The following is a 950,025-nucleotide window of genomic DNA, read 5'->3' on the forward strand; positions in this document are numbered from 1 at the left end:
TGGAGCATTCTCAATGAAAAGTTTAGATTAAAAAAAAAAAAATCAAGATGATTTTCTGATTTAATAGTTCCTTAAATATTTTTTAAACAGCTTTAAAAAACACTCAAAATGTTTTCGTGTGTGTTTGTTTGGGGGTTTTTTTTAATGGATAAATTGAATTCTGCTTCCCCAAATAATTTTATGTTTTTTAAATTTCCTCTTTGAAGATGTCTGGGCATTTTTCTAAAATGATTTCCACTGCCTCGAGTGATTTAGGGGTTAACAGGTTAATTAAATGTTGGAGCAACTTGCCGAGGTGTGAGCTGGCTTTCTGTTGCTTGGCTTTTGAAAATCAAGATGGGACATGGTGCAGGAATCCCTGAGCAGCCATCTCCTCACCTGGAGAAAGTGGAGGGGAGGTGGATTAGACAGGATTACTGCAGTGGGCACTCTGATCTCTGGGACATTCTCAGAGGAGATCCTGAGGTACCTATTAATTACCTGTCTCCTCCCCTGTACAGATTCCCCTCTTGGGTCAAGCCTCGGTATTGACGCTTGCAGACACAGCCCCGCGCCCATCCACTGTGTGCAGTGTGGCTGTCTTAATGTGCTGAGCGTGGCACCCTGTGGGAGGGGAATGCTGGCTACAGTGACATTGCTTTTGCCTTTGTGCTTTACATCCAAGGGTGTAGTGACAGTGGGTACCGTGGAGGTAGGAGACCTTTGCTGGTGCCAAACAGCTGCAGAGCATCCAATGCTTTTCTTAGTCCTCCCAGCAGCTGTAAAAACTGAGCAGGAGCTCAGCACCACTCCAGATCTGACCAACTGGGAATTTTCTCTGAACACATCCTACATAAAGACTGCAGAGTTAGCCGTAGCCTTCACGCAAGGAGGACCACACATCCTGTGATCTAGAGAAATTGGTGCTGTTTGGGGGTGGTCAAGGCCACACGCAGCCTCATAGCCAGCCCTCCATGCGTGCACACCTTCCATGCTCAAAGTTGAGATGGAGCAAAATCTTTTAATTTATTCCTGGATGTCAATGACTCAAATATGCCACATCTATCATTTTATCTCTTTAACTAAATGGATTAATTTTTTTGTCCTCTTCACAAGCTTAATTAGCAATCTGCAACACAAATTAAATCACTATCAACTAATTCCAACTATCCCTTTAGAGATAGCCATTAGCTAGCTAAATAATCTGGTTAGCATTGAAATGAGCCTGCATCCAACCCTGGAAACACCATCGTGATTTCACAAAGCTGCTTTTTTTTTTATTTCCTCCCTGCATGCTGGTAACACTTTGTCCTTCCTAATGAGGGCAGCAGTCACTTGGGCTTGGAGTGTGCTCATTTGCAGGCATTTAAGCAGGGTTTGGGAGTTTTTTCTTTGTTGCTGTGTTTTAGGAGACAGCTGATCTGTGGTGAGGGTTCCTGTCCTGACAAAGAAGGAACAGAAAAGGCAACTTGTCTTTTCCTGATTATGGACTAATTCAAGTGCAAGGTTCCTTTCATGCACCTGTAGGTAAACACAGGGATATCTAGTGTATCTACCTCTGTGGGCAAAGGCAACATCACACACATTAGTGTCCTGGCTTAAATACATGAACAAGCCTTCAGAAACTCTTGGGCACATTGAGAAAGCTGGATAAGCCTGTGATCCTTCAGGCAGACAGCCAGGGCCTTGGAGACTCCATCCCACTGTTTCTTCTTTGCCTTGTCTCTTCCATGGTCAGCACCATCAACAGAAGCTAGTAAAAGCGCAGTTCTCATCTGGCATCATTTTATAGGGCTTGGACATGGACAGGAAGGTCTGATAAGTTCTGGATCAGTTCTGGCCAAAGACCTTGCCAGACCTCTACAAGCTGGGAAACGGGAGAGTGCTGAGGGTTACCACTGAGGTATTTTTGTGCATGTCTGCTGAAGTTGTTTTCTGACAACTTCAGTCTTGTTGGTGTCTCTTAAGTGTGAAATGCAAGGCGATGATGACTTTCTTCCTCCTTCCTCCTCCAAATCCTCCTGGTTATGTGTTTGTCTCTGCTCTTGTTTACTGCAGTCAGAATGCAAGCTGTTTGGATATGGATGTTAAATGTATGTAGGTCATAATCTCCAGGGTCCTTATGCTCGCAATAATAGTAATAATCAGCAGTAAATTTTTGCTATGCTCCTCCTCCCCAATTCGCTTGGCTATTGCAAAAGGAATAGAAAGAGGAGGGGAATGGAGCTGAGGAATAGAAGTGGCCTTGACTATACAGCCTCGAATGTGAATTTATTGGTGCTCATGCTTTTGGAAAGGAGGATTCAGATTCATAAGGTTCTGCAGAGACAAAGCAAAACTGGTCAAAATGGTGTTGCTACTTTTTTGACAACACAAGAATCAATGGGGAAATGTCTTCCTGTAGATTCAGGAAGACAGCTTTACTACAACCAAGTATCAGGTTTCTTAACTATTTCCATGTCAATAATTTTACAGGCTGCTTTGGGTTTTGGAAGGAGTTAGATAGGAGCAGCATTTTCCTCTGGACACAGGAAGTGCAAATCCCTAGTCTGCTATAAATACTTTCTGACAAGGCATGCAGTTTTCAGTGGATGTTTTTGCTTCTTGCCTTGTATAGCTTGCATTTGATTGTTAAGGAGAAATAAAGGGAGAAGATGGCTGCTCATATTTCATAGTTGTGCTTAGGAGATGCCAAGGGGTCAAAGCCATTATGTCAGGTGTCCCCACTGGATTATATGAAGCACTGGATTTGGGTTTTCTTTTTCCTTTTCTTTCCTAGAATTTAAGTATGGAAATGTAATTTGGGTAGTAAATCCTCAAAGGTTTGTGTCTTTAAACAATCTGGTGTAGGGGAGAGCTGGTGGGGGTGGAGGATGGCAGAGATCAGGCAGGAAAGCATCCCCTTTCTTCTTTGTCTCCAGCCATAGCATTGCTGTGCCTGACCCTCTGCGGAGCTCTGTGAGCTGACTCATTCTCCTTTCTCATAAAGGCTTCTCTCTGTCTCCCTTTCTTTCCCTTTGGGGGGTAAATTGCATGTGAATTTTCAGTTGTGATCTTTATATCTCTGGCTGCTGTGCTGTGTGCATTAAGAGGTGGCAATGCTGGAGTTGAAGTCACCTGAGTTTGGAAAGGAAAGTGGAGACCAAACCAGCTGCTTGCTCCTCTTTAACTGCAGCCTTAGAGCTATCTGCAATCTCCAGGCAAACTGGTCAGAGCAGCTGGGTAGGGGATAAAAGCACAGGGCCTGCCTTTTCTTTGCAATAAGCCCAATGTCAAACCTTATTCGTAAATCCAAACGTATTTAAATGCAGTACCATAGTCTGTAGTAGACAGAGTATTTGAATAGCTCTTAGGGAATCCAGGTGGCTTTGAGAGAGCCTTTTCACTACTTTGTGCTTTGTTTTTTCTACCTTGACTGTGGGGCAAATAACACTGGTTCCTTTCACAGGTTTCCTAGAAACCTCAGGACAGAGGGCAAGGGAAGTGCTGTGTATGGTGCTGCTTTTGCACTCAAAGTCCTTTTCTTTTCCCCTGAACAGATGGGAAAAAAGAGCTCCTACCAAGTGATTGTATAAGGGACTAGAAATACAAACTAGTGAGAGAACTTAATCTGGGAATATACAGGAAGCAGAGTCCACTGCTAATTGTCTCTTCACATATTTAACTGAAAACACTATGCAGGAGATACCCTCCTCTTCACCTACCGCCACACTGAAATTTGATAATTCTTTTTTGCTCTCTGCTGTTTAACTCACAGCTGCTTCCTAACCTGTGCCAGTAACTCATTTATTTAAGGGTGTTCCCTTGTTTCACTACCTTCTTCTTCTTTACCAGTATCTTACCATTATTATCCATGGGAAGAGACTCCAGAGGGTATCTGGAAGACCTAGCTTGGACCAGGCTTTTAAAAATATAATCCAGAATTAGAGGGGAGGAAAAGATGGAAAAAATTATAGTGACCCACAGTTACTTAGTGAAAGCTAGGGCAGGCTCTGAAAAGCTGAGAATAGCTCTATCCAGGCAGGTGAACAGGCAAGGCAATGGCAGATGAAATTAAATGTTGACAAATGCAAGTTAATGTGCATTGGAAGGCATAATACAACCTACTCATACACATTGCTGCATTTTAAATTAACTGTAACCACTCAGGGAAAAGACCTAGAGGTTATTGTGAACAGCTCAATGAAAACATCTGTTAAATGAACAGAAGCAGTCAGTAAAGCAAACAAAACATTGGGCTGTACAAGGGAGATTTTATATTATCATTTGTATTATGATAATGTGTCAGGACACCGACAACTGCCCGACAGCTTTCTGTTGTGCCAGGCTCTGTGTGAGCAGAGAGTGAAAAGGCATCCGAGAGCCTTGGGCTGAAATTCACTCCAAGTGTCACCAAATACCAATCAACTCAGGATATTCCTTCCCCCAGCCAGCCTTGAACAGAGGCTTGCCATCGAGCAAGGGGAGTCTGGGACTGCAGCTGTTTGTGGGGTGTGGGTTTCCTGGGCAATATGATGTACAAATCTTCCTGGCACTGCATGCAGCACTCCAAAATGTACTGAAGGCAAAAAGCTCCTAGAGATTTGTCGGAGGATATGTGCTCAAAGTCCCAAGCTTAAGATCCTGGGGTAGGCTTGCAGTTAACATGCTTGTGTTAGGGCTTTCCTCTGTGGCCAAGGGAGGTGTTTAATCCCTTGGCATTTGACCCCTTGGTGCTTCTATTGCTGCCCTGACCTGTTCAGACACCTTTTCCTGTGACAGGGTATGAGCAAGGCTCAGCTTCTTTGGGTCTCCAGGTTCTTTCATCACAGATTCTTGGGGGTTTTTGTATCCCACAGATCCTTTTCCCAGAAGAGATTAATATGCATCTTCCTTCACTCCTTTCTCTACCCAAAGCATCATTGACAAAATTTCATGTAACCAGTGTGCCACGGACACAGTGCACAAGTTTATTGCTTTCCCAGCCACTGGTCAGTGTGGTGAATGATTTAGCGGGTCAGTATTGCTACCCTGTTAGAAATGACTGTAGCACAGGTTCAGGTGGCGTATTCATTATGTGCTCCAAGCAGCCATCGGTATGCAAACGGTACTGTGAGTTTAGTGCTTATCCTTAATAGCAAGCAAATTCAGTTATACCTGTTGTGCTCTGCCTCTGCTTATGTTTATTATAAAACATAGCTCTTGATTTGATGACTTTGTTTATGTTTGCCCCAAGCCATGTCCTAAGCTTAGTTTACTATTTTAAAATTAGCATATATTTTTATATATGTTATAAATATTTAACCCACTGACCAACACTAATATCAGCCCTCTAGCTTTTGCAATGTAAAGTAATTGCAATGTAAAGTAAACTGTACAGAGTGTGGAAGGATGTCTACATCAGTATTCTTCCTGTTCAAAACAGTCTTTCAGACTTGATACTGAAGGGATGAATAAAATCAAACTTACTGATTGTCATTTAGGCTGAATTTACTTTCTGCATTTGGAGGAAGGAACTCTATTAATCAGCTTCATTTCCTGGCTCACATGAAGAGTGCTCCTGTGTACCTCTCAGAAGCTCAGCGATAAATACATAAATATATATATATGCATGAGCATAAATATATAGATGTTAAAACAGCATTAAAATCTTTCTGTCATCTGCTCCATTACTCCTATGATAGGTGGAGAGATAAAAACCCTCAAGGTTAAATTTTTCAAATTTCATTTTCTCATTTCTTGCTAATTTCCAAATACCTGGACCCATAGAGAAACTGGGCTATTAAGATGTAGAATTAAATTAAAATTTCAGGCTTGTGTGGAAACAACAACCAGTGGAAATTTACTGAAAGGTTAAAGGAGAGGACAAGAGGCAAACTGGGAAAAATCCTTTTAAAGTCTAAGTATAGTATATGTTGCCTCCTGCACTTTAATGCACATAAATTAAGACAATAATTCTAGGAGCTGAAGGCTCTGGTTTAAGACTTGTGGTTTCTGGTGGCCCTTGAGTCTCTCTGTGGAACTGCAACTTCATTATGTACAGCTGAGGAGACATTATTCCTTACATTATCTACTGTGCTAACACAGTTACCACTGATGCTCTAGTGCTATTTGGATTCTCAAATGTAATGGGCAGATATGTACTGCAACCATTTATGTGGCTTTTCTGCCAATTTGCAACTGAAATTACTTTCTTTGTTGAGAAAAGTGTATTCACTGCATCTAATTCCTGCGCTTCTCTAGGTTAACTCAGCATTCCTGTTTGGATGGATGCTGTGGGCTGATCCAGTCATGGGTTGGGTGCCCATGAGCTATCTCCTGGGGGGGGGGGAGGGGGGGGGGAAGATGACATGGCTTTTTGTATAGGTAGTACACTGATGTTCAAGATAAATATGTTTGGTTTTTTTTTTTTTTTTACCTAGTATGTGGGGGGTTTTGTTAATTCTCTGAAGAATCTTTCCCCTTTTCCCTCGCCCTTCTTTTTGTGTACAAGATGAAAGTCTGAGTAGGAAGGAGACTGCATTTATTCCTCTTCTGAGGAGGCTTAAATGTACAGGTTAAACAAATAGGTTCTTGTACTTTCATTTAGGGGAAATTTTAGGTCAGAAAGAGGCCAGTGAGCTCATGTTAATTGAAAACAGTATCTCACATCTTTTGTAGCAGAAAATACCTACGTTTGGTCCTGGAATGCTGTAGAGCTCAGCAGAGTGTATCTTGATGGTTTTCAGAGAGATTTTGTTGCATAGTATTGGCCCCTCTTCCTCTTTGTTTTCAGCAGCTCATTTAGGTTAAGAGGACAGTTAATAGCGTGCTTCCCTGAAATTGTATTAAGCTGAGGTCAGTGCTTAGGGTATGTCACAGCAGCTGGAATGGGGTACAACATTTCAGATGGCAAGGTGGAGCTGTTCTGGAGCTCTTGGGGCATCAGCTCTCACCAAGGGGGAGGCCTGGGAGGTGGGGAGCTTGGAAGCCCTGGGAGGATAGTCTGGGGAGATTTGAGGCAGGCATAGCTGAGGTTCAAATCTGCAGCCTAATCCTGGTTATCCTCCTCTGGGGTAACCTGTGCTCAAGAACAGCAGGTGCTGGCTGTTCCAGAGACACTGTCCACCTTACAGGAGCCTCCTGGTTCCCATGTGGCTGCTCTGGGTGGAGATGGCTCCGGCTCTAACATTTTTCCTAAGATGTCAAGGGGCTTGAAATTTCTGCAAGACCCCAAGTCTGCCCAGATCCCAGGGACCTTAGAAGAAGAAGAAAAAAAGTAATGTAAAAAGCTAGTTGACTGGAGGGAGATGCAGAGTGGCTGATCTCTCTGATTTTTTTTTTTTTTTTTCCCCGTGCTTTGCATCTTGAAATGTTTGTTTGCTTTCCAAGACCCAGCTGTTGGAATCAGGGGATCACACAAGAACATCAGGTCTCCTCTCTTAAACAAACAAGTGCAGCAGACTTTTCTAGAGAAAAACATGAAAGTGCAAATCCCAGGGGCTAAAAAACCTCTGGAAGACAAAAGCTGCAACATTTATTAATTTGTTGAATAACCTGTTGGGGCCTGACTTGATTTTCAAATAAATGGAATTAGAATATCAATAGCAGAATGCCAGGTTCCTAAAATATTCAAAAGCAGCTTCCTTTTATGTAGTGCCTTTCATGAAAACTGCTTCATAAGGTGATTTGCAGTGCTAAATAATAAATAACAACACACATAGAAATTAACAGCTGTGGCCAAGGGAGGAAAAGATATATTTTCAGATGAGATGTAGAAAGAAATGGGGAGTCAATGAGGCAGAGAGATACAAGAGAGGTTGGATCTGGGTCAACTGTTTAGTTTTGACCTTGGTTATTATTAGTCATTGGAGATAAAATATAGCTAGTGCCTCTGGAGCGTTCTCAATGTACTTTGAATTGCAAGAACTGGGAAGTATGGAGGGAAATAAGAATCCAGCTGGATTCTGAGCTGGGAAGGGTAGATAGGGAAAGGTTTTACCATTGTAGAAGGTAGCTCGCACCAAGGCAGACTCCTCCTGGCTGTTCAGCCTCAGTATACACACATACAGATGCACAATAACTTCAAGAGATTTATGTTAATCCTTAAGCCAGAAAATTTTCCAAGAGCCACAGAAGACCAAACTAGTGATTAAGGCAGCTACAATTCACACGTGCAGATGTTCACCTTGAAGGAAAGGACCAGGAAATCTGTTTCCCACCCAGAGCTTGACTCTTGAGCATTTCCCATGTAGCAACAGCCATTTTCCTGGTTTCTTTTCTGCACTTGCTGCATTTGGTGCTGCGTGCCATTTCCTTAGCAATATATGTGTGCTTGTATGGAATTAAGTCCCTCTACTGAATTAATGCTTCTTACTGGGAGATTGGGCCAGCCCTTTGAAACCCCTTTCAGCCTCAGCACTAACCTTTTGGGCTTATGTGGGGCTAAAGAGTGATCCATAGCATGGGAGCCCTGGAGCAGGAAACAGCTTGAGTTTTCCTGGTGCTTAACTTGATATGTACAGTCAGCTGCAGTGGCTTTATAGCACTATAAGAGCAGCAGTTTCATGGAAAATTAAAATAAATTATGAATTGAAGCAGTAGTCACGTACGTGGTGAGCTCCAGAACCTTCACAAGGCAGCAGTTTTATCCTTTATTTCCCTGCCTGTGAATAGGGAATGTTAGCCATTCCCTACTCTGAGGGGTATTGGGACAGTATATTAAGAGATGGTGAGGCCTGTACCCATATAAGTGAGTAATTAAGGAAGTGCAGCTTTCCTCACTCTGTTAATTTTGGCCCGAGCTTCTGCTCTTCAGCCAAAGTTTGGGATATAAGGCAATCTGTGCAACCACCAGAAGCTTTGACAGAGCTCAGCCTCCAAACACGTGGCAGCAGTGGACCCAAGTGCGTACCCTGCATATTATGGATAGGATCTTCTTAACTTTACGTGTTTGTCTAAAGGTGAGGCATGTACCCTGAGCTGACTGAACCTAAACTGTAATCAGTGGAGAGTGCAGCAATCAGAACGTGATAAATCCCATTTAAGAGAGGGTGTAATAAGGGAAGTGGAAGTTAAGCAGCTGAAGCTAGGAAATAAAAGTGTGGCCTGTGTATGAGTGAGGAGTTGCAGATGTGTATGTTTTCTTTCTTTTGCAGGGAACCTCATTGTTTCACTATGGAAACCTCAAATACTCTTTATTTTGCCTTTGAATTCTGGGTTTCTTGGAATTCAAAACCCTAAGTGGGGATGTGAGTGAAACAATTCCTGAAAAAGTGCTGTAGGTTACAGAAGTATTCCAGAAATGGTCACCTTAAAGCAGAAATCATGTTGTGTTTGCTATAAGTGCTGTAAAATACAGATTTTCAATTTTGTTTTAAAAGAAAGTAATCTTATGAACCTGTCAGAATTCATACCTACCTCTGGCTGGTTACATCCTTGCAAAGTCCACTTCTGCTGTCATCTTTTGGAGGAAAACCTGGTGGACTTGTACCTTTCAGATGTTTTAGATTTGGCTTGGTTCTTTAGACAGGAACGCTCTGGCCATAAATGTCTTTGTTTCTCCTTTCCCTGAGGTGTTCACATTAGTGGGGCAGATTTTTTTATCTGGGACTGGGGTGACTGGCCAGCTGTCACAAGTGTAATCACAGTGGCTAACTGCCCTTTCTCTGCTAATCATGTGTTAACCCTTATGCATTAGGTGCTGTGAAAGACTCTGGGGTCTGCTTGACAAAGAGAATCAACATTTGTGAGTACACAGAATATGTGCGAATTAACATTTGTAAGCACAGAGAATGTGTAGAAATGAAACAAAATACCAAACCGAAATATTGGCCATAAATCTTCATCATACATTATCCTATTTTCTGAAGTTTATCCTGTTATCTACTTAGTGGGAGTATTATTCCATTTAAATGTGCTTCTTAGCGATTGCTTGCAGCATTTAAATCTTTAGATGCTTTCTGTACTTGAAGAATAGCTGTTTCTGTTCTAACACTGTGCTAATTCTCCACAGAAATTGTCCCTGTGGTTTATGGATAGGCCCATTCATTATGCCCCTTAGTAGTAAAGTATCAGGATGGCAAGACTACAGTCCCAGGTTTTATCACTTAGGTGCTGGCAGCAGGGAGTGCTTACAGAGCAGAGCCTGCTCTGTGGATCTGTTCCTCTCCTTGAGGGTGAAGAGGGGAGTGCTTAATCTCCACGGTGTCATTCCCTGTTCTAGAGGAGAAATATAAACCTTGTCTTATCCTTCCACAACTGGTAAGAAAGCAACAGGGATTCCTCTCTCCCAGCTAGTTACTGCCTGTAATGGCCAGGGACAGGCAAAATACCCCAGGACCCAAGCCTTGGTCATAGGAAGCAGCTCAAAAACCCACTAGAGAAAAGTTACAGTGGTCTTAGCATCCCGTGACACCTCAAACTCATGCTGACTCTCCTTCCTCTGAGGCTCAGACCCACAAGAGCCCTCCCTCAAGCCCAGGATGAGTATATCGTGAATGTCTCGCAGGATGTATTTCACACATGGGATACCATGGACCTGCTTATATCCTTGTGGAGGCTGGCTCATCTTAGCACAGTTCCCACTAGCACACTGGTCTGACTGCCTGTCAGCTCCCTCCAGTGGGTGCATAGTGTTTCTGTTGTCTTAGGTGATGTAACGTAGGTTTACTCCTGCAAATGAGGACACAGGATTCCTACAAAGGAATAAGTAGGTACCAATTCATACTGAATTCTGGCTGCATGCTTGGGTTGCAGTCCTGGATTCACCTTTAGCACATAGCGCCTTCTAGATACAACCTCTGGGATTTTTTGCTGACTTCAGGCTGGCATTGGCTGAAACCTGTACTCCATCTCTCATTGGGGAAATTGTGTGCAATTCTGGCTCTCAGTCTGAGACCCTTCCATGTGCAAAGTGGTTCTTGGACAAGCAGTCAACAGAATTGCCAAGTGAGTAGAAGCTGCTTGTAGGCAGAAGGGTTGTAGTATCAGGTCTCTGATAGCCCATTTTGTTGAAAACAAATGCTTTATTTTTGTTTTATATCTCCTTAAAAACGTGAGCACCTGTAAGACAGCACTCCTGAGCAAGCTAACAAAAACATGCTGCCTGAACCACAGTTCAGTGTGTAGGGTGGTGGGAAAAGGCTCCAGCAGGAAAGCGGTTTCATTATCAAATATCTGAAAACCTTTTATAGTTGTTTTAAGCAACGTCTGTTCTTGCCTTTCGGTGAAACAATTACCATGAAGCAGTCTGTTGCTGGGCTGGCTTTGAATTGTTCTGCCCAGTTGAGTGATCTGATTTGATGTAAAGCTTAGAGTTCTCAATCTTTATTTCCTTGCTCTGTCTCCTTTCTCATCACCAGGATCTTTGGATTTTCCCCCTGCCCTGCAGATCGCGTAATTCCCCATAAGGGGATTATACTTTAAGTGTGTTCACAACTATGTGTTTGCTCAGAGCAAGTGCCTCCTGCTATCACCAAATTGTGGAGTTTCACTCAAGTGGAACAAGTAATAATAGAAATATGCAGCTCTCGCTGCCTTTGTTTGGCTTCTTAGGTGGCAGGGAGCAAACTGCATGCCTTTCTCCTGCAAAATGGTTAACTAGGACAGGGGGCTTTGGGAGACAAGCTAGATGAGGATTTCATACAGCATCAAATGCAGATAAATAATCCTCTTTGGCCCTTTGAACTTGGTGCTGTTCCTGCAGCTGCTGGGGAGGGTGAGTGTTGGGATGGAGGGGATCTGATAGCTCTAATGGGACAGTCCTCACTGTGCCTGCCTGGTGTGTACTGAAGGCTGGGGACAAAGATATGAGCCTGGCACTGTGAAAAGGGATGGTTTCAGTGCTAGGCTGAAGAAGGTGGCACACAGTGTTTGATGAGTGGTGTCATGAGGGCTGGGGCTGTATCTGCCCTGCAGCAGGGCACGTAAAGGTGTAAGGCTTTGCTTCAACTGCAGAGTGGCTTCTGGTCTGAGGGAAAGAAGGGGCAGTGGAGTGGTTAGGACTCTCTGCTGGGCTGATTTTGTCCTCTCTTGGAGAATCATACTGTCTTCTGCTTCGCTTTCTGAGTGTAAAGATGAGATTGTTAGCATTTCTGCTACACACAGGACTGCGAGGATGAGCTCTCTAAAGAGCTCAGGAGCTGGCTTGAGCAGGCTTAGAAAAAGAAGTGGATGCACTCAAAGTCTTCTCTTAAGTTTGTGTGCATGAGGAGCACCTCTGTGTGAATCTCCTGTCCCCCCTGTCCCCAGCCCTGGGTTGTCCTTGCCTGGTTGATTTTCTGCTCCATGCAGGTGGATGGCCAATTTGACTAGTAAAGCAGAGCAGGAGCCACCCTGCCCAGCAGCTGCGGAGGGGCAGTTTTAGTGCGATGCTCTGTGAGACAATAAACATCATGTGAGGCATAAAGAACAGTAATTTGGCTGTTGTGCTCACTCGTTTTCTGAAGGAAAAAGACCCCTTTGGGGCACAGAAGGGAAGCACTTTCCTCTTCCTCTGTAGCCTGGGATGAGGAGAGGAGGAGGGAAAGATCCTCTCAGAGAAGGTGAAAAGCTGCGACTCCGATTTGCAGCCCCTACAAGTGGTGGTGGTGGTGGAGGGCGCTTGTTGGTAGCAAATGGGTGCCCAGTCCAGCCTCTACCTGAGAAAGTGACCCCTACCAGGAGGACAGAAACAGCCTCAGCAATGATATCTGTTTCAAAGGAAAACATAAATGACAAAATTGAGTGCAGTGGTGGTGTTCCTTTGAATTGCTATTTGATGCCCTTGGGCTCTAACAGGCTGACTGGGGTTGGGAGGGGAGAGAGGGCAGCTTGTGCAAGCTGTGTTCCAGTGATAGTGTTTTTTAATTTCTTCCTCTTCCGTGCCTGGTTTACACTTTAACATAGTTTAATTTTAAAGTGTCCTTCTTTTTTTCCTCTCCTTTTTAAAATTTTTTTTACAAGGTGAATGTCGAGCAGTAACGTAATGAAAAGGTGACAGGCACAGATCTTTTTTAATAACTCTTATGTTGTGTAGCTTAAATTGGTTTAACTATAGCTGAGCTGAATAATAAGCAGAAGTGAATTCATCTCATGAACCACGAATATTTTTAAGTCTCCTTTGGAAAGGGTTCAATAGCTCTGCCTCTCATTCCAAAAGAGTGGGACCATGGTTTGTCATACACTTTTGGTCACAGCGTGAGAGCTGGGAAGAGTGTCGGGGATGGGACACAACATTCTCAAGTTAAAGTGAGATGAGAAAGCAAGTCCATTCACCGCCAGGCAGCGCATGTTTCTTCTGTACTGCACTGCATGGAGCTGCACCAGCTCATATCAATGGGCAGTGGTGGATTTTAGAGGTGCTGAAGACCAAGGTGCTTTCCAGCCCTCTTCCACAACACCCATCATGTGAAGTTGTAGTATAATCGTGCATGAGGGAGACCCTGGGACAGCAGAGGGAGCTGAGAGGCAGGATTAAACTGGGCAGCTGCACGCACCCAGATGTGAACTACCAGGTGGAAATAAAAAGTAGAGGCTGCTCAGAGGTGCATTAGTGATGAGCACGAGTGAGGCTAGCGGGGGCTGAGGTCCCCTCAGAGGGGGGGAACGGTGTTGCAGATCCCAAATGGAGGAAGAGGGCCTGTGGAACGGAGGAGGGATGCTTGGAGGCTGTGAGAAGGCTGTGTCTTGTTTGACTGGCCCTAGTGCAGGCAAAAGAGGCTTCCAGAGCACAGAGGGGCTGCAGGCTGAGGGGAAAAAAGCTGTCAGTCCTTGGGTGAAAGCTGGAGAATGGTTTCAAATTAGTCAGTGGAGTACACACAAATCCCCTGTTACCTTACACATTTCAGGGTCTAGTGAAGACAAAAGCTCTTCCCATGTTCTGTCTCTAGGTGTTTCCTCTTTTCTTTTTTTCATCATGTTACTGATAATACCATTCATCTTTCTTTCTTTCTTTCTTTCTTGTTTTTTTCAGGTATGGCTTTGTTGTTTTTCTCAATTTTAGCCCTTTCTTCCAGATGTTTTGTATACATTTACTTCATTCTCTCTCTTTCTGTCATCATGACAGCAGCAACATGATGCTGTCAGCATCCTTCTGACCCTCTGCTACAAACAAAATAGGTATGAAACATCTTCTCTCGGGACCAGGAGAGGAAAGTGCGGTGTTGTGTGGGGCCGGTTACTGCACTGAAACACTCAAACTCTGCTCCATGGGCGCAGCTGCTGTGAGGCAGAGATCCCTGTGGTATGCTCCCTGTTAGTGATTTCCCAGTTTTTCAGGCTGGCATACAGAAAGGTTCCAGTGAACCCCAAATAAAAGCAGCCCCTGTGATAAAAAGTGTGATAAGGTTGCCCTATCAAGCACTTAAAATGCATCAAGTTAGGGACAGGTCTTTATTTCATCTCCGCTCTGCAGATGTTTTCTTGTACAACCCTTAATAACATGGTCACACATTACTTATTCTGCCTGCTACCTTGCTCAGTGCTTGCAATGAGAGCTGGTTAGAAATGTTCGTTGCACCAATTGCCATTGTAAAATATGGCTTGAATTAAAGTGGTATTTTTTTCTTGTAAAATTGTATTGATGTCCAAAAGGCCTTTAATACTGGAAGTGCATGCTTTTTAATGTTAATATTTTGCATTTGCTCCCTGGCTGTAGTGTTGATATTCTCGTGAATTGGGATGAATTTTACATTAAGCAGTTTGAAACAGAGGGTTGATCTAAAAATGAGACCTTTCATTTGACCCTGAGCAGTTTTTTCACCCTGAGCTCATTCAGAAAACAACTTCAGCATTGTGCCTTTCTCATTCTGTTTGGATTAAAAAGATGAAATGGTGACTTTTTTTATCCTTCAGAAACTCTGTCCTCTGAGCAGCTCTGCATTTTGGGTAGGGACAGATGATGCCCTGCACTGCACGTAAGAGGGGTGTTCTTGCAGGAATGGTGTGTGGGTGGTGGGGGCTGCAGGGTCAGGAAAGAACAGCCTCATGGAATAAAGTCATAAGCCAGGCTGGAAGATGGGAATCTCTAGCCATGCATCTTCTGTGATGCAGAGCGAGAAGCTGAAAATATCAGCAACTGCGTCCCTCATCTTCTGAATGCAGATTGTAGGGCTGATGTGTAGAAATGCAGATAACTTCAGTTGAAAACTTACAGGAGGTTTAACTTGGCGTATTGAAGTGAGTAAGATGCGAAATGCTCCGGAGTTCATCAGATGGATGATGCCTGGAGTATTGCAAAACTAGTGGTTAGATTTAGTAGCTTTAGCTTTTAATCTCCATGTGCCTCAGTTTCTCACTTTTATATATGATGTTGCTGAGAAATGAATTTACAAATAATATTATTTATATATAATGTGCTGAGAAATGAAAAATTTCTGAAATTTTCAGCTACATTGGTTAGAAAACTTGAGCCAGGTTCAAGAGGAAATGAGCAGTTTTCTGTTTGTTTGAGACAGGATTTGGATGTTGTGTACTAAATAATAATTAAGATCGTAAAAGTCTTGTAGTGAACAATTATCCATTCAGGGAACAAGGCAGGTGTTTGGGGGAAAAATAGGAGGCAATTGGGTAATTAGACTGTACCATAACATGTGAGCACAAGTGGGCCTAATAAAATTTGCACAGGCAATTTTAAATCTGGCATGGCCTACACTCTGAGCACCTGACTTGGAAACCTGAATAACTTCTCGACATCATTTTTGATGTAACACCACATTACCAATTACAAATATTCCTGTGCAAAATTACTCGGTGCTTTCTGGCTGAAGCTCAGGCACTATAAGAATCTGAGCTATAGAAGAAACAAACTAGAAAGATGGTTATTTGGTGGTAAGAGGGGAAATGCTGAATGGCTGGCTTGAGCAAGGGGAGAAGTGGTTATTGGATGTTTGTTAATCCACCCTTTTCCTTCAATTCAGTTCACTGAAAGTCCATCCCCGCAAGAAAAGAAACAGCCATGGGGGGATTATTTGCTGCTTTGCAAATAGATCACTCCTTCTGGCTGGTCAGACGGGCTGAGCAGGAGTCCTGACAGCATGCACAGTGACGATGAGGCTTTGCTTGCGCCCCTGGTACGGTGGAGCCAGTTACTGATCCCTACCGCAGTATTTGCAAAGTGGAGGGAAGGCAGCATGAGTCACGTTCCTGCTCCCAGGGTGTGGGGTGTGGGCAGCCTGTGCCACCCTCCCGTGGCTGCTGATGGCAGATGCCTCTATGTGCCCCTGCAGCAGGGACCATGCAGCTATAGACTGGCTCCCTTGCTGGGTGAAAATGTTTCATCTCAAATAAACACTCGTCTCATTATCTAGCTGTGCTAGCTTTGCACTATCTGGTTACTGCCTGGCTTGGAGACACCTGTTCTGTGTCCAAGCATTTTAGAGAATAAAAAACTATCCAAAGCTGTCAACAGACATAAAAAGGCTGCCTGTTTCCATGGGAATGTGCTCAGCTGAGCCCAGAATATAATGAGCTGCTTCCCGCGCCACAGAAACACTGGACGTTGCTGGCAGAGCTGGGGGAATTGTTCACCAGGCTAGTTTAGAGATGCAATTCCCTTAGGTGGCTGTCCTGTTTGAGTGGTGTTCAAAGAGGATGTCTGTGGGAGGACAGTGCTGTGTCTTGGCAGTGCCCGTGGAGAGGATGGACATGTGTTGCAGATGTCCTCGTGGCAGGAGTGGGGGGACAGGATGGTGGTGTGGGTGCCTGTGCTGGAGGAGCAGGGTGTGTGCACTGGCTGCCGCTGGGTTTCTCCCCACACTTGCTCCCTCTGGAGCTCGGCACTTTCAGCTTCTCAAAAGTGTTCTGTATCAGGGATGGAAATGTCAGGGATAAAACAACATCATGTGGGCTACTAAAAAATCATTCTGGGTAAGAATTTTTTAGCCATGGGTTCTACATCTCTTTTCAGTGAGGAAGCATTGGAAGAGTTGTGCTGTGACTTCAAATGTGCATCGTGTCTACGTTGAGTCTGCTGTGTCCACTGTTTCCTTCTGCTGCTGTAAGCTCTTTGGGGACAGAGGCAGGGGACACAGCTGAGGGCTCAGAAGGCCAGGTTGCATTGCATCCCTTGCTGGGGAGGTTTGTCTCTTCAACCCACACTCTAGTCATCTGCACTTTTCAGCTCTTGAAGACTTCAGATCAATTCATGACGTTTCAGCAAAGGTGAGAGACCTTATGCTAATGTGTCTACTGCCTTCTTAACATGCCTTCAAAGAAAGGATGTGCAGACCATACTGCAAGTGCAGAAATGACTAAGAGTCTGTTCCAGATCTTTATTAGAGGGCTGTGAGTTCTAACTCAAGGATGGAAAAGCTGAACTGACTGCAGTGGGCAACCTTTCAGTTAAAACTGCCTTGGTATCAGAAGGGGTTTTATGAAAAGCAGCTTATGTGATGGTGCTCAAAAGGGCTCTGTGGAGGTCCAGAAAATTTGAGACTTGAGCTAGGATAACTGGAGGAAAGAAGGAACAGGATCAACAGGCACCTGAATAAGTAGGATAGTATGTCCTTCAGAAGGGGCAGAAATCAAGCTTCACAAATCTCTTTAGAAATCTTTGAAGGCATCAGAGAGCATGTAGACAAGGTAAATCCAGTTGACGAAATCCACTTAGATTTCTGGAAGGCTTTTGATCAGTTTCCTCAATGAAGGAGCTTAAGGAAACTGAGCCACCATGGGCTAAGAGAAAAGGTCATCTGATGGATAACTGCTTAAGACAGGAACCAAAAGGCAGGAAGAGTCACTCACCTCTGTGAGAGAGGGAGGTCAGCAGTGGTGCTCTGCAGGGATCTGTGCCAGCAGCAGCCCTGTTCCGTGTATTCATAAATGATCTGGAAGGTGAGTCAAGGCTGAGTGTAAAGACTGATGATCATAGTGAGGGTAGTAAAAAAAGAAAGCCAACTTGTAAGGCGCAGTGACTTGGGTGATAAACAGCGGGTGAAATTCAATGCAGATAAATGAAGTGATACATATGGGGAAAGACAGTTGTCGCTTTACATACAAAGTGATGAGTTCTGAGCTGGGATCCCATTCCTCAGTGAGACTCAGGAGCTACTGTAAATTATTCTATGGAAATAGCATCACAGAGCCCAGCAACTGTCAGAAAGCAAGAGGGTTGGTGGGAAGGGATCAGAGAACAAAACAGACTGTAGCTAGAGCTCTGTATCTTGTTTGCTGAGTGCAGTTCTGTACCCTCATCTCAAAAATGACTTTTTGGACCTGGGAAAGGCACAGAGAGGAGCAGCAAGCATTAGCAACATGGGATGCACTTGAATGTGAGGAATGATTGAATGATTAAATAGACTAGGAACAAACCTATGGAACAGGTGACTGCAGGTCACTAGTCGTACAATACTAATATGAGTGAGAGGAGAGTTGGAACAAGTAGTTGTTGTTTGCTGTCTCTTCCAGCACAAGAATTGGGGGCCATCAAACAAAACTAGCAGATAGAATATTCAAATGAAAAGTGATACTTCTTCATGGAGCACATAATCAGGCTGCTTGTAGCTACCTCAAATGCTTCAAGTTCAAATAGCATTTGTATAAATTCATGGGGAAAATCCGTCAAGGAGTATCCACAAACCTCTTCTGGTGCCCAAATTGCTGGAGGCTCGGAGCAGGTGTTCAAGAAGTATTGGCACATTACCTTTCACAGGGTATCTTCAGGCTGGATGCTCAGGTTGATAGACCTCTCATATGATGCAATATAGCCATTCTTCTGTAAATGGAGGGGGGAAAAAAGGTTGAGACAAAAATGTTATTTTCACGTTGTTGGGTTTCCATTTCATACTGTGGTGTCTGATTGTTAACATAAAAATTTCACAAGCTCCAGATACCACTTTGCTGCTCTTCTTTTTTTTTTTTTTTTTATCTAGGAGTTCATGGCCCTTTAAAAGCTTAAGAAAACATGTTCCCCTCTCCATGAGGCTTCTGGTTTTCTTAAGTGAGATTAGACAATGTGTAAAGGCATCAGACCTTTCTGCAGAGAACAGAACAGTGAAGTGTCAAGCAGGAAAAGAAGGAAAACCACTCCTGGGAGCACTTGTCACTTCTGTCTGTTATTTCAGGTGTCTCAGGCTCCTGTCGTAGAGTTTCAGAGCAGTTTGTTCTGTTTATTTGATGTTCTAGACCAAAGGAAAAGGTCAACTGAGGAGATGATCATTTACATTGGATGGCCATGATCCCAGAGGAGGTGAAAAAGTACCGCTTGCTGCTGGTGACTGCATCTCCTAAGACCCATTCCCAGCCCAGAAGCTAGTTATCAGAGATGCATCTAGCCCAAAATAAAGGCAGCAGGAGCCAAAAGCCAGCTTAGTGCTCAAGCCTGTAACTGAAGTGCTGTAGGGATTATTCTACAGCTTCTACAGATTTTCATTAGGAGTATTTCTGCTTTAATGCCTGGGAGCCACTATTGTGCACTGCCACTTTCTTATGTTAGATGCTGTAGGAGAGTGAAAGCAAATAAGTCTAACTGTGGAATAAGTCATCATAATGTCAGAGATGTTAGGTAAGTATCCTGCTGATGGGATAGATGTGGTTAGCCCCAGGTCAGTAAGGTGTATGATCATACAACAGAGGACTGCTGTGTGCCTAATGCCAGGAAGGTGCTTCAGTACACTGAAGTCAGGCCCCAATAATTTACCCCTGTTCAAATCTCTGCAGCTGCCTGGCAGTGCTGGTGCTAGATCTTCTGCAAAGTTGGTGCCTCATCCTGGGGAGCCCTGAGGGCTGGCTGCGGTGGTAGAAATCTATGCACTGCACAGTGCAAGATGCTGGCCTGAAAGAGGAGTCTTATGGTAAGATCTGCTATCCTGGGCTGTTCTTTTTCAAAAGAAAAAACAACAACAATACAAAACAGAAAGAAAATTTAAATATAATAATGAAAAAACATGTAATAAAAAGTTAGTTTTGCAAGAGGCTGGCAGGGTTGGCGGAGTGTTCATTATATGCTGTACCAGTAAGTATATGAAATGTCAGTGTGAAGGGAATTCATTTCCCAGTAACAAGCATGACAGACTATTGAATTGAACGGAGAGGCTGTCTGTAGGCGGCAGGGTGGTGAAGCCCTCATCAAAATTTCACTTCGATGGAGTTTACTTGAAGAGTGTGTTCATTTTAGCTTTTAAAAGTCCAATTTTTTGCCTAAAGCAAAGACTCTGGTCAATGCTCTGTGCACAGATGTGCTGTTGAGTGGAGGTTCAGCGTTCATGGGATGGGGGTGCCCTGGGGACAACCCGGCTTCCCTGCTTGGCCACAGGGGGATCGTCCCTTTCTTTTGTCCTCTTTCATTTTCCTGTCATGTTTTGATTCTCCTGGGCTCAGAAATCCCACTGAGTATCTGTGCTCAGCTTTCAAGAACTTCATGCCTTCTGGTGTGACTTGGAAAACCTCTTATGGGCAAATCCTTTCCCTCCATGGGGCTCTGCAGGCTCTGCTGAATTCAACAGTAGCTGTGTACGGGAGAGAGGAATATCATCTTGCCACTGACATGCTGGGGGGCGGGGGGCACAGAACAGCTGAGACCATGAAGAGAGGGAAGGAGGGAACAAGCTGAACCACAGGGATGCGAGTTTAAAGGGAACTGGCGAGCAAGGACTAAATCTGGACTATGTATGGAGGCGTGGGTCTTGTCCAAAACCTACTCTGTAGGGTCAGGCTGGAGATGAGGCTTATGCGGGCTGTGGAGATCAGCCAACACAAAAGCAAATATACACACACATATAGCCTCTCAGTAGACAGCCCTGCCAAAGTGGAGTTGCACGCAGAGAGAAAAGTGTGATATGGCTTGTAATTAGGGGCTGCTCCACCCCAGAGCATAGTGCCTGCTGATGGGAGAATTGTGGGCAGGATGGCATACTTTGGGAGGCCGGGCTTGCTTGGCCAAGCATGAAGCTTTCACCAAACCACAGCATTCTAAAATCCAGAATAGAACTTGCTTTTGGTCTGCCTTAAAACCAGGCTGTAGTTTGCAGCAGCTCATCAAACTCAACTGTTTCTTCTGAGCCTCAAGAGAGGTGATGGTGGTGGGGACCTACCCCTGCAGGCATTGGCAGCAGATCGGAGCATGTTACTGCTGGAAAGCCTTTAGTTCAGCTAGAAATCCTGCGGAGTCCTCCCCCATAACAGTCGCTCTCTTCCTTGGACCCTGCCCTCTCAAATCCTCTACTGTCATTAAGTGCCACCCAACCTGCGGTGGCAGAGGTTTCCAAGCAGGGGCCTTCTAGAGTTGCATCTTTCCCATAGTTTTCTTTGTTAAAACCATTCTGGATCCCCATCATCCTGGTTTTCATTAGGGATGTACCTTTTTTCTCTCCTCCCAATGTCTTTTGGAAGAGCATGACCGCCCTGCTGGGCAACCTGCTTATCTGGGCATGAGCTGAGCTCAATATACAGCTGGACAGATGAAACTCAATGTTCTGTGTTACACAAGTCAGACCAAGGGGCTGTTGGGTCTGACACCATCTCAGACGGTGAATATATAGCTCCAGGATGAATGCTTTGCAAATGAGACTTGTATTAGGTTAAAAAAAAAAAAAAAAAAGGAACTGAGAGGTAGGAATATAAAGATGGAAGTCCTCCAAAAAAGATACATTTATTGCGCTGTGACTTAGACTTTGTCTATTTTTTTATTACTACAAGAGTCTGCTTAGTAATTGGTGCTGCCCTGTTATTGCAACAGAATTAATTGCACAGTGGCTATTACTAAGCACTGGGGATCTGCATCAGGCAGTGATGGACAAAACAGCTGAACATCTGTAACCTTCAGATCTGGACTGGTGTGGGAGTTCTTGGCCACGAAGCTCTTTCCTTGTGATTGAACAAGAAAATGGAAGACCTGAGAATTAAAGGCTGAAACAAATGGCAGTATTCAAACCTTACAATGTGATTTTTAAATTAATATCTGCATACCCTCTGGGCTATGTGCATAGGTGGTACTGGCTGTCTCATTCAGTGTTCATGCCAAAGGCTGGAGCACCTTCACTTTGCATTTAAGTCCTTTGATCTGTCACATGAGGCACACTGATTAAAAAATGGAGGGGGAAAAAAAAAAAATGAAAGAGTGCAGTGGGACCCAGGACTATGGAGGGTCAGCGAGTTTTCAGCCAGTGACATCTGTGCTGCAAATGTTTTGCTGCCAATGTGGCCTTTCTCCGTGGCTGGTGTCAGCAAATGACTCGGTCACGTAAGGTCTCTCCAAGGTGCAGAGCTCAGGTAGCAGGAGGCTCCCCTGCTCCCAAACACAGCTGGAAACAGATGCAGGAGTATTTGAAGCTAGATTTAATATGGATTTTGGAGAAAATAAAATGTACTCAGCTATTTGGACAGCTTAGTTACAGGCTGCAGTGGATTCTCCCAAACACAGCGTTGTCTTTCTAAAAGGCAGCTCTTGAATACAGGTGCTGAGGGAATTTTGGTTCAATTTCTGTTTAGACCCCTGTGTTTCGAACGTAGGAAGATAACATGGCAAGCTGTGGGGCTGCAGGTGATAAGTGCCTTGCAGGATCAGAGCTGCAAGGTGATGTTTGTTTTGGGCATTCCTCTCCTGTGAAATGGGAATCCAGCAGCCGTGCTGTGCTGAGCCGTAAGCCTGCCTGATGCAGTACAGCATCTCGCAGCTGTCATGGTGTGTGACTGTGATAGCTCAACTCTGCATGTGCTGTATTGATCTGGTTAGGGACACGAGCTGCCGCTCTGCATCTGCTCTGCTTCCAGGTCTGTGGTTGGTGGCTCTAGAGCCTGACTCTGGGTCTCCACGCCTGTGTCTTCTTGGCCTGTCCTTTATATTTCTTTTTCCTTTTGGGTAAATCAAATAGTATATTAGGAGTCATAATACATATTCAAATCCAACCTTACTCACAAGGCCCTCCCCTGTTTTCTCTGTATTTTATCCAGGGCTACATAATACCATAGTCTCAGCAGTTGGCAAGACTGAGGGTAAGGCAGCATCTCTGATTCACTTCCTAGGCAAAGGATGGCACGTTCATCTCCCAGTTTATTTACCTATTCCACCTCATAGACACCTTTCACAGCGCTTAATTGTTATTTCTTTTTCCTGAAGGAACCTAGTGTGTAAAGCTGGGTGGTGCTTTTAACCATTGCATTTTTGCATAGCACCATGGCTTCAAAAAGTCTCATACAGGCAGCGAGGAGCACAGCCCTGCCCATGCCTGACAGGTCTGTTAGTGTATACAAGTTATGCGTGAGTCGTGTAAACCACCATGACCTGACCCTGATGGAGCTGCCTTGCAGGGTTGCTTTGGGCATGGTAGCTGCCTGTACCCTTTTCCATGCCTGCACTGTCCTAGTGTGCGTTTCGGATAAATGCCTGTCTCTCTGGCATGACTTGTGAGGGAATAATCAGGGTATTAGCCTTGTACCCAATGGGCTCAGATTTCTTTTAATTATTTCAGTCTACCTAACAGCAGAAGTCTCTCATCAGACTGTTCTCCCCAGACCTGCAGCTGTCAGCAGCATTTTGGCTGTTTCTCTGAGTTGGGGCTGCTTCCCAGGCCCCCCCGTGTGCTTGCTTCAACTCCTCTGGCTGGACAGACTGCTCGCCGAGATGGGGGAGATGCTGCTCGGAGGAGGCCACCCACTTTGGACGCGTGACCCCGATGCTGCTAGAGGCAGGAGGAGTGCCTGCGATGTGTTAGGTTTTATAGATTTGTGTTATCTGGCACAGGGGCTGAGCAGCTCTGTGGGGGCCTGGCCAGACAGCCTGATCTGTAACAAATCAGGGGGCCATCAACTGCTTTGTTGTGTTTCTGGCTGAGGGACTGAGCAAGTTTCCTGCCTTTGCTCCTCTCCCGCTCCCAGATAGAAGCCGAAGCCTCGCGGCAAGGCTGCAGCATCAAGCACAAAGGCTTCAGGGTGCTTGCTGGGGAGAGGGTTTGGCTGAAGGAGGATGAAGGCTGCACCTCCCTTTTACTGCCTGCCCTCCCCACGCAGACTTTGTTCCAGGCAGGCACAGAGATCTGCTTCAGCTGGCTTTGGCCATGAGCAAAAATCACCCTGTGGCAGGGCACCTGGGGCCAGAGATGCTGTGCGCATGCACTTCTGGCAGGATAAAACAGTTCCTTGCAGACAAGTCTGTACACATGCACAGTATCTTTTCCAACAATATTTGTGATGTTTTTGTAGACATAAAAAAATTTGGGTCTAATTAGATCATTGAAACTGCTGGTGATGGGTGATTTGCAAATTCATCTTGTGGACTGCTGGCAGCTGCCTCAGTGATGAGTAGGAGCTGCTCCCATGGTCCAACAACCATGATCAAAGGATCATCTAAACCCCCAAAGCCATAGCAGGTATGTTTTAAATAATTTCTTCTATGGAAGAGAGCTGTTGTATTGTCCTTGTTTCGTGCTCCTGAAGTCTGGTGTTCCGGGGGTCCCTTTGTCATCTCTGGTGTGCTAGGCAGGTTTTGGGTATGCATTTAAACTCAGAGTCAGAGGCCAGTTGTTGAAAGTGGAGTGAGGACCTGGAGACCATGATATCTGCAGTGACTTGCTCACAGCAGACTGCAAGGACCCACACAATAATGCACGACAAAACTGAAACAAATTGAAACCATGACAGTTTCCTGTTCCATTGGAAGTAAAATCAAAGGGAAGCTGGTATCCCACTCTTTTCTATTGCCTTAGACCCTATTGCAACCTTCTTGAAGTGGGTATTTTAGGAATATGTGGTCAATTTTGCTTGTGCATTGAATATAAACAAAAATATAACCCTGTTACATAGCCAACATGAAGGGAAAACAAGATCCCAGACCTGGGGACGTTGATCTTGGGGGGCTTACAGGCTGAAGGTGATGACAGGCACTCTCCCTTTCTTTAGGGCTCGCTTGAGGAGCTCTTCTGCATTTTTACGGCTGTAACATGAAGAGGTTAAGAAGCATCTGGAGCTATTGTACCTCTGCTTCTCAAAAATGCAAATCCTAGGCTTGGTATTCACAGGCCTGCTCCAAACAGTCCTGAAGATCAAAGAAATAGTTGTGTAGATGCGGCATGGCTGTGATGCCTCCATCGTGATGAGAAAGTCAGCCTGTGGGCAGAGCTGAGGGAGCTGCTGGAGGTGCCTTGCAAAGCTAAGAACAGCCATACAACCAGGTCTCACATTCCAGAGCTCACAGTGTAGTCCAGGCTTTCCTACACTGCTCCCTTTGTGCTTACAGGGCTCCATGAGCCTCTCTCCTCGTTCAGTGTCACACAGCAGGGAGCTGGAGGGAGCATGGGGTGATCGCCCACTGCCAGCCTGGCATTCCCAGGGGTTAGGACTGCACATTCTTCCAGCTACAGTTTGTAGAGAAAACAACTCATGGAAATGTACTGCAAAGCTGATTCTGTGAACCAGGGATGCTTTTCCTTAAGGTACTCAGGGAGAAAGACATTCATGTTAAATGTAATGAGTTAATACAAATGACACGGATTAGATGTTTTGCCTTAGGATCAAAGAGTCAGTCGCTTTTGTCACGGAGCGGTGCTGCGTTAGGGCTTCACCTTAAGGAAGGAGATTCACCCAAGGGAAAGCATCACCAGTGTGCAGGAATTCATTTCTGTTGAGGGCTTGGTGGGGGGTGGTTGTAACATAAGGTAACATCTTGCTGTGCGATTGCTGCCACCAAAGCCCCCAAACATTTTCACATTTCTGTGAAATATTCAGAACCTTTGGAATAAAAATTTCTCCCAGGCTAAAACATTTAACCAAAAATATACTGGGAAAAACATGATTTCACCACACTTCTTACACGACCACATCACGATAGATAAGGAATGAGTTTTTCCATACCTAACACTCCTGCTACATGTCACTTTTTAGAGTTGAAACAAGGTTTACCTAAAGCTATAGAGGCATATGCTCTGCATACACTGCAGTCACTTTGCACACAGGAATATATGTTTGCAAATTGAAGACTAATCATTCCAGGTTTACCAGCTTCTCTCTTAGGAATACATAATGTAATAAAGCAGAGAAGAGTTACTTTGGATAGAGTAACTTTATCAGAAGTGCTCCTAGGGTACTCATCATGGGGTGATGTGACAGTAATGCCATGTGGAAATACTCTGCTGTCCTTCCCAGCAGAAATGAGGAGCTATGATACTGGGGCCTGTCACATCTTGACAGGACTCGTATAACATCTGGTGACAGTGTGGTAATTAACTTGCATGACCAGCGAGCACTAACGGCTTTGCCTGCACATGGTATGTAATAATGGGGATTAATTTGGGATACCATTTATTTATTTATTTATTGTGAATTGGAGCACCCTCGTGCAAGTCCCATGCCACTGTTGGGGGGAAATTGAGCTTTGTAGACCTGCCCTTTAATACTGGCTGCTTCACTGGCTCCCGTGCGGGTAGGAACTGGGCTAGCTAGAGCAACAGCATCTGAAATGGAGAGCTGCCCTTGAAAGACGGAGTTCTCTGCAGGGAGTGCAGCAGCGTGGTTGGGTTGAGTCTTTTTGGCTCTGGTGAAATGGCCAAGGGAGAAGATGCAGTGTGTTTTGTTCTGCCTGATGTATATTGAAAGCAAGATACACTGAGAAAAGATGGATCAGAGGTGGAGGACATGCTCGGAGGGAATTTAAAAGCTGCACTAAGGGAAGTGATTTGTGCAAAGGCCCAGGCAGCGATGTAGGTAACCAGTGGGAGGCACTGGATGGCCACATGCTTGGCTGGTGTCCCATGCCAGCCCCTGCGTGTGCCCTGGCAGCACTGGGTGCACTGTGCTGTGGACTCAGCACTGTGCTGGCTCTGCATCCTGCTGGTGCAGGATGGCCTAGGCTGGATGCAGCTGCACGGTTGTGGGGCTTTGATAGAGCTCTCGTTCAGTTTTACCTGTCCCCCACTTGTCCATGCAGTGTTGACTGTCACTGCTGTTCAACTTCTTCTTTTGCTATATCCTAAAGCCTGAAATAAACCAGTTCCTTATTAATTTGCTTTTTCTTCTTCTTGTGTTTCCATAGTTTAAAATTCCCAAATCTTTCTGCATATAAAAATTTCTCTACCACAGTGTTGCGTCAGTGGAGGTACATCCCCACGTTGCATATGTAGGGAAGAGGCATACGTGAAGCAGAAGTAGGTTTGGGCCATAGTTGTTGCTTTTCGAGATGACTTTCAGATAGACTTAAGTAAAGGTCGTGAAACATCCCAGTTTATCCCAGCTGAGATTCTGATCTCAAATGGCAGTAAGGAGGACTCTGCTAATGGCTCTATGTTTTTTATATATGTTGAAAGTTAAACCTCTGATGCCCATCAGACTCCTCTCTCTTCATCTCAGTTTACATTAGTGTTCTTCCATTGGAGTTACTCCCGTGCAGAATAGCTCAGGCCACTGTCCCTTGAGGGCAGGAGGAGCATCCTTCCTCATGATTTCCCCAAGCATCTGCATTTTGGAGAACAATTTTCTACTCTTTGCTTCTTCTCATGTTCCTTGCTGCTCCAGCATATCTTGGAGGAGGAGGAGAGAGCCTGCTGCTGGGAAATGTCCTGCTTCATCTCTTCCCTGCCAAGTCAAGGCTTTGCCAGTAAGGTGCATGTATATCCTCTTCACCCCTCCCAGTAAGCCACAGCATGTGGAAAGCTTCTGGTTGAGCAGTTCAGCAGCAGCTCGTATGTATGGCCTCATTCCCAGTCCATAATGGATTCTGCCTAATATATATTCTCCTTCTTTCTAATTAAGTGGTAACACCTTGGTGGCAGAGTGAGCCTGTAAAATAATAAAGGGTTTTGTACTTGGAGGCACGGGAAGGCAGGCCCTGGGGAGTGATCCTCCCCAAGATACAGAAATTATTGCAATTACAGAGCAATTGTATGGAAAGGAGAATGGAACAGCAGACTTTTCAGACACACTTTTCCAGCATTAATATTTTTAATTAAGGTTATTGGCAGTGAGTTATAACTTTGGCATAACAGACGGCACAACCTCCGCTGGCAAAGCGTGTGTGCTATACTGTCTTTTCCTGTGGTGGGTGAGAAAGTGCAAACGTGTTTCTGCAAATATTACCTTGGTCCTGTGCAAACCCTTTTTATCTACTGGTGTGGGGGCACTGCGGGAGCAATGCAGTTCTCTTGCAATTCAAGGACAATTTTATTAATGTCAGGTAATTCTGAGAGATCATCTTGGCTCCTGATAGCTGCTTTGGCTTCTGCTTTTACAAACGGGAAAGCTGGGATCCAGGAGATGTGGTGGGGGTGTCAGAGGATCAAAGGCATTTAATTTTTTCAAAACGTCACTCATTGTTGATTTTAATATCAATGTGTGTTAGGCACTTCTGGAGACTCTTTGCCCTCCACCACACCTTGGACATCTAGTAACACTTTTATGAGTTTAAGGATCTTTAAATATCAGGCAGTAAATGGTTTGCCCAAGGTCACATGGAAAGACAATGTTGGATCAAGGAGCCAAATCAAGGTCAATATACCCATTTATCATCCTCAACCCTTAGGGCAAAAAGTTCTGCTGTGAGGGATTTTTGTTGTTGTTGTTGTGGGTGTTTTGATGGTATTCAGCAACCATAAAGGGCTAACTCCCCACCTACTACCCTGCTTACTCCCCCAAGTTCTTCAGCTTGAAAATGTCGTGGTTAGGTTATTCTGCCAAAAACTCAGCCAAGACCCTGAAAGTGGGCAGTTGTTGCGAGGAGTTTGTTGACCAGCATGTGGGATTACTTCAGCTTCTGTGGGAAGGACATACGGCTATATGGTGGTTTGACTTTGAAGATGGGAAGGCAGCAGTAGCCAAGAAAACAAGTATTCATGTTACATTAATAAGAAGTGTCTAGTTTTTGGAGAATCTGCTGTTGCATGTCCGCATAACGAGGAAGTGAGAGTTATTGGGTACTTACAAAAATATCACATGTAGGGTTTGCAGTTCGGGTCAGCGGTCACAAGGTTTAAGGTTAACCTTTGCAACAGTGGCTGAGTGACCTCAGTTTTCTCAGCTGTGAAGTGGGGCTAGTAATGAGCGTCCTTATACAATGTCTTTTTGTCTGGAATTATAATCTAAAGCTGGCCAGGTATCCTTTGCCTTTGGTTACAAGAGCTGTGCTGTTTGACAGGCAGTGAAGCAAGATGCTTTGCCATGCCATGAGCAGGCTGGAGGCAAACCAGGAGCAGTACCTTTTTCAACACACTCCTTCAGTGTTTTAAATAGCTGGATGCAGCTCTCAGCATAGCTGGAAGAACATGAACATACTTACCTGGGCCATTTTTATTTTGTGGGCTGCAAGGCCAATAAGGTGAACCCGCCACAGTAGCTGTGACCCCAAGCAGGACATTTAACCTCTTTGCGTCTTTGTGTCTTTATCATTAAAATTGAGGAACAAGGTGTGACCTCAGGAGGGATTGTACGGATGTAGAAGTCGAAGAAGAGGTGAGAAGTCATGGAGATACAGAGGGACAGAGATCTTGAGTGCCTCTGAAGTCTGTGATAGGTCTTGCTGTTTACTGTAGGATATGGGGAAAGCGGGAGGTTTCCTCAAGGCATCCCAAAATGACATCCGAACAATGGCTGTGTTTGTGTCTTTAGCTATTTTGGAGTATTTCAGGGAATTTTCAGTAGGCAGTTTAGGTGCTGTCAGCACAAATGTGTGCAGTGTTACTAGAGTGATTGGGGGTTTCAAACCTCACTGGATTCAAGACTGCATTTTCTGGAGCTTAAATAAAGGTTAGCTCCACATGATGATGCCATATTTCAAAGTTAACAGCTTTTTTTCCACTTTGGAAAAACTTCACCTTCATCTTTGCAAAGCTGATGGGAAAAGTTTAGTCCAGACATTCCAAGTATATTTACTTGTAGAGTAGAAAGACGTGTAGGAAAGGTGAGATGAGAGGGGCAATTTCATGAGCTCTGCAACGTGTAATGGAAACTGTCCTGAATCACATGGACAGTAGCGATAGTTGAAACCCAGCATTTTGCAAGGCAGCCACAATTCGTGTGTCTGAGCCGCTGGATGTTGATATTATAAAGTAATATTCATTTTAATTATGTAGACAGCAGGCAACTCAGCCCATCTCTACTATTTTGCTTTCCCTTTGGACATAGATGCAATCCATCAACAAACAGTAGTTGTTTATTACGTTAATTCACAAACTATTTGTCAGGAATATACTCAGAGGATTTTATTAACAGTATAAATTCCCTAAGATTTCTTATTTTACTATGTCTATTAGTGTAGATGCTAATTTAATCATTTAGATTTCCCGTATGACCTGTCCTCAGACTTTTAAAGTAAAGTTCAAACCAGGTTTCCGTGCATGGTGGGACATTTTTCTCTTTAAGCATTATAGCACTTTCCCTAGAGTTCTGCAGGAGGGCTCTATATGGGATATTTGTGTATTGATCTCTTGAAAGGCCACAGGACATGGGTCATTTATGCCTTTGCTCAGAGCCCAGCAGCCTTGGCCCCCAAAGCCTTGCCTCCAGGCAGCCAAAAAGGTCTCCCCATCTTTCAGTGTGGCCACAGATGTTGTCAGGTCAGTCTTTTGTTGCCTCTGCTCCAGATTAATCCACTCACCTGCCAGGAAGGTGACCTCTCTCTTGGCTAGGTAATGTTCATCAGAGTTACTCTGCTGCCTCTTCCTTGGGCTTTGCTTTGTTCCTCCTTACAAGTTTGGAGTTTCAGGTAGAGGAGGAAAAAAAAAAGTAGATGCAGCTGCGCTGTATGTGCAGGTAAACTCCTTATCCACCGAGACACAGGCCCAAGAGAGGACAAAGCCAGCCTGCAAGCTTTGGGGATCAGGCAGTGCATGGGGCAAGGGAAGAAAAGCACTGATCTTGTCTCTTTGCCTTGGCAGGGCTCTGGTGCTGTGGAGCTGTGTGCTGCCTGGAGCGTGGGGCTGAGCGGCAGAGTGCATCTCACCAGAAGTAATTTCCAGGCGAAATTGCTGTAAAGAAAAAATTGACTTTTGACATAGGCTGATAAGCACTGATGTTTGTTTCCAAGAGTTTGTATTTTATGCAATTTAATACTTAACAATGACTGACAACAGTAGTGATGGTGAAAAACACTAAAAATGAGGAAACTGCAGTCATTTCAGTCAGCTGCAAGCTTCTCTCCTGGTGGGTTTTCTGCTGCCTGAACCCTATGATTTTCAGCATAAAGCCTGGTCTTTCATGTACCACCGGTTTTGCAAGCTGAGGCTTGCATCCCCAAATATCAAATTTCCAGTTGAATGTAAACCCAATAGTCTCCACAAGGGATGCACTGAATGTTGTCTAATCTTTAAAGGGAAAACATCTTTTCCCTCTATTATTATCTTTATGAATGGGGAAAATGAAATTAGTATTAACATAGGTTTTGTCCTTCTAAGAAACACCCTTTAATTGGGGTTCTTGCTGAAAGCCCTGTTTTGAAGGAAAGAAAGACTCAGTTAAGCTTGGCGTTTTTGCTCATCAATCATTTCTGTTCAGATCGATACTTCCGTTAGGACAAATATAACAAGGATTTGGAGGCAGAGGGCCAGAGGCAGGGTAGAAAGGAATAAACAACATCAGCCTCTGATTCTTCTTTACTGGTGGTTAACGTAGTATGGTCTAAAATAACTCACTCTGGGAGCCTTAGGACCTCTTTTCAGCGTCTTCAGCTTGGCATACCTTCTGCACGTTCCCTGCTCCTTGTCTTTCACAGCACGAGACCTGCTTGGTCTTCTCTCATCTGTCCTGCGAATGTGGCAATGGTGAGGTGGAATGGCACCCATTGCCCAAGCAGAGCTCACTGGGAGTGGCACAAGAGAGTGAGCAGGGTGCAAGAGGACAGGTGGGTTGAAACGTCCTCAGAGGAGTCACGAACGTTTTCAGTAGGGCTTCCTCCAAAACTGGAACTTGTCAGTGTCTGAAATGTCCTGTCCCAGGTGCTTGTTGATTTGCCAATGGGGTGGAGGATGCAGCCTGTATGTGGTGCACAGAAGCTTGGTATGAAGATATATCAGAATCCTCTAGCGTTTCTCCTGAAGAAGTTTTCTTAGAGGTAGGAGCTGGCCACATTGCATCAAAGTGTCTGGTTGAATGTGGTAGCTAGTGGTTCAGTTGCTTGTCTTTGCTTTGTTTCAGTACACTTCTCGATCATTACCGTGGCAGGTATTGACCCAGTCGCCCAGTTTCTACAGTCTCTTTATCCAAGGATCCTGAGTCAAAGTCTTTTCTCATGTCGTAGCTGAGCAATTTCAGTCTGGATTCTGTCTGACACCTGTATATAATCCTGTAACTACCAGTAGCTTGCAGAGTGGTTAGAAAGTGATGAAGTCCTGTAAAGTGTGTGTGTGGGGGGGGGTGTCAGCAAGAGTAAAAGCATCAATACTTCGTGCCAGCTATAGAGACCCATTTGTTTGTTCCCATCTTTATTCATCATCATTATTTATTAATTAACTTTGTTTGCCAAGCCAACAGTGTGAGCTCATGTCTGGACTCGAGTGCATCTATAATTAATTGCTAACTGTTGCTTTATGTTGTTGTGAGCAAAGAAGTGGTGAGTCTCAACAAAAAGCTTCTGGGAATTCAGAGATTATGTGCCCTGAGATTATCTGACTCCTCTTTGAGAGTGAGGAAGATCTGGAGTGAAATGTGTTGATTCATGTGCCTTTAAGAGAGATAAGTTTACACTACACCTTAAGAAACAAATGATCCTATGTCACCCTGTCAGAAATCTTCCTTAACAGCTCAGAGTCTACTTTAAATCAAATAAAGCTTTTCCTTTTAATGACAACTTACTTCCTCTGCTCTGCTGACCTTAGAATGAGAATCAAAGGGAAAAAAGATATCATACATAAAACAAAAAGAAAGAAAAACACAAAGAAGTGAATTGAATTCCACCTAAATGTCACCTTGCAAGTTGGGTTTTATTATTTTGATAGCAAGGCAATTTCGCTGACAAATCTGTTATCGGCTGCATGTTGTACAAAAGCAAAGGCAGGCATGTTATAGGTCCTTGAAAAGTCGTTTTTAAATAACACTGGTCTAAGTAGTGCGTTGGAGCACTTGTTAGGGAGTATGTATATAAATGCATTCAGAGCATACGGACGCACTGGAGAACACTGTACAGGGGGCATAAATCAATCCTGTTTAAGCTGTACTGTTCCCTGAAAAGTCTCAGCATTTGGATGCACCACAGCAGAGGAAGCGTGAGCTCCTCTGGGCAGGGGACAGAGAGGCAGCAGCCTCCTGTTCCCGATAAGAGGATTTTATGCTAAACTGCAGCAGGGTGCCCTTCCCTCCCTCTGAGATAGAGCAGCATGGTGAGAAATTTCCATCATTAACGTGAGATCAGGGGAGGGAAGGGGAAGCAGAAAAAACCTCAATCCTCTCCCACCCTTTCTAATTTTATTGCCCTCCTGTGCCTTAAGCCCTGTTACTGATTTATACATAAAGGTGCTTTTCTTCCCCCAGGATGCAGAAGTTGCATGAACACCTGCTGGTAATGGTAATACGGGTGCTTGTAGGTCTCTGCTTCTTGCATCAAGGGCAGTACAAGTGATGCGTCATAGTCGCGCTCTGTGCAGCCTCACCAATTCACATGGGCACCATCTTGCGCCTGTGTCTGGAATATTTTCAGCACAGAGACAGGAAGGTTTTTAACAACTGGGAGCGTAGGTGGGCACAGGTCAGGAGAGTTTGAACCTGAGCAAGCCAGCATGCACTAACTCAGCTTGTTTTTTTGGTAATTCACTTTCCTTTTACTGTCTGCCATGATAGTGATTTATATGCTGATCCTTCCCTTTTCCCATTCTTTGTAAGCTTTCTTCCATGCTTATGCTTTCTAATGCTAGTACAGATAGTGTACAGTACAGTTTCTGACTCTCTGGCTGAAAGAATTTAAAAATAGGCAGTTGAGCAAAAGTTTGTGCTCAAAGACCAAGAGTAAACCTTGAATTTCAGCAGTTTTATGTATTTGTCTTTTCTTCTTACTAAAAGAGACATTTTTTAAAAAGTCAACATGAAAAATCTAAATATATGGGGGTAATTACATGTTGTAATTGCATACTAAACAAATAACTAAGTTTAACTTTGTGTCTGCGCAGTCATGGGACCACATGGGCCATGACCTGTCTGCATGTGTGGAGTTCCAAGGAACCACATTGGGGTTTTTTTGGGGGGGGGGGGTAACTCCATATGTAGCTGCTTCACTGCAGTTTTTTGATCAACAGTTGTGAGTTTGATGTGCAAACCTGCAGCTGAAGCAAATGAGCTATTTAGGAGTCAAGCCCTTTACCACATGCTCCCAGGCTTAATTTAGTGCACATGCAATCCTGTAACTCTGTACTGTTATGTCTGATGCTTTCTTTCTCTATTGAGGAAGGAAAAGCAGTTGCACAAATGTTCTCGATACCCTCTGCAGAGGGCTCCATTCCTCCACAGCTTTGGGGCTGTAAATCAAATGGGAGCAGGGGAGAATTGCACCCACATCATTGGAGGCAGTGGCGGAACAGTAGTGCTGAGGCTTTGCGTTGAGCATCCAAGACAGTCCTGCATGCATAGCTGTGAACGTGTTCATTTTTTAGCTTCAACAAGGTCATTCACACTGCTAAGCATAATCCCAACACATTAGCAGGAGTGCTGTCCAATTCATTCTCACTCCATTAAGCAAAACGCTAGTCAGGTTTTCTTCCTCTCTCTTAGTTCTTTTTCTCCTAGTCATATATAGTGAGTCATCTCTCAGAAGCCCAGGTACCCATGAGCAGAACAGATCGTATTCTGCAGTGCTTGCAGCCTGGTTTCTGAGATGGTTGGAAAACCTGAGGCTTCAAGAGTGACACATTCTGGTGGGACTGGGAATCCCAATGTGTTAACTGGACTGTAAACTGGACATGCCTTTCCTTGAACTGCAGGATACAATGACATACCCTGGCCTCCGTACTGCTTGCTGGCTCGGGGATCTTCATCTACACTGCAGGCTTCAGCTTCAGAAAAGTCATTGACGTTCTAAATGTCTTCATTGTCAACATTTCATCTTTGTGGAGGAAGGTGGCAAGCTGATTTTTCTTTTGCCTCATCTGGGATTTGCATCAAACTTTCTACAGACCCATGCTTACATTTCAGACTTGCTTCCTGGTAAAAATGCAGTGCTGGGTTTTTGATAGCAACCTTTTCACTGAAACTGAAAGATTCTCTTTGGGTTTGTTTCGCTGACCTGATTTTGTGACAAAGCTCAAGAAGAGTCGTGCTGCCTCATCCTGCTAGGGTAGATGTCAGTTCTGCATAAGTTAGGCCAACTCGGGAGGTTTTCAGAAGGAAATATGCCCTGTCGATTAGATTGTAGAAAGTGTCAGCAGGAGAGGAGCGAACCAGTCTCCTTTGAGAGATCTCCTTTGGGGAGATGAGGTCCTTCTGTATAAGCCAGCAGTCCACGTGCTGCTTGTCCATTCAGATGTGCCTACAGCTGGGAGAACAGCCTGCTGTACCAGGAGACAAACTCCCCATCTTCTAGAGCTTCCTTCAGTTTTCTTCTGCCTCCCCAGCAGTGGCTGTCCCCAGTTCAGACCTCTTCTTAGAGATACACCTTATTTTCTTCATAGCTTTTAGACCAATAATCAGCTAATTTCCAGACCTATCGGTAGACTGGGACTGAGGAGACTCCTGCTTTAGTTCTGGTTATTCCTCCCACAGACTTTGTGACTCCAAATAAATAACTGAAGACTCCGCTTCAGTGTGTGTCTCTTCCCCTTTTCCCTCTTTGTCACTCCTCATTAGATTGCCAGTTGTTTAGGGACAAGCTTTCCTCTGTCCCTGCCTGCAGTTCTGCTCTCTGAGCTGCCCCTGAAGCCATGGCCATGGAGATACGCGCTAGTGAAGATGGTTTGAAAGAAACCTTGAAGCTGAAGTTGTCATCTTTCCTTGGTCTGCTAGGACCCATCAGGTACATGCCTCTCTCACCCTGTCCTGGGGAGAGCTGGTTCAGCCTGCAGACACCTTCTGCACGGTGCTCATGGTGACACGCTGTCTCGGTTCAAATCCCCAAGTTTAACTGAAGTCTTGGTAGAATAATGTGAGTCCATGGAAATCAATGGAGAAGAGCTGAAAACAATTGATTTGAATCAAAACACACTGCAATCAAATTTGGAGGGATTGAACTAATGGATCATAAGGTGGCTTGTGAATGGGTCTGATGAATTGAACTGAAAGGTCTTGCATCTTCATTACAGCTAACTGAAACTAGTATAAATGATGAATTTTCTAACAATGTTTAGTGTCTTTTTTCTGTACTGATAACTGGATTGCAAAACCAGCACTTGGGAATTAACCCATATATACAGTGCTGGGAGAGGCAATGGATGGAATTTGCTGGTCACAGGTTGCTCCGTGTATGTGGACAGGACAATAATTGGATTTTATAGCTATCCTTGCTGCTAACTCCTTTATTTTGCCCCACTTAGCACTCCCAGAATTAGCTATTTCTCCTGCCTTGTTATGGCAGAGTTTTGAGGTGGAGAGACACGTTTCCTGCCAGACTATCTGCATTCAGGCAGTATGCTGACCAAGGTGCATTTATTGTTGCATTTTTTATTTTGAGAACAGTGATTTGGAGCATCTCATCTTACTCCACCAAATCCTGGAAATTCTTTGTAATTTCCGTTATCCTAATGTAACTCTCCTCTATATCACAGAAACAGAAGGTGTGAATGATTCACTGGTTTTTATAAAATCTCATTTTTTGGTCAGACTGAACTTCCCATGCTATAAGGTATGATTTATTACTGCAGTGATTAAGGGACATTGTTGATATTTCTGAAAATTTTCTTTCAGAGCTGAAGGCTTGCCTACAAGTTAAAGGCAGTAGAAATATATGAATAACTGGGTGTGTAATGGAGCGTTTGCAATTTCCTATTAAGAAGACGCTCATATTTGTTTCATGCTCCTATGGACGGGTGTAGTGAATCAGGAACCAAGTTGTCTAACTGCACTTGTACTGTGGGAGCCCTGATGCAGACGTGAAAGGAAAATGTTTTCTCACAAACTTAGCACCTTGATTTGTCTTGTGACAGCCTTAAACTGATAGTCTCTGATCTTGTTAGTGTGCTTGCCTACTAACTTTCCTTCTGGTTGGACTCACCCTAGCATAGGGGCACATTGCCTGGGTTTAAATCCCTTCTCACCCCCTCTGGGGTGAGGAAGGAGCTGGCTGTGTTGCCTTCCTTGACTGGCCAGGGGTTTTAACCACTCAATGGTCATGTGGCAGCCCCAGATGTTTCCTGAAGTAGTGGGATCCTTCTCTGTTAGGTGCCTACTCCCAGGATCAGACCCCGGGCTCTGAGTGAAGCCACCTAACATCCAGCCCTTGATCAGCTCCCTTGTCTCCTGGGCAGGATGAGAAGCTCTGAACATCCAGTGTTGCCAGCTGGTTCATACTGGGAGACTTCACTCCCTGCAGGGCTTTTTTGGCTCGGCCCTTGCCTTTGGCAGGGTTCAACCTGGAATGCCTTTTCCAGAGCCTTCAATAGCAGATCAACCTTCCAGGCATTTTTGCCACAAAGGGGAAGATGAAAAAGCCCTTCGGGAAGCTGTCAGCACTCCTGCATCCCCAGTGTTTCTGTGCAAGGCAATGCTCTCTGTGCCCCCATGCAAGCCATAGTATAGCACATAGTTGTCTCTGGGTGGAAGGGTGGCAGGAGAAGAGGTGCACAGCAGCAATGAAGCAGTGCCTCCCCTAGTTAGAAGCAACGTGCTTATAGGCACTTCTGAACCTACCACTGTGTATCGTATGCAGATGGAGCTCCTTGGTTATGCCTGTCAGGTATAAGCGGGCAGCTGATTTTTTTTTTTTTTTCCAGCTTGCTTATCAGACCTAATAGAAAATGAAGTTTCTTCAGGTTGATGAGCAATGTGAATCTCTGTCTCTCTCCTTGTCTACCCACCTGAAAGATGCACTTAATAACCATTGATTGTCTGGGAGGAGAAAGAGTGTGGCTGTAAATGTACCTTTCCACCCCTACAAGGTGTCTGATTAAAGAGCAGAGGTAGCAGCAGATCGATGGGAATTGTAGGCAGAGGACTGATACAGTGGGTCCTGGTGGTTCTCATTAACACCCTGCTTGTGCACCTCAAATATAAAGGCCTGCTGTTACGTTTGCAGATGGCTCAAGACACAGATGCGTTTGCGCAGCATGGCAAGGGTCACTGGGAGGCTGAAGAGCGATTGAAAACTAGCAGGCCCAGTAGGAAAGATGTGGCTGATGTGCCAATGAATGCACAAGCCCCGGGAAGCAGCAGATTGATACTCTGGGACTTCAGCTTGAGTAGGGAGACTTACGGAAGCTTAGTTGCTTCCATGCATCATGGTCCAAGGTCCACCTTGCTTTTCAGAGGCATTTTCTTGATTACAAAGCACAGCTCTAGGCCATGTTTCTGAGATTCCGTTGATGTGATTCTTTAGCCCTCAGTCTAATCTAAAGACCACAAGGAGACCTGGTAATTGATTGCAAGAAGTGGTTGACCAAGCCCTCTTTGAGCCCAACAACACAAGCTGTGAAATTTGCTGCTGACACTATTGATTTTGTTTAGTCAAGACCAGAGGAGATTACTAGAAATGAGAGGGGTTTTGCAAATGAGGGCAAAAGAGAGTGAGATGAGGTCATGTTTTTGGAAGGCCTTTGGCTAAGGATGCAGGGTGTTGGGTCACCAAAGGATAATGAGGTTTAAGAACAGTCATCTTCTGAGCAGCATATTCCAGAGTCATCAGAAAGCACTCTAGGGTCCTTCTGAGAGTCTTTTGGGTGTCACCAGTCGTAGCTGCTCTCAGGAGTCAAACTGCTCCATTGTTGCCTTCCGTTTCTCCTTGGCCATACCTAAAAGGATACTGACTCTGTTTTTCCTCACATTCAGCAAAACTTTGAAATTGCAGCTCAGGATCACTTTTGGTTTAATAAAATTAGCAGGTGAAGCAAATGCTATGTTTGGGGTTTCTCTTGGTTCTTCTGTACCATGCTGCTTTACCACAGCCATATCTCTGCAGGGCACCAGTAAGCTTGCTGGCTTGAGCCTAAGTGTTCGCATAAAGGGTACAAAGTGGGGAAAAAAAAAGACCAACCAAAACCCCCAAAAAACCCAGAAAAAAATTTCCAGTGAGCTAAATAATTCAGGAAGTAGGTCTAAACCTAACCTAGTCTCTTAATTGATACCTAAATGTTTTGTTTTCCATTCTAACTCAAAAGTTAGGTTTAAATTAAAAAGTTCCTCCTGAATACGAGCAAAGTTCTTCATTCCAGATCAAAGTGGTTTTCTCTATTCCAAAGCAATCCTGGGCAGGCAAAAGTGACAAAGTGGTGCAGGTTTATCTCCCAAATTTTAAAAATAATTTTTCATTTCTTTGTGCAGTCAAGTGGCTGTTGAGGACACCAGAACATAACATTTTGGTGTTGTACAAGTGTTGTTCCATGAGTTACAAGGACAATCTGAGCCCCTACAGCTGCTCGCTAATCTCTAGGCATGAACTGTTCCCAGCTTCTCTCTTCCTTTAAATTGCTCTTCTCCCAGCTCTGCCCCAGGATGAGTCTTTAGGGATTCATACTGACTTCGATCAATGCTTTTTTGTTGTTGCACTTTGCAACAAACCTATGTTTGTAAGAAACCCAGATTTGACTTTGAAGTTGGGACTTGGGTCCTTTAAGTTGCTCTGATACCTTTGAAAATTGTATCTATCAACAGAGGGTGACAAATACTTGCAAAGGAATGTGCAAGGCAAGAAAAGAGAAAGTAAAAGAGACATTTCTGTTGCTTGGCACTGATAAATGTCCATCCTCAGGGTTTGTCACATTGCTCTATTTGAGAACTTTTGAGGCCACAGAGTCCAGCTCACCTGTTCCTTATAAAAAAAAAAAGAAAAATTCCTGGAGAAAATGGCCGCTATCCCAACCTGGGAGAATTTGTAGCAAAGAGACTAGCAGAAGTATATTTGCATAACAATTCAAATCAGTATCAATCACCTCCCAGAGCAGGCTGTCAGCTGCTCGTAAACATGTCCCCACTGTGACAGATTAGCTCATCTGTGAAGGAGTGCTCTGTCTGCAATCATGGACTGTCAGGACTAGCTCCAGGACAGCACATCCTTCAAAGGGCATCTCAGGGAAAGAAACACAAATTCTCCAGGGTCACTTCTCAAGCTTCTGAGGTCAGCGGAGTTGGCCTGAGCTCTTTCTGAGCTCTTGAACATCATGGTCCAAAGAGCTGGCTGTGGATTGCAATTTTTCTTTCCTCCTTTGAGTTCATGCTTTTGATCTTCAAGTTTTTTTCCTTTCACTCTTACTGTTTTTGAGAGTCCTTTCTAGCAGCTAGGGAAGATTTTCTCCATCAGCTCTAAATCCAATACCAAACTAGGTCCAGTTTACTTTGCAGATTGTAAATCCAAAATGAAAACTAAAGCTCATCCAGCTCAAGCCTCCTCTAGTAAGTGATATTACTTGAGCAGATAGTAGCCACACGATCATCCTGTGATTGGGAGAGCTCTCCTGCACCGAGCCAGATGCTTACAAATTCTGCCAGTGATTACCATAGTGAATACCACATTGAAAGTCTGTGAGCAAACTCGGAAGTATTTCCCAGCAGCTGCAATCTCTGCCTTACAAGACCCAACCTAGATTGGAGGGGGATCACAGCTGTTGCAGACATCTTTGAGAAATAAGCATATCTTGCCCTTTACAGACAGAAGTTTAGTACTTTTGGTGTCCAGGCGTCACAGCAATCACATGGTCAGATAATCAGGAGGGCTTTTGAATTGACTAAACTTGCACTAGCTGGAGAGAACGTCATGTTGGACTCACACCCAGGGTCAACAGTCAGGTTCAATGTTCAGCATTCAAGCTCCTGGCTCCATATTCTGATATCTCCTGGAGGGGCCATGTGATTTGAACAAGTACAGAAGCTCTGTGCAAGGACTGCCACTGATCCTCTGCAAACTCTGCTGGGAAGTCAGCCAAGCTTTTGTTTGGTGCACCTCATGGCTAAGCAGCTAGCACCAAGATTTGTCAGCTAGCTCAGCTCGCCCACAGGTTGGACCCATCAGCCAGTAGCTCTGCGGGTGTCTTAGGACTGTGGATCTCTGCCAAGCTGGAAAGAGCTTTCCTCTTTCCTCCAGAAGAGGTAATAGCATCATAACATGGGCCTGCAGGACACTCTTGGAGCAATGGCTCGTTGTCATTACGGCCACATACAGGGCAGGGTAGGGTGTTTGGTAGATGTGTGGCAAGACCTTGCCACAATACGTGTGCTTGTTTGAGGCTAATTTAATCAGAAATAATATAAAGCAGTCTCTTGTATATGAGTTACCAATTTTTACTTAGCCACCTGTAAAGCTTGTGAAATAAGTCATAAAATGTATTCAAATCACCAGAAATTTGTTAGACACCGAGAGCAGCATTCATTTCGCTGAACACCGCTCATCTCACTACAAGTTAAGCATCTGTCTTAAGCTAATTGTGTGGGTTACTTCTGTCATCAGTGATGGGAGACCTGTACTTCCAGATGCATCTGATCCCATCCTGAGTTAGATGAGCGCGAGCCAGCCTTACAGCCAAATCCCCGATTCAGGGAGCTGTGTAAGTGTACCTCATATGCATTTTTACTCATGGACACAGGTCCTTAACTACTTAAGGTAGTTCTATCTCTGTTTATTCATGCTAGTGAGTGGTGTCCAGAAAAATGGATTACTGTTCAACTTCATGTGTTGTATTGTCTTCTGTGTATCTCAGCAAGACCATGGCATATAGAAAAAAAAAAAAAAAAAGACACTTCAAAACCAGATTTACTGCAGAATGAATCTCTGTTATTTGGAAAGGGCCAATGTCAGTCATCTGGAGCAATGGCCAAGGGTCCGGATTACTCTTCCTTTTTCACATGTTCTCTAGCTCTCCATCATGCTAACGAACCCTATGGTGCACTTCACACCCTGCGGCACTCAGAGGAAGGTTTCTGCGGCCATGGGGCAATCCACAGTCGCGGCTTCGCTTTGTTAACAAGGACTTCTAAACTTAGCCCAATGCTTTGATACCTTTTTTCAGAGATTCTCTTTGCAGAGACTTGCGGTTGTGTTACTCTGTTAACCTCAGTGGGGCTGTGTCAGTTTGTGCCAGCAGAGGATGGAGAGGGCAGTGCTTAACCCTAAGCTCCTCTCACTCATCACTAACAATATTACTGCGTGGTAGAGGAAGGGAAACCTTGCATTTGTCAGTAATAACTGTGAAAGCTGAACCTGAGGATCCTTTTTTGTGCACATCCATCCTCCCTCCACTAATTGCTTGGCTCTGCAATACTGCTGTGGGCTATTGGGCTCTACACTTCAAAATTCACCCTGGGAAATTTGGCACAGAATAAAACACAGTGTTCAGGAGAACACTGCAATTGTTCAGAAAGCCCACAGGGGTTTCAACCCTGCCTTAGAATGTTTTTTTTTAGGGGTGAATTTTTTTCCTAGTAAATCACCAAGGAATATAACATTGAAGAATAGGTCTCTTTAAGCATCCCATTAATTTTTTTCATTTAGTTTGAGCTAAGCTAATATCATCTGCTTTTTTGACAAGTAAAATGGAAGCTGCAATGCAAAGTGTTCAGGGCAATACTGCTGCCTATCGAGTCCTTGAAATACATCTGCTTATTCATCTCTTTTGAAATTAGGAGGTAGCTCTTCCTCCATTGTAAAATATATTCAGTTTTGTTGATCTAGAGAGAAAAGGGGAAAAAAATCTTAAAGCACAGTTGATACTTTTCCTTATATATTCAAGATCAGCCCATAGACTACACTCACCTTCAGAACTACCATTTGACTTGCATCATATGGAGACCAAGAAATCTTTGACCAGATGCTAGCATATTACATTTTGATTTTTTTTAATACAAAGATTTTAGAAATAGTCGGGGGCCTTGTTTTGAAAAAAGTGTTAATGTTAAAACAGGTTGCTTCATTTTGGTACAGAACACAGCTTCAAAATATCAAGATTTTCTACACCTTCAGACAGCTCTCAGATGGGTATTCTATTAAAAGTCTATAACCATTGACCAAAATAACCATTATGCTTAAATCAGTAATCTCAAAATATTTCACACCACAGATCTTTATTATATAGCATGCTTAACCTGACTTAATGTATTATATGGCACCCATTAGCAGAATATATTAACTTTAAATGTTCGCCTTTCTACATTAATAATGCAATCATGAATTTATGCCAGACATTTTCTGTTCTAAATTGCATAAGAAAGAGAGATCTGAAAAAATACAAAAAACCTCATATGCATCTATTGACTAAGAAAAAATTTATTTTGTAATATTTTGTGTTAATCTAAGAGCTTGAAAACAAAATATTTGAGTTTGGAACAACTGACATGAAGACAAGCAAACCAACTGAACAGCAGTGTGTTGGTCAAGGTTAAGACTCTCTTATTGTAATGAAAGATATGTTCCTCTGAGCTTGCCATGGGCAATGTGTTTGTTCATTATATGGGAAGTGTAAGAAGCCTGGTATTGTTTCATTTGCTGGCTTTTAACTGCTTGTGCTTTTGAAAATGAGATGATAGGTAATTATAATATAATTGCTACTTAGCAATCTTTATTAGCCTTTGGCATGATGGCCTTTTTGTGTGATTTGGGAGGCTTTTAATATGGTGGCCTGAGCAAATTCTTTATAGTTAAGACAGGAACTATTTGGCATGCATTCTCAGCTGCTTGTCTGGTTGCAACTTCTAGACGGATTTGTTTTTCTGTGAAAGGAGGGAAAAGAAGGCAATATGAACAAGTGACAATCATCTGGTTGTAAATATCCAGTGTTGACATCAGATATCTTCTCAAAATCAGCTCACACAGTGAAAAAAAAATGCTCAAAATCACCAGCCAGTGTGTTGAATAATTTTCAACAGAAAGAAACCACAATTAGTTCATGCACATTCCAGGAGAGAAAGACTGATTTTGTCACACAAATAATTTCTTGTAAATTATTCAGTCCATCTTACTCCAGGTGCTACCAAGGCAGGAAGTTTTCCCTGGAAATTAATAACCAACTATGGGAATTAGGAAAAAATACACTTACCTGGTACCTCAGACATACAGCTGTTTATTCGAATATAAGTAAGGTCAAATGAAATAGTATCATCTGAGGACTAGACAGTAAGTCTGTTGCCTTCAGGTTGTTTCTTACTGATGCGTCCTTGGTTATACATATTTTTCTCTTATGCTGAAATTACTGTGTTCCAGTTTTTCCCCTCTGTGTATCTGTCCAGAAGTGGTGCCTGGGCAGGGCTGGCAGTGGGGTACAATATGTGAGGTGAAGGAATTAAGTAAATTAAGTGCTGCAATACCTTCAAGAGTTGAAGCTGCTCTCCCTTGCAGTACCACTCCCTGATCAGCACAGCCCATCACAGCCGAATGTGAGACTTGTCCCGGAGGGATTTCCCACCAGGACAGAGGCTGCTGGTGCTGGGACTCCCTTATTCAGCACAGCCCTTCCTAGGTGTTTATGCAGCACCGTTGTTCCAACACCCCAGTGCCACAGGAATGCTGACACACATTTTTGGTGTCTCAGCGTGCTGCATGCATTTGGCATTGCGTTGTGCCCATGATACATTTGCCATTCCTGAGCTGTCGCTGTGTCTTGCCTGTTTCCAAAGGGAGCTCTCTCGGGGTGGACCTGCCCTGCAGTGGGTTTGCACAGTGCCTCCTAACAGGGCTTTGGTCTTGTTTTGGTTCTCCAAGCACTGCCATGAAATAAATAAATCATGATCAAGGAGTAATAGGAGTGCTGAACGAAGAGGCAGCTAATAGACCAGCAGTCATTAGAGGTACACAGCTGGCACTAATACATCATCTCTGCCGGTGCTGGAGGAATTTGCATATCCAGATTAACAAGCTCCTGAAGCAACGATTGCTAGATAAGCTCTTGGCTCTGCCTGTCAGGCCCATCCCGGTGGACTGTGAACTCCTACAGTCGCCCAGGACCAGCTGCCTCTCCAGGGGCCAGTGTCTGTGGGATGTTGAACAAACCAGGTGAATCTGGTGGAGGTGGGTAAAGCAAATGCAAGACAGGGACCCTTTTCTTGCCCGCGCCAAACTCGTCCCCTTGAGATTGAAGACTGAGAGTCCCTCTGTGTCTGTGCATTTAAATTGGGTTTCTCCTTATCCGCACCCGTCACAGGAATGGAATAGCTGCAAGCAGGGCAGGTTTCACACACAGTGTGGGTCCCTCCCACCCGTTGGTGGGTGACCTTCCTTCTCATGGCCTGGAGCTGCAGTCCCCGGCCTGCTCAGCCCTTAGACCTGTCCTGCACCTCCAGCTTCCCTCCCCTACCTTCACCCTGACCTGGAAGCAGTGAGCTGAGGAGGACTGCTCTGGGAGCGATAAATCCCTACCCCGTCCTCTGAAAGCAGTCCTCAGAGAGGGAACCTGCAGGAGCTCAAGGGGACATTTTGCTGCACAGGGCTGCTCCCCGATGGAGCAAACTGTTTGAGACTGGAGCTGAGGGAGTTGCTGTCAGTTGGCTGTGCAGCAAGCTGCAGAGAGCTGCCTGTCAGAGCTGTGTCTTCGGAGAGAGCACGGATCTCCTTTCCCCTCCCTTCCTTGCCCTGTTGGGCAGCACTGGGACAAAAGGGGGCAGGGAGCAGGTGAGGATGCCATCCTGGCAGCCCCCACGCTCCCTCCTTCGAGCTTCTCAGAAGGGTGATAGGTGGTGTCGGTTGTGCTGGGAGTCTTGAGGCCCTTGTGGCAGTGTGGAAGCGATCCAGGCATCCGGAGGCGGCTTGACCGTTGCATGTGTCCCTGTGTCAGAGCCCCTGCAGTGATGCTGGGCTGGGGATGTGCTCAGAGCTTCTGCTCTGCTTCTCGTGCCCCAGCCAGCACACAGCAAATATCTGGAGAACAACCCTGGGATGTGGGTCAATACCAAATTCCTGGCAGCACTGATCCAGCAGGTAGGGAAGCTGAGGACTCATCCTGTGCCATGCCCATGGGGCTGGAAGTGGCCACCAGTCCCCACCATCTGGCTCTAGGCATGCCCAGCACAAGCCAGGTAGGGTGCATGGGAGCTTGGGGCTCTGTGCTAATTTTTCTATGCAGAAATACAAAAGCAGGAAAGAAATGCAGAGACAAGTCCCTCTCTTCTTGCGTTTCCAGCTCCGTGTAGTCCACTGACATTTGCGCATTAATGGGATGGCTGGAGTCAGTAACTCTGCTCCCAATGCCCCGACACCTTCTAGCAGCTCCACCCCCTACCACAGCTCTCTACTTTTATTTATCGGTCTCACCGGATATAACCTCTCCAACAGCATGGGAGAGACTTGAAAAATAATTGGACCAAGCGGGAAATACAGCCGTTGTCTTCCTAAATCTGCCCACGTCTCAGGGGAGCAGGGAGCAGGCATGAGCACCAGCTGAGAGATCTGGAGCTGCTGCTGGCAGCGGTGCAGGGACCCTGAGCCCATGTCGGCTGCAGCACTCGCAGTTGCACCCAGGGCACTCAGAAAATGGCTGCCACTGCGCAACAGCAGCTCCCTGACCTCAATTTTCTCAGTGGAGAAAAGAGCAGGTCAAGTGGAAAGTGCTTAAGGAGGAAATTTGTTTCCTTACAGACAGGGAGTCAGGAAGATAGGCGGCTATCGCGTGTACTGGAATAAGCCAAATTAATTTTGTACTGTGCGGTGAATCAAGGAGCTGGAGGGCAAGGCGGAGAAGAAAAGAGAAAGCGTGGCAGATAATGGACTTTGATGTTTTACTCGAACTCAACAAAACACCTGGCAAGAAGCAGGGATGCACTACAACTGCAGCTCAAAACGCTCCTAACCCAGGCAACTGCTTCCCTTTTGTTTTCTTTCTTTACAATCTAATCCCGAGCATTAACCGGAGTGGCTTATATTTCCAGTGTAATAAAAGGTGCATTGTGAAGGTGAGATGGAGACAAGAGACTTTAATAACTTCCTCTGCTTCCCCCAAAGGGCTTGTGCCACCCAGCTCTTGCACCACAAAACCCCCCAAGTGAGACCCCTGCGTGAAGGGGAGGGCTGGAGGGAAGAGGCAGCGGGTGTTGGGAGGGTGTGGCCCTCCAAAAGCAAGATTAGCGCCGCATCTTTCTGGCACACTTTTTGCAAACCACTATGTCTTCCTGCCGTTGCAACGGGGGCAGGAAGGTCTCTGAATTCTGAACACGGATATCCTGTTAAAAATGTTGCTGTTAACATCGTCTTCCTCTGCTACCTCATTTTCTCCCTCTCCATCATCTGTGTAAGCGTCTCTGCATCAGATTCAAATCCCTTGAACCAGGCTCAGCCTGAATTTTTCTTTTTTTTTTGTCTATAGATACCTGTCAAGCCTCTGCTTGCTCCTGTTCCCCAGTTTTGGGACAGGAACAGGCACAAGCTGTTCCGAGTCTTCCCATAAAAACAACTTTAAAGTCAGGCTGGAATAAAAGTGACAGCGCTCTTCTAATGCGAGCTTCTAAAAATATGTTACGTGGTTGATAATTGAACGTGAGATTAAAAGAAAGTTTTAAGCAGAAATAAGAGCTGCCTATTTCTGGCAAATTGCCATCTCACCCAGCCCCTTATGAAATGTCATTGCATATCAATATTGTCTGGCTGGAAAATTTAAATTTTGGTGAACTGGCAATCTCTGCCAAAAAAGCGTCTAGCTGGGTAGTTTTTGGCTTTCATTAGAGATGTCTCTGGGCTGTCTGGTACACTAGCATCTTCCCTGTTGTGGCTGTGGTCAGGTCCCAGAGCCCCTCCCTGCCCTTCTTGCATCTGGTGCAACCAGAGGCAGAACCCCACCATGCTGCTCCTGCACAGGTGCGGGAGAAGCACCCTGCTTGGGATCAGAGTGCGAACCTAAACCCAGCAAATCAAAGCGACATCTCTCCACCGACCCCCTCTGAAGTTGGAGGAGGGGGTTATTGCCTCTTTGACATAGATTTGTCCCCTATGCCGCTCATGAGCCCCAGACAAGGAGCTGCTGGGGCAGAATGCTAGTTAGGGATGTTTTCCATTGTTTCACCAGAAAAAGAACTTAGTGCTTCCTTTGTGTCTCTGCGCATGGCATTTTGTTTGTTGGAGGGTCAGCATGGACCTAGTTACAGGTAACGTTTAATAACTGATTTCCTAAGCAAGGACATGCTACCTTTTTTTTGATTGCTGAACCTAAGCATTCTGGGACGTTCATATAGATTTGTGGCTATATAGTAAGGGCTTTCAGGATACCTTTCCATCATTATTTACAGATCTGCAGATCAATAAAGTGTGTTACTCTGATAAAACTTATTTATTAACCCCAAACTGGTTTTATGCAATTTATCACCTCATTGTAATGTGTGGATATATCTGTTTGGTTGAAAATGGGAAGGGTAAGCTTATTAGCTTTAGCTTTCCTCACACAGCGGTGTTTTGCAGCCTACCAATAAAATGCAGTTCCACAGAATGATGTGGATTAGGTAATGTTGTGAATTTCCATTTTTCTGATAAAAAAAGGTGGTTTTTTTCTTTCCTTTCCCCAAGTTGCTGGTTTGAAAGTGACGAAATGCCAAATGTATTGTATGACAAGCTGGTCCCGGGACACATACTCCCCATAGTGAGCAGGGTCTGGTGTCACAAGGAGCCCTACAGAGGTGAGTGGGAGGAAGGGTGACAGTGTTTCCTCCATGAACTGCATGTGGGCAGTTCCCTTTGCACAGCTGTAGCTTTTTTAAACCTGCAAGGCGTATGTGGGTGTTACAGGACAGGACCTCACCTGCTGACTTTCTGGCCAAAGCAAGCCCTTTTCTCCCTGTCTTGTATTCTGTAGCTTTTAGGGTCTGGAGGCCAGGAGAGGGATTTCTCTAAATCATATAAGTAATAAGAAAGCAAAATCTTGATGAAAGGCAATGGCACTTATTCTCCTAAGTGTCTTTTGAATATGGATGTGTCCAGATCAAGCAGGCCAGAGCGAGCAGTGAAAGACGAACCTGTTTGAATTTTGCCCTGCCCTCGTGCAAGCTAAGTCCACTCCCCTTTTCTGTGCGACTTCAGTAATGATTTCGGAAGTGGCCGTAGCTCTGCATTCCACAACATAAATCCTCGGCAGGAGTTCATCCAGCTGAACCTTAAAGCTGACTGCTTCGCTTTATGGAGATCTCTCACATTTTTCATTGCCTTTGCATCAGACCTCATCGGTCCTGCTCTCCTGCCGGAATATGAAGTGCCATGAAAAACCGATCTCTTTGAAGCTGACATTAAATTATGGCAAATAAATATGTCGCTTCAACACAGTTTCAGCTGTCTGCGTTGTTCCAGTGCGATGTATGAAGATATTGTCCAAATAAGTAACTACCCATCTGACCTCCATTAATACCCATAAGCTTTTTGGAATAAAAGTAAATTGGCCTTTGCCTGTGGACTTCTTTTTCTTTCATGCAAAGGTTTGCTAGATCTTATTTTACCTCAGTGTGTATATCTGCTTAAATCCAATTCTATGCATTAAAAAAACTCCAGCACATTCCTAGTGCTATATCTGCTAAGGCCTCAAGTTCATTACAATAATGTGGCTGGATGTAAAAGTGAAGTGAAGGCAGCTTGCTGGGCCCTCGCTGCTGGACCACATGTTTTCGGATGGCAGTGTTCTCACTGACTGCAATGGGATCGGGAGTTCACCTGTCCTTTTTGTCTACTCATTTTCTGGACCAGTTTCTATCCTGTACGTTTTTATCCTGTTCAATCCTCCAAGGACTCTCAATCTGTTCTCCTGTTATGAGTGTGTAGTACTGTGCTTGTAAACACCTGCCTGTGGCCTTTTCCAAACAGCAGCACTTGGGCGCACAGGTATGAGTGCTAGAAACAGGAATGGGTGCCTGCTTGCGGATGCAGAGCTGAACATCTGTACACAGGGCCAGTTAATGAAAAAGGAAATGAATCTCTCGCCCTGGAAAGAAATGACTTGCAAAATCCTCTCTGCAGCTTTCTGTACTAGGTATGTGTGTGCATTATTCCCAAAGTTTCTGTCCATGGTGGAGCCAACACAACAGCCTCCTGCTAGTCACATAAGACTCATGGGTGATTTATTGAGGGAGTCTGGAGGTTTAGTAATTATTTAATTAATAAAGAAGAGGAGATGGTGTTGTCAGCTCACACTCTGAGCTGGCAATCCTGAGCAGAAAGAGAAGTTGTCCGAGCTAAATATGAAGTAGCTTTGAACCTCTCAAAGCTGTTGAAGCTGAAACATTAGCATCAATTGGCTAAAGTCTGATATTGGCTCCCTGCATGTATGAGCAAAAAAGGAGTTGGGGGATTACAATGAAGTGATTTTTGTTGTTTTGTTGATGCTTGATAGACAGATCAGCAATTAGCCAGGCAACTTCTACAGAGAGATGCGAGTACTTGTCCCATTGTGACAGCAGTGGGTCATACTCTGAAAGAGCAAAGTCTGGTGTTGGTATTTCATATTTGGTTAATGATGCATTTCCCTGTATCTGGGCATCTGACATGAGTACATTGTAACCAGACCTCTCATCTCACTAATGCTGTCTCTCTAAAGCTGCTGTTTTAGACCAGTTAGCTTTTGTCAAGCAGCCAGGTTGGCAAAAGGACTCAGGCGTGCACTTGTGATGCTCTGGCTCACCGCATCCTGAATTCACTGCCTGGTGCTGGGTGTGAATCTCAGTGCTAGTGTTGGTACCGATGTTCCTGGTATAGGAATTTATGTGCCTGGCACTTAGGGGTAACAGCTGGGATGCTCAGCACTGTGACTCCAAAGAAAACCAGAAAATGCCTGAAATGGGCTCTCCCACCTAAAACAGCAGCTCTGGGACCTGGGATTCAGAGACCAAACTGCCTTTGCCTCCTGTGGGTAAGGGCATATCATTTGCAGCCAGTCCTGATTGCTTCCCAGTCCTGACCCTGTCTTGGGACATGCCTTCCTAACCCCTGGATCCCACAGGCTTTCCTCCAACCAAGCTTCATTGGGCTGCGTAACTTCAGTACTCCCATACAAATCGGACCCCTTTGCAAAAAGACCGATGTCCCTCTTACTTTCCATGAAGGTACAGTCATCCACGGAGGCACAGCACATATTCCCTCTCCTCTACCCAGCTGGGCACAGTCCACTGTGCAGAGGTGGCCTTCTGTACCGTTCATAAACACCAGCGTGCGGATCAATGCCTCTTATAGTGCTATTGCATAGAACTGTGGTGCTATTGATTCTCTGTGCTTTACTTTCTCTTACAACCCCCGAAACATCTCCTTTTTGTCAGGCTCTTGTGAGCCATTCTCATGAGCCAACAGAATGGGCATTGTTATGATAAATCTTGCTGCATTTCCTTCACTGAAAGAAATTCTGCCCTTTTATCATTCATACAAGGTGTCTAAGCCATGCTGTTTTCTTGGTACCTTGTTTATCATCAAAATCCAAGAATTCTGCTCTAAAAAATAATTTACCTCCTTTGCCAGCATCCTTCCCATATAAACATGAGAGCAAGCGGAGACAGTAGCCAGGAATGCGTCTGGGAGCATATGGAAATTTGCTGGGACAAACGCAGTAGGACAAATAAGCATTATGCTTGTGCTAGCAATTAGTATAATCTTCCTTAAATCTTCTGTGCGGTAATGAGTATTAAGAAATGTGTCTTCTCAAGACTTTTTTTCTTTTCTAAAAAGGAAGCGGAACATTGTAATATTTATGCCTCCTGTTGAGCTCCTCACTGTTTTGCTTAGGATGAGGACTATTTTCCTATTTATGTGTTGTGTGCAAGTGCAGTGCGGGAATTTGGGCTCTGTGCCAGATCTCTGGAGTGACCTGGAGAGGAGGAAGAGGAGATTTTCAGAAGCAGTAATCATTGGTTTAAGTGGGATCCCACCAACGGCAGAGAGGTAAAAAGCCAGTCCAAATGCTTTTCTAAGTCTCTGTCCTTTCCTTGGTGTAGTGCCTGTTGCATTACAAAAGCCATACTCCTGTGGACAGCTCTTCAGAGAGGGAAGAAGCTATTGCCAACACCCCAACTAGGCGTCTCCATTCACTGCAAATCTGGCCTGTATTCCTTTGTCCCATTCATTTGCCCTGAGAAAACCATTGCTGCCAGCTTGGAGATTAGCGCTGAACAAAAGACATCTCTCTTTTTCTGGCCTTTGTTCCCTCTCCTACTCCATGTCTGTCTCGTCTAGTTAGGCTGCAAATTCATTGGAGCCAGTGTTTCTCTTAGGAGTACACAGCTTCTTACACCATGATGCTCCATGTTATTTGCTGCCTCCTAGCATGCTGTAACACAAGTAATAAATAATGTAGTCTGTTAGTTTTGTTATTCATCCACCAAATAACTTAGTTGCAAGAGAGCATTCAGAGAATTGAAGCTCAGGTGCCGGTGCATGGAGCAGCTATAAAGTCAAATGCTTAGTAAAAGCTCAGCACAGACATTGCCAGTGCAAACAATGAAATCTTCCAGGTGCTGTAGGTGATCCTTTTGTTTACACCCTGCTTTTCTTAAACCTTGTCTGGGAGGAAAGAAAAGCTGCTGTACATAAACACCCAGCAGAGCTGGGAGGGTTTGGGGGGTGCTCACCATTAGCGTGGGAAGGGGCTGTGGAGGACCAGTTGACGTGCCTTGGCCACGGGATGCAGGAGCAGCAGCGAAAGCAGCAGTTGTGCGTGGGCTCCTTTACAGCTGTCATTCTCGCACTGTATTTTATCCGAGCTCCGTTGTTATTGCAGGGAACGGAGCTGGGACTGCTCTCTTTGTTCTCGGAGGTTGGCGAGTGACGTACAACAGTCATTCCTGATGCGTGTCAGATGTATTTCTGTAACATAGAAATAAAGGACTGTGTTGTACTGAGACAGATTCTGTCGCCTAACTAGCCACCTTGCTTGTGACTGGCAAAAAGACAGAAGTTTTCTTCCCTGCAGACAGGTAGTACATTAATGTAAAGATAAGGTGGCCAGGCAGGCAGGCAGGCATGCGTATGATTTGCAGCTCCAGTTTGAAACCCCTACAGAGTGTAGTTCAGGCTTTATAAAATAAAAGCTAATAAGAATCATAACAATTTTGCTTTCTCTCTATAGCCTGCAGCAAGCCAGACGCAACATGGGAATTGAAGAATAAAGGCCATCAACTTCCCATGGCTCCCCTCCTACTACCTTCCTCCTCTTGCTCCAAATTGTTTTGAAAACATTGCTTCTCTCTTGCCTATTTCATTTTTGCAATGAAGTCATCAAACAAGATGACAGGGACTTTCGGAGACTGAAATCAATCAGCAAGTTTCTCTCTTGCTTTTTCTACTCAGGCAGGAAATAGGGGAATAAATTTTAAGAGTCCAAGGGAAGGGAAGTGGGCAATGGGTGGGATGGATCCAGTATGGGGAGGTGTAGGTAAACAGATGGAGCTTCTGGACTACGTCCAGCCCATCAAAAATAAATAAGTCCCTAGCATGTGTTTGTTCTGATGCAAGAAGTTTCAGCAAGTCACGATGGTTTTCTGTTGTCCGCCGGAAAATAAAAGAGACATTCTCAATGTATCCTGTCCCCTGCCACAGCGGTTTTTCTTGAAAGGGAGTTGTGGTTTCTCCAGAGGACTGCCCCCACCACCCCAGATGAATAGTCTACTTTCAGTACTAAAAATCACGTTCAAATTGTGCCAGGCTCAAACTCTGCTACTCACATCAGTGATTAAAGACCTCATATACTGTTCTGCGATGCTGATGGATTGGTGCCTGCGTAGCGCCTGGCTGGAGACCAGCTCCAGTGTGCCCAAGAAGATGGGGGATTGTCATCTGGGGGTACTTTTCTCTGGCCGCTTCTTCAGGGGGAGCCTGAATGATGAGCTTGGAGCAGACATGTAATTTATGGAAGTGACTGAAGGTAATGGAAAGAATTCATCCAGTGGGATGACCCCACTGCAATTTTGGGGGTTTAGGCAGACTAAAACTAATCATAGGGATTGTCTTAGCTCAGGCCATGGCTGCTTTAGGAATAGATTAGCCCTTCAGATTTACCGGGATACACAGCCAGCAATGGAGTGATGGCTGGGTAGTCGCATTTTGAACACACAGAGGTAGGAAAAGCCGTTGTCATTTTTTATGATGATTTTTATGCTGGCTTCTTCACTATTCCTCTCCACTGTTCAGCGGGGACAGGCCGTGCATGGGAAGCGTGGTCTCTGTAACTGCAGCCCTTTCCTCCAAAGGCAATCTGAATGCAGTCAGAGAGCATTAATTTGCTTGTACATTATACAGGGAAAGTGCTGACCCAGTAGCACAAAAAAAAAATCACTGTCAAACCAACAGGTTTTACCAGAAAACCATTAGGTTTCAGCAAAAATATTTGAGGTTTTGAATGAAAAGTTGACAGTTTGCCCCAAAATTACTCCTTCCTTTTACAGTGTTCACTTCATTGAGACCCTCTGTGTTCTTGTCTTCTTCTAAAAAACCCAAGCAAATGAGAGGCAAAAATGACAACACTGACCAAGCTCCCTCAGTACATTTCTCATTGGCATCTTATTTTAGGGAAGACTTACTTCAGCTTCACTTTACTAATGAGCATCAGTCAGGTTGGCAACTAAACCAGCTTTTCTTGTGAGTCTTTTAAGTCTTCCAAAATGAGAGTATTTATTAGGGACTCTTCTACAAGGTTTTCTTTCTTGCATGTAAAGATGTGCACTCATGGCCAAAACATTACCTCAAGTAGAACCAAATGCTGGCTCCATTTATTGTTATTTATAACATATGCCCACATAGGCAGACCAAGCCAGAGCATTCTCAGTACCAGAGACCTTAATTTGGTCTTCATTTGGGTAGGGGATGCAAAGGAGGCAGTCGTGGCATGCCCTGGTTGCATCAGAAGTCTGCATTGTCCTGCAGGCCTCCCTGAGCAATGCAGAAGTGCTTGAGGACGGGGCATGTCAAGTGGCAGGGGTTTGCTAACAGTTAGGGTCCTCTGAAAGGTACCACGGAGAAGCCATGAAGTGACAGGTTACTGGGGAGGGGGGGTAGTATTTCTGAAGATGGAGACTTGAAGGACACAGAGGCACCAGAAGCACATTTCCAGGGGCAGGTAGGCTGTTAAGGATGTCAGGTGAGCATCTTCAGCTTTTCCCCCTGGAGTCCAGCCATCACACAGTCTTAGCTTTTACATTATGTGCCTAGCCTTTGGGGTTGCTTGGCGACTTGAGTGGAGAGCAAAAGACATACTGCTATTTTGCTTGTTCCCTGGGGAGGCTGAGACAGCTGTGCCAAGGTCACAAGTTTCCCCGTGCATCACAAGATGTTTCACTCCACTTTGGATGGGAGATTTTTCCCGTGCATGAGCTGGAAGGGTCCCTTGGGATGAGAAGAGCTTGGGGTGTTCAGCCCTCCCAGCACTGCAGAGCAGCACCGGTGGGGGGTTAACTCCCAGTGTTGGTGCTGGTGGGACAAGGAGCACAGTGCTGTCTCCGCTTGATACCTGATGGCAGACGCCAGCTACAACAGACAGCATTAGGATGTGCTGATACCTTTTATGTGCAGCAGCGCCAGTACAGAGTACAAGTTTGGTGTTAATATGGAAATATGGATAAGAGCTTATGCTGTGACAATGATTTACTGCTTTGGTAACTACACCTGATAACACAAATTTATCTTGGTCTCTCCACTTCAATTATATTTTTTCTAATATGTGTTTTGAAATACAGATTCTCTTGGTCACATGAATTTATAGGAGCTACTGAGTGACTCGGAGAATTCAAATCAATACAGGAACATTTCTATGCATTATGCTCCAGTGTCTTCCCATGTATATTATACCTCGCCATATAATACATATTTTCGCACACTGTGTTAAAAAGTAAAAAGAGCAGGCAGGCTCAGGCAGCATTGATGGGATATGGCGGGCATCATTCCTAAATGACCTGCTGGAGTTTGGCAGTAGCAGCTGGATGTCTGCTCAGCATTTGCAATCTGGATGGGGGATATTTGCTCATGGCTCGACAGGGCTAAGATTGAGAGGGACAGTCCACAAGCTCTGCACTGCCTGCAGCACCTCTCTGGTAGAGATGCTGCGGCCGCGGGGTTCTGCTTCCCACTCTGCCAAGGGGGCTGGCAGCTGGCAGACCCTCAGGGAGCAAGACTAATACCTCCTCCCCTTGATATGGCTTGGAAGAGATTCAGCAAGGGAGCGTGCATCCATGTAAAATATATATTCTGCAAGTGTTTCTCTCCCTGTGTCTTAATCGCTGCTCCTGGAAGAAAGCACTAACGAAGTTGCTCCCTTACGGTGGAGGCAGAAACCTGAACATCAGCACTCTGCCTTACCAAAATAGGGGGCAAACCCACAGTGGGCTATTCATGCCTTTCTAATGATGTAACGGAGAAGCCAGGCTGGTCCCAAGCAGTGTTATAAGTAGCAGTTAATCTCTAATGAATATGTTAGGCAAGAAACCACACCAGGCAGCTGCAGCAACCAGAAATATGTTCCTGCCACACAGCAGTAACTGAGGTCACTTTTCAGTTTACTTGAAAACACAGCTTGTGGTGGTGGTTTGAATGCTGGACACGAGAAAGCAGATCTGACCCTTGAGTGGGAGCAAATGCCAGTGCTGCATTTGGTCCATAAATAAAAAAGTGTTGGAATTTTCCTAGGACAAGTCATTAGTCCACTTGCTTGCGCTTACCAGCTGATAGCTGCTATTATTCTTAGCCATTCTCCATATTTCCACAGAGAGAAATGGGTCTATTATTTTTTTGAGACTGCTGTTGCTCTCACAGTCCTGCTACTGCTTCTCTTCTCTGGCTGGGGAGCAGAGCAGCTCTCTCTAATGCTCCAGGTAGTGCAGGTACCGTGTAAGGGGAGGGTACGTGGGAGAAGATGTCAGGAAACGGCAGGGCTGGTTGTCTGGAACAAGATATCCCACTGCAGCTTCTGCTGAGGGGTGGACAGATGTCTTCTAGCAGATGCAATGCAGATCTTTTCTTCTCCAAACCCAAATGCATCTCCCTCAGTCTCTGGATCCCACATATTTGATCTGATGTCATGGCTCAGCACTGTTAAATAAAGACATTGCCAGTCTTCTATTAGTATCGTGATTTCTTTCTTCTGGGAGCTGTGCTGCCTCCTGGATGGGGCTGACAGAAGTCCTGCTGAGATGCTCAGGGACTCAGCATGAGTTTGCACGTTTTGCTTGTGCTAGCAGCAAGGACAGGGAAACTTCTGGGCACTTTTCATCAGTGGTGTGGTACAGAACATCCTAAGATGAGAAGTACCTTTTGGTCTTGAGCCTTCAAGGAATGATAATACAGAAAATGTGAACCAGATTCACCCAGTCTTTCTTGCACGTCCCGTTTGGGCCTGGAGCTGTTTTCTCGCCCTGAAGAGAATGTGACTAGTACTACCACAGTAGCACATCCCTACTTTTAAGATCAAACTTTGCACAACACTTCAAAATCCAGTCTTGTTTCAGCAGATCATTGTAGCTGCTCCTAGAGTCAGAAGGTGGACACCAGAAAGCGGGGATCTCCTACATTCACTGAGCTTCACATCATTGGATCTCCTCCAGGTGGGCTGCCTTCCAAGGGGTTTTGGAGCAATCAGCATTTAGAGAAATGTTGATTTATGAAAGAACTTGATTTTTTTTTTTTAAGTTTCTCGGCAAGTAGAGCTAAAGAGGGATCACCCATTTCTACAAAGGCCTAATATGTCTCTGGAATGACAGGTATTCTCAAAGATATTGGAGATTAAAAAGGCAATGCTCCCTGGGCAATATGATATTCAAAATTATGTTCAGAAGAGTTTCTGATGGACATTAGTAAGGAACATAGTGTAGTCATTTCCATTTCTGTAAAACTGAGAGTAAACGGGTTGTCCCCCTGGAGGAGAGGGAAGGCGGAGATCTACAAAAAGCTCTTTCAGTTGTTTTTTCCCGCCACCCCAGGAAAAATGGCCTAACAAGGTGTCATTATTGAAAAATTCGGTGTTTCTGCCTGAAAATTGTGCCTTTCCCTTATCCGTACACTTATCTTTCATATCTCTAATAGTTATCTGTATAGTAGTGGAAGTGATTCCTGTATAGAAAAAGATCTGTTAAGTGCATGGGAATATTTGGATGGATAGAGTTATATAAAAGGAAGACATCATCATCATTATTATTACTACTGCTGTTAGATACATCAGCCATCTATAAGTCATTCTGTAAAAATAACACTCTTTCCAAGTGTAAGTCAAGAGTCAAAAAAGATGTAAATTCTCAATGTTTGCTGGTGTTGCTAAGATGTGTTGCAGTGCTCAGTGAGTCATGGTTACACTCAGCTGAGCAGTGTAAATAAAGTATTTGCAAATGGTTGCCAATTCCAACTCAGGATTCAATCCAACCATGTCCGTGCAAATATTTTTTATTTGCACAAATGTACAGAGAGGAACTTTTGTTCTTGTAAGCATACAGAGTCTGGAAAGGCTGTCTGTGCTGGTGAGTGCCTTAGCATGCAGACAGAGCCAGCTGCAGGGTACTCTTTGTCCTTTTTGGATGGGAGCGCGGCTGCCTATAGGTAGTGAGGTGAAGGATGGTCTGCGTGTTGGTGCTGAGAGAGGAGAGGTCCTGGGCTGTAATTCCTACTCTAGGTATCGTTGCTTTGGTTTATGCCGTGGCTGTTTTATTAAATACTTGTTATCCAGTTTAGAAACAGAGTCTGAACTTTTTCTCATGAGCACTCCAACAACTAAGCGAGGGAGCTACACTCTCCCAATGTAGAAACTTTTCCTTCTCCCTCCTCTAAGTATCTTGGCTTTTTCACTGTATGCTCACCTAGCTTAAGCCAGAAGACTGACCTACGATCCCTCTCTTCTCCAGCACCTTCTTCCAAATAGCATAGGTGTTTGGGCATCCTCAGCAGAGGCAGAAGGCATAGCTCAGTCTGAGGAAGGCACTAAATCTGCATCTACCCTTTCCCCATGAAGAAGACAAGAATTGTTAATTGTGGGTCCTCTTCCTCTTCACTAGAGTTTGCGTAGAGAATTGCTTTGAGAGAGGTGAAGGGATGCAGGCAGGCATAGGCCAGAGGTGGCCATGGAGTTGGCCAGCCCCAAGGTCTTTTTGGACATGCCTGGGGTGCTCCTGGTCCCTAAACTCCACCCAAGTTCCTCTGAGGGTGTTTGCATGCCTGTGGGTAGGGGGAGAAAGAAGAAAGAGTCCCTTAATGAGTCAAGGCCAGTTTAATTGAAGTGTGAGCTGTGTGAAAATGGCCCTTTGGCTCCAGAAGTTGCTGGGGTGATTTTGAAGAAAACCACAGAGTGTGCTTCAGGTCTCACGTTGCAGGGAACGGTTTGTAGTGCTCACCCATCACACATGGGTGTTGTACCAGAAATGTGTTAAAGACTGTGCAGTATCTAGGCATGACTGCAATGGGAATTGTGTGGGTACCACAGGTAGAAAGAGCAATTTGAATATAAATCCCACCTGACAGCAAATAAATCTAGCTTATGTTCTTTCTTTTCCCCCTCAGTCAGGAAAAAGTCCTGGAATTGGTCTAACAAAATACAGCAGTCTTTATGGTGACAAAAAAAAAAACGGAAAAGGTTTAGGGTGAGATTTGGGGCAGATTTGGGAAAAAATGCTGCCTTATATTCTGCAAAAAATCCTTGAGACAACTTTAAACAGAGGTCAAGTTTCTAGATGTAATCATATTTTAAGGTTAGCATCTTCACAGCTCCAGCTCCCCATTTTGGTCAGCTCTTCAAGGGGAATGGCAGAGGGTGGGAGACACAACTTCACTAGCAACAGGTACAGTGTTGACAGGTTCCATTTTTAAGTGTTCATTTGTCCTTTACTTCGTCTCTACTTCTAGCACATAATAACATTATGGAGGGTAAGGGAGAGATGTGTTTATTTCTGTCTGTCTAAATTCTGTCCTCCAGGAATGGGAACAAGGCTCCATTTATCTTTCAGTGCAGTGATGGTAAAATAGAATTACTGGTTAATATATCAGGTTAAATTATTTTCCTTTAACGCTTTAGGAGAAGAACTGTGCCCACTATCAACCTGATGTGAAAACCCGTGTGTGAACAGCCTGTGCGCAGTCTTCAAAGTCGATCTGTTAACTTCATAAATGTCACAAAACTTTTTTTAATAGCTGGTTCATGCTTTTCTATTGGATGCTAGTGCCCACTGCTTAAGTCCCTACTCTGACGGATCAGACTTTCTGTATATGAACAAGTTTTCAGAACACAGGACAGAATAGGATTATGTGATGTGGCTGTAAGCAATGGCAAGTTCCTGCAACAGTAACTTGGTGCCCAGAGCTGTTTTGTAGGTTCAGCAGGAAACCTTCATTTACTTGTTTGCATGCCTTGTTTTTACCCTTCCTAGTTTTCTTCTCCCTTCTGAAAGCGCGTTGTCTTTTTCAACCAAACAGAAGTAGTTGAAGTAAATGTTTTCACTGCAGCAGTAGTTTTGCTGTTAAACAATTAGAAAGTGAAAACTTCCTGCCACTTCACATGTTTGTGTTTTGAAAACCAAGCTATTTTTTAGACAAACTGGAAAATATAACCACAAATAACCCCTAAAGAGTTTTGCTCTGTTTCAGTGAGCTAACTGAAATTGTCTTTGTCCGGTTATTTTCCTTTCCTCTTCAGAAATATGCTTCCCATTTCCCAGCCCCTTGTGTTTGTCCCCCTGTGCCACCCAGTGCACCCACCCACTCCAAAAGCCGGCAAGAGCTGCAAGAGGGGGAGCAGGGGAGTTTTGTGACTTGCACAGATGAAGGGATCAAAGATGTGTGCAAATACCATCCCCTGCTTGCTGCCAGAGTGGGTGCTCCGGCTTTGTGTGCCTGGATAAGGAGCCCCATGAACTCTCAGCCCCAGCCCACTAAACTCCACGTTTGACCTTGAAAAGTGAAGGCATTAATCCACAGCACCGCGCGGTCCATCGTGCTCCTAATCCTCTTGCTGATGAAGGACAATATTATCATGTTGGCAAAGTCAATGGTAATGGCTTACGACAGCCTCCCTCCCTGCGGCTGCTTCTGCATTAGATGAACTTTATCTACAGATTGCTGAACCGCCGGCAGAAAGAGAGGGGGGAAGGAAAGGATTTCTACCTGACACGTTAGACAGTAACCTGCTTCAGACATGGCCATGGGGAATATTAAAGAGCTCAGGGAATTAAAGGGTTCCATTTCCAACGGGCAGCTCCCCTGCACCCTGGTTTTGGAAGGCAGCCTGGAAAGGTGTGCTCGCTCCTGGGCTGGGTACCCGCCTCTCCACAGCGTCGCCGTGCCAACGAGCAGAGGGATTGAGCTGCTGCCATCGATTTCTCATTCTCCTCTGTACTACTTCTTCCCTCCGAAAAGTCACCTCCCCTGGAATTATAAATGACACCCCTTCATCCCCTGGGTAGCAGCTTTCCTTCCCGAGCTGCACTTTTTCCATTGGTTTGGAGGAGAGTAAAATGTGCAAATAGAAGATGAGAAAATGATGGAGAGCGAAAAGCCGGGAGGCACGGAAAGCCGGGCTGTGCTGCTCAGGGCCCAGACTGGACTGAGAGGTTTTGTTTCATCCTGTGCACTACTGAATTAGTTTTGGACTGAAGTAGAAGGACTTTGTGCAATATCCTGGGGTTGATGCTCCAGTGCACAGAGCTGCTTGGACCCTAATGGTGGTGCAGTAAGGGGTCCATGTATGAGGGCAGCCCATGGCACAGCTCAGCTACTCCTGATTCTGGGTTACCATGGGGGGGACTGGGTGAGGAATAGGATTTGAAGGTTGCAAAATATCTCATGGCTTTGGCATTTCCTCTGCATTGAATTACCAGGTCCTGCAAAAGCTTTCACATAAAACAAGAGGTGGAAAAGCACCTTGGGGAAACCCCCTGCCTACAGAAGTCATGGGGAGGCTCTAGTTGATGTGTTTAACTTGGAACCAGGGCTTGTATGCGAAGGAGGCCACATCAGTGCCTTATATCCCATCTCTAGGGTCAGGAGCTTTCTTCATCCTCCTCCCCCCTGCCCTCCCACACTTAATTGTGTGGAGAAGGCAGAAGAGCCCCAGTAGATGAGGTTGAGAGAAGTGACTGCATCTTCCCATGCTTCAGACAGTGATTCGGCGTGGATTGGAGTCTGGCTTTCACATTATCCCTCCACCGTTCCTTGGTCTGCCTCTCCCTCATCTTTGTGATCCGGGTTTTGGGAATCCTTCACATCGAAATCGAGTTTCTGTGTCAAATCTACATTTTCAGGCCAAAGCCAGAAAGTTAAAAAAATCTCTGCCTATGGGCTCTGCCTGGCCTGAGGTATCCACAACACCCACCGTCCCCCTGAGTGGCCCTGAGAAACTGCTTACTGCTCTGGGAAGGGGTCTTCAGTGATAGTTTCCACAGCTTTCCTGCACGCCAGCATGAAGCCTCCTCCTGCTCTATCTAGGGCTTTCAGGGCCAAATGAAGGGTCTCAGATGGGCCTTAGGGCTCTTATTCCCCAGCGCAGGGCACCGGGATGAATTTTCCTTCAGCTTGGTGCTTAACCACATGGTTAATTTAAAGCATGTGCTGCACTCTTACTGAAAGCCTGCTGGGGTTTAAGCATATGCTTAAAGTTAACTACAACTTTATGAGGCTGCAGACTCAGGAGGCTATCTCTGTTCATGGATATCCTTGTGTTTGCCAAGAACATTTGCTTGCGTAGACATTTACAGAAACACCCCAATACAGATAAGCCCAAGCAACTGCTTTCCTTCCAACAAATGTTCTCCCATAGTTATCCCCACAGTGTTGTTCCTGCAGCACTTACCCGGTCTCTTCCTCTGAGTACCGTGTGGCCCACCAGCCCTGGAGACCCTTGTTGGTCTTCCTCCAGCACCAGCATTTTTCCTTCCTTAAATATAGTTTCAGTAGGAATCAGTCTCTACATTGGCTTATGGCAGAGCACCCAGGCTGCAGTGAGCTCCTGGGGCAGGCAGCGCATGGCTTCCTCTCCATCCAAAGGCTGTCACTAGTAGCGGTGTTTCTGTATTTCCTTTCCTTTGCTTAGAAAGCAGTAAGTGAAGGGGAAGATCTGAAGTTTTCTCGCGTGATTGGGCAGCCTGTAATACACATTAAAGAAGGTCTGAGAGAGAAAACCAACTGCTGTGGGTTGATATCCTCGGCATTTTTGGAGCCTAGCTTTGTCAAACAGCCACAGAGCTTAGTGAAAGGAATAAAAAGATCTTCCTTGTCTCTCTCCATCTTTCTACTTCTTTAAATCAATCCCCTGCCCTTCCCACACATACTGGCAAAATGACCCTGCCTTTCACCTTTCCCATGAGCAGCAATCATTCTCCTTTGATTTTACCTCCAGCCTCTGGGCTACTCCACACTGTTGCCTGACCTTCAGCAGGCTGAGCAACGGGAAAGCGTCTGTGCCTGCTTGTCTCCAGGGTCAGTAGTAGAAACTGCCACAGAGCAACATGGAGCCGAGGGAGACTGAAAAAGCTGTTTGCACACCCCCCCGGGGGATGATAGTTGCCATTACCAGGCCAGATTGTTTCTAATTGCAATCCCAACAAAGTGATATGAGAAATAATGCTACAAACCACTGTGAAAGGGCCAGAAATACAGCAGACAGCAAGGTTGCTGCAGGAGCAGTTCATTCATTGCTGGGTGGAGGGGAACTCATGGAAAAAAAAGGCATGGGGTGGGGGAGAAACCAAGCTAGCGGCTGGGCTTTGTAAGCTTTGTGGATAATGGTTCCTTGCTTTTTCATAGCCTCCCTTCTTCAGCAGCATGTTTCAGGTTCCCTCCCTTGCATTTGGCTCCAGGACTTGCCCTCAATACCCAGAGCAAAGCAAGGCTAAACCCTAACCTCAGGGTCTTCGTCGCAGTAGTACAGGGATTTTTGTGCAATTCCTTTTGCCTGGAGTTTAATAGGTTGTTTTGCCACAAGGCTTGCATGAGCTTTGGACATTGCCATCCATGCTTCTGCTGGACTACATCCCGTGTCTTTGCTCAGGCAAGCTTCTTGGACTCCGTGGGAGTTATGCACTGTGGGTGTAGGGCAAGAAATCTTTCCTGGGGCATAAGACCCTGCCCTTGGCACTGAAGTGCTTAGACAGGCAGATGCCCATCTCAGAGATGTACCCAGGTGGAAGGGGTAGTGCATGCAGGTCATACTGACCCTCAGTGCTAGGCTTATGAACCTTGGTGTGACTCCTGTGACAGCAGGCCTTTGGAAGGGTTATATTAAGTGTTAGGAGAGGAGGCAAAGAAGGGAAATGGTTGGAAAGAGGAAAGGGAACTGCAGATTTGGGGGACTCTCTTTTACCTAAGACATCATATGGTTCAGTCAAGAAACAGGATTTTTTTCTTTGTTTTCCTCACTATCTCCTCAGAAGGGTAGGGCTGAGACAGCCCTGAGTGAGAACTTCAACTATTTTGAACTTTACAGGGTGTGACGAGAGAAAGAGTTGGCTTCATTTCCATGGCCTCACTGTCCTCCCAGCCACATATGCCTTCTGCAGTCTCAGCCAGCCCTGGTGAGACCAGTGCCTCCCAGTGCTGAGGTTCAGAAAGTCGCAGATTCAGCACTGGCCCCCTCTCCTCTTGCTGCAGATCATAACTTTTACAGGGGCAGGAATCCTCTGCTGATCACCCCAGCTCCTTTTAAGCAAAGCCCAGACCCTGGGCTGCAGAGGGACCACTCTACCCACCTCCCCAGCCCACAAAGTCGTGTAAAGTTTTGTGAGCTTTTCTCCCGTGCATTTGGCTGGGATTCTTGTCACTGTCCAGACACCCATTTATGAACAACAACAACAGAGAAAAGGTTGGTAAATCATCTCCGATTTGTTGGAAGGTAAATACCGTTCCCTCCATTGCCCCTGACAGCCCGCGACACAGCTGAATTCCCCCCAGGAGCACACTGTCATTAATCACCTTCAAAATGGATCGTTCCACCTCACAGTTTTTGCTGTGGTGTAAGGTTAGGCTGGAAGACTGCTTCCAATCCCACATGCTCCTCGTTTGGGGAAAATCCGACGCTGGAGGGGAGCCAGCGCTCACTTATCTGCCTTGCTTCCAGCTGCTGAGAAGAATGAAATGTTTTTCATTCAGTTGTTGGGCTGTGTTTTTCCTTTCCCCTTCACCTCCTTTTTTCTTTTTTTTCTTCCCCCCCCCCCCCCTTCTTTTAACGAATCTGAGAAGAGATGAGGGGGAATCCACTTATCGCTGGCTGCACAGGGCTCCAGTGCTGAGCCGCAGCAGGCGCCACGTGTGCGGGGCCCTGCTAGCACCATTATAGCTTTGGGATTATAAAATGGCAGTCTGCACACTGCTAATAAGAAAAGGAGGAGAGAGGATTATAATTTTTTTCTGAAAGGGGTATGGATTATCTGTGCCAATAAACATTGCTGCAACATGCCTGTGTTTTCTTACAATGGATTTGTTGGTAACATTTAAGTCTCCAGATGCAATTTGTGAGGTCGGGCTCTGAAAGCCTGCTGCAGTCAGTGGGAGGTTTTACACTGCCTTCCTTGGGCCCCAGAACAGGCCTTTGCTGACTACTTGTCCTCTCTCATTTTATTATTGATCTTGAAAAGCCTCTTTGTTAATTCACCTTTACTGAAAGCTGAATTTTGCCTCCTGCCTCAATCCCTCCCCACACCAGCCTCCTCCCCGGTAATGTGCCCAGTGTTCCCACAGCCCCAGCCATGTGCTTGCTTTTCTAACCAGGGTTCTGCCTTGCCACAGCATTGTCTTCCTCCCTGGAGCTGCCGAGAGAAATGAGCCCTGAAGCTTGAGGGGAAGCAGGTCCTGAAGGTTGTGTAGACCCCACTACCACTTACCTTCCACATCTTTAGTTAAAAACAGGTCATTTGCGCCAATTTTCTGTTAAGAGTGGTTGTAGCTAGAGGCGGTGGTGAGTCCTGAAAATAGCCAGTTTTGAGCATCAAGGAAGGGATTTATGTGGGATTTCCAGAGGTGTGTTGCAGACTTAGCCAGGCCTACATCCTTCCACTAGCTAAGGAGAGGGTATACCTCACAGGACTGTTGTCTTCCCTGGTGTGGAGCTGGGACTGGTCACACGGGGAGAGGATGAAGCTACATGCCTGGGGACTGGCTCAGGCAGAGGTGACTCCAGCTGGTGCAGTCAGGGACTGTCTGTGTGTCCTGGACAAACGAATTGCCTCAAGCATTGCCCTTCACCAGAAGTCACCAGCACCTGGAGCACTGACGCATGAGCACACATCTGTACAGCTAAAAGAGGGAGAGAGGTGCTCCAGAGGATGCTTCTAGGGCCCCTAGCCTATGGACCAGGCTCACGCAGTCCATCGCTAGCAGTATGTATCGTGGGAGGATGTGTTCTGCTCCTTCTTGCTTGTCTCTTACAAATGTTGAACATAAGGGACCTTTAGGAACCTCAGGTGTAGTCTTCTCAATACACCAAGCAGTGCCTTCAGTCCTGCAAGGTGCCTTGAGGTTTAGAAGACTCCAGCATCACCTGGCTGGAGATCAAGCCTTGCTCTGGTCTCCCACAAGAGATCTATAAAGCAGAGCTTAACATTGTTGGACTCTCTGACTTGGACTTCTAGTGGGCTTTGGACACCTAGCTCCTGTGATCTCCCCAAAACTCCTCTGAAATGATGGGCTATAGGGGCCCAAACCGCTTTAGAGGTGCCAGCTCCGTTAACCAGGGAGGAGCAAGGTGTCGCAGAGAGAGAGGAATGGCCAGGTTAACAACAAAGGCTTTGCTTGTGGAAGCAGTTAATCAGAACGATTACAATTAGCACCTAAAAGCCTCCGGACCCTGGGTGCTGGACTTTCCCTGTCATACGCCAGTGTCTTGCTGGCTCATTAGCTGCAACACCTAATTTTCAGCGCTGCTAAAAACAGCTGCCTCAGGAGGATCCCAGTGCTCGGGAGAGGAGACTGCCTTCTCCAGCAAGGTGCATCCCTCCTTAGCATTGCTTTCCCGAGGTGTATGTTAGCCTCATGGGTGGAAGCAGACGGCTGCTAATGGAACAGAGCCACTGACTTTTCTCCCCCATTTTTTATGCCACAGGCCGCCTCATTCCACCCTCCCAAGCTCCCTGCAGCTGTTTAAAACACTGTTCATCTTCTCAAAGTGCTTTTAATTGCTGCACCTCACCCAGCAGGCTCACAAAAGCAGATGGAAGGCTCAAAGGTCTCCTTTGCTGGAAAGTTAGGCTTTTTTAAATTTGGAAGACCTCAATATAATAAAATATTCCTCATTTTTCTAAGGTCAGGTTTAGCAGCTGGGCCTCGTGATCAAATGAGTGTCTTTTCCTCAGGATGTGTGCTTGCTGGAATCTCATTAATGTACGCTCATGCAACGTAAGTAGAAACTAAATAAGACAGAGAGTGGCTGTTTCACTTTTTCTCATCTATGGATCTAGTGAGAGGCAAGTGGACCTTGTGCCACTGCATTTTACCCTCTCTGCCTCACTAATCAAATTTATTCTTTCACTTGATGCCTACCCATCCTTCATATCCTTGCAAATCTCTGTTGATTTGGGCAGGATTCAGGGCAGAATGGTGTCTGGCGACTATATGAGGAGTCCTTTGTGCTTCTGACAGTATGGGTTTTCGCAGCTCTGGCTGTTTGAATCACTGTCGTCTTTTGTGAATGAGGCCAGCAGAGTGACCCCAGATTTCCATCCTGTTTAGTTGGAAGCAGAGTGCAGCTCTTGGTTTCTAAATTCATAAGTCACCATCAGGACATCCATTTTAATAGAGTTCAGGCTATGCACCCTTGAAGGAAATTGTTCTGCAGTAACCAGCTCATGTGTAACAGTTATGCCCAAAGTGAAAGCTTCTCATCGCAGTGTATGATTTGACTCCTCCCTGAGGTGATGACTTACTATTATTATTTATTATTTCTATGGTAGCATAAATGTACATGGCACTTCAGAGCAAGCACAGGACAATATCCCTGCTTTGAAGAGGTTACAACGTCCCTGCCCTTACTCCAGCCAAACTTGTGACATGATACAGATAAATAACTGGCATGCAGGGAAGGAGGAAAGAGTTGCCAGCAGAAATAATGTAGCCTCGGTCCCCGCTGCCTGTTCATGGATGAAATACCAGGCATTAACTCAAATGCAAACCGGGAAGTAACAGGGAGAAATAAGAAAATAAAGCTGCGTAGCACTGGGGAATCCACAGCCACGCAATATCTCCATGACCAGGAAAGACTATTAGAGCGATGCTTGGTGAGATACTGAATGAAGGAATGGTACATGCCCCTCTCCCCTTCAACCGTGGTGCTCGACACTGCCTGGCAGGGGACTGATATTTGTATGTCCCATATGGGAATCTCTGCCTCAAATGGCACACTGACTCCAGGCAATGTCATCATGTGCATACACAGTTCAAAGTTGGTAAACCCAAGACAGAAGCCCAGATGGAAGTGCAGCCCAGCCTGTAGTGTCTGCAGTGTCCTCTCTGGTATGGTCTGGGCCCTGGAGGAATTTCATCCAGAGGTTTTTTGCATGTGAATGTGTTTTACTCCAGGTACTTCAACTATTTGTGAGCACTTTCTACCTCTACTCCCCAGCTCTAGTTAGGAGAGATTCCTGATGGCTGTCTGCGCGTCTCCCATGGCATGTATTTGTATCCTTCCAGTAACGTATTCCTGTGAAAAGAGTATATTCCTGAATTAAAAACTGGGGACCAAACTCCTGGCTCAATCAAGTGATAAAGGTGGTACATTCGCAGCATTGCAGTACCCCAGAGCAGAATTTGGGAGCTTTTATTTATACTTACACTGGACTTAGTTGAACACCAGCACACATCTCCACTTTATGGGTTGGAGTCCAGAGCTTGAATGCACATGTTTCTCCCAATGACAGTCTTTCTCGGGCACCACCACCCATCTACCTTCCTGCCAGAGAACAGGCTTCCTAAGCCCATTCCCCAAATCTCTAGACAGCCTGTGGTCGCCCCCATTTTACACAAGCACAAGCATCTTTTGCAGTGCCGCTCCAGCAGCCGTGGGCAAATCTGGGAATGTGATGGAAACGAAGCCACCGCAAGAGGTTTTGCCATGCCCCATAGGCAGGTTCTTTCGTGCTGTGCAGCCTTTTCTGACTACGCTGCTTTCCTGTAAGCACACTCCTCCTGTATTTTCTGCAGCAGCTGGGCTGAGCAGAGCAACATTGCTTTGACACAAACATTTTTGCCAGGGAGTTCGTAATTGGCTGGCCTCCCTCACCTCCGAACCGGGACTTCTTGCCAAGTATGTGTTTCCCAGCAATGCACTTCCAACCCTGTCACCTGCAAACACAATTACTCCTTGCTTTCCATCAGCTTCATTAGTGATGGGGATGGAAAAGGACTGAAATGGAGCATGCTGCATTCACTGGGGGGGGCACATTGTTAGCAGGCAAAGGAAAAGGACATTTGCCAAACCAGCTCTGTCAAACTTAGTGCAGCTGTTCTTGGTGAAGCTCTCACTCTCTGATGCAAGTCAGCGAGGCATGAAGGCGGCTTCTGGGAGCTGAAGAAGGGACCTTATTAATATTGGTATATTAACCATACAGAGAACGTAGCTGTAACAGATCCACTGATGCTGTTGCCTCTGACTAGGACTCAACACCTTTCCTTCTCAGGGGTGGCAGAGGAGGTGCAGGTCAAGAGTGGCTCTTCAGGGACTTTAATAGGGAGGTTTTGATCTTTTTTCATGGTCTTTGACATTAGAGTTTGTTTTTGTGGGGAAAAGCAGGCTGGAAAGAAGCAGTCATTTAGTGCATCGCACAGCAGTCTTTGGTAAGCACAGGAGAGATGATTAAGGCTTTTGCCAATCACCACTTCGAGAACTTTACTTTCTTTTTGAATGTATTTCCTAGATTGAGGCGACCTCAAATTGTCTGCAGTACCTGTGACCTTCCCTGCTCCCTCCCTGCATGGTTAGGATGGTGGCTTTGTCATTCTGGGGATCAAGTTTGCTGTAGGGTTTTGACAAGTGCTTCTTCATGGCAGATGGTGTAGAAGTGGTGTAGATGGTCTGTGCTCTTGTGGAACTTGAAGGCTTTCACAGTCACTTGCCATGTTGTGGGCAGGCAGGGCCTTTCTTGAGAATCAGGCTGATCTCCTCCAGTCCATGTTCCTGGGAAAGACAAGTAGTTTGGGAGAGGTGAAGAAGGGAGGAGAGGAAGAGAAATCATATCCTATTCTGTGCAACCGTTTTCATGTTAGTAAGTTGGAACCCATTACTGAAAACACAGCAACAGCAGAACTCTCCTGCTAAAACCCAGAGGCCAACTCCAACATGGAAAGTCCGGTACCCTCTACTCCAGCAACTTGAAGTGCTGAAGGAACATGGTGGATATGGTTGAATAGTCCATTTCTAGTACCAAGTACTGTGGGTTTGGCAGACTGGTTTTAGGCAGCAGTGTGGCCAAGGGACTGACTTCAGCGTGTCACAGTAGGCAGTTGTAGCCTGTTCCTACCCATCCCTAGGAGCGATATTTAGCCTTTCACTTACTTTTCTTATACATTTTGGGGACTGCTACTTCCTAGCCTCCTGTGGCAAGGATTTGAGCTTTTCTGGCTGAGCTGTACTGTGAGAGCTAAGCCCAGGATCTGCTGGCTGGCTCTCAGTACTTTTCCCTTTAACAGGAGTTAACTGGGTTGCTTCCCCTGTGTCTGTGTCTCATGGGGATACCATGGCCTGTAGGGCTGCAGAGGTCTACCACGGTTCATGCACACACTCATTGCTTGTGGAAAGACCAGAAATGGAGGCACCTCTCACAAACACCACTTTTTTGAAAGCAGCAATAAAAAAATAAATGTATTTTAATCCAGTCTGGATTGGATTTTGTGATAACAGCAAATTTCATCACAGAGGACTAAATTTCTGCTGATTTTCAAGTACAGAGTGTAAAAGCCTCGTGTTCTTCCAAAACAGGCAACATTTTCCTGGCATCCATTGAAAATGCAGTGTCACCACTTTTGTTAATGTTATCAGCAACGAATTCGAGCCCAAAGCAGGCAGTAGGCACAGACAGTTTTTTCATGAGTCATTATAGTTTGGCAGGCTATGGACAAACGGAGGAGTGTTACGCGACCTTAATAGTAGAGAGTTTCCTGTAGTAACTGGCAGCCTGCTTTCGGCAAAAAGTATCATGCCACAGGGTTGAATCACCCCTCTGGCAGCAGAGGTGGTGTAAGGGGGCTGAGGAGGAAGTGGTGGGCACAGGGATCCCTCCCGTAGCGCTCACTCCTTTGGGCAGCCTCAGAGCACACGTCCAACGAGCCTGTGCTCTGAGGCATTTCTTTGGGGGTGGCTGGCAAAATGCACTTCCCACCTTCATGGGTGGAAACATGGAGGGATGGTGAGCTGCGTGGAAAGAAAGGAAGAGATGGTATTTGTCACACTGTCCTTTTCTTTCTGTTGTTGTCCTCCTACTCTTCTGCTCTAAGCTTTTGCTCTTGCTCTTGCTCTTGCTCAAAACTTCCTGTGGGACTGAAGGAGGGAGAGACCATACAGCTGCATGTTGACCTTCTAGCTGGAGCTGGGCACTTAACAACCAACTGTGAGCTCATATTTCATTTCCCCAAGAGCTCTGGGCAAGGCAGGCTGTTTCCAGCGAGTGATTTGCCCAGTGGATTTTGAATGCTGGCAGAATTCATTATTTTGCTAGTACATTTCATTATCCAGTTGTCTCTGTGTGTTCCCAACACCTTGCTATCTGAACAACTTCTGGTAGTGCCTTGAGCAATTCAACTAGTGTCTGCTCTGTGTGGTTTGTTTTCTCATCCAGTTCCCCAGGAGAAGTGAATGCAGGAGAGCTGAGGTAGGAAAAGATTGTTGGTTTGTTTTCCATTTATTTATTCATAGCTAGTGTCTACACAGCTTTGTGTTCATGTTAGAAAAAACACACTGAGGAAACGTTCCTCACAGTTGGAGCTGGCCTTCTTGGAGAGGCTCTTTTCCTGGATTCTGTTTTACGACACAGGCAGGCTTTCATCTACCTGCAGAGACCCCCATGGTGCCACAAAGCAAGGCTGTCCACACAGCCCTCACCTTGTCTTAGCCCAAGTCGGTGCCATGGAGTACCTTCAAAATAAGAGGCAAGACCTTGTCCTAATTTGCTTTTCTGTAGGGAGTCGGTGTAAAAACCAAGTGGCTGGTCATGGTGCCTTATGTTCCTGAGAGACTGTGGTCGAAGAGCTCAAATGTGACTGCAGAGTCTTTCAAGCATTTGTCTCTGCCAACAAACTTTTGCTTGAATCAACCTCATCCAGATGTTGCTCTTGGCCAAGCACTGGCCCATGTTGACAGCAGTCGTGTGGTGAAGCAGGAAGCCTCTTGCAGGCAGCTGGCGCTTGAATCCATCTTATCTGACCAGTTTGCCTTCAAGCTGCTTTTGGTGATGGAACAGGTCTGGAGGGAGAATGGGTCTTTGTGTGAATGTTGTGGGGGAAGCGCAGGTTCCTGTTGCGGCTTGGGTGTATCCCACCAGGAAGGCCTCCAAGCATTTCTCACATCCGCTGGATCCATGCCACCTTGCAGGCAAGAGAGCAGTACTGCACACTCTTTCATTATCAGCCAGTAGCATGGATGCAACATACTGCTTTCATTATCTTTATTTTTTAGCCTCTGTCTCCTTTTAGCACAACTGTTCCTATACAAGCTGTACACCATTAGCCAGGATCAAGTGGCCAGAGGTGGAGGAGAGAGATCTTTGCTGATCACACCAAGAGGCCTGTGAGAGACCAAACCTCTAGAGATTGTGAAGTAATTGTTCCCAGGTTTATTGCTGAGCCTTTGGTATTACAGGAAGCAGGACCTCTCTGAAACCTGGCCATCCTTCACATGTTCCCATCTTCCTGCTGTGTCCCAAGAGGTGTTTACTGAAAGCAGCCAGCTGGGATAGCTGTCCGTAAACAAGACCTCACTGCTCCTGAGTCATCCAGGTTTTTGCACAAACAGCAATGCCGGCATGGCCCCTTCATAATATTCATCCAAGACAGGAGAGCTCTTCCCACTGACTTTTCCAGGGGCTGGACCTCCCCACTGGCTGTCCTATGGGGCTCCCCAGAGTCACCCGCTTCTGCAGTAGTGCAGAATGCAGTTAGCAAGTAGGTTCTCATTACAGCCAGAATTACTCTTTTAGCCCTTTTTATCTTCCTCTATTATATTCCTCAATCCACCACATCCTCCACATGCACAGCCAACCGCTTTCATTCACATTCAGATTAGCTTCTTCCTCCACAACCTCCACTCTCCTTTCCACTGCTCAGAGCTTGGTCTGCAGAGAAAGGACGATTCAGAGGTTACACTGAAAGAACAGCAGCTCCTGGGATTTATATTCATCCCATGTCTAGAAGATCAGGCTGTAGAAGACTTCTCCACAGGTCCTGTGAGGAGCCACTTGAGAAGCTGAACCCTCAGCACCTCACCTCGCTTTAATCCTCCTTTTTAGTTCCCAGTGGATCTGATTAGGCTGACAAAGAAATGAAAGCCACCAAAGCACTTAATTGGAGAGTGCAGAGACTGGGCAAAATGAGACTGAAGAGGATGGAGTGAACAGTGTTTCTTTGTAAAGGTTTCCAAACTGCCCTCGTGGTAAGCAGAAGTGGCTTGTTACAGGGAAATAGGCAGAAGCCCCAGCAGTTACCTGCTGACATTTCATTAGTTTTAATTCCAGAGCATCAGCAAAACTGTTACCATCCAAACAGTTTCCTCAGGACCAGACTGAATGAGCTCTAGGTGGTACCTTGAGGTCAAAGACTCAAGGAAAGGTATATGGTCCACTGGGAAGTGGACTTTCAAAAGAGTCTTTGGCTCACAAGAAAATGTCCAGAAGCAGTGTGACCAAATCGATATGGTCATTGAACCTAATCTCCTCTGGTCCAAGTCCTCTTGTGCTTGCAGTAATCTTTCTACAAGTCGTAGAGTCAGTGTGGTCCCCATATGCTATATGAGTTGCAGATTTTTAATGATACTTACAGGTTGTGGTGGCCCACAGCAGAGGAATGTCATTTGTTGGGCACGCAGCAGCTTTGTGGTGCATCAGGGAGTCCAGGATGTGTTTCCAGGATTTCATCCAAAGCAGCAGTTTTCATTTTTGCTCTCAGTTGTAGACACTTCTCTAAAGACATGGAACATAACCAGGGACTGTAGACTCAGGCGTTAATTCAGACCCAGGGGAGGTAGATGAAACACTCTGTAAATGAAGACTAGCACAACAGAATGGATGCAGTAATCTGCCTGTCTCATACCATCCTCTCTCTCTGTGCTGGTATTTTGATGGAAAGGGTTATTGTTAGATCTCACTATGTAAATTATCAGTCTAAATATCCCCTGACTCACACCGCAAATGCTACTAAGGGAGTCAGTGTAGTGTCAGTATAAATTACGTCCCGTGCCAGATCCCCGAGAAATCACTGCAGGATCTGGTTGACCTTTACATAGAAGATGGATCCATCTCACCTACCTTTGGGCTTCTCAAAGTTTGACTTCCAGGCAAACCTGGTTTTCTGGGCTCCCATATTCAGAGATAGGCAGCTCCGAAAGATGGTCCTGCCCTTCCACAGAGGGGTCCTGAGCCCAATCTCTCTCCAATAACTGTAGAAGGAGGCTACAGCTCTCTCTTTGACAGCTGGGCTAGGTGAGATGGTTGCCACAAGGACTGTACAGCATGGACTGCTTCCCATTCTCTCTCCCTTTGTCCCTTCTTGGTCACGAGGATACATTATTTGTCTTGAGTACCTACTAATGTCTGAGCAGTGAATTAGTCCTATGTTAAGTATTATAACTGAAATCCTCACAGCTCAATGTGGAACATATGTCAGAATGGATTTTTTCTCTATTATTGCTACTGCCAAAATGAAATTAAATTAGTCCAGTATGTGAAAAGTCAGGAAGAAAGCCCTCCATGACACGGCAGGGATCTTGCATGATTCTTTCAGCTGAGCCAGCAGCAAGATGAAGCTGGGAAGGTCTCTGCTTCGTGACTGAAAGGACCTTGAGACCATGCTCCCCAGCCTGCCCTGGTTGCTCAAGGCTGATGCATTCCTTGGGATTGTGCTGAGCCAGCCGAAGTAGCTCTCACTGTGTAATAGAAAATACCTCACAAACACGCAATGTTTATATGGTGCCTGATTTTTACATCTCGAGAGCATGTTACAGACCCTAAGGAGGTCCTCTTCCAAGCCACAGCTGAGTTACTGCTTCACCAAAGGACATGTCTTGCTATCTCTGCTCTGGATTTTGCTGATAAAATGGTGGCATCTCCATGCTGTTGCTTTGCCTATACCAGAGAGATGAGGAGAGCAACAAATTGGGCATGCAAGTGATGAACTAATCCTGGGACTTGGATTTCCCAGCAGAGGGCTCAGCTCTGAGTCCCAGGAAATTAGAAGGATCCTTCCATTTACCACAGCTTGGAAACATGAAGGTGAGCATCTGTGCTCTGCTCAGCCATTCCCGCTGACCCTCTTGGCACTACGTGTGTCCCACAGCCTGGGGGTGACATGGACGAGCTCCAGCCAGCTCTTCCATCCTTCTTTTTGCACATCAAGGGAGGCAGCATGTCCTCCACCCACCTCTAGCTAGCTGCATCCAATACAGAGCCCTCTCCCCAAGCCATGTGAGCTCTTGGGCTCCAGAGGAGGAGGTTGCAGGTGTTTCAACTGTGTTGTCAGCCTTGAATGGCACACATCATTTTCCATCTCCAATGTAGCTTCTATTCATATTTGCACTGTGTGTGCCTCCTTGCTTGCTCTGAAAAGCCTTGTTTCTCCTTTTCTCCCTACTGCTCATGCCTCTGCCTGGTAAGCCACCAGTATTCCCCCTTCTCATCCTTCATCAGAGTCTTGCTCTGCACTCCTCGAGCATGTCTCTGGCACAGATAACCTTTTGGAGGTGCTGGCGAGGGGCAGTGGGGCTGGGTCCTGGGCCAGCTGTGATTCACAGGATGTGATGGGCCTGATGAGGCAGGCTGTTTGGCTCTGACTGATGGCTGAACAACCCACAGATCCATACATCCAGGCATGAGATAGCAGAGTGACTTTGACCTGGCTGATGCCCACTTGCAAATCAGCTGTGCTTCTGGAGTGGGGAGTTCCACACCTAAAACACCCACTCTCAAAATGCCAAGCTGTGTGGAGAGAGCCAAGCCTGCGGGTCATGACAATCATCAGTCTTCTGTAATCAGCAAGGCAAGCTGACTTATGAAGGAAGAGCAGAAGTGAAGCGTGGAGATGAATAAATGAGCCGACGAGCAGCTGTTGAAGCAATGCCTAGGGCCACATCCTCGCTAGGACAAGCCTTTGGAGCCCCACCTGGCTTGACCAACGGGTGAGCAGGTACTGAATCACACCTCGTGTGATGATCAAGGTGACAGTCCCCTGTCCCAGACTTCATTAGGGTCTGTAATGCAGAGGTTCCTCACACACTGCTTGCTCATCTGTCTGGTCAACACCAAATGATTGTCCTAATGTGAAACCTGCTCTTTCCCCTGCTGTTCAGTGCTCAATGGCTGGTAATTTCCCTGGCATGTAAAAGCTTTGGAAAATTAATGTAGAGCACAGGTTCACACCTTGTCACGAAGATGCAAAGTTTAATAAACTGTGGAGCCAAACTGTTGGCTCCTTTGCATTAATGCAGGCAAGCAGCTGGAAATAGCTCTACAGAAGAAACTCTCAACAGGATGCCAGAGTCAGAGCACCCAGAAATTCCCCAGCAGCTGCTTTGCTCAGCTGCTGAAGCAATTGCCTCTGGAAACAGGGACTGTATTGAACCAACCAAAGAGGAATAGTACCCCAGGCCAAAAAAGATAAAAGTGCATGTACAATCTTGCAGAGGTCTACGAAAACATTTTTTCACCCACCTTGCTTCAACCTCCTGCATCTGCAGAGATTTTAAAGATGAGCCTAGCCCATTTCAAGGTGTCACTGGAATATCCATCCCCCCTAGAGCTTTTCACAGCCCTATCAGTCTTCTGTACACCAGACTCCTTCAGATGGGTCTTTTGGTTTGGGTGTAATGTCATGTTTTGTGTCCCCTGCTTCAAGCAGCAGCTGTTGGAGCAGGGATCGTGTGGTGCAGAATCTTGGCTTTCACCAGGGGACATAGGGGTAAACCAGAACACCCAAATCACCGCTGAGCATATGTACATAGAAATAGATATTTACTGAAAGAGAGGGGAGATACTTTTTACCACTGAAGCTTTCCTGTGCCTCTCAGAGCAACCTGATTACTTTGCAGACCATGTCTTTTCCCAAAACTCAGACTGCTCCACTCGGGTCTGCTGAAAAGCATCTTAGTTTTCAGGTATTGATAGCTGGTAGAACCAAAGTAAAATAATCATGGGTTATCAGCCACTGCCTTTGCAGCACGAGGGGGCTCTCACTGAGTGCAAAGCCTGTTTCAGAGCAGTGTTTGTCACAGGGGAGCATGGCGTAGGCTTGCCTCAGTGCTACAGGGCTGGCTCTCTGGGGAAGGAGGGCAGATATATGGCATTCAGCCCCCACGCCTGTGGGCTGCAGAGCCTCGATTCTTATTCCTAGTATAGGATCCACCCACTGCCTTTAATGATTCATATCACTCACTTGTATCACTTAACCCATTCTTAAATCATGCACTTAAATAATTTTCAATCTGTTACTTAATCATATTTGCTATGCCTCCTTTCCATTAATGCTCCAGCTGGGAAGGGAACTAGTTCAAGAGCATGAACTAGGGAGAGTCATGCACTCTTCTAAGTGTTTTGCCTGTGGGATGGGAACAAATGTGTGGACGCTGGTTTCATAGCCTAGAATCGCTCTCTTGACTTGCTCTGGCAAAGCATATTAGCACCATTGTCTCTGCAGCTCCTCCTTCTTCTCTGGCTTTGTTCAGGGGGTCTCATAAGCTGCGTGCTGGTACACATGCTTCATTGCATGCCTAGCCACGAAGCTCAAGGTTTCATGTACTGAGCTAAGCACAGGAATGCTTTGGCTGCCTGTGGTTCTGGAGAAGGTCTTGTCCACAGGCAGTCTGGATGCTCTGGCACCAGAAAGCAAAAAAGAGGAACCCAGTCCGGTATTTTTTTAAAAAGTCACATTTTTTAAGCTTATCTTGTACATGCTTGGCACCTGAATTTCACTGTGGTATTTCACTGCCTGGCTTTGGCAATAATGGAAATATCTAAAAATTCAGATGCCAGCGGGATGTAAATCTTCTGTGGGAAATTTCTCAGTATTAGCGTTCCTCTGGGTTTCAGTGGTGTCTTCATGCTACCCACAGTCCAAGTACTGCAAAATGAGTCAATCTGGGTGTTTCACCAAGTGCAGAATGTACACAGGGCATACATAAGCTTCTTAAAAGAGGACCAGTGATCTCTGAAGGGATCAATTCATCTATGTTCAGCTTCACTGTGACAGTTCAAATGGTGGAAAAAATTATCCTCATCTGGAAGCAGCTTGAACATGCCTTATTTCGGGACTGAGCTGAAAAAGGCCCCATGAAGAATAGCTCCTGCAGGGGGAAGAGGAAGAGCCCAGATTAGTTACAACTGCCTAACCAGGAAGGGTTATAGCTGGTTTTTATGACTGATTATCATGCACAGCATGAGGGCTTACTGTGAGAGCTCACACGCTTCTCTCTTCCCAGCCATCCTTTGCGCTTGCAGGTTCTGGTGAAGCAGCTGGCTGCGTTGCCGGCTGTCTCGGCACACGTGTGGTAGGTCACGCTTACCAAGCACAGGTGCCAAATCCTGATTGCTCTGCAGGATTTGTTGCACCAGGAAAGATGTCTGGGTTTGACAGCAGCCGTAACACAGCCCGGCTCCCGCATGTGGCATGGGGAAAAGCAGCACGGGGCTTGCAGGAACAGCGTGGCAGGGCATGGGGGCACGGGTAATGTGCCTTCGCTGAGTGTGTGACATCCATCCCACACTGTAAGGGTTCTGTGCTGGCAAAATGGGCCCTCTGCAATCATTCATGATGCCAGGAACACGTGGGGAAGCTTGAGGAGAGAGTTTTCTGGGTTCTGGCATGCGTTATTTGGCTTTGTGGATTGTTTCTCTTGCTGCAGGCTTCAGCATTTTTTATAGGCATGAGCTTTTCCCCCTAACAGTGATGAAAAAAGATACCCTCCAACACTTGCTTCAAATTGGAGTAAGAAACATGGGATAGTCTGAAAAAATATTGATGTTTTGCAATTACTAGTAGACATCAAGAAGCTCCAAAAGGCAGAATAAATTAACATGGTGATTTTAAATACAGAGCCCATAACAAGGAGACAATTAAAACATTCCTTCTAAGTCATGCATACAACATCTGGACAAAGTGCAGGTGGAAGAGATCTATCTTGTAAAGGAGAAGAAAAAAAGAAAAAGAAAAGAAAACCCAGTGGCATATTTCTTTTAAAACCACTTCTTTCTTTGATATGTACAGTATGTTGGAAGAGAAGAGGGAGGCAAACACCCAGTTCCCACCAAGTTTCTGCAAAAACTGAGCACGCACATGCCTTTGAAAAGCCAGCAAAGACTTTTTGCATGGGGATCATGCGGCAGCAAGCCCAAGAGAGTACCTGTATTGCTGTCCCCCACCTGCCATCCCCCCAGCACCGCAGGCTAGCAGCACTGTTTGCACAAGCGCAGGAGCCATGTGCATCCACCTTCACTTGCCTTCCTGTGTCCTCAGAGGTGTGAAATCCAAAATGTGCACGCTGCTTCACTGGTGAGGTAGAGCTTAACATTTCAATCTCAGCTTCATGAGCGTGAGAAGCTGGAGGAGAAGCATGGTCATAAAAATACACAGCCATTTGTAGCATTTTAATAAAGGGAATGGATCTGGCTACGTCCCTCTTTAGCAGGCGACCATTCTCACTTTGCTGACGTGACCTTGGGAGCGTCATGCCTTGTGATGGGCTGGGTTGCCATGGAGACTGCTGGGATGGCATCGATAAACGCACAGTGAGGTTATGTGCAAACAGAATATAGGGGCCTTGGGAGTGTAAAAATTAAAATAAAGCAAAATGGGATTTGTATGAAAGTCAGAAAATTGATTAGGAAATACCTGCGTTCATCAGAACTGTGGTCTTCCTTGGTAGTTGGAGCTGGGATATTGCAAGAGGATACGTTATACTAACTGTGTTTCGAGAAGTGCTTTGTGCAGATGGTGGACCATGGTTGGGTTGGGGAAGGCCAACTCAGCTGGAGATTGGCTGGGTTTTTTTTTAAAAACTTACTAGAGCTGTTCACTGTTCTCTCCCATCATTCCTTCCCTTTGTCTCCACCTTTCTCTTTGGATAACAGTCTTTCCCATTTCCCTGCCAGTTGGCATTTTTTGCAGCTTCAGCATCCCTCACCTCTAAGGATGAGCCTTTCTGGCAGGCAATGCAAAACCACCCTCAAGCCCTTTTTTAAGAGGCAGAGGGCAGTCCTGGCATGCTCTCCAGAACTGTGGGCTACCAGCCTGTCTGCTTCAGGAAGAAGGGTGGTTATGAGTTTGTGGTGCCTGGCAGAGGTTTAGCAGCTCTGGCACAGAATTTCAGTGCAGGACTGGGAGCCCAGGTAGGGTATAGGTGGGTATGAAATCCCAGACCAGCCTTCCTCACAGGCCACGTTATTTATTTGTAAGGGTATACTGAGAGGTGGCCTTGCCATGTTCACACCCGCTCTTTACCGCATAATGTGCACAAAGTCTTGAATCTTTTATATGTTGCATCCTCTTTGTAGAAGGAAGGAAACAGCCTGAGCTGTTTTTTTGCCTCAAATGTCAAGTTGTTTGAAACAGGTGTGGTCCTGTTTCTGTACAGCCCCTTGCCCAAAGGTGATCTTGCTGAGGGCTGCTACCCATGATTGCATTAGAAACAATAAATAGGAATCAGCTTTGTCAGGGTTTGATCTTGGCAGCATCCCTGCATGGCATAGCCTCTCCTTTTCAGTGTCTACACTGAGCTGTGACAACAGCACAACACTGCTGCAGCACTCAGCTTTGATGCGAAGGCCAGCTCCTCTTGTCCAACGTGCTGCACGGCGTCAGAAGGGCTGCGAGTATTCAGACGTGCAGCTTGACTTCTTCCCAAGAGCTGGCAGGACAAAAATACTGACAATTTGCAACCTTTCATATTCCATTTTCATTGTGTGTAGTCACTGGCTGCCACAGCTAGGCACGAGTGTTTGCACTGCAGCGGGGTTTGAGGGTTACAAGCAGCGTCAGTGGGTCTATGCACTGAAAAGAGGCTTAGCTGGAAGAGACTGTGAAACAGAGGTGAATTTTATACCTTTTTTTTTTTCTGTACTTATGAAAAGCAAATGCACCATTTCTTCCTCCCCTTCCATCTCCCAGAACCAATATACAATTCTGACAAATCAGCCCTGAATGCAAATCCAATAAAGTTAGCATAATTGTCTTTGTTATGAGGAGCTGGAACAGGCTGCTCTGCATGAAAATCAAAATAATAAACCACTAAAACATAATGCAATTGGGTGATCATAAACCTGGCTAAGTGTCCACATGAAGGTGTGGGTGCGCAGTGCGGGGAGCTGTGCAAGGGGAGGTCCCTGGGGCTGAGCTGGGCAGCTCCAGGCGGCTTTTTTAAGCTTGCTGGTGATTTTTGAAAGAAAGCATGCAATGGAGGGAGGGGCAGATTATTTTCATGTATTAACGTTTAGCAGATGAAGAAGTAAAACTGAAGCATTTCATGATCACAAGAAACAACTGAGATCTTGCTCCTTTTTGCATTAATTGTGTCTGATTTTAAAAGATCGCAGAAATGAGCGCTGTAAAGAAAACAAATCGAAATACTCAAAATATTTTGCTTAGAAAACATTGACACAAAAAAAGCTCTTTTTTTTTTTTTTCCTTCAAGGAACTGTTCCAAAATAAACAATTCCGTTAACATGAATCTGAAAGATGAGATGTGAGCGAGCGCTAACAAACGTTTAGGTAGTAAAAGCATTCACTGCTTGTTCCTAAGCCCCAGCTCCCGGAGTCCTGAGAAGGCAGAATTGTAGCTTTTGTTAAAAAACATGCAAACACAAAAGCTGTGGCTTTCCTGATTATGGAAATCCAGAAAATGAAATAATCCTGCTGCGATGCTTGGGAGAGCTGAGCTTTTACCCCATGCAGTGGAGGTGGTGGCTGTGTGCCCTGGGGGGGTGCTGGGGGTCTCCTTCCTTCTCCCTCCCTGGGCTTTGCTCCCCTTCCTTTCCTCTGCAAAGAATCCTGCTTACATCCACGTTAGGAGAACACTCTCCAACTGCTCTGTAAATAATTGCTTTTAGCAGGTTTCCCCGTGCACCTTGGGGCCGTGAGGTGATGTGACCCGGGAATATTTCTCGCGCTTTCTCCTGCTTTTGCTAAGCTGGCGTCAGACCAGATCCCATGCGGGAGCAGCCCGAGCCTCCCGCCCTGCTTGCCCTGCTCCCAACCCCGCTGCAGGTAGCTGAGGAGCAGGGGCTGCATCCAGCCTGGGGAGCAACAGCTTCCCAAACATTGCGTTTAAAAGAGGCTCGGCTCCGGAAACTTTGAAAGCGGGGGAGCAGGACTTGGGGCGCTGAAGGAGCCCAGGAAGAGCAGTTTGCTTCCTTGGGAGAAATTGATTTTCAAAGCTATTGATGTTGCTTTTGAAATGCAGCCTGCTGTTCGCCGGCATTTAGATTACCTTTCTTTCTACACACCCGCCTTTGTTGTTTTAGGATCAAAGAAACGCTGCCCTGCTCCACTAAGAAATTGCCTCTCCCCTGCTATTCGGGGTATTTCCAGCCTTACGCACCACCCACGGGGGCTGAAGTACGGTTCAGCTCCTCGGGGAGAGGCTGCAAACCCTGTGGCATGTGCACCCGCAGGGCCCTGAGACGAAGATGGGCTTCAGCCCTGCTGTGGGCTGAGAATTGTATCTGTAAGAGAGGGTGTTGAGATGTCAATGGGGTGGTGGGACACCACAGCGGCCGCTCTGCCGCCCCATCTGATGGAGGGCTGGGGTTTGGGTTTTTCCCCTTCTTATACCCGAGTGGGGTTTGTTGGTCTCCTGTCGCCTGTTCTCCAATCTCCAGTGTTGCTTGGTGCCCAGCTGTCATATGGCGTGGCTTTGGGTGGCCCCATTGGGCTTCTGTGGCCCCACGAGCACTGGCAGAGCCCATTGCAGCTGCCTCTGTTCAGGATCAGGGTGGGCAGCAGTGCAGCCTTGCTTCTCGCAGCCGGCTCTGCTCTGCCTGAGCAGAAGGTATCAGGGGGGTTTGGCAAGCAAATCACGTCTGGAAATGACAGTATCGGCTCCTTTGGCTTTACATGGTTTCTTCTGCCTCCCCCCGCCAGTCTCCTGCTTCAACCTCTTGAAGAGGCTTTAGAGCTCATCTGTGCTATTGTGCAAAGGAAACCTAGAAAAGGTTAAACCAATCCAAATCGCTGAGTCTTTGAAATAAAATAAGAGTCCCTCCTAGCAGGAGATTCGCTGAACAAAAGGGCTTCAGCAGTCAGCTTGATTTCAGCAGCTTTTCCCAGAAGATTCAGAGGGGTGACCCCGCATCCCAATTCCTGCAGAAAGCAAGCTGAAACCCCCTTTAGATGAAGTGCGTCTTCCTAGAGAGTCTCTTTCTCTCCCTGCAGTCAGGCTCCCATCTTCTACCTGGATGAGGTGACTGATACCCTGGGCGAGCAGCTGGGGCTGGGGTGGTGCAGGGACCCCCCTGCTCGGCGCTCGGGCTGTCGGCCCAACGTGAGCTGAATCAACAGGGACCATTGGAGGCCCTGACTCATTCTGGGGCATTTCACCTGTGGAGATGCTATTTCATTGGCACGAGTGGCAAACCACAGGGCGGAAACTTCCGCTGGGTATAACGTGCCTCGTAGGTATGGATTGATGCTTTGTGCCTCTGTGCTGCAAGTGAATTTGTGCTCGCAGGTGCTTCTGCACAAGTGCTCCCTGTTCTGGTTGAAAATGTGCTCCCTGACAGTTTCTTCTCTTTCCTATTTACATAATTAAGAGACATTATGGAGCATTTGGCCTGCTTGTAGTATTTATATCATAAGCCTCGTGATATTTGTTTTTCTTAAATCTTCCCAGCGTGGTCCAGAAATCCCCCCTCCCAAGCCAGCCAAGCAATAGGTAATTTCATTTGCAAGCATTTTTAGCAAATGCCAAGGTCCAGAGCCTGAGCGTGCAATGGTGACGGACATTGTCAGAGGTGCTTTTCCACTTTGTGTAAATAATTGCACATCCTTTGGGACACAGAAGGTAGAAAATGAGGTAGAACGTAGCATCCCTGTGGTTGTGAACACCTATGGGAGACCTTGGCCTCTTGTGCTGTGCCACATATATCGCTGAGAGCTGGGGGAGTGGTGCGGAGTGATAATCCCCTTTATGAATCAATCCCTGAGTTGTCTGGGACAAGGACAGCATGAGGACCTTGATCACAGCCACAGGACCTGGCAGTGTTGCTGTCATAAAAAAAAAAAAAAAAAAAAGCTTTTAATCCTCTTAATTGGTTGCATTATTGATACTCTCTGGCGCTGGCAGGGAATGAGAAAATCTATAAACTGGTCTGGTTTGTCCAACCCAGCTTCTGCCTGAGACGGTGTTGTCATTCAGAGCAGAGAGAGGGGAAAGCACCCAGGCATTCACCAAAAAAGTCACCTGCCCTCTCCATCAGCCCTGCACTGGGAAGCTGGTCCCACTGGACCAGTTGCAATTTGTAGCACCCAGAAACCATTTACAGTGAAAGACATCAAGGGTCTAATGAGAGGAAGGACTTTTTTTTTTTGCTTTTGGAGGAGCCTAATTTTCTTCCCTAAACCTTTGCCAATGACAGACACTCTCATAAACCATTTTTATTGGATTTTTGAACAATTTAATTAGTGCCTCCATCCGTGATTGGTGCAGAGCAGTCTGTGGGGATAGTAAAACAGAAGTGGTGGCAGTGCTCTACGTGCATGGGATGGAGGGGGAGGACAGCTAATATGGAGAGAGCAGAAGGACTCGGGAGGAAAACAGAGCTTGGCCATACCTCCTCCAAGGGCTGAGAAGAAGCCAGGTGCATTGACATGTCCACCTGTCTCCTTCATGCATTCTTGAGGGGCTTTGCAGGGTGGGCACAGCCCTCAAAGGTACAGTCTCAGTTGGGCTCGCTCCTGGCTCGAAGTGGGGACTTTGTCTTTGCTCTGAAGCAAACCAAGACATTCTCCTGGCAGAGATGCTTGGCCTTGGGGCAGCATGAGCATATCCAAAAGACCAAGGAGCCTACCGCAAGTCCAGCCTTGTTCCCTCTTCACCCCTTGCCATGGCAAAGCTGCCTTGAACCACTATGGGCCAGACATAAATAGGAATGAAGCTCTTGTTTGTGGACACGTCGAGCAGGACCTACCCTGCTACCTCCTACACCATGTTTGAGGAGCATAGCTCAAGGTTCCCAAGCCCCATCTGGATGCTTTGAGACCAAGTTTCAGCAGTTGCGGTCACCATCCTAAATGGGAAGGCTGCACAGGGCAGACTTCAGCCCTGCTCAGCCCACACACGAACCCGCTTTTTCCCTCACAACCCACCACAGCGCAGACACGTTGGGACTGGATGGGCCAAGGGGAGGAACGTGCTGGCTCGTCATGGAGCTGCTACACAGAGCAGGCAGCAGCCGTCTCTCCGCAGCCCATGTGCTGCCAGTCATGGGCCTGACAGCTCTTTTTTAAAGTCGATTTTAGTTATTTGCAGGAGTACAGATACAAAGGGAATTGGGGTAGCTGCGCCATGCAGAGGCAATATGTTTATGAGCTTGAATTCCAATTAATACCCAGGGGCTGTCTGTTTTATATCAGTGCACAGCATTGGCATTCAGCTATTCTTTTATATGGATAAAGTACGTGCTGCATGATTCATTTAGGGCCCGCCGAGTCACACGGGTCCCTGTGTCCCAGCAGCAACATCTGGCTGGCGTCCTGCCACTCGGGCTGTGCCAAATTCAGGGGCTCCATGCACCCCCACCCAGCCGTGCTGCCCCGCACCATGCCGTGCCGGAGCCGTGCAGCGGAGCTGGCCCCAAAGCTGACTGATCACCAAATCCAAAAGCAGGAGATGAGAAGCAGGACAGGAAAGAAGAGGAGAAAACAAGAGGGTGAAGTCATGTATTAGGGAAGGGCTATTGGAGAGCAGCCAAGCTGAGTGCTTCCAGCCTGCTTCCTGACACAGGATTCGGAGGAATTCTTCAGTTTCGTGGCAGAAATAGGTGCCCTGCACCCCAAATCTTCCATTCCTCCCAGGGATGGGCCCGAGAATTAACTGTTCCCTGGAACAAAGCCTATTTTTCAACAAGACTTTGCTGAAAAACAGGTTTTGAGCAAGGAAAGGGGAAAAAGATTCTGGCTGGTCTGGAGCAAGGGAGGGAAGGGTTTGCTTATGGGAGGGTTGTATTTAATTTTATCCAGTTTATTAATACAGCTTCTATTCCAGGCATAGGGACAGGCCCCAGATCATTCTCACAGACCTGTTGCAATCCTGCACTTACAGATTTTCCTGCCTGGCTTTCAGGGAGTTCAGAATAACCCCTAAAAGGTTTCTTCCAAGCTCAAGTGAGTGTGAATCAGGCACTCAGCCCAGCTGGCTGGTGAATTCTGTCATGCTTTTCATGCTCCATCACACCTAAATCCCCCGCTGCAGTGCTTGGGGCAGATTTTCCTTGGATTCAGCCCTATATTTCTTTGGGAATGAGCTTTCTAGGAGAAGGCTCTCCTCCCTGCGCCTGGCTATGTGACATCTAATGCAGCACAGCTTCGCTGCCTTTGCTGCCAGCACAGACTGGAAACCCAGTGGCAGGCAACTGGGTGGCTTAGACCCAGCTGAAAAACCCTGGGTTAGCTCTGGGCTAATCTGAGCTGCTGGACTCAGCACATTTAAGAGTTGTCAGCTATTTTCAGAGGCAGATTCCGCCCTTCCCTCTTTCCATCCATTGTCTCTCAGCTCTCTTGACATGGCTAATGGATTGCAGACCTGTTCCCCCCGCATCCAGGCAGAGCCCCTGTGTTTTAACTGCATTGCTGTTTGCATTAGGTAGAGATTTTTCTAGGGAGCGCAGAAAGGTAATTTCCCCCTGTACAGTGGATTCGTGCTAAAGGAAGGGGGGAGAAGCACCAAACGCTTTCACTTTTATAGTAAAAAGTGGTGGAAATTACTCCATCGCAGCAAGTCTGTCCCTGTGGGTATCCTCTTTGATGTGCAAAGGAAAGGAATGTTTTAGCTGAACCCAACATTTTTAATTCTCTTGCTGATTTCGAAGCCCTCTTTAGCATGAGCTACCAAAGGATTGGAGATTACCCTGTAAAGGCAGTTTTGTTATTGTCTCTCTTAACCCCAGCTAGCCTTCAATTTCCTGCCATCATTTTTATTATGTCTTCTTTCTTCTGGGAATGAACAATGAGCTTTATTAGAAGAAAAGGTGAGAAATGTAATACGAAAAGCCCCTCCTGTATCATGCCAGAGGCAGACACCCCAGCTGGGTGAGCGATGCCATGTGAACGCAGCACCAGGCTCCTCCGAAACCCACTCATGCTCTCCCACCTGAAAGGAGCTGCAGGAGCTCTCCACTAGTGCAGCTTTCCTAATTCAAAAGATCTGATCAAAAGTTTTCCAATGTTCCTTTTAGTATTTCTGTAATAGATTTATGCCTACGACAGCTTTGGCAATTTGCTGAAATAGTGGTCCTTTTCCGAGCCAGGTTCGAGTCAGAACCTGACCAGAGTCAGGTCTGCTCCTTCTTTTTCAAGAGGAAAACGTTTTTCTTGTCATTGGCACAGAGGAGATGGGAAAAGCAGGAAAAACACGGGAGAAGGGAAGTTTCTCCTGCTTTTTTTTTTTTTTCTCCCACAGAAAGCAGTTTCTTTTTGCCCTTCCCATCAGTATAGAATATATTTGTTCAGTGAGAAACAAAGGAGAAACTGCCAAGGGAAATATCCTATTAAGTAAGCCCCCTACTCATTTATTTCTAAATTTTCCAGAAATACAATGAATGTCTCTTTCATTAAGCTGTAAGAATAAATTCAGGCCCTTAAAAGCCTTCCCTTGGTCCCCCCGCCCCGCATTGTTACAGGCTGTTGTGCTACTTCTGCATTTCCCACACAAAACTCTAACATTACAAGAATGTTTTTGATACCAGGACCAGGCAAATGTCTCTTTACAGCCTCAGAATACTAAAGATTTTTTTTTGCAGTGGAAATAGTCGGTAAGGTTTACAATTAAGCAACCAAATGCTGCCTAAATTTCAGTAGATATTTGCTTCTGACATTCAATATGTTGTTCACGCGCTGATTTTATGGTGCCACTAGTAAAGTAAAGAATCTTTATCCCTTATATTGAAGATTTCACTCCCTTTCCTTTGTAAGGGTAAGTCTTTATTTGCACGAAGATTGACTCTTGATGATACAGCTTGCTTACTCAGTGGATGGCTGTTTCAGATAATTGTTCTATTGCTATTAACACAAGTTCAAATGTTGTTTAATTGTGGGAATATACAGAACATTGTTGCTGATCAGGGTCATTTGGAAGCTGAGCTGAATGCTGATAGGGTTGTAAAGGCAGCATTTATGCAGAGAGCCTCGCTCTTTCTCTTAACATTTTATTTTTCATATCATTTGAAGATCTTAAAATAGTAGCTGTCTAGGTACGCTGAAGGGCTTAGCAAAGGAAGATCGACTGGCAGATATCATACAGTGCAAAAGCCTCGGCTGTAACGGAGCAGTGTTTTTGAAGTAATAATATAAGGTAAAACTAATGTGCGTTTCAAGATAAAGGATGTTCTTTGGGTTGTGGGTGTTCAAACAGAACACAACAACATTTCTATTCAGCACACTCTTTAATTCTCAGTTAAAATAGATCCCATATAATTGTAGCTTAATTCTGGTTGAAAACTCCCTGACAATTTTCAGTAGAAACCTGAGTTTTATCGGAGAAATGTTTTCACTTTCAGATCTGCTCTTCTTCAACATTTGGTTTGCTAAAATCATCCAGCAACAACAAAAAAACCCTCAACTGCTGTAAAATGCATCTGGAACCTGACAAACAGATTGGGGCTTGAGCCAGGAAAAAATCAGCAGCTTCCGTCAAATTTTTGTTTGCTTGAGGGCTTTAGGGGGAGGTGGCAGGTTTAATACAACAATTCATAGTTGCTGTTTGCAGGGTTTGGTTTTCCAACACGTAAGTCAACACCATCTCCTGAGAATTGGAACAAAGACAAAATAAATCTACTTTCATTTAAATTTTCAGCAGAATAACGCTGCCTTTTCCTCCCCCTTTCCCCTCTAAATACATGATCTAGTTCCACCTGAAGGAAACAGCCCTTCAATACAGTGCAGTCACCACCAGACTTGCTTCCAACACCAAGAAGCTATCCATGGCATTTTCCTGGCCTGGCTCAAAATGAGAGGGCTCAATGGAGATGATTTTGTTTCTCCTTTCACTTGATCTTCCCCTGCTTTCAAGTTTCTCACCAAAGCTCCTGGAGAGGACCTTTTTGCTGTGAAGGAGTAGCCCAAGCAAAAGCAGGAAGGTCCTGCCACCTCCTGGGTTAGTCTCAAGGGTGTGTAGAGTTACCATGAAGTAAAATGCTTTCCTCTTTTGGGACATGGTCTAGAAAGTCTGCATCTCATTTCCCAGGCTTAATATGCCAACCTAAACTTGGGCTAGTACATGACTGGGAACCTCCAAGCCATTGTGAAAAGAAACTGGATTCAGTGTGGCTCAGATGGCATTTGTTTAGCTGGTAAACAGTTTGCTCCAAAAAAGTTGCCCCAGTTTTCCCCTACTGGGAAAATCCATTTGGGTTTAGGGTCAGACCCATCTGCTTACTATTGAGTCTGGCCATGTTGCTGAAGTTTGTGTCTTGGTCCAGCATCCCTTTATAAGTTTGGAGGAAGGAAGGAGGTGCATGTACCTGAGCAGGCTGTATTTGCATGACCCGTTGAACAGGGGCAGCTCTGCCAGCGCTCAGACCATGGCATCACTCTGCCATGATGGGGACTAGCCTCATCCCATTGCATGGGGCTGAGGACCATGTGTACCCCCATACTTCCATACCCCCAGGCCCTCAGGGGGTATGAAGATACTGCTTCATCCATCCTCAAAATGGAGATTAACATTTTTAGAGCATAAAAAGCCTGGTTTGCAGGCTGACACTTCCCTTTAATTGCCTCTCCTCTCTCTGTGCTGCACAAGGATTCAGTGTTTCTCTTTAATTGTTTAGCTCCCTCACCCGTCACATCTCTGTGGAGATAAAGGGCTTCATAAGACACCATCCATCCAGAATGAACCCTTCCTGCAATGGCAGGTAGACAACCCCTACACAGCACAACCCAAAGTGCCTGGTTCCTATAGGACCTAACTCCATTTTGTGCCTCCCGTGGTCTTTGCCAACGTTTTGTTGCTCTTCTGTGGGTTGCAGTGCCGTAGCTAGGGCTGAGGTGCAGGCAGTCGGGAGGACCAGGAGTGCTCCCCGTTGTTGAGCGGGCAGTGGTGGGGAGTAACGGGGCTGTCATGGGGCCCCAGGCACCGATCAATGCTCATTCCCTGCTGGTCCCTGCAGTCACTGGCCCATGGCTGAAGTCAGAGGGTTGCGCTGCTGTGCAATGATTTGTAGGCTGTAATTGGCTTAATGCTTGGCTTACCCGTTTAGTATCGCTAAATGGTGTAATATCAGCCGCCTTCTACTTGCACCAGAAATAAAGCTCCACAGACATGGAAAACATTGCTGGAGTTCACACTGCAGTTTGCTCGCAAGCCTTGCATGGCGGTTTCCCATCTACTCGGAGGCTTTGAGCTGCAGGTAGATGGGCAGCACCTTTGGGCATCCCTCGGTCGTGGCATTGTCTATCCTGACTCCAGGGGAAAGGGGAGGGTTTGTCTGCTGCTCAGTCTGCCTCTTGCTCACCCCATAAATCAGCCCACTGAGGTGCCAGGGCGAGAGGACCTTCCCACCCCCACTGCCTCAGAAGAACACGGTGAAAGGGGAGGAAGACTGTGGAAAAGAACACGCATCTTCAAGACCCCTGCAAGCGTCACCCAACAGGCCAGTGCCTCCAGCAGCAGATGCATTGGGCTGATGGGATGCAGCACGGCACTTAATTCAGGGCTCTCTTGCCTTCTCCCCAGCCTCATCTACAATACTGATGGGCCAGACAGCAGCATAGCAGGAATGTGCATGTGCCTGGGCCAAGTCCTGGTCAGCCTGTCCTTGCCTCCAGCTAACACCAGCACAATTCCTCACTGGCTCTCGGAGGAGGCACTTGCCAAGCTTTCTTCCTCCCATCCCAGCTGTGTGCAGTGGGCGTTCTGCCTTTGGGCTCAGCTGGAGGAGGTCTTCATCTGGAGGGATGGGTGATTCTGGTGCACCCAAGTCACAAAGCTTACAGAGCTGATATTAAGAGGAGTCCTGGTCAGAGGTCCCAGGCTGCTGGAGCTAATGTCCTTTTGTGGGCTACATCAGAAGGTCTCCTTGCCTGTCTTGGCCGTCTTGATGGGTGTGGAGTAGCTGGTAGCAGGCAAGCAGGCAGGGGACCAGCAATGTAGCCATGGTGCTAGGGCCCTGGGTGTGCCTTCATTGCTCTGACCATCCTCAGCTGGGATCTCTACCCACACACCCTCTGCCAGTGGCCCAGCAGCTACATTTAAGCTCTGTTTTGCCTGGAGCCACTTCTGATGTGCCCAGCAGCTGAGCTGGGACATGCCAAGCTCGCAGGACTGGCACCCTGCCTGGGAACAGGGCCAGTGTCACCATGGGGCTGCCATGGAAGCCACTGGAGCTGGTGTCTGCAGCAGGAGCTTGTGCTGGTCTTGGATTTCCAACTACTGGTGAAAAATTTCAGATCTTGACCAGGGGAGGAGGGAAGGTGTCAGTTCTTGTCTTAGAAGCGTGTAAACAAGATTAAACCCCTGTGAATTGAGGAATGCTGATTGGGTTTATCTGCATGATGAAGGTAGGAACTTATTTCACAGTGCTAAGTGATACAGGTAATATTTCCAAAACAAAATCTCCAATTTGAAATCCAATTAGGGTTGCTAAGTAACAACATAGTTAACCAGCCAATATTTGCTAAACCCAGGTTTTTGCAAGCAAGGAAACAGCTTCAACAAATTGCACTAACAATATATAAATACATTAATATTAAACTAAAACAAAAATATATAGTTTACTGCAACACAAAACCTTTTAACACTTGACTGCTAGGATTTTCCTTGTGATCTGTGTGATTTCAGAAGCTGTTTTAGTGCTTTCCGCTTCCCTGGCTGGGGGGTCTGTACTTAAACTGCAGTATTGGTGGGACAGGGAAGGAATTTGTATATTTAGTTTACAAGGTACTATGTAACCTTATTGATGAGCATGTATCTTACGTGCCTGAATTGAGGGTCTGAAAAGTAATTTTGATGAAAAATAGTTGCTTGCGAATGCTCTTTAATTGTCAACTACTTCAGTATAACTGATCTCCCCCCAAAAGTTACTGCAAGTTTTACTAAAACAGGTTGTTTTTCAAGCCCATTCTCGGCAGACACATACATTGATCTAAAAATTCCCTGTTTGGCTCTGCTCAAAACACAGCTCTCTGAGGAGCTTCAATGGCTCTCCTACCTGCCCAGTCTCCTGCAGCACCGAGTGGTTCTTATGGTCTAGGCTTGCTTGGGACAGCTGCACACCCCATCAGGAGGTCCCAAAGTGGGACCAGTACTCTTGCTCCAAAACACCATGTGTCAACCTGCAGCATGAACCCAGAGTCTGCCAGGCAGTCCTCACCACCTCAAAGTCTGCCAGTCCCTGCAGCTGTATTGGCACAATGTAGAAACCTGGGGCTGAGCATCTTGATTTTTATTTTGACTCCAATTTTACTTTTTAAGCACTCTGCGGTCTTTCCTGTTTGGTAGGACTCCAGATTGGCCGAGGGATTTGGGTAGGATTTGTCAAAGGCTCTTCTCTGTTTCTGTTCCGATAGAAAAGCAGGATTTCTCCAGTAGAGCTGACCTGGGGCAGAGACTCCCTCTGCAATGAGGATACTTTCTTCTCTTGTTCAGTGGCTTTAGGAGTTAAACTTTGGTCTCTTCTGAGTGTTGGGGGTAAATGCTCCATAGGGGTCTGCACCACTGCTCCACACCCCTGCAGGTGTTGCAGCCCAGGTCCCCTGCCCAGCCGTGTCCAGCTCTACCATCCCATGATGAAAGGGAAATGCCATATGTCATGAGTAGCTGAACTCTCCCAGCACTAATAGTTTGCTGCAGAAGGCAGTGAGATCAGGATTTTCCTGGCTGACAAGGCTCCGAGATGCAGATAAGCTGTCCGCACATGGCTTGTGTGGATACTTCAATGGCTGAACCACGCTTGTAGCAATCGAAGATCCTTGTCATGCTGAAGAGGCCTCTTCTTGCTCCCTGCTTTGTTTTCCCCTGGCTGCTGCTTTAGCCTGACTGTGTAGGCTAGCAATCCTGTTGCATTTGTTAGGCTCCTTTGGGTCCCCATACAAGCGGAAGTCCAAGGCAATGGCCTGTGGTTGACGTGGGGCGCATGTTAAGGTGCCTTCTGCGGGGAAACCTGCTGCTTTGTTTTTGTGAATGTTCATCCCAGCAAATTGCTCTGTCTCTGTTCAAGGATTTTTGTAAATATATGGACTAGAAATGGCAGGAGCTGCAAACTAGCATTTTTTTTCACCAAGGAAAGATTATATTTCAAGACTTCCTCCTTTATATCAAAGGATAGCAGAAAATCTTTCTTAGATCCTATCTTGAAGCAGATGTCCAACTTTGTTAACAGCTTTCTCCTTATTTGTGCAGTTCTGTGTATTTGTTCTGTCTAGCGGCTCCTTAGCTTGAGGTAAGGCTTCCAAATTCCCTTTTTGAAAGGGCTTGCCAGCTCCAGCACTGAACCACGTGGAAAATGACCCTTCAGAGAAGTGGAGCACGAGACTGTGTGCTGTAGCTGGTGAGAGGAGGCTCCTGGTTTAGCTCACGCCTGCTGCAGTGGTTTCTTTGCAACCCTGAACAGCCCAGGGACTGACTGCCTGCCCAGCCTGTCTTCCCAGGAGAAGGGCTGAGGAAAGATGGGAACAGGTGCTTAAATGCATGGAAAGAACCAGCTGAAAAATTTCCAGTTCTCTCCCAGCATCCCTTCGATGGGAGTGTTGGGGAGAGAACCCCAACATTATGGTAGGGGCTGAGGATCATATTCTTCCCAATCCAAGTAGCTCCTCTGAAGTTTTGCAGAAACTCTGGGAAGTTGGGCAGATATGCCACTGGAAGAGCTCTGACCCCAAGGACTCCAGGCCGCTCAGTGATACTCCAGCTTCTCTAGCTCATTCCTGTAGCCAGCGGCTGCTTTCCAGCATCTGAAGCCTCTGGCCTTGGGCTACTTGTAGACTAATGTCATGGTTGTATAAGCTTCCAGAAGCTGAGCTGATGCTTGAAAACTTCTCTGCTAGCAAACTGACTTGACTCCTGACTGTCCCCATCACATTGACTCCATCCTTCAGTAAATTAAAGCATTTCTGTGCAAGGGAGTGGGAACAGTATGGACTATCCACCAGGCTGCTCAGACCCACAGCCGCGTCCTGCTACAGAGATGAGTATGGTTTGGTGCAGTGGAGGAGTGGAGCAGTGTCCTAGGAGACCCATGGTATTTGCACATGCAAAAACCAGTGCCCAAGTGTCACTGCTGGCCAGTTTGTTGCCATGACAAGTGTGCAGCTGGGACCCCAGAGACTAGAGCATCAGGCTCTTGCCCAAAGTCAGCAGCAATGTAAAGCATCGTGCCAACCAGCTGAGACTGGATATAACGGAAGTAATGAACAGTGCAGCTTCAAATTAAAATAAAGCTAATGGAAAGGGCAAAGACCTTAACTGTCACTCTGATGCATCTCAACAGAGTTGCTTATACTATGCTGAGCTCACCAACTCTGGGTAGCGTGACCCTTTGGGTTTGAGGCTGGTGTGCCATTCTAATGATGCATACCTACTCCTCCCAAGGGGAGCAAGGTGAAGGGCTTGAGGAATGAGGGCTCGAGGGCAGACACCTTTATTTAATACGCCATGACAATGCATAACTAAAGCTCTTTATCTCACCAGATTTTGCTGATAGGTGGCAGTTCTAGCATGGGTCTGATGAAGTCTGTCCCAGTCTTTCCAATGACACTACTTTAACTTTCATCCCCTTAGTGCTGCTTTCCTGTTGCTATTCTCATTTGGAGGTGAGTGCTTTGTCCCTTAAACAAGGAGACTAAGCTGGGAGACCTTACTAATACTGGTTCTTTTGCCCCCACTTGATAAGGATGATGAAATCTCTCCCAGCATTGTGGTATCCTGCCCCCACGCATAGCCACCTCCCCAGGGAGCTTTTCATCATGGGAGGGGGAGGGAAAACAAATAGAAATTTCCCATTTGGTTTCCTTGAAGGTCTTCTCCAAGCAGATCGGCAAAGTGGGGTATGAGGCCAGTCTTCTCTCCAGGTTACCTTTCAGCTGCAGCTTTGGTTTGAAAATGCATTTGGATAGCTAGGGAACGAGTATTTGTCAGGAGAGCACTTTTGAGGAGGAGGGCTTTGTGTCTTGGATGCCATAAAACAAATTCTGGGAGCTTTGTCTCACTCCTTGAAGAGGTTTTGTATCTAATTGAGAATTCAGCGAACACTCTTGTGGGTTGAGAAAACAGAACTTGGACCAACTGCATGTACAGGAGGATGACCAGGGTGGGAAGAAATCCATTAAGGACCCTAAGTGTGAAAACTGCTGGGTTGTGACCCTCAGGTATTTTCCTCCTCAGGTATTTTCCTCCTCAGAAATGCCTACTGCATTGCTGTGTCCTTCTCTCAAAGGGGAAAGGGGGAAAGTGCTAAATGTCCTTGTTAATTGTCCAGGTGGTTAAATCCTGGTACCACCCTGTCAGGTTTTCCGTGTAGTGACAGATGGAGGGCTCCCTGGTTCCCCTGGGTCTCACTGAACACCTTTTCCCTTCCAGAATGGAAAAAGGATGCAGCAAAAATCAGCCTTAATCTCGGTGAAATGCTTCACAATGAGCCTCACCCTTGAAAGTGAGAAGTAAGAAGACCTTAACCTCCATGGAATGTGGCATGGGGCCACAACAGCTGAGGCTGGGATCGCTGCAAGGGCTGGACTGGGACTTACTTGAGAAGCCGTGGGGTGGAGGGGCATAGCTTCTGCCCCACAGCTCAAAATGGGGAGCATGTTCTTTACAACAGGCATCCAGCTTGAGCACAAGCCGTTGCAGGTGGGCAGAGCTGGAGGCCAGATGTTGTGGTACCAAACCCGAGCATCACGCAAAGACTGAAGCCTGCAGGCACATCGTACCGTCTGCTATATGTGCATGATTGCCAGTTGTTTTTCAAGCAGAGGGGGAGTGTGTGTACAAACGATTATTGCAAGCTCCCAGGTGCGGTGGGAGGCCTGTACTTCTCTAGCTTCCAGCACAGACTAGACAGAAGCAGAAAATGCCTGTTTGAAGGAAAAATGGTGAAGCAGCATGGACAGACGTGCTGCATACAATATAGCTCTCCTGAAAGCTTTGTGCTACTGCCTCCCTTTGCAGCCCTCGCCCCTGTGCACCAGAAATTGCTGGGAAGGAGTTGCACATGCAGGGCTGAGTTGGTGCCTCTCAGGAGGCTCCATGTGCACCTCTGAGCCAGCATCGTTGACCCACTGTGTTCTGCCTCTGCTTTCAGCCCCTTGACCCAGAGCCTGGTCTTTGCAGCCGTTGTCTTGCTCCACGCTGCTGGGATGAGGGTGAGTGACTGCATGCTGCTCCTGAGGAATGTGTAGAGCTCATGGGTGCTGTCCTTGCACCCCTTCCAGCCCTTCAGCCAGACCAGCAGCCCCTTGCAGGGTGCTTGGCTGCCTCTGTCACTTGCTGGGCTTTGCCCTCCCCTTTCCTACATCTCGCTGAGACAGGAGGGGAATTAAAACTCTCAGACCTGGCAAGAGGCATCTCTGAGGCCTCAACGTAAATCGATCCGTCAGTAACCTGAGCAGAGGGGCATCTGCTGACTTGGGTGAAACAACCCGATGATAAATTGGATTAGAAAAACCGCTGGATATTGGTGCTTGGGGATGCAGGACAGCAGAGACTGTGTTAAGGGAGAAGTGGCATAACAAATGGCTCCCTCTCGGAGGCTTTGAAATGCTGCCTTTGCAGCATGTGCCATTGAGGTTTTACAGGGAGATGCAAGGTGTCTCTGCACTCTGGCCTTGCCCCGCAGACATTCCCAGTCCCACTGGGGGTACGGCCTCTGGCTGTACTGTGCGGGGACCCTACGCTTCGTACCACTTTCAGGAGTGCTGCTGATAAACTAGGCTGAGTACTGCAGAGGGTAAGGTGGAGGAGTGACATGTAGCAATAGCAGGTCTCCATGGTTAATAAGGGATTGTGAAAGCAGCCCAGGAAATCAGGCTGCGTGAAACGATTGCTCCATCTTGCCTGGAGGAAGAAGGGAGAGAAAAGGCTTCTGAAACCCTCTCTCTTCCATTAGTCCATCTTTCCCCAAAACCTGGTCTGCTGTGTCTGTCCACGTAGTAAGAACTGGGCAACCTGCAGGGAAAGTGGGGCAGTGCCTGACCTGTCAAAATGCTTATAGTAGTGCGTGGGAGGGAATTTTCTTACAAAGCAAGCCATGACAGCTTTGGAAATGTGGTCCAAGCGTCTTTGCAAGGTCTTCACTGATCCTCTGAGACATCTTCATGGTGGCTGTGCCCAAAACCTCACGTGGGAGGGAGGGTTGACTGGCTCAGAGCAAAAAGAGTTGGTGCAGGTGAAACAGCTCTGCTAGGAACTGTCTGAGTGAGGCAACAGGGAGAGGTACAGAGCAAGGCTGTGGGACAGCATGCAAGGGCTGCATCTATTACTGCTTAGAGCACGTCCTGAAGTCAACTCAGGAAACACTTTCTTGCAGCTCAGGTGTTTCCTGGAGGAGCAGCAGGATGACAATTCTGATTTTGGGCTTTAGCAACAGCCCCAATTTTGGCAAACTCTAGGTGCCAGCAAGGTAGCATCACATGGAGGGCAGAAACTGTGTGGTGCTCTTTGCTGGAGTGCTGCAGGACCATGCAAGAGACCTTGCTGGAGGTCATGGGCAGGCTCACACTTCTCTGAGAGGGGAGAGCTAAGGGGGAGGACTGAGTCATGCAACATTGCTTAAGCTGCTTCCGAAGTGCCTTAGAGTACAGCTTAAGGCAGTGAAGCTATCCTCACAGCAGGCTCGAGGAGGAATAACTGAGCAGAAGGCAGTCTTGCTGGGGTATGCCAGGCACCTGGGGCATGGCAAAGGGATGACCGTGGGCCCGTAGCAAGGTGAACTCACATCTTGCTGCTGCCCAGGATGAGGATGTGGGTAGGTGGAGAAGTCAGAAAGGATTAATACATGTCCTGGTGTGGGAAGAAGCCTTGCATATGTATTTCTAGTACAGTGGTTACTGCTGATGTTTGCATCAGCACTGCTTAGTTCTGGGGTGCTTCTGCTTCTGCACGGTGACCCAAAGGAACTGAGGATGGGATGCTCATCAGGAGACTCAATGCTCATCAGGAGACTCAATGGAGCATAAGTACCTCCTGCATGTGTAGTGCAGTGCTGCGAACCAATAGCTGCATGAATATTTAGCATCTGCTACTCTCTGCTCTGAAAGGATTTTCATGCTAGGTCCTCCTGCTTCTCTAGAGATTGTGTTATTCAGTTCTAGCAAGGATAAGGCTGTGTGTGGGTGAGGGCGGGGAGACAGCCGCTGTTGGGAATCGTGTGCCATTGGGATGTGCCTTTTAGAGGAGGATGGAGACAAATGGCATCACTAACAGCTTGTGTGACAGAGAAGCCAGGAAACCGAGGAACAGCTGGCGCCGGGCACACAGCACTGCTGAACGCATTTGGAAGGTATGGATCTATAGAGCTGTGTGGGTAATAAACCACGAAGCTGTCAACAGTTCCCCCACCCTTCCCAAAGCAGAGGAGAGAAGGAAATGGGTTCAACCCTTGCTCCTCCCAGAGGTGGGAAATGGATTCTGACATGGAGCTAAGGACCGTGAGCTCCTGCAGCATCGATCAGCTTGAACAGCTCAGTTGTAACGGTTGGTTTGAAATGAGATCTGGAACTGGAGGAATACAGAAAACATTGAAACCATGTTGAAAGCATGAAATGCCTGGGGAAATCTGAAGGAAACAGCGTAACATTTAAATGTGTAACTCTATCCAGAAAAGTTGATTAAAATGTCACTAACTCCTAGGAAGAAACAGGTCTCTATGCTGGCCCCTAATACTACAAGCTGATCTGAAAAGGTGTGGCTTGCAAAAAGGCACCTCCTGGAGAGACACGGTGAGTAACTGGGTTGTGAAGTGGCCTGAACAAGGCTCCAAGGAAGAATAACTGTGGTCCTTCCCTTGGCCCTGAGAACAAGAGGGCTGGTGTGTGCAGTCAGGCTAGCTCCTGTCCCCTGCCTGTCCCCAGCACGCTTTAGGTGTGTAGCTCTGCTCAGATCTCCCCATCTCCTGGGACCATCTGAACCCCATTGCTGTGCTCCAGCAAGCCTTTCCTACAGCACTTCTTTAACTGTGCAGAGGCTTTGTGAGCTTTCTGTGACTTGTTCATACTCAAATGAGTGTCTTATTACTTCCCACCGGCTCGGACTATACTTGGACTACGTCCACCTAGCAGATTCTTCACCCTCACCTACCTCCCCTGCCCTGGCTGTTCAGCTTGTGAGTTGAGGGTCATCAGGAAACTTGGTTGCGGATACAGGTTTATGGTATAAGTGCTTTCTGGCAAAGGTTCAAAGCAAAGGTCATTAAGATGCAAGACACTTTCTCCTGGAGATTGAGTTTGCTAATTAAAAATGCATTAATAAATCCAGTGTTTCGGTCATAGACATAGTGAAGGAGCAGTCAGGAGCTATTAAGCATAGTGAGGAGGCAGTACCAGATCAGCCAAAGTCTTGAGTGCTTGGTACACTTGGGGATGTCACGGTCCACTCGGTGGACTCGTGATGGTTCGTTTGCTACGATCTCGAAAGTGCGAAATTAAGATGACCAACACCAAAGGGGATAGCAATAATCACACAGTAAAACTTTATTGTATTGCCTATGAAGAGGCACGCAATAGAGATGGGTGAAAGAAAGGAGAAAAGTAAAGTAAAGTTCAGAGAGAGGAGAAAGAGAAGTTATAGCTACCACTGCTGATCTCAAGACGTCCTAATGGTCCCAGGTCCAGCTAATGCTGCGTCGTCAATCGTCGTGGTCCTTGGTGGGGAAGCTTCAAATTTCCGTTGTTCAGAAGTCATCTTTTATGCTTAGTAACACACCTTGCTCTACCTCTGTTAGTTTTAGTGAGCTGTCGGATATAAATCCATCCTCTGTTCCCCTGCCCACTGCTAAGGAACGGAGGTTCTAGTTTCCCTGCTGACTTTCCCCGTCACCCGTGCTCTCCACGGGGGGGGGGGGGCAGGCTGTGGGCATGACAGGAGAGATTTCTCTATTTGACCTTAAGTGCTGTGGGTGTTGTTTTGGACCATACCACTTTGATATCAGTTTACTCAGTTTATTAAGGGGTAAACCATCCATCACATCTCTGGGAACTCCCTTTTTAATTCCCAAGGCCCTCCCATTGTTGTCGAGTCAGGGGCTGTCTTCCTCCTCCCCCAGTTTTAGAGTAGGAGTAGTCAGCAACAGTGGCGGGGTCAGTGAGAGCGGTTACAGTTTTGCTAACAGACAGGGGTAGATTTTTAGCTCCCACTTGACGGATTCCTTTAGATTTCTCCTCCAAAGTTCTCACAGGACCGTATTTTCTGCTATAATCTGTCAATTCCTGTGCTACATCTCCCCATGTCCACATCCTTTTATGCTTTGAGTGGGAAAGAGACGAGCTATAATTGAGAGGTGAATCTGTGCCAACATCAATTTCATCTCTTTTGCCTTTAATAAAGCTCTCCAACTTTTCTACAGGGTCTAAAGATGCTATGGTCCTTTGGAGAACAATCCCGGTAGATTTGAGTGATTCTGGGAGTCCCCTTATCAAAGGAGTCATGATTTCAGGATTCACCGGCAACATCATTGGGGATTCACATCCGGGAACTAACTTCCTTTCATGTATCATCTGCAGGCAGGCTGCTTTGTGCACACTTTCTAGCAATTGATCAACTGTGCCTGTGATTGCTAGGGGATCTCCCCTGTCTAAGGGGTTCAGCCCTCCAGCCCAATAGGCAGCCCACTGGGTTAGGGACCATGGGGCACGTCTATCCCCTGTTGTTAAAAAGACACCGTGGCCCCAGTAACCAGTAGCTTCCCTTTCATTTAACTGAATTTGGTCCCCTCCAGTTAAAGATACACGCCACACATACTCTGTTTCGGATTCTTTGGGAAGGCGCCCATATTCTCTTTTCATTTTGGCCAATTCAGTGGGAGTGTATGGTATCTCTTTAGTTGTAATATGTGGGTCATTATCCTCATCATTTATATAAGCATATTCTGCTTTAATCAAAGGCCTCACTTGGGGGTTTTCCCTGAAGTGTCTCCTTGCTTCCTCTAGTTCCTCTTGGGGGTATACCTGACTTATTTGCCGAATACCTATCTTTTCCATCTTCATTTCTATCTCATTCAATGATTCAGCAGACTTTGAAAGTCCTTCTTTCAAGGCATCTTTTAGACAGCGATTTTCTTCCTCCTTTTCCTCTGCTTGCTGTTTGTACAAGCTAATTACTCTCTCTTTCTCTGCTACCTGCTCTTCCAGGTTGGAGGTTGTTTTCTGCAAAAGTTGTACCAAATTTTCAAGGGATTCTATGATTTGTTTTTCCTGGCTACGCTGCTGATAGCGGTCTTCAATTGCTGCGACCTGGATGGCTCCAAGAACTGCACAGATTATCGCTTTGCCTTTGCCTGACCGTGATCCAGCCTCATTGTGTATAGAAATCACTTGGTCTGTTACACTCTGTAAATTTGCCCAATTGTCTCGAGCCCACTCTTCCCCAGGTGGGGAGGGTCGAGCTCCATCCTTTGCCAAGAGTGCATAAAACGAGTCAAGATTTTTTACTGGTGGAGAGTTTTGATAACCATTCTTTTCAGTCATTTTTGCTGCAAAGGGCCAAACTCACTTCGGGGAGGTCAAACTTAGTTACACCACACACGCAACAACTGCTGCGTCGCCCTCCTCTTCCCCGAGTGGCTAAAGGGACTAAAATCTCACTTTGGGGAGTCAAAACTTAGTTGCTCACAAGTGCAGACTTTCTCTGCTTGTCCCTTCAACTTCCCCTGGTAGTCAACCTCATCTAATGGGGACAGTTCCCCCTTTTGCACTAAGAGATCCTTGCACTTGATTCTGATAGACAGAGCCCTCAATTCGAGTTTGGAGTGAAATACACTGAGGTGTGTGCGGGAATCCCGAATCGCCCCCATTGCTTTCTGGACACCTCTCACCCTTTCAGGTGTAGGGCCAGGTGCGGCTGGAACGAAACGTTCTTCCCCTGGTACAAACCACACAAAACCTGCACCCCTCTGCCTCTCAGGATCCTGTCTGTGACACCAGTTTAATGTCATGGTCCACTCGGTGGACTCGTGATGGTTCGTTTGCTACGATCTCGAAAGTGCGAAATTAAGGTGACCAACACCAAAGGGGATAGCAATAATCACACAGTAAAACTTTATTTTATTGCCTGTGAAGAGGCACGCGATAGTTAGAGATGGGTGAAAGAAAGGAGAAAAGTAAAGTAAAGTTCAGAGAGAGGAGAAAGAGAAGTTATAGCTACCACTGCTGATCTCAAGACGTCCTAATGGTCCCAGGTCTAGCTAATGCTGCGTCGTCGATCGTCGTGGTCCTTGGTGGGGAAGCTTCAAATTTCCGTTGTTCAGAAGTCATCTTTTATGCTTAGTAACACACCTTGCTCCACCTCTGCCTCAGGAGTCTCCGCCCTTCTTGACCGAGACTATCACGCAGGCGCAGGGTCAGTGTCCGAGGCGTGGTAAGTCTTGGAGGTGTGTTTTGGTATTATAATGAAGCAAAGTTCATCTAAAGTTCATGATTTCTTCATCGATGTTATGGTAACAGTTGCAATCCATCCTTTTTGACAGTAGCTATGCGGTTATCTCTAACGGAGCCTTGTACTGCGCGTTCCGTTCTTGGGATCGGCCACTGCGCTCCAAACAGGCCGTTGTCAGATAACGTACTGTTTGTGTTCCTGATGACGATGTTGAGACAATGCTGATTTTCTGACCGTACTGTTCATGTTCCTGATGACGATGTTGAGACAATGCTGATTTTCTGACTGACTCCTACAGGGGATCAGTGTGTCTGGGCCCTGCCTGAAAGAAATCACGGAGGTGCTTGTGGATGGGGCATGCAGGAGATCCCGGGCACTCAGTAGGAAAAGCACTGCTTGTCTGCAAGCCAGTGAGGGGATCATGGCTTGGATGAGAGTTGGGAAATGGCCTGATGTGCCCAGCAGTTGGAGTCTGTGACTTGCTACCCTGATAACCTTGCTGAAGCCAAAATGGCCCAGACTTAGTGTAGGTTCCTGGTAAGGGATGTGCTGCAAGTGCAGGTGGAGTATGGAGCTGCTCACAGGTGCTCCTCAGTACTGCATTGCCTCCTGCATGCTATCAAACGTGTGCTGTGTTCCTTCTTCCCATGTGTGAATTTTGGCATCACATCCTCACCTCATCCCTGAAAGGACTCGTTGAGTAACCGTACATCTAGGGCACCTTAGGGGAGCTGAGTGAGCCTGTGAAAGGTTAAGTGGTGTCACTGTCTCCTGGGTTAATGATGTCCCCAGATGATGCAGGCAGAACATTATTTACTGAGGACACCAAGCAGGCAATCTTTCTTTGGGAGAAAGTGATAAATCTTGTTACATCTCAGTGATCCCATCACTGTTACTTACGGCAGCAGCAGCATAGGGCTGTGCTTGTTCCAGGGGCAGGGTGGATGGATTTTGCTTTTGTTAAAGCAAAAGGACATGTTAATAAACCAAATTCTGTTTTTTGGTGGACCTTCTAGGGAACAAGCCTTGAGGAGGCTGACCACGGGGTGGTCATATCATCACTGGAGAGTGGTCAGCCAGACCAGCTGTGTGGTCAAGCTGCCTGGTAACATGGTACAAACTTCAAAGGAAGGACCCCACCCACAAGGACACATCTTTTTAGCTCACAGCCACCTTTTCTGCCTGCACTGGTAGCTCTTCTCGTGAAAAGTTTGCAGACTCTGGTTGGTAAGTCGACTCCACGGCTTTCCTGCCCGCTCCCAGTGAGTCTGGTGCTCTCTGCACCCATAAATTACAAGCCAATCCCACACCTTCTCAGTGTAAGCTTTGTTCTAATAAAGCATTTGTCAGGTTGAATTGCTACCAGAGCGATTTGCCAGCAACTAATGCTTTCCATTGAAACGGCCACATGCCAGGAGCAGAGGGTGTCTTATTTATGACAGCAGGCTGGCCTCTGACCTCTGCAGACCACATGCCACTGCAGAACTTGGCTGAGGATTGCTGGAGAACTGCACACAGTGTGCTGGGCTCCCTCGCATCTCCCTCTGTTTGTAAGGCTTCAGTTGCCAGCTGTGAAAGCCTCTGAGGTCAGTGGCTCATGTCACAGTGACTATGTGGAGCAGGAGAGTCTGAGCCCTGGCTCCAAACCACTCTAAAACTGACCCAGCCCCACTCCTGCAAACCTCCGGGTAATGGTGCAAGCCCTTACGGAGTTGGAAGTGGAAAGGAAAGAGGCCAAGGATGCAAAGACAAAAGCCATTCCTCTGCAGAAGCAAGGGGATTATTCACATGCTGGAAGGCAGCAACGTCATGGAGGAACATGCTTGGGCTTAACAGCTCCTGCTTGAGGCTCCTTTGACTTAGTGACAAGAGCAATCATGAAGCAGAGGCCAGGGATAAGGGGAAAATAAATGTACCATGATCCACATTTGTACAGAAGAGTCACACTGACAAACCAGAGCAGCTGTAAGCTCCATTTTCTTAAAAAATGTCGAGACTCTTCCCTCAGTCTCTCACCAACCTTCAGTTTCTACCCTTCATCCTTTGCTGGAAGATGTGACCTTATCCTCCTTGGGAAGAGTCTTCTTGGCGGGTCGGGAAAGGCATGTTTCTGTCTTGTCAACCTACTCAAGCACTTTAGAGGGGGAATGGCCATCGATAAATGGATTTTTCTTGGCTCAAGCCCTGCCCAGTTTAGTTCTTTGATAATTTAGTGTGCCATTTCCTGATGCGCTGCTAAAATGTATAGCATGCAGCTGGTGAGAGAGGAGCCAGATCTTGTCTGCGGAGATGGGGGTCATGTCCTGATGGAAGAAGGGATGTAGTGGCATGTCACTGAGTGCAACCTATGTGGTGTCCAGAGAGGATTGTTGTTAATTGAATTGAAGAAGACAAATGGCCATTAGCTCAGTCTCCAAAGGACAATAACTGTACTAATAATGAAGCTGAACTCCCTAATACTGATCTCTAGTATCTGTGAAGTTATGTAATTGATGGAATATCATTAAGTAAGAGGAAAATGTCCAAATATGGGGGCAGTGGGGGGTGGGGTAGTTTACAGAATTTGCTGAGATCTGATGCTTACAGCAAAACTTCAGTGCCAGCTTTTCTGAAGCACAGAGACCTCTGAGTCTCGTTTTTTATCCTCCTTCCCCTCTTTTTTTTTTTTAAGACAAAATTACATTCCAGGCAATGATTGCAGTGACATTAAGCTCAAGTGATCAAAACCTGTTTTGCTGCACCAATATCAGCTGTTGAAGGGACAAGTGCCTGTAATGAATGTTTGATATCTGCCCATCTTCCTTGATATGTATCCCAGGAGGAAGACAGGAGACAATCTGATCAACTCAACAATCCTCCTGGCATTTCCGTGGCCTCTGGAGCTGTATTTCTCAAAGAGCTTCAGGACATCTTTGCAGGGAGGGATCACACTTGATGCTGCTTTGACAAGCAGCCTTTGGCCCCGGTTATGGGGCAGAGGAGGTTTTTGTCAGAAAATGCCAATTTGTCATAATGGAACCTTTTTGCAGGTTCTGAAGAAAACTTAGGAAAAAAGCTTTCTATTATTAATGTTGGGCTGGAACTAGGGCAGCAAGCAAACCATGGCACCATCCTGCATGCTACCATTTGGCCACCAGTTCCAAGTCCCTCCAGACCAAGGAGGGCGAACTGGGTGCATCTTGGAGCTGTGGACTTGACACATGATGATGATAAATTGATGCATTGCTGGGTGACGATGTGATGAATTGCATTCATCACACCCTGCCGACAGCCCCACATGCCCTCTGCTTGTTGCACCGTGCGGTGTGGAGCGCTCTGATCCTCAGGAGTACCTCCTGACAGCTAAGAGCTGCAGAAGGGACTGTAGGTTGGTTAAAGGCACGCGGGCTCGAGAAAAAAGCCTTCCTCAGTCTGCAGGCAGTTGGTGGGGTGCACAGGTAAATTTGCTTCCCTGGAAGCAGAAATGTTGCTGGTATCCCAGAAACCTTTGCACAGTCTTCCATAACAATCACGGTCTCATAACTGCATGCTCTCCAATAACATCACCTAAGTGATTTCCCCATAGGCAATAAGGTTAAGTCATGGGAAACAATTTCTATTTTTAATAACATTTTTGCTAAATATCCTGTCCCTGACTTTCCCCAGAGGCTCAGAATCCATCTGCAATAAGGGGGCTTTAAAAGGGCTTTAATAATAAATATAATACCGCCATTCTTTTATGCTTGTAACTATTCATGCTTGAGTGAATTCCCTGATCTTTTTATAGGTCTGTTGAAATATATTGCGCAAGTCAAAGGCAGGCCTGTTTTTAAGCTTCTTGTGTTCCCCAGCTTTAATTCTTTTTATCTCTAGGTAACAGTCTGGATAATGTGGTCCTAGTGTTGTATTTATCCATGTACAATAGCAACCAAGCCCAGAGAGCAGCACGCAACCTTGTTGTACCCAGGGAGAGGAGAGTCCTGTTTTCCATGAGGGCCGTGACTACTCAGTGCTGCCTCTAGAAGACCATAAGAGCTCCCCTGTGAGTACTGCACTGAGCTACAGCACCTCTGAGAGACCTCACCAGTGTGACAGAGAAGAGAGAGCCCCTACCTTCAGTCTGCCTGATAGGCAGCCCCCCTTGATTTGGCAGGGAGGTTTAGAGCCATCAGAAATGCATTCTTACCCCATTAAAAAAATGCAAAATTCTTGTAAATATCTTTCCAGCCCAGCCCTGTATATGTCCTGGAAAGGAAAATGTTCCCTCCCCATTCCTTTTATTTACTCTTAGATTTCAAACTGCCTGGGTTCCTATGACTTTCTCCTGTGATATTCCTTTAGAGACTCCTCAAGAAGTAAACATCCCCTCTCTGAAGCTGTCAGGGCCCTATAGGCATTAATTGCCCTAGGCAGCCTCTACCTCTACCCATTGCTCCACCAGCTCCATTTAAGCTCAGGTCTGAGGCTTTAGGTCTGGCCTGAGCTATGCTGTAGGTGTGCCTGTATCAGCCCCTCCCCCATCATCTGCTGCTGCAGAACCTCTGTAGCTTCTTTCCTTGGGCTTTATTTTTTCCTCTGAGCTATTGCTTTCTCTCTCTGACCCCTTCCATCTCAGAGCTTCTACTGAACAGCCAGACTTGAGTTTCTGCCCTAGATGTGTCTTTGCTCAGCTTTTCCTTGTGAATGAGCTTTCATCTGCTGGAGCCAGTGAAGTCCTTGGCTGACTCAGTGGCAGAGCTGAGGGAGTTTGCCCTCTGAGCATGACAGGCAGAAAGATGGGAATTTCTGAACTAATTTGCTGTAAACAGTGATCCATAATAGGTCACTTCTCTCTTCAGCAGCTCAGCAATTAAATCCATCAGAGACATGAATGTAATTGGACTGCTGGCAATTAGCACTTGCAAGTGCTGGAGGAGTCCTGAGGGCCCTTCCAGTGATTTCCATTGTACTGCTTTGGATGTTTTTTTGTCTTTTGGCTGAGCTGTTTGAGCCCAGGAATCCCACTGCCTTGCCCAAGGGTACCGGAGCAGCCAAGGATTTGAGGTCTGTAAACTGAAAGGCCCTAGGTAAGGAGAAGACAGGGAGTACCCTCATGACGGTGAACCTTCATGCAGAGAGGGTGACTCCCACTTAGCCCTGGAGTTAAAGCAAAGGTAAGTGCTATAGAAATGCTTTTTCATTTTGAGAGAGACTAGTTGATGGTGGGTCAAAGGAGAGTCTGTTACTGGGGGTCTTGGTGGCTCTGCTGTGCCTTGGCTTCCCCCTGAAGGAGAAGGGGTCAGTTGGGAGTAAGGTGGGAACCCTTAGCTGCTGCCTGGCTCGTGTGAGGTATCAGAGTGAGGCTGGGGACTGCCTTATGGCAAGTATCTGGGCCATCCCTGCCTGCCCTCGTGATGGCAATTGCAATAGACAAGCTGCTGGAGGTTGGAGATGCAAAAATGACAGAAGTCACTAATGACTTTGTTGCATCCAAGCCAAAAACCAGCAATGTGGATGCCACCCGAGCAGTCACAGCGTGGGACTCTGATCAGGACCGGGTGGGAGACTGGTCTGTCCTCCCAGCAGGTAAGCACAGGTTTTGCTCGTGCCTTTGGTTTCATGACACCCAAAAAAGTAGAATTTCTCCCAGGTAAAAGAGAAAGAAGGAACTTATTAGAAAAAATACACTAGATTCCCAAGAGCTGGGATTAAACAAAGAAAAAATTTGATCTTGAATGAAAATGTTTCTAACCCTAGGTCAGAAAGCATGTAGGAGCTGTTTGAATTCAAACTATGGAGCAGAAACTTTGCCAAGATCAGCCTTTGCCTAAAGAGTTTGGATTGGGGCCAAACTTGGAGGCTTCCTGCCATCTTGCTTGGCACGTCTCTGGGGACAGCTTCGGAGTGCCTCACTGAGATTTTCAAGAGTGGCCAGTGATGATAGAGGGTCTGTTTGAGATGGCTCAAACCAGTCACCTTGAAAGTCAGGGACTTTCATGTCATTTCCAGTTGGACCATTAAGTATCGAAGCCCATAAAATCATTCATCCTCTTCTGCTGTGGCCTCTTCATTCAGCCTCCCCCTCTCCTTCATGATAAACTGTTTCATCCAATAGGGTTTGTCTGAGGTACTTTGAATTTCAGCCATATATATATTATTTTTATCTGTCCTGTTATTTTGCTTGGCTTTTGTACATCCAAGATCACTCTTTTTATCTGTAATTTTAACAGTGAGGATGTGAATTAGAGGATTTTTATTTCACTTGTGGGTTTCCATTCACTACTGTGTATTAAACCAAGCCTTGCTTGAACACAATAATAATAAATATCCTTTGTCTTCCCCATTATAATGTAGTGATCTGTTTGTATGAGAGAACAGTTCTGCAATATCATCACCCAAAGTCCCCAATATCTCTACTGTATCCCAGTTAATTATATGGTGCTGCTGTTTCATATGGACCCCAGTAGGATCATTTTGCTGCAGACATTTTTTCAGGAGGAAAGTAGATGCTATTAAGTTTAACAAACAATTTTTTTAAGGGATCAAACCCACCCAAATCTGGCTTTCTACAGAAGTCCCAGGATAAATCTGTGCTGCACATGTACATGCTGCTGTTGTCAGCACGAGTGGAGCTGGCAGAATTTAACCAGAGAAGTGCAAAACTTCTTGAGTTTTTTGTTTGGTTTTTTTTAACTGAAAAAGCTTACTTTCAGGTAGCAAAAGTGATTGTCATCAGTGGTGGACTGGTTTAGGGTCCTCTCTTTTCTCCACTGTCCTGCCAAAACCTTGCTAATACAATGGGTTTCACTGAAAAATAGGTTACAGTGTAGTAATGCAAGGAATAGAAAATGCTGTGGTTTTTAGTGGAAAAAACTTTGGAGGGGCCTTTCATTTTTGGCGGGAAATAAAGTATCACTTTTTGGAGGGGTGCAGTTGGAAAATCAAATAGTCGTGTATTTGTGCAGCTCTTATCATATGAAAGCTAAGCACATTTGGGGACCTTCTCCAGTGACACCATCTCTGGGGCGGCCTGCTGGTCCTTCACTGTAACTACATCTGCTGAGGTCCAGTTATCTAGTTCACATCATTTTTAGCCTCCTGCTTGTTCTTGTAATTGTCTATTCAGGACAGTGCCTTGGGTGTCTGCTCTTTGAAGACAATGTAAGTCAGCAGCAGCCCTGACTCCAAACAGGGCAGCTTGAAAGCTTGTGGCAGGAGGAAGGGAAAGAGGTTGGCATGGCTTAATCTCAAAGTTTTGCAAGTCAGGTGTGTTTATTCAGGTGTGGAGAAGCCCTTTCCACCTCTGTAGGAGTGGTGCTGAGAAGGGGACACTGCTGACTTCAGGTGTTGAGGGACGTGGGATGTACTTCGGACATGTTCTGGGAAACCATCTGCGAAGCAGCAGAAACGAAGCTTGGTATGACCTGACATAAACAGCAAGATCTTCCTGATCAGCCTGGTTTTAAAACTTGGTCCAGCTGAGTAGTAGTGATAATTACTGATCTTTTCTGTAGCTTTTGTGAAGAGTATTTCTGTTTAAATGCATGGTCTAACCTTCCTCTCAGGCAGAATAAATAACCGATAAATTATTCAAAGAAGCATTTAACATAGGTGGAAATTAACACTTGTGTTTGCAAGCAATCAGCTCCTGGGCAGGTTCGGCACTGGTCCAGCCGCAGGGTAGGATGGGGAGCAGCCAGGAGGTCCACAAGCCCTCAACTCAGCCAATGTGGGAAAAACCACTTTCTCCCCAGCAGCTCTTCTTCAGCACTTGCCCTCCAGGCCCACTCCCCGAAGCAGATGTAGGGGACGTGGGATGTTTCTTCCAAGGCTGGCAGGAAATCCCAATGCCTGGATGAAGCTGTGCAAGGGAGATGGAGAGAGAAGTAAAAGAGGCACTCGTGTTAGCTCATGATGAGAGGGGCTAAGACCGAAGCTTGGAGGAATCCCCATTGCTCTGAAAACAGAGGTATCTGCCAGCTCCAGTGGCTCTTGCTCCCTCTCATACGGGAAACAGCTCTCTGTTTGCAAAAGAAAAAGGCAGGTGAGAAACTAGATCCCACTGCACAGAAATCAGGATGAGGCAGAGGAGAAGATACTACAGCTGCACCCTGTGAGGCTGTCTTGCATCTGGTCATTAAAGGTGACTTTTATCCACTCATGTCACCATGACTAGGTGTAGCTGTGGGGTGTGGAGGCCTCCAGGGCTTTCTGGCAGCCCTTCAAAGCAACAACCCTAATGCTGTGCAAGCCCAGTGGAGCGTGTGCCCTTAGGCTGGTTTGTCAGAGGATGTGTGCCAGGAGATAAAAGAAGTATGTGAGCCACGCTTGAGCCCGCTGTAGCATTGATCTGCACATACTCATCCAAATTAGGGCAATGCTTGGAGATGAGCATGCAGTCAGGCAATCCCTTCTGCTGCTGGCTGATCTGGTTTGAGCAGTTACTGCCCTGACACTGGCTCCTCAGTGTCCTTAACCTTCCTGCTCCCCATCAGAAGTTGCTGTTGCTTTAATCCTGCTGGCACAATCGTGCTCCTTAACTCACTCCTGTTAGGTGAGTTAAAATGCATGCAAACATTGTTTGGTATGATGTCCTTTCATATTTAATCACTGCTGATAATTTTTTAAAATAACAAAAAACCAGTCTGTGGTTGCTAAATCACACTGGAGGCAGAGTTGTAAAGCAAGGAGGACTGAGGACAGGCTGGGGCAATATCTTCCCTCCTGCAGCTGGGGCAGTTTTCCTCATGGTGCCAAGGTTGCTTCTTGGAGGCTGTGCTTGAAGGACTCACTCCAGGTTGTCCTACGGTGCCCCGCAAGGCTGGGTATGGTGGTTGATTCACTCTGCTGGGGGCCAGGAGCGTGCTCCCTCACTCTCATCCACATCATATTTCTACAAGCAAGGTAGGGGATACTTAAGAAGAAAGTGTAGTGATGAGGCTGCAGCTGGGGAGGAGGTGTGGAAAATACACAATTCCAAATACAGCCTTTATTGCACACTGATTGGGAGGTTGGCAGTAAAACAGGGTCTGAGATCACCCAGTTAGCCTTAAAAACCATCTCAGGCAGCCCGTGCTTGGCACTGATCAGTATTAGAGTGAGCTGCAAAACTGAAGTCCATCATAAGTGAGAAAAATCTTGAGGGGAAAAATCTTTTCTTTAAAAAAAAAAAGAAAAAAGAAACAAAATACAGCTGTTCTTTTTTTCAGTCTGTCTCTAGCCCAAGGTCTTGCCGAGGGGGTGGAAAACCATTTCAAAAGCTGGAAGCAAAAGTGTTTCTTTCATCAAGGGTGGCAACAGAGCAGACTGAAAACTCTAAGCATATGTTTTGTTTGATATTAAAGCACTTCTTGGACAAAAATGACGTTACTGAGAGAATATGGATCGCTTCTGCTAATGAAGGAATGTTTGCCCCAGTAGGGAGAGGGTTCTCCGAGGGCTGCAGGACATGGGCACTGGGGGCTTGGACCTCCTGCGGTCCCCAGATCATCAGCTCAGGGCCCAAAGATGAGTGCCATGGGCGAAGAGGAAAAGCAATGGGAGCTGATCCTGGCTTTCCAAGCCTTGCTGGCCAGATCAGGACACCCATGGGAAAATGCGAGCAAAGAAGCGGACAAAGACCTGACAAACCTGGGCATCGTGCTCCTGCCTGCAGGGCCGCCCTACCACTGGTGCTAGGTTGTGTACAAGGGAGAACTTGATGCTTGTCTGTGGCCTCCTTTCCTTCTCGTTCCTTGGCCTCTCCGTCTTTGGACGGAAGGCAGTGGAGTGATATTTTGGGTCCTTGCTTGCAGCCATACCTGTGGCGGCCGCACACCCCATTGATCTGAACCCTGATACGTGGACACAACCACCCCGCTAGACTTTGGACCTGCCTTGTCATCATGCACTTGCTTGGTGACCTCAGCCCATCTTGTCTGCAGTGCTTCTTGTAGAAATTCCAGTTTCTGAGCTCATGTGTACAGGAGAGAGAGCCTTTGTTTTCATCTGCAACGCTTCTAGTCCATGTGGGCTGTTCGAAAATGCAAGAATGCATTGCCAAAATGCACCCTAATGGCACAAAAGAATCCCACGGCAAGTAGGATGCAGCATTCAATTATTATTTTAATCTCTTCTTTTTTTTAAGCTGCTTTCCTGGGGGAGCAGCGCTGCCGTTTCTTCCCTCGGCTTATCACACCAAGGTGCCTGCTTGTCTGTTTGCTCCAGTATGGCAGTTAGGTTTATTGAATTGCTCTCCACCATTTGGCTGCAGCATGGAGGACGTAAGAGCTTTCTGCAGGTATAACTTACTTCAAGGATAGCCCTGAACCCTGCAGCAAGAAAATCTGAGCTCCCTGCATAGGTACGGGTTGATTTCTGAGAAGCAACGGCCTGAGCAAGATTGCAGCTGTAATGCTGAGCTTGCTTTTCTCCCTGTTTCTGTCAGCCCTGATAGGTGTGCTGGGTGAATGGAGTATTTCTTCTTTAAAAGGTGTAGGCATTTAATGTGGCACCACTTCGACTTTTTGGGGGGAAAGCATCAGGACGCTTACTAGATTGGGCCAGGAAAATCATCCTGCCTGAAATTGCTAGGTAGTTCCTATAGTATTTTAGGAAATACTAACATGGGTTCTCGGAAGAGGCATTCCAAGGAGATGGAAATACTGAAATATTCCAGGAGTCCATTGTCAAACAAGTCACGAGGACTATGCCATGGAGAATATATTTTCTAAACTAAGCCAGATAACTCCAGAATAAAAAGTAGCTATTAATATTAAAATCAAGTGTTACCTGATGTTGTAGTCCCCACTGAATTCAAATGCTCTCAGAAAGCACAAAATTAAGAGGGATACTTATGGCAGCTAGAACAGGAAATGTCCCAGTTGGACCAAGTATGAAACCTGAGGAAAAAAATGTCCTGTTGGTGCTGTACCAAAGTCCAATAATTACAAACCATGGCTTTCTAAAGAAACAGGCATTTTCATAATACTGGAATGATTCTCTATATGAAGGAGAAGCCTTTCTTTTCAGAGAGACAATTTTCACTATTTTCGGATAAGAGAGGGGAGAAGATCTCAAAAAATGCTAATCATTAAAGTGAATTACATTTTTCATGACTCTCAGATTTTGTTCCCAAGGAAGATAGCATCCCCTAACCAGTGCTGCTCCCAGACCCTGTCCTGCTGACAATGCCAAGTAAGTGGTTTTCTTGCCCTCTGCCTCAGTTTCCCCTTGAGCAAACTTGAAGTAATGGAGACCAACTTAAACTGATGAAAGACGCGGAGGTGAAAGCAGGAGTACTTATTGTCAGCTATAAACTGAACAGTTGTTTGTTTTGTGCTAATCCACACGTAATAGAAAAGGTCAGTCTGATTGTAATAGTGAAATGCTATTTTTAGGCATAAAGATTATTATTAAAGTGGAAATGGAAAATAACCTGAAAAGAGGAATTGAAAACACAACACAAATGTTACCCATATTTCACTGAAAACAAGAAATTGCTTGAGTCTTGACAGCATCCTTCCTCCTACAAGGATGGATTTTTATAACAGTGCATTATTAATAGTCACATCAATGCATGACTCAGAGGAGAGACTATCTGGTAAACAGAGGCTGGTTGGGATATTGCCATATTACATTCACTTTATTTCTGTTGGGCCAAGTATTTCTACCAGTTTGGGATTTTTCTCTTTTCCTTGTCAATAAGGGTGTTTGAAATCATTTCCACAGAAAGGCCCATTTGTTCTCAGCACAAATGTTTGCAATAAGTCTACACTGTCCACAGAAACAAGATCCTTTCTCCTTCTCCACAAGTGACCATGTTAAGCCAAAAACACCTCACTGGAGATGGAAGGGTTGGATGTGATTTGGGAGGGTTTTGCTGTAGATCCGTATATTGCTGGTCTCCCCTGTGGGCTGAAATCTGAAGGGGCAGGTGCCAGAGCAGAAATGTCCGCCCTGAGATGCTTCTGCCTTTTGGGGAGATGTTCTGCTTTGGGGGATTCTCTTAAAATTGAAATGCTTCCAGAAAGCTTAAGTTAAACTGACATCTGTCTAGATTTTCTAGGGTAAACAAGCTGTCCTTGTGGAAGGAGCCAGCTCTTATCCATTCATGTCCTGGAAGCAAGGTGTTAGGACAGGCAGAAATGACCCTTATGCAGAAGATGCCAGATCCAGGCACTGGGTCCTGGCTCCCTCCGTTTGCTAAGCCATGACTCTGCCAAGAAGAGTAATACCACACTTTCTTTTCAGCTTGTTTATACTGAAGTGCGGGCTTGCCTCTAAATGTTGCCCAGTCCTTCCAATAGCACTCGGTACATATTTCTTTCAACACAGCCAGAGGCACAAGCTACTGGACGCACGGAGAAACAGGCTGCTGGAAATGTGATCTGTAGGTGGTTTGGAGAGGTGTTAATTTTGAGACAAAGATGCCCAAGTAAGTTTTGATGCCAGCATTACCGTGGAGCTCTTCTGCTGTTGAATAGCTCCTCTCATGCCTCTGTGCCCAGGGAGCCTTGCACTTACACAGGCAGGTGTAAAACCTTCCTTGGTGAACATGTTCAGGGGCTGTTTCTGCAGACACCTGCCACCAGCTGCAGTATTTCCTGCTGTAGGTAATGCTGCTGCCTTCTGACATGATTAATGGTGCTAAGCCCTGAGCTTGAGTAACAGCTGTTGCCAAGATCAGGCCTCCAAATTAGGTGCCAAATAGCAATGAGGCAGGGAAGCCCCCAAATCCAGGGAGGCCTGGAAACAGGGAGCTGGTTCTTGTTTCTCTGCCCCAGGCTGTAAATCCAGAAAAACTCTGTGCATGAGCACAGCCAGGCCAGGAGCAGGGGTTTTCATGGTAGATGCTCAGGACTCGTCAGCACCACAGCAGTTGCAGCCCACAGCAGCGTGGCTCCGAGCAAGGGACCAAATTCCTCCCTGGCACAGGCTGCCTCTGCTGCAGCATTTCCCAAGGGAGCTGCGGAGGTTGGCTGTGTGCAACCAAGGTGTTTGCCCAAAAAACCAGGTGTCGTTTCTGCTCCTGGATGTGAATACTGTAAGCTGTCATCTTGGCTTTCTCTTTTTTTTTATTATTTAAAAGACAGAGAACAAATAAGAGAAAATGAACTGCAAATAATGACTAACAGCACTTCCAGTCCAAATATTTGTTCACATAATCATGTGGAAACTTTGAAGACTTGTGAATGGTTCTGGCGCTGTTTATAATACAGCTTGGCCCAAAGACGGTCAAGATGCTCCGCTCCCAATGTCAGAAGAGCCCTGGTCACCGAAAGCTACGTTCAGGGCTTCTCGCCACTCCCCCATCCTTGGAAAAGTGGGGTAACAGATGGTGGAAACCAAAGATGTCATAGTGGATCTACTGTCTGGGAGCATCCCTTCTGAGAGGATGCTGCAGCCCTAGGAAGCCGTGTCCCCCTTGGACATGTTGGTCAACATCTCTTTGCTTTCAAACAGGGCTGCTTATAGAGGGTGTATTTATGTTTCCTAAGTTTGAGGCTGGGGCTTAAACCAACATTACCCAATCAATTCTTCTTTTTTTTTTTTTTTTCCCCTGGTTTGAACCCTTGGAAGCTGAACCTAATTTTCTTCAAGCCATGCAGCACTGACCAGAAAGGTTATGGTCACTTGGCTTCTCGAGCAAAATAATGTAAACTTTCTTATTTCATTGCAGGTTTAGTTGTTTTATAACCCAATGAAAGTATGGGAACTGTAGCCCATGGTGAGGGGAACTCCCTGATGGAGAGTGGCTTCCCAGTTCACTGAGCAGTGTTGCAGCTGGCTACATAACTTGGCATGAGACTTAGGTGAGTACCTAACTATTTGACCTCGGATTTCTTGAGAGCAAAGCAGCTAGCCGAGGTGTGGACCTTAACCTGGTGTTTTAAGCACTGTAATATACAAATTAAGCAAGTTCTTGTCTCTTGGCCATGCTGGCTGATATAATAATTATAAAAAAAGCTCCTGGAAATATAGAAATCTTGGTTTTCCCCATTGTCACATTCACTGATGCACTGGCATCCTTCTTGGCACTGTATTTACCTGTGAATGTGTAGATTGGCGTTTTTTTTCCTGTATCTGTGAACACTGGTCAGAAGCAATGCCTGAAAGAAGAGGATATGAAGGAGCCTTGTAGGGCAATGCTTTAGAAATCTTCAGAAGTGCCTCCTTGTCCTTCCTGGGTGTTCGTGGCATGTCAGGAAGTGCCTGGCTCTTCATCAGTAATGCTGCCATGGGCCAAAGGAGCAAGGCTGCACAAGGTCCTGATTGCAGATCCTGATGTAAGGTCCCTTAGAGTCTTTTCTCCTAGTTACAATAGTTTTTTGGGTTCAACTGAGAAATGTTAGCATTTATCCCGATACCACTAGTGACAGCAGGACTTCTGGAGCCAGTGTTAGGAGAACCTGTAGCCTTCCAGGTCCTGGTCAGCAGTACTGGTATCCTCCCAGCTTGGCTTTTGGCAGCTGGGTTCAGCAGAAGGCTTGTCCTACTCATGCTTAGTTGGTTCAGCAGCAGCACATGGTGTCAGTAGGTGGGGAGTGAACAAGTCTCCTACCACAGGCATGAATGAAGAGGAGCTTGGGCACAGAGCCGCCAAATGCCCTTCCCAAGGCTAATTCTGCACTTGCAAGAGAGCCAAGCCTGAAGTGCAAGGTTTTGGAGATCTTTTCGCTGAATATAATTAATGATTCCGCTTCTTGTAATTAAGGAGGTGCAATTGAGAGTGATACAAATAGCAAGGTAGCATTTGGCATTTACAGAAAAACATAGGCTGTGTGGTTTAGGATGTATTGTCATTAGTGGCCAGGCATTTCTTGGCCATTAAAATATCAAGAGATCCTTTACAGCACTGGGTGCTGTTGATTTGTGATCAAATCTAGCATGCAGGTAGCAGGTGGCATTTCTACAGTTCCTGCAGGGAATATATCCCAAAACGTCAAATTAGATTATTTGGCTCTTTCTGTTAGAGAAATATGTGTGAGAAAAGGAGTGGGGGAAGAGGAGGAAGGAGGGGGAGAATGTTTCCTCTATTTTAAAATTAATATTTTAGCTTACAAGTGTTAAGGTGTCTTGCAAAAATTAGGATGCGTTAAAAAACAGAGTAACAGGGAAATGTCATTTTCTCCTTGTTGCCACCATTTTCTCTTTGACTCCTGAACTTTTGTCCACCAGAGAACACACATCCTTTCTAGACAAAAATACTCAGAACTTGTGAAACTGTAGGAAGAATGTGTTTTTCCAAAATGTGCTTTTGGAATGAAAAATTCCTGACCCTTAATGCATTGCTCCCAAATTAATACTTTCTGAGAAAAAATTACATTGTGATTGTGACTAACCCTTATTTTTATTCCACCAGTATTTTTCCTCAAAAGATATTAAGCCTCTACCAGTCCTGACTTTGCAGGGGCCAAAAGTGCCTTCAAAAGCCTCCTCTATAGCATTATTGCCAAATCCACTTTTAAATGGAAGGGACGAGGAGTAATTCCCACCCACAAAAATGACTAACTCCACTAACTGGGTTCCTCGCTTAAGTAATTGTTATTGCGTTAATGCTGGTGATAGCCTTATGTTGGGGAAAGCTTTTTTTTTTTTTTGTTTCCTCCACCAGTCTTAAGAAATGATTATTCATTGCTGCTGGTACCTTGATACTTGGTCTCATCCCAACAGACAAGTGCAAGCAAGATACTGGTGTGCCGCTAGCCTGGCCTTTCTCCAGCATCCCTAGGAGGCATGTTGGTGTTTATATCTTCCTTACAACTATTGTGCTGTGAAACAGAGAATGGTTTATCTCTCATTTTAAAGGGGCTCACCCTATTATGGCCCTTGTACAGCATTTGCTAAATCTCTGATGACCGTTAATGAGATTTGTTCAGTATCAGAAGCTGAGCTGACAGATGGGCAAGGACAATGTGCTGGGTTTTGGCATGGCTGGCATTGGGGGAATAATTCTTGTGGGACCATTTCTGCTTGTTTGAGCATTTTCAGAGCATCTTTAGAAGTGCCAGCCTTTCCTCTGTCATATGTTTTTTTTCTTTGTAAATCCTGACTGAAGAAGGATTTCAGCTCAAACATAAAGCTTCCTTTGACCTGAGCAGCTCAGGGCAAATCTGGGATCAAACCCGTGAAGTGAAATGGGTTTACTACTATTATAAATTTAATCCAGAGCTTTTAGTAAAAATAACTAACTACCCTCCAAAATGATTCTGCTTGAAAGCAGAGTTGCCCAAGCTGAAGGTCTTAAAGACATGATAAACCTGAAAAATACTGGGGGGCTTGGACAACCAGGTCTCTCTCAGCTTGCTCTGGAGGTGGAAGTGATCCACCCAGCCTGGAAAAGTGCCATCAGCAAAGCAGTGATTTCTCAGAGGCTTGCACCTCCCCCTCCTTAAGGATGGAGGGAAGTTTCCAAAGGCTTCCCAAACTGCTCCAGGTAAAGCTTCCCATCCTCAAGACACCCCACTGCATCCCATAGGAGAATGAAACACGAGAGAAATCCAGAGGTGATGTTTGGCTTCCTGCTACCAAAACACCTTCACCTTTGGTCACCCTGGCACCAGAGGAGTTTTCTTTAACTGCTCAGCATCACCCCATTTCGTTTTGTTCTTGACAGCTGCCATTTGAATAATTTAATCCAGTGCCCTGCTCTACCATGCCTTGTAGATCATGGTGAGCGGTGTGTCACCCAGAACATGCTCCATTTGCTAGGGAGAGCCCAGGAGCGTGCTCATCCTGGCAAAGAGGGCTCACCACGAGCAAGCAGACAAACCGACAGGAGCCTAACAAACCATGGGGGTGCACTGCTCTCAGCAGCAAGGGGTCTGGCCGTGGGCCAGGTAGTCCCTCCCCTCGTCTCCTTCAGTCTTCTCATCCTCTCCTTTCCTCCCACCCTATGCCTTTTCATTCATCTCCTCTCTTCCATGGGCTAATTCACGCTTTTCCAGGTGCCTTTTATCACTGCCACTTTTTTTCCGCTCACCCTTGATCCGCAGCAAAGGAACGAGAGTGTCAATTGGTGGGGTCCGGGGAGGGGGGCTAGGGCGGCAGATGGTGGCGGCAGCGGGGCCGAGCCAGGGCTCATCCATCACCGCTGTGGGCAGAGCGCCTGGGCGGCAGCGGGGCCGCCACTGCCATTTACAGAAGGGCCGGCGTTCGAAGGGTTGAGCCGAAATGGGTAATTGTTGGCGGAGAGGAGGCATTTTTCACTGCTGACGAGGAGAAGGGGGACGGGGTTGGGTTGTGCTAATGCCACAGTGAAGGATGAATTCATCATGGTTTCTCCTTTTTTTTTTTTTTTTTTTTAATTTATCCTGCTGTGATCGACGCTGTAGTACCCTCAAATGCCAAGCAGCTGGTAAGTCTAAAACAGAAACCTTTCAACGAGACAAGCCACCAGGAAGCAGCCAGGCTGTGCTGAGACCCGTGCTGCTCTTGTCATTGTCATCCCCATCACTAAAGTCAAAGGGTCAAAAAATTTCTACCCCCCTTGCCCAGGGACTCTGGTTTGGGCTGTGGTGGTGGTGCAGCAGCGTTCATCTGCATTAGATCCATAAGGTGCCATCACCATGCAGACTGTGAAAAAAGGCACCCCAAAACATATTTCCAGCAGAGACAGACACCTGTACCAGGGCTTTGCTCCTGCTGGATCCCAGCTAAGAAACTCCCAGAGGCTTTGTGGCTTGGGGACCTCACACAGGTGACAGTCCCACAGGCAGAACCAAATTTGGCGGTGACACTGCTCTGAGGCTGCTCCGAGGCATTTTGCTGTTCACGCTAGCTTTTGGCTTCCTAGAGTTTGTTGTGGTTGTGTTTGGATGCCGCCCAGGGCTGTCAGTTAGTCAAGAATAACAGCAAAAATGTTTGCTGTGCACAGGCTCGTAGGCTGGATGTAAACTTAGAAGTGACCCCAATGTGAGGAGCAAAAAAAAGAGAAAATAATTATGGGAGGCAAAAAAAATCATCTGTTTCTCTCTATTTTTAGGTTTAGACATTTTCAGAATCCAGCCAGCTCTGAAGCTGATTTCTAAAATTATTCTGTCCCTTTTTAGGGAACTTTTTGCATTTTTTTCCCCCAATTTAAGTATTTACTGAAGTATTTTTAAAAGCGACAGCCTTGGCCAACTGAGCAAAACTACTTTGCCTATATTGAAGTTATCTCACATTTGTGTTTAGGAAACAGATGATAAATAAGAGCATTATAATGGGAATTGGCAGGACTATACAAGTCTATATGCAGCAAAATTTAATCCTAGGTTTCAGCTGTGATTTGAAAACAAACCCTAAATGCTGCTATCCTCCTCAAAATGCATCCCTGTTGGAAAGCGGTTTTCGGATGGTTTCAAGCAGGAATTTTCAAAGACTTTAATTCATTATACCCTTCTGCTCTGCTGCAAATCATTCACACAGCATGCAGGAGGATGGTCATTCATCTAACTTCAGCCATTCAAAATTGAGGTTTTAAGCCTAAATTTGCTGTCATGGTTCCCTTGTATTTCAAAGGGAGAGTGGCAGCAGCAGCACCCGTCTCTCCTATAACTACTTCAGTCAAGATGCTCCGTCTTCAGATGACTACATTCAGGGAAAAGCACATCTGCTGCCCAGTTTTTGCTATCCCTCCTCATGTTTTTAGAGTAATAGGTTAGGTTTTTCTTTGCTACCTGCCCTGTTGGTGCTCAGTTTACACTATCTGCTTGAAGACATTTTGGCCAATGCACGAAGTTCTCTTCCTTGCTGTAAACACCGATTTAGCAGTGCTTTGTTTTGACTTGCTGTATTAGAACTTTTGCTTTGCCCGAGCTGTAAGTTATTCATTATGCACAAGCTGCAGAGACAATTGTATTCGTTCCTCTTCCTTCTTGTGGAATATTTTGACATTTCCCTGTGTCTGTTGCAATTCAGTCCCGTCTTTAAATAAATATCTGGCTTTCCCATGGGAAGAGGTCCAGGAGCTGCTACCTGGGATGCATCTTTCCAGCTGTCTGAGTTTTCTTCATTGGCGTATTGAGCTGTGGAAACATTGAGGGGTTTGGGCGTGGGCAGGGGGCGGTGTTTGGTCTTAGGCAAAGAAGACCACACTAGATCAGAGTTCCAGCAGTTTGCACCCACCATCCTCTGTGTTTGGTTATCTTTTGGCCAAAGACTTTCAGTTTTCAGATCAAACAGACCAGTCACAATTTTCTAAAGGGTGGATGGGGGGAATCCTTGTGTTTTAATGAAACACTCTGCTAGCTAACAACTGGGGGAGGATTTTTCCAGCCATGAACAAAAGCAGTTCTTAGATTTGGAAAGAGGGAGTTTTTCTTGCTGTCCTCAGGATTGTGGTTTTGGTGTTTATGTGAATTTCTGACCATGGCTTCTACTGAATATGTCTTGTAGGAGGGGGCTGCGCTTTTCTTTCAGCCCAGGCTTTGACATTTCCTGGGTACCTGGAGGCATGTTTCAAGGCCCATTTGAAGTACAGAGCGGAGGTAAATGTCACTCTTAAAAACCACTATCCCATCCGGGAGATCTTGTGAAAGCTGACCCAGCTGCCAGGTGGGAAACCACTGATACTGTCTTCCCTTTCTGTATTTCCAGGCCAGGCATCCTACGGAGAACCAGAGCATCAACAGCAAAAGTCAATTTGTGTCAGACTGTGATTCTGTTGTAAAAAAAGCCAAATCATCCTTAAATGCTTCGAAAGCTGGAATACACCAGACATCCTGCAGAATGAGACACTGTAGCAGGTGGGTCTGTCTGCTAAGGGTGATGGTTACTGGTATGGGGGAAAAGTCCAAGGACAGGTCAAATTATCCCAGTTAGGAATACCCCAAAAGGACAGGTATCAAGGATCACCCAACTCAAGTAGGTTTTTTTGACAGCAGCTACCACATGCCAAGCACACTGGGATGTTTTGTTTTTAAATTTGCCTGCCTTTGGCCACATCTGAAATGCTGATGCTGCCCTGAGCCATGGCAATTCCCACTTCCCCGATAGCTTCTCACACCTTCTTGTCACCTAATCAGCCAGGCAATGGGTGTCCTCCCTGCCGCCCCCCCCCCCCCCCCCCCCCCCCCCCGCAGTACTGGTGGGATATTTTACAGCTTGCAACCTGAAGGATGAATCTATGCAGATGGGTTTTCGCTATGCTTTAAACATGAGTTAGACCTGCCTCAGCAGAACCACGTGTACATACCCCAGATTTGGAGCTGCCCATCCTATCATATCCATAGGAGAAATGAAGATATAAGTGGCTTTTCAGCAGGTAAGAAGACTGATAGTGGTTAGGAGCCCTGATGGTGCCATGTATTTTAGATGGCCTATTAAATACCTGATTTTTAACTAAAATTTCAGCTTAAGTGTGGACAGGTTATCATACAGCTGCCTGCTATAAAGGTCTTGAGGTTTCCCTGAAGCATCTGGCTGCAGGCAGAGATGGGGCCATGGGCTGGATGGACCCTCTGCCAGAGCATTGCCAGCACCCATGGGGAGCACAGACCAGGGCAGACTCCAGAAAACAGTTTGCTCCAAATTATGCTTATTGACAAACAACCGTGTTAGAAATTAATCTTGTTACTACCCAGATGTCAGCACTCCTTACATTTAAAAGAAAAATCTTTGCTCTCATTTTAATGTTATTTTTTTAGCCCTACTTGCCTGCAAACTTTTTATTAAAAAAAGGATTTGTTATTTTTCAGTGAGCACATATGGTTCACAGTAGCCAGATGCGCTGAGTGATGCTCTTGGAGCCAAGATAGGCATTTACAAGTGCACACACCCAAAAGCAAACCGTAGGGTGGATTAGCCCATGCTATTCCCATGCCCTTACCAGCCCACACGCAGCTCTCAGCCATGCTTAGTCACTCTTCAAGCTCCTGAGTGCTTGCCCAAGCTGTGCAACAAGGACACAGGCCAGCTTATGCGTTTTCTACCGTTCCCGTGCTGGGAAGGACCAGCTCTCTTGCGGCAATGTGCTGTAGACAGAGGGTCTCTGCGGCAGCTTGGCACTGCCCCGCTAGCTGGACGGAGGCGATGGACACCTCGTCCCTGCTGAGTTCTGCAGGCACGGGTATGGGAGAGAGGGCTGGTATTTCATGCTACCACCCAAATAACTTAACACAAGGCAGTAGGGAAGGCAAGGCTTCATGCTAAATTGAAAATGCTTATCCCAAGCCCTAGCTCCATAGTCCAGGACACACCTCCTGTGCTCCGCAGTGTCGGGGCACTCACAAACAGGGTCACTAATTGAGGGTGAACTTGTGCAACTGAGAATAACAGGTTGCTAATTTTTTTTTTTTTTAACTGGAAACTTATAAGCAACAGGTTCATGTTTCTTCTCACATATGCCTCACATATTTGCCTTTTGTTGTTTTGGCTAAAGCTATCCTCCCAGGACCCCACAAGCACACCGAGCAGCATATGGCCTTCTACTTGCTTCATTTCCAGCTCTCATTTTTTCCCACAGTAAACCAGGCTTTTTCAGGCAATACTAATCCCTTGTGCCTGTCACTGGTAGAGAAAAGCATTAATAACTGCAGTTATCCTGGAAATATCTGTCACCCACATTTGTTTTTCGTTTCCCTTTGGGTAATCATGCTCCAGATCTAATTACTGCAGAAATTTCTTTTGCTCCAACGAGCAGCATTTTGGGTTACCTCCCTGGCTGGTTGTAAGTTTTAACTCCGATGACGATGGGAGATCCGTATTGATTTACATCAGCCGAGGATCTGCTGCTTCACATCTTTATTCTGTGTGTGGCTTGGGGTTATAGAGATGGTGGTGATTGATGGCTTCAAAAAACCATGGGACTAAACTTGCACTAATGCAGGGCTGGATCTGAAGTCCAGTAAAGTCAGGGAGAGACTTCGGTTGGTCTGAGTGGGCTCGGGCCAAGTCGCTGGGAGAGCAAGGAAAAAGGAAGAAATGTTTTCATCCTCTCCGCCTCCTCAGCGCGCTCTGTTCCTGCGGGTTCTTGCTTCACGCAGGGAGCCAGAGCTGTCGTGATGATGGTGGCAGCTCTGGGGATGGTGCCACAGGGAGGCGGGGGGGTGGGTGTCTCCCACTGTCACACAAATCAGTGAGGACAGCATTTGGGAGCTACCGTCAGAAAGACAGAGTCTGAGCTGGATGGTTTTCCTCCTCTTTGGCTGACTCACATCTGTGAGGCAAAATGTCAGGGATGAGGTTTGTGAATGCGCAGAAGAGTGGATTGCCAATACCTGAGGGATGCAAATGCCAACTGACAGGCATTTTTCCTGCGTTTCCTCGAGTTTACATTCAGTTTTTTCTGGATCGGCAATGATACATGCATGAGGAGGCATCTCCTCCTCCGCCTGTGTGCAAAGAGGGACTGATAGCACTGTCCAGTGGGAGTGCCCTGGGCACCCTCAGGTCAGGTATAGCCAGCCACTGGGTGAACTGGTCAGACTGGGGAGAGAGAGGAGAGCTGTGAGGACAGTCAAACTGTAAAATAAACCTCTGTGTAATGCAGCACATGAGTTTGCCACTGAATAAAAGAGTGAAAAATAATCACCTGCGACCGAGGTTACTGGAGCTGGGGGAAGGGGAGCTCAGGCAGTGTGGGGACGTAGAGGGGACTGAGGGAGCGGAGCTGGGAAGGTGGCAGGGCAAGGGGTAGCACTGGTTTTTAAGTATAATTCACTCACGCAGCTGGGACCAAGGCAAGCCCAGCAGCAGACCAAATAGCCTGAGCTATGGCAAACACAGCACTGCATTTGGGATCTTAGGCACACGGGGCCATGGAAAAGACCATTGCACCATAATAACTGTAGGTTACGGTTCCTGATAGAAGCAAATGGTACAAGGAGTATGTATATGAACCGGTGCCTGAACAAAAGCACCTAATTACCCCGTGGAGAGCAAGATGGATAGCATCATGCAACCCTGGAAGTGATTCAGGGACAGGCCACTGACCCCTGGGATTGGGGCTATAAGTCTGAAACGAGCACTTAAAGGAATCATAAGTCAATGGATTTGGGATCTTTCCTGGCTTAGCTTTAGCAGCTGAGGCCGTGGGAGAGAATTGATGTTCAGGACAAAGCTTGCACAACCACTTCCACTTACAGAGAGGCAAAAAAAATTTGATACATTATCCACAAGAGGGAAGAGGAAAGTATTGAGTTTTGCTTGTTTTGCTCCCTAGCAGTATTCAGGATATGAATGGAGAGACAGGGGCTGTAAAAAAAAAAGGGCAAGGAAGGGGGAAACAGAAGAGAGACAAGATGTCTTTTCTTTTTTCCTTAATTAATCTTGGAAGGTGATGACAGTGTAGGATGAGGAATGGGAAGTAAATGCTCTGCTAGCAGCCTTTCATAAAGATCTCTGGGTTTGACAAATGAGCTCAAAGCCACAGGACTGGGAACAAGAGCTCTGCCAGTACATTAGAGATAATCCAGCGGTCAGAGGGAAGGAGCAAAGGGGTTGGGAGGGAAAAAAAAAAAAAGCCCTCAACCCCCTCCAGGAATGCCCTCAGCCTCCCGGCTTGCAATTACTCAGGTTCCTCAGGCTGCAGATTGAAACCCACCTGGTGCCTGCTTGGGACTTGTTTAAACATTTGCCTTTGCTTGGTGGCCTTGCTGCTTTTACATCTGTGCACGTGGCAGCAGCTTCCCTGCCCAGCTGAGCAGCGTTGTGCCCTGCTGAAGGCTCCGAAGGCTCCAGCCTGCCCATCCTTTGCTTTGGGGCAGGTATTTTTTAATTGGTGTTTTAGCAGCAGGACCAGTGGATCTGACCAAAATTTCAGTGGTCCGTCACTAGTGCTGGCAGTTGAGGATCCAGAATCTGTCTTGCTCCTGCTATGGATTTTTTTTTTTTCATTGCTTTGGACAAATCGCTTGATCTTTTTGTGCTTTTAGAGGTACCAATCCCAGCCTACATCAGAGAGGGATTGTGAGAGTAAATGTAGGAAAGGCTATGAATATATTAAGGGTGAACATCATAAATTCCAACATTTTGTGGGACAAAATAAGAAACAAGAAATAGAAGAATTAAACAGAGGGATGGGATGGGATGGGAAATTAGAATAGAATAGAATAAATAGAATAATTAAAAGGTCTTTTTAAAGCAATAAAAACCTACATTTGGGAGGGATTACTTTTAATTTGGTCATCATTGCTTTTCTGGAATTTTGATTCCAAGACAAGAACTGAATTTTGGCTTTTTGCTTGGAGTCTGATTATTCATCAGCAAACTGGGTCTGGGTCTGGCAATGGCCTCTGCAATTGCCCAAGAGTGGTTAGAGACACATAGAAGTTACTCCCCCAGGACAACGCAAACTATAAACTTTATTGCCCTATAAAGAGTAACCTGCAACATCAGTGGCTTTTCAGGGATCAATAAAATCAACGTTAACTAAATCGTCAGCAGTCACTATCCCTTCCCCCAACCTGCTCTGCTATTCAGTTCCAATTATGCTAAACTGGGACTCTGAATTTTGGGTGAAAGCCAAACTGTCAATCCCATCATCAGTTATGAACAATGTAAGCAACGTCTATCTAATCTGCAAATGACCAGCTAGTCTGAGAGGCTCCTATAATGATGCTAAAATAACCATTGGGTTGGTAATTATTCATGTCTGTAAAGAGGAAAAAAAAATCCCCTTTGGGAAATGTTGGTCCCAGCAGTTTGGAGGGCTTCAAAACCCAGTGTATCACATTCCCTCAAGGGTTAGTAGAAAGTGTAAGAAAAGGGGAAAAAAGGGAAAAATTTCAAGGTGGGGGGGATTTCAGGTATTTTTAGGGACACAAATAGGTGCCCTGTGACCCTGCAAGTGGCCAGGTAGGGTAGGGGCAAAGCTGGGGCACCCAGGGGCTTCTTGGCATCGGGTGTGAGATGATATGAGCAGTTTGAGCTCAGTGGAGAAGTACTACCTGAGATAAATCATTTTTCACCAGGGCATCTTCCTGTCAGCCAGTCCAAACACCTGAATATTCAAGTATAGGCAGCGAACAAACCCCTGCAGCGAAGCAACTGCCAGCACGGTCACAGATTTCAGTTTAACCAGGGCATCGCTTAATAGGTGTGAAAAGAGGCTGCGTGTAAAATGCAAACATCTATCGAGGAATGCCGAGCTTCGTTTAATGGAGGGGCGATGGCAAATTGTGCAGAAAAAACAAGTAAATAACATTTACTTGTAGGTGGTCTCGATGGCAAGGCGGTATTGTTTGTAAACCGAGCAGCGAGACAAGCCTGGGTGGAAGACGCTGCAGAGGATGCTCCTGCTCACTGTCATGGGAGCTGCCTGGCACAAGGGTTGGGCCAGGAGCACAACTTTCGGGGGTAATTTGGAGGAAAGCCCACAGTGCGAACCCATGGGTGAGCGCTGGCAATTTTCCTGGGGAGGGAGCATCCTCCAGAGACCTTGCACAGGTCAACAGGCTCTGTGGGAAAGAGAAGGTGAGCTTTTGGGAGGAAACACCCCACTTTTTCCCTGCTATCAGGGCATACTCTGCCACAGCATAAACCCTGTGTGAGCATTCAGGAAGAATTTCCTAAATTCATCATTTACCCTTGAATACATACCAAAGCCTGTCTGCTCTAATGCCTTTTCTCATCTCCAGCCAGCCATCATCAGCACAGGTAAGAATACCAACGATAAAAAATTAAAAGCTACAATAAACATTATTGATGCCATTCCTAACGAGACAGAGAAAGAGAAAGAGGGGATGCTGCAGTGATAAATATCGTCTGTCAGCGATAAATTACAGCCATCATTAGGTTGCTACAGTGCGGCCTGACAAATTATTTTGTGGAAGTACATGCTTAGCTGTGCCTTACACAGTCTCAGCTATTCCAAGACTGCACCTTAAAAAAAGATCAATTAAATTGATTCTGTATCAATCTGAGATGCACCACGTAGTGCTGGAATAGTGCTCAGCACTAGGTACCACTTTTGCCCCAGCTGAACTTCTTAGGTAGGATAAGGAACATCAGGGTAGGATAAGGAACATCAATGGGACTTTTTGCAGTGGCAATGGATGGGATTTAATGGGGTAAGGAAAGGGAAAGGCCCTTCTCCCTCATCTTTAGGTGATCTCATGGTTAAAAAAAGTGGGTTTGATGCATTCAGAGGGAACACACTGCAGGATGAGTCCACCTCTCCCTTGTCCCTGTGCACACATATACCACTGCAGCTTTAGCTTAGCTTCCAGCTCTCTCGTTGCTCTTGTATCCCATGCTCTGAGTTTCATCTAGCCTCAATCCAAAACACCTTGTCCCATGCCTGCAGGTGCCAGGTCTCTTGCATGGAGGAGCAACTCCTGCACTTCAGCATTGGCACTGCCAAAAACGGCCCCGGGATTGCCTCTGCCACACACCTCAATTTGCAGAACGGTGGAGAAAAGGGGAAGAAACCACGTTGCAGTGTGGTCTTTGCAAAAGCCATTCATCCCTGTGCTCTTACTAACAGGCATCAAATGAGATTCCTGCAGTAGGTGATTTGTTTTGTCCTTCTCCTGCCATCTCAGATTAATCTCTGCTCCTGAAGTAGTGGTGTCATTTCTTGGAGACATACGGCGGCAGGAATCACGGAGCCCCATAAATTAGAAACAATTCAGGATCCATCCGTCTTCCTTCCTGCTCTCCATCCCCACGCCTTTCTGCAGGGCAAGGGCAGGCCCCAAGGTACAGGCACAGCCACCTCTTTGTAGACTAGTAAATAAAAAAAAAAAGCCTCAGGATGGGAGAGGTTCAAACAAAAGAGGGATTCTTGTGGTCGAAAGCAATTTGCCTTCTGCTGTTTTCCTTCCTTTCGATTCATCGGAGGAGAGGGATCGTGGCTGTCGGTGAAATGCCACTTCCCAAGAGCGTCCCTGCTCTCCCAGTGCAGCCTCAAGAAGCAACACCAACATTTTAAAGGTTTACAGAATCCCGTATAAAAGTCATTCCGCCCGGGTATGCTAATCACTATATTTCTCTGGGGTTTGTTCAAATGAGAGCTGGGTTTGATTTTTCTTTTTCCTCCCCACTGGCAGGCTTTTTTGTTTAAAAAAAAAAAAAAAGCAAGTTTGGAGCAAGAAGAGTGGGTTTGCATCTTTCAAAACTCATTGCAACAGCTGGACTGAAAGCGCCGGGGCTTAAAAGGAGGGAGCAAGTGCAGGGCAACAGGATGTGTGCATGGGTGTAGGAATGGTATGGGAGCGGAGGAGCTCTGTGTGCATCTGGTACATTACTGTCCTGCATGCAGCAGTCTCAGACCTGTCCCCTCTGAGTCCATATAATGGTGATATATACACTAAGTGTATATATATATATATATATGTCTGTGTTTATATACACATACACAACGTACATATATATACACACACATATATAGATAGATAGATAGATTTTACCTAGGTAACAAAATGAAAGCTTGGAGGAGACAGGAACACCACTATTTATTATTTATGGAGCCCACATTGTGACAAGCAGTGTACAGGCGTAAAAGCAAGTGCTGTCTCTCCCCTAAGGAGTTTACAAGCTTGCTCAGACATAGACAAACTGGTTCAAGAGCCCGGAGGGCTGGAAAGAGCCGGCCAAGGCTGGAGGAAGGTAATGAGGCTTCGGCACTCCCCAAAATCCGTCCGTTTCCTAAGCACCCCGTTGGCGGTCATCAGCGTAATGTAGCATCAACTGTTGTGTTGCTCCATCATTCCCGGAGCTGCCAGATGCTGCTTAGGAAGGAGGTGTCATAGGACACCATGAGGGTGACAGGGACCTGGAGGAGGACATGTCCCTCCCCCGGGGTCATGGTCCTATCAAGAGCCATCACCTGCCCGTCCCCTTGCCCAAACCAGGCAGCCACCCCCTAGAAACAGAAGGAAAGGGCAGCTATTTATTTTGTATTAATTTTTAAAGATGACTTGTTTCGGATGAGTGCCTGTCTGTTTCTGTCTATTTGCCACTGCTGAGAAGATTCATTACTTTGATGGATTTGTGTAATTTTTTCAAGCGCTTCAGGTGACAAACAATAAAGCACACTTCACGCTCAGCTCCGGAGCTGCACTGAGGTGAGCGGCTGGGAGGAGAGCGGGGGATGGTATGGAGGGGACTTCTCCTGGGGAAAAATTATTCATCCCACAGTTTGGGCTGAGCCCCTCTCCAGCTGTCAGCACCAGGCAAAGCCCTGCAGGGCAGGGGGAATTTGGGGTATTTAGCGAAGGAGCTGCTGGGAAGGGCAAGGCCATGGGTGTGAGCAGACTGCTGAGGCTCCAAAATTCAGTCCTCCCCCCAGGGCCGCTCCATTCCTCCATTTCTTCAGCTGCAGTATAGCAAATAGGCACGAGCTACGGTGCCAGGAGAAAGGGTCAGGAGAGGGATGAGGGTGTCACAGGGAAGGTGGGGATATAGGGTATATACCGATGCCAGTGGCTTATGGACGCTGCTGTGTTTTTTCATAGGGGCTCTCAAGAGGGAAAGATTTCATCCCGAGCATTGCTCCTTGAGCAGATGATCATCTCTGCTGTAACTGCATGGGCTCCGAAGGAATAAATTATGCCAGACAGGCTCAATCACTGTTCGTGACAGAGGCACAAGATTTATGACTGCGAGGATCACAGATGCAGGAGTGCACCATGGCTTCGGAAACCTGTTATCTGCGATGATACTGGGCCCAGACAGCAGAAATGGCCCAGTCCCGTAGCAGCCACTCCAGGTGAATGGAGCGGGGACAGGGACAGGGAAGGGAGCCAAGGCTGTCCATGACAGTGAAACCAGGACAAGGTTGAGAGACAAGAATCAAGTCTGTGGGGCTCTGGCTGAGGTCACTTGAGTGGCATTTTTCTGTCTCAAATGTTTTGTGGTGCTCTGGAGAGGTGGAGGGGAAGGGACTGGGAAGTGGCTTCCCCTGTAGCAGAGCCAAGAGCAAGCACATTCCTTGTGCTCAGGCCGTGCCTGCAATTCTAGCTGCTATCTTTGGCTGGGCTTTTGAGGTAAAGGGGTTCGTATGATGAAAACAAGCTGTTCTAATGGCCAGAATACTCATCCAGCTTTGGCTTACACCTTCCCAATTCCCCACCCCTGTAACAAGACTTTCTATGTAATGTTGGAAAGTCCCTAAGCGCCATGACTCACAGGGCAGGAGGAATTGCACTGGGATGGCTAATGGCAAAGCAATCTCCTCGCAGAGCTGAGCTTGAACCACAGAGATTTACCCAAATTCTTCGGTACCCAAACACAACCCAAGAGCTCTGCCCGGCTGCCCACAAGCGCTTGGCCATTTGGGTGGCCTCTTGGGAGCTGTGGTCTTAGCTTTCCATGTGGCCAAGACAAGACAAAGATGGAGAGGTCACTGTCTCCCCAAAACCAGCCCACAGGGAGCAGAAGACAAGTGATGTGTGGCAGGAGGACACTGGCTGGAGGAGAAGACACCCCTAATGGCTCTGCAGAAGCAAAACCCACCCCACCTGATGGGCAAGGTACTGAGCTGCCACCTTCATGATAGAAAAGAGTCTGCATCTCCACCCAGGCTGTGTGTTGTGGTCTGAAAACAACCTTTCCTGTGCCATCTGCCAGGGTTAAGCAGACCTGGGGATCTGCATCCAGATCATGGCATGCAAAGAAGAGCATCACAGGCAGCAAAGTTGCTTGGGTCCAGAGCATCAGCAAGAAGATGTTTGGCCAATTCATACAAACAGGCAAGGGCAAAGTCGGGAAGCAGAGGTATTTGTTTGTTCCTCACCCTTCATGTAATAAAAAGCAATAACTAAGGCAAGTGGGAAGGAGAGGCACTAACAGCCTGGATTTATCCAGCTTTTGGAGAAAAATCTCTACTGCTGACCTCTAGATGAAAGTGTAGGTAACTGTTTTAGTTTTCTCAGAGGATAGCCTCAATTCTTGCACGAAAAAACTATTTCTAGTCTTTGGGGGAATGAGCAAGGCCTTGATCTATAGCTCTGGCTTCCAAAGAGCAAATGAAATGCTTTATCTTTTCATCCACATCCCGAAAGGACTAGCCATCATGAAAAATGGGAGCACCTCCCTCAAGGGGAGATTACCAGTGCAATTTCTCGTCTGAAACCCTGGCTTCTGGTTGATGCTGCCAGCACAGACACATGGTGCCCTAAACCTTCTCTTGCCTATGAGAGCCTTCTCCATCAAGCATGCAATGGGTGATGGAGAGAAGGAAAGGGAGGGAAGACCAAGGAGAGACAGAGATTTTGGGGGTGGGGGGAAGGAAAAGCAGAAAAGGAGGAGAAGGAGGAGGAGAAGGAGAAGGGTCTCCTCTGAGAGCGAAAAGCAGAGCAAGAGCCTTCTCTGCTTCTTACTCTGTTACATGTAACAAGGTAACATGTTTAGCCACTTGCAAAAATATCCTTGCTGCTCCCCAAAGGACTCCTGACTCTTCCAGCAGAAACTGAGAAAATGTGTCGGGAAACTTTTCACTAAGTAGCTGTGGGGTTTTGGCTTTTTTGACCTGCGGATGAAGTTTCTCTTTCCTCTAGGGCAAAAGGAGCCACACTCCAGGCTGGCCAAAGCAAATAATTTTTTGAGTATTCTTCTTTGGACAAAAGAAATGGAAGTGAAGCTAACAGTTTGAAAGAAATATCAAAATTAGCAACACCAAGCAGTTCAGTCTCTTTTCTTTTATCCCACTCTCTTTTGACCCCTCCAGCAGCACTGGTACGAAGTCCTAGTTTTTTTCCTCTGCCCTGCACACCCACTTGCTGGGCTGAAACCCGTCAGTGGAAGGTTGATTTCACACCACTTTATCCCCAGGAATAAAGAAAAGCAATGGTTGCATTGTGCCCAGTCCCCTTCATTTGAAGTGGGCTAGTCTGAAGAATCAACTCCTAAAATTCCTGGTTTATTGGTGAGTTACAGGGCACTGACTTTGCAGGACTTGAGCACACGCATGTGGGGATTGCTCAGGAAAGGGGTGTTTTCCTGAGTTGGGGCTGACACGTTTTGCACTTGAAGATTTCTGGGAAAGGAATAATGGATTTGCTAGAGTATTGTTATTATTTAAGCAACAAGAGTGAAAATGGAAAAGAAAGTCTGTTTACCAAAAATAACAATAGCAGATATTTGTCATCTCTGTCAGATATTCAGACCCATGCAATTTCATAGGTTTCATAAGCTCTCATTAATTTTCTTGTTTGGGAGGATTTGCTGTTTTAATGAAACCTATTTACACTAGTGACTGCTGGAAAATCATTCATTAGTGGACAAGAACTATTGATTATTTTCATCCAACTACTCAGCCATGTTCTAGCCAATTACTGTAACCAATAAATAAAGAAATATCAACCTTGCATTCCTTCCACTATCTCCACTAGAACTTTATTCCCCTGGATAACACGTGTCGTGCCAACCTTGGGGAAATGTTGTGCCAGAGAAACCTCTTTTAACATTTATGTCACATTGCCACCATCTGCAAGCTTCTGGAGAGCAGACTAAGTCCCGAGAAAGTGAAGACTTCTAGTTAGTGCTTTAGTGTATTTACTAAAGAAAGTATTTACTGGGCACACAGTGAGAATTATTGAAGAAATAGTGTGATGGCTGGTTCTTAAATTTATTATGTAAATATTTGGCCTGATTTGCAGAAGTCCTAAACTCTGGAGGGGGGATTCATCTCACTTGACTAAGTACGAAATCTGTTCACAGAGGTGGTGGTTCCCAAAACCAGACCAGCACTGCAGGCAGCTGCGGCCAGGGAAGGCTCAAGTTTGGGCTCGACGCCTCACTTTTTAAAAAAACAAACCTTAAGCAATTTAAATTTACCCGTGCATTTTGACTCGTGGCTTTGCTGGTACTCAGCCTGCTTAGTTGGAAAATGTTTTATTAAAATATTATATTATGATAGGAGCCATGGCTTTAAAACCTTGGCCATTCACATACATTTTAATGGGCTTGGGGGAAAAAAAAGAGATCTGTCTCCAGTTTTTTTGACAGACTTGTAATTAAAGAAGATTTTTCATAGAGAACATCTGTTTCTCTTGACAGATATATTCTTGTTGGGAGAAAAAGAAGTGCCTAAAAAAATAGTTTGTCAGTCTGAGCTTTTTATAGGTTTTCATCCAAGAATATTTATCTTGAGGCTTTTTTTTGACCAAAAAAAGTTGATATTTCCTGGAAGGAGAGCTATTCTGATCAAGGTTGAGTTTCAGCAAATGTTGCCAGGGCGGTGGCAGCCCCAGGTCTTTGCCGAGCTGCCTCTGCCTCCTCCACAGCCCCTAAAGTGGGAGAAAGGCAGCTCTCACCCTTCCCAGCTGCCATGACAACAAATCAAATAATTAATACATCAGAGAGTCAAAGATGAATGCCCGGCCGAAGGGGTCACACTCTCACATACACATGCATGCAAATGTGTGTGTATATATATATATATATAAAGGGGTTTTTTTCTATTTCTTTCCAAGCTGCGAGCACTGAAAGTTCCTCCTGAGTAATTTCCCAGTAGTCCTCGTTAATTCCTTAAGATTTTCCCCACCTCTTTTCAAAGCCTAAAGTTCAAAGACACAGAAAGGAGCTGCCTCAGCACTTTCTTTCCCCCACCCTTTTTTTTTAAGTTTTTCAGCAAAGTCCAATCAAGCCTATTAACTCCTTTCTTTTTTTCCCCTTCCTTGAGGGAAGATGGCCATGGGACTTGGCCAAGGCTGCCAGATGCAACCATCTGGAGAATTTCCCTCTCCTCACTGCTGCAGGAGATGCCCTGTTTCTTGGCAGCTGTGTCCACATGGATCTGCTAAACACCCATAAATCCTGTCCCTGCTCCTGGAGGGCTCCGAGCAGGGGCTGGCCACCCTGCCCTGCTCAGGAGGAGCAGGGCAAGCCAGGGCACAAGTCATTCTGCAGTGGGGTGAGCTCCCCGTGCCCCCCAGCATCTCCCAGTGTGTGCACACCCTGGTCCCAGGTCAGGCAACACAAGGAGACTTTGGGAGAAGTCCTGCAAGTAAACCTGCATCACATTTTAAGATGCCTCAACCAGTTATACACGCGTTTTCCTCCTTACGCCTGCTGTTTTCCTCGATTTTTCCCTTTCGGTATTACAAGAATAAAATTGAAGACCCTTGCTTGATTATAAAGCAGCACCCTGCCTGCAAGCTATGCACAGCACCATCGTTCCTGTGTAGGCATTTCAATCAACTGTGGGTGCAAAGTGCTTTGGAAAGTCTCAGCCTCTCCACAGAAGGCACAATAATTAATTGCAAGATCGTAAGCAATGATTTTCCGCCCCTCGGGGTGCGGATCTCTTGGTGTCTGAACGGCTTTCTTCACTATATCACCCTAAGCATTAATGCAAACTGCAGACAGTAATTATACCAGGCATTAAAGTTCTGTAATTGTATGTACTGTTCGCGTATTTATAATGCAACAGCAGTCTTGGAGCCGTTGCAGTACTTCTTGCTCTGCAGCACGGTGTGTCTCTGAAAAGGCAAAGGCAAGCCACATAAAACATAAAATAAAATCCAAATATATAAAGGTCAAGGTAGTAAATATAAAGATAAGCATTGTATCTCCTTAAATATTTATCATTAGTGACATTTTCATTATAGGAGGGTTGGGACTTACCAACTGTGTAGCAAATATGGGCATAGCAGGCCCCAAGTCTTGGCTTAAGGCTGTGAGGGCAGCGAAAAAAGGCTTTGAAATGGGATGAAAATACATTGAAAATGGGTATGGATTATAGGCATTGTTATGCCCCCTTTGAAGCAGCTTTAGGTTAGTAGGTAGTTCACTGAAGGTACACCCCACTCCCCAGGGTAACTCCTGGGGTGGCCCAGGGCATGCCGCTATCCTGAAGGAAATAGGGATTTGGTTTGGGGGATTGGGAATAACACTTCACCTGCCCCCTTGCCTGCTCACCACTCCCTTCATGCAGCAGGGACCTGACCTAAAAAAATAGAGTAAGAACCTGAAGGGCTTTTGTGTTTGACAGAACAAAGCCATGACTCTAACAAAGACATGCCAGGAGAGAAATGGGATTGAAAAGCCAGAATAAAAGCGGGTGATGTCCAATTCCATTTAAAATACCCCATGCACACCAAAAAAACCCCCACCTTAGATGTGAAGGGAAAAGATTCACCATGGAGAAAGACCCATCCTGGGAGCATATGACCACCCCCATGGAGCACCAGCAGATGTGCCCAAACAAACCCCATTTCAATGGCAAACACCACTGTACAATATAACATTAGCACCAGTGACAGAGACCTACCAGGCTGAGCTGAGAAAGTACCCCTCAAATAAGAAACACTCCTTTTTAGGATAGTTTTTGAGAAGGGTTGAATATTTTTAAACCCCTTGACTAAGTGCCGATTCATCAATGCATTAGAAACAGAACATTAATCTGTTCCTCCCGTCCGTGCCTTAATTGTAACATTTTCCTTTTAATGAGGTGAAGCAGGAAAATGGGAAGGTAATTGTGGCACTGCTGATGGAGGGTTTCCTTTATAATTTTAAAACTAACGATGACATGAGGCGTGTATTATTTCTCTTCAGCAAAGGGCTTTCTCCCCCAGAGGAGGTAGATTAGCAGGAAAAGAAGCGCTAACCCCATAGACGAGGTGGGTCTCCATCACCATCTGCCCTATTGGGGTGGGGAGGAGTGTCAGTGAATTCTGGAGAGAGCAGGGTACAGGGCAGACAGCTCCCACTGCTGCAATGCAAAAGCAGGTGAGTGTATATAAATGTATACATAGATACATATTCACCAGGCGTTCCTCTGACAGCACTCATGGGTTCCCTAGAATAAAGGCAGGCTCCACTGGCAAGGGACATGTATTTTGCGGCTCTTTTTCTGGACAGATCCCAAGTATTGATTGTCATAAACAGCAATGCACGCTCCTGGGTTTCCCTCTGGTCTCCTGTAAGCAGGAGGAGTGATGGAGACAGTAAAGCACTCGTACAGAGCTTATTTCCAAACCAGCTTTGAAGCCCTCAGGTCATTCTCCTCTGCGGTGACTCCTCTCAGCACTTTCTTCACCCACTGGTTCATGCTGTCCTGCAGCGTTGCCTTGGCCTCTCCTGTGTCCCACACGTCAAGTGGCTCCACTCCTTGCTTTGGGGTCCAGCACACCCTTCAATATTCTTCAGAGGAAAATCACAAGGACAGGTTTGGGCAACATTGCTCTATACAGTGGTGCTGGAAGCCATCAGCATTGTTTTATCTCCCACCTGCATGGCCTGAGCACCAGGACAGCTGTCCAGCAGCTTTCCGTTGGTGTCTCCTTCTCAAATGTCATCATCTTCATTTCTGCCCATGCCATGGTGCCCTGGACGGAGATCCAGCCTTTCCTACAGTCCATGCACAAGGCAGAAACCACAGTGAACTGCTTCTAGGACCAATTTTTTCTTCCTCCAAAGCTCTGCCAGCAGCAAGCAAGGCAGCAAGGGGCTAGCTCGGCTGCAGAACGTGCATTTTCATTCTCTTCTCTTCCTCTGTGCCTTTCTGCCTGGCTCTGACACCTCTGTCTTTTTGTCCTCCTCTCTGGGAGGCCTCTGTGGAGGAGTCACAGACTAATTGGTCTTCTGAGTGTTCAGACCCGTCCCTTTGAGCAGAAGCTATTAATGTTAGTTACTGCCATTGTGTGCAGCCCAGGAGGGAGTCCTGACCTTGTACAGCCTATTCTGCACCTACAGAGACATTCATGAGTGCAACCATTTCATCACCAGGATGCATAAATTGCATCGAGTTCAGCTTCCCAAACCACTGTCCCACAGGGAAAAGGGCATTTTGCCGTGTTGCCAAATTTAAGGACATCTCAAGCCAACACATCTGTGTGACAGGAAAGGGGGACCTTGTGGGCCACCCCCATCCACCACAGGCAGAGCTGGATGGTGCCCAAGGCTGGGAGGATTGAGGATGAGTCCAAGGTGTGCCCTATAACATGCATGTTGCAGCCACGTCCTTAATCCTTTGGCTAAAGGTGTGGAGGGAAGGAATGAACAAGGGGACATCTGAATGGAGAGACCCACAAGCCTGGATGTCATCAGGGTCCCCTCACTTCATCTTCTGCAGGAGCTTTTCTCTCTGATATGATTGTGGCAGGGATTAGCTTAGGCCAGAGTGGGGTGCAACAGGCAGCAGAGGTGTCCTCATCACACACTGACCAACCTACACCTCCAAAATACCACTGGTAAAAGGATTTTGTGCCTTCTGGCTCCGAGGGCCACAGTGCATTTGGGGCTGATTGGTAGCAGGAACTGTTGGTGATCCAAAGACCTGAGAAGTGACTGGTGCTTCCAGGTGTGTTGCTGAGATGTTCTCACCTTCCTGGGGCTCTGCATTGGCAGTGATAAGGGAAGAGCTAAATCTGCCTTGGAATGGGGTGGCACGCACAACTCTTGGGTCGCTTTCAGGCCTATTTTTCTCTAATTCATCTAATCACTTCTACACCATCACTACAGGATGGTCTAGCCTTCACCTACTGCAAGGCTGCCTCATTTTCTACCTGTTACCAGGTAAGCCAAGGTAGTCAGGTCTGGAAATTTGCCTCACACGTTTTGGGAACTTTATTCCTCAAAAATAAAAGTAAAATATTTTGGCCTAAAAACTTCAAATGTGATTTAGTACCTTGCCCGCAGCAAAGAGTGTTGCCCCCAGAGAGACTGGGGCATCTTCCATTATTAACAACAGGATCTGCGCATGCAATGAAGTCTGCATGGCAGATATATGCATCAGAAAGCACAGGTCAGGGCCTGACTCTGTAATTGTTATAATTATGCTGGGGCCCTGAGAACTGTTTCAAGCACTGTTGGTTTCCCTGTGTTGACTGCACTGGTGTGACATCTGTAGCGGTGACCTCCAGGAGTCAACCCAAGCAGAATTACTGAAGGCACGGGGGGGAAGTGTGCTGGGAAACCTGCTATAGGCACATCTGGGGAAGTTTTGTCTTGAAAAGGGATCAGAAGTCAAAATAGCAGAACACTGACAAATTATGAGGTCAGAAATTCATGGATTCAGAAAATTTGTTTCAGGTCTCTGCATATTCACAGGTCTACTGGAGCAGTGGCCCAAGGACAGACTGAAGACTTCAGCCCTCAGGTGTCCCCTGGAAGAGGAGGTGTCCCCGATTCAGCTGGGCTCTTGAGCAAGCACTGAGTTAATCACAAAGCCCTAGAAAAGGCTGCGGGAAGGCAGGCCACCAGGACATTTATGCAAAGGATGCATGGCCCTTCCTTCATGACACCTTGTCCAACCTCCCTGTAAAGCTGGCTGGTGGCAGAGACACCATGCCCTCCCCAGGCAGTCTTAGAGCATGAAGGGCAGAGAAATTTCCCAAAGACCCAGCCTACAGGATGACCCCTCATCCCCTTCCCTGTGCTGCCTTTCCTGGTGAACTGCTCTTCCTTGGTGCTGTCTTCATGCCCCCAACATCCCCATCACCCAAGCACTGAAGACCAGTGGCCCAGCCCGCCTGCTCTCTCCTGATTCATCTCTGCTTTCATGTCTTCCTCCTCATGCACCCCATGTTCCCGTTGTCTCCTCCAGCTGCTTTCCTTTCCCCACTTGGGGAAATGTTGAGATTTGGTGTACAGCAGCAGCTCTGCCTTCCCCATCTCCCCACCTCATCCCGTGGCCGTGGTCCCTCCATCCCCTTCTCTCCACAGCTTCATTCCTGGCTTTATTTTCAGCTCCACCTTCTCCTTCCTCCCTCTCAGTAAAATGTCTTAACAAGCTCAAACCTTACCTTGTATTAAATCAAAGTCTGAACAGTATGCAAGGGCTTGGGAAAACATGATTTAAATGGTGCCGTGCCCATTCACATCAGATTAATTCTATAGAGGTAATTTACTGCATATAGAAACTGGAAGGCAGAGGGCAGCTCATTAATGTCTAGGATTATTATTATTATTGTACTAAAAGAGAAGATCTTTTTCATTTTATTTCTATTCCTAGTGAATGCAAATTTATGATACAAATAAGAAAGCCCGCCTCTACCAGTCCTTATGGGTCATTATTGATTTCAGGAAGGGGAAAAAAAAAAAGGAAGAAAAACAGCAGAACAAGAATACACCGAGTCTAAAACCTCACAGAGGCAACAATTTAAAGGATTTCAAAGGCTGTTTTCATAAGCCTTTTGGGACTCAAATGTAGCATATTGATTAAACTGCGGAAGCAGCTAAAAGCAGCTTCAACATGGCTAATTAATACGGTGATGCCCCGATGCCCCTTCTACTTGTTTTACCAAGCTTCAGCCTGTCAAATCAATTAATATTCACAACCCCGATGAAAGCAGAAACTCTGTTTATCATCTGATAAACTGATCAATGTATTGACTCACTCAACATAATTAACTGACCTGTCCTGTGTGGTTGAATGTGGTGTCCTGCAGATGCTTTTGGGGTGACACAAGACAAGCAAACTCATAAAGACCCTTGTTTTGACTCTATAATCAAAACAACAGGGTTTCTGATTTGAGGCAGTGTTTGATGTTCAGCCTGTGTAGCTGGTTGTCTGTAGACCCTTGGACAACAACATTTCAAGGAGAAAGGTCTGTGATTATCCCCTGTATGAACGGAGCTGCCTGTGCTTGTAGGACACCCTGATGGCATTTAGGATGTGGTCTGCTGGGGTTCAAGGACAGCACCCCCTTCTCTGTGGAAAATCCCTTTACTTCTGACATTAAAGGCAAAATTTCACACTGGGATGCAATACCGTCTTTTGCGTTTGTTGGCTTCCACTCACCCTTTGTTGTAGACCATGACACGTGTTCTCCATTGTCCTGGGTTCAGCTGGGATAGAGTTAATTTTTACAGGAACCTGGGAGGTGGGGGGGGCATAGCCGGGGCAGCTGACCTGAACTAGCCAAGGAGCTATTCCATACCATGTGACATCATGCTCAGTATATAAATGGGGAGCGGGCCGGGGGCGGGGAGGTCTCTCGACTTTCGGTGGCGGAGCGTCGGGCTCCGGGTGGTGAGCAGTTGCACTGTGCATCACTCTTTTTGTATATTCTTTCATTAGTACCGTTGTTGTTGTTGTAACCTTTTTTTTGTGTTGTCCCAGTAAACTGCCCTTATCTCAACCCTCGAGGTTCCAGGTTTTTTTTTTTCCTTTTCTCTCCTCCGTCTCCTCCCTATCCCACCGGAGGGGGGCGGGAGGAGTGAGCGAGCGGCTGCGGGGTCCTTTGTTACCGGCTGGGCTGAAACCACGACAGTCCTTTTGGGCGCCCAACGTGGGGCAGGAAGGGTTGAGATAACGACAGATCTGGCCAGAGCGTGTTGAAACAAATTTGTCATACGCATTTCTTATATTAGATAAGTAGATGTTAGTCACAATGTTGATTCATTTGTTTACATGTTGGCGTTTTGTAAGTTCTTATATGCTCTATGTATTGCCTGTAGTTACATTTCTCACCTCTGGGAGAGTGATTGGGATTATCATTTTGCTGTACTGGGCAATGTCGACTTGTGAAATGATTACATCACTGGTCATGAGGTTAAGCTGGTATCTGTATGAGGCAGTGATATCATTTCCATACGTCGGGCACCTTCTATCGGATTTTATTGGTAATTACACTCAATCCATGGGGAAGTTAGGGGGGGATACTTCCCCCCATCCGTTCGCCTCCCTTCTCTCCTTCCGACTAATTACAACAGCTTTTGAGAATTTTGAATATCCTTGGGATGTGCAAGCCAGTGTGCTGTTAGTGCTATGCCTCCTGAATATGTTTCAGGTCTTGTTTAGGGCTACAAAAAGGCTCTTTTAAGAGTACCACCCAGAGATCTGCCCCAAAGCTGGATATTCATGGGTGGCACGGCATGTGGGAGGATATGGGCAGGTATCTAGAGAACTTCTCACCTCCAGTGGCTTGGAAGTTCACTCCCGAACAACTACAGAACCCTCATGAAGTGGTAGAATATTTGAAAGAAAAATGCAGTGGCTATTCCAAAGACGTACAAGTCACTGCACTGTGCTGGGCCCTGGCCAGTATCTACCAAACACTGCTTGATATTAGGCAGCACCCTCAGGGGGAAAAGGGGGAAAAGATGGAAAACAGGGCAACAGGCACCGTGGCTACCCCTACCCCGGCAACAGGCAGCGTGGCTACCCCAACCCCAGTGACAGATACTGCAGCTAAACCAGAGAACCAACCTGTGCCAGTATCAGTTGCCCCTGTACAGAAAAAGAAACACACAAAGAAATCAGTTCACTTAGTGAGAGATGAAGATGAACCAGGGTCATTGCGAGAACAGGAGGAAGAGGCAGAACCTGAAATAATTACCCGATCTCTATCCCTGAGTGAGTTGTGTGACATGCGGAAAGATTTTAGCCGCCACCCAGGTGAGCACATTGTTACCTGGCTGCTCCGATGCTGGGATAATGGGGCTAGTAGTGTGTAATTAGAGGGTAAGGAAGCCAAGCAGTTGGGATCTCTGTCTAGGGAAGGGGGCATCGACAAGGCGATTGGGAGAAAAACACAAGTCCTCAGCCTCTGGAGGTGACTTCTGTTAGGTGTAAAGGAAAGATACCCCTTCAAGGATGAAGTTACATGTCACCAAGGCAAGTGGACCACCATGGAGAGAGGTATCCAGTACCTGAGGGAATTAGCCATGCTGGAGGTGATTTATAATGATCCAGAAAATGCGCAGTCACCCACAGATCCAGATGAAGTCCAATGCACACAACCCATGTGGCGGAAGTTTCTACGAAGTGCACCACCAACCTATGCCAACTCATTGGCAGTAATGTCCTGGAAAGGAGGCTATGGACAAACGGTGGATGAATTGGCTGTCCAACTCCGGCAATATGAAGGAAGTCTCTCTTCCTCCCTACGGGCCTGTGTCTCGGCTGTAGAGGAATTGTCCTGAGAGTTCCAGCAATTCAAAGTGGATATGTCCTCCTCCCCACCTGTACAGGCCCGCATCGCAGCTATTGGGAGTAAGCACTCCTCTGCCCAAGAGAGAGGAGAGAGAAAGTACACAGGACGGGCTAACCTGTGGTTTTACCTGCGTGACCATGGAGAGGACATGAGGAAGTGGGATGGAAAACCTACCTCAGTCCTGGATGCACGGGTACGGGAGTTGCAAGAAAAAGCAACCAGAAAAGAGGATTCTTCTTGGAAAACTGCTGCTCCAGTTTCCCATGAGCAGTCCCCCAGACGCAGTAGATGGGCTGATCCCATTTCTGATCCTCTTGAAGGGACTTCTGATTCACGTGTGCAAAAAGTGAGTAACGGATATTCTAACCAGGATTAGAGGAGCCCTGCCTCCATCCAGGTGGAGGAGAGGGACAACTGAGTCTACTGGACAGTGTGGATTCGATGGCCTGGCACATCAGACCCACAGGAATATAAGGCTCTAGTAGACACTGGTGCACAATGCTCCCTAATGCCATCAAGTTATAAAGGGGCAGAACCCATCTGTATCTCTGGTGTGACAGGGGGATCCCAAGAGCTAACCGTATTGGAAGCTGAAATGAGTCTAACCGGGAATGAGTGGCATAAACACCCCATTGCAACTGGCCCAGAGGCCCCGTGCATCCTTGGTACAGATTATCTCAGGAGGGGGTATTTCAAGGACCCAAAAGTGTACCGTTGGGCCTGTGGTGTAGCTGCATTGGAGACGGAGGAGATTGAACAGCTGTCTACCCTGCCTGGTCTCTCTCAAGACCCTTCGGTTGTGGGGTTGCTGAGGGTTGAAGAACAACAGGTGCCAATTGCTACCACGACGGTGCACCGGCGGCAATATCGCACCAGCCAAGACTCCCTGATCCCCATCCATAAGCTGATTTGCCAACTGGAGAGCCAAGGAGTGATCAGCAAGACTCACTCACCCTTTAATAGTCCCATATGGCCCGTGCGGAAATCTAATGGGGAATGGAGACTAACAGTAGATTATCGTGGGCTGAATGAAGTCACGCCACCACTGAGCGCTGCTGTGCCAGATATGTTAGAGCTTCAATATGAACTGGAATCAAAGGCAGCTAAGTGGTATGCCACAATTGACATTGCTAATGCATTTTTCTCCATTCCTTTGGCAGCGGAGTGCAGGCCACAGTTTGCTTTCACTTGGAGGGGCGTCCAGTACACCTGGAATCGACTGCCCCAGGCAAGACGGGCGTTGTCAGATCCCTATGGATGTGATCAACAAAATAGCAGCTATGTCCCCACCGACTAATAAAAAGGAAACACAGGCTTTCTTAGGTGTTGTGGGCTTTTGGAGAATGCACATTCCAAATTACAGTAAAATTGTAAGTCCTCTCTACCAAGTGACCCGAAAGAAGAACGATTTTAAATGGGGGCCTGAGCAACGACAAGCCTTTGAACAAATTAAGCGGGAGATTGTTCATGCAGTAGCTCTTGGGCCAGTCCGGGCAGGACAAGATGTTAAAAATGTGCTCTATACTGCAGCTGGGGAGAATGGTCCTACCTGGAGCCTCTGGCAGAAAGCACCTGGGGAGACCCGAGGCCGACCCCTGGGGTTTTGGAGTCGGGGATACAGAGGATCCGAGGCTCACTATACTCCAACTGAAAAAGAGATATTGGCAGCATATGAAGGAGTTCGAGCTGCCTCAGAAGTGGTTGGTACTGAAACACAGCTTCTCTTAGCACCCCGACTGCCAGTGCTGGGCTGGATGTTCAAAGGGAAAGTCTCCTCTACACATCATGCAACTGATGCCACGTGGAGTAAGTGGGCCGCACTGATCACACAACGGGCTCGCATAGGAAACCCCAGTCGCCCAGGAATTGTGGAAGTGATCACGGACTGGCCAGAAGGCAAAGATTTTGGAATGTTGCCAGAGGAGGAGGTGACACGGGCTGAAGAGGCCCCACTGTATAATAAACTGCCAGAAAATGAGAGGCAATATGCCCTGTTCACTGATGGGTCCTGTCGCATTGTGGGAAAACATCGGAGGTGGAAGGCTGCTGTATGGAGTCCTACACGACAAGTTGCAGAAACTGCTGAAGGAGAAGGTGAATCGAGTCAGTTTGCAGAGGTGAAAGCCATCTAGCTAGCATTAGACATTGCTGAAAGAGAGAAGTGGCCAGTGCTCTATCTCTATACTGACTCATGGATGGTGGCAAATGCCCTGTGGGGGTGGCTACAGCAATGGAAGAAGAGCAACTGGCAGCGCAGAGGTAAACCCATCTGGGCGGCCGCACTGTGGCAAGATATTGCTGTTCGGATAGAGAAGCTAGTGGTAAAAGTATGTCACGTAGATGCTCATGTACCCAAGAGTCGGGCCACTGAAGAACATCAAAACAACCAGCAGGCAGATCAGGCCGCCAAGATTGAAGTGTCTCAGGTGGTCCTGGACTGGCAACATAGGGGTGAGCTATTTATGGCTCAGTGGGCCCATGATACCTCGGGCCATCAGGGAAGAGATGCAACATATAGATGGGCTCGTGATCGAGGGGTGGACTTGACCATGGACACTATCGCACAGGTTATCCATGAATGTGAAACGTGCTGCAATTAAGCAAGCCAAGCGGCTAAAACCCCTGTCGCATGGAGGGCGATGGCTGAAATATAAACAGGGGGAGGCCTGGCAGATTGACTATATCACACTCCCACGAACCCGCCAAGGCAAGTGCCATGTGCTTACAATGGTGGAAGCAACCACTGGATGGCTGGAAACATATCCTGTGTCCCACGCCACTGCCCAGAACACTATCCTGGGCCTTGAAGAGAAAGTTTTATGGTGACACGGCACCCCAGAAAGAATCGAGTTGGACAATGGGACTCACTTCCGAAACAACCTCATAGACACCTGGGCCAAAGAACATGGCATTGAGTGGGTATATCACATCCCTTATCACGCACCAGCCTCTGGAAAAATCGAACGATACAATGGACTGCTGAAGACTACATTGAGAGCAATGGGGGGTGGAACTTTCAAACATTGGGATACACATTTAACAAAAGCCACCTGGTTAGTTAATACTAGAGGATCCGCCAATTGGGCTGGCCCTGCCCAACCAAGACTTCCACATACTGTAGAAGGGGATAAAGTCCCTGTAGTGTGCATGAGGAGTATGTTAGGAAAGACAGTCTGGGTTAGTCCCCACTCAAGCAGAGACAAACCCATCCAAGGGGTTGTTTTTGCTCAGGGACCTGGGTACACCTGGTGGGTGATGCAGAAGGATGGGGAAGTTCAATGTGTACCTCAGGGAGATTTGATTTTGGGAGAGAATAGCCAGTGAATTAGGCTGTATGATATTTAACTGCTAAATAACCTGCCAATGTATGTCATTGTATCTATAGTGTCTATATGCCATATCAAGGGTATTACTGTAAGAATTACCCAAATGACTGAAGGATGGACTTTGAAATTGAGCCAAGTACAACAGTGATAGAACTTGAACTGGTGCCCAGCAATTTCCTCAAGATCGACCTCTTCGACCTGCAGGCCAAGGGTGTGGGTTGCACCAAATGTACCGGCCACAAGTTCCAGAGGCAGCATACAACAACCTAACACCTTACACCATCTCTCTTATCCTGAAGAACTGTTACAACAGATGGAGCCCCAAAGTCATGGACTAAATAAAATTGATGGACACATTGGAGGGATAGCCCATCAACTAAGGGAATACTATTTGTGTGGGTGTGGGTGTGTGTGGGGGGGTGCCCATATACATATACATATATATATATAAAAAAGACAAGGAAAGTGGTAGTAGTTGATTGGAAAATGTAAGATCTGGGCATGATGCAGATGGTATAGAATAAGGGGTGGATAATATCCTGGGTTCAGCTGGGATAGAGTTAATTTTTACAGGATTTACAATTTTTACAGGGTTCCGGGTGGTGAGCAGTTGCACTGTGCATCACTCTTTGTATATTCTTTCATTAGTACCGTTGTTGTTGTTGTAACCTTTTTTTTTGTGTTGTCCCAGTAAACTGCCCTTGTCTCAACCCTCGAGGTTCCAGGTTTTTTTTCTTTTCTCTCCTCCGTCTCCTCCCTATCCCACTGGAGGGGGGCAGGAGGAGTGAGCGAGCGGCTGCGTGGTCCTTTGTTACCGGCTGGGCTGAAACCACGACATCCATACATGCCTCATTTCCTCATCTACACAAGGAGAATAATTTTTCCACTTTTCCACCTGTTCAGTGGAGCTTGTAGCAGGTGCTGTCTCTCGCTGCACATCAGTTCAGAACTAGCTTAGTGCAGCCACAGCCGACATGGCCGGGACTGTAACATAATATTGTACAATAGGGCAAAATATTCTAAAATGGGACTTTTGGTCTCCCATGTCTCCTTGAACTGAAGATCAAACCTGGCTTCAGGTTCCTGTCTTCTGAAGTTCCTCATCTGAACCCACTCTGAAGAAGTCAGATGCCTCCATGAGACCTTCTGGAAGGTCTTTAAGGCAGTCCTATATTTATGCACACTTTCTTTTAGGACTAAGGATCCAGATTTACAGCCTTCTGGCTCATTGGAGAAGATGAATTACCAGGCAAAGGAGTGATACAAGGCAGGACCGTGCAGAGTGCATATCATCTGGATGCTGTGCTGACCAGGGTGACACCAGACGCAGTGGAGGAATATGTGCTGGCTGTGCTACAACATGTTTTGGGGAGTCTTTGGTAGGTCCCAGGGTGAGTTGGAGGTTCTGGATAACTTGTGACTTTCAAAAGTAAGGCTGGGAGGGATGCTGGTGCATGTGCATGTACTTTGCTTTGGATAAGGCATTGGCTTTGATTTAGAGCAAGTTTTTGGCACCCCCCAATAAACTGCCATGAGCTGTTTATTGAATTTTAATTCAGTGTGCCTCAAAAAAAAGCCAAGGGAAGAAAAAGGGGGAAAACGGTTGAATGAAATAATTTCAGCAACATCTGCTGCCTTTCTAATATATTTCACCAAAAGCCTATGGAGATCAAATATTTTCCTCTAATTAGAGCGCTTTCCTCGCAAGCAGCTCCCCTGTATGCAAAAATATATTGACACCTCCCTCACTACCCAGAAAGCCTCCTGGGACCCACGGCATTGCCAATGCAGATAGAGAAACACACATCTCTCTTTTAAGTTATCCTCGGTGCAAATACATAGCTTTCCCAGGAGGGAAAAAGTTGTTCACCACCTCTTTTCCTCCCTTCATCAGACCACGCTCTCTGATCCTCCGCTTGGTTTTCCTCAGCTGGAACAGTTGCTCCCTTGGCCAAAGAAGCCAGCGTGCCCCAAATGCCCAGTGATGGCTCTGCGGAGCGCTGCTGATCCATCCCTGATAGTCTGCAAGCCTTTGCTGTTTTGCTTCATTCATGACTATTGGGGAGAGCTGGTTCACGTTTGAAAAACCTTTTTCAGAAACCTGGTCTCTGTATTTTTGGTTGCACTGGCTGTACCCCACTGTTGTTATGGTAAATTACACTATGCCCATGATGCATTTACTAAGAAAACATGGTTTACCATGACCCTTTGTGAATACACATGCAGGTAGATAAAGCATCGTGAGTGCCTGAGATGTCCCACAGTGACTGAACTCTTCCACCTTCTTAGCAGTGACCTGCCTTGGGTACCAGCTGGGTGACTATTCTTTTCAAACTCCTGAAGATGCTCCAGATGCTCACAGATTTGTTAGGTCGTTTTCTGGGTCTAGCACTATACAGATCAAATTAGTTTCTTTATTGTAAAGCCTTTAAGGAATAAAAAGAGCAAGGTGAGACCTTCAGCCCAGAGGTTATGTTATTATGCTAAGGCATGCTCCTAGGTAGAGCTGGTCACCTTTCATGGACTATTTGGGTTGCTGGAAAATCAGTGTGAGAAGTTACTTGGGCATCTGCCATTTCTCCTAGCATCCTCCCAGCTGACCCTGCAAGCATCCTTCGGAGAGCAGGAGTGCTTCAAAACCCAGCCCTTGGCTGCTGCTGAAGAGGATTTCTACTATGTGCTGTGCTCCCAGGGAGAACAGGTTGGTGACATGGCAATGTCACCTTCGAGTGGCCAAATCCTGCCTCAAAACCATGAGGAGCTCCTTGGCCTGCCAGCAAGACCTGCAGGGTGGGCAGAACACTTTCAGAGCAGTTGCAAGGAAATCACCCTGGTCTCTGTACCCCAGTACATGGATACACTCAGGGGTGGCAAGCTTTACCCAGGAAGGGACTGGCTTCTCCCTCTCTGCTTCCCTCCCTTGGTTTTCCCACAATGAACCTTATGGGGAAAAAAAAAAAAAAAAAAGATTTATTGTGCTGTATCAGAGAAGAAAAAAACCCCAGTTTTTAGCCTTTGCGAAATAAATGTGTTGCAGGAGAGAGAAAGATCACTGTTTCTTTAGCCTCTGGGTTAAGACAACCAATTCAGATCTGATCCATGTGGAAATTTGCAGCCCATTCCCATGGACAGGGACAGCAGGGAAGAGCTCTGAAACCATCCCAATAGTCTGCGGATGATTTATGAGGCATGCTGTAAAGAGCAAAGGAAACCTGGGCTGTTAGCTCTGATATTTAGAGACGATAAACAACATGAAAGGGAGATTTTTTTTTTTAATGCCTCTACACAGATGCAAAAGAAGTAGTATGGGCTTAAATTAAGAATAGGAAAATATTAGCTTAATAGTAGGGGAAAACTTCCTGGCAGAGATGTCTGTTATGAACAGATCTATGCTACAAACTGACTTCCCAAAGGAAGGGCTCCAAACCCTATTGCCTCATCCACCCGAAGCTGGACGGGCATACATTGTGCATCAGAGTACCGCTCTGCTCCTCCAGCAGCAGATGGGTCGGCTGAGCAAAGTGCGTATCAATGATGTCCCACATTTTCCAAGCTCTCCCATGTAGCAGGAGCTACCGTGGACCTACCTGCTGCCTTGCAAGAGCAGGAGGCCTGGAAGGGTATAAATCCGTCATCCTCCTTTTCCCATGGGGAAAGAGAACATTTTCCTCTCTGATTTTTCTTGCCCATCCTTAGATGGACAGTGTTTTACCGATACCTATGTGGGCTGCAGCAGCAGTGGGACTGCACAAACCATTACTGTTTTGTCCTTTGCCTGCAATCACTACAATTAATTCCTAAAACACAGCAATTACTTAAAAAGGACAGCATATACAGCACAAGCCGCAGCTTGGCACAGCAGGATTCCAAACCCCAGGCATGCAAGGGGACCCTGAATCCAAGCAGCATGCAAACAGGAGTGACAGCCCCAAACCCGGGCAAACACAAAGCTGCCTTAATTACTGCTCCCGCTGCAGCCTGCTAATTTGCTGATAGCAATGTCTTCCAACACAGCCCCTGTGATCTACTTCATAATTGGGATACTCAGAACAAGCTGGGAGGACGAAGCCAAAAGGAGCTTTTTTTGCTTCCCCCACATTCTTCAGTAATCTTTAATCGCAGCATCTGCAAAGGTCAAGTGTATTCCTCATTAGCCTCCAGACCAGTGTCTTCATGAGAGTCTAGAGTCCTTGAGATCAAAGGGAAGAGGGAGGTATTGCATGAAGGAGATGGAAGACACATTAACAAGCCAAAAGCCATAGGATCTTCCCTGGGAAGTTGCTGGGCACATTTATTGGCAGCATGAGTCCTTCCCAGGGTGCAGGGACCAACCTGCTGGAAAAACATCCTGGTGGCCAACAGGACAACTGGGGAGGTTTACTGGGGGCCCAGATAGTGCCTGGGGAAGCCAGAGGGTATCCTGACATTGAGGTGACAGTTCAGATGAAACAATGGTTTTTGCAGTGAGAAATACCCTTTCCCAGAAGACTTGGTAAGAAATATTGCTTCTCCCTGTGCACTTTAAAAATTACCATCAACTTCAGTGTTGGTTAGAGAAAAACTAGCTGGTTACAAAAGAACATTTGTCAGTGAGATATTTTAAAATGCATTTGAGAATTATTCCTAACAAAGATGGATTAATAATTTTGCAGAAAAATTTAACAAAACCCAGAAAAGAATTTCCCCTTTTGCATTTGCATTTTGCATGTTTTCATGAAAACAGTTTCCTTTTGCAATATCCTCTCTGAACAGAGAAGTCTACAGCAATTCCTCGAAACTACCATTTGCTGAACCTTTCCTGGTGCTATCACCACTGCAGTTTCTGTCCATCCTTTGAGGAAAGCAATGTTTGAAGGGAGGAGGACACTCTTTCCAGCAGCACAGCACAGCAGAGTGTAGAGGCAGGATGGTACAGGGTCTGGATAACCCCACCATGAGGGTGTGGGATGCATAAGGTGATGTTTAAGATCCTTTCTACCTTATTTTATTTCCATGATCCTCTAAATATTCAAGTACCTAGCCCCCTTTCCAGGAGGCCACAGGTGTCTCAACTTACCAACACCCTATCTGAAGAGCAGAAGTAAGAATACTCCTCCTCTTCCACCTCAAAATGCTGCAAAGGCAGTAGGGCTGTGCAGCAGAGACAATCATGTCGTCTTTGACTGTCTGGGAGGCTGCACTGGCTATCTTTGAAAAACCAGCGATAAAAGCACATGTATAACCGGCAAATACACAACCTTATCCTCTTTGAGACTGAGCAAAGATGCCCAGCCTGCAGCTGCGTTGCTTGGGTCTGCCCACCATGCTGGTACCCCACACCGGGCAGGCAGGATTTCTCCATGTGGCAGAGGTTTATTTGGGGACCTGTTTCTAATTAATATGCACAGGTTTTGATTCTTCACTTGCCTGCTGTGACTTGCAAATCCCATCCATAAAAAATTCCCTGAATTTTAAATAAATCCAGGGCCCACTTTTGAGCTTGAAGCCGTACATTAGTCAGATTCATTTGCCTAGGAACATGAAAGTCCCTTCCTATTTATCTCCTCATTTGAACTACATAAATAGCTCACAGCAAAACCTCCTCGTCTTTCCACTATTCCAACAAATAGCAGCCTTTGAAAAAGAAAAATTAGTGGTGGGTAATTATTTTTGAGGCAGATACCAAAATGATAATTTCTTAAACAATTACTTTGAAATATTAACAATTGTTCCCTAAATTCCAATTTATTCCTGATATGAATTATAGTTTGTCAGATCTGTGCTTCTGAAACATTTGTTCCTTGAAAAGAACATAAAAAATGCCAGCGTAACCTTTTGCCTCCTCGCCCTCCAAGCAGAGTAAAATGCCTTCGCTCTTGTTTTATCAACACAAATAATTAAAACACAAGAGAATGTTTGGGATTTGTACAGTTGTTTTTGGCATCTTATTCATATTTATTTGATCTGTAAGATATCATTTTAATTAAAAGCTCACTCTCTCTTCCTCCCCCTGCTGCCCAGAGAATAAATTATTTATAATACCCTCGCTAGCAGGGGACGCTAGCAGCTAGACATGCTAGCAGCTAGACACCGCTTGTGATGCTGGATGCTGGGGGTGAACTATCCCCCCCAGGAGGGGACATAGGATGCCAGGCACTGCCATGGGCAGAGCTCTGCCTGCCTCAGCTGCTTTCTGCTGTTGGGAAGGGTAAAACCCCCGGGGTGACGGCTGGGTCCGTTCGACTGCCTTTTACAGGGGAACCCCTTGGCAGAGATTTCCCCCTTGAAATAAAAAGGTGTTTTCTTCTGTGTGAGGATTATAGTTGTTTAAAAATGTCTCTTTGTTGCTGCAGTTTGGGGCAGGGGGTGGGATTATTCACACATGGTCCCATAAACAGAAGGCAGCCCAAGAGGATTCAGCTTTGCCCCTGTGTGGTGTTTCATGTGATGCACGCAGGACCCCAGCCAGCAGCTGGGAAGTCTCTTGCTGAAGCACAGTTACTACAAAGACCTTTTCATTTCATTTTTTCTCTTCTCTCCCTTTGCTCCGCATCATACAACTTTACTCACTCCTCTTCTCTTCAGTGGGCTTTAGATGCAACTCAGTGCAGTGGGTTAAAAAAAAAAAAAAATCAGATTTTTTTTTTTTTTTTATTCCCTTTGAAGTCTGAGGGCTAAATCTAGAAAAGGAGACTTCCCACTGAATGCAATGCTTATCAGAGCCAGCCTAAAACCCCTTAGTTTAGCTGGAGTTTTCCCATGCATGGCTGGCTGATATATGCACTGGGTAAGGGCTAGCATCCTCTTTGGAAGCACTTTATTTAGAGGTAACAGCGTCCTCCAGTTCGCAGAGCAGAGTCTTCAGCACATACCAAGGGCCACATACCTCAATGTTACTGGGAAATATTGCCCCACTCCTAGGCTTCTCTGGGACTCCTGATGGTTAAAATGCAGCTCCCAATAGTAGGCATAAAAGTTGTATTTAAGTTAAATTATTCTTGATTAGTGCTAGTATTGATAAGAAGCTGCAGGTAAGCATTTGGGCTGGATCCCCATCCCTTTCTTCTCTACAGCTGGTTGGACAGCAACTCAATGGCCACTTAATGCCCTGGTCTCCATTCAGAAGGACTCTGATCTCTGTAAATGAGGTAAAAATTCCACCACAATATAGGCCACATAATTAAATAGTAGCACCTAGAATTATTTATGAGACTTTATAGCTATGCAAATTGAGCACTTGAAGCATTTTCATAAGTATTTATGAGTAACCATGAGAAGATCAACCCGAGCCGCCAGTTGAAAGCAAGGGTTGGGTTTTATCTAAAATTAGCCACCCTGCCTGTTGGTGAGCAGGCTTTTTTCCAGGTTAACAGCTGTCCTTACACTTTTGGGAGACCTGCTCTTTAGGTTTTATTTATTAACATGAGGAGTTAGAGGTTAAATGCTGCCAGGTTAATGCAGAGGAAGATGCTGTTAGGGACAGCATGGAAGAATGTGCCATTGTGTCTTTGCAATTCAAGCGCAAAGCCCAGCTGCAGACCTGGTAGCAAAGGTGGCCATGGACACATGCACATTCCTGGCCCGGGGGCTATGGAAGTTATGGGGACCATGGGGGTGTTATCAGGGTCATTGGGCACCTGTCAGGGGCTTGGGGAGCTCTTCTTACCCTGCAAAGGCAGCATCAGTTGGGGCAGAGCTGGCCCTTGCGTTTGGGACACTCACAAGATCTACTGGTGGTCCCTTGCACCATGCCTTGCGGCTCCAGGATGGTCACCTCCGTGATGTGGCTACCTTCTTCCAGAGTCCATGGGCTCCCAGTACAGAGGCTAACTGGAGAACAGGGTGCTTAAGGAAAGAAAAAAATAGAACAGGGTGCTTAAGGGAAAAAAGAATAGGAAAAAAAAAAAAAACCCACCAGGGTTAAATTAATGGGGTGCTGCAAGACAAACTTCAAACCCTGAGCAACATGAATCTCCAGTGGCAACCTCCCCCTTTCAAGCTGCCCACATAGGCCGAGAAGGGAAGCTTACGTGTGTTAGTGAGCTTTCATTGGTTCCCATTCTGAATCAAAGCCCACTGAATTAAAGAGGAGTCAAAACCAAATAAAATCCCTCTTGCAATGGTTCTGAAGCAATTCCTTTAGGAGATGCACACATACAATTAGGATGAGGACCAGAGGGGTCACACAGAAGATGCCTCTGCTCCCCGCATGATCTGGTTTTACATGTAATAAATACAGCAAGGCTGAGAAATACTCTCCCCATTCATCCCCAGAGCAGCCATCCGCCCCATGGGCATCAGCCCATCTCCCTCAGATACGGTACTTCATCACAGTGCCAAGCCCAGATGGGTGTTTCTCCTTGGAGAAACATCAGCGAGGAGAAGGAGAACTTTTTCCAGCTCGGTTTACATTTATTCTGTTTATTTTCCATGTTTTTTCATCTTCACCCAGTTCCTTTTTTTCCCTTTTTCCCTTTCTCACTGGCCCCAGTCTCCAGATATCTCCAAACTTTCACAAGGAAAGAAACTGCTTTCAAGTAGGAATAAAACAAACAAGGTCATTGGAAAAGATAAAAAATAATGAGTTCCTTTCTGTAGGACTCCTTGCTCGTCCCTCCCTCCCCCTCCCCCCTTTCATCTCACTCCAGAAAAAGAAAAATAAATCTTTACTAATCCCTTTGGAGCCCTGCCTCCAGATCCACCTGTGATGCATGTTGTAGCCATGCTGAAAATGGCAGTGTAGCCTCAGACTCCATGAAAATCAATTTATTGCCCATTCCCCAAAACCTCCTTCTTCCTCCTGTCCCAGACCCACCTCACCATGCAGAAGCATTGCAGCCTGTCTCTCTGGGTCAGGCTCAGACCAGTCAAGGGCCACTGATGTAATGTCTTCCCCTGTTTTATTTAATTTTTTTTAAAGTCCTAGGGATTCGGAAAGTGATAAAAGTCTCCGAGCTGGGTTTTAAATAGTTGATTAAAGAGCAGTCAGCAGAGAAGTAGGAGGAAGCTCTTGGGGAATGAAGATTATTTTGGCCAACCTGTGCTGCACGACTGCAGCGAGGTCAGCCCCCCCCCACCAGGGGCTCGTTCACACTCCCTTCTCCAGGGGCTTACACTGTCACGGGGCACTCACCAAAAAGATTCACAAAACCCATATTTTCTTCGTCAGAAGACAAATTTCTTCCTACATCCATGTGGGGAGAAAAAAAGTTTTAAAAGTTGAATTTTTTTGCTCTGCCACTTTTTAAAAAGGAATATTATTCTAGTTAATGTTCTGAAATGACATTTCAGTCTGAAATTGAATAAAACATTTCATTTGATCTAAAATTAATCGGGGTGGGGAGGAGAAGGGTTTATTTTGGTAGGGAAAAAAAATCAAAGGGTCTGTACTTTGCATTGATCCAAACCATTTCTTATTTGAATTTTTTTTGTGGAGGATTGGACAGCGAGCTGAGAAGTTTTTCATTTGTCCAGCTCTAATTGGAAGCCCTGAACCGATGAGTACTTTACATTTGCAAAATGCAAAGCATGAACAGTCCCAGTAGGAAGAGTTTGGCCCTGGTCTTGCATTCACTGTATTGGCTTCCCTGCTGATTTTAAGCCTGAGATGCTGGACATGTGGGGTGGGGAGGAAGTGATCAGATCAAAGAAAGGCCACGGCATGTCATCTTACCCTCTTCAAGATGCTGTAGAGGCTCCTCCTTCTCATCAGATTTCCTAAAAAAAAAAAATCAGTATGTCCACTTTAATCGCTAATGCCGCATCATGTTTAACCTCGTGTGTTAGTATTAGCAACAGAGTTTGGAAACACCTTTGGCTGAAATGTCCAGTCCAGCCTAGCTCAGTGGTCCTGGGGATATCTTCAGATGTGCTGATCCGCTGGAAAGATGAGATAGTTGGACATCCCCAGCTCTGGATTGATGCTGTGAGTGCTGGTCTCATGAAATACATTGTAACTAAAATAGGGTAAAAAAAGTCACTCACTGCAGATTTCAGCCTTCAGCAGCTCAGCCTTGATGGAGCAGTCATGGTGGCACCTGTGCCATCGCAGTGCATTTCTGTACCAAGGCACGCAGATCTACAGCATCCTCTGTGGTTTAGTCACTGTTTTGCCAACGCTGTCAGGCAAGCAGACTGCCAGGTCGGGGAGCCATCAAGCTAACAGCACAACCAGGCTTAGCTACGTCAGAAACTGGCCCAAGGTTGGATGCACCAGCCAAGCTAGAACCATCTTGGCTTCAGTTTTGATGGCTGGCCATGTCCAAAGGAGATGCCCTGCCCTGCAGGACCAGCAGCATGTCACATCTCCAGCTGGACACCAGGACACCCCTCTGTGACACCAACTGCCCAAGTCCTTGCACTGGTCTGGGCTGTAGCCCCAAACTCATCTGAGCCTGTCCAGACAGCAAAGGACCTTCAGACCCTCCTCTTCCTCCCTGACACCCCCAGTTCCAACATCAACATAAGTTCTGCAGCATCAGCCTGCTCTGGGGCTGGGGAAGGCAGATTGTCACCTTGTGTATCCAGGCAGCCCTGCCTGTACCCCTGCCCACAGTCCTGCCTAGCCAAGACCTCGCTTAGCTGCCTATCCCCCTGAGAGGACTGTTTGCTTCTCTGAGCCGAACAATATCCCCGTCAGGCTGCTGACATGGCCTGCGCTGAAAACCGCTGATGGAGTCCAGAGCTGATGAAATCAAAAAAGCTTTAAATGAAAATTGCTCTGAAGAGCACTGCAGAAAGGGAGGGAGGCAAGAGGAGGGCAGAGAGGAGCTCCACAGCTGTTTTCTTTCATGTCCTTTAAAGCTCCCGTTATGTTGGGGTTTTTTAATTAAAATGGTTTTTTTAGGAGGCTGCTGGGATTTACTGCTCCTTGTCCTTGACGGAGGTGAGGTGTGCAGAGAGCATCTAAAGGCTGGTGGAGTGATGGGGGAGGCAGAGCTGTGGTGCCAAGCCCCCCCACAGCCACGTGCGGATGGCGTGGGGTGAGACCAGCAGTGGGGCAGGATCCAACCCACCCCAGCCTTACATGCACAGGTGAAGGGGAGATGCAGGAAGAAAGCATCAGCCTGACATGGCTTCTGATCGAGACCCTTAGATAGGGCAGAAATAGCTCCCAGTCCCTGTGCTCGTGCCTCACTTATCTAAATGTGTTGCCCTCTACTAGCCCTGTGGCTTAAGGTTGTGGCTGGTGGAGGAGCAGCCCGGCTACATCTGCTTGTGGAAGCATAGATCTGCATAAAACTAATTCTTTCTCATAGTAAAATGTGCCCTGAAACCCTTGCCTTTGTAGAAACGCTGTGCTTTAATCCCAGCCAGCCTGAATTTTCTGCGTATTTGTAAAATAAATGATCTTTCTGTGCTTAGCCAAAGCAGTTATTAATGTTTTCACACCAGAAGAGACACGCATTGCAATTTCAGTACCTGCTAGTGATGAATAATGAACATGTAAAAAAAATTAAAAATATCAGCATCTGTTTATAGGACATCGGTAACTAGAAGGGAGGGTTAGAATCAACAGTTAAAACCACTGTTTGACCCATGCTTGGATTCAAACCTCCAAAAAAGCTTCTTGGTGAGACAGAAACCTTATCACAGTCCCCCTCCCTTCCTCCAGCTGTAGCACCCGATGGACGTGAGGGGATCTGATTGTGATAAGTGGGTAAATGATAGCAGCAAGATAAGCAGCGCTCCGCTCCACGCCAGGGCTTTGCACAATATCATGCTTCATTATAAAGGAACGCAAATACCCTGGCAGAATCCTAACCTAATGAAAGTCTTATTTTCCAGAGTAACAGTTCATTACTGGACTTGCTGTGCAGTCTAAACCCCTAAGGTGGAAAAAAAAAACCTATGCAGGGCTGCTGAATGCGTAGTGAAATCCTAGTAGGCTTGGACATTTGCAATTCTGCTACATCTCTCTTTGCAGGAGGGAAGATGCTGCTTGCTCTGAATCAAAGAGGTTTTTTAGGACTCTATGGGTGGTTTAGGATACGGATGCTGTCCATGCGCAGTGGCAAATGAAACACAAGCAACATTGCCCAGCCTGGTACTTACCCGAGAACCTCTCTCTGACGGTGCAAACAGGGGTGTCCGTAAGCAGATATCTGTGTGACCGGCAGTTTGGAAGCCTGAATTCAAACACATTTACAAACATGGCAAGATGAGCTGGGAGAGCTACAGAGCCCCAAGCACCTGACATCGCTACACCTACAACTCCTTGCAGGAACCTTGGCTTTGCAGGCTGCCCTTGAGGCAATGCCTGAGAGCAGGATGAGGGCTATGATTACAGGGGAGACTTTCCAAAGCCATGTATGAAATAAAAAGGGAGGACAAGCCTTCCCACGCAGCACGTAGAGTCACAGTCCTCCTGCTCCCCAGGACAGCCTTCACAGACTGCAGTCTGTGGACGACCTGCCAGGAGCCCGCAGAGACACGTCTGGTAAAACAAAGCTGCTCATCCTTGCTTCCAGCAGTAAAAGAAGGCAAAATATTGTCATCTGTGCCTTTTTCTTCCCTCACCTCTTCACAAATAGAGGGAAAAAATAGCAAGGCACCAACTGAGAGCCTGTCCTCTGCAAGGGCATGCTGGGATCCCCACGCTGGAAGAAGATGCACCTCCCAATGAAGCAATGCTTTCATCCTGGCCCAGCCGAGCACGAGCAACACAGTGGGAGCGTAACATGAGTCCAGCCCAAAACAATGGCTGCTTCCGCATCCAGCCCACCTCTGGGCTCTGCAAGCTGGTGTTAATCCAGGTGACTCAAGAGCAGATGTAAAACACATTCGCGCTCTCCTCCAAAAAAGAAGGGAAAAAAAAAAAAGAACAGGCAGTGGTGCAAAGCAACAGTAACAGATCAGGTGAATGGACAGAGAAAGTACTTTCCTATTTTCTACTCCAACCTTATGCAGGAGAATCTGCCCTCCATTTTGGTGGTGCAATAGCTACATTTTTCAGCCCACCCATAGGTAGCTCATTAATCTGTCTACATTATTTGGGAATGTAGGAGACAAAGTCCCAGTGGCTTTTGGTAAGACTACAGCTCTTCCATGGAAAATGTAAGGAAGGCTGCTTGCTCACCCAGGTCTGCAACACCGGGCAGGGCAACTTCTGGTGAGCACCAAAGGTCTGGACGTTGACTCTGAAGCCAAGGAGGGACATCAGAAAATGCAATCACGCTGTCAGCCAGAAAGCAGCAGTTACACTCTGTTTCTTCACTCCACTTTACAACCACCACCCATCTTCTTCAAATGCATCAGCTATTCCTGAGAGCTAGGGCTGTTTAAAAAATGAACACTCACTGTCAGAAATTTTGTGAAATTACAGTTATTTGTGCTTTTTCCAGGAGGGAAGAGGGCTTGTCTCTACTAACAGCACCAACTAAAAGTCACTAAAAGTATTTAGTCTAAAATTTGTCTATACTCTCTATTGTCAACAGGACGAAAAAACCTCCAGAGAACTACTGAACCCATCCGTCATGGCCACCCCTTTGGGATAGGACAAATCACCTTCTGGAAGAAACTCGCTTCTGCATGGACTACAGAGAGAGATAAAATGAGCATGCACCTAATTTTTACATGATTGGCGAGGTGAGAGGAATCCCAGCCCATATGTTTAAACACATTAGTTCTTCCTTCTTGACATCCTTCGCAATTATTAGTAGCGCCTCCTCCCAGCTTCTTTATCCAGAATATTATTGAACATGTCCATCACTGCAACAGGGAGTTTTGCTGTAAATAATAACAAGGAAGGAGTGTTCCTGTGTGAACTGGCATAGTCTCCGAGCCCTCCGAGCCCTTCCCCAGCACACTAGCATTTTTTCTTTTACACCTTCCTCCCCAAAGTCAGTCTCTGTAGGCTAAGCCCAAATGAAATGCAGTAATCCCCTTCTCCACAGCAACAGTCTGAGGTGACAAAGACATCCATGAACACATATTTACTGATATTACCATTAAACCAGCCCATCTTTCCTAGTCCTATCCGGCTATAACTGGGATCCTTCTCAATCATGGATATCAATGCCAGCTCCCAGCAGAGCTCAAAAGAGCAAGAAAACAAAAATTAAATCACTCCTGGCTTTCACTGAACAGGCTGAGGGCGACACGGTGATGGAGGAGGGAGATGCTTTACTATCTTTTAAAAACGGGGATCAATAAACCATAGGCACCGCAGGAAACAGAGCTCTGGTCCCCTAACCGAGGGTGCCCAGCTGGTGGGACCGCTTGTGGCACACACACATCAGGTCGGGATGGTGATGCCTGGTGGTTTATGAATCCTCAAAGGCCAAAGCATACCATATAAAAATAAAAAGCCAATGTTCTCATCTCCACCTCCACTGCAGGCTTGAGGGGTGAATGCAAGTGATGCTTCTGCTTCAGTTTCCCCTGGTACAAAATAGGACTAACTGCATCAAGCCACCTTCAGAAATCATACAGGGTTCTTTGGAGAAAAGGGAACCTAAAACTGGTTGGTCTATTTATAATATTTGCAGGTAATGGCATGCTAATACAATTCATTAACACTCAGACACTGCTCATTAGTGTCTTTTCACTCTTCTTTCGCAAGGCCCATATTTCTATCGTACCTATAATCTGTTTTATTAAGCAGTTTCTTAATAGAAAAGAGTATTATCTTCCATGCAGGTTTTTTATAAATCCCCTCGAATTTAATTAGGCCCCAAAAGGTTCAAGGAAGTTTGGGTATGTATCTAAACTTCAGAAAACTCACTTGTAACTCCACCACCAAAGCACTGAAGTTTTACTGATCACTGCTACGTGCTCCACGTTCTTCCTCCATGTGACATCAGACAATATAATTCTGGTTTTCAACATCGCAGCTATCCTGGGAAAGTAAAGGGCTTTTGTAATATCTCCCAATGGGTACAACTCCAGGACCGGCCTCTGCAAGGGTCTCTGCCCACCCTTGGAAAATAAGAACATCCATCTTCCATCCCTTGGAAAATGAGAACAACTGAGCAGGACTTTTAAAGCCCTTCCCAGTTGATTTTCTGCACTGAAATGTGACACCTCCCAGGCAATGGATTCTGCCCCTGGCCTCAGTTCTCCTTGCTGTTGGGATGCTGAGGCTGAACCCCAGGACTGCAGCAGCAGTTGGGGTCAACTTCAGCCAGGTTTGATTCAGCACTGGAGAAGGGAATGAACTAGAGCTCATTATTTAGTGCATCTTGCTTGGCATTCACAGCAAGAGCCTGGGCATCTCAAAGCCATCGGGGGAGAACTCAGCCTGGGACTGGCCTCACACCAGACTCCATATCCTCATCCGATCCCAACTCACAGACTGTGTGTAGCAGCAGCACCACGGGACCACTTTTCTGCTAGCAGAGTTTGCTAAAGAAACCATCCCAAACGTGAGCAGTGGTGAACCTGTAAGGACTCCAGTTGTGTCCCCGCCAGCCGGGATACACCCCCACCCAGGACCTGGCTCTTCACCAGTGGTCCCAGTGGTTATCCTTGCCAGGGGCAAACATCCTCAAGCTCTCTGATGCTACAGAGATACAACCCTATGCAACAGAGGCAACACACATTTCGAAGCCAAGCACTGTCGCCTTGTAACCCACAGCCTCTTTTCTAGCTGTCAGGCTTTCCTCCAGCAAGCAGGGTTTGCATTCCTCTGCAGCCTTGCCATCCCTTTCCTGCTGCTAAAACCTCCCCTCCCTGCCAGGTAGAGGATTTTTTGAGCTGCCATTCCTCCTCATTACCATAAAACAGTTAGCTACATATTGTTTTAGTTTATGCAGAAATTGCAATTTCATCTGTAGCTTTAAACAAATGGGAAAATGTTCTAAAACATGGGCTTTTATTGAATTAAATATTAACATAAATACAGAGCTGAATGCAGCACTGGATTATTAATTTTAATATTTAATCCAACAAGAAACCTTATGGTTGTTTTAGGGTGGTTTATTTTGTTTAATCCAGTTCTTTCCCATCAGCACAAAAATTAAGTTTTCTTAATGAAGGAAGGTGATCAGGAAAGTGTACTTTTGTTGTACAGAATATTAGGGGCTGGTGAGTGAGAGCATACAAATAATAAAATGAGAAAGCAATAACAATAACCCTGTGTTGGCATAGACAAGAATAAAAGGAACTTAATTAATACAATGCACAGCTTGGATGAATACGAGCTGGAGAGATTAAAGAAAGCAGGGGACCCTTAAGTGTTTATCATTCAGAGTGAAAACAGCACAGGTGGCTAACTTTGAGGAATACATTCTCAAACACAAGCTCACCTCACTGGGCAGTAACAGAAATGTTTAAGGAGACTCCTTCAGCCCAGGTCCACGCCCTCCAACTGGTGTGGCCGTCCCCGCCTCAGCACTGTGTCACGACACTGAAGGTGTCAGGCTTAGCGGGGACATCAGTAGACCTGCCTACGCCAGCTGTAGAGCCATCCTTTAAGATGACACTCCTGCTTCCAGCTCCATCTGGCACATCCGCCAGCTGCCAGGTCCAACAGCCCTGTGCCTTTGAGGGATGCGTGCTATGTGCTCTGGAGGATGGGTGCTGGGAGTGCTGGCAAAGAGAACTGGTTGGCCTTATTCATGGGAAGGGTAGCGCAGCATTTCTGTCTCTGGATTTGCCTGGGGTCTGACGTTTCTCAGCCATCCTGCTGGCTGCTGCTCCCCGATCAGACTGCAAGGGACAAGGTGGGGCAGGCTGCATGTCTGGATTTTAGTGATGACATTTTAAGTTGGAGGAAGGTAGAAAAAGAAAAGCAACCTGGGCAGGAAAATGCTTTGGAAAAAGTATTTTACAGCAGCTGCAGCTAAAGTAAACCAGTCTAGTGCCTTTTTTATTTACACCAGCTAGGGATTGGGTCCAGAAGCCTAGGAAGAGTCTCCCTTCCCCAAATGGAGCAGGATCCTTTCTTCTGCTTTTTTTTTTCATCCAGGCTTTAGACAAGCTCTTTTCTCTACCCTGATAACACAATAACCTGGGGCACTTGCATTTCCATAGGACGCATCATGGTGGGCAGAAAAAAGCCACCTTTTCTGGTATGTGATCTGTCTCTTGGGCTTTCTTTGGCTTCTTGGGCAATTGCTGCTTCTCACAGTAACTACAAGGTGGGAGGTGAAGTTCTTTCTTTGGAAAGTTGCTCTGTGATATGAGGTGGGCACGCAAAGAGAGAGAGAAAGAGAGGGGGAGCTGCTGAGGCTGGCAGAGGAGGACGAGAAGCAGTCAAGAGTGGAGGAGATGGAACAAGAGAGACCAAGCTGGAGGCGGGGGATGGCAAGGCTTCATTGGGATTCAGAGGCACCCAAGCGAAGGAGCAGACAGCAGCTGACTGCCAATGCTGAATAGCAACAAGCTTCCCCGAGCACTGGGCAGCTACCTGCAATTATTTTCAGGCAGTGCCATCCATCTGGAGCGAGGTTGGGAATGGCAGCACCTGGGGTGGCTTTTTGGACACCCCATGCCACCTCGCCCCACACACACACTTCTCCAGGAGAGCCCAAACCCTGCCTGCTATTTCCCCCATTGCTGAATGCACCCTACAATAGCAACCTCCCTAAAAGCCCCGGGGACCCCCAGCATCCAGCACCCACGAAGTCACAGACGTTGGCATTCGGCAGAGAGGGAGAAACCATGCAAAGGGCTGCCAGACAGATTGGGTCAGTGGGTGTAAGATGGCATGACCCCCTGAGGATTAACCCTGACTGACTAGCTGAACTGTGTCTCACGTTCCCAGCAAGGCAGTGAAGAGCCTGGAGAGGCTGATCAGCTTGCGATGGTGTGGCACAGGTATTTTTCTCCCCAGGTTGATGCCAAGCAGAGCTGCGCACAGGCTCAGCAGGCAGGGAGAGGAAAGATGGCCCATTCATGCCAATACATCCTTATGTTTCATTGTTTAAGCTCTTAAGCTATTTGAATTTGAGCTGTAAAACATTGAACTGATTAAAAAAAAATTTAAAAATCCCTCCTTAATCCAGAGAGGAGGGCTGGATGAATGTTTCGGCCAGCTGTGTCTTTGCTGCATGGAGGCAGCTTTCTCTATCAAAACTCGGCCATTTCCCAGGGCAATGGGAAGGGGACCCATCCCTTTCCCACAGCAGGAAAGCCAAAGCTGGGTTCTGCCAGGTCCCATGAGTCTCTTGCCCGGTGCCAGTGGCTAAAGGGGCAGAAAAGGCAGGAAGAATTGTTTCTGTGCTACCTGCTCCTTGCTAGAGAGGGGCCTGCAGTGCAATCCTTCGATGATACTGTAGCCTTCAGATTATTACCTGTCACTATAGAGCCAGCAAAACACAGTGACCTCCAGCATCTGACTGTTGGGGGACTGGAGGTGAAAGAGTGCCAATACAAAGACAGCAAAGCCTGCCTTGGAGACAGTGACATGGTGATTATTGCTGTTGCTTATAATCACACATAGTGATGGCACAGGAGAGCACCATGACCATAGGGAATCAATTGATCACCAGCCCCTCCTGGTCCAACAGAAAGCAACAAAGATAAATGTCCCTAAATGCCAAGGCAAGTCAACGATGAGTGTGTTTACATCTTGATCACAAACTGGACACCTGCATTAATGACGGTGTCTCTTGGCCCACTATTGGATCTCACACTGTGGAGGAAAATAACATAGTTATGGGCTGCCATGGCTGTCCTTATTTATAAGGTTTCAGGTTTTCATTTTCATGCATACACTGTTGCATACCATGGTGCACAACCAAGCCCTGGGGTGATGAGCGTGTGAGCAGCTCATGCCCACGCTCATCAGCCTGGCCCAAACCAGCCCTGTGGTTCTGTGCTGTCCTGGCATAGAAAGGTGTGAAAAATATGGCAATCATAGGTGGAAAATTGTGTCTGTGAAAGGGTGTGACTGCTTGGAGGACAGCTGGAGGAATGATGGCTGGCACAGCAGCTGCTTAAAGATGGAGCAAGCTTGGGAAGCAAAAGGAATCCAATTTTGCACAGCAGAATGGGCTGGCCCTGGACTGAGCATCGTTAACTGTTTAGCACTATGGAAAAATCTCACATATAAAGGTGGGAGCATCTTCTCCACAAAGCCAGAAAGAGCCAGGGCACCTGACCTGCTGGTGCACAAGGCAGCTTTGGTCTGGTACAAGACCAGGGTCTGTGCCTGGGAAGGAAAAGAGCTGGGACAATAAAACCTGTCTGAGTTTTTAACCAGGTTAGCCCAGATGTGAGCTCCATGCAAATACAGCTGTGCTGCTCCTGTGCTGGCACAGCTGCATGGGGCTGAGCTGAATCCCAGTGACTCACCTGAAGGTATATGCTAGCTCTCTGCCACTCCACCTTGCTCAGCATAGGCAACCCAGAAGGATGAATTTGTGACTAACTGTGCCTGGCACCTTGGCAGACCCCAGGCAACCTTGTGGAGCAGAGGGAATCTGCAAAATAACAAGAAGTATGAGCATATGAGGGATGGTCAGAGGTTTTTTGTTTTACAATGATGATTTATTTGGTTTGCACCTGGTTATAAATACTAATAAAACATGACTTTCAGCAGCATTTTTCACTTTCCTATTTTTTTCCAGGCAGAAGAAAAAAAACTGTGACAAAAATTCTCCGCTTCAGGAGAGACTTGCCTATCCCTGTCATTGCAAAAAGCCAGTTATGAGACTTTTTTGTTGAGATCTAGAAGTGACTTGAACAAGACTGCTGCTTGGGAGGGGAAGATAACATCACCATGACCACACTTCCTACACCTCAGCAAAAGGGAGAGAAAAAAGGTAACAGAGGACAGAAAATATTGGTAACCTGATGATGCCATAGAGATTTCTTGCAGGATGATGGATACAAGCAATTGCTAACCATGCTCACAGGAGCAAGAGAGCTCTGGCACAGATTTACCGCAGAGCATCCCTTGAGAGGGGCTTGCATGGACCACCAGGATGCAGCAGAGGAATGAATCCAACTAACCATGCCATCTCCCAGTAAAAGCCATAGCTGCTCCAGCACCTGCCGGCCCCTGCACTGTGTGCTACAGACACATGCCACCATAAGGCCACGTGTCACATGCAGTTTGCAGAAGTTATGGTGTGACAGAGGGCTAACACTGCAGAGCCATGGGAGGGAACAGGGACTGGATGCTCTGGCCAGGTTGGCTGGACAAGAGCTAAATTCTACCCTCCTCATAGACATATTTACATCCTATTTACCCTCCTCGCGTATTACCCTCCTCATATAAATTTTATTTACATTCAGATAATCCTTAAGGCAGGAAATTCCTGCTGGCTATGTCTTTACCCTTGTCTTATTTTCTTACAGACTCTCTACCTGTCATCCCTGTCTGTAGCTATTTCTTGTCCTGCTTTTGGCTTTTACCTGTCCCATTTCGCAGATGGAGAGAAGCCCTACCAGCGAGGCACTGGGAAACATGTACCTGGGAAGGAGTGATCCCACAGGCCATGTATGCTTGAAAAATGGTATGTGGGTGTGAGAGGCTTAAGCCCCACATATGCAGCAGTGTGTCTGGCTTAAGCCCTGAAAGTCTCCCCAGAGAGATCAGATGCCCAAGCTGCAGGTCTCCTTCATTAGCAGGGCTGGGAAGAATTTGCAAAGCCAGCTCAGCTCCGGCAGGGATGGACACTGCCTGCCCCAGGGCACTGTCAAGGCTGAGCCCTCAGAGAGCACATTGCAAAAGCTCAGGGCTAATGATGAAGCAGTGAGAACCATCAGGATCCCTGTCTTCCTTGCAGCCCTTTGCAGACAATAAACCAGCCATCAGTGTTGTGCACAGGCAGAGCAGCAGGTGTCAGGGGGGACGAGGAGGTGACTCGTCCCTACTCATTTCTTCGCAGCATCCCTCTGTGCTGCTCAAGGAGTGGGAGGCAGCTCCTGCGGGGTCCCAGAGGTGACAGGTTATGCACTTCTGAAGGCCACCGTTTGATGGTGATGCTCTTCTGAATCCTCAGCCCTTCCCTCCCCTCCAGCTGGTGGAAAGCAGTGTTGTTGCCCACCATTACAAGCACTGGGATGCTCTTTAACAAAACACAGTTCTCTCTAGGCATGCACACTTTTCTAGGACAAAGTGGTACCAATCATTCCCTTCCCCATGCCTCATTTTCTTCTTCCTTCAACTTACTTAAATCAGGGATGGGCTTGGAAAACTGAGTGCGACCCGTGGCCTCTAGCCTGCTACATTGAACAGGGTGCAAAGCAAGCGTAGGGCTGCATTTTTCTCTTTGCCTGTATGAGGGGGATGGGGGCTGCCAAGATGGCTTTGCACATGGTCGCAGAAGTAGGAAGCTCCAGCCAAAGAGCTTTCTCCTAAAATGCCCACCCAGTTCCAGGACACCCCTTTTCCCCGTCTCTTTTCATGGGTGCCATTACCTCGGCCGCTCTGAGGCTGCAGAGATGCCATTTACCACGAGAGGACACTATCCTACCTCCGACTTCGCCGGCACACAACGGCTGGGTAAAAATATCCATAATAATATTACAAGGACCGACTGGAACACACACATCGGAGGGGAGAGCAAGAAAGAAACAATATGTTTATCATCCTGCTATATCCAGCAAGAACGCTGCCCTGCCATTTATTTATGCAGCAAGTACCCCTTTAAATATACAAATCGCAGGAACATTAGGCTGTAATAGGCAGTCCAGGGATTAGTCTGAATATACTTCATTTGGTGATTTGTGAGTGCCTGCGTGTGAGAGGGTACGTATGTGTGCATGTGCGTGTGTGTGTTGGTTGACTTCAAAATGGAATAAACCACATTTAGCAGCTAGGTAGCTATGGAAACATAACCAAAATTGTTCTACCACCTTTCTGCTGCACTGCTTTCTGCAGCCCTGCAAATACTGTCAAGGGAGGACTGAATATTGTTTCTTATAAATAATAGAATGTAAAGAGCTACAGAAAGAATCATTAAATTAGGATCTTGAAGTGAGGATAGTCCAGGAAAAAAATGCCCAGTAGCTGTAATATTAGTTTTTGATGACTTAGCAATGATAAGGGACCTAATTTCATTCTTTTGTCTGTATTTTTGCAATTTACAGGAAGATGCAGGCCGAGGAAATACACAAATTTTGGTGCATGTACTTGTGGGGAGATAAGCATGTGTGTATACATATATAAATACATGTGCACAAACACACTCCAAACACTGTATGCACAAACAGAAATGTATCAACAGTATTTTGGTGTTTAAAAAGCAAAAAGGACTTCACCTCCTACCCAGCTTTATCTGCACATCACAGGCACAACCAGAAGCAATTCCAGTTCTGCAGCTCCACTCTGCCCCGGCCAGGCTCCCCAGTTTCTCTCCCGACCTACAGATTTGCCAATAATCCTGCCCATGGCCTTCCCAAAGCGCTGCCAATCTTACTGAGGTATTTAGAGGCTGAGAAGACTGGTTATATATCACAGCTGATTTTAAAGAGCCTTTAAAACTGGGAATTAAATTCTGGCCCACTGGACTCAACCAGAAAATGCTCAGTTATTTTCACTGGGGCCAGGATTTAATCCTCAGATGCACGGAGATTTTCCAGGGCTGAGCAGTCAGGGTGAGTCCATTTAAGTCTTTTGGGGCTGAAGTTTGTCACCCGCTGCAGCATGATGTATGAATGGCACCTTTCTGCTACCTGGCTTGCAACCCTCCCGAGCAGGAGGGGCTGACTGGGAACGGCCAGGACAAGGACAGGGGACAACATGGAGCTTGCTGTCCTACAGGCAAATGGCAGCAGGGGTCCCATCAGGTGTGCCACTTCTTACTCATCTATTTTTTGGGTGATGGCACAGTTAGCACTCCCAACCACCAAATACAGAGAGCCAAGGTTGGGGCCTCTGTACAGCACCAGCCCTGGCCAGAGCAGAGATCCATCCAGCTCCACGTCCACCTCCTCCAAGCCAACCAAGACTTTCTTCCTCTCGTTTGCTCCTTCAGTCCTCTTCAGATCAAAGTCTCCTGGTCACCTGAGGTCCTGCTGCTATGACAGGTACTCAGTAGCTTCCTTTCACATCTTTCCTTGTGCCTGACCTCCTGAGACATGGACACCAGAAATACACAGAGCATCCAAGCACCACAGGGTGCACTGTGGATAGATTTGGTCACATAATGACAGGCTCTGTTTTATCCTCCATTTCCTCCTCTGTATTGCCCTTGCCTTCATGATCACTGCTGACATTTCCAGAAATGTCCTGCAATGCCTCTACAATTTCCTTCCAGAGAGGTAATAGCTCATTTAGATGGTGCCACTGTATAGGTATAGCTACTGTTGATTTTTCTGCATGTGCAGTTCCCAACAACAAACCTCCTCTGCCATGTCATCATGTAGCCATCGGTACGCTGCAACCCTTCTGCACTTCTTCACAGTCAGCTTCTGTTGGCTCTGGCCTGAATAATGTTGCATCCTTGTAAATTTTGTTTTCTGTCTGCTCCGCTTTCTAGATCATTTATGGATAGGACAGCACAAGCCCCACCACAGATCCCTGGAGGACTTCACATGTAATCCCTGCCCACAGTGCAAAGGGATCGCTTTTTCTCAGACACCCTTGGAGAAGGCTGTTGGTTCGCAACAGCACCTCCACTCCTATCCCATGGCAACTGTTTTTGAAAGCCTTTTTGGAGGACTCGGAAAAGGAGCTCAGTGCCCCAAATGTACTGAGCTTATGCAAATACTGCTTTATGCCAGGACCATGAGCAATCAACCCCCTCCTTTTCATCTTGGTGCACATGCACACTTGCTTTCAGTCCCTCTTCTCCCTTCAAGCCTAGCAAAGGCACATCTTACCCTGCTCTGACATTCGGGTTCTGGTCCATTGGATAAAGTTCCCTAATGAACCAGCTCCTCACCCACCAGGCTTGCCTCCAGCAGCACTTGGGTTTCACACCCCACTGCAGCACAAGAGGAGGGCAGAAGTTTCTCCCACATCTGAACCACTGACCCTCCTGTGTGATCCACCAGACACCCGCTGGATGGGAACTTTTATCAGGACTGAGACTTGAGCTAGAAGGTAACTTGCTTGGGGCTTACCCAGGACTCAAAGAGCTTAGTAAGGTGCAGGAAGCCCACCATCCCTCAGCAGGGCAGCTGTGCTTGCAGTCAGCGTTCTCCAAGGGAGCCCAAGGAAGTAGATGCTGAAGGACACATTTGCTGTGGTTTAGTGTCTAAAGCAAGATTTTCCTCTGCAGACATTAACCTGTCTACATGTCAGACATCCAAAAAAATTCATCTCGAGTCCCACTACAATCTGTGGAGAGAGGTCAACCCATCTGGAGGCTGACCGAACTCTCCTTAGACAGGATGAGTGATCCTAGGAAGACCTGTCTTTCTCCACCAACCCCAGGAGAAGCCAGGCCAACTAGCTCAGCACAGGAACCAGGCTGAAGTGTCAGGAGAGAACCCACAGCCCATATAAATTGCAAAAAATCCCCCTAAGGAGCCACTTTCACACTTCAGATCTAGGTGTCAATCTGCACCATTGGATGCCTAAATATATTTTTGCACCCAGCCATCACTTGGGCTCTGGGCGTGAACCCACTTAGGCTGCTATGAGGACAGAAGAGCTGGCAGAGATTGTCCATCCTCCAGACCCATGCAACATGCTGGAGAACTTGGCTCCCACCAGGGCCTCTTAGAAGAGATGCCTTCTGCCAGGGAGGAAGGAGAATGGGTGATGAAGCAAATACCTTTGGCAAGCTTCACAGAGTTAGTGCTGCTGATTAGCAGCAACAGAGGGCTTCAGAGACAGCTGTGCTGCTCCATCCCCTCTGCCATTACCAAGCCAGCCTTGTGAGACAGCCCAATTAGGGATGAGGTCCTGCCCTTCTTCAGATACTGGATTTGCCAGGCACAGAAGAGGCAATGCCAACTTCTTCATCCTGCCTGATGGAGGGAGTGCTGCCCAGTCACATCACAACCCCATACTGTCATTCTGGATTCAGAGATTGGGAGCAGGTCCCTCTCCAGCCCAATGTGTTGTTGCTTTAACAATCAGAAGGATGGAAAAACAAAACCCTTTACTATCTATTGTTAAACTTTACTGTCTAATGTTTTAATAAACAGTCAAGTTCTTCCTCTGATCATTAAATCAGCAGTAAAGCAGGATGGAGACTGGTTTATGAGATTCTATCTGCATCACTAACATACAAATGTGAGGTCTTGGCAGCTGCAAACAGCTACTCCCAGTTGCATGGCTTCCTGCCCACTTCAAGAGCTGGATCTGCTGCTGGTTTGGAAGAGGTACAGCTCATCCCACCTCATGGGAGATGGGCAGAGAGTGAGACCTCTCAAGGGCCCTCCTTGCCCAATCCTTCACTGAACTCCACATCAGTGGAAAGAAGATAGTGCAGGTATGATGTTCTGCCCCCCAATAAGGATTAGGAAATCCTCCTGGAGATGGCGAATGGGGCACATCTTCTCAGAATGGTTTAGGACAGGCAAGCTGAGCAGTGCTGTTTACTCCTAGGTCTCTGGCAACTGAGTGGAAGCATCTAAATGGCATCAGTTGACCACATTTGGTGGTCAGAGGCAACTTTACAATTAGCCCATAGCTTCTGTTGTACCCATCATCACAGAGGCCAGGTGTTCATCAGGAGTCTCAAAGGAGCTGGATGATTTACTGGATGGGAACAAAACCACCTACAGGTATGGGCTTAAAAACAGAAATAATTAAAAACACAGGGTCTGGGGTGAGAGGGATGGGGCATATTACCATATAGCTGGGTGCAACCCCATGGTCACCCTGCAGCAGCAGATTCTGGCTCTGTGCTCTGCAGCACCAAAGCTGGGACGCTGCTCAGTGGGCTTGAGTGCCACAAAATTACACAACGTCTAAAGAAACATAAATGTTTTGTTATCTCTGGGATGATTTGTGTTTGCTTGAAAGCATTAACACCCTTTCATCTTTGTTTTTCCAGGAATCCCCAGCCTTCAGTCCAGCAGCTGTGAGCTGTGTGGACCTGAGCACAAGCAGACATGGTGGTCCATCACATACGCTCCATGTAGGACTAACTTCTAAACACCTTCCAAAAAGCTTATCTGCCACTTTTACTCTGAAAGTAATAATGATCATCCTACCACCCATCCCCAATGTAATTTTTAATAGCTCACAGTTGTTGCATCAACTTTGATTACTAGCAGCGAGGTTTTATCTCCTCAGGGATGGCTCTGTCAGCAATAGATACCAGGTTTCCTGCTTACCACCATTTGTGGGCTGTTCCAACCATTTGTCCAGTCATAAAATTATTAGCACGTTATCCCTGGGCAATGGCTTGTAATTTTCTCTTTTTATTACTCAATAAACAGTTTGGAAGCCAACCCACCAAGTGAGAATAGAAACTAACTTACTACTTACACATACATAACTGATGCCACAAAGAGAGACGGTGCAGGAACACAGAAAAGCCATCAACAAAAGAAAGGACAGGAGTCTATTTTGTAAGATTTTTTTTTTTGCAATAAAAGGCAAATGTGGTATAGGACATTTGCAGGGGAATGGGGGAAAGGAGACAAAGCCTTGAGAAGTCCTGCAGGAGAGGCTTGCTGGATTAAATTTCCTTGATAACAGTTCTAGCAGTGCATGCCCTGGTTTTCCATATCTCAGTCCCAAATGCCAATACTCCCAACTGAACATGCCTAGATGCCTGGAGAGCCTTAGAAAAGAAAAATACAGCAGTTAGATGACACAGTATAGCTATAGTCATTCCAACTATATTATAGCTATATATTTCCAGCTATAGCTAGGAGAAGAAGCTTTGATGGAAGAAGGAGATTGTTCTAAATGAAAAAGAAATGCAGTTTACAGAGAGCGAAAACTAGTCCTAAATCTAAGCCTAATTGAATTATAAATAGCCTGGATGCTTTCTTTCAATTCACAAGCTTGTTAAACTTCTAAATATATGTATATAAAATCTTACATTTTCTAAACACTTCTATTCAACTTTCTGTTTCAACGTGACATTTTCTATTTCAAAGTTGACCTATTTTGAGGAGTAAGAAAATTAGCTGAATTCCCCCAAATCAAAATGCTTCACTCTGGGTTGAATAAAATATTGGGAGGGTTTTTTTCTCCTTTCACTAAAGAAGTATACTCCTCACTGGGAGCTACCAGAACAGATTTTATTTATTCTTTTGAAGTCCAGTTCAGCTATGGAACAGAAAAAAACCCCTCTACACAATTTGCACAGCAATGATTTCCAGCCTATTTTCATGTTTTAAATTAAGCTATCTAATCTATCCCATGGATTTGGGATATAGGAATTTGAAGCGTAACTAGGGATTGATAAATTGAGTAATGGGTTTTGTCTATAACAAAGGTTTCTTGGGGCAATACCTCCCACAGAAGAACTGACTATAGCCTACTCTGTCCTATTGGACACAGATTTCTCTTGATACCCATCACTGCAATTTGTTGGCAGCTTTGGAAATAAAGGTGAGTGAAGAGTTTGTATTGCATGCCAGTCTGGCAGGCCAATCTCTGGATGAATTCGCTCACAGGCAAGTAACAGCTTTTAGGAGTAATTCTTCAAATATTTTGAACATTTCCCCTGCCAGTATTTGATTCAAGAGATTTTTAATTGACGCAAGCTACCTTACAATACAGCTGCCATTGTTGTGAGAGGAAATAAAAATCTCACAGTGGTCCTGAAAGCCAAAGATCTATATTAGAGCATCTGTGCAAGATTACATGTTTCAGTTTGTTGTTCTTGGAGAGGCATGTTAATAAAGGTGACTTAGGCTTTGCAAACAGTGGCAATACTTTTGGTACATGAGAGATGGTCCTCAATAGAGTTGGGAAAGGTTATCTCACTGGAAGGTCTGGGCAAGATGACATGGCAGGAGGTTTTCTTTCTGATGCAGGTTTTTTTGGTTTGGGGTTGGGGTTTTTTTTTTTTTGGAGCTATCCTGATGCCATTCTCCTACTCTGCAACAATGTTGGGCTAAAGAAAAAAAGTCCATTTGGATTACTATTTGCACATCTCAGAGACTTTGCTCCAGGCTGCCTGGAGGCTGTTGGACAACTCTGCGCCATCACCAGGTTTCCTTGACAATGCCTACAAGATTTTCTTTCTAAAGCCAGACTCTGAGGCACAGATCTCCTCTGCACACCAGCCCCTGCAACCCAGTCCTCATTTGAAGAGTCAGTAACCAGAATATGTGATGGAGTGAGATCTGTGTAGCTTTCTGATAGCATAGCATGGAGCTCAACTTTCCAAAACTTTTCACAAAAGGTTGTGTTGGGACTGCTCAGTGCAATCAGTGCATGAGCTGTTGATGTGGAACTCATGATTGCTTGCAGCAATCACGGGGTCTGAAAACGCAGCAGGATTCAAAGGAAGATCAGCCACTCACACAAGGTAACAAGGACATCTTAAAATGAGCAGCTATTGAATTGGGATTGGGAGCTAATTTATCCCAAGGGAAGGTTATTTGTTAACTGCCTCTTGAAGAATTTCTGATAGAGCTGACGGAAGGGTGACAATTCCTCTTCACAATAACCTCCAAGGATTATTCATCCTCCTCTGGAATGAAAACTAAAGCGTCTTGAAGGAGGGGGACAGGGACTACAGACAGCAGCACAGATGCTTCAGGTTCAAATCCCTGTTGCCTGAGCAAGACAGAGGTTTTCCAGCCCCACAGACCTGGGCTGACACCTCCCTGTTTGGGATATCCAAGGGTATTCCCCCCCAGCTCACTGCCACTCCCAATGGGCACCAGCCCCTCAAGGATGCTATATCATATCTGCAGCTACTGTACAGGTGCTCAGTACCTGTCACTGGTACCAACCACCACAGTTAGGTGTCTGCATTCCTACCCCAAAGTGTCTTCAGCCAAATAGTGGGCATTTGAGAGACAGAAAATCCTCTTATTCAGGCAAAGATGCTTATTCTGACTCCACCACCATTCATACCCCCCTTGTTTTGATAGGCAGCTGTCTAGCTGACTTGCTAGACCCTTGGCTGACCAATTCTCAAAGCCAGAAACATCACAAATACATCAGTCCTTATTTCTTTCCTTTAAATCTCCTGCAATATTTCCCAGTCCTTCTCGTAATATCTCTGTGAGATCATCAGCCTGAGACACCCATGGGCCCTGCTCACCTTCAGACACTTCAGTGGACACAGTGTATTTCCACATGGACACCATTTCACTATCTTGTGGAGAAAAGTTTCCTTTAAGCCATTCAGAGGCCTGAGGACATGGTAAAGTTGGTCAAATGGAGTAAGTCCCCTAAAAGATCAAGGACATGACGTTGAGATGGAGAGATTAAATTCGAACCACCAGTTCTGGGTGGCTCCAAAAAGTCAGAAGTCTGTGATTGAGAAGCAGAGTTATTTCTTCCTAGGAAGTCCGGTGGGTTACACTCCTCACCTAAACTACCAGCCCATTCAGACCCAGGCAGAGCTGAGCATCCTTTTTAATCAGTCCCCAAACGCCCTACAGGATGGAGACAGTTTAACCCCTTAAAATCTCAGGTGAGTGGACCACAGCCCTGCAGAAGGGAGGATGCCCTACATAGGCAATGCATCCTGGCATCGCCGCAGGAGGCATCGGGCCCTGGGGCTCCACTCCAGAGACAGTGACCAACTCCGAACGCAAGCAAAGACAAAAATGAGGCTCAGACAGAGCAGTAAAATAAATCAGTGACAGAATCTCAAAAAGAGACAAATGAAGTTGAAATTCATCCTTGTTTATTTTAATGTTTGGAATGTTTTTGAGGTGATTTATGCCCCCACTTCAATGTGTTTCTCTCTCTTTGTCTCTCTCTCTCTCTCCCCTCCTTTTTTTTTCCCTTTAAAAAAGAAACAAAAATATTTGGGAGTTAATTGGATTTCCAGGCTTTGCAGCCAGACACTGTAATTGATCTCTGAAGAGATGGATTTGTCGGTTAGCTGGGCATGAATTTGACAACAGGAGAGGGAAGGGAAGAAAAATTTCCCCCTGCACACAGAGCAAAAGGGTGTCACACTGGCAGAGCTGACGACCCAGGGCAAAGTCCACCCTTTTCCCTGACCTTGTCCCAGATTTCCAAGTTAGACAGCGCTTGTTACTTTGGGCCCCTTCAAGTCAGATGGCCAGGAGACCTGAGCTGACTGGGACAATCCCCTTGTTTAGAACTATGTCTCAGAGGAAATTTTTTGGCTTCTATTTTGTCCTGGCTTTCTGAAGCTACACATGGAAAAATGCCTGTTTGCCTTTCATCCATGACATGGGATACTCCTTGCTTTCCCATTCCCTCCTCTTTTTTGTCCTGTCTGTTATCTCCAAAGCGTGGATGCCTCAAGCAAGTCCCCCTGTAACTGCGGCTCCTGCCACCCCACGCATCCCCCTCAGTCAGCATTGCTCCTCACCCTAGCCCAACCGTCACCCCAAAACCCAAGTAACTCACCCCTACTCTCCCCAAAAGGCAGGTGCCATCTTAAATCTCCTTGAGTTTCTTGTTGCAGCAGACCAGTTCACACTGTGAGGTGAAGAGGCATTGAGCTGGGGGTACAAGGATGCACCCGACTGCCCATACCCATTTTGCCCAACCAGTTTCCCAGAGTCCCCACTAAGCCAAGTTCATGCTATTGGCAGCGGGCTGGTCAGCAGCACAACAAACCTGGACTATGCAATAGAGGTCTCTCCTCTGTTGTATGTAGCAAAGAAATTTATATTCTGGTCTCAGCTTAGCTACTGCAAGAGGCCTGATCCTGCTGTTCTGGACAGAGGTATACTGGAGGATGCTGTGCCTGAAGGTACCTCACTAAAACCTGTCACGGTCCCCTGCTCTCTGCTGCCCAGCTTCGCAGCAGATGGCAAGCAGCCGTTCCTGACAGACTGCAGTGTGCTCCGGCAGCACCCGTGGGGAATCCAGGCTCCCACAGATCTCTGCAGGTAAGCCTACTTGGGAATTTGGTGCAAAATGCACGTGGGAGCAAATTTCCAAGAGTCATCCCTGTGGTTTAGCATTACCTACCTCCAGAGTGGACAAGAAAGGCATTTCTGGGAGCGTGGCCACACAGTGCAGCCCAGTGCAGCACGGCAGAGCATCCTTCTCCCATCACAGAGGTACACTCATCCCTCCATCCCTGCGCACTCAAGCCCCAGGCTACCAAAAGACCTTGGTTATCTTGGAGAGTGCCACATCCCAGGGAAAAAGGTCTCTGCAAAATTTGTCTCTTCAGCACAAGACTCTTCTTGGCTCATTTCACTTTTTGCTGCACATTTATCTGAAATGCCAGTCCAGTGGACCACTGGTAGAGCTCGCAAGGAGCCAGAAAAAACCAACAGCCTTTCTGAGATGGATCCCCCTTTTCACCTTGCAGGTAACCCAAAGGAAGGTATCACATTCCCATACACCTGCCAACCTGCCTGGGAGATGAGGAATTGCAGTCCTTTTATCCGTTAGAGGCTGGTCTGAAAAGCCAAGCACAACCTGAGCCTGAGCTAGTTATGCCGTGCTGATGTTTTGCTGTTCAGAAGCAACCCTATAATAATTGACCCAGCATTTCTGTGCTGCTGACACCACCCTGGCACAGCCCTGCAGAAGGAAACATGGGGTTTGCACAATGCATAATTAAACTATGGAGCTAACTTCCACGGGAAGTTGTCGTGGCCAAGAATTTGTGACATTTCGGAGAGGAAGCAGGCATGTACACGGATAACAAGAATAGCTGGAGTTACAACAGCTAAATACCAACATCTCTGCTGAAAGTGATATTAATATTGCAGGCAACCTCCAGCTATTGGAGATGATGAGCAGATCTAACACGGTGCAGGTTTGCCTTCTGTTGCACCTCCCTTTGCAACATCCGCTTCTGGCTACCCCTCGGAGAGAATATGGAGTTATGTGGATCCCATCCAGTTCCTGCAGTTCCCCGTTTTCTAGTTTTGTTTCTAAAGCCTGTGTCAAAAATATTATGCAGTCTTATTTTGCTATTGTTTGCACTGGATATAAAACTCTGTGTAATGGGAGATTTCTGGAATTGCAAAGCAAGTTTATAGGCAGGAACACTGCTCTGTGCAGGTGTAAGATATCACTCATTACCGAGCATTACAGCTACTACAGACTGTAACAAGGAAGCAGCTCACAAATGGTCACACGAAGGAAAACATCTGTTACAAACTAGCAGGTACACAGATCATCTGCAAATTGCACAGCTTGTGCCTGATTTTCCCTTGCTTTGTTTAGCAACTTGCAGTGCTGCGACAAGGGAGGCAGCTGCTCGCAGAAGGGACCTCTGCGGCACAGAGCTGGAGATGATGGAGGCAAGGCAGAATCAGGCACAGCATCCCCCTGACCCTGTAGAAGATGTAGGCCATGCCACAGGCATTATTTAACTTGGGACCACTCCAGAAAGTCAGGTTATACTTTACAGCAGGCATAGTGCCCCTTCCCCTGCAGAGCCAGGTCTCTCCTGCCCCAGAGGTACCTGATTTTCCCTCTGCACAGGCTTCTCAGGCTGGCAGCATGCAGAGTCACCGTTTGCCTCCACCTCGCACACAAAAGATTTCCTGATCTCAGCTAGACCTTTACATCTGCTTTGTGTTAGATCAGGAAGCAGAAGGATTCTGTTTCCATTGGGCAGGATCTCTGGTTGATCTCCGGCCAGCCTTGGGACTCAACTGCAGTTCCCAACACCATATGCAATGGCTGGAAAGGAGGATCCTCCTGCACCTCTCCTGATCGCCCACGCCCTCTGCTCCCACCTGGGTAAAACGAGTCAAACATCTCAGATGCGGACCACAAGGCTGGCTGTGTCCAAAATCTCTCTGTCTGCTCAAGATCCAGGCCTCTGGAGTCCTTCTCAGCCTTGCACAAGCTCTGCTCCCATCCGTCAGGGAGTCAAGGGTACAATTTTGCCTCATTTTTTCTCTTTAAAAATTATTTAATGATATTTATATGCTCTTTCCTCCTTGACCAAAGCAAAGGGGGAAGGAGGAGGGGACCCATCCCTGGCCCTTCACTGCCATCATCTGCTTTGAGCTCCTGCTCCCTTCGGCTCTCCATCAGACACATCAACACCTTTGGCATGTGATTTATCATGTCAAGAAGAGTTCACCACTTCTGGCACCGAGCAACAAGACTTATTAAGTCCTGGACACACACCTTAGCAATCAATGGGAATTTTGACTGTGATTTCATTGAGAAAGGGATCAAACCTTTTAAAATCCCATTCCTCAAACACAGTGGTCTTGCGTGTTGCAGAAGCCCCACATAAATATTGGGTCTTCATAAGCATCAGTATGTGCTTTGGGTGGGCAAAGGGTCACTGTACAGAATCTGGTGAGACTGCATGTGAAGCGCTGTGCAATCCTTGTCACCCAAAATTGGGGTCAAGGATGATGAGCTCAGACTGGAACTGGCTCAGAGGAAGGCTATCTGGACCATCAGAGCAAAGGTGGCCTTTTTACAAGAGTCTGCTGCTACAAGAGCCTGACTTGTTAGTCTGAGGAAATGAAGGTAGAGAGGTGATAAAACTGTTCTCTCTCCATGTATCAGGAGGTTTAACATGAAGGAAGAGAAAGTGCTATTTAAGGTGAAAGGACAACATCAGCAAAAGGTCATAAATCACCCATGAATAAATGTAGGTGAGAAACTAGAATAAGGCTTCTTGCTGTCCAAACAATTAGGGGAAAAGCCAACGCAATATGAAGGGTTTTTTCAGCCTAGGAGAGAAACGAGATGCTTCATCGGCTGCAGTAGCAAACAGCAGGACTTGATGGCTCAGAGGTCCTGCCCCAACCTTGTTTTGGTTGATAAAGCAGCATTACCGCAGCCGTGCAGACTAAGGATGCCAGAGAGGCAAGGTGTGCTGGGAGAGACAACATACTTGTGCGTGGTCAGCTGATTTAACTGGAAAAAAATGTGACAAGTTTGAGGTTTGGGTCTGACAAAAAACGGTAAAACCCAAGGGAAATATAAATCAAAAGACTACGATAATGCACAGAAGCCAGCTAACCAGTCACCAAGCACTGTGGGAAGAGAGAGCAAAGCACGAGCAGCTCTCTGCTGATGAACTGGCTCTGGCCGTCCTGTAGCAGCCCACATGGAAATCCATATAGAAAATCATTAAACAATTACAACCTCCATCGGAAGAAGATCATCCTTTGAAGACATTTCCCCAGAAACCTCCGTTCACAGCTTTCAAATAACACCCTGCCTCATCAGAATAATTGCCAGGAGTAAATGCTTTGTAGATCAGCAAACACTAAGTAGAAGGAGAGGAAAGCAAAATGAGCCAAGGCAACCCCACAAGCTCTGCCTCCCTGCAAAGTCATGGGCCCCATACTGGGTTGTACCGAAATACCACCGTACCAAGAACCACATGGAGATGTCACTGGCCAAGCATCAACCCTCGCAAGCCCCAGTGACCTCCAGGGAAATGGTCTGTTTCCAGCGGAGAAAGGATTTTTTTCATAAAATAATCACTCTGTGCCAGCTCAGCGGTTTGCCAGAGGAAACGATCCACCTGGAAAAATTATCCAGACAAAAAAGTAAGGTCTAATACACTGGCTGATTTGACACACAATACTATCACACCCTACAGACAGAAGCTTCTCTTATTTTGAAGGTGCTTAAGCACCTGATTTCAGTTAGGCCTAAATACTTCTCGAAAATCTGGCCCTTCATGCAGAACCAAGATAATCTTTGAAGACACAGCAACTCAACCGGCTTTGCTAAAGCAATCTCACTGTTATTTTATTCAGTGTAAAAAAAGTTCCCAGGGATCACATTTCTACCAGAACTTGATAACAATTTATAACTATCACCTTAATCATTAAAAACAAACAATGGGAAAGGAAAAAAATCATTAAATTAATTCCCGATCTGGAATCCCAGAAGAGAAAATGAATTATTTTTCAAGACTGCAAGAATTAGGGTCCAATCTTCCAGATCGTGTAAAAACATGACTAGCAAGCGTATGCATACACTGCCAGACAGCATCTGAGGCGGCTGGAGGATGGGGGGGGGGGGTTGCATTGCTTTGAAGCTCTTGCTGTCATTCTCTACGGAGCCTGGCAACCACATTGTGATAGAGCGAGGCGACGTTCAAGGCAGGATGAGCCTTTTAAGCTTTCAGAGTTATTTCCGAAGGAGCATGGGCTGTGTCGAGCATTGCAGTTAGTGTGCTGGAGCTGTGCTGCTGTCAGTTCAGCCTGAGCAAAGAGAGCCAAGCCCTGCAGAAACACCGTGAGGACCTGGACCACAACCTGCCACCCCTGGGCTTCTGGGGAAAACACATTCCTCTTTCCTAGGGAGCTCTGACTGCTCTGCCTCACTGTGTTCCCATTAAAATTAGCATCCCTCCCACCCATTCGTGTTTCTGACAGCCGAGTGGGCTCCTGGTCCCTGACCAAACTCATAAATAAAGGCAGCAAGGCCTGTAGGAAACATTAGGAGCTTTTATTAGACCTGCTGATAGAGACAGAAACAAGGACACATCTTGGATTCAAACGCTGCTCTTGTCTCACGAGACTCCAAGCCCACACACTTGTCAGGCTTGGGCTTGATTTTTTTTGTTGGGTTTTTTTCCCCCATTTGGACTAATAAAGGTATTAACTATCCTGTAAAAGCCATAGTTCACCACAATTACACCATCACTAAAAATAAATGCCTGTGTTAAATGGAGAAAAAACAGTGCAGGGGCAGGAGGAGGAAGCATCTTTCAGTGTGGTACAGAGGAAGGCAGGGACAAGCCTGGTGATAGGATCCTGACCTAAACCCCAGCCCAAGGGCTTGCCAGCATGCACTTCATGTACTGCATGTAATTGAAGGTGATAATGGGAATGGATGGACTAAGGCATGACAGCCGGAGGGAGAAAACTTGCTCCCTAGCTAACTGCATGTATGCACAATGCTGGACCTAGATCATGTATGGTGAGGCGTGGAAAATTCAGGATTTTTTCCCACTTGGCTGAAGGAAGCATTCTTCTTCAACAGAGCAACTTGCTGAGTGGGCTGGTCCACCCAACAGAGGGCACTGATAGACTGACCACAGCACCAACCTCTCCTGGTCCCCCCCACCAGCACGGCCTTCTCCTCCCCTCGGCACCAGTGATGACCTTCCCACTATCAAGTTCTCCATCACAGTCCTGGCAGGGGTTGCCATGTCCCCACCCAACACAAATCAATGGGGCATCATCTCCGTGGGGCGAGAACAGGAAGGGAACGTCCCAGCACCGTGCCAAACTGACTTCCTCGCTGGTGCTGCTGTGACATGAGGGGGCGGTCGCAAGGAACACTGGTGGAAAAAAGTAGGGGGGGGGAGGAATGGGGCCCTTCACTTTTTCAGGCTGTTAACTGTAATTACCCTGGTTTCTGAGATGTAATTATCTCGCAATCTCAAAGCAAACACCCCAGAGGAAATTGCACCGTTAAAGACAGCATGGCATTAAAAATAAATTATGATAGTTCTGTCCACTATTGCTGCGGATCTGTCTGCATTTTCACTCTAAAAGCCCCGGCTTGGGGGAGCTGGAATCACCCAGCTGTGACTTTCCCTGCCAAACTGTCTGCCTAGACAGAGGATTGCACCCTGTCTCTCTTACAATGCAGAATTACAACCAACCATCCCCCTCCCCAGTCAGGAGACATTCAGCTTTGTGACAGCCCAATTACAACATTGCTGGACTTTGGGGGTGGGGAGGTTGTTTTGTTTGGGGTTTTTTCCCAGAGGAATTAAATTCTGTAGGCTACTTAATACAGCGCACGAACAAAGCGTGCTAGGTGTTTGGAAACAAGTCAGCTGCTAACAGATCACAATATTCCTTCCTCTTGCAGAAGGAGCTCCCGCGCCTCCTCTCCGCTGCCCTTTTTGTTGCTGCTTGAGTGACTTCCATAATTAGGACTGTGCTTTATCCCAAATTGCCATGCCAGGCACTCATCCTGGGAGGTGGAGAAACCCAGACAGTTCAAGAGCTGGAGTTAATGGGGAGCTGGATTTCCCCAGAGGCTCTGGCTCATCCTTTGCTTGGCTGCCACCTGCAGAGCTTTGCTCGGCTCCCACCTGCAGAGCTTTGCTCAGCCTCCAGCTCCATGGCCAGGCCACTGTTCTGAGATGCGTGGGTGAAGGAAGACAGAACTGGGAAGCAGGACTGAGCTCCTCACATGGCTATGGAGGCCACCAGGGAGGACTCAAAGCTTGCTGTTGGCTTACTTCTCATTTTAGACTCAGACATACACCTAAAGCTGGCAGAGCTATGCTGGATTAGATCAGCAGAGGACACCCCCCCCCAATGTCATCCCAAAGAGCCTTCCCTCATGGCACTCCTCTCCCATGGCAAGTCCCTTCACATAGGCAAAACTTCAGATCACAAGAAGGTGTGGGTGACCTTAATGGAGCACATGCCCCAATCAAGACATGCTGCGTCGTACAGAGAAGAACATGCCGGGAAGGAAGCAGTACCTTAATGGCTTTAAAAGCTGTAAGCGACACTCAAACACCTCCTTAACATCTGCAGAGAGATGGAATATGCCACCATCTCCAAATCATCACACTCATTACATAAAACACCACTTCATTCATTCTGCTGTAGATGAGGGACTCCCAGAAACACACTGAGCCCCTGGTAAGATGCTCTCTCTACAAGAGATGATCCGAAAAGACCACTACTGTACGTTTCATCAGAAATACAGCTCCCCTCAGGAGTCCTGCAAATGGGCTTCTCCAGAGCAGAGCCCTGCCCTATGTTGTGGGTAATTAGTGGGTGCTTCTGGAGAACAAGATACAACCTCCAGCAACACTAAGGCCCACTTAGTTAAAACTCTAATACTTCTTACAGTATGAATCAATCCCACTGTCTCTCCTCTCCACATATCTAGTCACTCACAGGATGCAAAGAACAAGTCTGGAGAGCCCATTAAAAGCCACTCGACTGGAAAATAGTTTCTGGCCTAATTCTAGCACTGGGGTCTTAGTCGGGGAGAGAAATCTGACAGCAAAAGCATGTCTGCGGGGAGGAGGAGGCAGAGCTGTTAACTACTTCACCAATCTAATGTATAGCACTCTCCAAGAGTAATTAATAATTAATATTCGTAGTCTGCTTAAATCTGTTGACTCTGTAAACCGCAGCCTCTCACTTTAAGGACTCTTGGCATGCTGAGACAAACTGAAGAACATCCCCCATGGAGAAACTCAGCATAAACAAGAGCAACGGCAACTCCCAGCTACTCAGCCCTAGTTTTAATCCCTCTGCTTCTCTTGTGCTCTTTATCTTGTTGAATTAAGCATAATTCCTTAGCAGTGTCTCTGACCAGTGGTGGCTGGAGAGTCCCATATGACAGGACCTCGGTGTCTGGTCACTGAAATGCTACTTCCAGTGCTTTAGTGGGAGCAGTAAGATCCTGGGTTGGCACAGGACACTGAAGTCACCAAGTCCAACCTCCTTCAGAGGGACTGCTCAGATGTTCCTGGGCCATGGGCCATGGGCTGCATGCCAGAGGACATGCAGGACAGCATTGGAGGGTCTCTAATACAGACAAATGCTGCCAATAAACGGTAGTCTTGTCTGCTTCCAAGCACTTGGGGTTATCAACCAAGGTAGATTATCAGATTTATAGATAGATTTATCCAATTCAGGAGTTGGGCTTATTGCATCAAAGATCAATTAGAGCTTTCTGAAGACTGAAATGCATCATCAGAGCATTGCAGCTCATTTTGTAGAAGCCCGGAGCCTACCACAACTCAGACTGCTGCCCTCTTTTGCAACAGCCAAGCGGTGAAGGACTTTTTGAGAAGGCTGAAGCTCTGCATGCTTCCTTCAGCAACAGCTGACCATATTGAGGTGATGATAAACTGGCCACCAGCCCTCCCTTGTTCTTCCAGAGTAAATGTTCAAGCACAGCTCCTTGCCTGCTTGCTCTTCACTAGCATCCCGACTCACTCTAAACCCTGCACTGCAGTGGGAGATCATAGCTATGCAAGGTAAATGTACAGAGCTGGATGGTTTAAAGTGAACACAGGCCTCTAGTTTGGCTCATGGAGATGCAGCATTGCAAGCTGTCAATGTAAACCTGCCCCTCTGTGAGCATATTGCTCAAGGCCCACTTCTCATGTGACCTCCAGATACCAGTGAACTAAAATGGCCCAAAGACAGCATAATAAAGTCAGAGCAATAGCACGGTCTTTCTCAGAAAAGGCTGCTCAGGCCCACATGAAAAGGCACATTTTTGGTCACAAAACTCCAGTTTGCTGCCTTCACTCTAACCAATCCTCCTTTCTGTGGTGCAGCCTATAATGAACTTAGCCCTCATTTAAAGCTGCAGATGTAATCCACAGTTTCCCTCTTTTCCCCACCTCCCAACATTGTCACGATCTTAATCTGAGTTTCAGCCACCAAAAGATGCCTGATGTCTACGCACCGTGGTCATGATATCTGTGGGATCAGGGTTCATATGAGTTAATAGCATAGGGCTGTATATCAACAGCATGCTGAAATCAAGCTATGAAGCTTGGTAACCCACTTTAGGTTACACACATTGAAAGGTGGAGAGGTGGAACAGGGCAGGACAGGTTTTCTTGATGGGAACCACAGCTCCGGAGGAACAAGATCTTCTCCTCCAAATGTCACAAACCAGAAGAACTTGAAGGCCTGGACGCAGAATTAGGCACCTTTGTGAATCTGGCCTATGGGATCACCTAAACTGTCCTAATTTTGGCTCTGTAGCATCATCTCTGGGGACAAGCTCACTTCCACAGAAATCACAGATCACCTTTTCTTTTGACTTTACTCAAGACTTGAAGAAGACCCTTAATAACTTTTAAATATCACACATTGGGATAATTCAATATACACACAGATGACTTGTTTTGTAGCAGATTTGGGTCATTCATTATATGTGTATATTACTACTTCTGCTGTATTCCAAGTTTGGGAGAACACAAAAAATTCCTTTTTCATTATAAGGAACATTATTCTATCATCTGCGTTACAAGTTGTATTTTATCATAGTTACAATTTAATCTGGTGATAGTCTTCTAAGATACAGGAAATAGTTTAACTCAGTAAGTCACATTTTATACCTTAGTTCCCATGTAAACTCTGAATTCCATTTAGTTACTTTAATCAGTATTCAACAAATACAATCCCACTGAAATTTGTTTTTCTTTCCAAAGTGTAATGGAAAAAGGCCTGCTTGCTAGCATTCAGATGTGAGCACACCTAAAAATACCTAATATCAGGAAACAATTATACATCTTCCCTTGAATTAATAATTTGCATTCAGAAAGGAGGAAAATATTCCCATAAATAATTTTTCCCTAGCTTCCTATAAAAAACAAGGACAACCAATGTGATTCTGTAGTTAAAAAGTACTGAGGATGTGGTTGTCCTGCAAAGGTGTAAAAGTAGGTTTTAAACACTGAGAAACCAAGCCTTGTGAGAATGAACCATGGGTGAATGTGGCAATTTTTGCACTGTGGTGCAAAAGATGGATATTTGGGGGAAAAAAAACCCAAACAAACCTTGCTTGTTACTTGCCTTTGTGTTTGTGCGTATTGTCTTTAAACTCCAAGCCAATAAGACCTTCCCTCTGGAGTCTCATAGTGAGATAGATACTTAACAGTCCTGGTTCCCCCAAGATTTCAAAAACTGAAGGAAAATGAAGAAATATCTTTTTTATTTCCTTTTTGCTAAAATGAGAAAAACAATCGTTTGGGTTTGAATGAAACCTATTACGCAACTTAAACAAAATGCTTCATTTGGCCACCAAGTGTCTGTAAACAGTTTGGTAAGATTTCAAGAAAAATGTATGCAAGAGTTGAAATATGAAGTTCAACATTTTCATTAGGACATGAAACAGAAGGCATCAAGCTAAAACAGGATTTTTTTGGGAGGGGTACAATTTCCCTCCCATATCCCTCCCCCTGAAATGAGGGAAATCTAAATGGATTTCCAAATGTTTCAGGGTTGCCAAATTTTGAGAAGGAGGCCACAGAAAAAAATACTCTTATTGAAAAATATAACCTACCCGACCTGTCTTTTTTTGTTTATCAAGGGAGACCCAGTGGGTCCAGAATCTCTTCTGGGGCTTCCAAATGCTGAGGAGATGGGTGCCACCATGCAGGCAATGGGACTGCACATCGCTGGACTCACCTGACAGCAGCTGAGGGCTTAATTCCAGCCTTTTCCCCTTCATCTGCGTAACTCCATCATCAGAGCAAAAGCATCTCTTCAAGTCCAAGCAACATGGACTTAAAGTGAGAGGTATCAGACTGTAGTGCCAGGAACAGACCTAAGACACAGCAAACACAGAAGGAGCATGGGGAAACGGCTGCTTTCTCTGATTTCTACTGATGTTGCCATTAGCAGCTTTTCCCTGAGCTCACTGCTGCTAATCTTGACGCCCACCAGCGCTCCCTCAAACCCATTTTTTTCCACGTAATGTCTGTTCCTCCTTCTCCCCCTTAGGTTCAGCCCTACTGAGAACAACAATATCCCCCTGTAAGAAAGATGGAGCAAGCAAGGTTGGAGAGCATGAGCCTCCTCCTGAAAGCAGTCCCACAGCCGGCAGCTCCGGACAACAACATTCATTTTGCTAATGACTGGAATAATGATGGCATTCTTGTTAGTAACTGTGGAGATAACAAGGCAAACACTAGTCATAATTATTGTAAAATGTGCAGAAGGCAATTTAGAATTATAAATGTTTTGAATTCAGAGAGCACACGCACACACAAAAGAGCCTGTCGTTAGCTGGATCTCTCCACCTGTGGTGTACAAGGGCCCTCCTGATTGCATTGTCTGGAGCAACATGTCATGTGGTGGTGCTCGAATTTAACAATGCCAGGTCCCCACCGCTCCACTGGGGTAAGCGGCACGTGCTGGGTCCTCTACTTGCAAGGGATTCTGCTGGCTTTCCAGCCAAAACAAAAAAATAAATGCTGACCCGAGCCCCCGAGAAGGGGAGGAAGAAGCTAATGCTCATGGGAAGGACAACCCCAGAGCTGGGGTGCTCCAATGTTTTTATGGGCTTGCATTGGCAGTGCTCTTCCCGTGCCTGCAGCTGCCTCATGCAGGTACCATCCCAATACCCCAGCAGGATGCATGCCCTCTGCCTGGCCATGCAGTAAGCTCTCAGGTTCAACAAGCCTGCTATTGAGTAGGGTTACCTCTTCGTGGTGGAAGAAAGCTGGTTCCCATGAATGGGTCAACCTTTGCTCTTACGTAAGGCATCATTTGAGGTGCGACGTGAATCATGGGCAGCAGTATGAGATGAGAAGCCAGGGAAGAGACCAAAGGGAGAAGAAGAAGGGTGGAGTAAGAAGGGGGGTCCAGAGGATGAGCGAAGGGGATGAGGAAAGCCAAGGAGAAGAAGAGGGCGCCTGGGAGACTCTCATTTAAAAAGCTGAAGGCTCCCTGCCAAAGCAAACAGTTGGACATGTAGGGCTCTACATGTCTCTGGTTAATTTTGACCATCTGGCACTTATTGACATTGCCTCCCTTTGTGTTTTCTACAATTAAGTGGTTTTGTATTCCTGCTTTCTCTCCCTCCTTTCTCCTCTCTCTCAGTTTGATGTGTAGCTTCTCTCCCACCTTTCATCTCATGCATCCCTGCGCTAACTGTTGAGCAAAGAACATGACTGCAGGGAATGAATCCCAGGAGGGTACCAGGGATGGGGAGCAAATGCCTGCATAAGGACAGCCATGGTCCATGGGCTCTGCCCGCCCTGCTACCCCTCGTCTTATGTACTTCACTTCCCTTGGCTCTCAATCTGGGAAAGTAACAGACTGAGAGGAAAGATGGAAAAAGAAATCAGAGCAGAAGTTATACGGGAGAACAGAAAAGCAGGGAGAAAAAAAACCTTTAAAAAGGTGCAATTGCAAAGTGATGACAGGCTGGTGGAAGGGAATTAGCAGAGAGGAGTTCTACGTTCACGTCCTCCTCTCCCTGAACTGCCGTGTGATTAGAAATAAGCCAAAAGAGCCATTTTGTAGAGAACTTTGGCATCAGCCGCTCTCCTGCAACAACGGCGAGAGACTGAAATAATCAACATTTTCTGCGGAACAGAAATGCAAACATTCAAATTCACATCTTAACTGACAGTTTCAGTCAAAATACATCACCCTGACGTTCTTCAATTAGAAAAGATTCACAGACTCATTTCACGGCATAGCCTGCAGTCCCAGGCCAGATTATACAGCCACATTGCCATAGCTTATATTTCCTATAAGTCAGCAAGAAAGCTCTGAGGCTCGTGATGCACTCCCAAGCCTATTGCAAGGAGGAGCTTCTGCAGTAGTTTTTCAGGAAGCCTGTCCCAGTGGAAAAAAAAAAAAAATGAAAGCAACACGACCACAAGGGTGGGGAGATGTTTCCTTTTCCCTGTTCAGCCTCTGAACACTTCAGAGCCAGAACATTATTCATTGCAAGACCCTACACACCAAATGCACGCCCCCGTCGCTCTGTATGCCGCTGCGATGCTCCTCATAGCCACGATGCTGGAAGGTTCATGTGCGCTCTGAGGACTGCAGGCAGAAGCTCAGCGGCTCTGCTGGCACAAATTAGTAGAGCTGAAACTTTAGATCAGTGACAGAGTCTGCCTCCTGGGAGCAGTATATTGCAATGCTGGTCCCTAAAGACCCTCCTTGCCATTAAGTGATTAATGAATTCATTAACACCTCTAAGAACACAGGAAATATGACACAGACGGCCTGCCTAGGCTTTGCAAAGTTGGTTGAGTTTTTTTTTTCTTTCCCTTTTAGGAACAGCAGAGGATAGTGACTAATTAAGCTATATGGTCCATGGCAGCACTACTACATTTATCCAGTGGGGATGAGCAGAGTGGTGAGATTCTCTGTCTCATGCTCTGACCAGCTTTTATTTGACCCATAACGAGATGCTAAAATAAGGGGTTTATTACTATTATAAACCTTTCATTTGAAAGGGAAAAAAAAAGACTTTTTACTGTAATGGCTTTAAATGACTTTCCCAGTGTTCCCAGTCCAGGGGTGGAATGGTCCCAGGGTAACTGGAGGTAACAGTCAGGGCAAGGAGAGGGGGAGGAATTGCACAATGGTCTCTTCAAGCCCTACAGAGAGCTTTAATTCTTGCCCTAAAGCCACGGTCACATGCTGAAGACCATTTACCAAATGTAACATAACCAACAGGCTAAACACTTGGGATAAAGTGTGAGCTGGGCTCAGTGTCTGACACCTGCATTAAATCAAGGCACAAGGTTACCTCCCACTGTACATCAGCAGGACACTCCTGGTGCTCCCATGGCTCCAGCCAAGCAGCTGACAAGAGGCAATCCTTCCCTGCTGCAGCAATGACAAGTGCCTCTCACTCCACGTGCGCCTTGGATGGATGTCCCAGGTCTGGCTTCCTGCTGAGCCTGCAATCTAACCCCACCGACCATAGATGAAGATGCCCCAGCAGCAGCCAGGTAGGGTTAGCTGCCTCACAGAAAGAGATACCCACATTACCCACTCTGAAGGGACAAATAGCTGCTACTTGCAGCTCATTTTCCTTCACTCATCTTGGGCTTGTTGGTACCTATGTCACATATTTGCTGTATTGTTGCAGAGAACATGGGATTCACCTCTACAGCCACCAACTACTGCATAAATTCCTTTCCATAACCCAAGTGGGACAACTGTCCTTTACCCCAAAATGGCACAGCAGCGTTGAGGCTGGCTTGTGCCTTGGCTTTCAGTGTCCTGTAAGACCTGCCTTGGGAACACAAGCTTGGGCTGCATCACAGTTCACTTCCAGCACAGGCTGAGGCTGCTTGTGAAGAGCCACGCCGGTCCAAGGGGACAAGAGATGCTCTGTACATAACACTTTGTACCTCTTGAAGATAAATGGAGGTGGCAAGGAGCCACCGTGTATTCCTGCTGTGGACAGGTATTGGGGCTTCAGGAAAGTTGAAATTGTGGAGAATCAGGCCCAAAAGACAACTCACTTTCAAAGACAGATAGTAAACTGGAGAGAGCTCAGAGAAAGCCACTACAAAGATTAAAGGGCAGGAGGTATTGATTTACATAGGAAGATCAAAAGAGCTATATTTGTATATAGTAGTTTAGCTAAGTGATGACTAAGTGTTTAAAGGGAAGAGTTTGAAGGACATAAACCAAGAGAGGGACCATTAGGGTGAGTGCAGTGAAGAGAGCTTAACGGGAGCAGTAGAGTGAAAGAAAAGGAGGGGAAAAGAGGGCGATCTCAGCTGCCTGCTTGCAGATATTTTTTGGCAGGGAGATGTCAACAGTCCCATTGATGCTGAGCCCCAAGCCACATTTAGCAAAGCAGTTTCCCAAGGCATTTCAAGCCCCATCCTGCACCTTGTTCACTGCAGCTCCACCGCCAGTGCAGCCCACGCCATGTCACAGCATCCAGGAGCATGTGGGAAGGTTCTTGATGGGACTCAGGGTACGATCACAGCCCACGCTGCACCCTTCAGCTTGGTGATACTGAGTTACCTCAAACTCTTAACTGTGGGAGCCCTGTCACTGCTCTAACTCACACAATACCCCAGACAGAAACAGAAACAAGGCAGCTATGTATCTCAAATTGACTTCTGAGGACTCCACTGTCCTGCTCCATCCACTCCAAGGCCTAAGGATCTCATCCCCAGTCTTTAAACTTATTTAAACATTATTGGAGATATTGCTTCTTATCTGGAAGTAGTGTTAGCAAAGCATTAACCCAAGTATGGCACAAAACCTAATCTGTCTGCGTGGTCCAGTGACATCCCAGCTTGCAGGGGACCTTCTGCTTGATTCTGCTCTCTCACACTGCTCTACCTTAACTGAGCTAGACAGGATTTGCAGGGCTAGGGCTGGGATCACAGCCAGAATACCCAAAGCTATTCTGTTCCTCGAGATAATTCAAACCCAGGTGAGAAAAAGTTAGTTAAAGCGACTTATTAAAAAGTCACCTACCCTTAGTCTCCCTCTGTGGGCTCAAGTTGACAGATGTCTCCCTGGTGCTTCCAAGATGAGCAGCATCCAGGAGAATTTCAGAGACTGGTACCTTGGAAATCCTCCATGGAGAAGAAGCCTGTGTGCATAGGACAGGCAAGAAACACGTTTTATCCCATCCTAGAGAGTCTGACAGTGAGCCCCAAGGCATGAGGGTGTGCAGGACTGGAGCTGGGGAGGACCTGGAGGTCAGATGTTTCATTAAGCAGCTGAATTTTTAAAGTTAACTCATAGTCTTATATCTGCTTACTCTGCTAAAGGTTGCAGCTGCCCGTTGTAGCAATGCGCAACCAACCATTTAAAGAAGGCATTTCCTACCCTGATGGAGAAGAGAAGGGAAAGATAAGCGAGACAAAGAGAATCTGATAAGAGAGCCTGATTGAATTGCTCTGCCATTGCCTGGGATATCCTGAAAACTTTATGGCCTCACTTCCTAGTCCAAAAACATCGACAAAAAGCTTTTGCTCTGGCATCAGCAGGGACTTCCAGGCAGCTTAGATCAATGCCAATGCTCTGGTCCCTGTCCACATCATTCGGCATTTTAGCCACCATTTGCTGGAGTGATACTCTTTGCTGGGAACATTTATAGACAGCAGAAAGAGAGGTCATGCAATAAGTAATGATGAGAACAGGGCAGGTTACAGAGTAGGCTAAACAAGATCAGATACAAGGGGCAGGATTCATGGCCCATTATAGAGCCACTAAATACATTTTTGTCACCCTATCCTATCAGGTGCCAACAGAGTCTACCCCTGATCAAGGGCCCCTTGATCTGTGTGACCAAGCATGGATTCAAGAGGATAAACATTCATACGTGGTTGAAGTGGATGACATAACATGCAGGCTGTATTGTTCAGCTATACGTGGTCCCTTGACCACAAGCTGCTCACCACCTAGGTGAGCCCATATATTACTGTGGAAAAATACATTCTGATGCAACCAAATGCAAGATAACACCTCTGGGAACCAGGAATGCAAATTACAGCTACTTACAATGTGAGAGATTACCTCAGAAAGCATTGACTGCAGTGAGGACTAAAGATGCTTTCCATGGAGTAAGTGAATATTCATCCAAGCAGGGACAGGAACCAGGCTTTGCCTGGCCATTTGCATTTGCTCCCTCTCTTACCCCCCGGTTTTGCCCCTCTTTTACCCACATTTACATGACTCCATAAGGAAAAAACAACCCCCTCCAACATTTTAAATAGAGGCTCAGAGAGCCCTTGTGTAGAGCATACAATAGCTCTGCATTTACAGAGCTTTTCCAGCAGCTGCGGGGACATCTCAGGCAGAAAATACAACTATCCCTTCTTCAGCAACCTTATGAGCCACTCAGAGGCAGGGGACATCAACACATCCCCTTCCAGGAGAGCTGTGGGGCTACGGGCAAGCGTGCCTGCTGAACCACAAGGTTAACATAGGATGCTGTAGGTTTGGGCTCAGCACCAGTTGCTTGATCCTGTGAAGGCACTGCCTCGGGGAATGGCCAAGCAGGACTCGGGGGTGACAACAAAGCTGCTGAAGATTCAACCATGTCCAACCAGCTTGTGCTACCAGCCTTCTCTCACCACCTGCTCTGCCACTGACTGTGCCCCAACCCTGGGTGTCCATGCAAGGAGGGGAGATACCGGAAAGCATTCAAATGGAGGCCAGACACATGGCTAAGAGCTGGAAAAACTCATAATTCTTGACTCATAACTTAGCTTGTTCAGTTTGTCAAAGAGTTGCTTAAGAAATCACAAGATGTCTAGACATCTCAAACATGGAGATATCCTGGGTTGCAGGGGACTACCCAGGCTTTTGACAACAACATGACAAGATTCAATGCCTGGAAGTTCAGGTCAGATAAATCCCAAAATACAGTGCAATTTCCCAGCAGGGAGGGAAACCGAACACGGGAGGACCTCTCAAGGGTGTGGATCCTCCTCGTTTGACATCGTTAGCCTAGCAGTAGATAACTTTTGAACAGCTAGGCTTTAATCCAGCTCCTGGGAGAAAATCCAAACCCTAGGCTTGGAGGGAGCAGGGCTGGATGGTGCAGGGCATACCTCCGTGCCCCTGCTCCCTTCCTTCTCCCCTCAGCCATGACAAGAACAGGAAATTCTGCATTATCTGCTGCTCAGCCTTCGAGCTCCTCATTAAGCCAGTAGCTGTAGTCCAATCTCATTCCCCAAGACCTCAGCTGGTTGCCTGCAGACATAAGGAAGAAATTCATTTATTTGTTTTCCTCTTCCAGGCTTGTTTGGCCAGACAGATGTTGCTTGCTATTTCTTTTTTTTTCTCACCTTCTTCTGAATCATCAGAGATTAGCTGCAGCTGGAGACACCATGCTGGAGGCACAGCCCAGGGTTTGCAGATGTGTCAAAAGTGGGGGTCACCTTTTTCTGCACCCTTTGGGATCAGTTAGTGCCACCTCACCCAGTTACCTGGACAGCATCTGCGGTAATGTGGGTCATAGACATGGAGGTTCAATGAAGTTTTGTTACGATGGTCAGTATGATATGCAGAGTTCATAACCCGTACATCGGATGTTCTAGTCTCTCAAGTGATACCACTATTCAGATCCTTGCAGGACTGCCTAGATAAACACATGTAAGAGTTTAAATTCAATCTCTCCCCTGTAAAACTCTTTGATGACTAAGCCCATTAGGGGAGGAGCAAATCTCTTCAAAACATCACAGCTGATCTCTGCTGACCTTATCAAAGTGCAGGATCAATACACTGACCCATTTGGAGTAGAAAACCTTAAGCAAAAGCCAACGAGAAGCAATTAAAGCAGAATTTCAAGAAGGGGGGGGTGGGTAGAAATACCCCCTGTTATGTCTCTATAGAGTGAAAAACAAATGAGCCAAAAGTAACCATGATACTTCAAATTATCATATACATAATTAGTATTTGATAAAGCAGGAAATAAAACATAACATCCATTCATCATGCTGACAGCTGCAAAACCATATTGCAAGGCTCTCAAGTGTTAGTGGGGAGTGTGCGTGTGCCTTAAGCATTGCAGGTACTAATCCACGCCGCCAGCTCAGGGAGCTGAATGTGCCGTGGACTCTGCGGGATGTTGGCAGCACATCCCAGGGACTGGTTCTGAGCATGCAAGGCATGATCATGTGCTCTTGACTGCCTGGATTCTAAGGATGGAGAGGCATCAGTAGAAGTCTTGGTAGCAGCTAACAAGCTTCCAGCGAGTCTGTGACTTCAGGTACACAGGGACCTTCAGGCATCCTAGAAAACTAAACCAACTTCCCTGACATCTGGAACCTGACCAACTCCACCATCTCAAGACTGCAGCAGTCCCTGTCATGGTTTTGAACCAGGCCAATTATCACCATTTTGAACAACGCCTTATTCCATCCTGGGAGATGGCAAGGCCATTTCAAATAGACAGCCTGCAGACAGACAGCCTACTTTGGAGGAGGACTACGGACAGGGGGCAAGGAACAGTCCTGGGTACCCAAATAGATGCAGCCAAATGGTTTATGGTCAGACACGACCCATTTCCTCCCTATAAACCATAAAGTAGCCGCTCCACCACCTAATGCCTGGGTCCTATGATTCTCCATAAGATAGAAAAGTATTTTCAGTTAAACTTGTTATTAACCTTCCCATTAAAAGGGCAATCAGCAGGGTAGAGGCCCTAGGGTGCAAAGAGGAGCTATGGTCCCCATGGAGGAGAGTTTAAAGGAGCAGATGACAGAGAAAACTCTAAACAAAATCAAAGAGAGGAGAATTAAAAGGTAAATAACTTGCAGGATGGGGGAGTCTGTCTACAGCAGCTCCCTCTACAGGGCTTTGCCCAAATGAGAGAGATTTTTTCTTCTCTTCATAGATATTTTTAAGGTTTACCTTTCCTCACAAGGGTGAACACGAGCCATTTGTGAACAACTCGGTGACAAAACAGGAAGAAATCAACTTCTGCCTCGCCTGACAAAAATAGCCAAGTGCCTGATGGCGAAGCCACATACCCGTCCTTGCTCTGCCTGGCTGGAAGAGAGCTGTGCCACAGCCTCCCACCAGATTGCTGACTTGGGATAGGTCCCTGTCCATCTGTCGAGACAGAATTATTCCACTTGAAAAACACTAAAAAAAAAATTCCCTGGAGTACTGCAACTGTCCCAGTTCCCACGTGAACTGTCTTACCGTTAACCGCAAGCTGCTTGGAGGAACGGGAAGGGCTCCGGTCCCAGCCCTTCCTCCTTCCCTCCCTTTTCATTTGCAGATAAAGCCACCACCTCTAATTTCATCAACTTTTTTTTCTGGCTGGCTCTTCATTAAACTCACCTTGTTAACCCAACGTAAGGCAGGATCCTCAGCTCTCTGGCTGACCACCTTTTTCTGGCAGAGAAAGAGCACTATGAACAATCTCTTTTGGAGGTTATCAAAAAAGCAATCAAAGAAAGTCTCTGCTGGCCTGGGAAATTTTCTATGCACTGGGAGTCTCATCAAACCAGGGGACAGAAAGCAATAGTAAATTTAACAGTGCCATCCATAGCAGACACAGATGGCTGCAGTTCCTAAATAAGCATTATATTAGTGCAAAGGAGAGAAAAAAAATTAAAGGAAGAAAGAAAAATATAACAGCTGTATCTTAAGCCTGGAGGCTGATGCTAAATCTACGTTTGTAGGTGCTTTCAGCACTGGCGATAAAAGTCAAGTGCTTCCACATTAAAGGGGCACTGCTGAGTGTTTTATGCACTGTCCTCAACCTGCTAATCATTTGGTGGGAACATCCTCCAGCTGTCCGGCACTCTGGGGCATACGCGGCAGAACAGGAGAAGATGGGGGCAGAGGGGGAAGCAGTGGGGAAAAGCATTAATATTTAAAGCAGTGGTTTGCACTGCTTTGAACGGAGTGTTCTGCTTAAAAAAAAAAAATATAAAAAAAAAATCAATAGCATGCAATGGCCTTCACTACATTGACAGAAAGATCATTTGCCTTCTCGATGCTGCTGTCAAGCTAAGACCACAGCTCAAACAATTTCCCCAGTGCACGTCCTGTAATTCTGCTGGGTGGACAAAAAGGAGGTAAAATAACTGGGGGCCTTGACTTGAAATCTTGACCCCTCCGAAGCAGAGGAGGCCACCGATGCCTTTCTCTGGCTCTGGAGGGAACCGGGAGCTCAGGCAGGGTCCAAGGAAAGCTCTGCTCTCAGCCTAATGCTGTTGGAGATTTTTCTCCATGATCTGGAATGGAAAATATGAGCTTGCTGCCAGCAAAGATCACAGTTGACACAAATATTGGAGGAGCAGTAAATGATGACATGAATGGGTTGGTTACAGTAGACAAGCTGTGTTGGCAGATAGACAGGCTAAAAGTGGCCTTTAAAATATCCACATGCCAGGCTGGGCCTGAGAAACAAAAGGTTATGGGTGCACTTTACAAGTGCAGGCAGTTTGAGGAGTCAACATGGGTCAACCTGGTCTCCACATTTGTGACCATGTCCAAGCCGCAGCAAATTCAGCCAAGGGCTCGAGAGAAGTGTTTTCCTGAGCAAGCATCTCTCCTGCGGAGGAGGGATGGGGAGTGCTGAGGAGCAGCCATTGCAGTGGTGCACGGGCAGCTCCCCAGCGATGCACCTGGTCTTCATAAACAGAGGCAACTTAAATCACTTAAGATCCCAAAACACTGAGCTCAAATGACACATGTGTGTTGACCTTTGGGGATGAAGTTTCTTGCAATCTCACACATCTGTTTTTCCTCTCCTCTGCTTTTTAAAAGCAACCAGTGAACTTTCATTCCTGCTAATGTTTCCATTAGTCTACGACAAAGTGCAAAATATCCCATCTCTGCTGTGTCAGAGCTGTGGTATCTTTTGCCTCTTGTTGACCTGGTCAACATTTTTTATCTCATTAATTTCTTTTTTTTTATTACACTGCATTATAACATTCATATCCTCTAAGATACTTCGGTGCTTCAGCAAGCCCTGGTTGCCCTTTGTGGCTACCCCATCACTCACAATTGAAGAATTATTATTTTCTTGCTATTGTATTCCCTCTCTGTCTATGAAGTAGCTACACTGGCTAATTAACAGCCTTTAGATTGCTCATAGAGTACAAGCCTTGAGCCTGAGGGGTGAAAAGGATGGCATTACACATGTGGGCAAGGTTTGGCTGCTCTTACCAGAGTTGCTTGGGGATTTTTGATCAGGACAACGTTGATTTCTTGCAAAAGAAACAACTCACCTGGGCATGTCAATACCAACACATTCTTGTTTCCAAATGAAAAAATGACCTGAGTGTTTTGATAACATCAAAACATCATGTTTCATTATTTTGAGGGCATAGAATACTTTGAATTTCAGTCTAAAAAAACTTTTCACTTAGAAGTTTCTCTATTCCAATTGCTTTTAAATGCCAAAATTGACTCAAAATATGTAAACAATTTTTTAATGGTGTCGTGGTTTAACCCCAGCCAGCAACTAAACACCACGCAGCCGCTCACTCACTCCCCCCCACCCAGTGGGATGGGGGAGAAAATCGGGAAAAGAAGCAAAACCCGTGGGTTGAGATAAGAACGGTTTAATAGAACAGAAAAGAAGAAACTAATAATGATAATGATAACACTAATAAAATGACAACAGCAATAATGAAAGGATTGGAATGTACAAATGATACGCAGTGCAATTGCTCACCACCCGCCGACCGACACCCAGCCAGTCCCCGAGCGGTGAATCCCTGCCCCCCCACTTCCCCGTTTCTGTACTGGATGGGACGTCACATGGTATGGAATACACCGTTGGCCAGTTTGGGTCAGGTGCCCTGGCTGTGTCCTGTGCCAACTTCTTGTGCCCCTCCAGCTTTCTCACTGGCTGGGCATGAGAAGCTGAAAAATCCTTGACATTAGTCTAAACACTACTGAGCAACAACTGAAAACATCAGTGTTATCAACATTCTTCGCTCTGAACTCAAAACATAGCACTGTACCAGCTACTAGGAAGACAGTTAACTCTATCCCAGCTGAAACCAGGACAAATGGTTTCACATGGATATTTTGGAACAAAAAAATATATTTAAATTAAACACCAGAATTTTGCCATGAAATGGAAAACACACTTCTTGCCTAGCTCTAGACATCAGCATAACACCTTGATGGGCTTTAATATGATTGAGACAACCCTCCCAGGCACGATGAAGAACTGGGCTAACACGGACTGCTGGAGGGCATGTAAAAATGTAGGCAAAGAGGCAGAAAGACAAGCTGAGAGAAATGCTGTAGGTCAGGGAAATGTGAATTTGTGATGCCAGGTGGGGTATCTACACACAGGCCAGCTTTCAGAGTGTTTGGGGATGTGAATGCAGAAGCTGCCAAAGAAGGACGTTTCAGAGCACTCATTTCAAGGGCATTGCACTGAATCATTTTAAATCCCATCAATTAGTGAAAAAAACCCAAATTGCCTTCCCTTCACTCTGAAGCAGACTCCCTGCTGTGCTAATGCAGAGTTGCACAGGGTGCTCTTGGTGGCATCAAGGAGAAGATCTGGAAGCATCATCTCCATCAGCCCAAGCTGCTCTGAACCTTGGTTGTCAGAGAAAGTGGATCAGTGCTGAGTAGATGGCTGGGATAAAAGGTATAGCCATGCTCTAAAGCACATTAATTGTTTCTTAATTACCCCATTAATCATGGTGACACCTTTGTCTGCATTCCCAGTAGCACACTTACAGTTAGCTGGGACCGTCACACTGCTTTGTATAAACTGAGCTCGTTTTACTGCCTCACTCCAGACCCTCCTGGGTCCTGAAGGGTGAAAAACAAACCCCCAAACCCGCACATCTTACTGAGCATCCCAATGGCATCATGGCAGGCCTGGACCCAGGGCAGGCAGGTCAGAAACATGTCCCCTCAATGGCAACGGGCAGGCCAAGAAAATGCAGATGACAGAGGACTTGTAGGACAATGATGGTCTGAAGTCCTCAAAGTTTGAGATTCAGGCTACAATTTGCAAAGCGCTGGCTTACGGAGCCCATCTAGGGCTTTGCTGCAGCTTCCCACAGGCAACTGCAAGTTCCCATTAAATCACAGAAAGCTGTAAACCAATCACCAGGGAAAATTTCTGTTCCATCACCGGTGCTTTTTCTTTATTTTATTATTTATAGCACTCTCTGATTTCCAGCAACTTTTTTATTGTAAAAAAAATTATTTTCTTTGTCTGAAAATTGATATAAAAAGAAATCCATCTCTCAGCCGTCATTTCTCTTAATGATGTTTACATCAGCAGATGGGGAAAAAATCACTTTTTAAACAGAATTTATTACCCGCTGACCCAAAGCTTTACCATACATCACTGTGGTTTCAGAAAGTTAGTTTCCACAGCAACATGATGTAACTCTCCAGCATGTCTGTGAGCTGCTGATGTTAACTCTTCCATTCCTAGCTGTATTTTTTGTGAGGGGGTATCTTGGCCACATGGCAGTCCCTAGGAGACCTTGAAGTTGGTTAGGTGGGAAAGCTCAGGCTGAGGAACCCTGTGCAAATAGGGCCATCTTTAAATTCCCTCATTTAATGAGACACCAAGTAACAGCTTCAAGCAAGAGGGAAAGCCTGCAGGTGTCCCAGGCAAAGGGAGCAGCTCTGTGCCCACCAGCCAGCTCCAGCTGGGCAGAGGTAGCACAGACAGAAGAAGGAGGCATCTGGAGATGCACTACCCATGCAGCATGCTAAAAGCAAGTTCATCAACACCCATAGCAGGAGCACCCAAACCTTGTAAGAGGTCCTCCTCCATGCCCGTCTTCTCAAGCACCAAGCCCAGGATGCCAAGAGAATCAGGGAGCAAAATGTAATACAGGCATTGGTGTACTTCAGGAAAAGGGAGGAGAGTCTAGGGGCTTAGTGAAGATGGACAAGCAGACACTACTTCACTTAAGACTTCAAAATAGGTGGTGAATTCTTCTGGGGTGAGGATCTTGTCTTGTGGTTCACCTCTTCACTGTGAAACTGTGGCTTGGTGTAGAAATATCCAGAGACCAGATACCTCCCTGGCTGCTAACTGATCACCTGTGCAAGCATCTCCAGAGCTCTCTCAATTAGACAGCAGAGAACAACAGATCATAGTGAATAAGCACAGAGCAATAAGCACCACCATCCCAAGGAAGGGAAGGGCTCAGGACAGCACAAGGCAACTCTCTACTCCTCCAAGGACTCGTGCTCCGAGACCAACTCCATGCTTTGGCCCCACAGAAACAGCCAAGCTTCAGATGCAGGTGGCTTTAGCAAAAAAGCTGGCTACTTAGCAATCAAGGTTCAGCTCCAATAGAGACAGTTGCACCTATCACTGCATTTATTGATTGCAGGGATGTTGATAAACAATTGATTTTTTTTTCTGCAAATGTCACCTGGAAGGAGTTTTATACTTCTCTCTACAGGGAGCAAGCAATAGCAAGACCCTTACAAACACAAAGAAAGCGAACTATCTTCTGCTAGGGCAGATAATTCCTGGTAGCAAGTGGCCAAGTAATAGAAATAAGTTGCTTCTACTGGGATTTGGGAGTCTACCATGGTGGGAGATGGGAAAAGCATTTAGTCAGTGCTTTGGCTCAGATATCAGAATATCACTTTGGCACCTTATCAAAGAAATCCAACATCTACAGCTCCTTGGCTTGAGCCAGATACAGAGCAATAACTGATCCACCTGATGAGAGATGTTAATCAGCTTTCAGTGCATGCCTGTGATAGATCATAGGCCAAGAGAATAAAGGCTGTTGGGACCACAAGAGGCATATGACAATCCACAGAGACACAAATTTTGCAGAGGAGAAAGCAGACCCACATAAGCCGAGTTCTGAGAACGCCATACATGGAGCTCTTGACAAAAAAAACCCCAAACAAACAGGTGTTTAGAGAGAACACAAGCAAACTGCAAGTTACCTGGCTCTAAGACTACCTGAAAATTGATGCCCTATATCACATTAGAAACCAGAGGACCATTTAGAGGACCATGTATCACCCTAACTTGAGAAAATTTTAAGTAGCATTCACAAGAGACAGCAAAACATGCAGGGCACCAATACACTGGAAACCAAACTGTACCAGCTCTGATCTCCCCAGAAATCCTTGGGTGTTGCAGAGCTCTGCTGGGAGAGTCCTCTAAGGAATTCCAAACATACTGTGTGATCTGGACATTTCTCTCTGGACATCAGCCCTGTGTGTGCTGTGCAACCACATGCTGACATAGCTACTGTCAGGGTCTACAGAGGTAGACCTTCTTCCTATACCAGGCTCAAAAAGCTCTCAAAAGATTGCTGCAGGAATTGTGCTGCCATCACCAGTTCAGTACTATGGACCACAGTCTTCCATCTGTTATACTGGTGTAAATCCAAAGAGACGCTCTTGCTTTGTACTGGGGTAAATGAGAGCAGACCTTCGCTTCGATGAGATGCAGAGGAGAAACATCCAAGAGAAAATGGTTTCCAGTGCTTAGGCTCCCATTTGTCTCCTGGAGTCAGACCCCTTCCCAGGCCAGCTGAGCCCTGCAGCATGACTCTGAGATGGGGACAGCAGGGAGCATGCTCGCCTCCACAGAAACACAACCACAGCCAGACTGGATTGAGCAGCTCCAGGGAGGAAAGCTTACCGCATTTGTTCCCTGCCATGCCACAGCCTTGCTTTTAACGGTGAGCATCCAGCCTTGGAGAACAAGGTCCTGGTGTTATTGAGCCTGAGAAGGTCTAAACCCACATCCCTGGCACTTATTTAGACAAAAACACATGCTCTGATTGATTTTTTCCTAAAAAAAATTCAAGCTTCCTTTTCTGCATTCTGTGTGGCAGCTCTTACACAAGTTAAAGTCTCCAGTAAAGCTACTCTGTGCTAATAGGCATTGGTTCTGCCAAAAAAGATACCAGCCACATTTTCAGAGGTATGAGCAGTACACTGATGGGGTTAGTATCATTATCAAAGATCAGATACAAGATTAGTATCATTATCAAAATCAGCCTACCAATGCCATTTCCTCCACTTATCTTAAAATCCTTGAGTCTATCAGAGGATGTTGACCTTTATATCAAAAAATGTCGAGCAGCCTATTTATTACAAAGTTTCAAATTAGATGACCTAGAAGGAGAAAGTGTTTCCAGAAGCAACTCCCACCCCCTTCAGCAGGGAGGTGGTCCACACACTGCAAAATGCACAGGCAGGTTGGAGCCCACGTGTCAGGAAGCCAGCTTCAGGCTTGTGCAAAATAGTCTGCTTGATTGAAGGAGATGTACTAATCGATCAGGCACTGCAGTCATGAGGTGCTGTACAATTCCTGCCGAGGACCGAGAGATACATCCATCATCACAGCTGGCTACACCAGGCAGGAGCAATGCGTGCAGCAGAGCTTTAAAACCTCAGCCTTTTTAACAATGCTGTCCCATGATACGAGATGAGGCTTGTGATTGAGCTTGCAATGGAGGAAGCCTCAGCAGCACCGCACTGTGTTGAGGACAGGATTGCGGGGCTGGGAAATGTGCTGTCCTGCCTTGTACCCTGTGCAAGAGCCACAGTCCTTCTGCTCAGGGACCCTGTGAGAGAAACCGCAATGGATGCAGGACTCTGGACTGGGATGTGGATGTGCATTCCCATGTCAAGGACAGTCCTTTCCCAAAGCTTCATATCCATTGCTTGGGTCAGGCTAAAGCTCATCTCCAGCTCCGACAGTAATTTGAGATAGTGAAAAATGAATCTGTTGGCAAGAGAAGACCAGGATACACAAACCATGACTGTGGCTCGAGCTCTAGTAGGTGAGCGGTAGGAATAACCCCATGCACACTCCCAGCCCTTTGACAGAAGGTATGCCAGTGTCCAGCCACCACAGTTTGGCAGGCATCTAGGCAGGATTTGCCTGTGATCATCTGTCCATCCTTAGACCCAGCATGCCTCATCCATTTCCAGCGACCCTGAGGTCCTCACAACTTACCCACGCTATCATGTAGCTGGGGCCACTTGAGATTTTGCCACTGATAATATGTGCCATGGGCTGCTCCTTCACAGCCTTTCTGCTGGATATTTTTGCTAGAGAGATCTGTCATTGAACTCAGCCCCAAAGTCCTGCACTGCTCATGCAAAACTCCCACTGGAGTCAAAAGGAACATAAAATAAAACCAGCTGCTCTTTGCTGTCACAGCCTAAGTGCATTAATGTCTTTTTATCTACATGGGGGCACTGCGGCCAACCCCTGTTTCCATGCAATTGGTGTTAATAAAATCTCTCTCTGCAGAAGTGACAAGGGAAAGATACACTTCAATTGGCATGTTTTATCTGAACTGAAATTTGAGTGCAAGTCTCGTGTTTCATAAAAACCTCTGTTGATAACTCTCATCCATGACCCTCCTCTGAGACCCGCTTTTGGGCTGATTATTCCTGAAGAAAACGCTTAGGAAACATCTATATAAGGCAGCCCCTAGCTTTGCCTTACAATCAACAACTCATCTTTGAAATAGTTATTGCAGCCAGTTTAGGTTATTTTCACTGCAAAATTAAAAGCAAAAATTGTCCAGAGACAAAGCATTACAAAGAGCATATGGGAAATAAGATACAGAATAGGTCTCGAGCCTTGGCCAAAAACTGGTTAGTTTAGATTTAGGTAAGAGTCCTTGGAGCTGAGAGGCAGTAAGGTGAAGCTAGACCTGAGGAAATTAAAACAGCTGTTACAGCCTCCTTTTCAATGAGCATAGGCAAAGGAGGACAGTAGCTATGGGCTGTAGCTGAGCACAGGTGTCCAACAGCTCCATGGGAGGAAGAAATGTTATTGCAATAGATGGGAAGGAAGAGGAGAACCAAGTGCACAGCTGAGCAAGAAACACACCTGGCTAGATCCCTGGATGCGGCAAAGGAGAGAAAGCTAGCAAGTATTTTTGGCTAGCTACAAAAGCGGGAGGTGGGAGGAACTTCTCCAAGGCATAAAGGGTTGGCTCGCCATGTGCCTGAGACATGCAGAAAGGCAGCAACATGGAAGGGAAGCAAAGGGATGCTGAAGAAGACCAGATTAGCAGCATCCTCTCATGATGCCATGGAAATTGAGCTGTATTCCCCTGCCATCCCAACACACACACAGATAAACGGACGCATCTGTGAACATGCTGGTAAGCTGGGGGTTATGCAGGCACTGCGGCTGTACCCCATGTGCCACCTTCTAGTTAAGCATGAAAGGCCAAGTGAAGTCCTCAAGCCATTTAGAAATTCTTCTGGAGGTATTTCACTGGAGCCTTGATGGCCTGAGAACTAAGGCAAGACATGGTCTCAGTACCTGTGTTCCCAATAGCTTCTCTGATCTCCCTAGCTATACCTACTGGCCCAACCTTTTCCTTTATCTACAAAATAACATCATCCTGCTTAGATTTTCCTCCGTGCTCTTGAAATTATGTTCATAGGCTGTTTTCTTCAGTTTCACACTACTTCTGCCTCTTCCCTGTAAATCACTTACTCTGTTTTAAATTGATATTAACCATTTCGCCAGAAGCTCCTTTTCTAAGCAAGCTGCTATTAAGAGCAACTGTATCTGTCCATACCAAATGAAAAGAAATTATGAATGTGCTTCATCAGTCAAGGCAGAAAAAGTGATGGCAATACGAAGAGACAGTAAATAAGCAAAGCATCCACAGAGTATTTCAAAAGTAAATCAAGTTACGGAAACAATTAAAGAAAATAGAGAATTTGTCTGCAATTACTAGTTATATTGTTTCTCCCATCCGTACAGTCAGTTATGAAGTGTCAAAATAAAGAACTGACTTGCATTTTTAAAGTTTCAACATTTCACCAGTAATAGCAGATTTTTTCCAGTTGGGAGAACAGGTGTAAATCTCCTTCGCTTCTTCCCCATTTAGCCAGCTCTGCTGAGAGGGAACTCAGCTGTAACAAGAACATTTGATTCAAAAATGGGGCAGAACTGAGGCTACAGTGGTTGAAACCCAGCCAGGACCTCCCCACCCATAGACCCAGCAGAGCTTTTTACAGGACGTGTTGACCAGAGAGCAAATAAACACACCCCTACAGCCCCCTCTGCTCAGTAAACCACAACTGAAAGAATTAATTTGCCATTTTCTTGGTGCATTTTCCATAAGTTTGAGTTGTAGCAGGTGAACCCCACTCTTCCCAGTCTATATTAAAGCAATGACAATAATGATTTCTTGGTCTATGCTATTCCAGCCCAATGAACAAACCATAGTATTGCCACCTTGGTATTGAAAAAGGCTAAAATATTGACTGGCACTGTCTAATTGATCGTGGAAGGCAAGTGATTATAGACTGGGAAAGAAGGTGGTGATTCATGTAAGTTTTACAATTAATCTAATTAATAATCCTAAATTAATTTATTGCTATCTCTCAATAAGTAAAAAGAAGTGTGACTGCTGCAGATCGAGACACAGCCCAGCAGCTCCAACAACGTCAAGGTGACAGCTTGAGCTTGTGAGTGTCACTGCTGTCCCAGGCACCGCTTCTGAATCCAAAACCTCTTCTGTGAGCATGGGGGAACGGAACAGCCCCTCTCAGAGATATTCCCCGACAACAAATGTACTTAAAGTCCTGATGTACCCAGACACCGGGGGGACATAAGCTGGGACAGAAGGACACGTCTCCCCTGCAAGGCACTGGAGTGTAGCAGCCCAGAGGGGTCTTGCCTTCAGTTGGGAGAATGCCCTTGTAATGCTCTCCTTCTTGTTAAAATCTTGTATGCTTTGAGCTGCCTGCAACCCTTTCCATCCTGACCAAGCCACTTTGGAAAGTCAAATCCTGTGGCAGAGATTCTCATAAGTAAAATAAATATAGATTTTGCCCTCAGTGTGGAGTTTTTGCAGGGTTCATCGGACTTCTCTATCTCTCCATAGACAGGCTGAATGAAATTTTTCAGGAAGCATTTGTTGCAGAACTGAGATGGAAACTCCTCATCCAGTCCAGCCTGCGGGAAGGGTCTGACTTCCCGCAGCACCCCGCAAGACCCCGATCCCTCACTCTGAGGATGGCCTGGGATTTTAAGGAGAAAGAATAAATTGAGTTTCTTTCACTTCATCCAGAATGAAAACAATGATTTGCACAAGTAGGAAACTGCCTCAAAGAGGAGCCCAACCCCAGATTCAGTTAAGACCTTCCTTAGCATCACAGCCCGCTGCTGCATCACAGCTGCTGCTCCCTGTCCTCGCTCCCACCCTCCTCTTTCCTACCTTGCTGCAATCTCCAGTCTCCCATGTGGTCACCTTGATCAGAGTCCCAGGAGGGGTAACACTGGGGTTCACATCGCTGCCTCATTATTCTAATCACCTCATTAGGCACCTCACATTTACTCCAGCATGAGCTCTGCGTGAGGACAGAGCAGGAGAGGCGAGGCAGCCTTTCTCGACATCAAGCTCACCGCCCTGAGGCAGGAGAGAGACAGCCCTTCTGGAGATGCTGCTGTGCATAGAGACCCTCTAAAAGGCAGAAAGAGAAGCCAAAAGTGGCTAAAAATCCGGGAGATTGGAGCAAATGATGCAGCACACTTGTTGGACACACTTGGCAATGCCAGGCTTTGCCTGGAGCTTCCCTATCAGAGGTTTCCTTCCTGCTAAAAGAAATGTGTCAAATTAGAGTAGGGAAGCATACACTGTTGCTGTCCTGCAAGAGCAGGGGAGACATTTTATGTATTTCCCTCTCAAAAGCCAGACAAAATGTCAGCAATTCCTAAAATTGGCAAAAACACACAAGAAAACAGTAGAGAAGAAATTTGATCCAAGGATTGTGGTGCTCCAGTCTGAACCAGGGCAAACTTCAGCCCATCTCAAAGTCCCTCACAGCAACTGGAGCTTTTAATTTAAAGAGAATATTTTAAACATCTCAGATTTGCTGCTTGTTTTGGTTTGTTTTAATCAAACGAGAAAATTAATTTTTAAAAATACTCCCTGCAAAAAGCAGGTTTTCAGTGGAAAGCTTCTGAAATGAAAAATTCCTTTGCAGGCTTCCTCTGAAGAGGAAAAGGCATTATATATTTTTCATTGAAATGGATGGTATCTGTCTTCTTTCATGATGAAAGAGAATGGTGCTTCTGGACAAATCCTGAGCTGGTGTGGAGGTGGCTTATAAGCTGCGCAGCTCCAGCCAGCAGCGAGGAAATGGAATGAGGAGCCCAAACAGGGCTACACCACTGCTTGCTTAACCCACTCAGACAGATGTAATGGAGTTTCACCCAAAGTGAGACTCAGAATAGAATCAAGAAAAACTCAGTTTTATCTTAAACTGGATTGCTGCGAGATCATTTCAGAGCTGGACTTGTATACTGTGTGTTTCTGCAAAGTCACGTGGAGTCATAGGAGTGGTAGTTTGGGATTGTCAGACTATGTTTTCCAGGATGCTCCCTTCCTCTGGCTGAGAGCATGACACCAGAGCACAGTGAAGATGATGTCACCCCAAAGAGGACAGCCCATGCCAAGGAACAGAGTATCTCCGTTACAGTTCCCCCAAACCAGTCCCGGCAGCAGCTTTCCAGTGTTGCATTTGCTCCTAACCTGCAGGCTGATGTTCATTTAAAGCAAAGAATTTGACTCAACTCAAAACAAAGCTCTTCAATTAGGATTTGCCCCAGTTGGTTTTTGGGCATTGGTTTGTTTGGGGTTTTTTAAAGTGTAAGCTAGAAATCAAGAATTACAGAAGTTGCTATGCCCATGTAACTAGCTCTGCAGTGGAAAATTCCCATCCAGCTTCGGACCCAAACTGAGAGCAGGTCCTGCACACAGGATTCACTTTGAAGATGCAAATAGTTCAACAAGGCCAAGTGCCGGGTCCTGCACTTCGGTCACGGCAACCCCATGCAGCGCTACAGGCTTGGGGAAGAGTGGCTGGAAAGCTGCCTGGCAGAAAAAGACCTGGGGGTGCTGGTTGACAGACGGCTGAATATGAGCCAGCAGTGTGCCCAGGTGGCCAAGAAGGCCAGTCGCATCCTAGCCTGTATCAGAAATAGTGTGGCCAGCAGGAACAGGGAGGTGGTTGTTCCCCTGTACTCGGCACTGGTGAGGCCGCACCTTGAGTACTGTGTTCAGTTTTGGGCCCCTCACTACAGGAAAGACATTGAGCTGCTAGAGTGTGCCCAGAGAAGGGCAACAAAGCTGGTGAGGGGCCTGGAGCACAAGTCTTATGAGGAGCGGCTGAGGGAGCTGGGGCTGTTTAGTCTGGAGAAAAGGAGGCTGAGGGGAGACCTTATAGCTCTCTACAACTACCTGAAGGGGGGTTGTAGCGAGGTGGGTGCTGGTCTCTTCTGTCAGGTGTCTGGAGATAGGATGAGAGGAAATGGCCTCAAGTTGCAGCAAGGGAGATTTAGGTTAGATATTAGGAAAAATTTTTTTACTGAGAGGGTTGTCAAACATTGGAATGGGCTGCCCAGGGAAGTGGTTGAGTCACCATCCCTGGAGGTATTCAAAAAGCGAGTGGACAGGGTACTCCAGGACATGGTTTAGGGGGCATAGTTAATGGTTGGACTCGATGATCTTGAAGGTCTTTTCCAACCGAAATGATTCTATGATTCTAAATGAATTTTCCTCCAAGTTATCAGGAAGCACTAATGAAATATCCTCTTCTGGAATAAAAAAACACCCTGCTAACTTCCAGCTAAAATCCCAGCATTAAAAAGGTTCATTAATGCAGGCAAGATTTGCCCTGCCAGACAAGAGCAGTGGTGCCCTACCAGTGCAGAGCGTTGTCTCTGGAAGTGCTTAATTCCATATGCTTCAGAGGACAGAAGAGAAAAAAAATAATTAAAAGGCTCTTAATGCATCTGGCCAATTAAATAAAGCTGTAAATGGTGAGCAAATAATTCCTTCCTGACCCCTGCAGCAATCAGCTGCTGACCTGAAGCATGAGAATTGATTAGCCTTATCTTACTGTAGCATGTATAACTAACTACAAATGTTATTATTGGCCATAAAATCATCCAGCCCTTTATGGAACCCATTGGTGGCATTTGGCTCCATGACCTCCTGAACCATGAACTTTGCTAGCTAGAAGAAACGCCCCCATGGTGGGAGAAGCCCTGCTCTGCTTCCCTGTGAAAGTGGGTCTGGGGGGGGAGATGGTTTCTGATGGTGGGGAGCACCGCCCCAGTTTGCCCCAGTCCAACCCTCAATAAATTTGATGATGTGCGAGGTAAAGTGCTCACAAGAGTAAGATAAGGCTTACAGCTCTGAGCTGCTGGTGTTATTCTTCACTGCTGATGGCTCGGCCTTTGCGCTGACATGGGGGCGAGGAGACCCCAGGCTTTGCCTCGCCTCCTCTCGCTCAGTTAATAACACGGCTGTCAGCACCAGGCTAAGTGAAACTCCTCACATTTTCCGTGGAGACAGCAAAGCCCGGGGTGGGATCTACCCTTGTCTTCCTCACCAGCAAAATCCTATCCTGTGATGCAGGTGCTCAGTCAGCATCTGCCCTGGAGCTGAGCCCCCCCAGCCAAATGTCGCTTGCAAAAGCTGGAGCATCACCTTCTGAGCTAATCAATAAGTAATTGCTGGCGCTCTCACAGCACAGAGTAGTCTCCATCTGTCATGCCTCTTTCCAGTTCCTCCCTCAACCTTTTTTGCTGGGCTAGATGCATGGGGAATCACGTTTGGTCTCCCAGAGGTTTGGGGAGCAAACTGCCAGGTGACATTAGGAATAGGGAACAACTTATCTCCTTTAAGAGCTGGAGCTCTACTAACTGGTGACCTGAGCTAGTGCTGACAGCACTGATAAGGCTGCATGGTACGTTCAGAAAAACTGGATAAACAGCAGCACTTGGTGATTTTGGTACCCAAAGGGTATGGAGGGTATCTCAGTAGCAATACTGGAGTTGTAGACCAAAATCTCCAGTCTCTGATGAGTTTTCCTCCAGTTCAACCTCTCGAGACCATCAGGGCACAGATATTTCCTATGTCCCAGACAAACCTAGAGCACACAGGAATTCGGAAAGGGATTGCTCTGTGGCATGACACAGAAACATCACACTTCAACCATCACTATAGCCCTGGAAGAATGAGAAACAGGGAGTTTTAAGAGTGCTACCGAAACTGATGATGCTCTGAGGACATAATTACATTTGCACTGCATTGACAAGCGAGTCTGAAAGAGGAACGATCAGCCCTGGCCACTCCAGGGCACCAGCAAAGCCCTGCCTTTAAAGCACAACAACGTGAGATGAAGTGCTGAAAAAATCGCGAGATGGTACAAACAATCAACGCACAGGTCTGATGCCTCTGGGGACCAATGGCAGCAGCCAAATAGAAGCGACCCACCCTGTTTGGGGCCCAGCATTAGAGACCGTGTTCAAGTGAGCGATCAGAGATTATCTGGAGGGATGCTGAGACACAGACAGGAAGAGATGTTAATTGCACCAGGCTTCCTCTCCCTCCCAGACTTTTCTAGAGGGCTGGCTGCAGACAGGAGATGCCCCATGCCAAGGGATATACCCCCTACCCACACTTCCTGATACCGGCATTACACCATCCCCTCAAGCAGCAGAGCCCTGCACTGCACTGCACTGCTTGCGTGCCTCTCGAAAGTTACTTGGGTACTGAGCTTCACCCCTCCTGTTCAGGAGAGCACATTCACATTCATAACCTCAACATAAAACATTTAAAAAAAATAAAAGGAAAAGAAACAGAGGCGAGAGAACGAAAAGAAAAGGCAGAAGGGGAAGGAGGACAAAAGGGAATGGGCAGCTGCATACTTCAGATCCAGACCTGCTTGAACTCAGCTCGCCTGGAAACTCATTTCTTTTGATGACAGCCCCAATTAGCGTGTGGCTGGCTGGAAACCCAGGCAGCAGGGAGCTGGTCTCTATGGAGAGCTGGAGAAGGAGGGAAGATTTCATTCACCTGCATGGCTGGCAAAAGCCTGATGTGCTTAAATCTTTTAGATAGCTGCCTGTGGTCATATTTAACACTGCCACATGACTAGAGCTGAGAAAGGTGGTGAGTATCTTGACTCGAGTCAGTGTGACTATGCAGCATCCCAGCAGGCTTCTGCTCTGGCTATTCCCTCATTGGCCTGCATCGCTTGGGTCCTGCTCAGAGAGAGGCACATGCCACGAGGTGCCATGAATTTGCAACAGAAGGCAGGACTCGCATGAGCCACATGCTTTTATGTGATTTCTCCAAGGACCTCCCTATGATGGCCATGGGCAAAGCATGGCACAAAGGTCAGACAGGCTGAGACTGATCGTCCAGAGCCTCACTCTTCTCCTTCACTTAAATAAAGGGAAGGAGGAGCAGAAATGGGGTTTGCCATCCGTTTTGACTATCAAAAGCCTGAAATAAAAAATGACCTGTATTTTGCTGGTTCCATGTCTCCTACCTAGTACCAAGTCTCCCCAGCTTCTGGGCAGGGACATGTCCCATCAGGGTCATGTGTTATGGGCAGATTGGAACTCTGCAATCTGGGTGGCAGGTGCCAGGAACAGAGAAGTGAGAAGGAAGTGGAATATAGAGAGAGCAAAGAGATGGCAGTTAAGAGAAAGGAAGGAAAATAAAGAGGTGAGTGGGCACAAAACCATCATGAGGCAGGGAGGGCTAACTGAATCCATTAGAGGAATGTCTTGCCAGCTGTTCCCTACCTTCACCCTGAGCTTTACAGGAGCTTTACAGCTAAGTCCAACAACAAATACCCACTGTACCAAAGAGATTATAAACGTTTAAACAAGCAAGAGGGAAGGAAGGCCTGAACAGAGAAACAAACAGCATCCCTCAGGGCTGAGCAGGGTGTTCCAGCTCCTGGATGCTGGTGGCTGCTGCACAGCCCATTGCTCAGCCCATCGTGGGAAGCACTACTGCTGGGCAGCCCAGACCACGGGTTCTCTCCTCTCTCAAGTTCGGATGTCAAGACTAGGATGATGTACCCTAATGCAGTATTTGATTAAAACTTTTAAATGACCTCCGCAAGCTCTAGATTTCAGCTTGTTTTAACCACACGTGGCTGCACTTGTGAAAGCTTTAACTTAGTGGTCACTGTGCTTGGGGTGAAAAGGAGCATAATTTTGGTTCACACACATATGCCCAGATGAATGCTTTATAGATACCTTTTGCTGCCTAAAAGAGATCCTTAAAAAGCCCAGTACACTCTCGTCTAGAAAACCAGAAGATTCAGTAATGAGGTGGCACTGAAAAACCCCTGAACAAGTCAAGACAACAAATGAGATGCTATGGTCAGAGTTAAATATCATAAATAACCTTAACTCTGCCTTCCATTTTCAAGCAAAAATCAAAACACAAGACAAGCCTACAAGTACACCAAGAGGTTTTCAGGAAGCATGCAGGCTTTGAAAAGCGGCACATGGATAACAGTACCATTGAACAAAACATAATGCATCTCCCTTATTAAATCTCTGCCTGCAAAATCCATTGTACAAAACATATGACTGGGCCTCCTTATTCAGTCTCCCCTCAGCTTAAATACATCAAATCAAGGCAAAGCTCCAGGACAGAGTTCAAATAAATTCAAGTGTTTCTGGAGTTTCCCAGCCAAGCAGCTTTGGGGATTCTGAATTATAAACCAAGTTAGGAATATTTCCTAGAGATTAAATAAAATGCTTTACTAGACTACTTAATAATATGCATCCTAAAAGAAAAAAAACCAAACAAATAAAAGGAAGAAGAGAAAAAAAAAAACAACTGCTGCATAAGCATGTAAAACTGGCTTGGATGAGTATGTTCAATTACTGTTAAAGTTCTGTTTATGTTTCTACATCTCCTCATCCTCACTGATGCCATGTGAGTGCAGATTGAGCGTCAAACAGCATGACTAACATCTGTCACACATGGTACCTTCTCTCGCATCCTCCTGTCCCAACCTCCTCTTACCACCTCTCTCCACACACAGAGGAGGAAAATTGTGCAATGTAGTGTTTTCTTTCAGTGGGATTTTGATTTAGGGGGTTATTCTTTTACCTTCTATTCTTCTAAACTGGTACTTCACTTAAAAGGGGGCAAGGTATCACACTCGTGTTTGAGGAAAAGCCAAAATGTAGCACTCTCATTCTGAACATGCAATTTTTGCACTATGCCACCTTCGGTTATTTTCTTCTTGTTCTTTCAGTAAATACCATAAAGGAATAAAAACATCTGAGGCTGAACAAAAGGGCTCCAGCCTAACACGTAACAACCCACTTTTTAGTAGAGTTGGGTGAGCCCTTGAAAAAATCTGATAGTCACTTGACTTAATACTGGAATCCACTAGAGTGCTTTTTTTGATCTACTTGTGCATGTTTCCAAGCAGGAAGGTGTAAATACAAACACAAGCACAAGAAAGCACTCACAGGCATTATCTGATGGCACTGTGAATCCTGGTCTAGTGCCCCTTGTATGGGATGCAAGGTACTGACCCAGTTCAGGCTCTTGCTCAAATCTGCTTAGACCATGTCATGGCAGGTTTTATGCCAGGTCGACTCCTTTTCCTTGGCCAACATAAGTCCTGTGTCATGAGATCTGGATAATTTAACAGAGGTGAAATAACATGCCAGCATCTGATCTGAATCAAATGCACATGACCGGGTTAATCAGAATTTCCCAGATTCTGAAACCACAGCTCCCAAAGCCAAATTCTCATGAGCCTTTATCCCTTGTACTTTGCTGAACTTCCAAGAGGTAAAGAGAATAAATGGCACATGACCTAGTCAGCCCATCTGAACTAAATTATCTGTGTACACATCAGATGTATTGAGCATTTTTAGTAGATTCCTCAGAGCAGACCCAGCTTGGTTTGCAGCTTGATCACTCATGTCTCCCGTTTCAAAGGGCAACGAATCTATACCAAGTCATTCTGGGTGCAGCTGAACTTACAAAGCAGCAGGCACTGCATCCAGATACTTTGGTTTCCTCTCTCCACAGTGAAGCTGCCATGTGGCCAGCATGCAGCAACCTTTTTTTTTTTTGTCTTTTTTTTTTTCATTAAAACTAATTGATTCTAAGCAGGAAGCACTTTTTAATTTCCTTTAGCATTAGAAATAATGTTAGCCGCCATAAATGAAATGAAAGACACCTCCCAAAATGCATTTTCAAATGTTCCCTAAATAGCAAATGACATTCAAATCGGATGCAGCCAGAATTGTAATTGGAAGCTGCAGAGAGTCCTCTTTCAGGATTCATAATAATTGCCGTTTTGCTAAAAAGGTTCATGTAATAAAAGCCTTTGCAAATAAGGGCCAGCTTCTCCAAAACATGCAGCTAATTCTGGTCACTCAAGCAACACAAAGTGCCCCCAAACTTTCTTTAGCAGCCAGATAAACTACATGAATAGTGTCACCGCATAGCTACAGTGGTGCAAAGCAGAAGGAATACAGCAGGGAAAGGTTCACAGGAAGACAAGTACGATATAAGGTCTGGAACGGCTTCTCTGTAAAGAACAGTCCAATGGGTTGGGATGCTTCACTCTAGAAAAGAGGCAGGTGAGGGATATTTAAAAAATCTTGAGTTCACTGGAGGAGTGGGTGAGGATTACTTGTTAACCATCTTGTCCAACCCAAGAACTAGGAGTTATCAGAGGAAAGTAATGAAACAGGTCCACAGCAAATGAAAGGAGATGGTCCGTCATGTAACAGGCAGTAGATGCTTGTGGGAAGATGGGGATGCAGAAAGTTTACAGGGTTTCAAGGCAAGGCCAGGCAAGTACTTAGAAGGGAGATCCAGCAAGGATTATTAGACAGACAAGTCTTATCAGACACAGAAAATATCCTTAGCTGAAAATAATTAGAGCCCAGGAGAGTACTCAAGGAAAATATCATAACTGCTTGCCTCTTCTTACTGTTCTCTAGGAAAGCAATTATGGCCAGTGGGTTTCTGCAGAGGTTTTTTTTTAGCAACCACCTTTATTGGGTCCTTCCTGCAGTGCCAGGTACCAACCTGACCAAGCTAACCCTCAACACTCTCCTGGAGAAGGGGACAGCTATGCAGAAAGACAAAAAAAAATGTTGAGAAACCAACTGATGTCAGGGGACAAGAAATGGAAAAAAGGCAGGTAGACTGAGATGAACACAGATGTATATGGTCATATAGGTTGCTCTTATGACTCTAATCCAGGTCTTTCTGACTTCAAGTGAGAGGGAGGAGAAGGCTGAGCTTCTGTATTTGGGCTGTTGTAGCTGAGATGGTGTTAGGAGAAGAGGAAGGTGAAGTTTACAGGGAAAGGTCATATCTTCAAGTAAGGCACTTGCTCAGGTGGGGAAAGCAGTCAGCCTTCTGGATATGCAAACACCCTGTATTGAGCCTGTGAAGAAATCTCAAGTGGCCCGTGTGCATCCGAAAGCTCACCTATTTTACTCTCACCCAACTATATCACACATGAACTAAAAAAAGATGCTACCTCTCCCTGCAAATCTTGACTCCCTGAGTCTCAGTAAGACAGATGATACCCAAATAAGAATCAATGACCAGATTGTGAGTAAGGAAAGATGTACCATGTAGCAAATGGATACTGAAAAGGGCAAGTTCCAGGGAGGACTAATGATTGAAAGGGGGGGGGGCAGGGTGCAGTGGAGCAGGGGAAGCCACGCTGCTCAGCTCTTCATGCCTTCAGGAAGTGAAGGTTTGGGAAGGAGAGCCATGTCCAGAGGACTTAGGCAGTTAGGAATTCAGATGCCAGTGACAATGCACTGGCACTACCAGAGTCCTCCTATCCCAGTGTTACGGGGTTTAGACAGCAGAAGCGACAGATCCAGGAACCAAGGAAGGAGGTAGCAAGTTAGAGAAACAGGGATGTTTTGCAAAGGTAGAGGCTCATGCTAGTAACAGACAGCTCAAGAAGGGATTGGAAAAAAACCCAAATCCACTCAACTCAAAGTCCCTGTCTAGCTCTCCTATAACATCAGACTAATCTTCTTCAATTATCGTCTCCTTCCAATCCACAATCCTGTGCCCAGCCACGCTGCCATCACACTAAGAAACCCATTCTTTCAGTCTTGTATCTCTATCAGGATGTGGGGGGAGACAATAAATACACCTTTTCCAACAGCAGCTGCACAGCTTGCACTAAACACAGGGTGCTTGGAGTAATGTTACCTCTGAGGAAATTATTAAAAGAATCAGACTAATTTTGTAATTCACACCTGGGCTGCAAATGTGAAAGAGTCTGCAATAATCTCTAATGAAATATTACATTGTTTAAAGAGTTCCCAGTGAAATTCGCCCTTAATTGATTTTTGATCTGTGAAAAAACACTGCGGAGAGAGAAGATATTAGTCATACTCCTGTTTTATCACTCCTGCGAGCATTTTCCTTCCTTTGTTTCCTTTGTCCCCAGAGAATCAACACGACACTGAAGAAAGCACCCTGGAAGATACTACAAAACTAATAAATAACACTAGGATGGGAATCCTGAACAGCACATCCTCTTAAATCATCTTGAAAAAGGTGAAGTAGTCTCCTAGGACAACTCAAAAATTAGAGAAAATGGGTTCGTAGCTAGCACTGTCCTGGGCAAGCCCCATGGACTAAGGTCTTCTCCGCTCCCAGGAACCTCCCCAATATGACCCAGACCAACCACTTGTGCGGATGCATGTTTCATCTTGTTCTCAGGATATCGCAGGGGAGCTTACACCAGAAATGAATGACATACAGCAACAGCCAAAAATATTGACTGCAAAATGCTGACAGAAAATTCATTACAGCATTAGCGTCCAGATCAGGATGTGCCAGGGCACGAGCAGCTGCTGAATCCAAGGAAGCAGGTCGGTATTAACTCCCAAGTTAATTCACTGAAAAGCTCTTCCAAAAACCAGCAGCAAACTGTCATAAAGCAAATGACCAAACAGTAAAATATGGCTAGAAGAGACAAGAGGAAATACTTCTATAAACATCACCAGAGACCAAAAAGAACTGCTGAAAGAGATGACCGTAAAACACTAGCCACTCAGTAAGATTTTAAATAACATTTACAGCAGCCAGAGCACCTGTTTCAGATTAACCAAAGTTAATAACAGAAAAAGAAAAAAAAAAAAAAAAACAACATAAGAAAATGATGTGCAAAGGTTTTCTTAAGAGCTGCTGTGAAAGACTTGCCAACCAAACAGGCACAGTAACACCTTCCATGGCGAACAAGTTGTGATGGGTGCAATAGCAGGTTGAAATCTGGGAGGCTGCTAAGTGAAGTGGAAATCCCTGGACATGCTGAACATCTTCAACAATAAAGCCTTCGATAAAAAAGAGAATATTTATTAAAGAATTAAGGGGAGAAGAAGAGTCCTCCAGAATTATGGAAAAACCAACTAGTGTCAAGTTAGTGAAAGAGAGACGACCCAACTGACTGCAGTAGAGGGTGAGGTGGTTTTCCCCCCTGTAAGTATGGACAGCAGGAATCTACACAGTCCCAAGCAGATTTAAAGCACCTTAAAAAATAAAGTTCTCTGGAAAACATGAAGCATTAGTAGCATTCAGCAAGTAGCCAATGTGAGATCCATCACCTAACAGGCTGCTGGAAAAAAGTGACCAAGGGCCTGGCTACAACTCTACTGTGCAGAGCACCATGAGCTGGGATGGTCACATAGGAGATCAAAGTCGTGGGACAATTCACTGACTATTTTTCCCATCTACCTTCACAGCTATTTCCCAGTCTGGCACCTGTTTCTTCTCCAAGTCCTCCATTCTGCACCCAAGGGAATTTGTCTCTCTATGACCTTTCCCAGTCTCTACCTGGCATAACATATTCTGGCATTGAGCAAAACCTAGACTCCTCTGCCCTGGAACCGTGAGGTCTGTGTACCTCCACTAAGACACTGAGCACCTTGGATTTCCACTTGTACCTCATCAGTTTAGATTTAGAGGTCTTCATCTTTTTAGATTAACTGTGTATCTCCTCCTCCCCGTGCAGCTAAATCCCAAGCATGTTTGCTCTGAGTCACCACCTGACATTGTCCCTGTGTTTGCCTGCTACCTTTCAGCCCACTGACTTGATTCACGTCTGTCAGAGATCAACAAAGCAAGGTGAAACCTTGGTGAAGCTGCAAAATAACAAGGGAAAAGCCCATTTAGCAAATTACTCATTAGGATGAAACTCACTCCATCCATACCCAGCTCAAATATTTAGCTTTGGGGGAACTGGACCAGAACAGCAGCTGTGGGGAAGTCAGATGAACCTTGGGTCCTTTTAGACTCAGCAGAAAAGGCTACTGCAAATCTTGCTTAACTTCTGACATTGTTTGTAGTGCTCCCCACTTACTGTCAGGGAGGTACCTGGACAGGCAGGATGGCTCAAGAACAACAGTCTGATCTGAACTGCAGCTTCTGAGATGGGAAGGGAGGCCCCAGCAAGGTATCCCACAGCTTTTTGCAGGGCATCCTGTGCAAGGCTAGAGCTGTAGCCTAACCAGAGCTCAGCCCCCCCACAAGCAGCCAGACCCTTCAGAGAGGAGCAGCTGCAGAGCCTGCTGCTGCACCCAAGACCCCCACACAAACTGCCTTCCAATTGGAATTGTAAGTAAATGTATCTGGACAGGGTAAAGTCAAGATTCCCTTGACACTGTCACACCCAAAATTTTAATATTGGCGTTCACTAGTTTAATTAATCTTTTTATTGATTTGATTAATTATATTTAGAGGTTTTTAATGAGTGATTTTAAAAGTACCCAAACTCCAATTTTACTGGGGATGGTGTAAGAAATTAAATACTTACAGCAATTTTTTTGTGTAGTTATACTAGTTAACCTTGGATACAGTCAAGCTCCAATGTAAGAGGATGGTTCACCTATGTAACATTACTACGTGCTAGCTGACACATGGTAACCATCCATGTGCTTACTCTCAGCCAACAATAAATGTGACACAAGTTGATTAAAAGGACATACCTCACAATTGCCATGCTCAGATCAGTTGCTGCTCAGTAACTTGTTTATGTGTCTAAACCTGGGATAACAGATAATGCATTTCCTTCAAATTTATATCACTATCATAAGAATTATAATATGGTTCTTATGGGAATGATCAGATCAGTTTTGCCTTTTGTAAAGCATGTATTGGCTTATACTCCCAGCAAGGGGTTCTGCATTTCAGCTACAGCTGGAGGACTTTTCCTAATCATTCAGTTAATATCTCTCTGTGAGAACTAGTGAAATTTCAACCTCAGATGTAGGGCTGGGGGAATCAGCCAGACGGGATTTGAACAACGTGGTTTCACCTGTGACCATGAATGTGATGCTTAGGTAGGACTCAACTGGGATCAGTCTTTTCTCTACAGGAGCGGACAGGCAGAAGCACTGAAGGGAAGCTCTGCCTGGAACCTGTCCATCTGAAGGGCTTTTCTTGTCCATACCAATCAGAGGAACTTCCTTCTGCATCTCTCCCTCGGTCACTTTGTCTAGACTATCACACTGAGCATCTGGGGCATTTCATAATCATCTCAAGAAGTGTGACCTTAAGTTCTGTGTTACAGAGTGACCTGCAAGATTGTCCAAGAAAAATGGGGGCTTGATTTTAAAAATACACAAACTTCTCCAGCTCAGAATTTCCTAGGCAGGCCCAAAACCATGAAATATTTTCTCACATCTGCCAAGAGCCACTCTATGTGAACTATATTTCTTCCACCTCAGCTTCTTGGGTATAATCATGCACAGTTAATTTTGAAAAATTCAACATGAGCAAAACCATTTCACCATTGTGAAACCATTGTGCAGCCCTTTGCCTTCTGGAAAATAATAAACAAGGAACCAGCTACACATAATAGACATTAGTGATATCCCTGGAAGATGACAGGTGCCAAGACAGTCTATACAGAAAGGACCTTCAGCCTGCTCTTTTGGAGCTAGTCACATCTGCAGATCCTGAAAAGCATCTTTTGTCAGGTGCCTGCCCTATCTCACAAGCACAGAAACTAATGCACAAGGACGTACAGTGATCTGAGCAAGGTCATGAAGCCCAGTGGCAAGGACACAACTGGGAGCGAGGCCTCCCAGATCCCAAGCCACTGCTCTATCCACTCGGCCTGGAGGTGGAGGCACTCGCTTTGCTGTTTAAGGCACAATTTAGTATACTTCTTACCTGATTCCTTTAAATATAATGGTCTAAGGTCTCAGTTTGATTTTTCTGCCTTGAAATCTGCTCCTTACTAATTCACATTCCTCTGTCTAGTTTTCCTTGTTCCTTGTACACTGTCATTTTTCTAACTGCAACGTATTCAACTACATCATCCCAGGCATTTTATTTGTGCGGTTCTGCTCTAACGGCTATCTTAGCTGTTTCAAATTATGCCTTGCTTTCAGTTTTGCTTGACTGTAAAAATGTCGTGTAAAAACGATCTACCCTCTGATGAAGGCTTTCAGACTTTCCATTTGAGGAACAGCATGCAGCTTTTTTGGGGGAGCAATGGGAGAAGGATCAATCCAGCTTTTGTTTTACAGATTGCTACAATAGATAGCTTCCCCATAGGAAATGTTACAGTACTATATTATGCTTATATAAAGGGTAATGACTAGGAACTTGGAGAACTCTACCCTTAGGAAGTGCCTGAAGAGTGAGAACAGTGGGTGTGAAGGAAGAAGAAAGCCTAAATGTCTTTCTGTCCTGACTTTCTCTTCTTTTATGTTTGGAGACTGAACTCGGTGCCAGAAGCCAGTCAGCTCCTGCAGGTACATGAAAGGGGAAAGGTATGAATGTGGCAAGAAAGAAAACCCAAACAAACAGGGGAAACTGCTAGTAGTAGGGCTGTAGCTCCAAACCCTGTCCCTGAGCGGGTGGCCTCGAAAGGGGTTGTGTTCAGCAATAGGACACTCTTTAGCTTGCTATGGGAAAACTAGGAAATCACAAGAGGGGCTGGATGAAGGAGAAAACAAAGCGACAGCAAGCACACTGCTGAGGTGCAGTGGGGAAAGGCTGCTTCATGTTGCGAGAGCCTCTGGTCACGTCAGCAGCAAGCTGAGAAAAAAAACACATAAAACCCTGGATAGGCTCCACAAAGCCATTTTTGACCCACATAAACCTCAAATGCAAAAGGTGTCGTCTCTGCCCTTGTAGACCTGATGCTAAATGTGCCTTCATGCTGCTAAACAGCATAACGAGCCCACCACAGGAAAAAAAAAAAAAACAAACCAAACCAAGAGGTACCTTTTGCTTTGTGTATAGTAGGCACAAAAGATGCAAAAGCCCAAAGGGGAGAACCAGAAAATGCCACCAAGATGCATGATCTGCTGAAGTCTGAAGTGCATGGGCCTGCAGTAGACAAAGCTGACTCAGACAACAGCTCAGGGAAAGCACGCAACCGTCTTGCACGAAAGCAAAGACACAACACACTGCAGAGGTAGAAACAAGATGCAGGCTGCTGGTCCAAGCCATGCAACGCACAGCTCTCTGGGCTGAATGAGAAGTTGCTGTTTGCCTAGTTTGCCCCTGATAAAAACACAGCCTGGGTCTAGAAGGATGGGTCTCCCTTCTCTTGTGCAGAGCCTTCAGTCATCTCAAAGGCCGAATCAAAGTTTTAACGGGGGCTTTCCCAATTCTGACGGTCACACCTGTCTGGATCACACCCATTCCCTAACCTAGTGTGTTTTCAGCTCCATGATGTCCAACTTTTGGGTCGCCTTTGAGAACAACTGAAATAAACAAAATTAAGTAAAAAGCAGCAGGAAATTCCCTGAATGGAGACTTGTATGAAATAACTGAGGAACAAGAAAACCCCTGTGCATTACACTAAACACTGTGTGCCTTACTAAAAGCAGCCTCATAAAGGGGCAAGAGGCTACTCGGACAATGCAGTATTGCACGTTTGCTCAGAACATGGACTGGAACAGCCTAAGGCTGAGTTTTATGAAACCAGTAGTTCACAAACAAGCAGGCAAAGAGATGGCAAAGCATAACATCAGTGAACATGCTGGACAGCAAAGACCTCCCCGATGCTCTGTGAGAAAGGAAACAAAGATGTAACAAAACACAGCCAAATTAAAACGACTCTACCAGTCAGGATGCCATGAGGACAATAGAAGTCATAAGCTGAAAGCCAAGGGAAACTACAGAGACTGAAATACTAAGCAGTACAGTCAGTGCAGAAGCTGCTACATGAGCCTAAAATACAACTTCATCCATGCTGCTGCGATGTAAAAGCTGCAGAAAATGAATATACAGCAGACACACATGCAACAAGAAACTGAAAGAGGGAGTAACCTCCACAGTCCCCATATCATCTTTGCAAGAGAAAGCATCAAATGGTATTTGAAGGAGTGGGATGGCTCTCAAGCACACTACAACCAGAACTGGGTGACAGGAGAGCAATATAGCAATACATTACGATAGCAATATATACCGGGAATGCACTGCATTAAAGGAAAACCATTATGAGATCAACAGACATTTCTAATCCAGAAATGTTCCCATCACAGGATAAGGTGCAAGGCAAAGGAGCCTAGCAAAAAAATAAAACATTTGCATGCCACTGAGAAAATTCACCACTGGTCAGAGAGCTCACATGCAAATGAAAGTGACTGAGGAAATACTAATTACATTGGCAAAAGCAAAAGGAGTCAGCAAACTCTAGCTCTGGAAGCAGAACACGCACAAAACACACGCTTCAGAGCCAGGGAAGCAGCAGCCTTGCCGTAATCTTGACACTAGCAGTCAGAGGTGCGGCGACAGGAAAGCTCCCTGGGATCCAGTCTGCAGGGGAAGATGTCCAGTGCCACCAGCAACTTGCACAAACGGTGCTCCAAGTGGTTAGGATCCTCTCTAATGCTGTGACACTACATGTTTGAACTCCCCACATGTGGTTTAAGATCTAGCATACAAGGACTAACTCCTTTCTGACTGCTGGAAACAGCCGGGAGGGAAGAGCTAAAACCAAGATGAAACAAATAGAGGATCATACACAAGTGATTTCCCGTCTTCAGGTTACAACCCCATCCCACAAAGCGAAAGCAGCACAGCTGACAACCAAAGATATTAGAGAGACTCAGAGATTATTAGGACTTGTGAATGATCTAATAAAACATCTTCCTAGTCCTGCTGTCCCCCAAAGGCAGTGCCTGGACAAACACACATTACAGCTGCATTAAGACAACACAGCTACTATATAAAACAAGCAGCTTTTTCAGAAGTGCCATGATGTGAATGAAGGTGAAATCAAACCACATGATGGCAGGGAATGGGGGCCTAAGTCATCCCTTATACAAAAGGAACAGCTAATACCTGCGGTCATAATAATCCCTGGAACGAGTCTGTCTTGCTGTAGAGCCCGCATACAAAAAGAGACGCAATATATATTCAAAGTCAGTAAGGCTTCAGGAAGGAAACCTCAAACCACTCCTGAGTGGTTTTTTTTAAAACCACAGTTTGCAGTCCAAAATATCTCCTGTGCCTCCCACTGAATCTGAAGTATTGGTGCGTTGCCACACACTGCCAAAAGGAGGGTTGTCTTCTCTCCCAGACCATTCTCCCAGCATCAGCTGGGGTGCTGAGATTGTCACTCCAAAATAAATTCAGAAAACTGCCCAAAGACATGAAAAGCATCAAAACAAGCTAGCCACTTTGCCAACTTCAAAGCCAGGCTTGGGTAGCCTCCAGAAGCTATCCAAGACCAAGCTTTCTTCTGCAGGAGCTCCCATCCATCATCCCATCAGGATGGGCAGACACCAGAGCCAGTGCCATGCTGCCTCCTTCACTGCTGGGCTGCAGAGAAAGGCTGAGCACAGAGCTTAGTGCTGGCAATGCAGGCACACCACCAGGGCCATGATACAGAGGCGCTGTCTGGATTAGGTCAGGGCCTTTCTGGAGTAGCTGGAAAGCCAGAGGTGCCACAAAGCTATGGCAGATAGTGCCAGAGGCTGCTGATCTTCTTCCTGCCCCCAAATCTACCTGCAGTGTTCTGAGATCTCCTTTTCTGCAGGTTAAGTTGAACAGGACTAGGGATGTCAGAGGTCTGGCAAGTGTCACACACACATAGAAATGCTGGTCAGAAAGCAGAGACAGACATATGTGAAACACATGCCTTCTTTGAGAGACCTTACAGCAAAGCAGGAAGGAGCCTGGCATCAAGAACAACACCTTATCGTTAACCTCTCCTCTTCAGCCTTCTGAAGAACATTCTGATAGGGCTGCAGGAGGCACTACAGAAAACACAGTGAAGCCATTTGGCAGTGGGTTAATGCCAACACACGCTCGTTCAGACAGCAGGCTCCAGTTTACTTGCTGTGCTTTTGTATCATTTACCTGGGAAAGGAAACAGAGCCAGATCGTTAGCACCAGGCCACAGTAACAGCAAGAGCAGAATCAGCAATTCAAATAGCTATGAATTAGCTAAAGAAAAGCTGCAGAAAAAGAACAAAGAAGCAAACCACTGCCGGATGGAGGAACACTCCTGCTTAGGCAATGCTAGAAGTCCACATCCAGCATCTCTCACTCCTGTGTGATTCCAGCTAGCAGCACTGGGAAGAGTAACAAGAGATAAAGACAACACATAGGTGAACACCACAGTCTGCCTGATGCTGGGAAAAACAACCCTTTTCCTTGGGACCAGCCACCCATGGGAAGCAAGCTTAGATTGAACACATAAATCCCTACTCCTGAAATAGCCCCAAACTACTTGTACATTCCCCTCCACAAACCTAAGACAAAAGAAATGAGTAGATGAAGTTGAAACACAGGTGATAAGAGACGAGCAGCGGGAAGGGAGGAAGGAGAACAGGTTGACGAGCCTCCCACAGATGCTGGCAGAGGCTCTCACCCTCATCACAGCTGACAGGTCTCATGTGAAGCAATTTCCTGCCACCATGGGAAAGATGCTCCTGCCCCAACATCACACCACCTGCAAGAGAGATGCTCTCGCTGCATTTTCAGGCAAATACCGCAGATGACAAGACACACACTGTGGAGTGCAACCAGAGCACCTCGCACAGATGGAGCACATGGGATTCAGACTGCTGCCTGCCATGCCCCAGGAAAGCAACAGTGCTGTGACAGATGGCAGAGGGCACTGGGGTAAACTGGGACAGCGGGGGGACCAGGAGACTGCCAAGTCTCCATATTTGAGGATCCTGAGAACAAGATGAGACCTGTCTGTCAGGGACAGTTAAGCAGCATTGCTCTGGTTGGGGTGGGAGACTAGCAAAAGCACCCCAGCCTGCATGGCAGAGCCTCACCTGAGATGGTGAGACTTTCCTTAGAGCCATGAAGGCAGCAGAGCTGTGACACCCAAGTGTAAGGTGCACCCACCTTCCCCCCAAGACCTTCCCAGCCATGCAGAGGAGCAAGACATGATGATGTGGGAGTTTCTGCCAGCTGTCGTGAGCCCAGCTGCTTGCAGGGAGCAGCAGCAGCAGGAACTGGGGAACGTCTCCATGCAGGGAGCTGCAGGTGCAAACAGGGAGGAAGAAACCCCATGACTGCTCCTATACCCCAGCTATGTCTGAACACAGGTGTACCTGTTTAGCAATGTAATTCAACATTTCAGACCCTGGGTTTCCACCACCAGGACTGGGACAGTGGTGGGGATGATTATTCCCATTTGGCAAGTGCTGACAGTGTGCTTGCTGAAGCCAGAGTTGCCTGAAGTCAATGAGAGAGGTGCTGCCTGCATGGGCTGGAGTGGTTATTGATTTGCTACATGACCTTGGCTAAGTCACTTACCCTCAGCATCCTCATGTGTATATTGGGAATTATGGGACTTGCAGAGTGCCACAAATTCATCAGAGGGAACTACTTAAGAGCCCTATTATGATTTAATGGGATTTCCCACTTCAAAATTACTCCTATGAGGATTGAAGCAGCTGGACTGGGATATTCATAACCCGACTCCTACTGTAAGTGCAGAGCTTTTTTTTGTTTTTAATGGCTTTCCCCCCTAAAAACACCCATGTAAATCTTATAGCTCAGGAGCACACTGTCTAAGCGTGTCCAGGTTCAAAGCTCTTTACAAACACTTATTTAAATCACTTTGGCCTCGTCAGCCATCCATGCTAACAAGCCCCTCTCCTTGCCCGATTCATACGGTTTCAAACATACGGAGTTTCACACCATGAGCTGTTGTGTTAAGATGCTCAGCTGGGTACTTGTGGTGTGAAGTCTGCTCAAATTAAGCTGCAACCTGTCACGTATTGGCTCCCTGGAAGAAATGAAAATCCAGAGGATCATCTTAAAAGCTAAAGGCAGTAACAATGCCCTGGTTCTCTCAGGAAGGCTGTGTCCAAGGTCCAGCTTCACCTGTGGTGCAAGTAAGTGTGATCCCACCGTCCATAGCAAGGTTTAAATCACTCATACTCACCACAGAACCCAGCCTGCCTCAGAGCTGCATGATGTGCCACCGCCCAACATAAAACAGGCATTGAAGTTTCCTAAGAACAACCAGCGCATCAATTTGCAAAGCAATTCAAGACACTTTGAGGATGAAGCAGGCTATGTGGTGAGAAGCTTAAAACAAAAGGCTTCTCTATGGTGGAGGCTTTCCTAGGCAAGCTAAGATAAAAATATACAGCATTTGTGCCTTAGTACAACTAGCACTTTATAAGGACACTCACAGACCAATACACACAGCTGCATCACTTCAAGACCATGGGACTAAATCTAAAGAGCTTTCTTGTGCTAACTTGCTCTTCCATGGGGAACTTAAACACTTCCAAGACTAAGGAATACCTACTTCTGCCCTGTCACACTCCCTTGCTCCTTCATCACCCACACAGTCACTTGGTATTTATTCTCTTCTATTTTATTTGGATTTCCTCTAAGCAGAGTCATTAATCTTCCCTACAGATGCATAGCTCTGACAGCAAGGGTCTTGACACCTCCAGTGCCAGTGAAGGACATTCTCATACTCTTCTCTCCCCCCCCCCCTTTTTAAAGAAACCCTTCATACCTCACCAGCCACACGGTTTTGATTAGAAGGTCATGTGAACTGGAGACAAGGGGTCTGTGGGGGAGGAAGGCAAGGGAAGAGGATGCAGCTCCCACAAGGAACTCCCAAAGTCCCACTGAAAAGGTCAGCATGCTTTTGAGTCATCTGCACTGCTCCCCGACACAAAAAAATATACTCAGCCCAGCAGAGAGATACTTGATAAAGAGTCTAATGAAGTGGAAAGAGTGTTGTAGGAAAAGAATAGTCCTCTCTCATCCTGACATCCCATGATGCTCCATCTAGTTGCTATGGAGACTTAAAAAGAGAAGGGGTTTTGTTGTCTTGAAGGGCCTTCTCCCTTCCCAGTAACCTTGACCTTTTCCAGGTTTGTGTGTTTGTGTGTGCATGTGTATGTATTTATAAAAAAGAGATAAGGAATTCCATTTCTTCTTATCTGGTCATGGCTCACTGGCTGGCACTGATGCATGTGGGGGGCCGTCAGCTTGTCTCAGCGTGTAGATTTGGAGAGGATAAGAGCAAGAAAATACAGAGGGGAGCAGTTAATTAAGGCTGTTACTGCAAAGGACATTGTTTGCTGAATAATGAATTCCATATGCTTCAGAAACACAAGTGCAATTAAAGGTGTGAGAGATGAAGGGCAGGAGAGGAGCAATGGGTCATATATTACCATAAAAAATGGCCCCACTGGCCCTCCAAAGCTAGGGGTTCAAACAAAAAAAAAAGCTACCATGTATCACAACCAGAGATTATTTCTCATAAACAAGGCAGAGGTGTTGCTGCCAGTTCCCACAGGTGAAGAAGGGTTACAGGTAGTTGACAGCCATTAGAGAGTGATGTGAGAGTCATTTAGACAGGTTGAAAGTAGTTTGCTTTACGTGATACCCAAAGCAAGATGAATATGGAGGTAAGCAGACAGGCTAATGCAGAATAATGCCGCATACAAGAAGTTCATGTTCATCCCTCCCCATTATCTGAAGAATCTATCTACTTTCCATTTTCATCCAGTCCTATAATCAAACTAACAGAGATGCTCAGAGATGGGGTTGTCACGAGGAGCCCACCATTTGCATCCTCCATTGTCCTTCACAATACCGGGCCCCCCCTCTATGTCCCACAGAGGCACCCTCCAACCTGCCTATCTCCCTCCCAACTGAGAGGGGGAAACCTGGTACTGGAGTTCGTGGATTCAGCTTGGGTCCCCTCCTGGCTCAAAGGCCACTACACATCCTGCTGCTTGCTCTCCATTTGAGAGCGTAAGTTTCTGTGTCCCACCATGTCATGGGAAAGAAAAGCAACAGAGGAAAAATGATAGAAAAACATATTATTTTGTGGGACAAAAGCCATAAAGCTTGGCTTAGAGAACTTTGGTATCAAGAATGGAATGAAGACATGAACTGTCCCCTGCCATAACCTCCACAACAGAAGAGAAAACCAGCCAATGGACTCTAGCTGAGAACAAAACCACCTCCTGGAGTAAGACCTGGATTTGAATGGAGTGTTGCACAACTACATCTTTAACAAATGATGATAATTCATGTCAGATAAGACAATCAGAATTTGACACCTTTTTGCACCTGGTTTGCTCAAGTTGTAGATTAATGAGAATCTGATGTCTAGGATGTTTTTGAACTCCTCTCAATTACCAGCAATAGAAGCACCTCAGGGTCAGATTTCTAAGTCCTTTAGGGATTTAGCCTCTCTGTCCCTAAGGACATCTCAGATAAGGTTTATGGCCACCACTAACCCTGTGTCTGTGCACTCCCTAAATTAACACAGCACTGACCCAAGCAAGATAAGGAATTAATTTAAATGAACTCCCTGGTAAGTAACCTTGGTAGCTGTCTGTTCTCCAGCCTCCAAGCCTGGGTAAGCTTTCTCAGATTCTGACTGACTTGAAGCAACTCTACTCCACTTGCTGGTCCTGACAGCTTGCCGTATCACCACTCCAAGTGAGAAGAGAGTACAGAAAAAAAATCATTAAAAATTTATTGAAAAATTTTTCTTTTAGCTGAGAGTGCTGTTGATATGATCGCCTTTTCATTTTCTGCAAGAGTATGTGTGCATATGTGTGTGCCTCTCCCCCTAAGCCATCTTTCAAGCTTATGATCTGAACAGTCACCTGGGCTTGTTTGTCCATTCCCAGCCTGCCAAACCATTTTCAGTAATAAGATCCATCTCCTCCTGCTCAAGGCCGCATTGTCTTCATATCCTTGGAGATCAGATGTCTGTTCTCCCTTTTATCACTTGAGCTGCACGTGTTTTGATTGTAAACACCCCAATAACACTCTTGTTAACCCCTCACAAGTGAAATAATAAAGGATAGATAACATGTCCAGACGCGATACTTATACTGTCATCCTATACTGAGATAACAAGGAGCAGACAGCCTATGAGTCTGTCTTACTCCGATAAAGATCTTGTCACCATAGATACAAAAGAGATAAACTTTCTAAAATAATATCCTTGTTCATGTCACTTTGCTCAAGTTGGATAATAGATAGTTCAATTTCTCTCCCTCCCCCCACCAAGTGTATTTATGGTTCCTACCATCGCCATCACCAGTGAAATAAGCCCTTGACATGTTACAAGATGGGAATTTACATTTCTCATCCAGGTGAGAGCAGCTGACATATCATCATGCAAGATCATGTTTTGGGTGCATCCAGTGAGAAAACGGCCATGATCCCCAGCACATTGCCTGGCAGACCAGAGAACACAACTAACACTTCTCGTAGAAACCCATCGCAGCCCAGACAAACACAAATTACCCGTACACACAGACCCACTGCATCTCCCTGTTCCCAAAAACCCACCCAGCATCAGTGTGGTCCATTGCAGCAGCAAAAGCAGGATGCCACTCACTGCAGCAGGTGCCAACATTCAGAGCCTGTCTTTATCCATGATAACTACAAGAGATGCTTGACATTTCTGTGTTGAAGCATTTCATAAATGAAAAATGGCTTTGCAATCAAAATGAATACGTGTGCAGAAAAATCTCCAATTGGGTTTAAAGTTGCCAGGCTTAGAAATTGGAAGCTGAGTGTTTCTCTAATAAAGTAAAATAAAACACAATAAAATTATAACAGTTATTCAAGAAATACATCTAGCAATTCAAAACTACTGTAACCCTTGGGAGCTGCTTTTTTTGTTTGTTTGGTTTTTAGGAAAGTACTTTTAAATACTTAATAAAGTATTTTGAAGAACAAAAATATCCAAAGGAAATGTTTCTAAATTGACATTTTCTCTAAAAAACCAAGATGAAGTACCTGTTTGTAGTCTAGCATATTTAGCTGTCTCACTGCAAATGGCAACAGCCAACACCAAAGCAGCTGACATTTAGTGGTGACTGGTCTGTATGGTATCCCCATTGTAGAAAATATAAGAATTTATTCTCCTCATGGTAAGCATTGACCCTGACTTTGCTTCACTGAATATTTACCTCTTGGGTCAATAAATCATCATGTTCATCTCAACAGAAGTCGGTATCTGCTTATTATTATATTAACCTTTACAAGGCTGATAACAGTTGTTTTTCCCCTATAATAAGATATTGCACAAATTGGATAACTAAGAAAGATTTCTTTGTGATAGTATTTTTTTGACTACCAGCATTTTGGCTCAATTTGAGGCATGTGAAACAGCACACATTTAATACACCACATGGAGCTGCCTTTCTCCTCTGGCTTTCAGAGCACAGATTAAAAGCCCTAGCAGAAGTCCTGGGACATCTGGAAGATACACATGCATGGTGCCCGTCTTCTGGCCAACATTATAGTATTGCTGCCTTATTCAGTTCTTGCAGGCAGCTGCATGCAGTCAAGCTTTCATCCTGGCCAGGTGTTAGCACGAGGCTTTACAAAAGCACGCATCACAAAGACAGGGAAACTCAGCCAAAATTTGGGAAGAAAACAGATATGTGAATTTGTGAGGAAGGATGGCTAGGCAGAAGGACAGATGGAAAGCATGAAGATGAAGGCAGAAGGAAAGAAGCCTGACACACAGGAAAAAAGTGAATCTTCATTATGGAGAGAAAAGGCCACGTGCTGAAGTTGAGCCCAGCCTCCATTCACCAGCACGCAGGAACAGTGGGGAAAAAGAAGCAGGAGATACCTGGTGAGGCAGTGCTTGTTCCCCTCCTGTCACCAGACTTCGTAGATTAAAGACAGCATGGCACTTCTTCAAAAGTGCCGAAGACAGTCTTGACATCCTGGCAAATCCATCCCTTCAATAAAAATAAATTACTTCCAAGGCTCCATGTGAGATATGGCTACACATATGGCTGGCACATTTTCCTACATATTGCCTGAACTGCCACTATCTACCTCACTGCTTTGTAAAGCACTTTGAGATACAGCTCCTTAGCTATTAAAGTTACAATATAAAATGTAATTCTCTTTTATATCTTAAGCTCAAAAGCTCCTTTAAATATGATATATACACTTCTTCACTGAAATCTAGATTTTAACTGTGCTTCTTTCACATGAAAGTGCTGCCCACAGATGCCATCCAGACTTCCTATATAGAGGAAAGTAAATACTGCCCATAGATTTATCATATGTTTCATTAGACTAGGCTAGACCAGGCTAGAATAGAATATGTATCATTAACCTGGTACTCCGAGCATTTCTGCCCAGTGAGGGGTGGTTGGCCTTGGGTAGATGCTGAGAGCAAGACAGGAGAGAGCTGAAGGGGAGGGGGAAAGTTCAAGCATTATGAAAAAGGCTGTACAAGAAGGATATTGGGACAGAGGGCAGAGCAGAGAAGAAACGATACGAAGTCATACCCATAATCCGTATAAAACACCACTGGAGTCTGCTGATTGACTATGGATCCAAATGTGGTCCCGAACATCCCTCTGTTTATAAAAACTCACTTCCAAAAGCTTCTGAGCTGCTGAACAAAACCAAAAAGTCCAGCCATGATATGTGATAAACAAGAAACAAGCCAGAGTAAACACTGCAGTGGGAACAAAGCCTGGGATAGCAAATACAGAGCCCCGAGGGACAGATAACATGGAAAACATGAGGAAAGCACGCTCTCGTGCATGGTATCAACACCTACGGCCAAGCAGAGGAGGAAGAGCTCCACCAGGTTTTCCAGCACCGTGGAGAACCAAGATGAGCTTTACAGCATGGCAGCAACCCCCTTGAAAGATGCTGGGCTTTTCACCTTCAAAATACAACAGAACTGCAATGTCAGGCACTTGGGCTAAATGGCTGGTGCCTGCCATAAAATCCAGGTTAATCCAGGCAGATGCTGAAGCCCTGTCAGCAAATGGCAGCTCCAGAGAAAAGCCAGCCAAGAAGTAACTGTTTCTCCTCTCCCATGCTAGGAAAAAGCCTGGCTTTGGAGACATCCCACTTCACCCAAGGTACCTGATTTCTCCAGCTGGGAAAACCCTTCCAGAGTAAAGTGTGTCTAGCTCCCTTCACCAGAGAAAGGCTGGGCTATAGCCAGGTCAGCTAACCTGACAACAACTTGTGCATCACCCACAGAGTGGAGAAGGCAGTGTCAGACACTATGAAAAACCATAGCTGGGGACAAGCTGCCACTACCTTGTGCCAGCCCAGACTTGCTCCTTGCAAAGATGCTGCTAGGTGTGCCCACGGACAGGAATGATGGCCACACAGGGGATGACGTCACTTTACCAGCTTCCAGCCTTTGAAATGCACCCATCCTACTTCCGAAGTCCCAAGCTGAACAACTCAGAGGATGATGGACACCTATGCTCAAGGGCATGTTTCATCATGATGATGCTTTACTGCAGACACAAGGATGAGTATCCCAAGCCTGCATCCCAGGGATAGGAGGCTTCCTTCTGTAATGGGAAGGCAACGCATGCTCTGTGGCACAAACACCGCTTGGGATGATGGGCTTACATCCAGTCCAAAAACTTTTGGCTTTTTTTGTCTTGTTTTTCATGTGATGGAATTGAAGGTTTTCCTGCTGTGCTCTGAAAAGGGCAGAAACAATAACCTTTGCAATTAGCACTTGGCAGAACAAGCTCCTGTCCACAATAAATTAATGGAACCAATTAGGGAGGAGGGAAAAATAATCAGATGCCATAAGGTAAATCCCATCTCTGCCAGTGTATGAGCAGAGGCCGTTCTGGAGCACGGTCACTCTGGGACATCCTGCTGGGTCCGAGGAGGGACAGGCAAAGGCTTCCTCCCAGTGCCTGAGCCTTGTCCCAGTCAAGGGAGGGGAGGAAAGTCAAAGCACACTTCTTCTTGAAACCTGTCATATGAAATTTATTGCCTTGCTCTCACCCCACTCATGGCAACCACACCCTAAAGGGGCTTGTCAAGGCATGGGGTGGTCACAGACTGGTTCTCTCAAGAAATGAAGCTCTCAGCTGGGAGATGATGGGTGGATAGCACTGTGCTATAACCTTTTCTCTTAGCTCTGTTTCCTCAAAGGCCTTCAATTCCTCCACATCACCTCTCATGTCTGTAGGACACAGAGGATCCCCATTTACCACTCCACCTGGACAGCCCATTCCCTGTGATTGGGACATTGAGGAGCAGCGCTGCCTGCCCCTGTCAAACCTCATTTGCTGCTTATGGCCAGGGAGGAGCAAGTTTACCCGATCAAGACAGAGCTGTAGCCAGTGCCACCTACTGAGACTAGAGACCACCAGGATGGGGACACATGCCATAAAAGCTTCTCACGGTTGAGCTGGCCTCAGGAGGTTACACAAGAGCAAAGATGGCCTGAAATAATAAGAACACTGATTTTTCAGCCCCTACCTAGTCAACATCCTCTGGCCCTTCATCCAACTGAAGTAGAAAACTGTATTTCAGCTTTAGAAACATACTTGATCCAGCATCCCATGAAAGATCACTCTGATGCTCGATTCAAATTGGCTTGGACATGAGAGATGGTGTGTGCTTCAGAAAGAGGGAAAGGAACCATAAACCAGGTAAAAGGATAAACAGACACTTGTCAAGATGGGGACATGTGCCTGGCGGGGTTTGGCAGAGATCACTGTTAGACCCGTCTTTTGTCACCCCTTCATTAATGAGCTGGACAAAGAAGAAAAGAGCAAATAATAGAATTGGCAGACTACGCTATATTAGGAGGTGTTGCCATCACCAGGGAAGGATAGGATCATAAAACAAATTAGGAGACAGGTGAGAAATCAGTGTAGAAAATAAAGAACCGCAGAGAAAAATGTCTGTCCAGACAGATTTACAGAGGGCATCAAAACCATTCAAGCAACCAGAAATTCTGCTCTGCAAAGGGTTTTGGTATTTCAGATTTGTAGGCGCTGTTAAACAAAACCCACAACTGAACCCAGAAGAAAGTGAGTGCCCATGGTTCCATGTGTCAGACAATTATTAACTATTAGCTAGCTTTTTCTCTGTCTGAAAAGGAAACTCTTAAAAAGTCAGAAGCTCGTGAACATTTTAGACAATGGAGACCCGAAGATCTGCCCCCATGGACATCCCCACAGTCACCCTTAGGTGAGAGACCCTGTGGGAATCCAGTCCCATTGCTCACTATCCAAAAAGCCTGGGGATGGGCAGTTGGTCTGATTTCATAGCCTCAGAGTACATCCAACTTTCACCTCCCAGGCTTTTTTTTTTCCCCTCAGCAGCCCTTCTCCCTTTAACACAAGTTATATAAACACCAACTCCCAGAACCAGTGCTGCAAGAAAATATTAATTCTCATAAAAGCACCTAGCATTCCTCTCCAGTCAGCAGCACAGGAAGCTCAAAGGAGCCAAGCAATGTATTCATGCACCCAGAAAAACTCAAAAATTCTTAAGCAGACTCTGTAACTGGATGCAAAAAAAGCACTGCAGGAGCAGGTCTATGAGCAGCTGATTGGAAGTGTTGTTTTTAAAGCCACACTTAAACTGTAACACTGTGGGGTGCATTGATAGTTCACTCAGGTACCTCCTGCAATTCATCTGGATGCGGACACAATAGAAAGAACAAGATTTAAATAAGACAGATACACACACAAACAGCCAACAGGAGTAGGAGGGCTGAAGAAATATACAGCTCTGGTATTTTAGTGTGTGTATATATATATATTTATTTTCTTTTAAGTATATATACAACATTAGATGGATATGGAGATGCTCAGAAATCTTTGAAGACGACATGATGAGCTCTCAGTGTGAAAGATCACCCTACCCAGAAATTTTTCCCATTCTTCCTTGCTTTCTCCTAGTGGATTAGAGAGACAGCACACTGGACTACAAATGAATACTCAGCCAGCGCTGGCTTTCTCCCAAGCCTTAAATTGTTTATAGCCCATTCGATCTCCACTTACAGCCTTGGATCTGCTAATCGAATTGCATCTTCTTTCTACAGTTGGACATTTTTCTCCTTTTAAACACCATCTTATCTAATCTGCACCATTTGCATGTTGTGAAGTCTATATATGGTACAGGAACCCAGTAAATCAGATTTAATACAGCAAAGAGCTCTTATCTAAAGCTCAGCATTTTTTTATTTAAGTATGTCTGCTCAAAGTAGGGATTTGTGAAAATTGATTGGGATCATGTTTTCTTCTCAAGATTTAGGGGAAAATGTGGTGCTGAAGTGTGGCTGAGGTGACATTTCTGTGTTTCTGCCACCATGTCTTCTTCTCCACTTCCCAACCCACAGAGTGGAGACGCTGCTGCAACCTTCTTCCTCACTGAGGTGGCAGACTGCCTGGGATATGCATGGTTTGTGTGATGACACATGGACAGCTCTGAACAAGAAGAGGGACCATAGCTCAGTCAGGATCTCTGGAATAGGTTTATAAGACACAACAGTGGCATGGTGAGAAACTCAGAAGAGCTCTGCACATCCCCAAGGACCCGAACAGTTAGTGCGGTGTGATGGGTACGGTACCAGAACAATGGCAAGTGGCATGATGGACCACTTAGGAGTACTTCGCTGCTCCTCACTTCTCAGCTGCCTTCTGCTGCACTCAGCCACTTTGATTTCCCAGGAGGCCAAAGACTGGCACACTGTCCTTTAGGTCACTGGAAAGGAGGGAGCCTTGCAGGCTGCTGCAACTCACTGTTTCCCAATTTATAAATATTTTTCTCCTTCTAATACTTGTTCATGCATCAGAGAACATCCCTTTTCCCCTCTGTGCAGCTACTGAGCACAAACCTCGGCTTTTAATTGCAAGATTAAAGATGCCATTAAAAAAAGAAACTCTTAGAGACTTCCTAACCAAAGGTTTTAGGACAGGACTGTGGTCCTACTTGCAAAGACCTACCACACAGACCCTTTTAACTTGGCATATCAAACTGGACACACATTTGCTCTCATTCTCCAGAGAGTCCTTCCTCCATGCCTGCAATTTCTCTTTGCATTTGATCTCTAATTTCCGTAGATCATAGCCACTGGTGCAGAGATGTAGGTGAAGTCTGCACATTGCTCTCCAGCCCACCTCTGAACCCTGCAGGAAAGCAACCATGTCACCTCAACTTCTTCTGCCAGCCCACTTCCCAGCTATGGTAGACATCAACTATGAGACAGAGGATTCAGAGGTGTTTTGTCCAATACTTACACAGCATCCTTTGAAAGAATCACCCAAAATTGTATCAAAAAGCAGATTTCTGCTGTTTAGTCCTGGCATGACTAGACCGGAGCCATCTTTTGTCCTAGACCTCATCCTGCAGGGCTTGCATTAGGAGTAGTGGCCCCGCAGCTTTTGCCTCTTGGACCTGCCCTGAACAGAGAATCCCAGCCACCCCCTGCCATACGTCTCTGAGTAGTTAGCAAATTAGAGTCAGGATGAGGCCAAATTACAGATCTGGGTCTGCTCGGTGTTATTTTACCCAAATCAACACACACAAAAAGGGGAAACACATCACACATATGACTTACCCACAGACTCATTCACTCCTCCCCTACCACTGCTAAAATAATGACATCCCAAAGACATCACAACCTTCTCCTGTTAGACCAGCTGAGTCCCACAATGGTAATGGACAGGTGTCCTCCTTCTCCTGGGAGAGCTGGTTCTGAGCTTCAATTAAAGCAGATTTCAATAGACTTGAAGCCAACAGGCTTCACAATTATTCCCTTTTTCTTTCTGTGTGTGTTTGGTCACTGAGTCTTGTTTCTCTCTGCAGGGGAGTCTGCTCACTAAACCTGCTTGCTTATTTAAAACTCAGCAGCCTCAGCCCACTCCCATTTTGCCACCTGAGACCAAAAACCTGGAGTCCCCGAGTCATTAAAAGCAAGATGCAATTAGCGCCAACACTGACTGGCTCACTCCCTCCTGTTCCGTGCCCATGTCTGAAGCTCCTTCCTTTGTGAGCTCTAATGCGTGTTTAATGTGCAACTTAATTATTTGATTACAATGGCGTAATTATGTAATTGTAATGTATTGTGCAAGTTGGCTGGAAGGAGACGGGAGACATTTGCTGAGTGACGTGTGATAAACAGAATAACAACAACATGAAGGAAACAGAATAAATCTAACGAGATGATAATTTGGAGGAATAGTTAAGAAAATGGGCACTTTTGAAAATGAAAAGTAGCTGGGTTTTTTTTTTTAATCTTTTTAATTAATTTATTCTTCCCTCCTGCCCCTTTCTGATCAGCAAGAAATTTCCTTCTCAGTGCCAAAGCGCTAGCGAGCACGGCTGTGCTGGAAGAGCATAGCCAGGCAGGCTGTCCTGTCCCTGCCACACTCCTCCAACTGTCGTGGCTCCTAGAAGGACAACTGAAGATGTGCACAAATTGTTCTGAGCTGGCCCTCAAAAAATGGTAGCACTGCGAACGCATACATGCTTTACTGGATTACAGGCATATAGGGGCAGCTCAACCGTGACCACATGCAAGCCAGCAAAGCTGAATAACCTCCCACTTGCCATCGAAATATGAGTAGATGCACAGAGCGGTTCATGGCAATTTATCGCAGAGCAGTAACTCAAGTACTGGATGAGCCCCTCTGGGCCATCTCAGGGTGACACGCTTGCTCTCCAGCATCTGGACTTTGGATCAGAACGCTCATGTCCATGGACTGAACCCAAAAATGAGAGGAAAAACACTGGAAGAATATGATCAAGGTAAGCAACAGACACAGGGGAGCTCATTGCAAGAATTGCAGACCACATCTTGGAAACAGATTTTGAGTCCAGCTTTGTGAGCTCTCTGGTTTCTCCTGCTTTCCTTCAAAAGACTTTAATGACTCCCTTTCCCCCAGCAGCAAGCACATTCTCAAGGAGACCACATCAATAAATAAGAGTACCAGGAGCCTAGACAACCAGTTCAGCCTACTCACCCAACTTCTGGTGAGCTACAGTCCACCTGCAACTCCCCAGGTTTATGTGGGAGACACAAGCTCATGGCGAATATTTTAGGGAGATCTCTGAACCTGTTTGTCATCAGTAATTAATTGATAGCTGGCAGAAGGCTTGTACCAGTAAAGCTTTTCCATAGCAAGGGTTTCTCCAGTCAGAGCTCAGCTCCTACAGCACTAGTAGGTAGACACAAGCCAACGCCAGAAGATATCTGTACCCATGACTCTTGGCAATTGCACACACAGCACACACGCTATCAGACTGTTTTACAGGTGACGCTTTTATATACAACTGGGGTTACATTCATGGCTTTTTCAGCCAAGTTTCTCTTTTACGAAACAGCCTTCCCAAGACAAACCTTGGTAAATGTGGGATTCTGACCCGTTTCAACACCAAGCTGCAGTCTGATCTTGTCAAAGCACAAACTCCAGAGCAAGTAATACTGAAATTGTTCTGATATTAGCAAAGCAAACAGAGGCAGTGGCAACCTACTGCCTATCTATCTGCCAGCTATCCAAATAAGATTAGCCAAGGAGCAAACTCCGTGATATGGAAGTGGTCCCTCAGTCAGCCAACGCGAGTAAAAACAAGCTCTTGTAGTGATGCCAGCCAGGGAGAGACGGTGAATGTGACCAAATAACTGTAGGTATATGCAGACTGAATTTGCCAAAAGTTGTATCACTAACTCCTATCTAAGACCTGATTTCAGCCCAAGGGGTCTATTTCTCCCTGGGGTCTTCTAGGTATGTTTACATCAGGGTTATCTGCATGCTATATACAACTGCAGTATAGTAAAGCTTCACGCCCCAGTTTGCCCATGGAAAGAGCTGCAGGAGCTACTGGGAGGCTCCATCCCTCCCCAGAGACACACATTTTGGAATGAGCCTCCTTTCTGAATCTGAATCAAATGCTACAACCCTCAAAAATTCTGCCATCTCCTAACTTGCAGTGAGACAATGAAATATTTTCTACTAAAATAAGAAGTCAGCACTCTGAGACAATACTTCAGGATAAAAATGTTTGTTTGGTGGAGTTTACTTTTCAAAGAATGTCATCTGAAGCCAGAATAAAAACATTTATGTTTTAAAATCAGAAAAAAAAATAATAAAGATTTGTATGGACTCTCAGCTTCCAAAGAAAAAAGAAAAAATTTTTTTTAAAAAGAGCAGTTAATGGAATCCTAACCGAGCAGATTTGGCACACCCCACACATTCCATTATGTTACTTTAGAATAAAAATGACAAGAAAACTTTCTGCACTGAAGATTTCTTGCTGTTTGGCTGACTACAAGGTAAAAGAGACTACAGACTGGCTTGTGCCATCAAGGATTACCAGAGCATCTCTCTCAAAAGTGATCAGGGCTAACAGCTTTAAAACCTAGGACTGATTCCTCTACCATTCCAGAAGAATTCATTAACATTTTGCTCCTGGACCAAAAAAGAGGTCTCCTCCTGCAGATCTGGGCAGCTGCTGGGCCCCCAGCAGCATCCATCACCCAGCATGTGAGGTCTAAAATTCCTCTCATTGCACCAGAGTATTTGTATGCATTTCTAAGTGTTTGAGAATTATTATGTTGCGCAAAGGCTTGTCTAACTCTTCAGGGAGGTCACACAGACATGTTATATATTCAACAGACGTGCAATAAACACAATTTAGCACCATCTACCCACCTCCAAATACTCTGGTTCTTGCTCGCAGGAAAAGAAAAACAAAACAAAATTTTAATAATGCATCAGCAAAGGTTTTGACTGTTATTAGATTTGCAGATTCGCTTGGGGTGGTGTGACATTCACTGCACATATATACACCCCAAGCAAGCCGCCATCCTGACAGCTACGGACAGATTGATGCGGAAGAGAAGAGCACAGCACTCAACAGGGGACAAGACTGAGTGTGACCTCCCCGCATGGATGATGCCAGGCTGAGGGCTGGAAGGTTGCCTGCAGCCTCACTGCTAAACCCCAGCCCATCCCCAATCTCCCATCACAGCTGCCGCCCATGCTGGCTGACACAAAGACAAAACTTGGGATGCATGGAGATTTAGAGACTTGCTTTTTCGAAGGAGCAAGCATCACGCTCATACACCAGCACGATTGCTTACTGTTTCCCTGCAGTGAGGGCTGTAGCCCTCTGTCAGGCATGAAAATCTGGATTAATGCTGCTAATTAAAAGGGACAGAGAACATGGTGGTTAGGACCAAACGTCTTCTCTTTAGTGGAGAAAATCCATACAGAATGTCCCAGTAATCTAATTAAGATCATGTAACACAATATGAACTGCAGTCTAAAAACTTGCATGTGAACACTTGGCATAGCTCTGTATCTCCAACATATGTCTTCACATCCTTCACAGTTGCCCAAAAACCACTAAAGTTGGCACAGGACCTGTCACAGGTTTTGGACCAGGCCTTTATCACACTGGCCATGAGCACTGCTGGAGGATCTGCAAGGCAAAGGGACTGAGATTCAATGCGTTAGTTTTAGCTGAAGAGTTAACGGACCTCAAGGCCAGGGAAGACCACTGAGATTATGGACTCTGATGCCCTGGGAACACAAGATAGCTAGTCTTTCCCAATAAGGCTGGTTGGGCTGGAGCAGGTATTTCAGAAAAAGCATCCAACATTGCGGAGGCTCCACTGTCTTTCTTGGGAAATGGTCCAAAACTTTACAGACGAAGCCCATAAAGAAAGTTCCTCCAGGACAATTAAACACAAAGTTACCACCTCTGGCTGAGGCGGCCTCCCTGACATTGATGCCAGAGCTAGAACAGGACACTACGAGAAGCACCACTGTACTTTTCCCATGTTTCCTCCAACTTTTCACTAAGTATCTGCCACTGTGCACTGCTTCCTAGTGTCAGAGAGGATATTGGACAGATGACTCCCTGCTCTCCTATCACCCTCTGACAGAAGTTGGGCTCTTGTTTCTGGGTTGGTTTTTCTATTGGTTTGCAGCTTAGACTAATGTGACCTCTGTTGTCAGGAAAAAACCCACCCCTCTCCTGCTTATAGACCCCAATCCAGCTGTCTTAGCCCATGCATGGCTATGAAACATTGGTCTTTCCATTTCTCTAGTAATGAAGAGGTTGCTTTCTGGTCCTGACCAGTTGCATCCCATCCTCTTCTCCCTCCTTCCCCACTGCTACATGAGCCACTTGGCCTCTCCTCTGCCCAACACACAGGTGAATAATTGAAAAAAAGATCCTGTTTCTTACAGACAACCAGCTTTCCATGTAAGCATTAAATATCAATTATACAAGAAGCCATGCAGTGCTTTAATTATAATCATGAAAAATCATCCCATTAATCAAGTTTCTAATCAGCTTATTTCTTGTAATAAGGTGGCAACTGTTATTTTATCGATTAACTCTTAACAAGCCACCTAGATAAATCAATTCTACATTTTTTGCATATATCCTGTTTTACAACAGGAAAAATTCTCCCTTTATCAGGGTCTTGTCTGAGTGCAAAATAAGCTCCTTGCTGCTTCTTTTTGGCAGTGCTGCTGCTTCCCTCTGGGCCTTGTTCATCGTGGCCAGAAAGCAGGCTCCTTGCTCTTGCACCCACCATCCCAGCCCAGGCTCCATGGAAAGGGCCCAGTCATCTTTCAAAGCTGTGATTTAGGAGGCTGGGTCCGCTTCAGATCAAAAAGAGCTGCAAAAATAAAGGGTGATACAAGAAACAGAGAACTCTGCCTTTTGAGAGGAGATGAAAAGTGCTCAGCTCGCTCAGTCTCGCAAAACAAAAGCCAAGAAGGGACATGGCTGTGGTCTAGAAATACATGGAGAACTGGAGAGGGAAAAAAGGGAGGAAGGAAACAAGGGTGAAAAAGAGCCATTTCAGTCAAAGAACAAATGAGAACAAAGCAGCTGTGAATTAATATAAGCTGGAATTTAGAAATACATGCTAAGAGGCTCAGAGCAGAAAGACTTTCTAACAGGCTTCCCTTGGGAGTCACTGGGCAAAACCTAAACAAGGTTTTTGCATAACTTGAGCTGCACATGGGAGAGGCATTATTACAAGGAATTTGCAATGGTTAGGCATGAACGCAGGGCTCCAAGGAGCCTGTCCTGTCTTCAGAGAGGGTTTTCTGGGATCCACATCCAGGCTAGACATGAAGCCACTTGATTAATTATTGTCTCTGCTGACTTCTCCCACCTACTGCTCAGTTCAACACCAATTATTCAGGATCAGCTCATAATAACCTATTGAAGAAGTACAGCTTTTCATTTGCATAAGCAGTTTCAGCCAACACAGTCTGCTGAGACAGAAAATATACACTGAATATTTAGCAAGTTTGACGGCATTTTAAAAGCATGTGATAGTACACAATTGATGATATCATGCGTTTCTCATGTTTCCTGAAGCTGAAGACTAATGCAGCCCAGAACTTGACCCAAAATTAATTGGAGCAGCGTTTAAAAAAAAAAAAACCAAACAAAAAAACGCAGAGGGTTTCTAGATTTAGATGCAACTCTCAGAGAACCCCATCTAGCAATATCAAAGTTTATACAGAACTGCAAAGCTATATCCAAAACCCTTGAGCAGGAATACATATTAGAGACAAGTATCTCACTCCTCCTCCCTGGAAAGGTGCAACAAGCTAGTAAGTTAAGGTCCAAATTTGGTTTGACCCACAAACCCACTGTTGGATCAAGCCACATATAATCCACTGCCTGCTATTCCAACCTGGCAGGTGGCTATGTTATAGCTTTAGGAGCTTGCCCAGGTTTTGGAGAGACCTGTTCCTTGCTGGGGTTGGCTACTGAGTACCCATGAACAGAGAGGTTTGCAGACCTATGCATTTTTTGCTGTTGTGACCTCTTGTCCCACAAAATGCTAAATATCCCTGCAGCTGGGGTGCACCAACATTGGCAGAGGCAAAAGTCCCTACATGCCCTTTCCTCTGTCCCAGTGCTCTTTTCTTGGCTTTTATTCCACACATGCTACAACTGCTTGAGCAATCGCTAGCCCATTAAAGGATGCTACACAGCGGCCTCGCTGGCCTCTAGGACAGCCAGCCAGCAGCACACATCTGGCTCAGAGCGATGTGGCATTACACAATGCCTTTTCAGCTCTCAAATCTCCCAACCCTATTTATTTCTTCCATGCATTTGGTGCTGCAGTAATACTACATATTACCCCAGCATTAGCAGTAACACCACGGACCAAAAGGGAGGCTACAGTTGCACAAATACCTGTTTGCCTCTGCTACTTTTCTACCAGGTGTTGGTCATCCCTCTCTCCCACTCTTGCTCCCATCTAACAGCTATGGCAAAAGCATTTACAGTGCAAGCAACAAATGGCAACGTGGCATGAACTTGTGCAGAAGACACCAGAGCTAGCATAGCAGCCGAGATGGGAAATTGCTGAGCATGCCACCTGGCATTGCTGTGCAAACAGACGGGAGGCCAGTGGAAAGGGTACGGGATGCAAACAGCCTCTGCTGCCTAAGGGACACCCTCACACCCATCCTGACTGCTTTGAGACCGATGTGTCAGACGTGTCTGACAAATCACACTTATGAAGGAGAGGCACCTGCACTGAACAGTTGCGTCTGACAGGCCTTGGGAAAATCCAGCCGGCAACAGATTTAACACCGGCGCTGACCCTGCTGGCAGCCTGCTCGGTGTTTTCTCAGGGTGCTGCGTGCTGGGGATGCTGGGCACTGAAGAGCTCTGCTTGCAGCAAAACCGAGATCAACAGTGGGCTGAGAAACACAACAAATCCCTGCCTGAGTCTCCAGCATCCTAGTCTGCTCCTGATATCCTCAGATCCACTCTCTCACCTCTGTGTGGATGCAGTCGGGTCAGGAAAAAGTTTTGCTCCGTGCTGTTTGGACCAATGCTGTCAGAAGGTGTCCTGGTTTTGGCTGGGATAGAGTTAATTTTCTTTCTAGTAGCCAGTATAGTGTTATGTTTTGGATTTAGTCCCAGAATAATGTTGATAACAGACTGATGTTTTCAGTTGTTGCTAAGTAGTGTTTAGACTAAGTCAAGGATTTTTCAGCTTCTCATGCTCAGCCAGCAATAAGGCTGGAGGGGCACAAGAAGTTGGGAGGGGACACACCCAGGACAGCTGAACCAAACTGGCCAAAGGGGTATGCCATACCATGTGACATCATATCTAGTATATACACTGGGGGGAGTGGGGCCGGGGGGACCACTGCTTGGGAACTAACTGGGCATTGGTTGGCAGGTGGTGAGCAATTGCATTGTGCATCACTTGTTTTGTATATTCCAATCCTTTTTTGTTATTATTGTCATATTATTATTATTGTCATATTATTATTATTGTCATATTCTTTTCTTCCTTTCAGTCGTAATAAACTGTTCTTATCTCATGAGTTTTACTTTTTTTTTTTTTCCTTTCCAAACTCTCTCTGCCATCCCACTGCGTGGGGGGGAAGTGAGTGAGTGGCTGCGTGGTGCTTAGGTGCGTTGCTGGCTGGGATTAAACCACGACAGAAGGCATGTTTACATTGAAAAAAGCATCTCGATACTAGTATGTGCCCAGGACAACAGCCCTGGCCTCTAATTTTGTTTTTAACGGTTATAAAATCAGAAATCTTTCCCTGCAAATACCTGTTAGTTTAGAGGGAACACGGACAGTAAATCTACACCTGCTTTTACTGAAGTCCTGCCATATGCTACAGAGCTTCCCCATGGACACACATGCCCACCTTGTGCACCCAACATCTTTCAACATACTTGCGTGCACTGGAAGGAAACCACAATACCATCCCAGAGCAAATTTTCCCCCCAAACAGTGCAAGTAGCTGAGTCTGTAAAGAATAATAAATGGCTCCCCTGTGCCATTTCCACTACCCGCCCTCCCTCGGGAAACCTTGTCCAGCCTTGGAAATGCTTTCACTTGTGTGGCCTGGGACAGCATCACCCAGCAGGGAACTAAACCGGGGGGGGGGGGGCAGGTCTGCAGGCAGGCGCTGGGGAGGACAATAGCAAGTGGGAGGGAAGAGGGCTGCGAAAGCTGCAAACTTTGCCAGGCACCGCTCAGAGCTGGATAAAGGGAGAGTAACGAGCTGGCTGGAAAGCATCAGCGCAGTGAGAGCCGTTTGATTTATTCTCTGCCGTGGCAATTATTTATTCATAAATAAAACAAAAAAAGGAACAAGACCGGATGCCTGCTCAGAGGTGGCATTTGTGGGAGGAAGGAAGGTACAAGGACCCCACCCAGGGAGGGCTGTCTGACACTTCTCCTTCCCCCACCCGCAATCATAACCTCCGATTTAATTATCTTAATGGGAACAGGGGAAAAAAAAACAGAGAAGGCAGCAGGGAGAGCAAGCACTGTTTTCCCAGTCGAAGGTTTCTCCCTGCCCAGCAGCAGTCTCACAGCAGTGAGTCCCTGGCTCACTGTCCCTGCTGCCCTGGATATCCCCCTGCTCCCCATCCCTTGGGAAAAAACCACATCCCGACGGTCCTGCTGTTCTCCCCCTACTAGCAGAAAGCCTGGCATGCTACTCAGCCCCACACTGCCACGGGGCTGATGGAGGGATGCTTCCCTCCGCATCCCCTTCACAGAGATGCTCCCCAGCCGCAACCAGCCATGCTGCCAAGGGGGACCCCACCAATGGGGATACTCTTGGTAAGGCTAGACTAGCAAGGACAGGCTTGCATGTCAAAGAATGAATGAAAATACCCAAGGAAACAAAGAGAGAACAATTAAATGAAACAGCTCACTACCACAGAGATCAATGCCATTGAATAATACATTTTCAGGCCAAGCCTTGTGGGTCTCGGAAACAGCCTGAACAAGCCAGGAAGAATTTGCGCAGATGTTCAGTACCAACGAACCCAAGCACGGCCTCCCAAACTGCCAGGTTTCGCGCCCGGATCTGAAGACAGCACGCTTTGGGGAGCGGGTATTTGCCTGCTGGCTCTTTCACACTCAGGAATCTCATTTTCCAGGATGTCAACGAGGCCACAAGGGCTAGAAATGTACATTTGCTTTTTAGTGACAGCTGAACTACATGAAATCTGGCTCTGGGGCTCTAGGAAAACACAGTAAATACCATTAAGACTTGCAATAAAACTACTCCGCTTAGCAACAGAAGGCTTTTCTTATCCACCACTCCTCCATGCTCTTTCACCTTCTCTCACTTATGCTCAGCAGCTTCATCTTTGCTACCAGGTGCCAGTGTTTGGAGCCCAGCCGTTGCTCCCAGCATCACGTATGCAAGCAGATCAGCCTTCTGTCTGGGAGAAGGAGAGAACAAGGTTCAACACAGCCCCAGCAGCCCGACCAGGGGCTTCCACACACAGCACGGGGCAGAGGAGCCCCTCACTGCAAGGTCTCCCAAACCATCTGGCACCACACAGCCGGGAAGAGGCTTCATCCCAAACCCGGATGATCCCCACTATGCATGAGCCTGGCTCCATGCTGCTATACAAATGGGTCTGTCAAGCATGAGTGCGTTTTTGCATTCTCAGAGGGGGAAAATGAAGAGGCGGGAGAGACCTCCTGGGTCAGCAAACCCAGGTCCTTGTTGCAGCAAGCGACACCTTGTGCAAGCCCATATGGATGCTAACTAAATGCCACCCCAGACTGTTGCACCAGCCACTCAGCACCTCCTTTATTTCAGCTGGAACAGCTGCCAGCAGCAAGGAAGAGGTTAACCCATCCCAGCAGCAACAGGGCAGTTAAAACCCATTCACCATCATGCTCTCCCACACCTTCCAGCCATGCTTGTGTTTTATCGATGCTGCCTCTGGCTCACCAGCTTTCCTAGCTCTAGCCATTACAAAGAGTGTGATTTAAAGATTGAGCATGTTTAAATATTAAATGGGGAAAATAAATAATAAATAGAATGAAAAATATTGTTTATGCCTAAATGGGGGCACCACTCGCAAAAACAAAAGAGGCAAGGAGACCCTGTCCCCGGGACTGTAAAACACCACAGCAAGCAAGGTACCAGCCTCACCTCCACTCTCTTGCCACAGAGTCCTCCACAGAACTTGTCAGCAATTAAAACAAGAAACATAGCATGTGATGAAAGAAGGGTTTTCTCTCCAAAACCATAGAGGTGTGCAAAGCCCTCACTCCTAAGCCCAAAAACTCCTCTCACCCAGGGCTTCCCCCTGGATCTGGTCTCTGTGCAAGGAGGAGCCAGGTAAGATGAGAGCCCCAGCTCTCCACCCACGGAAAGACAACCCACACCAGCTAGAGGAGCAGGAGCTTTGTTGCTGTGTCCTTAGGACAGCACTGGATGCCTTTGAGTCACAGAGGCTGTGACTACTAGGAAGCCTGGGAGACCTGAGGACATTCCTGAAAGCAGGCATACGAGTTACCAGGATCTCCTCTTCTTGGTCCTCTGGAAGCCCCCAGTCACAACATCTGTCACGCTTTAATCGCTGAAGAGGACAGTGAGAATGCCTCAATCCCAAACATCAGTCAGTCTCACACACATACGCAGTGAAACACAGTTTTCAGTCCATTTTGAAGCCTGGTAGAGAGATGGGAGCATGCAGCCCCTCCATGCCTAGAAGGATATCTCTCAAAAGCTCCTGCAAATGGCTCCACAAACTTCAGTGACAGCATAATTGCACATTATCTGCTACAACTTCACTTTGACAATTTAGGGGACAATAAAAAGAGCAAAGAGACTGTAATATTCATATTGACATTTCCCCAAAATGCCTCCTTTCCTGATAAAGCCGTTGTCTTATGAATATGGAAAACTTGCCTGAAGGCTTTGCTTAAATGCAGTGTGTTAGTATTTAATCAGAAGAGGTGGAGCAGTAGCGACCCCTGTACAACAATGGCCTGGCACTTTTTAGGATGTGCAAGATGTCTTCCATTTTCATGGACAATTCTGTTTACGATCTCTTCTCTAAAAGGGCTTATAAAAGATTCACTCTGCCTCAGTATTTGAAACAAGAGTTAGTCAGAAAACAGGATTTCATCTCCTATTCCTTCCCTATGGGAATTTCTAATGAAAACTATTTTTTGTCTAAACTTTTCCATAAGAAACAAAAAGAAATTTTTTTTTTCTTTCTTTCTTTGTTTAAGAAAAAAAAGTAAAAAGAAGTGAAAACTAAAATACTTCAGCCACAGCCCAACATATCGTGAATTGAAATGACTGCCAGAGTGCTTAAAGAGAGCTGCAACGGAAGAGCCAGAGTAGGGAAGCACTGTGGACTGAGTGCCGGCCTACCAAAAACGATGCATCTTTTTTGGTTGGGAAACCAGTTTCTGTGGCTTTCTGCAAGGTCAAGAATTTCAAAAGTTGTGCACCCAAAGACACGGACATCTCCTAGGAGCATAGAAGCTGGATTTTCTGAAGGTACATACTCGGCATCTTGTGAAATGCAAAACTGCTGACAACCAGTAACTTGAGTTGGAGGATGAGTAAATGCTTGGGCCAAACTTGGAGAAAAAGAACATGCCTTTTTTTTCTTTTTCCTCCAAGGCTGAGTTCCATGGAAGCCTGTGGGATTTTTGCCCCAGACTTCAGCAGAACCAGGACTTCACCTGTGTGGTTTCTCTTCGCAGTTCATCGATCTGTGTCCACGTCCATGATGGATACCTGGCACCACGGCTGCCAGGACTGATGTTCATAGCTATGAGGAGAATATTCGCCCTGACTCCCTCACTTAGCTCTTCGGACACAGATACTGGCAATCAATTGGTGTCCTTTAATGCTGCTGCAGAGAAGAGTCTGATTTTGACAGATTTATATTTAGATTTGCTTTCTTTTTCTTTTTGTTTTTTTTAAGGATCTCTGTTTACCTTCTGGATAGAGCTCCAAGTTCACCCACAGAGGCAACCATTGAACCATGGAAAACAACAAAAAGTAAAGGATGTGCTAAAAAAAATCCATAGTATCTGTAATACCTCAATTAATGGAGCATAAGTATTGAAGCCTGAAGTATCTTGAGAATCTAAGCCATCAATTCTGACAGCAGAAGGTTCCACTACTAGAGCTGGGGAAAAAAAAAAATCTTTGCCGTTCAGCTCATGAGCAGAGAATATCTCTCTACCTGAAAAGACAAAAAAAAAAAAAAAAAAAAAAGTTATGTAACAGTATTATTTTAAGTTCTGTTGAAATCTACAATTCTGGTTTTATGTCCTACCTTTCATTTTTCTACTGGCAAAGCTTTTTTTTCCCAATCCTATAAATATTCTGATTTTGCAATATGGCTGGAAAGGTTTAAAAGTAAAGTTTGTTCTGCTTTCACAGGCTGGCCAACTGACAGGGATTCAAGCATCTTGAGTATAAAAGGGGTAAGCAAACTTCTGGTCATGGTCCAAATTTCAGAGTAGGGCAAGAAAAATCTGTTCACAGATGACACCAGTGAACTAGAAAATACTTTCAAAGATGGTCAAACACTTACTCAAAGAGGCTGGGAAGGAGAATTATGTGAAATAGCTGCAGTTCAGGGACCATTTTGCTGTCAGGTGCTCTTTCACTCCAGTTTCTCCCTCTGAGAAGCAGCAGAAGAGACGGCATTCACATTTGGAAAGCTTTTTGTTTCTCCACCCACAAGTTCCACGGACAAGCCCCCTCCAGAAGCTGACTCCTTCCATTTGATGTCCTTCCAGGTCACCAGCCAATCTGTCACATCCCTGGTGTGACCTGGCTTTTTAGGGAGCCAGGAAGCAATGGGAAAGCGCTGCTTTAATACATGCAAACGGCCAATACAGCAAACCATGATCCTCAAGGCAGCATTGCTGCGAAGCAGCGACTGAAAGGCACAGCGGCTTCCTCGGCCACCGGAGATTTTTGTCCCTGTGATTTCATGCAGGAGGACGGGTTTTATTTTTCCCACGCACGAGAAGCGGTTCAGCAGGATACAGTGGGCGGCTTGCTCGCCAGCTCCAGAGACAAGACAAAAACAAATTCTCCTGAGAAAGGGCAACACATGTCACTGAGACCACAGAAATGCTATCAGCCCCCCAGCATTGCAAGCACTTGGCAAGATCACCCAAACCTGGCTGAGCCCCACCAGGTTCCCCACGGTTTGCACCTCCTGCTCTGAGCCACAACTTCAGCCCAGACAAGGATGTCTCTTGTCCTACGGCTGTGCTGGACCCAGAGGGACCTTTCCCCAGGTCTCGCTGTACTATTCCTCTTGAGGGAAAGTGAGGTCTTTGCAGGAGGCCCCAGAGCAGGGAGCGATTTTGCCTCTTCCCATGCTTGGCTGGATATCGGAACCATCCACCCAGGCACAAGGCACATGCTGGACCTGCCCAAGGCCCATACGTCAGAAACGGGAAGGACAGTCCAACCAACTTCACCATGGAAATTGTTACGATCTGCCTCCTGGGCACTAATCACGTACTCAGCCAGTACAAGCCCCAGGGCTCCCTGCAGACAACACCTGCTAGCCAAGGACAGGCTCCATTGCTTCATTGCAGAGACTTTCCATCTAGGTGAACAGAAAGGTTGCAACCAAACAACCAGCAGCAATTTACATCAGCAGATGTTTCTGCTATGATCCAGTCTTAATGCAATAATGGGCTCTGTGTCCTCTCTTGTAGGGAGCAATAACAGCAACTGACCCCTTGGCATCCCCCAAGGGACTTCATCTGGACCACCAACAATGCTAAATGCCTAGCACAGGGGGACAAATCCCTCATCCCGTCAGCACAGCCTCACGCTGGGGTGATGAGCACTTCCAGAGCAGTGCCAAGACCTCTCAGCACCAGCCAGGCATCCCATCCATCCCAGTTTTGCAGCAGCAGCGGGTTTCACCCAGCGAGGCTGCCTCCAGCTGAGCATGTCAGGAAGCACCTGGCCTCCAGCCACATGGGTTAACACTGTGTGACAGAGGATGAACTCACAAGCCTGAAGCATGGCTTCATTTTATTGCAATAAAGAAGAATCAAGTAATGACAAGCCAAGGGGTGAGCAATGGGGTAATGGGCGAACTGCCATAGAGCAAAGCGAAAGAAGACCCTCTCCTCCTGCTCTTTGCCTTCCTCCGCTCCCCAGCCGCTTGCGATTGCCTGTGGAAGTGCCAGACACTGCCAAGAAAGCTGTTGGACGAAGCTGTCACCGAAGGACTAATTCATAGGCACTTCACAATTTATGCTCAGCTTTTCAGCCGGGTTGCTTCCTCCAGCTGCAGCAATTAATGACCGCAACCCCCCTGCGCTCCCTGGCTCTCCCTGCTCTCTACCTGGCCAGCCAGAAAGAACCACTCCTTTGAACTCCTTGCATTATCAATACTGCATTAACAGCAGACACTTCTTTAATGTTGGCATAATCACCACTAAGGAATATTGCTAAGTATAGTGCATTTGCTTTTATAGCAAGGAAAAAATGGTCCTGCCTGCACGAACGCGTCCCCCCTGGACCTCCAGCACAGCTCTGCTCCAAGGGGAGGCCTGCAACAAGACAGGTGAAACTGAGGTTTGCCGGCAGGATGAAGTGGTGTCCCAGGGCAGCCGCAGCCCCAGGAAGGCATATGCAGCCATCTCTCTCAGACTCTTAGCTAAAATCAATTCATGCCTGGCTGCCCGGTGCTCTGCAGTGGGTGACCCATCGACTTAAATGAAGCAGTATTGGCAGTTCAGGAGGGCACAGCTTCTTTCGAGCACTCTGTCAAATTAACCATTAACGGCAAAGCTGACCTGGTTTTACGATTCCTCGGCCAAGCTGATTTTCATGGTACTGCAGGCTTGGCCCTATCAACATCCCAGGCACGCTCAGTTGACCGCTTACCCTAAATCAGAGCCATCTCCTGCCCCTCTCAAAAGCAGGGCCCTTTAGCAGAGCTAAAGGCATTCAAATATGTCACAAAGTAGTACATGCACAAACACGAGCACCAGCAGACTTCAGGGTAAAAATACAGTGCCGCCCTGCCCCCCCCGGCCCAAGATTGTTTTAGCTGGGATGCTTCTTGAACCAGAAATCACAGAAATAATTTGCCAGTGAGAAACACAGACCTTTAGGAGCATTCCGGGTATCCATCCTAATTCAATTTTCACAAAGAAGCAGAGTGTGCCAGGACAATCAGAAAAGCAATATGTTGTTTTCATTGGATTCCTCACAGCAGACCTAACCGAAGAACCACAAATGAAATATCCTCCCCCAAATCAAACTGAGCTTTTAGCAAAGCCCACCTCAACAACACAGATTAGTAAATATGCAGCTGGTTCATGCCAAAATCCCCAGATCCAAATTCCCTTAGACATGGGGGAGAATGGGATGAGAACCCACTTTGTAGCTGCTGTGACTCACACCAGTCTCTACAAATAGCCAAGCCAAGTGCACCAGACTTCAAAGGGTTTGAGAAAGGATTTGACCCTCTCTCTTCCCTATGATTTGTGCGTGTTTCCGATTTCACTCACGCTGTGGCATCTAGGGCACCCAACTGTATGAACAGGAAGCTGACGAGCTCGGACTATTGCTAATTTACTGTGATAATAATCACAGTAGACATGGCCTACCAAAGAGAAGAATGACAGAGAAACCAGCATCATCTGCCACGGACCCTGTGCGCAACTGTGATGGAGTCCTCTCCTCTTGCCTCGAGTGTTCCTCTCTAAATGGGATAACAGCACTGCTTGACTTCCATGGACCCTGGGAGGAAGGGGAAACACACTCAAGCCAGAGAGCTTCTCAGGCACTGTGATAATAGGAGCCAGGCAGACATACAAGAGTGAGAGGACTTTCACCCAAGAAGCGCATTAAATATAAAAGAGAAGTCACCGTGGATGTTAATATATAGCATCAGGATTTATTCCCCCCTCCTGTTCTCAGCATCATGTGACAACATTAATTAAATGTGTTTCTGACCCTGCTGCGCTTCTTTAAATATTTGCCATTCTCCACAAGCACTGTTTGGTTAATGAAATGAAATTAATGAGCTCATTAGATTGTGCCGTAATCTTTCAGATGCAAGCCTGGCACTCAGAATCACTATTCCCTTTCTCTGCTCTTGCGGTTTAACTCAACGCATTCAGCTCCAGAAGCAACAGCTGAACAGTGGAGTAATCAATTCATGGGGCAGTCAGGCACAAGAAGGGGAAGGAGGAAAGACCAAGGCCAACAAGACGCAGCTCGCTAACTTTCCCACGGGAGCTGATCCCGCAGAGCCTGTGACTCTGGGCGGGCACTGGCACATAGCTTCATTTGGCGGATGCTTCACCAAGGTGAAGATCAGCTAGAGGAGTCTGATGTAGCAGGACCCGAATCCATGGCTACATCCACTCTGATTTGTATGTGAAAGCCAAGAGACTTTGGAAAAGAAGAGCTCGGGTTTAAAACTTCCAGACATGCCTCTTAACAGCAGCCCCTGGGTCCAGCTGAAATAGAAGGGGTCTTATTCAAAACTAGTGGAGGCCACAGGGTTGTCCTCCCACCACTCAGACAGCTGTCATCTCTAAAACCCTTCCTAGAGCATCTTAGCAAGGGAAGCTCACGTGGCCTACATCCCTGTACCCAAGCAACTCCCCACAGTCACTTTGGTAATCACTCACCCTAATTCTCCCCCATGCTGATAGTACAACCCTCAGGCAACCAATCTTTCCCACATCTTCCTGCTGCCCGGAGCAGTACTCACAGCTTGGTGTCCACCAGTGAAATAACACCATGAGAGCAGCAAGCAAGGCTCTTTGCCTTCGGGCTGCACCGCCTCGCCAAGCGAGCACCATTTCCACCTTTTTTGAGCAGGAAGGATTCTCCCCAGAGCAGTGCTCAGTTTTTCTATTGTCTTGTGAAGCTTCATCAAAGAATTAACTCAGATCAAAGAGTCTCTACAGCAGCACAAAATCCTCTGATGGGGAGAAAAAGGAGGGGGGTGGGGTGGACAATAACATGAAAAACGCTTCAGTAAATCTCTTTCCAAGAAAGCAAATAGGTGTACTTCTGCATGCATATAAGCCTCACAGTTCAGAGATTGTGTTAGCTATGGTGACTCCTAATAGCACTAGAGGAATTCAGGGTAGGAAATGTATGCAAATCGAATTCTCTCTGCGGCTGTATTTGCCAACAGATTGGATCGCAAAGCCTTATCAAGCTCTCAGTCCCTGGGCTTTTGTAATTTACCTTTTAGCCCAGAAGTCACACCATGGTGAACTGGGCCTGCTGGGGAAAAACAAGGGGATGATGAGCACAAACGGGGGGAGTGAGAGGAAGGCATTCACACAGTGAGACGCTGAAAAATCTTAAGGTCAAAAAAAAGAAAAGAGATACCCCAATTCTCCACAAAAGCCTCAGGGAAAGCAATGCCACAGTCACTATTGTAGAGCACACGAAAATACCCCCATCTTTCCACTTGCAGGTGGCAGAACCGAAGCTGGAAAACCCATACTGGCTGTATTCCCATACTCATCCATTGCACCACCCCCCTGCACGCAAAAGATGATCTCAGAGGACTCTTGAACCATGCCCCCTCTGTGTCTTAAAGGATTATCACGTTAGCTCAAAAAAAGCCAGTGTCACCTCTATCCTCTTCCCCCAACTCTGAAAGCTGGTATCACAACAATCAAAATGCCAGGCTCTGAACTAAAATATCTTCAGGTTAGCCGGGTCTTTTACAACCCTGCCACGTCTGTGGTTCAAACGCCTAAAAACCCATTTGGTGAGGTTTGACTTTCCTCTCATTTAAAGGATTCGAACATCACTGCCTTTGGTGACTGATGATTAAAGCAGAGGGGAAAAGCACGGGTATCATTTAGCCGTGACCTTGGTGGGGGGGCTGCAAATAATACTGATTCATTGATGGCAGGGCCCCTGGCCAGAAAGTGGAGGAGCAGGTATCAAGGGCAGCAGGGAAAATAAATAAGGAGGCCAGGCTGACCGCTTGCCATCCACTCTGCCTGCAGAGGCGAGCTGTAGGCATCTCAGCAGGTAGGACTGCAGAGGGAGAGATCACTTTGGGCAGCCAGTACCACACAGAAGATGTACAGAGGAGGATGAGTGAACACCTGAGGGTGGCAGAGGTGGAGCATTACCACAACTCTTAAAATAGCAAGTGTATGCTGGATCACCAATGGGTTTTCCAGCAACAGTTGGTGCAAACTCAGCAGCGAAGACTCAACAGGCAGCACATGGACAGCTGTTAGTTTTGCTGAGCAAGGCCAGTGAGCTGGCATTTGCTGAGGAGTTACTTCAAAACGGAAAGCAAGTGAGCCATTCCATACTCAGGGCACTGCAAATGGCACCAGTCACCACATTCGTATATATAACCCTGTGTTTAGCAACTGAATCCTGCCTTCCATCTTCCTCTGGAGGCAGGCACAGTGCTACCTGCAAAAATTAGGTACCCACAAGCTCACAGAGCAAACTTTGCTCTTTGCAAACTGTGCAGCATACAAAGATACATGAGGCAGAGCATGGCAAAGTACCTCAGCAAGCTAGTTTATGTACGTGAAAGGATTCAAGGACATGAACCCATTCTCCACAAGCCAGCACCAGCCCTTACACTTTCCCCTAGCTTGGGATCCCTGCACTGTGCACACAGAGCAGCCATGACCCATGTCTTCGTTCTGGCTTAGCCCACACTCCGGCTGGCATAAGCAATGCTGCTTCCACAGTGTTGGTTTATTTAGAGTGGGTGAACAATCTTCAGTTTTATTTAAATTAAATCAAAACTCAAATTTTGGCTCAAATAGTCCAGCCTGTTTACATTCTAGTCAGAAATGCACAGATTCACATATATTCAGGATAACTTTACCCAGACTCAGGTTCCAGTTGGTGTGCAAGTGTGGAAGTAAAGGCTTCAACACAGGCTCTGCAAACCTGCCACACACAGCCCTGGCCCTCCCGAGAGCAGCCAGCCCCTGGCCCAGCACCCCTGTATCTTCAAGACAAGCACGTTATGTGCCAGCAGACACTTGTTCCAGCATCCAGCTGCTCCCAGCAGCAGGCATTTACCTGAGTGGCAATGCACTTCATGCCACTTTAACTCACACAAGACCAGCTCCTACAGCAAGAGCAAATAAATGCCCATGTTCCTGGGAGCATCTCTTGGCAGATGACTTTGCCCTCACACCTTCTCCTTAGTTTTTTCCTATGGGCATGTGCACATAGACAGGGACCTGCAGGGATGCATGGCAGCCTATGCAGAAGATGCCTTTGTGGCAGCTGCAAACGGAGCCAAAAGCCACGGGGCTGATTTGGTATACATTCCTGTAAATGCAACTGCATTTCCGAAGTGTATTTATATCTTATCTGTGCTGTTTACCCATATGTTCAATAAATCATTATTCATTATCTGATAAGGTGCTTGCACTGAATTTCTAAGCCAGGCTTACATTTAGCACAGAACAGGACATGCTGGGAATACAAATCGAAAAATAAATAGAGCAGCTGTCTCCAGCGAGGCTGCCCCGCTACCAGGGGACTCTGGTGACATCGCCAACCATGAGACCAAAGCCTGGGTCACTGGGCCTGCTGAGCTGGATACAACAGGCTTGTGTTATGCAGAACAGCCTCCTTTTTAGTTAATTACATGTCTGAGATCCCTTCCGATGATAGAAGTGACATTACAAAGCAAGCCATGTTTCCTCTCTTCTGCACTGCATTCATCTCTCCCCTGACCGGACCCTTGCAACAGCCAAGCAGAAACAGCCTCTGCTCTTCAGTATCCACAGGGCCCCCAGAAAAGCCTCAGCCTGGGAGCAAGGAGCAAAAAAGAGGGAGCTTAGGTCTGAGATCTGCAGCTTGAATAGACAGGAAAACTCTTATTTGTGCTGCCTGTGGCCCAGGCATAAAAACCAGAGGACGAGAATAATGCAAATCCAAAACCCTCTCTGACCCCGTCCTCTCCTTTTGCCTGTTCCACCATGAAATGGAGAGATGAGGAGCACCTAGAGATGATGCTCCATGGTGCATCCCAATGCCTTCTCTCTCCCCTTTGACACTCCCTCCAACACCAGGAACCAAAACTGGTTCCATTTAGGCTAGGCAGAGTCTTACCACGACTTTCAATACAGCCATGGTCTCTCTCACATCTCAGCTCCCAGTCCAAGGATTAGCTGTACTGGATGGATATTTCCATGGGGAATAGGGGGAGGAAGGTGGAGGGAAAAGGTAGGGAGTCAGGTTCAAGTCATGTGAAAACCAGCTACAGCACATCTTAAAAACAGGCTACAAGGAAGTGTGACATCCAATTTCTTGGGAAGGGGAGGCAGAACGGTAATTAAATTTTCTGATCTTGTTAGCCAATTTCTCCAATCACTGCCCCTGAACTGGAGAAGGGGAAGGGAGAGGGGAGACGCTTGCGTCAGCGACGCTTGTGAGGGAAATTAGGTTTTCACGGATTATTGGGTTAGTTCCACTTCTCCCACTTTTTAATTTATTTGTCTGTATGTGCTGCCAAGCTGAAAGGCCGAGAATTTTTCCCCCCTTTTTTTAATTAAAATCTGTAGTTTTGGAAGATGAAAACTTAGGAAGGGGGGGAAGACTGCAACAATACAACCATGTCAGCCAAAATCTGCTTCCCTCCCAAACTTCGTTAATCCCTCTTCAAAACAAGAGCCTAATAAGATCTCTCATTAGAACTCCAAATAGCCTCTGGATACTTTTACAGAAGAAAAAAATATCAATTAACTTTATTCTACATTAAAAAAACAACAGAATTTACTTACTGCTACTTGCAGGTTGGGGGTTTTTTTGTTGTTTGTTTTTCTTTTTTTAATTTTCCCTTAATGCTACAAAAGAAATTTAAGAATTGCTGCCTGTGCAACCCTCTGCCTCTGTTATTTCTCAAAAGACAGTAACACTGCCCCTCTTTCCAATTTCTTTCGAAATAGAAAGAGAAGACTAAAATGTGCATATCGGCAGCATTCAAGTAAATTATCTGTATGATTATTTCCAACTGCCTGGTGAGTGGTTTCCTAGGAACAATGCCAAGGGGCTATTTTGTTTAAGCTTTCTGAATTTTGGATAAAAGAGAAACTGAGTATAGTTCACATAGTGCCCGGACTTCCCCTATCATGAAAGCTTTAGGATGTATATATGGCTACACAGATCATCATGAGCTGGAGGATGCTTGCAAAGGTTTCTGGGAGGCCAACAAAGACTGGAAATAACAGCTTATGGAAAACAGAAGGCAGCATAGCTGCAGAATTAAAGAGCTGGGAAAAGTGCTGGTCACTCCATTCAACCGCATCCTGCAATAACCAAGAGTGCATATCAATAGCCTAAGGTTGGGATCAGGAGACTGCGTGATCATTTCACAGACCAGGGCAGTGACACCAATGGCCAAGCTCTCTGACCCGACCCATCTTGTAGATGGATGCTCTCCGAGTTATAGATGCGTCTTCCACTGCCTGGGGGACTTTAAGTCTAGATCAGAATAGCCTTCTTCAAGATCTGCCCTGGCCCTCTCCAGAGCTATTGGGACTGATGGCAGGAATCACTGCTGCTAGCACAGTTGCCCAGGTCAGCTGTATGGGATTTATTAACGTAATACTGGCCTTCTGTCTGTTAAGCCTGTGAAGTCTCCATAAAGGAAGACCCAAGACTTGTCACTGAGCACAGCACATAAGAGGCACCCATTCTTCAGGCTTACCCATGTTTCTGCAGCTTCCAGCTTTCCTCTAGACCCAAGAGATGCAATGAGCTTCATGGCACTGGACCATTTGCCCCTATACTGAACACAGGTAAAGGATAAACCCACAAGAGAACGATGCAGGGAGCAAAGGGACAGTGGAGGAGCTCAACTGGGCCAGAGCTTTGCAATCATTCAGCAATCCTGTGTACTTCTCTTAGCCAGTTTTTGATCTGTAGCTAACAGTAGCTTACTGCTCACCCTGCCACCTTAAATGGCCCTTGGGGAAGGGACCTTGCCAAAGACATTTGGAAAGCAGAGCTGGATTCTTTCTTTCCCCTTCACCCACTCAAAGAGCACTGTGCATCACATCCATCCGTCACGCTGCCCGTGCAGGATGCCCACGCCCATCTCACATTGACTGCTTTACAGGCAAATAATATTCATACTCGTGACCTTTTATAGAGAGGTACACAAGGACAAGAGTCCTCAGCTGAGATAGTAAAGAGGCCAAGCCAAGATCACACAAACCTTCTAACCAGCTAAGTACAAAGGCCCAGACTTATCCCACCCAAGCTCAGCTATATATGCGGAGAGTCTGGTCCATTCTTCATGGAGAATGGAGATGACCCACCTCTAGGCAGCAGCAGAGCATTCTACCTGTATAGCTGGCTGAAGGTAATTTCTTGAAAGTCTTTAAACAAAGCAAAACACACACAAAAAAAGCACCCAACTCTTCGTTCCCAATCAGTGCAAGCACACTGGCTGGAGCCCTGATTAAGATCCTCATCATGGACGAGTTCCGAGCTGACCCACCCTCATCAGGCTTTGCAGTTCAGAAAAAGCTAATTCTGATGGCAGTGAAGAGGGGCGGAATTTACTCTGATCTGCCATGACCCAGACTTCACAGCCATTCAAAAGGAACAGCAACAGCCATTAAAAACTTCACTTTATACACTGAAGAGGCTCATAAAGAGAGTGTGAATTCACGGAGCAGTGACTCAGAAAGCCTATTCCCTGGGTGTCCCACAGACTGCTATTGTCTGAAATGTGGAATAAGAGGGAGGTTCATATTTTACTTCAGACTTATTTCACTCTTCCCTTGTTTTCTCCACAGGCTGACTAAAGAGGAAGTGATTTATAAGGGGAAAACAAGGGGAAGCAGTTCTAATTAATTGGCCATAACCGTTACAGCTGTACCAGCATCCAGCAAAACATAGGGCAACAGTGCTGAGACAAAGATGCAGTACCACTGGAAGTTTCCCCAATAATCCCACTTCAAGACAGAATAAAATGAACTTTTTGCCCTCACAGATCTGGTAGGGACCCCTCATACAAGGCTCCTGGCACCTGATCTGTCCTTTTACACCCAGAGTCAGCAGGAGCGGGGAACTGAAGGGGGTCTCCCAGCTTGAACCTCTGCTTGCAGACTCTCCATTCCCTCTCCAGAGAGGGCTCAGAGTTCATTTTCATATCAGCTAAAGTTCAGGGTATAGGAGGGAATCTAGCTTAACAAATCTCAACTCCAAGCCCACGACTGAGAAGCTTAAACTAACTAAAGGCTAAGGCCCCTTGCTTCATCAGACCCTGCCATCTCACAGCTGGGAGGAGAACATGGGGCTTCCGGCACACTGCAGAGCCAGAGGAAAAGAGAAAGGCTCTTTCGTGTCCAGAAACAAATGTGTTTGTTCTGCTTTCAGCAACGTTATAGCCAGGAGAACGGGCCTCTGGGGAGCAATAGATCACACATTGCAGGTGCCTAGTTTTAGGAGGAGGAAACTCTCATTTTTCCTAACTGCATATGCCAGAAGTTCTGTGACTGAAGTTCATCTTGACCTCAGAGGGCTGGCCCGCTCTATGGGAGGAAACAGAAAGCCTAGGCATAATCAGAACAAGCTCATAATTAAAAGTGCTTCAGCCTTTATGAGTTCCCAGGTCGCATAGCTGCAGCGAGAGAAGTTTTCATTTTACTTCATTATGTATGGAGCAGTGCAGTGGTAATGAACAGCGTGGCATTTGCCAGAGGCTGCTGCTTGCAGTAAGAGGGCAGCCGACACCGGAGCAGATGCAAATGCAGTGTGCTGCACCCTGCTGTAACTCCTGGCATGAGGTTACCCCCCTGTGTGTCTCTGCAGGGGGATTTTTATGGGTAGGTGTGGGGAGGAGCTAACCAGGACAGCCTTTAATACTGAAGTAAGAGGGCAGGGGGTGGTAAGACATGTAAAATGCAAATAAGAACAGGCTTTCCCATTTACCCCTCTGAAGCATCCTGTCGTGAGACCCATAGAGGTGGCCCAGGAAGAAAGCCAGGCTCCTACCAGCTCTCCCACAGGAGCAGACACTGTAGCTTACTGAGTGTGATAAGCTCCAGCTTCTGCAACAAGTGAAAAAAAAAAAAAAGACACTAATATTTGTCCAGCACTTAGCTAGCGCTGAGCACTATTATTCTGTGCCATACGAGATTAACACAAACAGATTGCTTTGTGGACTCGCTACTTACTGACGTCCCTAGGCAGATATTCCTCTGCGTGCTTTGAAAAAGGTCTCAGGATGTGAACTTGCATTTAGCAGGCAGCCCAAGCTGCTCTGCGAGGCCCCTGTTTCCTCTCCACCTAGGATCCAGGCAAGCCACAGCCTTTCCCAAGGAGCCTGTCTGATCATCTTCTCCATTTGGGACCACGATAGCCTCAGGGCTTCATCTTTCAAACTCCCAGTGCAGCCTGACATCTTTGGGAGGTGGTGGACTCCTCTGCAAGCCACCTATCCCACTTCCAGCCAAGAGACTCTAGGAAGACAGGAGTTCCTGGGAGTTATTTATTTGCAGCTACAGGGAAGGGAAAGCAATTTCTGTGCTTTTTGGCAGTTTCTGCTATGCCAGTCAGAAAAGCAATAGCCACCCAAAAGAAAGAAGACCACTGTACCTGACTGGTGGGGTGGGACATTCCTGCAGGGAGGCAGGTGCAGAAGGATCTGTGGGGAAGAAAGTAGCTTCCTCCCAATGGAAGAACCCCAGGCAACTGCTGAGGACACTGGCACAACCACCAAAGCCTACATTGTGCCACCTTGAGAAAAGAGATTTCAAAACAGCTGGGAAAAACAAAACAAAACAAAAAAAATAGAGAGAGAAAAAGGAATAATTGCTGTTACCATTCAGGGACAGCCTGTGGCACCCTGTGCCCTGCAGACAGCCCCGCAAGAATGACTCCCGAGACATCATGTCATGGTTTAACCCCAGTCAGCAACAAAGCACCACGCAGCCGCTCACTCACTCCCCCCCCACCCAGTGGGATGGGGGAGAAAATCGGGGAAAAAAGAAGTGACACTCATGGGTTGAGATAAGAACAGTTTAATAGAACAGAAAAGAAGAAACTAATAATCATAATGATAACACTAATAAAATGACAACAGCAATAATGAAAGGATTGGAATGTACAAATGATGCGCAGTGCAATTGCTCACCACCCGCTGACCGACACCCAGCTAGTCCCCGAGCGGCGATTCCCCACCCCCACTCCCCAGTTCCTATACTAGATGGGACGTTCCATGGTATGGAATACCCTGTTGGCCACTTTGGGTCAGCTGCCCTGGCTGTGTCCTGTGCCAACTTCTTGTGCCCCTCCAGCTTTCTCGCTGGCTGGGCATGAGAAGCTGAAAAATCCTTGATTTTAGTCTAAACACTACTTAGCAACAACTGAAAACATCAGTGTTATCAACATTCTTCGCATACTGAACTCAAAACATAGCACCATACCAGCTACTAGGAAGACAGTTAACTCTATCCCAGCTGAAACCAGGACAATCACCATGGCACACAGGGACGGGGGACAAAGGGATGCTCAGGGGCAGACACCTGAGGGATGCTCAGGCAAGTGGCAGGATGGGGCTCTGTGCTGGTGTTAGGAAAATGGTGATTTATTTCAGAGCTAGAAGGAGACCAAGAACGGCATAAAATAAGCTGAAGGACATGTACTCCTCTCTCCTGCTAGGCTGAAGCAGCTCCAAATTGCCAGCTCGGGAGCAATGGGATAGAGACCTTGTCTAGGCAAGAGCAGTGGTGCATGCCGTTAAGCAGACATTAGACAAAGCCCACTGCTTTTGGATGTGGCAAAGAGGCCATGTTACAGACAGGTGCAGAGAAGAAAGTATTTAATCCTGTTTTCTGCAGAAAACTTAAATACAGTGCCCCTGTTGACCACTGTGGAGAAGAGTAGCTGGCCTATTACCAAACCCAAAGTATCCAGGTCATACGTCAAGCCCTCTAAAGCTATATGGAGGGACGAGGGCTGAACAGAAGTCAGGAATACCATGGCTTGCTGCTCCTCTGCTCCTGTAGCAGGATGGGGCAGCAACTGCTTCTGGGGGGCGAAGTGCCACCAGCCATCCACCCCTGGCCGGAGGCAGAGACTGTATTGCCAATCTGAAGACGTGAGGTCAAAGCTGACACCACCTCAGAGACTCAGAGAGGGCCAGAGATGGAGAGGACGTGCCAGGGAAGAGGACTGCTGAGGAACGTGCTAATGGCTGTGCTGTGCTCCTGTGTTTGTACAGCTGGTCCCAACATGCTGCTAAACCACTGCCACAGGGGAAGGCGAGACATTTTTGCATGGGATATTCATTCCCCATCTGTTGAGCTCCAAGCAGAGGTTTCAAACACTCAAGCGTACACTTGAGACAGCACCTGTGGAGGCCTCATCGCGTGTGTGGGGGAGGGAAGACAAATTCTGCCAAGATCTAGCTCTTGCTCCTCATAACAAACAATGCAATCAAGTCACATTGTGATGACTGCTAGTAAAGGAGGATGAGTGAGCCATGGCCGGCAGCGGAGCCAAGCACAATAAAATTATGCTCTCCCAAGCTATGAGTAGGCTTTGAACTCACAACCTTCACTGGGCAATGGTAACATTCACCCTGAAAGTTCCCACCACTTAGGCCCCCCACATGCCAGCCCTTGTAAGGCCCGAGTTTCAAACAAGCAAATCTCAACCCCAGTGCACGTCCCTTACACAGAGGGCAGGAAGAGTTTAGGTTCAAGACTCACGCAATGGGAATGCAGACCAGTGTCTTGCGTCGCATCCCTCTCTGCAGCTCAGCATGCAGGTCCCAAGACACACAACCCATCAACACAAGGGTCCTCTGGCACAGGGAAGCCCCCATCTCTTTCCAAAGAAAGCAGTTTTGGAGAGGACGTGAAGACTGCTGTCGTGCTAGAAGACAGCCTCGAGCTGTGAGGTGGTGGTACAAGGACATTTCAAGATGCGAAGGCTCCTGTTCCAAAGGCACTAGACAAGGATGCACCATGGTCCATTTGAATGTCCAGCTCTGTGCTCACACCAGACTGCTCTCAGAGCATCTCAGGAAGCCAGATGGGGTCAGCCACAGGTACACACACTCCTGAGAAGCAACTAGAAATCACACAAGGCTCTGCTAGGCCAAAACTGAACCATTGTGGCTCAGACTCCCACGAAAAAAAGGCTCAAGCATCAGACACGCCCTAGGCAGCTAAGCCCTTGACCTGCATACCCCTCACTCCAACAGAGCCTCTGCTAAACAGCATTATGACTGCTATTGTTGTTTACATGGTGCAAGTACCCATGAAAAGCCACCCTCATGGTAAACAATGGTCTGGCTCACATGGTATAAGTAAGAAAAAAGTGGTCCCAAGCTCAAGAAGCAGAAGAACAGGCAGCAAATAGATGGCAGACCTCCAGGACCTTGTATTGAAAGGAATCATCCTTTGCAACTCTTCATCAGCTCTTGCTGACTGCCCCTGCTGATTGAGCTGATCAGAGGACCCTGAAAGATTTGCACAATCAAATCTCACCAACTTCTCTTATTTTTCAAAAGGGCTTGGACATTTAATCAATTTTTTGATCCCCTATTTTTCAAGCATTTTCCCAAATTCCTGGCAGCTTTCTCTTCACACGAACTACCCCAACAGAAAGGTAAATTTTCATCTTCCACAAACCAAGCACAGCCCTGAGCAACCCTTTGTACAGGATTTCATAGGTAGCAAGCGTGTGTGTGAGGGTGGGGTTCTCCCAGTCTGATGCACATTCATAACTTTCTAAAACATCTTTTCAAGACCCGCTTATATCAACTCAGCTGTAGTTATCAAAATACACAACCCACAGGGCAAAACCAAGGAGAAATGCAACTAACTTTAATCGGCTAGGCAGCCAATGAGCACAAACAACAGACTTGTGTGAGGCAGCTTGTCTGGGGAATCATATATTATAGTCCACAGAGATTAGATACTCAAAACATGAATCCCAGAACCAGTTTATTCCCAACCTGTAAGGAGCAAATAGATCCCACCCTGTGCTCAATTTTCTGTTACATGCAGTACCATCAGTGCTGATAGTGTCTGCTAGTAGCATTATCCTGCAGCCTAACGCTGTTCCTAGTCAGACTCCTGTGTCTGCGATCATTGAGGAAATCATTGACCCCCAGGAAATCACTGGGGCTAAGAACAGTTCAGTTGGAAGGGACCTACAACAACCATCTAGTCCAACTCATGACCTCACCAATTCAGGGCTGACCAAAAGTTAAAGCATGTTAAGGGCATTGTCCAAATGCCTCTTGAACACTGACAAGATTGGGGCACCGACCACCTCTCTAGGAAGTTTGTTCCAATGTTTGACCACTCATATTCAAGTACCTGAATACCCTTTTTAAATGGTGGGGCCCAGAACTGCACACAGCACTCAAGGTGAGTCCGTACCAATGCTAAATACAGCAGGATAATCACCTCTTTTGATGGGCTGGTCATGCTTTGTTTGATGCACCCCATGATGGGGTTTGCCCTCTTGGCTGCCAGGGCACACTGCTGGTTCCTTTTGAGCCTGCTGTCAACCAGCAACCCCAGATCCCTTTCTGCAGGGCTGCTCTCCAGCCACTCCTCTCCCAGTTTATCCTTAGAACTGCAAGTTCTCTTGTCCCTCAAGATGGTTAACAGCACCTCCCTGTTTAGTATCATCAGCAAACTTACTAATGGTGCATCCAGATCATTGATAAAAATATTGAACAGAACTGGACAGGACTTTCCCTTTGTGAACGCATGTTGACTGTCCCTAATGATTGCATTGTCCTTTAAATGCCTTTCAATAGTGCCCAGTATGATCTCCATTTTTTTTTTTTTCCAGACACCAAGGTTGGACTAACAGGTCTGTAGTCTCCTGGGTCTTCCCTTATGCCGTTTTTGTAAACTGGAATAATGTTGGCTAGCTTCCAGTCAGCTGGGACCACCCCAGACTCCCAAGACCTTTGGTAGATGATTGAGAAGGGTCCTGCTATAACATCCACTAGCTCCTTCAGTACTCCTGAGATGAATCCCACCCACCCCTGTGGACTTATGGACATTCAACTGACCATAATTTGCCATTGTTTCTTGTCAGTGTTGGTCTTAATGCAGGTATTGATGCAAGGGGTTGGTTGATCTGACCTTGGTGAGAGTACTTGCACAGATTCCTCCTCTTCTATCTCATCAAGTCCTTTGTCTACCATTCCTAGAACATCATACCTGTTCTGTGAAGGTAGCTGAGAGGGCTAGGATGGGTTCCTCTTACAGCTGCATGCAGTAACTTGCTTCCACCCCTCCCTATCCCTCATAACACTGCCTTCATCCTGGCACAAAACAGGTGCTGGACCTACCTCAGCAGTGGCCATGCTCAGTTGGCTTGTGTGTATCGGAGATGGCAGAGCACAGCTCCATTGGTCGATCTCCTCCTCAGACTCTTGGATGATCCTCAGTCTGCCCACCTGCTCCAGGCAGAGCAGCTCATCTACCTGTGCACACAGGGAAAAGAGGATGGGCTTGCAGCACATGGCACTACTGCATTTTGCATGCTCACTGTTCAGTCCTGGTGGCAGCACACATGTCCCCATCCTGCACTACGATGTACAGAAGAAATGCTGATCCATGTTGCAATTTTTTTCCAGTAAAAGCTGGAAAACTTTCCTAAGCTGACATCAATTAGACAGTAGAACAATGTCCCTAATAAGGTGGTTTAGAGCACCATTGATAGACCCATTTTAAAAAAATGTGAAATATGGTAGGGAAGCTCATCCCTGGGGAAGCTCCATAGACTACAGTGGTCCCAGCAAGATATGGCCAGACATTGTGGACACTGACTGTTGTGAAGAGTGAAGCCCTGATTCTGCAAGGTGTCCTTAGAGCCCTATTACCTGTGATTAATAAGACATGATGCAAACACTTAGTTAAAACTGATTAGATCAATAGTACACCGTGAATCACTTCTATAGGTTTCCTATAATATTTATATATACTGCAGTTATCAGCAAGACTCTACTGTAAAATTGTCTGCCTTAAAATTTATTTGAAAAAGTACCTTTTATACTCTATTAAAAAAAGCAAACTGATTTTTTTATTCTCTCTTAGAGCTGAACTTACCGGGCAAAATCCCGGGGAACAGCATGTGGTTTTGCAAAACAAACATTTTGAGACCGTGCTGCCTGTTTTATCATCTCCTGGAACAGGAATGCCACCTCCATCGCTGTTCCCCCCCAGCCAATCACGCAAACTGCAAAAAAATGTTTCTGTTATCTGTGGCTTACTGTTGGTAGGATAGAAGCAGAAAGCAGGAGTGCAACAGAGATAGTGAGGGGTGGGAAAGCCAGCATGCTTGCACACTGCTTCGGTGATGACAAAAAAAATACCGTGGCAAAGATTTGCACTGGGTTTCAGGAACTCCTTCTGCGCTAAATCAAGGCAGAGAATTTACAGCAAATTAATGAAACTAATTTTCTGACTGGAATCATCATCTGTGAATTATCATGTCTTTACTCATTAAATAAATTATCTGTGCCTTCCAAGACATTAAGAACGCATCATAAATTACAGCCCTTCATAAATAATTTGGTTTTGCCTGGGTTTAAATATAGAGGGAGAATAAAGCGAGAGGAAGAAAAGAATGCAAGAGATGAGGGAAGCAAAGAGGCAAAAAAGAAAACACAAAGAGAAGAGAAGAGAGTAAAACAGAGAATTAAATGAGCAGAGAAAGAGAGAAAAAAACACATGGAAATGGAGACATAGGCTATGTCCAGCTCAGAAGAGAAGGAAATGAGGAAGGAAAAAGGAAGCAAGGGGATGAAAGATGACAGACAGGACAAGTACCACTGTGTAATCTTTCAGGTCCATGTTAATTGCAGCTTGGTGAATGTGGCAGGAAATGAACTGCTAATATCCAAATCCTCTCATGACTTTTATAAATTATTTCATTCCAGTTGAGCTTGTTTCATGTCAATGAGTACAAACAGTCTGTCCAACAGATATTTGAAAAGGGACACCAACGAGGGAAACGCACTTTGTCATGGAGTAGTGACAGTATTTGCTGAAAGGGGCCCCAGAATTTGTAAATGACAACAGAAAGGCAATGGCAAGGACTGAGGGTCAGGGAGAGACAGCTCCCCCACGGCTTACCTGTCAAACAGGAGCAAACCAACATCACTTGGACTTCTGCTGTGAGATCTCTGCTGCAGACTGTGCCAAAGCAGGCACAGCGGTCTTCTGATCTGATCCCTGCTCTGCCTCTAATCTGGTATGGCTCAAGTGCACACTGGGGAGAAATGCAGTATCTCTGCACAGATGAAGCCTCCTTGGGACAAGGAGGTGATACACCATGGTCCATCATCCAGCAGGATTTCTGACCAGATATCATCCAGGATACCAGTACCAAGCACTTAACAACTTAACGTTGATGTGTTGCTAAGAACAAGTACAACTTTTAAGACTTATTAGAGAGCCTGCCGCTCCAGGCAGAGGCTGCAAAACTACCAGCTAAACTAATGTCCATAAAGTGGCCAGAGCAGCTCCTTTCTCAGCCAGACCCTTGCCAGCTTCTGGAAGATGGGTTCCCACCTTAGTTCTAGTGCCAACAGGACAGACCCGAGCCAGCATCATCAGTTGCATCCCAGGCTTCCTGCCACAGTGCAAGAAATGAGCCTTATCCTGAGGAAAAGGGTTTGGTGCCTGTTTGCCTGTACATAGTGAGAGCCAGTCTGCACGGAGAGCCTTCCCACTGAGCAAGACCCTTGTCCTGAAAAGTATGAGCTCTAGTTTAGGGAGATTTCTGATGACAAGTGCCAAGTTGGATGAAGTTTAGCAGCCATGATGGTGATGAAGAGCAAGTCTCTTTCCCCCAGGATACAGCACAGCCACGTGACTTTTTACTGGCAGATGTGACCTCACTTTGAGATGGCCAAAAGTCACACAGTCAAACTAGAGTGGCGCGAAGCCCAAGCCAATATTTTGCTTCTTGGTGAAACTCATTAGCTCAGCACCACAGAACTGCAGCCACAATGACTTTCTTCTGACCAGCTCAGAGCACAGGCACACATCTGCCTTCAGAATCTTATGTGGCCATTCCCTTGCTAAGTCTCTCAAGCCAGCTGTGGTTTACACCCTTGCTTGATAACGCTGAGTTTCTTGTCCTCTACCCCAGGATTTGGCTGTGTCAGCGCCCACAGCCGGGCTCAGGGACAGGGCAGGGTCACAGCAGCTGGCCCACCTGTAGCCTCCCAGCTCACAGAAGGGTGTTTCTGCAGGAAGCTGGAGGCTGGCCAGTTCTGGGAGCTCTTGGAGAACGAACACAATGGCAGCTGTTTCCTATTTGGAAATGGAAGGGCTCTGATCTCAGCCCATGCGAGTCACTAGTCAGGACGAGAGGAATGTTTTCCCTCTTCTCCTTCCAAGTCAAAACCCAACCTAGGGTACGCGTAGGCCCAGAAAGTCTGCTCTGCTACCGTCAAAACCACTGCTTAACAGGTAACAGCAATACAAAGGCAACAACAAATGTGAAGCCACAGCAGGGTAGGTCCCAGAAAATCTAACATCAGTCCAAGCAAACAACTCTGGGAAACCCCTGGCTAGGTGATAGCATGCATGCCTTTATCATGGGACTTGGGTTTAATGAATGCATCTGAAGGTTTCTATTTTGAGAGTCCATCAGTTTTATCTGAAGGGCAGCTGCGTAAAGACAGACTGTGGTCCTTGGTGCAAAAGGACTTCCTTGCTGCAAACATAGGAGCCAATGCACAACATTTGTATAACTTTCACAGCACTAGCAAGCTGCCTGCTGACTCAAGCGTGCTTTTGCACTAACGTGCAGGTGCTGAACTCTGTGTGTCATATACAGGACATTCCCTAAACTTGAACCACTTTGGCACGACTCTTCCCACTGTTCAGATTTACCCAATTTGAGGCTAGAAATAGTTTCCCCAGCTAATTTCATCATTAGCACAGCAGCCTGCCAAGGTTCAAACAGCAGCGGCAGGGGCTGGTGCCAGGTTCACTGCCTCAAGTCCCTACTCGGGGACCCTGAACACTAAATCAAGCCATTTGGGTGTTCTACAAGTTCCTGAGTAATGCATCCAGGATACAGGAGGCAGGAGAGGAGGGAAAGAAGAACAACAGAAACATCCTCTAGCAGGAAAAAGGAGGGAACTTGGCTTCATCTCTTTTGGGGGAGTGACTTCCACCTGCCTCCCACAGCCCCTCCACCATGCCTGCTCGCACTGCTGAGCAGAGGGGCTTCTGCAGAGCTGAAGCTCACCTGCAGCACACCCATCTCTTCCCTGGTGTCCAGCCAGCCTTCCCCAGCAGAACGATGGTCATACAGCACTGCACAGACTCTTCTTGCGGGGGGGGGGGGGGGGGGGGGGGGGGGAACAACTTTCCTTTCTCTGCCCAGAACATCTGCGCCCAAGACTGTCTGCAACTGCTCACCACAGGCACAGGGTCACAGTATGCAGGCTTTTCGTACCTCTTTGTAACTGCACAATTCCCTCCCGCTTCCGTCTTGGCTGCTTCCAAAAGAAATGACTCGCAATACTGTGCAAGGTGCAATATAACCCAAGCCTGCCCTTTCCATCCCTGACACCAGCAAAGCACCTCCACTCCAGCTGCATTTCCCACAGGTGTCCAGCCCAAACTCTCCTTCCCCATGCTGCTCTGACGATCCTGCTGTCAGCTAGCCCTCAAGGGAGGTAACATTTCACATTTCACTGACTCCCATAGCTCACGACAGAGGCTGACTGGTAATGGAAAAGCCTTTCCCAGAACAGTCTCCAGCTGATTTCAGAAAGGGTCAGAAGCAGCCAGCCTGGATCCCACCACCTCCATGCAGCCAGCATCATCCCTGGGAATATTCATCTCCCTTTTCCTTGGGTAAAACACTCACTTGGTTCTGCTTTCTGTATACTGCCCAAGGACTCCGCAGATGCCTCTTCTTCCACCACCAGCTCAGACTATTTTGAAACCCAGTTCAAAAAAAGGGGGATTTTCCATCAGTTCCTGAAGTAACAAGTGAGTCCAGCCAAGTGTGAAGCAAGTTACTCTCCTCCTTCACAGCTTTTCACGCCATGTGTTTTGCGTCAAGGCCATGACAAGAGCTGGCCTCGGGGGACATTTGGAGGAGCCAGCTGCCACAGCCTTTTTTTGCCTGCAGCCTCACTGCACACGCCTCTGCCCCATCCCCAGGTCCCTTCCCTCGGTCTCGAGCCAGCGCACATCTGCCTCACAGCAGGCACACCATTCCTTCCTCCCCGATCCATGAGGATGGAGAGCCAGAGATTTATGTACTCCGCAATTTTTATGTGCTCTCAAGAAGGCTGTGGAGGGAAAACTTCGCCACTCACAAAAGCCTCCATCTGTGAGTTTATTTATCCATGCTGGGAAGGCTGTTTATTCTGTTTCTGGGTGGAAATTATACTGGGATCATGGCTTAATTGTATTGTTTGTTGAATTAATTGCTCTGTTTGATCGGCCTTTCTCCCATAATGCTTGGAAATGAGATGTTTTTGCTGCATGTGGGAACGGAGAGGGTTAAAGCTGTTTCTCCCTGGCAGATGAACACAGTCCAGCATGCAGTTAGCAAGAGGGGCTACTTTGGAGACAGCACGTGAGTTGCCCGATGCAAATATTGCTGCAGAAGAAGGTGTTCAGTGAGGTTATGCATCCTGGGGAAAGGGTATGGGCCAAAGGCAGAGAAACATATGGGTTGGTCTATTGTTACCTCTTCCAGCTGACGCCTGCTCAGCCAGCTCTCCTGAGATCGGTGTGCCCAAGAAAGGACCTGCCGCTGAGGCTCGCCCCCTCACTGACCAGCGGCCTGGGGTGGCCTGTGACCTCCTCTCCAGCAATGAGAATGAACATAATGGATTTTCCAGGTCACCTGGTGAATCATGGGATGCAGAGCAGACAAGAGCACAGCATTATTTTCATATTGGAACATTATTCCCCTCATTTTCATTCCCAGTTTTTTTTCTTTTCCCTTTTCTTTTCCGTTTTACATTTTGCCAGCAAACACCCAGCTCAGATGAACTCCTGCTCATTTCACACTCCTTTTTCCACTTTCACAATCACAGCACTCAACTTTTTAGGTTTCGCTCCTGCCTCTCCCACTTCCCGCACACACTTCCCTCTGCCTGCTGGCCTTTGAAGGAAACGCAGTAATGAGTAGCCGTGTCTGACATGGCATTTCCCGCACACATGATTTTTAATTTCCCTTCTTCCTCTCTGCAAAATGAAACCAGCATCAGGACTCCTAACACACTGGGGTCATCACCCTTCCACCAACCCTTACCTCAGACAGGACATCTCTCCACAAGCCATAACCATCTGTAGAGCCTTCTCTACCCAACACAAGAACCAAGCACTGAAGGTGATGATGTGGTCAACCAGATGACCATCCTCCCACCACATCGTCAACATCTCAAGATAGACAGCAGCCTGATTTCTCCCACTAACTAGACATCCCAGTAGAGTTCAGGAAGCATCTCAGGTTAGGAAGGTGAGATCCCTGGAGGACCAACCCTCTGGACCTGATCCTGCCCCTTCCCCTCCCCTCTGCAGGCTCTGGGAACCTCCCTTCCATGGCAGAGAGTGAGTTGCTGGAGACAGCAAGATGTTTCAATCAGCAGATCTCTCGTGTCTGAGTCAGACCCATTCCTTGCTGATAAGGAATGAATACTGTCTGTGTCTGTCCGGGTGCGTGTGTGTCTCTCTCTATTTCTCTTTTCTCCTTCATAAAGCTGTCAGACCAAAAATAACATATTAGTGGAAGAAAGGAATGTCAGGTGTAATATAATAACGTGATCAGGAGGCTGGGGGAGTGTGCGTGCCTGTCTGGCTGCCGTGCTGGAGTATCTCTGCAACAGTGATAAACGGCTATGGCTCAGGAATGCCTTTCACTCCTTCACACCCTTTTCTCCCACTGCCCCCCATCAGACATGGAAAATGGGATGATAAATAGGATGGAGTTCTTACTCAGCACCATTCTGCTCCCAAAAGCCACCTGTGTTTGACACTGCAGGCAGGTCACACATCCCCAGGCCAGAGACTGAGGAATATGACAGGAATGGCCAGATCACACCAGGCTGCAGGCTGGGCTACCCTGTGCCCCATTCATCCCCCAGATGAACAGAGAAAAGACACAATAAATTAGGCAAGCACCTCCCATGGCCTCCATCAGGCTGTGTTTTAAGGATTTACAAGGATAGAAAGAGCATCATGCACCTCCTTGTATTTAATTGACTACCTTCCATGGGCTAGTCTAATTCCTCTCTGAACCCAAATCCAAAGGCTTGCATTCAGCCCCGGTTCAGTTTCAGGAAGTGTGGTCCTGCACTAGGGAGTGAGGAACCACAGGAGAGACAGTGTCCACCACAGCTAGCTCAGGGCTACATGGAAGGAAGAGGATTTGGGGCACCCTTGTCCCAGGAGGGTGTCCTGCACTTCTCCCTTCTAACATGGCACATCCATCAGCAAGGGTACCAGTTGCTGCTGTCTCAGGGTCTTTGGAGGCTCTCTGCAAACTCTCAGACCAGCAAAGACCGATCCTAGTCTGCCACAGTGTGGTGTGTCCCACAGTTCTCTGCACAGTCCTCAAACCACCTCCAGGAGAGTGGACCCACTAGTGAAGTTTTCCCCATTGGGAAGGCATGAAATGGCAACAGCTTCACCCACAACCACAGCTCATCCCCAATGCTTGTGTTTGGCCAGCTGTGCTGTACAGCACAGGTCCTGCCAAACAGCGCCACCATCTTTATTTTGACCTGTTTCAAAGTCTTTGCAGAGGTCCACAAAGCTGTGTCTTTCAAGCCAGGCAGCAGCACAAGGCTGTACTGCCATTCTGGTCCCCACGTTCATCAGGCAAAGGACTCATGCACCTATTTGGACACACATGGGAAGATGTGATGGGTTAGTACCCTGCAAGAACAAACTTCCTTCCTTCAACAGCTTTACAAAACATTTTATTTCACCATTTTATTCCCCAGCCCAAAATAACATCTCCTATGTTGTAAACCCTTTGCACTAGATTTGACTGAAAATGTGGTTAGGACGAAGCACAACCAACTTTTTCAGGAGGACTTGGCATAGCATGGCCACAAGACCTGTCCACCGACACAGGGGCACAGCTATACTTAATGGTCTTGAAAATCCAGTCACAAGCATTGGCTGGAACAGGGTCTGGGACAAAACACGTGGTGGGGGTCACACCGCTGAGGCCAGCTCTACATTTGAAGGCCAGGAGGGCCTGATGTTTCTCTCTGGCCTATTTAACCAGCGCCTGGCAAAATACCCTCTATGGAAACCAATGACTTCTGGTGGAGCGTATCTTTTACATAGGTATCCAACACCTCCCGAATGATTTCCAGCAAGGGATAACTGATTGCATCTACTGGTAATCTGTTCCAGCATCTAGATACTTTTTCTGCAAAGGAAAAGAAAAAGAGGAAATACATAAAGAAGAAGAAAATCCATCTTGCTCCCACATAGGTCTCTTATCTTCAACTTGAACAGGTGGGTCCCATTCTGGCACCACCTAGTAAGGAGCCCTCAGGTATCAGGTTCTTCCCACATGCCTTCTACACTTCAGGAAACAACACTGCGTATTTCAGCACTTTCGAAAGAACCACCCCAGGGCACAACACTATCACATTTCACAGTAGTGCAGATTTTCCATCCCCAAGCTCTGCTTTGAACGATGACGTTAATTGAAATGGCTGCAGAAGTGCCAGGGCTGAGATCCAGCTCTGTGACCTGCTCTGAGTACAGGCTCCTACGTGGCTGGTGCAGGCCTGCTTGGCTCTCAGCCCACTGCAGAGATGTTCCTCTTTGCTATTAAATATTCTCCCTCCTGCCTGTTCCTTTCCATTTCCTCCACCCCACCACCACAAATCCAAGACCAGGGGAACTGACAGGCAGGAGCAGGCCCATGGCCATCTTGTCCAGTGTCCAGCTTGGGGACATGCCAGGCCGAAGTATAAGATTCCTACTGACAGCACATATGCAAATCAGGTCCCGTTCTGCAGTCTTTAATAGCCCCAAACTGATTTAACTCTTCAAACACAAAGAACAAAATCCCTTTCAAAACGTGTGCTACTGTTCCAAAAATTCTGGCTACTTTTGATATGCAAATATGAACCCAGCCTCCTTATAAAATTTGCCAAGTTCTTGATTTCATTTTCTTAATTTCATCCAGTAGCACTGTGTTGCACAGAAAGATGCAAAGTGTTTCCTTTAGCAGTTGCTAATTAATTCAACAACTGGTCCCTTCCGTTCTTTGTTTTCTATCCTACTCCTTTTCAACTGGTCAGTTGTCGGAGGCATCTAAGGTAGCCATGAAACATAACGAGGCAATAAAGTCACCATGATGATTCTTCAATTAGCTGTACAAGGATGCGCACCATCACAGAAAAACTGTTTCTTCTGCTAATGAGAACTAACGATCCCATACCTGGGGGATTCTGCACTCTGATCAAAAGAGTCCAATCAAAACCTCTGCAAATTTCTGATTAAACCAGACAAAGGAGGGGAGAAAGGCACCAAGTCACATGCTGAATAGATAATAAAATTCACTTCCACTTTTCCTTCCCAGAAAATGGTAAATCTAACAGGCATGACTAAGCAGCTACGAGGGAAGACATGAACAAATTTGTAAAGCAAAGGGGAGTTTAAAGTTCATCTCATTTTCCCTTCTGCAACATCGTCTGCAATCATATTATGATTTAAAGGCCACCTTTCCCCCAGTGGGAAGTGGGTGAGAAGGGTGTGATTCAATTTTGCATATCAAATATGATGGGAGAAGGAGAAAGGCCAGGAGGCACAAGCCGAACAGCCACATCCCTTTGGCACTGTTAAATGTGTGTTGTTTTTTCCAGTTCTTAGAGGTACAGGGGAAAAAAATAATAATGGCATGGTGGCATTTTCTAACTTCATATGTGGAAAGACCACACCTTTCACTACTGGGAACAAAGCCAGAACAAATCCTGATTCAACCAGTACCAACCTCATGAGACCCCAGTCTGCCTTGACAAAACCCCTGAAAACCAAATGACAATCCTGCCCTTTTCCAGAAGCTGTTGCCGTTCCCTGCTGCATTTCCAGCTCACCAGAAAACAGTCATGCTGCTGTTGGCTTACACCTTTCTCACTTGCCAGCAGGGTTGACCTCATCTCCATGTTACAGCATCCAGGGATGGCAGCTAGGCTGTTCCAATCTGAGGGAATAGGAAAGGATTATCCCAGAAGCTGTAGAAGAATGAAGCGAAGCAGCATGTACCACTGCCTAGGCATGCTCTGCCTGCCCTTCCTGGCCCCTGATTCCTTGGTAAATAACTTTTTTCCAGATAATGTCCAATTCCAAAGAAGGCTTCATGTCAGTGGATGGCCATGGTGGTATTGAACCACAGGAAGGGAAGCATAAATGGAAGAATGGATTTGTCTGCAGCGGGGGAAGACTTGGACAGCTGTCACCAGCCAGATATAGTAATGAAAGTGCCAGTGAAAGGTGTTCAAGAGCCAGCTGGCCTGCTTAAGAATGGTGCAGATCTGGATGCCAGGAGACCTGGACACTTCTCCCTCTTCTGCCACTGACCTTCTGCAAGTCCATAGGCAAGTCACTTTGCTTGGCTCCACTTCTCCCTCCCCTCCTGTGGTGGGTTTGTCTTACTAGCAGCATGGCCCAAGGCAAGGGATCTCTCCTCATGCCCAAGCACAGCCCAGGTTGTGCAGATGTGCAACGGTCAGAATCCCCAGTGCCCACCACCCTGCCGGGCTTTCCTCCAAGGGATGCTCTGAGAAGTCACCACTACCCCACCAAGAGGGCAATGCCAGCAGCCAAACATGGGAGAGAGCAGCTCATGCTCCCTGGCTCCACACACCTGTATCCCCCAGTTCAATAAAATGTCATAAAAGCAGAGAAATTTCACAATAAACACAAATAGATCAATAGCATTAGCGCTACTCTTAATAGCTGCCTCAGGCTTTTCATACTACACCTTCGAAAATGTCCAGTATTGAGTAATTAATGACCAAACCAAGTAATTACTTTCTTGATTTTTCTGAAAACTAGAATTCACCAAAAGGACTTTGAGCTTTACTGGCGCTACATAGCAAATTAATTCAGTAAGTGCTGATATTACAAGTCTGGGCTGCTTGTTAAAAAATAGCAATGCTGTAGAGTCTGTCTTTTCTTGCTGTCTGATGTAACCCTTTACATGCTTCTCCAGCTGCCTGCAAGAAAGCAACTCAACCCTCTATCACTCTGCACACCAACCTTCACAGATTTTTGCTACAGTGCTCTTAGGCCAGGTAGTAGGGAGGTAGCTTCTCTTAGGGGAGATGCCAGGACCTCAGCATTCCTGTGCCAGCAGCTCACAAACAGAGATTAAGGCAAATCCTATCTTATGCCTTTACCATCACAACAAACAAGTAGGAGTGGGAACAGGAGCATGTGGGCTTCTCTCAAGCCACACAAAAGCTGGAAGTGGGACCACAAAGACTGCCAGACACCTTTGAACTGCTTTGAACACATTCTTTTCCAGCAAGCAGGGCAGGACCCTTCCCATGCAATTAGCAACCCCAGCCTAACCCGGGGACTTTTAACCCTCGAGGAGTAGTAAGAGAGAAACCAAAGGGGATGACCAAATAGCAGTGAATAAGGAGCACAAGGGAGGCAAAGAGAGAAAGGAAGAGAGCAGAGATCCTGTCTGTGAAGACAAGAACCTCTGTCTTTCCAGCACACCACTCTCCTGGAGTAAAAAGATGGATGTATCTCCAGTTTCTTGCCACCTCTTCTATTCCATATGCTTGATTTCTGCTAAGAGTGACATCTCTGAAAACAGCCTGAGGTGTCACCTTAAGACTATCCATGGCTTGTCATCTGTGCCTACTAACCCACTCAAGAAAATCAGGACACAGACTTCTAGCAGCCATGGCACACCCTGTACACAGCTGAAAGTAACCTTCACAAGATACTTCTAACAAGTCCATTTTTAGTCTCTCATGTATTTACATGGCTTCAGCCACCACAGCCACCAACTAACCCAACACCATGGGAAGAATTGCATGTAGAGCTCTTCCACAGGCAGTGAACAGAGGCACAAAAACTCAGAGCTATGTTCAGACTGCCTGCCTGGGATGCTCACACAACATTAGGTATCCACTGCAGCATCTAAGAGGAAAAGGATGATGAGCAATTCAGGCCACCTGTTACCCATGGCTGCCAGACATACCCCAGAGAGAAACAAACACAAAACTACAGGACCTCAGGTGGGAGGAGGGATGTGAGTCCAGATCTTCCAAGACCCCAGCCTTCCTCACTTGGCCTGTCCTTGTCACTGCAAGGCATCTTGGACACCATATCAGAGGGCAAACTATCTAAATGATCCTAGGTTTCAATCATCTGCAGCATGAGATGCTAATGAGTGTTGCAATTGCGTGTGCTGGTGTATGTGCCCACATGAGAAAGAATACAAGTCAATAAGCAAATTACTAAAGTAATCCTTCCATCCCCACCAGTAATGAATTATTGTTTCCCTGCTTCCAAGAGCATGGCTGTAGCTTGGGAGCTTAACATTCAATCTGACATAGACCTCCAGCATGCAATTTTAATCCTGCTAAGCACAGTGACAGCTAACAACAAACCTCAAGCAGAGGAAGCACCGCATTTCTTTCCCATCTTTCCATTACCATATTTTTAATTGGCTGGGAATATCCTTTGCTTTTGTCAAAACATATTCTGCTAAACCACTGCTTCAGATTTGAATGGAGGAGCCAGGAACCATGAGAGAGAAGCCAAGAAAATCCCCCTGCAAATGAAGATTTCTGCCGGTGGAGGCACAGCAGGGAGGAGCGGGAGCAGTGTCTGCTCACCCCTGTTTGCATCACCAGCCACACCAGCAGTCCTCAGTACTGCAACTGCTTCCAAGGGTTAAATGCAGGGCAGGTGATAAAGAGGTGCCAACACAGGTGGATCTGCTGACTTGGTCAGAGGGAACTTGAGAGAGGAACAGAAAGTATTATGGTAGGAAGGGTATTAAAAGAAAATACGGTGGCAAGGGTCCAACTAGAAGTTCAGAGGCCAACAGTTGACTGAGACGGAGCTTAGAGCATGACGAACAAACAGCCAATGCTATGGAGAAATCAGTTTTAAGAGCATGAGAAGCAGAAGGGTCTGGAAGGGAGATCCTGTCAGAGGGAGCATGGCCACAGGAGGAGGAAGATGAGGAGGAAGCAAAGGGAAATAGAGTACAAATTATGCTCATGCATGCAAGTACCCAACATGAGTTAGATGCTTTTCCCTTGTTGCCTTGTTTCCCCTTTCCCCCCTCTCAAAAGAAAATGGGGTTTTGACAAAGCCTAAACTTTATGAAAATTCTTCCAATTATCTGTCGCTTGCTTTTTGTTTTAAAGAAAATGCTTCCCTTTTTGACCATGAGAAGGCGGCTAACCTCTTTCTTACTAAGTAAAACATTTTTCAGAAGGATCTGATGGAAAACAAACAAAGCCGAAGCTGCTGGAGAGGGGTGGGAGGCAGGTTTCTACCCAGTGCTGTCTTCCTCATGTCCTGAATCTCTCAGGCTGACTGCTCAGCATGTCCAGCAGAAAATGCAAATACTGCCCTGAGCAATCTCTTTTCATCCACCTTCACAGCTGAGGTCAATAAGGAAAAATCTACTCACTCTTGCAGGCAGGGAAGCTGGGGCAGGGCGAGAAGTTGTTTAAATACTCTCCAAGCTGTAAGCATACAGTGAATCCCACTGCAGTCAGTGAGACAAGAGACATATGGAAACCTCTCCCATGCCTAAGCATCCCGTTGTGTGCTTGCCCTTGGGATGGGGGCAAGGAGGAGATGTGCTCAGTCTAAACAGGCTCATTGCACTTTGGGAAGAGCCAGGACAGGAGGTCAGAGCTCCCCCACGTTCATCCCAGGATGGGATTGGGCCACATCTTGGTTTGGTTTCCATCCCCAATGCATCAACCAAAAAATACCATTTTCCTCCACAGAAGGCCCAGCACATCCCCCAGGGACAAGGGGGAAGTTACAGCTCCTAATTTGCTGCCTGCTCTGCTACAGACTCCTTGGTGCAGCGGAGGCTGTTAGATCAGGTCACAGCCACTGCTGCAAGGGGGCTAATTCATGAAAGCAAATCCTGACTTTATTCACACAGTTAAATGGGGGGAAAATGCACAGGGAAAGAACCTGACAGCACAAGTGGAAGGATTATCATCAAGCACAGGTTTCCAGAAGCTTCAGTGTATCAGCTTTAAGTCCAGAGAGGGTTGGCTTTGGTGTGTTGGAGTTGCCATTTTTTGTTCTTGCTTTGTTTAGTATAAAATGAGTTCTAAATAAACCAGCAATGTACAGGACGTGTACGAATCAAGCAACAGAGCCTGTTCCACAAAGGCGCTGAATGGCTCCGTCTCCTCGGGGATATGGCAAACAAGCTGCTTCACCAGCCTGCTCGATCAAGTTAATTTCTCTGCCCTTTTATTATGATGGGCAGCCCCTACGCTCATTTGCAGTATCATACAACAAGGGCTATACACAATAATCTGGGCTTGGAGAATACTCAATATCCCTACCCTGGAACTAGGCAGCCTTATGCAGCAATATGGGAAAGACCTCAGGATACGACCTGCAGTAAAGCAGAGTCCCCACTCCATGAGTCATACCCACAGTCTAGCATCTGCGGTGCACCAAAATATTCACGAGAGAGCTATGAAATATGGAGATAATTCTCCTAATGTCTCCAGCATTTATAAGCTGATTAGTGTTTCTTCTAATATAACTGGGCCAGGGACTAAAGTGGCACGAGACATCTGGCCCAGAATTTAAGTGCAGGTGTCAAAGGAGATGCTGCTAGCATAGAGACAAGGCTCCATCCTCCTCCCTCTTCTCTTGGCTATGACCCCAAGCCATCAGTAGACCCAGGGGCAGTATGTACACCAGAGACATGAATCCTGCCCCTGCAGATCAGGTCCTGGCCTCCTCCCGTGCTCGACACACAGAGTCCTGCTAAGACTATTTTGCATGAGGGCAAGTTGTATGGACAGAAATTTGAGCAGCTCCTGCGAAGCCGTGCAGGTGAGACCCTCCGTTTCCCTTGTAGGTGGAGGGCAGCCACGCAACAGAAGCTGCAGCACTGCCAACCTGACCACGTGGCATGTGCTAGGGTAAGTCACACCTTGCATGTGCCTGCTTGGGGACCAGGGAGTCTTTCCAAGCACCAGATCTATGCCTCTGGATGCAAGGAATGGCCATAGTTACAGAAGGGTTTGGGGATTTTTTGGCTTCAGATAAGGCCAGAGAGCTAGTAAGACAGCAAAACATGCAGGGCAAGAAACACAACCAAGCCCATTCATGGAAACTGCTGCAGAGCCACAGAGCACACCTCCACAACTGCAACACAGAGAAATAACAAAACTTCCCAGCACAGCACAGATGATACTTGCCATCAACTGACATTTTGTCCAGACAAGTTTCTTATCCAGATTGCAAGCCCCAGAATGAAAACAGGTAAGCCAGTATGTTACTGGACAGAAAAAGGCCAGATCTGCCTCTTTCCCTGGAATAAGGGAGATGACTTCATCAGCAGCTGCATTACAAAGTGGACAGCATTTGCCCTGCAGCAAAAAACTTAATACCCCCTCATTGGAACTGCAGACTTATCTTTGGAGGGTCTCTCTGTCCTGGAAATGTGTGTGGCTGAGGCTGGCAGCCATCCCACACCACACCTGCCCAAACATACATCTGCTCTGCATCAGAGCAGCACAGAGCTCCAACAGGTGGATTTGGTTTGGATCTCAGTGACTGCCTGGGGAGAATTTCCCCTTAAGGAGCCCCTCCTACCCCTCATGGAAAGCCAAGGCCATGGAGCTGACGGAGCTGGGGTGGGTGCACCTCTTGGGGTACCATTCATGGAACAACAAAATGTGAGCTTAGAGGACAAGAAGCTCATGTTCAAGGTTTCTGGTCAAGATTTTTTTTACTAAATCCTAGGCTCAGCTGCTAATGCTGAGAGTTCAGGCTCTTGGAAATTTAATCCCTCAGTTAAAGCTGAACACAGAGAAAAAGCAGCCAAATCCACTAACCTGAATTTTCAGAGTAGGGGAAGCAAAACCTTCCCACACCCCTAACTGGGCCATATCCTGATCCTGCAGAACTGGTGAGCACATCCTGCCCTGTTTTGGCCACCACCACCAAGGAGCCAGTCTGCCTACCCACCCAGAGGAAAGTCATTCCTGGCCATCCCCACCACCATCCCTGTCCTCTGACACAGCCAAGCCTCAAGCAACCAGGAGGTAGAGTCATGTAGGCACCCTGCTGCATTCAAGCACTTCCCACTCCGATGGGATCCTTCTGTGCATCTCATCACTAGCTGACAAAGTTAATGCAAGCCACTCGCTAGCACAAATGCCCAGCCTGTGATTGCATAAAGCTGTTACTTTTGGAGATGCCAATGAAAGCTCTATTATGGGTACAGCCGAATTGCTCTGCCACTCAGGAAGGTAGGTCAGAGAGCTCAGGGAAGCAGAGGGGTTAAAACTAGAGTGCAGACATTGCCCACAATCAAAGCAGCTATCATTTTCTCAGGCTTTTCTCCCTTGTATCCAGTGACAGGACACGTGAGAACAGTTCAAAGCTGTGCCAGGGGAGGTTTACACTGGACATGAGGAAGCATTTCTTTACTGAGAGGGTGGTCAGATGCTGGAACAGGCTTCCTGGAGAGGTGGTCAATGCCCCAAGCCTGTCAGTGTTTAAGCGGCATTTGGACAATGCCCTTAATAACATGCTTTAACTTTTGGTCAGCCCTGAAGTGGTCAGGCAATTGGACTAGATGTGATCATTGTAGGTCCCTTCTGACTGAAATATTCTGTTCTATTCTATGCAGCCACCACTGCTCCAGGGTAATGAGCATTGCCAGGGACGTTAGTACAAACCCAGAAGACAAACAGTCAGCAAGGTCGGCCAAGCAAAAACCAAGATGTTCCAGGTCTGGTTTAGTCCGAGTAAGTATCTGAGGTCTTAGTACCCACCTGGACCTTGCAGGGGAGTGTGCAGACAGAAGAGATGGTCCTCAGCACTCCATGTACACCAGGAGCTGGGGGTTTTGAATGGTACCTAGGTCTAGCTTGGCAAAGCTGCAACAAGTCTGAAAACCAAGCTAAAAGCATGGGCCAGAGATCAAGCCCAGCAAGTAGGTCATGGAGAGAAACACCCAGAGATACCATCCCATGGTTATCCCATGGACTTCCAAGGGAGTCCACCCCATGGTGTTCACTACCACATAAGGTGAACATACCCCAAATCATCAAGGTACAACTGGGTGAAAGCCAACTACTGAAAGACCCAAGGAACAAACACAAGAGGCAAGACCTGCATTTTCTAACCCACAGGTTTTCATTGTGGATTTTATTTAACTGTATTAGATATTTCTATACCTCACTCATTTCTATTATAAAAGGCTTCTACTGAGAGGCTTTAGGCATGAAATTTTTCTTGCACTGGACGACACTAGGTTGACAGCCCTAGAGAGAAATTCTCTGTCCACAGGAAGAGCAAAGGAAGCCCACTGCCAGCCTGACACACATCATTTTAGCCCTACTGTAGAGATCCAGGTCTCAGAGGAAAGAGATTGGTACCCATACAGAGTAAACATGACAAATGCTGCACATCAAATCTCTTACCCTACCTGCTCTGCTGCACCCACTCCAGCTGACCTCTGTCCTCTCTTGCTGTCACGTGTTCTTCCATCACTTCTCCATCTCTTTTTTTTTTTTTCCAAGCCTAAGCTACAGCTTCAGTTTTCTGCCTTCTGCAGCTCAAAGATTTGGCTCCTGACCCTACATCTTGCATCTCCAAACTACAGTCACCTCCTGTCTTGATCTCACCTTCCCAAGTCATTTGGGAACTAGTCTGTGCTCTGACAACAGCAATCTTGCATCATTTGCTTTCTTGAATCTATCATTGAGTTATTTCCCTGGATTTGCTCTTCTGGGAATCAAATTCCTTCTTCTCTTCCTTCTTGCTTCTCTCAACAACTATTCCAGGCTGGTTTTGAGACTGTGTCCACCCCTTCTGCTCTGCAGTCACAACATCCTCAAATCCCAGCAGTTAACCCTGAGGAGCCCTTTTCTGCTATCCAAGTCTAGCACCCTGTGAAGCCAGGGCAGCTATAAAATTGATTTCTATGGTCCCTACCTGCAAAATGAAGTGAGTCATATTTACCCATCTTGCTTTTAAGCACTTGGTCAAAGGCATCCTGTATATATAACTGATGGAGATGGGCAGCACCTGCCCAGAACCCAGTCCCCTCAGGCTTAAGTCACCATGGCCGTGAGACCCTGGAGCAATTACCTCCTCATTGCAGGTGCTGTGAGGAAGCCAGGAGATTGAGTTTGTATAAAACACCAGGAAGCAGTGCCCCATATGTTCCAATCTGTGCTCAAGTTTCAAAGGACCTGATTTGCTGTTTCACCACAAAGCCAATGCTTCCTTCCTAGCTGTAGCAGTTTCTACTTTCAGCTCAAGGTTCAATCCACCACACTATGATGACCAAGGTGGCAGCTACCACCACCATGTTGCAGCCAGCTAAAATGAAATAAACCTAGCAAACTGCTAATACAGATGCAGGGCTAGAATTCATAACTCTGTAGACTGAGACAGGCTCTCTTCCTTCCCCAAACTGCTGAATGCTAAATCTTTCCCTATCTGCCACGTCCATCATACAGACTGTGGGCTTCAGCAGCTAGAGATCTGTTTCCTATAAATTTTCTGCACAGTGCCTACAACACTTGTAGTCTCTCTAAAATAATGATTGGAGGGTGGATAGAGGATAACAAACAGTTCAGATGAACAGTTTATCTGATGAATTTAGCCTCTTCTCCTTTTTCTGCAATATCAGGTGGACAAATCCAATTTCCTCAAATGCATTTGTTGTGTGAGTTCTTTTGACAAATACTTCCCCAAACAATTGCCTCTACATTCACTTAGCAAATATTTAAAATATGAACTGTGCTGTTTAGTGAATCCCCTGGCATTGCACTAGTCCCTAGTGGAGTGGAAAAGTTAGTTTTTCCCCCAGTATTAGTTATTTCTGCATTTCAAATTAAATTTTTGCCAGTTCTCATCCTTTTGCTGATAACACCGGATGATTTGGTGGTGCTTATTAGGAAAGGAGCTGGTCAGTTGTCTTCTGATGAAATTGAATTTTGCTGGAAAGCAATAATCCATTGAAGCAGACACCTTTCATCAGAAACACCCCACAGCCAAATGACTTGGAGCAGCTGAAGCAAGGATGCCTGTGCAAATTCAGCTCTCAGAAATCCCTGCTTTTTTTTTCCCAGGCTATGGCTGTGCATTTGTGTCAGTCACCTGTCAGCTCCACATCTCCAGCCGAAAGCTGAGAAATTTTGGCCTGGTTGACCTTCTTTGAGCTGGGGAAGTCCTATGAGAAGCATGGGTCAGGAGAACATAAGGGATCCAGAATAATGGTGTCCTAGGCATTTTTTGCCCCATCAGGAGGCCAAGGGAGCTGGGTTTAGGGGGACTTAACAGCAGCTTTCCAGCACCTGCATAGGCATTATCAAGAAGATGGAGCCAGAGGTTTACCAGGAAGATGGAGATGGGGGACAACAGGTATAAACTGAAACAACCAGATATAAACAACTGGATATAACAACAGCCCCCATGAGGACAGTCAAACAGTGACACAGGCTGTGCAGTCTCCAGCCTTGGAGGATTTCAAACACTGGTCTGAACTCAAAACTAACCCTGCTTTGAGCAAGATGTTGGACTAAAGACTTTCTGAGTCCCTTCCCACCTGAATTATTCCAGTCTATGACCCTAGGAAACCCTTTACCAGTACAGATGAAGCTAACAAAAATGATGGTTACAGAGAGTGGGAGCAGAGTTCAAGGGATATAACGTCATACCTTGGCTAAAGTTTGTTTCTAGAATTGCCTGTTCATAGCAAAATTGGGGCGGGGCGGAAATCCGGTTTTGGTCCAAACTGGACCAAAACCAACATTTGAAGAAATGCTGGGAGACCAACATCTGCATTTCAGCAAACTCAGCCACAAAGATGCATCATTTCAGACCTAGGGAAAATCAGTTTCTGGGCCACATGATTACAAAGAAAAACTCAAGAGCCTTAAGAGTTCAACCACAACCAGAAGGCAAATAAAAAGAAATCACAATTCATTATTCATCAAAATCTTCTCCAATCTGTTTTAAGACCATGTTAGGATATTTTAGCGCTGCAGGTATCAATAGTGGTAAAAAAAACCCTGCAAATGTGACTTTGAAATTTGCTTTTCATGATTTTTTTTTTTTTTTTTTGCCAGTAAAAATCTCATTGCTTGAACATTCTTGGAAAGGTACCAGGGAAAGGTTGGGAATATTGCCCAAGCAAATTCACTTAAGAATTCAAACAAACACATCAGGACACAATTTTGCTTTTGTCACCCAGCTCTGGAGAAAAGATGAGCAGTTAGGAAGAGGGCAGTAAAGGAACAAATGCTTCATTAAACTTGTTTTCGGGCAGAAGAACAACAGGCAACCTATTGCTGGAAACAGCCTTTCCCATTCTTCAGTCAACCAAGAGCCTTTGAACGCAACATTGAGTTGGACAGCAGCTTGTCATATCCCTATTATTTATTTTGCAACTCGGAGGGATGCAGCCAGGACAACCCATCCTTCTAAGCTGCGTACCAATGCAGGAGAGGGAGAAATTTCACATTCTCACTCCACAAACTCCCACCCACTGCCAAGATCAGCAAACGACACACGAGCACACCAGGCAGGCAGGCAGACAAAAAGAATAAAACAGGCTTTCTGAGATACAGTGAATTCCTTCCTTGAGCACCAGAACATTTTTCTCATCCAAAAAAAAAAAAAAAGGAAAAAAAGGGACCAGGTGGCTCTGGCAGGGGATTTTTTTGGTTTTGTGTTGTTTTTTTAACCTTCAGCCCAACTGTGTCAAATGTTCGCAGGACTGGGTAAGGAGAGAGAGATGATGGTCGGGGTTTTAACTCATAGCTCTACAGCCAGGGCTCGCTTTTGGATGCAGGTCCAAATCCCTTCCTTGCCTCAAGGGGAGGTAAAACACCAGCAACCATGCTTCAAGAACCACAGAGGTTTTTCTATGCTGGGCTGTCCAGAAGCTTCCCTACAGAAAGTTGGGTTGTCAGCCAGGCATGGATCAGCACAATGCCTCCAGCAAGCACCCAGATCTTCAGCTGAGGGCTCCTCACCTCCAGGGAGATGTTCATTTGAAAACACCTCCCACCAGCCCATCTCTGGGTCTCACCAAGTTAAAAGAAATGGCACCTATAGTTCTGAGAAGAGATTTTTCCAATTCTCTGTCCCTGGGAAAGGTAGTTTTTATTAAGTGCCTCAGAGAAGTCATGCTTTTTTCAAAGGGGCTGCAATTGCTCCTGGATGTCCTCTAATCCCTGGCTCCATCTCTGACTCAGCCTGCTCTACAGAATACTCCTTAATGGACTGGCTCACTCCAGCGACATGCTTTATATCTCTTTAGCTCCATGAGCAGATGGAGTCAAGGGACAGCAGGATTTATATTTCTTGCTTGAGTTGCAGCTTGGCTAGGTGGAAATAAAAAACGAGAAAGAATGAGGAAATGGCATCATAACAGCATTTACCTCATGGGCTTTGGAACCTCTATTCTACCTGGGTAGTGTTTGCAGTTGTCAGTATTAATCCCATGCCTTCCTCCCCAGCTGAAGAGGAGGAGGCCCAGAGGGATGGTTCTCCTCCCTAGACCATCTGATGGATGGAAGGGAGCCTCCAGAAGCGTGGTGAAATACTCAGCTGGCAAAGTCTGTACATCAGTGCCGATTTATACCGGCAGATAATGTGGCCCAGACCATTTCCTTCAGGGCACACAAAGGAAAACCAGGAAATGCTTCTGACCTCTGAGGGCTTTAAAGGGAGAGAAAAGGAGGCAGAGGTATGAAAGCAAGCAGGGAGATTGACAAGGGCTCGGGAAAGAGCAGCACAATAGGCTCCTAAACTCCTTACCTTTCTCCATGTTTCATGCAATCAAAGGGGAAAAGGAAAACCGAGAGAGAGAGGGAATTACAAAGAACGTGAAAGCTTCCCAATTAATTAATTACCCCTTTTATTTTGTGAAAAGGAGGCTAGAAGTATCAATGTCTGCTCCACTTGGAAGGCAACCCTGGCGCTTGCTCCGAACACCCCCTCCCCACCCCGCCTGCGCACGGGGATAATTAATCCATTATGGGATGGATCATGCCGCGCCGCCGTAAAAAGAGAGATCTATTTCTCCTTCAGTTTTCCCCTCCTCCCCAAAGAGACATCTGAAACGTATCATGTAATAAATGTTTCTTGGATGCAAGGATAGGTATTGTTTTCTTGCTGTGGAAACAATCCTGCTGGTGGGGCCAGCCAGGAGGGAACTGGGCCGGATACTTCACTCGGCAGCTCTTACGATATCCTGTGTGGCAGGCCGGCCCTCCAAAGGACACATTTCATGATACTCCCTCTGAAAAGCAGCACTCAGAAGAGGGGAGGGTGAACTGGCTCTAACCGAAGGAGGCGAGTTCAGGCTGCTCCCCAGGATGTCTTGAGGGTCTTAGGTGGGCTCCCCCCTGCAAAGGCATCCACAGCACTACCCGGCACGCAATGGGACACCTCTGGGACCGGGGAGGTGGCCCAGAGTCTGTCACAACACACCCAATAGAACATCTCTGACCGAGCCTCTCCAATCCTGCATCCAGGCCAGCGCAAACAGCACAGCCCTCTCCACCACAGCCTGACAGTGCGTGGCCAAGGTTGAGAGCAGCGGCTTTGCACAACTCCGAGCAAAGACCAGCCTTTCTAGAGGCACCTCTCCTTCAGTTTGAGACTTTTCTCTGATCCAAAGGACCTAGAAATCAGCTGCAGTGGACTCAGTTTCCAGCTATAATAGACTTGATCACCCTCCAGCAAGTATCACAATTTTTTTCTATTCCTGGCCAGCTACGATCACTATCTGGGGTGAGATATTTTGCCCTTAACTTTTTCGCCCCCCCGCCTGCCTGCTACACTGCCACACACCCAGAAGGGCAGGAGCTCTCTTTTGTTGTGCTCAAATTGCACACAGCACAAAGCCTGCTTCATCAGGGTATGGATTTTCACATCCTCTCTAATTAAAAAAACCCACATGCCATGCTCTTCATGCCCCTTTCCTGGTATTTATGTGGAGCACAAGCAGCTGTTACATTAAAGGTTTCTCGAGGAGGATGGAGTAGGTTGTCTGTGGTGGTTTGGTACCCTCAAAGCATGGAAATTGCATGAGATCAGAGCTACCCAGCGTTGATCTCACCCCTGATCCCAGCATTCTATTTGCATCAGTTTATCAGAAACATTTCTTCCTTCTGCTGACATCCAAATATTCTTGGCATGAAGGAGCTGCTGACATTTATTCCTGAATTGCCACATTGCAGGACTTTTGGCTAACACTAGTGTTACATAGGAAGAGTGAAAGGACCTTGTTACTTGGTGAAGATGTGTCTTCTACAGTCTATCAGTCTAGATTAGACTTGGGTCACTTCCTCTATTCATTTCCCCAGATGATTTTTTTTTAAGGCTCTTTCAAAGAAACACTTGACCTCAGTACAATGTTCTTAACTGCAACCAGAACTGGCTGAAAAATGCTTAACTAATTGAAAGAAGTTTTCTTTTTCATTCCTTCCTCAAAACATTTCCAGGGTTTTTGGTCAGTACTTGGAACTGTGAACCACCCACCCTGCCCCAGGCTCCACCGTATGACAGCAAAAGCTTTCTCCACAGCGTCAGCAGCATTTTTAAAGCCTGCAAGTTGATCTTATGGCTGCAAAATGACTTCTCTGTCTATCAAAGACAGAGGGATGTCACAACACCTCTTTATGTTTTCACCAAGACATCTCTCATACCAACATCCAGGTCGTGGAGAACAGTTCCCTCTACCTCTCCATCAGCATGTGCTCTGAGCAGATCCCAAAGCTCTCTAAGAGCAGTTAGCACCATTAATCCTATCTCCTGCATGGGGAAACTGAGGCACAGGGTGGCACTAGCTCCCACAGCAGCAGAGATCTGCCACCTCTCAAGTCCCCATGAGGAGCTCTGCACACTAAACCATGACGGGGTGTCCTACCGCCTGCTACACATAAACCTCCACATCCACCTTTAGGCACGTGCCAGCCAGCCAGCCCCCACCCCAAGGCCATAATGCACTGCAGAGCCTGGCGAGACCAGCTGTTCCTCCACCCCATCGTCTCCTCTTGAGGCTCTCACTGGCTGATTCCTCCTCACCAGCATCTTTCTCCATGGCTGCCAGGAAGATGGCATATTTCATCTCAAACAAGAAGCAAAACAACCACCCACCCACCCAGGATGCCCAGGCTCTCTAGTAGAGTGGAGAGGTTTCCGCATTGCTCATTTTCTTCCCTGTTGAATTAACGCAAGCTAAACAATCTCTTCCCTGTGCATTTCTCTTCCAGGCAGCCCCACCCCTCCCCTTTCTTTCTTTTCCATTTCAACTACCTCAAGCAGAAGGCCCTTCGAGGCACTAGTGACTTCAAAGACACCAGGTCCAATGTGCGGCAAGTGATAAAAACCCACACAGCATGTGTTGGGCAAATTAATATCCCCTCCAGAGCCACCGGTTCCTCAGTCCCAGCAGCACTATAATGAGATGTTATACTGAAGGGGAGGGGGAACTCGATGCAGAAGAGGAGATGTATTTAATGTATGCAAATTGACTAGCATGCAAATTGCCGCTAAGTTAAAAATAACACATTGCATGAGGAGTCCGTCTTTTAAAACATTTGTTTATTCATTAAGGTAATATCTATCATCTGTCTCCTCTTTTCCTTCCACATTAAATACTCACTTAGGGAAAGTTTGTGCTTTGCAGATTTGGGGGGCAACTGTGATTTCCCACTGATATTGGCCACTGTGCAGCAACACCAGTTCCTTCCCCTTCCTTCCTTCCTGCTCATAGGCTGCAGGGATTAAAGTCACCTTTCCTCACAGGGGAGATGCTCAAAGAAAAGTGATGAACTTCAAGGACAAAAGCCATCACAGCCACACAGACCCACTCCTGATAGCTGGACCCTCCCCAGGGCTGGACCAGAGCATCTGTCCAGGCTGGGCTTGGCTCAGGGTAGCCAAATTGGATCAAAGGCACAATGCCAGCCTCAGCTTGTGAGAAATCACGGTGTAAACTCCTCCTCCCAGCCTGAGCTCTGCACGGCAGCCTTTCCTTCTGAAGGCTCGGCACAACTAATTAATATTAGAGACCTACTGGCGATGTTAAGCACTGGGATGGTTACTGACAGAGGCCAGTGCATCAGACTGATCCTGGCTGACTGATCTCATGGCAAATCCACTGCGCATCACACCTGGTGTTGCAAAGGAGCAACAGGGTCACCAAATGATAAGTGTAGTAAGGATGGTAGCTTGCCGTTTCAAGACAATGGTTGCATATTAAGTCCTACTGCTTGGAGAGGCATTTGGACACTAAAAGCACTTGCTTTGTCCAGCATTTTGATACTGAGGCCTTCTGTTTGCAGCAGGTTTAGGAATGATCCCAAATGGGAAGTATTTGTCTCCTACACATATCTAGAGTATTTCTTCATCCAACCTTGCTGGAGTATGTCAACATCTTGCAGTCTTTAGACATGCAATGCCTCGGGAGATGGGGGGGGGTATATTCATTGGACTCAAGCACAGAGACAGAAGGAGCCCTGGTGAGCCACAAAGGTCTTACACAGAGCTTATGGTGCAGAAGAGAACCAACAACTAGACAGAAGCTCCAGCCATTCCCAAGCAAGAGAACAATCCAGACAAAACTCTGCTTTAGCTGTAACAAATGGGCCAGGGTCAGAGCTGCCATGGCTGAACCGTTTCCAGGTCTCAGAGGACCATGTTCTAGGGTTTCTTTTTTTTTGATCTTTTATTATTACTCAGCCAAAGATTGACAAAGTTACAGTGTTAGTACAACCCTCCAGCACCTGCCAATAAGCAGGAGATTTATTACTTCACTAGTTAACTCTGTCCCTCTTGGGAACCTTTTTCTTTCATCCTGTGCATGGTAAGGGCTGTAAAAATCATATAGAGACTAAAAGGACTGTAACTACAGCAATTAGCATTACTTATTTTATTTCAGCTAGAATTCTAAATCCGCATATAAACAGATATTCACACTGCCAAGAACCAGGCTGATCATTCAAGGGGCAGCTAGGCAAAGAGGGAGGCTGTGCAGACATGCTGGAGCAGCAGGGCTGGGTTCACCTCTCCAAGCACTGCCTGCCAGGAGCAGGCTGCTCCTCCCCTGACCTACTGAGGGACAGACCTGTGCAGGGACAGTGATGGAAATCCATCCTCTTAGCAGTGAGGATAGATTTAAAGTGATTGGGTTAACCTGCATTAACCTCTGTGTGGACATGGTCAGTCCAGATTCAAGTGGCCATTGCTCAGTTTAATGTGAGCCACTTCAATTTGACCTAATTTGCTGAGTAAATAAGCCAAACCAAATAAAGGTTAATGACTGCGAACGAGTGTCTCCCCAGAGGAGAGTGATCCACTTGGAGCTTACCTATCAAGTCAACACAGATTAACAACAGCCCACTGGCAGATACCATCTCTCATCCCTCTGCCTGGAGCTCTGTCTCAGAAGAGCTACCATATCAGAAGAGCCCACCGAGTCCTGGGCAGGAACAAGACACTGAGTCAGCGAGTGACCCTTAATTTAGGCAGGAGCAAAGATCACAAGTTGGGTCAGCAAGAACACTTACCCCTGCTACACAACATCTTATTTCCAGGAGCTCTTACCTAAGCCAAGAAGTTTTACCCTGCCAAGAGATGGGAATGGAGCAGGACAGGGAGAAGATCTTCATATGGCCACTTCCCATGCACAGCAACACGCCAGAGCACCACACAGAGCAGCTCCCTCCTGCTGCCAGGCTACAGCAAAACTAGCTTCAGATGAAGGCAGTTGAAGTTCAAGACTTGTCAGGAAGACGCAGGTAATGCTGCAATGATGGAGACCACCATGCAACACCCAGTCTCCTTCACTGGGGAAGGCTGGAAGAGACAGGCTCTTCAACATTTGCACAGACGTGATGGTACAACAACAAACTCAGCTGGGATGTGGGTGACAGTAAATCAGCACCAAAACACAGGGCCACCAGGCCACAAAACAGGATTAACAGATTCATGGATGGTAGACTGAAAAAAAAAAAACCCAAACAACAAAAACCAAACCAAAACAAAACCTAGAGACTAGTGGGACAAAGCAGAGAAATACCTTCTAATACCCCTCTTCCAATGACTGCGGATGCTAGGCACCAGGGAAATGGATGGCAAGAGGAGCCAGACCCATGTGTTTTCTCCCCAGGGTACCTGCTGATGATGCACTGGTCCCAATGAACCACTGATTTGGCTCAGCAAGGCATTTCTTATGTCCCAAATGGTCCAGCTTGCAGGCTGCTCCTCCCCACACCACCCCATCCCCAAGCCTTCTGTCCCCCAGGCAGCGCATCCCCACTGCTGTGGCAGGCAGAGGGGTCTCACCCGCCTACTCAGAAGAGGATGGAGAATGGTACTTACGTGACGGCACCTGCTCTTTCAACTTCCCCTGAGCTCATCCAGGTCAGATCATGCACTCCCCAGGCAATACCCCTCTCCCTACCCTGTGCTCCTTCACCCCCAGTTTGTCATTTCCAGCGACATGCCCCCAGAGGTGACCGAGAGCTGGCAGCTATCTCTTTCTGTCACTGAGGTTTGAGGTGAATGATCCTGCCAGGTGGTGCATTTTGCAAAGGATGAATAGTGACTGAGCACAGCGTGGCCCTGAATCTCAATGAGCTGCCACCCTACCGCAAGGGTTCACCAGTGTTTTCCCAGTGTCAATCACAAGTAAAGAGATTATCCTTCCCTGCCTGAAGCACGTGGGCCACCTCCCTTTCCCATTCATGAAGCCCCAGCAGCTGCTGGTGAGAAAATGCAGAATAAGGAGGACGCTTGGATGTTGTGTGGCATTATACCTGCTCCCCTCACTGCATGCTTAGGTTGGAGGTACCTTCCTGAGTGTAGGAGCTTCTCCAGGAGCTCCAGGGCACAGCCTAATTCCATCACAGAACTCATCTAATCCCAAAGGCCATGTAACGCAGTTTGCTGTCTGGTATACCAAACTAGTTTGTTTAGCCAACAGCTACCAGCAAGAGCTGCTGTTGACCTGTTGTGTGAAGACCACTCGGAGTTGCTAAGCAATTTGCTTCCCCAGGAGCTCAGTGTCCTCTATCAGCTAAGCCCTGCTCTGATTCTTTGACCTAACACACAGCCAGCCGGCTATCCCAGGCCAAGGACAGACCAACCTCTCCGCTCTTAGATGAATATTCTTTTTTTTCCATTCACTAGTGCCAATGATTGCAGTAGGGGCTGCGATCTTGAGACTTAAAGGTTAGAGTGTGTTGGCTGTTGAATTTGAGCTCATCCCAAATTAGGTAGCAGTATCAGGAATCCCTACTTTCTCTGCAAGGTCTGTTCTCTGCTAGCATCGCTGAACAGTCTGGATATACTCCCCACCAAATGGTACAAACTGGAATGCTTCCTAATTAACTGCACAGGAGAAGATAAAAATTCCCTGCCCTCCCCAATCCCACAAAAGTCAGAGATGCAAAGAAAGCCACCGCGCAAGCCTGACACCAGGGCGGGGGAAACAGAGCAGCTATGGTGAAACACGTACTCACCAGCGCAACAATTTCAGCTTAATCATCTAGGGCACGTTAGGTGGCCATTTTCATAAGGTGGAGCACGCCCACAGGACCAAATAGCATGGCCTGAAAATTAGAAGCGTCACAGCTCGAAGCACAGGGATATGCTCTGCAAAACTCTAATTACACAATGCTGGGCAGCAGGCTGGATGGTCAAACAGCTGGCGGAGCAAACCCGGTCACCTCCAGGCCTGCTGTTACCTGACCTGGGCGCTTCAACCGCAACATCCTTTTCGAGACCCATTAATTCCCACCAAACACAGCAACTCTGAAGAATGGGAGAGAGGAAACAACGCAGCTTGCTAATGCCCATCACATAGCACAGCCCGAAGACTGTGCTGAGCTCTCCGCTGGCCCTGCGCCCAATTCTCCGCTGCTAGATTCAGTGAAGATCTTATTTTTGAAAGGATCTGCTACAGCCCGTGACCTTTCACTTGGGATCACGAAGGTCACATCTAAAGGAGACGCCAGGCTCCTTGCGGCTGTCATTTTTCCAGCTCCTTGCTGAAGCCCTTTCATCACAGCTGCTCTGGTTGCAGGAGTCGTTGCTCAGTTCAGCTCCCAGCTTTCCTTCCTGCTGTCCAAACGCGGCACGCCCACTATGATGGGGAAATCAAGGTACCGCAGTGGTAATGAATTATTGCTCACAAAAAGCGAATCGTGCCCCAAAGATCCAGGGTGAAGTGACCTCCATGAATATCTTCACACATGCTTCCTTTGAGGATTTGGTGTCTAAGCACCAAGGCTGCACAGTAAACCAGAGATTAATGCAGAGCAGAACAGAGTATTCCTAAGCAAGAATACAAAGCAGAACAAAGGCTACCTTGTCATGTCTTCAGTTCCTTTCCCATACTTTTATTTTATTTATTTAATTTATTTTAGGAAAAACTTCCTATGCCCAACTCCCAGCTTTCGACCCTGACTTTGCAAAACACAAGAATGCTATAGTAGCCTCCCTCCTTTGCAGGAAAACAAAGCTCCTGGGGAGCCAAGTCCCTGGCAGCCTTTCCAGGCAGCCAACACACCTTCCCTCATGCTGCTTCCAGAGGGTCTAGACAAGCAGAGTCACTCAGGAAATCTACCCTTTAATGCCAGTCATCTGCACCCAGGGAGTCGCACGGAGGTTTAGAGACCCCTGGGCACTGGTCATTCAGCAAACCCTGTTAACTACTTTGACCGTTAGCAGGAGCCAGGGAAGGCATTTTGGGATCACTGCTCCACCCAGATTCAAAATGCAGCCAGAGAAGCAGCACCGAGAGCAAGTGGAAAAGCAGAGCCGTGTGGTGGGGTTTCACATTGCATCTTAGCAGAAGGCAATTTATCCAAGTCCTTCTTGGCACAACATCCTCTGTGCCTTACTCTGCTTATTAAACGCTCTGAAGGCTGGTCAAAAGCAAGTTGCTACAGAATATTGTTTTCCTTTCAGAAAAACATTTTCAAGGTCTTCCCCTTGCATCCACACAGCACAGAATTACCTCCCAGAAGCCACTGGTAGACATTCAAATATACTGTGGTGAGCCATAGCAGAGAGCTACCACCACATTTTGGGGGCCAAGCAAAGAACCCATGCTAACAAGGGTAGGTTGACCAGTTGGTAAGTATGTGCTGCCCAACAACTTCATTTTATTGAGCTTCTCCCATCCACGTTTCACAACCAAGCACACTGCAGAGTATCTATGGCAAAGGTGTTTAATTAAGATAATATAGACTTTGAAGCTTTTTTATTTTTAATGGACAATGGGTACTACTTGCACTGGACAGGTTGTGGAAGGTGGAGCATCTCTGTTCCCTGCGAGGAGGCACCAGGGAGAGGCGACTCATACAGCAAGTGAATGCAGGAGGACTTGCAGCTGCAAGGCAGGCTTTGGGACAGCAGCTGTCTGCAGCACAGGTTAAGCACTGGCAAGATGATACACCAAGAGGAACACAGAAACACAAACGCACATGTGTCTCTTTTAAACTACAGCAAAGGGTAGAAAGCACTCTCATGAATGTCGATGACGGAGGAGCTTGCATGCCAATACAATGGTTGGTTCTGACCTACTGACATTTCTGCAGGCCTGCAATTCGTATGTGGGGACTGTCACTTTAAATTTGAATTGCCTGATTTTTCTATCACAACAGCCTGATATTTTTTGCTTGCGAAGAATAAATATTTACAAACCTTAACTCTCGCCAACAAAGGCATTCTGTTCCAGAATTTTCTTGGGGTTTTTGTTCTGTTTTTAAACAGTTTTAGAAATCATTGCCCAGCACTTTAATTTCTGTTATCAAAACAAGCAACACAGTAAAAAGATATACGAACAAGGGGACAGACCACAGAAGCTCACTGTTAATGTTCAAGGGTTTTTAGTGACACATTGGAAAATGGCTGAGAGCACTTGCAGAAAATGCAAAGGATAATAGCACAGTAACTCCAGACAAGGCCAGGTCACCAATCTGTTGGAAATACGCTTTCTTGGTAAACTAATGGGGGTTCAACAATTTCATGGAAGCAAATGTGAGGTTGTAAACAGATTAAAGAAAGAAAAAAAAAGATTCAAGACAAACACCCACTCAATGCAGCAGCACCTCTCCTCCAGCCAGAGAAGCTGACTCCACGCTACTCAAACATCTAGAGGGCTGCAAACAAAAACCAAGGCCAGGAAAGAAGCAACCAGCTCACCATTTAACAAGCGTTTGTCATCCCTAAGTACTTGACAACCCACATGTATGCAACATCATCTCCAAGTGCAATGCACTTCACTGGGATGTAGAGAAGGGTTTAGCGAGCCCCATTTGGGGCAGCAAGCAAAGATTAGGGTAGACATCTGACTAAACACAAGCTTCCAGCATCAAGCTGAGGGTAACCACACTTTCTCTGCCCAGTGGAGTATAAAGGGAGTTGTATTTCACATTGCTACCCAGTGCTGGCAAGAACATTATGTCCAGTTTTTGTATTCACACTTCCAAAAAGAAGTGTCAGAAACGGAGAGTTCAGATAATAGCTACAATAATAAATTAGGGTGTGAAAAACCAGCCTTAAGGTGAGAACCTTAAGGAGTTCAGTCAATTTAGTTTCCTAAGAAGAAGGTTAAAAAGCAACTTGACTCTGATCCATGCATTCCTACACAAAAATTTCTTATATTAGTGGCTCTTTAATCTTGCTAACTGCAATCCAACAGCCAGAGGGCTGAAGCTTGAAACATCCACAAACAGACCTTAGGTGAAAATTGTTGCCATATGGGTCAGTGAGATTTAGATGCCTTTCCAGAAGAGATGCTCCCACTCGATTACAAGGGGTTGTCCATGCAACCAAAATTCAGGGGTCACATCCTCCTGCCTGAGTTACGCTGAAGCCAAAGCAGCTCTCCCTGATTTCCCCAAAGCTCCATCCCTCACCCATCCCAGCTCCAGAGGTGATGGTGGAGGCCAGTTCAGGACCCTACACAGGTTGCACAAAGTAGGGCGAGAAGGTCACCCAGACCACACAGCTGCAGGAGTCTCTGCTTGCTGCATGTTTGTTGCAGGAACACAAGTGAGCAAGCAAGGACATGGGCATGGCTGAGCTGCTGTGGGACAGCAAAGGGAAAGCCAGAAGGGAAGGAGATCTCCAGCACGTTTGCATTACAGTCACTGCCAGAAGCGAGCAGCCAGAATGGGCAACCTGGCAGCTCCTGTGGACAGAGCGACAGAGAGACCAGGCTGGGAACAATGAGATAAATACTGGAGATAGATGATGCATTGCATACCCCACACACAATATATAGCTGCTTGACTCTATTAGGTAGATGGATGGCAGGGAATTTAAGAAGAGAAATAGATTTTTTTACTAAGCTAATTAGCTAAAAAGGCTTGTCTGGAAACACGGGCCCCACTGTGTCTGAAGTCTGCTGACACACGGCTCAGAGCAACATTCTTCTTCCCTGTTATTACTCTGCCTCCCAGAGCATCCCTCACAGGCACGTAAAGGGGGATGGTGATCCCTGCAGCAAACCACCAGCACCCAAGCCACCCAACAAGGTGCTTAAGTGACAGAGTAAATACACGTGTGTATGTGTGTGTATACATATATAGATGCTCACACTTGCATGTATATGCATGCATCTATGATACATACACAAACATACGTTACTTATAAATACATTATATACAGGTATATATTAGTATATAAAAAAATAAAAACCACGAGTTTGCAATCAAAACCAGCTTGCTGCTTCACATTAGCCTGCCCCTTAATTTAAAAGCAAAACAGGGGGTAATTGATGAAACAGAAAGGCTGTAGATTTGAGAGAAATAAAATAAAAATACGACTTGACCCAGCACAGTCACTTCTGGAATACACTACCCCAGGAAGTCATGGAGACGCACACCAGTGGAACAGACATTTTAAGGGACTGGATAATTTTATGAGCATTAATAACATTTGCAGCTATGCAAGCTAATAAATTGTTACAAGGGTAATCAAACTTCATGCTTCAATGTGTAAGTTGATCACCTGTGAGCACTGGGAAGGAATTTCCTCTCCGGTGCTGTTGCATGCACAAGTAAGTAGCCAGCTGCACCACGGGGGTGCTTTTTTTAAAAAAAAAATAAATAAAAAAATAAAATCAGTGTCACTGCTGCTGCCACTATGTCTTTGATTTGGTTTTCTCCTCCTGCAGTAGGCTGGTACCCACCAAAGAGACTAAGCTCACAACATCAGTGAGAATATTGCTGTCAACTTCCTAAGGTTTCCTGGTGCAGTTTGGGGACAACGTATCTGCCACAATCCGAAAAGAATATCACTTTAATCTTGGATGATTGTTCCTATATGCTGGCAGCAGGCTTACACCAAGCTTAACCTGTCGTTCCAGGACCACAGAACCCACATTTACTCTTTACTGCCTCTGAACTGCATGAGCTGCATTGGCCAGTGAAGCACTGGCTCTTCCATTAACGGTGCTCTGAGCCTCATCACGGAAGAACTCCAGGTATTACCAGGTAAACCTGGCAGCTTTTGAGCTACCTCTACCAATTCAGAACTACCCAATATGTTATTTATAACATCTGAGAAGCAACCTTGGTATTTCCAGTGCTTGCTAGTCTTGAAAGTTAATGCCTTCGTAATTAATGAACTGACAGAACATGCTGCAATCTGCTGCCACAGGCTTTGCAAAAAAAAACCATGACAGACTTTGCTCCTGTGCCTACCCTTCTGTTCGAGGGAATCCAGATACAGTTCAGCCAGCTTGGGAGGAGGCTGAAGGGAGGATGGGACATAGCAGAAGTGTCAAAATAATCCTTCCACTTAAAAATAACCACCACAGGGGTTTACAGATAGAAGTCCAAAGGGCTGAAGAGGACTACGGTGTGCTGTCAGGCACTTGGTGAGAAAACATGAAAGGCATGGTGATGCTAGCAATCAAGCAAGAAACCTGTTCCAGGAGCCTTCCCTCTCCAAAACAAAAGCAGTGGAGTATATTGGCAAAACATCTGCTCCGGGCTCTCCACCAGCTCGCCATGGTCAGACCACAACAGGGTCTGGTGTGCTCTCCTGTGAAGTATGGTCCTTCGGAACACAGGATTACAGCCCCCTGCTGTACCCCCCTCCAACCATCCATCATGGTTAAAAACCACACTTATCGCCATGGTAACCGAATATCAACCTGAATCATTCAGTAAATCCAAGCAGCCTATGCCCAGGACTGGCTTTGCTGCTTGTGTTCCACCTGCCCTTGGGAGCACCTTTTCTTAGGTCTAAGAGCCAGGGATCTTCCCTTTCCTCATCCTTTGTTGGAAGAGGCAAGACACACTTCCCTGGGACAGGAAGAAAAAACATCTTATCAGAATTAAGAGGTGCATCACTTATCACCTGAGGTCATCTTCATTCACGGATTCCTTATTTGAGCAGAAGGTATGTTCCGGTGAAAACCATGAAGATCCATCAACCAACCTGGCCATGCATGAGTCTTGGCCCATATTTCCTCTCCTTCCTATTTGTCTTTAGAGAACATCAGTTCAATATTCCTTTGGGAGAGAAGAGGCAAAGGATGCGAGGATTACATGCGTCAGTCACCCTTTCATCCCCTAACAATCATTCTCACCCTGATGGTGCCCTGCAGGCCACAAAACCCATATTTTTCTGAATACACAGCATGTGAGAACTACACTCACTGCCTTTCAAAGACCCTTCCATATTACGCTCTCTCCTCAGCAGCCCCAGCAGCTGGCCCAGAACACGATATGCCCCAAGAAAGCTGTAACTTCCCCCATCAGGACAGGAAAGCATTTTAAATCACAATTAGAAGAGCACTGTCATCAGGGACCAGAGCTGACACCACGTGTGATGTCACGCACATGAACTCCAGCACAGTGATTACAGCCATGGGCCTAGACAAATTTTAAAATTATAGGCAATAAAGTATGACATCATGATGACATCATGGAAGGAGAAATTTAATTCCCAGCTCAGAGGCTATCAGTTACTGTTTTATTCTAAAACCTGTCATTATCTGCGTGAGCAATAAGCAGAATCAATCATTTCCACGGGTCTTTATGGCCACCATAAATTCTCAACGAGCCCATCTGTTGGCTCCCATGATGCTCCCTCAACATCCCGGGGCTACAAAACCCACAAGCACATTTCAGGCGTAATCGCGGCAAATAAAAGAAATTCACGGCTGGTATAAGATCACACACATTTGGCTTTGGGGTATTCAGATACCTGTCAGCTCTGCACATGGTTTCCTTCACTGCCATGCTGACGCAGATGGGTACACCATAGACTAACCCTCTGACACTTGCATGACCTTTAGAAGTCATTTTAAAATCTGTTTTGACAAGCACTCTAAGACAGATGCTTCAAGGAGATCACCCGTTGCAGGCTGCCCATCTCACCCTCCCTCTACCAAGGCACATAACAATATATGTAATAAAGTATTATTTTCACATATATATAAAGCATGCAGCACAGCAGGTTACATCAGAGGCAGAGGTGAACGTGCTCTGCCAGTGAAGTTGAAGCAGGTGGAATATTTTGGGATGCTTTTCTGAGTAGATGATACCAATCTGGCTATTCTCACAAATATCGTCTGGCTCATGTGGTCTTACAGACAGTTAACTCGGTCTTCATTAGACCTCCAGCAGTGATAAGGGATGGATTTTTCATAAGATTCTTGATATAGAAGAGGTGCCCCTTGTCTCTGCCTCTTTTTTTTTTATTTTACCCGTTCCTGCAAAAAACAAAGCAGTGACACAACCCGATCAATATCTCCTAGAGTATCAAAGTATACCAGAGACCTCTTGACTGTGTTATTTCCAGTCATAAGCTAGGAAACCTCTCCATCGCAATGAACTGCCATTTCCAATTTCCTGACCTCCATAGTATTAGATTAGGCCAAACAGTCTTATCTTTACCAGATACCTTGGAAATACAGAAATATCCTTCTATTTGCTCCCACCCAGTTGCAAGATACAGTTCCCCACACATAATAAAATAACAGGACTGACTCATTTTCATCAATTGCAACTGCACTTGTCCTGCTAGCTGCTTACAGTTCTGGTGCAGAAAACTCATCACGTACAAAAGTGATGCCCCTATGTTATCGGTGTGATGGGGAAATGATTGCCAGCCACTTGGGACCTTCTAGACATCCCCGACTCATTCTCAAAATCCCTGGCCAGGATGTTCAATGGTGGTGCCTTTAAGGGAGTTCAGTTGATAGGCATCAAATGTGACATCAAGTTTGGACACATTTTTAGCTTTTTGTTGATGTACAGAATAACCTTGTTGATGCATAATCCCGTTATGGGTTTGTGTGGCGCATTTTTTTTTGGTAGCAGGGGAGGGCCCGCAGGGACAGCTCCTGTGAGAAGCTGCTCGAAGCTCCCCCGGCTCCAAGCCGGCGCCGCCTCTGGCCCAGGCCGAGCCCATCGGTGACGGCGGTAGCGCCTCTGGGACAGCAGATTTCAGAAGGGAAACCTGCAGGGAGTAGGGGGATTGGAATGTGAGAGGAACCCCTCTGCAGATACCGAGGTCGGTGAGGGAGGAGGGGGAGGAGGTGCGCCGGAGGAGGGGATGCCCCTGCAGCCCGTGGTGAGAGGGCAGGCTGCCCCCCCAGGCCGTGGAGGGGAGCGGGGGAGCGGAGGCCCCCGAAGATGGCCGTGACTCCATGGGCAAGCCCGCGCTGCAGCAGTCTGTGCCTGAAGATCGGCCCGCGGAAAGGACCCACGCCAGGGAAGTTCGTGAGGAACTGCAGCCCGCGGAAAGGACTCACGCTGGAGAAGTTCGTGGAGGACTGCCTCCCTTGGGAGGGACCCCCCGGTGGAGCAGGGCAGGAGCGAGGAGTCCTCCTCCTCCCCCTGAGGAGGAAGGAGCGGCAGAGAGCCGGTGTGGCGAGCGGGCCCCAACCCCCATCCCCTGTTGCCCTGCGCCGCCGGGGGGAGGAGGCGGAGAGAACCGGGAGTGGAGCTGAGGCGGGAAGGAGGGAGGGCTGGGGGGAAGGTGTGCTAAGGTCCGGGTGCGCTTCCCAGTGTCCTCGTTTTGATTTGATTGGTAGTGAATTAAATTGATTTTGCTTCTTCCCCAAGCTGAGCCTGTCTTTTGCCCGTGACCATAAGTGGCGAGTGATCCCTCCCAGTCCTTATCTCGACCCGCGAGCCTGCCTTTGTACTTTATCTTCATCCCACCGTGGCCGGGGGGGGGGGGGGGGGGGGGGGGCGGGGAAGGAGCGAGCGAGCGGCTGCGTGGTGCTTTGTTACCAGCTGAGCTTAAACCACGACATCCCTGAAAAAGAAAAAAAAAAATCAGTCATAGCTGGGCACAAAACATTCAACTTCTGCTAAGGGAAACCTCAGTCGCAGTCTCGGCTGGATCACAACTCAGTGCAGAGTTCACTTCATTTTCAAGATATGTTGTAAGATAGTCTTTACACAATTCATTACTTCTGCAGAAAGATCAAGGGTAACACTGGATTTTGGAGATGAAAGAAGTTTGCAAGTCACCTCTTTTCTCACAGGCAATGAATAACCCCAAGAACAAAGCAACCTCATTTAAGAAGGGCTGTTGGACAATTCACTTTTGAGGGAATTTGAGGGAGACTGTTGGTATTCAGGGAGGGCAAAGAGCTGCTAAAATTCCTCACGTAACAGCCCACTTCAATTCTCAGGACTTGCAGTCACAAAAATCACTATCATTTCAGATCTGCACCTCTGATTACTTGTAGGCTTTCTGGAAGTGCGACTTCGCACTAATATACAGCATTGAGAATTATTTTAAAAAGCCGGTGAGTTTTTCTTAACCCAGTTTCCACAGTCCTCATCAGTAACACATGAGTAACAGATAATTTTAGGCAACTTCTGAGACAGCAGCCTGCTTGCAACACTCACCATGCCCAACATGCCTAACACACTGTACAGCTACATGTATACCAACCAGCAGATATAAAAATGGGCAAAGGATTGACTATATTACCCAAAAAGTTGCTGTATAAATGTAGCTTGGAGTTAAACATTGAGAGCTTATACAACCATAGGGCTAGCAACTACTGAATTTGTTACTGCTTCAACTATTATGGCAGTCATTGAAATAAATCTCATTTATATGACATACAGTCATCTAAAAATGCATTTATTTTTTTTAGAAATTCTTCTAGGATGTCAATGTGCTACACATGTCTCTGTTTTGAGACCTCTACAGACTGGAGATCAGGCAAGATATACAAGCCTTTCAGCCTGCCAAGTTTCATACTTGTTAAGATTAAGCCTGAATTTTGAACATTTTCTATATGGTGCCTCCATGAATGAGATTAAGGAAGGCCTCTTGCCTTCCTTAATTCATTAAATGTCAGCTGAGCACATGCAACAGACACCTGCGCGATCGCTGCTGCCCCCTTTTGAAGCAGGGCAAGCGGCTCCCTGCCCGCTGCAGTAACCAAGCAAGCAGAATACGTGCAGGGAGCGGGTAAGACAAACTAAATTTCCTTCCCTGGCTGCAGGGATTCAAAACCACCTCTCACATGATCCTGCAGTGTTCCCTAAAGGCTGGGTTCATCACTGCTGTGCTCCAGGCACTAATTTTGTATATGCCTCTGTAGCTTACCTTCAGGATCTTTCTGTGGAGCCTGAACCAGAGCCCAGATGTTTCTCCTTGCTCTTCGGACATCCCCCCCTACCTGCCCTGGGGTACCCTGCATCCCCATCCTTTTAGCACACTGACAGAGTCACACCAAGCTAGAAGACAGGGTAGGCTGAGGAGTCTCTTAGTTGCTCTGGTCCAGGGATGCCAACCCAGATGCAAGGTCTGAGCAATAGGTTACTGATGTCAAAACTCACCAGCATCTCCCTCAAGAGGTCCTGCCTCCAAGGTCAGGGTGGTTGAATTCTTGAAAGACATGGTCCTAAGGCAACGGCTTCACCGCATCAGTCTTTCCTTAAATACTTAGGAAGGGGACATTATGGCAGATGCTGTAACTGGGACTCATCACATCTACCCACTGAGCAGCGAAGAAAACCACCTGTTATGTTCCTCCATTTAAGTATGACACTACCACAAATTACAGCTCAATTAGTCTCTCCTGGAATCCATCACACATCTCCATAAGAACAGAATCCCAGCTACTGCTCTATCCAGGCAAGTGGAGGCAGTAAATAGAAAAGTTTAATTGGGGAAGGGGGGAAATGCTATTTCCTGATGTTAAAAATATCTGACACTTCCAGGAAATAATGGTATAAATAGAAAATGAAACCATTCCTCCTCCAAAAATATTTCATAATTACATGTCATAAAAATAATTAGGTTATGGTGAATTACTACAAATGTTTACAACAAAATTGCCATGCAAAACATTATGGGTAATAACATGCTAATTGCTGTAGAAGCAAAAGCTGATTATGTTTCAGCAATATTAAAAGTTGCCAACTCCGCGCTTCTATCCAAGCTTCAATATCTCTCGGCGGTATCTAGGGACACAAGGAAAACTGGTGACGAGCAAAGGAGATGGCAGGTAGGCAGGCCCACACCCTGCTCTGCCAAGCACTTTCCTGGTTGAGCAGCAATTCCTAGAAAGCTCACGACAGATAATACTCACTCAGCCCTCACTCCCTGGGTACAACTTAGCGAAGACGGAACAACAGGAGCACCCAGCATAGGTTGCAGCATGGTCACCTCTCCATCTCCTGCGAGGAGATTCCCCTGGCTGGGGGCTGCCCAACCAGGTCAGAAGTAGCTGACCTAGCTCCCGCAGAGCCGGCTCCAATCCAGAGCAGTGCAGTCATTCCTGCGGTTGCTAGCTTTGAGCCAGTTCTATGCAGACACCATCAGAGCATCTGCTCTGCTCCATGCAGACAGCTCTGCCCAAAGGCAGGCAGGCAGCCAGCTTGTGGCCAGCATGGCAGCAAAGCCGACTTCCTAAGACCACGTAAACCTCGGCGACACCATGCCAGAGGGCAGTGCTGAGGTTGAGCTGATGTGGCATGCCAGTCCCAAGGTCCCTGCAGGGTGAATTACTCAGTCTCTACACCTCCTTCTCCAGCATGTCACGCTCCACCGATTAGCTGCTCAACTGCCTGACACATCCCAGCTCTCCCCGTTGCTTCAGGTTAGGGCACATTCCTCCTGCTCCAGCCGAGAGCTGCCACACCACCTGCCCAGGAAGGACCAGATCCCTGCCACAGCATGCACCAAAGGATGCTCTTAGTCCCTGGCTGATCCCAGGGCAACACACCCTCTGCTCTGTCCGCTCCTGTTTCTGCTGCCCAGCATTATGAGGTGTTCCTATTTTGAGGCAATCCCACAGTAGACTAAAGAGCAGAGGAGCGTGCACAGATCTGCATGATGAGCAACACTTTGTGCAGAAGTGCCCTCTGCTCGATGAAGCATGCCGGCTGTTTGCTCAGGTGCATGTCTGGAGCCTTTGGACTGACAGCAAGCCCACAGCACCCTGCCTACAACCTGAAGTGTTCACCCTCCTGCTTTTGGGAGGAGCAGATGTTGCCACAGGCTTGCTCCCAATAGCCACCACATGCCAAGGCTGAGAGGTTGACTGCTCCTTTTCTCAGATGCTCCTGTGCTGGCCACATCAGAGCAACCCCCTCAGTCACCAACAGGCAGCTTTAGGGTGGCCTCTGCCCATCAAGGGGTCTGGAGCTGCTTTTTCAGCCCACCATGCATTGCCTCTAAACTCCCACTCCACTGAGCTCCTGCCCTACAGGACCACAGGTCTCCAAGGGGGGAGCTACATCTGCTAGCAGGCTGTGACATGATTTCCAGCCGCTGCCTGAAGTTGCGTTTTTGCACTGCATAGATGTCCTTCTGGGAGCTGACCTGGCTGGAGCCCACATCTCCAACCTGCTGCTCAGCTAACTCACACGCCCAATGCTTTTCAGGGTGGACTCCCTGGATCCAAGATGTCTCAGAAGAATTGGGGTCTAAGTATTTCTAGAGCACGGGCAGAGGTCTTTCACGTATCCAAATAAATCTATCGGGTTCCTTATGGGCACGTTTGCTTGTCACCAGATGTGGCTAACTGCTGCCTCACAAAGAACACTAGGTAAAGTTTGGACGTATTAGTTGAAGGTGTGAATTTAAAGTGGATTACTTCAAAGTTAGCAAATTCCTACAGGGTGCTCTCGTTCAGAATTGAAGTGACATTAATTGGGTTTACCGAACTCATTTCCAAAGCAAATTACAATAAACCAGATTACATTTGAATGGGGGCATTCACATAGAAATTTAACACAGTTTAACTAATCCTCTTTAAGAGTAAATTTGGCTTAAACCGTCTAAGTGCCCCATATTCCAGTTTCTCCTGCAGGGGAGGTGCCAGTTTCCATCTTTGAAAACTTAATCATCTTTGTCCCCTTTTTTTTAGGTTGGAAATAAGGGGCTTACCAAAAGGCAGAAATTCCTCATCACCCTTTTACCAGTGCCTGGAGCCAAGGCAATCTTCAGACCATTACAGAGGAGAGATGACCTGAGTAAATGGTCCCAAAAGCAGGCAAAGCCTGTATCTTTCAAGGGGCTGTGGGCCAGCCTGACACCTGCCCCAAACCCTGCACGTCTCCACAGACCTCAGCAATGCCCCTTGCATTAACGCTGCTAAAGCATTCTGGTCTGCCAAGTTTGCAAATACTGAATGAAAGCAGCCGTGGAAATTTTTTTTTTTTTTTTTTTTTTAAAGCATCATTTCAGATGTTAATTCCAACTCTGGCTAATGAGAGGCTTTGCTGTGAATAGGCTCGGCAAGCAGCTCAAAGCCCGGCCTCTCCCTCCCGCTCAGCTTCGCGGTGTTAAAAGTGGTGTTTCACGGCACTGGAGCACTACCATCTGCTGTGCCCCGTTCATTATGCACCAAGTCACACTGGGCAGCTCCCGGCAGAAAGCAAAGACGGAGGTAAACTAGTATTCGAAAACAAAGGAGGGCTCTCTCCATCCTAATTAGCGGCAGGTTGCAGAGTGCAGCGGCAGAAGGCGAAGGTCACTTCCCACAAGGCTCTGCTCAGGATTCCAAAACACCCACTTAATTCAAGCGGCTCAGCGGGCAGAGTCAGACCGGAGCAATTATGCTCCCTGGATTTCCCTAAGGAAGGTTTTAACAATGCAACTCTTAGAAAAGAGACGACTGCAGGAGCTCTTTATTCTGCCACCTTGGAGCAGGAGGAAGCGCAGTCTACCCTGCTACTGACTCCGGGAACGGCTCTCTCTTTGTGCCCCTGCACTGGGAGGCAAGCTTGAAGGGTTGGGGTTTGGGTTTTTTTTTCCCCTTAAGAAATGAATAAGAGCAAATTTTAACATTTAAAAAACAAAGACCAAAAAATCCACAAGCATGAAGATCCTTTGTAGTGGGTCAAATTCCCTCTGAGCACTCCAGGTTTCCTTCCAGATGCTGCCAGTGAGATTTAACCTTTAAAGGAACCATCTAAGCATGAACTCTGGGAGCCTTCTTGGGAGAAGCAGCTCCTCTGCAGGGATACTCTGCCCAGCTCAGCCCAAGAATTCAGCTGTTCTGTTAAATGATTTACTGCACCCTGGCCACCTCACACAGACAGCTCTTCCAAAAGGTCAAAGCATTGTTTTTAACCTCAGTGGATATTTCCTCCTTGCACACACCCTGGGTGATGTTCGTCCACACCTATCCTCCCACTTGCACCTCTCACAGCTCCATGATGCAGTGACTTTCCCTTCAAAAGGAACTGCACAGCCTTTGACATCTTCTGCCGACAGCAGGAGCATTTTGCAGGGGCGCTGCATAGGAACCCAGCTTCCTTAATCCCTTCCAAAGGCTCCAGAAAGAGGAATTCATGGTAATTTTCAGTCAGAAGGAGAGACTGAGGGGTTTTTTTTACTATTATTATTTTTATTTCTTTATTTTTACCCCGATAAACAAGAGATGCAGACACCATCTGGATCCCTCCTCGTAGGCTTCCGATACAAAATGTTGTCCAGACCCCTCTTCACTGATCCAGATAACAGCAAGTGGTCACCATGGCACACTGTACAGGATCCACCCTAGTCTGTTCTTGGATGGGGAACTACTTCAGACAGCAGCTCTGCAGGAAGCAGAGTAGCCATCGGTTTAGTGCAGTTTTCTTTAAATCATTTGTAAAATACTTTTCAGAAGACAACCTGCAGCTCTTTCCCTCTGACACACTACATGCTGTTCAGCAATCATCTCCCAGCACCAAGGAGTCTAACAGATCTACTGCTTTCCAAGCCCGAGTCGCAGCTGACTTGTGCTGCATAAAGCCACCCTCTGCGTTGTATCAGCAACCCCAACAACCCAGGCAAAATCCTTTAGAGATGCAGTTCCCCCTTATTTCTTCTCCCAGCTACATCAACAGTAAGTAATACTCAGCACTGGCATTACAGAGGTTTCCAACTGTTTATAAGCAGCCCATAAAATAGCCAGCAGTGCTTGATAAGGCTCCAGTGTTTGTGCGTCATAGCTTTGCCTGCTGTTTCCAGCAAACAGAGCTGGTTGCATGTTTGCCCTGGCACAGAGCTAGGGACACCAGACTGATGGGCACATAGTATGGGTCTCAACTGCATGCCACTCCTATTTGGTCACAGGCTGTAAAACCTTCATCTATCCTGGCACATCTCTTGGCATCAGGTTGACTTTGCAGATCTGGGTGCTGGAGCTGAAAAGTGGATTTCTTCTTGCTCCGGAGATGTTTGCCAGGTCCCTTCTGAGAGTTTTAAGAGACAGTTTTAAGTGCAGGTTCAGCCAGGCCTGCCAGAAACAGTGATGGTCTGGGGGGGGGACACGACAGACTGGGCCACCAGGGATATATGGCTGTCCACCAAGCTGGTGACCCCATCATGCCTCCATCATTCATACTAAAATGCTGAAGCATCCCGTTTCCTCTCTGGCTGTACTCCCAGTCAGCCCTGGCCACAATGCTGGCCACTGCTCTGCTGATGGATCCCATCAAGATATCAGCTGCTGCCTCTTTTTCTGTTGCTCAAGTTTGCTCTGCAAACACTTACTAAGGGATAAAACCTACAGTCATGTGAAAGCAACACAGGCCACCAGCACCACTGCCGTACCACCCCAGCACACGGGGTAAACATGCCTTTAGCTTCCAGGTCTCTATCCATCCAGGTGGCAGTTAGGTATGGTCAAGCTATCGACACTCACAACAACCAAAACTGCAGCAAGGGCACCCACATGCTTGGATGTTTGCCTTTTCTCTGCGTTAAATGCAAACTCATAAAAGCAGTTAGTAACTCACAACCAGCAATTCAGCAGACAAAGTTAGCTCTCACCAGCCTTCTTTCTCCTGACACTCACTGCCTGCAGAGCCAGAGTGAAGAGCTGTTTACCTCTCCTCTCCTCCTCCTCCACTTCTCCAGAGCCTCTGTTCTGATGAAGTTTTAGCTGCTCCCTTTTTCTGTGCAGGGTGGTTCTTCACCCATTTTGTTCCCGGTCCCACGCATTGTTGGGAGATCACTCAAGAGACAAGAAGCTGCTCTGTTCACCAAACCTCCTCTAGGCATTTGGCAGGGCATCTGCTGAGCTCAACAGCCAGTCGCAACATAACTCACGCTGTTGTTCCTAAGAAGTACACCTCTCACACCTACCAGGCTTAAGGAGAGAGTGAAAATAGAGCAGTGCAGTCCAGCTCCCTCCCTTTGCACACTACCAGAGCCAGGGAAGGTCCCTGGTGAACTTCTTCCAAGGACAGAGGGTGCTAGCAGGAGATGAGTGCCAGCAACGAGCAACAAGTGCCGGAGCATCCCGGCACAGCATGGCTATGGCACCGAGCCAGCACCACTGCTCCTGGGGGTGGGATGCCTCCTGCTCCATGGGCACTGGGAACAACCCGGCACCGCAACCTGCGCTCCCTATGGAAAACACTCTGCCTGCAGACTCCAAACCCACAGGTGGGAGGAGATCCCTGTCTTCAGTGCTCTGCTGACCAACACACCTTCCACCCTGATGGATCCTCAGAAACGCCCCTTCCCCTCCACCCACTCCCCGCCTGCAGCAATTAAACCTTCGCTGCCTTGGCTGGGCAAGGTAAATGGTGTTTATAGGGATCACTTTCCTGCATGCCAAACATAAAGCAAAATGCCAATCGATATGGCTGCCTCACCTGATGGTTTTATTTCTCTTATCCCCCCCACCCCCACTTTTAATTTTGCTGTGTGCCAGAGCTCTTGGTGGGGCTTGCACCGTGGTGATAAACCAACAGATCCTCATTAACCTGCAGCCCATGGGCAAGAGCAAGAATTCACCTTTTCTCCCTCTCTTTCCCTTTTTTTTTTTTTTTAAAACTCTCCCTCTATCAATATTTGATGAGGGCAATTTCAAAGACTTGTTTAATATGATCTCCGCATAAGGAGTCCTTCGGAGTGTTTATCACATTTGAGGTATAATTACATTCAAATACTGAGACACAGTTGCCAGGGTTACAGCTGCTGGTGGTTCCTCCAGCTTTTGTGTATCTGGAGGTTCTCACCACCCCCCGTGCACACACACCCCACACACGCTCTCTGCTCCTTTTGCTGCTGGGGTAGGAGAGGAGGATGATGGGCAGGCTATGGACCAGCAGTGGCAGGGCAGGTCACACCGGGCATCTCCCAGCCTGAAGGAGAATTCAGCATCACCATGCAGGACGTATGGAGTGCAGGACTTTGATGCCACCCTGGGTGGGTTGGGAACGGGGTAGAGGGATTGCTGAGCAGAGGGTTGAACATTGCTAACAAAAATATTATAGTAAGAACCTCAATGGCTGTGGAAGCTCCATGGAAGGAGAGACAGCAACATCTTTCCTTCGTCCCTTGAATCCCAAGTAAAAATGAAATCTAAAGAGCAAAGACATGAATTGCCAGGGATAGAAAGTTGCATAATCCCAAGGGAGAGGTCCAAGAGGGGCCAGCACTGCTGTCATGCCAGCCTGGGACATCCTCACACTCTCAGCCTTCCCCGCCACAAAGGACGGGACAACCACACAGCCCTGCCACAAGCTCCTCAGCTCTAACCAGGCCAGGAGAAGCCTCCTGAGAAGCACCCGATGCCCAAGGACACCAGCTCTATGTGCACCAAGAGGAGGATGCAAACTCCGTCTAACGTGCCCTTGCAAGCATTCCTGGCATTAGCCTGGTTTAAAGCATATATATACCTTATGGGCTATCTGCTGGAGACCTGGGCTGGCATTACTGGCCATGCAGAAAGGGGAAGGGGCTGCCAGCCCAGGCTCCCTGCCTTCAGCTTAGCAGAAGCCCAGCTAGAGCAGGGTAATGTGCGGGAAGGCAGCTGTGACCACCGGAGCTGGGAGCAGCCCTAGCCCTGCTCTTAGCTAATGGTGTGGACCTCTTGAAATGCCCCCAAGACCCTACTGTACTAGAAGTTTTTAGCAAGCTGGAAAGAGAAATTAAAGCCTGAGCATTTCCACTGCAACACCATGTCCCCTTCCTGCTGCACCAGCTACTTGGAGATCTACAGGTCAACAGCAGTGCTTAACAGGGCATTAATAACAACCATCAGGAAACAGGCAACCCAAGGAAAAGCTGTTCTCCCCTCCTGCCCAAGCTCTGATGCTGAATGAAAGCTGCCCAGCCATATTTAACTCCCTTCACTGGCCTTAAGAAAGGCAGAAACTCAGCTCATACCTTGCATTTCCTGGAAAGTGTCGGTAAATGCTATTTTACCCATACAGCAAGGAACTGGAATTGAATTCCCTTTGTTCTAGTTCCAATTTTAAATAATATGAACCTTCGTACAATAGGCAGTGTTATCACTAATCCCCACAGCTGAGCCTGAAATAAGCTTACAAACCATGCGGCAGTCACTGTGGGAAGAACAATTATTCTAACAAAAGATGGGGGGGGGGAATAACCATGAGCTCCTTGGGTTATATGGAGGGTGAACACAATTGTTGTCAATTCACAATAAATAAAATTTAAAAAAACCCAAACCACAACTGCAGTGTGAAGGCCTGGTAAAATATTTACAAATATTTCAGTAATAGAAAAAGCTACCTGCTACAGTCAATAGGTTGTAAAACAAATTCAGATGGAAGCTATTGTTTACCCCTAAATCAGCTCTAATGCACTAGCAAATGTGATTATCAGCATTCTGTGGGGAATGGCAACATCAGCATTCATTACAGGTGTGCTCAGTAACAGCTTTTTTGGCCACGGGTTCATTCGTAATTATTAAAATGCATCTTGTTAGCCTGCAGTGAGCATGCAGCAAGTTCCAAATTTTTGGGCACTGGCATGCAGTACTTGCTTTAATTTATTATGTGTGGTTTATGTATTATTTTACTGTGTCAATGCCACAGTGCAAACGAGAAACCCCGTCTCAAAGGCACCAAATGGAATATAGCTTAAGCATTTTATGTCACCCATGCACTTGGAGTTGGCACATTCTTCATTCCTAGGAGAAACCTTTTACATCAAGGACAAACAACCAGAAAGCTGGCAGCCAGGGCAGCTATCCTCACTGTCAGGCATGGGAAAGGGACTAGCACAGCACCCAGGTGTACACCAAGGGAAAAGCAATAAGGAAGCCTTGTTATAGCCCTAAAGGCACAAACCAGACCACTGCTGGGCCACCCTGAGCGGTGGTGTTATCCAAAATAACAACAACAACAAATACAGAGAATTGATAGGAGAAAGAAGGAAAAAAAAAAAGAAAGTGAGAAGCCACAAATTAGTTTGCAGCATGAGATGTGAGAGATGGATACAACACACCTCATCTCACTTACCCAAGCAAAAAGCAAGAGCAAAACCACACAAGCAACCCTGAAACAACAGTGCCTAGGCTGGAGCCTGGAGCTTTTGAGGAGAGGAGCTCTCAATTGGACACAGCTGCCAGGGAAGCTTGGGTCTGGTGATTAAAGGGACCAGCACAGGGAGATAGCAGAGTCACCAGGATCTGAACACCTCACCCAAAACGCACGCTACCATTCTTAAAGCAGAGGGCCAGGTGGAGATCTGATCCTAAGTATTTTCAAATATCAGGGAGGGAGGATGAAGACATCAGGATGAAGGTCCAGAGTGGTGTAAAGAGCACTGCTCTGTGGTCTCACCTCAAAACACCTAGTACAAAGGACACCGCTTATCAGAGGAAAGAAATGAAAATGAGATGACCACCAAGCATGTCTGAGCATTCAAATTACAAGCAGGTCTTGTAAGGGACAGGATCTGACATTTAATACCTCTGTTTGTAAAGTGTTTGACATTCACGATAACAGGAGTGGCACAGATAGGCAGCGAGGCCTTCTGTCTTTCTGGGAAAGCATGTGCACCGCTAAAAACAGCCTGGCTTTCTCTCTTTGCTAGCTGGGTCCCTGGGAGACGCAAACACAGGGAGCTGCGGGCGTTAATGTGAGCACCTGCGGCATCTCTGGGACAGACTTGCCTTCGAACTCCTGAAAAAGTCAACTTATCCCCTTGTGCCTTAGCTTTCCTCCCCAGAAGATGGATCATCTATTCTTCTCGTGGGCTCTGCAGGACACATACCACAGTTGTGGAGCATGCAGCCCAAAAGAGCCAGGTTTTGATCTTATCTGGGGCTCCGAGGAGCCATTATAAGAAAAATAAAGTTCAGCACTCAATCCTCTCTTGGAAAGCTATGCATTACAGCAGACTGGATGGAAATAACTTATTTTAAAAGGTGCCTCACCTGACAGCAGCTCAGAAATTGAAGTGGCAGAGGGGGAAGGAAACAATTAGTAGTTAGTGTCTTAGGTAAGCCTATGCTCTGCAGAAGCTAGAGCCCTGGAAGTAGATTTAATGCAGGACTTGGCTTGGAGCAACGTAGTGTGGGCACCTTGGTCCCCAGCAAGGAGTCCCAAGTCCTGGGAGGTGGCCAGCCTGCCTGCTCCCCAAGGGAATCTCAGTTTGAAACACAAGGTGAACCTGGTGAGCAAAATAAACAGAGAATGGGAAGAAAGAAGGTGGAGTAACAGAGACCATCTGTCAGGTAGGTTGAGCATCACTAGTGCTAACCACTTCCCAACCCATCTGATCCCAAGATTTCCTACAGGATTTCAACCCCTGGCAGACACTGCCCTGTGAGCTGGCTTGTCCTTCCCCATCCCCTTCCCCCAGTACAACTTTCAATCCCACGTTGGCCTCCAGAGGCTGGGCTGACATGTGGCTGGAGAATGGTTTAGAAGAGCAGGTAAGTCTCAGGGGTGGTCCCCCAATGGTCCCAGGCTTTACAGGGACGGTCCCAGGCTTTACAGGGACAGTCCTGGCAAGGCTGGGCTTGGGAAGGCTGATGAGAAGACTAGTTAGTATTGGCACCCCATGTGAATAGAAACATATTGCTACCACGGTGTTAACATACTGCCCAGAAAGGAGGAAGGGCATGGGTGGTCACAGAGAAGGGAGCAGAGGCCAAGGTCTCCAGAGCACAGCACAGATCCCTGCTCTCTAGCCCATCCATCCAGCTGTATCTTCTCTTAATTACATTAAAATAACACTCTCCCACCTCATTTTTTATTATTAGAAATGAACAGATTTAAAGCTTTTCCCCTCAAATTATGGTTCACCTGAGTAGATAATTAAAAGACTATAAAGAAGATACATTTTTATGTGTAATTACGCCTACTTCTGCTGCTGTATCGGGGCTTCAAAAATATTTGCAAAACAACTCAAAACTTTTATTTTGTCAGTGCAATAATTGCTGCTTGTCATGGCTATCTGTACGGGTGTCTCTGCTCTAATGAGAGCAGCGTCTCACAGGCAGCTTTGCTGAGAGAGGGAAGGTGGGTGCTGGAGCTACAAAGCATCAGAGGCGCACTGCTGGCAGAACAGCTGTGCATGGCGTGACACTGAGACAGTTCAGCCGCAGGCTGGCCCAGAGCTCACCCAGAGCCCAGGCACTGGTGGGTACAGCTTCAGAAAGGTGAAGGATGTTTGTTTCCATTTTATGGGGAGATGGGAGGATGCTCAGACTCTTGCCCAGAACAGTACAAGGTTTGTTCCCCATCCTTCATGTTAGTGGGCACACACAGCTGGATCTCCTCCACACACTGCTGGATGTATCTGGTTTTGTTTGGCACACTGAAGGCTCAGTATAGAATCATAGAATGGGTTGGGTTGGAAAGGGACCTTTAAAGGTCATCTTGTTCAATCCCCCTGCAATGAGCAGGGACATCTGCAACTAGATCAGGTTGCTCAGAGCCCCGTCCAACTTGACCTTGAATGTTTCCAGGGATGGGGCACCTACAGCCTCTCTGGGCAATCTGTTCCAGTGTTTCACCACCCTCATCAAAGAAATTTCTTCCTTATATGTAGTGTGAATCTACCTTCTTTTAGCTTAAAACCATTACCCCTTGTCCTATCGCTATAGGCCCTACTAAAATGCTCAGTAATGCTGGTGAGGGACCCAGCTGCCATGTCCCTGGGCAGGCTCGTACCCCAGGCGCATGGGGAAGAGGGGTAAGTCACCCATCACGTGCAGGAGGCTCCTGCAGAGGAGCTGAATCTGTCCCTGTGTGTTGTGGTAGCACCCATACCTATGCGTAGTGGCAGAGATGCATTCATGTTCCTGACGAGAACAGGCTGGAAATGGGTGTTTGCTGCTTCTCAGGAGGCTTCCTCTGGTTCGGGGGATGCAGCATTGGCCACCTCTTCCTGCAGAGAAGGATCTCAGCTGCTGACACCTCAGTCCGGCTCAGCCCTGTGGAGGCCCTGGGCACCTGGCCCAGGCACCACCAGGCACCCTGGAGGCTGACACCCCCGCAGCACAGCCCAGCTGGGCTAATTAGTTTAGGCTCAGAGGTGACCTTGCCTGTCACTTGGGCTTATTAGCACAGCTCAGCACTGCACGAGCAAGGTTCGGCACTCCCAGCCCCAAGCTGGTTCCCAGCTATCGTAAGCATCACCCCTCGGTTAATAAATCCTCCCCAAGCTAAAAATGGTGCTGACCTGACACGTCCTGCTCCAGTACACACTGCTTCTCTCCACGCTCCTGGTCAAGTCAGCTGGGGCTTAGCAGGAGAGAAAAACTAAAAGAAAGGGGTCTAGCAGAGAGCCGAGCAGAGGGACATGCACAAGGAAGCAAACAAGAACCGAATGTGGCAAAAAGATGCTGACTCAGCACAGTGTGAGGCCACCTAACAAGCAAGGGAAAACGGATAGTTGGGAAAGGCAAGGAGCCTGGGGGCACCAGGAGTGCTGGAGGGCACAGCACCCAGGAAAGAGGTCCAATGGAGAAGCGAATAAGGTCTGTGGCCCCTGGTGCAATTCAGAAAGCAGAGAAGAGGGGAAGAAAACTTATCAAGGAATGCCACCAGCAGCAAATGCGAACAGGGACCAGGCAAGGATGGGATGCTCCTGCGCCCCAGGCAGTTCCCGGTGTGCCCATGGGCGAGCCCAGGGTCGCGGTTACAGCTATGGACAGACCTGAGCTTAATGCCTATGTTGGGGACAGCAGGTCCCAGGCAAATAACCCGTCCGGTTTCTCCCTGACTTGTCCTGGGGAAAAAATCCCATGGTGGTGGATGAAGCTGCCGAGATGGTTTTATGCTTCATCTGGTTACATTTGGTTTAAGAAATTGCTTGTGTGCACTGCCTGGTGGCCCTCACTGATCAACACAGGAGCTGCTTTAAGAACAGGCTCGGCCACCTCCCAGCAGAATCTCTAGCTGGACACACATTTGGGGAGCCACTATAGACCTGGTTGCCGTGCAAAGCTGCACCCTCTTCTGCAGCATTAAGGCAGATGGGCTTCCCCGAGTGCACATGCAGCAGTCCCCATGGTGGAGTCCCCACACGTGATATTGTACCCATCTGTTTGCAGAGCCAAGCAGTCAAATAAATGCTAAATACAGGAGGGAAGTTGGGTCCCCTGGGAGGAAGGTGCCGCTGGGATGAAGGCTGAGTGGGGACCACCAGCATGGGGGCCAGCACTGTGGTGGGCATCATCCGCCCTCCTGCTAGGACACCCAGAGCTGGCTGAGTGCTCACAGCCGCTGTAGGGTGCACTGAACACACCAGGTGCTGAACACGACCATGGCAAACCAGCACTTCTGGCCTCCCGGGGTGCCTACGTGGCTTTGAAGTCCCCGAATATATGCTCAAATTCGCTGTGTATAAAGAAGATAAAATACCCCATCTCCCTCATAAGGGTATCAGGAAATAAACTCATTAGCGTTTATAAAGAACTAAGAAACTCTGATCAGAGAGCCATGGAAAAAGCCCACGAAGGAAATGAATAATTCGGTGTGCAGAGCTGTGCTGGGAAGGCACACAGTAAATAATGCATGGGCTGCGCGTGGCGCCAGGAGCTAAAAGGCTCGGGAGCAGCTCCAGCACCACGTGCCGAGTGCAGCAGCAGTCCAGGGAGGGCAAAACACGCTCTCGGCTGGGGTAATGAATGACCACCTCGTAGCACTGGGATGTGAGGGGTCTTGAGCCAGGCAGCACAGGTATTTCGGGGTTTGGGGAAGCCCAGCTTTGCACTTTCCATGTTCCTCCGGTGCCAGCTGGCTGGGCAGTGGGCAGCAGCCTGTGCCAGGCAGCATACAGCAGCACACCAGGCCCCTCACTGAGCCCCCAGGCCCCTCCCTTTAGCCCTCCTGCTTGTGAGTAACCAGAAATAAGAGCTTGCCTGTGCTGCTCCTACAGGAGCTGGGCTGAAGCTAACCCCCTCCCCAACCCCACCTGCAGCTCTGCTTTGCCGTGAGGCCAGGCAGAGGGGGCTAACAAGGAGGCACCAGAATCCCCAGCAGGTCTGCAAGCAGCAGGGACAGTGCCCAAGGCAGGGGTGATGGCAGAGACAATATCCCACCCAGGTTAATGCCAGCAGTCTGGTGCACCTCATAGCAGAAAGCATTGCCTGCTCTTCCAGGGCCAGACAGGTGCGAGAGGTGCTGCCAAAGGACTGGTCCTGCAGGGAAGCTCCCCTCTCCTCTCCATCACTGATGGTGGGGCAGAGGAGCTCAGCTCTCAGTGGAGGAACAGCTCAAAGGTGTCTTCCCTCATGCCCAAATCACAGGGGTACACTCTTCGCCCAGTTAGCTTGGTGAGAGCACGTTACTGGGAGCTTCATGCAAAATGCCCAGAGACATCCTCTGCAGAGGACAGGTGTTGCAGGTCAAAGCTGTTGCTACTGATTTGCTCATTCCCTTGCTCATCATGCCCAGGGGCACCGGCACAGACAATGCTGTGGGCAATCCCGTCACAGAGATGCACAGATGTCCTCACACCAGAGTGTGAGCAGAAGCAATCACACCAAGGGGTTGCCCAACTGGCTCTGAAACAGGGCTGGGGGTTTTGGTTCCCAGCACTGGTTGTGACTCTGGGGGCAGCGAGGGAGTGGCCATGCAGGTTTAATCAGGGTGGTAACTGGAAACCAGCTAAAAGCAATTGAGAGGATGTAAATCCTACCCCATCCTGAGCACCTTGGGGTGCAGGAAGGATGCAGGCTATGCATGTGTGCAGCTGTGTGCACACACATGTTGGTGCATTCACATGCATGTTGTTCGGGAGGCATATGCAGTTTGACCTGATAAACAGAAACAAGCAATTTGGCTGGGGATAGAAGGTGGCTTTCTTGAGAGCATCCCCCAAAACCTCTCCCACAGGGCCTGGAGGAGATTTCAACACAGCAGCAGCCTCAGCCCTGCTCCATCTGAGCCCTCCTGGCTCCAGCACAGGCTCTCCAGCACCGCTGCCGCCTGCCTGGCTTCTCCTCCAGGAAAAACCCAGCACTTTTAATAGGTGATGAGGCATCTCCAATAATTCCAGCAGATGCTGCCATTTAATGCGGGTTGGCACGTAACTTTATAATCGGACCATGTTGCTCCAATTACAATTTAGCCTATAGTCCTCTTGGGCTTGTCTTTTATTTGTCTTTCATTGCCAAGCGCGGGAGGGAGGGGAGGTGGGAGAGAACTGGGGATGTGTGTGTCTCCGGCCCCCCCTCCTTCACTGCCATGTCTCTCTGCGCAGCGGGTAGCTTCTTGGTTCCTCTCTTCCCCTGGGTCAGGGCTGTCCTCAGGCCAGAGCTGTGCCCTGTGCCTTGTTTGCAGGGAGCAGCTTGCCCCTCAGCAACGGATTAAGAGGAAGTGGCTCCCACCACACTCCACAGGTGAACCCCGCACCCCCAGGGACAGCCCCTCATTGCACCCCAGAGAGCATCATGCCTCCCGGGGAGCCAGCCCAGCAGTGTTCCTCCTCTCTGCCCCGTGTTGAGAGCAGTCCCAGCTCAATTTTCTGCTTGCGGTGTGGTAAATCAGGAGTTACTCTACTTGATGGCGATTGAGTTAGGCTGGCATCAAGCTGGTGTGCCAGAGTATCAGGTATATTGAAATTTCTGGGAGCTGCTGCAGAGTAATTGAAGCCAACATGCTGCTTCCATTTTTCAAACCCGAGAGCCATGAAGGAAAGATTTTTCATTTTGAGAGTTAGTCTCTGTTCTGGCTGTGACAGCTGCCTGTATCTATATTCAAAGCTCAGGAAAAGTTTTTTGGACTCTGCGTGGCCTTGGTAAATGACATCTCATTCCAGCTGGGATGCAGGTGAAGCTGGTGACTGCTTAGCCTGTCGGGAAAAAAACCACCAGGGCCAGAGCCTACAGCTGTATAAACCCATATAGGCGAGGTGAGGCTCTACTGGGGACTGCTCTGTGCCAGGCAGCTGCCCGGTGAGGGCAGGACTGGCCCCAAGCCCTGTCCCAGCTGTACTCTGCTAAGCGGTTCCTGGCTCTGCTAGCAACCCCGTGCAGCTGCCCCAGCTCCCCGGCCATCCTTCAGAGCCCCATTAAGCCATCAAACTGTCAGCAGGGCTCCTCCAGACCCTATTAAAAGGCTATTCCCAGACAAGCTACTTTGGGAACGTTAAGCACTGGCTGTAAATATCTTTTGGTTACTTAACAGGAAAACCTCGGGGCAACCTGTGTAAGGGATATACCCTCTGTGCACCCCAAATCCCGGAGGATTCAAGAAACATGAATATCCATTTAAACCACACTGGTAGCCCATTAAATCAAGTATCTACTCAATTAAGGAAGCACAAACAACTTCAGCTCTGCCCTCCATCAGCTGCTGTCCATTTGCATCTTGCATGTCCAAAGACCTGCCAGGAGGCTGGATTTTATGGCAGAGGCGCTCTGGTTTCATTTGTCAGGATGGGCTTGGCAAAAAACAACCCTGAAACACCCAAAACCCCAGTTACTCTGAAATTGCCATTCTCCCCCTGTGTACAAAGTGTGAAGCAAACCTCACTGTGCGTATTTGAGCCCAGGGTAGTAGAGTCCTGCCTGCAGGGACCTGGAGCTGACACCGTGAGCGTGTGGAACTTGCTCGCTCAAAAAACCCTATAGCAAACCCCCCCAGCTCTTAATGACCCCAGAGACACAGCAAGAACTCAGAAAGATCTCTTGATAGCAGCTGTGAGAAAGCCCCACATCAGCAATACTCCTCATCTGAGAATTACAGGGCAGCAGAGACCTCAGGGACATGTCAGCCCCACCTATGGCCGAACCAGCATCTGCTTCCCTCCCTGGAAGATCACCCCAAAACCACAGGGCATGGGAAGCCCGTACCCCCCTCCTCAAAAGGTCTCCCAGTAGCAGCTCCTCTTTCTTAACCCCAAATACCTGGGTGGTGGTTGCATATTTCTAAATCTATCCATTTACAAAACTTTCCTGTTTTAGCCCTCATCGTCGGCTGGAGGATGTTCCCAATGCTGGCAGGGTCAGCTACCCTCAGGTAGCATCAGCTGGATGGGCTGTGTGGTCCCAGCTGGATAAAATGCCCGAGCATAGCCAATGCAAAAGGAAAAAACCATTTTCTTGCAATCATTTACAGTAATCCTTAAGGCAAGCAGGTTCAAGCTGAGCATCGGCCTTTTAACTGACAAGCTCCAGCAAGACTCAGGAAGCGAGGAGCCGCTGTGCTCCCCCAGCGCGGACAGCACTTTCATCCCAGTCAGCACTTCCAGCATGGCTTCCCCAAGCAATTGCACATGAGGGCTTTGAAACATATTTTGCAGAAAAACCTGTGCCAAGAAAATTCCTTCTCCTGGCTTTTTGCAGCAAGCAACTGCCGATAGGGATTGCCGAGAATAAAGTCACTTCATTTACAAACCGGAGAGCCAAATCTGATAGACATCAAAATTTGAGGTACGTCAAGGAGCGATGGAGTGCTGCCAGTTCCCCAAATGAATATTCATGGCAAATATTCACCCAGCTCTGAGCTGAAGAGAAACCGGCAGCAGAAAGGCTGCCCCTGGGAAGGGGAAGGAGAGGGATCAGGCTTATTTCATCATTTTTATTGAGTGCAATTTTCTCTTTAATACAATATTCTCTGAAAGTTACTGTTACAAACTCCGACAATTTCAACACAATCAACAAATTGGGGAAGGAGGTGGGGGATGGGGGGAGGAGGGCAAAAAAAATTACAAGGGGTGAAACCTTTTACAGACATCTCACTGGTTATGTACAGGACAGGGTACAGCCGGCTGGCACAGAGCACGCCGTGGCTCGGGGGGGGACGGGGCTCCCGGGGCGCTGCGGAGACCTCCCGGATCATCATCTTGTGGGTGGCAGGGGGGGAAACAGTCCCTGGGGACCAGTGTCAATCCCCTCTCTGGCGCTGCTGCCCAGCTGCGATGCTGGACTCAACACCCCTGCAAGGCAAGAGGGAGGGAAACAAGAAGAGGGTGAGAATAAGCATGTCCCATGCTCAGAGATGCAGCACCTCCCCAGAAACGCAGGCTGCTCCTTCGCAGCTGAGACCCACCGTGACACTGAGTCCCCCCCCACAGCCCCCTGCCCCGCAGCCGGTGGGGACTGCACCCAGCGAAACCCAAAGACTTCTTACAGCAGACACAGCCTCTCAAAAAAAAAAAAAAAAAAGCAGTGATTAATTAATATGCTGTCAGAAAAACGACAATTTCACTGAAAGCTCTCTAATTTTTCCTCAGGGGAAAAAAAGGAAGAGAAGAGATGCATTTCTTTGTGAAGCCGAGATGCTTCAGAGAGCGGAGGCTGAGACTTGATTTTGGGGGCGGGAAGGTTACCGTGTTCCCCAGCGGTGAAGATGCTTTTTTTCCCCCCCTCCCACTGCAATATGAGCACCCCCGGGTCTAAAGCAGGCACAAACAACCAGGCACCACGAAATCGCTTTTTCCAATGTAAAAAAAAAAAAAATACCCATTTTCTCCTCTGCCAGGGGGAAGCCAGAAGGTCTCCAAACCAGAAGAGCAACCCCAGGAGCACCTCCTTCTCACCCTGCAACCAAGATGTGCGGCACAGCAGCAAAATCCCATTATTTAGCCACTTTGGAGAGGCAAAGATGCTTTTAATATACAACTGCAACTTGGAAACATAAGGGTGCCACATTAAATAACAAAGCAATTGACCGCTGCATCCCTTTGCTGGGCCACTGATAACCGGGGCTCACTGGCATAATTCTTGCCGGGCGTCTCTGTGCCTCTCCAAACATACTGATGCTTTCAAAAAACAACTCCAGCTGTGTCTGACATTTCACTCCTATTAAAATCCATCATTCTCCTGAATGGAAATCATTTTTTTAGCAAACCCAGGTAAGTAATGAAACTTTTATTTAGTAATTAGTGTTTGGCAGAAAAGGGGGCATGGAAGAAAGGTTAAGAGAAATTGAGATTATCATAAAAAAAAACCAACCAAAAAGAGCTTCAGCTGGGGGAAAAGATACTGCTGTGTATTTCTTATGCACCGGGGTCCATTTTTGGTGCCGTACTTGGAGAATCAGTCTCACGGCTCCCATCAACATTAATGGAAGCAGAACAGCTAAACGGCTGGAAAAAAGCGACAACAGAAATACAAATAATGTTTTACAAGAGGCAGCAGATGCAGGGCACAGCAGATGATGCTGAACACGCTGCTGAGCTGGGCGGGTCCCCAGGGACTGGTGTAAATCAGGGTGGTTGCACCCAAGTTGGTGGGGCGATGGCAATTTATATCAGCTGTGGGTTCAGCCACATTAAAGCCGAAGCTGAGCAAGGGCTCCAGCCCTGGGTGCTGCTCCCGGCTCCACCATCACCTTTCCACTGCAGCCTTTCCCAGTTCATTTAGCCACAGCCGTCCAACCTGCCCGGCAGCAAGGGAGCCGGGGAAGGGTTTGGGGGTTTTTATTCCCGTGGGGAGCCTGCGCCTTCCCCCAGTATGGCAGCTGCTGGCTCAGATCTCCCACCACAGCTGCAGCCCTTCCCTTCGCCCTGGCAAAAATGATCGGGGACAGCTACGCATGATTTGGGCCAACCCCAAAGGATTGAGCCCAAAGGACCTGAGGGACAGGTCATGAGCAGCTGGGGGAAGAAGGCAGGCAGCGCAGTCGAGCATCCCCCAGGTACGCAGCCACTGAATCACCTCCCCGCCCCATCACACATCCTCCTCCCCGTGCTCTGGCATGGGAGCCCCTGCAAAGCGGCGTGACGCAGAGGGCTTTGATCTCAGCCTGTAGGTGTTGGTGTGACACAAATAGCAATAAAAAGGCCACGTTTGTGAGATGAGAAGGCAACCTGTAAGGGAAGGTGTTATCAGCATCAGCATGGCCATAGGGGAGCGAATGGCGTGGCTGGGATGTGGACAGCACGCTGGCCCCCGGGGCTTTCTCCCTTTCTGCTTTCATGGCAATAGGGCAGCTGGGGCAGAATTGCAAATACCCAAAACAATCAAAGGATGGACGGCATTGCACACCCAGCTGCTATTCCCAAGCACTGCTGCAGATAAGAGGAGCAGCAGGTGGGAGCGGGGCAGGGATGGAGGCATGTGTGGAGCTGTCCCCAGCTCTGGGAGCGCCCCAAAGCCATCGCTGTATCACTGACCACTCCTGCTAGCCCCGCGCAGGCACCGGCCCAGCTACGGCCCTCACCCAACCCTTTCACAAAGGGGAGTCGAACCTCACCACTGCTCCCCTGGGACATCGGGGCAGGAGCCTCCCGGAGCCCCGTCCCCATCTGGGCACCACCGGGGTTGGGTCACAGTGCTGCTGCCCAGGCACTAACCCCAGCCAGAAGACTGGACTCCCTGACCACCAGCAGCCTCTGGCTGTGGACACCTCCCCAAATATTTAGGCTGGGGAATCTGGAAAGAGTTCAGCCAAAGCGTGGTGTGGAAAAATAAACAAACAGATATGTGCACATTTCATGGCCGCCTGCCCGTGGAAGCCCCCACAAGGCTCAAGCCCACATTTCTGACATGAGGCTCACCTTGCTCCTTAGACAACACTTGGCATGGTCTGCACCTCCTGCCATCAGTCCCACTCGGCGCTAATTAGCATTGATAATTGCACTGATGGTGACCATAATTTTCCTGCCCTCTCTCCCCTACCTTTACGCAAGGGTTCAATTGCCTAATGAGACCCTTGAGGATAATCATCGAGAGAGGAGCAGGTTCACCCCCACTGTGATGTCAGCTCCTGGGCAATGTGCAGGGATGGGAGAGCAGAGAAGGGAAAGCCACAGCCTGGGCCAGTGGACAGGGAAAAAGCTGCCGAGCCTTGTTTACTTGGGGACACGGAGAAAAGTTCACTCCAATTAATTTTTTTAAGTGGATAGGCGTTAATCCCCCTACACTTATCTAGAATTAACACAGCCTTAAGTAGATTTTTGCCTAATCCACTTCCATGTCCGCCCCGAAAGGGCATGTCTGTTTCGGGAATGAGCAGAGTTCAGCTAATCCACTTAAAATTCATGCAGCTGGTTTGTTCAGATTAACCTCCTCCAGCATTTCCCTTCAGTGATGGGCCAGGAGACCTCAATGCCATCCCACCTCTGCCCCTGATGGGGCCACCTCGTCCATGGTCATCTCACCTAGCAACGCAGCTGGTTTGTCCTCCACTTGCTGTCCGTGCGTTAGGGTCTGCTGGAACCCGGTGATACCCCTAAAACAGCCACTACAGCAGAGCCACGCAGCGGGGGATGGACAGCCAAGGGCTTCACAGTGTTTTAAATGCCGATGGCCAGAGGAAGGAGAGCAGAAGCAGTGGAGATGCTCAAACACAGACGGGGAGGAGTGGGCAGCTACACCCAGGCTAGAGGGATGCTCGTGATGCTGCTCTGTGGAGGACAGCCAGCCAAAGCAGATGGCCCTGGGACACTGTCCCCAGAGTGCCAGCAGCTCTGACAACTCAGAAAGGCCCAGGTGAAGGGCACCATGGTCACCATAGACGGATGTATTCCATACCCCAGCACGAATCTGCTCCTCTGACATGAACCAAGAGACCAGATTTAATGCCATGGATGCTTACAGTCCCCAAAGGCATGTGCCTGGTTCCCATCTCGCATCTCCTCCCACCATACAAAGCAGAGGAGGCCCTCTCCTGATCGGAGCAGCCATGCCTGCTCCTCTTTCCACCACACCAGACCCTGGGATGGTAACACAGCCCATCAGGGTCCAATGACGGACACGAGCCAGCAGACCTCCCACAAGACACAGATGCAGAACCAAAGCCCGAGGGCATCAAAAATGGGATAGCACAACATGACAGCAGCTCTCACACCTCCCAGAGACAGGTTTTGGAAGACGTTGAGCTGAACGGGGACAGGCACAGACATTCCTCCATGGCAGGAGGGTTGGACCAGATGATCTTTAAAGGTCCCTTCCAACCCAAACCAATTCTACGAAAAACATAAGCTGGAACAGGAGCAACAGAGAAACCACTGACAGGGTGAAACAATTCGTCACAGGGGTCCCATCAGTGTGGCCTTCACCTCTCCTCCATTACCTCCATCATTGCTCGAGAAGTTTTTGGCTCTCCCGAAACTGAGAGGAGACTTATTGGGAACCGATGGAGAAGGTCTGCTTCAGGCTCTTTGAAAATAATCTGGAAGGCACCCAAGCGTAATTAGATCAGCATCCCTCCTGGCAGGATTCTTCATAGATGAGGCACCAAAGCAGATGATGACACAGGCATTAAATAATCCCCTGTGGCTCCTTGCGCAGTGAGGACATTACGGGAGCAGGAGACGCGCAGCACCTGGATGAGTGCACGAGCTGAATGTGAAACCCTGGCCCCAACCACTGATCTTTCCATCTGCAGTTTAACGAGGACGGGTGGCCTTGGAGCTACAGTACGTTTCTGAGAGCTTGAAAATCTGCCGCAGGGTCTGTAAATCCATTCCTCATCTTAGAAACTGATTGATCCTTTTTTTTTTTAAGTCAAATTCATTGTTTAAGAGTAACGATTTCCAAGTGAACACAGACTGGCTCAAATATATCAGCAGCTTTTATGGATCAGAGGCAAAGGCCTTAATTCAGACCCTAACAAACGCAAACATGTCTGTCCCCATCGCAAAACAATGGCGTTTGTGGCAGTGCAAAAAAAACCTTCATAGGTGATACCCGATGATTTATCCCAGGCTAGAGGCCAGCTGTGATACTCCCCTGGCTCCCACAGGGATGTCCTCAGCCAGCAGGCAGGGATGTGGACAGCTTTATTGACGAGACCTCTGCAAACCAACCCCGAAACAACCCTTCCCTCCCTCTCAATTAAACACCCAGGAGCAGCATCCTCCACACCAGTTCATGGGGAAGATGCCATTGCCCCACAGAGGAGCAGAGAGCAGAAGAGGAGATCCTGTGGGGCTCGGGCCAGCGTGTGGGAGCTCCTGGAGCAGAGACAGGGAAGGGGGACAGGTGGAATGACAGCCCTGTTTTCTGCTAGGGAAAGGAGCATTACAAGCACCAAAAGCTGACAGGCTCAGAAATAATGGTCTGAGCTCGCTCTTATTTAAAAACCAGCTGCCTGCTGTTTTCATCGCAAGCCCCGCTCTGACTTGCAGCAACATTTAAAATTAAATATACATAAGTGCTTTCAAAGAACTGTTAATTTGAAGGTCATTAAATGGCATAAAATACATTCCTTTTTTTTCTAGAAAGAGGCACGTAATAATGCTATTAATACATGCTCCTCTTCCATGTTCAAAAGCTTGCTCTCGCCTTGGATGTGCGGGTAGCTAAGTTCACCTTCGCTTGCAGCGGCACGACATCTCATTTTAATTACTGCTATTGAGAAAGCTGCTGCCTCCTCCATCGCGCATGGCGCAGCCCACCAGGGATGGGGTTGTATAAAAGATACGGCAAAGCCCAGGGGAAACAATGCAGTTGAATTACTAATGCCGATTTGGGGGGGGGGGATGAGGGGAGCAACACAGTGGGGCTGGCACCAGAGGATGCAGAAGGGAGGGGGCAATGTGAAGCCAACACCCAGTCCAGACATGACTATCTTGTCCACTGATTCTCACACTGAGACCTTGGGCCAAGCTCAGAGCAGAGGTTTTGTGGCAAAAAGTCCCTTTTTTGATGTAACGCTACATGCAAAAAAGACAAAGCCAACAGAGACACAAAAAAAAACCCCAACCCTAAAAAAGACACAAAAGGGCTCAGGTTTTTGCAGTTGCCATAGAAATGTAGAGAAGGAGCTGACAACTGCAAAGCACTTCTGTGAAAGGACGGGATCAGGGGTGAGCGTGAGGTGGGCTCACTTGAAGGCAGCCCGGGTGATCGGCCACATCCATGTGCCGCTGCTCAGTGCAGAAGTGGGATGTGGCCAGAGGAGCAAGGCACCGCAGCCGAGCTTCAGCTACAAGCAGTAGCCGGGGGCCAGGATCCACCCTGGCAGGGTCCACCAGCCAAGGGCACCTCCCAGCACTAGCACGTGGCAGATGAACCCACCAGGACCCTGTGTGATACATGAATCCCAGCCTGAAGAAAAGGTCTGTGGAGCTGGTTCGCTTTGATCAGAAATGCCGCCTTCTTCCTTTTATTCTGTGCAAACCAAAACTTTGGGGGGAAAAAATAATTGAGCCATCCCTTCCCCTTTGGGATCAAAGAATGGGACTCCAATGCCAACCACAGCACAGAACAGAAGGCGACATGAAATGGGAGCTTTCATTTTTAGACCACACTTAGTCGTTTTCTTTCTCGTCTTTTTTTTTTTTTTTCCACTGGTTCTTTGCCCACATTTGGCAGAGCTCCTCCACGTTGGCAAAGCATCCAACGGACCCAAATCTGCATCACTCCTTGGTCCACAAAGACATAGCAGTAGCTGTAAGGCAGAGCCTCCTGCCCCAGGTCCCACCACTGCCTGCAGCTCCCGCCCCATCCCCGCACAAGGCAAAGCCAGAGCATCTCAACCGCTTCTCCATGATGTTGCTGATGGAGGAGACTTCCTAAGTGACCCGGACAGTGCAGTCACACAGCTACGGCCAAGCACCCGGCAGTCTCCTGTTGACGCAGGGAAGTGAATGTTGGCAGCAAGCCTTGACTTAGACAGCACCTCTTCGATGGTGCCCTGCACCTCCTACCCCGGTGAGAGCCTCCTCTTTGGCATTTGATGAAGGAAAAGAAGGGCCAGTCCAAAGACACACAACCCTACTGTCATGGTCAGGCAGGTATAATGCTGTCACTCCTGGACAGAAAGGCTTTGCGGTTTGGAAAACTTATTTTTCTTGGAAGAGCGAGCTCTAAAGAAACAAAACAGTCTGACAGAAATCTTCTGAATTTTATGTTATTTTTTTCAATAAAAAGGAGTCGTAAAGGTGGAGTTTTGATATTTAGCCTGTGTCACTGTCATTCGTTTTTTTAAATGCCTTTAGCTTCCTTCTAATAAAAGAGAAATCATAAAAAAAAAACCCACAAAGGATCCTTCACCACTGGCGAATATCAATGTGGTGAGGCGGTGTATTAGTATGCACGGCGCCCACTCCATCTGCATGTTGTATTCGGTGTGACAACATCCTGGAATACAGATTTGGGCTGCGAGTATCCCGAGAGGTATTAGCGATCGTCTATCAGACAGGACGAGAAGCAGTCCCTGCTGTTGTAAACAAGGGGTGTTTTTCTCTGCCTCTTTCTCTGGGGGGAGTTCAGTGATTTGAAACAAGCTCATTCCTGCATCTTGTTAGTTCCTGTTTTTCAGCAGAGCAGCAGGTCATCTTCCTTAGACGATTAAAGAAATAAAATCGGAGGTGTAAAGAGCACCCCATCACCAGGGTCCTTCATCTGCTGGTGGTGTCAGCCACTATTCTCCTGAACCAAGCATGTGCTCCCCACAGGACACAGGGGGGTCCCCCCAGCCAGAGAGCACCTCGATGCCTCCAACATGGGGAACAATGCTCACACCCAGGACATGTGGACAGGTGCTGGCAGCAGGCAGAGGAAGGGCTTATCCCCTTGTGTTCAGTGGCAGCAAGCAAATCTGGCGAGGCATCTCCATGGCACAGATGAACATTGGGCAATCCGGTGGTGCAGACGGACATGGAGCAATCCCATGTGCAGATGGATGTGGGGCATCCCCATGGCAAGGACGGACAAGGGGAAAACCCATAACACAGGTGGACATGAGGGATCCTCATGGCACTGATGAACACGGAGCATCCCCATAGCACAGACAGATGCAGGCACCCCCACGGCAGGGACGGATGCGTGAGGAGGATCGAGGGTTTCTCATACACATATGAGCCACCGCGCCACCAAATTACAGCAGGGACTGGCAGCCCTCAAGGCACAGCTGGGCAGCCTGCCCATGCCGCTGCTCTCCCTGCCCCATGGGTGCTGCTTGCTGCCAGCACAGTGTCTGCAAGAGCGCAGTGATGGATCATCACAACTCACACACAACCGTCTAAGTAAAAGCCTTATTAAGAGTTCATTCGTTTTATAAACTCTCGGCGTGATCCACAGAGGGACATTAGATTGCCCCGTCTTACAATATTCTGTGTAAACACTGACATGCATCTAGTAATTTTAACTAGATCAATTTGCAAAGGAGACTAACGGTGGAACAAAAAAAAAAAAAAATCAAATTAAACACAGGGAAACATTCACTGGGAGAGGCTTTAAGGAAGTGAGCTGAAACACAGAGAGAAGGATGGACGGATGGACAAAGAGGTACATGAGACAAATGGACCTACCTCTGAAGCCATGAAACCTAAGTCTGTAATTCAATAACAAGATCCTTAGGTCTGCAAGAATGGGAAAAAAAGTCCTCCATAGCCATCTTCCGTGCATTGCCGAGGCTCTGGAGGCCTTAGCAGTCTGTTTCCCAGAGCATCTCTCCTTCTCCAGCAGTCACTGACCCAGTCACAATCACACAGCGGCTCCTCCAGTCCCATCCCATTCCCACTGTGCCAGCTGGCCCTTGGCATCCTCCTCGCCGCTTGCAGGATGCTGAGTGCTTGCTTTGCCGTCGGGTGCTTCCCTGCTACCTCCCACTCCCGGGGTCTGCGGGCACAATCCCCAGCCCCCCCTGGGCTGGGAACTGGCCGGCCACTGGCCACAGGGTCAGCGGTGATCTTCAGTTACGGATAAGCAGTGAGTCCACGGTAGGTTGACAACGTACACACGCGCACAAGCGCACACACACACGGGAACACCTCTTTCCATTTTCCAGGATGGATTTTTTTTTTTTTAATCCTTTTTTTTCCTTTTTGCAAAAAAAATGCAAGCAAAAGAGAAAAAAAAAAAACCCAAGGTTTTCTATTGAAGGTACATCTCTTCTTCAATATGAAGACATTAACTGGATTGAGTCGGATCCCCCATGCAGTGGTCAGCAAAGTCCTTTGGTAGTTGCCAGAGCGGCGCCCGGGTAGGACAGCAGGGAGCTGCAGAGACATCTGAGGACACTTCCACCCTGGTCCATGAGCAGAGAGGGAAGCGGGGTAAGCAGGGAGGGCCGGGGCAGGGAGGGAGGGCGAAAGAAGAAAAGAAAAGGAAGGTGGTTTCTCTGGATGTGACACTCCATCTCGTGCCTCTCCCTTCCCCAACAGCCCCTTCCTCCTTCTCAGTTTCGACCACTGCTCACTGGTGTTGGGATTGGAGTCTGGTCTCTAGGGTTTGGGTTTGCTTCCCCAACGTACATTGGTTTGTCTTCATTGTTTTTTGTGTTTGTTTTTTTGTTTTGTTTTGTTTTTTAAATATATGATTTGTACATATTTATATGTATTTATACGCTGTTCCCCATGACATTGGTAAGTGTGCTTCTGTTGGCGAGGAACGGAAGTCACCAGTTAGAGATGAGTCCTAGGAACACCCTTCGTCTGCAGTCACAGTCCCCAGGCAGCGGCGGCACCCCTCCAAACGGTGCTCCATGGCGCCCGTCAGTTTCTCCCCTCCCACCTCTGCCCTTCCGCTGCATGCCCTCCCCATCCCCTCCCTGTTGAACAAGGGACGTCATGCCATCGAGGTCGGAGACTGACTCATCTGTACTCGCATGGACTGGACACTGTTCAGAATCTTCTTCTGGTGCCCAGCCAAAGTCACCCCTATTCTCAGGAGGTCTCTGGAAGACAGACAGATGGAGGAATATCAATAGGCAGCTGAGGGTTGGTGTATCTGTTTTGCTGTGTCTAAGTGAGGTGAGGGATGTAAGCTCAGCTGGTCCATGCCTTTCAGCAGAAGAACAGGCACAGAGCCCAAGCGCAGCCCCATAAGCATCACTGGGGATGAGGTGGGACCGAGAGCAGGGAGACACCCCCACACTGACCCCCAGATAGTGAACACGGCCACCTCCAGACTCAGGGTGCTTCTGCTGACCGGTGTGATGGATGATTACACCCTTCCTTTGCAGGTGCCTTGAACTGACCTTCCCACCTCCCTGCAACCCCAACCCACCCTGGGCAGCACCCAGCTTTCGGGCAGCCCTGGTGCAACACCCAACTCACTCAGACGTCATCTGGGCAACAAGCTGCAGGGAGGTGAAGCCAGCAGTCAGGAAGCTGTCCCGATACTGGCTCATCTTCACGGCACTCAGCCAGTCGTCTACTGAGGTAAAGGCAGTGAAGTCGGGGATGGAGCGGTCGAGGAGGGGCTGAGAAGGCCTGCAACAGGACATACTGCTGGGGACAAGCCCAGCTGGTGCACAGACATGCTCCCCAATCCACCCCTCTGTGCCCTTGTGCTCCCCCCAGTACTGCCCTGCTCCCGGCACATGCCTGAGACAAGGAAGGCCATGAGGAAGGCCTGTCCCATGGGAATACCGCTCTGCCAAGCAGCACTTTGCAACCCCGCACATTGTAATCCAGTTGCGGGAGGCGCAGGGACAGAGGCACTGGCAGAGCAGACACTGCACCCATATGGTCACAGGCCATAAAGAATCAATAGCAAAGAATTATTGCTGTTGCTTGACTGAAAACTACATGTTCTTTGTCTGACTGTCAGGCAGAGTGAAGACAACCCCCCGCCCCTTCTGGCAAACGATTTATGAATTCCTCTCCCCCAGCAGCATGAGACACTCAGGGAGCCTTTGGTTTGGGATGCTGACATGAGAGCATTCCCTGCACGCCGGGAGACTCACACAGCGGTGATGGTAGCCACAGTTTTGAGGCTTGCCGGGTTGCGGATCATTTTATCAAGGGTGTTGACTATCTCAGTGAAGCGTGGGCGGGTGTTGCGGTCCTTCTGCCAGCAGTCCAGCATCAGCTGGTGCAGGGCGGCGGGACAGTCCATGGGTGGCGGGAGCCGGTAATCCTGCTCGATGGCATTGATGACCTGCAGGGCAGCAGGGGAGAAAGCAGCACGTGAAGACAAGGGACTCGGAGGTCTCAGATAGGTAAAACCGCAGCCACAGCAGAGGGTGAGCCACCCCTGCCACTCTGAGCCGAGCCAAGCTGCATGTGTGGGCAGAGGTGCTACAGGCAGTGCTGCCGCAGGCTGGGAAGGCAGCTGCCAGCCCATTTGATCATCAGCAAAGGGAGCAGGAGGAGATGCTCCTGGCTCCGATGGAGCTGGGGCTCTCGGAGGTTAATCTCCGCTCTGATGCTCCGCGCGCTGCAGTTCCTCCCGGCAGAGAGCTGCCACTCATTATCTCGGCAGATCGCATCAGAGTACAGCAGTCCAACTACCAAAGCTCCTTCCCTGCTTGTAAACCCTCTGAACATTTTCAAAGGCCCTGCAGCTTGCTGAAGTCCAATTACCAGCCCACCGGCTTTTCTTCCCAATTTCCCTCCTTGCATCCTCTCGCTCGCCAGCCTGTTTCATCTCCAAAACCAAGCACTGCCGAGGCCACGGGAAGGAGCAGATAGCCGTTCAGGCAGGGCTTTCCTTTGGGAATGAGCCCCCCCCCCACTCCCCAGAGCTGTGTGGACGAACCGCAGTGCTTACATCTTGGTTAGACATGTCCCAGTAGGGCCTCTCCCCAAACGACATCACCTCCCACATGACGATGCCGTAGCTCCAGACGTCGCTGGCCGAGGTGAACTTGCGGTAGGCGATGGCCTCCGGCGCTGTCCACCTGACAGGGATCTTCCCCCCCTATGGAAAAAGGGAGGAGCCCGGACACCCATGAGCCAGGTTCAGAGCCATCCCGCACACCCCTAGCCACTGGTCCCTGGGCACCCCGCTGAGGAGTGGGCAGGTGGTACCCAATGGGACGAGGAGGTAGGAGCCGAAAACACCTCCATGAATTTACCTTGTACATGCACAAAAGGGCTTAGCTAAACAAAACAAAAAGGTTTATTCAAGGGTTCATCCCACTCAGGTGTCACCCCTGAGTGACACCTCCCCACTCCAGCTGCCCTGCAGGACCCGGCATATCAGTGGCCTGTCCCCAGGTCCCTTCCCAGGAAGACATCAGGTGACAAGGACTACGCAGAACTGCGCTAGTGCTCATCTCAGGTAAGGAGCCACAGGCATCCCCATCCCCTGGCCTTCAATGGAAAAAATGTCTAACCTAAGAGCATCCTCTACGGCATCAACTGGGCTCCCACAACTGCTGGAAGGTCCTTCCAGCCCCACTTCTGGATTGGGAGGCAAAAAGCAAAGCATGTTTAAGCCCCAAAGGAGACTTGGAAAGCACTAGAACAGGAAAGTGCCTTTGGCAGAGCACTCCTCATTTCTCCTAAAAGCTCAAAATCAGGCTCGGTGTCTCAAGCCACCCCATCAAGCCAGGGCAGGTCCCAGCTCCTGCCAGGACAGGAAGGGCTGGAGGCCATGCCGAGCAGGCAGGGATGCTGTGGGGGGACAGCACGTACAGAGGGACTGCTACCTGGGCAAGCACTGCTGAAATAACAGCAAAAAAACCCAAGGGATGAAGGAAAACCACAGACATGCACAGTATTTACTCGGGGCAGAACTGCATTGTAAATCGTTCAGCGCAATTGTTTTCTGTAGTCTTTCCAATGAAGCATCAGCTGCTCTTGAAGGATGAATGGCAAAAAATTTGATTTGAATAACTACAAATGGAGAAATTAACTGCTAGGTTGTTTTTCCTGCCTTTTCCCCAGAGCTAAAAACCTGCTGTGGGAGGCAGAGTGATGTAATCGCAGGCACAGCATCACTTCCCAGCTGCCGGGGAGATCTATTATGGCCTATATTAAATAAAAACACAGATGAGATAATCTCTTTTATCTCTAAAGGTGGGGAAAGGCTACTTCATGCCTCATCCCAGCAGCTACTGCTGGGGTATTTGAACAAAAAATAAATGATGGGTGTCTGCTCAAAGGCCGCTGCCTGCAGGACGGGTGTGTGCAGGGAGCGGAGCGGAGCAGAGCAGGTCCATGATGGGGCGCGGGTGAAATGTTATCACAAACAGGGGAGGAAGAGCGAGGGGCTGCAGCTGGGCCAAAACACAAAGTCAGCCTTAAAGGCATATCCACGGGTTATCCATTTTGGAGGCTGGAGCCAGCCCCAGTGCCTGGGCACAGCTTGGCAGCCCAAGAAACTGCTTCTGCAGGAGTCAGTGCAGTGTTGTACTTCCACCCAGCACATGCTCTTTTAATTAATTGATTAGATGAGGCCAACAGGTTGCTCATCCCCTTCTCCTCTGATCATCCTTACCACCACCAAGGGTCTCACAAGCTTGCTGGCAGGAGGACTGCTGTGGTGAGGAGCTGGGGGTCCCCCAGGGTGGCGGGGAGCAAGGGGAAAGCAGGGCTGCCACTACCTACGAATGAATGAATTAAGGACGAGAAGGGTGGCTGGGGAACGGTGGAGCTCCCATTAGGCTTGTCTCTTTAACTAATGCCTGGAACAAGTCTCCGGCAGAGAAAGGCAGACCAGACCTGGAACGCTGGCGGAAGGGGAGTTAAAACACCATTGCTGTGCCATCGGGAGATGCTGTGATCTCCCTGCCTCCCCTTCTCATCTCTCCAGGGACTCCTCCGTGCACCTTCCCTCCACGGAGGAGAGGGAAGAGGAAACTGCCGAGAGCAGAAAGGTGCTTGGGGGAGGAGGGAGGCAGAAAACTCATAAAACGGAGGAAGAGAAAGGAGGGAAAAGAGGATGATGAGTGGGAGCCACAGCCAGGGTCTCTGGGCCACGAGCCTACGTGGTGGGAACCCTCCTGAGATGCTCCCATCCATGGTAGAAGCTCTGGGGTGTACATCCAGCACCATTCTCCCAGGTCCAGCTGGTAGTGGGTGCAGGGCAGGCACTGGGGATGCTGGGCAAGACCAAATCTTGCAAGAGGTACATACCAAGGAGCTGGTGTAGGTGGGGTCGGATGTATCATCCTGCAAGTAGCGTGAGAGGCCAAAGTCGGACACTTTGCACACCAGGTTGCTGTTGACCAGGATGTTCCTGGCAGCCAGATCTCGGTGCACATAATTCATCTCTGCAAGGTACTTCATCCCGGCAGCAATTCCTCTGAGCATCCCCACCAGCTGGATCACTGTGAACTGCCCATCGTTTTGCTGTGATCAGAAAGAGCAGGCACTGGGGTGAGCATGCAGACCCCACTGCGGGACCACAGCCACTCACCCCCAACCTTGGGAGGATGCTGTACCTCCCCAGAGGACTATCCAGCTGCCCTGCCCTGCCTGATTAAAGCAGAGGTACGCCAGCACCAAAATACATGTGTTTTGGGGGTTGTTTTGCTCCCAAGCTAAGGAAACAGGCTGGGATTTACAGGACAGGATGCCAACATCTCATTCCTGAATCCCACAGGTGAACAACAGCCCGCACGGCCCCACCTCGCCTTACCCGCAGGAACGAGTCCAGGGCCCCGTTCTCCATGAATTCTGTGATGATCATGACTGGTCGGCTTTTGGTCACCACCCCTTCTAGCCGAATGATGTTGGGGTGGTCAAACTGCCCCATGATGCTGGCCTCGCTCAGGAAATCCCGGCGCTGCTTCTCGGAGTAGCCAGCTTTGAGAGTTTTGATGGCCACGTAGATCTCCCGCTTGCCAGGCAACTTCAGGCGTCCTTTATACACTTCTCCAAACTCCCCTGCAAGTGCAAGAGCATCCACTACCACCTCCTCCTCCACATAAAACACTGCAAAGAGTAATGGTACCTTGAGCTGCTTGGTCTCCAAACCAACTGGCTGAGAAATGTCAGTCAGTTCACCCTTCAACAATGCTCTCTATAAATCCTACTCGCCTGTCCTCTTTAAAAGGGGCAATGTCTGCTGCTGAAGACATGTTTGGGCTTGCAACTTTCTCTAAGGTGACAGAGCCTAGCACCAACAGAAGCAGAGGCTGGGGCCACTCTTGCAAACCCCCGCAAGAAGGATTTGCAGAGCAAGAGCATCAACATTTAAGGACTACCTCAAATATAAGTTGTCGGCATTGGTAATCTCAGTTGCTTTTTTGCACATCACTTATCTTGGAATGGAAAATAATTGGGCTGTTTTCATTGCTGCCCTCTGATGTAAAATACAGAGAAAGTGTCCTCTCATTTTCAGCAGGAGAGCTTTTCCGTCGCCAAGGCAAAATTTGCCTGTGGAAGGATTACATTTAAGCCAGGTTTGCAGTCACTTTGCGTTGATGAGCAGCAAAGGGTGGCTGATACATTGCTGAACTTGATCCTGACCAAACTAGCTCATTGCTTCTTTGCAGCTTCCCCCCAGCTTCTCACTTTCTCTTCTATGAGTACAACACTGTTATTTAAAAATGGCAATAAAAGCAGCACAGATGACATACAGATACGTGCACGCATGTGTATATATACATATGTATGGGAATATGGCACAGACTAGAGCGAGATCTGGCTTTTTCTTGTTATCTCATGGAAAAGCCAAGTAGGAAATCCCAAGAGGCCCTGCAGTCACCCAGTGATTATGCTCATGGGGTCTTTCCCACCTCAGAGGACCTTTGAGAGCAGAAGCCAACCTCATGTCCACCCTAACCCATCACAAACCCAGGAAACCCTGATGTTTCGAGTCTTCCATGAGGGTTTCCCAGTGAACAACCACATGTGCACCCCCAGAAAATTGCTCCGGGTGGAAACTGCGTCTGGCCACGCAGGAGCAGCAGAGAGGGCAGGGAAGGATGGGCGGCAGGGGACCGCGAGACCCACCTGCTCCAATGACTTCTTCAATCTTCACAAAGGATACATCGATCTCCTTGGCAAACTCTCGGACCGCCTCGTTGGGGTCCTCATAAGTAAAGGGGTCGATGTAGATCTTCATCCCTGGAGACCCTTGTTGCAGGAAATACGCGAGCAACAGCAAAAGGGAGAGAAACCAAGAGCAGTTGTGCCATGGCCAAGAACTGGAGACCCCCATGTCCTCATGCCCTCCGTACATCCGTTAAGATGGCTGCTATCGCTGTGCTCACCTGCGCCGCCTCCATAGACCCTTATCATCCTCTTTGGTCCCCCCGCTCCATCTGACCCTCCTCTGCATCCCCTCCTCTCACTCTCTGCCCTCCGCTCCTCCGCTGTTATCCTTCCTCCTCCTCCTCCCTGGTGATGGGGAGCAGTTACAGACGTGAACTACAATTAGCTGGCTTTATGGTGAGGGCTTTACGAGGCTCCATGCATTAGTGAAGAAATATTTATTTACCCAAAAAGGCCTCTGATAGCTTTGTGGTGGCTACTAAACTGACAGAATGCAGCAATTATAATCAACAACCTGTATGGAGCCATCAAATAAGGCTTGGCCAGCCTCCGTGACAAGTGGAGGGCACAGAGGCAATGCATGGCAGCAGGATCTGGCCACGCTGCAGGGAGATGCAGCAAGTGGGCTCTTGCCCTTTTCAAATGGGGGAAGAAACCAAAACAGGCCCCCAAATTCCCCAAATGGGGTTGGCAGACAATGTGTTTGGATGCCCTGCGGCTTGCAGAGCTGCCGGGGGGCACGGCTGAGGGGCAGAGTGCGGCCACTGCCATCCCCAGGCTCAGCGGGGCACCGGCGTTATACCACAGTCCCCAAAGGGAACCCAGAACAAGCTGTTGTCCCCTGTGGGGGTTCAGCTTCCCATGCCATTTCTCACCCAAAAAGGGGACTTGGGATCGCATAGCAGCCCCTCAAGGTCATCTCTGGAGGAGACCAGGAGGGACATCACTGCCTGGTCCTCCTCCCCGAGGTACCTCTCCTTTAGAGTGATTAATAGCGTTTGATTACACTGTTAAGGACCTCGCCAAGGGCCACAGTCCCATTGTGCTGGCACTTCCCAGAGCCTTTCTAGAGCCGACGTGCAGACGAACGCACAGACCGCAGCATCGCCTCTGTGCACCTCCGCGCCGGGAATCTAAATCGGCTCCCGGTTGGTTTGCAAGTTTGCTGGCAAGTAATTCCGGAGGAGACGTGAAAGCCTCACAGGAGGGCACTGACGGTGCAAAACAGCCACTGAGGGAGAACTGCTTGCAGGGCACCCAGGACTCGGGAGGGACCAGGCAGGAGCATCCTCGTCCCCAAAAGGGGCATTTGGGGCAAAAGCTCTGCGCCTCGGAGGCGGGCAGGGAAGGCTGCGATGAAGCCATCTGTGCATCTCCCAGTTCATAAATCCCTTTACGGCTGTGTCTCATACACTTTAACTGCCCCATAAATTTTTTTACAAGAGCAGCTGATGCTCCAGCCAGGATTACAAAGGGATTTACAGGATCGTAACCGAGGCTGACTCACTGATCAAAATATTGAAGAAATAAAGGAGACAATAATGCCGAAGCTTCCTGCCCACTGTCAACTTGGGCTCGTTTTCAAACACCCTCTGATGTGCCCCAGGGTCTGCCCATAGGCTCAGTAAACACCAGGTTCAGCTCCCCCCTAATCTTTATCCCATCTGAATGAGCGGGATTAGGGCACCTAAACCCATTACTCATTTCTGCAAACCTCAGCCACTGGCTAATCATCACCATGCTGGCAAAAGCTGGGCGAAATGCCAGGTACCAGAGTGCAACATCAAAGGCAACCCGTGCTGAGCCTGCCTGCAAAGAGAGCTTTGCGCTCTTAAAATCGCCCCGATACTCCTAGAAACTGGATTAGGCCATTTATCACTACTGCAGATGATGGCAAAGTTTTTAACACTCTTCGAAAGTTGAAGCGCTCTGCACCGTGACCCAGACTCCAGTGTTAGATTCCTTCCGACATCATTTTTCCTTGGGAATCAATATCAGAGAAAAACCCTTGCCTGCTGAATTGCCGCTGCTTCAACAGGACGCTTTCTCTGTTTCTGCTATCTCAAAGCTCCTGGCAAAGCAGCAGCAGAGATAAAGCATGAGAAATTACAACCTGAGAGACCCCATCACACCCCAAAACCCACCCTGGGCAGTCCTTGCCAGCAGCAGGCAGCCAGCAATCCCTGGGTGGCTCCTGGGAGGGACAGCAGAGCCCCGCCAGGGAGGCTGAAATTGTCGTGCCGCTAAACACACAGGTGATTTGTTCCAGCGGATGCACTCGTTACTCCATTAGTTGCTCACCACAAATTTGCCACCTGTTTTGCTCCAGCATCTGCAATAACCAAGTGCCTGGAGGCTCGCTAACCTTGAAAGGGTTTTGCTGCACGTCCAGGAGCCCTGGCACCCCTGGCTTTCGGACACTGATCCTCGCATCGCCCAGCTTTAAAACTAAACACAGACACCCGCTTCACTGCTTTCCTACCTGGTTTGAGCACCCTGGGTTTTGGGGTGCTTGGGGCGAGCTAGGGCTGCACATGGGGTGGGGATTGTTTCAAAACAGGGAGAAAATAGGAAAAAAAAGCCTACCTGCAGCCCAACACAAGTTTAGCCATCAGGCATCAAATACATCTTCCCCCACTATCCACAGTACAGAAACACAAAGAAAAGAGGGAGGAAAAGCACAAGTCCATCGTATTTAAGTATCACCCAGTAGTGTTTGGAAAACAGTTTCTCGTTTGCTGGGAGGTTTACAGCCCCCCACAGCTCTGCCATCACATTGGGAGGGTTCGATATGAAGCTGAGAAGGTCAAAAGAGATTTAGTGTGCTGTTGTCGGCTTGGCTGGGCTCTCCCGGCTGCCTCCAAACCCTTTCTTTCGCTGTCAGCCCTCCCATTTTCTCTGCCAGGCTGATCGCTCCATCTCCATCTGTCCTCTCCACTCGCCCATCCTGTTCCCCTCTTCCTCGGCCATCCTTCACCCAGCCCTACATCCTGCTGCCATTCCTTTTCCCCAAGCAGGTGCTCAGGACCCAGGGATGGTTTCTTTGACAAGGCAGCAAAATGCACCTGGGAAGCATCTCTACGAGAGTGTAAATGGGATTTACGTCCCGCAGGGATGGGGTACGGAGCCCACGGGCACTGGGTGGCAACTCCTCACCCCCTGGAGCTGCTGCTTTGCTGCTTTACTATTTCCAGCAATCCCAATAGCCTGTTGGGTGCTTTACTGGGAGCTGGAGGAGCACCAGAGCACACGTTATACACAACAGACACCTCAAATTTATTCTGGTGTGCAGCTCCACCAACTGCAAAGGTGTCTTAGGAAAAGGCCCTTCAACCTCAGGCTCTCCTAGTCGTTTGCCAAGAGGATCATCAGCCCAAAGCCAGTTAAACCTTCCCAGTCACTGGCCACACATCCTTCCCAGAGCAGGGTGCAGGGCAAGCATCAGCCACATGGCCAGGACAGCAGCAATGCCAGCCACCAGCCCCCACTCCCCGGCCATGGGCCACACTCCCAAAATCCAGAGTCCCTTTAGCAGTAAGAGCAGCCCAGCACTGATCCTGGCCAGGGCAGAGCCTGTGGCAGGAGATCAGGAGCTCATCCCCCCTCCACACACTGTCTCTCTCCTTTCCTTCCTCCTTTGGGAGTCTTCACAGCATCCTCTCCTCATCCCCTGTCCCACTATATCCCCCCTGCCCCGTTCCCCTAAATCCATCCCCATCCCTCAAATCCTGCCTGTTGCTCCTCTTTTCCCACCCACAATGCTGCAGCACTGCAAAACCCCCACAGACACTGATACTCAGCTGTGGACATCTCTACTCCCACCCTACAGTCCTCTCCATCTGCCCCATGGGGCTTTCATCCCCCCACCATGCACAGCTGAAGGTGGAGGAGTGGGGCACACACTGGGTGCAGGTTTAGGAGTATTTTCCCTGCCCGCTTTTCCCCGCTCACCTCGCCCGGTGCTGTAGTGCTGTAATTTATCGCTGTACACTGCCTCCTTGCTGTAGGTGCGCTTCCTGGGAGAAGAGGGGAGAAAACAGCCAGGCCTGAGGAACCAGTGGCTGGTGATGGCCCCGAACCACTCCCCTGCCAGCAACACTTGGCAAGCGGTGGCAGCTCGGCGCTCTCTCCAGCTATGGGGGTCCCCGATCCCTCCCCTCCTAACCCAAATCTCTCACACCTATGTCTCACCACCTCCACCTTCCAGGGACACAGCATCCCACAGGGACCCACCTGCTGCAGACAATAGAAATGGCCACCAGCGAGACGATGAAGACCACCCCAGCCGCTGCGGACCCCGCGATCAAAGGCAGCTGCTCTCTCAGCTCCGACTTGTAGTCATCTGCAAGAGAAGAAGGATGGGGTGAATTCTCCCTTGCACGCTCATGGAGTAAGAGCAGCCTCCTGGGAAGGGGTCCCCTAATACCCTCTCTGACTCCGTGAGTGCTGCTCGCATGCAAAGGTGGTGGGACGAGGGGGATCCAGGCAGGTGATGAGCCAGTGCTGCGTTGCACAAGAAATGATTGTCATGCTCGGCTCACGTGTTTTGGGTTAAAAATAATAGAAGAGAAGATCCTAGGAATCAAGTCAAACCAACAGTGTGTGGGCCTAGTTTCCCAAAGAGATGAGGTTTAAAAGGTGGCTTTGTCCATGTCTCTGGGGTTTCTCTTCCTTCAATAAATTAAAACCTGTTGGTTGTTTTGACCAAATTTAACACACGGTATCACAGATACAAAGTTCCTACACACTCCAGGAAAGGAAGGAGAGAAGAGACCCTATTAATAACCAAACCAGCTGGGGAAGGCTGCATCAGGAGTTCACCAATATTAGATACCAGAGAGTCCACCATGCAACAGTTAACCTTGAGAGAGGCACCCAGAACCCGAGCACCTTCGCTGCAGGTCTGCTTGTAGGTTTTTAAATCTCCACAGGTGGCATCAGCCAACTCCTTTTGCAGAGCCACAGCAACGACAGCACCCCTTCCACACTGAGCATCCCTCAAACCCCCTTGCGTCCCCTTGGCCACCCCCTGCATCCTTCAGCAGCAGGCTGGGGTGAAAGCCGAGGTGGCACAGGGAGGACTGGACATGCCTGAGGAATCCCAAGAAAGCCACTTGCAATGTCCATGTGTCTTCCCCCATTTTCCCCTTCTCCTGCCCTGCCCCATTAGCAGTGTGGGTACCCGCAGTGGGCAGTATCCAGGAGACCCGACACTCCTGGGGGCTTCTGCAGCCCCCCAGAAACACCCCCCTCTCCAACTGTCACCAGTAAGGTCTGCCAGGCTGGGCCAGCAGCCACAAGCAAGGGTTAAAATAAAATTCACTCAAAAAGAAAGCATTTAGCACACTTTTATCTCTATTTTTCTACTCTGCTGTTAATTACTCGCAACTAGATTTATCTCTTGCACGCCGCTTAAATCCTGAGAAATTCTCATCTAACAATCAATTATTATTTAATAATCTACACTATCCATTCTTATTAAATTTCAATTAATTGCTTATTTGAGGCAGGATTTTTCTTCTCACTTCTCTAATTCTGAATATTCGAGGCATTGGGGAGGTTTATTACCATTTCCTTCCCTTGGTCACCCTGCATGGTTTTCCTCTTCCTGCCCTGGCTGGTATTCAACATGAGCGCAAGCACAGGGAGGCCCAGATTTAGGAGAGAAGGGAAGTTTTAGGAAAGGCAGCCAGTGGGGTTGGGACCCATGGGTGTCACCTAACCGGAGCAGAAATCGTGCTGGCAGAGGCAAGGAAGGGGGTCCTTGCAGGGACTTCAGCTCCCCCAGAGTCTGAAGGGGTAGGAGGGCCACAAAAGGAGCCTTGCTTCATTCACCGACTTCTGGATTTGTCCCAAAACTGGGATTAATGAAAAACCCTCCCATGAGTTATTCTCTAAAGGGATCTAGTGTTTGTGAGTGCAGGGAAAGGCTGGGGCCAGAAGAACGACAGCACAACTCTGTCAAGGAGGCCAGAAGAAGCCGTGAAGGTCATGAGCTGGCCCCTTTGACACACCACCTCAGGGTGGGAAATCAGCTTTCAGTGATGAGTCTGACCCTTCCTGCTTTGCCCTGATAGCTCAGATGCAGCTCTGAGCATCCCAGGAGAACATCCCTGGAGAGCATCCCAGAAGTTCTTCCTCCAGGGATCCACAACCCCCCACTCTTCCCCACCCTGCCGTGCAGGACTCACAGCCGATGGCAGGGGGGCTCTACCACCACGGTCAGAGGCAGGAAAGACAAAACCACAGCTTAAATAGCAGGGGAGAAAACAGAGCTAAGAGATTTAAAGCAGATTACTCCTCCAGCTGGCGATTAATAAGACACTGCTGTAAATCACCTGGCTTTTGCCACACTGCCCGCTGGGAGAAAGGTTTGTGGAGATATATTCGTTTAATCCAATTAGAGCCTGAAGCTGTCACTCGAAGCTGTCACCACCCCCTTCGCCTCCCTGCCTCCCCATCCTGAACTCACCATCCGTCAGCGTCTGGAAGCACATTTTCCCGCTGTACTTGCCGTAGCCGGCCACGGTGCGGGCTCGCACCTGTACCACATACACCATGCCGGGTCGCAGCCCCTCGATCCTGGCCGTGTTGGTCTGGCTGCGGGCCATGGAGGAGTTGTACTCGTTGTGGTCCTGCAGGCACAGTCAAGAGAGACGGTCAGCAGGCACGGGCACAGGGGACAGCAAGGGGGATGATCTGCCCTGCAGCCCACCCATCCCCATTGATGGCAGGGATGAGGTTTATCTGCAGGGGGATAAAGCGGTGGCCCTGGTTCTACTCCAGGAGGACAAGTGCCGGAGCCTGGGCAAGGTGGCTCGGACACTCCTGGTTGCCCTCAACCCCTGACATGGAAGATCCCACAGGAAGAGGACCCATGAGCTCTGTCTGGCCTCCAAGGAGCTGGGAAGGTCCCCACAGCATGTGCCTCCCAGGCAGCCCCCCTGGTCCCACCGTAGCAAAGAGCATGGAGCAGCAGGGGGAAACAGTAAGAGCATCCAGAGCAAAAACATTCATGTGCAGCAAATGAAAACACCATAACATGCCCTATGAGACCCCATTCAAGCAGGTTCAATGGCAACTTGCCTCTACTGAAAGCCCCAGCCCCTATGGTCCCTGCTCTGCTGGCAGGAGTTCTTCTGCCAAACCTTGGTGGAAACCTCATGCATCTCAAATCTCATTTTTTGCAACACTCCGCAGTGATTTACTGTAAAGGGCCTGCTGGTTAGATCATCTAATTTTTCACATTAGAGGAATTCATTAAAGCTGGCAAGATGCAGGAGGGATGGAACAGCTTGGGCTCGGCACGGTTCACCGCAAGGGTCGAGAGCGTGTCCCCTGTGGGGAAGGATGGCTGCCAGTCAAAGGACCCAGCAGGAGACAGTAACGTGGGAGACGGACAACCCTGATAACCTTCGCTGGTCCTCACCGTCCCCGTCCTTTCCTCCTGACGTTGTGCCCATGCTCCGGGTCCCTGCTTACCCTAGCAGATACCAGAGCCAAGGCAGCAACGGGCACTGATGTGTTGGAGAAAATGCTGCCACAGGGGAGGAATTAGAATTTGTAGCCACAACGTCACTCCCCTTCCCCTGGCTGCACATTGCTCCCACCCTCCAGAGCCAGCGCAGGCGACGAGGCACCCGTGCCACGGCCTGTCCCACCACCCGGACCTTCCCAACAAAGAGCCTGACTCAAAGCTTGTTGATGTTCCCCCTCTCCCAGCAAGCTCAGGACCTGAGCAGCCTCCTGGCAGTGCTGTACGAAGCTTCACATGCCCCCATCCCACCCTCCGTCGCAAGGTTTTGACCCAAGATTACCGCTGCCAGCCTGGAGCCCACGGTGCTGCTGACATCAGGCGTGCAGATACGGCTGACCTTCTCGTAGTAGCGGATCTCATAGTCCAGGATGATGCCATTGGGCTGCTCGGGCTGAGGCCAGGAGAGTGTGATGCTCCTCATCGTGGCACTCACCTGATGCATGATGGGGACAGTGGAGGGTGCTGCCGAGGAAGCAGGGAGGGAGGGAAAATCAATGGAAAGCAGTAGGATCGACGGCCCTAGGGAGGGGGAAAACCTCCTGGGCATGTGGAGCATCCTGAATCTCCCAAGCCTGCAGTGGTTCGCCCCATGGGACAAGCTCCCGCATTAGCAGTGGGAAGAGCAGCATCTCAGCAGCTTACATGGAGACAGAGCAGCAAGCTGGCGAGGGAATTCTAGTATTTAAACCAATTACACTTTTTAATTAGGGGCTTAGAAATCCTCAGTGTTCCTTCTCCCTGGGATTGCTTGCTCCAAGGATGTCTCCCTTGGCAGGGCAAAGACAGCAAAGCTCTCCCCAGCAGGGACAAACCAAGGCTCGATGATGGTCTCCAGCTCTGCTTGCCATCTTTTGCTGTAACAGCTTCTCTGGGGGAGCCAGGACCCAGCACTGCGGGAGCCTGTGCCATGGCTGCGACCCCATCTGCTGTCAGTAATAGGATGTAGGAGCAAAAATCTGCCCACCCTGAGGACGATGACAGGAAACCAGGGCAGGGACACCCCAGGCCAGCAAGGGGACCCCAGGGTCCTGGAGCCTGTAGCACAGCTTTGGCTCAGCTCTGTCCCAGAGGAGCTGCTGGGTCCACTCTTAGGGGCTCTCAGGGGATGCTTATCCTCAGTGCCCAAACATGCTTCTCCCAGGAGTTTTATTTCCAAAGCCCAAACACTTGCAGAATAGTCTCAAACCCTCCTTCAGCTCTTTGCCTGCCCTGGGGCCATAGCGCAAGGGTGCTCAAAAGGCAGCACCTCCAGCCCTGCAGCCCCCAAGACCTCCCAGGCAGCAAACCACAGGGGTCTCGGGCATCTTGTTGCAGCACCCCTGGAGAAAGCAAGATGCTTGGCCCTGGCCAAGCATGCAGTTGGCATCGGGGGCAAGCCCAGCGTGGTTCGTCCGACCCTCTTCCCTCTGTGCCATGCGCTTCTAATCAGTCCCGCCAACTATGTAACGCACCACGTTGCTCTACAAAGCGCCCCATAGTATTTCAGTTCATGCACCAGACAAGCTAAGTGAGCAGGTTTCCTAAAATAGCTGCCAGGCACATTGTCCTCACTGCTGCTGCTCCCTGCCCTGCTCTCCGCATGCACTGGAGCAAACCCAGGGCTGCTCTGTGCCTGCCAGGGAGCTGAGCATCCCTGGAGCCAAGCATCCCCAGAGCTGAGCACCCCTGGAGTTGAGCACCCCCAGAGTAAAGTATCCGTGGAGCTGAGCATCCTGGAGCTGAGCATCACTGGAGCCAAGCATCTCCAGCAGCAGCAACACTGCCCTTCCACCATCAAGGACACCGAGCCTCTAGATTAGCCAGGAGTCACTTTTCCAAAGGCTTTTTGCCCTCCAAGTTGTACTTGAAAGGGCCAGAGCCAGCCAATATGGCCCTGATCCTGCACTTAATGCTACTAAAAGCCTCCACGAAAGGTACCCCAGTCTCTCCGCACCCAAAGTGGCACTGGCATGACCTGCTCGCAGGGTCAGCTCCCTATCCAGCCTTCTCTGCCCTCCTCCTCCTCCTCGCCATGCCCAGAGTGCAGGCAGCGCTGGGCAGGGAAGATGCCTCCCCCGCATGGGTCTGGGGCAGAGCTGAGCTTGGCACAACCAGCTTGGGGCACGGGATCGTGCTGCAGAGGCAATCTTGGGGCAGCAGGAGCCCCGCTCCATGCGGCCGCACTGGGAGATGTCGATAGTTTGGCACCGCCTTTGTTTACCTGGCGTATTTAATCTTGTATTTTTTTTTAATCTCTCCACATCCGCTCCGAGAAGATGCTTGTGGGCTGAAATTAAACACTTAGCTTGATTGCTGTTTTGTTAATTGCTGCGTTCCCCGCCCCGTTAGCGCAGATAGCGGCATGCAGGCGGATGGGGCTGGGAGCAGCCCGTGGGGTGAGATGCACCAAGCAGCCCAGATCCGGCCCTGTGTGGGGGAAGCGGGTGGAAAAACCCACTGCAAAACCAAAGGGATTTTAGAGGGACAGCACCAATCCTGCCCTTGACACACCTGATGTGTTTCCATCAGGTTACCCTGCAGCCCATACTATGGCACTGGAAGCACTTCCATGTTAATATTCAGCCTTTGCAAGACAAACAGGGAGCACTGGGGTACGGACAGATGGCCGTGGGTGCCCTGGCTGTTCCCAGCTCGCAGGCAGCCCCAGAGTGGGAGATGAGCAAAGAAACACCCCAAAATCCCCCCCCCCCCCCCCCCCAAAAAAAAAAGGCCTGGAAACAAGAGGCAAGTTTGATTGCACATGGTTCAAGAGACAGCAATGCCAGCCAGGCACAAGCATACATTTGTATTCCCTGGAGCCAGGAGACTAAAATATTTACAACAGGTTTCTCTGTCGTGCTCTCCCAAGGGAGCGGGCTGGCGAAGGCTGCCTGCATTACACACTCGGCACAAAGCAGAAATTACCATCCCCTTTCTCTGCCCAAAGCAGATCGGTTTCCATCCCCTCTGCTCCCTGTGCTCTTCATTGCAGCCCAGGACCAGGTACCCCCTTGCCATCTGCACACCCACTCGGCCGGCATCCTGGCTTGGCCCAGAGCTGCTTGTTCAGTTCCTGATGCCTGATCGGGAACAGGGAGGGAAAGGGGCAGGGGAGCCTGGAAAAGGGGACAAGAGGAAAATGATGGGAGAGGGATGTGCCAGAGGAGACGGAGCCTGAACTCAGCCCTGGGATGCTGCTCCCTCCATGCTGTAATGCAGCCAGGCTGCATTTCAAGGCTGGATTCACCCCATGTCCCTGCTCCCACCTGGGAGAAGGGGGGAAATAGCAATGCCATTTCATCCCCAAGCAATCTAGAGGGGGATAAAAAGCAGGTATTGGTCCTCATCCCCTTCCCTCCCACAACCCAGCTCTCATTTGCCCAGGGTGTAGGCACATCCTCCACCTCCACCATTCCTCTCCCTCTCTCTTTTCCTGGCCTTTCTCCCCGCTTGCCGCCTTCCCCCTAGCCCACCCAGGGCTGGGTGCAGGTTTACCACAGCCATCACACACCACTTACACCCTGGGAGCTTTTTCTTTCGGACGTGGAGCTTCCTTCCACACACAGCTTGCAACTGGTAGGGTACGGCTAAAAAACCCCGGCGCTGCATCGTCTCAGAACTCACCGGCTTGGTTGGTGGTGATGTTGACGGAGACATGCTGTGGTGGGAAGGGGCTCTTGTTGGAAACCCCATTGACAGCCTGGATTTCAAAGGTGTAGGGCGTGTGCGCCCACAGGTTGCTGATGAAGACCCGGGTCTCTGTCAGCCCCAGCTGCCTGGGGACAAAGTCCACATTGTCATCACAGCGGGAGCAGGCGCGTCGGTCTGACTGGCACTTCTTGCAGACGATGTTGTAGGTGACATCATCCCGACCCCCCGTCTCTCGCGGCGGGTGCCACTCCAGGATGATGGACGTCTCATTGACAATGGAGATGACATTGCGGGGTCCGGAAGGGACGCCTGCAGGAAAGGAGAGCACTTGAGATGGGTCCTTGCCCAAAACATCACGCTCAGCTCTACTGGGGGCTCCAGCACGGAGAAGGACACACCACAACTCTGTCTGTTGGTCTACCCATCACCTCCTGTCTTGGGAGGGATTTGGTCTCCATGGCTTTGCCTAATTCAGGGTCAGGCTTTCCCTATCAGCAATGCCGGTCCCCATCTCCGACCACCCACACAGAGGGGTTTCACAGTTGAGGATGATGACTCCCATGCCACAAACTCACTTAGACTCCAAAAAAACCCTCATGCAGAGTGCACGCAGATCTATCTGCCAAGACGGATCCACTTTAATGATCAGGAGATGCCAAGATAGCTCCAGTGCTTGCGTGGAGAAGTACCTCAAACAGATTATCACATCGAGAGAAATGCCACTTAGCCAGCACCGCCAAGAAACAGAGGAGCAGTGGGTGAAAAGAGAGTCCAAAATGGGAAGTGGTTATTAACAGTTCAATATCTCACGTTCGGAGCCTGGGTATTTAACAGCATGGAGGAGAGCCGGCACTGCTCACTGGTTTGTAAGCAGCTTGGATGTTGGACGAGAGATCAAAATTGCATTGATCAAATCCACTGGGAGCCATCGCAAATGCTTCGGAGGACGGGAATTGAACACAGCTCCGATTGCAAGCGCTGCCAGAACGGGGCTGGAGTCCATAGGGAGCGATTCAGGAGGAATCCAGGTGGGACAGCATCATCAAGGCACAAACATATGTCTGCCCAGGTCTGGGGAAGGATTTAGGGTTAGCTTAGCTGGAATGGCTCCGCAGCCAAAACCAAAAAATCCAGCTGCTGGGTTACAATAAATAAGGAAAGTGATTAATTACTTGTGCTGGCTGGGCTCGGTGCTGCACTTCCGAGGAAGAAAAAGGACTTTGCCATGATGTGGGGAGTAATAAAAATGATGGAGGACTTGACCTGCGAGAAAAGGTTAAGAGAGCGAAGCACGCTTCGTCTTGGGGAAAACCATCCCAGGGGAGCCCTCCACATGTGTGCTGGGGAACATCGTTAGCGGCTGCAGATAAATTAGCCCCATTAGTGGCTGAGGATGGGATGGGCAGAGGTGGCTTCATCTGCACAGGGGTGACATGGCTGGTGGGATGGAGAGGTTGTTCTGCATGGAGGACCTCTGGCTGACACCCTGCTCCAGCCACTGCTGCCAGCCAGCCCAGGGGGGCTGTGGGTGGCCATCCCTGCCTAGGTCCCTGCCTGCGCTGCCATCTCCCCCCGCTCTCTTAATCGCGCCCAGGCAGGCACCGTGGGAGCCTCTCTGAGCCATTGCCACGGATACTGCGGGTGAAACTTCTGTTAAAATGCCTAGAGAAATGACAGCCTTAAAAAAAAAAAAAAATTAAAATAAAAAAATTCCCTTCCCTTTAATTCTTTTCCCCTTTAGCAGAGTAAACATGCATATTGGGGAGCAGTTGTCAGTGCAGCGTCCTTGCTGGAAAGCGCTTGCGTGGACTTGAGGCTTCCCCAAAATTCCAGTAGCACACAGAGGAGATGTCAAAGGAGGTTTATGGGGGGATGGGTAGGGGACACATCAGGGGCAGGAGCAGGTGTAAGGACACCAATTCCCTGGGGGGAGCCAGACTGGAGTACTCACAAAGGCTGGGGACAAGGATCAGTAAATAGCAAGTTACCCCCAGAAAGCTGCAACCTGTCTCAGGAACCTTAATCCCAATCCCCCTCTTCACACCTTAAGCAGACAGCATCTTTTCAAGCTTTTTTTCAAGAAAAAGGGAGAAAACCATCTTTCTTCCCCGGCCCAGCAGCAAACCACTGTCCCCCCAAATTCCTCCCCCTTTAATTGCAGCCCCTTCCCTCCTCTGCTAGGGGTACAGGGCAGGAACCACACCTTGCAGGCATCGCCATCAGGAAGGGCTCTGGTCCAGGGCAGCACCTGCAGCTCCACGATAATATTTACCCCTCTGACATAGAGAAACTTTGTCAGCAAACAGCTGGCACCTCAAATTAGAGCATTGTAAAATTAAGCATTGACGAGAAGAAATAAAAATCAGCAAATAGACTTTTTTATACTGTATTCCTATAGCGCAGCAATACTGTAAATCAGCTACGTAAAGAGACATAATAAAGATATATAGATTATCTGTGGTTGTGCTACCTGCTGACTACCTTCGGTCTGACAGCTCAAGTGATCCAGCAAAACATGCAAATCCTTTTCTCATTTCCAACAAGGCACTCCCCAGCACCAAGGGTCAGGAGCATCCTCATGCTAAAGCTCCCTGATGGGCTGATTCAAGGGCCTGGAGCATATCTGGGGGGGGGGGGGGGGGGGGGGGGGGGGGGGGGGGCAGATGAGTCTGAGACTCATGTTCCCAGCAGGCTGAAGAGCACAGCAGCTCGCTCTTCTCTCCTGGGCTCTTTTCTCACCAAAAGACAGGCTTGAGGCCACTGCTGCCATCCCAGGCGGCTCAAGCAGACAGCCGAGCAGTGATGCATCACACACAACGCCGTGCTGAATACCAATGCTTAGCGCACCCTTTCTCCCTATAAAAAAATACTCCATCTGCAAGACTATGAACAAGACAGCAACAACAGATAACTTTAAATTCTAATTTATCCTGAGGACTATCTCCCTGCCATCACCACCACTGCCAGGGTGAAGTATAAATGCAAAAGACTGCCAAAGAGGCAGGTTGTGGGGCCACCCCATCGCTCATTGTTTGGTGCGTGCCATGGCGGTGTCCCAGGAAAACAGAGCAAAGGGTGATGCGACATCATCTGCTTATGCTGGTGTAGCAGTGAAGGGATTCGTTGTCAGCGGGAGGAGCACATGAGGCAGTGCCATGTCATGTGAAGAGGGATGGGTATCCCCAGCCCTCCGCAAAGCTGAACCTTTGTGGTGGGTTGACTTCGGCTGGCTGCCAGACGCCCACCCAGCCACTCTCTTGCTCCCTTCCACAGCCGGACGGGAGGGAGAAAATAAGATGAAAACCTTTGTGGGTTGAAACTTTATCCCTGCCGCTGCCCCAGCAGCAGAGAGGAGTGAGACCCTGCAGCCCCCCCTGCCAGCCCTGATCTGTTGTTACTCACTGGTGCAGGCAGCTGCCGGTGGGTCGAAATCTGCCCGGTAGTAGCCATTGCGGCACGTGCAGATTGGCGAGGCCTCAGCGGTGGAGCGGCTGTTGGAGGGGCATGGTGCGCAGACCCCCGCACCCTGGCTGGCCTTGAACGTCCCTGCTGGGCAGGCTGCAAGAGAAAGGAGAGGAAAGTGGCTGGGTGCCGAACCATCCCAGGGAGGAGGCAAAAGCAGGTCCTGTCCTTGAAACAGGGCAGAAAGAAAAAGAAAAGAAAGAAATAAAAGAAAGAAGTCACAGAAAAGCTGCACATCTGCATCAGAGCTAAACGGGGGTAGCACCTTCCTATGAAGCTACGATGGCCATAATTTTCCATGCTGGCCATTAGTTATTTCTGGAGCCACCAGGAAAGCACTGAAATCACACAGCAATGGTACAATAATTAGCCAAGCAGAGCAAGGGGGCTGCAGTAGCTCCTTCGCTGCCCACTGCTCATACCCAGGCAGGGGGACGGCTGGGGGCTGCAGGAGCCCCTTCCCCAGCAGCTCCCATGGGGATGGGGACACGAACATGCAGGGGCAGGACAGCGTTCCCCTTCTGCTGACCCGAAAAGCCCCTTTCCACCACCCCAATGCCATGGCTCAGGTCTTGCATCTCTTTTTCCATGCAAAATTTGAATACTTAATTAAAAAGTTGATGTGACACCCATAACAGTGTCTTACAGGTCCATCCCATTAATCCCCTGCAGGCTGGGGCTGGGGCTAATAACCTTTCCAGCCTTCAGCCTCTGAGTTCATTCAAGCAGGAAATGGTAACTAATTCATAAGCGAGAAGATGCTCTAGTTACAGTGAGGCTTTAATCAGTGATGGGGGGAGGTTTCATTAATCAACCATCTCGCTGCTCTGCGGTTAGACGGTAAAGATGGAGTGACAAAGATGGGGTCCCTTGTCCCTGCGCCACCCCACCAGTCCTCACCAACTAGGCGCTGATGAACATACGCTCATCCATCCTTGACATCAAACAAAACCCTTGGGTGACCCCTACAAAACTTAAGGCTGCAGAAGGTAATATCTGTATTTTGGCACGTGTACTCGAGGGACCAGACCTTCATCCAGGTCCACCACCCAGCCGGGGGGAGATAGTTCATGGCCTCGCACATACAGTGGTCCCGCCTCCGTTTGGCTCCCAGCTCTGCCCCTGCGATGCTGTTCACCTCCAAGGCATGGCTCTGCAGAGAAACACCCTAAGTGTCTCATAAACACGGTGATGATTGAGATAATGGAAAGTGCCTCTTAGCCCCTGTCTGCTGCATCAGGATATGAGGCATCTCCTAGCAGCCATGAAGAGGAAATTAATAGGAGCAAGCAGGAGTAACCACTTTGATGCAATTTCCTTGGGAGATAGTGGACCATCTAATCTTTATTGGAGCCCTTTAACCTGTCATTCAAAACTCATGAAGGCCTCTTGCTCACACAGTCTTTCCAGCTATTAAAAGATGATAAAAAAGGATAAATCAAAACAATATTTTACAATTTTATTATTCAGGGGATTTTTTCCCCCGCCTGAGGCACACAACTGGCTGCAATGAACTGTCTCTTGCCAACAGCACTAACAGCTGAGTGGGGACGTGACATCCCAGAGGGACCAGCCACCATCTCACACTGCCCTTCCTCCTCCCCACCACAGGAGAACTGCCCAAGTCCTCCACATCCTACCACAGCCATCCCACACATATGGCCTCTTAGGGAAACACTTAGGGCCATAACCCACCACCTCATGCAGATAGGCAGCTAGACACACAGGGTCACCATGCACTGCAGGACACTGGGTGGGCATATGAGGGCTTGAGGGGAAACTTCAGGATGCCAGAGCAGAAGGCAGCCGGATGCAGACCCTTTCCTGAGCCATGCACACAGCCCTATGCCCTGTAACAGCACGAGGAAGCATGCAGTTACACCAGACACACAAGGCAGAAGACACGACCACATGTGGACACCAGACTTCGAGGTGGATCTCCATTTCTTCACCTCTCCCTTCCCACCAGCACCTCCCCGCAATGTCTCAGCAGCATTGTGCTCCCACCAGCAAGCTTTAGTATCCATGAGATGTGCAACGGGTGACTTGTGGGCTCTAGAGCTGGAGGACGTGTTGAGAAAAGTGCCTGAAACGGGCTGGGCTTTTTGGAGGAGCAGGAAGGAGAGGGGAGTGGTACCAGGGAACAGCCACCTGTATTTTGATGGAAGGGGACGGGAGAGGGAGGAAGGAAGACAAGAGGGTCACAGCACTATGAACACGCCTCGGTTTAAAGCATAGGGGCACATTGGTGGGTCGGTTGAAGGGGGTTGTGAATTTTTAATTACAATTAATCCAAGTGATGCTTTGTCAAAATACCTGAACAAAGTACACTCTGCAACCCAGTGTCCTCAGGTTTCTTTCATCGCTTTGCTTATCCGCAAATTCCTGTAATCTGCAGGCACGTGGGTCTTAATTGTTATTATTACCAATTAGCTTTTCTCTCCTGTAATTACACTGTGCTTGTCTAAAGTCTCCTGCAGTTTCAGGGGAGGCTGATGCCTTCTCCTTCCTCCCAAAGGAGCAGCCCTCTGCTCTCACTGTTGCATGCATCTCCCCTCTTTCTGAGGGAGCTGAACCATGAACCTCACGCTGAAGATGAAGCCAAAACCCCCAAACCCCTGCAATGCCACGGTGGGATTTATAGAGACCTGCGCAGCATGGGATCCATAACCCTTCAGATGGTAAACACGCAGTCCGAGTGCAAGGCTCGGATAGAGGGCTCAAGCCCAGGAGGGAGCAACAAATCACCCCACTAATGGGAAGCACAATATTTGCCTTGATTTAAGGGCTGCTGCAAGAAAGTTTCCCAGAGCTGGGAAGGTCTGGATCCACAACAGCACCTCGGACAAGTGTGGCATGAGGCTCTGCCTCATCTTTCCCTGTGGAAATGGGCTCCTTCTGCCGGTGCCCAGGCTGTGGCGCAACCTGCATCTCTTCAGCCTGGAGAATAATTAATTGATTGTTGATTATGTGGGCTGGATAAGATTAATGATGTGCTTAACTACCCATTTCCTCACGTTTAAGCACTAGGGGTGTGTTTGTAAATGATGAGGCACAAAACCCGGCCATGCTGCTCAGCAGCTTCAGCGCTTGCCGGGGCTGCCTGCTCAGCACTTAAACCCACCCCCATAACCCAAAGCTGCCTGCGGATCGGTTGTCCTGCCTGCACATCGGGGATGTCACGCATTCCGGGCAGCGAGGGCCAGGGGTTTGCAGGCAGGACCCCTTTTCCAGGGCTGACGCAGGCATTCGGGGGTGGGAGGAAGCATTGTTGGGGGACTGCTTAAACCCAGGCTTGCAGCGAGATGTCATCACTGGTGGTTTGAGGGGAAATAAAATATAGATGCAAGTCACTCTCGTGCCCAAGGGGTGATGGTAGGGGTGGCAGCTGATTTGCAGTGCCCCACCGGGCTGGATGCAGCTGGGCGACTCCCAGCCAGAGCTGCCCCTCTTACCCCCGCAAAGGCTTGAGGTGGGGATTCAGCCACATCCCACACGGGGTAAAACACCCCAGACCTGCATCCCCATCGCTGCCTCCCTCCTCACTCTGCAGCTTGCACAGGGCGGAATGAATTATTGAAGCAGTAGTAGCATGCAGCAGCATCACGAGGCTTTTTGCTGCTGAAAACTCTCCTGTCTTAACAGTATGTACCTTGTATCCTTATATTTGGGTGCCAGGGGTCCTAAAAAGAGCCGGAGGTAAGCAGGATCTCTCTGCTCATCCACCACTGCTTCTGCCCAAGGCAAGCCACTGTCAACAGACCAGACACGCTGTGGAAAGGGTGCAAGAGCAGGGGTATCCAAGCATTTCATTCTTCAAACTAAATCCTCTCGGTTAGCACCTGGAACTTGCACTTTTTAATTACTCTCTCAGGGAAGCTTTAGTCAAAAAAAAAAGAAGAAGAAAGAAAGAAAGAAAGAAAGAAAGAAAGAGAAAGAAAGAAAGAAAGAAAGAAAGAAAGAAAGAAAGAAAGAAAGAAAGAAAGAAAGAAAGGAGACATCTCCTCTATATTAACTTGCTCTAAAGCTCCCTGGAGACACAGAGTGGCATTTTTCCTTAGCAGGTTTTAAAATAGGAGCTTCTGCAAAGAGTTACAGACTTCAGCTCACGATTCAGCAAGCCCACCTCCTCCCCCCGACCCTCGCCGGCACCCCGCCGCAGCTCCCTTTGCTCGCAGCAAACCGACTCTGCACCATCTCATCGTTCCCATGTCCCTAATGTCCCCACTGGGACAGAGCTAACCATATTTGCCAGGTATTCCCAAATTCATGCTTGTTTTGGGTTCCTTTTTGGATCCAATGCCTTTGCAGGGCAAACCCAGTGTCTTTAAGCACACCTGTGGTCACCCTGGCACAGCAGATGATGAAAAGATGGGTTAGAAATAGCAGGACTGCCTGCAAAAGGTGATGCCCTCAAGCAAGCTGGAGGTGTGGAGAGGACTGCCATGTGCAAAGGCACTAAAAAGCCTGGATGATCCAGCCTTGCTCCAAAAAGACGTGTGGCTGGCACCTTCCAGCACCCCCAGGAGATAAGCAGTGGGGAAGGTGCACTGTTGGGTTTGAGGACGCCATGGGCCATGAACAAAGGAGGAACTGCGGCTCATTGCACTTACAGCCCTCTGGAAAAGGATTCAAGGCCATTTCCCTCCTTTCTGCAAATGACAATTTTTCATTAAGAAAAAACACTGGGTCTTAAAACTGACACTTTCTGCCGGAGGTTCACAATTTTTCGATGAAACCCAAAAAAACCAGAGAGGAGATGCTTGCTAGAAACCCCTTGTATGTTTTGCAGACACCTTCGACACAAAATGTATTTAACTTTAAGCATGCTAAAAAAAGAAAAAAAGGAAAAAAAAAGTGCCCATCCATTTTTCAGCCTTCAAATTGATTAGCCCCAGTTACAGGTATTTTAGTGGCAAGGCAGCTCTCCTTCCTGTCCTGCTGCTTCCACATGCAGCCTGCTGCATGCAGGCTAGGAAGCCCTCCTAGATGCTTTCAGCTGAAAGACACCATCCAGGCAAATAAACACCCACATGAAATTGCTTGCTATAGAAAAATGACATTTAGAGGATGTTGCGATTACAGGGGCAGGCACTCCAGCAGCCGGCACAGCTTTCCGGGGTGACTGCCGGCTCGGCTCTCGCTCGCCCTCAGGGGCAGGCAGCACTGGGGGGACCAGTGGCACTGCGTCCCCTGGGGACACACACACCGGGCTGCAGAGGCCCAACGCTGCCACAGGCTGTAACACAACCGATGCTTTTGGGTTTCGATCCCTCTGATGTGATGATGACACCATGGATGCAGGCTGCGGTTTGGGGGAAAAAACAGCAGAATCAGGCAAGCTGTCACCCACACACCCCCACTCCCCAGCGGGGGCTGCCATCTCACCATCTTCAAAGGGCAACGAGGGTGCTGCCTTCCCACCCCACTTTCATCTCCCTTGTTATCCTTCCCACAAACATCCAAGCAGGGAGTGGGCGCCCGTTGCCAGAGGTTTAATTGCATCCCCGACTTGATGCTCTCCCGTCATCCCTTCCCTCCTGCATCTATGTTGGGGAGGGGACTGGGGGGTTGTTTTGTGGTTTTTTTCCCCCATTTCTACTTTTTAATGATCCAATTCCCTTTTATATCAAGCCAAGTGCTTCTCCTGAGCACCTCAGCCCTGGCATAGCCACAGTGAGCTCCGCAGGCAGCCGGCAATGCTGGCGGGTGTCCTGCCGCGCCACCCTCCGCGAGGCATCCACAAATTAATCCAGAGAGGTTTCTGTATTCAGAACAATGCCATGCTCCAGTGAGGAGGGGTGGGAGGGTACCCATCGCAGGCATCCTGCCTTCCTGGCCGTGCCGAGAAGGGAGACAGGGATCAGACCTGGCCCTGAAACACCCTGTCAGCCACCAAATCTCCTTTCCTACATCCAGTCCTTGGGGCAGGGTGAGGAGCATGACCCAGACAGGGAAACACCAGAGTCCGAGCAACCCCAGCCCCAAAGCATCCTCGGACAGACAGATGGATGCTTGCTCCTGCAGGGAGGGAGCTCCACACAAGCCCCTGAGCAATGCCAGAAAACCCTGGCACCCTGGGGACAAGACAACCCAGCAGAGCCTTGTCCCAGGGAGGGATAAAACTTCATTTTGGTGCAAACTTCACCATTTTTGCAGCCAAACGCACAAACTCTCACAATTTTGGAACACCCAGAGCTGCTCCCACCTCAGGGCCAAGCGCTCACCCAACCTAATTACAAACAGCACCCACCCCATTGCATCGCATTTCCATATTTCAGCGCTGTATGGGCAGAAATTCATGAGATAAACATGAGCTTGCCAGCATCTGGGTTCACATCCTGTGGGCAACAGGCTGCATCTCTCCCCAATGCGTGGAAGAAAGAGGCCCCGGCTCCTCGTGATGCAACCGGTTAATTAAACCAGCCCTTCACCTCTGCAGGAATAGGTTTAGATCTGGCTTGGGACATACATAAATTAAAGTCAGCGGCTTCGGACCCTGGCCCACCATAGTTTATTTGTGAAGGAAAAGTAAAATTCAATGTGGTTTTTCCCTTCTCAGGTTTGGTTTTTTTTTTCTGCTCTTCTTCTCACGGCTGAGAAATTAATTGAAGCGGGGCAGGATTTCAAAGGTGCTTGCGGAGTAGGTAGCTGCACAAGGCCAGTTAGAGGCAACAGGGTGTGAGAGTGCATGCGTGTTCACCTCTCCTGAAAATCCCATCCCTCATCAACCAAGGATTTGCTCCCCTGGGGCAAACCGAGGTGCTTGCAGACCGAACCATGCGCACTTGGCTGCAAGCAAGACACAGCCGATGCTCGCCCAGAAGAAGTGTTTCTCTTCCAGGAAGGTGGGCTTGGGAAAATTAAGGGTCTCTGAATGCAGAAGAGCTTCAACACCAACAGTTTAGCTGGTATCATGACCCTAAATGAGTTTAAGCTTAGAGCAGGGCATGGAAGCAGCCGTTTTTGGCTCCCACATGCCCTGCTGCTCGCCACCTGCAGCACCCCTCTTCCCAATAGGTCCATGCTTGCCCATTTAATCACCACTCTGGGCTTGACTTTCTCTGTTTTTCGTGGTTGGAGGGATTTTGAAGGTCTAAAGACGAAACCTCTCCCAGATCCATTTCTTGGATGAGAAAGGGGAGAGCACACATGCCCTGGGCAGACGGTGCCACGGGGCTGCCAGCTCATGGCACAGCTCGTGGAGACCCCCCAGCCCATCTCCATTTCTCCCCAGTGTTTCAGCTCTTCCCCCTTGGGAATTAAAGCACCACTATGGAGAAGAGAAGAAAGGCATTACAGGGAAGGATGAGGCCGGTGCTCCCTTTCTGAGCACCCACTTTCAGTGATCAAATGCTAAATGATTTGATCAAACTCTAGACAACTCACCTGTGTACACAGGGAGGTTTACCATCCTAATGCTGCCCGAGTTTATTATTACGAGTCAACAAATGAAGGGGGGATGAAGTTCTTGGCAATGATTTGAGGCTATTTAACCTCCTTATACTCTTTAAAAATATATTTAGCAGCTGCAGTCTTCCATGGGCTCTTCCCTCTACTGGGGCTGTCAGCCCTGCAAGCAGGACAGGGTTGGGCTTGTCATCGCTGCCCCAAACCCTCACGGGCAGCAGAGCCGGGAGCTATCTGAATAGTAGCTGCAAATTAAATGCCACGGCACAGCTCTCCCTGGGGACGTGATATAAGGAAAGGGGAGATTGATTTACCAGCAAATAGACAGAGGTGTCCAACCCCCTACTCCTGGGCTTCCCCACCCCAACCAGCGCTAGATGATCATTTTATATCTCTGCTGTATGTTAAAACCAGAGCTAAGGGGTGGGGAGGAAGCCAAGAAATCCATCCTACACCAGCGATGAAAAACAATTTAAGGAAAGAAAGGGTGAGTGGGATGGGTGTGCTGCCAGGGAGCCGGAGGGCATCAGGAGCAGAGCGGCCAGGGGAAGCACTGGGACTCCAGCTGCAGGGTGGGAAAGATGAGGTCTGCCCAGGCAGAGGCTGCTCCCAGCACCCCCAGCCCCACCACTCTGTCCATTTTTAACAAACATGGTGGTTTATCACAGCCAGGTGCCCTGTCTTAATGACAGGCACAGCTGTAATCTGGATTTCAGGAAACGCTTACAACCTGGGGCACGCTTGGTTTTAATGAGGGTGATATACCTAAGGCTCAGCTTAAGGTGGCTGGTGCTACAAAGGCAAGCGATGCTCATGCGCCACCTTGGAGATGCTGATGTGCATCAGATTACACCAGTTCTGGTCAATTGGGCGAAGCACAAGCCAGAGAGAGGACCACCAGGAGCAGTCCCAGTGATTAGGTGCATCTCCAGCACTGCAATGTCACCTGCAATGAACCTCCCAATGAGTTTGGAGCAAACGACTGGGGAGAATCAAGATTCAGGCCAGGACTCATGTCCCAAAAATACAAGCCCCAGAAGATGCTCTGCTCCCCCCCAGGCATTGGGCTTGATACAGGAGTCACAGAGAAAGATTATTTCCCCTGTGAACTGCAGCAATGAGAGACTCCAGGAGTCAATGGACACGCACTGGAAGCCGTACGGAAGAGCTGATACTTTCATGTACCACTTAACCCAGCACATCGTGTTCACCCCTCAACACCTACGTGAGCTATTGAGCCACCTAATGAGCAGGAAAACGAGATACCACAAAACTTCATGGTGAATCTCAGAGAGTAGCTCTTCCCCCAGGTACAGAGGTGCTGGCAGGGGCTGTAGTTAGAAGCCCCCTGAAAACGATGCATCTTTGCTTTGCAACCAGCAGAGCCCCCCTGGGGATTTAGGGAACCATCCATGTCACTCCATAACTCCAGCCTCTCTTCTGACTCAGAAATCGAGGCAGCATCACCCCTGGGCTCCCCAAAGCACAACCCCCCCCCCCGGCTGGGAAGTAAACATCTCCCATTCCTAATAGGAACTAATTAAGCACCTTTTCCTCCTTTGCCAGCTCACACCATACAGTATCCCCTCAATCTAGAGAACATCAAGTGCTTATTAATTACATCTGAAGTGGTTCCTCATTAGTGCTGACACCACAAAGGATGAGTCACCCTGGGATGGGGTTGGGGGAGAGCTTCAGCCGCAGGGCCAGGCTCATGCTGCCAGCACTGGGATGCCAGCATGGGCAGGGACACGTGGACACACAGCTTCCTTGTGTCTGTGCCATGGCACTGGAGGACATCGTGCCTTGGGTTGCACTGGCGTGGTGGGATGCCCCATCATGGAGCAGGACCCCCCCATCCCAGCAGAGATGAACCCTGGGGGCTGCGGTTTGGCTGACTGCTTGAGGACCGTGCCCAGGGATGGATTTGGCATGGGAGGACGAATTCAGCAAGGGGAGGACATCCTGACCAAGGCACAACTGCTCTCCCACATCCCTCATCCACCACAAGAGCTCCTTCCATGGAATTAATTAGAAAAGTAATTAAGAGAGCTCCCCTATGAATATTTATAATGGAACGAGCCATAATTACCATTCCTTGGAGGAAAAGTGCCTTCCTACTCAGCCGCAGAGAGGAGAGGGGAAACGCAACACCAGCCAGGGGACCAGAGGCACCGTCTGCTCCTGCCTTCGCATGTACTTGCCCACACACAGCCCCTGGGAAACTGCCTCCATCATCCCCACGCAGGCCTGAGCAAAGCGCTCCCTTTCCACCCCTGGGGGTGGCATTTTTGGCAGCAAGCCGTATTTCCCACAGTCAGGTGCAATTTACTATTATTTCTGTATATGAGCATCACATACACATTTTGTATGATTTCTCTTGCTTTTAATAACACCTCCTTTCCCACCCTGAACAGTTAAATGGTGGCCACTGCCATTGACTTGCCCTGCTCCTGCCTAGTAGCTCTTATCAGCCCTAATCTCCTGGAGCCACAAAACGCCTAAAAAGCAATTTCTGAAAGTTTTACCCGTCTCCCTTCCACTTACTTCTTTTTCTCCATCCACACTCTCCCTCTCCGATCTATTCTTAAAATTTTACCTGCCCAAACAACTCACTTTCAAGCACCTTTTCCCAGTAAGCTGCTGGCCGAGTCCCCACCTCACTACCTTCATCCCAACTTTCCAACACCCCCAATGTAACAGCAAGGGAAAGCACAGGGGACCATGGAAATTTTGACTTTCCTTCCCAATTCCCGCACACAGTTGAGCTTGAAAACTCTTCCCAACCCCACTCCAGCTGGCAGCAGAGCCAGTCCCAGGAGCATCCCAACCCCTTGGCAGCTGAGCTCAGCTACCACTGGGTGCCACGACGGCCAACGGCATTCGCTACAAAGAAATATCTTGGAAAAAAATGTTTTCTTGTGGCACTTGGGCTCCACTACCAGATAGAAGTAGGAAGCAAGGAAACATGAAAAAGTGAAAATAACAGATGGGTTCCTCAGGCAGTGCATTGCTGCAGTGCTGGGGGCAGAAGAGAGGGGACCGCAAGGAAGACGAAACAGCTGGATCCCCTTCCATGTCCCTCACCCTTTGAGGTCCTCCTGCAGCATTGCATCCACCGATGGAAAATTTGGCCAGGGCCAAATTTCCACCCTCTCCTTCCTGTATGAGGCTGGCTTGCAAAAGATGCTTGGTCCCAAGGGCAGAGCAAGAGCAAAGGGAGGAGGTAGATATGATGTTCATCCCACAGTGGAAGTGCTGGTGTTTTAGAGACCCCATGCACCAGAGCCACCTCAGCAGCCACTGGGGCTGAGCAGAACAAACCAACTGAGACCCCAGCCTGCAAGGAGTTCAAAGGAGAATTCAAAGCAGACAACAGGTTATGGTAACTTAATGTAACTCAGCTCCAATCTAACTACCATCAGGTCATTGGTGGTTGCGAGTGTTGCTACATGGAGCAAGGAGCAGCTCAAAGCAGTTTCCAGGCTGAAGCACAAAGGTGGAAAGCTATGGTAGCTCATCCTTTCCAGCTCACTGACAAGCAAGATGTTCCAATGGCTCAATGTCCAAGTGGAAACCAGTAGCAAGTGGTGCCCCTCTGGGGTCCATACTGGGACCAGCACTATTCAGTATCTTCATCAACAACATAATAGGATTGAGTGCTCCCTCAGCAAGTTTGCAGATGACACCAAGCTGAGTGGTGCAGTTGATTCACTAGAGGGAAGGGATGCCATCCAGAGGGATCTTTACAGGCTTGAACAGTGGGCCCACATGAACCTCAAAGTTCAACAAGGGCAAGTGCAAGGTTCTGCACCTGGGTCGGGGCAACCCCCAATATCAGTACAGACTGGGGGATGAATGAATTGAGAGCAGCCCCGTGGAGAAAGACTTGGTGGACTGGTGCATAACGAACTGGACATGAGCTAGCAATGCGCGCTTGCAGCCCAGAAAGCCAAACGTATCCTGGGCTGCATCACAAGAAATGTGGCAAGGAGGTCGAGGGAGGGGATTCTGTCACTCTACTCTGCTCTTATGAGAGCCCACCTGGAGTACTGCATCCAGCTCTGGGGTCCTCAGTACAAGAAAGACATGGACCTGTTGGAGCAGGTCCAGAGAAGGGCCATGAAAACAGCCAGAGGACTGGAACACCTCTGGTATGGAGAAAGGCTGAGACAGTTGGGGTTGTTCAGCCTGGAGAAGAGAAGGCTCCGGGGAGACCTTATTGCAGCCTTTGAATATATAAAGGGGGCTTGTAAGAAAGATGGAGAGAGACTTTTTACCAAGGCCTGTAATGACAGGACAAGGGGAATGGTTTTAAACTGAAAGAGGGTAGGTTTAGGTTGGACATACAAAAGAACTTTTTTATGATGAGGGTGGTGAGACACTGGACCAAGTTGCCCAGAGAAGTTGTGGATGGCCAATCACTGGAAGTGCTCAAGGTCAAGTTGTTTGGGCCTTTCAGCAACCTGACCTAGTGAAAGACATCCCTGCCCACAGCAGGGGGGTTGGACAGGATGATCTTTGAAGGTCTCTTCCAGCCAAACCATTCCATGATTCTGTGATTCCCACACTGGCTCATCCCCATGCCACAGTGAGGAGGCAGGCAACCTGCTCAAAAGCTCGCAGCCAGGGAAAGGACCTTCTGCAAACAGCATGAACACACTAGCACTGTCCATGTTGGTGCCATCACCAGGGACAGGAGATATGCCCAAGCTGCGGGGTGGGACAACACCCGCTAACCCCACCTCTGAGCGCAGCCACCTTCTCCCTGCTGAAATCCCCACCCGTGTCCCACGCTAGTGGTAGCAACAAGCAGGCAAAAAAAAGCAGTCTCCTCCATCCTCAACATCTGTTACACATAAGTCAAAGCCACACAAGATTGCGGGGATTTACGGTATGTAGGCAGCTCTGGAAGCTTTTCTTAGCTGTGAAACATAATTTGCACCTTGGGCTCTCTAAGAACAACTTGTCCTAAATAATAATACTTGATTAAGAGCTCATGAGCAGATCGGATGTGGAGGCAGGAGGTCTGTGATAGCTCCAGGCCTCAGCCTGTCACCCTCATCCCAGCACCACCATCCCACTGTGAATGCCAGCCCTACTTGCCCAGCATGCTTAAACAGATGCCCGTAGCAGAACCAGGACATTTGGGATTAGCCAGAAGATGATGGTCCCCAGCAGCACCCAGACAGGCAAAGAACCTTTTTGCCATGCCCAGAACCATTTCAAGCTTTCAAACAGATTCCCCATTTTGCAACAGAGCAAAATCCACAAGCATCAAAGCAATCCCTGCTCCCAAGGAGAGCAACCAGCTCCCTCCATGTCACAGAGGGAACATGCATGCCGGCATGCATCAATCCATCCCAAAGCTATGTCCAGGGCAGGTTTATCTAGCAATTGGTTTTTAGCGCCTCAGTGACATCACACCTGTAGATAGGTACTATAATATAGTAAAAAATACAAAATGAAAAAAATCAGATCAAAATAAGTCAATATCAAGTCTCACCTCACAGGCAATTTACCTCCAGGCTGCAGACCCAGCGGAGGAATGCCAGTTGAGCTAGGGCGGAAATTCAATTCCTAATTCCCCTCGTATGTCAGTTTCCCAGGACGCCTCTGCTTTTACGGATGACTTTTAGACAGCAAAGCCCAGAAACCAGACCTGAAGTCAGAGCCCTCCACCTCTGGCATGGCACACAGCCCCATCCCCTGAGCTTTGCAACTCCCACCCAAAAGCAAGGAGACAGCAAAGCTCTGCCCACACCCACCAGAGCATCATCCTGGAGAGGCCCCGGGGGAGCAACAAGTCGAGGACAACGTTAGCCCAGGCATCATTCCCTGTTCAGAGATGCTGCCACTGGGAGCTCAACGATGCCCAGGCAGGATGTGGCCACACCAAAAGCACCGAGGTGACCAGCTCCTACCCCCAACCCACAGCTCTCTCCTTTCTAAAAACCATTTTCATATAAATATCATACAAGCAGGTGAGTCCTGGGCTTAACATGAAAATGAAGCAATGTGGTTCCATCCCATGCCATTAATTACATTTTCTTGGTTGCTGCTCACTGGGTGAGGCTCCCCTGGGAGCCCAGGGTGGGGGAACATCAATTCCCTCCTCATGTGGGTTTGCACATCTTAATTTGAGGTGCCCACAACTGAATATTTAGTCTGGTTTGATGCTCTGATAGACAAAGCGTGGATCATTTCTTGGCCGTGAGTCTGCTGCACCGGCTGAAGACGGATGGATTTTCCCATGGCTCCTCAGCCCTCCTCCAAAGCCTTGCTTAAGTGTGTGAGTGATGCTTTGATTTAATCACCATGCTCCTGCTCTCGACGCGTCCTCCGAGATACAAGACACCGGGTGTGACAAATGACCACTTTTAACACACTTGGAGCTAACACCCACGCCACCACTCCATTTGTCACTGTCCGGATGCAGAACAACCCGGGTAGCAGATGCAGAGGTTTGGAGAGGGTAGAAAATTAGAACCTCAGTAATCTGCACTGATTAGTTTTCTTTTTCCCTCACCCTGGTGGGCTCCATCCTTCCTCTGCACATACCCACAGTGCCCCAGGAGTCGGCTGGCAAGTCCAACCCATGCAAAACTCCTCCGACGGCCAGGGGAATGCAGGGTGAGGTGCAGCAGCGTGACTAGCTCCACCTAGTCCATGGCTTTTTCACGGCTTGCGTTTATGCAATGGGTCTTTCACTTATTAAAACATCATCAGTGAAGGCCTGTTTCCTAAAGCAGAGGTTGCAGGAGACCTGCAAAGCCTGACTGCAACCCCAGGGCATGGCTCCCAAACAACTAGCCAGCTGGTGTAAAAAAAAAAAAACCTCCTTTATTATTATTATTACTACTATTACTACTACCACCACCACCAGCCAGCTGGGGTAAAAAAAAAAAAATTTTTTTTTTTTTTTTTAATTATTATTACTAGCTATCTGGGAGAGATGCTGGCTCCTGAAGAGCTTGCCATGGGCTACGTGGTGCATTCCTGAACATGGGGCGAGATCCCCATCCCTTGCAAGTAAACAGCAGCAAAACGGCACCAGCTGAAGCCATTCCCAAAAAAGCTCTCGTGACTTAAAAAAGAGGAAAAAGTTATAGAAAGGCTTTAAAACTCCCCAGGCTGAGTCACGGGGTTTGCCAGGTGCCGGCAGTTTGCAAACAAGGGTGGGAACAATGTGGGTGCCGGATGCAGGCCGGATCCCGTGCTTCCTTGTGGCTCTCCCATTGTCCAGGAGAACAATCCCTGCTCCAGCCAGAGAGCACAGGGACTTCAGCAGTGGGGTGGGAGCCAGGTCTCCTGGGCTGGTGTAAGCAGATGAGGTTAGGAAAGCCGAGCGCGTTTTGCAGCCCTGCCGCCGCAGAGATGCTCATGGATCCATGCCCATGGATCCATGCCCATGGCAGCCCCTGCAAGCGCACACAGAGCTTTGCACCCCAATATCCCCAAAAAAGATGAGGTTCCCCCAGCACTTCAGCTACCACAGAAAGTTTCCTAGATGGACCATTAACAAGCCAAGGGCTTGGAAGCAGATTTATGCCCCCATTTGTAAACGAGCTCATGAAAAGGCCCTTGGGGAAAAAAAAAAAATTCAATGAGTGATTTTTCTTCCTCTTTTAAGACTGGAATCAATGCAACACTCAAAAGTTCTCATTGGGGTGGGGAATACATAAACAGCCCATGGTACAATTTGAGGAGGAAAAAAAAATGATATGCAGAAAAATAAAGCCATACATCACAGCTCAGGGGCTGTTCCCTAATCCCTCCGAGGCCATGTGTAGTGATGGTCTGGCTAGGGCAGCCCAGCCCTGTGATGCTCACCTGGCCTCTACTCACACCTTCCCTGGGACATTTTCCAGGTTTCTCCTTCATTTCTCCTTTGGAGGGGTCTGGATCGCAGGGATGACCCAGACCCCGCTCAGGATTTGGGGACAGAGCCAAAGAGTGGTGGCTGCGGTGCCTGAGCCCCCCTGCCGGCAGCATCCAGGACAGACAGTCCCCCATCCCTGCACCAGGGGAAAGAAAAGGGCCCGAATCCACCCGAGGAACATTTTGGCTAATAATGTCTAATTAAGACTTCCATTAAAACCCATCACACTCATTAGAAAAAAAAAATTAACAAGGTTTTCCTGGACATTTTCCTTGCAAAATTACTACGGAGGTTAATGGATGCCTTCATTAAGGCATAATTTAAGAAAAATCACACTTTTTTCTTTTTCTTTCATTTTTTTTGGAGGCGTGGTGATTCAAATGCTTCTCCTCTGCAGCACAGCCGTGGTAAAACTGGGCTGCCTGTTCCACCCAGCGGTGGAAGCAGGGAGATTGCTGCCAGGCAAAGGCAAAGCCCCTGCAACAAAGGGGAGCATCCATCCATCCCTCCAGCATCACCACTCGGATTCGGGAAGAGCTGGGAGAGCTGTCACTTCCCAGCGCAGCCCAGCCAGGGAGAGCAGCTTGGGCTGAGGCAGGATGGGAGAGGGGGCAGAAAACTTGATATTGTGCCAAAAAAACCCACCAAACCCAAACCACAACCTACCAAAAAAAGAGGAAAAGGCTCATTTTGAGCAGTCAGAGGTTTGTGGCTCGGCTAAACCTGGGATAAAACACCCCCTGGACGTCTCTGCTGCCGTTAGGGATGGAAGGTGCCCTGGCTGCATGCATGCCCTCACTTCGGTCTAAAAGCAGCTTTTTTGATGGTTAGTATCTAGCAGGTGCCCAAGCCCCTGAGCAGAGGCGCAGCAATGCACGGGAAGGAGGAGACCAGCCGCAGCCCCAGCATGCTGGCGACCCCGTCCCTGTGCCACTAAACAAGCTTTTTCAAGCTTTTCAAGGAGAAAAGCTTGAAATCCTGCTACCAAACCCATAGAGAAGAGAAACATCTTCCCCACAAAGCCACCTAAAACGTCATGAGCATCAGCCACAGAGACTCCCTTGCACATGAGCCTGCCAGTGCATCAAACATGTGTCCATGGGCGCAGATTGAGATGGAAAGGTTTTGAAACAAACTGGTTGACCCCATCCTGGTCCCCAGGAAAGAGCTTGAGGAAGCACTGACAGTTTTTAAGCCCAATTATTTAAGATTGCAGGTGGGGGGTCTCTGTGGGCACCCCAGCCCTCAACGCGCCTACCCTGCTCCAGGATGCTGCCAGCCCCGCCAGGTACCCTGGGACTGGGACAGGGCTAGGTGCCATCGCACCCCAGGGGACACCAGAGCACTCCCCTGCCAGCCACCCTCACCACCAGCTGGTGCAACACCCGCAGCCACCAAACCAGGGATGGGGAGAGGAATGCAATTCCCAAGCAAGCTGGGAAGCCGTGGCTCCGCTAAACCAAATCCAAGGGCAGATGGAAGGAGAGACGGGCAGGGCAAGCACTTTCTTTTTATCTCTTTGTTTTTCCCCTCTTGTTTTAGAGGTGTCCTGGTTTTGGCTGGGATAGAGTTAATTTTCTTTCTAGTAGCTGTTATAGTGTTATGTTTTGGATTTAGTCCGAGAATAATGTTGATAACACACTGATGCTTGCAGTTGTTGCTGAGTAGCATTTATACTAAGTCAAGGATTTTTCAGCTTCTCGTGCCCAGCCAGCAAGGCGGCTGGAGGGGCACAAGAAGTTGGAAGGGGACACAGCCAGGACAGCTGACCCGAACTGGCCAAAGGGGTATGCCACACATGTGACGTCATGCCCAGTATATAAACTGGGGGGGAGCTGGTAGGGGGGGGCATGCATTGCTGCTCAGGAACTAACTGGGCATCGGTCAGTAAGTGGTCAGCAATTGCATTGTGCATCACTTGTATATTCCAATCCTTTTATTATTATTATTATTATTACTGTCATACTATTGTTATTGTCATTTCATTATTATTGTCATTATTAGTTTCTTTCTTTCTGTTCTATTAAACTGTCTTTCTCTCGACCCACGAGTTTTACTTCCCCCCCCCCCCCCCGATTCTCTCCCCCATCCCACTGGGTGGGGGGAAGTGAGCAAGCGGCTGCGTGGTGCTTAGTTGCCAGCTGGGGTTAAACCACAACAAGAGGAGAAAGCATTCAAAAAGGGATCACTCATGGTTTGGACAAGCTGGAATAAGGTGCCAGAGAGGAAGCTGCAGGGAGGCAAAAGGCAGCAGGGTCAGCACAGAGGTTTGGAAAAGAGATGCTTCCCAGCCGTGGAAAAGTACATGGACCAGCAGCATGGAGGAAAAAAAGAAAAATAAAACCAGCCCAAAAAGCAAAAAAGGGCCTTTCTGCAGCCCCTGTGACGCTTGGCATGCTCACCCTGACCCAGGCATCAGGGTGGCTGGGCATGGAGCTGCAGCACCCTCAGAGAGGTGCACCCTAAGGCACGGGGGAACAGGGTCCTGTGTCCCCGTGACACAGCGAGGCAGCCCACAGTCTCCCTTGCTGCCATCTGCCCGTGGGACAAAACCAATATAACCTTCATCACCCAAGAAAGCCTCTCCTGGGTGCTCCAACACAGTACGGTGGCACAAGGATGGACCATGGCACAGGGAAAAGGCAGGCAAAGGCACAGCCGGAGAGACCAAAAAGACGCAGTTCTCAGCACAAGCAACAATTTGATTGGGAAAACTTGATGTCTCCCATATTTTAAGAGTTAGCAAATTATTCTGCTACTCATTACAAAATGTTCATAACTATTATTAAAATAAATAAATAAACCAAACACTTTATAAATCCTGCACTCTGCTGTTGTTTCCAGCCTTCTGTGATGGATAAATGGAGGAAATCAATAATTATTGCCAGAGCTGATCGGCAGGAGGAGAGGATAATGGAGGAACTGGCATGGGGCTGCCCACTCCTTGACATTCAACTGGTGGGACATTCTCCCCCAGCTACCCCTTTCCTAAATCTAGCCCTCCACACACAAGGCAGGAGGGAAGGACAAACAGAGAAAAGAGACAAAGAAACTAAAGGGATGAAGACAACTAAAATAAACCCACACACAGCTTTGGCAAAGGTTCAGCACAGCCCAGCTCATCGGTCAGCAGCTGAAGAAGGGCTGGGGGACCCGGATGTAGATGGGGTGCCTTGTGGAAAGCTGGGGATGCCTGGGAGCAAGGATACTCGAGGAGTGGCCTCTGCATCACGGGCATCGCAGCCCAGCTTTGTTCTTATTTTGCAGGTTGTTTTTTTTTTTTTTTATTTTGCGGGTTGGGGTTCTTTTTTTTTTTACTTTGCCACCCCTGCTAGCTCAGATTTCCAGCTGTTGCAAGCAAGCAGGTCGGGTTCATTATCCCAAGCCATGGCAGCTTGGAGGCTCCTGACCATGCTACAACAGGAATTTGCCAAGAGGGGAAAATCAAAAGCAAGACAAGCCCAGGAAGCAGCAGGACCACTCTCTTGCCCCTTCTCCCTGGGTTTATAAATACATAGGAAAAATTCAGCACAAAGCTGATTTAGATCCAGACTTTTTCCTTCACCAGCTTCTCCATGCAACTGAGTTATCGCCTGGTACTGGGAAGGTCAGACAGAAAGTCAGCGTGATTCCAGCGGACAAAAATACAGTGCCCCATCCTCAAAGTCAAAAGGGATAAAAGCTGAGAGACCCACAACTGCCATCATTCTAGTGAGGGGCTACCTTGCCATCATTAGGTTTTAGAGTCAAACACCAGCAGAGAAAGGGTTTAATAATCCTCCTCAAGGAGAACAAGCGAAATCCACCCAGCATACTCATCCAAGGTCTCAAACGATTTCCCTAGCCTCCCAGCAATCCCTGCTACCACTTTTCCTCCTACCTCCTCCCCAGCACAATGATGCATTGCACCTTGACCACGTAAGGAAGCCGTAAAGCAAGGCTGAGGGATGGGGCAGAACAAGACGAATGGATTTAATATCAACCCGAAAAAAGCGTGGGCTATCGCACCAAATGAATTATTCATTTTGAATTCAATAACAGCCTCCATTTCGCATTGACCCACAGCTCTCACAGGCACAAGGTGCCAAAGAGAATGGGGTAGCCACTCCCATCAGGCTTTCAGGCACAGCACACCATCACCCAGCTGGAGAGCAACGCGGCTTCACACCAGCTGGGAGGTCTGTAGTGCCAAACCCCAACCAGCCTGGGACAAAAACAAATAACAGGGCAGACTGATAAAGAAAATCTCCCTTCCTCCCACCCCCATCTTAGTGTCGTGGTGGCAATGACCCCCCCCGTCACTCTGACCCTAAAACACAACAATAACCTCTCTGGGACTTGAAATACCCCTGATGAAGACTGCGCTCTGCCTGTGCCTTTCGTGAGCGGCTAAGTGCTGATAAAAGCTGGAATTAATGAATCCCTGAGCGGCCCTGAGCTCTGCTGTCAGCACGAAACCGTTCCGGTCTAATGGCCCCATGATAGGCACAGCCTCTATCCCAGGGGGTGGGAAAGATGAGAGAGGGCTAGGGGAGCTAAACAATTCAACCCTGTTTTTTTCCCACCGCTGAGGAATTAAGCCCATTTGCTCAGCCTGAAAATACCGAGGGGTTTTGGGGGTTTTTTTGTTTTTTGTTTTTTTGTTTTTTCCCCTTGGTGACAATTCCCCCAGGCTCGTGAAGTGGCTCATCTCAGGTCGACGAAGGCTTCAAGCAGATGTCAGGAGCGTGTGCCTCCCAGGAGCTGGGGTGCAATCCTGGCAGCATCCCTGCGAGGCAAACCCAGCGGGTGAACAAGGCAGGGGAATATGATCCCTTCAAGAGCAAGAAGACAAATAGAAAACCAACAAATTATTATTTCTAAACCTTGCGATGTGCCACCTCCTGCCTGCCAACCTTTGGGAAGGGCAGTAGTGGGCTCAGGTCTTCCCTCGTGGTCTCCAAAGTCCACGGAGCTACAAGGAGGAGCTTGATGGCCAAAGGGTGCACACGAGCTACCAAGAAGAGTCGAACCCAAGGTCAGATTTTTACTCAAACACAGTTAATTGTCCAACAGTCCTAATGTAAGCCCTGGTTCAGGCTTTTAGGACTGGTTTTAGTGAACTTCCAGTAGAGGCTGGTGGGTTTATTAGGTTTGGGTTCTGCGCCAGTGTTGAGCAGGACGTTCAAACACACAGGTCCCACACACAATGCCAGCCTTTCGTCCGTCCTTCTGATGTGGGAACTGGGAAATACTCTCACAAGACCGGGAGAGGGAAGTTATTGGAGTTCTGCTCCAGAGACAGCTTCTTACCAGCACCCGACAGTGCCCACAGGATCATCAAAAAAGCATGGTCCCATCATCACGCATGTCCTTGGTGCCATTTAACCACCTTCTTGCTCTGCACCAACAGCGTATTTTGGTGCCTCTCAGGATCCCAAATGCTGCCGGTCGATCCGTAAAGGACATTTCTACTCCTTTAGACCTGCCAGGATCCTGTATTTTCTCAAGGAGCCTGAATGCAAAGCATGCTCCCCACACAAAAGCAATATTCTCATCAGGAGCTCTGCAGAGCCCACACTTGGGCAGTGCAAGGGGTTTCTCCTTTGGCATCAGCACTGCCATGGAATGGGAGCACAGCTGGAGACGGGTGCTGCAGCACAGAACACTCAGCAAACTCCCAATGCACAGGGGTCTGCTCAGTGCAGCTTTGATGGCATGAACACATCATGACCATTTGGGGTTTGCACAAGAAAAGGAAACAAAAAAAGCCACAGAGATTGGTCTAATACCCCCCCTGAGCAGGTTTGCTCCCATGCCTCTCATGTCCTGCTGTCCTCCATCCTCTGCCCTGCCCTAAATTATGAGCACTCAGTAGGTGCAACACGCTCCTCCTCGGGGGTTAGAAGCATTCAAGAACCCAACTTCTTCCACCACTCCAGCCAGCAGCAGATAGAAAAGTCAACACCACCCAAACCTGTGGCAGTTTTACATTATCATTGTTTTCCTACATTTGTGGCAAAATGACATTATTTCCCAATTCCAGTCTTTAGCTAAAATTAGTATTTTTTTTTCCATTATGAGAAAATGACATTTTGCCATAAAACCATGTGTGCTCTGTTTGTTTATTCAATAGCGGAGGAACATCTTGCCAGAAATGCTCCGGTTTGTGAAGAGCCCTCCCTCTAACGGAGCGCTTCGGCTCCTCACAGGAACAGACCATCTCCTACTGGGAACAAAACCACGGTCAGCATCAACTGCAAAACTTGAAGAAATCCACTGGCAATGCTGCTCAATGTGAAAGCAAGGCAAAAGCACACAGGTTCTAGTGGTCTCCCAGTTGTCAGAGCACTGGCATGGGAAGGCATCGCTGTCCCCACCTTGGCCAGGGAGGAAGGTGGTTTTTCACAGTGAAAAACTACACAAGCTCCCACATTTAAAGCAAATGAACAAACAAGTTTCTCCATAGCTTGAATCCCAGTTTTGCCATTTTCATATACCCGGAGTTACAGGTGAAGAAGAAACACTGTGGTGGCCACCCCAAGGAGCATCACAGCCAAGCTTGGTGCTACACGTGCTGCCACCTGCAACTCCTCCAATCACCCCCTCCAAAAACAACCCTAAAGCACTCTGACACCTGCCTTTGACCTTCTCCTTCTTCCCAACCCTTCCTTGACCTGGTGGTGCCCACCTTCTAGAAGCTATTTGGAAAGCACCAATGAAATGGGGTTAGCTTCTTATGCAAAAAGCCCTCTCTTCTTCCCTCCTTCCCAGCAGCATACAAAAACAATACCTTAACTTGGGAGTGGAGAAGGAATGGGCAGCAAGTAAAGCTAATAGAAAAGAAAAAAAAATCCTCCAACGGTATTTGGGAAATATTCATCAGAATGGCCAAAGGACATGAAAAGCAGCGAGCACTATTTCCATATTTACAACTGCGTGCTGCAGAGGACTCCAGCAGGCAGCAGCATGCTGGTGGTGTGGCTGGGGGAACCCAAAAAACCAGCAAAAAAATTCCAATTAATGCAGAGAATCAGAGCGGCTTCGCTGCAGTCAGGCCTGACAGCAGCTGCCCAGCTCCCCCAGCTTTGCTGGGGAAATAATGAGGCAGATGAAAGCAGCTCAGCGAGCAAGCACTGGCCTGCACAGCACTTTGAAGGCAGCAGATCACACAGGCGGCTTCTAGCAGGCTCGCGGCAGCAGCTGCACCAGCACCCGCATCCTCGCCACGCTGCTCACCGAGTTTGGCCACTGACTGGAGCGCACTGAGAAGCTGCACATTGACCACTGCTCCCAAATCCCTGCCTGGTCCCTGGAGCAAAACTGCTTCAGGGCAGGTAAATGGTGCAGAGCCAATTTCACAACAGACACTGCCCAAACCAGCTTGTTTGGGGACAAACATTTTGTTGAGCAAAGCTTAAAAACACTAAAAGCACCTTGTCACCCAAGGCCAACCTTACCTTTGCAAGCCACGTTGTTCTCCGGCTCATAACCAGCCTTGCATGTACAGCGGCCAATGGGGACCATCCACTCCCCATCCCCATTGCAGTACAGTTTGATGGGCACGTCCACCTCCTCGGCGTTGGGGATGCAGGTGCCACGGGCAGTCACTAGAGAGGTGCTCTCCGCGCCTGTCATCGTCTCCGGGAAGATGGCGAAGTTCTGCACCACACTGGGGCACTTCTTGAAGAAGACCCTGACGGACAGCAGAGACATACAAGCCCCGTAGTCCTGGAAAGCCAGGTAAAAGCCATTGCGGGTCAGGGGCCCGAAACTTCTCACTTCTGTGTTCACCTTCATCAACCTACCACCAAAGTCCACCTGGGAGAAGCTCTCGTCAGCAGCAATGGTGTCCACTTTGAGGTAGGGTGCCTCCGTCCAGAAGGCGGACTTCTTGGTGGCAATGACAGAGTCTGTCTCGTAGTAGTAGAGGTTGAAGGTCTCCTTGCAGGAGCCAGGGACATTGGGGAGGCTGCTGCAGTCCCGCACAGTGAAGCGCATCTCGGTGTAGATGCGGTGAGCTCCACGCCGGTTGATGAACGTGGTGAGGAGCCAGTTGTTCTGGTTGGGCTCGAAGACGTTGCACACCTGGTACGTTCGGATGGTGTTGAGGTTTTCGTCGTAGCCACTGACTTCTTCCCACTGCAGAAAGGAGAAGGGAAAAGTGATGAGAGGGAGGCAGAGGGACCGGCGGTGGCCCGTGAGCCACAGAGGTGCCACTCACCCTGCACAGGGCAGGGCAGGGCTGGAAGAAGAATCCCAAAGCCCCAAAGGGGACTAGGAACATGGTCGTGGACACACGGCATGATGCACGTGCAGAAACACCAACCAGGCAGCACCAGAAGAAATTCTCACCCTGTTGCCTCTGCATGCCTCTCCCCATTGCTCCCAGCTGAAGCTAAAACATCTTTTCCACGCAGGCAACAACCTTAGCTGCCCTGAGAAAATGTAAAAATGGGAAGAAAGATGGTCCAGATACCGAGGCGGGAGGGAAAGCAGCACACAAGGGGCTACAGCTTCACTAAAGCCCAAGCCAGCACGTGGGCTGGAGAGCGAGCCTGACCCCAGGCTCTCGGCATGACGGAATCATTTCCCCCAGCAAAGAAAACTAACTAAATAAAACATTACCGCCATGGAGAGAGAGAATATAGATTTGCAATTCGATTTATAGAAGGGCATTAATATAATCCAGGCTACAATTTCAATTAAGGGACAGCAGCAAACTGTGAATAGTCTATGATGGCATTAGAGTCCTACAGACAGATTTACAACCTCATAATCCATTCATTTTAACTAATCCATGTTTACAGTCTCCTCATAACAGCATTATTCATATGGCAATCTTTAAGCAGCACTGTGAATATCAGGCGTAATTTCCAGGAGTGATGCTACAGCAGTGCTCACGCCTGTTTGTGCTTACAGGGGTGGGGGGGCACAACAGCAGATGGGTGATGCCAACCTGCCCCATCACATTGAGTCTTCCCAAAGAGCTGATGCACCACGACCAACCCTGCAACCTTACAGATTTTGCCTTCTTCCATTTTCCATTAAAAAAACATGTTCCTCACCTGCTCCCCAAGCTTCCCCCTTGTAAACCACAGCCCTGATGTAAAAAAGCGCAGGTTTTAATTTTGTTTTCAAAGCAGGGTCCTCCACACGCTGCCAACAAGCGTAACAGAACATTTGCTCCCAGGTCCACCTACTCAGCTCCGCTAAGTTTAAGCAAAGATCACAGCTCAAGGTTGCACACTGCTGTTAAGCAACATTTACCAAACCAGCAATAAAACCTCACGCATCCATCCGAGCGCTCTCCCTTCCCATCCAATGCCACGAAAGCACTGCAAAAACCCCTCTCCACCCTGGACAAGACATGCAGATTCAATGCCCTTTCATTACCAGACACCTCTTCACACAAGAAAGCTGCAAGGTCCTCCCTGACCAAGGGGGTTGGCATTGTTTCCCATTCCCACCTGGGCTTTGCATTACAGCCCCGTCATCCAATTAACACCAGACAACCAGCTCTCTTCCAGCACTTGCCCACCAACCTAACACCGGCCCCACTGCTCTGCTGTCTTTGCTGCAGGAATCCTCCTCTTCATCCCACCCGCCAGCTCGTGGACCCCAACCGGGTGTGCAAGAGGGGACCTGACCCGCTATCATTTTATTCATAGTTCCCATCAGGGAGCCAGCTCTCTCACCAGCTCCTTCCACTGGGCATCCCCTGCACTTTGCTGCTTTTTTTGGGGGGCGTTGCAAACAAACCTGAAAACTAAGAGGCAAAACCTACCAGCAGACCCTGCTGCACTTCAGGCACCCAGCACACAGGGCTGCCCGCAGCTAGGAACGACACAAAATACCACTTGGAAAACCCTCATGAGGGCTTGGGGTTGGATCCTGATGCTCTCTTGGGCATCCCTTGGGTTGAGTGCTCCTGCCACTGGGCACTGAAAAGCAGCAGATCCCTGTGGCTAGTAAGACCCACGGTGCCAGTGGCTGCTGCCATCGATGTTCTAACAGCAACAAATGCATCATTTTGACGAGATCCCACTACATAATTCACAGGGAGCTGGGGATTAAGACAATGTTCTTCTCCATCTCCACTGAGATTTAAAGCACGTCCACCGGGGAGAGCAGAAGGATAGCCCACGTCCCGCCACAGCCAGTCCCCTGGGACCACAGCTCCTGCTGCCTGGCTGGCATCCATGCCCTGGCACTAATGTCAACAGCCCCCCTGAGCCCCAGGGCCCATCTGTGAGCCAGGGTGAATAGTCACTCCCAGACCTCAGCACACCATGGGGGATGCCACCACCCAAAAGGACTCAAAGCCATGGAGCCCTGGCGTCAGGAGAGGTGGGTCATGAAATCACTCTACCTCCAGCCCCAGGAGAGATGAGAGGAGCCTGGGAAAAGGAGCTGACACCCCAGCAGCAGCCAGGAGCCCCTCTCCCATCCTCCCATCTCCTCCCTCCTGCCTCAAGGAGCAGGAAGGTCCCTTTTATAGACAGCTGCTACTCTCCTCCCTCCGGTTTCTTTGCTTTCCTCTCTGGTTCCCCTCTTCTTCACTTGTTCCTACTGTGCCACTGTTTGCTGCTAAGCCCCAAAGCAAGGCTGCTAGCATACTCTCACTTTTTGGATGGGATGGGGAAGCTTTGTTTTTTTTAACCCAGCTTTCAGCAGTTCGGGCTGAAAAAGAAATAGCACAGCCCTAGGGTGGCTGCTTTAGGGAATTGAAGACTAAAAACAAGAAAAGACCAACTAAATTTGGGGTCTTCATTGACTGCAGCACAAGCAGAAATCCCCAAGTGTATCTTAGCATTTCTACACCAGGCTGCTTGGATGGGTCACGGTCTGCAAACCCTCCCTGGCACCCGCACTCCAGACAAGCCTCACCCAAATACTGGCCAGTACCGCTAGACAAGCCAAGAAGCAGCACAAATCTGCCCTCAAATATTTGTTGTGAACTATTAAACAGGACAAACCCCAAAACCCAGTGCTGTAAGCGGGCAGCTCATAGAGACTACTGCATGCCTGAAGCAAGAAGAAGACATTGCTTATTTTCAACTAGCATCCAACCTACTCCAAAAGGTGCCTTGGCTGGGACATGATGCCTACAGGGGGGTTCACTCCAGGAGTCCCAAATACACTTCAAGATGCTCTGTATCCACCCAGCAAAGTGCCTGGTGCTACTGAAAAAAGCCCAGTCCATGAGCAAGGGGACTTCACAAGGGAAGTCACACTCTCCCACACATGCTACAGACTAACTGTGTCTTTAAATAAGGGACTTGGTATTTTAAAATACTTTGTGGAAGATCTAACATACACTCCTGTAAAGGAGAAGAGACAGAGTATTAATGCTGGATCACCACATGGACAGGCTCAGGGCACCCTGTGACAGGTGACGCAGGGCCAGGGATCAGGAGCTGGGATCTGCGGAGGGATGCAGGGATGTGCATGGAGGGATGCAGGCTGGGGAGATGCTTCACTCTGCAGAGGGCAAGACTGCCATGCCTTACGACGCAAGCTCCCCACTTGCCTTACATGGCTTTCAGCAATAGCAGCTGCAGGCAACTATTTATATCCCATCTCCATTACCTGCATGTGGCCCCCCTGCATTTTGCCAGCAATTTATCTGGGCCCAGATTTTTTCCACAGCAATTCAGTGGCAAAGCCCCACATTTCAAGGGCCTCTGACGTGCCTGGAGAGGATTTCGTGCCCACTGCATGTGTGGTTCAGCTTTGGTGACAGTGTGCAATCTCACTTCTTTTGAGGACCTGGCCAAGCCAGTCACACCCTAACAAAGGCGCAGGCTGGCATCCTTTCCCCTTTGGTGCCATGTCCTGGAGGCCCCAGGGATGGACCTCACTGCTGTACTCATCCCTGCCTGACCAGCTGCCTGTCCCACCGTGATGTCCATCCATCAACTTGCATCCCCTCCCACTGCTGCTCCTCTCCTCCACGGCTCCGTCTCTCACTTTCTCTGCTCAGGGAATGTGAGTCAGGTTATTTTATGCTTCCATTCCTCAAAGACTCATATTATATAAAAAAGATGTTTTAAGTGCCTCAGGGTGTTTTGTTCCTCATTACTTCATAAAAGTGACATTAATAGCCAGGGAAGAGCACTGCTGAGTGCAATTATGGATGATGTTCCAGGTATGAAAGCTGTTTTGAGCCTGTTAATGTTTCCTAATTACAAGTCTTTTGGCACAGGGAGAAGGAAGGATTGAGCGGGGGCATGGAGAGCAGTGACGGGGCTGGCCCCTTCACCTGGCAGGAGGACAGGCAGGGGAGGAGAGAGCACAGGGATGGAGAAAAGCTCCGTCTTTGCCGAGACCCTGGGATTGGTTCAGGGAAGGGACACTCAGCCCTGGACCGGCTGCACAGCTCGGCACAGCGATGCCCTGGCCGCCCCATGCCAGCCCGATGGGGGATCGCTGCTCCCACTGTGCCTTCCCCGGCTCCCCACCAGCATTTTAAGACAAAGAGCATGAACCCCACAAGATCGCATAAGGATCAGCTGGGTGAGTGGCACTTACCCCCGAAGGAGGGTTGGCAGTCCAGCCCAGCTCGGCCGTCGCCGTCCGCGTATCCATCAAAGTTTCTGAGGAAACACAAGAAAAGGAAAGCAAACTAGTTACTCCCAAAGCTTTCGATAATGTTATGAGCACAGAGCCACAAAAAAACATTCACGTGCTTTCATGGAGCATGCATCTGACCCTTGGAGCTGCTAAGAAATAGAGCAGCAGGTGCCCTAATACATCTAATTAACTAAGGGCAGCTTCACTCCAGAGCAAACAGTGCAGGACAAGACTCTTTGCAAAGAGTCACGGCCTGAACACTGCCCACGCTGCCATCCCTGATCCTCCCAAGCCTAGAAAAGGAAAAGAGCGTTACCAACTAAAAAAAAAAATTAAAAATTAAGAAGGTTGCTGCATTTCATGGAGTCATTACATGCACCTACAAAAAGCCGTCTAAACCCAAGCAGCAAGTTTGCATTAACTCCCTGGAAGCAGCAAGAAGCTGGGGGAAAGTCTCCCACAGCAGGCAGAGCCCACTCTCTCCCCCAGCACCTCCGTACAGGCTTTTCGGTGGGTCCCATCCAACTCGCTCACAGCTACTTGCTTTGCTCTGCAACACTAGATGTCCCCTTTTATGCACTACATCTGTCTGGTGCCCTAAATTGTTGTTGCACACAGTTATTATTTGTCAGAGTGATTTCAAATACGCAAATAAAAATCACATTGTTGGAGTGGTGTTCTGCTGCTGGGAGTCTTTTGATGGAGAATTTGGTGGGAAATATTTAAAAGCTGTAATACAGCTGACATTTCCCTACTTTTATTCTTTAAAAAAAAAAAACAACAACAAAACACAACAAGAATAATAGTGAGAGCAACAACATATAGAAACAGATGGGAAAAATCCTCCAGGTTTTATTTATTTGTTTGGAGCAAGCAGACATGCAGATTAATTTCCTTGATTCCTGTGTCTCGACCAAATGGGAGGAGGAGATGCGCTGGCAGCGGCTGGCATAGCTGAGCATCCCCCATCCCTCCCATTTCCTCCATGGTCCCAGGTAGGCATGGCAGCTTTGCAGTGCCAGGAAAAGGGGTGCAACCAGAGAAATAGAGGTCAGAAAATAAAAATCAGCCCAGGAACATGAACTGCCCCCGGATTGCTGCTTTTAATCTCTCCACGCCCGCTCCAGCAATCACAAGTGGGAAACGAGACTCCTATTAATCTTCCCACCCCTCCCTTTGCCAGCTGTCCCAGGATGGGAAGCCGGAGAAGCGTGACCGGGATGTCCCCACCCTGCCACGAGTGATAAATGTTCCCTCTCCCAAAATTCCAGCCAGAGCTGCCAACCTGGCCTGGCTCCCGGAGAGGTGAGCAGGGGCCACAGAGAGCAAGGCACCCCCACACCAGAGATGGAGTGAAAAGGTGCTTGGGAGCTTGCAAAGCTTCTGCATCCCTAAGTGGTCCTGGGATGCTGCTGTGGCACTGCTGAGGGGGGCTTCAAAGCCCACAGCCTGCTGCACCCATGCTTTGCATGCCTGCGCTCACAGTGCCCTCAGAGAGGAAACGTTTCAGCCCCGGCCTGTGCAGGGAACAGAAAAGTGCGGTAGCCTTCATGCCACCACATCATGTCTCCACCTGCAGCTTCAGCCCCTTTCTGTTTGGCAGAAGCCAGCTAAAAACAACACATCCCACCTGCAACTCCTCCCTGGCCCCGAACGGGGCTGGGAGCTCGTGCTCCAGACCTCCAGAGAGTTTCTACTCCCACCGCCCTCTGCCTTCCCGCTGCCCCCAAGCTTTCCTTCCCTTGCAAACAGATCTGCACCTCGTTAAGCTGTCATTAATCCTTGCTACGGCCCTCCAAATAAGCAGGCAGATGTGCCTGTGCATAAATAGATGCAAAAGTGGAAGCAAAAGGCCATGCAAATGTCTCCCAGTCCCCACTCCCAGCATGGCTACGTGGGGAGGGATCCTCTGAAAGCCCCTAAAATGCTTGCTGTTTTACCCTGCAGCAAACGGAGTGTCCTTGTGCCACATGGGAAACTGAGGCAGCAGAGCCCGGGGTGACGCAGGGAGCGTGGCTGGGCTGGGACCCGGACCCAGCTAGCCCACCCTCTCTGGTGAATAAGGACACACTCAGTTCCAGGAAAGGCACTTCTTGCAAGGGTTTGTTCAGAAAGGATTTTCACTCCATCATCTCCCTTCCTGTTCCACGCACTTACAGCTTCCTTCTCCAGGCGCTTTTTTTCCAGTGGGGTGATGACAGAGGAATGTACTTTTGATAAAGTACAGCCTTGGTGCAGGACGGTAGCACGCAAGGACCAGCTCTGCTCCAAGGTGGCATCCACCAGGATCCCTCCTGGCAGCTCCCTCCCAAAATCTCACCCCTTCCCTCCCGTTCTGTTCCTTCCCAAAGGCTCCACATTTTGGAAAGAAAGCAGAAAGGCACAGCAGCAATGCCAGCACGGCACGCAGCAGCTCCTGAAGCAGGAGACTTCAGAATAACTAAATAAATAGAGAAATAAATGAATAAATGGAAAAGAACCACAGAGAAGCTTTTGCTTTGGAGGTTTCCGGAGTCCAAAGGGGACTGCGTGGCCTGTGGCCAGGGAGGTCGTGCTCGCAAAGTTTCCACTGCAGGGGCATAGCTTGCACTTCAACAGTTCCATGTTTCTAAAGCGATTTGCAAACCAAAGGAAAAAAGAGGGCTGAGAGCCACCACTAAAAGGCTGACCCTCTACAGACCATCTCCTGCTCAGATCCTACCCTGACTCCTGAGGACACTGCCATATACAGGAAGATCCATAACCTGGCAAAATAGTTTAGTTGGTTTTGGTTTTTTAATAAAATAAAATAAAGTGGTTAAATCCCCCCTTCCAGCTCAAATTCCTGCTGAGCTCACCCACACCCCATGACTGCAGAGGTACTTGGCACCAGAAGGACTCGACTGAGCAACTTCCCATTGACCTCTGCTATTTCCTCTTGGAGGAAATCTTGGATTTTACTTCATTTTCTGGATGTACAAGTGACACCGTGACCCCTGGGGAAACCCCGCAGGGATGTTTATGGCCAGGCAGCTCAGGGCTAAGGCTCTGCCAAGTGCCCTCCTTCAGCAAGGGGGTTGTGTGCAGATGCCCATGCCCCTCACCCCAAGATCCCACAGAGAAAGGGGGGACACCCAGCACTCGTCTCCATCTCTCAGCTGCAAAACACTGCTGCTGGTGGGGACGCACAGGGATTGCCCCCCCAGCCACCCATCACTTGGGAGTGGGCAAAGGAGGAACAGGCAGTAAAATCCCCTTGGTCTGCCTGCTAACGAGGGGATTACCAGGGACCAGTGCCTGAGCATCATTAATCAGCAGAGAAGCCACACAGACACCTCACACCTCTCCTCCTGCGCTCCTCTTGCCTGCCTTGTCCTGCTGCGAGGACCAGTCCTCGTTATTTGGCACTGGGTATTAATTAAACCCCCCCAGGGGTGTCAGCGCAGGGGTACATCATCTCCCCATGCCTTGTACAGCTAGCACAGCATCATTAGCCATGTCGGGTGAACCACGTGCCACTTGTCCACCTGCATTGGCCAGTCCCTGCACTTCCACCATGCCGGCAGACAGGCTCAATGCCCAACAGGCAAATGCAGGCAAGACGCTGCCCTCCCCTTGCCTGCTCAAGGTACCGCTCCTCCAGCAACTCCTTCCACACCTGACCACCCACATGTGGGCACAGCAGATGCCATGGGGATGCTCTGCCCAGGAGGGAGCTCAACATACTCGCTTGGAGAAGTCTTCGGGACCTGAGCCTCCACCGAAGGCAGCTGACCAGGCTGTAAGGGCTGAAGCCCTCATTAGGGTGAAGATGAGCTCCGCTATAGAGAGCTGAGCTCTCTTAGAGTGAAGAATCTTCAGCTGTATACAGTAGATTTTCTTTAATGGACACATTACTTTAAACTAAGCCTTCGCCATCTGTTCCAGTCCCTAATTATCAATACAAAAACAAACGTCTACTCACAGTTACAATCGTAACGAGTAAAGATGCCAGCAATTAGAATGCACCAGCATCCTCGCCGCTGAGCAGTGCATCCATCTGTGATGGCACTCACACGATCCAGGCAGGGAGGACTCAATGCCGTCCTGGGCTCCCCACATCCTCCCGGGCAAACCGGTGAGAGAAGTGGCCAGAGCCAATGCCTGCAGCAGGATAAGCTGCATCTCAGAGGAGCAAAGGGTAGGCTGGCATCATTCAAGCAGTGGGGGGAAAATAAGATATTTAGAGTGAGAGTAGCCAGGCATGGAGCACAACAGCGCAGAAGCCTTCATTTCACACCAGCTGATGCTGTCTTGCCAACAACCCTTCCCAACAGGATTTAAGCCTCTTCCAGGAAAACCCTCCTGAACCAGCCCGAAAAAAAGCTGAGCTTACTTCCTGAAACCCCCACTCTGAAACCCACATTTCAGACCTCCCCAGTGTGGAGGGGTCCTGCTAAGTCCCACCATGAGAAGGTGTGACTTCTCCCTGGCAGGGAGCAGGGTCTGGCTACAGGCAGAGAGAGATGGAGGTAAGGAGGCCAACCCAGCTTGATCACGTTTTGACATTGCCGTCTGGAAAGAAAGAGATACGATGACAAATTTTCTGCTCAGGGAGGCCACAAAGAAATTTCTATGAGTACTGCACTCAATAGATGCCTCAGGGACACGGTCCCTCTCCCAAAGCAAGAAGCAGCAGCTCTCGCTCCTGCAAGAAGATAACGGCAGGAACCAGCCTAAGGCACTCAAAAGCAAATGCTTGGGCATATGCAAAGAGATGCAGGCATGTCTAAGACGGCCAAGAGGAAAAAGATAGAAATTAAGCAAAATAAGGAGAGAGGAGGCTTGATAACAACAGATGGTAGAGGGAGATTTAGAAAGTATGCCAGCTGCTGGAAATAAGCCCCCTGAGATGCGTGGGGGGCAGAGACGTGTGTGTCAATAGCCGAACCTTCGGAGGGGGGGGGGGAGACGGGAGCAAGGGGCAGGGCGCACGTGGCCGTGAGGGGCTCGGGTCCAGAGGAACAGAGGATGCTCTGCAGGTGGGATCTTCGGAAACTCATCCTGATGTGCCCTCGCAGAACGCAAGGCAAGCCTGAGCAAGCGCCGATGGGGTCAGTACACGGTCCAGCCCCAGGGCACATCCCCTGGGCAGCCCCGGCCCCACGGCATGACTTTCTGAAGGGGAACAACAGCAAGGCTTTTTTCCCCATAAGCAATGCACTGTATTTTCCCCTCTATTTCATGCTCATAAATGCCAAGCTTTCTTTCTATCCCCTCTTTCTCTCCCAAGAGCTTCAGCAAAATCAGCCCAAGGCAAACGCACAGCTTGGGAAGCTTCTGTCCAAGTTTGGTGACATTACCAGCGAAAGGGAACAATAGAGAAACAGAGCCAAGACGCTGTATTACAAAGACTAGTGCTAAATAACATTAACTGCTATGATGCTGCGAGCTCTGCCTTCCTGCAGTTGTCGTGACTTCAGGCTGAGCCCAGACTGCATCATGGCTTTCATCACAGCTACCTATACGCTCACAGTTTGCATCACACCTCTTGATGTCAATGGAAAGGAAGACCCACAGGTGCCATGGGAATAATTTGAATTTAATTCTCACTATTTCCCATAGATGAAAGGGCTCAAGCACACACCAGGAGGTTGCCTGAGTAATTCCAGGTTGCTCTCCACGACCATGCTTCTGACCACAACATCCCACTGACATTGTCCAGATTCGCCCATGCAAGGTTTCAATATATCCTGAACTTTGGACTAAGCTGGGGAAAAGTAGGAACACAAGATCCATGCGGCTCTGCTGCAGGGACCAAGGCAGCAAGCTGCTGGGCACACATCCCACCCAAAAAGTCTCTTCTGCAGGACGACTCCCCATCTGGTTCCTGCTCCTAATTGGGAGGGAGCACCACTGCTCGCCCCTTGTGCTGTGAAGGAGCCAGCGACTGCGTGGCATGAATGCCATAACATCTCCCAGATGGTTTAATTATGGCACTGGAGAGGCAGGCAGGGTAAGAGCAGGATCAGCCTCTCCCCTTTGATAAGCACTGCTCTTCTTAATCGTTTCCTGAGAGCACCGGCTTCCAAAAGAGCCGCTTACAGTATCTATACGCTTTCAATCAAAAATATTACAGCAACAACTAATTACGTCCCATCATTCCCATGGCTCTCTGCCTTTAATGGTGCATTTTGCAGCTACAGAATGACGGTGAAACTGCTCTGGAAGTGCATAACGAGCTCTCCCCATCAATCTCCCGCGGGTTCATTATGAGGGATTACCTGCCAAATAACAAACTCAGTCAAGAACGGAGAGGATGCGCTAAACAACAACAAAACAAGTCAACATGAAACATTTTCTGCCTGCATTTTAAAGAAAACCACTGATGCTTTGGGGTCTGTATCAACCTCACGGGGGAGAGAAGCTGCCGTGCCTGCTCTGCAAAGACATCTCAGCTGTGACACCACCATCCACGGCCACCAGCCAGCATGAGAAGGTCTGCAGTGGCCAAAAAAACCCACTGCTTTTGGTTGGAAAGGGAAAGAATTTATATATATCAGCTGAGGACGAGCGTGCTGTGTCAATTTGTGATGGGATACATTAAGCTGCGGCCGCAGAGCACAGCCCTGGACCTCCTCTGGGATCTCCCGTCAATGGCATGGACTTCAGCACGCAATGAAGATGCATCACAGCAGGGCAGGCAATAACTTAATGAAGCTCAGATTTGGGGGTGTTTGCTCAGCAACTATATAACAACTTTATCAATAAACTGCTGCCTGCTGTGACTGCGGGATGAAACACTCTAATTACAAGCAGCAAACACTATCCATATCAGGATATAGTAAATTGAAATATGCTGGTTGATGTGCCTGAAAGCGCCCAGTAAAATACCTGCTTAAATTTTTGCAAGCGTACGTGCATACGCACACACACAGCAAACCCAGCATATCAGGCAAGAGAAAAGCACAAGACAAAAACCGGGCCGCTGAGCCCCACGCCTGATACAGGCTAAAAAAGTTCAGGAGGCGATGTAAAGTTTGGGCCATAAGGACCAAGTCCCATTTACCAACACTCAATTCCTCCCTCCGGACAACGCAGAGGAGACCCAGCCCCAGCATCTCCCCTCGGTTTTCATGCTCTGAAGGGGCTTGACCCAGCATGGTGTTAGACAAGCTCAGCCAGAGCCATACAATCCATTTATCATAATCCTACTGAGAGATACAGTAAATCAAAGAGACGAACTGCCTGCAAATAAATTAGAGGGGGGAGGGAGAGGGGGAGAGGAATAGAGAGGAAAAGAGAGAGAAGTGCAGAGGGAGAGATAAGAGAGAGGGAAGGAAATGACAGAGAATTACCAAAAAAAGCATGCATCGCAGGGGAAAAAAAAAGACAAAGGGGACCAATTCAAATACAAAGATGAGAGAGAGAAGATAGGGCTTTCAATGCCTTTTGTTTTCCAAATTGTAAAACCTAATTTAGAAAATTTGGGAACAAGTTTTAATCCATTGAGCTCAAACATCAGGTAAAATACCCTGGAATGGAAAGGTGATTGATCAGGATGTAACTAAAGGTATGGGAACTGTGCATGACGTCAATGGTATAGAATAAGGGGTGGATACTGTCCTGGTTTCAGCTGGGATAGAGTTAACTGTCTTCCTAGTAGCTGGTACAGTGCTATGTTTTGAGTTCAGTATGCGAAGAATGTTGATAACACTGATGTTTTCAGTTGTTGCTCAGTAGTGTTTAGACTAATGTCAAGGATTTTTCAGCTTCTCATGCCCAGCCAGTGAGAAAGCTGGAGGGGCACAAGAAGTTGGCACAGGACACAGCCAGGGCACCTGACCCAAACTGGCCAACGGTGTATTCCATACCATGGGACGTCCCATCCAGTATAGGAACGGGTAAGTGGGGGGCAGGGATTCGCCACTCGCGGACTGGCTGGGTGTCGGTCGGCGGGTGGTGAGCAATTGCACTGCGCATCATTTGTACATTCCAATCCTTTCATTATTGCTGTTGTCATTTTATTAGTGTTATCATTATCATTATTAGTTTCTTCTTTTCTGTTCTATTAAACCGTTCTTATCTCAACCCACGGGTTTTGCTTCTTTTCCCGATTTTCTCCCCCATCCCACTGGGTGGGGGGGAGTGAGTGAGCGGCTGCGTGGTGTTTAGTTGCTGGCTGGGGTTAAACCACGACACCCTGCTTTCCCTGCAGCTCTCCTTCCCCGCTGGATTTATTTTGCCTTACTCCAGGACAGCACTGCCTATGAGGAAAGCTCTAAAAATCAAAACATTTATCCTGCATTTCCCTACACACCATCACTTCTTTAAAGATTCAGGATGAGTCATTGTCTTGGACCACATTCTCTAGAAAATCTTTGCACTCACTACGAAAACATGCATCTCGTAGAGCCCTAAATCTAAAATGCCAGCCGTGCTGTCAAAGAGCCCTCACGACGAAAGATGCACCTGGCATCGTCCAGCTCCTATTTACTAGATCTTATTTTAAAATGTCAAAGGGATTCTGCATGAGCGACGAACATGACAGACTGCTCAAACAACAAGCAAGCACCACTGGGGGACTCGAGCTTAGCAAAAGGCATCCCTTCACCCATGCACACCTCCTCCCAACGCAGCCAAGTGCTTGGCATTTCCCCCAGACACTAAGATTTGGGAGAAAAGCCTCCCTTTTCACCCTGACAAACCCCCTGGCTGCCAACAGCCCAAGCCAGACTGCTTGGTTGAGCCAGAAACTGAATCCCCCCACCAAAGTTAGAGGATTGCAAAGAAAAATCCCACTCTGCACAAGCAAGCGTGGAGCAAGCGTGGGGTGAGCTGGCCAGCACGGCCCTGGCACAGAACAACCGCAGCCAGATTGATCCTGTATTTTTTAATGCAGCATCCGACACATACTAAAGCCTTCAAGGAGGCCAGCCAATTATTTTCAGAACCAAACAGCAGCAATGGCATTGCTGGTCCGAGGACGTGTCCTGAAGATCCCCCACTCATGTGCTGGGGGTCTCGCCAGGGAGAGGAGGGAAGGCAGGGGAGCAAGAGTGGAAACGCGCAGGGATGCTCTGGCTGCTACTGGAGGTGACGAGCTCAGACCCGGCCGCTGGAGCACAGCCATTGAGGGGAGGAGGTGGAAATATTGAACCTCAAATGGAAGAAACTGCAAAAGCTCGTCAGCAAGCAGCTCCCTGCACTGTCACCTCCCCTCCCAGCACCGGCCGCCGTGCCGAGCATCGTCTCTTCGGTTTTTGCACCATATGGAGTCAGCTCGCGAGTGCAAATGAGGCAAAGAGCGCAAGAGGCAAAGGGAAATAAATCTGTGCCACCACGGCAGCACGTGGGGCTGCCAGCGGCACAGGGAAGCCTCCGTCAGGACATGGCCGGGATGGGGGAAGGCTCTGCCTGCATCCCCTGGGGATGCCCTGGCGGAGAGCCTGGTCGCCTGCCCAGCCCTCCCCGTCATAAGGCTGCACACGTGGGAAAGGAGGTAAAGGGGATGTGGCAAAGCCAACAGGTCCATCAGAAAGGACAGAGCACCCTGTGAGCAGACCCTGCTGGGTTTTTTTTGCTCTGGCCCCACATCCAAATGCCACTTCCCAAAATGCCCTGCAAACCCATCCCTTGGCTCTCACAGCTTTGCCCGGGACTTACCTTTTTCTTCATTTCTTTTTGCACTTTCAGATTTAGTCAAAACAGCCAATGGCCAGGATCTGTAACTATCCCACATCCTCTCCCAAAAATTTTACTATCAATCTCAGCCATCTTTAGGTATGTATGCACGTGACAGCTGGTCCGTTGAGTAAACAACAAAATGTGTTTGCCAAGATTTCTAAACGCCCATTCATGCAAGTTGCCATACCAGCTCTGACGGGCCAGGAGGGCCGTGTTAAACCCTTGCCTTAATACACCAGTAGCTACCAGCAACTGCTCCTCCCCGCCTAGCAGGGCCAGCAATCGCCCCTTTCGACAATGCCCTTCAAGGGGGTGCACAGGGCGGACTTCAGGACCCTTCTTCACAAGCTTTTGGCAAACTGCTGCTTGCCTCCCCCAGCTCCTGCCTACTCAGAGGCAGTGCCAGGTCCTCCGTCCCACCACATCCCCTTACACAAGGGCCACTGGGATCCGTATTCTGGGAGAAGAGAAGAAAAACAAGAGCTGCTTTAAGTCGACCTTAAATTGTAAGGTTTTGCTCAGGACTGTGCTTATGCTGAGCTCTTCCTGCAACCTGCAGTGGCCAGCTGAGCTGCTGAGTGGCCACAGCCCCCGCCGGCCCTGGGAGGCAAGGAAGAGGAGGAGGAGGATGCTGGCAGGAGGTGCCGCTTGGCAGCCAGCCTGCCCAGCACACCCCTGCCTCCAGCCCTGGCGCCTGCGCGGGTGCAAGCTGGGAAAGGGCTCTAGCATGAGGACAGCCATCTGCGCACCGGGAGCCGTGCCAAGGAGAGTTCGGGGGATTATTTCCTCCCCCCCCTCACCAGGATGGTCTCCTTCCCGAGTGCACGGGTAGGGCTGACTGAACACATGGGCAACACCTCACCAAAAAACTTGGGCATGGGGTTGCAGGGAGGTAAGCAAAAGAAGTCCACCAGAGCCACCTCCGGCAGCTTGCCAGCCCTGTCTCCGGTTGAACCCCAGAGATGCCTATGATCCACCACGGGCAAGGGATGGTCCCAGCGTGACCGGCATGGCTCCATTTCACGCAACGCCAGCTCTGCTCATTTTTAAAGCAGCACCGCTTGATGATAAACTTCCCCCTAAGCTCATGTCCATACTCACCTCTACTCCTGATGACACTGACCCATCCTCCCTGATTGTGGTTTCCTTACTGAAATAAATCACTTTAAGTGTACATTGTTCTCTGGGTCTCATTACTGTTCATCGTCTTCTGTGCAACAGAGCTGTCACGTCCTCATAAACTCTGTCATCTGGGTGACACAGGAACAATTTGGGAGGGCAGGCAGGTGGGGAGAAAGCACCTGCAGCTCAGTGGGGTACCAGGAGCTCCCCATCCCTCTCCTCCGCAGTTTTCAGATGGTGGGCTCGCACCTTCAGCCCCACGCACCCCTCATGGCACAAAAGCTCAGGAGAACAAAAGCAAGAACGCGCAACACATGTGCAAGACAGGATCATTGCACACGAGTACCCAGAAGATGGAAGGATGGCAGGAGTGATGGCAGATGCACCTTGATGGCCAAGAGGGTCTTCCTTCAGCAAGGTATGTCCCTGCAGGGAAACCTCCTCCAGGAGATGGCAGAAACTCTCCTCCCCAGATTTAAAGCAGAAACACCTAAAGGAGGGAAAGAGGAAGAGCCGGGCACAGGGGCAGCAAGATGGTCACCAAACCTTCTCTGGCGTGGATCCTAGGCAGCGCCACATTCAACTCCTCATCACAGACGGGTGCTTCCAACTCCATGAGGTTACTCCACATTAATCCAGAACAGAAGATCACAATCACGCTGCATACAATAAATTAAAAGCTCTGTGCCAAAACCCTGCAAGGACTGCTCAGGCGATAGCAACGCAAAGGCATCGTTTGCCTGTCACATCACAACACTCAGAAAGTGAGAAAGGGAGCAATTAAGGCTGTTGCTAATCTTGTAGTGTCCACAAAGACAGGTCTGTTGTTTTTTTGTCGAGGAGAGAGTGTAAGTGCCACCAGCTTCCAGATGGCCGGCGGCCCCATGAGGGGCTGGGACCTGCCTGGTATGAAAGGCCAACCCAGCTGGAAAGGAAGGAGCTGCTCACCCATCGCCACACGACTGACGCCCGCATTCCTGCCCATCAGCACAGCTCCCTAGGAAAAGGAGCTGTTTCCCAATGTGATATTTGGGAGGGTGCAAAGGTTTGGGTTTGCCACCAAGCACACAACACCTACATACACCCTTGAGCGTGGCCATGGAGAAGACATATTGCTTTCATGCCTTCCATAAGGTCAACATTTGCGCTTGTTTCTCAAGCTCTCCATCTCCCCCATCCCATCACAACTTCATAGGAAAACACTCCTCACTGCCCCAATGACCACAGCAGGAGAAGGAGACCCCCGGAGATGCAGAAGGATAAGAACCCCAGAGATGCATGTGCACCAGGACATCCATCACTGCCAGGAAAGACACCCCAGGTGGTCCCACAGGCTTCGCTTGGCTCTCCCAGCATCCCACCCCACCCCAAAAACCCAACCAGCCTGCTGCAGCCCAGCCTGAAGACCCCACATCCCCCCCTCCTTGCCCAGGGTGCTTGCACACGTGTTCGCACACGCCAGCACAGAGCAAGGGGGGAAGCCGCGTTGCAGAAATAACACAGGCACACAAACAAAAGAGCACAAGCCATTAATCTGGGTGAACTGGAGGAAATGAAATCATTATGTCTGCAGCTACAACATCCCGAAGAACAAATTTCCTGCCTGGATAATAAATGGATTCTTTTGTTTCACATTGGCCCCAACCATGTGACTATCTTGGCCTATTCCTCATCCAAAACATCTTGCTGTATAAATACCCAGACGGGCTCAAATTTCAGCTGCTAAAAATATGTTTTAATTATAATAATATATTATAATAATAATAATAACAACAACAAAATCTAGATCTACAGGCTCCCCTTGCCTCCTAAACAACCTCTGAAGTCTTTCTAGCACACAGGCAAGCAAACAAAAAGTCCAGAAGTTGCCAATTACAGCTGAACAGCACAAATGCAATCTTTGAAAGAAAGATTGAGGCACCCAAAAGGCAGCCCCGGGTTAATGCCCACAATAAATAACCCCTGCCAGCAAAAGAAATGATGGGTGCATGAGCATTTTAAGCACCAACAGCCCAAAAGTACCTTATAAGTATCTCCAGGTGCCAGGACAGGGACAAAGCCACACGGTACACCGATGATGACTCCTGACCTCCAAACCTTGGGGCTGTGCAGGTTTTCTTCTGAGCCAGGATTTCTTCTCGTGGCTTTCTGATCCCTCACTACGGCTTGGGATTTATTCATTAGATGGATGGGGAATGCAAGTTCTGGCCTCCCCTGGCTTGGCGAGAGTATTTGTCAGCTGTAGGAACGGCTCTGGGGGTCTCAAGGGAAGCAGACCTCTAGGAAAGTTGCATGAATTATTGGTTTCAACCATTCCTTTAATGTGCAACTCCACCAGATCACTCAGTTAAAACCATTTTTCCATCTAACTATATATTTTGCTTCTGATTTCAGCTTCTTTTTGCTTGCCTTCCCAGCTTTACAAACACATAGCAAACACTGCAACAAGTTTCAAAACAAGACACGGTTTTGAATCCAAACATCAAAGCGCCTTGGTGCAAAAAGTCTAAATTTTTTGGATGTTAAAGAGAGATCTCCATGAATGGGAACAAGCTCAAAAATCCCCCCAAGCCAGCAGGCAGCTAGAGGCAGAAGTTTCAACCAAGCCCACTCTGCCTTACTCCAAATGAAAGGGAGTTACTCCTTGATGCAGCACAGGAAAAGACCAGCCCACTTTGGCCTCAGAAGTGGTCCCCCAGCTGCCTCCCCCTTTTATTTGGTTTTGGGGAAAGCGTCTTGGGCACAAACCCACCTGCAGCTCCCCCTCCTCGGCGAGGCAAACCCTGGGGAGGGTTCCTTCCTCCCATGCACAAGCATCGCCCCAGGTGAGCAGAGGACAGCAAGGAGGCTTCTTCCAGAGGTTTCCTCAGAAATGTTCATTTTTCACCCCAACATGGAACGAAGACGCATTGGAAAGGCCAAGATTTTTCACGGAATGTGAATTTTATTTCTCTCCAAAATATTAGCTCAGCAGAAAATATTAAAGGGGATTAACAAAAGCAACCCCCAAGCCAGCTGTTCAAAGCCCTGCTTTCAGCCCACCACCCCATGCTCAACCATAGGTCTTACTGACTCAGGGTTGTACTTGTTCTACATCACCCAGGAGATCCCAGAGCCAAACCTCTTCTCTTCAACTTCAAACATAAGCAGAGAAAACCCTTGTTTTGAAAGCCGGCTTGGTGCATCACGTGGGCAGAAGTTCAATTTCATTTTCTTTTGTGGGTCATCTTTAATTTCAATTATATTTTGGATGCTGGGGAAAGTGTCCAAGCATAGCTGCTGCCTCATTTCAATCCCTTATTGTTGCTGTTTCTTCAAGGAAGGGGAAAAAAAAAGAAAAAAAAAAAGTCCTTGGAAACTAAATATTTACACACTGACGTATGCTAATCCCAGCAGATCCAAGGGTGGGAAGCCTATTTAAAAAAAACCATCCCTAACTACTTTCCCATTTTAAAGGGAATAATCTGGCAATTAGCTAGAACACTTACCTGTGCATAGACAGGACAGGGGTCCGACAAACAATTTTTATACACTTCCTTCACATACAGTTGCTGACAGACAAGCAGCACAGAGAAGCCGGAGGCATGGGGGGCGGTCAGGGGGTCATTAAATGCCACCCTTGGGAGGCCACCCCTGGGATGGGGACAAAGACGGCTCAGGCAGCGGTATCTTGCTGGTCCCTTGAGTGCTCTGCAAGGAAACCTCCTTGCTGGGAAAATGGCAAAAGAGCCCCAAACACCTCAAAAGGCCATCGGTCACCTTGCAATGATGCCCCAGCAAGCGCCCAGGTCTCTCCCAGCAGTGCCACAAGCGGGGAAGCGCAGTGGGTTATTAGTGCAATACAGTGACTGATCAGGAGCATCTTTCAGTCCCTCTTTGCTGATGTATTAACAAAACTTATTCTCTTATCAGACAGTAATGTGGTTTCTGCTGGAAAAAAAATCTAAATAATCCAGACCAGGGGATGTATGTAAGGATTTCCAAGGTCCCCCCTGCCACAGCAAAGCAAATAGCAGTAATCTGGTAATTAGCAACAGCCGCTGTGTTGCTCAAGGAAAGGGCTGAAGCCTTCAGGATAGGTGAAAGTTTGATTATAAGACGCGCACGGCAGATCATTTAGAAAGATAAAACCGCATTCGCTCTGCCGCAGCCAGCTATTAAAAGTGGAGAATGTTATTTCAGGTAATAAAGAGCAAGACCTGAGGACCAGCCTGGGAATTCAAATTTACAACTTGTATCAAATTCATATGCTGTAAAACTTCACCTAGTTTATAAGTTTCTCGCCAACTTCATAAAACATGTTTTATTATTATTGTTTTCTGACTTTCCTGCCTTAATAAAATTCCTCTCCCAGCCTGTGTGGGTGTTGCATTATAAACATTTGCACTTTGATTCATTCAAGACTGAAGAAAGCTTTCAAGGTAACCTATTAGGAATACTTTAAATGTTTCAAAGACATCCCAGTTTCCCCTGAACGTCGCCAAGCTTTAAAGAAATAAATAGAAATGTGCCTTGCTGCAAACCACCTCCAAAAATCTGCTGGGCTGGTGACTCAAGAGATCACATTTGGGAGCGACCAAGTCGCATGCCAGCTCAGCAGGGTCCATCCCTGGCATGGGGTGAGAAGACACAGGGGAGTATTGGGGCACAGGCTAAGGCAGGCACCCACCCATCACTCCCCAAGCCCCCTCGGCAGGGAGCCCTGGGGATGCTGCCAAGTGGGTCCCACTGGTCAGAGGCAGCTGGGCCATTTTCTCACAAGTTAAGGACAGGACTGTGCAAAAGTAGGGGTTTCACCATCCCTGGTCAGCCCCAGCAAGCAAAGCCCAGCACTGGCACACAAAGGCAGAGCCAGAGGGTGCTCTAAGCAGCATCCTTCTCAAAGCAGTCCATTTTCTCCAGCCTCAGCCAAAGCCCATTGAAGTTAATGAGCCTCTTTTTATAGGTTTCGGCAGGCTTTTGAGCAAGCCTTTCAGTGCGGCAGACTCCCGCCTGTGCGCAGTGGTGCCAGCCGTTTCAGTAATAACCCACGCATGGCACGAAGAGAGATAATAAAAGTTGATTTTTAGAAAGATACCAAACACAATTAGCTTGTGACCTTACAGCTCCCACCAGCCTACATCCACGTCCTCTCTGGAAGGTCAGCTTCAGTATCTGTGGCTCAGGGGAGACATTGCCAGCCGAGGGCCAGAGCTTGGAAGGGCCCCTACCCAAGATGGGTCCAAAGAAAAAGGCCTTTAATTTGTGCCTTTAATTCCTGCACAGCTGATGCTTTTCTCCATTTCACTGAGCAAGAGTAAGGTTACCTGGTGTGATGCATGTGGCTCAAGATGCTGCACATCCCTCCCCAGAAAATGCAGCATAGAGCTGATCCTCCTACATTTTATTAAACCAAAAATTACCGCTTTACAGCTTCCTATCTGGTCCCAATAATGTCATTATATGTGACCCCACTGTGCCTCTGTTGAGAGCCTGACAGGCTCAAACGACTTAGACCCCCACCAGCAATTTCACCTCAAGGGGCAAAGCACAGACAGCCAAAGCCACACATCTCCAGGAGGTTCACCGACTTGTGTGAAGCTTCTGGACAGCTTCAGCCAAACCCCACAGGGTGGGGAGCAGCTCTGTGCATCTCGGGCTCACCCGCAGCCAGGTCACGCCTGTAATTTCCAGCACTCAATAAAGGATGCAGAGACCCAGCATTGGTGCTTTAAAAATAACTACAGCAGAAGCACAGTGATGGAGCGGCCACGTGGTGAGGGCATCTCTATGCTGCTTTGCACTGCGGGCAAACACCACGTATGGAGCAACCTCGCAGGCACCGCGGGTACACTATGCAAGGCAAAGGTCCTGAACTAGTCAAAAACATTGTAGGAAGTACTTCTGACAATACACCGGTGACCTTGAAAAGCCAAATTTTGTTCTTTTCAAACACATTTGTTTCAAACAAAAAGCAGAGCCGATGCCTCACGGAGCTCTCTGAGAGCATACCACTCCTGCTCTGTCCCTACATGTCTATCTCATTCCTTGGGCATTTGGAAGTATGGAGCTACAGGTGTTGGGTGAAAAAAAAAAAAAAAAAAATTAAAGTGCCCAGGCACCTACCCCCAGCTATTTCTTTGGGCCATGCCAGCCTGTCCCCAGCACATCAGGCTGTTCCCCTACCAGCTCCCCAAAGCCAGAGGACAGGGGGCTGCCCAGCAGGACCAGAGCAGACCTCCGCAGCTGGCCCCGTTCTGCTGCTGCCTCCCCAGGACAGCATTTCCTTTTCAACTCTTCTGCTGCGTTCCTGGTTTTCTCCGGGAAGATGTAATTCACACCCCTTCGCCTCTTCTGCAGTGATTTAATGTCTTTTGAGCAAAAAGCAATTATCCTCATATAAACAGGACCCTAGCGAGGATGATAATGAGTCGGCTCTGACCCTGCAGCTAAGGAAGCGGCTGAAGCAAGTGGAGGACTCTAGTAATCAAAGGCCCGTCCCCAGCCTCTGATTGCAAAAAAAGAAATTAAAAAAACCTCCATGAAACTTTAATCATTGCTGTTCCCTGCTCCATCCCTTCATCTGAAATGTATGTTTTAGCACCAGGAGAAAGGGGACCAACACCAGCCCTAGGTCCCTCCCACTTTGCCACCTGGGTGCATTTTGGGTGTTGTTTGCTGGCTCACCCACAGAACACCACAGCAGGGAGCAGGCACAGGGGGATTGATCTTGTGCTCAAAAGCAGACACAACAGCCCTGTTTTCCCAGGTTTGGGGGCTCAAGGAGAAGCACCCCCCCATCAGGAGTCAAGCCCAGAAGGCAACAGGAAGGCAACCTGCCCTGCCCCGGGACTGGCACACAGGGCAGGGCAAAAAAAGGTGTACCCCATGCCCTGCCCTGCAAACAGAAAGAAAATAGGAAAACAGAAGCAAAGACATGGACATGCAACAGGTCTTGGGCTTTGCAGGACTGGAGACGCTCTCCAGGAGATGGCAGAGCCAGAAGCAGAGAGCATCCAGTGCTACCAAACACTGGGGCAGTGGGCTGAGCTGCCCTTCCCCTCAAAAAAATAAATATATAGCCAGGCAAAGACACCAAAACCCAACCTCGTTCAAAGCAACCCAAAGAAGATGCTGGTTGGGTTTGAATAATCCAAAACTTGGTGCCCGGTTGCTGCTGGGATGCGGCACACAGGGTACCGGCGCATCAGAGAGGCAGGCAGGATGCAAGGACTTCTCAGGAGAAAATATCATGAAACAATCCTTTAAAGTTGTGACAAAGCCCCCATCTGGGATGGGGGGGAAACAGCCTAAAAGCGAGGATTTCCACAGGCTCTCACCTGTTCTCAGCCACCACCTTTACTCACTGCATAACAAATTAAAGCTTAATCAGCTTCGAACACCAGTAACACTGACTGGATGCCTCCCTGGATATTAAACATTTTTCTCACTACACTAACAAGCACATACCTGAGGCTTTAGTAATCCCTAATTACTTGGCATGGCTATTTCCACATTAAAAAAAAAAAAACCAAAAAAAACCCAACACCTTAATACTGTAAAAAAACCCCCAAGATAAACTTAATACTGTATTTTTTTCTCCCCCCTCCCCACATCTACAAAGACCTTGAAAGGACTCCACCTGCTTATTAAGGGGAACAACTGAAGAGAAAACAAGCCAATTAACACTCACGAACTAAAACTGCTCCTAACCCTCTCCTCTTCCAGGTGACCGCTTGCCATCGCCCTCCACCTGCCCCAAAAGTGGATGGCACGAAGATGCTGACCCTGAGGTTGCTCTGGGGGCTGCAGGGACCGGCTGCTCTCCGGCTCCTCTCCTCCCCCCTGGGAGCATCCCACCTGCCAGGTTTAGGTTGGAAGAAGTGAGGCCGAAGGAAAGTCATCTTTCTCAGCCGGGACTGGGCGCAGAGCCCCTTCCCCTTTGAACTGTTGCCTCTGTGATTTTTCACAGCAGGGCTCCCAGCAGGAACTTATTAAAGCCAGACCAAAGCATGTATGCTTTAATGGTAATTAGGTCACCCTGGGTTGTGGGCTTAGCAGGCAAAACTATAATTATTTAGAAACATCAAGTTTAAATGCCAAAGAGTCTTAATGGAGCTGAGCTAATTAACCAATTTCAACTGAGTAACTGATTAGCTTAAAAAAAAAAAAGAAAGAAAAATCAATGATCATAGACAACAACATTTTCTTTTAACAGGTTGTTTTCTTGCAGCAATTCTCAATTGCATAAAAGGAGACCAACAACCCCTGCTAACCTAATATTATTGTAATTAAATATTCAACAGAAAGCCTCTTCAATTATTCAAAAGACTGATAACACTTGTTTATAATTGGGGTGGTGGGAGAGGTTTCCAGAAGCAGGGATTTTGCACATCATTGGGCTCCGGTCGCAGATGCAAACCCACGTGGGCAGATGAGTTGCTGCATCGGCACGCAGTGCCAGCTCCAGCATGGCTCCGGCCACCGCTCCCATGCCTCCTGCAGAAACCGAACTCAGGGCAGACAGATGCTTTCCAGCCCAGACATGAGAAAACAGACCATATGGTCCACACGCTTTCTGGATTTTTGTTATTAGACCAAAAATTTAGGGGTCTAATGGCCAGTTTCCAGGTTTCACACCATTTTCCGATGGTAGTGCTATTCCCCCAGCAGAGAACTGGGAGGAAAAGCAGACCCTGGTGTATCATTATAATTCACTAAGCGGCATTACCGTAGGAAATTACAAATTAGCTTTTCAGCAAAGGATATGAGGATATTTAGATTAGCTATAGAGAAACTACAGAACCTTTCAGTACATTATCAAAGCTCTCATAGCTCCAACTTCCAGGGAAATTAAACAATAATAAATATTGAGCAGGGAAAGTTAATTTCCACTGAATGCGATTTAATAATTCAAAATTTATGAGAAATAAATAAATAAAAGCACAGACCCTTTAGCTCCTACAAACACACATCCCATTTTTCTCACCATTTCTCATGATGCGACTTTGTGGAAAATGGATGGTGATCATGAAAAAAAAAAAAAAACCAATCAAAAAATCAGCTGTGGCTGGGACTGACCACATTTACAGTACAGGAGGGAGCTCGTCCACATCTGGCACTTAGATGGAAAGCCACAGAGCTGATTTGGGCAAGAGTTTGTTCTCTTTCTCTCCAAGGGCTGTGTTGCCTCTACCTGTTACTGGGTGGTGTCTACATCAGCCCCGTGCCCGCTCCCTCCCCTGCACACTCCCAAGCAGCCTCTCAAGCTGCTCACTCTTGGAAAGATTGTATTTTTAGCCCCTAGAAGCTGGGCTGTGCAATAACCAGCTCAGTGTCCCGGGGCCACCCAAGGTCCCAGCTGTCTCCTGATGCTGCTCTGACATCGCTCCATCCCTTTCTGCACATTTCTGCTCCCACACCAACCTCCCATGAGAGGGAAAGCGAGGAGGGATGCTGGGTGCTCAGCCGGCAGAAGCACCCTGCATTCCCAGGTGGACCACGATGCATCCGAATGTCATCCAGATTCATGTTCATTTGCCATCCCCACCACCACTTTGCAAGATGGTGTCAGTCACCACTGGACTCAAATTCCCACCACATGTGTTATCTGCACCACTTCCATCACACCAGCTCCAGCAACCTCCGTAAGCAACACACACTCTGGCTTCCTAACATTACAACCGAGGCTATGCCTTTCCAAATTGCTACCCAGCAAATATCCAAGCTTAACATTTGCCTTGCGCAAGTATTCATGCATGCTACGCTTGATAGCTCCAATGTTTGCAGAAAGAGAACAAGGTCAAATTGAAATGCGCTTTCAAATTCTAATGAATATTTGGGGAAAACATTCCCTCCCCCAACCCCAACTATTTACTCAGCCTCACTGTGCTGTTAAACGACTGCTTATACTGACTGTGTCTGTTCAGAGGGAACAGAGTGCTGCAGCACCCTTCGGGCAACAGCATACAAGTTTGAGGCTCCTGCATGAAGCCATTTCCATGCCAGGGCATGATGAGCTCGTACCCACAGCTGAAAGAGGTGAAAAAAATCATCCTCAAGCTGGCTGGATCTCAGACAGAGTGGCGCAGCACACACCACAGGCGTTATAAGAGCAGCACTCAGTGAGCCTCAGCCTTGCTCCGAGCATCTCTTCCATCAGCCTTATCCCACGGCACGCCTGCTGCACCAGGGACCAGCGCCTCCAAGACTTTGCTGACCTGATTAGCATTGAGTTACCTGTTACCCAAGGTACTATTTTCCCCTTTTCACCAAATCTGAATATTTCTTTAGCTTGCAGAACCCATCTCTGCTAGACACATCTATTATTCAGCACTGTGGCCTGGATCCAGAGCCAGACGAACACATTCGGGCTACTTCATCAAAAAACAGTATTTTCTTCTGATTTTTAAGGCCAGTGGAAGGTTTTTGCTCTGTCCTGTCGTGTCAGGAACTGCACCAGGGATGGGCAAGAGGCCAGTTTGCAAACCCCCCTGGCAGCTCATGCCACAGCAGACGGCATCACTAAACACATGGAAGCACAGAGCAGCAGCCCGATTTCCACACAGAGATGGTGAGCAGAAAGAGCAGAAAAATAAATGTATTTATCACAGACCTCACCTTCGCCACGCCTGCCTTTCACAGAGCTCCTTCAGGGCCCTTATTTGCATTAACTGCTCCAAGACCATCTTCAGCATCAAATAAATACTAATAATGACAGCCCAACAGGCAGGCTTTCCATTTTCAGTGCTGCTTTTCAGATCTCTCCATCATCGCCAATGCTCATTTTCATCTCTAATAGGCTTCCTGAGCCAAGCCGCCAGAGCACTGTAAGTTATTCAACTTTCGGCTGCACTACATTCAGGGAAAGTGAAATTCAAAGCTTTAATTAAAGTGAAAAATAAATCAAGACTTTCACCTTAAGGAAGGAGACCCACATGAAATTGAGATGCAGGTGAAGTCGCCCACGAGATGGGTTCGAGCAGGGCTGCTGCTGATTCAGGGACAGCTGTACCACTGCATCTCTACCACAAGTTGAGCCGCATATATGCATCCCAGGGACAAAATCCCCCTTTTCAGGTTTTCCAGCACTTTGTCACACTGTGTGGCATGAGCCACCGAGGTCACCTGCAGCTTTGGGCCAGCCGGACCTTCGGAGACACTGGGACACTGCCTTTCCTTCACCTCCATCTCCAAGCCCAAAGCACGAGGGAAACGAGAAGGGAGGAGGAAGACTGAGGCAAGGCATGAGTCAGTGATACCAGCAATTAGTCAAAAAAAAAGCAACACAGGCATCTTGCAGTCTCAGGCCCCTTTTCCATGACTTGACAAAATGCTTTCCCTTCAGGCTGACAAGATCTGAGCTCACTCATCATGCCAGGAATAAGGTTTTTCCCCTTAGGGGTTTTTTTTTTTCCCAGATAGTTTGTGCAAAAAAACGTAAAAGTAAAGGGATGGCTGGATACTAGCACTTGCAAATTCCTGTGCAGGATACCGGCACTTGCAAATTCTCTCTTGAAAGACTTATTTCTAGCTTCTCCTTGAGAACTGCTCTGCTCCAGGTGAAGCAGCTGGGCCAAAGGTGGAAGCCCACGTGGTGATGGTGGTGGTGATGGGAAGAGCGGAGCGGCAGCCGCCAGCTCTCAGCCTGCTCAGTGCAGGCACCACTCCGGCGCCTGGCGGAAGCGGAGGAAGCCCAAAGGATGCCTGCAACAGATGTGTGCATCCCGAGCCAAAACAGGAGGAGAGACTGCGCCTGGGGCAGGCAGCACGCAAGGAGCAGCAGCCAGGGATGTCGCTCTTGAACCAAACCCCCATCCCTGGTCCTCTTCTGGGCTGCGGTTCCAAAGGCCAGGCAGGCAAGCGAGTGGATAAGCACGGGAAGCAAAACTAAGCCAGATCCATCAGCCCCAAGCAGGGCTTTCCACCTCCCTCCCCGTGCTTTGCTTATCATAATGCTGCAAGCAGCAATACAGGATACAGAGAGAAAAATCGCGTTTTTAAAAGGGCAGGCGCAAGGCAGGGAGATGATGGATAGGTAAGCAGGTAGGCAGATGAAACAGTGTATGTGGAAAAGCTGCACCAAAATGGACATCAGCCCCATCTGACCTACCAACACCTCCAACTCCGACAGCTCCTGAGTTAAAACGTATAATGCCGGCCCATTACCACCCTCTCTGTATGCTAAATGTGATTATATTTGGTTCAGCTAACACGAGAGAGAGCACACGAGCAGCTCCTGAGTGATTGCAGGGTGTGGGAGAGACGGCGTATTTGTTCCTGTCATCCTCTCACGTCCCTCTTCCTCTTCACAAGCCACAAAAAAATAAAAAATTACTATAAACATCCAGGTGTACAGCAGAAAATGGTTAGCTAAGCCACAGGACTTAGTAAAAACCAAGTAACCATAAGAAAACTCGGATAAGCGACTTTACTATCTCCAGGTTTGTGTGCCGCAGGCAATGATTTAGCAAGGTTTTATGGAGGATAGAGATGTTTGCAGGCAGCCCCAGCCCTGACCCTGGCTGCATCCTCCTCCCCTCCAACCGGGTCCAGACCTCCAAATGTCTCCCCCGCCATCCTGGAAAAAAGACTTTTTGTCTTGATGGCTGATTTGGGATGCAAGGAGCCATCCCTCTCTCAGCTGCTTCTGCAGCCCGTGGCAGAGCTCGGCTCCAGCAGTGGCTTTGCCTTGCTGTCGGAGAGAGCTGCTGGCAAAACTGGTCTCGCAGCCGCTCCAGAGCGAAAGCCAGACCCCAGGGTAAATCAGGCTCTAGGAGACGCTTCAGCTTGGTTAGAGAAACCCACATTTCAATCTAGCAAATTCAACCTCTGCACCAAGAGGATCCATAAGATTTAAATAAGCTCCACAAAAAGGTGTTTTCTTTATATGACCATGCCAGGAGACTGTCGCCTTAACTCCAAATCAGATTCAATTGCTCTGCCTCAGAAATTCCCTGTCCAAAATTTTCCCTTAAATCTGAGATCTCTCCCAGGATACTACTTTACTATCCAAGTAATTTCCTCAGCAGAGTAGAAATAACATCGCTCTTCAACAGGTTCAGTCCTGAGCAGGGATGCTGGCTCTGCCAGCCAAGCACGTGCTCCCAGGGGTGGCTCGGGGCAAGCTGGGGAAGACCCTGTGTGACACACAGACACGACACCCAGGAGTGCTCTCAGACAGGGGCTGAGCTGAGGTCTCCCAGCCAGCCGCGATTTCAGCAGTGCCTCAAGCAGCTGACGCTGCAAACGCCGGCTAGCGAACTGCCGCTAACAGGTCTTGCATTTTCATGTGCAGCTTCACGACTGAGCAAACACATGCCTGTTTGCATCATGCTTAGGGAAGGCATCAGCATTTCTACCTCAAGTTATTTCTACAGAGATGCAATGAGGGAGGAAGCCCAAGAAATAAGAAAAGCAAACGCCTGGGACAGCCAAAAGCCTTTGGAAAGCAGACGCTGCAGCAAGTGGGCCTGCCCACCACGATCCAGAGCAGGCACGCTTGTTGAGCGGGGGGCGACCGCGGCCGACACTGCTCCCACTCCATCGGAGACCAACACAGCAGCGTTTTGGCTCCTGAACTGGCTCTGTGCTGCCCGGAGCTGAGCTGCCGGTCTCCAGTCAGCTCCGGCAGCTTCCAGTTCAGCAGCAACTGCACTCACATCAGCTAAATCCCCCCAAGAAGGGGACAAGCCTCACACCAGCCGACAGCTCAGTCTGCCCACAAGACCCCATGCATCATCTTTCCGCAACCACACATTTCTTGCTGCCAACAAGAGAGGGGCCGCACCACATCCCCTGCTTGCAGCCACCGCTCGAGCACTGGGCAACCCCTGCCTCAAGCCCTTTCACCCATGTTGTACCGGGAAAAAAGGAGGCAGCGGCAAAATAAAGGGAAAAAAAATAATATATATAAGCAATACTTCCGAAAGCCATGCTGGCCACAGAGTAGTGATGCACCACCAAGACAAGCCTGGGGTGACCTGCTGGTCCTGCCAGGCCCACCGCCCAGAGGCTGGCTCTCGGCTGCGGGCACTGTCCCGGTGCCCAGCAAGTCCCACAACCACGCGGGTGACGGAGAAAAGACTTCAGCCCGACGGCATGCACCTTGCTGAAAGGACAGCCACGCATCACCTTGCTGCAAAGACAGCCATGCATCTGCCCCGTGGCTCCACCGACGAGCCAAGCGTCCCCTGACACAGCCTGACCCAAGGGAAGGAAACCCCCTGCCTGCGCCTCCTGGTGCATCCATCCTCCTCTTCCACAAAGCTCTCCTGAACTCCCACGGTCGTTGGGAGGTACGGGAGGAGGAAGATGGCCAGAGGCGGTCCTCCGCACAGCCACGGCCCCTGGGGGTGTCCCCCCACCGCGACCCCGGGCAGGGCTCTGCCGGGGAGGGGATCCAGAGGAGCCGCCCGTCCCACGCAGATCCGGACGGGTTTCCCGAGAGCTGGAACCCCCCCTGCCTCTTCCCGAGGCCACCCACGGGCCGTGGGCGAGCCCCGGGCTGCCAGCACCGCCTGCGGGCCGGTTCCCGCGGGCTGCGGGAGGATGGCTGGCACAACCGGCCGGTAACGTGGGGAGCTCCGCGCCCCCCGAAGCGGACGGGCGCCGTGCCGGGAGCCAGCCCCGTGCCGGTTTGCAGCGCCCGGTACGCTGCGCGGCGGGGGAGCCGGTTCCCCGGCCCGTCCCCGGTTGCAGACGCCGCGGGTGGCGCTCCCAGCCCACGCGTGCCGCGGTGGGCGCAGGGACCCACGGCTCAGCATCCCACCGTCCTCCCCCGTTCCGGTCCCGCCTCACCTTCCACGGCGGCCGCGGCGGCGGCCAGGCAGAGCAGCACCACCAGATCCGCAGCCATCGCCTCCCCGGGCCCCGCGCGTCGCTGCTCCGCAGGCGTCAGCCGCTACCGGCGGGCGGCCGTGAGCGGGCATGGGGGTGCGTCCGCGGGACGGGACGGGACGGGACGGGACGGGGCAGGGCGGGGCGGGCCGGGCCGGGCCGGGGCCGCGGGACGGGACCGCGCCGCCTCCCCGCGCCGCCCGGGTCACATCGCCGCCGCGAGTGGGGCGCGCGGCCACGCCGCCGCCGGCCCCCGCCGCCGCCCGGCCCCGCCCCCGCCCCCGCCCCGCCAATCCCCGCGACGCGCCCCGCCTCCGCCCCGCCCCCGCCCGCCGCGCGCTGCCGTCCGAAGGGGGACGGCGCCCCCTGGCGGCCCGCCGCCGCCCTCCCCCCACTTTTCCCCTCAGCGGCACCCCCGACGGGGCGGACGCCGAGCCGCAGCGCAGGGCCCCGAGGAGGGGGCGAGGGGGGCCGGCTGGCTCAGGCCGCCGCAATCCAATTCCCCTCTTTTGCCCCCAAAGAGGAAGCTGGAGCGAACAGGCTGCCCCACATCGAGGCGGTCCCCCCCCCCCCCCCAAATATGGCTGCTCCCACCTCAGGCTCAGAACACAGCGGCCACACAAGTCAACGCGGGAGTCTCCTCAGCCTCTTGCCTTCTCCCGGCACCCTCACCGTTTGCAGGGCATCACTCCAGGGCCCGAGGAGAGATGGGCACCTGGGAGCAGGGGAGCAGCAGGCTGCCCTCCCTCGCTCGGGAGACACCAGGGTCCCCAGCCCTCAGCATCCCTCTGCCACCAGCCCTGTCACTGGCCCAAGGCTCCTGCCTCCAAGGCCACCCGCACCCAGGGCAATGCCCACGAGCCTTTGGCAGCACGGGACGGCACCCCTGCGCAGCCGGGAGCGATTTATCCCCGTGGCCTCTGAAAGGAGCCCTCCAGAAAGAGACTCACCCCGTCCCTCCCATGGGATGCACCACGCCAAGCCGGCTCTCGTTGCCCTTCCCAGGGCTCAGCATCCCCCTTAGCTCCTCTCCCCAACCTGGCAGCTGCTTCACCTGGCACAAAGCTGACCCCATCCCTCCCTCCTCCCGGCTTCGTGCATCCCAGCACACACAGGAAGGGAAAAACAGTGAGGGCAAGGAAGGCAGTGAGGGCTCATTCAGGTCACGGTCGCCTGCCTGCAGGCAGGGCTCGTGTCTTCTACCACAGTGGGACCAGCAACCCCGCAGAGCACTGAGCACTGGGAAATCATGAGCTTTTCAGTGAAAGAGTGGGCAAAAAATAGTCAGCGGTGCCACAGGAACAAGAGTTTTCTTTTGTGGTTGTGCAAAATATATTTCAAGCAGCTCCTATTCAGCTGTGCAAATAACAGAAAAAATTGCCAAGAAGCTTCTGGCTAAGTTTTAAGGAAATTTGCTTTCATCTTGACAACCTTCTTCATTTCCTTCCCATCAATATCTCAGCAATCCAGTTTACTCACTCAGAGGATCACAGAAAGAAAACTGTGAAGTAAATGTCAGTATTATTTGCATCTTTATCCAGTCTGCCACAAAAGCAACACCATGTTATTTATCTGATCTAGCACAACTCAGTAACAGCTCAAGTATAGAATATTCATGATGTGCAAAGCAAAAAAATGTTAATCGTTTGAAAATACAAGAGGCGAAGAGCTGAGCCTGTGAGTTATCCAGAGAACTGCCTCAGTTTTGTTTTCTTTGTTCCCCAAATAATTGTTATCATCTGAAAAACTTGCATTCAGAAACTAACGTTTGACCAAAAAAAGCCTGACAATTTTTGTATAAGGAAAAAAAATAATGTATCAATATTCTTCTGATTTCTTTTCAGCTGGCCAAAGAGTTGGCTGCGCTGGGTAAAAGCCAGCTGTGTTTGTTCAAAAAGCTTTCTATTCTGTCAGCCTTGCTCCGAGTCTCTGAACACCAATGCTTCACTTCTCCTGGAGGAAGCGCCTCAGAAAAAGCCTCTTCACCACATTGCTGTCTGAAGGGTGGGTGCAGGAAGGTGGCAGCATCATGCCACAGGGCCACCCTTTCTTGCTCACCTGATGGGATCATGGTCACCAGCTGCCCCAGAGCAGTCACAGAGACCATGTCCACCAGCGTCCCCTTGGAGGAAGCACCAAGGACATTAAAGCCAGCTGGTTTTTTGGCGCATTTGGCTCCGTTTCCCCCTCTGAGCCAGCCATCAGTGGGAGGCCTCTCCCACAGCACACTATTCATCACCAGGTCCCCACCCCAGGACCAGGAGACCACCAGTGAGATGGGATCTAGCTTGCTTCTCCTCAGGACCTCACATCCCAGAGCTACCACTGGTTGCCAGCAGAGCAAAAGGCCCTGAACCTCAGGCAAAAAGAGCAGCACACCATGGCTCTCGGCCAGCACCCTCCAGAAGGCAAAACCACCCCTCCGGGCCACAAGTACACTCCAGTCCTGCCCACCAGGCACCCGTGCAGGAAGAGCATGGGGCAAAGACCTACAAAAAGCACTAACAGCCTCCGGGAAGGCTTTCGGCAGCTCTGTGCCCAGTGAGTACGGCTGGTCCCTCTGTTCCCACAGGACACAGCCGGCAGCGCATCGAGATGGCGGCAGTCAGCTGCCAGAATTAGCTCTGTCTTAATTAACAGCTTTGCCTTTGTTCTCTGACGATGCTTCAGGAGATGCCAAACCCTTTCTGGAGGATGAAGATCTGGGATCCCAGCAAAAGGAGTTGTCATATGCCACAGTACAAATCTCCTCCTCAAAAATCCCTTGAAACCACTTTCAGGATCAAAGGTGTCACAGCCTGTGACCGTCCCCATCCTCCCGCACCACACTGTACCTGCTGCGAAGAGACCAGCTGAAGCACAAAGACAAATCCAACCCAGCTGTCCCTGTGCATGTGGTGGCAACAATCATGCTGCAAAGGGTGCTCTGGGGGGGTCACCCCAAATCCTTTGAGCTGCAAAGCAGTAAGCCCAAGCCCTGGGAGCCTGACATCTCCTGCGACATTAGGTGCATCACCCAGAGGGTGACCAAGGCTCCTGTCCTGCACCAGAGCTACTGCCCAGCTCAGACCAGGGGGCTCACTAGGAAGGTGTCTTTGGTGGCAGGAGGTCCCTGGCAAGCCACTCACTAACATCGGAGCAGCTCAGAGCAGGCATAAATGTCAAACAAGCCTTCCCGTGCATCAGCCCCACAGAACAGAGGAGCTGGCAGAGGACACAGGAACTTCCCCTAGCCAGAATAAGCATGGACGCTAAAGCAGCCGTGACGCTCCCGGTTTATTTTCTAAGCCAAGGCCAGGCCTGCGGGGAGGGCAGGAAAATTTCTGCACAGTGCAGAAGCCATCCTCAGCAGTGCTCTCACATCCCTAATTCTGCCAAGGTAGCACAGGCTGCACCCAGCAGCTTGCCTGTGCATTAATTGCAGAGAAAAAGCATGCAACTACAGCATCCTCCCAGAAGTCAAAGCCTGAGGAGCTGATAAATCCCCTTCCCCTGAAGGAAAAGCAGATTCCTTCAATTTTCCAGCATTTCAAACTTGTCTAGTGTGCCACAGCATGCAAGCCAGGTGACACAGGTAAGCACGGGCAATGTTGGTGAGCAGCATCCAGTCCCTGCAGCACTGCTTGTGTAGTCAAACCCCCTCCTGAGAACTCCCCCCCTACAAATAAATGTAAAATGATGTAATAACATTAATTAGCACCAGTAAACACTCAGTGTATTCAGGGCACAACTCAGTCACTTGGCACAGTGCAGTCCAAACTGCTTATTGTACTCCCAGGAGAAATAACCTCAGGGACACTTTTAGACTTAAGACACCATAGGGAAACTAAATGAAGGGAGAGAAGTTACTCTCCTTTTCAGGCATTCACAGAAAATTCAGGTATCTTACCAGAGCAGAAGTAGAAGCTGTAGGACGGATGACTCCTTTGTCATGTGAACAATTTGAGGACTAAATTGAAGCAAGACGTGAAGAAAAAGTAGGTGAGATGAAGGTTAATTTGGCAACCGGAGTGAGAACAGAGGGAGCTAGTGTATGGAAGAGTCTATTAATTCCCTGGGCAAAAGAGAGATGCAGTTAGAGCCAGGACTCAGAGTAACTCCCCACACAGTAGCAAAAGATAAATTGCAAGTTCTTCTTGTGGAATATTCTGTTTATTAAGTACAGAAATAGGAGACAGTCAAGTGCCAAGCGCCTCGAGCCTCTTAGTGCCTGAGAACATATTAATCACTACACATGATTGAACAAAAGATGAGAGCGATATTAAGACAGGCTCTGGTGCGACGCCAGGCACCATATAACGCAATGGACCCGCAGCTTTCTCCACTCCGCACTGCCACCAGCTACAGAGGCAGGGAAGGCACCTGCTCCTCTAGCAATGGATGGCAGGACAAACTTTCTCTGCAGGACAAGGTAAAAACCAGTGAGTCTCCCCTTCGGAGCAAAAAAATTCACTTTGGTTTCATAGATGCTGCAAATTCTGCTTCATGGCTTTTCTCTTTAATTGGGTTTTTCAGGATGGTTGCAAGTCCCAATAGACATGCTGGCCTCAGGACAACACAAGCACAGATCAGGCATGTTACTTGCTCCCCATTTTCCTTTTGTCCAGTCTCTCCAGGTGGAAGGATCTCATTGTTCCCTTTGAAGGCAGAGGATTAACAAAGGCAAATGCAAAAGAGAAAAACAAAAACTCCTTGTCTGAGGATGGATGACTTTTTATCTGTTTCTAATCTGGGTTCAACTTTCATTTCTCTAGGACAAAAAAAATCTGAAGATTAAATTTTATGCCAAGGCAAGCTATAATAAGTGACAGAAACACTCTGTCTCTGGGTCTCTGCTGGCTCTGTGAAGTCAGAACATTCATGGTGAAGAAAGCGAAATATAGACAGACAAACACTTTCAATGGAGATTTAAAATAAAAGCTCTTCTCATGTTCCGAATGCAAAAGCTACAGAAAAACGTCTCTCCTCCAAGGAAATTTCATTATCTTGAAGCAAAATGCAATTTATCTTTGGAAGCTTTAAAAAAGCAGGGAGGGGAACCTGCCACAAGAGTTTCATTTTATCACAGCATTTGGCTTGTTGCAGTCTGAGCTGTGTTCCTACTTCTGGAAACAAACAAGAGATGCGAAGTTTTTAAGGTACAAATCTATCCAAAGCAGCAGGGAGGAGGGAGAATAGTCCAGCCCATGCCCATATCTGCTTCTTCAGGGTCCCTTTTGGACATTTTTCTACTGAAATCACCCATTAGAGTGCAAAAACCTGGCTGCAGCGCCTAGCTTGGATCGGGTTCCCATCTCATGCACAGAAAAAGTTCCTATTTTTCCTACTACCTCATGATTAATTTCCAGTTGTCACCTTGATCAATGGTCCCATGAACACTATCATAAGGGTAATATGAGGGTTTTTTCCCTTTCCTATCACTCACAGGGTAATTACATGGATGATTGCACTCAAGGGCAAGAGCATGTGTCCTGCACCCTTGCCCAGAGCACAACACACAAGCACACACACAGCACCTGGTACTGCTGTCTTCACTAGGGCAAAACAACATGATTTTTTTCCCCAGGTAAAGGGAACAAGACCAGGAATATTCAAACCTACAAACCCACATCCTAGACACATACAGAAGCAAGTGAATGTCACTGCAGGCACTGTAGCCTGCCTGCTGTATTTATCATCGATCTCACAGATGGATGGGTATGAAGGCCAGAAGGACCTGCTGCACCTCCCTAACCTGACTGCATAGACACTAAACCTCACCCGGCGAGTTTTGCCTTGATCATTTGACCATTTACAAGAGAAACCTGTATCTCGACAGAGTCTTTACAAAGCTAACCCTTTGTATATCCCAGGTACATGTTTAAACTGCCCCAGCAGTGCCCACGGGCTCCTCCAAACAGGGAGGACAGGCCCCACAGGGTGAGTTGACAACATTCAGGCTGCCCTTCCCGCAGCCCTGCCTGGGGGACCAGCTGCTGAGACCACAAGATGCCCCGGCCTGGCTCTTGTCGTGCACAACCTCCTGCTCGGACAGCCGGAGTCTATACTATCTTAACCATGCTGGCGATCTGCACGTCCCCAGGTCCGCTTCGTGACAGCAATGAGGAGGGGAGGAAGACCTCGTCTTGTTACTCTGACAGGCAGGAGAGGACACTTATCTTCAAGGGATGTGATAACTGCACAGTTCCCAGCTCCCATCCCTCTATGCCAGAGTTCACGATGCCCAGGTTCTTTACACAGCCACATTCAAGCACAATTCTTAAGGCAAGTAGCTGGAAGAGAAATGAAGCGAGTCTTTGTCAGGCTTGATTGGCAAGAGACATCAAGAACCCTGCAAGAGGGGATCTGAGGAAGTTTTGCATTTCAAACAGGGCAGGCAGGCAGAGGTTTACCCAGAGTAAAGAGGGAAGCAGCAAGGCTGCCGTTTCATCAGTTAACATCTGGCAGCTGCAAAGCTCAGAGATAATTCTGCCTCTGTCCTCCAGAGAGTTCAGATCTGGGAGGGGTGCCAGACACACAGCAACCAGGAGGGGATGAAATTCCTTCACAGAATCCAAAACAGGCAGTCAAATGTCACAATATTCTTCCTCCCTTTAAATAAGTGACTCTTTGATGCTGATTGAGCCTGTGGAATTTTTTTTTTCATCCAAGTGGAAGGGGGAGGAGAGCAGAGAGGGAGATACAGGTGGGGGAAGGGGAAACACAGACAACAGCTTTTTTGACCAAAATCACAGCTTTTTGATCAAAACCTGCAAAGACTTTTGATCAAAGTCTGCAAAGAAAGTTTTTAACTGTTACCTCTATTTCCATTTTAAAAAAAGCCAAGAGGGAGATAAAATTGTTTCCATTTACAAATACCAACATTTGGTTACAGAAAACCAATAGAAAAATCTGTGTTTGGATAAAAAGAATGCTAAGCCTGCTCTGATCTTTCAGCCAAAACTTGAAACTTATTCAGGGGTAATTCTGAAAATTAACAAGCATGTGCTATAACAGCTTGTGTAAGACCATCACTTGCGACCGGATTATTTCATTGTGGGCAAAAGGATAATCTCCACCTGAGTAGCATCCCATGCCCCCTGCCTCTCTGCCAGCTTTGCACTCAAGATGACTGCAGCCCAGCCTGGGAAGGTGACGGTCTTCACCAGGAAGGGGTAATAGAGCAACAAGGCAGTTTTTTTCAATTACGGAGGAAATTGTCCTAATGAAGTCTGAACACATATGCTGCCTCTCTGCAGGCATTTCTCCTGTATCTGTCACGAGGTTCATCCCAGACCCCTTTCCAGGTTGCACATCCCTGGCTCAAGGGCACAAGCCCTGGCAAGAGGCAGCTCAGCAGCATTTGCAGTGATTGTCAAGAAAAGCTCTGCATCCGTGCACAGATTACTGGGAAGGTCTGTCCCCACTCCTACAGTCTCAGCATACCCTGAGATCCCCAAGCCTGAGCAGCAGCTTCCAGATCCAGCCATGGGTGGGCCTGTGCAGAGACCCCTCAGACTGGAGAAGGGGCTCCTTGCTGGTACAAATTAGATGAGACACCTTGGGGAGCACCCGAGCAAGGAGAGCTCTCAGGGCTTCATCCAGATCAGCTGTCTCCTCTCCCCAGTTATTCATCAGTGAGCAGCAGTGTTAGGCTGAGTCCAGACACCCCATTTTGCCGCTGTCCGTGCTGCACCCCGAGTCCCCTCTGGCCATGCAGGTGACCGAGGTTTTTCTCCCACCAACCTCTGGAGGTCAGCAACCAGCAGCATTGGGGCTCTGCATTAGCAGCTGCCATTGGGGGCGGGGGAGGGAGGAAAAAAAAAACGAAAAACCACCAAACACGACCCAGGAAAGCAATGCAATGCGAGGAAGGACCTAGTGGTCTGGGCACAAGATGCTCCCTCCATACCATAGGTGACCCCAAATATTTGCAGGGGCCAGGCACACATCCCCCCTGCACTGCTCTCCTTTCCTTGCAGGCACACAGGAGTCCAGGACCTTCCTCATTAATAGGAAATGATTAATTTCTAAAGTCTGCTTTGCCCATTTAAAAGCTACAGGTCTCGTGCCAATTTGTCCACGAGTAAGTCCCATTTCTGGGAACAGGAATGAATCCGCGTTTCACTTTGCCAACCTCCAATGTCATTTTCTCATTTCGTATCTGAAGGACACGACAGCAAACCCCTTACAGCTAAATCATTACTGAATTTACAGAGGCTAGGAGTAGCTGGTAATGTAAAAAAAACCCTCTTGGTAAATTTATTACATAGAATCTGACATCGCCCTGCATAAATCTCAGTGTTCCTGGTAAATACAAAGATTTCCAGTAAATGAAAGACACCAACAAGAGCATAGGCAAGTGAACTGGAGGGTTACCTGGTATGGGGGGGAAGCAGGGCAGAGACCATATCCACCTGTTAGAAACCTCCAGCAAAACCCACTGTGCAGAGCAGGAAAGGGAAACATCTCTCTCACCTGCTCCAGATAGGTAAATACTGAAGGAGGAAGTGGGGGAAATCCTCCTGCTTTCCCTAGCCACACAGGAAAAGGCAGCAGCTCTGCAAGGACAAGGCTGACATCTCCTCCCAGGGACACGTTTCCTTGGGCATCAGCAGGAAAGCCACCGACCAGCATCCCTCAGAGCCACAGCTTGGCTGTGTGCTAGAAGATAAATATTAACCAAAAAGAAGGACTGCCCCCCAGATGGGGCTGTGACAGAGCATGAGGGCTCCTGGCTGGGCTACAACGTGCTCTCTGCTAGCTGCAAACAAGTTTTCCTGCCCACTGGGAAAGAGTTTTCATTGCTGGTTTTCATCCAGATCTCTAGGAAAGCAGAAGTCTTACTTTTGGGTGAGGATCATTAATCTCATTATTTTTAGATGACATTTCTAGGTGTGTTCTCAAAGCTCTGGGCTCATGGCAGAAGCACAAGCAAGAGGATGGGTCCATCATGCACTGATACAAGATCACTCCCCAAAACGAGTGGAAGCAGATGAAGGGTAACAAGTCTGGGATTGGGGAGATCAAAGAGGAGAAATGGAGGACATCTGGCAGAGGACAGCCAATGGGTCCCTCCTCTCCCCATCAAGGGAGGGCTGTGACACCCCAAAAGCTCACTGACAGTCAGCACAGGCTATGGGACATTGGGTCCATCATGCCACTGACACGCAGGTTCCTCTTTGCAAGCAAGCAGCTGCACTTACCTTCCACATCCAAAAAGGTCCTGTACCACAGCCTCCAGGACAGCTCAGTAACATAACTCAGTCTCAGGGTGGTAAGGCATGGATGCTTAGGTCAAGCCACTACTCTGGTGGAAGGAACAAACAGCCTCTACTTTGCCAGGGGGGGAAATAAGCACTTTTCCCCTCCACAGCCTCTGCCACAGTGCCACGAGTTAGCCCCAGCCAGCAGCAGGCCTGCCCTGCTCACGCTTAGCACCGTCCCTCTCTGAAGCACCCAAGATGGGACCTCAGTCTCTGCAGCAGCACACCAGCTCTTCCCTGGCCCGCACCATCTTTGCTGGGAAGCAACAAGGAAAACCTAATGTGGTACCTAAGGGGAGAGGGCAGGCATGATGGGTTTTCTCACAACCCCATCACCGTAAGGGATGTGATCAGAGCCATTAAGGCAAAGGCTCCTACTCCTCCCTTCAGGCATTTTTCATCCAGCGAAAGCCCTGTGTTATACAAGGCCACAATGTTATCAGACACCCAGATCTCCCAAATCAAGGGCAGCTTCCGCAAACACTCACTCACTGCAGGTGCTTCGCTCCTGCACACAATCTCCATCACATCTCTAGAGGTGCTTTGCAACACTGAGCACCACAGCAGCTAACCAGAACCTCCTGTAGTGCACCTGGGTCCTTATTTATCTCATGACCACATCTCAGCTGAGACTCATTTCTTTCTAACAGGACTCCTCTGCAGCTGGGCTGGAGTGCCCAGCTGGGGTGCAGCACACAGGCAGTGGGCTAAACCTCTCCCTGTGAACCCACCTTCAGCTCTTCCTCACCAGGTGACAGCTCTCAGAGACTGCCAGCTGCAGAGGAGCTCCTGGGCTGTCCAAACTGAGGAAGATGCTTCAAAAGCAGCAGGAAGGGAGATTGGGCTGGGCTAATAGGTCATGACATGTTCCCAACCCAAACTGTTCCACACTGTGAACGTGGCCAGGCAGCTACAGGGCTGCCACCAGCACTTTTGCTGCTCCCATCCAACAGCATCTCCTTAAAACCCAGCAACTTGCACTCACCCATAGTATTGCTCCCACTTTCTCTCCAGGAGCTTCAAGCATCTCCTGGCGACATCGTGCTATGCCCCCTTCTTCTCCCTGCCCTTTCATTTCTCTCATCAAAGTTCCTTTTCATCTCCCACCTCCTTGCTTTGGGGGGTTATTGTTCATATCTTAGCAGCCCACAGAGCCAAGCCGCTGCGCAGGCAAGTGCTCTGCACCCAGTGCAGAGGTGGGGAGCGGGTGCCAACATGGTGCTCTCCCAGAGGGGAGGAAACGCAGGCACCAGAGCAGCTCAAAGCCCCCCTGAGCTCCCCGCAAAACCTGCAAACAGAGTTGTAACTGTAACAGATTTACCTGGCGTGAGGTACTTATCTGTGTCTGTCAGACAAGCACAGACATAGAAAAAGGAAGACATATAGTAAAGTATGTTTTAGCACAGGCTCAAAACACAGCATTTAATTTGTGGGGAGTCTATACACCATGCTCAGGTCATGCCAGCACAGTGAAAAGCAGTGATCCTAAACACTAAAGGAAGTAACGGAGACGAAGATCCCCCAGGCTGGACAGGCAGACACAGCCAGAGGTGCAAATGCTATCTCCAGATTACAGGTGTGATGCTCCCACCATCAGGGTGTGGAGACAGTACAACACAAGAGCAAGACCTGGGAGAGGGAGAAGAGAGAACAGCTGGAGCAAAGTGACACTTTTCAGCCTCTTTGGCAACAGCGAAATCATCCCTTCGTTTCAGATTAGCTGATTTTTGTGTCTGGTTTTTTTCAAAGGTCAGAACATCTGTGCAGGTTTGTCTGTGTGTGTGTGCATGTGTGTTTGAAGCAAAATACCGACCCCTTTTGAGGCTCTTCAGTGTTACATTTAGTTCATTCCTTTCAACTCTCTCTAAATAATTTGGAAAAATCTTTAAAATCACTCACACTCAAAACCAAACTGTTCACTGAAACTTTTTTTTTAACCGTTTCATTGTTCCTTGTGCACAAGGGCATCGCCAGAAGCCCCCCAAACTTACGCCAGCCTTCCTCAGTCCTTGGCTGCCTGCCTCTGCCTTCTCAAGGAGACAGGAGGCTTTCAGCATGTGTGGTGTTTTCTGCAGAGTCGAGTATACTGAGGGCTGAGCCCAAGCCACCAGCAAAGCCCTGCTGTGCCATCCCAAGAGCAGTCCTCACAGCAGACAACCCACAACTGGAAAAAAAAAGATGAAGAACACGAGATGTGCTGGCTTGGAAGCACAAGAGGGGAGATGCTGTGCAGAGACATTTGTCTTTTCAGCTAGAAGTAAGCATGCCCTGCACTCAGCTCATAGCATGCCTACTTGCAGAGCATGCCCAAGCCCCATCAGTGGTGTAAAACATAGGCTTTGCCCCGCTTTGGCTGCTCCAGCCCACGTGGCTGGCAGCTGGAGGCTGCAGCATGCAGGCTAGACTGAACTGGGGGAGCTGGGACAAAAATATGCTTTTTCCCCATTGGCACTGAATGTTGACATTTTGCCAGAATCCAAGCCCCCGCAGTTGCTTGTAAATCATCCATCAATCACTATTCAAAAAGAAAAAACCCTTTGCTGTCCTTCACCACCAGTGAGCCAGGCCAATGTGTACCAGAGTGTGGGGATGGACACAATGCTGCTGCCTCAGGGCCAAGCAGCACCTCGAGGCTGACACACACCAGCCCTAACTGTACCTACAATTTTACAGACTTCATAAATATATGTATAAAATAATCTACTTATTTCTTAAAAAAAAAATCAACAAGTTGAGAACCACAGTACAACAGACAACCTTAGCTGTGAGCTGTTGATTTTTATATGATATATTATACCCAAATACGCCGATGCAATGAGTGGAACATACCAATTTGGGTAATTGGCGAGGGCCTGAGAGCATGCATGCACTGCTGATCTGGTTGCCTTAAAATGTATGTATATTTACAGTGCCAGCTTGTTTGCATTTCTGATGATCTGAAGCGCTGAGAAGGCAATCAGCTCCTCTAGTGCACGCAATCAGCTCTGCAGCGTTCTCTGCTCTGTTGTGGGTGAAGCTGCTAAGACTATAATTTTAAAGCTGACAAATGCCATTAAACTGTTAAATGGAGCAGGGGAAGGCTGCTGCTGAGACCAGGCACTGTAGCAGATGCTCCCTTCAGCCGGGAGGACACCCAGGCACCGTGGGGAGATGGAAGCAGTGAGACGCAATGCCAGGACCCAGGGCTGACTGACAGTCAGGATGAGACCATACTAATACTTTGAGGCTGGTATGGCTTTAAGCCTGACTGTTGGCTCAACTCTTCTTGCTGGATGTTAACATTCCCATTCCTCCACCTAAAATCCACTTGAGTAATCAACTGTAAAACTAATGACTCGGGCCCCAAATCAGCAAAGTACTTGAGCACATGCTGAAGTCCCATTGAAAGAAATTAGACCTAAGCAGACGATGTGCTCTGAGGGGAGGGGGCTTTACATAAAAAGTAGCAAGAAGGGGGTTCAAAATAGGTGTAATATTCTATGGAAGCAAACCATACCCACTTGAGATGCCTCCAAGCACCCTGCTCAGCATTCGCAGGGACCCGTCTGAAGCATGGGAAACATAAAGCCTTAGACCTGGCTTCATTTTGTTGGCAGCCAAACCTGAATAGGCTTCAGAGGATAGTCCTGGGACTCCTGGGCTGCTCCCAGGTCCTGCGCACCGCACACCCATGCTGCAAGAGCACCTCCTGGGGTGCCCTGAGCCAGCAGCTGGGGAGGGGATGAAGAGCGCAGCATCCATGGTCACCCCAGACAGGACCAGCACAACCAACATCTCTGCATGGTGCCACACTCAGGCACTGGGATCCCCCAGCTAGCTGCAGGCAGGCTCTGACCAGTGCCATTCCCTGCAATAAGATACACCACCGCTGAGAAACAGGCAGGCAGGATTACAGCCCGGGGACCCCAAAGAGAGCCCCCTCCTCACCAGCAGATCTCCCCTGGCTTTTCCAAGGACAAGTGCCTGGGCAGGACTGAATCTGCACATTCCCCCAGCCACACCATGGCCATGCTTGTGCTCCGACGATCCCCCTCGCACCTGCTTGCCAGCAGGTTTGCAGAAACCCAGCGTCTCGGCCCCCCCCAGCCACCTCCCAGTCACCCTCCGGAGTGACGGGAAGAGCAAAGATCAAGTTTCCCTGTCCACCAGAGAACAGGAATAGCGTTTGCTCCTGCCAAGGACAACACCTCGCTCTGGCAGGTTGCACAGGTAACCACCCAGCGCAGTTGAAATCTAGCTATAACTTGCCTTAAATACAGGATTTTACAGCCCCACATGGTGTTAACGCATATATATTGATATGCATATATATTGATAACCAACCTGATCAAAGGAGACAGTTTCCCTGAAAGTTTTCCAGCATCTGGATATCTTTATTATGGTGAATTATTTAGGTCAAAGCCCTAACTTGTGTAAACTGGCACAGCTCTGCTGAAATCAATATCCCTATGCCAGCTTCTGCTATTTGATGAGGTGGCCCAGGATCTCTGTATTGGTTTTACTGTCTTCTGCCATCATCTGCCCAGTTCCCGTTTCAGGGCCTCTTGCTGAAGTTTGGCTTCATAAAGAAATTCAACCGGGAGGCACATATTCAGGCTAAAACAAAGTGTAAATAGGGCTCAGAGAGAAAAGAAAAGAGAGCAGATGTGCTGAAGCAGGCGGTGCTTTGCTGGAGCCACTTGGTGCTGAGCCTCGTGCCCAGCCCTCTGCTAGCCACGGAGTGAAATCCTGAGCATCCCCCGGCTCTCGGGACCCAGTTCAGCTCAGAGATACAGGATAGTGGGGAAGCTTTTAGAAGTGATAACGAGGACTGAGCTACTTGTTGTGTAGGTTGAGCAGAGCTGGTACCTGGCTATAGCAGGACGTGGCTGAGAGAGCATGCAAGGGCAGCTCCTGCACTGCAGCACACTGGGAGGACTTCTGCCCTGCACCATCACAGCAGCTGCCTGGGCTCTACCCTTTCTTCCACGGATTAAAAAGCAAAATGCAACTCCATCCATTCAGCTAATCCACCCATAATTGCTCTAAGCAAACTGAGAGGCTGAACATTTAGTTAACAATTTTTAAAAGACACTATATTCTTTTATTTTTCAGCTCATTTTCATTATGTTTGCAGAGTCCTGGGTAGAAGATGAATGCTCCAAGCAAAAGAATGGACCAGAACAGCTTTACTTGTAACTGAGAAGTTCAGTCATGGTCACCATCTCGGGTAGGGTTTGCTTTCTTTCAGTCTCCCAGCACTTTGGAGATTACTCCTTGGTTTCCTTGAGATCCCTGGGTCTGACACTTGCCCTTAATCCCTAAAGAGGTGTCCAGCCCAGGGACCGAGCATGGGACCAACCTGAGACATGGTAGACCAAGAGGCATTCATGCTCTCCCACGTGCATGCAAGGTGAAAAGACATCTGCAAAAAAACAGGAAAAAAACCCTTTGTTACAATGGCCTCTTGCAGAAAGTCAAAAGCTAAGTCATAACAGACATCTTTTACAGAGGCAACTGCAGCCAGCAGGGTAAAAGAGAAGGCCGCGCTCAGACTCCGCAGTGGGACTGAACCAGTTTACGTGCTAATCCCAGTGCGAGCAACCAGAGCTGGCACCAGCCGGAGCCAGTTGTCTGACTTCAGCACTTGGCAGGGAGGGACGGATGAACAAAAATATGTAGTGCAGGCGCTGGCTGCCTGAAGCCATAGGTTGCTCGCTGTCAGCAAACGGAGCCAAACAGAAAAATAAATACAGAGAACATCTTGAATTTGGAGAGTGATTTTCATGCCACTGCAGGCTTCAGCAATACCCCTTCCTTGGTTTTTTAGTGCCTACAGCATGTTTTATGCTGTGGCCAAGAGCAGGGAGAAAGCTCCCGTCCCCTCCAGCTCACACGTGTCCATGCAATGCCTCGAAGCTCAGGGATATTTCAACATTTGCTATTTCTGGAAAAAAAAAAAAAAAAAAAGGCAAAACATAATCCTGAGGCCAGAGCAGAGGAGGAACAAGGGCAAAGAAGGGCTTTTGGCAGGAAAGCGCTGGAGGATGATGCTGTTGAAAGGGTTATATTCTAGGGGATGGTAGCCTGATGCTCCCGCGGGACAGCCAGTCCCGTCCCAATTGACAGCCTGGGACCCAAGTGTCCGTCCCCACGGATGCTTTTGGCAATGCCACCTGTACATGTGCAACATCATGATGCTACATGCCGCTGTGACAGGGCTGGCACCCGGCTGGCGGCGCAGAGGGCACTGAGGCAGCACAGGGAGGGAGGAAGGGATGTGAGGCAGTGTGCAGATCTAAATAAGGCCACAGAGGTAAGGGCAGGATCAATTTAAACAGTTAAAGTTTCATTTTAATGGATACTACAAGAGGGGAAACATTCCCAATGGCAAAGGGCAAAGCGTGCACTTTCTTTTTCTGGACAACAGGTTTTGCAGCCAGCCACCCTGAGGAAATGAAGCAGGTCTGCATCCACGCTCCCCTCCCTACCCCACAATTTTAGAACCTGTTGGTTAATTTTGGCCAGATTGGAGGGGGGGGAAGTCTCAGGGGACTTCTGCCCCTGTGCCTTCTAGGACATGGAGACAACCAGGTCGTGGACAGCCCTGCTAATGAACCCCACATAGGAGTCCATTTGTGCCCTCTAGCTAGTAGCTGCTCAGCACTTGTCCTTTGTGCCTGTATCTACTTCAGGTTCAAGGGAAAACCAAGTAGAAACAGCTAAATACTCATCCTGCTCCTCTTCCCAGCGATGCACCCAGGAAAGCCTCTCCCCCTTTCCCGCCCGAGACAGCTGGGCACCGGGCAGCACCAAGCCCAGGTCCCCTGCTCCCCCTCCACAGGCACAGCACACTCTTTTCCTTGGTCAGTATTTCAGTCTGCAGATCAAACATCTCAATTTCCAGCCAGCTTCTCTATAGCACACAGTTAGCTAGGCTGTATTTTCTCCCCAGTTCAACTTCCCTATTTTTTGGAGAAACATGGCACTACTATTAGCTCAAAAACATATAATAAACTTCCAGCAAAAAAAAAAATTAAAAATATTTCCACTGGTGCAGCTAAATGGCCAAACCCCAGCCAAGCTCATTGAGGGTACTTCTGATTTGTATTTCAAACTCTACTATTAAGCTTGTCCAGTTTGAACAGCCCGGATCTCCAAACACCTAGCAGGGGTCTACCCCACCTTCCCCCCAAAAATTCATTATCATTAGCATTTCTGAGACCACATCAGACACCTATCTGCTGGAAATAATCAAGTCAAAAGCTGGTGGTGCCTTGGCACACCGGACACCCCATCCAGCCCTAGTTTTATGAGTCTGTGCTTTGCATCGGGGAAACTCACTGCCACTTAAGCAGATTGGCTCAAGGAGAGCTAATTAAATAAGGCCAAGCAAATGAGTCATTGGAAATAACGGCTCTAGTAAGCCTCACATCTTTCCGTCCTTGTGCAGTGATCGTGAGCCAGTCCATTTTCTCAGGAGTTCGCTAGGGAAAACATAATATATCATTTTCCACACTACAACCTAACCCCAAACATTCCCAAGCATTTGCTGGCAAACAATGACACTGGGTGCATCTGCTCCAAAACCAGCAGGGAGAACTTTCCTCTTTCTAAAAGGACCTAGTTCAGAGGATAAAAGGGTTTTCTAACTCCTTCTAGGCTGGTAGGGGTCTGATATCACCCGTGGACTCCAGCATCCCACATTACCAGAGTGAGGAAGGTGCATGTACCCAAGGGGAGAGATGCCAGGTGAAGTCCCTGTGTATCACTAAGCAGAATCACAGCAACGTTTGCTTTATGGTTTGTTTTTTCCTGGTCTATTATGAATCTCATTTGGATTTGGGGCTGGAGGGGTCACAGCTTGGTCCAGCTCCTGTTGCAGTCCCACTGGCTCTCCCATGGCATGGGGGAATTAATAATTAAACATGGACCAGGTGAGGAGTAGTGGGGCTAGAAGGCAGCTGTAATATTTCCTTTTTAAAAGATCGGCAGGGCAGGAGCCAGAAGCTAAGTGGCAATTGATCTTACTTCTGCAGAACAGCATTTCAAACCAAATTATTAGGGATGAGCGGGTCATTGCCACTTACATTTCACATGGTTGATGGCAGGCCCCAACTGCCCCAGGGGCAGAAACAGCACAGCCTGCCTAGCAAAATGCCAAGAGAACAAACCACCCCACCAGCAGTATATTCGTGAGTGGAAGAGACCCTTCCCAGGCACCCAGACAGAGCTTCTGACCTGCCACGGTACCTCTCAGAAGACTTTGGCAAAAAACAGCTCTAAGCCTCTGAAATGCTCCCTCCACCATGACAGTGGATTTCCTTCAGCCTATGTTAGGCAGCCCCGGGGCTGGCTACTGGCATGAACTGCAACAGGTCTGCAAGCACCAGGGGGGCCTCAGATGACCGCTGAACCACAAAGCCCTCACTAATAATAATAATAATAACAACAACAACGATAATAAAAAAAAACTGGTGACTAAGCCCATCACCCTGGCTTCGGACACCGCCCCAGGGTAAGGGTGGGTGTGCTGCTACCAAAACTGACGGGTCTTCAGCCATTTAGTCCAGTGTATAGGATGCTCCTACCTCTCTGTATTTGGACACCAAGTGGAAACTCAGCTAGAAATCACCATGTTTTAAACCTGATGGATGAATCTGAGCCCAGGCATTGCCCTTTGTGCTTTTAACAGCCCAGCACCTCTCTGGGTGTCTGTGCACAAAGACAGACAATGTCATCTTCCTGCGGCTCTCTTAACTGCTTATCGACCCCAAAGAGCCTTCAAATGGATTTCTCTGGCTAGCTATCATCCTCCATAGCCTGGGAGATCCCCTCTATATTATAAAGTAGACATCTCAGTTATAGCTTTATTTACTGCGAATGAGCAATTAAACCATCCCAGTTCGATTTATGACCAGCACAGATAACTCCTCTTAACACAAGCCAAGGCCAGTTTAACTTTTGGATGCTTTCCTCTGGCCAGGTGCAAAAAAAACCAGCTTCATTTGTGCATTTTTTTAAGTCTTTAGCCCAAATTCAAACCTCATCTGTGATCAGTCTGGTACAAGCTAGGAAATTATTCTCCAGAAGTGCGTTTAATTGATTTCCACTGTGCTCATTGCAGTCACAAAGTCAGAGCTCAACTCATCTAGCTTTATTTTCTGAAAGCCACATCCTTAAGCTGGTATTTGGGACGTTGGTGCTTTCGGTAGGGATTTAAACATACAGCTCCATATTCAGGACAGCATGGCAAAGCCACCAGGCTAGAAGGTACATCATGAGAAAGGCACGGCCAGCCAAGCCCATGATGCTGCTCCACTTTACGGATGAGAAAGACACTGTCACGAGAGCAGGGCCACCTGGGCAGCCGGCTGGTGATGGGGGGACCCAGCCGAACGTCCAGCCAGCCTTGGCGGAGGGTCTGGAAGCCAGGACATCCCTCCCGGCCTCTTTCCGACACACTCTGGGGGTGCACCGTGACAGTGAACATCCCACCACACAAAGCCTCTTGCGGGTCTGAGCCTTAGCTACTATTCCAACACTTTTCAATGGATAATGTTCATACTTTATGGCTTTACAGAAAATCACCTAGATTGATACAGATCTGCACTTTATTAATTTTTCCAACTACCAGCAGTGAATTAATCCAGTTGGAGACTGATCTAATTTCTCAATAATGCCCAGATTTTCCACATTATCAAATTCATTTCTCATTACCCATTTGGGCAGGTGGAGTTTCGGTAGCTGGGTGGGTCACCTCGCTATTGCTGCATAATGCTCCTTCTAGACAGCCGAGCTGCCAAAAGCCCACTGAGAATATGCCCTGCTGACAGCTATCCTGTCTGGATGAGAGTCTGTGGTATTTAAAGAAAATCTCTTTTTAACTAACTTTATGTCTTGGCAGGACAGAGCATTAAGATTGGGGAAAGCAGGGGGAAGCGCTACCATTTCTGACTTAAGAAGCTGCTAAGTGGCACTGTTTTTTAAAACACATTGTAAGAGTTGCTGCCTTTGCTCTCAGAGCTGGTTTGTAGGGTCAGAAACAGGCGTAGTTTTGCATTTCTTCAGCTGAGCTCTTCTGCATTTGGACCAGCAGTGCATGCTGCCATGCCCATCATACCAGGATGCAACCTGCCTCATCTGCAGCATTGCCCACACCACCTGGGAGCCGTGGACACAGGAGCCCCTGCTAAAGAGCTCTTGTACCCAGCCAGCTCTCTTCTCCTGCTTATTAATTTGACATCCAGCTTCTGTTCTAGGCCTCATTTGTCCCCTGCTGTGAGATGCTTCCCTGGCTGATGGCCTGCAGACAGTTTCTGATGGCCCTACAAGAATGATGCTGCACCCACTCAGCTACTCACACGCTGACTACTGCCCGGCACAAATCAGAGCCACGCTGCAACTCAGGGGGAGCGATAAATGTCTCAAGATGCTGCTTTTTCTTAATCATACACTTAGAAAGGTTCTAAATAATACATAACTAAATAAAAATATCAACAATGACAGCCTGGCTATTTTTGAGCTAATCCTTACAAACAGAAATGAGCTACACTCTGCCCGCCAGCCCTGTTAAACTGATGTTGCCTCTTGTCTCTGTTGCCCGATTGAAGTGAGATTAATTTGGTTTTTAATCCTATCGGTGTTCCTGGAGCAGCAGTTCCAGGGTGTTTGCGTGGAGCACCCTGGTGATGACCCGAGAGTGCCTTAAAGGCAGCCACAGCCTACCTCGGTAAACACCTCCTCCCTGCACAATTGCAGGTGCCACCACCCAGCAAACCTGCTCTCCCTTTTGCTTTCCATTCCTGCACCCTCCCGGGGCCAGCCATGAAGAAGCAGGTAACCTGCCCCAGCTTGTTTCCCTGATGCCTCTCTGTGGTCTCCGGCACCTGCACGCATTGGCATTTCCTGATGCATTCACACATGTGTGTTCGGTCAAAAAAAAACCACCTCAACCTGTGCAAATTTTGTACCACACCTAGCCAGGTAAAGGGACCTGCTCCTTTGTGAGGTCATGTAAATGGTACTGCCAGTGACTCGAGCTCGCGGGTACAAAGATCAGCCCCAGCAGGAGTACACACTTCATCTCATTTCCTCCTTTTGCCACAACTCATCCTATTTACTCTAAGGAAAGCAAAGCTGCAACCTGTTTCACGGAGTCCCAGAAGCCCAGAGGTCTTGCTCGCATCCTCACCTGCATGGGAAACATCAGAAGCTTCTGCATCGGCTGGGCAAGGAGGTAATAACAAACCCTTCAGGCTCCTTGTGTGAAGAACCGATGCCGCCTTAGCAGCCACTGGTTTTTAGAAAATATTGCAGTACACAGCATGCTGTGAGCAGCATCAGCTCCCCAGAGAGGCAAGATGGGAGCACCGGGACAGGAGGTGTGTTAGTGTAGACTGGGAGCACTGGGACAGTCACCACAATCCTTTGGTGGTACGGCAGACTTATATGTTTATTTGGCTGTTTGCTCTAGGACATAACGAAAACAAGAGGGGAAAAAAATAAAGACCTATGCCCCTTATATTTTTTCCCCTTCTAGCACTTCGGACGATATCTGAATGTCAATTTAGCAACTTCCAGGCAGGACAGTAGCCTTGTTTTATTGTATGGTGACAAATTAATTTAGGAGAAAAAAAAACATTCAGCATTTGAAGTATAGTATTATTTCCTGCAGCATTAATTGGTGGCATCAGTACTGTGTAATTTGTTACTGGTGGCATATTTCTGTATGGCTTCATTTCCTTAAAAGCATGGGAATTAATTAGGTGTTTGTGGCAGTAAGGGGCTGGCAGGCACCAAGCATAATGTGGGCAATCACTGGAGAGGCTTCCTGGCTGCCTGTATGCATTAAAGGTTAGTGAACCACTGGTGTAAATACCACAGCTCCCCTGACTTATGGGGATTAATTTACTCTGAGGCAGATGTGTTTACACCAGCTGAGCACCTGCCCCTCTATATTTAAGCGCAGAACAAGAATTCACCTCATCTAAGTAATGCAAGGCAACATTTAATCATCGGTATTTGTTTCTAAGTAACTGAGTTACTGAGGATGCCTTTTCCCGACTAACTGACATTCCAAGTAATTTCTGCTGAAAAGGAAATCAGGCAGCACCCATCCCTGTGATGTCATTGGCCCATGATGTCACCAGCCCCGTGAATCACAGCCCTTCTGCTGACACCGTAATAGTATTTCACCTCCTTTTCTTTCATACGCTGAGTAACTCCGAGTGGGAAAACACCCATACGTCATAAGAGGAAACAGCACAAACAGCTTACAGGCTCGGTGTAAGCATCACATGCAGTTGCAGGGGAGAAGTGTCACCTCCATGTTCAGCGCCAGGGTGATGGAGCAGCCAGAGGCACAGCCCATGCCACCCGCTCCGTGGCAGGCTGGTGTGTGCTGGAGCCATTCCCAGGAAGGGGAAAGATGGGAGACTTTCATGACAGGGGACACCCACGCCCATCCCCGGTGCCTGTTTCAGCCCCACGGTGCTGCATCGCGGGCAGCCACGACAGAGCATCAGCATCCTGCCCACACGGGATGCCCGGAGCATGCCAGGGGCTGGAGAGCCGTGGCTTTCGGAGCAGGGGGTTGAGCTGTATTGGTGCTGTGAGATGGATGAGGCCAGGGAAGGAGGATAAGATGCTCCACGTGAAGCTTCATGCTTCACAAGTCAAAGAACATTGCAGGGCTGTAAACAAAGTAAGAACTGCAAAAAATTTCAATAATGCAATGATGGAGCTTGCTAACACCTACACGTACATACACACACATGTCCGTATGAAATGACTTAAAGGCAGAAAGCTCCCACCTGATGCCAGAGGTGCTGCACCACCAGCGGGCTGCCTGCCCTGGTTCCTTGGCGGAGGGCCGGGAGGCCACGCTGATGGGCACGGCCAGCACTACCACAGCTCTGACTGCCGCACCCCATACCCGGCGCCTCGCCGCCCTGCTGCATTTTGGGCTCCCCCACATTGTGCCAGCGCTGTGGCAGAATTAACGCTGCCAGTTTGTTAGTCTAGTTGGGAAATACGCTTGGGCCTTTTACTGGAAAAACAAAAAACGTTTCTGTGAGCCAAGATCCTACAGAATTACTGTATCTTGGGCCTTTATTGTAAAGCACGGTCAATACTTCTTTACGGGGTCAGAATTAAAACAGGCAACAGCTCTGGTATCACCAGCACAATGAGTTACAATGTTTCTTGATGACCCTATTATGATCTTTTATCATTTTAAGCAGCACAATATGCAATATAACCAGGGCAGGAGTTTTGCTGGAAGCTCATGAGCCTCTGCAGTGTGTGAGCATTGCTGGGGTCTGATAGCCCAAGGCACAGCTTGAGCACCAACAATTTCAACTCCTTTTTGACTTCTTCCTAGCAACACGTTGCCATAAAAGCTTATAAATCAAAATATAGTGTGTCCAGGGCTCCTCTGACCTAGCACTAAAATGGGTTACCCTAAGAAAACTTTCCCATGTTTTACAGTGGTTCAGAATGTATTCTGAAATTATGCATTTTATACATATGCATTATATATTTATATAAACTTGACCTTTTAAGAGCTGCCCTGTGCACTTTTTGAGCATTATATATAAACTGAATATGAAATATTTCAACCAACAGCTTCAAGATGATGTGTGGGTAAAATTCAGGGCTGGGGAAAGAAGAAAAGAGGCAGGCTCAAAAAAACAAGCGCTAAAGAGAAATGTGCCTCTAACCTCAGCTCTTCAGCAGGTTCATGAGATGCTTCACCCCCAGACCTCAGTCCTCACTCTCCAAGACACAGGCAGGAGCTCAGGTGACCTCTTTAAGGTCTGCTGAGATCCCTGAGGACAAACACTAGAGGTACAGTGGTGACTTTAGTTGCCAAAATCTTGAAAAACTAAACACTTTTTGGGCTGGTCAGCAAACAGCAGAACTGTTATAGGAATTAGGAAAAAATTCTCCAGTTTCATACTTCCTCGTGGGCCTCATATAAAAGGCCTTTCCTACAGGTACCTTCATAACTCTGTCATCAAACCTCCACTAAAGCAGATCCGAAACAACTTGAGTCTTCAAGTCATTGCTGATAACTAGTGGCAGTGAATTTCCCAATGCAGGGCTTGTGGTATTAACATTTAAAAAATCACGAGACCCTCAAATATCCTGACGCTAAGTTTCATGACCTTTAAGTCAACCAGATTCAGGTTTCTTTTTCTTTGACTCTTGCTGTGCTTTTGGGGTGGAAATAAAAGACCTTGTTAGGTTTAGGGAACATCACACGGAGCCACCTTCACCCATGTCTTCCCACATTTACATTTCTGGTCCCCTAAATTCAGTTATTGTAAGCACCAATTTATTTCTAAATAGTTCTTTTCAATGTTGACATATTTTGATAATCCTCATTTTTAAGCCAATTTGTGAAATATTTTAAAGCTTTGTTGAGATTAATCTCCCTTTGAAGCTCAGTCTGACCCAAACCAGCATTAAGCAGGTCCTGAAGTTTGTCCAAGTTGGCTCACAAAGAAAATCTCCTTCCACTGAGCTAGGAGCAGCCTTATGCATTTTACAAGTTACAAGCAAAGGAGACTATTAAGAATCAAAGACAGAATATCAGAAAATTCCCTGAAATGGAGGTCCCAAAGCACAGCCCCGCACTGCACCATGTCTCTGGGCGCACAATACCCGAGCAGTCCTTATTCAATCCTTTCACCACGTTTCTGCCTTTGATAATACATTCCCCCTGAAAAATCAAAACCAAGCTCAGAAAAAGCCTTGCATCAGACTGCATTAATTTTGTTGGCTGAAATCAAAATGTAGAGTCAGGTGCTTGACGGCTGCTCTATAGTACTGAGCAAAAGCCCTTCCCCGCTTTTCTTCTGCATTGCCAAGGTGTGTATTTTAGATAAAAGTCCCATTTCTGACCAAGGCACTCACTGTTGCTCCCGTAAGCTAGAGGACGGGGTCTGCTCCTGCTCTCCCCCATCTTTCTCACCATCACAACATGCCTCGTGGCTCCTGGCCTATGGCTTTACCTGTTGCCACGAGCAGGCAGGGACTCCCAACATCACTTTACTCCAGATTGCAAACGGGCACAGAAAACCATCAAAACCTGCTGCCCACGTTCGGCAGTCCCAACTTTCTGCCTCACTGGCTGCTGCTCTGCAAGCCTCTTGGCTGCTCCACACCGCACCAAGGCTGGATGGAGCTGAAGGTGCGGGGACGCTGGAAGCCAGCTCAGTATGATCCGGCACAGCTTAGCGACACCCAACCATCTCAGCCGGCTCGCTGTATTTGTACATACAGATAAATATACATAAGGCAGAGCTGAAAAGACAGAGTCAGCTCCTCTCTGAAGTCCTTCAGCTCCTGTTACCGCCAGATCCCCAGCGCTCTGCGGCATGCACGCTCTTTATAGCAGCCATCAGCCTGGCACAGCCCGGAGCAGATGGTCATAACGACTTGGCCCACGGCCGCTGTCAGCCCCCGGCTCCTTGCCTCACATGATGTTCGCCGTGCCACCTGGGCCTCCTGTGCACCTGTGGGGCTGGCCAGGACACCATGCAACCGGGGAGGGGGAGGTGGGCAAAGCTGGGGCAGTTGCTGGTGTGACCGTTAACGCTGAACGGTCCCAAAAATCGCTGGCTCGCAGTGCCCCGGCATGTCCATCTGCCATGGATAATACCGCTCCTGCTCGAGCATGAGCGATGGGCTCGGGGTAGCTGCGGGCAGAAGTCAGCAGGGAGAGACTCCCCGAGCAACGCTGAATGGCAGAGGGATCGCAGGACCTCAGGCAAACCCTCAAAAGTCTTGTTATCACCCAATAATTACCTGCTCTTGCTGGTCATTGCTGGTGCAGCTTCATCCTGCTGCAGCGGCTGCCCAGAGGTCCCAGGAAGCATCCGCTGCCACTGTTTGCCCCTAAGACAAGGGCACAAGGGGCAGAAAACAGCCCAGTGGAGCACGTGGCCAGGGCTGCAGGAGGAGCAAGGAGAGAGGTAGCAATAGCAGGGGCAAAAAGCACATCCTGCGCCTGGCCAGCCTCCCCCAAAGGGGTAAGGAGCCAGCAGGGAGCCTGGGCACGGCCACGACCCGTCATCTCCATCGGCTGGGGAGCCAGGTCTTGCAGCCTGGCTGCAGGGAGCCTTAGGCAGGAGAGAAGCCGTATGCAGAGATTAGCTATGTGCATCACTCCACAAATCAGAGGTTTTGCACCATCATCAGTAAACTGGGTGGGTTCTTTTTTGCCAAGAGCAATAACCACTTCAGGCAATTGCACGAGAGCCCCCATGGTACCAGCACAGCAGGGGCTTGGCGATGCATTGGGTAGGGAGTTATTGCAGCATTAATACAGCCGTGAGCACGTGAGAGCCTGAACAGGTCTCCTCCAAACTGTGCTCCGAGGAGCCCCGCTCAGTGAGAGGCCAGGCTGCACACGTCCATAAAGAGGAGAGGCTGCAGCACTCCAACTTCCTGGCACCCAGGGAATCTTCCCGGATCACGTTACGTTCATGTGTCCTTGGCTCATCTCTGTACAGTTGAAAAACACTGTAAGGGGAGCCAGTTAATTGAGACAGCTGGTCTTGCAGAGCAAAACCCAGGGAAACAGTTCCTTCCCATTATGCTTAATTGGAAACCTGTTGCTTTAACTAAACCAGTCTATTTGCACAGCCCTGCTTTCTGGAGATGCTCTCCGGCTTGCATTAGCCTGCCGGTCAGGATTAGAGGGGCCGTGCTGCCCGCCAAAGCTTCACATCGCTCCCACGCTGCTCTACAACACGGCCCTGAGGAGCAGCCAGTTCCCCACCATTTTGGTTCATCAAATTAACCTGAATCAAGGAAGGTATTAACGGTGACGGCTGGATGCTACCTCCAAGCTGACATGGAAGCAGGGGGATGAGGACAGTGGGGAGGCGGTGTTATTGCAATGACACTCAGTATTTACTCCGCTGGTGATGTATGTCATGACCTGTGCTGCGTTAGCATACAGCAGGAAAGGCTCCTGGTCCATGGCAGGGGGGGGATGTTCCTAGGCACTGCCATGATACAAATAAATAATGATAATAATACTCGGGGGTGGGGGGGTGTCTGTCATCTGACCCAGCGCTGATGGAAAGAGCAAAGAGCTGGCTGCCCACGTTCACCGCCAGCGATTTGAATCCGCTGACATTTGGCCACTGAGTGGGAAAGGCTGACAGTTGTTTTGCAGGGGAGCGGCTGCGGGCAGCTAGACAGCAGGCTTGCCAGTGACGGGGTGTGCTGCTGTGGTAAACCGGAGGTGTGCTGGCACCGGCACCCGCACAATGCCGGGCTTTACTGGTGCAAACCATTCATGAGCAGAAGAGCTCCAAACACCAAGTGCACCACACAGAGCCCTCACGTGCAACACCCAGGAGACCTTATCTTACCTTTTTTACAGACGCTTATTTAAGGAATACTTTTAGAGCCATGAATATGCTTTGTCTCTTCAGTAAAGTGTTTTCCCTCATTGAATGGGGACCGGTCCTCATTTCCTCAGCTCTGCAGGGGTGGTCACAGGGGTTGGGTCTTCTTTCGCTTAAATAATCCTAAAGCAGACAGGGACACAAATTAGGAGAGCAAGACATGCCCTCAGCCCAAAGGCACCGGCTCCTAATGCAGCCCTGAGCTGTGGGGCAGGGAGAGGGCAGAAGATGCTGCCACGAGCATGTCACCAGTGGCTCCCCCTTGAGATAAACCATGTGAAAGTAGCAAACCACAGACTTGATGGAGAAATACTCACTTCCAGGAGGGCAGCTTGGTCGCTCGAGAACTGCAGACTGATGGTTGTATTGTCCTTGCAGGCTCTGCTGGAGCTGTGGAACTGAAGATGAAGGCAAAGCTGATGACCTCAGTAAGTCAGTTGTGGGACCAGCACTAGCCATAGATTAGGTGGTGCTGGTGTTTAAAAACACAACCTGAAGTATAGCACGCTGGGATTCATGGAGGACACTGCCTTACTTCTTCTGCTTTTCCACTTTCTGGGGGTCTTGGGGAAAAAATAAAATAGCTTTCTTTGATCTTACCAAACAGGAGGAATAAACTCCAAGTGATGTTGTATTAGGATGTGACACACAAATTACCAGTGTCACCGCCCTGTTCCCTAATTTCCAGAGAACTAATAAATAGTACAAATGATTAAAAAAAGTATTTGATTTGGAAACGATGCTATGGTACCACAAAGCTTTGCTACTTGTGTTCCAGTACAATGTTGTAGCTCACTTCTGAGTTTGCTGTTCTTTTACCTCTCTAGAAGTATGCTGATATTTTACATGACGTAACAAAATATTTCTGGGGAAAAAAAAAAAAAAAATAAGATGACTACTCTTGCTAGCAATGAAGTGACTGATACTCCTTCCCACACAGTTTGGCTGCACCGAACCTAAGCATGTCTACTCTTGCCTTTGATCATGATATGTGTGCCTGGCTGGATTAACAGGGAAGGGAGGGTGGCTGGTAGTCACCAGCTCATCTTCCAAAGAACCAAATTACAGGCTTTGCTGAGCACAGTGGCTGTTTGAGCACTATGGTAAACCTGGGACTTCTCCGGGCAATCAGAAGGAACTGGCAGAAGAGAGAAGGCAAAGCAAAGCATCGTTCCTGGGGTAACGGTCCATGCACACTTCTCCTCCCCCGAAGCTCAGGCTTAGGAGGAGCCTGCAGGAATTGAACCCCTCATGTTTCCAATAGGAAAGCTGAGTGAACGGCACTGTCCTTGCAACTGTCTCAATGACACGAATAATGTGCTGCAGAGCTAAGGGGGACAAATGGTAAATCTCCAGCTAAGAACAATGATAATGAAAGTACAGAAGTGAAAATTCATTACCTGAGCCTGCTCAGGAGCTATCCTGAGGGACTCTCTTAGGCTTTCTGGGTTGCTTTAACCCTTTGGGTCTGGCTCTAATACTCAGGCCGAAGTGCTGTGCCACTGACTGTGCTTTCCTCCCCTTTTTTTCTATTTCTTCATCAAAACAACTTTCTCCTTCTCCAAACAAAGCACCGTGCATCTCACCAGACCTGCAGCGTCGTGCCATTCGTTGCCCAGCTTCCTGAAACTATGCAAGCAGAACGAAAAACATAATGTGATTTTTGCGCAGCTGCTCAAGGAAAGAGTCTAATAACATTTTCTCCTATTTCTAACAGCTCACGTGGAGGTGGGAGCAGTGACTGGACAAGACAGACAGCCCAGCTCCACAGGTGAGCTCATTCCCTCCTAAGTGGAGAAGTCTTTCCTGACTACTTTTTGGTCTCCTGGAGCAGAAGGGATCTATTTCAATGCTGCTAATGTTGCTTAGGATGCCCCAGCATCCTGCCAGGTCTCTGAAAAGTTAGAGGTGCCCATCAGGCATCTCCATGGCAACCCCAGGAAGCTCATTCCAGCCAGGCGCAGTGTCTGTGTCGGAGCGGCAGGCTGTTAGGTTCATCTTCTACCGCCTTTTGGAAGGGCAACGGGAACCAAGAGGGTGTCTGGTTCCTCTTGATGCACTACCAGGCTGCTGGGGAAGCAGCACACCAGCATGCCTTGGGGCCTCGACCTCAGGAACCAGCCAACCAGCTCTTCTAAGCTGGTAGCAAAATACCTGGCAAAGCGTGAAGGTTTGGCTGGTGCAAAAAATGATTCAGTGTTTTGGACTTCTCCCATGGCCAGGGTGAGTGGCAGCGAGCACAGGTAGCCCGTACTTGGTAGGTGTTGCATACTACAGCAAATGGCCCATGTCTCCGGCAAGCACCCCACAGTGGGGTGGCCAGGGAAGAGGACACCGCTACAGGCTGTGGTGTTGGCATTTTGGGTGGGAATGGCAGTAACACAGTCAGCCTGAGAGAAGATGTGGCCCTCAAGGAAGGCAGGAGATGCGGTAAAGGAGAATGCCATCAGTGCCAGCTTGATAGAACAAACCCATGCGTTTGCCTTCTGGGCCATGAATAGCATCGCTGCCTACAGTGTAATGCGCGGAAGAGGCAGCTCCAGGCAGCACTTACCTTCTGGTCCTTGGCTAAAAAAAAAATGAGTTTATGTGTGGAAGAAATAGTCCTGCCTCCCTATGGACACATTCTTCCTGCCAGCCAGCTTCACATGTTGCGAGGGACATAGCAGACCTCCTTCATGTCACTCCTTGTCCTGGGAACACACGGAATCAGCAGCACTCCTCATTCAAGGACCCCTATGTAGCAAAACCAGGCCTGACTCACCCTGAATTAAGTTTGTCCATCTCCTGTTGGCATCATCACACCTCATTCTGTCCTGACAAGCACCAGATTTGTCATTCAAGGGCACCTGAGATCACATTTTGGTAGATGTAGTTCAGAGAGGTACCCACTGAAACACCAGGGTTACTCCTCCAAACAGAGGTCTCACAGCGAATTCAAACTGTTCATCCCTTGCTACTGACACTGTGGTATGTCCCACCAGCAGCAAATATGCATAGACCATCTCAAAGACAAGAGATAGTTTCCTCAATAGCTTCTCCAAGTCATTGGCATACTTGCTTCTGTTGCCACTGTTGTGTCGTCAGCTCATCCAATAGGTCCGGTGTCCATGACCACCATGTAGAGCATCCAGCTCCTTCCACAGCATCCTGGTACCTTGGGTTAAGAAGAAATAACCCCAATGAGAACTTTTTCATGACCTTGCCTCCAAATGACCATTCAGGTCCTTTAGCTCCAGGTAAACGTAACCAGGGAGCATGCCCACATGCAGACAAAGTTCCCAAGGAAAAATCACGCCATTTTTATGGTGTCTCAGGAAGGAATGTTTAGGGGTTTAGTCCCCCCAGGGTCATTGTCACTCCAGAAAGGTCGATTACTACCATGTCTGCTTTCCCTCAAACACCACTACCCATACTGAGCTGCATGTATTTTTTCCAAACTTGCTTTCCATTTACATTTGTAGTTGCATTAGAAAACACCAGGTTGACTGGGCAGAGGAGATAACTCATTTGTCTGCTCGGTCAACAAGAAGAAGGGCTTCGCTCATCACTGCAGCAGAGAGATGTTGATAAAATACAAAAGACAACGCTTGGTCTAGCAAAGTACCTTCTGCATCTCCCAGGAAGTGACATGCTGCGTATTTAATTAGAAGGGGCAAGGCTCCCTCCTAAATAAACCAGAAATAGCCTTCCAGGGAAAAAATAAACCTGCCTGGGTGTTCTGAAGGACTCTTAGAAAGAACAGCTATACAATCTCCATCAGACTTGCACAGTCCAATACCCAGAATTTTGGAGCAGGCATATGTCGAGAAAGCCAGTCTGCTCAGGAGGGAGAGACCCCCTTCATATTTAATACTGGTGTAAGCAGATACAGTAGGTTTTCCACCCACCCACCCCGCATTTCTTCACCTATGTCTCTTAAAACATTTGTAACCGTACTACCCATCACAGATGCATTTTGCATCGTACATTAACCGAGCTTGTCTGAGGGCAATTTTATGGTAAGTGGTTAACAATAAAGCACGTCATCCAAGGGCATAGCTAATGCATAATTCAGGTTACTGGGACACCTTAACAAATGATCCCTAAACCCTCTGCAGGGTATCCAAAGGCTAACACAGACTGTCCCTAGAAAAGCTGAACGAGCCATTTTGAGCACTGGTCTCACAGTGGTTGAGAGAGGACAAAACCTCTTCCAGAGACCAGCAGAAGCCAGGAGAGCTCGCTGGCCTCCCAGGGGGAGGGGCTCCGTCGCACTTGCCGTCAGTACCTTCAAAGGACGAGTTATTTGAAGATTATAAAAGGATTAATGCCTTAATGACTGTGCGCAGCCCAGCCAGAACTGCTCGCCTCGTCTAGAAAGGCCAGCAACAAAACATAAGCCAAGCAGCACACTGAAGGTCAACAGATCCGTGCTCAGACAGACAAGGCAGCATAGCTCTCCAGCCCTGGCAACCTTTGGTGGCGAATGTCCTGCCAAGAGCCCCCCTCCCTCCCTCCAGCAGCCCTGCGAGCTGGGGACAGAGGCAGCCCTGCCTTCGGCTGCTGGTGCTGCAGGCAGAGCGGCATCCAGCTGCCACCGTGTGAGGGAAAGAAGAGCATCCTGCCAAAGCAACCCAAAGTAGCCAAGGACACAAGGCCACTCCTGCAGGTCTCTGCCACAGGGCATTAACGTTGGTGGTTTTCATTTTGAAGAAACCTTAGCAAAACATCTGCTGAATCTTCAGCTGCTGAAAGCTTGCTCTTCAAGGAACAAAAAGCAGCGATCATCATGGCAATGTCGTTTTTCACTGAAAAAAAGGGAAAGTAGCAGAAACCTGCAGAAATATTTGCGGTCCTCTCTGAGCACAGAGATGTGACACTCGCATTCCCTAAGCCACAGCTCCGCTCCTCACCCAGCTTCGTGCTCATCATACAGCTGCTTCCAGCATCTCTGTGCTGTGAGGTGCATGCTCCCCAGTGGAACAAGTGCTGTGCCATATCACTAGCCAGGGGCCAACCAGGCTTGGCGTTTATGGACCAGCAATCCCATCGAAGATGCATTACCTCCTGCCAGAGGCTCTCCTGCCTGGGGAGAGCTATTTCTCCAAGGCAGGTAGACTCCAGCTTCAAAGCATCCCCCTGCCGCGTCTCTTCCTGGGGGCTGCAGCATTCGATTCAGTTGTGAACCAACCCTCATTGTCTTCCTGCAATCTAAATACGTCCTGACCTCTCCTCACAGGACTATCCCAGCCATCTATTACCTTCCCAGTTGTGTGAATACCAGGAAACTGAATACACGGGTTTATAGTTCAGTGGAAAGTTCTGCTGCCGTCTTAAATCATAAAGCACAGCTGCTGACACAGCAGAAGCTGCAAAATGAACAGAGCATCTGAGCAATCTGTGGTTTGGAAGCCGCTGGGAGGAGAATAAGCGCAGCGTCTTGCAGCTCTGTTGGAGGGAGGAAGAAAGGACAGGCAGGCCAAAAGAGTAGATTAAAACTCATCAGAGTGCAATTGTAATACATTATACAACACGAATGAGTCCTGGCACTCCAAAGTGAACGTGCAATTGAGAGAGAAAATGGCAGCTGAGATTCAATGTCTACAAATGCAAAGTAATGCTGGGGAAAAAAAAATCAAAACTAACTCCAAATATATATGCACACGCACACAATAATGGGCTCTAAATGAGCTATTCTGAGTTGGGAGATGGATGTTGGGAGCCTTTGTGGATAGTTCTGTGAAAATACCCACTCGGTAGCAGGCAAACAAAGCAAAGCTAATGCTGGGACAGAACTTTAACAGGAAGGGCACGGAGAACAAGACAGAAATCATCGGTATGCCTGCACACAGAGCTGCATGTCTGGCCCTGGTCTCACATCTCAAAAGGGGTACGGTAGAGCTCACAATGGCACAGAGGAGGAGCAGCAGCAACAGGGAACAACTCCTGCACAAAGGTTCTACAGCTTGGAGGTGACTACCGCTAATGCCTTCATGGATGGCACAGGTGGAAGAAACAGGGATATTATTTGTCATCACAAGAACCAGTAAGCATCAAGTGAAAGGCCAAAGTGTTAAAACAATGAGTATTAGCCAATTACCAGAGGTGTCATCAAGGGCATGTTAGTTCCAAACTAAACTAAAGAGGCTGGGATTCATCTTTAGATGACATTGGCGTTGCCTCCGCTGGAGTTACATGCCCAGGCTTCCTCTCCAGAGAGTGGGGAAGACCTTGTACCACCAGCGTGTAAGCCATCTTCCCCAGGGTGGACAGCTAGAGCAGATCAGGAGAACATGCCCTGCACCTCTGCACCAAGGAGAAGGGCAGCCCTCGCACTTTTTCCAGGTGCAGGCATCTGCAACGGTCTTGGAAAAGCATTTGGGCACCCTCAACCACGGCCCTAGCAGGACCGAGCTCTCCAGCAGCCACCCTTCGGCGCAGTGGAGGCAGGGCATCTTCCCACCACACCTTCTGCTGGAGCTTTTATGGAACGTAGTGAAGGCAAAACACCTGCAGAAGAGTTAAAACGCTTTCTTGGGGAACGCAGCCTGCAATTTTCCTTTCTACCCAATGGGATTCAAATAACCTAATTCTTGCTCTACATTTGTACGGTCTCTCTGTCCCCCAGATCACTCCTGGAGAAATGACATCCATGTGGTAAATACATGTAATCATGCCACTGATAGCTTCTCTTGTTCTCTGGCCATTAATTCATCTCCCTGGGACTTAGGTGAACATTTTAAATCTCGCAGCAAATTCAAAGAGCTGCCTTTATTTTAAAATCAACACAGCAATAAAAGGCTTTCTCCTTTCCCTCCTCAAAATGTAAATTTTTTTAGCTTCAAAAATATCCTGGCACACAGACAGATGTTGCTGGTTGTGACCTTATCTCAGGCCAGTGACAGGCTTCCTATGCATGAGAAATCGCATGGCCATATAAACCTCTCAAACAAGGAGGGCTTGCTGCTGCAGCGGGCGGTAGCAGCACCCACCTAAAGCAAAGCCTTTGCCTTCGTGCTCGTGGCACTGTGGTAAAAACACAATCAGAAACCTTCCCTTTCCCCTCTCAAGGTATCCTTTTTTGGGAAAAAAGATAGAAGAAAAGAAAACACAAAGAGCCTTCCAAAAACAACTACCTTCTCCCCAATGATCATTGTTTCTAGGAAAGCAGAACCTTCCTGCAGATGCTTTCATTGTGAAACACATTTTGGCTGAAGGCAGCTGAGGCTATCGGAGGAAAGACAGCGGAGTGGTGCTCAGCCTACAGTACTGCTGCCTGCGGGCAGCTGGGCCAGAAGCAGCCAGCTCACCATGAAGAGAAATAAGACCCTACTAATTTTTACAGCCCGCCAGGAAGGAAAGCGCCAGCAGCAACCGAAGCAGCAACGGCCACGTGCTCAGCTGCAGAGGCTCCAGCTCAGAGCTGCCAGGGAAGAAATACACCGGCTTAACATCAGCTGGTGCCACCAAAACATTCGTTTGGGTGTCTGCACTGAGTTCAGCTCATGTGCTCAGTGTGACTTGGGTTGCACTGTTGAAACCTTCTTTTACGAATGTCCCCAGCCAGATTTTTTTTTTCCTTCTCCTTGCCACCGAGCCACCACCTTTCTGGAGCTGGAGAGGAATGAGGTTAAGAGCAGACCTGGAAGAGGAGCAAGCTGCTTTGCTGGAGGAGTGAGGCCAGGACATGCGTGGAAATCACTGTTGACAGGAGGCAGCAGCAGAGCGAAGTGGGTTGGTGGGGAAGATACATTGGCTGGAGCAGAGTTTGGTGCAAGACACCAGAATTCAGATTCAGCCGTGCCGATGAGTAGTTCAGGAGATCAAACTGTCCCACCCGGGAAGATGAGGGAGAAAGAGACCCGCAGGAACAAGGGCTGCACCTCAGACGAGTGGCAGGGGCAATGGGGAGGAAAGGGTGCTCCTCACCGGGTGGTGCAGGCAGGAGCAGGCAGGAGCGGCAGGGCTTGGTGACAGGTGAGAGGGGTTTGCTAAAGGCCAACAGGCAGATGGCAAAACTGTGATTAGAAAGTCACTCCAGCTATAAATCTCGGGGACCTGAACTGGAGACAGGCAAGCCCCAGATGGCTTGGAAAGTCTGCCTGGCGGAGCCCAGCGCGTCTCAGCATGCATCTGTCCCTCCCTCCCTCCTCCTCCTCAGGTTTAACTACCTCCAGCTAGCTCCTTACAGCCAGAGCTGAACCAGAGACCCCTGAACCTAAAACTGCTCCAATGCGTGAACTAAAGGGCAAAACCACTACCCGGACCCCAACAACAATATTATCCATCCCCAGCACAGGATTCTCACTGCGTTACTGGGGGTTACATGCAACGTCCCATCCCTGAAGCTCCCCTCTTGGCAGGGATGCTACAGGCACTGTCCAGAGGGTCACGGCAGGTGCACTAGCAAGGCAGGATGGAGGAAGGTTCCCCGCAGCCACATACGCTATTTCTGGATATGCTGAGGAATTGCTTAGGGCTGGATTTGCAGGCAAGCATGGGGGCATATGGGCTGTCTGTGCTTTGGAAGGGGCTCAGGAACAGAAAAGGGGCAGGAGAATGAGCGGGAACAGGATTTATATAGAGATCCACAGGGAAAACCCGTGTCTCCGAACATGAGTAACTTAACACTGGGCAGTAGTACCAGCTCCTGCTTGCAGATCCAGGACACCAACTTCCCCAGCTCGCAGCTAGAGGAACCCAGTGCTCTCACACTCCTGCCCAAAAAGCACTCGCGACACCCGCAAAAAGGCACCTTGCCGGTGCCAAGCTCCTGAGGCCCCCGCCCCCGCCAGCTGGTGCCTCCTGCACCCCCACAGCCCTTCCTAACACTGCCCGAGAGCCCTTCAGCCCACAGGTGCTATCGCTCCCCTGGGACCACCGGCCAAGCCAGCCAGGGCTGGCAGCGCGAGCGGGACGAGGGCCAGCGGTAAAATTAGAAAGCGTCTCCCTGCCAGCCCCTTCTCCGAGCTGCAGAGACCAGCTGAGCCAAGTTGCTAACCTGCACTGTAACCCTTCTTGTCCCCCATTTTGTAGGCTGGGACAGTTTCTAGAAAGCTGGGGATTTGCATGACTTTCCTTTTTTATTAGCAGTCTCCAGCTACCCCAAAGAGCCGGGCTCGCAGGCTGATGGGGGGAGAGGGAGGTTGATTTTTTTTTTTGGCTCCTTTGGGACAGTCTGGCTTGCACCCTGCAATTCCCTTCGCTACTGTCACTTTGCACGCCAAGCAGCCCTGCAAAGATTGATCCTCCCCGCCACAAATGGCTGCTCGTGCCCCATTTCTAGCCCCTTTCTCCCCACCGCAGTTGCTGCTCTCCTCTCCCCTCCTCCTGCAGCAGTTATTATTTATACTCCTAAGCATCCTTTAAGTTTCTGCTGAGGGAGAGGATCAAAAGAGAAAGCCTTTTAAGGATTTCTGCCAGCGCCAGGAAGCGAATCCCCCCCAGTCAACAGTGCTGCTGGGGGATTTGAGTCTAGATAAGTGCTTAAAGCCGAAAAGGGCAGAGAGAGGGGAGGGTGAGCCGGGGGCACGCTCTGAAACCAGACCCCCCCCCCCCCAGCTGAAACGCTGCTCCTTCCTCTGCTTTAGGAAACGGATCCCTCCTGTGATTTCCTTTCAAAGGTGACTTGTAACCTCTTCATTAGGGTCGGCTTTGGCAGAGCACTCATGGTGCAGTTGGCAGGGCCAGCCCGCTGGTGCTGCAGCCTAGGGGGGGAGCGAGCTTGCCTTTCCAAGGGTGGAAAACAAACACAGCAGCTCGCAGCAGCAGCAGCTTCACAGGAGAACTGACGCCCTGGCCATGCTCTGATGGGTACCATGGACTTTAAGACAGATCCCAGTGCAGTCACGATCAATTTGCTGCTTATTGTCCACCCTGAGGAGACAGCGAGCAAGCAGAAAGGGCAGAGAGAGAGGCAGACGGAAGGCAGCCGAAGTGCAGGTAACATCCCGCCTGCAGTTGGTGCGAGGGAGGGGAGGGCTGCAGGTGCTGCACCGGCTGCCCAGGAGATGGTGAAGCGAAGCAGCAGCTTTGGAGCAGGGTTTGGGCTTTTCCCCCCCTCTCTTTCTCCTCTTTTCCTTTGCAGACATGCTGCAAAACCTCAAACTTCAAACTCTTTTTGTAGAAACCCAGCATGCCTTTGCTGGTCCTCCTGGTGCAGGACAGCCCTTGCTTATGCAATGTTGCATGCTGCATGTTGCTCGGTGTCTGGCTCTGGTGCATGTAACCCAGGGTGCAGGAGGAGGTGACATATACACGGGTACTAATCTGAGGACCATGTTTGCTCTGCCCTGTGGTGGCTCTGAGATGCCTCCACAGGCTCTCTCGGCTGTGCAAGGGGAGCAGGGTGAGAGCTTAGCAGTTTCACCCCAGACCAGCGCCTACTACAACAGAGTACAGGGCAAAACTGTTTTGTTTGAAGCGTGTCTAGGCTTTGTCTCCAAGGATGACTACCCTGAGCCATTTATAGCTACAGTTTGGGACAGTCTCCCTGGCCCAGCTCCTATCCTTCAGGGGATCTTCCAAAAAGCTAAGGCTGTGCTCTGCAACTGTAAGGGGACCCTCCCTGCCGAAGTAAAAGGAGAAAAGGGAGTATTCCTGCTCTAAAGCCTTGCGGAAAAGCTAGATTTTCAGACAACTAGTTCCAGGCTAACAAGGATAGGCAAAGCTGACACAGAAGTTGTATTCATGCTTCATCTAACACAGCATCCAGCACCAACCCAAATACAAGCAAGCCCTATCGAAGCAACTTAGACCTGGACTATTACACTTTCTTCCTGGTATTTCATACTTTAGCAACAGTGGCTGCAACAAACGCTGCAGATGAGACAGGGAAGGTGGATCCCAATGACGACTCGTTTCAGCTGGAATGATGGGTTACATGAAAGGTTTTGGGGTGCTGGGCTTCCGGGCAGTGCCAGAACCTCACTACAGGAGGACAGCCTGCCAATCTCACGTTTATATTTTATAGGTTTGCAGGATGATGGAAATGGAAATAGCCAATCACAGCCACCTCAGGGGAGAGACCTTAACGGTATGTCATCTTCTCGCTCTACGGATAAACTAACCACAGTACACAAAACCCATTTGCAAGCTTTCAGCACCCAGCTGTGCCTCTCGAGCATGAACATGCTCAAAACAACCCATCCCTTTCCAGCACTTTGGGGGGCTTCAGTGGAGACACGTGGAGGGCCTCGGGCCATGTGCCATGGGAAGTGTCCCCTCCATGCTCTCCTCTGCCCCGTGGCCAGGATGCACATTGGTGGCACTATACAGCCCATGCACAACCATCTGCAGGGGATTCTCCTGCAAGCTGCCATGGAGCTCGGTCATATTTCAGGTGCACGGAGCTCTTACGTTTCACAGCCAGCTGATGGCAGGGGAAATTCAGTGCCCCAAATTGCTCAGGCTGCAGATAGACCTTCCAGAGACTTCCCCAGCACTCACACAGCTTAAGCAGGGTCTGGGGTGTGCAAGAAACCTTTGGGGTTTCAATCTGTCTACCCACCAGTCCTTTCTTCATCTCCCCCGCTCGGAGATTGCTGAGTGCAAGGCAGGTGTGATTGCTATCCAGGAATGATGTGGCTGCTAGTCTTGAATGTTCCCCTGCCAATTCCTCACCCCTCTGCCCTGAAACAGTTCAGAAGGAACATCTGAAGAGGTCACCCCTGGCTGCACGCAGCCAGGCTGCTGGACCGCAATGCAACAGGACAGAGCAGCTCCAGGGGAAGGGAATCAGACCATCTGACTTGCTTTCCCAGTAGTCTAAGCCTAATGTGATGTCTAGCAGAGAAAGGTGGGGGGCAAAGGTAAAGCAAGACAACAGGTAATTCTCATGGTACCAAACAGGTCCACAGGCCAAGCAATAGCAGCACACAAAAGCCATGGCTGTGCCCGGGACAATGCTCAATAGGAGCCCTGATCCAAGCCCCTTTGAAATCAGTGGTGGCTGGATGGCTCTCACAGACTGTGAGCGAGCAATATTTCATGGCAAGATACAACTTTGGGGTTTTTTTTTACAAATCTGGTGGTCTCAGACACCAGATGATAACAAAAGCCTCCACTCGGGAAGCAGATAAATACTTAACACTCTCTCTCTCACTCCTCCATCATGCTCAAGAGGGTCCGCAACCAGAGCTGCAGAGCACAAGTCAGAGCCTCCATTACGAGTGAGAGGACAGTGTCAATCATTTACCACGCCTAACTAATGGCAGGACTATTTAGTATGCAATATGGGAAACCTTCTGTTGCAGCTCTACCTTAGGCAGTTTAAATCCCTGTGGGGATTACTAAGGAATTCAGGTGCCAAGGGAGCAGGCAGAGCTTTCACTCCTCTGGCACCACAGGGGTTAATAAATTCCCCTTTAATCAGCCATGTTAGCATCTTGATGAAGCCTCTGACACCACAGAGCAGCTGGTGCTGCCGCAATATTTACAAACTGTATTACATAAGCCTCACCCCAACCCCACCAAGGCAAACAGGCTGCAGCCCCATGCCACGCCACAAAATCCCATCATTCACGGGCCTGATCCTTGTCACAGCCACGAGGTACGATTGGTAGCTGGCCTTCAGGACAAGCCGTGAAAAACCAGGTTCCTTGCGCTGGTCTCTGGTGGCTGGCAGGACAGTGATTCCATGACGCTTTGAAAAAGAGTGAGGGATCGCCCTGGCCAACGTCCACCCCGCCTCCAGCAAGGCTCGAGCATCCAAAGCCACGCGGGAGCTAGGGCTCAGTGTCACTTGGCATTTGCTGACCGCCCTGCTAACTGTCAGCACAGCCCGAGGGGAGCGGATTTGTGCTGCCTGCAATTCCCCAGGCACACCAGGTTCTCCACTGACCTCCCTCTGCCCCAGGGACCCCAGGGCCAGCCGGCATCACTGAGACAGTCAGGGGCTTCCAGAGCACAGAGGAGAGAGATGAAGATGAGGATGAGGTGCTGACAATCACACCAATGCTCCCACTCAGGGACCGCACGGCCTCCAAGCCCCCCCGTGCTGCCCTTCCCTCCCATCCACCTATCCAAACACGCACCCGCTGGTCCAAGCACCCTGACCTCCCACCCTGAGCAGCAGCACCCACTCCAGCCCTTCCCTAGGCTGGAGCAGCCTTCTGGAGTGGGGCCAGGCACCCCTGGACCATGAGCAATTGGGCTTCAAAGCTGGAGAACTGGCTCAGGCTTCTTGTGTCGTTACTTACTTCAATGCTGAGCAAAGGCACAGATTTAATCCACTTCCGTGCCGGGCACCTTTGCTTTCTTCAAGGCACTGAGATGTTTTTGATTTGTGCAACCAGGCCAGCGAGTCTCCAGGGAGTCCTGCAAGCAGACACAAGCCATTACTTCATACTCTAATGAAGGTAAGTGGCGACCCAAGGGATACTGTTTTTTTCAGAGCAGAGCTTCAGTGAGTTCCCGCTCAAGTTTTTTCTGTAATAAAATAACCTCAGAACACCCCAAAAGAGCAAAAAGCCCCACCTCGACAATTTTGTGATCTTGAGCATGAAGAATTAAAAATCCCAGGGGAGCCTGGAGAATCCTTGGGTCTTTCAGTGTGGATGCATGGAGGTGGGTCCTGGAGCACCTGGGTTTCCACCATCCCCTGACCACCAGGACATGGCATAGACGTAATTGGAAAGCATGGTAAGAACATACTCCTGCCAATGTCAGCTATTCCAGTGCTGATGGAACGGTGCAAGGGCTGGAAGAAATAATATTGGCAGAAGTTTAGCTTAAGACAGCTGGTTACAGAAGTCCTTTCATAGGGTGGATCCTCGCAAGGAGCCATCCCTGCACTAGAGCAGGGGCAGTGCTGGGCCAGCTGCACCCCAGAGCACTCGCTGGCCAAGGACTGGTCTGGCCACAGAGAAGGAAGAGAAGATCAAGTGTTTCTTTATGAAGGAAATCTTGATTAGGAATAGTAAAAAAAGTCATAAAAACATCAGTAACCATTTCATACCATTAGTTTTTAAAGCAATGAATGTAGCACTTTGAAAAATTTCTGTGGAATTACATTTTTTTCATTTGTTAAATGCCTTTTAAACTTACTGGAAGAAGGCATTCCTCGCCATTAAATTTGTTTCTTGAAAATGAAGATTTTTAATTTATGGGGAAAAACTGAGAAAGTAGAAGTTGGCAAGAAAACCCACAAAAACCCAAAGCTAAAAATAATATTGAGAAATAAAAAAGGGACGCCTGAAAATATAAAAATCTTGAGGAAATCATACCGTTTGCACAAAGTCATCCCTTTGAGAAACAACTTCATTTTACCTTTGAATTAACTGACAAAATACACCAGCCGGCTCTAATCTTGACACCTGGATATCTGCAATCATCCCAGAATTGGAGTCAAGCTCTACAATTTAAAAGAGGGGGTTTACAGTTTTACAGTTTTTCTTGCCTTCTGCCTTTGGGACTTAAAGGACATCGTCCCTTTCTGCACAATCACAGGAGATGCTTAACTTTTTCTAAAGTTAAATGCTGTAGAAAAACTTATTCTCTGATGAAAGTGCAGATTCTTACCTAATTAGCTGGTTCCAAGAGCTGCCTTTCAAGGAAAACCCCAAATGTCACAAGACTCTCGATAAAATTGTAGGAGGTAGCACGTGCAACTGGATGGCAGCCCCGAGGTGCATTAACATCTTGACTTTCAGACTCCAAACTAACCTCTGTCTGATCTGAAACGGGGAGCCCATGAGCATGCCGAGTTCCTCCAGGGAACCTCAGTGGTTGCAAAATCTTCTGAAATACTTGCCAAAAAAATGCAGTCTTTTCCAAAAAGTTCAGGTAATTCTTATAAGATACTCCCTAACTTTTTTCCTTGTACTTCTCTCTATGAAACTTTAAACACAAGACCCCCAGATTTCCATCTGAGGTTGTTCTGGAGCATCACGGCATGCAAAGCGCAAGTCCCACAGCATGCCTGGACTGCAGCCGGCTCTGCCAGGACGCTGCCTCTTACAGGCAATGGCCTTTGCCAAAACTTTTAATATCACAAGTCAAACCATTCTCATAGCTCTGAGCCTTTTTCTGTTTGATTCCAAGAAAAAAATCAATGAAAGAAATTGATTCTCTGCTTACTGTATCTCCATCAAGAGCTATTTAATACAGTGATAAACCATTTTTTTTAAGCCGCCACATAATCCTCGCTGAGGACTTCTGCTTTATTTATGAGCTGCTTTATCACCTGTTAGGCTATAATGGGCTGTCTTTTATTTTTTGAGAATTACAAATCACACCGGAGGTGACCGCAGGCTTTCTGACCATACAGTTTATCTTAAGGGTGCTTTGTTTTGCCTGGAAACCCAAGCGCTTTGGTACCTTCACAATCGCCAGAGCTGCCACTTCTTTTGCCAAAGTTAAGAATTGGCTTCAACAATGCCTTGGCAGGCAATCCTGCCCTTCTTCTCTGCGTCCTGGTTAGTTTTCCCTTTCTTAGGGAGTTTGTCATCATTTCTTGCAGGAACCCAAGTGACGGTGGAGATTCATCCCAAGGATACCACCCCACAACTCTTCAAGAAACTCTCCTTTGGAAAAGGTACAGCCCGGGCTTTAAAACCTGGCCAGGCGGGTCAAGGGTGGGACGGCGAAGGGGCCATGTCCTTCCCTTTGCAGAAATGGGGAGGGCAAGAAGCCCAGGAGCTCGAGGAGACGCTGCAGCCCTCGAGCCAGGGTAAGGGTTGTGGTGATTGCACTAAGCATGCTGGGGTTGTTGCAGGTCCCCGGAGGCTGCCCAGCCTGAGAGCTCAGGACAACAAAGGTGAGGCTCTGCTCTACCACGGTGCATGACTTCAAGCTAGCCCTCGCCCAGGAGGTTGCTCCCAGGAGGAGACAGGCTCCCTTCTCCCCATGGGGGCTCGAGGCTCTTGAGAGAATGCCAACCCCTCTGCCTGCTCTGCCTGCCAGGCAGATGCTGCTGGACCCTGCCCGCACCTGGGGCTTGAGGACCCTTCTGCTCCTGGGGCAGGGGGGAGGGTCCTCCTCCTCCAGCCCTGGGACAAGACAGGTGGTGACAGTCTGCGGGCTGCAGCATCCCCCGAAATCCTCCAGCTGCCACAGAGCTCTCTGCAGGGTTATCGTCTAACAGCTCTGGAGCTCAGCTCTCCCTTCTTCCATGCCTGGGGGGGGGGGGTTGGCCAGGTGGTGGGCAGGGGTTTGACATCCCCAGCCCTCAGGCTGGAACAAGAGATGCCTGACTGCTGGGGAATGCAGCCTCTGCAGAGCCACAGGATGGTGGGGAGGGGATGCAGAGTGCACCGCGGTCCAGGCGGCTTGCTTCATCCCTCTCCCCTTGGCACCCACACTCCACAGGGTGCTGACATCCATGTCCAAATGCAAGGGAACGGGCAAAGAAAAGCCTGAATTTCAGCTTTTTCCACCCAGTCTTGTTCCCCAGAATCACTTATTTCTGTCTGTCTTTTTTCTCCTGCCAACAACTGCTCGCCTCACACTCCCTTCTCCACTTTGCTAGGTTTCCAGAGGACTGAAGCCCCGTGGCCACCAGAAGGAAAAGACCTGCATGGTAACTATCAGCAGTCCCCTCACCCCACGCCAGTGGCATGGTGGGGCACAACACGCGGCAGCCCCAGATAGAAGCCCATCAAGTCCTAGAAACAGGGCTTGCCCTGCTGCAAGCCTAGACTGAAGTGCATGGACAAGGGATTTCATTTCTATTACCACAAGTAGCCTTCGGCTTCCCAACTCCCTGTTCATCGGGGCGGCAGATGGGGATGGCTTTGGGAACGTCACATGTGCCCGAGACCTTCCCAAGGCTCCACACCTGAGGAAGGCTACTCTGGAAACAGGCACGATGCACACTTCCTAACTGCGGATCCTGCATCTGCGGCTTTAACCTGACAAAGATGAAAAACTGATAACCAATCCTAAAAAAAAATCCCATTCCCAAAAGGCAAAAAGTAATTTTCAGAGCTGTAGAGGGTGGAAACCTTTAAACACGTAAATCTGCTTTATCTCTCTTTAGGTCAGCATAATAGCCCTTAACAGGGAAAACCGAGATAAACAAACAAGCCTGTTTAAGAAACAGATGCCATGTGCCTACACGCTGGTTTTGGCAGACAGGTGCCTGCCCGGCATGGGGATGCACCTGCATCCCACCTAGCAGGCTGCACCTTCACCGGGACGCAGGATGCAGGATGCCCCATGACCCCTCCCTGGGGCAGAGGTTTCCAAGAAAAGCAGGGCTCATGTGAAAAAAACACCTTTGCAAGTCAGGAATAGACCTTCTGGCCACATCCCCAGTGGGCTGGAGCTGGCAGCAAAGGGGCCAGACCCCCATTTGGGGAGATGGAGAGGGAGCAGGTGATGAGTATAGATTTCAGAAGCACTGCCGGCTTCTCAGCTAGGATAAGATGTTCTCAGAGCCTCTTGTGCATCCCACTCCCACCAGTACTTGCTGAGCAGGCAGCAGAGGGGTGTCCTGCTTGCTTAGCAAGGGTCACAAATAAAGCAGTACGCAACCAGCCAAAGCCTCTGTGCCCCCACACACAGCCCAAGGCAATTTACTTCTTGTCACCTCTCTCCAGGCAAACAGCAGCCCTACAGCACCATTCATTCACCTCTCCCAGCACTCAGTCACACAACAGCATTTTCACTTCGTGATCTCTTTTAAATCCTTTTTTCCAGAGAAATAACAATCCTACAGAGATAGCTAGAAGAATCTCTTTAGTCCTGAATGGCTTTGACAGCACATGACAGGGGGAGAGATTGCTGTAGAGCTCAATTTTCCTCTCACCAGCTCAGAAGAAAAGGGAGGACTGAGCAGACAGTGGTCCAGGGGAGACATCCACCTGATACGTCTGTGCACTGAGCTATAGCTGCATCACTCGGGTGGCTCACTGATGAGAGAGAACAGTGTCAGCTCATATGGAGACTGTTAAAAAATAAGTTATCTGATTAATTAGGGCAAGTTATTAACCCTTCGTTCACACCGAGTAGAACCAGGAGCCTACAGCCTGCAAAGATGCAGTGGGGTAGGCACACCAGTTGCAGTCCGACTGCTCCCCACGTTACATTTCTCATGTGCTTGAATTTGTGCAGAATCGTGGCCCTTTACCATGCAAAACAGTCATTGCTTTCAGCGAAACTACTGGAGAAATCCAGCTCTTTGTTGGGTTTTTTAAAAAAAATGTTTTTGCCAGGGCTTCCACAGTACAGATTTTCCCTGATACTTCTGCATTATATCTCATGCATCTCCATATAATATCCTGGGATTTTCTATGCTGTTATACAGTGCCAAAGACACAGGGGCACCTCCCACTCCAGCACTGCCCAAATTATATCAGACTAGACAGGATGGCTCCTGTTTTCCATGCAGCTGGCAGGGACCTTCTGCGAGTGCCCTCGTGTCCTCTGCTCCCTAAGCACCCGCTGATGGATGCCTCCGCGGGTCAGGCAGGAGCTCTGCAGTGTCCCCTCGTTCAAGCGTACAGCCAGGAAAAATACCCCCTCCCTATCTGAGACAATGACAACTCATTTCTTCCCAGTATATCCATGGGACAAATCCTCTTTGAAATCCATGCCAGTAGATCTGCAGCAATTTGAGAAGCTGGATGCCTACGCATTAAAAGTAAGTCTTGCTTTTGCCTCTGTCTTCCTCCCAGCTCCCCTGCGGGGACATTCCTTGAAACCTAGCTACCAGCACTAACACCAGCTTAGTCTGAGCTATCGGGCCAAGTGCCTCAAAATCTCCCAAATAAGTGAAAAACCATTTCCCTGCAAACATCAGCAACAGAGATCCCACTCTAGGAGGGAAACTATGACCAAAAATACTTGCTCAAAATGTGGAACTACCGCTTTGTATTTCTATTTTTAATGAAGCTCGAGTTAGAGCAGTCTCCTGGCAGGTGAAGCTAGCTTTAGAAGAGCAAGGCAGCGGGGAGGAAGGGAGATCTACCATAGCAATTTCTTCACCACGATCTTGCAATGCTTCCTCCTCACAAACAGGTAAACATCAAGAACAGCGTGGAGGAACTCGTTAAAGCCCTGCTTAAACAAGCCCAGACCGATCTGGAAAAAGTCCGAGCCATATGGATGTGGATATGCCATCACATAGGTAGGTTGAGATCTTCAATTGAGAAGATAAGGCTGTTGCTGTCACCCCTGTTACACTGCCATTGCAGTTTACTCTGTACACCTTGTGGGTTAGCTGCACATGGTGGGTAGGAGGAAGGCTTTCTGGATGTATTTATCCAGAAATGTATTCAGAGGTCATCTCAGCATCTCTGTTTCCACAGTCCCTCTCCTAGCACTGCCAGGCCCTACAAGGTTTCTGTGTAAATGATTCCTTTCCACATGATGAATCTCTAACTCCTACCTGACTCATTTGAAGGTGTAACCATACAAGTCTCTATCATCTAAGCAGCTGGAGCACGAAGCCAGGCTGCCAAGCACCGGCAGCTTGGTCGCCACATACAGAGCCATCCAACGCCACCAGAAGTTTCACCTCCACCACTGTCCTGAATGCCCGCAACCCCCATGCAGCCCTTCCCAGTGCACTCTGCATGCTGGTGCCTTTGCTCCAGGAGGTACCACCGGGAACCATCAAGCTGCCTTGCCCAGCTCGGTGTCATCACAGCCACTTCTGCAGCTCCTCTTTGGGCAGCAGACCACCCCTTGCAAGGAGCAGCCGGGACAGTGCAGCACTGAGCACAGCCCATCCGGGGTGAGGTGCCCTCTCGCCTCTGACAGTCTCTTGGCTGTTTTGCTGCCAGCTTTGCCCCTGTGTTTTGTGGATACATCCCATACTCCAGTTTCTAGCTGGTACCTAACTGCGTTCCTCCTGTTGACGTGTCCATCAGCCATGTCAGCACAGCACATCAGAGAGACCAGCTTTCATAAAACACACTGGCACCTGCACGATCACCGTTCCTGCCTGTACGTGCACCCTTTCAACCTTCACAAGAGCTGCAGTCACCCAGTTTCCCCTGCCCCTTCCTACCCAACCCCAAGCCAAGCAACACTGCAGTTTCAGAAATAACCAAGAGATGCAAAGAGGACAAAGAAGGAGGAGGAAGCAGCATTTGTAGCCTCTCCAATCTGGCACATCAGAAGGGACAAAAGACTTCTTGCCACCCCAAGCTCCTTGGTGGGGGGAAACTGGATGTGCAACATGATCGCATTTTGCAAGACATATGCAAAAGTGTTTCTTTCCCATTAACTCTTGGGGGGAAGAGGGGGAGAAGTGCAGCTATTCTTTCCCTCACCTCTTACACATCCTGACAGGCTCTGGTGCGGTGCAGTTCGCTGGCTGAACAGGCCAGCTGACCGAGAGCAGAAGAGCAATTTGGGAAGCACTGGCCTAATCCCACACCCACTGACATCAGCAGAGCTTGCCCAGCAACTGCACGGTTAGCATAGTTAGGTCAATCCCAAGCAGCTTTAATCTTGCCCTTAAATATGCAGACTGCTGATTTCACTGCATTTCCTGAAACCGAGCATTTGACTCATCCCAGTGCTGAGCTCCCGTTGGCTGCTGATCATTCAGTCTTTACACTATTAACTCATTTCTGCCTGCCACTGCCTGGGCCAGATCCTGCTTGGGACGGCCAGTCTGGTTTGAGTCGGTCCATTTACCTTAACACACATTCACGGGATGTCTCTGATCCCCGACAGGTATGCTGTGATCTCCCCACAAGAGTTTTTTTACACCATCTTAGCCCTGGTTCTCCTTCCTTCCTGCAGAGACTGACCCCTATTTACATGCATGGGAAATAAACACAGTGCTAGGAATTTAAATTGGCTCACAAAAATGCCATGTATCCATCCTGGAAGGGCATGGATAATATAAACTCCTTCCTTGTTTGGATTTTAAGTGAGAGCACTGCTCCCTGGATATCTCTTCCCACCCAATTCAACTCCCTGCCTGCAACGGACTGCTACCTCTGTGCAGCACTAAAAGAAATTATTTTAGCTATCATTTCTAGCATAAATACAGAGCCACATGGAGCCAGCTAGCTCTCCATACCTTTCAAAGTGCTCTGCAGTTTTGCTGGTGGCCCAGTGAAGAGCCCAGCTGGAAAAAGCCAGCCTTTCCCTACAGCCCCACCAGCCAACTCTGAGGCAGCCGTCGGCTGAGCCCCTTAGATAAAAGACAAGCAGTTGCAGCATTTCATCAAAGCACAAATACAGCGTGTTGCCAGCTTTTTTTCCTCTTCCACAGCATTAAAGGGAGGATGAATCAGCTGATGCAGCATTCCTTAGAGCTTTGTCAGAATAATATGTTCATATTTTAAGAAAGAGGTTATGGACATGACCAAGGTTGGTCGGTATTGAATTAACCTTCCCAGACCAGTTCCTCAAGCTCTGTCTGAAGGAACCCTGCTGTGCTGCTTTTCTGCATTCATTCAAACAAATTAAGATTTTCTACGCTTCCAGGTACTAATATGACTCACTTGCAACAAATCATTTCAGGTATTTCCCAACAAGCTACTTTCCAGGTATTTTTAATACAAATTGCTTGTAAAGAGTGCAAAAAGCTCAATGGTTTCCTTTGACAGTAACATGAGTCTGACTCCTTCACATGCAGAGCTTTCTGGTTTTTACTGGGCGCTCTTGAGATCATAGATCCCCCCGCATGAGGGCAGCCCCCGGGGAGGCCCACTTTCTCTAAAAAAGCAGAGTTTTCCTCCCATTTGGATTCAGCTGCTGAATCCCAGCCCAGGCTTAGAACAAACAGGGATGAGAGACAGACCTTGTCCCTCTCCCCCCACCAGCTGTCCACGACATCCTTGCGCAGCACGTGCCACGGCTCGTTTCTCTTTGCTCGCGCTCACAGAGATGAAAAGCAATCCAAGCGTTGCTCCTGCTGCCCGTCGACCCCATTGCCTCAGGCTTTTGGATGAACTTCTGTCTGTGTTCCTTCCCACAGAATACGACATAGTGGGCTACCATAACAAAAGCCAGCTGTCGAGCAAACCCATAGATGTGCTTCAGACGGGGAAGAGCATTTGTGAGGGATACGCTGGGCTCTTTGAACAAATGTGCAGGTAAATTAAGCTCAGAAACATTCAATGCCAGGGAGAGGTAACATTCATTGTCATCTCTGTGCCTATTCTGTCTGCCTTTGCATTGACTGATGTGACTTTAAGCAGGACGTGGAACTTTAGCTTTCAAACCATGCTGTGGAAAAACAGCAAGTCCTAGAAAGGTCAATTTTGCTTCCTCCTCCACCTCCTCCACCCTCCCCTCCCCAGCATAATTTGCTTTGTGCCATCTGCTGAGCTTCGCATTGCATTAACATAATGGCAGATGAAAACACAGAGCTAATTTGGTTAGAAGCAGCCAGGTTTTTCCTTTGAGTATCTGTATGTGAAGGTTAAAAGCATCGCAAGACTTAAACAAGGAGTGTTGTCTCCAACAGGCTCCCATGCAAGAGGTAGGCACGCTCCCAGAAGGTGCTTTCCCAAAACTTTCTGGAGATGCCCTCTCCCCTCCACTACAGAAGCACCACAGGGACACTGCCTCACACTTACCGCACCGTTTTCTGCGGTCAATCTCAAGGTGCATCACCATTGAGGCCAATACTGCAATTCCCATTTTATAGCTATGTCGGCATTTAATGACTAAAATCCATTCCCCTGCCTACAAAACCTTGTTGACTTCACTGGGGATTAGTTGCATAAATGAGTCAGATTTCCACCACAAAGCAGGACTTTACAATCACAAAGCCATTTCAGAGAAAAGGCAGCCCCTTCCTTGGCAGGGAGCAGAGGTGCCTTGCATATGAATGCAGCACAAATCCCTTCTCCCCCACGTTTCTCCAACCCAGGAAAGAAAGGAGTTGGCCTTGTGCAAGGCAACCCTCAAGCACCACAGCAAGGAGCAGCATCTCACCTCTCACAGCTGCATGCAATAGTTTGGTTTAGAGGAGTAGTGAAGGCAATGAAGGTGCCTGGCAAGTTTGGGACCAGCCCTATGTAGAAGGGTTGCCCAAGAGGAGAAAACTGGACCTGATGACACAGGGACACAAGATTGGAAGGGCTTCCTAGTGTCAGAAAGCAATGATGTACTTTCCTAAGAGTGCGGGCTTGCAAGGTGGCTCTCCCAGGGAGCACCTTCCATTTACAAGATAGCTTTGGAAAAAAATTAAAGACCAGTTATTAATTGGCATGTGTAAGTAACAATTGGCTTTCTACACCATCCAAAAAGATTTGGGAAGGTTTCCACCATGAAAAAAACAAAATCTACAGGGAGAAGGACAGATTAAAAAAAAAAAAAAATACTGTGCCAGATGTTAAAGTGGTGAATGCTTCCAACCAATAACATATCCTGCAATATTAGATCTTGCTTTCTAAAGAGTAAAATAAAGAAATAGGATGATGAAGTATGAATTTATAACTGCATCTTATGGAACAGTTATTAGCAGTTATAAGTGGGGGAAATTTGCATCTGTTCATTAAAAAGCATATGTTTAGTTCATTAAAAACATTAATCTTTCCAAGGATATCTTTTACTATTTAAAGGCTCTGTTGATTTACTCCTAATTTTTCAGTTCCAGGTTGATTATTCATTTTGTGATTCAAGAAACCTCCCAGTCATCCAGGCTATTACTTTTGTCAAATATTAGCTAAATGTTTAGCTCCTCTCCTGAAAAACTATAACCAAAGAGAACACCCCTTTCTTGCAAGGGGATCTCCTCATCCCTTCTTCTTGTGCACTGTTCAAGTCTTATGCTGAGTCTAAGCATAAAGGCAAGAGGCAAAGGGCAGTCGTCTTATATGAAGGTTTTTCAGAGCCAAGTTTGGGAGGAAAAAAAAGGTCTTTTAATGTGCCTTTTTTTCCTAGCTCCTGTTGAGGCAACTTTAACAACCAACCCAATTTGCCAGTCACCAGGAGTTCCCCCAAAGGTCCTGCTGAAGTCAACAGCTGACACGGATTGAGTCCTACTTGTCCCAGTGCCAGCAGAGAGAAGAGTTCCTGTTGCAGACACAACACTCTCACCTCCGACCACAGCTTTGGCAGCCAGACTTCTTCCCATTAGCTGAGATTCCTGTCACAGAGGAAAGGCGGGCACGGATAGCGGAAAGCTAGCCACAAAACATCAGTTTCCAAACATCAGGAATAATAGCAATGAATGTAAACACAGGCTTCTGACCAATATTTTAGCAGCATTTATCAAGAATTGGCTTCTCAGCTGACAACGAAACTTGAGGAGGTAGCATGGCCGAGTGAATCAGGGAGTGTAAATTCATGAATTCAATTTAGGGCAAAACCTAGCAGTCTGGACTTAGGGAGAAACTCGCTTACCAGAATTAACGATGAGGCAAAACAAGTATTTGCACTTAAGAGGTTTCAGCACGACTTTTGGGAGCAAAGCTGACCACACTCCAGATCAGTGGATCTGACCACTTAGCTGCTCCTTATTCATAACTAGTCTGCAAATAATCCAGGTTTCACATTCTCTTGCTTTTCCTGTTTTCTACAGTCAGTAGCTTTCCCTCTTTTCAGGCACAGGAGTGTACACCTACCTACCACAAGTATAAACCATTCTGTCTCCCTCTGGAGAAGCCAGGTTTGCTTCTTTTTTAGATGAAATCATCAAAGTCAACCTGAAATCAAAGGGAAGAAGGTGCCATTGAATTCCACTAGCACCTGTAGCAAGATCCAGATTATCTCCTACTCTTTTTGAAGCAGAAAAGCAGTTTAGCTTTTAACCTCCTTGCTGCACCAAGCAGATGTTGCCAACTGTTTCTTAATTCAGTTCTTCCAGTCCACCTTGTATTTAGGTCATCTTCTACCACCACATTGCCACTTCAAGCATTTCTGGAGATCTTCTCAATCTTCTCTCTGCGTGGTTAATTTAACTGTATAAAGTCATTTACACAAGAACAAAGACACAATCACTCTTTTCACCAGTACAGGATTGCTCTTTTAACAGGATGTTGTGGCCTGGTTTTTTGTCTGTCCATTATTAGAGAGACCACTGTTTAAATGCTCTGACCTTTCTTTTCGGAACTTTTAACACAGCCGAGCACAAACTTTTCCTGCTGCTTTGCTAACATTCACTGTAAGTGAGAGCACAGAGAGAACGAAGGGCAGAACTTGTCCATTAATGTTCTCTCTAAATATCCCAGCTAACAAGAGTATCTAGAGAAGCCTAGAAGGATTAGATGCCAATCCCCATTAAATTAGTAGGAATTTGGTACTTAGCTCCTGTTAGGCCCCTTTGAAACTTCTGGGATCAAGCCTTCCTTAAAGTTCCCGGGCCAGCGCCTAGTCTCAGTTACATCATGTAAATCCAAGCTCTCGCCAGTCTTGTCAGTGGAGTTGCTCCAGATTTACTGCCCACTTCCACATGAGAATTTGGCTCACAGGCGACTGCGGGCTGGCAAAGACTTTACAGACCACCTGTGACACCAGGTTTCTCAATGGCATTCCTTCCAGGCTTGCCACGTTCATTTTGAATACCTCGTGCGACAGGCAGTGCCTTGCTATTGCTGCGTAACAGCCCACACTAAACAAGAGCTGGCTTGCATGCTCCCTCCTCTTCTTTGCTAGCCATCTTTAGCAGGGATGGGGTACTGCCACGTTTCTCCTCTCTGTGTAACTTTGTCTTCTTTCTGCAGGCTACCCAATGTAAGCTCCCAGCTGGCTCTCAATCAGCCCTTTCCAGTTGTGATTTTATTTCTGATACTCTTTCTTAAAGACTTTAAGAAAGAATGTAAGAATTTAATTTGATACTCTTAAAGAAAACGTATCAAATAATTAAGTAACACAAAGATGTCCAGGTTTGAGTTTAGTAAGTCCGTATGAGAAACTGAAGTGACCACCTTCCCTTTAAACCAGCATCATCTCCGTGAAAAAAGCAGTCCTCCCTATAAGCACTACTGCACTGCCAATTACCAGCCAGTATCTGTTATCAGACCGCGACTTCTTAACAACCGTGCTAATTATCTTCCCCATAAATATCACTTTTCTTCTGAGTTAAACCCACATTATGCAGACAATCTTGCTCTTGAAGCATGCACAGTTTATTACTTAAGGTAGTTGTTCCATTTAACGTACTTTTCAATGAAGAAGAAAAATGTCAATACCATCCTACACAAAAGACAATCCTCTAAGTGAAGCAATCTTAGATTAATGCTGAAATAAGATGCCAATGTTAGAATCCATTGCTATCAACAGCAGAGAGCTTATTAACACAGTGCTTATTTAAATCTTATTTACACATCAACACAGGTATTCATTAGTTTTTTAAAAAGAGACTATTTAATCATTTGTACCCTGGGCAAGCACAAGCTCACTCTTTAAGGAAACTAAATCAGCATCCACAATCCCGTGAGGTCTAAGATATCTTAACTGGTGTCAAACACCAGGCTTACCATCACAGAGAGAACACAAGCATGAACAGACACACTTAACTCATAATTACATGGGCTAATTGTGGACAGCATCAAAGGGATTCCACTGAGTAACAAGACAGAGAGCAATTAAGCACACTTCAGCTTTGTCATCCTCCTCTAACAACATTGAATGGATGGTGCATCAGACAAAAAGAGAGGGAATATGCAAAAACTGGAAGAGAAAAGCCCCTTCCTCCAGTGGCACGCTCTCTCCAAGTCCCTGTGCAAAGACCACAAGAAAAAACAGGCCCTATCCAACACTGGGGGCATCATTGCCTTGGGTTACTCTTGCATGCCCACCCCATATGAAACCATTCACTAGTACAGCCCAGAAAAATAGTCTCTACGTGATGTCAGTGGTCAAAGGGGAGAACTTGCCTGTCTCTAGATGTGCTGACAGGCTGGTATGGGAAGGCAGTTAGCGGAAAGCTGTACAAAGTGCAGAGATCCCCCTGCCAAAAAAAAATACAGCACCCCAGCTAACAGCTAGCTTCCCAAAGAATTAAAAAATGCAATAACCTAGGCATTTAGCACAATAGTCTGTCACCAGGGTCAGAAGTTGGAGTTTTCAAAGAGAAGTATGCTTGCACACTCAGACATTTAAAACCCCTAACTCCCCTGGGACTCAACTGCAAGGAGGCACCTGAGGAGCTGATGGAGCTGGTCCACTTGACTACAGGACTGAAGTTCTGCAGACTTAGCTCCTCCTTTTGTCCTTCCACAAAAGTATGCTGACAGGTTTAAAACAGAAGCCTCCTGCTGCATCTTATTGTTTCCTTTTAGTATTGCAGGAATCCAGTGCATGAAGCTATCGGGATACTCCAAGGGGTATGGGTACAAGATGGGGCAGACCTTTACAGGGGACTCTGACCATGCCTGGAACGCCGTCTACCTTGATGGAAGGTGGCATTTGCTCGATAGCACCTGGGGAAGTGGTGCTGTCGATGATTCTTTCACCAAATTCACCTTCAGGTAAAGAACTATCCTCTATGTTAATACATAAACCTACCACAAAGGCAGAAGGAAAGCTGATGGGTTTGCCACACCAAACAGTGACAAATTCTAGGTCCCACAGCAAGACCCAAAGCCTTGAGCAAGGTTATCTGGGCTGCCTATACAAGGGATGGAGTACATACCTGTAGGAAGGTAGCAGCCCTGAGCAGCAAGCCATATAACTGCTAAATGTGAACTTGTTTTGCTTATCACATATCCAGTTTATGCAACACTACGTGGCACTTGATTCATAGCTTCTGGCTGCCTGAGAGAGGGTGCCTCCACACTTTCAAACAACAAGCAGCACCTCCCTCCTTCTTCAGGAGCCCATGGTTGCAGGGGGTAGTGCAAATACCCTGGTTTTATCCAAAAGCTCAGCATGTGCCCTGGAAATAGAAGACCAAAGCTCAGGTTCCTTCTCTGCCTGGAGAATTTCAAACCCACCGACCTCAGTTTCTCAGGAGTCCAAAACACTCTGACTTCCTCCTGCTGAAACTACCACCACTGTGCAGGGGAAGAATTAACTGTTTGTAATTACTCGTTTTCCTTTAATCTCTTCCTTTTTCTTCCAGGTACAATGAGTTTTATTTTCTGACTCACCCGGCTCTGTTCATTAACAATCACTTCCCAGATAACAGTAACTGGCAGCTTCTTAAACCAACCCTGACGCTGAAAGATTTTGAGAACAACATGCTGCACAACAGTAATTTTTACATGTTGGGCCTGCTGACCGCACACCCAGAGACAGCTGTCATCCAAACAGGTAACACCCCACAGAGGGGAAGCTGCAGAGCATCTTTCCTTATGCAACCCCGCATCCACCACACACTGTCATGCATGTAGTGCATTATATTTCCAGCTTCGTTCTGGCAAGCAGAGTGTACTCAAAGCTCTTGGGGGCAGAGGAGGTCTTTTTTCTTTCTTTTTTTCTGTCTTTTTTCTTTTTTTGTTCAAGCTGTGAAAAACTGTAGCAGCCCCTGGGTCTAAAAGAAAGCCTCAGTTAGCTGCTGAAGATGAGTTACTCTATCAGCCAGCATCAGCAGTGCAGAATTAGAAGTACTGCTATTATACATTAATAACTCTGGCTTGAAAATGAGATTAAAACCTTTTATGATGTTCCAAAACTTTGAATTACTGAACAACGCATAAACAGGCATTTCTTTATGCAATACTGAGCAACCTGCGTAAGTCCAGCAGCTCTTTTAACATAAAACTATTCAGGTAACACCACTGAACTACAGGGCCCACATTTAAGATCACCTTCCTCAGATTTTAAAAGAGCTGCAGGAATTTAACTAGATAACTAATTTATGAATGCCAAGAACAAACACAGAGTTAAAACTTAAAGGCAACAACATTTTAGGACTTAATTTTATCTTCAAGCTGTTTGGAAACAGGCTCATATGGAGGTAAATTATCTCATATCTATGTACTGGAGGGTTCCTGCACTTTTCTCTGAAGCTTCTTGGAATAGCTACTGGACTAGCCATCAGGTCTAATCACATCTAATTAAGCCCTTCTCGAGCACATGGGCTGAAGGTACTTTCAGTTATATTTCACACAGGCTTTCATATTCTGTAGGACCACACCTCCATTTCAGTGTGTATCAAAATAGGATAAATGCACATCTCCAAAACAAAGGCCACTCTTCACTTCATTCTTTTTGAGGGACACTGGTCTAAGCAGACAGCTGACAAGCTATGACCTGTCAATTGCAGCTCTTTATTTTACTATTACAGAAGCATCAATTTATTGGGACAGATTAGTCTTCCCAGAACAGGGTGTACATGCAAAAAATGTACTGAAACTCCTACGCAGTTTCTTTTCTTTTGTATTTCATAGTAAATGGAAAAGCCTCTGTATCAGTGGATTGCCGTTCTGCCACATTATTTACGTTTAAGCTGAAGGGAACAGATGAACACGGTTTAATGACTTTGAAAAAACACGGAATGAAGCTGGATATCTACCCACAGAAGACAGGGAGTCACAAGCTGCAGATCTTTGCCAAGCCCTCCAAAGCCTCAGAAGATGTCTACAACTGCGTGTTAGAGTATGTCGTAGAGTGCAAGTCTGTGGACAAGGCCATGCGTTTCCCAAAGGACCTGCATCAGCCTGTTGGACCAAGCTGGTTCACAGAGCGGCAAGGGTTCCTGAGGCCATCACACCCCGACCCCATCATTCACACCAACGATGGGCGCTGTTCTGTCACCTTCACCCTGGGCAAAGACATAAGCATCTTAGCCTCCCTGCACTCCGATAACAGCAGTCTGACAGAGGATATGAGAAGGCGGCACATCATGCAAATCCATCGTGGGAACCAAATTGAGTTGAAGATCCATCTCCCCCACGCAGGGAACTTTGTTCTGAAAATCTATGCGAAGAAGAAGTCAGATCCTGGCAATTACGACTACATCTTCAACTACCTCATCACTTGCCTGAACACTGAAGTGAAGTGGCCAGCTTTCCCTCAGAGTTACAGCAAGTGGGTGGAAGACTATGAAATACTGGAGCCGCTCTCTGGCTTGCTGCCAGTGAATCGCAACGTTCAGTTTAAACTCAAAATGCACGGGATAGCAAAGGTGCTAGTTCAAGCTGAGAACACTTACCCTCTCACCCAGAGCAGAGGCTACTGGGAGGGAACCTGCAACACTTCAGGATGCAGAGAGGTGTTTGTGATGGTGCACGAGAACGCTAACCACAGCTTTTACTCACACGTCCTGAAATACGAAGTTGAGACCCAGTAACATCCCCTCCTTTTTCTTTCACTCACCTGCATGAACCAACCTTTCCAACGTGCCCAAAACCAATACAGCTTTAGGAGATCACTCATTCTCTCGATCAAATCTGTTCTTTCAATGAATGCAGGACGACACTTGCAGGCTTTTGCAAGACCATGGGCTCAAAGAAGTTCAAAGAAGCAGAATATCCTGTTAAGAAGGGAGCAGCAGTGGAAGAAATTAAATGAAACCCTCACCGACATTTCAGTAATACTGTCCAGACAAATATTTTGAAGAAAACAACTGACTGTCAGGCCATAGGTCATTCTGTGCCAGCAGCGATTGCTGGTTTCAAAGTTATGGACCATAAGAAAAGTCTTACAATGGCTACTCCAAGAAGAATCCACTACACCCTGGTTTTGAGCAGCAATATTGGACACGAGGAACTTCAGGAAACTTACACTGAGTTTCTGTATATCTTTAGTCAAGTTGCAAAATACATCCTAGGAGAGAGAAGTATTAGGAAGAAGCTACAACATGAAGTTTTCTTGTGCACTTCATTGTCTTACAAATTTAAGTGATACTGCGAAATTACTTTTTACACTGACTCTTAAATACAATAAACAAAATAATTTTTACATTTTTATATTAGAGTATTTGAACTGTAAACATTTTTCTGCAATATTAGCATTGTAATCATATCTCAAGCATACAGGTGTTTCCATAACTAAAACTACAGTAAAATGGAGAATAAAGTTCTCAAAAATCACTCCTTACTCCCATTTGTCTGCGCAATACTGCAACTAAAAAACTTAAGGGGTTATGTGGAATAGCAGCCTGAGTAACATCATTATCATGTAAAAAACTATTTGGTGCTGTACTCCTAGAAAACCCCTACATGCACAAGGCAAAGGTGGTCTTCTATTGAATCTCACCACAAATACACATCATAAGGTCAAGCAACATTTTCATAAATGATTCAGATGTCCGTGTTAGCATGACCCGAGAGATATTATGTTTGAGCTTGAATTTAAAATAAACCTGTCATGTTTTTGCATTCTATTTCATTGACCAAACAATATGAATTCCTGTTCACAAAGCTGCTGTATTTTCCACACAAAATACGTGGGTTATTCCTACATTCTCCTCCTCCTCAGCGACTAGGTGGCAGAAGTTACACCCGATAGCGAAGGGCTGCCCATCTGCAGCAGGCTCACTGCCTCCAATCCCTCCTACATTACTCCCTCTACCCCAGCAACCAGGTTTGAGTCCTCATTTTTAGCAAGTTGAGTGAGTGTGCAGGGTACCTGGAGCTGTATTCAAGTAGCAGAAGTCTCAGTGAGGATCCAGGCTACCGCAGACATGAGTTGCAAGTATAAACACAACGCGTAAGCTAACGAAGTTTACTCTAGGATGTCAGGAGTACAGCAATGCTTTGGGGTCTTTCTGTACTCAGAGACAAGGAAGCTCCATACGTCACATAAAAGTAGGTTTTAAGTCCTCCCCAAAACAGGTAAGTGTCTTTGCCCTCAAACATTGGCAGCAGCAGCTCCTCCCTGCAGGAACACTAACAAGCCTTGTAGCCCAGCAGGCATCCGCTCCCTGGACAGCAACACATACTGAACAGTATGGATACAGATGCAAGAAAGACTCCGGGATTTTTTTGATTACCTAGGACCTTGAAGGTAAAAGCAAGCCTTGTCTGTAAGCACAGACAGCTCTGGATTACTCTGGTGCCTAGCAGAAGAATTCTTTTTTCTTAGATCCCATTTTTCAGATCAAGGAGGTCACATTTCAGTAGCTTTCATTTTACAGGTCAAGCAGATCCAGTCAAATATGTCACTTCTTACAACTGGAGGATAAGGGGGCATCCCAGAGAGCTCAGGAACTAAAGAAAACTACTATTTTCACATAAGGGGTCAAGGATACCAAACTACATACACCCTTAAATGCAACCTTCACTTACACGTATACAAACAGGCACAAGTAGCGGGCAGCCATGGTAAAGCCTCTCCACAGGGCAACACCAGTATGAATGCGGTCACTGCTTCTCATCTCAGAGACTCCATTTCACAAGGTTTCTCTCTAACCCCACATGCTCTATTTCCATCTCAAGATGGCGGGGGGTGGAAAATAATCCCAAGGGAGTAGAGAGGACAGTTTATACACTGTTGCCCCCTACCTAGCAAGGTCTCAGGGAGTGTTCCCTCCTCCCCCTACACAATACCAAAAAACCCAAGCACCTGCAATTATACACATGTATACAGGCCCAGACAGACTCATTTAACCCCTCAAAGTAAAGCATGACCCAAAGTACTGTCACATCCACAGAAGAACACGTGTAGCACACTAAGGACAGACACAACTGCAACAACTTCCCCCTTTCAAGATGCTAGGCTGGTACAAACAGAAGTACTGCAAATAAATTTCCACATTTTTGTTTCAAACTGAAAACAAACATCTGGCTCAGCCCTGCAAATGTGTAAGAAATTCTTTAGTGCTATTGAAGGCATGAGTTCAAAGACACAAAAAACCCCTCTTCTAGCTTCATTAATTATAAAGCTTCCAGAGCCAGGCGATTATTCCAAGGGATGTTTGACACTGCAAAGGCAGAGAAGAATGCCTGAGAAACCCTGCAGCCCCAGATAAAAAGCACGTCCAAAGTCTGTACTTGCTATGACATCTCTCTCCAGGATAAACAAGTCGTCTTCTCCTCCCTCATAAAAAAATGCACATTCTTCAGCACAGCCAAGACCCTAACACCAGGAGAACGTCTCTGGAATAGACTTCTCAGTTATCTCACGACTACCAGCTCTCCCATTTCAGTCAGAGCTCTCCCTTGGCAGGCCTTAGGACTGAACAGTTTTTGTAATCCCTACACCAACAAGAGGTGCAATTACTTAGCACTAAGAATTCAGATCACTCAGTTTTGCAAACATCTTGTTTCTCAGTGAAGGTAAATTAAGTATGTGTAGAACAAGATTTTATCTGTGGCAAGCCTATCTCTGCACTTCCATCTACTCACCAGCTAGCTTCCTCACCCACGGAATGAATATGGTTAGTATACAATCAGATGCTCTGGTATTTCCATGCTGGCTGTGAGAAAGGCACAAGCTTAAAAATGAGCAATGCAGTGAGAGCAGGAAACCGTTCAACTCATCATACTGCCTTGCTCAACCTCTGTCCTCCTCTCCTGTTGACCATGCACAGCAACTCCAGAAACAGCAGGCACATGAGTCTGTGGCACTGTGTATCTGCAAAGAGAGAAGGTGGGAAAGAGCACGTACACCAGCACAGAGAAGTAATTCAGCAGTTCCCCTGTTGCAAATTTTACTCTTTAGATCACTTTAGATCAAATTTTTACAGCCTACTCCATGAACGAAGCTGTTTATTACATGTATTAGAAATTGATAAAGACTGCAGGATTATAGCTGCTAATTGAACAAATAGATCATCTTCAGTTTCACTCTTCACTTCTGCCAACATGAACTGCCAAGTATCTCTAAAGGAAAGGGATATGGAAGCAAACATCGCTAATGAGCCAAAATGTCTTCTGAACTTCTGAAAACACTTGGTGCATGATGCAACACTCAGTAACTTACTTAACAGATCTTCAGGAAATATAATATGGTTTGTAAGGTATCACTTAGAAAACGGTATTGCTGTCACTGCTGAAGGCCACAAGGAATCCCTAAGAGTTCTGGCACACCACAATCTCAGTGGATCTATGGGTTCATCCAGGAAGAGGAAAAGTTTGTTCTATTTTGCTGTTCAGTTTTTGTCAAAATGCCCCATGACCAACAAGTCCTTACTTGAGATCTGGATAATTAAGGTGGATGCTCCAAAAATGCTTACCTGTGGACAGCTCTGAACAGGAACCGAGGCCAGTGCCGACTATGCGCAAAATGCATGACCATAGTTTATCCCCAGTTGTGGGCAGTTCTACACCTCATTACAAAGACGGCACAATGAGAATCCAGAATGGATTTGAAGGTTTTATCTTTGTTCAAAGAACTCCAGAAGAAAGCCAAAATAAAAGGACTTGTTGATTCAAGTGTCTTTGAACTCTGGAATGCAGAATTGCTTGACCAAGTGCAGTCCCATTTTATGGCATGATGAAGAGGCTGCAGTCTGCAGACAGGCACCACCTTTGCTGAACTCATCTGCCTGATCCGACGGTTGGGTTTTGCATGCATATGTTGCTTTTGAATTCCTGTTTCTTGACAGCATTAAGCTGCTCTAAGACAAGGTGAAGATGATGGAAAGGAACAGGAAACTTACAGACATGGACAAGGGATGTCTCCATCCCTAGGCTGTGAAGGCTCAGTCACAGAACTGCAGAGTGCCCCTGGAAGAAAGGCAAGTCCATAGGAAACAGGTTCTGTTCACTCATTGACAACTTACTTTCCTTGAGGAAGGACTGAATATATTCCTCAAAACAGGTCACAGATGTATTTTAATGCAGCAGTTCAACGTGACTGGACAATGTCCAAGACTGCCTAGATTCAAAACAGGCTGATACCAGCTCACATAGCAGCTGCAATAACACCTGCCGTACAGATGAATCTCACTTGTTTGTGGGTTCTCCTCCCATTCAATTTAATTTCCAGTTCCAACTACTCTCCCTTCTTTTGTAAAAGCTGTGACCACAATCAGAAGTCAGCCATTCATTACTCAGCTATTTTGCAGTACTTCAAGCAACGTGCAAGGCAAGATAAAGACAACAGATACTACAAAAACAGTAAAGGGCAGAAGCTGCAAGAACCAGTAAATATTAAGAAATTCCACTAAGGGGAAATTAGCTGGAGAAAATACAGGTAGCCTAAAGGAAAGAGGAATTATATTCCATGTTCCTTGAAGAACATAGCTACTCTGGGAGGGAAAGGATGGAAAAGGTGTTGATCAAAGTTCCTGATGAGCAGGCAAGATAAGCCACAAAAGATTTACTCTGTATATTTGTATGAACAAGAAATGAGGTGTTTTTCCATTCTGTTTTATTTCAATGCTTTTACATGTATAAAATATACTTTAAAAACTTTACATTAAAACTAGCAAATGGTTCGCTTCTAAGAAACACCATAATTTCTTTGTGAGCGAGTGCACAAACACATACCTCTGATGCAGCTTTCTGACCTACAGCAAACTGACTAAATTGTTTGTGGTGTAACACCCTCCATCAGATCAAACATGTTAGGGAGGAGTTTCCTTTCCTCAATTTCCATCCTGCTGATTCAGCTCAAAGTGGGAGAAACAGCCTCTCACTCAAGCTCCAATGGCAATTGGTTTATAGGCTCCTCCCCTGTCACAGTTTGGAACCCCGTGAATAAACCGGCATTCAAATTCAGTAAGAAACATTACTCCTGGTGTCCAAATTGTCTCACTATCTTTTCACTCTCTTTTTTCAGTTCCTCAATGTGAGCATTTAGGCACTCCAGGATGTGCTGGGATCTCAGTTCTTCTTCTTCCAGGTATCTTGCAGCTATCGATCCAACTGAAGCTGTAGGCAGCGGGCACTAAAGGGAAACAAAGGGATATTGGGTATTCTTTCATTGCAAGCTTCAGCCAGAAACACTACTGATCCTCAAACCACGCAACTAAATATGCTTCTAAAGGGCTCTTGTGTCATTTCTATCTTATTGGGCAGACTAAGCACTCAAGTCTCATGCTTGTATCATAGGTAAATGACCCTCCCAACAGTCTCCAACGAACAGTGAAAGCCTCCCAAGCCTCTGCCAAAACTGCAGGGAGTAAAATCAGTACCTCAGCACACATAACTTTTCCATTCCAGTAGCTCCCCTCTTTAAGGCACTGGGGGGCTACAGCTGAACAGAAATAAGCTCTACATGTGACTACATAACCGTTGCACTTCACAGGTGGAACCCTGACCCCAGAGGTATCAATAGGAATTGACTGTTTACTTAGGGGAACTGCAGTTTCACTTCAATTACCAGCCCCTCCACTTCAAATAATGAGAGGGAATGACATGGCATGTGCAATCATAGCATAACTCCAGAAAAGGCCACTACAAAATACCAAGGGCTTTGTCCTGGGTGTGTTAGTGCAGCCTCACACTTAAGGTCTACATCCTGCTCCTTGTCTTCATAAAAATGTCAGTGAGCAGTATCATCTCAGAATATGGGTTCCAGGGAAGAGAAAGAACTGCCAAGACTGGACTGGCACTGAAGATATCTCTGCTTTTTTATATACCTCCTCTTCTTCCCTGAAGTAATGGGTTCCTGGTACAATCCTACAGGGGAAGTACACACCAAACTCCCATCACAGCTCACTGAACACCACTTCAGATCAGCTAGCAATGGTTAATAAAATACCCCAGATTCTTTCCTTTACAGTCAAGAACTATTCCTGCTACTCACATCACTTACCCACAAGTTCTTAACTTACAAAAATAACATCGTAAACTAGGCTTAATTTACAAGTTGATGAAGAGAAGCTTCCTGCACAGGGGCTGGCAGGTGAATTAAAAAATTACTAAGGGACAGCTTTCCATTACAAAAAACTTGCCTCAATCTCTTGGCAAGAGAATGTAACTGGTTATTTCCAAATCCTGGAGTCTCATGGTTTTCTGCTCTTTTATCAACAGGCAGGAACAAAGGGAAGCAGAAAAAAGGCTGCAGATAACAAGCAAATCTCTCCCACCCCACTGTTGCCTACTGATGAGAATATTCCTCTCTTAATGTTAAAGGAACTGATTTAAAGACACTAGAGCCTAACCATGAGCAGGGAGTCCCAGTCAACACCAGGAAAAATACTTGCATTTCCTTAGAAACCTTATTTCTACCTTTCAGAACAAAAAGCAGCACATTCTTTTCTACTAAACATCAAGCCCTAGAGCTTCTCAGGCCCTGAAGTGGAACTGTTTGCACTTCAGTTCCAATCCTGCAATCTGAAGAGTTTCCATTTAGAATATTACGGTTCCCTAAGCTCCAAACATTTGTTTTCTGGACATGCCCACAAGCTACTTTAGTCTTGAAACAATCAAGATCTATTCTTGGTAGTAAACCTTGTCAAGATCTACAAACTTGACAAGCCTCCATTTATCTGTGTGTCAGCCTTAGAGACTCTTCTCTGGGCTCCCCACAAAATAAAAATAGCTGTTGTCACTTCTAACAACACACAACCAGAAGAGAAAAGAAGCAACACATCTGCAGCAAGGACCAGTACTCAAGGTTCTCCCCTCTCTGAACTACTACAGCCCTGTCTGGCCCAGGGTATGACAACTGCTCTCAGTGTCCCTCTTCCATTCCCCTCCCTGCTCAAGTCAGTCTACACCCTGGTCATTACAGTCAGTACTAGGATATATGGTCTTAAACACCAAAGGAAGAAGTGATTGAGTCTAAGTTTCCTGTATCTTGGGCAAGTCCTCCAGCAACTGAGCTGAGGTGAAAGTACAGAGAAGATGCCAACACTGCCCCCTACTAAACAGGTATGATCAGCGACTAGGAAAAATAATAGCCTCCCCTTGTGCAGTGAAGCACTGATTTCAGGTTTTCCCATCAGCTAGCATAAGTGGCTTTAAGTTCAGTGTGCAGTCCCATTCAGAGGGGTCAAACTCACCCTGTGCATTACAGTGAACATAGATGTGCAGCACCAGCTTTCAGATTCACCCAGAAAATGTACATTGAAATACTCAGCACTCTACATCCACTTTGAGCCTCCACCACCAACCCAAGCCAAAAGCTGAAGCAGAATTCTGAACTGACATAAGCAGGTCATGGTACACAATGATGTACAGCACCAGTGTGGAGAGACCCATGAGCTTCTGAAATTAGCTTAGCAATTATATCAAACACAAAGCCCTTCCCCAGAGAGTTCTGAAGAACAACCACATGGCTCCCATTGTCCAAGTATTAAGCATCCAGCAGTGTTTTTTTCCTCCCTGTTTAATGTTTGATATAAACCTACAGAATCATACACACCATGCAGCCAGATCATATGTTCAAAAATCTGGCTTTTGCCAGATGAGAACCCAGCTGTATCTTCAGCTGTTGAACAGCAACCAGCTTCTATACTGCTTACCAAAGGCACAGATTCTCTCTGATGATTTGAGATGGACTGCTTAGATGCTTCATCTGCAAAATCTTTGTTTCCATCCAGCACATGGAGCAAAGAATCCATTCCCAGCAAGGCACCCAAAGCAAGTGACTCCATGCAGTTCTTCTTGGTGGTCTGGGTGGGTAGCTCACCCGTCTCAGGGGTCACAGTTCCTATTTCAGCAGCCCCCCATCTCTGGGGCGCCCCTTGATGATGCTGAACAGTCCCATCAGGCTTGTGATATATTCTCTCTGCTTGTTCATCATGTTTGTGCTGTGCTTCCCAAGTTGTCCTGGAAGGCAGGTTTGGACACATAACTGTTTGACAGTTTGCCTCTTAGCAGCTGAACTTTAGCAAAAACTTTCGCAGAGATAACAAATAACATACAAGTTACTAATAGCCCTGGCAATCCAAACCAGCTCTTATTCCCATAGGACTTCCAGATGCACATCCCAGTCTCTAGGGAATTCTCTCACTCTTCTGCTATTGTAGATACCAAAAACTACAGTCTGCACATCCTAGTACTGCAAAAGAAAGGAGCACAGCCACCTGGGCCAAATCTAATCCCTTCACCAAAAAAAGCACATACTGCTTCTCAATCAAAGAAAAAGGCAAAGGCAGTCAAAAGACAGCCAAATACTAGCTGGCTTTGCAGAACGCAAACCAGCTGGGACTAAAAGCTATTGCACTACTTAAAGCATGAAGGCAGATTCCAAAACAGTCCTTGTGTTCTCCCATACTACTATGTGCTGGAGATAGATATTATACATAAAGCACATCATTAAAAACCCACACATCTCCACGCCTTCTGTTCTCCTTCATAATAAGGAAGCAACATCCTTGGGGTCAAGTAACACTCACCTGTACTGCACATCCCTGGCCTCAGGCTCTTCATCTTGCATCTGCTGAGCAGTGCCCTCGGGTTCATCCTGGCAGACCTGCCGAGTGAGCTCCAGTTTTGCTCTGGTCTCTGCTAGATCCTTCCGCAATTGCTGGTTCTCAGATTTTAATTTATTTAGTTCAACAGCATAGTCTTCACTGAGTGCTCTTAGGGTGACATCTTTTCCCTAATGGACAGAGAAGGGCTGAAGTCAAAACTTCTGATTTGCAAGACATCATAGTCAAATCCAGAGCAAAGGCTGGCAAGCTATTCCTTAAGGTGTACCCTCTAATCTCCATTTTGACTGGCAAAATTGTCAAGGCTTTCATAAGAGCAAATCAATTATATATTCCTTACTGTGTCTGCATCCAGACAAGCTGTGCCGATCTGCCTAGGAAAGGAAGTCTCTCTCACCACTGGATGCTTTTGAAAACAGGAAAATACAGATCAAGACTAGTTCAGATGTCTCTGCCTCTGGCCTCGGGATAATGAGGAGGACTACATGACCTCGAGTTCTCTTCCAGCTCTATATTCTAGGATTCCCTCATCTATCTCAGCTAAGATGCAAGCCTCTCAGCCAAAGCTGGGAACACTCAGATGGCACCCCCATAAACTGTCTATCTGAGCAACTCTCCAGGTATGAGTAGCAGGCTCTGCCAGATACTTCCTACAGGTGTGAAGAAATACATACCCCAGTAGCTTAGCCGTTGATGAGAAGTAACCACTCTCAGTGAGAAACTACCTTCCATGTGATCCACCAGCAAAGCTGCTTGCAAGAACACTTCTAGAACCCTTCACTCAACTTAGCAAAGGCCTATAGTAATAAGTATGAAAGGCCGTGCATACGCCTCCCCAGCTGTGATGACCCATACCCTTTAGAAACTTGCACTGGTAAAAGTCCTTTTTTTTTTTTTTTTTGAAACTCTAAACAACTTGCTTCTCCCCATCTTCTCCTTACTAGGCTAGGTGGATATAATTTCCATTGTTCTACTCCTGTGACATTCCCACTTTCTTTTTGCCAATTCTATTAAATTTAGATGCTTAATTCATTCTCATCACTGCTGTATCTAAGGACTTTCCAAAAAAACCTGGCCAAGATCCGTAGCTCCTGTGCCATGGGGCTGTGGCGCCTTTTTTTTTTTTTTCCTAAAAAACAAACAAAAAAACCCAAAAAGGTTTCTTGCTTTGCACTTTGCTATCAAGTTTTTGGTAAGTCAGGCAGGCAAAAGCCCACCAGGCACTTCAAGTAGAAAGTAATGGGCCTTAGGTCATTTCAGTCTCAAATCAGCTCTCCAGAAAGCTTTGTTTTTTCTCCATCTCACCAGCCACAAGCTTCTGTTCAACACTTTCCCAAGAATTTGGCACATTCGACAATCACCCCAAACTAGTATTAACTGCTGAGTATGCCCTTCCCACAGATCTGACATGATAAAAGCTCTGATGATATATTCCTGTTAGGTTTTCAGCTGTCTGAATCTAGTCCTTGCCCCTGTGAAGGGCCCACTCTGGTTTATGTGAGACAGAATTTGCAAACTAGCCATTCCTTCCTTCACGCAGGCACTAAAATGAACCACCTTCAAGGTATTATTCCTGCCAAGACTGCACCTCGTCCATGCAGGCTCCCCTCTTCTCCTCTGGATGAGGTGGCCTCACCTAGACTCAACAGTGCCACATCAGCAGGAGCCCACTACAGTGCCCCTTCCCAGTGTGTTGCCCCAAGCCATCCAGCCCATATTCCCAGGCTGCAACCTGCCTGTGGCGTGCAAGGGACAGCCCTGCCAAATGGCTCCTTACCAGGAGAGGAACATGCTCTCACCCCAGAAATTGCAAGGACCAGAGCAGTTACAGCAATGAGGCAGGTCAAAGGGACATCACAGATTTAGAATCAGAGGTTTGAGGTAAACTGGCATAAAATGGAAATGCAACAACATGTAGTAAAAAACACTGACCAGACCCCATGGAGAAGAAACTGAGATGACGGCTCTGTTTCTGCAGTTCTCCTCACTACTCTCTGACTGAACAAGATGCTCAGTATTTCTGCACCTTATTTCCTCACAAAATGCCCCTTTTGCTTGGGTTTTAAGTTCACTGAACTCTACCAAGCACTTTGAGAGGCCTGGGCAAAGACTATTACTGTTCCCAGGCAGGGGACAAACAATGCTAGCTGCTTCCCATCTCTGGTCCCTAATGTATACCTCTAGCATACCACACTCTGTTTTTTCCAGCATTTCTGAGAGATGACGGTTTTCCAGCCTCAAGGTTTCCAGCTGGACCAGAATTACCTGAGGAGACAGAGGCAAACAACAAGCTCAGAAAAAAGAACACAACACGTGCCCACAACACCCTACAAGCATTTTCCACCCTGAATTCAAGCACAAGTACAAAGCAAGTTTGGGGCCGTTAGTTGTGCAGGGACCCTATAGAGAAGACCATACAAATAACCATGCACAGTCATTTACTTTAGTTTTCAAAGATGTCATCATCCAGGCCTAGTTAGCATGAATGATCTCAAAGAATTCTGTGGGACTGTCAGTTACTGGTTTGAAAAGCAGCAGCAAAACAGATTCAATGAACACCATAAATTAGAAGATTTAATCAGAAGGGTCTCAAAGTCTTTGTTCAAATGCTGAAGAGAGAAGGAAACTATCAACATAGCTAAAACCTAGGATGGTATTCCAAGCCTTCAGATCCCTTAAAGAGACAGCATAAGAGTCTTCTGCCTTTTTTACCCTGTGCTCCACCGCTTTCCTCTCTGCTCTTTCAATCTCTGTTCTCAGCCGCTGTTCTAGGTCTGATGTGGAGCCACTTGCAGATGCAATTGTGATGTCCCGCTGGTGTAACTCTTGTGTCAACCTGGAGATTTCCCTTTTCATCCCTTCTATCTCACTGCTGTGAGTTTGTTCAGCTTGAATGAGCTGCTCTTTCAGCTGGAGGAAGATACGCACACACCACCCATGAGCTTTTAAAAGATGTTTCAGCAAAAAAGCAAAAGTATTGCACATGGTAACGTGAAATCTAAGTACTGGAAAACAAAAAGCTCTATGTAATAAGCCCTCTGTGCATGCTTGTCCTTCTTGATTGAAAACCACCTCATCCCAATCCTTTTCCACACCATGAACTGCCAACTGGGCCAAGACGTAAGTTACATGCTGCAGAGTACTTGAGAAGACCCATAATTGATCGAATCACAGTCTCTTTAGCTCACCATTCTATCTTTGTGGCCAACAGACACCCAAAAGTTTACCATCACTGGGCAAGCACAGTAACACTTTCATAATATAACCTTGCAATTTGCCACTCAGCCTTCCTGAGGCAGAGATGGCATCTTTAAATAGCTCTAGCCAGACTTTTCTTCCAGGAATTTGCCCTCAGTCTTTTGAATCAATATTAGCTTGTAGCAACTTAAGCTACCCATGGCAAACTTCCACAAGCTAGCTATGCACAGGGTAAAAATATACCTCTTTGTTTTCATAACTCCATTTGATGACCACTAGTCCCTGCATTATGAGAGAATAATTATTCCCTATTTACCTTCCACATGACAGGCATGATTTTATTTTTAGTATGTTCAATCTCATTTATCTCTTTTCCAGCATGGTAAGACCTATTCCATTCAGCTGTTCCTTGTGTAAAAAAAACACTCCATCCTTTTGGTCATCTTTTTCCATACCTTATCTTGTTCTATTCAATCCTTTTTGAGATGGCAGACCTGCACTGCATACAGTATTCTGGCAGGCACACTGTATATTTATTCAGTGACATAATAGAACAACAACATAGCATAATTTCTTCCCTAATATTCCATTCCATTAGCCAGAAATATTAACCACCCAAACTTCCAGGATTTTTCTGAGAATTACAAGCATTTTAGAAAATTGAACCAGAATCTCTGCCTAGCCATGTAAATACTATACATATGGTGATTTATCTCCATGTCACCTCAATGCCTCCCAAGTATATAAAATAGAAACAACCATAATAAATCTCTCTTTCCTCCCCAGCAGCCTGTAGAAGATTCATTTATTGTGTGGCTGTTTAAATGTGTAACCAAGCACGCATCTCTGGCAAGATCTGCACCTCTGTACATTCAGAATAAAGGATGAAAGATTTTCACAGAAGTGAGATTTTTCACTCAAGTCCAATAAGGTTTCTACTCTAACCAGGCTCCAGTGAAAGCTCTCACACTAACTGATCTAGACCATTATTAGAAGTCAAGCCTTTTGGAGGGCTTGCCTCCCTCAGGTGCACAGAGCACTAGGGCGAGGTCCTCGTGGCAGATAAGCTGCTCCATCTCTTCCAGCCCGAGTTCACGTCTAGGTATCAAGGCTGAAACAAACTCCCTTATTCACATATGGACTAGAACACATTTGAAGCCCTGTCTCGAGTGTGATAGGACATACTACAGCAAAGCCCATTCCCTCCCTGTTCTTCATCCTGTTGGGAGCCTGTATTAGGCTTAAACACAGCATTCCAGGCCTTATTTTCTTTGCATATTTGCCCCTCCAGGACTAATTCAAGTATCTCCACACTATAGAGAAGTATTGCATCACGTAGAGGTAGGCCTAAGAGATGCTCACAAAGTAAGCTGCATAGCTATGTACAGCAACCTGCAAACCTATCCTCTCAACTCCTCCTTTGTCAGATCTGCTCCTCACCCTTCAGCATATCGCTGCCTCCACAACACTCCTGGCCTTTGGTCCCATTTGGAGCTTTGCTAACTGTGCACTGCTGAGGCACATGACACACACAGGAACAGCTGACTCTACAAGTACCTTTCCCACTCTCCACGAACAAAGTGATATTACCTTTTTAATCTCTGCCTTTGACTCAGTATGGTGTTCTTCCATTGACTGCAGCTCTTTGATATTCTCATCCAGCTCTTCACTCAGCTGTACACACCTTGCATTTGAAGACACCAGGCTGGGTGCCAAATGTAAAACTACAGATTAGAATACCCCAAGGAGGAGGACATGGTCAGAGAAACTGATCTTCCAAGCAGTCTCCTATGTCTGTCATAACAGAAACCGGACTCTTAACCTAGAAGTTCCTTACCAATCCTTTGGTTTTGTTTACCAAAATCATTTCAAAAGAGATTGGGAAGCTGATCTAACAGATAATAACCATTTCTTGTTTGTTTCTTTACCATACTAAGACTACAAACTTCCCATGCAAACATTGGTCTGAAAACCACAAACTCAGAGAGGAAGACTTGTTTACAATTCTTATTTCACAGGAAGGTCTAGATCTGGTTCTTAGCAGCTGACTAACAAAGACTCCTTAACCTATTACAAATGAAGGTGCTAAGCCCAAGCAAGCTAAAACACTGAAAACACCCACAGTGTGCAGTGAAAAGTAGCCAACCAATTAGCAAAACAGTCTCGCTATTAAACCATAAAATGAATAGCATCTGATTTCTTTAGTCCTTTGATATTTAAAATAAGCCTACAAAAATCAGTGGGACTCGTTAACTTGATGAATACAATATATTAGATATTATATTATTATCCAAGTTTCATTGCACATCGAGGGGAAGAAAGCAGTCGGCTACCTGTTCTCAAGATGAGTCACCTCTGACTGTAAGTGCTGTTCCTTCTTCTGGGCAACATCCAGCTGCAGTAGTATATGCTCCAGCTCCAGCCCTGGAGAAGACAATTGTTTCTCTTGCAAATGTTCTTCCAAGGCCCTAAGCAGAAACATGAATTTTAATCTCAGCAGAGAAATGTCATGTCTGAGTTCACTAATACAGGGAACATAACCACCATTTTCTTGGAATTCTCTGAAAAATACACAAAACCCAACAGTAGGTGACACCTGTGTGCATTGTGAATAAGCAAACATACCAGCCGGATGACAGCCCCGTTTTGAGTTCAGACTGATTAAAAAAGACTATATCCTATTGTGATGTTGGCCTCCTTGATCCAGACAGTCTCTGCGGTTAGCAGACATCCAGCTTGCAAGAAACAGCGTGGCTGTTAGGTAACATACATCAAAACCTTTTGACACAGCCATCAAAACCCTATAGCTTTTGCATGTTGCCAGTGCAGACGGGGAAGGCCAAGATTATTTTGCCACATATGTAGTTACTTTACGAAGACCCTAATCTGACATCATTAAATAGGTAAGAACTTTCACCTATGTCAATAAGCACATTATCAAATCCTGAAAGGCCTCCACCACTAGACTGAAAATGCCTGGGGAAAAAGAAACTCAAAAGCCCTGCGCTGCCTCCAGAAACCTAGCTGAGTAGAATGCTGATCCCTTCCGCACTCTTCATTGAGTTATCAGTTGATTTCAAAAGCAATGCAATTTGTCAAATGCTGCAAGGAAGTGCAGCACTTGTGGGAAACTACAGTGTACCATTCTATATATCAACCAGTACAGATCCAGCTGTACGAAAATGCTTTTACTGTCCTCAGTGGGAGAACCTGGAATATAGAACTGGATTCAAGAGCATAAGTACCAGCGAGGCACAGATGCTACCTGTTGAGGAGTTCTTTTGTGTGAAGAGTTTCAGTCACCCTGGCCAGCTCTTTCTGTAACTGTTCCTGGTGCAGCTTGGAGCTGTCAATGAAATATTCCTGAGACTGCAAGGTGGCTCTGAGTTCCATCTTCTCATCCTGTAGCACCTGCACAGGAGGGAGAAGGAATGACGGTTGCAAGATGGACCAAATCAGTTTGCTATAATGCAATGAGAGGTTGATCAGACTTTTAAGGAACCCTTGGAAATCCTGCAGAGCATCATATGGGTACAAAGCCAGCTTTGAGGCTGTCCTGGTTTCAGCTGGGATAGAGTTAACTGTCTTCCTAGTAGCTGGTACAGTGCTATGTTTTGAGTTCAGTATGCGAAGAATGTTGATAACACTGATGTTTTCAGTTGTTGCTCAGTAGTGTTTAGACTAACGTCAAGGATTTTTCAGCTTCTCATGCCCAGCCAGCGAGAAAGCTGGAGGGGCACAAGAAGTTGGCACAGGACACAGCCAGGGCACCTGACCCAAACTGGCCAACGGTGTATTCCATACCATGGGACGTCCCATCTAGTATAGGAACTGGGAAGTGGGGGCGGGGAATCGCTGCTCGGGGACTGGCTGGGTGTCGGTCGGCAGGTGGTGAGCAATTGCACTGTGCATCATTTCTACATTCCAATCCTTTCATTATTACTGTTGTCATTTTATTAGTGTTATCATTATCATTATTAGTTTCTTCTTTTCTGTTCTATTAAACCGTTCTTATCTCAACCCACGGGTTTTGCTTCTTTTCCCGATTTTCTCCCCCATCCCACTGGGTGGGGGGGAGTGAGTGAGCGGCTGCGTGGTGTTTAGTTGCGGGCTGGGGTTAAACCACAACAGAGGCCAATCAGGAACTTTACAAACACTCTTTCTAGAGATGAGAGCTCTGGGATGAAAAGCCTTCCTGCTACCTCTCACAAGCGCTGCTTTATACTCAGTTTCCTAACAGTTCCTCCACTGACCTCTAACATTTTCTTGGATTGCCTTAATTCTTCCTGAACTCTTTGCTGATCTTCCAGGATCATCCGATTGTTTAGTGTCAGGTCGTCCACAATCATGTTAAGCCTCTCCACCTCCAACTCGTTGGCACAGATAGCATCATTGGCCCTCTCCAGCTTGCTGGTTAAGTGTTGGATTTCTGATCGGCTGGCCAGCTCCACCGACTCCAGAATCTGCTTCCGATTGGCAAGCTGAGTCTGCTAAGAGTAATTGGTTTGCATTAAAGCTAAATTATAGAAAACACTGTATATCAAAACTACATTCAAAACAACTACTGATTTCTTTGTGTAACAAGCCACATTCTCAAAGTAAGCAAAACTACCTTTCAGGGAATTAGGGAAAGTATTGTTGCAGGGTTACACGATGGGCAAAACTGAAGGCAAACAGAATTAAAAAAAAAATAAAAATGAGGGGGCCCTCTGACTCCAAAAGGGATTCAAAGAGAATCTGGGAAAAGCGGATCTCAAATCACTCAAGTTGTCCGAGTATGAACTGCCTAACAACAAAGCTGCTATTGTTGCAAAACAACTATTTTTTGCTCATTAACCTAAGGCTAGATCAGGAGAAATGGCAGCATGTAAGAGGGTTTGTAAATACCATACACAAGCTAGAGATTACCCAATCATTAATTTCACACCAGGATAGAAAGCAGCTCTTAGTGCACAATGAAAAAAAAACCATAACCACCAAACAGATCAAAAACCGAACTGGGTGTAACAGTCAATTATGTTTCACTTTATGCAGTAAATATCTGGTTCTAACAGCTTGTGAGAATGCTCACTTTGAATGTTTCATTGTCTTAATGGCTGACAAAAAAAGTTGTAAGGAACTTATGACTAGCAAACAATACATGCTCTATTATTTATAGGCACAATACTTTATTTCATAGCATTTCTTTCCATGCAGCTAGCTGGTGAAATTTAACAAGCCAGCTCTCATATAAGATTCTAAAGAATATTCACTTCATATATTCCCTTCTTGAATAGTACCTTACAATTTTTAAAGGCTGAAACAAAAATATTTGAGTAGTCTTTTACTTCCAATTTCTAAGAGTAGCAATTCCCACCAGCTTCAGAATCACCACATGCCTTGATTTATTGCCTGATACATAATGCCTCATAACTAAGAAAACTACAGGAACTGTGCATTTGGAAGACTGTGGTATAATTTTGATTATAGCCTTTTCATTATTTGAATAGTCGTGACAGAAAACATAATCCGGAGGGGCAAGAGTTTAAAGTACAGCCTTTCTCCACCCAAGAAACCGGACTACCAGACTACCTGAATATTTATTTCTGCATTAAGAAAACATTTAAGCTATCTCATATTTCCAGCCACAGAACATGCAGGACAGCACAGAATTCCAAGTTTCACCTGTTGACTTTAAAGGCTGCAGGTGTTACAGGAAGGTGCTCATCACTGGGTAAGAATGCCAGGCTTCCCTAAGCTGCACTGAAAGATATGAGGGGAAGCCAGCTGAAAGAAGAGAAAGGGGAAGTACTCCATGGTCACAGATCTCAGCTTGACCTTGTGCCAGAAAAACAACCAAGCATACAAAATGCATAGAAACATCCAAGGCAAAAATTTAGCATTTTCATGCTGGGCTTTGGATTCAGGCAATCTGTTCACAGTACCTCTGCACCTAAGTCATCTACACTGCTTAGGAAAAATCTCCCCAAATTCGTGTTTTTCTGCTGCACAGTGAGAAGAGTTCCTCTGCACTCCAGTATACCAGCCTGCACTCCAAAGACACATCTGTTTTCAGACAATTGAGCCATCAATGATACAAAGACAGCAGAGCAGCAAGACCTTCTGCTCAAGGACTCTCTCTGCATTTGTAGATCTACTAGTGTCAGCCTTTCACAAAGCCCCTGTCAGAGCCAGCTTCAATCCTGTCATCACAAACTTCCTCCTTGCAGGAGTTTCCACTCAAGAGCAACTCAGGAGCCCATTAAGTGTAAAGCCCCCAGCAAGAGCTTCTTATCAGAGTCTGCTGTGATTGTGTCAGTGTGACTTCACAGCTGTGCTCTAGGTCAATTCGTCTTACTCTGCTGCAGCACCACTAACTCACTGAATGATTAGCTTTTCAGGAACAGCAGCCCCACTACTTCTTGCCTTTAAGAGACTTTTAAAAAAGGGGGGGGGGGGCAGGGACAGGACTGAAAACTGGTGTTACTTCAGTACTTTGCAGAAGTATCTGTCATAGGGGAAGACTATTTTCCAACATCATCCTCTGGGCTGGACCCACAAGGTACATATATTTAGCTACTGGCAGGTACACAGCTTTGAACTAGATGACATGATGTAACAGCTATTGTAAAATGTCATATGCTGTGGTCTCTACTTCCTAAGAAAAGCTTCATCCTACTATCTTCTCTACTAATTGGATGGGTGGCAGGGAGAGCTGCATGAGGTTTATCTAACGTCTGTTGACAGACTCCAGATCTTTTTTCCCATACAGCACTCATACAAGTAAACCTTATTCCACTGGGACTTTAGAAGTCATTTCAATGGCAACCTAAACTGGATTCAAACCTGAGAGATTTCATTAATCTCTCCCTCTTCTCCCCTCCCTTCTCTCCCACCTGTTACCACAAACAAAACGAGAAACTTTCAGCACATATTAATTGTACCTGAATGAGCTCAGACTGTTCAGCCAAAGCCTTCCTCTGTGCTTCCAGTGATGCCACCTGCTGCTGGTAAAGCAAGCGCTGCTTCTCCCAGTCAAGTGATTTTTGACGAAACTCCTGCAAGGACAGCAGGGGTGGCTTGGAGCAGTACATCCATGCAGCTGACAAGAAGGCCCCCTTCTAGTTCATATCCATGTTTGCTTTCTCTCTCCACCATATCCTCATGCACCTTTCCCCACAGCAGGGAAACCATTAGCCAATCATTTGATGCACCAACTCAGCAGTATAAAACCCCTCACATAATGTGCTGCTTGTATTTCTTTCCTGCCTGAGTTAAAACGTCAGTGTCAATTATTGCTGTTTACAAATGTTAAGTGCTAACAGATTCATGGCTCGTTTCATGGATTTGCTGTCAGAGTCTTAACAATTCAGACTGGCTTTAGCTTCCAAACACGCTGCTATTGAAATGACTAAGATGACAAGTACGAACTACAGAATTTTAATGCTAATCTCTAGTCCAGGAATTGGATACTACATCAGTCAGATGTGTTTGTTAGACACATCTTCAGGGTACAGTAGAAGAAAATTGAGTGCGGTTGAGCTCAGCATAGCACAAAGATTAAAAGATGAGACAGGGTTGAGAAGAAGTTTGACATGTAGCTCCCTCTTCCTCAAAGAAGTGAGATGACAACCTCACCACACTGGAATTCATTCCATTCACATAATTAATTACTCTTCCAGCACCACCTTCTTTTTATTTAGTCTAAGAATAAGAACAGCAGCATACTTTATCCTGCATACTCAGATGCTCCAATGCAGGAAACTGCCTTTATTATACAAGCAGTTGAGAAGAGCTATACCTGGAGAGTAGATGGAGAGTACTTTTAAAGCAGGATTCATAGCCCACTTCCTAGTTGACTATTCAGTCACCAGTGAAGCCCAGAAAGTCACGTTAAAACATACAAACTCTGGTTGGCACTTGCTTTTTCACTACATACCTCCAGCTTCCTGGTCAGTCGGCTTATTTCAAACTGGTCGTCCCCTTGTCTCTTGTTAGCTTCTCCTCTAGCTTCTCTTAGTTGTTTCTTCTGCAGCTTCTCATAGCTCCTCCTCAGCCTGGACAACTGCAAGGAATACAGTGAACGAGACAACTTTGTTCAAGGCCACAAGGCAAGAATTAAACAGCACTTTGAAAGGCAGCACACAAAATGGCTTCAAACAAACAATTCCCCTAATCAAGGCCACACAGCTCGCAAGTGAAGACTTCTATTTGTATAATGAATCTAATATACCAACAGGATTGCAAAATACACCAAGCTGTGCAAGAGTAGCAAGATGCCACTGAAGTCATGACATCAGCAGCTCTAATTAGGCCTCTGTCTTACCACTATTAAAACATGACTAAAATATTGATAAGATGAACGTTTACATGTAGCTGTTAGTGCAGTAAGAACATGGTACCCCTCTGTCTACAGGTGGCTCCCAGCCACAGTAGTAGCAGGCAGTACCTGTGGTTGATCTCTTCAGAGAGGGAAACATCACACCACACATGGGGTGGGGGCTAGTTCTACACAGAGGTACAATTTCTTATGTGATTAAAATACACTCGTGAAGCTCAGGTGGGAACTGGAACTCTTCTGCTTAGTGGGAGAAGGAAGATTTGAGAATTGCCATTATACATAACACCAACACTACTTCATCTGTCATCTTCTGATTAGATACACTATGTATTTCACAATGAGTGGAGAATGCCAACAGAAAATATCATTCCTACGCCTACTGCTAGAATGCTAAAGTCATATCAGAAGCAGGAATGAGGAAAAAACTCTTGACATTTAAATGACCCTCTGTGCAAATAATCACTTGCAACTTGCATAGAATTTTCCATCTGATGAGCTCCCCCCAACTCAACTATTAAATAAAAATTTTCCAAGCAGCCACATGAATTTGAGAAGTCATCATTCCCATTTTACTGATGGAGAAAGCTAAGCCCATGGATGAACAGAAGGACTGTGAGAAGAAAAAACGTCTCAATCGAGACCTCATGCACTGGTCACAAAAGGTTCTCCAGAGCCCTGAGTCAGCAAACTACTTAGGCATGTTCAATGGGAATGGACAGGCGTACAGGCTTAGAGTTAATATACAAACATCTTTTGCCAAACACATCAGAAAATTACAAGTACAGGTTTATTCTTTCAACAACCTCAGTGAGTTAGACACTGTACCTGTAATTTTACTGGTAACAGTGGTAAACCGAGTCAGAAAGAATCTCCCCAAATGGTACTAAGAACAGAAGACTGAGGAATATTGGAGCTTAACGTCATCTACTTTAATACTGTGTGGGTAAAATACCAACACATTGCAATTTTGGCCACAACACACACACTGTATTTTAGCCTTAGCAATTTAAGCAGATCTGCCAATGCACCTCAGCTTTGCTCTGCAGCTTATCCACAATTCCAGTGGGAACATCTAGTGAAAGAAGACTGTTAGTCATACTGAATAGTAAGGTGTTTTAAATGAGGACAGATGCCTTCTGTCCTCAGAGCAGAGACTACTAAATTAATTTAACTTCTGGCTTACAGTGAGCATGAACTAGGCCCAACCCTCCAGAGAAAACAGGTCAATGCTCTACTAGCTGTTCATGCCATTTAACTCGCTGCTACTGACAAGCAAGTGGAGACAGGCGAAGAGTTAAGGCATAAACATGGAATGCTGTTATACCACCTGCAGGACATTCCACATGTACCACCTTGCAGTGAAGCAGCAGCTTTTTGAGATGAAAGCTCTGAAATTATTTTCAGAAAGTATTTTCTAAGTATACTTAGTTTTTATTAAGTGTATTAAGACTAATATGCCTTGAGAGAACAAAATCCTTACCAACAGAGTCAATGGAGGCAAAAAGAAGATGAGACCACATACCATTCTTGTTTCTTGATCTCATACGATCCAGGCCAGTTGCACCACCACCCTTTTTTAATTTCACAAAATGCTGAAAGAGCAAACTGCTGCTGCCTGTACCCATGGTAACTTCAGAATAAGCACTATGGTGACTAGCATGGGCGGACACAGGACATTTTTGCAGTAAACTTCTGCAGATGTCTAACACATGAAAACTGCAAGAATATATCTACTACACATTTCTACTCCAACAGTTTTCTGTTCATCACCAAGTTCCTCCAAAGTGAAAAAAACAGGCCTAATGAAGCATAAAAATACTACTTTGCCTACACTCAATGCTCTTTTTTGTAAGAACATAAACATTAAAAGAATGGGAAATTTTAAAAGTATGGCATTTAAACAAAACCAATGACACAAAGTATTTCACCTATCAGATCGTATGTCAACTGAGAACTAGCAACCAACCTTCTCTTTTTGCAACTCACCTCCTCTTGAAATTTCTTCAGCTGTTGTTCATATTCTTTAACCATGTCCTGTTTGGCTTTTTCAATGTCTTCTACCTGGTGACGCAACATGCCAACCTAAATGAAGAGTTAAAAAGCAAACAAATAAAACAATAGAAGTGGACTTTACTGTCAGTAGGTGCTAGGATTAGTTTTCATTTCATAAATATACATTATAGTAGGAGTGGTAAATGACTATTAAAAGATCCTAATTCTGTTAACAACTGCATGTTTCAATGGGGTCACTCACTACAAATCAGATTAAGTCTATGCCTAAATCTTTGGTAGGTTGGGGCCTGAACTGTTTCTGTTCCAGCCTCTTGTTTTGGGCCAGTTTCTGGCTTTCATTTTTGGGAATGAAGCTTACAGTTTGGCCTTGTGTCAAAAAGCTATTTCTATCTGGTATTTTCATCAAATTCTTCATAAACACACATTATGATGTCAGGCTATCTACCAAGAGAAAAGATGGCCATATCATTATCTTACTATAGTCAGGTGAAGCGGAGATTCCAAATACCACATGGAGATGAGAGGGACAAAGAAAGAAATGGGGCTTTGAAACTCATGGGGAAGATTTCCCTTGCATTGATTCAACTGCTCCTGTGACTCTTTTTTGTCTTCCCCCCCTCCATCTTTTTCCCACCCACAAACCAGAGTGGCCACCTTTCTAACTGCAGATGCGAAGGACAGCAAGCCAACAAATTAAAAGAAATTGCCACAGAAAATTCATGAGTAAACCAAAAGCATGAATATACTCCAGTAGTGACTTTAACCATAGTTTACAGTTCAGTTTTGAAATCAACGTTTGCTTTTGGTGGTAAAAAAATATTTCAAAAGTGCCTTGAGAAAATACAATTGATAATATAATGATAACCTATATGATAAAAATCACCGTTCTTGCAAATGAAAATCCTGTGGCATGACTCTAGATTTAATAACTCTGTAACAAAGACATTAATTCCAAAACTTGCCATGCAGACCAGTAGAAGCACCTGACCGTATTAACAAGAAACTACAGAGTTCTTAACCCACTGTTGCTACAACCTGTCCCATTTCTCTATTTTACTAGATTCCACACCAAATTACTAAAAGCCACAGCAGTACTTGGGTAATTTTGAGGCGTAGTATAGTTGTACAGGCACCCAAAAAACCCAACTGCTTGTGCAGTTATCAGCTGGCTTTCAACCCAAGAAGTCAAAGCAACTTCATCAGAGACCTGCCAAAACACAATTTGTAGCAAAGAGTCTGCTGAAAGATAGGACACAGCAGCTATAAATATAAGAACAAATTTTAAACATTTTCAGAAAATGTCAATGTGGCTAGACCTTAAGATATAGCCCCCCAGATTCCTGCTGGTGGATACATCAATTCATTTGCACAAGAGAAAGTTTATGGTCCACATCCTATGCAGAAACTTCACTTACTGATACTTCTCCACCGATACAGAAATTTGGTGCACTTCCCCCAGGTCTTTAATTAAAGGCTACAAAACCTGAGCTGCATGAAATAGCCCTTGGAGGATCTCCCAGCAATATCTTGGTGTAGTTTACACCACCAAATGTTTCTTCCACCAATGACTGCAGGCTGCAGGGCTGTTGATTACTGTTATAGCCAGATCCAGTGTCGCTGGGTTCTCTCTAGAAATTCTGACAATTCAATCTGTAGACTTCCACCAACCCTTAAGGAGTTGATCGCTTGACTTTGATGGAATTACAGATCAGGCACTTTGTTCCACCAGGCTCCTTTGTAAATTCTGCTCCTGATTTCCAACTATGAGACAGGCTCCTGTTTCACTTAGCACAACTATTTGCTAAAGGTAACCCCTCATTTCAGCTTAGCATTTAAAAATTTAAAAAAAAAAACAAAAAAAATCAAAACTGATGAAACAATAACCGAAACACATGTCCATGCAAAGTCAAACTCTGAAATTCAGGTTCAGCCTTTATATTGCATTGTGACATGTAAAACACACAGGTTGACATCAATCAGAAAACAGTATGAAGCTGAGGTACCTCCTTAGATTTTTCCTGCAGAGCAGCCCTGGCAGAGGCAAGTTCCTGCTCTCGAACACTCAGGCAAGCTTCTAAAGCCTGTGTCTGTGTTTCCCATTCAGATTTCTTGTGAGCCACCATAATGTCGATCTGCTTCATCAGCTCCTGCAGCTCAGCCTCACAGGAAGTCAAGAACCCACCGCTGGAAGGGAAAGAGCTTCAAGTTACAAAGCAGGCACTGTACCAACAAAGTCAGCAGAACGGACCAACACTGCACATGCAGTGCTTTGAACTCTATGCAAATTAGCTTGCAGAGAAATATACTTAATACTTACGTGTTTGTCCCACTCTCTAATGCAGTATCTCACAAGTGGTATGTTTGTATCACTGGGCAGAGATCTAAATTTGGCAATGACCAACGAAGAATACTTGTGAAATCTCGGTGAGAACAAATGACCTACACACTTTAAATGTAGGGGGTTTGTCTTCTATACAGAGAACTGTTACAAGCACCTACAAACACTTATGCCTTTGTCTCAGTACTATGCATTATCTATGTAAACCAGAGCATGTTTGATCCATATTTTGTATTTGCCTTAATTGCTCTCCAGGCAGAGGCATTTTATAACAAGTTTCAGTCAACAGAGAAATCTTACAGCCAAGCTATCAGCTCCTGAAAACAGAAGTTTATCAAAAATGCAGACAAACCCCTAAGCAGAGGGGGTTGGATGACAACATGATAATGAAGAATAGAACATTCGCAATCCATTGGGGAGAGCATGCTCCCTAGCGACGCTGCAATTTCTAATTTTGTGCAGTAATTATTGAAGCCAATTCAACTAACTCCTCTAAAACTTCACAAGCTGCTAAGCCAGGGACAATATTAAGGCTTGCAAGATACAGCCCTAGACGGCAGTGAACTCCATGATGATCTTTACCCCTTTAATTTGCTTGTCAGACAGGAAGCACTGAAAAGAAACGGAAATCAATAGGTTAAGGGATTGAAATTTTCCTGTTCCCCCAGGGCACATGCACACTTCACAACTTGGCAGTTTTTCTACAGGGAAAGAAATACTTCTTAAGGGAGCCAAAATCAGTTAAATTTGAAGTTCACCCTGTCCTGCAAGTTAACCAAATATTAGCTATTATGCAGAGCAAGAACATTTCCTTCATAGCATCTGCTAATATAAAGCTAAATCTAAACCTGATTTCTGCAACCAGTTCTCTGTAGAAGATACGGTATCAGTAAACTTGAGTCACACTCTCAAAGATCACTATGAAAATGGCATCAGTGACTTTTGCTTCACGCTTGTTTAACACATAAAACATTTTTTTCCATTATCGGCACTACAGTATCTCTCGGGGATCCAAAAGCCTAGATACTTCCACCTAAGAGATAGCATTAAGGATTCTTCAGAGATAAATGAGACTGTGCAGTTTCAACATGAGCAGGAAATAATCAGATGTTTTCAATAAAACAGATAACAAAGTCATGTTTCATTAACCTTGCAAGGCTGTTACAAAAAAAATACTTATTCACACCTTTAATTACAACTGCTCCTGATGTTAGACAGTAAGAAGGGTTTACAACAACAACAACAAAGAGGTAAGGTTTTCAGGAAGACATAAAACTAAATTTCTAACAATTAAGACTACAATATCTGACAAGAGATTATTGCAAAGCTAGCTCACCCAGTGACTTTACTTCTGCACCAGCTGAAGACCACTGCACACTGTATTTGTCCACCAGCATGTGCTAGTGGACAAACTCCAAAGCCCTTATTTAAGCAACAGAAGCTTTGTCTGATACCAGAGAATTTGATTCTGAATAAGAGGGAAGGTTAATATTTAAATGGTTTTGAATGACTGGTGTATACCGTTGCATACATACCTCCCCTGCCCATTTCTTTGCATTCCTTCCAGCAAAGCCTCCATCACCAAAACCTGGTGGTTTTAGCAGCTAGGAAAGTACACAAAAGCAGCAGTCACCCATGGTAATATATGAACAAGGCTACTTCTCCATCCAACTGCAGAGCAAGCTGAAGTCCACAGAGGAAAGAAGTTTAAAAAAATTACAATTAGCACACAGTTACAGGTGAGGAAAACAATGGTCAGCTTCATGAACTTACAAGCCAAATATCTGCCAAATAAAGGAAAACATGATTTTTCTACCAAAAAAAAAAAAGACCCAGTGCAACCATTCGGCACTATCAAATTGCGGTGATATAATCGTGTGATCTAGTAAGTGGAATAACTCAAAGAGCAGCAGTGGAGGCAAATCTGCACTTCAGCAAACGGGTAAACTCAACACACTGGGACCGGCAGATCTCCCATCTCCTGGGTGCATCAAACTGCGGAGGATCAGCAACACTCAGGCACTTCCAAACGGGCTAGCCTAAGATCCACCCCTGACAGGGGTATTTGTCTCTTCAGAGAAAAACCGTAAGCACCTTGTAGCAAGTAGCAGTAAGAATCTATCCATAAATTAGATCTCTTCCTAGTCTGTTACAGACTAGGTTAAAGAGACCACACGGTTTACGATTGCATTCAGGACACAATGCTAGTTCACATGGTTGCAAGAATTTTCTTTTAAGATAGCACTAACTCTTTAAAAATTCCTCTGCTGCCTTAAGCTATGAAAATAAGTTGCACACGTTTACAGTAGCAGTACATTGAGTTAAAAACAACACCCTCTAAGTCACGAACACATGTATGTATGCATACACATAGCAGTTTCACGTATTTGTGAAGCAAGAAAGGTTTACATGAAAGGCAAAAATGGGGAATAAAAAAAAAATTAACGTTACCATGGAACCACACCCAGAAAGGTAGAATTTATTTCAGTGGCTCCTCCATGAAACTGTGGCTCTCTAACAGAAATATGGTTAAACTCATCCTGAGGATACAAAATTATACTTCAGTTTCACTCTGTGGATGTATTCACACAATCTTCTGTTTCCAAAACATGTATGCACTTTCTCAAGTATTTAGAGATGGATCCTCACAACATCTTTCCTCAAAGATTAATATGGCATTATTAAGCAGTCAACAAAAGGGGGAGCGGGTCACGGAAGGTGAGACTTTCAGAAACACATACTCAGCTTTGCTCTCTTTCACTTCCATCAGAGCTTCTATCCTGCTCCTACAGCATTTTAAAACACCATCCAGAGATTAAAGCCTGTCCCTGGGAGCTGTATTTTAAACCACACACATACACAAAGTATGTATTTTGCTGAGGAAGGGAAAAAAAAAATTCCTATCCCTATGCCGATACAGTGTTTTGTCTCTTTTTGGTCCCGTCTGTGCTCAACAAAATTCAATCAGTATGCCAAACATCTTTGTTGTACTGCTGATGGCAGAGCTGCTGAGGAGAGTAGATGAGCAGATCGCCAGAGCTGCTGACAGCGCTCCAAGACAGTTCTCCAGGTGGCAATAGCAGACATTAGCCAGTAACAGCTCTTCTGTTTCATTCTAATCACACCTACACAGAATTGATTTTCAGCGGGTAGCAGAGAGATTTCATTGTCCACCACAGAGAACGTCTGCTAAAATTCAAAAAGAAAATCCAGAGAGCAATCCAGGTCCTTTATCAGCAGGTCCTTCCGTGAGAGGTTGGGATCAGTTCAACACTGAAAGCTCTAGTGCCATGAGGAGCCAGACAGTATCTACTGTTGCTTCTGATAGGCTTTAAGCAGGGCCCCCAAGGTAAGATGCCCGCATCTGCCAGCTTTGCATACTTGCCAGCTTACCTGGGTTTGGGGGAAAAGCCTTAAAATCAGACACCTCTAGCCAGTTTTATCCTACATCAGGCTTGTTGACTTAGTATTATATTTTGACATCTCAAGCTTGCAAGTCACTATGTGCAAGTTACAGGCATCTGAGTAAAGACCCACACAGATACCACAAAAAGAAACCGTCTCTGCCATTAACTACAGCTGAAACAACAAGAGCTGGCCTGTCACTTCTGAAATTGAAGAAAGAGGAAGTATTTGCAAAAAAAAAAAAAAAGGAGATAACACATTTAAAAATCAACAAGGTTTAGCATCCCAACTCAAGAAAGAATTGTTGCAGTAGAGGCAAGAGGAAGAAATTTGACAATATGCAGGAGGACTTAAGAATACTGCCCGTGAGGAAAGACTGGGATTATTTTACATTTAAAAAACACTGTAGGATGCAATTTTAAACTGCCGCTGGAAGTAAGCTTACAATGAACAGAAAAGCACAACCCACGTTGCAGCAAGCACTTCCCAGAAGTACCAATAAACAGGCGCTGGAAAAGCCATCTCCGGCTGTTCTATGGCCAGGCAGGAGCCCGCGGGGAACCAGCCCGAGCAGCTGCTGCTTCGCCGGGGCAAGAAGTGACCCGGGACGGGGTCCCCCTCAGCGTAAAGCCACCCGGCCTCTCCGGAAGGCGCACCCTCATCCTACGGTGTTTTAATTCCTCCTCACCGGGAGCCTCGACACCGAACGACCACTAACGATGTTCATACACACCCCGAAGGGAAGCGTATCGGCCCGCAGGCCGAGGCGCTGACCGCGGCCCCTTCCAGCCCTGCTCCCCGGGAAGAAGGCCTCCCTGCCTGGGGGGCTCCGGGCTCCCCGCACCGGCCCGGTTCGCTATTGGTCGGACCCCGCCGCTGAGGGACGACGGTCGGCGACCGTTCCTGACGGCGGAAGGCCAGCAGTGGGCTGGGCTGGGCTAGGCTAGACTAGACTAGGCCAGGCCAGGCCGGGCTCGGCTCGGCTCCCCGCAAACACCCCTGCCACCGGTCCGCCCGCCCACGCTCACGCTCACGCTCACGCTCACGCTCACGCTCACGCTCACTCCCCCCCCTCCCCGCCGCTGCCAACCTAACGGCGGAGCAAAGCCTGGGCCTCGGCGGCGGGTGAGCGCCGCGCCTGCGCGGGGACTGCGCCTGCGCACTGCCGGCGCCGAGGCTGCCTCCCGGAGATGGGATGGGTAGGGGGCCGCGTCGCCCGGCGTGAGGGAGGGGGGGGGAACATGGGCCACGGGGCTACAGTGGCCGGGAGGGGCGCCGGGAGGGGCAGGGAGCCGCACCGCCCCGGTTACCGGGGCTGGGATGCGCTTAGGCCTGTCCCCAGCGCCTAGCCGGGACCGCCTCGCCCGGCTGTCCCAATGCACCCCGCCTGTCCCCAGCCACCGCCCGGGGCCGCCGGAGCGCTCCACAGCTCCGGGTGTAAAGGCGAGGCCTGTTCAACGTGTAGCTCTGGAGCCAGGCATGGCGAGGTGGCTCCTGCACCCTCCCGACAGTCCCAAACCTGGTTTGGTTTTAAATAAATATGGGTAGTCTCCATCCCCGGCACGATCCGAGCCGCCTGCTGCTGGTTGCTGTGCTGCAGGAGTCACACAGGGGCGAGTGCTGAGGTGAGGTTTCTGGGAGGGCAGAGGAATAATCGAACGATCACAAGAAACCCCTGGAATGATGACAGTAGCTGAGGGTGGAGGACAGTCTTATTTTTTCTCCTGTTTCACCCGGTTCCTGGAATTCAGGTTTTGGCAGCATTTCGTGTGCCATTAAATCCTTTGTTCTGCCTCTTTCCCAGATTCACAAAGGATCAGAGACTGAAAGCGAGTAGGCAGCAAACAATAAGCAACGGTTCTGTGCAGAGTTGGAAGGGACGGGGGAGCTCTAGGTCCTCAAGCTCACTCAAAAAGAGACTTCTAAAGGTCAGTAGCTATAAACACATGTAAATCTCTATAATTAATAATAACAGGCCAGTTTTATATGTTCATCTCTGATGCATATCAATCTGCAATTCAGTCTGATAGTGTTCTTTTTAGATGAAGTAGTTCTCCTGTGGTTATAACTGCTTTTTGAGTGGATTAGAAAAATCAAGTTTTTCCATTAAAGTTTAAGCTTAACAGAAATTGGATCAAAACTGGAACAAGCCCATAGTCCAAACTCCAGCTACTTGGTTGGGGATGTGGACGTTAGAAATAGTATCTGCTTTGTGTCACAGATTTAGCTGTACTCGCCTGCTACAACGATGGACAGCGAAGTGCAAAGGGATGGCAGAATCCTGGATTTGATCGATGACGCATGGAGGGAGGATAAATTGCCATATGAGGATGTGGCTATCCCTCTGGTAGGTGAATTGCTACTTATCAATCTGAGTTAAGACTGGTGTGTTTATCACAGCCCCTTCCAAGACATGGCACAGAGAGTATTGCTTGCGGTGCAGCTAATTTGTACAAAAGGCTCCCAGGATGGATCTGACTCCCTCTTTTCTTGTCCTATATGCCAGTCATTCCTGTGTGTGTATGAGGATGTGTACGTTTCTCTCCCTCTTCCCCTGACCAGTTGCCAGACCTCCTCAGAACTGGAGTGCCCTTCCCGTTGCACAGTTCTGGGTTTGGCATCAGAGGAGTTTGGCATCCTTTCTCTCTGCTTCCCCTTCACGTTACTAGTGTGTGAAGTGGTTTCCCAGTTGGTTTGTAGAACAGAGAGGATCAGTCTCATGCTGACAGTTGCAGTCTTGGTTACATTTTATCTCCACTTTCTGAAATTCCATTAAAAGAAGCTGAAAATTTTTCAAACATCTTCCTAAGCAGTCTTTTCGAGATACAGTGTTGCTGTTGCCAGTTCCAGGATAGCAGTGAAGGAACTGGCATCTGCAGTAGGACTCTTGCTTGTAGCTCTGCATCCAACGCATGGCAGCTATCTTTTCATCCAGTGTACAAGGCCAGAGAGGTGCAGCTGGGGAAAAGCTACCTCTGACCCCACAAAGCCCAGAGCTGAAGCTTCAGATCTCCCACACTGATGCCTTTCCTTAGCTATTTTGAAACTGCCAGGGAAGTGAGAGGTATCTGAGGATTTTCCCTTTCCTTGTTCCCTCTGGTACACAAGGTTTACCCTGGCTAGCACTTGACAAAGCTGTTGTGCTAAGATTGTGGGGACTGACAGGCTGCTAGTTTCTTTTAGCACAGAGACATTTCCAAATTGCTAGTGACATTGCTAGGCTCAAGCTTTAGCCCTTACACCACTGTCTTTTCAGAGAGGGCAAGGAGCAGCTACACACCTCCAAAATCCATATACATGGCACACAAATTTTCCTGCCAAGATTTGGGCTTGAGGGAATGATCTTGCAGAACTATGATTCTCGGATATGACGGCCCAAAACCCCCTTTGCTTGGGACAACGTGTACTAGACAGGCTGAATATTATGAACTAGTTCTATTATGAACTAGTTGCTGACAGTTGCCTTTACCCTGGGTCCCAACATTACTGTTTCTTTTCTTATGGCCATCTCTTGAGCTACTTACAGTCACATACTGATGGCAGCCTCAGAGCAGGAAGCCTCATCAACTAACAATAGAAAGAAAGGCCTGGCTGTGGATATAAAGATCCCCAGGGCTGGACTGGCTCTGATCACATTGAAAAAACAGCACAAATTCACAGGAGACTTACTCAGTGGCATTGTAAAGTAGCAAACAAAATGGCTGTAAAGTATTTGAGGCTGTCCCGAGCATCTGATCGCTGCTCACTCAAGAGGTTCCTATGAACTCAAATGAGCTCTAATCATATGCTGTTTTCAAAACTGAAAAATTTTATTTAGCTTATACTGGGATTTCCAGAGATCTAGAACTCAGAATTCTTGCCCAAATGGTATCTGGCAGATAACACGCACTCTGTGTGACTGCACCAATACAGCAACACAGAGAACAAATAATACCAGGAAGGAAAATGAAATCTCAGTTAAACTGTACTTCCTCCTTACTGTGTCATGAGCTGTGCAACAGTACTGTGTTGCACCTGTCAGGGGTTTCCGACTTCTACTGTTGATATAGCCCAGCCACACCTGAGTCCAGCATGTAGAAAGAGGAAGGATTTCTCACCTGCCATGGGAAAGTAACATGTTACAGAACCAGTTGTCTTAATAACAGCTGTAATAAATGCAGTATCTGTATTCCTGGCAACAGCAGAAGAAACACATTGCAAACAAGCAATGGAATAATTGCATCGTACTATTATTTACTTATTTTGCTTTTGCTATATATTCTCCTTCTTCACTGTGTGTGCATTCTGAGCGTATAGCAAGGCCCCAGGGTCCTGGAAAAGCAATTTACCTTTCAGATTAAGCACCATATTCATGTTAAAAGTATATTGTTCGTAACTGGGCTTAGTAATATTTTTAAGTGGATCAGTATGTATGATATGTATTGTTCAGATGCACCCTCTGGTCTCGTTTGTGGGGTTTTGTATTTATCCATATGAAGTCTTAGTAACCTGCTCCTTTCAGGAAGCATATTATGTGTGGAATGCATTGTACCTCTGTTTTGTTCTCAGAATGAGCTTCCTGAACCAGAGCAAGACAATGGTGGCACAACTGAGTCTGTGAAAGAGCAAGAAATGAAGTGGACGGATTTGGCTCTCCAGTATCTCCATGAAAACGTTCCACCCACGGGAAACTAGTGAATCAGTGAGATTTCAGGCAGTGGATGCAAGAATGCAATATAAAAAATATTCTTCAGCTGACCATCACTGTCATAAGCGTCTCTAAGGAGGAAACAACGTTTCTGAAAAAGGCTCAGATTCAAACGATGGTTCTGCTCACAGTCACCAAACACAGTTTAAAATGCTTCTATAATGAGTGTGAAATAACAATGGCTATCTGACACCTCAGAGCTAATATCAGAATGTTTCTCTTATGTAAAATTATTTCATATCTTCTGTTAAGTTGTTCTTAAGTTGGTGCCAATTCTGATCTTAAATGTTTTCTACATGTGATAGAACAAGTAGTTTTTACTGTCTCAAGTTGTTACTGATTTCAAAGCTCACAATGGGATCACTTCTGACTCTCAAGGCTTATGTCCCAAGAGGTATTCCTGTGTATTCTGTGGTTAGAGTTCAGCATACAAAAAACAAATAGCCATAAGTCAGTTGTTACCATCTTTAACGAGTGTGTGGCTGAGGAAGGTTGTGTGGGACAGGTGTGAAAGATTGGTCAACAGGATTCAAGAGCTGGAAGTAATCTGTAAACACAGGCGGTTATTTGAACTCCTCATCTCAGGATTTGATGGTGGTGGTGGACAGCATTTCCAGTGCTGACATCCTGGGTATGTTTGCCAATATGCATACTGTAAACAGACAGTCTAATTTATGCTAAAATAGTGGTTACTCAAAATCATTGTCTTTAGAGGGAACACTGAGAGTTACAAGGAAGAGCCTGCCAGTTCCAGTGTACCACCTATTGAACTGATGGCCACTTGGATGAGCTGTCTCAGGTGGGAAATGGAAATCTGAGGAAAGTGATGGGGAAAAGAAACAAGTGGGTCTTGGCTTCAGGCAATAAATTGTTACCACTTTTTGTGCTGAGAAGAAAGGCAAGGCCCTCTTGATTTCTTTATCTCATTTTATCTCTGATTCTCAAATGTCTTTTGCAATAGGTAAAAGCCTTCTGTTCATCTTGCATGTTTCACTGTTGGACCGATTCCTTCGCACCATTGGCAGAACTTGCTAAGGAGAAAATATTTTGACAGAGTTTAGGATTACTGGTAGAGGTGAGAAAGGAACTGGAAGGAAAACAATGTTTTGAATGATTTTCTTTTGCCAGTGCATCAGAAAAAGCACTTCCCTGGAGCTTGCAGCTTCCAGACTTCACACAAGTTTTTTGGTGTCTTTTTCTCAATGTTTATCCTCTTCAAAATAACAAAAACAACTTTTGCCTGTGTGATTACCAAATGGAATCACAGTACAGCACATGTCCTGTGAGACTGCAATTGCTGAGCTGCATGAGATGGAGAGCTCACAGTAGTTGTGAAAAAATCGTGTGTTGCTGGGTGCGCGCCTCTGTCTGAGGTGTAATCCATGCCTGCAGCAGACAAGCAGCATGCACTTGTCTGAACAAGAAGGAGCTGCAGACAGCCAGCAGGCAGAGTTAAGGATTAACCCAAGAATTAGCAAAGTCAAAAAGCTTAATACGTACAGCATGAACCAAAGAAACAGCTATGCAACTGGGAACTGTAATAGTTCAGCTCCTCATTGGATCATCACCAGGGGGGGAAAAACAGAGCCTGTGCTTAATGAGGTGTTTCTGATCCTCCCCCTGTTCCCTTTCCCTGGCCTACGTTAGAAGAGTTTGCTAAGAAAACAATAGGCAAAGCTACCACACAGCTTCTATCCAGCAGCCACCCCTGCTCTCTCTTCCCCCCCCCCCCCCTTTACAAACTCCCCACCACCTTCATCTTTCCAATTTTTCCACTAGATATTCCAGCTCCGATTTCAGACTTCCTTTCGTGCCCCTGACAGTTGTCTTTGCATCTGCCATCTTCTTCCTCCCCTCCAGCAGGGAAAAAAAAGCCCTTCTTACTTGTATTAGAGCTGAATTCATGAGGTTCCAGCAGGTCTGCAAGAAAATGTGGTGGAGATGCCAGATGTACAACTGTCATCCAAGACAGCAGTTGCTTGGCAGCCCAATGGAGACCCCGATTGACTCAAACTGGTACCTTCCCTTTGTCATGACATAGTGCTGTGCATCCGCCTCCTGCCTGAGGTGACAGGGTCTTGTAGGTTAGAAGGGATGCTGGGCCACAGGGCTCAGAAAAGCCGGAGGGACATGGGAGAGTAGGGATCATCATGAATGCTACCAGCATAGGGCCCTGTGAAACCAAGTGCTGGCCCTGCCCAGATGCTTATCATACTTGCAGTGACACCTACGATCTTCACTGCCTTTTGACATTCTTTGGAAAAGACAAATAGACACACAATAATTTCCTCAGTTTCAACACGTTTAGTCAACTTGCTGCTTACAGCATGATACCAAACCATTTGTGTCTTTGATTAGTCATTCCCCAGGGCAAACTATATTTAAAATAAGGAAACCTGGTAGAATAGAAGGTGCCCCGCCTTTTTAAGAAGAAGCTTTAGTTGTATAACGAAAGACTAGTCTTCATTTCTTGGCTGGTAACTTCCTCCTTTCACCACACCTACTGTTACTGGCAGAAAAAAAGAGAGCAAACTTGTCAGAGACAGCAGACACATGCCAAAGAAATGGTAAAATCTTTTACCTGTAGAAGTTCCATGTGGAAGTCCATATGCTGAGGCTGTGTGTCATCTTCATCTACCTTTTGTATGGGGTGAAACCAGGTAAGAAATCAACCGTTTGTTTTGAATGTTTTTGTCAAATGTAACACACTTTCTGTGCTTTGCAGAAACATGAATATATCTACCCTCTGCATTATAAGTTACTGTGTAGGGTTTTTTGCTAGCATTATTTATCTTGCCAAAGCAAATTATACTGGTTACATGAATGTTGTCAGCTCTGAGTTCCAAATGTAAAACCAGAAGTCATTTTTATTATCTTTTCCTCACTTTGCAAACACTTCTCTTCTGTAAGTACTATCCATCGACACTGAAAATATCATTCGAAATCTTCAGAGAAGAATGATTTCTTTTCAGCAGTGTCTTATGTGACAGATGCGAAGGATGAATTACCATTTATGAACAATAAGCTTCATTTGATATCCTCACAGCCCTATCAAGAATCAAACTGTGTAAGAAAAAACAAATGTACTACCTTGTGTTAGCATACACATGGGAGCAAGTCAAGCTATAGCTCTCTGCTTTGTAGGAAAAACAAACAGGAATTTAAAAAAAAAACAAAAAAAAACCAAAAAAAACCCCAAACAGTATCCTTATAAATACTAACTTGTATTTCATCAGGTTCTCTGGGGTAATTGCAGGGTCACATTTTGCTTAGTTTGTTAAATATGCTGTAGGAAATGTAGTCAGAAGTGGAAAAATAGAATTGTCTGAAAAGGCACTGAGGAAACCCAGTGAGATACGGAAGACCAGTTTAAGAGGCAGAGGGCACACTCTGTGGAAAAGCAATGGAAATCTTCACTAATGCTACTGAGATTCGCTGTGTGGTAGTGAAGTGTGCTTAAAGCTGAAGATTCATTATTGATGCATAAGACCAGTCTGTTGTAACACACCGTAAAAAACCCAGGCAAGGTGACAGTGTTTTGAGTGTCAGTGAAACTGCAGACAGATACAGAAGCAGCAACACGCTTATCTGAGGTCCATGCAAGGTGTTGACTGGGTGAGCAGCCCCCTTCAGGGGCTCTGTGTGGCAATACAGTCTCCCAAGGACCACAGCTAGGACAACTACAAATCTGAACAAGTGACCACTGACCCACTGAAGTGAAAATCTGTTGGAACTTCACTTTGCAAGAGGACAGACTGGTGGAGTTAAAAAATTCAGCTACTATTCTATTCATGCAGACAGCCTCAGTGTCACAGCCCCAAAATGCCACTATTGCAAACCCTGCCTGTCCATAGGATGAACATCCAGGACAGAAGGAAGAAAAAGCCTCCAAACACTATGTCCAAGAAGGGAACGAGAGAGACCAGGGGAAGGCAGGAACATGGGTTTAACAGCTTGGTATGCCCCCTGCTACAGGTGCTGAGGTGTCAGAGCACCTTGCCTAGGAAACTAGTGTTTGCCATCCTATTTTACGTATCAGAAAGCTGAGCAGAGGGAGAAAAGTGAATTGCCTGAGCCTGTTCAGCAAGCTAATGCCCAAGACAGTGCTGGGAGTGAATTAATGGGACACTGGGTTAATTGCCACATTTATTCACCTTTCCTGGAGGGAAGTGGTCTGTTGGACACGGGTTAAGCACAGTGCCAGGGTGTAGGTTTCCACCTCACTTATTTGCTTGCAGACTTAATCTCAATAAGCCTCTTGCCCCATCAGAGAAATCGTGTTGGAGTTTCAAAGACACTTCCAGCCATTTGGGTAGGATTCACTGTGCTTATCAGAATGAAGAGCAAAGCCAGGATAACTGGCTGTCCTCATGTGTCAGCTTTTGTAACACACGGTGGATGAGTCTGGAATACATACCAGCCTGCCAGAAGAAAAGCTGGCAGGTTTCCCCCCACTATTAGCACTGCTCTGATTTTGTTATTCAAAATAGAACAAATCTAACAGACTTGGTGCAGATATAACAAGGCTTTTTAAACAGTTCCTGTGTTAGGTATTAGCAAATGCTGATCAGCTCTTTAAAAGCTCTTCTTTACCAGAACGTTTGGGCTGTTCTGGTGACAAACACAGTGCTCCTCTGGGCAAGTCTCAGCATGATGCAGGAGATATAGAAACAAATCAAGCAATCAATGCAATCTTCCACCATATAGAAGTAATTTTTGTCTGGCATTTCTGCCTGTATTACTACAGTTTCAGTGGCAGTAAAGATGATTAACAATACTATATAATACCATACAATAACTAAACCAATTTCTAGTTATTAGCAAAAAATAAATATAATTGTATTTTTTTTTATGTTGCAGTAGCACCTAGAGGGCAGTGGTTAAGTATCACTGTGTATGCTGGGGTATATCAGCAAAAAATGGTAACTTTCCTTTGAGATTTCCACATGAGCAGTGTCATAGGAGAACTCTTGCTGCTGTTTCTCTGGAGCATCTTGGCATGGTAACTGTGGTAAGAGCAAGCTGGTCAGGAGAGGGCCACCCAGGTCACCTTTACTCTTGCAAGCAGGGCCCAGAGTCACACTGCCCCTGGGAGCCCTGATTGAAGCATTACAGAGGCAGAACACCCTCAGTTCAAAGGCCACTGATTTCAACCAATGTTCATTGGGCCTGGCTGAGAGTTCATTTTCCACTGCTCCTGTTCCACTATTCATATTTTACCATAGGCTTTATACAGGAAGGACTCTGTGGATTTCAAATGTTAAAATTTATTTCTGAATTTATGGTAGCAATTTAAAATATCCAGTTGGACTTAACTGCAACATCCTTTTAGCCTATTAACTTTTATTTCTGGAGCTCCTGGGGCTTCTACAAAGTAATTAGCAGAACTATGGCAACTGAGCAGATTATTTTATGTGCTGGGCACATAGCATTTATATCACTCTCATGCTGCTGATTTCCATAGGAGGAGAAAAGAGAAAGTTGCTCATAGAAACTGAGAGTTTCATCATTTAGAAATTAAAATGCACAGAGTATTGGAGATTTGCTAGAGCACAATTAGATTACAGCTGCAGGTTTTCTAAACCCTTCTACCTACAGCACAGCCCTTTGAGCAACAAAGATCAGGAAGATGTCTCTAGCAACTGCAGCCTGAGCAATTATTGCAGCCCAGGGCGTATGTGTGAGAGACACTCTCTCCCACAACATTCTTCAATAAGATTAAGGGGATTTGGGGAAAAGGATTGTGAGCCAGGAAGAGGCTACAAAACCTGGGAGGGCCTTCATAAGCAGTGTCCGTCTGGAGACAGTTATTCCATTCCCTGCCAGTGCCCTGCTGGAGATTGTATTGGACTCTGAAAGCTCAGCTGGTGTTCTGCTGGAAAAGCAATGAACAAAGACAGGCTTTCAAATGGCAAAGACCATCCAATAAAGCAAAAGTTACATAGAATTCAGTTACTCTTCAGCTGTGTATAAAGCAATATCAGTAACATATCTCATGCAGTCAAATGGTCTCCCATTTCACAGTCTGAAATAGCATGCTGCATCTCCAAATACAAATGAAGCATTGAGCGGCTCCTCACAACAGCAAAATCCTCTGCAGCTTGTCAGCTCCAGACTGGAGTTACAAACAAACCACAAGGATGTCTCTTTACCCTAGAGCCTGTCCAGAGCTTCTGGGTGTGCTCTCAAACCAATACAGCAGCCATCCTAGTTGTCAGTCTTCGATACCTTCCTCACACTAGTGGGATTTTTGGAGAGAGTCCATGCCATCTCCCAGCTGCTGGTGGAACCAGGACTGTGCTGTTTCAGGGAATGCTGCTCTGAGAAGGTACACTTGCTGTCTTTGTTCCGACATGGCAAGAAATCCTAAGATTCAGGATAACTCCAGCCATGAACATGATGGAGAGGAAAGGAGCAGCCCTAGCTCAGACAGCTCACAGCGTGTGTTCCTGTGCCTGTGTAAGGCTGGCAGGTAGAAAAGGTCAAAGCAAATGCATTGGTGCTAACCTCAGGATTGCCACACTGTGCTATTTTCAGATCCTAGGGAGACATGCCCTGCGTTCACAGCTCTCAGCATTGGCAATGCTTTGATAGGGACAGACCTGAAAGTGAAGCTGCTGCTCTACACCAGACTGAATCCAAACTGTGCTGAAGAGCTCAATTCAACAGCCTCCAAGTATCTAGATGTGACCAAAAAAACTACATTCATCATCCATGGATACCGACTCACAGGCTCTACCCCAGTCTGGATCCCTGACTTGGTACATCTCCTGCTTTCTGTAGAAGACATGAATGTCATCCTTGTGGATTGGAACCAGGGAGCAACAACTCTCATCTACAGTAATGCTTCCAGAAACTGCAAGAAAGTTGCTGAGATTCTGAAGAAATTTATTGATGAAATGTTGGTAAGTTGAACGTTCACACTATGATATAAACATTAACGCACAGCATGTAAAGGGCACAAAGGAAGTGTTTTAAAACAGCAGGAGTCTGGGAAAAGAAACTCCTAAAAAGGAATACACTAATTTTTGGAAGTGCAGCTATAGTGCAGTGCCAAATTCTACCCTTGGACTTGGTATGATGGTATTTTGTTGCAATATTCAGTTTACACTCAAAGGCTCTACATTTCTGGATACAAAACTCTACAGATATGTTTTCCCATACATAGAAACTCTATTTCTACTTTCTGGATGTCCAAAAGTCAGCTTATGGAGATCAGCTACAGTTTGCAGCTCCTCTAAGCTGTTGCACAGGCACAGTCAATGATGACACTGGACCATTAGGATCATCGTGTCTGCTAATGCCTTGCAGTAACCCCATGTGGGGTAACTGGAGCTGTACTCATGGGGCCATGAATACTCACTCCTGTCCACACCTGTAGTTACTGCCCCAGGAAAGTACAACCATCGCCTGAACTGTTCTCATCGCAGCTCTCTCAGATATGGGCCTCAAACCTAAGTGCTGGTTGTACTGTGGGACTATCAAAGGGGGAATATTTACAAAGAGTGGAACACACCAAGGGAAAATGTGGGAAAAGTAGGGAGATGCATTTACATTCCTCCTCCTGATATTTTTTATGCCTTTGATGTGCCTAAAATCTGTGACCACAAGTCCTCTTAAATCTCAGGTTGATGGAGCATCGCTTGACTCCTTGCACATGATAGGAGTGAGCCTGGGAGCGCACATCTCTGGCTTTGTGGGACAGATGTTTGATGGTACACTTGGAAGAATCACAGGTAAGCCCTTCCTCCTGTCAGTCCTTTTTCTTCGAGGATAGCTGTTCATGATGAGCAGTGTGAGCTGCACACTACTAAAGTGATTCCATAAGTGTGGTTTTGCATTGCAGGTCTTGACCCAGCAGGCCCCTTGTACAGAGGAAAGCCGCCTAGTGAGAGGCTAGATCCTACAGATGCACAGTTTGTTGACGTCATTCATTCAGACACTGATGGTATGTGACATTTCTCCTCTTTACCATTATGAGGAAACCTAGAGACTGATGGGGAGCACAGGAAAGCAAGGGCTCTGGTAGGCAGCAGTGCTGGGGAAGATCCTTGCTCCTTCAGCCCAGGAGGACAGCAGCTTACTTCACTGGTGCTGTGAAGGGGTCGGTGGTCCTGTGTTGCCCATGCTGTCATCAGCACTCCCTTGGGAGCTGCTGTTTTATTTGCATTTCAAAACATGCTGCTGGTTTATAGCAATTAAAGCCTTGTGGCCCATGAAGTACAAGGACTTAGGCACTAGTGCAGGAGTGCCCTGTTGCTACCGCAGCACACAGTCCTGCCAGAGCAGTTCCACACTAACACTGCACTGTGGGGTCAGGCTGCCGCCCAGCACGCAGCATCTCAAAAGCTAGTCACACAGCTCAATGCCTTGCACAGCAGATCAGTTATCCCCAACCCTGTAGCTCCCTGCGTGACGCTTCCAGTCTTCATCCCACCTCCTGTGGGCTAAACCTTCCTCTGGGGCAAATCTGAAATCTCCCTCAGCCCTCTCCCTGGTGCACAGCACACCTTCACATCCACCAGCCAGGCCAGCAGTGTGATGCAAACCCTCCACCCTGCTCCCACTGGCATCCTACCTCTAGCACTTGGCTTTCCCACCTCATTGCTGCCTCTCGTCTTCTCCCAGACCCTCCAAGAACTCGGGACTTCAGCAGCACAGCAATACCCAGTCTTTCACATCCCTTTTCCTCTCCCACAGGCAGTGACACAAAAAGCCAAATTTTGTGCTGTCACACGCACAGACTTATTTTAGGTATTTGATACCATTGCTAAAATGACACAGCTGGGTCACAACCATTTGGCCTGCTGTCTAAATAGATGAATGACATTAATATTCCTGCACAGGCAGGCATCCTAGAGCTAAATAACTATTATTTTTTCCAGTTAGTTTCTTATGTTTCCTTCTTCTGCATTTTATGATGTAATATTCCCTCCCTTCACCTCTGATATTTTCTTTTGTCAGGACTAGGTTACACAGAAGCACTAGGCCACATAGACTTCTACCCCAATGGCGGAACCGACCAGCCTGGCTGTCCACTGACAATATTTTCTGGTAATTAATTCTGCCTTGAATTGCACAAACACTGACAAAATGTTTCCAATCAGAAAAGAGGAGAAGGCCAGAGAAACATCATGACTGCTTGGAAAAGACATGAAAACCATATTCTGGGAAAGCCATGAAAGCAATCTATTCCCAGCACCGATGTGGCACACTGACGTAACAGGAGTTTAAATGATGTGCACCAGGCAGACATATGAGTCAGGGGTGATCCTTCTGCTCTCTGTCACAAATGCAAATAGGATTAGTTTTCCGTGCAAAAAGTCATCAGGTAGATTTATGTCTTCATTTTGTGACTACGTTACGAAAACCTGTGGGATATTTTTTTTTTAATTACTTAGAACACACACAAAACCCCAAGGACTAGCAACGGCAAGAACCTGTTCAGAAAACAGGTTCAAGATGAATGTGGGGTAGGCAGTTATACTGAATCCAATGCGCCTTTCTTGGCAGTGACAGTCAATGCAGTCTGGCAGGTAAAGCCCTAGTCTTGAATGCAAGAAAGCTTTTTTCCTTTCCAGCCCAGCAGCCAAACTGGTTTTGTGAAAGCTGGGTGAAGAAGATACCTCACAGAAGGAAAGGCAGTAATGTGAACTCAGACCTTATCAGACCCAAGGGAATCTATGTAGGAAACCAGCCTGAAACAAATACCCATAGGAAATGAGGCTTCACTCATTTTGCTACCCATGCAACATGTCATTTTATTAGTTATGTCTTTCTAAAGAGTTTTTTTAAACAAAAATGGCAAAGCCATGTGCCAAAAAATGCAATATCCAGCTGTCAGGCCTGAGCTCAGAGAGAAAACACCTGAAATGGAGTAGGATCCATAGCTGGATCCTCTGGAACTGCAGCAACAATACAAACAAATATGTTTTTAAAACCAAAAAAGACAAGAAGTAAAGTAGACATAGGCAGAGCTGAGTGCACTCAAAGGGAGAGGCTTGTGCCCACTTACTGTTCTGCCACAGCCCAGTGCTCCCCAGTGCAATGTTGTCTTCAGGCTGGTCAGTGACTGTCCACTGGTGTGTCCTTTTTTACTAGTGCATTAATACTGTTTTCATGAAGCATGAGGATTGCTAACAATATATTTCTTCCCTATGTATGATTGAGGATTGCAGTATTTTAAATGTGACCACCAGAGGTCTGTTTTCCTGTTCATGTCATCCCTGAAACAGAACTGCAATATTACTGCATACCCGTGTGACTCCTACAGAAATTACAGGAATGGCAAATGTACCAGCTGCGAAACTTTTTGGCCTATGCCATGCCCCATTGTAGGTAAGGATCCAGGGAATGTAAATACATCCTGAATACACGTGTCTGACAGAGCTGCCCATCATTACTGTAACTTGGTGTGTGACAAATGTTTTGCTAAAGGACTAACACAACATGGTGCTTTGCAAAAGCACTTAAGTTATTTCCACTGAGGTTTTCGGGATCATCTCTCCTTGACTTCTGCAGAGCTACAAGCTTCTGCTGCAGGCAAAAGAGGCCTGAGAAATTTCCCTGCTCTTTGTACAGTCACATCATGTTGTGATCTAGAACAGAAATCCACATGTAAAGGATACAGAACTAGAAAAGCCAAAACAAGACTTGGGATCTTTATGCTAAAGTCACAGAAATGATGAATTAAAGTCCATTAGCTGTGCAGTTTGAGGGATAGGGGCACGTTCTTGCTAAAACAGAATCTCTTCTAAGAGATTTTCAGCACCACAAACCCCTCTTGATTCTAAAAGGAACAGCAGAGGGGTGAACAAAGGGTATTCTGCTTTTTTGTAACTGACTCACAGAGGTGTCCCAGCCTGGATGTGACAGCCCAGCTTCAGGCTGCCATTTCTGAAATTTTGATGCTTTGACACTTCCAGAAATGAACTTGCAAAGCTGAGCGTATGGTTTTCATTCTGCACTGCAGATGTGGAAAAAGATCAATCTTAAAATAAGTGCTGAACAGTAATCAGGCATATTTAGACACCCAGTTGGCTTTAGTTACACAAGTAGAATTAAGCCCTTGTATAAGTCTACAGAGTACAGGAACATGTGTCACAGTAACACCTTGCAGCTGGAAAGCAATATATTATCTCTTAAATACTTGCTTTGTTATTTTCAGCAATTTAGTTGCTTATATACCTATGCAGTAACTCTGTTTCATTTTCAAACTGTCATCTATAGGCTATTATGCCCCTAAGTGGAAAAGCTATTTAACACAACAGAGCCATCCAGTGACAAGGATGTTTTTTGATACAGCGGACAAAGAGCCATTTTGTAGTAAGTGACTAAGATTTCTGAGATGATTTTTCTTTGTGTATTGCCTCCTCCAGCAACAGCCAAGCAGAGATGGTTAGTTGCTATTGGCATCATAGCCAGCATTTTAGAAACAAAGCCAGCGGCTGCTGGATAGAATTGTGTCCATCTGCAGTCTTGCCATTACATTCCTTATCTGCAAACTTGCCTGGTGCTGTGAAAGCCAACTACTCGCTAGACACGTGCAAGAACAGGCTCACCTTGCTTACAGTGCTAGGAAATATGTTGAGAACATGCAAATGAAGCATAAAAGGGTAGTTCCTAAACTGTGTTTCAAAACAAGACACCACTCTTGTGCAAGTAAGAGGTGTGTGGGAATGATGAGAGTCAAAGATGTCCTCTGAGCTGAACAGGTAAAAAAGCTACCCTGGACAAAAGTGAAAGGCACAGGGAAAGGGCCCAGGCAAGGGGGAATCAGTGAAAAAACGTTTCACCCTCATGATCACCAACATACCAAGCCATGGGCAGGGATTATGGCCTGAGCTCCAGTGCTGGTCAGCAAGTGAATTCAGTGAGTTACAGATCAAAGAGCAGGAGGTTCTGCTCCTTGACAGAGAAGACAAATGAAAGATGCTGAGAACAGAAATGAAGGGGATCAGAGGTGGACAGGAGAAACAAAAGGCAATCTAAAATGAATGGTGAAAGGCGGTGTGCTGAAAGCTGTATAGAGAAACCATCTTGCATGCCACTTGTGTAACCCTTGCTCTAGTGCTTTCCCAGACATCTCTTAATATTTCTATTAGAAATCTCTGCAAAGGAAGATGGCAAGCAGGAAGGAGAAATAAATTTTAGAGTTAAATTGAACAGGTTGTGTCAGATGAGCAAATGGGAGAAAGATGCACTCCACCTGCAGCTCAGCTCCCAGACAGGCATACAGCTGGGCTGGAAAGCAGAGCGAGTATGCAGAGTCTAACCATGCTCGCTTTCTCTCTCACCTCAGTTTATCACTACTTTGTGGATATTATTACATGGAACAAAGACACCAGAAGAGGCACCTTCAGCATTGTATTAGCTGATGAAACTGGGAAGAAGGCAGAATCTAAAGTTAATCCGTAAGTCCTACCCATCTGATGATCTGTAAATGTTAGCAAATCACTTGGTACAACTGCATCTGGGAGGAGGCAAGATATCCTCCTCTAATTTCTCTGCTGATACTTGATAGCATACATGCCTTAGGGCTTTCCTGGTCCTATGCGATTTTCACAGACTCCCCCAGTGCACACCAGCTCACAGCCCAGCCCTTTGGTTTGGACCCTTCTCAGTCATTTTAAGGACCAAAGTGGACAATCTCAGTCAGCAGCATGGCTGTCCTAGGCTTCCACTAAAGCAGGAGGAAAAACATGTTTCCCCCTTTCCTTCCCGTTCCAGGGAGTGTTCCATTCTAGCTCCAGGTGCCCAAGACAGCTGGGACGAACCTGGGCCTGAATATGTAACATCCAAATCAATTCATTCCACTTGGAGAAGCAAATTAATGACTGGTGTTTATGTGGACATGCAAATTCCTGATTGATCTAAACACACTTCAGCCAAACAAGTCCTGCTCAACTAGTTTTCCCAAGTGTCTCTAACTGTGTATTCTCTCAGCCATGTCTGCTTGCACTGGAGCAATCTGCATAGCTCGCTGGGGCTGCACAACAGGACCACCCACTCTGCCGAGCGTGTTACAGCCCACCAGGCAGCACGCTTACACACACACACATCATGAACACCTTTGACAGGTTAAAACTTGTCCTATTTGTCAGGCCTCCTAAAACTTCTAAACAAGGCCAGTCATTTTGCATGTTGCAATGGGGATACACTTCCAGTCACATCTGCACTCTTCACCTTCATCAGGGAAACCTTAAACTATGGCCATACTACCAGCATTTTTGCAAGAAGCTCTGCTGCTTTTGCACCAAGATCGATGCAGTTTTCAGGCATATCTCAAAGTGGAACTGGCTATTCTGTCAAAAAGGACCAAGGTCAAACCCCAGTCCTGCAAGACTTCATGTCTTTAAGCCTGTGCTATTTTCCTATCCTGAGAAGCTGGATTACTCTTTTTTAATTCTGGTCAACACTGCATTGTTTCACAGATGCTTGTGCTGCATTTGCCAGAAAAGAACTACCAGAAATTTAATTAGGGGCATTAATACCCCCAAGGTAACAGTATTCCATTTGTAGAGCTACCTCAGCCATACAGCATTGTTACAAACAGATTTTTATATACAGCAACATATTCTGCAAACTCCATGGATGACTCAGTGTTCAGGTCTGCACAGACAGCCAAGTACAAACATCATTTAGGTCTAGTCCACTCAGGTTCAAAGCAGAATCACAGTAAGGATTCTGGTTTGGGACCAGAGCAAATGGCATCAGACCTCTGTGTCCCCACTCCCACCCCAAATAACTGAGTGCAAAAGTGGCTGAGCAGGTTCACACCTGGAGACCTGAATCCATACCCTTTTCCTGTAAATCAGAAACTACTCATAAGTTCAGTCCTCCTCCCCCAGCACTGTTTCTAATATTATACTGAATGTATTAAAAATGGTGCTATTCCCTTGGTGACTCTCTGACACCTTATCTGCTTTATCTTTAGAGAAACTGCAGCCTTTCGGCAGTACAACCAAATCACATTGCTAATTGGATTCGACCAGGATTTTGAAAATATAGAAAGAATTTCCTTGACATTTTCCACAGGATCTGTCATTGGCCCAAAATTCAAACTCAGGATTCTCCAAATGAGGTTCCGGTCACTTACAAATCCAGAAAGGTAAGCAGATGTTTACAAACCATTTCTATTGTTGCAGACTGGACAGAAGTAAACGAACCTCCCAGATTCCTGGCCTTGCTGAGTTTGTCCAGAAGAATTAGATCTATTTCACATTTAATAATTCTTGTACATGTAACTTGGGAATAAATTCCACCTTTAGTGCATGCACACAAATCCCATAGCTGAATACCTACTTGAAAACAGAGGTTGTCTTATTGTACTGAAAACACGTAAGTAGTGGTCTGACTCTGATGTGGTCTGACATTTTAACCTTTGGTCAGGAAAATGACCTTTGAGAAGCTGCCCAGGCCTGAACTCTGGGCTGAAGGTAAATGCAACTCTCAGGGAAACAGATGTCCAGCCCCAAATACACATGTTATATCCCAGTCAATTTCTATGTCCAGTCAAGCAGGGAGATTAATTTACTCCTAGAATTCCAGTAACTGGGAGCTGCTGGCCGCTATGCCCCAAAGCACTGACTACTGCCCACAACATCATGAGGTACCTACCAGGTCATTTGCTGATGAGATTTCTACAGCCGCTTCAGTCACCTTGTTACCCTCTGTCTGCTCTGCGGTCCTACCCTTAAGCTTCCCTGATTTCTAGGGCACCTTTGGAGGACAGGATCTCTGCCTGAGCTCAGCAAGTACAGAATCTCTTAGGTTGACCTTGTGTGCAAGGAGAGTATGTGGACATCAAGCCGTACCATGCTTTAAATTTGGGTTAAAACGAGGATTGCATATCATAGAGAACAGTGAAGCAAAAAAAGGACAGAGCTGCAGAACATGTTTCTTTGCATTTCATGAAGGTCTGCTACCCTTATCCTAGCCTTGGAATAAGGAAGAGATTGTGTATGTCTAATAAGCAATGTCCTTCTGCAGCTCCCCCTTGCTGACGCTCCCTTTCTCCTGTCCTACATCTCCACAGTCACTTCCAGCCCCAGATCCACATTCAGTCTTTTAAAAAGTAGATGAAAATGCCCAAATATTTCATCAGAGATTGACCACTCTCCCCTAGGAGGGGCTGCTACAGGCTGCAAGTACAGCTTGATGGTAATCAGTCGCTGCCATGGGGAGGGATGTCCTGCCCTCTCTCCTTCCCTGTTCCAGGGCTAATACTCATGTGTTCCCAGATGAAAGCCTAAGTATTTCCTCTGTTTTTCGGCTGGGCTAGCTCTAAGCCAGCTCAATGCCCGGTTCCAGCTCAGAGTGGCAACACAATCCCTAACGCTGACACCAGGGAATTGGCAGGAACACGAAGGTGAGCTGGAAGGACCACCCCATTCAGTGGACACCCAAGTGTAGACTGGCTTAAAGGGAACCACAAACTCAGGAGCCAATACCTCAGTTTGCTTGCTGGCTTTTGTGTTCTTTTTTCCGCAAGGAAAAGCAAAAGATAACGTAGAACAGAATGAAAATATACTCAAGGTATCCCTGACCTCGGTAAGGCTTAAAGTCAACCTCACTTTAGGTGGACTTCAAGCCAGTTGTCTTGAGAATGTGACTTATTTTACGTAAGCCTCCATCCAGCATGGTGGGAGATTTGACTGGGGGACAATACAAGAAAGGCCAATTTTTCACTTTTGGCTCGTATTGACTGCTTTTATGCAGACTGCAGCTGTGCAGATACGACCTTGTCCTGATGGAGAACACCAGAAAAACCTTCAAGCCCGTCCCGTGTTGGAGCAGGAGCTAAGACCCGAACGTGTCACTTCCGAACGTTATATCTGAAGGTGGCAGACATTTTCACAGCCGTATGGGGACTCACCTGAAAGTTCTTCAGCGCCTTCTGCAGAGACCAAGCGGCAGCGTGGTGGGGCCCTCTTGTCAGGCAAAGATTTATAAACGGGGCTGTAGAAGTGACCAAAAAAATGTCGGCGTTGTGTGTTTTTGAAGTACGCTTCTGAGGCGGAGCTGGCTTCGCGCCCCGGGACGAGGGAGCTCCCGCCGCTCCCTCAGGCGCGGAGCCCCCAGCGCCCGCCCCGCCCACAGCCCCGCCCCGCGCCTGCGCGTCCCGCTGCTCTCCCCCGGGGTAGGCCGGGGCGGGCCGGCCGGCGGCGGCAGCGGCGGGTCCCATCGCGGGATGTGGCGGCGGCTGGCCGGGCTGCTGTTCGTCTTCGCGGCCGCCACGGCCGCCCTCTGGCTGCTGTCGTCCCGGCTGAGCGCGGGGCAGGCGCGCAGGTGGGTGCGGGCGCGGGGGGGGGGTGGGGGGCGGAGGGGGGGCGGTGCGAAGGCGAGGCGGGCCGGTGCTCCGGATCTCCCCGTGTTCTTCCCCGCCCCAGGCCGCTGCGGTTCCCGTCGGACCTGGAGGAGCTGCGGGAGCTGGCCGAGGCGCTGCGGGACTACGAGCGGCAGCACCGGGGCGCGGCGCTGGCCCTCTTCTGTGCCGCCTACCTCTACAAGCAGAGCTTCGCCATCCCCGGCTCCAGCCTCCTGGTACGGCTGCCTGGCGGGAAGGCGGCGGCGGGGCCGGGGGGGAATGCAGGGCGGGAGCCGGTACGAAGCCCTCAGAGGGACCCTTTGCCCCCAGTCCCGGACCAGGCCCTGCCTGCTGGGGCAAGGTGCAAGGTCGGTGCCTTGCTGGGTGAGTCACAGCTCTGCAGGGACAGGAGACAGGTCTGCCCGATGCCCTCGAGAAGCCAGAGCGGCCGAGGCTAAAGGCAGCCAGGCTGAGGGGACACGCATGTCTCTGTGTGCATGTCCCCGGGCTCCCTCTCACTCGGTGTTGTGCCCTGGCAGAACGTTCTGGCTGGAGCACTGTTCGGGCCGTGGACCGGGCTGGTGCTGTGCTCAGCCCTAACATCTGTGGGAGCAACCTTCTGCTACCTGCTCTCTGGCACGTTCGGCAAGCAGTTTGTCGTCTACTACTTTCCTGATAAAGTGGCTCTGCTGCAAATAAAGGTAAGCAGCCATGGTTCTGCAGACGCCCAGAATGGCCCCTGGGCGAGGCTGCCTTTTGGGTTGACTTAGTAAGAAAATGAATATGCACAGGGGATGCATCAGGTCGGTTAAGGGCCGCCTCTGACACCATCTAGGAGAAGAATGCTCTCTTGGGAGCAAGGGTGTTTGCAAAGGGGGTGCATGGAAAATCCCAGATCCCAAGAAAAATCAGAAGTAAGATAATGGATCGATTGGGAAGCCCCTGTGCTCCAGACCTGCCTCCACCCATCCTGTGCTGCACTGTATGGCTGGAGGTGGCTCTGCTGGTGACTTCCCGATCTCTCATTCAGGTTAGATCCCATTTTCATCACTTGCATGGAAGGGGCTGGCTCACCATTAGGCTCCCGAACATACATACATAAAGCTGCCGGTTTTCATCAGTTCTGGACAGATGCTATGTTGCAGCACGTTAGAAGAAAACTTACGTTCACTTTAGTATCGTGGCCATTCAGAGGTTACTGCTGTCTGAACAGCAGAAATAATTTGGAACGTTTCTCTTGGCAGGTAGAAGAGAACAGGAGCTGCTTATTTTTCTTGTTGTTGTTCCTGAGGCTGTTCCCCATGACACCAAACTGGTTTCTGAATCTCTCAGCTCCCATTTTAAACATCCCTGTGTCCCAGTTCTTCTTTTCCGTTCTCATCGGTAAGGCCTGGGGAGGCTGTCTGAGGGGGCAGCATGACATTGCCTCTCTCCTTGTCACCAAGCCTTGGGTAGCATACTCAGCTGGGGAAGGTAGAGCGGCAGGGTCATAGCTGTGGCTCTGCCCCATTTAAATGTTTGCCTTTGTGCTGCCCTTTAATCGGAGGTCTTGGAGCATTCTGCAAATATGTGTGCGTTGCCAATGCAGTTTTGAATCACACCCCATTATTTCTGTTATGAACGCAGACCCCTGTGTCTGGCCTTGGGCAAGGACATGTTTGAGCTAATTTTACCTGGGGGGGATGCCAACAGGCTTTTTTTTTTTTCTCTGATTCTTCCAGGTCTTACACCGTATAATTTCATCTGTGTGCAGACAGGAGCCATTCTGTCACAAATCACCTCTTTGGATGCCATTTTCTCCTGGGACACGCTGCTCAAACTGCTTGCAATGGCTGTGGCAGCATTGATACCAGGGACCCTCATCAAGAAATACAGCAAGAAGCACTTGAAGCTGGATGAAGACAAGCATGCTCAGTTACTCAATGGCAAAAAGAGCTTGTGATGGCTCAGGTGCCCCAGATGTTGGGGGACTGCCTCATAAAAGCTGCAGGTCTCTCTTCCTGGGGGTTATATTCTGCATGCTCAGTGCTACCGTGGACCAAGGACAATTTCAGTTTTTAATCGTTGTTCTTCTTGTCTAAGAGGAGGTGTAAGGTTCTTATTTTCAATGAATGTTTAACTGTGCATGTATCTGCACGGAGAGCGCTATACAGGGGCTTTGTGAACACTTCAGTTAATTTGCCTGTCTCCTTTAAATCAGCCTGTGCCTCCAGTGTAGCTGAGGGTGTTGCCAGCCCACTGCAAATGTATTAGCAATGGAAAAAAAAAAAAATCAGGAGTATTAGCATCCTGTGAGGAAGGCAAATCAGAACCCCTTAGTTCCTCCCAGCTCTTGAACACGGGGGCCAAGCACCATGCTCCCTGTGGTCTCCTTACCAGCCCAAGTCACAGGCTTCCCTTGGGCTCCTGCACTTCCTACCAAGTCCAGCTTTGTGAGCCCAGCTAGTTTTGATGGTGTGACTGATGTGGCAGCAGACAGCTGCTGCTCTGAGAGTGAGGCAAGCTGCTTTTCTGGCCAGCCTCATCCCTTGGCACCACAGCATACGGTGCTGTGTTGAGCTACAACAGCAGCTATTTTTCACCACCACTCCAGCAGCAGCATTTCCCAGCTCTAGGCAGACCCTAACTCCCTCCTCCCCCTGCCCTCTCCAAACCCATACTTATTTAGCATTTTTGGCCTAAAATGATGAACCATGCACTTCTGTGCTGTTAGGCGCAGCAGTACAAGTACCAAGTTGAGAAAAAAGTAATGATGTTTCAGGATCCCTGCACCTTCTGTAGGAGAGCTTGCACAGCTGTAGAAGGCTCTTCCTCTGTCATTCAGATGTTAAGCATACCCTGCAGCAAAATCGTTCAGGATTTGGGGCCAGCTACAAGCTGCCTGTATGTATCATCCATATGTCAGAACACACAAGATTGCTTCTGAGGTCTGTCAGTGGCTGCTCATCCCACAAAGACTGGGGGGGGGGGGGGGGGGGGAAGGAGTGGCTGTCCCTGGCTGGCAGTGATTTGTCCTTGAGAAGCACCCTTAAACCTACACATTTGCTCATGTATAACTAGAAGGTTTCCAAATAAGCAGATAGGCTCTGTCCCAGTTGCTGCAGAACAGTAGCCCCCAGGGATGATACTATGCTCCTGGGTTTTTGGTATTTGCACTTCCTTGCTCTAGTCTCCATGAATTTGCCCTCCCCTCAGAGGACAAAGTAAACTTTCTGGCATGGAAGGGGGCAGATGGGAGACCCCAGAACACTCAGGAAGCTGACAGAGTGAATGTTCCATCTATTTTAGCACCTTCCCCACCAGCAGGGTTGGAACTGAGTGGGACAGCAAGGTTCCCAAGATGAGAAGTAACGGTTGCAGATCAATCCCCCACATCACATTGCAAAAATCACTCATTTGACAAGAGCAAAAGCCAACACTTAGGGACACCTGGGTGCTTGGTAGGCTACATGTGTCTGACCAAGCCTCTGCCCTGCTACTTGGAACTCGCAGTAGTTCCAGTTCAGCTGTGTTCAGAGACAGGTAACAACAAGCTGCTCGCTAACATCACATTAGTTATTAAAAGGCTTCATGACATTATCCCAAAGTACATGAGAAACCATTCCCAGATCACCAGACCAGCCTGAGAAGCATTGAAGTACACTGGCTTTTTATTCCATGCATTGTTTGCTTTGATAGTCATTCTTGTTTCCATCACTGTACACTGTTCAATACAAAAAAAAAAATCAAGTTTGTATCAGGAATCCACAGAGCAGGGAGGAAAGAGATGAACACTACTGGACAGGGCCAAGATGAAATGGTTACTTAACACGACAGTGGGAAAGGCAACATTCAGCTCTGGGAGAAAATCTAGGCTAGTGTTCAGGAGCTGTCAGCAGCCATGAGAACTGGATCAGGGTAGTTGGGATGCTGAAAAGGGAACCCACGGTTTACTTCTGTCCTGCAAATGCGGTGTTACTGTGAGGAGGAAGCAGGCCGATTTACGCTTCTCAGCCCCATACCCTGCTAGGAGAGAAAGTGCAAGGAACCTCAGCAGAGGCGCCCATACAGCAACGTGGAGGTCACATCTATGTGCAATTCTGGGTGGGTTTCACTACAGAAAATGCCTATATAACCCCCTGCAGAACTGACAGCAACTGTCCCAGGAACATGAGGGGCTGCTGAGCCACCCCTGCCCGCACACAGCCGAGGGCACGAGATGTGTGTGCAGGGGGAGGCTGGGATTACATCTCCATGGGTACAGGGTTACACGTTTAGGCAAGGGGGGGGAGACCCTAGTGGCAGTCCCAGAGAGATGCTGCATAGGAGGCAGCAGTTAGGAGGAGCAATGCTGGACTGTAACAGTGCAATGACCTGGGCATGTAAAGAAACTAGAGCTAAGTGTGGCAGCAGACAACCTGAAGGGTTCAGCTCTGTTTTTACAGGCTGCAGAATGGGTCAGCATGTCCCCAGGCAAGGATGGGGAAGAATCAGCACACACCCGGGACAGCTGGCCCAGAAGGGTCCCAAAATCCTACACATCAAAGCTTCTATGCTTCTCTGCAAGCCCAGAGGAGCTTCATCACGTGATGGAGGAGCTCTAAGCAAAGACCAGAGCTACCAAAACCCCTCTGGGATCTTTTTGTTAGGGACTGAATCATTGCAGACAGAAGTCCCTGCATGGAGATGCTGACAGGCCTGAGCCAGAAGCAACTCTGCTTTGGGCCTGTTGCTGCAGGGCTGCCCTAGGACACCAGTGCTGCCCACAGGCAGTGGGCACCGCAGGGCCGTGGACTGGGTTGACATCGCACGGCCTGCAGGCAGTGAACGGACCTGCCTGTGGGAGCTCAGGAAGCCTGCCAGATCTGAGTGGCAGAGTCTCTCCAGGGGCGTAAGGCCTGGCATCCTCTGCTGTGGGGGACATTTGATGGTAGTTCTCAACCTCTCTTCATGCAATAGTTTGGTCTTCCTCTTTGTGTGCATGTTACATGCACACAGTTCTCTACTGCTAAATTCCTGCACCACAGCCTCCAGCCCCCCTGAGTAACCATCTGCACCACCTCTTCCACACCAAAACCCCTCTCACACCACAATGGCAAAGCCATCTCTGGCCCTGCCACCTCCTCCTGCCACTGGCCGAGAGACAGAGAACATTTGGGAGGAGAAAAGAGGGATGGGAAGAGAGAAGAAACAAGAAACAAGCCAGGAAAGAGCTTCACTCCCCATGGCATTCTGCCTGCACCCAGAGCTGAGTACTGCTGCTGCAGGCAGGGGTGAGCTGGTCATTCCCTCTCCTCTCCAGCAGCCTGTTTGGTCCTGCACGGGTGATCCACCATGTGGATCCACTGCTGGCCACCTCTGATCTCATACCCACTGCCCGGAGCAATTGCCCTCCTCTCCGCTTGTCCTTTTGGATGCTCTTGCCAGGGGGTCTTGTGACAGTTCATCATCAATTCAAAAGCCACTTGCTCCCTGATCACCACTCCCCACCAGCTCAGGGGCTGCCAACTCTACCGGCAACAGGAGCAAATTGCAGCTTTGACCACAAGGAATATCACAGGGCCCAGGAGTCTGGCTGCATCCATCCCTCTCGGACCAACCTTGACACGTTCTCTGCCCTGGTATAACAGCATCCTTAGAAATCACAAGAGGCAGCAACTACTGACAGCCACTGAGACCAGCTCTGCTCCCATCCCCCCCAGCAACCAGGGAGAAGGTAACATCACACAAACAGATTACAATTGTGCTAGCGGTGAAGCCAACCTTCTGATCTACAGAAATTATAATAAATAATAAAACAACATCATAACTTAAGATCTGTGTGTAGTCCAGCTACAAAAATTTAAAAATACGGGATAATTTAACTCATACAATACTGCTCTCTGTATAAGTAAGACATTTTCCTTCATTTTGCCATGAGGCTATAAATTACCACAGTTAAATTCAAACCAATATTTTAACATAAAATGTAAACAAACAAAGCAACAGAAGTACCTGTCCATGGTCCATTCCTGCCGTTCATCTCAGGCTGGTGTGCCAGTCTGCAGAGCAGCACCCAGCAGTGCGGCCGTGCACCACGCACGCATGGCACAGTGGCGCCAGTCAGCACGCTAGGAAGGGCAGAGTGAAAGTTCTTGCAGGGGGACATCAACTAAGGGTGGGGGAAACGTGCTCTACCATTTTGTTCTCTTTAAATATTGATTTAAAAGAGTAGTGTTTGAAGGGAAGGCACTATGAGTTCTATCAGAAAACAAATTTTTGTCATCTGCCAATGCCTCGGCCTGTCACATACCAGTACTATCCTCACTTTCACCTGCAGTTTCAGCTTGAAGGAGAAACAGGGGCCTCAAGGTGCACCCAAGACACAGCTGTGCCACAGCCACCATCAAGATTCCCTGTGTGACCTGTTTTGCACAAAGCCTGACATGAAGGGCAGGCAGCTGTTAATGCTTTCAAGAATGTACAGTGAATAAGGAGACAGAGCAGGGGTGATGCTCTTATCTAGGCCAGTGATTCCCAGTCTTCCCCCTCAACACAGCTCTCTGCTGGTTATCGATGCTGTTGTAGGCGAGAGACTGCTTCTCCAAGTCCAGTACAAGCATCTCCAGTTTCCTCCCCAGAAGAGCGCTCAGGCTCTGCAGGATGTGCTTTCCACAGTTTGCAAGTTCTTGCTTTTCCAACACTGATTTGATTGATTTCTTTGACTGACTGAAACAGACAGGAGGTAAGAGGAGGAAGTAAACTGGGAAATGGCACACTGTATCTGAAAGAGGTTTCCCTGCTCAACTGGAGATCAACACTGCCAGAGTGAAGCAAGGACGGTGTTAAGAAGTGCTCTTATACCAATTCTCGAGAGGACGAGGTTAGAATACAATTGCAGGATCTCACAACAAAATGCTGATTAAAAAAAGAAACTAAAAATCCTTAAAATAAAACCCACTATTACATTCCTGGGGATGTATCAACTCAGAAGACCCTGGATGTTAGCACCTCGGTACCAATTTTCTCCAGGAACATGTCCACCTTCTGATTAAAAATGACCCAGCTGGTTATACTGAATACGCTTTGTTCACAGGTTACCCTATAAGAAGGTCTTTTTATGCTTCCTCACTTGATAAGACTGAGTGGTTTAGTTTGCTTGATCTGTTCTCCAATCTTCAGGGCCATGAGGCCTGGTCCCCTGTGAAAGCAGCAAGAGAATCCCCCTGCATTTGTACACAAAGCTGTCCAGGCAGGACTCCCAGGATGTTTCTCTGTAATGTGCTTGCTTTCTGAACTTTTTTTTTTTTTTTTTTTGCAACAAGTCTGTGTGTCTATAAATACAATCCACTCTTTACAGTAAAAAGTGTTAAAATGTCAAAAAAATAAATATCCATGTTACAGTAACTAGATTATTCAATAAAATACATCCCTGCCATTCTTGATTGAAATGCTCAAAGAGAATTAATTTCATTTGGACATTTTCCAGAGATTCAGGTTATTGCAAATCACTCCTGGGGTGGGAAGGAGAAGCATCTTCTCTTCCTGTAAAGTGTGATGAAGGGGAATGAAGTGGAATCTCAGGGAAATCAAAATGCCAGTATCAGGAAGCTTTGGGTGAGATCTGTATTACCAAGTAGCAGAGCTGCAGGGCTTATTGGTCCTGACCGTGGCATCAGAACACTCCCCTTCAGAAGAGTCACAGTCTGATTCTCCAAACTGTGCTGGGTTCTGCAAAGCAAAAGGAAAGGGGAAGATTTGAGCAACATTCCCGCACTGCAGATCAACCACACCATCCCAATCTGTAACAGCAGAGGCAAAGGTCACCACCAGCAGAGAAGGAGAGACTGGCAGCACACAGGAGATAGCAACAGCACAGAATCACCCTACCAAAGGTCACTTGTCTCCCCCCAACAAGGGGACAGCAGAAAAATATCTGGTCAGAGCACTACCAAACACAGACGGAGTTATGAGAAGATGGTGCAGCAGGCTCTGCCCTACCCCTCCCAAACACTTGAAACACAGTAAAGGGAAGAAAATCATTCTAGCTTTGTTAGCAAGGCTGCTGATGGATAAGTTTGAGGCAGACAGTTTATATCCATTCCATTTAATTATCTGCTTTATGTGCTGTTTTTTTATCCCACTTAATGCAACTGCAAACCTGATAGCCTCCCAATATCGCACTCATCTTGACCGGCAAATTATGTTCAGCTTTCTTTGTGCTACTTTCCCCTGTCTACTCCTCCGGCCAAGTATGAGAAAGACTGGGTATTTAAGCAGTTGCTTTGTTGTAGAACATCTACCACAGCATTTCCTAGGCAGTCATCCAACTTTCTGGCCCTCCGATTCCTTTCCATAACATTTATTTGGTTTTTTTTTAACTCAATAGAAGGAAGAGGGGATAACTAAACTTACAACTCACCTCACAGCTGTGTTCATCTGCACAAAGTTTGCCCAGAGACATCTGAGTCTTGACTCTCCGCACAGCACACTCTTTGTCTGAAAGCCCATCAGACTGGGTGGAGATTTCAATGGGGATCTCTGGAGTCTGGGACAACATGTCCTCCAGCTTCTCAGCCAGCTCATCTTCCAGCTTGGTGGCCAGCTCATCTGGGCTGTTCGAATGATCACTTGTGTTTCCCTCCTCTCCATCTGACACAGAGAAGTTCTCCGAGCTGAAGGTTGAGTAGGACTGGCAGCTACTAATGCAACGGTGAGGTCTGCAAAGCAGGAGAGTAGTTCAGCTTGTAACACAGTGCCTCCGATTGTAGAGGAAAAGCAATTTCCTGGGTGCTGTGTTCAGCTACTCTGCTACAACCGGCCTTGACAGACCCCACTCCTGGTGCCCACTCAGCCCTAGGTGAGCCTTTCCCCAGGAGCCCACTGCCAGCTAGAAAAGTTACAGCTTCTCAGTGGACAGGTTTCTGCGCACACTCTCATGGCACAGAGTAAGAATGAGCTGGTGAGCCAGCACAGCGTTACAGCTCAAACATACGGAACTCTGTTTCTGACAGGTAGCAAGGGTCAGCTTTCTTTTGAGACATACATCACAATCAAAATCCTCACATTAGCAGTGCAGTGAATGCAAAGTGACTGCTACATCCTTACACAGGTTCCCCCGGCAAACCTCTCATCTTCCTTTCTGAAGCATGCAATGCAGAGCAGATTTTTGCACCTGTACTTTCACCTGGCATCTTCAGCACAACAAGAACAGGGCTCACTCACTCTAACAGGCAGCCCAAGCTGCTCAGTCCTGTTCTCCCTAGCAGATACCACTCAGGCACAGCGCACGCAATACTGCCTGGTGGCTTCTCCTCACTGGGCTAAGGGCTTGACCCTTCCAAAAATGTCTTTGAGCAAAACAGGTCCTATCCCTAGAAAAAAAAATTTACATCAACTCTCCAGGAGCCTCTTCCCACCCTAAGAACACACCTTCAGCTGAGTCATAACTGATCTGCAAGGCTGGCAGCAAGAGCTCTGCAAAGTGTTGGGCTGCCTTTCACATCTTGGAGCTATAGAGATCTACCACCTTTTGAACAATTTAGTTCAAGATCTGCATCTATAAATTCATCTGTTCTTATTTGGTCTTGTCTGTTGTATGTTCATACTAGCTGACCTGCCCTGGAGCCTATTTTTCTTTAACAGTCCTTTTTCCCCAAAGAAAGGCTGTACTGTAGGGTTCAAGCTAATTCAACTGGGAAAATCCACACCACCTGGCAGTGATCCCAACAACCAGGCTAGACTTTAGGTATGTGCACTCAGAAAATAAGCTCACAGTTACTTGAATGTGGAAATCGCCTCATGCCAGGATTCAACAGTAATGGTACAAAATATCAGGTGGCTGAAGATGCCAGAAGACCCACAACAGGCCATCACATTGAATTCAGGAAAAGCAATTTGTTTTCTAAGTTAGTAAATCACAAAAGAAGCAACAATCACACAAGAACTGTATGAGTTTTCTAACTCATCTAGCCCAGCGTTCTGTCTCCAACCCTAGGCAGGAAGCAATAACCTGGGAAAAGTATGAGAACGGGGTGTGCTGCAGACAGAGCCTGCTTTCTCCTGGCATATCTTCCTGGTTTGTATCATTTAGGAGATCAGACTTCTGAGCTGAAGTTCAAACCTGGATAACAGTGCTTAACAGCCACTGATGGATCTACTCTCCATAAATTTAACAATTATGACTTGTTTACATTTTGATTTCCACAGCATACCTTGACAATGAGCTCCACATCTGAAAATGTTTTGGATGGAAAAAGCATTTCCTTTTGTTCATTTTAAATCCCCTGTTTGCTTCACTAGGTGTCCCTAACATTAATGAGATAAATCATTCCTTGTCTATTTTCTCCACATAACTCACAATTTCATGCATCTCCAGTATTGCTTCTCCTCCTGCTAGACAAAGATTTCTCATGGATTTAATTTCTTCTACAGAAACCATCTCTAACCATTCTTGTCACACTTCTCAGTACCTTTTCAAATTCTACCATGGTCTTTGAGCTGGGGCAATGAAGGTGGTGTTTAGGATTCCAGCTGCAGGTGTGCCGTGGATGTATACAACAGCAGAGAAGCTTTTATTTTCTTCTCTGCTCCTTTCCTAACAACCCTTAACCAATTTGTCCACTGGATCACTTCTGCACTTCAAGCAGCTGCTTTCACAAAGCTGCAGCACCAATGCCATGATCTCTTTCCTGAGCACAGGACCGTAAAGACTGCTATTACATATGCTTAGGTAGGAACACTCTCTCAAGTCTCTTACTTTACAGGCAACACTGCCAAATTTGATCTGCTGTGTTGCCACCTAGATCTTCAATCCTACTTGAATTCCACTACGAAGACGCTGGAGTCAGCCCCACTGCAGCAACAGTTAATAAACAGCATTTGAAAGAGTTCACAAAGGGTGCCAAATCCAGTAAGTCTGATTCTGGTGAAACAGATGCAGCAGCTTATTTTTATAGGCTGAATAATGTTATCAAGTGTGATCAAGTTGTGCTACAAACAACCTGCAGCAGAAAAGCTGTGCTGGAGATAACATCTCAAAACAGGCTGAAAACAGCGAGTGAACACAAGGGATCACTGAGGGCAGATGGGATGCACTGAATGAGATTCTGTTCTTTTGCCAGCACCTTCCACAGTTTCAGTGCTGGTGTGCAGCTGCTATGACAGTTCTCGTCCTGAGTTTTGTCCCACCAAAGACAGATTAGACTGAATTCACCTTTTACCTTTGTCTACGAGGAAATTCCACTTCGCTGTCTACTTCGCCCTCTTCCTCTTCTGAAGAGTCGTCACCGCTCTGACAGAAAACAAGGACAAGAATGGTGTCACATTTGTGAAAGAACAAACATCCAACTACATGGTTGCCCCTTGGTCCTCCAGGACAAAGTCACTGTGCCAACGGGCTGCAACAATCTAGACAAGAAAATAACCTGCGTACCAGTGAAAACTGAGTCAGACATCTTCTCATCAGCAGATTATTTCAGGAGGTGTTAATGCTGCCATTTCTGAATTTGGAGTGATTGACTTTGAAATACACTGGAGTACTTCAGCAGTCACTGAGTACATAACATTCTGGATTTTTACAGAAGCAAATCAAGTAATTAGTATCATACTGAAATCCACATAAATTATTGAGCTGATCTGGCACTCTTGGCTTTACGACTTCAACCCTCTTCTACATGAGCCCATCATAGAGCAGGATGGGGAACGACACAGCCTTTGCTGGTGGGTTTCACCAAGTAGCAAAACTTGAGTTTTGTTCCTTTCTCTACCTCAGTGAGCACAGAGCCTTTTATTCTCCTCCTCCCATCCAAATCCACCCCCTGCACTCTTGGTTTTTACAGCCACCTCCCATCCTATCCAACCTGCCAACCCCTCGTTCAGACTCAGCCTCTATCTCATCCCAGCCCCTTGTAATACGAGGTCCTCCTCCCTTCATTCTGGGCCCAAACCACACTCTTGGTCTGGTACTCATCCTCTTTTCTTTCACTTTTCCACCCAGGCCCAGTTTTCCTGCTCTTTGAACTCCGCTCAGACTGGTTCCTACTTCTCTCACCACCTGGATGGAAGCAGGAGGAGTAAAGAAGAACTGTTTCTGTACAACTGTGCCGTAACACCTTTTTGACTCTTGCAAAATCTTCACAAAATACATGAGAACTATGACTCTCAGTTAAGAGGGACAGTTTCTGGCAGGTGCAGCAAAAGGCATGTCCCCAAGACCATGGCAATTGTTGAATTTCTATTCTGAGGCGCAGCAGCACTACAGAGTCTCAATGAAACAGTTACATGATATTTAACCTCACCAAAAGAATGCATTTACCCCTTCCTTTGTTTTGAGAAAGGCTTGAAAACATTTTGAGACTGTTTCAACAACAAAAATTCAGTAGACCAAGTTTCAGCTCAAACGAAAACTGGCTAAATTGCACGCAACAGAACTAGGCCCTATCAAAACTACATTTGACAACCCTCATTATTAGCAGTGTGCTCCAGTATGCCTACAGTACCTCTCAATAAAATTGACTTTAAAAGTATGTCCAGATCACAGAGCAAAGTTCAGACAGGCATGATTTCTTTAAGATAAAGTTGTACATGTAACTCTACTGCTATGTGTGTGGGAAATATGACGTTGCTACTATCCTATATCCGGACACCAGCCTTTGCTACACAACTTCTTTTGGTGGAGAGGGAAAAGAGGAGCAAGCTTTGGGGGTTTTTTGTCCAGTCACTATGCTTTGTCCTTACCTTTTGAACGGGTCTTGCTTTGCAAGGTAGCACTGAGGAAGCCATGTGCTGGGGAGTGCCTAGGGCGGATGCTGACTTACAGCTGCTGAAGCCGCCTTCCTCCATCTTCTCAATGAACTGTGCATTTTCATATAGGGAAACAGATGTTGGTGATTGAGAATGGCTCATCCCTGTTTCAACAGATGACATCTGTACCTGACCACTGTCCTCTTCCCTGCACTGAAGACAAGAATTGTATGGATCTGTTTTGCAACACTCCCAATGATCAGCTTTGCTTTCTTTGCTCTCCAGATTCCTTCGGCAATCTGCTTCCATTGCAGCGGAGATGAGATCAGGGCTGGAACCAGACATCCGCCTTTGCGCATGGTTACTGAGAGGGCTCCGCAGCGCTGCTGCAGGGCCAAAGTACCTTAAGTTGTTTGCGCAGTTGGCAATATCTTGTCCATGGGCATGAAGCCGTGAGTGATGGCCATGGGGATGACTGTGGCCAGGTTGCTGCAGTAGGCCAGGATGATGAGAATGATTATGAGGTGGAGGTGCATCATCTTGCACTGGCTGGTTTTTCAAGATCCCTGCAAAATCATTGTAGCTGCCTTTGCTGTTCCCTCGGCGGTGGCGTGGCTTACTGCGGTAGCGGCTTTTGCCACTCAGTGTTGACATTTTGGGACTTCCTGAGACTGGTGAGCCATTGGATGCTGCTTCTGTGCTGGGTATTCCCTCTGACTTCAGTAGATCTGGCCTAAGAGACAGTCAGCGGAAGTTACACATTAAACCACAAACAAAGAAATGACATTGACTCAGAGCCAGGATGAAGAGGCAGCTGTAGCCATAAACACACTCTGCTTTCTAAAATCTACAGGCTTCCCTCCTCTTCAGCTGTTTGACTTCTGCATTTAGTTTCCTTTGATCCTCTCCACTCAATGTCCTTTCTGCTCAGCCCATCATGCTCTACACTCCTTACTTGCTGCTTTTTCCAATATCTGCCACATGCTCTTCTTTTTCTGCTCTTATTTTGATGTTCTGCTCCCAAAATAGCTCCCTCCTAAGACCTTGGTGTAGGGCATGTCTCTTACTATGTGCATATACAATGCTCAGCACAATAGGGTCCCAATCTGCTGATGGTTATCAGCCTGCTCATTTCAAAAGCACATGTAAATATTAATTCAGAAGTGATTATTCACTGTTAATTAGGACTCTCTAACTCCTGGAAATCCCAGAAAGGGAAAAATAAAATAGACAGCTCTTCGGGCGGGGGGGGGGGGGGGGCGGGGGAGAAAATCTCACTTTCTGAAAGTCATGCAGAAGAGAAATAGCTGAAAGGACATCATGCCCAATTTAATTCCTCAACAATGAATCCATCTTTCCTGCGGACTGGTTGATTTCCACAGTCCCTCACCCTGCTTATTACCATTCAAGTCAAAGATGATCTTTGCTTGGACACACATTAGATACCTCCTGTCAAAGCACCATCACCTGTGAAAAAAATCATATGGACCAAATGGTTCCAGAGAGCTGCTCAGTTAGAAGGGATAATTAAACAATTGTGGTTCTGAGGATCAGACCGGGCCCAAGAGTGAACACCCCTTTGGCTTAGCCCTGTGTTGTCATCAGACTCAAAGGGAAGTAAGCTGCCTCTCAATGAGGATTTACCACTGGTTCCTGGCACAGAACTAGGTTGTTACTTCTTACCTTTTAGTCTGGCTGCCTGGTTTATGGGAGACCCCTTTCCTCTTCATCAGCTTCTCCACTGTATTGGGGTGGATTATTGGTCTGACTGGGTGGCGTTTGTAAGTCCCAGGGTATTTCTTTTCCACTGCTTGTTCCCTCCTGAAACATTGGGGAAGAAAAAGAAAACCAGATGAGTTCTCTCTTTATCCAACTGCAGCTCCTGCTGGACAGAAACACAGCTCCACTGTGAGCACACTGCATGCCTGTTTCTCAGCTATGGCTGGGTGCAACACAACATGCCGTTCTGGGAAAGGACATAGTCATTTTCTAAATTCTCTCTGCAGAGATCAGGCAGTTGGAACAGGGCCCTGGTGCACAATCCAGAAACAGTACTGCTTTTCACTTTACAAAGGGGCCAAGGGATCCCAACACCAAATGGGAAAGGCGCCTTTCTCCCAGTCAGTCAACACTGGGTAAACATATGTGCACTAAGTGGTCTGTGGTAATCTACTCTTAAGGGGCCTCTCTCTGCTTGCCAGCTCTTTCTTTACCCTGGAAGTTTGTCAGGGGACACTAAATCTACAAGTACCACTATGCAGTTCAGAAATGAAGCACTGTTTTTTTTCCTCCTGTATGCATATTGCCACATGCATGGCATGCCATTATGCCCAGAGATACATACTTTATGAGCTCCTTCTCACGGACCTCCAGCTGCAGCATAATAGCGCTGAGCTCCATGTATAAGTTATTGGCTCGCTCCAGCTTCCTCTCATAGTGTTCACGGATATCCAATGCATGTCTGAAAAACAGAAGAGTCATTATTCCACAGTCTGATGTCCATGGACCAAGAGAGAAGAATAAGGCAAAAGTACAGGTGTTTTAGGAAAAGGCCTTCTAAAAGTCAAATTTGCCAGCTGTATTGCACTGAACCCCAGATGGAGCTAACCATGAATGACAATTAAGAGCCTGATACAGCAGAGAGTCATGATATAATTTAGAAAGCATTTAACAGTCTTCAAAGACTGGCAACGCTTCTCACTAGAGAAGCTGCAAATGCCTCACATGCAACCACAAGACCTTTGACCAAGCCCTGATCATCCTGTTTGCACAGAGAAGGGACTAAACCAGCTTCTAAAGAAACAGGGGAAGAAGTAATCTGTTTGTATTTCATAGAAAGCAGTATGTCCCTACAGCTATAGTATAGTTGCAGGAGACATCTTGAACCACAGCTGAAAGATGTGACCATCAAAAGCTTCCTAGGGCTAGGGAACACTCATCAACAACTACATCAAACTGGCTGAGCAAGGTTTCCTTTGGTTTCTCAGGTTTGACACAGAACTGCTACTTGCTGTTTTATGTTTCTCTGTCATAACTATATTTGCAAAAAAGAAGATAACACTTTTCTTTCTTAAATAAACATTCTGCTTTCATTTTTAAGTTGGTCTAATGTTCAAAATTAATTTCAGTGGGCTGATAGTGCATTCACGCCCAGTGGGCTGGGAGTGTGTTCACTTCTCTGGAAATAACTAATCCAACGAAAGTATCAGGGCAGAGAAAGCTCACAGCAAACTGCAAGGTGCCTTTTCCACTGAGATGGATGTACCTGCTTTAGCGCTGTTATCACAAACACCAAAACTCAGGCAGAAATATTCCCTGGTAAACACACAAGCCTTTACCCCTCTTGCCTAGAGCAAACAGTTCAGACTGCCCAAGAGCAGGGACAGTTTCCACTGTTTCTCTCTCTATAGCTTTCCCTCAGCCAAGCAGTGCTCAAGGCCTAGGGCATGCCTGTGGGAACTTCAGTTTCTGGACTCACAAGGAATTTAGGCTGCCCAAATTTATGCCAGCAGGAATACTGAGTCCTCAGTACAAGAGAAGCATGAAAACAGTCAGGGGCTGGAGCATATGCCCTGTGAAGAGAAGCTGAGGTAGCTGGGTTCATTTAGCTGGAAAAGAGAAGGCTAGCTGGGAAAAGTAAGCAGTAAACAGAAAAGACTGTCAACAGACCTCAGCTCTTCTCTTCGACGACGAATCAATTCTTCATCTAGCCGGTGGATACAAGTTCCTTCACTTTTAATTTTCTCAAAATGTTTCTTCACTTCTTCTCTCCATTCAGCCTAGAGAAGCAATTTACTTTCAGGTATTTACAAAGGATTGGGACACCTGGTTGCACCAAAGAAAAACTCTTGGGCAACATCTTTTGTGTCTGTAGAAAATTACAGGTTTGGGTTGAAAATGTGTTTCTGTTAGCTGAATTATTTTGGGTAACAACATTGCAGCATGTTTAGTTTCAGCATTTTCAAACCGTATTTCCAATTTTGTGCTCCAATTAGATCACTTAAAACATATCTGCATTTTCTAAAAAATATTTTTAAAAATTCCTAAAGCTCTTTTCATCCTAAGACAACATTTTCTTCCCTTTTAGTATTTAAAGTAAACAGAAAGACTTATGATTTGGAAACCTATATTCTTGACAATGATGACTGTCACTAGGGTGATACTAATTCTATTTGCCCCTTGAAGCCCTGCTTCTTGCAGCTTTAATAAACACACCCACTTCCTCACATACACCCCAACACTGTATAGATCCTCTGGAGGCAAGGTTTCATTCTCATTCCCTCCTTGGGAGCAGACAATAGCTCACTGGGTAGGGCTCAGAGGAATCTCTAAAAACATAATTTTAGATCTTCCCTGAAAGTCCCAGAGTCCCTTCACTGTCCTGTAACAGCTCTTTGTCCCACTGGCTGCCCTGCTCATCTTCACTATAAATGCAATGGTTCCACTCTCAGCAGTCTTGTGGTCTCCTGTACAACAGCACTGGGAGAATAGCTGGGAGCAGAACATCTGAAGTCAGTAGTCTCAGGGAGAAGTGAACTAGACAACATCGAGTTTCTGACTAAAGTTGGCAGATGTCTCAGTTTGTGAAAGCTTGGGTAAAAGATTTTAAAATACCCATTAGTTTGCTTCTCCCCAGGAATCAAACTGAAATCATGGATCTCATCTTTTGCTGCACTCAGTGCAGCCTCCGAAATCAGGTCCTTGGAGCTAACTCTAGTACTCATGGGCTACAGCCATTCTCCAGTTACCTGTGATTTGAAATAGGTTTCCTGAGGAGTAGCCAGCACATCAGCAGATGCAATATCCAGGTGCATCAGTGTCTGCCGGAAGGAGGGACGATTCCGGGGCTTGCTCTGCCTGGAGCAAAACAGACAAATACCCAAGCGTGAGATGAGGTCAATACTGCTAGCTTCTCCTGCCCTTCTGAAAGGGTTTCTCACTAGAACATATTCTCTGAATCGTGTAGCTGACAGATTAGAGCAAAGGAGCTTTTCTGATTTTCTCTTTTGCTGAATATGAGTTTATTGGGCTAGAGTTGTTTTGTATTCAGTTTTTTGTTTGCGATGATCTATTCTGAAGAAACAAAAAGAGATGAAAACCATTTAAAATAGGAAAATGTGATTACAAAGTGAAGGATAGTATACAAACTGACACTGTTCCTAACTTGTTTGTCAAGAAGAAACAGATCTCAGTTCATTATCCTATTTATTTCCAAGTTTTATAATGGGAATACTCAATCTAGTAGAAATGACAATTTACATTCAACAAAACAGGGAGTCTATAAACACCAAATGTATTCATGTTGCCATATAGTACATGCCTGAGCCTACACAGTATTGTAATGCACTGAACATCTCTAAGATCACATTCAAGTACAAAACCATTTGTATCTTTGAGAAACGAGACCAGCACTCGAGCTTCAGGACTGAATCCACCAGACTTGCTGAATGGATTCAGTGCTCAGGACAAGAAACAGCTTCTTCAGCCACCTCTCTCTTACAAACCACCTACTTCCACTAGGTGGAGATACAAGCGTATGTACTCGGTGTTCAGAGCTCCACACACTGCTTCCTGACTTGCGCAGCCCCGCGTAGAAGCACAGCCAGGCAGAGCACGTCTCAGCACAGATCACTGCAACAGCACGACCTGCTGCAGCTCAGGGTCAGGGGGGTAAAGAGCCACTTGAAAAGATCCATAGATGCTCTGGCCTGTTTTTGGCTTTCTGCCATTGAGAGGATGGCTGGTAAAACTCATGGAGTGGGAAAACGCTGGAAGACCACTTACATTCTGTGTCAAAATGCAATTACAAAGACAAACGCATTAATGCATAACCAAAGACAAAGAATTTCAACTCTAATTTGGCATGTGGAGGAAACTGAAAGCATTTTCCATACCTATACCTGTAAAATCCTGGTTTCACCCAGAAAGCTCCAATTTCTCTTTGTCCAGTTCAAAAGCCAGTCACTTACAAAGGGGTTTCAGAGTGAAAAATCGTTTCCTTTCACTCTGGAGCCAGCCTCAAAAAATTTTACACCTACTTTCCTTCCAGCTCCTTTTCTTTTCCCACAGAGCTACTTTTTATCACCTACTTGGCTACAACAAAGCAACCACCTCTGTGAAGGCTACTGAAGATGACTTTGATGCTGCCTGCTCCTGATTCACACTGGACAGGCAACTCACGGGTAACTGTCACCCTGCTAGGGCTCCTATCAAGCTCTACTCCACGACTTCTCTCCTGTTCAACTCCTTCCCCCTCACTAGCCCGTCTCAACAGTGTCTGCCTGCTCCCTCCCCTGCCCCATCCACCCAGCAAACCAGACAGGTCTCTTCCTACTTCCTCTAAGCTCCAAATGTCTTTCTGGGGCCCGAGCCTGCTGCCACAAGGAAGCAGAATCCAAAATGCTAAAACTTACCACTCTCGTGACAAGTGTGAGAGTATTTAAGAGCCCTCTGCTCTGGGCTCAACACTCCCAACCTGACTCTGGTTTTACTGGGAGTCTGGCAAGAGCTAGGAGCCAGCCCCTAGGTCTGTGCAGTTCAGGCTCTTACCAGGTCTGCTTCATGAGGATTTTGAAGCCATCTGGGCAGGTGGAAGGGACAGGAAGGTGCAGGCTGTTACTGCCCACTCCCCAAATGATGGCCGAAGAGTCCACGTCCTTGTAGGGAATCTCTCCTGTAAGCAGCTCCCACAAAACTACCCCAAATGACCTGATGAAGAAATAAACCAGGATAAAAGCTTCTGTGTGAATTCAATTTAACAGAAACATCTGGAGCTTGAAAAAACCAGTTTGGCAAAACAGGGAAATAGGCATGTCTGATCTGAAATCGCAAGTAGGTGCAACAGCGTTTATGTACTAGTTTTTAACCAAGAGTAGCTATTTCACACACCAGGTAACTCTTCCTCCTCTGCCCCAGCACTGGGCTGAACACCAAACCACACTGGTTTTCACTCACTCTTTCCTATTTCTTTGTGAGATTTTAAAAATCCTGAAAGTACACTTTCTGTATAGACTAAATCTTACTCCTGTGAAATGAGAAGGAAAGTTAGCTTTTCTGAGATAGACTTTTGACTGTTCTTATTGGTAAGAACATGTCATCTGCTACTGGACAGACAGAACTGGTGTCTTACAGAGACAACACAACAAAGGTTTTGTGGGTTTTTTTTACATTGCATTTAACTTTTTTTCCCCCTAGCCAAAAGCTCCCTCTGCTGTTATGTGTACTACTAGGTAAGAGTTTCATAGGTTTGAGAGTCAGCACTACAACTACTGCAACATAGAAATTAAGAAACAAACGCAACATGCCTAAGTGTCAGTATCAAAAGCACATGCAGTCTCATCTGATATTTCTTTTGTGCTGAAGAAAGGAAGGCTAAAGAAAAAATTAAGAGAACTCTGCCTGGAAAAGAACCTCCTATTACAAGAACTGAAAAATAAAGGTAAGAAAACTCACTTTGCTTTTCTTCCTTAATGAAATTATCAGTAAGGACCAAAACCTTAATTTATAACAGCAAACAGTTATTTGTTTTATTTACAATCTTCACCCAATAAAACACCAAAGAAACATCAAACCAGTCAATACAGAGGTAAACAAAATGCTGCTGAGAACCAACACCACCCTTACTGCACATTAACAACCAGGCTGCGATATGAGGTGAGGTACAACCATCTCAATTACAAACCCAGACGTATCACCTTACTTGCATGCCCCATCCCTCTGTGGGACACCAACCCTGCCAAGCTTGCTTGCAAGTCAAACCAGGTGAAAAGTGAGAAGCGTGGGTTTGGCTTGTACTAATATCAAGTTGCTTTTATTAAGTACAGAAGAACATCTAAGGGACAAACTGCCTGGGTCTGAACAACCATCAGTCAGGAAACAGAACTCCATGTAGAAAATGTTGCACTTTCAAAGCCCATTGGCTTCAAATCATGTGGGGGAAAAAAAAACCAAAAACCAAAACAAGCACAATTTGAATATTTTTTTCCCTCAAAAATTTTTTCCGTGGGCTGCAGGAAAGCAGGGATCCAGGTGGTTGGACAAACTAGCAGGAAACCCCATCTGGTTTCAGCTTTGTTATGATTAAGAACTGACAAGGGATTTTCAAGACTCCTGATAAGATTATAGATTATTTTTTTTTAAGCATGCTGTTAAAGATGAGAGAGAGCAGACATATAAGCAGCTTAGGAACTGTTCTCATTTGTTGCCAGCATTCATGAACACCGCTTTTACTCATATTGGGGGAGGAATGGATGTCAAGGAGGAGTTTGAGCAATCACCACTGCAGCGGACTCGAAAGAAACTTGCACCAAAGGTATCTCTAGGTTTGCACCAAAGAGCAACATCACTAAATCACTGAGTAAAGGAATAAAGCTGTGCCCATGCTCCTCAGCAGAGTTAGCAGTTGGTTTTTACTGGACATGATGCCCCACACAATATTCCTGAACCTAAGCCACTCTAAAGGACAGAAAGCTGAGAGTGGAAATCAGCACTATTCCTCCTCATGAACCTGTGATTCAAAGGGAGGAAGCACAGAAGACAAATGGTGAGTGTATTTTCTTTCCAAAACAACCCAAGAGTTTCTCCTAGAAGAGCTGGCTATGCTATGGCCTGCTACATCTACACGAAATGAACACGCAAAACACTGTGGGCACAAGAAGAGCTGTATACCACAGATTACAAGACTCTCCCTTTCCCTACAAGAAATCTTGACTTAAAGTTATGACCCAGCTCCAAGCTAAAACACCAGCAGCAGGCTGCTGTCTGCCTCATCTTGTACTCTGAACCACCCGTGGCTTTGACCTGCAGCTTCACGCTGCATAAGGGAGGTGACATCATTTGAAGCTGAAAAACCACAAGAAGGAAAATCCATCCTGGCTGTAAAGCAGGGAGAAGGGCATTTGTCCTGGCTACTGACATTTAATATGCAGAAATAACCAGGCAGAAACAGAGATGCAGTTCCCTTGAGAACCCTGAAACCTGTGGAGAGGCATCCCAAAGGAGCTCCAAGGCCAAGTCCTCTCTCAAGCATTTTTAATAGTACGGAGATCTGAACCTTTCCTTGTGTTCCTTTGGACACAGAGTACATTTCACATGGGATGGAAATGGGTGTTCAAAACTCTTACAATGTACCCTGGTTTCCTCCCTCTTGGATCCAGGCTTAGACTCACTGGACTGTAATCCTGTGGCTGTACACGTAACAGCCAAGCCCAGTGTGCAGAAAGCAAAAGGTGGTCAGACCCTTCAAGGCAGCAGACTAGGGACCTCCCTACAGCTCAAGTGTGGCCCTGAAGAGGGTAGAAAGCAAGTGAAAAATACCCTGGCTGCAGAAGTTGCTGAGGCAGCCCTGAGCACCAGGAGTGGAAGAAAGCTCTGGCCCAACTAATGACACAGGGAAGAAACGTTGCATTTGCTTACTGCAAGACACAAGATAGTCTGCACTGAGTCTCGTTAGGTACCTTCAGATCTCAACACCCAGCTTTTGCGCATGTATGTCATTTCTCTTTCCATTATAGCCCGTGGTTCAGTAACAAAGTTCAGGGCACTCGGCAGATGGAGAAAGGGATAGTCCACCACAGAGCAAACTATCCCCATGCTTAGGATGAGAAAAGAGTGCTGAATACGTAAAGTGCCGGGAAACCAAGTGGCTAAACAGAAGATGAAGATACTTAAACATTAATACTACTCACCAGATATCCACCTTTTCAGAGACGGGCTCATTGCGTATCACCTCTGGGGCCATCCAAGCCACAGTTCCCGCAAAAGACATTTTGGTACTTTTATCACTGAGTTCTTTAGATGTACCAAAATCTGAAATTTTTACTGCATCTGTATGTGTAACTAAAACGCTGGAGGAAAAAAAAAAAAAAAGAAATCAGCATTTTGCAATTTTTCTTGTACCACAACAGCCACTGGGAGTAAATCCCTTCTTAATCAACACGAGCAGTTGATGAGGCCATGCTGTTCACAATTGCAGTACAAGAAAAAAGATTATGCATTTTCACCAATGAAAGCACTCACTTTCTTTGGGGTGGTTGTGTTTTGTGCCTCAAATGCATTTCTAAATGCTGAAAGTCAAAAATCAATGTTGATAAAACTGCAAATTAACAAGTCACTGAAGATTCACTATATCTGGGGACGTTTCAAAATTTTAGTAAAGCTGTACCTTAAACTGCACTGTAAACCATCTAAAGGTATTATCTTAACACAGTCATGTCACAGGCTAAAGAAGTCATAAACATCTAGGGAATAACAATATAAGCAGCCAGATAGTTTTAGTCAGAAAGCAACAGAGCAATGAGAAAGATGCATTCCAGAAAACCAAAGAAATAACAAAAAAACAAATAAGAAAGCTAAAAAAGCAGAAGGCAACAGAATATCCCACTTTCAAAAAGGGCCAGACACCATCAAATCATTAGAAATACTTCCTTACTGCTATTTATCATGTAAGATACTGGTAAAATTTCCAGTCTTGTTAAATCGCAGCACAGGAGGGAGTGCCAACAAGTTTCATTAGTTTCACTCTCATTAGTTTTGAGTCAACATAGGAAAAAAAATAACGGGGCTTTTGACCTAACTTTAAACTATTCCTCAAGAAAAAAAAAAAGACAACCACAACTGGGGGATGTTTAAGTAACTAGAGACTCACTTTGGTGACTTGAGGTCTCGATGGATGATTTTGTGAAGGTGCAGATAATTCATCCCACTTGCAATCCCCGTGGACCAATCCACAAGCAGCCGAGGGGTGACTTTCCGCCCTGCTCGCAGGACTTCGTAGAGCTGTCCATGTGCACAGTACTCCATGATAATACAGTAGCATGGGGCTTGAGTGCAAACTCCCCTGTCAAAGAAAACACACAGCTAGTGAGGCTCAGTGGAGTAAAAGTCCCAGAGCAACTCTCAAAGGTGGCAATCAAGGGGCGGGAGAATAACCTGTTTACTCTGCATGGGCAAGCCTCTGCTAATACCACCTTACTGAACAGGAAGGGGAATGTTTCCTACATGCTTTGCACAGGAGGAACCTCACTGATACAGGGGTGGGTTTCCTTCAACTTCGACACCTGCAGATCTGTAGGGTTCACAGTACACATTTTGTGAGCCTGCATGCAAAGTGCAGCACTGGGTGGGAATGGCGTCCGTAGTTGTTTGGGTTTTTTTGGTTTTTTTTGTTGTTTTTTTTTTTCCCCACAAGAATGCGTGACAATTTGAGAGGAAGAATGACCACCCATTTTGTCCTACAGACAGCTTAGTTCCTGGATTTTAAAAACTTGGCCAGGGTACATAAGTGAATGGATCTTTCCTAGATAAAGGTATGTTTCTAACAAGTTTCACAACCTACTTGAATGCAATGATGTTAGGATGTTTGAGTTTCCGCAAGTGCTTGATATCTGTTTCGTTCTGATCTCTCACTTTCTTGATGGCCACCTCCTCCGCCCGGAATTTGCCCAGGAAGACAGCTCCCTGTGCACCGCTGCCTAGCCACTGCAGCTCCGAGATCTCCTCGAATGGGACCTCCCAGGTATCTAGGCACAGGCAAGCAAAGGGGATAACATAAAAGATCAAGACCACAAAAATGTTCTGCTATAAGATCACACCACGACAGCACCTGCCATCTGCCTTGCTAAATCTCAAGGTGGACTTTTCTGGAGGTAGTAGATGGCGCCTTCTCCTGGTACAGGCACACCTGAGGCACACACTGCACAAGCTCAGCCCCAGCATCCCTTTCATCCAGCTCCTCTCCCCAATTACAGTTGCCTCCAGCCTGTTCCTTCCCGTTCTCCCAGCTGCTTTTTCAACAGAGCTCACCACCACTGCTAACCACTCGAATAAGCCGCTTCAACTTCGCAGCTGCTTCACAGGTATATATTTAACATACCAGGGACACTGGATTGGCAATTTAGGGAGGTGGTCCTCTACTCCAAAACTGAACAATGATGGTATCTCTCATAAGGTACATGACCCCATTGACAAGCATAGATGAGAAGAAACATTTAACATTGACAACTGAAAAAAAAAACATTGAGGGTTTTTTCCCCCCTGAAACAGGGAAAAAATAGGAAATAAAAGGGAAAGTCAGAAGTGGCAGGTTGTAAAACACAGACCACCAAGTTACCCAACCCAAAGCACATTAACAACCACCAGTCACAGAAACAGGTCTTTCCCACGTCAATATTGTGTGTATCAGTGTCAAATAGGCAAAAAAATCTTAAGGGATTCCTCCTCTTAGGTACCCACATGCATCTTGTAGGGATACTGCCAGAGTGGTCCAGTAACACTGTATAAACTGTTTCAAGAGAGTTGTACCCATCAGAACAGAAAGCTTTGCTGTCTGTGAGTCACCATGAAATTACCTTAACATCCCACAAACAACAAGATAAATGGCAGGCAATAATTTATTTACTGTAACTCAATAAATATTTAAGTTTAGAGATTATTTAGCAGCAAAAACAACAAGTAACCCACTGATTTCTGAAATAAAAGGAAGTCACACCTGTACAGACCCCTATTTCAGATCACTACAAAGATGTGTCTTCTTGTTTCATCCAGTCTCCAAGCCATTGGGGTGTTCCCAGGGCTGCAACTGGGATTATGCAAAAGTGCCCATTTTAGATACTGTCATCACCGAAGGGAAACTTATATACCCAAACTGTCTCTGGACTGATCCTGATTCAAATCCTTCCGTCAAATCATTCCTGTGACAGTCAGACACTAGCTGGATGTCTCCTGCTGAATGAGTGCTCTCCAGGCACGGCCAAGGAAAGCCATCTCCCATCTGGAGCCAGACCCCAGTGCTCATTCTGCTCACTGAACTAGAAGAAAAACCATTGTTAATATACAGCAAAAACTTCCTTTGACTTGGCAGGGCAAAGTTCAATCCTCAGCACATGTTTCTTCACAGACACAAGTCTATTTCTCATACTGATATATCCACTTGCAACCTTATGTTATACAAAAATATTAGGACAGCGCATGCAGCTCTCAAGTGAAATGCATTATAATGAAGCATCCCCAGTAACCATGGATTTGCCACAGATAATCCCTATCCTCAGTTTTCAAGAATGCTATGACACTGTGAAGGTGATAGTGCCTACCAGCAAATGTGTCCTTTGGTATTGAAGCAAGAAATGCCTGTCCATGTAAGAACCTAACAGAAACTGATGCATGAAACATGCTGTGACCACTATCTTGACCACAGGACATTCAAGTATTTCAAAATAATGAGCGTTCTTCTTCACCAAACAACTCGAGCAATTTTTTGTCACAATAGTTATAATTGGTATTTAATTCTTTAGACATTTGGACATTAAAAGACAGTTCTTTAAATAAGGAAAATAAAAGAAAATAAGGAAATTCATAAATAAATTGAGAAGATCTGTATTTCTATTTAATTCACAAATGCATTGCTTCTGAACAAGGTGGCAAATACAGTTGATTTTTGCGTTTGTTGGTGAACAGTATTTTTACATGGGCAACATTGAAACTATTCCATTGTACTGAAAGAGCTGTTTCTTTACATGTGAGAAGACTGCCTTTCCTGTACAAGGCACGCAACATTGCCATTTCCCTGAAGCACATGAAGTTTGTGAACAGTAATGGGTAACTATATTGCTATCACCTAGGAGCCCTAATTTGCTCTTAATACTACCTATTAACCTCCACAATGGCAAAGGCAGAGAGAGACTGTAAACAAAGTAAGCAAAAGTTCATGTGCTTCCTCCTGCAAAGTCACCTCATGTTTATTTGGTAAGATATATCCTTTCCCATATCCCACTTGCACCCTGATCATCAAGGGCACAATTCAGGAAAGAGATTTCAGTGTAGCAACAATCAGTGAAACATCCCACATCTTTTGGAATTTCAGGAAGAGTCAAACCATATGTAACGTATAATGCAACAGTAAGACAAAAATAAAAAAAAAAAACCTTTCACTGTACAGGAGCATGTTAATACATTTTGAGACAGTCAGCATCAGCAATTCGTTTGGCTACCAAGCACTGAAAAGCTCCCCAAAGAAAGTGATGCTGGTGGAGAAACGCACTGGACTACATTCAGTTGAAAACCAGGATTTGTTAGCATTAGTGGGGCAAACCTGCATTTTCTACTACAACCCAAACCCACCAATTGAAAAATACATTTAAATTACCCTGTGTATGTGCTCCCTGTGGGTCCTGGGACCACCCTCAAGGACAACAGGCTGACAAGGGTCAGTATTACAAAGTTAGTCTTATCAGTTCTGCAGAGGGACAATGGGCAAGGCTGGAAAAGAGAGGACTCAACACACCACCAGCTGAATACAGCTTAAAGTTGGGACCATGCACATCATCTGGACAGCAGGTTATAAAGCTCTCCCCACTGCCTGTGCAGACCCATCCTCCACAGCCACAATACCTTGAAGCAAAGAACGGTGAATGACAGCTGCCCCAGCTACGGCACATCTACACAGCAGGTATAATGAAAAACACAGCATGCAAGAGGTGATGCTGAGATCTCTGTCATCTCAACCAACACCTTGAAACAGAAAAGAACTTGCATAAACCAGCTGCAAGAACTTGGGGGCATGGCTATGATGACTAACCATAGTTAAGTCAAAGTGCCTGTCCAGAAGAGTAACACCTCAGATGATCAGCAGGGTGGCTAGGAAACACATCTGGACACACTGATCAAGATTAGACTGTACTGTCAGCCTTGTTCAAAAAGTCCATTAACATTGCTTGGTTAAACACCCTTTGAGACTATCCAGACTTCAGGGCTTGCTACAGCTCTCCTAGCATTCCCCCTCCTCCAGCAGAAGAGAGATGAGGATATCTCCTACCAGGATGGAGCAGTTTTTATTCCAGACTCTTCTGGACCTAAAGAAACCTGTGGGATACTTCCCCTAAATAAATTAAAGTGTAATAGCAGCAGGAATTACGCAAAAGCTTGCGTTTCTAAGGTGATTAAGAACCATTTGAGTAGAATGATGGGAATCTGTTTCCCATGGGGAAGAAACGCAGGAGCAGCCCGAGCCATTGAGTCAATATATTTGAAGCAAATTTTTGCCGTTTGCCAGCGCTGGCTGCTTGCCAGCATTGGCATTATGACAAGAAACATCTCTGGTTTACAAAAAAAACCCAACACAAGCACACTTTGTAAAGCACCTTGCTCTCCGGGTTTACACAAAAATGCACACGATGACAGGAAACACGTAACTTGTGAAAGGGAAGGTGAAAGCAACTCCTGAAGACAGATTCTTAATCCAAAGGAAATGGCTTGGAAGTCTAATGAGTTTGTAGAAAACACAAACAAGTCTTACTATAAAGTGCTAGAGTCCCAACAATCCAAATTAAATGACTGGTAGATGCAAATTAAAGAACTAAGTACATCTCCCTGAAAGCACTCACCAACAGCCTTTAGAAATCAGGGTAAACAACTAGAAAAACATAGTCAGGAGTGATTCTATACGTCAAACCCAAAATTCTTAAGCCTCAGGTAATCAACTGGCAGCCACTGAGCCAACACACTCCGTGCAGAAATGACTACTCACCAAGCAGGTAGAGCATTTAACAGCAGCAATTGGCACTTAGTCAACCAGCAGACCACACTGCAGCAACTTTCAGCTGACCAAAGCTCTGCTCAGTGTGGGTCCTCAAGGGAAGCACAGAAACACACTCCTCTTGATGACCATCTCAGATGCTGAGAAGGACACTCAAGGAGTAATTTCAACAAGAAGATAACGTGGAATCATGTAAAAGTTGTTCTTATTTTCTCCCCCATTCACCAAGTCACGAGCCAAGCCTTTGCAGGCAATATGAACTCAAGTATGAGACATTTGCAAAGGGCATGACACCTGTTTATGTTTTACGACTTGCAACCACACCACAATGCCACCACCATGTCCTAGAGTTTGGGCCTGTAGGAGATCCAAAGCAGGCAAGCAGGGATGCCGGTGAGCAGCAAAAAGTACTGGGCAGCATCTACAGGCAACATTAAGTCCCCCGTGGCTGCAGGTCCAAACTGGACTCCTATGCCAGTTGCTGATTCAGCCCAACACAAAGGATTGCTCCTGGATCAGGCTTAAAGTAGTTGTTTCATCAAGAGGGGGGAAAAAAAATATAATCACCTGCACAGATCTATGGCACCAGCCCAAAGCTGTAAATAACCTCCCAGGGGAATGAAAGGCCACTGCAAGCCTCTCTTTACTGCTGGAAGGGCCAGAGACATTTCCTCAGCCTGTCTTCTCCAAATGCGTAACACCTGCACAAACACAACTCTTGCATCCTCTGCACTCTTGCTAAAAGACAGCAAAAATAAAAGCAATCACATACATCAGTTACTAAACTGCTGGCTTGTATGTAGCTGATGAAATGCACACAAAGAAGATTTTCTGGTGGCAAGAAGCAAGAATGAGACCATCTGGGAAACGGAACATGAATATTCTGACAAAATCCTCAAGTTTTAGCACAGAAGCAGTTTAAAAAGGTTTATCCTTGAATAATAGAAGCGTACTACTACCATCAGAGATCTGTCCAACTGATCAGCTCCAGAGGGAAAAAAAAAATTAAAAAAAAAAAAAAAAGAATCTTCTTTTCACTCTTGTTTATGATGGTGAAGACATTGAAGATGCAGCTAAACCACACAGGCCACATAGAGCATATCCCCATTAATCTTCCGCCTTACCACATCTGTAGTCATTTCAAAATTGCCCTTTTAGGAAGGGCCTCATGCCAACAGCAAACTGCAAAGCATCCATGAATCTATGGCTCTGAACGTGCTCATGACACTGAGAACAGCAAGATACTTCTGTGCGTACGAAGAGGAGCTCTATGTGCACCCTCCAAACACAACAATGCTCTCAGCTGCTCATTTTCATTAGTTAGCACTTCCATCTTTTTTATTAGTGACTTTCATACAAAAGAAAGTGTCCCCTGTGGACCATCAAAGCAAATACTTAACTGTGGTCTCCAATGCATCTGCTTTCCTAATTATATGCGAAATACGATCTCTTCGTCTCACAGGTAGCTTTTCTGAAGCTACACACCAAGCTTACAGGCACGTGCAAGCATGTGACAGCTCAGCAGCTCTCAGTGATGAGAGAAGTCTGATTTGGTGAGATAGCACTTGTATGGGATAGTCACAGATTTGCTGGAAGCAGCCGACGTAATTCTGCATCTGTGTCCTTTCCTTGGAAAGTTTCAGCTTCGCTTAAAAACATTGAGCATCCAAACCAAAGAAGCGTAACACAGACATACTGACACTATTCCTTCTTTGAATGTTATCCGACTGCTCTGAAGCTCATTTTCCTTCAAAAGGGAGGCTCCCCAGCCAGACACAGTCTCTTCCAAAACTTGCCACATCCAACTCCACATATTGAGCAATCACCCCAATAGTGTTAATTCCCCAAGGAATTTTCAGTCACCTTTTTTATTTATAGACTCAACCATGTGTGACATACTGAGTTTACAACATTGTCCTGGTTTCAGCTGGGATAGAGTTAACTGTCTTCCTAATAGCTGGTATGGTGCTATGTTTTGAGTTCAGTATGCGAAGAATGTTGATAACACTGATGTTTTCAGTTGTTGCTAAGTAATGTTTAATCTAAAGTCAAGGATTTTTCAGCTTCTGATGCCCAGCCAGTGAGAAAGCTGGAGGGGCACAAGAAGTTGGCACAGGACACAGCCAGGGCACCTGACCCAAACTGGCCAACGGTGTATTCCATACCATGGGACATCCCATCTAGTATAGGAACTGGGGAGTGGGGGCGGGGAATCGCCGCTCGGGGACTAGCTGGGTGTCGGTCGGCGGGTGGTGAGCAATTGCACTGCGCATCATTTGTACATTCCAATCCTTTCATTATTGCTGTTGTCATTTTATTAGTGTTATCATTATCATTATTAGTTTCTTCTTTTCTGTTCTATTAAACTGTTCTTATCTCAACCTGCAGGTTTTTCTTCTTTTTCCGATTTTCTCCCCCATCCCACTGGGTGGGGGGGAGTGAGTGAGTGGCTGCATGGTGCTTAGTTGCTGGCTGGGGTTAAACCACAACTAACATGCAGACAAAACTTAGAACCAACTTTGCCAAAGGATTTCAAAAACAAGTAAACTCTTGCTGAGCACACAGGTCTGATAGACAAGAGGCTGCTACTTAGGAGGCACCTGCCATTCTGCAATGCAGAGGTGGATTTCCCTGCTCAGAGTTATGAACTGGAAATGATTGACTCTAGGAAGAAGGAGTAAGTTTATTTCAAGGCAGATTCACCCAACATGTTATTAACAGCTCTGTTCCCTCACCTTAGGAACTTTTCCCCAATCCAACCCTGGGGTTTAGATATGAACCACTCAGATGGGTTTTCTGACCACATATCTTATAATTTGTTTATGCCAGAAAACCATTTGATTAATACTGAGTCATGATCATAGCAATACAGGAGACTTGTACCCCACGGTATAGTACATGGCCAGGCTGTTCCCATTTTCGATAAGCCTCAACCATTTCAGCTCCTTAATTCTAATGACAGATTGTTCTTTTCCCATCTGCCACTTCCCTCCCCCTGTGCTAGGGGAGAAATTAGACACCAAAGGCAGAGCATACTCTGCTCTTCAGCTTTCAGTAACCCCTAAAGATAGATGTACATGACTGACTGAGGCATTACTTATTCCCAAACTACATATTTTATGTATATATGTATTTATACTCACACACACACACACACTTATATATTTATACATGTAAATGAAAAAAGTATAAACATTAAAGGACATATTTGTGGAAAGATAAGTACTGAATGACATTTTGAAGAGTAAAATTACTCCTGAACAAAAAAAGACATAAAAGTTCATGTAATATGCCCATAGAGAAGCAATACTTCTGCTACTGGGTGGTCAACTGAAGACAGCCTTCACATACACATACAGGAGTAGAAATGCCTATGTCAATGTTCTTCATCTGGCCTGATGAAAATACCTATCCCTATGTTTTTCATCTGGCATGAAAACAACTGCAGAAATTAAGTAGTTGGTACAATCCCTGTCTTGAACACAACTCTTTCTGATCCTCACACAAATACTCGGTTCAGATTCAGACCTTGTCACAACAGTCCAAGGCATGGGTCAGAACAGGCAATTGTTTTTGACTCCATCACGAGCTGCCTTTGCTACAAACGATAGCTGTTGGCTGTACAGTGCAAGATTTCTCTTTGCAAACCCATAACAGGGCTGCATGAGACAAAAACAGTCACATGGAAAGCTAGGAAAAAGCCCTGGGTTGCTTTCCTCATCTTCACACATTCCCCCAGAAGCAACGAAGGTTTGCTTCCCTACTTACCTTGCTGTTGCAGTTTGTAGTCTGTGGAGTATGCCTTGCCTATGATATTCCACACAGGCCTCAGACAACCAAAAAGTCCCTCAAGAAACCCACCGCTCCCACTGCCTGATCTGTTGAACTGGACTTTAACATCATCAGCTCCACTGTTGGTCTCTCCATCCATAGCGTTCCTGTTGCCCTGAGGAATGGCTGTTTCAGACTCATCCTGCTCTCGCAGCTGCAGCACGCTGTTCTCAAATTGGTCCCTAGAGTCCTCGCTGATGCTGGTCAGCACTGCTGCAGTGACCGGGCTGCTCATGTTTTCGATGAGGTCTGCCTGCAGCAAGACCTTCTCACGCACATCCTCTATGAGCTCAGGGGACGGGTGGTTTCCAGCAGGTGCATGTTCATCATGTAACCTACTAAAGTCTTTATCTTCACAGAAAGCTTTGCTGATCGAGTTTGGAGAGGAAGACAAGCTCAGGCGCTCCTGAGTACTGGCCATGATGCCGTGAGTGTGCATCAAGGAGACGGTCCGAGTTGGTACTTAGAGAATTAGTACAACAGAATTCAGATGTGACACATGGACCCAGTACCTGAAATGAGAGGAAAAAGAACTTTCAAATTTTTATTTAAGTATTTTCACTACATACACTTTCACAGAAGCAAGCTGATAATTAACTAGACATTCCAGACAACTGCTGATACTTAGTAAATAATTACTGCCCTAGAAGAAGCAAATAAATTATTCCAACAGAAACTCCACTCACACAGTACTCTCAGTAACCTACTGCAGGAATTGCCCAGTAAACAAAAACCACAAATTTTAAACAAAAGCCTAAAGGTCAAAACCGTGAAAGATTCTTTGCAGCAAAGAAGTGTTTCTTCATGGTTACTATAGCATTTATCAGACTGAAGCTGACCCTCCCCAGGTGTTGCCCAGCTCAGGTATGGTTTGAGTCCAGTCACTGTTTCTGGGTCTGGCACAGCCCACAAGATCAGGATTCCTTGCAAACCCTTGAGACAAGTCATTAGAGAAACAAAGCACAGCAATACCAGGTACCTTGAGTCCACCACGAGATGGTTTGTAGCTGCTCCCTCAGAGCCCCACCTAGTTGTGACCATCCTGGTCCTTTAGTTTGATCCTTTCAAGTTCAAGGTAGCAAGATACGTTACATTCTCTAACCGCGTACATGTCACCCTCATAAACAACTTACAGAGCTTCACAGGAACTGTATACCCTCCGCTCTGATCCCCCTCCTTCCACAAAGAGCATCTCCTCCCACTGCTCTGCTTTCCCCCTGCATGAAGTTCCTGGTAGTCTACATATAAATTCAGATCTGATGACCCTTTTTAAAAGTCCCCCCTCTTGCTACATGCTCTACTGAAAGACATTTTTTCCACAATCTGGCATAGTGCCATCTTCCTACAGAGCCAGGCCGACAGCCAGGAGTCGCACTGCGATAGCTGCCCACTGCCGAAGCACTTTTCTGGGGTAGAGCCACTTCTGAAACAAGAGTCTCTAGCTTTGTGCCAGAAGTAATTAAGCACATTCAGCCTGCAACACAGAACAAAGTGAAATTTTAAATTTCATATGAAGTTGGGGGGGGCGGGGGGGGGGTGGGGTGGTGGAATGTCATTAATAGAAACTATTTTGTTAAAAAGTAAGATCAGTTACACTGGGTGCAAAGTCCCAGGCTCTGCAAACAGACACTGAAAGGAAGAAAGAGGTGGCCAGGTAGCACACAGCCAATCAAAAGGGAACAGCTCAGTCCCAGAACTTCTCAAGATGAGGTCATTACAGAGAAGAGAGATAAGACCTTCAGCCTGGTGTAGGAAAAGCTCATGCCCTGGGCTTCAGCCCTTCTCCAACAGCAGAAGCAGCAAATGGGAACAGCCAGGAGCCTGTTTTACCTTCCTGTACTTCCGCCTGATCACATGGCATATGCATAAAAGCTTTATTAGAAGAACATTATTTAGGTTGTAAACTTTGTTCTTTAAAAGAAAGCAAAATAGCAAGTGATGCAAAAATTGCAGCAAAGTCCATACTAGTAAAGAAGCTGAATTAGACTTGTACGGGAAGCTCAAGCATTGGTTATTCCTGACCTACCTGTGACCAGCCTTACAATGACTGATTCCCCAGCATGGGAAGCTGTAGGGTGACTGCAGTAGTATGGTTACTAGCCCTAGTAGTTGTTATATGATCACAGATTTCGTTGAAGATATAAAGAAGAAAAGGCAAAAGTTTCAAACCTGAACAGAATTTCAGAAAAATACCAAAACGACTCCAATTCAGCATACCTGGGCACTGCTGACCCTGCTCATTTCCAAAAGTCTGAGACACAAGTGATTCTTTAAACAAAAGCAAAATATGACCAGTATTCCTACAGAGGAATCTGCTTTTCATTAACACAGCAAATTAAGCAATGTAAATAAAACATCAGTCAGTTTCCCCTGCAAGAAACCCTAGAGTAAGAGCCAAAACAAGAATCTGAGGTAACAGTGTCCCAAAGTATCACAAATTTAAACAATGGGAAGCACATTAAGGATAAATCAGACTTGGAGGATAAAATTGTTTTGCTGCTACGTGACTCCCAGAGTACACTAATATAGTCTAGGATTTTGCTTTTACCTTTCTATGCAGTTTTCTGACTTCAGAATGCTTGATTGTGTAGATTTAACACAGCTTTTCCCGTACATATTTCATATTTTCCTAGTTTCTACATGGATTATCAGCATCATATGTGACTCCTCGCCCCATGCATTTCTCAGTATTGCCTGGCAAGTTAAGCCACTCTCTTCCATCCTGCTGCTGAAGTACCACAACATATATACATTATGCTGCTAATAGCTACTAGACCGCCCTGACCCTCAGTTCGCTTCTACTCAGATATTATTTGCCCTCAAGACACCTGCAGCCTCCCACCACGATTGGGCCTCAATACAGCAGACAGTGCAAGTGTACACAGAGAATCCCTTCTTTTTTGATCTCAATACAAAGATGAACTTCAGGCAAGCCGCATGCATTTTCTGTTCTGTATAGTAGGCTGATCACAGAATCACAAGCATATTGGCTGCAAAGGACCTCTGGAAGTTAGCAGGTTCAACCTCCCTCCTACCTGCAGCAGGGCTACCACAACACAGCTCAGCCATGGCTACAATAACCCAGCCAAGAACAAACCCCCAGATTCAAGGACATCAGGCCTGTCTTACCAGATCAAACTGCCTTCTCCAAGACTTAGATGTTTCAAATTAAAAAAAGCCTTTAAGCACAGTGCCCTACCATCTTATATGCTGCTGTATCTGCTTCATCGGGAGAGGAGGCATGCAAAAGTTACTAAATTATTTTCAAACTGGCACGATACAGCCTTATTCAGGTACTTACATAAGCAGCCTGATTTTTCAGAGGTGTAGTGAACTCACTGTTTTGAGAGCATGAGGCAGCATTTATTTCAAAACAACTTTGTATCAAGCCAACTTGAAGTGGTCAACATAGATTGGTGGGGGGTAGAAGGCAGTTTCTGCCACAATGCATCAATGCTGACTTGTTGGGGGAATGAATTTTTTTAATTATCTTATATTATAGTAAATTCTGCAATGTGCAACCTCTTGCTTTAGCAAAATTTAATTTAACACAGACAAATTAGGTTGTCTTTGACCTTGCCATCTCTTCAAACAAGGGACGAAGAGCATTTTTCAAGCTTTATCGTCATGCCTCCCCTACTCTTTTGGTCAAAGTACCAAAGATATGGCTGAGATTCTTCATGTTGAACTCTTCCCAATAAAAGAAATCTTAGTTTCATTCAAAGAAAAACATTTTCTTGAAAGTTTGAAGTTTCATTATATATAGACTGTTTGCCATTTGGGGGCTTACAATCTATATGTGCCTCCTTAACTTTTACAGTGAAGACCATAGTCAAGCAGTGTTCTGTTTCTGTCTTAGTGATGAAGACTGCTACAGCAGAAGCAAGTCAAAAGCTGAAAGCTCTGTGTGTGTAGGAGGATCATGTGTATATTTAAGATACTCAGATTTCACAAAGTGCTGCTGCAATAGCAGACTTTAAGAGAGACCCTCTGATTTGAACTATTTTGATGAGTTCATGCACTCCGCAGCTAACAAATTTATTTTACATCTATAAGGAAACTTGAAGCTCAGTGTAATTTTGTATGACCACGACTTCTTGTAAATTATTCCATTTCCAGGCAAAGCATTTTTCCAGGCAAAATCCCACCATACCCAGACAAAAGGATCACAAAGTGCACCTCTTCCAGGAAGAGTGAGACTGCACCTCAACATGTCAGACGGCCCGAACTGCAGTTTAAAACTATTAGAAAAGTGACAGTTCACCCGAATCAGCACCAGAGCAGGCGAATCAGTTATCACAAGGCACGCTCTCACATTGCCCAATACTGTGCCTGCTCCTGGAAACATCCGTCTAGTAAGTGTTCTCACACACACACACAGAGCAACCAAAGCGCGCGGCTGCCTATACAAGCCCAATATTTATGAGAGTGTCAAAGCAATGGTCAGGTTTGAAGACATGGTGGAGTTAAACAAATGCCTTGCATGGACCATAATGGAAGTTTCTCCTTTAAAGAACTGTGCTAAAAATAGAGTAGCAAATCACAATTCCAGATACTGCACACAAACAAAATGTTAGTATGCTGTAAAGGTTGCCTAAGTACAAAGCAGTCGCCACTCAGTTTCCTAACAGCACAAATGTCTAGTAATATTAAGTTAGTTTCCTTGAAGCACTATTTCCTATATTACCCAGTCAAGCATATTCTATGCTTGCACTTCCAATATACAAAGGAAATAAAAGCAACTGTCTGATGTGCGTTTAAGGGCTGAAGAAGAGCAGCTGGCAGAAACTAGCAGGCTGATACTTGGCAAATATCAAGGACAGAAGAGATTCCCATCCATATCACTACTTACATTCAAGCCCTGGAGTTCCCTTGCTTTCTCCTGGTACTCATTGTGATTTCCTTATGGCTACATTAGGTACAGCAAGGTAACTACACCTTTCTGCACTGATAACACGACTGCAATTTATATGCGTATCATCTCAAGACTAGTGCAATACTCCTGGCTTGGGACAATACTTTAAAATGTTCTAGAATGTAACAACAACGTAAAAAGCATGCTTATAAAGCAAGCATAGTTATCTTGCTACACATATCTTGCATATTTGAGTTCTCCCGCCCCTTGTGATTATCTCTCAGTTTCTACATGGAATTTTTACAACAGGTTGATACACAGTCCTCTCCCATCTCTTGACCTTCCACACTGTACAACTTCAGCACAGGAAAGTACTGAGAGTTGCCGCGTTGGCAAGTACCAGAGTTTTGGCTGCCACTTCTGACCTTTGGGGTTTGAAATCACATGATTTTATTACGCAGGATTCCAACAAAGTTTTTTTTTCCTGGTCTCCTGGTGAGGAAGGTGCTGTATGAGTGGATCAGATACTCCATTTATGCTGCACTTTTATGGTTTTACATTACTTGGAATATATGTTTGTGTTTTGCATGGTTGTTTTGAACACAAACTGTTAACAGAGAATGAGTTATACATCATCAAAATGCAACCTCTCTGTTTTCATGGGTTTTGTTTTGGGTTGGTTTGTTTTTTTTTTTTTTAAGTCACATTATGCAGAGAAAGGAACTGCAAACAAACATATCCTGAAGCTTCACCCAGAATTGCTCTGCCTGCCTTTCCCTTCTCCAGGGAAAAAAAAAACCCAACCAACCAAAAAAAAGCCAAAAAACCACCACACCTCTATTTTGTTAGGTTTTCAAAAAAGAAACTATGCTATTAAGCTAGCCCATATTAACTCAGTGCAGTCCATCCCATGTTATGGGCAAATCTAACTGTGGAATAGCCCAAGGCAAAAGCTTGGGGTTTTTTAAGCAATCAATCTCTTTCTCAAGATACACTGCTCCTTCAAGGAAGCATGTTTCTTCCACATCACAACATACATCCCATCTTACACCTGCATGAATGCTCAGCCACAATGCATACTTATTTTTAAATATTACAATTATGACATTGCCAAAACATAATTAATTCCTGATAAAACAGTTGAAAATTCTTCATCTGATCCACTTGAGATTTTCTGACTGTCACTGCAACAGCTCTGAACACATTTATGCATGTACCCTAACTTACTCTACAAGAAAACAGCAGATTCGTCTAGGAAAACTGAAGTGGTGTAACACTGGCGGTTTTGTGCTTTACCCTGTTCTTCCTGGTTGTCAGATAAATACTACACTACTTCTGTACCTCCTGCAGTAGTATATACTGGAACACATACTTTTAATTCCTTTCTCCAGTAAATATTTGGATGCCACTTCAACATTAAAACAACTAACTTTTGCATAAATCATCACCTGAGCTATGTGGTAGCAATTGCTTAGGGTTCACAACTATCATGATCATTCTAAAATGTTAAGAGAATGTTTTAACACAGCCATGGGCATTAAGCACGTGAGACCACAGACATGTAACTATGTTGTACGTAGCTATGTCCATATTATCACAACAGAAACTTGAACTCATGTGTCTGCTGATTTAAGTTAGCCTTTATTCAATATATTCAGTCTATCCTAAAACAGGGACATGTCATTTTTGGCAAAAGTGATTTTGCAGTTGTTATATACTTTTGTCTGTCACTGTATCTGTAAGAAAGAGAACTCCGTTTAGCTTTTTGGTCTGAAACCTTTCCGACAATGACAAAAATAGTATGGTATAAGAGCCAAGAAATATTCATAATGGCTGAATTCAAGCTCTGTGCATAGAGCCAGCTGGAGGTTTACTATGCACCTTATATATTCCAACTAAGCCTGTCAGAGTAGAAATAAGTGCCACCTAGACTACAGCATAAGAAGAAACCATACCACACCAGAATGACAGGTTCATCTATCCCCATTTCCTGTCTCCAAGGTTGTGCAGGCAGCGAAACCTCGCCAGTGCAATGCCAGCCAGTTCCCCATGATCTGCAGCTCACTGACTTTCTCCATCAGCAGCACACAGTGGTATTTTTCTATTCTATAGCCCACAAAGTATTTTTCCTGTGCAAATGCATCAAAGAATTTTTTTAACCAGAACACTTTGGCAACCACTAATCTGTCGCAAGGAGTTTTGTAGCTTAACTGTATGTTGCACAAGGTAACACCAACTATTCTTCACTTTGCATCTCTCATCTAATTCCTTTCTTCGAACAACCAGTTGTTCGCTGTTTCAGTGACACCTGAACCCTATTTATCTTCTTAATGCCAGCTGTGATTTTATGAACTATCTCATCCTCCACTCCAACACCTTTTTTCAAGTCTCAAAATTCCCCCTCTACCTTCTCATTCACCGTATGAAAGCTGCTCTGTATCTTTGATCACGTCTCTACATCTTTTCCATTTCTCCTACATCACCTTAGAGCTGGGGGAGTAAGACCATAGAGAGAATGCCCCATGTGGGCACACCACAGAAATGTACAAAGGCATAATGATCATTTTTGTTCTTTGCTCTTTCCTAACTATTCCTCTAATGCTATCCAGTGTCTAAGCACGCTTCAGGATGCTGAGCTAACTTCCATGGGTCTCTTACAACCTTAAGATCTCATTCTTGAGCAGTATAAGCTAGGTCAGAGCCTAATTCCTATATACAGGATGATTAGATACAATTTAATCTTCACAACACTAAATTTGACTGACATCATCCAAGTTCACAAAAGCCTTTCGGTACTCTCTGCAATTGGCTTACATGTTTATTATCCTGAACACCTTACTTCTGTAGTCTCACAGCCCAAATGCTCTTACTTCAGAATATTCCTAAATGGTCTGGATAAGGGAAGAAAAGGTAGAAAGAGTATGAGTAGTGCAATCTCTAAAGCAGAGTCGTATGACAACTCCTTTTAGAGAAAAATGTTTCAACATTACTGTCTATTTATCCCTACTCTTATTTCATATCATTTAACCAATCATTTGTCTACAAGATGGGCGTCCCTGTCATTTTATAGCTGTTTAGTTTCTTTAAGAGTCTCTGGTAAGTATTGTTGCCAAAATCCCAACAGATTTTATCAACCAGATCCCCTTTTCTGACATGCTCTTGACTGCTCCAGAGAAATTTAATAGATTCCCAAGGCATTACTTCACCTTAAAAGAACAGTGTTGACTCTTATCCCCACATGAAATTTGTGGATCTGCACTGGCTTTCAGCATAGGAATGAATTTCTACCTCCACAAACACTAGACAAATATTTAACTAGGAACTCCTTCAACATAAGGTCACAAATTTGTGGGGGGTGGAGAAGTGCCTGATTTGGAAAAAGAAACCAAGCATCCACTTCTTTTTTTGGCACAAGGAACAAAGAAAAAAAAAAATCACCTTTGTGAGCAAGGCAGACAAAGAGCCAATCCACCCTCCCCTGTATTCAGGGAGACCTCTTCAGCTGATTTCAATGAAAGAGAGATTGATTCCTGTTTCACCTGCTAGCCAACTTTGCAAAGCACAATTTGTGAAATAAGCAGCTTACATAACTGCATATTTTCAGCACTACATACATAAATGCTTCCTCTATCCTGTATAAGGTATTTTTGGATCTGCTAAAATGCTACTGTGTTCTTCCAGGGCTTTGCATTCTTCTGCTCAGAAATTGCATAATCTGATGCCATAGGAAATAAGTGATGTTGCATAATGATTCTTATATTCACTGCAGGATTTTGGTACTACACGTTTCTGTTGCAAAGCAGCCCTTCTCTGTGTTTCTGAATTGAGGTCCTCAGTTTTTGAAGAAAGGATAATCTATCAGTCACCTGCCTTTGGGGGGTAGGGATGGCAGTAACAAACCAAGAACCATCTTGTACCATACCATTACAAGAATTTCACTTCACAAAAATCAGTTTTAACTTTGTATGCCCATTTGCTACTTCTGTTTTCCCTCACTCTGGTTGTTTGCGTGTCTTGAGCTACGTGCATACGTTAAACACCAGAAGTTTCATATACAGTGTTCTGACATCTAATTGGCCACTGATACCCTCCATCACAGGCTCATCAATACTATTGTAAAACATTCAGCTGGTATAAAAGACAGACTAAACGCTGATTACCCTTTTATACTACTGAATTACTATTGGAATCTGTCTTAGACAAAAATCTAGAAATGACCTTAAGTTACACTCTTCTCTTTCATCTTTCCAGCTGTCTTCATAGTATGAAACAACTTTTAAAACCTGGTCACAGTCTTCAGGCTCTCCTCTACTCCTTCAGAATTCTGCACTTTTTTCTTACCTCATTAAAGATCCATGCTATATTACTAAGTAACAATAACAGATTAAAGGATTTAAATTCAAATATTTTACAACCACAAAAACCAGGAAAATCTCAAAGTTAAGTTCACAGATGCCTTACAGCCTCTTTGACATTGCCACATGAAGCCATTAAAATGTTCCAATACTACCAATGAACAGTATCTTGTAATATCCCCCACTTACAGAACTGAAACATCGTATTTTCCTCCAAGGAGTAGAGTTAAGATTAATTAATGTCTGAAATATCTTTGAGGACTAAGATCAATATCAAAGTGCTATTTTCAGGAATCCAGTGAATGAATCAAACTCTCACCTTAATTCGTGTGAGGCATCAGACTGCTCTCCGGTAAATTCACTCACACGCTTGTTCGTATTTTTGTAGTAGATACCAATTATTCAATATTTGCAAAGCACATTTGGCATGTAAAAGCTATACACACAAACTTCTCAGCACTAATAGCTTACATGCTTCATACCCAGTATCAAAGTAACTGAACAACTACTCATGAAAGTACAAAGACTACTGGGGTACATGTAGAGGCCAGAGGCAATGCTCTGGCCTCTATCAACACTACACTAGGTACCAGAATGTGTGCACTGGATGGGAAGGGGAAGTGGAAGGGGACACTTGAAATCCAGCTGGCAGATCTCTCAGATGAGTAATTACAGTAGTACTAAGTTGTATTTAGCAAGCACCATACAGGAGCAAAGAGGATTACTCCTCAACAGAGAAGCAAGCACAATGACTTGCTCAGGAGCCTCTATTAAGCCTGTATTACAGACACAGCGTAAGGGGTTAGAGCAACATCCCAGAGGTGTGATCCTATTCTTAGGCCACTAGAACTTTACGTGATGGTAACGCGATCAAGACAGCACACGCAACACACAGTCATGGACTGAAGAACTGTCGAAAAGCCTCCAGAGGCCTGACAGGACACGTGCCATCTAAAACCCTGCAGAGACCTTCCAAAGGAGCACTCAGCCCCTTGGTTCATCCCTACTAGATCACTTTTTGGCTATAGTTGATAAACGAACATTTGAGAATCTCCTCAGGTGCATAAGGATGGTGAAGGTAGATTTTCTGTGTTTCAGCAGAAAAGTCGCAGCTGTGCAGCTGCATTACTGATTTTGGTGTCCTCCAGAAGGTAGCAGAGTAACGGGCTGGGGACAGGAAAAGACAAACATCCTAGGAATGAAGAAAATGCCCACACAGAGAGACCTCCATTCCTCAAGCCCACTATGCTGGAAAAAGTCCAGCCTCCCACCCACACCCTGCCAGGTCTTTGTCCTTCCTTCCCTCACAGCACCTCTCATGCTGAGCTAGTGACTGCTCCAGAAGAAACAGCACAAACAATTACAGGTTCACCGGAGGATTATAAAACCAGTGTACTTTATGCAGAAAAATCTATTCTTCACCCTGACCTACACCCAACCGTTGCTAATGCGTTTGAACCCACTCCAACGACCAACTTCTCAGCTGAAGTTGTAAACAGAGAAAGAGGACAGAGGTCAAAATGCATGTTGAGTATTTATAGGGGTGGGAGTAAGGTACACACAGTGTTTCTGCTCCCGGCCCACCTCGGTATTTCTGCCGCAGCTGCCAACTTGCTATTCAATCCAAAGTACTATGTAGCTTAGGTGAAATATTTACTCCCCTCCTCCCTAAGACATGAGAGTGATTTGCTGAAATTTCACAAAAAGAGCAGCCTACAAAAGCCTAAGCCCCTACACGGGGCATATTTGCCAAGGAAGGATAAAAAAAAAGTCCCATAAGCTGGCCAGGGCTTGCTGAAGTGCCAAACTCCTGAAAGCTTCAGCCTCTTCTGAGGATGCAGAGGTAACATTTGCCTCAATTGACTCATTTTGATTCAGTTATGGCTGAGAAACTCACTGAAAGTTGTAAAAGCAGTAAGTCTGCTGCTGTCTTCCTCGAAACACAGGATCTCAGGTGAGAGCTTGGCTAAAATGTTCTATGCACGGCAAGGTTCAGGCGCCTTCCCCTGCTTACTCTGGCCCCCAGAACCTGAGCTGAAGAGGAACCTTCACTGATTTCAAATCTGTTCATGCAGTCAATGTCAGACTTCTTTTATTTTTATATATAAAAGCTTTACTTTAAAACTCTGCCATTTTGAGAAGTCCTACTATTTGAAATCCACTCCACACATCCTGACTGCAGAAAGCCTGGAGTGGGTACCAGATATGAACAACTCCAGTCTAATCAGTCACCATCTCACATTTGCTGTAAAAAAGTCATAAGAAAACAGGAAATACTATAAAACCTTTCTTATCCTGCCACTGCTTAGAGCAGAACCATATTTTAATAACTATTAATTGGGAAATGGCTTACCTATGAAGAGATTTTCAAATAAATCATTACTCAATTTTCTGATCCACTGGAGATAAGCTACTTATCAAATCTTTACAATAGGAGACAAAAGAGGAAGGTTAAAAATGTAACCAGAAAAAACCCCAAACCTTTTTAAACACAAGTTCATGTATAGCTGAGAAGCGGTAAGAGTCCCTACCATATATTCTGTGCTAGAAGTTATTTGCTAATTCCAGGCACAGGGGTCAAAATGAATGCCAGCTATAAATTTAACTATCATGCAGCAGGGGACAAAGAGAAATCTGAATGATAGGGCCATTCTAGATCAAAGAATCACACTGGAGGCCCAAAATACAGGAAACAAAACTGGTGTTAAAGCAAAACAAACCAACCAACCAACCCACTACATCAAAATCATGATTTATTTGTTTTTCACAGCCGAAGTCTGTTATAGAAACAGAGGTTCAAAGGGTTGTCTCTCTCTAGAAACAAAAACCCGCATACATTTGGGGACACAGCAAAAAGGATAGTAACAAAAACTTTTAAACCGATGACAACTTAACCTCCACATTCTAGGATATCCCAACATGTCTGTGGCTACACACACAGGAGTTACTGTGAAAAGTGCCCACATTTGTGAGTTAGACCAGCTGAATCTCATTTCACTCATCCATTTGGTTTTTATTTCAAATATTTTCATATTTTCTCCCTCAAAAGTATCGATCAAAATATGTTCCTTCAGTTTCTTCTATTGAACAGACTGCCTATTGGTAAAATCAGTATACCCAAACACACGGGCCTGATGTCATCTTTCTCCAGATCAACTTAAAATACCCAATTTTTCATTTATTTGAGAGACATGTGGCTTGATATGATTAAGCTATTGCAGTACCTAAACCACCCCCCAAAACAAAAATAAAGACAGCTCCACTCATTTCATTGGGAGAAAACATGACATCATGCCCCATTCAGGTAAGCAAGAATATGACAAATCTTGCCCCAGTGAACAGTATCGTTAATTGCAATGGTACTCCCAGCTTCCTCATCTATTAGGAAAATGAGGGGTAAAAATCATGTGTTCAGCACAACAGAGACAGCTCAAACTGCTATTTTCAATAATAAAGGAACAAATTCCTACCCGGCTGATAGAAAGAAAAACACATCTCTTCATCTCAAAAATAAAATTAAATTAGGTATTACTGTAACACAACAGAAGAATTGTTTGATTAGCCCACAAGGAAAAAAAAAATTACAATCGCCTAGAAGGCAAAAAAATACAATTCTGCTTCTTTATACTATCTCTAGTAATTCTTATGTCATTCCCTGTATATTGCATATAAATCCATTCTCCATTGCCATTCCCTTCCCCTTTAAAAGGGGGGCACAAGAAGATAACGTGCAAAATTGCAACTGAAAAATGTCTAGCACACCGACAAGCAAAAGGACAGGCCAGCTATCAGATTTATACGCAGTGATGGATAAATTAAGGTTCCACATTTCCTCTTCCCGTCTCTCAGCATCATTTTTTCAGCCCTTTCACATCACAAATGCAATATCCATCTGTCTTTCTGAAATAAATGGCGAAAGGGTAACACTGACCATTAAACATACACACAAACACACACGCTTCAAAAAAGGACATTTCCATCTGAATACTTACAAGGATTAAGATTTCCTATGTGATGCTCCATTTTCTTGTTTTAAAAAGATGGAAGGCAAAAAAAAAAAGGAAGTGTTGCAAAATAAAAGGAAATTCCACCCACACAATCCTGCAGCCTGCTGCAAAGAAGCACAGAAGCATGCTGACGTCACGGATTCATGAATGGATGTAAATCGGGCTGTTTCGAGATTCGACGGCGCTGGCTGGGGCTGCGCACCACGAGAGGGAGAGGGGAGCAGGGGGGTAGCCAATCCGCGTGGGCACCGCCGGCCACCTTCTGCCAGCAAAAATCTGGGCATCGAACAGCCCAAGCCCACCGCCGAAAGGCCAGCCTGCGGGGCTCCCCTGCCAGCTGGGAGGGCTGCACGCCTCTGTACTATGTCTGCAAGGCAGGGGAGAGGACACTGAAAACAATTTGTTAGTAACTGAAGTGAAGCTGTTGGGTAAAATGGCATCACTGCTGCCATTCCATGGAGAGTACCGGGCAAGGACATCCTCTAATGCCTTCGAGTCATTGCTCCAGCGAGTTTCTGCCCCTCCATACAGCTTGGATAACAACAGCATATCAAATAACAGCCATCTGTTATATGAATCAAATGTATTTAGTAATCAGAAAAGGAGTTTATCATCTCTCTGGCTTCTTTCAGGATTACAAACCTTGGGTATTATTATTAAAATAACTAAATATAAGCATGTACTGGAAGGAAGCTGCAGGGAGAACAATAGGAGGCTTGTATTTGATTAGTGATGCAAAAGCACCAACAAAATAAAAATAGGAGCACTAACAAAATCACACATTGAGCTCTCATCAAACATTCCCAACAGCGGGCAGACAAGCTCACAATGTCAGAAACATTCAGAAACAAAAATCAGAGCACGCATAGTTTCAAACTTGCAGCTACGTAACAAACGGTGGGCACAACATCCATGTATCACGGCCTACCAGCCCTTTTCATTTCATTTTCAGTTCCGTGCCAATGAATATACTTAATTCTGCATACCAGATGCAAGGACGCAGGGCATCACTTTGGACACCCAAATAGATGGCAATGTCCTGGTGAATGCACGCAAGAGCAGCTATGATTAACTTGGACCTGGACAGGGGAAGAGCACAAGTTTTGCCTTATTTTTGTATATTTGAAATATGAGGGAAGGAGTAGAGGGATAAGCATAGCCAAGAATTAAGGTCAAGGTTTGAAGGAAAACCTAGGCTGTAAACTACACAATTCCACCATCTCAGGGTTTACCAGAATTCATCAATTTGGTCTCTAAAACGCCTAAACAATCTGTAGCCTCCAAATTATTAAGGCCAGAGTTTCCATATTTTCACCACCACTTTTCCTAGCAAGGAGGACGCAACTATGCCAAAATAGGATGTCCCAAAACTTACTCTGGTGGAGCACATCTTAAGAATGTCTGAGAGAATCCCACCTTTCCTTATGGAAACTAGGTAACATCCCAAAATAAACCAGGGCTGGATGTAACAACAATGTGGATCTGGGTTTAGAAACCAAGGATTTTGTGCTACTTGATATCATGTGAGCCAGCACCACTGACACTAGCTTGTGGACAGAGAAGGGTGGGATGCAAAAGCCTTTCTGGAGGCTAATACAGCCACACCTACAGCACAAAACTTACATAAAAATGTACTTATATGAGGGGATAGGTAGGTTTCTGCATGTATTAAGACAGCAATTTGGTTTTTTATGCATCTTTGACATGGATCAAGGAACAGACAGCCAGGGCAGTACAGCCAGTTCTTCTCCAGTCCTGTTACGCCAAAAAACAGCGTTTGGGAGTCATTGGACTTCCACATCTGCTTCTCAGCACATCTTCATTTCTTACTTGTACCATAGCATATTATTAGATATTATCACTCCACCAAAGAGTTCCAATGATAGGAATGTATTAGTATGCTCTGAATTCAACAGCGGCCAAATAAATTGAGCTTTGATTTTGGACTCCAGTTTTTTAATTGATCTTTACAAAGCTGGCCAGAGAAAATTAAAATGAATGCAAATTTCTTGTTACCTACTTTCAAGATCAAAGAAAGCACAAGCTAACTTTTGCTGAAGAAATATCTATTCTTTAAGAGCTAAAAGTCACAAAACGCAAAGCATGAGATTTCTACTCAGACAATGCAACCGCTGCAGATTGAGCACTACTATACACAAGGAGAAGCAGGAGTGGAAGTATGGTGAGAGACATCTCTTCTTCAAAGGCATCATTTTGTGTCATGATTTCAAACCCCAGTTGCATTAGGTTACTTAGTACTCAGACCTGCTCTGACTCCCTGCCTTTCCTTCCCCTTCAGAGCCCAACACTCTGCTTTACAGCCAACATCACCACCATGGTACAAAACCAACAGCTTCCAAATTTCCCTGGCATTTTCTAAACAAACAAAAATGTTAATTGACTCTCTTACCCTAAAGAAAAAAGGGATAAATTCAGGAACTAGAAGGGGGAGCACAGTACCACATGCAAGAAGTAGAAGAAAAGGAGAAATACTGCTAAAGAATGAGAAAAGTCAGAATAAAAATAGAAAGGAAAATAATTTTCAGAGGTTTCCAAGGGTTAATTGCAGTGACATTTTAAAAAAACACCCAGCAGGGAAAATAAGTAGGAACAAAACCCCAGGAAGACTCCAGTAGAGGAAAAGGGCTTGCACATACAAATTAAGATCTTCTTCTCCATGGTGACTTGGTTCGGCATACCAACACTCAATTTCGTCTACATCTCAACAGCTCAGATGAAAATATTCAAACACAGAGGTCCTGAATTTAATGCAGGATAACTACCTTAACTCATTATGAAAAAGAAAAAACAATCATTGGCCTAAAATTGATGGCTGTTGCAAGATTATGTTGGTAGCCAAATAACAGCATTAGAAAACAGGATGGTTGCAACCAGTTACATATTTTAATAGTACACATTACATAGCTCTTTTGATGCATCAGTGGTGAGTAACTAAGTTGATCAATATTAGAAAAATAAATTATTTTCCTCCTCCTCAGACAAAAACACTGGTAAAAGCAGGGAACTCAGTGAAGTATCAGATGCCCAAACACGATTCTATAGATAAGTTTAGTTCAGTATTAATGTGAAAACAGAAAAAAAAAAAAAAGTACAAAGTAAAACAAGGGTGTAAGATAGTAAAAAAACAAAGTTCACAAGGGACCATACAAGTGCTAGGGAAAAGTTCATAGGTAGCAGGATTTCTGAAAGGATATATGAGTTACTAAGTAACTAGACTGCTAGGAGACATATGCAAAACTGGTGGTAATGGGTGCAAAAAGGAAAGTTAGAAGTATTTAAAAAATATCTGTTCCCCATATTTGAAAAAAATTAAGTACTTTCAAGCCAATTAGTAACTAATAGGAATGTTATACAGCATCTGCTAGGCATAACATTTCAAGTTGGCATATCACATTAATTTGAGCCCAGTCCTAAAATAATCATTTAATAAGTTCTCCAATCCTGTGACCTTCAATTTTAATAAATTGGAAAACTACTAAAACTGCAGAAGACTGAGAATAATAATATTATGCCAATATTCAAAAATAGCATACGTTTGCTATTTATAAGCCTTGGTAACTTGATGCTAATCTTGGGCAAAAATCCCAACACAACCTTTGATTGGAAAGGATGGTTCTGCTGCATCGGACCAAAGGCGCATTCATCCCAGCGTCCTGTCTCTAACGGTGGCCAATAAGAGACACACAGGGAAGTAGAAAATCAAAGCAAATGCCTAATACCTCTTGTGGCACATTCCACTAACAAAAGCAGAAAATTAGAAAAGAGATGAAAGTGACTCAAAGGCTAATTTCATAATTATACATCGATAAGGCTGTTCATAAATTTACTCGGCACACACTTGGAAGTACAAGAGGGACTCCACTGTGAAAACCTTCTACCTGGATGAATAAATAGGTGAAGTGAAACAGCAAATGATTCTCTAACAGGAGAAAGCCTAGATAAATGTTTGCATAGATAAGATGGCAGAGGGACATTTTATTGTCAGGTTCTAAAATCTGTGAAATCTTTGATCCACTCTTCCAACCCTATAGGGATACATTCCTCTTCCGAATGTCCTAATCTTCAGCAGTGGGGTGGGTGACTGGAAGGAAGGAAAAAAAAAAAACAAACACCCACACTCACACTTAAACCATCAGATCTTCAGGCTTTTAACCAGAATCTCCCCAGATCTGAGGCTCTGAGAAGTCCTCCCTGCAAAGGCAGATGAATGGGACTGCAATTTGACAGGACCAGCACCAAGAGCTAGGAGCTGAGAAGCGTGACCGAAGGAAAAAAAAGTCACTCAAAGAGGAAAAAGCCCAAAAGTGGGACATGTGCAATGCCATGAGAACAGGTGAGCTGCAATTTGAGTCAGGGGCCCTAATTACAAGTCCTGTTTTGAAAGAGAGTCTCTTTACAACAGGACAGCCACGGTGATTTCAGACCCTGTTCCTGCCTCGCTGCTTGTGTGGCAGCTGCTAAGCCACCACAGCCCAGAGCCTGTAGCTGGAAGATGAGTCCCACGCCGATTAAGGGGTTGCCCTTGGGGTAGGATAAAGCTAGGGTGTACATTTCGGTGACCAAGTTGGTGCTACGCAGGCAATATGGCTATCCCTGGAACAAGGCTCAGACCCTCTCAGATCAGAAACATCAGAGCTGCCTCTGCTCACAAAACAGCATCATTAGTGAGCCACAGTGAGACATTTAGGTCTGCTTAAACATGAAAGCAGAGAGCTGGAGATGGCTACAAACTCATAGATACGCAATACCCTTAGAGAAGCTACCCAAAAGCTAGTCAAACAAACTCACAAACACTTGTACCACCACAGTGCAGTCTTTACATGAAAAGTGCTACCAACTTCTGTTACCAAAGCGAGGCTTCTTACAGCAAAACCATCCTCCATGCAGTTGCCAGTTGTTTTTTTCACTGACTGCGCTCTGCAAGATACTATGGGTAGGAGTACATAAGACTATATGATGACTTCCCTTAACCTTGTATTGCCTTTAGCAACACTCCAGGAACTAAAAAAAAAAAAAAAAAAAAAAGACACTAAAGGCACAGAAAGACAATGACAAGACAAAATGCATTATGTCTTCCCCTGTTTAAGCCTGAGGCTGGTATGGATTCTTTTTTAAGGAGTTTCTGGGTGGTGTTCCCAGCAAGCCTACTCTTTCCAGATGAGTCCTGCCTTTCAGGCTCCTCACCACAATAAAAGTCTGTGTGTTTTAGGAGAAGGTATGCCACTACAACATTAAGAACATGCACTGATGAGGCTGGGGAAGTTCAAAAGACTACCTTTGCAGACTTTTGTCTTCCTGAAGTAAGACGGCCAAGCTCCTTAGACATAATGAGAAGCTCTGGAACTCCATCAGCAAAGAAAACGCTGCTACAGAAGAAATATTAGAGCCCATTTCCTTGCTGCTAAAAAGGCAGTTAATGCAGCAAGTGAACAACGGTCCTCCCAGATTTACAGTCGTGGTGGCCAGCTGACAGGAACCACAGAGGGGACACGTGAAGCAGAACGTGCACATAGACACCACCCTTGTGTCTGGGGAAGCTGCTAACTAAGGTCTTCCTCCTTGGGGGAACTCTCTGCTACCTGCAACTACATGGACTCAGGCCACATCCTTTCCCTTAGTCAGGGGTATGTGAGGGCACTTATGTTTATCTCTTTCCAAGCTGCCCATCTGTTTGTACAAAACCTGTAGGAATTTTGTTATCTTAAAACCTCCATCTCTAACATGCGGTTGAAATCAGACAATGGGTTGTAAAATTACCAAGGAGAGGATGAACAAACAGGAAGTCAGCCTAAATACAGATAGTCAGGAGTAGGGTAATACAACTAAAGAGATGAAAATGTGTTTATTTGCTGTTTTTTTCCTCCAGAAATCATTTGCAGAAACCCTTAGCAGAGGCCACGTGAGAAAAGCAGATCTATTTGTTCAGGGAAACAGTGACAAAATAATATTCCTCCCAGAGAACATGCCAAAATGAAGTCTTCCATAACAATAATTAACTCTAATAGAACTGCCAGCAGTGAGAAATTCTGCCAAAAAAAAAGTAAAAATAAGTATGTATAATTAGCAGTTATAAGGGACACTTTTAAAGCCAACTGAGCTACGGTCACCTTTCTTCCTCCAGGTTAGGAGCCTGCAAAAGAAATGAGACACCTGACAACGAAGCCTCAGTATTAGTGCCATGTGGAAAGAAAAGTCCTATAATTTACGTTATTCCCACAAAAAGGCACATTCCCACAAAAAGGCACGCATAAATGGGAAGCTATTGCAGGGAGGAATTAATGAAACTGGAGAAGTGATTAAAAAAAGTGGTACAATTCCCCAAGGTCAAGTTTTGTTCAGAGGAAAAAAGTCACCTGTACAAATATAGAAACAACTGCTGAGCAGCTGTTCTGTAGATAAGAATTTGGGATAGAGAGGATCACAGACTGAGCACAAATTATAAATATCAAGTTGTCACAAACAAGGCAACTTCTATCCATTGACAGAAGCACAAATACCCAAATTCCCAATCTACTCAGTTTTGATAAAGCCTTTGGCAAAGTCCATTTTTGGGTCAGGCTTGTCAAAAAAGAGAGAAACCATGTCAGAACTAAAAGAAAAGACAGTTAATAAGGTGAGCTACAAGGGATGAGTGAGCTAATTCATTGAGGTTGTTCAATCTGAACAGAGTAAAAAGTAAAGCTAAGATTGAGTTATGATATATTTCTATTAAACACAGAAACAGTTTCTGCAAAGAAAGAGGAAAGCTATATTCCACATCTATGGTGAGCAGAAAAAGCAATGGACTCAAACTGCAACAAGAAAAATTTACTTGGGCCATCAGAAGAACTTTTCTAAATGGTAAGCATACTGAAGCACCAAGCCAAGGAAGTTATATTGCTTCCTAAATTAGGAGGTAAAGGGGAAAAAAAAAAAAAAAAAAAAAAATCGCCTCACAAGAATTGTTCAGCAATAGTGATGATCCTTTTATACAAAGGGTCAAGATGATCTTCTGCAACCTTTCAGGCCTCTTCTATGAAGACACTGAAGTACTGAAAGCTTTGCAGCAAGACCAGAAGCTAAAAAATTAATCTGATATTTTGCAGTATGAGGTCTTGCCAAATAAAATCTTTCCATCCTTGTTACTGTTATACAACCTCTCTGAGGAATATTATTCAGATTTCTACCAAAAAAACCTATAAAAACTGCTGAAAGCCCATTAAGACAGCAGAATTCAAGGATTTATAAGTCAGAGACTGCCAGAATAAGGCACTATATTTAGTACTAACAGTTTTCTCTGTAGTACTGTGATAAAGTTCCTTCAAGAACAGTGATCAGCCCTATGTAAATATTCTCAAGACAAATAAAACCTGCTCAGCATCTTCCTCCCAGACTAGCATCAGTCATGAAGCTATTAGAAGCTTTTTCTTTAAAGCTTACTGCTTTTTTTTTTCTCCTCTCTCCCAAGAGACGACTTCTGTTCCCCCGCTGCTAAATGCAGACCCTGGAAGAGTCCTCTTGATCTGTCTGAGGTATCACGACACAGAATTACTCACTTCATGAAGAGTTATGACAACACTTTAAATAGTTACGATCATGATTAAGAGATTTTTGGTCCAGAATATTTGGATTGAGAACATTAAACTTGTCAGCGGTGGTGATTTTGATCCTTGTTTTCAAGCACAATGTTAGACAATGCAGTATGATGTTGAGGGCACCACAAAGCAGGACACTCTCAGGAGATGCTGTATGGCATACCAAATATTTGCTTTCTGAATTAAGTCATAGAGCTGACCTTAAGGGACAACCAAAAATTAAACAGCCTTCATCAAAAGGGCACATAAAAGTTAGCCAATGTCCTAATACTCCAACTCAATCAAACCATCAGCTTTGTATTTCACAGGGTTTTCCCATCCAGGGAAAATAAGCACCACGTTAGTAAATTCAAGTCATGGCTAAGAGAGGAAGAATGATAGCCATGTTCAAAAAACATGTCAGCTGAAGCATTAACCCTGGGACCTTCCAGGACAGCTCTTTCACAAGTGTTTTATAACCTATAGTCCTCCATAAGCAGAGTAAAAAAGGTGACTGTGCTTCCCTTCAAGCAGAGAGATGTGAGCCTGCTCAAACTCCAATTTACCCCTTATTTGTAAGGAAAGGTATACAGAAAGTGCTTGTATACTTTTCACAAAAGATATAATATACTGGAGGAAAAAAACATGACAGACTACATGATTAGAAGCTTGCCTGGTTCACTTGCTCTCCCATTACATGCCATCTGTAAATGTCATAGTCCCCCTTAGGAGCTGTACTTTCTATCCTTAACCCACCTCTATTACACTACTACTATGCATACAGCACTCCAATACAGAGTGCCTTGTCTATTAACTGAAAAAAATAAGATAAATAAGCAGCAGCAATGTTGATGAAGCAACTGATGAATTATTGTTGATGAAGCAAGGACCAGGTAGTTCATGCAACTAATTGAACCAGGTTCAAACCAAGGGAGAATTTAATTCTTTGGTAAAATACTTCACCTTAATTATAACTCGTAACAAAAGACAGCTAGAGTCTAAATATATGGATGCTCTGCCTCTACAGCACCCACCAGGCCGCATAGAACAGGTAAAAATTGACAGCTTTTATATTAAGAAATGAATCCCAAAATGTAGATCCACCTCACATCTTCCTGCAATCCCACTCAGAGGTGGCTCAGACACCTCCTAAAACTTACATATCCATAGCTTTCTCTGCATGAAGTATCTTCTCATGACAAAGATCATACAAACGTAAAGAAAATGTATAGAATAAAACCATTCTGTCTCCTTGAGTGAAGCAAGTTAAATGTTTTCTTGCATTATGCATATATCCGTTCACTAACTGAAGAAAACGTTAGATAATTTTACAGTTTAAGAGACAAGAATAAGTGATTGTTCAGCTAGCATCTATAAAGAAAACAAGAAACTATTTTTTTTAAATATTCCTCTAAACTTAATTCCCAAAAGATTACAGAATTTTTATACAATTTGCTCCTTTTCAGTTCTTCACGTATACATGATATACACAGGTTTGGTAACATACAAGTTTTACCATTTAATTTTTAATACATAAAATAAGTGTAGTTAAACTGAAAAACTGCATATATGACACAGATTCAACAGATGATATATTCTTAGGAACAGCAATATCCAAAACACATTAAGTATCATGCTAATATTGAAGGCAATATACATTACAAAAAAAATATCACAAGCTCACACAGATGCATTAGAAGATTAGAGAATATGAGACAAAGAAAGAAACCTCCTGCTATTTACATCACGTTTCAAAAAAGACAGCAGACCATAAAGATTCACTTTGAGGACAGAGGGGAAGAATAGTACACTTGAAGACCAAAACGCATCTTAAAGCTCCTAACCCTGTGTCCTAAGTGGTCTATCGTGTCAAAAGGTATTCTTACGTGGCTGGCTACTCCTCAGAAAATGAAACAGTAATTAGTCAATAGGATCAGCCTGTCTGAGGCTGGAGTCTTCAGTCAGAGCTCTTTGCCAAATACACAGAGACCTTTGCCTCACGGGGAGCCCCCCAAAGAAAAAAGCCAAGTTTTCTTAGAATATGAACTAGAATGCTTTCAGTAATGGAAACTTGGAAAGACCAGGTCAGTCAGACTAGAAATAGGAAGGGTTTATATATGACCCTCCCTGCCTGCTGTGCCTTGTTTCCAGGCTTCCATTTAGCCCTCAATGTCCAAATTGCAGCAAACTCTGCCATTTTTTGCAGGGCGCTGTCTGGTCCCTAGGGAAGTTTCTTACTTCTGAGGACTGTCTGCTTCTCAGTGTTACCTTAGTCTCCCTGCACGAGCTGCAGGGTCCTGGCTGCCTACTGCATCTCTCACTCCTTCCTCCTCCCCTGCCCTGCTCAGCCTCCCAAAGCTTCTCTTCCTGAGCTGAACCCGGCTGTTCCCAGACAGCAGTCACCTCCTCCGTGATGCAGGCTCTGTCTTCTCAAAGACAGGCAGCACAACTGTGAACAGAAGTACAAAACAAACAAATGCTGTCTACCACAGAAGTGCCAAGCTACTTTTTAATGAATCCCCCTTCACTATAACAAAATGGGCTGTGAGCTTGCTAAAGCAAGTCCCCGATCATGGCTGATACTGGCCAAAAGGAAGTACTGGAGGCAGGACACCAGAGATGCACAAGCTCTGTACTACCTATGGCAACAGACATCAGACACAGAACCAGCAACAAGTAAGCCAGCTAATCCAAGTATCTATGCAGAGCAGTTACCTCCAATAGTAAAGTTTGACACTACTTTAGACATTTGACATTATTTTAGAAACTATGGACAGCTGCTTGAAAACAAACAGATAGCTAAAAACATATAGCTCTTACATTATTGAACCTATAACCTGCTCAGATTTCAACATGAAGCACGACTCCCTGCATTTTCAGGAACTTTGCTGGTGTCTCTACTCCAGCTGCAACAGCCTCGATTCCTGTGAGGACACCTGCATTCTCTAGCCAATCACCCAAGTAAGTACAATGAAAAACTACTTATAACAATAGAAAAGTAACATATCAAAGTTATGCCCTCACAGAATCAATAAACCTGAATTAGTAGATCCAAATGCTTCCACAGAGTTCGAGTTATAGTTGAAAAATCTGAACACTGTAAGATTAACTTCAACTCAGTCTGTGCAAACAGCCCTTTGGCACTTGTACCTTCTGTTCACTCACATCTGAACTGGATCCCATTAGGTGTCCACAAGTGACCTACTGCAAGTGAGCAAGTTCAGCAGTGAAATGGCTATGGACACAACATAAAATGAGAAGGTAAACTTACCTCATTCCTACCATTGAAAGGAAAGCATACCTAAAATTTAAGGACAACTGTAGCAGTGACTGCATTATTGTTTCACATCTTCTCAAGTTTCTGACTAGTTACTACAGTTTAAACATCAACAACTGCTGATACCTGATCATTTTTCCAAATGCACTGAAAGCCCATGTCCTCTTGGCTTACTGCACATGTGCCTCCTCTTCAAGTCAGATAAATCAAGCTGCTCTCTGAAGTTGCATCATGAGTAATGTTTAGGACAGCCCAACACTGAATTCTTCTCTCTAGAAAGAAGAACAAGAAAACTCAGAATCCTGTTGAACAAAAATGTATTTAAATAAATGCTCCCAAGATCAATCCGAAACATCTCATTAGCACATTCTGATGTTATATGGCACATTTAAATGTAGCAGAAAACATCCAAAATTAAGTATGCACTTTCAAAAAGAAGCTGGGAGTAGAAAAAGACCTCAACACATTTAGTACATCCTTTCTTAGCACAGGCATAAACTCTATAATCCTTTTATGGTACAATTTTAATCTAAATCAAGCAGCTCCAGTAAAAGAGCTCAGAGCTTTCCCTATTACAAAATTACATCATTCAGGATTGGATTAGACTTTAAAATAGCATACTTCAAGATAATCTATTAATGATTTTTTACACTTAATTTCATACCTAAACTCCAAGTTATTTGTTTTCCTAATTTTAAGCAAATTTTAGGAAAAGCATAAGTTATTACAGTCCTCTTACATATATACAACTCATAATACCATTATTCCTTTTGCTATCAGAAACATGCAAGCAGAGAGACAACAAATACTGAGACTTCCAATCCTGAGCTTACTGCATCTTCTTCCCACCCCACAAAAATCTAAAAGGCTGCAAGATTTAGCCCAGTTCTTCATAAAAGTAATGATAATCAACATTTTGAAATTACAGAACTGGCTAATACTAGACTTTAATGCAAACACTAAACTAACTGGTCTTAAAAAGAAATTACCTCTACCTGCAAACATTGTTTTCCTTATATCCTTAATCATCACAAACACAACAAGGCTACTACAACACTGAAGAAGAGATTCAGTAATAGCAGCACAACTGTCTTGCCAGATTTAGGAGACTTCAGACAACAAAAGCTATATGGCCTTGCAAAAACATAGGCACCATCTGCCTCATGTTATGCACCACATGCAATTCAGCTGGTCTCAAGACAACTCAGGAAGTTCAGCATATTCCTAACTTTTTGCTGAAGTAGGAGCGTCACTTATTCCCCTCCCATATCAAAACTGCATACTTCAATTTAACTCAAGATTAACTTTCAGGTTTATTTTAAAAATTATGTAGGAAACACAATAATGAGATCTCTAATAACAATCCTTAGCAAGAAAGAAGGTGCCACCAGCACTTTTGTATAGAAGACAGCAATGACTATCAGTGGGAGCTGTTTATTTTCTAGGGGTCCCTCCCACAGAGCAATTCACACCATGCTCCTCACAACTTTTTCTGCTATACTCTTATTCTCGCACATTTAATTACTGGCAGTCACAAATTCTGAAAGAGTCACTACTTGAGAAAAACAGTTCAATTACAGAAGCTGAATAATTTCTACTGAAGATGCCTTAAAAATGACTGATCAAGGAGTAGCGAGAACAAGTTCTGCAAAACAAATTCCCAGCACCAATAGCTCAACACGGCACACATTTGCTGGTCTTTCACCAACAACACTGTAAGTCTTGTCACCACTGTCATTTCATTTTAGCACTGTATTAGTTCTCTCCTCCTCTAATTTGCCACAGAAACAGGAAAGGTAATTCCACATTCCCAATAAGAGAAAGCTTGTGAAGTCAAGGTTAGGCTATATTCAGAGGCTCTATTTAGGCAATAGAAAGGAGGATAATATAGCAATATTCTTGCACAATAAAGTACCAAATTGCAACCACTGATGCCCTGTAGCAGCTCTGTATTAACCATTTATTTACAGAATAATTTGCAGGTCAATCACCTTCTTGGAGGCAATACATCAATATTGGCAATGACAGACACAACTGTAGTAAATCTGTTCATCCATTTACACCCTTCCACCATCAGCAGCAGAAGGTAATTCTACCAGAGCATCAAACCCTCTTGCTGTGCTTTCACATTGTGTTATTTAAGCAAGTGGCAATGCTCCTCATGGAGGACTCCTCCCATCTTACTCAACAGTTTGCAGAGATACTACCTCAAGCTGAAATAACTGGTCATCAATACCAGCATTATTCTAGTAGGAGCTGGTGCCCAAGTAGTTTTACAAAAGCACCCAGTCAGCAACTCACTGGCACCAGTACAGCAGCCACACAGACATGTCCTGAGAGTGAGACAGGGACACAACACAAGAAAGAGTGAGATGTGGCATCCAAATTCCTTAGCAGTGTAGACATTTGACCACTCCAAAGAAGATGAACATGTATACACCTTGTCACAGATCATATCAAACACCTAGTAAAAAACCTTCTAGAAATAAGGAACATATGACATAAGTATATAATTTAATTCCTAATTAGCACACTGCTGAGAGCAATGTTTATTAAGCAGTTAATAACTCCTTCCAATAGAGGTAAGGAGGGATACTTCAATATTAAAAACAGAGCAAATATACATACATTTTAACAGGTTTATTAGACAAACTTTAGAGTTTATACTTTTTTATATATTAAAAATGTAAATATTTGCCTTTGTTTACAAGAAAATTACATGGTTTTATTAAATGAATGAGAAAAAGCGCCAAAAGCCAGTAATTACAATTTTTACCCCTGTTTTAAGACAGGAATGATGCATGTAAACACACCAAGGTTTATTTTCTTGCTTAAGAAAACAAACATTGTGAGTAGATACTACAGATGAAACAATGACACAGACTTGAGAGAATAAAAACACACAAAAAAAGGAAAGACTGTATTTGATTATAGTTTTAAACACATTTCACATATACAGAAAACAGCACATAAAATTGGAGGGATGTTCATAAAAAACATGAGACACTAATGCCCAAATTTGGCAGAATGCCATTGGAACAAATCATTGAATTTCACATGAAAAAATACAGCATTCTAAGGACAGATTTTAAAACATCATTTGATAACTGCTAGCAAAGGTAGGAATTGTCAGTACCCTGGACGAGAAGGGACTTCTGGGGCTGAAGGACTTTTACCACCAGATGGGTTTAGCTCTTCCTGCACTTCCATTTACCATCACCTTTTATAGTATTCTATTGGCTTTTAACACTTGCTTTCCAGATTCAACCTGAAAGATTTTATGATCTATAAGCCAATAAAGAAAACATCACGGTGTATTGCAGGTTTAAGCTCTTAAGAATGCATAAATGCACCTACCCACTTGGTAAAAACTGCTAATGTGAATAGAACAAATACAAAAACCAAACATATGTAATACAGAAATCATACAAACTGGAAACATACCTGCTGATTGGATTTTTTTCCTCTAACTTAATCATCATGAACCCAAGGAATTCTTTCAATCTAATATTTCTCATCCTAACAAAACACCAGCAGAATTCTGAGTATTTGGATTCAAACACTAACCCCTGCAGATGGATTTTGTTTAAATAAATGAACAAACAAAACATTATTTGCTTCAAAATTCTTCTACTTGTGGTGAAAGCCGAGCTGTACTGAAATCAATAGGGCTGTTAGCATTGTTTTCAACAGAGCTAGAATTTCATTTCCTGTGCCCAACTTAAGATCTCTTAAAGATTCTGCTAACCACTATAACACAGTTTTGCACTCTCACGATCACATATATAGTTCAAAATAAAATGTTTTGTGCAAAATAAATACTTACGGGGAAGGTTACATAAACAGCATGAAAGTAGCAGCTGTGAATGATTTCTTCAGAGAGTAAACTTTGTCCCCAGCCTGGTTGCTCTGCCTGGATTAATGCTGTTCCTGTACAATACCCCAGCCTTGAAGCCTTGGGAAGTTCCTATCCCAACTCAGCAAGGTGGGAGGGTTTGTTATTTTAAATGTTGGCTGATAACAGCTTATCAGCAAGTTTTCAAAGGTTAAACTCAACACATTTGCACGGCAAAAGTGCAAACAAAGCACAAGGAAAATGTTGAATTAGTGTTCCCTCTCCTGCTGTGGCACGTCCCTCCAGCAAGGGCCAGAACTCTCATACACCATGACCTGCAGTGCAGGCCAGCAAAGAAAGTTAAACTAAAACTCCTGTTCAGAGAAACCATAACTGAAAATATCTTTGGAAAACAGTGAGAAAGCAACAAAAGTTCTTTCTTTCAAAGGAGGAGCTTGCTTTGCCTGCTACATTCCCACTGTCTGCCACACAGGATGGAAAAGCTAACCCAAAATCTTTAAGTTTGGCCCTTAAATACAAGGCAATTTTATTACTGTTACCAAATTTATCACTGACACCACAGCTCCATGACAACTCACTGGAAAACAAAATAAAATCTTCAATTTAGGGCCTGCTATGATTTTTTATTTCTATCCCCAGCATGCTACTGAACCATAAAGGGCTGATGCAACTTTAAACCAGAAAAAAACCCCAGAGTTACAGACTCATTACTAATTCATCCTTGCTGAAGCTGCATACCAGCAGCTGCTACCTCTCTCAATTAACAGCAAATATCGAACAGTATTGTCATTTAACGGTGTTTACTGCCTGCTGCGCTGTCCACTGTCACATTTTCAAAGCATTCTGGCACAATTTAAAATATCAACATTGATAAACAGAGCTTAGTTTAACCCCTTATGTATCAGCAGACTTCAAAGCAGAAGTGCTTCACTCTTGTTACATTCATTAGGTGTTTGGCAATAGCTGAAGCCCAAAGATGCAAGGTGCCACCAAAACAGTACTTGTAATTCAGAGGCCCACAGGGTGCTTGGCTTCCACAGAGGTCTGAGCACAAGTGCGAAAAATTGTGGGAGTATCTCCAGAAGAGCAGCTCTCTTTATAAATGAATGCCAAAAAGATCAAACAAAAGAGGAGAACAAGGAGGAGAGACTGCACATTCAGCCTCTGTTGCTGAAGATTTTAAAACAAAAAGAAACAAAACAAATGGGGGAAAAAAAAAAGTCAAGATACAGCCATTCTGTGGGGAGATCAGACTGATGCTGTGATTCCTGATGACCCCATCTCTGCACAGGGAAGTCAAAAGAACCCACATTTGCAACTTGTGTTCCTACCCTCTAGTGTTTGCACAGCCATTGCAGCCTTTAGGACAGACTGGTTTTAAAGCAAATGATTATACAAACAATGCAATCAGAGCAAGCAACTGGAAACAATGCACTTCTCCCACGATGCCTCCGCAGGTACTTCAGTGGCCTACTTGCTCTGTGGTGTCAAGTTTGCTGGAAGCCACTTATATACAAACGACTGTACATATTTTATATTTCATTTACATGATGTGTTCCCAGCAAATCAGCAGGCAGTAGCATCTCAGAGGCTCTCCTATGAGCTTACTGCCAACTGGGCCAGGGCTAATGTGTAGACAGCAGCGACCTAGAGAAGAGAGGGAATGCTGAGCCAGCCGAATTAGACTGCAAGGTGCACACTGGCAATTTAGATACTATGTGAAATGATCAAGCAGCTTCTGTACAGAATTCATGACAGTAAAAGCTAGAATAACACCATTCAAGCTGGTATTGAAATTGAAAGAATCCACTTATTTCTGAGGTATTGGACCTTTGTACTATGCCTTCTGCAGAGGCAACTACGTTATAAGCAAGGGAGCTCCAAGGAACAATGCTCTGAAGTACATGTCAAACATGCAAGGTAATGGCTTTGCAAACTGGGCAGATAAAAGTAGTCTCAGGTTCTGTCCAGGGCTTTCTGAGCCTCTGCAAGAATACTCTTCTTGGCATAGGTCATTTGGCTGCAAGTCCCCTCATTTTCTCAGGTCCCCTCAATCTGTATTGTGTGCAACTCTAATATCCAGTCTGGTTTGTTAGGAGGGCTCATTCCCTCAAGGTTCCTCCACCATCTTTGTGCCGATAGCGTCTGAGGTCTTCAGATATATTAGGTGATATGACTAATACCTGCCATCTGTTCATTGCTACCTTCTCTCTCTCCTCTCCTGAAGAGGAGTCATCAGTGAAGTGTTTGTTCTACTTGATCTATTTTAAGAGCGTGGGCTTTTTAGCACCCGTGCAGCACTGTTTTAAACTAAGAATGTTAAACCAAAGAAGTAAACCATGCTCTTGCAGGGAAGATTGAGTATTTGCAACACCCCTTAGGTCCTGCAAAAGTCTCTGACTAGACTCAGAAACAACCCTTTCTTCTGCAAAAGTCATCTTCGCTCCCAGCGTGCCCAAGAAACAGAACCACTGCCCAAGTTTCACTCCAGGCTTCAGGCCACAGAAGAGCATGCAGATAAGATCCAGGCCTTTGAAGGTACCTGAATGCTCTCCGCAGGAACCAAGCCAGTCAACACAGCTTACAGCATCAGTAGGTAATATGCTGCAGCATTGTGTTACCTGGTTTGAGGAATAAGGAGCTCCTACTCAGTTACACCACCTCAGTACAGACCACTGAAAACAGAAAAAGTTACAAATAACCGAGGCCAGATCTCTGCCCATCAGACTGGGATGAAATCTTCCAACTCACAGGGAATATTAAGCATTACTTATACCAACAGCTGCTCCCCATAAGCTATGGTTAAGGAAAAGACAAACTGGACACACAAAGGAAAGATGGGCTGGAAGGGAGAGAGGCCAACGGAGGATAATTTCACTGTATTTCTTGCAGGACCTGTGTCAAAGTGCAAAGAAAAAAGTCATCACACTGTAGGAGGCTGAAAGACTTGGGGTGGAGCAGTGAGGAGTCTCTGACCCCGAAAATGTTTAATTTGAGTAAAGCAGCAGAGTCGTAGTAAGCATAGTGCTGCTGCTGCTGAACTGCACACTCCTGCTTTTATTTCTAAATGATACAAAGTGAAAACATATGTATAAAAATAAAACAGGAGAAAAACACCAGGGAGATTTTTATACCTGGCACTATGGATGCAGCATGCACAAGCCAGTAACCTACTCAGCTCTCTCCCTTCACTACTGCACAATGCAGCAGCACAAGGGCTAGCAACATATACAGAGCTCTGAAGTAGTCACCTCAATTTCACAGCTTTGACAGTTTGACACAGTGCTGGGGATAACATCACCAGAGAACACGAGCTATTGCACTGCACCTTAGAAAACAGCAAGTGCTACAAATCTTTGATTAAAGGCAGCATGTTGCCTTCTAAGGAAACTGTGAAACTGTAGAACCAGAGAATGAAGATGCATGTGGAAATACTGAAGAAAATCAATCCACAGAGCCCTGGGAGCAGAAAAGGGACCCACCTGGGACTGTTCGTCTTGCAACACCTTCCCTAAAAGAAGGGCTGATTTTCTCTGTGCCATTTCCCTTGCAAATAAAACCCATCAAAGTAAGGACCACCCCTTCCCCATCATTTCCTTGAGTTACTCCCATCCCACTCTAAACGGTAAGGTCAGACTGGTTAAATAAATTTGTGAGGGGAGAAAAGTTGGCTAATTAGTGTTTCTTCCTGCCTAAAATGCAAGAAGAGCCTAAAAAAGAAATGAATGCGTTCCATGACCCCTGTGAGATCTCCAACTCCATTTTTCTTCCCTTTCCTGCTCTTTACCTTCCCCAGACTGTCACCTGATCTCCATTATCTGCTTCTTTCCCCTCCACCTTCAGAGAGGAGCCTATTTCCCTTCCCTATTTATAGCTTTCTCATCTCAAACTTAATTCTTATTCCTGCTTCTATGTCCACTTGCTGAAATTCATGCAACTACTTCTTTCTCCTCTGCCATCTCCACTAGCATATCTACTCTTCTTCCCTGTCTCCAATCCTAAAGAGAAATGTGGCTTCACTAAAATCAAAGGTTCAGTTAAATCCAGATTTCAGCTCAGCAGCATAACTGTATTTTATTAGAATTATGTCACTTATTCCAAGCCAGCTATCCCCAAGTACTGAATGGACAAGCACCGAGTAAGAGCAGGAAAGCCCTTTGCTAAGCTTTCCTCACCCCCAGTACAAAAGCCTCGTATAGCTGAACACACTGGCAAGGTAGGAAATAGCAAATGACAAATGTTGCAGAGCCTATTGAAAACTGTCCAGCCTCTGGTGAACCTCCACACAACAAGTGCAGGTCATCAATGAGTATAGGTTTTCTCCTTTAAAAGTATGAACAGATTTAAAAACACATACACTAGTATTCTCATATTTTGCACTCTCCTCAAGGTTGGGAGTGTATTTTGGAAAGTGACCATGAGTTTCAGAAGCAGTTTGTTCCAACAAGTAGTTTTCTTCTCTCCTGAGGTAGTGAAAAAAATGAAGAAGAAACAGAAACCCACAGCACAGCCTCAATTAACCTACAAGGACACAACTAAATGTTGCAAATACACCCACTTCAGAAGCCTCTTTTTCACTGCAATTAGCTGCTGGCAACAAACTTTCAAAGACAAGACAGCACCTTCCGGTCTTCTACATACACCATACACCTCACATAGCAACGTATCACCATTGATAGAGCAGGACCTCAATTTTCACTGCTGGCTGCTTTGAATTTCCAGCTTCCCAAAAGCTGATGTCACATGGCATTTCTCCTTGCAAAACGGTGACCTTTGCAGGCCTCTGGAGAAAGCAGCCAAATCCAATACTAAAAAGATACAGATGACAACCAAAATCCTGTGGTGCCACGCTACTCAAATGACAGAAAACATTAAATATTGCAATCTCCTGTAACACAATCATGCAATTTTTTCTTATGAGAAATTCTATCTTACTCTGAATACAAGATGGATTATATTGAGTAAGCAAAACAGTTGTCCTGTATCTTATCAAACACTGGTTGATGACCTTGTCCTCATACAGAGGCTCTAGAAGGCAGAAGGCTCCAAGGAAGCAGTCCATGGACAGACTCCCAAAACACCTCCAGGAGACTCAGCCTTAGTCATACTTTGTGACATTCAACGACAGGGAGGATCTTTCCTTACTAGGACCAAGGCGACCATGGTTACTCCCCAGATCAGGACCCTCTGTCTCAGAAAAAAGCACAGATGCATGAAGTAGGTTGAGCCATAGCTATGCAAAACCTTCTGCAGTGTTCCTTGGGCAACATGTAAAGCTAACAGCCACCACCAGAGCTGTATTTTACATCTTATTTCTCAGTGAAGAGCCAAAAGGAAGCCTCCCTACATCTCCAGCTAACAGCAGCACCAGTAGCTCCATTCTTCCAGGACAGAATGGGCTGTAAATATTGGCTGAAAACATTTATTCCTGCTAGGGACTGGTAACTGTCTTTAATTATTGGCAGCAGTTGGGGGCCAGGGGAGTCTCTCCTGTGCCAAACAGCAGACAAAACAAACAAAAAAAATGACTGCACCTTCCATATACCACAATACCTGAACCTATGTAGCCCTGAAGGGGCCACTGTGTTTGTGCTTAGGCTGAAGAAAATAGGCTGAAAGCGAAAAAATATTTTAGAACAGCTATACTCAACTACTAAAGCTACTTACAAGCAAAATGACTGAAAAGGTGCTCTGTCCTTTATGTCACAGATTCAAGGGTGAGGAAATACCACTTAAGGCTATGTGACCAAAACATCAGAGGTGAATCAGAGGCCTGCAGACCTGCACAGGGACAGCAATCCTAGTCAAGTTTTTTCTATGTTTTAAAACACTGATAAAGTTCACTCCAAAAAAACAATCCCAGCTTTCTAGGAATGTATTTCTGACTGAGCACAGTTAATAAAATACCCACCAGGAACAGAAAATACAGGTTAAACCATGCTCTCTGTATGTGTGTGAAGTTCAGCCACATCAATATAGACTATCAGACATTTTTCCCTCATTTTCTTCAACCAGAAAGGGTTCAGGAGTTCGTTTAAGTTTTTCATAAGAAATTCTTCATACAAGCTGATAAATATAAGGCAATTTTTGGAAAAAAACTATTAAAGTTCTGTTGTGGGACATTTTTTCTACTCCTACCAGGTAAGCTGGGCTGCAAATCCTAAGGTCAAAGCTACATGCTGACATGCGATTTGTTGACTGTCCCCAGGAAGACCAAGAAAATAGTAAAAGGAGCATCCAGAAAGAAGGCCGAAAGACAACTCGGTACACCTTGTGAAGACTACACCAAGGTTTCCGACAGAGGAGATTTCTGGTTGGGATATAAATACAAAATAATCCTTGAGAAACCATCCTGTTCATCTGCTGAAGAACTGCTAGCCATTATATAGGAAGATGACAAGCTGAATTTATAACCTAGTAAACTTTAAGGCTGAAGAGATGGAGAGCAATAGCAGGTGGCCTTTAATACCAAGGTCTTTGCTACTGCAGCTTCAGTACATGTTCTCTTGCTCCAGGCAATCACTTGATCTCACATGATTCCCAGAAAGACCAAATTCTACTTCAGAGATTGAATGAAGCTCAGGAAACATTTTCTCTCAAAAAACATCTTGAAAACATGAAGCAATCAGAATGATGTGACTCTTTTCTCCAGCCCAAGTGTACAAGGTAACAAAGGTAATCACGATAAAGGCACAAAATAAGACTTTGACTGTAAATGGTTAGTGCCTAATACAGGTATGAATCTTCTAGGTTGCTCTTGTGAATATAATCATCTGAGACAACATGAAGGACAATTTTCTTTAGCACATTAGAAGAGCTTGCTGAGAAGAAAAGAACACTTAGTGCTCACTTCTGCCTCCCCTTTGGGTTTGCCTTGTATCTTCTGTGTAAGAAACAAGTTGATCAAACTTCTTGCTTCCCACATGCTTCATTCGGAGGCATTACAGAAATAGCCTTATTGCTCTGAATAGTTCAAGAGCAAATGAGCTGTACAGATAATGAATCTCAACTACACGGGACAAGACATATTTTAATCTGAGAACCACAGAAACTAACCTTGATGCTGAAAAATGTAGATCAGGGAGAGTGAGGGAGGGGACTGTATTGATACCCAAGTGTGAGAGCAGTTTCTCATGGTCCAGACAGATCATCAGTTCAGAATGAGGAAACACAGGCAGTGGAAGTCTGTTCCCTAGGCCCTGTAATATCTCCTGCAAGCCTAAACACACCGGTACATCTTCTTGTTCTGGTAAGAGCATGACACAGAAAATCCCTAAAATAAGCTAAGGGTAGGACAGAACAAGCAAATGAGTTGCTCAGGACTATTACATTCAAAACCCATTTGTCAAAGGGAATCACTGAGTGATGGAATGAGGCATGGTGGTTTCTGAAGATGGCAGATGGGTTCCTCATCCCTCTTTGCATGGATCCTGACACACCAACAGTCTGCACAGGTAGGAGACAAGAGTTAGCCATGAAGGTATTGCTACTGATTATCCATGAAGCCATGCCAGGATTTAGTCATTTTTTCAAATTCATAGCTTCAAATATCAGCCAGACTGCTGATGGGAGAATAAAGATACACCACTATAAGAAATTATTCCTGAAGATAAATCCTCAAGCACAATGCTGAGTTCCTTGCAAGGAGTTGAGCAGAGTATCTTTTCCTTTAGTGAAGAGCCCTATCATTCCTTCTAACAGGTAGTCTATTGATTGTTGACTTGGACTAGAAGGCTGACAGTCAAGAAGCATAATGGTCACTGGTCGTGGCTACTGAGCAAACAGCCTTCGCATATGCAGCCGCATGTGGGGCTGTTGTCTAATACCTGGCCTTCTACATTACATCCTTCCATTCCTTCCAGTTGTCTTGTTACACTCACACTTCAAAAAGAAACTAGAAATTCTGCTTACTGAGTACCTCCCAGTAAGTCGCTACAGGTTGTTGCAATAAGAAAGTTAAAGATACCTCTCACACAAGCCCACCTTTCAAGCTCCTGGTCCTTGAATATGCTGCTCAGAAATTTTACTTCTATTACAGTATCATAATCAAGTATCTCAAGACATGGCAGGAGAAAAAGATAATACCTTAGGAAAAGGAGGTGAGAAAGGTAGATTAAGAAGGACTTGATGTTACTCCTCCAAACATTTAAGTATCAGCTAGACAGTGAAAGGGGTTTATTACTAGAGTTTCTTAGCTTCTGTGCCTTCCCTGCTCCCAGCATCAGGGGAAGCAAAGCCACCAGATCATGGTTGGTCTCCTGTGTAGCCAGTGTAGTGCGATTCAGTGGTACTAGGTTGGACAAAAATGACTCATAATGGCTCAAGCATCAGGCTTGATAACAGAGAAGCCACCTTTCTTGACAAACGTGCAGGTCAAAGAAAATCACATATTACTTTGACCTGCACGTCCTACTGCAAACACTCATACAGTTTGCCTTTTTTTTTTTTTTTTAAAGCACCAGGAAGAGTGAAAATCATTCCCACTTACATGCTTTGGCAACATTAGCCTATTTTCTATTTTCATTCGTAACTCCTACTCAATTCTTCCATTCTAACTTCTGGTGCATGTGTACAATCCCCTCTCACTAGCAAGAGTGAGAGCTGACACTTCCCTCACCCTTTTTCCCCTCTTGTTGAAACCTTATTTCCACTGCTCTAATAGTTCTTGACTTAACTGGGACAAGGAAAATTATTCTGGGTTTCTCTGTCCTAGCAGTTAGACTATTCTGTATTAACCATCCAGAGTACTGAAAAAACCATACTGAAGCCCCAGGCAACCATTCTAACACTCCCTTAAATTCATGGTTTAATAAAATTGCCCATTTTTACTGGACATGTCTATAGCCATTTATACATGTACTTTCTTTTTGCATAAAAATCCTTCAGTGTTAATAAAATTCAGGAAATTCTCTTCACTGCTACACATAGCAAAGTTCATTTAATAGCATTCATTCCAATAGGTCCCAATAAGCTATATTTCTTAGGCAAGGACAGGTAGCCTGGGAGGAACAGAGAGACATCGTCTGAGCAGCCAGGGATCAGGTTAGGAAAGCTAAAGCCCTGATAGAATTAAATCTGGTCAGGGATGTCAAGGGCAACAAGAAAAGCTTCTATAGGTACATCAGTGGTAAAAGGAAGACTAGAGAAAATGTGGGCCCTCTCTGGAAGGAAATCGGAGACCTGATTAGCCAGGACATGGAGAAGGCTGAGGTACTCAATGACTTTTTTGCCTCAGTCTTCATCTGCAAGTGCTCCAGCCACACTGCCCAAGTCACAGAAGGCAAAGGCAGGGACCAGGAGAATGAAGAACTCCTCACTGTAGGAGAAGATCAGGTTCAAGACGATCTAAGGACCCTGAAGGTGCACAAGTCCATGGGACGTGATGAGATGCATCCGCGGGTCCTGAGGAACTGGCAGATGAAGTGGTTAAGCCACTACCAATCATATTTGAGAAGTCATGGCAGTCCAGGGAAGCTCCCACTGACTGGAAAGGGGGAAACATAACCCCCATTTTAAAAAGGGAAAAAAGGAAGACCTGGGGAACTACAGGCCAGTCAGTCTCACCTCTGTGCCCGTCAAGATCATGGAGCAGATCCTCCTGGAAACTATGCTAGGGCACATGGAAAATAAGGAGGTGATTGGTGACATCCAACACAGCTTCACTAAGGGCAAATCATGCCTCACAAATTTGGTGGCCTTCTAAGACAGGGTTATGGCATTGGTGGATAAGGGAGGAGCAACTGAGTCACCTACCTGGACTTGTACAAAGCGTTTGACACTGTCCCACACAACACCCTTGTCCCTAAATTGGAGAGACATGGATTTGACAGATGGACCACTCACTGGATAAGGAACTGGCTGGATGGTCGCACTCAAAGAGTTGGGGTCAACGGCTCGATATCCAAGTGGAGACCAGTGACAAGTGGCGTTCCTCGGGGGTTGGTATTGGGACTGGCGCTGTTTAACATCTTTGTCAGCGACATGGACAGTGGGATTGAGTGCAGCCTCAGCAAGTTTGCCGACAACACCAATCTGTGCGGTGCAGTCAACATGCTGGAGGGAAAGGATGCCATCCAGAAGGACCTTGACAGGCTTGAGAGGTGGGCCTGTGCGAACCTCATGAAGTTCAACAAGGCCAAGTGCAAGGTCCTGCACATGGGTCAGGGCAATCCCAAGCACAAATACAGGCTGGGTGATGAGTGGATTGAGAGCAGCCCTGAGGGAAGGACTAGGGGGTGTTGGTTGACGAGAATCTCAACATGACCTGACAATGTGCATTTGCAGCCCAGAAAGCCAACCATATCCTGGGCTGCATCAAAAGAAGCATAGCCAGCAGGTTGAGGGAGGTGATTCTCCCCCTCTACTCCGCTCTCATGAGACCCCACCTGGAGTACTGCGTTCAGCTCTGGGGCCCCCAACCTAAGAAGGACATGGACCTGTTGGACTGAGTCCAGAGGAGGGCCACAAAGATGATCACAGGGCTGGAGCACGTCTCCTATGAAGACAGGCTGAGAGAGTTGGGGTTGTTCAGCCTGGAGAAGAGAAGGCTCTGGGGAGACCTTATAGCAGCCTTCCAGTACCTAAAGGGGGCCTACAAGAAAGCCAGAGAGGGACTATTTACAAGGGTATGTAGTGATAGGACAAGGGGTAATGGCTTTAAACTGAAAGAAGGCAGCTTTAGACTACATGTAAGGAAGTTCTTCACTGTGAGGGTGATGAGGCACTGGAACAGGTTGCCCAGAGTAGTTGTGGATGCCCCATCCCTGGAAGTGTTCAAGGCCAGGTTGGATAGGGCTTTGAGCAACCTGATCTAGTGGAAGGTGTCCCTGCCCATGGCAGGGGGGTTGGAACTAGATGATCTATAAGGTTCCTTGCAACCCAAACCATTCCATGATTCCTTGATTCTAAGATGTTTTTTTCCCATCTTTTTAAGCAATATGGAGAAGCATTTATAATACTTAAGAACAGAAGTCTTAGTAAATATTACACACTAATAAAATGTAGAATTGTGCCTATTAGTTTAGGAATGCAGCTGAAAGACCTGACTTTCAAAAGCTGGCTACACTGCTGCTCCCTGGGCCTGTTTTAGTCTAGGCTAGCACATCCAGCTCCCCAGAAATGGAGGGGAAGAATTTTTAAGTAGGCAGGGTATACTCTTGTCAAACTCTGACCTTAACTTTGTATGATCCAATGCCCAATATCAATACCATTGCACCAACATTAATTTTTTTTTTAAGGGATGCAAAGTGTTTCTGTACAACTCCATTTTTCACACCAATCTAATTAAGAATTTGGTTCGACTCACCTATAGCAGTAGCACTTTTCAAACTACAATATATGTACCTCTGAAGATACGCATTTTTCTCAGAGTAAGCCAAAATTAAAACCTGCAGTGGCATACATCCTAACTCCATTACAAAGCCTTGCCATTTCTGGTGCAGAAACAACAAAGTGAAGTGTTCTTTTTATATACTGTGAGAAAGCAAACCCCTTGCATTTTTCAGATGGCACTTCCCATAACCTGTCAATCATTTTAAATGCAAGAGACAGCATGCTAGATAAATGTATCATAACTTTCTAGAAGAAAAGTGCATCCAGAAAAGCCTTTCCTTTGAGTCACATTACCTAAGTTTTGAAACTCTTCTATCAGGCAGAATCAGGGCTGGTTTCAATTTCCTGGAGTCTATACCTGAAACAACCAACCATGATTCATGTTCACCACTAAGTTATGCTGTACAGGTTCTCAGTGTACAATACTCCCCCATCCACAAGCAAGGAATTAAGCACCAGCTCATTCTGCTGTCTCCACTTTGCCCATGCTGACACTGGAAACAGAGAGCGCTGGCTGAAGGCTAATATCAGTACAGGGCAGAGCAAATAAAGATACCAGTATAATCACTTTTTAGATAAGTCAGCCAGTGCAAGCACATCGTGTCTAGAAAATATACAGCAGAGAAACAGGAATGTACCAAAGCATAAGCAGGAGTTCTGTTAGACCTGAAATTATACCGACTGAGAATACAATATCCTCTGCTACTGCTGCAACGTTCTGCCAAGCAAACATTAAGCTTTCCCCTTCTTAACTGCCATCTCAGGAGAAAACACAACCAATTTAAAAGCACACAGCTCAGTTCTTCAAATACAACTGAAAAATACAAGGTAGCAGCATACACGCTATCAGTTTTTGGGTGGTAAACTATGCATACTCAGTTTTTACTTCGTAAGTTACAGCTACAATGGACAATGCAAATGTACAATCCATTTGATGCTATCTGCATGTCTCCCAACTCCCCCACCATCAGGACAGGAACAGAATAAGACTTCTAGGTACTGCCAGCAGCAGGCTTCAGTTTGCATGCAGACCTGTGTCATGAACTAATGAAATAGTCCCCAGCACCGTGAGTTGTCATACTCACCGTCTCCTCTACAAGACCCCTTTGAGAGAACAAATTCACAGCCCTTACTGCAACAAAGTCCAGGTCAGGACAACTTAAACACAGAGGACTGGCAACTGAAGCTCTACCCAGCCTCCCTTGCCATTAACAAATACACAGTAAAACATACCGGTACATCCATTGGATCAGCAACTGGGTTTGGGTTTTGCGTGGGTTTTTTTGGCTTTTTTGGGGGGGGCAGGAGGTAATCTCAGCAGTATTGTGTCTAGTAGCGTTTACAGGAGACATCATTCCTCTCCACTTTCACAAAGAATTATGATCCTCACACAAAACAGTACGCAACTCTATTTGCAAAGGTATATACACAGTGTTAAAATTTGAAACCCCCCAGTTTATTGCAAGCCTTTTTTTGATCCATGTATGTATATCACAGGGGTATGCCCAAGACCCCAGTGCTCCTGATTTCAGATAGCCCTGTTCAGATTCGGCACAGCTGACTTTCTGGCAGTACAAGCATATTCTAGGTGAAGTGCAGTACAAAGCTCACCATAAGGTGTATGGTACTCACTCAGAGCCACTACCTCAAAACCTCTGTGATAGAGCACTTCAAAGATAGGAACAAAAACCTGAAACCAAGTAACGTGTTGGTAGATGAAATAGCAGCCGAGATTGCCTGCACTTGCCTTCACAGGCTGTGAATTTAATTGGAGCATACTGGAGTGCATTAATAACAATTTTAGAAAGACCAATATTGACTTATTTTTACAAAGCCTTTCTCTGCCCTCATCTTCACTGACTACACATGTCAGAGAAAGGTCAAAATAGCTTAATTTTCTTCTGCACTGAACAAAAAGGCATGAAGAACAGCCAGTAAATTCAGCTTATTTCATTTTCACTGTGGCTTAAGGAAGAACAGAAGGAATTTATTATCATCAAATTGACTCCAGCGTAACCTGGCTGCTTTTATCGAGGTTGCGTAAATTAAAAAGATAAAACCAGAGCTCCACTTTGCTTGATATTAAAAAGATGCATCTACTCAAAGACAGTGTTTAGATTTCAAGGAAACATAAATTGTGGTAACAGACATCAGAACACAAGAGTTGAGCACCTTTCCAAACACAGCTCTTTCAAAGTAACAGATAACGCAACACTCATGCACCAGAGAATGGAGACCAAGTCAAGTGTTAAATGAACTAAGTAAAAGTTTACCGTGGACCTTATCAGTAATACTAAGCTTCTCCTTTACTTGGGAGCATTGAGCAAATGGTATTTTAATAGAAATGTAATTCTCTTTCAAGATGGCAAGTGCAATGTGCTTGAGAAACAATATCTTCTTATGTGATAAGGCAACATTCAGACAAGTAATGTTACCTGGCAAATTTACAATTAATTGAATGCTGTACTTCTTTCACAGTAATCAGTATCTAACCATTACACTTGATCATAATGTAATCAAACATTTTTTTTAAATACACCCACACAATATTTAAATGTAGGAAAAATATACCATAAAAATAGAATTGTTTTACTCAGGAAGCTGGAAAAACCACCACAGGAATCTGAAGCGATACCTCCTTTTCCCCTCCAATGTGATTAAAGGTTTTTACAGTTTATTCCCTTAACTAAATGACAGCTTAACACGCTCTGCTTAGCAAAAATTATTTTCTTAATAGCAGATCTTAATAAAAGCAAAGCATGCAGTGGCTTTCAGTCTGGACACTTATTCTCTAACTAAACTGGGCTGCAGACTCCTCCTGGCACAGTAAGGTCCCAGATCAGGAATTCCTGAAGTTTTGTTCATGTAAAGTTAATTATAGTGCAGTGGCTGTGTAAAACAGCTCTAAGAAAAGCAAGCCGTAGGCTGATGTTGATAGTACAGCCTCCTTTGCCATTAAGTGAATCTTATCAATCCCCAGTGGTAATATTTCACATCCAGTTGAAGCAAAACAAATGATTCCCAACACAGCAAATGAAACATCAAAAAAAGCCTACATGCATGTAGCAACCAAGCTGTCAGATCCACCGCTGTACCATTGACAACAGCTATAAATTTAATGTGGGGATGAATCTGATGGGTCATCTTCTAGGAAACTCGGTGTGTCTCAGGCTGCTTACACTACTTGTACCACAACTGAGTTGCATCTATTGTGCTTTCAGTTCATAACATGAAACCCTCAAGATCTGCAGAAAAAAAGAGATAACCCCATGATTAGCTAGACTTCTTTAAGCACCTCTAGAGATGGCTGGAAGAGCTCCTCTTGGCAGAAGGGGATGAGGAATGCCCTGAAGACAGTATCAGTAAAAGCAATGGAGTATCTAAAAGTTTATGCAGTTCTCCACAGCTCTCATCTCTAGTGGCCTGCACAGGTCCCCCAGAATGGTCTCAGCCATCCAGCACTGGAAACATTCACTCTCCCAGAGAAAGTAAGAATGGCAACTGATTCTGGCTGGGCAGCATCATCCAGTTTGTGAGTCTTTGCCCAAGGTTTAAACTGTCCATATTTAGTCAAGATTCAGCTTAAATTGGTGGCAAATTTTTCTCCCAATGAGAGAAGAATTTAATCCAGAAACACTGAGGCATTTCCGAATCCCATAAGGCCACAAGTGATGATATATCAGGGACAGACAGGCAAGGAAGAGAAGTTAACAGGGACCCCCTACACATATCCAAGGTCTTACACTTAGGATAGGAGCCTGCTACAGTCTAATCCACATGAAAAATGGACACAAATCCAGAGCCTCAGCAAAACCCAGTGGTTATCCAATATCTGAATGCGTGCACACTGGAAGCCAGTCTTACAGTACCTGGGTGGGCCAGTGGATAACATGCCCTATTCCCTCTATAGCAGATCTTCCCAGTGAGCACAAACACTTGAAGTGCCCCGTCCCCCATGTAGCTGTAATCTGCTTCAAGGAGACAGCAACATATCATCGTTACTCAGCCACCCCCCGGCTGCAGCAGCTGCTAGAGAAGCACAGCTCACAGACCTCCAGTCCTAAAGCCCTACCTGCAGCAGCTAGCTGTCCTTAAAGGCAGTCAAGCAGGAATGAACTGCTGACGCCTCCTGCTCTAGTAACAGTTCTGAACGCAATGTGCTCTGGTGCTCCCATGGGAGGCCAGAGATGCACTTCCTCCGGTGCCCTGTCCTGCAGGAGGGATGCAATCAGAGCAGGCACCAGATCCAGCTTGCAGGCCATCTGGCAAACCACAATGCTGCCTCTGATCAAGAGGAGGCTCTGAGCCAAGAATCAGTACCAACTGTTTTACTGGAAACATCTCCAAATATTTTCCAGCCACTGTTGAAAATATATCCTCTAACAAGGCTGGAACAGAGGGGTGTCTCTACAGCTGCACACCGTGAGAAGACCCTGTGCTGACAAAATCTGCTTGGGTTGTGATGGCAGCTAAGAAATTAGCAAGTCAACAATAAGCAAGAAATAGGAGCAAGTACTCAGAGCAGACAGTTATCAGGAATACCAGCACTGCCTGATATTTACTTAAAGACTCATACAGAGGTAGATCCATCCATTTAGGCTAACTGACCAGTATGTGAACAGGTAATAGAAGAGCTTATGAAATCACTGGCAGCTCAGCTCTTCCTGACCTCAAAGAACAAAGAAGCCTTATAGCAGCAAAATACCCTCTTTTCACTCTCCCTCTTTCTTTACCCTGTTGCACAATCTTTCTCCCCACATTAAACTTGCACTTCGCACAAAATGTCAAAGTAGAAGAAAAAGAAGAGAGCAAAAGGAAGTTCATCCACATCAACAGAAAAGTACAGACTACACCAGAATAAATATTTCCAAGTGAGATTCCCTAACTTTCCAGATTTTGGGGGCAAAAGGGTTCATAGGTAACACCTTTACCGTCAAAACATCCTTCATCCACACATGAACAGCATGTAGTTTAAACTACAGACTTCTGCAATCACTCAAACATCACAAGAACTTTTTAATATTGGAGATTAATATACAGATAGTTATTTGTGCAGAATTCACAGACAGCACTTAAAATATCCTTCCCCCAAAAAAACAGCTGAAGATCATTATACAGATACATAACCATTTGCAGCCTCTTTACGTATAAGGAACACATAATGTAGAAGAAGATACTACAGCACTCCAAGATCTACCAGCATTTTTTGAATGTTTAGACTGCAAATACAGTACAGAAAAAAATTGTTATTTTTTCCATATACATGGAAAACACTCAACTTATGGCTCTTGCAACACATCCTACTTTTCCGTAGCATTAGATTAGCTTCCACATTATTAGGTAGAAAGTGTGAAACATCAATAGCAAGTTCCTATTTAAAGTCTTCCAGGAGTTCTCAGTGTCTGACTACATATAACAATAGAAATTCAAAATCCAGTTGTCCCAGCTCACACAAAAAGATATTCAGTTGTCCTCAGTTTGTACCTTTGAGCACTTCAATATTACTTTTCCCCACACATAGCTGTAAGGAACACCCAGGGCAACGCACTTAAAATTAATGAAAAATGACTCAGAAACAAAGCTGCTGATTCAGGAACATGGACCCAGTACTGCAAATCACTTTCGCACAGGACTTATTTTCCATACAAACTCCAGTGGCTCCAACATATATAAATTAAGTTACTCATACATTTTCCCAAAACATTCCACAGCTCATCCTATTGATTCTGAAGAGGACACATGCAAAACACAGGCAACTAGTCAATACAAGAGAACCTTTTAGAACTTGGTAACATCTTTTTGTTTGGAGGTTTCAGGTTTCCATCCTTCTATGCAGAATTGTGCAGAGTATACCAGAGACCAAATAGCACAACTGAAGGTGAACAGTATTTTCTCTCTCCAGCTACAAGTCTTTTCTTCCTCTAGTAGTAAGGGCCCCTGACACTGCATCCCCTTCTATCTCTGTCAAGTGCTACACTCATGACAAGCTCATCAGCACTACCAAATCTACAAATATTTAAGTAACTCACATGGATAATGAGACACAGCTTTAAATCTGCAAAAACACAGGAAAACCGAGTTCAGTGTAGGCTGAATTTCTATCAGGCCTTTTTCCTCACACCGAAAAGCATTTACACACAAGAGGCCTGTGACTCCAATGCTGAACATTTTAGAACAATTTCTGTGCAGACAGAATGACAATTGACAACCACTTAGACCTATTTTTCACGACTTACACTCCTCTATTAGCTTTGAGTTCATAGGCATTAGGTTGCTTATACCAAAAAATAGAAAAATTCATATAAAATCAATAAAAATCAATAAAGTAACCAACAGAAAAGCAAATTTATTAGCCTAATTAAAAATCAGAATTAATGCTGCTAAGCAGGCAAACCTAAGCTTACATAGGCTTACGGCTTCCTTTTATATGTTATTTATTAAAGTGACAGTAAAGTCTAAACCAAGATATTTTAAACATTAACTGTTTGTCTCAGAAATCCTGGTTTTACTTCAATGTTGAGTGCAGGTCTTAAGTGACATTTCCCATTTTGGTTTCTGTTATTAAAGGATTTTAAAACAATACTGTATGGTCACTGCCTATAGCCCTAAGGAGCTGAGTACACACATAACATAAAAGATATCACAAACTCTACAAAATATAATTCTGATTTAATTTCATTCAAGCATTATGTTCCTTACTTTGGGGAAATTAATTTACTATCTGTGATGGCAAGCACTCTTCTTCAGCTACTCTGAATGCTGATAATATCATTTGAGGTACAACTGGAACAGAACTTGAAAATGCCTTACCTAATTTAATACATTCACCAAACTAAACAAAAGTTTGTCTGACAAACTTAACTTTCTCATCCTGCAAATAAAACACCTGCATTTCCTCCACTCCCAAAAAAATACCCATGTTCCCAATGGTTTGCTTTTTTCACTAAGCACTCTAGCTTTTCCAAGAGCTTCCAAATTAATGACAATTAATTGGTATGATGGAAAATATTACCTACTTCCTATATATTTCTGCCAATGATAAAATACGTATTTTCACAAGCATGCCTCTATGGCCTGTGCCAGCCCAGAAAGGCAGTTGCACACTAAGCTGAAATGAGGCCAGATCTGTCCTTGGGAAGACTGATGGTCAAGGCCCAAGACACTGGGCAGCTCATCTGTCACATACAAAACCTACTCACCTTCAAGACATGTTAGTTTCCAGTAGAAAAATGTGAATAGGCTCATTTTGGAAGATGTAATGGTCCATCAGTTTTTGTCGTTAACTCGCTTTGCTCTTCCTCTCAGAACCTGGTATTCTGGAGACATAAAAAGAACTTCAATTTAAAATACAGCTCTCAGATAAAGATACCACGTTACATAAACATTACATTTCTTCCTGCTTTTTACCAGGCACACTGAAAGGTCATCTGAAACCAATCTGATGGGTCCAGTCACTGAATTACTATGTTGTCTTATCTCAAAGGCAGCAGTAAGGGCTTCTTTCTTTACCCTTGCAATCCTCACAGCTTACACATTTACTATCTACATTACAGTAGCATACTGAGAATTTATCCTAAAGATTGGCAATGGGGAAGTGACTTACTTAAAGTCATACTGGTGCCAGAACTGAGAATTACACTGCTATCAAAAGTCCCTTTTTGCCTTGTCTGCTACATTTTACATACTGACATATTTTACTGCACTTAGGTTTATCTCAAAAGCACGAACACTGAACTTTTCTGCTGAATTTTGCCAAGGTTCCCTTGATAATAGATTAGCTTCCTTAATCTCATTAGAGACACTTGGTTCCGACTGTGCAGCGCAATCAGGGCACTTCTTAGCCTGCTTGGGATTCTGAGGAGTTTGATATACATTTGGAAAATAAGGCTGAAAAGGCAAAGCAAAAGCACTGGGAATGTAAATGAGCAAATGCCACATTAGAAACAAATTCCCTGGGAGGCCCATTTTGCAGCCAAAATAATTAGATCACTAGCAAGAATCATCCCAAGTAGATAAACGGTGTGTTACAAGACTAACCAAGGTCATGTTCTCTCATATCCAGCTTTTTAAAAAGATTTCTCCCCTGAAAACTTAACCCTAGGGCTCCATCCAAATTAAGAATTCATTGTTGATGTACATCAGTACAAACCGAATCAAAGCATGCTATATCCTGTCAAGTGCTAACTGCCCAAGGAAAGGCCACATGCCTTCTAAGTGAGAGAAATCCGCATTTGAGAGCCACCTAGACCCTGTGACTGCTGCTGCTGGATGTTCAGAGATAACTGCCAACTCATTAAAATCCAACATTAAAAGTTTATTAAATATGCAAACATTAATGGAATTGACTAGCAGCTACTTAGGCAGACAAAATTTCAACACAGCATGTCCTGCGGTTCCTGTTATCAATATTCTGTCCTTTTGGAAGGGTCTGTGAAAGAGTCACAACACTACTCAAGGCAGTGAAACCCTCCATCTCTTTCGCATTACTCAGGTCACACTCTCAAGGTTCCCACTAGCCAGAAGTCTAGGAAAAAACACCTACTTCCCAATAATTACAGCTCAGCATATACTATCCATTTTCACTTTCACACTTGACTGCTTGAGATGCATAGTCTCCCCAAGATTTTTTTTCCCCTTTGGCCATATCTGCAGGGCAATTCCCACACCTCTCTGCAGGCTCACAGGTACAGAGGTTTTACATATATCCCAAACTCATAGTTCTTGTTGACTTGCTGCTGGAGTTTGAAAGAACTACAAAGAGAGAAGGAGTAGAGTGTCATACAGACAATACAGATTAAAGAAGACCAGCCACTTAAAAGCAACTCTCCTGTAACTTCAAGTAACTTTGCACACACACAACGTGTGTAGAGCTCTGCTTGGAGCTACTCTTTCGCAGCTACCTAAAAAGAAGCATTAGAGTTCTCCATGCAAACAGCAACCTCAGTACATTTTGCTCCACAAAATGCAGTTTCATTCCTGGCTGACTCTGCAAAGTCCCAGTGCTTGGTGAGTATCTCAACAAACCTCCAGGTTTTTGCTGTAGAGTGACATCAGACTTGGAAGTGTTCTTCACTAATATTATCAGCATAATCTGAGCTAGCCCGGGGGAAAGGAGGACAAGGAATATCTCTCATCACACAAAGCATAAACAAGCTCCTAAGAGTCTCTAATGCACCTCCAAGTGACTCTGGAAATAGCCTTGCTCTCTCAGTAGTAGCTTCAAAGAATGTCTGGAAGATTTAATCCTCTGATTATGGAGAAAAAAAAAGTCTTCTCTCAACACACAAGTATGGTATAAGACCTCTGCCTTGGAGGTATGAGGTTTCAGAAAAAAAGACTGAAATGAAATCTTAGGGAGCCACCTGGAAAAAGCATGACTTAGCAGGAAAGAAGAGAAATTAAGGAGTATGAAGTACTATGACCTCCAAAGAAAACACTGAACTCATTGAGCACAAAGAGGGGAAACTAGCCATTTGGCTGAGCAGGTTCTTTACTACCATCTTTCCTGGTACTGATGACAGTCTCGTACTGGACAAGAGCCGGCTGTTGTAAGTGTCAAGAACTACCCAGCACCCAGCCCATGTGATGCAACACAAGTCTGAAATTAGGGTTTTGTTTCGGTCCTGCAACCAGATGGGCTTCCCACAAAATAGGCAGAAGGTTCAAGGATGCCTTGGCCAGGAGGGAATCAACAAAACCACCCATCCATCATCTGATGCAACACAAGGCATCACATGTTGCAGAACCTTGAGTAGCAGCCAATTTGGGGTCAGACATACAATAGCCTCCCACTCCATGAATCAGGAAGCCTGGGCTTAGATTTAGATTTTTCAAAAGAGAACTGACAGTTTCTGTTAGAATGAAGGCAAAGAGATCGACTTCATGGTAATCCAGTTTCTGAAGAGGGCACTGTACAAATCTCACATTCAGAATCTGGCGAATGATCTTTGCTGCTTCAGTGTGTTCGGAACCACAGGAAAGCAGCCAGCTTGCCAGCAAGCTCAAGGTGCTGGTCCCAAGGTCCCAACTGTTCCCTGACAAAGCAAAGGAAAGCCTGTACAAAGCCTTTCATCTCTTAGGGACATCATGATGACTCTTTCTGTTGCAAGTTGAACATTCTGGCCCTAGACACAGGGAAAAAAAATGACCCTGCAAATATTCCCTATGGCTCTGAGGACTAGGAGGCTTCTATACAGGTATCTCCTCAGTTGACTGCCTACCTGGTCAGCTTACTGAGCTCCTGAACTTGACTGCACTGAGCAGCACCCATCAACAGTTTAGCTTATCTCTCCCCAGAGAGCTCTTGCCCCCAGGAACAGGCAATGGATGATTGAACACAAAAATACTTGTAGCTTACAGCCAGAACATTTGTTCAATCTTCTGCCCATCAGGCTGCAGGAGGTCTCTAATCATGAGAACACATCAAACCAGTTAACCAGCACCAGTATTTCCTCCCATTACAGACAGGCAAGTACATCGAAACTACGGGACACTGTAACTTGAGGAAGGTAAATAACCCATTAAAAGAGCGCTCTATTTGTAAGTGAAGCAGGAAGGTCAAAGCACTCTGTGTCAGCTATATGACATGCTAACCTTTACTTAGGAAGATATGAAGAGAGAGAAGTCCTCCTACCAACCCTATGACTAAAGCAATTTTTAAAAATTCTCATTCCCAAAGGGGTGTCCTAATGCCACCAAGCAACACCGCAAACTTTAGCATTCAGGTTGTTATAAGGAAAACCGGTAGAAAACAAATGATGTGAAGGAAAACTCAGAAATCAATTTGCTACCTGCTGAGGTCCATGGCACCATCAGCATGAGACCCCAGCACTATGTTTTCTCCACCTCCACCAACATTCAGGTGCTTGGCTGATCTGAAGCAAGCAGCAGCACAGGATACAACAGCACCAGTCTTCGAGGGGTACCCGAGTAGTCCAAAAATAGGGAGGGATATAATTGAGAGGAAACTTCATTGCCTTTAGCCCTAAGCCATCCTGCCACAGACCAAAGGCCAAAACTGTAGTGGCCGCAGCACCAGACACCAAATAAGACAGTGACAATGCAACCGGACAAGACAGGCTGGCACAGTGACCTGGAGCTGCAGATGTCAGGAGCATTGACCTTTATCTATGCATCGTAGGGCAAATCTGTTCATATAAGGTAGGAGCAGCCATAACTCGCAAGTCTCTGAAATGTGGACAAGGTGTTTCCTGGCAACAATAACAAACCAACGGAGTAAAATGAATATTTTCTCACCAACTTGCTGCTGGATGACCCCGCTAACACCCCTTTGCAGAAAACAGGATCGTCTCTGACAGAACCACCACCAACAGCTGATCCAGCACAGTGACACCAAAGCTGACATTGCTACACTCCCCTCTGCTCAGCTCTGAGGTTAGATAGGCTGACCACCTTCTCCCTGAGGGAACTCCAAAAATAGCATTCACTAACTCAACGAAGTCTACACCTGAATAAACCACGGGTAGAGGTATTTGTTCACAGCTCACAACACAGCAGTACGCTTACTCAGTAGATGGATGCAAGGAGAAATGTAGGCCACACATGCAGAGAAAAAGAGATATCCAGACTTCAGAGATATCATAGATCTCATTTTCAGAGTCAGAAAATTAATACCCATTAAAATAGCCTGCAAGTATGGGGGTACAGCTGCTCAATATGAGCCAGCTGGGCTAAGGAAAAACACGCTTCATCAGAAAGTTAAAAAGTTGAGGGTTTTTTCCCCACTAAATTGCCCGATGAATCATTAAAGAAAAATCTTTGTGATGTAACTATTCAGACTTACACAAAGAATACTCGTAATTAGCTCTCAAAGTAATCCTCTGACCGCCATCTGGAGTTTAACCTAAATCTTGATCTCAGTCACACCAAACATCCATGCATCTCTGAAACATACCTGAAAATGAATCAGACTACAACATTAAATTCACAAAGTGGAAAAAGTTGACAGGAATGCTAAAAGCCTGAACCACCTTTTATTCCACAGGCTCTTCACAGACAGCTCTATAAATGCACGTTCCAGAATATCCAGAGAGTGAGCAAGGAGCAATTCATGCCCATCACAGTTAGACAAACGTTTTCAAAATGAATTAGTAAAAAGGCAGGATTTATCAACCCAATCCTCCATCTAAAACAAATTGTTTCTTCTATCGAAACCTCAGTTTGTAGCAAAGTTGACAAGACATACCCAACCTTCTTCCAATAACACAGGAGAAAAATCTTCCTAGAACTAGATTCTAACAGTAAACCAGACCTCACCCACGTATAAACAGCTCAAAATATCTTACTATTAAAGGATGCAGAAATTCCTTCACCTAAAGCACCTTAGATGACTGACTGACTCTTTTTTTTTTTTTTTTTTTTTTTTGCTAACAACCTCCTGATTAGGTTGAAACTCCTATTCCCCACTGGCAAAAAAGAAAATCTAAGAAGCCTCCCACCTACAAAGCCTCTTAGCTTGAGAAAAATAAGTTTTCTTTAATACATGGCGCTCTGTTGCATGCTGAGCTCCCCACAGCAAAGCATTCAAGAATGATACACACCACATCACCAAGGAAAAAAATTTATCTCATCAGTTCCAGAGAAATTCTTCTATTTTCAATGCAGTTCAACAACCAGATTTTAGACCTTTGTAAGAAAGCCCACAACAGCAAGGAAAGAGGCATGGAACAGGCTGGAAATACTAAACCAGTTACACTTAGCTGATATTTGAAAGTGAATCTTTGCAAGAATGAGAAATGTTTATTTTTTCAAGTGATCACATGCATATAAAACACAAAGAGCCTTCTAAATTGGAAGGCGTGGTCCCAGAGATGAGACCTCCTGACAGCTGGCACACAGAATTTCTTCCAGCCAAAGGTATGTCTAAGTATAAGCAAGAGCAAGATTAGAAAGGACCACCAGACTTGGCACCAGCGATGAGACCCCAAATTCTAGTCATTTCACTACCTACAGAGAAACAGGGGACTGTCACCACCCCCAGGTACAAACTTAATTACCTACTCACATCATGCTGCAGCAACTACCAACACTGCGCATGAGTATTCTACAGGAAGGTTTATGCTTATGTAGTTAAAGACTACACTGCAAAAAACACTAACATTTTTTACATCCTTATTTCACACTTTCTTTAAATGGTATTTTAATTAATTTTTATCTTCAACAGAGACAAGAAAGAAACAGAGGAATTAAATCTACATTTAATCGGTTACAAGCATCACCAAGCTGAGCCTCATCTGTGATCACTAGCTGCTTCTCTGCATAGCTAGACTAGCTTCAGTTTGGTAGGGGGTAATTTTAAGTTGTCATTATCTTTGCCACAATACCTTTCTCCCAGATTCAGCTTTGGCAAGGGTTACACAAGACCAAAGTCCTATACAGCAAGTCAATATTTAACTTAAGCACTGTACTGTTAAGACCCGCCTAGAATATTTGATATAGTAACTTATTAAATCTTACACTATCTTTTCTAACAAAGAATAATATAAAGGGCAATTCACCTTCTTTATGAGAAGTTGTAAAGATAAATTCTACAAGGACAGCAGTTAGATTCAGCTTTAATAATTTTAATAAGGGACCTAAAAGGAAATGTTTCCATGAAAGAAGTTCTAAACAATATGATGTGTACACCGCAGAACAGGTTCAAGACAGGGGCAGGAGCCACAGTGCAAAAATCATTTAAAACTAAACCACACCAAGTTCTGGAAATTCAGCACTTTTTCAAAAAGTAGTATTTTAACACTGCAATGAAGCCATTAAACTATGTCACAAAGGCTTAAATAAAACTTTTGGACATTACAAGGAGAAGTATTTATTCTCTACTAAATATCTCAATAAAATCTATTATGTGCTGTACTAACATAGACTTCAAAATAACACAATAAACAAAAGACTGATTTTTTTTTTTCAGGCCAATTGTTCTTAGTCTTAGTGAAGCTAACCAAACTGTTCAGATGCCAAAAAAAATTCTTTGCATGCCCCTGATGTAAATAAAGTTTTGCTAATAGTCTCATCTTTTATCATCTTTTTGGACAGAGATCTTCCCGATGTCAGAAACAGCTGTTAAAATACAGTTCAGACTGCAACTGAGAGCAATTTTTTGTTTACTACATCTGTTTCAATTCTTTATCCACCTGTTTTTTGTGTCTAAATGCAATTTCTTTACTTACTGCTAGTACTCCCATCTTTACATTTAGCAAAACTGCTTTTGTTCTCTAAAACTGAACATGTGTTTTAGCAATGATTCCAGTGGAGTTATTGGTGATAATCACCACAGGTAAATTTCTAAAAATTCTCCAGTTCTTCATTTGTAACCCTCCACATGCACCAGTTTGGTCATCACCCAAAAGTAAACCTCTTCAGGAAACAAAATAAAAATATTTCTACTGTAAAAGAGTGGAAGGGGGGGCTAAGAATATCAGCTATATCATGAAATAAGGAGACAGACAGTATTGCACAGCTTTCATCTAAAAAAAATCAAAACAAAACCAAAATAAAACAAACAAACAAACCAACCAACCCAAACCACAAACACTAGGCCAGCTCACCTCTCCAGGGAAGTGCAGCCTCAGGGAACACTTTCACAAGCAGCTTAACTGATTTTGATCCATAACACTGCCTAAATGGGTGGACCTGCCTCTCCTTGTTAGATATACTAACATGAGCACAGACACACAGTCAGCTCCATCAGTTCATTTTCTGTATGGCGCTAATTACCGACTGGTTTGACAGATGAATCCAGCCAACCACACAGCCACTTATGCCTGCACACGAGAGGCCATGAAAATGGACAATCAGAGGGCTGGAAAAGAGGTGCAGAGGGCCACTCTTTTCAGCAGTAACAGCATGTTAAACCTGCTCTCTTGAAATTCCACACTTACTGATACATATAGTTACCATGAAAATGTAACTTCTCACATCCCAAATGCCTGCTTGGAGCAATCAGATCAGGAATCAAATACATCTCAGAGTGAATGCAGAAAGTATTTATTTTTTCACTCTGCTTTGAAGATGAGATCAGTATGTTAAAACCAGTCTACCTCTGAAGTAGTAAAACTAGAGGATGAAACAACTGCAAATGAAGTCACAACAAGGTCTTAGTAGTTTCCAGTAGCAAAACTCCCACAAAGCTCAAATGAGAAAGGAGGCTGACAGGTTCCTATCCATTTTCTCTAAAGGTTTTATTTTCACTGTACTATGCTTGCAAGTGTTACTTATATCCACCTCCATCCATTTAGCAAAAATAAGCTAGAGGTACTAGATTCTGCCCCAAGAACTGCTTCTCCCTATAAGGCGGCAAGATGCTGTCTTCCTTCACAGTTTTAAGTGCTGCACTTCTTACCAGTTATCACTTTGTTTCATTCTATCGGGCTAAGCCAAAGATAGTCTAACTGAAGCATCTGCTAAAGCCATCCCTTTCACTCTTCCAAACTTCTGCCAGATGAGAGAAGCATCAAATTTACTACACTTCCTTTTTTTTTTTACTGAACAGGGCACAAAACCATAGAAGCTTGTGCTGATTTTTTTTTTTTGTCAACAGCCTCTAGGACGTTTTGCTCAGACAGAATTACGGTAGACACGACAGTGTTAACTCGGTAATGATCTGCTTCAGATTCTGTCTGGAGATTTAGTTAAATGCTTCCTCCTTCCCGGGAAGAGGAGATAATACCCTGCGATTGTTCATCTGCCTCAAAATAGGCATTACCAACACCTGGCTTCGTTATAGGGCTGAGAAACTGCTAGCGACACGGATAACTGTAACTTCTTTTTTTAAATGTGTAGAACTCCTTTTTTTTTTTTTTTTTTCCTTCTTAAATATGCAAGCGTGGAAGCTACGCGCCTCAAAACAGGAGCGGACAAACCCTGGCTCGGCCCGTGCAAAGCAGAAGCGACAGCCGGGAGCAGCGGGACGCGCTCAGCAAGGCGGCGGGCGGCAGCTCGCAGCCCTACGCGCCCAGGGCTCACCCGGGAAGCACCGGTGGCCGTCCCGAGAGGAGAGGCGCCCAACGCTCTCGGACAGCGGCCGGGGGCTGAGGAGCCAGCCGCAGCCCCTCACCTCAGGGACGACCCCCGGTGTCCGCGCCGTCCCTCCCGCTGCCTGAGAGACAGGAGGACCCCAGCCCAGCCCGGCCCGGCCGGACCCGCCGCGTTACCTGGGCACCACGTCCGGCGCCGGCAGCACCGCCCCGCTCAGCACCGGCCTCGCCTCTCCCCCGTCACTTCCGGGGCCGCGCTCCTCTCCGCCGCCGGTAGGGGGGCGCGCAGGCGCAGCGGCGCGAGGGCGGTGGTTGGGCGTGGTCGGGGGGTGGTGCCCACGGGCGGGCGGCGGGAGGCCGTGAGGCGGTTGCTCGTGGCGGGCGGCGGTATCCCCGAAATACTTCGGTCGTTTCTGAGGGGCTCCCCGCGGGCCAGAGAGCGTGTGGGAATCCCAGCTGCCCCGGGCAGGCGGCGGAGAATCGGGACTCTCGGACAAGGGACAGGCCCCAGCCAGGCCTCTCCTCGGCCTCCAGAGCAGTCAGTTTGGTTACCTGCGTAGGCTGTCGTGGATAGCACTGCACCAGGTTTGTGGCTGAGTGCAATTAGGGCAGGCAAACCACCAAGTGGTTTTCTTGTCATCTGAGGTTTTCCCTGGTTTTGAAAACTTAGTGATACCAACCCCAATAGTCAGATAATTTTTCAGCCAGTTCTCTCAAAATACTAGGATGCAGCCTACGTGGCCAAACTGGATATTGAGGTGCCAAACTTCGACAGATGCTTTTAACATCATACTTCACTACTGGACAGAAAAGAGTTTCATTAGTGGTACGTCAATAAATCAACCAGCAATCTGGAATGGAGAGCAGAAACATTTATTGATTACGTACACCTTTTTATCATTATTGACAGTTTTACTATCTCCTTCAAGAAATGCCCCTCTACAATTACCGGTGTTGCTTTTATTCATTACAAGTATATGAACATTTACATCATACCTGTCTTCTGTATAAATTGCCTGGCATTCTTCATGTCTGATTCCTCAAGTTATTCCAGTGTGTTGCATTGTTTCATGGTGACGCTAATACAGCACAATAGCACCTTAAACCACATGTAGATGCTGTGAATAAGGGGACTGTAATCTTGCTCTTTAGTGGTTTTCTGTGATGCTTCCATTGTCTTTTGTAGTATCTTCATTTGCTCATAAGGACAGCCACATCGCTTTAGCACTAAGGGAATGCAATACTTTGAACATTAATGAAGCTTTCTGAAACCGTTTTGAATTTCCATTCACACTTCTATTTTCTGCCAGTCAGTCTTACATTGGGATAGCAAAGGGAGTAAATTAAGTGGGAAAGATGAACACTAATGTCCATACTACTGTTCATGGGGATGATAGCAAGCATCCTTTGTTTGCTCGCTTCACAGGGGGCTTTTTGCATTGCTTTTGGTGATATTGTCCACTGTAAACCAGCACATGTAGTATAAATAAAAAATAAATAAATAAATAAAAAGGCAGCAATACCTGTAAGACAGCACTAAGTGCTTATGTTTGCTCTCATTTTAAAAAATTCTGAAACACGTTCCCCACTTTTATTTCTCCCCTAGTGGAAGTCGTAACATTCACGTCACTCACTGTGATTTGCACGCTATGATTTGCAACGAGGGACTATCGTTGCATATCACTCTGCTCTCTTGCTGGTTTGTCATGTATCATCAATACAAGAGGAAGATCTCTCTGCTTGCACAAGCAATACCAAGGCTTGCCAGGAGGTGTTGCTTTGAAACCACACAAATATCGGAGCTTAAAAATCATGAAAGAGGCTTGGACTATTAAAAATAACTGACAGATACTTTGTTCTGGCGGGGAGAACTCAAGATCCTCCATTTGAAATGGTAATTTTTTGTTTAAGACAATTTAAATCTGAAATGCATAGAGTAGTAAAGAGAGAAATAAATGCTCAACAGGGGACCCACTCGATGGGAAATACTGTGGGTTTGTACATTGCTAACAAATATGTTACAGCAGCTTTATGTGTGCAAAACTGTCAAGTTTTGTCAATCTTGTCTTTGCAGATCTGGATGTTAAAAAAAAAATAGATATATATACACCTATATATATGTATAGATATTTTACAGACCTGATGCAGTAGGGATTTTTAGAGGGTTAACCTGGTTTCAAGAAGCCAAGGAGCAGAGTAGAGACTCAGTAAGACAAATAGTTGTCCTGCTCAGAGAGCTGTGTCACTGTGGTCTCCACAGCTGCACACATGCATTTTAAAAGAAAATGAGTTGTTTCTTTCTAAGGCGGAGTGCAATGTTGGATATGCAACTGTTCTCCAACTACAGCCCTGTTTTTAAGTACATATTAACAGCGACAAATTTAATTATGCCCAGCCTTGGTCTAGAAGACAGAACAGGAGGCAAAGTTTCCAAGACATTTAAAACCCTTTTTGCTAAAGGAAAAAATGCCTCTGAGGATACCCAGCAAGGAGGAAAAGTTTTTAAATATGGCTTTATCACATCAAGCTCAACCAACCTCCATTGCTAAAACAAACTGAGGCTCTTCAGCAGAAATTTAAACTCTGGAATAGGACGATAACTTCACAGCCCACAATATGCCTTGGTGTGTAGATGTAGTTACCACACTTACTCCAGCTGTGCCTTTCAAAGAGCTATACGTACCAGCCCTGAGGCGACGAACTCCAGCTCCCTGAGGCTCTGGAAGGCGGTTTTTGGAGACAGTTTAGAAAAGGACCTCACAGTTAGCAGAGGAGGTCACCTAAGGGTGTGTATAAACAAAGGAGCCTTTGAAAATTATTTTATGATCAGACGTTTACCAATATTGTTTTTTACCACAGATGAAGGTATTAGCCAGGATCAGAGAACAGTGTACCAGACAAACGATTATAAAGTTGAAGAGTTCAACAGCTCTTTTTACACCAAATAATTTTTTTAAAGCCAAAAAAGTTTTGAAAAAGGTGTAGCTGTAAAAGAGAAAGCAGAAAACAGTTGGTGAATTTAGCTGGCCCTCTGAACCATCGTTTCAACAGCAGGGTGTAATTCAGGCCTGATGTTTAGACCAGCTGCTGTCAAGAACAAATAAGTTTTCAGAGCTCCTACCCCTCTCAGCACTGTGACCATGGGATTTACCACAAAAACCTCAGATCAGATTGTACAAGACAACTAGTCAAACCTTCCATATTCCTCAGAGGTAGTTGCAGCAGAAATACTCTACTCCTACAGCTGGAACATCACTGCAGACCCTCCTTTTCAAACACCTCTGGGGTCAGAAACAGACTTGTGCAACTAGTCAAATAATCATTTTCCAGGAATTTTTGTTCTGTGTGAATACGTTTATAGCAAATCAAGCTGCCTCTGCTGAAGTACCTTGCATCAATGATTGTCGTGGTTTAACCCCAGCCAGCAACTAAGCACCATGCAGCCGCTCACTCACTTTCCCCCCCACGCAGTGGGATGGGGGAGAAAATTGGAAAAAGCAGTAAAACTCATGGGTTGAGATAAGAAAGGTTGAATAGAACAGAAAAGAAACTAATAATGATAATGATAACACTAATAAAATGACAACAGTAATAATAAAAGAATTGGAATATACAAATGATGCACAATGCAATTGCTCACCACCCACCAATCGACGCCCAGTTAGTCCCCAAGCGGAGATCCCCCACCTCCACTCCACCCAGTTTATATACTAGATGTGACGTCACATGGTATGGAATACCCCTTTGGCTAGTTTGGGTCAGCTGCCCTGGCTGTGTCCCCTCCCAACTTCTTGTGCCCCTCCAGCCTTCTTGCTGGCTGGGCATCAGAAGCTGAAAAATCCTTGACTTTAGACTAAACATTACTTAGCAACAACTGAAAACATCAGTGTTATCAACATTCTTCTCATACCTAACTCAAAAACATAGCACTGTACCAGCTACTAGGAAGACAGTTAACTCTATCCCAGCTAAAAGCAGGACAATGATATACTGGAATAAAAATTAACCCAAGTCTCCTATAAATAAAGCACTTGTTTGTATCATTCAGCACTTCCTGAACAAGGCTGATGATCGCAGGAGGTTGTAGAAGACTTGACAGACTCATGTTGTTCCAGCTCAGGAAGAAGCAGGATTCTTTTTCTTTTACCACACCACATTCTGAGTGGTTTGGAAGACAAAGCACAACATTCACATTCATTGAAATCTGTCCTTTGGTGAATATCCCTCCTTACTATTTCTAGTGATGGAGTCTCTAAGGATTTGATATTCCTGTTTTGAGAAGCCTTTTCTTTCTCTAGAACTGGAATGGGCACCAGGTATGTTTTCTGAGCATTATCCTCCACTATGTAGTCAAAAGACCAGTAATCAAAGGGGTGACAAAACTTAACAACCCCAGAGGAATGTCCACAATCTACTTCACTGCCTGCCTTGTCCTGTTGAAAGAAAGCCTTTCATTACTACTCCAACTTTCTTATGCAAAGTTAAGCCTCTACCATAATCATAGTTTACTTCTGAAATGGCATTGGCTGCCACAGACAAGTAAGAGTAGAGCTGTCCCCTAGCAGAGGATGAAGACATGAGCAATTTTAGATATGCAATTTTAGCTGTATTTCTCTTTGTATAGCAAGATATCTTTCCTTTTGGCAGGCCTTAGGGCTAGAGAAAGCTGCCACCATGTCTTGTGGTTTCATAGTCAACAGCTGTTTTTCATCAAAGTATAAACTGCCAGACAGTCTGCAGGGAAAAGCCCTGCTCCTCGCGGAACAGCCTTAGAAAGAGAAGTGCTGGAGACCTGTACAAGCTTTTGGTGAATTACTCAAAAGCTTACAGAAGGAAACTTGACCATCTTGTTTACATTTTGTCAAGGTTAAGTGCACCAACAGGCTCTGCAACCTCGATCCCCACCCATGGCTGCCTGTGCTGAAGATCAGCTCTGATATAGCAGAGCTGCATTGCCTCAGATCAGACTGCTGTGAGAACGGAAAAAACAGCAAGAAGCCTAATCTGGGGCCCATGCCCATGCACTCTTCCTCCATTGGTCTGGGAGTTGCATTTAAGCTCAGACCCTTGTGCTTGGTCCTTATACAACTCAGCACAGAACAAAGCTCTTGAAGACTTTAATTTCCTCTGCTGTGTACACTTAAATGCACTTCCTCTTCTCACTACCAAACTCTATTTATCTTTAAGGAAGAAAAAAAGGCAAACATAAAGCTTACAACAATAAACCTTAAACATTTACTGGAGCATTTCCATGACTCTGTAGAGCTTTCTTTTCCCGAGAACTGTTTTCTTCTGTGTTTATTCATGGTCAGAAGGGTCCTGTTTTGTTAGTTGTATTATTAAAGGACAAGTAAAATAGACCTGTAAATTATAAACAGAAAGTACAACTCAGAGTGATCTTTGGTTTCATTCTGGTCAATAAAAATACAACAGATCAGTTAGCCCTCTAAGGCGTAGTTTACACTGTTTTTATAAACTCCCAAAACACACTGTTTTACAAGCAAATTGCAGAGTATTATCCCTGGTTTGTTTTTTTTTTTCCTTACATTACTTAACAGTGACAGAAGAGCTGTAGTGATCTACCATAACAGCAATAACAATAAAGGCAGTTGCTATGAGCGAAGACTATATGTTTGTACAGACCTTTCTGTATGCATAAATCAAGTTCTAAAATTATTTATACCTGTTCCAGACCAGGGGAAGGAGCTGCAGCCTTTCTGCCCAGCGGCTGACTTGTAAAGTCCAAGAGGTATAAAGGAGAGATTGTAGAGCTATAAAAACATTTCAAGCAAAGCTAACTTTGCACAACAAACCAATTAGGATAAACTGCACCCCACAGATTAAACCAACACCCTACAACCCACAGGGAAAGTCAGGCCTCATTACACACCCATACCTGGGAGAACGTTGTGTGGTTGTTGGGAGGGTTTTTTGGGGAGTTACTGGGAGATTCACCCCAGTCTGGGGGTCGGCTCTGACAGGTCTCTTACGCACCACTGCGAGCAGATGTAAAAATTCATCAGTTCTTCAATGTACAGGAATTTTCCCTCTGAAGAACCTTTTCTTTCCCTTGAATTACACTATAGTGCAAAGGATACATTTTGTAATATTAGAAACTATTTTTTTTTCCTACCTTTTAGCTTTTCTTGCAAACTGATAATTTTCTAAGTAAGATTTTACAGTGTGGCAAAGCTTACCACATCCTCATTTCATTAGCTTCCCTGTATCAATTAAAACAATCGCATGGGCTTTAGCCTCTTGTGGAGTTTTAAGCAGGCCCAGCCCTCGTGACAAATGTTTTCCTTTTAAACACCAAGAGCATGTTGTGTACCACTAAGCCACAACAATGTTCACACACCCCCTTTCCAAAACACGGGTTACTGTTGATATCACTGCACTGAATTGAGGGGTTAGCTGTAAAATAACGCCCAAGGAGATCGAGGGTACACAACTTGACGGGAAGCGCGCCTTAAATGCTGCGATCCGGGGCAGCCCAGGCCGCAGGGTCGGAGACAACACCCGCGGTATGGGCGTCCCGCCGCGGCGGGGACGGCCGGGTCCCGGGCGGGGAGAGGGGCGGGCGCTCGACATGGCGCAGTACGCGAGGGGCGCCGCCGCCGTGGCCGTCATCCGCCTCCGCAACCCGCCGGTCAACGCGCTGAGGTAACGGCAGGCGCGGCCGGTTTCCCCCGCGGCCGCCCGCCATTTCCTGTAGCGGCAGCCCCTGCGGTCCCGCCGCTCCTCAGGGGGTGCGCCGGGAGGGGACTATGGGAGCTGCAGCGGCGGCAGGCTTCGTCCCTGCCGCTTGCCCTCCCTTGGTGAGCGGGGTGGGGGGATTTCCTTTCTTTTCACCTCATTCCCCCCCGCCCCCTCCCTCCTTGTGCGTGTGAGGCCTCTCCTGGTCCCAGGGTCCCAGCCCCGTGAGAGCCTCTGCCGAGGGACTTCTCCGAACACAGCACTCGGGTACCTGCAGCAGCCCGGACGACTCCCTCAGAGAGAGCTTAGATCTCCCTTTGCAAAAAAACATGCTGAACTTTTCTATGACTTCTGCTCTTTATTAGAATTTCTAGTGGGTTCTTTTTTGCAGGAGAGGTGTCAGGCTCATCGTTCTGTACTTGCTGTCATCTGCCATGGAAGCTGTTTAAAATCTTTGCATATTTCTCATCACCTTCCAGTCTTTAAGCATCAAGATGATGCTTCCAGAAAGAAATTGCACAGCAGCCGTAGCAGTTCAGCCATTTCTCCCTGAAGTTCCTTCAGAGCTTGTAGGTGAAAACCAGTTTTTCCTCTCAGATTTGCTGCTGCTTTAGTTGCCTGCCCCATAAGCTCCACAGTACTTGCTTGGCAAGTCCCTGCGCTATCCAAGTGAGCGCAGGGGTTAGGGCAAAGGGCTTTGTGGATAGGCATGGTTCAACAAGAGCTGGCATCAGGATTAAACCAAAGCCAGGGCTGTCAGAAGCGAAGGCAGTTCATTTGCCTTTTAAAAATGATTAAGGAATTGAACTCTAAATGCTGACCTTGGTCAAGAAAGGCCCCAAGGAATCTCAAACACAAGCCAGTGAAAAACAAACACCAATCTGTAGGAGCCTCTGAAATTTTAGCTTTTCCTGTGTTTTGAAAACGATGTACGTGCTTTTTGGCTTTACATAATTTGTTACAAGGTGTGTATTTTAGTTCCTTTGGTTCTGAGTAGCACGTAGTCCCTTTTTAAGCAGCTGTAGTTGAAGAGCTGTTCTGTAACTGTTCCTGTAGTGTGTATTCAGTGTATATTCACAGGCCAAAAAAAATCCACTGTAGTTATGCTTGACTTGTAAGCCAGAACGTTTGTTAAACAGAAGCTGAAAGAGACAAGTAAGAGCATGAATAGGAAATGCAACCTGCTGCCCTTCTGTAGCAAGCTACATTGCTTTGCAGTAACTGGCAATGCTCACTCTTTTGTTGCAACACGTTTAAAAGTAGAGTGAGATCATTTTCACATGCCCAGATAATTATCATGAAAAAACAAACTTGGAGTGACCTGATGAGATTAGATGAACTAGGCAGGCAGGACTCCCAGAACTGCAGGGTGCAGGACCTCCTGTGCTCAAGACCAGTCTAAGAAAACTTGCAGGCTGTGCCCACACTAAACTTTCCATCCTTCAGAGCTAAAGATACGTGCTTAAAGGAACCTTAATTCTGCCTCTTTTCAGAAGTCCTTGAGAAAACCCAAAGTTGCCTTCTGCCTTCGAACAGCAACTGCATGCACTTGTACAACAGCCTCTTCAGGAGAGACCCCTGCCTCTACTACCCTTTACTCTTTGCCCCTCAAGGGTAACAGATGGTGTGGTTGTGGTCCTGTCCCCCAGCCCCAGGATGGAGAAGGAAGAGCCTGGCAGACTATACATCCATTAAAAAAGCAGTTTCCATTGAGTGCTGTACCTTCACTCCCCCACACCTGTATTGTGCTGCCCACACTTTTCTGCTGACAGCCCCCCAGCACAAAGACCCCTAGGAGTACTTACTTCACTCATGTAGGCTCATTCCCTCGTGACAAGCTCCATAGCACAACATAAGATGGGACTGCTGTGATCCTGGCCATGGTTCCTCACAGCCACTGCTCTGCTAGCATTGGCACTCCTGTGACTGGCAGTGAGCCAGCTCAGGGTGCAAGTGTGACTGAACACCAGCCAGTTGGTTTGGGTTGGGTTTTCAGCCAGCCTAGCTCTCTGCATCAGCTCCTTCTGCAATTGCACAAGTAGAAGTATGTGAGGAAGAATGGGAACCTGCACAGCAAGGATTTAAATCAGTTAAGCTGCCATGAAACTATAATTTAAAATATGCCTGTGGTCTTTGATCACATGTCAGGGTAATACCCGTTTTAGAAGGGATCCATAATTATCTCATACTTGCCATCAGGTAGTTTTTAGCTGAGACCTGGCTATAGCTAGGAAAGGTAGAGCACACTGATCCTTGTGTGTTCTTTCTGCTTCTGCATACTTTATGTGCTGGACCATAGGGGAGCAGGTTTGCGATTACTGTTGGAAATGTTTGACTACGTAGGTGATAGCAGACGGTAAAAGTTACAGACAAGAGCCATCTCCTGCAATCCTAAAAATTTAATTTCACAGCAGGCACAGATGCTTTTAAAAAGGCTGGTGGGTTTTCCCCTGCTCTGCTCCAGCCTCACCCCTCTCTCCCCATTATATGTGGCACTTGGTGCCATTATCCCAGTTCCCAGGCCATCACCCTAGCCATTAGCAATTTAGAAGCCACTGGTGGGTAGGATTTTGCTTTCTCCTGTCTGACACGATGTGCTGCTGTGCAAGTACCTCCCAGGCAACACTTTCCTAAGGAATGTATGCTGACTTGTGAGTCTGGCAGCAAATTTGGCTCCCACACACAGACTCCCCTTCATGCTAATCTTTCTCTCCATCAGCAGAGGTGGCATGTACCAAATTTGATTTGTTTGGGATTTTTTTTCCTGGTTTGCAGAAGTTTAGTATTCAGAGATCTACATTTATGAGACTATGGCATAGAGAGAAGGGATTTAGATATGCAAAAAACTGGGAAGTTTTGGGGAACGGACAGACGAGACTTGCAAGAGAAAGGACCAGCCATACCTTATTAGCAGAGGCAGGCTTCTGGCACTGAAAATTAAGAAGGATGTGGAAGAGTATTTCAGCATTTAAGCTGACAAGTGCAGAAAAGTTCCAGGGATGATAGGGTAGGACGTGGGCTAGGGGAGTGTACATGTGGGATTATATAAAGTATAACAGCATAACAGTCAGGATTGGAAAAGGCTCTCCCTGGCTGCTAGGATTGTCCCTCTGACCCCTGATCAGCATAATGATCAGAAAATGTAAAGGAGATTGGAGAAGCTGCAACTTCAGATAGGTAGCGATGATGGGAGAGTCTGATTACCTGTGTTGGACTGGATCAGCACCTCATCAGGATGAGATGCAGGGAGAAAATGCTGGGATGCAGTAAGTGTCTGCTTCCTAAAACAACTGTTCTAAAACCCCACAGAAAGGATGCTGTTCTGGGTTTGGCCTTAATTTATGTGCATGACTCTGTTCAAGCTGTATTAGGTGCTGTGTGACAGCAACTAGTACACATCTGGATCTAACACTGAGGCAAGAGGGAGCAGACCAGGTAAATCCAGCACGTGAGTACTCAATTTCGAAGGGAATTATGTAAATACCCAGCAGTTAGTTCAAACAAAAGTGCTACAAACAGCTATCCAAAAGACAAGAAGCCTGCAACAAGGGTGGAGGCTGGATTGTTGTTGGTTGGGATTTGGGGTTTTTTAAGTTTATTAGAAGCCCAGGTAAACTGTTCAGCCAGCAAGTGATCTGGTAAAAGCCCTGCATGGCTTGATGAGAAAGCTAAGAAGACTAAGTGAAAAGTTTGATTTTTTTTTAAGAAGTGGAAAGCTTACTCAAAAGAGGAGAACAAGAAAGCCCATAAAACATGACAGGAGACATGAAATTAAGACTAAAAAAATGTAAAGAGTGGATCAAGGCATGCTAAAAAAACAATAGCAAAAAGTTCTTTAAATAAAAAATATAACCCAGGACAAGCTTACAGGATGCCAAGCTCAAAACTGGCAGTTACAGCTCAGGAAAGGGATCCTTACCTTTGATAGTTCTGTGAAATCATCAGCTCAATGTGCTGGGGCAGCCCCAAAAGCCCACAAAATACTGGGTACCATCAGGATTTATGTTGAGAACAGAGCAGAGGGCATCCCTTTTCTGCAACATAAAACATCTTAACTGTTGTGTGTAGTTCCGGATTTTGCATTTGCAGAAGGAGATAAGGATGATCCGAAAAGGGACAACCAAAATAATCTAAAGGATGGTGCACTGCGTAAGAAAGCAGACTGAAAAAGCTGAGTGTCATCCATTTGGAGAAGAAAAGGCTGTGGGAGAATAACGTCAAGGTTTACAAAATCATAAAGAAAGTAAATAAAGGCGTAACCCTTTACCAAATCCTGCAACAGTTGAACTAGGGGCATTTGATTAAACTAGTAAGAGATTGTTTTAAAACAGATAATACAGAGCTTGCTGCCACAGGAGTCTGTGGAGGCAGATGGATCAGCAGAATCAGAAAGGGATTAAGCAAATTCACAGACAGCAGGTGTATAAGGGATGCTAAAAAGAGTGTTTGTAGGCATACAGAGCAACATCCCCAATGCAGTGATTGTGGATGTTGGGGGAAGTGCAGGGGGAAAGGACCAGACCTGCATGTTTTCCATAAACAGCATTTTCTACTGTTGCATTTGAGTCTCACTTCTTTAAAGGTGACTAAGTAAATTTTCAGGATTCCCTTAAACTACTAAAAAAAAAAAAAAAAAAAAAAGTAGTTCACATTCACAAACCCTAGCTAAAACCTGAAATTGTTAAGGTGAATAATAAAACCTTGTTACAAATCCAGCACATCATCAGTGCAATAAGTTTTATGCAAAATAAAAATAACCTGGTGTGGTGACCTACAAGAATATTCTCTTACCCTGGTGCACACGTGTTCTTTAACAACACCCGTGGTGTGTTTCTGAAACCCATAACACTGAATCATCTTGGCAGAATCATTCTTGCAGTCCAAATAGTATATGTGGTAGAGCTGACTACATAGCATGGGATTAAGCATAGATTGGAATATACGGAATGAATTTTTGCATTGTTACTGTTAAATGAATGACACTGTCACAGTATTGAAATACTTATGCAAATTACGGTGACTTTCTGTTTCTTTAATCCTCTAGCTTTTTGAAGTTGTGGTACTCGAGTATTTTTATAGCTTTACTGTCATACATTTTACTACAATGCTTTCATTGAAAATTACATCTTTTAGTACCAGTTATAATATGTGAGTTACAAAGCAATGCAGCCTGTGTGTTGGACTGTAGCATATCCTGAAGCAAACATATTGCTCCATCTTAGGAGAGCAAGAAACTGCAAAAAGTCTGATGTTTCTTCCTTTTTGTCCCACAAAAAAATTCCCACTGGGAAAAAGTTGTATGGAGGGAAAATAAAAACTTATGCAAGTACAGGGTCAAGTTATTCTCTGGCAAAAATAGTTCTGTTGGGTTAATACAAGTCAGGTAGGTACTGAACCGCTATTTTGTGGCAGCCTTGATGACTAATTTTTCTTCTGGTAGGAGTATGTTGTTGTAAGTGCTAAGGGCTTGTAACTAATTTCCTACATAAAATCCTGAACCTTTCCATTTAATGCAGACAAACCTGTTATATGGGCATTTTGCATCTGCTGATCATGTGCCTGCAACAGACACAGAAATGCTTTGATTGTTTCTTGTCTGGTTCAGAGAGAATTGTGCCTTTTTTCTATACAATATTTTCAAATCAGTAATTTAACATTTGTTCAGAATCCTGGTACATATTTTTTCCCCCTTTTTGCAGCATGGTTTGTAAAATGTAATGACATTTCATAATGCTTTTCCCTTTAATCTTCCAGCCACTAGGTGAATTCAGTATTTCTGTGGCCTGGCTCTCCACTGATGCAAAAACAGACCTCTAAGAGCAGCAAGCATTGGGTACAGCCTGTGGGTCCTCCTCAAATAGCAGCAGCCACAGCACTCCATATTCCAAAGGGAGTGAGATAAAAACAATTTTTTAACATGTATTTTTTTCCCCACAGAATATGAAACCATTTATTAAAATTGGAAGGGCTTTCATATTCTGCTACATGGAACTATATGCACTGGAACGACCTTTACCGAGTCACCTAATAGTTTTTCTTTGTCATGGCCAAATTACTCTCATTTTAAGTTTCAGCTTTCAGAACCATTACTAACATCAGACTTCAGAGTTGTCTTTGATGTCTGGATGAGGCAATTGGTACATAACCAGCTGTTCTCTCTCCAGAAATAACACTTCTCAGTCTCTGGTTGTCACGTCTGAGGGCTCCCACTGATCATTCTGTGTAGCATGGCCTTATCCAGGCAGCAGCTGATCCTGGAGACCCCCCTAGACCGTCCCCTCAGCCAACAGCCCTGATTAACAGACTTTACTAATAGCTTCTTTAATTTTTTATTTTGAAGGAGGAATATGCAGGCTGGCAGGACTTCACACAGCTAGCTTACAGGAAACTTCTTGGGCTCCCCAGGTTTTCCTTTTCAGTCCATGGATTTCCACTTCAGTGCTGCAAACTGTTGCCTTATATAAATATGTGATTACCCACCCTGGACACACCTAGAAGCATTACACGAGTACAGCAACATATTTTTCATCTACTTTATGACAAGCGTCCTTTTTAAATGAAATGCCCTCAAATATATTGAAAAACATAAACAAACTGAGTATCCATCAGGCCTATCAGTTCTCTTTAATTCACACTCTCCACGGGGCATCAACAGAGCTCTGCTCCCTTTTCATCAGCCACCAAGCTTACATGTGAAGCTGGGCTTAGGGTTTGGAGAAGGTCTAGGAATGGAAGCTGTATTTATAAAGGACTGGGCGAGCATGTATGATACTTCTTTGAGTATTCCTCCAGCCTCCAACTGCTCGTGGCTCAGATTTTCTGAATGAGAGGTGTATCTACATATGTAGTATGTATAAACACATGCACACAGAAAAGTCTATCTCACGAACTATATATACACTTATATACTTACAAGTGTGTGTATATGAATATATTTTTGTATCTAAATTATATATACACACAATTTGTGTTAATATTTCTATTAATAAAGTCTTAGGTGTTAATGGTTCTATTTTTACCTACCATCTTTATTTCCACTGTCTTCTAAAACAGACTATACTCTCCACGTCCATCCATCCACACACATGTATATATAAATTAGCTTCTAAGCTTCAAATGTGAAGTGGACATACAGTCAAATCAGATTTTTTAAATATCTGATTTGTAAAAATACTATTTATACTTCTACTGTTCCATTTTGAAGTTCTTCATTAATTCTTTGCTGGCCACACTTACTGCTTGTGTGTGTGGAAATATGTTCAGATGAGACAAAAGATTACATTCTATGTAGTGGTTTAGGCCCAAATTCACTTTGACAGGATCCCACACAATTTTAAGTCTGGACCTATATACAGATCTTTGCAAGGTGAAAGCATTATAATCGTCAGCACAGCACCAAATCTATGTCAGGTGTTTGAAAGGTAACTTTTTATCCCTGGAGCTCCTTTTCCCTTTAAAAAAGTTCCTAGACTGTCAATGGTTTAGCATTAATTACTTTTAAATTATGCTAAACTGTTTTCCTGAAAACCTGAAAGTTTAATTCATAAAGACATTTTCAAAAGAACATTTCCCTGTGCTGCTTGCTTTGGAAACAGCAATGTCATAGCCAGAAGATGACTCTCCAGGAAGTGAATGACAGGTCAGCTCATAAGCTTGTTTGATTTTGGCGCTTGCCCTTGAAGTAAGAGGGACACTAACAAAATTATTCACCCAGAGAGGCTGTGGCAGAAGACAGGCCAGGGGAGAGACTTGCTTGGACATACTGCTCGTTTTCACTGGGATGCTTGGTATTTATAACACAGACCTCTTGGAAGGGTATGTAGTTGATTGTTACTCAGTTAATTTCTAATTTATTTCAGTTTAACAGTTCTCCAGGCATTGGAGGATGGACTGAAGAGAGCAGATGCAGATCCTTCAGTGAAAGCTGTTATGATTTGTGGCGAGAATGGGAAATTCAGTGCAGGTAAGATATTTTTCATCAAACACAGCCTGAGAAAAAGACGAAACACCCTCCACCCACCATGTCTGAAGATTCTCTGCCTCATAACACTGCTGATAACAGGACTGACAGTCCTGATTTGACTGGAAATAGCCACAAGACAGTGGCCTTTTTCTATTCTGTTGTGCCACAGTTGACATGGGGTACATGACAAGCTGGACTGTCCAGGCCAGAAATAAGCTGGTGTGTTCGTGCTGAAATGAGGGACAGCTGCTTATCTCCCTAATGTACTGGTGCCTCCTTACTCTCCATAGCTTTGTATAAAATCTCTGGACCATCAACTGATCCAGTGTATGGAACATACCTGGGGTGGGACAGTGGTGAATAACAGATCTTCTCTCCAGTTGTAGAAACCTGGGAAGCTAGGGAATTTTTGTGGAGCTCTACATTGCTTGTTAGTAGTAACTTGCACTTAACTATTCCAGAGTCAACTTTATTACACCAAGGATGTCTGCAAATTTCTGTAGTAACTGTATGATCGTTACAGTTACTATGTATTTTTGTACTTTACCCTTCCCTGAGCTCTCTGAATAGGTGCAAGGAGTCAGGGTTTCTTGAAGGTTGTCCCAAAAGGGGTTGATTCCTGTTAACCACTCTCCTACCAGCAGCATGCTCTGCAAGGACATCTGTGAGCAGCTATGTTCGATGGCACAGAGGGAAGGATCATTCCAATCACTGCCTTGCCCACTAATTCCTCTTAATCTGTGCTAACTCAGGAGCTGACATTCGAGGATTTTCTTCTCTGAAGAGACATGGTATTGCCTTGGGCCCCATCATCTCTCTCATAGAAAGGAGCGAGAAACCTGTGGTGGCTGCCATTGAAGGCATTGCCTTGGGAGGAGGCCTGGAGGTAGCACTTGGCTGTCACTATCGGATTGCACATGTGAAGGTAACACATGCTGCGAACTAGAGAGACTGGTGAAGGCATCAGGAGCCATGCACATATGGCCATGGACAGGGTGGGAGACTGCTCCTGAAGAGCAGTGGGACAGCATGCCTTTCTTGGGATCATCTGCCCAGAGGAGGTGGGCTTTATAGCTACGGGATACAAGTCTGTGTGCTCAGACATTCTTCACCTACACCACCACCCTTGACATGCTTGCATAAGTCCTATGAAATAACTAATTTCAAGTAATTTCTAAATATAAAATTAATTTGTAACTAGTAGAATAAGATGGCTGCATAGAAACTTCAGTAACTGCATGTTAATTTGCCCTAGGTCTCAGTAGTCATTACCTATATTCTGATGTAGATGGCTGTATCTTACTGTCTCATGCAGCGTGACTGTCACTTTTTTTCCCCCAGCCCTGTGAATTTTGCATTTCTTTCTGCTAGTGGCCTAGTTTCAATAAGTAGTTGAAACTCAGCTAGCATGGAGCATTTATGATTTGATTCCCCATGAGCTCTGGGTCCTCAAGGAGCACTCTGACCAAAAGACAGCTTTAAGAGTCTTTTAAGGAGTGATCAGGTTTTTTTTCTTGAATCCCCTCCTTCAAGATTCAGGAATGCTGAACTACCTTTTAGTGGCACCTGGTATGCTTATAGAGACTCTTCACTGATAGGGCCATCCCCTCACTTTTGCAGTGTGATTCACTGTTTCTCCATGACAGTGTGGATTGCTGTAACACCATAAAGAGGTATTCTACATCACCCTATATGCCACCTAAGGTGGGTGCTGTAAGAGGTGACTTCAAATCTCTTTAAGAGCTCAACGGGAAATGTGCAAAGTGATTTTTTTTTTTTTTTTTAAACAAGGCAACAAAATCTAAATAGATTTTTAAGAGAAGACAAGACCCCCTCTTCCTGCTGCCCCTGGCTTCTCTGCCATAACCCTATTAAACATCAAGTGCACCAAGAGCCATTTGAAGGAAAAACATTTGAAGAAAGATTAGGGAAGAGTCCAGAACCAATTTTCCTTTACTAAACTTCCAAGAGTTAGAGTAGGGAGGTAACAGTTAAGTCACAGAGTGCCCTCCAGCATTTGGTAACAACTGCTAGAAAGCATTAGTTTAGTCATGTGTCAATCTGGGGGATGCTGTTGGCCCCACAGCTCTCCTCCAGTGCTGTGCTACCACACACACATCCACTGAAAGTGATGTTTTTCCTGTGCATTCATACACAAGTTCTTGAAATGGTTGAGTGGGCTTTTGTCTTAAATGTCGTATGTGGCAAAAAGCAAGGATGAAGTTTCTGTGTAGAAGTTTTGAGACTTCCTAGAGGAGCAATGTGTGAACCAGGTCTGCTTCTCTTCCCTCTGTTCTGCTCAGTTTGTAATTATCATTCTTTGTAATCAGATTTGTTATTGAATTTGACTTCATTTTAGGCACGGATGGGTTTCCCAGAGGTCACCATTGGGTTACTTCCAGGTGCTGAAGGCACTCAGCGACTACCCAGACTGATTGGCATACCAGCTGCTCTGGATATAATCACTACAGGTAAAGTACTGTCCTTGGCCTTGCTCTGTATATAAGAATATGGCATTAATCATACCACCAGCTTGGTCTAAGAAACTTAAATTTCTTTTACCTCTGTAGCTGCTTGGGTTGAAATTCAGCTTGATTCCTCTAATGATGGGCTAAGAAAGGGACAAACATGCTTCTGAGGCATGTAGTTAGTAATGCATTTTATGTACCTGATAATGAATATGTCTCATATTTGAAGCCAGCTACGCACAAGTCATTCGGTCAGATGGAAAAGAATGAAATTGCCCATCATGCCCCACTGTAGTCACTTTATTTCTCTTCTTATCACAGGAAGACACATTCCAGCAACTGAATCACTGAAGCTGGGCTTGGTTGATGAAGTTGTGGAAGAAAACACAGTTGAGGCAGCAATTTGCTTGGCAAACAAAGTGATTGGTGAGGAAAAAAATGTAGCAATGCCAAGAAATAATTGGTGATGTTTCAGGGCTGAAGAGAGTCAGAACAAAGTCCCCCAGTTTGTTCCAATTTATATGCTCAATTCATTGAGTTTTGGCATCCATACAAGATAGAATTAATTGCAGAATTTGTTTTCTGCTGTCTGAAGTGAAAAATTCAGTTGCTGGAGAGCTGCAGAAATTCAGGCGAGGATTTGGAGAATAAATACATATCAAGTCCTCCTGCTTCTTATACATCCAAACTCACATGCTCCTCTAGGCTGCTGCACTCCACTGATTTGGGGGAGTATGTGCTCTTTCCATATATAGTTTTGGATCACAGCTGGTATTGCATGTATTCTGTTTGCACCATCAATAATGGCTGATGAAAAATAACTTTCTCCCTCTAGTGGAGGGGCTGGCACATCCTCGGCCCAACTTAATGATCCATGAGTCTGCATGTGACTCTATCCCTAATCCTTTAGCTTTAGTTGCCATGTAAGAAAATGGCCTGTGGAGGTGGGAGGGATATGGAGAAATTTCCCCCCTGCCTTAGAAATAACAAAATCAAATTCACTGGAGTTAACATAGGAAAAGGAACAGGAGCATCACCTTGAGAGAAAACAGGATATTTTTCCACTTGTAACCTCCTTGTACCTTTGGAAACAGACCACTGACTTCTATCAGGATTTCATCTGGATCTCTGTCACAATGAGATGCATGCAAGGAAGCAAAAAACCTCTTTCTGCTTCAATCATATGGCCTTATAGGCAATGCTTTTCCAAGCTGGGGTGCTGCTTTTGCTCCTGCAGTTCTCTTCACTACAAACAAGGCCCTTTCTTCTCTGTAGGAGCACTTCTCCTGTGCTAGAAGTTGAAGCAGCCTAAGCTTTGTCCTAGATGACAGTGCACCATGTTTTTAAAGATAGTTCAATGAATGGGCTATTCTTAAAGATCAGTGTCTTGTATACTTCCCTACAACTTGAGATTTACTAGATAGGTGCAAAAGGGTATTCTTTGGTTAGGTTTTCTGTAAGAGTTGCCCTTCCTTCTCACTGTATTCATCTTACAGTATTTTCGGGCTTCATTTTTAGAGCAGAATTGATGACATAAGCAATCCTCTTTTCTCTTTCCCTATATGTAATCAGACTATTTAAATACAATGCTTTAGAAAGAGACATGTGATGTACTTCACTATTGCTTCTAAGAAAAACAAAGATACTTTGGTTCACTGATTTTGTCTGTTTTGAATGAGAACTCTGTTTCTCCATCTGTTGGGAGAGCAGTGAAATATTACTACTCTTCTAGGCAAATTAACCCAACAGTGTTCCCTTTGATGTACCCTCTGGGCTTCTGAATGATGCCCTGCATAAGATCTATACCAGTATTGATGGCAGCAGCAGTGTATCATAAAATGAGTAATAGAACTGGCAAACCGGCAAGCATTCTGGATTTCAACAAACACTATGTGAAATTTAGATATTTGTATGCTTATTTCTTCTGTGACAGACATTGTGCAGTGGCTGATAGTTGTGAAAGTCAGCTTGACCTTAGAGGAGAAGCTCAGGAATTAATCGAGCACACTATTCCTCAGTGTCACTTGCTTTCTGGAAGTTATATCCACTACCACTACTGGCAAATTCCTCTCCTGTAGCTTCATCTTCATTGGAAATTGTCACTACCAGGAAAAATGAGAACTGTATAAGCATACAAGGATCCTAGCTGGATGTTCAGCAGGTAACCTGTCCCAGTCTTACTCATTATTAGTGGTAGATTTGCTATCTGTTTATTGCTGGCTTGAGTTACTCCAGTAAAAATTAGTAATGTCATTGAAGGTGTTTCACATCACACTATATACCAACTCCAACAGGACTTTAAAAATGCTTTCAGACTCTTTCCAACAGCTTTACTGGCATTTACAGTATGTGCTTTAACAGTGAAAATACTGGCAAGTCAGCTAATCTTTATTTCTTTCCTGCTTGGAAAAATTCTCATTAGACCTTGCAGAAGACCATGAAAAGTTTTGAGGCACCATTTAGCCTCAGGTTACCTGATAGTTTGAAAGAATGGTGTACCCAGAGTCCATATGTTCCTTTTGAGTCATTCCTGGCTTTGGCATTTGCCTAACATTAATATAATTCTCCTGCCATGCAAAGGCAAACCAGCACTTTTATTTCTCTACATCAAGCACTAACTCAGGGTGGCAGAAGAGATGACAGTCTTGCATAGCTGGTCTGGTCTTTGTTCACATTGCATTCCATTGTCAGTGAACATTTTTCAGATAATAAAAAGAGAGACAGATGCACAAAAAGATGCCATCACAGAAGTCCACTTTCTTTGTGTGGCATGCAGCATTTTGTTTCTGATGAGATTTTTTTTTTATTTTTAAAACATGAGGCTAACAACCGATGGCTTCTTACAGAGCAGTTTGGCTAAATAACTAGTTTTGTCACTGATGGAATTTCTGTTGCTAGGAAGGCTATACTGCAAGAACAGTCTCAAACAATCAGTTCAGGAATTATTTTCTTCTAAAGCTTTCTCAGCTCTGGAGCTGCAGTATCTCATGGCAAGAGATCATTCTCAATTGACTGGCCTTACTAAAGCAAGGGTCCTTGATTATTGTTTCAATATGCAGTTGACAGAGCTACCTTTATGGTAGGTATGTCAGGAAAGCATCTTCACCCATACATTTTTATGGATTATACCTAATGAAGAACACCTTCAAAAGGAGTTCTGAAACAGTCCTGAATAAGTGGTTGCAACAGTAATTATAAATTGCAGATAGGAAGCAAGCATATGTTCCTGGCCTTCTTCGGGCAAAAGAAAATATCTGCACTTTTGAAGGCATTTTTTTTAAAAGGAATAAACAGGAAGTAAATGCTTGGAGACAAGGAGAATATTCTTTCATTAAATGTGCTTGATAATCACCGCACTAATTCAAAGCTGCATTACATAATTTGTCCACCTGATGGCATCACAAAATTGAAAAATTGCTGTAATTGCTTGTGGCAGGCAGTAGCTTGCAGCTTATACTGCCCACCTCTTGCTGGCCTGCTGTAGTCTCCCTCAGCTGGAGAAAATAGCTGCTGATCCTCTGCACAGCAGACGACTTTGAAGCTTTCCCTTCATATATAATCATCCCTTGTTTTCTGACCACATCTGCTGATTGACCTTTATCATCTTCTCAGAGTACAAAAGTATCAATGGCTTGCACCAAAGAGCCAAGGAAAATCAGTTCAATTTAGACTAGCTTGGGCACCACAGGTATTAAACTCTGCATGGAAAGATGATTATGAGTTTCTGACTGTAAGACACTAGGAATAACTGTGGAGGAGCATGTGTTTCTTCTGAGTCTCATAAAACCCAAAGGAGTAACAGATACTGCTGTCAGGTAATTGCATGCTTTAAATGGAGACTGTTGGAGGAAGGCTTTCAGTTACAGTTGCAAGGGCCTTTAGCACATCATCTCTGGGAAGATGTAAAGTATAAAGACATTTTAATCTTTCTAGGGCTCATGATTCTGGCTGCCACCTTTGTTAGGCAGAAGGTCTAGCAAAGTGTCCCTTTGACACAACCAGACTTTGTGAAAGGTCTGACATAAACTGGACTTGTCTCTGGCAGGCCCGAGACCACTGCAAGCCTGAAGAGCAGGGGTCCAGTTTCTGCTTGCTTTCTCAGATATTCACAAGCAGTTCACTGCACCAGGAAGACTGTTAGGCTAGCCATGCCTCTTGCATGTGAAGTCCTGTAATATCCCAAGGGTTACAGATCTGGGATGCCTTTTTTTTTTTTTTTTTTTTGCTTTAAATAGCACAATATTTGATACTGCATGCTTACATGTTGCTTTTGCTGATAGAAATTTTATAGACTTGATCTGTCCTTTCTGCCACCTGGACTACAAACCCTAGTAAAACAAAGCAGGTATCTGTGCTAGCTCCTGTGCATGGATGACACTTTTCCCTGGGGCACTGATGTGTGATACTGTTCATCATGTTCCTGCTGCTTTGATTTCAGAAATCAAGCTACAGGTGTCCCACACTGATCTCTTCTTCCCAGGTTTGGATTCAGATAATTTTTTCCTGTTCATAAATATGCCCTTGATTCTTATTAGCATTGCAGAAGCAAAGATGCTGCATGGAGATGCTGTAGAAATACTTAGCAAAACCTATTTAGCTTACTGCTAAATAAGAGTTTTGTCACAGGGCCCTGAGGAGGGTTACTTTTCTTTTTCACTCTGAGGAACTGTCTCATGTCCCCCATCAGTGTTTGTGCTTACAAGTACTATTTGCTATCTGAAGACCAAGCTTAAAGGCTCCCAATAGTATTCCTTTTTTACCAGTCCTTTCCACATCAGAGATGTCATACAAAGTCCCTTGATCAGTCTTAAGTGGCCTTCCAGCCATCAGATCTGCTTTCTGGGACAAACCTGAGGTTTCCTCTTGTGATGAGAGGAAACCCACTATTTAAGTCCTAAGTAAAGGACTGTGGATAAAGAACATTTCTGCGTTAAAAACCCATACATTTAGGGGAGAAACAAAGGATTCCAAAATAAAGGAACATTATCCTGACTAAATCCTGCAATACTGGCAGATACAAACTATATTCACTGTCAATGTGTAAACATTATTTTTATGAACTCTGATTATAAGGGAAGCTACTTACACAGTGAGTGTTCACCTTTTTTTATTCTCTAAAAGGCTTAAGTAAAAAGCCTGAGCTCTGAAGACCATTATTTCAGGAAATCAGTATCTTAACTCATCCTGGAAACTCATATTTCTGTTTCTCTTAAACATTGCTCTGTCTCAGAGGAGGAGCTAGAGTCAGGACACGTTCTTTGAGCAACCATGATTGCAGTGCTGCCATTATTCCTGCTCTTCAGCATCCTGTGTACGATTTTCTGCTCCTGAGTCTTCTGCTGATACACTGGCACTTCCCTAACTCAGACAACAGGAAGAAAAAGGGAAGCTGGATGCAATATGCCACCTTTGAGGAAAGCATGGTCCTGTGGCAGAGCTCATATAAGAGCAGCTATGGCAATGAGACTATACCAGAGAGCTACTCAGCATAAGGTTCTCATTAGAGGGGGCCCACCTACTATCCTGCTTTGGTGGCAGTCCTGGGTGCTTCCAGGAACAGCACTGCAGCACTCAGTGCGGTAACATTGCCACACAGTTAACAATTTGGATGTGGCTATGACAACAAAAGGCTCTCTGTGAAAATGTTGGAATAGTAAGGGGATACATCCTGAATTACCGGTCTTGTTCCTACATGGTCTTTACTGAGGGAAGCTGCCTAAGTATGGACAGATCAGAGATCTCCTAGAAGGCACCAAGGTTTGTACTTCTGAAGAGGATGGAGAGGATTTTGGCAGCTGAAACGTAACTAACTTCTCTCAATTAAAATCCTTTCTAGGTATCACCATAGCAACCTCTGTCTGTAATGAGCCTCACGCATTTGTGTGGCTGCTTGATTCACCCCTTGCTGACACAGAAGCATGAACTCTCCCTTGTTATTCATTTGCTCCCCAACTCATGCTGCATGAGTTGTCCTCTTGGTTAGTCCCAAAGTGAATAGAGGGACTCCTGCTGTCAGGGAAGAATTGAAGTCACAGTATATTTCCCAGTCTCTCTTATAAATGCCTGGGTCAGGACCCTGGCTAGAATGCATCTGGCTAGGAAAGTCAATTGGGCACCGAGTACTAAACAATACCAGAGGAAAACTTTAGTACTGAAGCTTATAGAAAGAGCCATATAAATGTGGCAGCTGGGACTGTGGAGTAAGCGAACTGGAGAAGTCAAGGCACTCTGTGTAGCTGAGAAAAGCAAGGAGATAATTACTACTTTGAAATTGAAATCTTGCTTTTTTTGAAGTCTGAGAAGGGACTTGAAAAATTGTAATTGTCAGAGCAAACAGAAAGCTAAAGAGAAATGTCAGACACTGTAGTTCTAGACCCAGATCACTGTGCCATGCAAGCCCTAATGCAGTGAGCTTAGGAGGAAAAGAGGTAGACTGCATTCCCAGTCTATGTAGAAAGGGGTGAAAATATGTGGTCTTACAGATGTGGATGCTTTGTTCTGCAACTCCATTTTTCTACCCCCAGGCCAGCCACTGGGACTCCGCAGGCTCAGCCTGAAGCCAGTGCCAGAATTGCCCAACATGGAAGCATTTCTCAGTGAGGCTCTTGTGAAGGTGAAGAAACAGGGCCATGGATGCCTGGCTCCAGAGCTCTGCTTCCAGGCAGTCAAAGCCGCCACAGAGAAGCCCTTTGCAGTTGGAGTCCAGAAGGAGCGAGAGCTGTTTAACATCCTGCTGACTTCAGGCCAGGCCCAAGCACTGCAGTATGCTTTCTTTGCAGAAAGAGCTGTGCAGAAGTGGACAACACCCAGTGGAGCTTCATGGAAAAGTGCTTCCCCTCAGCCCATGTGCAAAGCAGCTGTGATAGGTAAGGGAATTAAAAAGCTGTTGTGGTTGCTGACTGCGCAGCTAACAGCAGAACTGAAGGGGAGTTGGATGAGTATAATCGGGCTTTACTCATGGCAGAAGGCTGAAGTGGGATTCCCTAGCAGTCACTTGCCAAAGTCACTGGTACCCATTACAGGCAAAGATACTCCACACCCATAGGTGACATGCAAGGAGGGAAGTTGTCACTGCATTGGTAAGCTCAGAAATTCAGATGGCAAGTCCCATCCCACTAGATTGTTACCTGATGCCACCTCTTTCTTTGGAAGAATAACTTCCTCACTTCAGACAGTTTCATCTGTGGACCATAAGCAGTCTGGTCCCTTTTAAATACTGTTATGTTGAGTCTGGCTTTGTTCCCTGTTATAAACAGGTTCACATGAAATTCTCCTCCTTCTGGTCTAGTCCTGTACTGCAAGTGCATGTGCACAGAGTCACTCAGGGATATATTAATACAAAAATGTTTTGACAGCTGTATTTTCAGAAGATTTCATCTCACTGGGATCTACTCCTGCCATTTTGTAGCCCAGCAAGATAATGCCTTCATTAATTTTTTAAAAGAGCAATTTAAATAAAATGGTTGATGTACTGCTGAGATTTTAAAAAATTATCTTTCAGCTCTGCCTATTGATAGTAGCACTCAAAAAATGGTTAGACAAGTAATGGAGCACTTGGAAAACATCCATTCTGTTTCAGAGAAAGCTCACCAGATCAGCACTGCTCTTTCCTGGGTACTTCTCAGGCCTTTTGTGCTCTTCAATATGAGCACTCTGAAAGCTCATTTCGGGCCACAGAAACACTTTTTTGGAAGTTCCTTTCTCTTCATTAGCTGCCATGCTATATTTTTAATGAAAATGGTTTTTACACATTGGTCCACAAACCTTGTGAGGAGGATCCATGACTGTTATAGCATTCAGGTAAAGAGGCGTGAATTATTGCCAAGTTTATCATGTGACTTGAAGAGCACAGTACTTTGGACATATGCAATCCCAGGCAGGTCAGTCCTGCAGCATGGGCTTTGGCAGGAAGGGCTCATGTTGGAAGTTTTGTAGGAGCAATCAGGTGAATGAATGGACATTCTTTGCTACATACCGATAAATCGTGCCAGAATAATACATTTGCAAAGTCCCGATCGCAATGACAGTTTAGCCAGAAGGGCTGTTTAGATCTGATCTGCTTATTTTGGCACTGTAACTGAGCTACAGGGAATTCAAAGGACAAATGCAATCTCTATTTAAAAGCTTCTAGTAGAAACATAATCTGTATCTTATTTCCAAACTGAACTGGCTAGGCTACGTCTCCCATCTGTTGGATTAAGTATTCGCATCTCATCTCCAGACAGGTTTCTGAATTCTCATCTGAAATTGCCCCAACCTCTACCCCCAAGTGTCAATGTTTTTGTAGCTGGTTACAGACAATGCTCAGGTTAACCCATACTTTTTGCAGACTAAATAAACTAAGTGTTTTGATACTTTTGCTGCAGAGCACAATGTGTCATCACACTCTGGTCATATTCATGACCCTGAAGTTCCCTTAATTTTTCAATGCTTCATAAAGTGCACATAGCTGAAGTGGGAACAGCATTCCAGGAGTAATTACACTAAGACTAGATACCAAGATGTTTCTTCCTTGCTCCTACTTAGTATGCTCAAGTTAACAGCCAACTTTCATATTAGCCATATTCAACACACCCTGTTAATTATCTACTGGCAGGGAGCAGCTGCACCCCAGGGATGGGGAGCCAATGGCAATAACACCTCCCAGGGGGACAGAACCACAGAATCTTTGAGGCTGGAAGGGACCTCTGAATATCATCTTGTCAACCCCCCTGCTCAAACAGGGCCATATCACTCTCGTACTGGGGAGCCCAGAACTGGACACAGTACTCCAGGTATGGTCTCACCAGTGCTAAGAAGAGGGCAAAGATCACCTCCCTCAACCTGCCAGCAAGACTCCTCCTAATGCAGCCCAGTATACCATTAGCCTTCTTTGCCACAAGGTCATATTGCTGCTCATAGTCAACTTGGTGTCCACCAGGACCCCCAGATCCTTTTTTGCAGCGCTGCTTTCCAGCCAGTCAGCCCCCAGTGTATACTAGTGCACAGGACTATTCCTGCCCAGATGCAGAACTTTGCACTTCCCCTTGCTAAACTTCATGAAGCTCCTATCAACCCATTTCTCCCTCTGGATGGCAGCACAATCCACTGCTGTATCAATTATTTACAGTACCTGAGCAAGGCAAGCAGGGCAGACCCAGAGATCATGGCCAGGATCTACTAGAAATACAGATGATCAAGCAAAGTTCATATGATGAACGCAGGTCCAAGGTAAAGTTAGGAAGCCAGTCTGCAGGTTGAAGTCTGGATCAACAATGTCCTTAGCCTGGCACAGCCACCATAAGACACCAGAACTCCTCCAGCATAGCTTAGGAAGAGACTAAAGGCCCAGGTCTGAGCTTAAATGGGGTTCCAAAGCCCATGGGCAGTGTGTGTGGGTGGAGGCTCCAGGTGTAGCACATCAGGGTCATTAAAGCTTATTAGTGTACTCAGGGCCTTGACACTTATCAAGACTCCTAATGCCTTTTCTTAATCACTGCTTCTATCAATACAGCCCCCATAGCCTACAATTATAACTTGCTTTGTTAGTGCTAGTTGTTCATGTTATACTTCATTTGATAGGTGATATCTCCTATTTTGGAGGTTATTGATCACCTCTTTTTAACTCTGAATCCCACACCATATTAAGTGTCACTGCTTTCCATCACTTCCTTCTGCCACCCCACTGTGCTTTTTCTCCTCCCTTTCAAGGTTTTCCTCCTGGTTTCCCTTTTGATATCAGTGAAATTGCAAGTCTGTTAGGGACAGTCATAGAATATGCCAACACAATTGTATTTTTTCTTTCAGGCTGCTGTAACAAAAAGTCATTCTCCAGGCAGTACCATGCTGTACAGTATCTCATAGTTCCACATTCTTGATCTTAAGTACATTCTTGCAGCACCAGAAATCAAAATCTTAGGGATGATTTCTGAGGGACTGACACCTTTTAAAATAGTGCTGCTCATCCATGTAAGTATTGAGTCTACCTAGGTGATCCAGGGTCTCTCTGTTTTCACTGCAGGGAGGAGGGCAGTCAGCATCCATTTTGGATGGTCAGAAATCATGCAGACACATTTTCCAATAGACAGTGCTGTGCTGTTTCACACACTAAAACCATGTTGCATTAGGCTGCTGCTTCTATCTTTTATCACTGCACAACGGGAAGGACCTGAGAAGATCACATTGACTTCCTCCTCCTTCATTACCTTTTTTGTAGGCACAGAGCACCTTTAGGGTATGGAAGCAGTGCCATGAATGCTAGGGGAGCCTTGATTTGTGGCTCCCCATCTGTCCAATATTAGCAGGAACTTGGAGGGAGCTGGCACATCACTTGCTGACCATGTCTTAATGTAGATTCAACAACAAGGATGATCTATCATTTTTGTGGGCATGCTTGATAGATAGCATTGCTGATGAACTGGCAACCATTCCTGTGTAGTGCTGGCTTCCCATTAGCTGTCTGTGTCTGCAGTTTGCTCGCTGAAAGACTGAGAAGCGGGTAACACCCAGCTATGTGGGATCCCTCCTGCTCTTGGCCTAGCTGTCCTTGACTATCTTCAGCCACATGCAATGTCACCTATTTCATTTGCTTCTGCTTGTTCTGAACTCTTGGCTCCCATTTCTTTCCACTTTCTCTGGTTCCTCATCACCCAGAAAAAGATTTCTTCTCTGTCCCTTCTGCAGTCTCACCATAGCTCCCTGCTTGCCTCGAGTATCACATTATTCTGCTTGAAATTAATACCCTGAAACAGAGAAGGAAGCAGCTCCAGTCTGCAGCAGTTCGCCACTGCCAATTGCTCATTGTTGTTTTTAACAGGAACACTGGAACAGTCTTTTAATATTTTTACCAATCTGTAAAGTATTATTTCCATTGCCTGGCATTTTAAAGTCCAAATATTCATTATCATTCAGAATATTTTCCTCTGATCTGTATTTCTCTAGTGTGTGTGACTGCTTTGTACATATTTTGAGTTCATTTGTTTTTAAATTTGTTTTTAAAGTCCTTCAATTAATTTTGCATGATTTTTCATATTCTAAGTAAGTACCTCATGTGACAGGTCAATAATTAACAGTCATTATTCACTCAGCTTGCCCAGCAAATGGATTTGTCATATCCATATTTGGCCTGAAATTACATGGGTTCAAGTATAGTTTTATTTATATGTCAAAGCTACATTTCACAACAAAAGACCAGAAGCAAGATGGCTAGACATTGTTCTTTTCCTGAAGCAGATTTCAGTCTTCTTTTGAAAGATGTACCTTGGGCATGGAAGATGGGAACACAGCCCTGAAAACTGTCCCCTGCGTGCAAGATAAGAATATAGGGGTTTTTTCATGGTTTGGGGGAAGTGAGAGCACTATTGAGGAAGACAACGGAACATACAGTAGAAATTCTGGAGTAGTTCCTAGCCATGTTTTGGTCTGTGGGATCTGAGCTGAGCATGTGCCATTTCCCTTTGTCTTTCTTCTACAGCCTTCTACACATGTAAGGCCCAATGATTCCCTGCCATTTTTTTCTGCTCTAATATATTCTTCCCCAAGATCACTCAGCTTTATAAAATTGAAAAGAGGAGTCCTCAGAAATGCTTCTTTCCCTGCTAGATAGCCAAATCTCTTCTTAGTTTTATAGCCCAATTTTAGAAAATATTTCCAGGGGAGTCATGCTGTGCAAGCTCTAATGTAACAAAACCCTTGGGGCTTTCATTACTCTCTCTGCCAGCTTCATTAAACATCATTTCATACAGGCCACTGAAGAGTTATGTAGTAAGTTGAGAGACAGCTTTTCTAGGTCAGAAACAAGCTTGGCAAGCTCATATCTTATCTATAAGCCTATTCCCGTGGCCTAGAAAGTGAACTACTACAAGCATGTATGCCTGTCTATCATGGGATGGCTAAAACGTAGATGGGAGTACTCATACTACATCTGGATGAAAGCAAACAGGGGAATTGGCTAACACCACTGCAGAACATCCCTTGAAAAGAAGGCTGGAGAACCTCTGCTCATGGAAGAGATTTTGATTTAGGAAGAAGCAGCATGTTCATATTGCAAGAGAACTGCTAAGATTTCAGTCATGAGACTGAAGCTGAGAGGAACAGGAGTTAATAAGGTCCAGGATGTGTGCATTATTTCTTTACTAGAGCTTGGGAATTCTAGGGAGAAACCCCAGGTCTTCACCCTGGAAATGAAGAGACTTCAAGAGGGAGCCATGTTGAACTGCAAACACTTTAACTTGATGTCAAAGGGGGCCTTAAAGATGGGACTGGGCTTGGTGGGTATGCATGAGGTGGTGAATTACCCTCCTGCACTGTCCAAGAAGAAAGCAGTTTGTGTAGCTCACCAAAGACAGGGAAAAAACTGTCTTTAACTGTACCTGCTACGACATCCAAGGCTCTGAGTACTGAGCACAGTAGGAGGAGCTATTTGTGTTTTTTCAGTCAGCAAACCATGGACACTGAAATACTAAGAACTGACTCATGTTATTATAGGGGGTTTTTTTCAAATTAGTTTTTAGTAGTACTTGATAATGAAGTAGCAAATCTAATTCCCTAGAAAGGAACTTCAGCATTTACTTGGGACTGTAATGGTTTATAAGCAGGCTGCCAGAAGTGATGTCTGTAAAAACTATTTTCTTGTGGCTAAGCAGGAAATGTTTTAAATGTCTTGTGTGTACGCAAGCTGAGGGAGGACAGAACTAAACCGAGGGTGTGTAGCTTGCAGGAAAAACATACTACCTTGTTTGACCTTGGTTGTTGGAACTTGTTTAAATGATGACATAATTTCAGCTCTTCTTTACAAAGCTGCTTTAGACAAATTTTTTAATCCCCTTGTTTCTGTTTATTTATTTGTTTAGCTGACTTTCATTTGTAAACCTGGGATTAAAAAAATCATTTTTACAGAATTATAACAAACCTGTACTTTGTCTAGTTGTTGCTTTATTTAGGATATTAATAATCCTCCCATTCAGATGCTTCGCACTTTTAAAGCTGGTAAAATTGTGCTGGCCTTCTCTTACTAGTTTGTATTAACTTAGTCTGAAAAGCCTCCATCATGGGAGAGCAGGATAAATAGCGTGGGTTGTGCATCATGGGAAAGTGTAAGCGTGCAGCTTCATTTAATGTAATAGAGGGCAGAGCTGGTGGAAGGGCTCAGAAGGAAGGAAGGGATCAAGCCAATAATCTCTACACTGGTATTCCTGCGGGTATGAGCTGGTAGTAGTGCATTTATGGATCTTGGAGTTAAAAATACAGCTTGAATGGATGCTCAGTTACAGGAATTCTGGACAAGCACTTTAACTGTGTAGTTGGACAAGGAAGACTGTGTCTTTGAGAATCTTCAGAGGTTAAGAATGGCCTGTGTTGGAGGACTTGGAGAGTTCCCAGTGGGCAAAGATGCCTGATATAAAGTGTGAACAGCAAGCAAAAGGCTACTGATGTTCCAGAGTGATTAAAAATGAGATAGAAGATGTTGAAATCTGGATTAAGAACACTGTTAGTTCCATCCCATTTGACCTGGCAATGAAAGACATACAACACTTTAGGGACAAAGTTTAGAGCAGGTCAGTGTCTGAGTCTTTACAGAAACAGCAGCTGAATTTTCTTTGCTTCAAAGATTATGCAATGAAACACAGAGGGAGAAGAGGAGGGAGACAAAGAGGAAGCTTGGAAGGAGGAGGGAGAAACCAGTTGTCTGAGTTTTTCTGGTGTCAAAATCTCCGGGTGGCGTGTATTTGCTTACACTAATATTCTGTGAGTGCCCGTAAAGGACCATCTCACAGGAACAGAGAGGCACTGATATCCTCAGGATGAAGCTTGCTTGTGGAACTGCCTGCTAGAAGTTGGTAACAGGGTTGAAGTTGAAACTCAGAACTCCTGTCTTTGATCCCCAGGTTCTAACTCTTAAATGATGCTGGTTTCCATAGGTATAAAACTTTGCAGGGAGGAGACACGAATCACATGGTCTGCGCACACTGGAGTGAATCCCACTGGTATTTTGTAAGCTTGAGAGGACATTAACTTGCCTTTATGCTACTGCTTTTCAAACATTTAGGCTCACTGAAAGAGAGAATTCACCTTCCTTTTTCCCAGTCTTCAATTCTTTTTTGTATCTGTGCACCACTAATTTTGGATAGGCTTCCACTTTTTGTCCTGGAGTTACAAGGGAAATTCTACTGTCAAGTGATTAAGTGTAACATTTTCTATTCATAGTCTCTGATTCTGTCTCACTTTTATCCCCAGGGCTGGGAACAATGGGCCGAGGCATTGTGACTTCTCTGGTTAAGGCCAACATACCTGTGGTAGCCCTGGAGCAGGATCTGGAGTATCTGAACATGGGAAGAAAAGCTGTGATGCTCCTTTTGGAACATGAGGCTATGAAAATGGAGCAGGGTACCCAAACCCTGGATTTCCATAACCCTGCACATCTCCACTTCACTGTGGACTTTGATCTGTTGTATGATGTAGATCTAGTCATTGAGGCTGTGTTTGAGAACATGGCACTAAAGAAGGAAATATTCCACAAGCTATCAAGAATCTGCAAACCAGGGGCCTTTCTGTGTACAAACACATCAGCCCTGAACATCGATGAAATAGCTTCTGCCACAAGCCGCCCACAGCAGGTCATTGGCACGCACTTCTTCTCCCCTGCTCATGTGATGAGGCTATTAGAAATAATCTATGGCCATAACACATCCCCCACCACCATTGCCACTGCTATGCAACTAGCCAAAGTGCTGAAAAAAGTTGGAGTAGTGGTAGGGAATTGTTTTGGGTTTGTTGGGAATCGGATGATGTTTCCATATGTACAACAGGCAGTTTTCCTTGTAGAGGAAGGAAGCAGACCAGAAGCAGTAGATCAGGTTCTTGAAGATTTTGGGTTTAAGATAGGACCTTTCCAAATGTCTGATCTTGCTGGGCTGGATGTGGGCTGGAGGTCTCGAAAGGGCCAGGGCCTCACTGGGGCCTCACTACCTCCAGGAACACCTGCCCGCCAACGTCATGGCCATCGCTACAGCCCACTGCCTGATCTTCTGTGTGAGAATGGCAGGTTTGGCCAGAAAACTGGAAAAGGCTGGTATCAGTATGAGAAGGCTGGGGGGAGGACAGCCAAGCCAGATCCATGGCTTCACAACTTTCTGTCCCAGTACAGAGACACCCATCACATCAACACCCGCTTTATAGACCAGGAGGAAATCCTGGAGCGGTGTTTGTTTTCCCTCATCAATGAAGGGTTTGACATCCTGGCTGAGGGAATAGCATCTGGCCCAGAACACCTGGATGTAATTTATATCAATGGCTATGGGTGGCCAAAGCACAGGGGTGGCCCCATGTTCTATGCTTCCACCATTGGGCTCCCTCACATTCTGGCTAAACTGCAGAAATACTCTGAGGCCCACCCTGATGTTCCCAGGCTACAGCCCAGTGTCCTTCTGAAAAAGCTGGTAGCTATGGGGAACCCTCCTCTCAAAGAGTGGATGTCCTACCTCAGCGGGCTGAGCAACAAGCTGTGATTTCGTTGATGCCTGCTATATACACTCAATGGAGGCTGATCTCATGAAACAGGTGCTGTAATTGCACTGTCATTTCCAATCAAAACCAAAGTGCTAAAGGCTCATAAACAATGTCATTGACCTTCCTGGACCTTTGCAGAGAATAACTTTGGCTGATGATTGATCTCAGTCCCCCTCTTGCTGCAGATAACCACTGCCATCAGCCACCCTTCCTTCTCAGCACCAGCCTCACCCACCTTCTTTGCACGTTGCTGTGTAAAGGCCTATCTCATTTTGCTCTGCCTTCAGGTCTTCACAGCTGTACATCCCTTCCAGTCTGTCTTTGTGGAAGGGAGGGAGCAGGATCCACAGCCCACATAGCAAATCATGGTGGGAGGCAAGAGAGAGATGGTCACAATTCACCCAAGACCCGCTGGATCTACCAGATCCTTCCTTAAATCTATTTCCCAGTTTGTTCAGGTCTTTCCTGTGCAGCCCACCTCCACTGCATTCCCTGGCTCTCCCAAAGACAGCCAGATGGAGCCTGCTCCCTTCCTGCTGCTGGGGGAGAGAGAGATGGCACAAGGGGCACAGCGCCTTTCAGAGGTCAAGTCAAATGAACTGGAGAGAGCAAGTTTGGGCACAGAGCACGGGGCAGGGCTGGCACCATCCCTCCTCCCTGCTGCAGAGGAGATTCTAATAAATGACAGAAAAGCCACAAATACATCAACCTGACTAACCTGCCCTGTGGTGTTGGCTCACGACTGGCCTTCTGCATTCAGACTCCATCCTCCATTATCATTATCCCCACCCGGCTTTGTCCAAGCAGAAACATCTTCTGGTATCTCTTAAGTGTAGGTATGTGTTGCCATCACTCCCCCTATCTTGCCTGCCTACAGCTACCAGGTCTTGGATCTCAGCATGCTCTAATTGACCAGATTGAAACATGGCCTGGCACTTACCGGGTTTTCACGTGGGCCGAGGGCACGCTGAGAAGTACACGGCTCAAGAACTGTGCAGGCAGGAACATTGCTGCAGGCAGGCAGGGAGGCGGCAGATCTCTAGCAGAGAGCAGAGCAGAGGGAGAGTGAGCCAAACTTGGTCCAGGCTTGGTGCTTTGGGACAAAGTCTCCCATATCTTATGTCTGGTGAATATATCTTCCAGTCTGGTGCAGGGAATAGGTTGGTCTGGGTTCCCTTCTCAGGGACATCAGCTGTCTAACTTTTGCATTTTATTTTAATAAAACTGCTTTGATTATCTAATGACAGATTATATGATATCACATTGGATAGTAGAAAAAAGAAAATGTGCTCGTTCTTTGTTTTTTCTCCATTGCTTCTCTGCATGGAGAATTAGATTATTTTCCTGTTTGTGGAGGAGTTTGTGTCTGAAAAGGCTACATGCTTCCTTTTTCCTAAATATGTCTTATTTTGCCCTTTATCTACCCCTGTCCTTCAGTGGGTGAGGGTGCAAAACTGAGGGTAGGAAACCCTTCAGAAGTCACAAGCCAACCCAACTGCCTGGTTCCAGGGAGGATTTTTCTCCAGGACCAGAGAAAGACCTAACTCTAGGCCCAGCAAACTGCTGCAGTTTCCCCTGAATCACTCGTGTGCCACAGCTGAGAGCAACCCAGCATTTCCTCAAAGGTGAAGCACTGCTTCCATATGAGCAGACTCTGCGTGACATGTTACACAAGAGCACTGGCTGGTGCTGGCGGCTGTCATATCATCCAGCAGGACAGCTCAGGACACGATGCACTGCCCGGGCTAACATCCCCTCTCCTGTGCCTCGTGCTGTGGTGTTCACCCATACTGGAGATGAGCTGGGAATGGGCTATTCCCCTTGCAGCAGGGAGCAGGCTGCGGAGAGGGCACGTGCTTCCTCTGTAGGAGAGATGCTGGTCTCAGGATATTGAGACCCAGCAGCTTCTACCCTGTGGCCAAAATGTCTCTCCTTCACCTGCAGCATTTTTGTGCTGGTGGATCTGATGTGCCCATTCCCCTTCTCATCTCCTCTCACGGAAGTTACTGAGAACAGAGGCTGTTCACACTAGTCATGTCTCTCCTGACAGAAGTTCATTTGTAAATTCATATCGACCAAAGCAGCACAGCATTGATCTGTCTGCTTTATGTCCCAGCCAGCCATCAGTGATATTGCTGTTGCTGAGAGGTTGCCTTCACAGCTCCGAGAGGGCAGGTGTGAGGCTCCCCACAGCTGGCAGGAGTGCGTGGGAGTCCCTGCCTCTCAACTGCTCTGTTCCCAGCAGGGCAAGAGCACACCAAAGGGCAACCGCAGATCCCTGGTCCTCAGCCCCACAGGGCAGCGGCCCGTGCTCAGCAGCCTGATTTGAAGCCCTTGGTGTCTGCTGACATGCAATGTAATCAGAAAGCACCAGCCCATTCTGTGAGCCTTTTTGGTAAGTTGTTACAATAACAGCCTTGCAAAGTCCCTGATCAGCTCAAATATGCAGTGATACCAGAAATATGCCCATGAGTGAAATGTTCCTTCATTTAACAGGGAGAGAACACAGCCCCGTGCAGAGGAGAACTTGATAACCACTTGGTACAAGATTAGTTTTCCCACCTGTCTTTTTAAAACAGCTAACTATTTTCACTCAGTGTGAAAATATCTGTTAAAAATGTTTTCCAGGTAAAACTGTCCCTACTGGCGAGGAATGTTGCCAACTCTGCTCACTTGTTGCAAGTCTGACCATTCTAAGCTATGTGAGTGTGAGCTGAGGTTGTACAGTTCTCCAGCGTGGTGAGGCCTTGGTGACACACATTGCAAGCTGGCCCTAGTCCATCCTTAATCTTTGGGCCCCGCTTCTACTTTCATGTGAGTGTCTGGCTGGAGATCTACGCTTTCTGCACAGTGGGGACGCTTGCTTTCAGTGCTGAGGATAGTTGGTTTCAGCCCTGTTGAGTACCCATGGTCTCTCGGATGCAGCTGCAGAATTGTTAGGTGTCTTTAATTAAGTCGGTGAACTCTGCCAGTGCAGCAGATGCCTCCATTAACTGCTCAGCCACAGGCATTTTGCAAAACAGTAAAGAATGGGAGTGCACCAAAGGAGAGAATTGCTTTAGCTTTGATCAGCGTCCCCTGCAGCACTGGGTCTTCAAAGGGAGGCAAAAAGCTCCCTCCCTTTTGGCGTGCTAAGAAAGCACTGTCCTGCAGTGCATGTCCGGATTGGACGGGGCGCTTGAGTCTTGTCAGCACCCGTTTCTGTAACCCATAGTTCACCTTCCTTCACTTCATTTCTTTTTAACAGAAAGTGATCTTACAGCCCAGGCTGGGTCTGAGAGCAGCTCTGGAGGTGAAACAGCAGTGGAGAGGGAGGGCTTCGTGCCAGCAGGTAGAAGAGGCAGTTCTCCTTGGGCCGGGGGGTCTCATGGGAGCTGAGCTGCATCCCCTGTTTGCTCTTGTTGGGCTCCAGGGAACAGGAGGAACGACAGGACAGTGTCAAAGAAACACCTGATTTTGCAGTCAGTTTCTCCTCTGCTTGCAAAGAGCTGAGCAAGGTCCTGAAGGTTTGCAGATTTCAGTGGGATTTCGGTAAAACAAAGGCAGGTAAGCCTTGAGGAGCGATTCAGGAAACTCACTTTCCAATGCATTTAACCCTGGAGGCATTTAAAATCAACAGGCCTGTGAAGCTCCCTCAGTCCTGATGACCAGTGCCTAGGAAGGCTCAAAGTCTCCTGCTCAGTGCATCTGGGCTCCCATGTCCTGCCCAGTTAGGCTGAGTTTGATAGGCCTTGTCCCTGAGGCATGGTGCAAACCTCCCTGCCCCCCTCCGCCAGCTCTGATTGCTTTTGTCCCAGAAATCAAAACCAGCCCCAGAAACGTCCCTTCAGCCTGGTGAAAAGCTCTCCCTCAAGCCGTGGGCAACCATCCTGTGAAAGGGAGAGGTTGTAGCCCCTGCTTGTACATCCCAGGACATGCAGGCATAAGCTGGGATGCAGTTGTGTGTGCCCAGGTCTCGCCTGGCACTGAGATGCTGCAGGAGGGAGTGAAAGACTCCCTGGGACCATGTAAGGGCAGGAAGGGCAGTAGCAGACCAGGTATACGCTGACTGCCCGTGTGCATTGCATTGAAAGGAGCTGGGTGTACCGTGGGTGAGTGTTCCAGCCCTCCCACTCTGGTGCCTGGCCCATCTGCTGAGGCAAAGCGCTTGTCCCCTCTCCTAGCAACGAGGGAGGGTTCGGTTCAGAAGGGACCAGCAGGACTGGTTTGTGCAGCCTCCATTGTAACACAGGCCAGAAGCTTCCCCCAACGAGCCCTGCACCACCCGGACAGTTAAACTCCATCCTCCAGCACCTTTGCTTTGGGGGGGGAGGGTGCTTTGGGTGCGCGGGTGGGGAGTATTGCATAAATGTGTACGGCAAATGGGTTTGGCAGCCTGACCAGGGGACAGGGCATTGCACGGGGTAGGAGTTGCTCACCTGTACATGGCTGTTTTGGTGGGTCTCAGCCTTGTGGTGCGAGCACTGGCTCAGCACCGGTGCAAGTGGTGAAATGTCCCAGGGCCAGCAGTGCTGCAGGGAGCTGGTCTGTGCTACAAGTCAGGGACGCTGGTCAGAGGTTGTTCAAAGTCTCAGTGCAACTCTCTGCTCTGCAGTTATGACCCACATCCTTTGTTTTTACCCATAAAGCACATAGCTGATCGCAGCGATACACCTGCAGCTTGGTTGTTCTTAAGCTTTTTTTGTTGGCAAGAAGCAAATGATTCTCTCAGCGCATCTTCAGGAGGGTGTACAGCATGGGGACACCTCTGGGATCTATCCCAAGGACAGACCCCAAAGGCACTGTCTGGGAATATTCTGGAGAACACGAAGTATTTTTTGTAAGTATGTTTTGACTATTTTTTGTAAGTATAAGTATTTTTCTACTACTTCTGACAAAGAGCTATTGGGTACTGTACAAAGGTAAGTGACTATGAAAATGACCGGTTTGATTTCTGTTCTAACAGAAAGCTGACTTCAACTCCCTTAGTACTGAGCAGAGGGCCAATAAAAACACAATTTACTTTCAAACATGACAGGGAAACAAGGCCACCACTACACTTAGGAAACCAAATAATGTAGCCACTGCTAAAGATAAATCCAAACTTTGATTTTGGCCTAAAGATACGATTGTTGGAAAATAACAATACACTTCCACGTCATTATTAACCAAAATTATATCTACTGATTATTTTACAAAATGAAAGACAAAGTTTATCAGCGTTTTTAAAATCACTGCATGATTAGAAAGAAATGGTTTTCCTGATTAGATGACCTGAGAATAAGTAGCATGAAGAATAAAACGTAAAACAAGAACTGCCTGTGCCACGGGCCACATGTGCAAGCAGTTCAGTCTCCTGATCCATTGAGTCTGGCACTGCAGGGATGATCTGTGTCCACCTGTCTCATAAAATAGCCAAGAGCCACACACTTGGAGGGCCCCAGATCACTTGTACCTGATCCTGTAATCGAGCCCTGCTCACCTCCTTCTCCCACACCCTGGATGCTGCCGTCTGGATGCGAGGGTGCCTGGATCCCATTTAACAAACCCGGCGGGGTGCAGAGAGGAGCTCCGCACGCCCTGTCATGGCAGGGGCGAGAGGGGGACGCTGTGGGGAGCTGGCTGGCCTGGGAATGCCTGGCACCGTGGCCCACTGGCCTTGCTCATCTCTGCTGGGAGCCAGGCTGGCTTAGCCAGGACTGGTCGCTGCTCATGCACGTGTGCTCCTGCCGCTACAAGATGCCTCTGAAAACCAGTTAAATCTCATAACGGGTCAAAATACACGGCAGGTGCCCTCGCGTGCACTCGCCGCCCGGCAGAGCTGGCGTTCCCCGCGTAACACAGCGGCATCGGGCAGCCCGAGGGGGTGACCTGACCTCCGGCCAGCCCGGCCTCGGCACGCCGCCATCGACCACCTTGCTCCCGGTGCGGCTTTGCCCTCGGCTTACCGCCGCACCCCCCGCTCTGCGCACCCCTGTCCCGGCCCCGGGCGGCCGGCGGGGGGACCAGGGCAGCGGGTGGTGCTGAAGGACGGGCGGGAGGGGCGGCAGCCCGCCGTCCCAGGGCGGGGCGGGGCGGGGAGGAGCCGGCGGGGCGGGCGGCCGGGCCCTGCCCGCGGCGCTGCCCCCCGCGGCGCTGGGCGGGCGGGCGTTCCCCGCTGCGGCTCGGCGCCTTCTCCTCCTCCTCCTCCTTCTTCTCCTCCTCCTTCTCCTCCTCCACCACCACCACCTCCTCCTCCTCCTCCTCCTCCTCCTCCTTCTCCTCCTCCCGGCCGCTGCGGCGCGGGGGCTGCGGGCGGAGCGGCGGCGCCATGAGCGGGGCGGCGGCGGCGAAGAGCGAGAAGCTGGATGAGGCTCAGGCGCTGGCCCGCAGCTGCGCGGGCCGACCCGACTTCCAGCCCTGCGACGGGCTCTCGCTCTGCGCCACCCACAGCCACGGCCGCTGCTTCCGCCTCCACTGGTGCTGCCACCTGGGATGGTGCCACTGTGAGTGAGCGAGCGCGCGGCCCCAACGGTCCTAACGGTCTCCGCGCGCCGCACTGCCCGCCGGCACCCCTCACCGCCCCGGCCCGTCCCGTCCGGGAGGAGCCCGACCCCCCCCCCCGCCCCGCCTCCCACCGGAGCTGTCCCCGCCGAGGCGGCTGGCGGCGGGGAGGCAGCGCGGGCGGCTTCGCGGGCGGCTTCGCGGCCGCGGTGGAGAGAACCCGGGGCCGAGCCTGCTGCGGTGGGACCCCAAACTTCGGGGCTGCTGCCGGAGGGGTGGCCGGGCGGGGCAGCGGCGCGGCTGCCGCGGCGGTGCGGGGGAGAGTTGCCTCGGGGCCTGGCGTCCGGACACCCCTCAGCTCAGAGCCGGGGGGCGGCCGAAGGGTGAGCTGCTTGTGGCGCTGGGTGCTGCCTTCGCACACCGCTGCTGCTGCATAGGGCTGTCTTTTTCACCGGAGGAGGCATTTGCCAGCTACTTCGTTCTCGGGTCTAATTCTTTTCTTCTTGCAGGCATACAGTTTAAAATCTTTTGAGTGGGGAAGGAACTGCTTTAGGATATATATATAGCAGATAGTCACTGTTTGAAAATCCAGTGTTGCTCCAACTCTGTTGAAAAGGCGCCCAATGACTTTAATATCTGTATTCAAGATACTGATGTGTATAATCATGGAGGCTGGGATTGAACTGTGGATGTCCAAACATAGTTTAATGAATAATTAATCACATACAGCGTTGAAGAGCAGCCTTTCAAACAGCATGTCAGTATGAGGTCGGGAAATGGTGATGGAGCTGTATACTTGGCTTGTGTTGCATTTTGGAGATCTTAAGGCCTGGGTGGTCGGGGTTAAAGTTGGACCCTTATGTGAGGGTTGCTTGGTGCTGCTGAGGATGTCCCTTGGCTCCTGACACCCTGTTCTCCTTTTCGGTCTGTCGCCATCTCTCCTCGTAATTTAATCTCCTACATGGGTTCCCTTTCACACACACTTCTTGCAAATTTTGCTTAATGGGGAAATGGGCCTGCCTAAAAAGCCAACTTTTATTTGGATGAGAGCTTCTATTTGAAATAAATACACATTCTAGGAATTTCACCTTGATTTGGGGTTCATTTGAAATCAGTTCAGAACAATGGGTTTTTTCTGTCTGTGCCCTGAAATGAGTACTGTGTGGTGGCACAACTGGCTATGTGAGAAGGTGCCATAGTCACCTGCTACACAGGGACAGGGATGTCTCATTGCCATTTCATCGATGACACAAAGGCCCTTGAGCTATGACCTAGATAATACTCTTCCAAAATTTCTCTGGTCTCAGTTATTTGTGGTTGCCATCAAGAGTGCTTATAAGCACTCTGGAATACAGGATCAGAGCTCAAAATGGTGTTTATAAACTGGAGATGTTGCCCAAAATCAGTTGGGGATGGTCCTGGGAAGGGGAAGTCAAATGCGGAGCTGGGAACACCTAGAGAAGTGACATTGCGGAGAAGGATCTGGGGATTAAGATGGATCACAAACTGAGTGTGCGTCAGCAGCAGGAGGCCTTTGTGGTAGGAAATCCAAAACCAGAGCCCGCGCCTTCACTTGGGGATGCATTAACAGGAGCATTGCAAGCGTGCAATTTAATTAGTCTCTTCAGCTCAGTAATGATGAAACCAGACTGATGGGCTTAGTTTTGAGCATTGCACTTTAAAAAGCTGTAGGAGAATTGGGGAGTTTCTGTAGGAGATCACAGTGATCAGCTTAGAAAATATGATTTACAAGGGGGTGCAAAAGCGAAGGGGTTGCTTGGGCTGTAAAAGATTGATGGAGGGAGGCGAGATGAGCTTTGCAAAGCGTAAGGGTAGCCTTGCAAAGAAAGCTGTGTTCTAGCCCTTCTCTACACAGACTTGGAAGATAACCAGTTATCACTTACCTGTGGCAAGGAAAGTTTAGGTTTGGATATTAGAAAACATTTTAACTAGGAAGAGGTATGAAGCAAGGGAACGGAGTACTTGAGAAGGTGAGGAATCATGGTCCTTGAAGGCCTTTAAGGAAGGCTTAGACTGGTGTCTCTTGGGAGTTACATGGAGCTTATTCCCTCTTGGAAGGACCACTTGAGATCCCATCCAGCCCTTAGCTTCCCTGTGGCAATCATAAGATTTAAAAATAATTATAGTTTTTGCAAGAAGTACAGACTTCCTTCTTAATTCCTCCTTTACAACTAAGGAAACTTTGATATACATTTGCCCCATGAAACTATGATTTTAAATGAAGGAAGTCACATACCTCTTTTTCTTGTTTAATCTTCTAAAAGCCATGAAGAAGTGCACTCCCTTCTTGCCCCCTTATATCCTAATGCAAATTTCAGAGCTAAGGATCTCTTTGTATCCTGCTCCTGCAGAATAACTTGAGTTGGACTTGAAAGGGGTAAGAATGAGGCCTATAATGGAAAATTGTATAGAGGTCAGAGATGTAATTAAACAGTGTTGGGAGTTATCTTCCATAAATGCAGTGCTGTAATACTGACTTGGGAATCCTCAGAGGGTTCTTGAAAGTGGTTTTCTGTGACTCTTAAGAGCTGTATTGGGGTACAGGAAGCTCTACATCAATTAAAATGGCCTTGGAAGTATTATTTTCCGTCAGTGTCCAAGGTCCTGGAGAATGTCAACTTGGTTAAAGTGCACTTACACTGAAAAATTACAAAAACTCGCCGCCACCACTACAATGAGTAGATTGTCTCCTCATGTGTATTCAGGATCAGATCTGCTTACTTCAGTGACAAAAGCAATTTAGCATCGCAGAGCCACTTGGCTATAGAAGTAATAATTGAGAAAGAACCTAGTCTGAATTCCCCAAAGCCATTTTTGTTGGCACGCTCCAAAGTGAGCAGTACTTTAAGCGCTCTCTTTACCTCCCATGTTTCTCTGTAAATGGCAATAATAGCTGGCAGGTGAGATCACAGAGACTGTTCAGTGTGTCCAGACAGCTCCGAGAACCTCAAGTATCTGTATGACTTGTGTGTCGAAGCCTGGGAGTTTATTTCGGGTCTTTTTCAGTCTGTTCTGGGCTTGTTGGGGAGCAGAGTTCCCTGTGAGATGGGAGGTCATTCTCTAATACGCCCCTGTGCCTGGGGAGCTCTGAACCCAACTAAAACCTTCGTAAGCAGGCACACACAAAATGTGCAGCACCGGTGGGCTTGGGGAGTCTGCAGATGGGAGGACTGGCAGGGTGCATTGGGTGTCATTGGAGATGCCTGGCTCTGTGGGCATCAGGGGTCCGGGAGAGCAGGCAGCACCTCATATCCTGCTGCAATAGATGTCTACTACACCCTTCCCCTGTGTGCTCCCGGACATCTGCACGCCTGCCGACTCCTGTCTCCACATGGAAGTGGGATGAGGGCTCAAGCCTTCAGAGTCCTCTTCGCTGTAGGGAAGAAGGTGTTGGCTAAGAAGTGTTTTGACTTCAGCCCCCGTGTTTGTCCTGTCACACGTTTCTCTTGCTTGCACTGCGCCCTTTCAGTCTATCCCTGCGTGCATTCCCCTTGCCAGGGTGACAGTCCCCTGTTCACCTTCCTCCCCTCCCCTCTGACAGCCTTGTGGGGTTTTGTTTATTAGATGCAGGTTGAGAGCCGTAAATTACTCAGATCTACTTTTTCCAGAGTCAGAGAAAACATGTGCCAGAGGCAGGTCTGCAGCAAGGTGCCTGCCTTCCTTTCCTCACCTCTAGATTTCTGCTGCGGCTCTGCTCTGCACTGATGCTGTCTGCGAGGCTGCTGGCTTTGTGGTGGTACCTGCGTCTGTAAGAAGGGATCAGATCCTTGGGGTTACATCTGTACTGACAGCAGGACTTTGACTGTGTTTTGCAAATTCTACTCCCCAAGAATTAGCTCACCAGAGAAAGCATCACACTTCATACAATTACAAGATTGGCTTCATCCCTGGACAACGCAAAAATAGGGTATTCTGTTGCAACTGTGTTCATTTTTTAATCTGAGTGTCTTGCATTATGTTAAACACCTTGCAAAACTCAGTATGTTATGTTGCAGTTATCAAAAATACGTTATGAATAATGGTTCCACAATACTCATTTCACAGCAGTTGTATCAATAGATAGTAATTGTGCTACCTTGTATTAGCCTTTCTGTGATTCCCCCCCCCCCGGTTCAGCATCAAAAAAGCAGGCTTTTAGTTACTTAAAGCCTCTTGCATATCTTATATTGAAAAATAAGTGCGACAAATAAATTTCAGTTCCACCACTTTTGCAAGATTCAGCTGTTTGGACCGTTTACAAACCAAGCATGGGTGAAAGCTGTGAGGTCTCCTTTGGGTGGTCAGAGAGGGAAAACCATTGCTACGCTCAGACATGAAAAGATTGTGGTGGCAGTGTAGGTTTTAAGAGATACAGATGCTCCTCTGCCCTTGCGTTTTGCTAAGTGGTGTATAACACTTGCAGGTGTGCCTTGAAATAGCTTCCTACTCTCTGGTGTGCATCACGTAATTATGGGACTGTTAGACCCTGAGTTTAGATCCAGACCTGCCAGTTTCTGTGTGAGGTCAGGAAGGCTTGGCAAGAAACCCAAGAAACTGTCATTCCTCGGCCAAAAGGAGAAAAGGGGTTTATATGATGGGTGGCATGCCACGAAGGGTGTGTGTTTTCTGGGTGGTTTGGGGGAGAAGGACTTCTCTGATTTTGGCCGTGCCAGCACATATTCTGAGGACACAGAATCAGAGTATATTTACATTTCTTGTTCATCTGCCTGCTGAACAGGGACACCAGGGTTTCTCTTCACTCCCAGAGCAAGCTCCGTTGCTTCCTCATCGTGTCTGTTTTACCGGCGTCTGCAGGTCCCCCAGAGCTGGACCAGCTAGTTGTAGTTTTGGGTCTGTGGTCGGCCTTTACTGTGTGCTTGGGCGGTGAGAGGCGATTATCCATCTCCCACAGCTGCTGCCAGGGAATGAAGCAAATCAGTACAGTCACTGCACCTGTGTGTACTCTAAGCAGATATTTGTTTATTACATTGTTCTCTACTTGAAATACCAGTGGTTTATTTAACATTTTTAAATAAAAACATTTGTTTTCTCCCCCACAAAACTGGTGAAAGCTCTCTGTCGAGGCCAGCCTTGATTATACCTCTTCCAGAGAAAAAGATGTGGTTGTGTGTGTCACATCGCATCTCCTACCTGTCCTCTGACAGTGTACACACCCTGGCCCCATGCACCAGGTGCTGGTATTTTCCCCTGCTACATAGTGATGTGTGCAGCATATAAGTAGCTCTGTGCACACAAGTAGCATTTCCGTGGTATCTCTCCCACCTCTCAAGTGACAAAAGCTATCAGCAGGGGCTCTGACAATCTTTGAAGCCCGTGTAATTATTCAGACCCGTCTGCCTGTGGGAACCATAAGCAGGGAATCAGCAAGGCAGCCTTTCTTTCCTGTAACAGACCAGTGGTAAGGTGAGCTAAAATGGTTATTGAAAGTATTCAAGTGTGCCGCAACACAGCTTGCGGGCCTCTAAAGAGGAGGTGTGTCTGCCTGCCTGCCAGCCAGCTTCTGTTGATCCCTCCATGTTAGAGTAGCAGTTACAGCCCCGGAGGGGATCCTAAAATAAGCCCTGGGGTGCTCTGCAGCATCGCATTCATTGTAGATCTCCAAAACCCTTGCTTTTGTTCTGGTGTGTTTTCTTTGTGTTGTTTTTTGGAGGCTGTGAAACTCTTTGTCACATCCAGGAGAGAGCAAAAGGGCAGTAGTGTACCAGTGCTCTACGTGTATCTCTGTCTGCAAAAGGTGTTGTAGACTGGAGCTTTCTGGAAGTAGCCAGCCTGGCACTAGTGATGGCAACTTCAATTTCCAGCAGTGGTGTTCCACAGGGCAAAACTACCTCCTGATGACCGAGTTGTTGGATAAACATGAAAAGGCAGTTGTAACATGCTTATAAATTCTCAGACTGAATATTTGGAGTAGCTCATACATTTTTCTTTGTGGAAAATTCTGTCTAAACGGGAATGGAGCAGTGGGGCTAGGAACTTTGAGACTGGGTGTTCTCTGAAAACACGGTTTGGTGGGAGGATAATTCCAAATCCTAGGAGAAATAGGCATTTTTTCATTTGCTTTTGCTGTGAAAAGGATTTGAACCTCCATCCAGTTTAACTCCGTGTACCTGGACAAAATGTTTGTGCACAAGCAAGGCATTATGCTGAGCAGCAGGCAAGAGCCACAGAAAGGTGGATTTTTCAGCTTGTAATGGGAAAAGACTTAATAAGGATTTGCCGCCTGTGGCTGTGCAAGTTCTTCACCTATATTTTGAAGAGCTATGATATTCTAGCTTCATTTCACTAAGCTGTACACAATGAGGGAAGGAATGTCAGCTTAATATATTCTGAAGTGTAACTCTGAAGGAAAACACTTATCTGCCAGTTTTTATGGGTGCACCATTCTGGACCTGGATTGCATTTTGTTGCTCTGGTTTTAGCTATAATTAGCAAATCACAGTATGAATGTACTATTGAAGCCATGTCTCAGAAAAGAACCCACATGTGTAGATTCATCATACCCTGTGGGAACATCAGCGCCTTTGAAAGAACCTGCTGGTATTCATTTTGAAATCCTTACTATAACGCAGTTATTTTTAGAGACATGCATGTTATTTTATTATTATCATTATTAACAAAACCCCTGATATCACTTAACAGGAATAGACCACAGGAAAATATTTGAATTCAAGTTACTTGTTAAAAGTACATCTTGTAGGACTAACTCTTCTATGCCTCATACAGGACTGAATAGAAATCACTGCACTTCTTTCTCTGAAAGTCCTGAGAAAAAGGGCCTTGTGTACCAAAACGCTTTCTGCCAGCCAAAACCTCTTTTTTGTCATGCATGACTGTGAGGCTGTGTTTTGTAATCTGTCTGTCCATCTGAGGAGTGTGATTCGCAAAGAATTAATGTCTGCTTGCCCAAAACGCAGTGATCTGCTGGTAAGAGCCTCAGAGTTGCACATAAATGACACCTCTCCTCTGTAGCTGCGTAAAGGGTTGACGTACTGTTTTCATGAAGCCTGAAATGAGGAGGCTGTTGATGTTCCCTACAGGAAGCGAGTACTTCTGAAGGGTTCATTAACATTGCCTCCTGTCAGCTTTTGTGGTGGATGTCTGTGAATTCAGGACATTCTAACAGCTCAGTGTTGAAGGCTGAGGCTCTGCTCCTGCTCAGAGGTCTTCGTTCTAGTAAAAGGCTTCAGGCATTTTTCTCGCTGCAGGGTAACAGCTCAAAGATAAAATTTGTACTGGAGTACAGTGCCTGTGGCAAGTGTGTGGCTTCCTTCCTGGACTCTGCAGGTGAGGAAGTCTGTTTGCCTGTTTGATTCTCTGAGTGTGCTTACTCCAAGTGCCTAAATGCAACAGTGTACGGCTGCAGAGCCTTCTAACACATTATCCTTACTCTTGGGGTTGGAGATGGATGTTTCATGTGTCTTAAACTGCAGCCCATGGTCATATCCTTGCATTGCCCTATGAGACAAACTAAGTCATGAGATTGTCATCCTCATGGTTTCCATCCTGCAGGTCTGCAGAGCTGACTGCGTGCTCAGGTTTGCTGGAAGCATTGAGGAGGGCTTTCAGGTACTTGGCACAGGACCTCAAACTTCCTGGCAGCACCAGTGTACTCATCAAGAGTATGTTTTGTTGCTGCTCATGTTGATGCAACCGCCAGAGCTGGGCTTGTAGAGAATGGACATCTTGGGGTGTTTTTATGTAATGGCTCTCAATTTAACCAATGCTGTCTTACACTTCATGACTCACTTCAAGCCCTGAACTTAGTTCTGCAAATTGATCAGGCTATACCAGAAATTCTTGTTTCTGTAAAGGACAAAAAGCAAAATGCTTTACTCGCAAATGTTCTAAGATGTTACAGAATGATAGCTGTGACAGTGTGGGCTTAGCTGTTGATGGATGGCACAAGCCTATACTAATGTAAAAAGCTGGTTGGCAGTAGATTGGATTCCAGGTAGTGCATATATATATATGTATCTCTCTCTCTCTCTGCATATAAATTAGTGTTATGGTTTTTATTCCAGCACCTTCATGAATTTATCTGTCCACAAGATACAGAGTATGTTTTTATAATGGTTTTGATTCTTCCACTTATCAATTTTTATGTAGTGACTGATCACAGAATTCAAGAAGTGCAGTTGGTGCAATTTAGAGATGTTTTTGCCAATAGTTGAGTATATTCACGTAGATGGAAGTCAAAAACCTACTGGGAAAGCAAAATCTGATTGCTTGGCAACTGGGCCTTGTTTTTAATATACCCATACTTTAATTTAGGCAATGTAATGGTTGGAATTTATGTATAACCTATGTTGTAAAACAATTTCAACAAGAGGCAGGCATTTGTATTCTTGTTCTTACTGGTGGCTGTGGAGCTTGAGAGCTCTTAAAACTGCTTGTTTTGCTTGTGTACTTGCACCCAGCCCTGAAATATTTTCCCTGCTGTGCCCAGCGAGAGCATGCTCTGCTGTCATCCCTCTCACTGCTTGACATGTGATGTTGATGCTGGAGCACACCTGCAGCCGTTTCAGGCAGGGTCCTTGGCTGCTTCATGCTTTCTGCTGTGCAGCTGCCTGTGTTGTTTGGATTTCAGTGCTTTGCTGATCCTGAGCCACATTCCAGGTGTTTGCACTCACTCACAAGTGCCACTTGTCCCTGGTGAAAGGCTTGGACACCATCAGGTGTGCCAGGGTGGACTGCTCAGCTCTTGCAGCCTTCCTGTAGTCCACCAGCATTAGCCCATCCATAGGCAGGGCAGGCAAAAGGAGGCGCACACCTTTGTTTTTCCTGCCTTGTGCCACTAGACCTCAGCATTCCCCAGCTGGTGCTCTGGGATCTTGGGCCTCTTGATGTGAAACCAAGGGCAACTGCCAGTGTTCGCTTACCCTGCCACAGCAGCAAGTGCCGAGTTTGCTCCCACCTGCGTTGTCCAGCTGCTCTGAGCTATTTGTCTGCAGTGGCACTGTGTGACATGATGGCCCACCTCCTCCGCCTCCAACTGTGGTACTTGGTCTTTTATTTTTTCATGCAGAGCATTGCTGGATCCCACGCCCCTCCAAGGGAAGGGTTGGCAACCATACGTGCACACATCAGCTCCACGTGGTGACGTATTTTGGGCGTATCAGGGAGAGCAGTCCTTGAAGTTCTGCTGAAATGGGTTCTGTAGAAGCTTGTAATAGAAATACGAAGCTTGGTTTCAATGAAGTGTGAACGGAAATGTGCGTAGATAGGCTCCAGAAGAAGCAATAGGACGAGGTTAAAAGAATGGCCTGTATTGATAATAAGGACGCTGTTCCCAGCAATGAAGTTGAAGAATGTGTTGTTTGTCAAGCCCAGAAGGCTCACGCTCTGGTAAGGCCACCACACAGATGACTTGTCAGCAGGAGACCCTGTACTCTGGCAACAGGAGGGGAGCTGCACAGGTACAGCACATCGCGTATGCCATTGTTTCTCCTGTCAGCCCACCAGGAAAACAGGCTGTAGCCATAAAGATATATCATCTATTCCAAGCTACAAAAAACAACCTCCTGCCTCAGCTGTCCATCCAGGCTGTCTCCTGTGGGTGCAGAGTGTGGGTCTTTCTTGCATGGTACAGTCCTTTAGAGAGGACTTTTCTTTCAAGAATCCATGAGTTGTTCTGCTTATTTGAGAATTCACAGGAAAACATTCCCATTGCATACAGTGGCTCATGGGTGCCCCCCTGCAGCACGTACTATGCACCTAGAAGAAGACTGTAACTTGTCTCTCTAGTGCCTGTGATTTCTCTATACCAGGAAATGCCTTCATTTTCTAGGTAGCTTCTGACACTGATCTGTGCTTATCCTTCTTTGTTACCATATCAGCACACTGACTGTCTGCATGAAAATGATAGGATGCTGAAGCTTGAGCAGATGGTGCACAGGGATGGTTTTGTAGAATAAATATTTAGCACTAAGCCATTTTTTGCTATTTTCTGTACTGAATGTAAAAAATATCTAGCATAACTTGGGAGATAAAATTTTTCAGGTAAATGTGCAAAGAGTGGCTGTTCTCCCCTTTGGGGGTGGCTTTGTAAAGGGGTGTTGGAAGGCAAATATCCTTGGGTTCAGACCTCGGGTGATGATGGCCAGCGCTTAGCTGCTGTGCTAATGGTAAGCTGTGATTGTGGAGGTACCTGTGGCTGCCTGCTATGCTTTCACACATGTGCTGTGGGGTGTATGTGTTCTCATAACCCAGCATAGGGCTGTGCCAGCGCTGGGGTTAGTAGTACCCATGATAAGTGTGACACTTCTCACAGGTACTGAAAGCAAAGAGCTCCTTTCAGAATGTACGTGTGGTGTGCATTGTTGTTCATTGCTTTTTGGGATGTCGATACTCTGTTCCTTTACAATGGTTAGTAAGCAAATATAGCCCCTTTATGAAGGTTTATGGCTGCATGAAACGTTTCTCAAGCCTTCAGGGTTGCTTTTTCTTTAAGTCTGGTAAATCCATGTAAGCAATGAGAGGAAAGAGCAGGGATGATAGAAGGAAGCTCCAGGGTGTGTTTGCATTTAAGAGGTACCTGCTCTTAAGCAGAAGTGCACAGAAAACCCTGAAAGACTTAGCTCACAGCATGTACCATCATGATCCTTTTTGTATTTAAAACAAATCCATACAAAAGGGCATTAAAATACAAATTTGATGAAGGAAAACTTTCTGATTCCCCCCCCCCTTCTTGGTTTCCAGTGAAAAGCTTATGGCTCATCAAGTCAAGGGCTGTCACAGCTGTCTCTCACTATACAGCAATGAGAGGGAACACCTCTCCTTCACATGAGAAGAGAACTGGCAACTGTACAAAATAGCTGCTGGGGGAGCCACTGCGGAAACATTGCTAGCCGGTTCTTTTCTGTGCTTTGAGGTCGGGAATGGGATGGATTTGCTAGTGCTCTGATGTAGGTGCTTCTGTGAGAAGGTGCTGTTTGTAATGATACGCTTCTGTTAGGTCAGAGCCTGCTAATGTTGCCTGGTGTATTTCCAGACTGCTAAGGTCCTGTTGCATGACTTCTTTTTCTTTTCTGGTGGTGGTGGAGTAACTGGTGTTCCTTTGCAGAGTTGGCTTGTGTCCTTGGAGTCCCTTTTATGAACACTTATTGTGCCTTCTAGCTGTGCCAGAAGTACTGGAAATGCGCAGGATGCTCTATTTGCATTCCTTGCACTGAAATTTGTTTGAACAATCTTGGTGCTTTTCCAAAGTTGTTTGGAAGAAGCAGAGGGTGAAAGTATCACTTGCATTAAGGTGCTGCATATCTTTATCTACAAGGCTCCTTCAACATTGACAAGCTTTTTAGTTATGCTTTGTTATAACCACCAACGGCACAGTTCAGCTCTACTTGAGCTTGTACTGTAAATCTGACAGTACCTCAGTGTCCTGAAATATTTTTCTTTTCCTCTGGTGGCTAATTCCATGTCTCGCATTCCCAACACAGCCCATGATGTTTTGCTAGATACGACATGATGGCTATTCGGTATGACACAAAGAAATGGAAGCTGGGTTAACAGTGGTTTTTTTACATGTGCCATCTGTAAACGTACTCCTGGTTTCTCCTTCCATTTGTTCTTGCCTCTCCGGAAAAGCTATTACTATGCTCTAAGCAAAGTGTAATTTGAAGCTATTATAGACCTTGGTAAATATTTATGGTTAGGGCAAGCTTTGCAAAGGTTTGTTCTTCCAAGCTGTGCATATGACTGGAGAGAGAAGGAAGGAGAAAGGCCAGAGGCAGTCATTTTGCTGTTGCAGCCTGCAGGGCTGGAAGGCAGCGTCCCCGTGTAGGTGCTCAGACCAGTAGCATGCTTTCAGATGACCCTTCTGCTCTGCTGAACGCTTCTAAAAAAAAGGTGCGGTGGGTACTTCAAGCAGGCTTAGGGTGCAGAGTGCCCTTCAATATACATCGCTAGATTGTGGGCAGCAAGCTTTGCTTTAGTCTGTAAAGGAGGAAAACCCTCCATCTGCCACAACTCTCTGCTTTGTCAGTGGTGAAACGATACCCAGTTCCTTCCCAGGCACAGGCTGGGGCCGACCGCAGGCCAGTCTGTTATGGCAGAGCTGTCTGCCACCTGTGCCACCCACCGCCCTGGGGATCTTGGAGAACCAAATTTGACAGTTTATATGTTGTCCTTGAGCTACTGTGCCAATCCAGGCAGCAACACACTACTCCAGCTTGTAGCTGTCATCACCTGTGAGAACTTCATTTAGACGTCAGAGGGGTGTGCATCCAGTCAGCTCTTCATAAAGAGAGACTTGTCTCTCCTGCCACACTGGTGAGATATGAAACAAGTCCCACTGGAAGAACACTTGGTAGTTTTCCATCTTTTGCTATGAAGAAAGCCAGTGCTTGAGAAGCTGATCTCCAAGGTTTTCTCATGCAGAGAGATGTGGAAGAGTTTCTGTGTTGTGAACTTTCCTTAGACTAATGCAGAATCCCTCCAAGCTAATACTGTCTCCTGTTACACATGCATTATGAATACTTGCTTTGCCTTCACTTCTTCAGAGCTGTGCAGTATTTAATTAGCATTTTTTTTTTTAAATGTTCTTCATAGTGGGACTGATTTCCTGCCCACGTAAGCTGATTTTTTTGGCAGGGTTGTGTGCGGCAATAGGAAAGCCTTGCATGGCTGGAGTGAGAATCCCAGCTGACTTTGCAACCAAAGATCACTGGTGCTGTTACAAAGGTGTAGGTTCAAGCGAAAACAAGTCACCAACACTTAAAGAGCAGCTCTGCTGTTAAACCACAGACACCAACTGCACGCACCCTTATTCAGTGGGAACACACAACTGCCTAAATGTCAGCCCATGCGCTTTGCCCTACGGTTGAGGTCACTGCTTCAGCCTCCCTGAATCATAGGTCACAGCCAAAGACACTGAAATCTCTGGTAAGATCAGAGCTGGTTCTTCTCCAGTGCACCTCAGCTAGGTGCTTTCACCACAAGCACTCAGGCGCCTGGGAGCAGTTCCTAAGCCGTACAGGTTAAATTGAGCCAGGTTATGGTTAAATAGTGTATGGTTAGCAGGTCTTCATTAACCCTGCTGATTTTTAGAGAGTAGATGAGCTGGCAGACTCCAGGGTGTAGAAATCTTTGTCCAAGCAGCTGCAGGGAAAAGAATACATATGAAAAAAGCTTTTATGTTGCAGTTAAAAGGTGTCTAAAGGTCTTGCATGCAAAGAAATACACACGGTATATATCACTGACTTAGACTTGTAAGATTCACAACTGAAGATCCACAGCAATCTTGTATTATTTTCTGAAGTGCACTGCAATTTGTGGTGGTGTTTGGTAGCAAAAAAATCCTTCAACATAGCATTTTGAGAGGGTAAAACTTGAGAATTTATTATGAGAAACCTCACTGCTGAAAGATGGATTAATTTTTTTTAATATGCCAAGCACGTTAATGAGTGTCAGAGGTAAACTAGAATGCTGGGACAAAGGGAAGTGGAGAATAAAATGTTTAAGTAGCACCTCTGCTTATTTCATGGTTAAGTTATTTTGTATTAGCCACGGAAATTGCTGCTGTGTCTGCTCAGTGAGGATGCATGCAGACTACTCAATTAGCAAAAAAATCAGAAAGAAATGACCTCGTGGCTTGCTTCTAAATGCTTGTATTTGTTTTTTTGTAAGCAGGAGACACTATAATACAGCTTCCAATCAACCAACCACATAGTTCTGGTAATCAATGCCACAAACACACTTTAGAGAGAGAGAGAGAGATTATATGAAAGTGTGCGCCTGCTTTGGGGGATAAAAAATTTTCCAAGTTGCATGAGGTTGCTGGAGATCTGCAGGTCATGATAAGAGCTCAGTGCTATGCTGGATTCTGCCTTAACTTGCTGGCAGGCGTCGCTGGAGGCATGGAGCTAAGGCTTTGGTGAACAGCATCCATCTGATTTGGCAATAAAAATCGTATTTCTGTGAATAGAGAAGCAGGGAGATGAGCACCACCCAGTACTCACCTCCTTGGACACATTTGGAATCATTGTTTTGCAGCTGAGTGTCGGCTTTAGTGTGTGCTATTTCTCTGGAGGATTTGGTTTTTAGGCTTTCACAAGGGTCAGTTGAATAATGAAGAAATAGAGAAACAATCAGTCCTTTTTAGTTGTACACAATCTACTGTCATGGTGTGACTGGGATCAGACAAAGAGGTGTAGCATTTATGGAGGGTAACGCTTTGCAAGCATGTAGCAGCAGAAAGTGTAGATAGTGGTGCAGGTTTTCCGTTATGACAAATAGTTAAGCGTAGCCTACATACCTACTTCTGAAGTCTCTCATTGTCTTGCATTTCATCATATCATCTGTTAGCATGTGGCTTTCATGAATAATTGAGACTTATCACAAAAATAATTTTGGCAGAGCCTAGTTTCACACGTTTCCTGGTAAACACCCAGGAGAGGAACAGGCTCTTGTTTCCCCTGAGTCCTTTTGCCATGGTGGTGGAACTGCAGAGCCAGAACTGTGGTGCTTCTCCATACAGCTATTACAGTGTTCAAGAACTTCCCAAACTTCTGCAAATGCAGCAAACTGCTATGCACAGAATTTGGAGTTTGATTTTTGGACATGTGTTCGGCACGTGCAGTGTTTTTCCTTCACTGAATTACCATCTTCTGTGTAGGCAGCAGTGGCAAGTGACCCAGGAAACAACTTGCAATGCCGTGTCTAGTCTGGCATCTGTATTTGTGCAAAACACTGTAATTTATAGTAGCATGCATCAGCGCAGCTCAATTGCAGAGTTCTTCAACTGACTTATTTGGAATAAATAGGCAATAAATTACGTGCTAGTGTATTAAAAGGAATTTATCAGAACAGGTGCTCAAAATACTATTTTATCATAGACTTTTGCCAGCTGTTTAAAGTCAGCAAAAAATATTGCTGTTTATTTCAGTGGGAGTTTGATCAGACCAAGATGTATTATAAGAGAACTTGGGGACTTGTGCTTTCGGGATAATTTTCTGTGAAGAAGACATCCCTGCCAATCCCACAAGCTGCAGGGGTGGGGGGGCAGCAATCTTATTCTTAAATTTCTGCATTTTTTCTTTTCATAGGATGCATCATGGCTGATGCATTTACACGTATTATGTAGGGTAAGTTGTAAGGAGTTGTAACTGAGGCTGGAACCACAGCTTGTCCATGATCCAGTCTGTGAGCACCAGCACCCCTTAAAGAGGGACCTGATCATCTTTTAAAACAGAAGTTTAATCTAAAGTAAACAAACTTGGCCCTAAAACTAGCTGAAACTTAAAAAACTTGTACCAGAATTCTAAAGAAATATAGAAATCAGTTAATGTAGAAAATTCTTGTTTTTCCATTGGGCAATTCTTGCTTTACCCTGGCCAAGCTTGTCCTTGGAACGTGAGGAAACAGTTTCAGCCACTGTAAGGTCACACAAATGGGGATCTGAAATCCTCTGTTAACAGAATAGTCACTGTTTTCTTCTACCCTGAAATTAGTGCCAGCAGGACAGTTTTGAAACATGCAGAGAATTACCACATGCTGCTGCAATGGTAAAACAACCAGCTGAGCTCCCAGGTAACACCTCATCTCCTCCTGCCACCACTTTTTTTTTTGGGGGGGGGGGGGGGGGGCGGGGGGAGTCAAACTGATGAATCAAAGGTTCATCATTCAATATCCATGCTGTAAGCTACGTTGGCTTAAATCCCCTGCTTTCTTCTCCCAACATCCCTCAGCCTTCTGCCAGCACGTGGTGGCTATTTTAAATGGAAAAATATAGTCCTGTTGTGCAGATACCTTTTTTCCTTGATCCTCTTAAAATCTTCACCAGGGCCTTCCTTGGACACTTCAACTAGAGGTGGCACAAAATTAAGTTCAGAAGTTTTTTTTCAGTAGTATGTTTTTTATCATTGGTTGCCAATGGAATGGAATAGGAGCCCACACAGAAGCACTCCAAATATATAAGTACAGCATTGTGGTTTCAGGCAAGGGTAGGCTGCATTTCAGTTTCTGTGAGCTGAATTTTATCAGACACTATTCCAACTAGCAGCATGCTAATCAGTCATCTGTGTTGCTTTGCAAGACAGTAGCATATTTAATGTTCACTAATTCTGAAGAAGGATTTCTGGAGAACAGCGGATGGCATGGCAGGAAGCCATGGGCGGCCACTGCTGTTAGAGCAGGTTGTGAAGGTAAGGTCTGCCTGCCTGCCCCAGAGAGCTTCCCAGAGAAGTCGTGACAGCAAGATTTGAAAAATGCCTGAGAGACCCCATCCCTCAGTGACTGCCAGAACTGAAATATCTGTGCTGTTGCTCCAAAGGGCATCAGAGGAGTAAGAGCTCTGCTCTGCCTGTGGTTGAAGTGTTTAGTTGTTTGATGCTAGCATTTAATTCTTCTGAGTCACAGCAAGTTTAGAAACTAGACCATAGTATGTTAGAAAGATGGCAAGTGGAGAGGAATGCTTTGTATTTTCTGCCATCCAGCCATAATCAAACAGGAGGGAAAAAAGCTTGGTTTATTTTCACTAAGCTTTTCCAGGAGCTCTGTTAACAATCATCATTCCACAGATTGTAGGAAAAAAGTGCTCGATGAGGTATTTGAGGGGAGCTGGTCAAATCTATTCACAAAATGTTCTTTTCCACTGCCCACCCACTGCCACCATCTCACTGCTCTCAGTCTGGCTCAGTTGGCTGTTCTCCCCCATGGCACGACAGGGGTGGGCTTTTCTCTTCAGCCTGTCTGGTGCTCACTCCTCTGAGCCCGCTTTCTGCATTTGCTGGCCTAGCAGTGTGCCTCTCCCACACCCCAGTGCTCCCCTGAGCTTTTCTTTCAGCTCTGTGCTCTTTGTGGGGTTTCCTCTGTTCTCCCTGTCCTTTCGGCAATGGGGGCTCAAAGTCCCGGCAGAGGAGCGCAGCCGACTTTCACACAAGCCATTCCTCTTCCAATACCAACAGCACAGCAGAGGTGGGAAAAGCCTTCCCCAGGGCTCGAGGTTTCCCCTGGTGATGTACTGGAGCTGGGCTGGCAAAGCACAGCCTGTGCGTGGGCCCTGGCTCATCCGGGCTGGCATAGCCAGCGAGCACCCCAGAGGCTGCTGCAGCCAAGAGTTGGGATCTCTCAGCCCGTCCCACTGCCAGTGCTTTCAACAGGCAGCTGGGGCACCGACTGCCACACTGGCTGGGAACTTGTTGCAGACAGAGCTCTTCCCACATCTGGGAAGGATTCCTAGGCTGAGGATGGGATTTTTTACTGGTGAGAGGCATGGCAGGGGGAGCAAGCCCTTCCTTGGGGAGAGGAAAGCCCTTCTCTCCTGCTGCTGTCACAGGCCACGCTCAGCCTCCCTGAGCAGAAACGCAATCACTGCTCCGATTTTCCAAAGGAATAAGTAATCTAGGGGAGAAAGGCTGCACCTACCTCTGAGCTGCAAACACAAAAACGTGTGGCAGATCTCATCACAGCACAGCCAGATGCATTAATGCAGGGAGACTTGAGTCGCTTTCTGTTCCTTACCTGGAGAGCTTCAAGCATCAAGAGAGTCCTTCAGTGCTTTGATACTTTTTCTGCCTTTGCAAAGCAGTGTTTGCAACTCGTGCATCAAAACTCTTCTGAGAGCCCCGCTACTTGCAAGTCTTCTAGAAACTTGTGCTTTCATAGTGTATGAACCCCTAGGGAGACATGAATCTTTCAGAGGCTTCATGCAAATAAAATGCAGCATTTTACAGTCTTAGGCATAGCCTAAGGTTTCTCAGTTTTTTCCTAACAAAGTACTGATTTTCTGCTCTTTTATTTATTTCTTTTAGTAAACATTTTCAGTTCACACTTGGTTCAGCTCTATATAACCAATATAATCCTATTTTCTTACTACTTAACCAGATAATCAAGATGTCAAAGGCATTTCTATGGCTTGGGGATTCCCTTATTTTCTGCCTTAAAATTCTAATTGCAGTCATGTATGAACCGCTGGTTTATAATACAGAAAAACACGATTTAGTCCCCAGAAAAAAAGAACATAGAAACACATGCAGGGAGACTCATTGTAATTTGGAATAATAATAATATAATAAAATTCAGGTCATTGTAGCAAAGATGTAAGCTAGAACTGCTCTGTGTTCAGTGGAAATAAAAGGCCTCTGAGCATCTTTTCTTTCCCCTAGAAACGGGCGCAGGCAGACTTGCTGTCTGTCCCACTTCATAGCTATGGAATTGTGCCCCTGGAGTTAATCTTCTAGAGTTAGTGACATCCTGCAGATATCTTTGAAGCAGGGGCAGGGAGGGGAGCAGGACTGGGGTAAGGAAGGTTATGCTTACCTACAGTAGTAAGCATCAGAGAATCCGTACGAGGAGAGGACTACCTTGAGACCATTGAAAACAGAGTGGCTGCTGACTGCAGGGAACCGTTGGTTATTATTAACAGCCAAGGGCAAGCATCATATGATCAGTTTGTTTCTAATTTAAAGATAACGATCTTTAAATGCTGCTTTTCTGTTTTTCCCCACAGGTAAATATGTCTATCAGCCCATGACACCCGTAGAGCAGCTTCCCAGCACCGAAATACCCGTTCGCCCTCGGGAGTCTACAAACACCATCCAGATCTCCGTTTCGCTCACCGAACACTTTTTGAAGTTTGCGCCCGTCTTCCAGCCCCCTCTGCCCCCTGACTCCCCACAGTTCTGCACAATTGCAGACCTCTTCATTGACAATTACCGCGTGAAATGCATCAACGGGAAGATGTGCTATGTACAGAGGCAGCCTCCCCCCGTGCCCCATAAGATAAAGCCCGAGGAAGTCCCTGTTCGCAATGCCTTAATCACAAAAGAGAGCAATACACCAAAAACAGATCACTGCTCATCCCCTTCCAGCTCCGAGGACTCCGGGATCAATGCGGTGGGGGTTCACTACATGGAGTCGTGTGACGAGGACACGGAGGGGGTGGCCGAGCTAAGTTCAGAAGAAGATTACAGCCCGGATAGCAGCTGGGAACCAGATGAATGCCCGCTCTTGTCACCCTCGCAGTGCGAAATGGAAGTGATTGAGACTATAGAAACCACTGTGTGATCCGACAAGTTGGTATGAGATCAGTCCAGTTCCCACTCAGTAATGTTGCTTTTGTAGTATTTATATTTTCTGTTTTTTCTGACAATCCCTTTTTTCCAGTGCACTTGATATTTCAGATTCCTCATGGGAGTGTGGTCACAGGACTTGCAGATTGGTGAACTAGCAGCAGCCTGAGCAATTTTAACATGTTCTCAGCTTGATCAGATCTCCCAAGTCTGCACGTAAGGTAGTGATAAATCTTAAGACTTTTATAGCTGAAATAGGCCTTTTTCTTGGTCTGGGTTACGTCATATACTACTTTTCATACAAGGATGTGCCACTCAAGATGTTTCCATCTGTCAGGATGTTTGCGGTGGGCCTTTAAAGCACAGAGGGTGAGCTGGTGCAGCACGCCTGTGAGCAGCAAAACCAAGTTGCCCTTACTCTTTCTCAAACAGCTACGCAAGGTGCGACGACAGGAGGCTCTTTCCGTCTCTGTCTGTCCTTGCGCATTGTCCATCCTTTTCTCTAGTGCTGGTGCGACCCTTCCCGAAGGCTGCTTACACCACGCTTCCAGCGGGGTTGGTTTGGCAGGCTAGAGAATGCACAAAGTGCCTCCAACTTTTCTCCGGGCTATGCACCAAGCATCTGCTGAGTTAGATCAGGCTCTGAAATCTCCTGAGAAGGCGACTGTTGCTCTGGAGAGGGATCAGTTGCCTGGATCCAGCTGGTCCCTTTTCTCTATATGGATCTCGGGAATGGGATCTGGCTTTTGCAGCTTGGCAGGAGGGGGAGCAGGCAGAGATGAAGCGCGGCTGTCTAACCAATACCATGCTAGACTGGGGTGTAAAAAATGATAGGCGAAGGAAGTGACTACCTCCAAACACACAAAATCCGCCCTTGGCTTTGCCTGCTGCTTTTCCTCCTGTGCTGTTTGGTGCCGGACATGTGCACTCAGGACCAAATGGCCTCAGGGCCTGCATTTGCCTGAAGAATAACAAAATTAAAAAAAAAAAAAAAAGTTTATCAGCCACACCACTGTGTCGGCAGAGCTTGGGGACAGCATGGAGGTGCCCATGGGAGGTGGCCCACGGGCTTGGTAGCACATGTTCTTGTTAAAATACAGCCTAAGGTCATTCTAGTGGAGAGAGGAAGCTTTGGCTCCCGCTCCTTTGCACCCAGTTCAAGAGCAGATTCTGAACAGGGTTTCCTCAAATAGCTTGTAAGAGTGAACTGTCTCACTAGTGGTTTGGTTTCAGCCCTGCTCAATGAAACAACGTCATTCTCAGATTTCAGTCAGCTTGAATCAGTTGGAGTCAGTAATAACTGTGTTTTCAACAGCATTACTGAATTTCATTGTGTATTTGCTGTTTATGTTTAAAAGTCATTGGTGAATATAAGGCTGTATAAATATGTACAGTTTAGTGATTGATACTAGATTATAGTCTGTGTTATAGGATGGCTCATCTCTCTCACTGTATCCTGACAAGGTATTACTAATTTTATACACTTTGTAATCAGTATCTTTAGAAAAAGTTTAGGCAACAGTGTGTGTATGTGCACATGCGCGTGTGCTAGGAGTTTACCATAAATGGTTATAAAGTAATACTGTACTTTTTAGACTAACACTTTCAGGCAAAAATAATAGGTTTTATAGTTTTGATGACTTACATAAAAAAGCGCGAAAGTGCTTGTTAAATGAGGAACTTGGGCCATTGCATGAACAGATACATTCTCACAAGGCACCTGAAAATACTGTTTTTCTGAGGGCATTTAAATGAAGGCCGTAGTAAAACTAAATAGGATTTATTTCTTTTTTAAGGGCAGGGTTGTCTTTCAAGGTTAACTAAGGTTTCTAACAACCTTTTAGTGTCTTTTGACCATTCAGACACATTCCATAGGTAGAAGGAAGCATTATGTATAAACCTACAGCATTTATTCATATTTAATCTTTCAATTGTAATCTGAGTGGAGAGCTGAAAAAGCTCACTCTTGTGCCTGGCCTGCCTGAGCTTTCTTCCCAGAGGTGGCTTCTCCTTCGCAGGAGGACGGGGTGGGCTGGCAGATACATCCTCCCGAGGGACTAGTGGCAGCCGCGGCTTTCCCGAGGCTAGGGTACTCCTCTCGCTGTGGGTGCCAAGCACAGCAAAGGTCATCAGGACCCTCTGACCTGGCACGAGCTTACCTTGTTTGCAAGCAAGCAGGAGCCACCTCTTCCTGCTGTTAGGGAGCACCGGCTGTGAGCATCAAGAAATTCAGTTGGGTGTTTATGACCAAGACTTACCATAAGATCCTGTGGTCTTGCAGGTTCGTATCACTGTCGTCAGGATACATTCTTTCTTAACTGTAAGTAATTAGCAATATTCACAAGCTGTGTCTCCTACCCAGGATTTGTTCAGATGTCTTAAGCACAAAAAGCTGCCTCTTCCTTCTGTTGTACCTGTAAAACGTCAGTGGAGCAGCCTGGTGTGGGACAGGGCTAGTTCTGGAAAGCGTTTCAGCAGTCAGCACGGTGGCAGGTTTCTCACTGTGCTCCATCACACACCCCAGTTCAGAAACACGCTCCTCACAGAAACGTGATTTCTTTGCACAAACACTGGCATAGACATGCTGTAAGAGACATGCCCTGGGCTCGTTGCTCCACTCTGCCAGGGAGAGGTGTGTATATTTCCTCTTAATAAACTACTAAACAACTGAAGTTCTGCTTGTCCTAACTAACTGTGTATGTTCCATACTAGTGAAACATTCTGATATTTCCAGCAAAGGAAGGGTCACTTACGGCTTCAGATGGTGGCACCTGAAACACGGACCCAGTGCTAGGCAAAGGAATGCAATAACCAGGTGGAGCGCACCAGGCCCAGCCCCACCTGGGTTTGGGCACCTGGTAAGTACTGGGGCTGGTGGGCAACCTCACAGCCCAGTTCCCACTTGCCTGTAAAAGAGCTGCCCCAGTCAGGGAGGACAGCGGGCAAAAGAGTTGCAAGCCCAGGCTGATGTCTGGCAGAATTCAGCTGTCTGTAGCCCCTTGACTTACCTCTGACCAGGTTTACATGTGGCTGCAGGCTGGAAACATCAGTCTGGGGCACCATTTTGTAGTTCTTAATGCCAGTGGGAAGGAGGTGAGCACACTGGGCATGCTGGGCCTCAGGGTGCGTGGTGCTGGCACTGCTCCCCAGCCAGGCGGGCTCTGCACAACACCTGGCACTTTCGTGTTCCTTGGAGGCAGCAGCACTGCCCCGTATTCCTGCCATTCAGTGCAAGCTCTGCATGGACCAGCCACTGGCTCTGTGCAGTAGTTCTGTGTGCATGGAGAGCAACACCTGCATGGTGCTGTGTTCTTCCTGGGAGCGTCAGGGACCCTGAGGGTATGGTACCCCAAAAGACCCAAGTGCTAGTGACAAAATGAACAGGGGGAAGAGACGAGATAATGATCACCAGACCAATAACACATGTCGTTAGGGCAGGATCTGGAGTGTGTTTCACAAGCCAGAGCTGACAGTATAGAAACACCACTGCTACTAGGTTGCAGCTGTGTGAGTAGAACAATAAAGGTGCCACTGGGAGGGGACACTGCCCAGTTTGGTACTGCAAAACAGTACCGTTGAGCTTAGTAGTGACAAACTTTTCTGACCATCAGCACCCATCACACTGATCCTCTCCCCCTTGCAGCACCCAAGGGCTTGCAGCACCTTTTTACACACACACACGCACACGCTCCCCCGACCCTCCCCCAACATAGGTACAACAAGGTGAGAGGGGAGGTTTGGTCTTCACCCGCAGTGACAAGATGCGTCTTTCTGTAGCAGAGTTCAGTGGCAACTGTACTAAGAAAACAGCAGCCAGCAGCACTGCCAGACCAGCAGCCCTCTTACATGCTCCCTGTGCACACAGCTCACGCAGGAAAGTTCAACCAAGGGCCTTTTTAATGGAAGTTCATAGGAACACACCATGCGCAGGTTAGTTTGCTCACACATGTATCATCTTCTGCATTCTTCAAGCCTTTTCGAGGTTCGCCTGTTCTGTGCCCTCAGACCCCACGGCTGCTGCCACGAGCCAGTGGGCCAGGCCTTGGCAGAATAACTGCTTTTACTAGTACCACAGTTAAAATTCGGGTATGGTACCCAGCCACAAAAACAACAGCACTGTGACACACAGGCTCTGGGCACAGGACAGGCTGCACTCCTCCAGTGGAGTGGAGCCGAGAGTTATTTGGCAAAGTTACCACCGCTGCCGTGAGCCTCCAGCTCAGTGCTGCGCAATGCTTCAGCACACTTAGTTTTGCCCTCAGAGTTCATGGCTTCTAGCCCAGCTGCCCCACGGCTGCTTTGGTTTAGTGAGAAGCAGCAGTAGAGCTGGGGAGATCACACACTGCTACAAACCCACCAGCATCCAGCAAGACTCAACACAGCACAGAGGGTTCTGGGAAAGGCAGCGGAGGTGGGGAAAGTCCAGTGTTGTGGTGGAAACGCTTCCCAGCACCAAGACCTGAAACCAACTGTGGCCTTGCCACAGCTGGAGGCAGGAGCACTAGTCTTCAGCCAGCGGAGGGGGGGCCAGATGGAGCTTGAAGTTCTCGTTCTGGAAGACACTGCTGGTGGCCGGGTCACCGTGGGAAATGCTGAGCAGCCCGTGCTTTTCACCACCGTGGCCACGAGACAGTTCTGTCAGGAGAGCTAGCTACAAGACAAAACCCAGACAGATCACTGTCCGGCAGCCTGGGCAGACTGCCTAGAAGCACTCGTGCAAGATGCAGAAAGACAAAGTGTTCATGGCGGGGCTCACCTTTTTCCTGCAGCAATTAGAAAAACCTTAACACATGTAAAGAACAGGGTATATATGGTATGTAGTGACCCTATAGAGCTCAGTGCAGGACAACAGTCCTGAACTAAACAACTTTCCAGGTGTCTTTAGGTTGTTTTAAAGTTACATAATTGAAAAACAATCCCAGAAAGAGCTGAAAGTGCCAACAACTGCAGCCAAAACAGGCAGGAGGCACAAGGAAAATGCAAGGGACAGAGGGAGGCTGCACTCTCCTTGGGACAACATGGGGGACACGAGGAGGGACACTTCTGTGCAATCACAGGAGCCACACGGTGTCTGGAGGGGAGGTTATTTGCAAATCTAAAAAGAACCCGAGAAACCTCACACCATAGACACTTTTCAGGCCCAGCCCCAAAGCCAGAGGCATTTCCATGGTTTCACTGCCAGCAAATTCCCCAGCTCTGTCAGAAGCAGCGTGGCTGCCTTGTGATGTGAAACAGCCAGCTTTATGCACAGTAAATTGCCAGTGCTAAACGAAACCCAAGAGAAAAGCCAAAGCCCACGCTGCCAGTGCCAATATCTGGTTTGACAACATGCAAAATATCCTTCACCAATTTAAAACCAAAAGGAAAACAGGTGGTACGTACTCTGGAGGTTCCTCGGTTGAGTTGGCAGAGTTGGTCAAAAGCTTGGATTTGCTGAGGATCCAACAGAGACTCTGAACTTGCCTGATAAAGAGAGTGAGAAGGTTACAGAGAAAACGCACAAGATGTCAAGTTCATATAACAGAAATTGATCCCTGCTCCTGTCCTTGGTTCTGGAGCAGCCAGTCTGTAGCCTCTTCGGGGAGGCTTTTTTAGCCATCTTTCCTCTGGCTTGAGAAACCACTGTGTGCACCTTTGTTTTGGAAAAAAAAAATTCTTGCACAAAGGACAGAGATACCCTTACATCCACAATGACTTATTGTTGGTGTCTGTAGCTGACGGCAGACAGACTTAACAGTAGTAAGTTAGAAGGGGGTGGGGGTGGGGGGGTGGGGAAAGGAGAGGCAGAAAAAGAGAGAAAGAAAAGGGATGGGAAAACTCCCCTGCAGCCAGCTGGGAAGAGAAGTAAAGGGTCTCTGTGGATGAGCAGCCTCTCCAGGGCTCTTCCCCAGGCAGCAGCAGCTCTCCCCAGTCCTTTCTCATCATCTCCTGATAGTGTCCCCCAGCCCCGCTCAGCCTCCCTACTGGGTCCCAGCACAGCACCAACTGCAGCATGCCGTGATCGGGCGCAGATTGTGCATGGCTGTTATGGGGAATGATTACTGTGCCAATGACTACTATATATTAATGATATCTCTCCTAAGGTCCATTTTTTCCCTAGTAGGATGTTACAGACTAAAAGCTAGGAAATGAGGGGGGAAAGGGGGGGGGGGGGGGAGGCAAGGCAACTCACACATCAGTGGCAGCCATGTCCCCTGAGAAACCAGACACAACAGACATCTCGGTACTGCCCAGTAGCGTCAGCCTTTGCTGGGTGCAAGGGTAAGTGTCACCCCAGCAGCGCCGGGGCAGTTACAGAGCTGTAGGTGAGAGCAAACAGAATTGCAAATAGAGGGACTGTAGCCTGCAACAAAAGCATTAACGCAAAGAGGGCTGCATATATACTCAAACTGCTTTAAAAGGCATCATTTACACATCCCAGGGAGAGATGACAGAGCATCACAGATTCTTGTAGGTTTGTTCCATTTTATCACATCACAATGTTTCTATTTTGAATGTTTCTGCTCATATTCCAAAGCAAAAGCATCATCAAGAAACTACAACAGGAGCCAGAGAGAACAGCCTCCCTCCTCATGAGCAGCAATCTGGCATCTGTTGTCTCTGGGAATCTATTTTTGAGGGAACATTCAATGTTCATTCTCAAATATTTTCCCCAAAATACATTTCCTAAGGGCTATTAACCCAAAATGCTACAGTCCTACCAGTGGGTACTGACTGAAGTTGCATTTACTTTAAACTCTCTTTGGCAATGGATCAAGCCCAACATGAAGAACTAGTATTGCTGCCTTCAAGAAGTGCCATCAACTGGAATTGAGGCTGAACTCCTGGCCCCACAGTGGCAGAGGGGGCTTCACTGTTCCTCTGGAGTCAGGCAGGGTCACCAGGAGTCAGAACCATTCCCAGTCACGCACAAGCGTGCTCCTCTCTGCACTTACAGGCTCCTACCAGCCGTGAGGCCCTTCTCCCAGGGCAGGCATTCTCCTTTGGGGATTGCTGCAGCGCATTTGCTGCCACACTCAGCTTGCTTTGTACTTCTCATGCTTTATGGTGTGTTTAAAGAGCATGTTCGAAAGCTCTGTGAAGATAACTCCCAGTCCTATTTGGGGAAATAAGCGCATACTACAGCAATGTGGTGCTGTGCGGGGCACAGCACGCTGGCTCCCAAGCTTCTCTGGAAGAACTTGCCGTCGGCTCTTCACAAGAGCCAGCAAGACTTGGCAAACGCCCTAGAAAGCACACTCCGATAATTATCCTAAGCCTGGGGTACGCTGCCGTCCAGGTTTAAGGTACAGCTTGTGGCTGCTGCTGCCTGGGGGAGCTGCAGTCTGCATGACAGCTCCGTCTCGTGGCCCCAGAGAAGCACGCTATGTCCTGGCAGAGCTAAGAGCCTCTTGGACAGGGCCCTTCTGAGGAGCCCTGCCCAAAGTGGATGACGAGCTGTGGTCCGTAGTGGGTTGGAGGGAAGATGCACTGAACCCGCCACAGGTTTCCTGAAGCCTGAATCATTCTGTTACTCTCCTGAAGCCACGTGCATCTTGCCTTTGAGATGTTTATCAGACAGTCTGAGAAGAGAGGAATGTCCCAAGTGCAGATAGCTTATGCTGGAAGCATGTGCTCCAACTCACTTCTTCCCGCTCCAAGATATGCTTTATATTGTAAATAACTATTTGCTAATCACCAATCAAGGAGCCAATCGTCCATACTCCCTACACACACAGCATAGGCTTTGAACCAGAGAGCCTATGACAGTGAGGGTCACGTATCTGGAGCTGGCAGGTTGTACAGGCGCTTCCAAGGGACATGCAGGTCATTCTCACTTGGAAAAAAACAACAAAAAGCAAGGAAAAACTGCCCTCCACAGTTGCTGTAGCCACAGGCATTCAAGAACAAGGAAAATGTGATATAATTGGCCTCCCCTCTTCTGCTATCTCTCTACCACGCGTATGTAACTATCAATCAGACTGTTCTCCAGGCTGATGAGCTGAAATATTGCAGGCAATTCTTTCTGTTGTCATGGAAACAACTGCTGTCAGGCCTTTTCCTTTTTTAACTGTGTCACTAAAGGCATGTTTTCCTTCAGGAGCTACAGGGAGGTTCTCAGAGTCCAGCATCAGCACTCAGGCATTAGCAGAATCCACTCGGTTCACTGGCTCACCCCGCAACACAGCTTCTGCCTCCAGTGCTACTGCAGGGCCAGCCCGCTCGTTATTGTCCAAGATCAGTATGAAGCGGTTCGGCACCTCCAAGCCATTTTCAGCGAAATCCTTATGCCCCTTCGGAAAGGCCTCAGACTAGATGCAGGACCCAAGAGACACAATTTATCCCCTTGAGGATCTGGGCCAGCATGGAGAAGAAAGGTTCCTTTTTGTTTTACAGTTCTCAGATCCCACCACTATAATGCTAATCTCCGTTGCACATTTTGCTTGCACATATTCCACCCACCTCCGGTAGTCACCACACAGCCCTCCTAAGCCTGCAATTATCTTTAATTTAACAGCTACAAAATCCATCATCAGCTAGTGCCTAAGCAAAGCAGATCATACAGCAGTTGTAAGCAGAGGCACTGTTAATAGTCACGTCAAGAGATCCATCTAAGTGCTGTCTCTCAGAGCCATACCTTCCACAAAAGATACTGCTACATCAATTAGAGCATCAGCACCACATTACCCCAGGGGGCTGCTCTGTAACACAGGGCAGATACAGCCAGAAGTCCTGGGGAAGGTTTCGGGATTCCTAGGAACAAAAGCAACACCCACCTCCCTCAGAGCCAAATCCACAGGCAATGGACACCAAGTCCACATTCTGCCATTCCTCCCCTGCAGCTCTTACTTCACCATGGCTCAAGTAGCCTTCCAAAAGGTACCCAAATTCAGTTTTGTAATGAAAACTGAGCCAATTAATGTAAAACTAAGTAGATCTACTTCTCTTCTGCGGGATAAGGACCTGCTGTTTTCATGGTAGTCCCAGGAATCTGGAACAATCAACCAAAAAGAAAGCAAGGCAGGCAGCTGCTCTGCCCAAAGTCACTAGAATGACACTAACATTACAAAATTGTTAATGAACTTCAGAAAACCTCAGGACATCCCTTGCAGAACAAAAGTATGCTGCTGCAGACCTCTGCAGAGCTACTGCAGAGCAATGCACCACTTCTACAGGACGGATGCAAACCAGCCGATCACTGTGGAGGTGGAAACAGAGTCTTGCAAGTCACTCTGGGCAATGCAGCAAGTGGGCAAACCTTTGCTGGGAGGAAGTCCCAGAGCCACGGTAGCTGCTCTACGGCAGCAGAACACGCTGCTTTGAGATCAGCCTCCACAGTGTTTTACCACTTACCTCTGCTAGCACACACAGGAGCAAAACCCCTGGCAGCAGGCCAGGCCCTGCCTGCTCCTGTTTGGATGCAGCAGCAGCCGGTACCACTGGGGCTGGCAGCAGCAGGCAAACCAGGACCTGTGGTCTGCAAGTAAACAGAAGCACCGACTCACCAAAGCCCATCACAGAGCAGCCTTCCCTCAGCACAGCTACAGCAGAAGCAATCTGTCACACAGGTCTGTGCTACAGCTCTGTCCTCTGATCTCTTCAGGAGCAGAATGGGAAAGGCAGATGTCTCTTATTTCCAGTTGAACTTAGCTGAACTTAAGGAGCAAACCTCTCAAGGCAAGGGAGAGGACAGGCTTATTTGTGCTCTGATAGACTTACTGCTGCTGCAACATGAGATACTGCAGTAACTGAGAGAGGAGGAAGGAGAACTGTCTGTATTAAATATCTAGAAACACATTGACATACCTCCATTCTCCCTCTGCTAGCTGGTCTGTTTAGCAGCTCGTGTTTACACCAGGCACTGTTGGAATATTCCCTTGGAGTTCCACTGATGCCTTCAGCCAAAGGAGCAATAATGCTGTTCAGGATTAATTAAACAAAACCCACATATCCTCACTGGACACTATGGCCCAGCAGATGAGATATTTATTTATAATGTAGCAGGCTTTGAGGGAAGCATGGCAGCACATGGATTAAACATTACATAAAGATGATGCACAACAGGCCTGTGCTCAGGCTCATCTCAGTTCAGTGCCTGAACCCAAGAGGACAGAAGCGTCATGCATGAAGGCAAGCGATTCATTTTCTAAGCATGAGCTAAGAGGCTGTTAAACAGCATCCCACAAGAGCCAACCACAGAACACTCAAGAGGTGCAGTGTTCTCTCAATAGCAGGAGTTTGGGGAGAGAAAAGGAAGGTAAAGACATGTAGAAAAAGGAAGAAGTCCTACTTGGTGCAAGAAGGATTAGTGAACCCTCCTGCTAGAGGCTTATTGATAACGTGACCCCAAACCTTACAGAAAACCCAAGCGGATGCCTCTGCTATCTGTCCCCTTTGTAGCTCCTGACACCCATGCAGAAATCTGTTACTGCTGTTTAGGAGGGAAGTTTATAATGTGCTTAAGAACAGCTCTGGTCCTGGGTGCTCAGCTGCAGCTGCCCAAGCCTGTCTATGCTCAATGCACATATAAACCAACAAAACATACTGTTTTTGTTGTGCAGCATGAGGGTAAAGGGAATGGGGGGGAAGGCAGGACATGGAAACTGCAGCTTTCCATTTAAGGGATTTGCAAGAGACAGATCCTCATCTGCCACCTGCATTTCTGAACCACCCTCCAGAACAGCCAGTGACGCCCTTGGCTACAGCAAACGCCACTGAACCAGCCGTAATTCCCTCCCATACCCTCCCATCTGGGGACTACAAACAACCAAAACCTCAGCTTCTATCTATTTTGCTCCCCTCCTTCAGAGGAACATCAGAAGAAAGGAGTCATCTGCACCCTTCTTAACCCTTTGGCCTTTTGGTTATTTCTCAGCTTGGAATGAGTACAAACCATGGAGGTGAGCAGCAATTGCCCCCCTCCAGCAGCAGCAGCAAGCACAACACCACAGGCAGAGGTTACTGACAGTGCAGTGTACTGACTCTCCAGCCTGCCCTGGGTCTGGAAAAGCAGCCTCTCCTAGCAGATGGGAAGTCACACGCTTTCTTTCTTGTCTGTGCTCCAAGGCAGATCTGCAAAGACAGACTGAAAGCTTGCAATTTCACAGCGAAGACGTGCGTAACAGGCTGTGCTGGTTCCTTGGAGGACGGATATATGGCTGTCAAGCATTGTGCTAAACTACACATAACTATTGGCAACAGTGACTGATGCAGTTTGTGGAATATCAACAGGTTGCAACAGCCCAGCATCTGTCACCATATTTAAATGAGTCTGTTCTACAGATCCTCCTACATATGAAATGTTTTATTAAAAGGGAAGAAATTTTCATCAAACCATAGGAATAGTTTCTTCGAAATTGAGATGTAAAGTAAAGCAAAAATTACCCACTGAAATTTTGCCATCTTTTCTCTTAACCAGAACACACCACTTCCCCAAGTGATCCTGGGAGCACAGGGTAGCCAGTCCAACTGGTCTTTGCTTTAGGCAGTTTGAAAGTCAGCTGTCTTTACTTCATGTTAGCCTCTCGCAGGTCCTAGAGTGCAAGACTTTGGATTGTAGGCAGTAAAAGGAAAACTTCTGCCAGGCTACAGATTGCTATATATGAAGGACAGGGGAAACAATTACAATTCAGTCTGATATTCTCAAAAATCCCCAACAAAACAAACTAACCCACCCCCCAGTATGAGAACTCCAAGAAAACAGTCAATTTTGATTTAAAAGCTGCTAAAGGATAATTTTGGGTTTGAAATTAGTCTTTTTAAATCTGTATTTTATTTTCAGTTTTAGCTTTGGTGCCACTCCTCCTCTACCTGCTAGTTAAGACTCCTGCACTCAGTTTTCTTCTGAATCACTTTTGTTTCCAATACATTACAAGAAATCTTACAACACAGATGTTCTGCTGATGAGAAGCCAATGGTACAAAGTGTCTCTAGTTCCTTCCTCACATGGATTTCCTACACGTTGTTGAAGAAGTTAAGGAATCTACCACCAAAGCCAACTCCAAAGCTAAAGGACCAGGCATTTTCTCAGTTAATACGTATGTGGGAATATTCTCTACCGTGGAGAATGCACAACCTTGTAACTGCTTGGTGTCATTTGGGGGGGAAGCGGGGGAATCACGCCTGGATATTTTCAAAGTTATAAAGCCCTTGGAAAATTTTAATGTTGCTGGGAGTCAAGCTAATAACTGACAGTCACCACTACACTGACAACAGTAAAATTGGCTCTGTCTACTGATTGATGGAGGTCATGTGACATTTGTCTAGCTCTAAAATAAGTATTGGTGAAAAAAAAAGTCCTAAACATTCATTCTTACCCGGTAGAAGGCACACAGACATGCTGCAGAGGGACATTTAACATCTCAGTTCAGCAATACCCTATGGTACCAACACCTCACAGGTGGAAGTTAGTCAAGAAGCTCCGGGTTGGATGGAAGGCTGTGTTGCAAAGAGAGACGCTGGTGGCAGGCTGCAGAACAGAGCTCAAAGGTAGAGTCTGACAAACTGGATTAACTATGGATCACATTCATTGTCCATCCTGGCGTGACTTGACAGGATTAAACTCCTGAATAAAACATATTTGCCATCTGGACAGCTCTAACAATGATGCCCTTAGAACTCAGGCACATTCTCAAACAGGGAATAACCAGAGCATGTCAGCTTAGGGGTTCATGGCATTTTCTGCAGAGCTTATAGCCCAAGAGCCAAGACTGTGTTCCTCTTCCTGATCCCTAGTATGTAGGCTGGCAGAATAAATGTAAAACACAAACTAGCTCACTGAAACAAGGCAAATTAGTTTTGGAGATCAATGACTAAGATATCAGGAGTATTTCACTTATGCATTTAGGCAGAAGCCCAGCTACTGTACTTTCACCTAATATGCCTCAGTTAACTTCAAACACCACAACGCAAAAAAGCACTGCAAGTTTTAAATTGGATTAAAAAACCACCACAAACACACAAGCTTTCATTTCTTTTAACACTCATTTATGGTATGATATAAGGTAAGGAGGACAGGAAATACGACCCGTTTAGACCCAGAAGATTACCCTTGGGAAGACAGCAGAGGTTAGGGGATAACACAGAAAGCACAAACTTTTGGTAGCAAAACCAGAGGAAAAGCCCCTTTGCACTTTTCTCGCTATTCTCCTTCGCTGGGGCAGAATGTCTCAAGCCTTCATCACAGCAAGGCTCCATTTAAATAAGTGCTATCACCAGATTCAATAACGGTTCAGTGCTGGCTTGTGGCATCTCTCCACCTCCCCCAATTTCAAGGCAATTGCTACAGAAGTCATGCATGCAAAGCTGGGACAGAGAAAACACTGTCTGTTGAGCTGTCGTTTCACATATAAATCTCAACAACATTGCAAAATTCAAACTGACAGTCTTTGTTTCAGCAGAGCAGAATTGGTACTATGAAATGCACTCCAGATGCTCAGTGGCATTTCTCAGTATGAATCTATTCCTAATTCAAGGCTTGCTAAGAAAATAAATACCTAAACTGAAGATTGCATTATGGGGAAAAACAAAACAAAAAACCCCCAACACATTAGATATTGCCAAGAGACGGACTAAGCTTTCAGGGTCTTCAAAGTGGTTGCAAAGAAATAGCCTCCCCACAGATCTATATGCAAAATGTCCCAGAAGCTTCGGAGCTGGCTCTCCGGAGTCTAGGGAAGGCAGGGCTGGAAGCACAACTGTGTTAGCATAACCTCCCTCTGGGATTTCCTGTTCATTGTTTGCAGAAACACCAGCTGTGGAAGCAAGAGCAGCTTGACAAACACAGACCTTTGCCCCGTGTCAGCAGAGTTGAGAGGGAACACAGAGAAGCCCTTCACCAGAGAACTGCAGCACCAAAAGGCTGAACAAACCTTTTGACAAAGAGAAATAAATCCCTTCTGTGCCTGGGGTGGCACCAGAGACCAGTGACCTCTGCTATCTTGGACCCAGGCTGAGGAGGACCCTTGGGAACACATGAATGTGACTCAGAGTGGGGGGGGGACCCCTACCAGTCTCCCCTTCAGTCCCCTTTGCTTGCCCACACCTCTCCTCTCCAGCATCGTGCATCATCCACCAGGCTACCGTAGAAAACGCACCTTTCAGACAGACCTCAATTCTGCACAGACCAGTGTCATGCCAAAACAAGCACGGGGAGCTTAGCTGTTTTCATGCTTAATTCTCTGCTTAAATTTACTTGAGGCTGCACAAGACCAAACCCTACCATACTGGCATGCACCAGCCTGCCTCCAGCAAGAGCTTCTGTGCTCCAGGTAACCCTCCTCATCCTTCTGCTTTTGGCTCCAGTGGAGCCAGGTAATAGGCACATCCATCTCCTCCGCTTCGCATTCCCAGCACTTAGCCCGCGAGAAGTAGTCTGTTCTGTAACTCAGACTATTGCCTGGCCAAATGAATCATTACCTCACAGGGTTAATTAACACTACTGAGCGGCAATTGTTAAGCAAACAAACTTCCTGGAAAAGCTAGAGATTTTACAGTCTTTTGCCAAGTCTAAATATATGCAGCTTTTTAAAGATCTGACTGTGCAACAGTTTAATCACATGCGAGCACAACAGTTAAATATTATAATTTAAATATATGAGGAACATCACAAACTTGGAGAGGATCTGGGACATCAGGAGGAAGAAGTGGGGGGGCCTGAAGCGGTGCTCGGGCTCTGATGAGGCAGAGCCAAGCTGTGCTGGGTCGGCTGTGTGGAGCAGGAAGCGATGGGCTTCTCTGCCAAGAGCACATGACAGACAGCAGGGAAGCATTCAGCACTCTCAGATGGTCTGGCATGGACATTTTCTAGCCAGCGCTAGATGATCCATGCTGTAACCCCTTTTCCTCCCCATCCGGTCTCTCCACGTCTCCCTTTAAGCCCAGAGTCCCAGCCAGCCCCTCACTTTTACAGACAGATCAGTTAAATAAAGGGAAGCATCTTCTCCCTGCACCAATCATTCCCATGTCATCTGGAGCATTTTCTGCTTCGTTCTACTACAGGGTACATCCAGACCGGTATTAAAGGGGAGACACAGGGGTTCTCTGACTGACTAGCCCATGAGAAATCCAGTGATAACCAAGCTGTAAGGTTCTGGAATGAAATGTCAGGCACTTTAATGATGAATGTAGTTTTAGTACTTAATTTTGCCTTTAGCTTTTAAAGTTAAACCGGGTCTGTCACACCCATTTGCACACATTCCTTTGGAGCAGAAGTGTAGAGGGTAAAATATGGGGCTGCTGAATGTGCCTAACTTTGGATCCAGTATCCATATTTTACTGTGGCAGGACAGTACACAAAATGACGAGCATTTGTAAGCAGACTGTTTGGACCACAAACAATTTACAATCTCCTGGGAAAGCTTTTCTTTCTGTCACCATATAAGAAACTAACACAATTTGATTGCAAAGACTGTGTAGCGCTCCATGCATTCCTCAGAGATTACTTTTCCCCCAAGTCTCCCTTCAAGCAGGAAGCTTTTTTTTTGTTAATACAGAAGCTGATGGAAGTTGACTAATGCTGTTAGCTATCTTTTGATCGGAATTGATTTGGCAGAAATTGAAATAATCTGCTAGAAGAAAACAAAAGTACTACTATAAAAACCTACTCCAAGATTGAATTACTTTGGTTTCAGAAGTGGAAAAACGTTGCTTTGCATGCATCTGTGCGGTGACAAATGCACAAAGTACCTTGAGGCATTTAGGAACAAAGGGTCATCAACGACCACCTTTGCCAGAACACGGGGCAGTGGAGTTCAGCTCCCCACGGTGCAATACCCCTAAAAGACATCCCAACAAGCTACCTGCCATTTTTGCTTACAATCCACAGTACCATGCCAGGGAAAAGACAGAAGAATGCATATTGAGACTGAACTTCTGTTTGAATTAGGGTTGGTGAAATTTCTTGCACACAAATACTGACAATAAATACAAACTAATTATCTGTTCTCTCACCCAAATCCAGCTGCATCAGTCTTGTTTACATGCAAGCTTCTTAAAACATTGTGCAAGCACTTAGCGAGTCAAACCAATTCCAGACCCTTTACCCAGAGCCAGGTTATCTGTTAAGAAGGTGGAACGGAGGCTCCATGATCCAGCCACAAGGATCATGCCAGCTTTTAATACAAGTTTTATGTAAAACACACCTAAAAATAGTTTGAAAGGAACTGTCCCCAATGGCCCATCCCAGGCTCTCACAAACAAGACAAAGCAGTGGATGCATCTAGCAGGCAATCAGCTGCAAGCATCCAGCTTCCCCTCACGCTGGCTAGCAGTTCCCAGACCTTCTGGATGAACACATTTCTATTACTTCCACAGCTCTGCATACCTACGCCAAAACAAAATGACATTCATACACGTGACTAGTTAGCTGCTGATACTGTTTGACAGTTACTAATTGTGGGCTTGTCTGGAAGCAAAGACAGACAGGAGAACAAAGTGACGAAGTCTATAAGCACTGCTTGAAGTTTACTTGAAGAGAAACTGCCTCGCAAACCTTACCTGTGCCAAGGATGCTCCACTTCCTTTTTTTAGCTCTGAGAAGTTCTGACTCAGTTTTCCTCCCTTGTTACTTGAGTTGCATTTATAGCACATCCACCTCATCAAGCCTTTAGTTACCGTCCCGCACTCTTTACTCAGCAGACACAGCGAATGGTACAAGTGGCCACAGCTGTAAAGACAAGAATTCTGCTGGGTGCTTGAATGCAGAGCAACACAGCCTGACAGCTCTACACTTTGGAGGGGAAATCACTGGGCAATGGAAAACAAGGCTTTTTATCTGTAAATACAGATCAGCAGTGTATACACTCCCTTCATACCTCCACACCACCCTGTAGTATTTCTAGACTTGCAAAAATAACAGTAGATGCCCATTTGCTGATACAGCTACAGTTCATAATACTAAGGTAATAATGACCTTAACTTATTTTACAGCCAGCTGGCCACAGACAGGAATACTGGAGATGCCAACAGAGTATGTAGTCAGGGCTGCAGTAGATCCAAAATGTACAAATACAGGCAAATGAACCCAGGGTGCTGCAATTGCACAAACCGCATTGCTGGGAGAGATGACAGATAAACTGACAGCTTACTGAACAGCTCTCGCAGAATTGTAAGGCAATTCTTTCCAGCCAAGACAGAGCTGGCTGCATGCAAAGACAGCTGGCTCAGGTGGGTTTGATTAGCCAGCCCTTTTACAGTGCAAGGGAGCAGGGATACATGCTCACAGGAATACATATGATTACTTGTGCAAGTCAAAGACCAGTAGCTTCCCCCCACCCCACCCCTTTTAAAACTACTAACGTAATCGCAGCTGTGATCCTACCCCTTAACTTTACCTGAAAACAATGATTTCATCAGCAGTTTCTTGCCGCCTTTTGTACTGCTGTAGACAAATGCAGCAGTAATCCTGCTTTGGAGTAAGCCCTCTAGTGACAGAAGCTCTTAGGTTACACAGGGACCAGTGGAGATCATGGTTTAAAAGATTCGTAGTTGTCTCTAAAAGGGTCTGTGTGGAAAACAATATACAGAATAACTAGGTCATTTTGTCATCTCCAGACTGCAGAAACTTCATACTGATCAATTCTTCATAACAAGCAGCTTAGCAGATTACTAAGAGCAAAACCAACCCAACAAAATTGCTTCTCTTTGTATGTTTTCTAGCCACTGCCCTCAAAATACTTATCCTTTCATCACATGTTAATGAAGGCAATAGCTTTTCACTCTTAAATAGATAAGTCCTTTATTGATTTTTGTCAAAGAGCATTAAAAGAGACATAGTAGGCTCATTTTTTCATCTTCCATACCAGACCCCCCTTTTTTCTCCTCTACCTGGTAAGCTACTGCTTACATCTCCCATTTTAGGAGAAATGTGCTGATAAAAATCAAAGCCCAAACAAACTATTGCAATTAAAATATGTAAAAACCACTGAATTTCTTCATCTGCTAGTTCTCCCCAAGTGAGATGTCCATTTCTGAAGAGCCAAAAGCAAAATACCCTTAGTTTTTAGCAGTCAGTGCTTCTTTCAGCAACAACAGGTATCAGGCATAGGTGCTCTGGTCCATGATCTACCGATATTCTGTAGCAGCAACTTGCAAAAGGCTGCAGAGGTTGCACCAGCGGTTCACATCTGGACTAGGCCAGATGTGACACACAGCCTGTACCAGACAACTGCCAGGCAATGACAGAGGACCTGTGCTGCTCAGAGCAGACCTTTACCAAAGAATCCAGAGATAATGGCTCTTTATGTTCAGCCCTCTACAGTAAAGCTATCTCCCATTTTATTTTTAAATTGGATGCTGCTGCATGGAGGCCTGAGCAGTAGCTAGGATGGTAGTACCATATGGTAGGCAGAACGAGGGAGGGTGTTTGGAGAAAGACTATGCATTCTGTTTGGGGAAAAGGAGTTTTAGAAAACTGTTGAAATTTGGAGACTGCCTGGGATTTGAGACTGGACAAAGGCAGGAGTGAGATAGAGGTGAAATCTCATTAGGTGACGAAGTACAGCATTACCATTGGGAAGTGGCAAAACAGCCTAATTTAAAGAGCTCTTATTCAAAACTGCATAAAAAGACAAAACATATTGGGTTTGTGCCTTTGAATCCCTAACTGCAGGATGAGTTGGAGAAAAAGCAGATGTTTATCCTTCCAGTACATTTAACATTTACATGGTGAACTACAGAGGTATTCACCATGTACCTGTCAGTCCCTTCACTTGCAATCTGTCTGTGAGCAATACAAACTCATTCCCCTTCCCCCAGTCACACAAATATAAATCACTTGCATGTCCATTTACTTTGTCCTGCAGAGAGAAATGACAAATGAGAGAGAGTAGTAGGCTAGATAGCTAAAAGTAATCCCTGCATACAGCAGTGGACAGGACAGAAATGCATGCAACTTACTTGTTCATAGTTAAAAGTGTCCAGCATTCCCAGGACAAGTCCTTGAATTTCTCCAAGTTTCCCTTTTCCATAAACTGGATCCTGCATGAAGACATGAAAAGCTGCAGCTGAATCACAGGATATGACCATTCTGGCTTTTTTTTTAATCTTTTTTTTTTCTCTCCAGATTGGCATTGCAAACAGAAGTTATGACTCCAGATTTAAAGATGCTGTACATGCACAAGGACAGCAGAATAATCCTATGCAGTGATGGGAAAATTGGTAATTAGCAAAACTGAGGAGATGACAACATCAATACTAATTATTGTGCTTGGGTCAAAAGACTTCAGATGTGACCTTGGAAACTTCATTCAGGAGATGTAAGAGCTGACTGGAGAATGCATTTGAGGAATATCAAAGAAAACAGCAGAAAACACCCTGTAGTGACACAGGACGTATCAACTCCATCTGTGCTGATCCTTAACACCAACTACTATGAGGTTCTGCTGGTCAGTGAGCCCTTGGGCTGCCTGCAGGGCTCCGGGCCCCACGCTGCCAGTGCGCACTCGCCTGGGTCAGAGGGTATTTTGCTCCTGAGTCTCTGTGCATCCACAGGTCACCCCCAAGCTCATTCAACACCCCCTCAGCTGTGGGTTAAAAGAGCACAGACCCAGTGGGCTGTGTAGCTGCGGAGCACTATGCAGGAATCCTGGGCAATCCTGGTCTCACATCCCAGATGACAGAACATCATCTAGGGAACAGGGGCCTGGGGCTCTTCTGTTGCTGCAGGGAAGACTTCCATGTGCCCTGAGCAGCTTTATTTCCGTGTCCCAGTAGCACAAGTGAAGGGTTGTGGTACAAGTCATTGCCCTGGTGCATCTCAACCACATTCCTTAGGCCTGCTCCAAACCAAACATCCCCTTCTCCTCCACAGCCACCGTGGCACCCTCTGAAGCATCGCTCAGTGCAGGACAGGAACCCTGGTCTAGGATGCATCACACTGTTCTGGGGCAAGCTTAGTGAGGAGCCCTTTGGGAGCTGCTCTCCTCTCAAACAGGCAGACATGGGCAAAGCACTAGAAGAGCGGAGAGACTTCTTCAACGACCTTCCGTCCTGCCAGGCCCTGTTGCACAAGAGGCTCACGGGCACACTGGAAAAACCTCTGCCAGGAAATACCTCTGCCCAACAACCAGCATGGTGAGAGTTTGCTGACAGCTCCTAGTGACCACAAACGCTAGCAGCCACCAGCACTAATGTCTCCTGAGCAGAACTGACCCTGAAAGATCTCTCCATGCAGTTGCAGAGGTGCCCTGTCCCTTACCAACATGCAACATGGCACCACTTCCAACACGCATGTGCCAGGAACACAACTTCCTCCTACTTGTCTTTACAGCAGCAAGATCAGACTAGAACGCAACACAGCAATGTTTCGCTAAAGATGCCCTGCAAGATGTTGGCTAATCAGCTGGGATCCACCCAGTCCTTGTCTTTAACATAAACAGGCAGCAAGGAAGAGGAGTCGGCTTAGTAGCAGGATCTACTACTGGCTACTGCAGTGGTGTGATCCATGCGGTGCAGCCCAGTTTCAGTTCTGCCTCTGTGGCCTGAACAGTCTGATCTGCAAAAGACCAAGGCTGTGCCCTCCCCACCCCAAACTGGCACCAGCAAGGCACACACATGCCTATAATCAGAACAAGTCTATTCAGGAACGCCTTAAAAGAGGATCAGGGGAAATCGTCTTTGTGTAACACACAAATCCTTGAGGCTGACAGACAGTCATTTAATTGGACCTGGAAAAAAGCATTTTGCCCCGCTGGGAGGCAGTGAAAAGATGCTGGGGGAAGCCTGCAGGAAGCTGAGAGAAGCTGACTGGTGGAATGGACAAGACATTGGCAAAAATAGATAGAAAAATAGACTGGCAAGATGTGAAAAGGAAACTAACCTAGAGAATAGAAAAATTACGGAGACACAGCGGAAACAGGAACAGAAGGAGCTGGATGAACAAGCTCTGCATAAAAGGAATGAGAAAAGGAACAGGAGCAAGGCTGATTCCATGCTGGGACTGAGAGCGAGGGAGAGAAAGGATAATCAAGAGTGAAAAAGCAAGTTGACAAAGACAACTAAAGTGGCATGGAAGTTACACTGCAAGATACCCAGAGAGATCACCAAAACAACTATAGAAAGCAAGTCAGGCAATTTTTGAACAACAGTCTTCAGAGGAAATGTGACAAGCAGAAACACCAGCGTCCAAGGCTAAATAAAAACAGCACTGAGTAATAGCACTTGAGTCAAAACCAGCTGTACATTTGGAATATACAGAAGGGCTCGACATGCTGCAGAGGCTACTTTTTTACTAGGTGAATAGTACAGCCTCAAACAACACAAAGTTTTCTTTCTGCATGCATAATTTAAAAGCAACAGCATAGAAAGTACACTACATTGAGTCACCATATGAATTATGGAGGGCAACAGGGAACTTGGGACTTCCAATGCAGCATGTACGTGATCCATAACATAGAGCAAGTTATTTTTGTATCCACCAGATACAAGTATATGGCCAAGGAAACTCAAACAGGTAACTCTCAAACTGTACAGATGCAACCATTTACATATAGCAACTCAAACTGCCCAAGCTGCAAGGAGAGGCTTTCAAAGCTTCTGGACAGAGATAGAGGAGGAAGAGGAGATACGAGGAGAGAGTAATAAAAGATCCACGTACAGCTTTGCAGGAGAGATATGTTGAGTCTGAGGGCCAATTTTCAGTTGGTTGTTTTTTTCTCAAATCACAATCTCTCAAAAAATGGCAGGTAGGAAGGGAATAGACTTTTCTCCAAAGGGGAACCATGGGGTCTAGCAAAGCCTTATACGAAGCCTGTGACTGAAGTACAAGTGAAGTTCATGCAAGTTTCCTGCCAGCAGCCATTGAAGACAGTGCTTCACAGGCCTGGGTTGCAGCTATCTACCTGCCTCGAGCATGAAATCCAGAGCTGTAATTTCGCATTTCCAGCAAGTTATAATGCTTTCTTCCAATTTGCTGGTTTCAGCCCCCACAAAATTTACAGTTGCAAAAGCCTTGTGGGATCATTTTTACGGAGGAATATGTTTCATTAATTCCACCTTATAAAATTTGTCTCAGTTTAGAATTTATGCACGCTCCAAATACACCGTACAGGATGGCACATTAATAACAGCAAGTTGCACGAAGCCAGAACAGATCACAGCTCCTGTTTCCAGGTTGGTATTTCCCTGGGGACACAGCAACGCTCAGCACAGTAAGGCAAAGCCAAACTCACTGCCCAGTGCTGCTACCAACTAACAGATCAGGAAAAGCTGGCAGGTATCCAGATGCAAGTCAGAGGTGCTCATGCAGCCTTTCAGCCAGTTCTGTCTCCTCCATTTCCAGTTTCTTCCCAGCTCCAGCACTCACAGAACTGTGCTAATAAACGCACTATGAAATCAGAAAATGCATTCATTTACAGCTTGTCCCATCTACAAAGGGACAGAGCAACTATTGTACATAAAACTAATACCAGCGTTGACCTTCAGGACCGGAAAGGAAAAAAACCAGGCAGGGCCCTAAGCAAGGATGGAAAAAATTCAAGCGAAGGCTTTTTGGATCTTTCTGCTTCCACTCTGTAACAGATTTTAGAGATTCCTTCCTTCCCCACTTTGGGGTTCCTACAGGTATTTTAATTTTAAATTTCTGGCTTCTCCAGTTCTCCATTGTGTGGGAGGCATCAGCTGCATCTACTTAAAAAACATTCATGAAGGATTACAGCTTTGTAAGGGAATTAACACTCAACCTTTCAGCCCTCTTCAGACAGCATTCACATCCTTAATGACACGGAGTTTTTCTTAGTGCTCAAGAGGATTCCTCTAGTATCTCTTCTAATACGGCTATTTCAGACTTCCTATTTAATAAATAACTTTACAACTTTATTAAGGATGAGCAAGAACATAAATATATTAATTGTTATTTTATATGACTTCAATTATATAAAATTGAGTCAATATGCTGTAATAGGCAGATGCCAGGAGCCTACCTGTGAAAGCTGTGGAGTCTTGCCATAGCCCTTTGCAAGATGCCCTTTAGCAAAGCGCTTTGGTTGCAAAATTAACATTTGCATAAGGTATAATTCATAAGCAGCTAAGCCCAGAAGAGGAAGAAAAACAGTCCACTAAAATTGGAACCCTCTAATTCCTTTTCAGAAAAGGCAAGATAATCTACCTCAGTTTTTTGATGTCATCCACCTTACAAAAATCCCTCTGTTCATTCCTGGACAGCTGTTCTACCTTCCAGACCTGCAGCTCCAGTGCATCTATGCTCTACCTCTGTTGGAACAGCTTTTGAGGGCATTTTCAGACAAGCACCACTTACAGTGCTAGGTTTCACAGAAATATTTTGAGGGCTTGCGAAAGGCTATATGTTCTCCAGGGCCCAGAAGAGCTGGTTGAAGAATTTACTTATGGTCATAGTTAAAGTGGCACGTGAATAACGCTTCGAACGAGGCCCTATGTACTGCTCAGAGCCAAGACAGAATGGTTTGGCACGAAGGTTTAGAATTTTACATGGCTTCAAAGAGCGACTACACAGCTTTGCAAAAGGAATACCCACCCAGGGCTAGCAAACTAGAGATCTGTCTGAGAAAGCTGTTGAGACAGAGTGTTCTGGGGAAACACCATGTATGTAGGCCTTGTTGTTATTCTTCCCCACAGGGCACTTAAATGGCATTCCCAGATAATCCAAGAAAGCAAATGACAGGTCACACTACACAGGGAGGCAAAAAACTCCAGTGCTCCCTGCTGTCTAACACAGGGGGAGTTTCTTTCCTGATCCCAAACATGGCAAGGGTTCAGAACCCCTGAACATTTGAGCTGGGCACCCAAAGACATGGCCACATGGTAAGACTTATCACCATTCCCAACATCATCTTCCCAGCTGAATTCAAAGCAACATTCTTCCAAGAGCCATGCTGCGCACCAAAACAAAACCCAAAGAAAATCTCCCACAGGCATCTAGTGCAAGCCCTGAAGCCATAGTTTAATATGACACAGCTACAAACACACAAGCCAAAGTGACCTGGAGCAATGCAGTCCCAGAAATAAAGCTTGGTGTGAACACAGTGTGAATGGAAATGTGCAATTTTTAAGCACAAGAACAAAGGGTTAAATAAATGGTCTGTCTTGGTAACAAAGGACACTGTTCCCATCTGCAAAGCCAAGGAGGGTGTCAAGCACTGAAGGCAGCAGACTGGTAAGAGCCCAGGACAGACAAGTTACAGTGGAAGACCCCATGTGCTAACAGGAGGAAGATGATAAGTTTGCAGAATATCATGCACCATTTTTCTGTTAGCCCAACAGGGGAGCAGACTACAGACGTGTATTTCAAACTTAGGTTTCAAACAAGAGAAAACAAAATGTGCAGCAATCTGGCCTATGATTTATGGAAGCTTAAGTGAGATTAAGAGGCAAAAATCCACCTTATAAAAGCCAGCAACTTCTAAAAGACATAAGTAAGCTGTCCAAACCTAAGCTGTCATCACCAGAAGACCCCAGAGATGCAGTGAGGGGCTGACGCCCTCTCCACTGCCCACAAATGATCCAGGTCAGATCACTCATTCCCATACATCTTAGGTGTTTGCAAATACATGAGTGCAAATGAGTGAATGAAATCTAGAAAAGAATGAGTGTTAAGAGGCAAAGTCAACTTATTTAGAGATCCTATAAATAAATACCACCTTCCCTTCCATAGGATCTTCTAATGAGTTTTACAACACTATTTTCCCTATACCTGTTTCTGAGCTACAAGGTGCCAATTACTACTCCTATTTTATGAAGTTCTGATACTAATGTTCTTTACCTGGAATTCAGTCCTTCCCTGAATGCATTTTAAGAAGTCATCTCTCCTCATTTTTTTGCTCTAGTTGTACAAAAATATTTGCTTTTTTAAATCTCGATTTTGTCAGAGTGAATTTGTAAGGCTGACCAGGGAAATAGAATGAACAGGAGCAATTTCCCCCTGCCTCCAAACCCAGTGACCAGAGTTGCACATGCGCTTTAAATAATGCGTTACACATTTCTGTCCCTAGTAAAAGCACTTCACCTGATGCACTGTGAGCATCCCATTATCCTTTGCAATAGTGCCATCACACCAACCATTTCACTGTACAAGTGACAAGTGCATTTCACTCATCTGTTGCCTCCAGGATGTGAATGCCAGCTTCTAGAAAAAGGTTTTTCTATTTCTGCTAAGAACAGAAATGAGATGAAATATTTGAAGACTGTAAACAAGAATTTCTACCCATCCCAAGGGAGAACAGGATCTTCCTCCACACCGCAATACCTCCCAGCTGTGTTATATTCACAGTGGTCAGTGGTTGCCTCTTACCCCATTCTGGTAATTCTCAACCCAGGAAAGCCTCCCTGTCAACCTCCCCACTTATTATTATACATTCACAAGTATTATTATATATTCACAGCTTCTGTATTATTTCCTGCCTACAGTAAACATCAAACAAAGCCCAATAGGAAACTATATCTAATGCCCCAGTTAAAACTAGATGAAATAAGTTATTGAAGAGCCATTAAGTTTGCTCAACACTTTCTACTTTTGATAAAACCACATTTCATTTGATCATGCTTTCTATCCACTCTTTTACAACATCTTTCACTGTCTTTAATTATGATTTTTTCCAAAATCCAAGATTGTGCATAATATTAAGATCAAACTAATAGGTTGCTAGACATGTGCGTTCACCCTGTGAAGCCTGTAAGCCCTTTTCTACATTTTCTTCTCTCATCTGGAATAGAAACCCTGAAGAGTAACTCAAGACTTTCTCAAGGCTTCCATCATTCCACTCCACAATGCAGACAATGTCTCTAATTAATTTTCTGCATTTGTCAAGTGCTGCTATTAAATCCCAACCTCATCCTCTGTCTGTTTTGCAAATTAACAAATCATATCTGCTTGTGATCATTCAACCCAAGATCCCGTTTTGAAATTAGCTCTTCTACAGGATGTTTGCTGCTCACTACAAACATCTCTAAAATAATACATTGCACCATCAATCAAAATGGTCCAGTCTTGATCTCTTTGCCCAAACCCTACAAACTTCATTTTAGTGATTTGACAACTCTCCATCCCAGAGCCTTAGCTAAATGGCTTTCAACAAGTTTTGAGAAATTCATAGTTGCTTTGCCCCCAAACCTGCTAAGTTTCAGTTCAAAGTAATTGCAACCTTTGAGATAATATTTTATTTGGTCTGCAGAAATTACCTCAATTATCTTCTCACAGGTCTATGTGTTCCCACATGTCTCCTCAGACCATCAAGTCTCCCAGGTCATTCTATCAGCTTTTCCGACTTATATCTCACCAACTGAACTTCTACTGAAATACTTTGAACCAAACAATTAGTGAACCTGATCTTTAACAACCTGCAAATTGCTCTTCCCAATAACTGAGTGGCACAGCTTGGTAAAAGCTTCTTCTCTTCAGAAACTCACCTGTAGAATTCTCTGCAGGATTGAAGGAAGAGCAATAAATGCAGCCATGTTGTTCAGCACTTGCATTGTCAAACTCTTCAAAGCTGAAATATCAAATATAAAAGCCACCAACAGTTCATTAGGATTCAAGGAGTAGAGAGAGATCAATCTTACAGATTAAGAGAGTTCTATTTCAGTTCATGTTTTCCAGTTTGAAAACAGCTTTTATATTTTTTTTCTTCTGCACACTTTGCACTAAGCACACACAGCTTTTTGTATCAGAAAGCATATTTAAAAGTTTTCAATATCACGATGCCTCTCCCTTCCCCTCCCACACCCTATTTATTTACCTACAGTAAATATTCACATTTTGAGACTTACTTTGTAGCACTGTCATTCACTTTTCCTACTGCTACCAAAAACCAATTTGGATGCCTTGTCCATGTTATAGTCCCACAGACTAAAACTTCCTAGCACTAACCTTTGCATGAAACTTGCTCCTAGATCCCCAGTTCCCCAAAGTAAGAGCCAATATTCAGATATGCAGGGACCCAGCAATTCAGCTTCTTTGTGGGGATAATTAGCTAGTTAGAGCAGTCTGGGAAGTATGCACATTAGGAATGAAAACAAAATAGTTATGCAGGATCCAAGTGTATTATCCTCTCATCACTTCTGGTATCACTTCAGATGATTACTTTTCTGCAGGCATTAGCTCCCAAAAATGGATAATCTAGAGAACATTCTGAATTTAGAGGAAAAGATGAGTTGAGGGAAGAAGTGATTTATATTTTTAGGTTACTGATCTCTGCAAGACTATCCCCAAGAGTCCAGATATAGGTAATGGTCACTGGAAAGAAATAAACAGAGGGAGAGTGGACAGCATGATCACCACCACACTTATTTGTAATATGTTGTGATCCTTAACCACGTACAACCACAATCACTGTGGAGCACAGGGCTGGAATAGACCAAAAGACATTATTCTGTCCCAAGACCACTGTACCTAAGCCCCTTTTTAACTAGTCTTAAGTCTCCCATAAAGGGAGGCTTTTCAAGATGTGCTGCTGACAACCACAACAGATTCAGGGCACTAGAACTGGAGTAGAGAATTTAGCTGGTGTATTCAAGTTCTACTGATTTTGTACACAATAGACAGGTGCAGGGATAAGCGTACAAAAAGGCTAGGCATGGAAGATGACAGTGTATTATGTCAGAAGTTCCCAAAGTGCACACTGCAACCTACTTAAAATCTAGAAAGCCTTTGTACACGCTGTGCACCTTGGCTTTTTCATAGACACCATACTCAATGGAACCAGCTTATGAGCAGAGGCTGTGGTAGGGTTCCTCTTCCACTCAGGACTAAAAAGAAATATCTGACAGCTGCAACCTACCAAACGCCCAAGCTGAGCTCAGTCCTACAGCCACTGCAGTTAGATCTACTGCAAGAGCAGCGAATTTAGGAAATAAGTAACAAAACTCCATTTCTTCTATTCATTCATTAGAGAAGGAGAGGCAGAACACAGATTTTGATTAATATTTGAGGTCACAAAGTCCAAAATACTTACATTCGGAGTATCGACGCTGTGAAGAACCAGATAATTTCTGTGGGGACATCATAGCCTCCAGCAGGGGAAACCAGAGGGCCTGAAATAATTGAATGCGAGGAAAAAAGGCAGTAAGAACACAGCAATACCAAAAATGAGCTGTGACCAATGTCAGAGTCCATTTCCAAAGACTCACTTCCACATTCTGAAGAACAACTACGTTTCTCATGACTGCAATGGAACAGAACTGAAACATGTTAAAATAACCTCAGAGCAAAGCACTTGGGGATCTGCTTTCAGTCCAGATTGCTCATATCTTAGATCAAGATACTATTTGATTGGGGTCTGAGCACAGAAGACCTTTGGCTCCTGTTGCTCCCTCTTCTCCCTTCTCATCTGTTTCTTTACGGAAATTGTGACAACAATCTACTTTTACTTCATTCAGTCCCCAACTACTTGACCATGTGAGATGCAAACTCTCTGGTGTAGAGACTGCTTACATAATGGGTAGCACAGTGAATGGAACCCAACTGGAAAGGGACATCTAAATTCTCCAGGCAGTATACAGGAGTTGTGAAAATTCACATAATATTGTACTGGGGAAGCTGGTCCTTCATTTGGTGACCAGAGTCAAATCTTACTTGGGCATCAACAAAACAATGCCAGCAGGTGGAACAGGACCCAGAGGGAGAGCAAACACTAACTCAAATCTATCCAATTAGGCAGGCAGGCCATAAGCACTCAGGGTGTGCACGCAGACACCTCTTCAATAAAACACAGCAGCTACCTGTTGCACAATAAAATCATTTAAAAGAAGAAACCAAGCAGGTCACCTCATACACTCGGCAGTGGTCAGAAGAAATTACAGAATTCTTGACTTCCAGACATGCCACCTCTTCAGACACAGGAACAGTGTTCTCAGTTTTGAGTTCAGTTACATAAGTCATGCATAATCTTAGGAGTCAAAATGCCTTTTGTGTCACTGACATCGGCAAAATGGAAATGCAACCTCAGTACAAGGAGACAGGCAAACCCAGTTCTCTCTGCAACAGCTCAAGCAAGCTGTATTGTCTCCACCTCTCAAAGACCAGGCTGACATTAAATTAAGGATTTGTGAACGTATTCAGAACAGCAATATTCTGCAGCCACAGTGACAGCAGCATCAGCTTTGTGCCAGTATGAAGTTGGCTCAAACCTTATCATGCCTTCTTTAGTGTCTGATTGACATCCAGCCAAAATTTCAACTGGAGATAAAACTGGGGGAAAGAATGTTGTCTCATCTGCTTCTCCACTACTGATACACACTTTATATCGTGCCTCACCTTTACAAGTGAGGATTTCTCTGTTGTGGGTCTAAAACCTGAACCACTGCAAAAGAACACAAGGCAGAGGAAAACAATGACTGCTTGAGACATAGCAGTATCCAATAAATGGGGAAAGGAAGAAGCACGTGAAGAGAAAGTTCTAGGAGATGCAGAGGCCTTTGTTGATTTTAGCAATACATTTTTTTATTACCTTACCTCTCGCTGTTGCTGGTCTAAATTGTGTGAATTTCTCTGGCAAAGGGCAATTGTTTTCATTAAGGTATCTTCAATGTTTTCTAGCAAGGGGAGTTCAGCTGAGCCTAAGTTTTTCAGGGAAAAAAACAAACTGCAGTTATAAAAACTATTAGATATATTAAGTCCCAATCATTCTGCAAAATAAAATCATGCTGTTCATCTAAAGTTTGTTCACTACAGTGAGCAACTAAATTATAAAGACAGGTCCTGATTTTTGGCACTTTTCCCAAATAGCACAATAAATTGATCATATAAAACTTTTCATGTAATTGAATAAGGAAGATCTTAGCTGTGGTTTAGGATACAATTAAGTAACAAATATGGGCACTGCATTTAATTAGGTGCCTGTGAGTCCTTGGGCTAGTCAACAGTGCACATGGTGCATATACTCATTTTCTGTAGGCAGAACATTCTTCTCTGAGAAGTTTGCTTCAAAAAAAGCTACTTCCAGACATCTCTCATAGCTGTTCATATATAATGCCTGCTAAAGCTCAGTAATGAGTTTGAATGGATTCTAACATAGAAAACATGTCTGGTAAGCCACTAAGAAAGAGTACCAGTCACAATCAAAACAGCTAACAGGGCTGCTGACCACACACACAAAAAAACCCATCCATCACAGCTTGTTCTAGATCTCTAGCAAGATCACAGTAACAGAGTAAGGAAGTGTCATCAGAATAACTACCTCAGCCATGTGAATATAAATTTTAAAAATGTCACCACAATACCTAGAAACCTGAAATAGGATCTCATTATGCCAGGTGTCAGGCATATGCACTTTACACTTCTGTGTTTATCTTTTTAATAAAGGAATTTAACTTGATAAGTCTTACTTTCATCATCTTGCGTAAGCATCAGCAACTTGCTCTGCAATCGCTGAAACAAAAGAGAGAACTCAGAACAGTAAACTTGCAGAATCTTGATAGAAATGTTTTTAAAAGGTATGGTTACAAAGGGTCATCCTCATTTTCTTCCCCAGTATGACTAACATAGCATAAATGACTTTCCAAATATAGAAAGGAAAACAGGAGCTGAAAGATGATTTTTGATTAAGAAAAACAAATTTCAGCATCTATTATCTACTAGATGTTTGAAGACATGCCAGAAAAATATACTGATCTGCTGAGTCTGCAGACAACTCAACATACTGTTATTTGACAGAAGGTAAATGCTTCCATGGATTTTAGTGGGAAACAAATTGAGAAGCAATGACAATATCATACCTTAACATAAGCCATCACGCTGATGGCATGTCGTGCCATGCTGGCATGGCAAAAATGCCACATTCAGGATTTCAGTGTACTGTACCTCAAGCATAACCAAAAAAGCACCATGGATATCTCCCTTCTTCTCCAGTAAATATGAAGAAGCTTCATGGAGCTGATGTTTCTGGGTTATCTGAGTTAAAATAAAAAAAAAAAAAGGTAAATGTCTATCTTAAGAAATCTGCCAGTGTTTGTTTACTCCACAAGACAATGACGACCAGATGGTCAGAAAGGATTGTGTCTCCATGTGTTCACAGGCATTTTACCCAGTCTGAGCAGCACTCCTACTTCCCCCCGCTACCGGCTATGTTGTGTTTATTTCTCAACTTGCAGTATTGCCAGCACCAGAATTAAAATCTTTAAAAAAATCTATAAATCAAGATCAAGGACAGATTATTGTTAAAATTTTCATAAAGGGAAGAAATAGTCGCTCTCCCAGCGCTAGTCAAATTTTGGCAGCGTTGCTTTCCAAAAACCCCAGGCCCATGATTTCATATACCTTCAACATATTAATCAACATTAACACAGCCAGTCTCTATTCTGCAGTTACTCTGTAGCTTCAGAGTACTAACAGCCTTTTTCTTATTAGCCCTGCGACTGATCTCAGAATCAGTATATTAAATATAGATACCCATGCTACAGGAGAGCAGTTTAGCAGCTCGAGGGGACAAACAGTGTTAGAAATGGATTGGAAGAGTATCCAGGAACTAATCCACAACCTAGGCTAAAGTACTTTTACAATACTTTAAAGAGGTAGCAGCTGATTTGAATGTTTCCCCTAGCCCCAGTCCTTATACATGTCTTTCCTACCTGGATGGTTTCTTCCAGTCTGCAGTATTCCAGAACTTTAAGTGTCTCCAAAACCTGGTCTGGACTGTACTGACACAGCAGGTCAACGAACTGCTCAGTGATGCCGGGTGGTAAGTGTATCAGGTCTTGGTTAATGCCTTCTCTGGAATAAAAAAGGCACAGGAGACTTAAGTCAAATTCTAGCCCAGAAGTTTGGCTGGGAAGAATAGTTTCTTATTCAATTGTGTGTTGTCTTTTATCCATAATACAGAAGTAAAAAATCTGGTTTTAAGAGAAAAATTATGTTGTTTCTACTAGTTACTGGTGCTGGAGTTCTGTTAAGTAGGCATTTCATTTGTTACACAACATATGCTACTGATGCCTCAGTATAAATTAGACTATCAAAGACCCCTGTGAAGAAAGATATCAGCACAGACACATCTTCAACAATTCTATGGCAAAGAGGCACAAAGAACTCACCTAATTTCTTCAGTGAAACCTTATGGTCTCTGATTGGTCTTTTTAGATGCTGCTTGTATCTTTTACTATAGATCTTCTCTGCATGTGTTTGAAGAAATATTTTGTTGCTTTTTGCTTATTGTTCCCGAAATTCTTCTTTGGCTTCCTTTATCACATTTTAATGTTTCATCTGCTAGAATATGATCCCTTTTATCTACCTCATTGTGATATGGACTCATGCTTCTTTTAGGGACACATCCCCATTTTTATTTAGTTCCTCTTCTTAGCCATAACAAAACTGGTGAATTAGGTTTTGCTCTTGCAGAGGCAATAACTGTGCACTTTATGGTCATTGGTAGAACAGATAGCCAAGTGTAAGGTTTTGAACAAGACGCTGCGTATTGTTCAGCCAAAGGCTGCATCCTCTCTCAAGGGTTTTGCAACCAGCTGCACTACAGAACCATATTCAGCTGGAACTAAAGACATCTGCCTTCATCTCCCAGCTAGGATCTGCTCAATCAACCCAGGTCTCCAACCTCTGCTGTGCTTCCTGCCCTTGTTATCTCCCTGACCTGTCACAAGCAACACTGCCATGATGGTCAAGGACTCAGCAGTGCAGACCTGACTCTGTTTTCTGGGTAGGGCTGTGGATAATGCTGCCTGGCCTGAGCCATTCAGGCGGCCAAACTAGGGCTTCCCTTCCGATTCTAGCCAAGGTAATTTCTCCAGGTGAAGCTCAGAGTCCAATTAAACTCATTTAATAAAGATGTCCCTGTAAAAAGGATTTCTCCAATTCCTTTTCAGCAGCAGCTTTCTGGCACTGCAGTGGCCATTCTCTAATCCCTTGGCTTATTATTAAGTAAACTCCTAATGTGGGGGAAACAGAGAACAGAATTGCGTGCAGTGCCCATGACTGTCCCTGTGTCCTGACTGTTTTCTACTGATTTTGTTTTTAGAAAGAGCAACATGAAGCAAGAGATTTCAAAGAGTTAGGAGGGAAAGGGTGATACTTTCTTAGAGACAGATACAGCATCTGCAGCCCTTCAAAATGAACAGCAGTTCACCACCACTGTAGGTTAAACTTCATGTGGCAGTTGTTAGGATTGATGCATCATGCAGAGAAACAGCAGAAGTTTATCCTGTCTAGGAAACAGGGCTCTCAAACCTGTCTGAAGCTCCTGCTAGGAAAGAAAACAGACCAAGGTATGTATTTAGTTTTGTTACCTTTCTGAAGAAAAATTCCTAATCAGGAGAAGATGCGTTGATGTGCAAACCCTACAGCCATGGGATGGAAAAGGTCTGATATATAATATGATCCTCTATTTCCTGGGGGCTACAAGAGCTAACAGGATTATTATCATCCAAGAAAGGCCAGGAGAACACTGTGCCCCCAGCAAGCCAAAAGAAGCTTACAGTGGTTACAATGTCAATCACTTGGTTATAAATTATATTTGCCCAGAAATGAAAGCCTCATGCAGGTACTAATCACAGTATCCAAAGCATGGACATAGTTGTACAAAAACTGGTATCCAAACTGTTGTGTTCTGACATCAAATAAAGAACGGACTTTCAAAGGACCAAAGAACAACCCTAAATTCTGGCCTCCTGCATTCACCATCCACTCCTCCCACAACACACACCCTATAAACTCCCCCAATGCCTGTAAGGGAGTGAGTGTTCTACTCTTTTTGTGACTAGACTAAAATAAATAAGCACTTTCTATCTAAAATGATCTCCGTCTAGCAAAATGGGGAAAATGGCAAGTCATACATTTTTAGTACGAGAATAAACTTCTATTCTGGAAATAACTCTGGGACCTAGTATTCACAACTTCATGAGCAAGATGACCTTTTCCTTAACCATTTCACTCAAGAAATGCAGAGAAGAGAGAATGGAAAGAAAGCTGGATTTTGATAATGTTAAGAACTAAGCAACAGTCTTGAGACTTGGAGGTCCTGCTCAGCTCAGTGTGATTATGTTTGTCTTCAATATAACCACTTCAAACATCTCCCTCGCCATACTCCACATGCTCTTTCTTAAAAGGAAGAGAGAATCACTGGTTTCTCACAAAAGCTGGCACAAGTGAGTCTTGCAAGTGTAACAGATACCTAGTCAGTGAGAAGAGCCATTGTAACAGAATCTAAAAGTTTAGGTATCTGTTAATGTATTTATAGACCCAGAACACTGTGTTGCTAAATAAGTTAATATTGTTGGCATAATACACAAACACATACTGCAAACAGACATGCTTCACTGTGGGGTGTGGGGTTTTTTTAGAGGAAAAAAACCTTAAGACTTTAAAATGAAAATGTAGCAAAGGCTGTGATTAATGAGCTGAGCAATACACACTACATTCTCCGTATTCTGTGGCTGCTTATAAGATACAAACATACGGACATTTGGTTTTAATTTCCCCAGGCAATTTCTGTTAACCCTGTTTTCTCCCTTCCCCCTTCCACCTCCTTTAAAATAAATCTCTAGCTAAATTAAATGGGCCAAATTAATCCCTAATGCAATTCCACCAACTAGGATAGTTATACTAGCATGATGAGTCTTGTCCCCATATGATCAAGCAATCATTCGTATTTGAGACATTAAAAGCTCATTTACTGCTCTGAGTCTTTATTTTAATAAAAATTTTGCTCCAAAAAAGCATATAAACATTTAGATTGACTGAAGAGAGACAGATGTTTTCAGAAGAACCTAATCACTATTCTATGTATAGATATGCTACTAAGTATAGGTACATCTGCAGATTAGGTCTTGCATAGCAAGATTTCTCCCTCCTCCCCTACCGCTCTCAGGATACAGTTCAGCTCATTTCAATAGGTCTCAGACAACCTCCTAGCACTGAAAACAGACCACAGGACCTTGAGTGTTATTAAAACAAAAAAGCCCCTCCAGCAATCTAGGATCTCTACGGAACACTTCTTACAACATAGTTTAATAACAATAGGTTAAACCTTGGGCTTCCTTCACTGGTCTCACTGGCAGTCAGTCACTGCCACATGTGAATCCAAAGTATTTAGTAGTATTTTGTTCATTTTTCTGTATAACTGTCCCACTTGTCTCTTGCTTATTGAGTATTCTGGCAACTACAATCCCATCAGTATGTGGTTTATCTCCATTACTTGGGGTGCTGAACATCGTATTGCAGTGCAGAGAATTAGTGGACTTTGGAACACAGAGGGAAAAGGAACTGTTCATAAACTTTCTTAAGACACACGCGGCACAATGTGACAAGCCATGTGGCCTAATACATCTTGCTGAACATCATCAGCCTTGGAGGGGAAAGCAGAGATCTTTTGAAAGATCAGATACAGAAAGTTGCTTCCTATTGCTGGTTTGAACACATCATCTGTTGCTTTTGATTAGAAGATAACTACAGGAGAAATGGTTGTATTTAGCTCTAATTATGGTAGAGTTAAATTAGATACGTTTATTACTCAGAGATTATGGAAGCCAATCCATGCATAAGATTAAAATCCAGGTTAATTACTACCTTCATTGGGTCTCACTTGCTGCAAGTGATATCACAGCATAAACAAAGTCCTACTTAACATCCAGCTGGGTATCATTTCTGCTTAACTACTCAATTTTTGTTTTTTAATTATTCATTTATTAACTAAATCATCTAATTTCTCTCCTATAAAACCCAACCAAGATATTTTCTTGGCAAAATTCTGATTTTTGACTTCTAAGAAAACAACAGGTGTGGAAGTTTAACACCTTCCATACAAACATGGCTGTAAAACTCAGGAAATAACAAAACGTTTTTGGTTTGTTTGTTTGTTTGTTTTAATTTGCATCCTAACAAAATCCAAAAAGTGATTAATTCCAGGTCCTAGCTTCCAAAGTATGCTTTTTATTCCACTTCAACAAGAACTGAAACATTGACACTTGAATTTAGATATTATCATCTTTTCCTACTGCTCCTCCTCATAAAGCACAATTAATTTGTAGCTAATTGACAAAACAAGATCTCTCCTTCAATTGCATTAACAATTGCTTGAAGGCAATTAGAGCTGTGCATATATAAATGTCTTACAAAATAAATAAATAAAATCAAGGTCTTGTAGCATTTGAAACTGATTCAACAGAAAGAGAACACTCAGTGCTGAAATACTGAAAGAACAGGAGCAGATGGAACAAGCAAGTAGTTAAAGAGAAGTTTGCAGTGAAATATGGCAGCAATTCTGAAATAAGATAGAAATGAAAAATGCCAATAAACCAAAACACTTTTCTATTTATGTTACACTTGGGCACCTTGGTCAAGTAATCAAACTGGTGGGTTGAGAACAGAAACTGCCATTTCTGAGAAGAGAAATGGCACTTTTAGTCACAGGGTAACCATTTCACAGCCTTCTCGAAGCTGTTAGAGCAATGCCCAAAATCCCACCAGCATGGGGGAGGCGTCACATTGCACGTACTGGAACCCACACCACCTCCCAGTTAGGAAGCCGGCAAGGGCTCTGCTAAAGGATACTCCCCAGAACACTTATTTCTGGCCTATCCTTATCAACTTTGGGCAGTTTAAAGAGCACGGCGCCTTTTCTAAGCCCTAATCTTGGCTGTAGGCTATCTATTGATAACACTGTTTCGAAGGAGTTTATTTTAACCAATGTTTTCAAGCTGTAGTTTGTAAACGGTCCAATTTTCTTACATACCTCGGATCAAGGAGACTCCTCAGAAACTGGAAGAGTAAGAACTGGTCCTATACAACAGGAGGAGAAAGAGTATTACTATTTTAAATACTGTGCTATAAACCAGTGGTTCCTGAACCATATCCATTGAAGAAAATACTCTTCGCAGCTGGTGCCTGCTGAAGAAGTTGGTTTAGGCATTTGCCTTGCATAAATACTCAGAGGATATGTGTGCTGACAACAGCTCTGTCTGATCTGTGAGTGCAAGCCATACTGAACTCCAAACTAAAAACTGCATTAGCAAGTGACACAACCAGCAACTCTGAGATCGTACATTTTTATGGCCAGAACTCTACAAACAGGCCAAATAATTTAAACGTAGGAATTCCTGCAGCTGAGTAGCTATCAAGCTATTTTTCTTGTTTGACACAGTGACAACTTACCATTACACTTAGCAATCATTTCTTACAAGAACAGCAACCCCACTGTAAAGAAGAACCAACATCAATGAAGTTTGACACTTTACCTGAAGGTTTGTAATGATGCTCTCAATCTGCTCACTGAAGTGAATAGCTACCAAGTCAGCTGCTTTACATGGACTCAGCAACAGCAACTCCTTTGGAGAGGGAAACACAACAAAAATAATTACTTTTAATTTCAAAGGCAATATAATTATGCAGTATCACCGAGTCCATTCCTATTGTAACTGCATCCTTGCCTAGATGAAAGCTGTAAAATAATGAATACCATCACACAAAAAGTGATTTTGAAAAAAATTAGAAGGAAAGGTAGTTTGTAAAAAGGCATTTTTGAAAGTCGATGATTTTACTACACAACAGGCCTTGTAAGAATGCAAACCTCTTCACACTAGTGAGACCACATCTCAGTCCTAAGGCAAGGAAATTATTTACCAGGTTTTCTGACAACTGTCTTTTACTCCCTGCCAACAAGACATTCCTAGTGCCAACCAGGAGCCAGCAGCAAAGAGGAAACAAAGCCCTCAATTGACCCTAGGGAATTTCTGTCAAATGGAAACGGTGTTTAACTGGCTTGAACTGAACCCAACCAGAGGTTTAAAAGCAGGTTTCCTGCAACTGTTAACTGTAACTGATACCTGTCCAGACATGAAAAAAACCATAAACAATTTCTTTATTGTAATAAAAGGTGGTGGGGGGGAATCTTTTAGATGCCTGTGTGTTTGCCTCCTGACAAGCTTGATCTAAGAGGCTTCATATCATATGAGTTTACACAACACAGAACATGAGGTTTTTTGCTCCTAATGCTTCCAAATTCATCCATGCTTCCAAATAAATGAGAAGCAACTGCTTCAAACCAATATTGGGTACCTGGTAACCCTTCCCAAAAGCCCCTGCTAAGCCTACAAAGGAGAATACTAGCTTTACTAAAGAAAAACAACTGTTATAGTGATAAAGAAAGAAGAATTTCATAAACATACATCTGGAAGAAAAAAAAAAAATCTGAAAAAGTTACTTAGCACTAGCTTGGTCTCCAGACAGATGTAGCAGCCACCAAATTCAGCCAATGCCAGCAACAGACCAGAGTGAAGGGAAGAAGGGAATTAACAAGGAAGAGTGGGACTACTCCACAAGCTCTTTAAAGAAGAGCTATCAGAGAAGATGTTATGAGGCTTCCAAAGAAAATTTGCCTACCATATTGTATGCAAAGCAGCTCTGAGGTGTTTGACCTCACAGCTTTACTACATGAGCCGCAGTTGCTTCTCCAGTGCTCAGGAGCATGACCCCTTCACCTCACAAGCACAGGCAATCCCAAGGACCCAGAAGATCTTAACCACAGCAGTGCAGAAGAATGCAGAAAGGATGTAGTGTGACTGCCTAAATTTGTTTCTCTCTCTGGACAAACCCTCCCTGGGAGTCTTCAGGACTGCTGAAGATAGGACTGACTGGCTAGAGGGAGGTGGCCCAGCCTCCCTGTAACTGACTGCAGCTCTTGAATCAGTGTGATCTTCACAACCTACCCCCAAGCAAAAGGTTTGGGGCTTGGGTTTTCATCTCTCCCAGCTTTAAACAATTTGCAAACATGGTTTTGCAAACATGGTACTTCTCAAGGGCTGTCTGCCTAAGGAGACAGTACTGACACAAAGCATGTGGGTCTGAGGACAGGAAGTGACCACCACAAACAGCACTATGATTGAAGGGAAGCCTTAGGCTTTATTTTCAAGATAAACCTCAAGGAACAACAGCTATGCAGGCTGATGGAGAAAATAAGAAGTGGCACCAATCACAAACCCCACTTTCTGTCATGCAATCACCAGGAAAGCCTCTCTAAGCACTGCTATTTTCAACTGAAGAGGCTGGTTTGCTACTTTCATACCTCAGCAGATTAAAAGACAGTTGTTCAGAGACCTGAAATCACAGCACCACCCTAGTGCAATGTTATTTACTATTTTAAGTCTTCTGAATGTCAAGGAGCAGGATTAATACAATGGAAAAGAACAAAAGCCCATAGCAGCCAATAAGCTGCTAAGTCACATGAAACTGTATATACTGTTCACCAATCCTGGGAAACAGAAGATGCCAAAAGGAAAGAGGGAGTGACAGCACCCAAGAAAGGTGACCTACAGAACCGATCATCTGCCCAGCAGCTTTTTGGAGGAAACTGCAAAAAGCGTAGATAAAAGCAGCTGGCCGTTACCTACAAGGCTGATGGAACAGTGCAAGAAACCCTGTTTTTAAGGATGGCCATGGACAAGTTGAGAGGAATATTTTCTGTTGTTTGCCAACTTCAAAAAAGTATGCAGCTCTGACAAGTTGGGCACTGGGCACTTTTGACACTGTACAATAATCAAGAAGTGGCTCCAGACTGAGAAAAAAAACCCCAAAACAACTCAATATGAAAAGCTGGCAGTCTTAGCCTATGACAAGCTTATCAAAACTGGTACAACACAATGAGAAACATCAGGAAGGGAAAAACAGGACATTTCTGATTTGTCCTGAGACACTCAAGCATGGAACAGCAATTGTAAAGGCCTCAAGCTGAAGAGACCCAGCAAGTGTGCATAAAACTGGAAAGCTCAGTTGTTCCGATAAGGTAGTAATGAGCCAGGCCCGCTCAGCCACAGCACAACCATCACCAACAATTCCCATAGGCTCTGAAAGTGCATCTGGAGAGTGGGTGTGAGCTCAGCGAGCTGCGTGTCATACAGCTGGATTCACAGGATCTCTTTGTTTATTGTCTTTTGAACTATTTTCCCTCTTGGTCCATTTTCTCATTAGTCATATGCTACTTGCAGATGTTGGTAGAGACTAAAAGTATTCTGTATCTTTCAAATGTACCTAGTACTTTTTTGTCCACCTCAGACACCTCAGAAGTATACAGACTTCTGTGGCCATTTTCTGCTAAGTAGTCTGGGCAAGTGCATGACTGCTTGTTTTATAGACAGAGTTATTTTCCTGGCTTATCTCCAGATCATCCTGGAGGGGACTGACACCAGCTTACAGGAAGTGGACATATTATGGATTCCCTGTGTCTACTGACTGGACAATTATTTCAGACACATCTCCACCCCCTGAAGCAAAAAGAGATTGAAGAGATGGGAAAGATCATTAGCTAGAGAAGTCTAGCAACAGTCTGTGTCTTACAGTAGAATTCATGACCCCATCTTCCCACAGGTTAAAAGTGCCAGGGTACCAAGGTTGAATGCTATTATCATTGTAAGATGAGGAATTTGATAGCACAGACTGTGAGGTCAGTGATGTCAATGTCCTGACCTTGCTACTGCTGCACGCTCAGAAGATGAAAGACTTGTTAATGGATCCCTTCCCTGCTGCACAGCATTCACTAGCCGTCATCCCCTGATAAGGTCCCATTATCCAAAGAGCAATACTTGAAACCAGGAAACCAAGGAAGACAGCCCGAATCCAAGAGAGGCACTTACATTAATGTATGAGACTACTAAACCTTAAAGTCAGAGCTTTCTAAACAGCTGTGGTTTGACATTGTGACACTTGTGCTCACAGAATAGCACCAAGCAGATCCAACAGGAGTTAGCAGTAGCTGAGGTACCATGGGTTTAGGATACACTATACCTCTATATGTTCCAAAGCTTTCTGCCACACCGACTGCTTTTCTTCAGCACTGTAGCCAGGCATGGACAGGATGTTGTGAATATAGTTGAAAACTTCTTCCTGTAAGGCATAAACCCATAAATGGTACACTATGTTCTGCAGCACCAATAACAGCATTCGATTTTAGTAAGGGAGAGCATTTCAAACAGTCTTAGGATGACCTCAGGGCTAGTCCTCTCTTAGCAAGTCAGGATAAGTTATCTGCAGGTGAGATTATATGTCCCTAAATAGTTCCTGAAGAACTGCCAAGAAAAAAAAGCCAAGAGGAACAGAATTTATGCTGAAGTTGTTAAGCACTGAGGTCAAAGAGAATTGTTCTTCCACTATTAGAAATGCCCCCCTCTTTCTCACAGGGAAAAAGGACAGGACATCACTCTTTAGCTAGGAGCATAGGAAAAGAAGACTCTACCAGAAGGTAAGTCAGTTTTCCCAGCATATTCCTGAATTCCTCTTCAACATTAGCCTCTCCCCCAGGTTCTCCTGCACTGTCCTCAGATCAGATGCTCTCCTGTGCCATATTTTTTGACCATCTCACTATCACAACCTATCTCTTCGGACTCCTTCACCCACAGAGCTTTCAGCATAGTGGTTTCACAAGGAGCTGGTGACTTGCCAGACTCTCCTCCCAAGTTCTGTTGGTGGTAGGGAAGAGAATACATCAAAAACTATGGCAGATACGCAACTTATAGACATGCAGAAGCTAAATGCAAAGAGATAGTAAGGGCAGACAAACTTTGTCCAGGGGGAGAAAAGAGGGGACTAATGGCAGAAACAAAGAAGTATCAGAGTCAGCAACATTTGCAATAAACCCCACCTTGCACTCAGGTTTTATGTATTAGCATTGTTTGAATTTAAAAAGAAACCAAAAACTCTGAGGCTTTAAAAAAATGACAAAAAAATGACACTCCAACACACACAAACACAAAAAGCTTTGACTATAACTAAGAAAACTCAACTGTAAAGGAGGACATTTTTTAAGATAGAGAAGTACGGCAGAAGAGCAGGGCTGTTGTGCCCATTTACACTCTGACCAGCAGGACAGGCTGCACTACTATGAAGAAGCCAGAAGCACCAGATTTACTCACCTTTCTCACTGGATCATGCAGATAACAGCCAATTATTTTGTCATAGCGAAGCTCTCGTTCATACATGAACTCACAAATCTGATAGCTAAAATGAAAAATACTTTCCACGTTAGGAAAAACTCACTCACTCAGCTGAATCAGCAGAATAGAGGTAGGTAGCTCAGATCCAGCACAGTTTGGCAGCACTCAAAAGAAAATACAGCATGTGTTACAAAAAGCATTTAGAAGTATCTTACATTAAGGTTTTCAGCACACAGGTTGGGTGGCTCCAGTTTACATACGCCATTTGGTACCAACCTATCAACCTCCCTCTTTTGGGGAGGTTATCATACAAAACAGAGAAAACAAGAGTTACTAAGGTGAGAGGTAAGGGACAGAGGACAAAAATCCTTAAAGAAATCAGGTTTCACAGGTTCTGCTGCTCATAGATCATCCTCCTGATTTCCATAACACACTCAACTCTAAGCTAGGCCAATCCACAATACTAATTTGAAGAAATACACTGAACATGACTCAATAATGTTATGACACGGCTTCCTACCTTCAAATTTTAATAAACACTTTAAATATTTTGAGACTTTAGATAAAAACGGATGCAACTGAGGCAGAACAAATGAGAAGTCTGCTAAATAACATCACATTATAGGTCTTTTAGCTCTGATGGAAGTGGCTGAGCTGGTCATTCTGGCAGTCAAACTCTCTGAAGCAAGGAGAAAAAAAAATGCATTTCTTGAGTCTGAAAAATTTGGTTGAGTAACTCCTTCTATGACAAGCAGAAAAACAGGCATGGCATATCCCACCACTGCACTTCTATCCCTCTGGTCCTTTGTAGTATGGTGGATTAATTCACATAACATCCAGATTCAAGACTTGGATGAAGATGCCCTCCTTGGTTGGCTCTGTTCAGGCATGACAGGCTCTTTCTGGAAGCGTAAAGCATCGAAAGGAGATGGTGGAAATTTTTAGCCTTTCCAGACACTGTGTTTTGTGTCTCCTACTCAATTCTAAAATGAGTACCATGGGGGTGGCTCCAGACCCCTTCATGCTTTTAAATCCACCTGTGGGTCTCACCCCAACAAGTCATCTCCATCTGTCAGTGGTAGAGCATTCAAATATACAACTATACCTTTGAACAAAGCCTGGGCTCTAGGATAAGAAGTGCCAAAACTCATCAAGCCCCACAGGGTTTCATGCTGAAGGGTTTCCACAGGTCTACCCCTCTTATCTTAACAATGCTTTCTGTAAGAATACCCAGTAGGGATAAGACAGAAAGACTGGGACTAAATATGAAAATATTAAACAAAGCTTCTGTGAATGCATAGGGAAAATAATCCCAAACACAGCTGCAAAGCAGGAACAAGAAATGTGGAGGGAAAAAACTTTGGAGGAAATTTAAAGGCAGTATTTAAATATCATAAACAAGATTTAAAGGCAGTATTTATATATCATACACAGCAACTTACAATTCAGCTTTTTCTGCCATTTGGATAAGACGGCTCTCTTCAAACTGTACTATCCCTCCTGCCTGGAGCAATTCTAAAAGGACCTGCAGATATTGGAGACCAATTATTTATACTGCAGTAGCAGCTGGACAGCCAGTGCCATTAACAGTACACTGCTCCTGCTCCATTAAACTTTGTATTAACACAGGGCTTATTTTACAGATTTTTTAAATTGATTGTCCATTAACTATGAAGGTCATGCGCTTACCCAGGACTTTTCCTGCTTCTGTTCTTACTGCTGTCAAACCTCTTCTGCAGGCAATGCTGGGGTAGGATCCTCCTTCACTCCTGCTGTGTACAGCACTGCCCAATTCTTCCATGCTGGCCACCATTCCTATGCTAGCTGTCTGCTTTGGTATATGACCTTCAGCCGACACCCCTTCCCAATGAGGCCAAACTCTGCTCTACAGTCTGGTCATACCTGGTGCTTAAAGAAATGTTCCCTTGAAGGCTATTACCTGTTGCCTTTCTGAATGGCGGGAGTCATCATCCGGACTGCACAGAAATTCAAGGACCTGCGCACAGGTGTAGAAGTTAGCATGAGTTAGATGTAGTTAGCATAGCTGTTAGCATAAAACTAACAAGCAGATTGTGAGCACCAATAATGGCAACAAATAATCAAAACACAACAGTGCAATTTCAATGTACTATTCATCTCTGAGGTACTCTCTCTACTACAGTCCTATAACTGAGGACACTTAAGAATACTGGAGTAACCAGGAACTGCTGAAGGACTCCAGGGAGGGAAACCCATAATTCTGCACCAGGATCTAGAACCAAGCTTTGGGGAACCCAGGAAATATAGAATAACTCAGGGGACCCCATGGCCTTGCCTTGGACTACAAACCAAACAACTGGAACCACTACACTGACCCTCTCGACTTCTCTCCTGGACTGTGCCATCTCTTCCAGAAAACCAGGAAATTGTGTAATTCGTATCAGTAATTAAAGTGTTTAATGCAACTCCATTTAGCCTTCACAGAGTTCTTTGACCTTAAATTATGACAAAGGACATATATTTTCTAACTCATTTTTTATTAGTGTCCATATATCCATATTATCATCAAAGCACAACTGCTGTAGCCATTGAAGCCTCCTCCTCAGTCCCAGGAATTTCTGGGACCTAAGCTGGGATATAAACTTAACCCATGCAAGCTTCAGGCATGCATTGGTGCATATCAGCCTATTTCAAATAGCAAAGAAGGATAGTGGCCACATGAACTAGAAACTACCAGCTACATATACATGCTCTATAAGCTCGCTAATGTAATTTTAGTTGGCACCCGTTATCTCCTTACCTTGGCATCTTCATATGCATAACAAGTGACAATAGAGCCACTAAAATGCTCACTGGGGCTTAAAGATAAACAGCTTTGTTCCTGCCCTTATGGGCCTTTGCTTTCCCTCTCCTGACATGCTAGTGACCACAGGAATCTGCCATTCCATGGAGAAGAGCAGAGGCTGTTCCATCTCCTTGGACCTGACCCTATTTCTCACACAATTCCAGCAGGCAAGCTGCAATATGGAGCTTACTACGCTTCTGTGGTGTCTCCTACTCTGCTTCTTTGAAACCACAGCAATGTCCCAGCAAGATGCTACCTGTTCTATAATGCACCAGTACTTCCAGAACTGCTTCAGTCTAGAGCACTTAGCCATGCTTTCTGCAGTGCTGCACCCTGTCTGGAATTTTTTCCACCCCTCACAAAGGAATACTTGCCTGGTCAAAAAGTGTCCTGTTCACAAACAACGTGTTGTTGGGCTTGGCAAGCTGACGGGCAAGGAAGGTAAAGAGACAGCCAACTTGTGATGGAGTGAAGTCAGAATTCTCTACCATGACCTGAGAAGCATTAGAGAGAAAAGGAAAAATAAAAATGCAAGTGGTTGATCCTGCAGCTGCCTTTGGGAAAGCAATCAGGACACTCCAACAAGAAATCCCTGTACAGCCATCATGTCTCCCCCTACCCTAGACATCTACCTAATCTTCTGTTGTTAGTCCATCCTGAAGGTCAAAATATAAGCCACCTTCCATGGCATTTCACTGTGTCACCTGAAGACACAGACAGTGGATGTGTCCTTGCTAAACCACCTCTGTCCTAAAGCTGAAGAGGCTCGACCTCTCTGCTGTATACTCAAGGGAAGTACTCTTGCATGTCCCTGATTTTTGGGTGTGAAAGGGCTCCACCCACATTTATCTCCATCTCTGTGGTCTGTGCTGATCACTGGCCTTGTAACAGAGCTTCTGAGCAGGGAAATGTTGTCACATGAGGAAAAAAGAAGATTAATAATTATAGGAGAAAAAAATACATTTGACTTCAAGTCCCAGGCACTCACCACTTCAATTGTGGTATGCAGAAGAACTGATCAAATGACTAAGAAACAACCATAGATTTGGGAAAAAGTTTCTTTTCTTACATTAAATTAGCTGTTAATCTATGAATATTATCAGAAACTTGTAGCTGTGCTGACTTGACTTGAAATTACAGAAAAACAGAATATCTAAGAGTCACTACAAAAGGGATTTCAAACCTGAAAAGTGCTTGTCATCTGTCTGGCATATAAAAAATGAGCACGATGTGTCCTGACTTGGTGTCTCATGCTTCTAAAAAAATCCTAAACACTAAGGGAAAGTGAAATGCGCGTTTGGAGAGTTCCCCTCTAAGAGCAGTGGGTTTAGTTGGGAGGAAATCCATCACCTGAACAACTCTGTCAGCCAACATCTAAGAATTGCTCCAGCAAAGCCTAGACATGGAGCATCTCACAGTTTATAACCTCATTCAGTCTAAGCTTGGGAGATACAACTGATTTCTTAAAGTGACCCAGAGTTCCAGATCCCCATGAGATGCTAATGGTTATCTTACAGAAGTGGAAGCAGACAGGTAAGACACACTAAGGAATCAAGTAGAGCTCTTCTTGAAGCATCAGCTAATGCTATCATTCTTTTTTAATCTTAATTTTCTGTTTAAAAAGGCTATTTTGTACAGGAGCCTATTCAGAATGGCATTAGCTAATAGCATTAAAAATATGGGTCATTAAAACAATAGGAGTGTTTTATTCATTTTGGCTTTGTTTTTCACAAACTGGGCCCTTGTCAGTCCACGTGAAGGTGAGAATACTGTACCTCTGAAACAGAGCAACCTGACAGAGGCTTACATGCCAACCACGTGGACTTTCTGAAAGACGATATATTTGGCAAAGTTTAGATCAGCATTAGAACATCTGTGTTGACCAAGCTATTTTAAAGGCGCGCCTATTTCCTAAGTGATTTTTTTTTTTTGCCAATGATAAATTTAATTTAAAAGTTCCACGATTTTTTTTATTTTTATCCAAAAAAAGAGCAGATTCCAGACCAAGGGACTAACAGTTCTCATAACACCAAATTGTTTGCCTGCAGATGCATTTAATCCTGCAACACTTTTCACAATTGCCCTCTGTTTCCCCTCCAAGAGCAGGGTTGAATTCTGTTGTAGTGGACATTTGCTACGTGGCCAGCAGCACAGAGTAAGGCTGTAAACAGCTCCATCCAGCCTATGCTGTGCCACAGGAACACATCCCACAGTAGATCCAGAACACAGCTGCAGTGTGCCACCTCCTGCTTACAGCAGCTAAAGACACAAAAAAGCATGGTCTAACGCAACACAGGGCTAACATCCTTACACCAACATCCTACTCAGACAAGCTCACAGAAGTTCCACCACAGTGGCATTATCTCAGCCCCTCCAACACAGCCTACTGCAGCAGCGCTGTTACTGAATTCACTCACTGGTGCCCTTGCTCTCTTCTATCAATGATGACAGTGACAGGGAAATGCTACTTATGATATGTTTATACATAAATAGCTTCCAAGTGGAGTTACTCATTATTAATTCTGACAGCTCTGAAGGGGAAAGCAAACGGTATTTGGCAGCAATGGCTTTTAATGAGAACATCCATTGTTAAGGAACACAGGCTGCAGATGACAAGTGATTTCTAGAGCACCAGGCTGATAACTCTGACATTCCTCTTCTCTCCCATTTACTAAAGATAGGCCTGTCATTCTGGATATGTTACATCCCAAACACAGCATTTACAGATACAAGGAGCAGGGTTTTATCAGAAGAGCATTGGCATCCTGCCAAGCACAGGATTCCTGGGACCCTTTTTCCTGCTCAGAAGGAATCAGGGAGTGGAATCAACGAGAAGCAGATAAAAATAACTTAACAGAGCAGACAGGAGACATTTGACCACAAAGTACAACCCAGGTGAAATCACAGACAGTAAAGGAGACCTCTGTATCAGGGGTCTGCGTGCATGAAGCATCACTTCCAAATATCCAACTGACAGCCTTGGCTGAGGTGAATCCATGCTCCAGCCCACCACCTTCTCTGAGATGTCATCCAGGGCAGGACTAGAAAGACCTCATCCAAATTACAGGCTTTACTGCACAGTGTTGGTATATAATCAGATGTAAACAAAGGTTAACTTTTAGGTATACTCACCTTCAGAAGTATGTCCACAATTCTCTGTTGATATTCCACAGCTTGTTTGTCATTCTTAAAGTCTTCAAAAGTCTGCATGAGGCAAAACACTGACACCTTGAGAAGAATGCTCTCCACTGCCAACCCCAGAAATACAAGCAAACGCAAAGAAGCAGCCATATCACAAAGCTGACAATGCTTTTAAGTCCTTTCTGTGCTTATCGCCTAAGCTGCAGGTTCCAAGATACAGTTTGCTCTTTTGTAACTACCAAAATGTTTCTTACACATTCAAGTAAAAGTAACAGGTCCAAATGGACAGAGGAAATTCAAGAAATTTAGAAAGGAAGGAAGATGACTCTTTATGCAGGAGAAGGATGTAGATACTAAACCACTCTTTACAAATACATTATTCTTGTTTTATCTGTGCTTTAAAGATGGCCTCTGTTACCAGAGTTTTCACTGTATAATGTCACTTTCATCATTTTATATTTAGGGACATAAAGGACTATTATGGTCTCCTCTGATATCTTACAGAACACACATCAAAACTGTTCCTGCATCAAGCCAGTAACTACTGGTTTAGCTAAAGCATTAACTTTTTAATAGGAATCTTACAGATCATGCAACCATGACATAGATGATGGAAGAACCTGCCTTGCATTTTTCTCTTGGAGGAGATCAGCAATCTCTTACCAGAGCAAGAACATTAAGGAATTCCCGAGTGTCGAAGTGTAGCAAGGTACGAACATAAGGGTAGACCTCTTCATCCACAGATCCCTCAGTTGAATGCAACCGGATGAGAAATTCAAAGACCTGCAATGAAAATTCAAACAAACACAGCAGATTACCATGGATTTCAGATAACTGATAGCACAAGCACATGGGAAAGCAGCATTGTTACCTGCTTTACACTAAGCTTTAAAGCACCTTAGGAGTCCATCAGTGTTCTTACTTGAATGATGTTTTCTGCTGCTTGTTAGTAGGAAAAAAATTCCCCCTCCTTAGACTCGCCAACAAATTTAAGATCAATCAAAATTTAAGATCAAGCAAAAATTAAGGCTTATACTTGCAGACCAAAGCATGTGAAATTAGGTAACTCCCTCCCCTTCTCAGCAGCTCTTCTCAGAAGCTGTGCAACTGCTCCTTAACCAGGGCACAGCTCCTCTCCTTGTCAGCAGTTCCCTTGGGAAGAGCTAGTCAGTCTGCCCCCTCACTTTAAGCCACAAAGCTTTTGGCTCTGCAAAGACTGACTTAGGTGCTATTCAACTCTCCATCTCTTCCACTGACTTTCTAGTTCCTGAAATTTGAGCATGTCTTTCAACTGAAGGCAACTCCCTTTATTGAACCACTGACAGAGGTGTCCAGATCCTCCCAGGGAACAAACAGGGCAGTGACAGCTCCAGTTGTCTCAAACATGCTCACAGCAGATCTGGCTACCAGCAAAAAGAGAGCAGACTGCTGCAGACTGGCTCGTGCTCGTGAGTATGTATTCAGATACACACTGGGATCCCACGGAGAACTGACAGGCAATACACTCTCCCAGCCATCCTCAGGAAATGCCACGTTCCCTCATTTACTCCTCTTCCGAGTTAATTTTCTTGTCACCACAGTGGCAGTGAAGCCAGGAGGAATTAGCAGCTTGACTTTCAGACCTACAACCTTCCCTGTTGGCTTCCTTGAACCTGGTATCCACCTGTCAGCTAGGAACTGTCAAGAAAACAAACAAACAAAAAAACCCCAGACTGTAGCTAGAGTGGATTCAAGTATGCGGACAGAAAGGTGTTACTCAAGCCAAGTTCTCAGGAACACTATCAAAGGTCATAAAAAGCAGAGGTTGATGGCTCCTCCCTAGAGCTACTGCTGCTGGTTGGGTACCACTTCCCCTCAGATCCTGAGCCACAGTCTGTTGCTGTGCCAGCATTACTTTGTGCAAGGGACAACTTGATAAGGACCATGGGAGACGGCAACAGCCTAGTGCTTGATCCAGCAAAGGGGAGCAGACTCGTTTGCACACCCTGTGAGGAATGTGTTTGCAGTAACCCTGAGCTACTACACACATATAGCTACAACTCTGGATTAGCAAAAAAAACCTCCAAACAAAAAAACCCACCACACCACCAAAGAATATCTGTTCCATATTCCATTGCACTGCAAAGAGAAAGTGCAAACCAGAAAGCACCTCCTCTTACTGAAACCCTGAAATTAAAGTGAAACGTTAGAGCGCCCCAAAAAATGTTTGCAGTAAAACTGGCCAGAAACTCAGGAAAGAGCACAAAAAGATGATCAGGAGCATCCTCTGTTTTAAGAAATTGTCAGAGATGACTCCAAAGGAGTTAAGCTTTGCCTTAGGCCAAGCTTCAGACACAGCTTAAAAAGAAAGAGTCACCTTGAGGACTCTGATGGAAATAATGAATAAGGAAAGGAGATTTACTTGGCAGTGACCAAGCCAGCTTTCATGACATGCAACCTGTATGTCTAGTCATACTTTTAGCATAAGTTCACTGTGATTTTAGCTAGGTATTCTCTCCCTGTGATGAAACCATTAAGAACATGCTCACACCTGTCCTGAACAAATACATAAGGCATATGCAATCGTACTTGTTGCCTTGAAATAACCTGCCAATCTCTTGGGCAATCCAGATGGAAAAGGCTATTTCTCACGACGTGAAAGCTACTGTTGCAGACTCGGAACAGTGTGATAAATCTGGTCAGCCAAAGATGGTCTGCTGAACAGTGCAGCAAAGAACAACGTGAAGAGATGCAGCTCAAGAATCAAACCTTGTCCTAAAGGAGGACAGTAGGATAACCTTGCACTGTCACAGGATAATAGCAGCACACAGAAGCCTTATGGCATCAGCTGCTGTTCCTTAGGTGCCCTGGGAAGATGATTTGGATGTTAGGTCACAGCTCTTCCTAGAGGAACTAGGCAGAACAACAAAAGAACGAGAGATGGATAGTCAGCCTGTGCTCAGCCTACAGGGTGTAAAACAAGCAGCTTCAGAGCCTATAAACATAGGTATAGGCTTTTCTGAAGCAACTAAGATCCTGCCATATAAGCAGAATGGCTGGACATAGGCCAACTCTCCCAAACTAAGGATGGCCAAGATGTGTGGATGAAGAATGTAGTACCAGCCTACTGCCTCCTAACCAGAGCTAGAACAGACTGAGAAAGCAGATGATCTTAACAGTCACCACGAGACTGGAAAATATCAAGCCATGGGTTGCTTTATGCCTTTTCTCAAGAGAAGGAAGAAACTAGCTACCTTTTAAGTTGTCTCAAAGTGGCACTATCAGAAAAGGGAAATTGTCTTTCCAAACACCATCACTGTGGAAGAGTCTTTTGGGAAAGCCTCTTCCCTTCAGTGCTGCGGGCAGAAGGCAGTAATAAGGATATATGGGAAGGAGTTGTCAAACAGCCTGAATCACAGACTTCACAGCCATCACAGATTCACCTCAGCTCCAAACCTCAGATACAGTCATAGACATTAGGGACAACAGGAATGTAAGCTGTAGGCCAACCCAAAAATCCCCATACAAAAACCTGGAATCACATAAACTGGAATCAAATGCTAGGATACAGGAGTTTAAGTTCAGAACTGACTGCATCCTCCTTTCTCTCCAAGTACCAAAAGACATCTCCAAGTACCAAAAGACTTCTAATGTTAAACCCTTTCCCAGTTCTGTGACCCCCTGAACCTCCTTCCTGCCAAAGGAGGCTCTCAAGAGGGGTTCCTCAGATAAGCTTAAGGAGAGATGTGTTGTAGCACCCTTAACCTATTAAGTAGCTCTGGCAAAAAATTGCCCACATATGACTGAGTGAAGTGGCAGAGGAGCAGCCGCCACTGAAACAGATAGCTGGCTGACCCTGCAAGCCAAGGGTACAAAGATGCAGTTTGGAGCACTTGATTACAATGTGCTCTTGACCTCAGCTGAAAACCTGCAGTTATCACAAGACTGGAAATTCATCTTCAGCAAATACAATGTCTTGATGAACAGAGATGAGCGTGAACACACACTAATATAATTATGATCATAAAATAAAAAGCCTCAGAGAAACCTGCAACCAAGAGCTACTTACTAGAGACATTTCTACCTACTGAACTCTACCTAGTACTACCTAACTCAGCAGCCATGGCATGCTTCACCTCATCCACCAAGTATCTGTGGATACATGATCCGGATTTAAGTGGCAGGGCAGATATATTCACCCTGCACATGGGAATTACACCTAGAGGACAGATGCATGCATGTCTTGAATACCTGAGACTGGATAAGCCTCAGAAGTGAAGATATGGTGACAGGATACTAGGGCAAAGACTGAAATGCATCAAATGGGACCTTCATCATGGAAAATGACTGTGCTGAACTTTACACTTTGCTGTGCAAAGAGGCCAGAGGTGTAATATCTGAGGCAAGAAAACTCCAACACAGACTGAAGTTTTAGCAACAGCCAAACAGAGGAAGCAATATTTAGTTAATGTTCTTTCATGTTATCTCACTTTCAACTCCTGTCAATCCCATCTGACATGCATTTGAAACCAGGGAAGATCCTACCATATCATAGTAAAGTTTAGAAGGCAGAGACACCTACAAATTTCTGGTAACTTTGTGGTAGAATAAGGAAAAAAACCAATCAAAATTAGTGCCACTAAGAACTCTATGTTCCCACACCCCAATTTACAGTTGAAAGAAAAATATTAAGTTTAAATGTTCAGAATGCAACAACTGTTTGATTTCATTCTTTAAAAATTTATTTGCTATTTACAGTGGTATATACTCATATCACAAGGATACAGCTATCAGATTGATAATAGTTTTCTATCAGAAACCCATGAAATAAGACATACGCAGCTTCTTCTAAAAACCTCTCATGGGAAAGTTTCCTTCCGAAAGGTTGCTCACCTGATTTTTAACTAAAGGTACCAGATCCTCAGGAATATCACCCAATGGATATGCACGGCCTGCCAAGCAGCAGCTATAAAATAGGAGGGGAAAGGAATTTTTAGTAAGTCCTGACATTAAAAAGATTGAAGAGAACAGTTTATTTTTTAGTTACTTTTCAGGATGCTCTTAAAGCAAGTCAAATTTATTTTGTAAATCATGAAAGCAAGCATTGCAGACAGTGCTGCTGTTAATACACAATAAGCCAATGCACTGCATAAATTTGCATCCGAGGTACACCATTCCACAGCAGAAAAGTAACAGGGAAAGTCAGTATTTCTCACAAAAATCTTTACTCTTGCATTTTAGGAAGCAGGAATAATGCAGAATCTAATGTTGATGATGTTGAATAAATTCCAGCAAGAGGAATTCACTAATTAATCACTACTGTCCAATCTCAGAATGACCTCCTGCAAATGATAGGCAACACAATAAGCAGCAACTGAGCACAGCTATCCCAAAAGGCACGGCAGAAGGGCCTAAAATACAGCTTTTCAGGCTACGGAGTCCTTGTTCAAGGAGCACTGTCACACACAGGACAAAGAACTGACTCTAACCAAATTCTAAAGATAAAGACATGGTCTTGGCATATCAGCAGTAACTTGAGCTCTAAGTCTCCAACTTTACCCTACCAATCCACTCACAGGATGTGTAACAAGAAGCTGTTGTAACTTTAAGTCAGCTGTACAAAGTAGCCATTGCTATTTTACACAATCTCTCAGACCTTGACACACACTATAAGATCATGCAACTATAGTGAGTTAAAAATCTGGTGCCACCACTAGGCAACACGTCACACACTTTCTAAAGGACCTTACCTTATATATACGAGCAGCTTGTTGCCCATTATCACCTGCTCATCTACAAAACAAAAATTATTTGTCATCTTTTCTTCACAAGACAACATATAGAGATACAACTCTTTTTCCCAGCTGTTAGCAAAACATCTCATCTGACACACATGCAGAGTTTGACACACAGTGAGCTGAGCAGCTTTACACACAGTAAATAGTACTAGAACACTTTTCTGTTCTCCAAGACCCTTATATTGAATGTGTACTTCCTTTTTGCATCCTTCTGTTGGAAGTGACCAGAGATACTCAAAACATCAAATATCAAAACTAGAAACCCTTAAAGGGAAAGAATTCTGTACCTGTGAGAGACTTTCCAGCATTCAGTGGAGGAGCAATGACTTTGAACAGCTTCTGTAACAAGAAAGAAGGCAGTGCTCAAGCAGCTGGAAAAGCTCAAAGCAAAGAATCTGTGTGGTTTTAAAGCAGACACCAATGGGGCGTCTTCCCCCCAGAAACTCTGCTTTCTCACCATGTCTTACAATTAAAAGGCACAGAGGGCACCAAGATGTGGCAAAGGATGCTTTTCACAGCTGATGTTATGATGGATGAAAAAACAGCCTTCATTCAATCAGATCTAACCCTAAGCATAGGCCACACTAAAAAAACCAATGTTCAGCAGTCCCAGACGTAACAGTCAGAGCATAACTGACCAGCCTCACTTCCTGTTCCTGAATCTTCTGCCACCAGAGATTATGCAAACCTTCATCCTACATAGCAGGGTCACCAGACAGCCTTTAGTTTGGGTATGTAGAATGAGGACTCATCTAAATACTTAGCTCTAGAAAGCAGAAAAAGTTACTTGTACTCATACAGCTAGTGCTTGGTTTCCAGAAGTCCTTTTTAAAATCATGAACACCTCAAGAGTCTCCTTCCTGAGAAAAATAAAATGAGATTATAACTGCTAAAAATCGGGCAGTTTAAGATTTTCACATTCAAATGGACCCAGCTCTCTATTTCAGAGCTACTGAGAAAATACCAGCAGTGCTTCCGTAATGCAACATCTTGACATTACAGCTATAGGCTTCAAGAGCAATTGGTATATCAGGCACACCTTCAGAATTGCCAGCATCAACAGGGCCTTCAGTTACAGCATTCCATCGAGTCTTGTGCTTGCTACTGTAGATAGATCACACCCAAGTGCTAAGAACAAAGCCTGTCTCAATGCAAGGACTGTTTCTAGCCTTTTTTCTGAACTCTGCACACAGGTAAGTTCCCCCTTTGTTTCTATCACTCTTTAATATGTATTAATATACTATTGTGTCAGCAGAGGAAGAACAGTATGAAGAAAAAAAAAGCATGAGGTGTTCAAAGAACCTCTCACACCTACACCCCCATTAATCCCATTGTGCAGAAAGTTGATGCTTTCTCAGCACGTCATGCCATATAGGCTAGGCTCACCACCAGCAACAAAGCCGTTAGCAGACAGTTTTGCAATGCAATCGTCGTAAGGCATCATGTTATTCTCTTCTGCTGCTTTTGTTTTATATTTATTTTATTAACATGACTAAACTTCCTGCTCTAACTTTGCAAAGCATTGCTACCTCAGCAGGGAAGTTTGTGTTCTAAAGCACAGTAATTACAAATTACTTTTTTCCTCTACTGCATCTAGTCAAATAAACTGCATATATCATACATGATTTCTCCCTTGAAATGAAAAATAACAAGAATATATACACACTGAATGAGAAGATAATGCATTGGGTTTGAAATGCTGTTTCTCAGAAAGACTGTGTGCTGAACACACAAATAACAACTCACTGCACTGAGCATCTTTCCTACCTCCATGGGACTAATGAAGTCATTCATCCCACGGTTGTAGACATAGATCATGGCATCATAGAGATGATTTTCCCAGCATAGAAGAACTACCTGCAAGGCAAACAAAGCACAATGTAGATATACAGCTGCTCTTAGCTCACAGTTTTCTCATTCCCCAGTCTCTCGAATACAATCCCTGTCCTTACATTTGCATCATCCAACAGTATGATTTAAAGTAGAATGAGAATTTCCACTTGCAGAACTAGTCTCTGCAAGGACCCCAAATCCCCAAAGGCAGTATCCAGCTTATTGCTCACACAGCAAACATGGAATCTAACTGCCTAGATTCTAACATTCATAACCTGCAATGAGATTAAGGAATAATAATAAAAAAAAAAGGCAGGTCTTAGCAAATAATTTTGTCAAGTTCCCAAGCATTTCCCTCCTTGGAATAGAAAGCCATTCCTGTGAGAATAAAAACTGACCAAGGAAAACAGGACTACCCAGCAGGAACACCTCCTTGCTCCACTAACTTTGTCATGCAAGAGCAAGCACCTGAGCAGAGCAGGCTGGCCGGCACCAAACTGACAAACACAACTCCATTTTTTTGTGCCCCTGCAGCCTTTGATGTTAGGTAAGGTACTCAAAACAGGAAAGACTGATCATGAATATGAGAGTAATCCCAATGGACTAGTAGTTTCCAACACATTCCAACACATTAACCTATGCCACGACACAAACTAGGGGAGCAAAACATGTTTATAGAGCATGCATGTTACAGGATGGACACAGCCACGCTAAATAATTCCCACATTCATTGAATTTGATCCCAGGGACACAGGGCTAAGTTCTGTTACAAATTAGTGACCAAAAGGCATGAATGGTTTGGATTACATAAATCTTGTCTGCTGAAAGGTGACACCTTGTTTTCCACATGCTATGCTGTGCTTAAAAGCACAAGAAGTTTGCATCAGCCACTAGGGGATGTTGTCATTTATTCAGAGGAACTCAATACAGTATGCAGTACAACAGCTCACCTGCTGTATGTCTAAGCTGGTGACATCCATGTGTACAATGCAGGCTTCCAAATTTTCCAACCTCTTCTTGTCTTGGAAGTGAAGCAGCAAGTCTTTCATCACTTGAGCTGTGATCCCCAACAGCTTATCACTTAAGATATGTGGCTCCAAGCACTCCAGAAAGATGCCTTTAGCTACAGAATTCTCACTCATCTTATCATATATCTGGTTAAATAATAGATCCCTAGGAGGAAAGAAGTGTTTAGTTACCAAATAATCTTATTAAAATCTCCTTACATATCTACTGAGGGCTCCAAATTAAACTCATTTTTCCCTGTATTTCTCAAACTCAGGAGCTGAATGCCCTGCTCAGCTCCTACACTGATGCAAGTTACAGGCAGCTACACAGAATGAATTGGCTATGGATGTTGCAGCAAAAACCCCCTGCTGTTAGAGGGGAAATGATGACGACAGGAAAATCTATCAAGGCAGCTTCTTTCTTAAGGGGATGGTACGGGGGAAACAGTTTGATGCAAACTTTTCTTCCTCAACACATCAGTGAAAATTTAAGACTCACTTTTCTTTGAGTAGCGAGTACCCTGACTTTAGTATCGGTTTTTAATCATTCCTCTAAACTGTGACGTGATATATGATGACAATGATGTGATATGATTCCTCTAAACCATGTGATATAATAGGAGACAGCACTCAGGACTGCATGGGTTGCTGGTCTGCCTTGGGAGACAGGCTTGCAAACTCAGACTTACGTGCGCTGGAGTAAAAGACAGTAATCAACTATGACAGGCACCACATCCTGCAGAAGAAGCATAAAAAAGCTGTAGGGACTGGCAAAAAATCCTGCCAAATAGCACATACCACAGAGCACAAAATGAAGCCTGGCCAATACAGAGCAGAATTGATGAGTTATTTCAATCAGCTGGTAGCTGGCACAGTTACAGGTTTTCCCCTATGCTGGTTCATATGGAGAAAACTTCTAGTCATACTTCTGCAGAAGACAGAGAGCATACAGGTTCTGCTCTGCCACCTAGCTGTAACGAAGTCCTGGTTTCATTAGTGCACACAAGAGAGGTGAGAGTTCAGGTGAACCGCGGCAGTACTTTTCAAAAATAGACAAGTAATTTTTGCAGCAAAGCAAAGTCTGATTAAAAAATGCAAAAGATCTAGACAAGAGAGCCCTCTGGAGCACCATACCTGAAAATGTTGCTCCATAACCTGAATTTTTCCTTGGTCAGGACATTTCTTCAAAGTCCGATCAGCATAATGGAGAAGGATTTCAACCATCTGAATTACAATAAACAAGAAAATTCATTCAAATCCTAGACTAGAGACCCTACTTGGTAGCACATTTCATAGACTGACTTGGGGGTTGGCAGCACTGTAAACTCTGTTGCGCCATTTTGGGTATGAACTACCATGGGCAGGAAGGAGAAGAGGGAAGAGGCTGCCAAGAGTCAATGGCATGACATTGCGTAGAAGTGGCCCAGCAGGATGCTGAAGGCCTACACTAGCTTTAACTGACTAAGAAAGTGGGCAGCCAGTCTGTCAGCAAATTTTCAGGCAGATGAACACATCCTGAAGCACGAGGCTCATCTGGGCCATGTTTTTACCTGAAGTTTAAGTGATAGTACCTTAAAGAGCAAAACTTATTTACCCGCAAATAAAATATACATGAAGAACAAAGTACAGCTAAAAAAATATTGCAGTAATTGTGTATTTTAAACATACCCTTCCCACAAAAAGGTTCCTGTAACAACTGAACAGGATCAGTTGAAGAGTTTATTCCATGTCCATGTATACATGGAGCAAAGTTTCCATCCTGACAGTCAGCAAGTGACATACTGATGGACACTTGCCAACCAAAGGTCAGGAAACTCTGGAGTTACCTACAAAAAAGGTTTCTCTCCACTGTGAGGGGACCAGATATCTCAAGGCCTTGATGATAATGTCACATTTTGATTTGCTTATGCTGCAGATTTTACCCCCACCTTTACCCAAAAGGTATTTCCAAGTTTCTTTTAAAATCCTGCTCACAATCTTAGCAAGAGAGGCACATGTACACATTCTAGAGTTAGTTGGATTAATTCTGGAGGCCAGAAACCATTCCTTCCAGGAACACAGTTAGTATCCCATCAGCATACATGAAAACCCAGTTAGGAAGAGATCAGTGACTCACTCTGTCTGCAATGACTGCTTTCCGCTTGCTTGTGTCCCCAGACAAGCCTGGAAAGAATGAAAGGGGAAAAATAATTGAAGCTTTTCTCATCTAAGCTACCAGTGGAAATATAAAAATCCCACAGTTCAGATGCTAACACCACTACTGTTGAGATGCAGAGGTCAGGATACCTAAACACACAATTTTGTGTTCTACTTTTAGCCCACTCTTCTTCTGAAGAACTTAGTCTCCCAGTGTAAAGACTGTTCAAGCACAGGAATGGCAAGAACAGATCTGAGTTTAACATTGAGAGAACAGAGGGCTGTCAAAGACTGTCTACATGAGGCTAATTGCTGGAGGACGCCTTGATGCAAAGAAGCTGAATTAAGTTCATTATAATGGGAAAAAAAATTCTGAAATGCCAACTCAAAAAGACAGTAATTCTTTGAATACTGAAAAACTATCTGCGTAATTGCATTATATCCACCCATTAAAACGAGACACATCTTCATATACTAGCAATTTCACAGCAGGAGTTTCTTATCTCAAGAACTTGAGTCTCATCTGTCAAAACCATCAGAAGTTATTTGCTGAAAAGTCAATGCGTCCAGTCCAAATCAGACTGTGCAAGTGGCAGTTTCTGGCATAATTAACATGTTTATCGTAACAAGCTATGTGCTCACAAAGCATCCTTCTTCATAGGAAACATGGTCCCAAAGCCCAGCAGTTCTTTCAGTCAGTTGTATAGTCAGAGGAGACCTGAATGAAAGTACCTGCTTGGCAGAGCTGACAGAACATCACACTGAAAATTACCTACAGGTCATGCATGACCTTCAGGAATATTTTAGCAGGCTAGATATTCAACACATGGATTCACCTCCTTCACAGCAAAGTGACAACAGATAGGAGTCACAACACAGACCAAGTCTGATTTTCATTTGAAAACAGCAGGCTGCTAAAGGGACTACGACTCTGAAAAAATCAAACCAATCCATATAAAGGTGTTGTTTCTACCAAACCCAAAGCAGGACATCCTACTTTCTTTTCTTCAATTCATTTCTCTTCCTTTTTTTTTTTTTCCTGAAAAAGTGATTTCTGTACATACATAGGTTTAAAAACTTCCCTAGTGGTTTCAATTAAAAAAACAAAAAAAAAAAAAAAAAGCCAAACCCAAACTTACCTACTACAGCCTTTGCTTTACCTTCATAAAAAGACCAAGCTAGAGCCAGGGCATCTGTGAGACGCTCTTGTTTCAGAAGGTGGTCAACTCTCTAAAATAACAAGAAATACTGGACCTTAGTATTGCAGAAAAGATGATCCCCTCCCATTTAAGATCAGCATTTCCCAGTAGTGGGTCATGATCCCTGACAGCAAGGGGACAGGAAACCTCAGAAGCTCTCAACACATTACAGTAAAGGACAGTATCTCAAAAAGATTCTCTCATATGTACGTTTGCTGCTGGACAGTTAAAGACGACCAAGAAATGTCAGGCCCCAGTATGCCAAGTCACTGTGGGCTACATTTTAGGTCAGATGCTTGATAGATGGAGACCCACAGCATTGGTGAGTGTCTGCGATCACAAAGAATAAAAATTTTCTACTCCCCATCCTTGCCTCATTGCTCAGAGCACAACAAAAAACTCTGCCATGTTTTCAGCATATGGGTGTAGTCATCCTACCCTTTTTCTCCTGATCTCACAGTCAACAATGATTGAAATAGATCACAAACATTTTCTGCTTTAAAGGATTATTAGCACACAAGGTCAAGCACCACTGGTCTTGGTATGTTAGGTCAAAATGTTAAAGTACTGTTTGAGATATGAGAGATTCTGAGTCTCAGACGACCTTTCTGTACTGCAGCAAGAACTCTCAGCTTCACACCCTAATCCCCCACATACTCAATTACAACTCTTGAGTAAGTCCCCTACAATAAAGAGGCCTGCAGCACAACAGAAACCATACAGTAATTTAGAAGGAGGTTGGCTCAGAGCGTGTAAGTTGTGATTGAATTCTGAATTCTAGGAAAACCAGGACATGAAATCATGGGTCAAAGCAAGAATTTTCATTAACAATTTACTAAACCAAAGTCAGTAGTGAATGGCTGGAGGGAAGACTAGCAGAGGAAAGTGATCTTGGTAACTAAAACCAGCAACTGTATAAAAGTTCAACAGAGCTGAACCATTCATATTTTATTAAAGGTCCTGAAACAGTGTCACATGGAGGAGCTTATAATCATGGATGAGTACAAGAGCTGTAAAGCAGGTAAGAGGAAAAAAGGTGAAGTTCACTGCTTAAAGGAGAAATGCAACACTGAAAAGAAACTACTATTGGAGTTCTTCAGAATCAGCCTTGAAGCCCCTTTCTACATAATGATTCAGTCAACTAACTTGGCATAAGCTGAATTTAATAATGAAGTTTGCTGATAACCAACTGTAAACCTGTGATGTGAGACAGCAGACCAGAAAGACAGACACAATAGGATTGCCCGTAAAGCTGGGTAACAGAAGTATGATGCAATCCAATGGTACAAACAACTTAGAGCAGAAATCAGGGTTTGGCTATGGGATACTGGTGAATCTCCAGAGTGCTACAAGCCACTGACATCATGGAGCCAAAGGAACAGCAAAATGAGACCCAAGGGTGCATGAGGAATGACATATCTAGTAGAGACGGTGAAGAACAGGTGACATTGTGCATGGCACTTGTAAGACCCTACCCAGAGTAATACGTGCCAAAGTGTTTACCTATGTTCAAGAAACTGAGCAAAGGAGGTGCAAAGAACACTGACTATGAAAAAAGAAAGGAATGGGAAGGTAATCTTACAAGAGGATGATTAAGGAGCTTTGCTTAGCCTTGTAAAACAAAGTCTGAGAGAGAACATGCATACACTGACTAAACATACTGCAGAGTGATGATCCAGAAAGGAAAAACTGCTGTTTAACTCAAGTGAAAATAGCAACACAGGAACAAATAGACATAAATAGATCACTAGGAACTTTAGTGTGGAAATTGATAGGGTTTCAGCTGTCAGAGAAATGATGTTCCAAAAAAATCTTCTACCAACAGAAAAAAGGATCTAAAATCCAATGAACTTTCTAGGTAGTCTTTGATGGATTTTATGATGTAGCTCCTGCAGTAGCTTGAGACAAAATACAGTAAACCAGATTTCCTTCCACTCCTGTATGCTTATCTGGCAGATAGAAGGCTAGCGCTTACACAGTCCTCCGAAGTCACACATTGCACTAACTCTATCTTGTTAACAGAAGCTGAAACATGGCAAGGCATTATGTCTTGCTTGGGAGAACAAGGTCTCCATTCAGCCTACAAGTTCATGCAAGTGGGAGTCCCATAGTGTCCCACCACAGAAAGCAGTGTACCTACAGTGCTGGCTGTGCACGGCAATCAGGGATCCTGAACACAGTGCTCAGAACATGCTTCACAAATGCTCTCCCCATCCTCTCAAGCTATATTTAAGCAATTTAAACCTGCTAAGCTGTACAGTTTTCCTCTCAACGTACCTCTCTCCAGCTTCTCAATGTCATGACATGAACAGACTAGAAAATTTAAAAAAAAAATAAATAAAATTATTCAGTTACAGTTGCTCATGTAGCCTGTGGTATCCCACAGACCCACCAAAGCATGCTCGTACAGGTGAAGCTAAGTAAAGCAACACTCAAGCTTGGCATGGAAGGAATAAATTGGATGTTTATATTAAACAGAAAAAATTCTTTACATGGCCTTACAACCCATCTGCTCCAAGATACCATCCCTCACTTTTTCCCCTACTTCCACATGCCATCCTATAGACCACCCCTCTTTGCCTTTTCACAGAAAGGCACTGCAGGACAGGAAAAGTGAATAACATATTCCTTTTATCATTCCATACAATAGAGTCTAGTTTTCCCTGCTGTCTTATTTTCTTCTGTTTACTCACTAGCACGTTTAAGACAGAGAAATTGAAGCTTAGCTCAGAGGAGATGTCAGTAAAGTAATGCTAAGTCTACCCTGAAGCAACATGAACCAGGATACTGTGAAACTATGACAACGTCTTTCTTAGCCTGTACCTCAGCCAAGACCAAATTATTGCACAATTCTTTAATCCCACCACATAACTGCACAAAGAACCCATCCCTGATTCACATCTCCATATAATAAAAAATTGCCCTTCTCCAAAAGATGAGCTACCATCAACAGTGAATGCCCCATATTTTTATTAAAAGCTCCCCACATTTACCTTAGTTCCAAGGTAAAAGACCTGGCCACCACAGCTGCTGATGGACTGATAACAAGCTTTCTCTCCAACCAATGCCTACAGGGAGAAAAAAATTACATGCAAGTAAAACTGCTTTTTGTTTTTGTAAAATTTCCTAAGAAACATATATACATTTGAACTTTAGAAACACTTTGTAATTCAGAAATCAAAATGAGGATTGGGATAGAACAACACAGATTGCTGGGTAGTAGTAAGATAAAAAAGCTCTGCTGCCACTCCTTCCTGCTTGTGAACGCAGCTTAAAATGCTACTGAGTTCTGGCTGCCCAGAAAACATGATGAAGTCATAAGGACCCACAAGCAGTGCTCTGTGTCTATCCTCAGATGCAAAAAAAGTTATGGGGACTCTTTCCTTGCCATCTGCTTCTTCACAAACCTTCCTCAAGAGCAAATGTGTAGGAGACACAGATGGAAAGAATACTGTTGAAGTGAGAGTTGCTACAACAGAAGTTTGAATACTAGTAACTAGTGTTTAAAAGGCTGTATATGGGCACATTTACAATGTCAGAAATGGAGTATCACATCAAAATTAAAAGATTTTACCACAATGCATGGACAGTGCTTGCTTCCCACTCCACTGCACAGTTACACAGGCTAGAGCTATTTGTCCTGTACTTTTCTCAGTCTGGTCAGATAGGGAAGCTTCCTGGTTCTCTTCCTATTGCTGAAAAGTGTGTCCATTCCAGGGACTGCCGTAACAACACTTCAACCTCCCCAGCACAGGACCTAAGGCTGAAGTAGCAGATATTCCCTGTATCTTTCTTCAGATGCTGCAGCAGAAGATTGGGGTCTGACAGTCTTCATCCACAAACCCAGGCATCTCTGAAACCAGAATATCTCTTATGGGGGTAGCAGCCTCATCTAAGATTTGCCTTCTAGAATGTCTGCAGAACTAACACAGGAAAAGGTGTATTTCTGATCCTGAGCCATGGGAAATAAAAAAAACCCAAACCTTCCCATGAGAAGTTGTCCATGACTCAATTGCTCTGGAGTAGGTTGTCTTGTAACTCCTACTGAAATGCAGGGAAAGAGACTTCCTTGTTCATATCCTTAGTATTTCAAAATGGCATTACAGACTTCAGATCTCATCTGCCACTTACAGTCTGTGAATTAAGTAGGGGTATTCTCTAGACTCATAATAGCATTTTAACACGCAGCACTTATTTGGGCCCACCAGTTTTTCAATCCACATGTCTCTGGCTTTGATGGTAATCACCAGAAGCCCTCACAGGACACTGCAGAACTTCTGGATTTGAGTGAAAGGCTCTGAATAATGACATATCCTAGCAAGGAGAACTCATATACAACCTTAGTGCCAATCTCTTGCTATGTCCTGTGAGATTGTGCCTGGTAATTCCAGATCATGTGGCAGGCACTACATAAGCTAACTTAGACTAAACTCCACCTTCTGACTCTTTCTTCCTCAGTATGCATCTGCAGCAGAAAGAATGACAGGAATGCTAGCAGTGTGAAGTAGATAAAGCAGTGAAAGCCAGATAAGCAGCAGCTATGTAGATCTAAAGGCTGCACAGACTCCTCACAGATCTGGCCATCCAGACTGAGCAGCAAGGAACAGAGTACTTCTTCCAAAGGTAACCATGACAGAGAATTCTTTTTTATGAAATCCTGCCATCCTGCATTGAAGGAACTTCTCCTTGGGCTTCTGGAGCTGAGTCATGACCATATGCTGGGCTTGAAATTGTGGATCCAAACTACAGACCCACATGAGCCTTCTACTGGTTGTTTGGGCCAGCAAGTCTCACAGGGCTATAGCAGAAATTAATAGGAACCATATCATCCAGCTATGGAATTTCAGAACCCCTGGGCTTTCTCTGGTGAAGCATTGGGAGGCTTGAATACAAGGATGGAAGGCCCTTTCTTACACACACTCTTGGCAAACTGTTTCCAAAACAGAGAAACTCATTTTCTACTGAAAGCCATAACTTGTCCCACAACCATGGCTTTAAAAAACCTTCCACAATGCTATGGCAATACAAATACTACATCAAAGTGAGTCTGCTGCAGAAGGCACAGGTAGGTTACAAGAGCTATCAGGAGCCACTGAAATTAACACCTACTTCAGGAATAAAACATGTTCAGACACCACATGGGCCAGGGTCCAAAAAAAAAAAACAAAAAAAACCCCACCAAAAACAAACCCCAACAAGCATGAAAGTCAACATGAAAGAAAGACAAACAAAAGAGGAAAAAGTAGAAGACACAACGTTTGAAGTGTTGCAACTTCCACTAGTATGGATGGGTTTGTTTTTTTACTTCAAACAAAAAAGCAGCACAGTACCTATGAGTATAGGTACTATGTTTCATCCTCTCTACCCCTGCGTGACAATCTATGAGATGACGGCAGGGAATACATGTACTGCACAGGCACTGCTACAGCAGAGTATTTGTGGCATACAAAGTAGAAAAGCCTATAGGAATCTCTTGAAGAATAAAGCACATCAGCTTTTTTCCTATGCAGAGTATTCCAAAGCTTAGTAACTTCAGAGCAGCTCCTAAAAACATCAGTGCACAACAGGAAACATGAACTGTTTGTTAATTGGCCACATCAACACCATGTATGATTTCCAAGATGCTTCAAAAAGGCTTTTTTCTCCAGGTTTCCACTTAGGGCATATCTGAAACAGTTAGTTAACACAAGCAGGTCATTTGTGTCTACCAGGGCTTCGCTGACATTGCCTCCCGTAGCCAGCGATTTGAAGTGGCTGCTGTTGTAGACTAGCTGAACTTCTGGTATCTCTATGGTCTCCAGCTCCTCCTGTGTCTGACGATCTATAACATGCAGCTTCTCTATACTGTCCAGAAGCACTGCTGTCCGTGAGTTTATCCACTGAAAAAGCAACAAATCACAGATTTCAGCAAGGCATACACAACTAGAAGCCAACTAAGCAGGCTCTGGCCATATCCCTGAGTATTAATACTGGAAGTTCTAGGATGGCTAGCAGCTTTGTTACTATACACAGTCACTTCACAACAGCACCCATGCATAACTCTGAAGGTAAAGATAGGGAGGCTCCTTCTGGAGTTTCAGCTTTAACACTGAGAAAAATGACAAGGAACCTTCTTCAGAGAAACCACTTGTAGACAAATGGCAATCCACCAGAGTTCTTGTCCTCTTGGTGCACTCTTTATGCTCTAGCACACTTTCTATCCAAAGGTCTCAAAACCAAGACTATTACAACACCAGTTCTCAAATCCCTTAGGAGGTAAATATGGCATCAGGAGGCATTAAAAACAGAAATAGTACATTTAAGTTTAACTCAAAGCCTGTCATTCATATTCTGTGGCTTCTACTTTTATCTTCAAAAACCTGCAAATAAAAAGGCTTTTTTTTGCTGCTTCTACAATTTTTTTTTTTTTTTCAACAGCCAAGCATATTTGTTGACAGACTTCAAATTCCAGCTGATGTGGATGTCCATCTTGGTATTTTGGTCTTTCATGTTTTACTTGCTGTATTCTGTAAATGTGTTTGAGTTGAACAATTTTTTTTGTTGAAAGCATCAAACAATTACGGTGCTTTAGCAAGCACTCATATATAGAAACACTAGAATTTTACTGAGCCAATTACACAGAATTTTGAATTCTTTTTAGTGACAACATAGAATAAAAATCTTTCTTGCCAGATTCTCTCTGGCTCTTGAAAATATTTCCTCAACAAGGCTACCCCCCCTTCCCAAAAAGGACAGCCTTCATGCTACTAATTTTTTATCCTTTAGCTACTACTTGCTATTTCACTTGTGCTGGTTTTCCACTAAGTCCCAAGTTTAAGGACATTTTCAGTTAGTTAGCCCCAGATAAACACAGCTACTTCTTATGCTACATTTGTAAAGCCAATAATATAGAACTAACGGCTATTGAGACACATTTACAAGAAAACCAGTGCAAAAAAAATTAACCATTCTATAGTATTGAGACTTACAGTAAAGTTGATGAGGTCATAGTGTAGATGAAGCTGCCTCTGCTTAGTGACATGTATTGCACCAGTATCATCTCTCTTCACCTGAAAGAGAAATTGGACGATGCTGACTCAAACTCAGAGACTTTCTTCAGCTCAACCTCTCTGTTCCCAGAGCGCATCACACCAACTCCAGGAGTCTGGAGCTCCCCTCAGCCAAGCACGTTGAGCGTGCAGTAGCAGCACACACACTTCTCAAATGGAGTGTAATGTCTCACTTTCAAAAGCACTCATGTAAGCAAGGAAACAGAAGGCTCTGAGCAGGGGGCAGTAAAAATATATGGCCTCTGCTGGATCAATTTTAAATCATTTATTTGTACTACAAGAGTTGTATGTCAAACAAGCCAGCACTACATGTGTTCAAGGGATTGTTCCCCCTGCCCCACTTCACGTATTATATCAAGCAATTCAGTTTCTAAAAGGGGTGCAAACCTCCAGCATTTGTACAGAGAGCACCAAAGAAGGACTGATTCTCCTTCACTGACTCCCAAGGGGCTCAGGCCCACTGGAAAACTGAATTGAAGGGAGATGTTGCACGACAACTCCCAGTCAAGGGTTCTCTCTCATCCTATGCAGGAACTACTGTACTTTCTGCTCGTAAGAGTCAGAACTACAGAATACTAATGTGAAACTGGCTTTAATTGATCATCATTTAAAAAAGCATTCTGCAAAAATAAGGTTTTTTACATTTTGACAATTTGAAGTACAGCAATAGGGACCTGAATTCAGGTAATGGCTGCTGTTTAGTAACCTATAAGCAGAGCAGCACCACTGGCCATAGCTGAGCTGAGTATCTGTGCAGAGGCTCCTGCTATTGCATGCTCAGACATCTCCAGCAAGACCGGCTTAAACATACATCCTTTTCTTTCTCCTTAAGTTTACCGAGAGAGAAGATAGAGGAGAAAGAGGATTCAATCCAGACAACACAATGTCTGGGTGCTTGAGCAAAGCTTAAGGTTCAAGATGAGAGCAGAGCTGGGAAACAAAATTAGCACTCCAGAGCCAAAATGCCAGATTTTCTGAAGCCTAGGTACTGCTCTCATACTGAAATCAGACATGAAGTCATTTTCAAACAACCATATCTGCATGTGTAACTTCTGCAGATCTAAACAGGATGAGCGGAATGCCTGAAAGTCACATGCCAACAGGACCTGAAAGCTGTTGTCTCTCAGTGGTTTATACAAATTTTTTCCAGACTCATCTTTTAAAGCAAAAAAAAAAATGCTATCTCAAATTCATGCCATCTCCCTGAAAACAAACCACATTCTTCTACCTCCAGTAGAAATGAGATAAGCTGCAAATCAACACTTCTGGAATGCATAAAGCTCACGCCTCCAGATTCTCAGGGAAGGGCACCACTGCTTGCTGAAGAGCAATGACCAACAGGTGTGTTTTCCCAAGCTGGCTGCAAGATGCAGACATGCCTAGCATGCACAGATATCATACTTTCACTGAGACAGAGGCTCAGTCAACTGAATATGTAAGACGTGACTATCTGAAAAGCAGCATAAAACATCCAAGGCTTACCAGAAGAAAATGAACGACGTCTCCTCGACAAAATGCAAGCATGGGGTTCACAGAGTTCTGTACAGCCACAAAGTGCCACGCCAGAAGAGGGACACTAGAAGGGTCCATCTGTTAGACAAAAAGCAGAGCCAGTATTTAAGGTACACAAGCCAAAACCTCATTTCCAGGACACATACTGTTCATCAGCTGCTACTCTCTGACTTTGCCATGTACACACACAGGCTGTAAAGCAATTTCCTGGTCTGCTGGCAGCTGAGCAGTAGCTTGTGCTCTTTGGTCCAGCCACATGGTTTAGGCGCAACATATGTCTCTTGGCAAAGTGGGCAGCCAGTCAGAACAAAACCTGTGTCCTAGCTGCTTAATGTAGATCCAGTCTCACATGGATTGATGGACTAAGACAAGCTGCAGCTTGCTAGCAGCCTTGTCTCCATTCTCCCAATCTAGCATATCCCACATCTTCCCCCAGCTGCTTTTCCAAGAGGAATTATACTAGTGACTAGTGAAAGTGAATAATCAAGAGTTTAGAAGACTGTTTAGTGCTCCAATTTCACTTTGTTTCCATCCCTGCAATTAAGGGTTCGATTTTATGGTTCTTATGTGAAGCAACAGCCCTAGTCCAAGGTGATTGTAGCCATAGTCAGGTCAACATCCCATCTGTGGGTGCATCCAGGCTGGAGCAGGGAAGACAAGAAGCTGAGGGCACCTCAGCTCCTGTGTTCCTTCCTCCCTTCCTACTTATTGGAGAAGTTCAGCATCTTCACATAGGTACAGCTGAAAGCAGCCTTTTCACCTTCTCTCTGCCCACAATCTGCACACATGAAACCAACAGATTATCACTGCAATTCCACAGTGCAGCATTTACTGCGTGCTGACAAAGTAGCGATACCAAACACCTGGTCCTAATCTCATCCCCTTCACTCTAGGAACTGTTTGTAGCCATAATTCAAAAAGCAACTGGCTTCATTACTCACACGACCATAGGGAAAGGTCATCCACACTTTCAGAGATGGCTTCAGGCCAATAACCAGTATCTTCAAGAAAAACAAAGAAGTGCAATAAAATATTTGAGTATATACCAGAAAACTTCTACTTTTTGATTTCTCACACAAAGCCTTCTGCAAGCAGCAAGTTACCTTTGTTAGGGAGGCCATGGCCAGCAGTGAATATTGGGTGATAGGATGGTCTCTCAGCTCAAGTTTTGCATGTAATGGTTCAATACAGCAAACTTCCCCCTTTGAGCCACTGAAGAGACATCGAGATTCACACGTTCTCACTCCCATAACCCTCCTGCAAAGAAGAGAAATCAGCTTGGTGGCCAGCTATCAAGAAGAGATCAGCCCAACAATCTAATGAAATCTCAGGAGTGATCCTTCATAAATACTGTTTTTAAAGAGTCCTTTACACAGCTCCAGGGAACACTTTTAGTGTGTTACTGAAAGCCGTCCCATACAGCTGCTCAGATACAGACAAGAATGCCTTAAGATCTTATTTAACAGTAAAGTTTTGGCAATTTTTGGACACGATCAGACTCCCTAGACTGTCAACTCTTCCTCCTTGTCCCTCATCCTCTTGAAGAGGCCAAGAAGAAAATGAGCAGTCACTGCACTGCAAGGCAGCTCTCACTAATGAAACAAGGAAAACCAAGAGGCAGCACTTTTATGACAACTACCAAGAGCCCACAAGGAATGCCAAGATTCTGGGCAATACACTGATACCTTAATAACTTCGGCTGTTCTTTGACTATGACACTGCCAGATAGCATCTTGCTTCAGCTGTGAAATTATACTGCAGCCCTAAATTACACCTTCAACATTCAGACAGTAGCTTTATTGGTTCCAATAGGGTTTTTTGCTTAGGTTTCAGAAACTATGACCGAGCATTAGTTTCTTGTACTTTCTATGGGTACTTAGAGTTATTATCTTACTTAAATGACAGTTCAAATACGGAGCCTCCGCTGTCATTGCAAATTGCAAGCGTTGGGTCATCTGTAAACTGAGGAGATAATTAGATTAAAAGTGGGACTAAGAAATAAACTACAAAGAAATGGATAGAAAAATGTATGCTATGGCATTGTTAACAGCACACCAAAGTACAAGCATTGTACCTACCAGAAAGATACCTTTAACATATGGAGTGGAGACAATTACTGGCTTTTTTAAGATGTGTAAGAAAAGCAAAGTTATGTGTTTCATCTTCACCCCTCCAGTAAGCCCTATTGCTAGATTTTGTTACAAAGTCCCATTACTTTCTATTGCAGCTCAGAACTACAGCATATCAAACCCCGTGTTACCACTAGAACAGCTCACAACCTCAAGCCCCTGAGTTGGTGCCAGAGCTGGTGAATGGGCTGCAGTCACAAACAGACCAAAATCAGAAACATCCAGAACTACTAATGATACCAAATAATCAAGATAAGGAAAAGGGTCACAGCCACAGCTGAGACACCCTTCTGGAGGACTCTGCAATCCAGCATCTAGGAGCACAAGCACCTGGGCTGTATAGCCGTGTCTGAGTAATCTTCAATGCTGGTACTGCCATCAGGTCATGAGCTGGAGAAGGGGCCCACTAGGAGCAGAGGACCTGGCACAGGGAAATATCCATCTTCGTGCACAGGGCAAAGATGGCAGAGGTGGAAGCGTGGAAGATGCAGCGGTAAAGGGGCACCTTCATGCCCACAAAACATTTTTGGTCAGCCAGGTGAGACCAACCAGTACATGAGAACCTGTCCTTGAGCAGCATAACCCACCAGACCCACTACACTAGTTCCATGTGTGACACTATATGGGTCTAGGATGTCTCAGCAAGGTCCAGGAAAGAAGAAGAGAGAGATGAGTTTGGGTGACGCACAAAAGTCACTGCTCTGACCAGGCTGCCAAGAAGCATTACGCTCTGGTAGGAGAGGACCACATAAAGCCATGCACAAAATCAGATATGAGTTTCTGTGTGTGATGACAACACTATGTTGAACAAGAAGCCATAGATGATTTCTCTTTCAACCCAAACATTCCCAACAAGTTATTTGAAAAACTGCTGACAGAAGCTACTTTCTACACTTCAGACTCTTCTAAGTTTAAAGTTAGCAAGTCATGTATCCAGTTCAAACCACTGCAAGTCTTAGAAAAATGTATTCTAGCAATTTATTCTTCATAGATTTTGGCATCAGAGAGAGGAGTTAGACAACAACTGTTTTTTGTTATAGTACAACTCACAGCCAATACTACTATTTCAGCTCTCAAAATACTCAGTTTCTTTTTAAAATAGCATTTCTGCTCATTTTTCTCACCTCTAGATACTATTGCCACATAGCTCCGAGGCAGCTGCTCTCATCTGTGAATCTAAAAGTACTACACAAGGAAAGTCAACACATCTGACTGAACAAAAGTATGTTTTAATGCAAAAAAAAAAAAAAGTAGTATACAAGGAGTACATATAGTGTTTGTTACCTTGATATGCAAAATGGCTGTTCCTGGTGGGTGGGCATCTGTTATTGATCGTAGCAGCTTCCCACTGGCCAGATCCCACATTGTGATCTGCAAGCAGACTATTCTCAGTACACATGCCAAAGGGTTCTCTCCACCACCTTGCATGTTAGTATATCAATAAATTTCTATATTCCCAATATCATCCTGGGTTAGTAGGGTCTTCATATCAAAGAAAAGTGATCTGAAACCTGTTTCCACCCTTTTTTTTACAAGCAGTTTACTTATCTGCTTACACTCTTACTGACAAAATTAGTGTTATCTTCACAACTGAATCATGTCCTTTTGGCAAGCTCTCACCACCTGCCCGAATTTACTCACCTCACAGCTATCTGCCTGATAACACAATTAAAGAATGTAAGATAACTTTGCTACTACACACTGTTCAAAGTGGTTCATTGCATTTGTCTCAGAATCAGTGAACAGTTGAATAATCTGTGCTAACACCCGTTAGCAAAACTCAAGCATCTCCACAGCTACCATGAACCTTGTCACTCCTCTCCTCCTGCGTTTGCTTGGCATGACAGGTCAGATGGGAGTATACAGCTTGGCTTGCGCTTGGATATTAAATTCAAGCAATTTTTCAACTAAGCAGCAGGAAGTCCCAAAGTATTTACTGCATAAATGAGGAATATTTAGCCCAGAAAAGCTGAGATTACAATTTGAATCAAACTTTTTATTGGAAATATTATTTTACATGGTTCCATGTATCATCTATCAAAGCTTTGTAGACCGATGTTTCAGAACTGCTGCTCTAAAATATTTTATCTGAGTATCATTTAAAACCGCCCACTGATCTGCACGGATCAAATCTGCATTTCCACATGGTCTGGAGCAGTCTGTCATTTAGCCCTGTCATAGGCACTGGAGTGTGTTTTATCTAGAATGAAGGTGAAAGCCAAAGCAGCAAAGGGAAATGAAACTAAAAAGCAAAACAAAGCAGCCTTCTTTGTATTCCATGGACCTCTAAATTTTACCAAGTTAACTTCTATCCGTTTTGGTTTAGTTTTAGTCTTACAACTTCAGGAATTGCTTTCTCTCTTTTGGTTCAGAGAAGGGCATAAAACTGCAACAGCAGACTCAAACCCTTTTTCCCCTGCATTCAAAAGCTATGCTGCTTCTGTCATACCACAGAACTAAGGTGTTAGTAAAAATGAACTTTGGGGCTAGATACGAGTTTCAGGACTTTCCACTCATCACCACAGTAAAAACTAGCTTTAATTACAAAGCATAGACCTCACAAAGTGACCTAGAAAGACTAAGCTGGTTGTACTGGTGCACCATTACACATTTCAGTTTATCAGGAGCAGGACTTATGTCACAACGAGCCATGATTAATTGAATCCTTCACTATATTCTGCATTATCCATTTCCTTCACAGAAACCTACCCCAAACAATCTGAGTTAGCTCACTGGATGCAGGAATTGGCTGGCCAAAAAAGCTCAGGGCAGATTAAGCTATGCATACTGCTTCTCAGCACAAAACCAACTAACAGCCAGCTACGTATTGAGTGTGCTTGGCTTGGAGCTATTTTCACCTCTGGATAGTCTCTCAGTAACAGTCTGCAGAAGAACAGAGCACTGGACCATCTCAACCTATGGGAATTACCTGTCCTTTTGCAAAGCCACACAGGAGTCTCGAACAGTCATTGTTGATACTGAGAGCAGAGACAGCCCCATACTGGGCCCCAACAGCAGTGCTGCCCAGACACAGCCGAAGTGCCTGGTTTTGATCTAGAGCAGAACAATTAGTAGGAAATTAAAGAGAAAGAAAGAGCAATGATTAAAATTAACATCATGCAATTATTTACATATACAATTCACCTGGGGTACATAAATGATTCACAGACTTACCGTTAAGTTCTTAAAAAAGAGTTTAAAAGACGAGAGCACATGTTAGTACAGACATAGTGGGACACTGTCTTGCAGGGAAATACAAAGATTATTTTTAAAAATACAAAACAGGCACAGGGAATATGGAAATGCAGAGGTATTACAAACTGATGAAGAAACTACTAGAAAAATCAAAGCAATATCTAGCTTTCCTTTTGCTATTCTGCAATGGTGCTTAAGTTCTAGCAAAGAAAATGACAGAAAATTAATTCTATCTTCTGAGCCTTATACTTCTGTATGCCGATTTGAACAGCAACAACTCTCCGCACGGGCTTTTGGTAAGTGTAATTTTACATGACTTTTATTCTTTGGTTTTGTTGATAAAGGCCAGAAGCTGGAGGGAAAATGAACTTGTGTCCCCAAACTGCACAGTTAAAATGCTCGATGAGTTCTTGTGCACATAGCTCTTTCTTTATAAGGAAACAGTAATGATCACCACACTGCAACAGAACTTCCTGAGACACAGGCTACTGCAAAGGAGGTGCTAATGCCTGCACAGCCTCCTAGGGGACTGGACTGCTGCATGGCCATGCCCTGTGTGCCCCCTGCAGACAACAAAGCTCAGGCACCTCTGTTTGTGGTAAGGTCTTCTATGCTTCCACCACGAAAGACTAAAAATTGCTTTATAAGATGTTGCACTTCAGGCGTTATGAATGATAACCCTCTGCCTGTCTTTGCTGCATTGCTCTTAAAAGCTAAGAAAACAAGTGTTCTGGATCTGCTTTTTCCACGTCTCTCCATTTTTGTCCTGCTTTTGAGTGGGGGAGGAAGATAAGATGCTTTGTGAGGACTGTTGGAATGAAGACTAGAGATTTGAAATACATCAGAAGTGCCACAACAACACTGCGTGCAGGATTTCACTTTGAGCAAGGAAAGGAAAGGACAGGATCCAGGGGAACAGACAGCAGCAGAGCACCAGAAACTCCCAGAACTGCCCAAGGCACGGGACACATTTCTCCAAGTTGCAGCACCGCTAGCAATGTGCTTGTCCTAGTTTCAGCTGGGATAGAGTTAACTGTCTTCCTAGTAGCTGGTACAATGCTATGTTTTGAGTTCAGTATGTGAAGAATGTTGATAACACTGATGTTTTCAGTTGTTGCTAAGTAGTGTTTAGACTAACGTCAAGGATTTTTCAGCTTCTCATGCCCAGCCAGCGAGAAAGCTGGAGGGGCACAAGAAGTTGGCACAGGACAGAGCCAGGGCACCTGACCCAAACTGGCCAACGGGGTATTCCATACCATGGGACGTCCCATCTAGTATAGGAACTGGGAAGTGGGGGCGGGGAATCGCTGCTCGGGACTATCTGGGTGTCGATCAGCGGGTGGTGAGCAATTGCACTGCGCATCATTTGTACATTCTAAACCTTTCATTATTGCTGTTGTCATTTTATTAGTGTTATCATTATTAGTTTCTTCTTTTCTGTTCTATTAAACCGTTCTTATCTCAACCTGCAGGTTTTTCTTCTTTTTCCCGATTTTCTCCCCCATCCCACTGGGTGGGGGGGGAGTGAGTGAGCGGCTGTGTGGTGCTTAGTTGCTGGCTGGGGTTAAACCACGACAGTGCTAGATGTGAAACAGAGCATGGATGCATCTCTCATTTCTTCCCCAATACAAAGTGGTATATTCATCAATCTGCACAGACAGATTGATGGCTGAGCACACACATGGTGGGAGCCACCTTTCAGATTCTACCAGTATTAAGAGGCATTAGTGGGAGGACCAAAAAATAAACAATAGCAAGAAGAGTACCTGAACTCACGGACTACTCTAAAGCACTTTGTACAGTGAGGAGAAAGGCTAGGGCCAAGTTCAAATACTTTTGCCACTCTATTTCTTGTTTTCCTGCATCTACCTTGATAAACTCATCTGTGTAGTGGCCCAAAAGAAAGTAAAAAGTTCCTGTTCCTGCAAAGTCTAGATAGCGGTGGCAGAGAGGTAGGGATAGAGAGGGTGTTACAAACTCCACTTGTTCTGCACACCAAATGAGACAGGGCCTGAGAGAGACAGAAAGGCCATACTCTGTCTTGCAAATGCACAAGGAAGGCCCAGGTATTATAGAAAACTGTCAGTTTTGATCTAAAACATGATGACAGTAGTGGTCAAGAGGACACTATATGTTATGGATGCTCAGAGACATCAGGATTCTTGTGAATGTTGAAGAGCTCTGCTCTTGAAATTTGGGGAGGGAGAAGAGAAAGGTGCCTTTGGTTGACCATATCAATGAAAATCATCATCTCTTCATCAGGTGACAAGCAGCCCAGGCAGTTCTGGAAAAGGCTACCTGTTCTTCATGTACTTCTGCTCTGCTGTGCCTGCCAGTGCAACACCTGATGCTGCATGAAGAAGGAAGCATCTCTGCTTTCTTCCTCTGCAATCTGGCTTATGCCAAACACAGAACAAGGGAGTTGCATTTTCAAATGAGAACTGACATTTGCTTGTTTACACTTAAAAACACTTCATAAAGATACTGCTTCTACTGTAAGAGATATGCAGTTGAAGTACAGGTAGATGAAGATTATTTTTCACAGTTAAATAATCAGAAACTGTGTAAAACACTAGTTTTCATTAGCTTTCCAAATGAATGTGACATTGTTCAAGATAAAATCCTCTGAAAGCCAAGGAGAACGTGAGGGTTCAAACTGGCAGAACCTACATGTACAGAAGCAGCTCTGAAAGCTACTGTGTAAATAGATATCTAAATTTTATAAGCCTTAACACTCATGTTTAGTTAAACAAAGGATGTATACAATTCAAGTGATTACACTGTGAGTGGCTGCCATCACTCAATACATAAGAGGAACATGGAACCAAAACTACTCCAGTATCACTATCGCAAGAAATTAGAAAAAGCAACATGCAATTCATTGCATCTGTCACTCAAGCACAATGCAGAGCCTTCCTGAAGGTCAGTCTGAAGCCACGGAGCCACAGCAAACCACAGTACCTTCCGCTCCAGGGGCCAGGCAGGGTGTTTCAGCCACCACCTCTATTACCAAGCCCAAGGCAGTGGAAACACTTCAAAACTAAGGCCATTGCTCTGCACACAACTCTCCTTATTAGGATAAGAGGAAAGCAGAAGCCATGTGATGGAAATAAAAATCTTCCTTTGCCATGCTACTAGAAAACACCTTGACATCACTGTGACAAGAAGGTACATGGCATAGATCAGAACAGGTCAAAGAAAAAGAAGAAAAATCATGGAAGATTTCCATAGAAGCTCAGAGAACACAGAGCTACAGTTGGAAAACAAGTTCCCCAAAAGGTATTATCCAAATGGTGTCTTTCAAGTCCCACAGAAATAATTCCTGTTCCAGAGGTCTGGAAATACAGTTCATTTACCAAAAGAGCATCAGCCAACCATAGAAATATGTTTAAAAATAAGGTGAATACTACAGCTCTTGCTATTAAAGGTGAATTGCATTCTGTTCTTTCCACTTCAGCTTAAACCTGTCAGTAAGTCAATCAATAAACTGGTTCCTGTAAGGCATGAAAAAGGAGAATCTTTCACAGCTTTCTCTGAAAAAGGCAGCAGCTTCAGAATCACTACTACTTTCAATCCAGCTTTACATCTTTGTAGGTATACCCACATGAACTTTCAAATCCATTTTCTTCTTCCCTTACCCTCAATGTCAATTAAAAATAAACAAGACCCCCACTACAACCCCAAAATTAAATGCTTTGTATGAAGTTATTCCTTCCTAAGAAGGAACTGCTCATTGTTTGCCAGAGATGCATTTTCAGAGTTGAGAAAGCTAACCCCAGAGAAACCCATGCCAGTACTTGTTCTTGTTTCCAGCCAGTCAAAAGATGACACACAAGGAGAAGCCATTAGATAAGATTTTTTTAAAAACTAACTACAAATAGGGTGGACAAAATTGCTTCCAAAGCAAAGCAAGGTGCCTGAATCAATGAGCTCCTATTAATTAACTGGTAGAGTAATAAAAATGGATAAAAGCAAAAGGTTATAAAAGCTGATCTGTGATTTTCCAGACTAATATTAATCAGCTTTGAATTAAGGCACCGTTAGGATTAAGCATAAAAAGCTTTTTCCAATGCTTGAAACAAAGGTGGCTATCAATTGTAAAAAAAAAAAAAAAGTTTTTAATTTTGCAATTTACATAAAGCAATTCTTCATCTGAAAAATTTCTGGCAGTAACTATTTGTGTTGCTCTCAAAGTCTGAAGTCAAAACAAGGCGGCACTTTGATTCAGCTCTACAAGAATAAAAAGAAGTTTGTGAACATGAAATGTCACTTTCCAGAACAAAGAATAAGCATAGCACTCCAGAAGTTATTAGATCTCAGATCACCAGGTTTTCATCAAGATCTTTTCCTTAAGCCTTAATTCCCTGAGTTTGAAAGGCCTGCTTTATTTCCTGCAGAATTACTCAAATATTACAAATTTTATGAATAGGTCCTTTCCTCCCACCTTCATTAAGCACAGTACCAGTAAATGCTCTCCCAGGAGGTATATCCCTCTTGGGCCTGAGGATCAGGAGGACAATAGATGGTGAGCTAATGGGACAGGCTGCAGACACCATCTCCCCCAATAACACAATAGCTGTCACCTAAACAAGGACACGCTGAACCCTCCTCCCCACCCCCTGCCCTCAGCTTAAGCTAGTGAAATGATGACTCAGAGCCGGGGTTACGTCAGACCAACTGTGGCTTCCACATCAGAAACCCACTGCTCCCTCCTCAGCTGCGTAACCAGTGCACAAGCAGAGCTTTCAGAAGTTGCTGTCTGCTGGTGTGGGTTTCACAGAGTCTCTGGCTTGTGGCTCTTTGAATTGAGTTCCTACTCCATAGTGTTCCCACTTGACAGCTCTCAGGCAGAAATAAATGGATGGTGATCTCATGGAAGAGCATTTGCCCAGCCCCGAAATAATGCCTTTACAAACAGCTATGGACCTGCTGCCCTGAAACATTATAAACAGCACATGTACATGCGCCTCTGCTGTTCTTGCCTGGAGAATTTGGAAGTGTGCAATGCACATGCATTCAATAACCAATTCCCCAACTGACCAGCAGTTATTATCCACTGACTGGCTACTGTACTGCCTTACTTGCTACTTATCTGGCATCTTAAATTCTGGCACAGACAACATGCAAACTGGGCAAGACAGGAGTTGTTCATGCAGGGTATGTGCACAGTGCAGTGTTACTGTACCTTTTCCTTTTCAGTCCACACAGAAAGGGCCAAAAGAGGAAAGAAAAAGCCAGAAATCAATATAAAAGAAAGGAGTGAGGTAACAAACAGCATATATGTGATAATTATCAAAGACAGAGAGAACCTTCAGATTTTGCTGATAGAGTTTCCTTTTGTTAACATTTCCCCTTTTGATTTATTCAAGTAACTGACAGGATGCTGTAACAGCTAGTGTTTTGAAACCAAGCAGTTTAAAAAGCGTATGGAATCACTGAAGAGAAATTAGTTTATAAATTTGGACTTCATTGTATTGAAGAAAAAAAAAAAAAAAGAAATCTGAGAGGAAATAAAACTGGAAGTTCCCAGTGACATAACTGGTAAAACTATTTTCAACAGCTACCACCAGCCAGCCAATCAACTCCCTATTAACTTCAAAAAACAACCAAGAACAACAGTCCCCAATATCTAGTTCTAACGCTGTCTTTAGGTACTTACACACTACCTGTTTTCTCAAGATATCATGCTACCCCCACACATCAACAAAGACTCAAGACACTAACCACAAGTTTTACAGCCAACAGAAAATAAATGGTTCAACATTAATCAAAACAAAGTTTAGCTACATAGAAATTTTCTGTCCGAAACATAAAGTCTCCGTGAAAAATAACACATTTCAGTGAGTACTGTTTAAAGGCTAGTTTTTGAGTAGCGTAAAAAACTCTTAGCTCTTCTAGAAAGATGGAGGAAAAAACCTCTAAAGATTATTTGTTTCTTGTTCCAGGCTTGCTGGGAGAGCACTTCTCCACTCCAGCTAGCAATCCTCAAGAAAAGTCATGGCACACAGCATAATTGTTCATTTGCACAACGCTCACAACTCCAAACAAGTTTCAGAAAGAATTTGGCAAAAGGATGGCCCTCATTAAAAAAAAAAAAAAAAATAAAAAAATAAAAAATCCCCCAAGCGAGCACAGCACTAGAAACAAGCTAAGGGTCATAATCCTAAAGCACAAAAAACTGTCATTATCCAAATGTGGTAACAAAGCATCAAACAGAAGATAAACTACCTGAAAGATAGGTAAAAAAAAGAGAACACCAAACTCTTCTCAGTAATGTCAGATCACGTAACAAACGGCAAATACCAGAAATGGCAGACTGAGAGGTTTAAATGGGTTGTTAGGAATATTTTTCCCCTGCAAGATTATGTGGCCCTGGAGCAGGTTACCAGAGGAGTGTCTGCATGCACGTTTGCCTGTTGGGCAGTATTTTCCATCCGTAAGTGTTTTTCAAGACTTGGCTAGACAAAGCCAGGTCTGCCCAACCCAGTTATTGGCAACAGTCCTGCACCAAACAGGGGGTGACTACAGGCCTCCAGACATCCCTTCCTACCAACACTTCTGCAACACTTATAGGATGTCAGACAGTTGGCATCTAATCCAACTCTAATCTATAAGAAAAATAGTTTTCCAGAGATTAGATGTGCAATCTGAGAACTGTCCTGTGACAGTTTTTTCAAGACCCAACAGAAGCATTCAAAAAAGCAGAATAAAAGCTACCCAAGTCTTCCTTAAAAAGGACAAAGCAGACAAGTTAAGAGGTACAGGCAGACTTATGAGAAGAGACAAACGAAACAGCTAAAGTCAAATATATGAAAGAAAAGATAAAGGGTTAAAAAATTTGCTGTTGACACAAAACTCTTCAGACAAATTTGAACATCAGCAACGTTCAACCAGAAAATGGACCTACATTTTTGCAGGCAAAAAAAGGTGATGTTTCCATGGTACAGTATAAACCATGCACGAAGCTCACAAAACTTCAGGGAGTAAATCTCATCCTAATCAACACATCTAGTAGAAAAATGTTTTCATAAAAAAAGTATAGAAATTGATTGGCCTACAGACATAAACTGCTGGTTTAAATTACAGAATAAAACCAAGCCAGAACACTAACCCTCCCCTCTTTACACACAAGAAGGCCTTATACAGCCATACCCTGTGAGGATTTCTCTCTCTGCAGATAGATCTGAGAGCACTGGGGTCAACACCCAAGTTTTAGTTACAGAACTAAAAGAATTTAGCAGAGAACAGAAGTGTCCACGAAGCGTTTGTGACCATATCTGAAACAAAGTTGGATGACATGCTTTAATTCCTCATCACCTTTAAATTACAGCATAGACTCACAGAGTAACTTCGGTTGCAAGACCTCCCTGGCTGTGGAGGTCTCTGTCCCAGTCCTGTTGCTCCAAGCAAAGTCAACAAGATCAGCTTGCTCAGGGCCTTGCTGAGTTTTGAATATCCCCAAGGAAGGAGATTCCACAACCTCTCTCAACCCTTATCTAATGCTTCAGCACCCTTACAGTGAAAAATTTAATCAGACCTTCCCAAGTTGCAACTTGGGTCCACTGCCTCTTACCTAACACCATGGACCTTTGAGAAGGGTCTGAGTCTCTCCTCTGTACCTTTCCGTTAGGCAGCAGAAGATAGCAACATGATGTCCCCTTAGCCACCTTCTCTCCATGCAGAAGAAACCCAGTTCTCTCAGCTTCTCCTCATGCATCATGTGCTTCAGCCCTGTAATCATTTTGGTGACCCCCCTCCACTGGGGTCACTGTGGTACATGGACATCTATCTTGTACTGAGCAGCCCAAAACTGGACACAGTACTTCAGATGTGATCTCACAAGTGCAGAATAGAGGGGAGTAATAATCAGAGTAAAAATGTGTTCCATAGTAGTGATATTGGAGATCTCCACATGCTAGACAAATTTTAGAAAAACCAAAGATCTACTACTAAAAACTCAGTCAGATCATGTGTTGACTGTAGCAGGTAAGTTATTTATATTCAGATTAAGCACATCCTGTAATTGTTTCAATACTGGATTAAGCAAATGGCATCAAATAGTTTAATTTCTAAATACCCAGGAAGGTGAGTCTTACACTGTCACAGTCTTTCCCATCCTCCTTTTGTACCCTGTCCCTGTAACTTTTGGTCTCTTGAATAATTTCAGCCAACTTCGAGAAAAAAGTAAAGATGATAATGAAAATTCTAAAGTTGTTAAGAATTTGGTGCTTCATAGACAAAAGGTGCAAAAACTCGATGTGTATGGGAGCAATTCAAGAGCTGTTCTCACCCAGCTGGTAAGCTGGACAAACACAGGCACAAGCTCAGAAACTTTTTTAAGTTTGGTGATAAGAAGGAAAGAATAACAGAATGAAGGGACACAGACATGACTGGTGCAGGGGAAGGAGAAACCTATGATGCAAGCCTGCAGGTAGCCATGGGTCAGAAGTTCCACTTCCCAAGGAATACACTTAAATTTCCCCAATGCTTGCAGCTATTATGTCATAGGGGAGAAGATGATTAATAGTGTATGAGGTGGTGGTTGTATACTGGTTCTGATTTCTTCCACATGAAAACAGAGTAATTTAAACATAGAAAAGGCTCTTTAGACAATTGCCACAGAGCTAGATTTCTCAATATCAATGTGCCAATCCCCAACAAAGCAGAAGAAATAAGTGAATAAGGACAACTAAAATATTACTTGTGCTTTATTTCTTTACTGAAAGAAAATCACATTTAGTACAAACAGAACATATTAGAAGAAATCCACCCTGCAGTTCTAATTCAGGCTGGGTTTTTTTGCTTTTGTGTGCTTGGTTGTTTTTTTTCTTTAAGATCATTAAAATGCAAAAAACTCAAAACTTTATTTTTAACTTACCAAATATCAGTGCTAACCCATGGGAAGTCCCCACTGCTATCAGATTTGATGCTGCCTGAAATAGTCATGCAGAAAGATTGAAAGTAGAAGAAATGTCAGTCACAAATCCACCACTTAAACTCTCACTACACTCATGCAACTAACAAGCTCAACTAACAAGCCCTGGTGATGACATGAAAAAGTGCAGAGCGTGGCACTTGATCAGCAGAGGGGCAGCAGGGCAGCTAAAGGTTGAACTCTTCCCCCAGAAACTAGATCTTTCGTGCTTCTTCTCCCACCCCTCATATTTGAAAATTCTTAGTAAGGGTAAGATGGAAGATGCATTTATCAGCCGTCTTTAATTACTGCTCTAACAAACTTGCAGGAAAACTAACTATACAGTACTTTAAAATTGTTAGAGTACTTACAATTGCTGTGGGCAAGCCAGCATCCACTTTGTCCTAGAAAAACGGGACAAGTAATGAGTAAGAGAGACAGAACTCCCAGCTCTGTGCATGTCTCTAATAATTAGAACTACAACACGCAGAAAAATCAACACAAGTTGCGTTTTAATAGTCCCACCAGGGCAGACAGTGCTGAGGGAACCACTGGCTAGAAACACCCAGAATGGATGAGAAAGTGCACAGAAATGGAGAGGAAGCAGAATATCCTGTAATTCCCTATGAAAGTTACTGTGTTCTTCTCAAAACAGCCTAATCTTCATAACAGTTTCCAATATTCTCTGTGTACACGGCATAGACATCGATTGCAAAACTACTTCCCTTTCCCCTCTCAAGCACACCTTATTAGCTTCCCATTCAGGTGGCTTACCCACACCCCCATCAATGCAAGTGATGGCCAGTGGCAGCACACTAACATTGAGACCCTGGTCACACAGCCATCACAAAACACTCACAGATGAGTCACTTGTATTCTATTCTAACAAGCCTACCTTGCATGCTTCAGAAATCATACACTTCATAAATCACCACCTTAGCTCTGATCTTGGACAGTCAGTTTTTCCCTGGCAGTACGATCTACAGACCAGTTCTCTTGCATCTGTGCCTGAAGTGCAGTCACAGACATGGGACTGTGCAAACCTGCTCCTCACTCAGCTCAGAACAACAAGTGTGTTCTGAGCCTGCTGCAGCCATTAAGAAAACCTGTTTCCAGCACCTTCAAGCAAGCAGAACAATAGCACTGCTATCATTTTATATTAACATTTCCCGCCAGGTTTAATGATATCTAGCAACACGAATCAGTGTTAAAGAGAACCTACCATATTGCTGCTGCAATAAGTCAGATAATACCTGATTCACTACTGGCTAGGGATTACTAATTGGTAGTTCAGGTGCCAAACATGTTAGTATAATCCAGAACTAATAGTAGGGGGAGAGAGGAGATCACACAAACAGCCCTCCACAACAAGAGGTTCAAATTTTTCTTAATGGATGTGACCAGGAGAAAAATACACTTACTGCTGCAGACACTATTTGGGCAGAAATTCCTTTCAGAAGTGAGAGACGTATAACTGATCCATGGAGTGAGAGAGAATCTGGGAGTTTTTTCTTCCTAAGAAAAAAAGAAATAAAGCAAATGCTTTAGAGCAGAATGAAAGTTTGGAACTTTGCCTAACCCACAGCTAAACTAGCAGGTAAATTCCGCACGCACTTGTAACTCATGCAGTTTCCATTCCTATTCTTGGGGCCTACATGCACAGAATGAAACGGACATGACATTATTAGCAAAGCCTGCTATGCACCACTGTGCCTGCATAAAATTTGTTTTTAACTCATCTCCCAGGAGAAAAAAAAAAAAAAATTCTTCAAACAAATTGTCAGTTTCAAGCACCTATCTGCAAACCTTAGAATTTATTAATAAAGCCTGAAAGCAACACTTTTGCTCTTTATCTTCCAGTGAGTCAGGAAGTTTCAGCCCTTAAAGGTGAATATCTAAGGAAAATACACAATTGGAAAAGGCTCATTAGCAGAATACAGACCCCTAGGAAAACTGGATGTATGCTTAAAGAATAACATTCAATTAAAATACAGCTGATCTGATATGAAAGGTTAAGTGTCTCTGTTTATGGAGAAAATGTCTTTAAAAAGTAACTAGTGTACAGGGAACAGTTATTTCTAAAGAGCATTGGTATACTGTAGCACACACAGTAGAGGGAAAATCCCCAGGAAAGTTGCAATTTTGTTGCCAAGCACACACCACCAGAAAGCCAAATTTCCAAAACTAACAGGGAAACCTTTGGTTCTTATCTCTCCAGAGGAGCACAAATAAGTAGCTCACATGTTGGTTAAAGAAACATGTTGTTAATACCTTGTATGATGGCTAAGGACCCATAAACATGGCAACTAGCTTTACCCAAAGGTGACAATAACACTTCCAGGTTTTTCTGCCCACTCTGTACTGGAAACCGTTTAAGCCACTCCAGGTTAACATTTCCCTCAATACAAACCATCTTATTTAAAAAAAGAAGGGACAGTGAGTCAGTACACCACCATAAACCATCACATTTAAGAGTGTTTATATCCTGTACAATTGCTCATGCAACAATCACAACTTCTTATGGCACATAAGGCGGCCATGAAAGTGGCTCAGGATGCAGGATCAGGCCATCATTTGAGTAATTAATGAGACAAGTCAGCAGTATTATAGCTAATTATCACATTCCAGGCTGCTTTTAGATGTCAAGATTAGCATTCCATTTACAGGAGTGACAGCAGTTCACTTGCTTTTTAAAAATAACCACCAGCTGCTTGCAGACTCTGGAAGTCATCAGACACACCTTTGAAAGATTTTCTTTAAAGTCATCATGGTTCAGTGTTTTAAAGATTCCATTAAAATTCAGAGAAATTTAAATACTCCGTCTCCCATAAAATGCATTTATTGCTCAAACAGGCAAGCCCTCAGTGCAAAAACAAATCCCATCTTTGCCTACTTGATCTTGCAGGAATAACACTACTCTGTCAAAAGCACCATCACTGGAGTCCCTGCAGCATCCCCCTGGGACATCAACACTAGGATATAACAGCAGGAGACAAAATCCACACGTGCAATTGAAGTGTTACTACCCAAATAACAGACAAATTGCACACTCACAGCAAAGCTCAGGGAGGAGGCAGCAGGAGGTTGCCTTAGGAAGTTTCAACTGTTCTTAGCTTTGGATTGTCCTACCCACTCAAAAAAAGGAGAATTTGTTTTTAATGGATCTAAGCAGTGCTCCTTCAAATATCATTTAACCTCCCGGGGTACGAGTCCTGCAGTACCTTTTCAGGTGTGTCCGGTCCCCGCTGTCAGAGCTTGCTACAGAAGATGTGTCATAGGAGTGTGTATCTGTGTTATCAATGTTCAAGAGAAAGGGATCCTCCAAAATGAAAGACTCCTCTTCATCATCAGTCTGAAGAAAGAGAATCTCCACAGCTTACTAAATGTTCAAAATGCACAACACCCTAACTAAAACATTAGCAAAATAGCATCAATTAAGCAGAAAAATCAAGAAGGAGAGGGCAAGACAGTCTCATACATAAAAAACAGAAATATGTATTATTTTACTAGACAGATTCTGTGGAAGAACCGGTTTCCAGAATTCACAACAATCACAGAAGTGGGCTGGAGAGAAAGTTATTCAACTAATCCTTCTTCCCCAGCTATTATCTACTCCATCAAAACTTCAACAGACCTTTGACTAAGCTGTTCTCAAAATTCTCCAATTGCTGAGAGAAGGCCTAGACTCCAGCACTTCACCACGTGGTGGCTAAGGGTCTCGTAGTCCCTCCGGCTGCTACGAGGGTTGATTTTGCTCTTGTCTGTGCTGTTCTGCTGGTGATATCTCTCTCTCTTCTCAGGCTTAGCCTGGAATTTTTTAAAATTATTTTATATTTTCATTTTATAATATTTTATATTTTATTTTATAATATTTTATTTTTTGTTTAAACGGCCATTCTCCCTGACATCTTCTAAATTCAGTACAGTTCATGTTGCTCTCTCCTTTATGTTTCAGCTGTGGATATTTCAATTGAAAAAACAAAATTCCATACTACACACTGTACAGCAATTACTCAACTGAGCATGTACTTTGTCAGCTATCAGTATCAGGAAATTATGAAGTTATACAATTTTATTTCCCAGGAAAAACACAATATGAGAAGAACCAAAGGAGAATGGACTGCCTCATCTTAGTTTCTGCCTGTCTTGGAGCATGTCCAACGGACCACTCACCTCATTTAAGATGCTCTCCAGTGTTGGAGGGGTATCAACTTGAGGAATGTCAAATTCTTTGTCATCAATCTGTACATCAGAAACCACAGACTGAGTTTAGGTTGCCTATTCCACCTTCCAAACTTTTTCCCAACTAAAGAAAAAAAAAGCAGCTATGCATGCACTCCTTCCAACATACCTCTGCCACAGAAAGGCACCACGTATGCTACAATTTCTCCTACTCAAAATGCATTCTCTGAAATTTGGCATTACAAGACAGAACAAGAGGTATTTAGTATCAAAAATATAAAATAGTTCTCTGACCTGTGCCCAGATCTGAAATTTCAAATGCCTTTTTTTTCTTTGTTATTTCTAAATATCACTAACAGTGTTACACTGCCTTTCTAATACAGATAGACATCAGTACACAACATTTTTTTTCTGACTGCTTACTAATGGGAAAAAATGTAGTTTTCTTTAAAATAAAGATACTTTTATCTGAGACTTGCATTACCAAAAATCAAGCACAGCTATGATAGGAAGGCTAGCCCCAGCACCTCTGTCCTACTCACCTGCAAAACTACTGCTGTTCTGTCCCCACACCTCCTCGGTGGCCACGGACTTAAAACTGGCTGACTACACGACTAAGGTCTGACGCAGGATTGTAGACTCTTGACTACCTGCTCCTCTAGCAAGTGTATAGTACAAGCGTGCCTGTTACCTGCATTTTGCCCCCCAGCAAGAACCGCGTCCCTGCGAGTTCTTAGGGGAGACTCAACCACGGTGAAAGTTACCCCCGTTTTCAGCGTAAGGCAGACCACCGGAGGGACCAACGCCGCCGACCGAAACGGCTGATCAGCGGCGGGGTCTCGCCGCGCCGACCGCCCCACGGACCTTCCCTCACGGCTGCCTGAGGGGGCCCGCGCCCGCCCACCCCGCCGACCAGCGGCGCTGACGGGAAGGGAGCGGCCCGGCCGGCCGGGGGCCGGCACAGACACCGCGGGGCTCCGCGGCCCGCCCGTGTCCACCTCACCGCCGCCCTTGGGCCGCTTCAGCCGGAGGGAGGGAGAGCTCCGGAGGCGGCGGGCAGGGAGCCGCGCCCGCGCATAGGTTCGCGACGCACCAGCTCGCTGCGTGAGTCCAGCTCGCGGTCGAGTTCCGCCGCGCTCAGCCGGTGCGCGGGCGGCTCCGGGCACGGCTCGGCCTCCGCTCCCGCGGCGCAGACGCCCTGCTCCGGCGCCGCCTCCATCGCCGGGCTGCGGGACGCGGCGACCGCCACAAAAGGCCGGCACCGCCGCGACTCGAACCGGCGTCCGGAGACGCCCCCCTCCCTGCGCAAGCGCAGCCCGGCACAGCCACCCTCCTCCGAGCCGGCCTTAAAGGGGCCGCGGCGCCCCGCGCTGCCGGGAGGGACAGAGCCGGCGGTGCTGCCGCACGAAATCCTTTTATTTAATGGGGAATCCCGCGTCCGCTCCACGACGACGGCTGGGAAATCGGGCCCGGGACCGACGGGGGCGTTAGCCTCCGAGGAAAATAAAAGGGAAAAAAATTAGTAACAGGTAAAGAAATGAAACACAAACATGCATTGCACCCCTTCTAGACCCACGGTGCCTTAGCTAAAGCCAAGTGGGTTTTGCTACAATTCCCAGCATTTTGGGGCCCAGGATTTGGTATGAAGAGTGCCAGTCTGCAGCTGCATCCCAGCAAAGCCAAGAAAAAGCATCACTGCAGGTTAGAAATTGGGTGAGAGACAAAAGCCTTTGGGAATGCACGGCTAATTTTAGACAACATAAGAGCTGGTGTATCAAGATTTGGTGCCCGAGTGTTTGTGTTTTCTTTTAAAAACCACCTGGAAAAGTTGAGCAGCATTTGCAGCTAGTTCAGTATTTCAGTTATTCAAGAGAGAAGAAAGCCATAAGGGGGGGTTAGTACTGACAAATGTAAAGTAAAACACACGTTGGAATGATAAATACTTAGAGTTTAATGATCTCAGCCACCCAAGCTAACCTGGTCTCTTATTTGTGCCTACACATACTGTTTCAAGGTGACACTACCCTGTGTACTGATCTGTCAGAGGCTGGGGGAAGAGCCCATGTTGTGCCCGTTTGGAGGAATGGCCCCTCTGGTGTCTGACTAGCAGCAGCAGCTGAATCGTCATTTAGGGTTCCAGCTTTAGCAACATAGCACATACTAAGGGCACAAAGAGCATCCTACTGCCATGGCTGCCTTACCTATTTGGCCTTCCTGTTGTTCTTCCTGAAGAGCAGCTATGTATCCCTCCTCTCTGGAGAAGGCTCTGTCTTGTACCTAGCAGCAAGAGCACGTGGATGAGCAAGGAACATCCTGAGTGTCCTCTTACCCTCCATGTGAGCATCTGCCAGGCAGGTCCCCACTTTCCACTTCCACCTGAGCAGGAACCAGTCCTCCTGCTGTCACTCAGGCCAGGCTCAGCTCAGCATTGAGAGCAGAGGATCTACCTGTCCAGGGTCACTTTCTGAGCTCCAAATCAGTTGACTAGCAAAAGCTGGGAAAAAGCATTCACAGAAACAGGCCAGCCAATGTCACCAGAGAGAGCTACTCAGTGGAGGGAGCTTGCAGTTACCAACACAGGTAGACCTGTGTTGATTCAGGAGACCACACACAAAAAGACACCCCTACAGCAGTGGCTCAGCAGACCAGCTGGGCTGAGGAGAGGTAGGCCTGGGGCCGTCTCTGGTTTCAGCTCTGAGGACTGCCCAGCTGCTCTAAGGATACACCCTGTACCAGCAGCGCCCAGGCTAGGAATCTGGAACAAAACCAGAGTTGTGACACTTAAAACGACAAAGGTCTCCAGGCTGACGAAAGATTTAATAGCAGTCTACAGAAGTTATCGGTGACATGGAGAAGGTGATGAGGGAATAAGAGTCACTTCAGCATATGAGAACTAGGGAGGAATTAAGTCATGCTATCACATAGCAAGTTCAGAACAAACAAAGGGCAGCAGTTTTTTGGTAACGCTTTTCCCAACAGCACCCTGGCAGCAGCAGGCTGCTGGAGTTTGCTGGGCTGGCTCTAGGCTCTGACACCAGAGCTCACTGCTGGAGGGAGGAGAACATTTGCCATGCAATAGCCCAGGGCTTTATAGCAGGCACTACAGACTGCACAACCACTGTACTATAGAGCTGCTGAAAGGTAGATTAATTGATCACACAGTGATATCCAGAACACAGGCACCAAGTCCCTGCAGCTGTAGTTCAGTGAGAAAGACGAGCAGAGCTCCAGAACAGACTCCAGGCAGAAATGCACAGAATCAGTCACACCAAGAAACAAAAATGACTAAGATTGCAATGAAACGTCCCCCACCACAGCCTGAGAAATGCCATCACACAGACCTGCTAGAGATCCTGGAATTCGAAGCTGATTAGGAAGGTAGCTTTAAGGAATAAAATAAATGCTTAGGGTAGGTGAAAAGGTGAAGAGAAGTCACAGCAGAGTTTCTCTTTCATCCTGCAGAGCTGGATGGTATGTACTACTCTGCTCATCGAGAGGACAGAGGTTTTGAAAAACACAATCACACTTTCCAGCTTCCTCCATCTAGGTAGGCTTCACAGGCTTGTGGACACTCAAGCAGCACGCTAACCAGATTTCAGAGACAGTCCAGACAAAAGGACAGGATTTTTGCAAAGAAGTAACTCTGCTTTAGAGCTATGCTGGCAGTGGGGAGCTGAACCTTTCCTCTGGCATGCACATCTACAGGTATTTAAGGAATTAGTGACTGATTACCACCACACACTCTCCTCCATGTTCTAAAGCCTTCCTTTCCACTGCCAGCTGTTCCAGGATGGTCTTCTGCAGCAATGGTGCATTTGCTCCTCTTACAGTAGCTACTAATTCTCCTCCCTGAAATGCATGAAAAGCAAATCAGTTAGGAAGTGCTCAAGTAGTGCCCTCTGGGCTCTGGAAATCACCAAAGCAGCACACCACGTATGGTATTATGTACCAGGCCCTCCTCCCCAACAGAGCTGCTCTGCTCCAGAACAAGCAGGAAGCTTTGGAACAACATTCTTTGTCGTTCGTGATAAGTCTTAGGATGAACCAAAGCAGTTTGTGAAAGCAGTGAGGTCCTGCAGTAGCAGGAGGCTGAACCTGAAGGCCCCGCAGGGCAAAACACACGTTAACGTGCTAACATGGCGTGAATACTACTCACATGGACTCAGCCAGCCACAAGACCCTGTGGACACATACAACTTTCAGTAAGTCACAGGGATCCCTGGACGTGAATGATAGGGATTTTCATGACTAAGATACCCTCCCATTGAGGGGGAAAGGGCCATGAAATACAGCCATCCATCACAGGCTACATGGGCCTTCCCCCAGGAAAAAACAAAACAAAACAAAACAAACCTCAACAATCTCTAGCTAGAGGAGTTCCTGCAACTTTGTGCAATATCTGCCTTTCACTCACCTGTGCAATTTAAACTGTTTTACTTCATGCACACCTTAATCTCTCAATTTTTTTTTAATTAGTAAAACAAAATTACATTGTTCTGTTTCTTGGTGGCAAAGCAGAAGATATTTAAATTTAAACTCTGGCTGTACATTCTTATCCATGCAGCACTTGGTCACCAGTAGATACTCGCAGATATAGAGCAAATAAAATTGTACTGTTGCACACGAAAGAAAAAGAATCTCTCTCAAAAAGGACAGTTATTCCCACTGGCAAGTGATATTTACTGCTATGCAACTACTGTAACAATATTTTCACTCACTGCATAGAACAGAAAGACAGGCTTGCATTTTCCTCTGTATTTTTTCAGAGCATCAATGGAATCAACTTCAGCCTAAAAGGAATGTAAAAGAAAACAGGTGTTTCTAGAAAACCATTTCTGCTTCAGAGGAATACACATGGAACTGCCTGGACTCAAGACATCCTCAGCTGGCTGGTACTCATCCCCCATGTACAGCAAAACACCTCTGAGTCCCAGTCTTACAGGCCAAAATGACACTGGTCAGAGTCAGGGCCACAATCGACTCCCAGCTCAGTACCAGCAACCTAAGAAGCAGGCAGATGCCTGGCAGGTCTCACCTGCAGGGGTTGGAACAGCAGCTCTTGTGAGGCAGGGATATCTATCTCACTGCAGCTTGCCTGAGTGAATCCCAGAGAAAAAGCCTGTAAAACTTAAATGGGGGTCCCCTGTCTAAAAGGAGTGCAAGAAGTGACAGGAGGAGCTGTAGTGGCAGCAGCAGAGGCAGCAGGTGGCTGCAAGGAGTGCTGAGCAGGAGCCTCCATGAGAAACCTCACTGCCCACGGCTGTCAGCAATCAAGTGCTGGCCTTCAGCCAGGAAAGGCATTTAAACACAGAATCACAGCATGATTGAGGTAGGGAGGAACTTCTGAAGGGCTCTAGTCCAAGACCCTGCCCAAAGCAGGGCTAGTCTCAATGTTATAGGAGGTTGCTCAAAGCTGCATTAGTTTTGAGCATCTGCAAGAATCAGTGCTCCACAGCCTCTCTGGGAACTTGTCCCAGTGTCCAACCACTCCTATGCTGAATACTTTTTCCTTCTATCTACTTGGATTTTTCCCTGCTGCAACTTGATCCCGTTGTCTGTTATTCTTTTGCTGTGTACCACTGAGAAATGGGAAAATGAGAAATTGGTGAACAAACCCAGAAATCTGAAAAGTACAGAACAGTTAAAGCCTGAAAATTCTTAACTATGTGAGTTCTTATTGATGTAACCAAGTGTCTGGATTTGACAGACTCGCTCACACAAGCTGGAACTCCTGGACTGTTACCATTTGGACTGAATATTGGAAAGATAAATTACTTCAGCCCTTAGTTACCTGCTAATTTCAGGGGACTAGATATTTTAAGCAGTGCCAAATTAGATCTTACCACAGCAAAATGCAGGAGATCACTGCCAACTTCATTCCTTACTTTTCGGAAAAGATCCACTACTGTTTTGCATGGACCACACCAGGCTTGAAACACATCAACAACTGCAAGCAGGAAAATTAGTAAGAATGAGGTCAAAATGGGTCAGTTTAGACATAGACCAATAGGTTGGTTTGTGCACTTTTCCACTTTGCAGCATAATCATTTGGAAGGGGACTGCAAAAGGGTGCTAGTGCAATAAGAAGAATCTTGAAAACCTCTGAGGATTGAGGTTGTCTCCTCTGGTGACCTCTGCAGCACCACCCTCCCGGGGAAGGAGATTTTCCTCCTGTCCAACATGAACTTCCCAAGCTGCAACTTGTGGCTGTTGCTCCCATAGTTCCGTCTGGAGTATGGCAGGACTCCTGCTGAGTGCTAGAAGGGCTATGGATTCAATTTTGAAGTAGAAAGTATCATACTCTTTCAAGGTTTCAAATGCTAGATCAGAGGATGAAATCACATTATAAAATAACAAGCCAATAACAATGATACAGAGGAGCCTTTAGAAGAAACATTGACATGGCTGTGACCTTGGAGGTACCAGATTTTCTAGGCAAAACTGCTGCACATTGGTAGAGCACATGAGGCTTGCCTAACAGCACTTTAACCTCCCCCCTCCTTGAGAACCAGGGCTGTTTCTCGCATTGGGCACTGGGGACAGTCCTGCTCCAAGTGGGTGGCTGGACTGGAGACTCCAGAAGCTCCTGCACTAGCACTGCTTTGATTGCATGGTAATTGTCCCACACAAATGAAAAAAGACTACAATCTCTAGCTAGTCTCACCTCTGTTTGCATATTTCTTTCTTCCATTCAGGGCAAGAGGAATGGAGGGACTGACTGAACATCTCTATCAGTAGTAACTGATTCCTAACAGTACTGGTGTCCTTTTAACACAGAACAGCAGCAATCTAGTACACTGACCAAACCCTTACCAATGAGTCCTTTGAGACACAGCATTTCTTCCCAAAGCTCCTGGCTATTGATGTTAACCTGTGTGAAAATTTAAAAACACAGTAAAAGCAAGAGTAAGTCATCAGGTACTACCTGACTGCTGCAAACATGTTGACAAATCACTTCATGCTTGCACTTAAGATGGACACATCTGCCTGAAGAGGTATTACCTGAGCACTCGGGAAACCCTTTTGACTGTGATCCTCTCACCTCTGACCAGCTGGGCAAGGCCAAGCTGTGCTAGAACATGAATGGAAGACCTCTGAGAAAAAACAGCTGAGGTTGGATGGATATCCTCACTCCCAAACTCTCATTCCTTCCCCGCTTCCCACATACTCTTGCTACTACCTGACACCAGCTCTGAGACACCCATCAGGAAGCCAGCTAACTCTGTAGAAAAGCTTACTGGATTAGAGACTCATTGTATGACAAGAACCAAGGAAAGGCAGATGAAAAGGGTAGCAGCATCCAGCCAAGAGCAAGCCCTCCCCTGTTTAGTGGCAGCAACTACTTGAACAGTCTGGCTGCTTGGGGACCCCAGACCCAGTTTGCAGAGAGACTAAGAGTTAGTTGTTCGGGGGGAGACTGGGGACACAGTTCCCTGCATCTTATCAGGGCCTCTGGCTGACTGACCAGAGCCCTACCTGAACCTACCACGCTGTGTCATATATGGCGCAAGAGGGAAGGTCTGTGAAATACCCATACAACCTCAGGTTTTTCCTGGCACTCAACTCCATGCAGCAAGATCTGAGAGCAGGGAAGAGCTCCAGATGTTCCTCCTGTGCTTTGCCATACCATACAGCTCTGCAGGTGTGCAGGTACCAGGAAGAGCAGCAGGCAGCAGGGATGAGGGACCCCGAGCTCCCTACCGCAGCACTCCTGCTATAGAAGAAACAAAGACCTACTTCGCTTTCACTTAAATGGAAGTCTGACTTGTCGTGATGTTTTAACACAGGATAGCAGCTAAAACAGTTAAGAGCCACTGACAGATAACTGACTGGACTGGTTCTCTGCAGGCTGCCCAGATCACTGCACAAGAAGCAGGGACTTGGAGGAGAGCCACACACACATTGACAACCACCAGGTCCCAGCTCAGCAGGGACCTCCCCTCAGAGCCAGCATAGTGCTCAAAAGCAGCAGTGAGGTGGGGGTCTGGGCTGACCTGCAGCATTCAGAGTGCTGCTTCAACATGCTTGTCTCCAGCACGCATCCTCCTTTCCTCACCCCTATTTCAGACCCAGCCCTCATCACATTTTATAAGTCAGACGATTCTCCACTAGCAGTTTCTCACCTTGCCTGCACACAAGCTATACTACTTTGTTAAGATGTTTCAGTCTTGATAAAATAAGCTAGTAAATACACAGCTTTCATAATGTCTGGGCACTAGAGGGTGGTCTGAGCCAGGCATGTCCTTACCTGAATTAGTGGCTGCCATCTAAAGACTTCCAAAACATAGTGAACAACAGAGAGCATAGAAAGATGTAGGTTGAAAGGGATCTGTAGAGTTCTTAGTCTAATCCCCTGCTCAAAGCTCAGTGTTAGATCAGGTTGCTCAGGAGCTTACCCAGTCAAGGATGCCCTAGACAATTCCATACGTTGTGCTACGTACTATATTATACCACACCTCCATTACGGTAATTAGAAAGGAAAATATCTTTAGCATCTTCCCCATCTTACAGAACTTGCCCCTCAGTATGTACTTTGAAAAACACAGTAAGTTAAAAAAAAAGAAAGAAAGAAAAAAGGCTTCTTGAGAAATGTAAGATCTGGTTTTGTTCACCCTGAACAATGATGATTCCTAATAACTTTCTCAACTGGTATCATTAATTCTAACTATGTTTAGTCTACACTGGAAGACAGTAAGTTGTAATAAGGCCAGCTATTTTACAATAATTAACACCAAAGTGCATTAAAGGACTGCTAAAATTGCAAAGTCAACAATTCCAACAGTGGAAACTCCAGTGCAAATTAAATGGCCTCTTACAAATTTTCAGAGATGTCACTGGAGGTCATACAGTACAGTTTCTCCAGGACCCCACCTCACTCAGAGAATGGGGAGTTGTTCAAACACATCTGTCTGTTCTCCTGTTTAGCACATGACCCCAAGCCTAATTTTTTCAGAGAACACCTGCAGAATTAAGAAATTTAGTTATTCCAGTTATCACTAGTGCTAGGATCACCCTTGGAGCATTTCACAGAATGTTAATGAGTTCAAATGATTTATGATAATAATTTGTGACAATGAGTTCAGCTGTGAGTTCAGCTGATGGACTCAGAAAGTAATGCCAGCACCCTTCAAAGTGCTTTGCTGATTTGGATGCCCTGACACTGCTAGGACTTGGCTTTTCTCTAATATAAGCAGAACTTTTCTAGGCCATCACATTATGTCCTACATGAGGTTCAGCTTTCATCTGCAGATGTGAACAATCACAATTTTGCAGATCTAGACCCAGCTTTCCCTTAGTTGCCAAAGGTGCAAAGCCTGGTTGATGTAATTTTCCCCACCGCATAGGAACACAGTTGGACAAACAGCAGTAGAAATTATTTTTACCTTAATAAAGTGATCTTCTTTCTCTTATACAAATGTTCACATTTTCACTCCATGCTTTCCAGTTTTAACAGTGAATAAACAAGGTTATAGACCCCATAATCTCCTTCAGTATTTCCCTCATGTTTCAAAATTTGAAGGAGACCTTCATAACCTATTTCAGGTTTTTTCAATGTTTTTGCATACTAAACTGCTCTCGGAAACCCTCTCTCCCCTATGCAGGTAGTTATAAAGCATCATTAGGTCAGTTGCGCAGTGTAAAGACGGAAATATTCCTCTACATATCATTGTGAAATAGGTTTTTCAGCCTTTGAATTTTTCTTCTACCTCCTAACTTTTCCACCTTTACAGTGATCTTTCTAAATACGTGAACTGGTCAGAAATGTTCAGTGATGCTTGCCATTCAGGAGGAAACCCCCCCTTTCCCAGTTCCCTATTTCTAATTGTCCCATGAAACACAGACGCATTTTGACCTATGAAAGTGACCAAACCCATGACAGCTTGTAGCAGCTCTGAAACAAAACCTGCAGCCCCATAGCAACCTCCCTCTGCACCCCATAGCACTGACTTTGGGGGACAGATTTGACTTGCCATGTTTTCCCATGCTTCCTACCTGTCTTCAGGAATGTTTTTCCACCACAAGGACCTCACAATACAGTTTTGCCAGCAGAATCTGAGATACCCCAAGACTGAACTTCATCCTTTGCACTTACTACAAGTTTAAAAAGATATTTTAAAAACCTGGCTCCTACTGACCTGCAGTACTACCTCCTTTTTCTTTGCAGCCATCCTTCTGTAGGAACAAAGGTCCTTAGAGCAGCAGTCCCAAGCGCAAAGCACTGCAGACGCCCTCCAATTACGTGAATCCAACTGCTGACTAACCTGCACCACAGAGAAAGCTTTTAACCCATCTTTGCTCCTTCACCCAGGACACAGAGCCTCCTGCAGCATTCCTGCCCTCTTGGAGGGAGCAGGATTAGCTCAGCAGCACCCAAAGACCGGACACGGCTCTGCTTGCACCCTTTTCATAGAGGCGAGGTGCTGCTGCGGGGCCTGAATTGCTGCTCACTTTAAGACACGCAGCAGCCTGTCCCCTCCTCACCCCGTGAGGGTGGCAGAAGCAAACCAGTCCCAGCCAGGACCCGGCAGTACCTGCGCGGTGGCTGGCAGCACCCCACCGCTGCTATGGCAGCCCTGGCAACATCCGGGCAGAGCGGCAGCCCAGCCCGCCCCGCTCCTTTCTCAGCATCCGCTGCAGCTGGGAGGTTCAGCTCCATCTCCTCCGTTACTCCTATTCAAGCAGCAGCAGCTGGAGCCCCTCCACCTCCTCTTTGCCTGCTAAACCTGCCCCGCGTCCCCAGTCTACCGCATACTCCTTGGCTCCAGTTTTGCCCCGTCCCTCCCAAACTAAGGGTGCAAAACAAGGCACGGAATCCAGATGTGACCTCCCTAGCACTGAGCACAGGGGATAAGCTGCTGGCCCCCCTCCAAATGCAGCTCAATTTTTGAAGTTGGTTGGGTTGTTTTTTCTTATTTGCAGTGAACGCACAGCACCTGTGCCCAGCACCCCCCCAGGGGGATGCCCATTTGGGCAGGGCTGCTGCTCATCCTGTCCATTCCCATGCCCGGGGTCACTGGGCTCCAGAGGCAGACCTCGGTGGTGCTGCTGCTTGTCACACAGCACTTGATGTCTGGTGGCCTGGTCCTCCAGCTGGTCAAGGTCCCTCCTGGTTGAGGATTTGGCTTTTGGCATGTCAACTCCCCTAGTGCCCCTGGCAACCTGAGGGAACACTGTCCAGTACCTCCAGGGGACACGGTGGGGCTGAGCCTTGGCAGGGGCTCCCCTGCCTCCAACACCAGCTCAGCAAAGTGCACCCCTGGATGCCTCCAGCAACTGTCTCTTTTTGTAGAAATAAGCCTCCAGTAAAGTCCTGGTGATTTTAACCCCCACTGAAATTTTACACATTTACACCTATCATGCGCTTACATTTTAGGATTCCCAAAGAGAGTCCTGTTAAACCCATTTTCTAGTCTTCAACAATCTAAGCTCATGCACTTCAATTATTCTTCTGCCTGCTGTGCCACTGCTTCAGCAGCTTCATAGAGGTGCAGCATCTACTGCAATGGCTGTAAAAATAAATTTTTAAAAATATGAGATGTTTGCTTTAAGAATATACTGGCGAAAGATACTTTTGAGCAGGTCACTTAGCTTCTTTCACTATTACAATGCAAATCTGTGGTTGGAACAACAGCCAAATTATAAGTCTCAATTGACTTTCTGTGTGGGAGAGACTACTCCAAATGTGGACTGGAGGTGGTGGGGAGCAACCAACTGTAGCACTTGTCTGACAACTAGCATGCCAAACTCCATGCAGAACTATTCACCTTTTGACACAGGTAACCTTGGAGAGAAGGATTACCATCACTGGACCCAGATATAAAGAGTGGACATACTTACCAAAATTCATTAGGACTGGTTTTCAGAAGAGAAATGGCACAAGGAACAGCAGAAATCCTGGTGATTTGTATTATGTCCAGACAAACTATACTGCTTTGGTTCTGCAAACAACCCTGTAGTTCACAAAAGGCTGCTACCTAAAGTTGGTAAAGATCTGGCCAACCAGCAAACAAGTTTGTTCCCACTGTGAATCTCAGGCTAGCAATTGTCAGTCTGTAGAGAGGCTGGCACAGAAAGCTGAGATTTCTCCATGAAGCTGAGAAAAATCTAGATGTTCTGGTAAAATTCTTTTTATTTACAGTATTCTTCTTTTTGTACATACCTATAGCAACATCAAAAATTATTCACAAAGCTTAACTGAATGTAAAAATGTTCTCATCCAACAGTTTGTCCTATCAATATCTGCGAAAAACGTCAACTGTTCTCATGCAGCAACAAGATTGTCTGAGCACAGTTTTTTAGGTTTTCTGGTAGAATTTTAGGAAACCACCTCAAAACTTGTTCACAGATACTTACTCACCTTTTTTCCGAACACCTTTAGGCACTGAAGTTTTATAGAATCAAACTCAGATTTGCTTTTAGAAATGTGAATTGGGGGAGGACGAGAAGAGATATGCAAGAACTTGAGCTCCTAAATGTACACAGCAGGAGTGCAAATTTAGAAGTCAGATGCACGCTGTACAGTTTTGCATTTACACTACTTGCCTCAGAACTTTTTTCTCAGTTCAAGCAAAAATAGATGACTTCACTTCTGAGGTACTGATATTTATCAAGTTCTCACATATTTTTACTTTCCCTTTTGTTCAGCCCCCAAAGTCCATCATGAAAAATTTGCAGAAGGACATTAAAAAACTGCCAGTCACTTACTGCAGTGCCTGGGGAAAAAGTGTCAGGTGCTCACTTTTATTTGTCTTTCAAGAGTGGAAGAAGTTACATGAAATGTATATATTCTCCTTTGCAACCAAGTGATAACAGTTATCTGATACACAGCACATTCAAATTCCAGGCCAAACTGTGGTCACATTTTCTGACACAAGTAGTTACCTTGGAAAAAAGTAAGGCTATCACAATTTGACCTTCTGATTAGAAATAAAAGATTAAGATACTTATCAAAATTGGTTAGCAAAGTTACAGACCTCTCTTCTTGCTGCAGCCCTCCTGAAGTTGAACGTAACAAAAGAAAGATTTGGTTTAAGACATTGGCTGCAATCTTTAGCATGCCTGTTAGTGCTATGTAAATATAGTGTTTGGAGATTCTGACTATTAAAACTATGGTCTAAACTGAAATCAGAAAGCAGACGGGAAGAAAGCAAGAACCCTGAACTGCATGAAGGAGAGCTCCTTGCTGCCCTCATTTGTTTCTATGCATATCTGAATGTGAAGCCACTGGGGTCTCCTATTCCAGCCTAACCTTATGCAGTTGTCTTCATTTGTACTCATATTTTTTTCTCCACACTTACAGGCACAATTTCAGGAACTTATGGACAATCTAGGCTTCTGAATGCAGTAAAATCCCATTGCTTATTATCCAGGTATCCAAATCCATGCAAGTGTGTATATCTGCATATATACACAAAATCTGTAGCAACATCACTGAGCTAAAAAAAAAAAACCAAAAACAAACCCAATTTTTCCATCCCTTTCCCAACTTAATGCACCCAGCTGATCTTTCATGGAAATAATATGTAAGTCACTTTCACTGTATCTGGAGGTAAGGGATGCAAAACAAAAGCAATCCCTTAATCACTGCTTGCCAGCTCCTTCTGGTCTCTTGAAAGTATAACTTCTGCAACATACTGTTTGCTCTATTGATATTAGTGATCAGCAAATATTTATCACCAGTGAAATAAGCTAATCCTTCAGCAATTATCTGAGCAAGTTCTTGGCTACTAAAGCAATAGCTTATGCCTGCTGATATTGCAGCCACCTGTTCCTTTCCAGAAAAAAAGTCAACAGTCACACTAACTCTGAAGTATGAGCTTTTCTTCTAAAAACATAAAAAAACCCAAAACAATCCAGTTGATCCATTCCACGGATCTGAGCACGTCATCAGTACCAGGTGACCTTGTATGGCGGTAAAAAAACCTCTTGGACCTTACCAGTACAGAATCCGCTGCTTATAATTTGGGGTCTACTGTCTCCCTCTATTTTTCTCTTTAAAAAGGAAGTATAATGTTAAGTTAAGCTGAAGTTCAGAAATGCATATATTTTACTTAAAAACATTCATCTGTTCAAAATTCAAAATAAACTTTATGGGATACAACGGTTTGGTTTTTTTTTTTTTAAATAACATTTCATTCAAACTGTATATAATTCATTGAAGTATTCGTACAGCAAACAATGGTTAACCCTTGAAAACCTGTAGAAAAAGATATTCACACACACAAAAAAAAAGAAAAACAAAATTGAGGTATCACACCCACACACATTCACCCAAGCGCACACACACTCTAGCACACCCACACACATCCACACACGCAGGCTGCAGCAAAAGCAGAAAATTGTAGGCCCAAAAGGAAAATGATGACTGATTGTTCTATCCGAAAGTCCAGGTAGCTCAGGAAAAAAAACCCCAAAAAACAAAACAACCCCCCAAGAGTCCTCTGAGTAAAGGAACTACCTCAAGAAAATTCTCAAGTGCACTGGAGACCTGATCATTTAAACTGTTTCTGCAAAGCAGCTCCCTGCACCTGAGAAAAATGCAGCCCAAGGTGACTTGTGCAAATACAAGGAGTCAGGAATATCTCCTGCTATTCCTTAAGTAGACATGAGGGGTGTCCATAGATTCAATTAGTCTTTGATCATGCAAGATACTGCTGGAGTGCTGTCTTCGCCCTGCAATAAAGGAACAACCTGTTAATTATTGGGGCTTGGCTTTATCATCAACAGCTTTATGTACAAGACTATGCATTGTGCCAGCAAAAGAGGGAGGATGAATGAGGTAAAAGGAAGCCAAATGGCTGGCTCCTTCAGTTTGGAAGAATCTAGCCTGTGGTGCAGAAGTGTTCTGCATCAGTTATAACAATTTAAGAACCTACCTTGCATCTAAGAATAATATGATCTAACCAAGTACATTAGATGTTCAGCATAAACTGAGCAACTTTCAAGTATGGTGGGGCTTAGGATGTATATTGAACCTCATTAACAACGCACCTTATAAAAACACTTAAGGGCAGTAATTGTGAAGAGCAATTACTTTTCTGTAATACAGATGTACCATGAAAAGCAGGTCTTTGAGCTGAGAATTGAAAGAGGTGTCATAACTCAGAACATACTAGAAGCACATTAGTCCTGTCAGGAATACCGGCCCTACCAAAAACCTACAATGAGGTGAGAGAGAGAAAAGAAGCAACAGCCAGTGTAATACTGGAATTTATGTAATCTAACATTGTGCAACATTTTTGTTAAGAAAAAAAACACCTCCCAAAAGTCTAGGGTTGCAGTTTCATCATCCCTTCAGCTAATTCAATGTTTCCTACCACCTGAAGCGAGAAGCTTTGCTCTTCCTTTGTCCCCCACACCTCCCAACCATGCCATCATGACCTTGATTGACTTTTCCAAGTTCTGATACGACTCAGCAACCCAGAAGAAGAGTATTTATTTCTTCCTTCCAAGTTTCCTCCTGCATTCACAAGTCGTATCAGCTCATCGAGGGGGCTGATGAGGCAGAGTTGGGATAGGGTAAACAGTGGGAGCCGGTGGCCAGAAGAAACAGGAGAGACAGTGACTTGCAACAGCACTAAGCACAATCAGCTCCCTGTCTCTTAAAACCAAGGCTTAAGTGTTGACAAGCAAGGCCCATTTATCAGAAAGTACTTTTATGGTTTAAGTTTTATTCTTATTTCTTACTGTTTGAAAACCCTATTTAGCTTTTCTGTAATTTTCTGTGAGCCTGCTCATTGATATCTATACCTTCCTGATTATCACCTTCAATACTGATACTTTGACATAGATTTTAAACCGAGATGTCCTAACTTTACTTCAAAGATGTCTAAGAACACTGGAATCTCTTTCATAAAAAGAAGAAACCCAAATTTAATGCATTTTAAAACACTGCACAGTTTTGAGTTGTGTTGTCTGTGTATGACCTCTTCCAAAAATCAGACCATCTCCTTTAGTTCATGAAAGAAATACAGGTTGTTATTAACTGTAGGTGGGATAATCACAAAAAGTTAACAGAAAAATCAAGAAACTGTCATTAGCTATTTTGGTTATATGTGTTGAAGAAGCTAGATGATCTCTGCAGATACTACAATATCAGTAACAGAACGGGTACGTGAAAAGTTACTGTTAAGCTTAATTAGTTTAAAAGAACTTAACTAAGATTAACAACACTGGTGATCCTGTATTATCTTTTTAATTCATAGTGTTATGTGATAGTTTACCATTGTTCCAATCCTCTGGAACTTTGTTAGTAGTCCAAGGTTTACAATAATACTTGTGTATCAGAGAGATTTCAGAGAGGACCCTCCACCAGTTTAGATGACCTTAAGCGTAGTTTAATTTTATACTACTTAGAACTTCACTAAAATTTGTTACTCCTGAGCAATATAAAACCTGCTCTTTAAATAAGCGTTCCTCATGATTTCTTTATACACCATAAAACTCAGTGCAATGATAGACAGTTTTCCTGGGGAATTTTTCTATAATCAAAAGATTTCAAAAAAAGATAGTTTTTTAGCAAAAAGCAAAGATTTCCCTCTAATCTTCTGTTTGAATTTTTCTTTATACTCACTTGTCACACAGATTTGGATCCGATGACTGACTCAATTTATGTAGAATATCTACTATTCCCATGTCTCGTAGTTTATCTTGGCGTTCTTGTGAACCTACAACAATAAATCACATTGTTGGGAATACCACCAAAAATAAATGTCTGCAGAACAGAAGAAAGGAGTGGTAGCAGAAACCAGCTTAAAGGAGGGGTATGGAACACAGCTCAGTTAGAACACAGCAATGGAAAAACTCCCTCAGTTGTGGCTACCTCTCAAGGGAGCTCTAGTTTCTTTTTTTGTACTCCGTATGCATATGTTTAAAGAAAAGAAAATTTTGAAGGCAAAAATCTGAACAGATTTTATCCTAAAGTGACAAGCTTGACTTCAGTTAGTTTCTTCTCATCTCTCTGATTTGGATGTAGAGAACATTTAGCTGGAGGTGTGTTTCTGAGTCTGACTTGTAGCACTGTATAATGTCAGTATAATGAGCAGAAAGCCACCAGGAGCATAGCCAAGTGTCACACACTGAATGAAGTTCTGTGATCTGAGAGATGTGGAATAAGTTACACAGTAGGGAAAAAAAGACAAAACCAAGCAGAGACACTGATTTCTTTGCTGAAGATCAGCATGGTCAACTTGAGGGTCTGTAAATCATCCATTTAAGAAAGTCCTCCTCCCAGCCCCACCATTCCTCAAAGCACATCACCTCCTACCACTCCTTCCCTTGCCATGTCTTCCAGCTCCACACCGCTGCCTCCATCTGCCCTCTCTACCCCTCAACACAAACACACATATTTTTCTGTGCAGCAGCATCCTTCAGCTCCCTCCTGGTTACCTTCCATTGTTCCAGGCCATGATTCTTCTTACCAAACACGTTCCCCATTCCTTCCAGTTCCACCCACATGTCCTTTGACTGGTTTCAGAGTCTCACCGCCCAATCCATTCCAGCCATCTATGCTGGGGAAAATTTCTTTGCAACAAATCCCCTTTCTAATCCATTTATCCTCTACAGTGAACCTGTTCCCTCCAACAATGAGTTTCCACAACCTCCTTAAGACTTGGAAGATCTCTTACTAGGATTCTCTTTCACTTCAGTTGTTTTCTGATTTTACAGAACTGCTACAGGTGGAAACCTCCCACTGTGTGACTCTCATCAACTCCTATTTATTGACACTCTCTTGTGTCTCCCCTTCCTGCCCCAGAACAGCTCTCTACACTTTCCTCAATGTCCTCCTGATCACTCTCACTTATTCCATATTATACCTGTAATGATGTCTCCCTTTATGTTTTAGACCCCACTGTGCTGTGCACTGCAAGTATTCATTACTATACAACATTAGCCTTTTGATCAGGATAGTAACTTGTATATGCATTAATAATGAGGCTTTCTTACCTTCTTCTTCATTCCATATGAGATTAGATATACAGAACATGGCAGCAAGCTGAAGTTTAGCATTTGAATGACTCTAAATATAGAAAAATAGTACTCAAGTTTAGAAGAAGAAATTCAGAAATTCTCAGACTTATATTTTCGCATTCACACTGTAATAAATAAGGTAGCAAAGTTGGGACTAATTCTTATCTACAACTTCTCTCAAAGATAGTGCCATAACATAAGGCACTTGAGTAGCGTTCAATCACTTCCTTCAAAATATTTATTGAGGTCTACAAGATATGCCTTTTCCAAGATCATGAAACGTTTTCCATGCAGATTTGTTACAGGTATTGCTTCAGTCACTGTAGCATTCTTACAGGAAATAACCACTGGATTTTCCTTTTAATCAGATCCTCAGTACACCTCTGCCATATAGAAACTGCACTACATGATTTCTTAAACACAACTAGGTATATGAAAGTTAAGTGTATGATACTGAACAATTTACACAACAAAATGCTAAAGTACCCTCTTTTCATTCCTGCAAAAGACCAAGATAAAACCTTTAAGAGAAATTCCCCATACCATGTAGTATTTGATTTTCTGCAGGATGTCATCATTGGTCATAATCAGTTCTTTTGCTGTTGTTCCATCTGCTATATTCGCAAGTATACACAATGTCTGAAAGAGAAAAACTGTTATTTGGCCACAGATCACATCCCATGATTTATACAGTTTGCCTGACAGCTTTGAACTTGTGACAAACAATTTCTTTAATTAGTTTTAATATCTTTAATCTGGAGTTTCCGGCTTGCTTACATTTGGGGCCAATGCCAAAGAGCTAACCGCTGTGGCTGAACAGCCCTGGCAGAAAACCGAGTCATTGCCATTTTAAAATAAAAAGCAACATTCATTAATTCACTTCAATGAGTAAAATTTTAAGTCTTTCATGGAAATATGCAGCATATAGAAAAGATTAAATACACTGGAAAATAAAGTAGTCTATTCTGTATCAGTGTCTAGGGAAAAAAAAAAAAACAAAACCAACAACACCCCCCCAAAACCCCCAAACATATCCATCTAGTTCTTCAGGCCAGGAAAAGAAAAGGCAGAGGCCTATCTGCTGATCTAGCAGAGTAATAATTTGTTTTCAACAAGTCTAATCACACATCTTACCTGCAGAGATAACTCAAACTACTAACGCATCTGGTTATTTTTTACAAATTAGAGAAGCCATCCTACAGAATAACCTTGAAGCATCTAGGCCCACGTTGGCACTACAAGCACACGGCACGAAGACTTGCACAGGCAGCTTTCCTGGCTCTCAGGAGGCACCAGGAGATGCTCTACATATTTCCGACAGAGCTGTGGAAGGATTTAACCATCTTTTCTGGACATGCAAGGATGACTACAGGAGCCAGTCAGTGATAGAGATAAGCAGTGCCCTGCTAGAAGCATGGGCTCTTGCATGCAGTTAGGCAGTACTGGATGTATGACTTGATTCTGAAATAAAAGCAAGCTGCTGATCAAACCACAGGGACAAAGAAAATGCTCTGTGTACAAAGGCCCCAAACCCTAAAGGCTATATTCAACCCTAGCCTACTAGCCCTATCCAAGAGTATTTCTCAGGTACACCAATTCTCCTCCAGAATAATTCTGAGAGGTTTGGCAAGGTAAATAATCTATTGCAATGAAGGCCATTCCTGTTATTAGAGCTTTATCAGGAAGAACTATTTAGAAAGACACACCTGGTTAATCCTCAACTGTTTCAGAACCACAGTATCACTAAACTTGCTAACTATTAAGAGTCTTTGGGGGTTTTTTTTGCTAATTTTGCACTTAAATAGCCATAAAAGGCCTGTCTGCCTTCAGCCCATTCTTCACTGAGCAGAGATTTAGACCCGTCTGGATTTATCTGTATTTTTACACTCATTTGCCATGCTGTTTGCTACCAATATACATCCTAAGCCAAAGCAATCCTGTGGAATCTCCCACAGCTTCTTGCTGCCCCCATTCTTCATCACCACATGCCCCATATGAGGCTGACACAGGGTTCTCCAGCTGACTGTCTTGTCTGTCAGAGTTAATCAGCCAAATTCTGCCCATCTATCCTCTTACTTTTGCTTTAGCATCCCTGCAGCAGGTATCCCTGTACACTGGCCTCCTTATGCTGTCACCAAGCCAGGGATGCTTTTTCCTACCGGCCACTTCCTCTTTCCTTCTCCCTTTCCTCTCGCACATTGCTTTTCTTAAGTTTTAATTTGTCAGGGTATGTCCCTCCCTGCTATTTCCTGGACTACACCAGCATGCTCTTTTCCCTGCTAGTGCCTCTCCTCCTCTAATTGCTGCTGGCTCCTGCAGGCACCCAAGAACAGCTGAGTTACCACATCTTCCAGCAGAATATGTATTACTGCCAGCAAGGCAGGTGATGATGGTATTCTTCACTACTGACTGCTCCAGCGGCTGCTATAGGAGCAAATATAAAGAACTAGATGCTTTCCCCAGAGTGAAATACTGGCTTCTTTCTCTTCCCTTGTTCCTACTGTCCCCATTCTGCCATGCAATTGGTTTAGATTTAATTCTTCTGCTCTCACATACAGTGCCCTCCTCTTTACCAAACCGACATTTAAAAAAACATTCTGCATTCAATTCAAACACATTTGTAATAATCCATTAGAAAGAAGGACATTCTTGTAGGTACTAAAGTTATTAATCTGACAGATCTCGGTAAAATATTCACAGCACATCATAATCCCAAACAAAAATGACATGTTGAGAAGAGTAAGCATTCTTAGCTGTTTCTTAAATTTTATTCTGCCAAGACAACATGAAACAAAAAAGGGTACCTGTTCTTTGACTTCTATATTGTGCTCCCCTTCCAGAATAAGGGTCACTGCTTGCATGATTTGCTTCCCATGAGTGCTCATTATATGGTCTATGTGCTGCCAAAGCAATGATGAAATACAATCAGCGTAACTTTCCAGACAAAGAAGGGGCATTCCTACTTGAACTACTCTAAGTAAAGAGTAGCAACACTGTACAAAGACCCTAGCTCCTAGCGAGGTCTCCCAAACCCAAGAACTTTTCACAGCAGAAACACTTCATAATATTCCTCTTCATTTGAAGCCTGGTCTTGTTTGAGTGAGCATGATATGGGCCTTGGTTCTGATTTCACTGTAACCTGTAGAAAAGACACTGGTTTCCCAGTTGCATGGAGACCATTCAGTCTGAAGACTGAATCCTGCTGGACCCAAGCTCTAAGTATGATGCTGCAGTTAGAAAGAATCACTTCTCTTCTGGTAACAGGGGGATATCAGAGAGGGGTAAGAAAACTGAGGTTTCTTATCTGGTATTTGCTGCTCTTACTGGAACACTGTGACCAGGTCCGATATCCACATTTCAAAAGTCTGAGAGGATTCAGAGAATTAAATCATATACATTACTTATTATCTAGGAAAAGCGTCTCAAGTTGAGACGTACAGGTAAAAGGTCCTTTGATCACAGACTATAAACACCCATACTAGAATAAAATTGATCATTAGGAGTAACAGAAAAAGATGAAGCTAGATCTACCGGATTAACTGATACCAAAACACAAGAGTGACAGCAAACAGCCATCAGAGATTACTAGCACATGGCACACTACAATTTTTTAAGACATTAGGGATTCTTGTAGGACTTCTTAAAATTGCTAATAACGAGACTTCATTCAAAAGCTGCTGGATGAGGTATTCTGGAGTGTGTTTTGGGTAGAGAATGAGAATGGTTGGTTCTGGCTCTAAAACATACTACAGAAAGTAGGTGAAGCTGGGACATAGATTCAGATGAAGAACACCTTAAGTGATAATGAGACTCTGCTGTCAAGAGCTCAGGGTGAATTTAATGAATGACTGGTTATTAAATATCTTTTCACATTAAGACAGAGCTAATTTTCTATGAAGCTTATTGAGACTCAACGAGTACAAATATCAGAAGATTTTTTGCAGTGACCTTTTTATGGTAGAAACACAATACGTGATAAATGCACAGTAGAGGCTTCGTGGTTTTTTTCGCCCACAAAAATGTTGGCTTGCCAAATGTTTGCTGCATGTTTTCCCTCTGTTCTTCACAGGGGATTACCCCTTTCTTTTCCTCCACCAATATCTTTCTCCCTGTCAAAAACAATTCATGGGCTTACATTTTCAAACCATTTTATTTCAGTGTGTAAAATGAACGTATGCATTTTGTAAGTGCACAGTCCCACAGTCAAATTCAAAAAGCCAGTACTATCTATATAGTTGGATAAGAACAGAAATATTTCAGGTGTCAAGAAAGAAGAAACACAGGTATCCTTAAGATATGTACCTCTCCACATATTGACTCAACAGTGCAACCCTCTTATTGTTGCTCTGGGACAAGTTTCACAGAAAGACTGTTAGGAAAATAATTTTGCTGAAAGCTAAATGCAATGGAATTGAACATTAAATGTAACTGTCTAGCTCTGTATTTGATAATAATTACAAAGTTTCAGTGGATGTAGAGAATTCTTTCAAATGTTTTCTTACACTGATTTGTACATTTGCTTACAGATACTTGGATAAATCCAAAGGCCTCAGTTTTAGCAATATATCAAACATTAATCTTAAACAGAAAAATAACTTGTCTTACAAAAAAGATTAAGAATTAATTTGTATTGTCTGCATGTGTGATCAGCTTTCAGAAGGTCTGTTTCCACCTCTACTTACTGGGCGAGTAGATAGAAGATTCCTGAGCAGTCCCAAAGTTTTCATCAGAACATTTACATCAGAATCAGAAAGCAACTGGAATAACTGCTCTGTACTCAGACCTCGTAAGATGTCTGATTTGATCTTCTGTTCTGCTTGAAATGCCATATTCTGAAAGAGACAAAAATTTTTTGCTTGATTTTTTACCTTAAACTTGGGCTTTCACTGTTTTAGTAGATTATTACCTGCAAGCATATCTCCTTGCTAAAATTAATCCTGCAAAGGTTAAAATTTATGAGGAACTGCTACACAGTGAATTAAATTTCCACAGTCTTACGGCTGACCTGGTTATTACCTGCTTCTATTTGTCCCCTGGCATGCTATTGACACTACTTAACTGTTTCCCTGAATGATCTTGGCAACCAAACTGGTATCAGAACTGAAGAGTTTATTTTATCTTATGGACTAATTGATAAAGTGTTCCAGGCTGATACTGTTTTCCTTCTGTAGTTAGGTGGAAAGACAAGCCAGATTTCAGCTACTTTATTTTTAATAACAACTGACGAGTTCTTTAAGTTACATTCACAAACTTTTTAAGAAGCAAAATCACATGAAGTATTTCATCAGTGTGTTTTACTTACCATTAAAGCCCAAATGCCGTTCACTCGCAAGGCAAGATTTTCACTCTGTGTTAAACTACATAGAAGTTCTATGGCTCCTGATTCTAAAATAGGCTAAAATGTAGAAGGGGGAGGAATAAAAAAATCTTTAAAAAACTACTTAGACTAATTAGACATATATACAAATGTAAAGACAATACAAAAAAAGTCTTGCTTGTATCTTATTCTTGAGTTTACAGCATGTCCATTCATATGAACTGGCCAAGCCATACCCTATATTCATGAGCATCAAAAGATAGGTTTTTATGGAAAAACTCGGGTCAAGCCAGGTTTATTCTCATGTGTATCCGTGTATGTGTACACATGTATATACACAGCCACACATGCGTGTGTGTATATATATGGACATACACACACATACTGCTGTGATACTATACACACATCTGTCACACTCACACAAGCAAATTGTTTTCCCCCAACAACTTTCAGCTTGGGACTGCTCTCCAAAAACAGTCTTCCTTGAGCAATCACATCTTTTTGGGTATCAAGTGGGACATATGTGACTGTTTAAAAGAGATTAAGGACAATGAAAGCTACTTGATACCTTTCTTGATGTTTGATCCTTGTGTTTAGTAATCAGACCAAACTAAAATCCAACAGAACAACTTCAGCATAATAAAGAAAACTGGAGACTGTTCTTGATGATCAGATTGAAAGGCAAAACCTTGTAGTATCACATCTTTAAATGATGGGAAAAATATCAACACATGCACCTTTTCTTTCAAACTGATTAATGTAATGAAAGTTAAGTTTGGAACAACTGCTTTCAACCTGAACCGAATTTGAAGTACTAGTTTTATCTAAGACCTGAAGAGCTCACACGCTAAAAGGATTCATCCGATGACTTGTGTTGCTTTAGTTTGTAAGGTGTTCCTTTCTTTCAGAAGTTACTGCTTCAAAAGCAGTGAATAATTGAACATATCTGAGTTTTTGGGAAGTTGTGTGGGTTTTAACCTGCTTAAGAGCTGAATTCATCAGAAAACAGGAATGTGTGGAAAAAGCTGCACTTTGTAGGAACAGGCTCATTTCACTGAATAGCAACAAGACCATAACAGAACCAGGCAGCTGCAGTTTGTGCCAAAGTTCACCTGGTGCCAGGCGCTTGTGTACTGCAATAAGCTGCCAGTGATTTTGCCATGGGCCTGGTAGCTGGCTGACTCCTAGGGACTTCTCCACAGCCACGGCAGGTGGGAGATATTCCAAAATTGGTTTTGACTCAGCTCTTTTGCAGGGTAAAAATACAGATCCACTTCAGCTTTGTTTATTTACTTAAGTGACTGATAGTTTACATACAATTTTCAAAATACTATGTAGAAAAAAAAGGGATATATCAAATAAAGATCAGATGGCTTTTAGATGCTTTCAAATCTAACATTTCTAAATATTCCTCATTTTGCATAAGCAGTATTTTCTTTGGCAATGATGTTTTCTACATGAACCATGTGTCCTGATAGAAAATTCAGTATTTCAGTCCAGTTTGTAGTGGAAATACTACACTGACTATGACCTGCAGCATGAATAAGAAAGCCCATGGGCCAGTGAACTGTGCCTGTCATTATTTCAGTTTATTTTCTGTGTCACAGACATGAGTAAAACTACCAGGATCAATCAATCAAACCAAGGTAATCCAAAGTGCCCTGTAGGAGCCCACACATACCACAATCTTCCGAATGTTTTCTGCTATTAAGAAATATTTAAGACTTGGGGAATTGCTGCATTGTTATGAAGTATTGATGTGTATGTATGATCTGTATGAAATACAGACATTGCAGAACTCAAGAACAGATATCCTGTATTGTTCATTCAAGAACAATAATAACCACAAGACTCAGCTATGTCAGCATTTTCAAGATTACAGCAGTAATTCTCTAAGACAATGGATCATATTGCCAATTATCAGTTTTTCTTCTTGCTTACGAATTTTTTAGACAATAGTGTTTTACAAGTAAAAAACTCCAAAATTTCACATCTACTTTTCTTTAGAGACTACATTTAACTATTCCATCATATTTAACTGTCACAGCACTGTAAACAGATATTTTGGCTTTTTTTTTTTTTTTTTTTTATTCACAAGCTATCAGTGGTACAGTCTGCCTAACATTACAGCCATATAACGCTTCACAAGCAGTGGCTACCAATTAAGATACCTTTATGCTTATCGAACCATTGTATAATGTAACTTTTGACTATTACCTCTTCTTGTTTCTGGATAAATACTGACCTCCTTGCTTGGAGAGAATTCCAGAAGAAGATTGCATAGCGTGGAAGATGCTACTACAAGAATTTCATTTGGAGCATTCTGTAAAACCTGCAGTCACAAAGGGGAGAGTGAGGAATCTCCATTAACTAGTAGGATAAGGAAGGGATCATTTTGAAATCGAATACCTGTAATTATGCTGCACTTTGATATTCCATACTTAAGGAGAAGCTTTGATGCTAGCAGTGCAGAGCCAGACAGTGCTCATTCAACTCAATGTGATGATACACATTACATGACAAGCTGGAGCAACGCAATTTTAAAGAAACCAGATTTGAGAGCTTTCAGGTCAAATTTGAAAGAAATCAATGGGAACAGATCCCCACTCTGCAAAGCATACGTGTGCCGGCAGTTGTAGTTTAGCTCTGCAGCCATTCTCTCAACAGAGAGCAGGCCGTGTCCTGCAGTGCACCTTTGTGTCATGGTTTACAGAAAAGCGGAGGAAGCTCCAGGAGGAACCTACTCAATGCTTTTGTACTTTGTGCAAAGCACAACATAGCAAATTTCTTCATGACCATCCTTTCAGAAAAGCGACTAGCCTGGAACAAGTTATACTGTCTTATCTGTGCCTGGATCTCCAGCAGGACCAATACATGCCATTCTTAAACAGAGCATCTCCCTTGCATGTTCTGAGAAAACTCGGTGAGGAAATAGGCATGGAGGATACCACTTCTCCTCCAGCAAAGAAAGGGGGAATGGAGGGGTTGTTCTGTACCACCTTTTGTTTCAGAGTAGTGAGCAAACTGCAAACATTAACAATTAACTGCATTTACAGTGGCTTGCACTAAAGTACATATATGCAAGTCCTATAGTTTTAGATGTTATTCTTCCATGGCTTATACAGCTCTACATGCTAGGGGAGAGAGAAAGGACTTACATAGTTGTTATTAATCAAGACTGAAAATTAATTTATCTTTATTTAATATTACTTTTATTTTCCATTAAGAATAATTCTTGACATTTTGGAATGAACATAAAAGTTTCTGACTTCAGCTTATTTAATAAAAATCAAAATGAACAACTGCCAGCAGCTGTGTTTACATAGAAGTCTGACATCTACATTTGTTTTTTTCACATGGCTCTCCTTTTATGCTAGTTGTGCTTCTTCAAGCAATCCTGACATTTTTGTGTTTTACATTTATAAAGGTTTGATGTTTTCATGTTCGGCCTTTTGCAAACTCTTAACACATTCAAACCATTCCCTCCAAGCCCCTTCAGGTGATGATCATGAGTCCTGAATCATGGGATTATTACACTACAGTGATAGCACAAAACCTGCATGAAAAAGTCTCCCTTGACCTCCCTCCCAATAAGACTAATGAATTAGACATCCATGGATTAGTAGTCACAATTCACACACCCAATCCAAGGATGAATGCTGAACTTTCAATAAGTGTATTGTGTATACTTTTAGAAAATAATTTCCCCATCATTTCTACCATGAAACTGTAGAAAAAACTAGGCCCATACTTTAGGGCCTCTAATTCATACAAGCAACATAAAAGGCTGAGAAACATTCTTGGCCTGCAGCCAACAAGATGGCCAGTGAGTGTAGTATAATGAGTGAGTCAAATTTTCTTAAGACCATAACTTGTGAGAATTACAACACAAGCAGAACAGAGAAAATCAGGCCTGAATAAAATGTCACTGAGTAGTATGCCCAACAGGCAACTTTCTTGTATTGAAATATCACCAGAAATAACTAAAGGATCTCCTGATCATTTACTTCCTTCCAGACTCTTGAGTAAAGCTTTGAACAGTCAAGCTCACATGACACTCTCGTTATCAGGCTCATCAGCTCATTTTTGCTGACAACATTTTCTGTGGTCTGGCTATTTTACTTCTGAATAGATATTTTACTTCTGAATAGAGAGTCAAGCTCACTTCAGGTGATTCTCTCGGTGATTCTCATGGATGTCAATATTGCCCAAGCTTTCAGGCTTCTTGCTAGCAGACTTTGCTCCCCATTTTCAAGGTCTAAAAGATGTTAAAACTGAGAAACTGGTTTATTTATCTGCACTTAATGACAGTCACATTACAGGATAAAAGATGATATATACCTTACACACTTTGATCTCATTTAATCTTGTGGATAATTGCATTATATTAAAATCTGTCTTTTTAAAGATCTTGCTGAGCTCTTTGGCTTCAGTTTTAGAATCTGTAATGAGATCTAGAAGGTAGAGAATTACAGGAGAAAACGCAGATCTAAATTCTCTTGTAGGACTTATAGGCCACGTCTGAACTCAAAATTAAAGGACATATAGTCCTCGTAGTGCCCTATGTAAACATTAGGGATAACTTAGCCTCACTCACTGGTAACTCAAAAAACCCAAACCAAAAAAAAAACTCAACCAAAAATCAAGCATGGACCACAACAGTCCTCTTTGCTGCTGCTTGGCCTTTGTGGATTTATGACTCTTAGGAGAAGGTCCTAGAATTTTGATTTCTAGGTAATTTCTATTATGATTCTACAGAAAGGCATGCAAATTGAACAGAGACCATATCCTCCTTTAATGGAACAGAACACTTCAGTAGTTGAGACTTGACTTTTCTTTACTTACCTTCATTAAAGGTTTCCATACAGCATGATCCTGAAAACTTGTCCTGAGCTGCTGTACAGAACGGGACAAACTGTGCAAACATCTATAACGGGAAAGAAACCTTCATTGTGAAACACACACACTCACACATACACTCCTGTAATATATACATTGCTTCTACACAAAGATTCAGCTTAGAATTTGGTAAGTAGTAGACTGTAAATAGCAAAAATAAAATATTGTACTAGTCCAGGATAACTCCCCACCACCACCAATAAATTTTCCATCAGCAGAAATGACTTCAGATTAGCTTTTGAAAAATTAGCAGAAATTCTAACAAGTGTAGCAACAGACTTTGACAAGACAAAAGTATTTGTATGAATCAGAAAAGCCTCCTACCTGACTGCAGCTAATCGCACCTTGATACTAGATTCAGACAAGCCATTAACAATACGGTCCATCATATTTTCGGTCTCAATGATCTGGAGCAAAAAGGAATGAATATTGTATGAATAAAATAATATAAGCATTTATGGGTTGCTGGGTTTTTGTCTGCAACATTTTAAATATTGCATACAAAAACTGTAGCTAAAAAACAGCAAGCCACATTCTCTTCCCAGAGTAAGTGGAAAGTAATGTGTATCTGCATACAATTTAGGAAAAAAAAAAAAAAAATCTACATTCTATGTTCCACTACAGCTTTCAAAATGATTTTATTAATCATCAAGGAACAAGAGGGTTATACATATGTGAATTACCCTTAATGTCATATTAAAACAAAATGGCCTTGTCAGGCATTGGAACAGGCTGCCTAGGGAAGTGGTGGTGTCACCATCCCTGGAGGTATTCAAAAAACACGTAGACAAGGCACTTCAGGACATGGTTTAGTGGGCATGGTGGTGGTGGGTTACGGTTGAACTTGATGATCTTAAAGGTCTTTTCCAACCTAAACGATTCTATGATTCTACGAAAAGAGAGCACGTGTGAGTGCACACAATATATAAAAACTACAGATTAGAGACATGTTATAGAGCTATCTGGAAAAAAAATACACAGTAGTTCATCTGCCATATTTAGACATGGCCAGCACAAGTACTTAAGACTAGGATAAAAGGGAGTTAAATACCAAGATGAAAGACGGCTTTTGTATAATAAATCAACTTTGTCATCTACACACCCATCGCGTACCAAAAACAATGCTTCAATATGTAAAAGAAGGATCCTTACTATTAACTAAAGAAGTTAATCTTGCAACAAAATAGAAGTTTATGGGTTTGAATTCTGGAGATCCTGAATGGTTCTCCACTGATAAATCTTCCTGCTAGTTATCTTTTCAACACTGTGTTTTCCTGCCTCCTTTCTGTCCATAACTTTCTTCCCTCTGTTTTTCCCCTTTAACCAGCAAATAAACTCAGAAAATTCTCCTGCCTCCTGTACTTGCCACGTTTGACATTAGCAACTCCATGCTTAATTTAAAAACATGCTGCTTTTAATAATTCATTGTTTAATCCCCCTCCACTTTCCACACATAAATTTTTAACTATATGAGTGCTCCAATCATCCAGTCTCTTCCCTGTGATGTTTGAATAGAATTTGTTTTCCTTCACAGCAACTGCTTTGTTATGACAGTGCAAGCCCCCTTGGTCACTTCAGAATCACAGAAAAAATTTTGGCTTTGTTTCCCAATATGATTAGACTTTCCAGGGTTTATTTTTGAAAAAACATTTGTTTTATAATAGGATACATGACAACAGAGGTATATTCTGTCCCTCAGAACATACATTTCAGGAATTATTCATATGCCACAACAATATTCCTGCACAGCTTATGAGTAGCAAGGACCCCATGTTGAAAGACAACTTATTGTGAGAATCTATAGTTCATCACTGTGAAGATGTTTACATAAATAAACCTTACTATTATATTTTGTTATGGCAAGACGTTAATTTTTGTTCAAAACCCATGCAAAGAAAGTACAATCTGAAAGTTTATGTTATCGTAACAGAAAGAGAGCCTTCTCCTTTCAACCTATTTATATCACAATGGAAGAAAAAGGGGGCTGGAAGGGTGCAAACTCTTGCACTGCCTTCCAGCCTAACTTTCACCTACAGCTTTGCCTGACTGCTAACATTTTTTCAAAGGCTCACCTTTTTTCGAATATCTTCATCATTTGCTCCCAGGGAAGCATAGAGCTTGAAAGCAGCCTGGCGCAGTTCATGGGCATGCTTCAAATCATGGTCAAGCTATTTAAATAAAGCACAGATATGAAATTTAGACACTAAAAAATTACAGATATGATATTCTTATCTGTTGTAATCTAGTGCTTGTCTACTGGGGTTTTGTCTACCACACCAAGGGTAGCCAGAAACACAAATGAACTGCTGTTCCATTAGCTGATGTCCACATTTACCAACTGAATAATATAATTGAAGTTAAGAATATGGTTAATTTCTCTGTGGAGTTACAAATAAGTCAACTTAAACAATTTGAGGCCAAAACACCTCTATAAAGTTACAACTCTATCCAGACCATATTCAGGCAAAAACTATTCTTATTTACCCAACAGAAATTTATAGGAACTAGCCAGGAGAAGTGAAAAAATTGGGAGAGAATCAAGGGAAGTTTTATCAAGAGAACTGAAGCAAAAGTAGGAACCAAAGCAGGTCTCTAAATCACAGGACCTCCATCTTAAGGTGGATGTTAACTTCCAGCTTCCACTGTAAAGGTAACACAGCAGGCTGCAAGCTGTCTAGGAGGTTTCTGGAAGGTAACTTCTTAACACGCGTGCTAAAGGGGTGAATTAGGGTGATGCACTACTGGATAGGCTGCTCACAAATCAGGAAAAACTGCTTAGGGGTATGATAATTAATGGGAGCACTAGCTATAGGGATCATAAAACAGCAGTGTTCAAGTTGCTGAGACACGTGAGAAAGGCACAGAGTAGAGAGCCTTGACTTCAGGAGAGCAGACCTGGCAGAGCAGATGGGATGTACCCTGGCTTGTTCAGCCAGGAGAAGAGAAGGCTGAGCACAGACCTAAGAGCAGCCCTCCAATACCTACAAGGAAAACATGGAGCCAGACTCTTTATGGAGGTGCACAGCAAGAGGAGAGACAATAGGCAAATCAAAACAGGAGAGGTTCTTACTGGATATAAGAAATAGAAGTTCACTATTAGAACGGTCAAACTTTGGAATAGATTGCTCAGAGAGGTTGCTTAATCTCCATTCTTAGTGGTTTTCAAGAGCCAACTGGACAAAGCCTTGAGCAATCTCCTCTAAGCTCAGCACTCACCCTGCTTTGAACAGAAAATTAAGACTTTCAAACCTCTTCACATTCTTTCCAATGAGAATGATCCTATGATTCTGACTGCCCTCAAAACTCTGTAGCAAAGGGTTCCACAAAACAATGCAATATTTAAAGTCTACACAGAATGCCAGAAAACTGCTATTAAGCAGCAAAGCGCTGAAATAAAAGAACTGTCCAAAATTGAGCTGTATGAGCAATTGTCTCTGCTGCAGCTATATTAGAGCAGAATGTATTACATCATTGTTAAAAACATTTAAAACAGACAAGTAATCAGTTTGGTAGAGTCCTCACTCATGTAGTTTTTACCTTACAGGGTGTAATTCAAAGCATTCTTTACAAAGTAAGCACCCTGGCTTCCCAGCTGACTGTTTTTACAGACTTTCTGAACACTCAAAGCATTGTCATAATATTTATAATTGCCCCACTCACATTTGGAACTTAATCATATTTTTGATGCTACAGCCAACATTCGTTATTCCTCAATCAGCTGCTAAACTTCCTTCTGCTTATTTAATTTTATACTGCAACTGATTTTTTTTATATTTAATTTGTATTTTTACATAGAATTCAAGGCAGCTCTATATGCAGAATCAATGCCATTCTATAGAAGTCTGAAAGGCAAGACTACCTCTTGGGCTAGTTTCAGAGAAAAACCAAGGCTCTGTAGTCCATTTTTTGGGGGGGTACTTTCTAAAAAAAAAAACAGACTCATTAAGAGGGGAAGAGAATAGGCAATGGATATTTTCCTATGCGGAATATCAAAAACAATCTTGCTTCTGAGATTGATGGATCCACTAGTGCTTTGATTGATCCACTAGTGATTTGGAAAGTGTATGCAAATCTGTAAAAAAGAGTTCACCAATGAGAACTCCTAGTACAACACCTATGAAACTAAGTCTCCGAGGTCTATCTGGTCTCTGTTTATCCAACATCTTGCAAGTGCAGATAACTCACAATATGAAATGCTACGTGACATCCACATGTTTTTCTGCTTTAACAGAATAGAACCATTTCTGAACTTAACATTGTTCACAAACATGACCTAAGAATTGAAATCGCTCTCTCATCAGATGGACTATTATCTCTTATGAAGCTGAAACGTACTGGTTCCTGAAGGTAAGTCTTTTAAACTCTGCAAAGGAGAACCATGACAGATATCTCAGTCTGGTGCTTCATTGCTATCTCTGGAAAATGTAACGGAACTCATATGGTGAAGCTACATTAAACTGCCCATTGCCCATCTCTCTATATTTGACACAGAAAAATGGCAGCATTCTTCTTACAGGATGGGGAGTCCAGATATACACGATGATTTTAGTTTGGATAATACAAGTTCCAGAAAAAGCAGTGAGCAAGCAAAGACTTGGGGACTATATGCATCAGGAATCAAGTTGTACTGGACCTCTGGTCACCTTTCTATTGAAGAACTCAGACATAAGTTTTAGATGGAGTAAAAAAAATATCCTGAGCCCATTTTTTATTGGTTTTGCACATTTTCAAAGCTTCAGAACTGGGTAAGGAAACGTACCCTCTTGATATCAGTGATTGCACTCACTGAGCTGGGATACTTGAAGTAGTCAGCAAGCATGACAATGAGGTGGTCGGTAATGCTGGCAATTCTCTGGAGCTCCACATCTGTTTCAATCAAATAGGCCAGTGTTTCTGCTCCTTCCACTCGCTCCTCCAGCAGTCTTTCCTTACTACACATTCGAACCAAACATGGCAGAGTCTGAAAAGTTTCAAAAAAAAAAAAAAAAACAAAAAAAAACCCACCACCATTCTTTAGTGCAGCTACGTTCATAAAGCAGCTCACAAAAAAATCAAATAGCTATCCTACAGCAATTCTCAAGAAGTTCTTTAGATTGGTACCTTCAGACAAAGATTTTAGTGGTTTTAAAGACTACATACACAGAGAAATTGTTCAGGCATTACTAAGTATACAGTAGGCTACTTTCAACCAACTTCTCATGCAGTCAAAATTAGTCTGCGTGAATGCAATGTTTAGAAGTGACCATGGTCAAAGTTTCACAAAAGGTTAAAAAAAAAAAACCAAACACCAAAACAACAAAAACCCAAACACTCTATCCCCTCAAAAGTTCATATTTGCACAGGTTTATTCTTACTACACACAAGAACCAAAAGTACCCAAGCTGCCCTCAAGAAGTACTTGACCCCTCCTGCCCTTTTGTGATCTAGGATTGACTAAGGACAATGCAGTCAAAAATAATCTCAGGGCTTCCTTGATGCACACTGGCTGCTAGGAGTAGTAGGGAAGGGAGGACTACTCCTAAGTAGTATATTTGGTCAACCAGAAATGAAGTCCACTTGGAGTCCAGGTCCATTCTGCCTTAACCTGACATATCCTCCTACCTTGGTTACATTCACATGGCAGCATTTTTGTCATACCTTCTCTACTTTAAATATTAAAAACAATCAAATCTTTCTTTACCTGAAGCTCAATGAAAAGCACTTAACTCTGGAAAGACCAGTTCTCCAATGCTGGGGACTCCATTCACTTGAGCCTCACCAAATAGAAATATGAAAATGGATGAGGAATAGTATCAAGGTTTTTGCTTGTGTAACTCCACTGACTTCAACAGAATTACGCTACTAGAAAATGTTTCTCAAAGTTATGTTTTTGGGGACCTGAAATAACATTTATCCATTGACTGTTCAAATGATTAAATAGATAAATATCTTATCCTCATTCCACAGGTAAGGAAGCAGAGTTACAGGACTTGCCTACGTTTATTAAAAAAGTAGATGTTACCACAAGGATTACCATTTAGGTTGTGAATCTTGCACCTAATCCAGTGAGCCAAAGCACTTCCTCTCTGCGTATCTGTCACTTAAGACATCAGATAAGACTTTCAGCTTGACAGCACAGACACACCTAAGGACCTTCTGCTTCCTTAGGAAGTTTGCCAGAACTCTTTAAAAAAGACGACAGCTGCTGAGGTTTGGTAAATTTAAGCAGCCCTCAGAAATTACCTCATTCCAAAAGTGAGATTTCTAGGACCTCTGCAAGTTTGTTCAAAGTTTGCTTTAAAAGCCTTCAGGCATTTAATTATTACTATACTTTTTAATCTGTAGAATTTAGAAGTGCAGCATAATGATTAAGTATCCTCAGTTTCAATTACCAATCTGGTATAAGGTATATTAAAAACTGAGGCTAGCGTAAATAAAATCATGAAAGCTGAAGAACATAAGCTCTCAAAGAAATCACATTCAGGTGGAGTAACAATGAAAAGAAGCGGAATTCCATGCCTAAATCACAAAGATAATGTACTTCCCAATTCTTTCCAAGGTCAAATGGCCTGAAATGAGCTATTTTTTGGAATTCAAGGGCTAGATGTTGTTAAGTCACTGGCTGCAAGCACCCAAGAAACACAAATCGCATACTTTCCAACTTTTAGCAACTCCATCTGTTTAAAAAAAACAAAATCAAGAATTCTGAAGGACACATTTTAACTGTTCCATTAGACCTACAGGTCAGTACAACATAATTAATGCAGAGGAGTAGGGGACTGCATTAGAGGTATAAGATGAAGAACCACAAAGCACACCTGACCTTTTCTGGCCAGCAGATAAAAGTCTGAAAATGGACTGTAAAGATGGAATACTTAATTCACATGGTATCGCTGGGATGCTTCAGGGTTATCTGGACAAACAGTCACTTTCGTTATTAGGATTCCAGAGAAATAATTCCCCTTCCAATCAAATCCATTATTTATCAGCCACCTCTGCCTTCTCCCCACCCCAACGGATTTTATTTTTTCACGTGTTACAGACCAACCCACTACTCAAACCAGGCAATGAAAATAAATCAAAACCATTTTGGAAACACACATCCTTGACTGTCCTCCAAAATAAGAAAGTTTGATAGCAAAGGGTCAAAGTTCTCTTCAATAATTTCTGAAAACTAAAGGGGGCATTGCTTTGTCTTAGTTCACCAGAGGTCAAACAGTTTGTGACTGGATTTACCACAGACTGGGACTTAAAACTATGAGCTCCTGGAGTGACCCCAGAAGAAAAGAAGGAACTACCTGAGGAATCTGAACAAGAAGGCAAGGTTCTGTGCCTTCCTTCTCTCCTCACTCTTTATTCTACTCTCAAGTATTACAACAAATTTTAGTCTACAGCTTAAAACATTTACTTGTACTGGAGCAGCTTCCATGAGAAACAAAGTGATCTTATTGCTGTGGGCTGGCAAGCAAATCAGTTCATAGTGGTCTGAAAGGACTGTAGTTATCCATTCAGCCCACATGGCAGAGCATGCATAGCTCCACATAAACAGTTAGCAGCCAGCTATCAGCAATAACCTGCCTTTGCCTACAGCAGTAGTCCCCTATTTCTTCTCCCCAGAGCAGCACAGTTCTGGAACCCACATGTCCTGACTAGGACATAGTCTGTGGTTGAGATGACGGTTGGGGATTTCTGAAGGGAAGAAATTTTCAAAAGAAGAATGAGGTTTACAGGAACAAGACAGGTTGGGAGCACAGAATTGTAGCCCTCAGTTTGCAGGTGTTGTAACAAAAAAGAAGAGAGAACAGGGAATTGGAGTGTCAACTTGGAAAAAAGCTAAATAGGTGAATGAGGAAGAAGGATGCAGCTTGGCTTCCTTACTTGCTCTAAGACCAGATGCCGGTACAGAACAGATACCACTATCAACACTGGAATGAATTGCATTTTGGACTTTCTTGCATAAAAAGACAGGAAGAATGGGCCTTTGTGTCAGCCAACATATGGATTTTTCATTTGTCATTACCTGGAATAATGGATACCAAAATCCCACTAACACAAGCCGTAGATATGCCAGACTCTATGGCCATGGATATTGGAAGGAATAAATATGCTTTCTTATTTCAGTATCTTACATACAAGCTACTCTTTCCCCAGCATTACCAAAGAGTAGGACTAAGGGACAGCTCTTGACACTCTCATTATAGTTTTCCAGTTTAAAATGTAAGCTTGCAGGAGCCATCAGGGGTGTGCACCAGACCACAGTCAGAAGATACTAATCAGTAGCCTTTGGCAGTAAGCATTTATTGCTTTAAGCAGTACACACAGCTATCTGCAGTACCATGGACTTGCAGCCCACTCTATGGTCACACATACACTTAGCTGTCTGTTCACAAGGGGATCTGAACACCACAGAGGGGCCTTCACAGCCAAAGACAAAGAACTCTTGTAAAAAGTTACTGGGTCTCAGATCACACACCACCAAATCCACACAATGACTGCTTTGCTGATTAGATCCTTCATTTGCTAGATTCATTCCAAGAGCACATGTAGTCTTCTCAATCTCAGTACAGGGGCACATATGGGGAAAAAATAATTTTTTCAGGCATTTAATCTGCATTTCCTTAAGTCTGAACCATGTGTTATTCTCTGGAATGAAGGATGCTAAAAACATACTAAAAGCTTTGGAGTCTGCCAGGCTGCTACAGTAATTATCAAAGAAAGCAAACAGGTTTTCTTACTGCAGTACTACAGTAATACTTCAATATCTCATGGAGAAACAAGCAGTGTTCTTATTATCTGATCTCTGGCTGATATGCTTGCTCATCAACACTTTTTTTTCTTTTTTTCTTTTGACTAGCTATAGAAGTGTGACTATTAAGAAAGAGATTACATTCCCATGGTATTTAATGAAGTTTCCTTTACTGAATTTCCTTATAGTGTCACATGCAGTATAAAAATCAAATCCAGTACTTCAGCATGACAGGTTTGGGGATTTTTGTAACAAATTTCCCTAGCCAAATTATGAAGCAGACAAACGTACAAAAACATCATGAAACCTGAGAAATCATCTACTCGTGACAGACTCCACGTATAAACTGTGCAAGTATTCTGGCTATAGCTTTGTGAAATAAGCTATTGAAAGACAAACTGGTGCCTTGTTCATATACAGAGACCAAGGCAGTAAAGTTGCTTCCATGTTACTTAAAAATGGTTACTGAAATGATTACAAATCTCAAAACAGATGTGTGTCAAACTCCAGGATATTTATTCCTGGATATTGACCTTTTAGTATAATTCTTTATTTAAAACTTCTTTAAAAAGCCATGTCACTATAAATGCTTAAAGACAGAAAGGGAAACTAGGGAACTGATTTTTTAGATAAAAAAAATCAGGAGAACTTGGTGCTTTGAAATATTCAGTGGAACCAATTTTGTACTACTTTTTGTAAGAGACAAATAAAAACAGGATAGCCCTATGTGAGAAAAACATTTTAAACAGAAAACTGTTTAACCAGCTCACCTTAAGAACGATGCAAGAATCATCTGTCCGTATTGCTCCAGCTCTGCACATGGAAGTAAGGCTGTAACAACATAATAAAACATACATTCACCTATAATTGTTTTTTATGCACTTAAGTAAGACGTAGCAGAACAACCAACTGTGCTAATGAAAGGTACTCCCCTTTGTTCCACCATTGATTTAAATACATTTGTGCTTACTAGACTTGGGCACACGAACAAACTACTACAGGCGTACTTTTAGGCAGATTTCTAGTACAGAACATCTTGCTGGAGCACTGATCAATACATATACCACACACTGGTCAAAAAAGGTCTAACCATCAAACTGGATTGATCCATAAACCTCTTTTACCAACAAAAAAATCCAAAATGAACAACCTGCATTAAGATAAAGTAGCAATATACACTGTCCTTGCTGCACACAGTATGGGCAAGCACTTAAAACAATCAGGAGAGAATCAATAGCGAGTTGGTAGTCTGACAGCTTAGTCAGAAACCATTCAAGCTTTGCGTTAGCCTAGGAGATGCAGCACCGTTGTGATGCTTGTCCACAAGCATGTCTTAACACACTGCTGGAATAAGCACATCCTTGCTAATAAACCCAATTAAGTCCCTGACACTGAACCAAAACAGCATTTGTTCTTTATTAGACAGCAACTTAGAAAGTGGATATGACAGCTCCAAGGTCTCAAACTACAATGCTGACACACAACATCATATAAATGCATAAGTTGCTTTGTTAATTTACCTGTACACATGTTCCAAGCTACCAGAAATGCAAAGTAGTTCACTCACCAATAAAAGTGTTTTACATTTAAGTGGTTTATCGTTTTTACCTGCCCTGCTACAAGGAAGTGGAACGAAGCTGGGGGATAACGGCTCTGCACTCAGTGCGGGAACAGTCAAGTATCTCTTGTTTTAGCTTTTGACCTAAGCCATTGTAACTGGCTTTTATCATACCACAGTTGAGGTTAAAGAAATAATTGCATTTCAGTAAAGGTGTCTTAAAACTAACATGTTTCGACTCTCAGTGGGCAGGTTAAAAGCATACATAGGGTCAGTTATAATTGCTCAGCTGAGGAGCAGTAATATGCTAACATACTGTAAGCATATTGTGATTCACTGCATTCCTGAGCTCTTTCCAAGTGCCTAAAGAGTTCTTTCATCTCTTAGAAGGTAACATCATTGATCCTGTTCCAAACACCTACCAGTGGCAGACATAGCTAAAATCCCATAATCAGAAGTCTTTGTATATATTATTTCTCAGAAGAGAAAAGATAAGACTTGATTGTTAGCATAGAGATCATTTTTATAAACTTTTACTGTCCAAGCCTTGTGGCTGACGAAATACTCATTTTCACACCTGAACAATCAGGAGGAAAGCACCCATCTTGCAGTTGCCATTTAGCCCAGCTAGACCCTATTTGCCAGACAAAGCAGCTCTATTTCAAACATGAAATAAGTTCAAGTATTTTTACTTCAGGCAAAATAGGCTTGGCTTAGCTGGAAGCAATTCCAGTAATTTTAGTAGAAAAGGTTACTGCTCCACTTGTAGCTGCAAATCGTTCTCCCAAGAGGCTTACTGCTCTTCCCTCTGTGCCAACACTGCTGCTCAAGTGAAGAAGGATCTTTACTCCATTTCAATCAAGAGGTATTAACTTGGGTCTTCCACATCTACTTCAATTGTTGAAAAACAATTCTTAAGATAGCCTTGTATGCCAGTCTGGATTCAAACAGAAATTTAACAAAAGGCTTCACAAATGCATAAAAAAACCCTTCTACATCCGCATTCCAAGGACTCTCCTAATAAATCAGAGAGGAACTGCAGATTAATTGACCAAAGCTGGCAAGGCAGGAGTGAATTCTAATTTAGAAGCAGAAAAAAAAGAGGACCTGTGACAATTGCACCTACTACTCTCAATAGAAAAAAAGAAAAGAGAGATAGTCTGACTTGGAGGGAATCGAGTAGGGAATGGACTTACAAAAGAAAAGCCAGTAGGGCCTTGCAAGCCCCCAGGACTGTCGTGAAACTGAGGCCTTGAGTGCCCTACTAAGAAGGATGACTGCCTGTGGACTAATTAGAAACCCAGTCTGAAACTCAAGATACTGGTTTGTCTTCCATTTTCCTGCAATTTTCTTTTCTGCTTTTCACTGCATCATATTCTGCCATGCTTTCAAAGGTCTGCTTGAGCCAAAGTACTGCAAAGCAACAACAAAAGATGGGATTGCCTACCCAACTCCTTCCAATTTGAAGCAGATCAGTAAAGAACACCAATAGACCTGGGAGCATTCATCCCAGAACAAGAAGAAAAGTCCAGAGCCAGACAATTCTTTTAACCCCAACCTGCCTTCATGACTTATCAATGCCTTGTATCTCGAGATCAGTGAAAAAAAAAATTTCTAATACTTAATTCTCTACGTATTCTCTCAATTCTCAAAGAAACACATAAATCAATCAGGATTGAGACTGTACAATGCAGTTAATTTAACTTGGCTTCTTCACCAAGAAGAAAAACCTAACAAAACCAGTAAAACCAGATTGCATAGACCAGTCGTGGTTGGAATGGAGCATGGGAGGTCCCCAGACAGACCTCCCACATGGAGTGGGATTACCTAAGACACGCCCCCCCCCCCCAAATGTCTTTATAACTGCTTTCATGAATGGGTTAAGTCATCATAACCTGGCAACATTACAAAAGAGGCCATCCTACCTACCCCACCCCACCCAGAATCTCAAGACCTTGCACTGAGACAAGTGTCAGTGAAATTGTTTGCTGAACTGAATCAGAGAACTCACTAATCCAGGTCAAAAATAAGCCATCAAAATCTAAAAGAATAATCAAACAATACATCAGTGCCCAAACTCTTGAGTTACATTTAATTTTAGTAGTTTATAGTGGTGGGTAATTTTTTCTCTTTAAGCCCCTGAAGTGATTTATTCCATTATCAACACAACAAAAGGAAAAGGGTCTTAAAGAGAGCCAATTCCCAGCTTATGAAGTGAGTATAACCCTAGTGTTGCTGTTATGGAACTTGGTCACATTTTGTCACAGAGTAGAAAGTCATTATGAATATGAACACACAGAAATGTGCCCACACCAGAAGGGAAAGTTTGACTTGAACTATAAAATTAATTAATAACATTAGTTCTGCTATATGAAGACATGAAGCTTAAAGAATAATCTATTTTAATTAAAACAGTTGGGAAGAGGAACTAACTCTGCTCTCTCATCATCTTAGTGCATACAGTTGTCAACACACCACAGCCCCAGTCACCTGAGTGAGTCCTCTGAACAGTGGTGCAACAAGGACATTAACTTGTACTACATGATGATATCTCAGTATTATACTCTGTAAGGACATACAATTGACCATAGCCTATCCAAAGTAAAACTTATCATAAAATCCAAGCTACTTGTGAAAACTGCAGTTCAGCTTGTGAAAATCCACATCTGAATACACATTCCTGACTAAACTGCTGCCCAGCAACATTTTTTCCTGTTTATATCCAGCAAAGAGTGAAAGTTATGCTATAAAGATTATTAGGTGAGAACCACTTCTTCAAGGATTTAGATAATGCAAATATCTATAATTATTCCTAAGATTTTAGATCACATTACTTTGCAACAAGCAAAAACAGAACAGTTAAAAACTACGTATTAAATTGTATACTATTTCATTCTAATTCCCAAAGAAAATTACCATTTGGCTGATGTGAGCTGCATTTCAATAGGCTTGTCCCTTTGTAACATCTTCACAAAAATTTGCGGTAACAATTCTCCATCAACCGACACTGCAAACAATGAAAGAGAACTCCAAGTAATTCTAATTCAGCCAATCAACAAAATGAGTGTCAAATAAGCAACAGCAACATTATACTTACCATTTACAAGAGTCATTGATACCTGGGGGTTTTCAAAGGCTAGAACTGAGAAGCATTTCAATGCTTGCATTCGAACCTGTGTAAAAACATTATATATATTAAGTATAAATGTAAACACTAACTTAAAAGCAAAAATTGGTCTATACTGCTGTATAGGCTTGCAGAAAATAATTCTATATAAGTAATAAGAAATGTAGGTGATGAATACGAGGCAGACAGAAACATCTAACTCACACCTTCATTCCTGTGATCTCCCTGTTGGAATTATCCTTCTATAGGGTATGTTGTGAACTACTTGTGAAAAAAAACAAGCAAGGATAAAACTTGGTAACTAGACAGTCAGAAATACTGGTCTTATTTGTGATGTCTCACAAACATTCAAACAACAACAAAAGAATGGAAGTATCATAACAGTAGTACTTTTTCTTTCCAGGACTCATAAGTATGTAAGAGAATCAGTAATACATGTTGTTGGGATTTGTATTTCAGAAGCCTTTAAAGGTAAGTTTAATAAAATGTCTACAGAGAACCATCCAGTTGAAGTGATTCTAAACTAATCTTAAAACAAATATATACCATAAATTTCACTGCTATTACACAGCCTCAGGTATCACCTGTACAAGAAGGATTCACAAATTTCTTCATGCTGGATCTTTGTCCTCCAGTCCAAAACCATGTCTTGGTGTAACCAAACAGTATTTCATGGTTGCCTAGTCACACCAGGCTGTGAAGTCTTCATAACACCTTTTTTGACTCAGGGAAGACCAACCATTATCATCTTCCCAGATGAAGAATCTAATTTAGTTCAGATATTAGCCTTCGTCTTCACCTTCTACAGTTGCACATATTTAAACTGTGTCCATGTCTTTCCATGTTTCTGTTACCATATTCTTAGTGTGAAAACAAAGAAAAAGGAACAAGAATTTGACCTAAAGAATCCCATCACTGCAGAAAGCACTTACTGCAAGTTAGATTTAGGCCCATCCCATCCTCCTCAACAAAAAGTCTTAGAAACACGGAAGTCCAAAGGTAGACAATAACAGCAAAGACAATCACACTTCTGTGTGTTAATTTTATATCTAATCATAGCCACAGTAAGATCTCTTATCAGTAGTCGTGAAGTCTTAGGAGGAACAGATAGCAGGCTACCTGGCTTCAGAACAAAAGCCTTGTTTGACAACAGTTACATTTACTTTTCAGACAATCTAATGAATACAGTGTATCCTTCAAAGTAGCAGGAAGGAGAGATTGTGTATCAAAAAAGCACTGAAAAAAGTGAAACCCACAGCTCAAGAGCTGTATTTCTGCCAGCAGGAAGTCAGGGGCAGGGGCTAAAGGTTCTACTGAGGACAACTGAAGTCTAGCTGGAAGTTAACTATTTTATATAATATTGCTCTATTGATTAAAGATATTAAAATTACTATGATGACTACTTTCTTTGCTAGTAATGTCTACTTAAGGGCAATTAGTTCAGTAGTTACATGAGAAACAGGGAACGCAAGCATTTGGAAAAATATGTAAATATAGTCTTGAAACCATTATCTGTAATTCCACTGTATAAGCTGTAGTCCCTTTGTGTTAGACATCTCATCAGTGGTGAAGGTGCACACTTGTAACGATACAACACATAGGAAAGATACTTGCAGAAACAGCTGGCTATGGGACAATCCCAAAACCAAAGGAAAAGAGTTTATTGAAAAATAATAGGCAATTCTCTTGGCAGACCTAGACAAACTCTTCTCATGGGGACTGAAATCCCATTTTGAGGGTTTCTGCTGTTTATTGGTGTCGTCCTACTGCCTAAATCATCTGAGATACCTTGCTGGCCTTTACTGCAAGTATTGAAAAATAAGCAAAGTTTTTAAATGCTGTGTTTTCCTGTTAAGCTCTTATTTGGCTGAATATTAAGAAACTGTATAGAGAGGCGTGAGAATGAGATGGCTGGTATTCTATAAAAATGTATCAGTTACATTAGAAATCTGAGAACGTCTAATTACTGCAGAACACTAGGAAAGCAGCTAAGACCACAATGAAGCTGTTAATCCCAGGAGTATTAACAGAGGAAAGTGTATGAAGAGCAGTTTGGTATGTACACCTGGAACTTAAAGGCCTGACCAAACTAGCAAAGGAGGAAATAGAGAATACTTTATAGATCTCTCCAGTAAGGTAGGACTAAATATATGTATTTTAATGCAAGATTGCATGTACCTTGTTGGTGAAAAAGCAACTTGAAAAATTCACATTGCTCCAACTTCTTTATTTTAAAGCAGCTCTTTGAAAAAATTAGGGAAGGTTCGAAGTTGTTAGAAAGGCTTCCAAGCCAAACATAGCCTGGAAAATTCACCTTATGATACATGGTAAAAAAGGTCAGCTAATGGGAGAAAGAGCAAAATGTTGCCTGATCATGGTGAAAACTACTTAGTACATAAAGACAGAAAACAGAAGTTTATCAGTCTCACTAACAAAATAGTGAAGACCGCATACTTCCTACTGGATTCATACCACCACCCCCCCCCCCAATCCAAAACCAAACAAAAAGAACCACACATGAGATTAACAAGCCCCTGGAACAGAGCAGCAAGTTTCCTTTCACTTGAAACTCTCATTTAAAGACTGGTTTTCCTGCTGAAAGATACTTTATCATCAAGAATGTTCTGCATGAGGCAGGAGATCAAAATAGACAAGCACAATTATCTCATCCAGTCTCAATCAACCAGCAAACAGCCTACTTTCGATAAAATAAAAACGGCCTGATAACATATTAGATATTTTGTATTAGATATTGTAATAAAAATAACTCAAGATAAATTTGGATACTTTGAATTGTTTCTTATTTTCAGAATAATGACATTTATACTGAATGAATATCATTCATTCGGGCGGGGGGGGGGGGGGGGGGGGGGGGCGGAGCAGAGAAGAGCCAGGGATAAACTGGTATCTTCATGAGAAAGTCCGGATCATAGGATTGGCTTCAGCCAGATTTCAAAATTATTTGCACAGCAGATATCTGTTAGCCCTCAAAAAAACAAACTACACAGAAGAGCCTCAGAAAGCATTTTGTGCACTCAAACATTTTATTAAGTAATCTACACGAGATTAAGGCTGTGCTCAGGATTTGAAATTTTGGCGTTAGACTGAGAAGAGCTAGTTGACCCTCCTTGCCACCAAGTTACAGGTAGAATATGATGCTTTTCCCCAGAGGTGGTACTTTCAGATAGTCCAAGATGAACTTCCAAAACATAACAGAGATGGAGCTGAAACTCGGGAAATTCAGCAAGCACAAAGCACAGGTAGCTGGTGGCTTCCACGCATTCCGTATCCATGTTTTCACAGGTATGAATTCTGTTTACGACAGCTCACATTTGCTTTTCTTTGGCTTAATTTCTTTTTCTGATTTATTGTTCAACAAATTAGACCATTTTTATTGGCTTGCCAAGTGACTGTTCTCCTTTGGATCAACAACAGCCAACTCTGTTTTAATTAATGGTGTTTTAACTTTACAGAGCATTCCAAAACAATATGTCTCGTTTTGATAGAAATTCATAGGACAAATAAAAACAACTGTTTTTCTAGAAATATACATTATACCTGTTTATAGTTCTAGTTCATACGTGTAGACATAGTTTTTACAATCTTCATTTGGATTTCTTTCATAAATGTATGTAAAACACGGAATAATTTTAATGTCTTACTTTGTAGGAGGTGGAGACTAACAGATGTGCGATATTCTGAACAGCTCCATGGTTAAATAAGATTGTCTGGTGATCTGGACCCTTCAAAGGAAAACATAAAACACAATTTATTTTTTTTAAAGAAAATATAAGAGGTTTCCACTATCTGCAACTTATTGTTAAGTATTAAAGGTAGATTTACTAACATTTACTTTGTAATCAGCTGGCATACCAACTTTTTTTTTAAGTAAACAAGTCCAACTCTTATTTTTATAGTATCTGTCCTTTTCCAGTAATCATTTCCACTCTTTTCTTCAATAGGCAATGAAATTAGTTTCCACAAATGAAGAAACATGGATAGAATACTTATGGTTCTATTCTTCATATTGGAAACAATCAAAAGCTCCTGATTTTCTCTACAAATCATATAAAAAAATCCCCAGTTACTAATATCTTCTTCACCAGTAATATTAAGCATTTTCAACAATTCTAACTTCAAAAGAGAGGGAATTAATTCTGAAACTGTTTCCAGACAGAATGTGACAGTGCTTTGGGAACAGATTCACATTTTCCTCCTACAGATTATTTTAGTTTCAAATATATTTAGCAATAAATCTAGTCAGCCATCACTCATTTATTGACTTCAAGATCTAAGTCAGCAATGGCTGATACGTCAATATTTTTCCAAGATTTAAAAAGCTTTTGGAATTAAACACAAATACTGAATTTTACAGTAAAAAGATCTCAGAACTTCTGTAGTATGACAAGGCTCAATGAGGTTGGAGAAAACAACATGAAATCTCAATGGGGCCTGCAACCCTCAATAGTCTCTTGTGAAATCTGATCTGTGATTTACAAACATCTCTTTAGAAGCAGATTCATGACTCCAGTCATCTTTGCATTAAGCACAGGCTATGTGCAATTTAAATTCAGCTTTTAGAATGTCACAGCATTAATCATACATCAATGCAATTTCTTGACTAATCTACAAGTGAAGAAAGTATCTTCACTCCTTAATCTTTGTTTCAAAGCCAGATGAGTTTATGGGCACATCTATAAAACATAGTATGCATGAGTGACACTTTATTTTCACATTTGAGATACAGCTGAAATCAGATTCCTCTTATATTCAAAATAACATTTTTAGAACATCCCTTACCTCTAAGAAAAAAAAAAAGCATAATATTAGTTTTAGATGTAACATATCTGGTGCTTTAAGAGATGCTTCAGCTGCTACTGCCACCAAGAGCTTTCTACCAAAAAATGCAATTAAAACATCATGGTTGAAGTAGGAAAACAACTTACATTGGCACACAGAAGTGGCTGAGGCAATGATTTAAAGCCGCAGCTATGCCAGTGTGGAAGCTGAAGAACAGACATTAAAATATGTGAAAAAAAAGAATGAAATTAAAGTAAAAGAAATCATATTGACCTAGATAGTTCTAGTAATTCACAAGTATTAGTGATTTTCCAATGAGATGCAGATGGTAAATTCTGTGCAAACAGGACAAATGCACGTACAGAGGTGACGCTTGGGTGTATTCTTATTTGCATAACTAGACGTACATGAAAATATCTAATCTGTACATGTTGTGTTTGCAGACACCAATCCAGCTTGTTTAATGCACAATCAGGTTAACCCATACATAGGGACAGCTTCAAATATAAATGTGAAAACTTGAGAATCTAATGTATCATTTCCAAGCAGCTCAGGCACCAATTTAATAGCAAGGCCTTCTGCTTGTTTCTCTTTGGGTATACTGACAGAGTTCCAGGAGCCAGTGATCTTTTTATCCAAATACAATTGAACAACACAATATTTCAGAAATAGAAATCACACCTCTTGCATGATTTTCCACCATAAAATGTCAATTTTCAAGAAAGCAATAGGATAGAACAATGTAACAATTCATTCCATAATGAAATTTTAAAAGCAGATATCTAAATGCAAATGTACCTTGGTTGAGCGATCCAGCACCAGGCCTAAGATCACATAAGAAAACATTCTCAAAATGGGCTTGGGAGGAAGCTGCCTTGATTACAGGCTTTATCCTGGATCTTTCCCAGACACAAGATTTTAATTTTCAACTGGTGGTGAAATTAATACTTATGCAGAGATGTCACAGCATTCAAATATAAGTTCCAGAACTATCTTTTCAAATTATTCATACAACCATGTGTTTTCAAATGCATACCTTATCTTTTTAATTAAATTTTTAATTTACATTAAAATAGTAAAGCTTACCTACTTAAATCACTTTCTCTGGAACAAGTCAACTGTGATAGAGAGAATCTTAAAAAGTAAATTTTGACTTGCATTTTAGCATACCATGTACATCAATCTGATGTCAGTTTACTTATTTGCTTATATGTTGATAGAATCCTGGCTCCGTATGTTAAGAACTGCATCTGCTCCCCCTGTAAATCAACACTTCCCCTTGCTTAGGATGGCTCTTCTTCAGGGTCTATGTTTTCTATCAGTTAATTTTAACCCTAAAAATGCAGTGAGAAGCAGTAAAAGCAGAAAACAGCAGAAATATGCTAGGAACTTGAAGTAAGGATTTCCTAGCTCAAGAGAACAGGTCTGAGTTTTTCCAGGGAAATCTGAGCAGGTGAGAAAGAAAGAAACCTGAGAAGCCCAACCAAACAAGATTCTGGCAAGAAAGAAAAAAAATGGATGCACAAGATCTAAGCAGAGAACAGTATGCAGGAACAAGGAGGGTAGGAGCTGTGATAGGTCACTATTAGTTTAATGAATAAATCTACTAAGATGAGGAAAAAGAGAAATAAAAGCATCAATACCTCTTTATATGCTAAGCCTTACGTAAATATGAAAGCTTATAACAACATTTCTTCAGGAAAAAATTAGAAAGGTTCTCTCACTCAGCAGGGAATATGGAGTCTTCATTAAAAATGTAGTGAATAGTGAAACTTTCAGTATTTAATTTTTTTTTTTTTTAATTGTAAGAACATACTTTGCCTATCCATATAACTCAGAAAATCCCCTGCTAATTCTGTTTCACTGTATTGGATCTATTTTATTACATCTGAAAATACAGTAATTGACCTTGATAATCAGACCTGAAACCCAAGAACTGAACAAAGAAGAAAGGGGGCATTTTAGATTTTTGCTGAACAGCTGCATTTGCCTTGGCAGAAAAGAAATGAGTTCCTGATCAATTTAACATTTGTGATGATCTGTTTACTCAACCTCAAATATTTTTCTTTGTTATGCAGCTAATGTTTATTCCATAAATGCAACTATTTCCTAATACTCATACCTATCACTTAGCTTTTCTTGTGCATTCATGTTTTTATCTGTTCACACAACCAACTTTTTCTTTCCAAAAACTTGGATTTTTTCAAAACATTCACTGTAAAATTTGTTCCAAGAGTGATTTGGGGGGTGGAGGAGGCATTCAAAACAGTATACCGAGTTCATAAGACCTTCCTCCCTCTATTCTTGTTAAGTGACTAGACATTTGCTTTGTTAACAATATATTTGATATGCAAGTCACCAGAAGTTAGTGGAGCTGTAACTAACTCACTCATTTGGAAAAAGATGGCAATAACTGTTTTCATGTTGGATTAATTACCTGAAGTTACTCTGCCATTCTCACACAGCCAATAGGGTTTATATTACTACAGAGCTAACCCCTGATTATATAAACTGACTTCTACACTACTCTATAATCAGCCCTGTGTTATTTTTCTTGTAAGTCAACATGGGCTGATTTTTCACCTGTTCAAGCTACTGAGCCTATTAAGGAGTCTTTCAAGGGCCACATAAACATGAGATGCCTCACTGGTGCATTTTTCTTCTTAGAATACCAAATTCTTTTTCCAGTATTAGCAATAGCTTTGAACTTCTACAGTCCAGTGTAAGATTTTGTCTTAATGTTTTCTTTAAACAATTCTATAAATATTAGCAGCTGAGCTATATTTTTCTCTCACACTAACTCTACAGTTTTCAGCCCTCAGTTTCACTTAACAGAAGAAATGCAACTGGATGAAGGTACATAAATAGCTGTCAAGGTAGAGAAAAATACATTTTTAACAAATTAATAATTCAGAGTTCCAGAATACTCATTGTAAGTGATAAGGTGGAAAGATATTTTTCAAAGTAAATACTTACAAATTCATAAATTTTGGAACTTTTTCACTTGTTCGTCCGGGAGAGAACTATGATCTATGATCTTTTAGTTTTAAACTTTCCAAAAGGGAAAGATGCTGTACAAATCTGATTTCCTACACTGAATTATTTTGATACAGTTACTGTATAACCCATGGGTACAGTAACTACCAAAAAACCACAACAATAATACAAAAAACAGTGGTGTGTGGAAACTTGGAGGCAGGGGGAGAGAAAGACAAAGACTTCTGTGTTTCAGGTGGGGTTGCCACTGTTTTTAAATTAGTTTTCCCAAATCAAGAGAATTGCATTATACAGCAGGAATGAACATGTATCTGGATAAACCTGTAACTGGTAGAATTCAACTGAAAAGGACATTCTCTGGGTTTAAAACAGCTGTCTTGAAAGCAGATGCAAGACCTCTGCAAAGAGATGTTCACACTGTCTTGAGACTTCCAGATAAAAAAAAATAAGCTTTCCAAAATTTATACTGATAATAGCGAGGATTGGTATTTGCCTAGACTGTTGACTTTGTTTAGTAGCCAAAGGTATAAATATATACATAAAAATATATATACACACCATGTAAGAAAAGCACTTATTTGCATATTTTGTTCTACTGTAGAGAAACATGTATCAACCCCAATAAATCTGTCAGCAAATCCAGAGCAATAACAGTTCAGTCATTACTGTCCTAATGTTCCTGCCACAAAAGGCAGTATCTTCTTACATAGTTTCTTATATGCCAGAAACACAAAAAGTTGCATAAAGAACATGTATTCTCTTTCTTACTTTGCAGCAATGTGAGAAGATCTGACATATGTATTCTTGTGTATATCGAGACCTACTGAGCAGTGCCATGAGGTGGGAGATAACTGTAGCATCCTGGAAACAAGTCAGAAAAGAAAAAAGTATTAATGCTGTATTTCAGCATAGTGTCTTCACAGTTTGTTACTTAAGAGTACTCCTGATTCTGCATTCAGTGTTCTGCCTTCCACTGAAACTTGTGTGGACACAGAACAAGACCAAAGTAGCAGAAGAGAGACTTCAAGGCACAAGTGACAGTTCTGAGCCAAATCTTCTTGGAAAAAATAAAAGGTCAGTGCAAGCTAGGTATAAAACTTCTGGAATTTGTCTCCAGAATCTTTACTTCATGAGAAAACAATAAAAGAATGGGAAAAACAAACATACCAACTGCAAACATAGTCACTGAAAGCAATTACTCCAGGAGTTGTCTTAATATTTTCTTACTACAAGTGTGATTTACTTACCTCTTCATTTCAGCTCTTAGTAGAAAAGATCAGGGAGGGGAACAAGGTGCCAGACTGAACAATATACAATCCACCTTGAATTCTTTGGCACTCACTTTCTAACCTATTAATCTGGGCTAGTAATTTCCTTTGTCTTTAAGTCAAACACACGCTATAGATGCTATTAGTATGTGTGACACTAATGACAGAGAATTCCAAATAAATCAGCAGAAGAAAATCATTATAGTGAAGTTCCCTGCTGAAAACACATACAGTTACTTAAGCTCTGTGGCAAGTTACAAAATTACAACATTTTAAAGCTTTCAGTTACTTTTACCAGTACATTTTAGTGGCAGTAACTGCACTGATACTAAAAGAAACACTGGTCATTTTAGTTTGGAAAGGTGGTAAACTCAAGTACTTCCTTCCATGAGATAGAGTGCTGAACAGAGATTAAAGACTGAATGAGTCTTCCTTTCGAAAGAACTTAAAATATATTGACTCTATACAAGTAAGTCAGACTCTTTGTTTTACCTGCAGGAGGATGATGAATTGCAAGCCTCTGACTAGGGAGAGGTGGATTAAAATTAGAGCAAAATCTTCATGCTTCTCAGCTACTTTTACAGTAATGAAAGTAGCACTAGCCTGATTGTTTTGACTATAGCTTCAGAGATACACAGGGGTTTATGAAAAGTTTTATTTCCCAATTACTTGGGAAATTTCCAATCACACTTTTTTATATTAACAAAATAAACATGTATATGTCTCTCTTATTTATATGCATATTTGAGATTAGGCAAAGCTTTGCAATATTTATATTTTATTTTTAATATTTTTATATATATATATAAAAAATAAATTTAGCAGACTTCTTTCAGAAAGCTTTGCTGCCAACAACCCAGCCTTCTTATTCTCAACAGAAAACAACATGACAACAGAGCCAAGAAACACACTGAGAATAAAAACAACTTGTTTCTACTGCTTGTTTCTCAATAACTGGAAAGGATCAGTGTGCAACAGCATCATTTGCCATTTCAGCATCCTATAGAGAGAAAGTTACTTACTAGAAACTGGAGTTCTTCCGGGTACACCAGCTATATATCCATGCTCATTGCACACTTATGTGCGTAGGAAAAGCAAGGGACAAAACTATTCTAAGCAGTATTCTTAGGGTCTGGTCAACAGTAGCACCATCTGACCTTCTGTTGTTACACATGCCATACATACAAACACATCTATTTCTTTGCAACTTCAGAATCCAAAGGCCTGCAAGGAACTGGTTTGGTTGCAAGGCAATAGTGGACATTAAATCTGCAAGTATGTTGTAATAGTCCTGATGGTCATAACCATAATGAAGTGTCTCTTGACTCTCTCTGATAGAGGTAAGCCTGCAGTGGTATGTAAACTAAGTGGGTACTGGGTTTTCGGCATATGCCAAGCAGAGCAGCAAATATCCATGAGAAACCAAACAGAAGGAGCTAACAGGCCACCTTGTTCTCAAGAAAAACATATTACAATCTTACAAAGTCATAGCAGGTCCCCAAAACTTTGAAGCGTCTCCTCCTTTAAGTTAAAGCAAAACAAAGTGATAATATACCCAGGGTTCCTCTGTGGTTTAACACATTTGACCCATTAAAACAGATTCTTGTCATTTTCTGTAAATCTTAGGCAGCTGAAGGTATCCAGCCACATTAGTGTTCAACACAACATACATATATACATGCTAAGAGGCTTATCAGTGATAAAGTACACCTAAGACAAAACAATCAAGATGTCGGGAGGGTAGGGGGATGAGAAAAGAGACACCTCAGGATTCAGAGGCAGTAAAGCGTCAAAAAAGGAGCTTCAAAATGTAAGATGCAAGACCTGAAATCTGCAGGGAAATCACCATTAAGTATGTAATCTGGCTTATTTCAAAACTTGCAACTAGAAGAATGTAAATGTTGGTCTAAAAGTTAAAGTCTAATGAAATTGACAGAGATATGGCTCTTGCCAAAGATAAGACGTACAAGAATTCACAACTAGAGAAATATATGCAGAGTGAGCTGAGTGAAAAAATCTGCACCAGCTCAGTAATCCTTAGCCAGAGGAGATCCCCATAAGCTAAAAAGGATTTGAACTGCCACTATTAAAGCAGCATAGATACAGTGTTCCCTAATGTTGCTAACATATGTTCTTCTCTCTACACAATCTAGGAAACCATCGAACATTGCAAACTTTGGGGATGTCAACAAGTAGAAAACCTAGACTGTGGGAGCGGAGGGAAAAAACCCCACATTTGTCCTGTTTTGGTCTCTTCCTCCAAATAAGTGGGGTTCTAATTTATAAGCACCTGCTATTATATATTGCTTTATAACTGTATTTTGTCCTTACTTTAAATTTGGTTTTCTCTCAGCTAACCAGGAAATTCTATGTAAGAATTTATAGGTGTCAGTATACATTCAGGTTCTTAGGGAAAAAAAGAAAGCCATAACAGTAGCAACTAATTTATTTGCTAAATCATAGGTGACTAGCTCGCAACCAGATTTGACCCTTGCATCAATCGTGTAATTCTTATGGACTGCTCTGTGCAGCTGTATTGTCTACAGAGATATATTGGCAGGTACAGATCTGCATTTCTGTCAGGCAATGAATACAATTCACTCACATGATCTGTCACCTTTACCACATGACCAATGCACGTCTGGATACTGAATAATGCTGCCAACTCTGAAGTGGTCCAATAAAAGGCTATAGGACTTGCACTCCTTCCCTCAAGCTAGTGGAAAGGTTTTGTTTGATTTTTAAACTTGAACTGGTGGAATTGCTTATGAAAACCAGATTTCAGTGAAAAATACACAAGAATAACATTTAGATTATTCTTCATTAACTAAGAAAGCACTTGAAATCTACAAAAAGTGCAAGAAGGCAAGCTTTGTATCAGAAGCTACTGGAAATTAACCTGAAGCTAGAGAAGTGACGATTTTTGATGCTATCTTTCACAGATTTTACTAGAACATATCTTCCCATATCCCTGTAGTTATCTCCCAAACTATTAATAAAAATATATTGCTTTCATCTTTGAATAAAATAATTTCTCAGTTAAACTCTTTTATTCAACACAGATGAATGCATAACATCTCTCTACCTGTATCTGACACCAGGGAAGGAACTGACAACCTTTTATTTCACATCCTGGCCAGTGACATTGCCATGCAATGGTTCAGTTTCACCTAGAACTTCAACCGTATTGCTCACATGAGTATTTTTGGCTGCAGTTTGATAGATAAGAGAGCTTTGGTAAAGATGTAAGTGGACAGAAATCAAGCCTCTAACTGTTTAGAAGCTCTGCTCTAGAGTTATAGAAATGGAAATAGAATGGCACACAGTGATTTGCGTAAGATAACATTTTACTGACCAGTGTGGCATCATAGCCCAATGGTAAATTCCTGGGTAGGAAGGTGTTCACATTGGATGATCAAAAGCAATTTAATTTAGCATTTATAAGTCTGGGCTGTTCTGATACCAAACATTCTGACAGGGCATTTCTGGTGTCACCATGACCCCAGTGATGATGCTGTATATAAGGGTTAATGAATCCTTGCAATTGACAGAGTAAGGGTTCCCTGAAATTCTACCAATACATAAAGAACTGTATTATTAGATATTCTGGATTAGAAAAGGATACATTTGAGAAGCAATTCTTTGGAGATATCTTTTATACACTTTCTCATTTTGTTCCACCAAATCAGAAATGTTGTGGGTATGAAAAGGTTAAAAACTCTTGGAAAGTTGCAGGAATGCTTCCTTAATGCTTACGAGAAAATTATGTTAATTTTGCCCCTTGATTCTGCTAAAATATATCCAAATTCTATAATAATTTTGGTATGTTTATCAGAAAGAATCTAGAAAGAGTAAAAAGATGTGTGGACATTACTGACTTCCAACTAAATGCAAATAATAATTATGTGTCAATATGAGGCTACATAATTCCATTTTTTTTTCATATTAATATGCAAGTAACAAAGGATCTTTCTAGCAAACCTAGTAAGCAACACTGAGTCTACATTCATAATTTGCAGTTAAAACAATGAGATTCACAAATCCGTTAAAACGTTGTCTGCTAACAAAGACTAGTTCCAGGCAACTTATGACAAATATCTATACATCACATGTAGTATAACAAAACTACTGCTCATACAGAGTTACAGAATTCAGAAAGAGAGAATTAAGAGTTGCATTTACCTGCTTGGATCCTAATATCTACCTACTTTCTTCATATTCCTTTTTAACTTTAAAACAAAATTTGAAAGATCTATTCTTAAAACATTTCTTTGTAACAGAGGATTATTATTCTTTTTACCCAGTCAGAGAACTGAAATACTTATATTCATCCAAATAACTTAAATTCAAGCTCTCTAAGCTAGAATTCATAATTTTACAATTCTCATTTTTAGGAAACAGGTCAGATTAGAGAACATTTAGCCTTACTGCATGGGCTCAGCCATCACAAACAGGAGGAATGAAAGGAGTAAGCCATTAGAAGATGACCTAGATTCTTCCTTTAGTAGCTGCGTATCACTGAGCCATGGTAGAACATGTGTACACTATGCAGTGTGGTTTCATTGCTCATTGAATACCTTGTTAATCAGAGTTAATATCCTGCTCTGTCCTGCTAGCCTTGTCCTCTGAATTATTCCTCCTCCCCTTCATCAAGCCTGGTCAATCACCAGATGACATTAAGTTTTCCATCTCGAACCTGAACAGTAAGGAGGAATGCCTTTTACTTAACATTACTAGCTCATCTAAGTTGGAAAAAGCAAAGATTTCTGAAACTTCATTCCTCATTGTCTCAACAGCAGGGAGAAAGAAACTCATCCTGCTGCAGTGCCTTCATTCTCTAAGCTTCCTGTAAGGACAGACTCATTCACAGCAGAGAACATACCTGCTACCTGCCTCTTCCTTCAAGGCCAGCATAGTTGCCACAGATAGAAATCTCTCACTAAAATTTTGTCTGGGTCCCACTGAGGAAGGAAAATGGGATCACAACTGAGAACATCTGTAAAGAAACATGCAGAATGCCTTCATGGGCTGGAAAGGTTTTCTGCCACTGAATCAATTACTTTTGTTTTAAATAGATCAGCAAGAGCTGAAGCGACAGGCTATCAGTCAAACTGGATTTGACTTAGTGCTTGAATCTATTCAGCAAACCAAAACACACCTAGCTACATAGAGCTGGCTAGTTCAGATGTATAAAACACCTCCACACAGAATCTTAGAATTTACAAAAAAAAAAAAAAAAAGGCTGCACATATATCTGCATCTCAACAGATCTCTCACCCTGGGACTCCATGTCGTTCCTCATTTCCATTTGCAGGATGGTCACTAAATCAGTCTCAGCAACAAAGCCTGCACCCTTCCAGTTAAGGAAGCACAAGATGCGTTTAACTGGCACAGCAGGTCTGGATACTGCTTACTGTTCTGCAGTTCTGCAAGATCTCAGTATCAGACAATAAAAGCCCAGCCTTTTTGAGAGCTCAGTGTTCATTCAGCTCAACCCACATATGGATAGGTCTTCACATTTTCTCAGTACAGGTCCTACGTTCCTACAGGAAAAAGCCCAAATGTTTCCACCTCTGAAGAACTATTTTGTCTTTGGAACTGAACCTAACTGCTCAAAACTGCCAGCAGTTTATCCTTCAAGTTCCTGTCTATAAGGAAAGGTTCAAGAGGAAAGATGTAGTTTCTGACACCTAGCATTTCTGCTGGGAGAAACATTCAGGTTACTGGGGATGACGTGGTTTTGTTTTTTTAAATGAGATTTTATGTTTATTCTCTCTCAAACCTATTACAAATAGAAAGAAGTATTTTAAGCAGCTCTCTTTAAAGCATTTGTGTATCCTGGATCTTAACTGAGAGGTCCTCTGAAACCTCTAGAATGACTGTAATGACCTTGGAGACATTGAGCTAAGTCGTAATATCTTGTATTGGAAATACTCCTGGCCAAGTTTTGAGAGACAGCAACCTCCATGCAGTCAAGCCACAAAGAAATTCTGGGAAAAGTTGCTGTCTTAGATACAACTCCGGAACCAACTTTTCAGAAGCCTCTCCAGAACTGCTGGACAAGAATGAAAAGCCATTGACAAACTTATTCTCTTACCTTTCAAAACAGGACCCGATAGAGGCAGAACTCAGGAGGCTACTGAATAAGCCCTTTCATTCATTCAAGATCTGAAGCTATCTGGAAATGGTGACAGTCTCCCTGGAGCTGTTGTGATCAGAAAGAAAGAGGGAGCAGGGCGGCTAAACGAGAACTTTAAGTTCTTCCTGTTACGTGGAGTGTCTGCCATAAAGTGTTGATAAGGCCCATAATTACTTCTTTAATCAAAGACAACTTCTCAGTTGCTGCCTTGTGAAACACAGCTTGCAGCAGTGGGGGTTGTGGCTATACCTTCCAAGAGGTAGGAAAAACACCTCCTTTTCAAAGGACCTGCATTCATTACTTTTCAATGTATGGGTTTGCGTATTCCCACAAGAGAAGCAAAAAAGAAGCTGATTTGCAGAAATAGGACCTTAAGCACAGTCATAAAATACTTCACTTTCAAGTGTCCCAACTGGAATGGAAGATTGGAAAATGGGTACAAGGGCACCCTCACCAAATGATCATTTCCTGTAGCTATGGTTAATTAAGGGACATCACATTTACCTGAGTAAGGAACAGGGTAGCAAAGTTCTGATGTCACTGTTGTGCAGCAGATGAAGCAAAGGATGAAACAGAAAATCCAGTATCTTAGGCATATTGTTCCCACAACGTTAGTGGTAATTTATATGCTGATACTGGTTCTTTCACATTTCTGTACATACTCTTCCACTTCCTCTCCCTTCAAAATATCAAATCTCTCCTCCAAACAGGGAGCCATTAATAGTGTCCATTGAGCACTGATCCCCAGGAATAGGTATGGATTGTTAATGGAGACAATCATCTTAAGCCCTGACTTTGGATGCTGAGAGCAGGGAGCAGATGCCCCTGCAATTATGAACTCTTACAGGCTGACTTGGGGGAATCTGGGAGCATGAAGTGGAGTCAAAGGAAGGAACAGAGACACAGAGGAAACTCTCGGATCACTCAGGAGAGGTGCCTTCAGTGGTCACACATACAATCTGCATTGAGGGTTTCCTTGCTGAACAATCAAAAAACAACTGGAAAAAAGGCAGTGAACAGTGGAGGACAAAGCTGGCTGATTATCTACACGTACTAAATACAAGGGTAAGCTGTGAAGAGCTGCAGGAAGACTTCATGACATGGACTAACTAGCAGATGAAATTCAGAATAGGTGTATGGTAGAATTGAGACCATGGAAAACAACAAGTTTACATACCTATTTCTGGCATGAAAATGTAAGAAATCATCAGAAAAGGAACAGAGAACAAAACAGACATCATTACAGCACTGCATAACAACTAGACAAAAATCATCAAGAAAATCTGTTGAGGACTATTAACACAGAAATTATCTCTAATAATGACATAGACACCCAAACTGTAGAGAAAGTATGACATCAGAGGCCAGCTGTGCCCTTCTCTATAAGCAGCAAGTCTTCCTCAGCAAGCGACAGTCATCCCTTTGATTGGTGGGACCAGAGCGGTTAGCACTGTGGGCTCCCAACTACCCTCAGAATTTGGACATGCTTGGTGACGTCCAGACAGCAGTCTGGTGCAATGTTACCCTTCTCCTAGCAGAAAGAGATTGCTGGTACAGTAGTCTTCATGCCACAGCTTGCCTCACCCCTTACACTGGAACAAAGGAGCAGGGAAGAGTGCAAACCCTTCTCTCCCCTCTTTCCATGTAAGAGACAGTGACTGAGTTTGGGCAAGGCCTTTTGTGTTTAAACTGCCAAGAGACAGCACTACCTTCAGACAGGGCTCCACATCAATTGCTTTGCCCAGTCACCTTAACAAGGTCAGCACCGATAGCCTTACTGCTCGCATGCTCCAAGCGGAACTCAAGATTATAGCAATGGTGGAGGACATTTTCTATCCTCCTGTCAGTTAAATGTAAATCACATATATATTAACTAAAAGCAGAGAAGTTCTGGAGGTGAATCTCTTCCACATGAAGTGCAAAAACTAAGCAAACACCCTCACATCTGGAGTGGGAGGACAGCATTGGATAAAATTTTAAGTTTCAGAAACTAACTTTTGCCCATATAGCAGTGATAATGGTATCTGTAAACACCATTTAGAGACAGTTTTTACTCCTTAAGATTGCACACAAGCCTGAAAATTTTCGTTTTTTTCTTTATCAGTGTGCTACCTTGTTGACCATTTCATATCAAATATTGCTATAAATGTTAGGTGAGCCAGATGCCTTAAACGTAGGTGAGAAATGCTAACATTATTGGTCAAGCAAGTCCTCATTACTACTGCAGACAATGAGACCTTTCACTCCCACCAACTCTATAGGTTTTAAAAGGACATAATAATCTGCTTACAACTTACTGTATATAGTAGATCCTCTGGAGTTACAGGACTGATGAAAATGGTACGGAGACACCGCAGGCAAGCTTCAATAAACTTCAAATCTGGTGACAGTAATCCTATAAATATAGACAAAACCTACTATTCAGTTTCATTATCTTTGCTTATTTGAGTACTTTAGGAACATTTACTAACATAGATCCATTAAGGGAAAAGTACCTTGCAATAAGGCTGGGATAATATGGCAGTCTAGTAGGGATTTGACATTATTCTCTGTACCCATTGCAAGGCTTCCGAGGACCACTGCGCATTCTGTTCTCAGTTCTGCGCTGGAGGTTTCTTGCTGAAGTAAATACAGCAACCTGGAAGTAGAATTATTTTTACAGGAAAATTCAGACAGAAGAGAACTTCTAAGCATAATAAAAACCCCATCCAAATCCTGCTATGTAAAGAAGATGAAGTCCTTAATAGAAAGATGAAGAATGAACAAAAGAGTAAGATGAACACTTTATTCATAAGAACCTTTATACACTGTGTGTTCCTACACAGGTTTTACTTGCTGTTATAGTAGAAAGACACCACACTGTATTTTCTAAAAATGTAGTGTCACAGTACTGATATCCGGGAAAAGGTCTTTCAGGATACCAGGAAGATCCCAAATTTCAATTAAAGGAAACGAGTCTGCAGTTTGACATTAACGGGAAAGGGAACCTCATGCATCTCCCCTAACACCTAGGGACGTGGTTACCACTATCATGATGGTTGTCATCTTTGGCAGTGATTTCTTCTGGGTCACCGTTGCAAAATAATTCCATCATCAAGCACAACCATGGGGGCTGAGAGTAATCTGAGTTTTGAACACTGAGAAATGATCATATATGAACATAAAGAAGCCCAGAAAAGTTTTATGTGCACAAAGGCAGCTGAATTGTAGCTAAACAGGATCACTTCAAGCCTAAAACATATCTTGCCAAATGCATACCTTGGACCTCAATCAGTTTTGATTCTTTATACAGTATCAAGATACCTAGGAGCCCCTTTGAACATATTTTAGATTATGTCAGTAGCACCTGAATCATAGTGGAGGTCACCGAACACTTTCAGTCTACACTTGAGTCATACAAAGAGCCCAGATAGCAACCAGATTCCTACCTCGCATCAGCACAGAAGATAATCACTTTAAGATTCACGTGGTGTGTAAGCTTAAGATGAAAACCGCTTAGCTAAGGGCTCCCACATTACATACAAGTCTGAGCAAAACTGTAACAGGTAGGATGACTTGGACACTGAGATATAATTCCCTCCGTACATGCAACATACACAGTCACTTTTCTAGATCCACTAAGATAGAAATATTAGTAAAACATTACTCTGTCTAGTTTGAAAAGGTCTCTCCTAAGGCCAAGCAATATACTGAAGCCTTCTCTAGGAGCAAAAAGGAGCCAAAAGCCAGCATCCACCCCACTGCAGAAGGAGACAGAAGTAGTTACTCAGGTAAACAGATCCCTGAACAAAATGCCCCAAAACCTGACTTGTTAAATCAAAGGCAAGGGGAAAAATAACCGGAAACACAGTAACTAAATGCAATTTAGGTACATGGGACTGGAAAAGGCCACCAAGGGAAGTGCAAGCAGCCCCACAACGACAGTAACACAGAAGAGTACCTTTAACACACACTCTAAATGTTTCCCACTTACATAAGGCAGAAATTGCTTCTTAGAATCCCCTACCTTTGAAACCTAAAGTAAAAGGTCAACAGACATAACTACAGCATGTCACTGGAAGAAAGCTATGAGATCAAAGGTCTCTTCTTCCTGAACACAAACGAAACAGTTGAAATGTGGCACAGAATTAACATGTGAGATGCAAGCAACCCCAAAAGCACAGATATCCTTTCTCCTTTCAAATTCCTTCAGATTCAAAGGATCAGACTGGCATAAATTCAGAATGGCATAGACCTCCAGAATCATTGCCGTTTTCTTTAATCCACTCCATTCACAAACTTATCAAAGGCATCCAGGTTCTTTGTCCCTGCTTATCTGTTTTATCTGAAAGGCCATTTATTCCTGATGTTTAGAAACCTCCTCTAATTTCTTGTATAAATCTATTCCTGACTAATTTACATCAATTTGGTACTGCATATATATTATCCTTTAATTTATATAATTCTTCTCATTTCTTACAGTGACCAGCTAACGGTCCTGAGGCACTTTGGCCCAGACTGCCCACATGGCTCAGCAGAGCTGATCTGCTCTTTGTTCTACATTTTACTGTAGGCTCCTTTAATATTCATAGAGCAAGGTATGCAAAATAGGCTCAGATTATCAGTTGTTCCACAAAAGCATATCTCGCACATCATTTGTGCAAACTCAAAATTAACCATACCTATATTATTGGCTTCTGGAAAAGGAAAAAAAATTATACTTAAGGCAATTAAGTTATATGTTTCTAAAGCTACAAATTCTGGTACTGTATTCTTTGAAGTATCAGCTGCACTATGTCCAATGTAAAGATTAGTGCTGTTTCTGAAAGACCACAAAAGAAGCAAAATACATAATCAGTGTTATGCAAAATTGTCCTGGTTTCAGCTGGGATAGAGTTAACTGTCTTCCTAGTAGTTGGTACAGTGCTATGTTTTGAGTTCAGTATGCGAAGAATGTTGATAACACTGATGTTTTCAGTTGTTGCTCAGTAGTGTTCAGACTAAAGTCAAGGATTTTTCAGCTTCTCATGCCCAGCCAGCGAGAAAGCTGGAGGGGCACAAGAAGTTGGCACAGGACACAGCCAGGGCACCTGACCCAAACTGGCCAACAGTGTATTCCATACCATGTGACGTCCCATCTAGTATAGGAACTGGGGAGTGGGGGCGGGGAATCGCAGCTCAGGGACTGGCTGGGTGTCAGTCAGCAGGTGGTGAGCAATTGCACTGCGCATCATTTGTACATTCCAATCCTTTTATTATTACTGTTGTCATTTTATTAGTGTTATCATTATCATTATTAGTTTCTTCTTTTCTGTTCTATTAAACCGTCCTTATCTCAACCCACGGGTTTTGCTTCTTTTCCCAATTTTCTCCCCCATCCCACTGGGTCGGGGGGGGAGTGAGTGAGCGGCTGCGTGGTGTTTAGTTGCTGGCTGGGGTTAAACCATGACGAAAATCATCACAAAGGAAAAAAAGCATTCCACTTCCAATCCGAATGAGACAGAATAACCTTGCATTACTATTACTTCTTTATAGACAGGCTGGTTTTGTTCTCTGCCTTCTAGATCACGTAAGGATAGACAGGAAGCAGAAGCTTCTTTGGTAATGTACAAACACACTGAGTGATCCTAGCTAAAATTCATCATTGAAAAGATGTTTTTTCTGCACACTGAGCTACTATGTGGAAAGTGCAATCTCATCTACTGTTCTAACTCTGATTGACATTTGCTAACTGCCAAGAAAAATCCCTTACTGAAGAAAATAATTTGACAGGATTACCATAAGCAGATCAGAAGATGAATTAATTATTGCAGTAACCTGTACAGCTGTTTTATTTTAACACCAAAGACTTGACTCTTCTCGACTCTTCTAACTTACACACATATATTTTGTAAGCTAATGCTGCACCACAGTTTTCAGTATGTTCTATTTGTAACTCCACTGCTAGAAGGAGTTATGTATCTTCTACAATCAGTATCACTATTTCACAGCAAAATTTAAACTTTTTTTCCCCCTGGTATTTAAAAAGAAAGCTGAAAAATTTGACTTTAAAGAGTTGGCAATTTAGAAAACATGCTGACAACCACCCAGACCAGTCAAGAACAGAAATCAGCAACAACATACATACAATCTTTCATCTCTGCACAAGGAGTAAAGAATAAAAAGTTTTAAGTCTGTTACCAAAACAATTTAGCTTCAGGTATAAGTAGTTTATTAAAAGTTACTTTTTACAATTATTTTAAATGATACAGTATATGATACAGTAATTTTAGAAAGACTTAAGGCACTTGATTCCTACTGTTTTCACTATGCTTTCTCAGTCTGCTCCTTCAAATGTGTAAGTGTTAGAACTCTTCAGTGATGGTATCTGTAAGGACATAACCCAGGTTCACCCATACCTACACTGCAGTAAGCAGATCTATTTATGATGCAGGAACATGAAACTGACTCATGTAGTTTAATTTAGCACGTACAGAACAAACATGCCATCATGCAACATAAAACAACTTCATAAGTGGCAATAAAAGGCTCCATTTTCCTTAAATCCTCAACCATATCCCAAGTGTTTTGGCAGCATGCTTTAAGTTTGGTTGGTTTTTATGGACAGAGCTGGGAAATACGTTCCAGAGTGCTGGGGCAAAGACAACTGGCCATTAGCATCTGTCCCCTTCCTGTGAGAAAGGTCTCACTTACACACTATTACTGACCACTACTAACTTGGAGATATGCTAAGCTTCATTTCAGAATTATCTGAAGGAGTACTATTACAGAAAAATACCTATTGTTGGATTAGATAATTTAAGATCCCCAAGACCCCCGCCCCCAAACAAAGAAATCCCCTCAAAACAAGAATCAAGACTAAACCAATCCTTTCACTGGTTGTTTTCTGAGAAGCTTAGCAAGCCATTCAACAAGCCTTTCAGACACGGGGTTGTCTGGGGAATACTAGGAGACAACTCTGATGTAAGTGTTGGATCTAATTACTAATTAAAAAATGCCAGTAACAGTCACTTTTTTTTTTTAAATAGCTTTTAATAACCTAGATTTCAATTTAGACATGCAAGAGTATTTCCTTCCATTTTCACTATGAAGTCCTGAAAACCTGCTCTGAGATGCATCTTCCCTGTATAGATCACACCAATAGCCTTCCCTGATTATTAAGGACTTCAATAAATAACCTGTTCCTTGTATCCAGAAATGTTCAGTCATAGAATCATAGAATCAATTAGGTTGGAAAAGACCTTTAAGATCATTGAGTCCAACCATTAGCCTAGCACTGCCAAGTCCACCACTAAGCCATGTCCCTAAGCACCACATCTACACATCTTTTAAATACCTCCAGGGATGCTGACTCCACCACTTCCCTGGGCAGCCTGTTCCAGTCCTTGGCAACCCTTTCGGTGAAGAAATTTTTCCTAATATCCAATCTAAACCTCCCCTGGCCCAACTGGAGGTCATTTCCTCTTGCCCTATTGTTTCTTACCTGGGAGAGGAGACCAACACCCACCTCACTACAACCTCCTTCCAGGTAGTTGTAGAGAGCGATAAGGTCTCCTCTCAGCCTCCTTTTCTCCAGGCTAAACAACCCCAGGTCCCTCAGCCGCTCCTCATAAGACTTGTGCTCTAGACCCTTCACCAGCTTCGTTGCCCTTCTTTGGGCACACTCCAGCACCTCAGTGTCATGTCCTAAAACATGTTTGTTTTTTTTTAAAAGGGATTTTTACAAAATCAAAAAGCACACTAAATTCTGAATGTTATTCTTTTCCAAACAAAATAATTGCTATTTTCTTTCCCTTAACACTCTGCACTTGGAACAGATGTTACAGCTACATTAATGTTAAAGAGTGAAAGTGAAACACGCTGACTATAACCTAGTCTTTCTATGTGTTTAAAATAGAAATCCTTAACTAAGCTTTATAATTAGTGAAGATGAAAATTTAAGTTCAGATTTTACATATAATAAATTTTTGAAATATTAATAATATCCTTTTCCAGATCTTTAAAATATGCCTGTGTTTCAGATCAGCTTTTCCACAGAGCTAGACATCCATGTTAAAACATTTTCTGTTTCTTTCTTTAAAAGAGAGAACTGACACCAAGTAACACTGAAAATTAAGTAGTTAAATGACAAACTATAAAATTACGAAAAGTTTCAAGTGAGGAGAACCCATATAATTGATAAAGATGAAACTGTGCATTAATAAACTACTGTTAAACTTTAAGGACAAAGACCACATCCTTCTGTTGTCAAAAGAAACACAGGGATAGCACACTAATCTACATCCTGGACTGATTTGTTGTTTCCAGGGTCTAGCATAGACAAATTCAGCAATGATGTTTATAATACATTCCTCCCATGTATTAATATTAAAAAGATAAAAAGGTAGAAAATTGGCATGTACATGCAGGGGATAAAAGGGAAGGTCGTAATTTGGATTTTGGAAATGTAAAAAATACTAGTAAGGTACTTGTTCATAGTCCACATTTTTTTAAGAACACGATGTCCCTGCTTAACCTGGATCCCTTATCTCCAGCCTTATCCCTTATCAGCCAGCCATTCAACTTCTACCAAACCTGCAGAAATACTGGAACAAGGCTCTGCTAGAACCACCATAACTTTAGTAGAGACTGAGAGCTTCAGGACAAACCAAAAGCACAGAACAGATATTCTAAAACAGCAAAAAGGTGCTAATGTTCTTGTTGACTCACTCTTCAGCCTGTGATCCTGCAGTGGAACTCATTACAATGAGACAGGAAATTAAATAAAGCTAATGGAAAGATCTTGCAACATCTTCATGAACATTAATCCAAGGTTTGATGCTAACTAGTTTAAAACGCAATATTTAAGACTTTTTCAAGCTTCTAGAAGGCTTCCCTAAGATATTTTCCTCTAATGTTCATATAGAATAAAATTTCTTTCATTTGTCCATGCATTTCTAAGAGCAATTAACTGATTAAAGCCTCAGATGTCAGTAATGGTATCCAGGCAATCATATCTAAATGAGGTAGGGCAGTAGACCCAGAGAGATACGTCGATGAACTCCATGAACAACTATGCCTAGAAACAAAAAAATAAGGTCAGCTGGAGGCATGATGTATTCTGAACAACTGATAGGGATTCATCTAGGAAAACCACGCAATATTCTAATACAAAACTTTCCTTGAAAGTAGCTGCTGAACAAATGGTAACTACAGTGGTTTAGCAAGGAAGATAAACAGTTTAGATTTCCCTTTCTTTTGAAGATTATTGAGATGGGTGTGGTGCATTGGAGATGTGCACTGTAAAACAGACTTGCATGATTTAGACCTCATCAATCCGGTCTGAACACAGACCTCGCAGTTTGCTAAAAATAACAGAAATTTACTCTTTGACATTCCATCCCACTTACAAGTTGTCGCAAAAATCTCTGAAGTTCTTAAAATACCTGGAGAGGAGATTAAACTCAGCCATTAGTAAAAGAACCTTTTGAGCACTTCATCAAGCCCCATAAGCAGGCACATGGAAAAAGACTTCAGGGTAACAGTTCAAGTTATAGTACCAGGAATCTTAAGATACCTTCAAGTTATAGTACCATGAATCTTAAGATACCTTTTATCAAAGTATATGAATAAATAAGAGCTTTAATTCAATCATGATTATCTGAATATTTACTATTAGTCTGTTTGCAAAACAGATGAATGCACTATTTGCTGGAATGATCATGATTCCTTATTCTACCTTGGAAGACGCTTGTCTTCCAGTTCTCTGCAAGAAGGCCTGAAAACTCTACCACGGAAACATATGCGATGAATATACAGATGAAGGTACTACTGAGGCATATTATTTACTGTTGGCTTACAGAATATTGAATAAAAAGTTAATGCATGCGTAGAGGTTGACCTCGGAACACATGGGAAGTCCCAGTAAGCATCAATCCCAAACTGTGAAATGAATTAAAGTATGAGATCAAACAGGATAGGGCAACATACAAATTTTAAAAAAACCGCACCTTTTAATGCATTTTAAGCATTACTTTTCGAACAGCATAGCAGGAAACAATCACTGGCCACGAAATGTTCCAAAGTGAAAATTAAGTATCATTTTAAAAGTACACAGGATAATTTCTGTGAAATATCCGAAATGAAAAATTAAATAGTTGTGGATTCTCACACACAAGGACTCAAAAATATGAGCAATTTTTATGACTATTAATCAGAGAAATATATCCTAAACTGAGATGTCACAGTCTCACTTCTGGAAGCAATAAGTTAATTCAGAATCTCCAAAAGCTGGATCCAAGGGGCCTAGGCTAACTCTACTATCAAGCTAAAAAAAAAAACAACTACAAAGATAAGATACTGCTTCTGAAAAATTTCATACAAAGCAAATAGTACCTGTCAGTTTTTTAAAAAAGCCAAGTCGAGAAATGTGATGGAAGGACTCAGCTTTGAACTATACTATTAAAAATGTTCCAACTACTTAAATGTCTGTAAAGGAGATAGTAACACAAACAGTCCACTGACATGTGGATTACAGAGAAAAACACCCTTCTACTACAGTATTACAGTGCTGCAAGCAGTAGGGAAGTAAGCTGAAAAGAAAGCTTTTCCTTTAGGAACGAAACAAGGAGTCTCAGCTTACAGCTCTAGTAATTTATTCTCATGCTTAGACATCTTCACTTACATTAATATTCTATGATTTGCTCTCTCTATATATCACACAACTTGCATTCTATCCGATTTTTGTTCACTTAACTAAATCCAATGTTGGACCATTATAATATCTACCGAGCTGTAAGAGGTCTAAATTAAAAAAAAAAAAAAACACAAACCCCCAAAAAACCCCCACAATATTTTTCACATAAGAGTAAATAAGGACTACGATCAAGTTTTTCCTCACCTTTCTCTTTAATAATCAGTTTCATTTGAAAATAACTCTTGCTACTCTACACTGAGCCAGTGCAGTCTGATTCACCTTTTTATAACATGAATACTTTCATTCAGCATATAACACTCTGCTAACCCTCTTCCTAGTTCTTAACCCAAGGTCCTACCAGCTCTCCAAAGTCGTTCAAGTGCACACTTTTAGAGTAACTTGAAGGATATTGAAGTTGCTACAGTATGGCCTCTCCTTTTTGTTACTAGATAAAAAAAAACCCTCACATCCAAGTGCATTACCACTGTCAAATCTGCAGTCTGTATGAGCTAAATTTATTCTATTTTTCCCCCCCAAGACCACTCCACAAACCATTTAGCAAAAAATAAACACATCCTTTCTTTGCAGCCATTTATACTAGAATAAGTGAGATCAACACACAACCCCTGAAGCCCGACAGAGGTAAATTTACACTAACAACACTCAAAGCTTTTTAACTTACACAGTGAATTACACTGACTCAGCTTAGTATTAAAGTGTGACACAGGCTCAAATATTTTACAGGACTAAGTCAGTTGCCTTCATCAAGTAAGACTATTTTTGAGATGACACACGCCTTTTGTTTTACAAGAAATGTATTAATAGGCATTATATAAAGCAACATCTTCATCCAGTCTTGTTTCAACCATCTTACCACTTTGCTCAAGACTGATCTCTTATGAATAAGTTCATTGTTGAACTGTTCACTCCATTTATCTTTATAAACCACCAACATGCAAACTTTACTCTAAGTCTTCCAGAAATTCCTGTGTGGAAATATTTTTTCCATGTTAAAACATCAGTGACTCAGACAGCCTATGACCACCATCTGAAAAACTACTGTTCCTTTAGACAAACCAATTTTAAAAGGTTTTTGTCTAAGGATGTTAAGCAACCTTAAAACAAAAATTAAGCTATGTTTTGACTTCCCATTCACCTGCATTTTGAAATTCTCCACTGTATACAAAATGGCTACACTATATTCCCACTCCATTTGATATCACCACCCAACATTCAGTATCTGCATATGAAAGAGGATGTCAAGAATACATTTTTGAATACTTTTTTTACAGATTTGACTCTTACAGCTCCTTAGGAACAGATACCATGAGGTATCGTAAAGCTACCTTTTACATGATGTTTTTAAACTTGAAACTTAAAATTCTAAAAAAATACACAATTTGAAAGGTGTCATTAGAAGTACAGCTTATATTAACAACTTCCTTTTTGCTAATAGAAAAGGCACTTCAGAGATAGAGGGATGTGCAGCTTTTAAACAAGAACTACTCTAATACAATTCTGCTGACTGCAAATATTTGCTTTGACTCACATGTACTTCGTAGCTGGGTTAGAAGTATACCTTGTTCCAGTTATACATAACCCTCATGGTGAGGGTTATTCCCCATAGAGACATGTAATTATGTAAACAGGCCCTGACTCCTGACCTGCTTTGAAGAAAAAAGCAAGGACAACCGCAGGAGGCCTATTAGGGCCTCTGCTCTCCAGCTCTTGCACCACTCTAGAGCAAAGGAAGCCTTTAAAAACTACCAGCATCACAGATGAAGCTCCTTCACCTAAGTGTGCAAACCACTAGGGCTGGGCACAGATCCCTACCCTATGGAATACATGGCACAGAAAATACCAATGCAAAGTGCAGCCAAGAACAGAACAGGGCATCAGGAAACAACTCTGCCTTGCCCTCGTAAGGATGTCTGAGAAGTTTGGACAAAACACCTCATAATGTGCATGACAGACCTAGTAATACTATGTCCAAATGTACTGAGCGAACTCTTGAAAGAAAGCTGGTAACATGCCAGAGATCATGAATGTTTCAAAAGATGTGCATAATTGATAACTCGTACACTTCTTATTAACACCACCAGCAGTGGTCGTGCAGTCCAAGTTATCTTACAACTTCTGCAGTCAGCAGGCCAATTAGGTGGGAACTGAGGATCACAGAACCAGAGCTGTAAGGAATCTTGACAGATCCTCTAGTCACTGACCTTGCTCCAAGGCAGGATCATCAACCATTAGATCATTTGAAGTTACTGTCTTGCTTGTTTTTCAACACTTCCATTGGTAGAGATTCATCACATTGTCACCAACAGCAGCCTTTCAGCACTGCAAGGTGCACATGTACATTTCTCTACTACTATGGGGCAGTCTTCCTCGCTCCTATGTCTGTGCTCATCTGTCCATTTTTTTTTTTAACTCAACAGAACAATACTTGCTTTTTTGTGAAGCAGTTTTCTGTGCAGTCACACAAACATCAACACAAGAAGTGGTAGTAGGATATGATCAGAAGCATAGAGGGGTGGTTCTGTGAGATAACCCTGTCAGAAGAAGAGACCTGTTAAATCAGCTTGGCTTTTCACCTGCACATTTACATACACTGCCTGGGTCAGAGACACAAAAGGCATTTTCGTTAGTGTAACAAAGTCCTGATCCCAAGGCAACAAAAGAGGAGATGCAAGCCACAAAAGCTGCACTTCTACCAACAAAAGTTTTCAGACAAAGGAAGGCAAGAAAGGAGTTGCTACTGAGCACTGAGGGATTAGGGACAAGATTACTCCAGAAATACTAATTTCAGATAAGAAAGATGCCAAGCAAAAATAAAGAAAAAAGCTCAAAACACAGGCATGAAGCTTGAAGGCCCATTTGAACCTAAGTCATCACCTCATGAGATTGTTTAAAATAGAAGGTAATATTAGGACAACAAGGTGCTAGCATGTTGCATATTCAGCAACCCTTCTCTAAGAAATAAACCCACACCTGCAAAAAAACCCAGCTCCATCTCATGTTTGTGCTGTGTTTCCACAGAGTTTCCCACTGAAACAGACCAAGTTGAAAAGGTACCATCACTGGAAGGCAAACTGGAGATCGGAACTTGAATAGATCCTAGTATTCTCTAACTTTGGACATGATCTTGCCAAAAACTACTTTATAAAAGATGTAACAAGCTAAGAAGATCATAATTGTATTTTGTGCATCACTAAGCACACCAGGTCTCTCTTCTGGAGAAGAGATACACAACACACTTTCTTCTGCAGTTAACTGACATCTTGTGCCAAAACAATTCATATAATGATTACCGATAGACCTATGGCTTTATTATATATTTTAATATATTTATTTTATTTCCAGTTTTAAAATGTTTTTGTTCCCCAGAATATCAACTGACCAAGGGAAACTTAACAGATTCCTAGTCTTCTGTAAAATGCAATTTTGCTATCCTAAAAAAAGACTTTCAATCCCTAGGAAAAAAAGGTAGAACACCCAAATCTGATACTCAAAATTGGCATAGGTTTTTTGGAGCTTAAATTATTTATGCCTTTTTTGTTGTTGTTCCTCCCAGCTTGGTTTCTGAACACTGTTCATTCCTGTTAGAAACAAAGATCCTATCACATATTAAGACAGGTTATCTGGCATATCAAAGTCCAGTTCATCACCCAAAACAAAAAAAATAATCATATTACCAGCCTCATATCTGTCACTTCACTATCATTTCTAGAGTTGCTCTCTAGGCCTCAAACTAGAAATCTTTCTTCACATGTCTGCAGGAGCAACTGCAGGCATGCTTCATCCCCTCACGCTTAAAAATGGTTCGGGTTTTATTCTCTCTTTAACAAATGGTGTTGCACGGACAAATTGAACAGGGAAGAGTTGCCATCTCCTTTCCATAAAAGGGGTAGATCCTCCATGATGAGGTTTCTTCTCCCTCTTCCATGTCATGGAAGTAACTGGCTGCTCCCTTTTCCTCATAGGAAAGCATGTGTGGTGAATCTAGGAATCCCTCAAAGGTGCAGTTCTTCATATTTTTATTACTGTATTGAATCCTGGGTTTGTATGATTCATCAGAACTGGTAACCCTATAATATTCTTCATCCTTTATCAAGAAAAACAATCCCCAGCTATTAAGGGTTTTTTACCTTTTTTTAATTATTTGTTTAACAAAGAAACTGAGAAAATAAACCATCAGATACAAAAACAGTCAACAGCAGACATCATTTACCATCAGTCACTCAGATAATAGAGGAAAAAACCACAGAGAGGTTAAATATTTCTCATATGAGTTTCCACCATTCATTGGCCCTTTCCACTTCACAATACCAGAACTCTTCCAACAAGAAAACTCCTTTTTGGTGGCTACCTTAAGATTAGAAACTAGAAAACATTCAAAAAATTACCTGCTGTCATTGCTAAACCTTATCACATCTGTCTAGTAACCCAGCATTAGACTGTAGTGAAAACTGATGGCTAAGTTTGTTCTCTGAAATAGTTCAACAGCTTTACTGCCCCAGGTACAAAGAAGAAAATGTCAGATCTATGCAAGTTAACTCCTAATCCATTACTGTGCTGTTCCTTCTTTGCCAAAATTCAGTATCAGGTCCATGGATCAGTGCATACCTCCAAAGGTGGTTTAGAGAATCTCTGCGTAAAACCCTTCCAGGATAGCACTGGGTTCAATACTGCTATATCTAATCCCAACCAGCCAGTAATTACATTTGTGTGACCATGTGAATCAAGCACAACATATATTTGCACAAATATATTTGCACATCTGTCATGCATAATTTCAGCATATAAAGTTATAAATTAAGGAATTAAGGCTTTCATTGAAACTATACCCTCACTCATAAGGCAGTGCTTCCTTCTACTAGCTAACGATGGATTTAGAGCTGAATACTCGGGCAAGTGCTAATACATCCTGTCTGTACAGGAGATGGTTCTGTCAAGCAGATACTTGCATTCCTACAGTTGAAGGATGGGCTAGTCCTTTAGGAGTAGTATCATAAAGGACACTAATTAAAAGAACTTCTAGAGTGAGTGCCTGAATTCAAGGATAACCCTGAGGGAAAACTAGACATATAAAGACAGTTCTCCATTAAATCAGATAACAGAATCACAGAATAGATGATGTTGGAAGAGACCTCTGGACGTCATCTAGTCCATCCCACTGCTCAAAGCAGGATCAGCTAGAGCTGGTTGCTCAATATGCTAGCCATGAGGAGGCCAAGCTTTCCAGGACACAAACTAACAGACATATTTTCTTGGTGTTAAACTAAAGTCGTACTGGCTATATGCACAAGCCTCTTTATTCCTACATGCCCAAACATAGGATGTTTGTTGCTTATCTTCTACTTAAACAATAAATGAATTGTTTAACTAAGAACATTATCTGATATTTATCCAAGTAACTCCAAGGAAAGCTGTAAGCAACAGGGTGTTTTTTCACCCTGCAGTCCTGCAACTGCGCTCACAACAGTCAGCACGCCAGTATGAAAGTATTCGATACGTAAGGGTGCTCTTCTGCTAAGCTCCATGCAGGATCAAGTATCAACATCATAGGTCATCTACGAATTTGTAATATCATACCTTTAAACAAGAATTGATCAGGACACTTGTGAGCTATGCAAAACCATCCTACCTAAATTTTCTTTTTAAATCTCGAAACGAAAGGAAAACACACTCAAATATTTCAAACACTATCACAAATATGTGAATTCCTCTATTTACTTATCAGTACATCAGTTTTAATTTGTCCAGTATTTGCCAGACAATACTGCCTGCAAAAGTCTTCTTTATGGATACTTTTCTTGTGTTTAATATAGCCCACAGCCTGTATAAAATCCTTTTCCTTAGCTGCCAGGCTTTGGAATGTAACAGAACCTTCCAGTTAAGAGAGATATCTTCTCATCTTATTAGTAGGTTACACAGTTATCAAAGCAGAAGTCTTACTTTTTGGCAAACTCTGAAAGAACACTACCTGAAGGAATTTCACTATGTTTAACAATAAATTGAAACATAAAATTTCATGGGTGTCCATGCTGATGTGTTCACAGCCCTAGAAACAAGTTAAAACCCCAATAAATCCTTACTAGTTTTCACTTCCACAGACAAGCTAATGGTATGCTTTACAGAACTCAAATTTCAAATGATGGAATGGGTAAGACTTCATCAGCTGTTCTACACGTCATTTAAAATGTGATCCAAAGAAATTAAAAAAAAACAAAAAAACCCCCACCAGTTAAACAGAATCCCTAATAAATGACTTAGGGAAAGGTGAAAATTAACTATATAAAGTTCTATGAGGTGCACCTACCTAGAGACAGGCCTTTAGGTTTAGGAAGAAGTACACTACCACGTTACAGCTCCAAACAACTGACTTTACGCCTTAAGACTCTGGAGAACAATCAGATGGAAGTTAGAAAATCATTTTTGGTAAATGACAAGAATGATTTAGTGGTTTTGTTAAAGGTCTTGGATGGTTAGGTTTAAGATTTGATTTAAAAAACTCTGTATTCATTTTGGAGCAAAGGAATAACTGAAGTTCTTAATGAGAAACTATCTCTGAAGTGGATTAGACTAAGTATTAAACTCTCAGTAATGATTAGATAAGCAATAACTTTATTCAGCTAACATTTTTGACAAAATAGCACAGGTCAGAGCTTTAACAGGTAACTGCAATGTACAGGAAGACGAAGCTATGCTCTGATGACTGAAATTTAACATTGCCTTTTCTACCCTCTGCCATCCACCAGATGAAGGAAGAGGAAGAGAGGAAATATGTCACAGGCTTGAAAGGCCCAGTTGGCAACTGGATTACAAACCACTGAATGCTGTATCTTTCAGGATACCAGAAAGCGGTCCACAGACTTGCAAAACAGAGTTATCAAGAACTTACTCTCATGCGCATTTCATTGAATGTTTTTCTTCTCCAATTCCATCTCTGTAAGCCAGAGGCTTTAGACCGTTTATTGCAGATTCAGAAAGAGCTTAAGCACAATAACTTTTGCCTACAACAGAACCTAACCTACTCTCTTTCAGTGGCCTTAAAATGTAGTTAATGTGCAGTTTGTGGGAAGGTGTATATAGGAGGCCACAAGATACTGCAGAGCTGGGATGGAACGACTGCTTAGCTTCTGAAGTTATGTCAAAGAATGACAAGATATCTGGGTGGTGCTGGTAATGACTTAAGTGAGAGTCTTTAGCTCCCCTACACCTTAGGTGTTATTAAGTGGCATTGAATATGATGACAATATGATCGTCAGCCTGGACTCCACAGTAAACAAGCATTTTTCTAGCCTCTATTATAAACTCCACCAGAAAGGGGCTTTGATGACAACTCAGAGGATTGGGAGCCAGCAGCACTACAGACTAACTGCTACTAAATGAACATTGTTTCATTAAGTCAGAAATCCTCTATCAAGATGACGTAGAAAAGAACAACTTATATTTGAACTGAGGACTCAATCATTTTCCTGAGATTTAGGAGGTAAGAGCAACTGACAAAAAGCTTTAAATACTGAACTTGGACTCTGAAGAGGTGTCTGACATGTTCATAGGCGCGAGAGATGCAATATTTGTTCTTACAAAATTTTCAAGTGAAGGAGCACACCAATAATTAGTATGGACTTCCTCATTCTCTTATGTGGGGTAGAATGAAAAAAAACAGAAAATTGAAGGACATTACAAGTAGTAAACCATTTTTAGGCAAGGCTGAGTTTTTGTTTTAAGTTGGCCTGCCACTGAAAGAACTTGGTATTATGGCATTAAAATACCTTTTTTCCCCCTGAACTTTAGAAATTTTATTTTCTGGGACTGCTACTAAAAAGTAACAGTTTCAAAAAGTAAAATTTCTGCAGTCCTGACAGAAGTGCCCGAGGCCAGCATTTGATCAGAATGCAAAGGAATAACTCTCATTCTGTAGAGAGGAAGAGATATAGAAAATCGTTTCTTATGAAACAAAATCCACATACAGGCTGGCTACATTTATATTCTTTACATCTAGGACCATGTTGGTGTACACATTTGTACAGTTCTTAACACTTCTTAGTTCTTAAGTCCAGACAGGGCAAGTCTGCAAGCTTTCTTCAATCAACTTTGTTTTTGTTAGCACCCTCTTTAGAACAAGTGGTCAAGAACTGACCATAGGTCAGACTGAACTTCAAAGGGACAAAAAAATTTCACTTAAGGTATTATCTGTATCTCCCTTTCTAAAGATGACACCACTAAGCAGTCAGCTCATGGTCTCAGGAGGCCACTGGCCTAGAAATGACAGCGATTCGGCCATTCTTCCCCAGCATTTTCTTCCGTATGGAGATCTTCAAACGACTTTGCATTTCTTTCCAACCAAGCAGCAGTCTAACATTTTAAAATAATAGGGATACTTCATACCTACCAGTAGTATTTGGCCCAATTTCAAACAAAAGATATTTCCTAGACCTGTTTCCAAACCTCATATGAGTCTGTTCTAGTATTTGAACATACTGTTTTCTTTTCCACTAAGTGACAGAAATCTGAAGGGGTTCTTTGCATCTAAAGTGTCTCTTCTGAAAGCTTGCTGGAGGAATACTTGGGGAAGAAGAGAGAAGCAAGAAATGAGTAAACAAGAAGGTAAACCACAAGACAAAGCAGCAGCAGCAGAATTCTAACAATCCCCATGCAATCACAGAAAGGAATCAACTTCCCTTGGGAGACTGCAATCTAACACTGTGAAAAGAAAACTGTTCTCCTCATTAACTTTACAGAGGAGACTTAAAACAAAGAATGCTAGCTTGCTTACTCCTATTCTTATTGAGGAAAAAGTTTGACTTTGCAGATTGGAATTCCAAAGGTTCCCATACTCTAACAGCTTCAGTGGCCATTTCACGAATTAGAAGGCATGTCAAAAAAGCCAATGAATTCCTGCCACCTTGTTAGAGAGAACAGAAGGAGTTCTCTAATCCAAATGGTCTGTAATCTATTTAAGTCTGTCTACAATACCTTGAGGAAATTCTAAAGCCTTCAGAAAAGCACTTGGGGGTAGATGATGCCACTTAAGTTTTAGCCAGCGAGAATCATCTTTTCTCACAATAACTCAGCTGATTTACCTTCATCTATACCTCTAGTCTGAAAAGCCTTGACATTAGATTTCCTGTCATTTGAGGATAACTTGTACTGAAGTGAGGGCAAGCATGATAGTTTACCTTTTAGAATTTTCCAAACCCAGTCATTTATTTGCAGTTATAGGTTAACCACAGAATTTACTTGGACAGCCAGAAGGCATTAACAACAGGAAAAAAAAAAAAAAAAGGTTTGGATTTTCATTACTGGGCACAATACAAGTAACAGCAGAAAGCAGGATAACTGAAGGAACATGAAGTCCTACAAAATGTAAGAACAGTCGGATTCTAGATTTGGAAGCTGGAGGTCTTCTGTCCCTTTTAAAATGCGAACCACAAGAATAAACAGTGGTCGTGAAAATCCCTTAGGGCCTGTTGCCGAAAAAATTCCTTAAACTTTGCATAATCTTTAACAAATGTCCACTTCAATCTTTTCGTCTCATGTGAAGTCTTCTCTTCACCTGTTTACATGTGGTCAAAATGGAAGATAATTCAGCAGGTTTTGTAGAGGGCGTTTCCCCACAGCTGATCCATGGGGAATTTAAAGGGCTAGCCTTGGCAAACTCAATCTGTAAATGAGAAGATATTCCCTGCAAATTAAATGCATTTTTTGACAAGCCAGAAGAAGCGTTCTCAAGCAGGACCGGTTTGGGACCTAGTTGCCATTTAAGCAAAAGGATCATAGGTGGGTCCCATACTGCTAGCACAAGTAATGCAGTGTTCATCGTTTTCCTTTTCCATTGCTGCAAATTGTGGCTGAAAGAAAGCTAGAGGAGAAGAGGGGTGAAATGAAAGCTGCAGTGAGCAATCCAGTACCTAAAGTTACCTGTTAAATTTGTACTAGTGGAATCAGGATCCAGAAAATGTTAATTAACATCAGCTGAAGCAGTAATTCAGCAATAAAGTATGGTCAATGGTTTTTAATCCTCTGAAGCAGGTAGAGAAGACAAGCAAATTATCTCAGATGTTTTTAAATATTTTTAAATTATATTTTTAACATAACCTTACACATTTTCACTTGTGAACTCACCAGGCAATTGGCTGAAGAGCAGGATTAAGATACAACCACTTCCACCCATCATTAATATCATCAATGTCAGAAATTAGATTTCATTCCTGAGCTAATAAAGTTTAATAAAAATCACCAAGACTACTTTAGAGAATTCTATGAAATTCTAAATTAAAATAATTACTCAACAGCCTGTTCTGTAATACATCAGCTTAACAGATATTTTAAGTCTCTCTCAGTTACATTAAAGTAAGTCTGCAGTCAACCACAACCAAAGTTAAAACAAAAAAGTGCCTGTGATCAAAGGATCATTATTCCAGACCCATTGTGAATCAGTGAAAAGGAGAGTAGCAAAGGACATACCTTGGAACTGCTCCCAAAACAATCAAGTTGGCTTTTTGTTTGTTGTTTCCAATTACAGCATTTTTCATATCTCTGTAAATCCAGAAAGAAAAACAAACCCTGGTAAATTATGCTGAGGTACTGAGGGCTTAATCTATAGAAGTTACTATTTCCATGAAGGTTTATCAAGTAGTCTTCCACATGTCCATGCTGCACCTACAGGACTGAGTAGTGCTTCAGAGCACGGTTTCCACAGCCCACAGATAAATACCCCAGAGCTCTGGGATTCCATTATGTCCCAGCTTATGCAAGTAAGTAAAAACCCAGACTATCTCACATGCACACCAGACATGAAAGTCTCAATACTGAGGAAAACTAGATATACTGGTTCTTTGTGCCCATACATTCACTAGACTTCTAAAAGAAAAAAAGACACTATTGGTTGGGAAATCAAATGTTGGTAATTTAAAATATTAACTGAATATTGTACTGGGTGCAGGAAAAAACAAGCTCAAAAAAAAAAAAAAAGAGGAACAAGGAACTATCACCAGTCTCCAGAGACCAGGCTTTCACTCTCCTCTTCACCACAGGCTTCCTTTTGTGAATTTCAGCAGGACACCTAAACATCTGTATGTCAAAATCCCAGGAATAAAGTGGAAACAAAAGCATTTTCCTGTCTGAGAGTTACTGCAAGGTTAAATACATTAAAGGCATTCATACTGTGGTAAAGGGACAAGGGAAGCATTTTGGAAGGAAGACACTGGTTGCACACACTAAGACGACCTATGAAAATGCGTTGTTTGCAACCTTCTTGTTCAGAAAATTGCTACTGTATCTTAAAAACCATCACCACCTTTTAAAGAATTTTTTTCTTCATATGAACATATTGAACATATATGAACATCCAGAGAATCTGAAAGCAAGCTAGCAACTTATGACCAGTTTCAGAAAATCAAGATGACACAGTTCTAGGAAACTTTCTAGTTGTAGGGGCCTTTATAAGAGCAGAGAACAAAAACAGTCCAAATGCAGGTAATTCTTTATCAACAAAAACCAAAACTAGATTGATTATAGTGTTAGTAGTTGCAAAATTGATAAATTAATCACTGGCTAACTATACCCGTAACTCATTTAAATAATTTGAGAGCTTTAGTGGCTGCTTTAAGTTACCACATTTTCTTGCTACTGTATCACTCTTTCACCTGCTGTCTGCAAATTTTAAGAGATTTAGAGCAGCCCTGTTCTTTAAGATCCACCTTGGCCTGCATTAACACTATGCAGTCCTTACATACCCACTGAATGTGCAAATTCCACTGCAATAAGCAGTTGTCCCAAGTGTTAAACTCACTTCATTAGAGTTATAAAAAACTCCTTGGCCAAGGCAGGTAATATCTGGACTGGCATAAACAGAACCTTTATAAACCTCAATTAGTAAAAGGTAATTGCCCATTCTTCCTGAAGTATTTCTCCATGTGACTCACTCTCCTGTTGCATACACTTACTTGGCCACAGAAGAGCATTCTAGGAATTTTAAGCAAAAGGAGACTGTCTAACTTCTCAAGTTTGGCTAGTGATCTTGGAGCTCCAACAAGGGAGCAGCATTAGAAGCAGCTGAACACTGACCTGCAGTTCTGTGTATCTCAACACAGGCAGAGTCAGGAAAACACTTGACCTCTCAAGTGAGCCATTACTTAACATGAATCTGCCTACCCAGCACACAGTTTTACACAGCCAAGTATCAGCACAAAACATTGGACCTTTCTGTTATATCTCCCGTAAGTTTGGTAACTTCACACAAGACAGGAGGTAGAGGAGAAAGAGCAAGATCAGAAGACAGGCTAAGCTGGAAGCCCAGGAAAATTTAAGGAATTCACTTGAAGATTTCACTGAACTCAGAAACAGTACTTCAGTGGTTTCTATGCTGAATGCTTGATATGGAAGTATCCCAGTCATTTTTAAAGGTTTTTAAAATACAAGAATGAGTCCAAAACAGTGACAGAAGCAATGATCAGATGTCTCAAAGGAATGGAAACTGTACCAACAGATGTGCTAGGTTCAGGTACTAAACTGCTCAGGCCACTCTAGGATTTCTAAGAAGGCTACCTCTCCCTGTTATCCTTAGGCACCAGCTCTCAAAGTCATCAGAAAGACTACATCATATCATGTATCTGTGAAGGCATCTTGAGAAGCTAAAGAGAAGGCACTTGCCAAGCACTCTGAAGAATTAAAAAACTGATTTTGGTAACATTTTAATGCTCTGCTCAGGTGACTTTACACATTATTTTGTGTTTAAAACAAACAAACAAACAAAAAAACAAAACCAAAAAACCCACTACCAAACTTCTGTGACTCCTGCACCAACTCCGCAACAGAATGACTTGTTAACCTTATAACTATTTAATAAGTACTGACTATTAGAATTTGATTTAGAGACCCTTTCAGAAGTGGCAGGAGCATAGCGAAGTTCCATACCGCTCAATTTAAGAGGTTTAGTGAGGTTGCAGTCCTGATCTGTAAACGATTCAGATTGAGTTTCTCCATCCTAGTTCATAAAATTCCTCAGAAAGGTCATGGCAGATAGACAAGAAATATCACAAGCTTGAGATTTCTGACAAAAATTCAACACATGTACATTTGACCACTTCAACTTGCAAGCAAGTAAAATACCTTCAAATTAGTAAGGTGACCAAAAACTGTCAGAGGTTGGACTCAGCAAAGATCACCATGTTTGTGTGCATTATGCCCTGGCACTCCCGAGTTCCATGCTTATCTCTTCAAATTTGCCACTTACAGAAATGAACCTGTTCAATGCACAGGAAGCAGGGATATGGAAACCAAGAATATCCTTAAAATGCCATAACCCAATGCTGAATAATAGCAGACTTTTTTTCGTTTACTATGAAAAATAATTATGTGATTCCATATTATATTTTTGGAGATTTTCCTGTTCAGGAAGCTAATCTCCTTAAGAAGTAAAGTACCACCATGTGCTGCCCTAGTCTACCAGGTCCTTGGTGTATCATGAACCTTGGAAAAACTGAGGGCAGCTCCCTTATTTGAAAACATCATATCCAACAATTTTGAGCTTGACTGATTTCAGATCCAAGACAACATGAGATTTATCCAAGGAGAAAAAGCAGTAAAGATCGCTATCTTCTACAAGAGGTAACAAAGAAACTTCAGAAATTTGTAGTCCAAAACTGGATACCTACTTTATTTCCGAATGTCACGCACACTGCTCCCATTTCCTACTGTGAAAAGGAGTCCTTGAAATGAGGAAGAAGGAAACAGCAGCAGAAACACAATCACAAAGAGATGAGACCTTCAAAAGAACAACTAGTCTATGGTGATTCTAGGCCTAACCTGTGAGAAGACCATGATCCAGAAGAGGGAGATACACAGGCTTACCCATAATCAGCTCCAAGCTCTCAGGCAGTTTATCAACCCTACTGCCAGGCAACAGCAGAGGGTGAGCAGCTTCAGAAGAAAAATGCAGATCTTAGACATGTACCTAGTACATTCCAGTACTACTTAGTTTCTCAGCCTCATAAAGGTAGCTTTCTATAGAGCCAAAAGACAAACCATGAAGCTTTCCTATGACAGAGGTCTTAAGATGCATTTGAGGTTCGTTGGTTTTTTGGTTGGTGGTTTTGTTTGTTTGGTTGGTTTTTTTAATATCCTGTGTATTAACTCTTATAGTTTAGATTCAAACTAAATTCAAAGTCATTTAACAACATAACATGAATTACAATAATTTTAATGCATAGATTTAAAATCTGATAGCTGATATTTATGCCTACACTTACTATAATGCAATAAAGTAATTTCTGTGAAAAAACTTTCAAGCAGGATAATATAGGCTGCCAACAATAAAATAAAACAGAGATCCTAGCTAAGCGCTTGGAAATACTGCTTCCTGAAGTGCTAAGCCAGCTTTTTCCATCTCTTATTGCTTCTTAAAGAAATAAGAATATAGTTTCATTAGTTCAATCCTGGGCCCACTCAGGTTTAAGTTATGAAACTAACTAGAGGCTGAAAAAGCAGAAAGACTTATTTTCTTCCTACAAACTCTAGAAAAGGGGAAAAAAAAATATCAGGTGAGGTTTATCAGCTCTAACAGTCTTCTGGAACATAGCAACCCAGAAGCAATCAGTTCAATTAATTAGCTATAAATAAAATGCAATGCATGCTAGTTTCATAAGTGTATAGATAAGCAAGAAGCAATATTAAATATAAAAATTTGTGAGTAAAATATGGCCTTTAAGTTTTAATGAATCCTAGCCAAAAAAATTAATATTATGAAATGTCTTAGTCCTAAGAAAATTAGCATTCTAGTCTGTTAATGTAAATTATTATTGTAGAAACAACTTAAAAGTGCTGAACTTCATCCTAAGCAGAAATTATTGAACTTCAACATCTTCATGAAGTCTCCACAAAAACACCAGAAGTGTCCAGTAGTTAGTGTGCAGTCCTCTGAACTGGTATGAGCTAACTTCCCAGCTGAGAAAGAACAGACCTCTAAAGCATTCCTAGCAAGCCCCAATACCTGCACCTCTTCTGCATTAGATCATAAGAAAACAGCATGGATACATGGACTCCTTGGTGAGAATTTGGTTTTACCTACATTTTATATACAGTAAATCAAGCACAAACATAAGAAATTTTAAACTTCTGATAGGAAGCCCTAGAGCTTTCCTATGTCACCTTCTAGCAAAGCAACACAAAAGATCTTGAAACAAGCTAGAGTGACTTGATGAGGAAGCAGCAGTAGGAACCACACAGAAGAGGAAGAAATAAACAGCCTGCATATTTTCTCATCTTATGTCTTTTGAAAATAGAGTAGGTAGCCATATTTAAGAAGTTCCTAGACAGAGAAGGATATCAAACATGAGATGAACAATCACAGAAGGAAAAGTAGTCCTAGAAACTTCCAAGCCAATGCTTTCACTTTTAGTATGAAACAGTTACAAGAGATTCTGAGACAATTACGCACACAGAGGAAGCAACCAAAACAATGTGTTGCCAGACCAGAAGATTTATCTACCAGAGGCTGATCAAAATTACAAAAATAGAATGACGCAAAGCATAATTCTGAAAAGGTGTTCAAAAACTTAAAATGCAAATATCTAAAAAGCTGAGGTACTGGTAGCTGATACAAGGACACAGCTCAAATAAAAACTGTCTGCCCCAACTTTAGGAGAGTTTCTAAGTTTCAATATCATATAAGCAAATGGGACCTGGACTGGCTGGACTTGAGTCAGAAGCTAACAGTGGAGCTAAAGTTTTGACAATTATCCTTTCTGTAGCTTTTGCCCCCTCTTCCTTCTCCCTTCCTCCCACTCTCCCATTTTTGTGGACAGAGGCAAAACAATCAACAACAGCAATTAATGACTAATTTTGCACATTAAAATATGTCCATCGTTATTTTGACAGAATTAATTTCTAAGATGGACACTACTTCGGCTTGAATATCTGTTAATTACCCAAGTGAGTTGTTTACTACCCCTTTAGCAAGGAGCATGTTTGTACTAACATGATTACTAGTCCAACCAAGTGACTAAAACATTAAAAACCCCTGCCAACTCAAGCAAACCACAGTAATCATAAATCAGCTTATTTTTAAGGTTAATCATCAGGTTGGGAAGAAAAGTTTCAAGATTTCTAATCCCATTCAAAAAAATATCAGTTGATGCAAAGAAAAAGATGATTTTACAGGAAAGAACAAAGTAGCATACAGAGACATTGTTACTCAACTTGAGTTTTAACACTTAGAAACTGTTACACAATTAGCATACAGTGCAAACTAAACACACTCAACATTTAAACAAGGAAACCCTAAATACATGGTTGTTCCCAATAGAAAAATAGCATAGGGCTATAATTACAGCAATGCAAAACAGTAGAATTTAACATTCATAATGCTAAAACTGATTGTTTAATCCAACTTCTCTGTATCACAATGCCAGCAACTGCTTGAACTCCTATCTGAAGTAACCTCTTTGGAGAGGCAACTTACCTTGTTGTAAGTTTTCTTGCCAAGGAAAGTCTACCAAATAGAAAGGTAAGCTGTTTCAATGATCCATACCTGTGGTCAGAAATATTTATACCTTATTCCTACCCTGAATCTATCCCAGTTTCCAATACTTATCTTGCTGTGTATGTGTGACTGAAGAAACATCTCATATCAAATCTTTACTTCCATATAAGAGCTTATGTCAGTCAATTCACATGCTAGCCTTCTATATCAAGTTTAACAACTTAAGGTCTCCATGTCTTTGGCTTTAGTTTCAACTCAAGTTCCTTTCAAATCTCTAGGTTGACTGACAAAACAGGAAATGCTGTTTTTCCCACCTCTCTCTCAAGTGTGTTTTATTGCCTCATCCTTTGCACTGAGTCTGGAAATTGTGCTACAAGTTGCATGAGATCACTGATCAATAGAAAAATTGCCTACTCAACCTTAAGAATGAGGTAGCTCAAATTTAAAATGCTTGAAGTCAGTGGAGGATGGGAGTTTAGCTAGCTTTTATTATGTAAACTTTTTAAACTAAAAAAATCAAAACCACACAAACCATAGCTAGAGCTCTGTATTATCAGCATTTCAATTTCAGCATCACTCTCTGCTATATAAATATACTAGGTCATAACAGCAAAGAATTATCCAAAGAGAGGTGTGGGGAAAACAGCTGCAGTTCAGCAGAACGCTCGGAATCTGAGAGATCTCCTGCTCTGTGACGCCAGATCAGCAAAATACTTTTTTCAGAGCTGTCCTGAAACAGTCAAACCACATGAAAAGAACTGCCTTCACCACTGTTGCTTCAGATTAATAACCCAAACCATCAAATACAAGGAACTGTTACTTTTTTTTTTTTTTAATGTCTCTATCTCCCCCCAAGGATAGTTCCCCTCCCAGGATGAAGTAGTGCCTTCAGCATTTAGTGGTATATCCCACAGTTAAAGCAAAAATTAAATGAAATTTCATTAAGCAAAGAGGCATCCTGTAACACTACATTTTTCTAGCACTATTTTTCATTCACTGTCTCTTGATTTAAAGTTGTTTTTGTCCATTCTCCCATTTTAAGCCCACCACTCATTATTGAAAGCATGTTGTCCACCACAAGTCATTCACACAGAGAGCTCTTAAGTTTCATTCAGTACAGGAAAATACCTTAAAATGGCCTTCCAGCACCTCCTTAGCTGTTCTCTGATGTTAACTCATAATATTGTATGACACGCTGTCCACTTCAGCTTAGGCCAGCAATCACTGAAGGATCACCAAAACCTGTTAATTTGACATCACTACTACCCGTTAGATTATAATAATCTAAACTCTTTCTAACATGAAAGTATAGACTCAGATTTTTAGCTCCAAATAGCTATCAGCTAAGATGATGTACGGGCCTCCATATGCTTTAGTCATTCCTGAATTTCCTTTTTCAAATGGGTATTAGTAAATGCTCACTAGGACAGAAACTCCATAATTTATCTATATCCAAATAAACTCTCTCATTCTACGTATGCGGGAGTTAGCAGACATTTCAGACAACACATGTTTGAAGTATATTTTAGCAAATAATTTTACCAGCTAGCCTTCCTGCTACTTTAAAATTCCCAAAGAAAAAAATAAAAATAAAAAAATCTCAACACATTTAAATTATCAGTTCAGCACCACAATACAGCATACATACTGAATTAATTTTAATCATCTGGTAGACAAATGAATTGGTAAACAGAGTTCTGTCCTTTGAATGTTAATAGAAATGTCAACCCTTTACAGGGAGCTAGCCTAAAAGAAGACAGTTCCATACTGCAAACTGAAAATTAGCTTGTTTTGGAAAATAAGTGAATTCAGTTTTTTTAATGCTGGTTCTGATCAATTTGAACTGGCAGCTTAGAACCAAAAAAATCAAACTCCAAATATTAAGAGTCACAAATTCAGTAGCATTGCTGATTTTGTGGCAAAAATCCCTCAGGCCCAACCTCTAGTTCAGCCTTAACACCCTCTACACACCCCCAAAGGGCATAAAAACTATCTCTCCCTCAGCTGCCTGCTACATTTTGCCCTCCCTTACAGGCAACCACCTCTCCTCTGCATTTGTCTAACAGATTAATAAAGTTAAGGTAAACTCTGAATGACCTCAGAGTATTCAACTGTGCTCAGCTTGAAGTTTGCCACTTCTAACTCAGACCTCAAGACTTTTGTGACCAATACTCACTTGATTTTCTCCAGCTACATCAGCTAATCTGATAGAAGTTGTTTCTCCTCTCATCCTACTTACAGTCTGAAATCATCACAGCAACAGTATCACTACTCTGAGGTTGGCATCAAGAGAGGAATTTTGGAGAAAAGTGGCTTCGTGCCCTTCTGAAAGGCAGTACTGAAACAGATTCATTAATCATCAATCCTCTCTCACAGGCTCAGAATGGCAACTGCAAGGCTTGAAATATTAAACAACCCTATTAGGTTGAAGACTGCTAGCCAAATGTAATAGGTATACCTAATTTCCTGAAGTTTAGCCCACGTCTAAATATTAGACCAGGAGTTACAATACATAACAATTTACTTGAGAAAAATAGTATTATGCATTTTTACCTTTTGCTGCATTATAAAGAAAGCACAAAAGTGAAAGAGTATCTTATTCTATGACAGGAATACTCTTTCCTCCTATTGCATCTTCCTCTCTTCCCTCTGTATCTACACTATTCTTCCATCTGACTACAAAACCAATTATGTTAAAAAAAAACCCCACTCTTGACAGAGCGCTACTTAATTCTCAAATGATGTTTGAGGCCTTTCAATTTCACCTTCTATCACTCTGAAAAGCTTGTCTAGCTATTAGATACCTCAGCTGACCTCCTGAAAGGGAGAAATCAACAAATGGAGTACTGCTCCCAGCACCCTCTCAGCATCACCTAAACCAGCTCAAATTTCTGTCGGATTCTGCAACCTAAAGAACAAGCTTTCCATTTCCAAGCCACAAAGAGCCTATCCTGCAGTTCACAAAGTATCAACAGAAGAGTCTCAGGAGCCTCTTCCCTCAACACATGAATGACACTGCACAAAAACAACGCTTCAAAAAATTACATCACTTGTTCTTAGCCAACTAGACCTCAAATTTCCCTACTGCATCTGAAAGAATATGTATTTACTACAGAGTACTGCCTAGGAGATAACAGAATTGATCAAAAATGTACAGAGGCAAAGTACAACACGAACAATCCTCTAAGGACTGCTCTGTTTCTACAGGGGCATTCTGATGAAAACTGAAGCAAGGGAATATGCAAAGAACAAAACATGGCTCCTGCAGAAAATTTAGGTTTGGAAGTGCCCATTGAGAGCCTGAAAATGTGATTGCATATGTTCAGGATGCACAATGTGAAAACAAGTGCTGTTTCTCATTTAGTCTTAAAGAAGGTTTGCTTAACAGGACATGAAGAACAAGAGGCAGAAGTAGCCTCTTCATAACTGTCTGAAGGCGGTACCTGTTGCTCCATTAGAACTGGGATGGGAATTTCTTCTCTTCCCACTCCATGAAGCTGCCTCTTATATTTCACACAGCTTTCCCTGCAGGCGTGTATGGAACACTGCACTGATGCTCTCATTCCAATTGCCATAGCTGAGAAATACAAGACACTATTACACACACATCTGAACACGTGCCTGGAACATTTTTTTCAAATCCAAGAATACACAAATGAAAGCAGTTGGATGCAAAACACACACACACAGTTTGAGGTGTTCCCAATTAATTTCAAAGCAACTGACCACAAAAGAGATACAAGATAGGTTCCATGAAAGCAGCATTACTACTTAAATACAAGTGGTTTTTCTTCTGGTTTGTGACTACCTTCTGGTATGTTCTGTTTGAAGAAGGCAGAAACCAGCAACCAGTACAAAACATCTTCAGTCAAATGCAAGTACAAGTCCATTGTCCCTTAGAGGAGCTTTTAACACATACCTAACTTTGCATCGAAGAACTTAGCGTAAAGGTAAGCCCAATTACATCTTGGTTGCATTAAAATGGCAGTTTCAGAGCATTCAAAACACTAAGTGTAACCACTAACCACTGCAGCACTATCAGTCTAAGTCTGCAGGGACCCTAAAAACCTAACTGTCCGATTCAAAGTGGTCTGCAAGTTCTAACCCGTATGCCAGCTATTATACTTTCCTTATCGACAACATCAATTCTCAAACACTCAAAATCGTACTGTGTAGAAAGCACATATAACTCAAATTATATATACTGCATAGATCTGTACCAGTATTGCCACCATAGCACTAGACATGCTCCCTGGGAAAAAGGAAGATACTGTAGATACACACTTTGAAATTAGTTCTTCGGTACCAAGTGCCATTTCTATAGGATGTTTCTTTCATTTTCCTGAGATATACAATGCTCACACTAGTTTGGAAAATGCTTGTCTAGTAACTCCAGCTGGCTGGATAAGCACATCCATAAAGGACAGAAACAGCAGCAGCCTAGGAATTCTCAGTGCACCAGAAAGATGATTATTTACAAGCCTTAAAAGATTACACCCTCTGACTGCTGAAGAACAGCCTGATGAGAAACAGTTGGGACCTTAAGCCAGATTTGTCAGAAAGAATGCTCCTTTCAAAACCAGCCCTTGAGATGGAATTACATAGCTCTCCATAAAATGACAGATTGCCTCTTTGAAGACATCAGGCTAAATGTAAGCATGACAAAACGTCTCTCGAAGAAGACCCTGACCAGCAAATAAAGGACAAAAATAGGTATCAGTCTTGCATCTGAATAATGTGGTCCTGAGCTTAAGAGCGTGTGAAAAGCAAATGATAGTCTAAGGATCACCACCCAGAGTTGTTTTTAAAAAGAAATAAACACTACCACACTGCAAAGCACAGGATGATGTTGCAGCAACCATCTTGGGACAAATGAAGCTCTTATAACAATGCAGAAATTTACAGAGCTATCTGTATTGTGCTCCTCTGCCAATAATGGCAAAACATTTAAGAGAATTTCTGAGAGAACACAGTATTTAATCCCTTACAATATGTTTGAGGTAGTCTATGCATTGTCAACACTAAATGTATTCGATAGCTGCATACCTGACATTAATGCTGACCTTGCAGAATGCAAAGCATATTTGAGACAATTTGAACTGTAGAACAGTATGTAGATGAATGGTTTAGAAAAAGCACTTAAGTAGACACAAAGCAAACCTTTAAGACCTCCCAAGCACAAGCATGGCCACAATGTAGAGTTTATGTTTACAGAAGGAAACTACTATATTAAGCTTGCTCATTTATAAAGACAGTAAATAGAAAGGTAAATACATACACTGCTATACAGATGTGGGTATGAAGATGTGGGCCTTGCAAACTTTAAATAGTTCACTATCAGGTACAGTAAAAGGTAGTAGTCATCCTTGCAAGAACCTCAACATTTCGAATGCTGAACTGAAATTCATGATTTACTGGCAGGTACGCACAATCTTCCCCTTCCTACCTACTATCAACACCCAGATGAACATGACAGAAATTATGTAAACAAAAGTTCTGCAGGAAACTTGACATTCTGAAATAAGATAACAGAACCACATACAGCAATACCAGACAAAAGGGAAATGGTTTCTCAGTTTTCCCATGAGGAGGAAAAGGAAAAAGCTCCTAGCCAGGTAAGACTTCACTGTCTGGACAAAAGAAGGTTCTGAACACCACCTCTCTGACAATTCATGGCAAAGAAAGAAAAACAAGAGATTTGATCATTTACATACTTTCAGAATGTGTAATTAAAAGCTTTCTCAAGTTACAAGATGACAACTGGATTGGCATGATTTTCAAGTTCAAGAAGCATTTAGCTATATTTTACCTTTATCAAACCTCATTCAGAAGTTGGTTTTCATTAAAATTAAAAGGATGCAATTAAAAAAAGCCCCAAACCCAGGTTATTCATTCAAGCATCTTTAATAGTATATGAAGAACAGGACTATTGTAACTGAAGACAATCTGCAGAAACAAAGCCTCTTAAGACAGCCTATTTTCTGATTCTTGATCAGATATTCACACAGTTCCATCAATCAAAATAAAAATCTAGGTCACCAGTATTTTCAGCCAGGATGCAGGAAAAACAACCAGCACATATCAGGAACCAAAGATTTTCAGCAAAGTAGGAGAATATCTGGTAAAGCTTCTGACAGACACTTCTGGTAGAACTTTAATCATCCTCTTCTACTCCACCCCAAATATCAGTTCATTCCAACTTCAATACCTCTTCAGATACCCTGAAGTCAAAGGAAGAAGGGCAAAGCAGTATTTTCCTGCCCAAAGAGAATCTTGGACTGACAGAATTTTTTTAGATGTACACTATTCTAAATTCTATTTTTATATATACACTTTTCTAAATTGGACTGTTTCACACCCATCCACCAATATTTGGAAAATAACCAATCTACCACATAGGATTTGCTCAATGTCAGGAAAGATATACTCTCAGAATTAGGATTTTAACGAGAGCATCACAAATATGGTTTACCATCCAAATATGCCCTTTGAAAGCTGTTGTGAAATAAATTGGTATTTCCTTGTCTTTAAATGCAAGAAAAGCATCTCAGCATAGAATCCACTGATATAAATTAACAAGATGAAGAATTTCAGATGCTAGCTGAGACAAAGATACTACCTAAAACGTTTGTTTCTGGGAAATCAGTTATACTTCAAAAGATATGAATAATACCTCAAAAGATAGGGAAGGGATTACCAAGGGTTGTGGGTTCCAGTCCTTTGAAAAGAAAGGAGAACAGGGAGGGAACGGCACCCAGGGCTTAGAGCATCTGCCAAGGAGAAAAGAGGGGCTCAGACAACCCACTTGGACATAGGATGAGACACATCCTTGCCCCTGGGACCATCACACCAGTCCTTCTAAGTAGGGGACTAAGGCAGGCAAGGGATAGAAGCAGAACCAGACTCTCCTACAGGGAAGGGTTAAGAACCTCTACATAGTTACGGTGGTGTACCAGAAGTTTTTATACAGGTAAGGGGGAATTTCAACCAATAAAGTTTCCAGGAGAGTTTTATGTATGTTGTGTTTTTCATGTATTTCAAAGGGACACTAATTCTGATATGTTGCCCCTGGGACACCTTCTGGAATAATTTTTTTCATCTGCAACTGGAAAACACCTCAGACTGTCCTAAGCAACAAAACGAACATTCTTGGCTTTTTGATCCACTTGGTCCTTCGATGTCTTCTGGTGTTTTGCTAGACAGCCACAGACAGCAAGTTACTGGTAAGCCTGAAAAGGTCTGGTTTCACTACCAAAAGTCAGTCCTGGGCAAGGACTTGTTTGCCACTTTGCTGTGTGGTTATAATAGAAAGCTTATAGCCCAAGGACAGTAAGAAAGCAACCAGATCTTTGCACCAGTTTTACTACCTATTCAGCAGGGCAAGTCTTCTACTCGCTCTTTCAGTCACTACCCCTTATCACTGGCATGTAACAGAAGTACTGAAATAAAATTTGCATCCAAATTAATTTCTATGGAAGCATTTTCTTTCAGCTCGCAGTTCCCATTGGTGAGATAGAAGCCATGCATAAAAAAAAAGCCAACACTCAGGCACGGCAGCAGGGGAAAGAGTAAGAGGCAGGTACACTGACTTGGCAGTGGAATAAGAGAAAAGAGTCTCAACAGACCTGGAAGAGGAGCAAAAGGTGGGCAAAAGAAAGAAATGTATCAAAAAAAAAATTCTGAATGCTCACAGAATGTTTAACCTCATTTTGGGCAACTGGGAGGCTGCGTTATGAACCATATGCACTACAGAGTGATAGTCTGGTAAAACAATACTATCATGTTTGCATTAAAGTTTTCCAACAAGATTTCTCAAAAAAAGACAGGAAGAGCTTCTTGCCCTTGATATACAACTCTAGTGGAACTCGAGTAAACCTAGTCTATGCACAACCAACAGCCCAAGTGTGTTTCACATAACTTACATGACACCTTGCAGGACTTTCTGAGGATCGAGGTCAAATAATCTATCAACATAGTGGCGGCTACTAGCCGTTACCTCCTGCGGAGAAAAAAAAAAAAAAAATTTAATAGTTGATATCAATTCATATAATGGCAGACAAACAGGAATGGCTAACGCACCAGCAAGTCTACAAAACCTATCAGGCAAGATAGCAGCAAAACCACAGAATCATATTTAAATGTGCAGTTACTGCTAGGCAACATCCACACAAAGAATTAACCCTGTGATCAAGTGTGATTTAAAGATGATGATGTACTTAAAGTAGATAACACGTTAAGAGTCAAAGCAAATTAACAGAGTGCTGTTTATGAACAGGGCACGTAAAAGGGGTCTACTTCACTTATCAGCACTACCTTAAATTCCAATTTTATTATGTTTAATTACTATATAGAAAAAGCATGAATTCCTGAAAGAAAACATTTACAAGTTAACATTGCTCAAGAAGCATACCCACAAACAAGCTCTTGAAATTAAGGAAGCTTGTATCAAGACATTTTTCTGTAACTTACTTATCATAACATATCTACACATTTCAGAGATTGTCCTTCTATATACTGTCCCACACAACTTCAAAAGGGACAGGAGCACAGTGTTCTCCATGTCATGCCATAGCTACTTTATAAGACAAAGTGAACCCTCTTCTCAGCAACAGGACCATGCTTGTAAGCTAACATTTATGCACCAATGATTTGTTGTTCCCTTTGAGAAGATCCAAAGTTGGAGATGGCAAGCGTTCCAAAAAACAAGGGTGGGAAAGGGGAAGGGAATTTTCCCTCCAGGTTCTCATGAACATGTGCCAGGGTACGTTTCCATTATCTCACTTTTTTTTTTCTTTTTGCCAGCTCAACTTTTTATTAGGCTTTTCCCATTTTTTCCTTATAAGTTTTCCTTGAAAGAAGCTATAAGGGAATTAAAAACTCTTCCTTGCTTTTGCAAGTATCTACTCTTGGGCTGAGTCTGCTCCTGCTTCCCCACCCAGATGTCAGAAGCACCAGCAGCTTCTTGCCCGTGGTCTCACATAACTCTGAGAGAAGAAGAATCATCTAGAGGCAGCAAGAATGCTTTGTCTCCAGGAATACTATCAAATTACGCCAAATAAATTCTACAGATGAACTTCCACCATGTAATGAAAGACAGTATTTTTGAGAACACCAGTAGACCTTGATCTACCTGATTTATGTATTTATACACAAAAGTCTTCTGGACTTGAGAGAACCCACTGCTTTCTGTTTCTAAAATATCCTGACTTTCACCCTATCAACTACTAGCTTTGCAATATGTAGAAGAAGGGCATTCATACCCAGGCAAACAAGTTTTTCAGGTAGTCCTCAAAAATAAATAATTTATCATCATCATTAGTTTCACGGTTCTCTTACCTAGTAAGAAATTCTAAGGAAAAAAAAAAAAAAGAAAAAGCACAAAACCTTGGCTCTTTTAAGCAGTATCCATGGTACACCTTTTGCATTGTTACTCCCAGTGCACGACTCTGATGAGCAGCAGGACTGGGCAACCAGCACTGGCTGTTCTACTTAATCTCAGCTTTCCCCATGGAACAGAAAACTAGTGGTAGTTGTCAGACCCCCTTCCACAACACCAGCGCCCTGCCCACAGATGCAACACATCAGCCTCCTCCCTGCAGCAAAAGCCAACGAGGCCCTGTCATGAGATCCCCAAGAGTTATTAAGAGAAGATCAGCATTTCGCCACCAAAACAACACCCACTGGCTAGCAAAAGCTGGGAGAGCATGCTTCACCAGCCACGACCAGCCCGGTACACTTCTGAGAGAGACCCTACTCTCCTCTGCAGCAGCTTGGTTATTACAGCTCAAAATAATGTCAGCAAAGCCTTTTTTTGCTGAACAGGAGTTTCAGAGGGACCATAAACGTTTACAGGAGGGCAGCCGAAGAGTCCAAGTCATGTCATCAGGTAAAAATACATTCAGAAGAGCCAGTACCTCTAACAAAAATGGGAACAGACACCTCAGAAAAGGGGGGAATACCGTTTTGAAGAGAAAAGCCCCTCTGGGAAGAAGTTGTTGCGGTGGGGGTGGGGGAAGGGGAGGGCACAAGGGAACGAGCGCCCTACCGACGCCCATGTCACCCCTGCGGCCCACCACAGCCCGCCAGGCCCGCTCCCGGCCCCGGGGCCGGCCCGCCGGGTCCCCCGCCACCACACAAAGGGGCCCGGCAGGTGCCCGAGGGGTGGGCTGGGGGGGGGTGGGGGGGGAGGCCAGCAACAGCCCGCGGCCCGGCCCTCGCGAAAGCCAAGGTCAGGCCCAGCCCAGCGGCAGGCGGGCGCCACCCCCGGCGGCGGCGCTAACGGGCGGCGGCGCAGAGGCCGCGGCACTCACCGAGAGGACGCTCATGCGGAGCGGCGCCTCCAGCACGCACGCCATCTTGGCGGACGCAGCAGCTCCGGCGGCGGCGCCCTCACGCTCGCGCGCGCGCCGCTGCCGCCGCCGGCGGGCACGGCCTCATCGCGGAGCGGAGCGCAGCGCCGCCGGGCGGAGGGGGGGGGGGGTCGGAGGGGCGGGGGAGGGAGGGGGCGGGGCGCCGCGGCCTCGCGCCCAGCGAATCGGCCGACGGCGAAACCCCGCTACCTTCCGCCAGCTCGCCGCCAAGGCGCGTGCGCGCCTCCCGCGCGCATGCGCCTGCCGCCACCGCCCACCCCGGCCGGGAGCGGCGTGCAGCCAGGAAGCTGGGCGCAGGCGCGGAGCGGGGCGGGGCAGGGCAGGGCAGGGCGCGGCTGCCGGTTGCTGGTGGTGGTGGCGGCGGCGGCGCGTGGGAGCCTGTGCCCAGCGTTCTCCTTTGCGGCGGGAAACGCTGCCTCCGCCGTGCCCGCGGGCCTGGGGGAGCTGAGAGGGATGAAGCTGTCTGCGGAGGCGCAGGCAGCTCAGGGGACTGACTCAGCCCTTGGTTTTTCCTTCAGCTCTCCCAGCTCCGTTCTCTCAGCCCCACTGCAGAGCTTACCCCACCCGCCCTCCGGGAAGACGGCGAAAGCAGGACTGCGTGACTGACTTTACCTCACTGAAGCGCTGACACTGAGGCAAGGAGAGGCTGACCTTACCACAGGCTTCTCACACAGCACCCTAACAGGCACACACACGCACACCCCCCTGCTGTTTTCCTAGCCCCTGTTCCACACCCTGTGGGACAGGGACACTAGCATGGTTTTCAGGTCAGCCCCATAGCTGTCCAACGACAGCCTGACCTTTTTTTATTACAAGCAACAAGGTTTAGCTTCAGCTACCTTCTGTTCTGACTGCATAAGCGGAAATCCCAGAGATTTACAGGTCCTTCTGATGCAGCCTTGTCCTGGGTCTTGCCCCTGTCTGTGTGGAGTTCCTGGAACATAATGAAGACGGTGTGAGTGGGGCGTGGGTTGATAATTCATCCACACCAGGTACATACAGACCTAGAGCGTTGTTGAGAACCGGTTACTCAGGCAGTGTCTTCATCTGGGACACAGGCATGGCATGCCACTTCCCAGCCTCTGCCTTGCTACACATAAAATAGATCTTTTGGGTTCCTTCTTTCATCATTGTTTTTGTTTGAATTTGTTTGGTTTGGGGTTTGGTTTTTGCAGAAAACACCCCCAAAATCGCAGCACTTCACTCAGTTTTGCTGTAGACTTCTATAAGATCGGGTATTTTGGTATTAGCCCCCCTGTATTTCACATCTTGAGGCATGGGGATACTAATTCTATGAACTCATTGCTCCTGAAGACAGAATTAAATGGGAGGGAGGATATTAAAAACATCACGTCAGAGTTTACACTGTCAACTTGTGAGGTAACTGCAGGTTTGCCAGCTGTTAGAGATTGCAGAGAATAATGGGAGCACAATAAACATACTTTGGGATGCTGCCACAAGTTGACTTTAATAGCTCTAAAAAAAAAATACTCCACTTCTCATGGAAAAAAAACAACCAACCTATACCCCTTTTTAGTTTGTTTTTCACCAAGTAGATTAGTAACATGCTTTGAACAAAGTACTTGTGTGCTGGCCTGGAATGAAACAGGTGAACACTTCTCTCAAGCACTTTACAACAGCAAAAACAGTTTTAGACTAAGTGCAAGTCTCATATCCTGAAAAATCTGTGATACGAGGGTCTGACAGAGAAACATTTTCCAGATGTTTCTCAACAAAATTTAAGTCAAAAGTTTTCAGAAAGACTTTAAAGCTTCCTTTTAAAGAGGGCTGAAGACTCTGGGTCTTAAGAGTTGATTAAACTTTGTCAGCTTTCCCTAGCGTTTTACATACTTTTTGGAGTATTTGGTCTTCCTTTTCTGGGGAAGCTTCAAGTTCAGAGCTTCAGCTGAATTCTACATGCAGCAGAGGATCCTCCTGACAGGGTAAATCCATAATGGATGAGAGCACAGTAGAGCTGGATACTTCAAACTGCAAAGTGGGTATGAACAACTACAAGAAAGGACACAGTAACTCTTATAGATCAGATATGATTCGTACTCAAAATTTTGTTAAGTGTATTTACCAGCTGCACTCTGTCCAATGATGCTGAAATACTTCATTAAAAAAAAGAAATCTTTAGAGATTCAAAAAAATCAGTATTCTATCTTGTCAAAGTCTCCTGCTTTCTAGAAAGCCAAAATACATTTAAGCAGAACGGGGAGGAGGGGGGATGACACACAACAGAATAATTTGCTTTAAAAACATATGAAGTCAGTCTAAAAAGTCTGTTATATGTAACATACACCTTCCACTCCAGTTCACATAGAATTCGACAGCTGAATACCACACTCAGATTTCTTGGGAGACTTTTCAAGTTCGTAACACAATTTATACTTAAAATACTTTATTTCCATTATAGTCTTCAGATCATGAGGCATGCTTAAGATTTTAGCATTGCAGACCCAGGACCCTTAAAGATACTCAACTATCTTCAGTAATCTATCTGATAGTTCATCACAGCTACTTTAGATAACCTGAGGGTTACACCAAACACTTCCAATTTTTCATCACATCATACCACAGTTCTCTTTGGTAGGTGTTCTGACAGATGAGCAGGCAAAGAGACAGAGGAGCAGTATTAAAGGGCCCAACTAATAATTTAGTAAACAAGATAGCGTCCTCTGGAAAAAAACAAGGACATTAATGGCATCAACCCACCAGTATAAAGCCGTTAATCAGAACTGTGGAGAGCATTAATTTTGACATTTTCTAGCTCTTGAATACTTATATGCATTTAGTTTTCATGGTGAACTGATGACAGGAGAGGAATGAAGATGAATCCCAAAATGTGGAAGTGATTTTAAAGACGGAAGTCTTGACCATAAGATACTTCCCTCCTATATAACTCACACTCACCAATCCATTTAACTCATGGCTCCCTGTCCGGTTCCCTCTTCCTGTCAGGATGCTTTCTTCTCCACAGTGCCTGTGCCTTAGAGGAGTCAAAGCACACAGGAGCTTACCTCTGCTCTCAAGGGCAGCACAGTCAGGAGAAAGTCCCACTCCGCCTGGACTCCGAAAACTCAGCACAGAACGCCAGCAGAACTTGACTGTTAAGACTAATGAATCTAATGACATATGCCATAGTTCTTGAAAACACTGTCATTTTCATGACTTCAGGAAGTTTTGTTATCCTCACAGCCTCTTAGGCCAAAGGAGTGTAATTTTTTTGCTAATAATTCAGGGCAAACTAGAACAGTAAAAAGAAAACTTCCAAGGGGATCTATGTTCTGGCAACTCCTGTTCTCCCTCAGCTGAAGTTTATGAAGGTACTTTGGAAGATTCCAAACCCAGTTGTAAGAATTCAGCAATTTACACACTACTGAAAAGAAGTGACAGATGAAAACTTACGCTAACGATAATGGTAGGCGTTATTGTCTCAAGCAACTTATAAACATCAACCACCTTATATGGAAATACAACACAGCCTTAATTAGTAAGAATTGAGACAATGATGATGTCCAAATGTAGGAAGCTGTTCATCCTAACCACTTGCATTTTAATTTTAAGACATAGTTCTCAAGTTTTAAGAAACAGCACACAAGTGAGTTTTTAAGAACAGAGATGCATTCTTCCATGGTCCCCATAAAACTGTCATGCTTCAAATTAAGAGACATGGTTCCCTATCAAAACTGTAATTAAAAGCCAATACTGGACAATACACAGTTTTTTGTTTATGACCATGAAGTTTTTCTGTGGCATGAATATCACCAGAAACAAAAATCTTCACTCTTCTATTGCTGTTTTGTTATCATGGGAATTCTATATTCAAATTTAGTTCATGGAGTTATTGCATCTGCTACTTTATGTTAAAAGTTCAATATAAAACAAGACAAAAGGAATAAAATCAGATCATTTGGTCTTGCGAGTCAGACATCCTCTCACTTTGACTTGAGTTGTAGTTTAAGAGTTCTTTTCTTGTTATACAAGCTTGGTCAACTTGTGTAGCAGTAGAGCTGAAGATACGTAGTATACCCTAATAACCAAGAACTAAAGCAAAATCAACGGATTATACATGAGCTTTAAATCCTTTGACAAAGTACTTTGTTGGAAAAGTCTGCTTCTGACTTAGATGTTTAATCCGCATAAATCTTCTTCCCTGTGAGAGGTACATACAGCCTCCTCAGCTTAAGAAAGTAACATGAATAAGATCAAGTAACATTAAAAGCATGAGTAGTCCAGTCCACCACAGTTCTCACCACCTTCCCATAAAAAGGTACAGAGAGAACTTACTTATATATCATATGAAGTATTATTCTGTTTTATCTTCATCCTCTGCAGCATAGATAGCTTGATTCCTTCTCTTAATTTTTTTTATGCCACTGTTTCCATTTTCATTACCACCAATGCGCTTTAATGGTCTCTCACTTAAGCTCTTCTCCTCCACCTGCTTACTCACACCAGATTTCTCCAGTTCCTCGTTAGTAGAATCCATAGCATCATCAGACGATACCGCCATGGAATCTGGCATGATCCGGATGTCAGAAAAACTTGCAGAAAAATCAGGAGGATGATCAGGGGAAGGATCTACAGAACACGTACTCAAGTCTTCATCGCCACCTTCTTCATCCAGCATTATTTCATCTGGATTAATGGATGAAAGTCCAGAATTATCTGTATTATACTCACTGGGTTCCTCTGCTGACCCAGTACTGTCCATCTCCTCTTCCTCCTCCTCCTCTTCATATTCGCCTCGTACTGAGCCCTCTTCTTTAGCTTGCTGGATCCTGTCATTGATGTCAGTGAGGCCAAACTGGGCACAAAACTCAGTGGTCTGTGGATTGATGCTATGAACTGGTTCCACATGTTTTTGGGGCTTGCTGGGATCATAACAAGCAGCTGTCAATGTGAAGTTACAAGGAATTTTGAGGTTATGATTCAGCTCTTCTAACACCTCTTTGATGGCTTCTTCTGTCACACTGTAATCCCACCTAAATAAGTGTATAAAGTTAAAACAAGTGCAGCTAGTCAAAAGGTATTTCCTGTTCCCACTGCAAAGAGAAACTTTTAAAGATGGTCAATAAATTCATCTTACAACAGACACCTAATTTCTCAAATGATTTTTCAGGAAAGTATATTGCCTTTGGTCAATACTGAGATTCCCCTCTCCCCACCAAGGATTTCTGTATTATGTCAATCCATTCAATAAGCATGCACCCACCCACCCCCATAATCCAGCCCGATTTTCAGTCTCACAGTGTAACTAGCAAAATTATCAGCCACCATGTATTTTTTGCCCCTCAAATGGTGGTATTTAAGTCTGCAAAACAAAATTAACTGCCCGTGTAGAGCAGTAAAGAAGTTGTATGCTCTAGAGTACAGCTCTTGTCACCATCCCCTTTGTTTTCCAAGGCATTTAGCAAGTCCTACAGGCATTACAGGCTGCAGAACAGAAAAACACAACTCTGAGACAAGATTACTTCCAGTCCAGCAAAATCACGCTTTCCTCTCTACTTTGCAGGCAACTCACTTTGCATGGAGGCCGTTCTTTTCAGGCATATTCCATGAGCTCTGAGTCACATTAATGAGACTGTTGGTGGCCTTGAGGACTGCAATCCACTCAGCATCATATTCCAGCGAGTCACCTGCACTAGGATCATGCTCTATGTCTATTATCTGTTTAAAAAAAAAAAAAAAACCAACAGAAAACAGATGAGGTGAGTTATTCTCTTGACACCAGTAAATGATGAAAAGTTTGAAGTGTTACTTGCATGGTACAGAGTTTTAAGTAAGTTTCAAGTATACTGAGCTAGTGGTCTTAAACAAGTCCTCTCAAGTTAGCCCTACATAAAAGTTTACAGCAATAAGACAGTAAGAAAGGACAATCAACAAAGGTAAAAAATGCATTTCTGTATTCTAGCTTACAGCAATAAAAAAGCGGAACACCCTCCTCCCTGCTGCCAGCTACTGGACAGTTATGCAACTTAGAAACCAGAACTTGCCTACTCTTAAGTTCATGCTGCCTTCTAAGTATAAATGCATCAAGAATTGATAGCAACAGTTATTCTGCTGTATAAACATGCATTCTTAGCACAGCAATGAAATTAACATGAAATATTTTTAAAGTCTTTCAACAGCTGATGAATAGAAATCCAAATCACTTTGTCTTCAGTGACATTAACCTGAATCAAACCATTCGGTTTAGCCAAATTGCACTAGTTAGGCTCTGTTTTTAAACATTCCATAAAGTAATTCAACCTCTTAAGGTATTTTTAGGTAAAAAAAAAAAAAAAAAAAAAAAAGGATACACTTTAAACCAGAGCTACACACAGATGGATCACCATGCTGCTGAAGGTAGTACTACTCCTGATCAGTTTTACTACAGGATTTTAAGTCTAGACTAGCACCCGAGCGTACCTTTGCATAGCAGAAGCCCACCCTCATACTCTCTCCCATCTTCAAATGTAGCTACTACGGCAAATGGATCCCACCACATATCTAAAGGACAGATAATGAACCATCTTCCCTTTAAGTTGACAAATAAAAGCTACTTTAAAGTAAGACTACCAAAACACTTGGCTGCATTTGAAGAACATGCTGTCAGCAGCTCCCTCTCATAGTGAAGGATTTCAGATTCATCCATTTGAGATTTTACAGATGGCACCCCAGACAGCATACACAGGCCACAGACATGAACATTGTTTTGCTCTTGGCAAATCAGTTTGGCACTCATACTGAAAATTCCCACAGTCTAGACCTCCTACTTGTCCACTGCCCTTCCTAGCCAAGATATGCAACAAACAAAAAGAAGCAAAGCCATTCTCCTAGGAAGTCTCACCAACTCCTGCTGGAATTCACAATACTGAAAGGAAATTACAGTACTCAACTTAGGACTCAATCCTGACTGAATTCATGAATCCAGATCTGAAGGAAGAGGCACTAGCTGACCCAAATTATGAAAGAAGAAGAGCCTCAAGATGGGCTTTCTTCTTAGGTTTAACACTTGACCAAAAAACCACAAGAGGAGATTCAATTCAGGTTAAAGTAGAGCTACTCCTCCAATTAAGTCAAGTGCTTGGTCTAAGGTGGAAGGAAATGGTAGGAATAAGCAAACGCTGCACCAGCATGACAGGATGCAAGGTCTGCTTATTTCAAGACAATATTACACAAAGACCATTCCACACATGCACTGTTCCTAGTTTCTTTCCAATTCCTCCATTTATCAGAACTATTCTTCAGCTTGTATCTAAGAGAGCACTTAGCAGTTCAGACAAGTGAAGTACTTAAAAAGTGAAAACCCACTGCACATGGTCATCACCTGCAGAAAGTCTCTGTGTGGTAGACATTTATCCAGAGCCAAAAACTTTGTTGCTTTTGGTAGCTCTTCTTTGGAGTTTGTCTAGGAAACAAATGGTGTTAACAGCCATTAGCATTTCTATGAAATTTGACCATTCTAAACAAGTTACAGAGAGGGATTTAAAAGCATAATTTATACAGAAAGACTTTCTGAAATAGAAAATCAGCATGGGATTATAAGAAAGGGATGGAGGGACAAAGAGACAGACAGACTTCACTGGAAGTCTAAGAGGAAACTGGATGCAAATGACAGCAAGAAAAAGCAAGAGCCACACTTATCCTTAACCAAGGCAGCTGAGCACAGCTAGGCTTGAAGCAAAAAGACAAATTTTAACATAACTGGAAACAGACTTGTTGAGTCTAGAAGGTCTAGAGTTACATTTTTACAGCTAAGTAACTTGCAAATAGGAATAGCACGTCACACCACTTTCAGGAATAACTCAAACCAAGAGAAGTTTCAACCTACAGGGGCTGGTTTTTGGCTCTCTCCAGGCCACCAGACAACTCCACCTGCCAAGCCTTACTACAGGCATCCTCCCACCCCCGGTTAACCACTATCTTCTTTTCGGTCACTTCACTATCACCTTGTTTTGAAGCTGTCTCCTTCCCCAATAAAGTTGGAAAGAGAGTGCTTTTCTATAAACTTAAATTAATAAGGTTCATTTGCAGTAATGTTAGCTATTTCAAGCTGTCCCTGAAGAAGATTAGGTAGTTACACCACTGATTTATAACATCTCTTTAACTTACATAAGCTAGTAGTCTTAACACCACTTAATGTTTTGCGGCTTAAGCTAAGTTTTAATAACCGAGCAAAAACATTAAGAAGTTCCTTTTCTGGACATGACTACCTGTACTGGAATTCTAAAATGTGCTTGGAACACATATATTCTTGATTTCCCACCTCCCACACACTTTACCTGGTGTTGCATGAAAGCTGCAAATTTAACGTGAAGATGTGCTGAGAACCAGTAGGTGGGTTTCAGATGTTGCAGAAGCTCTGAAGCAGCAGGGCTTCCTAATGTGTTGCTCTCCACTTCTTGACGGAAGAAGGATTTCATTTTAAGAAGCTGTTTCTTGTTTCCGTAGTGATATATGCTCCTTGGCCAGTCATGTGACATAAATATATCAATTGGTCGTTTTAACTGTCAAGCCAAAATGCATACAGTATAAACAAAACACATACGATACAGAAGTTTCAAAATTACACAGCACAAGATGGAATATGTGTAACGTTCTACCTCAGATCAATACAGAGTTAGCTGTGACCAATAGCCTCACTTTCAAAGCAAATAAGTATACCACTGAGCCCCATCTTTCAGGTGGGCTTTGAAGCTGTCAAGGGACTCTAGTCTCCATGGTTTGTACTACATTTTCTTGGGACAGCCAGCTGTGTTTTATATACACTGCCTTATAAAAGAGATCATCTCATCACATTAAGTGTGAGACACTCAGAAGACAACTCTTAAAAATTACAGCTATGGAACAAGTTTTCTACCTACAAGCAAAGGTGTCTTTTCCCTCATCAAATTTTTAAAAGCTTTGTTTAAAAGGGATAATGGCTAAGCACGATATTCCTCCTCAAAGGAAGCACCCCTCAGAAGTCTAATCGATGCCTTAAGCATGTCTTGGTTCAATATTCAGCACATTTCCATCAGCTGTATCAGAACACGCTTCTAGATGACACCCAAGTCCAACTAATAAGAAACTTACAGTGAAATGCATCAAATTCATTACAATGACAGCAAAGCTTTGTCCTATGTTCAGCATCGCCTACTGAACACTTAAGTGTGCAACTGCAACCTGAATAATTATTCACAAGCTGCTTATAAATACATGTATTCACACCACAACCTCAGCCAAACGGAGTAGCCCTTGTGACGAAACAGGGAATAGGCAACAGCTCAAAAATAAAGCTAATCTCTTTTGAATTTCTCGCCCTGCAGTCAAAAATACGTCAACCACAGGAATTTGGGATCAGCTTATTCAGCTGGTTCAATTTTGATTAAATAACTTTGTACCAACCAGCCTGCATGTTAGACAAGGTAGCATCCATCTTCCTAAAGCTAACATAAAGCTGGAACAGAGTGGTATAGCTAGAGTACCTTCCATTCTGTGAATTTTATCCAATTAAAATAAAAAACAACACCAAAAAAACACTCCTGCCTGTGTGTGATTCAGATCAAGTTTGCAATGCTACGCAAAGCATTGGAGGAGATATTCAGCAGGAACAACAGTGGAATGACACCCAGCATAAAGTGGCCTGTCCAGATTAGCTGGCAGTTGTTGGTAAAATTTGCTATCCAATAGCTTTAACATCTTACTTCTAAATTAATGAAAACTATTTACCACTGTTTAAAAAAATAGATTTTTCACTAACCTGCTTGAGTTTGAAGACTTCGATATTCCTCACATGGTAAGCACTTCTAATTGTTTGCTGGTTGTATGGTGGACACTCAAAGTGGCCTGAAACATTGAAAAAAAGAGTAGTTGCCTGAATCAATAGTTCCTTCCTAACACTGTTTGCAGGCTAGCTTCTTGGGGTCATACAGACACCTAGAGCAATGCCAAATACAAGGCTGCCAATAATCAAAGGAGATACTGTATTTCCTTTGCACGACACTTACACCAACAGGCTGCTAACTTTTTATGTGCAAGGCAAATATGTTCTAAAACTGTGTCTATAACAATGAGCATTTCTTCCTTTCTGTGTCCTATTTTCATAAATATAGAGAATACAGTAATTCAGTTGTGGAAACAAAACACAACAGTTTGACTCCAATGCTTAAAACCCAGGACCTGTCTGAAACAAGAAACTTTTGGCAGACCGATTTATGTGCTTAATTCCTGAATGAGGTTTTGCACCTCTCTGGTAAGGTAACACCCCTCATTACTTCCCCACAACCCTTACCTCCACAGCTACACTGCATAGCCATGTGCAATCACATATGTAGAGAGCTGTTTGCTGCACAGCCGTGAAACATATGCATCTAGTGATATCATGGCTACACATGCAAATATGCTGGCACAGCCAAAAAACATAGGGCAGACGGGAACAAGCAAAAGTTGGGCATCGACACAGCGAGAGCACAGAGCAAGCCTTCATGGTCAGTGATCAGAACCTAAGTTAGGATGTAACAACTCAGAGAGGCATAAACTAAATGACAACAAAGCGCTGCATGAGATCTGACTCCTGACTCAGGCCACTGAGGCTGTGATTTTCTGTGTTACTTCAAGAGTTTTGCCACCGACCACGAAACTACAGCTTAACAGATCCGGCAGCAGCTTAAACAGGCCTGTAACTGCCCACAGGCACCACAGACTCTGGAAGTGCAAACAGGCACCCTGTCAAAAGGGACATAGTCTCCAACTTTGCCTTGGGACAAGAAACCTGAATGCCTAGCAGAGCTCCTATGTACTCTTAAGAACGAACAGAAAAGTTACTTTTTTAGTAGTTAGCATTATTGTCAAAAAAGTCTTATCTCCCACATGCAATATTCAAGCATATAAACTATATGCTTGATAACAACAAATTGAATTAGCATTGAGAGGTATTGGACAGAATCAGGTGTTCTAGAAAACTAGTCCAGTACTTTGCAGCTTGAAAGCCATCTGCAAAGCTTCTCTGAAGCAGTACGTTACTAAAGATAATATTACTGTACAGTAATCGCAAGATAGAGACCGCTACTTTATGTGTTGAGGAGATCAGAAAGACTAAACTATCTTCTATTTGCTGACGTCAGGTATCATCTGTGACAAGATTTCTGTCCGCTGATGGAGACCCTTCCAAGGAAGAACTCATACATATAACCAGGAGGAACCAATCTCGAGATGTAGTGACAGTAAGCCCCAGCTCAGGACAGTACATTTGTACAGTATCACCCTTACAAATTGACTGTTTCACACAAGGAAAACTAAACAGTCTTGCATTGCACACTAAAAGGACACCGCCATGGAAAAATCAAGACTGTTCCAACAACAACATTCAAAAGGCACACTGCTTCCTGCTGTGGTCGCCAGGCAGCTACCGACTCATCGACCACCTCCAGAAAAATCCGCCTGTTGAGCCAAGAGAGGTTTCCAGCCTAAGCGTCGGTTCAAAGAAAAGGAGGCACAGCCAGACCCTCCCGCGACGGCTGGGGCCCAGTGCTCCCCCGCCGGCACTGCCCACCCAGCCGGCCCCGCTCTCTCCCGCCATACCTTTCCGGTAGTCGTGAGATTTGAAGATGCCCGAGATGCCGCCGATCCTCACGCCGCGGAACCGCACCACGCCCGCGTAACCTAGGAGAAACGGGAGCGCGGCTCGTCACGCCGAGGCCGAGGCCGGGGCAGGGCGAGGGGCCGGGGGGCGAGGGGAGGCCGCCGGGAGCCGGCGGGGGACCCTACCCAGGTAGTAGATGTTGGGCGCCACCCACCCGCCGTAGGGCAGCTCCTGCAGGTGGTTGGAGGCCTCGTGGTTCCCGCCGATGAACACCGTGAGGACCGGGGCCTTCTTCTCGCCGGAGTAGTACCTGCGGAGACACGGCAGCTGCTGTAGCGGAGCTGGGCCGGGCCCCGGTGGGACAAGGCCGGGCCGGGCGGCGCTCACCGGTAGAAGGTCTGCATGTGGCGGTACTTGGCGGGCACGGCCATGCAACGCAGGTCCGCCTCGTTGCGCACGGCCTGGAAGTCGCCGCAGCAGAGCAGCAGGTCGGGCTGCACGTTGTGCCGCTGCTGCAGCAGCTCCAGCGTCTCGTACATCTTGTCCAAGGCGCCATGGCAGCAACCCGCCACCGCCACCTTCATCGCCACCGCTCCTCCGCTGCGCAGGCGCCGCGCGCGCCTTCAACGTCACCGCCCACCGCCAGGGCGCCCGCGCGCTGGCGGAGGTGGGCTGGGGCCGGACGGGCAACCGCCGTCTCCGGGAGGCCGCTGCGCCCCAGCCCGTCTCGCCGGCAGACGGCGACCCGGGGCGCACCTCACGCAGCGGCCGCGGCCAAGCGTGGCTGGGCCAGCCGAGGCCGCTCCAAGATCACCTGCGGTCAGCTCGGCCCGGGGGGGGGCTGCCGCGCTCCACAGCTCTCTCCTCAGCACCCGTGGGGGTGAGTCGCGGCAGCGGCAGGCGGGACCTGCGCAACGGCTCCGCTTTGCTCTGGGGAGGAAAACTGTCACGGCGGTTAGCACAGCGGTCCGTAACAAATCAAAAAGGCCCGTCTCGCGCACACAGAGCGGAGTTTCACGAACTTGTGGTGCCTTTCGCTGTGGGGCGGGAGGCCCTGCAGAGGGTACGCAAGCTGCTTGAGGGGATGCTGCTCGAGGGGATGCTGCTCAGCTCCCCCCCTGCGCTACAGAAACCACCGCGCACTTCTGCCTGCAGCCAGAGCCCGCAGAGTACGGCCCACGCTTCCTCTGCCAGTCTCGCAGGGAAGCGGCAAAAGCTTTACTTGTTTCTCGCCGGCATGGCACAAAGACCAGCAGCAAAGTGGCGGTGGAGCAGTGGCTGTGCACGCTTTTGCCTGACATTTGTGCCAATAAGAGACCAGCTTTGGGTTTGCAAAGGACATACCATCCCTGCAGTGCTTTTGTTCTGCCAGTCCAGCATCGGGCAAGCATATTTTTAGCATAGTCAAGCGCTGGCTTCTTGCAAGTTCCTAACACGCAAGGACAGGAACGGTCAGTGACTTTACCAGGGCGGTGGCGTACGAGGCAGGGTGAGAAACCCAGCATCTCTCCTTTTGCTTACGGACTGTCGGGCTCCCTCTTTTGGAGAGCACCCGTTTCCTCATTTTGAAGGGCAGTGAATTGGATCACAGGGTGGTACTTCTGTGTCATGTAATAAAACCACTCCAGACTTTTTCCACTGTTTGGGTTTATTTTTAACAGTCTTGAGGGATTGAACAAAATTGCAACAGCATAGTTAAGCATTAACTTGCTACTACTTACCCTGTAATCATGGAACCAAGCAGACATTCCTGTTCCCCTACGGTACCAAGTATTACATAATGGCCTCTCTTTTGATACTAAGAAAGTATGAGTGTTCTCTAATACATTTCATAATTTCACAATGTTGGGTTACTGTGTGTTCTTTGGGGCTCTCGTCCAAGCCCAGCTGAAGTGAAGGGGAAAGTTCCTCTAGCTTTCAAACCCTGCAAGTCTTCAGAGTAAAACCACACACAAAAGTGTTCCTAGGTACACTTAGCTCTCTCACTAACTTCGCTGAGACTTAACCAGGGCGTAGTGTGAGAACTCGGTCAGTCCAACGTATTGCTGGGGAAGGCTTTCCAGCTTCTCTGGGGAAGAACAGCAGCCCCTCGCATTTGCCACATCTCAGACTTCCTGAAAGGAAGCAGGTGAAAGACAGAAAAGGTCCACGAGTCCCTGGAAGATACCACCTTACCCAAGATACACCATCTCAGGGGGCTTCCTGAGACCACCAGCAGATGTGTCTCCTGCCTCCCCAAATTCATCCCCAGTCAGTCAAGGTAAGCTGATACTGTAATTGTCATTCCTGTGTTTGTTAGCCCGGGCTCATTTCTCACACTCCATGTGCCACTTATGCCAAGTGAACTGGTGCACAGTAAAGTCTATAAGGTTTTTTTACGTTCTAGCATTTTAGTATTTGTGCACTATTCACTATGCATCTCAACATCCCTAATTTAACTCTGGGTGTTCACTGAGTGAAACTGCTCTGAACTTTCCACAGCAGTCAGACCACAAAGGGAGGCAGTCATGCTGCTGTTTACATGGTAAGTAGCAGCAAGTTAATGCTTAACTATGTTATTGTGATTTTGTTCAATCCTTCAAGACTGTTTAAAAAAACGTGACCGAAGCACAGCTTTCTTCCACCACATGACTAACGCATGCTTGGCTATGGATTGGGCTTTGCAGTCACAGCCCCTTGACCTGATGTGCTTGTGCATGTCTCTTGTGTTTGGACATCCAGTCCTACAAAAGCGGACCCGCACTTCTCTGAAGTGACCGAATGCACATCCTGTCGTTTGCGACAGGTGAAGGAACCGTGAGGCGAAGAAGGGAAGAGTCACAAGAAACAGGCACAGATCAGTGGATTGTTTGGGTGGGAGGTATTTGCCATTTTGGCTGTTGCCTGCCTGCACTGAGCAGTAATGGTTTTTTTCCCTGAGCTAACTATGGTAATTTAGAGTCATGGAAGTAGTTCAGTTTTCCCTCCAGAGAAATGAGGAAGAATTAAAGGCACCCTAAGAGGCTGTGGATGGCAGGGTTGTTTCCCTCATCTCTGAGAACGGAATGAGAGGGAGACTTTCCTGTCAAGTGCTTTCTAGTGCTTTTATAAGATACTAAAGGATTTCTAGCATGTTTAGAAGATACTAAAATGAAGAGGAACAGCAAAAGGGAGGCATCTGTAGCTGACTTTTGAGGTGGGGGTAGCGTGGCTGAGAAGGGAGGTACAAGGGAGACAGTGCATGCCTTCATGAAGGGGAGGGAGATAAACCGGAAGGGAAGAGAAGTCTGGTGTGTTCCAGCTGAAATTTTGGGATGTCCCTGTAAGCCGTGAGAGAGCATGGGGTAGCAGGTTGGTATGCATGTGTGCGACTGAAGAAGAGGCTGCTGCAAGCAAAGAGAAATTCAAAGCTCCCTTAGAGAAAGACCCCATGAGGTTGGCCTGAACATCACAAGGCTTACCCGCAGCAGTGTTTCGGTGCCTTTGGGCACCTCCTCCCCCAGTATTGTGCCTGATGATTGCAACAGAAAGACAGGACCTGTAGTGCAGCAAAACACACTGTCCAGGCACGGCCTGCTGTGGGCCTAGCCACTGAGGCGCGAGAGTCACCTTCCCCTTCCAGTTGCGCTTTGGCTCTTTTCCCTCTTAATTTTTACTTCTTCTCGGAGGCACCCATTATGCTGTTTTGCTGGAAGGCACGACTAATGGCCTCCAGCCAAAGAGGCGTGAAAACCCGCTGAAGCTAAGAGATGAAGCAACCGCGTTGCTGGATGTCTCCGAGCAGTTGAGTGAAAACAAAAACCACCGCCCGGCACACTGCGTCCTGCTGAACCGCAGGCCCGGGCCGGGCCGGCCGGCGGTGAGGGACGCGGCGCTGAGGGGAGGGGCCCCCGCCGGCTCCTCGCAGCGGGACCCGCAGGGCGGAGCGGGCGTGGCGGCTGTGAGGAGAGGGAGGGGGGGCGGCGCGTGCACGCGCGCGGAGGGGGGCGCTCTCCCCCCCCTTCTCCTTCTCCCTCTCCCTCTCCCTCTCTCCCCTCAGCGCGGGCAGCGCCATTCCGCCGCCGCCGCCCCCTCACAGCCTGGCCTCGACCTGCGCGCCCGGGGCCGCCCGCCCGCTCGCCGCGCCTCCGGGGCGGGGCCCCCCGCCGCGCGGAAGGGGCCGGCCGGGGCGGGCGGCAGAAGGCGCCCGGCGGCGGCGAGCGGCGGCGCCGGCATGGGACGGGGTGCTGCCCCGGCGGGTAGGCGCGGCGCGGCACGGCACGGCACGGCACCGCACCGTGAGGGGCCTGGGGCAGGGACCGCCGGGGGGCGGGCGGCGACGCGGAGGGGCGGTGGGGCCGCCGCCGAGCGGCCGCCGGCTCAGGGCCCTGCGGCGGGGGCAGGTGCTGGGCGGGCCCCCGCGCCTTGTCTGTCGGTGGTGAACCGTCCCGCCGCCGGCGCGGAGCGCCTCGGGGATCGCGGTGCCGGCGCTGCTAGGGTCTGGGAGGGAGCTGCGGGCCGAGGGGCCCGCGATGGGCTCTGGCGGGGAGCGGCGGTGGCGTCGGGGCGGGTGGCGGGGCAGGCGGGCAGAGCCGCCGTTGTGGGAGGCAGTGACTGAATGGAGTTACCGGGTAACGCACAGGGCGGAGAGGGAGGAAATACTTCTCGCATCGCACGCGTTTAAGTTGTGAAAACCAGTACGACGTGGTGTTGTAGAGGTCGAGGCTATAATTTGTCTCAAAAGAGTTTTGACAAAGTGCTGAGAGGCATAGCGGCTTTTAAGCACGGTGATCTGGGTGTAGTTTCCAGTTCAGGATGGCCCGAAGCGGTTAGTTGTTGTAAAGCAGGAGGTTAACACTGGTGAACGATCATCTCTAACTAGGCTGCTCGTTTTTTGTGAATGCTTGCCGCTTGTCTCAGGACCCTGGGTAGCTGGACCTTTGATCTTCTTCAGTGCAGCTTTTAATATGTGGTCATGAAAGTAGGATTTTTATTCCCCGCCCCCCCCCCCCCCAAAGTATTTCTTCATGAGTGAGAAAGGGCACAGCTTTGGCTACAAGACTCCTTGGTTCATGGGCAGACAAATCCAAGATTAAGTTGGGCATAAACTTGTAAACCAGAGATGGAATAACTAATGGCATGATTTACTGAAGGATGGATGTGTTTCTGCTGGAGTAATTCTCTCTGAAGGTCATCAGAAGGCACTGGTCTCAAACAATGTAAATATTTTTAAGGCCGGGAGTAATTTTATTACCTCTGTTCTTCACACTAAAGAAGGAAGTCCTGGAAGACATGCTGTGTGTGCCCCCATCTTGATTGTAAAGGCAGGCTAGAAGTGTAAAGGGAAGAATTCAAGAGAAGAGGCAAGTAGTCCCCAAGCTATTTGCTGTTGAAGTGCTGCCTGAAAGGCTGGGTACGTTTTTCTTGGTGGTGGTCTCATGGCTTTACCTCATCTTATATGATCTGATGCCTGCTTCAGGAAATATGTTTTCCAAGCATTTACTTGAAATAGCTGTATCCTCTCTTGATTATTTCTTGTGAATCTCTCAAGCTTGGTAGGTCTGCTCTCCCAGGTTATGTAGGGGGAAGTTATTTTTGTGAGAACTTTGAGGAAATTGTCAGTACTACTATACTTCTCTCAGTTTTGTAAAATTACGTATTCAATGGCTGCTGGATTCTGAGAAGTTGAAGCAAGAGACAGTGGTGGTGTTTTGGTTTTTTTCAGTATTTATGTATATCTGGAAATGGTAACATTATGTATCAGTTGAGACTGCTTTACATTTGACTTCATATAAAATAAAAAAGTTGAAGTTCCCTGATGGCACATAGCCAGTTTCCACTACCTAGACCTTTGCAACCACTGTCATGTGTCATATTATTTTGTACTCATAATTTGCACAGAGGTGCAGTGTTAAAGGTAGCTATGGGCAAAGTGCCCCAAGTTAAAGTTGACTGATGTGTGACTGCCAAATACTGCAGAGATTCACTGGTAAAGCATCCATTTCATTTGCTTCAGCTGCAGCCTGTGATGCAGGTGATAAATATTGTGGCTCAGGCAGTTGAGAAATCTCTGTAGTGGAGCCCTGTGGTCTAACATTCACTGCTGGTAGCCCTGGAGGTGTAAATATGATGCTGCACAGTGGAATGTGGTTCCCCCCCCCCCCCCCTTTTTTTTTTTTCGTAAGGACCTTTCTCCATCTTTCCTGTGGCACTTCTCCCCCCCCCCCTTGAATTACACAGAAAACCTGACTTTAAACAGTAACTCTGAACTTGGTATATCTTGGTCCAGTACAGAGGTTGCTGTGCAGTCTTGCTTCACTACCTTTGTATAAATGTTTTCCAATACTGTTTTTACTTAAATGTTTGCATACAGTTCTTCCCCATAAGACTAGGTTTTCTCCTGTTGGACAGAACTGAACTTTTCTGAAGACTAAATTAGAGCTTAGAACCTCTGATCCAATTCTGGCAGAAACTGGACAGCAAAGTAGAACTGTGGGAGGAAGGGAATTTTCTCATTCATAATTAAGGTAGTTAAGTGCTGTCTTAAGGAACTGGTTTCATGTGCATTATGGCACAAGCTTCTTCCACCAGACTTCACTGTTGTATTTCCTCTGCTGCTTACGTCCCTGGATCTGATTTGTGGAATTTCTGATGCACAACTGTAAGGGCAGTTGCAACTGAGCAGGTGCTGCGCTTCGAACATACAAAACACTCTGTAATGTCACATACTTAGGAAGATCAGCCCTTGAGCACCAAAAACTGATGTATTTTCCTTGCCACAATTCTGGCAGGGTAAAATGAGGATAATACTGGAAAAAAAGTTAATGTTTAAGTTGCATGTAAATACTATACTGATGGAGAAATTAATAATTCTGACTGAAGAATAGTGTATGAATAGGATGCAGGAAGAAATACCTGAGGTCACATATGTAACAAGCAAGCTTGTTAAAAATGACTTCATTTTAATGAATATTCAGATTCATGAATGTGAACACTGTTGTTCACTCAAATTAGATAAGGGAATCTTTACACTTACCTGGTTTTCTGGTTTTTGTGCATATCACTTGTCTCTTAATCTGCTTCTGTTTAAATACACAGGGAAAAAGAGAAATGAATGGAGGTTCATTTTTTGTTTTGTAAAGCTCCCTGGGTTAGTAATGATACAGGGGAAATGAATTCCTCTGTCTTACTGGGATGTCAGGCTAAAACACCCTTAATTTTCCTTGGTGCAGGAAAGGGGATAGAAAAGTTATGCTCCCTTAAATTATGTGTTGCTTTGATTACACTGATCTGTGCCTCTGCTGTGACTTATCAAAGTCATAAGCAGTAAAAGCTGTAGCAGTGCCAAACTTCTTAAATGCTAGGACACGCTGCACCTTTTGGCGTAATTTGTTACATTTCAACAGCTGCTCCTCTTCAGAGTGTGAGATGGAGGCTGGCAGGAATGGGCTTGTGGAAGGTATGACTGGTGGAAATGACGGCTTGCTTTTTACTCCTGTGATTATGCCTCAGAGGAGAAGATGGGCATGCAGCAGAGAAGCAGAGCGTTTCTCCCCAGCTTGGCATTTCACTGTTCTCATTGCTGACCTATGGAAGAGGTATAGTAAATACTCCAGCTGGGGCCAGGTATGGGCTGGGAACTGAGGCTACCCTGGAGAAATGGACTGTCACCTTAGACAAATGGAACTTTACCAAAATAAGTGAATAAAGAGCAGTGCGATACAGATAAGACACAAAGAAGTCAGATAGGACGGCAATGAGAAATGTGTAAGCTCTGAATAGATGGACAGTGAATGAAAAAAATTTCTGTTGTTATTAAATTAAAAATTTATTTTACTCTGCAGATGACTAGCAGATGGCTAGTCTGCTACAGGAGAAATTTTACCTAACTTACAAGTAAGTTTCCAGGACTGATTTGGGGAATCTGTGGATTGTAACCTCAATATCAACAAAGGTTAATGACTAAGGGAATGCCATCTTGGACACAACTCTTCCTTTGTTACCTTAACACCTTAATAAAAGCACTTTAATTTGTGTAAAGTAGTTGCATACTGTTCATACTAAATTAATTGATTCCAGGGAAAATAAATGTATCTTGCTAATATGAAATTATCTCTTTCCATATGAGGTTATAAACAGTTAAGAGACATATTACTTAAGTTGGCTTTCTGACATCTGCTCTGAGCCTTGCTAATTGTGTGCTTCTGAAACTTGTTCACCTCTGGTGTTTTCTGGTTGGTCACCTTATTTTCTGTCAGCATGACAAAGCTCAGTTAGGCCTATGCTTCCTACTTTTTTTTTTTAACTCATGCCTTGCTAAGCTTCAACATGTATGTTAATGTATCGGGGGCCTGCTAAATGAGCTAAGATTAAATGGTAGTTCTATACAGACATGGGGCTCGAACAATAATTAGTTGGCAAATTATTTATACTTAACAGATCGGTGTTACGTGGAAAAATTGTGTGAGCTTTTACTCTCTTGCTGTCTTATCTGTATAACTGGAAACCAGTCTCATGGGACGTGAATTCCTGTCTGGTCAGTTTTAGTTCCAAGTCTCTGTGCAAAGGGAAAGTTGAAAAAAGCTTTTTCGGAAAAGCTGAAAAAGGTGAAATCTTTCTTGATATTATTAACTATTCTCCCCAGCTGATACCTATAATGACAAGCTCCACAAGACCCATATATTGGTTCTCCACAACAGAGTTTCTAGCATACTTGTGTTCAAGGACCCTGCGTGCTGGTGTTTGTGAAGGGTATAGCAGCACTGGAATATTAGATAACCCTGTGACTTAACCTGAAGGAATTACACTGAATAATACTGCATTCACTAACTGCAAGTCAGTATTTTAGAACAATGGCTTAGGGTCTAGTGCCAGGTTTATTTTTAAAAAACATGTAGACTATTGTTATTGATACTAGCCCAAATCTCTTTGAGTGTTGGGCTTGCTTTATGTTGCTGCTGTAAATGTGGAGAGGTTGTATTTAAGCTAGTGTTGGGGGATTTATTTTTTTTCTAGAGTAAAACTACTGAAACAGATTTCTTAATGTAAAAATTGACTTCTCCAAATCCATTCTGACTGCAAAGGAGTATTTATCATCCTGTCACGGTCAGTGATTCTCAAGGTCATGTCTACTTGGAAGCCTGCCTTGATAAGTGCTTCCATTGCAGTGACCTTCATGGTTCACTGCAAGAATGCTGAAGTCCAGCTTCAGCTGGTAAAATTAGATGGTCTAAAGCTATTGGACAAGAAGGCACAAGAGACAAACAAGCAAGTATTCTGTTATTTCTGGATTTTCAGAGAGAGTTTAACAAAGTTCTTTGTTAATGCTTCTTGAAGGAAATTAACTGCCATGGAGTAGGAGTGTAGCTTTTTCAGTAATTAATACCTGGTTAAAGTGTAGAAGAACTGTCAGCTTTTCTAGTGAAGAGTAATCACTAATGGAATCCCAGGGGGATCTGTGTTCAGGCTTGTGTTGCTCAACATAGTTATAAATGATCTGGAAGAGAGGCTGAATAATGAAGTGACAGTATGTGCTGAAAATCACAAAATTAGGGTAGCAGAAAAAAAGGTGTCTGGAGTTGCAGAAGGTTCTCACAGTATTTGGTTGTAGGCAAGCGATTCTTGATACTAGTAAATATAAAATAATGTGCACAGGGAGAAACAACTAACTGTCTATGCAGTGATGAGCTCTTAAGAATCTGTGCCATTCAGGAAAGGGATCTTTTAAGTAATGCAGATAAAGCTCTGTGAAACTCTCTCAGCAGCAGTCAAAAAAAAAAAAAAGGCAAATAGAAATGACAGAGATCTCTAGGAAAAGGAGAGGGAGCAAAACAATGCCATGGTATAAATAAATCCATGGTATGTTCATGTAATGAATAACATGCCCCCCTCAAAGTTAGGGGCAGACATTCTCCCCTCTCCAAAGAGTTCTAAGATTAGGGAAAAAACACAGAAGAGCATGACTGAAGCAGCTTTTGTAAAAAGAGTAACCAAATAAACTGGAGCTTAGCCTGGAAAATACACAATTGGAAGTAGGATGGATAAGAGGAGGGATTATGATAGCAATCTGCAACCATGGGAATATGAAGCAATAGTTCCCTGTTTATTTTGTCACCCGAACATGGCAAGAATTAAAGGGCATCAAGTGGTACCCAAGCAAAAGGTGGTAACTTTTGTCAGACGAAGTATTAAAACATGACCCTTTGATTCCCTGGAACCTTTCTGGGTCCATGGCATCCTTTGGTGAGATGTTTCACAGGTTTGCTGCATGTGTGCTTGTTTTAACCTGCTTCCTGTAGCACTGCTTGATTGCACTTGGTTCTCGTGTTGGAAGAGGAGGTGAGCAGTCAGACCCTATCTACCCTTTCCATGCCATTCATGATTTTGTAGAAGATTACTGTAATCTTCCAAAGACATCTCTCTTCCTGTCTGAAATGCCTGCTCCTGCGCAGTCATTCCTCGCAGACAAGCTGTTCAAGACCTTTGGATTGTTGTTGTTGCCCATCTCCTAACCTTTCCTCTGAGACTGTATGAAAATTTTGGTCTCCAAGAGCTAATACCTTTGTCTTGCATAGAGCGTTCTATCAGTAGCTCCCTGCACGTTTTACAAAAGACAATAGTATCGTTTCCTTTTGAAGATAGGTAGCAAGAGGGTCAGAATGTATGAATTAACCCAGGTGGTTATGAGAGCAGACATTTAAGACTGTATTATCTGAAAATAGTGAGGCTTGGAAGGGGAGAGCATTATACAGTGATAATATTAATTTTTGAAAGGCAGTTCAAAAATTTGTTTCTGGATGTGGTTCTCATCTGTTCTGGATATTTTACATGGTTTGGGTTCCTGCATCATAAAGTATGTAGTTGAACCAGAAAAGCTTATGAGAGGGGCAGTGGAAATGATCAAAGGTGCAAAATGGCTTCTATACAAGAACTGAGTAAGTGAGGACTAATAATCCTGGAAAAGAGAAGGCAGAGGGATGAAGTGGAATTCTGTAAATTCAGGAATGCTGTGGACAATGTGCATACAGGTCTAGTGTTTGTGCTCTGTTTAAGTACAAGTTCCTGATATATTGAAGCTGGTGAGTGACAGAATTGAAAGGGGTGGTAGGTGGTAGAATGTCTTGTTGAAAGATGCTCTGGATGCAAAAAGTTTCTGTTCAATCTGGGGGATGCCCAAGCACACGGGAGGGAAATCCTTTGAAGGTTACTAAGTACACAGAAACTACATCCAGCTTTACAGTTCTCATGAGCTGAAAACAGTTGGAGGCCAGGAGAGTACTCCTAGGAAATATCATATATTTTTTTCTAATACTATTCCTTGAGCATTGGCATATAGCCACTGTTGGAGACAGATACAGTTGTTCCTGTGTTCTTGTTTAATCCTGAAGGATGGGTTTCGTTTAATGTTGCTTGTCATCTCAAAATTAGATTGTTTTTTAAGCTCGGTGGGGTGATTTTCTTTTTGAGGTGCCTGCCTCTCTGCATTGCCTGCAGAGAGTACCTTAACAATTCATTTCTAGGTGGCTAGCTTAAATTAGACGAATCCCACCTCTTTTATATTTTTGTAAGAACAACAACAAATTACAGACAGAATTCAGGAAAGGACTATAGCAATGACTTTGAAGACATCTTTCTTCCAGACTCTCCCTAGCAATGCTGGAAAAGGCAAAGATGTGGCTTGATTATAGTGTGTCAGTACTTGTAGGTGAGGAAATGCATCCTCCTGAAAGCTTTTTTTAAGTTAGCTTAAGAAAGCCTGATACCTGTTTGCTGGAACCTGATGTTGAACATACTCAAATTGAAAATCATGACCCCTTTTCTATAGTGCATCTAATTAAATATTGAAGCACTTGAGCAGATGAAGATATGTGCTCTGGTTTGACTAGGTCAGATCCTCTGACCTGGGTTCTGAGGGAAGTCAGGATTTGTAGGCATCGCTGTCCATTGCAGTCTCTAAAGCATGAAATAGCTTGGTGCTAAAACGTATTAAAACTAAACTCTGGATGCCTTGCCAGTGTAAGTGGTACAAGCACCTCTAATCCTAAAACTTCATAGGTGCAATTGTAAATGGTTTGTTTTACTATAGCTGAAATGTATGCCTGTGTGTCAAATTCCCTCTGGTCATGAGGACTGAAAAGTTACCACAGCTGTAGTTCCCCTCTAAGTCCTAAGTACAGAAAAGTCCTTTTGGATTAACTATACGTGCTGCCATTAAGGACATCAAAATGTTATAAGCTGTAAATATACAAGAAATACAGGACAAAAGAGCAACTTGGTTAGATTTTTTTCTTCTGAACTTCTTCAGTATGGAAGGAAAAATTATTCTTTTTAGTCTCCCGTTCATATGTTAATGGCTTTTTGTAGCACTTCTGCTGAATTCAGCAGTGGATTTCTTACCACAAAATTTTTTTACCACACCTACTGCTGATATGATTCTATCATAGATGGAGCATCTGGTGATGTTTTTAATACTAGATTTTCAAAGATTTTTCAGTGACTGAATAGAAGGCTGTCTAACATTACGAGTGGTCATGTGAACCCTATCGATTCTGGCAATGGTTAACTGGGCCATTGAAGCAGCAACCACTTGGCTGTGTGATCAGAGACCCTTTGGATTTCGTGGAGTGTGGCTCAGTGTCAGCTCCTTTACGAGCTGCAGAACAGCTCTCTTAACTGAGTCACCTCATCTATTCTGATCTCCATCCTCAGAGTGTGCGTTTGTGGTGTGCTTTTGACTCTTAAAGTTTACCATGTTCTGACTTGAGCCAGGCAGTAAGAAAAGTCACGATACATCTCAGGGTCTGCTACCATTCTGTAGTGGGTAGAAGTAGTGTGTAGAAGATCAATACTCTTCCCCCCTGCCCCACCCCCGCTATTATTTGACAAAGTACCAAAGATTGGCTGGAAGTTGTGCTTTGCAAGAAAACATTGCTTTGCGATTTGCCTGCTTTTGTCTCCTATAACCAATATAGTTTGCTCCCAAATCTGCTTTGTTCAGTAAGCCATAAACAAAAGTCAAGTGTTTCTAAATAAGAGGATGCAGTTATACGCTGCTTTTTGGCACCAGAAGCTCCTCTAAGAGGGTAAGACCTGATACCTGATTACATAGCTAGGATGATACTTCTGAAACTGTTGATGACTGTCCAAATAGTAAAGCTGTTTTCTGTCTGTCTTTCTGTTTGTCTTTTGCAGGTATACCAAACTGGAGAGCTTATCCTACCACCTCTTCTACTAGAAACGAGCACCGTTGCATAGTGACAGCCATGCTGTGTGCTGGTGCAGAAAGGGCTAGTTTACTCCATGCTGCATGTTATGATGGTTTCTAACTTCTGATCACTAATAATGTTTTTACTAGTGCTGGAGATAGGAGTTCAAGAAGATTTTTGCCAAATTTGAGACTTCCAGAGGCAGTAGAAGCCTGTCCCGTAGCTTTCTAGACTTCAGTTTGCAAGTAAGTCAAGCGCTGGCTGACAGTCCCCACCCTAACATATTGTCATTGTTTAGTTATTTAACTCCAGCATAATCTTTGCATGAATAGAATTTCTTGTGTGTCTTATAGAGTAACCTTTTATATCATTAGTATCTGCAATAATTTTTTCCTTTGGAAAGTGATTCATGGCATCTTGCAGATAGGAAAGACATGAAGCATTATTCTGCAATCACACAAGAAGCCCTATTCATTCGTAGTTTATATTATGAAGCCAATCCTGTATCCTGAGGGTTGGAGTTGGTTTCGTGGCAGCAGTCCTAATTACAGAATCTTTCTACAGTATATCTGAACTGGGGGCTGTTCTAGAGTCACAGCTGGAAAAAAATGGCAGGCTGAAAAGAATGAAGTATGAATGTTTCGTAACGCGTTCAGTCTTTCCATTATTACTATTGATAAATAGTAGGTTTTAGTCACCAATCGAAAGTCACAACAAAAGCCCGTTCAGGCTAAGCTTGAGACCATGTTCCTAGATCTGATAACAGGAATACTTCTAGGTTTTGTCTTGACTAGATTTACATGCTGGATCATGTTTGATGTATCACTGTAAAATAAAGCTGCAAGCTGAGTGTGTGCTACCTTGGTCAAGTCAGTGGAAAAATGAGAAAAATAGTTTCTATTCTGCATCTATAAGCATTTGTGCTGCCTATACAATTTTCTTTTTTTTTTTTTTTTGGGGGGGGGGGTCTTCCATAGCTAGAGTCAAGTACTCCAGCACCTTGAATAACCTTAGCATGTTTTTGCAGACAGTGATAATAAAGCAAGTAGTAAATAATCATTGAGAAGACATTAGTTAATCTGGTTGAAAAGAGGATGTCAGTTTTTTTATATTGATTCTTTGATTACTTCCTTCCCTGACACAGCAGAAAAAGGTGCTGATGACAGAGGCAGGAGTTAGCAGTCTTGTGTTAGCCTTGACAAGTTTGTGGCTGTACTATGTTGATATGTGATAGTGCCAGAGAAATACAGACCAATTGGAAGGATTAGAGAATGCAGCAAACATGGCTGGAGGGCCTGCCTTATACTAAAGCAGAAAGGGCCAGCTCTTTGTAACATGGCTGAGCAATCATTTAGGGCATAAGCACCTAAAATTATTTGGGAAGTATGAAGTGGTGGTGGTGGGAAGAGTGTTGTTATTGGCAAAAAGCTTCATTGTTTGAAGGTGGCTTAAAGGATTGGAGAAACAGACTTAGTCCCAGTGGAAGGAGTACATGTGTGGGGAGGAAATTACCCTTGGAGTGATATATGAGAAGGAGACAGTGAGTCTAATACATTATTTCTCTAATTAAGAAATAACTTAATCAAGATGTAATTATTTCCCAAATTAGGTATAAACCCAGACTATTCTTTGCTGGTAAAAAGATGACCAGTCTCTCCTTGCTGTGTATGACACAGAAGGAGGAAGGAGCTCTGAGAAAGAAAGTCCCATGTTTTTTTGGAAGCAGTATTAATTCTTCATCAAATCTGATGTCCTGAAGACCTCTACTTTCTCTAAATATTATATAACTTTTATTTCAGGAAACACCAGAAAGCTTGTTTGTAGTTGATGGAGCCTCAGAAAAGGAAAAGCAGCAGACCTCTTACCCTGGATGTGTTAGAAGGCAGTCTTAGGGAGTCTATGGATCATTAGACTTTTTGGAGGCATAGAAGCATGGGTTTTCTTGTCTGAACAAAGCCCATTAAGTCCTAGAAGATGAAGACACTGGGGAGCCAGTAGTACATTTTTTTTTTTTTTTTAACTGTGGCTCTGATTCAGTAGAGCATTTAGCACACCTGGTAGTGAAGCCTGAGAGTCAGTGACTGGAGGGTGTGGAGTCTTATTACCTAGGTTTATGCCTGATGGTATAAGCACCCCGGGCTTTAAAAACGATTCTGTTTACACCCTTTATCCGCTAGCACCCTGACTCACTGCTGTGGCTGGGGCACACCTCATACCTCTGATCATCCCTCTGGAAGGCCCTCCCATGCCTATGGGGCTTTGGGGCAGTGCCAGTGGGTGTTGAGGGGAGCAGTACAGGACAGGCACAGAACTGTACTGAGGAGCTGGCCCTGGTACAACATGTAGCTTGGCCTGCAGTGTTTGATAGGCAGGTGGCAGCCTGTTACAGATACCAGCATGGTAGTTGGAGCAGTTAGTTCTTCATCCTGAATGCAATCATTTCAATGCTTTATATAATCCAAAGAACAAATCGGGAAGGTTTCTTTACAGTGTGCAATTCTACCTAATTGCAATGAGCTGACATGGCACACTACAAACTCCATCAAATACTCTTAAACCAGTGCTTCTCAATTTCAAATTACGGCTTTAAAATACGTAAAATGTGAATGTTCAGCAGCCTTGTGCTATCCTCAGTCCTCAATGACAACAGCACCAAACTCTGAGGTACTTCCCCTCTGTGTGATCCATTTGTACAGGCTTATGAGCTAAGATAGGTGGCATGTAACATGCATGGAGGGCAGTCCTTTCATCAGATGCAGGTCTGGCCTTTCACATAGTGCTGGATAGTTATCTTTGAAAACAACAAAATAAAGCCATGCTGTAGTGTGACCTAGCTGTGATATAATCATGGTTTGTGAAATTGATTTCTGTTTGTACAGGAATAGAGGGTGCTCAGAATTTCACTGGGGTGTTTTAATTTGATTATTGAATTGTTAAGGAAAGATGAAGCGATGTCTAAATTTTGAAGACCCCTTAATCTGGGATTTTGTATCTTTTCATGACAAAGTTAAGAAGCTTTTGTTTTTTTCTGGTGCAATTCTGACCATGATGATAGAAAGTACAGCTGGAAATTGCTATGCTAAGTGTAAAACACTCAATTCCTAGTTTTCACAGGCTTAACGTTTATAGAAATGTTACTTTCTGCTCTCAGTGTCTACACCAGTAGACTTATTTAATAAAATATGCTGCTATTTATGGGTTGTAAGAGAAAGAAAAACAGTTATTCCTCCTTAAAATATTTTGCCATGGTCCCAGAGACCTTGGTGAAAGGCTAATGGAAGCCAATGTGGCCTTTACTAAAGGCCATGCATTCTTACAGGCATTCATCTACTTTGCTCCAGGCTGTTTGCAGCTTTTTATAATCCAGAGAGCCTGGAAATCCTGAAAGTGGTTTTCTCTACTGCTCTTTGCCTTATCTTTAGAGTCTTGGAAAATGAAAGTCAGAAATCCACAACATGATCAAATTGCTTTGCTCCATTAGAATTAAAGGTAATGTTTTCTTCAGTTTGGGGGGGGGAATGCAAGTCTGAAAAAAAAAAAAAAATTGAGTAGTTAAAATAGAGCTGTTAAAATGGCAACACACAGACAGCCTGTGTATAAATATAGGCTAGCTCCTCAGCAGTGTTCTTATATGGTAGATCTGAGTGAAGGAAAAATATCAGCCTACTCTTACTCTGTACAAGCGTGAGTGTTGGTTGTTACGGTCTGGTGCCATATGTTTGATAGTAGACAAGGCTGCCTATTAAATGGAAATTACAATGACTGTCACCTTTTTCTGTTGCAGGGACCTACCTTATCAGTGTGAGAGGGGAATCGCACAAGCATACTGTGGATTTTTTGTCTGTACATGCTACTTGATTATCTATCTTTTACCGACCCACCCAAAAAGAGAGAAGAAGCATTGAACAAAAATCATTGTCTTGTCCCTTTTGCTTGAGAGCTGGCTGAATTTTATGACACCTGCTGGAGAACCTACCTGGACCATTAGAAATGGAGCAGCTTGTTCTGCATCTCTGATCAGCAAAGCTTTCTGCATGGAGTACAAGAATCAAGTTGCCTTAAGTCAAACCATATGTATGTTGCACTGATTGTTGTAACTGTACTGCTGATACCACTCCAGACTTCACTAGGGCTTTCCAAGGCAGTAGTTTCTCATGTAGTTTGAATGCTTTCAACTGACATTTGAATGTTTTTTTTATTAAATCTGGTGTAGCTGTGAAAAGCGGGTTAAGTTTTTTTCTGTTAAGTTCATGGTGAATTTTGAAGCCTCACTTCCAAGCGTGATCTGTGCTATGGCAGCAACGTACAGGCTTATGGTCACTTCTGTGAACTGCTACAGCAGTGTGGTGATAGACCAGCGCTTTCAGCACACCGTGCATTACTGCACAGGGACTTGCCAAGTGTTTAAGCAAGGTGTTACATGCATAGTTGCCCACCACAGTGTCTGCGCAGAGCTTGGTGTCCAAGATGCCAACCTAGACCATAAAATTCCTGTTCCTGAAAATGGACTTACCTTGCCTGGAAATGAGGACTATCAGCAAATCCTCCCAAATAATTCAAGAATCAAAAAGGGCTCTTCAGTGCAAGCTTCCAGCAGTTTAAAAGACATTACTGGTGAGGCAATAAACCTTGCCAGTGGTAAAATAAAGGAATTCTCCTTTGAAAAGCTCAAAAACTCTTCCAGTCATGTGGCCTACAGAAAGGGAAGGAAAGTTCGGTCAGAATCATTCAGCAGACGATCATTTGATTTTGACTTCATTTATGGGCACTTAAACAATGATGAGAACTGCCCTCCATGTGGCTTTTTGCAGAGTCCCTCACCTGTGGAGAAATGGCAGGAGAGCAGTGATGCTCCAGAAGTCACCATGAATCCCATGGTTTCCTTCTCCCCTCAGTCCTTCTCTGAAGAAAACTTCATTACCCAGATTTTGGAAAAACACAAGCTAGATGGTTCTTCTGGTGGAGATATTAAGGTGTGCTTAGACATTTTGCTCAAGTGTTCAGAGGATCTGAAAAAGTGCACAGACATAATAAAACATTGCATCAAAAAGAAGTCTGCAGACAGTGTTAGTGGAGGGAATGCCAATGATCCCCTGGCTAATCCAGAAATGATATATATGAATCTGATGACAAGATTTTCTTCATACCTGAAAAAGCTACCCTTTGAGCTCAAGCCACCAGGACACAAGGAAGCTAGTGACTTGACAGAACTAGTTAACTGTTTTCATGGCTTGCAGCAAACTCCCTTTCCCCCAGTATTTGGAGATGAGCAGCCACCTAGGTATGAAGATATTATTCAGTTGCCATCCTCAAGTACAGTTCCTCTCAGACTACCAGGTGATCAGTGTGAGGTGACAAGCACCTCTCAGTCCATCCAAACAAGTACTGTGAACTTTACCTCAAACTCCCTTTGCAGCATCCCACAGGAGAACAGTGTGAGAGCTGTGAAAGATGCTTGTGCTCTACCTCAGTTACCAGCCACAAGCCCTTCTGACTGCACATCTTCCACTGAGGCTCTGTACATTGAGGAGGAGTCTGATGGGGAAAGAATATTAGGGAAAATAAAGAAGGCAGAGCAGAAAGGGGGCTGGGAGAGTTTAGAGCGCAGCTACCAGCTAGCTGGTTGTTCAGATCTAACTGCCACTGCTAAAGCAGAACGTGCCAGAGTGGGAGATGTTGAGCTCTTCCATGCTTCTGAGAAAATTACTCCTTTAAAACCGGTTTCAGAATCTGTATTGCGTGGATCCCAAGCTGATGTCTCCAAAGGAGAACAGATGTGCAGTAAGGTAGACAAGGAAGAGATAGACAAACTGCTGCTGGACTTGGAGTGCTTCTCACAGAAAATGGAGAGTACTTTGAGGGAACCCTCTCTAAAGGAGAGTGAACCTGCCTGTTTGCAAGTGTTTGGCTGGCAGGGTAGGCAGGTACTACCTCTGGCTCTTGAACACAAAAGTAAACCCATTGACCCCACTTCCCCTTTGTCAAAAATCATGGAAACCAACGGTCATAAAATGGAAGAGGACGACAAAGCCCTTTTGCTGCGTATCCTGGAAAGCATTGAGGACTTTGCCCAGGAACTGGTGGAATTCCAGACAGGCAAGGGAAGCTTGTCCAAGGAGAGGGAAGTGATGCAGATTCTTCAGGAAACTTTAACAACTCCTTCACAGTCCCTCCTTGCAGGGCAAAAAAGCTATGCTGGGGCTGCCTCCAGAGACTCTGTTCCAGCTTCAATTCAGCAGGCCCCAGAAGTGATTAAAGTAAGAGAACCAAACCTTTGATGGGATAATGAGTAAAACAAACATAGGGAAGGGGGGGGGGGGGGGATTACATCTGCTAAGTGATTCATTGTGCTTTGGATGCTGCAGTGTGGAATAACATGCTCAACCTGGCAGAAATATAGCATTTATTTAAATACAAATAAAAAAAGGAAACTAAAACCCCTAAGCAAAGAAAATATGCCCTGACATGCAGTTTCACCTTTGAGCTTGTTCCTTTCCTGCTGGTGCTCCTGTAGGCTGTTTGCTTGTGGTTTAAATGGGCCCTATATAACAGAGGGTAGAAACAATTTTCCAGCTAACTACTTTATTCCTGGGGGCAGGTATTGGACTGCCTCTCACCAGTTCAGTGAGAACTGAATGTCCCAGCTCTCCATTTCCCATCTCTGAGCAGACTCCAACAGCCTTTGTTGTCCTCATCACTAGTTCCTAAAGAGAGAGATTCTCCATGGCACAAAGGTCAGAATCTAGGAAGATTTAATTTTCTTTTCCCTGTCCCCAGTGCATAGAGTCATTGTAGAGTCTGCATTGCTTGTATCTCTCAAATGAGGAGTGGGTTTTCCCAGGAAAAAGGGTCTTTATAAGAGTCTGCTTTAGAGGGAAGCCAAGGCTGTCTGTCCAGCCTTCAGTGCTTTTCATCTGATAACAAGCACCAAATTTTCAAAACAACTTGGTGCCAGACTTCTGAGTGCACAGAAAGTATAGAGAGGGCTTCAGTTTCCAAAATCTGCCTTCCACATAGGCACTTTAAAAGTGCTCAGGTTATAAGTGAACTTTAACAGCTTCTTCCAGTTGGAGCATGATGTGCCTGTCTTCAAAACTCCACTTTCCTGAAAGTACAGGTATTTGGTGCAATTCTGAAAGGGGTTAGGTGGGGTGTGTCTGACCCTAAATGACAGTGCTGAGATCTTTTTAGACTAGGCTCCCCAAGTGTTTCTGATGTTTCTCTGGGCACCTTTGTTTACAGAAAATGGTGAGCATGACCTTGTCTGATATCTCCAGCAAGGAAAAAGAGTCTTTCCTCAAGGAGTGTAGAATTAAGCAGCTCCAAAAACTCTGAAGTGATCTCTTATAATAGCTATTCTTGCATTGTATATTACTTCACAAAATTTTCTAACTTGTGAACTTCAAAGAAAAATGTGTTTGATAAAGTGTGACACTGACTTTGTGGCAGTTTTTCTATAATACTTGAAAATTGGATGCATTTACACTGTTAAGTAGCTTATCAGTCTGGTCCCTTATCAGCTTCTGTTTCCCTAATCACCCACCTAGCCTGTGTGTTAGTTTGTTCCCAGCCTGCCTTCTGTGGACATCTAACGTACCCATACTGCAAGAGCTCTTCTCTTCCATGTAGCACCACAACCCTTGCTTTGCATAGGTGCCTAGAACCCAAGATCACAAGAGAGAATAACTGGCTTGAGGACCCAGAGGAGCTGGAGGGGGCCTGGGCTGAGCACTGTGCAGCGTGGATGCAGCTGGTACCCTTCAGAGGGAGTTAGCCCTTAGCAGAGTGGGCAAAAGTCGTCTGAACTGCTGGCTCTACACTTACTCTGAGGTTTGCTGTCATTTATAGTATAGATGTGGCCACAAGGCCTTCTCTAGGTATAGCATCTAGGGACTATGTCCATGTTCTTGGATAACTCTGGATCTGGCTGGAGCTCCGTGTAGATTCTGATTCAGTATTGCACATGTGTGCCTGAATGAGTATGTAAAGTATTTGTTATATTTTCTTAGGGCTCACAAAACTGTTATCAAATAGTTGCGCACACGCACAAAAACCCCAGAGATGTAATATGGTGGAAACACAGTGTAGCTTTCATTTATGAAGGTTGTGACAGTTTTATTATCCCTCAAATCCTAAGCAATGAAAAAGGAAAGGGAGAGCCACTTCAGACTGGACTGTTTGCTGTCTCCGTTGGCCTGTCTGTGTTGAAATCTGTGCTAACTTGTATCGGCAACAGACTTTCCCTTTATCATAAAACCAACTATGATTATCCACAGAGAACACTAGAATTACTTGCCTCTTCATTTTCAAAACCGAAATACTTAGAAACTAGGAAAAGAATGCTAAGGAAGTCCATCAATTTTACGGAGCACATAATGAGCGCATCATGCTTCTTTCAGGCAGGCCAGGAAGCATTGCATACTTTTAGACTGTCCAACATTTCCCGTTTTGAGATCCTGTTTTCCATTGCTTATCTCTAAACCTCCAACTGTTTGTTTTAAAATTTCCTGTTCTGTATGTCTGTCTTCTAAGCTGATTTTTTTAATATGTTGTTTTTGAAATACAGTTCAGTGAAAACAGTTCAGTTGTCTGTTAGAGGCTAGCAAAAAAACCCCAACTATTTATCTGTATTTTTGCCTCTGGATAGGAGAGCAATAAGGAGTCCTGGGTGGACTAGTAGGTGTGAGGGAAATGGGAGAAACTAGAACCGGTGAATAGTGAAGAAGGTGGAGATGGGGCTGTTGGGATTCTCTGCCCTGATCTGCAGAAGTGATGAGTGTCAGGGTTTTTTTTGGAAGGTAAAAGGTGCTACCTTTTGAGTAAAATGTCATCTAATGCAAAGTCCGTGGAAAAGTCAGTGGTGGATGTATTTGACCTTAACATCTTTGTGCCCTTGGTCTACCACCTGTACAGGATGGCTAATTTGACAGAGTGTTTATATTCAGTTAATGTTTGCAGAATACTTGGTACTCTAGTGAAAGTACCCTAGAAAAGTCTGGAAGAAACTTAGTCCTTCTGTTTTCAGAATCAAGTCTGAGTAGTGCAGGGCTCCGTTCCAAGTCCTACTCATGCGTTTTATTTTGAGCTGTTGGATAAAGTTTGTGAAAAATTTTGAGAGCAGAGACCAGGACCGGGCTTTGATACAAAAAGAGGCCTCTTTTTTTATTGTCCTTCCTCTGTTGGGTATCTCTTCTCAAAAGGATTACTCATGGTGTAGTGAGCCAGAAAGAGCAGTCCTGCTTCCCATTTCTCTCTCCCCCATGCCTCTACTTCCTATTGCATGGTTCTGAATCTTTCTTTATACTGATTATGATGCTTGTATACAAGATAGAAATTTTAGTTAGGTTTGTTTTCTGCCAGGTTAGTAAGTGGAATTGCTCACACTGAGGTCAAATGGGCGATACAACCGTTTCTGGACAGGGACTGTGGATCTCAGAGCAGAGGGTTTACAGTTTGCAGGGCTGATAAATGGTTTGAGACCACCTTGTCTAACCACATTATCTCAGATGGTAGAGGCCTGAGTCAAGTATCCAGAGGCCATTCCCTGCTGCCACATGTTTCTTCTGGGCTGGCTCCAGGTACATCTATCGAATGCTGCCTTGCCTGGATGACTGATAGGGTGGGTATTGCTGGGACTCTCAGAAGTGTTCCTGACTCACTGTGCTCTAAAACATTGTCCTGAGGCCATACGTCTTGCTTTTTTGTATCAAAATGCCTATGTTGCATGCTTAACCAGGTGGCCCGAAGATGGCTCTAAGTAGAATTAAGACTTTTATAGTCATATAAAGTTAAGGTTGACCTGGCAACTTCATAATTCTGCCCCTTCAGAATGCTACTTCATAATTCTGTATACTTCTTCATTTTGCAGATTTAATGATACTCTTATGAAGGTCTTGCGTGGGGCAATTAACTGTAAAAAGTGGCTTTTGTAACATCATAATGACTTTAACTTTGTCATGAAATAATCACATTTTCTCAAAATGCATTCAAAATATAATGTAAAACTTTTTCTGGAAAATCAGCTTTCATCTTACATATATTACAAATTGGTTTGATCAGATATTGATAATATCTGTCAATTAAGCTATACACACAATCTGCACTCTTTTCAAACATCAATTATTCATAACTTCTAAACCCAAATTGTAAAAAAGGGCTTTTTTTTTTTTTTTTTGGTTTGGCAATACTTATTGAAATAAATGAAAATAGTAAGTGAATCTTAAAATATCTCAGAATCAAAGATGACAGAGGAAAAAAAATTACATTAAAATAAAGAATTAAAAGAACCAATACCAAACAGTTAAGGACATGTTCATGGTATGCAGGCACCTTTTGTAATCAGGGCAGATAACAGTCTCTGTGTGAAGTTGATTTATCTTGAAGTAAACATCTAAAGGTAGGTGAAACAAAGCCTAGGGATACACATTGAGTTTTTCATCCTCATTGACTCTAAAACCAAGAAAAAGTCATGCTGTTGCTGGAGAAGTTTAATTTGTTTTGAAAACAGTTGAAGCTGGTGCCCTTCTCAGCTATGCAGGGTGCATTGAATTGTTGCAGCCAGGCTTTGGGGTACAGCTAAGTCCTGGGATGGTTAAATCATCTTAATATTTTAGGACTAAGCGTCCAGCTTTAGGCACAGGTGAGATTCTATGTTCTGATGGCTAACAAAGGTAGTCAGACACCTCTTTAGATTTGACATCTCTCACCTTCATGCTTAAAACTGGGTCACTTGTAGCAAAGAGGGATTTCTAAATTTGACTGCAGTTTGTTGAGTTGATCTGTAGGGTGTTGATACCAGATTTTCTGCTGTGGATTTTGTCCAGTTGATTTTGAAGCTGTTGGTACAAGATTCTCTTACTGTCAATTTTTCATAGTACTGTATAGTTATGTTTTTATTTATACCCACTTCATGTGTTTTGAGGCTACGAAGTACCATGCTAGGAACTTGCTATAGTGCAAAAAATTGGAATTCAGACACAGCAAGCCTTGCCTCCAGATTACTTGTGTTTTTCCAGATTACCAGGGGGAAAAAACCCAAACTTCTGGGATCTTTTGTGACTGGTTAATTTGTGAATGAAAACTATGTGGCTGGTTTTTGTTTTTTTTAAAGTATCAGCTAGTGGTTGCTAGATTAATATGTCTCTTTCATGCATACATCTTTTAAAGCCCACTGTAGCTGGTCTGGATGCAGCTGTAGATATGAGAGATTCTTTGGACTACATTTCCTCTGCAGTCTGTAAAAGGAGTGGCAATGTGTAAGGAGGGTGAGAGTTCAACTGAGATGAAGTAAGTACACTTGCCACAGACAATTTAAAATAAATTGCCTTCTGACATGCTGCTATATGAGATGTGCAGGACTCTTGGTACAGTGGAGCCTTGTGGGCTCTTTAGGCATTGCCTTAATGTTTAGAAAAAATTGTCAGAGTAAGAAAAACAAAACTTATTCCAAAACTGTTGCATATGGATCTGTGTATCCTTCACTTGGTGGCAATTCCAAGTGCCTTTTCTGGGGGCTCCTTTTCTCATTCCCATCCTCATTCCTGCCTGCCTTTTCTGGGGGCTCCTTTTCTCATTCCCATCCTCATCCTTCATATTCATTTGCAGGGCACGTGGCAAAGTGGGCTGATGACATTGTAATAACCTTGTGATTCTTCGAACTCATAGCTGTGAATATACATCTGGACTTCAGAGCTTTTTCAGTTCCCAGGTTGCACAGTTCAGACATAGCTACAGTGACCTAAAGGGACCAAACTATGATACATTCTTGTTCAAATCTTTTTCATAAAGAACTGGATTCCTGTCACGACCCAGACTGGACAGACCAGGGAGTCGTGTTTAATTCGAAATTCCCTCAGGCTAAATTAAGGTGAAACGACACCAAACGATCAGTTAAAGATTTTATTCATGACAGAAGCAAACTGAACTGGGGAGGTGTGGTAGTAGGTGGCAGGGTTTCTCACAACAGGAATTGGCATAAGACTACTTCTGTAAACTGTGTAACCGTATACATTAATTCAGGGAATAAGGAGATCCCTCCCGTTGAGTCATGAGGTTCAGAGCAGACCCCCTTGCTTTCCAGACTCGTCCTCAGAGAAGGGTCTAGGGGCGGCTGGATCCACTCTTAGTCTCAGACTTGGTCAACAGTTTATATCTTGAAACGGATGAGGTGTAGGGATTGTGGAAAAGGAAAAGGAAAGAGAGGAGAAGACAGAGAAAGATTTCACCGGTCCTGGGTCCAGCATTGGTTCAGTCAGCCGAGGTGTCCAGTCAGCTGAGGGGTCCAGTCCCAGTGGGCTCGCACACCCGGGGCTTCAGTTGGTGTCCTTTTATCATCCTTGCCCCTCCTTCAGGCGGGCACCCAAACTCTCAGGTTAATGAGCAGATTGTGAGCCTTTGGGCTTGGGGGTCATTTGTGAAGTAACTTCTCCTTCCCTGCAGACACTGCCATTGTTTGATCTTTGTATCAGAACAGCTTCTCAGAACAGGGAGCTGCGCACCCTCCAGCACGCCCTCCCCCTCCTGTTGCTGATGTCTGAGCTGATGGGCTTTTCACCTTGGTTCCTTGCTGTGCAGGGTTTGTCTTTAAGCAGAACTTGCCCCACCACAATGTTTGAGACATTAACTCTTTCAGTCTCTCACAATTCCATAGCCCAGGTTGTGGGGCTGATGATTGAGAAGCAACAGGAGAGAAAATAAACGTGGGGGTTTTGATACAGATTTATGAAGACATTAAAAAAATTCCTTTTGTGCATGTCAGCTGGGAGTCTCTCTCCTTTAGTAAATAGCCTATTTAACTGCAGAAGAGCAAATCTGTGTGATAAGAGCATCCTTTTGGATAGGCTGTTTCTGTGTCTATCTGTAGTCCAGTCAATTAAGTGATGCTGCATTTGAATTAACTTTGGGCCTTCTACAGGAAACCAGGAAAAGGACAGCAGAGGCACATGTCCAATAAAAGCTTTCTGTTTGTGATGCTCAGTAAGATCTTTTCATTTCAAATGCAGTATCTTGATAAAAGCAAGCCCTACTAGCTAGAAATGGGATGTTGTTCTGTGTTACGAAGCTTTGAAAGTAAACTGGCAAAGTAGCTTGGACTTTCAAAGTCAAGTAGGGAAAGCAGGCCATGGGACTAGGTTTTTGTTAATTTTGTGGAATAAGAACTGGGTTTAGGCCTTTGTTCAGCACCATTGTCATGATAGAAGAGGGAGAACATACTTTTAACAAGGCTAGACAAAGTCTGGGCAAGAGTTTGAAGTCTACTTGGTCAAGGTTGTGCAGCGAAAGAGTAGACTTGTCCACTGAGAATTGCTTTGCCTTTGCCTTGTGAGAGTTTTGGAAAAAGTGAATAAAAAGAATGATGCATTTTGATGTCTTTATTGAAACTATTTTCTTAAGAACTGCTTTAGAATGCCTGAGCTTATTATCCAAGATCATCCTTATGTGCTTGCTTGGCATTAAAGAAAGTAGATGATTTGATTTTTCCAAGCAAGAAGGAAAAATTGATGTTTTTGAAAATTACAGCCTTTGGCCTAGAATGGGAACTAATATTGATCTTTTGCTTCATCACCTCAGAAGCAGGGACCTCAAACCACTAGCATCATACGTGCACAGGCCTTGGCTGAGAGCATGTGGTTTAACTCTAGCGGAGTCTGATGCAAGTTTGCACCTCACGTTTCAGCACTGAAATACATAAAGTAAGAACTATTGGGGAAGATGGTATATTTAGCCACTTCTGCAGTGCATCTAATTTTAGCACTCTTGGTAGCGGTGGTGGGTGCTTCCTTTCCCATATTACCCCTGGCCTATTACAAGCCAAGGACAGATTGTCTGTCATGTAGCCAGCAGGGAAATAGATTCTGTTGTAGATCATGTTTCTCAATTAAAGTATTACAAGAAGGCAGAAGATCCTGGTGGTACTGAAAGATACTTTGAATATCAGTTAAAAAAGTGAAGTTTGGCTTCAGGAGTGAGATAAAATCTCTAGATGTTGTCCTTGTGAAGAGAGAGAAGACATAGTATGTTGAAGTCATTTGCCATTTTTTGCCTGTAAAAATCAAAACCAAGAAAGCAACGTGCTGGTCTTGACGTGGTCTCCTACAGAGTCCCTGTGCCCCTTCTGGAAAGGGCAACATCTGCTTAGGAGCTGACCAGGATGATGATCAAGGAGAGTTCTCTGCGGAGGGATCCAGACTTAGGAGGGGAGCTAGCCTTCCTTGCGAAGGGCTGTGACTTTGTTCTTCCATCTCGATTCAAGAGGAGGCTGAAGTCATTCCAACAGGCCCAGGTTTGAATGCTTGGCGTTTCTTTTTCTTTTTCTGTTGCTTTGTATTTTTTATTGGGTCAGAGAATCAAACTGTGTCCCCTCTAGGCATGTCTATTTGCAGAAAGTTATTTGCAGCTAGATACCAGCAGGTTTAAAAATAAACCTTCCAGGCTTAGATTGCAGAGTTAAAATGTCTTTGTAAACAAGGGGAAAAAATTAACAGCAAGGGCAGTGATTTAATAATAGGGAGAGGTAGTGTAAGACTATTAAACCTTTTCTGTGTTTTTTTGTAAGAAAAACTCTATGTGATTGCTCTGAATGTCTCTTCTTGCATGTGGAACAACCACAACATTCTGCTGTATTTAGTGGGTTGTGCTCTCTACTGTACAAATTTGTGCGCAGACCAGCCTACCTGGCTTTGGCATTTGTGATTTTACCATCATGAGGTGCTTGTGCTGTTTCCTACTATCTCTGGGCTCTGGCTGAAGAAGATCATAGAATCATTTAGGTTGGAAAAGACCCTTAAGATCATGGAGATGTAGCCAAAGAAATGGAAATTGTACCAGAGCTATATTTCTTGGTAAATCCCAGCCGCTGTACTCACTTTTGGGGACAACTGGCAAAAGATTGGAGTACTTTATGCTAGGACACCAAATGGGCATGTAGCCACCCCAGATTTACAGGGGGTCACAATATGCTGAAATCAGCCCATCTTGAGCTTCATCTATATTTAAATAATTGGTGACCCAGTGAGGAAGTTAAAAAGTTGAAATCATGAGCAGTGCAGCTGTTCCCTAAGAAACAGCTATTAAAATTGCGCTAGAGTATATTGCGGTGCATTTTGTTTTCATGATTTCTGGTGACAGGTTAAAGTACGTATATGAGGTTAATCTCTGGAACATGTTTTTTCACTCCCTAGAGGAGAATTGCATGAAGTAATAATGTGTAGTAATAGCTTGGGCAGGGACCATGAGCAATTTAGAAGAGACTAACAAGAGCCATGCAGCACAGCTAAATTCACTCTCCAGAGTTAGTCTGATCACCTAAGGACATAATCAGGGTATGGTTTGCAGGGAGAGATAAGATCTAACAGACCAACTGGAAAAATTGACAAGCCTTTGGGACATGAGCCCTCCGCCTGGTCTGAAGTAGGAGCAGCGACCTTCACTGTTAAATGCATGGAGAATAACTGCTCTGGGGCTGCAGATCCAAGGCAAGTGAACTAACGCAGTGGGCGATTCCAGCTGAAAAAAAGATGGTCTGTCTTCCTCTTCTCTTTCTTCCAGTACTTGTTTCCTTTTGCTGCTTCCTCACCATGTGTCACCCCTGTCTTGCACTGGGCCCCACAGGCCTTTCTGTGAGCTGGCTTAACTCATAACATGGTAGAAAAATGATCCAGCAACACAGCTAAGTCCATTTTCTGCCTTCCAAGTGGGTTAAATCGGTTCACAGAGGGGTCTGGCACACTCTGGAGCTGGGACTTAGTACACAGTGATGATACATATTTGGGGGTGGAGGACAGAGATGGGAGTTCTCCCACTTGGTGGTAGTGAGATGTTAATATTTGTGCCTTTTGCGGCTCTGCCTTGTGGCTTGGGTGTGTTAGTGTGAGATGACCTGAGAGTAGAGGTAATTGGGCTCACTAAATGTAGAAAAAGGGCTAGCAGGAGGAAAGGTGATAAGGCAGTGAGAGGGAGCACAGAGATGAGCGATAGGTAGTTTGTAGAACACATAGATGTTGGCCAGGAAGGCAAGGAAGAAGGTTTTTTGTAAAATCTGTATCTCTCTTTAGAGCTGTAAATTTCAGTTCTTGTGCTCATCTTTTGCAGGACTATTTATGGAAGGATCAGAGAGCTTCCCATGGCAGTGTTGGTAGGAAGGGAGGTAGGGAGGTCTCTAATCCAACATCTCACTTGTAGGAAGACTAGGTCACATCAGCACTGGTTTTCTCCATGTCTTGAAAACTCCCCAAGGATAGGGATTCCCTCCACCCCCTTCCAGTGACCTCTTGCAGGGCTGTACTACCCTCAGTTAAATTCATCCTCCAGCCTAACCTTCCCAAGCTGTGGTTTATGGCTGTTGCCCCTTTTATACCATGTACCACTACAGAGTTTGGCTCTATCATCTCTGTAACTGTGCTTCAAATAGCTGTAGGCTGTGATTAGCCCATCACTTAGCTTCCTCTTTGCCTGGCTAAACAGGCCCAGCCCCTCAGTCTCTCCTGCCATGTGCTCCTGACCCTGGCTATCTGATTTGCCTTCTGTAGATCTCTGTCCAGTCTCTCCCCATCCTTTTTGAAGTGAAGGCCCCAAACTGGTCACAGTAATCCAGATGCAGCCTCACTGCAGAGGAGATAATAACTTCCCATGTTCTTCTGGCCCTGTTCCTAATGCAGTCTACTACATAGTTTGCCTTATTTGTAAATGGCCAATGCTGCAGGCTCATGTTCAGCCTGGTGCACACTATCTCCCCACATCCTTTTCAGCAGGGCTGTTGCTCCGCCAGTGGGTTCCCAGCCTGAACCAATGCTTGGGATTGCTGTACACAGGTGGAGAACTGGGTGCCTTTCCTCATGGAAGTAGTTGAACAGATTGTCAAGGTCTCTTAACCTGAGGTGCTGCCTTTCATCATGCCAGCCTTCCCGCTAGGTAAGTGTCATCTGCAATCAGGACAGATGAGAGTTGCAGTGGTGCTTCTGTGAGGAGTGGGGGTTTATGCCCACTGTTGTCCTTCTGTCTGAATTAATTTGGGTGCACAGTGGTTGTTTTCTCCATGGAGTTTTCAGGGAAGTATTTGGACTGTGGGGTGAAGTATATCAGTCACGGAAAGGGCATGTGTAATATCTATAGGCACATTTGTCACTAGAGGCATGCAAGGTCTGTGTTTTCAAAACTCAACTGGATAAGGCCGTGAGGAACTTGATCCAGCCTTAGAGTTAGTCCTGTGTCCCTTCCCACCTAAATCTTTTTGTGATTCTGTGTTGCTTAGGTAGAGTTTGTTTTCATTTTTGTTTTGCTGCAGTTGGACTTCGTTTCTGCTGGTGAGTTTACAATTTATAGTAGAAAAGATTCTATCCAGAAATGCATTTTCTCATAGCCTCTCCTCTTTGTGCTGTTTGGAGCCATGTGCAGATTCACCTTTGCTGTTCTTACTGTCCTTAGAGATGGGTGAGAAAGAAGCAGCAGAAAGATACAATGATGGGAAAGGGCTTCAGGGAAGGAAAAGAAGAGAAAGTCTTGGGCAATAGATGCAAATCAGCTCTAGAGAACTGGTGATCTTTGAGGATGGCTTGCGTCCAGTTACCATCAGACTTCAGTAAGATAGGAACTGTAAAAACTGGAAGGAGACGTTAAGTCAGCACTGTGGACTGTGAGAAACCAGGCTGAGTCACTGTACCCTAGAAAAGAGGATTACAGAATCCTATTTGGAAAAAAACCAAGAAACTGGTAAATTTATTATCTAGAATCCTGTTGGAGATTGGGTCCAGGAGGAAGGAGCAGAAGCATTTGAGCACTTCACGTGATACTGCTTCCTTCTGTGGAGTTTTCTGCTGGGACTGGCAAGTCCCTGAGAGGCAAGCCTGGATGGCAAAGGTTTAGTCTCTGTGCTTTGTTTGTGTAGCTACAATGAGGCTGTAGTTCTGTCTGGTTTATTTATAATGCAGATGCCACTATTTTAGTCTGTCCATAAATAAATTGCATGACTGGCAAAAGATGATACAGCGGATAGACAGATTTTAGTTAAGGTAAATTACACTACGCTATAGAGCAGTGTTTGAAAATGAGCTTTAATCTCACCTTCCCCTTTAGCAAAAAAAAAAAAAAGTCTATTAGCTATTGGTAATAAAGATAAAAGATTTATTATAGTATTTGTAGTTTTCTTTCTTAGTTGTCCTTTCTGAAAATGCATGTCCCTGTTGGAAAAATGTGTTCCACTAAGCAAACAGCATTTAAGTTTAACTTTTTGCAATAAGAAACTGTTTTTTTCCAAGGAATTCCCACAGAATTTCTCCTCATATCACTTTTTTTGTGGTTTTTTTTTGGTTTGGTTTTTGTTTGTTTGTTTGTTTGTTTCCCCAGATAGTTGTAATTAACTCCCTGCTGTCTCCATAGTGGTTGACATCTGGTTATACCCATCCCAGACTATTAACTAGAAAGATTGTTTTAGGGAACAAGATCCTCAAGAGCTGGTTGCTGCTTGTTGTTTTCTCTTGGTGGTGGTGTGGGCAGCTCACTTCTTACATGAGAAGGAAGAAGAAGGAAGAAGACAAAGTGTAAAAGTTTTATTTCTATTCCTGAAGTAGAATCTTCAGAAAAGAAGCCATCCATGAGCAATGCTTCCACCTTGTTTGACTTGGGCTGAGCAGGAGTTAGTGATTCAGTCTTACTGGGAAGGTCAGCTGCAAACTGATGTCTGAACTGCCTCCCTACTTTGAAGCTTAGCAGCATTCCTTGTATTTCTCCTATAGATGTCTAACCTTCTGGCTTGTGTTGTGGTCGTAGATCAGGAAATTACTGTAGATACTGGGGTACTGACTTGTGGCTTATGTGAGCTGGTACCAAGCGTTGCTGACTTTGGCAGTACCTGGAAGAAAATGAGTTGCTCTGCTTTTCAGAAGGTGGAGGCCAGGTCGAAGTGGATGAGTTGTGTTACAGGATGATCAGCTTGAGTCTTGTGCTATATCGGGATGTATGTGGTATACAGAAGAGGAGGAAAATGGCACAGTGCTGTTGTGGTGGTCTACTTTGGGGATGCCTCTTTGCCTTCTAAGAAAAAAAAAAACCCAACAATTTTATCATTCTCTTGTACTGTAAGGGAAGGGGATATATTGTTAAAGTGAAGAGTCAGTGTCCTTTGAGAGAACAGTATGTTGGTTTGCTTCCTTTTGGTTTATGGACCTTTTCATTAAATTTGAGTCATTTCTTCTAGTTCCTCACAGTCCTGACAGCTCGGAGTGCATGCATGCTTTGAAGAGATTAATGAGCAACAAACCTGGTTCTGAGAAGTGGGTCTTCAAGACAAACTGATGTTAAGTCCTATTATAGAAGTCAAGTGGCTGCAGTTGGCACCTCGTTGTCTGTTCCAACTTTGCATTGTTTGTATGAATATGGTGTTGTGAGAAACCAGCAGGGATTTCCCCACTGTTGGAATCCAGAAAGTGAACTCTACTGAGTAAAGTTGTGTTGTGGCTGGAAAAGCCACTGGCTAGGCAGGGCAGACAGTGCAAGGCAGACGGTAAAAGCAGAAGTGGTGGTGTGTGTGAGTTCTCATCCAAGTCAAGTCACTAGCTTGACTTACACATCAAGGTCCGATTCGTTGACCTACTGTTTCCCAATCAGATGGAGTCTTCCTGAGAAGGCTTGTCTTGGGGACTTCTATTCACCCCTCTTGCTTAGCATTCCTTATTGAAGCAGACAGTCATGGGGGGGGGGAATCTTCATCTACCTCTAACACGCAGCAGTGGCTGCTCTGGGGCCATGTGCTCCCTTCCCAGGTGCATCCAGCCTGTCTGGGTTTTGCTGTTGTTAATCTACTGAGTAAAGAGCAAAAGGAAGCCAGGAGAAGGGTTTTCTTCTATTAAACCAGTGAGCTGCCGCTCCTGAAGTGAGTGACCAGCTTCCACCCAGCTTAACCCTTGCCATCATTTCAGGTCACCTACCTGCATTGTCATACTGTGGGACAGAGTAACCAGGGCTGATGCTTACCCTGTCCCACAGCCCTCTTCAGCCCCAGTAGCACTTTGAGCCTCAGACCTGGCCCACTTTGAGCTCCAGCATCACTCAGGATCAGACACAAAGATGTGCAGTATGTGAGAGAGTAGGAAAAGTCAAGGAAGATGGGAGGAAGAATAGATTGTGGTAACCAGTCTTATTCTCCAAAGGGTGAGAGCTATATTGAGGATCATACAGACTCTGAATACTGGTATTGATAGACTCAGAAGTCCTGAAGGCTGAAAGTAATCTTCAGCTTTTCCTGTATTGTAAGACACAGGAGAGGAGGACTTAAAGAAACCCAGGCTCCAGGTTGATGGGTTCTGTACAGAGCAGTTACAATACAAAAGTATGCTTTGGCTGTCATATGTGTTCAAGCGTTCTTACTCCTGAAATGGGACAGCATTTGGGAGAAGGAAGAGGTCTTCCCCATTTAAAGAAAGAGCAGTGAAGCAGAGGAGTGAAGAGGAGGAAAATCCTTCCATCTCTTGTTTCACAGGTTTCTGAAGAATGGGTTATAAAGTATTCTAAACTGCAGGTAAAAACAGGGCTTAAGGAAGCTTTTACAATTCTCGCTTCTTCACCTTCCTGAAAGCAAACCCATTCTAAGTTGGGGTATTCAGTATGTGTTAAGAAAAATGCTCCAAGTTTCTGGAAAATGATAAGGCAAAGAGTTTAGTCAGTTCATCATATACATTTTTCTGTATTTACTGAACTCAGACTTGGCTACTTTATCCTAAAACCATTTTGTTTTGAAATAGTTAGAATAAACAAACTGAAAGTTGCAGCTGTATTTACTTGACTATTGCCTTATTAGCCTCTTATCACATATGTTGTTATATTAATAACAACTCTTGCATTGAAACTGTTGTGCAATAGGCAAGCCTATCGGCTTTTCCCAAGAAAGTGTGTATTCATGGGGGAGTAGGGAATTTGTCATCCCTTGGCATTCCAGCATCTGAATTCTGCCGCTTATACTGTAACTACTTTTCAAAGTTTAAAAAATATTCCCTCTTATGTCTGAAAAATTACCTATTTTAGGATCTTATTATGTACTTAAATAGAAATGCTGCCTTTTATGAAAAGTATTGATGTATAGGTAGAACTAGAAGATTGCAGAGATCCAGTAGAAAGGTGATTTAGTGGGGATCACCATATCAGCCACATGTTTATTACAGACAGGAGAGGAGTGATAGGATGGTAGAGCTAATGAAAAAAGAGGTGGTAGGCGTGGGAGGAAAGACTACCTTCAAACAGGCATGCAAAAGGCCTAGTTTAAATTCCCAGTTTTCTCCTTGTTTTTCAGCAAATGACATAGGTGCTGATTCAGTGAAGCCTTTGGGTGCTTTGCCTGCAGAAGGACTCTTTCAGCTGGATTTGTGAACAGACCATTTGCATTTTGCACTAACTCTGTGTGCTGTATCATGTGGGTGCCTAATGACAAACTGTACTGGCTGCTCCTAATTCCTAATGTAAAAATTGTTTTGCCAGTACTTAGTACCTTGAACAAAATCAGGTCTTGGACTGTTGTAAGTTGGGCATAGAATAATAGGCTTCCTGAAATTTAGAAGACAGTCTTGCAAAGCTTAATTTGTCTGTGAAGCAATACTTTAGCAAAACTAATTATGTTCCCAAGGGATGGAAAATGTCAATGTTATGAATGTAAGTTCACTCATACATGAGGCAAGACATTTGTGTGGGTGGATGTTCTAGTTCTAAGGGGAAATACTGAAGAGAAGATTTTGATGCTTTGTTGTTTATGGGGCAGAATGACAACACAGTGACCAGTGTGAGAAGAAATAGCATTGTCCTTGTTCTATGGTATTGCCGAATTGCAGATTGTGTGTACTCTTGTGGTTCAATAGTATGTCATAATCCACAGCTACATGCATAAAACGCACAGAAACTACATAAAAGCAGATGTGACGTATCCTAAATTTGCAATGTTTGATATTGCAGAAATTTTTTAATTGGCTACTTAAGACATGCATTTTTATCCCTGTGCTATAATTTAACTGTTGGTGGTTTTTAATTTTTTCCTAAGCATGGGGAGCACCAACTATTTTCTCCTGCTTGGTATGCCATGCTGTTAAAAAGTATTTGTTGTTAATTATATTTTCAGGTTCAAAATAAACAAGAGAAGAAACCTGGAACTTCATCCACAGTCCCTTTGAACGCTGCAGTTAGCCCTTGCACTCTTCTGCCTGTGAATAAAGCCACCAGCAGTACCCCTTTGTCGATAAACATTCCACGTTTCTACTTCCCTAAAGGACTTCCGAATGTCTGCACTAATCATGAAGAAATCATTGCCAGGATTGAAGAAGCCTTTACAGAGTTTGAAGATGAGAAAGCAAACATCTGTGAAATGGGGAAAATTGCTAAGGTAACTGTTCTTTAGGTTTCTCATTTTTTTGAGAGAAACACTGAAACTAAAACTAATAAAGTATCTCATAGCTGTTCTCATTTTCAGTGAAAAAAGAACCAATATCCTTTTGCTCTGAATGTTTTTGTTTAGGTTAAGAAAATAGTAAAAAAAAAATGAGCTAAGTTTGCTGTTTGTCACATCTGATGTGTATGCTCTTTCTTGCTTTTGATTTGCAAAATGGTACTTTCAGATTTCTTACCAAATACAAATTTCCTTTTTGTTTTCTGTTCCTCCATAGTTATGCTCAGAAAGTAGCAGAAACTTAGTCTGCCTCTGTGGCTGCAGGTAGTGCCAGCTACCTTCTTTATGGTTAGCTGTCCCACTAATCTGGATGTGATCTGTGTATGCTGTTGCAGTGTCACTTGAGAAAGCAGTTTCGAACCTATGCCTCTTTGGTCATAGAAGAGGGAAATGCTTAGTCAACCCTCAGCCACTGAGATGTGTATGTTCAATATCCATAATGCAGGTGTCAGCAGACTTGGAGTTGTTAACAGTCTGCTAATGAGTTCCTGGCTTCAGGGAACAAAACACAGCACTTGTGTGGGAGCATGATGCAGTTGGGTGGTTCTGTTTTGCTCTCCTTCAACCATGATTTTTAGTAATGCTGATCTAAAACTAGCAGTTGCCAGACACATCTCATATGTTCAGCTTGCCCTGAATGCATCTTTGGCACTGTAGATTGAGCAATGATCTGTCCAAGAGGAGCACTTGTTTTCCAAGAAGGAAGATTTTTCTGGAAGGAGAGACTAGGTTGGTTTTTTGTTTGTTTGTTTTTAGAGGAATTGAGTGGCATTATTTGTAAACCATGTCTGAAAACATAAAACATAAACAGAAAAACTTCTTTGCTTGACCAAAAAAAGGTTTGAAACTGATTTTATGACAAGACAGGCAACTGTGTGTGGCCTGTCATGTTCAAACTGGGAAAAGCAGGAGGGTGGTGTAGAAGAGACCTCTGCTTTTGTCTGGTCTCTGCATCTGTGTCTACATGGATGTGTTCCATGCCATTTAGCTATTGTAAGGCTTGCTTCTGTACCATGGGGTTATTGATAATGGTACCAGTTTGGGGGATCTGAAATAAATGCTGGAGAAGCTACACAAAGAAAATAGCAGGAAGTAAATGTCACTGTTTCCTCAGATTAGCTAAACACCTGTAGAAGTACAGTCACCTGACACAGGGATGGCTAACTCCAAAAGCAGTTCTTACACTGATTGGGGTTCCCAAAGGAACGTGCAGGCCCAGACAAAAAGTTGGGAATGGACTTGCAGGATAGTCTTGCTAAATAGAAGAGGTGAAGGAGGCTTTGTGGGGAAAGCAGAAATGATGCTTCAACTACTTCTGCAAAATGGTCTTCCTTCCATTTGGTGTGATATCCTTCTTGCCTGTGCCTGGCCTGAATCAGCTGCACTCCCACTCCTTCCAAGGCCTTTGTTTTGCAGATGTTCTGATACCTTGTCTGAAGTCATGAAGGTGGCTGGAAAGATCTTTGTGGTAAAGAGGAGGTTTCTTGAAGGTGTCAGCAGCTGGATGTTTGAAGCCATTTTCAAGCCTGCTTTTCTGAGGCATTACAGAGTACAAAATGCTTGAGCTTTCATTGATTACCATTCTGAAAGCTAGCAGCCTCTGTAGAGGCTAGCTAAAAAGTTGTGTTCAGGGAGTCCTTTTGCTGTTATCAGCCTCTTTCCATTTGTGCTTTCATTTTTTTGTTATCCTGCTGAGATCTAGCAATGTTGGTAAGATGGACTGTTCTGGGTGGAAGGCACTGCACTGAAAACTACGGATGGGAACTATTTCTCCTTCAGGCATTTAATCATTAATTGTCTATAATTAGAATTGAAGTTCCCTTGCTGTCAATGAGAAGTAGTCAGCCCATATAGAGAATGGGTCATCCTTTTCTAAGATAGGTCAGTGAGGTAGCTCCTGCAAGTGCTCTTCTGGAAGGAGGTGCCTGTGTCTCTCCACTTCACTTTGCAGGGAATCTTGCTAAACAGAGCTTAAGAGCGAGATAGTCTCTGATCCTTTTCCTAGCCTGACAGGATATATTTCTCAGCTACTTAAAAAGGCATATGACAAAGTAGAAAGTTATTGGTGGATTCTGAGCCTTGGCATACAGTAAATAGCTTTTTGACTAACCTGTATGCCCTTACTGCTTTATTTCCCTTATGTAAAAGTCTCAGTGGTAAATTTGGTATGTAAACAAGCAGGCTCTTGTGACTGCTTTTGTATTCTGTTTTGTTCTGGTGTTTCATTACAGATATGTGGCTGCCCACTCTACTGGAAAGCACCTATGTTCAATGCATCAGGAGGAGAAAGGACAGGATGTGTATCTGTACACTCGTTTGTATCCATGTGGAGAAAGTGAGTACAGCAAATGCAAAATTCTCTTTCTGGAAAAAGAGAACAGCCTGCCATAGAAGTTGGGGGGGTGGAGGGGTGGTTTGTTGTTGTTGGTTTTGGTTTGGAGTTTTTTTTGCAGGGTTTTTTGTTTCTTTCTTTCCTTCCTTCTACCAGACTTTTCAAATCATTGTCTCTTCTTTAGAATAAAATAAATGGCTTAATCTCTTTCAGCTTAAGTTTTCTTCCCCAGAACTCCCTGAACTCTTGTTTCCATGCTGCATCAACAAACTTTGAAGCAATTGTATAGATGATGAGACATTTTGGTCTGGTTGGCATACAAAATATATGAACACACTCCATAGAAATATGTCAGCTATTCTGAGATAACTGATAGATGTCAGTGGATTTTGGATATATTTATCTTAGGCCTTACTGCTGCTACACTAGTGCGCTAAGCAAGTGCCATTTGGGAATGGGGAAAGGAGGCATGTGATAATGTTATAGGACAGGAAGAAGGAATGTAAAATAAAGCAGCAGCATACAAGTGGATACTCTGGGAGCTTTAATAGTTATTACCCTCCTCAAGCATGCTGTATAATAAATCTGTGGCGTTTGACAGCCACTTCCACGTACCATTGTAAAGGCTTCTTTTTGAAATTAAGAGCTCTGGATATACTGTATTTGGAGTCAGAGGTGTGAGATAGAAGAGACTGGCTCTCTTGCCTAATCTTTTTCCCTCCGGGGCAATTCAGGCTGTAGTCTACTTTGTCAAACACCTGAACAATGTCTCCATCTCGTATCTAGAGTTCTAATTTTTGACTTAATCGTCGCTCTTCAGATTCTTGAAGTAGCATTTAACCCTGAGTTCCCAAAGTATTTCCTGTGATAATATTGTCAAAACAGCTTCTAGTTACTCTGGCAAAATTGCAAAAATTTTAGGGGTGACTGATCAGTGAGTTCTTCTTGACACAGACTTTTTTCCTGCCTTAGGTTCCTCCAATTACTCCTAATTAATCCCTCCTGTGTGATACCACATATTGTCACTCCTCTGACTTTCCCATCCTACAGATATTTGCAGACTGTGGTCATGCCCTTCTTCTGTATTCTTTTAACCACGCCCTTTCCAAGCCAAGTTCTGTATGCTTTTCTCACTTCAATTGCTCTTTTAGAAAGACTTTTTTTCCCCTCCTCCTCCCCTCTGACAGTTAAAAATTTTTTTCTGGAAACAGGATAGACAGAAAGAAATATAGTCTTCCTGGTAAAGTTAGACTACAGCTATCTGAACACAGCCATAACTTTAAAACAGGTATCTTTAATTGCTGATGCCTGTTTTCAAGCATCTTAGTAGGTGACCTGACTTTTCAAAATGCTACATGTTCACTGATCTTATTTGAAGTCAATAGGAATTGCTGGATATACAATACTTCTGAAAATCAGATCTTTTTTGTTTGTTGCTAAAACATGGCTTTGTTTTAAAACATCATCTTTATGTGCCTGATTATTTTTATTTTTAAAAGCTAAAACATTAGCACCTCTTTTCTGCAGATGATTTAGAATGTGTCTGTTAATTGACAGTTAGCATGATATGAATGTGCAGCTAACAGGATTGCTTGTCAGCCATTAAATCTTTTTTCTTTTTTTTTCCTGGAAGACTTGTTTAAAAAAACCCTCTTTTTTGTAAAGTCTGCTTTTGTTAACGAGTGATGAGGCCAGAATTAGCGGCAAGCCAGTTAGTGTGATCTCTTCAGGAAAACTACAGGCATTTCAGTACTGTGTTTCAATATATGTTCATACGCTTTCAGGAGAGGAGGGGGGTCAATAATCACTCATAGTATATAATAGTGCATTTGTATTTTTACAGTTACTAAAGAATACAGGGAATTTTCTGAGTAATTTCTCATTTCCCTTACACTATATGAACAACTTAGTGTTTGATATATTAGAATGTTCTCTTCTGTTACAGGTATTCAGTAGTGATTTGGTAAATGTCATGGAGTTTCTGTTTTCTTGAGTATTTCTTTTTTGGAGTGAATTAAGTATTTGTGATACCTTTGACCAGGGTAGTATTTTGTATTAGAAGAAAGCAGAGACAAGAATTTGTGTCATAGATGCAAACTGTCAACCTAATGAGTTTACATGCTTCTCTAAATACTCAGTCCTACTAACTGTTTCATTAGGCTGTTCTCCGGGACTTCAGTGCACAGCAGCCAGCTGTGCCATAATTAACAAGGGATGCTCTTTTTTGCCTCTTGGGGAGTGATTTTTCTGGTTGAAAATTTAGTCACTGTAGTTTGGCAATATCCTCAAATATTAAAAAGGGTTAAATTGGAGACCGTGTCTGTTATGGCATCCCATTAGGTTGATCCTATTGACTTTGAATGAGATCGGCGAGCATACAGCGTTTTGAAAAGTCAGGTTGCTTACTAAGGTGCTGTGGAATCAACGTAAGAACAGTCTTCAGTAAGAAACCTTGTATACCACAGCAATGTTAACATGAAAAAAAGCTCCACTGGGTGGAAGTACCTTGGTGCTGCTGAAAGATATTGAAGATGGGTGCTCTGGGGTTAACTTCGCATAATTCACAGTGTAAATGTATTGCATAACATGTGATAAGGCACTCCATACTCGATCTGTAGTTTGTGATTGTTCTGTGAGGGATAAAGTGGTTGGAGTAATTCTTCATCTCTTGTAGGATCCTATGTAACTGCCATGATGATGCATCCAGATTCACGTACCTTTTAGCAAAGCCTAGCTGTGACTACCTAGAACAGGAGGACTTCATCCTGCTTCTTCAGGTACCTGCAACAGCTCGGCAGTGAATGGATGGGGAGAGAGTGCTATGTTTATTTTGTAACTTCTTTATTTTCATGTCATTAAATGTTTACCAAGGGCATGCAGACCTTTGGTTTGAACAGCACCTGGGTGGGGTTTATTTTGGAGTGGACTATAAATAAGCATTTTAAGTGGACTATTTTGCATAAGTGCCAACCAGCTACGTATCTTGCTAAAGTTGCTGAGGATTGTCGAAGCTTTATTTAGTCTCTTGTCTGTTATTAGGATTCGTATTTATCAGTGCCTGGTAACCAGGCTGAAATTTGCCCCATTTCTCTAGGTGGTTATTGGGAAAAATGCATGGTGCTGTTGATACTCAAGCACAACATAACAGCTTATTAGAAAAGTTGTAAAAGTTGCTTGACAAGACAGTTACAATTGCATTTGTCTAGCAAGACTACCAGATACAGTATCATGTGGAAATCTGTGTGAAAAATTTTGCAGTTCCAGTTGTTCTGTATATGCCTCTACACCTGGTAGGGCACAAGTCTCACTGCTGATTTTTTTTTTTTTCCTAATATTCAGGCTAAATCTGTGCATCCTGATTTCATTTCTTTCTTTTCATTTTGTTCACATGTGATATTTTTAACAAAGCAAAGTATCATTCTTTAATTATTTGTGGCCATTTAGGCAGACTCTGTGTAGGTTTAGGGTTTCTTTATAGTTTCTCTGTAAATCAGGTCTATCTGCCCTTCTGATCATCTGTTGATACTTTTTCTGAGCTCTTCCAAATATCCCTAGATTTCTCACACTGTGTTGCCCCCTATGCAAAACCTCTGTGGAGATGCTGCTTTGTGGAAAAAATTTGTGTCTGCACTGGATGTTTCTGTGTCCCAAACAAAAGTGGGACTGTAATGGGTAAATTTTCTCATGTTCTTTTTCATCTTTTCTCCACTGGGCACATTGCCTTTCCTGATTGATTGCAGCTCTTCTTTTTAGCTACTGGTGCAATCAAAGATATGTGCAGTCTTGTTTGTCAGTCAACCAGAGACTAGCAATATTACACCATATTACACACCATCATATTAGACATGAAGTTAGACTGGCCAAAATTGGGTCATATCACACCCCTAAGGACACTCTGCTCTATCCATTTGCCATGTCATGGTGTAGGCAAAGCAAAAGTTTGAACACTTTTTTTAAAGGGTGGAGCAGTCAGATATGTAGAAATTACACAGACATTGATTCATACAGGTTCTGAACTGGTTCATTCAGGATCTGAGCAGTTTCTTCACATTTTTGGTCATGCATTTCTTGGTAGATTTGGCATCATGAGCCAGTGTTTGGCTTACAAAAAGCTGATCTTGAGAAAGAGGCACCTCCACAGGTAGTTCAAGTAAATTTTGGAAAAGCACTGATCACATCTGTATGCATTCTGAGGCTCACAAGAGCTTTCATTGTTGTGGAGGACATAAATGTTAACTTTCCCAACCTTTCAAGGAATGTTTATTTCTGATACCTACCTCTAATAAATGTTAATATCTTCAGTGAATGGAGGAAAAAAAAAGATCTTGGAGAAGAGATAGTTGCATGGTCAACTAACTAATGTTTTTGTCTCATTCAATGAAAATGAGTTTTCATCTACTCACTAACTCTCTTCCTTTGTTTTTCTGTCCTTAAGTAAATCAAAATGGCCCAACAGGTGCGTATTGCCCAGAAAATGTATTCTACTTATAATTCTAGAAGGTTCACTTTATAGATTAAAAGATGTCATTTCAGTTTTATTGTTAATGCTGCAAATACAGTTTCAAAAGTAATGGTTTGTAAACCCAATAACTTCTAAACATTAAAAGGAGAAGAAAATCTTATTTCATTTTATTTGGTCTTTCCTTGCAGGATGTGGTGGAAACACATCCTGGCCTGACGTTCCTGAAGGATGCTCCGGAGTTCCATTCCCGGTATATTACGACGGTAGGCTGGCTCATTTGATCTCCTGTGACGCTGCTGTACCAGCCCTCCCTTTCTGATTTGTCACTGTTCCCATCAGCAAATCCTTCAGTTATTTCAAAAAATAGGTGTTTTTAATATTATTGGCAATTAGTTATTTTAAGAACTACTTCCAAAGGAAAAATGAATCTGCCTGTGTGTATAAGAGGTTATTCAAAAGGTTAATAATGATTCCTTCTGGTCTTAAGCAAATCTATAGAAACAACTGTTTTGGCCTTTAATCCTGATGAAGGAAAATGAGAGGTCCTTCTTTGGTCTTTGAGAGCTGCTATGTTACCCCTAATTCTGCTGGGCTGCTGAGACATGGAAGGCTGTATGTTTGAAGATTTCTGTCACTTAGGCATGGAGAATCTGTGATTGTTCCATGGTACAAAGCATCCATTGCACACAAGGGTCTACCATCCAACTCTCCTGCCTCTTGCTCTTGCCAGAAAACCTGTCTAGTCTTTCTGAGTCTCTGAGCTTTTGTGACTACTGTTTGTTGTTGGGTTTTGTTCTGTAGCTTTGTTCCAACTTTGCGGTCAGCAGTTAGACTGGTGCTTTATCTGAATAAGTTTGTACTTTTAAGCCTTTAGCTTGTCTCATGTTGGGTATGAATCTGAATAAAAGGTATAAATGTTAGGATGTTTCATCTCCGCAGACCTGATGGGAGCTGTATCCCAACAGGGCTCAAGGGCTTAAAGTTTCTCCAGTTTGCTTGCCAGGGTCTGCATGGGGCCAGCTGCACCACATACTGGCAGCTTGGAGATTACTGGCAGACACAGGCTTGTTCCTTTCCTATAAGAAGCAGATGGCAGAAAGACACTGTTGCTCTGGGCAAACCCTGAACTGTCACACTAATGTTCTATGAAAATGTATAACAAGAATCGATTTTAAATGTTTTAGATGCACTTGAACATGACAGTGAACATCAGTGTATTATCAACATACTTAGTCCCCATGGAGCAAAACAACATATACATTAAGCATAGTAACTGGCCAGAACAGGTGTAACAATGGCCAGAGAATTATGGAGGCACATGAATGGGTGAGTATGGAAGGTGCCTGTGGCACATGTACCCTGGTATTTGGTGTTTAAAGTACATGGAGGGGTGAGAGCTGAAAGATTTAAGGTCATACTAGCTTTGGTTTCTGACTGCACTATCAACCAGTTGTTCTTTGCTGGTTTGCCGAAACCAGGACAGTGGGTCAAGATACAATGTGTGGTTGTCCTGGTGCTGGCTGTTGGGTGGTGACAAAGGCAGTTCTGTGCATCTGCCTTTCCAGGTTCCCCTTCTCAAGTTGCATGCTGTTCCTGTATTTTTCAGGGTCTAAAGCAGGGAATAAAGGCAAGAAACAAATGTCTTTGTAGAGTAATCACCAAAATGATCACCCTTGGTGTCCTGAAGCAGCAATTGCTGCACTTCCTAGACCTCATCGGGGTGCAATGCATGTTCTGGTCTGAGAGACCAGCTGTGTGAAGCTGATGTTCCACTTCAAGATAATTGAAGTGCAGGCTGCTACTAAAAAGGGAAACACCTTTTCCTTCCTCTCTCCTTTTCTACAACTTCCCTTGTGCCTGGGCAAGGTCCTGTGTGACCACCATAAAGCAGTCACAGAACTGGACCCTTCATGAGTACATGAAGCTCCTCAGTGCTGCTTGATCCTGCTTGTATCTCCACTGTGCTTTCCTACTTCAGTCTGAGCCTTTAGGCACTCTGACTCACAGTATTCTGACAGAGGTGGCTTCCTAGGCTTGTTCCCAGGCAGCCAAGTGTCCTGGTTTCAGCTGGGATAGAGTTAACTGTCTTCCTAGTAGTTGGTACAGTGCTATGTTTTGAGTTCAGTATGCGAAGAATGTTGATAACACTGATGTTTTCAGTTGTTGCTCAGTAGTGTTTAGACTAAAGTCAAGGATTTTTCAGCTTCTCATGCCCAGCCAGCGAGAAAGCTGGAGGGGCACAAGAAGTTGGCACAGGACAGAGCCAGGGCACCTGACCCAAACTGGCCAACGGGGTATTCCATACCATGGAACGTCCCATCTAGTATAGGAACTGGGGAGTGGGGGCGGGGAATCGCAGCTCAGGGACTGGCTGGGTGTCGGTCGGCAGGTGGTGAGCAATTGCACTGCGCATCATTTGTACATTCCAATCCTTTCATTATTACTGTTGTCATTTTATTAGTGTTATCATTATCATTATTAGTTTCTTCTTTTCTGTTCTATTAAACCGTTCTTATCTCAACCCACGGGTTTTGCTTCTTTTCCCGATTTTCTCCCCCATCCCACTGGGTGGGGGGGAGTGAGTGAGCGGCTGCGTGGTGTTTAGTTGCTGGCTGGGGTTAAACCACGACACCAAGAAACAGTGGTGTGTGTGGTTGAGGCAAACGGTGTGTAGCGGCGAATCTTACAAAGCTGTGGTGTCCTTCACAGACTCCTCACACTGGCAGGACAGTGCTGTTCTGGGTGTCTGTGCCGACAGACAGATTCCTTCTGAGCTCAGCGCGTATGGCCTGGGCCAGATCACTGAGTTGGAGCAGAGCCAAGACCTTGGGAGACAGGCAGTCTGTGGGGTCAGGTTGTTCCCATCTGGAGTGGCAGTACTTGGCCCACTGCAGCAGTGGCTCTCCTCTGATACCAGGAGTTCCTATTTCTCACATCTCCTTTCACAGACAGTTTGGCATTTCTCTCTCTTTAATGCTACAAAATTCAGTGTTTCCACCAGGAAGTAATGAAGGAAACAGCTTTGTCCTTGGATTTTGAGACTACTTGGATCCTTTTGATCCCTTCAAGGTAGAGTGCCTTATACCTACTTACGGTGACAGAATACTGTATTTGCTGCCAGTGCAAGAATTACATTTTATATTTGTGTTGCAGATAAGGGCCGTGAGGAGACACTGGTTTTTGTGTTCATTGCTGGATACAGCATCACTTAGTTGAAATCACCTGGAGAGTAAGCTAACAGTCTAGTATGGGTAAGATATGTATGCACGTTTCAATTTTTTTTTTGCCTCTCTCTGCACCTTTCAGAGATGCCTTTTGGATACAATAGGCTGTAATTTAATCTGTATTGGTATCTGTGAGCTGTTGTATTGCCAGTATACTAAACTACTTGTGTTTCTTTCAACAGAGACCGACTCCTGAAGCTGATGAAGACAGTGCAGAATATCACATGGCATTTATTGTAAAAGCTTTAAAATGTGACTTCTCCCAGAATGTTCAAACAAGGCTCAGAGTTAGCACTGCATGCTGTTGTTGAAAAGCTGAGTCAACTAAAACCAACTTGGCAAAACATACTGCTTGTTGAAAAATGCTTCAGCTTATGCAGTATTACCAATATGAATGTGTAAGGGGAGGATGGCCTACAGGGTTTAATAAAACTTTGTGGGTTTTTCCAGAAATGGTATTGCATTTGTTCTTCTATGGGAAGACTGGGGTAAGGTCTAGACCTGACCCATCAATGGTTTGGGTCCTGGTGGTAGATTACATGAAGATAATGGGGAAATAGGAAGGGTCTCCCCCTTCCAAAGGCTTATGTACTGAATTCAGAATAAATAATCTTCCATGTTGGCAAAAACAAAGCCAGTTATGGCTTTCAGTAAGGCATAACTGATGAGAGTGGCTTGAATGCTGCAAATCATCTCAGGCTGTGTAATTATGTTCTAGGATGTTTCCCAAATGCTTTTTTTGACAGCTTGGTTTTCACAACCTGGAAAAGGAGAGAAGTATTGACATTTTATACTGATATATACATTATGTACTATCCATTGAAACTGGACCATTATTTGAATAATAAGGCTTGCACTGAGTGACCAGACATGGTAAAAAAGATGAGAAGAGATCCCATTTTACCTCTGCCTTATTTTTACAGCTAGGTGAGAGCAGATGGAACATCTTTATCGGTATGGTCTGATAGAGGAACAGTTTCTTACATGTCACAAACGGGGATATTTTGTTGTCTTTTCCTCTGCCTGCAGGGTAATAAAAATTGCTGGTTAGGAGTCCTTTTTCTGATTCTTGGGATTGTTATTTTTGAGTCCTTGGAATGGTGTGAAAACCCTGTATCTTTAAGAATTGCTACAAAGTTGTCAGATGTGATAATGGCTTATGTATGAGGCGAGACCCACTTCAGTCTCTGAGCTGTTGTGCAATTTGGAAGCAGAGGCCAAAGTCCAAAAATAGAGTCCAGAATGGCAGTGGCTGCCAGAGGCATTAAAGAAGAAACAAACATACAGTTTTTTCATTGTGCTTAAGACCAGAAAGGATCATTGTGATTACCTAGTCTGACCTCTTGGATTACACAGGCCATAGAACATTGCTCAGTGACTCCTGAAGTTAGGAGAGATTTTTTTGTTTGTTTGTTATTAATTGAATTGACACCCAGCTTTATAAGGACATCAGTCTTTGAACACTGGAGTGATAACGAGCCTGCAGTCTTTCTTTGGGAGTTGTCCCAGTGGTTAGTCCATGGCAGTGTAAACGTGCATTCTTATCTCTCTGAATTAGGCTGATTTCAGCTTCTAGTTATGTATTTCATGAGAGACAAAAAGTCCTCCTGCTGTCCCACATCTCCCCATATAGGCTTTTAAGGAGCAGGATAGCTACCAATAGATGTCATGTTCAGCTAAGTTGGATATATTAGTTCTCCAGGATACATTTTGAGTCCTCAAATCATTCTTGTGTCTCTGAATTATTTGTGCTCATCAGCGTTTACTGTCTCACTAAACTGTGTATCCCGAAGCAGATTGTTAGCAACAATCTCATACTTAGTTCCAGATCTGTTCTGGACTAATAACCAGCACTTGTGTGACTGAGTCAAAGCATGGCCCTTAAATGGTGATTACCTACTTGGAAGCTAGTTCTAGCTAAGGAACAAACCCATCCCATTTAATTTAATTGGATTAATCCCTATAATGTCCATGTTGTTATGTAAAGTTAATTTTCTTGTTGGAATAGCGTGCACTATTAAGGTTTACCAAAATTCTAGGATAATATGTCAACATCATGTCAGAGACATCAAAGGTTTGTTTGTACTAGGTTTGGTCGACAAGAACTATATTCCACAGATTTCAGTGCTGATAGTCAAATTAATTATATTTCTAATTTCTCTTGTTGAAGATGTTTATTAGTTGTTGTTTCCCTTGTTAAGTTTATTCTTGCATGTGCTTGATCACACATTTGTGTTTTCCCCACTTTGTGATAATGTTTGACAAGCTAACAGGGAGTGGACTAAGAAGGGTTCAGCTTGCTTTTTTTAGGTACTTGGAAGTGTACTCACTCTCATACTGTGAACTGTTTCTCTTGGGTTCTCAGAAGTCTGTGCATTCCCTGCCATGCTTTTTACTCACTTTCACCAGAGGCAGATCAGTAATGGAGACAAATGAGGTTAACACCTACCTAAGATAAATGCAGACAGATAGTATCTCTTGCTTACTTTCAGTGGAGCCACCAAGAGGATGAGGCATTTTTAGAGACACAGTAGGTCAGACATCAATTGTGGCTTTCACTTATATGTCCTCTTTCCTCTTCAAAAGTCCTGATTTTTTTTTTTTTCTGGTGCAGAACACTTTCAGTGGAGATCCATGTAAGCTACAGTGCCTAAAACCTGAAAAACTCAAAGTGATTCGTCAGCACTTTGAACGTACTGCCTGACATAAGTAATGCATCTGCATGCTCAAAGATGTGAATTAAGAGCAGTGAAAATATTTGCAGGGTTGAAATGGATAATACTGTTTCAGAAACAAATGTTACTTTCAGACTGCATGGTGAATTAAGGATAGTAGTATCTACAAAAAAGATCACAAAACAGTTTTCAAAAAGAATTCCCCTTCGGATGAGTGAATAAACAGAATATAGTTACTGCCTTTAAACTCCCAAACTAGTATATTTCAGGAGTTGATTTCAAGAGCACTGTTCATGTGTTGCAGGTTATACAGAGAATATTCTACACAGTCAATCGATCCTGGTCTGGGAAGATTACTCTAACAGAGCTGAGGAAAAGCAACTTCTTGCAAGTATGTTGGTTTCTGCCTGAACAAGATACAGAATGCATCATACCTTTGTTCCTATAGCTGTATACTATATAGTGAGGGAGCTGGGCTGTAGTGAGGTAGGCCAAATGCTCAGTGCTGGAGCTAGTGGAGGAGTTGTGTCTGAGTTGAGATGAGAGAAGACGGGGAATTGGAGTAGCCAAGAGCGCACTGATAGAAGATCAAGGGGCAACTGTGTACCTGAAGCTGCATCAAGCAGACTGGCTCTTGGCTCCTGATCTAGCCAAAGAGGAAAGAAAGCAAGACGCAGCAGTGCACCTATGTTAAGTGGCTCCCTGAGCAGCCAAGAACAGCTGCTGGATTGCCTACGATATGTGGTGGGTAGGACAGCCAATTTCCTGACTCCCAACCGGCAGTCAGCCCACTGACAGTTGGGCAGGCATGTTGTGCTGTGTAATTGCAAGACTGTGCCTCTCGGGAGCTGATTCCCACTTCTGCAGTAGACTTCAGAAAGGTTAACGAATGAAGTTTAGTTCTTGTTACAATCCCTGTGATGTATCCTTACGTTGGGCAGAGGTTTCAGGATTTGGATCTCTGTTCTTGGTATACTTTGCCCAAAAGAGCACTAGGTTAAAACTGTCTAAGGCTGCTCAACTCCAGCCCAACCTAAAAAACCAGAAAGTCTTAAGGCTGTGAAGGGTTAAGGACTTGGCTAAAGCAGTGAGACTGCCCTACTGCATCCTGTTCTCCCTCCCAGATGTAGTGTGCTGTCTTCCTCAAAAGCCTTAAGCATGAATTCATGCTTCTCCTCCTTTCAGACATCTTCTGCCCGACTGATCACATCAGCTAATGAAAAAAATCAGTGCTCCTTTGGATTGTCTCATGCCAGTCCAAGCCCTCTGATCCCAGTTCCTCCCTAACCTCTGTTATAAACAAATCTTACCAACTTATCCTGCAACTTTATTCACTCATTTTCTCCCTTTATACACTCTTCCCCTTTTTTTCGTTGCATATCTACTCTGCCTTTCATCTCCTGCAGCAGGGAGGTTCAGCTCTGGGACCATAATTTTGCTTGGTCAGCTCTTTGCTGTATGTGTAAATGGCATATTTTGGCATGAGCTATAAGAGGAAGAAAAGTAGTTACTGAAAAACCTCCCCAAGTGATTAACATCTGTAAAGAAATGGAGAGACCCATGAAGAATCTGAAGAGGCTAGTGAGTGATTGGTGGGAGGTTTTTAGACTTGAGTGTCAGCAAGTCAGAGTAGTGCAGGTCTGGTGGTGCCATCCTGTTGTCCCTGCCTCAAACTTTACTGAACCTGGTGGATAGCAGGATGTGAGAGTTTTGTTGAGACTCAGTTGGGTTCCTTGGATGTGGAGATGACTGAAAGTTGATGGTGAACTATCAGTGCCTACATATAGCATGGCATCTGTGTTTATGGTTATGGATAGAAGGGCCACTAAGCCTGCCTGCTTAGAGACACAACTCCCTGCGATAGCTCTTAGGCTGTGTTTCACCTCCTCCCTTCTGAGAGGCTGTGAGGGCAGGGGAGGACAGACCTATAGCTCACTTGAGTCTGTTAGCTTTTTCACATTCCTGCAGGTGTAATTTATTAGACAGAAAAGGCTGTCTGGTGTCCCATGGCCTCAGCGCTAGGAGAAAGGCAAGCAGGGAGGTAGCACTGGTAAATGTGCAGTACTCTCCTGTCGATGGGAAGGCAGAATGGGGGGAATGAGAGAGGTAGGTGTAAAGTGGGAACGAAACAAGGACATTGTCGCTAAATGTTTTCTAACAAGGCATGTTAACGGATGTCATGGTTGGAAATCTGTCTAAGCCTCCCAGTTAAACCAGACTAATTCCTGTCAGCGACACCCCAGAAAAATCAGTGTGATTGGTTTGATCTGCTTGGGATCCATCACTCCTTCCCCAGTCCAGGCATGAGTCTGGAGTAAGACTCAGTTTTGCCCTTTGGGAGCCAGGCAAGGATGTGTGATGTGTAAAGTTACATCTCAGTTCCTGTGGAGAACCGTGGACTTGCTGCTGTAACTGGCTCTAAGAGTCCCTGGTGCAGGTCAGAAATGTTTTACAAATAATGGATCCCAGCTGAGACAGCAGTTGCATTCTTGTTTCTCTGCCTCATTCTTTCCTATAGCTGAAAATTAGCAGAAATTGTTCACAGAAGTGGCAGAAATATTGTGTATACGTATGCTAACCAGGATAGCCAAGCCAGATGCTCTATAAGTGCCTATTAAGGAATGCAGCAACAAAATCTCCTATAGGGGAGAAAGGCTGCATTTTGGATTAGCTCTCAGAGCGGCGTTCACCCAACTTCCACAGAGGTTGGAGGACTTCAGCTGCTGAACTGCCTCTTTGTGTAGGTTTAACTTCCCACTTTATATGTACTCTTTCAGACTCTTGCTCTCTTGGAAGAAGAGGATGACATAAATCAGATCACAGATTATTTTTCCTACGAGCACTTCTATGTTATATACTGTAAATTCTGGGAGCTGGACACTGATCATGATCTTTACATCAGCCAGAAGGATCTGGCTAGGTACAGTGATCAAGGTATGCTGCCTGCAAGCTGTGGTGGGACGAAGGGAATTGCTGAAAATAGAATGTTCCCACTAAAGAGTAAAGCCTAGCTTTAATTTGGTTAATTTGTTGCCTCAGAAAAATTTACATGGAGCTATCCATCTCCTACACAAATGGTGATTTACAGAACCAGTTGTAGGGGCTTAGACAGAGAGAAATGCAGTACACACTATTTTCTGCATGAGTAGCTAGAGAGGGAGCTTCTGTTCATGTGTGGGTCACTGCCAGAAGGACAAGCTAAAATAATGTCTTGAAACTTGCTTATTATTTACTAAGGGTTTTGCAGGAACTTGGAAGTAGGAACAAGAAGGACAAGCCCATGTGAACTTCAAAGATTGCTGAAGTCTAGTTATGCATGAGAGAAATTCCAGAGTCCATTGAAGCTTGGTGAATTCCAGTTTGCAATGCACTATGGAGAATATCTCTTGAGTTCAGTGTGGAAGTCCTTTCCACAAGTTGAGCAGACACTATGAGTTTTCTAAGGTTCAAGGGCCATGGATAAGTTAATGGAATGCAAATCTACTAAGGGCTAAAAAATCCAAATGCACTTGTTCTGTATACGTTGTGCTAGATGGAGGCACTCAGGTCGGCTCTTTTTAGGATTATCCATGTTCTGAGAGCATGATACGTCTATGTGCTAACCTGTTAGGACTAATGATGTAATAATGTCTTGGGCAAGAGCTTGAGCTATTGACCAGCATGTTTAATCCTGAAGACACAGCCTTCTTGAATTCTTTTGTGTGGTTGCTGCACTTTTTGGGAAAGAGGTCTGGCATCTAGAATCAGATATGGGGAAACAGGATGTTTGGACACAACGTGTCACTGGAGGTGGCAGGAAAGGTGATGGGTGTGGTAAGGTGTTGTAGTGTGTAGGGCTACAGGGATCTGGAGGTGTGACAAGTTGTCAGGCATTGCTGGACTCTGGGGATGATGACAACATTTTGTAGGAGCCAAGATCCTAGTGAGCTGAAGAAGAAAGAAGAAAAGGGGCGTGAGAATGACAATACTGTATGTATGTGTCTGTGTCAGAGTGGTGTGGTGGCCCATGTGTTCTGAGTGCAGGCGTTTATGGGAAGGCCATGGGGGTTCTGGGTGAGTGTGGCAGTCACAGGGGTCAGGAGCGTTGATAATAGGGCTGGATGAAGTGAGGGTGGAGGAGTGCCTGACTTAGGATAGGTGATATGGGAGACTTGGTCCCTGCTGGGAGGCTGGGGTGTGGGGATGGGAGCATTTGCACAGGAGGCTGGAGAGCACTGGGTGCTGGGGAGCTAAAGATAGAAGGGATGCGGTGGGCAGGGTGAAGGGGAGAAGCCATCAGTGCAGTGGTACAGCAGCCTGTCAGCACTATGCCAGGGGAATTTGAGGTGTGGTGCAGGTTGGGTCTGCCTGGCTGGTGTGTCAGAAGTGTGCCAGGACTACAGAAGTGATGGAGAACGTGTAGAAGGAGCTAGGGTGGAGGTCTAAAGGAAGTGTGTCAGCAGTCTGGGAGGGTGAGGTCAGTGTGCAAATCCTGCTCAAGACTGGTACTTCCTGCTTGGCTGGTGTGTCTCTGCCATAACAATCTATCCCACACATTTCCTGGCTGGCAAAGCCCTCCCACTCGCCTAAAACGATGCTTGTTTTTCATTGTCCTTCCCTGCAGCACGATTGCCACAGCTTCTGCTCTGCTAAGAAGTGTTTTGTAGGGATTTGATGTGTGATTTTTGCTTGATAACTGAACTTTTGCAATACACGCTGAAATAATCTCCTATCAGCAGGATTTGCGTGTGTGACAAATCCTACTGCAGCAAAGTAGGAGTAACCCTGCCCATGTCCAAGAATCCAGATAATACACAGTTGCCATATTTGTGGGGAAATATGGTGTTTGGGAGCATACAAAGGCAGACACGCTGCGAGAATCAGCTTTGTTTTTTACAAAATGCTGCTAAACAGAGACCAGTGAAGTTGTTAGACGGGCAATGTAGAGCATTCTTCTAGCAATAGGAAGTGGCTTTGTGTGGATTCAGCATAAACAACTGATTGTAGTTATTCCTGTGACCCGTAGCTTCATTTTCTCTGTTTTCTTTGTTTCCAGCTTTATCTAACAGGATTATTGAGCGAATATTCAGCGGCGCTGTGGTGAGGTAAGGAATAGCATACTGGTTGGGGATAGAAGTGAAAAGAATTTCTGTCAGGCTGATGAGAAATGCAAGATACTCTCAAAAATCCCCACTGATCAGAATGGTTCCCAACATGGTGCTCCAGCTGGAGCTGCCTGAAAATGGAGTGAGACTTCTGGGTATCTTAAGAAAACAAATTAAAAAATCCCATAGGATGACCACCTATAGACCTTATTGTAGAATAAGCTGGGCATAGCCGGAGGTAACATGCAAGCACTATGTGTTTGTGCCCCACAGTGGCACAGGGATAGCTGGAGAGCACTGCTTTAAAGTCTTTGAAAAGTAAAACAATGCAGCACTTGTTGTGGGAGGCGATGTGGTAGATGAGTCTCAGCTCTGAGTGACAGCAAGGCAGCAAATGCTGTGCCTGTGGGGAAGCACACAAGGACTGGTGCTGCAGAGTGCAGGGAGTACAGGCTAAATGGGTGACAATGCCCCATTTTCTCTCACCAGTGATTTGGGGGTTTTGAAAAATCTGAAAACATTCTGAGTATTTAGGAGCCTTGTGATTTGTTGTTTGGGGTTTTTTCTCACGTATCTTCCAGAGGCAATGAAGTTCAAAAGGAAGGCCGCATGAGCTATGCTGATTTTGTGTGGCTCCTGATTTCAGAGGAAGACAAAAGGAGTGCTACAAGGTCTGACTGATTTCTGTGTCTTAGTCGAAGTATTGAGATGAGCAGATAAGATTATAGCAACTTCTGTGACCTACCGCTTTCTACAAGAGACGGCAGCTTGGGTTCCTGTGATTATCAGGAAGAAAGCAACTTACTGTCAACGTTTGGTCAAATCATTTGCCTTTCTTGAGGAGAAATTGTGTAGAAGCAGAGTTTTCTTGTAATGTTAAATGTCTTGGTAGTCACCAATCCCTTTGGTTACCCCATGCCATGAAGCACTGGCTCTAGGGATACACCCATGAGATATTTGCAGCAGATAGGCATGTTCCTTTCATGCATGTAGTAAGTGTGTAAGAAGGATTTGTAGGGAAACTTCACTGTGTCACCTTGTAAATGCCTGTGTGCCTCGTTTGTACAGCCGGTGGGAGACTATTGTGCAGGGCCGAACTAGATCTGCACGTGATTATTAGGACAAGGAATCTCATGAGTAAAAATCAGAAGAATTCATAAATGCAGGGTTGGACTATCCAGACTTGAAGGGAGGATGTAGAGTGCAACTGCCTGAAAGCATTGCCTTCTTTATAAAGCAGTAGAGGAAATAAGTGCATACCATGCCTGCCTCATCACTCACCAGGGTCACTCGGGGACAGCCAGTGTCATGGGTTCAGAGTTGGTTGTATTGGGCCAACTTTTGCTGCTGAATCAGACAGGGACACCCTAACCTACGTGAGCCAGTTGAGCTGCGGCACAGTGGACACTTGCTACAGCTACCAGGTGAAACAGGTCATGAGCACAGCTGTGCTCAGAAGCTACCTAGGTGACTAACAGGAGATGCCTCTTGAGTGTTGGCCTGTGTTCATCCCTGGTTTTATGTCAGCCTTTGGGCAGAAGAGCATTAGAGGATGAGGGAAGGGGAATGTGCATTGCTGCAATCTCTGCTGTATGGATTTCGTAGTGCAGTGCTGTGCTTTCACTAGTCCGGTCTCGTTTTCCTAGCATTGAGTACTGGTTTCGGTGCATGGACCTGGATGGGGATGGAGTGCTCTCCATGTATGAACTGGAGTACTTTTATGAGGAGCAATGTGAGCGGATGGAAGTGATGGGCATAGAACCACTGCCATTTCATGACTTGCTGTGTCAGATGCTTGATCTTGTTAAGCCAGAGACAGAAGGTAAGTCCTGCTTAATGGGAGTTTCCATCCTCTTTGATCTATAGTGGATTGAGAAAGTAATGTCACTGTGAAACCTGTCTATAGGTAGAGCCATGTGTTAGAATCACAGGGCTGAAATTACTGCTCAAGGACAAGGTCTGAACAGTGGCTATTGTGCCATAATTTTATGCATCAGGAGGTTTGAAAACTAAAACAAGAGACCTTGTGAATTAACTTGCTGGAACTGGAGTAAGAAGTCTTTTATATTCCAGCTGTGGGATGTGCTGACAGTCTAGATTATTAAACTGGACCATCCCCATTCACATTCTTTAATATTTCACAGGAATGTGAAAGACTTCTATATGTATGTGAGATCTAAGCCTAATAAACATACCCATTTATTGAACAATGTTAAAATCCTTGACTGACTTGGGAAGAAATTTTGAAATATTTTAGCATACTGGTGTTATAATTAAAACTTTGCCAAGACTGACAAGGAACAGGTCCAGTCTCTGATTAAGTAAGAACTCAGTAGCACAATAATGTGGGGGTTTTTTTTCTGTAGGAAGAGTAACCCTACGAGACCTGAAGAGGTGCAGAATGGCTCATGTGTTCTACAACACCTTCTTCAATTTAGAGAAATATCTAGACAATGAACAGAGGGATCCCTTTGCAGTGCAAAAGGTATAAATCACCTCTATTTCTAAACACAGGCTTTCTCAAACCCATCTTTGGAATGCTACTGGATGTAGGGAAAATCCAACTGAATATAAGAAAATGTTTTTCACAAGTAGGCCAGTCAAACACTGGAACAGGTTGCCCAGAGAGGTTGTGCAGCTTCTGTTATTGGAGGTTTTCAAGATGTGACTGGAGAAAGCCTTGAGCCCCCTGATCTGACCTCATAGCAAACCCTGATTTGAGCAGAGGCTGGGACTAGAGACCTCCTGGGTCTCTTCCAACACAGGTTATACTGCTATGATTTGGTTGCCATCACTGATCCTACTACACGAGCACTGGCAGTGCAGTGTGTGATTCGAGAGAGAATGACCGGAGCCTGCTGAGTTGCACTGATTCAGCAGGCTGAAAGAGGGGTCTCAGCTGCACTAGAAGGGAACCTGGTTTGCTCAGTTTAGAAAGGAGCTGTGAGATTCAGAACTTGAGATCCCATTTGTCTCTTCCTGTCCCCTACACAGCTGCAGTCATAAATAAGTAGGCTACATGTGAAGACTCATTAAACGTCTGGGTTGGAGTCTGATCCTTAAAACAGCACTAGCAATTTCCCATAGCCTAAACAGAACCAGAGACAGACCTTCTTTGCAACATAGAGGCTGAGGCAGATGAGGCGCCAGCTCCGTGATCAGGCCAGACATGGGGCAGACTAGATGGAAGGTTTGGATGTTGCAGATTGTGCCTGGTTATTAGCCTGGCTGTGCTGTCAGTCATCCTCCTCTCTTCCCAAGCAGAGAAAATACAGGAGGAGATTGTGGCTTTTGTATTTTGCAGCTGTTGCTCACCACTAACTGTGGGATGTTCAGAGACTTGAGTTTTGTCAGCTGTTGGTGTAAAGTCCCTCACTTCTGGCTCCTCTTGCATATCCAGTGAAACCAGATGTGACTAGAGCTTAAAGACTATCTCCCAGAAGCCTCTTGTCTGGTCAAAGTACAGTAAAGTGGAGAGGATGCCAAAACCAACTCTGGTTCCCTCCCAGCTGTTCCCACATAACCTACAAGAGGAACTTTGTGGTTCCATGATTCAAGGCTTAAATATATGCCAAGCCAGAACCACCCTATTTTTTTGTTTGTTTGTTTGTTTAAATTGGATCATCATAAGAGCTCAAGTGGGGCCAGAGGGGATAACTTATTTTCCCCATCTTATAGTAAATGGCAGAGGGCCAGATGTTTGTAAGGATGTTTTTCTGTAACCTTCTCTCAAACTTGCCCAAACATAGCAAACTGTGAAGAGTTCCTCAAAAGATCAGTTACAATTAACATTTAATTAAAGATTTTAAATCACTAAGTTCTTTAACCAATTACAAAGCACACAGATGCAGGGCTAGCTGAGCTAGAGCAAAGAAAATGTGTGGTTATTAATGTTCAGCATTTCTGAAATGAAGCAGGCTCAGTTTCTTGGCAGCTCAGGTCACACACTGAGCTTTGTAGACTAAGGGATGTATTTTTTCATAGTAATTTCTGTGCAGATGTTAAAATAGTTTAAGATAATTGTGAATCTTTAAGGCAATTTTTTACTAGCTGTTGCTATACAGTTGTTTACTATTCCTAGAATTGCTGTTTCACATGTTTAGACCTATTGTAAACAGCTGTAGAGAGGTATGGCCATAGTGTGCTTGACTGTCTGATCTCTTTAGGACATTGAAAATGATGGCCCTGAACCCTCTGACTGGGATAGATATGCTGCTGAAGAGTACGAGATTCTTGTGGCTGAGGAGTCTGGGAACGAACAGTTACAAGAAGGGTAAGCATAGGCATTGCACTGCCCTGGGGGCACGCTGTTTGGCTCCAGCTGAGGTTTAGTAGGAGCATGTGGATGCCACTTTTAACAGAGGTAGTGGATTAGTGGACTTATCGTTTGGACTCAACACTGGAGCATGTGAAGCCTGAAGCAGTTGCTCCAAAAGGCAGTATTGGTGTATTTGTCACAATGGGCTTCTTTGTGGGCAGCCATTTGAGTCAGCTACACATGCTGCAGTAATGAAGATAGCTGGGGAAAAAGGACAAAGCCTTTTTCTTTTGGCAACCATACAAAGAAATAGATCAAATGACTTCTGCTAGTCTTGGCCATGTATTGATCACGTCACACTATCATAGCTTGGAAGCTGTAGCTCCGTTACATTTATTATACCTAGCGGAGGCTTTCTTTAGTCAAACAATTTTACTTTCTGCCAAACTTTATGTCTGTTTGTCTGCGCTCTTCATAAGCTGCATTTCAACATTTTCATTCATGTACTAAGTTTGTTGAGACTCTTTCTTTAAAACACTGTTGGTTTCTGCAATACCTACACTCATTTTTGCAGCCTTCTATAAAATTATGGACAGACATTCTAGCTATCCTTAGAGTCAATGAATTTAGGCAGAGCAGTTGGTCCAGAAGCTCTCTGTGTGCAAGGGCTTCCTGCAGAGGCTCCTAATGGAGACTCAGTATAATTATCTTTTAGATTTGTGTCTGTGTTAGTATCTTCTTGAGATTATTTCTCTGGAAGTCTCCAGGTTAATATAACAAACATCCAAAGAATTCTTACCCCATGTTAATCTTGCATGATTCAGGATTTCATCCGTTCTTGAACAGTATTTGTGGAGCCATAAAGTAAGAGTACTGAGAAGATTGCATAATTTTCAAAACTTCCCACACTGGAAATTGCTTGGGATAACAGTAGCACCTACTAATTAGCCACAGAGATTTGTAAAGCTATTGAGAGCTATGTTTCCATCTCTCCCTGTGATATGCATCCAAACAGCTATGGGTTGTTCCCTCACCTCGTTTGAGCTCCCTTGCCTTTTTGTGGCCTTCACAATGGAAGATGAGGTAACACAGGATGGAAGATAAAATTGCTGTTTCCCTGCAGCTGCTTTGCAACACCTGTGTCCTCAGCCCAGAAAAGAAATAAGAGTCTGCCATAAAAGCTTTGCAGGACCATGAATCCCCAAACTCACCAAAACCAGAGGAAAAGTGGCAGGTGATGTCAGATTTTTGAAGTCTGTCTGAAACAGCTCTGAGTCCTCCTGTAAAGAGCATGTCAGCAACCTTGCTGCTTGCTTTTAAGAGCCCCTGAAAAGCACTGTAGTCATGGCAGCAGGATTAGATCTCATTTGTGGAGCATAGCAACAGACCACGCAGGAAAAAAGGAAGGGAAAAAGAAAAACAAAGAGTTGGATGCCCAGACAAATTTGCCAGAAATGGGCATTGAGTTTTTGCACATACATTATTTGTGCTGTCCTTTGAGGATGACAGAAACAGGGAGCAGCGACAAAACCAAGACAATTTATGACCTCTCTGAGGGACCTGAAGATTTTTGGCTAAGTTAGCTGGCAGAATCTGAAATCTGGTATTTGTCTTATTAATACATTTGAAAATAACCATCATTCAGCAATCACAGGTGAATTAGTAGGTGTGTACCACATTTGTGACTTAGCCCTGTCCATAGCTTCTCTGGATGGAAGGTTTCTAAAACCAGTGAGTGCCTGTCTGGCTGTCTGCAGGCTTGCCCATGAGAGAGTACTGCTCCTGGAGGAGGAATCTCATCAACACATAGCACATACTCAGAGTGACTTCAAGGATGCTGTCACTCTACTGAAAACTACAGTCACCAAAAATAAGATGTTGTCTTGCTCAAGACAACAATGAAGCACCATGTTTCACTGGAAGCTTAAGCTGATCTGAACACTTCTCAGCCATGCTCTGCTTTATACATCTGTGTATGAGATTCAGTGAAGAGAGTCTGTTCCCTGGTGAATGTATACGCACATTGTTGTTTGAAAGCAGAACCAATAATTGAATCTGACCAACACAAGCTCTTAATGCAGATATAAGCATTGGTTTTGCAGAAATCCTTTCTTGCAGTCCAGGCTATGGCCTGCCTGGCAGAAGTGGGCACCACTTTGTTCACTGTTGCAGAAACCAGTTTCAGCCAGCTGATGTACATGGAAGCCACAATTGCCTTCATGCAAAGAGATCTTTCTCCATAGGAAGAGAAATAAGGAGGAAGAGGCCATCTTTTATCAGCTGCTGATAAGAAAGAATCCCCTTCAACCTGAGCAAGAAGGAGCGAGGGCACAATGCAGAGCAATCCTGCTCAGAGGTGGATAGGTGGGACAAAGACACAGGATCAGGTGATGGTTTAGGCAGCTTAGACCATTTTTCTTGTCTCCCTCAAGTCAGCTGATGGCTCAGTTGCTCACTTTCATGAACCCAGCAGCATAAGGAAGGGAAAGGGGGAAGAAGTACATCGCTGAACAAAATGTGACAAAATGTGTTTGCCAGAAGGAAGGACAAAGAATTTCCTGGAGTAATTTGCCTTCTCTGAACAAGCTAGAATTGCCATGCTTGAGTCTTGAGGAATGGGTGTTTAATCTACATGAGCCCATACGTGTATTTATGGGACTGTGAAGTCTTGAAACTGGCTTGGAAGGAGCAAAGGTGATTATCTTTAGTGCTCATCTCGTGGAAAAGCTGTTCCTTGGATGCTTCCTCACCATAAAGGTGGAAAGCATTTAAGGAGCAAAAGAGTGCAGTGGAAAAGTAACTCTTGTGGAAAGGACAATGGGAAGCCCGTTTTGAAGCAGACATGAGAAGGTTTAGTCCAGAAGCAAAAGGCACCAGAAAAAAAATTATAATGGAGCTCCAAGTGCTGGTGAATGTGGAAGATAAATAATACAGGAAAGAGGTCACATTCTATGTATAGGAAAAAAAGGAAGAAAACTAACAGAGGTTGGTAAAACTGAAGGAAGAGGGGACACAAAAGGACCATTCCTAAGAACAGCATTCACATGGAAATAAGTTTTCCTCAGCTGCATCATCTTGAACCAAGGAGACATTAGAGAAACTGAGGCATGTACAAACATGCACAGTCCATTCCCAGGTGGGGAAGGCAGGGGAGGCAGGGCCATGCAGACTCTGGACAGGTACTGCTTAAGCAAAAAGTGTGCATATTGCGTACTTTTTGGTATCCTTGCATGCATGATCAGAACAGTTATTGGTGTAGGATCCAGACATTTGTTTCCCTTCTCCCACTTATGCAAGGATCCAGAAGGTGGCAGAATTACTAAGCAGGTGCTTTTCTTTATGGAAGAGATGATGAAAAGGTTGTCCAGGAAAATCTCTATGCTATTTGTCTCTTCTTCACATAGGGATCACCAGACTATGGCATAGAATCCTCGCTGCAGCAGGACATACATACTGACAGGCTCCCAAGGATTTGCTGTGCCTGCATATGGGTTAGTGAAGGGGAAAACAGCACAAGAAGTGGTACACAATTCTTTCTTGGTACCATCTATGCTGGGGTATCAAAGGAGTTAACCTTTTTGCAGCCCAATTTACCACAGAACAAACTAGAGCTATTCCTGTGCTTGCCATTGGAACATCTGCTGCAACATTTCCTTCATAAGCAGCATTGCTTTCAGAACAAAAGGAAGAACTTTAATTTTGTGGGAGCCCTGAGAAACTAACCTGTAGTGTGCTGAGACTGGAGGGAAAACATCATTTCTCACGAAATGAGAGCACAGAACCCAACCAGCCCAAATAGTGCAACTGGCTGGAGTTGAGAATTCACAGCCAAACCTCCTCAGGCCACAAATGCTAAGATCTGGCTGTTAAACTTCAAAACAAGTGAGAGAGGAACATAACAGTGTGGCCACAATTGTTCTTCTGTGGATGTCAAAACATATCCTAAGCCAGAAGATGCTTTGGAAACCAGGTGTTTCTGAGCAAGTCTGAGCAAGCCAAATCTCCTCTAGGGCCTGGATGCGTGGCTGGATGACTTTATTTCTACACTGAACTATTAAGGCTACTGTGAGCTACTGACAATTGTTACTGAAACTGGATTCAAATTTTGTAATGCTGAACACCAGTGAAAAGCTGTTCTGGAACTTACAAATGAGGATGCATGGGAGCACAAAATCATGTCAGCTGTCAGAATACTGATTACTACTGCACTGTTTTCAATGCCTTATAAATAGCCTCCTCGAGGTTAACATCTTGCATGCTACTGTATATTAGCCAACTGTTTTAGTAGCTACTGAAATAACTTACCTGAAAACGCTTTCACCAAAATACAGCTTTTAAAGACATACCTTTTATCTTTGCAGATCATTTGAAGAAGACTATGACACAGATGAAGTCTTATCTCCCCCTGAAACTGGAGACAAGTCAGACAAACTAGTTATCTCAGATCTTTCAGCATAGAGAAATGGAAGACACTTAGTATCTTTCAAACTGGATAGCATTCAGTCCCAAGACACTTAGGGATTTTTCTTCATCATTGGAGCAATGTGCTTTATTTTGTACACTGTAACTTCAGAACCTTTTTTCTCTTCCTGTGTAATTGCAATAAGGTAATTTCTATAAAAAGGCTTTTTACAATGTGTTATTGTGCACGCTCATTAAAAATGGTGATTGCACTTTGTTTCATTTATATATAAATTCTGTTATGTCCCCAGACGTGCAATAAATGCCAGCATCTAATGATTAACTGTACCAACTGCATGCAACATCTACAGTGGTCGTTTCTCAGTGAGTTCAGTCCTGTGCCATTCTGTCCCCTCGACTTTATACCAGGAGTGACAAAAGAGCTGCCAAATTAACTTAATTTAAATGTATGTCTAGAAATCTTTTCAAACACAAGTCACAATGAAGTTCTCTTTTTTTTCTTAGTGTCCTGGAAACCAAGGCAACATGCCTGCACTTGGGGAGAGTGAAGTCCTTTTTTGTGCTTTAAACCACAAGCTCTTAGAGTTGATAGAGGACATATTTTACTTGTATGAATATGTGGATAGTTAAAGCACTACATGATGTAATGTTTTTCTAAGACTTTGAGATATACTTAACATTTCTACACATTATTCTGCGCATAGGAGGCTCTTCCTCAGCTAGTGTTTTGTCTCTGTAGAAGTAGTTTCTAGCATATTAACAAAAAAAGACACATGCTGTTCAGCTGGCATGTTGAAACTGCTGTGTCTTGTGTGCACCAGTTCCGTCCATTGCCTGTGGTGGTGTTCTCTCTTGTATTGCTAACCTGTAGCCTTCTCCAGGAGACTAAGCTGAGATAATGAAGAAAAAACCCAACCCTAACCTAGTGTGCTAAATTTCTGTTACCAGAGGGTCCTTTAACTGGTAAAGGAATTGGGCTGTAATATTGCCAAAAATTTATTTTCACCCATGAAGTAGGCCCCTGTCTCAGAGAGGAAACACTGTAACTAATGAATTCTTGCTTTTAAGTGCAAAATTAAACTGACCTTCCCCATAGAATCACAACTGGTGTCTCTAGTAATAGCACATGCTCTGCTGCTGGAGCTGTTGCTCCTCCTTGCCAGCTAGTAGCTGTCGTGATTCAGCACAGAGGCAATTATAATGTATTCTTACCAGTCCTCAATTTTAGCCATCTTAGATACACAAATAGATCTGGTACTTACTTTCTCCAGCTTGGGACAGGTTTCAGCTGTCATATTTTATTTCAACTATCATAATTGCACCCAAATATTTAATGTCTGGTTGGTATGTATACACAATATTTCCTCTTACCTCACTGTAAGAATATCAAAACATGCCTCCCCAGGACATCCCTGCATGAATCCCTGCCAGAATACCGGAGAGACAACTGCCAGTGCCAGGATCAGATCTCCAAGCAGGCACCTCCTTGCCTGCACTAAAGGCAGAACCCATCCAGTTAATAGATAACTTGTGTATACACACGCACACTGTTAGCCTGGTGCATTTTGTACATACAGATAACTAGCACAATGGAACATTAATCCATAGATGATACCTCTAAGTCTTAATAACCAAATTGAGTAATTGGCTGATCACTACAATGCAGCTTCAACTTTTCCAGGAGCCTTTGAAGCGTAACGCCTGCCTCCCGATGCCCAGGTGGGATATACTGTGGCCTTGTTGATGTTAGTAACTGTCTCCTCAGGATCAAAATCTGAAAGAGAGGAAGTTTTCAGTTGCACTGGGCTTGGAGATCTGTTTTCTTTTTCTTGAACAAAGCTACTATTTTATCCAGATTCATATACACACCCCAGGATCCTGGATTTGGTATTTGGGAATTTTCTGGATGCCTAGGTTATTAGCAAAGGCACTGCAAGGTAACTTCCTTTCCATAATAAAAGATGTAAGCAGGGAGCACTCTAACCAAACCAGGATAAGCCTCTGAATGCAGCAAGCACACAAGAGTGGCTCTGTTCAACATCGGGGTATTTGAATCGCATCTTCATCATCACTATAACCTTGAGGGGAAAAGCTCTACTGGGGAAGATTCCACAAAGGCCCAAATGCAGAAGAAACTAGGAAATTACTGCAGAAATGAACATAGGATGGAAGTTGCACGACCACTAATTGTAACCAGCTCTGTCCCCTTTTTACCGGAAAGAACCTAGGCAAAGCAGTTCACAGCTTTTCTTCACTGTCTGGGTCCAGAGTGGCCTTTTACTCTTGAGTTTAATAAAGTTTTACGTCTCTCCAAAGGCAAAGGTTCCTCAAAGGAACAAGAAGAACCTGACCCCACTTTAGGCTGAAATTGAACCTTCATGTTATTTCAGCATTGATAGCTTTTAAACTCCATAAACAGCAGTACTGGAATGTTCAGTTTGCCAGTTATATAAAGCCTCATTTCAGAATAACTTAGGGATTGTCTCTGTAAGGTTTTAACCTGGGATAGCCCTTGCACCTCAAAGAAAAGAAGCTCTTGCAGTGCTGTACAGAATAGTAGAATAATTCAGGTTGGAAGGGGCCTCTGTAGATCTCTAGTCCACCTCCTTGCTCAAAGACAGGCCAGCTTCAAAGTTAGAGCAAGTTTCTCAGGACCTCAGCCAGCTGAGTTTTGAAAAATCTCCATAGATGGTGATTCTGCAACCTCTCTACATATTACATTTCCTCCTCCTCCCTACGGGAGTTCAGAGCAACATCCTTTTCCAGGAAGGATGTAGATTCCCAGGAATGCAGAATTTCTTTTTCATACAGGGAGGGAGTTAGATGAAGGACTTGAGGACTTGCTAGTTGAGCAAGTGACACTCTGTTCTCAAGCACCAGATATGCGTTGGGATGCAGACACAGCCCATGATGGGCTATGGAGAACTGGTACTCCAGCAACCCTTGGTGCATCGCTCTTCTGGTTTGGCATTTCTGTTCTTGCTAGGTCATACCTTGAGCCTACTTCCGCTGTTACTGCTCTCTCTATTCACCCACCATTTCAGCATTTTTCATTTTTCTCCTCATATGCCTTTTGCAGAGGGGCTTCAACTCAACCCATCAAATCAATTCAGACTTCCATCTCTCACTGCACCAGTCTGCCTGAACCGGTGCCTTTTTTTGAAATAGTCAGTATCCTGAGCCTGGTAAAAATTACCAGTTACCTTTTCAAGGTTTAGCTTCAGTTAATTGAGACAGAAGCTCGTAGCTGCTCTGCTGAGCCCTTTCGCCCCCAAACCCAAGGCCCTCTCTTCTATGACCAAGAGGTTTGCTGCTGCTGTGACAAAGCAGAGTGATTCCAAAGCCAATTCTTGCTTTCTGGTAGGTCAACACAACAAGCTAATCAAAGAAAAAACCAAAACCAACTCACAGCAAATGTTTTGCCTTATATGTGAATATAAGGACAAGCTACAGAAGCCACTGCTAGCATGGTGCCGGTGCAAAACTTGCAGTAATTTATATTATTTACTCCAGGAGTAGAAACCCATTCTCTCTTGCTAATACATTTGAAAATAACCATAATTCAGCAGTCACAGAGGAATTAGTAAAGGAGGTATTCTACACCCCATTTATGACTTAGCCCTGTCCACAGCTGCTCTGGATGGAAGGTTTCTAAATCTGCAGTATATAAGCAAGGTAAGTTTGGGAACTCCTCTCCTACTTCTTTTCCTTCTGGGATAGTCAAAACGTAAGAAGACAAGGATGTTTGTGAATACAGACACCAGAACCTGCTGAGCTGCAACACACACCAGCTTTAGAGGTCAGCAAGCTCTCTAGAATGACGCAAGCCAAGAATCACCGCACAGAAAACTTGTAGGAGTCCACTCTGCTCTGATTTTGCCTCCTGTCTCCAACTGTCAATGCCACTTTAGATGTTGCATACCTTTGAAGAGAGATCATGCATTTTTCATTGTAAATCCAGCTCAGACTGAAGTCTGTTATGAGCTGGATTCCTTTTTCCTTACAAGTAGTCGGAAAAGTGAGTAAAATTCAGTTTTGCATGGTAAAAGAAAAATACATTTGTGTTTGTTCTCTCTAGTCTGCTTTTGTCTAGCAAAATTAAGTCCTGTGTCCTTACAAACCCCTTGCTTTTTATTTTTATATTCACAAATATTCTCTCTCTGCAGTACTAAGATTGGAGATCTGGCTCGATACAACCACATGCAATTACTGCTGGAATGGTACTATCTTGAATTTTTTTTTTTTTTTAGTTCTTCTAAAATCTCAGTAGTAATTGCTATATTAGAGTTTTCATCAGCAAACCCCAGGCACTGACCTAGCTCCCCTTCTGCCGGTCTGCCACCAAGTGGCAGTGTTGCAAAACAGACACGGACAGCAAAAAAGAAATTCCAGTCAGTCTCAGGTTTACAGAAAACATTGCGGAAAGCCTTCCTGCTCTCCTGAACTAAGGATTTAAGAAAGCTGACTCGAAATACTCTAACCAAGGTACTGTGCTTAGTTATTAAAACAAAATAGGCCTGAAAGGCCAAAAAAAAGAGGTCACTGGAGTGTCATGTTAATCGCATGTCTTTTTGGAGTACAGCGTTTCTGTATCACAGTATCTTACGTCTATGCAATCAAAAATGAACCTCAGTAAAGAGCATGAGCTACTGTAAGAAAAACATGCAAACAGTGCTTACCCTTTTGTTCTAATCTTTTCTCTGTATCACTGGGTGATGGTTTTAGAAACTGAATATTTAACAATAAAGGTTCTCATACTTTTACAAAGTAGTTTGGAGACATTTTGTGCTGGCATGGTTTTATCTTTGTATTTTTACTTTGTATTTTCTTCTTTTTTGGCAAATAAAGGACTTTTGAATTTAAAAAGTAAAACCTGTCTTGTAGTGGTGGGCTAGAGCGTTATTGTTCACTTCATCTCCAGCTGCTGTCCCAAAATCACCTTCCCTGCTGCTGCTAAGCTCACGCCACCCAGTTACCCATCAGCAAGCCTGCCAAAGCCAAAATTCCAGGCTTGCTTTTCAAAAATCCTGAGGAAACCAAGTAATCCAACCACTTAACTTCGTCACATCTTCATCCTCAACACAGAGCACCATCCCTGTGCTGACTTACCAAAATGCCAAGCTCCCTCATTTTAACCTCTCCTGAAAAAAAAGACCTCTCTTGGATCTTCTGCAAGTGGAATGAAAGGGGGGGGGGGGGGGGGGGGAGGGAGAGAAGAAGGGAAGGGGAAAGGGAAAAGGCAGTGCCTTTTCTAATTTCATTATATGCAAATGCTCAAGCAGAATCACTGCATTATTGTATTACTTCATCTGTGAGACTGATGGGTCAGTGTTTCCCTGTGTGCCTAAATCTGTTTATAGCACAGTCATTTTTTGGTGGGAACCTCTGGATTTCTTTAAAATACCAAAGGCACTTCAATTTGAAAAACTAAATAGTTAAGACCAGACAAAGACGACGTGCTTGCAACATTATCAGTGCTACTTTAAATAGCAACATATACCTTTCAGAGTGAATTTCATCAGCTATGCCACATACTTGATATGATTCTAACACACAGAGCTGCTCTTTTTTATCATTTCACTTCTCAGAAAGCTAGTTAGCAATCAAAAATTTTTTTATAAATATAATTTGTATAAAAATTAAATACATTAAAAAATGTCGGGGGTGGGGGGATGATGTGGATGCTTTTATTCTGGATCACGCCAGAATCTTTGCACAATTCATGCCACATCTGTATGATCTTTTTCTTGAAAGTCTGTCAGAGTTTCACTGAATGAGCAGCTCCTTGCTGTGCCAGAAGTACCTGCCTTGGAAAGCAGGCTTTTCAGGTTTTATGTCAGACTGCTGCTACACAGTAACTCTACAGGTTTTTTCTGACAATACAAAATTTTACCGTGCCTGCAGGGGGACAGCCTCCAAGATGTAATGATGACACAAATGGAAGCAGCTGTGCAAGAAGACAACTGTTACCTGCCTCCTCAGTTTGCAGTCATGTTTTAAAACTCATATGCATGTACAAGAACATCTGCAGGGAGTTCAACAGAAACAGAAGAGTCTGTTGCGACCCCGTTGTTCACAGGCACTATACCATAGGGTTAGACAAGCTGGAGAGTGAGAACATTGCCTGCATGAATGAACTGCTAGAAGAGCCACAAGGTCAATGCAATCCAAGTGTTCATTTCCAGTTTTGTTTCCCTGTCCCTCCTCCCTCCAGGATCTAATCCCAACCAGTGATTTCACTGATGTACGATACGTGGAAAGAACCTTTCCACTCAAAGTTTATATGTCTTCTCCTTCTGGAAAGAGCATCTTCCACATGTTCAGGTCTGGCTGGTCAAAAGCACTAAGACCAATTTTGTACCACTACACGTGATCAGAAGTCCACCACTTCCAGAAGGAGTTCTGTTCTTTCCATCTTTGCAACATGTTTTCAGGCAGGAAGACTCCCCCAGCAAAACATTTGATAAACTGCTGCTTTTTCTTTCTGCTGCAGCTCTACAAATTACAGGATTTTAATAAAAGTTTGGTAGTTAATCACTGTCTTCAAGAGGATGGGAAGAAAGCTGAAATACCAAGCACTTCCTATATGAAAAGGAATCCCCAAAGCAGCTTCCTCTATGCTAACACCAAGAACAGTTCCCCAAATCCATAGCACCGCAGGAGGAACACCTGGTCGACGGCAGCCAGGGAACTCCTGCCAGCCCAGCCCAGCCCAGGCTAAGCTGGAGCTAAAAGAATCCTTGTGATTCCTGGGTGCTTCCCCATGTACGGCCACCAGCCAGCAAGTCCTCGCTGTGGGCTGTGTTGGACCGAGTTTTCAAACTGGCGCTGGAAGGTCCCAGAACAGCATGCTGCTCGTGTTGCTGTAAAATGGAAACTAATGCTTTGCAAACTAGAACCACTGCAATTATTTTCAGCAACATTACGATCCTTTCCATTGCTCAGCTAACTCAAGAACAACTAGCCAGGAGGTTAAGAAAACCAAACCAAGCCAACCCTAATTTAAACAATTACAGAATTAGTCATCAACGGACTAAGTAGTATTTAGACAGTAAGTTCAACATATGCCACACTGATTGCCCTTAGCAGTTGCAAAATAGAATTAGAAAACTAACATTTATTAAATCAATTTGAATTTTAATATACATTTCAAGAACGTGGCAGCATAAAAGGAAATGTTTTTAGAAACAACCTGAATCTACCATTTGCAATTTTACATCAGTGATCAGGGCTCTCCTGTCGACGGTTCCAAAACACACTTGACCTAAATTCTCCAACTTTTGGTACCATATTTAACGCAGCAGTGAGATAGTACAGATTCCAAGTACTCCCACATTTCTGGAGCAAAGGTACTATGTATTTAATTTAATGAAAGTCCTAATAAATGTACCATCAACAATCTCAGCAAAACTTAACAGCTCTGCAAAAGCATTCAGAAACAACCCATGCTGTGCAGTTTACTCCCCTTAAATCAGACTCCGGTTTGGCTACTTTTCTTACACGTAGTGAACTAATAAACAGATTTACATTAGTAGGTCACGATCAAACCACCAAATTAGAAAATGGTAGGATCCTTTTGGGTCAACACAAAAACATACAAGTTTAACTAAATACATTTTAATAGGACATCGTTAAATCTCATGAGGGCTAAAAAACACAGATCTTAGGTACTTGGGTTGGCAAATAAAGACAAGAATACTAAGAAGCATTTTCCACCATTTACTCATTATCAAAAATATTTTTCAACTCTTCTTGCAAAACAAAAACAAAAAAGTACAGACTGGACACGTACATCACATTTTTCTTCCTATGGCTTTAACCCCCCACCCTACCCACCCCACAAAAAAGACGGGGGGAGAAACAAACCAAAACCAACAAAAAGATCTGACCACATTCACAGAAAATGACACCATGGTACACTACAAAACAAAAGGAGGTGTCATTTGTGTCCAAAGGTTTTTGCTTATTTCTTAGGTGAGGAACCATCATTGTACATGCTTTGTGCCAAATCAAAATACACCTAATGTTAGGTCGGAAAGCGCTGCAGGGTTCATTAGATGAATAAAAGGAAAGATGGAAGCAGTAAAGTAACTCAAAAAATTCACATCCTGTTTAACATACTGTTGAAACAGGAATAGCCTTTTAAATTAGAAGGTAATGTTTTGTGTTCTAGTCAGCCCATGTTTAATTTGTGCTATATCATTCAAAGAGGAGAAATTTCTGCTTTCATGAAGTAATCCAACTTTTTTAGGCTGCCAGTGAAGCCCTAAATGCAAGACTAAATTCTTCCGCTTGTACTCATATTTAGGGGTTGCGCTGAAATAAACCATTTTTGCATAAAGCTGAATTCCTATAAAGGCGCCTTCATTTTAACACTTTCTGAGATAAGCTCTTTGACAACTTTGTGTTATTTTTCCATTTTAGAGCCTTTCAGCCCAGGTTGAAAAGCACTAACCTTCGAAAGCTACTTTCAACATATTAGTGAAAATTAGACAGATTCTGGGTGGAGTGAGTTGTATCACTTATTGTGTCTAACAAACATCTGAAATATTTGACCTTAGATAGCAATCCATCCTCTGCCCCAGCTGAAAGATGCCTGTCAGCGAAGAACTACCCTCAGGGGGATGGGTCCCAGGTCTATTGCGGTACAAACTTCATCAAACAAACAAACAAACAAATCACCCCCAATGGTCGTAACTGCTGTGAAAGTCTCTGTGTATCCCAGGCACTGATCAGCAGAGGGGGGAGAAAAATCAGCCAAGGAGTCTCTCTGTAGCCCACAAAACCCTCTCTTTTCTAGAAGCAACAGCAATAAAATCACCAGGAACTCCAGAAAAAAAAAAGGAAGGGGTAGGTGGGAGAGAATGGTGCTAATAAAACTTTGTGTACAAGTAATTTTCTTGCCCCAGCCAAAATAGTCAGGGAACATGACCAGTGGAATTGTCAAGAAAACAAAAAAGAGAGTGACGTTGTTAACGGGGACAACGTATCCGGGTCAGCAGTCTGACGTTCATATCTAACCACTGATCTTCCTGACCCTTGTCTGGAGACTGAGCTGCTTTCTGGGCTACTAGCTTTCTCAGTATATTACTAAACTTTTTTAAACTGTTCCATAGAGTAGGTAGCCAATTCTCACCATTGGAAATTATCTACCCTTTTCAGACTGTATTCCCCAGCTCAGTGCTGCATTTCCTACAGGAACATTAGGCGATTTTCTAGTAATGGTGACTGTAACTAATCGATAATTACTTTTCTACATCATAATCTACCACAGTTTAGATGGACTAACTAGATACCACCTTTCCACATTTAAGTAGAAGCTTTGACTGAGCACAAAGCATGACCGAGTACAATGAGGTTAATGTATTCTTTGCCAAAAATCTTGTGATAAAATCATTTACATCAGCAATTGATCTCAGACTGTGAGGTGCTGTAAGAACTAAAAACAGTTTTAGGGTAACTCCTCCATTATCTGCAACTATTTCCCAGACACTAATACACATAACATAGCAATGAAAAACACTTGATACAAGTGATCTAAATGCAGGAGCTCCAGCAAGTTAAACAGAACCATAGCTGCCTTAAAACTGTAGCAGTTCCCCTACTGATGGCAGGGAAAAGAAAGAAAGATTCAACAGTCATATCTCATGTCTATAGCTTCATCCAAACTTTTATCATCATGTGTACTGGCAGCTAAAAACGTAGTTACTGGTGACCCTGTCACATTGATTACACTGGTGCTTGTGCTGGCATTGCGCACTGCAATGCTTGTCACATTAATGCCCAAAGTAAGCCTAGTCTGCTCCAAGGCCTTTTCTGGCACTGCAAATGCCTCCAGCTTCTTCTCCCCATTAGCCATGTATGAGTTTTGGCAGCCACGGCATATGCAGTCAAGGCAGGCTTTGCGGTTAGAATAGCAAGGGCAGCGTTGGCCACGGCATGTAAGAACACTTGGATTTTGGGTGGCACGACCACATTTACACCCTTTCTTTTCTTGTGGCTTTTTATACACAGTTTTTGTTGGGCTTCCTGGCATAACGTTACTGCTAGGAACTTTCTCCTTTGCTTTGTCTTTTGTTTTCAGCACCCCTGGTTTGGCTTTCGGGTGAGATTTCTTAGGGGCATGTTCTAAATTCTTTTTCATGCTTTTGTTAGACAGCAGCACAGTTTTACTTATTTTGGGAGTAGTGCCTCCATTAGGTACAGTTGCAATAGGCTGCAAAGACATTTTATTTTCCTGTTTCACTGTTACAGGAGCTGATGCTCCCAGTGTTGGGCCACAGATGATGCTGGAAATGGGTAGAGGTTGAACCTTTTCACTGTCACTTTCTGATCGAGATCGCTTTCTGTTTAACTTAACCACCTTAGGCGTCGCCGCTGTACAGGAGATTCCGTGAGGAGAAGCATCTGTGGACATGAAAATGTTATGGCTAAGAGGTGGGGGAGAAAGCTGAAGGAAAGGGCCATTAGTCATGTTTGCTTCCAAGCTGGGCTGCAAATTAGAATCACAGACTTCAGTATTTGAAACGGTCTCTAAGCTCCGGAGAACTTCCTCGACGCTAAGGAGAAGCGAGCCACCTGGTTTTATATCTTCACTGAAACTGCAGATGTCAATGCCTGTCGTACACAAGTCACTAGTAGAAACTGTATCGCACACAGGCTGCAGGCTGCTAGAGATATCTTCAGTTTTTATATACTCTCCAGTACTACAGACATCAATTGTGTTTGTGTGTTCAGGAGAAGGAATATTCACTCCAAGTTTATCTACTGAAAGCCCATTACAATTGGGCAACCCGTTGATAACAGAACCTCTAATATCAATGTTGTGTGTGCTTTCAGGTATTGATGTAAAACTAGCTGGAGGATCAGTTGTGAGTTCTGAGGTTGAAGGTACTGGGGAATGTGTCAAACACAAAGCCAAGGCTGTATCAGAAGATTTTTCTGTCTCTTCATGGAGTGGTGATCCATCTTTGAGCAAAGCCAAAAGATCTGCAGAACAATCAACTGCTTGGATAATATCTCGTGCCAGTGGAGTTTGCGTTATGTATTCGCAGAGTTTCTTATAGCAGTTCACTAAGATGCTTAGTTGCTTATTCTCCTCAAACTGTTCATAGTCCTTGCACCAGCTACATGATGGTTTCATCATCATCTTCTTGCCTTTACAAGTTTTGCAGACATAATGCTGACATGTGGAGTTGGTAGGAGCAATAGGGTCTTGTAGCAAATTTCCTAAGGAAAAAAGAAAGAGAAAGATTACAATGGACTCAAGGCAGGCTTCCAGGATAATATGGGATGAATTTTTTTGTACTGTCAAAAAACTGCCTGACAAAGTTCAGTAAGTCACAAGAAAATGTACCATCCACACAATAGCCTGTAAAAATTTTCACAGCTGCTATATCTGGTTTTAAAACAATGTCAAATTAAAAAAAAAAAAATTAGAAGAAAACCATCGCACCATAATTTGTTGTGCTGCTGCAGCCTTTAGAAACACTCTCCACTGAAACACTACCAATTCCCTTGTCCCCTTCAGCAGTTTCTTCCATTGAAACTTACAAAACACACAAGATTTCTATGAATTTACCAAAAGTGCAACAATAAACTCCCATGAAGAGCTACTGCAGAGATTTTAATGAAATTAGTGAAAACAAATGGCAATGGAGCAGAGGAAAACTCTAAAAGGAAAGTAAAAATGATGAAATATCAACCCCAAAAGGAAAGAAGACACAGCAGACTTTTACTTTTCATTTAGCTAAGACTAAAAATAGAGCCTAGCTTTGTGACAGTCAATGCCATGAATAAAGCACAAAGTTTTTAACTTTGCAAGCAACAAAACCTGTTAAATGGATCCCATGAATTCTTATAAACATTGAATAAAACACCTAGTAATATATTTGACCTAAAAAAAAAAGACTATATTGCTCTCCAATAGATCACTCCTGTGCCAAACCAGAAGGTGCAACAAGGCAACTATTAACATTTCCTGGGGAGTGATGGCTCCCAGTTTTCTAATTCACAGGCATGTATCAGTGAAATAATACTTAAAACAGTGGTACTGTCATAGCCACGATGCTTAAATTCTTTTAAGTGGCAACAACAGCTTATGTCCTGGGCAGGCACAAAGAAATCAGAAGAAAGGATTTTCTCTGAGATCTTACTGTTAAGAATAGAAAACTAATAAAAATCAGTTGCTGAAGGAATCAACACACCTGACAACACAGAAAGTTTCAGACACCCCATACTGACAATCTGGAATATTATGTCTCCAGATCTCTGAAACTGTAAAAACCTGGAAGAATGTTTTTGGTTTTATTTAAGACCAAACCAAGTTAACAAGCAAGGATAAAATAGGAAAGAACAGAAGTAACTGAAATTCTGCACAGAAATAATCCAACTAGTAACTATATCCAGAAAAATGACAGTATCGGTTTGCTATTTCTAGCTAGCTCTAGGCCAGAAATATACTCTAACACCTAAATTAAATTTCAGAGTATCTATAGTAATCTACAGCAACAGGTTTCCCCTCCTTTCCAAGCAGCAGATTTTCAGCTTTGATCAGACCTTTCTCTCATAAGGAGCCTTTGCTGGATGAGTTACAACCATCAGTGAATTCTCACCCAGATTTTCCAAAGTGAAAACATGCTGTTACGAACACATGAATAAAATGAAACAATTTGGGATGAGAAAGCAAAGTGCATGTATTAAAACAGACTGAGATTAAAAAAATCGTATCAGAGAGAGATACTTTCTCTCATCACTCACTTGCCAAAGAACTTTTAATCACACAGACCTTCCGTAACAGATTCTCATGACTGCGCTTTGAAGGGATCTAATTAACTGGACCTAGTTGAGTGGACCAAGTTACCAACTAAGTAATAAAACCCAACCTTTCTACCTTACATTACCTTAGTTGAGAACCCAAGGCCTCAGGCAGAAGAACAAGCTATACTATACTAACCCTTGGCTGTAGTAGCACCTAAAAGTATGAAACTTGTCCCTCACTCTGTAGCCTGTGTCAAAATGTTCCAACCCCCTTCCTAACCTAACCCTCTGTGCTTTTCACCATTCAACCCACTTTTGAAAATTCAACCTTTTGTGTGTGTTTAAATAGGAAATTTGCATTAGCACAGTAATTCTGCAACACTTGAATTCTGTGAGTGAGCAGACTATTATCCCATTTTCCCTTTGAAATCTGAATTCCCTGGTACCTCTTTGGGAAAGGACTGCTCCACAGCCCTCCAACCTGAGCTGTCTTTCAGTAAAAGTGGCTTGATGTAAACTGGTTTTTGAGCAACAAATAACAAGAGTCAGTGCTGAAGTCATCATTACATAGTATTTTTTTAATAAACTGAGAGAAAATACAATTGTTTAGAAAGTTGGCAGGTGACACACAATTTGACACAATGTCAAATAATGAGAACTGCCACTACAGCTTGACTGGAACAGGGGCTGTAGGGAAATGCACCATATCTGAACACAGTTAATTGAAAGCGATGCAGGAGGAACACTGAATAGGAGAAGCTGTAGAACAGAGAAAGGTTCAAAGCACAATTACAGCAATACTTGACAGGAAATGCACTTCACAACCAAAGAGTAGGTGTTTTCTGCTAATCTAATGAGAAAGGGCTGACTGAGGAAGGGTGACCCCGCAAGACTCCACCATGAGAAGACAATAGCAAAACACTCTTCAAGTTAAACAGTGAAGATTTGAAGCCAACAGATGGAACATGGAAGTCACACAATCCAACCTGCAGTGGATTTTTTTTTTTTTTTTTAAAGTTCCCTTTAAATGACAGTATATAAACAGCAACGCAGGCAGAGATGTCCATCATGGTCACAAGACTGGATTTGATTTTGTGAGAAAAGTCCCTAACTCCCATGGGGAAAAACAAAAGAAAGCTTTAAATCACATCAACTAGTCTCAGAAGTCATGTCCTTAAGCACAATGAGTTCACAAACAATTGTCCGTCCCTTCTGGATCTTGAGTCTTTCCAACAGGACAGGCAGAAAGCCATGCCAGGACCAACGCAGGAGGCAAACACACCTAACGCTTGTTCATTTAATGCTTTGAGACTTCAGAAGCCATCGTAAAAATACATGCATCCACAGTGCTTCTAGGACCAAAAGCCCACCAGCATCAATACGCAATGAAACAAAGCAGTTGGGTGTGCTCCTTCGTCCACCTTTAGCCTCTTTTTGCTACTTATGATGATTAAGTATGAGTTACAATGATCAATGCTTTACAGATTCTGAAGCACTAGAATACTTCAGAGGTGGAACCAAATAAACAATATACCAATTTAACTATTAATGAGATTAAAAAAAAAAAGTCATCGCCAACTGTGCATTTTATTTCTCCCAAAATAAATTTGGCTGAAACTGTTGAATGGGTATGAATGCTAGAAGAGGATACTGAAAAATTTAAATTTCCTCAAGCTTTGAGGAAAAAAACAGACAGACAGACAAGACAAAACACTTCACATGCTCTCACTGAAGCAAAGAACAGAGCGAGTTCTACTGTCAGTAAATGCCAGGCAACCTACACAGGAGAGACACTAGGAATGCCTGAGATGTGGGAATATTTTCAGCTTGAGCTCATCTCTCATTTAATACTCATTCTTCAGTCAAAGTTTCTCTCTCATATGGATTCTGTGGCACCTATCACTCTCTTCAGCTTTAGTATCATTAGGCTAAAAAAAAAAACAAAAAAGTCAACCATGAGATGCAAATTCACAGAAAATTAAGTTTCATTACTTTTAATACTCAGGGAATGGTATTAAGTCAGCAACGCTGTCCCAGAAAGATAACACCCGAGCTGCTACCCAGAATCTGGAGGTACTAAGGTCTGGGACATTCCGAACTGCTGGATTGTACAGGCTCCCAAGGTGTAACACTCATTTGATGCTGCAAATTACCAGATCTTCCCAGATGAAGATTATGAACTCCACCGTGAAAATAAAACCAGGAAGGATTCCAAGATGTTACCTAGCCCATCCTCAAACTCCTAAGAATAACCATACTGAGTTAGATCCATCTAGGCCAGCAGGCCATCTCACTAGTGGCCAAAAGCAGATGCTTAGGGCATAGAGTAAGAACAAGGCAAGCGAACAATTAATACTTGCCCAGCCTTTAACCACTATGGGCTGAGATACTTCTCATGGGAGATGGGGTTTCCATGTACTCTGTAACCCTCGGCTCCCCTCCTTAGGCTTGCCTCATCTCCTCTCTAACTATCTCAAATGTCATCAGTCACAGCAGGCTTTGACAAGGAGGTCCCTGGTCAGCAATCCACTGTGCTGAGAATGACCTTTTTGGTTTGAGCATTACTCTTACTAGTTTCACTTGACAATCTCTGGTTTTTGTGTTGGATGAGGCAACAGTCAATTGCTATCCTCTCTTCCACACTACTCATGGTTTTACAGACATATACCACGTAATCCTCCAAGTTGTCTCTTTTCCAGACTGTACAGAAGTTGTTCCTTATGTTGGATCACCCTTCCCCTAACTCTTCCACAGAGATGGGAGGACCACAACTGCAACAACGCAAGATGCAGGTGAACCACAGCTTTATACAGTGCCATAATAAAGTTCTCCACTTTATTCTCTAATCCAGTCCTGATTTTTAGCATTTGCTTTGCTTTTTTGATTGAGACTCAGTACTGAGCTGACATTCTCATGGAGTTTTCTATTGCAAGGCCAAGATCTCACTTTTGGCTGGTAGCCATCAGTGCTACCCCTTTCTATAAATTTACAAATTTATAGAGATCTGCAAGATATAAAAATGGTGGGCTCTGAGAAGTTAATATTTTTTCCATGTTTATAATTTAATATTTATCTAAGCTAAATTTAATTTGTCATTTTATTGCGCAGTCATTCATCTGCATAAGATCCTTCCATGATTACTCAATGCAGGCCTTCATTTTTACTACCCTAAATAGCTTGGTATTACTAAACTTTGCCTCGTCTTTTCTCACTCTCTTTTGCAAGGGGTATATTAATGCACCAAAAGCAAAATCGTGTTCTTACAAAGCCTCCAATAAGAGGTTTTCCCTAAACAACATCAGCTCTTAACTATCCTACTTTCAGAAAGGTTTACTAAACATCTACATTAATATGAGCACTTAAAATTAAACAACAGCATATTCAGAGGAAATACTTTTAATATATTATTTACAAAATATCACAGCTGTCCTGGAAAGGCTGCTACCAGGAGGTAGGTCATTTAAACCACAAGGAATACTTCCTATTGTGTTCCTTAATGAGCTTACTTCACAGCTGCAGGAAGAGGGGAAGCATCTGCAAATTCTATCTCAGAGACCAAAGGGAGGAGAAGAATTGGGAATCAATGCAACTGTTAGGTGTATATATCCAGCAAATACACTCCAAATGGATGAAATTCACTGAGAAGAAAGACTTTAATCGGAACAGGTCGCCACTTCCATTCTCATCTATCCTCAGCAAAGGCAGAAATATAATGCCCTAGGAAAGGGGATAAACACAATAACTAATTTAGCACCCTTGGAAAAGCCTACTGAAACATAATATATTGCCTTTTTTAACAACTCAAAGTCTTAAGAATGATGAAACTATTAAATCTTAATTTGATCAAGTCAACTAGAAAAAAAAGTTATTATGTCAAATTTTGTTACAAGTAGAAATAAATGTATCACTGGGGTTTATCTCCCAACATTTGTCTGCCAAAACAGTCTTTAATTCTTGGTTGCATTCATATCACCAGAAGTCACCCTCCTTTCATAGTGCACAGCAAGCAAGTGGAAAACTCAACAGCCCAGCCCTCTACACCTTTCATTCTCTGACCAAAGTGGTGTATCTGCTACACAACATAAAAATAGGACTGGCATCCATGATGAAGGGGAGAAGACGGTGAGAAGGAAGGTAAGAAGGAAGCTCACCTGCACCAGCTAAATCTGTTAACATCAAACACTACAATGACCATGATTTCATTTTTAAACCAAGATTACAAAAAGTGTCTCCGAACTTTGGATTAGTCAGATAGAAATTTTACAGCTCTGTGAATCTAGCAAGTTTTAAAAAACAGGAAGCTATAATCAGTCTGATGAAGCACACATATACTTCTGCATTAGACTTAAAATCAATGTATGGCAAGCACCTCAAAGCAATAACCAGAAGCTGGAGATTTAACAGCTGGACTGCTACACTTTCAGCATTTTCATTTCTGGATTAAACACGATCTGATTGTTTCTACTAAACTAATTAGCAACAAGCAGCAAGCTCTAACAAATTGCTACATTCAAGCTTCAGAGTTAACCACCTTCTGAAGGATGGGAGCTAGTTCTCACTGACTGGCAGTACCACTTGATAGGCCTTTTGAAGTTCAGCTATCCACCTACCTGTACTTCAGCTGAAGCAGCCTCTGAAAGGAAAAGGCTTGCTCCCCTCATGACTTTGCCTGCACTGCTCCCTTCTTCAACCCCACACAGCATCTCTTCATCTAAGAAATTATCAGCTAGATCTGACTGAAGAATAAGTAGCTCAATGAGGTTTCAAAACAAAACATGCAAAAGAAAAATACGACCATAAAAGCAGTAGCATTTTCAGAGTTTGATAAAAAAACCTAGAAGCACTACTTGATGATAGGCAGGCAGGCATATGATAAGTAGTGAAAAGGTCTGTTAACCATCTGCAGAAAAATAAAACAAATATGTAACATCTGTTTTATACAGGTGAAAGATTTGAATACTTACTAGAAAAGAAGATAACTAAATACACTCAAACCCAGAGAAACTTCAAGAGAGGTTAGTGCAAGGGACAACTGCCAAGGACAAGACAACAGTGAAAGGTCTCCTTCCACAGATCTCAAGCCCGAACATAAACGCCTTCCAAACCGTACGCTCAAGACGGTTGGCTTGAACCATGGTCTGGTTGATACATGTCAAAAATACTGCACCAAATTCAAGAGGCAGATTCACCAGATGGAGGTTTGTGCTACCCCTGCCCTGACACTGTCCCAGTTAGAAAAATGTTTGACAACTTCTCTCATCATACAGAAACCTACTGGATCACGTGGCAGAGGTGCCACCTATCACCCAGATATCCTACACCCACGTCCCAGCGTTCAGAAAACAAATCAGCATTTGCCGCAACCATGCTCTTGGTTGAGAGGCCTGAAGATGCAAGACGCATCTGCAATATTACTAGCACAAAACTTTGAACCTAGTCTACAAAACACAGATTGCAAATAAGAGGAGTTCGCAATGACAACACTAGAAATGTACTTATCCTTTCATGGGTTTTGTGAGACAACGTTTCATAGACACAAATAGTTTTATTCAGCCAAAAACTAGAAATAGGAAAAATTGCCCAAGACTTCCAGCACACAATCCTTTTTCAGATCTAAAACAGTAAGAGTTCACCTGTGAACTAAATGATAGTATTTCTTCCTGAAAACACCATCTTGCTCTTAGATCACCACAACAACAACAATGGTGCCACTAGAATTTGTCCAAAGACATTCACAAGCATTCACAGATTCCCCATCAAGTGAAATGGAAACATGGGGGACACATAAAAAAAAGCATTAAAAAAAGCCCTCAAAAACTTACTTCAAAATTTTATCAGAGAAAACGTTCTGCTGGCTGCTGAATATTTCTGACCATCCTCCATCAACAAACAACTATGAAAAATTAGCTACAGAAACTATTACCCTCATATAGAAATGGTCACAACTAAAGAATTAATGATTGTATGAGACCCTGGAAAAATCAAAACTGCACTATTTTTGGTCTGAACACCATGGGAACCCAAATTAACCATGATATGAATACAGTTAGACTATTTTTCTGTATATTTGGAGAAACACAGTCAACCTCTTTAGCTAAAGTTCAAGAAAAAAACCCCAGCAATATGATAACAAATTGCATTTTAACTGTAGAAGGGACTGCTTTGTTCTCTGACTCTGTCCCCTGCATAATAAACAACAGAACATATCTTACCAAGTCCTGTGTCAAAGTTATATTTCTGTTTGAAAGTCTTTGTGTTTACAAAATCAATGACTGGAAAAATTCTGAATGTATTTTTAACAAACTAGGTGGCAAAGTTCAAACTTTGTAATGAACAGGCTTTAAAAAGATAGAGAAATTCATCTTGTTCACCATCCAATGTAAAATTTTCATGTTATGATGTTTTCCAAAAGTCAAGGTTGCTGTATTTTAAGAGCTTTTAAATGGCAAAGTTAACATTTGTCCTATGGGTAGGAGATTAATTTAATTAAACATGTTTCTATGCAGCATGAACACTCATAAGAGTTAAAACTTGCTTTGAAAGTTATAGATCAAGTTGATCACTTTCTCTGAGCAAACAAAAAGAGTAATGAAAACTATTTTTTCCCCACCAAACAAAAATGCTGGCACCATCAGGATTAACCATGCAATCTTAAAGTGAACTGTGCTCTTCAAGACCACTGGAGAAGGAGCAAGCCCTGCGCTGTTACTGCAAGGCTCAGGAGACAGAGAGTAACAAATTACATCATTGAAGGACTTCAAACTGAATTCTTTTCAGCGCTCAAGAAAGGGTGCGCTGTACGTTATTTCTCAAGTCATATACTAGATGCAAAGAATCTTTTCTGGCCTCACAAAGAACTCCAACATCCAACATATTCAGCAACTGCTTACTCCATATTTAGTCAACCTAATCTGTAAATCATAACATAGTAAGAAAACAACACCAAAGAAATCTGTGTTTGAACGTGCTATGTCCATAGACCCGGACAACTAAGTTGTCCCAATAAAGATGCCTCTTGGCAACACATTAACTTTTCTTTAAACACTCTGAAATGCAATCGGTTTAATCAATATCCTCAGACGACCATCAAAACCCATCTATCATCTCCCATTGCCTCAGTCAGTTACACGCTCTCATCCCAAATCACATCAGAAGACAATATTGCAATCTTCACTTTGCAACCTTCTTCTGAAGCCCACTATCAACCAGCTGTTATGGTGGAAACCACAGTTCTCTTCCTACACCTCAATTTTGTTCTAAGACAGAGGAGTATTTTTAGTTTAGAAACCAATTTAAATTCAACTGGTAGAACATTATGTCATCAAAACTTATGCAGTACAATGCAGACAACCTTGAAAAAGCTGTTCTCCCAGGAGTCACACACAGGATTTAAAAACAGGAAAGGGAAACAGTGAATTTAAGTAAGGAGACTTTTAAGAGGAAGAGAAATCATCCAACATGTTCTTGGCTAAAAATTGGTGTATTCAGAGATGTGTGAGTAGACATTTTATAGACAACTGCCCATGCTGGTTATCTCCAAAACAAGAAGAAAAAGAATACCTGCAGCAGAAGGTATTAGTCCCACAGTCCATGCTCCCCAATGGCTGTTTCAGAGATTCTCGTTATTTTGCACATTCTTCAGAAATTCAGAAGTATTTTGGCAACCATTCATGTAATTTTTAAGGGGAAAATAACATACTTTTAAAAACTACCAATATATGAAAATGGAGGAAAGAACATTTCAATGAAAAAATACCTTAAAAAAAAGCACCAATCCAGATCACTTTTCAAACATAAAAGGCAACTCTGATCTGGCAGCACAGATCATGATTCAGTTTTCACTCTCCTTAATCTAGGGAGAATGGACAAGGAATGAGAGTTCCAGGCTAAACTTTTCCATTACAAAAATTAAATACGCTTTTTCACTTTAAAACTCTGATATCCAGGCTTAACTCACTTAGTCATGGCTCACATCCCAAACAGATAATCCAGTATCATGCATATAATTAAGTTTTGTTAGTAGTGGGATTTTGTTTCTTCTGCCTTCTTCCATCTGTGACCAGAAATTGAATTTGCTAGAAAGTGTCTATCTATTTAGGTGTCACCCAAACTATCTTCTTTTCTCTGAAGGACATCACATAACTGCTGCATGCCTCGGATTGTCTCAATACCATCAGTGGAAAAAAGACTTACTCTAGAGCCGCAATTTGTTTGTATTCCACTTGCTTATGGTGCTTCTTCCCTTAGATACTTGTAGAAATTTTCACATGAAAGTTTAATGAAACTGTACAGGTCTAATTCACAATTTCCCAGTGACAAAGTATAGCCTAAAGTAGTAAGCTCTACTTGGGATCCATAACAACATCACCGAGAGCTATAGACAAGGGGTCCGGAGGAGGTCACACCACACACTGGCATAGGGGAGGAAGCAGTCGGAACTGCAGAAGCAATGGAGAATTAGCTCAGCGAGGGGCAAGGAAGAAGAGGAGGAGCTTTCACAGGTCCAACAACATGGACAAGAGGGCACAAAGATAGAAAATTTTACGCAAGTCAACCTACCACCAACTATGGAGAAATTTCAAACCTAGCTAGCAGAATAAGTTCCATAAGACTCAACTTACACTGACAGCATAAAACTTCCAAAAAATAGGCTAATGGTTTTACACAAGAGCAGGATGGAAATAACATCCCTACACTAATCTTTAAATAGGAAAACAAAAATTCAAGATTCTATATTTTATTATTTTGGTCATCCATGCCATTCCCCATGCTTGGGAGTTGCTTCCATAATGCTACTTTTACCATTCAGCCTTCAACCCTCTAAAATTATCAAGAGCTATCTCAAAACACTTGACAGGAGCTGTATAAGGTACCAGTCAGTACTGTCACATTGTTTCTTTGTTCCTTCCCACCCCTTAATCTCCCTTAAGCCACATGTTGTCTCACATCCCCTCGCTTAGATCGCAGGATGTTCAAGGCAAGAACTACATTCTTACCCTGTATTTCTACAGCACAAGCTACAGTTGGGTTCCTGCCCAAATGCAAAGCGTTGTCCTAAAGCCATGCAACCTTTTAAGCACTTTCACATTCTGAATCAGCAATAACAATCTTTCAGAGGTTCCAGGATGAAGTTTTCCACAGATAAAAAGCTAAGCTGATCTGACTGCCAACCTGTCTCTTACAAGCATTTTAACTGAACTTCAGAAAAGGCTGTTAATGCTGAAAAGCCAACTGAACCTTTGAATGACTTGCAGTAACCTACATGGGATTTGAAACAGAGAAAGGCGCTTTTAAGAAGATTTTTATCCCAACAGGCAGTACTTTTAAAACATAGAAGTTTGTTGCATAAATTCTACTAAACTATTTTTAAATTAAATGTGGTATTAACATGCAATTTAATAATAATCACTTTAGTCCAGAGACTGAGACTCAGATTTCACATCCTCAAAACACATAAGGCACATACCTTCTGTCTAATGCACAGGCAGGAGCAGTTATTTTTAAGTTTTAAAAGCTCTAGGAAATATCGTCTTATACATCCCTGTATAAGGATGATGCATTACCTACAACACCATCTAGGAAACTATCACATGACTGCACTTAAATCCTAGAAACACACACCGCCGTACCATTGACATAACCTTTATAACCCATTATAGGGTAAGACAGATAAGACAGAGACCTCAAATCCACCTAGAACAGGCTTACTTGACTTACAATGGCATACTATATTTACATTATGACTTTCTACTGATGGAACTTCATGTGTGCCAATTTTAATCTAAAATCAGAGCTTTAATTAGAATTTCATAATTACGTGGGTCCAAAAACTTCCACCACCCCTACTATGTGAGCTGGTTTAAAAGATGTATCAGATCAGAAGAAAATTAGTTGGCTTGTGTCTAGTGCATTGAGAAAATAGTGAAAGCACAATAATGTTAGTTGATTTATATAGCTGTCACTAGTTTCTTCTAAAAACAATTCTCTAAAATTAGAGGGACAATCCTGACTGCAGAATTAATACCTACAGCATAACAAAGCATTACAGAATGCATTCAGAGACCTTAAATACTGAAGAAAGGCTGATGACATAAGGAGCACTAATTTGGGGAGTAATTTCCCAAGGGAAGTCCTAGAAGTCCAACACTTGAGACTTTAACCAAGTGTAGGGGTTTTATGCATTACTGATAATTCATGCAGCATTTCTCCAACGAAGGATGATTTTTAGACATTTACAGTCAAGACCGCATTCTGCTAAGATCTGTGCAAGGGAAGTACCAGACACTCACTGTTCCATGTACATGAACCCATACCCAGATATTTGGATCTCATTGTCTAAACAGACAAATAGGGTAGAAAGAAGTGAGCATCTGAAAAACTTTTAAATATTTAAAAAAAAAAAACAACAACACACTGTTAAGTTTGGGTAGTCACAGCACTCGCTCTTGTGATCATGCCATCTCACAAAGTAACCTTTACTTCAGTACTTAAACTTTACCTTTTAAAACACTGAAGTTAAAAAGGGTTTGACAGTTGGATAGGCTTTAAATGACCTTAAACACGCAGAAGGTGTAACAGCTCTTAGCACTAACGTGTACAAGAGAAAAAAAGTATTTTAAAAATATCACAGCAAGGTGGTCAGAGGGCCAAAGAGAGAAAGAGGCACCAATATTCAGCCATGACAGAAGTGGGAGAACAGGAACACAAAAAGCAAACAAGAAAAAGGTCAATTTGCCTTTACCAGTCTGAGCTGAAGATTTATGACTGCTGGTCAATGCCAGAGTGGACAGTTTTGTATTGGGCAGGACCACTCTCCCATGACTAACTGCCTGCAGGTTCAAGAAAGACACTTTACCAACTCTGCAGGACAGAAACTGTATTTTACTGTACGGCTGAGGCCTCTGAATGCCACCACGCCACAAACAGGAGCCCAAGAAACAGAGAGAGAATACCGGGGAATCGCTCATAAACAGAATACTTGAAACAAACAGTGGCTACAGTTATCTGAAAGCTAGCCTCAGTAAGAAAAAATGTAAGCCAAAGCAATAACCTTAAAATTCAGAGGAAGCAAGGGATGAAAGGAGAAAGTGGAACCATCAAGAAGTAGTTTGTAAGTCAGAATATGCATGGCGGCACAAGTCTGTAGAAGAAAACAAACTAAAAAGCGTGGTTTGCTCTACCAAACATAAAGTGACAGAAAAGCCAAGCAAGAGAAGCTGAAGAGGGGAAAAATAGCTCAGGAATTTGGGCAGGGACAAATTAAAGATAGACAATTTCAATAGCACAGAGTATAAAAATAAGATTGCAAAAGGCCAAGAAGGGAAGAAGTCAAGGCAAGGAGAACAAAGAACACATTTCAGAAGACCAGTCTTAAAGTGGAGAGGCCAGATAGCACAGTAGTTAGAAACACATAGTCCCTATGTAAGTATCTTATTTAAAAAAAAAAATAGAAATAAATCAGAAAAATGTTAGCATATTTTTAGGCCAAAGCAGTCTGGTGATTGACCAAAAGCAAGAAGGATTTATGGAAAAAAAAAGCACAGTTAGGGATTGGAATTAACAGGGCCTTAAGTAATAAGCAAGAGATAAAGAGCAGAGGTGCATCAATATTGACATCAGGGTTACATGAAAAAAAAAAAAAAAAGAAACTTAGACAAATTATTTCAGGAAATGACTACGCAGTGATCCTGGGAACAGGCTCCCTCTTTCCCAGTACAAACAGATCTCTATTTTCTAGGACTTTAAGTGGGAGGAGCCAATAGCTACAGGATAGGAAGCATCCAACACTAGTTTAGCAACCTCAACAGCTGAAATCCTGATCCTGTAAATAAATAAAATAGTTAACTTTATACACACCAGTAATTCAATTAAATCTTAGTGTGACCACACACATTTGTAAAGATAAACACACACCAACATAGCAGACATTAAGTCCATTCTGTTAGGAAAATACAAACACACACAGGGCCAGGACTTAAAACTACCAGAGGGAAAGAAGGAGAATTAACAAAATTAAACAACTGAGAGGCCTAACAGTTCAGAGTCCCTCTCCCAACACTGACCAGGGCTTCAAAGGAAAGTTCAAGAAACGTTGACAGCTTATTCCAGAGCTTCCTACCAGGAACAGACATGTGCCCCCACCTCATAAACACAGCAGAATGCAATTCCTTCCCAATGTTCCCCAGACTGTAATACTAAAATTCCAGATGCCTGCTTTTGCCCACAAAATGCAGAATGCTCTTTTTTGGGGGGAGGCAGTGGGGAAATCCTAGCAGAGTGTCAGCCTATGTGCTTTTTATGGTAATTATTGTTATAGGACAGTTATCTGCTATGGACAAAAAAAAAATCCAAATACTGTTTCTGTGTGCTTAAAATTCCTGGCTTTCAATCTGAATTACTTTTTTTGTTCTTTACATTTCAAGGAGGAGGAAAAAAAAAAAAGTACAAAGTTCTTATTTCCCTGCCTCTACAGTCTGTATATTGTTTTGAGTATCTCTTACCACACTTTCTCTTAGTCATCACTTTTTTAAAGCAATTAACTCGACTACACCAGGGTATTCCAATAACCACTAATAACTACCATACCCTTTATGAAATAAAGCGACCATAACGAAGCATTGCAGTTTGGGGAAAACACACTCTCTCAACAAAAACAACAAATTATTTTCTTTACAGCTTTCCATGCTATTAGATATGCAGACCCCTAACGCCTTTCTATCTTTCTGGCCAATACTGCCCGCAGACTGCCCCCCCTCCCCGCGCCACACACACACTTCGGGTTGGTTTTTTTTGGGGGAGGGGGCGGGAGGGACGGGACACAGGACGGGGCGGGACACGACACACGGGTCTAAGGCGAAGAACTATTTTCACTCCACCGTTCCCAACTTGCAAAAGAACCCCGCCGTTACCCGCGCCCCCCGCCCGCCCGCCGCCGCCCCACGTGGGCTCCGCCGCCGCACGCCCCCGGCGGCCCGAGGCTCCGCGGCAGCTCCGCGGCCAAAGGCTGAGAAAAGTTTCCCGGGCCGCCTCCGTGGCCCAGCCCGGCTCTCGGGGCCGGGGCGGGGGGGAGAGCCCTACCGTGGCCTTTCCTTCGGCGGCCAGGGCCGGGGCGAAGGCGGCCCGCCGGGGCAGCGCGGCCCAGGGCCGGCCCACAGCGCCGTGCGGGGAGCCCCGGGGGGTGGGGAGGGCAGGCTCATTGTGCAGGGAACAAAAGAAAGATCCTCACCGCAAACGCAGCAGGAGAGGGACTGCCTGAAGTAGGGCAGGAGCTTGTTAATCTCTGTAAAGGACTGGGGATCCCCAGGGTCGTAGTTGAGCACCAGGCGGCTCGCTGAAACGTAGAGAGCAGTGGCATTCACCGGGTTCATCGCAGCCGCTCGCACGCCGCCGGCTCCGGGGTGAGAAGAAAGCGCGGCGCCGAGTCCGTGCCGCCGGCCGAGGGGGCAGGTGGCCCCGGGGCGGGGGCAGGCCGGGTGTCACCTTGGTCCGGGGCCACCTGGAGCCGCGCGGCGGCGGCGGCAGCGCGGAGGCCGCGGCGGCCCTGTCAGAGGGGCCGCGCTGGCTCCTCCTCCGCCTCCAGCGGGGCCTCGCTCCCGAGCAGCGGCCTCGGCCCGCCCGCAGCCGCACAGCGCAGGGAGGCGGCGGCGGCGGCGCTACTCCAGGCTGCGGGCCATGCCGGGCCGCCCTCCCCCGGGCCCTGCTCCTCTCCGAGCGGACGCTTCCTCGGCCGCTGCGGGCCGCGCCTCAGCGGCGGCCCGGCATGGCGGCGGCCGCAGGGAGGAACCGCGAAGCCAGCTCAGGGCGGCGGCGGGCCGGGCCGCGCTGCCCGATCCGGCGGCGGGGGAGGGAGGCGGATGCACCTGGGCCTCAGCGCGACCGCATCACCGCGGCGCCGCCGCCGCGGCCTCCTCCGCGGGGCCGGTGGCTCCTGGCTGCGCGGCCGCGGGGCGAGCTCCGCTCGCGGGGCAGGATCCGCCGCCCGATCCGCGCCGCAATGTCAGTAGCAACCGTTAGATCCAACCGTCACTGCGGAGCCATCGCCGCTGCCGTCTAGCGCCCAGCACCGCGCATGCGCGGCCGGGCCGCTTCCCTCCCCGCAGCGGGGGCCCATCCCGCGGGGCGGGGGGGGGGGGGAGGCGGAGCGCAGCGCCCTCTAGCGGGGCCCGGGCGCGCCGCCGCGGGGAGCGGGGCTGCCCTGCCGCCCTCGGCCCGGGCGCGGCGCCGGCCGGGGAGGGAGCGGCCGCGCGCCGCAGCGATCGCCTCTCCCCCCCCTCAGCGCGGCCGCCGCGCCGGCAGCGTCGCGCCTGCTCCGCGCAGGGCGGGCCGCTGCCGCCGCTCCCTCGCCAGGCGGGTGGGGTCCCTCCGGCAGGTTGCTTGCCCCCGGCCCGCGGCGTTTAGGCTTTGCCCTCTTCCGGGGCCTCCGCCTCACGGGAGGCCGTGCCTCTCTCCAGAGTGGCTGGGCGCGGCTTCGCCCACCTCTCGGGCTGAGGAGTCGGACCCCGCCTCTGCCTTAAGGCGTCCTGGAGCCTGCAGCCAGGCCTGGCAAATACTTCAGGCTTCTGCCTGGGCTTGAGGCTCCGGGGTACCGAGTGGCCCCCCCCTCCACCCAGCACCGAGCAAGTCCAGTGCGCGTCTGCCTTCAGAGCGAGAGAGCGGCAGGGTGCGCGAGGTTCTCAGAAGATCCGGCACAGGAGCTGCAGAGCACACCCTTCTCGGATGTGGCTCAGATTGCCCCAGTAGACACCACCAGCTGCCCACGCGCGGCTGTGTAGACAGAAGTTTGTCACGAGTGTTCTTGCTGCCCATACCAGCGCTCTGGAGGCCCCAACGTATAACACAGCAGTGGATCCACAGGCTTGGGGAAGGTATGACCAAGACATGGGCACAGGAGGGATTTTTTACCATTGCCACGTTTTAGATCACTGGGGATATATGGAGGGAACTTATGATATTTCCACTGTAAGCACCACTGAGGCCGTTCCACGCACCTCCTCATCCTGTGTTGCAACGCTGCCAGTGCCATCAAGGCAGTCCCTTGCCTGTTTCTCTGACCTTTTGGGTAACTGATAGAACCTCTCCTTTTTCCCCACTTGTCCCTCTCTCTGTTCACCTAGAGTTGCCCATGTTAAACTAATCGAGGAGTTCCACGTGTATCTTTCTGTTCCTTGTTCTCTTCATGTATCCTCCCAGCTTTCCAGCCCAACTCAAAATGACCGTGCATACAAAATACAGGAATTTGGGTCTTGACTCCAAATACGCATTTAGTAAATACACATTGGTCCTCATCAAGATGTATAGCTCACTCTCCACCTGACACGGTTTTCATACACCCCACGTACAGCCCCTGTGCACTCACTCGGTCCATCCCCCATATTAACATACAACACCCCATCTCCCTTTTAACCTCCCAGCAAACCCTCAATATGCCAGCTCTGGACCGTAACTCCTTGTATACCTTCAATCCCTAACCTGACTTCATTTCATGGCACAGCATCTTCGTTCTCACTCTCAGCCTACGTGTATATTGCCTGTAAAATGCCCAATTCCTTCTTCAGCTTGCTGCCAGAAACACCTTATGTGCTGAACCAAGCCAACAAACCAAAATAACATTCAAGCAATTTCCCATCAAGTACACACTCTTACATACACCTCCCTGTATCACATCCTCTGCCAAACTCCAAACACAAGAGTGTCCTGAACACTCTCATCTCAACCCCTCCCAACTATATCTCACACTGCTCTGGCTGTTATGCAAGGAACTTACTTGACATCCAACATCCAAGGAGTTTTACTAGTCTTACCTAATTTCTGGTATATATGCCTTCAGGGTATCGTGCATGAGCTGTATTCAGCAGTTACCATCCGAAGTGTTCCGGGACCAAACCTCAATATCCCTGTCCACAGTACTGACCTGCGCTATTCTTACATTCCCTGATAGAGCTAAAGAAGTAGGTTTGGATTCCATCTAAGAACAACTGCAATCCTAGCAGGACAGAGAATATAAACTCTCTAGAACTGCAAGTAAATCTTACTCTTGAGAATTCTGGTAATAATTGAATAATCAAATACAAATTTGCAAGAGTAGCAAGACTGACTAGGTCATACCCTTTTGACCAGAGGAAGCCCATGGTGCATTTTTTTCCACTATTGCTGGCTGATCTGCTGAATTTGACTTTTTTTCTAGTCAGACCCTTGATTTGAGGGTCTACATTTCTAATAGTGCAGTCCAAGAAGCAGAAAGAATTTTTCCTACCTTTGTTGATTGTTTCTTCTAGTCTATCAGCATTGTTGTTCTGGAGAATGAGTCCTGCTATCCAAACAGATAGGGTTAGGCCCTCAGCTGTTTGTGATCACGAGGACAAATAGAGTGGTAAGACTAAATATCAGGGTCTTGAGTGGACCAACAGGCTCTGCAACCTCTTCCCCCTGCCCTCAGGGGTTTGGCTGCCTGCCTGTGCATCAGGCCAGTTCTGATGTGGTGCAGCTGTTTGACCTTGGATCAGGCTGCTGAGAAATAGCCAAGCTGTGAGAAGTTTCACCTGGGCCCTCTCTGCTTTGCCTTAGGAGCTGCCTTTAAGCACAAGACCTTGCTCTTTCCTGAACTGTACTGCCTCTGACCTCCTGCTTTGACCTTGGACCTACCTCATTGCTGTGGATGTCTGGCGATCACTGGGCTCACCCCCGTTACTGCCGCTTGACCTGCACTGCTCTTCTTGCTCAGGTACTGTGGGACTGTGTTTCTTGTCGGTGACAATATTGCCCCTGCCTGCCTTGCTGTCACCTTCCTGGCTCACCTTCCCCGCCACAGTAGCCACTTTTGCTGTTCTCTGATACTAAAAGCCTTGTGGTATAAGTGTTCTCATTGCTAATCTACCTCTCCAGCCAGTGGTATGTGCTTAATATTGAACACTCAATAAACTATTCCATATGCCAGTGGAAGTAACCTTCAGTAGCCATCCCCTTTCCTCTGCTGGGAAAGTGGCAGAAAGAAGGGCTTAATGTGTAATTCTTCTCATGTGTCTAACTGCTATGGCTTTATTTCTACTTCCAAGCTGTGCCTTTCACCTCCCTTAACCTGTCTGCCTTGGGAGATCGTTTTAAGAGACCTGTGTAGGAAGCAAAGACTCTACTTCACATTGGTGAAGAACAACTAGTATTTCTGGAGATTTAGAAGGGGGAGGGGAGAGTACAAAAGAGGACAGATGGGATATTTATTTAGAAAACTTAGTAAATAGTACTTTAAAAAAGTGAGGGGGGGCAAAAAGTTTTTTATGTGTTTTCCTTGTGCCTGAAAATCAGTTTGATGTTTCAAACCTGGCACTGTTTCAACATACCAAATTCCTTGGTGTTGGACAGCAAACAAGTTCCTTCTCTTCACTCTGGAGGTTACAGACTTACATGTACATTAACTCTGCAATCGCAGACCTATTCCTGCCCTTCAGTAGAGCTGTCTGTCTGACTGACCCTCAGATGGCTGTGGTCATGGATCAATTCAGTCACTTGCAGTCTGAGCTTGCGTGCTAATCTTTTGATTTGCATCCCTCTATCTTTTCAGTGGAAAATGAATCTGAATAAGGGTAGAATAGGGATGTTAGTTAATTTTCCAGTTCCTATCAACATTCTGCCCATGGGTGCATTTGGGGAGAACTAGACATTTCATTTAGATTAGGTTAGAATACAGCCTATGAACTCTGCCAAACACAAATATCTGCACTAATGTCCTAAGTCCTTGGGTGATGGTTTTCTTTACTACTGCACCTAAACAGAATAACCATTTAGATCTCAATGGATGGTTGTAAATGTATTATATAGAACATGAGGTGATGAAGGAGCTCCCTGTGTCAAGAGATCCTTCTGTTGTGGAAGTGGTGCATCCTGAAGTGTGTAATTCCTACAGTGCTGCATCTTTAGGGGAAAGTTATCAACTGAGAAGAAAAAAAAAATACTGTTCACCACATATACTGCCTCTGAAAGCTTGGACATGAAGAAACTGGTTGGTTTTTGTTTTTGTTTTGTAATGGGGTTTGTTTGGGTTTTTTTCCCCTTGGACAAATAGAAGACAAATGCCAATGGCAAACTTGCTTCTAATTGCTTGCTTGTTTGACTTGACGTATGTTTCCTTTTGTGTCATTACATTTTGAATATCATGAAAAGAGGGGCAGGATAAGACTGGAGTGATTGTAACAGTTCTAACAGTCAGACATGCTTGTGTTTTCTGGGCTGATGTTATTAATGAATTAACAAATCAAATCAAACACTAATAAATATGAAATCACAGTAACTACAGAAGAAAGGAACAACAACAAATGTCCCCACAGCTTCTAAGAAAGACAAAGACTGAATTTTGCCAGAAAGCAATCAGAAGGAACTGAAGATTGTTAGCATTACTCTGCAATGCCTGTGGGCCTTTCTGTTAAGTGATCCATGGCTACCTGCTCACCCTTGTTACCATCCCAACGAGACACAGCTGCAGGGACCTCTCCTGCAATGCAAGCTGCATCAATTAACTTGTCTGTGCCTGTTTTATTTTTAATTCTCCCTGCATTTTGTCTCATCGGATTGTCCTTTTAGTTTTGTAACCCCCAAACATCTGGGGGGGGTCCAACCGTGACATGCCTTCAGAATCCTGGTAAAACAGAGCATACCAGCACCTCCCAGTCCATTGGTTTTGCCTCATTTTATAATAATGAATGAACTGTAGACTTTCCCATTTTAACAATTTTTTCCCTCTGTGTTCAAAAGTATTCTCATATGTTATTCCAGAGTGGTCACGTTTTCTAAAAGGTATTCCAGTCGCTTACTAATCTCATATCAGGATCTCTCTCTGAGAATGGTTATCTTTGACTTGAGAAGTTCATGCCTACAATGCCACATCTAGGGACACCTGCTTTTTACAGATCATAGGAGTGGCTGTGATGGTCCTTTCATTCAAGTACACATTCACAGATGAAGAAGCCAATTCCTGCTTTTTTATTTGGGTCTGCTTTTGCAAGTAGCCTTTTGGAGGGGGGAAGCATCTACATTATCAAGCTTGGGACCTGGAGTAGTGCAATACAATTTGTATCTTTACTGATGCAGAGGAATTCCGTGTTCTGAGCCAGAAGGTTTCTTACAATTGAAATACACAATGCTGTAGAAACAGTTTTATAACAATGTTTGTTAGGTCCACCAGTTCTTTGCAACTGTGTGGGGTTTTTTGTTTGGTTGGTTGTTTTGTTTTGGTTTTTTAACTATCTGCTGCTTTTCAGAAACACCCAGAAAATAAACAAGAGTCTACTTCTGGTTTGGATTTGGAGGGACTTGAGAATGAATATTCCCCAACAATTTTTAGGTCCCTGGGATCTCAGTACAAAAACTACCCACTAAGTCACTATTGTTATGGCTTTCGCTTATTGTTCTCTACAAGTCAGTCACCCACAATTCACTTAACTTCATTTGAGTGATATGTTTAAAGGGAATTTTCATAGGCTGGATTTGTAGGACATGTTCCCCAGCATTTATTAAGCACAGCTTTCTCCTTTAGTTTTCCCAGCACTTCACCAATGTGAAACAGGCTAGTGGGTGTAGCTGCAATAGCTTTTCTCCAGCTGTGGGAGCATGCCTGGCCTAATAATTGTTCTATTTGAATCGGCATCAAGTATGGTCATGCATTTTGCATATCATATTTGATCTTTGGTAATTAAATTCCTCCTGTTGTTATTAAATTGTGTAGGTATAAGCAGAAGTCATGGGGCACATCTGTAAGTTCTGTCAGATGAGATCGATTCCTCCTTTTTTCCAGAACTGGACCTGAGAGCTTTTACCAGATGCTAGACATGTTCTATGTTGATCAACTTTATATTTACAAAAGCACTCTCTTCAGTTATTTTTTCCTTGTAGTGGTATTTACATGAACTGTATGAGTAGACTTTATATTGTGGCTAATGTAAAAAAATCTGTTTACCTTACCTTTCAAAAGTGTCACAAAACAGATTCCCAACATGCATGTTAGAAGCAGACAGGTATTGGTAGAGCTCACAGCAGTCCATCTCCTCACTGAAGCAGTTTCTTTTTTTGCTGGTGTTGCCAAAGAAATTAAAGTTCTTCCAGACTTCCCCCTGCCCCCCTCCTCCCTGGATATAGTACCACAAATCCAAAATCAACTGTTGCTCATTTAGGCTGGGGGTTCTTGTTGTTTTCTGTGTGTACCGGGAAAATCTCAGGTTCTCTGTCAATTCAGATGAAGTACCACTTTACTCCTGTTCTAGCTCTTACACGTGCTAGCCAGCTCAGGATGATGACTTTTTCCAAATCACGTAGTAAGAGCTCAAAATTAATTTGGACAGTTTATTAAATTGTAATGGTGGGGGAGGGTGTGTGTGTGTGTGTGTGAGCAAATTCTGCATTTGCATAAGAGCTGGCCATTTAATTTTGCTTCCAGGAGCGTTGTTCCCTTCCTCTTTGGTCATCTTCCCAACTGCCCACTGAGCTGTGAGGTTGAGAAGTACCACAGAAGCTCATGCAGGGAGTCCCTCTTTCAAAAAATAGATTGTTTTTAGCTTGGTGGTTTGTATTATTATTTAAGAAGGGATATTCTGACCTCTCTGCTTTAGGTCTTAGTTGTAAGTGGGATAGAAAAACTGCTGGAAAGCACTGGCCTTACTTGTTTCCTTGACTGCCTTGTTCCCCATCCAGGCAAATAAGTATTACTGTGACTTCCGAAAGGTGACTTCTTAGATCCGTATGTCCTCCGTGCAGCTTTTCTTTGCCCAAAGCCTTTCCGGTGTTCTGTAATGAAAAATCTTCTGCCTGATGACAGATAGACTGTTAATCCCCTGGCTGCTTTTTCTTTTTTTGAAGCTGGAAGACTACAACTGCCTTTTTCAATAGATACTTTGTAGTTACTCCCCTGACAAAGACTTTATCTTCACTCTGAGGTCTTCTGACAGGCTTTTTTGAGAAACCGCTACAGACTGATTATTTTACTATATCAGACAAAGAATATAAAGTTCTCTTTTTTTTTTTTTTCTTTTTAAACAATGTAGTATCAGTATTTGATAGTTGATTAAAATATGCAATTCGGAGAATATCTTACTGAGACAATCTCATGTTGTACAGCATGTCTGATGTGATCACAGCAGTCACTTCTGGCTTTAGTATCTATGAATCCAGTTTCGGCTTTGTATCTTGTCTGAGATCTGCTTATTTTTGTGAGTCCCCAGCTCATCTGGTGTGAGTTGTGGGTCAGTTCAGCACCTGGGCTTCCAGGAGTGCAGGAGTTCTGTCAGAACAGGACTCTCACTTCAGTTAGGTTTGGCACAGCACAAAGCAAGTAGAGAAGATCTGGGATTAGCACTAAATATTCAAACTGATTCTGAGCCAAACTGCTAATGTAGAAATACTGGTTCAGCTCTGCACGTATTCCAGTTTAATTTGGGTTTAGTGAGAAAGCTACTGTACATACTTTTCTGGGAACAAGAATCTACCTCTTATACACCTGAGTTACCCCTCTGACTTAATAAATCAACCAACATTGATGACCTTGGGCTGTTTCTTACAGGAATACAAAATGATGATGGAACTGGTTTTTATTGACTACTTCTGTGTATTTTTACATACACAAATTACTATTTGACTGAACATGGAAAAATTGAATAGCAGGAGACTCTTTTTTCATGGTTTAAAGTCCTCTTGTAACTGGATTTGGCCTCAAAACACTTTCTCCTCTTTCATTGAATTGTATTGTGGGGGCTTCTTGAGAAACTGCCTGGAGAATTTTTGCTTTCTGTTGCATCTCTGAGACAATCTCTCAATTCTAACAATATAGGACTGTAAGAATGACTGTGTCAGAACTAAGTCCAGTATCCTGCTTCCAAAAGTGGGCAATGACAAATATACAGGGAACACTAATAATATTGTAAGCATATAGTGTTATTTTCCTGGCATAGTCTCCCAGCTTCCAGCAATTCGTGTCTTGGGGACTGAAGGCAGCAGTGATGCCTTTGCATTTTATAGTCTCAGATAGATTTATGCCGCATTGGTTTGTCCAGGTGCTTTCCAAACCCCTTTTGGCACCCAGGGCACCCTGTGGTAAGTAGTTCCATAGTTCAGCTGTGTGGTATGGAGAAGTACCTCTTTCTTTGTAACAGATCATCCATCTGCCTGTTACAGCTTAAGCCTGTAATGCTTGTGTTGGAGTAGCTGGTGAATGATCAATCCCCAGCCACCCCTTTCATGCCACTGCTGATTCTGCAGGTGTCCATCATTCCACCTCAGCTGTCCCTTTTCCAGGCTGAGGACTACTCATTTGCAGCTTTTATAGAAGTCACTTTGTATGCTGAATCAACTCTGTTCTTTTCTCTCTCTGTCTTTCTGGGTGTATATGCACTAGAGAATATATAAAATCATACATGCGTATCTCATTATCAAGAGTGGGGCACAAAGTGTAATGGAAGATCAGAACTGCACACAGTATTAGAGATGCAGATTTACCATAGAGGTATTCTGTGGCATAATGTGTTTTCTGTTTTGTTCTCTTTTGTAATCATTACTAATATTCAGTTCGCTCTTTGACTCCTATTGAAAACTGAGCTGGTGTTTTTGCAAGAGGCATTATAAACTTCTTCCTCTTGGTACAGACAGTTCAAGGGTCCAATGTGTATGTATTCTTGGGATTGTTTTTCCCCAGTGCATCACTTGACATCTACTTGAATTTCATCTCTCTCTGAGCTCTGCAAGGTCCTTTGGTGATTCTTCAGTCAAGCATCGTAACTGTTGTTAACCAAATCACTTGGTCTCAGCAGAAATTGCACCTTACTAAGCCCTGTTCCAGATCTTTCACAGTTGTGATGAGCAGAAGAGGTCCCAACTCAAGGAACAGAAGATGTCCCAGCAAAAAAGTCCTGTGGGATTTGCTGGTAAAATTGTTTCACTGTGAAAACTTACTTTTCACTCTTTATTTCCTAAACAACTGTTCATTCATGACAGGACCTTCCTTTTAATCTAATGACAACTTAGTTTCAAGAGCTTCTGATAAGGGACATTCTCAAAGGCCTCTGGAAATCCTAGTAATTATATGAACTGAATCTCCTTTGCATATGTTTGACTTCATTAAATAAAGCCACGAGATCTGCATGGCATGAATTTCTGTACAAAACCTGTGTCAACTCCTCCCCAGTATGTCCTATTTATTTACTGGGTTTTGGTTGGGTGTGGGTTTTGGGCCTTTTTTTTTTTTTTTTTGCTATTTTGCTTCATAATTCATATTGGTCTTACAGGTTTGTAATTTTCTTAAATCCCTTAGTGCCTGCCTTAAAAATTGGCATTGCAATAGCCAACCGCCATCTGAGTTTTTAGCAAGAGACTTGATATTTAAACTAGTTCGTTGCTGATTTAATTATCTTGTAACACTGAGGTGAAAACATTTTGGTCCTGGAGACTTGTTAGTGTTAATGATTTGTTTTATAATTTAATCTTCTACTCTTCAGGGTGAAACTGAACCTCCAATGTATCCCTTCAACAAACAAAAACCAGAGTTT

The 950,025-nt window shown here is 45.0% G+C and overlaps 15 protein-coding genes across 65 annotated transcripts; 7 read left to right on the plus strand and 8 right to left on the minus strand.

The window, feature by feature from the left end:
* Nucleotides 1-323,736: 323,736 nt before the first annotated feature.
* Nucleotides 323,737-408,041, minus strand: EPHB1 (EPH receptor B1). Of its 2 annotated transcripts, XM_052803793.1 has the most exons (18): nucleotides 407,763-408,041; nucleotides 382,176-382,240; nucleotides 377,102-377,783; nucleotides 354,311-354,466; nucleotides 350,882-351,217; nucleotides 347,559-347,740; nucleotides 346,214-346,376; nucleotides 343,975-344,083; nucleotides 343,693-343,757; nucleotides 339,700-339,822; nucleotides 338,381-338,628; nucleotides 337,876-338,091; nucleotides 335,564-335,713; nucleotides 334,758-334,951; nucleotides 334,126-334,281; nucleotides 332,377-333,743; nucleotides 328,191-328,289; nucleotides 323,737-324,108 (listed from the first exon to the last, which is right to left on the minus strand). In XM_052803793.1, the coding sequence occupies exons 1-16, from the start codon at nucleotides 407,818-407,820 to the stop codon at nucleotides 333,635-333,637; spliced, it is 3,012 nt and encodes a 1,003-aa protein (XP_052659753.1). In that variant the 5' UTR covers nucleotides 407,821-408,041; the 3' UTR covers nucleotides 323,737-324,108; nucleotides 328,191-328,289; nucleotides 332,377-333,634. The 2 variants fall into 2 exon arrangements, with proteins under 2 accessions (XP_052659753.1, XP_052659752.1); XM_052803792.1 differs by lacking the exon at nucleotides 328,191-328,289.
* Nucleotides 408,042-444,076: 36,035 nt separating this feature from the next.
* KY (kyphoscoliosis peptidase) lies at nucleotides 444,077-465,565 on the plus strand. 2 transcript variants are annotated; one of them, XM_052804726.1, is made up of 12 exons: nucleotides 444,077-444,378; nucleotides 445,409-445,471; nucleotides 447,732-447,794; nucleotides 449,897-449,971; nucleotides 450,152-450,193; nucleotides 450,905-450,955; nucleotides 452,937-453,019; nucleotides 453,397-453,505; nucleotides 456,320-456,437; nucleotides 461,577-461,765; nucleotides 462,359-462,549; nucleotides 463,629-465,565. In XM_052804726.1, the coding sequence occupies exons 1-12, from the start codon at nucleotides 444,246-444,248 to the stop codon at nucleotides 464,528-464,530; spliced, it is 2,019 nt and encodes a 672-aa protein (XP_052660686.1). In that variant the 5' UTR covers nucleotides 444,077-444,245; the 3' UTR covers nucleotides 464,531-465,565. The 2 variants fall into 2 exon arrangements, with proteins under 2 accessions (XP_052660686.1, XP_052660687.1); XM_052804727.1 differs by lacking the exon at nucleotides 445,409-445,471.
* A 3,915-nt stretch (nucleotides 465,566-469,480) lies between these two features.
* Nucleotides 469,481-493,895, minus strand: CEP63 (centrosomal protein 63). Of its 8 annotated transcripts, none has more exons than XM_052804735.1 (15): nucleotides 493,817-493,895; nucleotides 490,857-491,004; nucleotides 488,987-489,167; nucleotides 486,957-487,052; nucleotides 484,569-484,694; nucleotides 483,574-483,687; nucleotides 480,904-481,140; nucleotides 479,916-480,061; nucleotides 478,984-479,118; nucleotides 478,241-478,355; nucleotides 476,165-476,362; nucleotides 475,631-475,717; nucleotides 473,417-473,622; nucleotides 472,541-472,847; nucleotides 469,481-470,016 (listed from the first exon to the last, which is right to left on the minus strand). In XM_052804735.1, exons 2-15 carry the CDS (start codon nucleotides 490,898-490,900, stop codon nucleotides 469,858-469,860), a joined length of 2,151 nt encoding a protein of 716 aa, XP_052660695.1. In that variant the 5' UTR covers nucleotides 490,901-491,004; nucleotides 493,817-493,895; the 3' UTR covers nucleotides 469,481-469,857. The 8 variants fall into 8 exon arrangements, with proteins under 8 accessions (XP_052660695.1, XP_052660698.1, XP_052660696.1 ...); XM_052804738.1 differs by having other exon boundaries at nucleotides 490,857-490,925; nucleotides 493,817-493,890; XM_052804736.1 differs by lacking the exon at nucleotides 493,817-493,895 and adding an exon at nucleotides 491,786-493,703.
* Nucleotides 493,803-497,738, plus strand: ANAPC13 (anaphase promoting complex subunit 13). 3 transcript variants are annotated; one of them, XM_052804746.1, is made up of 4 exons: nucleotides 493,811-493,925; nucleotides 494,531-494,654; nucleotides 494,948-495,073; nucleotides 497,275-497,738. In XM_052804746.1, exons 3-4 carry the CDS (start codon nucleotides 494,975-494,977, stop codon nucleotides 497,398-497,400), a joined length of 225 nt encoding a protein of 74 aa, XP_052660706.1. In that variant the 5' UTR covers nucleotides 493,811-493,925; nucleotides 494,531-494,654; nucleotides 494,948-494,974; the 3' UTR covers nucleotides 497,401-497,738. The 3 variants fall into 3 exon arrangements, with proteins under 3 accessions (XP_052660708.1, XP_052660706.1, XP_052660707.1); XM_052804747.1 differs by lacking the exon at nucleotides 493,811-493,925 and adding an exon at nucleotides 494,239-494,351; XM_052804748.1 differs by lacking the exon at nucleotides 494,531-494,654 and having other exon boundaries at nucleotides 493,803-493,925.
* Nucleotides 497,739-499,869: 2,131 nt separating this feature from the next.
* LIPH (lipase H) lies at nucleotides 499,870-513,436 on the plus strand. 2 transcript variants are annotated; one of them, XM_052804743.1, is made up of 10 exons: nucleotides 499,870-500,073; nucleotides 503,951-504,318; nucleotides 505,041-505,149; nucleotides 505,260-505,361; nucleotides 506,378-506,467; nucleotides 507,584-507,751; nucleotides 508,643-508,738; nucleotides 509,715-509,826; nucleotides 511,350-511,523; nucleotides 513,134-513,436. In XM_052804743.1, the coding sequence occupies exons 1-10, from the start codon at nucleotides 500,022-500,024 to the stop codon at nucleotides 513,216-513,218; spliced, it is 1,356 nt and encodes a 451-aa protein (XP_052660703.1). In that variant the 5' UTR covers nucleotides 499,870-500,021; the 3' UTR covers nucleotides 513,219-513,436. The 2 variants fall into 2 exon arrangements, with proteins under 2 accessions (XP_052660703.1, XP_052660704.1); XM_052804744.1 differs by having other exon boundaries at nucleotides 511,451-511,523.
* A 110-nt stretch (nucleotides 513,437-513,546) lies between these two features.
* On the plus strand, nucleotides 513,547-515,894 carry TMEM41A (transmembrane protein 41A). The gene is made up of 5 exons (XM_052804745.1): nucleotides 513,547-513,703; nucleotides 513,805-513,958; nucleotides 514,262-514,423; nucleotides 514,967-515,105; nucleotides 515,444-515,894. Exons 1-5 carry the CDS (start codon nucleotides 513,606-513,608, stop codon nucleotides 515,662-515,664), a joined length of 774 nt encoding a protein of 257 aa, XP_052660705.1. The 5' UTR covers nucleotides 513,547-513,605; the 3' UTR covers nucleotides 515,665-515,894.
* Nucleotides 515,895-517,354: 1,460 nt separating this feature from the next.
* Nucleotides 517,355-601,295, minus strand: MAP3K13 (mitogen-activated protein kinase kinase kinase 13). Of its 5 annotated transcripts, none has more exons than XM_052804728.1 (17): nucleotides 601,209-601,295; nucleotides 592,239-592,355; nucleotides 569,979-570,124; nucleotides 545,722-546,296; nucleotides 537,760-537,943; nucleotides 537,070-537,261; nucleotides 536,111-536,269; nucleotides 532,974-533,132; nucleotides 531,173-531,281; nucleotides 530,094-530,203; nucleotides 528,769-528,885; nucleotides 528,108-528,245; nucleotides 526,419-527,157; nucleotides 524,903-524,973; nucleotides 522,103-522,400; nucleotides 521,314-521,411; nucleotides 517,355-521,225 (listed from the first exon to the last, which is right to left on the minus strand). In XM_052804728.1, exons 4-17 carry the CDS (start codon nucleotides 546,221-546,223, stop codon nucleotides 521,189-521,191), a joined length of 2,913 nt encoding a protein of 970 aa, XP_052660688.1. In that variant the 5' UTR covers nucleotides 546,224-546,296; nucleotides 569,979-570,124; nucleotides 592,239-592,355; nucleotides 601,209-601,295; the 3' UTR covers nucleotides 517,355-521,188. The 5 variants fall into 5 exon arrangements, with proteins under 5 accessions (XP_052660688.1, XP_052660689.1, XP_052660693.1 ...); XM_052804729.1 differs by lacking the exon at nucleotides 601,209-601,295 and adding an exon at nucleotides 601,112-601,189; XM_052804733.1 differs by having other exon boundaries at nucleotides 517,355-521,411.
* A 6,262-nt stretch (nucleotides 601,296-607,557) lies between these two features.
* On the plus strand, nucleotides 607,558-634,885 carry EHHADH (enoyl-CoA hydratase and 3-hydroxyacyl CoA dehydrogenase). Of its 4 annotated transcripts, none has more exons than XM_052804293.1 (7): nucleotides 607,558-607,694; nucleotides 615,587-615,690; nucleotides 616,443-616,615; nucleotides 618,050-618,161; nucleotides 618,480-618,584; nucleotides 624,683-625,024; nucleotides 632,373-634,885. In XM_052804293.1, exons 1-7 carry the CDS (start codon nucleotides 607,558-607,560, stop codon nucleotides 633,641-633,643), a joined length of 2,244 nt encoding a protein of 747 aa, XP_052660253.1. In that variant the 3' UTR covers nucleotides 633,644-634,885. The 4 variants fall into 4 exon arrangements, with proteins under 4 accessions (XP_052660253.1, XP_052660255.1, XP_052660254.1 ...); XM_052804294.1 differs by lacking the exon at nucleotides 607,558-607,694 and adding an exon at nucleotides 608,265-608,296; XM_052804295.1 differs by lacking the exon at nucleotides 624,683-625,024.
* Nucleotides 634,886-639,725: 4,840 nt separating this feature from the next.
* On the plus strand, nucleotides 639,726-661,809 carry C12H3orf70 (chromosome 12 C3orf70 homolog). Its single transcript, XM_052804942.1, has 2 exons — nucleotides 639,726-640,108; nucleotides 658,576-661,809. Exons 1-2 carry the CDS (start codon nucleotides 639,934-639,936, stop codon nucleotides 659,130-659,132), a joined length of 732 nt encoding a protein of 243 aa, XP_052660902.1. The 5' UTR covers nucleotides 639,726-639,933; the 3' UTR covers nucleotides 659,133-661,809.
* A 1,550-nt stretch (nucleotides 661,810-663,359) lies between these two features.
* Nucleotides 663,360-747,174, minus strand: VPS8 (VPS8 subunit of CORVET complex). 9 transcript variants are annotated; one of them, XM_052804936.1, is made up of 46 exons: nucleotides 746,937-747,174; nucleotides 745,835-745,903; nucleotides 744,883-745,013; nucleotides 743,083-743,176; nucleotides 742,033-742,065; nucleotides 741,626-741,680; nucleotides 732,482-732,606; nucleotides 730,837-730,923; nucleotides 729,318-729,385; nucleotides 728,527-728,680; nucleotides 728,365-728,424; nucleotides 727,394-727,501; nucleotides 725,831-725,911; nucleotides 724,571-724,741; nucleotides 721,856-721,930; nucleotides 721,140-721,175; nucleotides 718,803-718,893; nucleotides 717,644-717,690; nucleotides 716,662-716,751; nucleotides 716,217-716,263; nucleotides 715,471-715,693; nucleotides 714,455-714,544; nucleotides 712,975-713,026; nucleotides 712,640-712,682; nucleotides 711,783-711,855; nucleotides 707,574-707,693; nucleotides 706,902-706,973; nucleotides 704,144-704,263; nucleotides 702,885-702,941; nucleotides 702,388-702,470; nucleotides 700,925-701,009; nucleotides 699,801-699,899; nucleotides 696,260-696,349; nucleotides 695,758-695,804; nucleotides 690,653-690,794; nucleotides 689,886-689,975; nucleotides 689,411-689,453; nucleotides 688,539-688,642; nucleotides 687,040-687,118; nucleotides 685,496-685,578; nucleotides 678,014-678,094; nucleotides 676,450-676,619; nucleotides 675,614-675,782; nucleotides 668,471-668,594; nucleotides 664,520-664,600; nucleotides 663,360-663,788 (listed from the first exon to the last, which is right to left on the minus strand). In XM_052804936.1, exons 1-45 carry the CDS (start codon nucleotides 747,060-747,062, stop codon nucleotides 664,554-664,556), a joined length of 4,134 nt encoding a protein of 1,377 aa, XP_052660896.1. In that variant the 5' UTR covers nucleotides 747,063-747,174; the 3' UTR covers nucleotides 663,360-663,788; nucleotides 664,520-664,553. The 9 variants fall into 9 exon arrangements, 7 of the variants coding, with proteins under 7 accessions (XP_052660896.1, XP_052660895.1, XP_052660894.1 ...); XM_052804935.1 differs by lacking the exon at nucleotides 668,471-668,594 and having other exon boundaries at nucleotides 718,824-718,893; XM_052804934.1 differs by lacking the exon at nucleotides 668,471-668,594.
* A 51-nt stretch (nucleotides 747,175-747,225) lies between these two features.
* On the minus strand, nucleotides 747,226-756,537 carry NME9 (NME/NM23 family member 9). Of its 3 annotated transcripts, XM_052804944.1 has the most exons (8): nucleotides 755,980-756,001; nucleotides 752,657-752,714; nucleotides 751,944-752,109; nucleotides 751,687-751,790; nucleotides 750,562-750,633; nucleotides 749,576-749,692; nucleotides 748,045-748,120; nucleotides 747,226-747,335 (listed from the first exon to the last, which is right to left on the minus strand). In XM_052804944.1, the coding sequence occupies exons 3-8, from the start codon at nucleotides 752,023-752,025 to the stop codon at nucleotides 747,331-747,333; spliced, it is 456 nt and encodes a 151-aa protein (XP_052660904.1). In that variant the 5' UTR covers nucleotides 752,026-752,109; nucleotides 752,657-752,714; nucleotides 755,980-756,001; the 3' UTR covers nucleotides 747,226-747,330. The 3 variants fall into 3 exon arrangements, with proteins under 3 accessions (XP_052660904.1, XP_052660903.1, XP_052660905.1); XM_052804943.1 differs by lacking the exon at nucleotides 751,944-752,109 and having other exon boundaries at nucleotides 755,980-756,537; XM_052804945.1 differs by lacking the exon at nucleotides 751,944-752,109 and having other exon boundaries at nucleotides 747,310-747,335; nucleotides 749,586-749,692; nucleotides 755,980-756,537.
* Nucleotides 756,538-757,955: 1,418 nt separating this feature from the next.
* On the minus strand, nucleotides 757,956-840,263 carry ARMC8 (armadillo repeat containing 8). Of its 6 annotated transcripts, XM_052803475.1 has the most exons (23): nucleotides 840,100-840,263; nucleotides 837,712-837,788; nucleotides 823,774-823,845; nucleotides 805,139-805,281; nucleotides 804,941-805,038; nucleotides 796,005-796,097; nucleotides 792,386-792,445; nucleotides 791,102-791,182; nucleotides 787,410-787,485; nucleotides 787,229-787,319; nucleotides 783,525-783,585; nucleotides 778,789-778,989; nucleotides 776,102-776,197; nucleotides 774,354-774,436; nucleotides 773,976-774,057; nucleotides 771,376-771,462; nucleotides 769,116-769,208; nucleotides 768,496-768,645; nucleotides 766,618-766,713; nucleotides 764,357-764,452; nucleotides 763,790-763,862; nucleotides 762,417-762,510; nucleotides 757,956-760,516 (listed from the first exon to the last, which is right to left on the minus strand). In XM_052803475.1, the coding sequence occupies exons 1-23, from the start codon at nucleotides 840,142-840,144 to the stop codon at nucleotides 760,483-760,485; spliced, it is 2,082 nt and encodes a 693-aa protein (XP_052659435.1). In that variant the 5' UTR covers nucleotides 840,145-840,263; the 3' UTR covers nucleotides 757,956-760,482. The 6 variants fall into 6 exon arrangements, 5 of the variants coding, with proteins under 5 accessions (XP_052659435.1, XP_052659437.1, XP_052659436.1 ...); XM_052803477.1 differs by lacking the exon at nucleotides 823,774-823,845; XM_052803476.1 differs by lacking the exon at nucleotides 792,386-792,445 and having other exon boundaries at nucleotides 840,100-840,262.
* A 2,283-nt stretch (nucleotides 840,264-842,546) lies between these two features.
* DBR1 (debranching RNA lariats 1) lies at nucleotides 842,547-852,336 on the minus strand. 2 transcript variants are annotated; one of them, XM_052803481.1, is made up of 8 exons: nucleotides 852,101-852,336; nucleotides 851,928-852,023; nucleotides 851,713-851,793; nucleotides 849,893-849,978; nucleotides 848,433-848,657; nucleotides 847,478-847,558; nucleotides 845,690-845,835; nucleotides 842,547-845,150 (listed from the first exon to the last, which is right to left on the minus strand). In XM_052803481.1, the coding sequence occupies exons 1-8, from the start codon at nucleotides 852,267-852,269 to the stop codon at nucleotides 844,472-844,474; spliced, it is 1,563 nt and encodes a 520-aa protein (XP_052659441.1). In that variant the 5' UTR covers nucleotides 852,270-852,336; the 3' UTR covers nucleotides 842,547-844,471. The 2 variants fall into 2 exon arrangements, with proteins under 2 accessions (XP_052659441.1, XP_052659440.1); XM_052803480.1 differs by having other exon boundaries at nucleotides 851,899-852,023.
* Nucleotides 852,337-855,850: 3,514 nt separating this feature from the next.
* On the plus strand, nucleotides 855,851-918,520 carry PPP2R3A (protein phosphatase 2 regulatory subunit B''alpha). 16 transcript variants are annotated; one of them, XM_052803461.1, is made up of 17 exons: nucleotides 855,890-855,930; nucleotides 859,516-859,625; nucleotides 864,863-865,121; nucleotides 868,299-868,365; nucleotides 868,661-871,133; nucleotides 886,970-887,230; nucleotides 889,525-889,628; nucleotides 892,300-892,402; nucleotides 894,276-894,350; nucleotides 900,291-900,377; nucleotides 902,764-902,920; nucleotides 905,022-905,070; nucleotides 905,652-905,741; nucleotides 906,717-906,892; nucleotides 907,437-907,555; nucleotides 909,237-909,343; nucleotides 913,690-918,520. In XM_052803461.1, exons 5-17 carry the CDS (start codon nucleotides 869,127-869,129, stop codon nucleotides 913,784-913,786), a joined length of 3,432 nt encoding a protein of 1,143 aa, XP_052659421.1. In that variant the 5' UTR covers nucleotides 855,890-855,930; nucleotides 859,516-859,625; nucleotides 864,863-865,121; nucleotides 868,299-868,365; nucleotides 868,661-869,126; the 3' UTR covers nucleotides 913,787-918,520. The 16 variants fall into 16 exon arrangements, 15 of the variants coding, with proteins under 15 accessions (XP_052659429.1, XP_052659421.1, XP_052659424.1 ...); XM_052803464.1 differs by having other exon boundaries at nucleotides 859,516-859,567; XM_052803465.1 differs by lacking the exon at nucleotides 859,516-859,625 and having other exon boundaries at nucleotides 855,911-855,930.
* A 2,327-nt stretch (nucleotides 918,521-920,847) lies between these two features.
* Nucleotides 920,848-940,581, minus strand: MSL2 (MSL complex subunit 2). The gene is made up of 2 exons (XM_052804025.1): nucleotides 939,735-940,581; nucleotides 920,848-924,979 (listed from the first exon to the last, which is right to left on the minus strand). Exons 1-2 carry the CDS (start codon nucleotides 939,874-939,876, stop codon nucleotides 923,382-923,384), a joined length of 1,740 nt encoding a protein of 579 aa, XP_052659985.1. The 5' UTR covers nucleotides 939,877-940,581; the 3' UTR covers nucleotides 920,848-923,381.
* Between the last annotated feature and the right edge of the window lie 9,444 nt (nucleotides 940,582-950,025).

The sequence above is a fragment of the Harpia harpyja genome, chromosome 12 (genome assembly GCF_026419915.1).
Source record: "Harpia harpyja isolate bHarHar1 chromosome 12, bHarHar1 primary haplotype, whole genome shotgun sequence".
Lineage (NCBI taxonomy): Eukaryota > Metazoa > Chordata > Aves > Accipitriformes > Accipitridae > Harpia > Harpia harpyja.

Bases quoted from the DNA above. Each gene is read 5' to 3' on its own strand.
- EPHB1 (XM_052803792.1), bottom strand. From the start codon at position 407,820: ATGGCTGCGGATCTGGTGGTGCTGCTCTGCCTGGCCGCCGCCGCGGCC. The intron at 347,741-350,881 runs GTGAGTTCTGAG...CTTCCTCGGCAG, and splicing joins CATCACCACCAACCAAGCCG to CACCCTCCACTGTCCCCATC. The intron at 334,282-334,757 runs GTGAGTCTCCCG...GTCCTGTTGCAG, and splicing joins GTGGCTACCATCACCGCTGT to GCCTTCTCAGCCCCTCCTCG.
- KY (XM_052804726.1), top strand. From the start codon at position 444,246: ATGGGTACCATGGACTTTAAGACAGATCCCAGTGCAGTCACGATCAAT. The intron at 453,020-453,396 runs GTAAGTCTTGCT...CCTCACAAACAG, and splicing joins TGGATGCCTACGCATTAAAA to GTAAACATCAAGAACAGCGT. The intron at 453,506-456,319 runs GTAGGTTGAGAT...TCCTTCCCACAG, and splicing joins GTGGATATGCCATCACATAG to AATACGACATAGTGGGCTAC.
- CEP63 (XM_052804735.1), bottom strand. From the start codon at position 490,900: ATGGAGGCTTTGCTGGAAGGAATGCAAAGAAATGGGCAGGGGAG. The intron at 475,718-476,164 runs GTAAAAAAGGCA...CTGTCTCCTCAG, and splicing joins GGAAAGCGGTGGAGCACAGG to GTAATTCTGGTCCAGCTGGA. The intron at 470,017-472,540 runs GTAAGCAGTATA...GTTTCCCTTTAG, and splicing joins AGAGAGAATCTGTGCCTTTG to TGCCCGCTGCCTACAGCTTC.
- ANAPC13 (XM_052804748.1), top strand. From the start codon at position 494,975: ATGGACAGCGAAGTGCAAAGGGATGGCAGAATCCTGGATTTGATCGAT. The intron at 495,074-497,274 runs GTAGGTGAATTG...TTTTGTTCTCAG, and splicing joins AGGATGTGGCTATCCCTCTG to AATGAGCTTCCTGAACCAGA.
- LIPH (XM_052804743.1), top strand. From the start codon at position 500,022: ATGCTGAGGCTGTGTGTCATCTTCATCTACCTTTTGTATGGGGTGAAA. The intron at 505,150-505,259 runs GTAAGCCCTTCC...TTTGCATTGCAG, and splicing joins TACACTTGGAAGAATCACAG to GTCTTGACCCAGCAGGCCCC. The intron at 511,524-513,133 runs GTAAGCAGATGT...GCTTTTATGCAG, and splicing joins TCACTTACAAATCCAGAAAG to ACTGCAGCTGTGCAGATACG.
- TMEM41A (XM_052804745.1), top strand. From the start codon at position 513,606: ATGTGGCGGCGGCTGGCCGGGCTGCTGTTCGTCTTCGCGGCCGCCACG. The intron at 513,959-514,261 runs GTACGGCTGCCT...GTGCCCTGGCAG, and splicing joins TCCCCGGCTCCAGCCTCCTG to AACGTTCTGGCTGGAGCACT. The intron at 514,424-514,966 runs GTAAGCAGCCAT...TTCTCTTGGCAG, and splicing joins TGGCTCTGCTGCAAATAAAG to GTAGAAGAGAACAGGAGCTG.
- MAP3K13 (XM_052804728.1), bottom strand. From the start codon at position 546,223: ATGCACACTCACGGCATCATGGCCAGTACTCAGGAGCGCCTGAGCTTG. The intron at 537,944-545,721 runs GTAAGTAGGGAA...GCCTGTGCCTAG, and splicing joins CTACAAACTGCAACAGCAAG to ATACCTGGGAGGTCCCATTC. The intron at 536,270-537,069 runs GTGAGTCTCTAG...TTTTTCCTCCAG, and splicing joins CGAGACCTCAAGTCACCAAA to CGTTTTAGTTACACATACAG.
- EHHADH (XM_052804293.1), top strand. From the start codon at position 607,558: ATGGGCGTCCCGCCGCGGCGGGGACGGCCGGGTCCCGGGCGGGGAGAG. The intron at 618,162-618,479 runs GTAAAGTACTGT...TTCTTATCACAG, and splicing joins TCTGGATATAATCACTACAG to GAAGACACATTCCAGCAACT. The intron at 625,025-632,372 runs GTAAGGGAATTA...TTTTATCCCCAG, and splicing joins GTGCAAAGCAGCTGTGATAG to GGCTGGGAACAATGGGCCGA.
- C12H3orf70 (XM_052804942.1), top strand. From the start codon at position 639,934: ATGAGCGGGGCGGCGGCGGCGAAGAGCGAGAAGCTGGATGAGGCTCAG. The intron at 640,109-658,575 runs GTGAGTGAGCGA...TTTTCCCCACAG, and splicing joins CCACCTGGGATGGTGCCACT to GTAAATATGTCTATCAGCCC.
- VPS8 (XM_052804934.1), bottom strand. From the start codon at position 747,062: ATGGAGGCGGCGCCGGAGCAGGGCGTCTGCGCCGCGGGAGCGGAGGCC. The intron at 741,681-742,032 runs GTAAGTACTCTA...TGACTATTTCAG, and splicing joins CTGGCTTGCCCACAGCAATT to GCAGCATCAAATCTGATAGC. The intron at 688,643-689,410 runs GTAAGACTTATC...TGAAAAACTTAG, and splicing joins GCTTACGCAAGATGATGAAA to GCTCAGCTGAACTCCCCTTG.
- NME9 (XM_052804943.1), bottom strand. From the start codon at position 756,012: ATGGCTGCAAAGAAAAAGGAGGTAGTACTGCAG. The intron at 749,693-750,561 runs GTGAGTGAAAAT...CATGCATTTCAG, and splicing joins CTGTCTTTCTGTTCTATGCA to GGAGGAGAATTAGTAGCTAC. The intron at 748,121-749,575 runs GTAATCAGTCAC...TCTTGCTGCTAG, and splicing joins ATGGAGGAGAGTGTGTGGTG to GTACAAGACAGAGCCTTCTC.
- ARMC8 (XM_052803475.1), bottom strand. From the start codon at position 840,144: ATGGCGTGCGTGCTGGAGGCGCCGCTCCGCATGAGCGTCCTCTCG. The intron at 837,789-840,099 runs GTGAGTGCCGCG...TTTTCTCCGCAG, and splicing joins TCCGCATGAGCGTCCTCTCG to GAGGTAACGGCTAGTAGCCG. The intron at 769,209-771,375 runs GTCAGTATTTAT...TCTACATTTTAG, and splicing joins AATTCTCTCCAAGCAAGGAG to CCTATTTTAGAATCAGGAGC.
- DBR1 (XM_052803480.1), bottom strand. From the start codon at position 852,297: ATGAAGGTGGCGGTGGCGGGTTGCTGCCATGGCGCCTTGGACAAGATG. The intron at 852,024-852,100 runs GTGAGCGCCGCC...GTGTCTCCGCAG, and splicing joins CACATGCAGACCTTCTACCG to GTACTACTCCGGCGAGAAGA. The intron at 845,836-847,477 runs GTGATGACCATG...TTTTTTAAACAG, and splicing joins CACACAGAGACTTTCTGCAG to ATAATAGACATAGAGCATGA.
- PPP2R3A (XM_052803469.1), top strand. From the start codon at position 869,127: ATGGTGAATTTTGAAGCCTCACTTCCAAGCGTGATCTGTGCTATGGCA. The intron at 892,403-894,275 runs GTACCTGCAACA...CTTTCCTTGCAG, and splicing joins ACTTCATCCTGCTTCTTCAG to GATGTGGTGGAAACACATCC. The intron at 905,742-906,716 runs GTCTGACTGATT...TCGTTTTCCTAG, and splicing joins GACAAAAGGAGTGCTACAAG to CATTGAGTACTGGTTTCGGT.
- MSL2 (XM_052804025.1), bottom strand. From the start codon at position 939,876: ATGAACCCGGTGAATGCCACTGCTCTCTACGTTTCAGCGAGCCGCCTG. The intron at 924,980-939,734 runs GTGAGGATCTTT...TTTTTTCCTTAG, and splicing joins CCTCTCCTGCTGCGTTTGCG to GAAATTTGCTACAAGACCCT.